This window comes from Balaenoptera ricei, chromosome 3 (assembly GCF_028023285.1).
Source record: "Balaenoptera ricei isolate mBalRic1 chromosome 3, mBalRic1.hap2, whole genome shotgun sequence".
NCBI lineage: Eukaryota > Metazoa > Chordata > Mammalia > Artiodactyla > Balaenopteridae > Balaenoptera > Balaenoptera ricei.
Genome location: NC_082641.1, coordinates 33,601,910 through 34,465,720, shown reverse-complemented (window position 1 = coordinate 34,465,720; position 863,811 = coordinate 33,601,910). Strand labels below are relative to the sequence as shown.

The 863,811-nt window shown below is 37.6% G+C and overlaps 3 protein-coding genes, 1 long non-coding RNA gene and 1 pseudogene across 7 annotated transcripts in view; 4 read left to right on the top strand and 1 right to left on the bottom strand.

Moving 5' to 3' along the window:
• Positions 1-10,682, top strand: part of PRKAA1 (protein kinase AMP-activated catalytic subunit alpha 1) — a 47,084-nt gene extending 36,402 nt beyond the window's left edge. The window contains exons 6-9 of the mRNA XM_059916302.1: positions 1,698-1,922; positions 5,133-5,619; positions 5,732-5,858; positions 7,786-10,682. Of these exons, the coding sequence (XP_059772285.1) occupies positions 1,698-1,922; positions 5,133-5,619; positions 5,732-5,858; positions 7,786-8,030 (1,084 nt within the window). The 3' untranslated portion in view covers positions 8,031-10,682. The remainder of the gene's footprint in view (positions 1-1,697; positions 1,923-5,132; positions 5,620-5,731; positions 5,859-7,785) is intronic.
• Positions 10,683-14,289: 3,607 nt separating this feature from the next.
• Positions 14,290-46,694, top strand: TTC33 (tetratricopeptide repeat domain 33). 3 transcript variants are annotated; one of them, XM_059919255.1, is made up of 5 exons: positions 14,290-14,478; positions 17,338-17,559; positions 39,699-39,780; positions 41,581-41,712; positions 44,657-46,694. In XM_059919255.1, the coding sequence occupies exons 2-5, from the start codon at positions 17,339-17,341 to the stop codon at positions 45,008-45,010; spliced, it is 789 nt and encodes a 262-aa protein (XP_059775238.1). In that variant the 5' UTR covers positions 14,290-14,478; position 17,338; the 3' UTR covers positions 45,011-46,694. The 3 variants fall into 3 exon arrangements, with proteins under 3 accessions (XP_059775238.1, XP_059775237.1, XP_059775239.1); XM_059919254.1 differs by lacking the exon at positions 14,290-14,478 and adding an exon at positions 14,488-14,564; XM_059919256.1 differs by lacking the exon at positions 14,290-14,478 and adding an exon at positions 14,588-14,706.
• A 9,753-nt stretch (positions 46,695-56,447) lies between these two features.
• PTGER4 (prostaglandin E receptor 4) lies at positions 56,448-71,137 on the bottom strand. 2 transcript variants are annotated; one of them, XM_059916298.1, is made up of 3 exons: positions 70,668-71,137; positions 69,174-70,095; positions 56,448-58,385 (listed from the first exon to the last, which is right to left on the bottom strand). In XM_059916298.1, exons 2-3 carry the CDS (start codon positions 70,050-70,052, stop codon positions 57,795-57,797), a joined length of 1,470 nt encoding a protein of 489 aa, XP_059772281.1. In that variant the 5' UTR covers positions 70,053-70,095; positions 70,668-71,137; the 3' UTR covers positions 56,448-57,794. The 2 variants fall into 2 exon arrangements, with proteins under 2 accessions (XP_059772281.1, XP_059772283.1); XM_059916300.1 differs by lacking the exon at positions 70,668-71,137 and adding an exon at positions 70,556-70,651.
• A 220-nt stretch (positions 71,138-71,357) lies between these two features.
• Positions 71,358-580,724, top strand: LOC132362195 (uncharacterized). Its single transcript, XR_009502296.1, has 4 exons — positions 71,358-71,635; positions 290,148-290,222; positions 567,148-567,305; positions 580,672-580,724. It is a non-coding gene; the product is annotated as an uncharacterized LOC132362195 (long non-coding RNA).
• Positions 367,127-379,946, top strand: LOC132362041 (putative RNA-binding protein 15B; annotated as a pseudogene).
• Positions 580,725-863,811: the final 283,087 nt, after the last annotated feature.

Genomic DNA, 863,811 nt, shown 5'->3' with positions numbered 1-863,811 from the left:
GTCTATAGCGTAATATTCAATTCTAGTGAAAGGAATTTAAAGCTTATTCTTTTCTTATCCAGAAAGTATTCTATTTTAAGAATAAAACATTATAAGTGAATAAGGATTAAGGACTCCATTTATCGAGGAGGATGTTGGTTTGCAAGTCAAAATTATATTAGTTAGATGAGAGTACTTTCATTTTTTCCCCTGGTGGAAGAAACTGAAGGTTTAAACCTAGCAAGTTTTAAAGGTGAGACATTAAAAACTTGAATAATACAGAAATATCTAGTAGTAAGAAATAGTGTACTATTTGCTTAGATGAAGAATTAAAAGTGTAATGTGTAGCTTTAATTTTTCAAATTAGCTTTAGCTTTTATGATAAAGTACCTTGGGGAATTGGACTGAAGTATTGATAAAGTCCTCAGATTTTATTTAATTTTCATCCTTTAAATCTTCTGGCGACTGAAATATTTTAAGAATTCTAATCTCTCAATTTACTAACCACCAGCATTGAGAACATGAGGATCTTAGTATAGGGCAGCTTTTCGAATAGTTTAGATAACAGGAAAATTTAATTTTTTGAAGAGTAACTGTTCTTCACTATACTACTGAAATGGAACACAAAGAAGCTAAAGTTTGTTTACTAGTTTTTATAATTAACTTTTAATAACTTTTCATTCAAACCATGTTTCTTTGTTTGAATGTCTTACATCCTGATTAATTTAGAATGCAGAAATAGAGTAGTATTTTCTTTCTATTTGCATAAGCTTGCTTGCCTAGACTGCTCAGAGAAATTATATTTGTGTTAAGGCATGGTTATGAGTAAGGCAGAAATATCTAATTTTAGATTTATCAAGGTTCATCATTACCTTTTTATATTAACTTAATATTTATTATTTCATGTGGGTTGTCTAATTATTTTGGGAAGAAAACAATTTAGGACCTGGATACTGGGGGCAGTGTTAATTAAATAAACAAAAAGAAACGTAATTGTGCATATATGTAATGGGCCATTACTGAAGTCTAATTTTCCCAGTTTGGATAAGGTCTTTCTGTGAGGTCTAGATGTATGGAAACTTTTACTTTCAAAATAGTATTTATTGATCAGTTCAGTAATTTATTTGACCAATTTAAAGAAATCCTTTCCCTGAAGCCAGACTTTGAATGGGTTATCTAATTAGTCAGTAGCTGGTAAAGTCAGTAGGTTACAGTGTATTGCAAATAAGAGTTTAAAATCTTCTGTGAATTAGTTAGCTGGGCTTCATTCTACAGCCTCAGGCCCCTTTTACCTTGGTATGAGGTCTTGGGTTATTGCGGAGAGTGGGTTTAGAGTCCATCACTAAAGAACATTCTCACTTGATGAAAGATCGCTTAACCTCTCCTCTGTAACCAAAAAACAATGATTTTAAATTCAGTAATGATATGTTTGTTCAAAGTTTGGCCCTATTGATTGGATATCATGAGGAACCTTGTGAGGTAGCATGGAGAGAATTTTAGCTATAGTCTGTAACTTAAAAAAATTCTTAATTTTTGTTTTCAAAGATAATACTGATAGAATTAGTATAGAATCTGTACGTGTAGTACACAGCAGTGACTTACAGAAACCATATTCTGACTAATAATTCTTTATGAAGTATCTATATTTAAAATGATAAATTGATTTACTCTTTAAGTTACTAATGAGTGTTTAATCCAATTGGTATTTCCTGTTACAGATTGTATGCTGGTCCAGAGGTAGATATATGGAGCAGTGGGGTTATTCTCTATGCTTTATTATGTGGAACACTTCCATTCGATGATGATCATGTGCCAACTCTTTTTAAGAAGATATGTGATGGGATCTTTTATACCCCTCAGTATTTAAACCCTTCTGTGATTAGCCTTTTGAAACATATGCTGCAGGTGGATCCCATGAAGAGAGCCACAATCAAAGATATCAGGTGATAAAGCAACTTGATTATCAGATCTAATAGTATCAGTGATATAAGTGAAAGAAAATTTTGCAGAACAGTATGTACAATGTAATCCTGTTTTTATGTTAAAAATAGTGTATAGACTCATTTATTTTATTTTGATATTTAAGAACACATACTAACCTGGCTGCTTTAGGGAAGTAAGATTGGTAGGAGGAAGGGCTTTCACTTTTTTGCTTTTGTTTCTTTATTTGTTTTGAAATTGTAGCAGTGAACATTATATTACTTTTTTTTTTTATTCCATACATCTACAAAGTTGCTTTAATGAAATTCTGAATACAATATTTCTTATTAAAGTAAATGTGTATATTGTAACTAAAATAGAGGGGAATTCACTCTTAGCTAAGTATTGTAATAATATACTTGGGGTTCAGTAAGGAAAATATAATCTCTTTTAGGCATTTCAAACAGGATAATATCTGATCAGAAAAATAGGTGCTGGGGGCTTCCCTGGTGGCGCAGTGGTTGAGAATCTGCCTGCCAATGCTGGGGACGTAGGTTCGAGCCCTGGTCTGGGAAGATCCCACATGCCACGGAGCAACTGGACCCGTGAGCCACAACTACTGAGCCTGTGCATCTGGAGCTGGTGCTCCGCTACAAGAGAGGCCATGACAGTGAGAGGCCCACGCACCGCGATGAAGAGTGGCCCCCGCTCACAGCAAGTAGAGAAAGCCCTCGCACAGAAACAAAGACCCAACACAGCCAAAAATAAATAAATAAATAAAATAATTAAAAAAAAAAAAAAGAAAAATAGGTGCTTATAAAATAAAGTGGAGGAGTTAAAGTCAGAAGTGGAGGAAGGGTGCTTTGAGCTGTCAGTTTTGTCACTCCTCACTAGTTCTTAGGACACCAGTAAGTACTTTTTTTTTTAACATTTTTTTTAACTTTTTTTTTTTTAAATTCAAACAGGAAGTCACAAAAATTATAATCATCCTCATCAGTTCACTCAGTCCCATGTAATTAATATTTTTTTTCATCTTGATCTTTTGTTAGCACTTTTATGAATTCATCAGTTTTCCATTAGAGTTCTGAAAATGCTTATTCATTCAGTTCAACAGTATAGTCAGTTACCAGAAAGCTGTACTTGTCAGTGTATTACTTTTTAATTTAAAAAAAGAGCTAATAAAAAATAAAAAGGACCCTGTTTGGGTATTAGATTTGGTAGTGATTCTTTAAGATTTTCTATAGTATGCTTCATGTTTGACTTTTACATATTCTCATGGGGACTAATATTTTTTCGTAGTAAATTTGTGTGTTGCTATTTGAGTTCTGATCTTATAAATTATTGTATTTTTTCCTTTTGTTCATCTCAAGGAATGAGAAAATTTTAATTCAATCAATGACATGTTTGTTTTTGTAGTAGTATACATTGAATTACATATGAAATTACTGTATTGTAGGTAAAAAAGTCCATCAATTTTGCCAGTTGCATATGGTTCCACGGAACAGTTTAAATAAGGCAAAAGTGATGATAACAAATCTCCTTCTCAAATTTGGGCAGGTCATTTCTGATGAAGATTTCTTTTTTTTAATATTTATTTATTTATTTATTTATTTATTTATTTATGGCTGTGTTGGGTCTTCGTTTCTGTGCGAGGGCTTTCTCTAGTTGTGGCAAGGGGGGCCACTCTTCATCGCGGTGCGCGGGCCTCTCATTATCGCGGCCTCTCGTGTTGCGGAGCACAGGCTCCAGACGCGCAGGCTCAGCAATTGTGGCTCACGGGCCCAGTTGCTCCGCAGCATGTGGGATCGTCCCAGACCAGGGCTCGAACCCGTGTCCCCTGCATTGGCAGGCAGATTCTCAACCACTGCGCCACCAGGGAAGCCCTCTGATGAACATTTTTTTAAAAACTGCAAATTTTGTTTCTTCTACCATCATTTTTCTTTCCTTTTTTTCCCTTATGGAAATTTCTCTTTTGGTCTTCCAGTGGCTAGACAGCACACTTCTCTGAGATGGAGGGAGAAGGAAGAAAGAAGTCAGATGTATATCTGGGAATAGTAAAGAAGAAAGCATTAGGGTAATGAAGAAGAAAGAAAGATCATATGTAGAACTTCAAGCTTGATTCCTAAAATAGATAACTAATAAGGACCTACTGTATAGCACAGGGAACTCTATTCAATACTATGTAACGACTTATATGGGAAAAGAATCTAAAAAAGAGTGTATATATGTATATGTATAACTGGATTCACTGTGCTGTGCAGCAGAAAGTAACAAAACATTATAAATCAACTATATTCCAATTTAAAAAAAAAAAGAAAAAAAAGCTTCATTCCTTTCCATTTACTCCATATGTTGCAGACTAGCTAAAAAACAGACTGTGAGTGGCAGGGCATGACTTTACCACTAGAGGAGAAGGACTAGTCATTCTGTAAAATTTATATTTCAGAATATCTTAGTGAGAGATGCTTTTTCTTGTGTTTTACATGTTTTTTCCAATTTAAATGAAATATGTGACAATTGGAAAAGACTTAGAAAACACCAAAAAAATTAGAGAAGAGAATTAAAGTGATCTTTAGTTCCATTACCCAGAATATAATCATTGTTCTTTTGGGTGTTTTCCTCTTTTAATGTTTTTAGTTTTAGCATATTTTTTTTTACATAGTTCAAGTCAAAAATATCCTTTTATATATGAAGTTAGGAAATCCTCAGTTCCTTCATTAAAATAAGGGGTATTATCTTCACAGAGTTGTTTGAAAATGAGGTGAGATAATATATAAGAAGTGTTTAGCCTAAAACCTACCACATAGTAAGCACTCAATGAATAATAGTTGTCTATTTTTGTTGTTGTTATATATTTTTTCACTTAACATTATTTCCAAAGAGTATTATAATGAATCCACAGACTAATTTTGTTCTCTTTCTGAGCTGGAAATAACATGGTCTTTGCCATTTGTTTGTCATTGCTATTTGTTCCAAAACCTTAAAGTGTAGACACTTTGTTTCTGGTTGCTCCAGCAGTGTTTTCTCCCTCTTAAAATCAGAGGAAGGCTGGAGAATTTCCCTTAACATATACCATGAAATGTGAGCCAGAAGAGGAAAATCTCAGTTTTAAAAAAATGATAATACAGTATGAGTATAAATATAAATGAATTCATATCCTAAATTCCCCCAAACTGTTACTTTCAGTCTCATCTCTCCTCGAAGTCCTTCTGACCCCTGCCGTTTTCTCTCAGGGAACATGAATGGTTTAAACAGGACCTTCCAAAATATCTCTTTCCTGAGGATCCATCATATAGTTCAACCATGATTGATGATGAAGCCTTAAAAGAAGTATGTGAAAAATTTGAATGCTCAGAAGAGGAGGTTCTCAGCTGCCTTTATAACAGAAATCACCAGGACCCTTTGGCAGTTGCCTACCACCTCATAATAGATAACAGGAGAATAATGAATGAGGCCAAAGATTTTTACTTGGCAACAAGCCCACCTGATTCTTTTCTCGATGATCACCACTTGACCCGGCCCCATCCTGAAAGAGTACCATTCTTGGTTGCTGAAACACCAAGGGCACGCCATACCCTCGATGAATTAAATCCACAGAAATCCAAACACCAAGGTGTAAGGAAAGCAAAATGGCATTTGGGAATTAGAAGTCAAAGTCGACCAAATGATATCATGGCAGAAGTTTGTAGAGCCATTAAACAACTGGATTATGAATGGAAGGTAAGAAAGAAAGAGCATTCTGATTATTAGCACATTTGACAAACCTGTAGTCTGTATAATGTTTTATAGAAGAATTCCTTTTGACTTTGTTTTTCTCCATACCATATGCTAGGTTGTAAACCCATATTATTTGCGTGTTCGAAGGAAGAATCCTGTGACAAGTACATTCTCCAAAATGAGTCTACAGTTGTACCAAGTGGACAGTAGAACATACTTATTGGATTTCCGTAGTATTGATGGTATGTACATCAAACAGAACAACATAGATGACATATTAGACCTTGTTACCTAATTTGGCATTTTAGTAAATCTTTGATTCTTTTGAAGCTTTTTGAATTGTTCCTAGTAATTCAATAGCAAAAGAACACAGAATATAAGATTTTGTGCCTTTGTTGACGTGAACATTTGTGTATCTTGTGAATAGTTTATTGTCCTTTTAAGATTATCTTCTAAAATCCTTAAAGCCTGATACAGCCTGATCCTAAAGTACTAGTTTCTGCTACATTTCTGTTTTTTGTAGTTCATTTTGGTAAGATAAAATGTTTTATTTAGAATAAATGTTGACTTCTAGTAAATGGTGCAAAATCATACCATGGTTTGAAATGTACATTAATTCAGATCTCCCATGCATATACACTCTTAAAACTAATTTACCTCATCTATTAAAAAGCCTGATGGAACACATTTGACTCATAATTCAAATAAGTATCAATAATAATTCTACCCCAGCATTATGAAAGGCTATAGCTGTGTATGTATGTGTATATATATATATATATATATATATATATATATATATATATATATATATAAATGTTCTCTCACAAACAGAACCTTTTTCTAAAAATTAATTAATTAATTAATTAATTATTTTTGGCTGCATTGGGTCTTTGTTGCTGTGCGCGGGCTTTCTCTAGCTGCAGCGAGCAGGGGCTACTCTTCATTGTGGTGCGCGGGCTTCTCACTACGGTGGCTTCTCTTGTTGCAGAGCACAGGCTCTAGGTGTGCGGGCTTCAGTAGTTGTGGCACACGGGCTCAGTAGTTGTGGCTCGTGGGCTCTAGAGAGCAGGCTCAGTAGTTGTGGCGCACGGGCTTAGTTGCTCCGCAGCATGTGGGATCTTCCCGGACTAGGGCTCAAACCTGTGTCCCCTGCATTGGCAGGTGGGTTCTCAACCACCGCGCCACCAGGAAAGCCCCCCAGAACTTTAATTAAGTAGAAGTTTATGGCACTTCTTCATTGGCCAAATCAATTGAATTAAGATGTGTTGCCACTTTTGTTCATTTAAGATTATATGGAATTATTAGATGAGATTTACCTGTGAATTTTTTGTCTTCTTTGTAAACTCAAAGATAGTACCCACATAGTATCAGAAAGACACAGTTTTGAGCTATGATATGTTGGCTAAACCTGTTTGTCTATGTCTAGATGGTATTTTTCTTCTAACACTTACTAACGCAGTCTGAGATACAGAATGGGTTTTATTTTTTTCCATTGTATTTGGATTAAATTCATGAACCTTAGGTTTATTAGTACCTGGGTTTACCAACTGAACGGACATTTACTGTTTTTATATTATGTTCCCAACTTAGGTTTTCCTTGATTTTTGTTCATTGGAATTGTTGTTCTTTTATAAGATCTTAAATCAAATATGAAGACAAAGTGGGAGAATGAAGAGCACCAAGATGAGAGTTAGGAGACTTGGGTTCTAGATTTACCTCTCTGTTCATTTGTCACTTAACTCTAAAGGGGTTTATGTTTTCTTATCAATAAAACGAGGAGTTAGATGAGATGATTTCCAGGATTCAAATTTTAAGTGCATTTATTCTATGATTTTAATATAGAAAGATTGACTTTTATTGCTAGGGAATGATGTTTATTAAGCCTCATTATTAGTTTATTGGGCTCTCTTAATCCTGGATTGCAAGACTGATGAGTAGCCAAATATGTACCCAGTCTTAGTAAGTCATTAGGGGCATACATTGCTGTGTGTGAAAAAGGCAAGTGGCATAATACAGATTCATTGCCTCTATTTTAGGAGGTATTCAAAATAAACATGCTCTTGATAGCTGGTCAGTGATGTCACTTAAAGAAGCAAATTAAATACTATTAAAATTTTGGGCAGGGTGTCATGGATTATAATAAATTGAATTTTTTTTTTTACCCAGATGAAATTACTGAAGCCAAATCAGGGACTGCTACTCCACAGAGATCGGGCTCAGTTAGCAGCTATCGAGCTTGCCAGAGGAATGATTCAGATGCTGAGGCTCAAGGAAAATCCTCAGAAGCTTCTCTTACCTCATCTGTAACCTCACTTGACTCTTCGCCTGTTGACTTAACTCCAAGACCTGGAAGTCACACAATAGAATTTTTTGAGATGTGTGCAAATCTAATTAAAATTCTTGCACAGTAAACCTAAAACTTTGCTTATTTCTTTGATAGCAATAAGCATGCATAATAAATCATAGCCAAATGCTTCCATTTATAATCAAGTTATACATAATTATAACTGAGGGTTGGCCTTTCGGAATGCAGTTTGCACAGGGACTGGAACATGATTAATCGTTAAAAGCATAATGTGCAGAAATGAATTAAGATAATTTTGTTCATTGTTCAGTAGGCATATAGAATAATATAATATACACAATGAATTATAGTTCTCTCAGGCTCACTTGATTTTTGGCTATTTTATATTTAGTGTATACAGGGCTTTGTCAAATATTAATTTACCATAAAGGCCTTCATATATTAATTATGTGTTGATGTGTTATATATTTGCTTTATAAATTTATTCAATAAATATTTGCCTAGAATCCCCAGAAAACTTTATACGTGATTTTGTTTTCTGGGCTCCTTAAATAGCAAGTATCTTCAACAGTAGGGACAGCCTGGATGATTCTTCCATATCCCCTCCTTAATATTCTTAATATTCTGTAGTATATGGTAAGTCACCTTAAAGATATTGGACACATTTAAATTTTTTTCTTTCGTTTGGTAAGTCCAGAACTTATATATTCAGATACTCTAAGCACTAAGTTTAATTTTACAATTTGTCCCACTATATTCTGTACATAAATTGCTCTTTTTGTCACAAGAGCTGCGTTGCATATACTGTAAATAAATCATGCTGGTTTTGCCAATATCACAAAGTCCTCTGCTCATCATGTCAGTCAGTATTAAATGTATGCAAAAAGTTCTAGTCATTCAATCATGTATCTTTTAAATTGATTCAGTGCATAGAACATATCTTACCAACTATTTGAAAAAAGATATGACTTTTTTTTCCTAGGCTTCATTATGGACATTTTTTAAAAGAAAAATTGAAAGGCTGTAAGGTGATCACATGTGTATCTACCACTTAGATTCAACATTTGTTAACATTTTGCCATATATGCTTTATCTATATCTGTATATAGATACAGTTATATATATATGTGTGTGTGTGTGTATATGCTTTTTTCCCCTGAACCATTTGGATTTCGCAGACATATTGATCACCCCTCAACACTGCAAGCGTCTCCTAAAAAATGATGACATTCTCCTAAAAAACCCCATAATACCATTAAAAATTAATAATTCTCTAATGCCATCTAATCATGCATATTTAGATTTCCCCCGTTGTCCTACAAATTTATTTCAAACCAGGCTCCAATTAAAGTTTATACATTGCATTTGGTGTCTCCTTCATCAGCTATTACTTTATTATTGTTTCGATAAAATATGGAACAGATCAGTTCTTCTAAATAGTCACATTTGCTTTGGATTTTAATTACTTTTTAAAAAGTAGCATTATTGAAACTGCCTAAAGTTGCTTAATCTTCCTAAGAGCTCTGATTTATATTTTCTTTTTCTTGCTCTTAGTATAATGCATTACATAATAGGTGTAAGAAAAAAATTTAGGGTCACCTCAGATAAAATTCGTATCATGTGTATGGTAATAAAAAATTACTGTGTCACCCATAATTGCCTTATACTATATTTTAACTTCAAGAAAAATTTTTTGGTATTAATTATTTTTCCATTGCAATGGAACTATCTTTTTTTCTCTTTTAAGACTCTTTGTATTGTAGTATTGTTTTTGGCTCCTCTGATGATAATGTACTCAAATGTCATGATAGCTTGCATAGTTACTGTAGTTGTAGATTTGGCTCCAGTACCCCTAGAAACATGCACTGAATTCAAAAGAAAAACCTTGCTTCCTTTTGTCCAGGGCTTATTCTATTCAACTTAGAATCTGAAAGCTGTATAAAATTATAGGAGTTCCATTTAAATATAAGTTCAAACTGTATTTATAACTTGTATGTGGCCCTCTGTTTTGAGGATATTGACTTCGTGTAGGCTCTAAATGCAGCATAATGTTCCTAATGTTAAGAACAGAAGGCTGTATTTTTAAAGCTACAGATTTGTATATAGAACTAAGACATCGTTGTAATGTCTCTATAACCTGTTGTGGGGAGCAGGGAACAAAAAGAGGAACCAATTAAATAGGACCTTCTAAAAACTGTTAATTTTGTAAACTGCTTCTTTTAAGTTATTGTGGTTCCTTTTAGTTACTGAGTTTTATTTTGAAGATATTTAAATATTGCACTTGTACAAATAGTATAATAAATGCACAGACTATTGCAGTAAATTCTTTTTTTAAGCTGGGATATTTGAAATGACAACTTTTGGTTGAGTATATCAAGGTTGCATCAGAATTTTCAGAAATTTACTGTTGTTTGCAAATTCTTACTAATTGAAGATGTAAGGGAGTCAATGCAAATGATTTTTAATCTTTTTTTATTATCTTTTCAGCAATTTATATTTTTTGTGATTTTATGCAACCATATTTTTACTTTGTCTTGACAACTGAAAGATGTATAAGGTTTTTGCCAGAAATGTACTGTATACATAGTTTTAAATATAACAGATTTTACTGATATGTAAAATTTTTGCCATTAAAATAAATGATTTCTCACTGAGAGGAACTTTTCTACCAGGTTGGGGGATATGGGAGCTTAATATATCATATCTAATTTAAAATAATTTCACTGAAATAAACTCCATTGCTTTTACTTTGATTATATTTTTTCTTTGGATGGTTCTGTAGTTTTTCAGAGTTTTAAATGATTTTGTACAAAAAGTCCTGCCCTCTCACCCTGCCCCCCCCCCCCCCCCCCCACTTTTTGACCTTGTAGTGATACCATTCACACTGAATTAATGACTGGTGGACTATGGGTGGATGTAGAACTCCATGAACCTTTGGAATGAAAGAAAAAAATGTATTTAAATCTTTTCCCCTTAACTCCTTCCATCTCCCCCATCCACAAGAGAAATCATATTTTCATCGTGAGTTCTCTTCACTAGATGAATGAAAGTCCACATAAAACATAACTATAAATTGGTAGTATGGTAGAAATCAATCTTTGTGGTACAATATTTCTGAGACTTGTTCATGTATGTCTTGACCAGAGTATATTTAAGGATACAATTTCAAATACTTTGATTTGGAAAATGGATAATAAAGAAAAACATCATTTTTCATCGGCTTACAATGTGCTTAACTTTTTTAACTTCTGGGAAAACTACATGGAAAAAAAAAGGCACTTGTTATGGCCGACCATCTGTGCAGTTTTTAAACAATGTGCCTAAAGTATAGTGCTTGAACAAATTTTAGCACTTGAACGTGGTGATTGTTGTCTCATCTAAATTAGTGAGTTTTTGTCTCATCTAAAAATTAACCACCTGAACAAAATATTAAGTTATATACAATAAAAATCAGAGCAGTTATCTTTGGCTGCTAACATTAGATTTGGTTAGAATTCCACTACTGTTAGAATTCAATCAGTATGAAATCTTATATGGCATTGTTGGCAGGGCTTGTGTTAGACTGCTGACATTCTGAATCCTTAAAATAGCTTGATAATTTTAACAGAACACAGTACTAGACTGTTATGAACAGCACATAGATTGTTCTTTTAGGGAACTTATAAATTACTCTAAGTACCGTGACTGAACAAAATTGTACAAGAAATTCTCTTGTCTGAAAAATAGTTATTGAACTGTTTTATTTATTGTAAACAAGTAGGCTGCTCTATTTATTGTGGATGACAATAAACGTTAACTATGACAAATGTAGAGGATTTCTAGCAGCTTGGAAGATGATCATGTTGTCTATACAGACAGCATGGGAAATTATATAAATAGATGCATATGATCATAGACCAAAGTAAGTAGGAAAGTGGTGGGTGAAGTGTGAAAACTTAGTGTTGGAGGTCGCCTTTACTAGGGTAGAGTGGATCAAGATTAAGTTATTTGAGAGATTTAGGAAAGACTCTTTTTAGAAAGGGGTACAACTTCAAGCACCGTTTAATTATTTTACTCTGCAAACTATATCCCCTCATAAGGCAACTATGAACCAAGCACTACGAATGTGACCATAAGGCATAAATCCTGCTCTGAATGCCTTGTTAGGGAGATACATATATTTTAAAGAGTTTTATAGAGGTATAACATATACAGAAAAGTGCACAAATCATAAAATATTTGGCTTGATGTATTTTCAGTGTTTTAGGTTTGCAATGAACATGGCCATGTAAACGTCTAACCCAGATGAAGTAACATTGCCACCACCTTAGTAGTGTCTTTTTTATTAATATCAGAAGTGATATAATATCAGAAGTGGTATACTATCACTTCCGCCCTATCCTACAGGCAACACAGAACAATCCTGGTATGATGTGGGAAGGAACTACACAAGAGTATGAATGCCAGGTAGGGATCATAGGTGGCTATCTTGGAGGTTGGCTACCACAATTGCGTATTGCTCATTTTGAAAAAATTGGTTCACTTCCACAGTTCTTACCAATGTTGAAACATTTAATCCAACAATATATTATAAATAAAAATCGCATCTGATACCACCACTGATCTCATCGGAAAAATCTGAAAGTACTGGGAAGCTGGCAAGATCACTGTGGCAAATATATGTTTTCCAGAATGATGATTTTTGCTTAAATTCTTGAATTTTATCATTGGTAACTCTCGATTGTTTTCCTTGATGTAACAGGCTCCCTTTGTTCATTTTCACGAAAAGGCCTGTCAGACCCAAGCCTGAATAACCAGCAGGGGTGTCAGCCCTTCTAAGTAAAAGTTGTATTCCACAAAAAAAGCATCTACTTCAGTTTATAACGCAATTTCACGAGTGCTTTTATCTTGAGACATCATACTTCAACATACAGCAAAAGTACTTTGTACCTCCCATTTTTTAAAATTAAATTAAATTAAATTAAATTAATTAATTAATTTATTTATGGCTGTGTTGGGTCTTCGTTTCTGTGCGAGGGCTTTCTCTAGTTGCGGCAAGCGGGGGCCACTCTTCATCACGGTGCGCGGGCCTCTCACTATCGTGGCCTCTCTTGTTGCAGAGCACAGGCTCCAGACGCGCAGGCTCAGTAGTTGTGGCTCACGGGCCCAGTTGCTCCGCGGCATGTGGGATCTTCCCAGACCAGGGCTCGAACCCGTGCCCCCTGCATTGGCAGGCGGATTCTCAACCACTGCGCCACCAGGGAAGCCCCCCTCCCATTTTTGTCACAATATTAAAAAAAAATGTGTGTACTCAAGGGTCATTTTAATAAAATAATTTTTACTGCTTCTTCAAGGACATTGAGGGACTGCATCTTTTTTTCCTTACAATGAGTGTGTACAGTGGTGGAGAATACAATGACTACTAGTACAGCTTGGTAGCATTGCCCTGATTCGGGCTGAGGTGCCAGTGGTTTTAGCCACCATTGCTTTTGCACTCTCAGCGCAAATGTCAACATTGTGAAAAAGGTAAATGATGTCTTCATGTTAGTATGAAAATAATGATAGTTTTGACTTTGAAAGGATCTTGACGACCCTCAGGGCGTCTGAGGATCACCTTTGTAGAATCCTTGCTCCCCATCAGTGGTTCTCAATGGGGTAGGGGTGGGGGATCCATCTTTTTTGCAGGGACATTTTCTCATGTCTGGAGACATTTTTGCTTGTCACAGCTGGTGGGGTGGGAGTGGATGCTAATGGCATCCAGTGGGTAGAGCCCAGGGGTGCCGCTAAACACCCTGCCTCGCACAGGAGAGGCCCCCTTCTCCCAACAAAGAATCATCCCGTTGGAAATGTTACAGCCTTGAGGTTGAGAAAAACTGGTCTACGAAAATGAGCCACAACGACATTGAGAAATCAAAACGATCTTAATTTTTCAATTTCCTAAACACTTCCCTGTATTACATGTCCCCACTTTTTTTTTATTTTCAAGACAGCTACTTTCGGGCCATAATATTTCTTTCTTCTTTAGAGAAATTGAGTCCAACTGTTTTGGGGTTTTTTTTTCCCCGACAGTTGAGCCACGGCCGTACCCTTTTTCAGTCGGGTTTGCCTCTGTCTTCAGCGTCTGGACGACCTCATCAACTAGGTTGTAAACTCCTTTAGGGAGAGTCGTGAGTCGATGCTCTGGATTCCCCCCAAATCGTTTTCCCGCGCCTCTTCTGCTTTACCTGCTGCCCGGATGGACCTCGTGCTACCGCCAGGGCTGTCCTCTCCACGCGCACTCAGCCCGCGCAGCCGCAGTTTCCCGCGCTCCCGAGCTGTGGGCGCCCGCGCGCCGACGCTCTCGTCTGCCGATAGAGGGCGCTCCCGGCCCGGGCGGCCAGGACTACCAGCCTCGGAGGGTAATAATGGGGTGGGGGCGGCCGCAGTGACTTCTGGGATTTGTGGTCCCGGGGAAAGGATTGCGGAAGAGAAAAGCGCTAAGAGTCGCCTCTTCCCTGCCAGCTTCTCTGGACTGTTCGCACGCCCCAGATCGGGCAACCCCCTATCTTGGGAGACCCTGCACCTACGGCAAGCAGGTAGGAGGTCGGGCGCGGTAATTTCCGTTTCCGGTGGGCAAAGGGCAAGCGGAATGTAAACACGGCACCCGGGGAGTGGTCATCAGGTAAGAGGGGCTACGGGGCTGTGGTGGAAGCTGGAGGAAGTTGAGGGAAGCGAGGCTGGTGGGTCTTGGGGTAACGAGAGACAGGAGCTTCAGAAGTCGGAGTTGAGGCCTACCGCGGGTGTGGCAGAGCCAGGACGCTAAGGTTGGTCTCTAGGGACCAGCAAGTCTGGGGATCGGGCCCTCCCTGGCGCCCGCGCCCGGGGCGGCTTCCGAGGCGGGCGGGTCGGCTTTGACCCGCCCTGAGCGGCGGGAGGAGCGGAAGCGAGCTGGCTTTGCCCCCAGCGTGGCAGGGGCCCGCGGCCGCGGGCGGGGCTGTGAACTCGCGGGTGAAGTCCTGGGCAGCCTTTATGAACTTCGCTCTTCTTTACTGTTGTGCAAAACGAGGGGAAATCGCTAATGCTGGTTTCTCTTTTGCGGTAACATTTTCGGGTAAATCGGTTCTTGAATTCCTCACCTCCGACTACATCCCTATACCCGGAAGGATGCTGTTGTGATTACCTGTTTGTGTTCATCAGGTTTCTCGTCTTGGGTACTGCATTTTACGTCGCAGGGAAGAGAAGCATTCTCTAGCTTGTGGCAGGGTATAATGTCTGTATTATTAGAGTTCCCACACTTGGTTGGTCCCTCACATTGCCAACTTGGAAACTTGAAGCCAGAAAACTTAATCATCCTCATCCTTGTCACCTTTAGGGACAGTCATAAATACAAGACTTCTTTCTTATCTTGATTTATTCTGTTATCTCGTGAGACCTTCCTAACGATCCATTCTCTCATGTTGTTCTCCTTCTGGGCCTCCGGACTTCTGTTCCTTAGTAACCACACTTACATTTTCAGCCATTTCTTGGTTCTTTCCCTAAGTTACTTGCAGTCATCCTCAAACAGAGGAACTCATTCTCCTCTCTTATAATGGGTCTGGGGAGAGAGTTTGGCGTTGTCCTGATTCCCTAGTATAGCTTATAATCCATTACTCCTACAGGCTTTTCTAGAAATCTCTGCTCCTGTGGAAAGCATGTGGTTTACCCGTATCAACCTGTACATTTCTTGGTTGCTGTAATTTATTGGCACTTTGTCATATTCATTAAGAACTTAGGCACATGACCCACAATTTTCTTACGCCTCCAAAATCTGCCATTATCTTGGGCCTTTCCATGTTAGTGGCCAACCTCACTTTTTTTGTCTCCTTCATTCTAGTGGTTGCTTATACTTTACTTCAGCATGTGCATTAGTGATAAAGATCTTGATATCTGCTAGAACTTACTTGCTATTTCATTTCTCTCCCTCCCTTACTCCCACAATGCCCATTCTTTGATAGTTTTATGGAGACCTCTGGTTCATTGCTTTTCCTTATCTCGATAGTTGATCAGTCAGTTGATCATAATCTTCTTGGGGTTATAGGCTCCTTTAAGAATGGAATGAAAGCTTAGAGACTCTTGTGCAGATAGCACACAAGCATATAAAAATTTATATAGAATTCCAAGGGTTTCTCAGTATCTTTAAACCCATCCATGTAACTAGCAAGAGCTCTTGATCCCTCAGCAAATCCCTTCTCTAAATAAATATTTGTTCAGTTCTTCCAGGGTTTCCTTTAACTTTGTTCCATCAGTTATGCTGTCTCGCTTAGCCCTTACATTTGTATATTATTGCAGATTTACAAAGCAGTTTACCATTTCTTATCATTCTGATTAACCTTATAGTTCTGTGAATTAAGTCATTTCCCAAGTTTGAATCTTTCAGAAACTTTTTTTATGGAAAATTTCAAACTTATATGAAGGGAGAGAGGAAAGTACAAAGAATCCTGTGTACTCATCACCTGACTTCATCACTTATCAGCTCAAAGCAATCTTTTTATCTATATCTCTCTTCTATTGCACTCCCCACTCCCGCTGATTACTTTGAAGCAATTCCTAGATACCGTGTAGTTTCATGTAAAATATTTTAATATGTATTCCTAAAAGATAAGCACTCTTTTTGTCAACATAATCACAGTACTGTTATACCAAAAAAAAAAAAAGCAGGAACTTCTTAATATCATCAAATGTGAAATCATTGTTCTGATTTCCCCTATTATTTCATAAAGGTTTCCTCCCTATTGGCTTCTTTGAACCTGTAGCTAAGCAAGCTCCACACATTATATTTGATTTGTATGTTTCTTTTGTTTGTTTGTTTGTTTGTTTTTTGTTTTTTTTTAAATGGGAATTATTTATTTATTTATTTATTGTTGTGTTGGGTTTTCGTTTCTGTGCGAGGGCTTTCTCTAGTTGTGGCAAGCGGGAGCCACTCTTCATCGCGGTGCGCGGGCCTCTCACTATCGCGGCCTCTCTTGTTGCGGAGCACAGGCTCCAGACTGTGTGTTTCTTAAGTCTCACTTTTCTTTTCCTCTTGAAGAAACCTGGCAGTTCATTTCTTGAAGTAGCCAGTTTTTTCTTTAGTTTCTGTTTCTTGCTGTCTGCATCTCTGACATCTTATCTGGCATGCTCATCTGTATCCCATATTTCTTGTAAACTGGTAGAGGTTTGATCTGATTTAGCTTTAATTTTTGGGAGAAGTACTTCCTGGATGCTGTGTCACTTCCTTCAGGAGATACAATTGTGGACTTGTCTTTCTTTATGATGTTAGCAGCCTTCAGTGATTATTGCCTAGATCCACTATTTTAATTAGGGGTCAAAAAATGGTGACAGTCTAATCCTATTATCCTTTCTTTACCTATTTGTTGGAATACTTCTATAAAAGGCCAAGTTTGAAATTTAAAGCTCTTTCCTTGTAATTTTTCCAGAATGGCTTCCTTTGGATGGAAAAGGAAGATTGGAGAGAAGGTCTCAAAGGTCACTTCCCAGCAGTTTGAAGCTGAAGCTGCTGATGAGAAGGATGCAGTTGAGAACGATGAAGGGAACTGGCTTCATGCCATTAAACGGAGGAAAGAAATTCTCCTTGAAGGCTGTGCTGAGAAAAGTAAACAGCTGAAGGACGAAGGAGCCACTTTGGCTGAAAATAAAAGGTATGTTTTTAGAGTTTTCTTCTCAAGAGCAGTTTTGGTCTTTGGTAGGACAGAATACTCCTCAGATCATCCAGAGATCTACAGTCAGGCCTTTGTGCCTTTGACTGGTATCTCCCTTGTGGTGCTGAAGAGTTTGAGAAATTAAAAGTAGTGCTGAACAAGAAGCACTTTTTAAAAATTCTTTTCTTTGTTCTTTATCTTCTTTTTTCTTTTTTTTTTTTTCTATTGGTAAGGATGGTTATAAGATTCCTTATTTATCATTTTTGTCATGATTGAGTCAAAGTTGAGGAACCAGCATTTTCGTTTCTAGGCATGTTATTATTTTTGATTCTGGGAGTAATCTTATTAATGCATTTTAATGTAAAACATAAAATAATGCTTAAGCTATAGTATATTAGCGCCTCAAATTGGGAGTGAAGGGTAGACAATAAATCAAGGACAACTAACAGCTTAATGGCCTAATGTTAGATTGTGAATTCTCATTTGCAGTGTTTTAGGCAAAGATTTTTCTCTTGTAGAACTTTGCAAGATTGGCCATTCTGTCTTAGTCAGAAGAAAACCAACTATAAATTTTCCACATTTATGAAATCATTTTCAGAATATCCATAAAACATCTTTAGAAATTCCTGTAAATGCCTGTTAAAAGTTCATTAACTTTGTTGTTTTTATCTTTTTCTCTAGACCACACTAGTGTGTAGAAGGGAAAAGCTATTCAGTTATTGCCATGGGATTCCCTCTGAATTTCCTGTGGTAGATGAGAGATACCAACTTTGTGTATAAACAAAATAACTCATTTTTTTTTTTTCCTGCATGTCAAAACACTGAGTCATTTCACTGAAATCAGCTGGATTGGATGCTTTATTTTGAATGGAGAACACTGTGAGATGATTAAGTTTTTTAGCTATTTAGCATTTGTTTTTGGAGTAATGTATACACAACTTTAAAAGATAACAGAATTAAAGGAATCTGGTAGAAATGAGTCGTTCGGCTACTCTAAGCCAAAAATAAATAGAAATAACGGTTTAAAAATATCTAAGAGAATATTCAACTTGATTGAAAGTAATATAAGGAATAGGAAATAATATAAGGAAGAATAGTGAAGTTAAATTAAGAAAAATAAAACTCAGTCCCTGTCTTCCAAACTTTATTTCAACTTTATCTTAAACCACCATCATTTTCACTACATTTTTAGCCACATTGGCCTTCCCTGTGTTTTTGAACACAGTTCTTAATACAACTTTGTCTTATGACTCCGTCTGAAAAGCTCTTATTTCCTGTGTTCTGATGTCTGTCGTCTTGTCCTTCAGATCTCTGCTCACATGTCTTCTTCTCAGCGAACCCCTCTCTGACTACCCAGCAACCCCATACTCCCTCTTCCTCCGTTATATCAACCTTTTTTATTGTTTCTTAAATATTTATTTATTGATTTGGCTGCATTGGGTCTTAGTTGCGGCTCGTGGGCTTCCCTAGTTGTGTCGCGTGGGCTTCTCTCTAGTTGTGGCGTGTGGGCTTAGTTGACCCGCGGCATGTGGGATCTTAGTTCCCTGACCAGAGATCGAACATGTGTCCCTTGTATTGGAAGGCAGATTCTTAACCACTGGACCACCAGGGAAGTCATGGTTTTGTTGTTGTTTTTTAAAGATTTTTAAACTTCTAGGACTTCCCTGGTGGTCCAATGGTTAAGACTCTGCTCTTCCACTGCAGGGGGTACTGGTTCGATCCCTGGTCAGGGAACTAAGATCACACATGCCGTACGGTGTGGCCAAGAAAAAAAACAAAAATGAATTTTAAACTTCTATTTTGTGATTAGGTGAAAGGAATACTAGTCAAATAAACCTTACAAATGAATGAAAAATAAAATTCTTTACTCATGACTTACGTGTATGTTTCTAAATCTGTGTTTCAAAGGATATCATTAAGTTGATCTCACCTATGGTGACAGATCAGGAAGTTATTTAGTTGCTAGGGTGGCAGTTATTGGTTCAGGAACAGTATTAGACATTTATTGATGTACCAATTTCTATAAAATTAGTCAACTTTTAAGAAATGTGTAATGTCATCATTAAAATATAACATCAAATATCCATTCATCCATCCATCCTTCTTTAAAAAATACATTCAAAGAGAGGTAAGATATATTATCAAACGTTAAGGAGCTCAGCTTTTGGTAAGATGCACAGAATACAGATAATTATCAATACATTGCAGAGTAGTGTATGCAGTAAGACAGGTTAGTTCATACAGAATATTTTAGAATCACAGGGAATAGAGCCACCAGTTCTGTCTGGTATATCAAGGAAATTCTGACAGATAAGTTCAATCTTCAGCTGGGTTTCAAAGAAGGAGTAGTATTTTGCCAAACCAGTAGCGGTGGGAAGCATTTCAAGAAAGTGGGAACAGAATATGGAAATGCAAAGAATTTTCCTAAACATGTAAAAGAAATTGTTTTACATGTTTAGGAAAATTCTACCAACTTGGTATTGCTGGAGCAAAGAAATACAAATAAGTTTGCAGTAAATACTGCTGAAGAAAAAAAACTAGACTGATCTCTTTATATGCAACAGTAAGACCCTTTTCATTATATTCTATTGGCAATGGTGAAAAGTAATTTTATGACTTTAACAAAGTAATGAAAAACCACAGTCACATCAGCATATTAAATTTTCTTATAGTATTTCTCCCTTTTTGAAGTTACCTTATACACTTATTTAGTTGTTTATATTTAGTTGTCTTTCTTCTGTAGAAATGTAAGCTCCAGGAATGTAGGGACTTTGTCTAGACAGACTTTTGTCCTCTACCTTCAGCTCTTGGACCAATCTGTGGCACTTCCCAGGCCCTCAGTAAATATTTATTGAATATTTATAAGGCTGCTGTGTTTTGCTATATTATGGCTAAATAGGTTTTTGTGGATTAACTACCATATATTGCATTGTACTATAGGAATATATATTTTAAACTCCAGATTAGAACACAGTATTCTGAGAACATATTTTATTTCATATCCCAACCACAAAGGACCTTTGGGAATAGAATTTTCCTATCTGTATGAGAATATGACACTTGAAAATTACTGTTCTTTTCTGAGTCTTATTCCTTTCCCTATAACCTATGATGGTAAGGATTAAGTAACAAAATATGGAACACCTTTGAACTTGGAATGAGTAATAATCCTTAGAATGGTAGAGAAGTAGGGAATGCCCCTGGAGGAATTGCTACAGAAGGAGAGAGGGAGGAGGGAGCACCTTCTATTTCCTGGGATACATCCTTTTGCCTCCTTGTGATTTTCTTCATTTTTGCCCTCAAGATTCTCTTATTTAGTTTTATTTAGCACAGAGAGAGTTTTCTGAACGCATTGAATATGCATGATCCAAGTGTGTTAATGTCAGTCTTCCTCCAAAGGAGGCATAGTTCTTGAGCATCAGAGTCTCCTGTTGTCCAGTTTATTTCGTTAGTAACAAACTATAACTGCTCTTAGAAAAATTCGGTTTGCAGTGGAATGGTTTTTAAGTTCTGAAGTTCTACCTTGTAGTATTCATGATTCTTTGTAACAGAAGACTAGTTTACTTTTCTACGCAAGCCCTAAGTAATGTTGGTGCCTTATAGAGACAGTATAGTAAGTCTAGTGGTTACGAGTGTGGATTTTGAAGTTAGTTTAACTCCATTCAGATCCTAGTTTTATCATTTCTATCTGTATAAACTTGGGGCACATTCTTAACCTTTCAAGGGTCAATTTCTAGTTTCCTTATATGAAAATGGTGACACTTATCTCATAGACTATTGGGGTATTAAGGAGCAAGTCCATGTAAAAGAGCTTAGCATGCCACCTAGCACCTAGTAAGCACTCAGTAAATATACTTTAGGTAATTTATTTTAAGATTTTATATGTGATTGGTATATTTCATGCAGTATTAAAGTTTTTTTTTATAAGTTATTTTGTTCAAACAGCTTTTTCTTGAATTAATTCTAACTAGGATATATCTTCTCAAGAATCACAGTGTGGGTCCCAGCTTTGATATGTTGGCTTTTAAGGTTTCAACCACTAGATGGTGATATTTGATTGTGTAGCTAAATGGTTTCATTTTTTTTCTTTTGAGTATTAGTGTGTATGTGTGTGAAGCTAGCATATAATTAGAATTTACCATGAATTTTGTTCCTTGTCTAGAAAAGCATACTTACCAGAGTGAACTTGAAGGTGACCTGGCTGTGTGAAACGCAGTCTGTTGAGTGCCAACCTGAATATATTTAATTACTGTGATCTTGCCTCTTATTCTTTGGAAGAGAATAGATGGAGTCAGCGTAGAATGCCTTTATTTTCTCACCACCACATCTCCCAATCTGAGTGCGTCTGCATCCAAGCCATCTGCGTTCACTGTGTTGTAATGAAGTGCCCCTTCTTTTATCAAAGGCCCACCCCTCCACTTGTGCACTACACTTCATCTCTCTTGCCTTTTCAGGAATACTGTTCCTAAAACCCCCTTTCATTTTCATGTCATCTGCTGTCTTCTGTCTCTCTCTTTTTTTACCCTATTTTTTTTTTTTACTGAATTATAGTTGATGTACAATATTACATAAGTTACAGGTGTACAATATAGTGATTCACAAGTTTTGAAGGTTGTACTCCATTTGTTATTATAAAATAATGGCTGTATTCCCTGTGTGGTATGCATAACAGTTTGTACCTTCTATTCCCCTACCCCTTATTGCCCCTCCCCCCCGCCCCCCGGCTCCCTCTCACTGGTACACAAACATACCCTGATAGCATCCATTTAAAAACCTTCCCTTGACTCCACACACTCTACCATTTCTTTGCTCCCCCTTCACAACAGACTCCATTTCTTGATGAGTCATCGTCTCAGTCCATTCCAGTCAAGTTGCTGTCCCCACTAATCCACTGAAACCACCCTTCTAAAGGTTGTTGATGACCTCCATGGTCAAATCCGGTCATCATGTCTTGGTTCTCATTTAGTGTGCCTCTTGGTATTCAACGCAGCTGAGCACTCCCTTCTTAAATATACTGCCCTCTAATCTGCAACACCACACTCTTCATGAGTTTCCTTTTGTCTCAGTGTCCACTGCTTGTTAATCTTCTTTGCTTGCTGTTTTCTTTTGCTCATTTTCGTTTTCTAAATATTAGTGGGCCACAGTATTTAGACAATACCTTTTTTCTTTTCCATATACGTTCTTGTCCTTCTTGAACCTGTGTAGTCTCTTACTTTCAGTACCATCTCTATGCCAATCACTACAGCCTGCAGTGCTGTCCTCCCACCTCAATTCCAGACTCTTTGTCTCCCATGCTTGCTTTATACCCCCTTGGATGTCAGATTAGTATCTCAAACTTAACATGTACCGAGCAGAACTCTTGAATTTTCTCCCCAACATCTGGTCCTTTCCAGTCTTGCCCATGTCAGTAATAAAAGGTGCCACCATTTACCCAATTACTGAAGCCCAAAAGCCAGGAGTCATCTCTGCTGGTTTATGTGCCATTCCAGAGCTAATCAGCCCCACTCACCTCCAAAACCCTGCCCTTGAGACAGCTCATGGTATTCTTTTTTTTTTATGTCTTTTAAAAATTGAAGTGCAGTTGATTTGCAATGTTGTGTTAGTTTCAGGAATACAGCAAAGTTATTCAGTTTATATATATATATTTTTTTTCAGATTATTTTTCATTATAGGTTCTTACAAATATTCTTATTACCATAAAGTCCTGGCAGCTGCTGCTGTCAGCACAGACCAGAGAGCCCCTATGTACGGTGCTAACTGATAATGAAAGACCATCACACCTTGACACTGGCCAGGTTGGACCTATAGGTGCTTTAGAGGGACTGGGTCACACACCCACAAGTGTGAGTGGGTTAAAGACTTGTGGGGCTGACTTTGATCTAGGGGAGACAGGATATGGGAGGGAGGCTGCAGATAAATTCTTTTTCCTCCTTTCCCCACTGGACTGTTTCCAATACAAAGAGGTTTCATACTGTCTCTGAAGAAGTTCTACAAGATTAACAATCATCTGTGTTTGTTTTGAAGCTCTTGTCAGCTTAACATATGCCTTATATTTATTCTCCCTCCTTCCTGCCTCACTTTTCTTTCTTTTTTTTTTCCCCTTACTCTTGCTTCCCTTGGATCCTACTCCCAACACAGCGTTAGCCTATAATATAGCTTAGGCCTCAGGCTTTATTTCCCAGGTAACCCAAGCTAAGATATCATCCTGGATTCCTTTCTTTTCTTCACTCCTCATATCCAATCCAAGTTGAGATGATTTTACTTTTTAATATATTCTAAATCACTTTTATCCTCCCTTCTGTTTTCATGGCTGTCATCCTAGTCTAATCTACTGTCAGCTCTTACCTAGATTACTCTGGTAGTCTCCTAACTAACAGGCCTCCCTGTGCTCATTCTTGTACCCCTACAGTTCATTCTCCTCCCCTGGGCCTGACTGATCTTTTCAAAATGTAAAGCAATTCATGTCTCTGTGTTGCATGGAAACTTTATGGATTCATCCCTCATACAGTGAAATCCACACTCACAACTATGGACTACTAGTTTCATGATCATGGCTTTGGACTACCTCTCTGGCCTCGCAATCCCCTTCCTCCTTCTTCTATAGCCGTGCTCGTTTTCTTTTCTTGCCTCAAAAAATGGGGTGTTTGATCCTGCCTTGGGCTCTTCCTTTGTCTGGAATGAACTTCTCCAGATTTTCCATTGGCTGGCCGCTTTTTGTCATTCAGCTCTCAGCTCAGATGCCTTCCCAGAGAGACCTTTTCTGACCATGCATTCACCCCCGTCACATCCGTCCATGTGTTTTTCATCATGGCACTTAACCATGTTTTAACTTACGTTTGTTGTCTTTCTGTGCATTCTTCACACACATATACAGTCTAGAATGTAAGCTCTAGAAGAGTAGTAGGGTCCTTTTATGTCTTATTGAATGCTGCACCCTCAGTACCTAGAATACTACCTGACCCAGAGTAGTATTCTGCTCTGGTGCTCAATAAACGTTTATTAAATAAATAAGCTGGTAACTATATAGCTCATTAAACTTGATGCTACAGTAAATTACAAATATAATTGGGAGCAAAGTAGCTAAACACTTTGATATTTCTATCTGGTGATAAGCGTGCTGACTTATTTGGCTTGGTCACCAGCTGTTCTTTTTTTTTTTTAATTTATTAAAAAAAATTTTTTTAACATCTTTGTTGGAGTATAATTGCTTTACAGTGGTGTGTTAGTTTCTGCTTTATACCAAAGTGAATCAGCTATACATATACATATATCCCCATATCTCCTCTCTCTTGCGTCTCCCTCCAACCCTCCCTATCCCACCCCTCTAGGTGGTCACAAAGTCAGCTCGGTGCTTTGTGACCAGCTGTTCTTTACCTCAGTGTAGGGTATTATCTCACCCCACCCTTGGGCAGTCCCTGGAACTATTCACTCTGCTTCCGTCTTTGTGCTAGTTCGGTTGCATACTGTTAAGGTTGTCTTTAAACTGGCTGAATCAGACTTTGGTCACTTATTAACCAGAGTGACTTTAAACCAAGTTTTTATCTTTTAATGTTTCCTATCCAGCAGCTGCAGTAGGGCTGTGCCTGTTCGGTGTGTTCCAAACCAAAGTTGAATTAAGAGATATGCTGTGGAGCTTACGAGAGACCATTGATTTATTAGGTGCCAAATTTCCTGTGATCCAGAAGTGGAGGAACTAGATGGTGCCACCTTTTATTTGTAGGCCAGGAGAAGTAAATCAAAGAGGAAATGAGAAATGAGGGAGGGGAGGGAATTCACCAAGCCCACAGTAGTGAAGTAAATGCCCACCAGTTCTTGCTTCTCTTTAGCCAGTGGAAAGCAGCTCTCTTGTTCCTTTAAACCTTTGTATGCCTTGGTGAACAAAGCACGTTTCATTTGGCAGTGCCTCTGCTAACAGCAGTGGCTATGTTTTCAAAACCAAAGCAGTGCAACGGGAAGAGGACATTTTTCTTTTTGCCTCAAGTTTGCATGCCTGCCTAATGAAAAGAGAAAACAGAACTAGGGATGGTCAGTGTCATCTTGAACTTCTTAGTTTATTTTGTACTTTGGGACAACTTAAACTTAGGTGCATAAGCAGCTTTGTGGCAGTGGGTGGGATGAGCCGGCCTGATTCTTAGGAATAACGCTCTTGGCATTTTGGGCAGGACAGTGTCTTGTGCAGGATTGCCTTTTGCCTTGCAGGATGTTAACATCCCTGAACCCCTGACACTAGTGCCTCCAAGTCTTAGTGACAACCAAAAAGTCCTCTATAAATTGCCATACATGCCCTCCATGGGGTGATAACTGCCCCTGCTTGAGGTAGGCAGAAAATAGGACTGAAAGAAAAAAGGACATTTGACAAATGTGGCAGTTTAACAGTAGTTGGCCCAAGTAGAGTAGGTGTTGGCAAACCTTAGTCTATTTTTATAAATAAAGTTTTACTGGGACACAAACATGTACTTTTGTTTGTGTATTGTCTGTGGCTGATTTTGTGCTACAACAGAATTGAGTAGTTGTGTCAGAGACAATATGGCCCACAAAGCCTAAAATATTCATTGTATGGACCATTACTATGCTGACCTTGGCTTTAGGCCCTTCCTCAAAAGCCACAAAGATGCCTGAAACCTCAGACATCCCAGGGTCTTAAGGTACCTATAATTCTAATCTCTTGATTCTTTCTACCCATATTTCTATTCCGCTAGTCTTCGGAATTTCTTGTAATTTCTGTGCATGGAATGGTGAGATGAAACAAAGTAAGAATTAAGGTGTTTGCTACTTTTGTCTTAGGGTAGAATTTGTTTTTACGTCTTTCCATCTTTTTTTTTTTAATGTATTGTAAGCATGCTAGCTTCTGTCCTCTTTTCATGTCTTCCATGCTTCTCTCTGCTGCTTTCCAAGATTTCTCTTGGAGAAGGTAGGACAAATGAGATAGGTAGAATCTGTGATATTAGCACCTTCTGTGTGCCCGCTCATGTTCTGGGTGTTGTAGAGAATACAAGCAAACCCACCCTTTGGTCCCTGAACTCATTAGTAAAGAGAAGATAGAAATACATGGAAGAATTAGAGAAAAATTAAACGAAAACAATATTGGGGTGGTTAGAGAAAGCATTGGTCATGTAGTTATAAGAGCTAGCTTCAAATCCTGGTTTGTGTAGGCTTAGTACCATGTGCCTTTGAAGTAGTCCTGTAGTTGCTCTCTACTTTTGTTTCTTCCATCAGTAAAATGAAAACAAGTAATGCCAATCTTATAGGACTTTTTGTGAGCACTGAGTGAATTAACTTTTTACGAAAATAACTGTAAAGTAATTGTATGGAAACTGCTTTGTAAAACATAAATTACTTTAGAAATATAAGTGTGACTGTGTGGTCAGTTAAGTGGTACTCATGGTCTTCATGAGAAAAGCGGATTTTCACTTGGTCTTAGAGGAGAGAGAGCCTTTGACTAGGTGAGGAGGGGGAGGAACAGGAACCTAAATGTTCACATGTTTGTACACTGAGGAACCCACACGAACAAAGGAGTGATATGTAGGTAGAGACAGGGCAAAGACACAGCTAAGTGAAGCAGAGGTGTGGTGGGGAGAAAAAAGACTGGACAGATAGGCTAAGACGGGAGACATAGACTTGCTACTGTTAAATCCTGTGGAATTTACTACTATGCTATTAGTTAGAAAATTATGAGTATAAAGATTATTATGAAGCAACAATTTAATTTTCCAGAGAAAGAAGGTAGAACATAACATACTTCCAAAGTTTTTCATGTTGTGTCTATAGTAACATTTGGAAATATTATTTAGAGACAAGTTTATAATCACCTGTAATATGCCTAAGAAGTACAAATGCGTTTTTTTAGGTGACACAGTTAATGCTTTTAGAGGTAATACCATTAATACTTAGTGGATAATAGCACCAGGGAACTAAATTTCTTTAATGTTGTATATACATTTTGTTAAAACATTATAGGTGATAGCTATGAATAATAAAAAATGGGTATTGAATTATAGTAAGCATTGTTGAGTGTCATATACTTTTTTTTCTCCATTATCTATTACATATGAAACCTTTTCTAATGTTTTTCTGAGGTGTACCCTACATGGTCATGTAGATTTTGTACTTTAGCAAGTTGCTGGATTTAATTGCTAATCCTTTATTTAGGATTTTTACATTTATCTTATGGACTAAAAATTCTTCAGTGATCACTAGGATTAATTCTCATTTCTCAAATAATGTATCTTTCTTAGGACAAAAGTGTACTCTATTTTTATTGCTAGATTCTCCAAATATGCTGAAATGCATTAGGACTCTTAAGACTACATTTCTAATTGTGGAATTTAAAATTTTGGATTAGGCAGAGGCTGCTATTTTCCAGTCAGGGCCCCTCCCATATTGTCCCAGTTCGTCCTGTGTTAGTTGATACAGCTGCATATACTTTGGTGAGCAAAATACCTCTTGCACTGTCTACATAGAGCTTTTAGTTTAATAAGCACAGAGATAAATATAAAGTTCCAAATAGTTTTACAAAGATAAATAACCGGGTACCATGAGCCAGAGTGATTTAGATAAGGGGTCACAGAAGGCTTCTCCAAGGAAGCAAGAAGACAAATGATTGAGTTCATCCAGGCGAAGGGAGTTCTACTTATTGTTTTGCCTTTATTGTGATTTTATCATATTTATCATTAAAATAAGGGAACTACTGATTTATTTCTAAATGTTTTTATTTAATCCAAATTATACTAGAATTAATTTCTGGTGAATTTTATTTTGTGACATGTATGTGTATGCTAAACGAATGAGTAATATAGGTGGTAAAATATTTCAAATGATTTTTGTATCTAAAGTAAAAATTGGGATATTAAAATGATGACTTTTTAGAAATTTTTCAGAAAATTCTCATTGCCTAGTGTAGCAAGGAGTAGAACAGGGTAATTGCTTTCAATACAGTAACAACTAAGAAACATCCTGTACTAGTTAGACGTTGGCATTGTTGTTTCAGTTTGCTTTGGAAAATGACCTTTATTCCGTGTGTGTGCACTTCCATGTAATTTCAGAGGACCTTCCTACTGTTTCCAGAGTGAATTGATCTGCCGTAAATTGTTTGTTCTTGTCTATAATAAATTAGAAACTTTTAAAGACATGTTTGTTCTTTTGTGTAGGTAAATTGTTTAAATTATTAGTGAGAGTAGACTTTATGACTTAACCTAATCCTGTGTCCACATAATTTCATTAATTGATAGTGACTAAAATTCAGAGCAGTTTAGTATTTATTTATTTTTTTTTTTAAAGGAATTCCTTTATTTTTATTATTTATTTATTTATTTTTGGCTGTGTTTGGTCTTCGTTTCTGTGAGAGGGCTTTCTCTAGTTGCGGCAAGCGGGGGCCACTCTTCATCGCGGTGCGCGGGCCTCTCACTATCGCGGCCTCTCTTGTTGCGGAGCACAAGCTCCAGATGCGCAGGCTCAGTAGTTGTGGCTCACGGGCCCAGTTGCTCCGTGGCATGTGGGATCTTCCCAGACCAGGGCTCGAACCCGTGTCCCCTGCATTAGCAGGCAGATTCTCAACCACTGCGCCACCAGGGAAGCCCTATTTTTAAAGTATATTTATATCGTGTCTCTTGCTCTTGCCTCGTAAAACATACTGGGACTCCAGTCTGAGCATCATCTCAATACTTCTTCCTGTTTTAGATCCCCTTTCCTTCAATATGACTGTCTTGAGAGAATATGCAATTAGGCAGTATATTTTTTTCTTTCTTTGTTTTTGCTTCTTTTTTTCTTCCTTTCTGAGCCTATCTGAAGTTGCGAGAAGTTAAGTTCCTTATGCTAAATGCTCATTGTATGGAACTGCACATTATTTTCTCCTTGCTTTCTTCAGAATGTTATTCTAAATTCTAGACAGAAAAACTCAAAGTAATTTATGGAGGGTTTTTTTGTGGGTGTGTGGTTTAATTCAGGGAATTGACCTTTGTCTAAAACTTGGAACCTGATCTACCTACATTGGAAATCGCACGATTTTCAGTCAAATCTCAACATCATTATAATTTCTCTATGAAAGCTCCCACAAAATCAAGGAAGCAAACTAAACTTTAATTTCAAATATTATATACTGAACTTCCAATAACAAAATCTAAACTAAGCCAGAAAAGTTATTTCTATCGTTAAACATTTTGGGGAAACAATGATTATAAATATTAGAAAACAATATAAAATAAGGTGAAAACTTTAATATTCTTTTTTAAAATTTTAAAAAAGATTTATTTATTATTTATTAATTAATTTATTTATTTTTGGCTTCGTCGGGTCTTAGTTGCAGCACGCAGGATCTTCGTTGAGGCATGCAGCATCTTTCGTTGTGGTGCGGGGGCTCCTCGTTGTGGTGCTCCGGCTTCTCTCTAGTTGTGGTGTGCGGACTCCAGGGTGCCTGGGCTCTGTAATTGTGGCATGCAGGTTCCAGGGCGCGTGGGCTCTGTAGTTTGCGGCACGCAGGCTCTAATTGAGGGGCGCGAGCTCAGTAGTTGTGGCATGCAGGCTTAGTTGCTCCGCAGCATGTGGAATCCTAGTTCCCTGACCAGGGGTCGAACCTGCGTCCCCTGCATTGTAAGGCGGATTCTTTACCACTGGACCACTAGGGAAGTCCCCTTTAACGTTCTTGATGATATAGTTTTTAGTAAGGAAATAAAATGATGAATCACATATTAGCTGCTGATTTACTGAAATGTAGCTGTATAGGAATAGCTTTTAAATTTGTTTTGGTATTTCCACATGAGCACATAAAATTGTATGATAGAAGTCTGTCATGATATTAGTGGAAAGTGGTGATCAATGTGTTTAGTTACAATTTATTTGACATTGACAAAAATGCTCTAAGATTTCTTCTTAAATACAGTCAGTCCTCATTCATGGATTTTGGATTTGTGAGTTCACTTACTCAGTACAATGTATTTGCAACACCAAAATCAATACTCATGGTGCTTTCCCATCTGAGTTCCCAGCTGAGTCAAACAAGGCAATGCTCCCTCTGCCTTTGTGTTTTATCTCTCATAGTGAAAACAAGCGTGCTCTCTGTGGTCTGTTGAGTGTTATGTTTTGCACTTTTTTTTTTTTTGCCTTTTCTTGGTGATTTTGCTGTTTAAAAAGGCCCCCAAGTGTAGCGCAGAAGTGCTGTCTAGTGTTGTTAAGCCCAAGAAGGCTGTGATGTGCCATGTGGAGAAAATACGCGTGTTAGGTAAGCTTCATCCAGGCCTGAGCTACAGTGCTGCTGGCCACGAGTTCAGTGTTAGTGAATCAGCAATGTGTATTAAAGATGTCTTTAAACAGAAACGGACATAAACAGGGTTATATGTTAATCAGTTGATAAAAATGTGACCAGAGGCTTGCTGGAACTTAACCTTAGAACCAATGATTCAGTATTCATTAATTCAGTCTTTATGGTGACTTTATAGAACAAAACCACTGGGAATGGGAATCAGTTATATCTAGAATAAAGCTTTGGAGTTTAGCAGTGTTTTCATGTATGCATCTTTTCTTTTGTCAAGAATTTAATCAGGACAAGTAATTAAAATTTACTTTAAAGCTGCATAAAATCTAGCAGTGTGATTCAGCAAAGATAAAATTATGTTCAACATCATTTGTCATTTATTGTTTCATATTCTTCTCCCTTCGCTCAAATTAACTTAGTATATTAATGTCTTGTATCTATTTTTACTCATTTATTTAGTGCTTTTGTTAGGCATTGATGCCACAAAGAAAATATTAGATAAGCATCTTTTGGGGGACAACACAAAGAGGGAAGCTGTTTTGATATGGAGTAAAGAGTACTGTTTTAGAGAGTTCCTTGGATAATATAAAAGGGGGGGTGTTTAACTAAATGGGGGAATGGAAGAATTAAAGCCTGTTTTACAAGATTTTTGGGAGGAGATAGCATCAGAACAGTCATAAAAGATAAATGGAAATTAGCTGAAGAAGGGGCAGAACAATGTTCCAGTCGTAGGAATCTGCATGTGCAAAGCCAAGAAGAGGCCAGAGAAAATCTCTCCCTTTGGAGTATCAACAATAGTTCAGTAGAACTGGAAGGAGCATAATGTACAACGTCAGTGAAAGGAGTGTCTAGAGGAGAATGGGGATTTGGAGCCAAGACATGTCTATTGGATATCTAGTTAAATGTAAGAGGCCTGAACTTGAGTGTCTTGAAGGTAACCAGGAGCTATTGAAATGTTTTTATCAGTAGGTGAACTCATTAAAACTATGTTTTGGAAATTTTTTTCTGAGATAGAGTAGAAAATGGATTGGAGTCAGGCAAGACTGGTCTCAGGAAGACTGGTTTATTGAATTTTTGACCACCCTGGAAGGCTGAGGACCTACACTAGTAGCAGTGACAGTGGATTAAAGGAATTGAATTAGAGAATTGAAGACTAATGTGACCTAGAGCAGGGAAAAGTATAGTCAAGAATGGCTTCAGGATTTTCTTAATGACTCGGTGGTGCTGTTCTTTAAGTCAGGGATATACGGGTAGAGTAAATTTGGAGTAGGAGATGATGGTGAGTTCAGTTTGAACACGTTGTGTTTGAGATATGTCAATCACCTCTTTTTTTTTTTAAATAAATAAATAAATTTATTTATTTATTTTTGGCTGTGTTGGGTCTTCGTCGCTGTGTGCGGGCTTTCTCTAGTTGTGGCGAGCGGGGGCTACTCTTCACTGTGGCTCAGGCTTCTCACTGCGGTGGCTTCTCTTGTTGCAGAGCACCGGCTCTAGGTGCACAGGTTTCAGTAGTTGTGGCACGTGGGCTCAGTAGTTGTGGCTTGCGGGCTTTAGAGCACAGGCTCAGTAGTTGTGGCGCACGGGCTTAGTTGCTCCGTGGCATGTGGGATCTTCCCGGACCAGGGCTCGAATCCAGGTCCCCTGCATTGGCAGGTGGATTCTTAACCACTGTTTCACCAGGGAAGTCCCTATAAATCACCTCTTGATCTTATATTCTTATATGCGTAATCTTCTCATTTCTCTCTTTGATATTCACAGGAAAACTTCCCAAGTGAGTCATTCACTGTCCCTACCTTTTTACTTCCACTTCACTATTCAGTCTGGCTTCCATTCCCACCATTCCAACAATACTGTTTTGGTCAGTGTCCCCAATGCCCTGCATGATATTAGAGCTTTCTGAAGTATTCAGTACAACTCGTCACTCTCTCCATGACAGACTTCTCTCTTGGTTTCTATAAAATCACACACACTCCTGAATTTTCTCCTTCCTTTCTTTCTCTGCTTCTCAGTCATCTTTGCTGGTCCTTCCTTCTTTGCTTGACCTCCAGATTGTGAAAACTCCAGCCGTGGTATCTTTTCTCTTTCTTATCTACTCTCTTCTGTATGTGATCTTTCCCAGATCCATGGTTTATTTAATTTATTCTTAAAATTTTTAATGAAAAGAAAAAGGCAATGAAACATACTCATGATTCTTAAAAAGCAAATGCAGTAATAACAGAGGATGCACAGTGAAGAGGCTTGCCCTTACTCCTGTCCCCTAGCCTCTTATTTCACTTTCCCAGAGGCAGCCACAGTCACCAGTTTCTTGATATCCTGCCAAGATCATCTTTATATTTATAAGCTTGTGGGTCTATAGATCTTTTAAAACATCATTAATGGTAGCATTCTAAATATAATCTATATACCATTCTCTCCCTTGTCTTTTTAACTTAATACCTTAGAGATCTTTTTTTTTGGGGGGGCTGTGTTGGGTCTTCGTTGCTGCACACGGGCTTTCTCTAGTTGTGGCGAGCAGGGCTACTCTTCGTTGCCGTGCGCAAGCTTCTCATTGCGGTGGCTTCTCTTGTTGCAGAGCACGGGCTCTAGGCACGCAGGCTTCAGTAGTTGCAGCACGCGGGTTCAGTAGTTGTGACACATGGGCCCTAGAGTGCATGGGCTTCAGTGGTTGCAGTGCGTGGGCTCAGTTGTTGGGGCACGCGGGCTCTAGGGCGTGTGGGCTTCAGTAGTTGTGGTGCACGGGCTGTAGAGTGCAGGCTCAGTAGTTGTGGCGCACGGGCTTAGTTGCTCCGCGGCATGTGGGATCTTCCTGGACCAGGGCTCGAACCCATGTCCCCTGCATTGGCAGGCGGATTCTCAACCACTGTGCCATAGGGAAAGTCCTTTTTTTTTTTTAATGGCTGTGTCGTAGGTCTCTTACTATCCAGACTCTTACTATCTGAAATCAGGAACCGGAAAGATTTGGATATGAAGGTATACTTGTATTTCATTATATGATGTTCTAAAATGTATTTAACCTTACCTCTTTTGAAAAAGAACATTTTCATCTTTAATTTTTACAAATGATATAGTGGGTATCCTTTCAAAGATATAAGTGTGCACACATACAGGTCAGTCCAAGAAAGGTTTATAGAAATGGAATTGCTAGATCAAACTGGATGTGCATTTAAAAAAACATAGTTTACTTTTTTTCCCTTTTTGTTTTTGAGTATATTGTTATCAAGCAGCAAACTTGGCTTTTAATGATTGTGTGCATGTGTGTATGTAGAAAGATAGGGGACATGCTTATAACTTTCCATTAAAAACTGTTTTCTAACTTTTTATTGTAAAAATTTTGAAACATACAAAAAAGTTGAAAATTACAGTGAACATCTGTTTACCCACCACCTAGATTCAGCAGTTGTTATCTTGCCATATTTGCTTTCTCTGTATATGTTTTATGAACCATTTGATAATAAGTTGCAGACATCATGAAAGCTTATCCCTGAAAACTTCTATATGAATTTTCTATCAATAAGGACATTTCCAAAATAACCATAATATAACTAGCATGTAAGACAACAGTAATTTCCTAATATATGTTAGTATCTCATACGTATTTAGTTTTGCAGTTGTCCATAAAATGTTTTTTATAGCTGATTTTTTGGCTGAAGATCCAATCAAGACTCATACATCGTTACCGGTTGTTAGGTGTTTTTAGTCTCTTTCAATTTAGAGCCGGGTCTAAGACTACATACAGTTAGTGGATCAAACTTTGTATGCCATCTGTTTTTCTAAATAAAGTTTTGTTGATACACAGCACCACTCATTTGTGTTGTCTGTGGTTGCTTTCACATTAGAGCAGCAGAGTCAGGTAGTTGAAACAGAGACTGTCTTGTCTCCAAAGCCTAAAGTATTTACAGTTTGGCCCTTTACAGAAAAAAGTCTGTGGACCCTTATTTAGAACATTAGAACAATTCTCTGACCTTTAAAAGTTTTTCCCATGGCATTGACTTTTTGAATTAACTAGGCAAATTGCTTAGTAGACTGTCTCACACTCTGGATTTGCCTGATTATTTCCCTCTGGATCATTTAATTTTTTTCCCTCCATCTCTTGTATTTTCTGTAAACTGGAAGTTAAGTCAAGCAGCTTCAATTGAAGTTCAGGTTTTTTTTGCTAGAATATTCATGGTGTTGTTTACTTTCTGTTGCATCACATCATGACATATATAATATCTGAGTGTCCCTTTAGTGATGCTAAGATCAGTTACAGCATTCAGGGGAATATCAGCCTTATCTTCCATCGTACAGTTCCGCATCCATCTTTTCCCTAATGGTTTTAGCATCCACTGATGGTCTTCGTTTAGATCCATCTAGATCCATTATTTCATAAGTGATGATTTTTAAAATTCTAATATTTCTCCTGCATTTATTAGCTGTTTTTTTTCCCCCGTTAAGAACTTGCCTTCATCAGCATTTGTTTAGAGGTTTATTTTTGTGTTTAAGTTGTTGAAGGAAAAAAGTTTTTTGTCCCTTACAAAGGTTTTGAAAATAGTGTTCCTGTACATGTCCTCCTATTGTTTACAGTAGTTTAAAAGTAGTTGTTCATTTGAAGCAGAGCTTTTAAGTGTATGTTTGTGTGTGCGTGCATGCACCTGCGTGTATTTTGGATACTAGATTGAGGAGAGAAGATATGAGAGGCTGCTGCTGTATTTGTTTTTCACTATAAGGATTTCCTCTTTTTTCTCTAAGACCAAAATTTTAAAATTATAATTCTAATTGTTAAACACCTAGGCTAGTTTCAGAGGATTAAACAACCTGAATATGATTTGTATTTTAGATATAATCTTATTATACTTAAAAAGTACTAGTGTCATTTGAATTTTTGATTAGTTTAGAGATTGCTAATTCTGATAACTAAACCAACCTGGAACTGTCCCTTGTACGTCTGGCATATTAATAGAAAATCTGAAGGGGAGTTGTATAGACAAGTAAATATAATACTTATTTTTCCCTCAGTGGCTTTTTTTCTTAATTAAAAGAAATCAATGTGAGTGATATCTTGAGTTATACAACCTTCCTTCTAAGGTGATCTCATTTCCAGTCAGTTTTACATCAGATATAGTCTGTGTATTCTGTTTGACCTCCAAAATACATTTTTTCTTCTTTAATAATTATTATTCGTGGCACACTTTCTTCCAAAAGAGAATTGTAATGGCCGAAGGGTAACTTTTTTCCAGCTTTATTGAGATATAATTGATATATAACACTGTGTAAGTTTAAGGTATACAGTGTGATGATTTGAACATGTATATATTTCAAAATGATTCCCACAATAAGGTTAGTTAACACATCCATCACCTCATAAAATTACTTTCTTTGTGTGTGGTGAGAACATTTAAGATCTACTCTCTTAGCAACTTTCAAGTATGTGATACAGTACTGTGAACTAGTCACCACACCATGCTGTGCATTATGTCTCTAGAACTTATTCATCTTATAACTGGAAGTTTGTACCAAAGGGTTACTTTTAATATCTAACAAGGGAGGATCCATTTGGAACAGTAGTAATCGGTCTTTAAGTATTATGCTGTAGAGGGAAGCATTTGATGATTTCAGGACCTGAGAAGATGTTTTGTGTGTGTGTTATATATATTATATTAAAATATACTGGAAGGGTATACAATAAAATGTTAACTATATTAACTATGGTTATGATCTTTGGGTGGTGAAATTGTGTCTTTAATTTCTCTGTGTGTGTGTGTGCGCGTGCGCACGTACCCATGCCCACTTTCCTCTGTTATCTGGTTCTTCTCTATTTGTATACCCAGGGAAAAATTTTTTATATCAAAATAGGTATCATTTACTCAGGTAAAGAATATAAGGAAGACCTGATTTAAGAATATTTTTTGTTTAAAAAATACTGAATACCCAATATAAGCCACCAGTGCAATTTATAGTTGCCAGCACAGATTTGCTGTCTTAGCTGCCTTAAAAGATGTACATGTGCAGATGAAGAAAGGAAGAGGTCCATTGGAATCTGCAGGCCCTGTCTTCCTTCTCCTTCCCTTTTCCTCCTCTCTGCAAGCTGTGGTTTTTATCCCTGTTTAAGAGTCTGCCAGTAAAGTTCAGACTTTCTCTTTCCTTTTCTGTGTGTTTCTTTTTTTTTTGCTAAGTGCAATACCAGGTGAAATCCTTGTATATCCTTTAAAGTCCATCCTTTTTTAGAGGGACTTTTGACTTAAAGGAAGCTGCTTTATCTGAAGGGGCTGGGAAAGGAAAGACTAAGAATGGGCCCCTTTAGGCATTAGTATATGAATCCAAGCAGTGCGACCTGATAGGTGGTGATGCTACAGAAGGAGCTAGTTAATTAATTCTGTAGAGTTGATAGTATTTTAATAGAATAATTGGAATTCATAAATAAAGAATTTTAATGGTACCTGAAAAGATACTTAAATGTCTTACTTTGAAGTGCATTTGGTGGGTCTAAGCTAACACTGACATGACAATTATTTTAAAATAATTGTGAGCCTCAGGTTCCCATTCAGGGTAACTAGAAAGTAACGGTGGGACACAGTGGTTTAGCCAACGTGTGTATACCACGTGCTAAGCACAGTTTGTGTGGAGAATTGTGTGCCAGCCACTCAGGCCTGTGCAGGCCAGGCTAGTGGGCATAGCCTGACTCTGCACGGACGTGCCAGGGCCCGTGGAAAGCAGAGCAATGCATGGAGCACTCCAAAGGGATCTCTGAGTGAGACGGAAGGAGGAGCATTGAAGGACAGCGCCAGTGAGACGGCATGTCTCCACTATTACTTCCCACTTGGGGGACCCTGGCTCTAGACAGGTGCTTGAGTTTGGCAAAATCCTTGATAGAGAAGTAATTTTCACTTAGTGAAGCTCTTAAAGATTTGATTTGTGTCCTAAGAATAGGTCTGTTGCAGGCAGAGACAGGGGAAAACATACAGCATCGTGGTAACACATCATAAAAATGAGGTGAATAATGGTCGCTCTGTCTTCAGGTCATTGGTAGTTCCTAAAATTTGAGTAGTCTTTCACCCAGAGTTTAACAGTCTTCAAACAAATATCTCCTCGGGGCTCAGCTGGGACCGCTGTTAGGGAAGAAGATATTAACAGTGGTTCTGATAATCATTTCTGCATATTCAGATGTGGTTTGTCTAGAAACAAAGACTGCCAGCCATTGTGGGGTGAATCTTCAGCTTATTGTTACATTGATACATTAGCCTGCTGCTACAGAATAACAGTAGCCATTGCTACAACCCCTGTGGCAGTTAAGGCAGGCTTTCTGTAGTGCACTTGTGCCCTGCCCACCCTCACCCCTGCTGCTAGCCGTGGAGTTGGCAGTGTGGCAAAATTCTTCTAAGATAGCTGCCGCCCTTTTGCTGTGGCCACGGTGGCACAGGACCCTGGAAATGGTATTGCCATTTGTATTATTTACTAGTAAAGGAGTGCTGTAGCAAGGTGGAAGCAGAGACAGAGAATGTACTTTTTTATGTTTTTCAGCTTTGTATTTTCTACCAAATTCTGCCTTTATTTCTTTAGTTTTCTGCTCCCTGCTTAAGTAATAATCAGTGCAGGTTAGCCCACATTTTGGTTGTTATGATTGGTTTGGATCTTCACATAGAAGGTAGGAAATTATACACTAGAATACATAGAGGAAAGGAAGGGTAGCAAGAAGAGATTTAAGAGAAGACAGTACATGATAGGGCTTAATATCCCAAGAGAGATCCTATCAGTGGTTCTGAACTCTGGTTTTTATTAGCATAACTTGGGGAACTTTAAAAAAATACAGATGCCTGGGCCCTACTCCAAGAATTTGTTTTCATTGATCTGAGACAGGGACCAGCATATGTGTGTGTGGGTGCACGCACGTGTATTTTTTTCCCCTCCAAAACCTCCCTAGATCATCTGTATGTAGCCAGGAATGAAAACTGGTGGATTATATATTTTCTGTTTAGCTCTAGAAAGGAGAATGAGTAGCATTGAGGGGAAGGTACAGGATAGAAAGCTTCAGCTCATTATAGTGAAGAATATTCTAGTAATTTGAACTTTGTCCTCCTAGAAATAATCAGGTATACATGAGTTAACTGCTTGGGAAGGATGCTGTGAAGGTGACTGCTTTGGATAATGTGCAGGACTTAATCATTCCTTAATTTTATTTAAAAAAAAAAAAAGAAAGTGCTACTGTGCTTCTGCAGATTTGGCATGGAGTATGCTAAGATCAGTTTGGGGCATATTCAGTTTGAGGTGTCTATAGGGAACCTAGGTAGAGATGTTAGCTCAGAAGAGAGTTGTGACTGGGAGAACATCAGTGAAAAGGTCATAGTGGAAATCACTGTCTTCATACTGTTTTTCATTCATGTGACCCATATCTTATAAACTTACCATTTATTGATAGTGATAAATAAGACATGGTCCCTGTGCTCTTGGAGCTTATAGACAAAAAATCTTAAAACTGAAGAATCTTTACAGAATGACCTGGCAACATCTTAAATTGTCATCTCTGTCAGCTAGATTGCTGCAGTAGAGCCAAGGGTTGTAATTAGATTGTAAGTTCTTGAGAGAAATCCTTTGTAATACATCTGAAATGAGTGACAACACATGCAGACATTGAGGTTGGTGAAAAAAAGAAATTCTGGTGGTGATTTCTTAGGCCAGAAAATAAAATCTTGAAAAATTTCAAAAGTCTTTTTTATTTAGGTTTTGCTTTTTTCTCTTTTGCTGTCCTTTCCCTTCGTGTCTTAAATTTTCCTGCTTTTGTAACATCACCATTATCAGTTCTTGAATAGAGATATTTCTTGGTAAACAATTATTCCTTATTTTCTGATTTTTAAATTTGGTCATGTACTCTCAAAGACATACTGAAAATATAATATTAATGTAACTTTAACAACCATAGATACCAAGAGGCGATTCAGAAGTGGGATGAAGCACTGCAGTTAACCCCAAATGATGCTACCCTGTATGAGATGAAATCACAGGTAATAATTATGAAGAATTTCCCTTTCATTATGAAATTGCACTCACTATGTCTGGTGAGCGGTGATGAGCCAAAAGAGCATTTCCTCGCATTTTCTTTCTTTTTTTTATAAATTTATTTATTTTTGGCTGCATTGGGTCTTCATTGCTTCGCACAGGCTTTCTCTAGTTGCAGCAAGCGGGGGCTACTCTTTGTTGCAGTGCGCGGGCTTCTCATTGCGGTGGCTTTTCTTGTAGCGGAGCACAGGCTCTAGGCGCGCGGGCTTCAGTAGTTGTGGCTTTCACGTTCTAGAGCACAGGCTCAGTAGTTGTGGCACACGGGCTTAGTTGCTCCGCGGCATGTGGGATCTTCCCGGACCAGGACTCGAACCCGTGTCCCCTGCACTGGCAGGTGGATTCTTAACTGCTGCGCCACCAGGGAAGCCCCATTTTCTTTTTTTAAAAATATAGTTTATTTGGGAAAAACATATGTCACCATATTATTTATGGCTCTTCCTCATGCATCAGATTAGAAGTTTGTTTAAAACACTTCACAATGAAGCTAACTTTCATTTCAACCTAACTGCTTAAGATATGAGCAGGTGGATGTCTTTTAAAAAGTCACTGGTGATCCCTTAAATGAATGAAATGTGTTAGCTTTCCTTGGAAGTTAATTGTAGTGGGCTTAGCAATAACTCAGTCTCTTCAGAATGAGGATGGATTGGATTCTAGATGATGATATTTCTCTAAAAATGGCCTAGTCCATAGCAAAAGGTCAGAATAGACTCAATTTATTAGTATAAAAATAACATTTCTACTTAAAAATACAGTTTTAATATTTTGTGGGAAAGTTCATAAAGAAAACCTCTGAGCACTTGTATTAGATTATCCAAAAGATGTTTAAAATCTCCAAGAGAGAATTAAACATACTTCTGGCAGGGAATGGTTGCAGTTCAGCCTTGATCCACACACCTAGCATATCTTTCAGATGATGATCCCAAACATAGGGCACATCCTTTTTCAGCTTTGATTGTAGTTTATCCAGGAAAAACCCAAATAAATTATTTCCACTGAATGGAGTGCCATGAGGACCTTCATTTGGATAAGTCTTTAATTTTTAATCTTAAATATGTATATATTAAAGATAGGATTTGTGGCAAGCTATATGAAATGAGTTGTTTTATTTGGAACCTGATAATGATGGTGTCACAAATCTTGTGAAATGCAGATGGTCAAAATATTATAGATCAAAGCCAGCCCTTTCCCATAAATTGAGGTAGAGGGTTCTGGAACTCCCTGATTTTTCTGACGTGTATGATTTGAAGAACCCAGTTGTGGGGAGGCTGGTGGAGTGTTTAAATGATTTTTAGAGCAGAAAGATGTTCACTAGGAACAGGATGGGTAGTTGAACAAATTTAAATTTACCTAGTTTGACAGCAGGACCTGGAGTTCCGTAAAAAAACACATTGTAAGTAGAATAAATAGAAGGAGAATTGGGGTTCAAATAGCTGTGAGCCACCATGGCCAGAATATGCCCACCTGGTGTTGACCAGATGGGCAGTAGGGTTGAGCAGTTGAAAAGGGAATGCTTTATATTTTTCATAGTTATTTCAGGAGTAGGAAGAATATAATTTCTCACCCTGAATAGCAGAGAAGGCGGTCAAACCCACTAAAATGTTATATTTTCCAGACTAAAAATATATTTTTAAAAATGAAAAGAGTTGTTTACATGCAATTATCCATTTTTTTCTTTTTGGCTAGTGTTTAGTTTGCTAATTTATGAATATTACTGATGGGTTTTGTTTCTTCTTTTTTGGCTATAGGTCCTAATGTCTCTTCATGAAACATTCCCAGCAGTTCATGCTGCGGAAATGGCTGTCCAGAGAAATCCACATTCATGGGAATCTTGGCAAACTTTGGGACGTGCTCAGCTTGGATTAGGAGAGATAGTCTTGGTAAGTACGTCAGATTATTACAGTGATGACATTTTATTTTGACATGCTTTTCATCAGCTGAACCAAAAAGTAAATAGTAAATAGCAAATAACCTTTTAAAGGTATTAACCCATAAACACAGATCAGTTATTACTGAACATCTTTTTCCGTTACAGTTATCAATTATATCAGGATCAGAATATTTTTCAGGTATTTGGCCTCATGGGAATTAAAAAAATATTAACGTGAAATGTAGGCATTTGGTAAACCTTATTTAAATATAAAACAACTTTTAGGTTAGTTCCTTGCATCATTAAATTTACCACATTATAAAGTGGTATTAGTATCACCATGGAGACAAAAACCACTAAAAGATTATGTTGAGGAAGGAAGAAAGTGAAATACGGGAGAATAATGGTGATAAATATTCAGACTGAAAAATTGCTAGGCTTAGTGAGGGGAGAAATAGGGAAGGGTAGAAGCTTATGAAAATGAAATACTCATTGTGTAAAGTTTACTCTAAACTGGTACTTGATGCATTTCTCACCTTGTCTGGACTATACCTTGTAGGTAGCAAAGGCTTGGTAGGTCAGAGTTGGCTGTGAGCATTGTCCTGTTTTTGTTTTTCTTTTGACTGAACTAGATATACCTGACAGCTAATTTCCTAAAAGACTTCTGTAAATCTAATATAGTGGTGCCAGATTTGCTCTTTGTCATCAAAAATTAAGATTTTTCATGCTTTTATTAGCTTTTTACAGTTAAAAAACAAAACAAGCAAAAAATCCCAAAGAAGTTTCTTTAAAGGCTAAAATTATTGGTAAATCCTGAATTTAACATTACTAATAATGGCTTTAGTCAGTTGTAGATAACTTAGATTTTCTGGTACTCTTGTAAATATATCATTATTTCTAATTACCAAAAAAGGTATTTATCAGATTCTCAAAAATCATAAGGAATTTTGATGAGAAAAGGATTGCTTAAAGTAAGGTAACTTAAAAATGATAATCTGAAATAAAATTCACAGTGATGGAAACAAGTTAAATCAAAGGTTGTTTTCTTTCCTTGCCATTTAACATAGTCATCTTTCCTCTTTTTTATCTGAAGACTTAAATCATATCAGAGTTGGAAAAAGAAATTCAAGGAATTTAGTTTTCTAACAGGTTAACAGCAAAACAAAAGTCTATTCTATGATACTTTTTACCCATTTCTCCTTTATTAAAAACTTACAAATCATTATCTGTTTTGCTTATAAGTACCTATGGTAATGGGAAAAATCTCTAGGACATAATGTTTAGCAAAGATTGTCCTATAAAGAAAGAAAATAAACTGCAGGTGAGACAACAGAGATACTTTGAGTAAACCAATAAAAGTAAAATTATTCAATATTTTAAGTTTTCAAAATAGGAGTACCAGTTGTTCAACTGTTATTTTTTTCCCCTTGATACACTTCTTTCTATTTATATTGTGAAATTCATGGAATTAAAAGTGTTTTTTCCCCCATTTAATACAGTTTTAGGGCTCTACTTGAAAAAAATCTAAATTTGTAATTTTTATGTAAACTTAAGCTGTTCTTTTGAAATACTAGAATGGTTAAAAAAATAACTTTACTCATTGTCATAATGAAGGGAATACTGTAAAAAATATATTGAAAACAAGCTAAAATTTCTAACATCTCACAATTCTTTCTACATATACATATGGACAAAAACATAAGAAAATACATAGGTAAATAGAACAGGCAGTAAATTAAAAGTCAATAGTTGTATATACATCTATGAGTATTTAGATTTTTATGAGGAGCTGGATGTGTATGTTGGAAAATGTTCATAGGCTTAGTTTGTTTTTCATTTTCTAATTCTTTGAGGTATAAAGTTAGGTTTTTTCCCTTGAGATCTTTTTTTTTTTTTAACATAGGCATTTATCATTATAAACTTCCACTTAGTTTTGCTTTTGCTGTATCCTATAGTATCAGGATGTTACATTTTAATTTTTGTCTCAAGATATGTTTTAATTTCTCTTTTGATTTCTTCTTTGACTCACTGGTTGTTCAAGAGTGTGCTGTTTTATTTCCATGTATTTGTAAGTTTTTCCAGTTTCCTTCTGCTGTTGATTTCTAGTTTTATTCCATTGTAGTCAGAAAAGATACTTGGCATGTCTTCTTAAATTTAAGACTTGTTTTGTGACCTAAGATGTGATCTATCCTGGAAGTGTTCTGTGTGTTCTTGAGAATAATGTGTATTCTGCTGCTGTTGTATGAATCATTCTATATACGTCTGTTAGGTCCCTTTGGTCTATAGTGTTGTTCAAATCTTCTGTTTCCTTATTGATCTTCTGTCTGAATGTTCTATCCATTAATGAAAGTGGGGTGTTGTAGTCTCCTACTAATACTTTATTGCTGTCTATTTCTCCCTTCAGTTCTGTCAGTGTTTACTTTATATACTTAAATGTTCTGCTGTTGGGTGCATATATATTTATAATCATTATATTTTTCTGGTGAATTGACACTTTATCATTATATAATGTCCTTCTTTGTCTCCTGTGACACTCAAGACATGTTATCATTATTATGATCTAAACTCTTGGCTTCAAAGATATGCATTCCTGATACCTTTCTGATCATAGGTTAGCCCAGGAAATCACCAGATTTATATATTTGCTGATCTGCAGAAGCTGACCAATGCATTTGCCTTGTTTTGAGCCATAATATCAGTACCTCTGTTTTAATAGACTTTTAGTCCTCATCAACAATTTGTCAGCCACTTTCTTTTACACTCTGACTCTTTTTTTTTTTTTTTTTTTACCGTAACCATCATCTAGTGGGTAGAGAACAGCTCTAACTTTCATCTTTACATTCTAATACACTGAGGAAAAAAAAGAGAGAGAGATGGATATTGTGGATTATATTAAATACACTCCTTTATTAAAACTAAGCAAACAAAAAAGTCTGACCTTTTCTCCTCCCTAGGCAATTCGAAGTTTTCAAGTAGCCCTTCACATCTATCCAATGAACCCTGAAATATGGAAAGAAGACCTTTCTTGGGCAAGAACGCTCCAGGAGCAGCAGAAGGTAGCACAGAGGATTAAAAAAAGTGAAGCACCAGCAGAGGTAACACATTTCTCACCAAAGTCAATTCCTGAGTATGACTTTGAAAGTGAGGAGATTGTAGCTGTTTGTGCAGCTATTGCTGAAAAACAGAAGACAGTTGCAGCAGATAAAACAATGGTTATTGTGTCGGCTTCTGGGACTGTAGAGACTGTGACTGAGAAGGAAGATGGTGCTGCTCCACCAGATGGCTCTGTTTTTATCAAAGCCCGATGAAGCTTAGCAGGAATCATTTGAATCTATCTTTGCCACCTAAATTTTAGCCGTGGGGGCGTTTAGAGAAACAGGGCAAAACTCCTGTTTGTAAAATAAGTTTTTCAGATGAGGCATATAAAAACTAAATGGAAGAATTATTGTGTAGCGTTTGGACTCTGCTTTGATAAGCTATGATTTCAGCTTCTTAAGATTAAAATTCTGGGTACAGTGGTTTTTTGATTAATAAGCTTAATTTAATCCAAATACATAAGTGAATGCATTTTAAAGATACAACTTGAAAAATAAATTCTCAAAGAGTGAATAAGTTGATGGCCAGTGTTATTAAAATATTGACTTGTTGGCTTTTATGATAAAGGAAGTAGGCTTCTTTCCCTGCTAGAAATACACTGCTGTTACTATTCACTCTTCTTTTTCTCTTCTTTCATTAGAGTAAGTCTGTCACAAAGCTTGAATCTTTTTGACATTCATTCTGATTCAAAGTTGTCATTTGGTTATATGTGGGATCCTTGAAAGTTTGACTGAAAATGCATGCAAATGTGTACATTCTGAATACTTTCTGAAGTTTCTCTTAATTCTAATTTGTGCTTTTGTTTTGACTTTATTTATAACAATGGTAGTTGCTAGTTTCAGTATTTGTTAGATGTGTGAAATACTGATAAATGTCAGAATCATGGTTTTATTTTTTAAATTATTAAAGTAGATAGAGTAGTCCTTAGCACCAAGTGAGTCATTTTTAAGATGTGCATTTTTTAAAACGAATGGCTCTTATAGATACATCATAACAAATTGCACTGCTTTTGTCCCAGTCAAAAGCAGTTATTTTCTTTTCCTTACTTTTACAAGATTAAAAACCTTGAAAATAACTTATCTCTTGATATAACTTTCCAGCTGATGGTTTGGAATTCCTTTTCTAGTTAACTTTTCTGGAACTACTCAGTGAAATGAGAAACAATCACAGTTTTAAATAGCTAAATTATACCTTTCTAAAAATTGGAAAAAAAAAAAAAAAAGTAGAGATTTATTAAAGTGCCAATGAGTGAATACCTTAGGCACAACATACATAGAAACTGAAATGTGATTTATGGTTCAGTCCCATGAGTAGAAAGGATATATTGCAGAATATATTTCATTGAAAGGCCACAGTCACATCCACAAGTCAATACTGTCATTGCTAATGTTAATTGTTATTTTTATGCCACATATATGTTAGTACAGTAGAACTGCTGTGTACTGTTAACTTCTGAAACTCAGGAAGCTATTATTGGTTTAAAATTAATTTTATCCTTGTTAGAGAGGAAGTAAGTTATTTTAAAGAATCTTACCTTACCCTCTGAGGGCATGTACATGTAATAGTGTACATTTTTCTGAGATGATTTAAAAACATTTCTTTTAGTGGAATGCTTACCTCTTTTTTTCAGAGTTGGAGAAGCCAGCACTTGCCTTGAAAAGTATTATATTTTTTCCCCAAAGTTGTATCAGAAAGTTAGCTCGGTTAAAGAAGTTAGTTTTAGAAAGATCCAAAAAACAAATATTAATTATATTTTATTTTGTTTAATAAGGCATATTCTCAAAAGGCAGATAGTTGGGTATCGAGAGAAGTGAGCACTTACTATTTCGTACGTTGTTTCGAGTAATGGATGTTTATTGTATAATTTGTGAATAAATGTTTTTTTCTGCATTTAAAGGTTTGCCTATTATTTTGTGTTGTTAGCTTTTGAAAAATTAGATTGATTTATTTAATTCATTTCTTATATGAAAATAAAATATGTAAGGCACCTTGTATGGTGTCTTGTGTATGAAGTACTCAGTAAATGCTAGCTATTTCTATGAAGAACTTGAATTGGTTTTATTTAACCTCACTTTCTTCTGATTTTAAGAAAGGAGGAGAACTACTTTGTAATCTTTTCCTTTTGTGAAAGTGAGAAGTCACTACTTCTGATACTGTAGGACAGATGGCTTTCAGTCGAGGACTCTTCTTGGTGTAAGGTCTATACCTCAACCCAAAAGAAGCAAGACCCAGGATGGAGTGCATGTAGCCACTAAATTCTGTTTATGAACCTAGCGTTTCCTCTTTATTGACATCAGTAGGCCAGGTTTGTCTCTTCCTTACACAGAGATAAGACATAAGATGGTTTAGATGCAGGATGGAGGAGAGAAAGAAATAGTGAATTATGCAGAAGGAAGGCAGCTCATTTCTTCAGGCCCCAAAAGATGCTTAGCTAACACTCTTCTGTGTGTGAAGAGAAGAATGCATACATTATTTTATAAGGATGTGAATACCGATAGATCTTTACCAAGCTTGGTAACTATAATAGCAAATGCTTTTGAATCTGAGAGAAAAACAATTGATGTTCATGATAAAGATATAATTAAAGATATTTAATATACTTTCTGAAACAGCACTAAACACTAATATTATATTGAACATAATTTGTAGTATTCTTGTTTGAAAATTGTATTGGCATAGACACTCATTAGTCGGAACAGTACACATCCAGACCATGCCTGATGATTTGAGAATCATATATTATTCTCTAGACAACAGGTTCTTTTTGTTGTTGTTGTTGTTTTTTGGCCGCACCAGTGACATGCGGGATCTTAGTTCCCCGACGAGGGATCGAACCTGCACTCCCTGCAGTGGGAGCACAGAGTCTTAACCACTGGACCGCCAGGGAAGTCCCGACAACAGGTTCTTAGATTATAGAGTATTTATCTTAAATGTGCTAACACTACATAAACGTTGAAAAGTCATGCAAGGTATAGATCACAGAACCTGGATCTACTTTTTTTTTTTTTAATTTAATTTTATTTATTTTTTTATACAGCAGGTTCTTATTAGTCATCAGTTTTATACACATCAGTGTATACATGTCAATCCCAATCTCCCAATTCATCACACCACCACCCCCACCCCCTGCCATTTTCCCCCCTTGGTGTCCATACTTTTGTTCTCTACATCTGTGTCTCAATTTCTGCCCTGCAAACCGGTTCATCTGTACCATTTTTCTAGGTTTCACATATATGCGTTAATATACGATTTTTGTTTTTCTCTTTCTGACTTACTTCACTCTGTATGACAGTCTCTAGATCCATCCACGTCTCTACAAATGACCCAATTTTGTTCCTTTTTATGGCTGAATAATATTCCATTGTATATATGTACCACATCTTCTTTATCCATTCGTCTGTCGATGGGCATTTAGGTTGCTTCCATGACCTGCCTATTGTAAATAGTGCTGCGGTGAACATTGGGGTGCATGTGTCTTTTTGAATTATGGTTTTCTCTGGGTATATGCCCAGTACTGGGATTGCTGGATCATATGGTAATTCAATTTTTAGCTTTTTGAGGAACCTCTATACTGTTCTCCATAGTGGCTGTATCAATTTACATTCCCACCAACAGTGCAAGAGGGTTCCCTTTTCTCCACACCCTCTCCAGCATTTGTTGTTTGTAGATTTTCTGATGATGCCCATTCTAACAGGAGTGAGGTGATACCTCATTGTAGTTTTGATTTGCATTTCTCTAATAATTAGTTGGATCTACTTTAATTGGAGCCTATGTACAAAATTTTATGGTACTCAAGTACGAAATCAGCTTTTAAATTGATGTTGTATGTCAAAACTATAATGAAGACTTTAAATTAAAAAAAGCGTTGTCTCAGAAAACTAGAGTTTCCAGGATTATAACTGACCAGTTTGAAAATTATACTTTATGTAATGATGTCAGAAGCTTGTTTCCCTTCCTTTCCCCAGCAGTAGGAAATTGTCAGTCATTTCTTTAATTTCAGGTTTCTTGAGTCAGAAGCCCTTCTAAATTGACTCTGGACTTTGATTTCATGACATACATGTATCTAAATGAGCTGTGAGTTGACACAAAAACCATAGTTCTATAATTATCTTCAAATCAATAGGTATATTAAGTGTGTTTTTCCTCAGAGGTTATTATGAAACTGATGGTGTATTTTGTAATTGACATTTTAGGATTGAGAAAGTAAGGTTTTTCTTTTTTTAACCAATAATAAAATACACAAATTTGTAAATGATTTACTCATTACCAAAGTAAAGTGAAATGTGTCACTTCTGCCACATGCAATTAAATATGTCCACTTGAAGGGAAGAGAAGGGATGGCCCTTATAGCCAGTGTACCATGAATTGTGCCTTAATATGTGTTGTGTGTGAACCTCACTTGCTGTGTGTGCAGGGTGGAAGAAAGGGTGAGAAATGCTGGTCTACATTTTGTTGGGAAGGCAGAGGGTGGGGATGGTGCTGCTTTGGACATTCATTAACCAAGGAATTCCAGTCTCTCCCTTCCCTCCCCTCTCCACCTCACCAGTAAAGGGCGTTTAAGATAAAGAACTGGACCTACAAGCCCCATTCTGCCTTTTTTTTTTTTTTTTTTTTTTGGACGTGTCATGCCTGCAGAGAGCCTATGTTGTGGTCTCTTGCCAGAAATGTTGTAGGTTTTGCAGTGAAGACTCTCTGTCCCTGCGAGGGGAGACTTGTAGTTGTGTAGGACTGCCCATGCCTTGGTGAGCAGGTCTGTCTAATTCTGGGTTTGATATTAGGTGGCCATTGTTGTCACAAACCTAAATCACATCCTCTGACCTAGACTTTTTCAGCATTAAATCTGACATATTAAATCTCTACATGACTTTTTGTCTCTCAAGCGGCTCAAAAAGTCAGGAGGAGAAAAGGGTGTTATTTTATGGCTCCCTCAGACCCTAACAAAGATCAATGCAGATTATATTTCAGTGTAAGCATGAGACAAAAACCAAATTTTTTCTAATGTTAGATTTTTTTTTAATCATGGAAGTTCTATTGAAAATGTTAATTACATTAACTTTTTTTTAATCATGGAAGTTCTATTGTAATGTTAATTACAAGGCAACATGTGATTTTTCTAACTTTGTTCTTTTTTTCTCAAAGAAAGAATCGTTTAACTATTCTAGTTTCTTTTATATACATTTTAGAATCATTTGTCTCTATCTACCTGCAGGTCTGCTGGAATTTTGATTGGAATTGTATTGAATCTGTAAATCAGTTTGGGAAGAATTCCCATCTTAACAATGTCACATCTTTGAATCCATGATCACAGCATAATTGTCATTGTTTTAGATCTTTAATTTCTTAGTAATGTTTTTTAGTTTTCTGTGAATAAGTCTTGCCTATATTTTTGTTAAGTTTATCCCTAAGTACTTCATATTTTTTTGATGCTTTTAAGAGGTGTTTTTAAATTTTCATTTTCCAGTTTGATACTATTACATAGAAATATAATCGATTTTTGAATAATGACCTGGTAGCCTACAACCTTGATAATTCATTTCTTAGTTGCATTGACTTTTTTGTAGATTGTTTAGGCTGTTCTACATATATTATCATGTTGTGAATGAAGACAGTTTTCCATCTTCTTTTCCAAACTGAATGCCTTTTATTTCCATCTCTTGCCTTATTACACCAGCTAGAACCTCCAGCACAATGTTAAACAGAAGCTGTGAGAATGGACATTCTTGCCTTGTTTATAATCTTTTGGTCTTTCACCATGAAGTATGATGGTAGCTGTAGTTTTTATATATGTCCTTTATTAAATTGAGGAAATTCCTTCTCTAGTCTGCTGAACACCTTTTATAACAAGTGGGAATTGAATTTTGATAAATGTATTTCCTGCATCCATCAGAAGATCATATGATTTTTCTCTTTTATTCTGTTAATATGATGAATTACATGTATTTTTCAAACGTCAAATCAACTGCATTTCTGGGATAAAATAAACCCTATTTAGTTATGATGGATTATCCTTTTTAGATCCTTTTGATTCAATGTGGTAATACTTTATTAAGGATTTTTATGTCTATTTTCATGAAAAATATTGGTCTGTAGCTTTCTTGTAATACTCTTTTAGCTCTTGAATCAGAGTAATGCTGACCTCGTTAAAAATAGAGGTTGAAAAGCATTTCCACCTACTCATTTCTCAAAGAATTTCTACAGATCTGGTATTTTGTTCAATAGTGTTTAATAGAACTAACAAGCATTGTCACCTAGACCTAGCATTTCCTTTTTGGGAAAGTTTAAAATTACAAATTAAGTGTCAAAAATAGCTACAACATAGACCTTGTCAGTTGTGTCACATTGAGTGATAGTATGATTTGATTAAATTAGGATCCCAAAAAAGTCCATTTGTTGCATTGTTGATATGTCTCTTAGTCTTTTATAATCTATAGGTTCCCTTTCATTTTTTCCTTGCAGTTTATTTTTTTCAAAACTGAGTTGTTTGTCCTTTAGAATTTTCTGCTTTTTGTATTTTTTGTCTCTTGCAGCCCACCTAACATCATTAATGTTACTCTGTACCTACATTTCCTATAAAATGTTTAGAATTCTTCAATTTTCTGGTAAGAATACATCATGGGTGGTTTTGGATATTTAGACCAGAAGTTAAATATTTCTGGCTATTTCTTTCTCTTTGTAATGTCAGCAGCTGTTGACTATCATTGCCTAGATTCATTGTTTCATTAGAGGCTACAAATGGTGATAATTGTTAGAATTCTGGTGCTAGAAAACATCTTTGAAGAAAAACTTCCCCTCATCAACTATTTTGTTACCTTGGAAACAATTTATGTAGTACAGGCAGTTTATGTAGTGGAGGCTTTGTTCTTCCCCTTTATGTAGCACTTTTCAAAATAATACGTTGGTTCTCTAGCACCCTCCAAAGGTGATGAGTGAGGTGTTCTGTTTCGTTTTTGTATCATTATGAAGTCATGCATTGAGACATATATGTTTCAGTCCTTGCAGTTATTATTCGTATTGATGTTGTGTACATCCTCAATTTCAGTAGATCACGCCAAGTTCATTTTTTCAAAATGGTTCTAATTTTATACCCCACCAACAATGTATTAGAGTTTCTAAAGCATACTTGGTATTTTCATACTATAAAATTTTTACAAATATGATTGGTGTATAAGGGTGTGAATATATATATATATATATATATACACACACATACACACGTGTGATTTCACTGCATAGATACGTATGTGTGTGTATATATAATTAGACGATTTCACTGCTTATTCATTTTTTTTTTTTTTAGAAATTTACAACATGAACTATTTGGAATATGATTTGGCTCTCTTACATTTCCTCAATATATTTACTTACTACTTCTGCATCTATTTCCAATACAGTTGATTATAATTTTGGCCTCAATCTATATTCATTGTTTAATGTGACTATGTAATTATTACACATAGTTAGTCTCACCTAGTCTATTATTTTTATTTTACCTTTCTTATACTTCTCTTTGTTTTTCATGGAGTCAATAATTGCCTTTTTTTTTGTTCTTTAGTTTTCCATGTATATATTACAAATATCCCCTCTAATAGAAATATAATACTCCCCTCAATATTCCAAATATAAAATAATCCATTGATTTTCTTTTTCTTTCTTTTTTTTTTTTAACCTAGAGACATCCAGAACCCCCTCTCCTGCCTTAGGCTAGTTTCACTGTGTTCTACTGCAGAGCTGTTGCCTTGAGTTCTCTTTCATCACTGTTCTTGGAATTCTCTTTGTTTCTTCCTTGTATTGAACTCAAGAAAGAGAAATATTTACCCAGTTGTTCAGATTTTAGTGTATGGACTTGCTGTGGTAGAAAGTTGTTAGGACACAGGTATGTCTGGTGTGCTCCTCTGTCCTCCTCTTCTGTGGTGTGGAATGGGGTGGATGACCTGGGAGGGTAAATATAAGGTTGTGAATGAATGGTAGAGATGCTGATATTGATACAAAGACAAGAAGCCCAACTATCTTTCTCTCTTCTTTTCTTCCAAAGCACTTCCAACCTAGGGCTACAGCCCCATGTGTGGCCTAGGGCAGCTCAGGCTAAACAATAGGGTCGAATGTTCTCTCGAGCTGAGTCTATTTTTCTCTGGTTCCACTTATGGTGTACCTTGAGAGCAATCGTAAGATCACACTTGCAGCATCTTACACTCAGGTTCGGTGGTGGTAGGAAAGGCCTGAGGTGGGGAAGCAGTGAAAAGAGAGCAAACTTCATGGCTTGTTTTGTTCTGAAACTATGACAAGTAGTTTAGGAAAAATGACTGTTTCATGTAGTGCAGATATTTCTGCATTAAAGTCTAAGGCCAAAGGTATAGCTAACAGTGAATACTACTATGCCTTGATTTTTCCATGGCCCTTTGTGTTTGTGGCTCCAATAAGAAACTTGTGCAGAGGGGTGGCTGTACTTTGGGAAAAGACTCTTGCATTCCATGGTCTTCTAGTCAAAGTACCACTTTAATAGCTGTACCAATATCACAATCTTTTCTAATACATTTGACCTGGTTGGTTAGATTATGAGATTGTCTTAAAGATTATGAGATGGTGTTAAAATTATCTTCCTGTCTGCTATATTCTACTGGGACCAGGTAGGATTTAATACTAGCCAGTTAGATAATCAGAACTGTCCTGCATGGAAAGTTGGACACTCTAAATGATCAGAAACGAGTTTCCCACAACAAAAAAACTGTCTTTGCATAACATAGTTGGTAAGTTTTATAAGTAAATGTGGAATAGATGGTGAACAATGCTGAAGTTTTTCTTCCTTTGGTTGTTCTTTTTAGAATAAGCCAGACTCAACAATAAAAAGACAGTGTTATGGGCTGAATTGTATCCCCCTGAAATTCACATGGTGAAGCCCTAAAACCCCCAGTGTGACTGTATTTGGCGATAGGGCCTTTAAGGAGGTAATTAAGGTTAAATGAAGTCATAAGGGTGGGCCTTAATCCAATGTGACCAGTGTCCTCTTTTTTTTTTTTTTTAATATATTTATTTATTTATGGCTGCATTGGGTCTTCATTGCTGTGCACGGACTTTCTCTAGTTGCGGCGAGCGGGGGCTGCTCTTCGTTGAGATGTGCGGGCTTCTCATTGCGGTGGCTTCTCTTGTTGAGGAGCACAGGCTCTATACGTGTGGGCTTCAGTAGTTGTGGCTCACGGGTTCTAGAGCGCAGGCTCAGTAGTTGTGGCACATGGGCTTAGTTGCTCCGCGGCATGTGGGATCTTCCCGGCCCAGGGCTCAAACCCGTGTCCCCTGCATTGGCAGGTGGATTCTTAACCACTGCGCCACCAGGGAAGCTCCTGACTGGTGTCCTCTTAAAGAGACACCAGGGATGCATGTGTACACGTGGCAAGACAGCAAGAAGGCAACCATCACAAGCCAAGGAGAGAGGCCTTGGGAGAAACCAAATCTGCCAGTGCCTTTATCTTGGACCTTCAACCTCCAGAACCGTGAGAAAATAAATTTCTGTTGTTGAAGACAACCAGTCTATGGTACTTTGTTATGGCAGCCCTAGCAAACTAATACAGACATAATATCCAATTTAAAAATGCACAAATGATTTGAATGGGCATTTCTCCAGAGAAGATATACAAATGGCCAGTATGCATACGAAAAGATTCTCAACATTGGGACTTCCCTGGTGGTGCAGTGGTTAAGAATCTGCCTGCCAATGCAGGGGACACGGGTTTGAGCCCTGGTCTGGGAAGATCGCACATGCCACAGAGCAACTAAACCCATGCACCACAACTAGTGAGCCTGTGCTCCAGAGCCCGTGAGCCACAACTACTGAGCCCACGTGTCACAACTTCTGAAGCCCGTGCGCCTAGAGCCCTTGCTCCGCAACAAGAGAAGCCACCACAATGAGAAGCCCGAGTGCAGCAACGGAGACCCAACGCAGCCAAAAATAAATAAATTAAAAATATATATAAAATTACCATTTAAAAAAAATTATAAAAAAAAGATTCTCAACATCATTTGTCACTAGGGAAATGCAAATTGAAACCACAGTGAGACACCACTTCATACCCATTAGGATGACCGTAATAATTTAAAAAGACAATAACACGTATTGATGAGGATGTGGAGAACTTGAAACGCTTGTACATTGCTGGTGGGAATGTAAAATGGTGCAGTCACTTGGGAAAACATTTGGCAGTTCCTCAAAAAGTTAAATATATACTTAATAAATGACCCAGCAGTTTCACTCCCAGGTATATAGGGAATTGAAAACAATATGTTCCCACAAATACTTGTACACAACTGTGGCTATCAGCGGTATTAATAACAGCCAAATAATGGAATCAACCCAAATGCTCATCAACTGATGCATGGATGAACAAAATGTGGTATATTCACACAATGAAATATTATCCAGACATAAATCAGGAATGAAGTACTGATTCATGCTGCAACATGGATGAACTTTGAAAATATTATGCAGACAGTAAAGGCCACATATTGTATGATTACATTTCTGTCCAGAATAGGCAAATCCGTAGAGATACAGTGGTTGCCAGGGTCTAGGGGGAAAGGTGAATTGGGAGTGACTGCAAATGGGTATGTGGTTTCTTTTGGGGGTGATGAACATGTTCCGGAATTAGGAGTCATGGTTGCACTCTGTGAATACGCTACAGTACTTTACAAGGCAAATTTTATTATATGTGAGTTTTATTCCAATTAAAAAAAAAAAAAGAAGAAGCCAGAATCAGCATTCTGGGTGGTGAACCTGAAGTAAAGGATGAGTGAGATTATGCCTTGACTATTAGTAATGCTAACTTCTGAATGAAGCTTTGTTTTTCCTCCATGAACATGGGTGATGAATATATATATTCATTTATACATAAATTTAGATGTTGTCTCATTGTCCATATACGTGGAAGAAAAACAAAAGCTTCTCTCACAAGTAAAATATTCTCTGAAAACATTGTTTCTTATTCATTGGTTAGCACGGTAAAATACAACATTTCAGAAGTTTGAGCCAGATCTCCTTTTCTGAGGTAGCCCTCCCTCAGCCGAAAATCACTAAGCCATCAGGACTGTGAAGATGACAGTCTTGTTTTTCTGATATCATCCAAAAATCTCTCTAAAAAAAAAAAAAATCGCAAAAAAAAAAAAATCATAACCTCACTCCTGGGGATTGTTGCTACTCAGTGTGTTTTAATACTGCCAGAATCAGCATCACCTAGGATATACCCCAGACCTACTGAATCAGAAACCTCGTGTTTTCACAAGACTTGCAGATGACTGTGATGCATGCTAAAGTTTGAAAAGCACTGATCTAGAGAATTAACAAGTAGGAAGGGTCACAAGTTTATGCTAATTTTTTAATATTAAATATTTGGATCCTTTACATGTAGCAAGTAAAGCATAATACTGTCTCCCCTACTATCTGGTAATTTTGAGTACACTTCGCACCCAGATCTTGGTTTCTAAATGCCCATCTTCATTAAGTGGATCCAAGGCTCTGTGCTATTCCTGTAACTTTACCTTCGACATTATTTTAAAATAAAAAATTTTAAATATTTCAATTTAAAAAGATGAAAGATGACCTGAAACAAACACACAAAAATCACACGAGTTTTCCGAAACTGATGATACGGAACTCAGACTGACTGTATTTATTTATTTTAATCTCCAAAATAATTTCAGTTGGTACAACTGCTTAAACCCACATCACTATCAGGCTCAATTTAATTACAACCAAGCAATTCACGAAAACAAACACTTTAAGCAACAAAACATGCTTAATATTTCTTTGAGAAGGTCCTTCAAATATGTGTACAGCATTACTGGGCGTTAACACAAAACTTTTAGAAGATGACCCTTACATGCCCAATTTCTGTACCCCTTCTGTTGTGACATCTGTGAAAGGCTAATTTAACCAATCCTTCCACGCCTCCAAAAGTAAAGGCCTTCATGGTGCAATCTGCCTTTCTCTTAAATTTTAAAGAATATTCTAGATCATTCCTTAGGAAAGTAAAACTATGCACACTTCTGGGGGGAAAACAAGCTGCTTAGACTTTTTATTTTTATATTATACACTTCAATTATGGGTTACTTATTAAACACTTTTTAAAATTTATGTTACATTTTAAAAAGTACCAGCTAGAGAGGACAGAAGTGCAAAATATTTATCAGCATGTTAGGTTCTCCTGAAATCAGTTTTCTGGATAAATGCATGCGGCATCACTAAACGTTTTTCACTATGTATTACACATAGCTTAGAAAGAACTTTAATATTTTGGCCTGTAATTTTCATGTCTTAAATAGTATTTTGCTTTATTCCTTTAATAGTGCTAAACTCTTTCTTTTAAAAATTTATATCTTTTTTATAGATATGACTCTCACTGTGAATTTTCAACACCATAGCCTGAACCTTGGTTATGAAAAATATCTAACATCTGCAACTTCAGCTGGTTATACTAGGGGGAGAGGGGTTACCATAATTTTATTATACCTTGTATTAACAATAAACCTTCTCACAGAGAAGACAATACTTTAAATACCTTAAATCATATTTACAACAATAAAATTCACATTTCATGCTTTAGTGAGACACTTAAATCATCCATAAGATAGTCCTCCTAGTTTATTGGAATAGAGCCCTTCTGTACCTGGCCTTCTGCTGTGTGCCAGATATAAAGCTCTTGATGTTATGAAAATAACAAACTTATGCCATCCTCCTATCAAGTAGAAAAACTGAGGGTACATCTTCCCAGCCATCAAGTTGTAACCGAAATCCTGTATCATAGCGAGGTGGCAACCAATGTGCTTCAGACCTCGGGACCCATAGGAATCAAGTTGATTGTTTGAAAAGTGCTCAAAAGCCAGGATATTCTCTAATGTGCACTGTAGAATGAAGAGGGCCCTTCTGAGCACGGCTAAACAGTTCATTTATGTGTCTATTGCACAGGATCTTAGAAGCTTCCAGACATAGCGCTGTATTTCTTTCCTTCACTACTATATACATTTTTCTGATAAGTTCAGTGTTTCATTGGGAAATGTGACTTGCAGGGAGCTCCCCTTTGGGGCAGGTCCAGCCCTGCCACTCCCACCAACCTCGTCCACCAGTAAGACACTCTCCGAGTCCTGCCCCTGTGAGGAGTCTGAGGTTTCTGATATTCGCAGAGTCCTAAGTGATGTGCTGTCTGTTTGGGTCAGGCCCATGCCAGACACGCCCGGAAGCAAATTCCTGCCTCCAAGGCCATTTTCACTGAGGTCTGGCATGTAAAGGAGGGTCTGAGACGTGCTGCTGACCTCCTTCAGCTCCCGGGAGAGGAAGGAGCGAGAGTGGCCGGACACGGCGGAGGATGTCTTTCTACTGTCTGAGCAGTGCTGCCCCGAACGCTCTCTGCGCGAACCCCCGATGCGGCAGAAGAGGCATTTGATCTTCTCTATCGCTTTACTGAGCACTGTCTTCCGCAGGAGGATGTATATCCAGGGATCCAGGATGGGGTTCACAGCAGCAATTCGGATGGCCTGCAAATCTGGGTTTTTGCTGATTACTCGCTCCAAATTTGGCTGATATAACTGGTTGATGAACACCCGCACCTGTGTAAATGAGATGCCCACATTTAGTGTTTATCATTAAGCAACTGGGAGAAACATTTTTATGCAACGTCTAACTTAGTAACATTAGGTAGCTGCCCTCTTTTCTGTTAATAAGTGCCAGGAAAAGAGCAGCATACACAATTAGCTTCAGAAAAACCACCGATTAACATTTATGTTTCAAGTCAGTGTAACTTTAATATATTTGTAACTACCTTATGAATATCTTCCCAAGATCAAAGATGGTATAAAAGAATGCAGTGTGTGTACAGGTAACATATGCATGAAGTTCCCTGGAGAAGAATTTTATTAACTTCATTTCTGTGAGTGCTTTCAAGTTTTTGTAATTCTAATGAAGTATCCTTTTTTCCCCAATAGGCACTGATTTCCTTTATGCCAGTTGGCTTTGTATACATTTAAATGAAACTTATTTTGGAAGTCAACTAATCATCTAATCACAGAAAAGCCCAGAAATTTATTTTAGGATCTAGAGAGAATAGCCTGGAAACTTTTAAACCAATATCTGAATCTATTATCATCTAGCATGACCAGAGAACAGTTTTTATTTTCTCTATATGAATCTGTTCCCCAGTTATAATAATCATCTAGTGTTATCAACTCTTCCTTCAAAAATCTTTTCTATAAGCTAACTATATGTCAATAAATAAATAAATACAATAAATGAAAAGAAGAAAAAAAGAAAACCTTTCCCCTTTTTTCCCCTCTAACTGCATTCCTCACCTGGATAACTGCATCAACCACCAAACTAGCTTTCCCACCTCCGATTTCTATTCTTTCCAATCCATCCTCCAAACTACCACCAGGAGATTATTTCTAAAATGCAGATCTGATTATGCTACTTGGCTGCTAAACCTTCACTGGCTCCCTGCTGCCTGGGAACTATAGTTTTGCTCAACAACTGCCACTCAGGGAATCCATCCCTCCTTTGTGTCTGTGGAGCATTTGAGCCAGTAAACAGCCAAGAGGACTCTGGACAGCCCAACAGGGATGACAACTCATTCGAGTGCAGTTTGAGCTATTCAAGGGAAGGCGCACGTCTGCCAGCCCAGCACAGGCCGGGATGGCATGAATGAAGTAAACACAAGGAGACCCTAATGGCCTTTTTGCTGTTGTGGAGTCTTATTTTTGACAGTTAAACGTTTTTGCTCTTACTGTAATCACTTATTTACTCATATTCTTTCATGCATTTAATCATTTAATAGTAAGCCTTTATTGTGTGTTAGGCATTGTGATAGGTTCTGGGCACAAAAAGTTGCATTAAAGACCAAACAACACTTGAAGGCAGAGAGTAACCTACAGCATGCAAAACAGGAAGGTAGATCAACTATTGCTGGGGGTAAATGATGAGAGGCATTTACAGGGGGCACAGCTAACCCAGACCTGGAGGGGAGGGCATCAGAAGATGCTTCCTGTGGGAGAGGAGCTTGGTCTGAGTTTTGATGGATGAGTGGGAGTTTGCTGAATTTAGAAGGAAGGACATAGCATTTTATTTTATTTATTTTTGGCTGCGTTGGGTCTTTGTTGCTGCGCACGGGCTTTCTCTAGTTGCAGCGAGCAGGGGCTACTCTTCCGTTGCGGTGCACAGGCTTCTCATTGTGGTGGCTTCTCTTGTTGCGGAGCACGGGCTCTAGGCGCGCGCACTTCGGTAGTTGTGGCAAGTGGGCTCAGTAGTTGTGGCTCGCGGGCTCTAGAGCACAGGCTCAGTAGTTGTGGCGCACGGTTTTAGTTGCTCTGTGGCATGTGGGATCTTCCTGGACCAGGGCTCGAACCCGTGTCCCCTGCATTGGCAGGTGGATTCTCAACCACTGCGCCACCAGGGAAGCCCAGACATAGCATTTTAAGTAGAGTAATTCTATGTGCAAAGTCATGGAAGAATGAAATGATATGCCAACTTCTGGGAACTTCAAATGACTCAATGAAAAGAGTATGAATTTGTGTAAACTTAAGGAAGACTATCATTTTATTCCTTAGAGGTAGAAGCACTTATTATTTTTTTCTCTTTTTAAAAAATTGAAGTATAGTTGATGTACAATGTTATGTAAATTACAGGTGTACAATACAGTGATTCACAATTTTTAAAGGTTATACTCCATTTATAGTTATTATACAATATTGGCTGTATTCCCTGTGTTGTAGAATATATTCTTGTACCTTATTTAATACCTAATAGCTTGTACCTCTTAATCCCCTACTCCTTTGTTGCCCCTCCCTCTTCCCTCTCCCCACTAGTAACCACTAGTTTGTTCTCTATACCTGTGAGTCTGCTTCATAAAAGTACTTGTTAAATGTACACTTTCACATTTACTCCTGAAGAGCAGATCTTAGAAGCTCTCATCATAAGAAAAATATCTTGTAATTATGTGTGGGGATAGATGTTAATTAGACTTATTGTGGTGATTATTTTGCAATATATAAAAATATTGAATCCTTATGCTGTGCACCTGAAACAAATATATAACAATTATATCTCAATAAATAAATATGTGTGTATATATATATATAAATGCAAAAAAACCCCCAGAATTTTTCTCTTAAAGGAGGAGGATGATGATGATGATGTCTGGGTCTTACTTCTAATTCCACCAGGATCTTTTATATAAAACTCTCACTGCAGGGGGCTTCCCTGGTGGTGCAGTGGTTGAGAGTCTGCCTGCCAATGCGGGGGACACGGGTTCGGGCCCTGGTCTGGGAGGATCCCACATGCCGCGGAGCAACTAGGCCCGTGAGCCACAACTACTGAGCCTGCGCGTCTGGAGCCTGTGCTCTGCAACAAGAGAGGCCGCGATAGTGAGAGGCCCGCGCACCGCGATGAAGAGTGGCCCCCGCTTGCCGCAACTAGACAAAGCCCTCACAGAAGCGAAGACCCAACACAGCCAAAAATTTAAAAATTAATTAATTAATTAATTTAAAAAAATCTCACTGTAATTCATATAAAAATAGTGGTTTTAAGATAACTGCCATCTGTCTTTAGTAATTATTTGATAATTATTATTGCCTTCAGTAATTATTTAAGATTAGGGAGAAGTAAGAAGTGAGTCTCACAGCCAAGGAGGATGCATTAAAAACCATAAAAAGAAGAAAGAACTCATAAAAGCATAGCTGGAGCCATTTAATTAGGGACAAATATCTCTAACTTTAATAAGAGTTGATGACATTGCCACTTTGCCATACAGTATAATAATTAATATTCATGGTGTATGAGTCACTAAGAAAGAATAGGGATATTTTAGAAAGATTTATAACAAATTGGATAAAAAAGTCTAAAATGTGTAAATAAATTTCATTAATCTGCAAAACTCAACTTCTATGAAACTTATTTCTAGATGATGCTATAGATCAGTGAGGTGTAACTGCATTTCTGTTTCTTCCTACACTGGAGTTCAGACCTCAGTCAACCACAGGCTTATAATCCTTTATCAAGAAGTTGTTATTGTTTTGTTATTCATTTGCTTTGTTTTGTTTTTGGTTGTAAAACCTGAACTGACTAGACCATGAGGTGATTTATAATTTTATTTATTCCACTTAATGTGAATATTCCTATGTTTTGCTCCAGAGGTCCTGTTCCAGTTCTGATGGGGATATTACATTTTATACATTTATACATTTAGTGTATTACTAAATAACTCTTCTAAATGCCAAGAAGTTCTGAATTGAAAACACATCTGGTGCTAAGTGTTTTGAATAAGCAATTACAGTCCTGCAAATCTCATAGAATAACGCGGTCAAATGGCTCTAAGATGAAATTACCTTGATCTCTGGAAGACAGCTAAATAAAAACTGAACTAGAATGAACAGCAGTTTATGATGACTACTCTTAAAATACTATTAGAAACCATGTTTGGATAAATGATACTATCAAGACAAAGGATGACTGATTGTCTATCCTTTCAAAAACTAGTGAAACAAAGCATCTTGGTTTCCTTCCACCATACTCTTTATTGAGGTTCTCAGCTGCGCCTGGGCACTGAGATTCCCTCAGGTCTACGGACCTTTTCTCAGATGAAGTGTTACAGAAACCTGGACGTTTTGAGAACTTTATTTAGATCCCCCACCCTGTTGGTGGGCGATTTTGGTCTGGACCCCAGGTCTCCAGATGACTTCCATGTTGCTTTTTCTGTTTTAAGGCCGGATGGCTTTCTGTTTAAGAATTATTTCCTGACAAGGGAATTTTTGGTAAAAAGCGTGAGATCTATATTTTACTCACATCACACAGTAGGTTCCTAAGGGTGAAAAGAAAGGATAGATTTAAATCTGTCAGTATCAGGCCCTCCCTGGTGTGTAGTAGCCTCTAGTGAAAAACCTAAGGCAGGATTTGTGCGAATTTGAGACTTCCAGCCTCTAGGTGGCAGTGTTGCTCCACTTGGGAGTTTTTGGTCCCACAGGCCGCTTAAGAAGCGTTTTGCGGGCTTCCCTGGGGGCGCAGTGGTTTAGAATCTGCCTGCCAACGCAGGGGACACGGGTTCTTCTGGGAAGATCCCACATGCCGCGGAGCAACTGGGCCCGTGAGCCACAACTACTGAGCCTGCGCGTCTGGAGCCTGTGCTCCGCAGCAAGAGAGGCCGCGACAGTGAAAGGCCCGCGCACCGCGATGAAGAGTGGCCCCCGCTCGCCACAACTGGAGAAAGCCCTCGCACAGAAATGAAGACCAAACACAGCCAAAATTAAATAAATAAATTAATTAATTAAAAAAATAAAAAGGAAGCGTTTTGCCCAGCCACCTCCAAGACCCTCTTTCAGAACAGAATCTTGGTTAATTCTAAACTTTGCATTTCTCAAATTTTTAACAGAAATGTTTTATTGCTAGTTGTTTCTCCCACCGCTTCCTCTAGGGAAACATGGTTACTACTGAAAGGAGGAAGAATTTTGAACAGCTGAAATGGATACAGAAGGAATGAAATTTGTAGCTATTTAAGGGAATGTAATATTAGGAGTTACCATTCAATTTTTAAATTCCCATGACCTTTCAGAAAAGTCAGAGTGTTGTAAAAAAATTAATAATGGACTTTCATAATCAAAGGTGACGAGAGGCAAGGAAAGAATCATCTTTGTGGCTGGCTCACTTCATGTTCAGCAGTAATTAATTCTGACTACTGTTAAGGGAATGAAAGAGAGCCTTATTTCAGAGTTCCATGGTCGGGGGGTGCTTACCATTAATACAAGCTACTGAACCTGGTCATTTAATGTCTTCTCAGGAAAGGAGAGCTCACGGGGTAGCAATAAACATGAGTTTGAAAAGCAACATTCCAAATTCAGGTAAAAACATTCTCAAAAGTTGGTCAAATCATTTGAAAAAAATCAAGATGAAAGAGTTTTCCTTTGCAGCATGTTCTCATTGGAGACTGACTTGAAGTAGAGAAAAAGAAGGCAAAAAAGAACAAAATGCCCACGCACTTCATAAGGTTTGAAAAAAATATAGCCATCTCTGCCTCACTTTAAAGGCTACTTGATTTGCTCTGCCGAAAGGGGGGAAACCCCAGATTAAGATGGGACCATCCACACAGCAGGACTTCAGTGTCATGTAGGGAGGGGAAAGCACTTTTCTGCAATTCCTGTCCAATGGGCTCTTGTTACACAAATAAACACGTTCAGGCAGTTTTCAGTTTTGGAAGAGTGTGCTGCTGAGAAAACTGAACCTCTGAGTCAGAGGCGGGCGGGGGAACACCTTAAAAGAATCACTGAATACAAACAACACATACAGTCTCTTGCAATTTTAAAAGTTAGTCTATTTTTCAGTAGCTGCAGATTTGCGCCTGTGGCTTATTGTTAAAATTGGCATACACGACAATATTCTAAACTTCTCAAAGATGACTAGACATTAGGATTCAGGAGCATTGGAACATAACTTGGAGAAAAGATGATAAATTCAAAATTAGATATGATGACAGGAAAGCTGTAAGGGAGGCTACATGTTGTAAAGATGAATGCCCACGTTCTGTTCAGATCCTGGCTCTGCTCCGTAAAGAATTTATGAGCAAATTATGAAAGGGCTTAGTATAAATATGTGGAGGCTTGGCCACTGTGGAATATACCAATAATTTTTAAACCACAGCTTAGAGGTAGCTTTGGGGTATATAGTTAATGACACGGTATCAAAAACACATACTTCCTGTTTAAGAATTAACTTGTTGGCGGGGAATGTCTAATTGAAAAAGAATGTTGAAATTTTGATTAGACTGATTTGGTAGTTGACTGTCGAGGTAGAAATGTTTTCCAACAAATGACAAGAACCTGTAACTGGATTTGTGTGTGTGTGCTCCTTGTTCTGTTCTGAGCACATAAAAGGAGTGATCTGTGTGTGCTCGGTTATCTAACTGCCCTGTGAAGAGTCCAAAATTGACACAGCTGGTACTAGAAATGCTTACCTTTTTTTTTTTTTTAATTTAGTGACAAAAAAATCTCTAAGTAAAGGAGAGTGGAGAGAGTGCTTGGCTGTGTGGTGGAGTGACAGCTCTGTTCTCCTTCCCTCTGCCTCACTAACTGGCCATTTAACTGCAGGCGAAGTGCCTCGTCTCTGTAGGTCAGGTCTGTACATTGAAAATTTATTTATGAAGTGTTTTTTTTTTTTTAATAAATTTATTTAATTTAATTTATTTATTTTTGGCTGCGTTGGGTCTTCGTTGCTGTGCACGGGCTTTCTATAGTTACGGTGAGAGTAGGCACGCGGGCTTCAGTAGTTGTGGCACGTGGGCTCAGCAGTTGTGGCTCGTGGGCTCCAGAGCGCAGGCTCAGTAGTTGTGGCGCACGGGCTTAGTTGCTCCGTGGCATGTGGGATCTTCCCGGCCCAAGTGTTTGTTTTTTTAAACTCTAACTTTCAACATTCTAATAGGAGCCTGCAAGAATCACTTCAGCTCTGGGGGAAAAATATCTTATTAGCAAATGTTCCATAACCAAGCCTTGACAGGTCAGCACAGCATGGCGAAAGGAACATTAGACTAGAACTCACCCACAGCCACCCAGGAAGTAGCATGATATAGTCTTCATCTGCAGGTGAGGAATCCGAGGTGCAGAAGGAGCGAAGATATTGGCCAGCCCTCCTTTCTGCCTAGAGCTTTTTTTAAGACTCAGATGAGATGCAGGGAAAACACCTTACTTTTATGTGCTGCTTTGCAGTCTTCAAGGTACTTACTGCTGGGTCTGCAATTTTATGTTATGGCTAAAAATCTGCTTTGGGGCATTGCTATTTTTTAATTTAGCCAAATATATTTGAAAAAAATAATCAGATCCTTCAGGTTCTGCTGTAATAGTGCCTGGATTTATGGTATTCCTCATGTACCTCTAGATGTGATTTTTACTCATCTGAAACCCCATCAGGTGTTTTAAGATTCCACTTCCAGTCTGCCTACAGTAAACAAAAGTCTACACAGCTTTCTTCTGCTCTAATAAACCTTTGCTGATCAGATGCTGATGAAGTCTTTATGCAGACAACTAGTTTATAGTAAGGAAACAAATAAACACTTACAGGAAGCTATTTTCCTGAAGACCTAAGTTTCACCCGTCCCAGGCAGAAGATGAATCAAATTGGCCATTCTGCCCTTAACAGAGATGAATGCTTGCTACTTCAGAGTAAGAAGAAAGAAAATAAAGAAACGAGTAAGCAGTAAATACTGCCATGGCTTGCCTGTGCATGGGGGGAAAATGCCTTTTCAAATCCTACAGTGTAACTGTTTAGCCCTGAGGCAAAAGATTGGATTATAATCATTATCGTAACATTAGTAACTGCAAAATTAGGCACCAGACGTTGATCCAGCTGCAGCATTTAACACCAGGACCTTAGGAGGCTATCTCACATATTTCTAAAGAATTCAATCCCTTTTATTTATCTTAAGCATAGAGTCTTTCATTTCTTTAGCTTCTCTTGTATTTTAAAAACCAGAGCCTGGTTATAAATAGAATAGACAAAATGACAACCACCGCCTTCCCACTTTTAAACCTTGTCATGTAATGTTCCCTGTCCATTGTATTTACATCTTTTCTGTTCATTGTTTATGACTCGCTTTAGAAAATTTTGCAACTTCAGCACAGTTCCTTATATATCCACAACTAATTTTCCAGCCTTTCTCAAATTTCCATTCCAAGGTCTATTTTTGCGACATATATATTTTGGATAACAAATTAAAATTTACTTTTGATCCTAAATTCAATATCAACTGCCCTCTAAGAGCCACTGTAGTTTCTCCTTCCCTGGTGTCCAAAATATAAAAAACGTAGGTCCTTTGCAGTGACTGCTTGTTTTCCTTACATGTTGTAAGTCAAGCTTTGCTAAACTGCACATAAACTGTATTTGCTCTATTATTTCCAAAGCATTTTAAATGTTTCGAAGGGTTTGATTTGCCTCAAATAGGATTAATGACCAACTTTATTTGATAAAGTTAAAAGAGATGCTTCATTCGTTTCCTTGGAACTGAAGATAGATCTGACTGTTTTAAATGTCAAAGTTCAGAAACTTTCAACTTAAATTACAATATAAATAAGAGAAACATGAAAAAACAAGGAAGTTGTAAAAGTAACCCAAGGAAGGCTACAGTTGTGGATGTTTCCCTTTTAATTCTTTCAGTAATTGCTAAACTGTGGCTGGGTGAGTAGTACAATGACACCATTCTTATCATTAATTTACAATTAAATTGATTCTGAAATTAGATTTTAGTGGCCAAAACTAAAGGCTAAAAACTGAAGCTGCCATTACTTGTATGATTCCTTATTACTTACAAAGGTATGTCCATGTGATTACTTCTCAGCTGAGCCATTGTCAATTTTCAGGGTAAAATGACTTAATATCTACTACAAGATACTGACTTTCTATAGCGTATAGTCCCTGTTAGTTAAAATGTGGTTAATTTGCAAACCACAAATATAGCTCCTATAATTTCTTGCCTCTTGCTTCTCAAATAATGTCAAAGGCTTTGTGATAAATGACCCTGCACCATCGGGTCAGATCTGCTATCTCAGCCCATGAGAGGCTTGAAGAAAACAGTTCATCTGTGACTGTGTGCGGTAATCAACAGCTTCACATGCTTACCTCCAACCAAAACACATTTTAAAAGTATGTGCATGTTGCTAAGCTTCTAGCTCTAATTCCTCTGTTCCTTAAAGTGCATGTTCTGCAAACAACAGCAACTCACTTTGGCATTTACTGTTCTGTAAAACATAAGGCAGAGGCCACAGAAGGAAGCCCCAGCAGGAGCAGAGTTGTTTCTTCCAAAATCTCACTTTATTCTGAGTTGCCATTACAGACAGTAAAATATATTTATGTGGCTCAATCAACTCTGTAAATTATACTGGGTCCTGCAATGGTTTAAAGGCCCTTCTGGCCAATTACATTTACTTCTGTTTATACAAATTGGCAAGAAGCTACTGTATGCTGGCTCTCAGCCACCTTGAAGTTCCTTCCATGTACAGTCAATTTTACCAGAGATATAATATTTTTATATTAAAGATCCCTGAACAGCATTAATAAGGGAAAAGAAGGAATAATAACCTGTTACATTTTCTCTTGCTCCCAGTCAGCATAAAAAAAACCCAAACTTTTTTGAGTTGATCATTTAGAATTTCCAGGAATGCGGTGTTCTGAGAGATGGAAAAACTCAGAACTAGTTGCTTTCATGAGAAACTCTAGATACAGTAGTATGTGCATCTGCCCACGGGTTTCTAGTGCAAATAGAGGACAACTAGGTAGGCTTTCAACCTTTCTGCTTATGACATTTTAAAACATTTTGAAAGTTAATCCAAAGGCAATTTTAAAGAAGGTGGTGTCCTGAAAATAAAGTGTACCAAAACTCAAATACACACACTGCTGCAAAGGCCAAAATTAGAAGCGTTCTAGGAGGGAGACATGACATAATATAACAGAAGCAGGGTTTGGAGTCAGAAGGGTCTGAGGTTCATTTCAAGCTGCAAGGCTTTGTCTTGGCAATAAATAAGATGACCATCTCTAAAACCCTATTTCTCTAGAAAGGCACTGTACCTCTCACAGCTGAGGATTCGAATTCAATACCCCACGTCCATCAGCCTGCCCTTAATATGCCCCCTGAGAAACCTTGCTTTCCTGGCCCCTAGAGAGAATGAAGGAACCGGAGTCTGGACCATGCCTGTGTAGGGCCACATGTGCACTGCGATGTGCTTCCCAGCATGGTAAAGAGCAGGGAGTTCAGCTTGATAGATTAGCTCTGCTGGATTATTTTAAGCAAGTCACTCCCTGTGTAAAGTGAAGGAGTTAGACTAGACCAAAATGCATCCAATATCCATTCTAGCTCTAAAATTCTACATAAGCTACCAAAAACCCCGACATAAATCAAAACACTAAAAACCCCACTATTGTAAGGAGTGTACACCAAAGAGATCACCACCCCTGACGTTTCGGATTCTGCCCTAGACAGTGCAGAGGACGGGGCTAAGTCACACTACAGCGGTTTCCCCTCCACATCTGACAGTGCGGTGGGTGTTCCCGGAAGGCTCAAGACCAGTGTCACGCAGCAAGGGGTAGGGGCTGTCCCGAGACAGAGACAGAGACAGAGACAGAGACAGAGAGAGAGAACCCGGCTTTCAGGGAAGGAAACGGCGATGTAGGGGAAAAGCACCTGCTGCATCTCTTTAGCGACGGGGCGTAAAAAGAGGTTGGGCCTGCTCTGAGAAGCAGAGCGTGGAGATCCTGCCCCGACCTGGAGGAGACGCGCTGGTGGCTGAGGAATGAGAGGGAGAGGAGGGAGCGGGAGATGGAGGAGGGAGGTGGATGCAGGAAAAGGGCCGAGTGGGGCCCTGGCCCCAGCCACTCACCACAAGCGGGATGGAGCAGATCAGCACCACCAGAGAGGTGGCGATGAGTAAGATGACCATCTGGATCTCGGCGCCCGCGATGCGGCGGAAGCTCCGGCGGCGGCGAAAGTCGCTGAGGCGCGGCAGGGCGGGGGAGGCGGCGGCCGAGGAGCCCCGGCAGGCGGCCTGGGCCACGGCGACGGCGGTTGCGGCCGCGTGGTGCTGCTCGGTGCCCAGCGAGGTGCGGCGCATGAACTGACGGTGCATGCGGAGCAGCGCCGCGCACACGAGCACGTTGCAGAGCACGGTGGCGAGAATGAGGAAGGAACTGAAGCCCGCGTACATGTAGGAGAAGGCGGCGTGCGCCGTCACATTGGTGGTCCAGTCGATGAAGCACCAGGTGTCCGGGTACTGCAGCCGCGAGCTGCCGAGGCCCATGTTGGGCAGCGCGCAGAAGAGCACGTTGGACGCGTAGACCGCGAAGAGCGTGAGGCCCGCCAGCCGCTTGTCCACGTAGTGGCTGTAGAAGTAGGCGTGGTTGATGGCCAGGTAGCGCTCGATACTCATGGCACAGATGATGCTGAGCCCCGACAGGCCGAAGAAGAGCAGGATGAAGGTGCTGTACTCGCACAGCGCGGGGCCCCCGGGCCACTGGCCCTTCATGTACGTGGCGATGGTCACCGGGCTCACCAGCAACGTGCCCAGCAGGTCGGTGACCGCCAGCCCGCATACCAGTGTGTAGAAAGTCGTCTCCTTCTGCTCTTTGCGCGACTTGCACAGCACCACGATGGCCACCAGGTTGCCCACCACCCCGAAGATGAACATCACCGCCGGGATGGTCACTGGGCTGTTCAGTCGGTCGGAGGCCAGGGCGGATGCGTTGCTTCCAGGGGTGGCCATGGTGGTGGCCGGCGGTACACTGCCTTGGAGTGCGAGGCTGGGTCTGCGGTTGGTAGGGGAGAGACAAAGACGCGGTGAGCGGAAATTACCACTTGCAAAAAGGTGTCAGACCCGCGCCCAAGAGACAATATGCTAAGGAGACCAGGGGAGCAACTCGTTCCTACCTTGCGGATTGTAGCCACTTACCAACTGCGGCTACCGAAATCTCCAGGCTCCGGATACGTCCTGCCAGCAGCACCACTCTACTGGCATTAATATTTATACGTTGGTACTGCCATTCTCTCCTCCTCCCCCCAAGCCAACTCATCCACTGCCAAGATGAACAAGACTTATCTCAAGGGAAAAGTGTTTTGCTCGTTTTCCCGACAGATTCTGAGTCAATAAAAGTCTCACTGAAACCAGGTTACGGAAGATAATTTGGAGAGCGCGCTCCTCCCTCCCTGGCTCGGCTCAAGGGGCGCTCGCCCACCGCTCTCTTCCCAGTGCCTCCAACCCTATCTCACCTGTGGTAGCCGCGGAGATGGCAGCCACGTAAGCCCCCAGGGTCAAGCCTCGGATATCCTGGATACGCCTTCAACCTGCCCTCAGCCTTGCCCCGCTCAATGTGGAGCTTACCAAGCCTTTGCCTTCTCAGAGCCTGCTCTCTCGGTGGCTGCCAATTTTCCGGAACAGGGGTCAGAGTGGTCAGCTTTCAAAAACTTGGAGAACCAGAAGGACAGCGAAATGGGTCAGTGAAGCCTGATCTTGGATTTTTTTTCTTTCTCTTTTCCTTCGTTTCTTCAAAGACGATCCAAGCTTTGCGAAGCCCGCGGGTCTCGTCCGCGGGCGGACGGCGCTCAGGTGTACTGCCGCGCGCGCAGGTGGCACCGAGCCTCGATCCCCGGCTCGGGCCGCCTTCCTTCCCAGCCCAAGGCAGCGCGGGCGGCTACCGGGGCTGGCGGCAGCAGCTGAGGCCGCTTTTGGCGCCCTGGGGGCGGCTTGAGGTCCACTCGGCCTGAGGCTCTGACCTGGGGCCGTTCATCTTCCTCTCGCGCTGCCTGTTCGGAGCTCCGCTCTTGCCCTTCCAGCCTCTGTACAAACTTTTCTCCTGCTTCAAGTTTCCCTGGCGGAGGCGGGGCCACACAGTGCGCGGCCCGGGCGCCCATTGGCCAGACCGGGAGGGGGCGGGGCGCGTGCTCGCTCCTCTGCGCGGCGAGGAAGCTCCGTGGGCTGGAGGGAGGGGCTCCCGGCTGCGCGGATCCCACCGCGCCTCGGGGGGCGGCTCCCTGCGGCTTTCCCGCCCTCCAACGAGGTGGTGGGGGGGGGGGGAGTGTTGGAGACTTGGTCCCCTCGCCTCAGGCAGGTGGGGCGGAGAAGCAGTGGTCCGCGGGAACCCTGGGGAAGCCCCAGTGCTCTTCTGTGCACCCTCTTAGGTACTCTGAAGTCGGCATCCAGGGGGGCCAGCTCTGAAACCGGCATCTCTTCTTCCTCACTGCCTCCCGCTCCAAGTGGGCTGTTTCTCGCACCTACTTCACGCGGGTCGCGACATCTGGGTGCTGGGAAGGGAGGTCAGCGGCTTATGACTCAACTTTGGAACGGCCGAGGTGTGTGTGTGCGCGCGCGCGCGCGTGGTCCGGGGAGGAGAAATAGGGTGTGTGCGCGCGTGGCCCCGGGTCAGAAGTAGGGTGCGCGCGACGGTTGTGGTGGGTGGATGGGCGGGTGGGCACCCGGCATGGGCGGGGAAACAACGAAGAATCCATCTTCTCACCACGAAAGGAGTTAGTTGGCAGCGCCCAGGCTGTGGGCTGCGCTCGGTAGGGCAGCCCCAGGCAGAAAAAAGGAGCCGGGACAGCAACCTCTCCCGGCGCAGGTGGCAGGGCCCTGCGGCTGCGGAGAGGTGGCGCGCGGTCCACCAGGGCAGGGGTAGTGAGGGGGGAGGGCTGCCTGTCTAACCGCGGAGGCCTTTCTCCTCCTCTGGGGAACTTCTCCGCCTGGTGAGAATGGTTAGACTGAGCTTCGTGTCTTGGCCCTGTTACGTTCGTGTTTAGATACCTTCACCACGAATCCTTGGAAAGGCTGTTGCAGAGTGAGACTGGGATTTAAAAGTCTTTCGAGTAAAGGAATTAACCCTAACCCTGGTCAACTCTTGGAAAAGCCTAATTGCTCTACCTTTTTACTTTGAATTACACTATAATTTCTTCTGTGATGGGAACAGTTTTTTTCGACTACTCGTTATTCACTTCTTTCTATTCTACTTCCTGAAGTAAGAACTGAAAACTAAAAAAAGTGATTGTAAAACTTTATGGCATAATTATAACTGCTTCACCATTTTTTTTTTTTTTAACCATGAAGTGAGATTGTGTGAGCCTTCACAATTTCGGTTCCTAAGAAAACCTCTTTCCAGGGATTGTATACGTGCATTTTAACATATTGCATCTCCTCACAGGGTAGGTAAATAACTTGATTCTTCTTATGATAAAGCAGGCACTCATGCCTTAAATATTATTTCATGAATGAACAAACCTAAGAATTTATCTGGTTCTCCAGTTATTCTCAAATGACACAGTAACAAATAAGTAATAGGAGAAACAAAAGAGGGCATTCCAGATTTCAACTAATTACAGGACATATTAGAATTGTATTTACACATTTTGCGTAAGGCACCATGTGGATATATTGATACAACATCATTCTGTTGTTGGTATTGTTTCCTCATGAATATCAGGGATTCAGAAAGAAAAACACACATTTGTTAGCCAATATAAAATAATTGATGGCGATTTGTCAGTTTCTCGGAGTCTTAATCATCACTTTAACCACTCCTGTTGTCTGTGCTTCCCATGAGTAGTAAGCTCTAGGATTGTGTCAGCACTGAAAACAAATCAACACTAGAAAAAGGAAACTGCACCTTCTACCCCCCAGTCTTCCCTGACTACATTGTATCACTATTACCCTGTCACGTGGTTGTCAGTCACAATATGAAGACGAAGTGGGAAGTTCCACTTATAATCAATCACTTTCTGCTAATAAAAATTTTTTTCCAGTTCTCTTTCCACTTGAAGTTCCTAAAATGGAGAACAATTAGGATTAGTACTTGTCAACTTTTCACGATGAAGAGTATATTAAATATAAAAATTGAGGCACACTGTTGAGAGAATTAATATTACAGGTTTTAGCGTGTCGTTGATAAACTGGGCTTGTTATCAATAGAGCTGTTTTTCTTACTAGTCCTTTACATTTTCTTTCCACAGTAGCTTTAGGAAAATGAAAATAAGAATCCAGAATACAAGACTGAAAAAATGCAGGTTTACCTGTAACTTCTTTTGGTGCATGATTCTTAAAACTTAAGTTTAGCCTTCAGAAGTAGAAGTTGAAGATTTGGGAAACAAATAATTATTTTATTTTCTTAACTTGAAAAGCTGAGACAGTGTAGTTCAGTTTCCCTCACACTCTACCAGGAATCTACATTGCACAAGGAAATGAAGAATCGCCATGATTATGTGGACAATTCTTGTCGTTGTTTGTACATTTTAATGAAAAGATTTTTTTTCTATGCATTGTTTGCTATCCTCCCTTGCAGTTGCTGCCTCAGTCCCTATTTCTCTGCACTGGAAGCCCCTAGTTCAGTTCTTTAGAACTGTCATTAAATCCTCTCTGAAGGTTTGCACTAGTCTAAGAATGGCCTGACTGATCAGTTTGATTGCTCTCTGCTAGCTAATTACTGGACTACTCTTTTAAGTAAATACCATAAGTGGGGAACTCATTTAAAACCACAGTCTGCTTGCAGGGTACCAACCACGTTGCCTTTGACTAGGTTGAATCTTCCTTGGGTCAAAGGAATGGGTAACAAAGGGGCTAATTCCTGGAGGGAAGGCAGCAGGATGAATCAGATCTAGCCTGGACCCCCTACTAAGCCAAAGTTGGCCACATCTTAGAGCGTTCCTAAAGCGCTAACATTCATGTAGCAAAGCCTGTGCAAACTGTGTTTGCTCTCTGTCATTCTGGACAGGCCATACGGATATTCAAAACAGTGAAAAAGGCATCTGTCTGGTACAAATAACACAGTGCCTTTGGATACCTCTGCCTTCTACACCCTCACCCAGTTGGTTCAGTAAATTAGAAGCATGATGTTAACCTGACCTTGGGCATGAAAAGAGGTCCACGGTTGTGGTTGTGGTCCTAAGGACTGCCCTCCCTTTTTAGTGGTGCATTTCAAATATGCACCTAATTATTTTTATTTTGTAAGCATAAATTTTGTGCTGAGTCTAGTGCTTGGAGCTGTTACACGTGTCAGTACTGTGATTAACTCCCCAGCGTCTTCATGTGGGGATAAATTACTGCTGTGGAGGCTGGTGGCCACCAAGTGACGGTTTCAGGCTGCCTTCTTCTCCGACAGTTACACTCGTCAACGGCATGGCTTTCTACCCTTGTATTCTTCCCCTCTTTTTTCTCCAAACAAATATTTCCACTGCACTCCCATTGTGAACTGGACTAATGGACAAAGAAAGGAGATTACTTACTTAGTGTTGCTCATTTTTGAAGATACAGGTGGAGAGATAAAGCCTTACGAGTCCAGGCGTCTCTTCTACAGGAAGATGGACATTCTGATTATATTTTAGTTTCTTCTCACACCCCCGGAATCGCTGTATTTTTTAGCACTTCAGAAAATAACACAGAGACTCCCTGGTTTAATCATCAACACCAGCATCATCTGTAGCTTGTTGGCTGCTTTCCACAGAGCTTTCACAATTGCACTCGCGTGTGTTCTTATTAGCAACCCCTGAGGATGTTAGGTAGGTGTGATGGAGACTCATGTTTCACCAAATGCTGTTTCCATTTCTGCTTTAACACATAGCTGGATGGTGTTTCCCAGACTTCTTGTGGTCAGGTAAAGCCCGTGTGACTGTATTCTGGCCAGTGGAAAACGGGAGGATGTGATATGTGCCACTTCCAAGCCTGGTGCCTAAAAGACCCTGATCCTCTGTGCTCTCTGTCTTCCCTTTTCTGCCAACAAGATGCAAGGCCCTGGTGTATGGCAGAACCACAAGATAGAAGTTGACCGGGTCCCTGAATGCCTGCATGGAGTAGGGACCTCATTCCAATCCCAGCGACCTTCACTGGACAATGAAGTGCAAGAGAAATAATCCACTGAGATTTGAGGGGCTGATTGTTTGGGCAGTTAGCTTATACTGACTAATACAGTATAATTGGAATCATCTGTCTTCAGTAATGAGCTTGTGGGCACAGAAAAGCTATGTGACTTGCTCAAAGGCACAAAAATTAGTGAGGCCAGCTGAAATTCATCCAGTGCTTAGTCAGTGAGGCACTGTGCTGAATGATTTATGCATATGTCATATAATGCTCACAAGAAACCTATGAGGAGGGTACTACACTTAGTAGGCCCAGTTTACAGATGAGCAAACTGATATTTGGTTAAGGAATGTGGAAGAGGACATAGTCATTTCTTTTTTAAAGTGGTTTTTTTTTTAATTTATTGATTTATTGATTTATTTTTTATTTTTGGCTGCGTTGGGTCTTCGTTTCTGTGCGAGGGCTTTCTCTAGTTGCGGCAAGAGGGGGCCACTCTTCATTGCGGTGTGCGGGCCTCTCACTTTCGCGGTCTCTCTTGTTGCAGAGCACAGGCTCCAGACGCACAGGCTCAGTAATTGTGGCTCACGGGCCTAGTTGCTCCGCGGCATGTGGGATCTTCCCGGACCGGGGCTCGAACCCGTGTCCCCTGCATTGGCAGGCAGATTCTCAACCACTGCGCCACCAGGGAAGCCCTCATTTCTTAAAAGACTACACAGCATCTGGGGATGGTGGTGTGAAGGATCCCACAGTGTAAGTGGCTGCTGGTTGAGGCATCCTTACCATCTTGGTCAGGTGTGACCTTGGCTGAGTTTGCTGCTGCCAGCCTTCCTGTTGACTCCTTGTGTGATTGATTGTTTTACAATAAATTATTTTCCTGCTTAAATTGACCATACTCAGTTTCTGTTGCTTGCGAATAATAACCCCACATAGCACAGAGAGGTTGAGTAAATTACAGATCACAGTATTGATAAATGGCAGAGCAAAGATTTTAATCTAGGTCTGTCTGATCCCCAAACCTCTATCCCTAACCTCTATATTTCTTAGCCCAAACTAGAACTCCAGCCATATGACTCTATGTCTTCTTTTTTTCCCCCTCAATATCATTGGCCTTGGGATAAAGAAAATCTGGATTCAAGGTCATAGTAGGTAAGTTAAGTTGCCTAAGCCTTAGCAAAAAGGAATTTTTACTAAGTTGGTTCCTTTGCAGTTTAAGTAATATAGTAATCCATACAGACAAAATATCTGGCACATATTAAGAACAATAGTTATTATTATTACATACAGTTATGTTTCCCAAGTTTATTTCTAATGATTATATGATTAGTTGTTGTGCATAAAATGTTTAGAGGGCATAATAATAAGTTGAGTATATATTACTTTGATAGAACTTATTTTTGCCTGGGCCTAGCCCCAAATATCCAAAGACTGGTTGTGTATATAATCACAAAAAGAGAATTAAGGTACTTATTCAGATAATTTAGGCAATCTCCTTCCCTTCCCTTGATGAAAAGGAAAGAATTACTTTCAAAGAGATGATTTCTGTTGCCTACTTATATTGATTAACTTTATTAGATAATTTCTCAAGGGTATACCTAATATTGACTGTAATCACAGTCTAGCTATTGAGGTGATATTAGTGAATTTTACCCAGACACAGAATTCATCTGGTTTTCTTCCAAAATAAGTTTCCAATTTTTAAATTTTGAGATGTTTATAAGAAGAATTGAAGCACATTTATTTGGGAGAAATGAATGCAAACCCGCCTGGAAGCAGGGAGCCAATGTGGGGACCTTGCAGAGGGGAGGAGGGCCAGGAGGGGAACATTTCCAGTCAAAAATGGAAAGAAAAAGAACAAGCATCTTTGTGAGGAAAGATGTGTTGAGGAAAGAAGCTGTTCTTCGACAGGCATAAGGACTCAGCTTGTCCTACCAGATACTATCTATAGCTGTGGGGTCCCTTGACCTGGCATCAGCTTATCCAGGGTACCACTGGGACCCTGTCCTGCAAAAACTGCTAGTGCCCTAGCACAATGCGTGGCACATCCAGAGTAGAGTGAGTGTTCAGAACTTACCCTCTTGACCTTTGTCATCCATACACATTCCACTTTGCATCTGGTCTCACAGCAGTCTCTTCACTTTCAATACCTATATGCATATAGATACGCATCCAACCTAAAGAGACATATACACAAGTTGCTGCCCTCATCCCACCAATGAACACATCCCTGCATGCATCCTCAGACACAGATCTCTCCAGTTGACCCAGAACATGGAAAAACATGATGTTTTCATTCTTCCGTGAGCAAGGTACTTTACCTGGTGTACTCATTGTGCTTGAATTGACCAGCCACAGACATTTCTTCCTTTCAATCTGCCATTCATTCATCCATTCAACAGGTACTTGTGTAAAAGGCTGGGATAACCTCTGAGTGCATCCTCTGAACAAAATAAACAGTTCCTGCCCTCACGCAGCTTAACTGTGTAATGGGGGAAAGCTTACTGTCCAGAAAGGAAAACACATTCAAATAAGCACACACACTTAGATATTTACAACTTGTGATCAATGCTATGAAAGAAAAGAAAGGACAGCCTTCATTTAGATTTAAAGCAGGAATGGCCATTCTGAAGAGGTTGTGTTTTCTAACCAGGGTATTGTTTGTTTCCCTCCAAATTGGCTCTCTAGTTAACAACAGGTTATCTTCCATTCCAAGTACAGGAAGCTTTAAGCATATACTGGCTCAGAGCTTCACATCCACTCTGATGCCTCAGAGAAGACAGGTGCACATCCTACAGGCCAATATCTAGAACAGAGAAGGTTTCTGAGAATTCAGATAACAGATCTTGAAGAAATTAGGAGCTGAATAACCCGAGTGAGGTGCATTGAAGTAAAGGAAATCATCAAAGTTCGAAAAGAGGAAGCTATGACCAGAGAGAATCTGCCACTTGACTGTGAACTCCTGAAACAGAGGTTCAAAGCTCTTAACTGGGGAGGGCGAGGTGGGAGGAGAAATGAAGCAGGATTGCTTTCTGAGGATAATACCAACTTCACCGTCTGTTGAAATTCAAGCCAAAATTAGTCTCAAGCCTGGCCTACTCCTTGCATTTCAGGTTAGTAAGTATCGGTCACAAAGGAGACTAAAAGTATAATTAAAACTTTGCTGTAGTTTAAGAAGGCCTAAAAGTATGAAAGTCAAAGTCAATGAATAAGGCTGTTTGTTTTATAGGAAAACAAAAAGCTACAGTGCTTGATCGAACAAGAAATGAGATTTGATTGTATAAACAGCAATTTTAAAAATAAATTTATTTATTTACTTATTTTTGGCTGCGTTGGGTCTTCGTTGCTGTGCGCAGGCTTTCTCTAGTTGCGGCGAGCAGGGGCTACTCTTCGTTGTGGTGCGTGGGCTTCTCATTGTGGTGGCTTGTCTTGTGGAGCACGGGCTCTAGGTGCGCGGGCTTCAGTAGTTGTGGCACTCAGGCTCAGTAGTTGTGGCTCGCGGGCTCTAGAGCACAGGCTCAGTAGTTGTGGCACACAGGCTTAGTTGCTCCGCAGCATGTGGGATCTTCCCGGACCAGGGCTCGAACCCGTGTCCTCTGCATTGGCAGGCAGATTCTTAACCCCTGTGCCACCAGGGAAGCCCAGCAGCAGTTTTTTAATATGACTTTCTGATGTCAAGTTGTTTCGTGTATTTTCCTATGAAATAATAGATTATATATTAAAAGAGCTATAAAATTTGCCTAAGACATTTCTGCAGTAAGATTCATTCATTTAATGTAACAGAAGAAAAGCAAGTACATTTTTGAAAATTGAAGTATAGTTGACATACAATTTTATGTTAGTTTCAGGTATACAACAGTGATTTGACGTTTGCATACATTATGAAATGATGACAGACCTATTAACCATCTGTCACCATACAGAGTTATTACAATATTATGGACCATATTCCTTATGCTGTATATTACATCCTGTGGCTTATTTATTTTCTAACTGGAGGTTTGTATTTCTTAATCCTCTTCACATATTTCTCCCCACCATTCCCGTCCCCTCTGGCAACCATCCATTTGTTCTCTCTCGCTGAGTCTGTGTTTGTTTTGTTTGTTTGTTTGTTTTGCTTTTTAGGTTCCACATATAAACGAGATCATACTTTGTCTTTCTATTTCTTTCTTTATGATTTATTTCATTTAGCGTAATACCCTCTAGATCTATTTTTATTGTCACAAATGGCAATATTTCATTTTTGTTATTGCTGAGTAATATTCCATTTTGTGTGTGTGTGTGTATATATATACATATATATATCGTACATCTTTTATCTGTTCATCTATCGATGGACACTTAAGTTGAAAAAGCAAGTACATTTTGAAGATATTGAATGTGGGGACTGAGAATTGAATATGAATTCTTTTTCTCTCAATCGCGAATTAGTGTAAAAGTGTCAGTTGCTAAGAAGTAAAAATTTTGTGAAATTTTAGTAGCTGAAAGAACAGCATACACTTCTCAAAACTGTCCTGTTGTGTTAATGATTTGTCTTCGTCTCTGATCCTATTACACTAATGCTGAGGGATTTTAAAAGATCCGCTGACAGTCTAAATTGTCTGAAGTGTAATGCACTCTAAACTATATATGTTGAATTTAAGCTTTGATAGCAGTCACTTCTTACTGAGTGTTCTACCTATGGATTAAACTTTTTTTTATAACCAAACAAACTGTAAGAAGAAAAAGTATTATTTAGTTTTGTTTTCCTTTTCCTGGCTTGCATCTCATTTAAAATTTTGTTTTCCAAATTGAACATTAAAAAAAAATGCCACAAAGGAATAGAAATAAAATATATCTTCCTCTTGAGGAAGAGGCCATCCTCTAGGTGAGGTTTTGCCTGGACTCACATAATTTTGGAGATCCTGTTTACAGACTCCTTTAGGTTCTTATACGTTGCACAGTCACTTGGACTTGAAGGTGTGGCGCTAGAAATGCCCATTTTATGAAGCGTTCATAAGTCCTTGATTGTCAAAGAAAGTACAAAGGTCTCTCTTTTTGGCCCAGATGACATACCAGTCAGCTTTAAACCCCAAATCAAATCTTTTAACCCTTGCCAAGGACTGCCCTTGAGAAAGATTAAAAAACACATTTAAAAAAATTCAGTACATTCTATTTTTTAAAGATTTTCCCTGGCAGTTTTTTTTTTTTTTTTTAACATCTTTATTGGAGTATAATTGATTTACAACGTTGTGTTAGTTTCTGCTGTATAACAAAGTGAATCAGCTATATGTATACATATATCCCCATATCCCCTCCCTCTTGCGTCTCCCTCCCACCCTCCCTATCCCACCCCTCTAGGTGGTCACAAAGCACTGAGCTGCTCTCCCTGTGCCATGCAGCTGCTTCCCACTAGCTATCTGTTTTACATTTGGTAGTGTATATATGTCAATGCTACTCTCTCACTTCATCCCAGCTTACCCTTCCCCTTTCCCGTGTCCGCAAGTCCATTCTCTATGTCTGTGTCTTTATTCCTGTCCTGTCCCTAGGTTCTTCAGAACCATTTATTTAGTTATTTATTTTTAAATGCCATATATATGTGTTAGCATACGGTATTTGTTTTTCTCTTTCTGCCTTACTGCACTCTGTATGACAGACTCTAGGTCCATCCACCTCACTACAAATCACTCAATTTCATTTCTTCTAATGGCTGAGTAATATTCCATTGTATATATGTGCCACATCTTCTTTATCCATTCATCTGTCGATGGACACTTAGGTTGCTTCCGTGTCCTGGCTATTGTAAATAGAGCTGCAATGAACATTTTGGTACATGACTCTTTTTGAATTACGGTTTTCTCAGGGTATATGCCCAGTAGTGGGATTGCTGGGTCATATGGTAGCTCTATTTTTAGTTTTCTAAGGAACCTCCATACTGTTCTCCATAGTGGCTGTATCAATTTACATTCCCACCAACAGTGCAAGAGGGTTCCCTTTTCTCCACACCCTCTCCAGCACTTACAGTTTGTAGATTTTTTGATGATGGCCATTCTGACCAGTGTGAGGTGATAGCTCATTGTAGTTTTGATTTGCATTTCTCTAATGATTAGTGACGTTGAGCATCCTTTCATGTGTTTGTTGGCAATCTGTATATCTTCTTTGGAGAAATGTCTATTTAGGTCTTCTGCCCATTTTTGGAATGGGTTGTTTGTTTTTTTGATATTGAGCTGCATGAGCTGCTTATATATTTTGGACATTAATCCTTTGTCAGTTGCTTCATTTGCAAATATTTTCTCCCATTCTGAGGCTTGTCTTTTTGTCTTGTTTATGGTTTCCTTTGCTGTGCAAAAGCTTTTAAGTTTCATTAGGTCCCATTTGTTTATATTTGTTTGTATTTCCCTTTCTCTAGGAGGTGGGTCAAATAGGATGTTGCTGTGATTTATGTCATAGAGTGTTCTGCCTGTTTTCCTCTAAGAGTTTTACAGTGTCTGGTCTTACATTTAGGTCTTTAATCCATTTTGAGTTTATTTTTGTGTATGGTGCTAGGGAGTGTTCTAATTTCATTCTTTTACATGTAGCTGTCCAGTTTTCCCAGCACCACTTATTGAAGAGGCTGTCTTCTCTCCATTGTATATTCTTGCCTCCTTTCTCAAAGGTAAGGTGACCATATGTACATGGGTTTATCTCAGGGCTTTCTATCCTGTTCCATTGATCTATATTTCTGTTTTTGTGCCAGTACCATACTGTCTTGATTACTGTAGCTTCGTAGTATAGTCTGAAGTCCAGGAGCCTGATTCCTCCAGCTCCGTTTTTCTTTCTCAAGATTGCTTGGGCTATTCGGGGTCTTTTGTGCTTCCATACAAATTGTGAAATTTTTTGTTCTAGATCTGTGAAAAATGCTGTTGGTAGTTTGATAAGGATTGCATTGAATCTGTAGATTGCTTTGGGTAGTATAGTCATTTTCACAATGTTGATTCTTCCAATCCAAGAACATGGTATATCTCTCCATCTGTTTGTATCATCTTTAATTGTTTTCATCAGTGTCTTATAGTTTTCTGCATACAGGTCTTTTGTCTCCTTAGGTAGGTTTATTCCTAGGTATTTTATTCTTTTTGTTGCAGTGGTAAATGGGAGTGTTTCCTTAATTTCTCTTTCAGATTTTTCGTCATTAGTGTATAGGAATGCAAGAGATTTCTGTGCATTAATTTTGTATCCTGGTACTTTACCAAATTCATTGATTAGCTCTAGTAGTTTTCTGGTAGCATCTTTAGGATTCTCTATGTATAGTATCATGTCATCTGCAAACAGTGACAGTTTTACTTCTTCTTTTCTGATTTGGATTCCTTTTATTTCTTTTTCTTCTCTGATTGCTGTGGCTAAAACGTCCAAAACTATCTAGAATAATAGTGGTGAGAGTGGGCAAACTTGTCTTGTTCCTGATCTTAGAGGAAATGGTTTCAGTTTTTCACCACTGAGAACAATGTTGGTTGTTGGTTTATCATATATGACCTTTATTATGTTGAGGTAGGTTCCCTCTATGCCTACTTTCTGCAGAGTTTTTATCATAAATGGGTGTTGAATTTTGTCAGAAGCTTTTTCTGTATCTGTTGAGATGATCATATGTTTTTTCTTCTTCAGTTTGTTAATATGGTTTATCACATTGATTGATTTGCGTATATTGAAGAATCCTTGCATTCCTAGGATAAACCCCACTTGATCATGGTGTTTGATCCTTTTAATGGGCTGTTGGATTCTGTTTGCTAGTATTTTGTTGAGGATTTTTGCATCTATGTTCGTCAGTGATATTGGCCTGTAGTTTTCTTTTTTTTTGACATCTTTGGTTTTGGTATCAGGGTGATAGTGGCCTCGTAGAATGAGTTTGGGAGTGTTTCTTTCTCTGCAGTTTTTTGGAAGAGTTTGAGAAGGATAGGTGTTAGCTCGTCTCTAAATGGTTGATAGAAATCACCTGTGAATCCATCTGATCCTGGGCTTTTGTTTGCTGGAAGATTTTTAATCACAGTTTCAATTTAAGTGCTTGTGATTGGTCTGTTTATATTTTCTATTTCTTCCTGGTTCAGTCTCGGAAGGTCGTGCTTTTCTAAGAATTTGTCCATTTCTTCCAGGTTGTCCATTTTTTTGGCATATAGTTGCTTGTAGTAATCTCTCATGATCCTTTGTATTTCTGCAGTGTCAGTGGTTACTTCTCCTTTTTCATTTCCCATTCTGTTGATCTGAGTCTTCCCCCTTTTCTTCTTGATGAGTCTGGCTAATGGTTTATCAATTTTGTTTATCTTCTCAAAGAACCAGCTTTTAGTTTTATTGATCTTTGCTATTGTTTCCTTCATTTCTTTTTCATTTATTTCTGATCTGATCTTTATGATTTCTTTCCTTCTGCTAACTTTGAGGGTTTTTTGTTCTTCTTTCTCTAATTGCTTTAGGTGTAAGGTTAGGTTGTTTATTTGAGATTTTTCTTGTTTCTTGAGGTAGGACAGTATTGCTATAAATTTCCCTCTTAGAACTGCTTTTGCTGCATCCCATAGGTTTTGGGTTGCTGTGTTTTCATTGTCATTTGTTTCTAGGTATTTTTTGATTTCCTCTTTGATTTCTTCAGTGATCTCTTGGTTATTTAGTAGTGTATTATTTAGCCTCCATGTGTTTGTGTTTTTTACAGATTTTTTCCTGTAATTGATATCTAGTCTCATAGCATTGTGGTCGGAAAAGATACTTCATACGATTTCAGTCTTCTTAAATTTACCAAGGCTTGTTTTGTGACCCAAGATATGATCTACCCTGAAGAATGTTTCATGAGCACTTGAGAAGAAAGTGTATTCTGTTGTTTTTGGATGGAATGTCCTGTAAATATCAGTTAAATCCGTCTTGTCTAATGTGTCATTTAAAGCTTGTGTTTCCTTATTTATTTTTATTTTGGATGATCTTTCTATTGGTGAAAGTGGGGTGTTAAAGTCCCCTACTATGATTGTGTTACTGTCGATTTCCCCTTTTATGGCTGTTAGCATTTGCCTTATGTACTGAAGTGCTCGTATGTTGGGTGCATAAATATTTACCCTTGATATAAATTGTTATATTTTCCTCTTGGATTGATCCCTTGATCATTATGTAGTGTCCTTCTTTGTCTCTTGTAATAGTCTTTATTTTAAAGACTATTTTGTCTGCTATGAGAATTGCTACTCCAGCTTTCTTTTGATTTCCATTTGCATGGAATATCTTTTTCCATCCCCTCACTTTCAGTCTGTATGTGTCCCTAGGTCTGAAGTGGGTCTCTTGTAGACAGCATTTGTATGTGTCTTGTTTTTGTATCCATTCAGCCAGTCTATGTCTTTTGGTTGGAGCATTTAATCCATTTACATTTAAAGTAATTGTTGATATGTATGTTCCTATTACCATTTTCTTAATTGTTTTGGGTTTGTTATTGTTGGTTTTTAACTTCTCTTGTATTTCCTGCCTAGAGAAGTTCCTTTAGCATTTGTTTTAAAGCTCGTTTTTTGCTGCTGAATTCTCTTAACTTCTGATTGTCTGTAAAGGTTTTAATTTCTCCATCGAATCTCATCAAATGAGATCCTTGCTGGGTAGAGTAATCTTGGTTGTAGGTTTTTCCCTTTCATCACTCTAAATATGTCCTGCCATTCCCTTCTGGCTTTCAGAGTTTCTGCTGAAAGATCAGCTGTTAACCTTATGGGGATTCCCTTGTATGTTATTTGTTGCTTTTCCCTTGCTGCCTTTAATATTTTTTCTTTGTATTTAATTTTTGATAGTTTGTTAATATGTATTTGGTGTGTTTCTCCCTGGATTTGTCCTGTATGGGACTCTCTTCGCTTCCTGGACTTGATTGACTATTTCCTTTCCCATGTTAGGGAAGTTTTCAACTATAATCTCTTCAAATATTTTCTCAGACCCTTTTTTTTTCTCTTCTTCTTCTGGGACACCTATAATTTGAATGTTGGTGCGTTTAATGTTGTCCCGGAGGTCTCTGAGACTGTCCTCAAGTCTTTTCGTTCTTTTTTCTTTATTCTGCTCTGTGGTAGTTATTTCCACTATTTAATCTTCCAGGTCATTTATCTGTTCTTCTGCCTCAGTTATTCTGCTATTGATTCCTTCTAGAACATTTTTAACTTCACTTATTGTGTTCATCATTGTTTGCTCTTTAGTTCTTCTAGATCCTTGTTAAACGTTTCTTGTATTTTTTCCATTCTATTTCCAAGATTTTGGATCATCTTTACTATTATTACTCTGAATTCTTTTTCAGGTAGACTGCCTATTTCCTCTTTATTTATTTGGTCTGTTGGGTTTTTACCTAGCTCCTTCATCTGCTGCATATTTCTCTGTCTTCTCATTTTGTTTAACTTACTGTTTTTGGGGTCTCCTTTTCGCAGGCTGCAGGTTTGTAGTTCCCATTGTTTTTCGTGTCTGCCCCCAGTGTATGAGGTTGGTTCAGTGGGTAGTGTAGGCTTTCTGGTGGAGGGGACTGGTGCCTATGTTATGGTGGTTGGGGCTGGATCTTGTCTTTCTAGTGGGTAGGGCCACATCTGACGGTGTTTTTTAGGGTGTCTGTGAACTTTTAGTATGATTTTAGGCAGGCTCTCTGCTAATGGGTGGGGTTGTGTTCCTGTCTTGCTAGTTGTTTGGCATGAGGTGTCCAGCACTGGAGCTTGGTGGCCATTGGGTGGAGCTGGGTCTTAGCATTGAGATGGAGATCTCTGGGAGAGCTCTTGCTGATTGATATTACATGGTGCTAGGAGGTGTCTGGTGGTCCAGTGTTCTGAACTCGGCTCTCCCACCTCAGAAGCTCAGGCCTGACACCAAGCTGGAGCACCAAGACCCTGTCAGCCACACAGCCAGGTACGTGGGGATTTTCTTGCCTTTTAGGAAGTCTGAGGTCTTCTGCCAGTGTTCAGTAGGTATTCTGTAGGAGTTTTTCCAGTTGTAGATGTATGTTTGATATATTCGTGGGGAAGAAGGTGATCTCTACGTGTTACTCCTCCGGCATCTTGAAGGTTCCCCTCCAATAGGAGACTCCATTAAAGACGCCAACCTCTGCAAGAGCTAGAGATGCAGAGGCATTTTTTTCAAAGGGTTTGCAGCTTGCCTTTTTTTTTTCTTTTTCCTTGTGCTTCATCTAGTTTCACTTGTTCACAGGGTGCTTCATGCAGAGGCCTCATACCGGGCACTTCGGATCAGAGTGCCTAGTGAGAAATAGCTGTGCTGACACCTCAGCTCGCGGGCTGGGCTGTGTGCCTCCATTGCTGTTTTTAAAGGGTTAGTTTTCTCTCTTTGGATATTGACAAAATGTGCTTTTGCAGTTGACATTTTTTCCTATATTTTTCTGAGATGAGATTTGTGCAGGAGGGTTGGAGGATTGGGTCTGCTGTTTTACAGATCTGCCCAAGCATTCACTTTTACAGAAAGATGCCTGAGATCTCTGCTGCTTTATAAAAACTCTATTTATTAGGAAGTGTTCAGTTCTGTCCAGGTGATCCCTACATTGCTCTGTAGTGATTAGTGGGACACTTTTTTTTTTTTAGGAGTTTGAGGAAATCATTTGTCTTGCAAAGCCAGTTTCAATCCTGTGATCCCTGAACTAATGTGTTAATTGTAGTGGCATTTTAAGTTTGGGCAAATGCTAATGTCTTTTTCCCCACTTCCATCCATAATAATGATAAAAGCTTTCCTATAATTCAAATTAAGGCCCTCTCTTGGGAGCTTCCCTCTTATATGACTTCTCTCTGCTCTGCAAAACTGCCTCCCGCCCTTCTTAGGATAGCTGTCCCTGAGCCCTGAATCAACAAACCCAGTATTCCAGAAGGCCACTGGTCTAAAAGGATTGACAGAGCAATGCCAAGCAGAGCTTCCCTTCTTCTCTTTCCCCCTTTCTTTCCATTTCTCAGTAAATCAACAACCTCAATAACTAACATTTAGTAAGCACTAACCGTGGTGCCAGGCAATGTGCAAAGTGCTTTTAGTGAATTATTTTCCCTATGCTACAAATAAGGACACTGAGAGAAGTTATGTAATTTTTCCAAGGTCCCAGAGCTCACAAGTGCTGTGGCAGAGAGTGTGTGCTGCTGACCACTGAATTACAGCGTCTCCTCCTCCCCAGCACTGATCAGGGGCCCACTCCTTAACACTTCACCCCATCCCTTAAAGCACAAAAGGACAAAGCCACCACATTTCAATAAAGGATAAAGGTAAGACTTCTCTGAGCAATAATGGTGTACTTAGTTTAGCTACCCACCACCCATCTCTGGGTGCCCAGGAAGTGGGTACAAAAAGCAGGAAGTACAAAATTCTTCACAGTATTTCTGATTGGAGCTTTTAGGCACTTATTTTAATTTTCTATTTTATGTGGAGTAGTTTACCACTTCTGCAACTACCAAGGGTATCTATAATAGCTTCTGTGAAGTTTAAATGATCAAATACTTCCTTATACTCTGTCTTATTCTGTTCACAAGCACCCAACCAAAGTCAGTTTTCCTGCTTAAGCTGAACGTATGCATGGATAAAGTGGAGAGTAGAGTGAATAACATGAAAAAAACATCGATGGAGTATAAACTATGTGCCAGGGATTATGCTAAACCCTTTGTGTTTATCTTAGATAAGCCTATGGTAAACCAACAAGGGAGGTGGCATTATTGCCCCTGCTGCTCTATTGGGATGTAAAGTCAGTCAGAAAATCTGCAGTCGTTTGGTACATCTCTTTTACGGGAGATGGGGTAGGAATGGGCATAGGCAAGAAAGATTAGCATAAACTCAGATGCAAATGGAGGTAATGGGAGATACATCACCTACCCCTTTTTGTCTTTCTATTCTCATTATAGACGTTGCTAATCCACAGCACCATTCCTTCCTTCAAGGGCTCACCACCATCTACTAGTGATGGCACAAGAGATTTTGCCATGCTTGACCTAGCATATACTGTGTGTAGAATTGATTCCAAGAGACCCTAATACAAGGTGGTTTTGTAAACTTTGAAGGTATGTTGATGAGGTCCTCCTTGCCTAGGTGATTATGGAATGGCTCTGAAGATCTTTCATCAGGGTTTTTTGCTTTGTAGGGCAAACTTTTTGCAAACAGAATATGAAAGGGATGTAGCAGGAGAGAGATCATGATCATTAAATATGTAACTAGAAAAAAATCTCACCTAGGATAGAGGGTCCTGCAAGGCATATTCACCTACAAAAAAAGTACCTCAAGAATGTCTGGAATGTATCTAACATTATCATACATGCCTTTCTGCAAAATACCGACATTTGCAATTCAGAGAGCAGCAGGACACAAACTGAAGAGGCGGGAACAGATTGTATTTGGGTCCAACTGTGACATTTAAGTTTTCAACTCTATGAACCAGCTAAATCTTCCAATACTTTAAATAGAATTTTGGGAGCCAAGTAGGGAGTAAATGATTTTAAAAAATAGATGAATTGCAATAATTAAAACCTAACTTTATTTAGTAGATACTTTGTGATGTTTAAACATACACGAAAATGAATATTTGGACAATTGAATCATTTGAAACCTATGGCATAGAAGTTTGCTATAATAACACAACCCTTTGGGGGATATTTCCCTAAAGGATCAAACATTTATTCATTATCTCTATTTTATCTTTGGTTCTTGATGCTTGTGTATTTTAGTAATTCTCACTCATATAAGGTAGGAGACACATTTTAAATTTTATTTATACAAGTTGAACTCTTGTTTATCTCCCTTACTGAAAGGATGAAACACTGTTTCTTTATTATGAATGCAGTGCAGTGCACAGTTGACTCTAGAACCAGAGAGAGGAGAAAACTCAATCTTTAGTCTGTTTGTAGCTGCCTTAAATACTTGAGAGAATTCAGCTTATTCAGGATCATTCTGTTGCAATGCATTAGTGTTTAATGTGGACACTCAAAAGAACTGACTCATTTTTCTGAATGTTTTCCTGGCCTCCAGTGTTTGGTGAGGAACCTCAGAAGAACACAACTTTCTAGTTAATAAATATTTTTAAATGAGAACATAAAAAGCATTCTACAGAATAAAAATTTACTTGATAACTTGATAACCTCTGTAAGGTGTAGAGGAAGAATATATTGAGATTTTGGTTGTTGGGAAAAAAGTAAGTATTTAAGAGTAATGTACTCAACATGGTCTGTGACTTGGTGTATGGTTGGATGAAGGACTATCTTGTTCTTAACACATTAGCATTCTTCCTTACTAATGGACTGCTTAATTTCATTAACAGGACTACTGAAGATAAGGTATTGCAGCATTTTCTTTGTCTTGAGTCCTAGTTCTTAATTTTATTTGAAAATGCAACAAAAGAAATATTTGTACACTTTGGCTTTAAAGCACTAGTTTAGTAGCTATGGCATGTTTTCCCCATGATAACAAAAATACTTAAAAATGCCTAAAGATGAAAAATACTTTTTAGTTTTTTATATCAAAGCATTTGAAAAGGGGGAGGGTGGGAAAGAGAGAAAGGAAGAAGGAAGGGAGAGAAGGACCAGGAGAGAGAGAGAGAGAAAAAAAAATGCCTAGGTGGTAGATCTGTTACACATTTTCGCATGGTCAAACCCGCAGACCAGTGTGATGTTATGGACCTGTTACTCTTGAAGTTCCACTTAGAAGTCCCCAAGGCAACAAAAACAAGCCTTCATAAAAAGCCTGTGTGTCATCAACTACAATCAATAATGTAGGAGATTTAGATGACTTATTAGAAGTGATATATACGTTTTTATTTATTTATTTATTTATGGCTGTGTTGGGTCTTCATTTCTGTGCGAGGGCTTTCTCTAGTTGTGGCAAGCGGGGGCCACTCTTCATCGCGGTGCGCGGGCCTCTCACTATCGTGGCCTCTCTTGTTGCGGAGCACGGGCTCCAGACGCGCAGGCTCAGTAATTGTGGCTCACGGGCCTAGTTGCTCCGCGGCATGTGGGATCTTCCCAGGCCAGGGCTCGAACCCGTGTCCCCTGCATTGGCAGGCAGATTCTCAACCACTGCGCCACCAGGGAAGCCCGATATATACGTTTTTAGAGTGCCAATATTATTGCACGGTTTCATTATAAACAAGGTGAGTTGCCTTTACCCAAGAGCCTGACCTTTTGAAAATGACAGGAGGAAATATCGATTTTCTACCCATTCTTTTTTCCGACCATAAAAATATGCTAAGTGTTCTAATAGGGATACAGGGTAAATTATTATATACAGTATCTAGTTTTGTAATTTATGGGCTCAAAAAGAAAAACTGTTGCCTTTTGAAAATTAATACAGCTTAGAACATGTTTTCAATACTGATTCTGCCTAGAAAGAAGGATTTCATGGTCAGATAAATTTTGGAAATATTGTACGATGTTCCCTCCTTAGGCCCTGAGGTGTCTAACCATTAAAAAAATTCAAAGCTCTTTAACTTCATTTCAGTTAGCATCCCCTAGGTTTATTGATCATGCACTCTTTCCTCACTAACACCTATTAACATGATAAAGATTAGAATTCCTTGGAACACATGTGGGAGATCTTTCCAAATATGGCAAAGGATGGTTTACTTTTCTGAGGAATAGTTCAGAGACAAACATTGTAATTTCAGTAGATACATATTTATTTTGATGTGTTAGGGAAAAATGCACATCTCATTCATGACTGAATGGATACTGTTGCTTAGAATGAAACTAAGTTAATGTAAGAGAAAGGAGTATATTCAAAGAAAATATAAAGTGAATAATAGTAGAGATAATATATAGTGTGGCAAAATCATTCAGGTGAATGTCTGAAGACTGGGAAATGCTGGTTTTATCTATAAGTACAGTGGTCCCCAACCTTTTTGTCACCAGGGACCGGTTTCTTGGAAGACAATTTTTCCATGGACTGGGGAGGTGGGGGATTGTTTTGGGATGATTCAAGCACATTACATTTATTGTGCACTTTATTTCTATTATTATTACACTGTAATATATAATGAAATAATTATACAACTCACCATAATGCTGACAGGAGGTGGGGCTCAGGCGGTAATGCGAGTGGTGGAGAGCGGCTGTAAATACAGATGAAGCTTCACTCGCTCACCCCGCTTCTCACCTCCTGCTGTGCGGTCTGGTTCCTAACAGGCCACAGACCAGTACCAGTCCATGGCCCAGGGGTTGGGGACCCCTGTATAAAATAGGTTGCAGTATTTTGGATGTGCATATTCAAAACTTGGGGGGAGGGGGGAGTTAATGCTCTGGTTCTGGCTTAAAATAATTTTGTGACCTGGGAGGAGAAGCCCTTTCTAGACCTCAGTTTCTTTGTAAATAGGGAGAGCTGGATTGGAGATCTATGGTTGACTTCAGCTCAACATTGTTGGTGTGACAGAAGGTTATCGTGGTGGTCTGATCTGCTAGCCCCTTTATGCACTCTGAGACTCAGGGAGGACTCTTTTATTTCTGCATAGCTGGAGAATTACAGCTTGCATTGCTATCTTTACCAGGAAAATAGTGGCCAAATGTTGCCCTGACCACACCTTAGTGAATGAATGTTGACCAGGCTGTCATGCTGGTGCCTTGGTTCCGGGGTAGCAGTGGAGCAGAACGCTTCATTCTATGGCCTGCCACTGTTTGAGACCTACTTTTGTCTTTTTCTCAAAGTGGCTAAACCAGATTGCTGGATTTGAGCTACCTTTGTGTGAATGGAACACCTTGCAGTTCAAGCTCCAGGGACTTCCCTATGTGACTGGCTGGAGGACTGGACTATCTGGAAGACAGAGCTTACTCACTTTTTTTTCATGCCCCCCCCCCCCGATTTTTTTGTTATTTTGGAGAATTGACATCCATTTAATTTATTGAGTCTTCCAATCTGGTCTCGTTTTAAATTTTTAAAATGTGACTTTTTGGTTACACTTATTGCTAGGGTTTTGTTTGTTTTGATTTTTGTTTGTGTTTTTAATGATCCTGTATTGTTTTGTGAATGAGATCCTGTGACCTATAACATTTCCTAACTGCTTATTGTTAGGGCAATATAATGTATTGGCTATGTGCACAAACTCTGCCAGGCTCTGTCACTTACTAGCTGTGTGACCTCACAGAGTTACTTAACCTCTCTATTCCTTAGGATGTTTTTAATCCTTAAAATCAGGATAATAATACTAACCTCCCTCTGGATTAAATGAGTTAGTACATTAAAAAGCATTTAGTACAGTGCTTGGTACATAGCACTCAAAAATTGTTAGCTGTTACTATTATAGCTGGTGTCCAGGACAGCCTTGTCCCCTCTGACATCAATCCTGCGCTAATGGAACACTAATCAACCAGAGTCAGGTGACTAAAATTGCTGTTATAGATATCATCATTAATGTACAAACTCAGGTTGTTTCTCTAGGGCAAGATGAGCTAACGCATCCCCAAGTTGTGGACCACTGTAAACCATAGACATCCTGACTCCTGAAACTACAATTAAGAAATGTCAGAAATGTCACAAACTGATGTTTAATCCCAGCCTGTTTGTTCATCCCCTTTAAAAACCCCCTAACTCAAAGACCAGGTTGGAGTGAATCTGAGGCTTGTCTCCTACTCCCTTGCTTAGCTCCCTGCAATAAAGACTCTACTTTCCTTCACTACAACCTGGTATCAGTAGATTGGCTTTGCTGGGTGTTGGGCAAGTAGACCCCAGTTTGGTTCTGTAACACTGTCAGTTGATCGTCTTGAAAGTTCTAGGTGTATAATTATATCACATGAAAAGAACATCAGTTAGGTGCATTCTTCCTTTCTTTTGTTTTGAGATGATTTCTGTGTCTTTGTAGTGTTGATCCCAACCTTCTTTTACATAATCTATATACCATAATTTATAATTAATTTTATGTCCTTTTTTTAAAAAAAACTCACCATTATACATGAGCATGTTCCATGTTGATAAACTTTTGGTAAATATGATTTGTTATGAATATGATAAAAATTTGTATATTATAAAATATAACATATATTTGTATATATTAGTATATAAAATTTATGTACAGTTTAAATAATGATGACAATCAGACTATCTGTATATGCAACAAACTTAAATAGAATATTAGCAGGCACTTAGGAGACCCTTGTGCCTTTTCCCAGTTGCAGCAAGAGTTTTCTATCAGATGCAAACTATTATATATAGGATGAACAACAGGGTCCTACTGTATAGCACAGGGAACTATATTCAACATCCTGTGATAAACCATAATGGAAAGGAATATGAGAAGAATATATATGTATAACTGAGTCACTTTGCTGTACAGCAGAAATTAAACACAGCATTGTAAATCAACTATACTTCAATAAAATTTAAAAAAAGAATTTTGTATCAATTATTTCCGTGCTTTTCTTTTTACGTTTATCACCAGTGTATACTTATCACCATATAGATATATTAAGATTTCAGTAAGAGTTCCCCTATTGTGATTATTTAGTTGGGTTTATATTTTGGATGTTGGGAATAGAGCTTTTCTCATACTGAAGATTACTTCCTTGGGATAGATTCAAGAAGTAGAATTACTAGGTCAATGGGTATGACTGTTTTAAAAAGCTTTGGACAAATATTGATTGTCAAAATGCTTTCCAAAAGGTTACATCCGTTTATATTTCCAAAAAACAATGTATATGAGGATGACCATTTCAGTTCAACAGCCATCAATACTAAGGGTTATTAGTTTGAAAGACAAGAATATCTTGTTAAAGTAGTTTCATATAGTTCCTAATGAGGTTGAATTTTTTTTAAAGACCAATTAAATTTTTTTTGAAGGATACTTTGTATAGAGAAGTGTTTCCATATCACAAGTGTTTGGCTTGAAGATTTTTTTTTTTTTGGCCTTGCCATGCAGCATATGGGATCTTAGTTCCCCTGACCTGGGATTGAACCCATGCCCCCTGCAGTGGAAGCGCAGAGTCTTAACCACTGAACCGCCAGGGAATTCTCTTGAAGAATTTTTATAAAGAGAACATGGCTTTTGTAACTAACACCTAGATCAAAAAAAAGCAGAACATTATCTGGAGATAAAAACAGAACATTAACTGTCCTTGTGCTCACTTTCAGTTTGAAGACCATTTTGTATGCGAAAACCTCTGAAGAAAGAAAATTGACGTTGCTTTGACCAATTTAGTTTTGACAGCCAACAGCAAGTTTTCAAATTATGAAGAATGGAAGATTTTGAAAGATTTATATGAATTTAACACTGTCACTCTCCTCAAAGTAAAGTAATAGATTTATAATTCTGCCTGAAAATCTCTCTTTCTTTGGAAACGGTTTGATGTCCTTTGGCTATCAAACCAGATAACTTTGCATATACTTAGAGTTTTTATCAAGCCATGATAGTGTATCCTATAGTACAGATACTTAAACTCTAGTGTATATAAATTAGGTTTCCCTCAATGCTCTTTAAGACACAGGTTCGGGCTTCCCTGGTGGCGCAGTGGTTGAGAATCTGCCTGCCAATGCAGGGGACACGGGTTCGAGCCCTGGTCTGGGAAGATCCCACATGCCGCGGAGCAACTAGGCCCGTGAGCCACGATTACTGAGCCTGCGCGTCTGGAGCCTGTGCTCCGCAACAAGAGAGGCCACGATAGTGAGAGGCCCGCGCACCGCGATGAAGAGTGGCCCCCGCTTGCCACAACTAGAGAAAGCCCTCGCACAGAAACGAAGACCCAACACAGCCATAATTAATTAATTAATTAATTAATTAATTAATTAATTAAAAAAAAAAAGACACAGGTTCAAGGGGCCCAGCTAGGACTTACTGAATCAGCACTTGTATTTTCATGAGCATCTCGGGTGATGCCGATGCATGCAAATGGCTCCTGAACCACACTTTGAGGAATGTTGCTCTAGAGGATAAATGTCTCTAATTGAAGAAAGGAGTTCTGAAGCAGTTACCGTCCAAGAAAACCCTTCTACATAGCATGACCTCAGTTTTTTAAATGTGCAGTCAAGTATGTTTCGCCCTTTCTTCCTTTCTAGCCTTTCCTAGTGTAGACCTAGACACATGGTATTTAACACAGGAGTGGTGCAGTTTAGGTAACCAGAACAGGAAACATCCAACTCAAAACACACCCCTTGATTGCAACATCTTTGGAACTGACCTGGTAGAATAGGTCTAGCTTTTCAAAGGATCACCCTTAGCTTATTTACCTTGGCAATCTTATGTGCATATTATCTGTATAATTGTGGTAGCCAGGTAAAACACTGTAACTTAAGATTTTACGTGACTATACAAGTAGCAATAAAATGGAAACAGACAAACAACAGACTCCCTCCCAAATAGTATTCTGTTTAACCTAAGTTCACCACTTTGGTGCTGCAGCTATGTAATTGGATCATTTTATAAAAGTCTTGATAATTCACATTTTTAGTCAAAAGAAAAGTTCAGAAAATTATTCTTCTGTTTCCTTTCTCTAGACACTAACATTAGAGTTCATATGCTTTTGGAGAGTCATTTTAGAAAAAGCGGAATGACTATTAAGCAGTAAAATATTAGGTAATAACTCACAGAAAAATTTATATGGGATTTGACTTTGACTTTTTGACCAGGGATCGAACCCACGCCCCCTGCATTGGAAGCGCGACATCTTAACCACTGGTCTGCCAGGGAAGTCCCCTAAATTTTCTTAATTAGAAGTTTTGCTTTTTCTGCTAGACTTGATGGATTAAAGTCTTAGTGATTCTGAGCCCTTGGTATTGCTTGAATCCATTTACTTCTCTCCATATCCACTACCAAGGCTGATCCACTTTCTTTCCCCTCCTGGTCTACATTCAGAGGCTCCTAACGGTTCCCCATTCTATTCGTGTCCCTTTCTAATCAATTCTCCATGTGAACTTCAGAGTGGTCATTTAATAAAATACACTGGATCATGTTATTCTTCAGCCTTCAGAGCCTTTCCTCAGCTAAAAAGTCCTCATCATGGCCCACAAGTTTCTGCACGATCTGCTTCTGGCCTCCGTTTCCAACCTCAACTCAATCCCATCTCCCTCCTGCTCGTGACACTTGAGTCACATTGCCTCCCTCATCCCCTTGGTTCTTTGATCCATCCATGCCTTCGCCTAACTCAAGGCCTTGGTGCAAGCCGTTTGCTCTACCTGAAAGTCTCTTCCCACAATTTCAGCTGGCTAAAGCCTGCCCCTCTTTTAGATCTGTGCTTAAATGCCACATCCTTATAGAGATCCTCCAAATCTAAATTACATCTCTCCCATTTTTCTCCTCATTGCATACTCTTTTCTCTCAGTACTTACCACGATCTGTACATATAAATGCATGTGTTTGTTAATATCTGCCTTTCCCATTAGTCTATCTTGAGAGAAAAATTATGCTCACGTTGTTCATTACTATATGCAAGTGCCTACGAGCGCACCTGGCCCTGAATGAATAAAAGTAAAGATTTGTAATTACCCAGTGTATTAGTTATCTACTGCTGTGTAACAAATTAATGCACAAACTTAGATATTAACTTAAAATGGATGGCTGTCATTCAGAGAATCTCATGAGTTGTAGTCAAGGTGTCAGCCAAGAGTGTACGCATCTGAGGGCCTGGGTGGGGCTGGAGGATCTTTTCCAAGAGGGCTTACTAACTAATTTTTCTGTGGGTTATTAAGGCTATTGGCAGGAGGCCTCAGTTACCTTCCACAGGGGCTGCTCTCTAGGGCTGTTTGAGTGTTCTCCTAATGTGATAGCTGGCTTCTCCTAGAGAGATGATCCAAGGGAGAAAGAGATTAAGGAGGAGGCCATCTATAACCTAATTTTGGCTATCACATATTGTTACTTTTACTGCATCTTATTTATTAAAAGCAAGTCAGTAAGTATAGGTCACTCTTAAAGGGAGAGAAAATAGCTCCATCTTGGAAGGGAGGAGTATCAAAGAATTTACGGTCATATTTGAAAACCATCACAGTTCTTCCTCTGGCCACAAATTACTTTTAATGTCTCCACATGCAAAATATACTAAACTCTTCCCCTTACCCCCCAAGAGTCTCATTCACTTAAATTATCAGCTTAAAATCCACGATGTTGGCTTCAAAATCAGGTCCAAGTGTGGAGAGACTCCTTGGGTGTAGTCCCCTTTAATACCATTCCCCTTGATCTGAAGACGTATGAACTGAAGAGACATGTTATCTACTCCTCCTGCAGCCAACATGCAATGGCGAGATGAGCCTGGCGTAACCACTGTAGACCCTCCTGTTAAGAAAGGGGAACATACAGTGTGCACAGGAGTCCTTGGTCCATGGCAATTCTGAAATCCAGCTGGGCACAGGTTGAAGTTCTTGATTAGAAGCAAGGCCTGGAAATAATTATTCATGGCTCTTGGTTCCACCCTCTGCTCTTATTTCCAACCTGTGAGCCATTGGTTTTGTTTAGTGAAAGATAGTATGTGTCTGCAGCTGAGTAGTTTTTTTTTTTTATAAATTTATTTAGTTATTATTTATTTTTGGCTGCATTGGGTCTCCGCTGCTGCACACAGGCCTTCTCTAGTTGCGGCGAGCGGGGGGCCACTCTCTGCTGTGATGCACGGCCTCATTGCTGCAGCTTCTCCTGTTGTGGAGCACGGGCTCTAGGCATATGGACTTCAGTAGTTGTGGCGTGCCGCCTCAGTAGTTGTGGCGTGTGGGCCTAGTTGCTCCGTGGCATGCGGGATGCTCCCGGACCAGGGCCTGAACCCGTGTCCCCTGCACCGGTAGGCGGATTCCCAACCACTGTGCCACCAGGGAAGTCCACCTGAGTAGTTTCTTGCAGCTTGCTTCCTGCTTGTAGAAGTTTGAGGGTCTAATGGCCTTTTTTCATTTTTCACTCTCTCTGTCCCTCTCAGTCCAGGCTTGTTGTATCTCTGCCAGTGTGATATATGTAGAAACATAAATATTTACAAGGCACAGAAATTATATGGAGGAAGAGATTAATTCTGCGTGGGCAAGGAGGGACTGGGAAGGCTCCAAGATGAATGAGGCCTAAGGGGCATTTTCAAGAATGAATAAAAATCCATTAGGAAGACCACACAGAGAGGAGCAATCTAAGTATAAGGTAGAGTGTGTGCGGAAGTACAGTGGACTCAAAATGTAACATATCTACAGGGACATACACATAACTTGGTATTAGTAGAACATGTGACACGTCAAGACTTTGGGGTTTTTCCTGTAACTCATTATTTCTCAAAATATGGTCTACCAACCTCCTACATCGAAATCATTTGGGCGTTTATTAAAACTGCAGCTTTCTGGATGCTACTCTAGACTTGCAGCATGAAACTCTCTGGAGGAGGGACTCAAGGATCCCTGAGTTTTAAGAGTAGCTGCTCTAGGCCATGGGTCTTAGAAGGTTTTCAGTAGGAGGTGGATTCCACGGCATGATTTGCATTTTTGATAAATTACTCCAGGAGCTGTGTGGAGGGTGGTAAGATGGTCAGAAAGGGAGATCAGTATGGAGGCTTTTGCGATGGTCCAGGTAAGAGATACTAAAGGCCTACAGAGGTGAAAAAAGGAAAATTGAGAGTTTTAAAGATAACGGAGAGAACATGAACACGAATATAATACAATGGGGTTTTTATGTACATGCATATAGATGTGTAAAATTGACAATGCATAAATGTTTCAAGTTTTGTGAGAACACAGTGGAGTCAGAAAATAACACTAGCTGTTGGGGGAATGAGAGATGGGGAAGAGTGGGAGTCATATTTGAACTAGGACTTGAAGTATGAATAGGATTTTACAAAACAAAGAAGGGAGCTTAGATGTAGCAAAGCAGCGTGCATAAAGCAAAGTGAGGACCTGACATGCTTTAGAATAATAGGAAGTTGGGTTAGCTTTGAATATAGTTGCTTAAGGAAAAGTGGTGGCGCATGAGGCAGAAAAGGGAAGGGAGGTCACCAGAGACGGGCTGGCTGCTCACAGGCTGTTTCTTCCTCTTCCTGAGTGCAGCCATTTCCTTTGCACTTAAATGAAGCCATGTGGTAGAGTCCTCACAATTGCCAGGTGGTTGGAAGTGATCCGCACCATTCTAGGTCTACATCTCCTACATGCTAATCTCCATCTCACTGTAGGTATGCGTGGCAACCTTAGAAGCCACTTGTTGGAGATGGACAAAACCTGGGTTCCTGAATTACCTTTTGGAGCGTAGGTGCCCATGGATAAGGAACATCCATCTTAGATTGAATATAAGTAGGAGATAGACTCCTGTTTGGTTTGAGCCATGGTATATGAATGCCACGCAAAGAAATTTGGAACTTGGTTATCTCACAGGCAAAGAGGAGTCAACAGACATTTCAAATAGGGAATGATGTGATCTGGTTTGTTTTCAGGGGAAAATCACTTTCAGTATGTAGTAAAAAGAAGTCTCAAGGGGTAATGTGAGAGTCTTCCACAAATGTTCAGATGTTGTCTTGTGCGTGTATACATTCCTGTATTTAAAATAAATAACCAACAAGGTCCTACTGTATAGCATAGGGAATACATTTCAATATTCTGTAATAACCTAAATGGGAAAAGAATTTGGAAAAGAATTAATACTTGTATGGGTATAACTGAATCACTTTGCTGTACACCTGTACCTTATACATCACTGTTAATCAACTATACTCCAATATAAAATAAAATGAAAAAAAAAAGCTGTCTTGTGAATGGGGGGATTAGCTCCACTAGGGGTAGGGTGCAGACCAGACACTGAATGCATAAGTGAAAGTTGCAGGGGAAACAAGTACCACTCAAACTAGAAGGAAGAAATTTCTAAGAGAGTTGCTCCTACAAGGGTTTCCTCAGTGAGCTTCCTCTTTCTGAAGAGCTATCCCGTGGGAGGCTGGGGGACTTCCTGTTCAAGTTTTTGGTGGACGACTGAAATAGTATGCCTCTAAGGTGTTTTTCAGTTTTGGGATTCCAAGACCTGAAGATACATCGAGACTTGGGATCAGATGGCCAACTCACCAACTGAACCCACACTTGTTAATGGTGTGACTTGGGGCAAGTCACTTAGCCTTTCTGGAACTTGATTTCCGCATCAGTAAAATGGGGACAATAATAGAATCTACCTAACAGGGCTGTAGTGGGGGTTAAATAGTTAATAATGCCTGGTATATAATAAGCACTTAATAAATATTAGCTGTTATTGCTATAGTCCTTAAAGATGTGTCCTCCCTACCCCACACGAAGTGTGTAATTCATCTCTTCGTTATGTATATCATTACACATATTTTCACATTAGTTATCTAAACATTGACTTTGAATTCTCTTGTTTCATTTTGTGCGTACAGCCACAGTCACCCTTTCCATGTATGTAAGTTTGAACCTGCAACCAAAATTTAGCAGCTACAAAATTTGCATTACCTCCCCATCTACTTATTAATACTAATTTGTTTCCTCAGGATCATCTCCAGCAACTTGTTAAACAGACTCAGCTATCACATGATTATGAGAAAGAGCACAGAGGTTTCAAACACTTAACCACACACCCCCACACCCCCACACATACATACGCAATTCTCACGGAAAATAGCCTGTAAATTAACTTTAATAAAAAAAAACAGACAGAAGTGAATTTTCTTACTGACTTTGCATCTTTTTCCTGAAACCTGTCTTTCTTTTAGTTTCTGAGAGTATGGCCCACATTAATTTGCATAATTGTACGAAATATTATTAGAGAGTTTTAGAGAAAACAGCTAGATTATAATACACTAGTCTTTTGATTCCCAGGAATATAGCTCTTGACCGTAAAAAAAAAAAGGTAATTAACATGATATCTATTACTTCCTATTTTTTGTGATCTGGCTGGCTGCCTTGGCTTTAAGGAGAAGACTGGACTTGACCTTACATTGCTGGGAAAGTTTATTAACTTTGCCTTAATTAAACCAGTGCCGTATAGTAGGAGCAAGGATATCACTGCCCCTTTGTTACTTTTGGCAATCCTCCCATTTCTCTTTTGTGATAAATTACCCACCCTTTGGCCTCTGATTATCCACCAGGGAAACAGGTTATTGCTGTGTAGAACAGAGGGGGAAGTATATTATCGTTTAATTTTCAACTGCAAGGGTTGGCATATTGTGTCAGGAACAAATAAATCTGAACAGTTACTAATCTAATGTTTAAGCAATTCTGGGCTTCTTTTATTAGGACTTTATGGAAGGCTGTCTGCAAAGGCTGATATTCTGCTCTTGCTGTCAGATATCCAGGTTGTGAGGCCTTGACTTGGGTCTCCAGCCCCAGAAAGGAAGACGGTATCTTTTCTTCCAAGGAGTGAGACATTTGCTAGAGTGGTGCTCACAGAATAAGGAGGTAGCCTGTACAAGTACTGCAAATGTGTTTTAGAGGAGAGTCCTTCATTTAAAGCAGGGCAGCGCTTCCCTGGTGGCGCAGTGGTTAAGAATCTGCCTGCCAATGCAGGGGACACGGGTTCAAGTCCTGGTCCGGGAAGATCCCACGTGCCGTGGAGCAACTAAGCCCGTGCACCACAACTACTGAGCCTGCACTCTAGAGCCTGCAAGCCGCAACTACTGAAACCTGTGCGCCTAGAGCCCGTGGTGCACAACAAGAGAAGCCACCACAGTGAGAAGCCTGTGCACCTCAATGAAGAGAAGCCACTGCATTGAGAAGCCTGTGCACCTCAACGAAGAGTAGCCCCTGCTCGTTGCAACTAGAGAAAGCCCGTGCACAGCAACGAAGACCCAACACAGCCAAAAAATTAAATAAATAAATAAATAAATAAATAAAGCAGGGCATTTACACACCAAATTGTGAATATTTCTTTGGAGAAGGATTTGGTGAATGGTCAGCAAGAAGGATTTGATGAATGGTCAGCTTCCACTTTTAAATTTATATATACTCACACTGTTTGATTTTTTAAAAAATTTTTGATGAAAATTACATTTTTAATGAAAATGATGATGACAAAAACTAGTGGCTCTCAAAATTAAAAATGTTTTTAATTTTGGAGAGGCGCTCTGACTCTGTATACTGTCATTGCTAAAAATAAAAAAGTTGTCAGTTTTTGCATGTATTTCAGAAATGACCCTGTCACCAGGGTTATAGTTTGTAGTTTAGAATTAGGCTTGATTGAGTAGAGAAAAGGAGAGTAAATATGACATAGAGAGGAAGGTAGAAAATGAGATAATATGTACAAACCAGAATTCTTGAAGCACTGACTCTAAGAAATTGGCTTTGTTGGAGAGGAGGGTAAGCCTCTCAAAATGAGTATGTTAATTTGCTAGGGTTGCCATAACAAAATACCACAGACTGTGGCTTAAACAACAGAAATTTATTTTCTCATAGTTCTGGAGGCTGGACGTCTAAGGTATAGGTGCCAGCAGATTCAGTTCCTGGTGAGGGCCTTCTTCCTGGCTTGTGGATGGCTGCCTTCTTTCTCACATTGTCCATACGTGGTCTTTCCTCTGTGGGTGCACATCCCTGGTGTGTTCTAATCTCCTCTTCTTATAAGTTCACCAATCACGTTGGATAAAGGCATGCCTTAATGGCCTCACTTTAACCTAATTACCTCTTTAAAGGTCTTATCTACCTCTTTAAAGTTACATTCTGAGGTTCAGGCTTCAAGGTATGAATTTAGGGGGGAGGACACAATTCATTCCATAACAATGGATAAATTCTCCTAGAGCTTGTTGTTATTCTTACAGATTTCAGTGAGAATGAGTTGGGAATGAAAATGATTATAACTGTTCAAACAAATTGTAGTTTACTGAAGAACAATGGATAATCCCTAACCCATTGTGCAAAATAAAGAAAATTAAAACTGAAAATTAAATTGAGATGTAAACAAAGTTAGTCTACACATTCTACATACAATGGGATAATATTTAATGTATGAAGAACGATCAAGAAATGGTTCATTTACAGGGGAGGGAAATTACCTTGTTAAGAATGCTGGTATTTCTGATATTTGTATGGTTTATTTTGAAAACTTGCTACCATTATAGTCAAGGGACTTATGTTTATTATTTTTTAAAGAAAAGCAGACATGAAAAGAAACTATAAACATTAAACACACTGAAGCTTTAATAGAAGATGTTATTCAGTAATAAAGAAAATACTCAGCTGGTATCTAATTCGAAATCCTTTTAAATCCTAATCAAAGTATTTTAATGAGTGTATATTTAAGAAAATGTTTATTTGACTATACGAAGAATTGAAAAGTAATAGCACCACAAATTATAATAGAAAATAAGAAACTTTTCACAATTTTCTAACTTTGAGTTATTCCAGGAGGTTTTTAGATTCTTTAGTGTTTGGAATGCTGAATGTCAAATTATTTCTAGAAGGATCTTTTTTTTTGCACTTGCTGTCAGCCTCCCGATTTGATATGTACCATGCATTGCTCACGTTGTTGCATTTTTTCTATGTTTAAATATTGTCTCCACCAATAAGATAGTAAGCATCTTGAGAAGAACTGTGACTAATTCATGGTTATTGCTCCAAAGCCTGGCATATAGTAGGTAGCTAGTGACATATTTTACTTATCAAGGTCAAGTAGTATAGAAATGTTCTCATACATTTGACTCTATTTTGAAAAACTGTGAAAATGTAAACTGAATTATGATAAAAATTATCAGGTGATTGCATGGTTGACTCTTTAGCTCTCAGGTCAGTTGTCCAAATAATTATCTCAGATCCCCAAATACTTTAACCTGAAATGCCTTGAAAATGGAGGTTAAAAGGTTGTTTTAATTTCTTTTCTCCAATTTCCTGTGTTAGGTATAGCATAGTGGTGAAAATATGAACTTCTGGGTTCACAATCCCAGCCTTGCCACTTACTAGCCATGTGACAATGGGCAAGTTACTGTATCTGTGCTGAGTTTCTTATCTGTACAATGGGATAATATTAATACCTACCTCTTAGGGTTTTTCTGAAGATTAAGTGAACTAACAGTGTAAAGCTCTTAGAAGAGTGCCTAGTGCATCCTAAGTGCTGTAAGTGTTTGCTTTTTTAGATGTCATTATTAGTTCCCTGAAATAGATGTAGACACTTTCCTGAACCCCAACCCAACTAATGTTTTGTCTCCCGCACTTGTGATGTTACTCAATTAAACAAGCAAAATAAAATTATGTCATTGATGAATGCATTCCACAAGTAAAGTAAATTTTAACCTGAGACATTAAAATGTATGCTTCCCAGGCCAAATCTGAGAGAGTTTACCAGCGTAGCAACAACGGCATCCATTCATTCAGAAACTGTGGCTCCCTCGGTCTTCTACAGTGAGTACTATGTGCTATGAATGCTCAAAAAATGAGCAGATTAAAGTGAAGTCCAGACAGGATTGATCAGAGTTCCCTAGTAAGGAATCACGTCAGAAATTTGATTAGGGCACAGAATGAGCTTTTTTTCAGGTGTGGCTTCCATGCTGTGGATCACTTAACAGAAAGGATGGAAGACTCGGCAGGACATCAGGAACCCTCACTTGGCAACCTTTCTGGGGCCAACAGGGCAATGTCCAGCAATTAAGGAGTACATTCTCACCAATAGGTCTATGGAATCATAAGGAAGTTGTGTGCCTGGGTCTGGACTTACAGTAACTGAGAGATACTGGAAGCCTGCGGGAGGTTTCCTCCTCCGGCAGCTAGGATACCTCTCTTTGGTTACAGTCTTGAAGTTAACCACTGGGATTTTATAAGAGGTCCTAACACTAACTGGCTGTATAGCTTTGGGCTTGTCACTCAAGCTCTTTGGACCTCCATTCCCTCATGGGTAAGTGAGGGGATAGGGCAAGGTGTTCTTTAAATTCTCTTCCTAATCCAATGTTCTATGATTCTGCAATGGAAATAGCAGCATAGTCAATAAGGATCTATTTCACTAACTCACCAACACCTCTTCATAAAAGCAAAATCAGAGTTTGGGCAATAATATAGTTAATTCATATTTTTAAAAAATCCTGTTCTGTGATTATACAGTGAACTAAAGAACTGGGAATGAACTAATTTAGACTTCTAATTCAATGGTTTTGGGTTTTTTAGCATTTGATTTTTAGGAGAAAGAAGCAAATCCAGAGAAAACAATTTATTATAAAAACCAATATCCCAAAATCCATTGTCAGAGCCTAGCAAGTTCTTGCTCCTATAATTTTCACATTGTTCATATGCTACAGTTATAGTTGATGCTCAGTAACATGTCCCTAAAATATCCAAGGCAGACTCAATTACTTAAACTAAGCTATACTTAGAAGTAAACTGTCCCAATATATTGTATATCCTTGCAGGTATATTCTAGAAAGCATTTTGGTCATAGCTACAAATCAAATGCATTTCCTGTAAAACTTTAATGAGAAAATTCAATTTTCCAGATCAGATTTTGATGAGCAGTGTTTCATGGTACTTTCACTAATAATCTGTGCGCATTTATGCAAGTCACTTCACTTCTGTTATCCTCATTTTCTCAGACAAACATACGGTAAGAGACAATGTCTAAGATGCTTTTTTATCTCTTAAATTCTACTTTCTATTCTATCTCTATAAATTCTAATTCTATTCTATCTCTAAAATTGAATTCAAGTCCTCTACCATTTCTTTCTTCATTTTGAAAGATCCTTCCAGTTATTTTTATTCTGATTCTCCCCAAAAAAACTCCCTCTGCCCTGTATAGTCTCTCTGTTACCAGCAGATACTATTGCATGCTTTCATGGACACTGGCTGGCAAAGGAAATGTTGACTTCTCTTCTCCTTTTCTGCTTGCAGAGATGTATCTTGGGTGGTTTTATCACCCCCATGAGCCCCCATGAGGTGCAGATGGCTAAAGCTTGAGTTAGTTTCCTGATGCAAGGCTGACACTTTCCATCAATTTAATCAATCAGATACCTAGCAAATATATGACAGACGAGGCATAGCACTTGGCCCTAAGAATGTATATTCTCTATTTAAAAAGTTGGTGCTGATATATCTGGAATATTCAGAGAATTCTTAAATGCCAAACTGTATAGCCCTAACTGTAATTGCATTAGAAGTGCATGGAAGGGAGATTTGGGTTTGGAGTAGTCAGCAGAATTTGAGGGAGGAACTCTGACTTGCAGAGCATATTTAAGGAAGAATAATATGTATGAATCTTTAATGCCTTAACTCAATCAACAAAGATTTATTTAGTGGCGACAATGCATTGAACTCCTCTAAATGCTGGGAATACAGCAGTGGGCAAAATGGGAAGAAACTTTTCCCACACAGAGCTTTCATTCTAATAGAGGTGTGTAAGAAAAAATAAATAAGTAAAATACATATTATATCAAGTGATGATAAGAACTATGGAACTAAAAGGATATTTCAGTTAGTAAGGTAGGACTAGAGAATGATCTAAGTAGTGATATAATCTGACCATATCAAGCTAACACTCTCACTTTATAAATGAAGAAACTGTGGCTCAGAGGGGTTAAGTAACATAGCTAAGGTCACCCAGTTTATTAGCAAGAAAGGAATAAAATCCAGGCTCACCAGTTCCTACATAATGTTCTTTCCAATCACGCACACACATTCTAAATGGTCAAGTCACACAGTTTAAGATGTGGGAGTGAGCAGAGCTTGTGTAGGACTTGAGGGGGCAGACACTTTGTGTTGAGGGGAAGTGGAAGATATGATTAGATGGGAAGGATAATGCCAAATCTGGAAAGCCAGACAGGGAATTTTTTTGGGGGGGGGTTGTTGCCCATCTTTTATTTTTTCAAACATTATCAACATCATTTCATAAAAGAAAGGACATCCTATCCCCAATAAACTTAGAAGCACATATTGCAGAATAAGCAAGTTTGCCCTAAAACAAGACCTTTAGCTATTTCCATGGACCATCCTTGATTTCTCCATCATGCTGCTGAGTAGTGAAAAGTCGGTGTTCAAGAACACCTCAGATGATGGTGTGCTATCAATAGCTTCTATGAAAGCAGGAAGCTGGCATGCTCAGTGGCTATATGGCAGACCGGGAAGTTTAGATTTGATGTGGGGATAAGAAAGAAATGAATATAATGACCCTTAGAAAAGTTTAACAATATTTAGTTGATTATTAATTCATCAGATTAAAAAAAATGCTTCTCTATGTGAGTTCCCTCTCCTCCCCTTCCTTCTTTCCCTCATAGTTTCCTGAAAAATAATTCCTTTGTCTAATGCTATTCACCATCAGGTAGAGCAGTTGTGTGTTCTGAGAATATCAAAGACACGATGCTATGGTTTATCTCAAAACTAGAAAGAAGGTATTGGGTAAAATAAATATTTTATTGCAGCTCCACATTTAGAGATTAAACTGCTGGTGAAATGAGTGTAGAATGAGAACTAAATCTAGACATTAGATTTAGATAAAATGAGCAAGTTGAATCAGATGTAAATTAAGAGATGCTGTTACTCATCCTTTCATCATAAATTGGGAGCTAAGTACTTAAGTTCCTTTGGGAGCTAATACATAAATTATAAACCAGATCATACATTTCCTTAAGTGCAGCAGTCATGGTTGCTGATTCATTTTCACTTCAAGTTTCCAATAATTAAGAGAGAAAGAAAGAGAGAAACCACCAACAGAATGTACAAATGAGAATTTATTTGCAGATCTGAAGATGCCGTAACAGCAATGTAGGTGCAGAAATAATTTTGGTTTTTACTTTTCTTTGAGAAAGAACAGGAGCTTCAAGTAGGAAGATAATACATGCATTAAAATACTTACCAAAATTTCAACAATCAGAAAATTATCAAATAGGGCAAATAAACCTTATGGCTGTAGCAGCTGATAGCATATTAGATATGGGTGCTTACTTTGGCCTAAATCTGAAGCATGTCTTATTCTGGATATGATGGGTATTTTGGAAAGGCCCTAGGAGCTTTTGTGTAAGGTTATAACCAGGGAATTGTGAGCCTTTATTATATGAGGGTCATGGAGTACATTCGAGGATCTAGCTAGGCATTTTGGGGGCCAAGCAAATTTTCAGGAAATGTTCTAAGCCCATGGCTCTCTAAATCCAAGCAAATTTGCAATGTAATACAAAAGCTACTTAGATTTTTATGTCTTATGATTAGGGTAGGGGTGGAGATACTAGCTCTAATACTCACTTGTACGTCATTGACTCTTGCAATTTTCCCACCAGAAGACCAGAATTACTTGTGTAATTAATGCAATGTAATTGTTACCCAAGTGGGTCCCTCCTACACATTCACTGTATTTCAGGCTTCTGGCCATCTTGGGGTAATGATTCATAAAACAAAAAAGCTCTAAGCTGCATGAGCTGCTTGTATATTTTGGAGATTAATCCTTTGTCAGTTGCTTCATTTGCAAATATTTTCTCCCATCCTGAGGGTAGCCTTTTCATCTTGTTTATGGTCTCCTTTGCTGTGCAAAAGCTTTTAAGTTTCATTAGGTCCCATTTGTTTATTTTTGTTTTTATTTCCATTTCTCTAGGAGGTGTGTCAAATAGGATGTTGCTGTGATTTATGTCATAGAGTGTTCTGCCTAGGTTTTCCTCTAAGAGTTTTACAGTGTCTGGCCTTACATTTAGGTCTTTAATCCATTATGAGTTTATTTTTGTGTATGGTGCTAGGGAGTGTTCTAAATTCATTCTTTTACATGTAGCTGTCCAGTTTTCCCAGCACCAATTATTGAAGAGGCTGTCTTTTCTCCATTGTATATTCTTGCCTCCTTTATCAAAGATAAGGTGACCATATGTGCGTGGGTTTATCTCTGGGCTTTCTATCCTGTTCCATTGATCTATATTTCTGTTTTTGTGCCAGTACCATACTGTCTTGATTACTGTAGCTTTGTAGTATAGTCTGAAGTCAGGGAGTCTGATTACTCCAGCTCCATTTTTCTTTCTCAAGATTGCTTTGGCTATGCAGTGTCTTTTGTGTTTCACAGATTGCCAACAAACACATGAAAGGATGCTCAACGTCACTAATCATTAGAGAAATGCAAATCAAAACTAAACTACAATGAGGTATCACCTCACACCAGTCAGAATGGCCATCATCAAAAAATCTAGAAACAATAAATGCTGGAGAGGGTGTGGAGAAAAGGAAACCCTTTTGCACTGTTGGAGGGAATGTAAATTGATACAGCCACTGTGGAGAACAGTATGGAGGTTCCTTAAAAACCTAAAAATAGAACTACCATACGACCCAGCAATCCCACTACTGGGCATATACCCTGAGAAAACCATAATTCAAAAAGAGTCATGTGCCACAATGTTCATTGCAGCCCTATTTACAATTGCCAGGACATGAAAGCAACCTAAGTGTTCATCGACAGATGAATGGATAAAGATGTGGCACATATATACAATGGAATATTACTCAGCCATAAAAAGAAACGAAGTTGAGTTATTTGTAGTGAGGTGGATGGACCTAGAGCCTGTCATACAGAGTGAAGTAAGTCAGAAAGAGAAAAACAAATACCGTATGCTAACACATATATATGGAATCTAAAAAAAAAAAAAGGGTTCTGAAGAACCTAGGGGCAGGACAGGAATAAAGACGCAGACGTAGGGAATGGACTTGCGGACATGGGGATTGGGAAGTGTAACCTGGGACGAAGTGAGAGAGTGGCATGGCCATATATACACTACCAAATGTAAAATAGTTAGCTAGTGGGAAGCAGCTGCATAGCACAGGGAGATCAGCTCGGTGCTTTATGACCACCTAGAGGGGTGGGATAGGGAGGATAGGAGGGAGATGCAAGAGGGAGGGGCATGGGGATATATGTATATGTATAGCTGATTCACTTGGTTATACAGCAGAAACTAACAACAATGTAAAGCAATTATACTCCAATAAAGATGTTTTTAAAAAAAAGGCTCTAAGCCATGAGAAAAATGTCTGTCACTGAATGTAAGCCTGCTATTGGAGGTCGGAGGAGGAGTTACCTTCAGGTCTTCATCCATAATACACAGAATATGCACAGTAAGGTATAGGCACTTGGTCACAAGTACAAAAAGTTTGAGGCACAAGGAAGATGGTCATTACCTATCTTACTTCCTTTCAGTATTCATGCCAAGTGTTTATGTCTGAGATAATTGAATATATATGGGAGGAAAAGTTTAGATACCTTAAAAACTCTTTCAGGGATCTATATAATGCTACATAGCTCTCCTGCTGGCTTATAATGATGGTTCTGAGTGGTTAAGAAATTATTTCAATCCATTTACTCTGTTCAGTAAGGTAAGTAAGAAGATAATGTTCGGGACTTCCTTGTTGGCACAGTGGTTAAGAATCCGTCTGCCAATGCACGGGACACGGGTTTGAGCCCTGGTCCAGGAAGATCCCACATGCCGCGGAGCAACCAAGCCCGTGCGCCACAACTACTGAGCCTGAGCTCTAGAGCCCGTGAGCCACAACTACTGAGACCACGTGCCACAACTACTGATGCCCACGTTCCTAGAGCCCGTGCTCCGCGACAAGAGAAGCCACCGCAGTGAGAAGCCCGCGCACCGCAATGAAGAGTAGCCCCCGCTAGCCGCAACTAGAGAAAGCCCGCGCGCAGCAACGAAGACCCAACGCAGCCAAAAAAAAAAAAAAAAAACAGCAGCTGAAAGGCAGAATGAATGTGAGTGAGGCTTATAATTAGGGCAAGCATATGATTTACCTTGTAAAACACGACCCTCTGAGAGTGAAAAAGGGTACTATAACCCTACAAGAGGCTTAAAGTGGGACCGTCCCGGGTAAACCAGAGTCATGTGGTCACTCTGCTTTATACTGGTGGGAGCCGTGGGGTGTTACCTCCCAGAGCTGAGTGCCTGGCACATTTCGTTCATTAAGCTGATGTGTAATAAAGTCCCATTGTAGGTGCTGTTGAGAGAAACAGATGTATAAATAGGTATACCTCTCCTGCCCTCAAGGAGTTGTGAAAGAGATAGCTGGTACTAAAAGTCAAAATAATCTGGTATATTCTTATTTATTTCGCTCTGTTCTCACGATTTTCAGCACTTCCTTATTTGAAAGGAAATGCTGTAATAATGTTGTTAACTTGATTTAGTGAGGTATAGTTTACAGAAATTCAGTTCTCTTTATAAAATGCTTTTATTTCCCAGTTGAATATACAAATGTTTTCAACTATATTCTTCTTATGGATCATAACAATACTAGGTCTGATAGACATATTTTAATGATAAAATAAATTATTTTTTATAAAATTGTCTCCATTAAATGTAAGTAATCATATTACATTGTGTAGTGCTTTCAAGTTTGCAAATGAAATAACATAAACACGCTCTCAAGTATCCACCAGGCACGTAGGGGCTACTCAGAAAATACTTGAATAGTTTTCCTATATTTATTTATTGTGTTCAAGGAATCATTTATTCAAATGTAATCTTACACAGGATTAACAAACAAAAATTATTATAGTAGAGTTTTTTATGGCTAAAAGGAGGACATGGTCTTGAGTCCATACCTCCATTTCTTATAACCCTTATCTATTGGAGCAGATATGAAAACTATTCATCAAAGATATGGAATTATAGAGATAGAAAGAGCATCAGACCACATAAAGTCAGAGAGCTCATTTTGTCTGTAGATAAAGAAATTGGGGCCCAGTGTGTCTAAATAATATGCCAAAGGTCACTTGTTGTGCAATATGGCCAGGATAGGCACTCACATCTCCTGGCTCCAGGACAGAGGCTTTCCTATTACAGCCAGAGCTAGATTAAGGGGAGTGAGAGGTAAGTTAGCCAGACAGCTCTGGAGCAATCCAATTGATCAGGACATTATTGGAAAAGTAACATAGATGGAAGATCTGAACATAGATCTGAACATATGTACCAGAATTCTTCCTGGAAGACTATCAAATTTAGTTGGAAGAAGGAGGTAGGGAGATGATAGCTATTTTGATAAGTCACGTGCATGGGAGGTGAGGGCCCACCAAATAGTATGTTTGAAAAACTGGCAAATAAATAGTCCTGGAACTGCTTTCAAGGGAGATGGATCAAGTTTTTTGTGTCATTGGTTTGAGTTTGCAGATTTGGGGCCAGACTTACTAACTGGGGAATTGAGGAGACAGCTTTCTTTCAAACAAATGTTGAATAATTGTTTAAAGGATCTTAGTTTTGAAAGGGTGCTAAATAATTAACCACCCAGGACTTAAAAGTCTGGGTCCATTCCAGATCACTGAACTCTGATTATCTCATTTGTGAGTCAGAAATTGAAACTCTTTCCCTTAGAAACAGATATATTTATATTGTAATCATATAAACTGAGAGAGTGCAAGGTTTTTTCTAATATTGCCCTCACTGAAAGAAGGTAAAAATATACCAACCTGATAATAACTTTTAAAGAATTGGATCAAAAGTTTGGGCCACTTAAAAAAGTTTAAAATTGGCTTCTGACTGCAAAAATCAATCATTCAATATTATTGAATGCTTCTCATGCTATTATAGTAATATTTATCAAACATTTTTGATTACAGCATGCTTTAAGAAATACATTAGATATCACAACCAGCACTCAAATATATAATTGACCAAAAAACCATTTTTGAAATGTTTGAAAAGTTTATGAAGTGGCCCTTACCTTTACTATGTATTTCACTTTTATGTTTTTTATTCTATGCTATTTTGTTTAAAAAGTGCTGGTCATGACCCACTAAGATCACTTCATGACTCTCTAATGGATCATTACATAAAATTTGAGAAACAATGCTATAATCAATATGAGAGGAATCAAAGGTAAAGTTCCTGAAGGAGAGGGACTTGTGGTCTACTTGGGGAGAGAAAACTAACTTAACAAACCTTTGAGTGTATTTTAAGACTATGATTAATTAGTTGCTAAATTGCATGATGCAGTTTAAGAATGATGGATGTTCAGCTTTTATTGGTGTGTTTTCTGTATCGAAATACACAAATCTAAGATAAAGAAGACAACTTTTAAAAAGTATGCTTATCTGAAACTATTTCATGTTTCCAAGATGCACCTTTTTACATATTCTTACATCTCTGAAACTGGGGTGTTATCTTACCATTGATTATATTTTACAACTAATTCATTTGTCATTGCCTGGGCATGTGCAATCTTGGTTGTCATTGCTGGTAGCATGATTGGACAACTGAAACATTTCACCATTTTAATCTATAAACCATTTGAAGAAGGAATATTAATCTTTTCTGATAAGGAATTCAATCCAGTCTAATAAGATCAAGTAAGTGTCAGCATCAAAATTTACAGAATGTTGTTGGTGGCTTGGAGAAAAAGCTCAGAAGCAACAATGGTGCAGACTTCCAAAATAAAAGACTGCCTTTCCAGTACCACGGTTGACACAAAAGTCAATGTAGGGACTTCCCTGGTGGCGCAGTGGTTAAGACTCCGTGCTCCCAATGCAGGGGGCCCGAGTTCGATCCCTGGTCAGGGAACTAGATCCCACATGCATGCCACAACTAAGAGTTCGCATGCCACAACTAAGGAGCCCGCCTGCTGCAACTAAGACCTGACGCAACCAAATAAATAAATAAATATTAAAAATAAAGTCAGGGCTTCCCTGGTGGCGCAGTGGTTGAGAGTCTGCCTGCCAATGCAGGGGACACGGGTTCGAGCCCTGGTCTGGGAAGATCCCACATGCCGCGGAGCAACTGGGCCCGTGAGCCACAATTACTGAGCCTGCGCGTCTGGAGCCTGTGCTCCGCAACAAGAAAGGCCGCGATAATGAGGGGCCCGCGCACCACGATGAAGAGTGGCCCCCTGCTTGCCACAACTAGAGAAAGCCCTCGCACAGAAACGAAGACCCAACACAGCCATAAATAAGTAAATAAATAAATAAAATTTTTAAAAAATAAATAAATAAATAAAATCAATGTAATATGGAAAACACTAACATCAATAACTGAGTCAAAAGGTGATTTAGAAGAGCTGGACTCTAAATTTGAAGAAGTATTAGGGTTTTCTTCACCAATTAATTTTGCTTATATACTCCTTTTTTGTTTATATGTGAGGGATTTATAATAAAAAGACTATGCTTAAATAAGTCTAAGAGAGCTTTTTAGGGAGGCTATAAAATGCAATTTCTATGTGATAAGAAAGCATTGTGTCATTGTTTAATTGCAGCATTCTTTCTTATTAGCACATTAAATGCCGGTCACATCTTATACTTACCATCAGTCTTAAGAAAATGCAAATTAAATACCACTACATACCTACTAGAATAGCTAATATTAAAAAGATTGACAAGCCAGTTGTTGGTACGGGTGCAGAACAACTGGAGCATTGCTGGTGGGAATGCAAAAATATACAGCTACTTTGGAAAACAGTTTGCTACTTTCTTAAAAATTTGAACACACGTTTAGCGTATGTCTCGGCAGTTCCACTTCTGGGTACTAAACAAAGAGAAATGAAAACATGTCCTCACAAAGACTTGAATGCAGATGTTCATAGTAGCCCCAAACTGGAAACAACCCAAATGTTGTTTCATAAATAAATTGTGAATTGATAAACTGTGGTGTATAAATATAATGAACTGGTATTCAGCAATAAAAATGAATAAACTATGGATACATACAACATTATGGATAAATCTAAAACGTGAAAGAGCCAGGTGCAGAAGTCTTCATATTGTATAATTTCAATTATATGAAGTTCTAGAAAAGGTAAAACCATAGTGATAGAAAGCAGATCAGTAGTTGCCAAGGACCAGGGACTGAGGCGAGGAGACTCTACAAAAATGTTTGAGAGAATTTGTTGTGGAAATGGAAATATTCTTTGTCATGATTGTGGTGGTGGTCACACAACTGAATCCATTTGTCAAAGCATATTGAATTGCATACTTAAAATTGGTAATTTTTAAAAATGTAAATTGTACATGAGAGAATCGCCAGGTAACATCCTGTATGTTGCCCCAATGGAGGACTTATTTTTAATACAAAAAGGGTAATTTAAGTTTTATCTAAGCTCCCCTTAGAGGGTCCCATGTGCACATGTCTTTAAGGTTTTACTGTATTCACTTTGGCATATTGCCACACCAACTTGGCTTGGTTTGAATGCATTGCTATGGGTGTGTGACAGAGGCTGGTTGGAGTGTGCTGCTACGGATGTCCCAATAGAAATGCCTGAGCCACCATGCCACATGTGTGTCAGCCTATGTCCTTATAGGTTGAGAATACCCCTAAAAAGAAATTGAAGCTTAATTCTTTGGCTAGAATTCCTTATATAGGAGTTTGGATGTCTAAACTAGAAGAAGCCATAAAGTCACAGGGCATTCAGAGACTTCTAAAAATAGTTTCCTTATGAAAGAGGGGGAACCATGGGCTTTTCAGATGGCTTCAACTGACTGCATATTTTCAGGCCACATCTATATTCCATTATGTTTAATTTTTTGGATCCATTCGCATAGCAACAGAGAGATGAAATGTGGTGTTTTACGTTGGCAACTGGGTTGCTGCTGTATAGTCAGAAGGAAATTTTATTTAGTGCCATCGTTAGGTTAGCTGAAGCACTGGTTTTCAATGTATCCTGAAAGAAGACCAAATATCCATTAAATTAGTGGTAGGTGGGAGGAAAAAGAAGTTATTAGGCAAAAATATGAAATATTCATCTATCAAGCCACTAATCAAATGTCATACCCTTTCTGAAGTCTTTCCTGGCCACTCTAACTTCCCTGTTTGTTCTCCTGCAGCACTTGGACTGTCCCCCTATTACAGCAATGATAACATTGCATTAGAGTTACTTGTGTGCATGACTGTTCCTCCACCCAATTACGGTCTTGTAGAAGACAAAGGTAATATTTTTCAGATTGTACCCCTAGTGCCTGGCAGAGTTTGACATATAGTAGGTGACTGATCATTGATTGTTGGATTATGGAAACGTGGAGATGTAAGAGAAATGGAAAATTTTCTTAAATGGATGTATCCTAAATAGCATGTATCCTGTATTAGCTCTTTTGGTCAAAACAGACAATGTGGAAATGTGCTCCTCATTTTATAGTAGATGAGGAAGTGTGTCATAGAGAGGTTCAGTGACTTCAAGTGACACAGCTGGCGAAGGTACAAAGCCAGATTCGGCCTGCAAGTTTTCCAATTCTCAGTTCCACATTCTTTCCAATCCACCTCAATGTAATTCACTTTAGAACCATGGAGGAATAGAAGTTATTTTCTGATTGTGTGGAGAAAACACCAAGCAAAATAAGCTTCCTTTATGTTATGGTGTATGTTGATTCCTTCTGGCATGTTTAGAATACAGCAAATGGAGAAACACCTTTACAGTCAACGTAAGATTCTTGGTATCATGAGACTTCACAGAGAAGATCAAAGAACTGAATCTTCTCAGAGGAAGACTGCAAGAGGGAAGAGATATGGAAACATATGTATATGTATAACTGATTCACTTTGTTATAAAGCAGAAACTAACACGCCATTGTACAGCAATTATACTCCAATAAAGATGTTTTTTAAAAAAAGAATAAATAGTTAAATCAAGAAAAAAAAAAGGTAATGTTTTAGTGTTAATGTCACATACCGACAACTTTTATTAAGTGCCGTATATGGACTGATGTCACGCCTATGTTTATAATTCATCAATTTTTGTGAGTTAGATGAATTTCTTGTATAATACAAATAAAACAGTGTTTGACCCATAGTGTAGCAAGTGCTCAATATTCTTATTCCTTTTTTTTTCCCTTAATGTTCTTTAACCAGGTTTTTTTTTTCTGGCCTGTGACGTTCAGAGGAAGCAACTGAAGTGCTTGTTACCGTAGCTGGAAGAACCAACTGACAATTTAAAAGAAGTTATTCTGCTTAAAGGGAGGTTCTAGTAGAGAGAGTTGGTCTCTCGACTCTCTCAAGAGGATAAACTGATTAGTTCATACTCTTGACAGGTTGCTACATCAGGCTTTAATAATTAAGATTCCACTGGGTCTTAGAGAGGGGGAAGATCCATTAAGTAAATCACTCTTTTTCTCTCTTTTCCTTTCAAAAGCAGACACGGGAAGAAGCCAGTGGAGGAAGGTCACAAGAGAGCCAGGCGGTGCGCCTGCTTTCCCAGTAACTCACAGGCATCGGGTGGAGGCAAAAGAGGCAAAAACAGAAAAACAAAAGTAACTTTTAAGCTTCTGAGAACTGGAAAGTGACATCTGAGAATGGCATGGAAAAAGACGAAGGGGAAGAGCATGGGGAGTGAGAGGGAGCACAGGTCTACGAATAAACTCAGTGGTCCACGTGGGTTTCAGTCTAGCCTGTCGTTTCCCATCCAGATAGCTTTCATGTCCCTCAGTTTTTCCATTAATAAAAAGAAGGTGAGTGACCACCGAAGGTTCCTTGGTCTTTTGGAATAAGAAAATGCACCATTAGCTAAGATGTCCATTAATCTAACTATCACCTTAGTGCTAGCTTATGGATTTAGTTAGCATTATTTTCTTTGATTATTTCTAATGACTCTTTCAGACCCTAAGCACTTTGGCAGGGATATGGTGGGGAAAGTTGCTGTAAATCAAACTATGAATTTTATTGCTCTAATTGGGGTAGAAGCCCACAGCATCAATTAAATCCTCATTTCTTATCCTCTTGGTTCATATGACCATCATTCTAGGTATGTATAAAATCTCAGTGTGGCATAATTATGTAATTTTTAAAGCAATAGAACCCCAGTTCATTAGTAACATCCTGGTTAGGAGAGGCAGGAGTCTAAAACCTTACTGGGAACAACACTACGAGTATTATGAGAAGCTAGACTGTGTCTTTTTCCTTCTTGTCTTTCCACGTCACGTAGCTCAGGCCAAGGAACATAGAAGGAGTGTAAATGGTTCCTATGGAGACACTAATGCTTGATCTACCTTGTTATCTCCATGTTTAGTTGCTCATGCTCTCTCGTAACTTGGCAGGTAGGTTGAAGTCTACATTCAAGCTTCAAGTAGCATTGAAGTCACAAAGGCTTCTGCAGAATGAGAGTTCCAAGATGCATTAGAATAATAAATCCTAGCTGCCACAACAAATAAAACCTTGAAATCTCAGGAGCTTGCCAAATAAATGCTTGTTTCTTGCTTACTTCCCATTCCATCCTGCAGCTGTGGAATCTGGAACATGCAGCCTCTGTTGTTGGTGGTGGTGGTAAAACAGAGATGGCAGAGGTGCACTGGCTTTCTCAGCTGCCTTGGCCTGGAAGTCACATGCATTTTCCACCCAGAGTCCTTTTGGCTGGAATTAGTTATGTGACATCAAAGGTACCTATAATGAGGGCTATGAAATATAGGGGAGTTAAGGAATATTTGGTGAGCACTGTCTTTGACGCATTAGGATTTCTGTAGGGGATTCCACTATACCTTTAGGTACTGAGCTATAAATGGCAAATAATGTAAACATACAGATGAGCCAGCCAGTTAGTTCTGTGGGAAATTCTTTTTTTTCTTAATTTAAAATTAAAATTTATTTATTAATTTTTTTCTTTTTTTTAACTTGAGGTATAGTTGATGTACAATATTATTATATAAATTACAGGTTAAAACATAGTGATTCCCAGTTTTTAATACTTATTAACTTTTAAAATTGAGGTATAATTGACATATAAAATTATATTAGTTTCAGGTGTACAGCCTGATTCGCTATGTGTATATGTTGCAAAATAATCACTGCAATAAGCGTGGTTAACATCTGTCACCACACATGGTTACAAAAATTTTTTTTCTTGTAATGAGAACTTTTAAAATCTACTCTCTTAGTGACAATCAAATATGCCATACAGTATTATTAACTATAGTCACCATGCTGTATATTACATCCCTGTATATTACATCCCTTATTTATTTTATAACTGGAAATTTGTACCCTTTGATGCCCTTCACCTATTTTATCTGCTCCCCACCCCTGCCTCTGGCAACCACCTATCTCTGTATGTGAGTTCAGTTTTTGTTTTGTTTTGTTTTTGTTTTTTAAGATTTTACATATAAGTGAGATCATATGGTATTTGACTTTCTCTGTCTGACTTATATCACTTAGCATAATACCCTCAAGATCCATTCATGTCACAAATGGCAAGATTTCCTTCTTTTCTATGGTTGAATAATATTCCATTGTATACATATACCACATCTTCTTTATCCATTTGTCCATCGATGGACACTTAGGTTGTTTCCATATCTTGGCTATTGTAAATAATGCTGCAGTGAACGTGAGGGTGCACATGTCTTTTCAAGTTAGTCTTCATTTTCTTTGGGTAAATACCCAGAAGTGGAATTGGATCATATGATAGTTCTATTTTTAATTTTTTGAGGAACCTTCATATTGTTTTCCCACCGATAGTGCACAAGGCTTCCTTTTTCTCCACATGCTTGTCAACATTTGTTATTTTTTTGTCTTTTTGATAATAGCTATTCTAACAGGTGTGAGGTGATATCTCATTGTAGTTTTGATTTGCATTTCCCTAATGATTAATGATATAAAGTGTCTTTTCATGTACCTGTTGGCCATCTGCATATCTTCTTTGGAAAACATGTCTATTCAGATCTGCTCATTTTAAAATCAGATTTTTTTTGCTACTGAATTGTATGAGTTCTTTATATATTTTGGATATTTGTGCCCTATCAGCTGTATGATTTACAAATATTTTCTCCCATTCAGTAGGTTGCGTTTTCATTTTGTTGGTGGTTTCCTTGGCTGTGCAGAAGCTTTTTGGTTTGAGATAGTCTTACTTGTTTATTTTTTGCTTTTGTTGCCTTTGCTTTTGGTGTCAGATTTAAAAAATCATTGCCAAGACCAATGTCAAGGAGATTACCTCCTATGTTTTCTTCTGGGAGTTTTATGGTTTTAGTTCTTAAGTACAAGTCTTTAATCCATTTTGAGTTAATTTTTGTGTAAGGTGTAAGATAGCAGTCCAGTTTCATTCTTTTGCATATGGCTGTCCAGTTTTCCCAGCACCATTTATTGAAGAGACTGTCCTTTCCTTACTGTACATACTTGGCTTTTTTGTTGTAAATTAATTGACCATATACACGGGTTTATTTCTATGCTCTTTGTTCTCTTCTTGATCTATGTGTCTGTTTTTATGCCAGTACCACACTGTTTTGATACTGTTTTGTTATATTGCTTTGTAATATAGTTTGAAATCAGGGAGCATGATGTCTCTAGCTTTATTCTTCTTTCTCAAGATTGTGTTGGCTATTTGGAGTCTTTTGTGGTTCCATACAAATTTTAGGTTTGTTTGTTCTATTTCTGTGAAAAATGCCATTGGAATTTTGATAGAGATTTCATTGAATCTGTAGATAGCTTTGAGTAGTGTGTACATTTTAACAATATTGATTTTTCCAATCCATGAGGACAGAATATTTTTGTCTTTTTCCATTTCTGTCATCAGTGTCATAATTTTCAGTGTACAGGTCTTTTACTTTTTTTTTTTTTTTTTTTTTGGATGTAGGAAATTCTTTTATTAAAATAAATTAAACATGTAAGGCAATTTTTAAAAATCTTTTTTTTTTTTTTTTTTTTTTTTTTTGCCCTGTCATGGTTCTCCAGAATCTTTAACTGGATTCTTCCATGGAAGTCCAACTGAAAAAAACTATACAAGTGAGTTACATTGTAGATTTTAAGTTGCAAATGTTCTTTTGTTATATGGTTCTCATTCAACCAGCAGACTATTTTCTTTTTAACTCAGTATCTGTATTAGTCTACTAGGGCTACCATAACAAAATACCATAGACTGGGGGCTTAAACAACAGAAATTAATTTTCTCACAGTTTTGGAGGCTGGGAAGGCAAAAATTGAGGGGCCAGCTAATCTGGTTCCTGTGAAGACAGACAGTCACCTTCTCACTGTGTTTGCACATGGCAGAGAGAATAAGCCTAACTCTCTGGTGCTTTTTCTTATAAGGCTACTAATTCTATCAGGTCAAGGCCATACCTTTATGAGCTCATTTATCCTTAATTACTTCCATAAAGGCCCTATCTCCAAATACAGTCACATGGAGAGTTAAGCATTCAGCATATGCATTTGGCGGGGGGGGCATAAATATTCAGTCTATTATAATGTCTAAGGATTTCTTGTAAGAGATGAGTTCCTCTTGGCTAAGGGAAGAATAAGAACACAGGAGAAGTTACCAGAATGTCTCTCAAAAGAATCCTCCATAAACCAAAAGAGAACCAAAGTTTCATACTAAAGGTCAATCTGGATTTTTATATTGTTCAGGACGTTGAAATAAGACTTAAGGAGGCTGGTTCAAGTTGTTGTTACAATTTTTCAAAGGCCCATCCATCTGTCAAGAGATCTGTGGGCTACATTTTATCTCTTTCTTACTGGCTCTAAGAGCTGGTGTTTCTTGAATGTTACATGTGGTCACATTTCTGTACAACATTCTATTTAGTTTGGATTACACTTGTGTGTCTTTGGCTCTAGGAACCCAAGAAGGGTCTCATGTATTTCTCCAGAGTTAGTTTCAAAGTTGTGCCCCGGAAAGACCATGTTTTCATGCAAATAATGGTCACTTGGAAATCCTTAAAGAGAGCCTTCAAATAATAGAGAAATTAATAGAGAAATGTTTTGTTAACTATTAGAACACATTACAATAAAACAATAGGTTAAACTAGCCACAATTCCATATAGAAGCCAGCACCGAACCAGGGAATTGTCATTTGGTCATCTGAAGCATTTCCGTAGGTTTTAGAGGGCTGGTTGTCAACAAACTCACATGTGTTTACTTTTGGCTTAGTCTTTTATCCAGTCTGAGGTCAACTCTTATATAATAGGTCACTGGGATTTCACCTTTCCCTTACATCATTTACCACATCATAATAATTGATGGAAGCCACTTTTTAAAATAGCAAATTATATGGCTAAAGGAACATATGTGCCTTGTGAGCAGCGTGGCTAATAAAAGGAGAGATTTCCATAAATTTCCAGTCTTTGTTCTTACTTTCTACTCAGTCCTCATCATGTTCAGGAGGCAGCTCCCCCCACAAAATGAGAGTCAGAATCCCCTTTGCTGCCAGGCAAGAGTCAGAACTGCTCTACTTTAAGACACTTTTATTTCCATGGGTTAAAAGACATTTAATATTATATTAAAGTACCAATTAGTTAATGGTTGTAAAGGTCTTTAAGAAGGAATTTGCACCCATCGTATGAGTTTGAGTTACTACCTTTTCATTGTTTATAAAACACCTTGAAGTGCAATTATCCTTGTTTTTTTAGAAAATTATTTTGTTTGAACTCAACAGGATATTGTGATAATCATCTGAATTAGTGAGTCTCCTAAAGTTATAATTAGACCAGAGAAACCAGAGGGGGATGGGATAGACCAGAGGCTTGGCTAAGGGCCAGGGCTGGAAAGGAGGTACATGCAGGAAAAGGACTGGGGTGGGCGCGTAAGTGATTGCAATGACCTTCTTTCTGCCACTGGCTCTAGATGGCAAGAATATGACGGAGAAAAGGGAACTTTCCCCACAAATCAGCTAAATCTATAACTTTGTCATAGGTGCAGCCCTCTCTTGGCCTCAAGTATTATAAGTACAGTATAGAAGGAATGTGGGCTTTGGTTTCAAACAGCTCTGGTTGGAATCCTAACTTTGTTTCTTAGGAGCTATGAGACCTTGGACAGATCACCTAGCCTCATTGATCTCAGCTTCCTAATCCATGAAATGGGGAAAATAGTACTTTATAAAATTGTATCAGTATTAGAGATAATGTGTGGCGAGTACTAACTACTGGGTCCAATTCATGATGGGTGGTTAGTAAATTGTACTGATAATCGTGATCATTATAATTAATAGTAACCTGAGAAAAAGATAAGGAAGGTAAACTGTATCAGCAGTGACCATTATTTGGAGTTGGGCCTTGCACCATAACGGTTTAATCAGGTAACACTGTTGATTCTAATAGTTTAATTGGTTATTCCTTTAAAAAAAACACTATTTGTATTTTGAAGAGGTCTCCTGTAGGCATTACAACAATTTAATCCAACAAATGGCTTTGGAAAGGATTTCAAGCAGAGTCAGGCTGGTTGAGAAGAGATTTAGGGAGCATGACTGACTTTTGACTTTTAGATCACATTGTATGGGGGACAGTTTGCATTATAAACAGACACCGGCATTTTACACTCTTCAGAGTTTAAGAGTTTGGTGTTTGATGTGAGGATTAATGCAGTGCAAAGGCAAGGACACGAAGCGTCTAAATGTATTTATAAATCAGTTGTTGTTACATTAAGATAAAGCATGACAATATTAGTCCTTTGTTGACATATATAATGGGCTTTTCTAACCCCATTATCACACTTCATAGTTTCTGGACTTGAGCTATGATTGTTCCAGAAAGAATGAAAAAAATATTGATATGACTATTTTAGACAACATTTAATTTCCCTGCTGATCATACTTATTTTTTTTAAATTACTGAAATAATACACATTTATTCTTAAAAATCACTACAATTCAGAAGTGTACAGAATAAAAATTGAATATACTTTACTCCAAAGAAATTCATACCATTTTAACTTTGAAAATTTTATGAAAAACATTAAAAATTAAATCAACATTTCACTTTTCCTTGACATTTGAAAGATGATGAGGGGCCTAGTGGTATTCTGGTGAAGGTTTGTAAACTCTAAGCATTTTTTTTTTTAATTTATTTTATTTACTTATTTTTGACTGCGCTGGGTCTTCATTGCTGCGTGCGGGCTTTCTCTAGTTGCGTCGAGTGGGGGCTACTCTTCGATGCGGTGCGCGGGCTTCTCGTTGCGGTGGCTTCTCTTGTTGTGGAGCACGGGCTCTAGGTGCACAGGCTTCAGTAGTTGTGGCTCACGGGCTCTAGAGCACAGGCTCAGTAGTTGTGGCACATGGGCTTAGTTGCTCCACAGCATGTGGGATCTTCCCGGACCAGGGCTTGAATCTGTGTCCCTCGCATTGGCGGGCGGATTCTTAACCACTGCGCCACCAGGAAAGCCCAACTCTAAGCATTTGAATGAGTACACTGTAATAATCTCTTTTATCCATGAATTCTTTCAGGATGACTCCTTGGCATAGGGAGACAAGATGAGAACGCAAGCTCTGCCCTGGGAGTCTCCACACAGGTGTCAGGGATTTGTCACACATGAATGCATGGCAGAGGAATTTAAAATTTCCCTTCAGAATAACCGACCTCAAAACTAACCAATAAAAAATACTTCTGTAGAATAAGCCCATGGCCACAGCGTAATGAATTTTGTTGTTGGGAGGACCACACTGAAAAGGGCTTATGAATTCAATGCCCTTTCAAATCAAAAGGATGACATTGGATTTTCAAAGTGGAGTTTCTCTCTGAGGTTCCATTTCTGGACTTCTCAGCGTGGAAAAGTAGTAAGACTTATAGGAAACAACATTGATCATTGCTGAAGGCCTCTGCTGAAATTCGTTATTGCTATAAAGCCTTTATGAAAGACTTATTAAGAGTTTCTGGCTCCTGGCCATCAGGAGATTACAATTTATGACTGCAAGGATGGCAACAGATATTAAAGACATGTGCACAGTTGAGAAAGTGTTGGATGAATTTATGGATGTGCCATTGTAGACAGAAAGGAGAAGGTATATGCTGGAGGGTGGAATGACTATGATAATAGTTTAGAAATTTCATTAAAAACATCTTTTGTTTGTTATCCATCCCTTCTTTGTTCAAAGAAGGGATTAGGCCAGCTTCAGGGATGCGTTTCAGTTACCTATTGCAGTGTAACAAACCACTCTGAAACTTAGCAGCTTGAAATATTAACAACCATCTAGAGACTGAGCTCAGGTGGGTAGTTCTTCTGGTGGTCTTGTCTGGGGTTATTTATGCAGCTGCAATTATCTGAAGGATTTCTAGGGCTGGAAGTCCAAAATGGATTTACTCATATGTCTGGCACCTCAGTTGAAATGTCTGGAATAGATGGGGGCTGCCTGGGAATCAGTCAATCAATCAATCAATCAATCAATCAATCTCTCTCTCATTATATTTCACATAGTGGCTTAAGGCTCCAAGATATGAAAGCAAAAGCACCCATATCTCTTAAAGCCTAGGCCAGAACTGGCAGAGTGTCACTTTTACCATATCCTTTTGATTAAGGAAATCACAAAGTCAGCCCAGATTCCACGTCAGTGAGAAAATAGACTAATTTATTGATGAGAGGAACAGCAAAGATTTTGGGTCATCTTCAGTTCACCACAGGGTATATAATATCCAGCAAGACAAACAATAATAACCTCTAAAAATTGCTATTAAACTTTTGGGTTGACAGGCAGCTAGAGATGGGACATGTTTCCACAGGTAGCAACAAAACAAATGATCTAATTAAGGGACCTGAAAGGTCAACTTGTCAACTAGCTTGGCCCAAGGTTTAAAATTTTTCTGATCAGAGATACTCATAAAATTTTATAACATTAGAGTTGGGAGAGATTTTGAAGTTCACCCAGCCCAATCAAATGTCTTTTGACAAAAACAAGCTTTTAAACAAGATTGCAGATATTAATCTGTAGCACATCAGTGTAGCACATCTGCTGGCTGATTTGATTATATGACTAATTTGTTGTGGCTTTGGTTGAGGACAGGACTTAGGAAATAGAACATAGGACAGATACATTTTACACGGAAGGGAAAAGGAAGGAAAATACTCAGAGTATGGGGTGTATTTACATCCTAGTAAGGTCCGAGGAATGGAGATGAGCACCATACTCATAGGAACTACACAGCGCTTAGCATTGAGGAGGGATCAGAAAATCTGTAAAGTGTCTTTTGCTAAATTTGCAACTTTGCCTGAGGGAGGAATCTTAGAAGTGATTTGCTACGACTCTCTTCCCATTAGTCAGAGAGAAGACTTCTTGGAAGAAGTGTTTCAACATCACTGGAAATGAGAAGCAGCTTTCTCATGAACTGCTCATTTAGTAGAGAGACATGCTTAATTTTCCTCCTAGAGATTATCCTTGTGTAAACTCAATGTATACCAAAAGATGATAGTTAGCTGATTTTCACCTTTGTCTTCCTATAATTCCTCTTCCTCATCTTCCTAGCACTGGAAGGTGTTAACTGAGTGATCTGACACTGGGTTACTCACTGGCCTTCCCTATGATTTGCGGAATGTATGTTTTAGGTGTGGGTTAGCATTCTAGAGTGTGTGTTTACCATAACAGAGCCCAGAGAAGCCCAGCCTGCTGAGCTTTTGAAACACATTTCCTGTTTCATTTTGTAGTCGTCATCCTGGCAAGCTGGGCTCAACAGCTTTGGTCACATTTTCCGAAAATTATGGGAATACTTTGAGGTATCAACATACCCCAACATGTCCTCAAGGAAGCTTCCAGAGGAGCTAGGGGCCCTGTGACGCCAGTACATTTCAGCTGGAGAAGGAAAACTGTAGAAGAGAAAATAATGGGCAAGGGATTTTCCCCTGAAAGTGATAAGCAAGGGATTCCCTCCATGCTCCATCTCTGCCCCTGACCGGGCTGATGGCATTGCTCTTCTTCTTCCCAGTTTCTGGTCTTTCTGTCTCTTTGTTGACAAGCTTGGTGTCCGTAGCAGGAGCTGTTTCTGTCTGCAGTTTCTTAATGGGATAGAGTGCCTTTTCATAAAATTTGCTGGGTTCCTGAGTATTTTTTTCTTATCAGTATATAAGCACTGAGATCCTTAAATTTAGACAGAATTTGTGAATATAGTGGATGCATGAAAAAACCTAATGCAATTAAATATTTTTTTTCCTTAGATACAGAATAATTTCAAATGATCCTGAAGTATTTAAATAGTCTCAGTATGTGGGGGCAAAATACACAGGTCCTTCCTTGTTTCTTCTCAATGTAAAAGATTTCCGGAACTTGGAGCTAATTCACAACTCTAGGTCCTGCTTCAGTTGGTGCCCTTATTATTGAATTAGCTAAAATAGTAATTATTTAATGAATTGAAAAGACAAATTTCCTGGTCCCACATGTCATATTTGCAAAAACTTTGGATTTCTATTTCAATGAAGCTTAAACAGAAACTTCATTCCTATTCTATGCAGTTAATTTGTGGTACTCTTTTTTTTTAAACTTTTTATTTTATATTGGAGTATAGTTGATTAACAATGTTATGTTAGTTTCAGTTGTACAACAAAGTGATTCAGTTATACATATACATGTAGCTATTCTTCAAATTCTTTCCCCATTAAGTTGTTACATGATATTGAGCAGAGTTCCCTGTGCTATACAGTAGGTCCTTGTTTGTTATACATTTTAAATATAGCAGTGGGTACATGTCAATCCCAAACTCCCTAATTATCCCTCCCCCTCCACCCTTCCTCCCTGGAGGAAATTCATTCTCTAAGCCTGTGAGTCTGTTTCTGTTTTGTAAATAAGTTCATTTGTATCATTTTTTTTTTTTAGATTCCACATATAAGCGATATCATATGATATTTCTCTTTCTCTGTCTGACTTACTTCACTCAGTATGACAATCTCTAGGTCCATCCTTGTTACTGCAAATGGCATTATCTCATTCTTTTTAATGGCTAATATTCCATTGTGTATATGTACCACATCTTCTTTATCCATTCTTCTGTCAATGCACATTTAGGTTGCTTCCATGTCTTGGCTATTGTAAATAGCTCTGCAATGAACATTGGGGTGCGTGTATCCTTTCGGACCATGTTTTTCTCTGGGTATATGCCCAGGAGTGGGATTGCAGGATCATATGGTAGCTCTAATGGAACAGGATAGAAAGGCCAGAAATAAACCCACGCACGTATGGTCAATTAATCTATGACAAAAGAAGCAAGACTATACAATGGAGGAAAGACAGTCTCTTCAATAAATGGTGCTGGGAAAACTGGACAGCTACATGTAAAAAAGTGAAATTAGAACATTCTTTAACACCATACGGAAAAATAAACTCAAAATGGATTAAAGACCTAAATGTGAGACCCGACATTATAAAACTCTTAGAGGAAAACATAGGCAGAACATTCTCTGACATGTATGGCAGCAATATCTTTTTCAATCCGTCTCCCAGAGTAATGGAAATAAAAAGAAAAATAAACAAATGGACCTAATTAAGCTCAAAAGCTTTTGCACAGCAAAGGAAGCGATAAACAAAACGAAAAGACAGCCCCCAGAGTGGGAGAAAACATTTGCAAATGATGTGACCGACAAGGGATTAGTCTCCAAAATTTACAGTTTATGGTACTCTTGATTAACCTTCCCAGGAAAGTTGGTTCCTATTGCTGTGTGCCTCTGTCGGGGATTATTTTTCTTCTGAAACTTCATTAAAACACCACAGGGGTAAATCAATACCTGTTCACTCACAGTTTTTGTTTCTCATTTGTTCCACTGAGCTGATGGGATGAGATGGCTTTTTAACCCATTTAGCACTATCAGAAAGGACACCTCTGGCTAGAAATAGTCCCAGTTGTTTGCAGTATCTATAAATTTGACTTCCCCTCCATCCCCCCCATTCACCCTCCCTTTTCCTGTCTGCTTCCTGGAGGACAGGTTTTCTAAGAGACCTTCTAATCTGGTCAATACCAGAAGATCTACGTGGTCATCAGAAACAGCAGTATCTTAGGGTTCTGAGCCTCAGAGAGACGTCAGTGACTTTAAACCAATTTAGGCAAAGGGCCAAAACATATCTACCAAGGTCTGCCTCTCAGGTTCCATGGGAATCTGCTAGCAGAGGCCTGCCCTGGGTGTTTCCCCATTTGCTTCACTTACAGGGACCTAAGTAGGCTTGGAAGGGAGGTGGTGTGGCAAACATAGAATGACTGGCATCCCCACACTTTCCACCAGGGGAAAGAGGGCAGGGGTAACTCCTCCCACCCCCAAGTTGGCCTCCACGCCTGGAGTCCCTGCCCCCTGTTACCAGAGATCAGATTTCAGTGACAGCCTCTCAGACAGCAGCCACCTTCCCACAGTTATTGGAGACTCCAGGAACAGGATAGGACAAGAGAACATGTCGTCAACCAATTTTGCTCTAATTCAGGCTGGCTTAGCTGGCTTGGGGAAAGAGAGCAATTTTGCCTGAAGGCATTTCTGGGACTGGTTACAGGCTGAGAAGGGCAGAGGACAAACAGCTCCTGACCTGGAATAGCTTGTTAGCTTCTGGCTGGTGGTATGCAGAGGAAGGTGGGGTGGTGAGGAGATATGTGATTAATCATGTCATCAGTGGGCCTAGATGAAGAGAGAGACAGGAGAAGATAGCAGAGGTGGGGAGAGGAGAGGAGAAGAAAGCGGAGAGACTTGGGTCATGAAGGTTTTCCAAGGGAGGAGAAGTAGAAGAAAGGATTATGAGGCTAAAGACAGATCCTTGAGGGACTCCTGCTCTAGACGGCATCTCTGTTAACCCATCTTCTACAGTAAGGTGTGTTGCATGTAGAACAGTCTGTCCTCTTTCAAAGTCTTGAGAAATATGTCTAGGTTTCTGGCATGCAGCATGTTTTCTTTCACCTCTAGGATATATATTTTGAATAAACTCTTCAAAAGAATTGCAAAAAAAGGGAAAAAGCAAAAACAAAACAAGAGAATTGGCCGTATTGCCATCTCAAACTCCTCCCTCCCCAGACTCTCATGAAGCCACTCCAGATAGACTTCCTTCCCCTCCATGCAGCTTAACAAGATCTCCAGTGCACTCCATAGATCCACCCCAAACCTGTCATTTACCAGTCTCCCTCCACCCTATGTTGGCCTTACTGTTCCTCCAATACCTGAAGAAATCTTCCACCTCAGGACTTTGTACTTGCTGTTTTCTCCTCTGGAATGCGCCTTCCTAGATATGACTTGGTTCCACATTTCATTCTTCAAATGACCCATTTCTCAGCGAGGCTTCCAAGATTATCTATTCCCTATTTCCATGTCCTGCATTCTTTATATCATTGCTCATGACATGACTAGAATGTAAGCTCCGTGAAGGCAGGTACCTTGCTGTTTACTGCTCTATCCTCAGAATCTAGAACAGAGCCTGGTGCATAGCTGGTGCTGATTCATGGATGACAAACCTGAATCAACCAGCTGTCTCACATCACAACGTGGCATTCGAATAGCTCTCAGGATGATGGATATGTGTCTGTACATTCATTTTTGTTATTTATTCAGTGGATTGTTTTTGACTAGTCTTAAGTTAAATGAAGTGGGTTGGTTTGTATTCCCAGCAGATTGCAAACTACTAGAGAGAAGGCATTATTTAATATCCTACAGTGTTTCAACTAAGCAAAATTTTGACAATAGCACATCAACATTACCTTCAAGATTATGTGTGTGTATATGTATATATATGTACACATATATATATACATATATATTTTATATGTATATTTAAGGACTTTTTTTTAGAGCTCTCTTAAATTTATAACAAAATTGAGAGGAAGGTACAGAGATTTTCCCATAAACCCACTGCCCCCACACAGGCATAGCCTCCTTCATTATCAACATGCTCGACCAGAGTGGTACATTGTTATAGTTGATGAACCTACATTGACACATTATAATCACCCGAAGTCCATAGTTTACCTCAGGATTCACTCTTGGTGTTGTACATTCTGCGCGTTTGGTTAAAAGAATAATGACAGGGCTTCTCTGGTGGCCCAGTGGTTGAGAGTCTGCCTGCCGGTGCGGGGGACACGGGTTCGAGCCCTGGTCTGGGGGGATCCCACGTGCCGCGGAGCGGCTGGGCCCGTGGGCCACAACTGCTGAGCCTGCGCGTCTGGAGCCTGTGCTCCACAACAAGAGAGGCCACGATAGTGAGAGGCCCGCGCACCGCGATGAGGAGTGGCCCCCGCTTGCCTCAACTGGAGAAAGCCCTCGCACAGAAACGAAGACCCAACACAGCCAAAAATAAATAAATAAATTAAAAAAAAAAAAAAAAAGAATAATGACATATAACCATCATAATATCATACAGAGTGTTTTCATAGCCATAAAAAGCTTCTGTGCTCTGTCTGTTCATCTTTCCCCCTTCTCCCCTCCGCTGGCAACTACTGATCTTTTTATAGCTTTTATAATTTTGCCTTTTCCAGAATGTCATATTGTTGAAATCGTACCCTATGTAGCCTTGTCAGATCGACTACTTTAACTTAATAATATGCATTTAAATTTCTTCCATGTCTTTTCATGGCTTGATAGCTTAGTTCTTTTTAGTGCTAATAATATTCCATTGTCTGGATATAACACTGTTTATTTATCCATTCATCTGCTGAAGGACATCTTGGTTGTGTCCATGTTCTGACAAATATGAGTAGAGCTGCTATAAACATCTGCATCTAGGTTTTTGTGTGGACGTAAATTTTCAACTCGTTTGCATAAATACCAAGGAACACAATTGCTGGATTGTATGGCAAGAGTGTTTTTAGTTTTATAAGAAACTGCCAAACTGTGTTCCAAAGTGGCTGTACCATTTTGCATTCCCACCAGCAATGTGTGAGTGTTCCTGCTCTTCACATCCTTGCCAACATTTGGTTTTATCAGTGTTCTGGATTTTGGCCATTCTACTGCTAGAATGTGTAGTGGTATCTCATTGTTGTTTTAATTTGCATTTCACAGATGTTATATGATATGGAGCATTTTTTCATATGCTTACTTTCTATCTGCGTATTTTCTTTGGTGAGGTGTCTGTTAAACCCTTTGGTCCGTTTTTAAACTGGGTTTTCTTTTTTTTTTAAATTTTTTAATTTAATTTTATTTATTTTTTTTATACAGCAGGTCCTTATTAGTCATCAATTTTATACACATCAGTGTATACATGTCAATCTAAATTGGGTTTTCTTATTGTTGAGTTTTATGAGTTGTTTGTATGTTTTAGACAATAATCCTTTATTAGATGTTTCTTCTAATTCTTTTGATATTGTCTTCACTTAAAAAACTTTAGAGAGCCAGAGAACTATCAGACTTTTACTTGGCATTTGACTGCTGTAACAAAAAATGCAAAACAAAACAAAACGCTAACAAAAACTCAGGCTTGTATCGAAAAATAATTTGATTCAACCAAATATTGACCAGGTGTTTTTATGTGAGAAACATGATAAAAACATCAGTTTGCTTCTAGACTTTAACACAATAGTGTTGCACAATATATATAGGTATTTAACCTTTATTTTTATTTTTAACCTTTTCTCAGTTTTATCTTGATTTTGCCTTCAAAGTGCATAGAATTGGATAAATCTTAATGCATGTCTCATGATACAATCTCATCATTGGCTTATGTATGACCTGCTTTCAATCTACCCATCTATCATTATTAATAATGTCATCATTCATGAATCCATCATAAAAGTAAGAGCTAAGTTATTGATAATAACTTACATCAAATTACATGGTTTCCCTTTCTCATACAAACCCTCACTTTTCTTTTCCTGAGCAAGCATCATTCTTAATCCAGTGTTTTTCTTTCCTTTGCTATCTCTCTCTTTTCTTTTAATATAGCTTTATTGCATTTATATCTATTTCCAAATAAGGTGTCATCTTTATGAAATCTTATAAGACTTGTATTTAACAGAAGATTGCTAAAATTTGTCCATATTGTTGTGTATTGTTGTTAATTCAGGCTGATTTTAGGATAGTATTTCATTGCATGAATATACCAGTTTTTTTCATCCATTTTCCTGTTGATGGGCTTTTGAGTTATTCTTAGGTTTGGGCTTTTGTGCTGCTATAGACATTCTTGAGCATGTCTTTTAAAATACTGACACAAAAGTTTCTCTTGGGTATATACCTAGGAATGAAAAAGGGCATGTGAATATTCATCTTCATGAAATAATGACAAATTATTTTCCAAAGTGATTGAGCCAATTTACAATCCCTCCAGCAATGCACAGAAGATTCTGTGGATCCAAATCCTCTCCAACACTTGGCTTTGTCAGACTTAATACACATACATATTTTCCAACTGAAAGGGTTTAAGATAGTATCTCATGTCATCATTACTTGATTAATTAATAACAATGTTGAACAGTTCTTTATATATTTATTGACCATATTTGGTTTATTCTGTGAAATACCTGCTTTTGTCTCTTGAACATTTTTTACTGAGTATTTTAATTCCTTTTCTGTTTGCAAAATAACACTCACTCAATTTATAAGATGTCAATAACTTCAGAAAAAGGTCAGTAAAAAGCAAAAGACACTGTTGTTGTGAACCAACCTAAGTCATGTTAGTCATGTGAAATTTTAGGTTCTTTCTTTTTGGTAGATATCAATAGCCACAAAAGATATTTGAGGTGGCACTGGTTTCTTCCCACAACCTCGCTACCAGGTTATAATGAATTCATATCACAAACTAAATTCTGCTGTATATTCAAATATGTATTCAACAACATTTAATAATAAGAAGGCACAAAACCATTCGTAAACTTCATCTGTAGGCTCCATGAAGTCCCTGAAATCTTCCTTTCAGGTGTCAGGGTCCACATTGCCATGATTCTGTGTCCTCTAGTCAGTCTTATGGCACAAAGTCAATGGCTGGATATAGGATATATTAGGGATTATCTGTCCTCTAAGGGGACAGGGTATTTATTGCTTTTGTGCATGCAAGGGTGGATAGATTTTTTAACAACTCTAGACAATTTACATTCTTTGAATACCTTTAATTGCACTACTGGGAGAAAATTTCTACATGCATGATGAAAGTAAATCATCATAAGTTTCACTGATAAAAACCCATTTTTGACATAATATGCTAATTAGCAGAGGACCAGTTATCCATCAAGACATGGATAGCAGGGCTTAGAGTAGCCAACCCTGGAGAGTGGCTCTTTCTGATGTAATGCTAGCTGACATCTCTGGACTATTCATTCTTGAAAGAATGTTGCTGATTATCTTTGGAATTAAAATTTGAGCTAATCAGCACTTATATAATATGATACTGAAGTATTTTAAGGAAAATAACAGTCACTGTAACAGACTGTCACAATTCTACCACTCCCCACTGGAAATAACTACTGTTAGATATCTACTTCTTTCATAAGTGCCTTAATGTTTCTGTGAAAAACTAATTTAGTTTAATGAATTATGAAACAAACAACTGTATATAAAAAAACAGGTGTATATAAAACAAGAACAAACATCAGTTTATTAAAAAACAAACGCCAGTATAAATCATCACTAAAGCCAAGAAACAGACATTTGTTGAAACCTTCCTGAATGACCCCACCTAATCTAGCCCTCTTCCTTCCTCCCATGGGTAAGCATCTTGACAAAGATAACAAGGCATTCATGACCTTGCTTTTCACTGTAGTTTTACCACATAATTATGTAGCCCTAAACAATATAGTTTTAGTTTGCCTTAAATTTTATGGTCTAAAAAAGAGGCATTTTAACAAAACAATCTGTGAGAGGAGTTTAAATGAGTTATTTTCTTCTATCCCATCAAACAGACCTCACAAATTAGCTTATGCTGTGTATGCCCTCATAAATCAGAAATGGTTCCCTTTTAAGTTAAGTTAGCAGATGGTCCACTTATCGTATAATCACCCAATGAAGGAACTCCTTATTTGCTGGGTGTTAATCAATGATTTTATATAGAACTTCCCTCCTCCCAACACATAGGCTTTCTCAGAATGTTTGCTTACCCACCCAGCAAGCTCTTCAGTCCTTGATAATCATAGTGGATCTTTAGACATTGTTGTGTTATATTCTAAACCTGAGGCCTTTTGTTGTGCTGAAGTAGTGTTATTTTCTTAATGGATGTTGATGTTGATGGTGATTTAGTTTGTAGAAGGTGACTTATTTTGTTAGCTGAAGTATAGTTGACTTACAATGTTGTGTTAGTTTCATGTGTACAGCAAACTGATTCAGTTATACCATATATATGTATAAATATACATTCTTTTCCAGATTCTTTTCCATTATAGGTTATTACAAGATATTGAATATAGTTCCCTGTGCTATACAGTAGGTCCTTGTTGTTTATCTATTTTATATATAGTAGTGTATATCTGTTAATCCCAAACTCCTAATTTATCCCTCCCCCCCACTTCCCCTTTGGTAACCATAAGATTGTTTTCTATGTCTGTGAGTCTGTTTTGTAAATAAGTTCATTTGTATCATTTTTCTTAGATTCCACATATAAGTGATATCATATGATATTTGTCTTTCTCTGACTTACTAAATGATAATCTCTAGTTTCATCCATGTTGCTACAAATGGCATTATTTTATTCTTTTTTTATGGCTGAGTAATATTCCATTGTATATATGTACCACATCTTCTTTACCCATTCATCTGTCAATGGACACTTAGGTCGCTTCCATGTCTTGGCCAATGTAAATAGTGCTGCTATGAACATTGGAGTGCATGTATCTTTTCTAATTAGAGCTTTCATCTTGTAGAAGGTGATTTTTGATTATCAGAAAAGAAGAAATACATTTAGGTGAGAAAGGAGCACTAGTCCTTAGTGAGGGCCTCTAGAGCTCAGCATCCGTGTCCACCAAAGATGTGCACTGGTGTTTGTCATGTGTTATGGAACATATTTTTTGATCAGCCCATTTAGCCTGTCCTAATCCATTAGCAGGGAGGAAATGTATTATCCATGTTCTAATATAGTCCCACTTCTTTCTCACTGTCTCAGTTTCTAACTTCTCAAGTTTAAGTACTTAACCTTGCTTCCATTCCTCCTAATGACCTTTACCTTCCAGGACCTGGAGGCATTTTGAGATTCTTACAGTTGAGGGTTGGGAACAAATCCTCGTAGACCTGAGGATAGGTTAACACCCTCCCCTCCTCCATCTACCCCAATACCTACACACACTCCTTCCCCCTTAGTTGGGACCATGGAGACAATTGGGAGGATTCAGAGATGATGTTGGACTTGACTTCTCCATTGATAAGTAATAATGTGAACATCTATTGAGTGCTTGGTAAGTATTAAAAGAATGTTAAGTACTTCACATACAGCATCTCATCTAATCCTCATAGTAACCCTGGGAGGCACATATTAAATGTCATCAGCCCCATTTTACAGATAGGAAACTAACCTAGAGACCTTAAGTAATTCCCCCAAGATTCTGTATTTAGTTAGTGGCAGACCCAGATTTGAATCCAGGTTTGACACAAAGGTGTGTGCTCTTAATAACCATTACATTCTATTTCTATGTCCCATAGGAGCAGTCAAAGTGCAGCTCTAGGAAACGAGTTGTTCTTTTCTGTGGCTTGGGGAACAGGTCAGTGTTCCATTGTGAAAATACGGAATTGGCCACCTCTCTGGTCTGGAGTCCATTATGAAGAGAAAAGATGTGGTTGAGTCCTTGTCTCTTGTTTTGGATGATTCATTACATGTTTAGGTATCAGAGTATCCTTAGTCCAACATTTCAAATTCATGGAGCAAATATATTGGCTATGTTAGCCCTTGGCTTTATATAAGGAAATTTAGTGCATAAAATCTTACAAGTTCCTGGAATATCATCTGGTTTTCTGTCGTCCTATAACTAAATATCCCTCCCATGTGCTGAATATAATATGTTTAAGAATCCAACAAACACAAAATAATTCACTATTAGTAATCTGAAATTGTGTGTCTTCATTCACTAATTTCAGGTAATTGAGAGTTTGTTGGAGGTCTAATAGTATAAGAGAAAGAAGGTGCATGAATTAGCCCTCAATTTGAATTCCAACTCTTTTACTTGCTCTGGCACCTTGGGAAGGTTACTTAACTTGTCTGAGCCTCAGTTTTGTTTTCTGTTAAATGGGAATATATATTAATACTTACCTTGCAGGGTTCTTGTAAGAATTAAAGGAGTCTAGCATAGTGCTTGACATGCTATATATACTCCACAGGTTCTCCTCCAAGCCCTGGTCAGTTTTCAAGAGTCATGTACTCCTTTAAAAAAGTTGTTGTGATTTTTATTTAATAAAATTATAGAATCTGAAGATTGGAAAAAACCTTACAGATCATCGAATGCAGATTTCCAAAACTGTCTGTGTGTCAACATCAAGTGAAGAGCTTTAAAATATGCAAATTACCAAACTCCAGTGCCAAGAGATACTAATTTAGTAGGTTTGGGGTGGAGAGTAAGGGGTCTGATATTTTAAAAGTTCCATTGATAATGATGGATAGGTGTCATATATTTGTCAAAACCCATAGCATGTACAATACTAAGAGTAAACTCTAATGTGAACATGGACTTCTGGTGACAATGATGTATTAATGTAGGTTCATCAGTTGTAACAAATATACCACTTGGGTGCAGGATGTTGATAGTAGGGAAGGTTGTGTGTTTGTGAAGGCAGGGAATGTATGGATATTCTCTGTATTTTCTGCTTAATTTGCTGTGAACTTAAAACTGCTCCAAAAAAGTCAATTTTATAAAAAGTTTCATTGAGGATTCAGATGAACACGTAGGCTTGTAACCACTGATCTCTCTAGCTCACCATCCAGATCAGAAGCATCTGCAGCTGCTGTACTATTCTCAGAGTCATTGCTCTTTCCTGTGCTGCTTCCTGAAGCTCACTATTCACACAAAGCCATTTCCATTGTTGGGCGGCACCAGGATTCCAAAGTTCTTCCTTATATGAAATTGACGTCACCTTCTTTGTAATTTCCAATCACTGTGCATAATTCCCCCCACCGGAGATACTCGGAATAAATCTAATCTGTTTCCCACATGAAGCTCAATCATGTATTTGAAGGCAGTGCTCATATTCCCCCTGAACACACCCCATTTCAAGTCTTCTCCTTTCAAGGCTAAAGATCCCTTGAACTTCGATTCTTCCTCTGCTGTAATTTCCACGCACTTCCCACTCCTGGCTAGTAGCTTTTCTCATTTATTTCCAATTTGAAAATATTAACAATGCATCTGGCATGGAATGGAAACCCTGGCTGAGTCTGGTAGTAACCCTTTGGTTGCTGGGGAGGGAGGTGAAGTCTTGGGGGAGGGGCTGAAATGACTGGAGGCTGTGAGAAGTAGCTATTTACCAACCGGTACTAAAGTATTTCATTTTTTTTTTTTTTAATTTTATTTATTTATTTATTTATTTATGGCTGTGTTGGGTCTTCGTTTCTGTGCGAGGGCTTTCCCCAGTTGCGGCAAGCGGGGGCCACTCTTCATCGCGGTGCGTGGGCCTCTCACTATCGCGGCCTCTCTTGTTGCGGAGCGCAGGCTCAGTAGTTGTGGCTCACGGGCCTAGTTGCTCCACGGCATGTGGGATCTTCCCAGACCAGGGGTCGAACCCGTGTCCCCTGCATTGGCAGGCAGATTCTCAACCACTGCGCCACCAGGGAAGCCCTATTTCATTATTTTAACATTCAACCTGGCCATACTGGTGCACACCTGCCAAGTATCAGCCTAGTCAACCTCCCTCTTACAACCTCTTATAAATCCAGTATAGAACACGAGGGCCGAGGCACAGAGTAGGTTGGACTGTGTCAGTTTGCAGACCTCTGCATCACCCGGTAAGCTGTGTGTCTGGAAATACTTTCAGCAGAAGAGCTGTGAAACCATTTTTATTGTACCTGTTTATTGCAATTTTGCATTTGACTTTTGAACCTGAATGCAGGTTCATTTATCATGAGACTTATGGTTCATTTTTTGCTGCTCATCTTGGACTCTCAGGTTGGTTAGGCAACATGTGCCCCTGTCTCATGACTTCATCCTGTCTGCAGCTGATGGCTTTTGACATAGTTATTGATAACAAGGTCGCAGCAGGTAGGAATGAAGAGACAATTCAGCCGCACGCCACTAGAGACTTCTCGGCAGCAAGTGTTCTAGCCATGCATTCTGACCTGGCTGTCCTTGGAAATCACTTGGGAGAACTGGAAAAAAAATGACACCTGAACTCTACCTCAGACCTCTTGAATCAGAATCTCCAGGGTGTCAGTTTTTACAAAACTCCCCAGAAATTGTGACACATGGTCAGGTTTAGGGATCACAACTTTAACGTATGCTCTTGCCCGCCCTGCTAGCTGTCGGTAGAGCATGAGACTCTTTTTTTTTTTCTTTTAAATTGAAGTATAGTTGATTTGCAATATTGTGTTAGTTCCAGGTGTACAGCAAAGTGATTTGGTTATATATATATGTATATCTCTATATCATTTTTTCCTAATCTTTTCCATTATAGTTTATTACAAGATATTGAATATAGTTCCCTGTGCTATACAGCAAATCGTTGGTGTTTATCTTTTTTATATAGAGCATGAAACTCTTTTTTTTTTTTTTAATGAAATGTTATTTCCTTTATTTGTAATTTCTATTTGGGCCTCCCCATCACCACCACCTCCCCCACACATATAAATCTGCCCTTATAATATGATCATCACCATTAATTATACAGTTGTACAAAACCAGAATCAGGAATTTAAAAGTTTCCTTTTTTTTCCACAACTCACACACACACACTGTATTTTATTTTTACAAGAGATAAATAAACTGACACCAAGCATTGTAAATGGATGACCACAACAAAAGCAACAATGATTGCAATTACCAAACACGAAACACATTCATACTATGTCATAATATTGACATTCAGTCCAGTAATCCTCCACTGTAACAGCTCCTTTACTTTGCAGTGAAAATTGATTTGTATATTTTTTGCCTCTGAGTCCTTGTGGGATTTTTTTTTTCTTAGCTCAAACAGAAAGTCACAAAAATTATAATCATCCTCGTCAGTTCACTCAGTCCCATGTAGTTAATTTTTTTTTATCTTGATCTTTTGTTAGCACTTTTATGAATTCATCAGTTTTCCATTAGAGTTCTGAAAATGCTTATTCATTCAGTTCAGCAGTATAGTCAGTTACCAGAAACCTGTACTTGTCAGAGTCTTTTCCATGAGTTCCTTGAAGATGAAACCCTTTTATAGGAACATTTTTGCGAAAGCATCAGCGTACACACAGAACTGTCTGTAAATGACAAGACTTAAAAATGACCGCGGTTTCCCGGGCTCCCCTGGTGGCGCAGTGGTTGAGAATCCGCCTGCCAATGCAGGGGACACGGGTTCGAGCCCTGGTCTGGGAAGATCCCACATGCCGCGGAGCAGCTAAGCCCGTGAGCCACAACTACTGAGCCTGCGCGTCTGGAGCCTGTGCTCCGCAACAAGAGAGGCCGCGATAGTGAAGAGGCCCGCGCACCGCGATGAAGAGTGGCCCCCGCTCTCCGCAACTGGAGAAGGCCCTTGCACAGAAACGAAGACCCAACACAGCCAAGAATAAAAATATATATTAAAAAAAAATGACCACGGTTAAAGATTTGATGAAAGTTCATAATAATGCAATTGACAAGGACATTTAGTTATTTCTGAGATACACATTTTAAAGTAACAACTAGAATTATGACTTATAACATTATACCTGAACATATAAGATTTTTAGAAATTTCATGTAATGTCTGAAACATTTATATTAACATATTTCCATACAAATAACCCAAAGAAAGTTTAGTATTAGTTGTTTTTTTTGTTTGTTTTTTATACTGCAGGTTCTTATTAGTCATCAATTTTATACACATCAGTGCATACATGTCAATCCCAATCGGCCAATTCAGCACACCACCATCCCCACCCCACTGCGGTTTTCCCCCCTTGGTGTCCATACGTTTGTTATCTACATCTGTGTCTCAACTTCTGCCCTGCAAACCGGTTCATCTGTGCCATTTTTCTAGGTTCCACATACATAGAGCATGAAACTCTTAATATATGATCTTTAGGTACTAATTATGAATGCACTTACTGGATAGATTTTTACTCCTTTTCACTAAATTTTGTTAAACCTAATACCTTTAAATATCATCTTTATGCACTATTTAAAAAATAATGTTACTGTTGGTATTCTTTCTAACTTTGAGTCATCACTTTTCCCTGAGGGGAATTTTTCTAATGAGAAAATGGAAGCAGTTAAGTGACTTGTTTTAGTCCATTTTAGCATGTTCTAGAATTTTTTTTTCTTCTCTTCAAGCTCTCTGTTCAACCAATTTATTTTAATGTGGGTTGTTCTGAATCCACAGCCTTCCTCTTTGAAAATTTCACCAGAATAATTCCAAAAGAATTATCTTCATTATGCATTGTCTTTCACTGCCTTAACCCAGTGGAGTAGGCTGAGGGTGTATTGATTTGATTTTATATATTTAGCAAACACTTAGCGCTTACCATGTGACAGGTATTCTTCTAAGAGGTTTACACATATTAACTCATTTTCATAACAACCCTATGTGGTAGTATCATTGTTCTTATTACTCAGATGAGGAAACTCAGGCAAAAAGTGGTTAAGTAACTTGCTGAAGGTCACATATCTGGAGAGAACCGGTTTGGTTCCAGAATTCATGCTCTTAGCTACCAGCAAAAAAAAAAAAATGATAGTAATAAATCTAAAATGGTTTTTAATTTGGTGTTTGTCCTTTTCTGGTGGTGGTGGTGAGTTTGACATAATGTGACAAATGTCACATGAATGAACCAAAACCAAAAGTGGTAGTGGTTACCATCCGGGCTATTCATTTTTCATTTACATAAATTCATAGGCTCTAGACATTGAATTCCACATAGAAAATTCTTTATTTTTACAAATGTTCTATAGCTCTATAATGTTAAAAATGTGTTTTGGAATGAACGAGGGAAATGGAAATATATGAATTTTTTTCTTTATGTCTGCAATATAATGAAAAATACAATTGACGAGGAAACAATCTGGACTTCTAGAATGTGGCCACTAACCTTGCCCTTAAGTGTACCTGTTTCCTAGTAGACTTAGGTTCACTTCTTTTAAGTCCCTGTTAGTCGGCCATTCATTCATTATTTTATTTACTCAACAAGTGCTTTTTGAGAACAAATCATACGACCACCTCTAGGGGAATAGTGACCAGAAAAATCTAGGTCCCTGCCCTCATGGAGCTTAGAATCTAGTGGAAGAAGACATAGTCAAACAATCAAGATGTAATGTACAACCAAACTGTGTATTATTTGCTCCATCCTAGCAATTATCACAGTGAATTGTAAGTGTTCAGTTAACAGTTTGTCCCTGTTTTAATTCTAAGGTGTTTGAGGGCCGGTTCTAGGTTTCACCTCTGTGCTTCTCTTGCTAATTCTAACATCCACTTAGTGCTGAATTGTGTGTTAATGAATGGATTCACTTTTCTCTAAATATGGATCTAAAATGATTGGGCTATAGTGATTCCAATCTTGTCTTTATATTTCATAATGTGGAAAGATAATTGTTAATTCCAGGAGCAATTCAGGAACATTTTACGGGCTTAGTTAATGAATGAGAAGATGGTGAACCAGAGTTAGAAATTTCACCATTATCTTTTCCTAACATAAACAATATGAAATAGAGATGAAATCTCTCAATAGTCAGAGAATCATTTAAATTTTTGAGCTCATAGAAACATTAAAGATCACCCGACTCAACCTCCATATATTGTTGAAGAGGAACTTGAGGGCCAGAGTGGGTGATTAGTTTAAACAAGGCCATGCAGCTATTAACAGAGCTACAGCCAGAAACTGGACTATGTAGCGTCCTCTTTAAAGCAAGACAAAATGAAAAACATCATAGTGCTAGTTTTTCATTTTAAAAAGGAAGACTGTGTGAATTTATTTTCCCACCTCAGTTTACTAAAATATTAGAATTTTATTTATCTATTGACTGACTGAAATGACCTATCATTCTTCCTATTTAATGACAAAAATGTGAATACAGGTTGTTCATGAAGATTATAAGTGTTCTGTTCATTCTGCTCCTTTCTTTTTTTTTTTTTTAATTAATTAATTAATTTATTTATTTATTTTTGGCTGTGTTGGGTCTTCGTTTCTGTGTGAGGGCTTTCTCTAGTTGCGGCAAGCGGGGGCCACTCTTCATCGCGGTGCGCGGGCCTCTCACTATCGCGGCCTCTCTTGTTGCGGAGCACAGGCTCCAGACGCGCAGGCTCAGTAGCTGTGGCTCACGGGCTTTGTTGCTTCGCAGCATGTGGGATCCTCCCAGACCAGGGCTCGAACCCATATCCCCTGCATTGGCAGGCAGATTCTCAACCACTGCGCCACCAGGGAAGCCCTGCTCGTCTTTCTTGAATGGCTAGTCAGGAAGCTCATAGGGTAAGTTACGGAGATTGTGGTCAATAGGGAGGTCTCTGGATTCAAAGGCAGATTGCACAGGGAGCTTAAAAGGCAGGTTCAGATCTGCTGAAAGGAACAGCAAAAGGGTCAACTGACCAGGTTTCCCTAGAAAATAAATTGAGCGGGATTGTGTATATGCAAATTCCAAAATGCATATTTTTCAGTCATGAAAAAGTGAACTAAGCCATTCTCTGTTTTACTCTATAGTTTTTATCTTTCTGGAAATCCAGATGAAATTGATTCTTAGAACCCTGCATTCAGTCATTTCTGTACTTTAAATTATTTGTAGGGTGGTGAAATTACTAAGTCCTAAAACCGGGTTTCTTTTCTTTCAGTTTTCATCCCTGTTTTCATTGATTACTTTTCTCTTTATTCAAGAATATCTTGAGTGTATGTGTGCCTCTGTATTATGCCTGATCAGGACACAAATGTGAGAATTAACAGTGACAAGACTTAGTGTATTTGGCTTAGCTGCACCAAGAAGTGTCATGACATAGCCCTGTTACGGTGATTCTCCCTCATAGCCCTGCTCTGCTCCCTCATGTCACCCTAAAGGTTGTGGCCTCTGAAAAAACAGTTTTCTTTAAAACTTATTACAGAGGTATCATCTGGTGACTTATACAAACATTTTGGAAAATTTCTATTTTTCATTTTATGCTGTTTCTGAGGTAATGTTTACAAATCTTCCAAAAGACTACTGTGTTCTAAATATAGCTCTTTCAAGTTTCATTTTTAAAAAATGAAATTAAATATTAGCTTTTGGGTATTAGGTGACAAGATACATATTTGCCAAATTCAGGATTTTATAAATTAAGACAGTGGTTCCCAAATGTGGTCTGAGAATTTCTGGACAGGTATGGGATGGTGGGTGGTAGTTCAGAATTATTGCAAGGGAATTGCAGTTTCATATGTGTCCCCAAACACTGTTTCTAATAGGATAAATATATAACGTCAGACATAACAGATACACACATACCAAAAATATGTAGATGTTGCTGAGATTATTAAAATGCAAGTTAATTTAAAAAATGATTCAGTTTGTGAATGCTTCTTGTCATAATGTATTTTCCCAATCAGAAATTATTAAATGTTTAAACACTATCATGTGTGTTCTCAAATATTTCTGATATTAAGAAAGATTTTTGATACCCAGACTAGAAGCCACTGAAATGAAACATGTTCCTTGTTAGGCTCTGTTTTTTCTTGGTGAAAAGTCCAAATCTTGTATTTCGGCACTCCTATAATGTGCTTCCCATCTGCTTTAGCACTTGGTAGTTCCTGTTTTCTGTACTTTTCCCAATACTGTTACGTCTTTCTTTAGGTGCGGTTATAGAAATTACATGGAATGTTTCTTGTTGTCATACAGAAGTGAGATAATAGTGTCCTGTATTGTTTCCAACACTTTTTCTGATTGTACTAAGCATTTTCTGGATTTTTCTGGCCACAGCTACTCACTGGTCCTATTTTCTATGAAAATGAAGTTATGATTCTTTCTATGAACTGTCTCTGCAGTTTGAAACTAAGAGATGATTTTCTGTGATGTCACCTGACCTGACTGCTGGACTCCTCAGCCTTTCACTCCTGTCCTTCAGCCCCTCTCACCATCCCCGACTAGAAATACCAAACTATCATCCACACCTTCCCATTCCTTTTTTTTTTTTTTTTAAATCATCCTCTCCCTTTATATTGGCTCTTTCTCCCATTAACATCCTTCAAATCTCCCATCTAAGAAAATAAAACCTTTTTACAACTGGGTATCCCACTCCCATCCCCCTCTCCCTCTTTTCATGGTTGTATCAGCACTCCTTGAGCTAGCGTCCACCTTCACCCATGCTTCCTCACCTCCCGTTCCTTCCTTAGCTTGTGACCATCTGGCTTCTGCCTTCATCTTTTCACCGAAACTACACAAACTTAGGTCAAAATTGAGTTCTCCTATTTCAAAATCGAGCAGACACTTTTAGTTCTTCTTCTTTTTTTTTTTTTTTTTAATTTTCTCCGCATTGTATCTTATTGCTCTCTCTTTTGTTTTTTAGCTTTTTATCTCCATAGGCTCAACCTACAATCATGCTCAAGTTCCAGCCTCACCAAACGTTTTCTTTTCTTTTTTTTAAAAAATTATTTATTTATTTATTTATGGCTGTGTTGGGTCTCCGCTTCTGTGCGAGGGCTTTCTCCAGTTGTGGCAAGCAGGGGCCACTCTTCAACGCGGTGCGCGGGCCTCTCGCTATCGCGGCCTCTCCCGTTGCGGAGCACAGGCTCCAGACGCGCAGGCTCAGCAATTGTGGCTCACGGGCCTAGTTGCTCCGTGGCATGTGGGATCCTCCCAGACCAGGGCTCGAACCTGTGTCCCCTGCATCAGCAGGCAGACTCTCAAGCACTGCGCCACCAGGGAAGCCCAGTTCTTCTTTTAATTACCCTTTCTGCAGCCTGTGAACTACTCATAGTGCTTTGATTGGGTCCTGCTGTCACATTCCTCCAAGGCTTTTCCTCATCCTAGAATGCTCTTTCCCTTTCCTTTAACTGGCCAACTGCTATGTATCCCTGAAGATTCAGTGTGTGTCACTAACTTGTGAGGCCATACCAAAACTTCCTCTAAGCTCCAGGCTGAGTTAGGGGCTCCTAGAGCACCCCGTATGTATCTTTATAATAGCATGTACCACATCATGTTAATTTCTACTTTGGGTAAGTATTCTGTGCTCATTATATATAAATTAGAAAATCCAGTGAACATGAAAAATAGTTTCCAGTAAACTCATAACCCAGAAAGGATCATGACCAGTATGTTGGGTTTAATCTTTCTAATACTCATACAGACACACATGTTGATGTAACCTGTTTTTAAAAAACATAATCAGTCATAAGTATGTCTCGAGTATTTTTTCATAATTCACATTATCATTTTTAAGGCTTCCCTGGATTCACTTTGGATGTATCTTAATTTATTTAAACTGATCTGTTTTTATTGCTCACCCTTCCTCCTGTTAATTAACATACTGTCATAAATACCCTTGTACAAATATCTTTGTAACTTGTTCTATTACAGGCTAAGGATAACTTTCTAGAAGGGAAGTTGCTGGGGCAAAGGGTATTCACATTTTCACGACTTGTGATATATCTAAGCAAATTAAACTCTAGAAAATGTTACCTTAGTTTATAAGAGTGGCTGACGACATGCTATTGTAATTGCTGGCTTTTACTCGTCCTGCTCCTTAAATCTTTGGTGCGTGAGTGTGATGATGTTGTCTTCGTGGAGATTCCCATGAGCGCGTCTGGTAATCATTTGTTGATGGGATCAACCTGTATTAATTTTTGTGAGGGGTTTCTTTCTGTGTTTTTCAAAGAGGCATGTTCATGCCTGGCTTTGGGAAAAAAAACCTCCCCCAAATAAGTAAATTAGGATACATTTATAAGTGGACTACTTTGCAGCCATTGTAATCGTTGATATAGATGTATGTCAGTTGTTTACAATATGCTGTTACACACAAAGAACAGCCTATTAAATAATATGTATAGTATGATATGATTTTTGCAACATGCACCCACATGCATAAGTTACATTTACAAAGTTGAAATTGGGATTTACCACGTTTCTCTGTGTTAAACGAGTGCCATGAGCCATTCTATAACATACATATAGGCAATTTAAATTATCCATTTTGCCAGTGATATTTCCTACATCATCCTTCCTTTTCCCTTTACTAAGAAAGAAAAGTGTTATAACCCCAGTTTAGCCACCATGTTATAAGATAGTTTATTCAGCTTTCCTTGTGTAATTCCTCTAACCATATAATGGCAGTAATGATACCCATCTGTATTCTCCTCCAAGGAATGTTGTGAAATAATAGTGTTGGTGTTCTTGGGAGGAAAATTGGTGTAGAAATCCTGGGTGTTTTTATTTATTATTAGTAACTACCCCTTGCCCTCATGTTTTGAAATGACACAGGACTTAATGTGACTTAATGTGTGGAATGGGAGACTACCTGGGAGGAAGGGAAGGAGTCTGATGAAATATAACATAATACTACTGATAAATAGTTATTTTTATCATCCTAGGAGACTATAACATTTTGTTTCTTAGCATCCATCACTGAATAATGGTACACTTGTGTCTTCTGTACTTTCCTCTCTTTCTTTCTGGTAATTTTGCCTGTTTAAAAATAAAAGAACGTTGTCTTCCTAATGACCGTGTTAAGAGAAAATATTTACACGTTTCAATTTGTGTACCTTTGTTTACCACCCTTTTATCAACATTAAAAAAATCCCAAACTACCTGGCAATATTGGAGGTAAAACTATTTCTGTTTCTCATTCTGGTGCTTCACGTCTTGAAATCCTCAAGTTGATGAGCTGGGCTGAGAAGCACACCCTACATCACTCAGCTGTGGCCACGGGTAAAGTTATGGAAGAAGATGGCAGCTTACTTGTTAACCATATCACTGTGTTCTGGGTAAAGGGAAGTTCTGGACATTCTGTATTATTCTCAGAAGCAGAAGAATACTGGGAGGGCAAAACAATAGATGTCCAAGACATAACCCTTTGGAGAGATAACACAGCTAAAAAAAGCTATATGTTAATGTCTTAATGGAGAATTTTCCATGGGTGAAGTAGACAATTTGTGAGTTGCTTTTTCACTGTAAGTTTCTAAGATCAATATTTTATTTCCTCTTCAAAGGTAGAATAAGACCCCGAAGAAAAGGATTATCGGAGAGACTTGGCCTGGCAAGAAAACACATGATTATTTGGGAGGCAGGATGCTCGAGTTAAACTCTCCCCAGGTCATTAACCAGTCATGGTCATCGTGATGCCCCTGTTTCTTAGCTCCCTTTCCTGATGTAAAGCAGCTATCTCTCCTCTACCTCTTGAATATCTCTCCTTCATGACATTTTAATACAGAGAGGAATAGTCTTCTAGGATGTGCTGTGCAATCTGTCCCTTTTTGACCAATTAAAAAAATAACTATAACCACTATTGGCATTTATGGAGCACTTATTAGTTGCCAGTTATTGTATTATTTCATGTAATTGTCAAAACTTTTCCATATTCCCTATTTTCCTATACCTGTTTTTTAGATGAGGAAAGTATATAGGTTAAAATTTCCTCAAAGTCCCACAGGTAGTAAATGTTAGAACTGGGACTAGAGCCCAGCTCAGAGTGACTCCAAAAAGAAAGGCCACTTTACACTCTGCCACCCATTCTATTCAGCATATGGTGAAAACAAGATAAATTCTGTGAGTTAAGTGAATAATAAAATATAAGGAACTCTAAGTGGATATTAACAACAGGAACCAAAAATAATGTAATTAATTAAGAGGTGCCCTAATTTATAAAATTGGCTTATAATTTTGCTCTATTCTTATTGGCTAAAAAATGAGTAAGCCAAGTCTTGGACTCTCTGCTTTTCCAAAGTTTCACTGGATCATTGGATAAACAGATAGAATTTCAAGTTCAATTCACTCAACATTCATTGAGCACCTGCTATATGCTGGGTGCCAGTGTATTAAGCTGGGTAATCAATATCTATTTTTACAAACAAATCACAGCCACATAAAAGTGAATGTTGTTTTACTAGGGAAGGGGCCTCAGAAATCATATAGGCTATTGGTTGTCACTCTGGGTTCTGCAGAACCTTTAGGTTCGGCCAAGTTTTATCTACGGCCATCTTTGGGTACAGGGAAGAAATGGAGGGAACCGAAGGGGAGACTGAGTAACAGAATTCTGTTTCTGTCCTTCCCACTTCAACCAGAGCAGCTCTAAACTTTTATTTATTGGCCTTTTGTAGTTTCATCCTTTTACAAATGAAGAAACTTAGGGACAGTGGGTGTCTGAGGTTGACAACATGGTGGGTTAAGAAGGCGCAAAAATAGGATCCTTCCATTTGCCATACCAATGAGCTGCATAGTATTCTTCATGCTGTTCATTCCCTTCTTAGGAGTGAGTTTAGCTTTCACTGTAAGTCTGAGATCCTCAGCCAAGTCAGCCATATTGCACTCAGATGGCCATGTTATAGGCATTGACTAATGGCAGATGTGGTGACTTAGGGGTTATTAAGAAATTGCAGTCATTGAATATGATGTAAATTGCTTTGACCTTTATCAGTATCGTTACCAGGTCTTAACAAATGCTTTTGGGTTTGTTACCAATGTCTCCAGCTGAAGTCCTGAATTTACAGTCAAAAAATTTCAAGGTTATATTCTCAGCAGTAGACTAAGAATTATCATGCAACCCCAATTCCGTGTCCTCTTAATAAACACTCTGATAGAGGAGGAGATTCTGGGTTGGGGAAATCACTCTATTAATTCCAGCTGTTTGTGCTGTGACACTATAATTCTGTAGCCTTTCTTGGACACTATATTAAAGAAAAGATACATCTCACTCTGTGTTTGTAGCATTCCAGCTCATATTGCTCTTATCCACTAAGTTAACTGAGGACATGGAAACTCAAGTATTTTATATCAAGTCAAAGGCTATAGCTGTTCAGCCAGGATTTTGAAAATGATATTAAATTATTAACGAGAATGTCTAAAATCCATACTAGTTAAGCTTTAGAGCCCAAGACATGGACTTTTCTGCTGCTGGTCTGGAGGATGGAGGCAAGGAGGCAGACTTGGACTTTAAGATTGGGAGGCCTCAGCCAAAGTGGAGGGCAGAGGGGAAGCAACTAAATTCAATTAGGAACTGGTAGGAGCAGATCAAATCTGCAGCTGGAAGAGATCAGTTAACAGCTGCAGCTTGATCATCACGGTGACTGTAATCCAGACAAGAAAAATATAGCACGGGAGGCAATCCACTTGCAGTTTCCTTGTGCCAGTATTAAAGCAACGCTAGGGCTTACTGATTTTTTTTTTTTTTCATGAAGAAGAAAATGTTCACCAAAGATGGATCATGATGGTTTTTTTTTTTTTTTTTGTAGAAACAAAAATAGTAAAAATGACTTTCATTAATAAAACAATCTCTTTTTCTAGATATTTAGGTAGTTACATTTTATAATTTTTCTATGAAAAACTGCTGTGACAAGGATTTTTTTTTTTTTTTTTTTGGCTTATTTCTTACTGGACACACCTTAATTTTTTCCTCAGAATGAAAGCCTAGAATGTGGTACATATATACAATGGAATATTACTCAGCCATAAAAAGGAACGAAATTGGGTCATTTGTAGAGATGTGGATGAATCTAGAGACTGTCATACAGAGTGAAGTAAGTCAGAAAGGGAAAAACAAATATTGTATATTAATGCATATATATAGAATCTAGAAAAATGGTACAGATGAACCTGTTTGCAAGGCAGAAATAGAGACACAGATGTAGAGAACAAATGTAGGGACACCAAGGAGGGGGAAAGGAGGGTGGAATGAATTGGGAGATGGGGATTGACATATATACACTACTGTGTATAAAATAGGTAACTAATGAGAATCTGCTGTGTAGCACAGGGAACTCTACTCAATGCTCTGTGGTGACCTAAATGAGAAGGAAATCCAAAGGGATATATGTATACATATAGCTGATTCACTTCACTGTACAGCAGAAACTAACACAACATTGTAAAGCAACTATACCCCAATTAAAAAAAAAAACCTAGAATTTAAATTTCTGAGGTGAAGGGTATGTATAAAATTAAGGCTTTTGATATGTAATCAAATTATCTCTTCAGAAACTCTTGCAAGAATTAAACTTTTTTCTGTGGATTGTCTACCATTTGTTGGTGATTCATAAGAATTAAGGATACGTGGTTGCTTCAGAGAGTGCTGAAGTTAGATGGAACTCTCTGGGGCCAAAAGGGTCATTTCTACTGTATTAGATTTTCTGAGCACTCAGCCCTCTGTTTTGCCCTGTCTTCCTTATTAATACCTGAGGCCACAACTAAGTGAACTATTGAACCATATTGGGACTATCAAATTCTTTCTCTTGAGAATTTGAACCCAGAGGCATGATGTCAAGATACTTAGAGAGTATAGCTAAACATACTAGATCCTGGAGCTCTAAGGTCTAATAGAGTTGGGGCGAAGGGTGGACGTGTGGCAAACTATAGACAAGCTGAAGCAGAAAAGCTTTTCTGTAGAGGGAATGCAAGGAAAGAGGTGGACCCTGAACATCAGGTACCACGTAGCCTGAGACATTTAATGGCGTAGTCCCTGTGGTCCCATCAGTATACTCTGTAGTTTGTTTCGTAAGACCCTCCTGTGCTTTCTGAAGTTTCATCTATGTTGATCACCATGCAAGACACCTGACTCCAGGTAAAATGCAAAGCATTTACTTGATCCCTCCAACGGGAAGCGGTTGCTTATCTCTTTCTTGAGCTTTATTGTCAGAATGTAAGTGTCTGTGAGGATGGAACAAGGCAGGGTAAGGGAGAGCATGTGTGTGCTTTGTTTTCCTTTTTTTATATTTCATTTTTGGTGTTCATCATGTGATACAACAACTGTGTGAGTTGGTGGATTTGGGCATCTCCTCTAGATCATGTGCCTCGTTGAAGAATGTCCAGTTCATAGAGAGTTTTATTTTACCCTTTGTGGCTCACAGCTCTTGGTTTTGCTTGAGTAGCAATGCATAACCCACAAAACTAGATTGTCATCCATTCATGTAATTTCTTTTGACTCAAAGGCATCTAGATATAGCACATCAAATATTAGACTAGAAATTAGCAAGCTAACACAGGGTTCTAGTCTTAACTTAAGCTTTAATTATTTGCATGCCCTTAGCCAAGTCTCTTAAATTGGTTGTACAATGAAAGCTTTAATACAGGGACTTCCCTGGCAGTTCAGTGGTTGGGACTCTGTGCTTCCACTGCAGGGGGTGTGGGTTCGATCCCTGGCTGGGGAACCAACATCCCACATGCCACATGGCACAGCCAAAAAAACAAATCTTTAATACAAATGATCTGAATATTCTTTCCAAATCTTAACACTCTCAGCATCTGTGAGGTTGAAAGGAATATGTTGTTAAGAGTGTGATATGCTTTAGGCATATGTTTATTATGTTTATTTTCATACTCAGGTTTGGCTCATGTGTCCTTTTAGGTATTAAAGAGATCATTTGCTGAAATAAAGACGTTCCAAAGGACTATATATAATGTTGTGTAGCAGCAGCCTGCCCTGTGTTTCTGGATCCTCTAGGAGTGGATGGAAAAAAGTATTTAAAAGAAGGAGCCAGTCAGAAGGGATCTTTTGCATTTATTCCCATGAAGAAGGAAGCTAGAGTTTTTACCCAGGTCTAAGTATTTAATTTTTCAATGAGTAAGAATGAGACCCGTCAATACATTCTCTTATCTGAATATTTATGGTTTGTTCTTTATCTTGTCCCTATGACTTTCTGAGCTAAGAGACTGTATGTTTGTCTCCTGAAGAAGATAATGTGATCTCAGAAATATGTTTTTTGGCACCCGAAGAAAGTCCAGATTTAAAGTATCAGCATGGTCACTTGCTAACATCTTCCAAGTGTCCAGCTGTTATCATTACAAATGTTCATGTCTCGGTCCTGGGAAGTATAGTTTACAGCAGTGTCACAATGGTAGAATAGTTGGTAAGAATGTTTTTTCTGCATATTTGACTTTTAAAGAAAAGCAGTTTTGGGGAAGTGATGGTGAGGGTGGAGAAAAATATTTTCATGGTTATGAAGCCACAGCAAATTTCCGGAGGAAGGCAAGTTGTCACTTTCCTGACTTTTTAAGGTTCTCCATGAAGTTTAATCCTCCATCATTTTTTCTAATTCGTAGGAATTAGGTCTGATTTTAAAAATTGGGGTAGTATGCCATAGATACTTTTTTTCGTGTGAACTGCGTTTAAGGTGATCCTTAAGCAAACTATTTGGTGTATTTAAGATAGAGTAAGATATTTACACTTCCATTTTCAGTGTTCTGATAATCCTTACCTAAAAAAAAGAAAAAAAAACCAACCAAAAAAACCTAAGTCAATTGGGTTGAATGTTGCCGATTTGTGCCTCCTTTGAATAATATTTCTATTTGGTACCTACTGGAATTCTCAGAAAGCCTTAAAATCTTTAGAGGGTCATATTTCCTCTTTGGCAACAGGAAAGTGCTTTTGACTTTCTGCATTCCTTTTAAAAAAACTTGATCGAAGTAAAATATACACATATCAGAAAATTACACACAGCATCCATATAAAATACATTAAATTTTCAGCTACTGAACACACCTATCTAGCCAGCTCTTAGATCAAAAAGCAAAACACTATCAGCACCACACAAGCCCCTTCATGCTCTGCTCTAGTCCTTAACTCCTCTTACCACCTACGGTAACCATGGTGTTGATTTCTAACAATGTAGACTACTTTTGCCTATTCTTATGCTTTCAGTCATATTTTGGTCATATTAAAGACATTATTCGCTATGTGCTCTTTTGTATCTGGCTTCTTTCATTCAACATTATGTTGATGAGATTCATCATGTTGCACACAGTTGCTGTTCATTCTCATTTGTGAATAATGTGTAAATGTATATTATTTACTTATCAATTTTACTGTTGATGGAATTTGGGTATTTCCGTTTTTCTGGCCATTATGAATAGTTTGGCTATGAACATGCTAGGACATGTCTTTGGTGACTAGATGGATGATTGAATTGGATGTATACTTAGGTGTGGAATTGCTAGGTCATGGGATATGCATAAGTTCAGCTTTAGTAGATACTACCAAACGTTTTCTAAAGTTTTTTTACAATTTACTATCTCATCCTAGGGCTCTTTTGATTGGTATAAAAAAGGTGCAAAGGGGAAAGGATGGTTCAACAAAAGACCCTGATATTAAAACCAGATTGTGACAAAGGGTAAAACCCTGATGAATGCACTTTTCATCCCGCGGCTCTGATCTCTTCCTAACTCGTATTTAATGAACTCCTTAATTCCTATGTCTCTCTTGTTCAACTAAAGGTGACACTTAAATGATGTTGCTATGAACTTTCTTATAAGATATGAAACTGTTTAAAATAATTTTTACATGGTATTTACTAATGAAAACTTTAAAAAAATGAGTCTATAGAAAGGATGACTTCTCTCTAAGTAGTGTCAAGAAAATGTTAAGTAAAGCCCTTTTTTTCTTGGTGGTCTTTATTCAATCTGCTACCGCTTTCCACTAAACTAAGAAAGAGAAAGTGAAATGGTGGAATGTTGGAACAGTTCTTATTTGAAGAAAAAATGCTTTTCACTGGGAGAAACAACATAACACCTATGAAAACATATTGACATACCAGCCTGAAAATATCTCTAAAGAAACTAGAATGGGTTTGAATACTTCCTCACAGCAAGGAAATTTATTTTGAGAAAACACATCCATCCAATTTTCTTTGGACAGCTTTCTTAGAGAGATCTGAGGAGTCCAAATTACACAACTAAATATTTATAAATTCTCAGGATATAAGCATTATCATTATTAATGAGCAATGTAGTATTTGTTATAGCCTGCATATTAATCTTAGTAAAATGTTACGGGCTAGAGTAGTCTTGTTTGCTATAAATGCACCAGTCCTTTAGTGATATACAATATTTGATCATATTTACTTTTTGATTTGAAAGATAATTTTATTATATCTAGGAGTCCTAAGATATATATCTTCAGCTTTATTTTCTCACCTATTACTGTGAGCATATCTGTAATAGATTTTGTACAAATTTCTTGGTTCAGAATACAATATGTAGTTAAATATGGCTTCTTTGGGGAAATAACTCATAGATTTCAGGACTATATTATGAGTGAAAATGGTGTCTCTCTCCCTCTCTGAGTGTGTTGTATAATATGACCCTACACACACACACACACACACACACACACACACACATACACACACACACATGCGCGTGTATCAAGCCTTTTGTGTGCAGTAGGGAAAGTTTATTATTGCAAAAGCTATGCATTCTGGTGTAGCTCAGGGGACCCCTGAGTGCTCTGCTCAGATGTTTGGATTTTGTGCCATAGGCAATGGGGAGCCAATTAAATTTTTTCATAGAGGAGTGAGATCAGAGGTGCTTTAGGAAGATGATTCCGGGAGAAATCAGAAGCAGGAAGAAGATTTAGAGGCCCAAACCGGTTCATGTGCCAGAACTCTTGAAAGTCATAATCATCTTTGTACAACATTATGAACCATTGTTATATTAAGCTTAAAACAACTAGGAATATAATTTTGTGCTATAAATACCACCTTCTACCATCACATACAAGCTGCAGATGTACTAAATTTTTAAGAAAAATGTGTAGGGCAAACACATTTCATTGAGAAAAAACAATCCATTAATTGTCTTACCTCCTGAAAATCTTTAAAAAAACCCACTACGATTTGATTTAAAAAGAAATCTTAGGCCATCTCTTGAAACCTCAGTGTTCTACAAGAGGGAGCCTTGAGAACTGTTTATTCTACTGTTTCTTTTTTCTTTTGGCAATGAGGGCTTGAATAGAAAGGAGGCAATAAGAGCAAGAAAATAAGGGATATTGTGAAGGAGTTGACAAATGACTGATGGTGGATAATGAAGGGCAGAGAAGGGATAAAATATTAATAACTTTCTGTTATGTGGAAATGCTTTTCAGAGAAACCAAAGCTTCCATTCTGATTTGAAATTGGTGGTAGATCTTTCATGTTTGGTAATCTTCCTTTTAACGTTTCTTTCTTTAAAAAGTACGTGTGTATTCATAGGCAGGAACAGCTAGAGAAAGCATTCTTAGAAATCACATGTGTCTTATCTCTCAGTATTCATGCTGCATTGCTACTGTTCAGAATCACGGAAGCATGTGAATTAGGCTTTTGGAAAAACCAACCTCCTCTCTTAAGACAAAATGTTCTGTAAAGTGTACACTCTACACTCCTGCATGATATTAATAGATAGGTCCTTGATTATGTCATGCACTTCTGTTCTAGTGAGGCAACCAGAGATATACAGCAGAGCTGGGAAATCTCAGGTGGTTTATGGTTAATGACATAGGAGTATCAGCAACACTGAGTAATGAGGTATTTAAAGAATGATACAGCCTAATTTTTGTTAAGCCACTGCACAGATAAATGACTTCTTTGGTTAAATAGTTCTGCATTGGCCTTAATAATAATTGTGTACAGGGACTTCCCTGGTGGTCCAGTGCTTAGGACTCCTCGCTTTCACTGCCGAGGGCACAGGTTCGATCCCTGGTGGGGGAACTAAGATCCCGCAAGCTGTGTGGCACGGCCAAAAAAAAAAAAAAAGTACAAAAAAAAAAATAATTGTGTACAAAACAAAAGAAAAAAAAATCCCGTACTTCCCTGGCGGCGCAGTGGTAAAGAATCCACCTGCCAATGCAGGCAACACGGGTTAGAGCCCTGGTCGGGGAAGATCCCGCATGTCGCGGAGCAACTAAGCCCGTGTGCCACAGCTACTGAGCCTGTGCTCTACAGCCCGTGAGCCACAACTACTGAGCCTGCACACCTAGAGCCCGTGCTCCACAACAAGAGAAACCACCGCAATGAGAAGCCTGTGCACCGCAGCGAAGAGTAGCCCCTGCTCGCCACAACTAGAGAAAGCCAGTGTGCAGCAACAAAGACCCAATGCAGCCAAAAATAAATAAATAAATAAATTTATTTAAAAAAGAAAAAGAAAAATGAATCGCAACAGAACATTCTTGGCACAATCCTGGCCAGCTTGCTTGAGCCCAAAGCCAGCTTAAGAGAAGTGTGAAGTTAACTGTCTTATAGTATTTGTGAACTAGAAGTTACCACATACGTTTGGCTCAGCACCTGGAGTTGTAATTTTGTGTACCAGGTATATATTTGAAAAGGACACTGGCAGTATATCTTGAGCAAGGAATCACAGAGGTTGTGGTCTCAGTTCCACGAAGGACTGTCACCTAAGGCAAATCCTTGGCTTTGCTTCCCTTCTAATGTAACCAACTTATGGTTCAGTAATTATTATAACACAGCTTTTAATACAGCTACTAAAGCTCATCTCCTGACTTTTTTTTTTTTTTTTTTGGCTGCGCCGCTTGACTTTGTTCCCCGGCCAGGGATCTTTTAGTTCCCCGGCCAGGGATCGAACCTGCGCCCTCGACAGTGAAAGTGCGGCATCCTAACCACTGGACCACCAGGGAATTCCCCATCTCCCAACTTTTAAGGGGTCCTTTAATTTATCCTAAATTCCTTCACCACTTATCATGTAATATTTGTGGGCATAAATAAGATGTTAGTTATAAACATGCATTGAAAATAAAAATGCTATATTTAAGGGAGATAATTTTTTTTCATGGAGAGCATTTTATTTTAAATATAGCAGTGTGTACATGTCAATCCCAAACAAGGGAGGTACTATTATGTGAAATATTAAGTCATCTCTTGAAACACTGAGTACACCTAGAACTGGTTTTAATCCACCTCAGTAGGCTGTAACTTTCAAAGGAAGCGCTCATATGAGATGTTAGAAGGGACCAAGCTGTGTGAATAATTATCAGCTGGGGGCAGTTTGCTTTGTTGTGAGTCTTGCTCAGCCACTCTGAACTAGATTCCAACACAGCCCAAAACTGCAGAAAATGACAGTGAAAGTAAGTGAAATGAATGGACTCCTGCTCACTTTTAGGAAAGTGAGTTTAAAATCACATACATGAGGTGCTGTAATAGAGAGTCAGGATGCTTCCTCATAACACGTTACTCTGAGGAAACCATATCTAGAATTGAACATTTTTTTTTAATTTTATTTTTTATTGGAACATAGTTGATTAACAATGTTGTGTTAGTTTCAGGTGTACAGCAAAGTGATTCAGTTATACGTAGACATGTATTTATTCTTTTTCAAATTCTTTTTCCCATTTAGGTTATTAAAAAATATTGAGCAGCATTTCCTGTGCTATAGAGTAGGTCCTTGTTGGTTATCTGTTTTAAACATAACAGTGCGTACATGTCAATCCCAAACTCCCAATCTATCCTTCCCCCCCTCCCTTCCCCCTTGGTAACCATAAATTCACTCTCTAAATACGTGTCTGTTTCTGTTTTGTAAATAAGTTCATTTGTATCATCTGTTTTTAGATTCCACATATAAACGATATCATATATATGTCTTTCTCTGTCTGACTTACTTCACTTAGTATGATAATCTCCAGGTCCATCCATGTTGCTGCAAATGGCATTATCTCATAGAATTGAACATTTTTGTTTGTTTGTTTGTTTGTTTATTTATTTATTTTTGGCTTGTTGGGTCTTCGTTTCTGTGCGAGGGCCTTCTCTAGTTGCCGCGAGCAGGGGCCACTCTTCATTGCGGTGCGCGGGCCTCTCACTGTCGCGGCCTCTCGTTGTGGACCACAGGCTCCAGACGCGCAGGCTCAGTAGTTGTGGCTCACGGGCCCAGTTGCTCCGTGTCATGTGGGATCTTCCCAGACCAGGGCTCGAACCCATGTCCCCTGCATTGGCAGGCGGATTCTCAACGACTGCGCCACCAGGGAAGCCCAGAATTGAACATTTTTATCTTGGCACATAAAGACTTTATGAAAGGGATTGGGGATAAATAACTTTTGATATTTGTAACATAGAGACGAGATTTGAGGCAAGGTTAAAGCGCTCTTTATTGTATATATAGATATATACATCATACCTAGAACTATATATGTATATGTGTTTATACATATAAAATATTAATACATAGAAAAGATTTATACATATGTATGCATGTATATATGTGCTTTACGTGTGTGCATATTTATATAGTGTAAAAAAGATAACACAATGACAATATTCATATATTTTAAAGCAAAATAGGAAAACTGGCAAAAATCCCTTAGGAGTGATTTTTGAAGGATCAGTGAGATTTTTAATAAATTCATATAAACATTTATAGCTTCCTCAAAAACCAGAAGGATCTAAGGCAAGCCTTTCACGTCATTTCCCCACTGTGAAATAAAGGCAAGCAGCAGCGTCTTAGAGGAAATGGCCTAGTGCAATCTTAACCTCACATTAAACTTGTATTTTAGAATAATTTGTTTGAAAGAACACATCAAAGCATGTGAAACTGGTGGATAATTATATTATCATTAGTATACAGTTACACAGTGTTATCATTCTTCATGAAATACTATGAAATAAGTATGTTAAGAATATTTAATTATGTGGATGAGTGAAATAATAAAGAAAAATTGCTAGTTAATTGCTTTCCTTAGAGATGCTATTAGGGCTGGCAGTTGCCAAGCACTCTCATGATTCATCCTAAAGAGATACTGTATGCTGTTGGGCTGCTGTCTTTGGAATTAATCTGGGGAAACTAGGAGGGAGAACTAGGACTTGCCTGCACAGATTTTGCAGAGGTCTTTATTCTCTGTAACATGCCACTGCCTCTGGGATGCCTTCCCTGACCTTCAACTGGAATAACTGGTCTTATCCCTTCTATGAGTCCCAAACACTTTACTTATCTCTATTATGCTTCTCAGCACATTGTATTTTCATTATTAGTCCATGTGTTTGTTTCTCCTTCCAAACTGGGTACTTGTTAGAGACATGACTATGTTTTACTCTTCCCAATCCCTAGCTCAGGGCCTGACACAGAGTAGGTGCTTGATGCAGGTTTGTGGAATGAATTGAAAAGTCTCCTCACAGAACTAAAGGCAGGGACTTGAGAAAGTGGGTCTGAGACCAAGGTTCTATCATTTTTTTTTTTTTCCTTTTGGGAGGAAAACAATTCCAGGATCTGAAACAATCCCACTATCTTTAAAAAGATGTGCCTAAAGAGATACAGTCTATTGACAACTCCTCCACTTCCTTATTTTCTCCAAATGAAAAAAAAAGAAGGAAAAAATTCTATTTTCTCCTCTTCATATTTCATCCCATTGGAAATATACCACTTGAAGCGTGTGACTGTTTAGAACAGCAGAACCTTCTATAATTCAGGATCTAACATGGAAAAGGTCAGTTGTCTTTTGTGGATGACTTACATTACCTTAAATACTCTGTGAATGTATCTATTGAATTTCCTCATTTACCATAACATGTTCTAGATTTGGCTGGTGTGACAGGAAGAACGGAAAGGGGAAGTGTTTTACAAAACAGTGCGCCGCTTCTCAATATAAAGTTCTAGGAGCCTAAGAAAATGTAGATAACTTTCTCTCCAATTATTTTTCATCTCTGCACTGTCGATTTTGGCACCCAGCTACCCTACATAGAGAAAGGGTGCATGCCTATAAAAAACCGAATTTGGAGTCTACAAGGGAGGAAGAGGTTTCCCACATGGACACATAGTGTTTAAGAATTAAGATCACAAAATGACTTTCATTAAAGAAATCATGCCTTTAATCAGGAAAAAAGCAGAGAATTGAAAAAATGTCCCCCGAATAGAAGCATAGGTGGCTTACCATTAAACATGAAAGAAAATAAAAGTTTGATTCTGAAGTATCGGTTAAGTTCCGCCTTTGCAGATAATAAAAAATGAAATAGTTGCTTGGAGAAAATCTGCCAGTTTTGAGAAGAGTGACAGTGGGAAAATGGTATGTAAATTTCCAACCAGAGAAATAAACCAGATAATGTGTTCAGCAGTGGTGACACTGACAGTAGAACCTATAGGCACAAGGAACTAGCATGATTACATTGGAAATTATCTTCCCTCCCCACCTGCCTGTCTCTTGCAGACTAAAATAAACACCAAGGGTAGCACTTAAGGAGAAAAGAAGTGTGAAATTGAGAGCAAATGGCTTACACAGATATACACACACAGAAGGGGCTTTAACCGTGGAGAGACAACTGTCAATGGATTGCTTTGAAATGTACCTCTTTTAGCCTCTGGCTCCACCTCTCTAAATCAATGCCTGGCTCACTAGCCCAGACCTGTGTGTGTGTGCGCGTGCGTGTGTGTGTGTGTGTGTGTGTGTGTGTGTGTGTGTGTTACAGAGACAGAAACTGACATAAAGACAGAAAATTAGAAAGAAAGACCTAGAATATGGGAAGAGGTATTTATTCAGAGTTTTCTCCACAATGTACCAATTATGTCCCTGGTTGACATAGCATGAAAAGGACAAGAGTATGAAATGCCAATTGGTTTAATATTTAAACTCCTGTTTCATCTAAGCATTTGCTTAAATTTCAGAGATTTATTTTGAATATCAGTATTAACATCAAAAATTTTCTAACCACATTTGGCTTATAAACTTGCATTGGGATTTCATGTCATTTCATCTTCAGTTTCTCCAAATTTATGAAATGTCCAGAATTTCTAGTTAGCATATCTTATGGGATACTATGGCAATCTGGATAAAAACCACTGCATTGGCGCAAAAATATATCATACGAAGATTCCCTTGGCTTTTCATTCCTGATACATGTATTTTATTTAGTGCCCCACGTAATTAAGATGTTCCTAAGAAGAACTTAACCTGATTTATCAATATGGTAATAAATGAGCACCTTTTATTTTATTTGACTGGGTCCCATTCCAACCCTGCAGCACAGACTTTGCTTTCATAATTTTGTAAATAAAGAAACTGAGACTCATAAAGTTTAAGCAACTTTCCTAAAGGGTCACCGCTGGCCAGCTCCGTGAATGACTATGCAGCATTGCTGAACATCAGTCCATGGTCGTTTGAAAGCCTTTAGCTTGGTGTCATGCAGTCTGGGATTTTTGCTAATTCAACTGATGATGGGAATAGCAATCACGAACAGATAGTATTGTTTCCACTTAAGCTGATTATAGTTTCAATTTCATATTTTGTTTTCCTTCTCTTTAGTACATTTCTGACTGTAAATCTGGAAAGCTCTTTCTTGATAGGCCAAATTGCCAGATTTATGCTCTAAAGCAGATTTTGAATTAGTTTGCAACGTGTGTGTAGTTAGTAGGAACCATTGTTTAACCCAGACATTTGACTCCTTGCTCCCTATTTAAAAAGAGACATTATGTCACAAAGATGACTTGACAGTGGTGAGGGTATGGAGGATGTTGTGCCTAAGCTCTTTGATCTTGGAGTTGAAGTAGTGTTCTGAGCTCTTGTAGCCTTTGCTTCAGGGCTCTTGAAGACTTCCCAGGACAGTCACTGTGGGATATAGAGTACAGGGCAGAAACTCATTGGCCATCGAGTACGCTACAAGTGAGAGCTGAATAGGGCTGATTGGCAGCTGATAGAAGAAAACATTATCTGGGGTTCTCTATGAAATTCTTAGACCTAAGACATAGAGTTTTGCAGTTCCCAAGGGCAAAAATGAAATTGTTCTCCTTTTTTTTGTCTTCTTGCCTCCCCTCTTATCCTTGCCAAATCTCAGAAGGGCATAGTGGACAGCGGTATTTGTTTCTTATTATTGATGTCAGAGGTGGGGTTTCTTCATGCAGGAGAGGACCTGTTGACTTGGAGTTAAATCCATGGGGACACTCAAATGCCAAAGCCGTTAATAATCTTTTCTCTTCTGCTTTGATTCTTGTTTTCAAGACTCACAATGTCACCATTTAGTTACAGAGTAAGCCGTCCATTACACGCCTGGCTTCAGAGGGGCCACACATGTGGCCAGCTCTGTTGGTTGCTTACCTTCCATGCCAAGGTACCCAGCCCCTGGGTGAAAGTTATATTTTGTGTAAAGCAATTATGACAGTCTTATTGCTTCTTGTCAGTGACTTGTCTGGATGGGCGTGTGATCCTGTTTTGGAAAATAAGCGTATGTAATATGTTGGAAAAGTCCTACTATTGTGTGAGGACAGGGTGTTTGGAGCTTTGATAATTATCTTTGACCTGAAGGGAAAATATTAAGTACGTACTGAGGATGGCTGAGCAGAAAATTTGAAGGAGCCTGCATCCTTGATGATATTATTAAGCCATTGATTCAATCTTGGGATGGCTTCTCTCTGGTCTTTTTGTTAAGTAATGTTCCTGTGGCTTAAGTCTGCTAGTCAGGTTTTCTGTTACTTGTGGCTAAAACTATTCTAATTGACTGAATATCCTAAAAGGGATTTGTGTATTACAGTTTGCTTTTCCAGATTTTTGATTTTACACTAAAGAAGCTCTTACACTATAACTAAAAGGACGATCCATTCATACAGCAAATGGCATAATCTAATAAAAAAAATCAGTACAGAAGACACTTGAATATTGTGTTAAGAAACTAAACAAGAAATTAATTTAGCAAATACCTAACACATAAATGTGCCTTATTAGTTCAATGCCAATTACCTTTCACTGATAAAGTTATCCAAGCTTAATTATCATCCTCCTATATCACATTAACGTCTGTACTTGTAGCAAATTTTGATATATTGACATTTGTAGGTCAGTTGAAAGATTGATGACTACGTAAAGCAAGAACATGTTTCAATATATTTAAAATAATATATCACTGGTGGAGGCAAATGTGAGGGTGAATTTTGGAAAATCAGGCCCCAAACTAAAAGATTATTCATGGTGCTGAAGATATCTCTGGCCAGAGGGTTGGTGACCCAGGGTATTTGCCCTTTCTCTGCCCAACTTTGCTGTCTGGTGAAGAGCAGGGAATAGGAAAACGTTCAGAGGCCCAAGGATGATGAGCTAGAAGAAAAAATGTGGGAGGTTTGGATATGCCATTAACCAGAAAACTGGTGTCTAAATATTTGAACCCCTACTCTATGTATATTTTCTCAAGGATCCTCACATATTACTCAGGAATGCCTGGCATCGGCACAGTAAATAGAACATCAGTGCTCAAGTGCTAAAACAACAGTTGTCCTTGGTCCAGCGCATTCTCATCCCGAATGAAAGCAAACCCAAGTCTTTGAGGGGTTGTTAGAGGAGAGATATTATTTTCTCAGTGACTCAAAGCCAGCTGTGAGGGCCTTTAGTACAGTTTACACTTCTTCTGCTTCCCTCTCTTCCACCTTTGGCATGCCTACAATTGGATGAAGTGCTTTTCCTGAAATGGCAATCACTATTAAATCCATTAGCTGGAAACCAAAAGGTTTCCCTAATTGTTTAAAGTCTCATTGCGAAAAGGAAGTTTCTATTGATTGGAATATGAAGGGAAACAATCCCAAATTCATCATTCTTTTCTTTTGTATAAACACAGTCAGACAAGACTGATACACTCAAAGTCATCAGATTTTCTTCTTCGAAGATTCTTGGTCACACTAGATATTTCTAATACGAGTATCTTCATGCCCAGTCATTCTGTTTTTATTTTTTGTATTTGCTGACTACTTTCTCTCAGTTTTCTTCTTGGGCCTGTCTTATGTTTTTTGTATCTTTGTCTTATCTTCCAAATTTTTATTCATGTCCAGTTATTTTTAATACCGGATCTTCAAGCCCTCACTGTCTTTTAAAAAGGTAGTTGGCTGGACCCTACTCCTGAAATATGGCACTTCTTTTCCAACAGCCAGTTCAGCTACTCTCAAGTACTCACTTTATTTGTTGCCCAATATTTGGAATCCTGGTGATGCATTTTTTGGGCCCTGGCCCTTAGCTGTGTATCCCGAGTTCCTAGAACAGTGCCTGACACTTAGTGGGTGATGTTTAATATTTCTTGAATGAAAGAATAAATTCAGGTGTTTTTAAAAACCTCATAAAAAAATCACTTTGACCAAATAAAGTGATCCAAATAAAAGTTAGTCAAAATGAGGACTTTTGCTGTAGACAGTATCTTATTTGGTTTACACTCAGTCTCTTTGATAAATCTTTGCTTTTCTCTCTCTCTTTTTTTTTTTAAATTTATTCAGGGCTTAGTTTAATGAAGGGTGAAACACGTAATCTCTAAGACACTCTTCAGATGTCTGAATATAAATCTTACGGCTAATTTTTAAAAAATAAATCTTTGCTTTTCTCTTCACTGGACCAAGAGTGTTGGACAATTTCTGAGCAAAGAGGAAAAATATGTTTTTTGCTTAAAGGTGCTTATAATCTGATATAACATAAATCCCAATAAATATGACTTTGCCAATTAGTATGCTTTATAAGTTTGATATTTCTAAATGGGAGCTATAGAGAAATATTATTAAATCTTTTGTTTCATAGTCTGGCTATATTATTCACATTAAAGGAAATTTCATCTGCTTAGAGAAAACAAAATAGGAGACTGCTAACCCAAAACATTTTCACAGGTGTAATGAAAATTATGGAATTACTGGAGACTGGATTTAATCAGATTGTGATGGAATACTTGGCAGACAATATTTAATTTCTCCTTAGCACATTAACTATACAGCTTACTACATTGAGAGAAATGACTGTATAATATAAAATTGACAGTCATGATAAAGTATAGAACATCAAGTTTTCACTCCTGCTCCCTGGTGCTGACATTCAGGTATTGTTAGTTTCCTAAGTGCTTTAAATTATATGATAGACTGGCTGCCAAAATACTTGAAAGGAGACTAAATAGAGGTAGATTTAGTGCTTCTAATTTGGCGGTAATTTCCTAGGAATGTGGATAGCCTATTACCAAGTTCCAATAGTGAAAATCCAAAGGATTTCCAGTGCAATCTTTATGTTTTGAATAATGCTTAGTTGTTGAACTAAGATACCATGTGCTCCTGTGATTGTCTTTGAGTTTGTGTATTGGATAATCCTTTAGCATAATAAATCTAGGGAGATAAATTAGCTTTTCTTTTTAGCTCTTTCCTAGAAAAAAATCCCTAGAAACTAGTGGAAAGATTTACCAAAAGATTAATGAAATGTGGCTTGATCCAATTGTGTAACTACAGTGCTAGAGTAGGTGCTTTTAATGACACTTTTTTGTCCAGTTTCCTTTGTGTCAGCAATGAGAGTTGCTATGTAGAACTTCTAGACTCAGGACACTGGAGGTAAATAGGCTAAAATGCAGAGTTGCTCCCTTTGCTTTGTTAGATCCAAGCTGTCTGGGGCTCTAGAAATTAATCTTTTTGTTCAATTTGTTTACTTAATGTTTCCTCTCTGTTTGTACTATCTACCCATTATTTGGCAATTTCCTTGAGGGCAAAGACTGTCTAGCTTAATCCTTATGACCTATAGCAGAAAACCAGTAGGATTACTGGCTTCTTAGGATTGAATTGGACAGGCTGGTATTTTAACTTTCAGTCTGGTAAAATCAAAATCTAGGGAGATAAATTAGCTTTTCTTAACTAAATACATCAATGTGGATTTTTAAAAATTGTCAATATTTTTTTCTCAAGGCTCTTAAGTCAGAAGCATGATGTTGTCTTGGGGCTGACCATTTCTGTATCCTGGGAATGATTCCTTTGTGAGCATTCTCTGTCATACAGGTGGGAATCAAGTCAAACCAGGCAGTATGCATTGAGTACTTATTATGTGCTGGCACTGTTCTAAATGGTAGTAACTTAGCCTCACAACAACCCTATGATATAGGTACTAATACTATCTTCATTCTACAAATGAGGAGACTGAGGCATAAGTCACACATGATGAGTGAGGGATCTGGGATTTCGAATTGGAAGTCCGGCTGCAGAGTTTATATTAACAGACGGTCTTAAATACCCCGTCATATATCTTGGAGTGGCTCCTAACAGTACCAAAGGAATCGAGAAGCATCTATTTCAGACAAGGATTTTGAATATTGTGTTTTATAACACAAAAAGCTATCCCATGGAGGAGGTTCTGTCCCTTCAGAAACCATAAGTATGTATATATCTATTTACTATGGAAGGCAGAATAATGGCTACCCAAAGATGTCTATGTCCCAATCTCTGGAGCTTGTGGACTTGTTATGTTACACAGAAAAGCAGAATTAATCATCTGACTATAAAATTGGGAGATTATCCTAAATTGTTCAGGTGTGCCCAAGGCAGTCACAGGGGTTCTTAAAAGAGGAACTGAGAGTCAGAAGACCAGTCAGTGTTAGAATCATGAAATTTGAGAAAGACTTGACCAGCCATTGTAGACTTTGGATGGACGGAGGGGCCCACGTGCCTAGGATTATGGGCACCTCCTAGAAGCTGGAAAAGACCAAAAAATAGATTATTCCCCTAGAGTCTCTGGAAGGGAATGCAGCCCTTCCACATTTTAATTTTAGCTCAGTGAGATCTGTGCCAGACTTCTTACATACAATACTATGTAGTAAGATAATACGTTTGTGTTGTTTTAAGCTGTTAAGTGTGTGGTAATTTGTTACAGCGGCAACAGGAAACTAGTACACTCACTTATTTGCCATAAGTGAGGAGCTGACAATTTCTCAGGTGGGCTGGGAGACCTGTCTCCCAGCTTGAGGGCTTTGTCACTGATAGAAAGTATGAGAAGAGTCTCTGTGTCAAGGAGGAGCTGCCCCAGAATTGTTTTATTCAAAAGTTAATTCTAAATTTATTGAGAGTATGCCAGTGTTGTGCCATGTTTCTTTATAATTGTTTGAATGCTCAATATATGAACATAATTCAAGAATGAAAAAGTAGAAGAGCATACAATGAAAATCATGTATTTGCTTTTCATTTGCTTCTTGAGACTCCAAGACCAGAAACAGTATTTAACTTTTGTTTTTGCCTGACCACCAAGGATTTTAACCTGTCACTTAGCTCTCTAGTTTCTGTCTTCAGAGGCATCACTGAAACTAATAACTGTGTGTCCTTCCAGAGGCATTTCATGTCTATATGAGCGTGGGCTGATGTATAGTCTTTTCCTCTTGCACAACAGTAACATCCTAGACACATGGCGCTTTTGCACTGACTTCTATCTTAGATTCAGAAGAGTTTTCACGGTAATGAAAAATAAGCAAAACAGAATGTTAATGGAATTGGTGGGAACTATGCATGATTCTTCACATTTCATACAGGAACCCCATAAATTAGAATATATCCAGGGAAAAACAATTAGGAAGGATATATGGTTCACTCAAAGAAAGGTACTCAAAATGTTTATTTAATGAACTAATGAATAAACTTTAAGTGGCTGGATAGCCAAGCTAAGATCCAATTCCTTGGTTGTGAGCCTCTCGCAGAAACTTCTGAGGAGGAGAAGATAAATACGTCGGATCTGAGTTCTGACTGAAACTTGGCTCTTATCACAGAGTTCAGGCCTTTTATTTTATTTTTAAAATATCTTTATTGGAGTATAATTGCTTTACAATGTTGTGTTAGTTTCTGTTGTACAACAAAGTGAATCAGCTATATGTGTACATATATCCCCATATCCCCTCCCTCTTGAGCCTCCCTCCCACCCTCCCTATCCCACCCCTCTAGGCCTTTTAAACCTGCATGGGAATAGTAGAAGGTGAGGGCAAAACCAACCTGTCAATTCAAAGTGTATCTCCATGAGCTGGAGACTTGAATATACTTTTGGCAGAAACAGTTCTCTTGTTGAGGAAACCACAGGAATGGGGTTGTTGGTTTTATAATTGCAGAGCTTAGCCCATAATTAGAAAAGTGTATGTTTGAAGAGCTGTAGTTCTCAGTAACTGAACTGCTCTCTGTGACAATGTTGAAAGGTGTTTATATTCTAGCCAGAGCTGCATGTCTGTAGACATCGTGCCTTGTAGATAATTTCTTTTTCCACATGAGAATTTGTTACTACAGATACAGAAACAGTTACTTATGCTAGTGGAAATATTTTGTGTGTGTTCATTTTTCCCAAGTGAGGTTCAGTGATAGTTGGTGATGATGAGGTGAAATACCTTAGGTGGTCCACAGCTGAGCTTTGGAAAGGTTAGAGACGGGAAGATGACTCTCTGCCCCATGTCTCGGACTGGCTTAGATGAGTGATGGATTTTATGGCACTCTGGGATATAGCAATATTGCTTTAAGGTCCACGTGACAATGTATAGCATAAGACTGGGGGAAGGGCTTTTCACCCCCCTTTGGCTCAGAGCCCAGCAGCTTTCTGGCATTAGAGGATTGGATGCATCTTTGGCACAAACATTCGGGTTCTCACAATGGGCATCATCTGCAGTGCTAGCTGGGGATTCCTTCAGGAAGCTTTGTAAACATGGTCACACATACATGCTCACACACACCATCACATTCTTACGTCTATTCTTTATCTTTTATACAAACTGAGGTGTACTAGAAATACTGTTTTGCCCTCTTGTACATTGTTTTACATCTTAAAGAAGAAATTGTCAGCAAAATAAAAAGGATTTGGGAGTTGATAATGATAATAAAGTCAATAACATTTATTGAGCAACTACTAGGTGCCAGTGATATGTGCTTTATATATGTTTGCTCATTAATCTCAACAGTTGCCCAACAGAGGTTTGTAGGTACCTCACAGGGTAAGGGGCTTCTGTCCAGAGATGTTTTCAAGCAGAGGTAGGTGACCATCTGCCCCAGACATTGTAGAGACGATTCCTACTTTGTGGGTAAGTCAGAACAGGTGATTGCCAGATCCTTTCCACATGTGAACACTCAGGATTCCACCAGTTAGTGGTCGAGTGCAGGCTTGGGTGTTTGGAGTGTTCGGTCATGTTCGTCAGGGACCGGTTAAGATTTGAGCTTCTCTCTTGCTTCCGCGTAGTGGTTGGTGCGGGTTAGAAGTGATGTGGGGAGTTGCTGTGTGCTGCTCTTGTGAAACTGAATCAGGCTCAGAGTGACCTTGCTATGCCCTCTAGACAGAGTGTGTGGCCATGGTTAAGTCAAGTCACTGGGCAGATTGGTGGCTCCATCTTTTGTGTTTTGAGAACTCTGAGGCTTCTTCAAGTTACAGATTTGCACCTAACCTTTTAATCTTTTCTTTAGCTTCATCTCTGAGTTACAGTGATGGCTTAAAATGACAAGTCTAGGTCATCCAGATGTCTCATAGTACTGCTGGTATGACAGCACTAAATCAACGCTTGCTGAAAAACAATTTTACCAGAGAATAATTCTTTATGAATTCTTTATTAAGAATTTAATAAATTAAAATTAATTTCCTGATTAATTCTTCAGTGATTTATTTGTCAGGAACCATTCTAAATTCTTGAAAAATAACCATTAATCTTTGAAAGGGGAGTCACATAAAGACATCAATGTTATGTTGGAGATAAGAGCTAAATGTGGCAACATAGAGGAAGAATGACTTTTCGGGATGGCAGTGTCATAGTGGCAGGCATGGTTCAACTTGGTTTTGAAGGATGAATAATTAGAATTAAATGAATCATCAAAGTTTAGGGCTGACTCTGGGCAAAATTGTGAGAGACTTTGGGGTCCTGTTTTCTTGCTGTGTTCTTCTTCCTCCCTGCTTGATGTTTCTTTTGGATTGTGCAGTTCTGTTAAAATCTTCCTTTTGGGAAAAGGCCTGTTGTTAGACATTTATACCTCTGTTGAATGTTAATAGCTGTCCTCTCACTATAGAGCACATGACTATTAATTCTTATCCCTAATTATGATATGGAAAAAATTTGAAAGGACTATACTGAACCCTAAGTTCCTAAAGGAATTAATAGGCATCAGTAATTCACATGAGTCTGCTAGGAGAGGAAGAAAGATGGGAATTATATCTCCCCTGGTGTCCCTAAAAGCCCAATGCAGATCTGCTCTGTGTAAGGTGAAGTATCTAAGAACAGGTGAAGTGGCAGAGAACAACTGAAATTCTTCTGATGATGCAAGTGTGAAAGGCTGATTTACTAAGTTAACCAAAAGAAGTCCTTTCATGGAGTATATATTATGAGAAATTACTTGAGAACTGTGTAATGCCCAGTTTGGGCAATATAGATTAGTAGAATTTATGTCTTAGTTCAGTCAAAATGCAATAAACAAAACCAATTTGTATATCATCACATATTAAAATATTTCTAATTATATGGCCTTATGTATGGGTTCTTAATCTTATTAGTGCCATGAACTTTTGGGCAGTCTTGTGAAGTCTATGGGTTCCTTTGCAGAATAATTGTTTTTTGGAATTTTATTTTATTTATTCTTTTTATACAGCAGGTTCTTATTAGTCATCAATTTTATACACATCAGTGTATACATGTCAATCCCAATTGCCTAATGCTGCATACCACCAACCCCACCCCCCGGGGCTTTCCCCCCTTGGTGTCCGTATGTTTGTTCTCTACATCTGTGTCTCAATTTCTGCCCTGCAAACCGGTTCATCTGTACCATTTTTCTAGGTTCCACATATATGCATTAATATACGATATTTGTTTTTCTCTTTCTGACTTACTTCACTCTATATGACAGTCTCTAGATCCATCCACGTCTCAACAAATGACTCAATTTCGTTCCTTTTTATGGCTGAGTAATATTCCATTGTACATATGTACCACATCTTCTTTATCCATTCGTCTGTCAATGGGCATTTAGGTTGCTTCCATGACCTGGCTATTGTAAATAGTGCTGCAATGAACATTGGGGTGCATGTATCTTTTTGAATTATGGTTTTCTCTGGGTGTATACCCAGTAGCGGGATTGCTGGATCATGTGGTAATTCAATTTTTAGTTTTTTAAGGAACCTCCATACTGTTCTCCATAGTGGCTGTATCAATTTACATTCTCACCAACAGTGCAAGAGGGTTCCCTTTTCTCCACACCCTCTCCAGCATTTGTTGTTTGTAGATTTTCTGATGATGCCCATTCTAACTGGTGTGAGGTGATACCTCATTGTAGTTTTGATTTTCATTTCTCTAATAATTAGTGATGTTGAGCAGCTTTTCATGTGCTTCTTGGCCATCTGTATGTCTTCTTTGGAGAAATGTCTATTTAGGTCTTCTGCCCATTTTTGGATTGGGTTGTTTGTTTCTTTAATATTGAGCTGCATCAGCTGTTTATATATTTTGGAGATTAATCCTTTGTCCGGTGATTCATTTGCAAATATTTTCTCCCATTCTGAGGGTTGTCTTTTCATCTTGTTTATGGTTTCCTTTGCTGTGCAAAAGCTTTTAAGTTTCATTAGGTCCCATTTGTTTATTTTTGTTTTTATTTCCATTACTCTAGGAGGTGGATCATAAAAGATCTTGCTGTGATTTATGTCCAAGAGTGTTCTTCCTATGTTTTCCTCTAAGAGTTTTATAGTGTCTGGTCTTACATTTAGGTCTCTAATCCATTTTGAGTTTATTTTTGTGTATGGTGTTAGGGAGTGTTCTAATTTCATTCTTTTATACGTAGCTGTCCAGTTTTCCCAGCACCACTTATTGAAGAGACTGTCTTTTCTCCATTGTATATCCTTGCCTCCTTTGTCATAGATTAGTTGACCATAGGTGCGTGGGTTTGTCTCTGAGCTTTCTATCTTGTTCCATTGATCTATGTTTCTGTTTCTGTGCCAGTACCATATTGTCTTGATTACTATAGCTTTGTAGTGTAGTCTGAAGTCAGGGAGTCTGATTCCTCCAGCTCCATTTTTTTCCCCTCAAGACTGCTTTGGCTACAGAATAATATTTTTAATGCATAGAATAAAACACTTAAAATTTCAAAGAAAACCGACACCGTTGAAGGACATTTGTCAAATTTTTGAAAATTTGTGATACATGCTTAAATAATGCATTAAATCATGATCTAGTACACAGAGTTAATGACTACATAACTTCTAGTAGTGATGAGCACAAATAATATTTCAAGGTATTTGCAACAACTATACTCTGATATGAAAATATTTGAGATTTCTGATGGAGATGAAGTTTTTTCCCCAACAGTCAAAAGGGGAAAGGGAAGTAAGTAAGATAACTTACAAAGTTCAGTCTTCCTCTAAGATGTTAGTTCTAGGTAATTTGCTACCCAGGACAGGGTATAGTCTTTTAGTTTCAGAAGAATTTGAGAAGGAAAATACATTAGAAAATGTATTCCATGTTATGCATATTCAAACCAAACCATAAATCTCACTGTCTAAAATTTCAAGTCTGTACATGGAAACAACGTAAATTTCCATCAACAGAATGATTAAAGAAGATGTGGTATATTTATACAATGGAATACTACTCAGCCATAAAAAAGAATGAAATAATGCCAATTGCAGGAACATGGATGGACCTAGAGATTATCATACTAAGTGAAGTAAGCCAGACAAAGACAAATATCATATGATATCGCTTATATGTGGAATCGAAAAAAACTGATAAAAATGAAATTATACAAAACAAATAGACCCACAGACATGGAAAACAAACTTATGGTTACTAAAGGGGAAAGGTGGGGGAAGAGATAAATTAGGAGTTTGAAGTTAACATATACACACTTCTATATATAAAATAGGTAACCAACAAGGACCTACTGCATAGCACGGGGAACTATACTCCATATTTTATAATAACCTATAATGGAAAAGAACCTGAAAAAAAATGTGTGTAACTGAATTACTTTGCTGTACACCTGAAACTAACACAACATTGTAAATCAACTATACTTCAATAAAAAAAGGAAAAAAATTATGTAAACATCATAAAATATTCCATGGTTTTGTGTGTTTCAAAATTTCAAAATACGGCATCATGCCGTATTAAAAAATTTCAAGTCTGTAAAATTCAGACAAGTGTTTATGAAGTTGTTATCAAAAGGTAATTAAAATTACCTTTTAATAAGGTAAGATTTTAGGATTTGGAATGCAGGCTTTTCTGTCTTATGGTAAAATTGAGATTTTAGTTGAGTTCTCATCTCCTCGCATGCAGAACTGAGGGAGGGTGACCTGCAGAGGAGCCCTGCAGGAGCCGTGCTGTAGAGCAGCAGTCCCCAAACTTTTTGGCACCAGGGACCGGTTTCGTGGAAGACAATTTTTCCATGGAGGAGCGTGGGGTGTGGTGGGCGGTGGCAGGGTATGGTGGTGGTTCGGGCGGTAAGGCGAGCGTTGGGGAGCGATGGGGAGCAGCAGATGGAGTTTCAGTCCGCTCTCTCGCCGCTCACCTCCTGCTGTGCGGCCTGATTCCTAACAGGCCTTGGACCTGTGGTTGGGGACCCTTGCTGTAGAGCACCAAACCCCCATCTGCTCATGAACTGATCCACTGCCTCAATCTGAGAGTCAGAAACAAAGCAGGTCCTGGACATGGTGGCCAATTTCAGGTGCTTTGCTGACATATCTAAACTAAGCTAATTGAGAAGAAATTTCACATGCTATTTCCGCATTGAGAACTTTCTTGAATTTCAGCTTCTTCATTTGTCAAGGAGTCCTTGGATTTTGGAACTTTTAGTAGTAAATCTTCCAGATATCTAATCACTAATTGTCAGATATCAGAATGCACTAAAACTTACTTGAATTTCACAATTTAAAATCTTAACTTTAAAAAATATAACATGTAGCCCAGTGTATAAGGCACAAATATTCAATTTAATGAAACTTGTTTGGATTTCTATTTTCGGATTTGGCAAGCTATATTCACAGTCACTTAAGAAGTAGGATCCAGTGTATTATTGTTACTTCTGGGTGACTGCGTAGAAATTTATAGGCCTGGGAAAGGCTAGGTAACGAGGATGCTCTGTAAAGAGGCACATTTCACCAGGGAGAAATTCATCCAAGTTGCATCACAATCATCAAGAAATATATCTACTCAGTCACATGGTGTATTTTTCATGGTCTTTGCTTTATTCATTTCATGTGCATTTTGACTAAAAGGATACATTGTGCATTTTATTATCTCTTATATTTTCCAATAAATACAAACCTGGAATGCTTTTTTTCTCTTTTCCGTTCTTCTCAGATGTGTGATGATCATCAAATAAGAGAATAATATTGAAATACAGCAGTCCATTTGGGCTGCTATAACAAAATACCATAGACTGGGTAGCTTATAAACAACACACAGTTATTTCTCAGGATTCTGGAGGCTGGAAATCTGAGGTGAGCGTGCCAAGCAAGGTAGGGTGAGGGCTCTCTTTCAGGTCACAGACTATATCCTTCTATGGTGGAAGGGGCTTTGGAGCTTTCTGGAGGCTCTCTCATAAGGCACTAATCACCTCCAAAAGGTCTCATCTCCTAATACTATCACCTGAAAGGTTAGGATTTGACATATGAATTTTGGGGTGACACACTGTGATATCTGTGATTTATAAGAAATATATATTTGGTCATTCAAATATATATTTCTCATCTATATTTAGCTATGAGCTATATTCCTGGCTCATAGCTCCCCAAACCCTAGGAATTTCATAGGTGCTAAGGATGATAAAAGGTGTCTTTTGTTATGTTAATGAGATGACTTTTGGAAAGCATCTAAGGATGGGGGCTGTTGCCAGGAGAACCAGTCAGGGTTAGAACTTTCAGCGCCCCCTCAATCCCCCACTCCTCCAACCTCTGGGAAGGGGAGAGGGCCTGAAGTTTGAATCCATCATCAAAGCTAATGATTTAATCAATTGTGCCTATGGAATGAAGCCTCCATAAAAACCTAAGAGGACAGGGTTTGGAGAGTTTGCAGGTTGGTGAACACGTGGAGGTTTGGGGAGAGTGACTCACCTGGAGAGGGATTGGAAGCTCTGAGCCCTTTCTCCATACCTCTCCCAGTGCATCTCTTCGGTCTGGCTGTTTCTCAACTGTATCTTTTTTATAAAAAACCAGTAATCTGGTAAGTAAAATATTTCTCTGTGTTCTGTGAGCCACTCTAGCAATTTAATCAAACCCGGGGAGGGAGTCTTGGGAACCTCTGATTTATAGCCAGTCAGTCAGAAGCACAGGTGACAAGCTGGGCTCGTGTCTGAAGTGTGAGCGGTGCTGGGGGGAGGGAGGAGCCTCCTCCACTTATTTATTTAATTCAGTTGTTTATTTAAATCAGTATGGACTCACGGATATCTATTTTACACTTTGTGTTCTAAGCTAACGCTATTTTATTTATTTTGTTGCTCAAATTGTTCCAGGATTTGGCCATTGGGAGCTCTTTCCCTTGGCTCCTGTTTTCCTTTTGACATAGCCCCATCAATGTTTTGTTTTTTAGTACTTCTGTACTTTCTGGCACTATAAGATTCTCCAGACTTACTTTATATATTTCTTGCCCCAGTCCTAGAACCAGCCATTTCTCCAAGGAGCCTTGGTTTCTTTTCTGAGTGAATGGTATTAGAAACCAAGATTTGGATGCTAGGTGTGCTTATCATTACTGGGGTATTGTCACTTCTAGGTCTTCTCTGCTGATGGAGTAAGGAAATATATGTGTATACATATTTATAACATCTATAAATATTTCTATATGTAACCATATACATCTATATTAAGCTAAACTTGAGGTCATACTGATATCTCCCATTATAATCAGTCACTAAATGGGTCATCCCAGCCTCTTCCCCTTGTTCTCCTATAACCCGCCGCAGCAACATTGAGAAACCAGGCTCCCACCATCTGCTATCCATTTATTTACTGTTCAGTTATGGTACGCATGGATAGCAGTATCATCCTATGGGAAAAAGCTTTATTACTGTACTCTGTACTCCTATGGGAAATAACTTTATTAATTTTAGTACAGTGCTTATAAGCACTTCCTTTTGCCTTTAGTCTTGTAGTCTCCACTCATTTCTAAATTTATTTTGGTCAACACATTTCCCCTCTCGACTCCCCTTCATTGAAGTTGTTTCATATACAGTATTTGTAATACAGTTATATTCTCTTATCATAGTTTCATTCCTTCTAGAGATCCTCAGACCTTATAAATGATTAAAATTTTTTTTTTATACATTAAGGTTTACTCTTTGTTCTATAAAGTTCTATGGGTTTTGACAAATGCATAATGTCATGTATCTGCTAGTACAGTATCATACGGAATCGTTTCACTGCCTGACAAATCCCATTTGCATCACCTATTCAGTCCTCCCCGTCTCCCTCTGAAAGCCTTGGCGACCAGTGATCTTTTTACTGTTCGCTATCCAGAATGTCATATAATGGAAATCATATAGTATGACTCTCTTTACTTTTAAAGAGATTAGTAAATAAAGATCTAAAACCCACACTTTTCTAAATATACCTCCAACCACAATTTTCTGAAGAGTATCTTGTCATTCACAGACATTTGATGTAAAGAAATTAAAAAATTTAAAGCATACTTTCTTGTAAATTTTTATGAGTCAAGAGAAGTAGCTCGAAGTACAGTGCTGATTTAGTCTTCAAAATCGGTAAGATGAATTTTAAGGTTAAATAAAACAAACAAACTCACAGAAAAAGAGATCAGATTTGTGGTGGCCAGAGGCGGGGTGTGGAGGGAGGGGGAATTGGAGGAAGGCAGTCAAAAGGTACAAACTTCCAGTAATAAGATAAATAAGTACTAGGGCTGTAATGTACAACATGATGAATATAATTCACACTGCTGTGTGTTATATATGAAAGTTGGTAAGAGAGTAAATCCTGAGTTCTCATCACAAGAAAAAAACGTTTTTTTTCTATTTCTTTAATTTTGTACCAACAGGAGATGATGGATATTCACTAAACTTACAGTGATCATCGTTACATGATGTACGTAAGTCAAATCATTTTGTTTTACACCTTAAATTTATACAGTGCTGCGTATCAATTATATCTCAGTAAAAACGCGAAGAAAAAAAATTTAAGGTTAAATATGTATTGTTTTCTTTTCTAGCTCAGCTTTTCTAACTCTTGTTTCCCTCCCACTAAAGAACTAAGGTTTACCTGTTGCTAAAAGAACTTTAAAATTGCAGGATGTAAAATTGATCTCGGTCAGTATTTCCAACTTGTTTGGCTGTCAGACACAAGAGGAGTTTTAATTTCTTGGCAGAGCACAAATGAGGTATAACTGTACACCTGGAATAAAGTGGACAACAAAAAAATAACACTGGTCACTGGTGACATCTCTATTTGCCAAATGCAGTGGACACTCCTCTGTCTTAAGCTTCCCTGATTTCTCAGCAATGATTGATCAGATGCACACTCCTCACTTCCGGAAACCTTCACCTCTATTAGCTTCCAGGCCCTACGTTCTCCCGTGTTTCTTCTACCTCCTGCCACTCCTTCATGAGTGTCTGGAGGTCCTTGAGGTTCAGTCCTAGGCACCTTTCTTCTTCACTGCTATCCTCTCTCTCGAAGTGATGTCTTCCATTCCCAATCTTTAAGTAAGCTCTCTATGTTTTCTCTAGGCTTCCATCTTGACCTCTCCCTTGATCTTATTCCCCACATTTCTTAAATCTTTAGATACTGAATTATTCTGAAAAGTAAAGGGGACTTATTGAAAAGGGAAAGGACAAGTTTTAAGCTCTGTTTATTTTCTTGCAGTGGCCTTTCAAGTGGATTCTTATGACTTCAATTAACTTAGAATTTCCTACAGGAAATATGTATGCAATTCTAAGTTTTTATCAGGAAGTTATATCCACTTATCATTGTTTTCCAACTTCCTTTTGGGGCTACAAATTAGCTGTAAACATGCTGAAAGGAATCATCTGCTGATATGCTTCTGGCCAAAACTATTTGTTTTGCCACTTACAGGAAGTCTGTCAATAAGGTCTTTATAAATATTGGTTACTTTGTTCCTGGACAGGTGGCCTTTTCACTGCCTATTAATTCTCAGCCTTTAGGTGGCCTTCTACTAGCACAGTGTTCTCAATCTTAGCTGCACATGTATAATTACATGGGGAGCTTTTGAAAAGTGCTGATGTTTAGCTCCTTTAGAGATTCACATTCAATTGACCCTGAGCAGTGCCCAGGTAGAGATATGTTTTCAGAGATCCCTAGGTGATAGGAACATGAGGCAAAGTTTGAGAACCACTGACATCTGTACTAGAACAAACGATCTTTGCATTAATGGAGCATGGTATTCAATTCTGCCTCATTTCTCTCAGCCGAGTGATCTTGGGCATATTGCTTAAACTTGCTGAGCCCAATTCCTCCTCTGTAATACAGGATGGATAGTGTCAGCACCACAAAACCTTGTTTGTTTTTTTTTTTTTTTAACATCTTTATTGGAGTATAATTGCTTTACAATGGTGTGTTTCTGCTTTATAACAAAGTGAATCAGTTATACATATACATATGTTCCCATATCTCTTCCCTCTTGCGTCTCCCTCCCTCCCACCCTCCCTATCCCACCCCTCTAGGTGGTCACAAAGCACCGAGCTGATCTCCCTGTGCTATGCGGCTGCTTCCCACTAGCTATCTATTTTACATTTGGTAGTGTATATATGTCCATGCCACTCTCTCACCCTGTCACATCTTACCCCTCCCCCTCCCCATATCCTCAAGTCCATTCTCTAGTAGGTCTGTGTCTTTTTTTTTTTAAGTGATTTTTTAAAAAAAAATTAATTAATTTATTTTTGGCTGTGTTGGGTCTTCGTTTCTGTGCGAGGGCTTTGTCTAGTTGCGGCGAGCGGGGGCCACTCTTCATCGCGGTGCGCGGGCCTCTGACTGTCGCGGCCTCTCTTGTTGCGGAGCACAGGCTCCAGACGCGCAGGCTCAGTAGTTGTGGCTCACGGGCTCAGTTGCTCCGCGACATGTGGGATCTTCCCAGACCAGGGCTCGAACCCGTGTCCCCTGCATTGGCAGGCAGATTCTCAACCACTGCACCACCAGGGAAGCCCAGGTCTGTGTCTTTATTCTCGTCTTGCCACTAGGTTCTTCATGACTTTTTTTTTTTTTCCCCTTAGATTCCATATATATGTGTTAGCATACTGTATTTGTTTTTCTCTTTCTGACTTACTTCACTCTGTATGACAGACTCTAACTCCATCCACCTCACTACAAATACCTCCATTTCGTTTCTTTTTATGGCTGAGTAATATTCCATTGAATATATGTGCCACATCTTCTTTATCCATTCATCCAATGATGGACACTTAGGTTGCTTCCATGTCCTGGCTATTGTAAATAGAGCTGCAATGAACATTTTGGTACATGACTCTTTTTGAATTATGGTTTTCTCAGGGTATATGCCCAGTAGTGGGATTGCAAAAGCTTGTTTTGAAGAGTATATAACTTAATCTAACTTGTCTAGCACTTTATAGGATCTGATAGAAGTTTAACCCCAAGTACAACCCTTCTTCATGACTGTCTCTCTCATTTTTCTTCCTTGGTAACATTTTTAATTTTTTCAAAAATATATTTATTTATTTATTTATTTTTGGCTGCGTTTTGGGTCTTCGTTGCTGTGCGTGGGCTTTCTCTAGTTGTGGCGAGGAGGGGCTACTCTTTGTTGCGGTGCATGGGCTTCCCGTTGCGGTGGCTTCTCTTGTTGTGGAGCACAGGCTCTAGGCACGTGGGCTTCAGTAGTTGTGGCACGTGAGCTCAGTAGTTGTGGCTCGCGGGCTCTAGAGCGCAGGCTCCGTAGTTGTGACGCACGGGCTTAGTTGCTCTGCAGAATGTGGGATCTTCCTGGACAAGGGCTCGAACCCGTGTCCCCTGCATTGGCAGGCAGGTTCTTAACCACTGTGCCAGCAGGGAAGTCCCCCTGGTAACATTTTTTTAACCATTAGTGTATTTTCTTTTGTTCTCCTAAAATGTAAATGTATTTCCACAGCAGCACTTTATATCCTGCTATTGTTGATGATAATAGCCATGAAAAAGCAGTGGTTCAAAAATCATGAAATGGGATTTTGTGTCAGCTGTGCTTCCCTCACTTAGTTCTTAATATCTTTATATTAGATGCCTGATAACTAACCTCATCCTTGATACACTTCCAGGTCTTTCCTGTTCATTTTGGAACTATATTTGACATTTATACCCTCTTCTAACCCTTTGAAAATCCCTGGTTTCAATCTTGTTATGCCCGTAGGTGGTGATGGTGATGATTATGCTGAGGATAACTGTGATGTCGTTTCCACTACCCCCGACTGCAATCACAATATGAAAAGGAGTCCATTTGTATGGTCTAAGTGGGAGAACATGAGTTAAACAAGCACCTTTTTCCATCAGCTGAGATATGTGTTATGGATACTTTCAAATTCTTCTTTTTGGTTGAATCAAGAGCTAATGCCTAGAGCCAGCCTAAAATCTATTTTCTCAGCTATTTGTGGCAGCTCATGAGATAGATAATTTTCTAATGAGATTGTTCTGAGTTCATGAAAAAGTCACTGATAAGCTATTAACATCAAACAAATTATATTGATAATGCCATTTAAATTTTTGTTTTCAGCTCTACCTGAAACAAAGCATACTTATTCTGTTGAAATTTTAATTGAAAATGTTTCTAGGCTGTAATCAATGTGGATATAATGCCATCTCATTACATAAAAAATGAAACACTAGATGTAAAGTCCAAATTAATGGGGAGAGGAAGATATAATCAATATTTTATTCACATACTAGTGATTTATTTTGTTGTTACAGATAATGTACTGTTCAGAAGTATTTTAATCCATAAAGGACCATCTCGAATCCATTTGTGAAGTGTTCGATTCAAAAAGACATAACAATTCAACAGTAATATATACCCCCCCAGACCAAACATCATTAAAAAAAATCAATACCACATTTTCAGCATAGAGAATGCAGCATGCTGCACTTGGCTCAGCATAACACAATTCTCTTCCATGAAAAGTTGCAGATCAAACAGTTCAGTGACTAGGTAGACTTTAAAACAACTAAATAATAACAAGGAAATGAAGGGGAAAATGTTTCTTTAAAAAGATAGCCAAAGATCTAAAGATGACCATTGTCCTGTTGTGGTTTATAAATGACTGATGAGAAAATAGTATGGGCATCCATATTAACCCCAAGCTTAGTTTTGCAGGGAATTAAAAAAAAGAGAAGCAAGGAAGGAGATCTTGGAGCAGATAGCCAAATTCCATGGTATCCATAAAAGCAGAGGACAGCCACCCACGATGTACCTAATATCATCCTGCACAATAAAGAAGACTTGTTAAACTGGGAAGTCATTTTTATTACTTGAAGGAAGGATGCAGATAAGTCAGGGAAACACCAACAAATTGATCGCGAATATGATGGAAACATTAGTTACATAAGTACATACATAATGCTGAAGTCTTATCTGGGACAAAGTTTCAACTTCCTTTTCCTATCAATATTATTCCATAGATTTTGGGGGAAACAAAAATGGTTTCCACGTTAGGGCATTCGGATAAGCTAAGTCAATATTGGTAATGAAATAATTTAAGGCAGGTAGCTAGAGGGGGCTGATAAACTAACAAGTGGCTGTCATGTTAATGCACACTTTCTGATGATGTCATAGGAGCTTGTCTGCTGGCTTTCCCCAGCCACACTGTCAGGTTCTTGATGTAGAGAGCTTGCTCACGCTCAGTGGTCTCTAAGAAGTGCCTTTCACCAGACTTATTTGGCAACTCCTCCTCTAAATCATCTCATACAAAGTTCTGAATTGTTGTATCTGCTCAGAGAGAGTCATTACTTCTGAATTCATTCCTAAACGTTGCTCTGCCCTGTATCACAGCTATAATTCACTTTAAGCCAACTCAGTATAATAAAGTATGGATCTGCACAAAAGCTTAATAATTTGGGGATGTTGCATCTGGTTACTGAGAGGGAGGGTGAGAATGGCCAGAGAAGTTCAGGATTGTAAATCCAGGCACTACACCATGAAATGAATCTGAAGGAAGGTCCTGAACTGGATGCCAATCCAGCAGGCAGGAAAACCAGATAGCGTACATGTACCTTTGGTCCAAACCAAGCCCAAGATCTGGGGCAGGTGACTCATAGAGATTCAAAGGTCACACAGTTAACCCAGGTACAGTTGGAAGGCAGCCAGCAGGGATCAGAGACTTAGCTTCCAGAAGATAAATGATGGAAGACACAGACTTTAGAAGAAATAGAAGAACATGCAGAGACATGAAAAAGTAGGCAGTAACTAAAACTGAATACTAGCAACATGGAAAACTAGAACCCAGTAGGTTGGGACTTGTGGTACCATGGGCCGTCAGTGAGAACGGCTAGGCAGTGACTTGGAGAGCTGTGGGTAACCAGGGCACCTTTGAGTGTCAGGCCTCAGGCCAGGACAATGCTTGCGTCAGAGCAGTTTAATCACTCGATAGCAGATGTTTGAGTAACACAAGGGTGGGAAGTCAGACATGATTACAGGGGCAATCTGTCTACCCTAACACAGAAATTCAAATATGTGGAACTTGGTTTTTTCCAAAGCTGTTCACATTTTTAGGAATGCATTTATTGAGTAAAGTGTCGTACCTTCTTTTCTCCTTTAATATATTCACTCCAAAATTTATTAATTGCATATTGTGACTCAGGTAACAAACCGTGCACTTGGGATAAAGGGATACAGATGACATGATTCCTGCCTTTAGAAGCAAACAGGTGGATGAACTGATACTTAAAATATCAAGTAGTTAGTTCAACAGGGAGAGAAGCCTAGGGTAGTATAGGGCACAATTTGGGAAGAGGAAGCTGGATGAGGCTTCCTGCAGTGGGACAGCAACAATCTGAAGTGTAATGGGTGAGTATCATTTATTCAGGTAGATGGGCAGGGGTGAGGGGCAATGTAAAATGGGGAAGAGGTCATTCTAGCCAGGAGGACTGCAAGGCCAATATAGGAGGTGAGAGATGGTAAGCAGTTAGGCAAGAACTGCCAAGAAGTGGAAGACAATGAGATTAGAAAGATGAGCAAGGGTTGGATCCAGGAGGGCCTTGTGTATCAGGATAAGGAAACTTAGTGTCATTCTATTTATTTATTTATATTTTTTCTTCCAGTTTTATTGAGATATAATTGACACACAGCACTGTATAAGTTTAAGGTGTATAGCATAATGACTTGACTTACATACATCATGAAATGGTTACACAATAATTTTAGTGAACGAACATCTATCATCTCATATAAATACAAAATAAATAAACAGAAATTTTTTATTCCCTTGTGATGAGAACTCAGGATTTACTCCTTAATTTTCCTGTCACATGGGTCTGTATTAAGCAATCTGGCTGGTAGTATTCTCATGTTTAGCTTCCCCTTCCAGATATTTTTTCCCTTCTCTGAAATCATAGTCCTTTATAGCATTATTTCAGATAGACAGAATTATTTTTGAACCCTTTTTCTTTTAACATAATTTTTTTCAAAGCTCTTACTGAGAGAGCCAACTTTTAGTTTGCCTCAACCCTCCTGAAAATAATAAAATTTAATATTCCGCCTATAAATATCTACCACACATGAAAATATTCACTGTTCTAGGCCAGACTCAGGTAGGAAACATACAATTTGATTCTTAAAATATGGAAACCCTTGACAAAAATTTTAAAGGGACAATCTGTGGTACAAAATTTTTGTTTTTGAGAGGGATGATTTTAGCTTGGTTTTAACTTCTATTGGTATTACTAGCATGTATTGTTTCTTTTCTACTTGCTAAAGTAATGCATAAACTGAAGAAAATTTAGAAAATATATAAAAATATAAAGAAAAATTATATTCTGCATAATTATTTAAAATATTTCATATATATTTTCTAATCTTTTATGTATGCATGTGGTATTTTGAACAAAATTAATATCATATTGAACATGATTTTTCTTTTTGAAATTTACTTTCATTATTTAAAATAGCAGTTGAAAATTATGAGCAGGGGAGTGACGAGATCAGATTTACCATTGAGATGGCTTACTCTGGTGATCGTGAAGGCAATGGGCAGAGGTGGGTATTATCATGAAACAAAAAAATATGCATGTCTTGGCCATCCCCCAGGGGTCATCCACATACCTCTTCACCAGTTTTTTTTTTGGCCCCTATCTTTCAATATAATTCCTTTCAGACCTCTAACAACCATCTAAGCCATTCACCTGCACGGGAATCCATGTGTATCTGTACTTTAGACCACTTCTCTTTCCACACACACAAAAACAATCTATTTGGATTGCTTGCTGTTGCGCCTAATGGAAAGATTTCCTTTCATCACTGCCCTTGAGGACCAATGCTGAGTGGGACTGTGACACAACAGAAGTTCGTTTTTGCCAGCACCAACATTGCACTGACTCATCTGTGCACCAGGACTGTTATTCTTCCTCGGTCAGGTGGTTGGAAGGGACCAGCTCTCCCTTCCCCATGAGACCTTATAAATAAGCTGAGGGATTGGTGTTAATACAACAAAGGTATGTAATGCGGCAGTCTGGGCTGCCTTTTCATATAATTTACTGGTGCCTTCTAGATCTGATCCTGAATGTATTATTTATTCCTATCATTCTATCAGTAACTTAACACATCACTGCTATGCACTTCTGATCTTATGACTTGCTAACTACATCCACCTTGCTTTCAACAATTAAAAGGTAACACCTGATCGCTGCTGTTCTGGAATCATACCTTCTGGCACTAGAGAGCAGAGCTGTATGGTACCATCTTCTACTATAAATACTGTGCTTCAGAGGACATCCCTCACTGAATTTCTTAAAGATATTTCTTAAAGATCCCCTCATGCCCCATCCATGCATTCTGTTGCTCTAGTGAAGGTATCCTCTGGGCCCTCCCAGGAAACATAGACATGGATTGGGTTCTTACCTAATAAATCCACTTGAATATTCCAACCTCCCTGAATCTGCTGGTCTCTTTCTTAGTACTATGCTAAGGAAGTTCTGGCATGTCTACCTCGTTTATTATGGACCCATCATGTTTAAACTTCAAGAAAGCATCCCAGCAATGTATTGGGACTGGTTCCCCTTTTCCATAAATTCTCCTTTGTTTGGTTTTATATTTCTTCCCTTAGACCAACACCCTCAAGATGCACTCCTACATGTGTTCTCCCAGTTCCTATGGTACAGATTAGCCAGGTTCTGTGGTTCCTTCAAGTGTAAGGTATTTCCTCCCAGAGTATGACCTCTCTATGCCTATATCAGCTGTGCTAAGATTTGACCCTGCTCCTGGCCTGCGGGTAGTGAAGGACGTGGGGTTGGCTCTTGGGGAGGACATGTCTTGAGGAGGTGTCAACTTGTAAGGCACCTGCATCAAGTGAAGGCTTTTCAGGGTATCCAGCCTGCTCTCCTCTTCTTTCGCCTTCATGGAAAGTTTAGGGGAATATGAGAGTTGAAGATTCTCAGGCTCATCCAGGAAATATTCCCATCCCAGGTCTCAGAATTCCCCCTTTTTCTTATAAGAGAGATATGGTTTGGCATGGGTGACTCTTAAGTCTATACATTTAGTTTCCTTTGCAATCTTGCTGGTGTTACTGTTGGATTCTGTGCCTGATATTCAACACAATTTGTCCTGCAACTGCAAGAGACAAGGCTCCTTCACAACTTCTATTTGGCTCTCTGGCTTTCACAGCTTATGTATGTCGACAGTTTAATACCCCAAGCTTATCATTTAATTTTTTCAAGGAGAACCAATACAAGGAAGTATTATCAAGCTGGCTACTACCAGGGAAAGTTAATAAAAGCCAACCTGCTCTACAATCCTATAAGTATCATTGCCTCTGTGCCATTCAAGTGCTATAGCTGCAGCATAACCCAATACCTCACATCCAACTATATCTTATCTGAATAAACCACAGTTAAAAACAACAATACCTACTAATTGTGATGTTACTGCATGCCATGGGTTATCACCAGCTATTTACTATAAGTAATGGGGTCCTTAACGCCATCTGACTCATAAGAGAGCCACCCTATGAAATGCAACTTAGGATCATCTTTCCTGGGGAAGAAAAGGAGAAACAATTATCCATAGGCTCCCACTCCCCATTTGTCAAAGGTTCACCTCCTGGGACAAATCACCTGCACTTCTGGGTTGTATATGGCCTGGCATGGAACAGGTTCCTGTGGTGTCTCACTCTGTGGTGTCAACAGAGACATCCCAGAGTGGAAGGAAAAGTGTGCCTGGCACAGGACTGAGGAAAAGCACTGTCAGGCTGCACCTGCACAAGTAGGTCAGAACCCATGCAGTACTGGTTGTCAGGGCTGTGGCTGGACTGAGAGACAGTGAAGCTGAGGAGATCTGAAATGGTGCATAAGCTGTCCCCCTAGTACTAAGATACTACAGGTAGCCACTCACCGTTTTTAGGAAAAAAAATGTAAACCCACTTAAATCCAAATTCATAAGTTGAAAACGAATATGTTAGGTATTGTGCTTAGTAATGTAAACTGAGTGTACCATTAGTAAAACCATATCATTATAGAGCTAGAGAAATAGTGAATTAGACTCATCTGGCTCTGTGTGTGTCTGTGTGTGTTATTTTTGATGAATATTGTTTTTAGGAGATCTTAAAGTTGGAAACCTGTCAGGAGGGATCTGAAGGTCTGACATTTTCTCCACTCGTTAGGCGAATGAATGTGCAAAGGAATCAGCCTGGGCTTGGTGCAGAGCTACCTGGACTAGATTTCTGAGAAATCTAATGTCAGCCAGAGAAGCGCCCCAACTGAGGAACTTAAGGATGAACCAAAGCTTCAGAGCAAAAGCATGTCAGCTAAGCTTGTACCAATATGCGTGGTGGAGTACATACACATTAGTCTTCCATGGCCTACCATAAGGGACCTTGAACTTTTTGTTTGCACATCAGTTAAAATAATACTGAAAAATCTTTTTATTTCTTCCACATTAGGTTAACAGCTAAAATAATTTACTCTAAGTTAAGTTGTTGAAAATCATGTAATTTCTGGCCAATTATAAGTATTAGCCCTACAACAAACTGTCAAATAATTAAAAAAAATTTCCAGTGGAATCTTGAAACAATAGCAATTCAATAGCCACAATACCTCATTTAAATATGGGAACAAGATTATTTTAATAATCAGAAAATTTATATATACCATTCCTTCTCCTCTTGAATTTCCCTTCCATTCAACTCCCTCCACAAATTTTTAATCTAATGGAATTTTTTTATGCTTGGATGTCTTATATTGATTACATACACTTTGTAAAAATTAAGTATATGAATTGAAATCTGAAATTAACATGTTTTCTATAAGCCTCTAGTAGATCTAACTTTATTACTGTTGTTATGACACAATGCAACGTACTTTGCACATTTTTATGGTTATATAATTATATCTATAAACATAGAAGTAAACTTGATATGAGAAAGGCTCACGCATTCATATACAGGTCTATGGGACTGCAAGGGTAAGCCCCGCTGGCCACCAGTGCCAGGCAATCTACATGTGTCCCCTGGGAGGCAGTTTCAAAAACCACGGCACCAGGCACGGAACCCGGCCCGCAGATGCGCGTGATAGGGCATTTCCGGAGACGCGCACGCTCCGAGCGCGGGGAGGGAGAGCGCGAACATGGCGGTGGCCTCCGCTCTCTGTTTCTGGAACGCTCCCCAGTAAGCCGCCCAATGAGTGTCAACTCAGACGCTTGCCCCTTGGGCGAAGCTCCCAGACAAGCTGAGCGTGTCCCACACACAGTCCCGGAGCAGCCCGGTCGTCGGCGGGAACCGTGGGGCAGGTGAGTCCGGGCTGGAGTCGTGTGCGTTTTCTAAGCCAGGTATTTCAGGGGCTTGTCTCTCAGGTGCAGGTCTTAAAGGTTGAAGATGTCCCATGTGGGGTTCAGGCCCTCGTCTCCTCGGGGAGAAGCTCCCATTTGGTGTTCCCTCCTGACGGTGGGGCGCTGTGCTGGGAGGGGGCGGGGTTTATGGTGAGGTTGTGTCGCAGCCTCTCCTACCGGGTTTGATGTGGACCTTCTCTTGTTTGTCAGGCAGGTAGGAGTTGCTTAGACAGTGTTTAGGTTTTTTTTGCAGAGGCAGTTGTTCCATACGTAGCTGTAGGTTTGGTGTGTTTGTGGAAGGAGGTGAGTTCAGGAACCTGTTAACGACGTCATCTTAAACTGGAACCCCCGAAAAAGGTTCATGATGAAATAGCTTAGCTTATCATCTGCATCTGAATATTACTGATTATGGGAATGAGACGCGGTTCAATGGAATAAAACAGCCAAAAAGTGGAAGATACTAGGTATACAAAAGGTATATTAATGATAGCTTATTCTCATTAATCTAAATCTACCGGATATGTAATAAGAATAAATAAGCAAACACAGAAGCGATTGACGGAGGATAGCTGTCAGAAATCTTGGTGCCCAAGTGAAAAATGAATATGGATTTTCACGTATATAGTTGTGAAAGGGAAGGTCCAGCAAGATCTCTCTACTTTGGTTGTATTCTCAGAACGAAGCTGAGGATCGGGAAAATCGTTGCTTTAAAGTTACCCGTGCTTGCTTAGCCTTGGAACATTTTTGTATGACTCAGGGGTACTTGCACCCCCATTCAAAAAGACCCCTAGTTATTTGCCATGTTTTATGAACATTATGAATTCCATCATGATCCAATAGAACAAAAGCCATGAGAATAATAGAGTGTGTGCATAAGCAGGGATGTGCATTTACACTGGAAATAAAAGTAGAAATCAAGGTCGAGCTAATTTTTTAAAAAAGTGAGAAAATAAGAAAGTTCATGTCTGAATGCAGTGTAGGAATGATTCTGAAAGAAGAACTGGCAAATCAAACAAATGTGAGAAGTATTGATTGTATCCTACCAGCAATATCAGAAAAAGGGATGATGAAAACGTATTTACTGAATGAAAAAAAAAAAAAAAAAAAAAGCCAGAAAAGAAAACTGACCTTTTTTTTTAAAAAAAATTATTTATTTATTTATTTAATTTATTTATGGCTGTGTTGGGTCTTCGTTTCTGCGCGAGGGCCTTCTCCAGTTGCGGCAAGTGGGGGCCACTCTTCATCACAGCGCGCGGGCCTCTCACTATGGCAGCCTCTCTTGTTGCGGAGCACAGGCTCCAGACGCGCAGGCTCAGCAATTGTGGCTCACGGGCCTAGTTGCTCCGCGGCATGTGGGATCTTCCCGGACCGGGGCTCGAACCCGTGTTCCCTGCATTAGCAGGCAGACTCTCAACCACTGCGCCACCAGGGAAGCCCACTGACCTTTTAAGCATGTGGCTAGAGGATTCCTGTCACCACTGCAGGTCAATGATCAGATTATGATTCAGGAGAAGACATGCAGGTTTTGGGCAGTTTAAAGCCTAAGCCTGGTGGCAGTGTTTCTATGACCTCTTAATAGATTTCAGGCCTGGTAGCATCTGGACAATATCAAAGCGTGGGACAAGGCAGCCTGCGCAGGCACCTACACACTCACAGGCACCACCAGAAAGGATGCTGCAGGCCTCAGCAGACTGAGTGACTGTGACTGTGAGTGGCCACCCCTACTAACAGTGTAGGTTTCTCTGGGTCATACTCATGCTGTCTCCAGATTCACTGAAGATTTATTATACTTTACATCCTGGTTTTCTATATCATAGGGGAATCAAGAATGGGACTGGGCTTCCCTGGTGGCGCAGTGGTTGAGAGTCTGCCTGCCAATGCAGGGGACACGGGTTCGAGCCCTGGTCTGGGAAGATCCCACATGCCGTGGAGCAACTGGGCCCGTGAGCCACAATTACTGAGCTTGCGCATCTGGAGCCTGTGCTCCGCAACAAGAGAGGCCGCGATAGTGAGAGGCCCGCGCACCGTGATGAAGAGTGGCCCCCGCTTGCCACAACTAGAGAAAGCCCTCGCACAGAAACGAAGACCCAACACAGCCATAAAAAAAAAAAAAAAAAAAAATTAATTAAAAAAAAAAAAAAAAAAGAATGGGACTGTATTCCCACTTTCAGCAAATCGGCATAAAGAGGAGGCAGCTGGAGGTAGCAGGGCCTGACTGGTGGGGCTCTGAAGCTGCAGTGTTATCTTTTAATTAACAAATCAAGTAGACATTTTAAGCTCCTATATGTGGGTGTATTTGGTTTTGTCTTAATCTTTATAGATGATGTTAAAGATAATAATTAGCTTTTTCTCACTTAGAGTCCTTGGAGCTCTCTCCATTCTTTGTGCTTATTTACGCTAGGCACAATTCAGATAATACTCATTTAAAAAGTTTCTAACGTGTCAATCATATGTCCATTTATTCATCTATTCAAGATATATTTATTGTGCAAATGCTATGTACTTGGCATTGGAAATAAAGTTGTGAATCAGGTGGTAATTATCCTTGAGCTCACGGAGTTTAGAGCATCGTAGGGCAATAGATATTAAAAAAATAGCCTAATAACTATTTATAATTGTATTAAGAATTTTGAAGAATAACTTTAAGGCACTATGTAAGTGTACGAGTTGTCAACTGAGTTGTAATTTCCTTGAAGTCAGGGACCACTTCCTATACTTCTTTTGGGTTTCTCTGTAGCTCTTAACATAGATCATAATATAGAGTATTAGATGCTCAATAAATATTTCATTGATTACCATCTCTGTATTTGAGGCTGAAATGATTAATGTCAAATCAAATATTTTTACTTCCTCGCTGAACAAACGTGAAGGCTGTACTGTAATTTTAATCTGTAATTTGTATCTGAAGTCACTGTTTGCAAAACTCATCCAAGTTGTGACCCTTCTCCTAGACCTGTGCTCAGGCCAGAGGCTACGTTTAAATAAGGTCAGCTGAATTCTTGATCTCTGAATCCTGTTGATTGGTTACTGGGTCTCAGTTCATAGCTCTGTTTTTGTTCAGTGGGCCTCCGTAGAGTTTGAAAGCAGTTCTTTGACTTGCCCTTCGTGTAGTTGCCTCTCCCCTACCTGCCGGGTGGCCACTGCTCCAGCATCCTGCCACAGATCTAACATGGTGGCTCAGGGTGCTCAGGGTGGCCTCAGCAGCTCGACTGTGTTTCAGGATTTACAGTGAAGGGTAAATGGGCTGGTAGGTAATGCTGTTGGAACTCAAGGAGTTTCGTGTTAGTATTATGCCACTGCAGTATGCTTGCTGATTGGGCAGGAGCTTCAATCCACTGGACTGTTAACAACAAAATAGCAAATCAAATCAAGGCCAAAATGTCTTTTAAGGGATTGTCTAACAGACAGGCAGTTTTTGTTTGTTTTTTAAGCAAGTAGCTGTCCATGTACTCTAACATGGTGATAACTTTGAACACTAAGGCATCACTTGTTTTTCCTGGAGTAGCTGATATATTGGTTTGGCCAAAAAGTTTGTTCGGGTTTTTTCCATAACATTTTACGGAATATTAATTCAGTCATTTTCAAAATTATTCTTATTCCATAGCAGTGGGTCTATGGTTATGTGCAGAGATCCTTGAATGTGTATTTCAAAGGGACCTAAGAGTAAAAATTGCCTTTTTTATGGTCTCACAGAACATGTTTTTATACCCCTTGAATTTTCATGCATGTCTTTTTCTGCTGCAGTGTAACAAGACGGGTGAGAACAACTTCATCTGTGTATCTTTAGTGTATATCACCTTGCTCTAGGACTGAGAACGTATTCTGTTGGGGGTATAAATAAGTAAATACATGGCGACTGCTGAATATATGATGCCATTTAAGATGGGATTTTCTCAGAAGACTCAGGAGAACTTTAACAGTGGATCCTAAATTCCTTCACTGAGTATGAAAGTGAAGAAAATTAAGAAAAAAAAAAAAAAAAGATTAGAGCTACCATCTCACCGAGTGCAAATTCATTACATGAGTAGAGAAAAGTAGTAGGTCATGTGTTCCGTTTACTGCTCTGGTATAGAAAACCTTAACCTTAGGAAGTAGAATGTACAATTTTAGAGAACTCTTCTGGGCAGCCAGTAGCTAAAAACATGTTTTAACCTATGGCTCTTTATCAATAGACAATTTCCTCATCAAAAATTTTAAAATTGATTCTCTTGGGTTTTACAGGTAAAGAATCACACTACATGCAAATAATAATGATAATTCTGTCTCTGCTTCTTTTAAATGTATAATTTATTTTATTAGTTTTGGTCAGACTTTTAAAACAGTGATAAATAATTGTGCCTTCAGGCACACTTGTCAATGGAAATTCCTCTTGTGTTTTGACAGTAGGTATGACATTGACCATTGGTTGTTGAATCAAGAACATTTTTTTTCTATTTTATTAATATATTTTAAAATTATCAAGAATGAATGTTTAATTTTTTCCAAATGCTAGTTCAGCATCTATTGAGATGGTTGCTTTAATTCCCTTGGTTATTGATGTGATCAGTTACATTAAAGATTTTTTCTTTTATGTATTAAAGAACCATTCTATCGTTCTTGGAATGTTTCCTAACTGGCCATGACCATGGTGTCTTTTTTTTAATGTTTACATTACATTAAAGGTTTATACTTGCTAATATTTTATTTATAAATTTTATACTAATCTTTATAAGCTAGATGTGTTTGTAGTTTCTTTTATCTGCTTTGTCAGATTTGTCCATAAGGATTATTTTAGATTGTAAAATTAATTACAATGTGTTTCATTTTTTTCTATACTTTTTAACAGCTTATCAAAGGAATTATCTGTTACTTCAAAGAATAGAAACATTTTCCCATCAACTGTGTAGGCCATGCATTATTTTTTGAAGGAATGTCTTTACAACTTTTCCCAATTTATTCCATGGTTATCCTTCTTTTACTTTTTCCAAATGAAAACAATTTTGTCATTTTTTGTAGCTTGCCCTTTTTTCTAATTTCATAAATTGTATCTGTGTTTTTTCCCTCTCATCTCTCTGTTTTTAAACTGTATTTGTCCTAGTTGGTTTATTTTATTGTTCTTTTAAAATAGCTTTTGAACTTATTTATGAATTCCAATTTACCTCAATTTCACTATGTCTTAGTTTTTTGATTTGTATTTTATTCCTCATTTCTGCTGGTTTTCTTGAAGTTTGTTCTGTTTCACTCTTTCTAACTTGAGTTAAGTACTTTGCCCATTTATTTTATTTTTTAGAAATTAATTCTAAAATCTTTGAAGTAACTTTGACTATACAGCAGTATTGTCCAAGTTTTTATATGTAGTGTTCTTATTTTTGTTATTTTCCAAACGGTCTGTAGTTGTAATTTTGGTTTCTTTTTCTATCCAAAGGGTACTTAAGAGTAATTTTCCTCTTCTAATTTCCAAATGGTACTTAAATAAAAAAAATTATTATAAACTACTTTGTGGTGAGAAAATTTAACTTATATAATTCTTGTCTTTTGAATTAAATGAGTTTATTGTTTTTCTTTTTTGCAGCTGAGTAGAGTATCTGGTGGTGGGGAGGGTAAAAGGTCATAGTTACTCCTATTTTCACAGAGTAGAATAGAGAAGGTAGAAAGTAACATCAGCCTTGTTCCTTAGTTGTAACTCCTTGGATCTTTGAGTCTGGGAACATATGGGGAGAAATAACAAAGGTCTTCCTACTTGCTTTTGGTGATTTCTGTTCCATGATGTCAAGTTGGAATGTGCTGTGAGTAGAATTCTGTGTAGGTTTATCTTAGTCTAATTTTCTCTGTTTTGTGATCACCTATTACTCTTAAGTTACCAGGTTGACTGTTTGTTTTCTTTTTTAAATCATTTTTATTATTTTTTAAAAAAATTGTTTGAATTTTGGTGTGTTTGTCCAGTGTGTTAGGAATTACTATCTAGAGGCCAATATGAACCCAACCTTCTGTTTCTAACAACTTTGACCTTCTCAAAATTATTGTTAATCTTTTATTTTATTAATCTCAAAACATAAAGGCAAAAATAAATAGATTAATATCATCCATAATTCAAACATCCTTAGATCACCAAAGTATGAATATTTTGGTGAATAATTTTCTGTTTTTTCTGTTAATTTTTAATACAGTTGCGCATACCTTAAGCTTTCTATGTCTTTAAACCCTTAAGGAAATTCACTTGAAGGAAAAATATGATCTAGGAAGGGTGGATCTAAATAATTCACCCACTTTTTTTTTTTTTTTAATTAATTAATTAATTTATTTATTTATGGCTGTGTTGGGTCTTCGTTTCTGTGCGAGGGCTTTCTCCAGTTGCGGCAAGTGGGGGCCACTCTTCATCGCGGTGCGCGGGCCTCTCACTATCGCGGCCTCTCTTGTTGCGGAGCACAGGCTCCAGACGTGCAGGCTCAGTAATTGTGGCTCACGGGCCCAGTTGCTCCGTGGCATGTGGGATCTTCCCAGACCAGGGCTCGAACCCGTGTCCCCTGCATTAGCAGGCAGACTCTCAACCACTGCACCACCAGGGAAGCCCCACCCACTTTTAATAGGAAGGCAAAACTATTTCTTCTCACCAGATGTCTGCAGCAAATCCTGAATCACCACAGAGAGCAGTGAACACAAGGTAGGAGGGGCGTCAAGGAACAGTGAACATGCACACAAACCATCCAAATTAAAACTCACTAATAAGACTAAGGACAGCTGGTATCTGTATAGATAATATTGTATAAGAGGTAAAGCCAGGGATTATGCATGTTATGTCTTTACTGTTGATTATATAGTAAAGATTAATAAAATGCCTAATATTCAAGAAATCCTAGTCTCCTCAACAATTCATGTTAGTAAAGATAAGCCTTTTTGAAAGAAGTGAGCAGTTTGAAGGAAGAATAAAATAACTTGCTCAAAGAATAATCTGAATATATTTTGCATGATTGAGAATCTTGGAAGAATATAGAGATATGAGGAGAAATGCAGAGTCAAGCGTAGGTGTCTGTTTTTACAGAGGCAAAAGGAATATTAGTGTGGAGATGGCAAGCAGAAAATAAAATTCAGCTGGACTAATTGGAAGACTAGTATTTATGCGGTGGGACTCCTGTGTTTGTGGGGGAGAATATGATGCAATTTAGAAAAGATGGAAACATTGTCATTCTTGAAAAAAGTTTTCCTATGAAGATGGATAGAAAGATAAGGATTAATGCTGGATAAAAGAGTGCTTGTTAGGGAAGGTTAGCTACATTATTGCCCCAAATTTACAGTATTACGCAACACCAATTTTGCATCAATGCTTTGGCTGAACGCCAGGAGAACACCCAACAGAAAATCTACTAAATCTACTATGGAGCCAGTAAACAATTGGTTTCTGAAGAAACACATTTTGCAGATATTTAATATTCATAGACATTAGAATTTGCCTCTGTGGTTGGCAGAACTCTTTAAACAGTAATGTGAAACCACTTGCATCTACTAATTGCTTACTTATTCAATTGTCTTTTTTTTTTTGACCTGTGCAGTAGCAGGGAATAAAGAGAAGCTGGTAATGACTGCATAATTGCAGACCTATGAAGCTCAGGCTCAGATCTTTGCTGTGCCCCTAATTTACTGGTTGACCTTGGTCAAATTACTCCATCTCTTAGTATCAATTTCCATAGAAATAAAACAAGAGATTTGAATTCTTAGCTCTTTATGTTCCATTTCAATGTTGAAGTTCTGGAATTCTGTGAGTCAGATTCCTGTCAGTGCTGTGTTAGGTGATAATAATTTCAGCCCTTTAAGTCCAAACTCATATATATATGTATGCAGATATCTATTCTTTTACAATACACCTTTGAAATATTATAATGATAACAAATATTTATTACTTAGTGTTTGCTAGGCACTGTACAAGCATCCTCTAATGCAAAGAGGCATGTAGTATAGTGGTTATGGAGTGAAGTCTGTAAAGTTCAAGCTCTCTCCTCCACCCCTTCTAGCCAGGTGGTTTTAGTTAGGTGCTTTTGGAACTTGAACATGCATAGGAATCATCTGTCAATCTTATTGAAAGGTAGATTTTGAATCAGTACCCTGAGGTGGGGCTTGAAATTTGGCATTTCTAACAAGCTCCCAAACGATGCTGATGCTTCTGGTCCTTGGAGCATATTTCTGTGCCTCAGTTTCCTCTTCTACAAAATAAGGATAATAATAGTATTTATGTACCTCATACAGTTGCTCTAGGGATTAAGTGGATTTTTACTACCAAAGTACTTTAATAGTGCCTGGTAGATAGTAGCACTTAGCAACTGTTGGCTATTATTATCATCAGCCTTCAAATCAGCCCCACAGGATAGGTGCTATTGTTGTTCATTTTCCTAGGGAGAAAACTGAAGGTAGAGAAGTTAAGTGACTTATTCAAGGTCACATTATTAGTCATAGAGCACAGGGCCTTGACTTTAACTGGTAGTTTTTCATGATTTACGTAGGAAGCAGCTGCATAGACTTTTTTATTTTTTTCATAAATGACTGCAAGAACCCAAGTTTTAAGCCAGTAAGTCCCACTGTAGCAAAAAAGTCACCACAGCTTTACTTAATAGCTTTCTTCAGTGTCTATTTATTCTCAGGAATTTCTTTCTGAAGGTTGAAAAGCACGCTTCATTCAACACTTTCAGTCATGCCTTCAGTGGACACAGAGATGATCTACAGTTTCCATTTTCTCGTATTGAAAGTTTCTGCTCCTCTTCAAATCATTTGCTTCTTCACTCTTTTTCAGCATAATTTCTCTATCTTTCCATTTACATTAGCTTTGTCATACCGGGGATGGAAAAAAAGAAATAAATGACTAGGTTCATTACCTAGGTGAGAGTATTTTCAAAATAATACCATAGACTTCCTGTCAAGAGTGTATGTGTTATGAAATGATTTTCCAGGGGTGGTGGCTAGGCTGTACCCTTGTGACCTCTGGGTACCTCTGTGGGAGGCCAGGTCAAGAGGAACTGTCTCGTGACTGACTTGTCAGTGTGAGAAATAAGTTTACAACCTGGGCTTTAGACAAAATTTTGTTAAAGTGTATGGTTTGTACACTTACCATCTGGTAGCTCCTTTCTGAATTCAAAAGAGCTTAAAAGGAGTGTGGATGACAGTCAGCAAACTAAGACGCTAACGGCTACTTGAATCAACCCTGGCTCAATATTTTTGCTCCTTTATGGAAAAAGCAATGACCCAAGACATTTTTAGAGGCACTAATAGAAGAAAAGGGAATTAATGTTTCTCATTCCTAAAAATATTAATTGTTTACATTTTTAATTGAATTTGGGTTGAAAAGCAAATCAAAAATATTGCATTAAAATATGAAGTTGAAGAAAATACCGTATTTATTCCACTCTTAGAGGTTGTTCCCAGAGATAATTTGATAGGGCTCATTGTCTTTCTGCTCTGGTGCACCAAAGCTATTGCTCCTTTCATCTAATTAGTTTTATTCTCCAAGTTTTCACCTGAGCAGTTACAAAGTCAGTGTCTGGCAATCAATAGGTTATAGAAGTTTGGGGATTTGTTATATTTGGAGAGCAAGGATGTGAAAATGCAGCATGTCAGAACTTATTTAAATTAGTTAACAGAAGGGAAATTAGATCTCCCAAAATAGTAGCACTGGGCAGACCATACCAGTAATTTAAGGGGAAGTGACCAAATTTGAGAAGTGAGGACTTGCTATAAATCTCAGCATCTTTATTACAGGTTTCATTTCCTCATATGTTCTTTTTTTTTTTAAATTTATTTAATTTTAGTTCACTTTAATTGTATTTTTAATTTTATTTATTTATTTATTTATTTATTTATTTATGGCTGTGTTGGGTCCTCGTCTCTGCACGAGGGCTCTCTCCAGTTGTGGCAAGCGGGGGCCACTCCTCATCGCGGTGCGCAGGCCTCTCACCGTCGCGGCCTCTCTTGTTGCGGAGCACAGGCTCCAGACGCGCAGGCTCAGCAATTGTGGCTCATGGGCCCAATCGCTCCGCGGCCTGTGGGATCCTCCCAGACCAGGGCTCGAACCCGTATCCCCTGCATTGGCAGGCAGACTCTCAACCACTGTGCCACCAAGGAAGCCCACCTCATATGTTCTTAAAAAGGCATGTTAAGAATGCATGCTGTTGGTTGTATCTTTGGACTGTAAAGAGTAGTTTTTCATAATTTCTACTCCTGGTACAATACAGTTGCTCACATTTGCTCATTTATACATCCATCCATTCATTCCATACAGATGTATTGAGATCGTACTGTGAACCAGCCTTGCCGATGGATTGAATATGGAGAGTCTGAGAAACGGAAAAATCAAAGAGTAACCTTAGGTTTTTGGCTGGATAAATGGAGTAGTAATGGGATAGTCTCTCATTTACTGGGAGACTGGAGAAGGAGATACTTTAGAGGCTGTAGAGTAGGAGTCCCGAGTTGGATTTTGGGGATACTAAGAAGTGTCCTGTAGGTGATTGGATATGCATATTTAGAGTGTGAGTGATCAGGGATGGTGATTTGGGAGTCATCATCATATAGACAGAATACAAAGCTATTGGACTAGATTAAGCACCTGGGGAGTAGGTGTAGTCTTAGATAAGAAGGTCTAGACCTGAGATATGGTCACCCCACCACATTCTCTTTAGCAGAGAAGGAGGATTCTATGAAGTAGATGGAAGAGGAGCAGCCTGTGAAGCAGGAGGTGAAGTCTTAAAGTGTGCTGTCCTGGAAGCCAAGAAAAGAAAGTGTTTCATGAGGGACATGATTAACTGTGCTTGATGCTGCTGAGAGTTAGGAGATGGGGACCAAGCATTGACGATTGGGCTTGGTGATGTGAGTGAGCTTGCTGGAATGCTGAGTTAACATCTGATTAGAGGGATTGAGAACCTGAAGACAGCTATCACAGGCATCTCTTTTTAGGAGTTTTTCTATAAATAAGAATAGAAAAATGGACCCGCTGCTGGAGGGAGATTGTGGGGTCAAAGAGGGTATTTTTTTTTTTTTAATTTATTTATTTTTGGCTGCGCTGGGTCTTCGTTGCTGCGTGCGGGCTTTCTCTAGTTGCGGCGAGCAGGGGCTACTCTTTGTTGCAGTGCGCGGGCTTCTCATTGTTGTGGCTTCTGTTGTTTCGGAGCACTGGCTCTAGGCACGCGGGCTTCAGTAGTTGTGGCTCGCGGTCTCTAGGGCACAGGCTCAGTAGTTGTGGCACCCGGGCTTAGTTGCTCCATGGCATATGGGATCTTCCTGGACCAGGGCTCGAACCAGTGTCCCCTGCATTGGCAGGCAGGTTCTTAACCACTGCGCCACCAGGGAAGCCCCAAAGAGGGTATTTTTAAGATGGACATATTACAGCATAGTTGTATAGTAAAGAGAAAACTGGTGTTGCAATCAGAAGAAAGAATAATTGTAGAAGCAAAGTCTTTGAGTAGGGGTAAGGAAATGGAATCAAGATAATTAAAGAAGGGGTTAGGGGCTTCCCTGGTGGTGCAGTGGTTAAGAATCCGCCTGCCAACGCAGGGGACACGGGTTCAAACCCTGGGAAGATCCCACATGCCGCAGAGCAACTAAGCCCGTGTACCACAACTACTGAGCCTGTACTCTAGAGCCCGCAAGCCACAACTACTGAGCCTGTACTCTAGAGCCCGCAAGCCACAACTACTGAAGCCCACATACCACAACTACTGAAGCCTGCACTCCTAGAGCCCGTGCTCCACAACAAGAGAAGCCACCACAGTGAGAAGCCCGCATGCTGCAACGAAGAGTAGCCCCTGCTCACCGCAACTAGAGAAAGCCTGCGCACAGCAGTGAAGACCCAACGCAGCCCAAAATTAATTAATTAATTAAAAAAAAAAAGAAGGGGTTAGCTTTAGATAGGATTAGGAACAGTTCTTCCATGTGACACGAGGGAAGGGAGAGGGTATGGGTACAGATGGAGATAGGCTGGTAAGCTTGGTATAGGAAGGGTATGGAAATTATTTCCTAAATGATTCTATTTTATTGGGAAAATAAGAGGCAAGAATTTCAGCTAAGAGTAAGGATGGAGCTAGTATGGAAATTTGGGGAGAGAAGAGAGATATTAAAAGAGATGTTTGTGGATTGTGAAAGTCAGGAATGTAGAAGGTTGCTGGGCAGTATTTTTGAGATTTGAGGTCATATTTGAAAGACTAGTCAGCATAGTTCTGTGTTTTTCTCTAGCCACATTCAGCTGCTCAGTTGCAGATGTGCAGCAGGTATTGAGTTAGGTTTTAGCAGGTTTTTTTTTTTTGCCACACCACATGGCGTGTGGAACTTCCCTGACCAGGGATTGAACCTGTGCCCCCTGCAGTGGAAGTGCAGAGTCTTAACCACTGGGCCACCAGGGAAGTCCAGATTTTAGTAGTTTTAAGCTTTGTCAGATAAGTATGAAGGAAGCCAACTAGGTGAGGGTGTATGCAGGGAGTGATTAAAATGATGGATCTTGGATCTAAATTTGGTAAGCAGTGAAGGAGGGACTTGAGAAGGGTAGGTGGTAGGACCAATGGATTGGATGTCCCAATAGAGCCAAGGGAGTTTTGGAGTGAGTATGAAAGAAAGAGTGAGCTGGAAAGATAGAAGTTAGACATTAGAGATTGATATGCTGGAAATTGAGATTATGGATCTCAGTAATGACAAAATCTAGGGTATAAACACTGAAGTGTGTGCTTGAGGTAAGGTTGAGGGCAAGGTCAATTGTCAGGAATAGGTCAAGAACCTGACATGTATTCCATAGTATTAAATGGGTCAGTTATTTGAATATTATGATCACCAGTAACTCACAAGAAATGTGATGGAAGACACAATCCAGGGGTGCAGCTTTTCAAGGAATGAGAGGTTATGGCTAGGAGGATGGTAGATAATTGATAGGGAGGGATGGCAGCTGCAAAATCTAATTTTATAGTCATAACTTTAAAGGGAGATCAAACAGCATAGTTACGTACATAGTTTACTCTGGCAAATTCGGTTTGTCAGACAGAGATCTACAGTAGGCAGATTGATGGGTTTTATCAGAGTTGGAGCTTTTGCTATATAGTTGTGCTAAAACAAAAAGGGAGAAAGTGAAAGGTATTTCCAAGGCAGTCATTCTAGTTAAGGACTAATGGAATTCAAACTGGGCAGGAAGAGAGGGAAGACATGAGAAGAGTGATCAAGAGGGAAAGTAGGATGATAGTGGGTTGGAAGCCTCGGTAAATGGAAGCGAAGAATTGCTGCAGAATGTGTACAGAGTGACTGAGCTGAAAGTTTAGAACATGGTGTTCGAAGAGTGGGAAGTTTGAGGCTGTTTTGAAGGTGGTACAGTTAATGGTGATGACAAGATAGAATGGGTGACTGGGCTTGGTGGAAACAATCTTTGGACTTGAGGAGGTGGAGGAACTGAGACACCAGAGTGTTGATGCCATTACTGTAATTATTTTCTGACAGGAGTAGGGGCAGAAAGGAACTTGTGTAACAGCTGATAAAAAGTAATCAATGAGTGATGCAGAGTGACCAGGATTCGTAGATGACAGTAACAAGTAGGGAGAGTGTTAGGCTTGAACTTTAAAAGATCTGAGCTTTTGAGCAGAGAGAGAGAAGAAATGGTTTAGAGGGAGCAATGGGAGCAAGGTGGATAACTACTCCATTTCCAGACTTTGAGGAACGGAAGGGTACGAGAGGAATAAATCTTTCCCTCAGGAGGGCTGTAGAGGAGACTCGTGTCACCACAACACAGCTAGGAGAAAGAGGTGTTCAGAGAAGAATGGAATGAGCTGGCTGGAGCTGAATAAGAAAGTACCGCAAACTGGGTGACTTAGAATAACAGAAATTTATTGTCTCATAGTTTTGAAGGCCAGAAGTCTGAAATCAAGACGTTGACAGGGCCATGTTCCTGTTGAAGCCATCAGGGAAAAATCTGTTCCAGGCCTGTCTCCTAGCTTCTGGTAGTTCCTTGCCTGTGGCAACATAAATCCAACATGACGTTCTCCCTGAGTATGTGCCTGTTTCCAAATTTCTCCTTTTTATAAGGATACCAGTCATATTGGGTTAGAAGTCCACCCTACTCCAGTATGACTTAATTCTAACTTAACTAATTATGTTTGCGATGACCCTATTTTTTTTACATTTTATTTATTTATTTATTTATTTATTTATTTATTTATTTTAAAGAAATTCACGTTCTTTTATTTATTTATTTATTTATTTATGACTGTTTTGAGTCTTCGTTTCTGTGCGAGGGCTTTCTCTAGTTGCGGCAAGTGGGGACCACTCTTCATCGCGGTGCGCGGGCCTCTCACCATCGCGGCCTCTCTTGTTGCGGAGCACAGGCCCCAGACGCGCAGGCTCAGTAATTGTGGCTCACAGGCCCAGTTGCTCCGTGGCATGTGGGATCTTCCCAGACCAGGGCTCGAACCCGTGTCCCCTGCATTGGCAGGCAGATTCTCAACCACTGCGCCACCAGGGAAGCCCTACATTTTATTTTTAAATTTTAATTTTGTTTCTTCCAGTTTTATTGAGATATAATTGACATACAGCACTATACAAGTTTAAGGTGTACAGCATAATACTTTGATTTACATGCATCATGAAATGATTACCATAATAAGTCTAGTGAAAATCCATCATCTCATATAGATACAAGATTAAATAAACAGAAAATATATATTTTTTTCCTTTTGATGAGAACTCTTAGGATTTACTCTTAACAATATTCATATATAACGTATGGCAGAGTTAATTATATTTATGTTGTATATTACATTCTTGGTACTTATTTACCTTATAACTGGAAGTTTGTACCTTTTGACTACCTTCATCCAATTACCCTTCCCCCAACCCCTGCCTCTGGTCACCACAAATCAGATCTCTTTTTCTATAAGTTTGTTTGTTCGTTTTTGAAGTATTGATCTGCAACACCATGTTAGCTCCTGGTGCAAAACATAGTGATTCGATATTTCTATACGTTTCAAAGTGATCACCACAATAAGTCTAGTTACCATCTGTCACCATACAAAGGTTATATGTAATTATTGACTATATTTCCCACACTGTACATTTCATAACCATGACTCATTTATTTTGTAACTGAAAGTTTGTACCTCTTAATCTCCCTCATCTATTTCTCTCATCTTCCACCCCACCCCCAGCAACCACCTGTTTGTTCTCTGTATCTATGACTCTGTCTCTGTTTTATTGTGTTTGTTCATTTGTTTTGTTTTCTTAGATTCCACATGTAAGTGAAATTATATAGTATTTGTTTTTCTCTGACTTATTTCACTTAGTATAATACTCTCTAGGTTCATCCACATTGCTGCAAAGGCAAGATTTCATTCTCTTTCATGGCTGAGTAATATTCTTTTTTTATGGCTGAGTAATATTCTGAGCATATACTATATACGTATATATACACACACACACATATATATGTGTATATATATGTATACACATATATATGTGTGTGTGTGTGTGTGTATATATATATATATATATATATACACACACACACACATGCATACACACCACATCTTCTTTATCCACTCATATTGATGGGCACTTAGGTTATTTCCATATCTTACTATTGTGAATAATGCTACAGTGAACATAGGGGTGCATATACCTTTTCAAATTAGAGTTTTGTTTTCCTTGGAAAAATATCCAGAAGTGGAATTGCTGGATTGTATGGTAGTTCTATTTTTAATTTTTTGAGGGACCTCCATACTGTTTTCCTAGTGGCTGTACCAATTTATATTCCCACCAACAGGGCACAGGGCTTCCCTTTTCTCCACATCCTTGCCAGTACTTGTTATTTGCTGTGTTTTTGATAATAGCCATTCTGACAAATGTGAGGTGATATCTCATTGTGGTTTTGATTTACATTTTCCTGATGATTAGTGATGTTGAGGATGTTTTCATGTGCCTATTTGTCATCTGTATGTCTTCTTTGGAATAATGTCTATTCAAGTTCTCTGCCCATTTTTAAATTGGATTTTTTAAAAAAATTAAGTTGTATGAGTTCTTTGTGTATTTTACATATTAACCCCTTGTCAGACATATCATTTGCAAATATCTTCTACCATTCAGTAGGCAGTCTTTTCATATGTTGATAGTTTCCTTTCATGTGCAAAAGATTTTGAGTTTAATTAGGTCCCATTTGTTTGTTTTTGCTTTTGTTTCCCTTGCCTGAGGAGAAATATTAAAAAAAAATATTGCTAAGACCAATATCAAAGAGCCTACTGCCTATGGTTTCTTCTAGGAGTTTTATGGTTTCAGGTCTTACACTTAAGTCTTTAATTCATTTTGAATTTATTTTTGTTTATGGTGTGAGAAAGTAGTCCAGTTTGATTCTTTTGCATGTAGCTGTCTAGTTTTCTCAACATCATTAACTGAAGAGTCTGTCCTTTCCCTATTGTGTATTCTTGCCCCTTTTTTTCATAGATTAATTGTCCATATAAGTATGGGTTCATTTCTGGGCTCTCTCTTCTGTTCCATTGATTTATGGGTCTGTTTTTGTGCCAACACCATACTGTTTTGATGACTGTAGCTTTTTAATATAGTTTAAAATCAGGGAGCATGATGCTTTCAGCTTTGTTCTTCTTTCTCAAGTTCATACTTTCTCAAAGTATGCCCAAATACTTTTTGGCTATTCAGGGTCTGTTGTGTTTCCATACAAATTTTTAGAGTTATTTGTTGTAGTTCTGTGAAGAATGCCATTGTAATTTTGATAGGGATTGCACTGAATCTGTAGATTGCCTTGGATAGTATAGTCGTTTTAACACTATTAATTCTTCCAATCCATGAGCACAGTATATCTTTCCATTTGTGTCATCTTCAATTTCTTTCATCAGTGTGTAATGACCCTACTTTTAAATTAGGTCACACTCTGAGGTACTGAGGATTAGGAGTTACACATAGGAATTTGGGTGGGTTGGGGCACAGTTCAAGCCATAACAAGAGTGTTTGCTGATGACAGATAAGGGGAAGGGGTTTAGAGGTAGAGGATGGTTGGGAAAGTTGTTCAGAGTCATAAATGTACAGAAGGCTTGGGATGATGGATGATGTGGGAGCTCAGGTTTCTGGTTAACAGGTAATAGGGATGTGATGTATGAGAACTGATGGCCAAGCAGGACAATGTGGGGCCATTGGACAGGTGTTCTCTACTGCAGCTCTCAGCAGGATGGTGGCCAAGGGAGGAGAGAAATAGCCCTCAGTATGCTGGTCTCAGGAACAAGAGGAACTCTGAGAATTTTCTTCTCTATTTCTGAGGTGGTGTGGTGGACTTAGGAGGGCCTGTCTCACTTGGAACATGAGGCTGGGAATACTTCTCCTTTCAGGAATTGTGTTGTGCTGGCCAAGACAGGAGATACGGAGATGTGTGTTTATCATCTGATGGTGTGGTGATGTGGTACTTATTACTCAGGTGACTTTGTGAAGCTACAAGTATTTTGTCAGCTATAGAGTCCAGTATGATGTATGGTATTATGAAGAAAAATTCTTAACGTGTTTCAGCAATAGCAAAACTCAAATTTCAAGGGGGCATGCTTATTTTTAAAGGGAGGAACTTTTACTGCATATGAGAACGTAGAATTCTTTAACCTGTTCTTTATGATATGATGCTGCTAAGTGAGCTTTCTGTGTTCATCAAGACATGATGGGACCTCTATCAGCATGATCCTCACAAATTTGTCAAATAGAAGAAGTTTGGTTTGGGTGTCCATCTGTTGTTTCCTTCTATACAGGTATTCTTATTCCATCTGCATATACTTTCTTTTCCTTCCACTCTCCAGGGACTCTTTACTTGCCTGATTTACTCTTTTTGATTCTCCATTCTCTTCATGAGCTGCCTCAGTGATATTTTAGAAAAATACTTTTATTTAATTGATATTTAAAAAATGAAAAGGAAGAACACGAGCTACAGTTTTTTTTAACTGTCACCTATGATATTAGAGGCTTTCACGTTGTTACTTCCTAATTTCAAGTACTTTTCATCAGAAGGGAATAAATAGTACCCTGTTTTAATAGATGATGTTTATCTTTTATAAACTGAGCCACAGAGAGATTAAGTGACTTTGCTCGAGGTTATACATCTTGTTGGAGGAACACATTCTTGATTCAAACTGAGTCTGATGGACTTTAAAGTCCCCTTTTCTTCAGGGCATTATTTATTCCCTAGGGTAACAAACATGCGGCTTCCTTCAAGTGTATTTGCAGTGAAGGAAGATGCTGCCTCCCTGATGTGGAGGTCTGAGACCTGGCATCATATCTGGTTTTATCATTTAGTAGCCATGTGATTCCCTATCCTCAACTGTAAAATAGGGCTAATAATATCTACCCCAGGATTATGATGATGATGAATAAATTATATGAGAAAGAACTGAGGAAATCAGTGCCTGTCATATTATGTGTGTGTGTGTGTTTTATTTATTTATTTTATTATTATTATTATTTTTTGGCTGCATTGGGTCTTAGTTGTGGCATGTGGGGTCTTCGTTGTGGCATGTGGGCTCTTTGTTTTGGTGCGTGGGCTTCTCTCTAGTTGCAGTGCACGGGCTGCAGGGTGCGTGGGCTCTGTAGTTGTGGTGTGCGGGGTCCAGAGTGTGTGGGCTCTGTAGTTTGCGGCACGCAGGCTCTCTACTTGAGGCACGCAAGCTCAGTAGTTGTGGTGCGCAGGCTTATGCCCTGCAGCATGTGGGATCTTAGTTCCCTGACCAGGGATCAAACCTGCCTCCCCTGCATTGGAAGGCAGATTCTTTACCACTGGACCACCAGGGAAGTCCCTGTGTGTTTTAATAATGATTATTTCTTTCTCTTTGCCATTAGTTATTTGGATTCAGAACCAGAATGCCTATTAAACCAGAGGAAAAAAAATTCACAGCAGTTTGTAGTGATGGACCAGGGGATAGGTGAGGTGGTTGAGAAAATTTTTAAGTATATCTCAAACCACATAAAGGCCAAAAGCCCAGATCTAAAATTTAGCTTTAGTTTGTGAGTTATAATACATTATTATTATTCCACAGAGGGGAAAAAAGTCTCTAGTAAAAAGGAGTAGGTTTTGACCTTTCCCAGATTAGTGCAGTCTCTCCTTTAACAGGTCCAAATTAATCAAGCATTACTATGTTCAGCTCTTCAGGTGTGGCTAAGCTATTATTAAGGGTGATTCAGGAACATCAACAATTTCCTCTCAACCTTAAAAGTCAAAGGAATTCCTTTGGAATGTGAGCTTGAGTATAAGACGGAAATGGGAGGATGAGACTCAGTAAACTTCAGCCCCATGTAATTGAGTCATTCCCTCATTGAGGCCTGTAGTGGAACCTCCTGAATGATACAGACTTGAGATCGTTCCTATGGCAGCAGTCTCAAACTTTAGTGTACTTCATAATCTCGAGGGAACCTGGAAAAAAGTCCTTTTGCTCAGAGATTCTAAACCGTTGACATTAGCTGAGACCCAGGCCTCTGCATTTCTGTAAGGCCGTCATGGTGGTTCTGATGCAGAGCACCAACAGGTGACTCTTTGAGAAATACTAAGCAATTGGTACTAAGCTTATCACTTGCAAAATGTAAGCATTTTAAGTCAGTGACCAATTGCTTTCTGTTGTCCCTTGTTCTTGACTTGCTATACTTGGCACCTTGTGATGCACATGAATGGGGGCTTAATATATATCAGTATGTGAAAGAATCTTGGGAAATTTTACCTGTAAACTATTAGCACTTAAAGGAAAGGGGCAGCATAAATTATTTCTCATATTACCCTCTAGCAGAAGATGTTGGCTATATTTTTTTCCCTCCTGTTTCCTCCAGCTTCTTGAATCAAAGTTATCCATTTTCTTTGTAATAGAATGCTCAGTAAAGGAAGTTAAGTGCATCAGTCCTATAGCTGTGTTTTCTACAAAATTCAATAATGCTGATCTCTTTAATTTCAGGTCTCTTAGGGGCACAGAATAAAGAATCAGATTTATAAGGCTAGAAGAATTCATCAAATGCCACATAATATGTTCCTTGCCTTTGGCAAGATCACATCTTAGTCAATCTATTGCAGTTGAATTTCCAAGGGTACCAGTGGTACGTGCACCTACACTGGGGGGGATCCCACCTGCACACATGTTCCCTCATCTCTGCATCCTAGATTACAAAGGTCATTTCTCTGTGCATTGGCTGTTTATTGTAGAGGATTGTTTAGGGCAAGAAGAGGCACCAGGTCTTCCAGCTAACATCTGGAGACTTTGACGTGCTTGGCAGACAGGGTCGTCATGAGCAGTGACAGGATCGTTGGGAGGAAGGAACTTCAGCACCTGTGCTTTAAGTAGAAAAGCTGAGACCCAAAGTGTGGATTAGAAGCTGCAGCAGGAATGTTCTCTGCTGGGGAAATGCTGTTGTTCTGTCAGGGATGGTCTGTGACCATGTTCCCTCCCCCATCTCCACAAAACCAAGCAAACAGGAGTAATAAGGGACTCCAATAGCAAGGGTTAACGATATTCAGGTATCATCTTTGAGTTTCATATTAGCAAAGAATTCTTTTGAATTGTCTTGCTTAACCTAAAATTTTCCATATTACTTTCTTAGAGAGGTGTTAGTAAGAACAATGTGCAAAGCGGGACAGGAGTGGGAACAAGAAAAAGGCTAGTAGTAATCTGAATTAACAACTTCTACAAAACTGGAATGAGAACAGTTTTATGTTAGGATGTACTTGCCTTTCACTCTCCCCAGGCACACCTGTGCAACCACTGGTATGGTGCCCTGTACACAGTAGGTGCTCAATAAGTGCTCATAACCTGTTCATTTCAGTTCAGTGTATCAGTGAAATAAGAGTCTTTTGACTTGGATTCTTTCAGTTGTGAGGTCAGGATCATGGGAGTTTTCAGTGTATCTGTAAGAGTTGGAGAGGACTTAAGACTAAAGATGATATAAGGTCCATCATCTCCTTGGGGAGTAGAATGAGATCCCAGGCTGTCGCTGTGTGTTGTTGAGTGGCTTGTAATACCTCACAGAAATAACCTGTATTGTAGAGCAGGGAAACTTTCTCCATTACGGCCCTCTGGGCATTGGGACCAGTCTCTTTGGAGATGTAGGAATGGGTGGGTCTTGGGACTTTTGGTTGATGTGGGCGTTGCATTTGCCTCTAGGTGGGTGGGTTTGGGGCAGGCAAGCTAATTGCTTGGAATTTGCTTAAGTGGAACTGATGCCACAGTGCCATGTCTCAGTGGGTGATTGGACTCAGAGTGTGGCCAAACTGGTATTCAGGATCAGTTCACCAGCCTCACTCTCTGTGTGTCCACCCTGGGCTGACAGCACCAAGGACTTGGAGAAAATGTTGCACTGACGGAAAGTAAAATCACCCCAGGCTTTCTTTAGTGTCCTGTTTGTGCCTTACAATAAATGTTTATCATTTTGGTGAAAAGAATTTTTCTTGTTTGTAATATTCCATCTTCTGGGAAGAAAATATTGAGATAAGAGGGCATTTATCATTCTAGAGTTTATTGGCTTGTACTGTTTATTTATTCTTGAAAGGAAAACAATCCCCACATCAGGAAGTGGTAACGTGACAGAGCCAAGTCTACAGATGTATGGTGGAGAAAACTTGAGGTGACAAAGACTCAGGCTGTTTTAGTGGTGTCATTTTTCAAAAAATGATCTGCCTTCATGTTGATAGCACAGATACTCTGCTCTCTCCCTGATCTAGTTCATGGCTTCCTCCTTGCCAGGCTATGAGACCCTGGGAAAGTCATCTCAGTGTCGAACCTTAGTTTCTCCATTTGCAAAATGAGGGATTGGAGATGTGACCCTAGATGTGTTTTTCATCTTTAATGGCTGCAGTTATTATCTTTTAAAAAATTTGAGGCTTTTTTGTATATTATGTTAAAAAAGTGAAAAATCCCACAAAACCCAGGAATCCGAAAAGTATAAACTAGACTTTGTCAGCATTCTAAGTGCTGTGGGTGAGCTGATGAGAAGAATGTTGGGTGTTGGGATGGACGCTTCTTTCCTACAGGTATGGGAAGGGCAGTGATCTCATCTAGAAGGGCTGGTTCTCACTACCATGAACCTCTGGGAGGTAGTGCCCAGGACGTCGGGGTTCTGCTCTTGGATGGGTGTGGAGAGAAACAAGATTACATCCCATTTGTGCTTCACTACTGGACTCTCCATCGCCTTCCAATGTACTGCCATCCTTTGTGTTACCCCTTTCCTTCTCTCCCTCTCTTGCTTCTGTGTAAGAGGTTTTGTATCTCTGATTACCTTTTCTTCTTTCTCCATTTCATCCCTTTCCCCATTTCATCCCTTTTCCCTGTTTTCCTCTTTTTGTTTGTCTCTTATTCTTTAGACATATATTTATAGCCCTTGTTTTACTTTTTTTAGCTTATTATTTTTTTTTATTGAAGTATAGTTGATTTATAATATTATGTTAGTTTCAGGTGTACAAGATGGTGATTCATTATTTTTAGAGATTATACACTAAAGTTATTATCAAATAATGGCTGGATTTCTCTGTGCTGTACAATATATCCTTGTATCTTATTTATTTTACACATAGTAGTTTGTGTCTCTTAATCTCAAACCCCTATTTTGCCTCTCCCCTATTCCCTCTCCTCACTGGTAACCACTAGTTTGTTCTTTACATCTGTGAGTCTGTTTCTGTTTTATAATATAAATTTGTTTTATTTTTTAGATTCCGCATGTAAGTGATAACATAGAGTGTCTTTCTCTGACTTACTTCACTAAGTATAATACTATCTAGGGCCATCCACATTGTTACAAATGGCAGAATTTCATTCTTTTCATGGCTGGGTAATATTCCATTGCATATATATACATATACATGTATATATATGTGTGTATGTATATATGTATACATACCACATTTTTTTATCTATCTATCTTTTGATGCACACTTAGGTTGCCTCTTGGCTATTGTAAATAATACTGCTATGAACATTGGGGTGCATGTATCTTTTCAAATTAGTGTTTTTGTTTTCTTTGTATACATATATACCCAGGAGTGGAATTGCTGGGTCATATGGTAGTTCTATTTTAATTTTTTGAGAGACCTCCATCCTGTTTTCCTTAGTGGCTGCACCGATTTATATTCCCATCAACAGTGTAGGAGGATTCCCTTTTCTCTGCATCCTCACCAACATTTGTTACTTGTGGTCTTTTTGATGATAGCCATTCTGATAGGTGTGAGGTAATATCTCATTGTGTGTTTTATTTTTTGGCCACGTCCCACAGCTTGTGGGCTTTTAGTTCCCTGACCAGGGATTGAACCTGAGCCCTCAACAGTGAGAATGTGGAGTCCTAACCACTGGGCCACCAGGGAATTCCCTCTCATTGTGGTTTTGATTTGCATTTCTCTGATGATTAGTGATGTTGAGCATCTTTTCATGTACCTGTTGGCCATCGGTATGTCTTCTTTGGAAAAATGTCTATTCAGATCTTTTGCCCATTTTTTAATCTTTTTTTTTTGATATTAAGTTGGATGAGGTGTTTATATATTTTGGATACTAAATCCCTGTTTGTCATTTGCAAATATTTGCAAATATCCATTTGCAAATATTTTCTCCCATTTGGTAAGTTGTCTTTTTGTTTTGTTGATGGTTTCCTTTGCTGTGCCAAAGCTTTTCAGCGTAATTAGGCCCCATTTATTTATTTTTGCTCCTATTTCTTTTGCTTTAGGAGACAGATCCAAAAACATTGCTATGGTTTATGTCAAAAAGTGTTCTGCTTATGTTCTCTTCTAGGAGTTTTAGGGTTTCAGGTCTTACATCTAGGTCTTTAATCATTTTGAGTTTATTTTTGTATATGGTGTTAGGAAATGTTCTGATCTCATTTTTTTTTTTTTTTTTAACATATAGCTGTTCAGTTTTCCCAGTACCACTTATTGAAGAGGTTGTCTTTTCTTCATTGTGTATTCTTGCCTCTTTTGTCATAGATTAATTGACCATAAGTGTGTGGGTTTGTTTTTGGGCTCCTTATCTTACTTATTAAAATTTCTTTGCTTTTGTTTTTTTTAATCGTTCTTAATTCTTAATGAAAAGAATTAAAAATTAAATAAAGATGGAGTTAAATTGATTTTCATGTATATGGCCCCTCGTTTACATTTTTCCTGCATGAAAGTGATTTGCAAAGCCAAAACCAAACAAAGCAATCAAAGCCCAAAAACTAGCAACAAAAACAGCTTCTTGAATTTACTGTTAAAAAAAGGTATAAGTGAACAGTATGGTGTTGGTGTAATACCCAGGACTGGGGAATGTAAATTGTCTCACAGCTTGAAGGTTTTTGGAGGCAAGTAACACTCTGAGTTAGAAAGTTTTTCTTCATTTTCCAGAGGACCATGAGGTCGGGGTTGGGTTTTCAGAACAAGGGTCTAAGGCTTCGTAGAACATTTGAGAAAGCTGAAAGTGGGGATTGTGGTGAGGGGGTGTTCAAGTAGGCAGACATCCAGCTTCCCCTATCCTGTCCATACTCTTACTTTTTAGAAAAACTTTAAATTTAAAAGTTTAAAATATTTTATTGAGATGTAACATTGTATTAGTTTCAGGTGTACAACATAATGATTTGATATTTGTATATATTGCAAAATGATCACCACAATGTCTGGTTAACATCCATTGCCACATATAGTTAAAAAAATTTTTTTTTCTTGTGATGAGAACTTTTAAGATTTACTTTCTTAGCAACTTTTAAATATACAGTATAGTATTATTAACTATAGTCATTATGCTGTACATTACATTTCCATGACATTTGTTTGATAACTGGAAGTTGGTACGTTTTGACCCTCTTCAACCATTTTGCCCACCCCGCCACCCCTTGCCTCTGGCAACCACTGATCTGTTTCTGTATCTGTATCTGTGAGCTCAGTTTTGTTTTGTTTCTTGTTTTTGTTTTTTGTTTAGATTCTACATATAGTGAGATCACATGGTATTTGTCTTTCTCTGACTTATTTCACTTAGCACAATACCCTCAAGTCCATCCATGTTGTCACAAATATATATCTCCACTTAGTTTGCTTCCATATCTTGGCTATTGTAAAGAATGCTGCAATGATTATGGGGGTGCATATATCTTTTTAAGTTAGTGTTTTTGTTTTCTTCGGATCAATACTCAGAAGTGGAATCGCTGGACGTTATGGTAGTTCTGTTTTTAATTTTTTGAGGGACCTCTATCCTGTTTTCCATAGTGGCTGCACCAATTTACATTCCCATGAACAGTGCACAAGTATTACCTTTTCTCAGCATCCTTGTAAACAATTGTTATTTCTGTTACTTGTGGTCTTTTTGTTAATAGACATTCTGACAGGTGTCAGGTGGTATCTCATTGTGGCTTTGATTTGCATTTCCCTGATGACGAGTAATGTTGAGCACCTTTTCATGTATCTGTTGGCCATCTGTATGTCTTATCTGGAAAAATGTTGATTTAGATCCTTTGCTCATATTTTATTTGGATTGTGTGTTTGGTTTTTTTTGGTTACTGAATTGTATGAGTTATTTATATATTGTGGATATTAACACCTTATCAAATATATGATTTGCAGATATTTCTCCCATTCAGTAGTTTGCCCTTTTATTTTGTTGATGGTTTCTTTTGCTGTGCAGAAGCTTTTTAGTTTGATGTAGTCCCATTTGTTATTTTTGCTTTTGTTTCCATTGTCTGAGGAGACATATCCAAAAAAATATTGCTAAGATCAATGTCAAAGAGCATACTGCCTATGTTTTCTTCTAGGAGTTTTATGGTTTTGGGCCTTACATTTAAGTCTTTAATCCATTTTGAGTTTATTTTTATATATAGTATGAGAAAGTAATCCAGTTTAATTCTTTTGCATGTAGCTGTCCTGTTTTCTCAATACCATTTATTGAAGAGATGGTTGTTTCCCCATTGTATATTCTTGCCTCCTTTGTCTTAGAGTAATTGACCATGTAAATGTGGGTTAATTTCTGGGCTCTCTATTCTGTTCCATTGATCTATGTGTCTGTGTTTATACCAGTACCATACTCTTTTGATTACTATAGCTTTGTAGTATAGTTTGAAATCTGGACTATATCTGTGATGCTTCTTGCTTTGTTCTTTCCGAAGATTCTTTTGGCTGTTGAGGTCTTCTGTGGTTCCATACCAATTTTAGATTTATTTGTTCTATTTCTGTGAAAATGCCATTGGAATTTTAATAGGGATTGCATTGCATTTGTAGATTGCTTTCCATACTCTTGCTTTTAACCAGGAAACTCCCTGCCTGGCCTTTTTTTTTTTTTTTTTTTTTTTTAGCCTATTGGTCTTTGCATGAGGTTGCAATTGATGAAACAGCTCCTTTGTTGCAACCTCTTCATTTTACAGATGCGGGAATATCCTTTTTGAAAAAAGATTACATTAAGGCATTTGTCCCTGTTATGGTAAATAATAATAACATCATTGATACCACAACAGTAAAAGTATATTATTCATTTCTACGTAGAGACTGTGGACCAACTGATTATACTGGGGTCATTGTGTTCTGCTCTGTGTATACAGTATTAAAAAATGACTGGGAACCTAGCGAGTTAGAGGAGGGCAGCCAGGATGAAAGGAGGCTTAAAATCAAGTCACATGAGTTGAAGGGGAAGGTGATGTTTTAATGTGAAAAATAGAAATCCAAGGTAGGAACAAGAATGTGGTTTTTATAGCCACAGGGCAGATGTATGAAAGGAAGATAACACCTTAGTATCTGTGGGGGCAGAAGCAGGGCTAGAGGATGGAAGCCTCTGGAAACAGATCTGGGCTTAGTCATCCAAAGGCATGGCTAGTGATTGGAGCTGTTTTACTATAGTACAGTTTGTCTGGTGTGGTCGGCAGTACTGAGCAGCTTGTTTGCTGGAACAAGTTACAGCAAGGGGAATACAGAGCATCAGCTTAGGGGAATTTCAGCATCAGTTTAGTGGTTGCATCTGATCACCACTAGGGTCTTTGGGCTCTAAAATTCCAAGAGATAGTGGATTGAGGAATCATATTTTGCTTAGTTCAAAACTGACTGCACAATTCAGATTATAACTTTAAACCTAAGCAGCTTTATGAGGCAGTGGCTTCAAAGATTCATTTGTGCCACATAATTCATATTGCCCGTTCTGAGATAAAAGGGTTGCAAAGACATTCAGTACACTCAAAAAACCTAATTCGGTTTTAGTACGTGAAGAGGCTCTTATGCACTACAGTTTGGTGATGTAAATGAAAATAAATAAAGAGCATGTGTGTTGAGGTTTTTTTTTTAATACTCATCTCTTAAATGGTAATTATTAAGAATCAGGACACCATATATAAAATTTAATATGTTTATTCAAGATTATAATATGGAACAAATCTATGATATAAAACGTTCTAAAAATTGAAATAAATTTAAGAGAGATTGCATTTTCCACACTTCCCTTTAATCATCTCTGAAATCCCTCCCAGTTACCGACAAAATACTAACTTATTAGGGCCTTTTCTCTTAATTTCCTTTAGGGATTCCTAAGTAGTGCATAAAGTGTCCTTATTTCTTTTCCTTCTGTCCCACAGGAGTTTCTCAATTAGAAATGGAGATAACAATTTTAAGGGACATTCCAGTATAACTGAAACAGCTTGACTGCTTTCAGATTGAATACACACTCACTTGAGTAACTTCAGATCTCTTTATGTAGCATTAAAAAACAAGTCCCTTCTTCCTTCTCATCTTTATCTCTAACATAGAGCAGCAAAACCAAAATGCTAGATCTTAGTATCAGGCAGAGAAAGTGGTGATTTTCCCTTTCCCTTAATTTGTATGTCTTGTTTTGAACACGAAGGGAAGAGGGTGATTTAAAAATGTACATGAAGGGTCCTTTGTGTGGTTAAATGCCTAAGAAAGCACATTGAGTTTGAAGTTCACTTTTTTTTTTTTTCTGCTAGGAAAGGCTTCTGCCCTTACTTCTTTTGAGAGCATTTTAAATTAGGAAGTACCCTCATTTGATGTCTGCTCATTCCAACTGCCACTCTTAGCTAATTTTGGTCTTTGCTAGAGTTTAAGACAAACAACTCGGGGAATTCCATGTGATGCAAGATCCTAGCCTCTAAGAATTTTAGAGCTGCATCAGATATGTTTTAGAGACTTAGTTCATGGCTCTGTTATTGCTTAGAACACAGAAGTCTGGAGCTCAGCGATTTACCCAAGTGTATGCATCAAATTGAAAGGAATTGGTTCAAGAACTCATATTTCCTGACTCCTTGTACAGTAAGTATTCCCTGTCCTGTGCCATAGGTGGATGTGCGGATAAACTTTTTCTTTCAAGAACATTCTTCATGAATAAACTTATTTTATTTTAAAAATTATCACATAGTAATGATAGCATGGTAAGGTTGATGGCTTTAATGAACTTCCTTAATGAATGTATATGACTAATGCTATTGGTGAAGAAGTATACAAGTCAATTATGATATGTGATATTTGCCCATTGCACTTAAAATGTTACTCTAATTGCAAGTCTTTGAAATGCATGCATCAGGATTATCCAATTCAATTAGTTTTGGGTACTTTTCATAAAAAGAAACAAATGTTATCTTATATTGAATTTAATTAAAGTAAATTGAAATTTAATGTTTCAGAAAAAACAAAACCCCACAAAAAAACAGTTCAGAAAGATCTTAATGGTAAATGCGTCTTTATTTTTCAGAAGCAAGATAGAAAATGAGTAGTTTATTATGAAATACACAAAATAGGAGTGAAATCAGCATGGTCAAGGGAGGCTGGACTGGAATTTCAGTGAGGTCATTGGATGCAGTTGGTATCAAGAGATTAGGTCAAGGTTGCTTCAACTTTGGCCTTGGGTTTCCTGAGATTCCTCCTACTAGTAAGGAATGGTTTTAGCAGAAGGAAAAAGAGAATACTTGAAGTTATGGAGGCTATTCAAATACTTTGCCTTCAAAATAGGTAGTCGGAAGGGAGTTGGCTGCTGGCATAGATTCAGAGGCTCAGTGATGTCAGAGTGGCAGCTCTGTGATTCTCTTTCCCATATATTTGTCCCCTCATAATTACATGATGGATACTGTAGTTCCAAACATCTAGTCCTTGTTCAAGGAGGAAGGGATAGCAACAGCTTTATCTGTGCCTTTTGCCTGGAAAGGAAAACTTTCCCAGAAGCTTCCCTTTTACATCTTATCAGTTAGAACTGGATCACTTGGCCACCTCCAGCAGAAAAGGAGGTTGGGAAAGTGGGGAGAGTGTGCCCTGGCTGAGGCCCATCGTTATCCATTGCCTAATGCTAGAAAAAGAGAGTGGGTAATTGATTGCATAGTGAGGAGCTGAGTCTACCCCACATATTATAGCCCTCTCCCCCATTTTTTGTTGCATTAGCTAGGCCCAGTGAGTTTCTGTTTCTTACAGTCATAAAGGCACTAATAGAATATGGTTTTTAAAAATGATTTAGGGATTGTGCTGAATGACTTCTTAAGGCAAAGGTGAATATTGTTACAGATAATCTATGAAATTAGTGTTAGTCTGTTGCTGATGAATGATTACATCAGAGCGGTGGTGTTCCTTTTCTCCTTACAGTTGGTAATTTTGTAGTCCTCAAAGTCCTGTTCTTCAGATGCTGTGATATTGTCAGTTGCTTGGACCCTGGGACTCCCTGGCTCATGGATTGGGCTCAGACAAGGGCTTTTCTGCCCCTGCTTCCCAGTGGAAAATGGAACTGAGGTGTTGCTAAATTTGGGGCAATGCTAAGTCCCCTCATTTGCCACCACTGCATCAAGGAACTTAGCCCAGAATAGGCAGAACAGATGCTCAAAGCTCAAGGTAGTAGCTCATACCAAGGCCCTAGAAAAACTGCAAGTTAAGCCCAGGGTTTGTGCAGCATTTTCCAGACTCTGTTTCTGCTGCTTTGTTCTTCATTTTAGATAATTGTCTTACTACTGATGTAGCACTTTTGTGACCCAGTGCCCGCGTATCTCCCTGCAAAGACCTGTTCCCCATTTATGTTCTCTGATATACAAAATGTATCTAGTTTTCATGATTGGATTCATCAAAAGGCCCACTAGTTCTTAAGAAGGAACATGTTAATTATTTGCTTAAATTGATTCGTATTAAGTATAAAGGATTGACAGATTTAACCTCCTTATCAATATTTACATGTAAAAGCATCCATTGAGCTTGTATACTCCAATAGGTAAAATGGTGAAAGAGATAAGAAGGAGGATAGGTTTGAAGGAACCAGGGCTAAAGCCTCTCGGCTCATAATGAAGGTGAAGACTATAAGTTTGAAAGAAGAAGGAAGATTGTCTCCTCTGTTCCTACAACCCTCAGACTCTTTTCTTGGCCCTCCAGACTCCTCCTGCATCATCCTTCATACTGAGTGTTTAGAAACATGCAATAGTATTTAGTCGTAGAGGGGAAATTAGAAATCATGCAGTCCAAATGCTTCATTTTTTTTCTTTTTTAAATGGCGATATAATCGACATATAACATTATATTAGTTTCAGCTATACCACATAATGATTTGAGATTTGTATATATTGCAAAATAATAACTGCAGTAAGTCTAGTTAACATCCATCACCACAGATAGTTACAAATATTTCTTTCTTGCCATGAGAATTTTTGAGATCTACTTTCTTAGCAACTTTAAAATATACAATACAGTATTATTAACTATAGTCAGCATGCTGTACATTACAACCTCAGCATTTATTTATTTTATAACTAGAAGTTGTACCTTTTGACCACCTTCACCCATTTCAAATACTTTATTTTACAGCTGAGAAAATTGAGGCCCAGATTGATTTATTAATTCTCCCAGGACATGTAACTCAGTGGCAGAAAAAAGAGATCAGGCTCTATTGAATTTAGTTGCTTTAATGTGATCTGTTCCTGAGCGTTCTGAACCACTGTCCATGTGACTATGTGTTCAGTTACACTCATGCAAATCTTTTTATAATTACAGGCAGGTAAAAATAGCGGTGTGGTTTGATCACTTCCCCATTTCTCTGGAGGTCAGGTCGCTATTATTATCTCCCTTTGACAGCAGTGTTGTGGTTTTATATTAAAAATTTCATTTGACCTCAGTTTTTAATGTACTTAAGACTTGGGGCTACTTAAAAAAAGATTGTAATGAAGACATACATAAAATGAAGTCAGGGTGAGTCTGGGGAAGCGTGAGGTGAGAAGAGGGAGATTCAGGGAATCACCTGGAACTTTGCGTAGACGTCAGAGCAGAAGTGAGAGCTGTGAGGGATGCCGTAGACTTAGTCATGCCACGTCAAAGCCCTGAGTTAGAAGTCAGGAGATCTGGATTTACATCTGGTGAGTAATTTCACCTTTCTGAACCTTGGTTCATCTTTCTGTATCATGAGAGGGTTAGACTAGGTGATTTCAGCTGTTGTCTGTTTTATGACTAGAAGGGGCTTGTTTAGGACAGGAGGCCACCTTTGAAGTGACCTCTGCCACCTGGAGCCATGGCAAGGATGATGTAATAGGTCTCAGTTCCAGATATACCAGTCCTTCACCCCATCAGCTGAGAGGCTGCACTATGATTTTTGAACCTGCTTTGTGTCTCTCAGCAGAATGTCGCAATCTTAGGCCCTGGCGTGAGAAGAGGACCTTCTTGGTGTGAATGAGAAGTTGCTGGGGGCTCCCACAGGATGGAAAAATTCTTTATGGAATCCAACCTACAATAGCTATAACAGCTCAAAAAAATAGCTCCTTGAAACAATTTGAAAATAATGATATGCTAAGTTTGGACTCAGTCATAATGAGCGTGATTTTCCATCAGATGGCCGTCAGAGTGGTATCATGGACCATTCAGTTGGTATTTGGTGATGGCACATAAAAGACAGTCACTTTAGAGAAGATTTTAAAAATGGGGCTTCATGGTAGCTAAAGTAAAAGGAATGAGGTCAGCCCCAAAATGTGATGTATTTTTCAGAAATGTGTCTAAATTGCGTGGGAGGGGGCGTTAGAAAAAAGGTTCAATGACAGAAATGGTTGGTAGGTAAAATTTTGTGACTGAATTTTCAAGAGTAATATGTCTGTACTTTAGATATTTCATCTCATTGTTAGTACAAGTTTCCAGATTTTTTTTTCTGTTCAGAAAATGCAGTTGCTGAAAAGATAGGATTATTTGTCCATGAAATTGAATACACACTGAATAAATAGGCCTAAAAGATAACAAAATGCACCTACAATAGTTGGCTTCTTTGGTTTCTTTTGCTTCACAATGTGAACTATAACCAGGGAAGGTAAACACATTTTTCCTCAAAGTTGGTTTTGCCTTGGCCAGACCCCATGCTGGGCTGTACTCAGGAGAAGTCTTCCAATTTTAATTATATTAATCTCACAAGTTATTTCCTGGGAAGATAAAGGAAAACACATGAGCTCTGATTTAGAAGAAATAGTGTCAGACTGGTTCCCAGAAGCTGAGGTTCCGATTTGAGTTCCCCATACTGTCTCTGTGAGTTTGGACAACTCCTTGAATCTTTTGGGTCTCAAATCCTCATCTGGAAAATGAGAGCCGGAGTGCGTCAACTTTAAGTGTCCTCAGGCTCCAACACTGTGTGTCTGTGCATTCCAAAGTCCAATGTTAGTGACATTTAAATTAACGCCTGGTACAGATTAGTCACACGCTGCCTCCATTAATGATATGAATACTTACAGCTAACACCGACTGATTGCTTCCTTGCTGCTGGCTCCTTTCTGAAATCCATGGGCATATCTCAGTTATTTTCACAACAGCTGTATGTAACAGGTGTTATCACCTCTGTTTCATAGATGATGAAGTTGAGGCTAAGGATCAGGTAGTAAGTAGTGAAGCTGATGTTCAAATCCAGCCTTGTCTGACCCCAAAGATCATGCCTTAACCTAGATACTCTATACAATACAAAGTTGACACCTTTATGAATTTTGAGAATATCCCAGGGGCATAATTTTAATGTGCAGAATGTAACTCTACAGTAAACTGATTTCAACTAGATATTTTTGTTAACTTAGATTATTTATTTCTGGTTAAGAGAACAGGTGATTTATATAGTTGTTAGTTTTTTTTTTTTTTTAATATGTCTGTATGGGTAAAACCATTTTTATCCCATCTGATAAGAGCCAGAGTATGTCAGTTTGGGTGTTTGAACTCACTTTTCCAGGAAATTGCCACCTCCGCCTCGCCAATATGAGAAGCCTGAGTTCACAGGAGGTTTCTAGCGCTCAATCAGATAGATTCACATAGCTTTGATGAGAATTTGGGAGATGAAAAACATGTAAACAACCATCATCATCCATATGCATATGCCCAATTGTGGAAGGGTAGATGTGATCCAAATTGTCAAGAAGGTTTATGGTGTCAGTTCTCTGGGCTAGGGTGGAGATTACAGCTTCACTTTTGAGGGGTTGGGTGACTTATTCTTTTTTTTCCCTAGCTTTATCGGGTGGGATATAATTGACAAATAGAAATTGTATATTTTTAGGTGTACAACTTGATGTTTTGATGTACATATACATTATGAAATGATTACCACAATCAAGCTAGCTAACATATCTATCACCTTGCACAGTTACCATTTTTATGTTGTTTGTTTCTACTTCGAGAACACTTAAGGTCTACTCTCTTGGCAAATTTCAGTTGTACAATACACTATTGTTACTCTTGTCACCATGCTGTACATTAGATCTCCAGAACCTATTCATCTTGCATAACTAAGACTTTGTACTTTTGACTGACATCTCCCTGTTTCCCCCACCTCCCAGCGCCTGGCAACCAACATTGTACTCCGTGCTTGTATTAGTTTGACTCTTTTAGATTCTACATTTAAGTGAGATCATGTATTTGTCTTTCTGTGTCTGGCTTATTTCACTTAGTATAATGTCCTCCGGTTTCATCATGTTGTTGCAAATGGCAGGATTTCCTTCTTTTTAAGACTGAATTATATATATATATATATATATATATATATATATATATATATATATATATATATATATACACACACACACACACACACACATACACACACACACATACACACACATATATATATCACATTTTCTTTATCCATTCATCTGTCAATAGATATTTAGGTTGTTTCCATATCTTGGCTTTTGTGAATAATGCTGCAGTAAACATTTACTTTCAGATATCTCTTCAAGTCACTGATTTCATTTCCTTCGGGTATATACCCAGAAGTGGGATTGCTGGATCATATGGTAGTTCTACTTTTACTTTTTTGAGAAACCACCATACTCTTCCATATGGCTGTGTAAATTTATATTCCCACTAACGGTGTGCAGGAGTTCCCTTTTCTCCACATCTTCACCAACACTAGTTATGTTTTGTCTCTTTGATAGTAGCCATTCTAACGGGTGTGAGCCATACTATCTCATTGTGGTTTTGATTTGTATGTCCCTCATGATTAGTGATGTTGAGCATCTTTTCATATACCTGTTGGCCATTTGTATGTTTTCTTTTGAAAAATGTTTACTCAGGTCCTTAGCCCTTTTTTAATGGCATTTTTTTTCTATTGAGTTGTATAAATTCCTTATATATTTTGGATATTAACCCCTTATCAGATATATGATTTGCAAATATTTTCTCCCATTTTGTTGGTTTCCCTTTCACTCTGTTGATTGTTTTCTTTGCTATGCAGAAGCTTTTTAGTTTGATGCAGTCTCACTTGTCTATTCTGCTTTTGTTCCCTGTTCTTTTGATGTTATATCCAAAAAATTATTGCCCAGACCAGTGTCAAGAAGTTTTCTCCTATGTTTTATTCTAGAAATTTTATAGTTTCAGGTCTTACATTTAAGTCTTTAATACATTTTGAGTTGATTTTTGTGTATAGAGTGAGATAAGGGTTCAGTTTTCTTCTGCAAGTGGATATCCAGTTTTCCCAATACTGTTTATTGAACAGACTGTCCCTTCCTCATTGTGTGTTCTTGGTACTCCTATAGAATACTGGTTGACTGTAAATGCATGCATTTATTTCTGGGCTGTCTATTCTCTTCCATTGGTCTATATGTCTGTTTTTATGCCAGTATCATAGTGTTTTGATCACTTTAGCTTTGTAATATGTTTTAAAATCGGGAAGTGTGATGACTCCAGCTTTGTCCTTCTTGCTTAAGATTGCATGCTCTTTAGGGTCTTTTGAGGTTCCATATAAATTTTAGGATTGTTTTTTCTATTTCTGTAAAGATTGCCACTGTGATTTTGATAGGGATTACATGGAATCTGTAGATCATTTTGGGTATTACAGACATTTTAACAATATTAATTCTTCCAGTCTGTGAACATGGCATGTTTTTGCATTTATCTATGTCTTCAGTTTCCTTCATCAATGTGTTATAATGTTCAGTGTACAAGTCTTTCATCTCTGCTTAAGGTTATTCCTATGTAGTTTCTTCTTTTTGTTCCTATTGTAAATGGGATATTTTCCTTAATTTTCTTTTCAGATAGTTTATTTTTATATATAGAAGCATTCACTAATTTTTTTCTGTGTGTGTGGGGGGTTATCTATTCTGTTATTTTTTTATTTGTATTTTTTTTAACATCTTTATTGGAGTATAATTGCGTTACAGTGGTCTGTTAGTTTCTGCTTTATAACAAAGTGAATCAGCTATACATATACATATATCCCCATATCCCCTCCCTCTTGCGTCTCCCTCCCACCCTCCCTATCCCACCCCTCTAGGTGGTCACAAAGCACTGAGCTGATCTCCCTGTGTTATGCAGCTTCTTCCCATTAGCTATCTGTTTTACATTTGGTAGTAAAATGTAAAACAGCTTACCCTTACCCCTCCCCATGTCCTCAAGTCCATTCTCTACGTCTGTGTCTTTATTCCTGTCCTGCCCCTAGGTTCTTCAGAACCATTGTTTTTTTTTTTTTTAGATTCCATATATATGTGTTAGTATATGGTATTTGTTTTTCTCTTTCTGACTTACTTCACTCTGTATGACAGACTCTAGGTCCATCCACCTCACTACAAATAACTCAATTTCGTTTCTTTTAATGGCTGAGTAATATTCCATTGTATATATGTGCTGCATCTTCTTTATCCATTTATCTGTCGATGGACACCTAAGTTGCTTCCATGTCCTGGCTCTTGTAAATAGAAATGCAATGAACATTGTGGTACATGACTCTTTTTGAATTATGGTTTTCTCGGGGTATATGCCCAGTAGTGGGATTGCTGAGTCGTCTGGTAGTTCTATTTTTAGTTTTTTAAGGAACCTCCATACTGTTCTCCATAGTGACTGTATCAATTTACATTCCCACCAACAGTGCAAGAGGGTTCCCCTTTCTCCACACCCTCTCCAGCATTTATTGTTTGTAGATTTTTTGATGATGGCCATTCTGACTGGTGTGAGGTGATACCTCATTGTAGTTTTGATTTGCATTTCTCTGATGATTAGTGACATTGAGCATCCTTTCATGTGTTTGTTGGCAATCTGTATATCTTCTTTGGAGAAATGTCTATTTAGGTCTTCTGCCCATTTTTGGATTGGGTTGTTTGTTTTTTTGATATTGAGCTGCATGAACTGCTTATATATTTTGGAGGTTAATCCTTTGTCAATCGCTTCATTTGCAAATATTTTCTCCCGTTCTGAGGGTTGTTTTTTGTCTTGTTTGTGGTTTCCTTTGCTGTGCAAAAGCTTTTAAGTTTCGTTAGGTCCCATTTGTATATTTTTGTTTTTATTTCCATTTCTGTAGGAGGTGGGTCAAAAAGGATCTTGCTGTGATTTATGTCATAGAGGCATTCACTAATTTTTGTATGTCGATTTTCTATGCTGAAACTTCACTAAATTTATTAGCTCTAGCCGTTTTTCTGTTTCATATTTAGAGTTTTCTACACACATGATCATGTCATTTGCAAACACAGATAATTTTATTCTTCCTTTCCAATTTGGATTTTTTTATTTCTTTTACTTGTCTAATTGCTCTGGCCAGGACTTCCACTACTGTGTTGAATAAAGTGGTCAGAGTGGGCATCCTTGCCTTGTTCTGGATGTGAGAGGAAAGCTCTGTTTTCCCTCATCATTTATGATGTTAGCTGTGGGCTTTTCATATATGCTCTTTATTGTGTTGAGGTAAGTTCCTTATATACCCATTTTCTTGAGAGTTTTTGTCATGATTAGATGTTGAATTTTGTCAAATCTTTTTCTGTATCTGTTTGACGTGATCGTGGGGTTTTATCTTTCATTCTATTAATGTGGTGTATCACATCAAGTGATTTGCGTATGTTGAACCCTCCTTGCATCTTGGGGATAAATCCAACTTGGTCATGGTGTATAGTCCTTTTAATGTGCTGTTGAATTTGGTTTGCTAGTGTTTTATTGAGAATTTTTGTATCTGTGTTCATTAGGGATATTGGCTTGTAGTTTTCTTGAGATGTCTTTGTCTGACTTTGGTATCAGGGTGATGCTGGCCTCATAAAATGAGTTTGGAAGTGTTTCCTCTTTTTTTGGAAGCATTTGAGAAGGACTAGTATTAATTCTTCTTTGAACGCTTGTAGAATTCACCTATGAAGCTATCTGGTCTGAATCTTTTCTTTTTTGGGAGGTTTTTGATTGCTAATTCAATCTCCTTATTTGTTTTTGATCTATTCAGGCTTTCTGTTTCTTCTTGATTCAGTAGGTTCTTGATTTCATAGGTTGTATGTTTCTAGGCATTTATCCATTTCATCTATCCAGTTTGTTGGAGTATAATTGTTTATAATAGTACCTTTTTTATTTCTGAGGCATCTGTTGTAATGTCTCCTCTTTTATCTCTGATTTTATTTATTTGAGTCTTCTTTTTTTCTTGGTCTAGCTAAGGGTATGTCAGTCTTGCTTATATTTGAAATACCAACTCTTAGTTTAAAAAATTTTTTATATTGTTTTTCTATTCTCTATTTGATTTATTTCTGCTCTAATCTTACTGTTTCCTTCCTTCTGCTAACTTAGGCTTGGGGCTACTTCTGGGTTCACAGCTGGGTTTTTAGATGACCAGCTATTACCAGGGGTGCAGGACTGCTCCTGGACCATGGCAGAGCAGGGCTGGAACCAAGTCCCAGGGGGATGGAGTCCACAGTTGGGACCACAGTCAGCAAGTCTGCCACTGGGGCATGTGCCTGCCTTCTCAGAGCAGTCCTGGGCTTTGAGGACATCACTTTCAGTGATGGGCTCCACCAAAATTTCACAACCTCCTGCCTGGATTCCCACCAAAGCTCCCACAAAGGCACTTTTGTCCGTGGATGGCTGCCAAATCATTATTTCTGTGTGGGGACATGAGCTGGGAAACTTCTGTCATCTTGCTGATGCCCTGAAGTGTTCTTTTCTTTTTTTTTTTTTTTTTTGTCTCTCCTTCAGATCGTTTACTAAGAGCAAAAGTTGGGCCATCCTATTTGTGTGATATTGCAACATGAAAAGTCACATACATACTAAGGAGACCCCACAGAATTGAGAGCCTTTCAACAGTACAGAGCCATAGATTACAAAATTAAAATACAAATGATCCCCCCAATTTGGCAGGAAACATGTACAATATGAGGAGTCCTGGAATTGAAGGGCACTTGCTTCTCGATAAGGCAGATACAAAATAGAAAATAAACGACAAACCAACCCGTACCCCCAAAACACTCTGATGGGCATAACAGATAATAGACATGTGAAACAGGGATCCTGTACAAGCCTCTGTCATTGGCAAAGATGTGTTCATTAAGAGAAAGCCACTGAAGGGTTTGTGTTTGAAGATGCAGGCTAGATGAAATGACTGATTGTAGACATTCCTACCCTAAGAAAAGGTTCCACCTTGCCCTCGGCTGGATTCCACCTCAAAAAATGGGATCAACTTTACCCTTCCTAACCATAAACTTGAAAACAGTCTGTAATAAAATGGAAGGAATACAAAGGCATCCCTAAAGCGCCATGCTTCCCAGGGCATGATCTTGAGCTCACCTGTCCTTCAGTTCAGCTGCCTCTCTCTCTAACAGGGACGGGGGCTGCAAACGGCAGGGCCACAGAGCTGTGTCTGTTCAAGTCAGGGTCACCTGAGTGACCCACCTGAAAGGCAAGTGTATTTAGTGAGAATTTAGAGTCTAGGACAACACCACATTTCCTGCCGGGACTTTGGAACCTTGGTTTTAAATTATAGGCTTTTTCTGTTCTCCCCTCCCATTCGTTTTGCAAAACTCAACTGATTGCCTTCCCAGTCCTGTCTCACAACCTTGAGTTCTACAGGTTGGTTCCCTGAGAGCCAGGCTGGCCTTGGGAACCTCTGCTTAGTGGCAAGGTCTCAAGGTTCTGAGGGCAGCTCACTGCAGACTGGGTTACAGCTATGCTGCAAGTTGGAAAGTGAACGAGTGCCAGGTGGGTCAGGAGGATGGCAGGCTGGTCCAGATGATGCACAAGGCCACCACTCTCATTAAATAAAACATCGTGTATTCCGCTGCCGCCAGGTTTTCACCGGTGTTCACGATGCATGTCTAGCAGATTGCAGTCTTTTAAAGTATGTATAAATGAACTGTTCTTTTCTAAGCATTCTTTTATTAAGTGAACTTTGAGAATGAAAGTTATTCTTTTCTTTCCCCCCTCACTTTACACTTCCTTCCCATCAACTATCTTCTTTTCCTACTTTGGTGAGCATCCAGTGTGTGGTATTTATTTTGTCTGTAGGATTTACTCACTGTATCTGAGAGGCCATTTTACTAAGCAAAGTTCCTATACACTTATTGACAAATAGAGTTGAACCTCAGATACTTCTTAACAATACAGAGATTTTAGAAAATTTGAACATCAATTGACAATCACAGCCTCCTGGTTTATATGTTATATTGTCCAGTGTTTTAGTGCTAAATCTTGATTTTTACTCTCCTTCCCCCATTGCTGTTACTATTTTATACAGCTTGTGTTCAAATTTTTCTTATATTTACCATTTTCCTTGCTCACTATTTCTTCTTATATTTCATATTTTCTTTTTGGATCATTTTCTCCTTTCTTGAAATATATCCTTTAATCAGCAACTGTTAGAGGACAATACTCAGCTTTATATTTGCTTGAAAATGTCTTTATTTCACCCTCATTCTGCCACGTGAGGATACATTGAGAAGTCGGCAGTCTGTAACCCAAAAGAGGGCCCTCACCAGATCTTGATCATACTGGCACCCTCACCTTGGACTTCCAGCCTCCAGAACTGTGAGAAATGAATTTCTCTTGTTTACAAGCTACCCAGTTTATGATAGTTATAGCAGCCTGAGTGGACTAAGTCAACTCTTGATACATTTGTCAACAAAGTGAATGATGAAAATTCAGGATGGGTGAAGAGAGACTTTCTTGTTTTATCATTTGTTCCTTCTAAGAGCTCTTAGTCTGGCACAGAGAGGAGACACATACTGGCCTGATTTACAATGAAACCTCTTCCTTGTTGATGGCACTACTTCGGTGTTCCAGTGCCTTTTCTCTGCAATCTGTTCTTAGGCTGACATACACCTCTGTGTTTGCCTACTAACCAGTGGCAGAGGAGAGCAAGAAAAGTGTGTGGTATCAGCAGGACTGCCTTCTGTGCCAAGGTGCCCTTAATTTTAAACCTCTGGTGACCTTGGGTGGTGTTTAGATGGTAAAACTGAGTTATTTATAGAATCACACTGGTAGTGATCACAGCATCTGCTTGGAAGCTCATCAGTGCCTATGCACTGCAGAATTTCCTTATTATTCTTTAATGATTTTCATCATGCCCACAGAAGTTCAAGGGAAGGGGGAGCCCAGGGAAATTTCCTGGTCTCCAGTCCTCCTTTATGTGGTCAGCGCTGCTCTCAACATCATGGTATAATAATTGTATTAGCAGATTCCTTCTGTTTCACAAGTTCCAGCCAGTAAAACCAAGCTGTGAGTTGTATGATTACATTTATTGAACACCTTTATAGTGATAGACTTAGGGACATGTATGGTCTCGTGAAAGCCTCATTTTAGTGGCTTGTCTGGTCACTAGTATTATTACCCAGGTGGGAAGTGGCATAGCTAGAGTTTATATGCTGGTCCTCTAACTCCAATTCTAGTCATCTTTCTACTTCAACACAGGTTGGTTGGGCTTTTCCCTAATTTTTGACGACGCTACAGAGGAGACAGGCGTGGATTTTGACTTCACAGATCCTGTAGGGTGAACAGGACCGTTGATCTGGGTCATCTTCCTTTCCGCTTGGTGTCACTGTGAATGCCACCTTTCAAATGCCACTGCCCTGATTTCTTCATCTGATCTTCAATTCTCTGATGGCTATTTGTAAATGTATATTAATTTTAATGGGTTCAAGTCTATCAGGTTGACAAGTTCATTTTGACTCTGAGAAAGAAGTCAGGAAACCTGAAGCTTTCAAGGTAGCAGTGGTCTCTTGTGTGATGCTGGAGAAGTTGCTTAATCCTTTGAGGTCACTTTTCTCCTCTGTATGAAAGAGGTGGCCTAGATGAATGATTTTTAATTATAAGAAATTTTTTTTTCCCCAAATGAAATCGGACATAGACTTTAGTGTATCAAACAGACAAAGTTAGTTTAGTCAGGTTGAAGCAGGTATGGGGCCCAGAGCATTGCCGTCTTGGCCTCCCTGTTTCTCCCTTAAGTGGCTCCTGAGACACTGATCCAGATGAAGTAGATGCTTGTTAAATTACTATTATTAATTGCTACCGGGCTTTTCTTAACTGTTTTCTGAGTGCCTAATGCTGGGGATTCTGAACTGTTCAACATCTGCAGGAGGACTGAAACTGGAGCTGGATGCCTGAGTTTGAATCTCAACCCTACTTCCTGGTTGTCCAGGTCACCTTTAGCCAGTCACTCAATCTCTATGCCTCTGTTTCTGCATCTTTAAATAATGATAACAATGGTACCTGCCTCATAGGGTTGTTGTGAAGATTAAAATAGTTCACAAGTGCAAAGCATTTAGAATAGTGGCTGACACTGTATAAATGGCAGCTATTATTCTTATCATGTCGAGGATCTAGCAGGGCCTTGTAGGGAGTGGAAGCTTAATAGTGACCATTAATTAACTGGTTTCTGCAGAATGCAGACCTGGGAGAGCTTTCAGTTGTCATGTGTTCCAATGTCTCGTACATTTGCCTTTATGGAGGCTTTCCTGGGTCATCTGTTAAAATGCAGATTCCTAGACCTTTCTGCTAGATTTACCGAACCGGCATCTCCAGGGAAGCAGTATGGAAATCTGTATTTATAACAAGTGTCCTACAGGATATTTTTGAGCAGACACGTTGGGAAATATGGTGGTATTCAACTCTTGCATTTCACAGATTAGAAAACTGCATGGGAGGAGAAACTGCAGGCTCAAGGTCAGAGTTAGTGGTGGAATTGTGACTAGAACCCAGGTCCCTGTCCCTGGTCCAGGGTTATTCTTGCTCACCCCTTTTCTCTGTGATGGCTCTGCCATTTCTGTCCAGGTGCCTGAGGTTGGCTGTATAGAATGAACAATTTCAAGACAGTGTTACCAAATCAGCATTTGGCTGCAGGCATAACTTACCTGCCAGAAGGGTACGTGAGTTATCTTCTTCAGGCAGATTTTGAACTTCCTTTTTTATTCTTGACTTTGTGCTTCTGGGATAATGATCTCTGGGAACCTGCATGTCCCGAATAATCTCAAAGTCTGGTAATAGTTCTCGCTGCCGAGTTTTCACAGGAACAAGTAATACATTTCAAAGTGCAACTCAGTGCCAAGATGGGGGAGTAGGCAGATAGATAGATTAAATAAAAATGCCAAAATGCTGAGTACGCTTAGCCAATTTGCATCGTGTGATCATGTGAAACACTTTGGAGCCTGAGGACAGAAACCAAAAATATGCTTCCGTTCAGAGGCAGCCGACAGCATCAGTTACTAGTGTTATTACTGTTATTATCATCATCACTACCATCGTTCCTCTCATAAATTTGAAGGTAGGTAACCAGGCTCTGTCTTTTGGAGCATTTCTGCAGGAAGGAAGAGCGACGATGAATTTTAGACAAGTAAGTATGGGGGCATGTGTGGCCCCATAACTCAGCCCCTCAGGTCAAACCACAGCTCTTCGCTCTCCCACCCACAAATGTTCAGTCTTTTTATCACTGTGATGCCACTTTTCCACACCCAGGCCTTGCTCTAGCAATAAAGAATCTTAAAAAAAATGTGTACAGTAAACAGATCCTATTGGGGAATTAGGACTCTCTCCAGGAGAAGGGAGGATAGAAGGCTGAAGCCGAGGGAATAAGAGGCAGGAGTGTGGTGACAGGGAAAGTGCAGTCCTTTATTCCTGAAGAGTAGGTGGAGCCCTTGAACTTGAATAGATTTAGAGATCAAAAAGATAAGATGTAATTGGAGTCCAGGTCCTCAGGGGAAGTGCCAATTTCAAGCTCTGCGAATGGGGCTGGACCTTACTTAGAGGGAGGAGAAGAAATTCAATTGCCTGCCTTAAAAAAAGAGCAAAACAATTTATTTAGGTGTCCACTCTTTTATTCACTCAGTCTAGTTCTGCTGCTTTGGATAACAAATCCAGCTCCTCTTTTTACAGTGGAAGATCCTGGAGCCCAGGTAGAAATTCATAATTTTATTTTGAAGTCAAAGTCCTTGTCTCTAATCTGATTTTTATAGATAGAGCTTAAAGCTTCTTTTCTAGAATGGAGTTAAGGAGTGTGGGAGATTCCCAGAGTGCAAAATAAGGGAGATTTCATTTGTCCTCCTAGCTAGCCCCTTGTTCTCCAACCAAAACTTTATTTTAAGCTTCTTTAACAATTTGCTTTATATTTCAATTGAGTAAACATTTGGCATGGCGTAAGTTCTAAGAGAAATAAAATACACGACATACAGTTACATGGTTTTTCCTAAATGATCCTGGACTAAGCAACCTCTTCCCACATCTACAATGCAGGTGTTACTGATGTTCATGTGGATGACATTTTGACACTAAAAGATTCCAAAATGCTTTCTTACTCCTTAAGCAATATCAAATTATATTCTTCCGGGCTTCCCTGGTGGCGCAGTGGTTAAGAATCCACCTGCCAATGCAGGGGACATAGGTTCGACCCTGGACCGGGAAGATCCTACATGCCGCTGAGCAACTAAGCCCGTGCGCCACAACTGCTGAGCCTGCGCTCTATAGCCCGTGAGCCACAACTCCTGAGCCCACGTGCCTGGAGCCTGTGCTCCACAACAAGAGAAGCCCTGGCAATGAGAAGCCCATGCACCGCAATGAAGAGTAGCCCCCGCTCGCCGCAACTAGAGAAAGCCTGCGCGCAGCAACGAAGACCCAACACAGACAAAAAAAAAAAAAAAAAAAAATTAAAAAAAACAACAACAAATTGTATTCTTTCTAATTTTATTGTGGATTAATAAATATTTTGAAATGGATTGAAAATTGGAGAGTCCATGTTAATCGCCTCATTTTTCAGATAAAGCAATGGAAATGCAAAGTAAGTGGCTTGCGCAAAGTTACGCTAACTGATGAGTAGCAGAGCTGCGATTAAAACTGAGGTCTTTTGATACATCTTAAAATTCAGTCAGTTCACAGTGATGTTTCCTTTTCAGCAGGTTTAACATGTTCTACTATGTGTTCAACACTAAGCTATTTAATATGCTTCAGTGTGTGTGTATGTGTGTGTAGGTGTGTGGGTAAGAGCGGAAGAGATATAAGAAATGGTACTAGTCTCCCAAGTACTTACAATCTAGTCAGGGATATGAGACCTACACAGGTAAAGCAATGAATGGTACAGTTCAGTGATATTTCCCAAAATTTTATGTGCATGAAAATCACTGGGAATCTTGTTAAAATGCAGATTCTGATTCAGTAGGCATGGGGTGAGCCCTGAGATTCTACATTTCTTACAGACTCTCATGTGAAGCGTATGCTGTCAGAAGAGACATACTTTGAATAGTAAGGCAAGGCAGGAGATAATTAAGGGGCAAATTGTGTAGCATAATCATGAAACATGAGGGAGTTGAGAGTAATAAAGGGTAATCAGGGAAAGTTTCATGGAACACGTGGAATTTGAGCTCCTCCTGAATAATGGTCTGACTTTGAATTGGTAAAGGAATTAGACAAAGGAATAAAGTGAGTTAAGAGTGAAGGCACAGGGGCAGGAATGAGTGAAATGTGCTTGTGAGTTGATGAGGAAACCATGCTGCCTGGATTGGATGGGGTAAGATGGCCACATTGACTCCGCCTTCTGGTATTTATGCCCTTGTGTAATGCCCTGCATTGTATGTGGCCTGGGTCTAGTGACTCGCTTCTAAGGAATTGAATACAGCAAAAGTAATGGGGCACCATTGCCAAGATGAGGTTACCGAGAGCCTGACTTCTGTCCTGCTCACTCTGTTGCACCGTCGCTTTCTCTGAAGGAAGCCAGCTGACATGTGATGAGCTGCCCTGCAGAGAGGCCTCAGTGGCAGGGAGCTGATATGATGTTAACAGCTAGCGAGGATCTGAGGTGTTGGAACAAGTAAATCATTTCTGAGTCAAACCTTGAGATGGCTACAGCCTTGGCAGATGTTGAGGGCTGAGCCAGAGGATGCAGCTAAGCCACTCCCAGATTCCTGGCCCCCAGAAACTGTGAAATAATTGTTTGTTGTTTTAAGATGCTAAATTTGGAGGTAGTTTGTTACACAGCCAGGGATAACTCATACAGTTGGAAATAATTTTGAAAGGAGAAGGAGGTAGTGTGACATCTAATTGTGGAGAAGGAAGGGGCTTGAAAGACTGGTACAACAATTAGGGCATGATATGAAAATGATTGTTAAGTTCTAAGTTCTCTCTTTCTCTGTCACATACATACACATACAGACACACAGAGCTTTATGGAGATATAATTCGTACATCAAATAATTCACTCATTTAAAGTGTGCAACTCACTGGTTTTTAGTATGTCCACAGAGTTATGAAACTGTCACCACAATCCATTTTTGGATACTTTCATCATCCCTCAAAAAAGATCATGTACTCATCAGCACTCACACCCCATTTCCTCCCTGACCTCCCAGTCTAAGGCAACCACTAATCTACTTTGTGTCTATGGATTTTCCTATTCTGGACATTTCAGATGAATAGAATAATGTAGTATTTGGCCCTTTTGTGTCTGGCTTCTTAGCATGATATTTTTAAGGTTTCTCTGTGTTGTAGCATGTATTACCAGTATATTGTGACTTTTTAATGCCAAATAATATTACATTGTATGGATGTACTACATTTTGTTTATCCCTTGACAAGTTCATGGATGTTTGAGTTATTTCTACCTTTTTGGCTATTACAAATAATGTTGCTATGAACTTTCATCTAAAGATTTTATGTGGACTGTGTTTTCATTTTTCTAGAGTATATGCCTATAAGTAGAATTCCTGGGTCATATCATAACTCTGACATTTTAAAGAACTGTCAAACTGTTTTCCAAAGTGGCTGCACCATTTTACATTTCCTCTAGTAATGTGTGAGGGTTCCAGTTTCTCCACATCCGAGCCAACACTTGTTACTATCTGTCTTTTTTATTTATACCCATCCTAGTGTGTATGTCTTTGTGATTTTGATTTGCATTTTTCTAATGACTAATATTCCTAAGCATCTTTTCATGTGCATATTTACCATTTATACAGCTTCCTCAGAGAAATATCTATTCAAATCCTTTGTCCATTTTTAAATTGGGCTATTTTTCTTTTTATTATTGAGTAGTAGGTGTTCTTTATATATTCTAGATACAAGTCTCTTATCGTATTTATGATTTGCAAAAATATTCTCCCATTCTGTGGATTGTTTTTCGAAGGTATCCTTCAAAACACAACTGGTTTAAATTTTTAAAAATATTTATTTATTTATGTGGCTGCGCTGGGTCTTAGTTGTGGCATGTGGGATCTTTAGTTGCGGCATACGGGCTCTTAGTTGCAGCATGCATGTGGTATCTAGTTACCTGACCAGGGATCAAACCTGGGCTCTCTGCATTGGGAATGTGGAGTCTTAATCAGTGGACCACCAGGGAAGTCATGAACTGGTTTTAATTTTGATGAAGCCTAATTTATCAATTTTTTTTCCAGTCACTTATACTTGTGGCGTTGTATCTGAGAAAGCCTTGCCTTGCCCAAGGTCACTAAGATTTAATCCTATGTCTTCTAGGATCTTTGTTGTTTTAGCTTTTATATTTACATGTAATATACATTTGGAGTTAATTTTTGTGTATGGTGTAAGGATGTGGTTATACAGTTGTCCCAGCACTATTTCTTGAAAAGACTTTTCCCCCGTTGAATTGTCTTATGCTCTGTTTGAAATCAATTGGCCATAAATGTGAGGATTTATTTTTAATAATTTTACTATTAGTATTAACTTTAGTGATTAATTTTATTCTTAGTTAAATTTTATTAATTTTATTCCATTGATCTGTATGTCTAATCTTATGCCAGTACCACACTGTCTTGTTTATGTTAGATTTGTAGTAAGTTTTGCAATCAGGATGTGTGAATCCTCCTATTTTGTTCTTCTTTTTCTCAAGTTTGTCTTGACTGTACTGGGTCCTTTGAATTTGCATATGAATTTGAGGATTCACTCATCAGATTCTGCAAAACTTCACCTGGGATTTTGACAAAGATTGTGTTGATTCTGTACATCAATTGGGGAATATTGCCGTCTCAAAGATATTAAGTCTTTCACCCATGAATACAGATGTCTTTGCATTTATTTAGATATTTTAAATTTCTTCAACTGTGTTTAATAATTTTCAGAGTACAAGTTTTACACAACTTTTGTTACATTTATAGCTAAGTATTTTATTCTATTTATTGCTACTGTAAGTGGAATTATTTTCTTAACTTCATTTTTGATTGCTCATTGCTATTGTATAGAAACACATTGATTTTTATATATTGCTGTTGTACCTTATAACATTATAAACTCATTTAGTAGCTTGAACAGTTTTTTAATGGATTTCTTAGGATTTTTCCATATATAAGATCATCTCATCTGCACATAGAGGTTGATTCACTTCTTCCTCTCTGATCTACATGCCTTTTATTTCTTTTGCTTGCCTAATTGCCCTGTCTAGAACCTCCAGTGCCACACTGAGTAGAAGCAGCAAGAGTTGATATTCTTTTCTTGGTTCTGATCTTACGAGGAAGGTATTCAGTCTTTCATCTTTAAATATAATGTTAGCTGTGGGTGTTTTATTTGTTTGTTTAATAAATGCCCTTTATCAGGTTGAGGAAGTTCCTTCTATGCCTAGTTTGTTGAGTGTTTTTTATCATGGGAAGTGTGTTAGATTTTGTCAGATGGTTTTTCTGCATCTATTGACATGATCATTTGGGTTTTGTCCTTTTTTTTATTGATATGAAGTATTACATTGATTTTTGAATGTTAAACTAACCTTGCATTCCTGAGACAAATCCCTCTTGGACATGATGTATCATCCTTTTTATATGTTACTGGATTTGGTTTGATACTGTTTTGTTGAGAATTTTTGAGACTATGTAAGTAGAATATATTGGTCTGCAGGTTTCTTTTCTTGCAATGTCTTTGTCTGGTTTGTTATGAGGATGACACTGGCATCATAGAATTAGTTGGGAACTGTTTCCTCCTCTTTTTCTGGGGGGGTAGAATTTATGAAAAATTGGTATTAATTAAAAAAAATAGTCTTCAGTAGAATTCACCAGTGAAGCCATCTGTATCTAGGTTTTTCTTTGTGGGAAGTTTTAAAGTTATTAATGCAGCTTCTTTAATGTTATAGGTCTGTTTAGAATTTCTGTTTCTTCTTAAGTCAGTTTTAGTAGTTTGTGTCTTTCTAAGAATTTTTCCATTTTTTAAAGTTATCTCATTTGTTAGCATGTGTTCCCAGTATTCCCTTATAATCTTTTTGAATTTTTTGAGGTCAGTAGTGATGTTTCCTCTTTCATTCCTGATTTTAGTAATGTGAGTCTTCTTTCATTTTTTTTTTCTGGTCATTTAACCAAAAGTTTGCTAACACTGTTTATCTTTTCAAAAGACCAAGTTTTGTTCTCGTGATTTTTCTCTGTCGCTTTTCTATTCCCTATTTCATTAATTTCCAGTGTAATTCTTATCATTTCCTACCTTCTGCATGCTTTGGCTTAATGAGATCTTTTTTTGGTATCTTAAGGTGAAGGCTAAGTCACTGATTTGAGATCTTCTTTTTTTTTAATACAGACATTTCCAACTCTAAATATTCCTCTAAGCATTGCTTTATTTGCATACCTTGTTTTAATGTTATGCTTTTATTTTCATTCACCTCAAAGATTTTTAATTTCTCTTTTATGATTTCTTCTTTGATCCACTGATTATTTAGAAAGGTGTTATTTAATGTGCACATATATGCAGGTGTTCTAAATTCCTTTGTTATTGATTTCTAACTTTATTCCATTGTGGTTGGCAGACACACCTTGTAGGATTTCAATTTTTTAAAATTTATTGAGGCTTGTTTTATCATCTAGCATATGGTGGATCCTAAAGAAATTTTCGTGTGTGCTTGGGAAGAATACACGTACTACAGTTGTTGGTTAGAGCATTCTATACACGTTTGTCAAGTCTAGTTGTTTCATAGTGTTGTTCAATTCTGCTGTTTTCTTTTTGATCTTCTGTCTAATTTTTCTATCCTTCTAGAAAGAAATAACTATTGTTGAGTCATTAATCCCTTCAATTCTGTCAGTTTTTATTTTATGTATTTTGGGGGTTTTGTTGTTAAATGCATATGTTTATAATTGTTATGTTTCTGATAGATTGACCATTTTATCATTATAAAGTATCTATCTTTAGTAACTTTTTTGCTTGTTTGTTTTAACATCTGTTTTGGCTGATATTAGTGTCACTACTCCAGCTTTCTTGTGGTTGTTTTTTGGATCATGTATCTTTCCCTGTCCTTTTACTTTCAGCATTTTGTATCTTCGAATCTACAGTGTGTTTCCTGCAGAGCAGATAGTTGGACCTTGTTTTTAATCCAGTCTGACAATCTCTGACTTTGATTGAGTTGTTTAATTCATTTACATTTAATGCTATTATTGATATAGTTGGACTTAGGTTTGCTATTTTGCTATTTATTTTCTATATATCTCCTGTTTCTCTCTTCCTCTGTTCCTCCTTTACTGCCTTCTTATGCATTGAATAAATAGCTTCTAAAGTAACATTTTAATTTCTTTAAAGAGTTTTTCCCACTATTTTAAGGTTATTTTCTGATAAAATAAAGAAGTTCCTTATGTATGAGGAAATAGCATTGTTGGATGGGTTTACCAATTTTTTTTTTTTTTTAAAATAATCTTTTATTTATTTATTTATTTATTTATTTTTATTTATTTCTTTTTGGCTGTGTTGGGTCTTCGTTTCTGTGCAAGGGCTTCCCCTAGTTGCGGCAAGTGAGGGCCACTCTTCACCGCGGTGCGTGGGCCTCTCACCATCGCGGCCTCCCTTGCTGCAGAGCACAGGCTCCAGACGCGCAGGCTCAGCAGCCGTGGCTCACGGGCCCAGCTGCTCCGCGGCACGTGGGATCCTCCCAGACCAGGGCTCGAACCCATGTCCCCTGCATTGGCAGGCGGACTCCCAACCACTGCGCCACCAGGGAAGCCCGGTTTACCAATATTTATTAATCATCAGTGTGGGAAAGCATGAGTATGTTTGTGTGTATGTGGGGGAGGGAGAAATAGGGAGGGAAGGAAAAAGGGAGAGAGAGCGAGAGAGAGAGCAAGAGTGCAGGCAGACGTTTTTGATTCTTGTAGAAATATTGTTGAGAGGAGAGTGGAGGTCCTTCAAGCAATAAACTCCAATTTCATTCATAGCACAGAGGGAGTCTTCAGGTAAGCTGACATCTATCCAGCAGGGTAGCTTACAGATACCAGGTAAGTAATGATTAGGTTGGTAATTAAGAAGAAAGAGCCTTTATGTGTGCTTTGACCTTTCAAACTTTCCTCTTCACCTTGAGTGGCATTGATTTTTGTCAAGGTTGTTTGTATTTGCAGAAGTGTTTCCATGATTGAATCTGATCTTGATCTGCTGATAGCTGCTTAATTTACACAGTTAGGGCTTTTTCCCCCAGTGTAGAGACTATCCAATCATGATTGCTTCTCACGTTTTTCCTCAGGGAAAAAAATCTATATTAATGGCTTCGAAGTGGTCACAAGGTAATTGACTGCTGTTTGCCCTTTTTAATTTGTAGCTGTTTGCCCTTCACTTTGTTTCTCAAAAACAGTTCTTGGCACAGTCTCACAAATGAAAGCCCTGTTTTTCAGATCTAGGCAGCTGCTAAGCTTTGGATCTGTGAATTTTGCCATCCTGCACATTCAGGGTTGACTATGGAGGGTGGTTAAGAAGCTCTATACTTGGGCTTCCCTGGTGACGCAGTGGTTGGGAGTCTGCCTGCCGATGCAGGGGACACAGGTTCGAGCCCTGGTCTGGGAGGATCCCACGTGCTGCGGAGCGGCTGGGCCCGTGGGCCACAACTACTGAGCCTGCGCATCTGGAACTTGTGCTCCGCAACAGGAGAGGCCGCGACAGTGAGAGGCCCGTGCACCGCGATGAAGAGTGGTGGCCCCCGCTTGCCACAACTAGAGAAAGCCCTCGCACAGAAACGAAGACCCAACACAGCCAAAAATAAATAAATAAATAAAAAATTAAAAAAATAAAAAGGAAGCGTTTTAAAAAAAAAAAAAAAGAAGCTCTATACTTGAAAGGAAGCTTATTGCTTTAAGTAGCTCATAGTTGGTGGTATATCATTCATATAAGCTTTCAAATTTGGCTTCTCTGGCTATTTCCTTTTCTACAGACTCTATTCTGCCCTCCCTGACCCTCCCACCAACCCAAATTCTGCTTTGGTCTCTGATGAATTCTCTATTAAACCCAAGAGCATTGTGCCTTTATAGAAGCAAGTAACTTAAAGAAAATTAAGCCATTTTGATTTTGAAATTCCAAACTTTAGTAACAGCAGTGAAAAGCCTTTGAAAATATTACTCATTTCTACTTAAAACATCCCTGGGAAGTGAGTCAGTGTTTTATTATTTTCTATTGGATGTTATTAGCTAGGGACAATCAAAAGAAGTCACGGCAAGTTCAAGTCATTTGTATAAAACCCAGGTGAAGAAGCCAGAGTTAAAATCCAGGTCCTTGTATCCTGACACACTTCCTCTCTGGATCATTTTTCTCTCTAAAACAGCATTCTGGTCCCCAATATAGTATCAGCAGTTGACTTGATATTTGTTTTCATGACACAAACAAGAGGAAAAAAGGTTTACATTGTTTGTCATAAGTGGATTGATAAGTGATCCCATGAATGGGAGTTTGTCCCTCTGGGAAGAAGTCAGACCCCTGCGTTATGTTTCTGGCCCTTCAGTGCTGGGCATTGCCCACATCCTTTCATATCTCTTATGCACAATCCTCCACATGTGAGGTGGATCTCATCATAAATACGTGGTTGTGAGGAGGCATTGTCAGGAATGCTTTATTCTAATCACATCACCTGGGCTTGTAGTTGAAGGGTGGAGGTGGGAAAGAAGCCACGGGATACACTCATCAACCTGACCATGGACTGTCCAGTCTTAACCACCTGTGCCCTCACAAACCCCCACAGGAATTCTTTTTGTAATACTCTCATTTGTAAAAAAGGTTCCTTCCTTCCTTCTAAGATGTGTCATCCGTTGAATAGCATCATCAGGAAAAAGCTTCTATATCAAATGTATATGCCTATGGAAAGAGGGATCCCGATTTTAGAAACATTAATACGAAAACAGTGTATCCAGGAATCAAGGACAAGAGGTATTTGCTCAAAACTTCTCCACCATTTTCTCTTTTCTAATTGAATCTGCCCTCTCAAGTGTCCTAAGAAAGGAATATGAAGAGAGTCTTGTTTCTTTAGTCCCTAATAACTAGCAGGGCCATGGGTTGTCTGTGCCAGTGGTCCTCGATTCAAGATGTGGTATTTTCTGGGTTTCCACAGCATGTACCATTTTATAATTATGTATTTCCCTATGTTAGTAAATACACTTCAACCCAGAAAATATTAAGCTCTGTAAAGATAAACAAAAGACAAAGACAAAAGCCCTAAATGCTTGACTAAACCTTAGAGTAAATGAAATATTCATTTACTAGATAAATAGTAAGATGAGCTCATTTGTTTTGTATGTTTCTATTTGATGCCCTTTCAATGAGAGAAAATTTTCCTTCCACTTACTAAATCTTTAAAGAGAAATAGTAATGCCAAGAGATGATGCAAGAAACTATGTCATAGAAGGTTAACATAGGCTATAAACCTGTCGTGTCTCTGACCTCTGACTGTCTTTTGGGTAGTTTTTTTTTCTTTTTTTTTTTTTTAATGACAACTGATTTTATTATGTTCCCATGGTGTCACATTGCTCAATTTCAATTGCTTGCTTCTGGTTAAGATGTTTGGTTTGTTACAGCAAATGAAAACAAAACCCAAGCCTTGTGTTTGGTGAGAACAGTAGGATGTGGGGAGAGCTTCTCTGTACATCTAAATGTCAGGCACATTGGGCTAAGAAAATATATTGGTCCTGCAGTGTGTTGTTGATTAAAGACGGTGTTATGTGGTCTTCCAAAGCCCTTCTGCTGTGGTTCTCTTCTCAAGTAGGGTGTACGTACAGCTTTTTTCAATTAGACATACTATTGATATATTCCCCTCCAAAGATTCTGGCACATGGGTTTAAAGGACTGTTTTAGACACCAAACACAGGCACAGGTTATGTGAATAAGTTCTGTAAGTAATTTTATACCTCTTTCTGTCTTGCCTTATTCTTGATTGAAAAACTAATGATCTACTTACTATAAAATGGAATTTCCACAATGAGATTTTCTTGGTATTAAACAAAGGGTTGTTTTATGACACCTTATGTGCTGAGAATTAGAGCCCATTTCAAGTGATACTAATTAGGTTTTATGTTCCTAACAGTTGTTCCCATTATAGCACTGTGTTAACTATTGACCTTATAGCTCCATACTCTGGTTTGCTGTATGAAGCCTATCTTTTCCAGTCAATTTCTTCCTCATCTTCCTCCATGAACTAATAAGTCCATGCCTAAATCTACTAATTCCATTTCCTTGTCTGGGTAATATTTTAAGATTTCTAAATCATATTTTTAAATTAAAAGTCAGTGCTGATCTGACCTCTTCCCTGAAACTTCCCTCAACTTTTCTTCATGGAAATGGCTTTCTGCTCTGAATTCTCTAGCATTTATTGTTTTCATCTCACATTTGACATTTACTGGTTCATGGTTTTTTTTTTCTTTTCCAATTTGTTCCTGTTTGTTCTGCATATTCAAGGGTCTTTCACATTCCTAGAGAGCATATAAAACATTGTATATTGCTTTTATAAACTTGATAGTGCTTAACGTACTGTTCAACATATAGCAATATCCTAGTAATGGTTAGTTAAGTTGAATTGCGCTTTTTCTTCAGAGTTTGATTTTACAGTAGTGTTCTCATTGAAAGTTTCCAGCCACTAGCATGGAAAAGTATCAGTCTGAGATATGTTTGAGTATCAGTGAGCTAGCATCATGATAGTGTTTTGTCTCACTGAATAATGTTAAGTACTTGGGTATGCATGAAATTAGACTATGCATAAATTACTCAGAAGATGGAATTTCTGCCTCCTAGAAAATTATATTTACATCAACATTGTGCCTAATGAGCATAATCTTTTTTTTAGAAGAGCCAAGATTTATAATAAATATTGATATTTTCCTATATAACAGTTATGGAAAGCCGTAAAATAATTTTACTGTGCAAGTATAGTAAATATATTCATGCACTCATTGGTGATACACTGTCTATGAATATATTTTAGAAAACGTGTGCTGAAAACCTTTAATTGAAACCACTGATGTATGAAGGCAAGCATAAGATGAAGAAATAGAGCAGAAAGAAGGCCTTGGAACAAAAATTAAATCTGGTTTGTAAAATATTCAGAAATTTATCATTACTAAATCACATTTATTGATTGGACACCAATGTTTTTCCTTCTCTTATTACAAGAATGACACATTTTAGTGTTAAATTCTTAGCATTCCTTCATTTCAATATCAGTTACTTGACTATGATTAGTATTCATCAGTGCATTTACTGTGTTGTAGCTCACATGTTCAATCTATGTTTAGAGTTTGAGAACACAAGAGGAACTTGATGAGAATATGGTTGACTCATTCTTTTTAATACCAGTCACTAAGAAAATTAAAGCATAAAGGACAAGTTGATCATCTTCCAGCTGTACCCTTGCCTCTGGGCACAATCATGCAAAGATTGGTTTTGGAAGAAAATGTTGTTGCCTGCTTCCAATTGCTTATAAGATTTAAAGCTTTTTAACTTGCCATCTCAGGATTGTCAGGAAAAGGAGGCTGCTTTATCTCAATATCAAAATGTGTTTTTCAAGAGTGAGAGGTAAATGTTCAAGTGATGAAGAGAAATTACTTACCCTGGGTTCTTAGAGAAAACCTTTCAGGTGTTAACAATTCCTCATTGTGCTTTGGGGCATTTACGCTTTTCCTAAGTAAATTTCATGATGGCATCAACTGTTTCAATCACTTCAGGTAGATGACTCCTCAACAGTAACTGGATCTTTCCGCCTTCACTCTGTTCTTTTCCCTTATGAATTAGAAATGACTTTGTGCTTCTGTTTTGTTTCTGTTCTTCCTCTCAGTAACTTTATTCCCAATCCATTTTCTTACTGTGAGAATGTCTTCATTTCTCTGTAGTCTCTGGAGTGCTAATCAAGGATTAATCAGTCTTCCCTACTGAGTCAGGTTTAGCCATTTTATTCTCCTTTTGTGTCCTCTGCAAGGAGTATGAAATAACATTGTTTTAGGAAAGATTTACGGCTAAATTTCATTTTGGGGTTCAGTGACCCCTTTGAGAATGTAACAAATGCTACTGTTCCTCTGTCCATCATTTGACATGCTATTTCATATGCTGCATTGACTCCCCATACCTCCCAGTTCTGTCCCTAGACCTCAGATTAGGAAGCCCAGGAGCCTCCGGCTATAAAGGGCTTTATTTATTCTTTTTGGTAGATTTGGTTCTAAGATGGCCATGTGGCATTAGATAAGCAGTTAGTTGAAGTAAGCAAAAAGAGACTAAGTCCATATAAATATCTTTGTGCGTGTGATGAAATAATAGCAGCCTCTAGGAAAGGGGGCAGATTAATCACTCAAAACAGATTTTGTTTACATATTTGTGTTTTGGGTGTGATTTATATCAATGATAACGAAGACTCTGAAGACCACATACCCATTCCACAGAAGCATGTTATAGCAAACATCAGCTCTAGACATTTGAAATTTAAATTTCACTGGAATTAATGTGATACCTGAGAAGAAAAGTGGTATGATGTTCAGTTTATATTAAGTATCTTGGTAAATGATTGATTCATGGACAAAAATACTAGATCTTGAAATCTAAGTATTTATTCAAATAATAAAATTAACTCACAGTCTAATTTGGATTTTGAAAAATTCTCATCCAGAGGGCAGTCACGGGAAAGTAGGCTAAGAAGTTTCTTCAAAGCAGGGAGCTCTCTCTCTGAGAGAACATGACCTTGAAGGAAGAACACTGCGTTAGGAGTCAGTAGCTACCTTATACTCTAACTGATTGCCACTATCGGCATAGGGTGATCAACTTGTTGCAGTTTGACAGGACTTTCCCAGTTTTAACACTGGGAACTCACCTTCCTTCCCCCTTGCCTGTCCCAGTCCCGGGCAAACTGAGATGATTGGTCAGCAATGAGATGCATGACCTTGAATCGGACACTGAATTCTCCTGCGTTTCAGTTTTCTCAGGTATAAAATGAAGAAGATGGATTAGATGGCTAAAGATCCTTACAAGTCCCACAAATGATTTTATCCTCCAGTCATTTTCTTTATTTTCTCTTTCTTCTTCAGATAGCCATGAAAAATCTTGGAGATTAATTCCTTATTTATCTTTGTACTCTATTTTTAATTTATAGCACATCAATTCAGCACAAGGCTTAATATCCTTTAGTGAGCCAAACACAACTCTTACAGTCTTTTGGCAATCAAGATATGGAATTAAGTTAGCATGCTTATAGAGAAGATGGTGAGATCTATTGTTCACTATAATCTATGTAATCTGCTTGCACAAACTCAAATCGCCCACACACTCTGAACTGAGAGACTAGGAGGGGGAGTTGCCGAGGGAAGCTTTCAGAGGTAGCAGAGGTCTGGGTAGATTTCTAATGTTTGTTCAGTATTGAGTTGGGTTTTTTTTTAAAGCTTTATTGAGATATATTTCACCTATCATAGAACTTACAAATTTAAGGTATATAGTTTAATGGTTTTTAGTCTGTTCACAGATATGTGCAAACATCACCACAATCAATCTTAAAATATCTCATCACCTCAGAAAGAAACCCTATATTTTTTTAGCTGTCACCACCCTATCCTCCTAACAGTTCATACTCCTAGCCCCCTGCTTTCTGTCTCTAGATTTGCTTATTCTGGATATTTCATGTAAGTGGAATCATGTAATATGTGATCTTCTGTGACTAGCTTCTTTTATGCAGCAGAATGTTTTCAAGATTCACTCATATCATAGCATGTATTATACTTCATTCCTTTTTAGAGACAAATAATATTCCATTGTATGGATATACCACATTCTGTTTATATATTCATTAATTGATGGGCATTTGGATTGTTTCTAGTTTTTGGCTATTAAGAATAACGCTATCATAAACATTTATGTACAAGTTTTTGTATGGACATGTGTTTTCATGTCTCTTCAATACCTGGGAGTGGAATTCTGGGTCAAATGGTAACTTTATGTTTAACCATTTAACCATTTGAGGAACTGCCAAGCTGTTATGCAGAGTGGCTGCCACAGCTTCCCTTCCCGTGTTCTCATACAAATATGGAGGTTCTGGTTTCTCTACCTCTTTGCCAGTTCTTGTTTTTGTCAGACTTTTTGATTCTAGCCACCCTAGTAGGTGTGAAGTAGTATATCATTGTGATTTTGATTTGCATTTCCCTAATGACTAATGATGTGGAGCATTTTTTATGTGCTTATTGGCAACTCATATACAGTTTTAAGAAAATGTCTGTTCAGATCCTTTGCACATTCTAAAATTGGGTTATTTGTCTTCTGTCGTTAAGTTGTAAGCGTTCTCTACAAGTCTTTTGTCAGATAAATAATTTTCAAAAATTTTCTTCCATTCCATGGTTTGTATTTTCACTTTATTTTATTTTTTTTGGTCATCCTGCATGGCTTGTGGGGCCTTAGTTCCAGGATTTGAACCCGGGCCCTTGGCAGTGAGCATGAGGAGTCCTAACCACTGGACTGCCAGGGAATTCGTATTTTCACTTTCTTGGTAGTGTCCTTGCCTTGTTCCTGATATTAGGGGAAAAGCGTCCAGTCTTTTATCATTAAGTATGATGCTAGCTGTGGGTTTTTCATAGATGCCCTTCCTTAGGTTGGAGAAGTTCGCTTCTATTCTCAGTTGGATTTTTTTCTTTTAATCATTAAAATGATTTTATAATAATCGTTATCGTTATCGTTTGCCTTGAAACCTTTCCATAGTTTCTATTACTAGGCATACAGTGTATTTCAAAACAGTACAGATGTTAGGGATGAAGTCAGCAACACCACAGAGAGGGGAAATTCATATCATGATAACAAACAAATAGAAACAAATTTTAATGCTTTAATGCTTTTTCTGCTTTATTGAAAAGATCATGGGGTTTTGTTTCTTTTGTTTCTTAATTCAACTGATATGTAATCAGTTAATTACATTAATTGATTTTCAGATGTTTATCCAACCTTGGATTCCTGGGATAAACCTCACTTAGTCATATGTAGCTGGATTCAGTTTGCTATTTTGTTGGGGATTTTTGCATCCATATTTATAAGAGATATTGGTCTGTAGTCTTCTTTTCTTGTGATGTCTTTGCCTGGTTTTGTCATTCAGGGTTATACTGTCCTCATAAAAAGAGTTGGGGAGTGTTCGTTCCTTTTCTATTTTGTGAAGAGTTTGTGAAGAATTGGTATTAATTCTTTGTTAAATGTTTGGCAGAACTTATTGGTGGAACCACCTAGGCCTGGGTTTTTCTTTGTGGGTAATTTTCTGATTTCTAATTCCATCTCTTGTTACAAATCTATTCAGATTGTATATTTTTTCTTGAGTCAGTATTGTAGTTAGTTTTCCTATGAATTTGTCCATTTTTTCTAGATTATCTAATTTATTGGCATACAGTTGTTCAGAGTATTCCTTTAGAATCCTTTTTATTTCTGTAAGGTTTTTAGTAATGTCTCCTCTTTCATTTTTGATTCTAGTAATTTGAGTATTATTTCTAGTAATTTGAGTATCAATCTAGTTACCATTTTGTCAGTTTTATTGATTTTCAGAGTACCCATTTTTTGTTTCATTGATTTTCTCTGTATTTAATTATATATTTTATTTATTTCCCTGCTAATCTTTATCATTTTCTTCCTTCTTGCTTTAGGTTTAATTTGCTCTTCTTTTTTGATGTCCTAAGGTTGAAGCTTTGCTTTTGATTTGAGATATTTCTTTTTTTTAAAAAAAAAATAGGCATTTACAGCTATAAATTTCCCTCTAAGCACTTTTTTAGCTGAATCCCATATATTTTAGTATGTTATATCTTCATTTTTTATTCATCTCAAAATATTTTAAAATTTCTTCTTTGACCCATTGGTTGTTGAGGAGCATGTTGTTTATCTTCCACATGTTTTTGAGTTTCCCAAACTTCTTTTTGTTACTGATTTCTAATTCAATTCTATTATGGTTGGAGCACATACTTTGGATGATTTCAATCCATTAAAATGTATCAAAGTTTGTTTTATGGCCTAGCATGTGTTCTGTCCTGGAGAATGTTCCAGGTGCATTTGAGAAGAGTATATATTCTGCCATTGTTTGGTGGAGTGTTTTATAGATGTCTGTTATGTCTAGTTGTTTTTCAGTGTTATTTAAGTCTCATATTACCATGTTGTTCCTCTGCCTATTTTTTCTATCCACTATTGAAAGTGGTATATTGAAGTCTCCAACTATTCTTTTTGTGGTATTGAATTTTGAATTTGCAGTGGCAAGCTAAACCTGTTCATTTTTGGGAGTTAGAAGTATATCAGATTTTCAGTTCTGTCTGTATTGCTACATCTTTGGCAGGAGGACTCTTTCATTTAGGCCACTCTTAACTTCACTTTCAAGGCTCATTTGCAAATATAATCAAGATAAAGTTAATAACCCCAAATTTGTTATATCTGATTGCCTAGGGCTTCAAGCATATGAAGAGGAATCATTGTTAATTAGAAATATAAGAAGCAGCTTTATCACAAAAAATGATAAAGTGGATGGTAACATGTTCTTACTCAGATCCAAAGGAGGGAGATGATAATAAAACAGTGATTCTTTGATATTGGAATAATGATCACCCAAGGGGAAAGCGTCTGTAAATGAAATCCTTAAAAGTTTGAAAGTATTGATTATTTTATTCATTTCCTCCCTCTTACCTACAGAACAGTGCATAACAGAACCCTATGTTTATATTTTGTGTTTTGAGGTAGAGAAATTAACTTTTTTCTTTCCGTAATTATAAACTAATTACAGAAAAGGAAACTTAGTTTTTTACTGGGGACCAAAGTTTTTTTTTTTTTTAATTTTATTTATTTTTGGCTGCATTGGGTCTTCGTTGCTGCACACAGCCTTTCTCTGGTTGCAGTGAGTGGGGGCTACTCTTCGTTGCAGTGCGCGGGCTTCTCATTGCGGTGGCTTCTCTTGTTGTGGAGCACGGGCTCTAGGTGTGTGGGCTTCAGTAGTTACAGCGCATAGGCTCAGTAGTTGCAGCATGCGGGCCCTAGAGTGCACGGGCTTTAGTAGTTGTGGTGTGTGGGCTCAGTAGTTGTGCTGCACGGGCTCTACATAAAACATATCTAGATTTCTAGATTCAAATGAACTGTGTCTTTTCTTAACAGTAACCTCAACATATAGGGCGATGCTACAATTGCTAATTTCTAGAACTCCTGTTTTGTTATTGCCTTCTGAAGGAAATTTCTGGGGAAATCACTAATATGGTTGATGATTGCATCTTGTTCTTGAGACCAAACCAAATCATTCAGGTTAATTGATTTATTAGACCTACATCTGAAGAATTTTGGATATTTCCCAAATAAAATACATATTCTATTCCCACATCAGATGAAACACTTATCAGCTATCCTTTATTATAGTTTATACTGGATTAATGTCCTGAGCCTGAATGGATGAAGATTTATTACAATATTCTAAGGAGCAATCGAAAGCAGGGACATACGCAAACCTGAATCATTGTACAGAATTTTAAAAGTAATATTCTTTCTAATCACATTTATTATAAACATACAGTGTCCAGCTAACATGGGCATTGTAGGCTGGCCAAGGTACCTAACCACCATTCACAGCACTGTTTCTATTGCAATTCGTATCGAGGTTCAAAGCACAAATCTACATACTTTTAGAACACAGTTTGCTCAAAAACTAGAGGTGGCCTGGACTTTGAGTTCCTGCCAGATTAAATGTTTAGCTTTTGTGGCCACAAATCTCATGAAACAACAAGGCTGCCTTGAAACCTTTCCATAGTTTCTATTACTAGGCATACAGTGTATTTCAAAACAGTACAGATGTTAGGGATGAAGTCAGCAACACCACAGAGAAGGGAAATTCATATCATGATAGCAAACAAATAGAAACAAATTTTAATCATATGATGTTTTGGGCTTCTCATACAGATACTATTTGATGTTCTATTGCTTTATGTTGTTGCTTTGGGACCTCAAGGATTAAGGAGGACTTTCTCTCTCAAAGGACCAGAGCTGGGTGAATTTATCTTGGGAACTAATGCTGATAACCAAAAAGTAGATTTCATCCTGACTGGTTAGTGGTTATTTCATTCAATATAGCTTATAGACTTAAAAATTGTGAAATTTAAATTTTATGAACAATAAAACTCAAATTTATATTTTATGTCCAATATTTGGTGCTTTCATAACAACTCTGTAAATAAAAAGAGTTGGGCATGAAGTACCCGGAAGAGGGTGGGAGGAGGCAGTAGTAACAAATACTTTGTGTTGTGTTAGCATGGACTTCCCTGTCTAGCCCTGCCTCCTACTCTTCCTGGTTGTGTTACCTTTATGTTTCCAGGATCTCCTTGGTGATAGCAAATGTGGCTGGATGTGAATTGAGGGGGCAGGATATTTTTTTCCCTAAACTTTGCCAAGACCTAGCTGGGTGCCAGAAGAGAAAATTTGCTCTCTGGAAGGAGGTGTTGTGGTTGGAAATAAGTGGGAGGGTGATAACAACATCTAGTTTATTTCCTGCCAATCTTCCCAACTCTGTCTCATAAGCTTTTCTTTTTACAAGGCATCTCTGTGCTTCTATTCATAAATTTTACATTATAGAACATTAAGGGAACTTAAAAGGTGATTAAATTCTGCAAATGAAGATCAGCTACATGATCTAAATCATACAACCCCTTAAAGACAGAACTGTGAGGAGAATCCAGGTGTCCTCCATCCAGTATATCTTTCTAATAGCCCATAGTAGCCTCTTTTCTGGCATCCTGCAGTCTGTTTTGCAGAGCTGGTAGGTCTCAGCATGATTAAAAAAAAATGTTTTAAATGTTTTAAGACATTCTCCTCCTTTTCCAAACACACACATACAAACATTTTGTTAGCCATTGAGATAGTTTTGTTACCAAACCAGGTTTGTTTGGCTGATGCACAGCAAGTAAAATGCTGAGACACTGAGGCAGCAGAGAAAGGGTTTATTCATGAAGCAACCAAGTGAGGAGATGGTAGAACAAATCTCAGATCTGCCTCCCCAAAGGCAAGGGGCTTGAGATATTTATGGGATAAAGAAGCAGGGTGGTCTTAGGCATGGGGAAAGGTGATTGGAGGTAGAGAAAAGGTGAGGCAATTGGTGTTCTGTGCAGGTGTACCTGAGTTGCATGCTTCTTCATGGGATGCATGTTCAAAAATGGAGGATCTTAGCATGTTCTGAGGGTGGAGTTTTTGGCTCTCTGGTATCAAAAGATCATTCATTGGACATCTGCTCAGGCCCAGTTTTAGGGACGGTGGTCCCAACCAGTCTTAGCTGGCTTGAACTCGGCAGAAGCTGACTCCAAGATTCTGGAACACAACTTAAGACCCCTGTTACTATAGTGACCCAGAGTCAGAGGTGTTATCTATAGGGGTGGTTAAGGAGTCATAATTAAGGCAAGCTTGGTCAGTGAAGGCAGGTTACAAGCAGAAAGGTTTTTAACAAGCTGTTCCCTTACCTGCTTGTCTGTAAGACAAACTCAGGAATTTCTGTTAGTCATCAGTTTCTGTTAACTCTATGAAACATGGTTTCAGGATGGGCTTTTTTTTGAACCCTTTGGGGCATGGTTTCAGTTTCTTCTCTGAGACCCATATTGTCCTGCCTTTTCATTCTTTGAAAGACTTCCCTGAAATTACCCTTTTCTTATTGCCATGAACTTGTTGACCTTCAGCTGGATTTCAGCATCTTATGTGTAATACAGATCAGACAGTGGATTTGTAAGTGGGAAAATGAATTCTGGTGGCATGGAATCCAGGCCTACAGATTTCACAGTTTTGTCTAGGGCCTATTTTAGTTACATTCTGCTGTTTGCGGGAAAAAAAAAAAGGTATCAAAAGAAATTTGAAATACAACCCAGTTGCACATTGAATAGCTTACTTGGGCCATTACAACCCTAGCAACTGTCCGTGGTGAACCTGGCAGTTCTTGGAATGTGGTCTGTCTTGTAGAGCAGAGAGAAAGGAACATGATCCCCAAGTCTTATCCATTTACCACCTAATTTTCTGTGGACATCTAGGTTCTTGTAATACCACTCAGTTGAAATATTCATCTCTGGAAATCACTAAACTTAGAATCATGCCTCATTCTGTTTAAGAATCCAAGGAGACATCATTTTAAGGCATGGTATTGTTGAGAATGAACCTGTTAACATAGTTCGATCAACCTTCTGGAAGGAATGAAAATAACAATTCTTTGTTTTCCCCATGAGGTCACCAACTGATGATGGAAGAAGCAGAAGCTGGTTCTGTGGCTCGTTTCTGTTGGGAATGCTTTCAGACAGGCAGAAATTTTAGGAATTAAAGAGAATAGCTAAATAATAAGAGAATCCCTACTAATAATCCCCCTACACATACTCAGGGATCCCAGATAAACAGAAAATGAATTTTTCAGAGGAATTTAATCAGAGTGAAGAAGCCTCAGAATGGGATGGGGGAGAGGAGTTACGTAAAAGGATGCAATTCTTTTTTAAAAGGGTCATAAGGGAATAAAAGAATAGGTCAGAATAGGGCTCTGACAGGCTTAAAGAAGTTATGTGGTCCTTAGTTAATAATTTTTAAAAAGTGTATATTGAAATAATATTATTTACAATATGTTAGGTTAAATAAAATCTATCTTTAAAGTTAATTTCACCTGTTTTTTTTTTTTTTTTACTTTACTGGAAAATTTAAAATTATACATGTGGTTCACATTTGTGGCTTGCATTATATTTCTATTGGATCCCGCTGAGCTGGGCACTTCAGAGCTGTGCCTTCTTGGACAGGTCTTTTAACTTTCTGGGCTTCAGCACAAACATCCCTGAAAAGCAGGAGATAAAGGTGACCAGCTGGACTTGCTCCTTGTATACTTTGGTAATATTTGCCTAATTTCTAAATTTGAATTCTTTCTCTGCTAGATGTTTTGAGCGTTGAAAACTGTTATGAACAACTATTTTATGTTTCTGAACCTGTGTCACATAGTCTCTACCACTTAAGGTCCCACAAATCCCACAACTTTAGCTGCCTTGCAAATAATCTCTGAATATAGCTCATTAACTTGTGACAGGTAAATACAGGAGTGTATCCCAGTATCTTGGGAAACCCAGGGGTGGAGAGTGTAGGGCAAGGGCCACAGAATGAGTCAGGGCCTGGGCTAGGATTAGCATCTCTGTGACTCACGGTCGCATTCTAACCACCAGACAATTCTCTTGAGAAATACTGAGGGTGATGGCCCTTTCCCTACCAGGGTACCAAGGATTGCTGAATCAGTGTTTATCAAGCTGGCTGTGTAAGTGATAAAAGCAGGGTGGGAGCAGCATAGTTGGTGGATGTTAGCCTGTGGTGCTGGGCTATCTCTGTATGAACTACTGTAGAGGATAGATACATCACTGGTTTGGTATAAGAAAGAGTGTCAGGAGAACCCACTGACGTTATCGCTTTAGTGAAACCTGGAGGAAATCCCACAGCAGAAGTGAAAATGTTACTTCCTACTTTTAACAATATTTATATTGTGAGGCTTAGCACGATCCGGTGGGAGAAGAATTGCATAGATTCAGTTGTACGCCAGAAGGCATTTGTGCAGGCGCGTTGTAGCTACCTCTGTGCCGAAGGCATATTTAAGTTTTTGAAGATCATATTTGATAGAACTTAGCTTTATTCCCATAACACTTTATACACAATTTTCTTGTGGCAGTGATCACAGTGTTTTAGTTACGTGTCAACATCCGTGTCTTCAGCTACTCTTTGAGCTTCTCAAGGGAGGCACTGTGTATTTTTCTTTCTGTTCCTCCAATACTAAACAGTGTCTGCTACCTACAGAGCAGTTATAAGGTTTGATGTATTGAGTGTGTCTTATTTAAGAATAGGAGGCAGAAAGAGGAAAAAAGAACTCATGATGCACAGGAGCCTCTAGTGAAAGAGACTAGTAGGGAGGGAATCTAACTTCATAATTTCAAATTTCAAAGCACCTGCCTGTTCTTTGAGCTGGAACAGGGTTGAAGGAAGATGACTTTAGAAATTTTGAATATACAAACCTAAGCTTGCAATTTAGCTTGAGGTAGACAATTGAGGACTAAAATGTCTACCCTGTAGACAGGGTAAGAAATGAACAGAACTGAGGCGTTAGAAGTCGGCAGCTAGAAAGGCAAGGAGAGAAGGGTATTTGGAAGGTAGAGAGGCTGAGGAGATGGTATGGAGTGGTTGAGAGAGGAACAAGCCAGAGAAAAATTACTTATTGCAGGAAATGGCTAGTGGTTTTTTTTTAAACAGTGAGTCTAATATTTAGTTTTAAGTTTTCATACTGTATTGTATATACAATTTCAAACTGTATTGTAATCTCTGTCCATAACGCCCTAAAATTTAGTAAAAGTTTGCTGCACACAATTTGGTCAGTGGTGCTTTGGAATAAAGAAACTGAAACAGTGTTCAGCCAGGAATGGGAGGGTGAAAAATCTTTCAAAGGCAGCCATTACAGGAAGGAAAATCCAATATGGAGCTTAGAAACAGGGCGTTATGAAAACATATACAAGCAATATTACATACTATATGTACTCTCTTGTTAAAGGATAAATTCTTGTAATTACAGAAAAAGAACGTTGTATCAAGCTCAGCAGTTTTTTAAACAGTTTTTCAATTTGTCCCTAAATTGTCTTGGTAATTATAGCAAGCATTTGATGAGCACTTGTTCTTTGCCTAATACTGTTCTGAGTACATCAGATGTATACAATTATTTAATCCACTAACAACCTGGAGCCTTTGAGACACAGAAAGATTAAGTGACTTGCCCAACTCATTTAATTCTCACAACATTGAGGCAGGAACCATTATATCCCCATTTTACAGATCAGAAGTCTGAGGCACAGGAAGTTAATTAACTTGGCTAGGTCACACAGCTACTAAGAGTGGAACTGAGATTTGGACCTAGGCAGTTTGGTTCAGTCATCTCCACAGATATTTTCAAAAGCTTTATATACATTTATTCAGCTAAGCACTATAGGAAATAGAGGTAAAAAGATAAATTAAAAAAAATGTTTTCTTCAAAGTGCTCAAATTCCCATTTGGGGAAGGGATGTGTTTGTGTGTGTGTGTGTGCACGCGTGTGTGTATGCACATGAGCGTGCATGCGGGAAGGAAGGGTGAAATAAGACATGGTTGATATCCCCAAGATGCTCTAATTTTCACTAGGGGAAAGGAAACGAGGATGAAAGCTTTCCATGTGGTTATACCCGACACCTGAATAAAGCTTATAGGATTTCCTAAGGGAACATTCATTATTTAATTTTTTTTTTTTTAAATCAGCTTTTTGACTGTTCTGCTGATTTTTTGGGGGGACAACAATACAATTCAGAATTTGAGGTCTAGGTATCTGCAGGGGTTCCTTCCTGTCTTTCATAATGTTAAACCCACCTCCACTTTGTGCTCCTCCTAAACTTCATCTCCACACGGGGCTACCACTTGCTGACCAGTCACAGTGAGCACAAGTTCCACTGGAAGCAGAAGCTCTAATCCCAAAGGAATGACCTGCTGGAGATGGTGGCTGTTGGCATAATTGAAATCCCAAGTCAGGCCCCACTTGATGACGAGTCATTTGTGATTGAAATGAGGGGTGGTGTTAGATATTATTCAGGTTTCAAAAGTAAGGGTGCTTGACAAGTGCTTCATTATACAGTTACTTTTTTTTGGATAGCGAGGAAATTTTCCTCTTCATGTTTTCTTATCTAATCCCTGTTTCCAAAGACAATTAAGCCCCTTTGGATGAAGACATCTGAGTTTCATTTTAAATATAATATAATGATAATTATATGGGTGTGATTCTATCTTCCTTCACTCTCTGTATCACTTAGAATTGAGTTTCTGTTAGGAGTTACAACTGGCAGTGGCTTAGATAAATAGAAATTTATTTGTATTTTACACACACACACACACACACACACACACAATAAATCTGGGGGACGATAATCCAGGGATGCCATAGGCACTCAGGCTGATTCTATTCCTCTCTCCAAAAATGTAAGATATTGATCTCTTGTTTGCCAGCTCATGGTCACAAGATGGCTGCTGCACCTTCAGATTCACATGCATGTTCCAGGCATATGGATAAAGTGTAAAGGGCCCAAGGGGAATGTCAGCCAAATCTCACTATCTTAAAAGACTTTCCCTAAAACTCCACTCATCAATTTGTTTATATCTCATTGTCTAGATCTCACATGGCCACCTTTAGCACATGCATACTGCTGTCCCTAATAAAATTGGAGTTCTCTTAGTAAGGAAGAAGGAGCCCTGGTATTGAGTAGACCAACAGCAGTGTTTGCACTCTCTCACTTTTCCTTCTCAAACATCAAATATTTGTAGAACTGTATTTAGTTACAGAAACCTTAGAGATAATGCAGACCAATATTTCTTTCTCATTTTACAGATAAGGTCACCAAAGACCAGAAATACTGAGTTTTCTATTTAGAGTCAGGGAAGAGAGAAATGGGAAACTTAATTCTTACATCGCTTATGGTGGGTATTACATTTGTTCTTCATTGTATATGCTAGCATGTAAATTACTTGAATTATTTGAATGTATTGTATATTGTATTTATTACTTGAATTTATTGTATATTGTTGGTATATCCATTTATTTATTGTGTTTATTGTGTAATATTTATTTGTTTTATATTGCATTATTTTTTGTATATTGTATTTATTACTTAAATTGATTGTATTTTGTATAAATATATGTATTTTGAATTTATTGTATATTATATTTATTACTTCAATTTATTTTATAATGCTTTTATATGTTAGAATGTAAATAACTTGAATGAAGAACTGCCAAATTTATTTTTGTGTTCCCCTGAGTAAGTACCAAAAAATTCACTGGAGAGACATCTTTAAATATTACTTGAATTTATTGTATCATGAATATCACTACCAAAACGTCAGAGGGGAGAAGGAAGAGAATTTATACCTAAAAGGAATCAATTCAAAAAGTAGAATAAACATAGCAATATAAAAATATTAATTAGAAAACATACTTCAATATGCAGGAATGGTCTATTGTGGAACTGAAGTTTCATTTGTACCACATACTGCTCCATGAAAACCCTGATAAATGGAGAGAGAGATGAAGAGGAATGATGCATGTGACATTAGATTTTTCTGAGAAATCTTTGCTGCTTCAGACTGCTGGTTGGGTGCCATTGTGGTTGATGTGTATGTCTAACCAGCTTCTTCCAGGTCTTCTGTTTTGTTTGCTCTCCAGCTTTCTCAATCTCATTAGTCTCAGCGTTTTCTTTCTTTTCTTTATATCTTTCAGCAGTAAGGAGGGCTAAAATTTTCCCCAACAGCAACAATTGTTCTAACTTTCCTTTCCAAAAACTAGTTTAGTTTGAGATAGTCCCATTAGGCTGATTGTGTTCTTGATCTTCACTTTTCATGTCTCTTTTCCTAGGAATACTTTCCAGTGTGCGTCATGGGAACTCAGGTTTGTATCAGACCCCCTAGGAAGGGCCTTTTTATTTGATTTCCCAATTGCTCTACAACAATTTTGCACAAGCTCGGGGGTCACACATTCTAAATGTTTCTCAGAACGTCACTGTTTTTAAACACACATATTGGATTTTTAGCGTTGATTTTGTTCTACCTGCCCTTAAAGCTTCTTAGGTAGACAGGGGCTGTGCTTTTTATTATTTAATTATGCTTCGTTGGAAGGTATCTTTCAGTGAAGTAATGAAATTTCTTTCTTCCCTTAGGGGAAAAGTATGCGTCTTTCTCTTAATACATAATTAAGTATTCTGACATCATAGAAATAAAAGTTTGGTAAACCATTTCCTTGAGAGTTGTCAAGGATTAAGTCACCAAAAGAGAACCTGAGGAAGTTAACAGTTACCACCCTGGGTCAGGCAAGGCTTAAGTAAGTGGGTTCAAGATATGTCTATGATCTCCAGTTTTTGAGTGAGCTAAGAGTTGGGAGCACCCTCTAATGGAAAAAAAGGTACTTAGTGGGCATCCCAAAAGGGAAATTGGGCTTCACAATAAGGGGAGACCTGGTGGTTGGACAGACCTGAGGCAGGACGCCATCAAGGCTACATAGCCCCAGCTCGGAGCAGTAGGCGAAACAACCGAAGTATCATAAAAGATATAATCAGCCCAAACCTGCTCCAGTACATGTACTGCAGGCAATAAGCATGACAAGGTACTCCTGGAGTCCAGTAATCGTGAGTTTCAAGGGAGACAAAGAAGATAGTTGTAGAGTATTCACAGTTCAGAGAGAATCTTTGGGGGTAGGAGTAAGAACAGGATTTGTGTAGGCAAAGTATATCTCAGTTAGAAATGATAATCTTGGCGGTATTAAGAAATAGAATTTAAGAGGCATTGAGGCCCCAACTGGAGCTAGAAAAATGCCTTTCTTTAGCTTACAGACCAATTATATTTCACAAATAGATCTCTTCCTATGTTCCTGTGCTTTATTTCTTCCTGCTCTTTATGCTATATGCTTAATTTGTTAGCAAAAGGCTTTTTTGAAATCATATCTCAGAAGAAATCAAGATGCATATGTGTTCAGGATGATGTGTGCTTGCTTGTGTAAGGGCTTGTGTTTATGAATTTGTGTTTGGAGATGGTGGTGGAAGAGTGTCATTAGGCAAGGAAGAAAAGGAGAATGCAAGAAAAGCATCTGGAAATGTAGGAAAAGAAAGAATCCACACCAACTTACCTGTAGTGACCCGAATATAATTTTCTTTAAAAAATTTCATTCCGTTGTGGGACAGCTCTAATGGTGAGAAAGGTTCTCTCAGGTTATCTCTACCTGCTGAGTTAAGTTTTGCCTCCAGGAACAATAAAGCAAATAAGTTCCTTCTTCGGTAAGACAACTTCTCAAATTCAAAGCTAAGATTATATTTGGCACAATTTTGAGGGACCGAAGAATGTGTTCGCAATCCAAAGACTTCTATAGGAAAAACTGTTGATGAAAACAATCATCATTAATCAAATTACATACTGTAAACATTTCCAAACAATTCCTTTTCAATGATCTTAGAATTAAGTATCAGCTTAATAGTATGTTCATAAACAGTTGTTAGGCCTGTTGAATTTCTCTTTTCTGCCTTTGAAACTCAAAGGATGAAGCAGCTTTAAGTGGAAGTATCTACAGTTCTAAGCACTAGAGTCTCGTGGTATTTAACCTCAAAGATTTTGCCTTATTTCTGGTTTCCTCTTCCAGGAAGGATTCTTCCACTCAAGGGTGGAATTGAGATTGAACGTTAAACTCAATCCAGACAGGGAACAAACCAACAAACCACAATAAAAATGAAAAGAAAATATTTACCTCATTGGGCAGGGTACACGCACACAGCATGCACGCACACACCCCTGCACACACACACGCACCACTCTGTCGCTCTGACCTCACTCTCCAGCAGTGAGAGGCCTTTCACATAGAGTTTTAGAGGGCTCTACTTTTTGGCCCATTGGCAGAGGTCTCTGAGCTTCTGCATTGCCTTCTTTCTTGTCTGCCAGCTGACTGAGGATGAGGGTTGAATTAGCTTTGAAAATAATTCTGATTCATTATTCATTATTAAAACTCTATTCTTCCCCATCCAGTTATGATATGGGCAACTTAATTCCAAATACTGCAGCCTAGAACAGTGTGATATTATATAGTTTCTGGTTAGCTAGAGCGTCTACTCTTGGAGTAGTCAGGTGCCCTAATGGAGAATCCCCAGCCGAAGGGTGGACAGCAGGCATTATATCAGAGAAGCCACTCTCCAGAGTTGGCTAACACAGGTGCTTCAGCTGTCCCTGCATTGATCAACACCAGATGGTGAATGTCAGATGTATTTTTTTATTTGGTGAAATTTTTGGTTTGTTAGCATAATGGATACTAGACATGGACTTGCATTGATAAAATTGAAGGTCATGAAGACATATAGAGTGGCTAAAATATATATATATATTTAAATTTATTTATTTATTTAACATCTTTATTGGAGTATAATTGCTTTACAATGGTGTGTTAGTTTCTGCTTTGTAACAAAGTGAATCAGCCATATGTATACATATATCCCCGTATCTCTACACAAATATATGGAATCTTAAAAAAAAAAAAAAAAAAAGGTCATGAAGAACCTAGGGGCAGGACGGGAATAAAGACGTAGACCTACCAGAGAACGGACTTGAGGACATGGGGAGGCGGAAGGGTAAGCTGGGACGAAGTGAGAGAGTGGCGTGGACATATATACACTACCAAATGTAAAACCGATAGCTAGTGGGAAGCAGCCGCATAGCACAGGGAGATCAGCTTGGTGCAAGAGGGCTAAAATATTTTAAAAGACACTTTCCACTTTTGCATAAACACATTCTTAGAGTTAGTGAGTTCTATAGACTATTCTGTAGGATAGTGCTGAGGCTTAATCTTTAAACAATCCTATGACGAGCTGTTATTGAGGAGGATTTCTGGTTGGTTAATACCAATGTCAGAGTACTAGAGCCCTGCCTTTGGAATGTTCTGTCCAGCTCACAGAAACCTGTCATGGAAGTGGATGGTTCGACACCAACAAGGACAGAGAACTAGGACTTGGAGCTAACAGAGAAGTTTGAATCAACTCCTTTGTTCTTGCTTGCTAATGAGGTTAGTCAACATGATGGCAGAATTGGGCACAGGATTTGATTTCCTTCTAACCTGGTAGAGAGGTTGGGGAATAGTAGCTAATACATGTGTACATCCAACATTTTTAGCAACTAACATTATCTACCAGAAAGAATCTAAGAACTGGGCACGGTCAAAATGGCTTGGGTCAATTTGCCATACACTCCAAAGAATTTTTTTTTTTCAACTCCCTAATTCACTGTAACGCCTTATTTTAAATGTCTTCAGCAGATTGAGAGAGTACAGACAACTTCTCATAGTCACTTTGGAATTCTCGGGAAACTCAGGTTGCCATGGACAACCGAAGGAAGAAGGGTTGAGGGGTGAAAGAGAAAGCATGTTTGGGCAGCCGTGCTGTCCTCTGCCTGGCCGGTGTGATGATCTTTCCGGAAGGGAATGTGGGGACAGGCGACCAGAGTTCTTACTCACTCCCAGCAGGGGCCTACTCCATGTGGTGAACGTCTCAAATGAGGGATTTTTCTGTTCCTTTGGATTAGCTGCGTGGGTCAAGGGCAAGAGTGAAGCCTGTATCATTTCCCTGCCCCTTTGCCTTGGCGAGGCAATGTGTGTGGTCCTGCGGGTAGAGCGTTTAGTGAGAACCGGGGTAGTGGAATGAGTTCTCCCAGCTGGATGGAGAGGCACTCCAGAAGGAGGATGCTCTCGGCCTGATGAGTGACTCTGAGTAGCTGTGTTTGTTGTTATACTGCTTTGTGGCTGACTCCTCTTTCAGAGCAACTTTGAGATAGCCGTATCACTGATATAAATTGAGTAAACACAATTTTTTCCCCCTTTGAGTCTGCTTTATCTTCCGTTGTTGGTGATATCATCTGACAAGTCACTTCCCAAATGCCTTTTGGGCTTTTGTCTCAGAAAGGAAGATGAGTAGCTCAGGGTAATGGGACAAGAACTTTTGCTTTAGGAGAATCCAAGTAAATGGCAGTGGTGAACCGTCTTTGAAGCTGGTGTGTGGCCTGCATTTGCTTCGCGTCCTCCATCTCTTGGCATTTTCTTGGCAGCCACAACTGGAGCCAGTGGTGAGCAGCATGAAGAGAGTCAAGGTCATGGACACCAGGAGGCAGATACCTCACCCTGGTGCTGGCCACCCCTTAGTCTGCACCAGGGGGCACACAAAGAGAGAGGCACTAAGTTTTCTGGAAAAAGCCCGTGATGTCTGGGAAACTGGAAACTAAAGACATCAAAACCTTAAAAAATTTTATCTTTACAACTATCCACGATTTATAATCTAGGTCAGTTTTTGTGGGTGATACAAGTTTCTTTGAAGATAAAAGCAGGGTTTGGTGACTGCAGTTATCAGTGGCTGTTATAACATGTTTGGGGTTTGGGTGTGTAAGTTCTTGAAACGACCACATTCCCTTTACTGCCAGTCTGGTCATGAAGGGTTCTGTTGATCACATCTGTGGCTATTTCTGGAGTTGGACAGGATTTAAAAACAGATATGGGTGGCTTGGTAATAATTATTTAATGGCAGTGAGATTTTCATTTTATCTGTCGTAGAATGACTGACAATCCTTGTTTTTCAGTTGTAAAGTAATGTATGTGATTGTGGTATATTTTCTTGTGTCTCCTGCTGCTTAATCCTGCACCCCTGGGTAGGTGTTTTCCATAAGTTTCTACCGTGTTTGCAAATTTTGTGTATGTGTGTGTGCGGTGGGGTGGCGGGTAAGCTATGCAAATGCAGTCTAGCTCTTCAGTGTTTCAGCAGAGTAGTTCTTTTGCTGTGGAAAAATGGCAACAATTTGAAGATATCATCTGGCAGGTTCTAAAGGGAGACTGTGAGTGCTGCCACTAACAGAAAGAGGAAGGAGCCGAATAAGCAAGATTGAGAGGGAAAGGTTTGATTTTTACCTTCCAGCTTTTGGGTATTGAGTTAAAATGTGGCTGATCTTTGCTGCTGTGGAGATGGGCAAGGGCATTAGAAGGCAAGTGAATGTTGTCAACACATATTTATTAGGTGCTGAGGTTACTGTAGTAAACAGGATGAAGGCTAGACCTCATGGAGTGTGCTGGGGGGAGAGAAAGCAAACAAGTAAACATATGAACATAAAATATAATTTCAGGTAAGGTGAGAGAGACGAGGAAAAGTAAGTAGAAACCTGAATGAAGCGCAGGAGGCAACCAGATGGAAACCTGGGAGAGGGAGAGGGTGTGGAGGGAAGGAAACTAGGGAGAGAGGGACAGGGGCGAGATCCTGGAGGACTTTGATCTCGGCTGGCTGGGAAACCTTATAAGGATTTGCACATGGAAGTGATATCATCTGATTTATGGCTTCAAAGGCTGACTCAGGTGCATCATCGCTTGTATATTTTACTGGCTCTGTATCAGTTCTGGCAGAAAATCATTTTATCCTCAAAACAATGATTGAGTGGTCTCAATCTCTCTCAATTTAGCTTTTCCTAAAGCTGTAATAACCCCAGGATTCCAGAATTGCAAGTTTGTGATATTTACTTTGTTTTTTTTTTTGTAATATTTACTTTTGACTGGGGCTTGGAGAAGGAACAATCAGGGCAGTTGTGAAGTAGTATATTAACTCAACAGTTCATAACTGACAGCAAAAAAGGATATAATTAAAATGCCAAGACGATGATTATTCTTAATTGATTTTCTTGCAACGTACCTGCTTTCTGTGGTGAGACTTTTTGGTAATATCAGGAATTTGTGGGTTTTTCAACTGTCTATCAGATCTCCGAGGTGGTATAGTGCAGTGGGTTGGAGGAGGGGCTTAAAGGATGGCTGACTGAAACTCATCTCTGCCATTACCAACTATCTACTTAACTACAGGGGATTTCTGAATAACTTCAAGTGAGGCGTAATATGAGTATCCCCCTTATGGGGTTGTGTGAGGATTAAATGAGATAATGCATAGGAATTATTCCTTACATAATAGTTCTCAGTGAATGTTATTATTGTTTTTGCTAAAGAAATTCCAACCATAGAAGATTTTTTAATTTCATAGAATAAATGAGGTAGTTAGCTTATTTTACGTACCTTGGCAGCCTGAATGGACAGAATTAAGACTCTAGAATGTGGAGTTTTGGGAAGTAGCACCCACTATTGGGGTGACATTATATATCATATATAATTATATATGAAAATAAATATATACTTTATATATAATATATATAATGTATAAATATATATATATATATATACATGCCATACATTATATAGGGTGTCCTAGACAAGAGGCAGACTCAAGGGAGCTGACATTGTTAAGAATCCCAAGTCTGGGGCTTCCCTGGTGGTGCAGTGGTTGAGAATCTGCCTGCCAATGCAGGGGACACGGGTTCGAGCCCTGGTCTGGGAAGATCCCACATGCCACGGAGCGGCTGGGCCCGTGAGCCACAACTACTGAGCCTGCGCGTCTGGAGCCTGTGCTCCGCAACAAGAGAGGCCGCAATAGTGAGAGGCCCGCGCACCGCGATGAAGAGTGGTCCCCACTTGCCGCAACTAGAGAAAGCCCTCACACAGAAATGAAGACCCAACACAGCCATAAATAAATAAATAAATTAAAAACGGAGATTTCTTTAAAAAAAAAAAAAGAATCCCAAGTCTGGGGCAGGTTTTATGGTTTAAGTGTGGCAGGAAGTGATTTGTGGTGATGGATGCAGTTAGAGGTGTGAGGCAAAGGAAAGGAGATGAATCACAGAAAAGCTGCAAATGAAAAGAACAAGTTGGGGGTGAGTTGGGGGAAAAGCTATGGCTGCCAGTGGGTATGTTCCTCTTTTGGACTTTGATTTTTAGGTGCTATCACCTCAATCTTTTTTTACTGTCGTTTTCAATTGAGTTCACTAAAGGACATTTTAAAATGTGAAAATTTAAATCTGAGATTTAAAAATCTAACTCTCAGGGAAAATAGAATTGTCCTACAATATTTTGTTTTGTGCTAAATTTGCCAAATGTACTTATTCTGCAAAATATGAAAGTATTTGTTTTATAATCATATATTGTACTTAAATGTACTGCTGGCCTTCAAAAATGCCTGTGACTTATATAGCTGCTTAAAAATAGATTTTAGCTTATATTCATCCTTGGTCCTAACCAATAGCATAAAATCTTTTTTCTTAGGGGCTGCAATTTTTCTTCTTCATCCAAGGCATATAGCATTTCAAATAATTCAGTTTATAAGTAGAAACAGCAATCCTGGAAACATCCCTCATGGAAAGGGATGAAACCTTTTTCATGGGTTTCTGCTAGATATTCCCAGTGGTGTGCTGCTTCTCTGAAGTCAGGTTTAGATCAAAAAACCAAATATCTTCACTATTCGTAAATCTGATAATCCTTTTATTTTATTTACTTACTTGTGGCTGCGTTGGGTCTTCGTTGCTGCGCGTGGACTTTCTGTAGTTGCGGCGAGCGGGGCTACTCTTCCTCGCGAGCGGGGGCTACTCTTCCTCGCGGTGAGTGTGCTTCTCATTGCAGTGGCTTCTCATTGCAGAGCACGGGCTCTAGGCGCGAGGCCTTCAGTAGTTGTGGCGCGTGGGTTCAGTAGTTGTGGCTCGCGGGCTTAGTTGCTCCACGGCATGTGGGATCTTCCCAGACCAGAGCTCGAACCTGTGTCCCCTGCATTGGCAGGCGGATTCTTAACCACTGCACCACCAGGGGAGCCCCTCATAATCCTTTTAGCATAGGTCAGGGAAAAGCTCCATTTTGTGAATGGATTCAGTATTCCATTCTTTCTTATATTTCCCTTTCCGTTCACTCTTTTTTTTTTTTTTTCTTTTTCTTTCTTTTTTCCTCTTTTTGATGACTGACTGCAGGAGAGGTTGGTTCCTTCCGAAGCCCAGAGGAACTGTGATCCTGGGCCATGTGGTGAGGCTTCCGGTGATGAACACCACTTGCGGCCTAAATGGGAAGGAGCAGAATGGTTCCGATGATGCTCCGGGTGTCCTCATCACCAGGGACCCTCGCCATCATTGTCCTCAGCAGCCACACTGTGGGACGGTACCAGTGTGTGGCCTGGATGCCTGCAGGGGCCGTGGCCAGCCAGCGTGCCAGCCCCTGTGACACTAGCCAGGGGCTGAGCCTTGGAGAATGTGTGTGCGAAAACATTTATCTGAATTTTCTGAGTCCTCACATACCTTTCTCAGACCTTCAACAGCTAATGTCAGCTCTCAGCATTGCGTGTAAACCTAAGCCCAGTGCAGCTTCCGGGATGATGCAGATACTTCCATAGTGAGTTTAATTTTCATAGTGAGATATTTGTATGGTGAGTTCGATAAAATCCTGAATCTGCCAGGTGATTGTCTCTTGCCACCCCATCCTATTCCCCACTTCCCCCGTTTCTCACAGTTTCTTATCTCTTTCCCTTTAGGAATGTACGTTTTGTGATTAAGAAAGGAAAAAATAATGAGCAGGTCCTTACTTTACAGAGCGAGCCAGGCTGTGGCATGAGACGTGAGCTCAAGTCCCTCTGTGATACATGTTCTAAATAACATGTGCTCATTATACTCCCACGTTGCTGCTTATTTTTGAGGAGAGTGACCCTAACTGACACAGACTTTCAATGACAAGCAATATTTTATACAGAAACTGAACTGAATAACGGAAGATAGGGTTATGGGAGGACAGGGAAACAAACTGGTCCAACATGGACTCCAAATCATGTTTATGCTTTGATTGCTTCTTCCACTTAGCAGTGAAGAATTCCATTCTGGATCAAGTGGATGAAGGAGATGGAGCATAGGAAAAAATATTAGCAGGTAAAGCAGGGAATTTGGGAGACTTTGCTGCTGAATAACTGCAAGATTAAGAGTTAATCATTGTATGGTTTACAATAGGAAAATAATTATTCTATATCATTTTTGAGATTAAAAAAAAGATCCCCTGAGCCTAATTGTGACAATAAATTCATCCACTGGTCAGTGTTTATCCATTACTCATTCTGTGCTCAGTACTACAACGACTGTCAGCAATGTGGCCATATTGGCCATGATCCCTAACCTAATTATAAGGACAGAGACTAAAAATGTTTATAAAGTTAGAAAAATCAAAATAATTTTAATTATTCCCATGAGACTCTTGCTGTAGGACTGGAAAGTAAATCAATCATAGACGAACATGTATCAAGACTCAAATCCTATGACTTAGTGGGTCTTTGAGAAGGACAGATTTTGAGATCTTAGGCTCTCACTGAATATTTCTTTTGTAGATGAAGAAAGTAGATAAAGAGAAAGAGTTTGGAGTTTCTTTTTGAACTTTCTCTTATCAGCAGTGATATTAGGATGACATAGTTATTGTTAAGGAATATGTAGTATAGTTCAGATTTAAGTGATAGGACAGGCAAAATATAATTTGTGTGATGAATATTTTAGAAGGATTTAATTGTGTCTGAAACACCTCTCTAGGGGGCTGGGATGTCAGATAAAATGCTCACAGTCACCACCTCCGCATTTCCTTTGGTACAAAGATCTGTGGGTGGAGAAGGAAAGGAGGTTGCTCACCTGGCAACCTTGGGTGAGGCCACAAACGGCAGATCTTTGAGATTGCGTTGTTGGCACTGCCCTCACAAGTCTGTAACTTAATTTCAATGAAGCAAAATAAATATGAGCAACCCTCCAGGCAAATGAACATATCTCCAGAGGCAGTATAAGGTAGGGAAGACAAAGTGGGATTTGGAATTCTGGCAGCCCTAAGTTGGAATCTGTGCTCATGACTTATGAGCTGCAGTGAGGCTGAGCAGGCTGTTGATATGCCTGCTTCTCTCACTATAAGTCCCTGGAAGGCAGAGATTTTGTCGTTTAAAAAACGTTTTTATGATTACAGATATAATCAGTATTCATGGTAGAAAATGGAAGAACAAAGTAGGAAATAAAAATCATCCTTTAGCCAAATATTATAGCCCTTAACATTTTGTGACACATCTTTCCAGATTTTTTTCCCTTTGTGTGTGTATATAGTTAATCAAAATTGTTGTTATTTCATGACCATGTCTTTTATCCCTAGTGCCTGGTTTAATTAATGCATGTTAAGTGAATAAATGGCCTTTAACTTCTTGGTCTTCAGAACCTTCCTAGAGAAAATGAAAACAGTGACAGCAAGTATAGCATCCAGAGTTCTGAGAGTTGAATGAGATGCTAGCGATGTAGTACTCATTCATTGCCATCGAAGCTGTTATTGTTACTTTATTTCTCATTGAAAAGAGAGAGAGATACTAAATATTCTGGTTCAGAGGATTTGAAATTATTCATGATGGTATTTACTTACAGTTTGGAGACAGGTAGTAAGTCTAATACAAGGTGGTTACAACTCCCAGAGCACGGGAATGGACTGTAAATCCTAACGTAGGAATGGTGTTGTTTTGGCAAAAGCTGTCACTGAAGTCAGGAATAGAGAAAAATATAGTTGGTTACAGTGTTCTGCTCTGAGAGTGGTGACTTTATTCTCAAGCTGTTTCTCTAATAAGATACAATTTGCTCTCTGATACCAGCAGGTCTGTGACTCAAACTCCATCATGTTAAGGATCTCAAGCGTCCTTTCTTCCTTGTAGATCCCTATCTATAGAGCTGTTGTGGACCTGGATTGGGGGGTTGGAGATAGGGCATAGAAAATGTCTTTAGTGGAGCCATGGTCAAGGGTTCCTTGGGTCCTAGAGCCTCCCTCTCTAGTTGGTGTTCCTAGGATTGCAGCTGTAGCTGGGCAGCTGATTGGTAGCATGCTGTCAAAAATCACCCAACCCAGTAACTTTGTTTTACACATATGGTAGTAAGACCAAAAGAGATTATATGAACTTCTTAATTAGTTTCACATAACTAATTGGTGGCATTACTAGGCTTAGAACCAAAGGTTCCTATGAAGCAGCAAAATGTGGAAGAAAGAACACAGTTTGGAGTCAGGCTGCTTTTGTTTGAAACCTGGTTCTGCCATAGGTCCTTGGAGGATGTTGAATCTCTCTGAACTTCATTTTCATCTGTAAAACCAGAATAAAATACCTGATTTTTATTAGTTTCCTCATGCTGCTATAATTAATTACCACAAACTTGGTGCCTTAAAACAACAAAAATTATTGTCTCACAGTTCTAGAGGCCAGGAGTCCAAAATTAAGGTGTCAGCAGAGCCCTGCTCCCTCTGAAGTCTCTAGGAAGGATGCTTCCTTATCTCTTCCAAGTTTCTTGGGGTGATTGTCAGCAATCCTTGGGGTTCCTTGGCATATAGCTGTATCCCTCCAGTTTCTGCCTCTGTCGTCACATGGTCTTTTCCCCAGGGTGTTTTGGTGTCACTGTCTTCACATGATTTTTCTGCAAGGACATTAGTCATTGGATTTAGGGTCCACTTTGATCCAGTATGACCTCATCTTAACTAATTACATCTGCGAAGACTGTTTCCAAACAAGGTCAAGTTCTGGGTGGACGTGAAGTTTTGGAGGGATACTATTTAACCCAGTACACCAGGGTACAGGACTATTGCAAGGAATAAATGATACATTATCTGTAAATAATAGAGCATGGTTGCTGGCACATAGTAGGTGCTCAACAAATATTCTCTTCCTTCCTTTCTTTCCTTTCCTTTCCAACCCCCAGCCCCATGGTATCCTCTCTTGGCCACTTGGAACTCCTCCAGATCCTGAACTCATTTTGTTTTTACTCAGTCAGCATCTTCCTCTTTTTGCAGTTATTCTCATATGTTCCCAGCCTTCTTCACTGTCTGGTTGTAATTGTGCGTTTTTTCGTCCATTCAGATTCTGTTTGTTTGCAGCTTTCCCAGTGCTCATTTTCAAAAAGCTTTACTATTCAAATACTTGGAGAAAAAACCAACAAAGTACTACAGAATACAGTATCAGCAAAGAGACTGTTTTTTCCTTATTTAATTAGCAAAAACAAAGAAATATATTCAGTTTTGACAAGGATACTGTGAAAAAGTGAATAATAGTATCTTTGTTGGAGCTCAGTAAACTGGCATAATCTTTTCCAAAAGTCAATAAAAATATTATACCTTTGCTTTATACATCTCAGAACTTGGAATCTGTTCTAAAGTAATAATTTGAACTACAGAAAACACCACAAATACTCATTAAAACATGATTTATAATAGGAAAACATTGGAAACAACATAAAAGCCTAAGAGTAGAGGTATTAAAAGTTTAGGTAAACCATGGTTTGCCCTTTTGAAGAAACATGATAAAATTATCAAAATAAATGTAGATATAATAATAGATATCTATGATATATTAAGTGAAAAGGAGATTAATAATTGCATTCATATGCAGTTGTAATAAGCATAATGGTGTAATGTCAAAATGATCTAAATTTTTTTCTATTGTAACTTTCCTATAATTAAAAAAATTTTTTTGTAATTTAAATGAGGAAGATACTAATATAACGAGGTAATCGAAAGAATTGGGTGAGAGGTGCTGTACATATCTTAGCTCATCTGTTGGGGGCTGGATAGGGCCTGTGATGCTTGTGGCATTAGGTGGAGGCAAGTTGGGGGCAGGTGTCATTTCTCAAACAGACTAGGACAAACCAGTATCATGGGAAGAGTAATCAGTCAGGTGATTACTACTTATTATACATTGCCAGTGAAATGGACTCATGAATTATGGGGCCAGTGACTAACACCTGACCATAGATAGATACTCTTCTCCATGAAGAAGAATCCATTTGGATGGGTATTGATTCTTGGATGGATGGTAACACTACCTGCATCAAGAGAAATCTGAAAAGTTAAAACAAAGGTAACACAACAGAGAGGACCTTCAAGATGGTGGAGGACTAAGACGTGGAGATCACCTTGCTCCACACAAATACATCAAAAATACATCTACAAGTGGAACAACTCCTGCAGAACACCTACTGAATGCTGGCAGAAGACCTCAGACCTCCCAAAAGGCAAGAAACTCCCCACGTACCTGGGTAGGGCAAAAGAAAAAAGAGGAAACAGAGACAAAGAATAAGGCCGGGACCTGAACCTCTGGAAGGGAGCTGTGAAGGTGGAAAACTTTCCACACACTAGGAAGCCCCTTCACTGGCGGAGACGCGGGTGGGTGGGGTGGGTGGCATAGGAGAAGCATCAGAGCCACGGAGGAGGGCGCAGCAACAGGGGTGCAGAGGGCAAAGCGGAGAGATTCCCGCACAGAGGATCAGTGCCGACCAGCACTCACCAGCCTGAGAGACTTGTCGGCTCACCCGCCGGGACGGGTGGCAGCTGGGAGCTGAGGCTCGGGCTTCGGAGGTCAGATCCCAGGGAGAGGACTGGGGCTGGCTGCGTGAACACAGCCTGAAGGGGGCTAGTGCACCACAGCTAGCCGGGAGGGAGTCCAGGAAAAAGTCTGGACCTGACTAAGATGCAAGAGACCATTGTTTTGGGGTGCATGAGGAGAGGGGATTCAGAGCACCACCTAAACGAGCTCCAGAGATGGGCGTGAGCCACGGCTATCAGCGCAGACACTAGAGACAGGCATGAGACGCTAAGGCTGCTGCTGCAGCCGCCAAGAAGCCTGTGTGCAAGCACAGGTCACTATCCACACCTCCCCTCCTGGGAGCCCCCACTGCCTGGGTCCCGTGATCCAGGGACAACTTCCCGGGAGAAGACACAGCACGCCTCAGGCTGTTGCAACGTCACGCTGGCCTCTGCCACCGCAGGCTCGCCCCGCATTCTGTACCCCTCCCTCCCCGTGGACTGAGTGAGCCAGAGCCCCCTAATCAGCTGCTACTTTAACCCCGTCCTGTCTGAGCGGGAACAGACACCCTCAAGCGACCTACACGCAGAGGCGGGGGCAGATCCAAAGGTGAAACCCAGGAGCTGTGTGAACAAAGAAGAGAAAGGGAAATCTCTCAAGGTAGCCTCAGGAGCAGTGGATTAAATCTCCACAATCAACTTGATGTACTCTGCATCTGTGGAATACCTGAATAGACAACGAATTATCCCAAAATTGAGGCGGTGGACTTTGGGAGCAACTGTAGACTTGGGGTTTGCTGTATGCGACTGACTAGTTTCTGATTTATATGTTTATCTTAGTTTAGTATTTAGAGCTTATTATCATTGGTAGATTTGTTTATTGATTTGGTTGCTCTCTTCCTTTTTTAATATATATATGTACACATATATTTTTTCTTTTTCTCTTTCTGTCAGTGTGTATGTGTATGCTTCTTTGTGTGATTTTTGTCTGTATAGGTTTGCTTTTACCATTTCTCCAAGTGTTCTGTCTGTCCATTTGTTTTTAGTATAGTTTTTAACGCTTGTTATCGTTGGTGGATTTGTTTATTGGTTTGGTAGCTCTCTCTCTTTTTTTTAAATTACTTTTTAATATTTTTATTTTAATAATATATATATTTTTTATTTTAATAACTTTATTTTCTTTCTTTCTTTCTTTCTTTCTTTCTTTCTTTCTTTCTTTCTTTCTTTCTTTCTTTTTTTTTCTTTTCTCCCTTTTCTTCTGAGCTGTGTGGCTGACAGGGTCTTGGTGATCTGGCCAGGTGTCAGGCCTGAGACTCTGAGGTAGGAGAGCCAAATTCAGGACATTGGTCCACCAGAGACCTCCCAGCCCCTCATAATATCAATCGGTGAGAGCTCTCCCAGAGGTCTCCATCTCAACGTTAAGACGCCGCTCCACTCAATGAGCAGCAAGCTCCAGTTCTGGACACCCTATGCCAAACAACTAGCAAGACAGGAACACAACCCCACCCATTAGCAGAGAGGCTGCCTAAAATCATAATAAGTTCACAGACACCCCAAAACACACCACCGGATGTGGTCCTGCCCACCAGAAAGACAAGATACAGCCTCATCCATCAGAACACAGGCAACCAGTCCCCTCCGCCAGGAAGCCTACACAACCCATTGACTAACCTTAGCCACTGGGGGCAGGCACCAAAAACAACGGGAACTACGAACCTGCAGCCTGTGAAAAGGAGACCCCAAACACAGTAAGTTAAACAAAGTGAGAAGACAGAGAAATACACAGCAGATGAAGGAGCAAGGTAAAAACCCACCAGACCAAACAAATGAAGAGGAAATAGGCAGTCTACCTGAAAAAGAATTCAGAGTAATGATAGTAAAGATGATTCAAAATCTTGGAAATAGAATGGAGAAAATACAAGAAACGTTTAACAAGGACCTAGAAGAACTAAAGTGCAAACAAACAATGATGAACAACACAATAAATGAAATTAAAAATTCTCTAGAAGGAAATAATAGCAGAATAACTGAAGCAGAAGAATGGATAAGTGACCTGGAAGGTAAAATAGTGGAAATAACTACCATAAAGCAGAATAAGGAAAAAAGAATGAAAAGACTTAAGGCAGCGTCAGAGACCTCTGGGACACCATTAAACGCACCAACATTCGAATTATAGGGGTCCCAGAAGAAGAAGAGAAAAAGAAAGGGACTGAGAAAATATTTGAAGAGATTATAGTTGAAAACTTCCCTAATATGGGAAAGGAAATAGTCAATCAAGTCCACGAAGCACAGATACAGGATAAATCCAAGGAGAAACACGCCAAGACACATATTAATCAAACTATCAAAAATTAAATACAAAGAAAAAATATTAAAAGCAGCAAGGGAAAAGCAACAGATAACATACAAAGGAATCCCCATAAGGTTAACAGCTGATCTTTCAGCAGAAACTCTGCAAGCCATAAGGGTGTAGCAGGACATATTTAAAGTGATGAAAGGGAAGAACCTACAACCAAGATTACTCTACCCAGCAAGGATCTCATTCAGATTTGATGGAGAAATTAAAACCTTTACAAACAAGCAAAAGCTAAGAGAATTGAGCACCACTAAACCAGCTTTACAACAAATGCTAAAGGAACTTCTCTAGGCAGGAAACACAAGAGTAGAAAAGACTACAATAACAAACCGAAAACAATTAAGAAAATGGTAATAGGAACATACATATCTATAAGTACCATAAATGTAAATGGATTAAATGCTCCAACCAAAAGACATAGACTGGCTGAATGGATACAAAAACAAGACCGTATATATGCTGCCTACAAGAGACCCACTTCAGACCTAGGGACACATACAGACTGAAAGTGAGGGGATGGAAAAGATATTGCATGCAAATGGAAATCAAAAGAAAGCTGGAGTAGCCATACTCATATTAGGTAAAATGGACTTTAAAATAAAGAATGTTAAAAGAGACAAGGAAGGACACTACATAATGATCAAGGGATCAATCAAAGAAGAAGGTATAACAATTGTAAATATTTATGCACCTAACTTAGGAGCACCTCAATACATAAGGCAAATGCTAACAGCCATAAAAGGGGAAATCGACAGTAACACAATAATAGTAGGGGACTTTAACACCCCACTTTCACCAATGGACAGGTCATCCAAAATGAAAATATATAAGGAAACACAAGCTTTAAATAATGCATTAAACAAGATGGACTTAATTGATATTTATAGGACATTCCATCCAAAAACAAAAGAATACACTTTCTTCTCAAGTGCTCATGGAACATTCTCCAGGATAGATCATATGTTGGGTCACAAATCAAGCCTTGGTAAATTTAAGAAAATTGAAATCATATCAAGTATCTTTTTGGACCACAATGCTATAAGACTAGATATCAGTTACAGGAAAAAAATGTAAAAAATACAAACACATTGAGGCTAAACAATACACTACTAAATAAGCAAGAGATCGCTGAAGAAATCAAAGAGGAAATCAAAAAGCACCTAGAAACAAATGACAATGAAAACATGATGACCCAAAACCTATGGGATGCAGCAAAAGCAGTTCTAAGAGGGAAGTTTATAGCAATACAATCCTACCTCAAGAAACAAGAAACATCTCAAATAAAAAAACCAAACCTTACAACTAAAGCAATTAGAGAAAGAAGAACAAAAAAACCCCAAAGTTAGCAGAAGGAAAGAAATCATAAAAATCAGATCAGAAATAAATGAGAAAGAAATGAAGGAAATGATAGCAAAGATCAATAAAATTAAAAGGTGGTTCTTTGAGAAGATAAACAAAACTGATAAACCACTAGCTAGATTCATCAAGAAAAAAAGGGAGAAGACTCATCAACAGAATGAGAAATGACAAAGGGGAAGTAACAATTGACCCAGCAGAAATACAAAGAATCATGAGGGATTACTACAAGCAACTATATGCCAATAAAATGGACAACTTGGAAGAAATGGACAAATTCTTAGAAAAGCACAACCTTCTGAGATTGACCCAGGAAAAATAGAAAATATAAACAGACCAGTCACAAGCACTGAAATTGAAACTGTGATTAAAAATCTTGCAACAAACAAAAGCCCAGGACCAGATGGCTTCACAGGCAAATTCTATCAAACATTTAGAGAAGCGCTAACACGTATCCTTCTCAAACTCTTCCAAAATATAGCAAGGGGAGGAACACTCCCAAACTCATTCTACAAGGCCACAATCACCCTGATACCAAAACCACACAAAGATGTCACAAAAAAAGAAAACTACAGGCCAATATCAGTGATGAACATAGATGCAAAAATCCTCAACAAAATACTAGCGAACAGAATCCAACAGCACATTAAAAGCATCGTATACCATGGTCAAGTGGGGTTTATGTCAGGAATGCAAGGATTCTTCAATATACGCAAATCAATCAATGTGATACACCATATTAACAGACTGAAGAATAAAAACCTTATGATCATCTCAATAGATGCAGAAAAAGCTTTTGACAAAATTCATCACCCATTTATGATAAAAACCCTCCAGAAAGTAGGCATAGAGGGAACTTACCTCAACATAATAAAGGCCATATATGACAAACCCACAGGCAGCATCGTTCTCAATGGTGAAAAACTGAAACCATTTCCACTAAGGTCAGGAACAAAACAAGGCTGTCCACTCTCAACACTATTATTCAACATAGTTTTGGAAGTTTCAGCCATGGCAGTCAGAGAAGAAAAAAAAATAAAAGGAATCCAAATCGGAAAAGAAGAAGTAAAGCTGTCACTGTTTGCAGATGACATGATACTATACATAGAGAATCCTAAAGATGCTATCAGAAAACTACTAGAGCTAATCAATGAATTTGGTAAAGTAGCAGGATACAAAATTAATGCACAGAAATCTCTTGCATTCCTATACACTAATGATGAAAAATCTGAAACAATTTAAGGAAACACTCCCATTTACCATTTCAACAAAAAGAATAAAATACCTAGGAATAAACCTACCTAAGGAGACAAAAGACCTGTATGCAGAAAACTATAAGACACTGATGAAAGAAATTAAAGATGATACAAACTGATGGAGAGATATACCATGTTCTTGGATTGGAAGAATCAACATTGTAAAAATGACTATACTACCCAAAGCAATCAACAGTTTCAATGCAATCCCTATCAAACTACCAATGGTATTTTTCACAGAACTAGAACAAAAAATTTCACAATTTGTGTGGATACACAGATGACCCCGAATAGCCAAAGCAATCTTGAGAAAGAGAAACAGAGCTGGAGGAATCAGGCTCCCTGACTTCAGTCTATACTACAAAGCTACAGTAATCAAGACAGTATAGTACTTGCACAATAACAGAAATATAGATCAGTGGAACAGGATAGAAAGCCCAGAGATAAACCCATGCACATATGGTCACCTTATCTTTGATAAAGGAGGCAAGAATATACAATGGAGAAAAGACAGCCTCTTCAGTAAGTGGTGCTGGGAAAACTGGACAGCTACATGTAGAAGAATGAAATTAGAACACTCCCTAACACCATACACAAAAATAAACTCAAAATGGATTGAAGACCTAAATGTAAGACCAGACAGTGTAAAACTCTTAGATGAAAACAGAACACTGTATGGCATAAATCACAGCAACATCCTGTTTGACCCATCTCCTAGAGAAAGGGGAAATAAAAACAAATATAAACAAGTGGGACCTAATGAAACTTAAAAGCTTTTGCACAGCAAAGGTAACCATAAACAAGATGAAAAGACAACCCTCAGAATGGGAGAAAATATTTGCAAATGGAGCAATTGACAAAGGATTAGCCTCCAAGATATATAAGCAGCTCATGCAGCTCAATATCAAAAAAAAAAACCATTCCAAAAATGGGAAGAAGACCTAAATAGACCTTTCTCCAAAGAAGATATACAGATTGCCAACAAACGCATGAGAGGATGCTGAACATCACTTATCATTAGAGAAATGCAAATCAAAACTACAATGAGGTATCACCTCATACTGGTCAGAATGGCCATCATCAAAAAATCTACAAACAATAAATGCTGGAGAGGGTGTGGAGAAAAGGGAACCCTCTTGCACTGTTGTTGGGAATGTAAATTGGTGCATCCACTACGGAGAACGGTATGGAGTTTCCTTGAAAAACGAAAAAGAGAACTACCATATGACCCAGCAGTCCCACTACTGGGCATATACCCTGAGAAAACCATAATTCAAAAAGAGTCATGTACCACAATGTTCATTGCAGCACTATTTACAGTAGCCAGGATATGGAAGCAGCCTAAGTGTCCATCGACAGATGAATGGATAAAGAAGAAGTGGCACATATATATAATGGAATATTACTCAGCCATAAAAAGAAACAAAATTGAGTTACTTGTAGTGAGGTGGGTGGACTTAGAGTCTGTCATACAGAGTGAATTAAGTCAGAAAGAGAAAAACAAATACTGTATGCTAACACATATATATGGAATATAAGAAAAAAAATGGTTCTGAAGAACCTAGGGGCAGGACAGGAATAAAGACGCAGTCATAGAGAATGGACTTGAGGACATGGGAAGGGAGGAGGGTAAGCTGGGACAAAGTGAGAGAGTGGCATGGACATATATACACTAACAAATGTAAAATAGATAGCTAGTGGGAGGCAACCGCATAGCACAGGGAGATCAGCTTGGTGCTTTGTGGCCGCCTAGAGAGTTGGGATAGGGAGGGTGGGAGGGAGACTCAAGAGGGAGGGGATTTGGGGATATATGTATACATATAGCTGATTCACTTTGTGATACAGCAGAAGCTAACACACCATTGTAAAGCAATTATACTCCCAGAAAGATGTTAAAAAAAGAAAAGATGTATTAAACTTCAGTTCCTAAATATTGCTTTTTGTTGGTCACATTTTACAAGATTTGATAGTTTAATAAATAGGTTGTTTCTTATAATTTCATAATATTAAAAACATATTCTCTCTACTAAAAAAAAACACAACAACAACAATAACACATCGCAAAACTTTGTTGGTTTGGTTTACATTTTATTCATGTTTCTGGTCAGCACATAATAGGCTTTTATTTTCCCCCTTGATAAGTGAAAAAAAATGAAGACTATCAGTGGGATACATAGGTTTAAATGTTATTATATGTTACTTTGGCCTGTGAGTACAAGTTTAATAGAGATGATATAGTTTTAATGACTCATTGTTCTGATACTGGTGAAGTCAAAAATTCATAAGGTGATTGTCTCAATTTTATTTCCTCATGTATTAATAATTAATTTTACTCATTTGTTTGGAAAACATTTATTGATTCTTATTACAGTCTTAGACTTGATTTCTTGTGAAATGGGATATGTCATGAGTGAATTTTCTGGATTTCTGTTTACTGAGCTCACCATTAAGATAATTTTAAAGTACTTCAAAAATAAGGAAAAAAGATACATCATTAAGTTTAAATTTTGTTATATATTCTCAAAGAAGTGGTTCTGAAAATGTAATGGGTGTAGGAATCACCTGGGAAGCTTATTACAAATGCAGGTTTCTTGGCCCTAACCTCCGAGACTAGAGGTATGGTTTGGACATCTACATTTGACAGAAGGAAAACAGAAGATTCTGATGCAGCTGGGCTACTGTTCATACTTTGAAAAATTAGAGACAGCCACATGAAGACATATGTGCCCAAAACTATTTACCTTAAGTATTTGGGGTTGAACATTAATCTACCACAATAAAAACAAAATAAAACAAAACAAACCCAATAAAAATGAAAAAAAAAATTAAGAAATATTTGGCATTGCTTACCAAAGCATGGTGTTTCTTTTCCTTCTTTGGAGATATGTAAGAAAAACCTATCACCAAGCTGTAGATGATGTCAGTCCTTGTATTCCTAGAACATTTTTGACACGTAACCCTTTATTTCACAATAAGCATGCTGAGGCAATGTTCTTTTTATTTTTAGAGCTGAGGATTGCTAGTTAATTATATCACATGTTGAAGGAAAATTAATAAGGAATGCATTCAGCTATAGCTAGAATTTTCAATATTATTATTACATGTGAGTATGTTTCAAACACTCTAATATTAGAATCTAGATTCTGATAATGGAATATTTACTGTGAAAACCACATGTAATTGTGTTGCTAGACTGAATTTTAAGATTCATTCATCTCAGTGGTGTCTGAGCTATGAAGTAACAATGCTTTTCTCTGTTAATGAGTCACTTTCTTCAGTATGTCACGCTTTTGTATTTCTCTTTCTTGAGAAAGCAGATGAGTGATTTATTTTAAGAGAATCTTGTAAGAGAATGATGTACAAGTCAGCCAATAAGGCTGGCCTTTCTTCATAGTTGTTTTTACCTGCTGAATTATTGAACATAATAAAGTGAGTGTAGGTTCTTAATTAAAAATGTGCTAAGGCAATGCTTCTTAAACCCTGTATGCGTAAGAATTACATACTATATAACGTGTTCATTAATATTCAGATTTATGGACCTCCATTTCAATTCATTAAATCTTAAGTGAGGCCTAGGAATTTAATTTTAACAAACACCCAGGTACTTTTGATGCTGATGGCCCGACTTCCATACTTCAAAGAATTACTCTAAGGAATTTTATAAAACAGCTTAAGGGAGTTAATTTCAAGTGACCTATGCTTTAAAACCATTGGAGGAACTTATTTGGAACCTTAATTAAGAAGAGTTTAGCAGTACAAAAGGAACCTTACAATTTTCCAAGCATAGATTTTGCATTTGGTTGGCCACTGGGAATAAGTACATCATCGTGTTTCCTTTTGGACAGCCATGTTTTGGAAAAATGCTGGCCCTTGGTGAGACCACAAGTTATCGGGATATCCCAAAACCATGATGATGAGAGAACCGAAGGAGTGACAAAGTACGACAGTGGTCAGTGGCATTTACTCTATGCCAGGCAGTGTGCTAAGCTTCTTATATGTATTAACTTATTTAACCTTAACAACTATCCTATAAAGTAGAAGTTATTGTTTTGCTCATTTTACAAACGGGGAAATCGAGGCAGTAAGAAGTTCAGTAACTTGATCCCTTCATAGCTTGTGAGAAACAGATCCAGGATGGATGTGAACCTGAGCAGTCTAACACAGTATCTGGGCCTCCACCAGTGCCCTGGGCCACCAGTAAAGGACTGGTTCTCTGGGAAACTCATTTATGTTTCGACTCAACATAGGGCTTTTTATATTAAGACGAATTCTTACGAATGCAAAGCCATGAACTGCATGCCAGTTAGAGCTTTTTGATCTATAGTTTTTAGGATTGCTAGAGATCAACATGAGAGAAAATGAAAGTAATAGCAAAGGCATTCACTTAAGCAGTTATTTTCTTGAACATTCCCTCTCAGAAGTAATAATTATAATCTTTGCACTGATATGAGTGCTTAACTTCTTTTAGAGTCTTTAGGGATCATTCAGCGCAACAATAAGAGTTTCTTCAATGAACGAATGAAGAATTGGGTGGATTCTGCACATCTGCAGGGATGTTCTGTGGGCCAGTCAGTACAGTAATTTGCATAAACATCCTTAGAATTGTGAAGGGAACTTTAGAAGCAAGTTGCTTTAGAAGCAAGCAAATCTAGAGGGATTAGGCCATGCAGATGTGGTCCAATGTCAACCTCCAGGAAGGGGGCAGTGGGAAGACTGGGACCACATGCCCAGGTGGGATGAGCTGTGTGCCTGGGCCTCAACCTGAGGGAGGGTGTAGGATGAGTGGAGGACGGCTGCTTGGGCAGCATTGACGTGCTTTGTACCAGTGGTTTCAGTATTTGTCTTCTATTGCTGCTGTAACAGATAACCACAAACTTAGTGGCTTGAAACAGCACACATTTATAATCTTCGGCTCTGTAGGTCAGAAATATGATGCAGATCTCACTGGTCTAAAGTTAAAGTGTCAGCAGAGCTGTCTTCCTTTTTGGAGGCTCTAGGAGAGAAACCTCTTCTTTGCCCTTTCCTGCTTTTAGAAGCTGCCCACATTCCTTGGCTCATGGCCCCTCTCTCTCCATCTTCAAAGCCAGCCCTGGCAGGTTGAGTTGTTTTCACGTTGCATCCCTCTGATTTCCTGTTCCACTGTGAAGAACACTTGTGCTTATGTTGGGCCCACTCAGATAATGGAGGATGATCTTTCTAAGGTCAGTTTATTAACAACTTTTATTCTGTCTGCAGCCTTAAATTCCTCTCTGCTGTGTAACCCAATGTATTCACAGGTTCCAGGCAGTAGGAGGTGGACATGGATATTTTGGGGAGATCTCTCTCTGCCTACCACAGCTCCGTAGAGTAAGATGAGTGGGGAATAGGGTCATGTTCCAGGATGTAGGGCTTGATCATCCAAGGCTATTGTTTGACTTGAAAGGAAAGCCTCTTGCTCCTCTTCTTGACAGCTGCAGATGCTGGAAGAGCAGCGATGGTGGAAAGACGGTGAGCTGGTTGGCAGAGCGAGGAGGGCAGGGGCGGTGTCATAGTCGGAAGGGCTGAAGGGTCCTTGTTTGTTGGCTGAGGACTCCCTTCTATGCCCTGACTTCATGGTGGTGTTTCTAATGTTTGTAGAGAAGGAAGGTACGAAGAGTTTTTCTCTTAATAAGGGGAAAAGCCAAGCTGCTCACCAAGTCAGGCATAGAGGGATGGGTGGGGAAGCACATTTATAGAGTTGGAATCCCAATTTAAAAAGGTGGAAATATGAGCCAAATGTGTCTTTGATTGATATATTTGGCTCATGTTCCCTCCCTCCTCCCTCTCTCCCTCCCTTCCTTCTTTTCTTCCTTCTAGCTTTCAAATTAGTGCTATGTGTTTGGGGAAACTATGATTACATAAGCACTGCTCTTATCTAATAGGTTATATGTCCATAGGGTCGAAGTTAGGCTTATTCTAACATAAAACACAAACATAAGAGCAAAACTTTATCCACATTCTCATTTTGAAATTTTTATTATGTTCTGCCAATAAGAGCTAAAGCATTAAGTGAAAAAAGAGCATGATTTTCAGGGTGAGGGAGGTGTTACAGAATCTACTTAAAAAATGATACTGTTGACTGTTGGAGGCCTTTGTTTTCATAAGTTAAGCAAAGTGGAAATGGTTTATTTGTACCCAAGAGAAGAATCATGTGACCTTCTGAGTGAAAAGGAACCTACAAGGCATTAGTCATCTAGTTGCTATTATATAAATCATGCAGAATGCTGCCTGAATATCGTTAAAAGCTTCATTTTTTTTTTCTCCAAAGCATTTCAGACCTCTTTTAGGTTGGTTTTGTTTTACGTGCTTACCTAATTTTTGTTGTTTGGGTGTCTGCCTACACAGAATGGTGGAGGCAGTTCGGGACTTGCCTGACACGAAGCCACCAGCTATTGGAAAGAGTCTTTTGAACGAAGGCATCATAGGCTCCACGAGGGGAAGAGGAAGCCGCAAAGAACATCAGAATGTGAAAATGTAGGTCACAGCTGCTAGCCAGGGCATAGGGAACACACTTTCATGCCACTGAAAGCTTGGGAAGGAGGCAGGAAGGATATACGCTAGGATACACATCATTCTCAACTACAAAGGGTAGATGTGTGTGTGTGTTAGATTCTCTCTCCCAGGAGGGATAGCTCTTTCGTGCAGTCATACTTGGAGGACAGAGAGGGTGGGCTAGTTGGGGGAGGTGGGGTGGGCAACAGGCTTCCTGTGGAGAGCTACTCTATAGATTTTTCAATTTTTACAATAACTTTTAAGGCTCTTTGTATAAAAACAAAGCACAGACAAAATTGTAATATGCAGAGCATCAAACCTTTAGCAAGTCTCTTGCCAAAGCAAGCTTATTTCAGCATAAAGTGGAATGGCAAAGTTTAAAGGAAAGGTGGGTGGCATCCTGGTGAAAAAACCCCAGAAATAGCCACTCAATAAGAAGCATGTCTTCTTCTTAAATTCTCTTCTTTATTTAATTCTGTGCTTCCAATTTATATGGTTTTAGGCGTCTAAAGTTTGTTCCAAGAGGAGCTATACTTACGGGCACTGGGCATTTTGCAAAGCAGGGAGATTTTTCATACATATCACACTCTGTCCAAATCCCACTTTTGCTCTTTGTGTGCTTCTTGCTTGAAGCTAACACAGCCCCAGGCTGCCTTTGCTGATGCTCCCTCCCTCTCAGTCTCTATGGTTCCTGCCCTCCTTGGCCAGCATCTCCTCTCGTCTGGGTTTTTGATGCTTCCCAGAGCTCCTCCTGGTAAATCATCTGAGCCTGCTCTTCCAGATGGTTTATGCCCTTATTCATGGGAGAAATCAGAAATAGAAAGGAGATATTTGTATCCATGGCAATCCAAAACAGTAAATTCATCTGATGGTACTAACCTTTCATTTATTTGTTTTGCAAGTTCTACCTGCTTTAGGTCCATCTGATCAAATTGAAAAACCAAAGGTTGGCAGGCTACGGTATGAATGTCAGATCCAGCCCACTGCCTATTGTACAGCTTGGGAGCTAAGAATTATTTTTACATTTTCAAATGGTTGAAAAAAAAATCAAAAGAAGAATAATACTTTGAGGCACATGAAAGTTATATGACATTCAAATTTTAGTGTCCCCCCCTCCCCCCACAAAAAAGGTTTTATTGGAACTCAGTTGCTCTCATTTTTTAATATATTGTCTAAAGCTGCTTTTGCACTATTTTGGCAAAGTTGGCCTGCAAAGCCTGAAACATTTGCTGTCTGGGCCTTTACAGAAAAAGTTTGCCAACTCCTGTTTTAAGCCAATCTTTACATTTACATATTAAGTTGCCTACCAGAAAACAAGATTCTGATCATTATTTTGATCCTTATTATGACCTTGGTGGTTAACACAGTGACTGACGTGTAATAGTTACTCTATGGATATTTGTTGCAAAGATTTACAATAATACAGTTTACTTAAAACTTTCAGAAACATACCTATTATATGGCATTTGTTTTGGGAAGCCTTGCCAATGGGCAAGAGGTGCCTATCTTTTCTCTCTAGCTTTCCTCTTCCTTACATATTTTGAAGCATATACACTTAGTTGTAATCTACTTTTTAACTGGTGGCTAAAATTTAGAATATATCAAGTTTTCCATAATTGGAGATTTTGTTTTTAAAATTATGAACTCTTCCCAGAGGCTGTGTATGTGTTTTCTACTGCTGAATGCAAACTACCCTAAAACCTGGTGATTTAAAATAACAACCATTTTGTTATATTGCACTGTTTTGGTGGCTAGGAATTCAGGCAGGGCTTAGCTGGGTGATTCCTCTGCTCCACACAGCATCCACTGGAGTTAGTGGTATTCAGCTGGTGTCCAGGCTGCTCTGTTGGGTCATGTGCCTGCTACCTTGGAGGGGATGGCTGGAAGGTAAGGTTCAGCTGGGCCGCCGTCCTTCTGCATGTAGTCTCAGGATCTCTCCAGCAGGGTAGTCAGACTGCTAACATGCAGCTTAGCACTCGTAGAGACTAAGGTGGAAACTGCCCATTACCTGAGAGATAAGGTCCAGAGCTGGCAGAGTGTCATTCCTGCCACACTGTCTTCCTCTGATAGTGATTACCAGCCAACCCAGATTCAAGAGGAAGGAAAAGAGACCCCACCTCTCAAAGAGAAGAATGTTAAGGAATTTCTGGCCATCTTTAATCTGCTATGGGCTGCTTCTAGTTTGATTTTTAACTTTATTAATTCTAACTAACTACAATAGCTTCCTCCCAGTGTTCCTAACACGTGATCTTTTTTCAGCTGTTTTTCATGGTCTCATCTCTGAGCTCTGGAATTGTCAGGTGTCTAGAAAAGGAGAAGACCCACTCAGAACAGGCAGAGCTATGAGGGATTGGCTGAAGTACACTGAGTACCTTCTTAAGAAAGTGATTCAGCCCCAAAGCAGCCTGTCTGCCTCCTACAATACCTCAGATAGGAGCTAGGAGGTCTGCAGGCTCACTCTGACTCCAGCTGTCAGGGAGGGAAGTCCTAAAGTACAATTCCCATAATACTTAATGACATCTTACGTCATACAGTTTGGAAGATACACCAGTTTCTTCATTCACTGGAAAGAAAAATCAGCGCTTCCCCTCACTGGATAGAGACAGGTAGCTAAAGAATACACAAGCCAAGGTAATGTCAGCTCAGGGCCTGGTTTTCCTCCTGTCTGCCATCTTCTATTCTTGGGAGTATTGCTAGCATGCTGTTGTGATTTGCTCTAAAGAAATAAGGCCAAGTTTTCTGAAGATGGCCTTTGTTTAGGCTAATTTTCTGACCTGGAGATTAGAAATCAGAGGGCTGTAACCATCCAAAAGGCTGCCTTCTACATGTGACTGTATAGGAGAGAGAACAATCTTAGTAATTTTTCCAATGGAAATAACTTTTGGACGATTTTCTTGGCTTGTGTTACAGAGTTTTTGAGAGAAAATGCAGTTGTTTACAATACACAAAACACGTGCGATAAACATACAGGATATAAGTATTATTTAAATACACCAAAACTTTATGGAGATGGAAGGCCTTTCAAAGAGTTGTATTTCCCCATCTACTAGGACAATTCATCTGCTATATTTTGTTGAGTTATGAGGTCAGCAAGGTGATAGCCCTACATGGGTTCACCAGCTGAAGGACAATTCCAGGCCCTTCTGCTGCCCTGGGTCTGGTTTGGTAACTGTATTTCCTTTTCTTGCCACCCTAGACCACATCCTGCCAGAGCAGTTGCTTTCTCTGTGTGCCCTTTGGGGGTATTTGTTTTCGCTTTCGATGGCTAGGGGCTGGGAGCCTCTCTGCACATTTCCTCTGGTGGTCAGGATTCTTAGCACCCAGAAGGTGCCGTGGCCCACGTGGGGCAGCCTGAGTGTGTGGCCTGTGGTGGGAGCACGCGGGAAGGCACCAGCACTTCCTTGTTCTTTAAAAAGCCACATAGGGTTGTAGGCTTGGTAGTAAATTTTCTGCGGGCAATGAGAAACTCTTGACATTTTCACACAAAGAAAGGACCTGATGTAGGGGTAAAACTAGGATCTCATACACATCCTTTCCTTTTCTCTGATGCAGAGATACATGGTGGGGGGAACTCTTCATGATGAAGCAACAACTCAAAACTGAGGAAACTGATCTTTGGTTCCTGTCTATATTGTTGTTGGGGTGTGTGTGTGTGTGTGTGTGTGTGTGTGTGTTTGGAGAACTTTGAACATTCATTTGAGCCTGTACTTTTGGTAGCTTGTCTGGGATCAAACAAATTCATATCCTTGTGAAGAGTCCTTCCATTGTCTGAAAATGAAGTCTGTTGCATGATTATCAGATATTATAAACAGAGATAGTACAAACCTTGGAAGAATGCTTTCTAGTATAGTGGAGATCAAAACTACTGGAAACTCTTCTTCAGAGACCCGAAAAACATCTGTGGTAGGACCTTGACTGGAGAGGAGTTTTATTGTTTGTCATGAAGCAGCTTTTTTTCCCCTTGTTTCTTCATGGCAGAATTGATAATTATAGGGAAATTTCTTGATATTTGTTCTTTACAGTCCTTAAGTTCCTTTTCCTTCAAAAATAGTATGGTTTCTGCCACTAGTGGATTCTCCTCACTCACTGTTGAATTATTTGTAATCAGTATCACTATTCTTCAGTGTGGAGACTTTGGAAATCCCCTCTGACATCCTTTCTTGCCAACATCTTTTCTGGTTGCCTGCCCACAGTATATTTTCCTAATCTGGCCAACCATCTCTGACTTATTTTAGCACATGCAGCATTTCAGAATTTGACACAGTAACACGCTGCATAGATTTCAAAAGAAGCTTTCTAGTGGAACGGTGGCCACAAGTCGCCTCAAAGACGAACAATTAAAGTTCTTTGGTTGTGGGAAGAAGGCTCTGGAGAGCTCAGATTCCTTCTCTGGGGTGTCAGTGGTTTGGAGACTAACCAGAAGCATGTTAGCATCACAAGGGAGTTTTATCCAAACTTCTGGTTCTTCAAGATTCATTGACAAGGTGGTTTTAAGAGCTCAGCCTTCAAAGGTGTCTGTAAAACTTCTCAGATATAGCCCTACCCTCTCCACTGTTCAAAAATATTTTGGGGATTTTAGTATGTATATGTTCATTCTAATTCTTAATTGGAAAATGCATCTGAACCTGGGTTCTTATTTTGTGGTTAAGAGGAGGAAGGAAACCAATTAATAGTTTTTGAGCACATGCTAGATGACAGGTAAGAATTAGGTACTTTATTCTGGCTATACTGGTACCAAGGAGAGAAGAACCCAGGATGTCACTGAGATTGTTGAAACCCAGTGGAGAATGAGGCTGGCTGAGCAATGAACAGTAAGCTTGTGTCAAGGCATAGAAGAGACATGGCCACTTGCAGCCTGCTCACTAAAAACATCCCCTGCCCTACCACCTAAATCAGTGATTTCCCCTTGTTTCTATTGGTCACTTTGCCTCTTGGTGTCTCCTCTGCTCTTTCCTGGGCCAGATTTCCTTTGTTTATGAATATCTCACTCCCTGCTTTTTCCAGGATCCTGACTTCAGTACCTGTCTTTCTCCAGGTAGTCTGATTGTATTTCTGATTGTTCATTTTCTTTGGAATTTATACTTGCAAGGTCTTAACTTTGAGTTAGGTTGAGTGTTAAGGGGCAAATATTGCCCTTGATTGTCTTTTTGGCTTCTTTCGGTCTCCACTTCCCACTGTCCCAAACCACCACCTCTGTACTAAACTTGGACCCCAAGTCCCACAAGAGTTTTGCTGTCTGCTGGTGGCCAAGAATATAAGCTTTATTTTAAATTTAAAGAAAACATTGAAAATAAACTTTTGTTTTTTTACAAATTATATCAAACACTTAAAACATTTGGGAACATTAAACATTACTTTCATACAATACATCCGGGTGTTGGCCAATATGAAGTTTACTTAAATTTAGTATTTTATATATGCTTGATCATTAATTCTTCCTAAAATTCAATGATTATAATGATTCAACTTTATAAGGTTAAACAAGTCTTCTATGTAATACCCCAGTTATTTTCAAATTTTTCAGATAACTTTTCCAGCAAGGAAATTATAAAAATGTATATGAGTTATACTGAAGGCTTGATTAAAAGGCTGTCTGTGTACAGATACAAGGCAGCTTTGTTGTCTGCTGATAAGGCCTAAGGTGATAGATGTGACAAGGGCGTTTGTGTTCTAATCAGTGAATTCTGAATACCCAAAGCATGAGGTTCAAAAGTTGACCCTTTGTCAGTGTACTGTCCTGTCATATTTTAGGATTGGATTTCCTTGAATCACAGGAAGGTGAAAAAGAGAAAGTTTTTCTTATCGCAGTGCTGTCCCTGGTCTGACTGGTAGCCACATGGGATAACTCGTGATAAAATGCATTTGATAACTTATTATAAAATGCGGGAGTTAACTCAGAATAAACTTGATCTAAGAATGTAAACATAGTTTAGCTTGCTGAAGTCCAGCCTACTAGGTTCTTTTTGGGGTCTAACATCAGTGCCAGCTTTTTGGCCTTTAGAACTTGATGTCTAGTTCTGAGAAGGACAAATGTTCGGAATGGTTACTGTTCTTTTTCAAGTCCAGGTGTGAAGACAGAATTAAATACATTTCCTTGCCATTGTACCATGCTTAACCTTTAAGTTCCATATTATTAAAAAAATAAATTATGCTTTATACTCTACCCACTTCCAAAAAGAATTTGAAGCAGAATACCAAAGTATTTTCCATGCAAAGTCTCATGTTGACCTTGGTGTCCTGAGGTCTTCCTTGTAGAGAAAGGCAGATTATACCCCAGACAATGTCTTTTTCTAAAACCACCTTACATAAGGAAAAGTTTGACACTTTCTTCTTCCATGGGATTATGCCAAACCGCGTCAACTCTATCCAAGTAGGAAAGCCAGATTTCCTCACTTTACACTACTTCATTAACTGTATGTGTATGTACATGTGTTTCCAGTTTTCACAAATGTGAACGTCTCTATTTTGCTTTCTCTCCAGCACCACAGAACCATGTAGATCAGTGGTTTCTCTGACAGTTTCTGGTCCTCATTCTTTCTAGCTCTGCTTCTGAACAGATGGAATGGTTATCTGATGGAATGGGTATCAGTGTTGGTGTCCATATCCTTCTGTGGTGTCATATGTTTTGTAGTTGGGCAGAGTTTATTAAATTCATTAATTTTTGTCGGCTACTTTCAAAATGATCATTTTAAGTCCTGAAAGCCCCAAATATCTAGACTTTGATTGACAGACACGTTGATGGCTTCAGGCATGCTGAGTAAGTTACCCCCAGTGTCATGCCAGCAGCTGTTTTCCCCAGATACCGCCCACTCCACGGCCTCTGAAACACTGGGCTCTTACTATTAACCTTCCTTTAGGGAAGTAGAAGACTTGGGTCAAAAATCCAAGCTAAGATAGTCACTTTGACAATTTTGTGCATACCCAGGCATGCCAACTTCTGTTCTCATTGCACCAGTCTACCACATGGCAGCTCAAACTCCTTGCTTTGCATAAATCCCAGTTTGGAGCATTTATAGTACCTTGTGAACTTAGCAATACATTTTCTTCTCATAATTACATGCTTTCTCCTTTGCCTACAAAATGCCTAATTTCCCTGTGGCTATTCACACTTGTCTTACTTTGGTAAAAATGTAAAACCACGGCTTACCTTTAAATACCTGAAGATCAAATCCACCTCTGATCTTTGTTTAGCTAAAGCCTCCCATTCTTTTTTCCTTTTCTTTACATCTTCTACTTTAAGTCTTATATCTTAACCTTTTCTTCACCACTCACTTTAAAGGTCTCCACATGTACCTTACAGAAGAAATGCAGGCAGAATTTCAAATTCCTACCACCTTGCCAAAGCAGTGGCAAGATTAAACACGTGAGTTGCTTTTCTCTGGCCCTGTTGTTCACTGACCCATAGAAGAGTCCTTCTGTGTCTAGTATTCCTTTGACCTTTAACTCTAGAACAAAGTCGCCTTTGGGTTTCATCAGTTTCCTAGATGTTGTAGAATGCGGCTTCAGCTTCAGGGCCTTTGTCACCTCTGGGGAAGTAAATCGAATAAAGCATATCGCATCAGGAGTCTACTAAAATTGTCAGCTCTGTAAATGCAAATGTATCTCTTCAGTTCTGTAATGTGATTGCTTGTAACAAACACAACGACCAAAACATAACAAAAAGAACAACTCTATTGCCTTATTATAATAGAGCACTTGTGTGGGATCTGCTCTGGTTTCTGCACACGCAGCACTGTATTTGGAAGCCAATATCTCTTATTAGTTTTTCAATATTAAATATAATTAATTTTAATCTGAAGAATAAAAAAATTAAAGCTGTTATGTGTACAATGCATATATATTATTATTTATAATATATACATATGAATTATGCATATATATATATAATTTTGGGCCCCAGAACATCATTTAAGAAAACTGATTGTGCCCATGAGGTTATCATTATCATCCTTATTAAATATTTGTGAAACATCTCCATATGCATAGTGACAGGTATTTAGGCATGACGGAAAATGAAAAGAAATATATAAATATGATTTGTGCCCTCAGGGGCCTTGAATTTGAGTTGTGCAGACAGATGCATTATTTATAAAGAGGTGAATAGCTATCCACATAGGACACAGCAAGTACCAAATGTCTGGAAGAGACTGTAAGTGCAACTGGCATTCATGTCACACATATGGAGGCCCATGCCCTGCGGGGCACTTGCAAAGAAGCTAGTATTAACTTCTCTGAAATGGAATGACTGAAGGGTGGGTAATGGTGGTGACAGAGTCTTAAAGCACCGAGGTCTAAGCCGGGCACGTGGATGGCAAGATGACTGCCTGAGATGTTCTCTTCTTTCCAGAGAAGCAAGAAGAGAAGATGGATGATAGCCTAGGAAGAGGACTTCTGGCCCTGGCTGCGAGTTGGGTGACCTCAGGTAAGTCACTTCACATCTTGGAATCTCAGTTGCTGTATTTGTAAGATAAGGACTGGTTTATTCTTTGAAACCAAGGGACAAGTTTTGAAATGAAAGGTTAGCAAGAAAAGTCTAGGCAATTAATTTATGGGACAGGAATTATACAGATTGCTTCCTGCTCGGTAATAAAACCATCAAAAGATTATCATTCTAAAATACTGTCTATAATCATGATTGGAGGATAAGCTTGGTAAAAGGCCATAACATGTGCTGAGAAATGTGAGACGGAATGCATAAAACCAGGTAGGATTAATAATGACAGGTCTTAGGTAGTTGGGGAAATGTTTGAGAGCTTAATCAGTGAAGTGACAGAATCTACAGTTTAAATTTATGATTTAGTTATCTTCTGAGTGTGCAAAGCTCATGTTCTTATTATGATACAGTGAGTCCCCCTGACTGTAGCTTTTAGACTAAGCATATCATGGGTTTTGAATTACACAAGAGATTTGAGTATGTTGGGTTTCGGTAATGACTGTTACGAGAGCTCCATTAAACATCCCCGATTTCCCTAGTAGTCAGCTAGAATATAATTCAAAATAGGCTGCAGTGAGTGAGGCTTGAAGAAAATAGAAATGGACTGCTATGGTCACAGCAGAAGTGAAAGGGAGCAGTGCACACGCAGGCTTACAGGGAATTAGGAGTGATCTGAAAATATACCTGGGAGGAAATGAGTATGGGAGAAGAGCCTTGGAAGAGGAACAAGTATGAATCATGACTATCAGTCAACTCACTGGGAACCTAAAAAATGTGATATATAAAACTCAAGGATCTCAATTCTCCTTTAAAGGTAAAAGGAAGTGTAGCAAGGATCATGGCACTGGGAACACTATGACTGAGTTGTCAGTTCTCACCTTCAGTTCACATGAAAGAGTTTGCCCTGCTCCCCACCTCTATCCCCACCCCGATACACACATATTCTAGATAAATTCAGTGAAATTTTTTTAGTGTTTTCTATTACGGGGGCAGTTGTCTGAGGCTGAGAAAATAAACTACCCTTAAACTGTCTTTAGATGCTCAAAAAGGGATGCAAATATGAAGTTAGTTCTAAACTCCCCACTAAATAGGGAATCCCAATGAAAACAACATTGAGCTCATTCTTTTGCCCATCAGATTGGGAAAAAATAATCATGTATCAGATAGTGTTGATGCCCTGCCCATGTCCCCTTGGCTGACCCCAGAGTTTGCCTGCAGACACTTCATAAACATGCCAACATCTTCCTGTGTCTTTCTTTCAGGGGGCATTCTCTGGGCTCAGGAGCATGCCCTGCCCCTGCACAGGTCAGATTGGGAGTAACTGAAATATAATGCCTTGGAGTGATCCTCAACCATTGAGGGTCGGTGGATAAATACTCTACTTCCTTGCCTTTCATTGAGATAATTCTAAGTTGTGTTCCATGCAGCCTCTCAGGAGGCTTCCAGAATGATTGAGACCCAGCTGTTCATAGAGTAGGGTGATCAACTGATCCCAGATTTCTTGGAACTGTCCCAGTTTTAGCATAGAAAGTCCTGTGTCCTGGGAAGCCCCTCAATCCTGGTAAACTGGGATAGTTGACCATTCTACCATAGAGGTAACTGGCTAGTCAGTGTACTCTTTATTGGTTTTTCTCCCTTCCCTGTCTCACTTCCCCATTTTCTCACAGTGATTTCTGGGATCATCTCCTAAATAAACTACTGCATACTTGGAATTATGTATTTTTTTCAATACCTTTCATCTGCAGTAGATTCTAAGTTGTTAGGGTAGGAGCCCTGTTTTACACAATACTGTCTGTCCACAGCATCTAACACAGTGTGTGAAGCATAGTTCATATTCAGTAAACATTAGCCAAATGAATGGACCCTGTATCATTAACCAAGCAGTTTTAATAGACATTATTTACTTCTGCTTGTCAATATCAGCCTATATATTCCTCTTAAGTTTCCATAGATATCTGCCAGTCACATTGATCAAGTTGTAGGTCAATAGGAGTAGTTTTACAAAAATGATGTATTATTGAAATCTTTTACATCTTTTGATCATCTTACTATTATTCATCCCAACACAGGAGTTTTTAAAAATAGAAATGGAATAATGACAAAAATCAATACCTGAGTAGCGTTAGCTAGATTAAGTGCTTTGGTGCACTTTTTCTGTTAATCCTCAGAGCGACCTTGTCATTTTATATGTTTATTCCTAGTTTACAGAAAGTCAAGGCTTAGTATTCTTTGCTCATAATCACACAGCCAAGCAGGGGCCATGTTTCTCACCACCACCCCATGCCTTTCTCATTGCATTATGGGATTCACTGTAACTAGCCAGTAGGTTCTCTCTGAAACTCACCTGCACTCATAGAATTCTATGGAAAGCAAATTCTGGAGACAAAAACACATGGGCCACGATGGGTTGGCTTTTGGGGGTAGTCCTTCACAGCATTTTTTTTTTTCAAATCTATTAAATCCTCCTGACAATAGCATCGTTTGCTGTAGTTTTCTCCTAAGTGAATGCTGTACTTCCTCTTGAACACTTGAGAGATTGCAGATCTTTGTCATTCGGTATCATTTAATTTCCTGAATAAAGAAACAAAAAAATGCAGGAGGTTTAAGTGTACATTTATAGTTGGTTTTAATTTCCTGTTTGCCCTTGTAATTGTGGTTTTCCTTATTTTGCTTGTGAAAAATATAATAGTGTTTGAAATATATTTTGTGTGGATTTTCTCATCTTAAAAGAGCGAGCAATTGTATACAAGACAATAGTGTCAACAGATAATTTCCCTTATTAATTACTTTTTAGGTTACTTATGTGCTTAAATTTGGTTACAACACATTTTTACACTGATATATGTGAGACAGAAGGAGAATGTACAGCTAAAATCCCCTGAGTTTTTTTGCTGCCAATGTTGATTGTGAAGTTAAAGAAAAATTAAAATGGTTAAGAATGTTTCAGATGTTAATTTCCAAATGCATTACCTTTATTTTCTTTTTCAATTTTAAAGGTAATATGCACTTATAAAAAAAAATAGAGAGGCATTCCCCTTTATAACCCCTTCTGTATCATCTCTAACACTTCTACCCCTAAGCCATCTGCCTCCCCAGTGGTAACCATGCTAATAGTTTGATATGTGTGTGTGTGTGTGTGTGTGTGTGTGTGTGTGTGTGTGTATGTATTTCCAGAAAGAGAGAGGAAAATAACAGATATAGAACACAATACCCATGCTTTTTTAATTTAATTTTTTTTGCTTATTGGTATATCATAAACATCTTTCCTTACCAGTAAATATAGATCAAACTCATGCTTTTTAAATAGCTTCACAATGTTTCATAGAATGCTTATACTGTAATTTACTTAATCATTCTCCTATTTACAGATATTTTGACAGATATATTGACAGATATTTCCAACATTTCTCTATTACATAGTATTCTACAGAGAGCATCCTCATAGTTCTTTCTTTGTGCTCCTATGTGGATTACTCTAAGAGAGAGTCTTAGAAGAATGCCTTGTTCACAGGGTATGCATTTTAGAAATATTGATAGTCTATTTCATTACCCTAAAAAGGTCTGTAAGAATGTGTGTTCTTACCACACAGTATATGAGTCTGATCATTTCCTTACACCCTCAAAAGCATGAATATTATGAACTGGCTTTTCTTGGTTTCCTGTGAAAGCAGGTCCCCAGGCAAGTATGTGCAGATGAAAAAAACAGCTGAAACATTGAAAAAAACAATTCATAATTCTAAGTAGAATGATGAGTGTTGAAATCAGACAGTTTTTTCCTACTAAAAGCCCTGCATCTTGACTACATCTTTAAAACATGGAATTTATTCAAGCCATAAAATTAGAGAAGCTTTCTTCCAACTCTTTAGTTCTATGAGTGATTACCTTCAACTTTGTGTTATCAGGGAAGTTTTAAAAGAGGGGGACTTCTGAGTTGATCTTTGAAGAATGATTGAGATTCCTCTAGGAGGGAAGAGGGACGTGGCTTTTCCAGGCTGTGAGAAGTATGCAGTTTTTTCTGGAAAGTAGACACGGGCGGAAGGATAAAAGGGGTGTTGAAACTGGAAGATCACAGTCAGACGTTATCAGTAGCCGAACTCTCTGTCCCAGTCTCAACCTTCACCCTCTCTTATCCCAGCACTAAATAAAGTTGGAGATACTGGAAGAACTGATTCTACTTATACTTAGGTGGTCTCTTACAAACAGCTGTGAGTGAAGAATAACTGATACATCCTCCTAACCCCCAAATTCTGACCTCAAATCTGTTGCAATGACTGAAATTTCCATCATTAGGATTATGGTTTCAATTTAAGACATAGAAGTCACTCTTTTAAAGATATTCATAAAATTGGTGAAGACAATTGGGTCGGTGACAAAGAGGATAACACTTTACGATGAATTCACTTATTGGAGTTAAGTTAGAAGATTTTGGGGATTTTTTAGATATGAAAGAGAAAAAGTGCCAGTGGGCTGAAGCAGTGGTCCCTGGCCTGTAATTCCTGAACTCATTGGAGTCTAAGAATTTCAGGATCCATTGGAATAATGATGTTGATAATAATAACAATAGTAATATCAATGATTTCAATAGTGCAACAGCAATAACAGAAATGACAGAAAATTATAATTTGTTGAGTGTATGTTGGGCCTCTGTTTTACATACTTTAATTCCCCCTCATGACACCCTGTGGGGTTTTACATACTTTAATTCCCCCTCATGACACCCCGTGGGGTTGACTATATTTTTCTAACCTTACAGATGAGGGAACTGAGACTTGCAGAGGTTAAGCAATTTGTTGGAAGATCACAAAAGCTAGTAAACTAAACTCTGAACTTCTGTTAGTGTGACTCGAAAACCCATGACTTGAGGACACCAAGTTACCAAGGTGGTAACCAAAGCAAACACTGCTTACATCACATCTTTATGTACATTCAGGCCTGGGTACAGAAGAGGATCAGCCTGAGCAAAGGGCAGGTAGTGGCATAGCCATGACTCTGGTCCCTTTCTGTGGCCACTGTTGGTTGTCGATGAGTTATGGGTACCTGGGAACATGCTGGCTCTATACCAGTTTTCTCTCTCTTTGGAATTCATATGGTGGGTTATGATCTGCAATGATTTTCCTGGTCTTGTGTGCCCTACTCATGACTGCTGCTGAAAGCTTACCTATCCTTGCTAGTGTATTGCCATGTCTAAACAACAGGACAGAAGAAGAGACTCTGAAATGCTGCTAATTAGGGCATTTCAGAAACAGGTATATTTCAGTCTATATTGCACGAAATGTCTCCTGTTGCAATTCGAAGTTGTTCAGTGTGGTGGAAATAGAGAATTGTTCCTTTATAATCTATAATCTATATATACAGTACTTGAAAAAAATGAAATCCTGTCTCTATTTTTCTAAATAAGTCACATTCTTGGCTCTTACCTGCAGGCCCTATTTCCACCCCTGTAGTTATATATGTATCATATTCCTAGAATGCTTGTTTTAAATGCAAATTCTTGGGTCTTCTCAAGCATCCTCAAGGATCAATAAAACTAAAAGCTGGTTCTTTGAGAAGATAAACAAAACTGATAAACCACTAGCTAGATTCATCAAGAAAAAAAGGGATAAGACTCAAATCAACAGAATTAGAAATGAAAAAGAGGAAGTAACAACTGACCCTGCAGAAATACAAAGAATCATGAGGGATTACTACAAGCAACTATATGACAATAATATGGACAGCCTGGAAGAAATGGACAAATTCTTAGAAAAGCACAACCTTCTGAGACTGACCCAGAAAGAAATCGAAAATATGAACAGACCAATCACAAGCACTGAAATTGAAACTGTGATTAAAAATCTTCCAACAAACCAAAGCCCAGGACCAGATGGCTTCACAGGCGAATTCTATCAAACATTTAGAGAAGAGCTTACACCTGTCCTTCTCAAACTCTTCCAAAATATAGCAGAGGAAGGAGCACTCCCAAACTCATTCTATGAGGCCAGCATCACCCTGACACCAAAACCAGAGAAAGATGTCACAAAAAAAGAAAACTACAGGCCATTATCACTGATGAACATACATGGAAAAATCCTCAACAAAATACTAGCAAACAGAATCCAACAGCACTTTAAAAGGATCATACACCATGATCAAGTGGGGTTTATCTCAGGAATGCAAGGATTCTTCAGTATATGCAGATCAATCAATGTGATACACTATATTAACAAAATGAAGGATAAAACCATATAATAATCTCAATAGAGGCACAAAAAGTTTTTGACAAAATTCAACACCCCTTTATGTTAAAAACTCTTCTGAAAGTAGACATAGAGGGAACTTACCTCAACATAATAAAGCCATGTATGACAAACCCACAGCCAACATCATTCTCAATGGTAAAAAACTGAAACCATTTCCTCTAAAATCAGGTACAAGACAAGGATGCCCACTCTCACCACTATTATCCAACATAGTTTTGGAAGTTTTAGCCACAGCAGTCGAGTAATCAGAGAAGAAAAAGAAATAAAAGGAACCCAAATTGGAAAAGAAGAAATAAAGCTGTTACTGTTTGCAGGTGACATGATACTATACATAGAGAATCCTAAAGATGCTACCAGAAAACTACTAGAGCTAATCAATGAATTTGGTAAAGTAGCAGGATACAAAATTAATGCACAGAAATCTCTTGCATTCCTATACACTAATGATGAAAAATCTGAAACAGAATTTAAGGAAACACTCCCATTTACCATTTCAACAAAAAGAATAAAATACCTAGGAATAAACCTACCTAAGGAGAAAAAAGACATGTATGCAGAAAACTATTAAGACACTGATGAAAGAAATTAAAGATGATACAAACAGATGGAGAGATATACCACGTTCTTGGATTGGAAGAATCAACATTGTGAAAATGACAATACAGCCCAAAGCAATTTACAGATTCAAAGCAATCCTTATCAAACTACCAACAGCATTTTTCACAGATCTAGAACAAAACATTTCACAATTTGTATGGAAGCACAAAAGACCCCGAATAGCCCAAGAAATCTTGAGAAAGAAAAACGGAGGTGGAGGAATCAGGCTTCTGGACTTCAGACTATACTACAAAGCTACAGTAATCAAGACAGTATGGTACTGGCACAAAAACAGAAATGTAGATCAATGGAATAGGATAGAAAGCCCAGAGATAAACCCACGCACATATGGTCACCTTATCTTTGAGAAAGGAGGCAAGAATATACAATGGAGAAAAGACCACCTCTTCAATAACTGGTGCTGGGAAAACTGGACAGCTACATATAAAAGAATGAAATTAGGACACATCCTGACACCATACACAAAAATAAACTCAAAATGGATAAAAGACCTAAATATAAGGCCAGACACTATAAAACACATAGAGGAAAATGTAGGCAGAACACTCTTTGACATAAATCACAGAGAGATCCTTTTTGGACCACCTCTTAGAGAAATAGAAATAAAAACAAAAATAAACAAATGGGACCTAATGAAACTTCAAAGCTTTTGCACAGCAAAGGAAACCATAAACAAGACGAAAAGACAACCCTCAGAATGGGAGAAAATATTTGGAAATGAAGCAACTGACAAAGAATTAATCTGCAAAATATAGAAGCAGCTCATGCAGCTCAATATCAAAGAAACAAACAACCCAATCCAAAAATGGGCAGAAGATCTAAATAGACATTTCTCCAAAGGAGATATACGGATTGCCAACAAACACATGAAAGGGTGCTCAACATCACTAATCATTAGAGAAGTGCAAATCAGAACTACAATGAGGTATCACCTCACACCTGTCGGAATGGCCGTCATCAAAACATCTACAAACAATAAATGCTCGAGAGGGTGTGGAGGAAAGGGAACCCTCCTGCACTGTTGGTGGGAGTGTAAATTGATACAGCTACTATGGAGAACAGTATGGAGGTTCCTTAAAGAACTAAAAATAGAACTACTGTATGACCCAGCAATCCCGCTACTGGGCATATACCCGGAGAAAACCATAATTCAAAAAGAGTCATGTAGCACAATGTTCATTGCAGCACTATTTACAATAGCCGGGACATGGAAGCAACCTAGGTGTCCATCGACAGATGAATGGATAAAGAAGATTGGAACATATATACAATGGACTATTACTCAGCCATAGAAAGAAACGAAATTGAGTTATTTGTAGTGAGGTGGATGGACCTAGAGTCTGTCATACAGAGTGAGTTAAGTCAGAAAGAGAAAAATACTGTATGCTAACACATATATATGGAATCTAAAAAAAAAAGAAAAGAATGGTTCTGAAGAACCTAGGGGCAGGACAGGAATAAAGACGCAGCCGTAGAGAATGGACTTGAGGACACGGGGATTGGGAAGGGTAAGCTGGGACGAACTGAGAGAGTAGCATTGACATATATAGTCTACCAAATATAAAATAGATAGCTAGTGGGAAGCAGCTACATAGCACAGGGAGATCAGCTCGGTGCTTTGTGACCACCTAGAGGGGAGGGATAAGGATTGTGGGAGGGAGATGCAACAGGGAAGGGATATGGGGATATATGTATACATATAGCTGATTCACTTTTGTTATACAGCAGAAAGTACGACAACATTGTAAAGCAATTATACTCCAATAAAAATGTTAAAAAGTTAATTAAATAAGTAACCTGGTAAAAGATACCCAAGAGGTCAGGAAAGTTGACTCTGCTTCCTGTTATTGTTTTTTTCCCCCTGCTTAAAAGACTTTTTTTTCTTGGTTTGTTTCTACTTTGATAGTTACCTTTGGTTTGATAATTTGAAGATCTAATTACTTACTGTACATTGAACATAATTTGTGCATTCTGAGCATGCATGGACTCATTAAAGTGCCTTGTAATAATTCTCCTCCATGGATTCAATGATAGTTTGTGGTCCAGGCACTGGCGAGGATAGAAGGAAACCAAGCCAACCAAGGCCAGCAGGGCCCTTGGTTCTAGAAGCCTTCACTCTCCTTGAAACCATTCTCAGAGTCATTTTCCCCACTTCTTGCTTCACTTTGCCCCTGAGCCAGGCTGCACAGGGCAGTGCCCTGAAGATATACACTGTCCATGCCCCTGCTGGATGAATTTGGAGGTGAGGGCTAAGTTGTGTAATCTGCCTTCCTTGGACATCAAAAGAAGTGCTAGAATGAGAACTGACCTTCTCAGAACCTTACTCATGAGGGACATGGAAGCATAATCTTTCTAGATGTGAGCATCAGCACAGGTGAAAGGGGATGTTCACAAAGATCCCACAAAACCTCTACAGGGCCATATAGCACGGATGAACTAAATAGTGCATACATAATTCTATTTGAATTCATTTAAACAGGAGCCTAGTAAGAAGGACAATAAAATATTAAAAAGCCATGCTGACTGCACTCTCTTTTCAGGCTAGTGATAGTCATTGGCACGACATTCATCTTTGCTAAGAATACCATTTGCTAATCACGGCCAAGATTATTGAACTCCTACCATGTGATAGCCATTTTTAAGCCTCACAACAATCCCTAGTGGTAGTTTCCTCCTATCTTTTCCCTTTTACAGATGAGGAAGTTGAAGCTTGGCAATATTAACTCTTCTTAGATCACACAACCAGCAGGGGTGGGCCTGATTCTGATCCAGGCTGTCCAACTTCAGAGTTTATGCCCCTACCCACAGTGTATGTTATCTCCTCAGGAAGGAGAACTGGAGAAACATGCAAGCAGATAAATGTGAATGAATAGTTCTGAATTGTTTTCATAGGATTATTTGAGAAACTGGTTGACTGCCATGATTTCGGAGCTGGTAGATAGAAGTTTAGGGCCCTGAAAGCTAAAGAATCCTCCTTTCCAGAATCTTTTATTTGCAGCTGGGGAAAGTAAGTTGCATTGCCAAATGCTGCCCATTCCTTAACTTTCCAGAGCTCAGTGAATAGGCGACATTTATTCATTTGATTTCCAGAAGACTAGAATGGCCCAAGATGTTTTGTTATTCCATAGTACTTGGTATTTTGCCAATTACCCCCTAATCTGTTATGTATTTTGTGTTGGCCCTGTCTTAGTATTATCTTGCTGGGTAAGAAATGGAGTGGGAATAAATGTACTTTATTACTGAGATGTCCTACTGCCCATGTAGGAGAACATCATCTGTGACTATATCATGATTGGTTTCCTCAGTGGATGCTTATATATCCTTTAGACTCACACAGCATTTATTCATCCCTTCTCATTCTACGTACTTATCATTGGTTTGCCTTTCCTTGATCATGTGTTTCCTGTTTAGCCATGATGAAATTACTGCTTGCACCTCCTGTTCAACCCCTGAAATTTAATCTGTTAGAACAATGTTTACATTTCCTGTTTGTTTTTTTTCTTAAATCAACTCTGTATAATTATATATTTAGCCTTTGCCCAGTGGAGGGGGTTGTGTGACATCTACCCCAGCTAAACTTGGATGTTTTTATTTTCATTTCCTTATCTACCCATTGCTTTCAGAACAGATTTGGTCTGGACTTTCTTTCCTAACTTCTAAGCTGGGTAATATATCAAAATGTCATTCATTTTTGAACTCCAGATGTTCCAAACCCTCCTTGGCAGGTGCTTAATAAATACTTGTTAAATGAATGAATTCAAGCTGGATTAAAGATTAGATTCTTCAGGTAAAGCACTTCATAATCAACTACCAGAGGGGACTTTTCCTACTGTTCAGTGTTTTGCGCTACCTTGGAGGTCTACCATGGTGCTGCCTTCCATGTATTGTTTTATGATGTTGATTTGCACAGGCCTGTATTGTGCAGTAGAGTCTAAGTGGTTATATTTGGCAAATAGGAGGGATCTTTAATTTGCTTTCAGTGATTCAAGTATGTTTTCATAACAACTCTTTTGTTTACTTCCTTGGTTTGTTTTTAATATCTTTTTTTTTTTTTTGAGGCTTGATCAGAGACTAGACTGTCACATCTTAGATATTTGAATTTTTATACAACTTCTCGTTTTATGCATATCATTTGGTCATTTGCCTGTGCAAGTGGAAGAGCCAACTTTATAATTACCTGTATATAAGTATGTGGGCCAATTTTGAACATATATTTTGGAGGTGCTACTAATAAGAGTAGAACTAAATTCCATGGATTTTAATATATCTGACACTTTTTAGAAATATTCAGGGAAAAATGTTAGCCAAAATAGTTGACTAAATTGACTAATGAATTTTAGTCCAAATGTGCAGTTTGTAGATGCAGCCTGAAAGAGCTAAAATTAACATACTAAGGTTGAAAAAAACTCTGAAGGAATAACTTCACTGATTTATCTTTCCTTGATTAGAGTCTTCTGGATGGTTATGTGAATGAAGTTAGTGTTCTTTCAGTGTGTAGTAGGATTTATTTGTTCAATGTTTATTCCTGTGCAAACCATTAATTATGAGTGGTAAAGAAAGTGGGCATGTCTTATCAGTGGCTACTGAGTGCTAGAGAGGCATCCTCGGTCCATGCAGACATAATCTCAATTATCTCCTAGTTCTCCTTGTTAATCTTGCACAGGATGAAAAGTTGAGAATTTTTTAAGTATTCCAATAAACAGTTTCCATGACAGTTGGATTAGAAAGAATATTGTCCTGGGAATCCAGAAATCTGGATTTTTAGGTTCTTTTCTGTACTAACAAGCTATGTGATCTTAGAACACCTTTTCACCTCAGGCCCCCATTTACTTACCTGTTAAGATAAAATAAAGGTTGAACTAAATGACCTCTCATGATGCTTCTAGCACGGACATGTAATGAGTTAAATCTATTTTACTTATATCCCTGAGTCTGGAAAGGTATCTTCTTGAGCAATGGAAAATTGAGCTACTCTTTATGTAGCAAAAGTGAACCTGGGGCTGTCCATTGCCTTTAATCCAATCAGTAAACCCTCAACACTGGTTACTGGGAGCATAAAAGATAAAGTAGCTAATAATGGTGCAATAACCATAACAGTGTGATTAATGATCAATTACTAAGTTCCAGGCAATATGTTGTTTTCAGATATTATCTTATTTATTCTTACCACAATCCTGTGACGTAGATTTTACATGTGAGAAAATTGAGGGCTAGAGTGTTTAATAACTTGCTGAAGAGCTTGAGCCTGGTAATTGTCTGAATCAGGATTCAAATCCAAGTTTTGCTTGGTTCTAACAGCCAATCTTGATCTTCTAAGCTCTACCTCCTCTATCTGCAAAACTCACTCTCCTTATACTTAACAAATACTTACTGTAAGTTACCAGGTACCAGGCACTGCTCTAGAAGAGATGATGCGGATAGATTACAAAACAGAAAAAAAGTTTCCTTTATGCAGCTTATTCTAGCAAGAGAGGATAGTATCAGCAGATGTAATAAACAAACATGTTATTTGGTATTTTAGCAGGTGGTAAGTCTGTGAAAAAGAAAAAGCAGAGCTGGGTGAAGGGAGTTGGAAATGTGTGTGAATGGAATGGGGTGGGTTGCAATTTTGGGTTGGGAGTTCAGGGTGGGCATCACTGGGATGATAATTTTTGATCAAGGACCTGAGGGGGTGGGGTGAGGAAATTAGTTATATAAATAGCTGTTAGCAGAGCATTCTGGGTAGAGAGAACAGCAGGATCCTCAGTGGGGAATGCGCCTGGTTTTAGCAGTTCGGTTATTTATGACAGAGGAAATAACCGCAATAAAGAGAACATTGAGAACCTAATTTAGACACTTCCATTCCTGCTCATGGTTATTTATTTATCTTATAAGCAGGTTGACTTTTTTCTTTCTTATCAGTATGTTCCACCCTGCTTACCCAGAAGTCTACTTGAAAAGTTTCTTTCCCACAAGAGGCTTTTCAGTCTTTATTTTACTTTGCTCTAATGTAGCAGTTCTCAGAACTTTCTGATCTCCAGACACTTTTACACTCTTAAAAATTGTTGAGGACTCAGAGCTGTTGTTTACATGGACTATGTTTATTGACATACAATGTATTAGAAATTAAAACAAATTTAAAAAATATTGATTAATTTGTTAAAAATGATAAACCTGTTGCATGTTAATATAAATAACATATTTTCATGAAAAGTGACTGTTTCCAAAACCCCCAAAATAGTGAGAATAGTGGCATTATTTTACATTTTTGCAAATCTCCTTAATGGTTGGCTTGATAGAAGACAGCTGGATTCTCACACCTGCTTCTGTGTTTAATCTGTTGCACTATGTTGTTTGGGTTGCAGCACATGAAGAAAATCCGGCCTCACCCAGATATATAGTTGAAAGAGTGAGAAGTATTGTATTAACCTTTCAGATAACTGAGGATAGTCTTCCTTGACACTGCAAAATGGGCAAGTGGTACTATTTCTGAAGGGTTAATTGCAGTGTGGAATATGAAGCCCCTTCAATGAGCTTTTTATACTTTGTACACTCATCACGTGATGTCATAGTATTACTGTGAAAATAGTTTTGACTTTGAGACCCCTGAAGGGGTCTTGGGGACCACCGGAGTCCCCTGACCACACTCTGAAGCGTTAATAAGATGAAGAGAAAATGTCTGTGAAAACAGTTTGGAAATAATGATGTTGCATGAGGAAACCTTGAACTTAGAGAACTTTCTAATGCTTCTGTTTCAATGGCAGTCAGAAAGGACCACCAGGCAGGGAGGTTTTGTTGTCTCTTTGGGCTCTTTAGTTAAGGATGTAAGTCACTGCCACAGACAGCTAGCTGATGAGCCTATAACCTAGAGAATGGGGAGAAAGTTCTCTTATCCACCCCTTTCCACTACGGTCCCCACAGAGCTAGAAGTGAAGGGATCAGTCTAGTCCGTACCCTAGGGCAGTATTTCTTCAACTCTAACGTGCATCCGAGTCACCTGGAGATCATGTTAAAATGCAGATTTCAGTTTCTTTGGTCCAGAGTGGGACCTAGGATTCTGTATTTCTTCCCAGCTCCCAGGCGATGCTGCTGCTGTTTATCCATAGACCACACATTGAGTCGCAGGGATCTAGGGGTTAAATCAGTTCCTCTGAAGATGGGTTGACTCTGCACTTCTAGTTGATACAGTCCTACTAAGAACAGCCATGCCTGCTAAATTATGCATCATCAGATGATCAGGACAGATAGACCGTTGAATAAAAACATGGTCAATGCCACTCTTAGAGCAGTCCGGGGGGCCTTATCCATCACCTGTTATGATACTCAGTATCTTTGCTTAACCCACTGCCTAAAACCTTTGGTGGCCTCCTAATGACCTGAAAACATAATTCAAACTCTTTACCCTGCTTCATGAGACCCTTAATATCCTGGCTTCTTTGACCTTGACTTTGATCATTTCCCCTCATCCACTGTGGTACGGTCACAGTGACAGCATTTCAGTTCCAGAAGGTCCTTGAATTCTTAGTTCAGTTGGTAATGGCCTGTCAAGTAGGCTTTCTCTTCGTTTGCTTGGGATGCAGTATAAAGATACACACTCTAAAAAGAATTTTGGAAATAATTTAGTAAAAGCAATAAAGTTGTGGGAAAAATGAAATATTTTTGGATTTTAAAAGACAGCTATTCGGTCAACAAATATTTACTGCAGACTGACCATGTGCCAGGCATTATTTTAGGCATTTGAGTCCTGTCAGTGAACAAAACAAAGATTTCTACCCTCACAGAGCTTAGATTCCTTCATGAAAGACAGACAATAAACAGAGTAAGTAAATCACGTAGTACTGGTTATATGTAATATGTGCTATGGAAAAAACAGTAGAACAGAGAAAAAGGGGTTGAGGAAGAGGGGTCCAGATGGAAGAGAGAAGGTGACATTTGAGCAAAGACCAGGAGGATGTGGGAAGTTATCCCCATTCAGACGATGTTGGGGGAAGGGTCTTTGTGCCGGGCATGTGGGAGGCACAGGCAGGATGCCAGCCCAGGGTGACTGGAGCAGAGCAAGTGGGCAAAGTGTTCAGCAGGTAAAGAGATGTGTGTGTGTGTGTGTGTGTGTGTGTGTGTGTGTGTGTTCATCTATTTTAGATTTATATATCTATTTTTCAAAAGTTAATTATTGAGTACAGAACCATTAACTGTTTAAAGCTTGTTTTCCCTGGCTCCTGCTTTCTTAGGAATGTTAGGAAGAAGGTGTTTTAATCTTTAAAATTTCATAATCTGTAAAAACTTAAAGTGATTTCAATTGTGTACCGGCAGGAATGGAAGAGCAAAGCGAAAGGGGTTTCACTAAGATGACCCAGTCACTGATACTTTTGTTTCCTGCTTGCAGTGCAGGGCAGACAAGATTTAAGTAAATATTTAACATCTTTACCCACTTCCCCTCTCTAAAAGAGCTGCATCTGTCTCAGCAAAATGGAGAAGTCACTTTTATAGAGCCTCAGATTCCAGTCAAGGGAGACGTTTGGTAGTGGGGTTGTCCTCTCCTATGCAGGAAATGACTGCCCTAGTCTGATGAGGATCTCTGCTTTCTCTGTGTGATGGGCCATCCGGAGAGTAGAAGTGCCTGGTGCTGTGTTGAATGGTACATAAATGCTCCATAGGACACTGAACCAGCCGCTTAAGCATCACCTGGAAACTTGAAAGAAATGTAAATTCTCAGGTCTGGGGATAGGGGGTGGTGGGTGCTGGCGGCACACAGTATTTATAAATGAGTGAGGCCTCTGTCCTTCCCTCCGGAACAGAGGTTCTCAACCCTGGCTATACATTAGAATCCCTGAGGAATTTAAAAAAGCAAAACAAAATGAACAACCATGCCATGGCCTCTGTACCAGAGATTCCAATTTAATTAGTCTAGGGATAGGCCAAGGGCAAGGGCCACTGTATATTTCAAGTCTCCCTGAGTGATGCGGATGTGCAGAATCACTGTGGTAGAACATATTTCTCCACCTCAGCACTACTGACATTTTGAGCTGGGTGATTCTTTGTTGTGCGGTACTGTTTCGTGAATTACAGGATGTTTAGCCGCATCCCTGGCCTTTATCTGTGAGATGTCCATCAAACCCCTGCTCCAGTCTGTGACAACCAAAAACGTCTCCAGATATCTCCAGATGTTCCCAGGGGAGCAAAATTGTCCTAGTTGTGGACTGTTGCTCCACAGGAATAATTCTCAAAGTTTAGTGCAGAACTGCCCAGTAGAATTATAATACTAGTCTCGTGTAATTTAAAAATTTTTAGTTGCCACATGAAAATAAGCAAAATAAAACCTCACACCTGTCAGAATGGCTGTCATCAAAGAGACTGCAAATAAATGTTGGCAAGGATGTGGAGAAAGGGAACCCTTGTATACTATTGGTGGGAATGTAAATTGGTACAGCCACTATGGAAAACAATATGAAGGTTTCTCAAAAAACTAAAAATAGAATTACCATATGACCAGCAATTCCACACTTTGGTATATACCAAAGAAAATGAAAATACTAATTTGAAAAGATACATTCACCCCAGCGTTCATAGCAGTATTATTTACAATAGCCAAGATATGAAAGCAACCTAAGTGTCCTTCAGCAGATAAATGGATAAAGAAGATGTGGTGTATGTATACAATGGAATACTACTCAGCCACAAAAAAGAATGGCATTTTGACATTTGCAACAACATGGATGAATCTGGCGGGTACTGTGCTTAGTGAAATAAGTCAGACAGAGAAAGACAAATATTGTAAGTTATCACTTATATGTAGAATCTAAAAAATAAAGCAAATGAATGAATATAATAAAACAGAAACAGACTCACAGTTATAGAGAACAAACTAGTGGTTACCAGTGGAGAGAGAGATGAGGGAAGGGGCAAGTTAGGGGTAGGCGATTAAGAGGTACAAACTACTATGTATAAAATAAATAAGCTACAAGAATATATTGTACAGCACAGGGAATATAGCCAATGTTTTATGATAACTTTATTTTTTAATATTTTTTTTACATTTGTAACAATGACTTAATACTGTTGTTTGACCACCTCAGAGATACATAGAAGAGGGTAGTCTCTTGCCATTCTACTTGAGGGAATAAAGCAATACATTACTTAGGAGCTAACCCTTATCTGATTATCTCCATGTGAGGGAACTCCTGAAGGAGTCATCTCTAGTCGTAATGACCCCTAACATTGCTGCTCCAAGCTTGACAATACTTTGCTCTACGATCGTGTTTTTTTTTTTTTTTAAACATCTTTATTGGAGTATAACTGCTTTACAATGGTGTGTTAGTTTCTGCTTTATAACAGAGTGAGTCAGCTATAATATACATATATCCCCATATCTCCTCCATCTTGTGTTGCGCTCCCACCCTCCCTAGTGTATATATGTCCATGCCACTCTCTCACTTCGTCCCAGCTTACCCTTCTCCATCCCTATGTCCTCAAGTCCATTCTCTACGTCTGCATCTTTATTCCTGTCCTGCCCCTAGGTTCTTCAGAACCATTTTTTTTTCCTTTTTTTAGATTCCATGTATATGTGTTAGCATATGGTATTTGTTTTTCTCTTTCTGACTTACTTCACTCTGTATGACAGACTCTAGGTCCATCCAAGTCACTACAAATAACTCAGTTTTGTTTCTTTTTATGGCTGAGTAATATTCCATTGTATATATGTGCCACATCTTCTTTATCCATTCATCTGTCGATGGACACTTGCATGTCCTGGCTATTGTAAATAGAGCTGCAATGAACATTGGTACATGACTCTTTTTGAATTATGGTTTTCTCAGGGTATATGCCCAGTAGTGGGATTGCTGGGTCGTATGATAGTTCTATTTTTAGTCTTTTAAGGAACCTCCATACTGTTCTCCATAGTGGCTGTATCAATTTACATTCCTACCAACAGTGCAAGAGGGTTCCCTTTCCCTCTTGCACTGTTTTGGATCATCACGTTTTCATTGTCATTTATTTATAGGTATTTTTTCATTTCCTCTTTGATTTCTTCAGTGATCTCTTGGTTATTTAGTAGCATATTGTTTATTCTCCATGTGTTTATATTTTTTACAGTTGTTTTCCTGTAATTGATATCTAGTCTCATAGCGTTGTGGTTGAAAAGATACTTGGCACGATTTCAATTTTCTTAAATTTACCAAGGCTTGATTTGTGACCCAACATATGATCTATCCTGGAGAATGTTCCATGAGCACTTGAGAAGAAAGTGTATTCTTTTGCTTTTGGATGGAATGTCCTATAAATATCAATTAAGTCCATCTTGTTTAATGTATCATTTAAAGCTGTATTTCCTTATTTATTTTCATTTTGGATGATCTGTCCATTGGTGAAAGTGGGGTGTTAAAGTCCCCTACTATGATTGTGTTACTGTTGATTTCCCCTTTCATGGCTGTTAGTATTTGCCTTATGTACTGAGGTGCTCCTATGTTGGGTGCATAAATATTTAAAATTGTTATATCTTATTCTTGGATTGATCCCTTGATCGTTATGTAGTGTCCTTCTTTGTCTCTTGTAATAGTCTTTGTTTTAAAGTCTATTTTGTCTGATATGAGAATTGCTACTCCAGCTTTCTTTTGATTTCCGTTTGCATAGAATATCTTTTTCCATGCCCTCACTTTCAGTCTGTATGTGTCCCTAGGTCTGAAGTGGGTCTCTTGTAGACAGCATATATACGGGTCTTGTTTTTGTATCCATTCAGCCAGTGTGTGTCTTTTGTTTGGAGTGTTTAATCCGTTTACATTTAAGGTAGTTATCAATATTCATTGTTACCAATATTCATTGTTTATCTGAAAAATTAAAATTTATGTTCCTATTACCATTTCTTAATTGTTTTGGGTTTGTTTTTGTAGGTCTTTTCCTTCTCTTGTGTTTCCTGCCTAGAGAAGTTCCTTTAGCACTTGTTGTAAAGCTGGTTTGGTGGTGCTGAATTCTCTTAGCTTTTGCTTCTCTGTAAAGGTTTTAATTTCTCTGTCGAATTTAAACTAGATTCTTGCTGGGTAGAGTAATCTTGGCTGTAGGTTTTTCCCTTTCATCACTTTAAATATGTCTTGCCACTGCCTTCTGGCTTGCAGAGTTTCTGCTGAAAGATCAGCTGTTAACCTTATGGGGATTCCCTTGTATGTTATTTGTTGTTTTTTCCTTGCTGCTTTTAATACTTTTTCTTTGCATTTAATTTTTGACAGTTTGATTAATATGTGTCTTGGCTGGTTTCTCCTTGGATTTATCCTGTATGGGACTCTCTGTGCTTCCAGGACTTGATTAACTATTTCCTTTCCCATATTAGGGAAGTGTTCAACTATAATCTCTTCAAATATTTTCTCAGACCCTTTCTTTTTCTCTTCTTCTTCTGGGACCTCTATAATTCAAATGTTGGTGCATTTAATGTTGTCCCAGATGTCTCTGAGACTGTCCTCAATTCTTTTCATTCCGTTTTCTTTATTCTGCTCTGTGGTAGTTATTTCCACTATTTTATCTTCCAGGTAACTTATCCGTTCTTCTGCCTCAGTTATTCTATTGATTCCATCTAGAGAACTTTTAATTTCATTCATTGTGTTGTTCATCATTGTTTGTTTGCTCTTTAGTTCTTCTAGGTCCTTGTTAAACGTTTCTTGTATTTTCTCCATTCTATTTCTAAGATTTTGGATCATCTTTACTATCATTACTCTGAATTCTTTTTCAGGTAGACTGCCTATTTCCTCCTCATTTGTTTGGGCCGATGGGTTTTTGCCTTGCTCTTTCATCTGCTGTGTGTTTCTCTGTCTTCTCAGTTTGCTCAACTTACTGTGTTTGGGGTCTCCTTTTCGCAGGCTGCAGGTTCGTAGTTCCTGTTGTTTTTGGTGTCTGCTCCCAGTGGCTACGGTTGGTTCAGTGGCTTGTGTAGGCTTCCTGGTGGAGGGGACTGTTGCCTGTGTTCTGGTGGATGAGGCTGGATCTTGTCTTTCTGGTGGGCAGGGCCACGTCCGGTGGTGTGTTTTGGGGTGTCTGTGACCTTACTATGATTTTAGGCAGCCTCTCTGCTAATGGGTGTGGTTGTGTTCCTGTCTTGCTAGTTGTTTGGCATGGGGTGTCCAGCACTGTAGCTTGCTGGTCTTTGCATGGAGCTGGGTCTTAGTGTTGAGATGGACATGTCTGGGAGAGCTTTCTTCGTTTGATATTACGTGGAGTTGGGATGTCTCAGGTGGACCAATGTCCTGAACTTGGCTCTCCCACCTCAGAGGCACAGGCCTGACACCTGGCCAGAGCACCAGGACCCTGTCAGCCACAAGGCTCAGAAGAAAAGGGAGACAGAAAGAAAGAAAGAAAGAAAGAAAAAAAAGTAAAATAAATTTATTAAAATTAAAAAAAATTATTAAAAATAAAAATATTGAAAATTAATAATAAAAAAGAAAGAAAGAAGAGAGCAACCAAACCAAAAAGAAAATCTACCAATGGTTGCCAATTTCCATTGTTTATCTGAAAAATTAAAATTTAACTGGGCACGCTGTATTTTAACATTTTAACTGGCACCTCTAGACTTCGCCGTCAAGTAGGAAAATATCTTGGGGATTTTGGTGAACTTCAGCTGGTCCCTGAAATAAATAAGGTTAATGACAAAAAAAAAAAATCCACCAATGATAACAAGCACTAAAAATTATACAAAAAAAAAGGACCGACAGAACCCTAGGACAAATGGTAAAAGCAAAGCTGTACAGACAGAATCACACAAAGAAGCATACACATACATACTCACAAAAAGAGAAAAAGGGGGAAAAATATATATCTGTATATAAAAAAAAAGGAAGAGAGCAACCAAATCAATAAACAAATATACCAATGGTAATAAACTCTAAATACTAAACTAAGGTAAATATAAAACCAGAAACAAATTAGACAGCAAACCCCAAGTCTACAGTTGCTCCCAAAGTCCACCACCTCAATTTTGGGATGATTTGTTGTCTATTCAGGTATTCCACAGATGCAGCGTACATCAAGTTGATTGTGGAGATTTAATCTGCTGCTCCTGAGGCTGCTGGGAGAGATTTCCCTTTCTCTTCTTTGTTCACACAGCTCCTGGGGTTCAACTTTGGATATGCCCCTGCCTCTGCGTGTAGGTCGCCTGAGGGCGTCTGTTCCCACTCAGACAGGACGGGTTTAAAGGAGCAGGTGATTCGGGGGCTCTGGCTCACTCAGGCCGGGGGAAGGGAGGGGTACGGAGGAGGCGGGGCGAGCCTGCGGCGGCAGAGGCCGGCGTGACGTTGCAGCAGTGTGAGGCGCGCTGTGCGTTCTCCCGGGGAAGTTGTCCCTGGATCACGGGACCCTGGCAGTGGCGGGCTGCACAGGCTCCCGGGAGGGGCGGTGTGGAGAGTGCCCTGTGCTCGCACACAGGCTTCTTGGTGGCGGCAGCAGCAGCCTTAGCGTCTCACGCCCGTCTCTGGTGTCCGCGCTGATAGCCGCGGCTCGCGCCCGTGTCTAGAGCTTGTTTAGGCAGCACTCTTAATTCCCTCTCCTCGCGCACCAGGAAACAAAGAGGCAAGAAAAAGTCTCTTGCCTCTTTGGCAGCTCCAGACCTTTTCCTGGACTCCCTCCCGGCCAGCTGTGGCGCACTAACCCCTTCAGGCTGTGTCCACACTGCCAACCCCAGTCCTCTCCCTGGGGTCTGACCTCTGAAGCCCGAGCCTCAGCTCCCAGCCCCCGCCCGCCCCGGCGGGTGAGCAGACAAGCCTCTCGGGCTGGTGAGTGCTGGTCGGCACCGATCCTCTGTGCGGGAATCTCTCCGCTTTGCCCTCCGCACCCCTGTGGCTGCGCTCTACTCCGTGGCTCCGAAGCTTCTCCCCGCCACCCCTTGTCTCCACCAGGGAAGGGGCTTCCTAGTGTGTGGAAACTTTTCCTCCTTCACAGCTCCCTCCCCGAGGTGCAGAGAACCCTATTCTTTTGTCTCTGTTTTTTCTTTATTCTTTTGTTTTACCCACGTACGTGGGGAGTTTCTTGCCTTTTGGGAAGTCTGAGGTCTTCTGCCAGCGTTCAGCAGGTGTTCTGTAGGAGTTGTTCCACATGTAGATGTATTTCTGATGTATTTGTAGGGTGGAAGGTGATCTCCATGTCTTACTCCTCCGCCATCTTGAAGCTCTCCCTCTATGATAACTTTAAATGGAGTATAATCTGTAAAAATTTTGAATCACAACGCTGTACGTCTTAAACTAATGCAATATTGTAAATAATCAACTATAGCTCAATTAAAAAATTTAGTAGCCCCATGAAAATAAACTAAAAAAAACAGATGAAATTAATGTTAATAATTTAGTTAATTTAACCCAGTATATTCAAAATAGTATTTCAACATGCATTCAATATAAAAATTATTAATAAGATATTTTTACATTCTTTTCAAGTCCTTGCAATCTGGTGTGTGATTTACACCTCAGCATATTTCAGTTCAGACTAGCCACGTTTTGAGTACTCAGTAGCCTCAAAATGTGGCCAGTGACTACTGTCTTGGGGTTTAGTGGGCATCAGAAGCAACTTGAGGGTTGGTTAAAATGTCAGCTGCTAGCCCGCCCCCAGAGCTTCTGACTCATTAAGTTTGGCGTGGGGCCTGAGAATTTGCATTTCCCACATTCTTCTAGGTGATTCTGGTGCTGCTGGTCCGGTGACCACACTTTGAGAACCACCAGTACAGAGAAACCATCATGCCTCTGTTATTCAGAAATGTGGTTTGTGGAGCAGCTGCAGACCTTGGAGCCTGTAAGAGACGCATAATCCTTCGTCCCCGCCTTGACCAGGAATGTACATTAAAGGCAGAACAGGGGACTGCCCCGAGTAATGCCTCCCTGTGAATCTCTGTTAAATTGGCCTGTTTGTTTCCTTCTTAGAACTTGTCTCAGTTCTTTTTCTTTTTTTTCCCTCTTGACTCAAGAATGCAGGACATTTTTTTTTTTTTTTCTTCTGTTAATCATTCTCTATCTAGGAGCAAATACAATGTCTTGCACACAATAGGCACTTAAATATTTATGGAATGAACAATCCTATAAAAGGAGAGAAGGCTGGGGGCAGTGATTAGGTATATTATTCTTTGGCTTTAGAAATTTGAATAAAAATATGTTTGGAGATGAGTTGAATACTGGGATTCAGAACCTGATTACATGGTTCCTGCTGCCTCGAAGGTGGAATGGTCCTTCCTGTAAACTTCACCTGTGCCCAGAGGAGTGTGGGCGACTCACGTTGAGAGAATTGCCTTATTGGGAATCTTGTCAGATTCTTCCTCCTGGCAAGGTCGGGCTACATTCTCTTTCCTTTAGAGGAGTGGAAGTGCTCTACCTGTTTGTGACTTCACACAGCACCTAGGAGGTGTTCCTGGGATGTCCTTCCTTCAGGACTGCAAGTGCCTCAGAAGTGTCGGTGACTATGCAGGCCTCCTTGCACTCTGCTGCCAGTTGGCATTCCAAAGGCATCACGTTTGAATTGACTCAGTTCTAAATCACCAGAGGCCCAGTTACAGAATGGAAATTTGGTTTCCAAAGAGATTTACTGATGTTACAATGCCTGGCTAAAATACATATATATTTCACATAAAAAAATACTCTCTTCACTCTTGGATCGGTTTCATTTTTTACTATGCTTTTAGTAATGGAAAATAGTTTCTCCATGTTTGTTTTGGGTAAAGACAGTAAACCTGTTTTCCCTCCTCTGTTGAGATTTAGTGTTGTGTGAATTAACCATTGGCTTTAACTGTGTATCTCCATGTGCACAAACAACCTGTATGTAGACAGACAGAAAGATGAAGTAATTCAGTGGTTACTTTCAGAGGAGGGCAAAAATAATAAAAAAGCAGAAATGAACAATTTCATAATATTCTTTGCAATCTACTTCATTGCCCGTTTTCTCACTCAGTTCCCTTTTCCTCATGCCAGACTTTCAAAAAGTTGAGACTATGGGAGAGTCAAGTGTATATTCTGTGTTTTATTGGAAGGATTTAAATGGTATTGACCAAATTAATGAGCTTGATTGTAGTAAGTCAGTTGTTGCCTAGGGGTGGAAGCAGTGTGGAGTGACAGCTGACTGAAATGACATCCTTTCTTTGTTAATCGCACTGTCCTAAAGATGTACTGCAATGTTTTGTAGTTGAAGGGTGCATACTTTTAAGAGCGTGTAATTTGTTGTTTGTTTGTTTTCGATTTCAAGCTACTTTTCTGTTAAGTCTAAAAGGGGTTGATGGGGGGAGATTTGTACCATGTAATCACAAACACATAGTGAGTGAATGCTTCATAGGCAAGGCTTGTCTATGATTATGATGAAAATAACTACTTAATCTCTGAAAAATATATCAGGAAGTGAGAAAGTGTAGGTGAGATTTGCTCTAATTCACTCAATGAACTTGGCAGCTTTGGAAATGGGCCATTACTCCAGACTCCTTCATGGTTTAATGGGAATACCTTTGCTGTGAAGCTTCTGATAAAAATTGCTTGATGCAGCTCTAACTATTAGAAGATGAATAATTCTGCTCCAGTGCTTTTTGCTCTGGCACCCATAGTTTAGCCACTCATCTGGGGAAACACCTTTGCTCTGGTCCTTTGGGTAAGTGTGAAAACCTCCTGACCAGGCTATGTTCTACTGGCTAATCAGTGAGCATAAAAGTCCTGTTGGCCAGTGATGGTGTTGCTTCAAGAATGGAGTACTGTACTGGAGCAAGGGCTGGAGGTTATGCAGGGGAAATAAAAAATGAAAATAAAGGGAACCTTATGGAATTACAAACCAGGAAGATCAGTACACTAGTTACAAGGGGCATTAGGCGAGGAGAATAAAGACTAAATTGAAACATGGGCTAAAAACTCGGAAGCTGATAGTGTTTAGCAGAAAAATTATGGTAAAGTCAACATTATTTGAGATTGTGCTACCTTTATACATGAACTCATTCATCACCATGGTAATCCTCCAAGACACAGAGCACAGACATTCTTCCCATTAAGTAGGTGAGGAAGCTCACACTCACTTAGGGCTGGGGATAAGCAAGAACTAGAACTTTGATCCTGAATTTTCTTTGAAAGCTTCTCAGGGATCTCTTCTAGTGTGTGATGGTTATGAGTAGTTGTCAGCATTTATGAGCATCTCACAAACATTCCCAAGAAAACACTCGGTCTAGGAGGACAGTTGTGATGTGTAACATTTGTCCGTCTCTCCCTGCCCTTTCAAAACAGGACAATAGACTGACTTCCTGGTTTAGGTCTTAGCTGCCTTTTATCTAAAATCATCAGTACACAGTTTTCATTGCGAAGTGAAACAGGCCTGATTGCTTCATGCAAGTACTCTGCAATTTAACTGCTTTGTGAATTTGTCTTCTGTACCTATTGACATCTTTTTAATTCTCTGGTGTCCGGCAATCATAGTGACTTAAAATATATTTCTTTTATTAATAAATCAGTTACCATTACTTTTTCTTCAGTTTTCAAAATATTCTGTAAGTGATAATTTGGGGAAGAGATCAAATCTGTTAGAGATGAAATTAATCTGTAATCAGGCTGAGAGCAAAGTGGACAATATTACATTCATATGTTTGAAGGATGTGTCTTTGTTTGCTAAAAGAAATTAACGTTCTTGAAGCTTCTATAAAACGGTTTGCTCTCTGGATAGCGTGTTGTGTTACACACGTATTTTTTGCTCTGGTTATTAGTAGTCGGGGAGATGCTTATAGGGCTAAACCTATAGAGTTTTGACCACATTGGAAAAATGAGATTAAGAACAAATAGCAACAAACCTTTAGCAACTGCTGATTGGCTCAGATACACAGTCTGCCCAGTCTGCCCAGTCTGCCTGTAACATTCACCCCAGGTCATCCTGCAGGCATCTGGTCATCCTCCTTCAGTCAGCCTTCAAGGTAAAGGCTGGTTCCCAAAGGTCCTTAATTTCTCCATTCACAATCTATCAAAAGATTTATCTTAAATCAAGTGATGTTTTCAGCCTGATGTTTTCAGCACCTCTAGGGATAATAAGATCTGGACGTTTACCTCCTTCTGACTAAAGCAGTATTTTACAATTGAACTGACAGTTTTATTTGATTGGATTCTCTAAGCAATTTAGTCTGAATCTAACCTGGTTACAGAGCTTATGGGTCTGGTTCTGTGAGGGAGATATAAGAGGACCCATCGAGCTGATTGTGACTCCCAGGTAAGAAATGTTCTGAGGTAATGCAATGTGTGTATGTGTACTTGTGCTCTCCACCTGTGAGTCTTTATATGGCAGTTATAAATAGGTACATAGATGTTGTTTTAGTCATGGACACGTTACATAAACATAACAAGCATAATACCGAATACCTAGTTGTCGTTAAGTAAATGTTCTTCTCTTGAACATTTACACACCTTCCCACACCTTCTAGAAGCCTAATATAGCACAGCTTCAGAAGGAAATAGTTACCAGATTATGTCTTTAAGTGACTCATTAATTTGCTCACTTTTGAGGATAAAGTTTAAAGAAGTTTCTTCAAGTAGGAACAATTTGCTGATTGTAAGGTTATTAGGAAAAATACTTCACTGTATTGGACGTCTCAAGCGTTTGCGTCTCAAACATTTTTATAGATTGTAGTGCACATAACATCAACTCAGTCTCATGTTTTACACAAACTGTTAGGAGGAAGGGAAGGGAGTTACATGACTGGGAAATACTCGCCATGAGTCATTTGTAGTTACAGTAATGATATAGATGTGCTCTTCTGTATGATAATGTTGGTGATGGGGGTAGAGTTTGCATATTCTCTCTTATGTGTCCCAAATTCCATTGCATAGCATGGAGTATCCTTAAACTGACATGATTGTAAGTATCTTTGGGGTACTTACTACATACGTGAGCTTCCCCACAGACAATAGAATTGGAATTTCCAATGGTAGGACCTGGGGATTTGTGTTTTTTAAATAAGAACCTTAGATTATTCTTCTGATTGTGTAAGTTTGGGAACTTCTACCTTGATGGATACTGTAAGACGCTCATAGGCTCTCTTTAATTACAGCCAACATTTTCATCATATTTTAATTTTTTTTACTTTATTTTTTCCTCCCTTTTTTTTAGTTTCATTGAGAAATAATTGACATACATCACTGTAATTTTTTCAACTACATCTATCTTAGTTTGGTCTGTAAGGTTGGTAGGGCAAGAACTGCTGCCTTCATTTTACAGATATGATGCTGTCAACGAAGCCAACAATTCTTAAAGTTTTGGTTGAGAGCAGCAGCAATTAAAGATTTTGGAGTAGGAATTCCCTGGCAGTCCAGTGGTTAGGACTCTGCGCTTCCACTTCAGGGGACACAGGTTTGACTTCTGGTCAGGGAACTAAGATCCCTCAAGCCACGGTATGCCCCCAAAAAAGATAGAGAACAACAACAACAAAAAGATTTTGGGGTGATGAGGGCTGGTTAACTGCTTCCCCATAACCACAAGGCCAAAATGTAATGAAAGTGATGATTGTCTTGAACATACACGAGCACTTGCTAGACATTTGTTAGAGAATTAGGCACAAAATGGGTCTGAAAGTCTGATGAAGCTCCAGTACCACTATCTGGCACTGTCTTTTGAGGCTCTTTAACCACACTTCATAAGAAAGAGACACTTGAGGCACATACATCAAGATTCAGACGTTGGGTTTTGTGCCCTCTGAAACTATTGCTGCTGTCCCTAAGGAACTTAGGGTAAAGGCCCCAATGGATTCTTACACCCTATTAAGGCAAAGGTGGAAAGCATCTCTAAAATATTTTAGCCAATCTACATGTCTTGAATGCTGTTAATTTTACCAATGAGGGTGTCCAGTTCTAATATTCTTCTTGCAAATTTTCAAGTCACTAGAAAAGCCTTTTATAATTTTCAAAATATGCCGTTTTTTGCCTGGACCACTTTTATCCTGTGCTACTGGGTAAGTCCTATTTATTCCTTAAAATGTCAATTCAAGCACCATCTCTGTTTTGAAGTATTTTCTGGTCCTGTAGGACTTTGCTACTCAGAGTCTGGTCCATGTACCAGCATCATCAGCATCACTTGGGAGCTTGTTAGAGGAGCAGATTCTAAGTCCCACTCAAGACTTACTGACCCAGAGTCTTCATTTTAACAAGATTCCTGGTGCATTGGAAGCACAATAAAGTTTCAGAAACACTGTTCTAGAAGTTAGGTGCTCCTCATCTGGGCCTCCTAATATGGCATTAAAACTATGATGATGGCCCTATTAAAGCACCTACCACATTGAATTGCATAATTAATTTTTGCCTATTCTTCCAGGTTAGTCATCAGATCTTACTCATTTCTGCACTCCTATCACTTGGCACTTATTGAATGTTTAATTCATGTTGAGTGAGTGAATAAACAAACTTGCCTGTGGCAAAATTAGTTGTTCAGATCTACATGTAGATTTCTTAGATTTCATCTGACTTATGTGTTCTCACACATCCAAAGTCAGAATGAATAGAAGACAGGGTATTAACCAGCTTTCCAGGGCTATAGTTGAGGAAGAAGTGGCTGTTGGACATAGGAGCCAGACGGTAGTGGCATGATGGAAAATTCATGAGGGAAGGATTTAGTCTCTAATATGTGAATGGTCAAAGAGAGAGGGCAGAGTCACCTAAGGGGACCATGTGTGCCAGGGATTCTGAATACTTTTTTTCTGTCCCAGCACACCCAAGAGATTAGACATATTTCCAGCTGTAAGAATGGCTAACTATAACAGATTTTCATTGGGACTTCTCCCTCAACTATATAATTCTGCTATAACCCACACCCCATTTTTCTTTTTAGACTCACTGAGACAAATGGTAGGATCAATGTCTGGTGTTTTGAGTGGGGCAGGAGGGCATTGAGAGATAATAGGTACCAAGAATACATCCTGAATTTAAAATCAAGTGTTTTAAATGGGTGGATAGATTCAGATATCTAACCTGGAAGGTTAGATTAGGAAATCAGCATAGGGTAGAAAGAGTGGTAATAAAAGATCTTATCAAAATGAGGACTGGTCCAAATCCAGGGCTCCAGGCACTTAACACCTGGGCAGTACTTGTTCTACATCTTTCTGTCTCAACCACGTCTCTTTTGGGGTTAACTATAGAGACCTAATAGTGGCTAATGGTGGAGAGAGGGTTTGGGATTAGGGTTACCATAATAGTGCAAAACAGTTTCGGTACCTACACAGAATCCAGTGGATATAGGTAGAATAATGTCCAATCTGTAATTAAGAAGAAAATATTTTTCTCCCTGTACTTTGGTTGGTCCTGAGGGGCAGTTATCACAAATTCGGGGTGGGGGTGGGGTGTAACATTTAGAGTGGGGAAGGAGTATCAAAGCTAGTCAAGGCTTTTGGCCTAAGGCAGGAGATGGACAATGAATTGCCTAGGGAAGCCAGCAGGTGAGGTACACACTGAAACTGGGGTGGAGTAGACAGTGATGTCCTGCAGAGCAAATGCCTCTTTTGAAGGGTCAGCTCCAATTGGTAGTTTCATGTGGGAATCTGACATCTGTCTTCTGGGTATTTTGAGTCCTTTTGTGTTCCTTTAAAAACCATGAAGACTTGGATAGAAACCAAAGAAAGGGAAACAAGAAGCGAGTTATTTAGGGCTTGTCATAGTTGAAATGAAATCAATCATTTTACTCTAACTCACCGAAATCAAAAGCAAACAAGCATAAATGAAACTAAATGAAAGACAGAAATGACTGCCCAAACTTCAGCTTCTCCCTCAGAATCTCCATGGATGGCATCGATCACCTACTAAGTTATTCAGCTAAGAAATCTGACAGTCTTTTTTGACTCTTTTTCTCCCTCAGCCTTTACATTTTATGACTATTCAGGGCCAATAGATTTCACCCCCATGAACACCCACAGTTCATCTCCTTCTTTCTCCATCTTTATGGCCACTGTCTTACATTAGGTTCTTTTGTATTTTGCCTGGATTATTCCAAAGGTTTCCTTTTTGGTATTTCTAACTGATTTCATGAGGAAACAACACAAACAGACTCTACACGTTTTCCTCCAGAATTAGGTCTGTGGCTAGGGCCTGTGTCTGAATCCACAGGTAGCGGTGAGCAGATCCTTCTCACCTGGGGTGGACAAGGCAAGAGACCAGAATGTTTTCAGCAGTGGGTGGGTCTGCTGGAGTAATTTCCAATTCCAGAATTAGAACAAAGAAGGACACAGGTCAGCGCAATCTAGGAAGTCTCTTCTTCCCCTTCTGCTTGCCATGGGTTAACGCTGACAATATGTCCATACAATTATGAAAGTAAGGTCACGAATTAGGCAAGTTTCTGAAAAATGTCCAATAATGAGATGAAATGGATCAGGTGATGATTGTTTTGCACCCTTTGTCTCACCAGCCCCAACCGCCTATTAGAAAGTTAAATGCCCATTCGTTAGGTGGCTTTGAGGTCCATAACTAACTTCAGGTAAAACATGAGACTGGAGAGAAAGTGATCTTCTCAAGGTTAGGCCATCCTCTGGCTTGGAAGGTTAACTTGGGAAGTACCTCCTGGAGGCCTACATCTTCCAGGTCTGATTTAGAGAAATCCCAGCAGGACCACAGTCACAGACACTAATTTTCCTAATGCTAACTTGAAGGGGAATGAATGATTACAAAACTATTAACTAGAGTCTATCAAAGAATTAAAAAAAAAAAAGAACTCCGATTGGGAAATGTCTACTAACTTGTTTTTAACCAGAAAGCCCTATAGTTAGACTGCTAACTTACTAGCTCTGAGATCTCAAAGAAGCTACTTATTCATCATAACTCTTACTCCCCTCATTTATACAATGGGGAAAGTAACATCACCTACCCCAAATTTTGTGGTAAAAATTAATAAGAACATACATAAATGCCTTAGCAAAATAGCTAGCATATAATAAGCAATTGATGAATTATAACATCATTATACTTATTCCTCAATGAAAGTTTATCCCCACCTCTACCTGTATTGATATAAAATCATTTTAAACATACAGTCATTCCTTGATATGCACAGGGGATTGGTTTCCAATACCAAACACCAAAATTTTCAGATGCTCATTTTTTTATATAAAGTGGCTGAAAGCCTTCGTATCACTCACCTTTTTCAGCCAGAAAATTTCCCTCCCACAGGTAACCAATGTTACCAGTTTCTTGAATACTGTACTAGAGAAAATTGATGCATCTGCAAGCAAAAGCAAAAAGGCATTTTTTCCCCAATTGCTGTAAAAAGTGTTTTAAAATCTAAATTTCCCATCTATACTGATACAAAGAATTATTATTGTTTTCTATAAGGACCTGAGGTCCTGTCACTTTGATACATGTATGTTTATTGTAATTTTTCTAAGATCATATCTAGAATTTATCTTACATCTAGGCTGCAGCACTGTGAGACACATTTTATGGCTCTAGTATTTGTGCCAAACATTACCTTGTTGTATATTGAATTTCTATGGCAGTTCAATATGGTTAGGCCCAGATGACAAAGGACTTTCTGTGCTTAATTAAATTGACTGGTACATGTGCACCCTGACGCAAATATATTTTCCTTACAAAGAATATTCTGCCCTTTGCAAGACATAGGAAGTCTGAAATTAGCTCTGTTTTTTTAATGAGTTTCAAAAAGTGGTCCCTGAAATAAGGCAGCAAAATACCATGGTGGAATTGTAGTTCTGAAAAAAATGTTTTTAGGGACATCCTTCTTCTTTATTCACTCTTTCCAGACTAAATATAATATTTCCAAACTATAAAGAGGTATTGACTATTGAGAAGTGAATGGCAAACTCTATCCAGGACTTCCAAAAAAAAAGTCTTAGGAGAGTGGGAAAGCCTAATTGTTCCTTTTAATACACTACTCACAAGGCCACAATCACCCTGCAAGCAGACTATGCTATAGGAATATGAAGTGTTGGAAACTGTAGTCAATTCTATAGGTGCCCCATCTAGACCCCATTGCCAGCTGGCGCACTCCCCACTCCCATCCGAGGTACTTTCAGTGCTTCAGCTAAGGCTTGCTGTTACCTGGTTTTCTGGAGAAGTGCCCTCAGTCAAATAAGAGACATGTCATGGGAGGTTATGGGCCCAGTACTAAGGAGCAGTCCTTAGCCAATGATGGACTGACACAGGGATTCATTAAGCCAGTTCCCTTGCCCAAAGGTGGAATAACTCTGTGAACCACTTCGCCTCCAGCACTTGCTGTGGGATCAGGCTGAAACTAGACTCCAGCTGAGACCTCATCACTGTTTAAGTGTGGAGAGGAACTACTGGAGAGCAGGGGTTTGGGGGGAGTGAACAGATGTTAGAGACCTCACTTAGAATGGGATGGTTCTGAAGCCAATGTGGCAAAGATCTGCTGAGAAAAAGTGAAAGGATTGCTCCTTGCCCATTCTGCTTCTATCTCAAGCTTTCTGATTCTGTTGCAGTGAGCCAGTTTTCAAATTGATCCTAGCAGAGCCTGGTGCATCAGTGATATTGGGCACTGTCCACAGAATTGCTGAAATTGCTCCTTGCACCATTAAACTTCTGATTATTTTTCCTGTACTCAAGGTCAGTGATAGAGCTAAAATACTGTTTTTTCTCTTCCTTTCACTTTTATCTAAAATTCGATAAGAAGAATTGAAAGAAGGGGTCACCAACAGCAGTAGGAAGACAAGGGACACCTGTTTTCTTCCTATTCTTTCTTTTAAGGTCCTCACTTCCTATTCACAAGCAGACTAGGTCCCTGTGTTTTAGTCCAGTGCTATTTATATGCTTTATTTTTTAAAGCAATAACTTCCAGAACCGTGGGAAGGAAGTACAGGTAAACAATCTTTAAGCGACTAGGTGAAATTCACATAATTTGGCACAGCCTATTTCCTGACTCCCCAGATACGTACTCAACTCTAGACCCTAAAAGAGGGTGGGTAAATATTTTTAGCATTTAGTAGAACCTAAACAGAAAAAAGGACATTCAATATGACAGAGTAATCTATCAGTTGAAAATGAATCAAAGTCATACGATCATCTTTACTTGAAACACCCAGAAATGCTGGATATAATACAACAATCACTCGTTAAAATGCATGTCTGGGGCTTCCCTGATGGCTCAGTGGTTAAGAATCTGCCTGCCAATGCAGGGGACACGGGTTTAAGCCCTCGTCCGGGAAGATCCCACATGCCGCGGAGCAACTAAGCCCGTGCGCCACAACTACTGAGCCTGTGCTCTAGAGCCCACGAGACACAACTACTGAGCCTGCGTGCCACAACTACTGAAGCCCATGCACCTAGAGCCCATGCTCTGCAACAAGAGAAGCCACCACAATAAGCCTGCGCGCCACAACAAAGAGTAGCCCCTGCTCAACGCAACTAGAGAAAGCCCGCATGCAGCAACGAAGACCCAATGCAGCCAAAAATAAATAAATAAATAAATAAATGAATGAATTAAAAAAAGAAGTAAAATGTATGGCTGAACTTATAAGAAGATAGAATCTGAAGACATTATGAAAAAACATACCCATATAAAACAAGGAGTTTAATGATATTGTGCCTCCTTCAGTCTCTCCTGAAAGACAAGTTAAGAAACATGGAGGAAAGAATTGAAAGATCTAACATACATATATCAGGAAAGTATAAGAGGGAATGGAGGAGATGCAATATTTGAAAAGGAGAGGCAAAAACTTACAAAAAGTTGAAAGAATTAAAATACAGAATAAGATGGTGGAATTAATTTAAATCACATCAGTAATCATAATAAATACAAATGTTCTAAATCCAACAGTTAATAAACAAAGATAGGCTTTATTGTAAAAAGTATATGTAAATAAAAGAAACATACCTATGACACAGGACAAAGAAACATTGAGAATTAAAGAATGCAATATATATATATATGTCAGGCAAGGATTAAATAAAACAAGTGTCAGTTATAAATCTATAATATTTTCAGACAAAATAACTCTAAAGCAAAAGTATTGTTAGGGATTAAAGTGGTTACTTCATAATGATGAAATATATATTTCAACAGAAAAATATAATAATTCTAAACATGTAGGCATCCAATAACATAGAATTAAAATATATAAAACAAAAATCAACAAAATTGCAAGGAAAAAAAGACAAGATTTTCAGAAATGTCTCACAGATCTGATACGCCATGTAACGAAATTTAGAGAACATTTTAAGATTTGGAACATCTGATTTTTATAAATAATACAATATACTAAGCCTTAGATACAAAAAAACAGACAAAGAAAGTATGAGAGAGGAAAATTTATAGATCAGTCTCATTCATGAACATAGATTTAAAAATCCTGAACAAAATATTAGTAAATCAAATATAGGAATGTGTATGTTATATATTATGTACATGTGTATATATATTAACAGATACATATATATAAATATAAAATAATAAATATATACTTAAACAAATGCATCTTGACCAAGTTAGATTTATCCCCAAGTACTAAAATGATTTAATATAATTAACACAATAGTAGATCAAAGGGAAAAAGAAGCTTATGATCATTTCAATACATGCAGGAGAAAAAAATGTTATCTTTCAATAACCATTTATGAGAAAAGAAAACTCATAACAGACTAAAAGGAGAAGTCTTATCCATGAAAGGGATAAGACTTATCCATTAAAGGGAACCTATTAAAAATCTACTGCAAACATTATTATTCCTGGTGACACATTAGAAACATTCCCCTGAAAATTAGGAATAAGGTAACAGTGTTTGACAATAATATATGATTTCATCTATATACCATAGGTCTTAGCTTGTGCCCAAGGAAGGAAAAGAAATAAGATGCATAAGGATTGAAAAGAAACAAAACAGTAATTTGCATAACATATGATTGTCCACATAAAAAACTCAAGAGTATCTTTAAAAATATAATTGCTGGATTGATACGAGAAAATCGTTTCCATGACTGTATACCAACAATGTGCACTTATAAAATAACTGGTTTGAGTTGATCATTTTCACTTCATGGAGCTGAAGTGAAGCAACCCTTACTGCAGATCAAGGGAATTCTTTTTGCTACCTGAACACAAAAGCAGGTTCTGTTAATAGGGAAGTGGACTAGTCATTGTATTGGGCAGACAAGAGACAGTGTCTCCTTTACTTTTCAAAAATGATCTGTGTAGATGACCAAGATTTTTGTGTTCTTGTGTGCTTGAAAAAGATGCTTAATCTCTAATCGTTGGTTGCAGATATTCTGTGCACTCATAGAATGCACCATATATGTCCATTCTATCAAATTTCTAAATTGTGGTGTTCAATCTCATGCAGTGTTAACTTTTTGAGTGCTTGGTCTATTCAGTTTCTAAGAGTTAGAGCTTCTAATGCTAAAATATACCAGTAGGTTTGTGGTTTGTCAGTTACGACTGTTTGCATTTACTATGTACTGTGTTACTGATATACTTGGATATATTCCTACCATCATTATTTTCCATTATGATCATCCTTTTTTTGTTGCTTTATCCCTTTTTACTTTTTTGTTTCTGTTTTATCCTTCACATTTTGGGAACTTGCACAGTCTACTACTTCATGATTCTCTTAAATTTTTAGTATATATAGTTAAGCAAAGTTTGAAGTTAATTAGTATCTTTACCCTTTTCCCAAATAATACAAAGATGTTAGAATGATAAACTCCATCTACTCTCCTGTAGTCTATGTCATACTTATCCAGTACTTTATTTCCAACTTGTTTTTTTTAACCCTCTTCTTACAAATTAATAATTTTTACCATCAGTTTTTATTAAGACTTACTAATTTTGTTTTTCAAATTCTAATTTTATTTCCTCGTTGCTTCTTGTAAATTATTTCTTTATTAGAAGTTCAATTTCCTTTTTGTAGAAGTGTTCTTCCACTAATTCTTTTAGCCAGAGTCTGAATGAGTAAGCTAGTTTTTCCCCCTTGTATCAGATGTTTCTGTTTTTCAACTTTTGAATGATTGTTTAGCTGGGAATAGAGTTTGAGATTGGCAGTTATTTTTCTCTTAGCACACTTTAGTAGTTATCTCTTTGACCTCTTGTTGATGTGAAATCTCTTGTACATCTAAATGTTGTTTCTCTTTTCTTTTTGTTTCCTTTAAGATTTCCTTTACTACAGTTTCTTTTAGTATTTGATATTTTACACATATTTATTTATACTTATTTTATTAATCCTGTTTCTTTTATATGAAAATTTATCAGCCATGATCTCTTTGAATATTTTTCCTTCACCATTATCTATATGCTTCCTTATGAAACTTGAGCTTGAGTTTCTCTCTCTCTTGTTCCTGTTTCTTAATCTCTCATGTTTTACATCTTATCTTCTTCTGCTATATTTTTGATAATTTTCTTACATGAATCTTCTAGTTTGCTATTTCTATCTTCAGCTGGAAGTCTGCTATTTTACCTGTCCTAAGTTAAACTTTTGTGTGTGTGTGATACACATTATTCACACAGAAAAGTGTGTCAACCATATATAGCAATAATATAAAATGCATGTACTCTCTACTTAGGTAACAGAATATTACTAATACCCTAGACTCATGTTTGTCCCTCGCCAATCATCTACCAACCACCAGGTAACCGTTGTTCTGACTTTTTGTTAAGTATTTGTATTGGTTCCAGAGAAGCAGAATTAATAGAATGTGTATGTGTAAATATATATAGAAGAATTGGCTTATGTGATTATGGAGGCCGACAAGTGCAAAATCTGTAGCATAGACCAGCAGGCCAGAGACCCGAAGAATAACCTATGTTGCAGTTCAAGTCTGAATGCTGTCAGATTGGAAACCCAAGGAAGAGTTGCTGTTTAAGTCCAAAGTGAGTCTGATAGCAGAATTCCTTCTTGCTCAGCAGAGGTCAGTCTTTTGTTTTATTTCGGCTTTCAACAGATTAAATGAGGCTTAACCACGTTATTGAGGGTATTCTGCTTCATTCAAAGTCTGCTTTAAAGTCTGATTTAAAAGCTAATCTCATCCAAAAATATTCTCATGGAAACATTCAGAATAATGTTTGATTAAATATCTGGGCACTGTGGCCCAATGAAGTTGACACATAAAACTAAGCATCACACATCTACCCCTTGTCAACTTGGCATCCATACACATCTCCTTAAACTATACTTAATCTCCAAATAAAGACAATAACAAGTTTATAGTTACACCTAACATGATACAACCATTTTGTATACAACTGAAAATGCACTAACACTTTCCCCATAAGAGGATACAAAATTCCTGTGTGATATTTACCCTTTTCCTCCACACCCTGTAACTTAAATACTATGATGTAAAGTTAACAATACTAAATGACATAATACAAAGTCAATATATTTTATGTTACATGATAAAGGAATAAAAGATAGAGGAAAACAAAGATATTTGAGACATATACACACAGATACAAACATATTTATAACAAAATAAGGAAGTAGCTGGTATTTAGAACTACCTTCTTTCACTACCCAATCCACATTCCCATTCCCCACAGTAAACACCTTAGTTGGTCATGGATCTTAACCTGGTGGGATGACCTCAACCTTCATTCCTGAAGGATCTGCCTGGATTAGGATGTCATATTTTTCCGTTGACTTTAATCTCGGGATCTCCTGTATTCTAGACATACTCTTCCTTATCTGCACTGTACAGTATCAATCCAAGTTTTCCTTGGTAATCAGGATTAACCATTCCAGCCAGCACAGTAATTCTTTTCTTTGCCTGTTGATTTAGGAATGAGGAATCCAAAGTGGCTGCTTGGGAGTCTTAACTTCCAGTTTAATGGAATCATTGTGTTTTCCTGGTGGGAGCATTCTTTCCTTTAGAAGTAAGATCTCTAGGCCAGCAGAACATAAAGTTGTGGGGGACAGGTAGCAAAAACTTTGTCATTGGGTCCCCAGAGGTATTAGTGAGTGATGCCCCTCCCATTTCCCCCCCTTGATTCCTGGACCCATGAATTCTTGCTATGGGAGAAACAGAACCATATATTGGATGCTGATGCAGAACATATATGATTTCCTGGAGAACCTTGCCCCAGCTCTGAAAGGAACTCTCACCTAGCTGTCACTGTAACTAAGTCTTCAAAAGGCTGTTGCAGTCCTACATAGCAATCAGAGAAGAAAAAGAAATAAAAGGAATCTAAATTGGAAAGGAAGAAGTAAAATTGTTGCTGTTTGCAGATGACATGATACTATACACAGAAAATCCTAAAGACACCAATGGAAAACTACTAGAGCTCATCAATGAATTTGGTAAAGCTGTAGGATACAAAATTAATATACAGAAATCTGTTGCATTTCTATACACTAACAATGAACTATCAGAAAGAGAAATTAAGGAAACAGTCCCATTTATCATCACATAAAAAAGAGTAAAATTCCTAAGAATAAACCTACCTAAGGTGGTAAAAGACCTATACTTGGAAAACTATAAGACACTGATGAAAGAAATTGAAAATGCCACAAACAGATGGAAAAATATTTGGTGTGTTTGCATTGGAAGAATTAATATTGTTGAAATTATCATACCACCCAAGGCAATCTACAGATTCAATGCAATCCTTATCAAAATACCAATGGCATTTTTCACAGTACAAATAATTTTAAAATTTGATTGACAAAAGACCCTGAATAGCCAAAACAATCTTGAGAAAGAACAGAGCTGGAGTAGTCATGCTCCCTGACTTCAGACTATACTACAAAACTACAGTAATTAAAACAGTATATTACTGGCACAAAAACAGACACATAGATCAATGGAACAGAATAGAGAGCCCAGAAATGAATCCACACATGTCTGGTCAATTAATCTATGACAAAGGAGGTAAAATATACAATGGAGGAAAGACAGTCTCTTCAATAAGTGGTGCTAGGAAAACTGGACAGCTACATGTAAAAGAATGAAATTAGAACATTCTCTAACACCATATACAAAAATAAACTCAAAATGGATTAAAGACCTAAATGTAAGACTGCATACTATAAAACTCCTAGAGGAAAACGTAGGCAGAACACACTTTGACATAAACTGCAGCAATGTTTTTTTGGATCTGCCTCCTAAAGCAAAGAAAATAAAAGCAAAAATAAATAAATGGGACCTAATTAAACTTGAAAGCTTTTGTACAGCAAAGGAAACCATTAACAAAATGAAAAGGCAACCTAATGAATGAGAGAAGATATTTGCAAATGGTATGACTGATAAGGGGTTAATACCCAACATATATAAACAGCTCATGTAACTCAACATCAAAATAACAAACAACCTGATTAAAAAATGGGCAGAAGAACTTAATAGACATTTTTCCAAAGATGAACTACACATGGCCGACAGGCACATGAAAAGATGCTCAACATCACTAAACATCAGGGAAATGCAAGTCAAAACTACAATGAGATATCACCTCACATCTGTCAGAATGGCTATCATCAAAGAGAATACAAGTAACAAAAGTTGGTGAGGATGAGGAGAAAAGGGAATACTGATGGTGGGAACGTAAATTGGTTCAGCCACTGTGGAAAACAATATGGAGGTTTCTCAAAAAACTAAAAATAGAACTACCATATGACCCAGCAATTGCATTCCTGGGCATATATCCAGAAACACCAAAAACACTAATTCGAAAAGATACATGCACCCCAGTGTTCAAAGCAGCATTATTTAAAATTGCCAAGACATGGAAGCAACCTAAGTGTCCATCAACAGATGAATGGATAAGGAAGACATGGTATGTATATACATATATACATAACAATGGGATACTACTCAGCCTTAAAAAAGAATGAAATTTTGCCGTTTACAGTAACATGGATGGACTTGGAGGGCATTATGCTTAGTGAAATAAATCAGACAGAAGGACAAATACTGTATGATATCACTTATATGTGGAATCTAAAAAATACAACAAACTAGTGACTCACAGATATAGGTAACAAACTAGTTGTTGCCAGCGGGGAGAGGGTAGTAGAGAGGGGGAAATATAGAGGTAGGGGGAAAAAAAGGGTTGTTATGGGATTATATGAGATCATGTGTGTAAAACTGTTGAAAATTGCGAAGCACTATAGAATTTAAAGAATCTTTCATTCAATTAAAAAGTCATTCCTCTATTCTGTCAAACCAGCTGATGAAGGATGGTGGGGAAAATGGTAAGTCTAGTGAATTCCATGAGGATAGGCCCATTGCTGCATTTCATTTGCTGTGAAGTGAGTTCTTAGAAGAACTGCTGTGTGGAATACCATGACAGTGGATAAGGCATTCTTTAAGTCCATGGATGGTAGTTTTGGCAAAAACATTACATACAGGGAAGTTAAGTCCACATTCAGAGTGTCTATTTTAGTAAGAACAAAATGCTCTCTCTTCCATAATGGAAGTGGCTCATTGTAATTAATCTGCCACCAGGTAGCTTGCTGATAACCCCAGGGGATGGTGCCATACCAGGGACTTAGTGTTGATTTCTGCTGCTGGCTCATTGAGTACTCAGCAGTAGCTGTGGTCAGGCCTCCTTTGGAAAGCATAAATCCACGTTGCTGTGTCCATGCATAACGTCCATTTCTGCCACCATGGACAGTACATTCATGAGCCCATTGGTGATGATAGTGGTTGCTAAAGAGGCTGATGGGTATCTACAGAACAGACCATCCTATGCACTTGACTATTGAAATACTCTTCTGCTAAGGTCACCTTTTGGTGAGTATTAACATGGGACACAAATATCTTTAGTTTCTTTTTTGCCCATTCATAGAGGCTTATCTTCAGAGCTCTTTCTCAGATTTCCTTGGCATCAATTTTCCAGTCAGGTTCCATCCAAGTCCCTGACTATCCAGCCGAATCATTGGCCACAGCTCATGAACTGGTATATAAGCACACATCTTGCCATTTCTCCTTCCAAGCAAAATGAATGACCAGGAACACTGCCTGCTGGGAGGATTTCCCTTCACCACTGTCCCTCAGGGATGTCCTAGAGAAAGGATGTAGTGCTGCAGCTGCCCATTTTTCAGTGGTGCCTGCATATTGGAGAGAGTAATCTGTAAACCAGGTCCAAATTTTCTTTTCCTCTGTCAGTTGATTGTAGCGAACTCCCAGTGAGGAAGTATGTGCAGCCTGGTGACACAAGGTAGTGCAGCAGGAGTAGGGACCATGGCATTTGGGCCACTTCATGTAATTTACTTGTGCCTCCAGGGTCTGCTTGGGCTTGACCTCATATATACCACTTCCATCTGATGATGGAGTGCTGCTGTGCACGCCCAACTTTATGGCTTGGTGAGTCAGATAATACCTAGAACGTGATAGACAGCTCAGGTCACATGGTAACTTCTTGGCCCATGGTTAAGTGTTCAGTCTCTACTGAACCCTAGTAGCAGGCCAAGAGCTGTTTCTTAAAAGGAGAGTGGTTATCCCAGAGGATGGCAGGGCTTTGCTCCAAAATCCTAAGGATCTGTTATGAGATTCACCTGTTAGGGGCCTGCCACAGGCTCCAACCAATATCCTTATCTGCCAATGACACTTCAATCACCATTGGATTTTCTGGATCATATGGTCCAAGTGGCAAAGCAGCTTGCATAGCAATATGGATCTGTTGTAGAGCCTTCTGTTTTTCTGGACCCTGCTCAAAACTAGCAACTTACGAGTCACTTAGTAAGTGGGCCAGAGTCGCACACCCAAATGAGGAATGTATTGCCTCCAAAATCCAGAGACGTGCTAAGCATTGTATCTCTCTCTCGTTATAAGAAGGGTCAGATGAAACAACTTACCCTTCACCTTAGAAGGGTTATCTCAACATGCACTATACCATTGGCCCCTAGAAATTTCACTGAGCTAGAAGGCCCTTGAATTTTTATCACATTTATTTCTTACTCTCTGACATGCAAATTTCTTACCAATAAGTCTAGAGTAGTTGCTACTTCTTGCTCACTAGGTCCAATCAGCATAATGTCATCAATGTAATGATCAGTGTGAGACTTGCGGAAAGGAAAGACAATCAGGACCTCTTTGAACAAAGTTATGACGTAGGGCTGAAAAGTTGATATACCCCTGAGGTAGGGCAGTGAAGGTAAATCGTTGGCCTCTCCAGCTGAAAGCAAACTGCTCCTGGTGGTCTTTATTAACAGAAATTGAGAAGGAAGCATTTGCCGTTTTATTAGCTGCCTAAGAGGCACCAAGGGATGTGCTAATTTCCCCAAGCGATGAAACCACTCCTGGTACAATGACTGAAACTGGAGTTACCATCTTGTTAGGCTTACAGTTATCTACTGTCATTCTCCAAGATCCATCTCTCGTCTGCACAGGCCACAAAGGTGAGTGAAATGGAGATGTGGTGAGAATCACCACCCCTGGATCTTTCAACTTTCTGATGGTGGCACTAATCGTTACACCCCTCCAGGAGCATGGTATTGCTTTTGGTTTACTTTCTTTCCAGGTAGAGGCAGTTCTAGTGGCTTGCACTTGGCCTTTCCCACCAGGATAGCTCTCACTCTACAGGATGTAGGAATTTTTCCAGTTGCTAAGTATGTTTATTCTCATTATGCATTCCAGAACTGGGCAAATAACCAGAGGATGGGTTTAGGGACCCACTGGGTCCACTGTGAGATGGACTTAAGCTAAAACTCCATTGATCACCTGCCCTTCATAAGCTTCTACTCTGACAAGTGGACCACAGTGATGTTTTGGGTCTCCTGGAATTAGTGTAGTTCAGAGACAGTGTCTAGTAGTCCCCAAAAGGTCTTATTATTTGCTTTTCCCCCGTGCACAGTCACTCTGGTAAAAGGCTATAGGTCCCTTTAGGAAAAGTTGGGAGAAAGATTAACAGCATAAATTTTTGGAAGTGTACCAGGATCCTTCCTCAAAGGGACCCAGCCCCTGCTTCGCTGAAGGGGTCTGAGTCTGTAAACTGGCTCAAGTCCTGGTTGGATCTTAGGAAGCATAGAGCACCTGGCAGGGCTATACTGTGGCCCAGGTACTAAACTTTTAATAGGGATATTATCAGAGGGAGTAGGATGTTTTGAATTTCTGCTTCTAAATCCACCATTGCTTACCTTGACTGCTCAACAGTAAATAAAAAGAGTAATTTCGAGAGATGAAATGGCTATCCCCAGCTGACCCAACACCTGGCATGGAGAGGAGAGTAGGCACTTTATTAGAATATGGTTAAGACAAGTCAAATAGAATTAAGAAATGAAGCCAAGCTCACCCAAGCATCCTTCTTCAGGTTAAAAAGATAGTATGATGGCAGTAGGTATCTGCCTCTTGAATCCTTTTGTTCCAGTACAAACTGGTGCATTTACCTATTTCTTGTTCAGCTGTCATTCTCAGGTCATCATGTTCTGTTCTTCTTTGGATCCTCATCACTCCTCCTTTTTTGGATTTCCTGTTCCTACTCCTTGTGTGCCATTAGTATTAGTTTCCTGTGGCAGCTGCAACAAATCACCATAGCCTTGGTAGCTTAAAACAAAAGAAATGTCTTCTCTTACAGTTCTGGAGGCCAGAGCCCTGAGTTAGTTTCACTGAACTGAAGTCAAGATGTTGACAGGACCATGTTCTCTGTAGAGGCTCCAGGGGAGAATCTGTTCCTTGCTTTTCCAGCTTCTGGTGGCTGCCAGCCTTCCTTGGCTTGTGGCCACGTCAGTCCAATATTCAAATCTTCAAATCTCCCAACTCAATGGTCTTCTCCTCCGTGTGTCTCTGCATTTCCTTTTCCTCTGTGTCAAATTACCATCTCCCTCCCTCTTATAAGGATACATATGATTGTACTTGGGGTTCACCTGGGTAACCCAGGATAAAGCATATCAAGATTGTTAATCACATCTGCAAAAATGTTTTTTCTCAAATAGGTAATATTTTTAGGTTCCAGAGGTTAGGAAGTGAATATTCTTTTGTGAGGAGGGGAATTTTTTCATCCTACCACACGATGTCTTCTTCTTTCTTCATTCTCTCTCTCTCTCCCTCTCTCTTTCTGTTTCTCTTTTTGTTGGATACATCTTCTAATAGCTTCAGAGAGTGAATGCATGGGAAAAATTATTTGAGACCCTACAATTTTTATTCTACCCTCATATTTGATTGTGCCTTTGTATGTAGAATGTTAGAATAGAAAACATAGCTCAGGAAATACATTAGTATGCCAGCAGTCTCTTTTCTTATCGCTCTTCAATTCCATTTCAGAAGAGGTTGAGCATTTAAGGTATTAATTTATAAATCATCCTGAGTTTCCTGCAATAGTATGATTTGTTTGGGGAAACAAGTCCTGTTTAAAGCCTGTTGGAAATTTTTAATCAAGGTATTCAATGAATGAAGCACAAAAACTTGGTTTGAAATTGTTTAGTCGATTGCAAGGCAGTGGCCTTTATTCTATAAAACCAAGTGAGCTGTTGAACAAAGTAAATGATGAGAGCTCAAATGCTGTTTTAATTTTTTAAATCTATAATTTTGATTTGGATCATCTTGATTTATAGGAAGGCTCTTTTGATGGAGTTCCTAGTTAATTTGATAATTTATTTATTTTTTTACCAGAATGGGATATATTGAGAAGGATTTCAATTTTCTAGCATTTAAATTTCAATCAGTTATGGAGAGAATTTAGATGATGAATTTTATTTTGTAAAAATATTTGCCGAGGTGCTCTGAATGAAAATATTTGGTCTGACATAATCATATGATGCAATAGGGAAAAATTAATATTACTCTGAAGCTACCAGGTACTTCAGCATCTGTAGGGAAAGTAGTTTTTCAATTAAAAATATGGCCTACAGAGAAAAATCAGCAAAAGGTGTCACCATTTTCCAATTTATTAACCCTTAAATGTAGAGTAATGAGGTCAATTTTATGAAAACAAAACTACATGACCATAACAAAAAAAACCCCATTGTTTATAGAAATACAAATGACACACTATTAGAGACAGAGATGGCTAAGAAAATGGCTAATGTAAATGAATATGTACCAAAAGTAATCATTCTGCTTATTATTTAATTTTCAGAAAATCGATATAAAGAAGTTAATTTGCTTTAAATTTAATAAACACGTTACTTTTCTTAGAAGCAATTTTATTTTTGAAGCTAGTTTTTGAATAGAACTGTCAATGAATAAACCAATTTGTCAGTAAAGAAATTTATAAAAATTATCTAATTTTAAAGTGTCCTTGATAGTATGCTAGATAGATTATATGGTCACTTTACTCACATTATATGTGACCTGTTTTTTTTATATTTAGATGTTTGTAGAACCTTTTTATTTCTTTGTTTGTCTCCTGTGTTCACAATTGTTGCAGTGATGTATGTTGGTGAGACTCTTGGGCCCCTTTCAATCTGGAAACTTATATCATTCATTTTGGAGCAATATTTTTTGCAATAGTTCATTAAAGATTTCATTTCTTCAATTTTCATGTTTTCTCTCTTTCTGTATTTTCTATTCCTTGATCTTAGACATATGGGATGATTTTCTAATTTTCTTATCTTTTCTCTTTTTTCATCTCTTTTCATTCTACTTCTGGAAGATTTCCTTAACTTTATCTTCCAACTATATCATTGAGTTTCATTTTCACTATAATTAAAAAAAAAATTCCAAAAGCTCTCTTCTTGGCACATGAAAAGATGCTCAACAATGATAATCACAAAAGAAATGCAAGTCAAAACCACAATGAGATAATCACTTCATACCTGTCAGAATGGCTATCATCAAAAAGACTACAAATAACAAATGTTGGCAAGGATGTGGAGAAAAGGGAACCTGTGTACACTGTTGGTGGAAATGTAAATTGGTGCAGCCATTATGGAAAACAGTATGGGGGTCCCTCAAAAAACTAAAAATGGAACTACCATATGATCCAGCAATTCCACTACTGGGTATATATCTGAAGAAAATGAAAACACTAATTTGAAAAGATACATGCACATCAGTGTTCATAGTTCATCATTATTTACAATAGCCAAAATATGGAAGTAATCTAAGTGTCCATCAATAGACAAATGGATAAAGAAAATGTGGTGTGTATATATACAATGGAATATTACTCAGCCATAAAAAATAATGAAATAATGCCATTTGCAGCAACATGGATGAAACTAGAGATTACCATACTAAGTGAAGTAAGTCAGAAAGAGAAAGACAAATAGCATATGATATCACTTATATGTGGAATCTAAAAAAAAATAGATACAAATGAACTTATTTCTAAAACAGAAAGAGACTCACAGACCTAGAAAAAAAATTTATGGGTATCAAAGGGGAAAGAGAGGTGGAGGGGAGGGATAAATTGGGAGTTTGGGATTAAGATATACACACTCCTATATAGATAACCAACAAGGACCTACTGTGTAGCACAGGGAACTATACTCAATATTTTGTAATAATCTATAAGGGAAGAGAATCTGAAGAAGAATATATGTATAACTGAATTGCTGTGCTGCATACCTGAAGCTAACGTGATATTGTAAATCAACTATACTTCAATAAAAAAGATGTGGTGTATATGTGCAAAGGAATATTACTAAGTCATAAAAAAGAATGAATGTTCTGCCATTTACAACAGCATGGATGGACCTGGAGAATATTATGCTTAGTGAAATAAGTCAGACAGATAAAGACAAATACTGTATGTTATCACTTATATATGGGATCTAAAAAAATAAATCAAATGAGTGTATATAACAAAACAAAAACAGACTCAGATATGGAGAATAAACCAGTGGTTACCAGTGAGCAGAGGGAAGAGGGGAGGGGCAAGATAGGGATAAGAGATTAAGAGGTACATACTACCATGTATAAATTAAATAAGCTACAAGGATGTATTATAGAGCACAGAGAAATATAGCCATTATTTTGTAATAACTTTAAATGAAGTATAATCTATAAAAATATTGAATCACTATGTTGTATACCTGAAACTAATATTGTAAATCAGCTGTACTTCAATAAAAAAATAGAGAAAAAGACAAAAGATCTCTTTTTTGTTATTTAAATGTCTATTTTATTTTTATAGCATCTATTCTTTTACATGGATTCCCAAATATTATTCTCTCTCTGGGGATATTAATGTAATGATGGTTTTATTTATTCATTCATTTCTAAAGTTTTCTTCTCCCTTTACAGTGTTGGTTTCTTCCAAAATGATTGTTTTGTGTGTGGCTCTTTTAGTCTCTGTTGATTGACAATTCATGGTTAAGAGCCTGGGATTAAAAGCTTATTGGAAGATCTGAGTGCGTGAGGGAGGCTTTGAACATCACTGAAGGGTGATCAGGCTCTCTAGGTTTTACCTCAAGGGTGGGTTAGCTACTCGGGAGAAGTCTGTTCTGTTATCCTACTGGGTGGTAAAGGTCTGACTGTGTTTTGGGAGCCAAGCCATTCAGCTTGAGGTATTCACATGGTCACTTAACTGTGGTCTTCTTGGTACACATCAAATACAGACCCTCAACTCTAACTGGCATATACTTGTCCACACAGTCTTTCTTTATCCTGTCAGAGAAGAAACCTCCAAACTTCTGGGGCAGAGATCATTGTTCCAGAGAGTGGACTAGAAAGGTAAAGGAGAGGGAATCTAGTCTTAATAGAAATCGAGCTGTTTCTGAAATAGCTTTTTGCAATTTCTTGATTGAATCACTTCTCCTTCACTCATAGTTCCAGAGTTACTAAGTATTGCTGGTTCCAGAATCTCTTAGGATTCTGTGATGGAATGGATTTGATTATCACCTTTTCTGACTGCCAATTTTGTATTCATCTTTCTCGGATCTCCTAAGTCATTTACTCTGGTCCTGCTTTCCAGCTTTCAAAATTCTGTCACTGTTGTCTCCCCTGCTGCTCTCTTCATCTTTATGGATTAAACATTTTTTCCCTATATTTGGCAGACGTGAGTAAAATTATATGCATGTGTTCGATCTGCCAGCATAACCTTTATATAGATGCTTTATATTCTTCTTCAAGTCTATTTTTATAATGATTTCATCATGGTTTCCATTCCTTATTATTTTCTTTAATCATTTCAAACATGCTGATTTTCTAATTTTTTCACCTTGTAGAAATCCTCCAGTTGCTGAAGTGAGACTTTATCAAGGCGAAACTATTTTCCAATGTGGTTTATAATTTTTTTAAAAAATTAATTAATTAATTTTTATTTTATTTTTGGCTGCGTTGGGTCTTCGTTGCTGCACGTGGGCTTTCTCTAGTTGCGGTGAGCGGGGGCTACTCTTTGTTGCCGTGCCATGGGCTCCTCATTGCGGTGGCTTCTCTTGTTGCAGAGCACGGGCTCTAGAGCGCAGGCTCAGTAGCTGTGGCTCACGGGCTTAGTTACTCCGTGGCATGTGGGGTCTTCCTGGACCAGGGCTCGAACCCATGTACTCTGCATTGGCTGGTGGATTCTTAACCACCGCGCCACCAGGGAAGCCCGGTTTGTAATTTTTTAGACTGTGAGCCTTTCTCATCATCCAACACACCTCCTCCCCACCCGCATTCCTGTGGGAGTTGCCTGTCTTATTCATGGCAGAAATGTTGCTGTAGAATAATTTTGCATTTCCATCTGCATCTCACCTGCTCCAGACTAGTTTATGTTAATTTCTTAGCTTGAGGCTTCTTGCATTTCATAAATCATGTAAATTCGGGTTCCTCATTTGTGTGTTTTGGAGGCTCTTACTTTCTCATGGTAGACTTTTCTTTTGCTTATTTGCATCCAGAGAGCTTCCTTACAGTTTGACGAGGCTGGTGGTGCTTCTTGTGCCGAGAGGGCTGTTCTTCCAGGCTCCTGGCTTTATGCGGGGTAGCCAGTTCCAGTCCCTACTTTGTAAGGACTCAACACCTTGTGTCTTAGATTGACTTTCCCAGAATCAGGCTCTAAGGTGAGGATCCATGTTAAAGTAATTTATTAGTAATTGTTCCCAGAAAAGATAGGGGTTTGGAGAAATAGGACTGGAAAGGGAATTTTGTCTAGCAAGGGCATGGTATCAAGCGAAGTCCCACCCAGGAAACATGTTCTCAGGTTTGAAGGGCAGATTTGAAGTTTACATCTTAGAGCCCTCCTCATCAGATGAGATGGAGCTAGAGTATTTATATGCCAGTCATTGTTAAAGGCTTCCCCCAGAGAGATGTAAATTCCTGGGAGGTTTCTGCTTTCCTTGAGCTCTCAAAGGGGTTCTAGCAGCGTGAAGCAACTCCCTGCCAAAAATTACAAGTGCTGACTGTTGGAGTGAAAGTGCGCAGGGCAGCGGGGGCACAATGTAGTAAAGAATCCAAAGAAATGTGGGTGGGGAGCACTGCCAGCGCTTGTTGCATCTTTTCTCAGCCCCTGCCCAAGGAAAAACCGCAGCCTTAGCCCGTATCTACCCTGCGCTCCTCCCTCACAACGCTGCCCTGGCATGGGGGAGAGCTTTATTTCCCTCTTTGCTGGGACTTGGGCATTTCCTTTCTTTTTTATTTAAAAAAAGTAGAACAGGGTGGTGGTTTCCTCATTTTTATGCGCTTTTAAGGGGAAGTGTGTCCCCTTCGGTATATTCTGTCATGGTGTAGACCTAAGTCTAGTGTGGATCACCTAAACAAGCAAAACATGATCAATTTCACTGTGTGTAAAACGATGACATGGATGGAGAAAAGAAATAATTTGGATCCTTTCAGAAATTACATGCTAGATAGTCCTAGAAAGCACTGTGGAATATAGTGATTTGGCTTTTAGGTAATATGTTTATTCTCTACAGTTCAGCGTAAAGACTGATTGATTTGAAATTAGGTGCTAGTCTTACGAAATTGCAAACTGGGATTTTTTTTTTTTTTTGCAAAAATTATCTCCTTGAACTTTACATTTCATTTTATTAGTAACATTTTTAGGACAATAAAAAGATGTTTTACCAAATATAATTTAATGTAAAGAGTATAGTAAAACTTAAGAGTTAAAAGACTATATCTTAGATGATAGTCAATTTACATTCCCTCCTATGATCTATGATCTATTCCTTTACTCCCTAAGATGTCACAGCATTCTGAGAGACATGGGCAAATAACGCACAAATGAAATCCAGAGTCTTATAATTGTAGCATGACTCTTCTCTTACAGTGTTTGATCTGATTTGTGAGGATGTGCAGGAAGAAACGCTCTGTGTGTGTGTGTGTGTGTGTGTGTGTTTTAAACAGATCTGAATGGATCTTGTAGTCACTGATTATGTCACCTCTGGATGCTTAGGGCTTAAAACAAAGGATGATTTTCTTCTTAGAAGTACTTTATGTGTACCTCTGTCTAAAATAGAAGAACAAAATGAAGAATGAAAAAAGTAAAATGAATGGACAAGCATGTAATGGACATGAACTCTGGAGTCAGATGTGGCAGGGTTTCTTGCTTTATAGTTCTAGTTTTGCCACCTTTGTCAAGTTCCATAACTCTTGTTAAGCTGCAGGTGCCTCATCTATAAAATGTGTGTGATAATCATACCCACTTCTTGGAGTGTGATGAGGACCAGATGACATAATGATGAATTGTACCTACCACAATGCCCAGCCCCTGGCTAGAGCTCAATAAATGATAGTGACTATGATTATTACTGCATCATTGGTGTCAGACTAAAAATAAGGGCCTAGGTAGTGTGCCTCTTTCTGTTACCTACTTCAAAATCAGTAACTTTAAATCCACACAGTATTATAATAAGTTTGAGTCGCGTAGCGTGCCTACCTTCGTTCCTTCCTTCTTCAGAATTTTGTGTTAGATTCCAATTCAGAGTAATATTAAAATATTGCCCTTCCTATCTCAATCATATGTATGATTAAATCAGGAAATACAATCTTTCTTAAATCCCAGCGAAAATTCATATAAATTCACAGAAGCCTCTCCAGGTTAAACATCAGTTTCAGCTTGTTGTTTTTGAGAAAACACGGCACTTGCATGTGAAAACAAAACTACTTCCTCCCTTTCAAGAATAGCAAAGGCAAATCATTTCCTAATTCCAGACACCATGGCACTATGTGAATTTAATCTATTAATTCACTATAAACCTAAGCTAAAGCACATTCTTAGGTTGTCATTATAAAATGAATCATAGATTTAAAGCAAACAAGCCAACAAACACACAAACAAATATAGCCAGAGGATTTGCATTACAAATAGAATTGATGATTTTGCAAGATAAACTGGTCTAAGGACATGTTCATATCTTAAATCTTGAACACATCCTGCAAGGGTTGGGTTAATAATACTAGTTGATTTTAATATGTAAAGGTTAACAATAACAGGCAAGTGCTGTTCTGTCAGCTTAGCTTATTATTTTTTTTAACATCTTTATTGGAGTATAATTGCTTTACAATGGTGTGTTAGTTTCAGCTTTATAACAGTGAATCAGCTATACATATACATATAACCTCATATCCCCTCCCTCTTGCGTCTCCCTCCCACCCTCCTTATTCCACCCCTCTAGGTGGTCACAAAGCACCGAGCTGGTCTCCCTGTGCTATGTGGCTGCTTCCCACTAGCTAGCTATTTTATATTTGGTATTATTTATAAGTCCATGCCACTCTCTCACTTCGTCCCAGCTTACCCTTCCCCCTCCCCGTGTTCTCAAGTCCATTCTCTACCTCTGTGTCTTTATTCCTGTTCTGCCCCTAGGTTCTTCCAATTTTTTTTTTTTTTAGATTCCATATATATGTGTTAGCATATGGTATTTGTTTTTCTCTTTCTGACTTACTTCACCCTGTATGGCAGACTCTAGGTCCATCCACCTCACTACAAATAACTCAATTTCGTTTCTTTTTATGGCTGAGTAATATTCCATTGTATATATGTGCCACATCTTTATCCATTCATCTGTCGATGGACACATAGGTTGCTTCCATGTCCTTGCTATTGTAAACAGTGGTACATAACTCTTTTTGAATTATGGTCTTCTCAGGGTATATGCCCAGTAGTGGGATTGCTGGGTCGTATGGTAGTTCTATTTTTAGTTTTTTAAGGAACCTCCATACTGTTCTCCACAGTGGCTGTATCAATTTACATTCCCACCAACAGTGCAAGAGGGTTCCCCTTTCTCCACACCCTCTCCAGCATTTATTGTTTGTAGATTTTTTGATGATGGCCATTCTGACTGGTGTGAGGTGATACCTCGTAGTTTTGATTTGTATTTCTCTAATGATTAGTGATGTTAAGCATTATTTCATGTGTTTGTTGGCAATCTGTATCTCTTCTTTGGAGAAATGTGTATTTAGGTCTTCTGCCCATTTTTGAATTGGGTTGTTTGTTTTTTTGATATTGAGCTGCATGAGCTGCTTGTATATTTTGGAGATTAATCCTTTGTCAGCTGCTTCATTTGCAAATATTTTCTCCCATTCTGAGGGTTGTCTTTTCGTCTTGTTTATGGTTTCCTTTGCTGTACAAAAGCTTTTAAGTTTCACTAGGGTCTATTTGTTTATTTTTGTTTTTATTTCCATTTCTCTAGGAGGTGGGTCAAAAAGGATCTTGCTGTGATTTATGTCATAGAGTGTTCTGCCTATGTTTTCCTCTAAGAGTTTGATAGTGTATGGCCTTACATTTAGGTCTTTAATCCATTTTGAGTTTATTTTTGTGTATGGTGTTAGGGAGTGTTCTAATTTCATTCTTTTACATGTAGCTGTCCAGTTTTCCCAGCACCACTTATTGAAGATGCTGTCTTTTCTCAATTGTATACTCTTGCCTCTTTTATCAAAAATAAGGTGACCATATGTGCATGGGTTTATCTCTGGGCTTTCTAACCTGTTCCATTGATCTATTTCTGTTTTTGTGCCAGTACCATACTATCTTGGTTACTGTAGCTTTGTAGTATAGTCTGAAGTCAGGGAGCCTGATTCCTCCAGCTCCGTTTTTCTTTCTCAAGACTGCTTTGGCTATTTGGGGTCTTTTGTGTTTCCATACAAATTGTGAAATTTCTTGTTCTAGTTCTGTGGAAAATGCCATTGGTACTTTGATAGGGATTGCATTGAATCTGTAGATTGCTTTGGGTAGTATAGTCATTTTCACAATATTGATTCTTCCAATCCAAGAACATGGTATATCTCTCCATCTGTTTGTATCATCTTTAATTTCTTTCATCAGTATCTCATAGTTTTTTGCATACAGGTCTTTTTTCTCCTTAGGTAGGTTTATTCCTAGGCACTTTATTCTTTTTGTTGCAGTGGTAAAGGGGAGTGTTTCCTTAATTTCTGTTTCAGATTTTTCATCATTAGTGTATAGGAATGCAAGAGATTTCTGTGCATTAATTTCGTATCCTGCTACTTTACCAAATTCATTGGTTAGCTACCACAGTTTTCTGGTAGCATCTTTAGGATTCTCTATGTATAGTATCATGTCATCTGCAAACAGTGGCAGCTTTACTTCTTCTTTTCCGATTTGGATTCCTTTTATTTCTTTTTCTTCTCTGATTGCTGTGGCTAAAAATTCCAGAACTATGTTGAATAATAGTGGTGAGGGTAGGCAAACTTGTCTTGTTACTGATCTTAGAGGAAATGGTTTCAGTTTATCACCATTGAGAACGATGTTGGCTGTGGGTTTGTCATATATGGCCTTTATTATGTTGAGGTAAGTTCCCTCTATGCCTACTTTCTGGATGGTTTTTATCATAAATGGGTGTTGAATTTTGTCGAAACTTTTTCTGCATCTATTGAGATGATCATATGGCTTACTCCTTCAATTTGTTAAACCGCACTTGATCATGGTGTATGATCCTTTTAATGTGCTGTTGGATTCTGTTTGCTAGTATTTTGTTGAGGACTTTTGCATCTATGTTCATCAGTGTTATAGGCCTGTAGTTTTCTTTTTTTGTGACATCTTTGTCTGGTTTTGTTATAAGGGGGATGGTGGCCTTGTAGAATGAGTTTGGGAGTGTTTCTCCCTCTGCTATATTTTGGAAGAGTTTGAGAAGGATAGGTGTTAGCTCTTCTCTAAATGTTTGATAGAATTCACCTGTGATGCCATCTGGTCTTGGGCTTTTGTTTGCTGGAAGATTTTTAATCACATTTTCAATACAGTGTTTGTGATTGGTCTGCTTATATTTTCAATTTCTTCCTGGTGCAGTCTCAGAAGGTTTTGCTTTTCTAAGAATTTGTCCATTTCTTCCAGGTTGTCCATTTTATTGTCCTACAGTTGCTTGTAGTAATCTCTCATGATCCATTGTATTTCTGCAGTGTCAGTTGTTACTTCTCCTTTTTCATTTCGAATTCTATTGATTTGAGTCTTCTCCCTTTTTTTCTTGATGAGTCTGGCTAATGGTTTATCAATTTTGTTTATCTTCTCAAAGAACCAGCTTTTAGTTTTATTGATCTTTGCTATTGTTTCCTTCATTTCTTTTTCATTTATTTCTGATCTGATCTTTATGGTTTCATTCCTTCAGCTAACTTTGGGGTTTTTTTATTCTTCTTTCTCTTATTGCTCTAGGTGTAAGGTTAGGTTGTTTATTTGAGATGTTTCTTGTTTCTTGAGGTAGGATTGTATTGCTATAAACTTCCCTCTTAGAACTGCTTTTGCTGCATCCCATAGGTTTTGGGTCATCATGTTTCCATTGTCATTTGTTTTTAGGTATTTTTTGATTTCCTCTTTGACTTCTTCAGTGATCTCTTGGTTATAAGTAGTGTATTGTTTAGCCTCCATGTGTTTGTATTTTTTACACACTTTTTCCTGTAATTGATATCTAGTCTCAAAGCACAGTGGTCAGAAAAGATCCTTGATATGATTTCAGTTTCCTTAAATTTACCAAGGCTTGATTTGTGACCCAAGATGTGATGTATCCTGGAGAATGTTCCTTGAGCACTTGAGAAGAAAGTGTATTCTCTTGTTTTTGGATGGAATGTCCTATAAATATCAATTAAGTCCATCTTGTTTGATGTGTCATTTAAAGCTTGTGTTTCCTTATTTATTTTCATTTTGGTTGATCTGTCCATTGGTGAAAGTGGTGTGTTAAAGTCCCCTACTACGATTGTGTTACTGTTGATTTCCCCTTTCATGGCTGTTAGCATTTGCCTTATGTATTGAGGTGCTCCTATGTTGGGTGCATAAATATTTACAATTGTTTTATCTTCTTCTTGGATTGATCCCTTGATCGTTATGTAGTGTCCTTCTTTGTCTCTTGTATTAGTGTTTATTTTAAAGACTATTTTGTCTGATATAAGAATTGCTGCTCCAGTTTTCTGTTGATTTCCATTTGCATGGAATATCTGTTTCCATCCCTTCACTTTCATTCTATATGTGTCCATAGGTCTGAAGTGGGTCTCTTGTAGATAGCATATATAAGGGTCTTGTTTTTGTATCCATTCAGCCAGTCTGTGTCTTTTGGTGGGAGCATTTAATCCATTTACATTTAAGGTAGTTATCGATATGTATGTTCCCATTCCCATTTTCTTAATTGTTTTGGGTTTGTTATTGTAGGTCTTTTTCTTGTGTTTCCTGCCTAGAGAATTTTCTTTAGCATTTGTTGTATAGCTGGTTTGGTGGTGCTGAATTCTCTTAGCTTTTGCTTATCTGTAAATGTTTTAATTTCTCTGTCAAATCTGAATGGGATCCTTGTTGCGTAGAGTAATCTTGGTTGTAGGTTTTCCCCTTTCATCACTTTAAATATGTCTTGCCACTCCTTTCTGGCTTGCAGGGTTTCTACTGAAAGATCAGCTGTTAACCTTATGGGGATTCCCTTGTATGTTATTTGTTGCTTTTCCCTTGCTGCTTTTAATATTTTTTCTTTGTATTTAATTTTTGATAGTTTGATTAATATATGTCTTGGTGTGTTTCTCCTTGGATTTATCCTGTGTGGGACTCTCTGTGCTTCCTGGACTTGATTGACTATTTCCTTTCCCATATTAGTGAAGTTTTCAACTATAATCTCTTCAAATATTTTCTCAGTCCATTTCTTTTTCTCTTCTTCTTCTGGAGCCCCTATAATTCGAATGTTGGTTCATTTAATGTTGTCCCAGATGTCTCTAACACTGTCCTGAATTCTTTTCATTGTTTTTCTTTATTCTGCTCTGCAGTAGTTATTTCCACCAGTTTACCTTCCAGGTCACTTATCTGTTTTTCTGCCTCAGTTATTCTCCTATTGATTCCTTCTAGAGAATTTTAATTTGATTTATTGTACTGTTCATCATTGTTTGTTTACTCTTTAGGTCTTCTATGTAATTGTTAAACATTTCTTGTATTTTCTCCATTCTATTTCCAAGATTTTGGATTATCTTTACTGACATTACTCTGAATTCTTTTTTGGGTAGACTGCCTATTTCCTCTTCGTTTGGTCTGGTGGGTTTTTACCTTGCTCCTTCATCTGCTGTGTGTTTCTCTGTCTTCTCATTTTGCCTCACTTACTGTATTTGGGGTCTGCTTTTCGCAGGATGCAGGTTTGTAGTTCCCGTTGTTTTTGGTATCTGCCTCCAGTGGCTAAGGTTTGTTCATTGGGTTGTGTAGGCTTTGTGGTGGAGGGGACTGGTGCCTGTGTTCTGGTGGGTGAGGCTGGATCTTGTCTTTCTGGTGGGCAGGACCACGTCTGGTGGTGTATTTTCGTGTGTCTGTGACCTTACGATTTTAGGCAGCTGGTCTGCTAATGGGTGGGGTTGTGTTCCTGTATTTCTAGTTGTTTGGGATAGGGTCTCCAGCACTGTAGCTTGCTGGTCTTTGAGTGGAGCTGGGTGTTAGTGTTGAGTTGGAGATCTATGGGAGAGCTTTCGCTGTTTAATATTATGTGGCGCCATGAGTTCTCTGGTGGACCAATGTCCTGAACTCAGCTCTCCCACCTCAGAGACACAGGCCTGGCACCCGGTCAGAGCACCAAGACCCTGTCATTCACACAGCTCAGAAGAAAAGGGAGAAAAAAGAAAGAAAGAAAGAAAAATAAAATAAGGTAAAATAAAGTCATAAAATAAAAAATAATTATTAAAAAAAATTGAAAAGTAATGAGAAGTAGAATAAAAAAGAAAGAAAGACAGAAGAGAGCAACCAAACCAAAAAACAAATCCACCAATGATAACAAGTGGTAAAAACTATACCAAAAAAACAAAAACAAATACAGACAGACAGAACCCAGGACAAATGGTACAAGCAAAGCTGTAGAGACAAAATCATACAGAGAAGCATACACATACACACTCATAAGAAAAGAAAAAGGAAAAAAATATATATCTATATATAAAACAAAAAAAGGAGGAAGAGAGCAACCAAATCAGTAAAAAAATCTACCAATGATAATAAACTCTAAATACTAAACTAAGGTAAACATAAAGCCAGGAACAAATGAGATGCAGAAAGCACACCCCAAATCTTCAGTTGCTCCCAAAGTCCACCACCTCAATTTTGGGGTGATTCGTTGTCTATTCAGGTATTCCACAGATACAGGGTACATCAAGTTGATTGTGGAGTTTTAATCCGCTGCTCCTGAGGCTGCTGGGACAAATTTCCCTTCCTCTTCTTTCTTCGCACAGCTCCTGGGGTTCAGCTTTGGATTTGGCCCTGCCTCTGCATGTAGGTCGCCTGAGGGCATCTATTCCTTCCCAGACAGGACAGGGTTCAAGGATCAGCTGATTCGGGGGCTCTGGCTCACTCAGGCCAGGGGGAAGGATGGGTACAGAATGTGGGGTGAGCCTCGGCGACAGAGGCCAGTGTGATGTTGCAACAGCCTGAGGCGTGCCGTGTGTTCTCGTGGGGAAGTTGTCCCTGGATCACAGGACCCTGGCAGTGGCGGGCTGCACAGGCTCCCGAGAGGGGAGGTGTGGATAGTGACCTGTGCTTGCACACAGGCTTCTTGGTGGCTGCAGCAGCAGCCTTAGCATCTCATGACCGTCTCTCGTGTCCACGCTGATAGCCGCGGCTCATGCCTATCTCTGGAGCTCGTTTAGGCAGTGCTCTGAATCCCCTCTCCTCACGCACCCTGGAACAATGGTCTCTTGCCTTTTAGGCAGGTCCAGACTTTCTCCCGGACTCTCTCCCGGCTAGCTGTGGTGCACTAGCCCCCTTCAGGCTGTGTTCACGCAGCCAACCCCAGTCCTCTCCCTGGGATCCGACCGAAGCCCTAGCCTCAGCTCCCAGCCCCCGCCTGCCCCGGTGGGTGAGCCGACAAGCCTCTCGGGCTGGTGAGTGCTGGTCGGCACCTATCCTCTGTGCGGGAATCTCTCCACTTTGCCCTCTGCACCCCTGTTGCTGCGCTCTCCTCCGTGGCTCTGAAACTTCCCCCTCCCGCCCAGCCCCTGTCTCCACCAGTGAAGGAGTTCCTAGTGTGTTTAAACCTTTCCTCCTTGACAGCTCCCTCCCAGTGGTGCAGGTCCTGTCCCTATTCTTTTGTCTCTGGTTTTTTTTTTTTGCCCTACCCAGGTACGTGGGGAGTTTCTTGCCTTTTGGGAAGTCTGAGGTCTTCTGCCAGCATTCAGTAGGTGTTCTGTAGGAATTGTTCCACATGTAGATGTATTTCGGATGCATTTGTGGGGAGGAAGATGATCTCTACATCTTACTCCTCCACCATCTTGCAGGTCTCCTAGCGTATGTTTTAAAATCATCTTCCTGAAGAATGTTTGAAAGTCAGATAGCCACTGGATGTGTTTCCTTGCAAATAGACATTTGTTGATGATTTTACTATGAAAAATAGATACTAGACGCTTTTTGCTGAACTAAAATTTGTCTTGTGATACCATTTTCCTAAAGAAATCATAGTATTAATATTTCTCTGTCTTTCTTATATCCCCCAGCAAGGGAGACTTTGTAAGAAGCAATATAAAACTGATAAAGAAGGTCAAACTGCTCTTTTCATCAGATGGCACTGATTAAGAACTGGACTTATTTGGTCTGGAAGAAGCCAAACTAGTCATATATGCAGAGTTTGAACACTTTTTCACTCTTGCTGGAAAAGTCCCCAAACTCTCAATTTACTAGAAATACGTACATTTGGACTCTTGTTGATCAGGGATCATTCCTGACCCTCTCTCTTACATAGTATGGAGATATTGATCTCATGGGCTTTTGTGAGGATCAAATAAAACGATATATTTAGAGTTCCTACACAGTGCTCACAACTGAACTCAGTAATGAGGTTTCCATTTTCCCTTGACTCTGAGTCCAAGACAATGTTGGAAATTTCAACAGAATGACATACAGTCATGAATAAGACACGGTATAAATTGCTTAAGTGTCTAATGTCTGGTGCAGAAAATTAAAGCAGAGGAGACCCTAATGATGTAGAGGTCCTTGGATGCCATAATCAGTTTATAATGAGACATGATCTGGCAGTTTGGTGGAGCTGATGTTGGGAGGAAGGGTATTTATTATAGCTTCAATATTCAGTGTATTTTATAGCACTTTACATCTTTGAAAAATGGTAATAATGAATATGCCAAATCTTATGGTTCCAGAATACTTGGCATTTCAGTGTGCTCTGAGTGCTTTGTGTTGTTAAAGTGGACAAATGACATAGTTTATTTATTTCAATTTAAGCATATTCTAAATTGCTTTCTCAGAAATTTCTGGCTAAGACTGATTTATCTTTGGTACATGTAGAATTTAACGGACTCAGTGTGACACAGTTAATGTGAAGTAGCAGTTTTATTAAAGATAATCTCTAATTTAGACTCATTAATTCTCAAAACAAGTTATTTCTGAATCTTTTACAAATTGATACTGCACTCTTGATAATTAGGATTTTAAGGGAACACAAATTATCAAGCTATAGTGAAATGTTTCACTGTAAGTGCTATTGGAAAGCTCTGACAGAAAAACCACAGTTCTCAGGGGTAGATCATGAGTTGAAGTTGGTGATATAAAACAAAATGCAGGTGGAACCATGAGGGAGGTACACCCAAACTTTGAATTAGTCTAAAGAGTCACTGAGCTGTACATTCGATTGGAAATTTACTGAATTTACGAGGCATTGTGACAGAGTGGAAAAGGCATTAGTTCAGGAACTAAGGAGAGATGGATCCAAATACTGGGCCACCAGTGAGGACTGCTGTCCTTGTGCAAGTAACTTAAATCCTTAAGCCTTAGATTTATCATCAGTAAGAAACAAAAACACAGCAGTAACAGCAAAATACCAACTGAACACATTTCATAGGGTTATTATAAAAATATATTTATTTATTTAGCAGGTGGTTATTGAGTGCTTCCTAAGTGTCGCTGGACATTTTCCACATGGCAGTGAACAAAATCAGGCTGGATCTGTGCTCTCCTAGAGCTTGAGAGACAGATAGGCACACACTCAGATACACACAAGAATACATGTAGAATCACTTCTAAAGGAGTTTCCACAAGGGAGAAAAATATGGTTCTGGAGCTGGATTGACTTGTCAAGTTTGCTAAGGCTTCATTGAGGAAACAGTTATGAGCTTCAGTTTAAAGGATGAATAGGGAGTAAGGAATGAAGAGAGGTCCCAGTAGAAGGAAAGCAGGTACAAAGGCCAGTCGGATATATGAGGCTACAGCAGAAAGAGTGAGGAGCAACTTGCTGTCACCTGAGGCTTGAAACAGAAAAAGGGCTTTGTAGGCAATATTAATGATTTGGCTTTTAATCTGCAAACAATGAAAAGTCACTGAAGGGTCTTAAGCTGTGAGGTGACAAAATTGGATTTTGTGGTTACAGAGTGGGAGAACAGCTCATAAAGGGCAAGATAACAGGAAGCTGCTATGTAGTCTAGATGAATGAGTGATTGCCTTGACTAGAGTCTCATGGGGTTGTAGAGAGAAATGAAATAATTCGAGAGATTCTTATGATGGATTGAGTGTAGGGGCGGCTGAGAGAGAGGTGTCCAGCCTGACTCCTCTGTTACTGGATTGTCTGAATGGCTGGATGGTGATGTCTTTTGAGAAGGAAACCACTGCAGGGGAGAGAGAAAAACTCAGTTTTTAATATATTACATTTGAAATGTTTTTGAGACATCCGAATGCAGATGTCAAGAAGAATTTGGATTTTAGAGAGGAAAAATCTTGTCATTTTTCTTATTCCTTCTTCTACTTGTGTCCTCCACTCACTTTCTTTTGGATCTTTCCTTATCAGCTTTTTAAACATTCCCAAGACTTTCCCAGTTTACAAACACAAACACCCTAAAAAAAGAACTCTTTCACATCATATTTCTCTTAGCCATTGCCTCACCTCATAGTCAAATTTCCAGAAGTCATTGTATTCACTGTTTCCATTTTTCTTAATTCTTAGTCACAGCTACACTTACCAGTCTTCTTTTGACCTCACTTGCAACAAACCACTTTGTCAAATGACATGACTCCCATTTTATTTGACTTGTCAGCACATTCTGTGCTTGCTACTTTGAAATTCTAATCAGTATGTATGACTGCTTACTTAACTTGATGCCTTTAAGGCGTGCATCTCAAACTCAGTTCATCTAAACCCAAATTCTTGATCATCTTCCTCCAAACTTAAAGGGTCTTCAGTGAATGGCTCAAATTCACTCAGTTGCACAAGTCAGAAACCTGCGGTTTATTCTTGTCATTTTTTATTCCTTTTATCACACTCACCCTGTGTTCAGTCACTGTAGACTTGTCATTTCTAATTTCTAAATATGTGTTTATTTCTCTTCATTTCTGTTGCCATCACTCTAGTCCAAGGTTCTCAGATTTGGCGCTGTTGACATTAGGGAACTGGGTAATTCTTTGTTGTGTGGGGCTGTCCTGTGCACTGTAGGGTGTTGAACGTATCCCTGGCCTCTACCCACTGTATGCCAGTGGTACCACTATCCCTACTTAGGACAACCAGAAATGTCTCCAGACATTGCAGCGTGTACTCTTGGGAGGGAGAGGGATTGTGGTGTAAAATTGTCCTCATTTGAGAACCACTGCTTTGTCTAAGCCACCATCATTTCTTCCTTGATCTGTTATAGGCTAACTGATTTCCTAGTCTCCGTATGTGATTCCTTTGAATCATTTTTCATCTATTGCTACAGTGATTTAAAAAACCTGATAACCCATAAATCTGTTTACATCATTCCTCTGCTCCCAGAACGTCAGTGTTGTTGCATTGTTCTTCGAATAAAAGCCAAATCCTGATATGACTTGTAAGGCATGACTCAATCTGGCTCTACCCATTCTTTTTTTTTTATATATATATTTTTTATTGGAGTATAATTGCTTTACAATGCTGTGCTAGTTTCTGCTGAACCCATTCTTAAGCCTCCTTTCACGTCCTGTCCTCTCTGGCAACCCTGACCATCTTTCAGATTACACTCTCTGTCTCAGATCCTTTGCACATGCTGTTCCCTTGTCTGTAATGTCCTTTGTTCTCCTTTCTCTATCGCCTCATTCCCATTTGGCTTTGCTAATGTTTATTTGTCCTTCAGAACTCCGTCTGTTTTATGCTATTAACACTACGTAGTGTTAGTCTTTTTCGTAGAAGTAGACTTCTCCATAGTCTTCGCAACATGTATTGATATACATAATTGTGTAATTGAGTGTTTAATGTTCCTATTCACCTCTACAAGGATAGGGACCATCTTCTTTTGATTCAGCAATATATCTCCATTGCCTAGAAAGGTGCTTTACTCATAGCACTAAAAAAACAGTGGTTGAATGGATGAATTAGTAAATAAGTATGAATGTTAGGTATATAGATGAGTTATCAAATTGCTCTGATAGGACTGTATTATTCTTGTGATTAAATTTTGAAAATTGGAGGCATGGTATTAGTTTCTCATCTACTCAAAGTAAATCGCTGTGAAAAATAAGGTGTTTTAACATGCTTTGAGTTTTTAGGTTTAGGTGTGCTATACAATATTTCTTCCTTTTTTCCTGTCAGCCTCTGGAGGGGAACTCTAGTCTGGATGTGGAGGGATATGTAAATTTGGCTGGTGAGATAAAAAATTGGTACAGTGAACTATGAGATAGTTGTGCGACTTGCCCACGAATTTCTGCAAATTCCATGTGCATTGCTATTGATATACTGCAATAAAATTACCTCCCCCCGGGAGTTGGCTGAGAAGAATTTAGTATTTAATGAAAGGTTGGCTCGGTAAGTCCTATTTTCCAACTCAGAAAATAAAACTTTAAGAGGAAGAAATTTGGACAATTGTTCCATGAGTTTGTAGACATTACGGCTTGGCTTCACACTACTTTTAATTCCATAAGCATATTGGGAATATGGTTAATGAAAAAGGATATGATATGAAACTTGAATAATTTTATGTATTGAAATGTTTCTAGTTATTAATACAGTAATCAACACTTTTAGGCAAAGTCTAAGCATATTATTTTCCCTTTTCCATGAAAGTAGAGAGAAAGCCATAGATAAAGAGAAAGCAGATGTTTAATAACAAACGGTAGTAATCTGGAGTTGGTTAGCTTCATGACTATGCATCTTAAGGAAACATATTTTCCAGTAAAGCTGTCAATACTCCTGAAACTATTTTGGGAACTCTAAGGGGTATTTTGTCATAACCAACCCTATAATGTCTGGGTGTTATAAGCTTCTGTCTTCACTGCAATCTGGGTGTCATTGGGCCAATGATATCATCCATACGGATGTACAGTTGAGTGTAGAAGCTATGTTCCTCCAGTAATTAACTGATGTTTTATTTTTTCTCTGTAGTGTGGGAAACAGAATACTTTGATGTGATACCTCAATAAATAAATGCCAATGTACTGGCACATTCCTTCGTTTTTTTTTTTATTGTAAAAATAATGTCACAAAATTGAAGAAAGATTGCCTCCCAAATAATACCTATGATCTCACTATTCTAATAAAACAAATTTCATGTTTACATTAAAAAATCTATTCCATATTTACATGCATAATTGCACACTATTTTATGATGGTTTTATTCCATTTCATCAAATCAATGTGCAATAATTTAATTAATTATTCCCATTTATTTAACTTATAGATTACCTTGAATTTGTATGTTTATGTCTTTTGCCCAATTTGGGAAAGTTTCATTCATTATCTCTTCAAATATTTTTCTGCACCAAACTCTCCTTTTCTTTCTGGGACTCTGATGACATGACTGTTAGCTTTTTTGTTTATATTGTGCCATAGGTCCTTGAGAGTCTGTTCACTAAAAGAAAAATCTTTTAAATTCTCTATTCTTCAGATAAGATAATTTTAGTTGATCCATCTTTCAGTTTACTAATTTTGTTCCTCTATCATTGTCATTCTCTATTAAGTTCATCCAGTGAGTTTTTATTTTGGTTTTATATTTTTCTTCTAAAATTTCCGTGAGGTTTAAAAAAATAGCTTATACTTAAGATTTTTTCAAGCCTATTGTGTAATAAATTATCCACCAAAACTTACTCAAATTCTGCTCTGTTTGTATCTATAAAATTTATGGACTTAAATAAAATGTAAGCTTTAGTAAGTCATTATTAGATGTAGAAGTCAATTTTACATCCAATACAGAAGACTTTTTTTGAGGTGTGATATATTGGAAATATAAGTAAGATTCCTAAAAGTTAACCTTGAGAAATGATTAGAAGAAATACTGGAATTCTAGGGCTTCCATTGTGGCACAGTGGTTAAGAATCTGCCTGACAATGCAGGGGGCCTGGGTTTGAGCCCTGGTCCAGGAAGATTCCACATGCTGTGGAGCAACTAAGCCTGTGCGCCACAACTACTGAGCCTGTGCTCTAGAGCCTGCAAGCCACAACTACTGAGCCCACGTGCCACAACTACTGAAGCCTGCATGCCTAGAGCCCATGCTCCACAACAAGAGAAGCCACTGCAATGAGAAGCCTGAGCACCACAACGAAGAGTAGCCCCCGCTCGCCGCAACTAGAGAAAGCCCATGCGCAGCAACGAAGACCCAATGCAGCCAAAAATAAATAAAAAAAAAAAAAAAAAAAAAAAAAGAAATACTGGAATTCTATTTTCCAGTAGCCCAGAGAGAGGTCTCTTTGGGATCCCTTGTCTATGAAAACAAATTGAAGAAAAAATAAAAGGTGAAACTTTGCCACAGTTTTTTGGACAGTGGATAGACTAAAATGGTTATGATTTGTTAGTTTCTGGTTGTCCCTGAGATAATTTTTTATTTATTTTTACTTTTTTATTGAATTATAATTGACATACAGTATTCTACTAGTTTCAGGTGTACAACATAGTGATTCTATATTTTTATACATTACAAAATGATCACCATAATTCTAGTTGCCATCTGTCACCATACAGAGTTATTGCAATATTATTGACTATATTCTCTATGCTGTACGTTACATCCTTGTGACTTATTTATTTTATAGCTGGAAATTTATACCTCTTAATGTCCCTCACCTATTTCACTTATCCCCCCACTTCCCTCCCCATGGATGACCACTGGTTTGTTCTCTGTAACTATGAGTCTGTTTCTGTTTTGTTTTGCTTGTTCGTTTGTTTTCCTTTTTAGATTTCACATATAAGTAAAATCATATGCATTTGTCTTTCTCAGTCTGACTTATATCACTTAGCTTAATACCCTCTAGATCCATCCATGTTGTCACAAATGGCAAGATTTCATTCTTTTTATGGCTGAGTAATAGTCCATTATAAATATATATATATATGTGTATGTGTGTGTGTGTGTGTGTATGTATATATATATATATATACATATATACACACACACACACATCTTTATCCATTCATCAGTTGATGATCACTTAGGTTGCTTTCATCCTGAGAGGATTTTTAAAATAATGAATTCAATCCAGTTTTTTGATTTACGAGCCTTCTTTTCCTCTCTTTTTTCCACCAATGCTATTGAGGACCTACTCTAAATAAGCCAGCCATAGGGAATACAGAGATTTAAAGATGCCATGCCTTTTAAAAGTCTATTTGGGAAGCAGACATGCAGACAGAAACGGAATACAGTATAATAATTATTATAGTGAAGGTAGGAACGTGTGCTGGGGGAGGAAAGACCAGAAAGTGCAAAATCGGCCTGAGGAAGGTAGATCAGGCTTGGCAGAGAATGCATTTCCACCAAACCACAAATATAAGTTTGGTATGTTCAGGCAATGTGCCTGTAATTCTTCATAAAGTCAGAGCAATTCTGTCTGCATATACATGGACCATGACTGCTGTATTGGTCAAGTTTCAGTTGCAAAAACCAGAAACCATCTGAGTTAGTTTAAATAGAACAAGATTTAACACAGGAAACTGGATGCTTTCCATTTTATTAGAAGAGCTGGAATACAGGCTTTGGGCCAAGCTTCCAGGAATGAGTCTCTGACAAAGACCATAGAGCTGGCTTGTCAAGGGGGTTGCATCCTGTGCCATGACTGGCACGTGGGGGACTTCTCCTTCAGCTTGGGAATCAGCCTAACAGTTGTCGCCAGTACACACAGCCTCAGCAGCAGTCCAAGTATCAGAAAGCCACCACCACAATTGTTGGTTCTAAAATCACACCCTCTGTCATCCATGCCAACAGAGTGGATTCACTCTCTTAATAGCCAGGAAACGAGGGACCAATCAATCCCTACAACTTCTGTTACTGTTGTAGTAGAAATCCAAATGCCTCTACCACCAGGCTTGCCAGCCAGAACACTTGAAGCAGTGGAAGAGTGGTCTCTATCTCATTCTGCTGTCCAAGTCTAAATTACATCTGGGTCTAAATTACATTTGGAAATTTAGCTGCAGGGGAGTCTGAGAAGCATCATTTTAGTTTCCCGTTTTTGCATTATAGGAAGGTACATCTGAAAGGGTTAAAAGCTTTTTGAGACAGTTATTCTGCAATACCTATCTCTCACAGTATCTGCTATAGGTGGTAGAAAGATGAATGAAGTAGATACCCAGAATTCTTCATTCTATGACTGCTGATATCTTCAGTGTAATCACTTTCACATATTATGTACTGTTTTTTATGATGTCTCTTTCTCAGTACTGGTGTATACTCTTATCTTGGATTTGTACTGGAGCTTGTGGTTTTTTTTCATTGAAGAGGTTTGATTATGATGAGTATCTATTGAAAATGAATTTGAATACTGGAAATAATACTAAATAATGGTGAATAAGATAGATTGTCATAATAGGTAATACTGTTTAGATCGAAAACATTCACACAAAAAGTATATTGTCAACCAAACCATTGTCATAGTGAAAAAAACAGTCCTTGTGTGGCAGTTCAGGCCAAGTGTTCAGGCCAAGTGCCTCACCCTTCACTACCTGCAATGCCTCAATCATTAACTCAGGTACTTATTGAACATTTAATATGTGCAACGGCTGTGCAGTGTTTTACATTTAGAACTTCCATTTGTGCTTTGCTTTATAGCTCTTTTATAGTGTGCCTTCCTTTATGTTGTCTTTGTATGAATAACCAGCTTATTTTTTAAAAAGAAACTGAGACCTAGAGATTTATTGTTAAGAATGCCAACCAAAATGAATAGTTCCATTGGATATTTTATTTTGTGAAATTAATTTCATATGACCAATACCATTCATATTCCAAAACTGAACCCATTTTGTCTTCACTTGTGATTTTTGACATACATTGTTTCTGGGTTGTGTTAGAAATTAGAAACTTCTGACTGAAGATCTTGTTACTTTCCTGTGAATTATATGAAAAATGTCATATTCTATCACTAGTGGCTGTTATCATTAAATGTTGAACAGCTTCCTTGGAAAGATTTTTATATAAGATACCTTACATTTTATTTTCCTCAAAATGGATTGAACATTATATTTCTCTCATTCAACAATAAGTCTACTTTACAAACCACACAAAAAATCTTTTATTATTTTAGAGTTACACTCACATTTAAAGGCAAAGCTGCTGCTGCATATGTAATTTCAATTGTTATATGTGGCAAAAGTTTTATATTTTTTTGACTCCATCTATATATATATATTTTTTACTACTGTTACTCACTATGTATTATTATTTACCTGTTCTACTAAAAGGGACAAAATAAGGATGAGTTTATTTTGTAGTTTGATAAATTCTAACTTTTTCTAAGCAGATATTTAACAAATGAATTAATCTGCATACCAGCTATCCTACTTCTGATTCTTGCTAATTTTTCCACTATTAATAATTTTTTTAAAAACTGAGGGGGTTGATATAATTCTAGTTAGGCAATTTCTGAGCCTTTCTTTTCTTGCTAAAAAGCACCAAAAAAAAAAAAAAAGAAAGAAAGAAAAAAATCTCTGTTTTTATCTTTCAAGCCGTTCATCCATCCATCTTATTTATCCATTGATCCAATTTTTCTTGTTTATTTTGTGGTGATTTGCATGATTCTAGATGTTATAAAGGACAAATGACTATAAAATAGACTATAGAAATCTATTATCTAAATGGAAATCAGTAAAAACAAAATAAGAGAACCAAGGTCTATTTTTAATAATACTGCACTGCATACTCAAAAGTTGTTAAGAGAGTAGATCTTAAAAAAAAGAAAGCTGGAGGGAGGAGTCAAGATGGCGGTGTGGAAACATGCGGAGTTAACATCGCCCCACAACTAGGGCATCTGCTGGCCTCTGGTGGGGGACTCTGATGCCCAAGGAGACAGGAGAGACCCCAGAATGAACTGGTAGGACGTAGGGGGACTGAGGGGGGGAGGAGAAGTGGAGGCCAGACAAGATTGGCACCCCTGTGGCTGGGGAGATCAGGAGAGGCAGGTGGGAGGGACTCTCTGGGAAGAGCAGGAGAGGAGCAGACGGTGATCACCTGGCCCACTCGGGCCTGGGGAGCCTGCTGAGTTCCCAAGTCAGTTACCCCCCTCCAAAGCCCCCTCCAGGCCACGTGGGTCCTAGGGGCATAGGTGGGAGGCCAGGAGATCTGGAGTGGCAGGCGGGAGGGGCCATTCAGGAGGAGGGGGAGAGGAGAGGAGGGTGTTTGCCCCACCCACTCGAGCCCAGGAAGCCTGCTGGGCTCCTGGTTGAGGTCCCCTGACCTCTGAGACCAGGAGTGGGGAGCATGCCCGGGCCCCTTCTGTTCCTTGAGCCTAAGCCCCACCCCCCACAGCCCCCAGGTCCTTTTCAAGCCCTGTGGGTCCTAAGCATTGGCCCTGCCCACCACCCAAACCTCACCCTTGCTTAGGACCCACTCTCCATAGCCAAGGCCTTCCCCCACCCCCCCCCTTTTTTTTTTCTTTTCCTCCTACTCATTTTTACTATTGTGGTACTGATGTACCTTCCGGTTGTTGATTCATCTGTATTTTTATTTTTACATTCTTTCAAACATATCTGTTAGTTTCCTAGTCTAATTTTATCTTTTACTTTGTTATTCTCTTTTTTTTTTGGCCACCCCATGCAGCTTGTGGATCTTGGTTCACGAGCCTGGGGTCGGGCGGAAGCTCCCATGGTGGGAGCTCTCAGTCTGAACCACTAGACTAACAGAGAACCTCAGACCCCAGGGAATATTCATCAGAGTGAGGTCTCACAGAGGTCTCCTCGTCTCAGCACCATGACCCAGCTCTACCCAATAGCTTACAAACTCCAGTGTTGGAAGCCTCAGGCCAAACAACCAGTAAAACAGGAACACAATTCCACTCATAAAAAAGAAAAGAAAATGAGATGGCAAAAAAATATGTCACAGATAAAGAAGCAAGGTAAAAACCTACAAGACCAAATAAGTGAAGAGGAAATAGGCAATCTACCTGAAAAAGAATTCAGAGTAATGATAGTAGAGATGATCCAGAATCCCAGAAATATAATGGAAGCATGGATTGAGAAAATACAAGAAATGTTTAACAAAGATCTACAAGAGCTAAAGAACAAACAAACAGATGTGAACAGCACAATAACTGAAATGAAAAATACACTACAAGGAATCAATAACAGAAAAACTGAGGCAGAAGAACCAGTACGTGAGCTGGAAGACAAAATGGTGGAAATAACTGCTGAGAAGCAGAATAAAGAAAAAAGAATGAAAAGAATTGAAGACAATCTCAGAGACCACTAGGACAACACTAAATGCACCAACATTCAGATTACAGGGGTCCCAGAAGAAGAAGAGAAAAAGAAAGGGTCTGAGAAAATATTTGAAGAGATTATAGTGGAAAACTTCCCTAACATGGGAAAGGAAATGGTCACCCAAGTCCAGGAAGCACAGAGAGTCCCATACAGGATAAACCCTAGGAAAAACACACCAAGACACATAACAAACTAACAAAAATTAAATTCAAAGAAAAAATATTAAAAGCAGCAAGGAAAAGCAACAGATAACATACAAGGGAATCCCCATAAAGTTAACAGCTGATCTTTCAGCAGAAACTCTGCAAGCTGAAGGGAGTGGCAGTATATACTTAAAGTGATGAAAGAGAAAAACCTACAACCAAGATTACTCTACCCAGCAAGGATCTCATTCAGATTTGATGGAGAAGTCAGAAGCTTTTCAGACAAGCAAAAGCTAAGAGAATTCAGCACCACCAAACCAGCTTTACAACAAATGCTAAAGTAACTTCTCTAAGTGGAAAACACAAGAGAAGAAAAAGACCCACAAAAACAAACCCAGAACAATTAAGAAAATAGTAATAGGAGCATACATATTCATAATAACCTTGAATGTAAATGGATTAAATGCCCCAAGCAAAAGACACAGACTGGCTGAATGGATACAAAATCAAGATCCATATATGTTCTGTCTACAAAAGACCCACTTCAGACCTAGGGACACATACAGACTGAAAGTGAAAGAATGGAAAAAGATATTCCATGCAAATGGAAATCAAAAGAAGCCGGAGTAGCAATACTCGTATCAGATAAAAAAGGCTTTAAAATAAAGACTGTTACAAGAGATAAGGAGGGACACTAGATAATGGTCAAAGGATCAATCCAAAATGAAGATATAACAATTATAAAAGTTTATGTACCCAACATAACAGTACCCAAATACATAAGGCACATGCTAACAACCATGAAAGGAGAAATTGACAGTAACACAATAATAGTAGGGGACTCTTAACACCCCACTTACACCAATGGACAGATCATCCAAACAGAAAATAAATAAGGAAACACAAGCTTTAAATGACACAATAGACCAGATAAATCTAATTGATATTTACAGACCATTCCACCCCAAAGTGGCAGAATACACTTTCTTCTCAAGTGCATATGGAACATTCTCCAGGATAGATCACATCTTGGGTCACAAATCAAGCCTTGGAAAATTTTAAGAAAATGTAAATCGTATCAAGTGTCTTTTCTGACCACAATGCTATGAGATTGGAAATCAATTATAGGAAAAAAACTGTAAAAACCACAAATATATGGAGGCTAAAGAGTACACTACTAAATAACCAAGAGATCACTGAAGAAATCAAAGAAGAAATAAAAAAAAAAAACATAGAAACAAATGACAATGAAAACACGATGACCCAAAACCTATGGAATGCAGCAAAAGCAGTTCTAAGAGGGAAGTTTATCGCAATTCAGTCTCACCTCAAGAAACAAGAAAAATCTCAAATAAACAATCTAACCCTACACTTAAAACAACTAGAGAAAGAAGAACAAAGAAAACCCAAAGTCAGTAGAAGGAAAGAAATCATAAAGCTCAGAGCAGAAATAAATGAAATAGAAATGAAAAAAACAATAGGTAATATCAATAAAACTAAAAGCTGGTTCTTTGAGAAGATAAAGAAAATTGATAAACCCTTAGCCAGACTCATTAAGAAAAAAAGGGAAAGGACACAAATCAATAAAATAAGAAATGAAAAAGGAGAAATCACACTGACACTGAAGAAGTACAAAGGATTATAACAGACTACTATAAACAACTATATGCCAATAAAATGGACAACCATGAAGAAATGGACAAATTCTTGGAAAGGTACAATTTTCCAAGACGGAACCAGGAAGAATTAGAGAATATAAACAGACCTATCACGAGTAATGAAATTGAAACCTTAATTAAAAATCTTCTAACAAACAAAAGTCCAGGACCAGATGGGTTCACAGGCGAATTCTGTCAAACATTTAGAGAAGAGCTAACACCGATCCTTCTCAAACTCCTCCAAAGAATTGGAGAGGGAGAAACACTCGCGAATTCATTCTGTGAAGCCACCATCACCCTGATACCAAAACCAGACAAAGATATCACAAAAAAAGAAAATTATAGACCAATATCACAGATGAACGTACATGCAAAAATACTGAACAGAATACTAGCAAACAGAATCCAACATCATATTAAAAGGATCATACACCATGATCAAGTGGGATTTATCCCAGGGATGCAAGGATTCTTCAGTATACGCAGATCAATCAGTGTGATGCACCACATTAACAAATTTAGGAATAAAAACCATATGATCATCTCAGTAGATGCAGAAAAAGCTTTTGACAAAATTCAACACCCATTTATGATAAAAACCCTCCAGAAAGTAGGCATAGAGGGAGCTTACCTCAACATAGTGAAGGCCATACAGGACAAATCCACAGGCAACATCATTCTCAATGGTGAAAACCTGAAACTATTTCCACTAAGATCAGGAACAAGACAAGGTTGCCCACTCTCACCACTGTTATTCAACATAGTTTTGGAAGTTTTAGCCACAGCAATCAGAGATGAAAAAGAAATAAAAGGAATCCAAATTGGAAAAGAAGAAGTAAAGCTGTCACTGTTTGCAGATGACATGATACTATACATAGAGAATCCTAAAGATGTCACCAGAAAACTACTAGAGCTAATCAATGAATTTGGTAATGTTGCAGGATACAAAATTAATGCACAGAATTCTCTTGCATTCCTATACACTAATTATGAAGAATCTGAAAGAGAAATTAAGGAAACACTCCCCTTTACCACTGCAACAAAAAGAATAAAGTGCCTAGGAGTAAACCTACCTAGGGAGACAAGAGACCTGTATGCAGAAAAGTATAAGACGCTGATGAAAGCAATTAAAGATGATACAGACAGATGGAGAGATATACCATGTTCTTGGATTGGAAGAATCAACATTGTGAAAATGACTGTACTGCCCAAAGCAATCTACAGATTCAATGCAATCCCTATCAAAGTACCAATGGCATTTTCCACAGAACTAGAACAAAAAATTTCACAATCTGTATGGAAACACAAAAGACCCCGAATAGCCAAAGCAATCTTGAGAAAGAAAAACAGCTGGAAGAATCAGGCTCCCTGACTTCAGACTATACTACAAAGCTACAGTAACCAAGATAGTATGGTACTGGCACAAAAACAGAAATAGATCAATGGAACAGGTTAGAAAGCCCAGAGATAAACCCATGCACATATGGTCACCTTATTTTTGATAAAAGAGGCAAGAATATACAATTGAGAAAAGACAGCATCTTCAATAAGTGGTGCTGGGAAAACTGGACAGCTACATGTAAAAGAATGAAATTAGAACACTCCCTAACACCATACACAAAAATAAACTCAAAATGGATTAAAGACCTAAATGTAAGGCCATACACTATCAAACTCTTAGATGAAAACATAGGCAGAACACTCTATGACATAAATCACAGCAAGATCCTTTTTGACCCACCTCCTAGAGAAATGGAAATAAAAACAAGAATAAACAAATGGGCCCTAGTGAAACTTAAAAGCTTTTGTACAGCAAAGGAAACCATAAAAAAGACAAAAAGACAACCCTCAGAATGGGAGAAAATATTTGCAAATGAAGCAGCTGACAAAGGATTAATCTCTAAAACATACAAGCAACTCATGCAGACTCAATATCAAAAAAACAAACAACCCAATCCAAAAATGGGCAGAAGACCTAAATAGACATTTCTCCAAAGAAGAGATACAGATTGCCAACAAACACATGAAAGAATGCTCAAGATAATTAATCATTAGAGAAATGCAAATCAAAACTACAGTGAGATATCATCTCACACAGGTCAGAATGGCTATCATCAAAACATCTACAAACAATAAATGCTGGAGAGGGTGTGGAGAAAAGGGAACCCTCTTGCACTGTTGGTGGGAATGTAAATTGATACAGCCACTATGGAGAACACTATGGAGGTTCCTTAGAAAACTAAAAATAGAACTACCATATGACCCAGCAATCCCACTACTGGGTATATACCCTGAGAAAACCATAATTCAAAAAGGGTCATGTGCCACAGTGTTCATTGCAGCTCTATTTACAATAGCCAGGACATGGAAGCAACCTAAGTGTCCATCGACAGATGAATGGATAAAGAAGATGTGGCACATATATACAATGGAATATTAGTCAGCCATAAGAAGAAACGAAATTGAGTTGTTTGTAGTGAGGTGGATGGACCTAGAGTCTGCCATACAGAGTGAAGTAAGTCAGAAAGAGCAAAACAAGTACCTTATGCTAACACATATATGTAGAATCCAAAAAAAAAAAGGTTCTGAAGAACCTAAGGGCAGGACAGGAATAAAGGCGCAGAGGTAGAGAATGGACTTGAGGACACGGGGAGGGGGAAGGGTAAGCTGGGACGAAGTGAGAGAGTGGCATGGACATATATACACTACCAAATGTAAAATATATAGCTAGTGGGAAGTAGCCACATAGCACAGGGAGATCAGCTTGGTGCTTTGTGACCACCTAGAGGGGTGAGATAGGGAGGGTGGGAGGGAGACACAAGAGGGAGGAGATATGGGGATATATGTATATGTATAGCTGATTCACTTTGTTATAAAGCAGAAACTAACACACCACTGTAAAGCAATTATACTCCAGTAAAGATGTTAAAAAAAAAAGAAAAAGAAATATCGTATGCTAATGCATATATATGGAATCTTAAAAAAAAAAAAATGGTACTGATGAACCTAGTTGCAGGGCAGGAATAAAGAGGTAGACATAGAGAATAGACTTGATGACATGGGGTGGGAGCGCGAATATGGGGTGAAGTGAGAGTAGCATGGGCTTATATACACTACCGAATGTAAAATAGCTGGCTGGTGCGAAGCAACAGCATAGCACCAGGAGATTGGCTTGGTGCTTTGTGATGACCTCAGGAGAGGGATAGGGAACATGTGAGGGAGGCTGAAGAGGGAGGGGACATGGGGACATGTGTATGCATATGGCTGATTCACTTTGTTGTGCAACAGAAACTAACATGGTATTTTGAAGCAATTATACTCCGATTAAGATCTATTAAAAAAAAGAAAAGAAAGCCAAGGGTCTTATGCTACTGGTATATATTGTATAAAGGAAAATACATACCTTGCCCCTTAACAATCATGAAGTTAAGTAAAATAAGAGTAGTGGAGGTGATTAAATGAAGCTCCATACTTTTTCTTACTTGGTCAATACAGATAACGACCAAGGCCCAACTAGTGTCCTGAACAAGTTAACTGGTTTTCTTAACATGCAAATGGACAGCCAAAAAGTTGTGATATGATGGAAAAGTGAACTTTTCCTGTCCTCTTCTCACTTGTGAATTAAAATCTGAACTGTGGTCAATGAGGGTGGCTTTTTGATAGCTTATGTAGTGACCTGCTTAAGAGGCCTGCTCAAGGTCCCTGTAATTCTATATGTCTGGGGTCACACAGCTTAATTCTAGAGTTTTTGATCAGCTCAGTTCCCAATGAGGAAGGATTTAAGTGGTGTAGTGCCTTTGCTCAGCATTATAATACTAGCAAACACTTGTTTAATATCTCCTATGTGCCTGACACTGTGCTAAACACTAATACCTAGATACTCACTTAAGCCTCACAACAAACCCATGATGTTGGTACCATTGTCTACATTTTATAGACGTGGCAACTGAAGCACAAAGAGTGTAAGTGACTTTGCCATAGTCACGCAGTCCCAGAGTCAGGATTTGAATCCAGGTAGGCTGGGTTCAAAGTCTAAACTCTTAACAGTTTTACTATATGCCTCTTCTATATTATACTGCTTCCACCTTATGTCAACCTCTTTGTTTCTTGCTTTTAACTTTTGCCCTTATTACAGTAGCTGCGTTCTAGTAGGTATTACTACTAGTGTTAGTAATAATTTCTGTTTTATTATTAAAAATAAGAAATTTTCATATGAGAGAAACTTGATAATTTAAATACATAGATCAGCTAATTCGCATGATAATCATATGAGGATACATTCTACACAGATGAGAAATTGTGACTCAGGTTGTACTGTATCCAAGGTGAGGCAAACAAGAACCTATAAACCTAAGACTTGAACCCTGGTCTTCTGATAGCCAGTGCAGGGCTCACTGACCACACTGTGTCTCCTACCTATAGTGTGGCTTTATTAGTGCAGGTTTTCTTTCTGAAGACCTGCCTTCACCCGTGGCAGGCCTATCCAAAACCATTAACTCAGAACCCAGTGCAACACTCCTACAAGAGATGTGCCCAGACAGCCGCAGGGGGTCATTTTGTTTTACCTCCTACTATTCCTCCTTGCCGTCTTGGCTCCCCTATCGTCTTCCTGCTTATTCTGAGCTTGTTCTGGCCTTCCCATGGTTTGTAAGGGACTTGATTGTTTAGTTGTAATTAGTATTATTGTTACTTAGAAAAGGCCCCCAACATTCCTTTGTTGCAAAACTAGTAGATCATAAGAACAAGAGGTCTATAATAGCATTCAGAGTTTGCCAGGTTGTTACTGGGTCTCATGATCCATTATCCTTTTCCTGATAAGGACTTTTTTCATCATAAATTTGTTCCTGATAAATCAGATTCACTTTGTTGTCCTTAAAAATCCAACTTTTAACAATTAACATTTATTTCAGAGCAAGATATAATGTTGAACATTATCAGATTAAAAAAATTGACAACTTCTACAACATGATAGTTAATTTCTAGGTGATGAAGTTTCTTATGTTTCAGGAAAATCACTCAGTCAGCTGCTTATGCTGAATGAATAATTTGGTGGCAATGCAAGAGAGGGTAGATGGCTATCAAATATTGCATATAACAAAGAAACCAAGCAAAGAATGAGCACAAAGGTATAGTTAGTCATCGTCCTCAAAAAAAAAAGAAAAAAAAAAGCCCAATTGAAACTCTGACAAACTCTGAAGACCTGAACATGCTATTTTAAATACATAAAATACCTTTGGTGGCCAACTTTGTAAGCTCTTTTCACACAGATTTAATTCAGTTTAGCACCTCTCTGCAGTGTTTTGGTCAGACCACATATGACAAGTTGTGAAAATTTATCAACAGCTCAGAAAGAACCATAAACACTCAGGGAAGGCTGAGAAAAGAGAAAAAGCTAAATGAGTAAAAATAATTGCTAGAGTTTGCAGAGGTATGAGTTGTTAACTAAAAATGTAGATCTGATGGCATTCTATTGGCACTTCTGTCTTTGTGTTGCTTCAGAGCATCTGTCCTGATATCTAAAATTAAGAGATTATAATCTTTGCTTTCATGGCGTACTATGGAACTGATGATAAAACACCATGACTTTCACCTGGTATGTCATATTCAATCAGCGGACATTGTGAAAATAATACCTCTGGTAAAATGTTCATGACCACTGGGTATAGAAGTCAGGGCAAGATAGACATATAGCCAGACGTCAACTTCATCTCACCTATTTAAATTCTTCACATATGCATTCATATCTTACATAAGTAGAGTCAGCTTTTCTTCTTTTTTATATCATACACTTATGTTCCATTGTGTAACATGTGATTTCCTTCTATCAGTTGCAGATCCAGTCTTTTGACTGACCTTTTTGTCCTCAAGTTTGTTTACTTACTTATAAAGCTCGTCTTCCATCTTCAGTTACTATCAAAGTCCTTTCTGTTTTCTTCTGTTTTCCAATAGTTCTTTCCTGTTTTTCTTTAGCCCTTCTCTGTGTCAATCAGTATCTGACTTAAAATTCACCAAATATCCCAAAATGAGTTTGTGATATTCTAAATACATTTAATTTTCTAGAAATTAATACAAAAGACAACTCTTTATTTACATCTGATTATCTCAGACAAACTCCTTGTTTTTAATTTCCCTAGTGGACAACGAATTTCTCTTCACTAAATATCCTGTAAGGAGATTGTCCTCTTTTTTTGGTTGCTGATTTTCTCTGTGGCTGAGATGATCTGTGAGACAATCTACTAACCCTGAGTAGGAAACTAGTGATTTTTGTTACTCACTGTAGTTCATAATTCTTCAAAGACTTCAGTTTACTTCATCTGAAATTTGAAAAATACTCCAGTTTACCTCATGAAAGATGACCATTCCACAACTATTGTGAAATAACCCTCAGACTGTGAGTTTACCAATTCCAGTTTTATTATAGACTGAGTCTCTGTATGATTTCATGCCTTCAAACAATCAGTTGCTAAGATACTCTTTGTTAAACAATTCAGCAATTCAGTAGGGGAAAAAATAGTGTGGTTTTTGCCAAGTCATTCCAGTCAAAACAGGTGAACTGCAATAAAAATATGAAAGATTATGGGTCAGCGAACTCTTAACCTCTAAAATAATGTGGAAAATTGTGATCTGTGCATATATACATTTTCTAGGGAGAGGATTTATTACTATTATTAGATTCCCATTACCTTGCACAGTGCCTGGCACATTGTTGAATCTGAATAAATATTAGGTGAGTGAATTACAAATGAAATAAGAATTCTAAAAATGGTCCCCTCATTAGTAAAAAAAAAAAAAAGTTTAGGAATAACCAGAACCACATTTTTTTTCCTTTGAATGTTCCCTCTCTACAGATCTCTTTAGTTTCTCCTCGGTATTCCTAGAAGGTAGATGTTAAAAGTTCTGAATTTATCTTTCATATTTCTTGACTGTTCTTTCATAGCTTCCAATTTTTATCCCTTTATGATATGTTATGGAAATTCAACAGCTCAGTCTTCTGTCTTACTGGTTCAACTTTAGCTGTGTCTTTTCTACTATTCATTTTATTTAAAGGTTTGAATTTTAATTTCAACACCATTTTCCCATGATATTTATTATTTTTTCTACTAGCCTGACTTTACTTCTTAGCCTTGATGATGGCTTCTTTTTTCTTATCCCTCTCCCAGAGATTCCCCATGATTTCTGGTCCACTGAGTTTTCTTTTCTTGATTTTGAATGTAGTTATGAATTGAAAAGGAAAAGATGATTTTCTATAATTTTCAGAAACCCAAGATGATCAGAGCTGAGGGAGATGAGACATTGTGTGTGTCCACGATCTATAAGTAGAAGTTCTTACATTTTTCTTATGTGTCATTTGAGGTTGAAGACCATTCATTTAAAAGCATAGTGTTTCTCCTGATATTGCCAAAATTATATAGAAATGTTGTTAGGTAAAAAATAAAGAAAAAATCCAATGAATAAGCACTAAGTCACCCAGAATTCTACTATTAAGAAATTGCTACTGCTACTGTTCGTATACACACTTTTTCATTTATTAAGACTTTTCTATCTCTTGCTTATTCAGCTGTGGGGATGGAGGAAAAGGAGTGTGGCAGATATCCAGGAATTGGGGAAAACGCTTCAGGGTTAAATTAATAGGAGGAGATAATTGTAATTTGATTTGAAAGGAGACAGCATTCTCTTTAGCAAAATAAGACCTAAAACCTACGCTCTTAGAGTTGGGGTGGGGCGAGAAGAATGCATAGTACTGGGACGCACTCTCAGAAGGAAATTAACTCTCTTACTGTAACATGTCTTTGATTGCTATTGTTGTTGCTGCTGTTATTATTTTCAGGCAACCAAAGACAAGAATATCAGAAACAAAATGACTCCCAATGCTCTGTCTTCTCCTGTCTACTCTTAGAATGGGAAGCTTCCCCATCCTCTATCCCACACCAGAATGAGAGAAAGAATAGCTGTAGAAGAATAGTTATCTGAAGTTTCATATAATTAGCACAGGAAGCTAGGAAAATTTCTAAGAAACAGGAAAACTTGGAGCTTGCTAACCAGTAGGTTGATGAACACAGCTTTGTCTGAAGGGAGGGAAGTGTGGGGGACTTTGGGCTAGGAGAAGATGCTAAAAGGAGTGAGGCATTGTGGGAAGGGGGTAGCAGAATGCAAGGTGGGGATGTATAGACTCTACTAACCTAGGAAGCATCCATGTGGGAATCCCTAGAAGGGCTGAATAGTGATCTCCATGCTTGGGTACAGTGCTTTGGGAGGAATTAAATAGACTAGAGGTGAAAAGTCCTTGATTTCAACCCTTTCCGAAATTCAGTACAGTTGAATTCTGCCACTGTGAACCTGAAGTAGAGTTGATTGAAACTTACTAGGGTATGTGTTCACATGGCAGAGGAAGGGGAATGGACCACATCTCCACCTGGTCGATGACAGGCATCTAAGACACTTCGAATGTGTTCAGTGATGAGGGTGGGCCATCAGGGGAGCTGTTTTTAGTTATTACAGGGCTAGAGAAACAGGAAGCCTTATTTCCATGCCTGTAGCACGTTTATCCCCAATTGTTTGCTTAGCTAACTTTCAACAGTTCTGTTGGAATCATATTTTCCATGATAGCTTCTTTCCTCACTATGAGGAATAATCAGGGTGAGCAAAATTTCAAGTTTGCGTTTCCTAGGTATAATTGAAATACATTAAATCTTAGCCCCCTCCCCTTTTTTTTGCCTTAGATCAGCTACATAATGTACATGCAAGTATGAATATAGCTAGGTTAACCTGGGTGTGGATAATGTCCTCTAACAGAAGTTGAGAAACTTGGCCTGTAGTCTCAGCTTGCCTGTCAACTAACCTGGTGAGCTTGACCAAATTACTTAAGTTCTTTGCACCTTAATGTGCTCCTCACTGTGTAGCCCTCCATTATCAGACTAGAGCCTGGTCTTTTATTTATTTATTTATTTTTGGCTGTGTTGGGTCTTCGTTTCTGTGCGCGGGCTTTCTTTAGTTGCGGCGAGCGGGGGCCACTCTTCATTGTGGTGCGCGGGCCTCTCACTGTCGTGGCCTCTCTTGTTGCGGAGCACAGGCTACAGTCACGCAGGCTCAGTAGTTGTGGCTCACGGGCCTAGTTGCTCCGCGGCATGTGGGATCTTCCCAGACCAGGGCTCGAACCCGTGTCCCCTGCGTTGGCAGGCAGACTCTCAACCACTGAGCCACCAGGGAAGCCCGAGCCTGGTCTTTGACCTCAGCTCTCCCGCTCCTCCTTTTAACTGTTCAGTAAGAAACCAAAGAGTTCTGAGTTACTTTTAGTGGCAGCCCTGCAACCAACTCAATCTTAGAAATAATGAGACCCAAATGATTGTCCATGTTCAAGTAGTAGAACTGAAGACAAGTCCATTTTAGTTAGTTTTCGATGTTGAGCTACTTCTTAAGTGGAAAGAGGGTGCTGTGGTATCAGGATGCTTTCACTTAAAGTAATGAAACACTAACTCAACCTGGCTTCTACCATACAAGCCCTTTTAAAAAGTTTCACATAACTTACCCTTCCATGGATAAGGTAAGCATTAGGTACACAAGTTCTCTACCTTTACTTCTCTGAGATTCTGTTGGCTCCATTCTCTTTCCCATGTTAGCTTCATCTTCTGGTTGAGTGACAGATAGTGGCAGTAGTTCAGGCATCCCACTTAAATATGAACATGTATGGAGGGAGAATCCATTTCCTCCGGCCTTGTCTCCACTTAGGAGTAAGGAGTTTATTCCCAGAAGTGCCCCAGCTCACTCTCCTCATGTCTTATTGGTTGGAATTGTATTAAATTATACTAAATATCTATCTATAAGCCAATCACTGACAAGGAGAATGGATTGCCATGACTGGCTTAGATTCTGACAGTTTTTGCCCGTTTATTAGTTGATTTTGAAGAGACAGAGTCCTGAATTTCCCTACTCTGCCAGTTTTGGTGATGTCACCTTAGATTTCTGATTGGCTTAGATTGATTAAGATTTACCATTGGAGTTGGAGATGCATAAAGTTATTTTTAGAAGAGAGAGAATCCGGATAAATCAAGCTTAGCAAGGAGGAATGGACAGCAGTGCTCACTAGAGTCACTGTGGGAGACGACTGTAATAAAGAGCGGCATCGTGGGTGCAGGAGGGGGGGTGACCATGGAGAGTCCTGGGTCAGATCCGTCAGTGGAGAGGACAGAATGATTTTAAGAGGAAGACAGACTCAGTTTCCAAATCAGCTCTGTCACCCTCCAGTTATTTTAATGTGGGGAAATCAGTTAACTTTGTTGTGCCTCAGTCTCATACTCACAGTAAGATGGGAATAATAATTTCCCCCCTTTTGAATTAATGTTAAAGTGATATAAGAAATATAAAATGTCAAAAGGGAACTTGGCACATCACAGACAGTTATCATTATTATGTTGATGATCTGACTGACCCTCCTGGAGCAGAGTGATTAGCAGACTAAGTAGCGAGTTATTGGTAGTTGAATGGCTGTGCTTAAATACAATACTTGGCCTTTATTGAGTGCTTCCCATATGCCCGGGATCATTTATTGATTCTATCAACAAATCATTACTGAGTGCCTACAGTGTGTCAGGCCAGCACTGAATTACAAGACATAAACACCACTGTCCTCAAAAAGTTACAGCCTAGCAGGGGAAGAGAGACACAGTAAATGCATAAAGCATGTAGGATATGAGATAGTGCTGGGTACTGAGGGGCACTCTAAGGCAGGGAAGGAGGACAGGGAGGGTGGGGGTGGAGGCAAGCTTAAACAGGGTGGTCAGGGAAGATCCTCCTGAGGAAGGCGACACGTGAGCAAAGAATCGAAGGAGGTGAGGGAGAAGGCCAAGTGGCATTCTGGAGGAGGAGATCTCCCAGTGGAGGGGACAGCAAGTGCAGAAGTTCTGATGCTGGAAACATGGCTGAGAAGTCCAAAGAAGAGCAGTGAAGATAATGTGGCTCGAAAACAGCAAAATGAAAATCAGAAAATAAAAGAAAAAAGAAAGAAAATCAGGAGGAGGTGAGGTTGGAAAGGTGGCAGGTGAGATTGGGTGGGGAGTTTGTAGAGCTTTGAACGTCACTTTAAGGACTTTGATATTTCATTCTGAGTGACATGGAAAGTTGTGAAGTGGTCTGAGTGGAGGAGTGGCATTCATTACTTTTCCTTCACTGTTCTTTTGATTTTCTTCTATTTACATTTCTTCTATTTTTTATGTTTTTAAAAATAAAAGTTTTTTTTGTCAGTCCCTGCTTTGTTTCTAGCTTTCCAGTTATCGCTGTGTATTAATAATTCCTGCACCTGTACCAGCTGTTTGCTCCAGATTCCTAGACATGCTTCGTCTGCCCTGAAACTACTGAGAAGCGAGCTGGCAGTCTATCAATAATCTCCTTTTATTTACCAACTGGATGTGGCCATAACCTTTGCCTGCTTCTGCCTGAGGGGACCCTTGACAACTCCCTAAGGAGGTTAGACTGTTCTTGGTTTCTAGAAATCTTTAGGAAACTGGTGCTTGTTAAAAACTACCCCCAATCCCTTGAGCTGCCCAGGGGCTGCTGCCTGCCTGATGGCATTGCAAATCTCTGCTGTGAACCAACAGTGAAGTCAAGCCTGGCACCTCCCTCTTAAATCATCATGTCCTCATCCCATCAGACCTTAGTGACTGCCTACATGTCATCTGGATTTTAAATGGCATGTCTCTTGGTTATTATTCTCACTGCCCTTTTAGGCATATGCTGGGGTCTCTTGGCCTATCCTCTTTGTGTCCTAGCTGCTCTTTCAAAATTTTTATCCTTGTCCCTCTGTGCTGCGTATGAGAAATTCCTTAGAACAACATTTTTACTTATTAATTCCTTCTTTATAAAATCCTGAGTTCATTTAGGTTTTTGTTTTTATTTTTCATTATTTAAAAAATATCCTATTTTTAATGTATATCTATTATTATTTTATTTTCCTGTTTTTCTATGATAATTTATAATTCTCTTTAAACAAATGTTCTCCCTTTCTTTATTGCTATGAACATTCAAAATACTTTTTAAAATTCTTAGGTGGAACATTCTTTGATTATTCATTACCTAAATGATGTTTTCCCATTGTAGGTTTTGTTGACTGCCTTTCTTAGCAGTATGTTACTTCCTGTGGCATGCAGGATAGTTTTTTGAGTGGGATGATTTTATCTTCTCTCTTTTCTCTTTTGTGCTCACCTCCTCCTTGAACAGTGGTTTTCTCTGTCCTCTCCATCTAGCCCTCTGAGCCTCCAGTCTAGAATCAGGTGTTTTGATCGGTTGGGGCTCCTGCTTTGCTGTGATGTTTGGTACAGTGTAGATCCAGACTGGGAGCCGGTTCCTGAGCTTCGGGTTATGCTTTGTCAAGCAGCCTCGCAGAGCCTACGGTTTATAAAGTCTTGGGCCCTGGATGAAAGCAGTTTTCTCAGCTTCCTTCTATGAGCAGTGAAGAGGGGAGGGTGGGCAGAGGGCAGTACTTCCATGGCAGCGCCTGGCTTCAGGCAGTGAGCCTGAATCCTATCCCACATCTGCTGTAGGATTTTAAGTTCTTCCTCTCGCTCACTGGAATCTCAACTGCCCTGCCAGTTTCTAGACTACAAACCCTGCAGATTCTGGGCTTTAGCCATATTCTTTGCTTTGCATTTCTGTTCCTATTCTAGTCCATAACAATATTTATTTCGTTTTGAAGCCCGGTTATATATTTTGGATTTTCTCCTTTTAGATTTTTCAATTATTTTTTTTGAAGGAAAAGGGTATATCAAACTATGAAGTTAATGCAGCATCTTGACTGGAGTTTTCAAGTAAATTTTTAGGTAGAAATTTAGAACGCTGTTTGTGTCAGTTTTGTAACTAGTCAAATCGTAATTGTCTTACCTGCATGCCTTAGTCTGCTTGGGCTACTATAAGAAAATACGTTAGACTGGGTGGCTTAAACAATAAATGTTTATTTCTCACAGTTGCGGGTGCTGGGAAGTCCAAGGTCAAGGTGCTGGAAGATTCAGTTCTCGGTGAGAGTCCTCCTCCTGGCTTGCAGATGGCCACCGTTTCTCTGTGTGCTCACATGCCCTCGTCTGTGTCCTAGCACTGAGGGAAAGAGAGCTCTAGTGTCTCTTCCTCTTCTTATAAGGGCACTAGTTCCATCATGAGAGCACCATTTTCATGACCTCACCAAACCTAATTACCTCCCAAAGGGGTTAGGACTTCAACATATGAATTTTTTTGGGGGGGGGAGGGGAGGAATACAAACATTAATTCCATAACACTGAGCTATTATTACATTATTTTTTCTCAGTTAGCTTCAGAGCCATGGTTCAAGTAATTTCAATAGGTATATTGCTTTTTAATTTAAAGACAGTAAAGAGTTTCTGCAACCCTTACCAACTGAGCTGGCTTCAGAGCTGTCCAAATCAGAAGCAGAAAGAATCCAGTTCCTTGCCCCCAGGGCACAAGCTTCTAGAAATTTGGCCATTACGTGAGTGCTTCCCTTCAGTGAATTAGCCCCTTTCTATGATTTTAATTAATGACAACCAGCACTGGGAGGAAGGTGGCAGCGTTGTTCACAGCAGTAAGTCTCTCATTTGGGTGTTTAACTGTAAGGGAGAAAAACAAATGTAAATATTCCTCGTTAATAGCAAAATCATGCCTTTGTCCTTATCAAGTGCTGCCAAATTATTCACACAAAGTTGAAAATGAGTCACACATAACATTCTTTGGGATTTCTGCCCTTTGTTCTTCCTGTTTAGAGAATTAAGATGAATTTAGAAATCTAATGACTGTTGCCAAGTGAGACGAGAGCAAGGACTATACAAACTCAGCTCCAAGATGGCAAAGGGAATCTAACTCCTCTGCTGGAGGGTGGGTGGTGCCCTGGGTTATGAGGGGTTTCACGGGTGTTTTTAAGAATCTTACCTTCTCAGAAAGAGGCAAGAAATCCTGTCTCTTTATCTGAGACTCTTTATCTGAGAGCACCAAACAGTAAACATCAAACTTTGTCTAGTGGAAGCTACTTTCAGGAATAAAGATATACATAGATCGATCTATCTATCTATCTATCTATCTATCTATCTATCTATCCATCCATCCATCCATCCATCTAGGCTAAGAATAATTAAGCACCTTTTTTTTCCCTATTAGATAGAGTCTCTGCAGTATTTCTGTTGTACTTCTCTCTTTCTCTAAAAACTCATTTAAAATTAGGAGACCTGATTCTAAACCTGTTTCATTTCTAGTTTAATTGTCTACTCAGTGATTCTATGGGACCTAGAGACACATATTGATACTATTCAAAAAATGGTCCTCACTAGATTCTAATCTCTGTTCTTCCATTGTTTGGAAGTTGTGGGCAAGTAGGTGTGGTGTTCATTTATTTATTGAATGATTATTTATTTTGAAAAATATATTGAGCACATACTACATGTCAGAAATTGTACCAGTGTCTGGGGCAGAGAAATGAACAAGAGAGATAGTCCTTTATTTCAATGAGCTTTAAGTCCAGTTATAATTATATATATTCTATTAATCCACATTTATTAAGTCCATATAGCTTTAATGTCTTTCGTATTTTGAAACAAGACTATTTTGTTTCAAAAGTACTTGAAACCTTCAAGATGCAAGACATGCAGATTGAGTTCGTTGCAGTGACTGCATTAGGTTTTGAGCAGGAATGCCCATAGGGGTGATCGGTTGCAGCAGGAAACTATGGCATCCACAGGGAGGGTGATGAGGATAAAGAACAACACCCAATAATCAGAAATTCACTTGCATTTATCTTTGGAATGCATAGGACACTTTTTAAAATAAAAGGTAGCAGCTTGTTTTCATTAGAGACACATGCCTTAATTCATTGATTATTATTATTTTTTTCATTGATTATTTTGATTAGGCTACATGTATACATTCTGGAAGTCCATGTTTAGTACCAGGGAAATCTGCCAAAAACTCAAGATGAAAAGAATAAATTTTTTGGAAGGAGCAAGGTGGTAGAATTCTGTTACTTTCTCATCACATGAGTGAATTATAGGGCTGCATATTCAATCCACCAGTCTTTGTGCCATGCCCTTGGTCCTTCTTAACTGAAACTTTTTTGCTCATAGCTAATAAGGCAGGTCTAGGAGTACCAGGTAACCACATAGTCTTCCTTACCCAAATTCAGAGACTGGCCAATGACCTATTTTGTGGCCTGGTGTAAAAAGATATATAGGCCAATCTGACTTTGTCTTGTTTGGACCAAATTAGGAAATGCAGAGAGAAGTGGAAGGCATATCAAAGGACATATGTAGAGAATTAAGCTATGTGGTTGAAATCATAAGTCAAGGTCAAGCTGGAGTTAGAAGAAAATAGATTATTAAAGGAGAAACATAAGAAAATGTATGAAGGTGAAAAAAAAAGAATCGAGAAATTGGTGATGGGATAGAGAAGGGCAAGCAGAGATATTAGTGACATATTACTTCAGGGTAGGCATAAAGTCTGAAAACTGATAATATTATTTCATCATGCATTGAAATGGAATACCAATAAACCATTTATTATGTATTTGGTTATTTTTACAGACTTGGTGTCCAGGCTGTAGGTGGAGATTCTGCAGCCTGGGCTCTACTATGGATCCCACTCTAGTTGTTTGACTTTTCCTAGATTCCTGTGCACTTATGTTCATACAGCACTGCCTCACTATCGCCAACATCACTCTGTTTCTTGGATAACTAAAGTGAATCTCCTTTTCCTCGCAACCAGAAGATACCAACTGAACCAAACTCTTTGAGGATAGAGTCCATTTCCTAGCATGGGTTTATATACTTTCTTTGGGTTTTCTTTGTTCTTCCTTTTCTTGTGGTCTGTAAAATATTTTGGCTTCTGGAATTTGTAAAACTTACATTTTCTTAATGCTGTACATTGATTAGTGCTTTTTTCCCATGTAAGTATTTCTACCACATTATAAACTGCAGTGTTTGATTTAGACCATCGATTTGTATATGCAGCACAGAAAACAAACTATTCGGTTTACTTCTATCTAATAATAACTCTAATATCATGCTTGCCAAAACCTCCATTAAGGACGTATGCCTTGACTCATTGATTCCAGTGATAGGGAAAAGCACCATTTCCCAGCAGCTGGAGATTTGATGTTGCTTTTGAAGGGACAAAAGGATCGCACCAAAATATTTACATAGCTTGAAAACTCTAGGAAGCCCTCAGTAATAAGCAGGATTATAGGATCCCTAGTAGAACAGGATTGGGAGTTCTTAAAAGGGTGTAAGTTTGCTCATCATAAGAATATGGCACAGATGGATGAGACCTGTAACATGGAACAAAAGTCAAATTTTAAATAGTAAATTTGGGGAGCAGGGGCATGAAGAAGAGAAGCAAAAATAAAACAAATCTCAGATTGAGAATAATATTATTTATACTCAAACTTTATACTCAGGTTCTTAGTAGCCCAGGCAAGAGGGAAATCAGATGATGATGTAGTTCTCATTGTCTGACAATAGGACATACCATATATTAACTTATTAAAAGAAATTTTTTCCTGTCACTTTGATCTGAGGTGAAAGTATCATGTAGTCTTTATACAGAAAGCTTTGAACAAAATTATGAGTCTCAACCTATATGCTGACATAGTCTTTAAATATATTAAAAGACAAAATTATGCACTAAATACCATTCTTTTTAACTAAAAATTCACATGTATTCCATTTTAAAATTGGCTCTTGGTGAAAGTCAAACTCTTTAAAGGTCGATTGTGTAAAGACATTTATGGAGGCTTGGGGTAGAGATTGAGTGATATGCTCAAGATATTTTGCTGTTATGTGGCTTCTTTGGGTACAGGATAAGACTTATTCCCTTCTAGTATTAATTGATATGAATAAAATGCTCAGTTGAAATGTAGAGGAGTAAAAAGCATTCTAAGCTTCTGATTGGGAGAGCAATAGGATTTGGTGGGTATGCATAATAAATGAGAGTGTAAAATTGAGGATTCAAGGGTCTCTTGAAACACATTATCGTGTTTTGGATCCCTTTCAATGTGTTTTCTCTCTTCTTCCTTTCCTTCCTATCAAAGTTCTATCTCATTGAGGCTGGTTTTATTCAGATGCTGATCATATTTAATAAATTAGCAACACATTGGGAATAATAATCTTCTTCTCCTCCCCAAACTGCTCATCTTCTTGTATATTCTCCCTCAAGCCATTTTTTTCTCCCCACTAATTGCACATAACCCTTTAGGTACCAAGACCTCCATTCTGCCACATTAACAATTTTCAAATCTGTCTCCCCATTCTATCTTTCTGCTACTGTATTTGTTTATGACTTCATTATAACAATCTTCTAAATCACCTCCAATTATGTTTTCATATGGTTCTAGAGTGATCTTTCTAAAATGCCAATTTTTTGTCTTCTGCTTACAATCCTTCAATACCTCCTTCAGGTCTTAAATGTGAAGCATGGCAGACAGTACTCTCAATGACCCAGGCTTTGCGTACATGCCCAACTATAGTTTGACATTCTCATATCAACTTCTGTTATCTATTCCTACTGAACCATCTGTAGCTCCCTTGAAAATGTCTTATGTGTACTTCCTTGCTCTTTTACTTATCTCCATCTTCACCTGGTACAGTTTTCTCCATTGCCCTCTGATTTTGCCTAACTCATCCTTATCTTTTAAAACTAAGCTCAGGTGATCTTCTCTTATGCTCCCCATGTTGAGTTAGTTTCCCCAGCTTGGGGCTTTGGGAGCAGACCACTGTATGCATGGTGGAGACCATTCTAGCAGAGTGAGGAGAATGGAGTGCCACTGGGTCTAGAAAACTCCCCTAAACCTTCTTTAGTTGCTGCATGTCATGGACACTGAGTTGAGAGCTAGGTGCCATGATAGGGTAGAAATGGGCTTCTTGTGTTAAAAAAAAAAAGCTGCTTCTCAAATCAGTGCACATCCTAGGAGAAGATTGGGGGTTATTAGTGATTTCCTCAGAGATCATACGCATGAGAGTAAGCTGACCCAGCTGAAGATTGTCCAGTCCCTTCAACTGGATCACCTCAGGCTCGACAAAGGCATGCAATGCATCAAGCAGGGGAACTCCAACGGCCATGTGGTGCTCCTAGTTACCAGGTGACCCCAGTGGGCCTGGCGGTGAGGAGATGCCCACGATGGAGCAAGGCCTACCTCAGGAATCTGGTCTCCTACTTGAAACAGAAGCAGGCTGTAGGGGTGATCAGCCTGCCAGTGAGTGGGTCCATGGGGGAGGGGGAAATGAAGCACAAACATGCTGCCTTATATGTATTCCTGCCCTGCAATCTTCCACAGCAGTACTTCCAAATCAGCACTAAGGACACTGGGCAAACTAGAGGAAGAACATAGAGTAATAGTTACAGTGAGAGACACTGCGTAGCCCAAACCTGTCTTTTCCAATTCCTTTTTTTTTGGGTGTCACAAAAGCAGTTATTTTAAAATCTTATCCCTTCCCTGTCTTACACCTTGGTTTTAATTCTCTGCTGGGATATTTTCATTTGTTGGGGAACCAGAGGTCCTGTCCACCACCAAACTAAGTTTTTAGGTTTTGCTTTGTTTTCACAGTCATGAGAAGGGACTCCTGTTATATTGATGTCTAGTGTACAGATACTGTCTGTTGTGTTATGTATTTTTAAAAAGTTTTTTTGACTAACTGTATGGGGAGTTGTCAGTAAAACCTTTGTCAAAGGATGGACTAATAAAACACACAGGGCGATGATAGTGGGATGAGGTGATCCCATAGCCAAAGTTGGAGGTGACCTGCAAGGTCTTAGGACCATGAGGAATGAGGAAGGGATCTATTTGGGTCTATAAAGCTTAGAGTTGAGTCAGAAAGAGAGGAAACTGCAGATGCTCCTTGGGAGCAGTTTCTCTAGGCACAACGTAGACCTTGAATAGCCAGGGACTGACTTTAGCACTGCCTACTGACTAAGAGAATAAGTGGTATTTTGTTGGCTACCAATGGGTGCCAGAACATTCCCTGAGGACTCACACCAAAGGAAGTGTAAGCCACACACTTCTTTCACCAGCATCCACTCACTATTTTAGGGAAAGATGTGTAAATTATTGGATTTAATTAAGTATTAAATTAGCTCAGATATTTTGTCTCTTTTTATGCTAGGCAATATATGGGGCTCAAGAGAAAGGCATTGTCTAAAGAGAAATTAAGAAATTAAATTTTCTATGTATATCTAAATGGTAGCATGACTTAAATTTTGTGACTTTGTTACATGCCCATAAGAAAAAAAATATTTTAGAAAACATACTTTAGTTTTAGGAGATATATTTACAAGAGTATGTGCAGAGAAGTTCCATAAGCTAGGTCCCCATGCTACAGGTGAACTTTCAACAAGTACTTTTTCTTCGCAGAGCCTTCTACTCCCTGTTTTCCCCCTCACTGGTGTATGCTATTGTCTTTTTGATGTTTATTATTAGATTTTGCTTCTTCAGTGAGGATATCAGAGAGCCTAAGTCATTTCTGGAAACCAGCATTTTATCCTTGTCCTCTTGCTTTCCATCCTACTCGTCCTTGCCAGAAGTCCCTGGTTGCCTGGTGTAAGAAAACATCATAATTATCTCATTAATATTGGGTCCTGGCCTTCTTGCTAATCAGATTATTATTGCTGAGAATTCAAAGGAAGAGAACAGAAATCTACTAAAAAGGAATAAATTGGTCCTCAAATTATAGTTCCAGGAAACCGCACAGGGACAAAAGCTTGCTGCTAGTGAAATAAGAGATCACGCAGAATGTAGATTTATGAGGAGAGTGTAGCTCCGTGAATTTAACTAGCCTAGATTCTAGGCTTCTGGAAGGCAGAGACCATGGTCTCAGTACTGCCTTCAGCACCTTGTCTGTAGCAGGTTCTCACATTTGTTGACTGTATAAAGATAAGCAAATTCCAATATGAACTGCTTCCCACCCCCACCCCCCCCCCCCCCAACCCCCGCCCATTTTCTGTCTTCTCTGAATTCACTTACTGCTTCCCAGAATGTGTTTCCTGTGTGGAAAGTGATATGCACTGGATAAGCCCAAATGGGCTGTTGTAACACTGGAGATAAATTTCTACTTTGTCATCTATCATTCAGAGGATGATGATGATGGTTTTAAAGCCATTGGTCATAATACAATTGACAAGCTTGCTGACTGCTCAAGTACAGTATTTGACACTCATAATTATTCTGTTTTTCTTTCCCTACCCACCATTCCTGTTCTGGGTTCTATGTGCGACTCTAATGGGTAAAACTGATTCCAGTAGTAAGACTACCTCTGACTGAGGTACGTGAGAACCCAGAGAAATAATATTTGCAACTTCCAAATCAAAGCCAGTACTTCTGTTCACTACGACTTCAAAATATATTCTAGAGCGACTGTGACTCTTGCAATAACTCTATAAAATACAAGGCAGCTCAAAAAGGGGATTCTTTTCCACTGGATATAATATCATTAGACTGATGACATTGTGTAGATATTCCTTTCAGTGATAAATTCTCTAAATTAGTACAGCGAATATTGACAGAGCATGATCTTTGTGTCTTGTCCCATACAGACTATATTTGTTGATGTGGTCTCTTTAATGAAACTGGAAGTTTTCATGAATGGAGGCAAATCTGTTATCTCTTTGCTTACATTCTTTCTGGAATTTGCATATACAAAGATACAAATTCCGGAAATAGCTAGTCAAGAGCACAGTCCACAGTCCATAGAAGTCCTGCATAGCAACTGTAAATTTTGAACCAGAGTTGGATCAGAATAATATATAGCCATAGTTCTCTGGATTATTCACGGGGAATAGATGGCTGGGCACACTTTGGAACTCTGATTCAGCACTTTCAATCTGGTAAGAGAATTGGAACCACTCTGGTTTTGCTCTTGTCATATCCAAATTTGTAAAATTATAAGAGCTTTTATTTATTTGTAGAAAAGGCCATAACATAACCCAAGTACCATTTTAAAATCTAACTGAAAGTGTATTCTGATTCTGAGACTTGATTATTTTGTTTACCATCTGGAAGCAAGCACTGTGAGGAGTCATTTTGTGTGTGTGTGTGTGTGTGTGTGTGTGTGTGTGTGTGTGTGCGCGCTCCTGATTGCCAGATCATCCCCTGTATGCTGTGGTTACAACAGGGCATAGTCACTTGGTAGAGTAGCAGCCCTTGCAAATGAATTTCTCATAAAATCTTTTTGAACAGTCATTTATTTTCCTGAAGAAAAAGTAGACAATACCATAAACAAAGTGTGCAATTTCTGATTTTCCATTGACTCTGGAAATGTCAGAGGTAATAGAGAGTAGTTAGGAGTGAAAATCCAGTGCGTTGAATTGGATATGAAACATGTCAGCAGGCTGCTGTTTTTTCAATCATTAAAAAATGACATATACTCAGTCATTTGGTTTCCTGCAGCAAATTCTTTGGTACACAAAGGACCCTGGTGTTGATGTAGGTCTGTGCACTGCTTGCTGGAAAACTCTTTAAGCCATTTCCCTCTTCCGTCAATGTGTTGTTTCATCCCAGTCTTTTAGATCAACTAAGAACCAAGGAAGATATTCTCCAGTATAATAATGAGGAAGAACATTGACTTCCTGGTTTCTTATGGTAAGGATGTTCTTAAGCCAAAGTACATAATTTCTAGAGAACTCAATAAGTACTTTGACTGTTTATGGTGACGTTGCTTCCCAGTCATTTTAAGGTCTAGCTGCCAAAGCATAGATTTATTTTAAAGTAATAACAAATAGGAAAGAATCAGATCTCTTGTCTTCTTTCATGCCAAACTTTCCTTGCCTTTTTTCTGATTCTCTGATTAACCCCTTGTAGATTGTTTTCTTTCCCTCTGAATCTTTTGGTATTCTCTCTTTTGGCCTTTTTTCCTCTCTGTATTCTCTCTCTAGGCAATCTCAACCACTCTCGTCACTTCAACCATCCTGAATGATTTGAAAACTGTAGTTAGTTCCAACATTTCCTTGTAGTTCAGACATCCAGAATGATAACAACAGCAATGACAATATTCATGTGTCCCTACTATGTGCAAGGTACTGGGTTAACTAGTGTATGTTCATGATTTCATTAACTCTTACAACCACCACCAGTGAGGTAGATGCTATTATCATCTTCATTTTACAGAGGAGGAAACTAAAGTTTAGCCATATAACAAAATTTGCTTATGGTTGCACAGATAGTAAATGACTAAGCTGGGTTTTAAACCCTGACGGTTTGATTCTACAGTGAGTGCTTTTTCAACCACAGAGACCTGCCTGTCAACCACATGCTAAGCATCTTCCTTTGAATCTTCTACAGGCCTCTCAAAGCCAGTATACAAATCTGCTTCCCTTTTGGCAATTAACTCATGCATTCATTCAACCAATAAGGAATTTATCACGCATCACTGAGAGCCAGACCACTGCCTATGCATAAAGGATAAAATGTTGAACTGAACAATAGTGTTCCCTGTATTTGCAGAGTTTATTATTTAAAGAGGGGAGACTCAGGACTTCCCTGGTGGCGCAGTGCTTAAGAATCCACCTGCCAATGCAGGAGACATGGGTTTGAGCCCTGGTCCAGGAAGATCCCACATGCCGCGGAGCAACTAAGCCCATGCGCCACAACTACTGAGCCTGCATTGCCATAACTACTGAAGCCTGCTTGCCTAGAGCCCATGCTCTGCAACAAGAGAAGCCACCACAATGAGAAGCCCGCGCACCATAACGAAGAGTAACCCCCGCTCGCCGCAACTAGAGAAAGCTCATGCGCAGCAACGAAGACCCAACACAGCCAAAAAGAAAGAAAGGAAGGAAGGAAGAAAGAAATTTTAAAAAGTTAAAAGGGGAGACTCATTAATCACAATATTATGCAGATGGAGAATTAATTATAAGCTGGGAGAAGTGCTAAGAGGGGCAGATGCAAAATGCTGTGAGAGCATCTAACAGGAAAGGTGCCTTCTTTGAGGAGCAGAAGGAGGGCAAGAAAGGTTTCCCTGACAGATTGCTAATTCAGCGGAGATCAGGAGGATGAGTAGTAGTTAACTAGGCAGAGAGCGACTTCCAGGAAGAAATTACAACATCTGCAAAGGCCCTGAGGTGGGGTGATGGGGAAAGCATAGCATATTAGAGGGTTTGCAAAAGAAGATTGGTGTATCTGGAGGAGTAGTAAAAGTTGCAGGTGTAGACTAGGCAAGCAAGGACAGGACCATGTAGGGCCTTCTAGTATGTACTAAGTATTCTCCTCTCTTCCTGTGACCAATGAAAAGCCATTACAGGGGCTTAGTCACTGTAGTGAAAGAATAAAACTTATGCTTGGAAATATTACTCTGGCTGCTTTTTGAAGACTGAATTGGAGGGGGAAAGAATAGATTCAGGGAAACCAATGAGGAGGAGATTTCAGTGCTCTAAGTGAGAGATGATAGTATTATTTTTCATTACTCTTGTTTAGAAAGGGTGGTAGTCTTGGAGACAGAAACAAAAAAAAAACACCCAAATCTACCTTACCATTCAAATCAGAAATCGTGGTATTATCTCAACTTCTTTTCTTTTCCTGCTTTTCTTATCTATTGTCTGTTGATTTCACCACAACATCTTTAATATCTTCTCTCATATCTCCATTTGTTTTTGACATTTGTCAAAGACATTTGTCTTTGAGGCTGTCCATCCTTCTTGTACTTCTCTCTTTCTTCTTAATCCCGTAATAGCCATTTCTCAACCCAAACCCTGCCCAGTGGTCCCTGCTACCGGCATATCCATATGATCCCCTGGCTGTCTGTGGCGTGACCTCAGGCCAGTGCTCTCTTGAGGAGTGCTCTTGCTTTGACTTGTTTTCTATCTATATTATTCAAATATAGACCAGGAGGGGAAGAGAGGATTGTAGCATTACCTCTTCATACTTGGCCTATGATGGAAATGATGGTGCTACTGACTAAAAGTGGGATGATCAGATTTTTGAGGAAATTGATAAACTCAGGTTTCAAATATGTTGAATCTTAAGTGTTTATAGAATAGATAGCAGACAATTGAGAGTATGGGTTTGTAGCTTGTAGAAAAGTCTAGGTTAGTGATAAGATTTAGCAACAAAAGTGGCTGTTGAAGCCATGAGTTTATCTGAGTTTATCCAAGAGATGTGTACAGATTGAGGAGAGGGCTGAAGATGGAGCTCAGGGTAACACCCACTTTTGAAAGCAAAGTGGAAGAAGAGAACCTTGGAAGAATGTTGAGGAAAAGTTACTAGAGAGGTAAGAGAAAACCAGGGGAAGGCAGCCTTACAGAAGCCATAGAAGGGGAGAGTTTCAAGAGAAATAGACTGTTTACCATGTAGATGATAATCCGTTGTATTGCCTGCTCATCAAAGCTCTCTCTCTGTGGGAACCACCCCCCAGCTAGCCCGTATAGTTCCAAAGTTGCTAATAATCCCAGTGTTCTGCCTGCGTGTTGGCACAAGGGTAGACATGAAGCTCAGATCTGAGGAATCATAGCTTGGGATTTCCCTCTTCATAGGATTGGTCCAAATTAGTAGCAATGTGACGGAAACAAAGCCTGAATTCATACATGTGAGAGTAGTTTCCCAAATTGTGTTGGTACTGTTATTTTTAAAAAGCCATATAAGGCACCTGTGGGAACATAACCCAGCTATAAGTCTATAAGTGGGTTACAGGATCCAGATCCTAGAATCTATTATTTGGAAGTTAACCTTACTTTTCTGGTGAGATCTAACTTTGAAACTGATGAGTTAGTAAACAAAAAAAAGGCATTTTAAAAGATATTCTTAAATATGAAGTACATGAATAATATTGACTTGGGTGATTCTGTTGTCTGGGTCAACATTTGTAAGAGATATATTACAGCAATATTAACACTTTGAAATGAGATTATTGTAATAGGAAAAAGAAAAGATGGTTCATTAACCATCTTTTTCAGTTCTAATGAAAAACTAGAGCTGGTCATCATGCAAAATTATGATATTCAACTCACAGAACAGTCTCTCAATTTAAGACTATCTTATTAAACATCTTTGATAATGAAAGAAAATGTTTTTACTCCTGATGGGTGATCAGAAGGATGATATCAGCCCATATCCTGAATATTTCACATATGGGATTTTTATAATTCATCTCTCTAAGGGGAAATCTTGAAGTTACTCTTATTGCATCTTTTAAAATTGAGGTATAATTGACATATAACATTATATTAGTTCCAGGTGTACAGCATAATGATGTGATACATCATGTATATATTGTGAAATGATCATCACAGTAATGATTACTATCAGTCACTATACATAGTTAAAAAAATTTCTTCTTGTGTTATTGAATCTAAATCTGCTTCTACTCAACTACTAACTAATCTGAAAGATGAAGAGGATTATAGGCTTTTATATCAGAAGGACCCTTAGAGACTACCTAAAATTTTAATCCTCTCCCTTTACAGATGAAGAAAATAAAGCTGAATTGCCCAAGGTCACTGAGTTGGAGGCATATCAGGAACTTGTACCAATTCTCAGCCCAGAAATATTCTCTCCTTGCTACACTGGTCTGCGATTATCCCTTCTTAAACATCTAAGGGAGCACAGCCAGACTCTGATTTAAAATGACTAGAATGGCTTTATTATTCAACGTTTCCAGCTATAAGGTTAAGTAGGGGTTCGCATAAATAATGTGATTAATACTTCTTGTGACTGTGTGCTTTGTCTCTTCATAATTGGGATGTGAACATAGTTCACAGCAGCTAAGGAGATCCTGTTCTTTATAAACGCCATGGAACAGCTGCACCGTATCATCCTGGCTCTTGAAAGTTTATGAAGCAAAGCAAACTGCTGAAATAACATTAACTTTATTTAGTTTATTAGAATTATTCTTGACTAATTTTATATTTTGATCAAGATTAGTAACATTTCATAGTTTAGATTTCTGAGCTGAGTCTGCTGTTTTTACAACCACTGTTATAAGTGGTGGTGCCCAGTCCTATGTGTGGCCCATTGATAATGGGATGATGGAGAATTGTCTGATACGTCCAGCTTAATTCAGTGTACTCCTGCAGTCTTCTTCAAGGAAGCACCAGGACCCATGAAGGATGCATTAAAATATGCTTTCAGATGCATGATAGCTGTTTCCAGCTCAATAGACCTCATGGAATAGTCCACAAAATAGGTACTTCAGAAACTTTAGCACATTCAATTCTATCATGTGGACACTATAGCCAGAGCTGGCAGTGATCCCATAATATGACCTGATGAACTTGAAAAGGGCTATCTCATGTCAAATTTAAGCACTGTCAAGTTTGGAGGGGACGTTGTCATGCACAGCCCTGATCCTCTTTAACGAAGGACTTGTTAGGAGTGCTGTCAGCAGACATCCTTCAGTGTCAACCCCTCCAGAGATTACCTCAGTTATAGACAGCTGTCTTGCCCAAGATCATACCCTTTCCAAGAGGACCCATGTACAATGTCTAATGGAGCATAAAAGTTTAATTATCTTGGTTGAATTCAGGACAACTCTGAAGGTCCATTCTATTTCCAGCGTTCCCCATGGCATTGGCCAAGTCTCTTTTTGGGCTGTCACTATAGTTTGACTTTCTGTTTCATCCATTTTTGCTTCCACTCCCTCTATCCCCCAAATATTGATCCCAAGGGTACTCCTAAATAAACATCTTGCATGCAAAACTTTATCTTAGTCTGCTTTCCAGGAAACTGAAACTGGAACATAAATATTTGCCTTTTTCCTGTTAGCTGAAATGTATTGTCCAATATCATCATCTATTTGCATGTTGGGCAATGCTGTACATAGGAAAATATGTTTAAAAAGTCAACCTGCTTTTTTGTTAAATAAATTTATTTATTTATTTATTTTTGGCTGCGGTGGGTCTTTGTTACTACGTGCGGGCTTTCTCTAGTTGCGGTGAGCTGGGGCTACTCTTCGTTGTGGTGCATAGGCCTCTCGTTGCGGTGGCTTCTCTTGTGGAGCACGTATTGTAGGCATGCGGGCTTCAGTAGTTGTGGCTCGTGGGCTCTAGAGTGCAGGCTCAGTAGTTGTGGCGCACGGGTTTAGTTGCTCCATGGCATGTGGGATCTTCGCGGACCAAGGCTCAGACCCATGTCCCCTGCATTGGCAGGCAGATTCTTAACCACTGCACCACCAAGGAAGTCCAACCTGTTTTTTAGGAGGATGAAAAGTAGTGCCAAAGCAGGAAGGATGGTGCCTCTGTATTTTATTAAAGCAGGTGTCCCCCCTACACTAGGGTAGGGGGAGGGTGTTTTTGCCAGGCTGCAGCTGGTTACAAGCTCACTTGAGGGGCAAGGGACTGTAAATATGTATGAATGGAAGTAATTTCTGCTATTTTGTTCCAGCTTGTTATTAGGGAAGTAGGTGGCTTCAGCTGGTACCAGTGGGAAATCAATCTGTGGGCAGGATGCTTTGATTAGTGGTTCTAGATAGAGGGTTAAAATTGCACTTCCCAAGCTTCCATTTCTCTTGACCATTTTTTGTTTTTAGTAAATGGGAATATTTATCGTGGGGACTTTCGTTGGCATATAGTGCCAGGTAAACTTTTAGGAAAGGTTAGAGGTGAGGAGGAGGCATATGTTTCCACAGGATATAAACACTTTGGAAAGTGTTTTTACTTGAAATTAGACCCCCATAGTGCATTGTTCACTGTGGGTAGGGAATAAAAATTTGATGAATAAAAGTCCTTTTGTGAACTATTTTAGATCTGAGAAGGGACTTGAATTTAACACAAAACCTTAACTAATCAACATAGTTTTTTGGGTACGTCACTTTTAGAAAGAAGTAAGAAAAAGTAGCAAAATAAACTATTAAGAAATTTGCTCAATTAAAAAAATACAAATTTCTCACTTTATCTTGGGGCTTGTCTATATTCACTGCAACGTCTTTGAAGAATTTGCATCCACATGGTTAATGCTGTAAAAGGTACTGAGTTTATAGTTGCTCCCTGACTCCTGGGAGATAAAATCTCTGTCAATAGATTTTATATTTTAAATAAAAATATATTTAAATATATTTTATAATTAAAATATTTTAAAATATCATTTAAAATGATAGGCCTGACTCAGGTAAAAGCTTCAGGTAGTAAGATTGAATCAATTATGTTTACAAGAGAGGGAGAAAAACTTAATGTAAACATAAATGGATGAGAGAAAATGTTTTCTGATTTATTCTCTTATTAACTAGAAAATCTGATTAACAAGGAAAGTCTGCACACTGAGGATTCTTGGTAAAGATTATTAATCAGATCTATAAGAGGGGCAAAGGGATCTTTGAAAGAGCTCTTTCTTTAGGAACAACTTTGTATCTAACAGAAAGTGCTGAAGAAATACCCTTCATAAGGGAAAAAGTATTTCTTCTTTGGATGAATGACTTAAAGTCAGGTTGAATAAAATATCACTTAGAAGCAGAGAATGTGGGACAAGGAAGCATAGACAAGTACTTTACTTATGAAATGGACTTTTGAAAACCATTGAGTTAAGCATGAGGAAAGGCATTCAACCTTGGAGCTAAATGGTTTAGCATTTAGTATTGGAAACTATGGAACAGAGAAACCTCAGGTGTATTTTCATTACAATTACTTGTATAGAATAGAAAATATAAATAGGAAAAATCACCACAATAATTTATTCAGCACATGGTTTGATTTTTATGATTTTATGTTTTGCTTTTTATAATTTGATGATTTAAAAAATATATGTATAAATATTATTTAGTTCTACAGCTTCCCATATTTTAGAATTATTATTCTTATTTTACACATGAGAAAAGTAGAGGACCAAAAAGCTAACATTTACCCAAAGTCACTTTTTTTTATTGAATGAAAGATTCTTTAAATTCTATAGTGCTTTACAATTTTCAGAAGTTTATACACGTGATTTCATATAATCCCATAATAACCCCTTTTTCCCCTACCCCTATATGGCCCCCACTTCCCTCTCCCCACTGGTAATCACTAGTTCTCTAAATCTGTGAGTGTGCTTCTTTTTTGTTATATTTATTATTTTGTTATAGTTTTAAGATTCCACATGTAAGTGATATCATACAATATTTGTCTTTCTCTGTCTGACATTTCACTTAGCATAATGCCCTCCAAGTCCATCCATGTTGCTGCAAATGGCAGAATTTCATTCTTTTTTTCATTTTTTTTTTTAAATTTGGTAAAGGAGTTGTGGGATTTAAACCTTCTCCTAACCCTGAAGCCTTTTCCAGCCACCATAATTATTGGTGGTCTGGTAATTTTTGGCAAACCTGCGGAGTGGACAGCCAAGGCACATTGCTATTGCTGTTCTTTTCCTTCTGCAGATGTGGGATTGAGGAAGATGAATTCCTGGAATTACTTCAGCTCACAAAGCAGATCAGCAAAACACCTGGAATGGGAACAAGCTGTCCTTGCCTTCTCACTTTCTCCTTTTAGAAGGGAAGTAGATTTCTTACACATTTTCAGAGCTCAGTCTGACTGGGCAGGCCAGAAGATGGTAAATCTCCCTGCCTCTCCCAGGTGTGAAATATATTGACGGCTACTAAGTGTTAATATTCTTTCTGATAATTTGCTTCATGCTCTGTGATTTTAGCCCCCAGCAGTTCACATCTTGTTTTACTTTCTTGGGTTTATCTTAGCACAGTCACACCAATTAAGCTCTTAAATAACAGGAAACGGCAATACAGATTAAAAGTATTTCCCAGAATCTCACATGCCAGTGGGCAAGAGGCTCCAAATCCCTTAGTTACGGTATCTAGGAAAAGAATATCCCATGGAAATAATTTCAGCTTCCACATTTTTTTTGTCATCATTTTCTTTTTTTTTTCACATCTATATTGGAGTATAACTGCTTTACAATGTTGTGTTAGTTTCTGCTGTACAACAAACTGAATCAGCTATATGTATACATATATCCCCATATCCCCTCCCTCTTGAGCCTCCCTGCCACCCTCCCTATCCCACCCCTCTAGGTCATCACAAAGCACCGAGCTGATCTCCCTGTGCTATGCAGCAGCTTCCCATTAGCCATACATTTTACATTTGGTAGTGTATATATGTCAATGCTACTTTCTCACTTCATCCCAGCTTCCCCTTCCCCCGCTGTGTCCTCAAGTCCATTCTCTACATCTGCGTCTTTATTCTTGCCCTGCTACTAGGTTCATCAGTACCGCTTTTTTAGATTCTATATATATGCATTTCAGCTTCCACATTTATGAGAACCATTTACTGTTGACTTCTTTAGCAGTCGTGCTGGAACGCTGTGAGGCAATGCATTTTGATTAGTAGCAAAGTTCTGTGAATAGCTCATCAGAATTTCTAATGCTGCTTTTGACATGTCTTTTGCAGATATGTAGATTTATTACATGAATATCTTCAAATGTTGGTATGCTGACACCTGACACCTAAATAATGCAAACTTGCACTGATAATTCCCAACCAAACCGGCTCTCATAAACCTGTTAACCATATAGCACTGTTTTCCTAGTCCGGGAACTAAAAACCAAACAACATCTTTTAATTCTCCTCATCTCTCTTCCTCCTTAGGTAACCAAATACTATGTTTTGTTGTTTCTGCCTTTCAGTGTTTCTCTAATGCTGTATTTCCCAAATTGAGTGCACGGTATACTTGCACATTGTTAGGTATTTATAGGATTTCCATGGGATCAGATGAGTTTAGGAAATGATGTATTAGGAAAAGTTAACATGTTTCTTTATGGCAAGACTTCTCATATCTTTTATATATTTGTGTGCATTTCAAATGTTCAAAAGTGGAATGCAACATGTGACATTTCTAAAGTTTATTTGACAAAAAACAATTCCTCCAGTTCACCAATTATATAAATATTAATAATAACATTGATACTAATGAATATTCGAAGATGTTCATTAGTCAATACTAGTGCTGTAGTTTGGGAAATACTGCTTGAATCCACTCTCTTGATTTCCTTGACATTTTTCTATTCAGATCCAATCACCTTGCTCAGGAGTCCTGTAATGGAGGTTTAACAGCTGTCCTCTCCAATCTCTTATCTCTAACGTTGGCCTTTTTCACTATTGGTCTCTCTCCAATGTATAGGTAAGATTATGTTACTTTCCTTTTGAAAACCATTAAATTTTCCCCAATGTCTCCAGCATAAAATACCTATATAATACTCTTTCATGTGGTGTCAAAGTCATTGATGATGGAGTCACAACACACTTTCTATTTAATCTCTCCACAAATCTGTATTCTTTGCTGATGGTAATTTATTTACCTGGAGCAACCTATTCATTTTCAAGATTCATCTCAAGTATTTGTAACACAAATATTAGCTGGGGCTAACCTGTCCCAATGTGACTTGACTTCTCTACCTCTAAGCATAGAAGGTGTCATTAATTTTGAGAATTCTACCTTGCTAGATACTTATGACAAAAGAATATCAAAATCAAATATGAGAAAATATGAATCACACAAAAGCCTACCCCCTCAAAATGACTCTAATCAAAACTTGCCATATATCTTTGTGGTACTATATATCTATGTCTTTGTCTATGCCTATCTCTATTTATTTATATCCATCTGTATACACACACACAACACACTCTCCTCCCTCCATCCCACCCCCAAACACACAGAGATCATGTCATGTTTTGTCAGTCGATGAATATTTTCTATGGCAAAAATAGAATCCCAAAGGGAGATTGTAGTATTGTGCTGTTTAACAAAGTGCATTTAAGAGTTCATAAATATAAATGTCTGCAAATGTGTTAAAATGCACTAGAGAGAGGGCTTTGCAATAATATGTGTAGAAAAGACTTAAAAGTTTTAGTTCATAGGAACCAGTGTATATTCAAAAATATAAAAGTCTGAAGTGACTATCAAAAACTTAACGGGAAATATACTATCTAATAAAAGAGAAATGTTTGTACCACTCGAATCTGCTTTGTCAAAACATACATACAATGATGCGTTTAATTCTGGACCCCAGCACTTCAAGTCATGAACCAAATTAGAATACATTCATAGGATGGTGATCAGAATTGGTGAAGGAAATTGGTGAAGGAAAATATAGGTGAAGGAACCACTCAGGGAAAAGAACGCTCGGGGGAGATTTCTAATTTCTGAGGGATTGTCACGTAAAAGAGACATTAGGCTTGCTCTGAGTGTTCTCAAGAAATAGAAATTGAACAAATATGTGAAAAAGGCAGGATCTCAGCTTTCTGGTCTAACATACAGAATGTACCGTTAAAATGTAACCACACAACTTGTGTTAGTATAATGACACTCATATATAACTTTATATTGAATACCAAAACCAAATGACACATCCACCTCCTAGAAAAATGGAAATAAAAACAAAAATAAACAAATGGGACCTAATGAAACTTAAAAGCTTTTGCACAGCAAAGGAAACCATGAACAATACAAAAAGACAACCCTCAGAATGGGAGAAAATATTTGCAAATGAAACCACTGACAAAAGATTAATCTGCAAAATATACAAGCAGCTCATGCAGCTCAATATCAAAAAAACAAACAACCCAATCCAAAAATGGGCAGAAGACCTCAATAGACATTTCTCCAAAGAAGATATATAGATTGCCAACAAACACATGAAAGGATGCTCAACATCACTAAACATTAGAGAAATGCAAATCAAAACTGCAATAGGTATCACCTCACACCGGTCAGAATGGCCATCATCAAAGAGTGTACAAACAATAAATGTGGGAGAGTGTGTGGAGAAAAGGGAACCCTCTTGCACTGTTGATGGGAATGTAAATTTGTACAGCCACTATGGAAAACAGTATGGAGATTCCTTAAAAAACTAAAAATAGAACTACCATACGACCCAGCAATCCCACTACTGGGCATATACCTTGAGAAAACCATAATTCAAAAAGAGTCTTGTACCACATGTTCACTGCAGCTCTATTTACAATAGCCAGGACATGGAAGCAACCTAAGTGTCCATCGACAGATGAATGGATAAAGAAGATGTGGCACATATATACAATGGAATATTAGCCATAAAAAGAAATGAAATTGAGTTATTTGTAGTGAGGTGGAGGGACCTAGAGCCTGTCATACAGAGTGCAGTAAGTCAGAAAGAGAAAAACAAATACCATATGCTAACACATATATGTGGAATCTAAAAAAATTAAAAAATTAAAAAATAAATGGTTATGAAGAACCTAAGAGCAGTACAGGAATAAAGACGCAGAGGTAGAGAATGGACTTGAGGACACAGGGAGGGGGAAGGTAAGCTGGGACCAAGTGAGAGAGTGGCATTGACATATATACACTACCAAATGTAAAATAGATAGCTAGTGGGAAGCAACCACATAGCACAGGGAGATCAGCTTGGTGCTTTGTGACCACCTAGAGGGGTGGGATAGGGAGGGTGGGAGGGAGATGCAAGAGGGAGGGGGTTTGGGGATATATGTATACATATAGCTGATTCACTTTGCTATATGGCAGAAACTAACACAACATTGTAAAGCAATTATACTCCAATAAAGATGTTAAAAAACAAACAAACAAATGACACATCTCTCCCGCTACAAGATATACTACAGTAGTCCCTCCTCATCCTTGGTTTTGTTTTCTGCAGTTTCAGTTACCCAGTCAACTGTGGCACATAAATATTAAATGGAAAATTCCAAAAATAAACAATAAGTTTTAAGCTGCATGCCATCCGGAGCAGCATGATGGAATCTTGCACAGTCCCACCCTGTCCTGCCTGGGTGTGAATCATCCCTTTGTCCATCCTGTCCATGCTGTATACACTACCCGCCAGATAGTATAGGAAAACATAGTATATACAGGGTTTGGTACTATCTATGGTTTCAGGCACCTTTGGGGGTGCCTGTGGATAAGGGGGAATGTACCCCCTGTGGATCTATCCCCTGTGGATAAGGGGGGATGACTATTTCAAAATACTATTTTCTGTATTTATTTATTTATTTATTTTTATTTTTTTAATTAATTAATTAATTAATTATTTTTGCTGTGTTGGGTCTTCGTTTCTGTGCGAGGGCTTCCTCTAGCTACGGCAAGCGGGAGCCACTCTTCATCGCGGTGCGCGGCCCTCTCACTATCGTGGCCTCTCTTGTTGCGGAGCCCAGGCTCCAGACGCGCAGGCTCAGTAGTTGTGGCTCATGGGCCTAGTTGCTCTGCGGCACGTGGGATCTTCCCAGACCAGGGCTCGAACCCGTGTCCCCTGCATTAGCAGGCAGATTCTCAACCACTGTGCCACCAGGGAAGCCCCTATTTATTTTTAAATTAATAGCTGAAAGTTACAGTTTTTCAGAATAATTGTGCCAGTTTACACTTCCACCTCCTAGAAAAGCACATTCTTGTTGCTCCATGTCATTGCCAAAATTTGACGTTGATAGTCTTTTTTTTTTAGCCATTTAGGAAGATTTGTACTGGTATCTGAAAGTGGTTATTATTTGCATTTTTTTGAGTATCTTTTCATGTATTTATTACCCATTTGGATTTGTTTTTGTTTTTGAAGGACCCATTGAAATATCTTCCTCATTTTTCTTAATGACTATGTTTTTCTTATTGAAGTAGTAATTTATATATTCTGGATACAAGACCTTTGTTGGTTATTGAATTGAAACATCACTTCCCACTCTGTAGTTTGCCTTTTTAGTCTCTTATACTGTCTTTCCAGGAACAGAAGTTCTAAAATTTAGTGTAGTTATATTATTCTCCCTTAAGAACAGTACTGTCTGTGTCCTATTTCAGGAATATTTGTCTATTCCAAAGTCACAAAGATATTTTCTTATAATGATTTTTAGAAGCTTTATTCACATTTACAACTTTCCCTATTCCACCTGAAGCTGATTTTTGTGTATGGTGTGAGAAAGGGGTAAAAATTTAATTTGTTTCCTGTGGATATCCAGTTTACCTAGCAGGTGTTGGAAAGATGGCCTTTTCCCCAGTACTCTGCAAAACATCTTTATTTTAATTCAAGTATCAATAAATGTGTGACTGCTATTTCTGCATATTGTATTCTGTTCCCTAAGACTACTATCAAGCTTTGGCCAAGAGCACACAGTCTTAATAACTGTAGCTTTACAATTAGATTGACATCTGGTAGAGCAAGCCACTCACCCTATTCTTCAAGAATGACTCGGCTAGACAAGGCTGTCCACTCTCATCACTATTATTGCCAACAACATAGTTTTGGCAGTTTTAGCCACAGCAATCAGAGAAGAAAAAGAAATAAAAGGAATCCTAATCAGAAAAGAAGTAAAGCTGTCATTGTTTGCACATGACATGATACTATACATGGAGAATCCTAAAGATGCTACCAGAAAACTACTAGGGCTAATCAATGAATTTGGTAAAGTAACAGGATACAAAATTAATGCACAGAAATCTCTTGCATTCCTATACACTAATGATGAAAAATGTGAAAGAGAAATTAAGGAAACACTCCCGTTTACCATTGCAACAAAAAGAATAAAACACCTAGGAATAAACCTACCTAAGGAGACAAAAGACCTGTATGCAGAAAACTATATGACACTGATGAAAGAAATTAAAGATGATACAGACAGCTGGAGAGATATACCATGTTCCTGGATTGGAAGAATCAACATTGTGAAAATGACTACACTACCCAAAGCAATCTACAGATTCAGTGCAGTCCTTCTCAAACTACCACTGGCATTTTTCACAGAACTAGAACAAAAAATTTCACAATTTGTATGGAAACACAAAAGACCCCGAATAGCCAAAGCAGTCTTGAGAAAGAAAAACAGAGCTGGAGGAATCAGGCTCCCTGACTTCAGACTATACTACGAAGCTACAGTAATCAAGACAGTATGGTACTGGCACAAAAACAGAAATATAGATCAATGGAACAGGATAGGGAACCCAAAGATAAACCCACGCACATATGGTCACCTTATCTTTGATAAAGGAGGCAAGCATATACAGTGGAGAAAAGACAGCCTCTCCAATAAGTGGTGCTGGGAAAACTGTACAGCTACATGTAAAAGAATGAAATTAGAACACTCTCTAACACCATACACAAAAATAAACTCAAAATGAATTAAAGACCTAAATGTAAAGCCAGACACTATAAAACTCTTAGAGGAAAACATAGGCAGAACACTCTATGACATAAATCACAGCAAGATCCTTTTTGACCCACCTCCTAGAGAAATGTAAATAAAGATAAACAAATGGGACCTAATGAAACTTAAAAGCTTTTGCATAGCAAAAGAAACCATAAACAAGCCGAAAAGACAACCCTCAGAATGTTGAAAATACTTGCAAATGAAGCCACTGACAAAGGGTTAATCTCTGAAATTTACAAGCAGCTCATGCAGCTCAATATCAAAAAAACAAACAACCCAATCCAAAAATGGGCAGAAGACCTAAATAGACATTTCTCCAAAGAAGAGATACAGATTGCCAAAAAACACATGAAAGGATGCTCAACATCACTAATCATCAGAGAAATGCAAATCAAAACTACAATGAGATATCATCTCACACCAGTCAGAATGGCCATCATCAAAAAATCTACAAACAATAAATGTGGAAGAGGGTGTGGAGAAAAGGGAACCCTCTTGCACTGTTGGTGGGAATGTAAAGTGATACAGCTACTATGGAGAACAGTGTGGAGGTTCCTTAGAAAACTAAAAATAGAACTACCATATGACCCAGCAATCCCACTACTGGGCATATACCCTGAGAAAACCATAATTCAAAGAGTCACGTACCACAATGTTCATTACAGTTCTATTTACAATAGCCAGGACATGGAAGCAACCTAAGTGTCCATCGGTAGATGAATGGATAAAGAAGATGTGGCACATATATACAAAGGGATATTACTCAGCCATAAAAAGAAACGAAATTGAATTATTTGTCGTGCGGTGGATGGACCTAGAGTCTGTCATACAGAGTGAAGTAAGTCAGAAAGAGAAAAACAAATACCATATGCTAACACATGTATATGGAATCTACAAAAAAAAAAAAAAAGGTTCTGAAGAACCTAGGGGCAGGACAGGAATAAAGACGCAGAGGTAGAGAATGGACTTGGGCACACGGGGAGGAGGAAGGGTAAGCCGGGATGAAGTGAGGGTAAGCTGGTGTGGACACATATACACTACCAAATGTAAAATAGATAGCTATTGGAAAGCAGCCACCTAGCACAGGGAGATCAGCTCGGTGCTTTGTGACCATTTAGAGGGGTGGGATATGGAGGGTGGGAGGGAGATGCAAGAGGGAGGGGATATAGGGATATATGTATATGTATAGCTCATTCACTTTGTTATAAAGCAGAAACTAACCATTGTTAAGCAATTATACTCCAATAAAGATGTTTAAAAAAAAAAAAGACAAAAGACTTGGCTACTTTTGGTTATTGCATTTCCATATAAATTTTAGGATGTGCTTTGTCAAGCTTTGCAGAAAAAAACTGTCGGGAATTTGATTAACATGACAATAAACCTATAAATCCAATTAAAATAATAGATATTTCTGAATTTTGTGTAATTTTATCCATAAGAATAATAAATCTGTTTATTTGATGTCTGTCATTGTTTTCTAGTTTTCTGATTAGAGATCTAGGAAGGATTTAAAGCAGACTTCCCTCTGATTACTAATTGGTCTATTCTTTTTTTTTTAAATTATTTATTTATTTATTTATTTATTTATTTATTTATGGCTGTGTTGGGTCTTCGTTTCTGTGCAAGGGCTTTCTCTAGTTGTGGCGAGTGGGGGCCACTCTTCACCGCGGTGTGCGAGCCTCTCACTATCGCGGCCTCTCTTGTTGAGGAGCACAGGCTCCAGACCCGCAGGCTCAGTAATTGTGGCTCACGGGCCTAGTTGCTCCGCGGCATGTGGGATCTTCCCAGACCAGGGCTCGAACCCGTGTCCCCTGCATTGGCAGGCTGATTCTCAACCACTGCGCCACCAGGGAAGCCCTAGTTGGTCTAGTCTTATAAACATAATAACTAGATCTCCAGACAAATAGAATAATGGCAATTGCTAGGAGAAGAGTCCTTATCTATGGAATGATTAGAGCAGGATATCACTGGTTTAGGATTGCCTCTTGTAAACAGACCTACAGTTTATGGATTTATGAGGCATGGCTCCGGCTCCTTGGAGAATGTCACCTAAGTTACAAATCTCCCCTGGTTATAAAATGAGATGTTTCATGACTTAAAATGTCCCCATGTATGAAGTGACCTATAAATCTCATTAGAGATAACTATTATTTAAGACTAGAGAACTCCTGTCTGATGCAAGAAGGAAGAACTTAGGGAGCCACATAGAATATTTCAGACCTTTTCCAGCTTTGCTGGCGCCTCTTATTTATTTATTTATTTGGTTGAGTTGGCTCTTTGTTGCTGCACACTGGCTTTCTGTAGTTGCAAGGAGCGGGGGCTATTCTTCGTTGAGGTGCTCAGGCTTCTCACTGCGGTGGCTTCTCTTGTTGTGGAGCACAGGCTCTATGCTTGTGGGCTTCAGTAGTTGTGGTTCGCGGGCTGTAGAGCGCAGGCTCAGTAGTTGTGGCACACGGGCTTAGCTGCTCCGCGGCATGTGGGATCTTCCCGGTCCAGGGCTCGAACCCATGTCCCCTGCATTGGCAGGTGGATTCTTAACCACTGCACCACCAGGGAAGCCCATGCTAGTGCCTGTTGATTGCTCGTATGCTTGATATTACTAGTAAATCCTAATAAAGGGCAAAAGTTATGATCTGTATGAGTTTGATTTCACAAGCACATATTAAGTCAAGGTTTTACACATATTTTGTTAGATATATTACTTGGTATATGGTAATTTTATGTAATTTTAATACAAATTTTAAATTATTTTCTAACTGTCGCTGGTATATAGAATTATAGTTGATTTATTTTGTATCTATCAGCCTTCAAAGTTTCGATTATTAATTCTGATGATTTACTGTAATATTTTTTGGATTTTCTACATATACAACCATGCTATCTTCAGATTTGATAGTTTTATTTCTTATTTTCCATTATTTATGCTTTTTATTAATTTATGTATTTTATTTTTTTCACTAATTATGAACTCCAGTACATTATTATGAACTTCCCAATTTTAGAAGAAAAGCATTTAAGTATTTATTCACTAATTATGATGTTAGCTATAGGTTCTTTTGCAATACTCTGTACCAGATTAGTAAAGTTCTCTATTTCTTGTTTACTAATAGTTTAATTTTTTTTTAAATCATGAATGCATGTGAAATTTTATCAATTTTTTTTTCTGTAACTAGTGGGATGGTTTTCCTTCTTTAATCCATTACTGATATTTGGATATTGATATAAAAATTAGATTGATTATTTAAAAAATCTTTTTCGTTACAGTATAACTCCATCCAGAAAAGAACAGCATTACAAGAAGTAGAGACCAGTGAAGTTCCAGAAATGTGTTTTTTTATTATTATTATTATTATTACAATTATTAGTGCCACTATAACTATCTTAGTAAAACAGATCTTACAAATTTTGAAGGGAAGCTGGGAAAGAAATAGAGGAAGCAGAACAGAACCTTCTTTTGTTCTGCTGTTTCTGTCTCCACTCTCAGCAGCCTCTAGTTGACTCTAAAGAACATTTCTTGTTTTTAGTCTGAAAATTCTAAGGTACAAGTAACCCTTTAGTCATGGTAATAACCTCAGTTAACCTCTCATAGGGTGAGAGGAGCAAGTTTTAAAATAAATACTGTACCAAATGGTCCCTAAGGGTCAAAGATTTCCACAGAGAAATTAAATAATTATAAGAGAGTGGGTGGGTGTGGCATCTACTGAATTCTGTACTATATGACTTCACTTTGGGAGATTTTTACTGCTTGCATTAACGGCATGGCAGCTCCAGGACTGAGGTTATTAACTGCCCACAATTATGGATGTGGAAATGAAAGATCGGAAAGGTTAAGGGACTGGTAGCAGTTGCACGTACGGTCTGTGTGGTGGGGTCATGGCTGGAGCTCGTGACTCTCATCCACTGCATACTGTGCCAGAGTGCAACCCAAAATAGGAAGCCCTGAAGTCCACAAGACAGGGGATTTCCTACTAGATGTCTTCATTTAGATAAGCATAATGAAAACACATCCTGTAGGAACTCTAGGAGAAGGGCAGAATTTTTTAAGGGTCTCGTATTTCCATTTCCTTTACAATGGCATCAGTCAAGCTCCATCTAGCAGTGTGAGATGCTTTGTTTCCCAGTATGTCTAGACAATCACATGATCATGGTCCTGACAAGTTTCCTCTGTTTACCCTTGAATGGAGATTAAATTTCTGTCGTTTTGGCTTCTTCTCTGGTTGGGGAATAAAGATACTCCCAGAGATAGTGAGATTCTCAGCCATCAGTAAACCATTTGACCCTTTCACCCTTATGAAAGGGTGAAAAGGGTCATTTGACCCTTTTGCCCTCTTATGTTAGAAAAAAGTCTTAGGCACCTTCTGAGGTTGGTCCTCTGTTCTTTGTCTCTGTATTTGCCCATAGCCATTCCTGGTAGTTGTGACCATCTGCTGAGTCAGTAGGGTATCCTATAGGGAGAGCTGGAGAGCGTTCATGCCATCAGTGCTTGTGTCACCTGAAGGCCCAGGTTCTCTGTGCCTCACCTCTGGGAATCTTTTCTCCCAGTCAAGATTTTGGGTGTAAGGGGGAGAAGAGGTGGGGCTAAAGTGCAGAAAACCTGATACTCTCCTCTGTTATGGGCTGAATTATGTCTCCCCCCAAATCTTGTGTTGAAGCTCTAACCCCCAGTACCTCAGCATGTGACTGTATTTGGAGATGGGGCTTCTAAAGAGACGAATGAGGCCATTCGTGTGGGACCTAATCCAATCTGACTGGTACCCTTATAAGAAGAGGAAATTTGGACACAGGGAGACACCAGGTCGGGGGTGCATGCACAGAGAAAAGGCCATGTGAGGACATAGCAAGAAGGCAAGCCAAGGAGAGAGACCCCAGAAGAATCTAAACCTGCTAACACCTTAATCTTGGGCTTCCAGCCTCCAGAATTGTGAGGAAATAAATTTCTGTTGTTTAAACCACCCAGATTGTGGTATTTTGTTATGACAGCGCTAGTGAATAAATACACCCTCTGATCTCATTCCCTGTGTATCTCCATTACTTCATAGATTTCTCCCTTCTTCCACCCCTCCCTTTCTTCCTGACTTCCTCCTTCTATCCCTTCCTTCCAGCTATGTTTGGAAAGCACCTACCTTGTGCACACCCTATCCTAGGAATTAGAGCGGTGCCTGTTCATCCTTGATGCCTGCCACGTTGCTAGAGGTTACATTGCCACCGTGTCCCACTATGTGCTGTGGCCAGACTCACTCTGGGAAATATTGATGTTGGCTGTTGCTTCTTCCTTTTGTGAAATCTCTGGTCTTGTCTCTTATCTGCTGGAGAGGTGATGTTGGGTTCTTTTATTTCTTCCTGCCTGCGGCAGAGGGCAAAATCCACCCCGAGTATATTAGTGGAAGATGTACTTAAAATGAAGACTCCGGTGTCACAGAACTTCTCTTTCCCACTATTGGGATTTTACTCCTGCCTTCTTTCTCAGATGTGTAACTGGAAAAAGCTAGTCCCACATCTTGCCAGGTCCAAAGAAACCACCTATTTCTTAGCAAGAAGGCAAGCCAACTGTAAACCACCTATTTCTTTCTTTTTTAAAAAAAATTTATTGAAGTGTAGTTGATTTATAATGTTGGGTTAATTTCTGCTGTACAGCAAAGTGATTCAGTTATACATGTATATATTCTTTTTCATATTGTTTTCCACTATGGTTTATCATAGGATATTGAATATAGTTCCCTGTGCTAAATCGTAGGACCTTGTTGTTTATACATCCTATATATAATAGTTTGCTTCTAAGCCACCTGTTTCTAAGAGACCTGGGGGAGGTTGAGAGGTGGAGGGAAAATGACCATCACCCTATCGTCACTGCTCAATGGACAACTTCCAGCACCTGCCCACAACCTCCAAGTCAGCCAATTTTCTGGGCATCTGAAAAACATCCCATTCCTTTGATCATCACCAGCAACCCAGGCCACTCTCTCAGTCTTGCAGGGGCCATTCATTCATGACCTCCTGCAGCTCTCTTGGAATCCTAGTGCAGTTAGAGGAGCCACCAAGCCCTCACTTGGTTCTGGGCTGATGGATGAATGGTTGTTACAGAATACTACCTAAATGCTTACTTAACCTCTGTTTCTTTCCACTAGAAGTTTAAGTTAGCATCAGGTGTTCTTAGCGTGAATTTTATAAATTAACTTCAGGAATTCATAGCCCTCAGAACTGTGTGCAACAGTGCATGTGAAGGCCCATTTTTTTTCCAGAAGATCCAGAGTCTCAGATGGGTTCAGAGATTACCACAACACCATGAATTGTTGATTTTTAATACTTACATAGATTTGACTGAAGCAGATAACTCTGTTCTTCTGCTAAAGTCATGTGTGATCCAGCGTCTACCTCACAAAGCTGACCTTGATAGAACACATGTGGAGCTGCCACATTTGAGTTTGGTATTTTGGTATTACCACATATGTTTAAAATCATTAATAGAACAAAGGCTCTAAATGTTTCTTTTGGTATGTGTTATTTTTAAATGGTTCCCATGGATCATCAAATGATCCTTTGATGAATTTCAGTTTTATCAAAAAAAAAAAAAAAAAAAAAAAGACAGTGTTTTCTTACCAGTGTCCTTTGATATGACTCCAGGCCTGTTATACCAAGATGAAGAGTTTGTCTGAAAGACTCATTCTGGGTGAGGCCGACTCATTTTTTATAAGGATTTTTGGGGTATTTTCCAATTTTCAAGTTTCTGTTTGCTTTTTCTATCATTCTCTGTGTATATAGCAACTGACTGATTAGATTTTATAGGAAGTTTTAAAAAAGTTGCATATTTGTTAATTTCTTGTTTTTTCATATGTATTACCAACAACAGAATTCAAATTATTTTAGAACCAAACCAAACTTTGACTGCACAGCCCTGTAAATTATTTTATTTTCCCATAATGGTTCTGAGCACTTTCAGCTTGTTTAAGTAAAGCTAACCACAGTAAATTAGGTGTAGTAAGTGGCACTGAGAAAATCCCAGATGGTAGTTAGGACTTTGGGTAGCATTCATCACAAAAGATTCTTTAAACTTCGTTGGGGATAGCTTCAGAGGCATCACCAGGTTATTTAAGCAAACTTTGCATCAGAACTATTAGCATCATTTCTGGATCTATGATAACTTATTTTTTTTTTGGTTTGATTCCAAGGGTAAATGATTACATTAACATGGCTATAATAAATTATGTGATGAATGTAAAAGAGATCAGAATTTAAGTTCAACTTCAGTCATCCCTCAAATTCAGTCTTTTTCAAGAAATATGTCTTGCTCTCCTTTACTTTTATAAAAGAGGAGGAAATTGGGGTGGATAAGGCAAATAGAGTAGGGAATTTAGTGTGTTGGTGTTCAGTGGGTTTTCTTAGTAAGTCCTTATTCTTTCCCAATCTACAAGTATCCATTAGTTGAGGCATTGAGCAGTCTCTTAAGGGAGGGGACACAGAGGGAATTGTTAAAGGGATGACCTTTCCTCTTGCCCTAATCTAGAGCTAATCTCCTCTCCAGAGAGTGTGTTAAAATAAGCAACCCCAGAGAGTATGCTTAAATAGTCAACTACTCTTTGTTTAGTCCTGTAAGAAGGGAAAAAGTTATCCAAATGGAGCCTCTTCTTTCTCTGTGATTATGGATGGGAAGTGGATAAAGAAGAGAGGTGGGGGGAAGGACTGTGGAGGAAACATGCTGCTACGTTCCTCTGGTCTGACCTAGAACAGCAGAGCTGCAGGTTTGAGGCATGTCACCTAGTCCTTTTAGCTCCGTCAGCCACCCCTTCCATAAAAGTATCATTAGGCCTTCCTGTTTCTTCACTTAAATAGTTGAATCCAGGTATGCTCACACCATCTCTGGTTTTCTCTACTGCCTGCCTAGCCCTCATCTCTGTCTATTTCTAGGATTTTCTTTTCCAGCCCTTAATTCTGACTCGAAATTCTTACCAGTTTCCCCTCTTCAGTGTCCTGGGTTTTCCCTTGCAGCATTCATCACTTACTGGGAAAGTCTTGTAAAAGACTTTGGGGGACATTTGGGAGTTGGTCAGCAAGAATGCCAACAGAGTGAGGTTATGTCAGTGTTCTCCCTGCTACCTGATGACAGATGAAAGCCACCCCACAAAGTGTGAGGCATTAATACAGACCAAATACAGACCACATAGAACAATAGCAGCCATACAGCTGGCCTGGCTCTATGAACAGAGCCTGAATTGGGCCATTGTATTTGGCTTTTAAAATGACTTGATCTGTGTTCAGGAAGCCTTCTATCTTAACAAAAGAAAACACAGAGAGATTATAAGTTTCCATCTTGTGCTTATATGGATTTTATTTTTTAATGTTGAAATAAGACTCCCTGAAAGCTCCCATGGAAAGACTGTCTTGTTTGAATGCTTGTTTGATTCTTAGTACTGTGAAAAAACTGAGAAGACATCAATTTTAGATAAGATATTTGAATACTTATCAAAGGTGGCAGATCTAAGGTAGGAATAAATAGTTGCTAACTTGGCACAATTTAGGAGGAATTGACAAAATTGTGTATGTTCATCAAAAGCCACTGAACATAATAACTTGGGTCATAATAACTTGGGCCTCGGGGTTTTAGATGCTGAGGAAGGTGTAGAGGCTGAAAGATGGGGCAGCTCCAGGCCAAACTCACTTTATGATTTTTTTTTTAAAAGCTGTCTGATGCTGGAAGAAAATGGCTCTTTCTCTGAAGGGTCCAAAATGTTGGTAGGGCTTAGATGACTCACTTCAAAGTTACAACAATCAGTTTCCACATGGTTTATCTTACTTCCTGGAAGGGTTATATTATCGTAGAAGAAAGTAGGTGCGGATTTAGAGGTGTATGCTACAAACCCAATCAAGGAAGGAAGCAAAGATGCTTACTCTTCGTTTCACAGTTTTGAAATCTGAGTCCACATCAAAGGGGCTGAAAAGAAAAAGATTAATCAAGACAGATAAGCGTATCGTACAGCAGTGGTGCCAGCAGAACCAGAAAATGAGGAACAATTTTAAGTGATATTTTGGCAGGGGAAGAAATCGCTTCAGTGGGAGTCAAACAGAAGAGGCTACTTCTGGTATTAGATAGACTGGAAGTGAAACTTGACTCTCTCCCTCCTAACTGTGTGCATTTGGGCAGGTTGCTTAACCTCTGTGTCTGTTTCATTCTCTGTAAAACTGGGGTCACCATCTACCTTTTAGAGTTGGGTATGAAGTGAAACAATGTGTGAAAAGGAGACATCACTCTTCCTCAGTAAAGATTTGTTAGTAGTATCATTAGCAGTAAAACTCTGTCCTTAGGTGGACACATCAAATTGGTGAAATAATTAAAAATTCTTCCCAAATATTCTAGGTTAGCAAGAGACTAACTCCCAGGATTGGCTTTGCTAATTGCAGTTTGTTCTTCTTGCCTCTTGCCACTGGAAGAGGTGAGCCAGCAGCAATTTTTGCCAGTGTCCAGTGTTCAGGCACAGAGAATTCCTGGTAAGGGCCCAGGGCCTAAGAATTTCCAGAAAGATCTGGAAGACATTTTGCCATCTTGCCAGGATCCCTTGGGCATAGGATTCTCTCCCCCTTTACATGCATTCATGAAGTCCAAAATATGATCTAATTTCCGATACGTAGGAAATTCTGTTTTGTGACTTGTTTAATTTGAAGCAGCAGAATTCTGAAGAACTATATTTTGGGCCATGCACTGTTCAGTATGGGTGAGTCACATGTGACAATGCAATGACAATACGTGACTTTCCATTTGTATCTGTAGTGACTTCCTGTGCATTGGAAGGTTTTTGGAACCAGAATATTTAAGTGGCAGTTTCTGAAGTTCCTTGTATCTTAGGCGTAAATTAGACTGTGGCTTCCTATACCCCTAAAGCAATTTATCCTACTCAAAAATAATTTGTGCCGAGTGTTACTGACTCATTGCAAATAGGACATATGATTTGCACAATGAGATTTTACTGCCTGGCTCACATGATTTTAACATGTGGAGTAAGTTTTCAAGACTAGAGGATTTGGCAAATATGAGGGGGTGAAGCTTTCATTTTAGGTACCCCCTCTCCAAGGATGAGGGAAATGGTTGGTACTGACAGATGTTTTGTCACTATGTGGACATCACATTTCCAGAGCGCTTCTTACTCAGCCTAAACCATTGCATCTGATTAGTTGTACTTTTAGCTTTTTCAGCTTGTAATTTCCCTTTGACCAAATCATTACTGACCTCAAAAAGAGTTGAATTTCCTCAGTTTCATGTGGAACAAAGAAGCATGCCAATGAAGAGGCAGGACATAGAGATCTTTTTTACTAATTTAAATTTCAGTCTGTTGGCACCAGGGTCTCATCTACAATCCAAGACACCCCCACCTTCCTGGATGAATGTGCATAGGACAGGGAAGCTTCTCTCCTTACTCCTTTCTCACTTCGTTCCCTTCTTTGTCTCTATGGTGGGCTGAAATCGTAGCCTCCACAAAAGATATGTTCATGTCCTAATCCCCAGAACTTTTGTATATGACCTTATTTGGGAAAAGGGTCTTTGCAGATGTAATTAAATTAAGCATCTTGAGGGGAGGAGCTTGGATTATCTTGGATTATTCAGGTGAACCCAAAATACAATCACAAGTATCCTTAGAAGAGAAGAGGCAGTGAGGGGAAGACACACAGAGAAAAGAAGGAGGCAATGTGGCCACAAGGCAGAGACTGGAGTGATGTAGCCGTAAACCAGTGACTGCCAAGAGCCACCAGAAGCTCGAAGAGGCAAGGAGGAGTTCTTCCCGAGAGCCTTTGGAGGGAGCGTGGCCCTGCTGATGCCTTGATTTCAGTCTTCTGGCTTCCAGAACTGTGCGAGAATAAATATCTGTCATTTTAAGCCACCCACTTTGTGGTAATTTGTTGTACAGGCCACAAGATACTGCTGCATATAGCTTCCTTATTACTTTCTCTTTTGCCCCATTTTAATTCCTCTATCCTTTTGTGCACTTGCCCACTTATGCCTTCCATCAAAATAATCTGTCTCTGTGTGTCTCTCTGTCTGTCTTTCTCTCATTGTCACATTACTGCCAAGACAAATCATGTACTGATAATTATTATTATTCTTATTATTTTTACTATCTCTCCAAATGGCTTTCTTCTTCTTTTTTTCTTTTTAACATCTTTATTGGGGTTTAATTGCTTTACAATGGTGTGTTAGTTTCTGCTAACAAAGTGAATCAACTATACATATACATGTATGCCCATATCTCCTCCCTCTTGCGTCTCCCTCCAATCCTCCCTATCCCACCCCTCTAAGTGGTCAAAAAGCACCGCGCTGATCTCCCTGTGCTATGCAGCTGCTTCCCACTAGCTATCTGTTTTACATTTGGTAGTGTATATATGTCCATGCCACTCTCTCACTTCATCCCAGCTTACCCTTCCCCCTCCCTGTGTCCTCAAGTCCATTCTTTACGTCTGCATCTTTATTGCTGTCCTGCCCCTAGGTTCTTCAGAACCATTTATTTAGTTATTTATTTTTAAATGCCATATATATGTGTTAGCATATGGTATTTGTTTTTCTCTTTCTGCCTTACTGCACTCTGTATGACAGACTCTAGGTCCATCCACCTCACTACAAATCACTCAATTTCATTTCTTCTAATGGCTGAGTAATATTCCATTGTATATATGTGCCACATCTTCTTTATCCATTCATCTGTCGATGGACACTTAGGTTGCTTCCGTGTCCTGGCTATTGTAAATAGAGCTGCAATGAACATTTTGGTACATGACTCTTTTTGAATTACGGTTTTCTCAGGGTATATGCCCAGTAGTGGGATTGCTGGGTCATATGGTAGCTCTATTTTTAGTTTTCTAAGGAACCTCCATACTGTTCTCCATAGTGGCTGTATCACTTTACATTCCCACCAACAGTGCAAGAGGGTTCCCTTTTCTCCACACCCTCTCGAGCATTTATTGTTTGTAGATTTTTTGATGATGGCCATTCTGACTGGTGTGAGGTGATACCTCATTGTAGTTTTGATTTGCATTTCTCTAATGATTAATGATGCTGAGCATCCTTTCATGTGTTTGTTGGCAATCTGTGTATCTTCTATGGAGAAATGTCTGTTTAGGTCTTCTCCCCATTTTTGGATTGGGTTGTTTGTTTTTTTGATACTGAGCTGCATGAGCTCCTTGTAAATTTTGGAGATTAACCCTTTGTCAGTGGCTTCATTTGCAAATATTTTCTCCCATTCTGAGGGTTGTCTTTTCATATTGTTTATGGTTTCCATTGCTGAGCAAAAGCTTTAAAGTTTCATTAGGTCCTATTTGTTTATTTTTGTTTTTATTTCCCCTTTCTGTCAGAGGTAGGTCAAAAAGGATCTTGCTGTGATTTATGTCATAGAGTGTTCTGCCTATGTTTTCCTCTAAGAGTTTTATAGTGTCTGGACTTACATTTAGGTCTTTATTCCATTTTGAGTTTATTTTTGTGTACGGTGTTAGGGAGTGTTCTAATTTCATTCTTTTATATGTAGCTGTCCAGTTTTCCCAGCACCACTTATTGAAGAGGCTGTCTTCTCTCCATTGTTTATTTTTGCCTCCTTTATCAAAGATAAGGTGACCATATGTGCGTGGGTTTACCTCTGGGCTTTCTATCCTGTTCCATTGATCTATATTTCTGTTTTTGAGCCATTACCATACTGTCTTGATTACTGTAGCTTCTTAGTATAGTCTGAATTCAGGGAGCCTGATTCCTCCAGCTCCGTTTTTCTTTCTCAAGATTGCTTTGGCTATTCAGGGTCGTTTGTGTTTCCATACAAACTGTGAAATTTTTTGTTGTAGTTCTGTGAAGAATGCCAGTGGTAGTTTGAGAAGGATTGCATTGAATCTGTAGATTGCTTTGGGTAGTAGAGTCATTTTCACAATGTTGTTTCTTCCAGTCCAAGAACATGGTATATCTCTCCATCTGTTTGTATCATCTTTAATTTCTTTCATCATTGTCTTATAGTTTTCTGCATACAAGTCTTTTGTCTCCTTAGGTAGGTTTATTCCTAGGTATTTTATTCTTTTTGTTGCAATGGTAAATAGGAGGGTTTCCTTAATTTCTCTTTCAGATTTTTCATCATTAGTGTTAAGGAGTGCAAGAGATTTCTGTGCATTAATTTTGTATCCTGCTACTTTACCAAATTCATTGATTAGCTCTAGTAGTTTTCTGGTAGCATCTTTAGGATTCTCTATGTATAGTATCATGTCATCTGCAAACAGTGACAGCTTTACTTCTTCTTTTCCGATTTGTATTCCTTGTATTTCTTTTTCTTCTCTGATTGCTGTGGCTAAAACTTCCAAAACTATGTTGAATAATAGTGGTGAGAGTGGGCAACCTTGTCTTGTTCCTGATCTTAGTGGAAATGGTTTCAGTTTTTCACCATTGAGAATGATGTTGGCTGTGGGTTTGTCATGTATGGCCTTTATTATGTTGAGGTAAGTTCCCTCTATGCCTACTTTCTGGAGGGTTTTTTATCATAAATCGGTATAGAATTTTGTTGAAACTTTTACTTCATCTATTGACATGATCATATGGTTTACTCCTTCAGTTTGTTAATGTAATTTATCACATTGATGGATTTGCATGTATTGAAGAATCCTTGCATTTCTGGGATAAACCCCACTTGATCATGGTGTATGCTTCTTTTAATGTGCTGTTGGATTCTGTTTGCTAGTATTTTGTTGAGGAGTTTTGCATCTATGTTCATCAGTGATATTGGCCTGTAGTTTTGTTTCTTTGTGACATCTTTGTCTGGTTTTGGTATCAGGGTGATGGTGTCCTTGTAGAATGAGTTTGGGAGTGTTCCTCCCTCCGCTGTATTTTGGAAGAGTTTGAGAAGGATAGTTGTTAGCTCTTCTCTAAATGTTTGATAGAATTCGCCTATGAAGCCATCTGGTTCTGGACTTCTGTTTGTTGGAAGATTTTTAATCACAGTCTCAATTTCATTGCTTGTGATTGGTCTGTTTATATTTTCTATTTCTTCCTGGTTCAGTCACAGAAGGTTGTGCTTTTCTAAGAATGTGTCCATTTCTTCCAGGTTGTCCATTTAATTGACATATAGTTGCTTGTAGTAATCTCTCATGATCCTTTGTAATTCTGCAGTGTCAGTTGGTACTTCTCCTTTTTCATTTCTAATTCTATTGATTTGAGTCTTCTCTCTGTTTTTCTTGATTGGTCTGGCTAAGGGTTTATCAATTTTGTTTATCTTCTCAAAGAACCAGCTTTTAGTTTTATTGATCTTTGCTATTGTTTCCTTCATTTCTTTCTCATTTATTTCTGATCTGATCTTTATGATGTCTTTTCTTCTGCTAACTTTGGGTTTTTTTTGTTCTTCTTTCTCTAATTGCTTTAGGTGTAAGGTTAGGTTTTTTATTTGAGGTTTTTTTTGTTTCTTGAGGTAGGATTGTATTGCTATTAACTTCCCTCTGAGAACTGCTTTTTCTGCATCCCAAAGGTTTTGGGTCATCGTGTTTTCTTGTCATTTGTTTCTAGGTATTTTTTGATTTCCTCTTTGATTTCTTCAGTGATCTCTTGGTTAGTTAGAAGTGTATTGTTTAGCCTCCATGTATTTGTAATTTTATAGATTTTTTCCTGTGATTGATATCTAGTCTCAAAACATTGTTGTCGGAAAAGATACTTGATATGATTTCCATTTTCTGAAATTTACCAAGGCTTGATTTGCGTCCCAAGATATGATCTATTCTGGAGAATGTTCCATGAGCACTTGAGAAGAGAGTGTATTCTGTTGTTTTTGGATGGAATGTCCTATAACTATCGATTAAGTCCATCTTGTTTAATGTATCATTTAAAACTAGTGTTTCCTTATTTATTTTCATTTTGGATGCTCTGTCCATGGTGAAATTGGGGTGTTAAAGTCCCCTACTACGATTGTGTTATTGTTGATTTCCCCTTTCATGGCTGTTAGCATTTGCCTTATGTATTGAGGTGCTCCTACGTTGGGTGCATAAATATTTACAGTTGTTTTATCTTCTTCTTGGAATCATCCCTTGATCATTATGTAGTGTCCTTCTTTGTCTCTTGTAATAGTCCTTATTTTAAAGTTTATTTTGTCTGATATGAGAATTGCTCCTCCAGCTTTCTTTTGATTTCCATTTGCATGGAATATCTTTTTCCATCCCCTCACTTTCAGTCTATATGTGTCCATAGGTCTGAAGTGGGTCTGTTGTAGACAGCATATATACGGGTCTTGTTTTTGTATCCATTCAGCCAGTCTACGTCTTTTGTTCAGAGCATTTAATCTATTTACATTTAAGGTAGTTATCGATATCTATGTCATTATTACCATTTTCTTAATTGTTTTGGGTTTGTTATTGTACGTCTTTTCCTTCTCTTGTGTTTCCTGCCTAGAGAAGTTTCTTTAGCATTTGTTGTAAAGCTGGTTTGGTGGTGCTGAATTCTCTTAGCTTTTGCTTGTCTGTAAAGGTTTTAATTTCTCTGTAGAATCTGAATGAGATCCTTGCTGGGTAGAGTAATGTTGGTTGTAGGTTTTTCCCTTTCATCACTTTAAATATGTCCTGCCACTGCCTTCTGGCTTGCAGAGTTTCCGCTGAAAGATCAGCTGTTAACCTTATGGGGATTCCCTTGTATGCAATTTGTTGTTTTTCCCTTGCTGCTTTTAATATTTTTTCTTTGTATTTAATTTTTGTGAGTTTGATTAATATGTGTCTTGGCATGTTTTTCCTTGGATTTATCCTGTATGGGACTCTCTGCGTTTCCTGGACTTGATTGACTATTTCCTATCCCATATTAGGGAAGTTTTCAACTATAATCTCTTCAGATATTTTCTCAGTCCCTTTTTTTTTCTCTTCTTCTTCTGGGACCCCCGTAATTCGAATGTTGGTGCCTTTACTGTTGTCCCAGAAGTCTCTGAGACTGTCCTCAATTCTTTTCATTCTGTTTTCTTTATTCTGCTCTGTGGTAGTTATTTCCACTATTTTCTCTTCCAGGTCACTTCTCCATTCTTCTGCCTCAGTTATTCTGCTATTGATTTCTTCTAGAGAATTTTTAATTTCATTTATTGTGTTGTTCATCATTGTTTGTTTGCTCTTTAGTTCTTCTAGGTCCTTGTTAAACGTTTCTTGTATTTTTTCCATTGTATTTCCAAGATTTTGGATCATCTTTACTCTCATTACTCTGAATTGTTTTTCAGGCACACTGCCTATTTCCTCTTCATTTGTTTGGTCTGGTGTGTTTTTACCTTGCTCCTTCATCTGCTGTGTATTTCTCTATGTTCTCATTTTGCTTAACTTACTGTGTTTGGGATCTCCTTGTCACAGCCTGCAGGTTCATAGTTCCCATTGTTTTTGGTGTCTGCCCCCAGTGGCGAAGGTTGGTTCAGTGGGTTGTGTAGGCTTCCTGGTGGAGGGGACTGGTGCCTGTGTTCTGGTGGATGAGGCTGGATATCGTCTTTCTGGTGGGCAGGACTGCGTCCGGTGGTGTGTCTGTGACCTTATTATGATTTTAGGCAACCTCTCTGCTAATGGATGGGGTTGTGTTCCTGTCTTGCTAGTTGTTTGGCATAGGGTGTCCAGTACTTTAGCTTGCTGATCCTTTATTGGAGCTGGGTCTTAGCGTTGAGAAACAGATCTCTGGGATAGCTTTTGCCATTTGATATTACATGGATCTGGGAGGTCTCTGGTGGACCAATGTCCTGAACTTGACTCTCCCACCTCAGAGGCACAGGGCTGATACCCGGCTGGAGCATGAAGACCCTGTCATCCACACAGCTCAGAAGAAAAGGGAGAAAAGAAAAAAGAAAGAATAAAATAAAATAAAATAAAGTTATTAAAATAAAAAAAATTATTAAAAATTAAAAATTAAAAAGTAATAAAAAGGAAAGAAAGAAGAGACAACCGAACCAAAAAACAAATCTACCAGTGATAACAAGCGCTAAAAACTATACTAAAAAAAAAAAAAACGAAACGGCACAGACAGAAGCCTAGGACAAATGGTAAAAGCAAAGTTATACAGACAAAATCACACAAAGAAGCATACACATACACACTCTCAGAAAGAGAAAAAGGAAAGAAATATATATATCTATATATAAAAAAAGGAAGAGAGCAACCAAGTCAATAAACAAATCTACCGCTGATAATAAACTCTAAATACTAAACTAAGTAAACATAACACTAGAAACAAATTTGATGCAGAAAGCAAACCCCAAGTGTACAGTTGCTCCCAAAGTCCACCTCCTCAGTTTTGGGGTGATTCATTGTCTATTCAGGTATTCCACAGATGCAGGCACATCGAGTTGATTGTGGAGATTTAACCCGCTGCTCCTGAGCCTGCTGGGAGAGATTTCCCTTTCTCTTCTTTGTTCGCACAGCTCCTGGTGTTCAGCTTTGGATTTGGCCCTGCCTCTGTGTGTAGGTCGCCTGAGGGCGTCTGTTCTTCCCTCAGACAGGACGGGGTTAAAGGAGCAGCTGATTCAGGGGCTCTGGCTCACTCAGGCCGGGGGGAGGGTGGGGTACGGATGCGGGGCGAGCCTGCGGCGGCAGAGGCCTGCGTGACGTTGCAGCAGCCTGAGGCGCGCCGTGCGTTCTCCCGGGGAAGTTGTCCCCGGATCACGGGACCCTGGCGGTGGCGGGCTGCACAGGCTCCCGGGAGGGGCGGTGTGGAGAGTGACCTGTGCTCGCACACAGGCTTCTTGGTGGCGGCAGCAGCAGCCTTAGCATCTCATGCCCGTCTGTGGGGTCCGCACTGATAGCCGCGGCTCATGCCTGTCTCTGGAGCTCCTTTAAGCGGCGCTCTTAATCCCCTCTCCTCGCGCACCAGGAAACAAAGAGGCAAGAAAAATTCTCGTCTCTTTGGTAGGTCCGGACTTTTTCCCGGACTCCCTCCCGGCTAGCTGTGGTGCACTAGCCCCTTCAGGCTGTGTTCACGCCGCCAACCCCAGTCCTCTCCCTGCGATCCGACCTCTGAAGCCCGAGCCTCAGCTCCCAGCCCCCGCCCGCCCCGGTGGGTGAACAGACAAGCCTCTCGGGCTGGTGAGTGCTGGTCGGCACCGATCCTCTGTGCGGGAATCTCTCCGCTTTGCCCTCCGCACCCCTGTGGCTGCGCTCTCCTCCGTGGCTCTGAAGCTCCCCCCTCTGCCACCCGCAGTCTCCGCCTGTGAAGGGGCTTCCTAGTGTGTGGAAACCTTTCCTCCTTCACAGCTCCCTCCCACTGGTGTGGGTCCCATCCCTATTCTTTTGTCTCTGTTTTTTCTTTTTTCTTTTGCCCTACCCAGGTACGTGGGGAGTTTCTTGTCTTTTGGGAGGTCTGAGGTCTTCTGCCAGCGTTTAGTAGGTGTTCTGTAGGGTTTGTTCCACATGTAGATGTATTTCTGCTGTATTTGTGGGGAGGAAGGTGATCTCCACGTCTTACTCCTCTGCCATCTTGAAGGTCCCTCCTGATAATTATTACATAAGGTTATGATTAGACTTTTGCAAAGTCGTTTTGATTGTTAAGCCAAACTAAACATGTTTTAAAGTTTGATGGACATACAAATCATTTGGGAATTTTGTTAAAAATGTGGATTCCTGAACTCTACCCTAAGACATTTCTGATTTTATTGGTCTGGAATGGGACCTAGGAACCTACTTTTTAAACAAGCCTCTGAGAGATTCTTACATAGATTGGCATCTATCTACACTTTGGCAAACATTGAAATAAGGCAGGACTCCCTTAGTCTGCTATCACAAACTGATGTAGATTTGTGTTATGGAGTTGTGAGTCCAGAAGCCCATTAAAATCCAGTAAGTAATGTCTATGCCCAGGCCTTTGTGAAAATGTAGGTAACATTAAAAGGATTTAGTTAGATTTACATTTAACCATGCACAATGGGCAACACAAGGATACTTGTTTCCTTAACACTGAATTAAAAGCTGAGAGGGGCCCACATGCTATTTTCCAGCACATGCCTTGTTGCCAGTGCCTGGGAGAGAAGACTGAACAGAACTGCTTGGGCCAGTTTTTGCTTCTGCCTCATCAGGGTCGTGCCATTCAAGGGAGAAATGTCTTTGTCAGTTTTGGTTCATGACAGGGCACTTCTCACCATCTATTTTGTTTGTGAACTCTAAACACAGTCCAAGGAAAAGATTGGCTGTGGAATTCTGAATGGTCTCTGGCTAGAAGCAAACACAGCACACTCTTTTCAGCCTTCCTACTCAGACCTGGCAGTGTTTTTGAGGCCACTTGGTTTGCAAGTTGTTGTCTTAGGCCACCCAGCCAGGAGGGTGTCCAGCTTTCACTCCATGACTGGCTGTAAACTCTACTACATCCGAGGCAAAGTGGATGGTGAAGATGGTTGTAAGTTTGTGTATACGGCAGGGCATCATCTGCCCCTTATAGCTGTGATGAGGAGGGTAGAGTCTTTTTTTATTTTAATCTTTTTTTTGGATAATTGGAATAAGTATTCTGTCATGAATAGGAAATGCTGATTAGGTAAGCCTCCTATAAGGACCCCATCCTTGTGAGCCTCCAGCACATACTCCCATTATCTCCTTCCTGCCTCTTCACAGCACTCCTCAGACCTTTGACCTGTCCTTTCATCATTCTCTATGCACTGCTGAAGCTGCTACTTTGGGCCAGGGTTTATGCCTTTCACAGCAACAGAGTAAATACACAGCAACTTCTTACAAATTGATTTAGAATCTTGATCTCTTAAAAGTTGAACTTTTAAGTGTGATGTTGTTTTCTACCTACCACCGAGAAGTGGTTCTCAAACCTTAGTTGAAGGGTTTGTTACTCAGAGATTGCTGGGTCCCATTCCCCAGAGTTTCTGCTTCTGATTCTGTTAGAATTTTCATTTTTAACAAGTTCAGCTGCTATTGCTGACCCAGGGACCACCCTTGGTGAACCACTGCTGTCGAGAATGTGACCCTTTTTCTTTGTTCCCTATTATATGATAAAAAGTCTGCATTTTATATTTTTTGAGAGATTAAATGGTGTCTTTGTTTGCAAGCCAAGTACCAAACTTCACAAGTGGTTAGTAAGCCAAGCAAATGCGATAACCACTTCTATAAGTGTTATGATGCTTTAAAAGCAGTCAACCATGATGGAGTGCTCAGCTGTAAACTATGATTCATTTGAAACTCGGTAGGCGGCCTATGTGTTACACTTAGCTTTCGAACTCATGCTTTTTGACCTACAACCGTTTTCCTAGGGGCAGTCTTTTAATCCCTTGTTATTTGTCCTGATCGTGTTTTTCCTTGTTTCACTCCCTTCCTCAGAGAGTTGTCTTCAGTATCCCATGCCAAAGAAATCTCATGGCTTTGGGAAAAATTAAAGATGGCCCACCCCCTGCCCACTACCTGTTTTAAAGCACATTAGTATAATGTTGTAATGGGTGCTGCGTACCTTTGTTTTAGTTCCATGGACTTTGAGGCTCTTCAGGTTAACATTACCTGCTTTTTCCTAGTCTCTTAAGAGATTGCAGAACTTTTGACATTTGAAAGCCCTCACTCTCTGAAAGAGAAAAAGTATTTTAAGCTGGGAAAATGCAATATCATTTAGATAAGTGGAGTAGAATCGGATGAAATTATACGTTCTGGTTAATCTATTGTGGGAGCTTCACACAGCTCTCGTAACTTCGGGACTAATATTTTGAAGTCCTTGTTCCTTACTTAACTTCGCCGGGCAAACTTAATCCCCTGGATGAACCTGTATCCTTGACTTTAACAGTGTCTGCATAATAGATCAGATATTGTGAGGTTTCTTCTTTTCCCTGAACTCCTCTTGACCCTAATGCCCTTGCCACTTATTGAATGTCTGACTGTAGTTTCTTTGCATATGGGAGGCTTGCTGGCCCAGCTGTCTGCACACATTAGGCTTCATAAAGATAAGTTTGTGAATTTTCAGTTGTTCTTTTTTCCCCTATCGTGAGACTAAAACAATCAAATCATGAGACTAAAACAAATCAAAGAAAATAAGAAAACAGATGGCAGAGAAAGACTAATATAGTAATTAACAAGCGGAAAAGAAGCAAGACTCTTTAAAAAAGACAATTTGTTTGGAATAAGTTGTGAAAACAGCCACTCAAGAAACTACTACCCATATACTCAGAACTAATAAAACTATTCCTGGGCTGTTTTTCATTGAAAAGATGAAAGAGATTGCAAAAGAAAATAAAAAAAAACAAAACAAAAAACTGTGTACAAGTAACTGCTACAGGACAAAGCTCCTGGCATTCTAAGTTCAGAAGAAATACACCAGAGAAATGTTTTAAACAATTGGAGTCTCCTCTCCTTGCTGTCTCTCAAATCCTTTATACCCCAAGATATGCTAATAGAGATTTCAGAGTGGTAGTGCAGGGTTTTTGTTTTCTTTCTTTCTTTCTTTCTTCTTTTTTTTTTTTAAAATAATTTGTAATTAGGGAGATTTCTTTGTTTAGTACAATCTGTCCAGACAATAACTTACATGTGCCAAAAGTAGCATGGCAACCTTGGGCCTTGTAATAAGGAGTAGTAATTAGAACTGGATGAATCCCATTTAATGTAGTGGCCTGACCTCAGGCCCACATCTTTGTTCAAATTCAGAGAAAAGTTAAATTGGTACAAAAAGAACTTCTCTTGAAACATTTGCTCCCTGGACTTGACATTTTGGTGTTTTGGTTCTTTTGATGTTTAACATCAAATACAAAAGAGTAAGTAACAATGGGAGCCTTTTTGAGAACACCACATGAATATGGTAAGTTATAAAATAGGAGCTGCCAAATGTCCAGCAGTCTCCAAGTTAGGCTCTTGGACTACATTCCAACATCTATGGCCTTGGTCTGTTAACTGGGGTCTGAATTGGTGAAGGTTCATTTCATCAAATGTGAAGGCTGTCTTCACATTTAGCAGTGGTTGGACAGTTGGCTAACGGAAAGATTTAAACTTTGTGTACATTTGTGTATGTATCTGTATATGTATGAAAGTTAAAAATAACAATTACAAATGACAATGTGTTTGAGAAAGTCTTTAGTGTAAAATACCAGTAGAATTAAAAAAAAAAGAAGATAAAGATAAAATGCCAGACCGAAAAGTGGCCTTAGAATTCTGCCCACGTACCCCTCTCCCCCTGCCACCGGCCACTCATAAGGTAAAAAAAAAAATGATATCAAGAAAGGGGAAATGATTTGTTTAAGATCCTACAGCTTTCCACCACTTCCTGTTTATATCCGTGATGGGATTTCCATGACTTTCACTCACTGCTGTACCATTGCCAGCACTTTTTAAAAATGAGGGAGTAAAGAGGGCTGAGAATCAGACTGAAGAGTACAAATGAAGACCATTAGCTGCTGCAGAAAGAGCTCCATTTATCAGGAGGAGCCCGTATGACAGTGGCAAGAACGTTTTTCAGATGTTTGCTGTCCCCCCCCCATCCCGCCTTTCCCGTCTGGACTACAGAGATAATTCGTGCTCCATCCAGCGAGGCAGTGCTCTTTGACCTCATCCTCATGCTTGTTGCTTGTTCTCACTTACCAAGATATCTGACGCTTTTCTTTTTTCCTCCCGAGAGCCAGAAATGTTCACTCCCATTTAGATTTTTTTTTTGTGGTTGACCGTTGCACATCAGAGACTAGATAGCAAAATGCTTTCATAAGGGTCAAAACGTAAAGTTGAACCTACCTCATGATACAGGGAGAGATTCTGTCTGCTTTTCCAATGACAGTGAACCAAGAGTGAGATGGAGGGAAGAGTCATGAAAACCAATGCACATACAAAAAAAATTGTAAAAGACATCAGAAAAGCTGTGTGAACCTATGGCTTCTTTCAGTATTTTTCTCAGCCTCTGAGGCCTTTGGCAATTTTTTTTTCCTCATCAGATGTAAGAAAATAAGGATAGGCTTCCAGACAGAGAACAAAATCTCTTTTCTACAGCATTAGATTAAGCAGGCTGACTGAGGATCAAAGCAATTCTTAATGGGACATGGATTGATGATAAAGCTTCCTAGTGATGTTTGGGATTCCTGAGTGAAGAAGTTCTTTTTGGCTCCAAAAAATTGAACAGAATTTCCACTTGAATTTGAACTAAGGTCAAGATAACCCAGTATCGTCCTGAAATAAATGAGTTTACTTCTTCAAGCAGCTTTTGTCTGAAAAGCTTTGAATAAATTAATAATAGATAGTGTATAATTAGTAAATAGATATTTTACGAATCCTTAAAGATTTAGGGGACAAGAAGTTTCCTGAAAGAGGAAATTTAGGAAATGAATGGAATCAAGTATCTTCACTTATAAAGAACTATAATACTATTCAGTGGTAGAAAGATAAGAACTATGCAGAAGAAACACTCAAATTTGGAAAATTTTAGTATGATGGCAAAAGATGAATTAAATTAATCTTATTAAAGGGAATGGGAGAAACTGCAGTAAATGAGAATAAATTACTTTTCTAGGATTACAGTGCAGAGACTACAACAAGCATCTGGGAATATCTTCCAGTAAGAGTTCATGGAAAATCTGTATGCAAAGCAATTGAAGTTATAATAGAAACTCTCATTTACTTGGCACTTGCTATGGACCAAGTTCCAGGTTAGGATTTTACAAATGATATCTAACTTAATCCTTATGACAATCTAGTGAATCATATGTTTTTACTCTTATTTTACAGAAAAAGGAAATGGAGGCTTAGAAAGGTTAAGTAACATGTCTGAAGCCTTAGAGCTAAAAGGTGAACTAGAATTTTTTTTTAACATCTTTATTGGAGTATAATTGCTTTACAATGGTGTGTTAGTTTCTGCTTTATAACAAAGTGAATCAGCTATACATATACATATATCCCCATATCTCCTCCCTCTTGCGTCTCCCTTCCATCCTCACTATCCCACCCCTTTAGGTGGTCACACAGCACCGAGCTGATCTCCCTGTGCTATGCAGCTGCCTCCCACTAGCTATCTATTTTACTAGAATTTTAACCTATATCTATCTAACTCCACATCTTTTATTTTAGTCACTGGATTGCTTTTTCTGCATCCATTGTTTCCTTTAACTGTCTCTTAGGAAAGTTCAATCCAAACATCTGTCAGGAATCTCTGTACATCTTGGAAATTAAGCCAATTCTCCTGACTTAGTTTGTATTCAGTTCAGTCTGATGGTTACAAATCGAAACATTGTAATTCTGAAATTAGACTGATTTAAAATAAATTTAAATTAGATGGCATTTTACATATTATATGTGAAAATATGCATAGCTTGCCATTTAAAAAATGCTATCCATCTGAATTTTAGCATTTTATAGTATAAGCATATTTATATATTACTCTTTTTAAAAACATGTTGTGCTTTTCATCTCGATTTAGTGTTTACTAGCATAAGCACATTTATATTAGATTAGCATTCCACTGGGTTCAAATATTTGTTCTTTTTTTTGCTTTCAGTGAACACCTGTTAGTCAGATAAAAATCTGTTTTTGACATTTGCTATTTAACAAGCTCATTATTTGGCACTTAATAGCTTAAAAGTGACCAGTCCAAGAACTGACTGTGACTTGGGTAGTTCTTCTGAACAAATGAGGTTATTATATGCCCTGTAAATGGCTCAAATCGAAGCTTATGTTTTATTTACAAGATTGCAGTTGACACCAGTCATTTGATAAATGTCAGTCTGATGAGAAAACTGTTGCTACCTGAAAGATGTAAGCCAAAAATCAAAGAGAAGCACTGCCTTTTATATGTCCCATGAGGATACAGCTTGAGCAAAAGGGCTCTCATTTGGCTCTGATGCTGTGGTTCATGGTTCACTTCTAAAACTGAGACGGTTCTAAGCAACTGCCCATTCCTTACAAAATCTTTTACAAGTTTGCAAACTCACTGACTACTTAAGCACATCGGTAAGTGGAGAATCACACAAGTATATCACAGTGGAGTAAATGTTAGAAAGATGGGTGATGATTTTGGGGGTCCAGAGTAACGGGTGACTGAGTCTCCTGGTGGTACTGGGGAAAGGATTACAAACAAGGTGGTATTTCTCTGGGTTTTAAGGCTTTCATGAAACACACCAGAAGAGCAAGGCGACCATGCTATTGAGAAATTTGAATTGACAGCTACTTATTTTAGTTTTCTAGTGAGAATTAACCTTTATTTGTTCTTTACACACAGAGAACATTTTCATCTGCTTTTTTCCCCAATTATCCCCATTGAGTGTAGGTTGGGCATTCCCAGGTCTTGGCTCTTAGGCCTCTGTCATTATATAGACATCCCAAGGCCCTGGGAATCAAATGAAGACCAGGTAGTGTGGACAATCTGCCAGGGGCAACATTTCCTCTTTGCATGTCCTCATTTCAGGAGAAAAAAAGGGGTATGCTGGTGGACTGGCCTCAGAAGTCAGCATCATTCAAGTGAAAATGATATTAAATCCACTGACAACAGTTTAGTTCTCTGCTAGGTCGCTGACCATTCCTTAAGTCATTTCTTATTCCAAACCAGGCCACCTGCCTAGAAAAAAGATCAAGTTGTGCTAAACTGTAATTCACCTCCTTAGTCTTCTGAGTCTCAATGAGTTTTCAGGGACCAGAGCAAAGAAGCTAGAATGTGGGCACTAGATTACCACATTTGCTTGGCTTGGCATTGAAGCCAGGTGATGACTATAGGCCTCTACTCACCACCGCTGGCCAGGAAGATCTTGTTGACACACACTATACTCATCTCATAGATTCACAGGGCACACTAAATTCTGGACTGTCATTTGAAAGGGAGATCACTCTTATCTCACTAGCCATGAACTTCATTTTTTGAGGAATTGAAAGAAGAATTATATAACTCAGGGACATCAGGCAGTTGTTGGTAGCCTATGTGATAAACTTGCAATTCAACATTTTCTAAGAGGGAGAAACATTTTACCGTTGGGCCAACTTTTCCTAGTGGAACACTTGAAGAGATTTTGGAAGCAATTGAGATTTACCTAATAATTATGGCTCTTCACCTTGAATTTACTGTGATATAGGTTCTTACATGTGAAGTACTCTCATGGGTAAATGTAGATCTGGAAGTTGAATTGCTACTTAGATAAAAGATTTTGGGGGCTTCCCTGGTGGCGCAGTGGTTGAGAATCTGCCTGCCAATGCAGGGGACACGGGTTCGAGCCCTGGTCTGGGAAGATCCCACATGCCGCGTAGCAACTAGACCCGTGAGCCACAACTACTGAGCCTGCGCGACTGGAGCCTGTGCTCTGCAACAAGAGAGGCCACGATGGTGAGAGGCCCATGCACTGCGATGAAGAGTGGCCCCCGCTTGCCGTAACTAGAGAAAGCCCTCACACAGAAATGAAGACCCAACACAGCCAAAAATAAATAAATAAATAAATTAATTAATTAATTAAAAAAAAAAGATTTTGGATCATGGACAAATCTACTCCTTTTTCAAAACTCATTTTCCGCACACCTGTGTATCTCAATCTCCCAGGCGAGGAGAACTGAATGTAAAACATAAAGATTTTGTTCTTTGTCCCTCTAGTGTTTCCAGCATATCTAAAGGTCTAGGACACATATCCAGTAATATGAGTAGAGGGGACAGGGTGGGGAGTGAGTAGGTGTCAGTGTGTGTTTTCTGCTTGCCGTGAAAGTTCTTGAGAAACTAAAATGTGAGGTGCAGAGTATATTGTGGTATACTTAATGGGTGTAGCAAGGTATGAGGTATAGCAGGATAAAAAAGTGGAAAACCACTACTAAATGGGTTAGCTTGAAAAGCTCAATTAAGAATGTAGTAATGTATTAAAGAGAGTCTTGTCTCACTGAGTCTGTGACAATCTGGTCTTGTCTTTGTAAACTGTTAATGGGTCAGATGTAGTCTCTGGTGCTAGCATGTGGAGAACAACTTAATTTTAGGACTTTATGAAGAAAAGAAGGGATATTGGAATTATACATAAAAGCAGCCTAGAATGTCAGCATTTTTTTTTTTTTTTGCTTCTACCAAATGGAAATGCAGTTTTCTGAGGATCAGAATCTCAAAATATATGGTCCTTTGAGAAGGAGTTCTGCTGTATCATCTATAATTTTTAAGATATTTTAAAAGATACAGTTAACAACGTTTTTCATAGTTCTTTTTGATCAGAGTATATTTGACTTACAATGTTTTGTTAGTTTCAGGTGTACAGCAAAGGGATTCAGTTATATATATATATATATATATATATATATATGTATGTATGTATCTATTCTTTTTCAGATTCTTTTCCCTTATAGATAATTACAAAATATTCAGTACATCATTTTTTAATTTGTTTTGTTTTCAGCCACTCTGAAGACCAGCTAATTTTCCTCTTTCAGCATATATGCATGTTTACAAAAGGCCTTAACTAGTATTATATAAATACTAAGAGAATTGGGGTTGAGAGTCATGGAACTTGGGTTTTAGTCATGAATAAATTTATCCAATAATTATTGAGCACCTACTGCATTCTACATTGTGGAAACAAGGATGGATCAGACCAGTCCCTGCCTTCAAAGGAAGTATAACTTTGTATGAGGTGGGTCAGTGTGTCAGGAGAAGAAACTATAATCCACAAGGGAAGCATCGTGATAGAGGCAGGCACAGCATCTTATAAAGATGCAGATGAGGAGGGTTAAACTGGCTTGGCTTAGTGTTTTTATGTCACTTTTACATCTATATATTGTTCTTGAACATTTTAAGGCACTTTCATACACAGTCACATTTCTTATACTTTTACCAGTAATTAGCCTCATGATATTGGTAAAGCTTCTCTGAGCTTTAATTCTTTGTAAGTAAAAGTGAAGGAATTTCTCAACCTTTATAATCTCCTCTAGTTCTAATACTTTAAGTAGAAGTAGATAAAATGAAATTAGTTACTCTGAGCCATATCTTGCAACTGTGCTCATACCCAACCCCAGAAATCTAAAATTAATAAGCTCCAAAATAAAAAGTAATGTTGAGAAGGCCCAGAACGTATGTTGCTTCATGGGCCACTATGTTTTTCTTTATGCATGTCTGGACTTTCAAGCGTGGGCACTGAGATCAGTTCTTAGTTACACATTAGCTATTTTTGAATGAGATCAGTGAGGATGTTCCCTTAGTAATTAAGGATTAAAGCTTTTTGGTGCCTGTGTCGGGAATGAAGCCAGATTTTCTGGTCTTTTGGGCATCATTATCCACCTGTTTCCCGTCATTCTTCCACGAGAGGGATAGTCCTTCTTTTCACAGTTCACAATTCCAAATTACCTATTTATTTACACCAGAAAACAGTTATATTATATACTTTGTTGGGAGAGTTTTTCTGGTACCAGAAACTCTACCAAACTTACATTAATATGACATTGCAATAGCTGTTTTACTCAGACCATAATTTTCTTTGCTTCCATCTTTCCCTTGTAACTGTATGGCAGAATCCTAACCTGGATGAACCAAACTATGACTTTCTGTCTATGCCTGAGAGAACCTTTACTCTCCTCAAGACTGAACCCCATCACTTCCCACTCACTCTCCACTTTCAGCAGATGTCCTTTCTTCTTCACAGTGAAACAGAAAATATTAGTTGAGAAAGCTCTTGCTTCTTGTTACCAAACCAACAAACACACTTCCATCCATCTCCACCTCTTTCTTCTCTTTGGTAATATTCGAGTGCTTTCCCCTTTTCTACCTCCTATCTAAGGTTTCTCCTTTCAATTTTGTTTGTTTCCCTCTGCCTTCCAAAGAAACTTACCCTTTTGGTTTTACTGCACTTTCTTGAGTATTAACACTTTGTCCCTCAATGGTGTACTTACTGGCAGCAATTAATTATTCTCAGGTCCATTCACCTCTTAAAAAAACACATTTCATCCATCTCATCCCACATACTCTCCTAACTATCATCCTTACTTCCCCTTCATTTCCCAGCCTCTCTCTCAGGGGAGTTGGACCTACCTGCAGTTTTCTATTTCCTCAACTCTCAACTCACTCACTCCTTAACCTATTCCAATCTCACTCTTGCTAAGTTCACTAGTCACCTTCATGTTGCCAAGTGCAATGGATAGTTTCAGTTATATATTTTTTTGAATTTTATTGTATTTATTTTTTTATACAGCAGGTCCTTATTAGTTATCAATTTTACACATATTAGTGTATATATGTCAATCACAATCGCCCAATTCATCCCATCACCACCCCCACCAACCCTGCCTCTTTCCCCCCTTGGTGTCAATACCTTTGTTCTCTACATCTGTGTCTCAATATCCGCCCTGCAAACCAGTTCATCTGTACCATTTTTCTAGGTTCCACATATATGCATTAATGTACAATATTTGTTTTTCTCTTTCTGACTTACTTCACTCTGTATGACAGTCTCTAGATCCATCCAATTTCGTTCCTTTTTATAGCTGAGTAATATTCCGTTGTATACATGTACCACATCTTCTTTATCCATTCGTCTGTCGATGGGCATTTAGGTTGCTTCCATGACCTGGCTATTGTAAATAGTGCTGCAATGAACATTGGGGTGCATGTGTCTTTTTGAATTATGGTTTTCTCTGGTTATATGCCCAGTAGTGGGATTGCTGGATCATATGGTAATTCTATTTTTAGTTTTTAAAGGAACCTCCATACTGTTCTCCATAGTGGCTGTATCAATTTACATTCCCACCAACAGTGCAAGAGGGTTCCCTTTTCTCCACACCCTCTCCAGCATTTGTTGTTTGTAGATTTTCTGATGACGCCCATTCTAACCGGTGTGAGGTGCTACCTCATTGTAGTTTTGATTTGCATTTTTCTAATAATTAGTGATGTTGAGCAGCTTTTCATGTGCTTCTTGGCCATCTGTATGTCTTCTTTGGAGAAATGTCTATTCAGGTCTTCTGCCCATTTTTGGATTGGGTTGTTTGTTTCTTTAATATTGAGCTGCATGAGCTGTTTATATATTTTGGAGATTAATCCTTTGTCCGTTGATTCGTTTGCAAATATTTTCTCCCATTCTGAGGGCTGTCTTTTAGTCTTGTTTATGGTTTCCTTTGCAGTGCAAAAGCTTTTAAGTTTCATTAGGTCCCATTTGTTAATTTCTATTTTTATTTCCATTACTCTAGGAGGTGGATCAAAAAAGATCTTGCTCTGACTTATGTCAAAGAGTGTTCTGCCTATGTTTTCCTCTAAGAGTTTTATAGTGTCCGGTCTTACATTTAGGTCTCTAATCCATTTTGAGTTTATTTTTGTGTATGGTGTTAGAGTGTGTTCTAAATTCATTCTTTTACATGTAGCTGTCCAGTTTTCCCAGCACCGCTTATTGAAGAGGCTGTCTTTTCTCCATTGTATATTCTTGTCTCCTTTATCAAAGATAAGGTGACCATATGTGTGTGGGTTTATCTCTGGGCTTTCTATCGTGTTCCATTGATCTATATTTCTGTTTTTGTGCCAGTACCATACTGTCTTGATTACTGTAGCTTTGTAGTATAGTCTGAAGTCAGGGAGTCTGATTCCTCCAGCTCCGTTATTTTTCCTCAAGACTGCTTTGGCTATTCAGGGTCTTTTGTGTCTCCATACAAATTTTAAGATTTTTTGTTCTAGTTCCGTAAAAAATGCCATTGGTAATTTGATAGGGATTGCATTGAATCTGTAGATTGCTTTGGGTAGTATAGTCATTTTCACAATATTGATTCTTCCTATCCAAGAACATGGTATATCTCTCCATCTGTGGGTATCGTCTTTAACTTCTTTCATCAGTGTCTTATAGTTTTCTGCATACAGGTCTTTTGTCTCCCTAGGTACGTTTATTCCTAGATATTTTATTCTTTTTGTTGCAGTGGTAAATGGGAGTGTTTCCTTAATTTCTCTTTCAGATTTTTCATCATTAGTGTATAGGAATGCAAGAGATTTCTGTGCATTAATTTTGTATCCTGCAACGTTACCAAATTCATTGATTAGCTCTAGTAGTTTTCTGGTGACATCTTTAGGATTCTCTATGTATAGTATCATGTCATATGCAAACAGTGACAGTTTTACTTCTTCTTTTCCAATTTGTATTCCTTTTATTTCTTTTTCTTTGATTGCCGTGGCTAGGACTTCCAAAACTATGTTGAATAATAGTGGTGAGAGTGGACATCCTTGTCTTCTTCCCGATCTTCGGGGAAATGCATTCAGTTTTTCACCATTGAGAATGATGTTTGCTATGAGTTTGTTGTTTATGGCCTTTATTAGGTTGAGGTAGGTTCCCTCTATGCCCACTTTCTGGAGAGTTTTTATCATAAATGGGTGTTGAATTTTGTCAAAAGCTTTTTCTGCATCTATTGAGATGGTCATATGGTTTTTATTCTTCAATTTGTTAATATGATTTATCACATTGATTGATTTGCATATATTGAAGAATCCTTGCATCCCTGGGATAAATCCCACTTGATCATGGTATATGATCCTTTTAATGTGTTGTTGGATTCTGTTTGCTAGTATTTTGAGGATTTTTGCATCTGTATTCATCAGTGATATTGGTCTGTAATTTTCTTTTTTTGTAGTATCTTTGTCTGGTTTTGGTATCAGAGTGATGGTGGCCTCATAGAATGAGTTTGGGAGTGTTCCTTCCTCTGCAATTTTTTGGAAGAGTTTGAGAAGGATGGGTGTTAGCTCTTCTCCAAATGTTTGATAGAATTCACCTGTGAAGCCATCTGGTCCTGGACTTTTGTTTGTTGGAAGATTTTTAATCACAGTTTCAATTTCATTACTTGTGATTAGTCTGTTCATATTTTCTATTTCTTCCTGGTTCAGTCTTGGAAGCTTATGCATTTCTAAGAATTTGTCCATTTCTTCCAGGTTGTCCATTTTATTGGCATAGAGTTGCTTGTAGTAGTCTCTTAGGATGCTTTGTATTTCTGTGGTGTCTGTTGTAACTTCTCCTTTTTCATTTCTAATTTTATTGTTTTGATTCCTCTCCCTCTTTTTCTTGATGAGTCTGGCTAATGGTTTATCAATTTTGTTTATCTTCTCAACCAGCTTTTAGTTTTATTGATGTTTGCTATTGTTTTCTTTGTTTCTATTTCATTTATTTCTCCTCTGATCTTTGTGGTTTCTTTCCTTCTACTAACTTTGGGTTTTGTTCTTCTTTCTCTAGTTCTTTTAAGTGTAAGGTTATATTGTTTATTTGAGATTTTTCTTGTTTCTTGAGGTAGGCTTGTATAGCTATAAATTTCCCTCTTAGAACTGCTTTTGCTGCATCTCATAGGTTTTGGGTCGTCATGTTTTCATTGTCATTTGTCTCTAGGTATTTTTTTATTTCCTCTTTGATTTCTTCAGTGATCTCTTGGTTATTTAGTAACATATTGTTTAGCCTCCATGTGTTTTTGTTTTTTTCCATGTAATTCATTTCTAAGCTCATAGCTTTGTGGTCAGAAAAGATGCTTGATATGATTTCAATTTTCTTACATTTACTGAGGCTTGATTTATGACCCAAGATGTGATCTATCCTGGAGAATGTTCCATGCGCACTTGAGAAGAAAGTGTAATCTGCTGTTTTTGGATGGAATGTCCTATAAATATCAATTAAATCTATCTGGTCTATTGTGTCATTTAAAGCTTCTGTTTCCTTATTTATTTTCATTTTGGATGATCTGTCCATTGGTGTAAGTGAGGTGTTAAAGTCCCCCACGATTATTGTGTTACTGTCAGTTTCCTCTTTTATAGCTGTTAGCAGTTGCCTTATGTATTGATGTGCTCCTATGTTGGGTGCATATATATTTAGAATTGTTACATCTTCTTCGTGGATTGCTCCCTTGATCATTATGTAGTGTCCTTCCTTGTCTCTTGTAACATTCTTTACTTTAAAGTCTATTTTATCTGATATGAGTATGGCTACTCCAGCTTTCTTTTGATTTCCAGTTGCATGGAATATCTTTTTCCATCCCCTTACTTTCAGTCTGTGTGTGTCCCTGGGTCTGAAGTGGGTCTCTTGTAGACAGCATATATATGGGTCTTGTTTTTGTATCCATTCAGCAAGGCTGTGTCTTTTGGTTGGAGCATTTAATCCATTCACGGTTAAGGTAATTATTGATATGTATGTTCCTATGATCATTTTCTTAATTGTTTTGGGTTTGTTTTTGTAGGTCCTTTTCTTCTCTTGTGTTTCCCACTTAGAGAAGTTCGTTTAGCATTTGTTGTGGAGCTCGTTTGGTGGTTCTGAATTCTCTTAGTTTTTGCTTCTCTGTAAAGCTTTTGATTTCTCCATCGAATCTGAATGAGATCCTTGCCGGGTAGAATAATCTTGGTTGTAGGTTCTTCCCTTTCATCACTTTAAGTATATCATGCCAGTCCCTTCTGGCTTGTAGAGTTTCTGCTGAGAAATCAGCTGTTAACCTTATGGGAGTTCCCTTGTATGTTATTTGTCGTCTTTCCCTTGCTGCTTTCAATAATTTTTCTTTGTCTTTAATTTTTGCCAATTTGATTACTATGTGTCTCTTCGTGTTTCTCCTTGGGTTTTTCCTGTATGGGAGTTTCTGCGCTTCCAGGAGTTGGGTGGCTATTTCCTTTCCCATGTTAGGGAAGTTTTCGAGTATAATCTCTTCAAATATTTTCTCTGGTCCTTTCTCTCTCTCTTCTCGTTCTGGGACCCCTATAATGAGAATGTTGTTGCATTTAATGTTGTCCCAGAGGTCTCTTAGGCTGTCTTCATTTCTTTTCATTCTTTTTTCTTTATTCTGTTCCTCAGCAGTGAATTCCACCATTCTGTCTTCCAGGTCACTTACCGTTCTTCTGCCTCAGTTATTCTGCTATTGATTCCTTCCAGTGTAGTTTTCATTTCAGTTATTGTATTGTTCATCTCTGTTTGTTTGTTGTTTAATTCTTCTAGGTCTTTTTTAAACATTTCTTGCATCTTCTCTATCTCTGCCTCCATTCTTTTTCCGAGGTCCTGGATCATCTTCACTATCATTATTCTGAATTCTTTTTCTGGAAGGTTGCCTATCTCCACTTCATTTAATTGTTTTTCTATGGTTTTATCTTGTTCCTTCATCTGGTACATAGCTCTCTGCCTTTTCATTTTGTCTATCTTTCTGTGAATGTGGTTTTTGTTTCACAGGCTGCAGGATTGTAGTTCTTCTTGCTTCTGCTCAGTTTCAGTTATTTTTAAACACTTCAGCATCATCCAATATTATTGACTACTCCTCATTTATTGAAATTAACTTTTTCTTGGAAATGGAAGTAATATATCCTGGTTTTCCCACCTCCCTCTTTGGCATTTCATCTCACATCTCATTAGGGACTTTTTCACGTCATGTTAGCCATTAATTTTGGAATTCCTCAAATCTCATTTGTAGGCCTTTTTCCTTCTTATTCTACACGCTTTTCTTAAGAAAAGTCCATTTCCACCCTCATCCATGGCTTCAGTGACCATGCATCTATATACTGATGACTCCCAGATTTGTTTTTCTAGGCCAGACCCATTTTCTAACCATCATCCATACATTTAGCCATCTCCTAAATCTAAGGTTTAACTTGTCACTTTCCCCTATCCCCCAACATAAGTGCAATGTATTTACCTAGTTTATTTACAAATAGATATTAATTCTATAATAGCTCTGTCAAAGTCTATTTATCTCATCAGAACCGTGGTTCAAGTTGCCATTTCCCTGCCTCGACAACTCTAATTATTGTCTCACTATTGTCACTAAATATATGTTTAACAGGATGTGCAGTGGGATTTCTCTAATTGTTTTGGAATTTTTGCCAAACTTCAAAGTGGAGAAAATTAGATGAAAGGTAGTCCTTAATTCTAATGTGCTGCTGGTTATCTCTGTAATTTGTTAGACAGTCCAATTCATGATATCATCCAGCTTGCATAAGAGAACTCTGGAATTTACTAAGGAGATTCAGAGATGAAGAAAGTATTTCTAGAACCCAGATACTCTCAGCATAAGGATATTATTCTTAGTTTTTGGAGTTTATAATTTCTCAGTTTATTCAATCTGGCAGTGATATAACAGATTATTAAGAAACATCATGGCTATTTTAGAGCTAATTTTATTTGCTTACCTCTCTCCTCAGACTCTTGCCTTTCCCTCTGACTGTAAGCTTTATCTTCCACTTGGAGTAAAGGTTTTACTGCTTTTCTAGCTTCCGAATTTTTAGATATATTTTTATAGAGATTGGCATACCTTTAGAGGCAAAATTCTGCAGCCTCTCTTTACCTTGCAGTTCTCACACCTTACAAAAATGATGTGAAGTATTCACCATCTAACCATAATATGTATGTGAGGTCATGAAAGCAGCCAGTGAGGATAAATTCCTCTTGAGATTTCAATTCCTCTATTCATGATCCATCTTTGGCACTTTGACCATAAGAAGTGCCAACTCAGTTTGTTTTCCAGTAAACTATAATTTCCCAGAATTATCCAACAATTATACAGTTTTAAAAGTCATGTGGAAATGCATCTCTTGTGTGCTTAATTGCATTCTTGTTGTGGTTACTGATTGTTTGACAAAATCAGCACATTCTTCTATCATCCATCTTCCCAGCGCGGCCTCTGCAGAGAAGCTACATTCTTAGTTCCATAAAACTCACCTAGATAAAAGGGAAAAATTAGATACATTGGGCAAGGACAAGAAGATTGGAATTTAATGCTGATTCTTTCAGATAGACTGATTATTTTGATCTTCTCTACTATGCCAAATGGCATTTGTTATATAAGTTTTTCAAAAAGTACAAGTATCAAAGACATCTGCAGATGTGGGAGGTTGTAAAATGACTGTACGTGTAATTTTTTCCAACCATAGATGGTTCATAAATTGTAATAAAATACAGCATACGGTGTATCTTCCTGAAATACATCACATTTATGAGGGTCTCTTTGATGAATTGGACCATGCAGAGTGCATTTCAAGAGACAATGGAGAGTACATGGCAAGTGTCATTGTGGCTACGTAAAAGTTTTGTTTGAAGCCACGAAGATTAAAACAAGAATTATTTTTGTTTTCCATGATACTCACAGGATGGCTTTAAGTCTCAGAACATGGTGGGGGAAGACAAGAGAATGTACTAGCACATTTCACAGCAACAAGTGTTGCCTGAATAAGATGCATCAAATCACACTTATTTAATTTAAAGTAACTCAGAGATGTCAGTATAAAAGATAGCATATTTATAATTTCAACAACTGATTTATTTTGAGGTGTCTCATTATTTAAAAGTTCCAACTGAAATCAGAATACTGGATTTTTAAGACAGTGAAAATCACTCTCTCAGTTAGGTTTTGTTCCTCTTGAAGAAAGACCTATATAGATAATTTCTTTTAATACTTAAAATAACATTTATGTCCTTGTTTTTTGTAACTCCAAAGAGTTTATACTTCAAACACAATCTTTATAAACTATGTAGCTCATGCCAGGTGCACAGTTAGCTATTAACCAGAGATTTCAGGCAGCATAATCAATCAGAATAATAATTCCTATCTAAAAGGGGAGGAAAAATCCTTCCTTTTTTCAGTTGTCAAATAAATTTAGAGTGGGGCAATATGCTTATTAATTTGAATTATTTGGAGAATTGGGGACTTTAAAATCGATTTATAGTACTTTACTGAAAATGGCAGGTTAAAGACTTTTGAAAATTCTTTCTTCCAAAAGGCAACGAGAAAACTGGCAAAAATTGTCAGTATTAAAATTTTCAGAACTCTGGAAATTAATAAAAGGCAATCCAAGTACATTTATTCAAGAAGCGCGGCTGAATCTCAGTAAGAACAGAGCACTCTGTGATGTTTTAATTTATCATAATCCCACCCTCTAATCTCCAGCTCTGTGGTAGACTTGAAAACCATCACTGTGTAATCACAGTGAAATCAGCAGCATGACAGCAACTGGAAGGGGTATAAATGGGTAGGTAGTAGCTCCTTCAAGAACTAGTTTCCAGAGCATTGCCATTTTTTTTCCTATTTGGTTATTCACCAGGAGATCATACCTGCAAAATTGTCATTATTTGAGCTCAGTCAGAGGTCACCAGTGCAAAAAAGCCTCTTCTCTGAGGGTACTTGTCAAAAACACAGGAAATTGCTTAATTGCACAGCTGCCTGATGCAGTGGATAACTATTGGGGCAAACAATATATCAGCCATAAAGCTGTAAAGCAAAATTGAGCGAATAAGATTTCCACAGGGGCTTTGAAAAGTGTTAACATATTCCTGGGAGTCTATAATGCCATGTACATGCATAGGGATGTGAGTATGCTCAGAAAAGACCCAAGGAGGCCCTAGGTTTTCACTTCTGGTTCTTTTTGAGGCTCTGTGCAAGCAGGAGATGAAGGCCAAGACAGAGTTTTCAACTGCTGGGCTAATTATGGTAAAGTATTACTGGAGCTTAGTGAGAATTGGAGCCATAAAGAAGGGGTCACCCAGGAGGAACTTTAACATCCCATTAGCCAAACCTAGCTGGAAGCCAGGTGGTTCGGGAATCCAGGATGTGTCCAAATCTAAGACAAGAGTACCCGTAGAGGTAGGTCTAGCTCTTGCCATAATGCATTTGTCAATTAAGAGGAAATGGTGACAAAGCTTCTTTTGGAAGATTGTCAGGCTCCAGGGGAAAATAATCAAAGCCCTCAGAGAAACAAAATGATCCCAGGTTGTCATAGACTGGACGGCAGCAAGGAGATTGGCTGCAAATGGACACCAAATTTTTGGGATAACGGAAATATTTTATATCTTGATTGTAGTGTTGGTTAAATAATTGTATATTTGTCAAAACTCTTTCAACTGTACACTTAAAACTGATAAACTTTTTGTATGGAAATATGCCTCAATAACCTAGACTTAAAAAAAAGAAAAGCCTTCTAAGTAATAAGACAAAGACAAACAACACGACTAATAATGGGCAAGAAAATAAAAAAGACAATTTATAGAACAGAGAACTTTAATGGCTCTCCCTTACCCACAAAAATAAAGTATTCAAACCCTAGAATAGTCAGTAATATTTAACTTTATACAATACTGGATAACACTTCACATCCTATTGACAAAAATTTTGAATATGTGTTGCGTAAAATGTGGAAAAATTAAGACTTCAGGGTAGGAATGTAATTTGGAAAAAAACTCTTAGAAAACAATATAAGAGGATCTTGAAAATGATATATGTCCATTCCATATGACCCAGCAATTCCATTTCTAGGCATATACTATGAAAAATTCTGTATCTCTATAATAGGAAATCTGAATAAGGAGCTTATACCAGCCTTGCAGTTTTTCTACTTGCACTTTTCTGAATCTGTAAAAGATCTTCATATGGTTGGCTCTCCTTTTCATCAATGTTAGTACAAACATTGCTTCTACTGTGAGGCCTTCCCTAACTATCCAATCTAAATTAGAACTTCTTCCTACCTAGCAGGAGAGTGATGACCTTTTCTACCTCCTTTTGTAAATAGGACCTCTAACAGAGCCTGGCATATTAGACACTCAAATATTTAATGAGTGATAATATTGCTTGTTAAAGCAAAATACTGGAAACAAATTAAATATACATCAATATTAGATGCCATTATATCAGATATAAAAATAACTAGAAATTAAAGAGTATGTACTAGGTAAAAAACATAGTGCTAAGTGAAATAAATCAAATTGTCAATGTCAAATTGTATGGTTAGTATTAAACCATGTAATGTAAATTTAAAAACAGCATCCTCTAGACATTGCTACTCAAAATATGTTCTGAGAATCATTGTGGGTTTGTGGACTGTTCCTTATGGCCCATTATGAGAAATCAGGAATGAGTTCAGAAATTTTATGGCTATTTGATATTGCCACAACATCCAAGTATGCATTCAGTGGGTTTGTCTCATTAAACAATTAAGGTATAGACTAGTTTAGTGTAGTTGAACTCACTAGTGGATTGCTTGTGGCTCAAGCTACGTATCACACACCTATGGTAGCATCAGACATGGTCTGCAACAGATTGTGGAAAACACAAAAGTAAAAACTAGAACACTTTACTCTTCATTATATATATATTCAATAGATATACATGGTTTCCAGACCATATTCTATATTGTTATGCCTATGTATGAGAAGTATGAACACTGGAAATATACAGACACTAAATTCATGACAGTGGTGGTAGGTATGTGCAGGATTGGTAGAAGAAGGAGACTAGGAAATGAAAATAAATGGGGTTTTATGTTTATCTAGTATGCTTTAATCTACTTATTAAAAGAAAGATAAGGCAAATGTGACAAGCAGTTATTAATTCTGGGTGTAGGGTATTTGTTTTTTTATATTATGCTTTACACTTTTATGCATTGTTCTCAAAATAAAACTAATAAATAAGAAAGGAATTCTTCCAAATTAGAACAGGAAGTCAACTGGCTCCAAGAATAATGTCCTTAACAAGAGGAGTGGAGTGGATTCAAGTAATGGAAAAATCAACTAAAGAGCTGGGAGGCATTAATGAAACGGTGAAATAACATCTGCTTCTTATCTCACAAAGGGGAGAAAAAGCCAGTTGGTTTCCAGGGGGAAATAAAAAGCTCCGTGAGAAATACATGGTTCAGATTTCAAGAAAATGATCATATGGTTTTACAGATCGAAAGCAGTGTAAGGAAAGAGCCCTGGTTTTCCTAGTATGTTAGGAAGATCTTTACATGGCACAAAGATTGTGACGTTTACAACAAAGAGAAGAAAATGTTATCCCAAAGTTTGCTGGGTTCTGTAGTAAATATTTACACAGTCATGATAATGGAAATACTATTTATTGTTTTTCAATCTTTAGAGTTCTGTAAAACAAATATGGATGATTTAAATATGGTGACAAAATAGGTAATTTGGAACAATCTTTCTATTGAGGACAATGGGAAAATCTGGTCAAAATACATTTAAAAGTTTACTTAAAGTAACTGAAGTGCTAACAAGATATGAGAATTACCAGGCCAGTATTTGGGAGCGAATAAAGGATCTGCACATAAGGATATTTTTCTCCTGGGTATAGTCGCTGATTTTGTGGTGGGCAAACATGAGGCCCAGCAGCATTTTTGACAGTGAGGTTAAAAGAGATACACTGGCGTCCAGATTTCCCAGGTGGGATTTGTAAACCCTGATGAGTTCAATTACACTGGGTTGAGATCCCAAATGTTGTCGCATTAAATAGGTAAGGGGGAACAAGAGAGTCTTGCAAACATAGACAAGTAAACCATTGGGATAGAATAGAAAGCTTAGAAACAGACCAGTGTACATAAGGACACTCGATTTATGGCAAAGTCACAAAGGATCAGTCTTAACAAGTGATACTGAGAAAATTGGATATTCATAAGGGAAAAAAAGATCAATCTGATTTTTACCTCATACCATACATAAAAATAAATTCCAGATGGATGAATTTTAAATCTAAACATGAAAGGTAAACCAATAAAATTCTGTAATATAGTATAAGATACCATTTCCATGAATTTGTAGTAGGAAAATAAGTAAAATACAAAGCACTGTCCTTAATGGACAAGATTGATAAACTTATCTACATTAGAAACAAGAACTTCTGTCAATCAAGAGACATCAAATTGAAAAATCAAGATAAAGAATTAGAGAAAATATTTACAACACATATAACTGACAAAACATCATATCTAATACATATACATGTTTTCGTTTGGATTTACCCTGAAGCGGACCCTGACAAAAGGATTTGAGTATACATAGTTTATTTGTCGGGTAATCCTAAGAAGCACTTGTAGGACCTGAGGAAATGAGACAAGGAAGGGGAGAGGGGCACTACAGCACATTAATGAGCAGATTTTTGCAATTTTGCTCTATTACCATCCCCATTCTTTCATCTGAGTCCTTGAGCTTGCAAAGTAGGAAGGCTGAGTGGGGTTGCAGTGTCAGCAACTCTTATACTTCAGAATTCTGCCAGTCCATCTATGTATAAAGCAAGTGCAAATAAAACATGAGATAAAGATCAAGAAGAAATAAAAGACAAAAACAGAGAAAAACAAATAGTTCAGTTTTGAAAATCAATTTTAGTGGGTAAAGGTATCTTGGTTGCTTGATAGAGGCAAAAGCTCTGAAAGGTGATGTGTAATCCATTTCCTTAAATTCACTTTTAATTATTAACCACAAAAATACCTTAGAACTACTAAGAATAACATTACTGTTGGGCATCAAACAATTTTAATGTCTGCCTCCAGATTTCGGGGAAAAGTTTCTTCTGGACATTACCCTTATTATAAACTATTGTGCTGTGAATGTTATAACTTGCTACAATATTGATGGTCCAAGACCATCAACTGGGAATGCTTGTTTATTGTCACCCTAGACATATTTTCTGCCATCTCAAAAGTTCCTAACAGGAGTTTTCATTACATGAAGTCAAGTAGAGTATCATGAAAAATGGTAGATATTAAACACTGATAGTTAAAACACAGTGCATTAGAGAGCCATAAATCAGCAGGAATAGTAGTAGACATAAATAGGGAGATTTTCTTTCTAATGCACTGTTATAAACATGCAGTCAAATGGCATGGGAGGCTACTGAGTGTATTCATTTCCTTTTGTAGCAGTTACAATCTTCCATCCTTGTGTGAAGCCACAAGGACACAGGGCTGATGCAGAGAATGCTGCTCTGAGTGTCTCATGACCTGTGGTGTGACTCAAGCCCAGAGTCTAATGTAAGTTTAGCTCGTAGGCACAACCAGACCTCCATTAACATTTGCAAAAGGGACTGTCTTGTGAATTATGCAGTGATTTCCAACCTGTTAAAAGAACTTTATAAAAGAAATTCTTGGAAAAGTATCAATTAGATGTGCCATTGTTTAAATGCCCTAGGGAACTGAATGCGCTACAGACATCACTGCTGAAAAAAGTGTTGTGAATGACTTTGAAGTGAGTCGTGTGTGTATCATTAGCCAATTAGCAGAAACTACTTCTTATGTGGCTGGGCACAGTGAATCTTAGTTAAAGAACAGTGAGTCTACTGCAAAGATTAGCTGTTCCAAAATAAATTTCCCAAAGGGCCTGTGAGCCCCAGCTGGAGTGACATGACAGTCTCACTTTATTGTGAAATAATATCCTGTTAATTAAGAACTGAAGCAAAACTTGGTGTACTATCATCCAACCATCTCCAAGCTAAACATATTGAATAAATCAGTAGCCAGCTTGTCCAAAATGCAACACTTTTTTTAAAAAAAATATTTTACTTTTAAAAAGTTGTCAGGGGGGCTTCCCTGGTGGCGCAGTGGTTGAGAATCTGCCTGCCAATGCAGGGGACACGGGTTCGAGCCCTGGTCTGGGAAGATCCCGCATGCCACGGAGCAACTGGGCCCGTGAGCCACAATTACTGAGCCTGCGCGTCTGGAGCCTGTGCTCCGCAACAAGAGAGGCCGCGATGGTGAGAGGCCCGCGCACCGCGATGAAGAGTGGTCCCCACTTGCCGCAACTAGAGAAAGCCCTCGCACAGAAACGAAGACTCAACACAGTCATAAATAAATAAATAAATAAATAAATAAATAAATAAATAAATAAAAGAACCTGAATTTCTAAAAAAAAAAAAAAAAGTTGTCAGGAATTCAAGGCACGTTTCATGAGCAGAATGCAGTGGGACAAACGTCAGAAGGTCTGGTACTCAGAGCCATGTCTAGCCACAAGCTGACTGGGTGATTCTGGCAAACTGTTCTTCTCTGATAAGTTTATCTTCCAGTAGGAGTTCTGTGGCACCATATAATTTTTAAGATCCCATCCAGTTCTCAAATTCTATTAAAGTGTATGGTATGAAATTGCAATATTTGACTGATTTTGCCTTCAGAAATCCTGTATCATGTGGTTCAACCTGAATTATTATAATATTGAGAGGATTTATGGATGCCTGTAAAAATCTCCTTTGAGACTTTTTGACATGGAAGATTGAATATCCTAATTTATGACTACAAGTAATGTAACCAAGCAAGAGGCATTGTGTGCCCCTGGCATGTAAAGCAAAGTAAGGGTTTACTGCAGGGTACCAAGCAAGGGAGTGGGAGACAAGCCTGGTCTTTGAGTTAGGGGTTTTCAAAAGGGGATGAACAAAGAGGCTGGGATTAATCATCGTCATGTGACATTTCTTAATCATAGTTTCAGGAGTCAGAATGTCTATGGTTTATGGTGGTCTATGGCTTGGAGGTCTGTGAGATCATCTTGCCCTGGAGAAACAACCTGAGTTTGTCCTTTAACAGTGTTATCAACAACAGCAATTTTAGTCATCTGACTCTGGTTGACTAGTGTTCAGTTAGCATAGGATTGGGGTCAGAGGGGACAAGAAAGGGAATAAAGTTTTTCATAGAGAGGTTAATCATAAACTCAGCAGGGGAACTCAATTTTAGGGGCACTCGGCTTCAATCCGCACTCATGTTTTAATTTTCCCCAAATCTTTGAAGGAAAGGGGTGACGACTGCTCTGGCTACTTCCTGCTGAACCAGGGCATAGTTCTGCCTCAATTTGTTGAATGGAAATTCTGTACACCAAGCCACAAATATTCCCACGTTCCAGGTTTTGGATCTGAATCTTACATGATTAAGATCTTAGTCCCTTGGTACACCATTTTGATGCAACAGCTTAAAGCACATTTTATAATCAGGTACCCAATTAGAAGTAGGAGGAAGAGTGACAGCCTGCACTTTAATAAACCTTGGAAAATAAATCTTATTCTCTGGGGAATCCAGGAGAATATTCCTGAAAACTAGCCTGGACCTGGCACTTCTGTGTAGACTTATAGCCAGGTAGCCAGCTGCCTAATTCTATCTAAGTAGGTTTTAACTTCTGATGTGGTTTTTTTTTTTAGATTTTTTTTTTGATATGGGACATTTTTAAAGTCTTTATTGAATTTGGTACAATATTGCTTCTGTTTTATGTTTTGGTTTTTTTTTTTTTTGGCCACGAGGCACCTGGGATCCCAGCTCCCTGCACCCCTGCACTAGAAGGCGAAGTCTTAACCACTGGTCCACCAGAGAACGCCCCTGATGTGGTATTAATATATACATTACAGGAGCTATTGGCCACAACATATATGTCTCATTTTTCTGCTGAAATCTAGTAAAAAACAATTTTAGTGTCTAGTACTATTCTTGCTAAAAAATATAGTGCCTTCTGCTGGGAGGGTATGGCTTAAGCTATCTTGCTTGTTACTACTCCTAAAGTAAGAAAAAATTTGATAGTTACAAGAGGAGACCTTGAGACCAAAATGTTGCAGTTGGCAGCTACTAGCAGCTATTGTTTTGAAAATGGCTGGGGGTGTCCTTGATTCTGATACAGTTCAGAAAATTCAAGTACTCAGTAATACAGGAACATGGCTGAAGCCACATCCACAATGGCCACCCAGCTCTATTTTGGATGCCTGAATCACAGTTTCTCTATTTTGATTTTTAAAATGCATTCTTTTTCCTAATGGTTAAAGCAGATGTACGATGCATGTTTGATAGGCCACAAAACAGGTTGTTCTGGTTAGCATAAAGTTTAAGTCAGGTCATGTATAAGCCAGAATGACTTTCCCATACCTCAAAATGTGAAAATTTCTTCTATCATTTCCCCTTTGTTTGCAAATCTTTCAAAAGAAAGCATTGATGATCAAAATACTTATCCTTTAATGTCAGAGTGGTTGTCATGGATTCATGTCCCTTGGTGCTAGGCCTCCTTTTTGTTTGTATGTTTATTTGTTTGTTTGCTTATTTGTTTGTTTGCCTAGTTATCCATGTTGGAGGAAAACTAATCAGACATAGTGAACAAGCTCAGAGGTATGCTAATGGGGAAATATTTTATAGGCTATACAATCATTTTATAGGCTATACAATTTATCAGTTATACTGAATTGTCACACAAACATTGTGCATATGCTTTTAGCAGTAGACTTAAAGCAAGCAGTGATACATGAGTAGTTACTCTCTGACAACTACACTAGAGAATTTTCTTCTCATCTTGAACATTGGGGGCAACAGTATGTTTAGGAGCAAAACAATAACTTTCAATTTTGATAGGGAGGTAAACATTCGGTAAACAATCTACTGAATTAGTAGGATGATTCTTACAGGCCTGGTCCGGATACTTGGATCAGTTGTCCACCACTGCTGTCATCTTTTTCTCATCCTGGTGTGGGTGTCATTTGGGGTCAGTAGTCCTTTCTATAGACCAGTCCAGTGCAGAGGCCCTTCTTAAGTGGGAAATATGAATTCAAGAGTCAATTTCCTTCAGTTTTATTGAGCACAAGCTAGTTAAGAGTACCTGATTAGGGTCCTTACATCTAGGTTAAAGACAGAGTCCATTAAATGATGTCATTTGCAGTACACATGATCATCTAGTTGTGGGTCATGGGGGCATCTGATCTTCATCCAAAGATAGATGAGTTTCAGAAGCAAATTTAGAATGTCCTTTTATTAATTAAAAAAAATATTTTAGTTATTTGGTTTTTTAAAAATTTATTTTTATTTTTGGCTGCACGTGTGCTTTCTCTAGTTGCAGCTAGTGGGGGCTACTCTTTGGTGCGGTGCATGGGCTTCTCATTGCTGTGGCTTCTCTTGTTGTGGAGCACGGGCTCTAGGCACATGGGCTTCAGTAGTTGTAGCACATGGGTTCAGCAGTTGCATCTTGCAGGCCCTGGCACGGGCCCAGCTGCACCATGGCATGTGGGATCTTCCCAGACCAGGGCTCGAACCCACGTCCCCTGCACTGGCAGGCAGACTCTTAACCACTGCACCACCAGGGAAGCCCAAGAATGTTCTTTTATTAATTTAATTAAACTTTAAAATAATGCAACATAGCAATAAGGAGCATTCTAGGATGTAGGTAATAAGGACAAGACCTCAGTAGATACAAAACCTCAAAACAATTGGCACTAAAACATTCACTGAAACAATCTTTTTTTCTCTCTAAAATTACCCTCATTCCTACCAAATATAGCCAAATTAAGACTAATTTGTTTGCAAAATAAGTCTGGTTTCATTAAGCTTGGCTTGATATTATATACATAAGTAGAATTGATCATACAGGCTCTTTTATTTATTTTATTTTATTTTTTATTTTTAAGATTTTATTTTTGATGTGGACCATCTTAAAAGTCTTTATTGAATTTATTACAATATTGCTTCTGTTTTATGTTTTGGTTTTTTGGCCACGAGGCATGTGGGATCTTAGCTCCCTGACCAGGGATTGAACCCCTACCCCCTGCATTGGAAGGTGAAGTCTTAACCATTGGACTGCCAGGGAAGTCCCCCAGGCTCTTTTAAGTTACCTGTGCTGAAACTTTTTATAAGGAATCTCTGATTGAAAGGCTTCTCCAGGCTAGGAAACACATGTCAAGGGCTGGTCGTCAGATTCTGCTTGCAATATTCATAGATTTGGGTGAATTCCTCTCTTCTCAAGGTCCCCAAAATATCTTGAGATTCCTACACCAGTCAGGAGGTGGCCTTCCTTATTTACCTGATAATGTTGTTGGCAACCTAAGAGTTTCCAATTTCTGGAGGGATCAAGTAGAGAGAAAATAAAAATGTTTCAATTCTGCTTACAAAGGTATAATTTACTAAATTGTAGTATTATAAATGGCTTAAGGGAAAAGGTTTCCTTATATCTGGAAAACAGATTAAAAGCCAGCAATAGTTCAGAAAAGAAAACATAAAAATTATAACTGTATTTATCTGTTCACTCAGTCTTATATAATTAATCCTTGATCTTAATCTTTTGTTAGCAGTTTATGAAGCCATCAGGCTTTAATTTCTTGCCCAGTTCAGCGGTATGATCTGAAAGTTATCAGAAACCTGTACTCATCAAAAAGTTCTTTCTATGAATCTTCTGGAAGATGAAGTATTTTTGCAAAAGCATCAAAGTGAAACAATAATTGTCTATGAATGACAAATGACTTAAAAAGTCACAGTTAAAAATCTGATTACAATGCACTTGATAAAAAAACTTGGTTACTGCTGTGACATATAATATTTTAAGATAATAACTAGAATTATGACTGATAAATTTTACTGGTACATACCAGATTTTTAAAAACTTCATATAATTTCTAGAACATTTATATTAATAACATTTACTCATATAGTATAACCTAAGAAAGTTTATCACCAGTCATTTGACAATTCTTCCCATGTAATTTATCATACCAAATCATCTTAATTAGTTTAATATTTCTTTGAGATGTTTAAGAGGTCATTTGAAGCATCCCAAAGTTAGCCAGAGGTCAAAAGAACTTCACCTAGAATTTGATCCTTGGGAAGCTTGTCAAAAATATCAAAAAGGCTTTAAAACACTTGGTCAGATAGGATTATAGGTCCCTGTGAAACAGTACTTATTCACTTAACCAAAGTGACAATAAAAGATTTCAAGGGCAAATACAACAAGAAAATTACAACAGATCACTTAAAAGGCAAGGTAACTCATAATATCTTATCAAAGGCAGTTCAACATTCCAAGAAAACTTTGTTCTCTTAACCACGAGAAAACCAAATTCAGGTTTTGCCTCTCTTTACCTTTAACATTAAAATTCATTCACTCAATTAAATTTATTTTAATTTTAGTCATTCCTGCCCAGACATAGAACTTCTTTCTAAAGTTAATTTTTCCTCACAAACCTACAACTTTCTATATCCATATTAATTTATTCTTTATTTTTTCCCATTTAGAAATAACTTTAGAAAAAATTACTGACTTTTGCCTTAAGAAAATGCATTTCCATTCATTATACCTTCTTTTCTTGCATACAAAGATGTTTTTTCATTAATTTTAAGTTTTAATTACATACATTAATTAAATTCTCAACTTTTAAAAACTTTAATTTCTAGTTAAAACTGAGTAAGCAATTGTGAACTTTTACATTAGTATTCTGCAGATTGGCAAACTTATAAATACTATTTGTAGTTCCTAATAACATGTGTTTTTTATATAGAAAATTTCTGTGTGACACCAAACATATTTATTAATAGTTCTAAGTATCTTTAGTTTCTCTGTAAAAGGAAGCTTATGTTCAGTAATTAATGTTCCAGTGTCTTATTTCATTGGAAATGACCTAGGTATTTAATAAACTTCCATCATTTAATTTAATGTAGCAAAACTCTAAAGTTTCAAGTTACCAAAATCTGGAAAGACTATTTTAAAGTAGACATTTCTAAAACATAATTATTCCTAAAAAGTTTACCTAAAAGCTCTTATCTGCTTTACATTTAATTTACTTACAAAAATTTAATTATATCGAATTATTTTTATACTTACTTCTATTGCACCTAAGTTTAGAAGTCAAATAAGATCTTATATCTGTTGAAAATTTGTCAGCAAGAAAAATAACTTTGGAGAGCTGGCATTCAACAGCCTACTTCCCAGATTTACCATCATGATTAGGATTATGTGCTAAACTTTCCTGAACTCAATTTGAAAAGCCATAAAAAACAACAAGAGGTTTGAAATCTTATAATTAAAAACTATGATTTCATTCATTTATCTTTATTTTGTAGGATTATTAAGAAAAATAAGTGGCTTAGGTAGACTTTATGTTTATTTATTCAACAAACAGCGAGTATCTGATGTGAAGCAGACACTTTTTCAGATTTTGGGGATCACAGTGGTGAATGAGGGAGTATGTGTCTAATCTTCTTGGTGCTTATATGCCAGGGGCTGGAGCTAGATGATGATCATGTGAACAAGTAGATAAGCAAGACCACTATAGCCTGTATAAGTATAAGAAGGAAACGAAGAGAGAGGACCTAGCAAAGGCCATTTAGGATTGGATGGACAAGACAAGAGAAGCCTCATTGAGGAGGAGAAATTTAAGCTGGGGCCTGAGGGAGGGTGATCAGTCATCCACTGAGGAGCTAAAAGATATTCTTTTCAAGCAGAGAGAATGATGAGAAGGAGAGAGCTTGGATCATTCAAGGAATAAAGAAATTCAGTGTGGCTGGAGTACCAAGAGTAGGGAGTAGAGAGAAATGTGCGTACATTGAGATATGTTTTCAAGGTAAGACTGGTAGGGCTAGGTGAGAGGGACGAGGGAGTAATTGAGACTCACTCCGGATGGTACCTGTCTATCACCAAGTAGAAGTCTGGAGCTAATGGACAATTATCAGTACCTGAATCCAGTACCTTGCCTCCCGATTCTCTCTACTCATCTCTGCCAGAACTCAGCTGTACTTTCTCCTTGTGGGTTGCAATATTTTCTCCCCTGGGTAAAGCAGGAAATGATTTTATTTTTCTCTATGGACGTTCTCTAAGAAAAAGTTTAACTTATAAAACTGGAGATGTGGGTGCCACTTGAAAACAAGCCCTCTTTCTTAAAACATTGCTACAAAAATACTTATTCACCGTATGCTAATAAAAAAAATCCAGGCTACCATAGCCAAGCAGGTACTTGGGTAACTTTACCCAAAGCATATTCCTTTACATTAATTTACCCAATAATTAATTCTTCATTGTTCTTAGGGCCTAGCTCCTTTGGCTTGATACTAGTAAATAGTCACATCATATAACTAGCATCCTTACCAAGCCACCTTCAGAGTATTATTTGGTCTCCCATTTGGAATGGCTTAGAAAAAGAATGTGCTGGCTAGAGGAGTGTAATGCCTTGTCCCCTGAGTAGTTTTCTTCATAAAGGAATGTACTGAATTTAGTCATCTGTCCTGAGCTGGTTAATGAGAGCCTGTCGCTGAGAGATGGACCTGTTTCTATCTGCTTACAAAACATTTCTGTGTCTAGGAGGCTGATGGCTAAAATGACAATGTCACAATGATAATGAAGGTCTTTAGAAGACAATCAAATAACATCATTTATAATATACAAAGATTTCTATTTAGTAATTCTGTTAAGTTGCAAGGAGGGTATATATGTAAAAAAATATATGTATATACACACACATACACATACATACATATACACAGTCAATCCTCATTACTCATGTATTTCACATTTGCAAATTCACCTACTCACTAAAATTTATCTGTAGTCCCAAACCAATACTTGGGGCAATTTTTCAGTCATTCACCAAGATGTGCAAAGTGACAAAAATTTTGAATTGCACACATTTCCAATTGGGGTTAAACAAAGCAATGCTTTGCCTTCTTGTCTCAGCTCTCATATTGCAAACAAGTATCCTTCCATGATCTAGTTAGTGCATGATTTGCATTTCTGTGCAAAGGAGAATGCATATATATATATATTTTTTTTTTTTTTTTTTTTTGAGGGGTGAGATGTTCCCCATTAGTGGAAGCTAAGCACATATTCCCACAAAATCAAAAGCCACTGGGAGAGCCAAGCACTGAGGTAGACTTAGCATAAGTCATAGCCAGGATCCTATTTTCAGGTGTAGGTGTTATTTTATTTTTTAGCTTCTTACATTGTTTGGCTTTCTGCTTTATCCCTCTCATCCTTTGCTTCCCTCACTGATCTAGCCAAATGTGTCTGACTGCGTGCTCTACCTCACATACCATACTTTTTTTTTGGCTGCTATGTTTGGCTCATGTTATGCTCTCTACTTAAAATGCTTTGCTCCCTTAACATGCACAAACCTGAATTATTTTCTCTAATTCCCACTCCCCTGCCTCCAGACAGATGTAATCTCTCACTTCCTTAAATACTTAACTACAGTCTGTTCTTCTCTGTGGCAGTAATGTGTTGTACATTTGATTTTGATGATTTGGTTACTTGTCCTACTCATTTTTGTATTTTCTACCTTGCCTGACCCAATGCCTTGAGCATATTCAACTTATGTCTATAGAATAAAAGTATTTAGTCCAGTGGTTTTCAATTTTAAGTCACAAGCTTCTAAAAATCTGATTAAACTTGTCAGCAAAAAGAGCAACTTAAAAGTTCTACTACATTTCCAGATGTTTGCAGTTCTCTCTCCCATCACTACCACCTTCCTAAGTCCATACTCTTTGTTAAAAATATGATTTACTCCAAAGTCCTCAGAATGACTATGAAATGTTGACACCCACAGAAGTCAAGTAACTTGTCCTAGCCTAATGGAAAAGGCAGGACTGGAGCTGAAGTTTAATGGTTTCCAGGCTAGAGGTCTCTTTCAATGGGGATGCCTTGATCTGGACCATACGAATGTACTCCTGTTGTCTCCAAATGGGGAGACAGGCACCTCAAGGAAACGTCATTCATTCTCAGCACAGACTAATGTGTGGATGAATATTTCTGATATCAACAGGGAAGTAAATACTCATAGAGCCAGATGGAAAACAATGGACAGAGAAGCAGAAAATTGGTTAAAAGCCCAAACCCACCATTTACCATTTATGGGTCTCTAGCTCAGCCAAGTGTTCTGGGAAATCAAGAGGCTAATGACCGCAGGGGATCTACATGTGTTTCTGGTTCTACATGTTCTACATTAGGAGGCCCAGGATCAAACACTAGTCTAACTGGTTTTATCCTATAGAAGGAACTCGGGTAAAGTCTCAACATCTTGGAGTGCAGAGTCTTGAATGCTTTTTGTACCTCAATTACTGACATATTTTTACTTTCTTTGTAGGAGCCTCTTAAACTTTTAAACCTGATTTTTCTGTAGAAATATGATAAAGATTAGTTCTCTGGAAACATTCATATTGCAAGATGCCCTGAGACTTTATTTCTAATCCTTATTTTAAGGATTATAGAAAGCTGGACTGTGCTTTGCTGTTCTTAAGTCAGTAGCAAGATTGAATTCACTATTCTGCCTTAACTAGTGTATCAGGTGACTCTTGATTCCCACCATCACCAAGTCTAAGAGACAGATCACACTTGCTTCCCTTTTCAGGCTTTTATCTGAAGATATGGCATCTTTTCTCTGTGCACTCTAAGTAGCATTCCAAAAAGGCACTAACCTCAGCTTTTATGGAAATAGGATGTTTTCTGTAATGGCCTTTGTCTTAGCTTTAACTGTGTGTGTGTGTGTGTGTGTGTGTGTGTGTGTGTGTTTGTGTGTGTGTGTGTATATATTATACATCTTTATTGGAGTATAATTGCTTCACAGTGCTGTGTTAGTTTCTGTTGTACAACAAAGTGAATCAGCCATATGCATACATATATCCCCATATCCCCTCCCTCTTGAGCCTCCCTCCCACGCTCCCTATCCCACCCATCTAGGTCGTCGCAAAGCACCGAGCTGATCTCCCTGTGCTATGCTGCTGCTTCCCACTAGCTAGCTATATTACATATAGTAGTGTATCTATGTAGATGCTACTCTCACTTTACCCCAGCTTTCTCCTCTGCCTCCGTGTCCTCAAGTCCATTCTCTATGTCTGCGTCTTTATTCCTTAGCTTTAACTGTATATATTTTTATAAAAATATTGACTTAAATTCATATATTCATTTATGTTAGTTGTACCTGAGGACTTTGATCAGATTAGGCAGATTTTCTCTAATTGGTTAGAGAGACTGGAATTTAAGGAAGTCTTCAACTTCTATATTCCTTTCTTTTTTTATTAGAAGATCTTTTTGGTAAAAAAAATTTACATTGTCTAGTGTCCTGTGATATAGAAATTCAGATATTTGAGTGTTCTAGGTGACCCAATTTTAATTGTAAAAAATAAAACATTGGGTATATTTTATTGCCTTTTTTCTTATCCATTGACTTATTTTAACTTCTTCATACAAAATCTCCCCCTCTGATTCAAAATGTGCAAAATTTTAATTTTTGTAAGGTTGAGAAAAAGTAGATTTATTTCTTATATTCTTTAGATTTATATGTAGCTATAGGTAAATGAACTAGTTTCACTACATCATGTTAAAGCTGGTCCATCTTAAGGAAAAGATTGATTTGATGCTTAATAATAAAAAAATTTGTGGGGGAAGTAATAGGGGAGGAGAAATAGACATCATATCTAGAAGGGAGAAGTTTCAAAAAATTTGTGGCCATCTTTAATCTGCCACATATGGTAAAATAGATGTTAAAATGTGGTAAGAATGCAGAAAAAAATGAAAAGCAGACACAAACTATTAAAACCTTCCATCAATGCAGAATACTGAGTAATTAAAAAAAATAGGATATCCACATTTTCAATAATGATAAAAAGCTAAAACTGATCAAACAAACAAAACCATAGCTAAAAGTAGCCAAGTGGTATGAATTCTTAGCAGAATTCACTGAGGTGAAAGACCTTGGCAAGGCCAACAACCCAGAATCTCTTGTTTAAGTATATGTGTGGGGATATATTATTGTATTAGTCATGTATTGTTGCATAATAAATTGCCCCTGATGAAAAATTATCATCTTGCCATTTTTGTGAGTCAGGAATCTGGGAGCTGCTTAGCTGGGTGATACTGGCTTAAGCTCTCTCAAGAAGTTGCAGTTATACTGTCAGCAGGATTGTGGTTTCATATGAAAGCATGCCTGGGGGAGAATCCAGCAATATTACTCATGCAGTTGTTGGCAGGAGGCTTCAGTTTCTTGGTACATGAGGCTCACCATAGGACTACTTAAGACATAGCTTCCCCCAGAGTAAGCGATTCAAGAGTGGAGAGTGCACACGCCAATAAAAAGCTGAAGTGTTTTATAACCTGATATCAGAGGTGACATGCCATCACTTCTCTCAAATGCTATTGGTCACAGAGACTGTCCCTGGTACAATAAAGAAAGGGACTAAAAAAAAGTGCAAATACCAGGAGGCAGGAATCATTGGGGCCATCTTGCAGGCTGGCTACCACAGGAGTACAGATCAGGAGCCAAAGACAATGCCTTTCCTTTTGGTCTTACTGTTGCATCTAAAGGCCCGTGCTCTCTGCAAGAAATAAGCTTTACCAGTTTATCTTAAACTAAAAGAGGTAGTCCTTCTTGAGAAGACACATGGACTCTTAAGATAAACAGTCTGGGGCTTCCCTGGTGGTGCAGTGGTTAAGAATCCTCCTGCCAATGCAGGGGACACGGGTTTGAGCCCTGGTCCGGGAAGATCCCACATGCTGCGGAGCAACTAAGCCCGTGCGCCACAACTACTGAGCCTGCGCTCTAGAGCCCGCGACCCACAACTACTGAGCCCACGTGCCACAACTACTGAGGCCTGTGTGCCTAGAACCTGTGCTCCGCAACGAGAAGCCACCACAGAGAGAGGCCCGCGCACCTCAAGGAAGAGTAGCCCCTGCTTGCCGCAAGTAGAGAAAGCCCACGCACGGCAATGAAGACCCAATGCAGCCAAATAAATAAATAAATAAAAATAATTTAAAAAAAAGAAGATAAACCGTCTGCTCACTGGCTGTACAAGTTCTTTGTCATGTGCCCAATTCATGGCCATGGGTTAACTGAAATTCACATATGCCCAGTGCAGTTTTTTTTTTTTCACTTTTGTAAAAGGTGTGAGGTAGGAAACAAGGCCTAACTTTACTTTACAAATGAGTAAACTAAGGAATGGGCTTCAGAAAAAATGTATTGATTTGCTGAAATTACAAGATTTATAGTGATAGTATAAATCGTGGGTAGTCCTGGTCTTCTGACCCCCACTGCATCTCATTGTCACTTAAGTAGTTTTTAGTTTGACTTTTTCCCCTAATTTTGTTCCTGGTATCTTTCTGGGTTAAAACATCTTGGTTCTGTCCAGGGCTTTGGGAAACTTACATTCTTAGCAGTTGTTCTAAAGGCAGAGATGAATAATTGCTTGCCAAATATTAGAGGCACATATATTGTGTTCAAACTATACTTTGTTGATCAGGTATTGCCATAATAATGCTGCATAATAAACCAATTAAAAAACCAGTGCCTGATAGCAATAGTGTTCTTTCTTATGCTCAAGAATCTGTGGGTCAGCTGGAGTTTTGCTCATCTAGACTTTATTCAGCTAGGCAGCTCTGCTTTAGGCTGCAGGTTGGATGGGTTTATTTCAGGCTGTAGGTTGGGTTCAGTTCTGTTCTTCATATGTTTTTTTCTAAAGTCCAGACTGTTTGAAAACAGTGGCTGTCTAGGGCATACTCTACTCATGGCTAGTCACTGCCAAGTCGTGCAAATATGTGTGAGGGCTCTGCTGACATCAGAACCAACATTCCACTGGCCAGAGCAGGTCCTATGGGTAAGCCTAACACCACTGGGGCAGGGAAGTGTACTCTAACTAGAGTGAAAGGAGAGGCAGAGTGAATTTTTATTGAATGATAATTGAATAATTCAATATTTGCTTAGTAGTTTACCCAACTGAATGGACAGAAGACCAAAATTAGAATTTTATATTCATCCTTGAGAAAATTGTTCTCTTTCTACATGTAATATTTTTTTCTTTTTTTGTTTAAAAAAATTGTATTTATTTTTGAAATTAAAAATGAAAAGCTTTCAAATTAATGTATCTTTTATAATTATTAATACAGTTTGTTGTGAAATTTGTTGCCATATAGAAATTGAAGAAAGGAGTGACTGACTGAAGTTATCTGTCAATACATACTTTGACTGTTGAGTCTGTGGACCCTCAAGTCTCCCTCCTCTCCAAATGGGGGCTCTTTGATTTGAGTCAAAGACAAAATAGATGGCAAGGGATGTCAGCAGGCTACTAGACAGGTGGGGTTAAATGAAGACAGAATTTATAAACAGAAATGGCTCAAGAAAGAACTCTGGCTTTCCAAAGAAAATATATATCTAATAAAAGGGGTAAAATATAAGTCATCCCAAGTCACAACTCTAGAGGCAAGTACTCAAACTTTTCTTGATGTGGTTTTAGTCATTTCTCTGCATACAGAGACATATAAATATGTGATTATATATGTTGTTTTATCACTCAGTTACAGGATTAGATAGCATGTTATGGAAATACTTTTTTTTTAACATCTTTATTGGAGTATAATTGCTTTACAATGGTGTGTTACTTTCTGCTTTATAACAAAGTGAATCAGCTATACATATACATATATGTATCTTTATCAAAGATAAGGTGACCGTATCTACATGTAATATTGATTTGATAAGTCACAAGGCAAGTTCCTGACTGAAGACTAAAACATTGCACAATTATCCCAACAGTTTTTGTTTGATCCTTTTCCTACCACCTCACTTCAAAACAGTGACTCTAAGCAGACATGATGAAGCAGTTTAAGTAGGAGCTCAATCCTGAAACCAGTGGTCTCTGAGAACCATCATTATGCATGTATGGAACTTCCACAGGCTGCCTGACACTGGTTTAGGTGCTGCAAAGTTTATATAATGTAGGTTGGGAGTCATTACTTCTTTTGGGGAGTTTACAGCCTTCTTAGAGCAGATAAAGATGCTATTTAATAATACAGATTAAATATAAGTAGAAAATAATAGAATGTAGAACTGGAAGGAATTTAAACTGCTACCCTCACTTCAAAGATCAGAAACCTGAGGTCCAGAAAGATTAAATAATTTTTTGAAGGATAGAAGAAGTTGGTGACATATTTAAGTCTAGAATCCAGAATTTTTTGTACTCACGGTCAAAAGTTGAAAAGAGTACTCACAAGAATCAGAATTTATTGAAGGGAAGGCAGTTCCACAGTTATTTTTCCAAGTGAAATTAACTTTAGAACAGCTGAGGCAAGCCGTTAGAAGATTTCAGGTAACGTGAAGGTGGAAAGGATACTGTCTGAATGTTGAGACATATTAGAAGAACTCACAGAGCCAGTAACTAAATGAGGATATTATTAGTCTGTAGTCATACTTTTGTCTGAAGGCTAAACTTGGTCCCTGGGATACAGCTTAAAGAAAGAACATCATTTATCACAACAACAGAAAGAAATTGAGATTTTCAGTATTTTGTTATAGAAAGCAGACATGTTGCCCTGGCCATATGACATTTTTGGTTTATAGGATGTTTGTGATTAGCCTGGGGTGCTATTACTTTCTTTATGATATTGCCAACACATAGGTCCTTCTTTCTTCCCTGTTTCCACTAACTGTAGGCCCCATGCGAGGGACTAGAGAAAAAAATTCAGTGTAACTTCGCTCTAAGAAAGATACTGAGCTACCCTAATTCAGCTGGGTTGGACTTCATTCTGGATAACTCCAATCCAAGCAGAAGCTTACAAATAAAATAAGCACTGATGTCCACAAGGTGGAAAATCAAAAGCAATAAACATGCTCCACACACTTCTGGGGCCTCTGTAGTGTCAGCCATATATCATGGTAAGTAATGGATTCAATCTTGTAATTGACCAATCATAATCTGCTTTTTAAAAAGCACCAGTTCTTCAGATCATATTTATATTGCTCCATTTTTCTAAAGAGAGAAACTGTGTGGGATTCATGAATGTGTGTGTAAGTTCATCCTTTTCTCTTAACATTTTTCTTAACATTTTCCCTGATGATCTGTTTAAATTAGAAGTCACAGACTTAGTTTTCTCCTTCATTCATCTGAGGTAAGAATTCTTACACTTATGTATTGGAGTCAGAGAGGTTGTGCATTAGATTAAAATGATCTTAAGAAGCATTTACCCTATCATATATGTCTGGTTGCTTTTGTTGTTTATATCCTGAATTGGTGACTTGCTTATAATTAGAATTGTTAGATCTTTTATATATGATTTTAAAATATATTTTGTGATCATTATCTGATTATGAGCTGATAAGTCTTGTGATGTATTTGTATGGCACACAGAAACTTATGTGTATATATATCAGACTCAGTGAATGGCCCCTCACTTGTTAACAGAAATTGCTTCAGCAAAACTGAGAGTTTAATCAAAGTTTAACTTGGTAAATCAACAAAGACTTCCAAAAAGATCTGGATTTTAAATAATTTCCCAGAATACCAGAGGGATGTGGAATTGTGAGAATAGAAAGAATTAGGATGAGAGCCTCAAGTAAAATACACACACACACACACACACACACACACACACACACACACACGAAACAAAACAAAACAAAACGCAAGGAAATAGTTATTAGGATTTTCAACGAAAGAATTATTTGACTGACAACAACAGTAAAGTTCCCATTCTCCTATTTTATGCTGTCTTTAACTATCTTAATAATAGTGTCTAAATGGTAGTGTTAGTTAAACTGAAATAAACACAAAGTTGTTTGGGAACACGTGAGTATAAACTGCAGGATGATTCATTTATATTTACAGACGGGACTTCACTCACCACAGCAGAACTCCAGGCTTTACCATAAATGTTTGGATGTTTTACAGTTTTTGGCTCTTCTAATTAAAAAAGGGAGTTTTGCTTTCAGCAAGGGACGGGCACTGTCTACATGCCACTTTGAAAAAGTGCTAACTCAATCATCATTGCTAATTTACTCCACTAAAGGAGACATGTCTTGGCCTGTAGTAAGATAAGCACCAAGTGGGCTTGCAGAGTTAAAACACTGAGAGGGAAGTTAGCCCGGCATCTCCTATCCTGAAACGGTTGATTTAGGACTCTAAAGGTTAAGTTAAAGGTCACTTGAATTTAAATATCTTAACACAAAAGTCAACCTAAAAGGCAATACATACCCAAAGAAATCTAGGAAAATTATTGCACTGTCCCATTTAAGACCTAAGGTTAGTAAGTGAAATTCCAAAGGTCACATAGTTCAGACAACAGCATGGTGTTTACCACTGGAATGAACACAACCAGAGAACCTCAGAGCCACAAAATGCATCGGGGAGTCTGTTCAGAGCTGATAACATTACTGTAAGTTCTTTACAGCTAATACCAATTGATCAGCTTCTCTTTATCTGTCACGGAATATAAATAGGAAGGATTGTCCTAGGGACTTCACTCTCGTTTTCTGAAAGCACAAAAGGGAACTAATCAGAAGTGATACTGTTCTTCAGACAGAGGTGAAGCGGAGAGTTTGGCTCCCCTGCCATCCCAGTGCTGCAGACCTTGCCTTAGCCCCACTCTCTGCTTCCTGAGTCAGACTTCTGGAAGGGGTAGGGGGCCATAAGCTGCTCAGGCTCGCTGGCCACCATGTGGGCAAAAGAGATCTGTTTGGTGGGAAGGATGGGGAGAACCAATGGCCAGACCTACCTCAGAATTGAATGGTCCACTCTGTAGGAACTGGGATTCTTTTTTCCCCCAAACTCTATGATAGTACTATATGATACAACTTTTTGCCATGATGGAAGAAATGTTCTATAATCTGCGCGGTTCAGTAGGGTAGTCACTAATCACATGTGGCTATTGAACACTTGAAATGTGTGACTGAGGGACTGAATTTTAAATTATATTTAACTTTAATTAACTAAAATTTTAAATGTGCATATTTGGCTAATGGTTACCATATTGAAACACAGAGAATTTTCATAACATCTTGACGTCCATATAACCCTGACCAAAACTTATTGAATACTATGTAGGCTGAAACATCGTGCTTTATATTAAAAACAATAGTGATATAACAAGATGTGTAAAATGATTTGGACCTGATATAAAAAGAGTATTTCTCTGGGGAGCAAAGCCTTACCAAATAAAGACATCGCCAAGAACAGATCTCAAACATTAGTTCATTAATTTAATATTTACTGAGAGGTCATTAAGCAGGACGCAGTGGGCTGTGTGTTAGGAGTACAAAGATGAAATACTTTATGCTCTTAATAAGCTCACAGTCTAGTGGGAGAAAGAGACAAATGAGATATTTAAAATATAATATGATAAGTACTAAGATGGAGGAATGAACTGTAGCTAAGGCATCATCACTGACTTTCATGAGCTAGGCTATTCAAATCATCCTTTGTTTAATCGTTAACATTTCCGACATATGGTACTATTATAATGTGGGGTGTTAGGTACTATGAGAGATGAATTAGGAAATGTCTGCCTTAAGACTTTTTTACCTATTTGGCTTCCCCAAAATATAGATTGATTCTGAAAATAGCAGTATAAGGTTCTTTCGTTTCCTAGTTCTAAGTAAAACTAGTGTTGGTTATTGAGTACTTTGTGATTGAGATACATTCTTTTTTTAAAAATAAATGTATTTTATTTATTTATTTTTGGCTGCATTGGGTCTTCATTGCTGCTCGCGGGCTTTCTCTAGTTGCGGTGAGCAGGGTCTACTCTTCGTTGTGGTGCGTGGACTTCTCATTGCAGTGGCTTCTCTTGTTGCAAAGCACAGGCTCTAGGCGTGCAGGCTTCAGTAGTTGTGGCACGTGGGCTCAGTAGTTGTGCTCGCCGGCTCGAGAGCACAGGCTCAGTAGTTGTGGCACACAGGCTTAGTTGCTCCGCCGCATGTGGGATCTTCCTGGACCAGGGATTGAACCCATGTCCCCTGCATTGGCAGGTGGATTCTTAACCACTGCGCCACCAGGGAAGCCCTGAGATACATTCTTAAAAAACAGTTTGCTGCTGCTCCAGATGAAAGTTTGGTTGGCTTGTCACCTATTGAGTGAGCCCTGTTATTAGGACTTCTGTACTATTCCCTCACCTATTTATGAAGTGTCCAGCAGGGGGACGGGAGTGACAATGTGTAAGACAGGATGAGTACTGTGTAGCTGGGGCTTTGGTGGCCCAAGACCTATCTCCTCACTTACCTCTGCAAGGATGGGCCACCTGTGCAGGATGACAGTCTAACCTCAGGGACCAGCCTACTCTTCTACCCAGAGCCCTCGCTGAAGCGGTGGAGCACATGAGAGCGTGTTTGTGTCCTTAGGAGCCACTCTTCAAAGATAGTGGACAGAAATCAGTGTCCCAGTGCCCTAGTGCCAGTCCTCAGGTGGACATTTCTGAGAAATACTGTGTTCACTTCTCCAAGGTCCTGGAACATTTTCTAAAACAAAATCAAAACCTAAAACAAGAGTAAAACCAAAAAACCCCTGGACTACCTAAAACACAAACAAACAAAAAGCCAAACAGAAACAGAGAGGACTCCCATTGCTTATAGCAGTAGCCTTGACAGCACATCCTTACCTTGGTTTTTCTTCCTTCCATCTCTCTCTCTCCATGATTCCTCAACCCTACCTTTTTCCTTTTTGAGATCACCTCACAAATAAACTATCTGTACTCAAGTGCCTTTCTGTGAGTTGAGTAGGTTGGTAGTTTTTTTTTTTTTTTTTTTTTTTTTAAATTTTTTTTTTTTTTAAATTTATTTATTTATGGCTGTGTTGGGTCTTCATTTCTGTGCGAGGGCTCTCTCTAGTTGTGGCGAGCGGGGGCCACTCTTCATCGCGGTGCGCGGGCCTCTCACTGTCGCGGCCTCTCTTGTTGCGGAGCACAGGCTCCAGACGCACAGGCTCAGTAATTGTGGCTCACGGGCCCAGTTGCTCTGTGGCATGTGGGATCTTCCCAGACCAGGGCTCGAACCTGTGTCCCCTGCATTGGCAGGCAGATTCTCAACCACTGCGCCACCAGGGAAGCCCGCCAGGTTGGTAGTTTAAGCCCTGGTTAGCAGTTAAATTTCTGTGTGTGTGTGTTTGTGTGTGTGTGTTTGTGTGTGTGTGTTTGTGTGTGTGTGTGTGTGTGTGTATGTAAGCTATGCTTAGAATGACTTGTTAAAAATATATGAGTTGTGAATCTCAAAATATATCCTGAATTCTTTCATTTCTCAGTGTTCTAGGATGTTCATTGTTTTTCCCCGAGTCCATCACATTTTGTAAAGAGCAAAATCCCCCTCATTGTAGATGCCTTCTATCTGCATTGATAGCACTGGCAGCCTTATTAGGCTCTTGTCTTTGGAAATCGAAGAAAAAGTCAGTTAAATGTGATTCATCATGACTTTATCCATTCATAAGAAGACCAGACCAGACAGGAAAACAGCAGAAACTCACCTCTGTGGCCCCTTTTATCCTTGCATAAAACATTTTCATTCTTTCATTTTGAAAGACATAATGTTTCTCTCTCTCATACTCTCTGTCTCTCTCACCCTCTTTTTCTTTCTTTCTTTTTTTTGAGACTATTGTTCTGGCATTTTGGTATTGCTGCTGCTTTTCAGCAATTATACACTTGATCTTAGCCAAAAGGCCGAGAAGTGATTCAGCAATTATAATAGTCTCTTTTCTTTTAAAAATTTTTAGTGACCCTCACATCGATAGATGACCATGTTTCCACTTACTGATAGCAACCTTCATGCCATGTTTTAGAAACTCTGGCACGGCCTCACTTTGTTTTCCCTCCATTAGTGTTCCATTTGCTTTTCAGCAGGTAAGCGTAGTAAGTGAGACTGATGTGATTCTAGCCTTCTGGGGATGATGACAAGTCTGCTTCTTTTTTCTGCCTCTTACGTTCAGTAGCTCAAGAGTTTATTTACTTCTACTAGACTTGTAATTTGAATTTCAAAATAAGAAATTTTTCTTGGTCAATTATCAAGAGTTATTACTGAGATAAAAATGATGAGGGTAGCAATAAAGTCTGAACCAGCTTTATTCCAGCAATCCACAAATGCATAAAATATGTGTACATGTCAAACAGCAAATAATCCACACACCTCTATTTCCTTTCCAAAAGCCATAGTTGACTGAAATGCTTCATATATGGCCATTTGTAAATTATCTTTTAACCAATTCTTTTAATCATGGCTAATGTTTTTCCCAATGAAAACTGAAGAATCCATTTTATGTCTTATTTTCCCCATTCTTTTATGCATTTTAATTTGCAAAAATCCTGTAGCTTAAAAAAAATAAGCATAATGAAAAATTGCATTTAAGGAAGTGGCATACCAGTTTTATAATGATGCAGATATGATCTAAGTGTTAAGTCCTGATCTTGATATTAATTTCAGAGAATAAAATGATGTGTAAGACAAACTAAAATGACAGCTTAATGAAATTCAGCAAGTGCTCTTTTTTAGTAAAACTTTCTGAGATGGAATCAGTGAAAAGAAAGAAGATATAAGTGTCTACATTCATTTATTGGAAACCTTGTTTTTCAGGTTATACAGATAACATGGTATAAAATTTTTTAAAAGTTCCTGAAATCCCATCAGCAGAGATAATAACTTTTAAGTCTTTTATTTACACAAAATTAGGATATTTAATATTTTTATGTGCTATCATTTTTGCTTAACATTAAATAGAGCATAAACTTTTTCATGCTATTATTTCTATCATATAATACTTAAAATATTATATTCTTTAAAAATAATAATCTTTTAAAGTATGCTATTATTATTTCTATTACATGGTCTTTAAAAACATCACTTTTAATATCTGCATAATGCCCCATGGTATGCTTCTGTCATATTTCCTTCTGTAATTCCCTAAATAAACATTCAGATGGCTTCTGCCGTCTTTCCTGCCTTCCATTTTTTTCTTTATTATTAATTCCATTCCACTACATACGTAATATTAATTGTGATACCTTTTTACATAAATGTTTGACTACATCTCAAATTGCATCATTAGGAAAGATTTCTAGTAGTGGCCTTCAGGAAGCAACGTGCTGAACTTCTTATGGTAGTTTATGCACAGTGCGAAATAACTCTCCAGAAATTCCTTGCTGCCAGAAACCTACTAGAGTGCTCACACCACTACAGCTTCACCAGTATTTCATTATAATCTTTATCATTGCCAACTTGGTAGGGTACTCCCTTAATCATGGGGTAATTTGCATCTCTTTGATTACTGATGAGGTTTTTAATACTCTTCATATTTCTTGTGTATTCAAATTTCTATTTCTGTGATTTTTTATTTATCCTTTCAGTCCAGTTATCTGTGAGATTCTTACTATACCTCTTACTATTTCAAGGCTCTATTACAGTTCTAAGGGAATTGGTAAAACATTTTAATCATGTGTCATGATTTCTCATTGTGACTTTGGTTTTTTATTCCTTATTGCTATGAGTGATATTTTATGATATGGCCCTTTTAACACCTAGCGTGTTTTGATACTCCTTAATTGAGAAGTCAGCAATTTTTAAATTCTTGTAAAAGAATTACAACAGACTAGACTTACTAACTGTAGAAGCATGAAATAGTATAGGCAACTATACAGAGTGGAGGTAAGGCTAAGTCCAAGTCTTCTAAATCACCTTTGCTGATTTATTGTAGCAGATTCTAAGAAACTTTTAAAGCAGATCCCGCAGTTCTGAAAGAAAAGTATGATGTCATGGATGAGTAGATCAAGCAAGTACTACCTTGGTATAGAGACTGACTCATCAATTCCAAATGTGTGAAAAGATAATCATTAATTTTTTTCTTTTAGTCAAGCTGTTTGGAGTGCTTTGGATAAAAAGACTATTAGGAACTACTCTCCATAAAGTGCTGGTTTTGAGGATCGATTTGCACTGTATCTGTTATATTAGTTATCAGATGCTGTGTAAAACATTACCCCAAACTTAGCAGCTTGAAATGAAAACATTATCTCAGAGCTTCATGGGGCAGGAATCAACGTGGTGCATGTAGCTGGTAGCTCCAAGGCCTCTCATGTGCTTGCAGTCGGCAGCTGGCCAAGCCTAGGGGCATTTCAGAGGTTACTTGAGGGAGGTTCTTCTTCCAAAATCACTCACATAGACTTCTTCATAGACAGGCTTCATGAAATGGCCACTGCTTCCTCCAAGAGAGACAAAGAGAGAACACCTACATAGAAGCTGTGGTCTTTTATCACCTAATTATGGAAATTCCCATCAGGTGAGCTGTATTCTACTTATTAGTAGCTAATCAGTCATTCCAGCTAAACTCAAAAGCGTGAAGAGGAGGTGGTGGGAATTATTGTGGGAGGTGATCTGAGTGTTTGCTTGCCTTATCTTACTGCACTCCATCTACAGACGGATTCACACACACACACAAATAATTATCTAAGAATCACATGATTTATACTTGATAAGTATCTCATAAAATTTGAGGGCTTCCCTGGTGGCGCAGTGGTTGAGAATCTGCCTGCCAATGCAGGGGACACGGGTTCGAGCCCTGGTCTGGGAAGATCCCACATGCCGCGGAGCAACTAGGCCCGTGAGCCACAATTACTGAGCCTGTGCGTCTGGAGCCTGTGCTCTGCAACAAGACAGGCCACGATAGTGAGAGGCCCGTGCACCGCGATGAAGAGTGGCCCCTACTTGCCCACAACTAGAGAAAAGCCCTCGCACAGAAGCGAAGACCCAACACAGCCATAAATAAAAATAAATAAATAAATAAAATTAAAAAAAAAAAATTTGGTAAGTTGTTTTGATGTTAAGTTGTTTGTGTAGATTTGGGCCATTTAGATCTCATCACTCTATGTCAAATTACCTTTGGCCTTGCTAAATGGACAACATTTCTTGAGATATTTGGTAACTTTGCTGACCAAACACAGCCTAGAAACAATTCCAGATCTCTTAGACTTCAAATTTATTGTCTCTTTTCCTGTTAGGGAGTGCTTGAATAACTTGGTTCGGTGTTTGTAATAAAATGTTCCGTAGAAAGTCATGAGCCCTAATGTGTTTATTTTTGTGAAAATAATAGCTGCTTAGGCAAATTCAAGATGTATGTTCTTTTCCTAGCCTCTTTATTAAAAACAAGTGTCAAAAGAGCTGGCTTGGTGGTTGGTGAAGGAGGAGGGTGGGGGAGACTTGTTAATATACCTCGTGCAGCAGGGAGGCAGATGTTTTTCTGGGAGGTGGTGGGGCTGCTCTCAGGAACACAGGGAAACAAGGTAAATCCACATCACTTTGAGAAATGGCTAGTGGCTTTGTTACCTAGTTTGATTGGCGCTTACAGGCAGACTGGCAGGAATGCACAGACGTCTTTGAGAGTTCAGGCAGTTTGGGAAACTCCAAATGGGAATTGTATGCAGACTTCTAACTGAGGATTGGAGACAGTGTGTGATAGGCTGAATAATGGTCCGCAGACGATATTCATGCCCTAATCACGTGGAACCTGTGCATATGTTACTTTACATGGCAAAAGGGACTTGCAGATTTAATGAGTTACAGACATTAAAATAGAGGATTATTTTGGATTTTTTGAGGTGAGTCCCATCTTAAATAAATCCTTAAAAACACAGAACTTTCTATCGTGGAGTCAGAAAAGAGATGTGACAGAAAGGGAAATCAGAGAGCTTCCCAAGCATGAGAAGGATTTGGTGTGCTCTTGCTGGTTTTGAGATGTAGGGCCCACATGGGAGGACTAGAGAGAGGCCTCCAAGAGCTGAGGGTAGCCCCCAGCTGACAGCCAGCAAGGAAAGAGGCCCTCAGTCCTACAACTGAGAAGATCTGGATTCTACCAACGAGCTTTGTGGGTTTGGAAGCAGACTCTTCAGATCCTTCCCCAGAACCCCCCGTAAAGGACAATGCCCTGTTGACATGTTGCTTTCAGCCTGGTGAGGCTTGCGCTACACTTCCACACAGATCTGTGAGACAATAAGTGGATGCTGTTATAAGCTACTAAATTTGTGGTAATTTGTTATGGCAACAATAGAAAATTAATACAGAGTGAGCGAGGCAAATCTCCTGAGGTTTTTAAAGAGTAGTCAGGAGTAAAGCAAGGCACCTGGTTAAAAGTGGTCGGTGGAATTCCCCTTAGCGTAGCAGTGTTTGAGGGAAGTAGGGAATCTAAGGTGTCCACAAGGTTCTACCTACCTAAGGATTTCAGCACACACAGCAAAGAACATAAGAAATACCCATAGAAGGAACCAACTCATCCACCAGGTAGTGCAAGGCCAATTTTCTGAACTGAGAAGGCTGCTCGGTGGAGCCTAGTTTATACTAGCCTCTGGCCTTCTCATTGATCTGGGACAGTTTCAGCCCACCCCAGCCCTCAGGCCCCTATAAGGGTACTGAGAGCAGCTGGGAAGGGATGAGATGAAGAAAGGGTTGACATTTAGACAATAAAAGAGGGTAGGAATAGAAGACAATAAACTTCATCAGTTAACACCCACAAAAGCAGGGTCACAGCATGAAAATAGGCTCATCACAGGGGTATAAATCATGAGACAAGCAAAAAACATTCAATGAAATAAAGTAAAAACAAAAAAGCTCCACCCTCTATTAAAGCAGCAGATGCTTCAGATTAGTGACGTAACGAACATATTCCTTAGCAAGTTAAGAATTATTCTCTGTCAATGTCCCTTGTGTTTAATGGGGCATCAGCAAAGAGGTTTTGTCCATAAGATTCAGATTAGGCTGGAATTTGTTTCTAATATGTGGCAGGGAAGCCTGGAAGTTTCTACCGCAGTGGTCTACAGTGTGTAGAGTGATGCAGACAAATGGCTCAACACCGCTTCTATCCGGAACGTTTCTCCTGAAAACTTGGCTGGTTATCTTACAGACATTGTGGCTCTTGTAACAATCATATTGCCTCAGTGGCTAAGATCTTAATGCTAAGATGCTCGGAGCCAAAATACCACTATCAATGAGGCTTGAGTTGTGTTGATTTCTTCATGTATTTATTTCTATTTCGTTGTATTTTGAGCATTTGGCCACCAATTTCAGATTCCTTTTTAGAATGAGACGAAGAAAAAAAGAGTAAAGGAGAAACAGAAAAGAATGAAAAGAAATACAAGCATTTGTGTCCCCGAACAAATGGCTGGGCACAGCCTTAATCTGTATACATGTCTGCTTCTTTAGATATAACAGGAAAAAGTCTGAGTGAATTAATTCCCTGTTGCACAGCCATTTGTAAATGTTCAGCATCAATGGCTGGTTTGGAAATTTCAGCTGTGGTATTTCTGCTCTTCTGGATGACTGGATTCTTGTTTGCTCATCTGGTGAAAGTCTTGCTTGACAAACCAACTGCCCATATGGGCTTCTTTCCCACATTCTCCTGTGTTTTGAAAATGCTCTAAGCTCTGTAGCAAATCAGTCACATTAGGCACTCCACAAATACTCATGTGTTGAGATGGAGCTCTTTCTTTTTTGAAATCAACAGAATTAACATATGGTAACACTAGTGAAAATAGCAATAACTATCCTTTTATGGCATTTTATAGCCTATGACATACTTTCAAATACATTATTTTGTTGTATTCAAACAGACTTAGAGCAATATTTGTTTAACAATTTATAAATCTTGATCAAAGCCAATGGAATTTCCAGGCAAATGTGTTTGTATGTCTTAGAAACCCCAAATTCCAGTTTTTTCTCATTTTCCTTTCCTTTTACATTTTCCTACCTTTTATACTTTTTTATTCCCTCACTGATTTATTTATTCATTTAGTCACTTATTCATTTACTTCTTCTTTCAATTTTTTGATGAAAAAAGGTTATTGAAATTCGAGGGGCAATGCTTTTCTACCTCTTTCACTTTCTGCCTCATGGATTCTTCAGAAGATTGGTGCAGAAATCTATTCTCTGTTTTCTCCTCTTTGTTGTGGAAGCATGGCCTGGGCTTCTGGCCTGTCACAGGCAAGGACTGAGTCTAAAAAGGGCCTAGGTAGACACAAGAGGCTCCATGAGCAAATTTATTCTTTCTTGCTATTTATCTTAGTCATCTCCCTCTAATTCTGTTGATTTGCATCAGAACACCTTTCCCCAAAATAAGCAGGTGAAATTGAACTCTTCTTTAATTTGGGAGGGAAGAGCAAGGAGAAAGCAGGACGTTTCCATGAGGTCTCCTACTGAACTCTACCAACACTTACTAGAAAACTCTGCTTTTAGAAGTTTAGGTGTTTATCTAGTGATTTATGAGGTAGTATAATATCTCCGGATACTAATTGATATCCCCTTCCCATAGCTCCTTGTGTCTTGTGACTCTTCTTCATACCCAGAAAACTATGACATTCTATACCTATGCCTCAGGGAATAAATTACACAGCAGAAAGCAGAGAACATAGATGGGTTTAAATATGGCTTTTAAGAAAACCCCCTGAGTTCAAGACGTAAGACAAATGTTAGAGAAGAATATGTGATTGGCACCCAGAGCAGAGAAATTTTTCCTGACTAGGAAAAAGAAGAAAATTAAAGTTAGAGAGTAAGCTAGACAATGATGGGTCACTGAAAGGAGACCCTATGAACTTTCTGCCTTGTGTTGAATACAGGGTTGGACAAAACATATAGGAAACACACAAAACAAAAATCTCACTAGATTCAGGATGGCCTGCAAGAAAGCTATTTGTATCTTGCTTACTAAGTAAAGTCAGAGGGCTGGTAAGACTTGTCGAGGTTTTTATACCCAGAATGGCATAGAAACATTTGAGTCAGATAGTTTACAGAATGTTTAGGCATACAAACCTGAGGAAACTTCACAGAATTTACCCATGCTCTGCTGGTTCAGGGAAAAACGGGGTGTTTTCAGTATGCCTGAGAGAGTTTCCGCGTAACTGAGATAGAATCAGATCCGGAGAGGCCTTGGGATGGAATAAGGAGGATGCTGCTGACTGTATAGACCAGCGGTCCCCAACCTTTTTGGCACCAGGGACCGGTTTCGTGGAAGACAATTTTTCCATGGACGGCGGTGGGGGGTGACGTTGGGGGGTGGTTTAGGCAGTAATGCCAGCGATGGGGGGGCAGCAGATGAAGCTTTGCTCGCTCGCCGCTCACCTTCTGCTGTGCGGCCCGGTTCCTAACAGGCCGTGTCCCGCTACTGGGCCACGGCCCGGGGGTTTGGGGACCCCTGGTATAGACCAATGACCAAAGGAGCCAGTGCATGTTTGGGTATCTGGTGATGAGTAAGGATCAGATTTCCATCCCCATTCCCATCTTCTAAGTGCAAAAGCAGCCCTTTCAGCTCAGTGCAACTCCAGGGAAAAGATGGAACTGACTTGAATGAGATGACCCAGAATTGACAAGATTAAGTTTCTACCACAGAGTGGAATATGAGCATGAAAAAAAAAAGATGTTACATTTCTTGTATCCTGAGTTTGTGGGTTTACTGTCAAAGTCATCTCATGTGTTGAGAAAAAGCCATTTAAAGCTGTGGCACCAGAACTTCTCACTAAAGATGATTGAATGAGTACAGGAGTTTCTCTCTCGACTCCTCTAAAGGGAGAAGGAAAACATACCTGTTGCAGCTTTAGAGTCTGAACATGTGGTCTCAACACTCATCTGACTGTTACAGTCCCTTCCCTTATGGACTTCAGAGTTTAGTGAGTTGTTCGGAACTCATAGAGTGAAAAGCTGCATTGTGCGTCAGTACCTGTTGCTATCTTGGTATGTGGACTTCGGAGGGCCACCTGACTCAGTTTTCAGATGTAAGGGAAGTGACATCTAAGAAGTATCATCTAATCTGGAAAATGAATAAGATTTGTCTAGGTAATGGTGGAGGTGTTAGGAGTGAGGTGCTATCCCCGGTAGAAAGCATAGATGATGCAAAGATCTTGGAAGTAGGAGTGTGTGTGTATAATTCAGTCAGACTGGAGATTAGATGGCAAGGCAGTAGGAGGTGGTCAATGGGTAAGGCTAGGAAAGTAAGGCAGGAGCAAAGGAAGAAAGCTCTTGTATTCCATACTAAGGAGATCAGCTTTACCTTGAGGGCAGTGAGGAGCCGCTTAAGCATTATAATGAGGAGAATGTCTCAGGCTAGAAAGTGGATAGTGGATAAGAGGGGCTCAGACCTGGGAGTTAGGGAGACCATGTAGAGGACATTGCAGTAATCTGGGAAGGCCATGTGGATAGCTTGAATTAGGAAACTAACAATAGGAATGAAGAGAAATTGACAGATCTGTGAGATACTCAGATCCCTAGATATAATAAATCATCCTGGTGAAATTAATAATCAAAATCTCTTCTATATCATTTCTAGGTTCTATAGGACTCTTCCTCTTGATGTTGCTCTTGTAGTCTTACTCTCTTCATGGGGTTCTTTGGGGTTTGTATTCACAAACTCTTCCCACTGCCTTTGGTCCCAGAGACCAGGTGATGCAGTAGCAGAAGGTCTCTTGTTCCCAAACTCAAGGTCGCGTAGATTCTCAACTTTAAACCCAGATCTGCTAACCTGAGTACTAGTTTTTTCTATCAGAATGAAATATATAAATATATATAAAATATATGTATATGTTAAATATATATATATATATATGAACACCTAAAGACTCTTCCAGTTTTTACTAGATTATATGTATTAGAGTGGATCCTAGAATCTAAGTATTGTCATAAATGTTCCTGGAAACAGATAACACTAAAACCCCACATAGTTGGAAACACAGTGAGTGCAGTTTACTCATTCTATTCTGGTGTCCTTAGAGAAGAGAAACTGGAGAGGAGTGAGCCTCTTGGGATGGGAGGGAGATTTTAGTTGCTCAGCAACATGACTCAGAAGTAAAGTTAAGCTTTCCAAGCGCACCTGTGACTTAACTGTGAGCATGATACAGAGACTCAGGGGAGAGAAAAGGAAATGGAAAATTAAATCTCTGGTCAAATATTTAATAAAACGTAATTTTCAAAAGGAAGATATAAAATGCATGCAAGATCTCAAAGTATAAAACCAGAGAAGTCAATACTACCCAAATGACATGGTTTGGATATAAATGGAAGTGTAGGGGTGATATTACCCCTATTTAGTGAATAGGATGTGTACTGAGTGAATAATGTGTGTTTATGCCTGATTGAGGGGCACTCCTTATAAAGATTTCAGGGAAATTACTATGCTGTGAACTACTGGGCATGTGCTGGCACTGTGTTCTCTCGGCAGCGTGAAACCACATTGAGCTGGTGAGATGTGAGTCACCCTACTAGATAATTGATAATCAGAAGACCTCGTGCAACAGAAGCAAGGGCAGACTGAGGTTGTTTCTAAGTCAGCGGTCCGTAAGTGGGTTGGGATGCTCCAAATACAACATGGAAAATGCTTCATTAGCCGCGTACATTAAAACTTCAACCAGAATGGCTAGGAAGTGGGGCAAATAGTTAATTTGTATTTTGTGGTCAGCTGTGGCTAACGTGGAAAGCCCCTTTTTGCTTTAAAACTGTTATTCAAAATGTTTCTGAAATGCATTAAATCACTCTCCTGACTTTGAAGCCTGCATATTTAGCACAGAGCACTATAGTACAGAAGCTTGGGAGGATAGACTGAATGTGTTCTTGTCCACAGGATTTATGCTGAAAACTGCTATGTTTATGAATCTCTTAGTATAGCCTGTTTTTCTCACTTTCTCATGCCCCACCCCTTGTAAAAAGTTAAATACTAAAACTACTGCTAATAGTTGAAGGATCTAGCAGTTTAGGTTCAGTTAATTGAGATTTTAGTATCTCAATGTATATTTTGAGATGCTTGCAATTGTTTCATAACTCTGGCTTGTAGGGTTGCTTTTTAAATTTTTTAAATTTTGTTTTATTATTATTATTATTTTTCTTTTAACTTTTTATACTAGTAAAACTTTTTTTTTTTAAACATCTTTATTGGAGTATAATTGCTTTACAATGGTGTGTTAGTTTCTGCTTTATAACAAAGTGAATCAGTTATACATATACATATGTTCCCATATCTCTTGCCTCTTGCATCTCCCTCCCTCCCACCCTCCCTATCCCACCCCTCTAGGTGGACACAAAGCACCGAGCTGATCTCCCTGTGCTATGCGGTTGCTTCCCACTAGCTATCTATTTTACATTTGGTAGTGTATATATGTCCATGCCACTCTCTCACCCTGTCACATCTCACCCCTCCCCCTTGTTTTATTATTTTTTAACTCTCTGGTTTGCAATTACTGTAAAACCTTCATCAGTTTTAGGCTAATAACTTGGCTATACTCTCTTAGACTCACCAACCAGGTTTCCCACAGATGATTACATGAGAGTTAAAAGCAATATGTTTGTCCATGTGATTACACTATAAAAAATAACATTATGATGCTTTATTAAAATATCTAAGCATAAACATAAAGAGGCTACACTTAAATAGGGTAAATTGAGTCCAAGATTCAGAGAACCGCTACAACCAATAACTTATTCAAGGTCAACTTTTAAAAATGTTACTTGGTCTAACTTCCCTTTTCTTCTCAGGCTTAAGCTGAAATAGCATATACTAATGTATTTCCTGGCAGTGGAAATAGAGGGGGAGGAGATATTTAGTTCAAATATGAAACATATTTATGTGTCTTTTTGGCTTCTAAACACCTAAAAATTCAATTATATATTTATAATTTCAATTTGTTTCCCCATTGCATATTTAATATTTAACAGAGAGTATAACCGGAGTGCCCATCCAGAAATGTCCTGCTCAGATGGTGTTTTTTTGTTCAAATACTTTTAAACACTTCCTACTTGACAATTTCTGTCCAGGGTTCTATTTTCACAAGACCACTTCTCTGCCAGTTGTAGCTAATTAAAAAACAAAACTGGGCGACATCTAAGCTAGAATATTAATAGAAGTTGATGTTACTAAGGTTGTACTAGATCTGGTATGATTCATTTTAGCAACATTCATTTGGGCAACTCAAAAGTAGCGATATTGAATTAAGGAATCAAAAGCTAGGCTGACACAGAGAAAAAGAAGTTCGAGGGCAGTGAATCCTTGCAGTGTCTGTTATTCCATATGTTTGTATGTTGTTGACTCTTCTAAACTCTCCTTATGGCCATTTCCATGGGGAAACTATTAGAGAAAAACATACCCTCAAAGCACATCTCTTCCCATATGATTACTAAATCAATCTGTACACTAATGAGGATACGATAAGAGGGTGTCTTTCTGATTTAAAGTCTCAAAATCTCTTTGCTTTGGAGTCACCAGTAACAGCAGACTGTGGTGGGTAGAGGTGTCTCATATTAGACCAAAGTGAAGGAGTTCAGAAAAGTTTACCGAGGCTGAAGAACTTGGATCCAGGAATGCCTCCGCCAAAGGAGAAAATGGAGGGCAGAGTTCTACAAAAAGAAAGAAGAGTAAAGAGGCATTTTGGAGGCTTTCCCAAGTAAGAACCGCAGCGAGTTTATGTCATCCCTTTGCAATTTCAGCACCATCATCAAAGAGAAGTGATTCACCATGAGATAATAACATTTCTGGCATCCATGCTTCCATGTAATACCTGAGGCACAGGAGGCCTTGGGAGAAAGAATTTCCCAGGGAAGTGGTTAAATAGAGCAATGGGGTAAATGGGGTAAATGCTTAAGGAATACCTGGATGGCTCTGCCCCCTCTCTTTGCTTGATTAACTCCCATTTATTCTTCCGGTCTCTGTGTCCTCTAAGAGGACATTCCTGACCCTCAGCACAATGATGGATGCTTGGTCCAGCTGCTCCTAGGGCATCCTGGGCTTACATCTGCTCTAGTACCTTTCACTCTGTGTGTAACTTTGTTTGTCTCCACCAGTAAGCTGAGTGCTCCTTGACGACATGGGATATGCTCTTCTTTACTGTTTATCACCAGCAAAGATCACAATGCCTGCCACACAGTAAATGCTTAATAAGTGCTTGTTAACCGAACAAACCATTCAAGCAAAATGAGATCATTCTACCCACGATAGCACACAAACTTTATGCCCACACTGATTGGTAGTGGCTGCCCAAAAGGATGGGTTGAGAAGGACTTTGAGGCTGCAGTAGAGCTCAGTGGTAAATAGAACCTGAGTCAAACAGTGATGTCTGAAGTGTTGTGCCTGCTCTAAAACTTGTCTTTGATTTTGTTTACACTGAACAGAGAGATGTCTTGAAGAAATGCTAGTCTTAGATTCCATGATATATTGTTTACAGTGAACATAAATCCTAAAGTGGAAGTGACATTCAGAAAACTGAAAAACAGAACAAAACAAAACAAAAAACAGTAATGACAATAACAACTCAAACTCAATGAGGACCGGAAGACTTTTCGTTGTCTTGGTGGCAGTCCATGATCATTCTCTCAACTTCCAACTAAAGATGTATGAGGTCACACATACTTACACACACACACAAACACACACACACACGCACACATACACGACACTCACCCCAAAGTGGATAGCAATACTGAAAACTACAGAGAAGACCACAGGCCCAGCTCACAGGTATTTGGGAGACTACAGCTTTGATGGGTTTGACAGGGTAAACAAGTCAGAAAAAAATAATAGACCTGAGGGATAGCATGAAATGGCTTTGGCTCAAGTCCAGTCTTTGACCCCTGATGGAAACTCAGGCAGCTGACTTCTGAACTGGCCAGAGTCCTGCTCTGTTCTCCCCTCACATTCTGACCATGTGAGCTATTCTCTTTTAATGCCTATTTGGAGAATTTACATTTGAGTAGGTAGCATGTTAGAGAGAAAAAAATATAATGAACATCACTCCTGGGATTTGTAGTCAGGGAGACAGGAAGTTCCTGGAAAGCAGGCATGTGGGGATGTAGTATTTTCTGTACGTACACACAAAAAGTACCCTGTTGTGCATCTGGCTTGATTGCATAGCGGCAAACTTGACAGTCAAGTCAGGAGAAGATGCCGTTCCATGCTAATGTGGACATATGTGGAGAGACTGTTATATGTTTATTAACCCTATTTCCTTTTCATCCTAAGCAGAGAGTAGACTGCTTTTTTTTTTTTTTAACCTACTACAGTTAGGTGCAGCATATGACTACATTCTAGGCAATGGACATTGGATAAAAGTAATATAAGCCACCTGAAGGCCTAACCACAAAACTTTCTGCACCATCTCCTGTCCTTTCTCTGTTCCCTTTTTTGGGGGCCAAATACAGAAGATCCAGTGAAGGATTCAAAGACCCTGGGAAATTGACGAACCACTAGATGGAAATAGCCTGCAGTAACTTTAGACTGTGAAACAGAGAGCTTTTCAGGGCTTCACAGGACTGTGATATGAGGGAAAAAATAAACCTTTATTCTGTTAAGTCAGTGAGATTTGGGGATTCATTATAACACTTCACTGCTGTGATTAGTACACTGTATTAGATAATTTCTGTTAGCCATTAGAGATTAACAGAGATTAAGAAGTGTTAAGGATCTCCTTATGGATCCTGTATGTTGAGAAGTGTTAAACCTGGTGTCTGTTGTTTGATCTAGTTCCTCTTTTATTCCAAATATTAGTGGTTTACGACAGCAACCATATTTATTACATCATGATGTTGTGTGTCAGGAATTCAGTCAGTTATTAGTTAAGTGCTTCTTCTTCATGATGCATAGATAGGAGTCACTCAGTGCTGTTTGGCTGGTATTGATTTGGTCTGGAGTCAAAGACAGCTTAATTCTTAGGCCTGGCACGTAGGAAAGGATGGCTGGAAGGCTGGGCTCAGGTAACATAACTTGAATGTGTGGGGCCTGGAGCATCTAGAAACTGACAGGCCTCTCCACATGGCTAGCTTGGGCTTCCTCACAGCATGTCAACCTCAGTAGAGTTTGATTTCTTACATGATGGCTCAGGACTCCAGGAGACAAAGAAGGATGCTACTGGGCCTCTTAAAGCCTAAGCCCAGAACTGGCACAGCATCCCTTGGTCAATGCAGTTACAGCCCAGCCTAGATTCAGAGGAAGGAAGACAGATCCAACCTCTTGGTGGGAAAAAATTTCAAAGAATTGATGGCCATTTTCAGTATACCACATCTGGATGGATTTTTTGTGTTTAAGGATGAGTAAACAGAAAAAAAAAAAAAAAAAAATATATATATATATATAGTGTAGGAAAAGGGAGATGTTTCATGGAGACTCAAAGGAAGAATGTAATAGAGAAAATTATAAAACTTGAAGACAATTTTGTTTCTCAATAAAAATTCAAGAAAACATACTCTATAAAGTTTAGGTAGAGAGTAGTAAAAGGTAGCTGACTGAAATAATTAAAGAAGACCCCTCCAAAAGAAGAAAGAATAGAAAAGATCCTGAAATGCAATAGCATGTTAAAAACCCACATCATTCACCCTGAATATTAAAAGTGTTAATAAGGAATATATAATTACTTCAAAGTATATAGATGAATAGGTTCTATCACCTGCTTTGAAGCCAAACTTAACATAGTTCATTTCTGAGACTTTCAGGGCAAGTTATCCCTAGTTTTCAAGAATTTCAGCTCTTGTACAATCAGTTGCATTACCATAATCTGGCTTAATACACCATCTACTTCTTTTTTAGTTAGTTTGGTTGTTTTCTGTTTTTTTTTTTTTTGGTTATCTATTCCTTTATTACTTACTTGTAGACTATAAAATTCATGTGTTGCTAATAACTTGAATATCTGCTTTTTAACGTGGTAACACAATATTCTTTTCCCTAGGAACCTTTCCTGGTGAATGATGATAAAATGATTCTATATTTCTGTTATGGAAAGGAGTGTATCTGAAAATAATAAGGTCTGGAAGCAGTCAAAACAATCAAGGTGTAGTTGAAAACCCTCTCATTACACACCAGTGGGGGGAAAATGACTGACCAAGTTGTCTAAACTAAGGCATTTCTATCATGTAACCATTATAAATGATGTTAATTTGACTATGAAATAACTTCCATTGTAACAAAAGTTAAGAATGAATCAACATTACAACTACCTAGGTGTGGATATTCATTCTACGTTGCCCAGTCCCTGGCTGATTCTCAGATTTTGTTTTCCTTTGGAGCACTTCAGTTCAAACACTGACGGTGCTATTTGTGTCTTGAATTCTACCAAAAAATACTTGAAGGACTATATCATTCCATCTAGCATTTGAGTATATATACTTTTGTAGTGTTTTCTAATGGTTCCTGAATGTTTTCATTTTGTTTTTCCAAGTAAATTTTTGAAAGGGCGGGATTTTTTGAATTCTCAACATTTATCACAATTCTGGGCATTTAATAACATAGCTGAATAACAGAGTTAAAACAGCAAGTTTCTAGTTGCAGGTCTTGTAAAAGATGTGCGTGGAATATTTGACGTTTTTGATTAAAGTGGGGTTTGTGAATATCCATGTATTTCAATTTTCCATGCTATTTTTATTCTCAAAGAGGTAGTGTGGTTTAAAGGGTAAAGATCGGTCCCCTTGTGACCACCTAGAGGCGTGGGATAGGGAGGGTGGGAGGGAGGGAGACGCAAGAAGGAAGAGATATGGGGATATATGTATATGTACAGTTGATTCACTTTGTTATAAAGCAGAAACTAACACACCATTGTAAAGCAATTATACTCCAATAAAGATGTTAGAAAAAAAAAAAAAGATCGGGTCCTTGAGCCTAGGTAATTTTGTATATCAGCTCTACCATTTCCTAGAAATGCAACCATTGTACCTCTGTTTTCTCATTGGTAAAATGGAGATAATAATAGTAACTACCTTACTACCCAGTCTGTTGTGCAGATTAACTGAATTAATACATGTGAAGAGTTTATAAGAGTGTCCGGAATATACAAAGTACTTGTGATAGGCAGAATAACCACTCCCTCTGAAAGATGTCTGTGTACTGATCCTGGGAACCTGTAAATATAGATGTGATTAGATTAAGCATCTTCAGGTGGGAAGATTATCCTGAATTATCCATTTGAACGCAGTGTAACCACAGGGTCTTTATAAATGAAAGATGGAGGCTGGAGAGTCAGAACCAGGGAAGGAGACGTGACCAGGGGGGCAGAGGTTACAGTGATAGAGGGCTGTGAGCCAGTAAACATAGGCAGCATCTAGAAGCTGTGAAAGGCAAAGAAATGGATTATCTCTTAGAGCCTTCGGGAGTGCAGCCCTCCTGACACCTGGATGTTAGCCTCGTGAGATCCATTGTACACCTCTGACCTCCAGAACTGTACGATAATAAATCTGTGTTGTTTTAAGCCACTAAGTTTGTGGTAATCTGTTATAGCAGTAAGAGGAAACTAATACAATGCACGATAAATCTTACTATTATTATTCTTCACAACCACAAATAATTGAGAAAGGTTTACCTTTAAGACAAATATATAAAACTGAATAAGAACAGATTACAAAGTGCATAGTTTTAATTACACTTTTCTCTGAACACTGCAGCCTCTTATACCAAGGCAAAAACGATGACAAGAATTATAATAAATATTCCAGTCTTCCTGCTTTACTTTCGAAAAAAATATGTATTTTCAAATGTTTGAAAATAAATGAAACATGCAAACTACCCTCAATTTCCACATTTAAGCAGAAAATGGCCATTAGTGAGCTTGTGGTTATACTGTTTGAATATTTTCCCCCTCTCGCTAAGAAACTGCTCGTTCCCACGAGAACCCAGAGGCACCCAAGTCACATGGTGTTTTTTCCTGTAATATTTTGTCCTGTACAAACAATAGGATGCCAATTATCCAGCCTTAACATGACAAACAATAAGAAACTATGACAATTTTATTTTTGGTGAACTGATCCTATGAAATTAGAAGTTTGGAAAGAACCACATGCTTAAAAATCATCCTGTTTATCTTCTTTTTTTCCAGAGGGTTTGTCTCCACACCATCATAGGCACGCAAGAAACATTTTTCTTCTTTAAAAGGCAATGCTATAATCTTCTTCAGAAATTCTGTTTTTCCTCCACTTTCCCTACCTTCCTATACTCACATAAATTTTTTGCATAGACCAAACCCAGCCTGCCTGATGCAAGAGCTGAAAAATAGTTATTTCACTGTGTCTTAAGACAGTTTCCTCTTTCTCAGTCCTCAAAGGAGAAGTAACATTGGCATCTCTTCTCCTTGTTCTATTGTAGAACATATACTGGGCTACAAAATATATGGTAATTAGGGGAAATAGCAGGTAGTTGATGGAAATTTTTGTTTCACTGCCTTATGCATAAGTAAAGGGATTTAATCTATCCTTTAATGTTAGATTTTCTTCATTTGTTTTCATTCAGTAACTGTGAGTCACCTGGAAAATTTTCCACTATATATGTATGTATATATATATATATATATATATATACATACATACATACATACATATACACACACACATATGTATATATACATACACACACACATATGTGTGTATGCACATGTGTATGTTCTAATAATGCTTCTATCTATTTCCTTGAAAATGGTTTGGACTAAAAGTCTGTGGCCTGGGAAGTTATCAGTGAAAACTGAGATTATAGCAAAAAGGCTCAGGAGTCAACTTGAATAGGCTTCAATTAATTGGAGCACCAAAATGGGTTATAAATAAAATGGGTTAGACATATCAAATGTTTTAAATCCATTAATTCATAATGATACTTCAAATATAAATGGCCACTGTTGAAGGATGCTAGTGAACCAAACTACTATTTCAAAATTTGTAAATAAAGAAAAACATCATTTGTTTAGCCTATCTTTTCGTATGAACTATACCTCAGGGTAGCCAAACAGTAGTGAGAAGAATCCTCTCTTTATTGAAGTATTCCAGTTAATAATAAGGAAGAAATGACAAAATTAGAATATCACCATTTTGCAACTCTTTATGAAATAATGGATCTAGGCAATACCAACTGACGGCTGATAACATTGTCAGTCAGAAGATAATTCTTCATCATATACCTCCTGATGGAAGCACATATCACCCGATACGAAATAGCCTCACCAAAGAAATTGGACCCACATCTCATGAAACATCCAGATCTAACTACCAATACACAGCAATACAGAGGACAGAGGAACATACTACATACACCTTGGGAAGATAAATGGCAAAATCCAAACTGAAGAAACTGTAGAACAAAAAACCTGGCTTTATAAAGAAAACTTATAAAGAAAAGAGATGAAAAGGCAATCTACAGATTAAAGCCTGTAGTTTTAAACCTATAGTTTAAAAGACATTTAAGAGATATATCAAGCAAGCGAAGCCTATGCACTTTATTTAAATCCCATTTAAAACACGTTACTTTAAAAAGACCCACAAAACGGTTATAAGACAAAGGAACCTGAATACAACTGGATATTAACTTTACCTATCACATGTTTCAGTTCTAGAATATATAATTCTTTTTCTAAGGAAACATATTTTCCAGTTCTCGAATTTCCACTTTGTTGTATATTTTTGTGAATGTATTAATCACAGCTATTTTTAAAAACTGTTTCTGGTAATTCCAATATCTAAAACACCTGTGAGCATTTTTCTTTTCTTTTTAGTTTGGTCATGTTTCTTGGCATATCATCCAACATTGTTTATAAAAAGTTACTGCCACTCTTCCTTTCAAAAGGAGACAACGTATTATCTGGCTAAATATGAACAGATCACCCCATATCATTCAGTTTACCTCTGTTTTACCCCTGCTAGGGTGTAGCCCTCTGGGGTTCAGATTGAGAATCTCAGAAGTCTGGTAAGACTCCAAACTCCATTTTTTTTTGTTCTCGCTAGCATTGTAAGAGCGCTGAAAGTACAACTCAGCTTTCCAGCTGCATTTTACATGGGTTCTTAGCTTCTTGCCCTGCACATCTAAAGATGTGGCACCTGCCTCAGGGAGAAAACCAACAGAGAGGGTTGGGCTGGCTTGTTTTCTTGTTCTCCCTTTGCTCGAGGATCTTAGTTTCTCAAGTCCTGGTTGTTTTGGCAGGTCTGAAATCCAGCTTTTCTCTTTCCAGTCCAGGGAGATGCCAGTCTCTGTGGGCTTGTTTGCTTCTTAGCAGGGGCCTCTATCTACTCTACCGAACTTCTCAACCTCTCGCTTTTGAAGCTGAAGAACTGGTGTATGCTGCAAAAGAAGTAGCGGCATGAAGAATGTTGACTTCCCTCAATGAGCATTCTTCCCGGGGTCTTGACCTTTCACGTCCTGTCTGCCCCAAAGGCTCCTGGACGACTTCAAGCATCCGAGATGTATCTCATCCATCTTTTCTAGTCCTTGGTGAACTGCACTATTCTGTTACAAGCTACTCTGTTGTAGCCACAAGCAGAGGTTCTCACTGACTGGATATATTGGCTGGTACTGGGGAATTATTCTTGATTATTTTAAGTCTATAATGGTATTACGATTATGTACGTTTTGATAAGTATCCCTATCTTTTAATATTTGAAATATTTGAAATACTTACATAATTGTGTTCTCTTCAAAATCATGATGGGGAGGATGAGTAGGTAATGGATGAAGATGAAACAAGATTTGCTTTGAGTTCATAATTGTTGAGGCTGGGTGATGGGCATATGGGAATGAGTCATAGTGTTCTTTCCACTTTTGTATATATGCTTAAAATTTCCTATAATACAAAGTGTAATAAATAACGTGGGCTTTGTACTCTTGGTTTCTATTCAACAGGCATGAGCTTATCCTTTGAGAAATAGACTAAGTAAAGCAACTTCTGTCAAAAACCAACCACATACTGAAAATAAAGAAAAAGACCTTCTTAATACAGAGGCACAACCAGCACTAACTGCCTCCATTACCTTCGCTGAACTCAAAGGGAATTCATGACAAAAAGAGTAATCCATTGAAAACATGGAGGACAGTGCGCACTGGGGCTTAGGAGAGAGCGCACGCTGCTGCATCCGGGAGATGGTCCAGGTGGAACAGAAACAGCACAGCGATGATCTCCAGTTCCAGTTTACTGAGGGCTCTCATAGGTCACACAGTGAGTCAGGGAAGAAGACAGCAAGGAGTATCAGTCCTGCTCTAGATGATCTTACAATTCAGTCACAGTTCAAGATTATCATTAATTTATGAAATTACAGTTAGAAAAATCATGGCCTTGCTTTCATGGCTTATCAATGAACGGTCTACTTTTCTGCACTTTCCTATGGGATTTCAAAGATTAAAAAATACGAAGAGGGAGGTATGGAACTCAGTGCAAATCCTCTTGAATTTTCTCCTTCAAGTCTCCACCATGTGGTATCCAAATAAAACCGTGTTGAAACAAACACCAGGGAGCTCCCATGAAAGCCGGATGAGCTTGTTGAGATACGGCTTTCCTCACTGGTTGCTTGCTTCAGTTTTTGCTTGTCCACCTAGCAGCAGCGGCCGGTATTAAGTCCCCGGAGGACTATGCTGGGGCAATTGTCATGGTTAACTGTATTCTAGGATGGATATACCTGTCATCCTCCTATCTCACAGGGAGACTCAGGATTTGGGCAGAAATGCTTTGAGGTTGTATGGGTTCTTTAGACCAGATAGAAGTTATTAAAGTCTGGAAAACTGTTGAGGCTACTTACAGGTTACTGTTTTTCAATTGCCTCTCTTTTGTTTATTATTCTATTTAGTTTTATTATTTTTGTATATGGGTGCTACTAAACAGACCACCTTGAAGTATACAACAGATTGTAGGGTAAGTGCAAAGCTAGCTATTATTTTTTGGCAGAGCCAGTTATTTTTATAGTCACATTTCAAATGGGGATTATCATAATTCAAACCAGAGATGAGTGTAAGTGGATCTAGCTGGTATTCTAAAGTTTGAAAATGAAAAGTTACATGAGCTAACTGAAAATACATTATGAGTTGTTGTTTGACTTTCTCAAGGCAACTCTACTTCCAGTAAGTGGTAACAGGGAACTGTAGCAAAATGTCAGTTTCTATCTTCCCATATATGCATATATATCAATAATACATATACACATGCACATATAATACATAGTAGTTTGAATATTCTTTTACATTCTATTCTTTTACATTTTGTGAACCAGTGCACAAAAGAACAGTGTGCAGAAAAGGCCCGCCGACTGCTAAAACAGGATATATAACTAGTAATTCTTACGGCTTAGAAGATTATGCTTTTGGTACAATTTTGGAAATAACTAAAGGTATACAGAAGGCAGCAATCTTTGGTACTCAGATGTCAGGGGCCCTAGATTCTACTGTAAACTCTGCCACTAACAAGTGGTGTGATTTTAATCAAGTGGTTGCACTCACTGTGCCTCCATTTTTTCTTATCTGCAAAATATTAAGTTAGATTAAATCTCCTCTAACGTTTTATTTTAACTTAAAATTCTATGATTTTATTGTATAATGTCATCAATGATTTTAATGAAATAACTGTATGTTTCCCTATAACTATAAAATAGTCTTACAGAATGATGTAGATTTTGGCAGGAGAATTAAGGTAAATTGAACTCTAATACCAGTTATAGTTAGTGTTCAGCAGTCATAATAACAAATGAAAAATATCTAATGTACACTGTATGATTACCATATGCTAGACACTGGGTTACATGCTTTATATACTTCTTTTACTTACATTCCTATGGGGTGGATGCTATTATTATTATTCTATTATTATTCCTATTTTACAGATAAAAATACCGAGAAAAGAAAGCATATGTAAGTTATCTATAGTCACTCAGATAGTATGTGGTAAAGCTGGGATTTGAACCAGAGTTAATTTTCTCTAGATCCCATGCTCATTAACCATTATCCTTCACTGCTACCCTACACTGTATTTTACTATCTATGATCTTTTATTATTTTCTTATGTATGTTGTGAATCTTTTTTTTTTTTTTAATTTATTTAATTAATTAATTTATTTTTGTCTCTGTTGGGTCTTCTTTGCTTTGCGCGGGCTTTCTCTAGTTGCAGTGAGCAGGGGTTACTCTTTGTTGCGGTGCGCAGGCTTCACATTCTGGTGGCTTCTCTTGTTGTGGAGCACGGGCTCTAGGCACGTGGGCTTCAGTAGTTGTGGCTCGCGGGCTCTAGAGCGCAGGCTCAGTAGTTGTGGCGCACAGGCTTAGTTGCTCCGCGGCATGTGGGATCTTCCCAGACCAGGGCTTGAATCCGTGTCCCCTGCATTGGCAGGCAGATTCTTAACCACTGCTCCACCAGGGAAGCCCTATGTTGTGAATCTTTAACAAATGGTTTTGTCTAAATATCTAATAAAAGTATTTTCAGTGGGCCTTATTCTACTCTTTGTTTTGTCATATAGTCAAAGCAACCCTGGAAAGTGAGAGTGGATATTCTTATCATTATTTTTTATGTGATCAAATAGAGCCAGAGAAATGAGGTGTTTGCCCAGCTTTCATGAATAGATTTTAGAGCTTTAAAATTTGATCTGCTCATTGCTTTTTCTGTTGAACTACTTATAAACACAATAGTTTCTACAGCAAAGAGGAAAAACATATACATGAAATTCATAAAAGAATTATATAATTGCATTTCTCAGCTGTTAGTACATTTGAGTTGTGGGACAGTTTCAGTCAAGTTGAAAGAAATGAGATACTCTCTCTTGATTTCAGAGATCAAATTATCTGCATTGATTATCTTGAGGGACATTGAAATGTGCTCGGCAGACCACAATAATGCAATGGTACTTACGTGTTTTGTTTTTCATTATCTATTTCTGTAAAATGGAAGACTTGGAGACTAAGAAGGATACTGAATGATCTAGTTGTCAATTCAAATAAATATGTTATAGGCAGTAGCTATATGATACCCAAATAACAGGTCAGTTAAACAAATGGTCTTGTCAGTTGTTAGACTGAACTGATCAGTGAGGCAAAGTTCCAGATCTGGGAACCCCTGTCACTACAGAATGGAGCTAAAAGCTCTGTCTGGTCAGTTGACTGAATATTCCAGAGTAAGCAGTTCAGTCACACAGACTCTTCCCATTTGCTTTCTTTTTGTAGTAGGGTCATTATTTATTTAGTAATTTACTGAAGGCTCACAATATGCAAGTCACTATGCTGGTGGCAAAGGCTTCAAAGACATAAAAAAATACAATCCTTGATCTAGAGGATTGTTTAGTCACCACAGGAGACAATCAAGATAGGAGAAGTCATAAAAGTTCAAGAGAGGTTTCTTCCAAATGACAAAATTGATAGAGTAATGTACTTAAATGTTTTGAGAGGGTATTGAAATGCTTTGGGGAGACCTTGGGTCTGAATTATAAAAACATACAAAACCTTTTTAAGAAGTGAAAACTTAGGACAATTATTCTACTCAATTTTGCTGGGAATGTAAAACTGCTCTAAAAAATAAAGTCTCTTTTAAAAATTAAGACAAATATCTATAGAGAAAAATAAAATATGCAAAAAAAGGAAGGTAATCACCTTGTACCGCATGACACAGCTGTGAACAGCATTTCATGTGCATAATAATGTAGAAAGTGAAAACTTACCTATCCCCAAATTGCAAAATAAATATATTGTAACTGAATATATTCAGTATATTCAGTTACAATATGAATAACTGAATGTAACTGAAAATTACAGTTCTATTAAACACATATTGAACCCTATATAGTAAAATTTTTTTAAGTATCTTTAGCATGCACTCTCCTTCTAGATGTTCTCTACTGTTTATTTGCATTTTCTATTGATGTACTGCTATTAACTAGAATTGTAATATGTTTTAAATGTGGACATTTATTGAGGAATATAATAAAATGTTGGGCTCCTGCCAATTAAATCTTTTAAGGTTTTTGACTAAGTGAATATTGTGAAAAAAATGAGAAGAAATAACAATATTTTGATACGACTGACTATCCAAAAGCAAATAACAGTGTGTTAATACAGTCATTTCTTGGTATCTGCAGGAGATTGGTTCCAGGATTTCCTTCGGATACCAATATCCTTGAATGCTCAAGTCCCTTATGTTAAGTGGGTTGTATTTGCATATAAGCTACGCACACCCTCCTGTATACTTTCAATTATTTCTAGATTATTTTATAATACCTAATACAATGTAAATGCTGTATAAATAGTTGTAAATACAATGCAATGATATACAAATAGTTATAAATACAACGTAAATGCTATGTAAACAGTTCCTCAAGCACACAGCAAATTCAAGTTTTTGGAACTTTCTGGTTTCTTTTTTCAAATCTTTTGATCTGCAGTTGGTTGAATATTGAGGGCCAACTGTATTACTATTATTTTCCAACATGCTTTTGAATTAAAGAAGGTAATTTCCCTTACTAAATAAAAAGTTTGGGCCTGTCCACAAATAATGATGATACTAAGAATTATGAGGTACATACTATGTAAGAGGTTCTCGCAGAGTGTGCTGAAAGCTCAGAAGAGAATAAAACTTTCCCAACGTTAGGTAATGAGGGAAGATTAAATGGAGCAGGTGATTTGCATGAAGTTTGTACCCATACAGTGAATATAGAAAGCTTTATATTATCTGCCATACCTTTGTGACATTGCCTCCTTTTAGTAATCTTCTCTTTCTAGCTGCTTTAATGTATTTTGTTTTTGATGTTTTGCTTTTTCACTTTGACATGTTAAATATGGACTCCATTTATTCTACTTTTTAGGATTTATTGTCCTTCCTGGATTTATAATCCAAGTCCTTTACCAATATTTAGTCATCATCATTTCGACTATAGTCTCCCTACTGCTGTCATGTTGAACTCCAATAGATGTATTTTAAACTCTTCCTTCTTATCTTCCATGCTTTTAGTTCTATAATTTCACTTTGTCTCTCTTGGCTTCATTCTAGGAATTTTATTTCAGTTCACTAATTGTATCAGTTTGTTACTGCTGCATAACAAACCACCCCAAAACTCAGTGCCTTAAAACAACAAGCATGTATTATCGCTCATGAACCAGGTCAGTAGACTGATCCTTCTGGTCTTGATTGGGCTCACTTACACATTATAGGCAGCTGTGGGTTGTCTGTGTGGCTTTGCTGATTTTGCTGGTTTCAGCCAAAATGTATGGGGCCTCATCTGGAATGAGTCAGCTCTGCTCCAGGTACCTCTCCTCCTCCAGCAGGTTAGACCATGAATATTTTTTGTCGTGGTTACAGGGTTACAGTAGAACAAACAGAAGCACACAAGGCCTATTGAGGCCTAGGCTAAAATGAGCACATTATCAGGTTTCATTATTACTTTTGAAAGCCCTAGGTACTTTTGCCTTTGTGGATCTCATGCCATACAAAAGTATTAAAAATTATATTTTACAACTGCCTTGGCATAAAGATGAGTATAATCCAGACTGGACTCATTACTATACGTTTGTTATTCTATTTATCTTTATTCTGCTTTTAAAAGAAATTAAGATTAACACATTTTTGTGAGCCTCTAAAAGTATTGTGGACTCTCAGCATTGTGACCACCATACCTAATGGATAAGTCAGCCCTGCGCACCATCACTTCTGCACAAGCCCGGACTGTAAGACTGGGGAAGTAGACTCCACCATTTGATGGGAGGATCTGCAAGTTACATCAAAAAGGGTGTAATTATAGAGAGGCATGAAGTGTTAAGTCCATTTTGTAATCAGTCTACCACATCAATTCTATCTTCCTGTAAATTTAATCCATTTAGTTCACCTGCTTTTTTTTTGTTTCTTACTTGACGTTTTGCTTGTTTTTATTTTCTTCTTTTGTTTCCCCAAACATTTGTAACATATTTATTTTGTACTTTGATTCTGATAATTATAATACCTAAAGTGCTTTCAAATCTAATTTTCAAATCTAGTTTTTGTTTCTGCTAGCTCTTCCTCTTTGAGACTTTTTTTGCTATAGTTTGGCAACTTTGGTTTGATGGTAGATTCTACTTACCTTTGCTTTTGCAAGATGCTCAGGATATTAAACTCAGGATCATGTGAAGCTTATTTCTTGCTTTGGAGTTCTTTTGGTTACACATTTTTTTTTTCTTTGTTTATTGAAGTATAGTTGATTTACAAGGTTGTGTTAGTTTCAGGTATACAGCAAAGTGATTCAGTTATACATACAAACATATATACAAATTTATATTCTTTTTCAGATTCTTTTCCCTTATAGGTTATTACAAAATATTGAGTATCGTTCTCTGTGCCATACAATAGGTCCTTGTTGGTTACCTATTTTATATATAGTAGGGTATATATGTTAATCCCAAACTCCTAATTTATTCCTCCCCCCTGTTTTGGTTATACATTGCCCAAGTAGGTAATGTAATCCATGAGGATGCAGCTAATCCTTAGGGAAGATGTTTTTCTTCACCTGGAGCTGAGGCAGAGATGATTAAGTTTCTTCGCCATCTCTCTTTTTTCAGAAGCAGGTAATTTTTCCTTTGGCTTACCCAAAGGGCCCAAGGCCTTCCTTTTTCCCTGAATAATCTTATAAAACAAAGCACTAAGTTTTTGTTATTGACAAATACTCCCTAGGAAAACCCATCTTTTCTGAGCTTGTCCACCACTATAGTTTCAGCATTTTTTTGTTCACAGGACAGTCTTTTAGTTTCCTGTGAACTTGGCTTTAAAAATAAAACAAAACAAAACAAAAGAAAAAACTTTGCTGTATTGTTTCTATCATTTTTTTGGTGTTCTGTAGTTGGATGCTTTAAAAATATATAATCTACCACAGTGCTTTAAATAAAACTCAGTCTTAAATGCTTTAAAACACACAAGCAAACAAAAATCAGTGAACAAATAAATTCTACAGCTGCAAGGTAGAATTGAATAATAGGAAGTAGACTGGAGCCCAAAGAAGCTATTGCTAGGAACTCAGGCTAAAATTCTCCTTGACTTCTTTGCAGACTATGGTATCTATTCTCTCCTGCTCTGTTTTAATCTTTACACACATATTGGGGTAGTTAGAGTTCCCATTTCTTCCATGTACCTGCTTCTGTTCTAGCTCAGTCTGCTTCCCCTGTGCATGATAGCTTGGGGATACATTATGCCCCATCAAATCTTATTTGGTTTTCATCTTCTCCCAGAACTTTATTTTACTCTATCTTGATAAAAAATTAAAAATAAAAATTGGTAAGAAAAGTTCTGTTTCTTTGCTTGTGATTGAAAATGGATTAATGTATATCTAGAGGAAAAAGATGTGAATTTAAATCCTTTTTTCTGACATTTAATTACATGGGATTCCAAGGTTATAATTTATATTCTGAATGTGTTTGCTTTCTAATTTACGTCATAAAAAACCTTTCCTGTTACAAAGGTCATATTATATAACGTATATAAAAGTACTTTGTGAATTCTGATGTACCAAGTAATAAGACAATATTACTATTTATCACCACCTATTTCAATTCAACAGAGATATAGATATAAAAACAATAGCAACAACAATACAACAAAAATGACCCTTACTTTCAAGGTACTCACTTTGCAGTGCAGAATACAAGATGTAAACTCACAAATGGCCAATCATGTGCTAGGTGTGCACCTCGGGCAGAGAATGAGGTCCAGTGCTGGCACAGAGAGGAGAATAGTCACATTGCCCCAATTGGGAGGTGATGGAAGCTTTCACTAAGTGATAACACCAGAGCAAAATCCTTTTGTGAAAAGAGGGGTTCCTTAGGCAGATGATTTTAGAAAGGCATAATGGACTTAACAAAGATTTTATGGAAAAACAATGTCTTAAAACTAGCATTAAAGAATAAAACAAAGAACTCCAGAGCAAAACCAACAACAATAAACCAAGTCTAACCCATTAACTTGCCAGGCAAGAGAACACAGAACAGTGAAGAAATTCAATTCACTGAGTCATTTGCTGAAGGAGAAAATCAAAGGTCTTTATATGCTAGAGAGGAAGAGTTCATAACCCCACTAAGCATAGAAAACAAGCACTCTGACAGGGTAAGTCCATAGGTCTGTGTACACTTGGTTAAAATAGTCTCATTTTTCTTTTTTCCAGAAAGTGTCTTCAATTAGGTTCAGTAAAGATCTGGCATCCGGGTCACCCAAAGTTCAGGGAAACTTCACTTGTTTAGAGCCAGCTGTGATAAAACACAACAATCAGTTTTGATATCTCCTAGGCAAGTGCTGCTGGAAGTGGAAAATTTTTATTCACATTGGCTTGAGGCCGATGTCATATGTAAAGGGGTTGAAACTATGCCCTAGACTCTGCCTTATAGCTCAAAATGTGGTCTGTGGACAGAGCATAGGCATTACCTGGGTATTTGCTGGAGGTACAGCTTCTTAGACCCCGCCCCCTCCAGTTCTACTGAATCAGAACCTGCATTTTAGTAGGGTCCTCAGGTTTTTCATACACACATTAAAGAAGAAATAACAGTTTTAAAACCAGGTTCTAGAATAGTGGTTTTCCAAATTTGATGTGTAACAGAATCAACTGGTGAGTTAGAGTTCCAGACTCATTGGGGTAGAATAAGGCTTGGACTTTTGTATTTTTACCAAGTTCCCCAGGAGATTCTGATACTGACCAAAGCTAAAGAACCACTATTTTAGAACATGCTTCTCCTACTCAGGATCTATAAGCTCAAAACTTGTACACATTAAAGAGATGTATTCTCTTGAAAGCTCTGGTTGTATTACAGAATCAAACTGTGTGTGCTGTTTTAACTGGAATTCACCCATTACAGTTACAAAGTCACGAGGATTTTATGACACCTAGAATTTCAGTCACCTGAAAACATATCTAGCACATGGTAAGATCATTTTTTTCCTACAAGAAAACTATAAGAAAAAATACTACATCTGTGAGAATAGTCCAGTGAGGATAATCTACTAAGAAACAAAGAAATTCCTAGGTCTTTGTAAATGGTGGGAATAGCTCTGATAACTATTTACTGGAGCAGGGAAAGGATTAAAGTTCAGCTTATATTTAGGAAACTTCTCCATGAAGTTGTATATAAAGTCATTACATTTCTTTGTTTAACAAATTAGAAACTTCCTCTTTCAGTTCATAAAAACTGGCTTTTGTTCTTAAGGTTTCTTTTACAAAAAGGTAAATTTTGGGGTGTCATACTTAAAATCCTAACCAAAAAATGACAAGCTTTCTTCCCACCACTTCTCTGTGGGGCACCCTGATGTCGGCATCAGGAAGAATGAGGTCATGTGCTTTTAATAAACCCAAATGCCATCAAATATAGGAAATTATTTGGTATTTCCTTTACCGGATACAAACCTTACCTTTATTAGTCATTTACTTATGAGTTCAGAAATGAATTTGTGATGTGGGAGAACAATATTCATTAATAATTAGGGAAATGAGCAATGCACAAAATTTTCTGATAGGTCCAACCTTTCTTTTTCCTGCATGGTAAACATTTGTGAAGGAAATATGCTTTAATAAGATAAGAGGTTTCAGTAGAGGCATATTTGTTACTTCTCCCTGAGTAGATTCAACATGAGACTGGCAACTGTTATAAGAAATACATTTAATCCCAGCTCATTATTTTCACATACTGCTTAGAACATAAAATCCTCAGCTTGCTTTTGAAAGCAGTACAACTAAGACCCTCATTTTGCGCTTGAGGAAAAGATGAAGCCAGCAAATTAGAGAAACCTAACTGTTTACAGACCTGAGAGTCAAAAATAGTTCTCTTGGGTTTTAATGCAAAGATTGCTTCAATAAACCTTTTAGCATTTGATTTTATCTAAAGACATCTGTAAAAAGAAGCTGGGATATTCTGAAGAAGAATAAAAACTTTAAACATGCATAATTTGGGATTCCGTAATTCCACATCAAGGCCTTCATCCTAAAAATCTACTCAATAATGTGTATAAAGATGTATGTATAAGAATATTTATCGCAATGCTGTGAAACATGGAAAAAATTTAATCTGTAACTCTGACTTCAGTTTAAGAAAGGAGGATCATGTTAAATGGTGAACAATTTGGAAGGAAATTGAGTTTATTATCTATATAAGTTCACATATAAAATTTTTAATAAAGTCTAAATTAGCCATTAATGATTTAAGGTCAGAACACTCATTCTGGAGAACTTGAAAAGGTAAATCTCATATCTGAGGAAAAAAGCTGCATAGCCTAGTGATAGCATGGAAAAGCAGATGCCACCTTAAAACTGCAAGTTCCTGCTTGTTTCTTGGAATCTTGGCTCTTTCAGGCTATGGAAATAGTGTTTTCAAGAAAACCAGTCTGAATCTCAGGGGATAAGATGGTCCATTAAATATCGAGTTTATGTGAATATTAGTAAAATATTCAGAGCAACTTAAATATTCAAGTGTAGAGCATTAAACTGTGGCATAACTCTTCAGTGGCATAGTATTAGCCATTAAAATTCTTTTAGAAGAATGTTTTAAAAACATGAGAAGATAGTCACAATGAAGTTCTAGGTTTGAAAGACAGTATGTTCAGCACAATCTAAAACGTATGCCAATATATCTAGATACCTACAAAGAAGGATAAAAAGGTATACACTCAGATGCTTGCAGTGATTATCTCTGAATGGTAGGATTAGAGACTTGTTATTTGTTTTTTGAGAGGTAGAATATCATATTCATTGTTTATTGCTGGTATAACAAATTACCACACATTTAGCAGCTTAAAACTACATGAACTTATCATCTCACAGTTCCATAGGTCAGAAGTCTAGTAGACCCAGCTGATTTCTCTGCCCTGGGTCCCATAAGGCCAAAATCAAGGTATCTCCCAGCCAGGGCTCTTACCTGAAGGCTCTGGAGGAAAATGCTTTTCTAGGCTCTTTCACTTTGTTGAAAGAATTCAGCTGCATGTGCTTATAAGACTAAGGCCCCCATTTCCTGGCTAGCTGTCACCACAGGTAGTTATTCCCAGCTTCTAGAGACTGTCAGCATTTTCTGGCTCATAGCCCCCTTCATCTTCAAAGTCAGTAAGAGTGGGTGAAATCTCTCTCGTGCTTTGTATCTCCTTTGCCTTTTTTTCCCCATGGCTTCTCTCTGACTGAATCCAGCTAGAAAAATTTCTCTGCTTTTAAGGCCTTGGAAGGATTAGTTTGGGACCACTTGGGTAGTCCAAGATTTTCTAAAATTCTACTGATTAACACCTTAATTTCATCTTCAAAGTCCTTTTTCTAGTTTAGCATAACATATTCAGAGGACCTATGGATTACGATAGAAACATCTTTGTGGGGGAGGAAATTGTCTGGACTGCAACAAATAGTGTAATGGCTAATGGCATGAGCTTTGAAGACAGATGACAGACAGACCCTGTTTGTATTCCCAAAGCTGCAGCCCAATATATGTTGACTTTGGGGAAGTTAATTCATTCACATTCCAATTATCTCATGTATAAAATGGGGATCAGAATTATACCTATTTCATTGGACATTTATGAAGATTATATGAGATACTACATTAAAAGCATATGGTGCAATTCTCAATAAAGGTTAACCATGGTATTATTGTTATTCTTGATACATTTCGTTGTATTTTCTACAGTGAACATAATTAGTAATAATATGAACATAGTTAGTAATAATAAGAAAAACGATACAAATTATTTTAAAAGCAAGAAAGTTTAATCCCATTAATATGGTTATGTCTGTTGGTGAATATATATTTTCTCATTTTTAAAACAGTATTTTTCTTTCGCACTTACTAACTGAATATTTAATTTTAAATATATACGTTGAAATGCATATATATTTATTTACTGTATTCTCCAAGTACAATAGCACTCTCAGTCTTGTTCCTTGATGTTTCCTCAGTGTTTAAAAAAATTCCTGGCATTCAGTAGGCTCTTAATAAATATATGTTAAGTAAATGAATTTTTAATACAGCCATACAAGAGTCTAATTAAAAGAACTTTGGATCACTTAGCAATTTTCCTTTTACATTCATTCCTGAGAAAGAAAAAGGCAAAACAATGAAAACCTCTTCATTTTTAAGCTGAAGTTTTCGAAAATTTAAATTTTCACTTGTCTAAAATATTCTTCCATATTAGTATATTCAAAATGTGATTGTTCTCATAGAACCTCTCGTTGAAGGCAAGAGAGGTAAATGTACGCAATAATAATGTAATCATGTTGCTATCTTTTAACCCACAAAGCTTGGCTCTGATTTCAATTATGAAAACTATTATATATCCAAGTCTGTGAGATTTATTTACTTTCATTGATAAGAAACCTTGGCTCTCAATATGTGTGATGGGACCAGAGAGTCATGTTTTTGTTGTGTGATACGAATTTGTCCAAAAACTCAAGAACTCACCTTTTGCCTAAAACTTCCCTATCTGCTTACTTATACCTGAAATTCCACAGTTGTATTTCTCTTAGTAAGAGTATTTGCATTTTAATACTTTACATTTAGTGTGAAAGAATCTCAGAAAGACATGCTAAAGGAGAGAAAGGAGAAGTGGTGAAGAAGGATGCTCTATGAAGCAGGAGGGGGGCCACCATTAAGCAGAGGAGGAAGAGATGAGAATAAGATCAAAAGATTGTGGGCACTGCAAGGCTCAGTTCACCTTCATGTCTCTGGAGCAGCTCTTCTCTTAAAATACCTATGAGTTAAAAGTTGGAAATCTTAGTGCGTACATAATCCCACTGTGATAAACGACGCTAGAGCCCAGTGAGGGACAGATAATAAGCCTTTGGTTTTTGGTGGGATTAAGGGATCACAGGGGGAATGCAAATTCCCTCTGTTAAGACTACATATATGTGTTCTCTCAGGTTGGTTAACAGTAGGGAGCAAGCCTGGAATAGCTGGAGATTCTGTTCCATGTGGTAGATGATTATGGAAAATGTGTGACTAATGCACATTTAATAAGCCAAATCACGCTTAAGCAGCTAACAGCTTGGCTAATGTGTCTACTCTGCATGTGTCTGATAACACGAGATGAGGATATTGTATTATAGGCTTTGTACCAGGTCTGTACCACGTCATTAGGTCCAAAGAGTCATAAAAATAAAACAGTTAATGAATACATCTTTATGGTTCAATGCAACAGACATGAAAACCCATAATTACAATACAAAGAAAAAAATTCTAAAAGAGTTTTGTTAAAAATAACCCTGGTATATAGAAGAAGAAACACCTTTGTTTTTTTAAAGAATAACATGAGGCTGAGCTCTATCATCTCCACTAGACTACTGTTTTCAAACTTCATATATTTTATTAGTAAATAGTGAAATAATTTAGTAGTTTCTATCCAAATATTTTTAAAAAATGAAATAGAACGGACAACAGACTGCATTACATATACGAAGAATAAGTCTTGAAGTTTTTTATTATTTTTTTCTTTTTTTGTGATGTCAAATATATATCTAACTGCAGGCCATGATCACAAATGTTTCAAATTGCTCCAGAAGACCAGAGGTCCTTAACCTGAGGCTATAGAAAACTGAGTCACGCACTTGAACGGAAAAAAATGGCATCGCTATTTTTACTAAAATTGAATTAAAATTTAGTACTGCCTTCAATTAAGACTGCAGGCAACACACTCCTATAGTATTAGCAGTACTTGTGACTATGTCACCAATAAGTAGGGGATTTTATATCATATTATTATTGTTGCAAATATCTCAAAATATTGTTTAGGCTCAACATTACAGAATTACAGTAGTTACTCTAATTGCCCCTCGATCTTGTTATTTAATGTGATCATTAAGAAGCACATATATTACTGTATCATAATTTTTAACATTTTGATAACTATTCCAATACATTAGGTTCCTTTGTTATATTGTTTGCTTTATTTTTATATTAATAAAAATAATATTTTAAGAATGTAATCATATAGTCACCAGACTGCCCAAGGGCCCAGGACACCAAGAAAGAAAGAAAGAAAGAGAGAGAGAGAGAGAGAAGGAGGGAGAGAGGGAGGAAAGAAGGAAGAGAAAGAAAGAGAGAGGGAGAGGAAGGAAGGAAGAAAGGAAGGAAGGAAGAAAAAGAAAGAAAGAAGAAAGAAAACTGTGAGTGGGCTATGACATGCTAAAGATAGTAGCTGTTAACTTATTCTTTGTGTCTCCAGAATTTAGTGCCTAGAACATAGTTTGTTCTAAAAAAAAAAATCATTGTTGGATGACTTCTTCCTATGAAAATAACAAGCCTGAAGCAATAATCTATGACTTAGTGGAAAGATTCACCATGAGGTAACGTTTGAATGAACTCCTGTAAAATGAGTAGGAAGAGGACATAACAAATAGTATGTGCTTACTGATCAGTAGAGAACATGACTACTGTGAAAAAAAAATTAATTCTATGTGGATGAAGGATTTATGTGAAAGAACATAATGTGTGTATAGGATAATATTTTCATGGATTTGGTTAGGTAAGGATTTCTTAAACAAGACATAGGATGTACTAATAGTAAAGTAAAAGTTTGGGAAATTTGATTATATTAAATCTAGTAATTTATTTCCATCAGAGTAATAATAAAAAGCAAAAACAAACAAACAAATAAGCCATAATGGGGGGGACATTATTTTCAACACATATAACTGAAGGTTTAATAACCAGAATATATAAAGAATTTCTAAACTATATAAGAAAAAGAAAGTCAACCAGTACCAAAGAAGAGGCAATCCATTTGTCCAAAAGTAAAATGAAAATGAGACTTGAATGGGAACTTCACATAAAGACAAGCTCAGATTACCAATAAACAAACAGAAAGATGCTGAACCTCATCAATGATGAGAGAAATGGAAATTAGAATCAAAATGGCATACAGATTTATACAAGTTTGGCAAAAATTAGAAGTCTGACAATAATAAGTATTGGTAAGGATTATGAGCATTGAGAACTTTTATCCATTGCTGCTGAAACTGTAAACTAGTACATCTACTTTGGAAAATAGTTTGGCATTTTCTATTCAAGTTTCTGGGAGATAGGAGACTTGCAATGTTCCATTCTTTAATCTGAATAGGGCAGGCAAAAACAGGGAATGTTGGTAAAAATTACTAAGGTAGAATTCACTTACAATGTAGAAAGCTGCAAAGAGTATAACTCCTCATTTTATGACATGAAAAAGCCAGATAATCTACAAAATAATAACCTTTTTTGAATCCAATTAGGAGCTAACATCAAAGGGCAATCAACTAGCCTGAAATCTAAGGAAAGACAGACGTCTTCAAGGAGAAAGGACATGCGAACAATTGCTTACCTAAAGCATAGCATAGAAGGAAGAGACACTAGACACCATACAAACACATTAAAATCAGCTAAATTTTTTATGAATTATTGAAAGTTGAACGTGAGCTAGTGTGAGAGAATAGAACTCCTGGGGCTGCAGACTCAAGGGTATTCTCCATGGATGCTCACTGAATGATCACAAGAAAGATGTGAGAGGGGGCAAAGGGGAGTACAGTACAGAAAAAGCCTGTCTTGTGGTACAGGCCTAGAGGTGTGGGAACAGCAGCCACTATGGCAAAAGCATGAAGCTCCACACATATCCTTCTTCCCTTATCTCCTCTATGAAACAAACGCCTTAAACCACTAAGGGGAGATCAGCAAACTCTGTCTAGCGCAGAGTTAAAGACTATTGCTGCCGGCAGAGGAGAACAGCAAAACAAAACAAAACTAGAAATTCCTTTTTCTGGGGGTGGGGTAGAAATACCTTTAGGCCTAAACCATTAGAAATCACCTACTACTGGAAGAAGGGCAGAATCACTAAGGCGCACAACCAAGACTTAGACACAGCATCTGTCTTAAGACTAGGGTGAACTAGGACAACAGAGAACACTCCCCACCCCCTCACTCCAGACTGCCAGCAAAGCAAACAGTGAGTAGCAAACAGCAGCAGTCTACTGCTAGGAGAGAGTCTAGAGCATGGAGAAAAAACTTCTCTGAGGTATATACTCATGGGAAAAACCTAAAGTTGACAGTGGAAGAGTAATATTGAGGCGACCTCTCTGGAAACCAGCCCTCACCTACAGGTAATGCTAAAGCAATCTGAAACTGGTAGTGGTCTGAGAAACAACAAAACTAAGATCTAGCTCATCATCTGTCTAGATTGAATTAACTCCCAAAACTAAGGGCCAAGGAAAAGGAAGTATGTCCCTTTCTAGCCGTAAACACTATCTTCTTCAGGCGCTACTGTCCTACACAAAATATGTAGCTTTCAACCAAAAGCTGCAAGTCACAGAGAAGCAAGAAAGATACGCCACCCAGTGAAGAGGCAAAGCAATCAATCTATCCACATGTAGAGAACTATAGATGGGGAATCTGAAATACTTGTAATTAATATATGGAAAAGGCTCTACTGTAAAAGATGGGCAATGTATTAGATGGGGAATTTCAGCAAAGATATGGAAACTCTTAAGAAAGGATCAAATAGGAACATGGTAACAAAGATGAAGAATGCCTTCAATGAACTCATCAGTAGGATGAACCCTGCTGATGGAGGAAGGAATCAATAAACTTGAGGAAAGGTCATTAGAAATTACTCAAACTGAGCTTCCCTGGTGGCGCAGTGGTTAAGAATCCGCCTGCCAATGCAGGGGACATGGGTTTGAGCCCTGGTCCGGGAAGATCCCACATGCTGCGGAGCAACTAAGCCCGTGCGTCACAACTACTGAGCCTGCGCTCGAGAGCCCGTGTGCTGCAACTACCGAAGCCCGTGCGCCTAGAGCCTGTGCTCTGCAACAAGAGAAGCCACCACAGTGAGAAGCCTGTGCACCGCAACGAAGAGTAGCCCCCACTCGCCATAACTAGACAAAGCCCGTGTGCAGCAACAAAAACCCAAAACAGCCAAAAATAAATAAATAAATGTATTAAAAAAAAAAAAAAAAGAAATTACTCAAACTGACACAAAGAGAAAAAAAGTGAAGAAAATAGAACATAGTATTCAAGAGCTGTGGGATGATAGGAACTAGTCTATCATATATTTAACTGACATCATAGGAGGAGAGGAAGGTAGAAGTTGGGCAGAAGAAATATTTGCAAGCACAATGGCAAAAAATTTTATAAAAATAATTAAAGCATCAAACACTAAATACAAGAAGATAAGACAGCACCAAACAGGATTAATGCCTAATTAATTAATTAAAAAACACAACTAGACAAATTGTATTCAAACTGCTCAAACCAAAGATAAAAAATAAAATGTTGAAGTCAGCCAGAGAAATAGGACACATTACATACAGAGGAACAAAGGTAAGAATTATATCAGACTTCTTGTTGGAAATGATGCAAGCCAGAAAATAAGGTACTGACATTTTTTCAAGTGATGAAAGGAAAAAAAATGTCAACCCAGAATTTTATTCATAGAAAAATTATCTTTCAAAAATTGAGTAGAAAGAAATATATTTCCAAACAAATAGAAACAGAGAACATTCATTATCAGCAGATCTGAACTATAAGAGATATAAAATAAGGTTATTCAGGGAGAAGACATATGATATCAAACAGAAACTTGAATTCATACAAAGAAATGAAGAATATTATAAATGGCATTTAAAAAGGAAATAAAAATTATTTTATTATTTTCAATTGTCCTAAAAGGTAATTGACACTCTAAAGCAAAAATAGTGGGAATATACTGTATGTTTATGACATATGTGAGTGTAGGAATGTATGACAACAGTAGCAGAAGGAACGGAGAGAGGAATTGGGAGTCTTCTGGTACAATGTGTTTATATTACATGTGAAACAGTATAAAATTATTTGAAAGTGGATTGTGATTCCTGAAAGGTGTATATTGTAAACCCTGGACAACTTCAAAATCTTTCTTTAGACAGATATGAATTACTAGAGTAGTCATCCAGAAGAGAAAGTGAGACAGGGGTACCTCATGGTAGTGACAGAGTCTTTCATGTAAAAGCAGTGAGACCAGCTCTGTCTTCCAGAAACTTAATTCTGTTAATGGTGTGGCCAGAGAGACTAATGCCAAGTCAAACCTCTACTGGATTTGTGGCAGGCATTCAGTCGCCAGTTTAAAAAGTCATGTTTGCTTCTGATAAGGTTGCATTTATGGCATGATTTAATAGGCTTTGGAGTTAGGCAGAACTACATTAGAATTTCAGTTATGCCACTTTCTAAGAATGTCGCTTTGGGGCAATCGCTATAAGCAGTACTCTTGTCATCTTTAAAATAGCAATATTGGATCTTAACTCACAGGTTCCTTCAAAGATTAAATGAAATAATGGATATAAAACTATGGCTATATTACATAGAAGACATGCATCAAGTGTTAACTCCCTTCTTTATTCTTTTGTAAAGAAACAAAGAACCATTCAAGGTCTAGCGTGCTGGAATAACCTCTCCATTTGATAGACTCTGAAGGCTTTCCTGGAGTAATCAAACAAGAGCAGAACTTAATTTTTTCCTCTGCCTCTTCCTTATTAATGAATTTGACTTTATCTTCTTTTGTCAGTTAGTTTTTGCTGCTTAACAAACATTTTCGTTGCTCTGAAACTTGATGGCTTGAAACAACCACCATTTATTTAGCTCACAGTTCTATTGTAGCTGCAATTTGTGCTGGGTTTAGTGGGGCCATTCTTTATCTGTGATCACTCATGCTGCTGCACTCAGGTGGTAGTTCATGGCCTTATAGTCTAGCAGCTGTCTCTGTTGGCTGGGATGACAGCTAGCAGGATGAGGGGAACTGGGCCACATGTCTCTCATCACCCATTAGGACATCCAGGCTTGTCCACATGGTGGCAGTTTCAGTGTTTCCAAGATGAGCAAGAGAGAAGGAAGACCAGTGTACAGCATTTTGGATGCCTCTGTTTGCAAAAGGCTTCCTCATGTCTCATCGGACAAAGGAGGTTGCTTGGTCAACTCAGACTCAAGGGGTAAGATACAGATTCCACCTTTTGATGGGAGCTGCTGCAATGTTACATAACAAGGGTGGATGTAGGAAGGGAAAGATTTATGGTCATTTTTACAATCTACCATACTGTTGAAAACAAACTGAAAAAGCAATTCTTTTCTGTCTACTGCTTCACAGGTAGATCCATTTTAATCCTTTGATAGAATCTAGCAATAGTCTTATAATAGGATTTTCCCTGGATGATTAAAAAAAGATGCTTCATAAGGAGAGACTATTGACTGTTATATGTCTTGGGGGGGTAATATTATTCATTGTCAGTAGAGTATTGGAGAATCCTTCTGCTTTTATTCTTTGGTGCTTGGAAACTGAGGTTCTACAATAACATTATTTTAACTAAAAAAAATTTTTTTCCTGGAGCTCTACTTGTTCAAACCCTTAAAGTATTAATTAACTTATTTTAAAACCAACTATGGTCCAGATTTTGTGCTCATCATGAATAAAATTAGTACTTTACAAAACCTGATATATATTCTTTAAGAGAGAATGGGTTTAACCTTGGAGAAATGGTAGATGCTAAAAGCTGTCTAAGAAGAAAAGCAATGAAATTGCTCTAATGACCTGGAAATATACATATATATTTCTTTCTTGGCCTATTAGATAATGGGAAGAATAGGATATTTAACAAATTACTGTTTTAAATGAGTAAAACCAACATATATTTCATATTCTGAGCCGTGAGTACATTGGATTCTATCCCTCTTTCAGTAATTTATGAAACCTAATTGAGTTGTTCCAGTATTGGGGAAGAGGAATTGAGTCACCTAAAACTAGAAATTATTTGTTTGGGTAAATTTTTTTTTATGGCCAAAAGGACCAGAAAGAGAAATGGGGCATTTTGAGAAAATTTGTCTCCAAAGTACCATTTCTTAAGTGAAATTATGTAACTCAATTTACTTAATGGCAGTCACTGTGGCTAATAGTGGACTTGATTTTAATTTTATATGGATTAAATAATTTAACTTTTCCCTGATGTATTTTTGAATGACTTTATTCACAGACTGTATCCTTTTTCACATTGTCTGAAAGTTTTATTCTCTCTGACATCCAAAGTTGTACATGATTTTCCATGGATCTTGATATTTCCTTTTTAGCTACTTTTTATTTCACTGGAAAAAACCAGCAGATAAGTTTAAGTAGCTGCAGAAATTCAGTTGTTTAGATAACAACAGTGGAAGATGTACTTGCCTCAGTGGTGTCACTCATCTCCCCTTTCTTTTCTTACATTACTCTGAGTTTTGTTCTTAAATAATGTTTGGATAAAACATTAGAATTCAGTCTTTGTGCATTGAATGCTGCATAAAGTAAGTACCATGTACTACACATTGTGCCATGTGATGGACCTATGTGGCTGAAAAAACTATCCTTCACAGCTACTTAAGATGAAGAGATTGTAATACCTAGAATTAGGGAATCAAAGCCATAACTATATGCCCATCATCAAATCTGGTACTCAAAGATGCTACCGCAAACTGGCTTGATATCAGAATAACCTGAGAAACTTCAAACACTATTTAGTTTCCTGAGTTCCTTATCCAGAGATCATGATTCAGTACATCATCATCCAGGCTGAGGACTTTAGTCATTTTTTCCAAAGCTCCCAAGATAATTTTGATGCAACTGGCCTAGCACTGGTTCCAGGAAAGGCAAAAGGGGACCACTCGTCTTATTGAGGTATCTTAGATTAAATATGATAGAAGTAGCTTTGATGTGTATATTATCGTTGTGATTGTCCTCCTTTACTCAAAAAAAAAAAGTGCATTGTTTATACCTTTGTTTCTAAAGCCCAAATTCGTTCTAATTAATCTCTGTGAATGCTGCTGATTTGTAGGCCACTAACATTCAATGGTTGCACAATTCTTGAGAAAAAAAATTCTAGGTTGCTAACTGTTGGATTTTATTTCTTCACAACTTAAAGGAATTCGCCTCCCCCTTGTTCTATAATTATTTGTGACAAAGCTCGGGAAAAAATTCCAAGAAAACGAAACTATCAGGTTCAAAGACAAGGATCATGTTCCAGTAATTCAATGAATGGGTTATGAAAACTGAAAGAGCTAGGATCAGGTCTTGAAATCTAGGAGAAGAGCAGCTGGTTGAGAATACCAAGGAACAAATAAAATTTATTGTAATATTTTCTCTGGTAGCTACTATGGGCCAGCTGTAATATGTCATTTGCATACGGTAAGCAAAGGCAAAAGGCCAAGGACAGTAGAAAAGAAACCCAGCAATAAGTTTTCATACAGTTGGAGTTCTACTTTGAGAACTTGCAATCCAGTGATAACAAGATAACAAATCCTATATTTGCTTGATATTGACAGTTGACAAATCCTTTACAATATGTTAACTCAGCTAATACCTCCAAAAAGATCTACGAGGCAGAAACCAATCTCTTCCTTTCGTAAACTTGAGGTGGAGGGTCATAGAAGTTAAGTGCTTTTTCTGAGCTCACACAACTGATGAGTTGGGATTTGAGTAAGAAAAATGACTTCTAAATAAGATATCTTTTTCATCCTTACTTTTTTTTCTTGAACTTCATCTGCCATATAACACTTAGAAGTTCACCTTAAGGAATAGTTTCTGTCCAGTCTGACCAGTACATCATCTTGAACCCTGGGCAAAGCTATAAACGTCCCTTACAAAATATCTTTGTCGTGGTTTTCTATCACCTGACAGCACCCAAACCCACTTGCTCAGCCTCTGGTCTCTGCCCTTGAGCCCCTAACCCTCTTTCTATGGAATGCCATTGCATGTGGACTGTTTCTTTAGTTCTCAACTGTTGACCTCCTCCTCTACAACTTTTACAGCTCCCTTATTTTCATGCTCTGTAGTCTGAAGACCTGGCTGGCTCCCACCTCCACGCCTGGTCTTAGCCCAGGGGCCCAATCTCTTGCACAAATACAGGAGTCACTTTCAAATTATACACCAAATGCATCTTTCCCTGAAGCTCATTATAAATCATCTGAAAACGCCATATCAGAGATACTTTTTTTCTTATTTCATGTGAATGCTCTTGAGTAACATCCTTTTAAGTAGAGGAAGGAGAAGGCCAACGCATTTACACTGCACCATCAGCTCGGCCAGATCAGTAAAAGTTAGAATTGATGGCTTGTTTGTATTTCTTGTTTTGATATTTAGGATGCCTGAGATGGTTAGGAGAGTCAGATTCATAGGCTCAGCAGAAATCTGCAAACTGGAAAACTGATGTCTGAATCAGGAAACTTAGAGACTTACCACTGAATTTTCATACTGAAAGAAATCTCAGGGTAATTTAGGTAAATCCCATCATTATATGGATGAGGAAATGGAGTTCCAAGGTCACAAACCCACATATTAAGCTCAGGTCAATGATTCTGTGACAAAGATATTATTTAGTGTCCTAAATATTCATGGTTTTCCCCACAACTGCACTGTTCACTGTTCTTCATATTGATGACTATGATAAAATTTATATTTTGTTTCCAAGTGAAGGCTATGGGTGGGCTTAAATCACGTAAACAAGGTTGGAATTCTGGAGCAGGAGAGCAAGGCCTGGGCTGAGAATAAAGAATAGGGATACAATCAAAAGAATGGTTTGCCCATCTAAGCTTAATATCAAGGAGGAGAATTTAACCTGACAATGGACTGGTAATTAAGGGTCTAAGCACACTCAGAACAAAGCAGAGATATATTTTAAAATTTTGGATCTTCACCAAAATCAAAGGCACCTACAGGCAGTGTGGCACGGTGGTTAAGGATTTTGGTTTTGGAGACAGACAACCTAAGTCTGAGTTCTGACTCTGTCACTCAATAGCGATGTGAGAAAATTGCTTTTTCTGTGATTCCTTTTTTTCTAATTCCAAACACAAGATAATAATAGTACTGAATCCAAACACTTGTTATGAGGATTGAGTAAGTGAGACACTTGTGCTGGGAAGACAATAAACACTATATAAATGATTGCTAATAAATATTCTGCTGACATATGTACAAAGATGTTCACTGCAACATATTTATAGAATTAAAGAATTGGAAACAATTGAAAAAATCCTTTATGAGGGGCTAGTTAAATAGATTACATTATAGCCATACAAAGGAGCATATTACTGTTAAAGAATATGAGGTGTGTCCATAAGTGCCACCTATGATATATGGTGAATATTTTAAGTCAATATTTAAACAATACAACAGGATGATATAATTTTTATTGAAATATTAAAAAATCTATGTTATCTGTGTGTGTCCCAAATATCTTGGTGTTTTAACACCAGTCTGTTGAGTGGTTTCCCCTGAGGACTGACATTGTTGCACGGGTGCCAGTGGCAGGGAGGGGCCATGGGAAAAACTTATTTTCCTTTTTTTACTTCTGTAATATTTGGATTATTTTTCAGCTAGCAAACATATTTTTTAAAAATAGCATAAATCTAGTAAGATCTGGGGTGAAAAGAATACAGTAGTAAATAAGGTAAAGTTATGAGGAGTTAGAGGCAAGATGCTGATGCCTGCAGGAGCTCCTCAGTAATAAAGAACTTTGATATTAACTGTTACCCATAATATCTCCAAGTTGATCTTGGAAGCTCACTCACTCCCATCCTTAAGGAAAAAATGGACTTGTGTTTCTTTCAGGTCAGGAGAGTATTTAAGTGACATTAGATAACCTATAGGAGTAATGCTCCTCTTTACATACCAGGGAATACATTATGTAACGGGGAAGAAATCTGCCTCTTACCTGTGTACTGTGCGTATGTTAAGTGGCTTCTTTCACACACTCTGAAATAATGACACAGCTAGACCCATTTACTAAGCTAAGCCCTGGATATATTTCTCCAAGGCACTACTACCCAACTGGAGTCTGATATTACAGTGATTTACTGATAAGTTCATTACTGCTGTGCGCTCTTGCAAATAAGTAGAGCATAACATATGTAGGACTGAAATCTTTAGTTGTGAGTTATGAGTGTGATACAGTAAGAACCTGTGATTTGCATAGGGAAAAGAATCTGGAGGTAAACTGGTTGGGGGGTTGCAGGGCTTTGAAAATTGGAGCATAATTGAGTCCCCAAACATTACAGACAAAGTAAACAATTCATTTGTTTATAAGTATTTATGAACAGTCTAACCTCAGCTGTCCTCTTTGGTAATGCTTTCTGCGTCACTTTGAAGCACATCTTGTGACAGATTAAAGAAGTATGTCTTATAATATAAACCAGAAGCATGGTTTTATAGAATCATTCCCGCCCTGAATTTACCTTGTCTCCTAAATATTAGTGATGTTAAAACAAAGATTAAGGAAAAAATGTGAAAAGGCAGAGAAAGGAAAGGAAAGCTTTAGTTCTCCTCTTTTATGTTGATTCATTTGTTGAATATATTTATTTCACTTTATTTTACAAGTACATATAATGCCTACTTATCTTTGCATTTATCAATGTTGGGAAGCTATGGTTTTCAAAATGTAGATACTTATACAAATCATGAGCCAATGACCCACTAATTCTCAAGGTTAAGTTAATCGCCCTGTGATTATAGATGATTCCATAATCTTGCCTCTAAGGACATGGATGACAGGTCAGAATCCCTCACAGCTTGTCTGCTCAGTGGCCTTGATCATCTCTTTCCCGCCCAGCCTATGTACGACAGTGTTGACTCCCTTATTTACCCTTATCATATTACTCTTCCACTATTAATTTCATGAAAAAATGATATATAGGGTTTATAAGAAATTATAAAGCCAAGGAATCTCATCAAAATCTGAATGTGGGAGAGAGGCACATATGCAGTCCTTTGTTTAAACATAGTGCGGTTTGATATAGATAGCTAGATAGGTAGGTAAACTTTATTTTATAGTAAAATGACTTTTATGAGCCTGTAGTTACTTTACATGAGTTAGAGTCTCCACAGTAAGTCAATTTATCCAAATATGGCATATTCAAGCTCAATATTTATTACCTATAGTTCATTTAAAAAGTAAGCACAGTTCCAAATATTTTATTACTATTATCATAGTGTAAATGTCTTCTTGGTGTACAGCCCATCCTGTATGTTACCTTTGACATTCCTGTTTCATTCTGTAGAGCTGAGTTGAGAGTTTTATTTGGAATGAACTTGGGTCCAGAGTGAGAGCACCAGTCTTCCCTATGCCATCCAACATATTTAGATTTTTAACATAGTCGTTGATGAATATTTTGAGGAAGAATTGCTTAGGGTACAGAGTATTAGTCTCCTTCTCCTACTCTTCCTCCTTCTTAAACATGTTCTACCATATCAAATTGACCAAAAAATGTGAAGGAGCTTTATAGAGGAGTTTGGGAACTATTAATGTGCTGTATCAGCTTCCTTTAAATAGGTAACAATCAAGAGGAGAGAATACCTTGTGATTAGGAGAACATGGGAATTTTGTTGTTGTTTTTTCCTTTTATCTTTTATTTATTTATTTTTGAAATTTTTGAATTTTATTTATTTTTTTATACAACAGATTCTTATTAGTCATCCATTTTATGCACATCAGTGTATACATGTCAATCCCAATCGCCCAATTCATCACACCCCCCCACCCCACCCCACCCGCCACTTTCCCCCCTTGTTGTCCATACGTTTGCTCTCCACAACTGTGTCTCAATTTCTGCCCTGCAAACCGGTTCATCTGTACCATTTTTCTGGGTTCCATATATATGCGTTAATATACAATATTTGTTTTTCCCTTTCTCACTTACTTCACTCTGTATGACAGTCTCTAGATCCATCCACGTCTCAACAAGTGACCCAATTTTGTTCCTTTTTATGGCTGAGTAATATTCCATTGTATATATGTACCACATCTTCTTTATCCATTCGTCTGTCAATGGGCATTTAGGTTCCTTCCATGACCTGGCTATTTTAAACAGTGCTGCAATGAACATTGGGGTGCATGTGTCTTCTTGAATTATGGTTTTCTCTTGGGATTGCTGGGTCATATGGTAATTCAATTTTTAGTTTTTTAAGGAACCTCCATACTGTTCTCCATAGTGGCTGTATCAATTTACATTCCCACCAACAGTGCAAGAGGGTTCCCTTTTCTCCACACCCTCTCCAGCATTTGTTTCTCCACACCCTCTCCAGCATTTGTTGTTTGTAGATTTTCTGATGATGCCCATTCTAACTGGTGTGGGGTGATACCTCATTGTAGTTTTGATTTGCGTTTCTCTAGTGATTAATGATGTTGAGCATTCTTTCATGTGTTTGTTGGCAATCTGTATGTCTTCTTTGGAGAAATGCCTATTTAGGTCTTCTGCCCATTTTTGGATTGGGTTGTTTCTTTTTTTAATATTGAGCTGAATGAGCTGTTTATATATTTTGGATATTAATCTTTTGTCCATTGACTCATTTGCAAATATTTTCTCCCATTCTGAGGGTTGTCTTTTCCTCTGGTTTATGGTTACCTTTGCAGTGCAAAAGCTTTGAAGTTTCATTAGGTCCCATTTGTTTATTTTTGTTTTTATTTCCATTACTGTAGGAGGTGGATCAAAAAGGATCTTCCTGTGATTTATGTCAAAGAGTGTTCTTCCTATGTTTTCCTCTTAAGGGTTTTATAGTGTCCGGTCTTACATTTAGGTCTCAAGTCCATTATGAGTTTATTTTTGTGTATGGTGTTAGGGAGTGTTCTAATTTCATTCTTTTACATGTAGCTGTCCAGTTTTCCCAACATCACTTATTGAAGAGTCTGTCTTTTCTCCATTGCATATCCTTGCCTCCTTTGTCATAGATTAGTTGACCATAGGTGTATGGGTTTATCTCTGGGCTTTCTATCCTGTTCCATTGATCTATGTTTCTGTTTTTGTGCCAGTACCATATTGTCTTGATTACTGTAGCTTTGTAGTATAGTCTGAGGTCAGGGAGTCTGATTGCTCCAGCTCTGTTTTTTTCCCTCAAGACTGCTTTGGCTATTTGGGGTCCTTTGTGTCTCCATACAGATTTTAAGATTTTTTGTTCTAGTTCCGTAAAACATGCCATTGGTAATTTGATAGGGATTGCACTGAATCTGTAGGTTGCTTTGGGTAGTATAGTCATTTTCACAATATTGATTCTTCCAATCCAAGAACATGGTATATCTCTCCATCTGTTGGTATCATCTTTAATTTCTTTCATCAGTGTCTTATAGTTTTCTGCATACAGGTATTTTGTCTCCCTAGGTAGGTTTATTCCTTGGTATTTTATTCTTTTTGTTGCAATGTTAAATGGGAGTGTTTCCTTAATTTCTCTTTCTGATCTTTCATTGTTAGTGTATAGGAATGCAAGAGATTTCTGTGCATTAATTTTGTATCCTGCAACTTTACCAAATTCATTGATTAGCTCTAGTAGTTTTCTGGTGGCATCTTTAGGATTCTCTATGTATAGTATCATGTCATCTGCAAACAGTGACAGTTTTACTTCTTCTTTTCCAATTTGTATTCCCCTTATTTCTTTTTCTTCTCTGATTGCCATGGCTAGGACTTCCAAAACTATGTTGAATAATTGTGGCGAGAGTGGACATCCTTGTCTCGTTCCTGATCTTAGAGGAAATGCCTTCAGTTTTTCACCCTTGTGAATGATGTTTGCTGTGGGTTTGTCGTATATGGCCTTTATTATGTTGAGGTAGGTTCCCTCTATGCCCACTTTCTGGAGGGTTTTTATCATAAACGGGTGATGAACTTTGTCAAAAGCTTTTTCTGCATCTATTGAGATGATCATATTGTTTTTCTTTTTCAATTTGTTAATATGGTGTATCACATTGATTGATTTGCGTATATTGAAGAATCCTTGCATCCCTGGGGTAAGTCCCACTTGATCATGGTGTATGATCTTTTTAATGTGTTGTTGGATTCTGTTTGCTAGTATTTTGTTGAGGATTTTTACATCTATATTCATCAGTGATATTGGTCTGTAATTTTCTTTTTTTGTAGTATCTTTGTCTGGTTTTGGTATCAGGGTGATGGTGGCCTCATAGAATGAGTTTGGGAGTGTTCCCTCCTCCACAATTTTTTGGAAGAGTTTGAGAAGGATGGGTGTTAGCTCTTCTCTAAATGATAGAATTCACCTGTGAAGCCATCTGGTCCTGGACTTTTGTTTGTTGGAAGATATTTAATCACAGTTTCAATTTCATTACTTGAGATTGGTCTGTTCATATTTTCTGTTTCTTCCAGGTTCAGTCTTGGAAGGTTATGCATTTCTAAGAAGTTGTCCATTTCTTCCAGGTTGTCCATTTTATTGGCATAGAGTTGCTTGTAGTAGTCTCTTAGGATGCTTTGTATTTCTGTGGTGTCTGTTGTAACTTCTCCTTTTTCATTTCTAATTTTATTGTTTTGATTCCTCTCCCTCTTTTTCTTGATGAGTCTGGCTAATGGTTTATCAATTTTGTTTATCTTTTCAACCAGCTTTTAGTTTTATTGATGTTTGCTATTGTTTTCTTTGTTTCTATATCATTTATTTTTCCTCTGATCTTTATGATTTCTTTCCTTCTGCTAACTTTGGGTTTTGTTCTTCTTTCTCTGGTTCCTTTAAGTGTAAGGTTATATTGTTTATTTGAGATTTTTCTTGTTTTCTTGAGGTAGGCTTGTATAACTATAAATTTCCCTCTTAGAACTGCTTTTGCTGCATCCCATAGGTTTTGGGTCGTCATGTTTTCATTGTCATTTGTCTCTAGGTATTTTTTTATTTCCTCTTTGATTTCTTCAGTGATCTCTTGGTTATTTAGTAACATATTGTTTAGCCTCCATGTGTTTTTATTTTTTTCCATGTAATTCATTTCTAATCTCATAGCTTTGTGGTCAGAAAAGATGCTTGATATGATTTCAATTTTCTTACATTTACTGAGGCTTGATTTGTGACCCAAGATGTGATCTATCCTGGAGAATGTTCCATGCGCACTTGAGAAGAAAGTGTAATCTGCTGTTTTTGGATGGAATGTCCTATAAATATCAATTAAATCTATCTGGTCTGTTGTGTCATTTAAAGCTTCTGTTTCCTTATTTATTTTCATTTTGGATGATCTGTCCATTGGTGTAAGTGAGGTGTTAAAGTCCCCCACTATTACTGTGTTACTGTTGTTTTCCTGTTTTATAGCTGTTAGCAGTTGCCTTATGTATTGAGGTGCTCCTATGTTGGGTGTATATATATCTATAATTGTTATATTTTCTTCTTGGATTGATCCCTTGATCATTATGTAGTGTCCTTCCTTGTCTCTTGTAACATTCTTTACTTTAAAGTCTATTTTATCTGATATGAGTATTGCTACTCCAGCTTTCTTTTGATTTCCATTTGCATGGAATATCTTTTTCCATCCCCTTACTTTCAGTCTGTATGTGTCCCTAGGTCTGAAGTGGGTCTCTTGTAGACAGCATATATATGGGTCTTGTTTTTGTATCCATTCAGCAAACCTGTGTCTTTTGGTTGGAGCATTTAATCTATTCACGTTTAAGTTAATTATCAATATGTATGTTCCTATGACCATTTTCTTAATTGTTTTGGGTTTGTTTTTGTAGGTCCTTTTCTTCTCTTGTGTTTCCCACTTAGAGAAGTTCCTTTAGCATTTGTTGTAGAGCTGGTTTGGTGGTGCTGAATTCTCTTAGCTTTTGCTTGTCTGTAAAGCTTTTGATTTCTCCATCGAATCTGAATGAGATCCTGGCCGGGTAGAGTAATCTTGGTTGTAGGTTCTTCCCTTTCATCACTTTAAGTATATCATGCCACTCCCTTCTGGCTTGTAGAGTTTCTGCTGAGAAATCAGCTGTTAACCTTATGGGAGTTCCCTTGTATGTTATTTGTCATTTTTCCCTTGCTGCTTTCAATAATTTTTCTTTGTCTTTAATTTTTGCCAGTTTGATTACTATGTGTCTCAGCGTGTTTCTCCTTAGGTTTATCCTGTATGGGACTCTCTTCACTTCCTGGACTTGGGTGGCTGTTTCCTTTCCCATGTTAGGGAAGTTTTCGATTATAATCTCTTCGAATATTTTCTCTGGTCCTTTCTCTGTCTCTTCTTCTTCTGGGACCCTGTAATGCTAATATTGTTGCGTTTAATGTTGTCCCAGAGGTCTCTTAGGCTGTCTTCATTTCTTTTCATTCTTTTTTCTTTATTCTGTTCCGCAGCAGTGAATTCCACTGTTCTGTCTTACGGATCACTTATCCGTTCTTCTGCCTCAGTTATTCTGCTATTGATTCCTTCTAGTGTAGTTTTCATTTCAGTTATTGTATTATTCATCTCTGCTTGTTTGTTCTTTAATTCTTCTAAGTCTTTGTTAAACATTTCTTGCATCTTCTCTATCTCTGCCTCCATTCTTTTTCGAAGGTCCTGGATCATCTTCACTATCATTATTCTGAATTCTTTTTCTGGAAGGTTTCCTATCTCCACTTCATCTAGTTGTATTTCTGGGGTTTTATGTTGTTCCTTCATCTGGTACATAGCCCTCTGCCTTTTCATCTTGTCTGTCTTTCTGTGAATGTGTTTTTTGTTCCACAGGCTGCAGGATTGTAGTTCTTCTTGCTTCTGCTGTCTGCCCTCTGGTGGATGAGGCTATCTAAGAGGCTTGTGCAAGTTTCCTGATGGGAGGGACTGGTGGTGGGTAGAGCTGACTGTTGCTCTGGTGGGCAGAGCTCAGTAAAACTTTAATCCATTTGACTGCTGATGGGTGGGGCTGGGTACCCGCCCTGTTGGTTGTTTGGCCTGAGACAACCCAACACTGGAGCCTACCGGGGCTCTTTGGTGGGGCTAATGGCAGACTCTGGGAGGGCTCACGCCAGGGAGTACTTCCCAGAACTTTTGCTGCCAGTGTCCTTGTCTCCACGGTGAGCCACAGCCACCCCGGCCTCTGCAGGAGGCCCTCCAACACTAGCAGGTAGGTCTGGTTCAGTCTCCCCCGGGGTCACTGCTGCTTCCCCTGGGTCCCGATGCGCACACTACTTTGTGTTTGCCCTCCTAGAGTGTAGTCTCTGTTTCCCCCAGTCCTGTTGAAGTCCTGCAATCAAATCCCACTAGCCTTCAAAGTGTGATTCTCTAGGCATTCCGCCATCTGTTGCTGGACCCCCACGTTGGGAAGCCTGACGTGGGCCTCAGAACCTTCACTCCAATGGGTGGACTTCTGTGGTATAAGTGTTCTCCAGTCTGTGAGTCACCCACCCAGCAGTTATGGGATTTGATTTTACTGTGGTTGCGCCCCTCCTACCATCTCATTGTGGCTTCTCCTTTGTCTTTGGATGTGGGTTATCTTTTTTTGTGAGTTCCAGTGTCTTTCTGTCAATGATTGTGCAGCAGCTAGTTGTGATTCTGGTGTTCTCGCAAGAGGGAGTGAGAGCACGTCCTTCTACTCTGCCATCTTGGTTCCGATTCTCAGAACATGGGAATTTTGAATGTCTGTGTGTGTTGAAATGGTTTCTCCACTTCATATTCAGTATTGGCTATGCTATTGTTTTATATTCTCTGAAAGTGCAATGGATTTTAAGCCCTAATACACAGAATCAATATTTTGCTTTTTAATTATAGTTTTAAGTTTAAGAATACAAAAATAATTCTATTATTTAAGAAGTAGCCTTTTCAAACTTCTGTAAATCTTCATGATGTATAATCAAATTGAAAAAGTTTATTTTCTGACAATCACGAAGCCAGATTATGATCTGAAAATTAAGATTTAACAGATGAAATTATAACATGTAATCGATTACTGTAGGATTTAAAATAATACTGTGTTATAATAGAAACCATATGAAAAATGTACACAATATATCAGGGTTGGCAAACGTTTTTTGTAAAGGGTCAGATAGTAAATATTTTAGGCTTTGCAGGCTTTGTGATCTCTGTTGCAACTAGTCAACTCTACTATTACAGCAGTGAAATAGCTATAGACAATGCATGAGAGAGCATGGCTTTGTTCCAATTAAACTTTATCTACAAACATAGGCAGCAGACCAGATTTGCCCATGTTTCAAAGGTTCTCTGTATTGAAATATTTTATTATATGAAAAAACTCATTATATATTGGTATGTGTGATATCATTTGATTACATGAAAACTATATGACTGAAAGATACATAGAAAAGTGTTAAAATGTGAACACTGGTTATTGCTGGTGAAATTATCTTTTGTGATATTGTACATATATGTATATCAAGGTACAAATACAAAATGATTTAAAAATAAAAAATATCTAGTATTAGGAAACAATTTAAAAACTAAAATTTTTAATATGTGCATTTAGATTCATAAAACAATGTTGAAATAATTTTTTTCTACATAATAGTCACATAAGAGATACATAATTTCTTTTATGTAGTTATTATAAGTATTATCATGTCAGTTTTGGTGTTTTGATTGTTGTTTTAATGATGGCTGTGTTCTTCATGTTACCAGTTGTAACCGAGTCCCCCTAAAAGCGAGTTCCCCTGCTGAGTTTGCGATTAACCTCTCTATCCAAAACTTTATTCCTTTTCTTGTCCCACCCTTGTTCTCCTCAGGATTGAGGAGTATCAAAGAAAACGGGGGATTGAAACCAAGCAAGATGCTGTGGGGCCCTCCTAGGTACAAGTCCCTCTGTGTCCCCCACTTCTTGTTTGACCTTCCCCACATTTCAAAGAGCAGACTCAAACAGTTAATGATTAGAACAATACAGTGTCAGGACTCCTAGTTCCCCCTGAAGGGATACAGATAACAGTCTGAGGCATATCTCTGCATTGTTCTGTAGAAACTACGACCCCTACCTGGTGGAGGATGGAGGCTACCTGCTGCCCACAAGCAAGTAGACCTAGACTGGTTGGAATCAGAAGGTTGATGATTAAGATTCCAGAAACATTACCATGTTACATCACCATCAACCAACCATGAGTTGATCACTACCCTGTGACCCTCACCCCTAATGTTGCCTTTGTAAAACCTTGCCTGAAAGCCATCGGAGAGTGTGAGTCTTTTGGGCAGTAGCTGCCTGTTCTCTTTGCTTGGTGTCCTACAATAAATGCTGTACTTTCCTTCACCACAACCCCGTGTCAGTAGATTGGCTTTGCTGCATGTCAGGTGAGCTGATCCAAGTTTGGTTCAATAACACGATCACATGGGCATCTGTTCACTTTGGGTTTTCTTAATTATTTTGGGTTCTAGTTTCTGACTGGTTGTTTTAAAATATAGATTTTATTATTATTTAGGTAGGTAAGGCCAATATGTCAGGAGATGACAACCATTAAAATGATAGTTTGTTAAACTCACAGATCCAAAGAGAAGGCGGTATGCCATGCCATTGAGAACTACACAGCGAAGCAACGGAATCTGCCAAGAGGTACATGTGTGTAGGGGGGAAGCATTTGACAAGAGCCTTTATTGTGGTTTCCAAAGGAAAGAACAGGTGAAGCAGGGAAGCAGGTTTAGGTTGGATGGTTTGAATAATTTCACTAGGCTCTGAGGCATAAGGGCTGTCCCTAGTGGTCTGCTACCTGGCCCTGGGGTAATTGGGAAGGTGGATAGTGGCTGAATGTGAGAAACTGATTAAGGAAGTGGTTGGGGTATGGGCTCTGGCTTGATTTGCATCTTAAAGGCATGCTCCAGGAAAGTAGTTTGCTATCTCCAGGAATTAGATACCTCGGGGAAGGGGAAGCCCTCCAGAGTCAGCAAGACCCCAAGATATGAAAGCATCAGAAAATAAAAGGCGTCATTAATATAGTGGTATACTAGGTGTTTGGACAAACACATTGGTTACAAATGATTTAATAATGTAGAACCATTTGGAGAGAAAATGGTCAGCATTTTACTTTGCATTTAAATAATCTATATGAAATGTACTGAGAACTATGTTATTGGTTTTCTGTTTTGAATGGTCTATTCTCCTTATCTGAATAGTATCTCAGCTGATGGTATATTCAGGCTCTGGGACATGGTAGCATGTGTCATAAATGTAGTGAATGTACCAGGAGTATTTAGGTTGCCAGTTCTGCCATGTACAGTGTAAAATTTCTTATCACAATGCCTCAATTTTGAAATGTGTAAATTGAGAGTAAATATAACTTTCCTGGTTGCCTAATGGGGTTATTTGTGAGAGTCAAATCAAATAAGCACTTGGAAGACCCTAATGCATTACAAAAAAAAACAGCACCACAATTATTGGCTTTGACCCTTTCATCACTTTTTGTGTGCATGCCTACTGGATATCCCCATAAGCATATCTGACTAGTGCCTGAAAGTTAACAAGTCCAAATTTTTTCTCCTCAAAAAAAGGGAATTTACTTCTCTTTAAGGCATCATCAGTTCTTCCAAACAGGCCAGACACTTGGGCGAAATCTTTATATTTTCACCTCTCTGACCCTCCACATGCCAATCAGTTGTCTAGTCATTTGACTATATATTACTGGTATCTTTGGATCTTATACTTTCCTCTCCATCTCCACCACCTCTATCCAAGGTCACATCATTACACTTCTCCCTTAGCCGGTGATAGCCATCTCCTTACTTAGTCACGTACCTCTAATTTCTTACCCGCTATTTCTAACCTAAATTATTCTCAACCAGGGGGACTTTCCTGACCTACTGGATCAAAATGTGCTATCTCCTTGTCTCTGGGCCCTATATGCTTAGCTTTCATTTTCCCTATTTAAAAAAAAATTTTTTTTCCCCATACAGTATGATATTAAAAGAAATTCTTGGGAAAACTCAGGAAAAACCCTGACTACATGTATTAAATTGTGGCCATCATTCTGTGTAGAGTACGGCAGCCACAAAGAGGGATGATGAATAATGTATGCAAATATTTTCCTTGAATGCATGCTTCTTTAATTTATTTAGGGAGAAGTTATTCCCTTTGTCCAAAGCCTGATGGGATTTCTCTGGGCAAGGACTGGGAATTTCCCTGGGCAATTTCTTCTGAGATTAGAGTTAGGGGAGTCTGTGCTCTAATTTCATTTTTAGTTACTCTTAGCCCAGGCAAGCTTCTATAACTGGGAAAGTACCCTCTTCTCCCTTGCTGGGAAGGAAGATAAATCAAGCTCTTTGTCTCTTCTATAAGTGCCCAGGGACCATCATCATCATCATGTTCCCAGTCTCCCTTATCAAAGATATTTGATCCACAGTCACAGAAATGAGCAAGGCCACACTGAGACTCTGGACCCTTCTAAAAAGTGATGTTATCGCCTTCAGGCTGAGGGATGAAAGCAGTGTGAATAATAGGGTAGTTCTGAGGAGTAAATGGGATGTGAAACCCTTTGACTAGAGTTAACCTAAAACAATAAAACAGCCAGTTATTTTACCAGCAAAAGTGGCTTATTCGGGAACAGCAAAGAATTGAAATTCAGGACATGCAACTATGGATGAACCACATGCAAGTCCTGTAAAGGAAAGGAGAAATAAATTCCTATAAAAGAAAATGCTCTTCTATAGAGGAGAAGGGGAAGTTGGGAAGGACTAATAGAAACAAAAAGTTCATTGGAGGAAACTAGGAGCTCAAAGTGGCTTTTCATTGGCTGAGTTGTGACAGTCTCTCATTGGATGAGCTGTTTCCAAGCAGGGAGAAAATCTTTCTTCCTCCTTCTGGTGGTAGTAGTGTCACTTTCTGCCAGAGTTGCAAAGTCTGTCTCTTCCTGTTGGGGTCTGTGTTGGCATAGAGTGGTACATTGGTGAGAGCTCCAAATATATTTACTTTTATATATTTATATATAAATATAATACACACACTTATGTAATGATTAGAAGCTCAAGCTCTGAAGACCTATTTCTTGGATTCAATTTCTGTCATAGGCTGTTAATCCTTGGCAAGTTCTTTAACCTCTGGATGACTCAGTTTTTTCGTCTGTAAAGTGGGGAATAGTGAGGATTCAATGAGTTCATAGACATAAAATATTTGAACAGTGCAGTTGAATTATAGGCAGTCATTAAATCTTTAATATTAAGCATGAGAAGGAGGAAGAGGAAAGCAAGAAGAGAAGGAGAAATTATCTTCTTTATGGCGATACTGTAAAGCAGAGATCATGTCTTCTACACATTTATATCCTTGCAAGATTTAGCTGACAGTGGATACTCAGTGTTGTTTAAGGACATGGGTGAATAAGTAACTGAATACAGAGAACTACCAAATTATAGTCAGCCGTAGCAGACTGATGCTTTGCTTATATTGCAGTGGATTCATTAGTTACTTTCGGTGTCGTGAAAACTTGACAGATGTGAAAATGTGACCTCCCAGACTTTGGGGTACATAAAGAATTTGGCAATTGTGATGGAGGATCTGGAGTGAGAAGCACCATTCTTGTCATAATGATATATTTCCTCTAGTTTCCTGCACACTGTGCATATGTCTGACTTAAATAAATTCAGTATCAAATTCCATAGTCTGATAAGACCCAGCCCTCTCTCCTGCTCCCTGGATCTTGAGGAATGTGCATCAAGATTGTGGAGCAGATGCCAGGTTTGAATCTGGAGTGACCATAGGGAACATTTTCATGGTCTCTTAACACAGAGGAAGTAAATCTGATAAACTATTTATTGTTAGGTATTCGAGAATGCTGTGTTATCCCTTGGAAAAGCACTTGCAGTTAGAGGATCAGTGAGTGCTAGGGGTTTCCTAGTATTTCATTTATCCATTTATTCACCAAAATATGTGCCAGTGTTGAACATTCAAAGGTTAATAAAAATGGTCTTTGGCTTCAAGGAACCTACAGAAACAAATGATTGTTATATTTTAGACATGAATACAGTAAATATTTTGGTTGAGTTTTTTCTTTGCAACCCTCAAATGGCACCTTGTAACTACTGGCCACACATACTGGAACACTATCCTAGAATCTAAGACAGCTCTGGAAGGTAGAATGTAAAGAAATAATGATCTACCCAGGGATTCATCCCACCACGTCACAAACAAAGCTCACTAAATCTATTTATTTGTATTGTCTTAGCTAGAGCTATTCATATTGATTTTGCTCGGCTCTTATCTAGATCTACAAGCTACCAATTTCATATGCTTATGATTACTTGGAGTCAGAAGGAAGAAGACCAGCTCATGTGTGGCCTAAAATAATATCTGAAAACAGTATTTTTAAAATGAAATAACAGTTATATAAAATGCTATTAGTTTGCTCATTACAAAATTAATATATTCTCATTGTAGAAAAGGTAGATAACAGTAAAAGATAAAGAAAACAGTAGACTGTCATCATCCATAAAACAAATTGCTAATATTTTGACCGATTTCATTCTAGTATTTTGTGTAATTATGAGCATGACTTCATATATGAATATTAATGTATGAATACATAGCTATTTTATTATTATATATTCTGCTTTTGACTTAATATTTGTGTTGCTATGAAACTATCACTGGTTTTTCTACAAGACTTTTAAATCTTTTTTTAAAATATTTGCCTAATATTTCATCAAAACCTTACCATAGGGACTTCCCTGGCGGTCCAGTGGTTGGGACCCCACGCTTCCACTGAAGGGGGCGTGGATTCAATCCCTGGTCGGGCAACTAAGATCCAACATGCTGCGCAGCATGGCCAAAACAAAAACAAACAAACAATAAAGAGAGTACATGGATGGCTTCATCTCCATTTATTTTGCTGGCTATATCCTTTTCTTGCATTCACAATTGATTATAAAACTGCAATTTTATTTTTCTATTTTGTCGTAAGTATTTAATGGGAAGTTAGGAGAGACTATAATGCGGGATGCTAGCTAAATGTCATATTAAATCTAAATTCTGACCTTTTTAAAGTAAAGTAGTTATTCTTAAAATAATCTTGGTGAATACATTTTTTTCAACATATGTAATTTTAAGATAAACTTTGCCTAGTGTCATTTACTTGACTAATTGATATAAGCACGTCTTTGTAATTCAGGAACTGGTAGAGCTGGCTGAGGGATTGCTCTCTGAGTGCTGGGATTGGGACAATAAAGGAAGAATATTAAAATAACTTCTTAAAGACACAGTTACTTTGAATTGCTTACAATTTATAATTATATAGAATTAGTAATTTGTTCTCTGTACAGATAATGTTGGGATTAGTGGCTCTATTAAGCAAATGGAGGATTACCAAATTGCTCCAGAGGAAAAAAGAAAAGGACAATCTATTTCTCCCTTGAAATATATATTCCCCAAAGTAAGTATTTTCAGATTAAGTCTCCTATGCCTTTCATCACAGTTGCCACCAGATAATGATCTTGGTCGAGTTTGCCTTCTTAGGGGAACAAGGAGACTTGTATAACATAAACACACATATACTAACCAAACAAGGTTTAGATGTAGAAGTGAATTCCATATGTGAATGTGGAACCATGACTAAAACTGTAACTGCACTGAAGACACAACCTACTACAAAAACAGCACGCTCATCTGCTTGAACTCAGGCATTAATGTCTTTTGTCCTTTGACTTGAAAGAGATATACAGATATCTTCCAGGAATATTAAGATGATAAAATATTGCGCTTGAGTAGAAAATTTCCTTTTTTTATAGAATATAGTTATTGAAATAAACATTCTTTATTATGCAGCTTCTAATTTATTAGAAAAATAATGAATTACACTATGGAAATGATTTTTCTAACATTTCTTTAAGAGCTTGATGCAAACTAGAATTAATTATATAGTTGACAAACAGCAGGAAGTCAAAGACCTTGAAGGTTGTGATAAAAAAACAAACCAAAGCAATCCAAACAAAACAAAACAAAATCTCTGTAAATCATCTCCATGACCAATGCTTGAGGTTATTCCCCATTTATGAGGTGAAAAATCATGGCAGCTCATACTGACTTCTGCTTTATGTGCACACATAAAAATTGTTGGATTGCCAAGGTGCGTCAGTTCTTGAGGACTGACACAAGGCTATGAGGAGAAAGTGAGCTTTATTCTCAGAATGAGGGAATGAATAGATCTCCGGGGTTAACCCGAAAGCATGCCTAGAAGAACTCAGTGCTAACTAAGCTGAGAGAGACATTGCATGAAATCGGAAGGAAAAGCAGGAAAAACCATCTTGGTAGCAAGAGACTATAAGGGAGTGGATGCAGTGATGGTGAGGTGAAAATGAAAAGTAACCACGTACAAAGCCGAAGGATGAGGAGCACATGGGTAATTTTAGAAAGAAGATCAGATGGCAGGCAAGGGTTGAGTCTTCACTGGCAGCATTGTTAGACTTGGATGTAGGGTATCCTGTGGTGATAAATCTTTTGTTCTATGTGTGGTAACTATTTTGAGTCTGAGTTTTCACTTTCCTGCCATGATCAGACATGGTAGAATATCAGTTTCTCTCTACAGATAGAATCTTTAATGTCTTGGGTGAAGACTTTAATATCAGGTTCACTTTAGAGTCCCAGACTCTGCTAGCAAATGAATAGCCTCAGGTCTAGGATGCTAGAGAGGACGTTGATTGGTTACAAAGGCTGTCTTCATACACACGTGTGCATGTGCTAACACACGTGTGCATATCACAGTTTAGGGTATGTGCAGATGAATGGTGATTGAGGAGATGAGTTAGAAAGAAGTGGACAGATATGGAGTTTGGGTGTCAATAATAGGCAAGAGATGGGTGAACAAAAGCCGAAAGAGAGGGTGAGATAATGTCAGATTAAGGTTCTACCAGGAAGGAGAAATTAAGATAGGACATAATCATAAATCAGAGCATTTAAAGATATGCGTGTTTATCTAGAATACAGAAGTGAGTAGTTAAAAAAAGGAGAGGAAAAAAAAATCCTATATTGTCAAAGCTGATTAATATTTTGAACGTTGAGGAGTTCTGACAAAGCATTTATAATTCTGAGTCTACAGCCTGATGTGAACAGTGTATCTAATAAAATATTTAATTGGGTCACACATTGCTGAAGATAAATCTGTTATTTAACATAATTTGTATGTTTAGATTAATTGTGACTCATTAAGGTTTGAGAGAGAAGTATCACTTGCACTCAGGGCTTACTCATGCTCTGGGAACACTACCAAGCAAGCAGGAAAAAGAGTCATTTTAGGAAGTCTTTAAGAGTTCATAAATAGTAAGAGCTGCTTCACTTTTGGAAACCAGGACAGAAATACAGGATGCCCATGTGCAGCAGGATTTTAATTCGACATCGTTAATATTTTTCACATCTAACACTTTTTCCCCCTATCATGAGTAGGCCTTTGCTATATCTCCAAGATGTTTTTCTTTTATGGTTCCCTCCACTCTAATGTAGAATGAACTTTCTAAAAATATTTCCTGCTTGACATCTTTCAGTTGCTCCTCAAAGCCTTCCTCTGAACTAACGCGGCTTACAAGGATGCTCACAATATAGCTCTTCACTACATGATCCAGTCATCGTGAACTGAGCAAAGTCTCACCCGTGCTAGGCTTTCTTTACACACTTTGAGCATCTTCTTCATTCATCTGGAGTACTTTCCTCATATGTAACTTTTTTTTTTCTATCTCAAGTTTTTCAAATTTGGTTCCTATATTACCTTTCAATGAAGGCTTCCTTGACCTCTCACTTTGCCCTCAGCTTAAGTGAATCATGGCACTCACTTCACTGTGTTGTCATTGTCTTTTTTAATCTGGTTCCCTGACTTGAATAAAGGTTCCTTAAGGCTAAGAACTCTGTTTTATTCATCTTTGTATTTCAATTACTTGGCACAGTAACTGGCACTACAGGCCACCCAATAAAAGTTTATTGAATAAACAAATAGTTGGTGACCTGTCAAGAACCATATTTTGACCAACAAGCAGTGCCTTCTGGAACCTACATGTGTTTTGAGTTAGCATAGTCCTTAACAACCATCCTCCCTATCCCTTCATTTGAATTAAACCTCAACTGAGGTGGAGAGAGGGGGAGGGTTAGTATTTGAAGATCACACTATCTGCTTCTGCCTTTAAAAAGTCCTCATCCAAATAGCTTCTGTAAGCTATTTTTAAAAGACATTTGTGTGTTCTTTTCCTTACAGTGTTAATAGGTTGTAATGAGTCATCCCAGTTCTTTTCCGCCAGTCACACTTGTGACCAGTAGTAATTTACCTCCATGACATGGAAGTACCTGGGTGAAGACTGCATCTACAAGATGCCAGGTCAGATTAGGTGTTGATCCTAGGACTTTTGAATTGAAATTTTTAAAGGAGCTATTGAAACTCTATAAATCTCATACCTATACTTATGGTTTTATTTACTTAGTTTTGTTAATTTATATTCTTTAGTTTAGACCAATAGATATTAAATAAAAACCACAGAACTATGAAGAAAAGTCACAGTGATAGAAAAATCTGTTATAAGAAATCTTAATTATTCTCTCTAATTTCACATTTTGAGGATGCTGAAATTGGGGACCAATCTGTCCCATTATTGTGATCCTTTTGCTATCTCTTTTCTGGATCTGTTTGCTATGTCATTTTTTTGAAATCCATTTTACATAATACCTGTGGATTATTACAGTACATTTTTCAGTATACGTTGACAGCAGATAGAAAAAAATGACAAAATAGTATACTTATTTTTATCAGATTGATCATTTATATGATCATTCAAATGACTCATTGAAAAGGGGAGTATTTCTTGGAAGAAAAAAATGGATCATAAGTATAGCCAACTAATGCTTATCTTTTTTATTTAGTCCATTTAAGGGGAAACACTATCTTCTTATAGTCCAGCAGTCTGTATTAGTAAGTCAAAGGGTTTAGTCATGAAGTGATGAGACTCAGCTCTATTACATCCTATTAAAATAGTTAGTCACCATTTCCTGAGTCAAATGCACACTCTATTTGGCCTTCCACAGATCACCTACAAGTGATGGTGGAAAGGAATTGGAACTTTTAATCATTTTATTATTGTTGTTTTTACAGGGACATCCAGTGACCGAGTTTTTATTTTATAGCAGATCATAAAAAGGATAAGCAAAAGACAAAGTTGTTATTCTACGAAGATAATTTTCTGAGAGAATTTTAACTTCTGAGGTCCCTTAAGTCTTACTCTGAGGCCAAGTTATGAGGGTAGGACTTGGGAAAGACAAGTGTCCATTTTGATGATTTTACAGTAACCTGTAGAAAGGAAGTCTGGAAATAAGATTTGATGATTAAAGTTAGAATTTATTATTAAATATGTGTTAGATGGAACTAGTAATTATATTGCAAAATACTAGGATGACCACAGCACTACAATTTTGAATTTCAAACTGAGTTCAGTTGTCCATTAATTGTACTCAGGGTACCAAAAATAACCAGCACATTGTCTGGCCCTTTTTGCATCCAATAAATATTAATTCTATTCTTTTTTGTCTGAAGTTGTATGTTTCATCTTTACCCACAAACTCCCCACCTCAGATCTGTTTTTCCTCTGTTCTAACACAGTAAAAGAAGAACTGATATAAAATTTCCATTTTCCCTAAAGATCTGTGTTTATAGCTTGTGTCAAGAGATTTTTTTTCCTGGCCCAAGGTATGTCTTTGAAAGTCAAATCTGAATATGTGGATTTCAGCCTGAGTTGTGCAAATATCTTTTTTTAATCAGCCGCATTAGACTCCTAGAAGTCTAACCTAAAATGGGAACAAAAATTTTTTTCTAAATTTCTTTTGTCTTATGTACTTGGAATATTAAGTGAATTGATACTTACCAATTTTACTTTCTAACAAATAATAAACATATATTAGAGTTAGGAGATGGGATATTTTAATAAAGATTTTAGATATGCAAAGAATTTATGTATTATTAATTTAAGGGATTAAAAAATTTATTTAAGAACACTCAAAACACTACAAATCTATTGACCATGAGTTAATCAATTTTAATTATTCTGACAATGCTTTGGCATCTTACCAGTCTTCTTGGTATTGCCAAGGATGTTATTTGCCATTGTATTATAAATAGGGGAAAACACTGATTACAGTAGATTTCCAGCTGAAAGAATTCCAAATAAACTTTGATTGTACTTGTACACACACACACACAAAATACATACACATATACATACATATATTTATGTAAGCAGACTAGAAAAAAAGCAAATGAAGTTTCTATCTGGTCTCATCACCTCTAAAGACATCTTATTAGTAGGTACTAAGTAATTTACCTCATAATAAATCTATCAACCAATAAGTCTAATTACCTTGAACAAGTACAGGCATGCCTCAGAAATACTGCGGGTTCATTTCCAGGCCACTGCAATAAGTGAATGTTGCAGTAAAGCGAGTCACATGAATTTTTTTTGCTTTCCGGTGCATATAAAAGTTATGTTCACACCATACTGTAGTCTATTAAGTGTGCAGTAGCATTATGTCTTAAAAAACAATGTAGATACATTAACTAAAAAATACTTTATTGCTAAAAAAGTGCTAACCATCTTCTGAGCCTTCAGTGAGTTGTAATCTTTTCGCCACTGCAGGGTCTTACCTCAGTGTTGATGGCAGCTGACTGATCAGGGTGGTAGTTACTGAAGATTGAGGTGACTGACAACGTGAAGTTTGCCACATTGATTGACTTTCCATGAACAGTTTCTCTGTAGCATGCTGTGCTGTTTGATAGCATTTTACCCACAGTAGAACATCTTTTAAAATTTGAGTCAGTCCTCTCAAACCCTGTCACTGCTTTATCAACTACCTTTATATAATATTCTAAATCCTTTGTTGTCATTTCAGCTACCTTCGTGGTATCTTCGCTAGGAGTAGATTCCATCTCAAGAAAGTACTTTCTTTGCTCATCCATAAGAAGTAACTCCTCATCCGTTAAAGTTTTATCATCCATTAAAGTTTTAATTGCAGCAATTAAGTTCCATCTTCAGGCTTCACTTCTATTTCTCTTGCTATTTGTACATCTGCAGTTACTTTTTCCACTGAGGTCTTGAACCCCTCAGAGTCATCCATGAGGGTTGGAATCAACTTCTAAACTCCTGTTAATGTTGTTATTTTGACCTCTTCCCATGAGTCACAAATATTCTTAATGGCACATAGAATGGTGAATCGATTAGTTCTCAGCTCACTTTGCCCAGATCCATCAGAGGAAACACTATCTATGACAGCTATGACCTTACAAAATGTATTTCTTAAATAATAAGACTTGAAAGTTGAAATTATTCCTTAATCCAGGGGCTGCAGAATGGATGTTGTGTTGGGAGGCATGAAGACAACATTATTTTGTTGTCCATCTCCATCAGAGCTCTTGGGTGACCAGGTGCATTGTCAATGAGCAGTAATATTTTGAAAGGAATCTTTTTCTGAGCAGTACGTCTCAACAGTGGGCTTAAAATATTCAGTAAACCCTGTTGTCAACAGATATGCTGTCATTCGGTCTTTGTTGTTCCATTAATAGAGCACAGGCAGGATAGATTTAGCATAATTCTCAAGGCCGTAGGGTTTTTTTTTTTAATTATTTTTGGCTGCGTTGGGTCTTTGTTGCTGAGCGTGGGCTTTCTCTAGTTGCAGTGAGCGGGGGCTACTCTTCGTTGCGGTGCGCAGGCTTCTCACTGTGGTGACTTCTCCTGTCGCAGATCACGGGCTCTAGATATGCGGGCTTCAGTAGTTGTGGCTCGTGGGCTTAGTTGCTCCGCATCATGTGGGATCTTCCCGGACCAGGGCTCGAACCCGTGTGCCCTACATTGGCAGGTGGATTCTTAACTACTGCACCACCAGGGAAGCCCCGTAGGGTTTTTGGAATGGTGAGCATTGGCTTAAACTTCAAGTCACCAGCTGCATTAGCCCCTAACAACAGAGTTAGCCCGTCCTTTGAAGCTTTGAAGCCAGGCATTGATTTCTCCTCCCTAGCCATGAAAGTCCTGGATGGTATCTTCTTCCAATATAAGGCTGTTTCATCTACACTGAATATCTGTTGTTTAGTGTAGCCACCTTCATTCATTATCTTAGCTGGACCTTCTGGATAACTTTCTGCAGCTTCTGCATCAGCGCTTGCTGCTTCACCTTGCACTTCTATGTTATGGAGATGGCTTCTTTCCTTCAACCTCATGAAACAACCTCTGCTAGCTTCAGACTTTTCTTCTGCAGCTTCCTCACCTCTCTCAGCCTTCACAGAATTGCAGAGAGTTAGGGCCTTGCTCTGAATTAGGCATTGACTTAAGGGAATGTTGTGGCTGGTTTGATCTTCTGTACAGGCCACTAAAACTTTCTCCACATCAGCAATAATGCTGTTTTGCTTTCTTATCATTTGTGTGTCCCTGGAGTGCACTTTTAATTTCCTTCAAGAACTTTTCCTTTGCATTCACAACTTGGCTAACTGGTGCAACAGGCCTAGCTTTTGGCCTGTTTCAGCTTTTGACATGCCTTCCTCACTAAGCTTAATCGTTTCTAGCTTTTGATTTAAATTGAGAGACATGCAATTCTTAACCACTGGACCACCAGGGAAGTCCCAAAATCAAGATTTCTTAAGCCATTTAATCCCTAAAATATTAATGTCTTTATTTTCTAACCATCTGGTGATGTTTACTCCTAGTTTTTGCTTTAGTAGCTTTTTATAATAACATTCTTGTGCATGAGATTTCATTTGACAAAAAGAAAAGGTATTTGCTTCATATTTTTAAAGAGCCTACTCTAGCATCTTTTCCTCAAAAGATGAATGCATAAGTAGTTTGGTGGACAACATGGAAAATCACATAAATTTTTTTTCCTGTGAAAAAGCAGCAGCTGTTTGCTTATCCCGTGAGAGCTATGATCTCTTCAGTATTCTAAGCAGAGAAAAATCCTATCTTCCCCCTCATGTGGTCATAAAATGCATGTTACCAGTAGCAGCAATCTTCTTGTTAATCTTTTTGTTCATGCATGAACAGATTTATCTATAAAAGATTGCTTTAGCTTTCAATGTTTTGTATCAGTTCAGTTTTCTCTAAAATTGAAAATAAAGTGTTGTCTTTTTTTCCCCCAGCAATATGAGGGTGGAAATAAGCATTTTAATCAAATTTTCAGGATGTTGTTTTCCCTCTATATGACTGGCCAAGCCAACTGAACTGACTAAGCATGCCTGGTTGTATTTCCTAAAGCAGAGCCAATTTTGCTATTTTGAAAATTAAGTCAGGGTTCTTAGAATTATTTTAAGTTAAAGCAACAGGACCTGCACCTATTCTCCAAAGTATTAATTTTGATGCTTTGAAAGACTGCAATCTTCTTGTGCCATTAAAACCTTCACAAAATGTGAAAATATTTATGAATCACAAGTACTCATTGAGAGGTAGCGTGTCTGTTTATTGAGAGATTGTTGGAAAAAAACAAAATCTTGGATAAATAGTTGATAAATCTTACTTTAGTAATGACTTTATATCCTTTTAATATTGAAGTAATAGAATATACTACTCACTTGGATCCTTCTTGAGTAGTATTAGGAAGAATTACTAATACTACTAGTATTAGGAAGAATTACTTGCCCTACCTTAGCATTGTTGCTTATAGTAATGGTGTGGTTCTCTAGACCTCTGTCCTTCATTAACTCCTCTTCTGTGCAGTCATTTCCAGTACTGGGTCTTCTTCTCTACTCACTGCCTCGCTGTCCTGCCTGTGCTGTTGGTTTGCTCTACTTGACTGAGCCTTGCATTGGTCTCTGCTCTTAAGTTCTAGTCTCCCTTGTTCTCTAACCTTTGTCTAGAACAAGAGCCACACCCTGAAGGCCAGCCACTCAACCAGGCACTCTACTACTCTGCCTTGGTCTTGTTAGTTTTCCTTCCCAAAAATATCCATCCTAGTAGCTGGGATCCTGAACTCCAGGGACAGTCTTTCTATAATATTTGTCTGACCCTCAAGGCCTGAATCCTCTCTCATGGTACCTTGTCCATACAGTTAGCAATCTACGTGCCAAAAATTGAATTGTGGCTAGAACTCTGATAAGCAAGGAGATGCCCCTCCCCAATTCCCCTCTAAGAAAGGACCTCCAGTTGCCATCTCCTTCAAGGTCAGCCTCAGCTGTACAGAGCTGCTTCATCCAAGACCATTTCCTTCCTGGATCAGCCTGTATGCAGTGAGGTAGGGGATTAACCATCTGACCATTCTGGCCTGATAACAGGATAACCCTGATGAGCAGCATTTGCTCCAGAGCTCCGCATATAGTTGGCTGAAGATTGTAGGGTCTGCATGACAGTTCACCTTCTCCCTCTGCCCAATCTCGCATCCTCTTCCTTCTTCTCAGAGACCTTGATCCCTGGTAAATATCTTGCACCTCAAACATCTCAGCATCTTCCATCATAGTACTTGACCTCCTGTGCCCGTCAAAATATCCATTCTCTTCAGTGTCCCTCTCTTTCCCATCTGTGAGTTGCCTCAGGCTCACTGTTAAGCCTCATTTTAGTCTTAATACCTGACAGCTGCTGACCCTGAGGAGTGTACTACTGAGTGAGGAAGGCAGTGTAAACATACTAGCGCCTGGAAGTGTCAAGCCCAGTGTGTCATTCTCACTGGAAGAATTAAGCCTGTGGAGTAAGAACGCTGTGCCATAAGTTGCTAGTTGATTATAACAGAGGACCTGGATCAGAAAACCCAGAAATGGGCTCCTGCAATATGCTGGGAGACCTCAGGAAACCACGTGGTAGTGGAGGCAACCAGGGCCTTGGGGAGGGACTCACCTTGAGAAAGATGAAGCATAGCCTGGAAGGAGAAACCACCATGACATACGTGTGACAGGACTGCATGTGAAGTAGTAATGGGTATATATTCTGCTCCCAGGATTCCCTCCACATGTACATACCATACCCTTTTGCCTGGAGATGTGATACTAGAAATATCACAGGGGAAGAATCATAGGGGAATACAGGAGAGAAACTTCAATGTCTTGAGTTTTAACCACAGAAGCATTGTTCCAGGTATAAGGAAGGAAAGATTAGAGGAATATTTGATCAAGCAGGGTTGTCCACATATTCTGCCTCTCTGCTTCTCTCCATCCCCCTACATGAAAATCTGAGCTTGGAAGGGGGAGAAAAAGAAACTGAGTGAAGGTAGGTGCCCCTTTCTTCTTGTACCTGAGTTTCCTAGTGGGGGCTAGAGGCCAAATATCAACCTTTAAATGTAGGGGCTTAAGAGTAGAGGAGATAGGTATAGTACCTGAGTCTAGTTCTCGAAGAGACATTGCATTTGCTCTTTGCCACAACGATATAGAGGCTGTAGGCAGAACAAAGTAGAGAAGGCCCAGTGATAGCCTCAGGGCTCCCACAGAAACTGGCAGAGGGAGTTACCTAGCATCTCCTATTGATTTTTTTTTCCTTAGAAGTGTAGCCCTGACAGTTGGAGTCCTGAAAACCACATACGATGTCCTACAATGACTATCTTAAAATCTTAATCCTGATACTGGTATGTTACCTCCCTAACTAGAAATGTGAGTGTCCCATGTTGCTTGGACTATGATGGGCTCTCCCAAGCCCTTCAATCACTGGGACTGGCCCATTCTCCCCAGTCTTGGATGGCAGGCTCAGCGAACGTTGTAAATGAACGTGCCAGCAGATGCCACCTGGAGGAGTGGCTTCACTCTAGAACTGTCGTCCAGTATTTTAGCCACTAGCACATTTGAAATGCGACTAGTTTGAATTGAGATAGACTGCATGTGTAAAATATACACCAGATTTCAAAGACGTACTACCTTTTCTAAAGTGCCTCCTAGAAAATTAAAAATTAACACAACGGTGGCTTATATTATATTCCTATTGGATAGCACTGGGCTAGACGTGCCATTAAGCAAAGTCCATGACAGAGTTATTTAACATCTCAGTAGCAGTAGCATATAATATGCAGAGACTACGAAGTGGACAGATCTCCTGTCAGTGCTTCAGTTTGGTGAAAGACCCAGAGTTTTGGGCTCTAATTTAGAGATAAGTGATGTCAGAGAGGAAATTATAATTTTTGACTGAGTTTAAACTTGAAATGACTGAAGAAATCTCTTCAGTTACTGAGTATACCTGGAAAGTTCTAGGGAAAGCCTTTTGTTTTCAGGTACAGTTGGATTTATAAGATAGAAAAGAAAAATAAGGAAGATCACATTTTTTGCTGATCCGAGTTTATGGCTCATGACAAACATACCCTGTAACTAGTAGTTGTATGAACAGTATGAAAAAGCTGGGCCTTTAGACAGAGCAGAGCCAGAGTCTAATGGGTTAAATATGAGAACACACAATGTCACAGGCGTAAGGATTCATGAAACAGGTAATATCATATGAAGGAAATGAGGCTAGACTTACCAGGGTCTGGTAAGTGCAAGTACATATCCAGGATTCAGGGCCCAGCAAGCAGAGTGGTCCTAGTCCATTTCATCTGAGGTATCAGTTGACACTGTCATATTTTGAGAGTAGCTGGCCATAGCCAGCTGTCCCACTAACATTTAAAAGACCTATTTGGGGCCTGCCGAAAAGCAAATTAAAATTCATTGTAGTATAAACTCTACAGGTCTACGGGGCTCTGAGAAGACCCAGGGGAGGAGTGATTAGTGGAGACTGAGGTTGGTGGTGATGAGAGGGCACCTGATTTACATTGGCAACATTTCAGACCTAAAGAACAACAAAACCACCCCAAGGCTGTTAGGCTACAGAGTCACAAAAGTCGGCTTACTCTCTGCAGCCTTGATTAAATACCTGATCAAATTAAATCAGTGAGAACAAAGCCAGGAGTCTTGTTCTGTCTCATTTAAGTCAATCAGTCATGGCTACTGAGACCTGGAGGGCATAATTTGAATGTCATGTGTGCAGGCAGAGTACTATTAGGGTGAATGTGCAGGTGTCCCGTGAGAATAGATATGACCACCTGGTTAGTGACTGGTTTCAGAGAACCTAAATGGGTTTATCAGAAGAATCCACATGTCTTGGCAGAGTAAACTTAGCAGTGTCTCAAGTCCCAATCTTATTTCTTAAATAAGATATAAGGGAGCTTTCAAACATTTTAAAGGATGGGGAGGTGGGAACTAAATTAAATTGAGCCGTCAGGTGAAAGCCAGCATTATTTTAGTTTCAGAATATTTCACATCATGGGATTTACTTACTGGTAGAGATTAAAATGGTTAAGGTATCAGGATTCCTTAGAATGGTAACTTCACATGGTTTTAGGTTTCTCTGCATTTTATTCCCCATCCAGGCATAGGTCTGCGTTTGGATCAGTAATATTGGCATTAGTTCAGGCCAGAGCCATATACTGAACCCTGGAATAAGCAATGTCTCATTAACACACCTTAAAAACATTCTGCTCTGAAGATTTGAAATGGATGTTTTCCTGGAAATAAATGCATGTGCTTATAGTAAATCCATTAGAGAGATGGATAATTTGACCACAGGTATTACATGCTATAAATATTAATACTCTGTTTTGGTTGATAGATGAAAACAAGGGTAAAATATTGAGATGAGAAAATCACACGTTAATCACTGGGGAATTTGGTCAAAAATTGATTCTTTGGGACTTGAAGCTGGAAAATCAGAGAAGAGGCAGAAATGATACCTGTGTCAGAATAGAATTAAGCCTAGTTACAGTTAACGACCAAGAGGCAAATATATTTCTGTATTTGAAATTAGTCATGTTCAAAGGATCTTACACCTGGAAAAGTCCTTTGTGATGATTTTATCCAACTTTTGTCTTGCAGGCCTAAAGAGCAAGGGCTTAGCTCAACATCCTAATGGTCAAATTAGAACCAGGCTCCCCTGTTCAGCCTGATACTCTTTCTACTGTACTACAGAATTTCCTTGATTTCCTTATTCTTCTTTTCTTCTGAGAGATTAATTCTTTCAAATAGTAAACATAGGTGCTAGAAAGCTTAGAGCATCTCAGAAACTGAAAATGTTAAGCTATTCTTATCTCCATTGTGCTGACAAGATTACGGGCACTGAGATGTTCAGTTACCTGCCCAAGGTCACACAGATAGGAAGGTGTGCACAGCAGGGGTTTCAATGCATTGGTGTCCACCTGGCTCTAGAGAGCAAATGTTCAGCACTATGTAAATGTGCGAAGTGTAATTGAATCCAACAAGAAGAGGGGAGTAAACATGATGAATAGCTTTAAGTGCATAATTTTTTAAATGAAAAATGCTACATTCTAGTATTTCACAGGAGAAATAGCATCATGCAATAAAATAAGAAAATGTAAATAACGGATTCTGTTATGACTTACAGCCCTGGAGTTGTTAGCCTTTTATTAGGAGTATGTTACCACATTGTTTAAAGTCCCTCTCTTTGTTTGAATCTAGTTGGGATCATAAAAGAATCCCCCATCTTTGGGGCAGGAAAGTACTGATGAAGTTTTTTAAAATACAAACTGTACCGAATCTAAGAAGAGCTGTGACTTTTATACTTCAGAACTAAATAGATTTACAGAGTAGCCAAGCAAATCTTTAAAATATGGTTTGAGGTAGAATGAAGAACAGCTTATACAGAAGGAAAAAATATCACAAAGGAATAAATGTACATTATTTTTAGTCTAATGATATAATGTGGTATATAGTAAAGTATACTTCATTTTTGATCTTCTTAAAGTCACAGTAATTTTTAACTTTAATGGTAATTTTCTCCTCCTCCAGATCCTTTTTGGGAACAAGATAGATAGAAACATTTTGTAGGTAAATGGAGAATGTGAGAAATGATTTTCCAAAGATCAAACTTGTATGTGTCATTAGAGACGGGAAATGTGCTCAGAATATCCAAGTAGTGCAGGAAACCTAGGGGGCCGAAGCATCTAGGTCCCTTAATTCTGTATGATGACTTAAAAGTAAAAAGACAGGAGTGTCATGTTGAGCATGGGGACCATTAACAATACTGCGGACAGAATTTTCAGCTATTATTAAATTAGAATGACAAGATGCCTAGTTTTGTGGTTACAGTTACAATGCTAGTGCTGTTTGTTTACTTGCTTTATTATTATTGTTGTTATGTTCAGTTTTTACTTTGCAATTCTAATTTATACATTTCCACAGTATTCTCTTCTAAATTTAGTATCAAGCAAGATTCCAATATAGCTAAAAGGAAAAACCAAAGGAATGTATTGTTACAATTTCATAAATCACTGAAGCATGATCACTGAAGTCAGTACCCTCTTACTGACTTTGAGTGCCTATTTTTTCTTTATACATTATACCACATTGAAGCCTGAGTGGCAATGAATGACTCAGGATTCATGATATGAATGTAAGAACAGCAATAAAGCTTTTGAGGGCCTAAGGTAAATAATGGATGTGTGTGGGGGGCAGATAAATTGTGGTCATCAAAAGAGAGGAAGAAAAAATATTTTGGGCACCATATCAGTGGGGGCACAGTAAAGGAAATAGAAAGGGAGCTTAGTATTTCAAAATGGGAAAACTTTGTATAGAAACTTTCTAACAAAGTTCTGGAAGGGCTAGAGGAATACAAGAGAGAATAGGAGGAGAAAAAGGGAAGAAGGGATGATACCCTGCATTAGAAACAGCTAATACCCCTAGGCTGGAGCTCCTGGGGCTGTTCCTGCTGCTGCACTGGTGGAAATGCTGGACCAACAGGAAATGTTGCCAGTGCTGGGGCACCAAGAGTCTACATAAGCCAGCGCTGCTGCTGCTAAGCAACCTCTAACTACTGCCACTGTTATCAGTATCAGAAACTGGAAGCTTCTCTCTTCCTCGCACCTTGTGTTCTCCTACTAGTGCTTCCCATTAGCAGGACCCTCCCATTACCAGGAAGCCAGAAGAAAAAGGATCTGGGAAATGTAGCTTGAGTCTTTCAGCTCCAGTTATAAGGTCAGAGTATGAAAGGATAGGTGAGCAGCTGTACTCCTACTGGAAATAAACTGCAAAATCACCATCAACTTGACTGCAAAATCTTTAGCATGCAAAGGATTCTGAGAAACAATAATAATGGTTTCAGGTCTTACATTTGCATCTTTGATCCATTTTGATTTTATTTTTGTGCATTTTGTGAGAAAATGGTCCTGTCTGATTCTTTTACATGTAACTGTTCAGTTTCCTAACACCATTTATTGAAAAGACTGGCTTTTCCTTATTGTGTATTCTTGCCTCCTTTGTCATTAATTGGCCATATAAGTGTGGGTCTATTTCTGAGCTCTCTATTCTGTTCCACTGATCTATGTGTCTGTTTTTGTGCTAGTACAATACTGTTTTAATTACTTTGGTTTTGTAGTATAACTTGAAATCAGGGAGAGTGATACCTCCACCTTTGTTCTTTCTCAAGATTGCTTTGGCTATTTGGGGTCTTTCTGGTTCCATATAAATTTTACAATTATTTCCATTCCTGTGAAAAATGTCATTGATATTTTGATAAGGATTACATTGAATCAGTAGATTGTCTTGGGTAGTATGGACATTTTAACAATTTTAATTCTTCCAATCTATGAACAAGGTATATATCTTTCTATTTATTTGTGTAGTTTTTAATTTCTTCATCAATGTCTTATAGTATTCAAAGTCAGGTCTTTCACCTCCTTGTTAGATTTACTCCTATTTTATTCTTTATGATGCAACTGTAAATGGGGTTGTTATCTTACTTTCTCTTTCTGGTAGTTCCTTATTCATGTATAGAAACACAGCAGATTTCTGTATATTGATTTTGTATCCTTCAACTTCACTGAATTCGTTTATTAGTTCTAATAGTTTTTTGGTAATTTTTTAAGGGTTTTTGATATATAGTATCCTGTTATCTGCAAATAGTAACAGTTTTACTTCTTTTCAACTTAGCTGACTTTTATTTCTTTTTCTTGCCTAATTGCTGTGGCTAGAATTTCCAGTACTATGTTGGGCATCCTTGTCTTACTCCTGATCTTAGAGGAAAGGCTTTTAGCTTTTCACTGTTGAGTATTAGGTTAGCTATGGGTTTGTCATATATGGCCTTTATTATGTTGAATTATGTACCCTCTACACCCACTTTGTTGAGAATTTTTGTTATAAATGGATGTTGAATTTTGTCAAAAGCTTTTTTTGCATTTATTGAGATGATCATATGATTTTTATCCTTTGTTTTGTTAATGTGATATATCATATTGATTGATTTGCAGATATTGAACTATCCTTACATCCCTGCAATAAATCCCAGTTGATCATGGTGTATGGCCCTTTTAATGTATTGTTGAATTCAATTTGTTAATAATCTGTTGAGGATTTTTGCATCTGTGTTGATCAGGGATATTGGCCTGTAATTTTTTTTTTTTTTCTTTTCAGGTGTCTTTATCTGATTTTTGTGTCAAGGTAATGCTAGATTCATAGAATGAATTTGGAAGCGTTTTTTCTTTTTTCATTTTTTGGAATAGTTTGAGAAGGATGAACTCTTTTTTAAATGTTTTGTGGTATTTGCTTGTGAAGCCATCCGGTTCTGGACTTTTGTTTGTTAGGAGGTTTTGAAAATTACTGATTCAAATTAATTGCTAGTGATTTATCTGTTCAGATTTTCTATTTCTTCCTTATTCAATATTAGAAAACTTTACATTTCTGGGAATTTAGCCATTTCTTCTAGGTTGTCCAATTTTTTGGTGTATAATTGTTTGTAGTGATCTCATGATTCTATTTCTGTGCTGTCTGTTGTAACTTCTGTTTCATTTATGATTTTATTTATGTGAGCCTTTTCTTTTTTTCTTGCTGGGTCTGGCTAAAGGTATATCAATTTTCTTTATCTTTTTAAAGAACCAATTCTTAGTTTCATTGATTAAAATAATTTTTTTTTAGTCTGTTTTATTTCTTTCTCTTCTGTTCTTTATCATTTCCTTCCTTCTACTAACTTTGAGCTTTGTTTGCTCTTCTTTTTCTAGTTCCTTTAGGTATAAGGTTAGATTGTTTATTTAAGAATTTTTTGTTTCCTGAGGTAGGCATGGAATGTTGCAGATTTCCTTCTTAGAACTGCTTTTGTTGCATCCCATAGATTTTGGAACATTGTGTTTCCATTTTCATTTCTCTCAAGGTATTTTTTTCTCTGCTTTATTTCTTCATTCACCCTTGTTTGTTTAGTAGTATGTTGTTTCACCTTCATGTGTTTAGTTTAGTTTTTTAAAAAATTTTTCTCGGTTTTTTTCTTGTAGTTGATTTCTAGTTTTATATCATTGGGGTTGGAAAAGATGCTTGATACAATTTCAATCTTCTTAAATTTATTGATCACATGTTAGGCCATGTTGTTATCCCTAACATGTGATCCCTCCTGGAGAATATTCCATGTCTGCTTGTCTTATTCTGTTGTTAAATTGATTTGTTTATCATTATGTAATGACCTTCTTTGTTTCTTGTTATACTCTTTGTTTTGAAGTTTATTTTGTCTTATATAACTATTGCTACCCCAGCTTTCTTTTTGTTTCAATGTGCATGGAATATCTTTTTTCATCTTTTCACACAGTCTCTGTGTGTCTTTAGATCTGAAGTGAGTCCCTTGTATGCAGCGTTACATGGGTCTTTTTTTTTAATCCATTCAGTGTCTTTTGATTGGAACATTTAGTCCATTCAAATTTAAAGTAATTATTGATAATGATGTACTTACTGCCATTTTGTTAATTGTTTTCTATTTCTATGTGTGGTTAGTTCTTCTCTGTTCCTTTCTTCTCTTGTTCCCTTCCCCTGTGATCTGATGACCTTTTTTTAGTGTAATGTTTGTTTTACTTTCTCTTTACTTTTTGTATATTTTTTAGGTTTTTGGTTTGTAGTTTATCATGAGGTTCTTGTATAACAACCTATTTATATACTAGTCTATTTTAAATTCATGGTCACTTAAGTTCAAGCACATTCTAAATACTGCACTTTTACTGCCCAACCACTACCACATTTTATGATTTGACATCATATTTTACATCTTTTTATTTTGTGTATCACAACTACTTATTTTAGATATAAAGATAGTATGAAGGATAAAGACAAAACTAGTAAAATCATCTAGTGGATCCATTACCTTTACTATATGTTTGCCTTCAGCAGTGAGATTTTTTTCATTTATAATTTTCTTGTTTCTAGTTTAGGCCAGTTGTTTTCCGTTTAAACAAGACCCTTTAACATTTTTAAAAAGGTTAGTTTAGTGGTGATGAGCTCCTTTAGCTTTTGCTTGTCTGTAAAACTCTCTATCTCTCCTTCAGTTATGAATGTTAACCTTTCCATTGTTAGGTTCTTGGTTGTAAGTTACTGCCTTTCAGTAGTTTGAATGTATTGCGCCAGTCCCTTCTGGCCTGTGAAGTTTCTGCTAAAAAATACACTGAGAGTCTTTTTTTCTTTTTAATTAAATAATTTATTTATTTTTAACATCTTTCTTGGAGTATAATTGCTTTACAATGTTGTGTTAGTTTCTGCTGTATAAAAAAGTGAATCAGCTATACATACACATATATCCCCATATCTCCTCCCTCTGCTGTCTCCCTCCCACCCTCCCTAACCCACCCCTCTAGGTGGTCACAAAGCACCAAGCTGATCTCCCTGTGCTATGGGGCTGCTTCCCACTAGCTGTCTATTTTACATTTGGTAGTGTATATATGTCCATGCCACTCTCTCACTTTGTCCCAGCTTACCCTTCCTCCTCCCCATATCCTCAAGTCCATTCTCTAGTAGGTCTGCGTCTTTATTCCCATCTTACCCCTAGGTTCTTCATGACCAGTTTCCTTTTTGTATTTTAGATTCCATATATATGTGTTAGTGTATGGTATTTGTTTTTCTCTTTCTGACTTACTTCACTCTGTATGACAGGCTCTAGGTCCATCCACCTCACTACAAATAACTCAGTTTTGTTTCTTTTTATGGCTGAGTAATATTCCATTGTATATATGTGCCACATCATCTTTATCCATTCATCTGTCGATGGACACTTAGGTTGCTTCCATGTCTTGGCTATTGTAAATAGAGCTGCAATGAACATTGTGGTACATGACTCTTTTTGAATTATGGTTTTCTCAGGGTATATGCCCAGTAGTGGGATTGCTGGGTCGTATGGTAGTTCTATTTTTAGTTTTTAAAGGAACCTCCATAGTGTTCTCCATAGTGGCTGTATCAATTTACATTCCCACCAACAGTGCAAGAGGGCTCCCTTTTCTCCACACCCTCTCTAGAATTTATTGTTTGTAGATTTTTTGATGATGTCCATTCTGACTGGTGTGAGGTGATACCTCATTGTAGTTTTGATTTGCGTTTCTCTAGTGATTAATGATGTTGAGCATTCTTTCATGTGTTTGTTGGCAATCTGTATATCTTCTTTGGAGAAATGTCTGTTTAGGTCTTCTGTCCATTTTTGGATTGGGTTGTCTGTTTTTTTGATATGGAGCTGCATGAGCTGCTTGTAAATTTTGGTTACTCCTTTGTCAGTGGCTTCATTTGCAAATATTTTCTCCCATCCTGAGTGTTGTCTTTTCATCTTGTTTATGGTTTCCTTTGCTGTGCAAAAGCTTTTAAGTTTCATTAGGTCCCATTTGTTTATCTTTCTTTTTATTTGCATTTGTGTAGGAAGTGGGTCAAAAAGGATCTTGCTGTGATTTATGTCATAGAGTGTTCTGCCTATGTTTTCCTCTAAGAGTTTGATAGTGTCTGGTCTTACATTTAGATCTTTAATCCATTTTGAGTTTATTTTTGTGTATGGTGTTAGGGAGTGTTCTAATTTCATTCTTTTACATGTAACTGTCCAGTTTTCCCAGCACCACTTATTGAAGACGCTGTCTTTTCTCCACTGTATATTCTTGCCTCCTTTATCAAAGATAAGGTGACCATACATGTGTGGGTTTATCTCTGGCCTTTCTATCCTGCTCCATTGATCTGGGTTTCTCTTTTTGTGCCAGTACCATACTGTCTTGATTACTGTAACTTTGTAGTATAGTCTGAAGTCAAGGAGCCTGATTCCTCCAGCTCCGTTTTTCTTTCTCAAGATTGCTCTGGCTATTTGGGGTCTTTTGTGTTTCCATTACAAATTGTGAAATTTTTTGTTCTAGTTCTGTGAAAAATGCCAGTGGTAGTTTGATAGGGATTGCATTGAATCTCTAGATTGCTTTGGGAAGTATAGTCATTTTCACAATGTTGATTCTGCCAATCCAAGAACATGGTATATCTCTCCATCTATTTGTATCATCCTTAATTTCTTTCATCAGTGTCTTATAGTTTTCTGCATACAGGTCTTTTGTCGCCTTAGGTAGGTTTATTCCTAGGTATTTTATTCTTTTTGTTGCAATGGTAAATGGGAGTGTTTTCATAATTTCACCTACAGATTTTTCATCATTAGTGTATAGGAATGCAAGAGATTTCGGTGCATTAATTTTGTATCCTGCTACTTTACCAAATTCATTGATTAGCTCTAGTAGTTTTCTGGTTGCATCTTTAGGATTCTCTATGTATAGTATCATGTCATCTGCAAACAGTGACAGCTTTCCTTCTTCTTTTCCGATTTGGATTCCTTGTAGTTCTTTTTCTTCTCTGATTGCTGTGGCTAAAACTTCCAAAACTATGTTGAATAATAGTGGTGAGAGTGGGCAACCTTGTCTTGTTCCTGATCTTAGAGGAAATGGTTTCAGTTTTTCCCCATTGAGGACGATGTTGGCTGTGGGTTTGTCATATATGGCCTTTATTACTTTGAGGAAACTTCCCTCTATGCCTGCTTTCTGGAGGGTTTATATCATAAATGGGTGTTGAATTTTGTCGAAAGCTTTCTCTGCATCTATTGAGATGATCATATGTTTTTTCTCCTTAAATTTGTTAATATGGTGTATCACATTGATTGATTTGCGTATATTGAAGAATCCTTGCATTCCTGGGATAAACTCCACTTGATCATGGTGTATGATCCTTTTAATGTGCTGTTGGATTCTGTTTGCTAGTATTTTCTTTAGCATCTTTGCATCTATGTTCACCAGTGATATTGGCCTATAGTTTTCTTTCTTTGTGACATCTTTGTCTCGTTTTGGTATCAAATGATGGTGGCCTCGTAGAATGAGTTGGGGAGCGTTCCTCCCTCTGCTATATTTTGGAAGAGTTTGAGAAGGATAGGTGTTAGCTCTTCTCTAAATGTTTGATAGAATTCACCTGTGAAGCCATCTGGTCCTGGGCTTTTGTTTGTTGGAAGATTTTTAATCACAGTTTCAATTTCAGTGCTTGTGATTGGTCTGTTCATATTTTCTATTTCTTCCTGGTTCAGTCTTGGAAGGTTGTGCATTTCTAAGAATTTGTCCATTTCTTCCAGGTTGTCCATTTTATTGGCATATAGTTGCTTGTAGTAATGATCCTTTGAATTTCTGCAGTGTCAGTTGTTACTTCTCCTTTTTCATTTCTAATTCTATTGATTTGAGTCCTCTCTGTGTTTTCCTTGAAGAGTCTGGATAATGGTTTTTCAATTTTGTTTATCTTCTCAAAGAACCAGCTTTTAGTTTTATTGATCTTTGCTATCATTTCCTTCATTTCTTTTTCATTTATTTCTGATCTGATCTTTATGATTTACTTCCTTCTGCTAACTTTGGGGTTTTATTGTTCTTCTTTCTCTAATTGCTTTAGCTGTAAGGTTAGGTTGTTTATTTCAGATGTTTCTTGTTTCTTCAGGTAGGATTGTATTGCTATAAACTTCCCTCTTAGAACTGCTTTTGCTGCATCCCGTAGGTTTTGGGTCGTACTGTATTCATTGTTATTTGTTTCTAGGTATTTTTTGATTTCCTCTTTGATTTCTTCAGTTATCTCTTGGTTATTAAGTAGTGTACTGTTTAGCCTCCATGTGTTTGTATTTTTTACAGTATTTTTTTCCTGTAATTGATATGTAGTCTCATAGCCTTGTGGTCCAAAAAGATACTTGATACGATTTCAATTTTCTTAAATTTACCAAGGCTTGGTTTGTGACCTAAGATATGATCTATCCTGGAGAATGTTCCATGAGCACTTGAGAAGAAAGTGTATTCTTTTGTTTTTGGATGGAATGTTCTATAAATATCAATTAAGTCCATCTTGTTTAATGTATCATTTAAAGCTTGTGTTTCATTATTTATTTTCATTTTGGATGATCTGTCCATTGGTGAAAGTGGGGTGTTAAAGTCCCCTACTGTGATTGTGTTACTGTCGATTTCCTCTTCTATGGCTGTTTGTATTTGCCTTATATATTGAGGTGCTCCTATGTTGGGTGCATAAATATTTACAATTGTTATATCTTCTTCTTGGATTGATCCCTTGATCATTATGTAGTGTCCTCTTTGTTTCTTCTAATAGTCTTTGTTTTAAACTCTATTTTGTCTGATATGAGAATTGTTACTCCAGCTTTCTTTTGATTTCCATTTGTGTGGAATATCTTTTTCCATGCCCTCACTTTCAGTCTGTATGTGTCCCTAGGTCTGAAGTGGGTCTCTTTTAGACAGCATATATACGGGTCTTTTATTTTTAATCCATTCAGCCAGTCTATGTCTTTTGCCTGGTGCATTTAATCCATTTACATTTAAGGTAATTATCGATATGTATGTTCCTATTACCATTTTCTTAATTCTTTTGGGTTTGTTATTGTACATCTTTTCCTTCTCTTGTGTTTCCTGCCTAGAGAAGTTCCTTTAGCGTTTGTTGTAAAGCTGGTTTGGTGGTGCTCAGTTCTCTTAACTTTTGCTTGTCTATAAAGGTTTTTATTTCTCCGTCAAATCTGAATGAGATCCTTGCTGGGTAGAGTAATCTTGGTTGTAGGTTTTTCTCCTTCATCACTTTAAATATGTCCTGCCACTTCCTTCTGCCTTGCCGAGTTTCTGCTGAAAGATCAGCTGTTAACCTTATGGGGATTCCCTTGTGTATTATCTGTTGTTTTTCCCTTGCTGCTTTTAATATTTTTTCTTTGTATTTAATTTTTGATAGTTTGATTAATATGTGTCTTACCATGTTTCTCTTTGATTTATCCTGTATGGGACTCTCTGTGCTTCCTGGACTTGATTAACTATTTCCTTTCCCATATTTGGGCAGTTTTCAACTATAATCTCTTCAAATATTTTCTCAGTCCCTTTCTTTTTCTCTTCTTCTTCTGGGACCCCTATAATTCGAATGTTGGTGCATTTAATGTTGTCCCAGAGGTCTTTGAAACTGTCCTCAGTTCTTTTCATTCTTTTTTCTTTATTCTGCTCTGCAGTAGTTATTTCCACTATTTTATCTTCCAGGTCACTTCTCCGTTCTTCTGCTATTGATCCCTTCTAGAGAATTTTTAAGTTCATTTACTGTGTTGTTCATCACTCTTTGTTTGCTCTTTAGTTCTTCTAGTTCCTTGTTAAACGTTTCTTGTATTTTCTCCATTCTATTTCCAAGATTTTGGATCGTCTTTACTATCATTTTTCTGAATTCTTTTCCAGGTAGACTGCCTGTTTCCTCTTCATTTGTTAGGTCTGGTGATATTTTGCCTTGCTCCTTCATCTGCTGTGTGTTTCTCTGTCTTCTCATTTTGCTTAACTTACTGTGTTTGGGGTCTCCTTTTCGCAGGCTGCAGGTTTGTAGGTCCTCTTGTTTTTGGTTTCTGTCCCCAGTGGCTAAGGTTGGTTCAGTGGGTTGTGTAGGCTTCCTGTTGGAGGGGACTGGTGCCTGTGTTCTGGTGGATGAGGCTGGATCTTGTCTTTCTGGTGGGCAGGTCTACATCCGGTGGTGTGTTTTGGGGTGTCTGTGGCCTTATTATGATTTTGGGCAGCCTCTCTGCTAATGGATGGGGTTTTGTTCCTGTCTTGCTAATTGTTTGGCATAGGGTGTCCAGCACTGTAGCTTGCTGGTCGTTGAGTCGAGCTGGGTCTTGGCGTTGAGATGGAGATCTCTGGGAGATTTTCACCGTTTGATATTACATGGATCTGGGAGGTCTCTTGTGGACCAGTGTCCTGAACTTGGCTCTCCCACCTCAGAGGCACAGCCCTGAACGCCTGGGTCGAGCACCAAGATCCTGTCATCCCCATGGCTCAGAATAAAAGGGAGAAAAAAAAAGAAAGAAAGAAGAAGATAAAATAAAATAAAATAACATAAAATAAAATAGAATAAAGTTATTAAAATAAAAAATAAAACATAATTATTAAAGTTTTTTTAAAGTAATAAAAGAAAAAAAAGAAAGAAGAGAGCAACGAAACCCAAAAAGGAATCCACCAATGATAACAAGTGCTAAAAACTATACTAAAAAAAAAACAAAACGAAAAAAAACGGACAGACAGAACCCTAGGACAAGTGGTAAAAGCAAAGCTATACAGACAAAATGACACATAGAAGCATACACATACACCCTCATAAAAAGAGAAAAAGGGAAAAAATTATATATATATCCCGTTGCTCCCAAAGTCCACCTCCTCAATTTGGGATGATTTGTTGTCTATTCAGGTATTCCACAGATGTAGGGTACATCAAGTTGATTGTGGAGATTTAATCTGCTCCTGAGGCTACTGGGAGAGATTTCCCTTTCTTTTCTTTGTTCTCACAGCTCCCAGAGTTCAGCTTTGGATTTGGACCCGCCTCTGCATGTAGGTCGCCTGAGGGTGCCTGTTCTTCGCTCAGACAGGACGGGGTTAAAGGAGCAGCTGATTCGGGGGCTCTGGCTCACTCAGGCCCGGGGGGAGGGAGGGGTACGGATGTGGGGCGAGCCTGAGTTCTCACTGAGAACTCAGTTTTTGCAGTTCTCTTTTGCAGTTCTCTTTTGCAGTTCTCACTGAGTTCATTCATTCTCCTGAGTACAGTGAGCATCTTTTTAACTATTTCTTTGAACTCTTTATGTGGTAAATGGCTATCTCCATTTCATTTAGTTCTTTTTCTGAGGTTTTACCTTGTTCTTTCATTTGGAAGGTATTCTTTTGTCTCCTCCTTTTGCCTAACTGTCTGTGTTTGTTTCTATGCATTAGGTATATCAGCTGTGTCTCCCAGTATCGAAAGAGTGGCCTTATGTAGAAGACTCCTGTGGAGTCCAGTGGCACACTCCCCTGGTCACGAGTCAGGTGCTCCAGGTGTATCCCCTGTGTGGATTGTGTGCCCTTGCCTGTTGTGGCTGGGCTGCATTTATGTGGGCACTTTGGTGGGTTGGGTTGGCCCCTGGCCAGCTGGCTTGTGGCTTGGCTACAACTGCTGTGGGCATGCTGATGTTTGGGGATGGCCCCCCAGCGTGACTGTCCATGAGGGCTGGTCATAGCTGTTTTTGGTGTGCTGGTATGCAGAGCAGCTCCCCCAGAGAGGGAGACACTTGGGAGGAGCACTGGTGCCAGCCATGGTGGCCCACTAGGTGGGGTGGACAGCAGCCAATTTGGAGGGGTGCCAGTGCTTGCTGGGGCAGGCTACCTGGTGGAGCAGGGCAGGAACTATATTGGAGGAGCTGGCTGGGGCAGGCAAGTGGGGCAGGGCTGGTCCTCAGGGGCATGCTAGGGTGGGGCACACAGTATTTTTGCTTTTACCAAAAAACCCCAATACCCTACTCACATAGGTGTTTTGTAGAAGAGAAGTAGCCTAATGAAAATTTTTAGAAAGTGGTGATACCGTTCAGTTTACACCATTTTGCTTATGATAGGTTTCATAGGAACACTCTTCTTTCAGATAGCAGGGGAAAACTGTATTAAAAAGAACATTCCTTTTGCAATATCCACTTGAAGTGCTTAAAAAAGACTTAGCACACAATGTCATTTTAAAAAACTATGCCAGGAAATTGTAATACTACAATACCAAATATAATAGTAAATACTAAATATTATAATTCTAAACAAAAATCTCTCTTCCTCACATACAGACGATTGATTGGCCAAGGCTAGACAATGTCTGTAGCTCTAGTTCTTATGAATTGCCATCTTTCATCAGTATAGAGGCACACACACAGACAAATGTACACACATTTGTAATTTTTCTTGTGCAAAGTAAAGAAATTACAAGACTGCTCTTTTTAGGCTGCTAACAAAATTCAAGTGATTTCAAACTAGAGGAGGGAAATAGATGGAATTTATTGTTGTGACATTGGTATCTGTCCCTTCTTTATTCCTTAGAAGTGATTAATTGGAGGAAACACTTTAAACAAGGGAAAACTGATGGAGGCTGTAGGCCAGTAACGGGAAAGAGAGTGAATATTTTGTAATAATTTAGATTTCACGGTAAACTTCAATGAGCCCTAGAGTATCAGTTCATGTTTAATTCATTTGGCAAAAGGTAAATCACAGGTAGATAAAAAACCTTTCTACTCTTTATGCATTGAAGTATACCAAGGTAAAAATAATACATTTTAAAATAATATGTCTTTAATAATAATACAGTGGGGTGGTTCTATCTGGTTCTAGTGTACTGAATGGAAAGTATTCATAGTGGCAAGGTCACAGTCTCTAGACTAAGATATAATTCCTTCAAAACCAAGTATGCTTAGAGGATAAAAAAACCAGCTTCCCAAAAGGGAGGGGAAAAATATGCTTCCTGATGGTTGGCAGAGCTGTGATCCAGAGAAGATACATGATCTGGTCAGTCTGGTGTTTCTCCAGTGTAAACCACATGCCAATATGGGGAAAGCGAGGGTACTTCTATGTGTTTATTATGGTCAGTGTCACACTGAATTGGCTGAAGCAGTGGCCTTACATTGCCTTGTGATCATTAATAGTTCTTTCTCATAATTTTATGAAAACCCAATGGACAGGAAAAAAACAAAGCCAAGCAATTAAACCTGAGATTGCTGAAAATATTTTGCTTGAGTTATTGAGAAGTCTGATCTGTGCCCATATTAAGGGGTTGAGTTTAGCATAAAGCCTGCGAAAATCTCTGACAATTTTACATTGCTAAATGCTGGTCCCCATACCAAAAGGTTATAAAATTCTGGTAAGATATTTATTTCTATAACTTTTAGGTCCTGAGCAATGTGAATATGAAAATATTTTCATCAAATATGATTCACAGTTACTCTTTGTAATGTCCTAGGAAGGATCAAGGTTTTTGTAATGATTTCCATGGAAAATTATTGTGTGGGAGTCTCCCTTGTGTGGGTTTTCCTATATTGACTCTATTCTATAAACTTATAAAATTTACTTTGAAACATTTCCTTAAGATTGCCAATTCTGCCAATAATATCAATAAAAATAAGTAAGTGGAGTATGCAAACTTTGCCATCGATTACACTAAGGAATATATGACACAATCATGGGCAATTGATTAACTTAGATATCTCTGAACTTTACTTAGTTAATTCAGAAAATATAGCTAATAACACCCAACTGGTACAAATATTATGAAGAAACAAAATAATACACATAATATGCCTAGCTCACAATTACTAAGTATTTAGTAAATGACAACTCTTATACAAGGTTCATATTTGCCCTCTATAAATTTCGTTCTACTTCAAATATCGAAGAAATGACTCATCAAATTAATTTGCTTAATAATGACTATGACAAGAAGCTTTGGTCTAGCTTTCATGTGAATCCAACTAACTTTTTGTGTTATCTCAGCATTCAACAGACCAGTTGTTCATAGACCTGAATAGGTTTGCATCTGCTTAAAAAAAGGTATTTTTCTTTAGGTGATGTAGGCATCCTACCCTTAAAAAGATAGGTGGGGGTGGGAGTGGGGCAAGTCTTTAAAGGATGAGACTTAATGTCTTGGTGAAAAATGTGCCCTTGTTTTTTGTCCATGGTTAATTTCATTATCTATATTTTAGGTCCTATCTTCTGCCTTTCAAGGAAGTTGGTTGAATTACTCTTGTCCTTTCTTATATCTTTTGTATTTTCCCCAATACTGCTTCTTTCTCATTAGCTTGCATCTTTTCTGTCTTAAAAACAGACCACAAATAAGCCTTGATATCTGCTCACGTCCCTTCTACCTTAAAATCAAACCTTAAGTAATACACCTTGACATGTGCTGTTCCCTCAGCACGTGCATGCGTGCGCACACACACACACACACACACACACACACACTAGATTAAAGGGATTCTCCAGATGCAATGTAGAAGGTTGAGGTTCTCAAACTTTAGCAAGCTTCAGAATCCCCTGGAGGGTTTTGCTGTTGCTTTCCAACCCAGAGTTTCTGATTCATGAATTTTTAGGTGATGTTGATCCTTCTAATCAAAGAGTCACCAGGGAATAAGGCACATGGAGACATTGCTAGAAATTAGAAAAATAATATTCATCAGACTTCCTTTCAGGAAGAGCTCTGTATGTGTATTGGATAGGACTTCTTTTGCATTTCCTTTTCTCTAATATAAATTATACTTTGCAGTGTGCTGGTAATTTGGCTGTCCAAAAATAAAACAGCCTGATTTGAAACATTTGCCGATTTCCATGGTATGAATACTCCCACCATGCCTTATTTCAAACTGCAAATGTGACATTAGAAAACTAGAAACTGGGAATTAGGTGCATACTTTCATGTCTCTTGGAAGCAGATTTGAGCGAGATCCAGCATACCACTACATGTAAATGTAGACATCTTTTGTTGACGGAGAAACTATGATGGACAGAGGTGAAACTCAGATAGTCTCACTTTACCTGTGAAATTTCCCTTCTTTATCTATCATCTATCTTTATTCTCCTCCTCCCTCCATTGATCTTTGTTCTGGAAACCCCTAATGTGACTTTCCGTTCAATGCCAAAAATTGTGTATGTATGTATAGATTGTCACTTGGAGGGGGCTAATAGCCCATAACTTATAAAAATTTCTCAATCTAGGGTCCAAAATAGAAGGGTTCGGTTGAAAAGACTGGAGATGGGGATGGGGGGCAGACACCAGTACACTGTGGAGCTTCCAGGACCTTCTATTTCAATCCCACCTTTGTCTAAGCCCAGAAATTACATGGTAATGACACTCTCGTTACCAAAACTTCTGATTTATAAACTTTCCAGATGTATTTATGTATTTTTTTCACCTAAAAGTTCTCCTCCAAGTCCCCAAGAAATAGGGAAATAAGGAATGCTACGGACAGTGAGGAATGACAGTGGTGACCATTCTCTTTCTCTACTATGTGTCCACGGTTCAGGCTGGTTTCTGCAGAGGAGCTGATTAGGGAATAGAAAGCAGGCCTATGCCAAATGATGGGGAGCCTGATAAATGCTTGATAAATCCTTCAGACCTGCTTGCTTGAAACAGCAGGGGTGCTTTTTAATTGTTTTATAAGATCATCGTGAACTAAGCCCAAAGAGCACAGGAATCATATCCCACTCCAAAATTCCAGGTCCCCAGTACTAGTCAAGGTGCGCTAATTTTTACTTGAAAAACAGACCAGAAAAACTTACATTATCCTAAAATGCAGTTTATAAGGTGGAGGAAAGAATGAGAACAATTCTGTGTAGAAAGTTTGCAATCATTTTAATTCTAAGAATGTAGATTCTGTTTCTCATTTATTTTATACAAAGTAGAAGATGGCAGGAAGTGGCTAAATGTGAAATTCTGTTTGGAAAAGCAGAGGCCTGGTACTGGTCTGGAATTTCTCCTTGATTCTACAGTTGACAATGAGTTATCTTTTTGGAAAGTGTTGAAGGTGGTGGATTACTGGTACAAAGTTGAGAAATAGTTGCTTGGGGGTTATCTAGATTAGTTGAGGGCTGGGCAGGACTGAGTCTCAATCTTAAAATACTATGTGGCTCAGCCCCAGTCATATTCCAATGAAGATAAGGCTACTGATTAAATAATAGAGCTCTTATGTTCTGTAACTTCCTCAAGGTATATTGTCTGAACTTGTCTTTTCCCCAGTAGTTATTTAAGGTAAAAAACCCTAGCAAACACAAACAGGATTTATAGGTTCATTGTAGGACGTGAGGATCTAGGGAAAATTTATGCTTCAGAACCTCATTTCTCAAGTACATGGAATCCCAGGGAAGAAAGTTTTGTTGTGGAAAAGAAGAATAGGCAAACAAATCTCAGAAGACTCCAGAAAAAACAAAACAAAACAAACAAAAAAAACAAGTGAGGTTTAACTTTAAAGAATTGATCACGAAATCATGTGTTCTCATCAGAGTCTGCAGGATTTTCCTCGTCTTGTTGAACCCACAACTCTTCCCCTTTTCCACTTATACTGTCTCCAAGCAGTATACTGTCTCTTTGCTAAGCTTCATTCCCTTCGTGTAGCTGTTCCTTAGGATCTTTTTCTCTCTGTAATGTGAATGACTGATAAAAAGGTAATAATATGAGTCACTTTCAGGAAAATTCCCATTTCAAAAAGAAATCTTTTAGAGATTCTGTGAAGATAAATGATGACATCTGTAATTACGGAATTCCTGTATCAGTGGCAAGAGGATAGAGGATTTTCTTTTGAGGACGACTTTTACAAAGCTCCTTAATTTGTACCACATATTTCTAAGGCTGGCCTTGATTAGGACTTATAGACATCAGTATATGCTCCAGTTAATTTCTATTTAATGAAAAGAAAGAAAAACCCCCAAAATCCAACTGAAAATTCACTTTTTTCCATTTGTAAATTTTAATTTAGTGTTTAACCTCTTGAGTGATTTTTTTGACTACATGGACTTCAAACTTATTTCCTCCAAACAACGTAAATATAGTTTAAAATGCATCTCAGATCTCAAATAAGCTTTCCTTTCTTTTCCATACACAGTGCAGATAATGACGTAAACATGTCATTTTAATTCCTCCCCCCAGGCATGATCTGATGGGTCTTTTCTTCTCTTTAGTTTCTCCTCACCTGCCGTTGTCCATTATCATGGAATTTCATTGCCAACAGTATTCCCCTATTTCCAGAAACAGAAATAATTACAACTAAGCATCTCCATTAAAAAAAAAAACCTATTTATAGTGCTGGCAACAGGCTTAAGGAATAGCTGAGTCACTGGGTTATTGGGAGAAATTTTCTTTGGACATTTCGCTGATATCCCTCTGTTGGTTTTCCTCACTGGCCACACTGATTGTGCCCTTGTTTCCCAAATAACAATTTAGGTAAATTTAGTTCTCCTTCTGTTGATATTTAGGTGTCTTAGCCGTTTCCTTCCTTACTCTTTTTCCATCTTCAAAAGTTAAATAAGTGGACGTTATCTCTGAGAGGTATCTACTTATCTAGACAAGTTCTGCAGGAGAAATACCTATTTACAATCTCCAACATCAGTGGAACCAGAAAGGCTGATGGAAATTTCCTAGTGATCTTCTGGTTCTGTTTTTTTTAACGTGAATAAAAAGACTTGCTCATAAATTACTTAGGTACTTGCAGTATATGCCTCTGTAGGTATTTTGACTATAAAATAATTTCAGCTTTTAAGAGGCCTAGAGATTTCCCTGGCGCAGTAATTAAGAATCTGACTGCCAATGCAGGCGACACGGGTTTGAGCCCCGGTCCAGGAAGATCCCACATGCTGCAGAGCAACTAGGCCTGTGCACCACAACTACTGAGCCTGTGCTCTAGAGCCAACGAGCCACAACTACTGAGCCCACATGCCACAACTACTGAAGCCCGCGCACCTAGAGCCCGTGCTCCGCAACGAGAGAAGCCACCACAATGAGAAGCCTGCGCACCGCAACAAAGAGTAGCCCCCGTTCACTGCAACTAGAGAGAGCCTACGCGCAGCAACAAGACCCAACGCAGCCAAAAATAAATAAATAAATCAATTTAAAAAAGAGGCCTAGACTATTTTAGCTACCTGAGATTATTCTATTGATCCTAATAAAATACTTATGTCTATACCAGCCTAGTGTTGTTTCAGTAACAGGATGATATTACAAAACCTGACAGATCATTTCTAACCCTGTCACCCCATTATATGCCTTGCATTAAAAATAATAGTAACAACTTCTTAGGCTGATAAAGTACAGTTTAGCCACAGCTTAATTTTCTGATATCTTCTCTTACTATTGAGCTACTCAACAAGTGAAATGAGCTCATGGCTTTTCCCATTAAAATCAAGATTTTAATCATGGTTTGAGACAAGAGTGATTCAGAACTTGCCTTGCTGATGGTACTCTTGCAGTTATCCTTTTTCATGACCTCTTGACACTTTCCTCAAGGCCTCTATCAGATCACATTTCAATTATGATGTCTCTGTGGTCATCGCCTCTGCCATCGGTACCCTCATCACTCTCTAATTATCCTTTGGAGAGGCTGAACAGTATTGGTTCAGACAGACCTAAGTTCACACCCTAACCCTGCCTATTACTAATTTCATGACTTTGAACAGATTGCATGTCTTTTTTGAGCCTTATTTTTAAAAAATCTGTAAAATGTAGATAACGTTTTCTTTTAATGTGAATTTTCAATATAATTGAAACTGCACACCTGGTCTCAGATTGGCACCTCAGATGGGATTTGAACCCCGCCAAAACTCAGATTAGGACTTGAGCCCATGGGCTGGGACTCGAACCCCCTGTCTTGTAATTAAAATCATTCACCTGGTGTCGGGACTTACTATTTTCCAGTGGCATCTTCTGCCACCCCAGTAGAGAGTAACAAAAATATCTTCAGATATGTTGCCAAAGGGCTCCTGGAGGGCAAAATCTCCCAGATTGAGAACCTATTACTTTAGGATAACTTTGCTGCAATGAAAGCTACACATACCTTTTGCTTTCCAGCTGGGTTTGTGATTGAAAAGCAGAATACAGACAACTAAAGTTGATTGCTGCTCATTAATCACTAAAGATAATTGATGCCATGTATTTTGGGGAAGACCACAGTATCCCAGTATAGCATTTTTACTAATGTTTACTGTATACAGATGAGCCTTTGTAAAAACAAACTTACACTTTAAGAATTTTCATTCCCAAACTGACTTCGCATGAGTGGTAGTGAACTCAAACATGAGCAAAAGTAAAGGGTTTTGATAGTCAGATCTCTAGCCAGAATTTTTAATACCTTTAGTGTTCTCATCAGAATATGTTCTGCCTTCTTTTTGAAGCATTTGCTTGACTCTTCTGGATTTCATTGTACTTTCTCTTACCATCATTCCCATCTAAACCTTGGGCATCAATTACATATTGCCTTGTATTATTTTCTGATAGTACAAAAATATTAGCATTGGCTACCCAGTGAGATTACAAGCTCTCTGCGGGCAACATACTTCTCTTTTATCTCTCATGACATCAAATATAGTGTCACATTCATTAAAAAGGAGCATAGTCTTTGGAGTTAAACAGATGTGGACTCTACTTAAGGTTCTATCACCCAAAGGCTGGATAAACTTACACAACTACTCAATGTCTCCATGTAGAGTAACCTTTACATGCTGCGTGTTTGAAATATACAACTGATTTCCATGCAGTCAAAGCAACCCTCTGATTAGAATTTAACTTTCTATCTAATATTCCAGTTTGCCTGGAAGGAAAGAATATACTGGTCATGCTAACCTGGTTGTCTGGATCCATGATTGCTATAGTACTTACTGTGGATTAATACTTAAGTACCCTAATTTTGTTCATTCATCTCTTGTGAGCCTAGTTCATCTAAGGCAGTGTTTAAGAGATGAACCTCTCCCATTATACTGACAGAATCAGAGTTCTGAACCATAAAGCCAAGGACTTAGCATATGGGAAATGACAGAACAAATACCACATTACGAGGCTACTTAGAGGCCCTTCCTGGAAACCACCAATCTCCCTTCAGAGTCTCTTCAAATTTCAAGTCAGTTGTAAAACTGGATCTTGAAGGATTACAACGGCGAACGTGATAGAGGATCTACGCTATAGGCGTTCACCTTCAAGAAGTTTTTAGGTTGTATACCTGACAAATTTATTCTGTTTTTTAATACTCAGAAGTGATTTAAAGTGATGCAATAAATGCTTATAGGTTTATTGATTAAAATAACTTGAGAGAATTGAAGTAACATTGTGTATGCAGAATGATTTCGTATAGCTTGATTTCAAAGCTTTGGACTTAGATAAACAAGTCAAAATTTCTCTAATTTCTCTGTATGACATTCTTAGCTTTATGGTGTATGTTACCTAGAGAGCAAATATGGGAGGATTTTGTGAGCTGCCATATGAAAACCTATGGCTCTGTATTTCAAAGGTATCTAATATTAATAAATCTGAAAATAACCAACTGTCTATATGTAGTATATTAATAAAATATATTTTAGGAAGGGACATTAGCAGAATTACATATTGATAATGGAAATCCTTATTTAACTCTTGGTCTTCTTTGCTATCTTAGTAAAAGTTTTACCTTATTTTGGAGGCACAATTTAGCCAAACTTTTAGTTCAGTAACTTTTTCTATCCTCTTTAATGCCATGTTGGAGTAACAGCTATTGTGGTATTTCCAACAATAGCACAGCATATTTTTAGAAGGAATGACACCAATAAGAACAATTTATTGAGCACTGACTGTGTGTCAGGTCCTATTCTAAACTCTCTTAAATCATCTCATTGGATTTTCAAAACAACTATATAAGGTAGACATTGTCTGGCTATGCAATTGAAGAATATTAAGAAACTTGCATGACACATAGTAAGCGGTAGCACCCTAAAAGAGAGTTTTGATATTCAAGTTCATCATGCCATCTTTCACCAACCCTAGCTCATTAGACTTCTAGGTCATAAGAAAATGTACTGATGCAGTAACTTACTAGCTATACCTTGTAGGAGGTAATGCAGCTTAAAAAGGACATTTCTGACCTTTGCCTAAGCCTGCTTTTGTAATAAATTCTTTGTCTTCTTTTCCCATCCAGCTAATACTATCTTTACTTTAGAAGAAGACAATTGAAATGACGTGGTCTGAGGTGACTTCCAAGCCAGGGTTTCCAGACTCCATTCCCGTGTTCTCCAGGGGTTGCATGGAAGTGGCTCAGTGTTGTCGTGATAAAGGGAGGTGAGGGGGGAAAGTCAGCGCATCAGTTCACTGCTCCCCACAATCCGCTTAGACAACTTCACTTCTCTTTGCTTTCAGTCTTCTGTATATTTCGTTGTGGGGGGCGGGGAAGAGGAGTACTGGTTACCTATCTTTTTAAAAAAGTTTTAAAATCACTCATCTGGTTGACTTCTGTGCTTAACAGAGGAAACTGAGGCCTGGGGAGTTTAAGAAATTGGCCCTTAATCTCACATCTTATGAGAGAAAAAGCCCAGGTCTCCAAACTCCCAGTCCAACCTGCTCTCCACCACCCCATAATTGCTGCCCTACAGAAATCCAGTGCCAATGTGTTATATTTGGCTCATCAGAGCCTGGGCTGGCTGACACTCTGCAGGCCATTCTGGGCTTGCTGCGGATTCTCCTAACCCCCATCTTTACTGCAACAGCAGAGGCTCATGGAATTTGTTCTTAGTCCCAACCTCTGCTTGCAAGTACCTGACACACGCTCTGTCCTGCATTCTTTGAAGGCGTCCCTGAGTTTCAACACTGTACCTACATGTTGTTTAGGGTAAGATTAGCTCAAATATTTTATGAAGACAATTGAACTTGGAAGCACATCTAGGCAACCTGCTTCATTCAACAGATATTTTTGATGACTTCCATGTGCCAGGATCTTTTTGAACACTGAGGATACACTAGTAAACAAAACAGATAAAAATCCCTGATGTCATTGAACTTACAGACAATAAGGATCAAAGGGATAAATCGGGCATAGAAGAAGGAACGGGAAATATTGGGAAGGTGCATTGCTGTTTTACGTAAGGTGATCAGGACATCAAGAATACAGTGTTTGGGTAGGGACCTCAGGGAGGTAAGGGAGCAAGGCGTACAGATGTTTGGGAGGAAAGTGGCCCAGGGGAAAAGAACAGCAAGTGCGGTAGCACTGGGAAGTAGTAGAGTGTTCCAAATGTTTGAGCAACAGCCAAGAAGCCAATGTGCATGGAGTAAATTGAGCAGAGTGAGTGAAGAGGAGAACAGTAGGAGGTGATGGCAGAGAGGTGAGGAGGTGAGGGTGGGAGCCATGGTGTCAGATCCCAATTTGTAAAGACTTTGACTTTTGTCTGCTTGTTTATTATGAAAAGTACTCGTGCTTAATCATAACAGATTTATTTGTCTCTGGTGAGGGTAATGGAATAACATAGCTTAGCTTTTTTTTTTTTTTTTTTAATTATTAGCACCTTTTTAATTATTATTTATTTATTTATTTTTACTTATTTATTTGGCTGTGTTGGGTCTTCGTTTCTGTGCGAGGGCTTCCTCTAGTTGTGGCAAGCGGGGGCCACTCTTCATTGCGGTGCGCAGGCCTCTCACTATTGTGACCTCTCCTGTTGCAGAGCACAGGCTCCAGACACGCAGGCTCAGTAGTTGTGGCTCACGGGTCTAGTTGCTCCGCGTCATGTGGGATCTTCCCAGACCAGGGCTCGAACCCGTGTCCCCTGCATTAGCAGGCAGATTCTCACCCACTGCGCCACCAGGGAAGCCCCATAGCTTAGCTTTTATTGGAGATGTATCCACAGATGAATTACTGATCTTACGATAAAAATCTAGGAGATGCTTTGATTTCTTAACTTCTATGTATATACAGGAAATTGTGTTTTTTAAAGTCTAAAGATGTGGAGATGTAAAATTAATACAAAACCTACCAGGTAGTTTTGTCAAACAATCCTTATTATGTTACCTATATTAATAAAAAGATATAAGTGTAATATTTCCTATTTCATGTTATAAAATGCCTTCTCTTGTTATGATTTTTGTTTGTCTCTAAAACATTGGGCTCTTTCTCAAAATCCTACATCCATATTCACTTTCTTTCTTGGCCTTCTTCATTGCTCTTTGCAATTTCCAACAAATTATAAAAGAATGGACATCCACCCATAGAACTAAATTCTTCATGGCACAGATAATACATAATTCAGCACCAACATATTTCCTTCTTTTTATAGTTCGGAGAAGAGCATGCATCTGGAATTTGAACTGTGCACTTTCTAACTTCATTGCATTAGCTAACACAATTTTAGTTTTTGGTTAAAGGGAGATCATGCTGAGAAAATATTTACAGGGAAAGGGAAGTTACAGGGAAAGGGAAGTTGCAGGGAAAGATTTACAGGGAAAGGGAAAGATATATTCATGTTACTACCTGATGGATAACGATATTTTTCTCTCCAATAAGGAAATGGATATTTTCAAGATAGGAATGGTGGTTTTCAGGATTGCTATTATTTAGAGAGAAGACTTGTATATATGTATGAGAGAACTTCTTGAGTTTTAATTTTGTCTTGATTTCACTATTGTTATAAATGACTTTATGATTCATGCTTACAGATTAAAAGATCAACTAGTTCCAGAAGGTGATTCATTCTATAAACAAAATCGGTTTGTATGTCTCAAGTAGCCAGTTAGGCTCAAAAGCCACTGTCTCATTTTGTGACAGTCTTGTTGGGTGTCCAAGAAGACAACAGAACTGAATATTAATTCTGTGTCCTATGGAGTCTGATTCTTAATTTAACTTGCATTCTGGGTGCTTTTATGACTTCAGTTCTTCCAACAGGCTGGTAATGGACACTAAGAATAATAATATCCTTAGCCTGGATAGATTCTCTATGAGCTTATCTAATTATCTTCCAGTGACTGTCAGTTTTCACCACTAACATCTTGGGTGAGTGACTAGATTTCTGTTCATTTAGCTCATAACAAGAACAAGAACTTAGATTGACTCAGTGCTTACTATGCACTAGGTGCTTTATACCCATAATTTCTTTAATAAAGGAGATTTAATAATCTCACTTTATGGAAAAGAAACAAAAGTTTAGATATCTTAGTAACTTGCTCAATGTCACAAAGCTATCAAATGGATGGGCCAGGATTTGAACCCAGTTCTGTTTGATTTCAAAGCCCAAGCTTTGGTACAAGGTTACTGTGTACAAGGCAGATGCTTCGTAAATGAAAATTTTCTCAAGATACTGGTTAAATTGTTCAATTCATTGTTAGAGCTGAACAGTGAAGATACATTTTGTCAGTTTATTTAATACCAACAAAAACAAAAAGTGTCTCAATGGTGTATCTGTTGATTTGAAATAGAACATGGCAGATGAACAAAAGAATTTTCCCCCTACGTTTGTAATCATGAATAAAAGGAAAGTGAAGTTTTTATTCAGTCTAGTCAAAGATAAGAGGCTCTTGTTATGAGTTAAGGGTACTTCTATTTTTCTTTTCTCAATTAACCGTAACTTCTCATATTCTCTGGTTAGAAAGTTATACTGTATTTTGAAGGACTAAAATGGGAAATTAATGAGACTCACAGCTTTGTTTGAGATGACTAATGGAATATTCTGTACTTGAACCTGTACTTGGTTTCCAAGTAAAGGTAGATGGCATGGCACTGAAATTTCATGATACAATTTGTTCTTTTCCATCCTCTTTCTCTAGGGCACTCACTTTTAGAGTTGACTTTCTATAGCTAAGGATATATAAAGATAATTATTTCCAACAGTCAAAGGAATAGCTACTGTTCTTTTACCCAACTCCTACCTCTGGAACCACAAAGGTCTAGGCACCATTTCGCAGAGATTCTAATTCATGAAGTGTGTAATTTAGAAAATCTCTACTGGTGACTTGGTTAAGTGTCAAGAACCACTGTCTAAGAAAATCAGTTCCAGATTTTTTATACATGCCTCTGTAAAATCCTAAGTACGTTAAAAAAATTCCATAAAAGTTTGTGTTTTTTTCTTCCCGTTATTCTCAAACCCTGTGTGTTCACCATGGACAAGTCTCCATACTGCCTTCCCAGGGTTGAACAGGATGGGGATAAATTATAAACAGTCTTTATATCCAGAATTTCTCAGCTCTTAGCAGCATTTCAGGAACACTTGAGTCCTAGAGAATCCCTTTTTATCCATATATCAGATATAGAGGAAGTATTTTCAAACATGAGCCCCCGGACTGTGTGTGTGTGTGTGTGTGTTGGTTTACTAGGGCTGGGGTATTCTCTCTTAGTTCTGGAAGCCAGAAGTCTGAAATCAGGGTGTTATCAGAGCTGTACCCTCTATAGAGTCTCTGGGAAAGAACCCAGTCCTGCCTCTTCTAGCTTCTAGTAGATGCTCAGCATTTCCTGGTCTGTGGTTGTATCACTCCAACCCCTCCTTCATCTCATGTTGCCTCTCCTTTGTTTGTATTTAACTTTACTCTGTGCCTCTCTTATGAGGATAATTGTGCTGGCATTTAGAACCCACCTGGGTAATCCAGGATAAATTCCTTATCTCAAGATCTTTAACCACATTGTCTACCATAGAAGGTAATATTCACTCTCTTGTCACATAATATTCATAGGTTTCAGGGATCGGGAAGTGGATATATCTTTAAGAAGCCATTTTTTTTTCAGCCTACCACAGTCACTCTTATGATCAGATGTCCTACCCAGAGAGTTTGAATGACTATATTTCTCTTCAAATTTCTGTGTATGTCAAATTAACCATATTTCATAAAAAGTGAAAACCTGGATTGGTCCTAGGACGTTAATTAATAATGGAAAAAATAAAGTAAGTTGGGTTTCTTTACATTTTCACTGAATTCACTGTATTTTGCCACCTATATTGCATATAATTGTATAAATACATCATTCATTCATTTTAAAAACATCTATAGAGCACCAGCTGTGCTCTATAGATACGATGCTTAACCCTGGGACACAAAAACTAAAAAAGGTATAGTTCCTTCAATTGAGCAGCCAGTAATCTAGACAAGAAGATATTTGTATCATCATTTCATTCAATTTCTAAGTGCTATTATACTCCTATAGCCAGGCTATGGATTCACTCTTTTAATCTGCCACTCTTCTAGTTTGATATTGTTTATCCTGATTTTAGAGAGAAGAGAACCAAAAGAAAATATTAGTTTAAGACTATACACATGGTAGGAGATAAAGCTTAGATTTAAACTATTGCAGTCTGATTCCAGAGCTCAACTATCAAGCACTGCATGTACTACATTGATTATTTGATAGAGCACTCTATAATGGAGTTTCTAAGAATAAGTATTCTCCTTTTCTAACTGCTGTTCAATTATTTTCTTCTAGGTATACTCAAACTTTTCTATGTGGCTTTGTCTTTTCTGATGCTTGCCTCTTGGGTGTTAGGGTTTGTGAAAGTTCTCTTGTGACTTGAATTATATGGGTTCGCCCTCCTCCAGGAACTAAGACAAACAAGAGTTTGGAGGCATGACATCCTACTAGAAACACCTCTCTGCATCTCCCTTTAACTTAGATGTGAAAATTGATGATTAGAGATGGTGAGAAATTGTTCTTTTGTAAAGTAGCTTACAGATTCACCAATGATAGGGAAACTCCTGCATATTTGGTAATGGATTTCCATATAGCTTGTTCTGCAACTTTTGTGAGAACATATAAGAGTGGTCTTATTTGGCATCTAAAGAGTTGACTCATCAGTTCTCATTTTCACAATCTTGATCCATCTGCCTAAGTAATAGCTAAATTTTCTTTAAATAACTGATACCACGAGAGGTCTTTTCTTCTGCAGGAATAATCCTTATATCTCTTTCTAATCACCAAAAAACCTGACACAGTAATAGGTATTCAGTAACATTCAATAAATTCATGTCATATTGCATCGATTGTTTATCTAGTAGTTTTAGCAAGTATCAGATGATGAAAGAAAAGATGGTGGATTTGGTACAAAGAAATTTCCCAATATACCTCCAAATGGACCTATAATGTCGCCAAGGGGTACATTGTAAGTAACCAAAAAAATGGTTCAATGGCGTTAGCAGTGACTTTTAACTGTCACTATGGTTTTGTTCAAGCCTGGGTGAAGTATGCATTTTAGGAGGGACAGGATTAGTGGTGGGCCCCCCCATTCCTAACTCATTCCAGCCTCTAGTGACAGCTTGCACATTGGAAGCATCAACTTGAATGACGCTGTGGTGGTGACTTTTTGATTTCTCAGCTGGTTCTGCCCATTGTTGTTATGTTCAGGGTAACAATAGTTTGTGGATCTCCTAATAAAGATGTCAAAGAACTAACAGGTGTGCAATGTGGTTAATCATCAAGGAACATGGAGTGTCACTTTTACTTCACAAACTTTAATTGTAATTGGAAGAAGTAAGTAATTCAGTTACTATTCCCTTATTCAAATTATGTTGTCAGATTTTCAGTCTGTGCTTCTCCCAAAGAGCTTTCAACATGCTGTTTAATGTGGTCTGAAAGAGAGGGCTGGCTGGAATACTAATTTCCTACATTTGTGAAAACAGCTCTCTTTGGACCTAGATATGGAAATGAAATTGTGATCTGGTGCCATTAGTATATATTACTGTGATACAAATGACTCTTCCACAAGTGACACTACTAAGTTCTCACTGAATATTTTTCTAGAACAACGTCTTCCCTCTTTCAAGAATAAAATCATTCTGGATATTGAAACTTCTACTTTGGAAAATCCTGTTCCCCTATGTTCACAAGGAAACTTCCTCTCCAACCTCATGAAGAACCGTACTGGGTAAAATTCTTATCTTCCTCTTCACCCTCATCATTCAATCAGGAATAGAAAACTTTTCCTCCCTTTGTTATTATCTCCAGCTTCCTTTCTATCTTCACTGTTGTGTCTTCCTCTCACTCCTTATCCTTTCCTGTCTCTCTCTCTCTCTCTTTCCCACACACACACACACACACACACGCAGACACACACACACACACACACACACACACACACACATACCAGCTTGCTCTCAAGCAGAATCAGCTGTTTTTCTCTATTTCCAATTATCAAATTGAAAACTTCAGTGGCATATTTAAATGTCTGACCCATCTAAATCCTTCTGTTTGGAAGATCTATGGCTGTCTCAGGCTTCTATGGCGGCAACTGGGGAGTTAGTTGTATTTAGGGTGGGAAATAGAACTCCTACTGTATTTTCCACTCTAGCAATACAAGAAAACATGGTTCCTTCTACAGCTTTAGAAAGTTGATACCTAAACACTCCTCATTCAGACCCTTGCGTGTGTCCTTTAGTAGTTGGAACCCAAAGGGGATAAGGAGTGAAAAATTAGGCTTCTCTAACCTCTGACCTGTAGGAATCAATATACTTGGAAGTGGCTGCCTAGAGAATGATTTGGGAGCTGTGTATTAATCTGCTCTCAGAGGGTTTAGATATGGTTTATAAGCAAAAACCAATCAATCAATCAAAAATATGTCCTTGAGTATGTCATCCACACACCTGTTCTTGGTTAAGCACTTCTTTCTCAGCATAAAGCTTCACAGACTTGAAGAGAGCCTTCCTGTTGGTTACTTTAATGTGAAAATACGTCATCTCCTATTAATCAAAATTTATGCTGCCTTCTATTACAGCGACAACTGTGGCCATATCGGATTAACAGCCAAGTTGTTAACATAAGTCTAAAACCCCCGCATCTCTCTTTTTCACTATTTCTTTCTCCGTGCATCTCTGTGTTAGCCTTTGAAATGTAAATAGGAAAATTTCTTTCTCCAGAGTGGTTAGCTTTAAACCGTAGCCAATTTAATTATCCTCTACTGATCAGATGTCTCTACCTACATTTAGGTGTGGCTATCAATTGTCAATTATTTTAACAATCTTACCTAGTTTACTCTGACGTTACCGCCAGATCTTTTCAAGAGTAAAAACGTAACTTGAAGCTATAAATCCAAACATATCAGTAGGTTGTTAGTTTGGTTTATTTGATACAAAGCCTCTCATTTCATGGTTAAATTCTACTGCACACAAATCTCTTCTGAACAAATTTGGATGAGAAGCCAATGACTATGGCTTGTGGTCATCCAATGGTGGGGTTGAAAATATGTGGTGGTCATATTTTGGAGAGAGTTTGTTTGCCAAGTGGAAATGGACAGGATTATCCTGTGTCATTTGTATCTACAGGGTCTTTCATCCATATTACTTCTCCATAATGTGGCTTTAAATTATCTGCTAGGAATTGATTGGGACATTTGATATTCTTTCTCTTTCAGAATCTTTGTTTTCTATTTATCCATGCCCCCCCCCCCTTTTTTTTTTACAATAATAGTAGCGATCATAGCAGTATGTATTGTTATGGGCACCTCTGGTATACTGTTGTTCAAAATACTTGCTTCTCTTCCCTGGAAGGATTATACTTTAGAGCTCATTTCTGCAGGAGGATTTTGCTTTTCTGTCCTTTTGAATTTATTCTGGCACAGGCTCTGGATAGTGAATTGTGAGTTGTAATAATGTGGGATATTTCTGACCAGAAGTTTTCCAAATCAGCTTGTAGTTATCAATCTCTTTTCTCCCTACGAATCCCAGATAGAGGCTACCCTCAGTCTGCGAGAACAAGAGAGAAAACTGTTGTAAGTCACTGACATCTTTCAGGTTGGTTGTTACTATGGAAAAATGTAGACTAAATTGACTAATAAAACCCCTTGACTTAACAGTTACAACTCTGGGAATTCATTCGCAGCAATAACTTAACAAGTGAGAAAACATACAGGATCAGTGATACTCATCACATTGTTCCAAAAATTTCAAAAAATTAGAACCAAAATTTAACAGTGATTTCATTAAATGACAACACATCTATACGATGGAAAACTATGCAGTCATTAAAATTGTTATGGTATATATTTACATATATATACTTTTATATAATTATATATACATATCTATATCTTTATCTGTTTAAAAGTATCATGCAAGGATATCCAAAATATATTGGTAAGTAAAAAATGATACAGTACGAATGATTCTATTTTAGCAAAATGATATGTTCATCAAAAGAATATGCACTGAGTACCAAAAAACATTTATAGGAGTAGAATCATTATAATAAACATTGAAGACAGACCAAAAAGAGAAGTCATAAAATTGTGAGGAGAAGGCTTACGGGCAAGAGTAGAATAAGAGAAATGCTGTGCTAACAGCTTTACCTTTTGAATAACGTAGAGAAGGCACAGAAGGACCATGCTGTTAGCTGTCAATGCTCTTTCTTCCTCTCCTACTCACTGCCTTTGTAAATGCAAGCCACAGATGCAATTTGGTTGGAATGCATCTGTGAACATGAGCCTAACGATCAATAAATTGAATGTTGAAGCTGAAATCAGCTCCAGGGTAATGTATGATTTAAATCAGAGTGTATCAAAATAAATACCCACCAAAGGCTTTACTATCTGCAAAACAGCAAAATTCTCTGTCTTGTTTCCTCTTTACTGATTACTATTTATTCTTTACTTATTTGTTGTATTTACAGGTTCTAAAATTAGAATCACTAAAGTTACTCAAAACACTTGCTGGATGAAGTACTGATCTGACTTTTTCTAAAGCTTATATCTCTTGCTTTATACTTGCCAAAATCTTCTCAAGCATTTACTTCTGAATTCTATGACTTAAGTTTTGATCACATATACCATGACATGGAACAATATGGTTGGTTGAATATAGCACTTGCTCCCATGACTTGTGCCTATCCTGGGCCTATTTGCCTTCAGATGTTTCCTTCTTTGGCTCTCTTCTGTATCACAGGAAAGCTGACCCCTATAGGCTGCAATTCCCTGGCTCCCATAACAGCTAGTTTCTCACTGGGATTGGCCAAGAGGAGGCACCCACAGATATTTGAGGGTGAACAAATGAAAAAGCCAGATATTCCTTTCCTCCTATTTCGCCTGTGCAGTATTTTGCTATATAGCTCTGTGACTCCAGCATCTTTTGATCAAGGTCACTGGGTTCCAGATTCTATGGAGTGATTCTGGCTCTAGGATTCAAATAACATTATCTTCTCGAGTTGAACCTCCAGCCTAGGAATGTTTGGTGGCCTTGGACTTCCATTACCTGTGTAACCAATCTCCTGCATTAAATACCCTTGGTTATGAGTAATTAAATGAGCTTCTGTTTTTCTGTTTGCAATCTGACATAAAAAGTTAGTTATTGATTGTTTAGTTTGAAATATGATTTGCTGTAATCATGTGTAATAAGGGAAAATGAGATTTCATTTATAGTAATTTTTTAAAACTTTCAAAGATGTTATCTGCAGTAAATATCAAAATTGAAGGAAACAATTTCTCAAGGATTCAAGATTAATTTTTTTTTTCAGTGAGGATGGGGAAGGATTATGCTTATGTGATTCTAAATAGGTAGAACTTCTCCATGTAAACAAAATCAGTGTTGCTTACTTTAAAGGTGCCATTGCTGCTATGGACTTGATTTATTACACTTGAGATGGAGATGACCACTTTCTAGTGGTATGAAGGACAATGCTGTCTTTAAAAAAGAGAGAGAGAGAGAGACCAGTTTAGGCAAGACCTTCAGTTCTCTTTGTGTATGGTCCTTACAGATCTGTGAAGGGTCTCACTCTGCTGAGCCTGATTCTGACCTGGCTCTCATCCTGGCCCTTGGCTCTCCCTCTCTCCAGGTGGAAAAATGAGAACTCCAGTTCCAGACCATATACTCTATGCCACATCTCTGTTTTTAGCCACACCCACGAGAGGCTTTATTTCCACATTTCATTCCTGCAGTCCTTGAATTTCATTTTGTAATGTATATGTTCTCTGAAAAAGAGGTGAACATAGGCAGACTGGAGATGTGCCCTATCTCTGTACACATACTTCATGTGATTATCTTTTCTTCAAAGTTGTAATAATGTGAAATAAAACACTCTTTACTTATGCTAGGAAAGGCAGTATTATATAACGTTTACGAACTTGGGCATGTGGATTTGGATCCTTACTTTGCCGTTTAACCAGTTCTGGAAACTCAAGCAAGGTACTTCAAATCTCTGTCTTCATTTCATCTGTAAAATAGAGATGAAGAGATTTACACTACCTAACAGGCATCTTTGAGGACTGAATCTAATGTTTTATAAATAACTTATTGTAGTGCCTGGAACATGGGAATATAGTAAACACTTAAGACTTGTAAGTCATTACAGTGATGATGGTGATGTTGGTGCTTGTATAACAGAGTCTAATGAGAAGACTGATTAATATTTTTATATTAGGTATGGCCTGGTATATTTTAAATTCTTGGCAGAACTGGCATATATTTATGAGCATATTTCTATATATGAGTTTTTATATACGTGTCTTATTTATAGAATAAAGGTCAAAGAATACTTAGGATCTTCCAGAAAAGAAAAAGAGTTATAGCCAAATAAGGTCCTGTTTTCTCTTGTTTTCCTTAAGTCAAGTAGGAATCTATTGAAGGACCTGGAAAACAATAAAGAGTCCGTGCAGTGCTACTTAAAATGTTCAAACTAACTTTGAGATGCAGCACAGACATTCCCCTGTCTAGTTGCAGCATTCTTCTGAGTGTAATACAATGCAGGACAACCACGGTGAGTTATGAAGAGCCTCTTTTCTAACTGCGTAATAGTCAAATAGAAGAGAATGGGCAATTCCTTTCCAACTGAGGATATACTTCCCACCTTCTCCTTAATCCTCTTCAAATTCTACCTGATTTGAAGAGTAATGCAACCATCCTAAGACCTTAAATTTGCTGAGTTCAATCTGACTTAAATTCATATATTCTGATATCTTATCCTACTGCCCTCTCTTTCCTCATTTCTTTTGTAATTTCATCCTTCTTTTCTTTACTTCTTGAACTCAAAATAATGTAGTTTCCTAAAGTTCTATCCTAGGTCTTCTTCACTTGTCACTCCATGCTTTCTTTTCCTAGGCAATCTAGGATAGCCACACCCATAGTCATCTCTCCACTGACAACTCAAGCTTATGTATTTTAACCCTAACTTCTGAGCACTGGCCCATACAGTCAACCAATAGCATTTACATTACTATACTTTCCACGTATTTCAAAACGAACATGTCCCAAATAGTATTCATTATATTCACCTACTCTAAGTGGATTTTCATTCATTATTTTTTGTCGCAGCGAGTGGTAGCAAATTCCACAAGCTTTACAGGTCAGAAACCTCAGTGTTTCCTTCTCCATCACCTTCATACCTAAATCATTATTATGCCTTATTGATATTATACAGACATTTCTTAAATATGTTATCAATTCACTTACTTCCTTCTCTACTGCCGTCACACATCTTACCCTAACAACCTGCTACAGGTCTTCCCCTACTTATTCTTGCCCTTTGTGTTCCAATTTTCTCATAAAAGCCAAACATCTTTTTTTTTCAACTTTTTATTTTGAAGTGATTATAGATTCATAGGCGCTTATAGAGGAATGTACAGAGAAGTCCTATGAATCCTTCCTTCAGCCTCCCTCCATGCTAACTCCTTACACAACTAGAGTACAATATCAAAAACAAGAAGTTGACATTGACATAATCCATAGAATTAATTCAGACTTCACCAGTTATTCACGCAGTTGTGTGTGTGTGTGTGTGTGTGTGTGTGTGTGTGTGTGTAGTTCTATGCAATTTTATCACATGTGTAAGCTTTGTGTAACCACCACCACGGTCAAAATACTAGACTGTACCATCACAAGACTCCCTCATGTTACCCCTTTATAACCATACCCATCCCCTCCCCTGTTTTGAATCCCTAGCAACCATTCATGTGTTCTTCACAGAATACTGCTGGTGCTTCGATCTTGGATTTTTAGCCTCCAGCACTGTTTCAGCCACCCCAACTCAGTCCCTGCTGGTGCCATCTACAGGTATAGAAGGCCCTCCCCTTGTCCACCTGGTATCACTGGGCCAGCTTTTGCACTGGAATAGGAGAGTGGAAGCCACTGGGACTGGCCCTCCTATGATCCTGAGTGAATGGCAGGGAGACGCAGGCAGCGGCTGCTGCTGCCCCTGCCACGGACAGGACTGCCACAGGAAGCCGGGTTGGGCAGTGAGGACTGGGGTGGTTGGGCCTTCTTGCTATTGATGCTGCCAGTGGATTGGACCACTGCCAGGCCCAGATTGTAGAATGAGGGTTACGACTCTCCACTGTGTCTGTCATGCTTTCCTTCCCCAGTCCTCGGCCAGAAAGGACAAGCTTTTCTTTTGGGTCGTTTTTGTTTTGCCTATGCCTGTGGGTGGTTCTGGGCTTTAGACCTCTCCTGTGCCCAGTCTAGGAGCATACGGGAGATGAAAGGAAAATCTAGGAAATTTCACCACGTAGTCAGTCCCCATGTCCTCAAGTTCTATTCTCAGCAGTCTGCCTTCTTTCTTCCTTCCTAGCCAGTGCTGTTGACACTCTTTCAGCTTACTTTCAGAGTTCTTTCTTCATTGTCTAATGGACAATTTCCTGGGTATTTTGTTGTATTTATAGAGGAGCACAGAATAAAGAATTCTACACCATCTTGCTGTAGAACAGGAGCCAAAATAATCTTTTAAGAAAGTAAATGTGTTTGGATTGCTTTACCCCTTATCAGCATCATTATAAATCATCAATAGGCTTTCTGAATTCCAGTCACATGGTCTTCTTTCAAATTTATGCATACACCATATTCCATTTCTACTCAGATACTTTTCTACTGCTCTTCTTTCTGCCCAGGACCATTTTTTTTTCTCCCTTCACAATCTCCCATCTTCTATTCTCAAGAACTCCTTGCCTATCCATGAATTCCTATTTATCTTTTAGAACTCAGCTCAAATATTTAGTCAAGGAAGTCCTCTCTGACTCCCCATACCAGATCAGACCCTCTTACACTATATACACTGTTGTACTCCCTCTGTTCTCCTTGATGTTCAGCCGTTGCATTTATAATTAAGCTAATGGTTGTGTAGTTAATTGTTTAATACTAAACAATCTCTATCCATTGCTAGAATGCAAGCTTCTTAAGGTCAGAGTCGATCTCTTTCATCACTGATCTCCCAACCTCCCTCCCGGTACTCACCAAGTGTCTGACTACATAAAAAGTTTTCATTACTTAAATTTTAAAAATTCAGTATGTGTCTGGGATTTTCCATTTTCAGAAAGCTTTGCAGTCATTAAGTAGATAAATATCTAAACAGTCCTGAAGGTTTAAGGAATTAAAAGTCACACAGTAGTTAGGAAACAGTTGTCCTCTTCTCAAAGCTCAGTTTGAGAAAATTCCTCCCACCTACAAGGGGGAGTTTATAGTAAAGACACCTTTTTTTCTTTTCATGGCAGGTCAGTAATTTAGTTCTAAAGTGTAGCTTTCCCTAATTTCTTCCACAGTTATTTACTCCAGTCAGCCAGGCATGGGGCAAGAACCTGGTGAGACAATGGTGAACAAGACAGACCAGTTTTTCTTTGATGAAACTTGCAGTTGGAAAACACAGAGATGATCTTCAGGGAGAAACTATGAAGACCCACAGCTATTGTGTTTCTTACTTGAGAATTGGTGTCAGTTTCTAATATTTCTAATTTTTACTCAACTAAAAGAAACAGAGAAAAATTATTTCTCGAACAATGAATCACAGAATTAAGAAAAAAATCAGCATTTTGGAAGAAAAATGTTGAGAAGTCCATAGGCCAGTAATTTTCCCTAAATCTGTAGGGGATTTGGTGCATTCTGTTTGGATTACTTACTAATACAGGAAGAGGATCTCAAATAACAATGTGTTGCACAATGTTATTCTGGAAATCTCATGTTAAAAGTAATGCCACCACCAATGTAAAGTTGCTTTTATTTCCTCAGCAAAGTTTATAAACTGAATTTTTGTTCCAGTAAATACACTGCAACAGTAGTTGTAAGTAGAGAGGAAACGACAGTTCCCTAACATTTCCTAACATTAAATAAAACAAAACTCCAAATCCTCAAAGATTGTTGCCATCTTTCCTTCAGTAATAAATACATTAAACCCAGTTCACTTGTTTGCTAGCATTCCAGTAAGAAGAATAAATTCTAACATTACACTTTTTGGTCTTGACATCTGAAAATGTGGTTGAAAAAGATGCTGATGATCACTGTTTTCTGAGGTTAATATTTTGGATGTAGCCTTTCTATCTTTGTTGGAATTGCTATGTTAACTATGGTGGATATTTTGTATTGGTTGGTTAAAAGAGAAAATGACCCCACTTTAGACCATTATAACAAACTTCTGAATCTGCAATAACCTTAAATAATCAGTCAACTGATACATGAATAATTTGATCATCTTTCTACCATTGAATTGATAGATTGTGTAAACTTACAGATTAAATGAAATCAGTTAATAGTGTAAAAAACTGTATTTAAAACCTGACTTATTGGGCTTAAGGTTGATATTTAATTAAATCTTCTTCCCTATCCTAAGTTTGGAACTGGAGTTGAACAAATGGAGGTCAAAGTAGCAGCTAAGCTGTGTGACTTAAATGTATGACCATGAGCAGAATTTCTCTTATCTTGTTTTAATCTAAACCTTATGATGATCTACTCAAGTGTTGTTGTTTAAAAATAGGTGCACAGATTCTTTGACATTTCTGCCTTCAAAAAGTGGAATCCACTTCCTCTCCCCTTGAGTGTAGATAGATTCAGTGACTTGCTTCTAAAAAGGAAAATATGGCAGACATGATGACTGTGACTTTTGACACTCAGTCAATAAAAGGCACCGTTATTCCCTCCTTGTTCTTTCTCTTAGACCATTCACTTTGAGGAAAGACAGCTGCTGCCATGTCATGAGGACACTCAACCAATCCATGGCAACGTCCACATGGTATGGAACTGGACTTCCTGCCCACAGCTATGTGAGGGAACCTCTTGGAAGCAAACACTGAGAAATCTGGCTCCTGATCACAGGTAATTTCTAAGGCTTTGCCTGGCAGACCTGATGAGAGAAAGCTGTCCTCTCCAGGCCAGACCTGTGTACAGCCAATGCATTACGGTCTCTGAAGGGAGTTGCAGTCAAGGACTCAGGCCCCCTGGCCAGTCACGTCCTTCATATATTTGCATTCTTGGTTTTCGGTGGGCACCTGCATTCAAGCTCTCTTTATCTGAGGCCTTAGGCAGAGGTCAACTCCAGGTGCCTCTCCTGAGGTCTCCTTATTGCGGGGAGGAGGAGGAAATCTTGAATTCACTTAGGAGGGTGTTAGGAAGGCTACTGTAAGGAACTAATAATTGAGCTCAGATCTAAACGATACCTAGGACTAACTAGATGAAATAGGAAACTTGTGAATAGGTAAGAGGTGTCTCACCCTAAGGAGTAACATGCGTTTACCCAGAATTCCAGCCTTACAACCATGAAGCTTTGTAAGGTAAGTAGAGAGAAAAAGCAAGATGAGCCAAAAATTTCTCCAGAATGCTGACCCTATAGGCAGTGACCCTGGTGTGCCTACTTTTTGGAAGCAGGGGGTGCACAATGCATCCTGCTTCTCAGCAGGAAGAGTCCAAAGAGAGAGGGGAAAAGGCTAAATTGTATATGTTCAAGTTCTTTTCTCAATTTCACCCTTAGGAGAGTCATACCTCTTCCCCAGAGAGGGCAGTTAAGGGAAAACCACTCCACAAATGGACCAAAATAGGGTCTTAGTGAAGTTGTATTTTCCACATTTTTTTACAATGATCAACATTCTGGGAAATTTTACAGGTCATAAAATCAGTAACTGTTACTATGATATTTTGGACACCCAAAATATCATAAAATAGGTGCACAGATTCTTTGTGATTTATGATTCTTAGCAGGGCAAAAAAAAGTGAAGCTTTTGATGAGTAAGGTTATAGACATGGTCTTTTGTCAGGAATAAAATCTTAAATTTGTTGCTGTAAGTAGTCAACTTCTCTTCTACTTAATGCCAATTTATCTGTGGTCAACTCATTATTTTCTCCATTGAGATACTAAAAGACCAGTAATTAACCTGAAGGAAAAGAGAAAAGTGTGAACTCCATAAAAGTACCTTTATCAAGTTCTTTGCATTCTTTGGTCTTCATCTGTCACAATACCACACTGAGCTAATTATTCATTATATCCATTTAACAAATGGATATTCGGGGACTTCTCTGTTTTGGGATCTGTGTTAGATATGGTGGACACAATACTGAGCAAAACAAAAAGACATTATTTCTGAAGTTAAAAGGTTTATAGTCTAGTAAGGAAAACAGACATCAATAAAATAATTCCAAAAAGTCAATGTAAAATTACATTGGTAATAATTGCTAAGAACAGATGCATGGTACTGTGGAAGCCATGAAGAAGGGATGTGACTTAGGTGGGAAGTAGAAAAGACTCCTCTCCTTGGAAGTAATATTCAAATAGAAATCTGAAAGACAAGTAGTAATAGCTAAAATCAGAAGGGTAGAGATAGGTAAGAGGTTTTCCAGCCTGAGAAAATAGCTCAGGTGAATGGCACCTTGCAGCAGGAAGTGTGGTTAAACATGAGGGGTAGATGAGGCCTATTATGTCCACACCCAATTAAGAACTTGAGTGTTGATCTGGCTTTTTCAAGCATCATATTTTCCTGGACAGAACAACAAGTGGATGCTAGTGGTGGGAATTTATTTGCCTAGAGTATTCAATTAGGATATTGAAAAAAATGAACCTTAAAATTCCAGTGGCTTAACGTGATAGAATTTTCTTTCTCGTTCCTGGAACAGTCTATTGAGGATGTTACTGCTTGGTGGTGGCCTTCCACGTAGTGTTTCAGAGACTCAGTATCCTTCCATCTTGTGGCTCCACCATCCACTAGCCTCCAACAGGTGGAGGGAGACAGAGGGAAGAGGGCACAACCATTTCTTTTAAAAATCCAGGCTCCGAAGTAACACACATCATTTTGCTCATATTTTATTGTTGTGAACTAGTCATGTGACTGTACCTTTATGCAAGGGGGTGCCAGGGAATATACTCACTGCCTGGGAAGATGCCTCTGAGAAACACCTACCATATTCTAGAAGGTGGAGCATAAGTTTTTTCACGACGGCTAGCATCTTTGCCATACTTACTGAATGAATGCAAACTGCTGATTGGTTATGTCATTATACCCCCGACCTTGAATTTCATAACTCTCTGGGCAATTATGTGAAACTTTCAAAACAACATATTGATTTTTCAATGTGAAAAATAAACACATATGCTATTTGGCATTTTGGAATGAGGTATACAGATCTTCATGATCACAGATATTTTTATGATATATTTATAAGAGGAAAAATCACTCCCTAGCAGGAGGAGAGAAATTAGTTAGAATTGTTTATCTTGTTTAGAAACATGGTCTTTAATAATGTTTCTCAAGCCTTGAGCAACTAGTTATATGGATGGATCCTAAATCGAATGCAAGTGAGTACAGAGGACATTCTTAAATAAGCAGTTACGATTTCCTTTCTAACTGTAAACCTCTTCAGTTATAACAGGAAACTAAACAGAATTTGAATGTGTGAAAGGTTCAGTTTGAGGTATTTTATTTTTATCATTCTTAAAAACTCATGGGTTCATCTGAACTTTTTTTACGGTAAAATTTATAATGGGAAAGTTTTTTATGGTCAAAATTTATAATGGGAAATACCACGAAAGTGTGTGTGTGTTTGGTCCGCCCAAAAGGAGCTTTAGAGATCAGATAAGTAGGTGAGAAGACTACTAAAGCAGAGAAATTACTGCACATTGTGCCACCCTAGCGCTGGAATAGGTGGCAAATGTGACTTTAGCCCCAGAAACATTGAGAGCAGGAACAATATCTGACTCATCTATTCAAGGGTGAAAAACTAACCGGAATTATTACTTTAGCCTAAGAGTGATAAAGCACCAGGTGCTGAGATCCTGACCTGATGTACATAAATTAAAAAACAATGGTAAAATATTATATCTGTGTAGTGCTTTTTGATTTCCAAAGCACCATCTGGGGTTGATATTTATCACCGTTGCGACACAGCAATAAAGATAGTCAGACAGTTATAAAGTTGAGCACTTCAGAGAAGTTATGTATGCACAAATCTTTTGGTTAAATTGCCCCAGGAGTTGAGTGTTCCTAGTATTTATAAACTTCCACTTGACTTTGAGTTTATGTCACTCCTTGTTCTCCTGTTGATGGATTGCACTTTAAGTACAACCCTAATATACTAATACTCATGAATAACATTTTTGACTGGGTGAGCTAAGCTATTATATAATTGGACTTTTTACCGCCAGGCATTGAAGTAATCTAGGATCCTTACATAGTCTTGGCTTCTAGGTTTTTTCCTGACCCTTAGAGTTTTATGTCCTTGGCCAAATTTCTTATCTCTTTCAGTCTGTTTCTTTATCTGTAAAATGAAGATAAGGATACTTGTTCTTATCAGTGTCATGAAACGCACATGGGTAATTTACAAAGATGGTGACCAATTGTTATAAATCTTAAATGTTCTACAAATATAAATTATTATTTGGCTTCCTCTTCCTTGTTGGTTTTTATAATCCAACCTAATCCAAAAATAAATGGTTCTCAACCATGGGCTTGAGCCTAAATGAATTTGGTTCTTGGGATAACAAACTTGTTTTATGATTTCTTAACCTTGACTTAACTTGACCAATTACCCTAATTTGTCCAGGGTTTTCTGAATTTTAGCAATGAAAGTCCAATGTCCTGGTAAACCCCTCAGTTCTGGGAAAACCAGGATGGCTGGTGACTCTACCTTGACTTTCTGATTCTAAGAATCCTTCTCAGAAGTAGTTTTTAATCTTCTCTTATTAATATGAGATCTTTCTTTGGAAAGAATATCCCTTCCATATGAGTCCATTTGTTTTTCAGAATATGGATTATATCAGACTTTCAACCAAATCACATGGCTAAATAGTACGTAAACTGTACGTAATACAGTTCACATGTCTACATAATGACATAGAACTTTTATACAGAGATATGTGATCAGTTAATTGTGATAACCTCCACTCCAGCACTTATTATATTTAATTGAACTATTTAACCATCTGTTTCCCTAATCAGATCTCATCAGGAATCCAGTCGTGTTCATCCTTGATTCTGTAGCATCTAGCATGCTGACTGGCACACTGGAGACACCTAGGAAGTACATAATAAACTGAAATATGGAACTTAAACTTGCACAGTTCAACCCTTATGAGAGTCAGATTTTTGATGATCTATAAAGTGTACATAATAAAAGCTTCATTTAAGCCTCATAGAATTTAGTAATACTTAAATTAAAAAAAATGAAAAATGTTACTTTTATAAAGTATAATAAAATTTAAGTGAGAAAGGATTGTTATTAATATTTAATAACTTTAACCTTACAGTTTGTCTTTCGGTCTGTCATGACTCCTGGATTCTTGATTTGATCTTTGAATATTAAATTTGTGCTTCTATCCAAGAGTTTATATCATTTATCCTATACATAAATCACCACAGGACAATGTGAAACAGACTCTCCTTGACATGGATATAGCCACTTATAAATTAATATCATCATATCAAAATATAATAAGAAAAGTAGATGCATTTAAGTTCAGTCTAGTTTATTTCCTGAAAGACTTTGCTCAAAGGTCATCTATGTGTGTTTTGTTTTGTTTTTGGCTGCACCACGAAGCTTGTGGGATCTTAGTTCCCCAACCAGGGAATTGAACTTGGGCCCTTGGCAGTGAGAGCGCGGAGTCCTAAACACTGGACCACCAGGGAGTTCCCTAAGGTCATCTATATTAATGCTGTGCAATAGTTGGTAAACCAGGGAAACCTCAATAAATTACGTATTTATTGCAAAAGGAATTAAGTCTTTATTGCAACATGATTCACAGTTGTCTCTTCAATTTATTCTGGATTAGAAAGTGTTCTTCAAATGCTATCACATCCAGGGCTTGATTTTGGTGGCCCATCACAGGTACTCTGTTCCTATGGAAATTCCCACTGAATTAATCCTTGGTTCTGAAAATCCATCAAGAATTCAGAGCAGCTTGATCAGTACGGAAGATAGTCTTTGCCTCTGGATTTGGATTAATTAATTAATTTGCAGATTGCATTTTATTTATTTATTTTAACATCTTTATTGGAGTATAATTGCTTTACAGTCGTGTGTTAGTTTCTGCTGTATAGCAAAGTGAATCAGCTATACATATACATATATCCCCATATCCCTCCCTCTTGTATCTCCCTCCCACCCTCCCTATCCTACCCCTCTAGGTGGACACAAAGCACCGAGCTGATCTCCCTGTGCTATGTGGCTGCTTCCCACTAGCTATCTATTTTACATTTGGTAGTGTATATATGTCAATGCTACTCTCTCATTTCGTAGCAGCTTACCCTTCCCACCCCTGGTGTCCTCAAGTCCATTCTCTACGTCTGTGTCTTTTTTCCTGTCCTGCCCCTAGGTTCATTAGAACCTTTTTTTTTTTTTTTGATTTCATATATATGTGTTAGTGTATGGTATTTGTTTTTCTCTGACTTACTTCACTCTGTATGACAGACTCTAGGTCCATCCACCTCACTACAAATAACTCAATTTTGTTTCTTTCTATGGCCAAGTAATATTCCATTCTATGTATGTGCTACGTCTTCTTTATCCATTCATCTGTTGATGGACAGTTAGGTTGCTTCCATGTCCTGGCTATTGTAAATAGTGCTGCGAAGAACATTGTGGTACATGTCTCCTTTTGAATTATGGTCTTCTCAGGGTATATGCCCAGTAGTGGGATTGCTGGGTCCTATGGTAGTTCTATTTTTAGTTTTTTAAGGAACCTCCATACTGTTCTCCATAGTGGCTGTATCAATTTACATTCCCACCAACAGTACAAGAGGGCTCCCTTTTCTCCACACCCTCTCCAGCATTTATTGTTTGTAGATTTTTTGATGATGGCCATTCTGACCGTTGTGAGGTGATACCTCATTGTAGTTTTAATTTGCATATCTCTAATGATTAGTGATGTTGAGCATCTTTTCATGTGCCTCTTGGCCATCTGTATGTCTTCCTTGGTGAAATGTCTATTTAAGACTTCTGCCCATTTTTTAACTGGATTGTTTGTTTTTTTGATATTAAGCTCTATGAGCTGTTTGTATATTTTGGAGATTAAGCATTTGTCTGTTGTTTCTTTTGCAAATATTTTCTCCCATTCTGAGGGTTGCCTTTTTGTCTTGTTTATGGTTTCCTTTGCTGTGCAAAAGCTTTTAACTTTCATTAGGTCCCATTTGTTTATTTTTGTTTTTATTTCCATTTCTCTGGGAGGTGGGTCAACAAGGATCTTGCTGTGATTTACATCATAGAGTGTTCTGCCTATGTTTTCCTCTAAGAGTTTTATAGTGTCTGGCCTTACATTTAGGTCTTTAATCCATTTTGAGTTTATTTTTGTGTATGGTGTTAGGGACTGTTCTAATTTCATTCTTTTACGTGTAGCTGTCCAGTTTTCCCACCACCATTTATTGAAGAGGCTGTCTTTTCTACATTGTAAATTCTTGCCTCCTTTGTCAAAGATAAGGTGACCATATGTGCATGGGTTTATCTCTGGGCTTTCTATCCTGTTCCATTGATCTATGTTTCTGTTTTTGTGCCAGTACCATACTATCTTGGTTACTGTAGCTTTGTAGTATAGTCTGAAGTCAGGGAGCCTGATTCCTCCAGCACCATTTTTCTTTCTCAAGATTGCTCTGGCTATTTGGGGTCTTTTGTGTTTCCATATAAATTGTAAAATTTTGGGTTCTAGTTCTGTGAAAAATGCCATTGGTAGCTTGATAGGGATTGCATTGAATCTGTAGGTTGCTTTGGGTAGTATAGTCATTTTCACAATGTTAATTCTTCCTCCAATCCAAGAACATGGTATATCTCTCCATCTGTTTGTATCATCCTTAATTTCTTTCATCAGTGTCTTATAGTTTTCTGCATACAGGTCTTCTGTCTCCTTAGGTACGTTTATTCCTAGGTGTTTTATTCTTTTTGTTGTAATGGTAAATGGGAGTGTTTCCTTAACTTCTCTTTCAGATTTTTCATCATTAGTGTGTAGGAATGCAAGAGATTTCTGTGCATTTTGTATCCTGCTACTTTACCAGATTCATTGATTAGCTCTAGTAGTTTTCTGGTAGCATCTTTAGGATTCTCCATGTGTAGTATCATGTCATCTCCAAACAGTGACAGTTTCACTTCTTTTCCAAATTGGATTCCTTTAATTTCTTTTCCTTCTCTGATTGCTGTGGCTAAAATTCCAAAACTATGTTGAATAGTAGTGGTGAGAGTGGGCAACCTTGTCTTGTTCCTGACCTTAGAGGAAATGGTTTCAGTTTTTCACCTTTGAGAATGATGTTTGCTGTGGGTTTGTCATATATGGCCTTTATTATGTTGAGGTAGGTACCCTCTGTGCCCACTTTCTGGAGAGTCTTTATCATAAATCGGTGTTGAATTTTGTTGAAAGCTTTTTCTGCATCTATTGAGATTATCATATGGTTTTTTATCCTTCAATTTGTTAATATGGTCTATCACATTGATTTGTGTGTTAAAGAATCCTTGCATTCCTGCGTTAAACCCCACTTGATCATGGTGTGTGATCCTTTTAATGTGCTGTTGGATTCTGTTTGCTAGTATTTTGTTGAGGATTTTTGCATCTTTGTTCATCAGTGATATTGGCCTGTAGTTTTCTTTCTTTGTGATATCTTTGTGTGGTTTTGGAATCAGGCTGATGATTGTAGCCTTGTAGAATGAGTTGGGAGTGTTCCTCCCTCTGCTATATTTTGGAAGAGTTTGAGAAGGATAGGTGTTAGCTCTTCTTTAAATGTTTGATAGAATTCGCCTGTGAAGCCACCTGGTTCTGGGCTTTTGTTTGTTGGAAGATTTTTAATCACAGTTTCAATTTCAGTTCTTGTGATTGGTCTGTTCATAGTTTCTATTTCTTCCTGGTTCTGTCTTGGGAGTTTGTACTTTTCTAAGAATTTGTCCATTTCTTCCAGGTTGTCCATTTTATTGGCATATAGTTGCTTGTAGTAACCTCTCATGATCCTTTGTATTCCTGCAGTGTCAGTTGTTACTTCTCCTTTTTCATTTCTAATTCTGTTGATTTGAGTCTTCTCCCTCTTTTTCTTGATGAGTCTGGCTAATGGTTTATCAATTTTGTTTCTCTTCTCAAAGAGGCAGCTTTTAATTTTCTTGGTCTTTGCTATCGTTTCCTGTATTTTTTTTCATTTATTTCTGATCTGATCTTTATGATTTCTTTCCTTCTGCTAACTTTGGGTTATTTTTGTTCTTCTTTCTCTAATTGCTTTAGGTGTCAAGTTAGGTTGTTTATTCGAGATTTTCTTGTTTCTTGAGGTAGGATTGTATTGCTATAAACTTCCATCTTAGAACTGCTTTTGCTGCATTCATAGGTTTTGGGTCATCGTGTTTTCATTGTCATTTGTTTTTAGGTATTTTTTTATTTCCTCTTTGATCTCTTCAGTGGTCTCTTGGTTATTTAATAGCGTATTGTTTAGCCTCCATGTGTTTGTATTTTTTACAGTTTTTTTTTCCTGTAATTGATATCTAGTCTCATAACGTTGTGGTTGGAAGAGGTATTTGATATAATTTCAATTTTCTTAAATTTACTAAGGCTTGATTTGTGACCCAACATATGATCTATCTTGGAGAATGTTCCCTGAGCCCTTGAGAAGAAAGTGTATTCTGTTCTTTTTAGATGGAATGTCTTATAAATATAAATTAGGTCCATCTTGTTTAATGTGTCATTTAAAGCTTGTGTTTCCTTATTTGTTTTCATTTTGGATGTTCTGTCCATTGGTTTAAGTGGGGTGTTAAAGTCCCCTACTATGATTGTGTTAATGTCAATTTCCCATTTTATGGCTGTTAGCATTTGCATTATGTATTGTGGTGCTCCTATGTCAGGTGCATAAATATTTACAGTTGTTCTATCTTCTTCTTGGATTGATCCCTTGATCATTATGTAGTGTCCTTCTTTGTCTCTTGTAATAGTCTTTATTTTAAAGTCTATTTTGCCTGATATGAGAATTGCTACTCCAGCTTTCTTTTGATTTCCACTTACATGGAATATCTTTTTCCATCCCCTCACTTTCAGTCTGTATGTGTCCCTAGGTCTGAAGTGGATCTCTTGTAGACAGAATATTTATGGGTCTTGTTTTTGCATCCATTCAGCCAGTCTGTGTCTTTTGGTTAGAGCGTTCCATTTACATTTAAGTTAATTATCGATATGTATGTTCCTATTACCATTTTCTTAATTGTCTTGGGTTTGTTATTGTAGGTCTTTTCCTCCCCTTGTGTTTCCTGCCTAGAGAAGTTCCTTTAGCATTTGTTGTAGAGCTGGTTTGGTGGTGCTGAATTCTCTTAGGGTTTGCTTGTTTGTAAAGGTTTTAATTTTTCTGTCAAATCTGAATGAGACCCTTGCTGGGTAGAGTAATCTTAGTTTTAGGTTTTTCCCTTTCATCACTTTATTTATTTATTTATTTATAAATTTATTTATTTATTTTATTTTATTTTTGCCTGCGTTGGGTCTTCATAGCTGCACGTGGGCTTTTCTCTAGTTGCAGCGAGCCAGGGCTACTCTTCATTGCGGTGAGTGGGATTCTCATTGCGGTGGCTTCTCTTGTTGTGTAGCATGGGCTCTAGATGCGCAGCCTTTAGTAGTTGTGGCATGCAGGCTCAGTAGTTGTGGCTTGCGGGCTCTAGAGTGCAGGCTCAGTAGCTGTGGCACATGGTCTTAGTTGCTCCATGGCATGTGGCATCTTCCTGGACCAGGGCTCGAACCTGTGTCCCCTGCATTGGCAGGTGGATTCCTAACCACTGCACCACAAGGGAAGTCCCCTTTCATCACTTTAAATATGTCCTGCCACTCCCTTCTGACTCGCAGAGTTTCTGCTGTAAGATCAGCTGTTAACCTTATGGGGTTTCCCTTGTATGTTATTTGTTGCTTTTCCCTTGCTGCTTTTAATATTTTTTCTTCGAATTTAATTTTTGATAGTTTGATATGCGTCTTGGTGTGTTTCTCCTTGTGGTTATCCTGTGTGGGACTCTCTGTGCTTCCTGGACTTGATTGATTATTTCCTTTCCCTTGTTAGGAAGTTTTCAACAATAATCTCTTCAAATATTTTCTCAGACCCTTTATTTTTCTCTTCTTTTTCTGGGACCCCTTTAATTCGAATGTTGGTGCATTTAATGTTGTGCCAGATGTCTCTGAGACTGTCCTCAATTCTTTTCATTCCTTTTTCTTTATTATGCTCTGTGGCAGTTATTTCCACTATTTTATCTTCCAGGTCACTTATCTGTTCTTCTGCCTCAGTTATTCTGCTATTGATTCCATCTAGAGTATTTTTAATTTCATTTATTGTTTTGTTCATCACTGTTCGTTTGCTCTTTAGTTCTTCTAAGTCCTTGTTAAATGTTTCTTGTATTTTTTCCATTCTATTTCTGAGATTTTGGATCACCCCTACTGTCATTACTCTGAATTCTTTTTCAGGTAGACTGCCCATTTCCTCCTCATTTGTTTGCTGTGGTGTGTTTTTACTTTGCTCCTTTATCTGCTGCATATTTCCCTGTCTTCTCATTTTGTTTAACTTACTGTGTTTGGGATCTCCTTTTCACAGGCTGCAGGTTTGTAGTTCCTGTTATTTTTGGTGTTTGCCCTCAGTGGGTGAGGTTGGTTCAGTGGGTTGTGTAGGCTTCCTGGTGGAGGGAACTGGTGCCTGTGTTCTGGTGGTTGTGGCTTGATCTTGTCCTTCTGGAGGGCAGGACCACATCCAGTGGTGTGTTTTGGAGTGTCTGTGAACTTAGTATGATTTTAGGCAGCCTCTCTGCTAATGGATGGGGTTGTGTTCCTGCCTTGCTAGTTGTTTGGCATGGGGTGTCTAGCACTGGAGCTTGCTGGCTGTTGGGTGGAGCTGGGTCTTAGTGTTGAGATGAAGCTCTCTGGGAGAGCTCTCACCAACTGATATTACGTGTGGCCGGTAGGTTTCTGGTTGTCTAATGTCCTGGTCTTGGCCCTCCCACCTCGAAGGCTCAGGCCCGACACCCGGCAGGAACACCGTGACCCTGCCAGCCACACGGCTCAGAAGAAAAGGATGAGAGAGAAAAAAAATGAAAAAACAAAAACGAACAGCCAGACCATCGAACAAATGGTAAAAGCAAACCTATACAGACAAAATCTGTAGAATACACATACACACTCACAAAAAGAGATAAAGAAAAAATATATATGTATATAAAAAAAAGAAAGAGAACAACCAAACCAGTAAACAAATCCACCAATGATAATATGCACTAAATACTATATTAAGATCAACATAAAAGTAGAAAAAAATTAGACGCAGAAGGCAAACCACAAGTCTACAGTTGCTCCCAAAGTCCACCGCCTCAGTTTTGGGAACAGTCAGTGTCTATTCAGGTATTCTTCAGGTGCAGGGTTTATCAAGTTGATTGTGGGGATTTAACCTGCTGCTCCTGAGGCTGCACAGTGAAATTTCCCTCTCTCTTCTTTGTTCGCACCACTCCTGGGGTTCAGCTTTGGTTTTGGCCCTGCCTCTGCGTGTCGGTCGCCCTCAGACATCTGTTCCTGCCCAGACAGGAGGGGGTTAAAGCAGCGACTTACTAGGGTGCTCTTGCTCACTCAGGCCGGGGGGAGGGAGGGGTAAGGTAGTCATAACTGGAATACAGGGCGAGCCTGAGGTGGCAGTGGCCGGCATGACATTGCAACAGCCTGAGGTGTGCCGTGTGTTCTCCCGGGGTAGTTGTCCCTGGAGCTTGGGACCCTGGCAGTGGCGGGCTGTACAGGCTCCCAGTGGGGTGTGGATAGTGACCCGTGCTTGCACACAGGATTCTTGGTGGCAGTGGAAGCAGCCTTAGCATTTCATGCCTGTCTCTGGGGTCCGAGCTGATAGCCACAGCTCATGCCCATCTCTGGAGCTCACTTAGGCAGCGCTCTGCTTTCTGTGGGCACAGTGGGGAGGAATCCCCTTTCCTCGTGCACCCTGAAACAAAGGTCTCTTGACTCTCCAGCAGGTCCAGACTTTTTCCCGGACTTCCTCCTGGCTAGCCATGGTGCAGTAGCCCCCTTCAGGCTGTGTTCACGCAGCCAACCCCAGTCCTCTCCCTGGGGTCTGACCTCCGAAGCCCGAGCCTCACCTCCTAGCCCCCACCCGTCCCGGCAGGTGAGCAGACAAGCCTCTCAGGCTGGTGAGTGCTGGTCGGCACCAATCCTTTGTGTGGGAATCTCTCCACTTTGCCCTCTGCACCCCTGTTGCTGCGTTCTCCTCCGTGGCTCCAAAGCTTCCCCCACCCCGGCCCCCACCCCCGTCTCCACCGGGGCTTCCTAGGGTGTGGAAACTTTTCCTCCTTCACAGCTCCCTCCCAGAGGTGCAGGTCCCATCCCTATTCTTTCGTCTCTGTTTTTTCTTTTTTCTTTTGCCCTACCCAGGTATGTGGGGATTTTCTTGCCTTTTGGGAAGTCTGAGGTCTTCTGCCAGTGTTCAGTAAGTGTTCTGTAGGAGCTGTTCCACATATAGATGTATTTTTGATGTATTTATGGGGAGGAAGGTGATCTCCACGTCTTACTCCTCTGCCATCTTGAAGGCCCAACCTGTTTTGCAGATTTTAAAAAGGTTAAGACAAGGTTCTCATGTGAGATTCCTGGCTAATGTATACTCATGTCTCAAATCTTGCCTTCAGTGTCACTTCCTGGGGACAACCTTCTCAACTCCCCCAGATTAAGTAAGGTCTCTTGATCATGTGCTCCCACAGTACCCTGTGACTCTCTTTCTTAGCTATTGCCATGAATTATTATAAAGGGAAGAAACAGCTTGAAATTTCACTCAAAAGAGATTCACTTTATTCATTTGAAACTATACTTCATCTTATTCTATAATGGCATCATTGTTACTGAACCCTAAATCCTCCTGGGTGGTTGCTCAGCCTCTTGAGAAGCAGTGGGAGGCTGGTGTGTGATCTGGGAGGAATGTAGGACATCAGTAGAACTGGTGAGGTTCTAAGCCAGGCCAGGGGTCGGAAGACTCATTTAGATTGCTGGTTTGTTGTAAACGGATATAACTCTAAAACAGCCAGACAGAAGAGATGAATAGGGCAAGATATGGAAAAGGGCATGGAACATCCACGCCCTGTCTGAGTGTACCACATGTTCGCCAACCCAGAAGCTCCTGGATTTCAATTAATTTAGATTAAGCTCTTGGATTAGCTTGATGATGGAATAGGTGGCTCTTCAGTTGCTTCTCCTGCAGGATGCAATGTGTGGGGTCCCCAGTAACTGAGTCCTCTCTTTTTACAGTGATCTAAAGTAAGGCCTCAGACAGAGGAGAGTATTCCAGAGCAAAACCTACCGTTTCCTCTCTGGATTTCAAGCTACCTCTTTTCAGAGATGTTTAGAGTGAGAACATGGTGTTTGGAGTATTTATCATTGGAGCTGAATTGAATTATTTTTCTATATCATGGACTCTTTGAAGAAAAGAAGGACACAAGAGACCTGGAGTAGACTGGTAGGACTCCCAAGATCAACCTGAACTTGAAGTTGTAAAAGCCATAGTGGAGGGTAGTGGGAATGGTGAAGTAAAGACCAACATGGATATGGTCAGTAGAAGATAAGGTGTGCTGGCTTCTCAGGCCATGTTGTCAGGAAGGATGGACTAGAGTATTTATTCTTTTATGTAGTCATTCCTTTATTCAACAAACATCTATTTATTACCTGCTATGTACCAAGTAAGAACCGGGCTTATAGTAGTGACCATGATAGGTCTTTGCTTTCATAGAATTTGCATTATTTTTTTTGTGGGGGAATCACTGATAGGTAGATAATAATAATAATTAAATTTCTAAACCTTAATTCAAAAAGAGTCATGTACCACAGTGTTCATTGCAGCTCTATTTACAATAGCCAGGACATGGAAGCAACCTAAGTGCCCATCAACAGATGAATGGATAAAGAAGATGTGGCACATACATACAATGGAATATCACTCAGCCATGAAAAGAAACGAAATTGAGTTATTTGTAGTGAGGTGGATGGACCTAGAGACTGTCATATAGAGTGAAGTAAGTCAGAAAGAGAAAAACAAATACTGTATGCTAACACATATATGTGGAATCTAAAAAAAAAAAAAAAAAGTTCTGAAGAACCTAGGGGCAGGACAGGAATAAAGACGCATATGTAGAGAATGGACTTGAGGACACGAGGAGGGGGAAGGGTAGGCTAGGACGAAGTGAGAGAGTGGCATGGACATGTATACACTACCAAATGTAAAATAAACAGCTAGTTGGAAGCAGCCACTTAGCGCAGGGAGATCAGCTCGGTGCTTTGTGTCCACCTAGAGGGGTGGGATAGGGAGGGTGGGAGGGAGATACAAGAGGGAGGAGATAGGGGGATATATGTATACATATAGCTGATTCACTTTGTTATACAGCAGCAACTAACACAACATTGTAAAGCGATTATCCTCCAATAAAGATGTTAAAAAAAAATAAGTAAATTTCTAAAAACTAACCAAGCAACATAAACATCAGGTAGTGATGTGTACATTGCAAATATTTAAACTAGGCAATGTGATAATGAGTGTCAGCATATCTATGCTGTTTGGCTGGTTGGAGGAATCATGCAGTAAAGGTGATGGTTACTTGAGATCTAACAAGCCGAAGCCTGGCAAAAACTGGGGACATGGCATTGCCATCAGAGAGTGTGGTTAGAGCAAAGGCTCTTAGGAAGGAACAAAGTTTGTGGTTTGGAGGAAGCAAAGAAGGCCAATGTGGCTGGAACAGAGAGGGTGAAGTGGAGAGTGTGAGAGAGGAGGCTAACATAAAAAATAAAAGGGAGGGGCAGATGATGTAGTACTCTGTAAACTAGGATTAGGAACTTGCATAGCAGTATATAATGGGGAACCATAAGAAAAATTTAAGCAGATGATACATAAGTATGTACTATGCTGTGTTTACAATATGAACTTGTGCTATTTTATTAGTAGTAACTAAAATATAAATTGGGTAAAGAGTGTGGTACTTGAGGTCTGGCTTGAGATGGTGGTGTCTATTTACATGAGGTCAAGATAAGCAGAGGATTTGAATTTAAAGCCAAATTTCTTTTTTTCCTGATTGCAGACCAGCTTTCTTTGTCCCACCAGCAGTTGTACATCTATGTATAGCTCGATTTCACTGATACAATGAATATCTGTGGAAATCTTTATACATGTGTGCAAATATGATGAATTCCTAGAACTGAAATTTTTAATACTTACAGCAACTCCACAATTCCCTTTAAACAAAAAAAGGGAATTATTTCATTACATTTCAACCAATATCATTTGAGTATTCCCACCCAATTTCCCAAACCCTGGCCCAAACTGAGTATTGTAAGTTATTTTGATATTTGACCAATCTGCTTGATGAGAAATGATACTTTATTGTTGTTTTCATATTTATTAGAAATTCCTAAAGGAGGCTGAATCATTTTTCATGAATTTATTGGCCATAATGGATGATTTACTTGCTTTTATGCTTTTGATGTTTTTCTGTTGACTATTAGAATTATTTGAGGTACGGTACTTCAGTACAATGAAATAGTATTCCAACATTAAGGAGAATGGGGAAATTACATGAATAAAATAGAAATATTATTATACCATATTTTTTAGTAAAAATAATGCAAATTGGTATGTAAAGTATGATTTCATTTTTTCATTTGGATAATAGTTACAGATAATATGCACATCCACTATTGAAAGGGCATTTTCTCTCCTAACTCCTATCTTTTATAACTTGAACTTTCTTCTATATCAATTCTTTTTCTAATATTTCTTCAATTTCATCTGCATCTAATTATATATTTTTTAACTTTTAAAAAAAGTGAAGTATAATTGACATATAATATTACATTAATTCAGGTGTACAACATAATGATTCAACATTTATATACATGAGATAATCACCATGATAATCTAGTTACTATCTGTACCACACAAAGTTATTGAATATTATTGACTATATCCCCTATTCTGTATATTACGTCTCTGTGACTTATTTATTTTATAACTGGAAGTTTGTGTCTCTTAGTGCTCTTCACCTATTGTGCCCATCCCCCCACCCCCTGCATTCTGGCAACCACCAGTTTGTTCTTTGTATCTATGAATCTGATTCTGTTTTGTTTGTTTTGTTTTTTTAGCTTCCACATATAAGTGAAATCATACAGTATTTGTCCTTCCCTGCCTGACTTATTTCACTCAGTGTGATACCCTCTAGCCCCATTCATCATGTTACAAATGGCAGGATTTTATTCTTTTTTTAATGACTGAGTAATAGTCCATATGTGTATACACACACATATCACATCTTCTTTATCCATTCACCTATCTATGGACACTTTGTTTGCTTTCATATCTTGGCTATTGTAAATAATGCTGTGATAAACACAGGGCTGCCTATATCTTTTCATATTAGTGTTTTAGTTTTCTTCAGGTAAATAACCAGAAGTGGAATTGCTGAATCATATGGCAGTTCTGTTTTAATTTTTTTGAGGAACCCCCATATTTTTTTCCATAGTGGTTGGAATCAGATTATTTTTTTGTTGTTGAGTTGTATAAGTTCTTTATATATTCTGTGTGTTAACCCATAATCAGATATTAATTATATCTTTAATAGCAACTATTATATCCAAAGTTCCAGTTAGGGCAAATCTTTATTTTAATTTACATATTCCATATATTGCTTTATAGCTAAATCATCTTTTGTCACTCACTACATCTTTACTCAGGAATAGGTCTTTTAAAACAATCTCTTCTTGACACATATTTTCCACTAACATGTAGCATTATTTAGATGGGAGCTTCCACACCTGGCTGTGCACCAGACTCATTTAAAGAGTTTGTAAAACATATAAATTCCCAGTTCTATCCATGAAGATTCAGATACAAGAAGTCTGGGGTGTGCTTAAAAATCTGTATTTTTTAAAGTTTCCCAACTGATTTAGATGCATAAGTTTGGGAACAACTAATTTAGAACTGACCAGAAACAATTTTTTAAACATTTTTAGTATATTTGAAGGTTGATCTCAAAATATTCTTCCTCTACCTCTTCAACATGGACTTAACTATCATTTTTGTTTTGGAAGTTGATCAACCCTCAAGATATTTGATATTTTCATACTGGCATTACTGAAATGCAGAAAATAATCCAAAAACCTAAAATGTGCCAGTGTATACCTATATCAATTTGCCCATAAAAATAAGCATTGACTTCCTAAGAGAAAATAAAATCAGCTGGTACTTACTGAAATTTAAGTTATGGGCCTAATGAAAGTCAGGTCTAAAAGGAATTAGTTCCATTCTACATGTCTTTCTAAATGCCCATTTCAAGAATGTTGGGTTTATTCATGTTAGTTCAGATTTGTCATCTGGAGAATGAGGGGTATAGATCTGCTCTCCCATCTGTTGGATTCCCAAACTCTCCAACACTCATACCTTCAGTCATGAGACACACTTTCCCCAGGGTTTCCATGGTTTCCTGTGTACACATCTGTTATCAGACTCCTTCCTGTGTTCCTCTTGGTGACAAAAATCTTTCGTCTTCTCCATGTTGGTATCCCCAGCTTGGTGTCTAGAACGCAGAGGGGCTCAACGGTACTGCCTCATCTTGATTTCTTTGTTTGCAGTTACTCTCATCTCTGGAATGCTTCTGATTTTCTTAGGCCTGCCTCTAGCCAGTATTGCTACCCTCCCGAGATGTGCGGTCTTGTGGTTCCACATGTGGAAGTTCTTAGAAGACAGAACATTTTCTACCATGTCTTAATTTCACCGTTACCTATCATGCCTAGTTCGTATGAGAACAAATGCTTGCTGAACTGAACTGAATCTCTCTGCACTGGAGAACATGTTCTTAAACTTTTTAAGTTTAAAAAAATAGATATAGTTAATGTGGTGAAATGGTTACAAAATTGATTTGAACTCAATAGACTCAGATGGAAGATTTTTAAAGTTTAAATATCTTTGAATAAAACAGACTTTATTTTGGATCTCCCCAATTGCATTTTCCTTAAAAAAGCATAAAAAAACTTCAATTTTCTGATTACCCTTTTTTATATTGATTTACACTTTCTCCTTTCAGATGGAAACAAAGGACTAACCTATAGTATATTTCTTAGGAGTAAATGCCTATCGAGTACCTACAAATGATTAAATATTATCTAGAGGACACAAAAAAGATAGAATGGAAATATATATATTCCAACTTTGGAGATACATATTTAAAACAATATATTCTTTTTTCAAAATTATTTCTTCACATTCATGGCTATATTTTAAATTATGGAATAGCAATAAAAGGTAATACAATACTAGGTATTTAAAAACAAAGTCAGCATGTTGAAACGGTAAGCCTTTCTCTGTGTTATGAAAACCAGGACCCACTAATGAAAAGCTGCTGAAAGAATTTGTAGAACACATGGAAGCCCTGAGCTTCTGGCTCCTTTAAGTTCCAGTTTGAAAACTCTTTATTTAAGGAACATAATTAATCACAACTGTCATGAGGCATTTGAAAGTCAATACCAATCTACAGCAATAAATAAAGGGGGAGAATTTCTGCTGAGTTAAAAACTGATCATAGACTGCTGAAATCCGGAACCACCCGAGTGAGAATATATGATTATTATCATCCAATGCTCGGTTAACTATTTCAATAGTGTGGTCCAGTGGACAGTTTGAGAATACATTTTGGCAAAAAAATTAACTTTTAAAAAAATGCTTAGATAATCTTACAATAGCAACTGTTTAATTTTGAATGAAGATACATGCAATTGTTAGCTTTAGTTCTAGGCATCTCTAATTAAATAAAAGCAAATCAATCAAGAACACATTTCAAGTACAATTTTCCAATACGAAAATCTTCAGATGGCTTCAAGTGTAAGCAGTATTAGCTTAGAGTTATATCCTATAAAAGAGTAATTGGACATTTGATTTAAATCTTTTTTGCTCAATATAATATTCTGGCTGGGTATCTCTACTTGGGGAAGTTTGCAGTTCAGGGGATATTTTTCATTTACTTTGAGGAGAGAGCATCTTATTTAGAAACCACAGCATCATGTTTTAAATATTTACCAGCTAAAAAAATATTTTAAAGTAGGAATTCTCATCCAGATAGGAAATTCAATTCCCCCAAGTAAGAACAAATGCTCTTTTAACACTTGTGTGAATTATTGAAGATTTGGATGTCAAATTCATTTTTGCAAGTATATTATTGAGTTATTTCAATAACTGGAATCACTTGAAAGTGTGAGGTAGCGATTTCAGAATAGATCTGCTTGATCCTAAAATCATGAAAAAGTTAATGGAAATAAGGTTTAATGAATTTTAGTTATTATATTTGTCAACCAAATTGCATTTGCACTGTTTCAATGTTTAATTGCCTTCTTTGTGGAACTGTTTATGTGTTAACATATAACTGAGTTTTCCCCAGAATTTCTAAATTTGAAGTTGCTTATAATGTCTGTCATAGCCAATTCTACACAACATTATCTCTTTGCCTTGGTCCTACTGTGCTGTAACATCTTCAGAAGATGATGGTGATAGTGAGCAAAGCCTCTTGGTTTTGCCATGATGATTAGTTATAATCACATAACAGCCAGAATGGCAATATGGTACCAACACCTTGTGTGGTCAAGTTGTAATGGGCCTGGCAGCTGGAAAATAATAATCCAAAGGCATATTTGCCTACATTTTTGGCATGTCATGGCAATTACATGGCATTACATATGCTGACAACTTGAGATGATAACCATATTTTCATTATAAAAGGGAGAAGGATCTTTGGCATTAGGGATGGGGAAAAGATGAATTATGGAGCAATCATTCCTCTCCCACTGGACTTTAGCCTGGAAAATTTCATTTCTAATGAACCAAGCACTGGAAATATTTTAATGCTTTTATAACTTGGATGTTTATTTGAAATATTTAAATTAAAACTGCAGACTTATTACAGATTTTGCATCACTCTTTAGAGGTTATTACTTTCTCTTAGTGAACTGATGTCTGAAGAAATTAATAGGCAAATAGAAAACTGTTTGTAAGATAATTCTTGGAATGTTCCACTTATGTCACTTGAATTAATTCAGAAGTTGTTTAAACCCTGGTAGCTCATGGGAACTGTCCTTTGTTTACCTCAAGATAAGCCCTTTTATGAAAATGTTTTGCAGCACCTACTTTCAGGTAGAACTGAATAAATATGCCCTTCGTGTTCTTAGAGTGATATAAATATAGTTTGAATCATTTTGGATCCCAAATTGCTAGATTTGGATATGGTGTATCCATGATTCATATTAAATTCCTAGGGACAGATGCTAGGTCTGTTCTCCCTACAGAATGCCTGCAAGGCCTTGCAAAATTAGGTCCTAATAACTTTTTTAATGACAATGATTTAGAATTGCAGTCTCATTTTTTCTTTCAAATTATGAGATGTTCTTGCTGCACTTTGAGTAGACTTTCGTAAGTGTATTGGAAAAGTGCATAAACTCTCCTAGAAATAATGGGTATTTTAAATTCAACTAGGCCTAACTCAGCTGGGTTTTCTTGAAACTAATACATGTGTGAATTGCATTTATTAATTTAAATATTTTTTTCCTTTTAGTTTGCCTTGTTCTAGAATGGTTTAAGGCATTTACCAAAATGCATATAAATAAGACCAAGAAAATGGGGGAGGGAGGGATTAAAAAGTAGACTAACAAATCTGGGAGAATGAAGGTGAGAAAAATAAGATGAAATTAAGGGTGTGATTAGAAGCAAAGCATATGCTGAGAGGACATTTTCCAGTGATAAGAAACAGATACATCTTAAACTTTCTGGCAGATCATGAAAACACAGGATCATGGTTGGTTAACTATCTCAAAGTGTCCATACAATAAGAACAAAGCAGTTACTCAGAAGAATAAAACAATTCTCTAAATTGAATCTAAAGAAATATTTTCGCAGTACATTCTCAGAAAAAAACTATGGTGCAATGTGTTAAACAGTGCTCTCCACATAATTCTTTCAATAAATGCAAAAGTATGTTTCAGGAACCTATTTTTTAATAATGTCCCTCAAAGTGGATTAAAGACATTGGATCATGGAAGAATTAAGGGGAAAAAAGAAAAAGCAAACAGGTTGTACAGGGTGGTAAAACAATATGACGTTTTCTCATAGTCTGCCTTAATTCATGGAAAAAATAGTGTAGATAGAGAAATTTATCTGTATAGTCACCACCTGACCTCAAAATGTCTTATGGTACATCATACAATGCTCTACACATATAAAAAATTTGATATCAAATTAAAGAAGTAGTGAGTATAATTTTGAATTATCTGTTTACTCTAAAGTATACTCATTTTGAACAATTAAAAACAGCACAGGACTGTATAAAGTAAGAAGTTGAAATTTCTCCACCTCTTAGCATCACTTGCGAGAGTTAACTTTCTTAGCTATTTTAATTCTATCTTTTCAGAGCATTTTTTAAAAGTATAATCTATTTATCACTAATGGTACAGATGAACCAGTTTGCGAGTCAGAAATAGAGACACAGATATAGAGAACAAATGTATGGACACCAAGGGGGGAAAAGGGGGTGGGTGGTGGTGGTGGGATGAATTGGGAGATTGGGGTTGGCATATATATACACTATTATGTATAAAATAGATGAGTAATAAGAACCTGCTGTATACAAAAATAAATACATATATGCAAAAAAAATGTTTACTCATTTAGACCAAAAAAAAGTATAATCTATTTATCACTATTTAATTTTTAATAAGATGGAATACTAATATACATCTTTCTGTTTTGTAATTTATTTTTTAAAGCTAACACTACATTCTGGACTTCTTCTGTGCCTTCCTGGCTTCACCATACCTTTCCTAAAGCTGTACAATTTGCTAGCTGTGTGACTTGGGCAAGTTACTTAATCACTCTGCATTTTATTTCCTCATTTGAAAAATGGAAATAGTAATAATATTTAGTTTATAGGAGTGTTATAATGATTAAATGAGGTAATACTTATAAGACATTTATAACAATGGCTGGCACTATACACCATCCAAAACATTGTTATTATTGCTATACAGCTTATTCTTTTTACTGACTGCTTTGGGAATATACTCTAATTTATGTTTTATTTAATCAGTTTTATATTGGACAGTTTTTATTTAGTCAGTTTTATATTTTATATTTAATTGGACACTGAAATAGTAGAAGCTAGATTTTTTTTGGTAAGAATACTTCATATGAGTTCTACCACTTTAACAAATTTGTAAGTGCACAATATAGTTTTGTTAACTACAGACACAGTGTTGTACAGCAGATCTTTAGAGCTTATTCAGCTTGCATAACTAAAACTTTATAACTTTATACCCATTGAACAACGACTCTCCATTTCCTCTCCCCTCAGCCTCTGGCAACCACCACTCTATTCTCTGCTTCTATGAGTTTGACTCTTTTAGATACTGCATGTAAGTGGAATCAAGCAGTATTTATCTTTCTCCATCTGGCTCATTCACTTAGCAAAATGTCCTCCAATTCATTCCATATTGTTGTGTATGGCAGGATTTCCTTCTTTTTTAAGGCTAAATAATATTCGTTGGACACTGAAATAGTAGAGGTTAGATTTTGAACTGTAATGTACAGTAAGAAGATTTTGAAAGTTTGAAGAAGAGATAACAGCTGATTTGAAAGAAGTGGAGAACAAATTAAGAATTGTTTTGGAAAAGAGGATGGCAGCAAGTCTAAGAGGAGACACAGAAAGACCTTGAAAGAAGGATTCTCCAGGTTCCTGGAGTGCAGTTACCTATTTCTCAGTGTACTCACAGTTAACTTTCTGGGGAAAAAATTGTATTTTTTCCTTAAAATCCCTATATCTAAGAATGCCACAATTTTAATTTCAGCACCCAGAAAAAAATGTATGAAAGAAACATAGAAGTAGCAGCCATTGGCTCCACAAAAACTGAGCAAAGAAAAGCATACAATTAAACCAAACAAATAAAAAACCCACAGCTTAATGTGAAGCGCTTATGGACCCTCCCTTTATTAATGAACAATGGACAATCCGTTGTTAGGGCCCAGAGCTGTTTGGCACAAAATTTAATTCAAAGCATTAGAGGTCTTTGCTAATTCCCTGCTTATATTTCAGTGGCACTAATGTGGCTTTCAAGAAAGTAGAGCAAACTGATTGACTTCAGGGTTGAATTTACTTGCCTTGAGCACTGCGCTTAAATTATCTGGGTTTGGAAGAAAGAGCACTGGAAAAGATCTGCTGACATGGTTGTGGTAATTTGCTATGGACCTCTGCTACATGCTCAGCACTCTCAAACATCACTCAAGGCTAACTAGCTAATTTAGTGTACTACAAATGCCAATAATTACTCTTTATTGAGCCCTAATTATGTGCCAGGCATTATGCTAGGTGCTTTACAATCCTTCCCACTAATATTCCTGCATTGGGTTGAATAGTGTCCCCCCCAAAATTCATGTCCACGCCAGAACCTCAGAATGTGACCTTATTTGGAAATAAGGTCTTCGCAGATGTAATTGGTTAAGATGAGGTCATACTGGATTAGGATGGGCCCTAATCCAATGACTGATGTCTTTATATGAAGAGAAAACAGAGGCACATAGAAGAATGGCAGGTGGCCACAGAGGCAGAGATTGGAGTGCTGACATCTACAAACCAAGGTACACCAAGATTGCCAACAACCTCCAGAAGCTAGGAGAAGGGCATAGGATAGTCTCTCCCTCATAGCCTGTAGAAGAACCAACCCTGCTAGTACCTTGATTTCAGACTTCTGGTCTCCATGACTGTGAGAAAATAAATTTTAGGTTTTTTTAAGCCGCCAGTTTGTGGTAATTTCTTCTGTTTTAGGAAACTAATACAATTCATATAAACACTTCAAGGAAAGTGTCACTGTCTCTTTTGAACAAATTATAAAAGATTACCTGATTCTAAGACCTGTGCTTACTCCATTGTCTTTTAGTCAAGCTCATTAAACAGTATAGCATAATAATTAGGTGATCTAATGAAAATAAATTATCTGAAGAGTTTATGATAAATTGACCACACACACCTTTTTATTCCATTTCTAAGAGGAGCCTTTCTTGTTATTACTACCTTGCCAAAACCTGTGACCTAGTGGATAGTCAAACAGAGATGGTTTTGGTGATTTCCAGACCAAAAGAAGGCTTTTATGTTTGGCCTTTTGGAGGGAAAGTTAAGGATATTGGAAGACCATGCAATGCAAAGAATGTGTATATTCTGCGTTAGATGCCCAGAATAATGTTATAGGCTACTGGGGATGACGGGGAATCCAGCACTGAGAGCTCCTCTACCAAAGTCAAGGAATCTTGGGTGACCATGAATAGGGTTGGGAAGAAAGTCAGGAATCCTAAATGTCACAGCAAAAGTCGGGTTATCAACGTGGGCACTGAGTCATGTGCAGGTCATGTGCAGAGTAGAACAGGAGGATCCAGGACTGGAGGTTTGACTTGGCTAAAGGAACAAAATGGACCACGTGACACTCAGACAAGAAGTCACAAGAAGGACGTGGTCTGGAAAGGAGTGTGTGAGCACCATATATCATGAAAGAGATGACATAACCTAGATTTGTGCTGAATTGGAGGGTGAAGATAGCAAGTGAGTAGGGCAGATCAGGGTTAAGAGAGTCAGGACAGATAGAAACCAAAACAGATTAAATCTATAGCAGAGGGTAAAATATCCGAAATTCAAGGTAAATTCATACGAACAAATAAGGATAGCCCATTTTTCATTCCCTTACCAAGGTGTGGGGTTTTAATAGGATCTAAGATGGTGTTTCACATGTTTAAGGGGTCTCTGCAGGTGACAGAAACCTAATTCCCAGTCCCTCCTCATAGAAACGTTGTGCTTTATGTACATGATGATGTCATTTCTTTATAATCCACACAATCCTGAAGATATAGAGAGATAAGTAACTTTTTTTTTTTTTTTTTTTTTGGCTGTGTCAGGTCTTAGTTGCAGCACATGGGATCTTTGTTGAGGCATGCAGCATCTTTTCATTTCAGTGTGTTGTCTGTTCAGGTTTCTCTAGTTGCGGTGTGCTGGCTTCTCTCTAGTTGTGGCACGTGGGTTTTCTCTCTCTAGTTGTGGCACACGGGCTCCGGGGCATGTAGATTCTGTAGTTTGCGGCACGTGGGCTCCCTAGTTGAGGCGGGTGAGCCCGATAGTTGTGGCGCGCGGGCTTAGTTGCCCCACGGCATGTGGGATCTTAGTTCCCCTACCAGGGATTGAACCTGCGTCCCCTGCATTGGAAGGCAGATTCTTTACCACCAGACCACCAGGCAAGTCCCGAGAGATAAGTAACTTTTTTGTGGTCACATAGCTACCAAGGGCCAGAGCTGGAATTTAAACGCAGGCCGTCAAATTTCACAACCAGTTTTTGAGGTTGTTATTATTGCTTCCCTCCCATTCCCCATGCCTTATTTATTGCCATGAAGGCATGGTCCTTGTAGCAACTGAATTAGATAAGATGGGGCACCTATACACACAGCAGTAGAGGTGAGTGCTGTTTACAGAGCAAGGTCTTTGTGGCTAGCGCAATGGTGGAAGAATACATCTTCTGGGGGAGCTAATAGTAAGATGAGGCAGAATAATCAGGAGTCCAAAGAGTTATTCTGTGTGATAAGGTGCTTGGAATTGCAGCTCTGAGGGAGAATTGTTTGCATTGGGAATCATCACATTTCCACAAGGGTGGGGATTGGTGGCCGGGTGTGAATTACCTAAAGTAAAAAATCAAAAGCTATTTAGAGAGAGTGCCTCAGGGAGGATGGAAGGATATTTACAGAAATACTTTGGCTCTTTTTCTTTCATGAAACCTTACCAAGCTAACTCCCACTTAGAATAAAATATCTTAGGTAGTTTCCTGTAGCTCTTCAAGATACATCTGTACTACATTAGCAGTGTGGAGTAGTTAGAGGATCAAACTTGAGTTTAGCCACTTTCCAGCCAAATAAAGTTTGAACAAATTACTTCTTTTTGAAACTCAGTTTCTTCATCTGTAAAATTAATGCCTACTTTGCAGGGTGAGTGAGAGGGTTATGTTTCTAGGCTGGCAATGAAAAGCATTTAGCAAATTGTAGTTCTCTTATCTTGATTGCATATTATCCTGAACTATGTACATCTCTTACTAACTAAAAACTGAGTTGAGGATGGTCTACCTTTTTTTTTTTTTATTACCCTTCTTAGCAAATGCCTTAGGAACATTTCTCAAATGAATTAAAAATTTATGAAAACCAGTAACTTTTGGTATACAAAGAATTATGCTAGATTGTAGAGATAAAAGATGATAAAATCAAGTCTCTCTTTTTGAGTAACACATGTAACTTCTTTGTGGGGACACATTAAAAAAGACCACCATGTATTGTGACAAATACCAAGTGGTGGTAGGTACAGAACACCATGGAGGAAATGAATGCCTTGATTCCCCTAAATGCACTTTTTTTTCTTCCTCTGATAGTTTGTTGATACTGTTTCCTACCGGACCACAATCCCCACCTCTAATCTGTTCTTCTAAACCCTATTCTTCTATTAAACAATTTTTTATTAAATGCCAGTTTCTCTAAGAAGCCTTCTTGATTTCTCACAACCTGATATTGTAGAAACCTTACCATAGCAATTTGGACATTTTATGTGAATTATTTTGTGTCTTATAGTTATTTTTCATGATTTTGGCTTTCCTCTATCCCAAACCATAAAGTCTTCAGAACAGGCTTTCGATCTATATTTGGTCATATTTTAACCTCTAACAGCTCTAACCATGGTTCTTTTTACTCAAAGTATTTTTCTTTCAGAATCCTTGAAAAAAATTTTTGGTGTGGTTGTTCAAGATAAGAAATGGATTTCATTACTTTATCATCAGATAAGATGAATAAAACTATTGGAGAAACTGAATACAACTAGTGGAGAAAATTCATGCCTAAGCTTCTGGAACAAAGGAAAACAAAAACTATTTGAAGCAGAATTTCTTAGTAGTGAGGTCAGACTGAATTAATCTACTGGGAAAATGAAAAAAAGAAAACCTCATTGTTTGATATTTGCATTATTAAAACTCTTTTAATATAACCTATTACATTAATTCTGAGAAATTGTTAGAATTAATTTAAGTAAAAGTATTGTAGGTACCTTTAGAATTTTTTAAGATATTTTAGAATTTCTTTTGGGATATTTGGTAAGACTTCAAAATGCTTCAAACATTTAGGAAATTTTTGTATGTTGAGACTAGATTTTTTTTGAAAAGAAAATATACATTGTAATACAGATTTTAAAAATTTAAATATTTTCTAATTGTTTACATGTTATGTATGTTTCTTATTATGTGGTTCAATTGTTAAATGCCAATAGTGTATATTTTTACTCCTGGATTCCTAGGAGAAATATGATGAGAAGGAAAAAATTAATATAGGGAGACAAATATGAAAGATGACAGGTGGAGAATTGAAATCCACACATAGGCACACATAAAATCCATTGTTCCCATATAACTCAACAGTTACATTTCAACTCTTATAACCATCTTCTCTCTGTTCCTCATCAAGTAGGGTGGTAAATATTTGAATTCCAAATCTCATCCTCAAAATCATCTCCCTCAATTTATGACCTTCACCCAAATCCTGTTGATGAAGTGATAGTTCTAGACGGTATTTTATCTTAACTGTGTTCTGATAATGCCATATAATCTTACTCTCATGCTATTGTAAAATGTGTTCATCTATTCAATTCATTGAACTCCTAATTCCTTTTAAAGTAGACCCTGCCAAAAGATTAAAAAGATCATAATAGCTCTAACCTTAACATTAATTAACAAGATTTGTTAGTACCACATGAAATATGTTACCTTCTAGAGGAAGGATTAGTTTGAATATGGGATAATTTCAGTCTAGTCTTTTAATCTACAATCTTATTTTCTTGAACCACCACAAAATGCTTTATAAACAGCAGCTTGCAAAAAATATGGGCACAGGTTCTGCTGAGAGAAAACAAAATGGCTCCCTGGGAACGGAACATGAGTTGTGGCTTGACTCATATCAGGGGCCAAAGCAAATATGAGCCCACAGAATGAAGAGGGCTGTGTCTGACTTTGAATTGTTGTTATAGTCATTGTAACATAACTCATTGTTCACCAAGCAAGACGTAAACTGTTCAGATTGACTGGATGTGTTACTTATTGGAACTAGGCAAAGGGTTTAAAATCCTAGCTATTTCCTTGTGTAAAGGATTGACTGTACTATTCATTTTCTGAGATAAACATCCTTAAAATTGTTGGCAATTTGCAAAATGTGAAGAGTGTACTTTTGGATTTGGGGATACATAGCTGTGGTTTTAAATTCTCTTTCTGATGCTTAGGTGTATATCCTTGGACAATTTTTTAAATCCCTCTGAGTCCCAATTTCCTTATCTTTGAAATCACTAATGTCTGTCTCCTTAGGGTTGTTGTGAAGATTAAATGAAATGACGTAAATAAAACCTCCAGTAGACTGCGTGGGAAGGAAGAGCCAGAGAAAGTGAAATTGTAATGAGCCAGGAGATTGTAATGCCCTTATTATGTGCTCTCACTGAACCCCATGCAAGAATCGATTCTGAAACTAACCTACTGGACTGTGCTTTTCGGCTTATCTCTCTATGTCAGTAAACAATGAACTTCTTAAAGGAAGTCACTGTCTTTTTTTTTCTTTTTCATTTTTATTTCAGAATTTGTCACAGTGGCTGACTCATAGTTAGTCTTGATTAAATGTTTGTTAAACGAATAATAGAATGGCCTCAGAGACACTGACCTGAGAGAGATTTTGTCCCCAGAGTTAGTTAAGTCTTGGGGCAACTGATCCATGGGTAAGCCACAAGCTATTGATCTCAAATGCCCTTTTAGCAACCCTAGATTAATATGAGAATTATTTTTTAAACTACAGACTTCAAGAAATGGGGAACTGTGAATATAGTTTTAACAAGCTCCCTAGGTTATTCTAATGTGTAGTCAGATTTTTCTTTGGCAGTTCTAAAGCTCTTGGCAGTTTACTAGTGACTCAACACAAGTTTAGTATTAGAGTGCCCAAGATGAACTAGCCAGGTCCCGACAAGTCAGTTGAGAAGAGCGTAGGCCAGCAGGAAAGGGGATTCTGAGAAATCTAGGCAAGCTTGTGTGCGATAATCATCTTGGATGGTACTTGCATAACTTATCTGATTATTTGAACGAGGACAGGAAATCAGAATAGAAATTTGAAAACAGGCTGGCAGGTTTGGAATTCTACCCCCACTTGGCAAGTAACAATCTTTTATACCTCAGTTTCCTCATCTGTAACATAAAGACGATCATATTTCGACTTTATAAGGTACTATGAAGACTAAATGAAATAATTATGTAAAGCACAGTGCATGGCATAAGTATATGCTCAATTCATACTAATATCACCAGCAGCAGCAGCATAAACAACAACATTATCATCTTTTCGGGACCAAACAAATCCTATCTTCATGAAGTTTTACCTGACTTTTCCAGTTGATAAATATTTACCTCTCTTTGAAACATCTTAACCTATAAATTATGAAACAATTTTAGCATCTAGTTCTATACTCTCTTGTACAATGATGTTTTTCAGTAATAATTTTCCTATCTTATTCTTAGATCTTTATCTTCTGAAGCAAAACATATGGTTACTGATAGTCTGTAGCAAAAACGTCTATGTTGGGCTGAAAGTACAGTAGGTTTCAAAAGCACGTGTTAGATGAACAATTCTATTCTACAAAACAAGGCCAATTATAGCCAACTCCCACTGAAACATTATAGAACATCATTAACAACAACCAATATGGAGATAGTTCTTGTCACTTTGCAGCTTGTGCTTCCAAAATTAATTTCAACCACTGAAACATATCAAGAGAATATGCTTTGGTTTTAAAATTAGGCCATCCACATGTTTCGAGGTCAGAATTCTGAACACTGGTTACATTTCTACATTTTTGAAGAGAATTCTGTATGGGGATTTTGGATTGTGCAAGTATGAGACAAACTACAAATGAATTTACTTGGCCTTATTTAACTCCAAACTTGCTGGCCCCTAAACACAGCTGAAGAAAGTTTGATTATTGTTTTCCTTTCTGAGTCATTTTATCAAAAGTGGGTCTAAAACAGATAGACAGTATTATTCATTGGCTTTGAAACAAGTTGAAGTTTCCCTAATTTATGTATACAGTTGCCTGCATACATGCACAAGTATAGATAGTTTAACAAAAAGTGATTTTAATTCCATGAATGAATTCTGCTTGCTTTACTTTGTTTAGTATAGAATAGAGGAATTAGGGAATTACTTAATTGTGTTTTCTTAATTCACTTTGTACTTCAGCAGAAAATTTTGAAAATATATGGAATAATTAAAATCCTGATCATAAAAGTATGTTAGTTGTAAAGAAAAAAAAAAGGAAAAATGCTACCCATAATCACAGTTGTAAATATTTGACTATTTCTATCAGTATTTTCCCATACCTCCATCCTTTCTCTATTTCTCTGTACACACATACCCACGTGCAAAAATTTCACCAATTATGTTCATATAATGTGTAATTCCTGCTTTTCCATTTAACATTACTCTCTTTCTATGCCAGGATCTTCAGTTTTCCCATATTCTAATTAAAAGAGAGGAATTGAAACTGACAGTTACTCTCTAATGAAGTTCTGGTGCTCAATATGAGAGAGAACTTTATAGCTTTTATGTTATTTTTTCTTTTAAATTAATTTTTATTGGAGTATAGTTGCTTTGCAATGTTGTATTAGTTTCTTCTGTACAGCAAAATGAATCAGCTATGCATATACATATATCCCCTCTTTTTTGAATTTCCTACCCATTTAGGTCACCACAGTGCATTTGGTAGAGTTCCCTGTGCTATGCAGTATGTTCTCATTAGTTGTCTATTTTATACATAGTATCCATAGTGTATATGTGTCAATCCCAGTCTCCCAATTCCTCTCATCCCTCCACCTTTCCCTCCTGGAATCCATACATTTGTTCTCTACATCTGTGTCTCTATTTCTGTTTTGCAAATAAGATCATCTATACCATTTTTCTAGATTCCACATATATGCGTTAATGTACAATATTTGTTTTTCTTTTTCTGACTTACTTCACTCTGTATGACACTCTCTAGGTCCATCCATCCACATCTCTACAAATGACCCAATTTCATTCCTTTTTTATGGCTAAGTAATATTCCATTGTATACATGTACCACATCTTCTTTATCCATTCCTCTGTTGATGGGCATTTAGGTTACTTCCATGTCCTGGCTATTGTAAACAGTGCTGCAATGAACATTGGGGTGCATATGTCTTTTTGAATTATGGTTTTCTCTGGGTCTATGCCCAGGAGTGAGATTTCTGGGTCATATGGTGATTCTATTTTTAGTTTTTTAAGGAACCTCCATACTGTTTTATATAGTGGCTGTATCAATTTACATTCCCACCAACAGTGCAAGAGTGTTCCCTTTTCTCCACACCCTCTCCAGCATTTATTGTTTGTAGATTTTTTGATGATGGCCATTCTGACCAGTGTGTGGTGATACCTCACTGTAGTTTTGATTTGCATTTCTCTAATAATTAATGATGTTGAGCATCTTTTCATGTGTTTGTTGGCCATCTGTATGTCTTTTTGGAGAAATGTCTATTTAGGTCTTCCACCTATTTTTTGATCGGGTTGTTTGTTTTTTTGATATCGAGCTGCATGAGCTGCTGTTTTTTTTCTATTAACATATTCCTTTTTAGCGATGGCACCACATGGCCTAAGATAAACATGTCTGGGGTGGTTTTAAAGCCAAAAGCTGTTTGAGTCAATTTCCTTATCAATAGAACTCAACCTATAAAATGAAATGGAAGGAGGTGCCTTTGTAAAAGCTGCTCTCTCTACTTCTCTGCCTTGAGTGACTCATCCCAGAAATCAGTTGTTTTTTTTCCTTTCCTGCTATGACAGAAATCTTTTGTTAGATTGTCCTTAGAATTTGTCTAACAGCTGCTAAGCGCTAATGGTGCTGACAAGAAACAAGAATTAGGATTAGCCTCTGTTGGAAGAGTATCATATCCAAATAGCTTTCCAGTGCTGAAGTGGGGAATGTGTTTGTTATATCTGGAGGGTATAATCACTCACAAATAATTGACTTTCCCTTGTCAAATTTTAGCAAAACTATATACTTTTACTGACTTATTTTATTAAGTGGTAATGTCCTTTGAAAATCTAAGCACATTCTATAGACCATTTTCTTTTGCTAACAGAATGTCATACTTTAATCTTATTTAGAAGGAAAATAACCAAGTAGGTGATATTCACAGGCAAATCAAGTTACTTGGATTTTTGATAAAGCAGCTACTGCTGTTAGAATATATACATTTATTTGTTGTCAGTCAAGGATGCCAGTAGCTAAACAAATTATAATAAGTAAATAAATTAAATAAGTAAATAAATAAATTACCAAAAAATGAATGACTGAATGAAGAAAGAAGGAAAAAAAGAAAGAAGGAAAGAAAGCTTAAAATATTGGTTATACATAAAATAATCAATTTTTCTTAGCTGCTTATTGTGATATCAATAGAAATTTATGAGCACTCAAAGGCAGTTACTTTATTAAAAGTGGGAATCATTGACTAGATTTGTGTGACTCTAACAATGGAGAGGACCTAGCAGAGTAGCTGGTACAGAGTAGCTTCTCTATAAGTTGTTTTTAATAAGAGGGAAACATACTATAGGAATTCTTTTAAAACAAAATTTAAAAAATAAGGGAAAACTAATTTGCGAGAAACAAAATATGTTACGTCAACTGGTGGTATCCATTTCATTAGTAGGACACATAAAATGAGATTTGAAGTGCCTTACATTCACAAAGCACACATAGGAACTTCTTACCTTGTATTCCATTTAGAAATGATTAAAAATGGTTCAGCTCAGTCTTATGCTTGTCAAAAGAATACATTTATTCATTTCTAATATTTTTTCCTTAATTCAAATAAGAATCTGCCTTCTTTATCTGTCTTATCCAAAATGTCTCATCTGTCCAACATTTTTATTAATACCAAAGTCTCTCCTCTTTTCTCTATTCACCAGGATTATGATAGCTATTTGCAGAAAATATTCGGTTTTATTTATCATTGCATGAATTGCATAAATTCAGCTAAGATTTCTTTAAAATATACAACAGAAGATTGTGGCTGTTTTTTTTTTAAATCACAATTATGACCAAATAGAGTATGCTAGATCAAATCTAGAATTCAAAATCACCAAAAGAGGGAAAATGTATCTTAAAGGGCAAGCTAACTAGTACATATTTGTAACAAGGATACCTTTCTGACATTATATGTATGTATCGTTATGGGCAAAAATAAATGAATATTTATGGGCCATGCAAGTAAAGCCAAAACAAATACCAGTGACTAAAAGGAGGTGGGCTGTGTGTGACTGGGAATTATTGTAACGCTGTAAAATAGCTCATTGTTTATCAAGCAAGACACGAGTGATTTGGATTGACTGAGGATGTTGTTTACTTGACCTGGACACGGCGCTCAAGTTAAAGGTTATGTGTTCACTGATTTGTTTATCCTGAGGTCTTGTTGTGGTGCTAGTGCTGTGTGTGGTGCCCCTCACACAGTAAGTGCTAGATAAAGGCTTTCTGAGTTGTCCATGCAATGAATGCCTTTTGGGGACACATGCTGTAAAATCATTCAATTCCTTTACATTTTAAAAGAACCCTCATTCAAAGAGACTGATTTGAACTTCAGTTCTGCTGTTGCTTAACTGTTTGTTATTGGCTGAATTATTCAACCTTAGTGAACTCCTCGTCTCTAAAATGGAATCATGGTACTTACTTCATAAAAATATTGTTAAGATTAAGTGAGGACATATACTGAAAAAAGAAAATAATATTTCAGGAAAACAAGACTCAGGGAAAAGTGCATGAGTCTTAGAACTAGACAGACACAAATTTACACTTGACCAGTGAGAGACTAGGTTATTATTGGTTACCATGTGACTTGGAAGTATTTCCTGCTGTGGCTGGAATAAATTTCCTTTCCCCTTGATGTTGTATTTGGCCATGGGAATTGCTTTGACCAATGGAGTGTTAGTGGAAGTGTCAAGGCTATGGGAAGTAGCATGTGTTCCCATTCTCTCTCTTATGCTTTTGCGTTGTCATGAGGAGAGCATGTCCAAGTTAGTCTGCTGCTTCAAAAAGGATGAGGAGGCATGTAGAGTAAACTTAACCCAAACTGCAAATCAGAGCTAAGTAGATGATCCACAGTTTATCTTTAGGCCAGTAAATGATAAATGAGTGCTGGTTGTTATTGGCTAGTGAGAACTTTAGAGTTGTTACCTAGCATTATCTTAGCACTAGTTGACTACTATATAGTCCCACTCAATTATCTTGAATGAAGAAGTGATTTTTTCCCAAAGCTGTTCAGATGGTTTTAAATCTAATTTCTTCACATGTCTGGAAGTTCATGGCTATAATATTCTCTCTGTACATTCATGGAAATCCGTGGACTAAGAAACAAAATATCTTTTAACATTAGATCATGTGCCTTAACATAATTTTGTATATTTTTCATGAAGCTTGGTATGTTTCATTATATTTATTTAAAAATATAGAATACAAATAGACTAATTTTACATATACTTTATCTCTGTGATGCCATTTATGAAATTTGCTTATGACAGGCATAGTCCTCCTCTTAAGCCACACCTACTGACATCAGGCAACAGAAGATTTTCAGAAAATTCTGGGCACTCAAAGTCCTTGAGGTCTCTCTTCATTGGAAGAGATCTAGAGTACTGGTTTAGTTATGTTGCTGAAATATGGGGATAGGGGTGGTGCGTAGAGCTCTGCATCTTCCGCAGTGCTAATATGCATAACCTTCACTTGACAGTTTCAGCTTTCTCTGTGTATGTAGGGTTGAGATAAGCTGAAGTAAAAAAAAAAAAATACCACAAAATAGAAGAGGAAAGAACATGGTTGCTTATTTCTCTGTCATAGTTTAACAGTAGTAATAGTTTTGAATGAGGCATTCTGGAAGAGACAACAACTCTGACCCTCATGGTCACTGGTGTGATCAAGCTTCTTCTGAGACATAACTCTGCCATCAAATAGAGCTCTGCTATCATGTCATATGGTTAAAACTAAATGCGTGACATGCTCAGGTCTCAGCCAGTGGAAGAGGGATGAGAAAGCAGAGTCATCCCTACAGTTTTAAGGATCCAGCCAGGAAGTGACTCCTGTCACTTCTGTTCACATATCATTATTGAGAACTTAGTCACATGGCCATAGCTAACTGCAAGGGGGCCTGGGAAATGTAGTCTCTAGCTGGGCAGCCAAGTCCTCAGCTTCAACTGTGAAAATCTACAGCACCTGCAATGTACTGGAAGGAAAAGGGCCTCTCTCAACCTCTTCTCTACCTAAAGAGAAACCCCTTTCACTCTTATGCTATTGCAACTTCTATATTGCTTCTAATCACTAATGTAAATTTGGAGAAATCATGTGTAGTGTTGCTACTTCAGTTTATCACTTTTTAGTAGTGTGACATCAGACGAGTAACTCTGGAGTCTCAGTTGCCTTATCTTTAAAGTGAAAACTAAAATACTCACCTTGGAGAGTTATAAAATATAATGAAATGTTTGTGTAAGCCCTTGAAACATTGGCTGGCGCATGCTAAGCATCTGGTCCGCGTATCCTATTGCAATTGTAGTCATTGCCTCGGTTTTGTATCGTAACGGCAGGGGACAAGCATTGAGTGGCAGGTACTATTCAGGCTGTTGTTATTGTTGGAGTGAACCTGAGATCTAGCTTCCCACTTGAATAAGATCCTAAGAAGGAACTCTCCCTTTCCCACACCTCTCCCTTGTCCCTCCTCACACCATGCCCCGGCGCCCCAAGCACGTTTGCTGTGTCACATACTGGATTTGGTCGGCTTGAGCCTCCTTGGGCCTCACTTGTTCTTGCAGCCTGACTTCTATCAGTGTTGCTCTTCCCTGCTCCCCAGCACGCCGCCCACAGTGGTACTAAAGCTGCCTAGCGCAAGCCATGTAATTGTCCGTCAGGCGTGCAGTTGAGAGTGCTCGTGACAGAAGAAGATCTCTTCTTGCAGAGCTCTAGCAGCTTGGCTTGTTCAGCCCCTGACCACCCCGTAGAGTTCTGTGGTCTCAGGCATCCCAAAGCAGGCCTGTGTGGACAACTTTACAATGAGCCTAGACAGGGACTCACAAACGCTTTTCGGCTCCAAACTCGCTCGCTACCTTGCCTGCTCTCAAAGGAGGTAGAATGGATTTCATCTAGCTTGTTCAGGGAACTGCCATCCTCAGTGAAGAAGAACCCGAACTTTTCACTGAAAGTTTCCTGGCCTGTATGATTTCGCAGTCTCTGGCGGGTGGAGATTATCTTGTGTTTTCGCTGCCTGAGTCTAGTAAGCATATTCAAGCTTATGACTCCCTTCACCCAAGAAGCTCACTAGAACTGTTGCCCAATATAGTATTGGACTACATGTGGCTACTGAGCTCTTTAAATGTGGCTGATCTTAATGGAGATGTACTGAAATTTTGAATACCTGCGAAGTCTCAAAGATACGCTTAATATGAAAAGAATTTAAATATCACTAAACAGTTTTTTATATTGATGATGTCAAAGGATTTTGGAAATACTGAATTAAATAAAATACATTGTTAAAATTAATTTCATTTGTTTTTCATTTTTACTTTTTTTAAAATGCAGCTACTAGGAAATTTAAAATTACATATGTGGCAAGTATTTCCATTGGACAGAACTGCAATAGATTATAGGGACCCAAGCCATGTGGGGATATAAATTTCAACTCTGTCCAGGTCCCAGTGAAGTTGAAGACCATTTCAAGAAATAGGCAGATGCTTTCTTCATAGAAGCATGTAGCAGAAATATAATGTGCCAAAGCAAAATGAATTACATAGACTCTCGACTACCGCTAGCTGACTCTAGGAGCTTTATTATTGTTGATCAAAATCATAAAGAAGAAACATTTATGGTCGATAGTACCTGGGACTGTGTAAATTGTAGTTAAATCATGTGCATTTCAAATAGGATCAGTGTTTACTTAAGAATGATTCAAATAAGAAGATGATTTGTGACTCAGTAACCCTTCGAGGCAGCAATGATGAGATACTTAATTTCAGTATTAACTGTCAGAACATGTATCTTTGAAATACTCTTGTCCTATACTTACTCTTAATGTTTAATCAGAAGTGATGTCAATAGTGACAGTGTCTAAGTAAATCTTAGGAAGATTCTGATTCCCTGTGGATATATCTTTCTGGTTATTCTCTCTTCATATTCTGATTGATAAAACAACTACTCTGTCAGATTAGGGGTAGGGGAATTCACATGCACCGGAATCTCGTTCTGAACTGAACTCCATTAGATAAAGAGAGGTTTACACTAGCAGGCCTACAGTTCTTAAAGGTTAAACAGTAGGGGTGTTATTCCATCAACTTTTGGAAACCAAATTTTTGGTTTATATGTCCATATCAGTCAGGATACAGTCAGAAAAGCAGAACCACTGGGAGCTATATTAATTTATTCATTCATGTATTTATATTAAGGGTTTTATTACAGGGGTTTGACCTTACACAGTTGTGGGAGCTGATGAACAGGCATCGTGAGGCTGTTGGGTCTGATCCTACAGCTGGAAGTCCACAAGGATAAGGGAGGTGCGTGTAAAGTGGAGGTGAGCAGCAAGAAGCTGGAAGCCACAAGCATACATTCTTACTGCCTTTCACTTCCATGGCCTGGGTTTCCTGCAGAAGCTGGGGCCCTTCTTCATCCTGGAGCTACACACACACACACACACACACACACACATACACGTTGGAAAAGCAGAAAGAGAAATCAGTGGAAGGGGTAGCTGTTTCAGGCCCAGCCCCTGTCTCACACCAACAGGGTGAGCCAGAGGATAAGTGATGACTTGTGTGACCTAGGAAAGTGGCTGCTGCTTTACTTTTCATCCTCCAAACCTGAGTCTCTCTGTGGTCGCCGTCAGTGGAAACATACAGTGATAGGAAATCTGGGAATGTAGTTCATCCTAGCCAAGTGGACACAGTACAGAGCCGCTGCAGTGTCTTTTCATGTGTGTCTTCTTAAAAATGCTTTCCAATCCATCCTCTGTGCATAGTGTCATCGAGTACATAGGTATAGCCTTTCTTGTCTTTCTCTTCTCCTCTTTGTGCAGGTTTTGAACACGTTTGCATTTGTCTGCTTAGTGTATCTCTTTGTTGCTGTTTCTTTGGGACCCAGTTTTTTCTCTGACTTTCTGTCTTTCTCTTCCTATGTCCTCATCTCTTGGTCTCTTGCTTGTCTGCCCCACTGTCTTCCTATTTTACGACCAAGAGACTAAATAGCTTTTTATAATTTTTTAATCCATTTAGTGAATATATTTTTATGATCTCTATTCTTAATGTTCAAATAGACTACAAGACAATTTAGATTTCTTTCTAGAAAAAATAAACTTTAAAAGAAAAGTTGAATGGCCCTACATTAATGTTTTCTATAAGTAAATAGCCTGGTTAGAAATAGCCTAATCAATATTAAAATAATTGATGCCCAGCTTTAACGGCTGCCTTCAAGCAGCTCTGACAGCTGCCATGCGTCGCCTCTGCCACCATGCAGCATTTGACCAGTACTCCAGCTGGTTTTTAAAGGGTATTTATCACTTTATTTTGCTGTTTTGCATTTTCCAGGTTAAAGATTGCCTCATGCATGTCAGAGCAGATAGCCACCTCCAAAATTAAGGGATCTCTTGAAAGTATTCTTTTCCAAAATGTTTTCTAGAGACCTTTTAAAACCACTCTCTATTTCTATGACTAACAAGTTATTAAACATAACATTTCCCATGTGGATTTTCTTATTCTTTTGTCACACTCCCATGTGGACCAGATTAACAGGACATTTTTCTTCTGTAGCCTAAATGCATGGGAATTTGGGTTTGGAAGGAGAGTGCACCTCCAGTGGTGCTGGAGGCATTAACCAATAGGGAAGATTTGGACTTGCTGGAGAACAGCAGAGAGCAGTGGGATACTTGAGTGGAGAAAAAGAAATGTCAGGAGACAGGCAAGATGGGAGAATTCAAACACATTTTCTTTGCTTCTTAGCTTAACTAGGACAGACCTTCTGCTGCTGTGTACCTTCAAAAAAAATCTCACATCTGAATTTGTCATTAGGTAGCGATATCTTGCTATCTATGTGAGTTCAGGCTGTCTCTGGGCAGGAAGGGGTAATGGAGACCTAAGTTCAGGTTGGAGAACCGTTCATGACAGCTAAGCTTCTCTCTCATGGACACATAAACTCACCCACACTGCACACACATACCTGCCCACAATTGGAAAAGGATGAGCTATAATGATAACACTGATATCTGACATTGTTACAGAGTTTTAGAATTTACAGAGTGTTTTTGCATACGTTGTCTCAGAATGAAGAGAGTAAGCGTCAGTGACCACAATTAGGAAGAAATGTGGAGAGAGTGAATAGGGAAGAATAGAGAATATAGAGAGAATTATATAGGGAAAATAGTGCCTGTGGGTGGGGACTAGTGAAAAAGTAAGAAACATAGAGAATGGCAGTTAACTGAGGGAACCTGGTACCTTATCACTAATCTAATCAACCAATGAGTGTTGTTTTCTGTAAATGCTTTTAGGCATCTTGAAAAGAGATGCAGCAGATTGGAGAGCACTGATATTTCACAGTCTAGACCCCAAACTTAGTTAAGAATGTTTGGGAAAAGCTAGTGCAAAGATTTCAGAAAAGGACAGCTCTGCAGGCTGCTTTTACTTACTAGTCCGTGTGAACTGTGGCCTGAAAACAAACTTCAAGCCTTGCAGGGTTTGGAACCCGGATGAAGGCCCACATGTGTTTCATTCAGCTCTTTGGCCCTGGGGAAGCACAGCTGGACAGCTCATGTGCCGTCACCTCATTCAGCACTCAGGATCTGATGGCCAGCTATGCAAAACCCAGAGGAGTCCAAACTGACCTCAGTGACACAGCCATCACAGGACTCAGGCCCGACTGGCTTGTCAAGTCTGAGCAAACACTACTGTAAGTCTCGCTACCCCATCCCGGAAAGCTGACATCAAACGGGAGAAAAAAAAAAACAAAACCACCACCTGTCCTCTAGAAGGATTGACACCACTTAGTTCCTCAGACATTTCTCTCATGTTGATTCAATACCTTTCTTTCACCTTGTTTGTGGTGGTTATATCCAAACGAGGATGATTTTGATCTTAGCAATGAAGTTGTTCTCTCTTCTCTTGGGTTTCCATGTTCATTGCTGTTCTCTTTAGCATCTCTTTTTTTTTTTTTTTAAATTTTTATTGGATTATAATTGCTTTACAATGTTTTGTTAGTTTCTGCTGTACAACAAAGTGAATCAGCTATATGTCTACATATATCCCCTCCCTCTTGAGCCTCCCTCTTTGCAGGCATCCTTGATAAGTAGAATTGGAGCATTCAGAACAATGGGCTTCATGAGACTTTTCAGATTTTCTGTGATCTTCTCTGTAGTGTGGGTCTCCCTGAGGCAAGAGAGAAGAAAATAAATAAAAACCACATGATTTCAGTTCTGACCACCCCTTAATAGGTGCATCAACTGGGCTTGTGTTTCTTCATGTTCAACATGAAGTGATTATGTTGGGTTGTCTCCAAGTCTACTTGAGTTTTGATAATGTGTGACAGAAACAATTTTAATGCCTTCTGTAAGAACCCACAGATTTTCTTTTTGTAATAAGCACATGTTTCTTGCCTCTAAATTACTAGCAGATTGGTCCAACATTTGGGGGGCTTTCAAAACACAAAGATGAAGTTTTATTCAAATATGGAGGATTTGGGGCATGTCTTTTACAACAGATCAGTAATTCCATTAGAAAAAAAGATACCAGTGCACAGCTTGTCAATAAGAATAAGTGAATGGAATTGGGAGGGTGCGGAAAAGGTAGGGGTGTGCAGAAGCTGTGATGCAGAGATGAGCTGGCAAATGATGGCTTCTCTGTCATAGCTGGAAAGTGTCTGGGGCCAGGGTGTGTGGTATCAAATCAGGAGGCTGCCTATTGACTGTCCTTGCAAGAATATGTAAAAGTCAGCTCATGTGAAGTCTGGGAATCAGAAGACCCAGTCCAGAGACAGACTGCCTTTCATGCTGGTGGGGTAGGGCCAGAAGGCTGGTAGGGCCAACAGGGTGAAGATGCTATTATAATTATATCTTCTTCAGTTAGAGACTCCAAGAAAGGAGCTCTCAATGGAAGCCAATCTTATATACTAAATTGCTTAGGACAGACACGTGGGAGGTTTATAATGAGTTTCACTATAGTAAGATCTCATGAGATCCTCTGGTGTGACACATTACGTGGTATCTTCATAAATGCTGAATTAGGTCATATCTACAGACAAAACTCTTAATTGAAAACTATGGAGGAGAGTAAAAATAGGCAATAATATTATTTTTCCTTCATCTCTTTATCTTCATGATGCTAAGGAACAATATGTAATTAATCTGGTATGATTGCTTGAGGACTAATCATTATTTCAAGGATAGGCCTTGTTTGGGTTTGTTTTATGTGTTCAGTCTTGTATCATGCAGTTTAGAGAGGAGATGCAAAAGTAAACTGAGTAGGTGTATTCTTGAATTATTTTGCCATGTTATCCACAATCATATTTTGTCATTATTTTTCTTGTAACCATGCTCATTATAGAGATCTTAAAAAGTACAGAATATGATGTAAAAATTATATTACCAATAGTTTCACCACCAGATGCCACTGCTATTCACATTTGGAAACACTTTTTTGTGGTTGTTTTTGTTGGCTGTGTAAATCATAGAACATATTGTTAGCAAAATTTTTTTAATTTAAAAATCGGACATGATTCTTATTTCCCCTTATTAAAGAGGGCTGTAATAAGCCAGTACTGATTCTCAGCGATGTTTTAAGTAGACCAAATTGTCTCTTCTGCCTCTTATATTTTCAGCTTTGCCTTCCTGACTTTCCCGCTCCGAGGGCTTCACTTGGTGTTGCTTCAGTCCTCCCTCCCCGTTTCATCTTGTCGGCTACTGCGCCTCCCTGTCTTCCTTGGTAGATATTCCCTCACCCCCATCCCACACTCCTACCCCAAATTCAGTAACATATACATATTCGAATAGGGATTTTTCAAATACCCAGAACCCATTGATGACAAAACTTGCACGTATGACCTACTGATGACTGATGGATTGAGAGGTCTCCAAATCCCACCGTGTTGTATTTAGAGTCCTTAGTTGAAACTACATAAGAACTGATTAGAAAATATTCACAGTATTGGTGCTTCAGAGAAGGGACCCCCTTTCTCTTTCTCTTTTAGCTTTAAATGTATAACTTGCTTATGAAGATATCTTATTTCTGTCATCTTATTTCTGTCTGAGAATCTGCCAATTTTCTCTTGTTTCTCTTCTATAAACATCATCTTATCTTCTACCTGGGTCTCTATATGCCCCATTCCAGTGAAGGAATTTAGCTGGGATCCAGCATCAAGTGAGACTGTTCCGCAAGAACGAGGTTTAATGAACAAACTCAGAGTCATCCTTGATTCCTCTCTTTCTGTCATCTACCCACCTCACATGCACGCACGTACACGTTCACACAGAAACACACACACACACACACACCCCTGCTAACCCATCAGCAAGTCCAATCAGTTAAGATTTCAGAACATCTCTATAATTCAGCGCAGTTTTCTGTGCTTGCTATCACTGTCCTTGTCCAAGCTCCTGATGGGAAACATTGTGAAAGACTTTGAAATGAGCAAAAAAAAAAAAAAAAAAAAACCACCAGAAAACCAGATGTCTTGTCTAGCATAATTTTCCTGGTTATCTGTGACATTTATAGTCTTTGAGCTATTTTACAACTCTTTTAAATTGTAGAAAACTGATAGTAATGCAAATGATTCTTATTCATACAACTGCAGTTGATTATTGCCATGTGGATATTGGCCAGGTTTGCATATACAATATTTGAAATTCATTTCTGCATTTCTGAGTGCTGATACGTGTGAGCTTTTTGACTTCTCCTGTAAATTAGTTGTAACATCTTACTGGCTTCCTCATTAATTAATTAAGCACCATCTTTGACACAGGTTCATTTTATGTTTCTACAAGAGTCATGATTTGACTTAAAAATTATTCTTTAAGATTGAAAAAAAGAAAAAATTAACAGCTGCCCTCAGAAAATATCCTGAAAAAAAATTATTCTTTAACACTATTTGCAGTTCTTTCCTGTACTATATCAGCCTCTTCTGCCCTCCTCCAAAACTTTCTCCATAGAGCAACTTGGGTGAAAAGCAAACCATCTTGCCTCTTGACTGAAAAATTTTCAAAGCCTTCTAATTGTTCTTATAATGAAATCTGAACTCCATATTATGGTTTCCAAACCCCTAAAGGATCTGGTACCTATAATCTCTCCAACTTAATCTTATGCATTTCTCCTGATTTTTTTTTTTTACCATACTTCAGCTATTCTGGCCCAGTTTCTGTTCCTGAAATTTATCAAACCTTTTCCCACCTTGGGACCTTTGCACTTGCCTATCTCTACCTTGATCACTTAAAAAAAAAAACAAAACCTAGACATTTGCCTGGCTGACTCAGTCTCATTCTTTAGGTCTTATTTCCCTCCTCAGATACACTTTTCCTGACTAATCTTTGTAAAATTGGCTCCTGCATTTACAGTATATTTTGTCCTATTTATTGTAATCTGTATTGAGCTTGCTTATTCCTTTATCTCATCCCTATTTGACACCTCCACTAGAAAGAAAAGTCAATGAAAGGATAAAATATGTGGTCATATTATCTGCTTTCTTACCAGATTTATTTCATATAATGGAGAGTATTTGTTGAATAAACGAAAAATATGGGCCAGGAAATACCAGGGGAGGAAAAAGTTCTTGAATTTCAAAGGGAGCAATCTGGGGACAGATGGTTGAGTAAATAGAGGCTCTATCAAGTGGCAAATTCTAGACAGATGTTAACAAGAAAGGTGGTGTGTTCCATCATGACCAGTGAGCCAACTGTAGGTGTGGATATATTCAGGAGTAGGAGCAAGTAAGGATATAGTGCCCAGATATGGTTATGACAATCTTTGGAAGAGTGGACAATCCATCTTTTTTCTACTTGTCAGTCAGATATATTTAATGTAGTTTCCAGACTCTTGTTGTCTTGGGACTTAGGTAGAAATTCAATAATTACTCATTCCTAATCTCATCAATGTAGTAACTTTATGGATTTTTAGAATATCATTTGTACCCAGTTAATGCTGGATCAGTATAGAATGAGTAAGTACCTTGTATGTGAATATAGTTACTAGAAAGATAGAGGGATAGATAAAGAAAATGACTGGATATATTGATGATAGTTGAAATAACATGGGGAAAAGAAATGTTTTGAGAGTAGTTTGGATAGCGAGAGCACCACTCTTTCTCCCATTCCAAGTTTTTCTTCATCTTTTTCTCTTCCTCAATCTCCTTTCATCTATTAATCAGTTCATTTTTCTCTGTGGTCTCCCATTTTTTCTGGGTGCTTTTTACTTTTCATTGACATTTCTCTACTATCTTCACCTTCTCCAGAGAATGAGAATGGAATGATGTCAGAAGAACAAATACATTGCACTCACTGAGTCTGCTGAGACTTTTGAGAAGAACAAATACGTGAAGGGCATAGGTAGATGATGTTGTGAGGCTGATGTTTTAATGATGATGGTGATGAGATCATTAAAGCCTCTGGAGTATGAAAATTGGGTATTGACCATGAAATTAAGATTATCGATAACAAAAGAAAGGTGATATCTTCACTTGGATTTTTTAGAAAGTAGAACTTGAAACAAAGGCTTAAGACCTAATGCTTTATTAAGGAGTGAGATTCAAGGAGATGAAGAGAGGGCTGGGTCAGCAGGGAAGGAGGGAGAGCAGAGCAAAGATTCATTATGAAGTTGGCCACTGCGACAGGTGACTAGTTGTTGGAACTCCTACCTTTGCCTATAAAGAGGCATATGAAATGCATCTCAAGATTACCAGTATCAGGGAATAAAAAAGGAAAGCAAATCCATCCATTTACATTCCCCATTAGTCATAGGTTCACCCCATGGAATGATAACTCTTCAGCATTTTAAAATTGCACATTTTTGAACACCAAGAGCTTTTCCATGGGATCTACTACTACAGTGTCATTAAAATGCTCCTGGGCAGAAAGTCAGTGGTATGTGGTCCAAATCTGAGCTGAGATACCATCAGGTTGCACTGGCATGAAGCCAGGTGGCCAGACTAAGAAACAGGTGAGGCCAAGAGAACCTCAAGTGGTGTAAATAAATGTTTAAAATACAGGGAAAGCAGCAACCTTAAAAAGAAAGAAAAAAAAAGGAAGACAGAAGACAGAGAACGAGACAGAGAACAAATAAACAGTGTGACCTCACACAATGCAATTCACTTCTTGCAACCTTAGACCCTTCAGCTGTGAATGAAGGAATTAATGTTAGCTGAACAGTGGAATCATCTGGTGATCTTTAAAAGCACAAATGCCTAGGTCCCACCCCCCAGATATTCTGATTTAATTTGTCTCTAATGCAACTTGAGCACTGGGATTTTTAAAATAACTGCCTAGGTGATTCTAATATGTAGGCAAGATTGAAAATCTTCGTCTAGAACTTCCCTAAGGGCTCATACAGTTTTAAAATGTTATCATTCTATCTGCTATTTTTAAAATTTCTAAGGAAAAATATTCTCCAATCATCTTCTGCCAGATGGGATTTTATAAGAACCTTCAAACTCAGTGAACTTCTGCTTATATTTCTCCATTTGAGAACCATATCTCAGTGAAGCAGATGATTGTGGATTCCTCCACTTTGGGCAAATTATAAGTTAAATTAATTATTTCAATTGACTTTTGATTAACATGTTTTTGTTTTTCCAGAATAACTCTGTTGCAATTTCTATTGGCTGTATATAGTAGAGTTCTTCAGAATGTCTGCCTGGTAATATTTCTTCTTGCCAAATTCTTTTGGAGGAATTGCTAACTGGAAACTCTTTTTTTTCTATTTTGCAATAATTGGACTGATTTTCAATTACACTTCTCTAAAAATATGAAAAACTAAGTAGATATAAAATTTTTTTTAAATAAAATACTTATAAGGTATAAAGGTGGGAGATACAAAAAATTGCCCACACATCCACTACCCATTTTTGAAAAAACATTATTATTAAATCAAAATTCCCTGTGGGTATGCCTTGGCATCCTAACTTATTCCATTACTACCTCTGAGAGGTAGCTGCCATCATAAATGTTGTGCCCACATGAGACTGAGAGAGAGTTAGAGAAAAAAATAGAAAGACAAAGATAAAGAAGAGAGAGAGGAAGAAAAGATTACTGCAAGAACAGAACAGAGACATTTATGACCGTTAATAAAACTGGTGTACATAATTTTTCCCACATTTTAGATGGAACTTAATTACATGGTCCCACCTAGATGGCAGAAAGGCTGGAAAATATAGTGTTTTTATGTGCCCAGTATGAAAATAAAGTAGTTTGGAAAACACGTGACATACTCTCTACTATACCATAATACTGTGATTAACATTTAAATTGTATTCCTTTCTTACAATTGAGCTGCTCTAGATATTCTTTTATGTTTCTCAATGTCCATGTCCATGAATTTCTCTTATACCCAGGCTTTTGCACTTTGTTTTTTTTTGGCGATTGCCTTTTTTTTTTTTAACATCTTTATTGGAGTATAATTGCTTTACAATGGTGTGTTAGTTTCTGCATTATAACAAAGTGAATCAGCTATACATATACATATATCCCCATATCTCCTCCCTTTTGCTTCTCCCTCCCACCCTCCCAATCCACCCCTCTAGGTGGTCACAAAGCACTGAGCTGATCTCCCTGTGCTATGCGGCTGCTTCTCACTAGCTGTCTATTTTACATTTGATAGTATATATAAGTCCATGACACTCTCTCACATCGTCTCAGCTTACCCTTCCCCCTCCCTGTGTCCTCAAGTCCATTCTCTATGTCTGCATCTTTATTCCTGTCCTGCCCCTAGATTCTTCATAACGTTTTATTTTATTTATTTTTTTATTTTTTAAGATTCCCTATATTTGTGTTAGCATACGGTATTTGTTTCTCTCTTTCTAACTTACTTCACTCTGTATGACAGACTCTAGGTCCATCCAGCTCACTACAAATAACTCAATTTCATTTCTTTTTATGGCTGAGTACTATTCCATTGTATATATGTGCCACATCTTCTTTATCCATTCATCTGTTGATGGACACTTAGGTTGCTTCCATGTCCTGGCTATTGTAAATAGAGCTGCAATGAACATTGTGGTACATGACTCTTTTTGAATTATGGTTTTCTCAGGGTATACGCCAGGTAGTGGAATTGCTGGGTCATGTGGTAGTTCTATTTTTAATTTTTAAGGAACCTCCATACTGTTCTCCATAGGGGCTGTATCAATTTGCATTCCCACCAACAGTGCAAGAGGGTTCCCTTTTTAAAAAACACCCTCTCCAGCATTTATTGTTTGTAGATTTTCTGATGATGTCCAATCTGACTGGTGTGAGGTGATACCTCATTGTAGTTTTGATTTGCTTTTCTCTAATAATAAGCAATGTTGAGCATTCTTTCATGTGTTTGTTGGCAATCTGTATATCTTCTTTAGAGAAATGTCTATTTACGTGTTCTGCCCATTTTAGGATTGGGTTGTTTGTTTTTTTGATATTGAGCTGCATGAGCTGCTTGTAAATTTTGGAGATTAATTCTTTGTCAGTTGCTTCATTTGCAAATATTTTCTCCCATTCTGAGTGTTGTCTTTTCATCTTGTTTATGGTTTCCTCTGCTGTGCAAAAGCTTTTAAGTTTCATTAGGTCCCATTTGTTTATTTTTGTTTTTATTTTCATTTCTCTAGGAGGTGGGTCAAAAAGGATCTTGCTGTGATTTATGTCATAGAGAGTTCTGCCTATGTTTTCCTCTAAGACTTTTATAGTGTCTGCCCTTACATTTAGATCTTTAATCCATTTGGAGTTTATTTTTGTGTATGGTGTTAGGGAGTGTTCTAATTTCATTCTTTTACATGTAGCTGTCCAGTTTTCCCAGCACCACATATTGAAGAAGCTGTCTTTTCTCCATTGTATATTCTTGCCTCCTTTATCAAAAATAAAGGTGACCATATGTGTGTGGGTTTATCTCTGGGCTTTCTATCCTGTTCCATTGATCTATATTTCTGTTTTTGTGCCAGTACCATATTGTCTTGATTACTGTAGCTTTGTAGTATGGTCTGAGTCAGGGAGCCTGATTCCTCCAGCTCCATTTTTCTTTCTCAAGATTGTTTTGGCTATTCGGGGTCCTTTGTGTTTCCATACAAATTGTGAAATTTTTTGTTCTAATTCTGTGAAAAATGCCATTGGTAGTTTGGTAAGGATTGCATTGAATCTGTAGATTGCTTTGGTTAGTATAGTCATTTTCACAATGTTGATTCTTCCAATCCAAGAACATGGTATATCTCTCCATCTGTTTTTATCATCTTTACTTTCTTTCATCAGTGTCTTATAATTTTCTGCATACAGGTCTTTTGTCTCCTTAGGTAGGTTTATTCCGAGGTATTCTATTCGTTTTGCTGCATTGGTAATTTGGAGTGTTTCCTTAATTTCTCTTTCAGATTTTTCATCATTAATTTATAGGAATGCAAGAGATTTCTGTGCATTAATTTTGTATCCTGCAGCTTCAGCAAATTCATTGATTAGCTCTAGTAGTTTTCTGGTAGCGTCTTTAGGATTCTCTATGTATAGTATCATGTCATCTGCAAACAGTGACAGCTTTACTTCTTCTTTTCTGATTTGGATTCCTTGTATTTCTTTTTCATCTCTGATTGCTGTCGCTAAAACTTCCAAAACTATGTTGAACAATAGTGGTGAGAGTGGGCAACCTTGTCTTGTTCCTGATCTTAGTGGAAATGGTTTCAGTTTTTCAGCATTGAGAACGATGTTGGCTGTGGGTTTGTCATATATGGCCTTTATTATGTTGAGGAAAGTTCCCTCTATGCCTACTTTCTAGAGGGTTTTTAATCATAATTGGGTGTTGAATTTTGTTGAAAGCTTTTTCTGCATTTATTGAGATGATCATATGATTTTTATCCTTCAATTTGATAATATGTTTTATCACATTGATTGATTTGCATATATTGAAGAATCCTTGCATTCCTAGAATAAACCCCACTTGATCAAGGTGTATGATCCTTTTAATGTGCTGTTGGATTCTGTTTGCTAGTATTTTGTTGAGGATTTTTGCATCTATGTTCATCCATGTTATTGGCCTGCAGTTTTCTTTCTTTGTGACATCTTTGTCTGGTTTTGATATCAGGTTGAAGGTGGCCTCATAGAATGAGTTTGGGAGTGTTCCTTCCTCTGCTATATTTTGAAAGAGTTTGAGAAGGATAGGTGCTAGCTCTTCTCTAAATGTTTTGTAGAATTATTCTGTGAAGCCGTCTGGTGCTGGGCTTTTGCTTGTTGGAAGATTTTTAATCACAGTCTCAATTTCAGTGCTTGTGATTGGTCTGTTTATATTTTCTATTTCTTCCTGGTTCAGTCACAGAAGGTTGTGCTTTTCTGAGAATTTGTCCATTTCTTCCAGATTGTCCATTTTATTGGCATATGGTTGCTTGTAGTAATCTCTCATGATGCTTTGTATTTCTGCAGTGTCAGTTGTTACTCCTCCTTTTTCATTTCTAATTCTATTGATTTGAGTCTTCTCCCTTTTTTTCTTGATGAGTCTGGCTAATGGTTTATCAATTTCGTTTATCTTCTCAGAGAACCAGCTTTTAGTTTTATGGTTCTTTGCTATTGTTTCCTTCATTTCTTTTTCATTTATTTCTGATCTGATCTTTATGGTTTCTATCCTTCTGCTAACTTTGGGGGTTTTTTGTTCTTCTTCCTCTAATTGCTTTAGGTGTAAGGTTAGGTTGTTTATTTGAGATGTTTCTTGTTTCTTGAGGTAGGATTGTGTTCCTATGAACTTCCCTCTTAGCACTGTTTTTGCTGCATCCCATAGGTTTTGGGTCATCGTGTTTTCATTGTCATTTGTTTTTAGTATTTTGTGATTTCCTCTTTGATTTCTTCAGTGATCACTTCGTTATTAAGTAGTGTATTGTTTAGCCTCCATGTGTTTGTATTTTTTACAGAAGTTTCCTGTAATTTATATCTAGTCTCATAGTGTTGTGGTCGGAAAAGATATTTGATACGATTTCAATTTTCTTAAATTTACCAAAGCTTGATTTGTGACGCAAGATATGATCTACCCTGGAGAATGTTCCATGAGCACTTGAGAACAAAGTGTATTCTGTTGTTTTTGGATTGAATGTCCTATAATTATCAATTAAGTCCATCTTGTTTAATGTATCATTTAAACCTTGTGTTTCCTTATTTGTTTTCATTTTGGATGATCTGTCCATTTGTGAAAGTGGGGTGTTAAAGTCCCCTACAATTATTGTGTTACTGTCGATTTCCCCTTTTATGGCTGTTCACATTTGCATTATGTATTGTGGTGCTCCTATGTTGGGTGCATAAATATTTACAATTGTTCTATCTTCTTCTTGGATTGTTCCCTTGATCATTATGTAGTGTCCTTCTTTGTCTCTTGTAATAGTCTTTGTTGTAAAGTCTATTTTTTCTGATATGAGAGTTGCTACTCCAGCTTTCTTTTGATTTCCGTTTGCATGGAATATCTTTTTCCATCCCCTCACTTTCAGTCTGTATGTGTCCCTAGGTCTGAAGTGGGTCTCTTGTAGACAGCATATATGCGGGTCTTGTTTCTGTATCCATTCAACCATTCTTTGTCTTTTGGTGGGAGAATTTAATCCTTTTACATTTAAGGTAGTTATCGATATGTATGTTCCTATTACCATTTTCTTAATTGTTTTGGGTTTGTTATTTTAGGTCTTTTCCTTCTCTTGTGTTTCCTGCCTAGAGAAGTTCCTTTAGCATTTCTTGTAAAGCTGGTTTGGTGGTGCTGAACTCTCTCAGCTTTTGTTTGTCTCTAAAGGTTTTAATTTCTCTGTTGAATCTGAATGAGATCCTTGCTGGGTAGAGTAATCTTGGTTGTAGGTTTTTCCCTTTCATCACTTTAAATATGTCCTGCCACCCCCTTCTGGCTTGCAGGGTTCCTGCTGAAAGATCAGCTTTTACCCTTATGGGGATTCCCTTGTATCTTATTTGTTGTTTTTCCCTTGCTGCTTTTAATATTTTTTCTTTGTATTTAATTTTTGATAGTTTGATTAATATGTGTCTTGGTGTGTTTCTCCTTGGATTTATCCTGTATGGGACTCTCTGTGCTTCCTGGACTTGATTGACTATTTCCTTTCTCATATTAGGGCAGTTTTCAAGTATAATCTCTTCAAATATTTTCTCAGTCCCTTTCTTTTTCTCTTCTTCTTCTGGGACCCCTGTAATTCGAATGTTGGTGCGTCTAATGTTGCCCCAGAGGTGTCTGAGACTGTCCTCAATTCTTTTCATTTTTTTTCTTTATTCTGCTCTGCAGTAGTTATTTCCACTATTTTATCTTCCAGGTCGCTTATCCGTTCTTCTGCCTCAGTTATTCTGCTATTGATTCCTTCTAGAGAGTTTTTCATTTCCTTTATTGTGTTGTTCATCATTGTTTGTTTGCTCTTCAGTTCTTCTAGCTCCTTGTTAAACGTTTCTTGTATTTTCTGCATTCTATTTGCTAGATTTTGGATCATCTTTACTATCATTACTCTGAATTCTTTTTCAGGTAGACTGCCTATTTCCTCTTTGTTTGGTTGGTCTGGTGAGTTTTTACCTTCCTCCTTCATCTGCTCTGTGTTTCTCTGGTTCAGTGGGTTGTGTAGGCTTCCTGATGGAGCAGACTGATACCTGTGTTCTCGTGGATGAGGCTGGATCTTGTCTTTCTGGTGGGCAGGACCGCATTTGGTGTTGTGTTTTGGGCTGTCTGTGACCTTATTTTGATTTTAGGCAGCCTCTCTGCTAATGGGTGGTGTTGTGTTCCTGTCTTGCTAGTTGTTTGGCATAGGGTGTCCAGCACTGTAGCTTGCTGGTCATTGAGTGGAGCTGGGTCTTAGCGTCGAGATGGCGAAATCTGGGAGAGCTTTCGCTGTTTGATATTACACGGAGCCGGGAGGTCTCTGGTAGACCAATGTCCTGAACTCGGCCCTCCCACCTCATAGGCACAGTCCTGACACCTGGCTGGAGCACCAAGACCCTGTGAGCCACATGGCTCAGAAGAAAAGGGAGAGAAAACTAAATAAAGACAAAAATACAATAAAGTTATTAAAATAAAAAATTAAAAATTATTGTAAATAAAAAAATTAAAAAGTAATAAGAAAAAAAAAGATAGAAAGAAAAGAGCAACCAAACGAAAAAACAAATCCGCCAATGATAACAAGCACTAAAAACTAAACTAACAAACAAACAAACAAAAAGACATACAGAACCCCAGGACAAATGGTAAAAGCAAAGCTATACAGACAAAATCACACAAAGAAGCATACACATACGTACTCACAAAAAGAGAGAAAGGAAAAAGATATATATATATCAGTTTTCCAAAAGTCCACCGCCTCAATCTTAGGATGATTTGTTGTCTATTCAGGTATTCCACAGATGCACGGTACACCAAGCTGATTGTGGAGATTTAGTCTGCTGCTCGTGATGTTGCTGGGAGAGATTTCCCTTTGTCTTCTTTGTTCGCACAGCTCCTGGGATTCAGCTTTGGATCTGGCCCCGCCTCTGTGTGTAGGTCGCCTGAGGGCATCTGTTCTTCGCTCAGACAGGATGGGGTTAAAAGAGCAGCTGATTTGGGGGCTCTGGCTCACTCAGGCCATGGGGAGGGAGGGGTACGGAATGCGGGGTGAGCCTGCAGCGGTAGTGGCTGGCATGACGTTGCACCAGCCTGAGGCGTGCCTTGTGTTTTCCTACGGAAGTTGTCACTGTATCATGGGACCCTGGTAGTGGCGGGCTGCACAGGCTCCCGGGAGGGGTGGTGTGGATAGTGACCTGTGCTTGCACACAGGCTTCTTGGTGGCTACAGCAGCAGCCTTAGCATTTCATGCCTACCTCTGGTGTCTGTGCTGATAGCCGCGGCTCACGCCCATCTCTGCAGCTTGTTTAGGCGGTGCCCTGAATCCCCTGTCCTCACACACCCCAAATCAGTGGTCTCCTGCCTCTTATGCAGGTCCAGACTTTTCCCCTGACTCCCTCCCGGCTAGCCGTGGCACACTAGCCCCCTTCAGGCTGTGTTCACGCAGCCAAGCCTAGTCCTCTCCCTGGGATCCGACCTCCGAAGCCCGAGCCTCAGCTCCCAGCCCCCGCCCGTCCCAGTGGGTGAGCAGACAAGCCTCTCGGGCTGGTGAGTGCTGGTCGGCACCAATCCTCTGTGTGGGAATCTCTCCACTTTGCCCTCCGCACCCCTGTTGCTGCGCTCTCCTCCGCGGCTCCGAAGCTTCCCTCCTCCACCACCCGCAGTCTCCTCCCGCGAAGGGGCTTCTAGTGTGTGGAAACTTTTCCTCCTTCACAGCTCCCTCCCAGAGGTGCAGGTCCCATCCGTATTTTTTTGTCTCTTTTTTTTCTTTTTTCTTTTGCCCTACCCAGGTACGTGGGGAGATTCTTGCCTTTTGGGATGTCTGAGGTCTTCTGCCAGTGTTCAGTAGGTATTCTTTAGGATTTATTCCACATGTAGATGTATTTCTGATGTACTTGTGTGGAGGAAGGTGATCTCCACGTCTTACTCTTCCACCATCTTGAAGGTCTCTCCTGCACTTTTTAAAACTCAGTATAAAAAGTGTACTTTACCTCATCTCCTAGTATAAATATATACCCATATAAATACTTAAAACTGGGAGAAAATGTTCACGAAGACAAACTTATCCAATATTCTTTAAATAAAGTCACCCACTTAGAGTTTTAAATTTCTATTGTTTCCAACCTGTATAAACTTTATTACTAATTCTCCTCAAGTAGAAAGAACTAAAAATTAATGCTGAGATGTTATATATTTTTGTTTTAGTTTCACCAAACTTTTCAATTATAATTTTCCCAGAAAAACAACTCATTTCAAAAAATTGGATTTTTTTCTATATTTTCCTTTTTACCAAGATCCTCTGATCTCTCCCTGAATCCAGGTGAGGCCATGGATGAACTAATCCAAATAGTGGAGTTCACTCAGGTCTGATGGGAAAACACTGATTCCATGATCACCGCCTATTTTATTATTAGGGATTTTTTTTTCAGTTTTGTCAGTGAGTGAGAAAAATACCATATTGCTTTAATCCGAATTTTTTGTGGAACCTATAAGGACAAACTTTTTACTTTATAAATGTTTGTGAACCTTGGAATGGACGTATGGATATATCTGTATATATGTGTCTATGTTTAATTATAAATTTCCTATCAAGTCCTTTGCCTCTCTCCTTATATCTCTGTTTATATTTTTTTATATTTTATGAGCTCTTTTTATAAACTTAATTTTTAATATTTCATTGCAAAAAATAGACTAGTATATTTTATTTTAGATGTAATTTCATATATATATATATATACACATTTATATATAGTATGTGTATATTTAATCTTCATTTTATAATGACCATGATGGGATATATAATTTAAGAATATTAATAAGGAAGCAGTTTTGAAGTCAGTTGGAAGAAAAAGTAAAATTGGGTGCTTAGACAATTTAACAAGTTTTTACATTAATCTATAAGAAGTAGTGAAATGTAAAAGAGAAAAGCAGAGATACAAGAAGCTCCAACTAAGTGTTTTTCAAAAATGTAGAAGGTTTGGCAGTTAATTTATTGCCCATAAGAGGAGATGTTACCAATGTTGATTGTAAATTACTGTGTCTATTGCCTAGGAGGAAGGTACTGCCAAATAGGAAAATGGGAGTTGGGACAAAGAACAGTTTTCTGGAGGAAATGGTCCACATGGGAGATTTAAAAAGTATTAAAAGCAGAAAAAATTCCCATAACCCTAGAGGGCAACTGATACTAACAGTTTAAAGTATATTTTTTTAGCCTACTCAAGATCTTGAGATATTATTTTAAGAGTTGAGATATTACTTTAAGTACAGTTTTAAAAACCATTTTATACTTAATATGAGTACATCTTCATATTAATAAACTTTTAAAATTAATAGCTATTTAAATATGTGCAGAATAGTCTTACATAATTATACCATTTCCTCACTTTTGGGCAATGTGATTCATTTTAATTTGCCATTATTATTATTATTAAATCAGCATAATCTGAAATATTTTTGTGTATAATCTTTAATTAAATTTCTGATTATTACCTAGAATAGTCTCAAAAATGTTATTATTGCAACAATTATGTTTCTTTTAAGCCAACTGTTATGTGACTTCTATTTCTCAGAAGAATTATGCCAATGTGTACATTCTCAAGCCGTGTTTCAGAATCCCTGTTTACCATACCTTCTACGTTGAATACTCCCGTGAAAACAGACAAGCAAGAAAATAAAACTTGCTAATTTAATAGGGTGAAAAACAAAACACCAGCATCACATTGTTGCTTTACTTTTTACTTATTTTTGTATCTATTCAAATACTCTGGGTTTTATGCATGTGTGTGTGTGTGTGCACATGTATGTGTAAAATTATTTATTTATTTTGACTATTGAGACTCTATTTTTTAATCAATTATAAGTGTTTTACATATATCAAGGATTTCTGCTTTCACTTTATTATTCTTTTTTTTTTTGACAAATACATTTCCCTCAATTTGTTGTTAAAGAGATTCATGTTTCAATATGCTGATTTTATGGAATTCTTTGTTATGATTAAAATATTCATTAAAGAAGTGAAATAATAGGAGGCTTAGGAGATCCGTGGTTCAGCAAGGGGCCATCAGGCATTTCAAGTATGTTACGGAGGATGGGAACATTTTTTAAAAATTGGAGGATGCCAAGGATGAATGGTGCCTGTGGATTACCTAGAATATGGTAGGCACTTAATAAATATTTGTTGTCCGATTGCTTCTAAATCCTGCCTAGGATATGTCTTACATCTATCTCTTCTCCAGCCAAGATATAGCAATGAATTTCTATTCTTCAATGAGGGTAAAGCATTTCTGTAATTCACAATTAAGTAAAAATTAGATATCCTTCTGATTCTATGCTTTGAGCCCAAATGGTTGCCAGACTGAGATAAGCTTTAGTAGATCATGTCTTTAGCCATAACAAAAGCCTATGGCTTTGGCCCTTTTCTGTGTAGTGTTAAAACTTCCTGGCATAGTCTTGTTTCTTCATATAACATAGAAGCAGGACGAGGAGCCAGTGGCTTTTGAGGCTGAGCAATACTTTAATAATTGTACCTCCTGAGTAGATTAGGCAAAGTGATGGTGTAACCAAGAGACTTCTTGGTGAAGTGAATAGCTTTGCAGTCTCTCCTACATGGTACTATATCTGAAAGAGATAAAAGGTTTGTCTCCAATGGTTGTATCTCCTTATAAACAGGCTACTCTTCTGAACTTGATGGAAAGCTTTTTTATTTTATTTTATATTGGAGTTTAGTTGATTAACAGTGTTGTGTTAGTTTCAGATGTACAGCAAAGTGATTCAGTTATACATGTATTTACTCTTTTTCAAATTCTTTTCCCATTTAGGTTATTACTGAATATTGAGCAGAGTTCCCTGTGCTATAGAGTAGGTCCATGTTGGTTATCTGTTTTAAATATAACAGTGTGTACATGTCAATCCCAAACTCCCAATCTATCCCTCTTCCCCACCCTTACCCCCTGGTAACCATATGAACTTGATGGAAAGCTTTGATTAACATGATGTACCCATCCTTTCTGCTACTGAATATTTAGTTTCATTGTTAGATACAGGCCAGAATTCATCTCTGAATTCATTCCCTTGTTATGGTGGGCGATTGCAAAAACACCTAATTGTGTGAGATAAAATTGATTTTTCTGGTATTTTTGCTATCTTCACAATTGATTATGCACCAAGAAATGGCTGTAAATATACACTAAGGGGTGTACACTAAGGGTTGTGGGCTTGGGGATAATTCACCTCAGAGTCTTGATTCCACCATCTGCTAACTGTGACTTCAGGCAAGTTATTTTATCTCTTTAACCCAGAGTTTCCTCATTCTTACAATAGGGACTGTAACTTTATGATGTTGTTTCCTCTAGTGTTAAAGTTCTTGCATCCCGCAGCCTTGTTGTCTCAGCCCTGGGCCTCTGCAGATTATTCTTCTCTGAGTCTCTGGGTCCCTCAAACCAGGGCACTAGACATCTTTTAGATCTCCTGTATTTCTTGTACAGGTCTTGGGGAAATCAAAGTGTTGCTACATCATTAGTTATCTAATCATTTCTCTCTTCAAATTCTGTACTTATGGCACTGTACCACATTATACAAGGCACGTTATACAAAGCTATATGGGAACTGCTCCCTCCTAGTGTGGGCCCAGTGTTTTCAGGTGCCTCTATGCCACTTGAGAACTCTCCACAATGTGTCCCAAGACCCCTACAGATTCCAAAAGGGGAAAAATAAGGATATGAGTATTTGTCCTCCTTGCTCTAACTCTTCATAATGTTCCAGAGTCTCTAACTGCCTTTCTTGCTTTCTCCTCCACTCCATCTTTTCCATTTCTTCCCTAGGCTAGTGTAGTATATCTCCCCTATATTGTAGCCTGGATCTGTCTACCTGCATATGCAAGTCAATCAGACCTGCACCCTGATAATTGACTGTATTACATGAAATCTAGATAACCTCATTTACTTTTTCAGTAATACCAAGACTTCAAGCCTCTTTTAAATTCCCACAAATAATATACAAGAGTCCCAGTTACTCTATATCCATGCTAACACTTGATATTTTCAGTCATTTTAATTTAAGCCATTGTAGAGGGTATCTCATTGTGACTGATGACTGATCATTTTAACCATCTTTTCATATACAGCACTTGTTATTTGTAATATATTCTTTATAAGAAGATCTGTTCAAATCTTTTGTCTATCTTTTATTGAGTCCTTTGTCTTCTTTAAATTGCACTGTAAGTATTCTACACATATTCTGAGTACAGGTCGTTTACTGGATATGTGTCTTGAAAAACGTCTTCTCCAAATCTGTCTTTCTTTTTCATTTTTCTTAATATTGCCTTATTTCAAAAGGCAATCGTTTTTTTTTTCTTTTACTTTGATGAGGTCTAATTTGTCTTTTTTTTTTATTATACAATTTTTGGTGTGTGTACTAAGAAATCTTTGTCAAACCCAGAATCAAAAGAATATTCTTCAACTTTTCATCTAGTGGTTATATATAAGTTTGGCTCATAGAATTAGGTATATAACCTATTATGAGTTAACTTTTTTATGTATAGAGTTAAGGTTGAGTTTTTGTTTGTTTGCTTGTTTGCTCTGTTTTGCTTTTTTCACATGCATATCCAAATGTTTTTGCATTTATTGAAAAGACAGTTCTTTCACCACAAAATTACCTTGGTGTCTTTCTTGAAAATCAAATGTCTATATATATGTAGATCTATTTCTGAATTTCCTGTTCTGATCCATCATTTATCTATCTATTATATATGGTTATCATTATACCACTATTATACTTGTCTGGACTACTATAGATTCTTTTTTCCTTTTTATTTTTTTTCTTGTAGTATAGTTGGCATACAATATTGTATTACCTTCAGAGTACAACGTAGTGATTCAACATTTATATACATTCTGAATCAATCACCAAAATATGTCTAATAACCATCTGTGGTTATTAGACTATATTCCCTATGCTATACATTACATATGTTACATCCCTGTGAATTACACTGCATCCCTGTGAATTATTTGTTTAATAGCTGGAAGTGTGCACCTCGTGATCTTCTTCACCTATTTCACCACACCCCCAACCACTCTCCTCTCTGGGGACCACCCATTACTTCTCTATATCTATGAGTCTGTATCTGTTTTGTTTTGTTTGTTCTTTTGTTTGTTTTAGATTCCACATATAAGTGAAATCATCTGGTGTTCGTCTTTCTCTGTCTGACTTATTTCACTTAGCATAATACTGTCTAGGTTCATTCATGTTGTTACAAATGCAAGAATTCATTCCTTTTTAGGGCTGAACAATATTCCACTGTATGTATATTTGCATGTATATAGATATATATATATATGCACACCACACCTTCTTTATCCTTTCATTTATCGATAGACATTTAAGTTGCTTCCATATCTTGGCTATTGTAAATATGCTTCAGTGAACATAGGGTGCATATATATTTTCAAATTAGTGTTTTCATTTTCTTTGGTTAAATACACAGAAGTGACATTATTTGTTGTCTTTTTGTTGGTAGCCATTCTGACAGGTGTTGAGGTGCTATCTCGTGATTTTGATTTGCATTTCTCTGATGATTAGTGGTGTTGAGCATCTTTTCATGTGCCATCTGTATGTCTTACTTGGAAAAATGTCTATTCAGGTCCTCTGCCCATTTTTAAATTGGATTGTTTGTTTTTTTAAAAATACTGAGTTATGTGAGTTCTTTATATATTTCGGATATTAACCCCTTATTTGGATATACCATTTGCAGATATCTTCTTGCATACAGTAGGCTGCCTTTTTGTTTTGTTGGTTGTTTCCTACACTGCATAGAAGCTTTTTAGTTTGATGTAGTCCTATTTGTTTATGTTTTTCGTTCCCCTTGCCTGAGGGGACATATCAAAAAAAATACTGCTAAGGCTGATGTCCAAGAGTATACTGCCTATGTTTTCTTCTAGGAGTTTTATAGTTTCAGGTCTTACATTTAAGTCTCTAATCCATGTTGAGTTTATTTTTGTATATGGTGTAAGAAAATGGCCCAGTTTCATTCTTTTGGATGTAGCTGTCCAGTTTTTCTAATACCACTTGTTGAAGTGACTGTCTTTTCCCTACTGTATATTTTTGCCTTCTTTGTTATAAATTTCTTGACTGTTTAAGCATGGGTTAAAATCTGGGCTCTCTGTTCTGTTCCATTGATCTATGTGTGCCAGTACCATACAGTTTTTGATTACTATAGCTTTGTAGCATAGCTTGAAATCAGGGAGTGTGATACCTTTAGCTTGGTTCTTCCTTTTTAAGATTGTTTTGTCTATTCAGGGTCTTTTGTGGTTCCATACAAATTTTAGCATTATTTGTTCCAGTTCTGTGAAAAATGGCATTGATATTTTAATAGGGATTGCATTGAACCTGTATATTGCTTTGGGTATTAGGGACATTTTAATAATATTAATTCTTCCAGTCCATGGGGATGGTATATCTTTCCATTTATTTGTGTCATCTTCAAATTCTTCCATCAATGTCTTATAGTTTTCAGAGTACAGGTCTTTCACCTCCTTGGTTAAATTGATTGCTAGATATTTTATTCTTTTTGATGCAACTGCAAATGGGATTATTATTTATTTTTTAATTTCTCTTTCTAGTGATTCATTATTAGTGTATAGAAATGCAATTTTCTGTTTGTTGATTTTGTATCCTGCAAACTTACTGAATTTATTTATTAGTAGAATAGTTATTTTGGTGAACTCTTTAGGGTTTTCAGTATATGGTATCATGTCATCTTCAAATAATGACAGTTTTACTTCTTCCTTTCCAATTTGGATGCCTTTTATTTCTTATTTTTATCTGATTGTGTGGCTAAGACTTTCAATACTACATTGAATAAATGGTGGTAGTGGGCATCCTCATCTTCTTCCTGATTTTAGAGGAAAAGTTTTCAGCTTTTCACCATTAAGTATGATGTTAGCTATGGGTTTGTCATATACAGCCTTTATTATGTTGAGGTATGTTCCCTCTATACTCACTTCATTGAGAGTTTTTAACATAAATGGATTTGAATTTTGACAAATACTTTTTCTGCATCTGTTAAGATAATCGTATTATTTTTATCCTTTGTTTTGTTAATTCTGTGTATCATGTTGATTGATTTGCAGATGTTGAACAATCCTTGCATTCCTGGAATAAATCCCACTTACTCATGGTGTGTGTGTGAATCCTTTAATGTATTGTTGAATTCAGCTTGCTAATATTTTGTTGAGGATTTCTGAATGTATGTTCATCAGGGATATTGGCCTGTAATTTCCTTTATTTGTAGTGTTCTTATTTGGTTTTGGTGTCAGGGTAATGCTGGTCTAATAGAATTAGTTTGGAAGTGTTTCTTCCTTTTCAATTTTTGGAATAATTTGAGAAGGTTATATATTAGCTCTTCTTTAAAACTTTGGTTGAATCCACCTGTGAAGCTGTCAGGTCTGGGACTTTTGCTTTTTGAGAGTTTTTTTATTATTCAATTTTGTTACTAGTGATTTGTGTGTTTGGACTTTCTATTTCTTTCTGATTCAGTCTTGGAAGATTGTATGTTTCTAGGAATGCATCCATTTCTTCTAGGTTGTCCAATTTGTTGGCATATAATTGTTCATATTAATCTCTAATGATCCATGGTGTTTATGTGGGGTTGGTTGTAACTTCTCCACTTTCATTTCTTATTTTATTGAATTGGGCCCTCTCTCTTTTTTTTTCTTGATGAGTCTGGGTAAAGGTTTGTTAATTGTGTTTATCTTTTCAAAGATCAAGCTCTTAGTTTAATTGATCTTTTCTACTGTTTTCTTAGTCTGTATTTTATTTATTTCCATTCTGATCTTTATTGTTTCCTTCCTTCTACTAACTTTGGATTTTGTTTTTTCTTCTTTTGCTAGTTCCTTCAGATGTAAGGTTAAATTTTTTTTTTTGACATTTTTCTTGTTTCCTGAGGTAGGCATGTGTAGCTACACACTTTCCTCTTATAACTGCTTTTGCTGTGTCCCATCAGCTTTGGAATGTTTGTTTCTATTTTCATTAGTCTCAAGGTATTTTTGATTTCCTCTTTGATTTCATCATTGATGCTTGGTTATTTAGTAGAACATTGTCTAACCTTCATGTGTTTGTGGTTTTTTTCCATTTGCTTCTTGTAATTAATTTTTAGTTTCATACCATTTTGGTTGGAAAAGATACTTGATATGATTTCAGTCTTCTTCAGTTTATTGAGACTTGTTTTGTGGTATAACATAATCTATCCTGGAGAATGTTCCATGTGCACTTGAAAAAAGTGCGTATTATGCCATTTTTGTAGGTGAAATGTTCTCTCTCTATATATCTATTAACTCAATCTGGTCTACAGTGTCATTTAAGGCTAATGATTCCTTATTGATTTTCTGTCTGATTAGCTATCTATTGATGTATAATCCCATACTATTATTGTATTACTGTAAATATTTCCCTTTTTATCTCTTAATACTTGCTTTATGTATTTAGGTGTCCCTATGTTGAGTGCATAGATATTTAGAAGTGTTAAATCGTCTTGTTGGATTGATCCCTTTATCATTACGTAATGCCCTTCTTTGCCTCTTGTTACAGGTTTTATTTTAAAGTCTATTTTGTCTGATATAAGTATTGCTGTCTCAGCTTCCTTTTTATTTTTATTTGCATGGAATATCTTTTCATCCCTATATTTTCAGTCGGTATGTCTCTTGAGAGCTGAAGTGAGTCTTTTGTAGGCAGCATTTTATGGGTCTTATTTTTTTTAATCCATTCTGCACCCTATGTCTTTTGATTGGAGCATTTTGTCCTTTACATTTAAAGTAATTATTAATAGGTATGTTCTTATTGCTATTTTGTTAATTGTTTTCTAGTTGTTTTGTAGTCCTTCTTTGTTTCTTTCTTCTCTTGTTCTCCCTTTTGATTTAATGTTATAGGTTATTTGTTTGTGGTTACCATGAGGTTTATACATAACAACCTATGTATATATCAGTTTATTTTAAGTTGATGGTCCCTTAAGTACAAGTGCCTTCTAAAAGAACTACATTTTTACTCCCCCCACACACATTTTATGTATTTTACATTATATTTTATATCTTTTTATTTTGTATATTGCTTAACTAATTATATGTATATGATTTTACCACTTTTGTCTTTTAACCTTCATACTAACTTTACAGGTGGTTAATCCACTACCCTTACTATATGTTTGCCTTTACCAGTGAGATTTTTTTTTCTTTCATAATTTTCCTGTTTCTAATTATGGCCTTTTCTTTTCTATTTAAAGAAGTCCCTTTAACATTTCTTGTAAGACTGGTTTAGTGGTGAGAATTCCTTTAGCTTTTGCTTGTCTGGGAAACTCTTTTATCTTTCCTTCAATTCTGAATGATAACTTTGCTGGGTAGAGTATTCTTGCTTGTAAATTTTTTCCTTTCCGTACTTTGAGTATATCGTGCCTATTCCTTCTGGCTTATAAAATTTCTGCTGAAAATCAGCTAGTAGTCTAATAGAGGTTCCTTTGTATGTTAGTAGCTATTCTTCTCTTGCTGCTTTTAAAATTTTATTTTTATCTTTAACTTTTGACATTTTAATTATAAGGTATCTTGGTGTAGGTCTCTTTGGGTTCATCTTGTTTGGGACTTTCTGTGCTTCCTGACTTTGGATATCTATTTCCATCACCAGATTAGGGAAGTTTTCAGCCATTATTTCTTCAAATAGGTTTTATGTCCCTTTTTCCTCCTGGGACTCCTATAATACATACGTTAATATACTTGATGTTGCCTCAGAAATCCCTTAAACTATCCAATTTTTGGGGGGGGGGTTCTTTTTTTCTTTTTACTGTTCCAATTGAGTGATTTTTCACTACCCTATCTTCCAGATTACTGGTCTGTACTTCTGCATCCTCTAGTTTGCTTTTGATTCCTTCTAGTGTGTTTTTCATTTCAGTTATTGTATTCTTCAGTTCTGATTAGTTGTTTTTTTATATTTTCTATCTCTTTGTTGAAGTTTTCACTGAGTTTATACATTCTTGTCCAAGTTTGGTAAGATCTGTATACTATTATTTTGAACTCTTTATCTAGTAAGTTGATTATCTCCATTTCATTTAGTTTTTTTTCTAAGGTTTTGTCTTGTTCTTTCATTTGGAAGGCATTCCTTTGTCTCTTCACCTTGCCTAACTTTCTGTGCTTGTTTCTATGCATTAGGTATATCAGCTACATCTCCCAGTTTTAAAAGAGTGGCTTTATTTAGGTGTCCTGTGGAGCCTAGTGGCACACTCCCTCCTGGTTTCCAGAGCCAGGTGCTCCAGGGGTATGCCTCTTGTGAGCTGTGTGTGTCTCCATGTTGTGGTTAGACTGCAGTTGCTGTGGGAATGCTGGTGGGTAGGGCTGGCCTCTGGCCTGGCTGTCTGTAATCCCTGGCTGTGATTGCTGTGGGTGTTCTGGTATGTAGGGCTGGCCCCGGAGGGGGAGCCACTTTGGAAAGGTGCAGGCCAGCCAGGGCAGTTCTCTTTGTGGGACAGAGCCAGAGCCACTTTCAGAAACACCAGAGTTGACTGGGCTGGCATGAGTTGGGAGGATTGGATCCTCAGGGGACTGCCAGAGTAGGGTGCATGGTGGTAGGTTGATTGAGAGTGAAGGAAATGTTGCCTACCAGCCCTGGACCAGCCAGCTAGTTGGAAGGAGAGTTAAAAAAAAAAAGTGGTGACTGCCAATGCTTTCATCCCTGAAGGAATTCCACCAAATTCCTGCCCCTCTGTCACATGCCCTAATATTTCTCAATGAATTTCCTTTTAATATGACTCAAGTTCTTTTCAAGCGGTTGCCTCTGCCTTGGGACTCAGAGCAAGTGTGTTTGTACAAGAGCCCTTAAAGGGTGGAGTCTCATTTTCCAAAGCCCTCCAGCTCTCCTGAACATAGGCCCTACTGGTTTTCAAAGCCAGATGTTATAGGGGCTTGTCTTCCCATTGTGGGTCCCCTGGGCTGGGGAGCCAGACATGGGGCCAGGAACCCTCGCTCCTCAGGGACGACCTACAGAGTGGTGACATACCTTCTGCTTGTGGGTTGCCACACTGGGGGTTTGGGTTCTGACTGGAACATGCCTTTGACACTCCCACCCATCTTGATTGGCCTTTTTTAATATCCTTAGTGGTAGAAAATTTGTTCTAGTCTTCATGTCATTCTCAGAAATAGTTGTTCTATATGTATCTGTAATTTTGGTATGTATATGGGAGGAGGTGAGCTCAGGATCTTCCTACTTCACCATCTTTTTTTTTTAAATTTATTTTTATTTTTATTTTTTTAACATCTTTATTGGAGTATAATTGCTTTACAATGGTGTGTTAGTTTCTGCTTTATAACAAAGTGAATCAGTTATACATATGCATATGTTCCCATATCTCTTCCCTCATGCATCTCCCTCCCTCCCATCCTCCCTATCCCACCCCTCTAGGTGGTCACAAAGCACCAAGCTGATCTCCCTGTGCTATGCGGCTGCTTCCCACTAGCTATCTATTTTACATTTGGTAGTGTATATATGTCCATGCCACTCTCTCACTTTGTCACAGCTTACCCTTCCCCCTCCCCATATCCTCAAGTCCATTCTCTAGTAGGTCTGTGTCTTTATTCCCGTCTTGCCCATGGTTCTTCATGACTTGTTTTTTTTTTTTTCTTAGATTCCATATATATGTGTTAGCATACGGTATTTTGTTTTTCTCTTTCTGACTTACTTCACTCTGTATGACAGACTCTAGGTCCATCCACCTTATGACAAATAACTCAATTTCGTTTCTTTTTATGGCTGGGTAATATTCCACTGTAGGTATGTGCCACATCTTCTTTATCCATTCATCTGTTGATGGACACTTACGTTGCTTCCATGTCATGGCTATTGTAAATAGAGCTGCAATGAACATTGTGGTACCTGACTCCTTTTGAGTTATGGTTTTCTCAGGGTATATGCCCAGTAGTGGGATTGCTAGGTCATGTGGTAGTTCTATTTTTAGTTTTCTAATGAACCTCCATACTGTTCTCCATAGGGGCTGTATCAATTTACATTCCCTCCAACAGTGCAAGAGTGTTCCCTCTTGTCCACACCCTCTCCCGCACTTATTGTTTGTAGATTTTTGATGATGGCCATTCTGACTGGTATGAGGTCATACCTCACTGTAGTTTTGATTTGCATTTCTCTAACGATTAGTAATGTTGGACATCCTTTCATGTGTTTGTTGGCAATCTGTACGTCTTCTTTGGAGAAATGTCTATTCAGGTCTTCTGCCCATTTTTGGATTGGGTTGTTTTTTATTTTGATATTCAGCTTCATGACATGCTTGTAAATTTTGGAGATTAATCCTTTGTCAGATGCTTCATTTGCAAATATTTTCTCCCATTCTGAGGGTTGTCTTTTTGTCTTGTTTATGGTTTCCTTTGCTATGCAAAAGCTTTTAAGTTTCATTAGGTCCCATTTGTTTATTTTTGTTTTTATTTCCATTTCTCTAGGAGGTGGGTCAAAAAGGATCTTGCTGTGATTTATGTCGTAGAGTGTTCTGCCTATGTTTTCCTCTAAGAGTTTAATAGTGTCTGGTCTTAGATTTAGATCTTTAATCCATTTGGAGTTTATTTTTGTGTATGGTGTTAGGGAGTGTTCTAATTTCATTCTTTTACATGTAGCTGTCCAGTTTTCCCAGCACCACTTATTGAAGAGGCTGTCTTTTCTCCACTGTATATTCTTGCCTCCTTTATCAAAAATAAGGTGACCATATGTGCGTGGGTTTATCTCTGGGCTTTCTATCCTGTTCTATTGATCTATATTTCTGTTCTTGTGCCAGTACCATACTGTCTTGATTACTGTAGCTTTGTAGTATAGTCTGAAGCCCGGCAGCCTGATTCCTCCAGCTCCGTTTTTCTTTCTCAAGATTGCTTTGGCTATTCAGGGTCTTTTGTGTTTCTGTACAAATTGTGAGATTTTTTGTTCTGCTTCTGTGAAAAATGCCAGTGGTAGTTTGATAGGGATTGCATTGAATCTGTAGATTGCTTTGGTTAGTATAGTCATTTTCACAATGTTGATTCTTCCAATCCAAGAACATGGTATATCTCTCCATCTACTTGTATCATCTTTAATTTCTTTCATTAGTGTCTTACAGTTTTCTGCATACAGATCTTTTGTCTCCTTAGGTAGGTTAATTCCCAGGTATTTTATTCTTTTTGTTGCAATGGTATATGCGAGTGTTTCCTTAATTTCTCTTTCAGATTTTTCATCATTAGTGTATAGGACTGCAAGAGATTTCTGTGAATTAATTTTGTATACTGCTACTTTAGCAAATTCATTGCTTAGCTCTAGTAGTTTTCTGGTAGCATCTTTAGGATTCTTTATGTATAGTATCATGTCATCTGCAAACAGTGACAGCTTCTTTTCTGATTTGGATTCTTTTAATTTCTTTTTCTTCTCTGATTGCTGTGGCTAAAACTTCCAAAACAATGTTGAATAATAGTGGTGAGTGTGTACAACCTTGTCTTGTTCCTAATCTTAGAGGAAATGGTTTCAGTTTTTCACCATTGAGAACGATGTTGGCTGTGGGTTTGTCATATATGGCCTTTATTATGTTGAGGTGAATTCCCTCTATGCCTACTTTCTGGAGGGTTTTTATCATACACAGGTGTTGAATTTTGTCGAAAGCTTTTCTGCATCTTTTGAGATGATCATATGGTTTTTCTCCTTCAATTTGGTAATATGTTTTATCACGTTGATTGATTTGCTTATACTGAAGAATCCTTGCATTCCTGGGATAACCCTCAATTGATCATGGTGTATGATACTTTTAAAGTGCTGTTGGATTCTGTTTGCTAGTATTTTGTTGAGGATTTCTGAAGCTATGTTCATCAGTGATATTGGCCTGTAGTTTTCTTTCTTTGTGACATCTTTGTCTGGTTTTGGTATCAGGGTGATGGTGGCCTCATAGAATGAATTTGGGAGTGTTCCTCCCTCTGCTATATTTTGGAAGAGTTTGAGAAGGATAGGTGTTAGCTCTTCTCTAAATGTTTGATAGAATTATCCTGTGAAGCTGTCTGGTGCTGGGCTTTTGTTTGTTGGAAGGTTTTTAATCACAGTCTCAATTTCAGTGCTTGTGATTGGTCTGTTTATATTTTCTATTTCTTCCTGGTTCAGTCTCAGAAGGTTGTGCTTTTCTAAGAATTTGTTCATTTCTTCCAGGTTGTCCATTTTATTGGAATATTGTTGCTTGTAGTCATCTCTCATGATCCTTTGTATTTCACAGTGTTAGTTGTTACTTCTCCTTTTTCATTTCTAATTCTATTGATTTGAGTCTTCTCCCTTTATTCTTGATGAGTCTGGCTAATGGTTTATCAATTTTGTTTATCTTCTCAAAGAACCAGCATTTAGTTTTATTGATCTTTGCTATCATTTCCTTCATTTCTTTTTCATTTATTTCTGATCTGATCTTTATGATTTCTTTCCTTCTGCTAACTTTGGGTTTTTTTATTCTTCTTTCTCTGATTGCTTTAGGTATAAGGTTATGTTGTTTATTTCAGATGTTTCTTGTTTTTTGAGATAGGCTTATATTGCTATAAACTTCCCTCTTAGCACTGTTTTTACTGCATCCCATAGGTTTTGGGTTGTCGTATTTCCATTGTCATGTTTTTCTAGGTATTTTTTTTTTTTCCTCTTCGATTTTTTCAGTAATCTCTTGGTTATTAAGTAGTGTAATGTTTAGCCTCCATGTATTTATATTTTTACTGACTTTTTCCTGTAATTAATATCTAGTCTCATAGCGTTGTAGTCGTAAAAGATACTTGATACGATTTCAATTTTCTTCAATTTATCAAGGCTTGATTTGTGACCCAAGATATGATCTATCCTGGAGAATATTCCTTGAGCACTTGGGAAGAAAGTGTATTCTTTTGTTTTTGGATGGAATGTCCTATAAATATCAATTAAGTCCATCATGTTTAATGTATCATGTAAAGCTTGTGTTTCCTTATTTACTTTCATTTTGGATGATCTGTCCATTGGTGAAAGTGGGGTGTTAAAGTCCCCTACTATGACTGTGTTACTGTCATTTTCCCCTTTATGACCGTTAACATTTGTGTTGTGTATTGAGGTGCTCCTATGTTGGGTGCATAAATATTTACAATTGTTCTATCTTCTTGTTGGATTGGTCCCTTGATCATTATATAGTGTCTTTCTTTGTCTCTTGTAACAGTCTTTATTTTAAAGTCTATTTTGCCTGATATGAGAATTGCTACTCCAGCTTTTTTTTGATTTCCATTTGCATGGAATATCTTTTTTCATCCCCTCACTTTCAGTCTGTATGTGTCCCTGGGTCTGAAGTGGGTCTCTTGTAGACAGCATATATATGGGTTTTGTTTTTGTATCCATTCAGCCAGTCTTTGTCTTTTGGTGGGAGTGTTTAATCCATTTACTTTAAGGTAATTATCGATATGTATGTTCCTATTACCATTTTCTTAATTGTTTTGGGTTTGTTATTGTACGTATTTTCCTTCTCTTGTGCTTCCTGCCTAGAGAAGTTCCTTTAGCATTTGTTGTAAAGCTGGTTTGGTGGTGCTGAATTCTCTTAGCCTTTGCTTGTCTGAAAAGCTTTTGACTTCTCCGTTGAATCTGAATGAGATCCTTGCTGGGTAGAGTAATCTTGGTTGTAGGTCTTTCCCTTTCATCACTTTAGATATGTCTTGCCATTCCCCTCTGGCTTGCAGAGCTTCTGCTGAAAGATCAGCTTTTAACCTTATGGGGATTCCCTTGTATGTTATTTGTTGTTTTTCCCTTGCTGCTTTTAATATTGTTTATTTGTATTTAATTTTTGATAGTTTAATTAATATGTGTCTTGGCGTGTTTCTCCTTGGATTTATCCTGTATGGGACTCTCTGTGCTTCTGGACTTCATTGACTATTTCCTTTCCCATGTTAGGGAAGTTTTCATCTATAATCTCTTCAAATATCAGTCCCTTTCTTTTTCTCTTCTTCTTCTGGGACCCCTGTAATTCGAATGTTGGTGCATTTAATGTTGTCCCAGAGGTCTCTAAGACTGTCCTCAATTCTTTTCATTCTTTTTTCTTTATTCTGTTCTGCAGTAGTTATTTCCACTATTTTATCTTCCAGGTCACTTATCCGTTCTTCTGCCTCAGTTATTCTGCTATTGATTCCTTCTAGAGAATTTTTAATTTCATTTATTCTTTTGTTCATCATTGTTTGTTTGCTCTTTAGTTCTTTTAGGTCCTTGTGAAAAGTTTCTTGTATTTTCTCCATTCTATTTCCAAGATTTTGGATCATCTTTACTATTATTACTCTGAATTCTTTTTCAGGTAGACTGCCTATTTCCTCTTCATTTGTTTGGTTTGGTGGGTTTTTATCTTACTGCTTCATCTGCTGTGTGTGTCTCTGTCTTCTCATTTTGCTTAACTTCCTGTGTTTGGGGTCTCCTTTTCGCAGGCTGAAGGTTTGTAATTTCCTTTGTTTTTGGTGTCTGCCCCTAGTGGCTAAGGTTGGTTCAGTGGGTTGTGTAAGCTTCCTGGTGGATGGGACTAGTGTCTGTGTTCTGGTGGATGAGTCTGGATCTTGTCTTTCTGTTGGCAGGATCACATCTGTTGGTGTGTTTTTGGGTGTCTGTGACTTTATTATGATTTTAGGCAGCCTCTGATATGGCTGTGGTTGTGTTCCTGTCTTTCTAGTTGTTTGGCATAGGGTGTCCAGCACTGTAGCTTCCTGGTTGTTGAGTGGAGCTGGGTCTTAGTGTTGAGATGGAAATCTCTGGGCGAGCTTTCACTGTTTCATATTACATGGAGCTGGGAGGTCTCTGCTGGACCAATGTCCTGAACTCAGCTCTCCCACCTCAGAGGCACAGGTCTGACACCCGACCGGAGCACCAAAACCCTGTCAGCCACATGGCTCAGAAGAAAAGCGAGAAAAAAAGAATGAAAGAAAAAATATATTTAAAGAAATACAGGTATTAAAATAAAAAGTAAAAAAATTATTAAAAATAAAAAAAATTTTAAGTAATAAAAGAAAAGAACAAAGAATGAAGGAAAGAAGAGAGCAACTAAACCAAAAAACAAATCCACAAATGATAACAAGTGCAAAAAACTGTGTTAAAAAAAAAAAAACAGAACCATCGGAAAAGCAAAGCTATACAGACAAAATCACAGAAAGAAGCATACACATAGACACTCACCAAAAGAGAAGAAGGAAAACGTATTTATATATATGAAGAGAGCAACCATATCAATAAACTAATTTACCAATGCTAATAAACTCTAAATACTAAACTAAGATAAACATAAAACCAGAAACTAATCAGTCACATACAGCAAACCCCAAGTCTACAGGTTCTCCCACAGTCCACCGCCTCAATTTTGGGATGATTCGTTGTCTATTCAGGTATTCCACAGATGCAGGGTACATCACGTTGACTGTGGGGATTTAATCCGCTGCTCCTGAGGCTGCTGGGAGAGATTTCCCTTTCTCTTCTTTGTTCGCACAGCTCCTGGGGTTCAGGTTTGGAATGACCCCACCTCTGCGTGTAGGTCGCCTGAGGGCATCTGTTCCTTTTGGGAAGTCTGAGGTCTTCTGCCAGCGTTCAATAGGTGTTCTGTAGGAGTTGTTCCACATGTAGATGTATTTCTGATGTATTTGTGGAGAGGAAGGTGATCTCAGCGTCTTACTCCTCCGTCATCTTGGAGGCCTCCCCTTGTCATCATTTAATATGAGTCTTCTAGTTTTGCTCTTCTTTTCAAATCACTTTGGCAATTCTAGATCTTTTGTATTTCAATGTAAATTTAGAATTAGCTAATCAATTTCTACAAAAAGACCTTCTGAGATGTTGATTGAGATTATGTTGAATCTTTAGATCAATTTGGGGAAAATTGACATTTTAATACTATTGAATCATTCTGTTCATAAACATGACTGTATTAGTCAGCTCAGGCTGCCAAACAGAACACCACAGACTGGTGGCTTAAACAACAGATATTTATTTTCACCCAGTTCTGGTGGTCCAAAGACCAATATCAAGGTGCCAGCAGATTTGGTTTTTGGTGATACCTCTCTTCTTTTTTTTCAGTAAAACTTTGATTTTTAAAAAATTTTCGTTTTATATTGGAGCATAGTTGATTAACAATTTTGTGTTAGTTTCAGGTGTATAGCAAAGTGATTCAGTTATACATATACATGTATATTCGTTTTCAAATTCTTTTCCCATTTAGGTTATTAGAAAATATTGAGCAGCGTTCCCTGTGCTATACAGTAGGTCCTTGTAGGTTACCTATTTTAAATATAGCAGTGTGTAGATGTCAGTCCCAAACTCCCAGTCTATCCCCCCCCCACCCTCCCCCCAGTAACTATAAGTTCGTTCTCTAAATCTGTGAATCTGTTTCTGTTTTGTAAATAAGTTATGTCTCCTCTTGGTTTACAGCCACTCACCTTCCTGCTGTGTCCTCACAATGGCCTTTCCTTTGTGCAAATGTTTGGGGGGAAAGCTAGGGGAAAGAAAAAGAGAGGGTGAGGGAGAAAGAGTGCTCCATTTTCTCTTCCCCTTCTTGGAAGACACCAGTTCTATTGCATTAAGGCTCCACCCTGCCAGGCTGTCAAATTATTCAAACAAGCCAATCACATCTAAGCCAATCACATCTTTCTATGGTAAACAGAGGTTACTCCATTTTCTTGTTACTACAAAGTTTGCCTCCCACAGATCTTGCTTGTTCACTCAGTTCCTGAGTGCAACCCCCATGTAGTCCTGCATGGGATGCTATGTCTTCCCCTGTGCTTTGAGTATATGCGCTAATGAACTGCTGTCTGTCTCATTGTTCTAATGTCAGATGTTGTGTGTTTAGTCCTCCCAAAACCCTAAGGTAGGAACCCCTCCCTCACTAATGGGGTAAAAAGGAGGCAATCAAAACAAAAAATATAGTTGGTGATTGATTTTATTGTCTGCTCTTTGCTTGTGTGATAGGATAACATATAAGGCTATACATTTGTATTTGTCCTGTCTGTAATCTCTCTCCTCTGGTATTTATTTTCTGGAATAAATAATATAAATAGTCTCAGGAATATTTCAGGGCTGAAAACAAAAGTTGTTAGAAGTCACACTACTTCCTTATGTTTTGTGAAAGCCTGAGCCATGTAGTTGAAGATAGGGAGAAAGGGTCTTAGAAGATGGAATTGTTCGAAGGACAGCAGGAGTTGAAAGAGAGATACTGACTACAGGGCCTATGGTTTTGAAGTTCATCTAGGGACTTTGAAACTTAGTCTTATTGCCAACCTTAGAAAATATTCTGTCCTATGCTGTCTTAGTGTGACATGGAAGCAGCAGTCATTGGTTTAGATGGACTGTGAATGCTTGGATCAATGTGAAAAGGATACCAGGCAGTCTTTGTTCATAATTGCAACTTCCACTGGCCTAAAGTAACAACTATGCATCAGATTTAAATTGATTTAAGGAAAGTAAAAAGATATGAATTTCTTGAATATATGAGTTTACGGTTTATGTCTTCTAAAATTGCCAGAAATGTTTCACGTACTTGGACTGACCAATGAGTAAGTGGTCAATGTCCATTTTGAGTGAAAGTCTTACAGTTCTACAGAAATGATAAAACAATAAAAGAAACCCTTGATGCCACCAAAGTGAGGGATTATATATCCATTCTTCTCAATGAATAGAAGTCTGAGAATTAATGTGTGACCATCACAGTGGTACTGATGAATAGATTAGGGTGTTGAAGGTGAAACAGTTTGCCCAGATCTAATTTTGGTGATGTGTAGAGTATCCCTGTTATAATAGGTATCATTTCCTTTATAAGTATGAAAACTTTTCTGGTTCAAGTGGCAGGCCGTTGGAAATACTGCTTTTGTTTTTGGCAAAGGAATGTAAGGTCCAGGCAGGAGAGAATGTTTCAGATACTCAATCCAGAACCTAATCTCCACAGAAGCCAAGTCTGCTAATCAACAGAGATAGTTACTGTTTGTTACTATTTTGAGATGCTTCTTTTTTGGTTTTGAAAAATCTTGTCAAACAGCAAAGAGAGCTAAGTAAACAACTGTAAAATTCCCAAAGGGATGCCCTAGACAGTGTTTTCCCTAAGGCTTCTATCTCCTATAGCTACCTTTCTACATGAGTAGAATTAGGGATTGCAAGTGAGCAATTAAATGCTCTATTATAAATAGGGAAAACTATACTAATAGTTTAGGTTTCAAAGCCACTATGAAATTGTTACAGAAAGAGGTCCAAATTTTAACCTCTATTTGATGTATTCCCTTTCCATCTTTCACTATAAATGTTATCTGCAATGTTTGTGAGTAGGAAAGGTAGCTTTTGCTCTCCATCATTCCCTGTCCCTCTATCCCTTCACATAAATTACTCCCCAAAGTACTCCTCGAAGTCTTTCCAGATTGAGTTCCTCAAATTGTAATCTTTGATGAACTTCATACAAGTATGAGTAAAATGTGACAATTAGGAGGATTATCTAAGAGTCTTATATTTGATAGATCTTTCATTGATTTTTAAGTTAAAAAAAGAGTGTATTTATAGAACACGTTGAATGCATAAAACCTACAAATTCTTATGTTTTGTAGCTCCAAGGTAATTTGGAGCTCATAATGGTAGTGAAATGAGCACTGGATGAAGAGTCAGAAAACCTGGATTTGGGTTCTGGTTTCACCAGTTCCTATCAATGTGACCTTTAGTGTATTTTTTTGAGCTTCATTTTCTGCATGTATACAATGGAAATTCAATTCCTGTTTTTCTAACCTCACACATTATTGTGGGAATCCAAGAAGATAATGAATGTGAAGATGCTCTGTGATTAGTGAAGCACGCTATAGATTTGGGTTGTTACTATCTGCTCCAAAGCTGTCCTTTTACAGATGAGAGGAAACCAAAGTCCTGGTTTATTTCTCATCCAAAGTCAAATAAACAATTCTCATAAATAGACATTTTTAATATAATATTTCAGAAGCACCCTACTAAGCCCTCTGGATAGTCTCCACTCTAGATTGTATAGCCTCTCACCTACACCAAGCTCCTCTGTTTATGTTTTAAGTAAGTAAAAGATCTATCATTTTTACAGTGGTTAAGTATGTCTTTCATTGCTGCTGGCTTTCCACTTGCAGCTACAAGAGGAAGGAATTTTAAGGGGCATATGTGATTTTTAGTTGTAGGCATAAACCTACTAATTCCCTAGGGTCCTTAAAAATAGCAAAGTCATGTCAGGTCTTGATAAAATATGGGAGATGCCATTGTTATGACTTTATGTAATCTTTAAGAGGTTTTGTTGTTGTTGTTGTTCACTTTGTTTAAGAGAGGAAGATCTCTCTCAACTCCTTTACTGTTAAATCTACAGTACTTAGAACACTACCTAGCATATAATAAGGTTCAACAGATATTGTTGAATAAATGAAGTCTGGCTTTTATAGGGAGAACCCAAACAAGTTACTACTACTAAAAGTCATTTATGTGTATTTGGAAAGGATGTGGTTGATAGATTACTATACACTGTGTATCAAGAATTTTAGAAATGATACCAGGAGATATGTAGAAAAACCTTTCTTAGGGTTTCCTTTGTTGGTGTCCAGGCAGGTGGTAGATGGAGAGGGGAGAGAAATGGAACAATGAGAATTCAAGTTTTGTAGAGAAAAGGAGCAAAACTTTACTCTGTCTAACTCAGGCATCAAAGGATTCTGGAGGAGGTAGAACATATGGGGACAGAAAATAAAATAGGTAATAGGAAAAATTATAGGAGATAATTTCTGAGACAAGGTGTTTAAACAAAGAAAACATAAGGACTAAAGATATAATGAAGACCTAGAGCGGAACATGGGCAGAATCTTAAAAAGAAGAGTTTCCCCCATTTTTTTTTCAAATTTTAAAAAATTGAAGTATAGTTGATTTACATTATGTTAGTTTCAGGTGTACAGCAAAGTGATTCAGTTATACATACATATATCTATTCTTTATCAGATTCTTTTATTTTATAGGTTATTAAAAATTATCGAGTATAGTTCTCTGTGCTATTACAGTAGGTCCTTTTTGGTTATCTATTTTATATACAGTAATGTGTATATGTTAAATCTCACACTCCTAATTTATCCACCCCCCGCTTACCTCTTTGGTAACCATTAGTTTTTTTTCTGTGTCTTTGGGTCTATTTCTGTTTTGAATATAAGTTCAGAGGTATCATTTCACACCAGTCAAAATGGCCAGCATCAAAAGGTCTACAGATAATAAATGCTAGAGAGGGTGTGGCAAAAAAGGATCCCTCCTACACTGTTGGTGGGAGTGTAAATTGGTGCAGCCACTATGGAGAACAGTATGGAGGTTCCTTAAAAAGCTAAAAACAGAGCTACCATATAATCCTGCAATCCCACTCTTGGGCATATACCTGGAGAAAACCATAATTTGAAAAGATACATGCACCCCAATGGTCACTGCATCACTATTTACAATAGCCAAGACATGGAAGCAACCTAAGTGTCCATCAACAGATGAATCAATAAAGAAGATGTAGTATATTTATATAATGGAATATTACTCAGCCATAAAAAATGAAATAATGCCATTTGCAGCAACATAGATGGACCTAGAGATTATCATACTAAGTGAAGTAAGCTAGACAAAGACAAATAAAATATGACATCACTTATCTGTGGAACCTAAAATAAAAGATATCCCCCATTTTTCATACCAAAATTTTTCTATTCTTTACATGAACTCTCCACCAATATGAAAAGGCAAAACAATATTAAGTTACTTTTTGATTTTATGTTTTTCAGGAAAGACCAGAGCCCTATGTTCTCACAAGAGAGTTTATGGCCTTTGAAATAAAATTCTGGCTCAGCTGGTTACTTAACCTCTTGTAAACTCAGTTGCCTCATCTCTAAAACACAGATAATAATAATGAGATTTGTTGAGATAGCTAAATTAGTAAGTACGCAGCCTAGTGGCTTTACATATGATCTTTCCTTTTCTCTGTCACTTCTTCCTTTCCTGCTAATTACCTTCTTTGCCTTTCCCTCTCCCTCTTCTCTCCTCTTTCCCTCCCTTCTTGGGAAGAAGCAACCCTTCTGTACATAAAAGAACCATACATACTCTTTAAACACTAAGGGAAAATTTGATTTAACCATAATTTATTAAACGTCAGGATTTCTAATATTCCCTTGGGTCTCCCTTTACAGGGAAGCAAAAGCAATATATGATGTGGTCCTTAAACAATAGTTTGGGGGAGTCAAGATTTATGCACATGACACAAGAGCCACAGGTAAATGACAAAATGCTAAATTAAATATAGACAAGCATCATATAGTACAAAAATAATTCTGTGGCCAGGTGAGGAGGGATGAAAACAGATCCTACCTACCAGTTTCAGGTAAGAGAATTGGGACTACCAGACTAAGGCAATCTTTTTGGAAAATCTGCTGCTTTTGCAGAAGAATGAGGGAGGCAGTTTTCACACAACTCATTTATATTGTCTCTGTATTAGGCTAAGGTCTGGACTCATCTGTGTACCACACTTATAAATAAAATGAAATAAATTGTTGTGGAAAGTAAATACTGAATACCTTGGAAGAGGATATATTCATTTCCAAAGAGTTAAAAAAAAATTCTCTGAGAATGTAAATTTGCTCAATCTTAAATTTTCTTGAATCTTACCCAATTTGGGAATAGGGTATTTATAAAATATCACAAAATTAAGACATCTCTGTAGAGAAGAGAGCAAATCACATATAATCCTAGAGAGAGAATCTCCTCAGTTCTAACCATCATTTCTCTGTTTTCTCTCCAAACCCCATGCTATTGGTCAAAACATGTCAGATTAGGATTAAACTTCCACCCCTTGGGAAGCTTCTGCTCTGTCAAAAACATAATTGAAAATGAAAATGTGACTTCTGTGTTTTGTTAGCTTTTTATCTCTACTATAAAAATTCTTGACTATTTCATCATACCCACCACCCCAAAGATGTATCATGCTTCTTCTGAAGAAAAATTACAGCTGCCAGCTGCCGGAGAGTTCATATCTGGGGGGACAGTAAGAGATATGAAGGTACTTACCAGTTTTGAAAACACCTTGGTAAGAGATTGAGATCTCAACATGTGCAGAGATCCCATTATTGGGAAAAATTGAAGTACACATACCTTCTCTGCCAACCTGAGCTAGTTTTTGGAATATTTGTTAAATTTCCATTTACATAACTTTTATTTCATGTCTTACGCTTTAACATTCAAGCATGTAGAGGTTTGTTTCGGAGCCCATATAATGTGCCCTGTGAGTCAGCTCTCCATGGGACATTGAAACAGGGTCCTTTGCACCTCATAAAAGCATGGGTATGGGATATAGTACAATGCAAAAAAAAAAAAAAAAAAAAAGTTCCTCGAAATGTCAGGGGACCCACATAAACAGATGTTTCTGACTTAAGGGTCATCATTCAGCTTGCTGGTATCACAACTCTATTTTGTAATCTGGATCCAAATGCAAATCATGGAAGTGTCAGCACTTTGTTAATATCCTGGCGGTAGACGAGTTGGTAGCACGTGGCATCTGGCTACCTTGGAGTGAAGCTAACAGCTATATTTCTCATTAAGTGGGTGCAACTTGACTTGTCATGGGGCTGGCAGACATTTTTAAAGCTGAGTTACTTTCATAACAAATGCCAGATGCCAGCGGGATTTATAAACATGAACCAGGTTTCAAATAAATTTGGTTGAACTTGAAAATATTAATGTGCCACATTGGACACTCTGTGTTCTAGCCATTTAGCTTTCCGAAGCTTCACATATGCAGTTTAAGGAATGAATTCCTGAGGCTCTGGGGTGGGGAGAAGGGAGTGAGAGCTGGGAGTGGGGTTTGGAGGGGTGTGATGGGTCTATGTTTCGAGGTTAAAAAGACATAATGCATGTAAAATATTTGATATTGTTCCTGGCTCCATAGAAAACACACTCTAAATATTAGCTATTAATACTGGCTATTATTTAGAAGACTGTATTCCCTTAAACTTTCAAAAACACTCTGATTGGGCCAACTGAATAAAGTATATAATCAGCCTTATGGCTTTGGTTCAAAGATAAAGAGAACTGATAAATATTTAAATTGAACATTAATCAATTTTGTCCATTTATTTTGCTTAACAGTGTGCTTCAGGGTTAGGAAGACGAGTAGGGTGTGATCACTGTATGAAGAAGTTTAGCGTGCTTGGGGTCACGGCATGAGAATCAGTGACTTCACAGCGCAACTGATGCCCTGATGGAGCTGTCATGGAATTTCAGAGAAGAGACACCTAAGTCTGAATCAACAGCACCATGAGGCAAGGGTAGGATTTAAGTGTCCAGAAACACTTCTTAAATTAAAGGATGCCTGAGCTGAGTGTCTGTGGTAGGAAAGGGTGGGGGGATGATTTCTAGACAGAGAAACAGGATGAACCAAGATACAGAAGCCTGAAAATGTATGGCAAGTTTATCAATATCAGTAGGTGTCGGAATGCCTTATAGGAAGTATTGCTTTGGGAATGTGATAAGAGAACGGACTGTCCAGGAAAAGAGATACATAAAAGGATGTGGGTTCAGTCTTGAAAGCAGACCTTTGACAAGATAAGAGTGAATGAATAAAGAGAAGGGGGAGCATGGGTGGATTTAAAAGAACAAAACCAAACAAAAACCCACTAAGAATGTTGTTGGTGTAATCCAGGTGAAAATGAGGATGACACACACTAAAGTGCTGACAGACAAGGCAAAGACAAGTGGCAGGAGAGAGGGATTAAGGTGGTGGAGCCAACTGGCACGTGAGGGAGAACATAGGATAGAGGGTGACTCACAAATTTCTGGGTTGGCTAACTCAGGGCACGAAATAACACAACCTGTTCCTTAACATCCTTCAGGAATATTTTTATGATTTCCTGTATCATCTCCATAATTGGCTTAGTGCCTAAAGCTTTAAAAAGGTATTATGTCTTAAAGCAATTTCCAAGAAAATATTAGGTATCAGTTTCAGAAATCTAAGTAACACCTTACTTCACCCATCCACTCTCAGGTACATCAGTGATCTTCCCTCCACATTGAAATTCAATTTGATCATTCTTTTTACATAAGGTCTACCTAACCAAGTGTGATGTTTAAGGTAAAAGCACATTTTTTTTTTTAATAGTAAGCCTAAATTTAGGATGTGGGTAAAAGCTTTCAGATCAGCATAATGTAATACCCGACCTGAATCTCATTTCACTTCTCTTGACCTCAGTTTCCTCATTTATAAAATAAGTATATGTTGGTCTAGAATTTTGTTATAGTTATTAGAGCATACAGAACTCTTTGAGAATGTGCTTCCATTTCCAGAAAAGTGAACATACCTATGTATAAACAAATACCATTCAATTTCAGAGGGGTTTCTGGATCCTTCCTAAAGTCTGCTCATGAATCTCAAAATAAAAACCTCAGAGTCAAATGATCTGTGACAGTCTCCCTAGCAATCTATGCTAGGAAGAATATGTGTATGAAAACAAGAAGCCAAGGAACAGGAGAGAGTCAGAGAATGAGTGGAAGAAATTATGGCCCTATTCCTATCATGTTTTTATTATTATTATTATTATCATCATCATGTGAATTGTTGTTATTGCCTTTACTATATATTTGCCTTTATTACTGGGATTTTCCTTTCCTACAGATTCTTACTTCTTGTTGTAGCCTTTTTCTCTTCCACTTGGAGAAGATCCTTTAACATTTCTTTAGGGTAGATTTAGTCTTGATGAACTCTTAGTTTTTGTTTGCCTGAGTTCTTAATCTCTCTTTCAATTCTAAATGATGATCATGCTGGATAGAGTATCCTGGGTTGCAAGTTTTTCCCTTTTAGCAATTGTATTATGCCACTCCCTTCTTGTCTGCAAAGTTTCTGCATAAAAATTGGCTGATGACCTTATGAAGCTTCCCTTGATGTGATTTTTCTGTTTTTCTTTTTCTGCCTCTAGAATTCTCTCTTTAACTTTTGCCATTTTAATTATGATATGTCTTGATGTGGGTCTCTTTGTTTGGGACTCTCTGTGATTCCTGTACCTGCATGTATGTTTCCTTCTTCAGGTTTGGGATGTTTTCAGCCATGATTTCATCAAATACTTTTTCGACCCATTTCTCTCTCTCTTCTCCTTCTGGGACCCCTATAACTCTAATGTTAGTACACTTCATGTTGTCTCAGAGGTCCCTTGAACTGTTTTCATTTTTAAATTTGTTTTTCTTTTGGCTGTTCTGATTGGGTGATTTCCATTATTCTATCTTTCAGGTCGCTCATGCTTTCTTCTGTATCACCTAGTCTGCTGTTAATTCCTTTTAGTGTGTTTTTCATTTCAGTAATTGTATTCTTTGGTCCTGACTGGTTCTTTTTTATATTTTCTAGTTCCTTGTTAAAATTCTCACTGTGTTCATCCATTCTTTTTCCTGGTTCAGCTAGCATTCTTATTACTAATGCTTTGAACTCTATCTGGTAAATTGTTTATCTGTCTTTCATTACTTGTTTTTTCCTTTTTTCTTTGGTTTGAAGCAAATTCCTCTGTCTTCTCATTTTGCTTAACTTTCTCTGTTTCTGTGAAATCAGGTGGAAGAGTTACCTATGTTGGTCTTGAAGGGGTGTCCTTGTATGGGAGTATCCCTATACAGTCTGCATGTGCCCAGTGGCTTTGGTGGGAGAGCTTGATCTTAACTGAGCACAAGTCAAGTCTTCCCCCAGCGTGTGCTGGCAGCTATCACCTTGCTAGGAGGTGGGGCTGGATATGGAGGGCTAAAGCCAGAGCCAGGTGTGAGCCAAGGCTCTCCTCTTCTCAGTGGCCAATACTACCCTATTGGGGGTGTGTCAGGTACCAAGTTGCTGGAGAAGAAGCCCTGAGGCTTGGGTCCAAGCTGGTTCTGTTCTGCCTAAGTGTGTGCTCTCCCCACTCCCAGCAATGGCACCTTCACCCCAGAGGGGAGAAGTGCTGGAGCAAGAGGGGCCTGAATGGGCATGGGGCTTGGGCTGGGGCATGTGCTGGCGCTATCACAGGAAATCGACCAGGGTCCTAGGCAGTTTCAATCTGCTTCCTCCACTTTGTTTTGGTATAAGCAAGTGTGTGCACACTCTTGAAAAGCAGAGTGTAGGTTTCTTATAGCCCTGCTGTCAGTCAGTCCCACTGGTAACAAACCAGCTAAGGGAACTCATCCTCCCAGTGTCAGACCCCAGGGCTGCAGCACCCAATATGTTGTTTGAACTGCTCACTCCCCAGGGAGGATCTCCCAGTCCAGGTAATCCCCTTTCTCCTCTGTGTCCCCTCCTAGGAACACGGGTCCCTACCTGGTTGCTTTTCTTCCTTTCTGACCTGACTGTGTGGATCTTTGTTACAGCCTTGGTTGTATAAGAGTTTTTCTGCCAGTCTCCAGTTTGTTCTCAGTGAGAATTGCCCCACATGTAGATGTATTTTTGATGTGTTTGTGGCAGGAGGAGAGTTCCACATCCTCGTACTTTGCCATCTTTACTTCTTCCTTGTTATTGCCTTGATTTAATGCAATAAATTCTAATGCAAAGAGTACTGTCAGGTTAACCTAAGTATTGGTGTCTCAGCCAATTGCTTAATGTGCCTCTTTTTTAACTTATGTCTTAAGGTAAAATCTATTTCATGTGTCTAAATTAAAACCTAAGCAAACCAAACCAAACAATTCTTTCCTTTCCAAGACCAGAGAAGATTCCTTTTCTCCCCTTGAATCTGCATGTTTTCTTAACAACTCTAACAAAAGCATCCAGAAATACTTGTGGCAGGTTGTACTGGTGAAGATGTTTATTTAGTGTGGGCCAGAAGTGTATTTATTTGTAAAGAAAGATATTGAAAGGTGCTTTTACATTTTGTTTTTTCACTTGATTAATTTGTCCTTATGCATTATTATTTTAGTTACAAATAATAATTGTAACTGTCAGGTTAGAAAGATAGCCAGCTTTTGAGAATGTAATGCTGGAGAACTTTGAGACGGTTTTTATGAAGAGAAGATGGAGAAATTTAAAAATATGCCCTACATGTACACTTGTGTTTTCATTATTGCGTAACAAAATAACGTTGTGCATTTATTTTTTTCTTCAAAGCATCTAGCTATGAATCATTTTCCAACTTGGGAATTTTCAAAGTTGAACCACTTTTAAACAACCCGTATCAAGTTCTTATTTGGTTATTTCTTTGGTAGACTAAAGTTTTCATCCTCTCTATAAATCTAAAGTTAGTTGCAACTTTGATGTGATACTTAACTCTTGAATAAATATTGTAAACAAATACAGTGACAGAATTATGTATGAATTTCAAAAGTTATATTTAGTACAAGGTTTCCACCGTTTTAGTAAGTTTAACATACTGTGGTTTTTAGTTTAAAATGGAAAATGTACTTGGTTTCTCAGGATTCCCAGGATTTACAAGTCAGTGAATCAACAAAACAAAGCAAGAAAAAATCACATGTATGAGGAATACACAATATATATAAGAATACAAAAAAATCACCAAGAAAAGGAAAAATATTTCTCAACAATTCTTTATATTCAGTTACTCTAAGTTCAGTTCAAAAGTAAGCCATTTAAAACATTAACATTTCTTTATTCCAGACACGTATGTGTTTGGTGCTGCAGAATAGTAAAGGTAAAATTTTGTACACACCTGAGTACAATCAGTACTGGAAGGAAAAACTTAGTGGTTAAGAGCTGTGGAGTCAAGTAGAGATAGATTCACATCTTGGCCCCATCTCTTGCTGGTCGAGTGAAAGTGGGCAAGTTACTTAATCTGAACCTCAATTTTCTTAACTGTAAAATGGAGATAATATTGCGTCTTCTTTATGAGATTGTTTTAAGGAGTAAATGAGATGATGTGCATCACCACTTTTTAATGGTGCTATGTGACTTTAATGCTATTGAAATGGTCTCCTCTGCTGCTTCTGTTCGTTCCTCTTATAATGTAAACTCCATGCACATAGAGACTTTCCCTATCTCATTCACCATGCATTTCTTAGAACGTTACATACACATTGTAACTATTTTTATAGATTTTGAATCAATGGATTAGCCTTTAATACCAGGCTAAAAGGATTTTGTATTATTTTCTGTATCGATGAGAGCTAGTGAAAGTTTTTAAATGTGAGGAGGGGTAGAGAATGGTGGTAGTGAAATAAGATATGAAGGAATAGAAATCTAATGACATACGAAATACATGGTTGGGAGCTGAGGTGAGGATCATTAGAGGGAGGAATAATTACTTATATCTGTTTTCATACAACTTTAGATAAATCAAAGTGAGTTTCAATAGTCTTCACGCTGAAATAAATAGCCCCAGATTAAAAGCCATGCCTTTTTGGTTTGATACTTTACAGTGACCTCACCATTCCTAAAGTCTTACTCCAAAAGCTAAACCCCCAAACTTTTTATTTTTAGTTAGAGAATAATAATGGTTGCATGGAAGGAACATAACCTCTGCTGAGTAGAATTACCACTGATTCATCAGGCTTCCTACTTTTGAGGAATGGGGGAAATGCTGAAGTAACATTGCTATACGCATGTTGTCTCTCTTTTGAAGTTTGCTCATCCAGCCTGTTGCATGCTGTCCCTTATTTGGTTTGGATTTATGTGATCAAAGGACAAAGAGGCCATTTCCCATTTTGCTCATGCATCTGAGCCAAGGCTGAAGTGCCCTTGAGAATTCAACAGGAGCTCTGAATTTTGCAAAGTTATGCCAAGTTCCGAACAAGATGAAAAATGAGCCATGCTGAGTGTTTGGCATTCTTATTTCTGGAGTTGCTCAGTGAAAGAGAAATATACATAGTACTGCTTATATTCAAAGCTGAAGATTTTCAGCTACCACAGCAGATGTACACTGATATGCAACAACAGATCTTTCTTGTTCCTCTGTTTGCCTGACTGGAGAATATGTGTTTTGTTTTGTTTTTTCCTAGTTAACCACAGGAGCAACACTCTTTTGGAAAACACCTTCCCTAACCAACTGTACCACTAAGTCATTTGCATCCTTTGCCTCTTGGCAAAGAGTCTTTTAAAAGGTCCACAATTCACTGAGTGTTTACCATCTTTTGTCACTCCATGATTTGCTGTATATTCCTTGTTTCATTGGCATAAATAAGAGGTGGTTTCCATCTCTGAACTCACTTATGAAACTACTTTGGAAATGATTCTCCCACCCCACAGGAATCTCCTGTCCATTGGTATTTCCATTTTTTCTTTACTTATCATCCCTACCTTTTCTTCTCACACCCCTCCCCACCCAGATTCGATTTCATGGAACAGCCCCAAATCTCCTCCTCTCAAGTTATCTTTACTCTCTTGCCCTCCTGCCTCTATGATACTTATCAGAAAAAAAAAATGTCAACCTTAGTTCAACCCAATAGTCATCTGCTCCATGCCCAAGCTCTGCACCCGAGCAGCTGCCATTTCTGGAGATAATCTCACTACCATGCTGAGCAGCCCTACTTTAATCAGATGACCTCAAATATCAGGTGGCCATTCAGCAATTTCTGGAAAACCTACTGCATTTATATTTTTCCCACCTACCTAGATCATTATTTTATCCTTCTCAATCTTTTGTCTATCTTCAGCATCTCCTCTCTTCTCGTTCCTGGCTGATTATCTCAGCTGGTGACTCGGTCATTGTGACATACACATGGGGACCACTCATCTTCCTTCCGCGAAATCTATAACCCACTTGCATGCATACCGCTTCTGCACTCTACGTGTGTGTAATGGACAAAGGGTGCCTGCTTCCCACAAAGACCTCGCATCCACCATACATCTGATCCTAACCCCTCTCACCTGCTCGTTGGCGTTGTTCCTGCAGTTGTCTTCCTGCCACCCCCAGTCTCTTCTGCACAGTCACTTTCTCCTTCTCTGCTGAATCAGTCCTATGGACAAATAACTTTTAACAATTTCTTCTTCCTTATTCTCATGGATTCTCTAACTAAAGCCAATTTCTATGCAACTCTTAACAGAAAATGTCTTGGGAGAGTTGTCTTCAGAAGCTTTCGTATTTTGCACCTTCCTTTCTTCCTTTCATGGCTCCAGTTTGAAAGGGAGAGGACTGAATCAAATTTATATAAATGTTAAACTTTTAATAAATTTTGCATATGGTAGGCAGTCCCTCCTTCCTGCCCAGCCCCCTACAGCCCAGTGAACCAAGGGTATGAGGTTCCCAGCCTGTGGGTCCAGTTCCCACTGCTGCTGTGTGACTGGGGAGGAGTGAACATCTCAGAGGGACTTCGCTGCTGTTCTGTCCTCCGTACTGTCTCCGTCATGACATGAAGTGACAGTGGAGGAGGAGGACTCTTCGTTCCTCATTTTCTGGAGAGCATGCTTTTGGAGGCTGGGTGATGGCCCACGGCTTCTTCTTTCATGTGGCTGCATTATGAAGAAGACACTTTTCCAAATAAAGATTCGACTCAGAAAAAAAATGCCTTTATACCTTCCATAAAAATTATACTAGTGTATATTCTCACCAAAAAGGCTTGTTTCCATCATATTCTTTATTTATTGAAAGGGTTAATGAAAACCGTTTATCTCATAGTGTGACAGAAGCTCTGTGATCTTAAATTGGACTTAAAAAGTTTTTAATAGGAATTAAACTAAAATTAGGAAGGATTCACATTAAAATGCCTTGATTTACTTGAAATTTTATTCTATTTGTGATTATACTATGATACTTGAAGGAAATAAGACTGCAAACTAAGAATACAGAATTGTCTTCATTTTCTTCTCTACATTTCTGAAAATAATAGCACAAACTCAAGAAAAAGTACCTGTATATGTTCAGGCCCATATCTATCTGCATTGTTCAACATATTCCCTAACTAAATGGATTTAGAAATTTATAAATTATTTTTTGAACAAGAATAAATAATTCATCCTCCATCTAGTAGCACAAATGCTAATGTACCTATGAGTATTTTTGATATTATAATTCCTCAAGAAGCTAAGTACAAAAGTACAAAAGTCACAATTAGCTTACCAAACTAATATTTTATTTCAATGTGCTTCAACACAAAATTCAGAACTCTGTCAATCCACAGATAAAATGGGCCCTTTTAGTGTGTTTGATGTATTTTTCAATAATCTTGTAAGGCATTAACCCAGTAACAAATGAAGCTTCTCTTAGCAAACTGAAAGCTGATGGTAGCATCTGTGGAGCTTGTGATCTGTTTTTTACACCTAAGACATCTGACAGTTTACTTGCTTGACCAGGTAACTGGACACAACTGAGAACAACCTTTTTGCTACTATAAATAAAGGTAAATTAACATGCAAAAAACCCACTAAAAACAAATTAAACATCACCATTTCATCATCTTTTATAAGTAAAAAATCCTTGTACAAAAATCCAGCCTTGGGGCTTCCCTGGTGGTGCAGTGGTTGAGAGTCTGCCTGCCAATGCAGGGGACACGGGTTCGAGCCCTGGTCTGGGAAGATCCCACATGCCGCGGAGCAACTAGGCCCGTGAGCCACAACTACTGAGCCTGCGTGTCTGGAGCCTGTGCTCCGCAACAAGAGAGGCCGCGACAGTGAGAGGCCCACGAACCGCGATGAAGAGTGGCCCCCACTCGCCGCAACTAGAGAAAGCCCTTGCACAGAAACGAAGACCCAACACAGCCAAAAATAAATAAATAAATAAATAAAGGAGTTCCTTAAAAAAAAAAAAAAAATCCAGCCTTGGAAGATGTTTAATAAATGATAATATTTATTTCAACAGTTTATAATTTAAAAAAATTTCTTTTTGAGACACATTGTACATTTTCTGTGCATTGACTGTATTCGACTGCCAAAGCACTCTCAGAAAGACATATGTTCAAGTTGTGAAGTAACGACAATTAGTAACAGCATGCATTTTTCAATAGGTAATCTGGTCATAAACCTATACTGACCAATATTCTGGTGAATGTTTTATAGTTCTGAAGACAACTGATACATGAACCACATTGGAAAAAAATTTTTTAAGTGTGAAAAATTTCAGTATTACTGAGAAGTTGAAACAACTGGAAGGATTTTAAAGGTGTTCATCCACTTTGAAAAAGCTTTTAATTCTTAAACGAAATTAAATACATGCATTACTTCTTGATATTCAGAAATTCTATCTCTAAGGGTACACCCACAATTGCCTATTTGCACTAGGATAGGATGACAAAGATTCTGTAGCAGTACTGTCTGAATATTAAAAGAAATTGAAACAAAAAACAAAGTCCATAAGGAACTGAAAGAATAAATGAAGCATGAAATTTTGACCCCTTACATTTAAAATTGAAATAGAAATATTACTCAGCAATGGATGTGAATGAAACATAGCTACATGCAAGATTAAACATTAATAACAGAACATAGTTTAGAGTAAAAGTGCTAATTTTATGAGATTATATAGATTATAATCCATTTACATGAATATTAAAATATGCAAGATAAAGAAGTGTCTTGTTTGGGGATACAAACATACATGGTAATATTCTAACAATAAGCAAGAGGAAAATAAATACAGAATGATAATAGTAGAAGAAGGGAGGGAGAATGGAACAAAAATATTCAGGTGTTTATTGTATTTTTGCTTTATACCTTGTATATAATTTGTAAATATTACTTTGTGGCTGTTTTGTATTTAAGAAAAATAAATTAAACAAGTTTCTCCATTTAGGGGTTCCAATCTAAGCTAAATATTCTCAAGGATAAATAAACATTTCCCTACTGGATGATTTGGTCTTCTACCCTTTCTGCTTTTCTGTCCTCTAAGGTGATGTTCTGCTATTCCAGGAACATCAACCAGAGATCAAGAGATTGGGGATTGGATTGTCTTCCACTGAGATGTCTAGATTTCAAAGAGCTGTCCAGTAGCAAATGCTTGCTCCCTAATATTAACCTCTGCTTTACGTTTCTGTTACACAAGTCGATAATAGGATGGAAGTGGTAAGCCCCAAAATGTCTTTCTCTTCCCTATGGGCCAACCAGGTCAGTTTGATGGGATAAATTGTTCACTTGACCCATCACTATGTGCTGCAGGAAACAAAAAGCACCAGTTGAAAGAGTATGATGGATGTGCAGGCAGCTACTTCTAATTCTAGGAAAACAACTCATCGTGAGCAGAATAGCAGATTGCCTCCTGTGCTGGACAAGCATCTGGATACTCTCAGGTCCCATCTCCCTCTGGACTCTGCTATGTACTTTTGTGGAACAGGAGTCTTCAGATTGCATTTACCAGCCTCCTATGAAAATTCGATTCTTATTAGGTTCTGACAATAAGAGGCACTAGTGAGAAAAGGTGGAGGAAGAAGTGAAAGTTCCTACTTCGGATTATATTATGGTAGATGCAGTTGGGAGTCGGGTGATTCTTGACTACAGGAAGCTGGTAGGGGTCGCACCTTTGGTAGGTCCCAGCTTTGATGGATACAACACCTCTTCAGCAATCCAGGAGTGACTGTGACAAATGTCTCCAAGGGCACAGAAGTAGGTACAGGCTATCAGGCTCCAGCCCAGTGGTTTCAGCAGCTTCACATCACAGTGTCACCCCTTCTTTTCTGCTTCTATAGCTCCCTCCTCCCCCACCTACTTCCTTTTGTTCTTGTTCTTCCAAAACCTACGTAGCCAATTCCCTGTGTTAAATTCATGTTTTGGAACTACTTAGAGTGTTTTCATTTTCCTTACCCAGGCTCGTACACTGCCACTGGCATTTTCTGTTCCAGTTAGGCTGAGGCTCTTGCAACACCACTTTGCCCAGGTCTGAGAGGTGAGGCCATCTGTCTGCAAATGAGAATAGAGATTTGGGTGCAAAACTAGAAACTAGAGAGTGCTTTGTGGATGTGACCTTCTCAGTATCTCTTTACTCTTTAAATATGGTGAATTTTTAGGAAATAAGAAGCCATGTATACTGTGTATGTATATCCCAAAGCAAATGTCAGCCAAATATTTGATGCAAGGTTGGTGTTAATTCTTACAGTATGAGGTTGAGTTTTAAAAAATTCAAATGAAATATCTTTCACAGAATGCTTATTTTCTATTTCATAAAATATGGTTTTTGGATATAGTGATGATTAAAATGGTTAGAAGGCTTTTAAACTCTTGCTAAGTTAGATCTCTAGGCTTAATAATGTTATTATGTGAAACTGAAGTCTGGGCATTATAATGAACTGGGCATTAAAAAATAGGTTTCAAAACTTGACTGTAAAAAATGCACCATTTCAAGACAAGAATCAAAGATTTGTGAATTATGTCCCTCTAGAGACACTGAAAATCAGGAATGAAATTAATAAATGATTGTCCCTGTTTTTGAATAATCCAGGGCTCTACTTTAGACTAGTTTAAAAATCTAATTCCACTTAAGTTTGTATGCACCAAATCACTTCCTATCACATTTAGTAGGGGTCCTGTACACAAAGGAGGGGCAAGTTCTAAAATTAATCCTTGAGTGTGATTTTCATTTCCTCTACTGTTTTCTAACCTTAAAAATTTGCATGTATCTTTCTATTTCTGCTGGACAAGTGAGAATAGGGGAAATCATAACAAAATGCTATTTGTGGGCAAGTTTTGGGAAAAGCATAAAAAACACAGGAGTTACTGAAGCTGGAACCTACTTGTCTACTCTTTTCACAGAACCATCTAAAAATAGCGTGCATGACAACATATCTCCAAAGGGATGTATTTGTAAAGACGTTCTGGAATTCTATCCAAGTTCATGAGAATCTTTAAAGATGGGGGATTTCTAAACACAAATGCTTCTGAATTCCCAAACATTGTACTTGGAACAAAAACTTTCGAGCCCTTACAAGTCAGAACTGTAAAAATAGTGACATGAAGTGAGGACCAATGGATAAAAAAATAGCCTTACTTGTATAAGTAGCAAGAAGATGTGTCAGGAAGTGCAAGTACAATTAAATAAGTATAACCTCATTGGATACTTTAGAATAAATCACTGAGGAACAACCACTGAGATCATTGAAACCTTCCATAGTGGTTACATTGTTCCTACAAACTTGAGCAAACCCAAACTAAAAAGCCAATAGATAAGAGAGATCTATCACTTCAGTCTTTGAGCGCAGTAAACTGTGCTATCACAGTTAAGATTTTTGGACATGAGCTAAATAGTGTAAAAAGTAAAATACTGCACATCTGCCATCCTCCCCATCTCCTACCCCTAAGACACTTGGTTCTATGTACCAAAGTGAATTGATTCTTGGTGGGGATGACCAGGGAAGGTGTCAGAGAGGTGATTATATTCGAACTTGGTCTTTAAAAACATACAGAACTTGGAAAGTATGAGAAGGAAAAAAGGCAAATCAAGCAGCACACACTTGAAGGGAAACATAAGCTGTACAGTTTTATGAGAAGATTAAGTGCCTGTTTGGGAAACACAGGAAGTACCTGAAACAGGAAGAGAAAGAGGATAGAAAATGTTTAGCTTCTTATTTTGAGGGCAGGACATGGAATTTGGGACAAATTGATAAGGAATCTAAGGATCCCTCAAGAGTATGTCAGCTGTGGAGGAAAGAAGAAATTCTGGTGGTTACTTTGAGTGTTAATATTTTAGGTAAGGAACAAAAGTATCTGCTGTGTTAGATGCATTTCCTAAAGGGGAGTATTCTAGACAAGTTACTTCTTTTATGGTCATGGTCACATGCATTCTTTCTAAAGCAATAAACTTAATGCAATGTAACCAAAGGAGGATGAAAGTATGAGGCCATAGCCAGAGAACTGAAATATTTGACATCAGTGACTTGCCCTTGTGTTCTGAATATTCTGGATTTATCAAAAGGTGGAAAAGTGTTTTTGAAAGTAGGTATGTAGAACCATCAGAAAATGTAGGTCAAATCATCAAAACTCAAGGAGAGAAATGTTCACTCACATCAGGCCCTCTTACCTTGATGATTATAGTACTCAAATGCGTTTTCCCGTTGCATATGTTTTCTTGAAGATAGGAATGGTGTAGAGCCGCATTTTACTTTTCAAGGCAACAGTGGTCTTTCTGAATTGAAAAGCAATTTACCTTTTGTGCCCAATGGACTTCAAGGAGTTTAAAACAAGCCTCAGACACACACTTCTAAATTCTTAACTATAACCCAGAAAAAGAAAGATCTCCACAGGTGAATTTTTTTATCATTTTATTAGGTGAACTGAATGTTCCAGCATTTGCAAAAATCCTGGCATGTCTGGAAAGCAAAACACTCCTTCAACACCCTTTTCTGATTTAGATTTTCATTTAAATTCAGGAGAAATCACCTTGGCAATCTGAAGGAATTGCACTTCCTCTCTCTTTTGATCGAAATAAGCACAAATCATTTCTTTTCCATGGAAAAAACCAAGAGAGGTTTTTCTTGGTCAGTGAATCTAAAGAACTCTCTTTAGCTATTTGGCTTTGTTTTTCTAAATCAAATATGCTGTTTGTTACTAAAATTAACGATTACTTATTATTGTATTGACTATACCAATAAACCTGGAAATCTAAGACTAAAAACCAAGTGAGTAAAAGCTAACATAATTGTGCCATTTTTTTTTTTCCTGAGGAAAAGAAAAAACACATTTTAAAAAGCCATTCAATCTGAGTTATTTTTTTTTTTTCTATTGGAAAAAAATCATTTTGTTTACTCATGAACCCTCTTTCTTTTTAGGCTATTCTCTCTACATTAGAAATACTATTGTTTTATTGAATTCACATATGCATAGTCTAATTTATCTATTATTTTCTTTTTAATGCTATACCCTGGTAGTGCTGAATCCCACTGTTATTTTTTTTTTCTCTACTATATTTTCCACATGTATTTAAATGCTTTTTAAAACAGTAATGTAGGGTTAGGCTTTTATTTTTGTGTATGGCTGAACATATGAAATTCTTCTACAGATTCTTTGTATCTTTCTATTGTATCATATTCAATACATAGCAACATAACACCCAGAAGTCTGGTTTCCAGGCCAGAAGACTCAGGTCACACTCTCCTTTCATCAATCTAAACATTCTCTCCTAACCCCCCAGAATACAATCAATGCCTTCCTTTCATTCTCTCTGGTCCTCCTTTCATGTAGGTCCTCATTTTTCTTAACTCTGGGCTGGACTCTAGGTTTCCAGTCTCAATTCTCTTCTGCTCTAGTAGTTTTCACACTTTACTATGTACAAATAACACGCGGTGTGTTTTTTACAAACATGGATTTCTAGGCTCCGTGTACCAGTCATGTACCAGTTAGGCTGTGATTCATTTCATTTTGGGTGCGGTTTGGGACTCTGTTGGCTTGTTCATCTTTTAAGAAGCTTCCTGGGTAATTTTGACCCATCCTTTGAGAAACTGCAGAATTCCTTGTCTGAAGAGTAACTAGAACTATTTTTTTTTCCAGAACACCTATTTAATTCTTGTGGCTTAAAATAATTCACTGCATTCAGAATAAAACTCTGTCTTCTCAAAGTGGTGTTCAAGGCGCTCTGTGCTCCAGACCTTGCCTATATCTCACCCTAGTTTCCCAGTACAGACCATGCTCCTTATTGTGTTTCACATATTCTTAACTTGGTCAGCACCTTCTCTTCCTTCATGGTGCAGATCAAGTGGTACTCCTACCTGGTGTCTTTACTGATTTTGTCTAGTCTGGGTTAGTTACCTTTCCTTCAGTAGCATCCAACGCGTACCTCTACTGATCTTAAAATATGTGGCCTAGGCCTAAGTCTCTGCCTCTTATACTAGTCTATGAACTCCTGGGCATTATGGATTGTTTATTGAATGTTTACATCTGTAGCATCTAGTGTATAGCCTGGCAACTACTAAGTGCTCAATAAATCAAGTGAAATTGAAAAAAAAATTAAGAGTAAGTTAAAGGGGGCCTCTTGCCTTATATCCCTGTATGCTTAGAGAATTTACAGCAAAGGAATACTGGTCATGGTCTAAGTAGGCTGGATTATGCTGAGGTAACTATTTAACTTCCAATCTCAATGGCTTATCACAATGGAAGATTCTTTTTGCTTATATTACATAGACAACACAGGTTGGTTCACGGCTTTGCCACATGCAGCTACTCAAAAGCTAGGCAGACACATGCTCTGACATCTCAACTTAAGGCATCAAGGTTAAATAGGGAGCTTCTCTTGAATGTTTTAGTATGGCATGACCCATGCCACTTTTTTCATAATCTATAAAACACAACTTGTCACACAAGCTTCCTAACCTTTCAAGGACAGGGATGTGGGGAGAACATGGACACTTGATGAAAAGTAAATAAATGTCTCTGCCACAGGAGCTTATGTGAGGAATTTAACATCTGTCAGATTGAGCCCACAAATATATCTGGAGCCTTCATTCTTGAGATTGACTGCTTACATTTGTTTACATACATGGCACAGTAAATAGAAAACTTGGCAACCAATGAATCAGAACAATCTCAGTTTGAAACCCTTTTAAATTATTTCATCTATGAAGGATGGTCAGAGAAGTAAAAATAGTGTAATTAATAATCTCTCTGGTTATTTCTTTATTTAAAACTGATTGGATTAATAAAATCTGCCAGCCAGCTTTTAATCATTTCTATATCATTTAGTTTTTGTTCAAGTTAAGTTTACTGGTTCTGTTTTTTGTGTTTAATTTGTATATCATTACATGATGAAATGTGAAGTATATGCCAAGCACTTCCAATCTATCAATAGGAGGATCTTAGTGTTCTTTCACAAGTAGGTGCCCTTGTTAACTCTTAGGTGTAGTATGCTGGGAAAGGCCAATACGAATAGAAACAACTTTCCACAAACTTGGGATATATTTCCTCAAAATATACCATTGACTGATTGTCACCTCCCTTATAGCTTACAATATAGTCAGTAGTTTACTTTTATAGATATTTGGGGAGCTGGGGCTCTTTAGTTATCAAAACTTAATTTTAAATAAAACAAATTTAACTCCTTGCCTGTTAAAGTATAACCATTCCTGGGAGCTTAGGCAGGTGCAGTCATTGTGTTTAAGTTTCACCCACATCTTACTGATTAATCTGTTGGTCAATAACAGCACAATGTACCAAGTTTCAAAGAATGATGCAAATTAGAAGTAGCAGTTGTCAAAGACGTTGATAAATGTTCTTTCTGTTTCTTAGCTCTCCACTGGTTATAATTCAAAGAAATTGTCTACTGGTAGCAGCAATAATTTCAAAAAAAAAGAGGGAGTTGGGACACCATTAACTTTATTGAGTCAACTTATGTCATCACTGTAACAGGTCAACTGACTATTTCGAGCAGAAAAGCAGACCAATACTGTGGAGGTCAATGGTACTGATTGTTGTATGTATGCCATCCTTCCTGAATGAAGTGATTTTTCATAATCTACTCCAAATTATGAGGGAAACTGAGGAACAAGCCAGTAAGAGGGCTTGTAAGTGTATTACCAGCAATCTATAATTGGGAAAGACATACAGATTTAAAATGATACTCTCCTAAAGAGAAGGACTGTCTTAAAAAGTCAAAATATAATTATACTGCCCATCTTAATGATTATAGATGCTAGACAATTCTAACAATCTAGATTGTTTTACTCAGCTTTTTCTTTTTCCTTCTGAAAAAAGTGGGAAAATTTTAAGATCTGGAGTTAGTGTGAAGAGAAATCAGAGCCCAGCTTCTGACAACTTGATAAATCGGTTTCAGAGGCAGGAAGAAAAACATGGGCCCTTATTCTTAAATTCATGGCTCCATTTGTTTCAGTGTTTTCTAACTCCATTCCAGTGTTTTCTGAAATGTAAGTAGGTTATTTTGCAAAAAGAAAGCTTTGTGATCAAGTGTGAGTCACAGTGCATACTCTATTTATGCACATTTTCATATTCAAGAAATCTTAAAAAGCTCCTTTGGTAAAGAAGCACATTTAATTTTATGTAATCTTACAAACACAACAGTTTTTCTTTTTTGGTTTAGTTACATCTATTAACATTTCTCAGAACACAGCTTTCAGATGACGCTCTGCTGTGTGCCGTGAAGTATGTGTGTAAGTGGTGAATTGGAAATTACTGGCACACTCATTCTCCCTTGGCTTTTGGTCCTCATAGGTGAGAGGTATGCGGTAATGAACCAGCTGTTGCAGTGAGTGATTAGTGTGGAAATAGAATCAATATGTTCTTGGTTTCCATCACCCTTCTATCACTTAGTATGACTCAATTTGTTTAAAAATCACTGTACTGCTGTATTTTCTGAACTGTCACATAGAAGTGATCCAATCCAAGCCTAATGCTCAAATAGCAGGGTAGGAATATCACACTGGAGAGCTGATATCTTGTTTCACTGGCATCACAGAGTAACTGACTGTCTGAATTTTCACATTTATGGCACTTATCACTAAGGGCCCAGGTGGTTGTCCTCAATATGAAAGAGAACTTGAGCTCATACAAAACGCATGAGAAGCCTACCTACTACTCATTTGTTCAAAATGAACTGATCATAATGTTCTTTTGCAAAAATCCTTTTTTTTTTATTCATAGGAAGTATCATTTGAATCAGCCATTATGTTCAGGATAGTAGTTTCAAGAAAGATACATTAGGATTTCAAATATTCATTAATATAGTAGGGGGCATGTGTCTTTTGATGTATTCTGAATTTTTCACTGTAATTTTGATGTGGCTTTTAAGGAATAAAATTGAGTTACTCTTAATGTAGATGCCCACATCCTGGGTATGAATAAGAGGAAGCTGATTTGGTCATTAAGTCAATCCAAATTCAATATACAAAATCTAAGGGGGATGATGAGAATGTCTTAAATGGAACTGAACATTACACCTATCTCTAACCCATCAGAAAACAAAACAAAACAGAAAACAAAAATGAACAAACAAAAAACGTCAAAAAAGACCAAGACAGGAATCGTTTTGTACACAAATCATATTATGTGTAAACCCTTTTCCCTGAAGGATTCTATTATGGACTGAATGAATCACCCTAAAATTTGTATGTTGAAATCTTAACCCCCAATGTGATGGTATTAGGAGGTGGGGCTTTTGGGAGGTAATTAATTAGGTCATAAGGGCAAAACCCTTATGAATGGGATTAGCACTCTTATGAAATAAACCCCAGAGAGCAATTTTGCCCCTTCTACCATGTGAGGACCCAGCTAGAAGACGGCCATCTATGAACCAGAAAGTGGTTCCTCACCAAACGTGGGATCTGCTGGCATCCTGATTTTGGACTTCCCAGACTCCACAACTATGAGAAACAAATTTATGTTGTTTGTAAGTCTCCCAGTCTATGGTATTCTGTTATTGCAGCCCAGCCTGAATGGACAAAGATATACTCTGAGTACTCTTCGAGTGTAAATAAGGAAAATATCAAGGTGTGTTTCACATTTGCAATGATGATATCAATAACAGATGTCATCTTTTTTCATATGCAAGGTCATACACATAATTATGATGATATTCATTAGTATGGTCACCAACCTTGAGGGTAACAAACATCCCTGTTATTTTATACCCTGTAAATATGCTTTTGTATTAAAGAGACCTTCTAACGGTGAAGTTGGAATCAAGCATTTGCAATTTAAGAAAAAGAGATTTCTTCCTTTTGTTTCCAAGAGAAAAGATGAAGAAAAATTTCACCTGACTGGTCACCATGGGAAAGTTTGATCAATTTCCTGGGTAATCTATTTCAGGGTTATCAGATCAATCAAAATTTCATGGCTAAGAAAAAGAACAAACGGTGAAAACCTTGCTATTTTGGTGCAGAAAAGAAGGAAATTTATATGATTTTTTTTTCTATTCTAAGAAGTGATTTACAGTTTGATAATAGAGTATGGGAGCTTTATGGCTCCCATTTCCCAACTTCTGCACTCTTGAAATAAACTTCCAAGCAATGCTTATTGCAAAGTTTTTATATTGATTAATGCACTGTTGACAGCTGTTGTACAAAATAACTGGGATGAACTGCTTAGCATGCTTCATAATAGTATATTTACTGTTATCCAGCCATGATTTGGAGCTGCATCTTAAATTGTTGGGAAACTGGGCAAGCGGTAGACAGAAATCAAGTCAAAGTTCCTTGATTTGGAATTTTACTTGTATAACTAATTTCTTGTATTTCTATTTCTTTTGTTTGTTTGACTATTTATTAACTTATCAATAACTCATTTAGTCATATAGTCGCCCAACAAATATTTATTTAGGCACTGTTCTGTACCAATATTGTGCTAGGCTTTAAAGATCCAAAGAAGATAGTATCCTTGACCTCTAATAGCTTCCAGTCTGGTAGGGAGCAGAGAAATGCACAGTTACTGTACGATATGAAAAGGGCTAGGACTGTGGAAAGCACAGGGTACCCAGAGGTTATACTCAGGAGTTAACACATAATTCAGACTGGGGGAATCAAGAAAGATGTTTCAGAGGACATGAGCATAACCTCAAGCAAACTGGGAGGAATGATGGTGGGAGGGAAGGAGTATGAGTGGGGAGAAAAGCAAATTGGGAGAGAGGGAGAATAGTTAGGAGGTTGTTGCAATAATCTAGGAGAGAAGTGAATAGGGACTGAACAGGAGAAGAGAATGGAAAGGACTTTTCTACTGAGAAATCCTTGGTGACTGGGACATGGGGTGGGGAAGTTGACAAGCAGACTAGAGAGAAGCAAGCTGACCTCAGTTTGCCATGCAGAATATGACTCCAAAATCCACCTGTTTTATTCATTATGGCTCCCAACAATGGCTCCAAGAGTGTTGAGCTTGGTAGTGGCTTCTGGTTCCTTATAGAGTCCTAATTAAGATGAATTAAACTAATTCAATTTTTTAAACTGATCCAATTTTGTATATGTGTTAATAAAAGTCCCAGGAAGATGAATCATATTCAGAGCATGATGGTAACAAAGCTAAGTAAAGGGTGAAACTAAGTTACTTTAAAAATAGTCTTTATAGCTAGTTATGAAAAGTCCAGTGGAAGGATGTCTTCCTTGCTTTGAAGATCAGAATTTCTATTGCAAAAAAATATGGTTGATCAAATGATTTGCGTAACAATAAAATCCTTATCAAAGCTTTTCTATCTGGGCTTACCTAGAATTCCAGGTATAAAGAATAAAATAACGTGAGGACCTTCACAAAGGAGACTTCAGTTTTCCCTGAGATAATAAAGGGTCAAAATTTGAATTAGCAACAACTGACAGAACATCTGTGATCAGTACATCTTGCCAGGGAATTTTTTGGTCTATTCTGTCTGGGCAGATTTTAATCCATGACTTGGTAAAATTCTTTCTCTTTATCCATTTATCAAAGCAGCAGGGTGAATGAAAGATCACCAAATTTATTTTTAAACGACAGAGGAAGCCTCCCATATTCTTTATCTTGTTTGAGTTTGCTTTTGCCTCCAAAATGGACATTAGTATCCTATTCTCACACACACAAAAAAACTACAGAACACTATGCTTTAGTCAGAATTTAACAGAAGTGTAAGAGTTACACAAAAAAATCTAACGAGGAATTTAAGACAAAGTCATAGGATGTATGTGACAATAAGGTGAATTGGCAAAGATAACATAGCAGAAGAGAAAATTCAAATTTCTCTTTAAATGTGCACTTATATTATTTCATCTTTCTATCGGGCAGCTGATTAAAAGCTGACTCCCATCCAGTTGTACATGAGATGGGTGGTTTGCCTTTGGCATCTTGCACAAGCCATAAAGCAAGATTGTGGTGCTGATGGGAAGAGATTGTTCTAAGTCCCACAAGAAGGTTCTACCCACTAAACCATCATTACCACTAAACTCTCATTAATACTGCTTTGGAAATTGATTGGGAAGAGTTTGATGTTGTTAGTTATGCTTCATTAATTGTTATCTTGTTACATATTTTCTCATCTGCTAAATGTTTCCCAATCAAAAAGATGTCAATCTTTTAGTGTATCTCTGTTGATTCAATGCCTTATATTTTGTCCTTAATATTTATTACTGATGAACCAAGAAGGAAAATATTTAAAATTATAGCCTTGAGGATTATAAATTCAATACCTTTATTTTCACAAATGGGGAAACCGATATCCAGAACGATGCTGCAAAATCGACACCCCAAAGTCCTACTGCTAGTAAGAGGGCTATAGGACTATAGGACTCCTGAAGTCCAGACCTCTGCTTTTCCCATTCCTCTCCTGTTCTTCCTCTTTATCTGATGCAAGAAGCCTGTTTCTTGCCGCTCTGATGAAACATCACCAGCTATGTTGCTTTGAAACTAGAGTTTTTGCTTTTTTGGCCTTTGTATTGTTTCTAATGACCCTGAAGTGCTCAGGGCCAAATTGGTTTCATGGCCATTTCTTTCTTACTAAATTGTTAATGTACCTACATTCCATGAAGAGTGGTGCAAATGTCTATGTAACCCTGTTCTCTTAACAATGCTCCACATGTTTCCCTGGTCTTTATTTTCTCAATCAGTCTGCAATGTAGTGGTCAATCATCAATACATTGTAGTGTGGTGGACCTTCTTCACATGCTGAAGAGGAACCAAGATGAGCATCTCCAAAGGAGATCATCAAAGGTTATGTACAAACATCGAATCTTGGCATTCAAGGCACTTAATAACCTTTTTTTCTGCTTGGCCTATCCAGGTTTACCTTATATCAGACATAAGAAACTTTTTGCTTCTACTGAAACAAATATTTTCAATGTTTTTTAAGGTTAATTCATACCCACTTTCCAGTAACCTGCTCTTCATCCCTGCTTCATCCAATATGGTTACTACTGTGAATGTCCTCACTCCTTCCATTTCCCACTCTGAATCCAACAATTTATACATAGTCTCACCTAGTCTGTATACTTTCCTGACTCACTCATCCACATTTATCTCTTCTATCTTTGAAATTCTTGAACACTTTTTTTCTGGCACCGCACTCTGTCTTACAGTGAGAATATCTGATACTTGTACCTGATACCTGACTCTGTTTATGTAATCTGTATTCTATAACTAGTTTCTCAGGTCTTTGAAAACAGGCTGGTGCCTATGTATCATTTGGTTTTTCCTGAGATAGGGCTGTGGTGTTAGGACTATTCAGACATGTTTCTTCTCCTTTTGCACACATGGTTGGATTGTAGTTTTTCAATCCCTTTAAAGTTAGGTACAGCCTTATGACTGCTTTGGACAATGAAATGTGACATAAGGGATATATGTCACTTCTAGGCACACACTTTAAGAGCCAGTGTGTGGTTTACCTCATTCCCATCCCTTGCCATGATACCATGGAAACAAATATGAAGATAGAATCTCCATCAGCTTGGATCCTTGCATGACAACAGTGTTAGAGCTTATTGTTGAATTGTGAGGGGTATGTACTCTTGAGTGAGAAATAAATAGTCCCTTTGATATACCACTAGGATTTGGGCGTTCTTGGTTTCTGCAGCATAACCTATGATATCCTATCTGATTAAGCAACCTAGATAAGTGTCATACCTATAGTGGATATTCAGTAAATATTTGCAGAGTGAAGAGTTAAAAAAATTAACTAGAAATTACAACTTATAATTCATTTTGGAAAAGTCCCAGTGATAACTAGCAAGCATAATCAAGGATATCAGCGAGAAAGTGAAAACAGCAACAACAACAACAGCAAAAAGATGATTTTGTACTGACATACAAAATAAAGCTTAATAATGTCCCTTAACTCCGATTGACCTTGGAAGTACTGAATGAGTCCGGAACAGCCTGAAGTTGCAAATACTTGACGTTTCAATTCCTGGAATATTCATTTCAAAGCCCAGTTAGGAAATGGGGAGGAGGTAAGAAAGGAAAAACTGGAAAGCCGGATGTTTTATAGAGTTGGCAAATTGTGTGACTGAACAAATTGAACAGTGATTTAAAAAAAATTATTGGTCTTACTTTGAGACAGTCTGAAATGTGCTTACACATTATATTTATATGTATTTATGCATTTAATACATGTACATATTATATACAGAAACATGACGAAAAGCAAAGGAGGCAGGCTGGCATGTGTTTTATGAAAATAATACAAAAACTGTAAGTAGCACCATCATGACAAGTTTTGTCTTGCTTGCAGTCATCTACATTTTGCATGTAGTTTTCAAATAAACCATGTGTGTTTATGTAGGGTAAGTCCTGGTGAAGTCCTTAAAAATAATATGAAACAATGAAATATATTTTCAGTTCTCTGGACTTTCATTATATAATTCATACAATATGACTCCACAAATATTAATTGCCAACATCCTCTGTTTAAGTAGTGTTCTAAATAAGTTCTTAAATTTTTAATGTACACCATAATTATGAGGGGATCTTGTTAAAATGCATGTTAATATACAATGGGGTGGAGACCAAGATTCTGCATTTCTAACAAACTCCAAAGTGATGTCAATAAACCTGGTGTAGGCCATGCTTTGAGAAGCAAGTGTCTAAGTAAAGCTTCTCAGGTCACCATTGGTCTGCCTCAAAGTATTACTTCCCTTGGCCCTCTGAGAGGTCAGAGCTCACTGGAGTCAGTAGCCACTACCTGAGTGCCCTCATCAAGAGGTCCTCGGAGAGCACCCTGTGGTCCTTTCATTGCATAAGAAGCAACATCCAGTGCTTATGAATTTGCCCCAATTCACTGAGCCTGGCCAAAGAGAAAATCTACTATTAGGACAATTAGCTAAGAGCTCTTCTCTCCTATCATGAACATGGGACCCATTGAACTGATGAAGAATATGTGTTCCTGATACCCATGGAGAAAATGTGCAGCTCAACCTGCAGCCCATCACAGAGGGAGAAGTAAAAAACCAGGTGAAGCCTCCAAATGAGTAGAGCATCAAATGGCATCGTTGAATATTGTCCTGACATATGGTAGACACTTATGCTCACTTGAGGCAGGTATGTCCTTGCAATAGCAGCCTGGCTAGCTGAAGGCTGACTTTTCTGATGACGAATACACATTCTGCAAATTAGAGCTTCTTTGTTATCCTGAAATACTGGGTATGAAAAGTTTGAACATTTGCATTATAACAAGATATTCCAACATTATGTTTATTATTGAAAATGAGAAAGATCTGCTAGTTACTATAAATATATTCTGTTGCAAATTTTTTATCATCTATTTTTGTGAAAATTTTTTTATTGATACTGTCAAGAATTTGAAGATACTGTCATTAAAAAGTCATCAGTTTTGCTGTTACAGAGCCTACTGTAAGATAGTATATTCATGAAAGCCAGCTCATATTCCATATTAAAATTTTATAAAGGTTTTATTTGAAAATTTTATACGTGTTTAATACTTAATGTGATCCCTAGTATTTGTATCCTATGTGTCCTATCATAATTACATAACAAACATAATAATTTTTCATTAAGCCCCATGTAGATATACCAAATACCCTCTAATTTACCCAAATGTGGCAAGCAAATTTTATTATTTCTATCTCTCCTATGATGTCAAAAGGCTGAAAAGCAATGTTATTGGGACTACAGAAATGAATGAGAAGGCAAAGTCCCTGTTCTCATGAAGCTCTCATTCTCATGGGAAGAAAAAAAATAATAGCAGATAAATGTACAAACAAGAAAAATAACAGAGTTGTACTTTCTACAAAGAAATATAAAATAGGTTGTTCTATTAGGCAGTAATGGGGTGGCTTCTTTCAATTTGTGATCATGAAGATCTCTGTTAGGAGGTAACATTTAAAGTTGGGTCTGAAGACCAAAGAGAAGCCAGCCACCTGATGATCAAGAGGTTGGGTATTATGACAGAGAGAACAGCCATGAAAACGGCCTGAGATTGGATAGTTGGCTTGTCACAGGAAAAGAAAGACCTGTGTGATTGCAACACTGTAGGCAAGAGGGAAGCAGAGGAAAGGAGCTTGAAAAGATCCTTACTGTGGGGCCAGAGTAAGGAATTCATTCTGAGCACGAGGGGAAACTACTGAGGGCTTTCACCGGGAATGTGGCAGTATAGAGCTGGTGTAAAAGGCGTGGCCTCTCGAGCCAGCCTGCCTGGGAGCAGATCCCAGCTCCATATCCTAGCTATGTGATATGGGTAAGTTATATTACTTCTCTGGGTCTCAATTTCTTCACTGTAAAATGTAGATGTCAGTGGCATCAACCTCATAGGGTTGTTGTGAAAATCAAATGAGTTAATATTTGTAAAGCATTTAGAACAGAGCTTGGCTTGTAGAGGGTATATATAAGTACGTATTCACTGAGGGAAACATAAAGTCTGATTTTTGTTTTTAAAAGATTATACTGGTTCACTGTGAACAATGGATTGTAGGAGTACGAGAGCACCAGGGAGACAAATTAGGAGGATATTCAACACAAGTTGGGTTGGGCTAGGGTAGAATTGGGGGTGAATAGAAACAAATATCTATATCTACATATCAGTGGCATGGAGGATATAGGACATAACTGTAGCCATATAGTTAACATGATTGAGGTCTTCACATATTGCCCAGGCCCAGATGGAAACAAGTAAATGTTATGGTGGAAAATGTTTATTTTGTTGCTTTCCTCCATGTCTTTTGATGGCCTTCCTTTTGGAATAATATAATAGACAGGAATATTAATATAACACATAGGAAGCCCTCTTGAAAATAATAAAATAGTTTTGGTTGTATATCTGAGTTGAATATCATCTCAAACCAGATGATAATACTAAAGTATATTTTCAAAATATGTTGCAAATATTAAACTGTTTTTATCCACGATAGTTATTTTCTTAAATTTTTATATAGTTTTCCCTGGCCCAATCCCATATTTGAGATTTTTGGGAGCCAAGCCTATATATTCTCACTGAAGCCCTGTAATTGACTACAAATAAACTGTTTCCATCTTGCCTTACAGTGGTCTCTTCTCAGTATAAAAATATCTTTGCAATAAATTTAATTATAGTAACTTTTTTTTTTAACAAAGCAATTTGAATTGGGAAATAATTTATATACTTTTCTAAAATATATCCCTTTCTAAAGATATGTTAACTTTCTAGGATAGCACCATCATTGCTAAACATGTAAAGATTTTTGCATGGACATTCATTTTGGACTCAAATGAAATATGGTAAATGTTAAATCATCACTTAATGTTACCTTTTTTTCTAGATCAAAGTAAGTTATTTTTGAAGAGGAAAAGCTGACTTATTCATGGTTGCTTACCTAGTCATTTAAATAAAGTAGAAGTAAATTAAATACTTCCGGAGAACTAAGTTTAGACACTGTTAGATCTAAAAGTTTTATCTTTGTTAAAAATACTGATTGTAGGGACTTCCCTGGTGGCACAGTGTTTAAGAATCTGCCTGCCAATGCAAGGCACATGGGTTTGATCCCTGGTCCGGGAAGATCCCACATGCCGTGGAGCAACTAAGCCCATGCACCACAACTACTGAGCCTGTGCTCTAGAGCCTGCAAGCCACAACTACTGAGCCCACGAGCAGCAACTACTGAAGCCCGCGTGCTTAGAGCCCATGCTCCGCAACAAGAGAAGTCACTGCAATGAGAAGCCCGAGCACCGCAACAAAGAGTAGCCCCCGCTCACCTCAACCAGAGAAAGCCCGCATGCAGCAACGAAGACCCAACGCAGCCAAAAATAAATAAATAAATTTATTTTTTAAAAAAAGAAATACTGGGCTTCCCTGGTGGCGCAGTGGTTGAGAATCTGCCTGCCAATGCAGGGCACACGGGTTCGAGCCCTGGTCTGGGAAGATCCCACATGTCGCGGAGCAACTGGGCCCGTGAGCCACAATTACTGAGCCTGCGCGTCTGGAGCCTGTGCTCTGCAGCAAGAGAGGCCGCGATAGTGAGAGGCCCGCGCACCGCGATGAGGAGTGGCCCCCGCTCGCCGCAACTAGAGAAAGCCCTCGCACAGAAACGAAGACCCAACACAGCCATAAATAAATAAATAAATAAATAAAAATTAAAATGTAATACAGGATATATCAATAAAAAAAAAAAAAAAGAAATACTGATTGTATTTAGACAAGAATATAGGAGAACAAGTAGAATGAACATTTGATGAGAATCCAGGAGCTCTGTGTTCTATTCTTAGCTGTTATAGTAAAATATATCACTTAGAAAGTTTCCGAATCATGGTTGGCCTCAGTTTTTCATACGTAAATTGAGAAATTAGACTGATCTTCACACTTCTTTCATCTCTAACAGTCTATGTATCGAAAGCAGAATGCTTTGAAGTTTTTGCTCAGCCCACTCATGTGGTGCTAAAATCCACGGTGGCCTTTTAATAACCTATGTACAGTAGAGTGTGTTTGGATTCATCCAGAGTATGCAATTATGACTTCATCTAATTGCCAACTGTAGATATATTCATTCACTGCAAGGAAGTTGCTCAGTGACATAATTAGTTTATCTAAATATTATGCCAGTCGAAACCACGTTTCATCAATAACGCAACCTTCCAAGAATCAGGATAAAATGAGTATCTTTTTGAAGATGAGCCAGAAGCTGCATTACTAGTAATATATACATTCATATCAATAAGTTTGAGAAACAATTCCCCTCTTCTCATTTTCTTTCTAAGCTTTGCTCTCTCCTCTTGCTAATTTAAAAATTTTTACTATTTAGAGCTAAAGGGGAAATTTTGAATTTTCTCCATATCATTCCAAATTTCATCATACCCCCTAATCTTTTCCTGTAAATTATTATTTTCTATAATATATAATATCTATAATATATACATACTATATAGCTGTCTTTCCTTTTCCTAGCAGCTTGAAAAATATCATTATAATTCTCATCCCTTTGGTGAAATTCCTAATAATATTGTTACTGTTTTACGCTGTCTGTTATTAAGTCTGACTCAGACTAAAAGTATCTATAAAAATATCCCTTAGACTCATCAGGCTCTACTTTAAAACCTTTGATAGAATGTCCCAGTGATTTTTCAAAATTCCCATGTTTATCACCCTTTGGGCTTGAAGAAATTCTATTACCTTTACATCTATGTATCATTTCTTTGATTTCTTAGTTTTCACTTTTATTATATGAACTATGTATATTTTTTAAACATTCCAGTGAGACTTGGTGTTCTTTGAAAGCAGGTGCATGTCTTATTATCTTATATCTAATTTCTACTGCTTCCCTTTACCTAAGACCTCCATATATGGCTGGAATGAAGGGAAGGAGGATGGAGAAAGGTGGGGAAGGAAGGCATGAGTGTTTGGAGAGCCTGAGAGTTGAAGTGGAGGCCAGAACCTAAGGTATTGTGTAGCCTTGTTTCAGAGTATGAACTTCACCCTTTGGTCTTGACTTCTTGTGCATGAAAGGTATTGGGAGGCAAGAATTCTAAACCAGCGAATCACATGTGCAAGTATGTATTTTGTGAGGGATGGAAAAATGAGTAAGCAGGCTTAAGGTAAGTAGGTCAGTTAGGAGCCAATAATTATTCGTGTGAAAATTGCCAAGAGCCAGAATTATGACAGTGATGGTGACAGTGGAAAGAGATGATGGAATTGAGAACTGCTAAAGAGATCAAATCTAATGTTGTTTTTCAAACTACAGATTGCTACCTACTAGTTGTTGGTAAAATCAATTTAGTGTGCCTTACCTAGTACTCTTTTTTTTTTTTTTTTTTTTGTGGTACACTTTGGGATCTTTTGTATTTATTTGAATATTAATTAAATTATATTTAATATTTATGCTTTTACTTTATCATGCATAATAAGGACACACATTCTTTTATGAAACTTTGTTTTATTTATATATGTGGAGTTTGTGTATTTGTGTGTGTGTGTGTTTACTAGGTCATGGCAAAAAATGTGTTTCATGGAGAATATTGTAAAGGCTAAGTTAAGAGCATGGGCTCTGGAAAGACTTTTTCTAGGTTTGAATTCTGACTTCTATATTTACTAGCTGTATGACACTGAGAAAATTACCTTGTTTGCCTCAAATTCCTTGTCTGTTAAATGGGGATAACAATGTCTATTTTGTAAAGTTTTATAAAAATTCAGCATGTTAATATTCGTAAAGCCCTTAGAGCAATGTCTTGCACATACTAAGTGCTATGTAAATGCCAGCTATAATTTTTATTATAGGCAACAATAAAAAAGCAAAAAAAAAAAAAATCTACTGATCAGGAGAACTTGGAAAACTTGGTGATGAACTAGAAGTGAGAGGTTAATGAGAGGACCACAAGTGGGTTTAATTCTCAGTAAAGAGTTCTCAGCTAGATATCTCACTTGAAGTCATAAAAGGAGAGGGCATCACTCAGGGAGAGGATAGAATCAGCAGTTTTTTTTCTGAAGAAGACTGAGAAAGGGGAGGTCAGAGATGAAGGGAAAAAGACATAAAGATGTGATAGAATTGAATGTATGACAGAAAGTAGGATGAATTGGAAGTAGTTAGCAATCTAAGAAAAAGGAGTGGTCTATAGCATCAAATGTCCCTGAGAATTCAAGTAAAATGAATAGAAATGATCATCTATTGGCCTTTACCAAACACTGGTTATTATAAGAACAATCTCTGTAGAAGGATTGGGCAGCTAACCAATCTGCCTATTAAACATATGGAAAAAATTGGTCAAATTGATTTTCTGTTTTCCTTTATATTTGTTCATGTAAACTATGTAATGGTTTGTGTTTAATCCTATGAGTTCATATAAAGCTGAAGAAATATGAACCACAAGAAGGTGATGTAGGTTAAAAAATGACCAAATATCAGTGATTTCATATGGTCTAATGATGACAGCATATGGTAAGACAAACAATGACAGTTCTAATTTATTTTATCCTATGGAAGTCCCAAAGGGCAGAGTATGAATGGGTGTGTTTGTGGGTGTAATCTGTGTTTTGGGGGGAAGGGGAGTTTGAAAAAAGCCACTCTGTCCCTTCATTTCCTCCATGTGGGACAGCAGGGAGACCTGGAGTGGGGGAGAGAGGAAGCTAGGATCATTTTCCTCATGGACATGATTGGGAACCCAGAGGTTTCTAAGAACCCTAAGAACCCTGGGTTCTTCCTAAGACTGTCGCTAAGTTTGGACAGGGAAGTGTGTGTATTCCTGTTTCAGGGCTGGTAGTGGGATAAATATGTAAGCAGAATGATTATGCATACAAAAGATGGAAACTATGAGAATTAATCAACGTGTGATTTGCTTCTTCTAAGGTTCACTTTTTCCACTTATTCTCTCCTTTGGGGTTCTTTCAGAAGATTCCCACTCCCAAGGTTGAGGAAAGGGAGGGTCTTGTCTTCATTTTTAGAATAGTTCTGTTCGATAACCTAGGTCAGGTCCACTATCCATTATTCATTTCTAATTTTCCTCCAATATTATGAAGTTTTTCAGTGCATAATTTTTCAGCAAGGCTATATCTAGGAAAATAAATCTTTCTCACATGAAATAGAACTATGAATTTGCCCTTTGAGTTTTTTAAATAAAAACATTAAAGATTTACAAAAAACCAGTCTCCTGTTAAAAGGAGATAGCATAAGAAAGCTATTAAAAACCTTTTAAAAATTGAAGTATAATTGACTTAGAATATTATATTAGTTTCAGGTGTAGAACATAGTGATTCGATATTTTTATACATTGCAAAAAAATCACCACAGTAAGTCTAATTACCATCTGTCACCATATAAAGTTATTATAATATTATTGACTATCTTCCCTATGATGTACATTACATCCCCATGACATTTATTTTATAGTTGGTAGTTTGTACCTCTTAATATCCCTCACCTATTTCACTGATCCTCCTTCCTGCATCCCCTCTGGCAACTACCCGTTTGTTCTCTGTATCTATAAGTTTGTTTTTGGTTTGTTACATTTGTTCACTTGTTTTGTTTTTTAGATTCCACATATAAGTAAAATCACATGGTATGTGTCTTTGTCTGACTTATTTCATTTAGCAAAACACCCTCTAGGTCCATCCATTCTGTCACAAATGGCAAGATTTTATTCTTTTTTTAAGGCCGATAACACAACATATATATATATATGCAAGTGTGTGTGTGTGTGTGTGTGTGTGTGTGTGTGTGTGTGTATATATATATATATATCTCACATCTATTTTATCCATTCATCAATCAGTGGGACTTAGGTGGCTTCCATATCCTGGCTACTGTAAATAATGCTGCAATGAATATAGGAGTACAACATATCTTTTTGAATTAGTGTTTTAGTTTTTTTCATATCCAAATGTGGCATTGCTAGATCGTTTGGTTGTTCTATTTTTAATTTTTAAAGAAGTCTTCATGCTGTTTTTCATAGTATTTGCACTAATTTACATTCTCATCAACAGTGTACGAGGGTTCCCTTTTCTTCATATCCTTGCCAACATTTATTTGTGGGCTTTTTGATGATAGCCATTCTGACAGGTATCTCACTGTGGTTTTAATTTGCATTTCTCTGATGATTAACGATGTTGAGCATCTTTTCATATGCCTGTTGGCCATCTATATGTCTTACTTGGAAAAATGTCTGTTCAGGTCCTCTGCTCATTTTTTAATTGGGTTGTTTGTTTTTCTGATGCTGAGTTGTATAAGTTCTTTGCAATTTTGCATATTAATGCCTTATTGGACATATCATTTGCAAATATCTTTTTCCATTCAGTAGGTGGCCTTTTTGTTGATAGTCTCCCTCACTATGCAAAAGCTTTTTAGTTTGATGATTATTTTTGCTCTTGCTTCCCCCACGTGAGGAGACATAGTGAAAAAATATTGCCAAGACCAATGTCAGAGTACATACTGCCTGTGTTTTCTTCTAAGAGTTTTATGTCTTACATTGTCTTTAATCCATTTGGAGTTTATTTTTGCAAATGGTGTGAGAAAGTGGTCCTGTTTGATTCTTTTGCATGTAGCTATCCAGTCTTCCCAATACCAATTATTGAAAAGGCTGTCTTTTCACCATTGTGTATTCTTGCCTTCTTTGCTGTAGACTAATTGGATGTATAAGTATGGGTTTATTTCTGGGCTCTCATTCTGTTCCATTGTTCTATGTGTCTGTTTTTGTGCCAGTACCATACTGTTTTGATTACTATAACTTGTAGTATAGCTTGAAATCAGGGAACATGATCCCCCCAGCTTTGTTTTTCTCAAGATTGTTTCGGCTATTTGGAGTCTTTAGTGTTTCTATACAAACCTTAGAATTATTTGTTCTAGTTCTGTGAAAAATGCCATTGGTATTTTGATAGGGATTGCATTGAATCTATAGAGTGCCTTGGGTAGTATGGTCATTTCAACAATATTAATTCTTCCAGCTCCTGAGCATGGTATATCTTTCTGTTTGTTTCATCATAAATTATGTTCATCAGTGTCTTAAAATTTTCTGAGTACAGGCCTCTTTTTTCTTGATGAATCTGGCTAAAGGTTTATCAATTTTGTTTATCTTTTCAAAGAATGAGCTCTTAGTTTACTTGATATTTTCTATGGTTTTATTAGTGTCTCATGTATTTCTGCTCTGCTCTTTATTAGTTCTTTCCTTCTACTAACTTTAGGTTTTGTTTGTTCTTCTTTTTCTAGTTCTGTTAGGTTTAAGGTTAGATTGTTTATTTGAGACTTTTCTTGTTTCCTGAGATAGGCTTGTATTGCTGTAAACTCCCTCTTAGACCTGCTTTTGCTGAATCCTATAAATTTTGGATTGTTGTGTTTTCATTTTCATTTGTCTCGGGTATTTTTAATTTTCTCTTTGAGTTCTTCAATGTCCCATTAGCTTTTAGTATCACATTGTTTAGCCTCCACATATTTGTGTTTTTTGCAGTTTTTTTCTTGTGGTTGATTTTAGTCTCATGGTGTTGTGGTCAGAAAAGATGTTTAATATGATTTCACTCTTCTTAAATTTACTGAAGCTTATTTGTGGCCTATCCTGTGATCTATCCTGAAGAATGTTCCATGTATACTCAAAAAGAATGTGTATCCTGCTCTTTGGGGCTGGAATGTTCTATATGTATATTTATTAAGTTGACCTGGTCTAAAGTGTCTTTTAAGGCCAATGTTTCCTTACTTATTTTCTGTCTGGATATTCTGTCCATTGATATAAGTGGGGTGTTAAAGTCCCCTACTATCATTGTGTTACTGTCAATTTCTCTTATATTAGGTACATATATATTTATGTGTTATATCTTCTTGTTGGATTGATTCCTTAATCATTATGTAATGGTCTTCTTTGTCTCTTGTTACAGTCTGTTTTAAAGTCTGTTTTGTCTGATATAAGTATTGCTACCTCAGCTTTCTTTTATTTCTATTTGCATGGAATACCTTTTTCTATCCCCTCACTGTCTCTCTCTGTGTGTCTTTAGATCTGAAGTGAGTCTCTTTTAGGCAGCATTATATGGGTTTTGTTTTTTTTTTAAATCCATTCAGCCACCCTATGTCTTTTGATTGGAGCATTTAGTCTATTTATGTTTAAAGTAATAGTTAATAGGTACGTACTTGTTGCAGTCATATTCATTGTTTCCAGGTTATTTTTGTAGTCTTTTTTTTTTTTTGTTCCTTTCTTCTTCTGCTGCTCTCTTTACTAGTGATTTGATGACTATCTTTATTGTTATGTTTGGTTTCCTTTCTCTTTGTTTGTTCATATCTGTTATAGGTTTTTGGTTTGCAGTTACCATGTGTTTTATATTTAACAACCTATGTATATGCATGATTATGTTATATTGCAGCTCTCTTAAGTTCAAATGCCTTTTAACAATCTTGCATTTCTACTGCTCTCTCCATGTTTACTGGTTTTGTTATCATATTTTACATCTTTCTGTCTTGTATATAATTTAACTACTTATTGTGTATATAGATGATTTTGCTACTTTTATCTTTTAACCTTCTTACTAGCTTTAAAAGTGGTTGATCTACTACCTTTACTCTATGTTCACCTTTACCAATGAGATTTTTCCTTTCATAATTTTATTTTTCTAGTTGTGTTCTTTTCTTTTCCACTTAGGGAAGTCCCTTTAACATTTCTTATAAAGTTGGTTTAGTGATACTGAACTCTTTTAGCTTTTGCTTGTCTATAAAACTCTTTATCTCTCCTTCAAATCTGAATGGGAGCCCCGCCAGGTAGAGCTTGGTGGGCAAGTAACCTCCTGGTGCTAATAGGCTAGGAGAAGGACTCACAAGTGTCCTTGTGATAGAACAAGTTCCCCAAAATGGCTGCAGCCAGCATCTGGTCTGGGACTTGGAATGTGTGAGATTTTGTGCATGGCCTTTAAGAGTGGAGTCTGTTTCCTATAGGCCTCTGGCTCTCCCATACTCAAGTCCTGCTGGTTTTTAAAGCCAGGTGTTCTGAATGCTTATCTTCCTGATGCAGGATCCTTGGACTGGAGACCCCTTACTCCTTGGGGAGAACTTCTGCAATTGTGATTATCCTCTTGCTTATGGGTCATTTACCTGGGCATGTGGTCTTAAGTATACCACGTCTCCACCCCCCTACCCATCTTGTGGTGGTTCCTTCTTTATATCTTAGTTATTGAAAATATTTTCTGCTAGTCTTTAGGTCTTCTCCTACATAGTTGCTCTGTAAAATGTAATTTTGGCGTGCGCATGGGAGGAGATGAGCTCAGAGTCTTCTGATTTTGCCATCTTGGCCATCAGCTATAAAAAGCCTTCCAAGTTTTTCTAGAAGCAAAAGAGCTATAAAAAGGTACATTTTAAATGATGTAATATCAGAAACATATCAATTAAATTTTACTTTATATATGTGAGAATTTATGTATAATAGGAAGAAATGGTTTTTGCAAAATGTAATTTGAATTTTTAATTGCAGTTGATAGTTAAAACAAAGTACAGAGAGATCTACCTATTTTCCCTGAATATATAAGAAGTTCCAGCTTAAAGCTATATTTATATCAGAACAATTATATTGATGTAATTTATTCTCCAGCTAAAGGTTAACTTTTGGTGTGATGGAACAAGCAAGCGAGCACAGATAAGTTTCTTTTCATTTGTTGAGTCTGGGTTGTACCTTATAGTGGTGGTCGTGCTGTGAGTGCCTGTGGGTGGGGATGGGAATGGAAACGACTAGTCATTAAGGACTTAGATCCACAGCTGTGTATGTGGTGCCCTCCACTGGTCACTAAACACGTGACTCAAGAATCTTCTATGGAAAAAGAAGTTGAAAAAAAATTATCCTCACTGCTCTAAAATAAACGTTTAATTCTATACTGGGTATTTAACTTATCTTTCTAGTCTAAATTATAGTATCCAGCGGACCAGGGGTCTTTTACTTGTGAGACATAATTCAGTTTACCACATGACCTTGGCTATGTAAAGATTTACAGCATTGTTTTAAGAGTTTGTTATGTGGAAATACAACTTGCTAAACAAATTTTAAAAAATTAATTATTTAAATATAAAAATATAATGATGAATTTTAAATACCCATTTCTCATAGGGGCATTTAACATTTAAAAATTATTATTGTAATCATGTTAAATACTTATATTACTTTAATTTGAATGTATAGTTTGGAAATACCTCTATTGGAAAAAATCCTAGTTCTTCACATACATTATCATAACTCACTTCTTACATGGGGACAAAGCAAAGGCCCAGGAAACCAGACTGAGGAACTGAGACAGGTTGAACAAAGCCTATCATAGCATAAAGAAGAGCTTCTTCAATGCCTACTTCCTCAGTCAGAAGTGGTTTGGGCATTGGACCCATTTGGAAGTTGTATGTGAGTAACAAATTGCTCAAACTGTAGGCTTTGGGTAGAAGCAGCCATAAACCTGATACCTATACCTGGAATCCATTCTTTCTGAATCTCCCTGATTTCCTTTCAGGAAGCTTGTGGCAAAGCTTCTGAACTCCAGTTTTTTACAGGAGATAAGATGTTGGTCCTTTTACTTATTACAGGTGCAAATCATATGTAACTCAGATACCTTTCATTAAAGATCACAGAGAAGGAGAATCCATTCTGGCCCTGCTCCTCTTGAGGAAAGTGTTAACTTTTATTGTCTTTAGAGTCATCACAGAAGTTAACATTGATTGTGAAGCATTTATTGAAGCTAGGAAAGGACAGAGCAGTGGTCTGTAAATGACAAATCACACTGAATACTGTCCATCTGTCCAATGTGCATATATAACCAGTATTTCAACTGTTAAACTTCCAGTCACACACTGGAGGAAGAAAAGCCAGAACAATGTCAAGTAGAATCATTAGAGAAAAACAACACACTAGACTCCATTCTGACCACAGGTCCCTGGATATGGCTGCCATTGACGTGAGTGATTGAGATTCATGCCAGTAGAAACAAAGTCAGGGTCAGGGAGATGCCTTAACAGCAGTTAGGAGAGATGTGGTAGAGGTGTCAGTTACTCAGTCAGTCAACATTTTCCTTCACCTGTAGAGTAAGAACAAAATCAGAGAGTTGATTTTTTTTAAAGAAAGGGGTGAAAAAGGAGAAGCTATTATTTCTATCCTTCTAAAACCTGTGATAGGATAGGGATACAGATGTGTGGGTAAATATATATGGGAGTATGGTGATACACACATCACACACATGTAGCAGAAACAGATAAACTCGTGAGCAATGTGTCCTCCAGAAAATCTTTGGGCTTATTCCATTTCCTGTATAAAGGAGAAGTTTAGGCTACTTAAATGTAATGTCTCCTATAGACCTAAATTTCTATGAGTCTGTGTACTCAGCCAATGTTACTTGTATATAAAAGTGTTTTGGCAGAAAGACTGGGAAATTTTGGAATTGGCAGAATAATGAATATCAGCCAAATCTCCTGCCAGGAAGTTTCAAGAAGGAAGTGGATCTTGTTTATGTAGATGCTTATCTAAATTTGGCACCTTATACATGAGCTATCAGAATCCAGATAACTGAGAGACATGTTTACTTTGAATTCATTTTCTTTCTGAGTTGGCAAAGACTTGCATAAAGCTTGGAAGGAGAGGAGGATCCAGATTTGAGAGGATTGGGGAGGGTATGAGTAGTAAGGGAAATCATGAAGTTTAAAATTTTAGAATTGGAAGGTCACTTGAGATTAATGAATGCAGTTTTCTACCCAGGCACAAATCCAGTACTGAAGAGTCTTGATAAGTTTTAGGGGCAGTACATGCACAAAGTAGGATAATGTTATAGGTATTAAGTACTTGAAAATTAGTAAAGGTTAGCCAGATAAATAAAGGTGAAGAAGAAACTCTGGAAAGAGGGAATACCATGACCAAAGGCAAAAGTATATAAGAAGCATAAGGGTGAGGGGACATTACAGGCATTTCCATATTGAGAGCATTAATTGTGAGATAGGGAATAGTGGCAATGTGACTGAAAAGATGGTAATCATATCACATTCTATGCTGAGCTAAGTATCTTGGAATTATTCCATTGTGAGTAAGCATTTTAAGCAAACTAGTGAGTGATACACAATTAGATTTGCATTTTAATTAGAGCAACCCAGGTGTGGCATGGAGGGTATATTTGAAGGTGGCAGGATGAGAAGCAGGGTCTTTCAGTAGCCAAGTAGTAATTATTAAGTCGGGACCTAGGGCAGAGTAGAGGGATAGAAAGGAAGGAGGAAATGAAGAATAGATATCTCTAGAAAATCAAATCAATAGATTTGTTCAATTGTTTGCTTTTGAAAAATGGTAGAGAAGACCCTCAGATTTTTGGTTTGGGTAATCATTAACATAGGGGGGAAAACAGGGTGGAGGATGAAGGGGAACATGAGTAAACACATGGCATTGGACACGTTGAACTTGGGTTGCATATGAGTTATGTACGTGAGATGCCTAACTGATGCCATGTTTAAGGGAGAGGGGAACAGAGACAGAAGAAATTGATAATTACCATCAAAAACTGAATTGTACCTAACATAGCTTCTAGGAAACTTCACTGTACACTTGTGTGAGAAGGTGTATGAAAAAGGCAAATAATGTCTTGATCATGACAGGAGAAACCCTGTAGGGGTTTGGGGACCCCTAAGGGTTTGTGGACCACACTTTGAAAATTAATATTCTATGAAATTGGCTTCCTTTTAAAAAGAAAACAAAACTGTAAGCAAAGTTTTATCTTTGGTTCATCTATGTTCTCTCGTTTCTTTTTTTCTTAATTTACTAATAAAGTGAAAATAATAGGTGTTAGTAGATTTAGGGATCCTAACAAGGATCATTGACATCATACAACGATGTCTGTGAAAATTGTGTACATACACCCGTGCTTACATTCCATTCCTTATGATCAAGCACATCATGATTCTTTCATGAATGAATCGCATGACATAGATTATATACACTCTCATTTCATCATGGCAAGCCTAGTAGGTATTACTATTCAAGTATTCTAGCCATAAGGTATGAGAGATCTACTGTGTAAGAAAACGATGTTCTCGAAGAATGAGGGAAATACAGAGAATTCAGTATGGTCTATGCAGAGAATAAATATGAAAGAACTAGGATAAAATGTACAATTATGACTCCATTAAATCTTTTAGTACTTTAATCTGTAAGCTAACTTAGATATAATGGGCATGGACGTAGTTAAATTCCACTTTATTAAAAAACATTTTAAAACATCTTTATTGGAGTATAATTGCATTACAATGTTGTGTTAGTTTCTGCTGTAAAGCAAAGTGAATCAGCTATACGTATACATATATCCCCATGTCCCCTCCCTCTTGCGTCTCCCTTCCACCTTCCCTATCCCACCCCTCTAGGTGGTCACAAAGCACCGAGCTGATCTCCCTGTGCTATGTAGCTGCTTCCCACTAGCTATCTATTTTACATTTGGTAGTGTATATATGTCCATGCCAATTTCTCACTTTGTCCCAGCTTACCCTTCCCCCTCCCCATGTCCTCAAGTCCATTCTTTAGTAGGTCTGCATCTTTATTCCTGTCCTGCCCCTAGGTTCTTCATAACAATTTTTTGTTGTTGTTAGATTCCATATATACGTGTTAGCATACAGTATTTGTTTTTCTCTTTCTGACTTACTTCACTCTGTATGACAGTCTCTAGGTCCATCCACCACCTCACTACAAATAACTCAGCTTCGTTCCTTTTTTATGGCTGAGTAATATTCCATTGTATATATATGTGCCACATCTTCTTTATCCATTCATCTGTCAATGAACACTTAGGTTGCTTCCACGTCCTGGCTATTGTAAATAGAGCTGCAATGAACACTGTGGTACATGACTCTTTTTGAATTATGGTTTTCTGAATATATGCCCAGTAGTGCAATTGCTGGGTCTTAGAGTAGTTCTATTTTTAGTTTTTTAAGGATTCTCCATACTGTTCTCCACAGTGGCTGTATCAATTTACATTCCCACCAGCAGTGCAAGAGGGTTCCCTTTTCTCCACACCCTCTCCAGCATTTATTGTTTGTAGATTTTTTGATGATGTCCATTCTGACAGGTGTGAGGTGATACCTCATTGTAGTTTTGATTTGCATTTCTCTAATGATTGGTGATGTTGAGCATCCTTTCATGTGTTTGTTGGCAATCTGTATATCTTCTTTGGAGAAATGTCTATTTAGGTCTTCTGACCATTTTTGGATTGGGTTGTTTGTTTCTTTGATATTGAGCTGCATGAGCTGCTCGTACGTTTTGGAGATTAATCCTTTGTCAGTTGCTTCGTTTGCAAATATTTTCTCCCATTCTGAGGGTTGACTTTTTGTCTTGTTTATGGTTTCTTTTGCTGTGCAAAAGCTTTTAAGTTTCATTAGGTCCCATTTGTTTATTTTTGTTTTTATTTTCATTTCTGTAGGAGGTGGGTCAAAAAGGATCTTGCTGTGATTTATGTCATAGAGTGTTCTGCCTGTGTTTTCCTCTAAGAGTTTTATAGTGTCTGGCCTTACATTTAGGCCTTTAATCCATTTTGAGTTTATTTTTGTGTATGGTGTTAGGGAGTGTTCTAATTTCATTCTTTTACATGTAGCTGTCCAGTTTTCCCAGCACCACTTATTGAAGAGGCTGTCATTTCTCCATCGTATATTCTTTCCTCCTTTATCAAAGATAAGGTGACCATATGTGCGTGGGTTTATCTCTGGGCTTTCTATCGTGTTCCATTGATCTATATTTCTGTTTTTCTGCCAGTACCGTACTGTCTTTATTACTGTAGCTTTGTAGTATAGTCTGAAGTCAGGGAGCCTGATTCCTCCAGCTCTGCTTTTCTTTCTCAAGATTGCTATGGCTATTCGGGGTCTTTTGTGTTTTCGTACAAATTGTGAAATTTTTTGTTCTAGTTCTGTGAAAAATGCCATTGGTAGTTTGATAGGGATTGCAATGAATCGGTAGATTGCTTTGGGTAGTGTACTCATTTTCATAATGTTGATTCTTCCAATCTAAGAACATGGTATATCTCTCCATCTGTTTCTATCATCTTTATTTCTTTCATCAGTGTCTTATAATTTTCTGCATACAGGTCTTTTGTCTCCTTATGTATGTTTATTCCTAGGTATTTTATTCTTTTTGTTGCAGTGGTAAATGGGAGTGTTTCCTTAATTTCTCTTTCAGATTTTTCATCATTAGTGTATAGGAATGCAAGAGATTTCTGTGCATTAATTTTGTATCCCACTACTTTACCAAATTCATTGATTAGCTCTAGTAGTTTTCTGGTAGCATCTTTAGGATTCTCTATGTATAGTATCAGGTCATCTGCAAACAGTGACAGCTTTACTTCTTTTCTGTTTTGGATTCCTTTTATTTCCTTTTCTTCTCTGATTGCTGTGACTAAAACTTCCGATACTATGTTGAATAATAGAGACAAGAGTGGACATCCTTGTCTTGTTCCTGATCTTAGTGGAAATGGTTTCAGTTTTTCACCATTGAGGATGTTGTTGGCTGTGCGTTTGTCATATATGGCCTTTATTATGTTGAGGTAAGTTCCCTCTATGCCTACATTTGGGAGGGGTGTCATCATAAATGGGTGTTGAATTTTGTTGAAAGCTTTTTCTGCATCTATTGAGATTATCATATGGTTTTTATCTTTCAATTTGTTAATATGGTGTATCACATTGATTGATTTGCATATATTGAAGAATCCTTGCATTTCTGGGATATACTCCATTTGATCATGGTGTATGATCCTTTCAATGTGCTGTTGGATTCTGTTTGCTTGTATTTTGTTGAGGATTTTTGCATCTACGTTCATCAGTGATATTGGTCTGTAGTTTTCGTTTTTTGTGACATCTTTGTCTTGTTTTGGTATCAGGGTGATGGTGGCCTCGTAGATTGAGTTTGGGAGTGTTCCTTTCTCTGCTATATTTTGGAAGAGTTTGAGAAGGATGGGTTTTAGCTCTTCACTAAATGTTTGACACAATTCGCATGTGAAGTCATCTGGTCCTGGGCTTTTGTTTTTTGGAAGATTTTTTTTTTAACATCTTTATTGGAGTATAATTGCTTTACAATGATGTGTTAGTTTCTGCTTTATAACAAAGTGAATCAGCTATACATTGTTGGAAGATTTTTAATGACAGTTTCAATTTCAGTGCTTGTGATTGGTCTGTTTATATTTTCTATTTCTTCCTGCCTCAGTCTCGGAAGGTTGTGCTTTTCTAAGAATTTGTCAGTTTTTTCCAGGTTGTCCATTTTATTGACATATTATTGCTTGTAGTAATCTCTCATAATCCTTTGTATTTCTGCAGTGGCAGTTGTTACTTCTCCTTTTTCATTTCTAATTCTGTTGATTTGAGTCTTTTCCCTTTTTTTCTTGTTGAGTCTGGCTAATGGTTTATCAATTTCATTTATCTTCTCAAAGAACCAGCTTTTAGTTTTACTGATCTTTGCTATCGTTTCCTTTATTTCTTTTTCATTTATTTCTGATCTTCTCTTTATGATTTCTTCCTTCTGCTAACTTTGCGAGGTTTTTTTTGTTCTTCTTTCTCTGATTGCTTTAGCTGTAAGGTTAGGTTGTTTATTTGAGATTTTTCTTGTTTCTTGAGGAAGGATTGTATTGCTGTAACCTTCCATCTTAGAACTGCCTTTGCTGCAACCCATAGGTTTTGGGTCATCGTGTTTTCATTGTCATTTGTTTCTAGGTATTTTTTGATTTCCTCTTTGATTTCTTCAGTGATCTCTTGGTTATTTAGTAGTGTATTGTTTAGCCTCCATTTGTTTGTATTTTTTACAGTTTTTTTTTTCTGTAGTTGATATCTAGTCTCATAGCATTGTGATTGGAAAAGATACTTGATACGATTTCAATTTTCTTAAATTTACCAAGGTTTGATTTGTGACCCAACCTATGATCTATCCTGGAGAATGTTCCATGAGCACTTGAGAAGAAATTGTATTCTGTTGTTTGTGGATGGAATGTCCTATAAATTTCAATTAAATCCATCTTGTTTAATGTATCATTTAAAGCTTGTTTTTCCTTATTTATTTTCATTTCGATGATCTGTCCATTGGTGAAAGTGGGGTGTTAAAGTCCCCTACTATTACTGTGTTACTGTTGATTTTCCCTTTTATGGCTGTTAGCATTTGCCTTATGTATTGAGGTGCTCCTATGTTGGGTGCATATTTACAATTGTTTTATCTTCTTCTTGGATTGATCCCTTGATCATTATGTAGTGTCCTTCTTTGTCTCTTGTAATAGTCCTTATTTTAAAGTTTATTTTGTCTGATATGAGAATTGCTACTCCAGCTTTCTTTTGATTTCCATTTGCATGAAATATCTTTTTCCATTGCCTCACTTTCAGTCTGTATGTGTCCCTAGGTCTGAAGTGGGTCTCTGTAGACAGCATATGTGTGGATCTTGTTTTTGTATCCATGCAGTCAGTCTATGTCTTTTGGTGGGAGCATTTAATCCATTTACATTTAAGGTAATTATCGATATGTATGTTCCTATTACCATTGCCTTAATTGTTTGGGTTTGTTTTTGCAGGCCTTTTCCTTCTCTTGTGTTTCCTGCCTAGAGAAGTTCCTTTAGCATTTGTTGTAAAGCTGGTTTGGTGGTGCTGAATTCTCTTAGCTTTTGTTTGTCTGTAAAGGTTTTAATTTCTCCCTCGAATCTGAATGAGATCCTTGCTGGGTAGAGTAATCTTGGCTGTAGGTTTTCCCTTTCATCACTTTAAATATGTCCTGCCACCCCTTTCTGGCTTGCAGAGTTTCTGCTGAAAGATCAGCTGTTAACCTTATGGGGATTCCCTTGTATGTTATTTGTTGTTTTTCCCTTGCTGCTTTTAACATTTTTTCTTTGTAGTTAATTTTTGATAGTTTGATTAATATGTGTCTTGGCATGTTCCTCCTTGGATTTATCCTGTATGGGACTCGCTGTGTTTTCTGGACTTGATAACTATTTCCTTTCCCATATTAGGGAAGTTTTCAACTATAATCTCTTCAAATATTTTCTCAGTCCCTTTCTTTTTCTCTTCTTCTTCTGAGACCCCTATAATTTGAATGTTGGTGTGTTTAATGTTGTCCCAGAGATCTCTGAGACTGTCCTCAAGTCTTTTCATTCTTTTTTCTTTATTCTGCTCTGCGGTGGTTATTTCCACTATTTTCTCTTCCAGGTCACTTATCTGTTCTTCTGCCTCCGTTGTTCTGCTATTGATTCCTTCTAGAGAATTTTTATTTTCATTTATTGTGTTGTCCATCATTGTTTGTTTGCTCTTTAGTTCTTCTAGGTCCATGTTAAACATTTTTTGTATTTTCTCCATTCTATTTCCAAGATTTTGTATCATCTTTACTTTCATTACTCTGAATTCTTTTTCAGTAGACTGCCTATTTCCTCTTCATTTGTTTGGTCTGATGGGTTTTTACCTTGCTCCTTCATCTGCTGTGTATTTCTCTGTCTTCTCATTTTGCTTAACTTACTGTGTTTGGGGTCTCCTTTTTTCAGGCTACAGGTTTTTAGTTCCTGTTGTTTTTGGTGTCTGCTCCCAGTTGGTGAGGTTGGTTCAGTGGTTTGTGTAGGGGAGGGGACTGGTGCCTGTGTTCTGGTGGATGAGGCTGGATCTTGTCTTTCTGGTGGGCAGGACTGCATCCGGTAATGTATTTTGAGTTGTCTGTGAACTTATTATGATTTTAAGCAGCCTGTGTGCTAATGGGTGGGGTTGTGTTCCTGTCTTGCTAGTTGTTTGGCATGGGGTGTCCAGCAGTGGAGCTTGCTCATTGTTGAGTGGAGCTGGGTCTTAGCATTGAGACAGAAATCTCTGGAAGAGCTCTTGCCAATTGATATTATGTGGGGCCAGGAGGTCTCTGGTGGTCCAGTGTCTTGAACTTGACTCTCCCACCTCAGAGTGTCAGACCTGACACCTGGCCAGAGCACCAAGACCCTGTCAGCCACATGGCCAGGTACGTTGGGAGTTTCTTGCCTTTTGGGAAGTCTGAGGTCTTCTGTCAGCGTTCAGTAGGTGGTCTGTAGGAGTTGTTACACATGTAGATGTATTTTTGATGTATTTGTGGGGAGGAAGGTGAGCTCCATGTCTTACTCCTCCGCCATCTTGAAAGTCCTCCAAATTCCACTTTTTATCTCTTTGTTTTTGGAAACTAAACATGAGCTCCATATTGAATAGGGTATGATAAGTTTCCATTGTCTAATATCGTATTTAATTCTTAGACAAGCATAGTGTATTTGCTAAGTATCAGTGGGCACATAATGTTAAATAATTTAATCATTCCAGGAAACTAGTTGATCATTACGGTCTTTTATTGATAAGCTTATATGCAAATATTGAATGATTTTTAAAAGCATACGTACATACATGCATAGCAACTGAATTATTAAATGAGACTTTTTCCCCCTGGAGGAAAACAACAGGATATGAAGTTTTTATGCCTGGTTTTTGGTTTACTATTCTGAACACAAGAGACACAGTATATTCATTACTGAAGAAGTGCATTTATGAAACTGGGGAGAAAACTACTTGTATAGTTTTCAGATTGGTTCTACTTAAAGCCAAGTCTTCAAATTTCGTCTGTAGTCTTTGGAAAACATTATATTTCAAGTTGCGTAGTTCTTTGCAAAAAAAGTTTTGAGAGTCATTTAATCTAGTGGTTTCCAGACTTTTGGATTTTGTGGACAATAAAATGCAATTTAATACAAAGGAAAAAGAGATTTGATTTTATTGCCAACTCCTTATTTTGCCAAAAAGGACATTAAAAACTAACAAAGAAGCAAACAAAAATCTATTGCATATTACCACCTTTATTCACAATGTAAAGATCTTCTTAATACCAAAAATCCAAGAGTATTGAATGTATGAAACATTTAACATACCATGCAAACTTTATTATGAGAGCTACTGCCAATGTTTATAATCACTTATCTAAAGTTCTATAGAACTAACCCAGATAATGAAAATATCTTTTATTTTAAAAGATCATCAGGGAAAATTTTCAAGAACAGGTAAATCTTTTATAAATGGGAAAAGGATTTTAACATTTTTTTCCCTTTTTTCTCCTACCCTTTCATTTTTCCATTGAATGAGGGAAAAAGATAAAAATACACCACAATTATTCTTCACAAATGCCTATTTTATTTCTGGAATGTTCTTGTCCATTTTGTGTCCTTGGCAAACTCCCATGCATACTCAGATACTCAGCTCATACATCACCTTCTCTAAAAAGCCTTTTTTTGGTTTCGTTAATATTAGTTGTCTTTCTTCTCAGCCAGTTGTGTATGCCTACATAATAGCAATTATACTAAACTGTCATAATCTATGTGTGATTTCTATATGATAACTTCTGATGTTGGCAGATGCAGTCCATTTATATTTATTGTGGTTTTTTATTCAGTTTTAATTTTACATCTTACTTGGTAATTTTTGTTTCCAGCTTTTCCCATGTTTTCTTTTTTTATCTTTTCCTGACTTCTTTTGGAATGACTAAGTTTTAAAAATTCGATTTTCCCCTTCTGTTGGTGTGAAGAAATAAAACTATTATTGTTTTGTTGATTATCTAGACATTTCGCATAATTTATGAAGTCAAAATTTAATTCATTTTCCCCTCCTACTATTATAAGCTTACTAGAATATCCTGTTCATAAATGTTAAGAAGAGAGTATACTATATTAGTTTTATCTTGTATTTTATCACCCATGATTAATGATTACTATTTATTGCTATTATTATTTTATAAAATAGTTGTTTCTCTGTATTTCCCATGATTTTACAAACTCTATTCCCTATCTTTTATTTTTATATATTAGTCCTTTCTTCTAGCTTTCATTCTCTTCTTCTTCAAGGCTACTTTTTGTTTGGTTGAAAAGTTTATTTTATCCTTATTCCTTAAAAATAATTTCAAAGGGTGTTCTAGTCAATCAACTATTTTCTTTTAGGTCTTAGAGATATTATTCTACTCTTTTACAGGTTTAATTTTATGATAAGATGACAAATATGTCTGTCTTTAATTTTTTCTTTCTCTTTTGCTATTTTTAGAATTTGCATATCCTTAGTATTCACAGAAATGTGCTTAGAAATAGGTTTTATTGTATATACACTGCTTGGAATTTATTATGCTTTAAGAGTGTGATTTTTTGTCTTGCAGCCATTTTGGATCATTCTCAGTCATTAATCTCTTTGAATATTACATTTTTCCTGTTCTCTCTGTTAAGTCTTCCCTTACCTTCAGTTTAATACTTTCCATGTTTTTAACTCTTTATGCTGCACTATGTGTAATTTCTCTTTTCTGTTCTCTCTGAACTTATTTTTCCTTCTCTAGCTATGTCTTATCTGCCATTTAACCTATCTAGTACCTTTCACATTAAAATTATTATATTATCATTTTAGAATTAGAATCTTTATCTTGTTTCTTTTTAAACCTGGTCATTTATAGGCTAGCATACAAATGAAGAAAAGAAACCAGCACAGTGTTTAGACTTTGAGGAATCCCAAACTCAGCACTGGTTCGTGCCTGAAAGAGCTTCAGAGTATGGGGGTGGTAGTGGTGGAACAGTGGACAGAGGAGGACAGCTTGTGGGCAATAAAAACACAGTCCCTGGCTTCCCGCATCACAAGAGAGGGGTCCAGAGCTAAATAGTAAGATGATGGTGGTGCCATGTGGTATCTCATAAACTTTGTACACAAGCAAACTTGAAATATTCTTTAATGAATGTCTGGAAATAACTATGGAGGGTGGCATTTGCAGGAAAATTATGGTCTCACAGTAGCAGGTAGGAGTGAAAGTCAGTGGCTGATCAATTACCATTAACATGTGTTTATGTAAAACCCCAGCTATCATGGTCTGGGGAAATGTAGGCTATAAAACAACAGTTAAGAGAAGGCTGGAGAGTGACTCTGAACAGTAGCATTAATACTACTAGGTCTCAGATATGACCAAAATTTATGAATTTGTTAAATGGATATTTTATCATTAGCTTATTAATATGATTTCACTGATTTCATTGGTGATGGACTCCAGGCTGGATCTTTAATCTCCTGCATGGAGTCCTCATCTTCCTTTCCCTCCCCTAACCCTCAACATTCCACAATACCAATAAAAAAGTAAAATGCTGAATCAGATGGCTATTCTTTGTATATAAAACACTATAAAATTGATTTGGCTCATTATTTCAGTTGAATCACTAGTGTTTTTTCATAGACAAATTCAACATGACATTGACATATATTAGAGCACAGATCTATATATGGATACTAAGAAAATATCTTTATATATTGTATTTAGGTTACCCTATCAAAGGAAAACTATGTCAATGAGTAAAGTAGATTTGGAAGAAATAATCATATTCATAGATAGTTATGTATTGAACAAAAAAGTGTTTAAAAAATGTTTCTATCAGCCTGAAATCAAGTCTAGGCAAGGATTTGTGTCTGTATAAAAATGGCAGTTTTGGATTAGCTTTGCCAATATCTGTAGGTAAACATTTCTAGGACTTATTCTTTCCCTGAAGGAAGTTCAACAGTATTTACCAATTCAACTAAACAAAGATTAGTAGATAATTCTTTTTCCTGATAAGCACCTTTAGTCTGCCCCTTTGCCACATAATCTTGAAATCATTCACTCGTCATTGATTAATTCCCAGGAAAAGGCATTAATCCTCCATTTCCTGTTTTCCAAATCTGTAGAATTCTTCATATTATTATGAATTATCCTACAGGTAATGCACTTTTAAATTATCCCCAATAAACAATAAAAGTCAGGTATCAAATGTATAATTTCATATACAAAAAATATTTAATAAAACTGAGTGCTACCGTTTTGTCTGAAGAACATATGGTACACTGGAATCTTTGAGAATATTGGCAAAACTTTAAGTTCAATAGAAGTAAAAGGATTGAGTAAAATAAAAGGTTTGGGAAAGGACAATAATACATTGAATAGTTTGATATCCTGGGTCAAATTTTAATAAGATAATGGTAAGTTTTGTCTTTAGCACTGAAAATGATATCTTGTGTATTTTTCTTCTTTTTTAAAGTACAACCTTCAAGAAGGCACATTTACTTAGTGTTGGTGAACTTCTTTTGGCTAAGAAATACATGCCATGCTTTTGTTCACTTAGGATTGCCATACTTCAATCAGACAGCTTCCCTCTTTCTCTTACCTCCAGCCATCCTCTATTCTTTCTGCGGTGTGTACCAATGTCATTAGGGGCAATTATTTAGAATTTCTTTGTCTATGTTTTGCTTCCTGGCTGCATTTAATTTGTTACTCCTAAAGCTTAGTGTACATCCTCAAATGTGAACAGAGTCATATTAGACTGCCTTGAAGTAGGGGTAGCAAAGGCTTTTGTATTTATTTGTGAGAGCTGATTAGACAAACCTTTTGCCATCTACCAAATGCTTATTCATCTTTGTTTCTGCTCACACTCATTCCTACCCTTTAACTTCTTTTTGTCTTTCCACTTCTCTGTGAGCCTCCCTTCTGTGAGCACAGGGATTCTCATTTCTGTATTCATTCATTAATACATTCATCCATTCAAGCAAACTAATATTAATTAAATGCACATTATGTTCTAAGCATAAGGATATAGTTGTGGAAAAGGCAGATATGATACATGTCCCCACAGTACTTTCTGATTCAGATGGCTCAATATAGCTATAATTTTTAGATATCATATCTGAGGTGATGTGAATGCACACAGTACAAACAACTAACTTACCCAAATATTGTTAAGATCTGTGAAAGCTTCCTGTTGGAAATGACCACCAAGATAATTATGTAGAAGGATAAGTAGAAGTTATATATAAGTTCACAAGGCAAAGAGGTCAAGAAAAACTAAGAAAATGTTCCAAGTAGTTGGAACAACTTATGGAAGGCTGTGAAATAAAAGAGAATATAGAAGGTTTGAGGAAGGAATTTGGTAGGACTGAGAATAAAGTGCATGAGAGAAGATATTAAGAAAAATAGGTAAGGTAAAGCTAGGTCTAAGGCTAATTTACTTGTTTTTGTTTTTATTTTTTATTTTTTTTACCATTTATGAAGAGTTTATCATTTTAAAGGGACTGTATCCTAAGGGCTAGGAGAAGTCCTTGAAATATTTGAAGCAGTAGACTGATAGAAGTTATTTAATTTTTTTGGACTTCCCTGGTGGTGCAGTGGTTAAGAATCCGCCTGCCAGTGCAGGGGACACGGGTTCGAGCCCTGGTCCAGGAAGATCACACATGCTGCGGAGCAACTAAGCCCGTACACCACAACTACTGAGCCTGTGCTCTAGAGCCTGTGAGCCACACCTACTGAGCCTGTGCTCCGCAACAAGAGAAGCGGAGCACAGATTTATCAGATATAGAATTTACAAATATCTTCTTTCAATCTGTGGATTATCTTTTTATTCACTTAATAATGTCTTTTGAGGAATAGAGTTTTACATTTCAATGGAATCCAATTTATTATTTTTTAAAACTTTATGGATCATGGTTTTGTTGTTGTAGCTAAGAAATCTTTGCCTAATTTGTTCGTGGTAATGTTAAATATGCAATCACTTTGGAAAACCAGTATGACAATGTCTTTAAAACTTAAGCATCCATCTACTGTGTGATCCAGCCATTCTATTCCTAGGTATTTACCTAAGAGAAATGAGAGCATATGTGCACACAAGGACTTGCATATAAATATTCACAGCAACTTTATTTGTAATAGCCAAAAAAAGAAAAAAAAGGAAATAGCCCAAATATCCATCAATAGTTGAATGGATGAACAAATTGTGGTATATCCGTGCAATGGAATATTACCCACCTATAAAGAGAAACGTATTATTGACATATGTACCAACTGGATGACTTTAAAATAATTATATGGCATGAAAGAAGCCAGATGAAAAATGAGTGTATATTGTCTGATCTCATTTATATAAAATTCTATAAAATGCAAACTAACCTATAGTAACAGAAGAAAGATGAGAGGTTTTTGGGGGCACAGAGTAGGGCCAGAGAGGGACAAGGAGGACGATTACAAAGAGGTAGGAAGAAATTTGGGGGGACGATTGAATATGTTTATTATTTTGATTGCAGTGAGTTTTCATGGGTATACTTATAGGTCAAAAATTGTACATGTGCAGCTTGCTGTTTGTCAAATTGAATCTCAACAAAGCTGTTAAATATTATTTTTACACTTCAACATCCCAAAATACCAATTCAACTAAAAAAACCGAAAAAACAAAAAAACAGAAAAACAAAAACAACATACTGCTTATTCTTGTGATTTGATCAGATAATTCACTCAAAATCAAAACAGCACTAGTTTCATGGATTTGTCCAGTAATTTTTCGCTCAGGACGAGAGAACTCTGAGAATTAACAATGAAGCCTTGCTAATGTGGTGACAAGTTGCAAAATGTGTACCCTTCTGCCTTAAACTCTCACACCTAAGTTGGAATCGCTGCCTTTCAACAGAAAATACTTCTCCCTAGTTTCTAAGTAAACTTCCAGGAAACAGTATTAAATACATATATATTTTTTCTTTTTCTTTGCAAGGATCTGTTTTTCATGGATTTGGAAAATCGATTTTTTTCTTACTATGATTTGTTTCCTCATAAAATTTTCCCAGAAACAGATGTCTTAAAATTATATATTGGAAACACTACAAAATGACTTCACATCTGCAACTTCTAAAACATGTTTTAACATTTCACAATTCTTTCAAGTCCTTTGGTTTCTTGAATGTAGTGTTTTTAAAAGATACTCCATCTCAATTTTCTTTATTTTTTAACATTTGTTGTAACCTTAGCACGTCTAATACCATTTTTAAAAGATTTATTGCACTTTTTCCTTTTGATTCTGGACATATCATTTAAAAACATTCAATTAGCAAAGTGTATTTTGCACTATGGGCTTGAATTTATTTCATGTTTAAATGAAGAATATTCCTTATTTCTCTGATTAAAACTTTTCAGTAGTTCAGTGTAAAGTAAACAATTCTCTTCTTGGTCTTGAGGGACTGTAATGAGGAGTAAAAGAAAGGAAATCAGTCCCTCAATCATCTCCACCCTTACATCAAGCCCAAGCCCATGGGGGAAGATTTATAGAGGAGATGTGGGGTCTTTCACCCCTAGACCTCAGTGGAGAAGGCTGCATGTCCTTTAGGGAAACCCGGCCTTTGCGTACGCAGTGCTTTATTCCATGTAGCAAGGGAATAATGGGATGGAGGTAGGATGAGCACACATTCCTGTTTGCCTGGGATGGTCTTCATCTGGTTTATGCTTGATTTGTTTTTGGTTTTTTTTTTTTTGCATGCTTATCAGTAGCTGTCCCTTTTACTCTCAAGAGTATCCTGGTTTGAACGGTGGAGTGGCCCAGATCTCCTTCACCAGGCTGGAGCTCTTATCCCACACTAGTCACAAGGACTGGTTGCTGAAAACTCACAGCTGGTCCTTCCCAGGAGGATTAACCTCAGCTGAATCAGATACAACATTACATAGGAGGTTGTGGCTCCACTTCCCTACCCTCCATCCCTGGCAGCCAGAGGCTGAAAGCTGACAAATGGGCCAGATTGATTCCCTTGCCCAAGGTAGAGCCAACTCTAAGATGCAATTTGTGCTTCAGACTCCCCATGGAATCAGACAAAAGCTAGTCTCTAGCTGAGACCACATTCTGGTTTGTTTTGGTTTGGTTTGTATTTTTGTTTTGTTTTCTACCTTACACTGTTTCACTTACTCCCTTTCTCCTGAGAATCCTTAATCAATAAATTATTTACACAGAACCTAACAGAGATAGTGCTGAAATTGGTGCCAGGAAGCAGTCTTTAAAGATGGGACTCTAGGGTTAGATAATTCACTAGCTGGATGGCAGTGAGAGCCCAATCACTTGGTAGGCGAAGAGTTGATAGTCTGTGGCTTGCTTTGGTTTTGTGATTGCTAAAACTTTCACCTATGGTGAACTTAGATAAGATGCAGGTGGAAGGGCATAGATTAACTGGTCAATGTCTATGATGTTTGAGAACTATGAGGAAACTGGTAACTATAAGTATTACTGGAATTGCGTAGCTATTGCTAAACACTATTTGTGTGTTGAAAAGAGAAAATGACAAGCTCAGATCTATTCATTATGAATTTAAAGCAAAGTATGAAAGATAGAGAGTCTACTTGGCAGTATTTAAAGAGACTCTCATCTCTTGAAGCCAGAGAAAAGACAGATCTGAAAACCAGGCATGGTACTTGACTATAAAAGAGAGAAAACTGTTCTCAGCTTAGGAAAGTATCCATCACCGATAATGGCTTTGATAGGGAGAAAGTATGATCCTGAGACCTGAAACGGGGCATATTAGGCTAGATGCACTTAAAATCCTTCAATTCCTTGATTTCCTGAACCCTCTGAGTCTGCAAAATTGGCCTGCTCCCCTTGTTGGAAGATTAGACCTCCCTTGCTTACCTCCAGTGAGGTAAGTGTCTTACAAGACAATGCTCTCCTTCTTCAGCACCTGCTTTCATACATTTCCTTGACCACCAGGGTCCATAATTAGGATTAAATCTTAGGATGATCTGACAATGGAAGTGTTGCATCTGTTAGGGAAGAAGAATTACACACCAAAGAAATTGTAAAATCTGGCTAACATGGATTGGCAAGAAACTCAGTGGTCAACATAATTATTAATAGTTGTGATTTTGGAAGTATAAACAGAGACATACAAACTTCAAGATACCTCAAGATTATTAACATTTTGTGATGGTTTTAAAACAGTGCATTGTTTCAATTTTAGCTACAGGTATTTTTACATTTCCCAATTATGGCTTAGATAAATTAAAAGTTCTGACTCAGTTTTAAGATCTTATCAAATAAATGAAAATTTAAACATAATAGTCTATATTTGATAACTCTATTATATTTTATCAATGCCTATTAAAAATAAAAATTACTTTATTCAGAGGAAATTACAGTTAAATATTATTTTATTTCTGAGTATATTTTCCCCAATATTCTGTTATTTTAATATTCTGAAATTATTTTAATTATATCAAGTTTGAAGAAACTTTAGTCTATAATTTGTAATTACTCTGGGGTGCTGAAATCTGGAATCAGTTAAGGGGTCTCTTTTCCAGGACCACAGTCTCATATATTTTCAAGAAGATCCCTGAAGGTAATGACTATATAACCAGATTTTCACAAACTGTGTCTACCTGATAGAGAAAATAATTTGATATATTTTTAATTTGATTCAAAAGTATTTAACTGAATGCTAAATGTATTATTTCCATATATATTTCTACAGAGAGGTGCCAAATGATCATTTTATGGAGAAAGAAAAGATTTTAAAGTTTCTTGATTAAAACAACTCCATTTGGCCTAGAAAGTTCAGGCAGAAGTAAGAATGGGTGGTTTGTGTGCAGACTGATACATTAGTGCATAGAGATAAAGAGAAACAGCATATATGCTTGTTATTGTGGACCTTTCCACTTGAAGATGCACCTTTCAAAGCATAAATACCTCTGAGATCCTCTTCAGACTGCTCTATTATAGTTATCCTCCATCTGAGATCCTTGAGTCCTAGGTCTTCCTCAGCAGAATGTCAGTGGTCTTAGTTGCAAAGACAGGTCAAGAGGCGAGGCTCTGGGCTTCCCACTCTATATTCAATGATAGCAACTTCATTTTTATCTACTGTATACATTGGGCTTCTAAATAGGATTACCTTTGAGGAAAGACACTTGAAAATTATTGCTTTAGTTGCCAGCTAATCAAGAGGAAGGTGATATAGATTTTTGTTCTAATTGATTTTACCTGCTAAGGTGGGTCTTTTGCTTGGAGTAGCAAGCTACCCACCTCACCATCACACCTTAATATCACTTTTAAGGATCTCCATGTTCTGTCTGCCTTTGCTTTATCTTGTACTACTTTCCATTGCAAACCTTCTGCTCTTTGTCAAGTTGGGGTCCTGACCATCCTTTGCTGAACCCATGCTCATTCTGCACCCTGAAATCCTGCCTGTACTGATTATCTTACCTGGAGTCCTTTCCAGGTCACACGGGTCACTTTCTTCTTGACTGCTGATTTCATCTAATGCCAGTATACATATATCAAGTGATCCACTATTTCCATATATTTCTGTCTTAGTTTTGATTAAATAGCAGCCATGTCTTGTCATGTAGACTGCTGGAACCCATGTGAAAACTCAACAGATAAATGTTAATTGATTGACTGTTGTATTACACCTATGTCAGTACATTCTGAGACCCTTGCTTCATAAATTAGGTTAGTAGATTTTTGCTCTTCTCTTAAAAATAAATGCTAAATTTGAAGCAATATCAAGGTTACAGAAGAGCTACATGTACAATATAAGAATTTTTTCCCTAAACTATTTGAGGAAAAGTAGCCAACCTGATGCCCAGTCACCTCCAAATATTCCACTGTGTAATTCATACAAAGACCTTCTCCTGCATAATCACAATACAACCATCAATATTAGGAAGTTAGAGCCGATACGTTTCCACCTTTTAAACCTTAGATCCATTCTAGTTTTGCCAATTTCAATATTGTCCTTTACAGCAGTTTCCAGTTCATAATCAGGTGCTGTATTTTGTTTTCATATCTCTTTAATCTCTGATATTTTCAAAGATTACAGTCCTATTACTTTGCAAACTATCCTTCAATTTGAGTTTGTCTGATGTTTACTCATGATTTAAGTTGTACATCTTTGAGAGGAATATCACAGAAGTGATATTGTATTCTACTTATTATATTATATTATGTGGTACATGATCTTAATATTCTAAATATTATTAATATATACTTTGATCCCTTGATTAAGGGTGGTATCTACCACTCTTCTCCACCAAAAACTTACTATTTTTCTCTTTTTAATTCTTAAGTGTATGGTGGGGATGTATTTAAAAATATGTAAATGTCCAGTTCCTCATGAAAGTTTTCATTTGTTACTTTGGGAATATTAATATGAACTCATGATTTACAATTTTATTCAGTGGGTCACAGGACATTACTATGATTATTTACTTTGATGCTCAACTTGATTCAGATTTGTCCAGTGAAGACCCTTCAAGCTAGCTTCTGTGAACTCTTGACATATCCCTATCATTCTTGAGTATGTACTTGTTTTCTGGCATAAAATGAAGTTCCAGGTTCCTTTTGTATTCTCCTTGCCCAAGCTGAACTCAGCCATTTCTCCAAGGAACCCTAGTTCCTCCAAGTGGAGAATAATAATTAGAAGCCAGATTTGACGTTTGAGTGGAAGATGTACTCATTGCTATCGGGCTATCATTATTTGCAGACTGTCTTGGTGGACAGAACTTAGAGTATATGTATACACATTCATACATATTTCATATACACACATATTTATGTCTATAAGTAAATCTATCAACATGTATTGAAAACCACACATTTCATATCAATATCTTCAATTCCAACTCCAAACCACAGAGTTCATTCTACTTTTCTCCAGTTCTGTATTTGCAGCTCCCTTCTCTGGCAATACCAATCTAGCTTCCATTAACCTTAATATCTTGAATTTGTTCGATACCGCGGTATGTAACCAGTTTCCCACTGCTTGTACCCCGTCCCCTCTCTCACTGCTCAGGTTCTGCTTTCTCACGCTGTCCCCTCCCCACCACCCTCATCAACTCCATCTCACTGGGCTCAGACTCTGACTGCTCCCCACTTTAGGCCACCTCTGTATGGGCACCCTCTTCACACTGGAACGTCTGCACTGCTGGAGGTCTCCTCTGTACCGTTGTCCCTCTGACACCCACAACTGGCTTCCTCTTCAAGCAGATGCATCCTTTACTGTTTGGGCTCTGTCACCCACATCAAAATATTTTCCATGTGTGGCCAGCCTCATCGCTCCACCTAGACTCTGACAAGCCATCCCTTTGCAAAGGTACCCTCCTCATCCTGCTCAAGCTCCAAAGCCCGGAGCCAGGCCATCTCTCCACATGGATTATTTTTTTCTCATCCTACTCAGACTCTGACTCCTCATTTTAGGCTTTCCTGCCTTTCTCCTTCTGTTGGACTTTGACATCCTACACTGGTCACTGCTGACACATAGCTGCTTTCCTCACCCTGCTTGGTCCTCAAGACTCCACACGGGGCCCTGCCTCCACCTAGACGCCTAATTTGTACTGTGTGACTTCAGGGCATTAGGACCGAATTAGTCAGGAAGGAAAGAGGAGTCACCAAATTTGCTTATAGTCACCAAATATTCCTCTTTCTATTAGTTTTCTTTGTCTGTCCAAAGAATCACTTCCAATTTACTTTGGGACTTTTATCCCAGTGACGCCACCAATGATCTCAACTGTAGCTTCTCTATTATGTATTCTTATATGAGAGTCATTGCACAGATGAAACTTGACTCAAGTTGCTTAATAAATAATATTATAATTCATACCAGTGTAAGAAATTATTGGCTCAGCATGATGAACTCTAATTTGTATACTCTTATTTAGAAATAAAACCCTACAGGAGTCGATATGTATCATTATTTCATTCATTATTTTTAAGGATTTTTTGTATTGTTTCGCAAGCAAAAATACTTTAAAAGTAGAAGAAAAAAAAAACTTAGCCCAGCAACCAGTAAGTATGATTTTAATGAAAATGTGACTTTCATCCCCTCTGGATTAACTAAAGTCATCTGTTATTTGGCATTATCAGCTTTTATCTTTTAGTAGTAAAATGTTCAGATTCATTCATTCATACAACACAAAGGTAGTTTTCTAAGGCAGGCAATATTCCTAAGAATGCTTTTTGACTAACCATGCTTAGTCATTATATAATTACAGTGGAAAAATATATATGTAAAACCACGAAGTTTCATAATATGGTGTTTAAGGAAGTATTTGGGATTTTGATATTAGCACATGTTCCAGTCAGTCCAATATTTATTCATGTCAGAAGTAACAGAGACACTCCAATCTAGACAGTTCTCCTTTGTCTAGCACAGATACCTAAAGATAAAGCAGAACTCTAATGCAATAAATTAAAGAAAATAAAGGATGTTTGAAGAGATATGCTGCTTTAAATAGGAGTGACATGATTACCTAAAAGCATATTATCTTTTTAATGGAAAGAAAACCTTTGTTGGCTTCCTCTGCTATGAGTGATAGAATTTCTTACTAATCTTAGGCAAAAATAGACCAGTGACTGGCTGAGCTCCAGTGGCTGTAACAAACCAAAGATTCCAAGATATTTGCGTTGTATCTGGTAGCAAAAGTAATAAGATTTGCTCCATGACATGCAGGCATCCTGTAGGAATGAGTGGAGAGGAAAGGAGCAAGTTTTGGGGTACATACGTTATGTAAGCACCGTGAGAACTATTTTGTATGTTATTTCATTTACATCTCAGATAACCCCAAAAGATAGTTATCATCTCAAATAACAGCAAATTAAAAGAGAAATTAAGAAACTTGCCTGATCTTTGTGTTCTATAATAGACATTACCTGGGCAAACAGAGAAAACAATATAAATGGCAGTTCCTGAGGTCTGCAATATGGTGGCCCCCTGTAAGAGTCTAGCATGACTTAGTCTCTTCTTCAACTTTCTAAGACATCATTTTCCTCCCCCAACAAGCTTCTTGTGATAATGCAAGAAGGTTTGTAGTGCTTCGTGATTGTTAAGCCAAACCAAAATTAGTAACTATATTTCTACTTGAGTTTTCATGTAAGATTTCTACAGTGAGGAAATTGGCTGAAAAAAAGAAATGATGTTATAGGGACATAGCAGAAGTTCACTCAGAAGTTATTTAATTTTCTAATTTTATATTAATAAAATTCTCTTTTTTTCTTTAATAGTTTCCAGATCTCAAGAAATGATGACTTTTCATTAAAGGTTGCAATAGTAAATGTGAAAATGTAGTTTGATTTTATAGTCCTGCATGGTCAAGAGTTGTAAACATTTTCATTTTTCAATAAGACCTTTATGTGTTTCACTATATTTGTCACAGATACTATGTTAGTGTCAGTGATGGTGTTTGATAGGTGTCTGATACTCTCTTTTAAAGTCTTATTAATGTTAAGCTGAGCTGGACTTAAAAGTTGTGCTTCAACTTTCACTTTACTGTTCCAAGATTTTCTTTTAAATCGACAAGTCCTAAAGCTATCTCTAACTCAGTTCTCTAGGATCAAATTGTGAAATTAATGTGAGTTAAGGAGATATACCCAAGAGCTTCCAAAGGAGGTGCAATTATTAGGGTGGTATTTAATAAACACAAGAAATGCACATTGCCATCTGCGTGTGATTTTTTATATTTAATATACTTGTGATTGTCTCCCCATCACCCATAAATGCTAAACACAGTCACATATGTATACGTACGGAGCCACACACACACACACACACTACATCCTTGTTTTGCTACCCACTGGACTTAGCAGTCAAGCAGCCTTGGGCAAGTCACTTACACTTCCAGAACTTAATTTTCCTCATTGAACAATGGGAAAATGATACTACCTTTGTTATTAGGTAATTATAAAGTTAAATTAGTTAACATATGAAGACAACACATCATCAACAAAAATATTAATCATTTTTATCTACACAAGATGTGTTCACTATCCTTTATAATCTGTCAGTTTGTTAGATCAAATTTAGTACTTTCTTATATTACTGTTTATAATGATTTAAATGTTTAATGTGTATTAGTTTTATCTATCCCCTTATATAATAAGTGCCTGAAAGCACTTGGGGTTAAGATTAGTTCATGGGAAGAGTCATGAACTCAAATCATGAGATATTGAGTTTATGAACTAAGAATTTATAATCTTTGTAACACTCATGCAGTGCTAATTGAAAAATTATTTAAGTGAATTAAATATTTGGTCATGTGAACTAAAAATATGTGGTTAACAAAAGAATTTCAACTAATTCATATTTTGGTATTATAGGGGTATAACTAGAGACACTTGAAAGAGATTTTGATTGCAGTTGAATTTGAACTTGGATGGTACAATTTAATGAATCAGAAATTTCAAAATTTAGGCTAAAAGTTTGACTTGCTTAGTAAACATTGATTTTAAGTGAAATGGCTAGATATAGAAAATTTTCAAACTTTTCTAAACACCATTATTTATCACAGTCCTTAACTTTATTAGATCAATGACAGAACAGATATGCTCTTGAACTGAAAAGAAAGCTGCGTTTTAATGGGTATATATTAGAAGATTAAGTTTAATGACCACCTTTTTTTTTTGCCTATTGGGGAAGAAATATCATGTAATTTCATAGGGCAAAACAATAAACTTACTGAATTATTTCTTGATGCAAACCTCTAAATGAATCCCAGGTGATGTATCTAATAAGCAGGAATCATACTACATAATTAAACAACTTCAAAGACAAGTTGTTGAATTGATTCTCCTTTTGGACTCCCTAAACTTGATAGTAACGAAAGCATCATTTTAGCTATCCCTTGAAAATATCAGCTCTCATGAAGCACAAAAAAATGGCATTGAAATGCAAAATAAATGACTATATCCACTTATAAAATTAGTATAGCTTAGTAAATATATATATATATATATATATATATATATATATATATATACACACACACACATATATATGCATGCACAATTGATTCTGCTATAATCATTCATATGGAGCAAATATATTTTTTTTTTTTTTGGAGCAAATATTTTTGATGACAGGATCAGTGTTACCGATTTTTCCCTTTGCCTCAGGTTTCAACATGACTCTGCAGGGCATTATTACTAATTCTGTATTTAGCCTTTTGATATTTTGTTCATCATGGCTTGTTTTGCATTCATTTGGATTTTTTAAAAAATATATTGCATTAAAATATTATTTGTATTGAAAACTGAGATAATGTTACTTTACTTAATCTCTGCCACTCCTTATTATATAGATCCCCAGTACTGAGTTCTGTTGTTGATCATCCTGCTTGCATTGAAGTACTTGGTCCTCTCCTCAGTTGATGACTAACTTCCTGTTTCCTGCAGGTATCCGAATTTGTGATCCCTGCTTTGTTCATTAAATTTTGGAAAGTTGCCTAGTTCACAGCACTATCAGCTAAATGGTGTTTAAGATTGATCTTGGGGTTTCTTTGTTCTAACTGCTATTAATAGTATCCAGAAAGTTTACCAGATAAGCAAAACACTTTTTTAGAAAATTCTGAGTATCTTCTTATTAAGAAGAATTTACAGTGGACCGTGTATATCATACATGCCAACCAAACATGGCGGTTTATTTCCATGGAAATACACATTTCACAAAGAATCATTGATTCTTTTCACTTGGACACTTAACCATGGAAAATCATTCTTTCTGGAGTTTGATGGTTTTGCTTCTTGAGGTTTCTAATGACTAATTTTAATGGTGATTTTAGAAAAAAAAAAATTGAATAATATTTAATAATCTATGAAGTAATAAAGCACTATCATTTCAATACTTTTAATAACTTTTATTGTACTAGTCACTTGTTCTTTGATATTTTAGCCTTGAAGTGGCTTTTCTGTTAGACTAATCGCCTTTGGAGCAATTGATAAGGAGGTGAGGTAGTGCAAAAATGTGGATAGATACATTTGATAATTTCCTATTTATGTTGCATCTGAGGCCCTGACTTTTATTCCTTTTTAACATTGATTAATATCACCTGCCACCACCAAAAACTCACTCTATACACAGGTAAGCAATGTGATTCAAACGTGTCATTTTTCACAGAAATTAGGAAAAGACATGTTTAAATGGGGGATAATGTTAAAAGTTAGAAATTTTAACTCAAAATAATTCTTTTCATTTCAATTTCATATTTAGAGGAGCAATGTGGGCTAGTGGGCTTTTGAGAATTTATAAGAAGGGTTTAAAATGGCAGTTAACCTTAAACACAGTTAAGGAAACCTAGTTCCTGTTTAATTAAATGGATTAAGACACTGTGGAAAGTCTTGCCAATAAAATGAACTCTGTCTTCCTTTGGGATGTACTGCATCACTAACCAGCCAACATGCCAAACAGTAGGATTGCCAGTGATTGCAAAACACATTGTTGCATTTTAAACCACTTATGTTGGGCTTCCCTGGTGCTGCAGTGGTTAAGAATCTGCCTGCCAATGCAGGGGACACGGGTTCGAGCCCTGGTCCGGGAAGATCCCACATGCCGCGGAGCAACTAAGCCCGTGCGCCACAACTACTGAGTCTGTGCTCTAGAGCCCGTGGGCCACAACTACTGAAGCCTGCGTGCCTAGAGCTTGTGCTCTGCAACAAGAGAAGCCACCGCAATGAGAAGCCCGCGCACTGTAACAAAGAGTAACCCCACTCGCCACAACTAGAGAAAGCCCGCGCGCAGCAAAGAAGACCCAAAGCAGCCAAAAATAAATTAATTAATTAAAAAAAAACTTGTGTTGAAAACTTTACCTCCTTTAACAATAAAAAATGTAGTAATTGTTCCTAGACATTGCACGTTATATTTAGAATATTTATCCACACCTTAACCTTTCTCTCTCTCATCTCTACTGACTTTAAAGACTCCTAGAGTTTCCTCTGACAGGGTACCCAGTTTGACACCTAATTTATGGTAGTGTCTTTCTGAAATTTTATTTGTAAAACTAGTAGACATTGTTGGTCACTTCTTCCTTCAACAAAGACATTTTTTCATTGCCTCCAGTTACTTCATACTATTGGTTTTCCTTTGACTTCCTTGGTTAAACTTGGTGGTTTATTTTCTGTATGACCGTCCCTTAAATAAATGTTGCTCAGAATTTTGCCTTAGACTCTCCTCTGCTCTCCTTTTCTCACTCCTCTGATTTCCTCACTCTATATACTATCTCTTGGCAATCCTACTCTCATAGGCTACATGCTTCTGACTACCTAGTCCATATCTCTAGCTCAGAACCCTCCCCTTAGATCCATTTATCTATTGCATACAGAAATCTCCCCTTGGATGTGCTATGCACACCCTTATTCAATCCCAACGTGCTCCTCCTCTGAGTTTTTCCATTTTAGTACACAGAAAAATTCATATGCCCACTTTCCCAAAACAACAGCCTGAAAGCTGTCCTGAATTCTGTTCCTTAATCATTCCATCAAATTCTGTTCATTGTGCTCCTTAATAAGCTCCCAAATTGCTCTGCTTTTTGCAATTACCACACCACCACCTTAGTCTTACCTCCATTGTTTCTCGAATTCTAGAACAGCTCTCTAACTCCAGTCTCCCTGCCTTGGATCTTGTCACTCTCCAAACACATTTCCACACTATACCCAGGGTAATGCTTCTGAAGGGCCTTCATGGAGGCCCTCTCAAACCTTTCTCTTCCCATTTCTTAGACTTTTCTCTCCATCCACAATCTCTCTCTTTCCTGTCAAAGCTACAGTCAAAATTGTTCTTCACTACCACTTCCTCCAGGCCTTTGTCCATACTTTCCCTTGCTTATAATACACTCTCTATCCCTATTCTCTGGAATAATCTCCACTTGTTCTGTAGATTCAGTTTCAGAGTCCTACCTTCTGGCAAGTAACCTTGACCAGTGACCTGTAAATGCGTTGGCTGGCCCTCCTCTCTGCACCCATAATACTTTGTGAGTCTCCTTGTTATTTCATTATATCTACAGGATTCCTTGTCTGGTTTCCCAACAGAAGATCCTAAGAGTAGTAGATAGAAGACCTTTGGGTAGCAATTCTGATCATATATATAAAGTTCTGCCAGACTGCTAAAGGAGAGGACTTGGAAGAGAGGATTTTCAGAAAACAACTGAAATGACTCCTACTCATAGTTGGGGGCAAAAAAGATTGAGTATGAGGTCTTACTGGAAATGTGACACATTTGTGCTCAGCAGTGGGGAGAGCCAACTCACATATTGAGTTACATCATACTGCACATTTTTTAGCATTTTGTTACTGGGTGATTTGTTTTGAAATATTTGTCTTGTTTCCCTCATTTATTTTAAACTTCTTGTGGGGGAAGACTTTAGTCTCTACCAGGTATAGCATCAGAGGTCAGGCTCCAGAGTCTGAGAATCAGATTCCAGTACAGCAATTACAACATTCCCATGTAAACGTGTCAATAAAGTGACCACAGGATGGTGATCAGTGAGATATAAATGGATTATAACTGAGAAATACAGTTCAAGGGAGAGACTAAAAAATTATATGAGTATGTTTGAAAGAAAATAAATGTGAAGTTTTTATATTGGAAAAAATTTGAAAAGGATGTAATAATGTTAGTATTATATTGCATATATTAGTTTTAATCCATGATTTTAAAATATCTCTTTTCAGTGTTGTGACCCATGTGGTCCACTAATAGTATCATCCTGACCATCACTAATGTTCAGTGGGAACAACCACATATGGATTCTTCATATATCTGACCTCTAATACTATTCTCCATTTGTAGGCATCAAGTATCTTCGAAAAGTAGCTGATTCCATGTCTTGGGGTAGGGAAAAGTCAATATGGGTTTGAAAATCTTGGTTTTGCTAGAAATCAAGTGTGCTTTCAAAAAAATCTTAGAGCATACAAAAAGGTAATGCAGTTAGCTTAAAGTGCTCCTACTTCAGTTTGTGATGATCAAACACCTCAAATAGGATCATAATTATAGTTAAATGGAAAGTTGATGTTGTGATATGAATCATAATGATGCCTAAAAGATAAAAATTAATAGGTAGAACATGTTGCAGGGTTGTTATACTCTAAAAGAAGAGTGACCGTATTAGGATATGCTTAATCTAAACTCATTTTTAGTGAGCCGAAGAGTTTTAACAGATATGGGTATTTTGTATCTTTTATTAAGTACATACTAATTTATAAAATGTAGATTGAATTTCTAGCTGTATAAATAGGGTTGTGAAAAGTTTTATCTGCGGGTACTCTATAAAATGGCTATAAAATTCCTAGGCATGTCAGATCCTTAAAGCAGGTTGTGGGTTGTTTTTTTCCTCATTGGTATTGAATACTCTTGTGAGTTCCTCCAAGGCTCATGGTGAGAATCATGGTGTATGATGTTGTTTACCCATCTTCCTCCAGCTGGCTACTTCCCCTATCCTTAACCCTGCTTTTCTGGTGGCCCAATAAACAGAGATTCTCTCCTTAAGGGTCCCATTGTCACTCCAAGGTGACCTCTTAGGCAGCATTTAAAATGGCTCCAGATCTGTTTATCCTCACCTATGTGGCTCCACATCTGGTTCGTGGGAAGCAGTTATCCATCCTTGCCTTGAAAACGTAGGGAGTAAGGATTGCCCAATGCAGCCACCTTTGCTTTCTCCTTTGCTTCTGCTTCTAGAGCTTCTATGCAAGTTTTACATAACAATCAAAAATACAAAAGACTGAAGGAAGAGACCCTGTATGAAAAACTAGGCGATTCAGTGAGCCGAGACTGTACCAGTGGCGGAAATGGAACATGGCGCCCGCCCAACCCTCCCCAGGTGACCAGTAATTGTAGAGAGCAACGTTAGATTTGCAAAAATTTTGTAAACAAGTTCTTGCCACACCAATCCCTTCCTTTTTATGATGCCACAGGTCGCTGCTTATGAGGGAGCAAACTTCTTGGCCTGTGGTCGAACCCTTTTCTCATATTCCACTCTGTTTTGGCAGTAGATCGTGTAGGCCTCTGCTTTCTTGTACCTTTTCTGGCAGGTTTAACAGTAAACCGCAACACCCCCTAACTACAGATAGCACGCAGCAACTTCTCTGAGAAATCCCATTGAAACCCCTCTCTCTTGCCTTGCGGTGAAGGGAGAAGAGCCCTCAAGCCCTACTCTTTGCTGCGTCTCTCAAGAACTTCTCCTTACACAGCTCAAAACTCTCTTCTGTCCTCAGTTTCTGAACAATTTTTATGTTCTCAATCTGGGCAAGGTCTCTAACTTGTTCTCCTTTGACCATCTTTTTTGAAATATCTGAATGGCAATCTGTTTTCCACCTCATTTTGATATCTGAAATCTGTTGCCTTTGGGTCAACACAATATTATGTTACTATCCTATTAGGCACAAATGTTTCTCATAATGCTAGTGCATTGGAGTAATATAGGGAATAGCAAGAGAATGGGTTTTGTAACGTTGGCCAAATGAAACTTTAAAAACATGATTTCAAAGAAAAGCACCAGTACTCAGACTCATCATTAGTCACTCAGGTTTGCATCACTGTGATCCTATGCGGTGACCGCGAATTGACTGCTTGGGAACACAAGTCATATACCCTTAGCGGGTTATAGACAATGTAATTGTGTGCATGTTGGGGACTGGGAGAAGTCTTGTAAAATTGTTATAATCCAGAACAGTATTGAAATACTTATTATCAGACTGAAAATTATAAGGGTAGAAATAATGACGAGAAAACCCACAGCAGTGATAGTTTTAAAAAGTAATGCATTTTGTAGTTTTCATATTTGTGTATGTTTTGCCTCCTCTTTTAAGTGTTTAAGAAAACTGGTCATTTCCACTTTTAAACTGGTTAAATTTCCACTTTCTTTTTTCAGACATAGTGGAAACTGCTAGCCTTCCTCAGTGTCTATTCTCACTTTCTTCTTATTTTTTAATAATAGAATCCTCAGATTTTAAGCTGGCACTTGGCTGCCCAGCTGTAAAATACAAACATTTTCAGTCTTCCTTGCAGCTAAATGGGGCCATGTGATTAAATTTGGGTCAAAAGCATATGAACAGATTTATGTTTGCAATTTATGGATCATGTTCAGCTTAAAGACAAGCTGCTTACTGTGGACTTCCTCTTTCTCCCCACAGGTGGGAACACAGATGTGCAGTGACCCAAGTTCTGTTATAGAGCAATGGGCAATACTCTAGGCCTAGGGGAAGATAGCAGGAATTTCCCTTCCTGAATGACCTTATGGAAGAGCTGCCCTACCAGCTAGAAAGGGTGGAATTTTATATAAGAAAGAAATACACATGTGTCTTAATTTAAGCCATTGCATTTTCAGGTCTCTTTGTTATAACATCTGCTTTTATCCTTAAAAATAGAATTTAATTAAATAAGTATTTTATTGTTGCATGGCAAAACAACCCCCAAATTTAGTGGCTTAAAACAAAAATTTCTTATTATCTCTTGTAGTTCTGTGGGTTGACTTAGCTCAGGCTGGTTAGTTCTTCCATGGGATCTCTTATATTGCCATCAAATAGATGCAGATGTTAGAGTCTTCTGAAGGCTCAACTGGTTTGGACATCCAAGAAGGCTTACTCACATGACTAGAAGTAGTAGTAGCCAGGAGCTCAATTAGAGTTGATACTGAAACTGGAGCATCTATATATGGCCTCTCCATATAGCTTAGGTTTCTCACTGCATGGTGTCTGGGTTCCCAAAGTGAATATTCCAAGAGACTTGGACAGAAGTGTCAAGGCTTCTTATCATCCAGCCTTGGAAGTCCCACAGCATCACTGGTCATCAAGACACTATGGCAAGTTGACATTCAAGGGGAAAGGGATTACACTCCACGTCTCAGTGGAATAAGTACAAGGAATTTGCAACCATCTTTAATCTACCACATTAACTACATGAGAATTTTTCCCCAGAGATTCTTTCTAAAATTTTCTCAATATCTTAATAAATTATTTTTCTACATCAAACTGATTTTATATAGCAAACTTTAATAGACTGATCATTAATTACATTGCAAACAATGGCTAGCGTTCCTTCTTCACCACATCAAAGTGTCATAGGCATTAAATAATCTTACCAACAGTTAAACTGATTAACTTTACATCAAAAGAAAGTAAAATACAAAGACATTAAATTATATGAATGAAATACTAGGGAGCCACTGACAAGGCCATGCTGTGACTGTTAGTTAACATATTTGAGACGCTGGAAATAAGTGCTTTGCCAGATTATCTCATTTCTTCCTCATAAAGCCCAATGAAGTATGTCCTATTATTGTTTGTCCAATTGCATAATTGTACTATTGTATGTTTACAATTCTGAGGAAATGAAAACTTGGATTAAGTAAATTGTCCATAGTCACAAAGATTGAAAATGGCTAAACTCAATCCAGGGTTCAACGGCTAAACCACAAGGCTAAACCTGAATCCCCACAGCTCTGTTTTGAACAAAGATTGTCTTTTACACTCTCCTGTATGGTAGTAACATGATTAAGGAAGTTTCTGCTTTGTATGTTTTTTTTTAATATTGACTTTCGTATCAATACGTACTTTCTTCCAGTTCTTTCTTATGAGTAATAGGCAAACGAAATTTTTTCAATGCTTCTAATTATTTCTCATGCTTAAGATTAATTTCATAAAATTTAGAAATAATTATATAGAAAATATTTTGTTTCACATTCAAGAGTCAATTATTATTTATATCTTGAACTGTTTTAATTCTTTCCTCTCTGTATTTTCTATATCAAGTTTACATTGCATTTACCATTTTGTGACCCGCTTTGTTTTTTTTTTTATTCTACTGTTATTGAAAACATTCTAAACATCATATTAAAAACTTCTATAGTAAGGAACATTTCAAACAGAGACAAAAATAGAATAGTATAGTGCACCCCATGTACTCATTACATAGCATTAAAGTGGTTAATATTTCATCTGAAACTGTTTCTACTTCCCTCAGCTCCAATCACTATATCATTTCATCTAAACATTACTTTCAGTATTTGAATGTTTTCAGTCTTACCATGAACCATATTTTGCTTATATAAAAAATCTTGTTATAATAGGAATCTTATCACCATGTTCCTGACCAGAACATCCACACTCTTCTATGATTATGTTAAGAAGAAAAAAGTAGCAGTGCTCTCTCAGGAACATCTGTGCCATATGAGGCTTCCTCTAATTCTATGCTGCTGAATCCTCAATAAGATTCTCTATATTTACATGACACATTGACATACAAAATATATCATCAGATTAATGAAAAAAACAATCTCTGGTATTAATCACTTTGAAACCATAAAATCCGCAACTGATAATTTTCAAAACACAATAAATTACAGAGATAAAGACACATTTGAGAGTTCTGATGCAAGCATCAGAAAATGAACACACTGTTTATCTTAAAATATTAACAGCTCTAGAGAGAGAGACCTTCAAGATGGCAGAAGAGTAAGACGTGGAGATCACCGTCCTCCCCACAAATACATCAGAAATACGTCTACATGTGGAACAACTCCTACAGAACACCTACTGAATGCTGGCAGAAGACCTCAAACCTCCCAAAAGTGCACCAGGAGAGGGGATTCAGAGCACCGCCTAAACGAGCTCCAGAGATGGGCGTGAGCCGCGGCTATCAACGCAGACCCCAGAGACGGGCATGAGACGCTAAGGCTGCTGCTGCCGCCACCAAGAAGCCTGTGTGCAAGCACAGGTCACTGTCCACACCACCCCTCCCGGGAGCCTGTGCAGCCCACCACTGCCAGGGTCCCATGATCCAGGGACAACTTCCCCGGGAGAACACATGGCGCACCTCAGGCTGGTGCAACGTCACGCTGGCCTCTGCCGCCGCAGGCTCGCCCCGCATCCATACCCCTCCCTCCCCGCGGCCTGAGTGAGCCAGAGCCCCCGAATCAGCTGCTCCTTTAACCCCGTTCTGTCTGGGTGGGGAACGGATGCCCTCAGGCGACCTACACGCAGAGGCGGGGCCAAATCCAAAGCTGAACCCCAGGAGCTGTGCGAACAAAGAAGAGAAAGGGAAATTTTGCCCAGCAGCCTCAGGAGCAGCGGATTAAAGCTCCACAATCAACTTGATGTACCCTGCATCTGTGGAATACCTGAATAGACAACTAATCATCCCAAAATTGAGGCGGTGGTCTTTGGGAGCAACGATATATATATTTTCTTCTTTTTTCTCTTTTTGTGAGTGTGTATGTATAGGCTTCTGTATGTGATTTCGTCTGTATAACTTTGCTTTTGCCATTTGTCCTAGGGTTCTCTCTGTCCGTTTTTTTGTTTTTTTTGTTTTTTTGTATAGTTTTTAGCACTTGTCATCTTGTTATCATTGGTGGATTTATTATTTGGTTTGGTTGCGCTCCTCTTTCTTTTTTATTTTAATTTTTAAAAAAATTTTAATAATTATTTTTTATTTTAATAACTGTATTTTATTCTATTTTATTTTTCTTTCTTTTTTTTTTTTTTCTCCCTTTTATTCTGAGAAGTGTGGATGACAGGGTCTTGGTGCTCTGGTCAGGTGTCAGGCCTGTGCCTCTGAGGTGGGAGAGCCAAGTTCAGGACATTGGTCTACCAGAGACCTCCCAGCTCCATGTAATATCAAACGGTGAAAATCTCCCAGAGATCTCCATCTCACCACCAAGACTCAACACCACTCAACGACCAGCAAGCTACAGTGCTGGACACCCTATGCCAAACAACTAGCAACACAGGAACACAACCCCACCCATTAGCAGAAAGGCTGCCTAAAATCATAATAAGGTTACAGACACCACAAAACACACCACCAGACGGACACCTGCCCACCAGAAAGCCAAGATCCAGCCTCATCCACCAGAACACAGGCACTAGTCCCCTCCAGCAGGAAGCCTACACAACCCACTAAACCAGCCTTAGCCACTGGGGGCAGACACCAAAAACAACAGGAACTACAAACCTGTAGCCTGTGAAAAGGAGACCACTAACACAGTAAGTTAAGCAAAATGAGAAGACAAAGAAACACACAGTAGATGAAGGAGCAAGGCAAAACCCGACCAGACCAAACAAATGAAAAGGAAACAGGCAGTCTACCTGAAAAAGAATTCAGAAAAATGATAGTAAAGATGATCCAAAATCTTGGAAATAAAATGGAGAAAATACAAGAAACGTTTAACAAGGACCTAAAAGAACTAAAGAGCAAACAAACAATAATAACAACACAATAAATGAAATTAAAAATTCTCTAGAAGGACAATAGCAGAATAACTGAGGCAGAAGAACGGATAAGTTACCTGGAAGATAAAATAGTGGAAATAACTACCACAGAGCAGAATAAAAAAAAAAAAAAGAATAAAAAGAATTGAGGACAGTCTCAGAGACTCTGAGACAACATTAAATGCACCAACATTTGAATTATAGGGGTCCCAGAAGAAGAGATAAAGAAAGGGACTGAGAAAACATTTGAAGAGATTATAGTTGAAAACTTCCCTAATATGGGAAAGAAAATAGTTAATCAAGTCCAGGTAGCTCAGAGAGTCCCATGCAGGATAAATCCAAGGAGAAACACACCAAGACACATATTAATAAAACTATCAAAAGTTAAATAAAAAGAAAAAATATTAAAAGCAGCAAGGGAAAAACAACAAATAACATACAAGGGAATCCCCATAAAGTTAACAGCTGATCGTTCAGCAGAAACTCTGCAAGCCAGAAGGCAGTGGCAGGACATATTTAAAGTGACGAAAGGGAAAACCTACAACCAACATTACTCTACCCAGCAAGGATCTCATTCAGATTCGACGGAGAAATTAACACCTTTAGAGACAAACAAAAGCTAAGAGAATTCAGCACCACCAAACCAACTTTACAACAAATGCTAAAGGGACTTATATAGGCAGGAAACAAAAGAGAAGGAAAAGACCTCCAATAACAAACCCAAAACAATTAACAAAATGGTAATAGGAACATACATATCGATAATTACCTTAAATGTAAATGGATTAAATGCTCCCACCAAAAGACATAGACTGGCTGAATGGATACAAAAACAAGACCCGTATATATGCTGTCTACAAGAGACCCACCTCAGACCTAGGGACACATACAGACTGAAAGTGAGGGCATGGAAAAAGATATTCCATGCAAATGGAAATCAAAAGAAAGCTGGAGTAGCAATTCTCATATCAGACAAAATAGACTTTAAAATAAGGACTATTACAAGAGACAAAGAAGGACACTGCATAATGATCAAGGGATCAATCCAAGAAGAAGGTATAACAATTGCAAATATTTATGCACCCAACATAGGAGCACCTCAATATAACACAAATGCTAACAGCCATAAAAGGGGAAATTGACAGTAACACAATCATAGTAGGGGACTTTAACACCCCACTTTCACCAATGGACAAATCATCTAAAAAGGAAAATAAATAAGGAAACACAAGCTTTAAATGATACATTAAACAAGATGGACTTAATTGATATTTATAGGACAGTCCATCCAAAAACAAAAGAATACACTTTCTTCTCAAGTGCTCATGGAACATTCTCCAGGATAGATCATATCTTCGGTCACAAATCAAACCTCGGTAAATTTTAAAAAAATGAAATCATATCAAGTATCTCTTCCTACCACAAGTCTATGAGACTACATATCAATTACAGGAAAAAATCTGTAAACAATACAAACACATGGAGGCTAAACAGTACACTACTTAATAACCAAGAGATCACTGAAGAAATCAAAGAGGAAATCAAAAAATACCTAGAAACAAATGACAATGAAAACACGATTACCCAAAACCCATGGGATGCCACAAAAGTAGTTCTAAGAGGGAAGTTTATATCAATACAATCCTATCTTAAGAAACAAGAAACATAACAAATAAACAACCTAACCTTACACCTAAAGCAATTAGAGAAAGAAGAACAAAAAACCCCAACGTTAGCAGAAGGATAGATATCATAAAGATGAGATCAGAAATAAATGAAAAAGAAATGAAGAAAACAATGCAAAGATCAATAAAACTAAAAGCTGGTTCTTTGAGAAGATAAACAAAATTGATAAACTATTAGCCAGACTCATCAAGAAAAAAAGGGAGAAGACTCAAAAAAATAGAATTAGAAATGAAAAAGAGAATTAACAACTGGCACTGCAGAAATACAAAGGATCATGAAAGATTACTGCAAGCAACTATACGCCAATACAATGGACAACCTGGAAGAAATGGACAAATTCTTAGAAAAGCACAACCTCCCGAGACTGAACCAGGAAGAAATAGAAAACATAAACAGACGAATCACAAGCACTGAAATTGAGACTGTGATTAAAAATTTTCCAACGAACAAAAGCCCATGACCAGATGGCTTCATAGGCGAATTCTGTCAAACATTTAGAGAAGAGCTAATACCTATCCTTCTCGAACTCTTCCAAAATATAGCAGAGGGAGGAACACTCCCAAACTCATCCTACGAGGCCACTATCACCTTGATACCAAAACCAGACAAAGATGTCACAAAGAAAGAAAACTACAGGCCAATATCACTGATGACCATAGATGAAATAATCCTCAACAAAATACTAGCAAACAGTATCCAACAGCACATTAAAAGGATCATATACCATGATCAAGTGGGGTTTATCCCAGGAATGCAAGGATTCTTCAATATATGCAAATCAATCAATGTGATACCCCATATTAACAATTTGAAGGAGAAAAACCATATCATCATCTCAATAGATGCAGCAAAAGCTTTTGACAAAATTCAACACTCACTTATGATAAAAACTTTCCAGAAAGTAGGCATAGAGGGAACTTACCTCAACATAATAAAGGCCCTATATGACAAACCCACAGCCAATATCCTCAATGGTGAAAAGCTGAAACCATTTCCACTAAGATTAGCAACAAGACATGGTTGCCCACTCTCACCATTATTATTCAACACAGTTTTGGAAGTGTTAGCCACAGCAATCAGAGAAGAAAAAGAAACAAAAAGAACCCAAATTGGAAAAGAAGTAAAGCTGTCACCATTTGCAGATGACATGATACTATTCATAGAAAATCCTAAAGATGCTACCAGAAAACGACTAGAGCTAATCAATGAATTTGGTAGAGTAGCAAGATACAAAATTAATGCACAGAAATCTCTTTCATTCCTATACACTGATGATGAAAAATCTGAAAGAGAAATTAAGGAAACACTCCCATCTACCATTGCAACAAAAACAACAAAATACCTCAGAATAAACCTACCTAAGGAGACAAAAGACCTGTATACAGAAAACTATAAGACACTGATGAAAGAAATTAAAGATGATACTAACAGATGGAGAGATATACCATGTTCTTTGAATGGAAGAATCAACATTGTGAAAATGACTATACTACCTAAAGCAATCTACAGATTCAATGCAATCCCTATCAAACTACCACTGACATTTTTCACAGAACTAGAACAAAAAATTTCACAATCTGTATGGAAACACAAAAGACCCCGAATAGCCAAAGCAATCTTGAGAAAGAAAACCATAGCTTGAGTAATTAGGCTCCCTGATGTCAGACTATACTACAAAGCTATGGTAATCAAGACAGTCTGGTACTGGCACAAAAACAGAAATATAGATCAATGGAACAGGATAGAAAACCCAGAGATAAACCCACGCACATATGGTCATCTTATTTTTGATAAAGGAGGCAAGAATATGCAATGGAGAAAAGACAGCTTCTTCAATAAATGGTGCTGGGAAAACTGGACAGCTACATGTAAAAGAATGAAATTAGAATACTCCGTAACACCATACACAAAAATAAACTCAAAATGGATTAAAGACGTAAATGTAAGGCCAGACACTATAAAACTCTTAGAGGAAAACATAAGCAGAACACTCTATGACATAAATCACAGCAAGATCCTTTTGACCCACCTCCTAGAGAAATGGCAATAAAAACAAAAATAAACAAATGGGACCTAATGAAACTTAAAAACTTTTTCACAGCAAAGGAAACCATAAACAAGATGAAATGACAACCCTCAGAATGGGAGAAAATATTTGCAAATGAAGCAACTGACAAAGAATTAATCTCCAAAATTTACAAGCAGCTCATGCAGCTCAATATCAAAAAAACAAACAACGCAATCCGCAAATGGGCAGAAGTCTTAAATAGACATTCCTCCAAAGAAGATATACAGATTGCCAACAAACACATGAAAGTATGCTCAACATCATTAATCATTAGAGAAATGCAAATCAAAACTACAATGAGGTATCACCTGACACAAGTCAGAATGGCCATCATCAAAAAATCTACAAACAATAAATGCTGGAGAGGGTGTAGAGAAGAGGGAACCCTCCTGCACTGTTGGTGGGAATGTAAATTGATACAGCCACTATGGAGAACAGTATGGAGGTTCCTTAAAAAACTAAAAATAGAACTATCATATGACCCAGCAGTCCCACTGCTGGGTATATACCCTGAGAAAACCAGAATTCAAAAAGAGTCATGTACCACAATGTTCATTGCAGCTGTATTTACAATAGCCAGGACATGGAAGCAACCTACGTGTCCATTGACAGATGAATGGATCAAGAAGATATGGCACATACATACAATGGAATATTACTCAGCCAGAAAAAGAAACGAAATCGAGTTATTTGTAGTGAGGTGGATGGACTTAGAGTCTGTCATACAGAGTGAAGTAAGTCAGAAAGAGAAAAATAAATACCGTATGCTAACATATATATATGGAACCAAAAAAAAAAAATGGTTTCGAGGAACCTAGGGGCAAGATGGGAATAAAGATTCACACCTACTAGAGAATGGACTTGAGGACACCGGGAAGGGGAAGGGGAAGCTGGGACGAAGTGAGAGAGTGGCATGCACGTAAATATACTACCAAATGTAAAATAGATAGCTAGTGGAAGCAGCCACATTGCACAGGGAGATCAGGTCGGTGCTTTGTGACCACCTAGAGTGGTGGGATAGGGAGGGTGGGAGGGAGGGAGACGCAAGAGGGAAGAGATATGTGGATATATGTATATGTATAGCTGATTCACTTTGTTATAAAGCAGAAACTAACACACCATTGTAAAGCAATTATACTCCAATAAATATGTTTTGAAAAAAATTGGAATTCAGACAAATTTACACAGAGTGTGACAATTAATGAACTCTAACAGTTCTACCTGCTCTCTGGTTGTACTAAATTTATACATTTTTGGAGTTTGTCTAGATTTATATAAATGCAAACTTAAGCCTCTACTCACTGAACTTTCAACTCTATCAGAAGCGTTATCTTCCACAAAATACATTCCACATTTAGCTGAAGAAATCAATTGGTCATGAGTTTAAAAATGTATGTGCACTGTTACCTTATATGGTTAAAAGCATGCCTCTGGAATCAGTTGGACTGAATTTGAATCCCAGAACCCAGAATGAGTTCCTGATACTCAATAAATATTTCTGAAGAGCATCAAAAAAAGAAAAAAAATTAACAACTCTACACTGTGAAATCCTACTTTTCATTATAGATTCAATTTATTTTAACCCTTCCATTGGTCCTCATCTTTGCCCAAGAGAGTATTTTTATCAAGTTATTTTATATCTCTTGTCCATAATGAAGCTAGTGAAAAATGTCTGCCTTCCAATTACTCCTTCAGAGGCTTTGCTAAAATTCTCTCAATCATACTTTGGGAAACAAAAATATCAGCAAAAAATAATTGAGAAAACAGTCACTGTGACAGGAATTAGAGATTGTTTATGAGGTAGAAGAATGTCTGAAAGCCAGCTGCAAGGACATCTGGTTCTATGACCATAAGCAAAAGTCTGTCAAAAATTTCATTTAAAAACCCATTTCTAAGGTTTACAGCTCTGCTGACTCAGTTCCCATGGGTCCCAATTTAACTTTTTTAAAAATGGTGATCTGAGGTCACATTTGCCAATCCATTTGGCCTGAAGACTTAAGAAAAAGGACAAAAGTAAAAAGTATTTTACTCTGGAACATATTTATTTTTTCTACATTACTTTTTCTGTAAATTATGTGCTCATTCTATACTTGAGACACAAATTAGGAATTGTTTGTATATTGATGGTTCACTTTGCATTTAATTCTCATCCTTTTTCTCTCTGCAGTCTAGTCAGTACATGAATGTTGAGATTACACTCATGTCCCATGTGTTCACCAGTGTTATTTGATTCCTATTTGTTGTTAAGTAAAAAATAGAACTTGCTTCCCCTTATTGAATGTTTACCATGTACCAAGCTCTTTACAAACCTTAGCTCAAATCTTCACCCCACAACCATGCAAGGTGAATGTTATTACTCCTTATAACAGATAAGTTAACTGAGCATCAGAAAGATTGAGAAGTCTGCCTATGGTCACCCAGGTGTTTGGGTTTGGGGGAGCATAGTTTTGTCTGAATATAAGGCCTATCTGTTCTTAAATATTTTCTGAATAGGTGATAGAAGTATCTTGCTCTAATAATGTTCATGTGCTTGTGCCACTTTTACTATTGATGTAATAAAATATTACTTTCAGTTACATCACTGGCCTCTTTATGTGAAAAATTTATAATTCAACTAAAGTATGTTAAACTTTGTCTTTATTTACAGATACTTAAGAATTGAATTTAGAAGAATCTTTTAAAAATTGTTTAACATAATACAAAAAAAGAAGTTTTCTTATTCTTTCAATATTTTACATTTCTAAGTCTAAAATATTCAGTATTCCTATCCTCCACCAGAGAAAGACATGGAACTTAGCAACTACCATCTGAACTCTCCCGCATGCCATCTTCCACATCTAGAATTTTAATTCTAATTTTATAAAAGCAAAAAAAAAAGTAATTGTCCATAGTAACTATATATATATATATATATATATATATATATATATATATATATATATATATATAAAAGATGATTTACTCTGGTACTGTCTTTTGGCATTTCTCCTTTTCTATTTCTAGAAGAAAGTAAATCATCACCTTTTTTGACCAGGATTCTTTCTTTCTTTCTTTCTTTCTTTCTTTCTTTCTTTCTTTCTTTCTTTATTTATTATTTATTTATGGCTGTGTTGGGTCTTCGTTTCTGTGCAAAGGCTTTCTCTAGTTGCGGCAAGTGGGGGCCACTCTTCATCGCGGTGCGTGGGCCTCTCATTATCACGGCCTCTCTTTGTTGCGGAGCACAGGCTTCAGACGCCGCAGGCTCAGTAGTTGTGGCACATGGGCTCAGCTGCTCCATGGCATGTGGGATCTTCCCAGACCCGGGCTCGAACCCGTGTCCCCTGCAATGGCAGGCAGATTCTCAACCACTGTGCCACCAGGGAAGCCCTATTTATATTTTTTTAAATAAATAATTTCATTTACCTTTGCTCCTTGCATTTCTCTGTTTGGGATCATGGTTCTCAATGAAGTACTGCTCTAATGGTTCTTTTTAGTGGTGTTCTGTGGGTATTAAAATCCATTATTCCCTCTATGTCTGAAATGTCTTGATTTTGTGATGAGAAATTTGAACTGCCTATGAAATTCTAGGTTGACTGCTATTTCCCCTCAACATTTGTTGTTACTATTGAGAAGTCTGCTGTCAATCTAATTGCCCTTTTCATACAGGTGAAATTTCTTTGTTGGGAAATACTATTTGAGAGATAACTTTTAGTAGTTTTTTTGTTTTCCTCTTTGATGTTCTGAAATGTTATTGCAGTGTGTTTAGATGTAGATTTATTTTATTTATTCTTCTTGGCATTTGATATTCACTTCCTATCTGAGGAAACATCTTTTTAAAATTCTGAAAAACACCAAATAAATGTTCCTTTTAATATTGCCTTCTTATCAACTCATCTTTCCCAAAATCTAGAACCCCTTTTATGCATATGTGGACACTTCTCATTCTGGTTTCCATGTCTCTTAACTCTACTCTCAAGAATTAAACATGTTTTCTATCTCTGTGCATTGCCTTCTATAATATCATTTGGTTTATTAATTATCTCTTTATCCCTCTAATTTATTCTTTTGTCTATTGACGTTTTTATTTCAATATCAAAATATTTTTTATTCCCAGGATTTCAAATTGATTCTTTTTTGTTTGTTTTTGATTCATAGCCACATGCTTTTTTCCCCTGAAAATTGTTCTTTTTTAATGAATATGGTTTATTTTTCTATCTCTGTTAATATATACAGTATGTTTAAATTTCAGACTGCCATGATATTTCTAATTTCTCAGGAAATAAGTTTACTATTTGTAAAATGTGTAAGTTATCTTTCATGACCTTAATTTTCATCAAGAAGTGTGAAATTTTAGTTTACAAGATTGTTCCAAGTCTTTCTTTTTAAATCCTGTTCCAACACCTAGTTTTCCATATCTACTGCTTTTTCAGTTGTTTCTACACAGCCAACTTTTGATGCAAGTCTTAGGTTGGTGGTTTGCCTGGGAATCTTTGTAACCTCCCCACTAGATCCTCTCTCCAGCTTTTATTCTGACACTGGTCCACTGAGACAGTGATTTTGGTTTTGAGTCTGACTATATATTTTAAATATCTAAATAAGATAAAGACATATTTAATATTTTTTAAAGATTTAACCTATTCAATAAGATTCTTTTTTATAGATGAAAAAAAAAGCTCACAAACCATCTTGAACAGAAATTTTACAGTGACATATTAATTAGAATCATAAAATCACATGAAGTCACAGGAAACCCTTTCCTTTTATAAAAAATAAAGTTTAAATTAGAAAGGACAAGTAACGTATACAGTGTCACACGTTTGGTGAGTGGAAGATAGAAAACTACAATCCAATTTTTTTTTACTTCTCTTTTCTCTACTACACTTGCTTGATCCTCGTACAAAATGTTCACTAAATTCTGCTGAAAACAAAAACTGTTGTTATTCTCATTGACAGAAAAAGTTGTCTCAAAATATCTTCAATTGTAGATTAGTTGTGGCCCATAAGGTTGATCTGGACAGTACATATATTTATTTGGCCCACTTAGAGTTAATATTTTTACATGGTTTCTACTACTAAAAATGAGAGATTTAAAATAAAGAAAAACAAAACAAAACAGACTGCAACACTTGGAAAAAATAGTCCACTATCAAGCCTGGCAATATTAATGCACAGATGAGTAGCTACTGTGTCCCTTTAGGTGGAGCATTGTTGCCGGTTCACTAGTCCCCACCTCGCTGCCTTACTCATTCATACTCTTTGCCTATTCCCCGAGTTAGTGACCCCTGATCTAAACTCTCATGGTGCTGTAACACAATCACTGAATTGTCACATCTTTGGATTAAAAAGCAATATGTCTATTACAATGGTGCCTTATGAATATCTACCATAAACACTTTATTACACATTAGTTTTATCAGATTAAGTATTTTCTGGCAAAGTACTTTTTAGCAAACATACTTTTGAGCCCTCTGGGGAGTGAGTAGGGGGCAGACACAGGAGTTCTGCAAAGTTAGACAGCAGCAAAGAGCCATGGGCACCTGGAGAACAGATGCCAAAGAGAGTTTGGGAGGCAGACAAAAGGAGCACAGAGGGTGCTGATGGCGGATTTCACTTTCTTTCTAATTGTGCTGGACATTTATCTTAAAGCCTTGCTCCACTACTGGACAGCATCAGGCCTATGTCATCTCCCTGCCCTTTTTGCATGAGGGTATACATACTTGTGGGCCTTGGAGTCTCTCTAAAATTCAGTTCTAGGGCTAAGGCAAATTACCTTGAGCTTGAAGGAATTCCTCGGTTGCCTTCTGCACCAGTAGAGCTGCCCCTTGTTTCAGTGGGCACAAATTGAGTGTTAAGTATTAAAGGCATTAGGATGCAAATCAGGCAGCAGCCTGAACAATATCATTCTATGGTAGCTGTTTAAACAGGTAGCCCTGTTTGTTGAAAAGCTAATCAACAAAAAGAATTCTAAAACGAGTCTTTCATCATTTTTTGGTATAACTTTACATAAGACCTTACAATTACTAATCTGTTCTCTAAATTTCCGTTTGTGCAGTCCGGTCATACATTCAGATTTTGAATGCCATTATCCAAACCTAATAGTTATTTGGGCTTTCTGCCTCCTGGCTATCTTTAGCACATTATCTTGGAAATCACCAGTTTGAATTATAGTATATTTCTATATATGTACACATACCCATAGAGATAAATATCTACTGAAAACCAGTAATATTCCTCAGGGAGTACCCAGATAACATGTAGTACAACGTAGAGGATGTTTTTTTTCACAGCTTTGGTAATAATACACTGCAAACTACATTATGATCTCCTTATATTTGCTCTTACAGGATTGTATGCTGTGCGTTCCACTGCGGAACTTACAGTGGTAAGAATTAGTTTGCTAAGGCTGCCATAACAAAACACCCCAGACCGGGTGCTTAAACCACAGGAATTTACTGCTCACAGTTCTGGAAGACCAAGATTAAGGTGTGGGCAGTTTGGGTTTCTACTGAGGCTTCTCTCCTTGGTGTGCAGATGTCCATTTTCTCTTTGTGTCTTCACATGGATCTTTCTCTGTGCTCTTGCCTCCCTGGTGTCTCTTTATATGTCCAAATTTTCTCTTCTTATAATGGCACTAATCAGGTTGGATTAAGGCCCACCCTAACAACCTCATTTTAACTTATTCATCTTTTAAAGACTCTATCTCCAAATTAAGTCACACTCTGAGGTATTGTGGGTGAGGTCTTCAACATATGAATTGGAGGGAGGGGCAAATTTAGCCCATAACACTAAATATATTGCATTTGCTCATTTGATCACTCTCTACTTGAACTAAAATGAACTACTTGAAGGCAGGAATCACGTCATACTTACCTTTGTGTTCTTTATAGCCATCACTTTGATTCTAAAGACATATTTATGGAATTCAACAAGCTTAAGAATATAACTATGATGTTTTGTCGCTTTTAAAGAAGTTTTATCTAGTCCTGATGCATTTGGTTGGGAATGATGGGTGTCCAAGGGACTTACCTTCAACTAAATTACTCTCATAAAGAAACTCCTGGTCTTGTTATATATTCAGGGATAGTGAGGAATATACTTTTCTATTTAAAAATAACATAAGGAAAGAAATCATGAGAGAACATGTAAGAATAAATATATATTAGGAGAGGCTGTAATTTAACATACATTGGTTTCTATGTCAGATAAAATAAGCCATTGTACCTTCAAAGAGCTCATAACTAACTTAGGAACAAATATATTCAAATGTTTAGGAATCCTTAGGAAAAAAATATGGACAAAATATGTATCAATGGGAAGGTGGTAGCAAGTGCCATAAGGATTAACAGAGACCACATTCCACTGTGGTTTTAAAAAGTGCCTGGTTTGGGTGACAAAAAGTCATGACTTTATACCAAGGATGCTAGGTTAGAATTGGGCCTTTAAGAACAAAGGGGATAAAGTGGCACAGTTAAAATTGTTGGTTCCAGTGTGTGGAAATCAGTGATGGTGAAATTATCAGGAGACAGTTGAAAAAGAAAAACCCACATAGCTTTCACAGCACAAAACTTGTAATTATTCTATTGACTAACATAGTACATTTTAAAAAATGTTCTTTCAACTCTGAAAAATGAACTGTCATAAACATTTCAATGATAACATAAATTAAGTCTACCCAGCATAAGCCCAATGTTTTCAATGGATAAGTAGCTAATTAGTCATAACAAAATGACTTATCCTTTTGTCTAGCTGGCATTGGAGTTAAAGTTCTGAGACTTAGGTCATGAATCATCAGGTGTTGATAGGGTTTTTTTTCCTCTCCCAGATAATAAGCAGGGAAGAAAAATGGTAACTATAGAGCAATACTTAGGATATCTTGATGCCAGGAATCTACTATTCTAAGCTTATAGGAAAATTCCCGTTAGCTTAAAACCTGACAATTGACAAGTACTCTATGTCACTTTATCATATACACATTCCATGACATTACTTAATTTTTTAAAAAATCTTTTTAGCTCTAGGTGTTGTTTCCAACTCTTCACGGCCTGAATGTCAGTTTATATTTTCTTCAACAGAAGAATCAGCCCACACTTTAGGTAGATCTCTTGGGAAATACATATCTATCAGTTGATGTTGGCTGCATTTCTTTTTTTCTTTGACTTGGCATGGTTTACATTTCTCTCATGTTTATCTTAGGAGATATATGTCCTAACACAAAATGCAAATTAGAAGTACGAAGAGTTCTAAACTAGTTTCCATTTGACATTTTAAAATGACATATTATTTTTATTGCTTTGAACAGTTTAAGAGGTATGCCTCTTAAACTCAGGTTTTCACATTCATTTATTACAGTTTTTCCAGACTCTGTTATAGATGACAGTAATTAAGATTATTTTAATCATTTTACTAAAAGTGAATTGCAAACCGATTAAGAGGTAATTAGGTTTTATGTATTTACTATATGCTTTCACTTAAGAAGGCGTTGAAATCTTTTCCTTCTGCATGCTGTTTCTTGGTGTGTTTGTGCTCAGACTTACTCCCCCTTGCATCCCCTGCTCTGCTCTGTATTTTAAAGGGCCCAAGATGATCTTCCTTATCCATGTGTCAGGTGGCCTCTGGATGGGTTTGGCTAGTGGTAGGCACTATCAGGAGATTGGCAGGTGGTAGAAAGGAGAATCCAAGGCACTTTCCCCTCTCCCTTTGCCTCAAACGGCATGTTCATCCATACCTGTGGCTCTCCCTGACTCCAGCTTCTACCCAACATGCCCACCTAGCTTTCCCCAGGGAAGCCAAGCTTCTGTGTTCCCAAAACCCCGTCTATTCCCTTCGTCCCATTGGAGTCTCAACTCTGTCTATTAAATCGATGCCACCACTGTCTTAACTGCTTGAAATGATTATCTTTTCCTGTTTCGATCATGACTTATTCACTCCATTTCCTCTGTCTTCACCTGACAGTTGGTAAGATCACACAGTACTCTTACTTATCACACAACCTCTTTTGTTATTGTAACCATCATTGATAATGAAACATGTGTATTGCTGTCTGCAGGGCACAGCGCTCAGTGGTGCAGATGGAATGAGGGATAAAACTAAGTCCAGGTAGTGGAAATAGTAAGAATGCAAGGCACAAAGTTTGACATATATTGTATATCGGGGCTCTGCATTCACAGCCCACAATATGGGTCTTGTAGAATGAAGATATGATGAGGAGTGTTGGGGTCTCTAATTTGACAAAGCTTGGAGATATCATTGCTTTATTTATTAATTTATAGACAATTATAAGCTCTAACCAAGTGCCAGGATCTTTGTCAAGCACTAGGATGAGGCATGAGGTAAGATAGAAACATACAAGATGCAGGCAGGGCTGCATTCCTTCTGGAAGTTTTAGGGGAGAATCCATTCCTTGTCTATTCCAGCTTCTAGAAGCTGCCTGCATACCTTGGCTTGTAACCCCCTTCCATCTTCAAATCCAGTAATCACATCACCCCAAGACCTCTGCTTCTCTGACTCTGACTCTCCCCTCTACTCTTTTACTTATAAGGATCCTTATGATTACATGGGACACACTCGGATCATCCAGGATATCTCCTCATCCCCAAATCCTTAACTTAGTCACATCTGTAAAGTCTCCTGCCTTGTAAGAGAACATATTCACAGGTTTCAAGGATTAGGATGTGGCCACTTGAGGGGTGGGCGGTGTTCATTATTCTGCCTACCGTATCCCTGCCATACCCTGTGAAGAACTGGAGCCGTCACAATCGAACTTTGCAAAGGAGATACTAAGAGCAATAGGTGAACCCCAAACTTACAATCAGTAGGTAAATTTGCATTATTTCCCAACACCCCTCTTTTTAGGAAAGAGTTTTTCAAAATCAGAGAGGCAGTGAGACCCTTATCAGAACTGATGAAACCATTCAGTTCCTAGAAAGATAATGGAAAACTTTTACCTGACAACATTTTTGCAGCATGCATTTTTTTAATGTTCATTTTTTAGGAGAATTTCTATGAAATTACAGTTTAGGTGACATATAGCAGCAAGCAAGTGGGTGGTCATGAGTGATGGTAACAGTCTCTTCCAAGCAACTGGAAATAAGTGCATGCTCTGTGTGAAATGAGGGCGGAGTAGTAAGCAGCTATGAGATCTTCCGGCAGTGGCTGGACCCACACACTCTGGGACATTCTGTCCACACTGGCAGCCATTAGTAGTGCTTCTTCATCTACTCCAAGGACAATGGCACAGGCATGAAAACCCCATGTGAAAGGATAGTTCTAGACTACTGATGGATATATTCCAAGGGACTCTTCCCAATTTTCCACCGAAGATTTTGAGCAGAAAGGTGGAATTTATGGGAGATAGAATGTGATCAAAAGAGAAAGGAATTAGAGGAATGTTTCTAAGCAGAAACAGGAGAGAGAACTGGATGCCTGTTCTCTGTGGCCTCAGTGAAAGAAGGCCTTCCTTCTGTTTGGGTCTTATGATGTGTGAAGTGAGCCCTGGGAATTCTATGGGGAAACCTCCTAGGAGAGCAGAGGCACTTCCTTGGGGAAGAACATTATTCTGCAAGCCTCAGTGTGCAGTGTGTGTTCCATTTCTCAGGTCTGTTCAGGACAGTCAATTAAAGCCCAGTTTCAATTTTATTTTTGTTCATAAACGTCCATTTATCACCCTCCCTTCACTCCATACGAGATTCCAGGAATGACTCTAAATTACACATCTGAGAAGTTGGACTCAAATCAACTGCCTAAAGGTGGGGCTAATAAAGAACCATAGTAGCACTGAAAACTGAGGACAGGAATTGCATTGTCTTTTTTCTCTCCCAGTGACCTGAGGTAGCCTTTTAATTATCAAAGTGTCATGAAGAATTATTTCACCAGGAGATTAAAGATTTCACATTTAGTTCCCAATTCTAAATTTATGCACATTGAGGGCAGAGATCATTCTCTTCAAGCCAAGAAACAAATTTTCCAATAAACAATATACCACTTTTTAAAGCATGGGGTAAGAAGTGGGGTGGAGCGTAAGGTCTGTGTTTCTCAGCAGTTCAATTCGCAGGGCTTGGCTTAATTAAAAACAAAAACCAAAAATCTCTGTTTTGTTTACTAATCTCTCTTTTTTTCCAGAATCTTTTCATGTCTGGGGATGGGGAGGTTTAGATCAGTGACAGGTATCGAGAGAGAGATACAGGATTAGATGCTAACATAAGAAATGGAATAAGTGATACAGGATTAGATGCTAACATAAGAAATGGAATAAGTTGGTTATGAATATTACATAGAATATGTTTACATCCTTGCAGATAATAACCCTTTTTTCATGTGAAGATGCATACTTTCATGCTCATTTTTAAATTACCATTTCTCAATTGAAATAAATTTCTGCTTGACATTTTCCAAGACTGTGTAAAGAAAGGCCAATGATATTAACTACCGTTCATCTACCATATGGCAGGCTTTGTTCTTGCATTATCGTTAATACTCTCAACAACCTAACTAGATAATTGATATGCTCACTATTTTATTATGAAGAAATTGGGTACTGATCGAGTACATTTCTAGTAAATACCTGAGTTGATATTTCACCAGGAGAATTTAATCCCAAAGTTTGTCCCCTTTCTATAATTTGCTGTCTTTTTCAAGGGATATCATTGAAAATATTCTCCTACTGTGAGAGGTGCAGTCATCAGTGAATTATCCAGGGACTGAGACTGAATTACTCAGTTGATGCTCTAGACCCCTCCTTTTTTTTCTCTCTCTCTTTTGGCTGCACTCTTTGGTTTCTTAAATTGGACTCCTTTCTCTTACATTAATCAGTTTTCTTTAGGCAGAGCTATTTTCTACTTCCAGGAAAAACTAGAACAATTTGAACTTAACCATCCAAGGTCATGAGTTTTCATAGTTACACTTATACTAATGGAACAGAACAGAAAAATATCCAGCTATAATTTTGCAATGTTATTGTCATCACATTTTCTATGAGAGTATTTGGATATAATATATGCAAGTGACTACGTTGGGGATCACAAATGTGTGCACAGATGCAGAAACTCAAACTTGTAGATGCTTAGGTGAATTCAGCAAATCAATCACAGTGTTCTCATTATTCTCAATCCACTGATATCAATTAGTAACTAGTAACACAATTAGCACTCAAAATTAAGTATATTTGTCTTGCCTGATGTATGCTGCAGTCTTTCTTCACTGAAGTTTGTTTATTTGTTAATAGGCTGGCTGCGCTGCACGTTTGAGGAAGGCAAAGGTAATTTCCATGCCTAGTAAATATCAAGGAGAGATCAAGGTTGAGAGGTTTATTATTATTAAAGTTTATTATTTTTCTAAACACTTATAATTGATTTTTGACTGCAAAGTGCTCTTTTTTTCCCTTTTGAACACATCCTTCTCTTTAGAATTGTGCTTCAAAGTTTAAGTTATAAAATCAAAATGCTTTCAGAGAATTTCTGAATCGTCTTTTTTTTTTCCTAGAGGAGGTTTTCTAGAAATTAAAAAAAAAAAGAAAACTGCAGGGTTAAGTGTTTGCTTACTTGTTTTTTATGCAGCTCAGACATAGTTAGATAGTTTCCCCACCCTAAAACCAGAAGCTTACATTTGTCAAGTATGCTTTTGCTCTTGAGCTCGAATAATTTTTACCTCCTTCAGGATGACTTCTAGAAAAATCAATAATGTTTTGCTCCAAGGAAAATTCTGTGGACAAGTTTTGTTTTATTTTTTTAGAACACATAGCCTTTCTAAGTTTGCTTATTCTTCCAAGTAAGCAAAGTGTTGAGATGAAATATCTATGCAATTTGTTTGACTGAAGGAATTTAAATAGGTGTCTCTGTTTTTAGAATGCTTTCCAGATATTTCATTTGATGACTGTGTTTTAAACAGCATTTATCCTAGGGGAGCACCCAGGACCTCTTGTTTATAACAAGAGCCACTGTGATGCCTGCTATTTCTTACCACATTCTTAGGCTTCCAAACAATTTTTGTGTTTCTCCCTGGGGATGCAAATACAGAACAGGGAATGGGAGATAGAAAAATAAATACTTGGTTTCAATATTTTCTCTTCTCTTTCCCCTGATTTCTACTAATAGTTATGAACATATTGGGACATCAAAAGTGGGAAACAGTAGAGCATAATAATAATAATTTAAAAAATAAACCTAGGTCAGAATTTAAGTTTGAATTTCCATTCCACTTTTACCAACTGTGTGGTATAGAACAGATTACTACATCTCTTTAAAGCTTATTTTCCTTGTAACATAGAGATTGTAATACATATGTGAAATGGTTATTAAAATTCTATATCTAATACATAATGGGTATTTAGAAAAATGTTAGCTGAATATGAATGTGATTTTATAAATAACAAAAGATCAGTTCACTCCAAGATATCTTTTTTCACCATTATAGTTAGAACTAGAGTAAGTCATTGTTTTTGGCATGATGTGAAATTTACAATATGCATTAAGTTATAATTACCTAGGGAATGAAGTAACAAATATGCAGGAGCAAACATACTTTATATAGGATGGAACATTTATCATATAAGATAGCAGAGCACAGCCCTGAATAAATGGGCACTAGGACATGTAACTTTTGGTAGAGAAGTGAAAGGTCAAGAATAATGTGACTTGGAACTGATAGCATCTCTGTGGTTAGATCTATGGCTTGGTTACTAAATCTAAGAGTATTGGTTATTTGGAAAGAGCTTATCAAAATTAAGGACAGGGTAACTGAAAGGAAAAGTTAACAAGTGCTTCAAGATAAATTATATTAGCTATACTTGATTTTTTTTCAGGTTCTACCAGTATACTGTAGTAGAGAAACAGAGCAGAAAGGGACTAACACTTGTTGAATTATATGCTCTAGAAATTGTGTTAAGTGCTTTTTGCACATAAGAATACAATCATTCTGTAAATCCTCTTCTGATTGGTAACAGAAAAAAACAATCCTCTTATGCTACCATAAGACTGCTATTGGAAATATGTTATTTCATTATATATGTATTTAAATGCTAAGTAGTCTAAATTTTATTCATTTTTATCCCATTTCCATGGATATAGAAATAAGTGTAAGATCTTAGTGAAGGAGAATCATAAATGAAGTGGTGTTAGTTTGCTGTGGCTGCCATAACAAAGTATCCCACACAGACTGGGTGACTTAAACAACAGAAATTTATCTTCTCACAGTTCTGGAAGCTTGAAGTTCAAGATCAAGGTGTTGGCAGGATTGGTTTCTTCTGAGGGTCATGAGGGAAGGATCTGTTCTAGGCTTCTCTTCTTGACTTGTAGATGGATAATTTCCCCCTCTGTCTTCACATTGCCTTCCCTCTTTGTGTGTCTGTGTCCAAATCTTATAAGGACACCATGTTGCATTTGAGCCCACTCCAGTGATCTCATTTTAAATTAATTACCTCTGCAAAGACCCTATCTCCAAACCAGAGTCATATTCTGAGGTACTAGGACTCAGTTAGGACTTCAATATATCATTCTGGAGGTGGGGGACACAATTCAGACCATAACAACTATTTTCCTCATTTCTCTTCTTCACAATTCCTAGCAGAAATTGACTTGTTCATGAGATGCTCCATACATATTCTGCATCTATTGAGATGATCATATGGTTTTTATTCTTCAATTTGTTAATATGGTGTATCACATTGATTGATTTGCGTATATTGAAGAATCCTTGCATCCGATAATTCAAGAACTCTTTGCATCACATATATATGAAATAAAACTTTCTTGTCCTGAAGATCCCATAAAGAAATAGCATTCTATGTTCAGTCAAAACAGAAACCATCCACATTGGAATACTCTGGGCATTTGAACCAAGCCAGACCACAAAAGTTAATTTAGGTTTGAGGACTAGACAGAATGATCACTCAGATACAAGGTCATTTCCTCTTCGCTTTACAACCAAACCAGAAACATACAATCAAAAATATACAGCAGATCAAGGCTACAAATGAGTGGACATGGCTCTCTGTCACCCCCCTCTCTTCTTCCCAGAAGCATGTCCAGAGGCTGGTGGGCTCACCAGGGAGACTGAAACTCTGTCAGTTCAGAGGATTCCCAACCATAGCTTATGTAAAATCTTTGAAACTGAAGATGGTGGACATGGATGAGGTTGATGGAGGTGTGGAACTTCAGTATTCAAGTCTCCACTCTATTTCCAATATGAAAATTCTTACCGAACCACAATTACATGATTCCAGGTTCTATTTCTTACTGTGTCATTGACTCACTTGAGTTGCAGGGAACAGGCATGCCCTATAACCATTTTCCAATGAAGTAAAAAAAAATGAGCATGTAATAAGTGAAAAGCACTTTGTAAAATGTAAAATACTGTGCCAATCATCTATTTTGAATGTTGTAAATAAATAAGACAGCTATAATTTCATTCTTCAATAAGGAAGTAGGTATATAAATTGAGTACTGATTATGTTCCAGATATTCTGCTAAAGATTAGGGATACAGAAGTCAAAAAGACAGATGTGATCTCTTTTGCATGTAATGTATAGTATGACAATTTTGACATAATTTTCATAATGCTAGTCTTATCAAAACTGCATACTTACTACTATAAACAGTTGCAAAAAAAGGCTCAGTAAGCCTCCAATTTGGCAACAATTTAATGGATTGGCTTCCATAATTCCAGAATGCTAAAACAAAATAATTTCCTGGTACCATCCCATACTTCTCTCTTCTTTATGTACAGAGGACACAGAAAGAAAGAAGGTTTTCCTTGCCAGTTTCTGCATTCCTTTCCATGGCTGTAGATTCTGACACGTTTCAACTTTCTGCAGAATCTGACTCTTTTTTATAGGGATAGGCAATTTATAGGACTAGTCCTTTGAGGAAAATCTAAATGCCCCTAGGTCTTGGCCTAGGAAGTGCTAGGTGAAGAATATAAGAGTAGGGACCTTGCATCATGCTGTACCAGTCATGTAAGAGTAGAGAATATTCAAACTCTCCATCCTGCAAAGGTAGTCACAGAGGTTCAGATGTATGCATAAACATTCTACTCATGGATAGGAAAACTGGGATTATTACTATTATGGTTATAATTTTAAGGAATTAGACAAATTCATCACAGACTCTCAGAAAGCTACAGCAAAAGATTAAGAGTAATTGCATTAACTATTCTAATCTAAAATTCAACCTATCTAACACTCAGAGAACATGCCCTCAGTGCTTTTGGCCAATAGTTTTTTAACTGAGATCTGATGAACTCTCTTTCTGTACATCTGTCAGGACAAAATACTTACACTTGCAAAGAATGTGCACCAATGTCACTTACCCTCCTTCCCTGCCAGCAGATTACAGTGAAAGGACAAAGTCATAATTCTCAGGCACTGAAGGATGAGCTTTAAGTAGAATTGTATGGGCTGTGAATTATCTGCAGCAGTAAATTATTGTACAAATAAGCCATTCAAGTTCACTAAAATTGGAGAGGTTAGGGTTAGTGCAATTCTTATCCAAATGTTAAGTGTCAGTGATAGCCCACTGCCCTGCAGTAGCCAGAAGTGTACAACATGTGCCTTATGAGAAAAGAAAAGTTCTTGTGATTTTTCTCTTTCCCATTGCACTCTAGGGTGATCTGAGCATCAGTTAAAAATTCCTGTCAAAAATAATTACTGAGAGTTCGAGAGTTCATCGTCTCTAAAAACCCAACGAAGAATAATCTGTCTAATTCTCTTATTTGGGCATGTAGTAGAGCTGTTAGAGATTCTGGTTATGTCTTTTAAGTCTTATGATTTCTGATCCTTTCTGGAAAGATGATGTAAAGAGAGAAATTTCAACAAGCTATATTCTAATATGTTATATTCGAGTTGACACCTGTCTTCTCACACTGACCTACATTAGATGGAAATTATTGCCATGTCCCTGATAAACTTGGGTGCATTCATATGGGTTACATTTGTCGTGTGATAGGTGGATAAGAGAAGCAACTGGTTCAGTTGTGAGGAGTAATCTTCAGGCAAAACAATTTCCCCCAAATTTCCAAATATTGATTTATCACCAAGAATTTTCCATACAAATACCTAGTTTTAGGCTATCACTCAGTTATTCAGCCACCCATCCTACCTGGAGCCCATCCCCATTTCCCCTAGTGCCTTCCTCTGTCAGGATTTTCTCTTTCTGTGGACGCCACCTCTCTCACTCCAACCACCTTAAGAGCTTGGAGCTGAAGCAACATTGCTCCAATTTCAAGTTCTCCTTGTTGCTCATGTCCTGTGTTTCCTATTTGGACTTCTTGCCTCTTTCCAACCCATTGTTTTCCCCCGTTTTCTTATACTTGAGTAGTTCTGAATTTTGACTGCTTACCTTATCTAAGTACCCTCTAATTTCCTAATCTTTGTTCTGCGAAAATAGATTCCTGGCCCATCTCCAAAATCGACGCTACACGCTGTTCCGATGTGACAACAGTTAGCTGTCTGAACTGGAACAAGTCTCTCTTAATCTCTTTGTTCTCAATTTTCTCACTAAAAACTAAGAAGCTCAGTGGTACTCGAAGCCTTTCCTTTTGATGTGTCAATAGAACTTAGTTGCTAACACTGATGTACACATTCACCAGTTTGGGCCGTGGTTATAGCGACTTTCAGATAAATGAATATCGGTAAGTGAATAACTGGAGTCTAAATAATCTTTTTGTTGTTTTTTCTTCTGATAAGGTTGTTTTAGAAAGTACTTCTAGGGTACTGTTTTTAAAAAAGAAAAAAGTATGTTTTAATAGATGGCTATTTCAGCAGCTTCTAAATACTTCAAAGAATATATTTTGTCATTATTTATAACATAAGTAAGACTTGATTCTTCCTAACTATTCATGTCACATAGTATCAGATTCCAAAAAAATATATAAATGCAAATTACTAATTTTTTGGATCCCCTAATATATGCCAAGGACTATTCTAAGTATGTTTCATGTATTAATTCATTTATTTCTCGAATACTATAAGGTCAACACAAATGTTATTTCTGTTTTACAGATGAAATAACTAGGAAGAGAGGTTAAGTAACTTATTCAAGATTAAACAGAATAGAAGAGCCAGGATTTATACCAGGCAGTCTGGCTTCAGATCCTGTGCTTGTAAACATCACACTATTCTGCCCTTCTCGACCAATTTGAGCAAAGTCCTTGAGTGGAGTGTATTGAAGTAGAGTCTCTTGAAAAGGCAAATAAGGTTTATATTTATAACACAAAACGAAACGTCTTATTCTCTCCCTTACCATCTTCCTCTAAAAAAAAGTCACACAGAATAAAAGCGGCTTATCAATCTGCTCATTCTTATTCTCTTTTTCTCTCTTTCTTTCCCTAGATGCCAGCTGAATGGCTTTTTTATATATCTTCCCCACCTGTCCTTTCGCCACCTCCCAAATATATTTCATTCTTCCCTGGAGGCTATATGTCTTTCTCTTTTGAGTTGGTTTAATTCCTCTAGCTTGTCCAATACAACATCTCTACATGTACTAAACACAGGTCAGCATGAAGAGAGCCCAAGAAAGAGCTTGCAGAATTCTTAGAGCAGGGTTGAGGAAGCATATTACCTTAATACTTATTGTCCTTGTATACACCTATATAACTTCAATTATAGGGTCCTATGTGTAATTCAATTATCAGTCACTTGAACTTCTATGGGTTTCTCCACACTAAGATTTCAATCTTGAGTTTTACTTCCAGCTCTAGAATTCCCTGGATGATGAAAATGAGGGAATATTTGGGGCCAGTTATTTGGGCCTGTGTCATCAAGGGTGATGGGTCAAGAAGTCAGAGAAAAAGTGACAAGTTCTAAGCACCATCTTGTTTTTCTGAAAACTCACAGAAACAGTTCAAAAGATAATGTCTGCTTTGAAAAAATGTAAGTTATGATTGGATTCCTCATGTATAAATTTTTGTCTTTCACTCAACTAACTCACAAGTGAACTGAATTTCTCACTCTTCTCCTGACTATTTAGGGTATAAGGAAGCACAACATAAAGAAAAAGAGGTGGCCTAAGACAACTGGTTTGTCTTAGAAGGAAAAGAAAAAATGAATTGGGTTTATAGAGGAAGAGACCTGGAGATTTTACACTGAATTCTAGAGCCGTAGAGCTTCGCTGTTTCAAGAATAGCACATTTGAAATTGGTCTTTTAGTGGAGTGACAAAATTCTTAAAAGTGGTTTGAAGTTGAATTTTAAGCAGGCAACTAGCAAAGGACTTACAAAACTGAATTACAATTTATAAACTCAACTTTATGAAGTTAGAAGCTTTAGAGGATGAGTTAATCAGCACCTGCTCCTATGTGAATGTGTGAGCTCATGTCTGCTAATAGAGGGAAGAGGGACACATCAGGCTGACTCACCATTGGTGCAAGACGTTTTCAATTTTGCCTGAGACAAGGATGAAATACGGATGAGTTTGCATCTGAACACATTGCCAGTTAATCACTATGATGACATTTAAATAGTCATTCTGCATCGTAAATGTTTGAAAGAAAGCTTTATTTTCTAGTGATGGAACTCATAGAGTTTTCCTTTTTCTTTTCACATAGTCACTGAACTTACAGAGCTTATTAGGAGTTGAACTATTGGGAATAAACTGTCAAAGATGCCAGGAAAATTTCTAGCTCTAAGGAAGTGAAGTATAATAGGTGGATTAGAAAAATATGAATGAAAAGTCAAATACAAATAGAATAATCCAATTCAGTGATACATCACAGTTCCTGGAACTTTTCTTATCTGGGTAGATATAAAATTGCTGGTTTGCTAAGAATAAACAAGAAAAGAAAAAAACAGCTGAATTAGATGCCAACTAGTAAGTACTTAAACACACATATTTTGTTCTGGATACCTCCCCAGATTTTCACTCAGAACCTAGTTGTTCTTAGCTTACATACACTCTTAATGAATTTGATCATATCTTATTCCAACCCTCAGCTGATTAAAAGTAACAAGTTAGAAAGTGGAGGACCATCTATGTGCAAGAACTTTAAGAATATTAAGGAATAAAAGTAGACTACTTAACAGTCAGACAATAAGCAGAATAATGCAAGATTGAAATGCTCACAGGAATCACATCCAAAACACTCCCACAGCCTCCCATAGGCCATGCCGAATCAGTGTTTTAGAGCATAGTCCAGAAATGTATAACAATGATCCCCAGTTATCAGTAAGAGGTTTAATGCATCCTCTATGTGTGAATTTATTTGAAAGATTTTCAATTCAAAATAGTTTATTTTCATTATTAAGATTTATTTAGTTAAATCTTTATTAACCTCAAAGACTGCATTCTCCAAAATGGCTCTTTCATAAATTTAATTTAAGACAAAATTATAAGAATCGTCACAAGACACTGTGCAAATTAAGGATCAAATATGCAGCAGTCATAGTATTCTTGTTAGAATCAGAACCATCTCTAGCAGATGCTGTATCTGGGTTGTACATTTAGAACTAAGCACAATTTTGCCAAGTTGCTCAATAGCACTTTCAGCTAAATTTTTCTAGAAATACCATTAAAAAAAATAAAGAGAGGAAGGTCTAAGATGAACCTCTCAGGAGCAGCTGTGTGATATGAGATTGAACAACTTCAGATATTCCCATAATTCTCCTTGGTGGGGAAGAGGGGCATCAACTGCTAGAACTATGAAGGCCAGAACAAGCTTAAAACGATGATCTTTTAACTTTAGTTGCTGCCAGAGTTGCATCTCTAACCTTACCCATTTCTTCCTGGGGAATAATTATTTCAGGGGAGAGGAGAGGAATATCTACAATCTGTACCTTTGCCCAATGTCAAAGATAATTCATTCTCCTAAAGCAGAGAAAGCCAGAGACTTATAAGCAATAATGGTGCTTTGACCAGACCACTTACTACCTGCTGTTTCCAAGGTAGGCTCATGAATAATCATTTCCATCATCCCCGCTCTGAAGTTTCTGGTAGTTATTTCTCCCTGAGGACCTTGGGGCCTTGGCAGCTGGGTAGCTGTATGATTCTGTCTCAATTATCTCAATTAACAGTTGTTTATCAGAGGATTTGTTCAACTTAATTTCAGCAGCATCGATGGTACACCATTATTCTTTTTAATTGAAGTATAGTTGACTTACATATTATGTTAGTTTCAGGTGTACAACATAATGATTCAATATTTTTATAGATTATACTCTATTTAAACTTCTTATAAAATATTGTCTATATTCCCTGTGCCGTACAATATATCCCTGTAGCTTATTTATTTTACACTTAGTAGTACACCATTCTTTTTACGACACACCTCTGAAAGAAGTTATATTGAGAACAACATTAAGGCAATATGCTTCTGCCACACCTGATAATCTCTTTTAAAAGAAAATTCGGAGATTAGAGAACGAACATTGGATTTATGCACTTTTTGGTACTTTTGATAGCTATTACTGGACCTTATAGTTTAAAGTTAACATCTGTGTCACTGACTCAGTTTAGTTAATTTGTTTCTACTTGTTCGGATATAAATAAAGTGCTCTATTTTTCTCTGTCTGTTTGAGAAATTCATTAATTTCTAGGAAGAAATCTAAAAGGTTCATGAAAAGAACACACAGGAGAAAAATATTAAGTTAGTTTTTGTAAAAACACTAAAGATTTTATTAAGCTCCCAGAAATTTTTCATTTAGGTTTTTAATATGAATTTGGGGGAATGCTTATAATGATTTTACTTTGTATTTTTCTCTTGATCATAGCTATAAAATTGTTCTCACATGAGAAACTCATCAATTATTAGTTCTCAAACTATTTTCTTGAAATTCCTATTTATTTATTTTTTGTTTGGTAATACAGTTTAAAGGCCTAAAGAAAAAAAATTAGCTAATACACATTCATATTTGGTGATAATTAAAATGGTATAATTTATATTTTAATAGAAAATTATTTTTCTGTTATATTTTCTCAAGAGAGAATAGTCTATATTTCTAACTTTTATATTAGCATATTTGGGGGCCAAGTTTATCTTCTTAAAATAACACAGTACTACTTACACAATAAAAGTCAGTGGGCAGATGAAATTTAATTAAAAAAATATACTTACGGAAAAATACGTATGAGAAATATGCTTATGATGTGGAAATACATTATTACTTAGTTATTGTGTCTATTACATTAATTAGTTTATTGTTCTAATGGGGCACAAGTATTTGGGAGGGGACATATTTTTAGGATTTTTAACAGGATAAGAAAACTGAAGGCTGAGAATGCCTTTTATTTTTCTAGAATATAATACCAAGTATAATACTTGATAGATTATACGAACCTGGTAAAATGGCTGCATTTCCAATGAACATCATTGCCAAGATAATTTAAAAGTAAATGAATTCATTATTCATTTATTCATCCATTCTTTTATCAATGAACCCATATTTCTTGAATACTTTCTATATGCCAGACTTCATATTTTATGTTAGAGAAAAAAAAGATTAAAAAGGACACAATGTTTAAACTGTTCAGAATGCTTAAAATAATAACAAAAAATGGTCTATTTTCCAAGCCACTCTGTCAGTCTAGCAGAATCCTGATACAAAAACAGGATAAGAATGGCATATACAAAAAGGAAACTATAAACTCACCTTACTCATAAATAAACAAAAAATATAAATAACCAATTAAACATAAGAAATCATTAAGCAGTGATATATTGAATGAATAATTTACCATGGACAGAGAGAGTCTATCTGAAAAAATACAAGCATGTTTCAACATGAGAAAATCTATTACTGCAACTTACTACCTTATGATATCAAAGAAGAAAAAACATTAATATAAAACATTATATAAAAGATTATATAAACACAATATAAAAGAGTCTAGCTAGAAAAAGAGATATATATATATGTATATGTATATTAATCTATGAATGAATTAGGAGAAAATGTTTAAAAATTGTGATGGGAAACATACACTGGCACCATATTCAGAAGACATGAAGATAGATTTACTTGCTTGAAAGTTAAAAACAAGTCAGTTCGTATCGAGAAAGATACCTTAAGCTGTCATACAGAGTGAAGTAAGTCAGAAAGAGAAAAACAAGTACCGTATGCTAACACATATATATGGAATCTAAAATAAAAAATGGTTCTGAAGAACCTAGGGGCAGGACAGGAATAAAGACACAGATGTAGAGAATGGACTTGAGGACACGGGGAGGGGGAAGGGTAAGATGGGACGAAGTGAGAGAGTGGCATGGATATATATACACTACCAAATGTAAAATAGATTGCTAGTGGGAAGCAGCCGCATAGCACAGGGAGATCAGCTCAGTGCTTTGTGACCACCTAGAGAGGTGGGATAGGGAGGGAGGGAGGGAGACGCAAGAGGGAGGAGTTATGGGGATATATGTATAGCTGATTCACTTTGTTATAAAGCAGAAACTAACACACCATTATAAAGCAATTATACCCCAATAAAGATGTTAAAAATAAAAAATGTAAGTTATAGACTTTTGCTTGTGGATAAGATAAACACCCCTTTATCTTCCACTGAACTCAATTACAGAACCTGGACAGAATGGGTGGCCAGCTATTTGAGAGCCCCGGGAAGTAAATATAAGAAGGCAGTTGAATTCAAAGAAAATTCAAACAGAATTCAAAGTACTACTGAGCCAACTGTGAGTTTGCCATTGTTTTCCTCCTCTGGTATGCCCTGGCCAGAACTCAGCACATTTCAAAACCCAGAAATGAGCACTGTGGTGAAGAGAAAGAGAGATCTAGGAGAAACTTTCTGGTTCTAGCTCATGGAACCAGAAAGGAAACTCTTAAAACTCAAATACAGTTGTGTGTGTGTGTGGGGGGGTGGATTTCTAGGAATTTCCCCCCCTATTTTACCTCCATTATTTAGAGAGAATGGTAATAACAAGAGGCTTTTAAAAATTTTATTTATTTATGTATTTAAATAAATAAATAAATAATAAAATTTATTATTTATATTATTGCTATTAATAATAAAATAATAGCATAAAATAATATTTATTTAAATATTATTACATAATATTTATTTATTATTTTTTATATTATTCCTATTTATTATTTATATTATTGCTATTAATTATTCCTTGAAGAAAAAAATTCTTTCCTGGAAGGAGAAAATATGGCATAAAATTCGGTCTGTTCTAGAAATATCAATGGCTTTTCCAGGATATAACATTTCAAATATTAAAGTATATGGTAAACAGGCAAATAAGGAGAAGGTAACATGCTTCCTATGTACAGTGCAATATTTAAATCATAAAATAAGCTCCACTAAGTACAACTGGCAAGTGAGAAACCAGCAAGAGCCAAAACTTAGAGGGAAGGGAAGCTTCCTCTCTTTCAGTTGAAGTGTGGCTCCAAGAAGTTGTCACCAGACCCACTGTGATGACTTTTTCCTTCTCTCTCTGCCCTGCTATACGTAATCCTAAACAAGGTGGAAGGGGGCAGTTTCTGGTTGGAAGTCTGGAAAGGGCAGTCTGTGGAATGGGGACGTGCCTGGGGGATAATAAGAAAGAAGAGCTCAGGATGGTCACTCTGCAAAGTTGTTTATGAACTCCTGGGCTCACCCCCACTGTGTGTTGTACCAGAAGGACGTGGCATGACATCTTTAAAGTGCTGAAAGAAGAGTACTGACAACTCAGAATTTTATATCAGTGAAAATGTCCCTCAGGACTTAAGGTGAAATAGAGACATTCTCAGATGAAAGGAAACTACAGTAGTTGTTGGCAGCAAACCTGCTTTAAAAGACTTGCTAAAGGAAGTTCTTCAGACAGAAGGGAAATGATACCAGAAGGAAACATGGAACATCAGGAACGAAGAAAGAGAAACACAGAGGGAAAATGTTTATATATATATATATATATATATATATATATATATATATATATATATATATATATGCAATACATTATTTTTCTCCTCTTGAATTTTGCAGAATATGTTTGATGGTTGAAAGTATAAAATACAACATTCTCAGATGGAAGTTTCCATGTATGTAGCGGTACTATGTTAGACGACTGTAGCAAAAAGGAGAGACGTTAAAGGGAATTTATAGTTTCTACATTCCAGTTAGGCGGTCAAATATTGATTCTAAATAGACTGTAAGTAATAAGTATGAATTTTTTAATTCCTAGAGTAAGCTCTAAAAAATTATACAAGTATACATATTCAAAATGACAAGAGTAACATTTAGAACAGTTAGTTAGAAAAGTATCAATAGAAAAGATGAAAACACCAATGGCCAAATGATGTTAAATTTAGAAAAAATATAGTCTTTCTTCAGAGTCCCTGTGGAAGTTTTACATAATATATCCTTGATATTTAAAAGGCATTATCCAATATCTCTTTAGGGATAAGTTCACCAAAGAGCAGTGAAACAAGTTGAATGAAATAGCTATAGGATTTTTTAAACTTTCCTATTATTACAGCTATTTGATTTATGAAAAAGACAATGACATCATTTTAATATCCACCAGTCACATTAAATAATAGTAAATACTCATTACTATTTCCCTTGAATGGTCAACTGCTAAAATTTGATGTGTGTGTGTGTTTGACTAAATTTGAGAAGTGAATATTATAATTTATTAAAATTTTCTTTGTTTTACATGGGAAATTGAATGCTACATTTTATTTTTAGTTTTATTTCATTAATGATTAAAACTTAGACATTAAACAGGCGAGTTTCTACTAGATGCTTCATATTCTGTGACTGCACTAAAGGCAACATTTGTAAATTTTATAGAGCAACTGAAACTCTCATACACTTCTGGTGAGAATATAAAGTGGTACTTTGAAAAACTGTTGGCAGCATCTATGAAACACATGCAAACTCTAGGTATTAGTTTTCTCTTGCTGTGCACCAAATTACCACAAACAGTGGCTGAAAATACACCTCACAGTTAGCTCACAGTTCTGTAGGTCAGAAGTCCAACACAGTGTGGCTCTAGTCCTTATAGGAGGACCCCTGTATCATCAATTCAGCAGTGAGGCAGCAAGTATCCCATAGGCTTCAAATCTCCCAGACTTCCTCTTCTGCTCCTGGAGAAAATTCTCTGCTTTTAAAGCAACTGTTGTGATTAGATTAGGCCCACCTGGGCATCTCCCTAACCCTAAAGCCCATGTGGATAATCTCCCTTTCGCTGGGGCATGGAATCGTGGAGGACATTTTTAGTATTCTGCCTACCTCCTCCTATGCCTGAGCAGTTCCAGTCCTAGACATATACCCAACAGAAATGCATGCATATGTTCACCAAAATACATGCACAAGAATGTTAATGGTAGGAGTGCTCATATTAGCAAAAATCTGGAGAAATTATTCAACAATAATAGAATAAACTGTGGTATATTCTTATAACTGAATTCAGAAATGAGAATGAAAAAAGTACAAATACAACAGCATGAATGAATCTCACAAACATAGTGTGCAATAGCAGGCAATAGTGTTTATGGGAGTGAGTGGAGGGGTACCTCTTCCAACCCAGAAAGTCATAGAAATCTTCCTGGAGAGGGTACAGTTTCTGCAAAGAATTAGAGTGAGTGATGGGTAATGTGGGGGACAGAACTAAATTTTAAATTGAAAGAATAATATGAACAGAGGAAACATCTGTAAAAATTATAAGCAGATGGGTATTATGAATAGACAGAAAAATGTGGAAAACAGTGGGATAAAAGGAGTGCCTGGAGAATTTGATGGGGTCAGAACATGGAGACCTGAAAGCCATATGAGGAAGATTGACTTTTATCCTGTAGGTGAGGGAGGACATGGGAGCTCTTTGCAAAAGGAATGATATGAACATATTTATATTTGGGGTCATTGACACTGCAAAATAGATAACAAAAAGATAACATTATAAAAAGAAAGTAGAGAGGAAACTAGACTAACTTGGGAGGCTATTCAAGGAGTACAGGTGAGAGATGATGGGTGCCTGAGTTAGCAGGGGAGGAGGACAGACAATCTAAGAAGCATGGGTGCCTTGTATCTACCTCCCTTCCTAAAATTGCTTTTAAAGTCTTAATTCATGCTAAAGTATAATTGACTAATAATACAGTTGTTGAATATTCTCATGTCTCCCAAGAGAAGGTGAAATTACCACTAACTAGGGATCCCGGCTCTAAGTTGAAAAGATGACTTCTAGTTGTGCAATAGTAGGTATTTTCCTGAAGAAGTTTTAATTAGTTTGTTTCTTTATTTCTAAGTCATCAGGACTTTTCCAAATGCACCACGCATATGAATAAGGGAACCAGAGCCGAAGACACATTCCATGGTTGAGATGTCTGAGCAAAATCTGTACTTTTAATTCTATGACCTTTACAAGGTCAGCAACAGCAGAGATCTGGGACAGAAATTCTTCAAGATTTTCATATACAACAGTGACCAGTGGGACAGTTGTGTAAAAGAAATTTCCTAAGCCATACGTTTATTATTTCTGCTAGAAAGCCTTACAAAGTCAGTTCCCATGGACACATAATAGGACACACAATAGAGAGGCTGCTGACATCTGTGTAAATGTGTGCGTTTTGACCTATATATAAAACCGGCATGAAGATAAATATCCTTTTCTTTTTAAGCTTCTATTGTGATTGTACTTTGTAAAGCCTTCCCTCTGGTTTTAACCCTAAATTAGCTTACAAAGAGAATGGAATAGGATTTTGAAATAAAGCATATGTGTTGATATGATTAATATCACTCAAATTCTATGTAAGTTTAATTGTTGTAACTCTTTTGAGTAGAGAAATAAAGAACTAATTTTCTGTTACTCTAATTGAACTAAAATTAGTCTGGAATTAGTAGGCAGGCTTATTCCTTTGGGTTTTCTCCCTACCCAGACACACACACCCACATACACACACACACACACACACACACACACACACACACGCACACATTTAGCTGTGAATTACTTGACAAGATCGGAACCTTTCATCAGGCAGTTATTCCAAACTTAATCTGTAAATAATTTTTAGACCCACAGCAGGACCTTTAAATGTTTTAAAGAGAGAAAAAATAATGGTATCTTTTAACAGAAAATTACGTTTGGGAAATAATAGTTTTTCTCATCATGATTTGAGTTATCTGATTGAAACTTTTTGTGTAGGTTTTTTTGTTTAAGAAGGCAAGAAATACTTTAAAAATTGATTACAATATTCCAGAGGTAGTCTGGCCAAAGCAGTGACAACAGGTCTATCATTTCCTCTGCTAAATTTCATATTCTGTTAATGTATTTGTAGTTCACTGTAGAATTTTGGTAGCTCTAGCACCACGTGACCCATCCTGAGCTTACACTTAACTAAGGCACTAACATACTTAGTACCTATAAATCACATTTATACAGTCTGTTCTTGGACATTTATTTGAATTTTTGGAACCAAATATAAGTCTTTAATATGATAAATGTAAAGGAATTTAGGTGAAAAGTGACTTTTTACCCCCATTGCCAGGTACTGATTAGGGGCTTAAAAAATGTTGAATTTAGCTCATTATTGCTGCTTAAGAATTGTTTAATTTTGATTCTGTCATCCCAAGTATTTTTTTCACTTTGGATGGTTTGAGATTCGTCCATGTTGTTTTGCATTAGTAGTCTGTTCCTTTTTATTGATGTCTTCCATTGTATGAATATACCATTTATTTAACCATTCTTTTATTGATAGGCATGCACTGTTTTAATTTTTGACTATTATTAACAAAGCTGCTATAAATATTCTTGTTCAAGTCTTTTTGTGGACGTATGTTTTAATTTCTTTTGGGTAAATACCTAGGAGTAGAATTACTGGATCATAGGAACATGTAAGTTTACTTTTACAATAAACTTCCAGACCTTTTCCAAAGTGGTATCTCACTGTGGTTTTCACAAGCCTTTAAACTATGCTTTGTGTTTATGTCAACCCATTCAGTTAAATACCATTCCTTTCACTTGAGAAGTTGCAGAAAAATAGAAAATAAAATTCCCAAGTCTAATATCCAAAGATATTTGTTCCTCTTCCTCTAAATATAACATTTAAAAGTAATTCCTCTTAATAAATGTTCTTTGTATTGTATCTAAATTTTAACGTTAGTTTTGAACTCTGCCTAGGAGCATTTTATTTCATTAGTAATTCAACAGGCATTTGCGAGTACCTAATAAGGTCTAGAAAAAATTTTAAGGTTGATGGTTAAATAGATAAATGTCATAATTCCTGTCCTAAATTGTCTTAACAAGAGACAGATGTGTGAATAGCTCTGTGTACACTTTGTAATACTATTTTGGTTGCTTATATGTGGCATAGGGAGGGCAAGAGGAAGGAAGGGTAAAATTTACTTGATGGAATGGGAGAAGAGTCATGAAAATCTTTGAAGAGGAGATGATTGCACTTAATTTTTTGTATAGGACTTTTAGAAGATATTATGGTGGTTTAAGTCCTTCATTACTGTTATTTGTTGTTTTTATAGTTTTGTGAACATATTGGGTTTTTTTCCTCTGCAATCAATATTGTGGAAAGTGAACTGGGCAAAAGGCACTCATTCTAGTCCCATCTCTGTCTCTTGGGCTATGATTTTCAAAGTCCTCATTTCCTAATTTGTGTTCCTGACTACTTCACAATATCATGGGGGAAAAAGGTATGGTGGCACACTTCCTTAAAATCTAAGCAAAAGTAAGACATTGTGAAGGTATAGTATCAGTAATGATAACACATACCCTTTTTTTTTTTTTTTTGAAACTTTTCTCAGTGCTCTTCGAAACACTTCATGTTCAATGTCTTGGTCCACACAAGTGTATATCTTCACGAAATATTGCACAACATATTGCACAAAATATTGCAAACATGTCTGTTTCTTTGGTCCAGAACTCTCTTCCATCACCTTATTCCCATTTTTTAATCTCATCTCTCCAGGTTTGCATCATATCCATGGAGTTATACTTACCAAAATGTGTTCTAATCTCAAATTCACATTGCTTATTATTTATACTGTGTTAATTAGCATGGAGATATGCAAAAAATCAGTTGTATTATTTTCCTGTTGCTGTTGTAATAATCACCACAAACTTAGTGGCTTAAAACAACACAAACTTATAATCTTTTAGTTCTGGAGGTTAAAAGTCTGAAATGGGTCTCACTGGGCTAAAATCAAGGTTTTGTCAGGACGGCATTCCTTTCTTCAGTCTTTACAGGAGAATCCATCTCTTGTCTCTTCCGGCTTCTACAGCCACCTGTGTTCATTGGTTTATGGTCTCTTCCTCCATCGTTGCAGCCAGCATGGTGGCATCTTCACATCTCTCTTTGACTCTGCTCTTCTGCCTCCTTTATCCACGTTTAAAGGACTCTGATTACATTGGACCCACTGGCTACTCCAGGATAATCTCTTTAAGGCCGGCTGATTAGCAATTTTAATTCCATCGGCAACCTTAATTTTTTCTTTCCATGTAAGTAACATATTCACAGATTCTGGGAATTAGAACATGGATATCTTTCGGAAGCAATTATTCTGCTTACTATACTGGTATTAATTTATTTGTTTCTTTGTTTGTTTACTTGTTTTTACCGAACGACGTTTTTTGTTGGAAACTCTGGGCATCTCCTTTATTGGTAGCCCTTTGTTCCTGTCACGACACTTTCCCCATAGTCACTTGCTTCCCAGTTTTGTTTGGGCATCTTCTCTCTTCTTTGCGTTTACTTTAAAGCTTCCTTTGAGCAAATGACTTGCTTCCAGAGATTGAAGTTTTAAGAAAGACCTTGGGCTTCAGTCTTTTATTAGCCACCCATGTATTTCTCATGCCATTCATTCTTTCTTGTTAAGTACTAATGTTTAGTGAAGAATAAAAATATTTTCATCACTCCTTGCCACTGTTCTTTTTCAAGAGTTCAGAAGCTCTTAATAACCTTTATAGTCTTAATCACTTATTTTTGTAGGTGTCAATCATGAATCTATGAACAAGAAGTAAAGGGTAGCAGACAGAAGTTTTAGTTAACTGACAATCTGCTTACACTCGCATTCTATTTTTTCATTCCTGGTGGATTTGTGTCTGTGTGTTTGTGTCAGGATAATACTAGCTTCTGTAATAAATAACCCTCAAAGTTTTAGTGTCTCAACGTATTATGTGAGAATTTTATATCTCACTAGCAAATAGTCCAATGTGATTGTATATCTGATTGGCAAGTAACTTCTCTATGTGGTAATTCAGGGACTCAGATTCCTTCTACCTTGGAGCTCTGTCAGTCTGTAAGGCCTTGAAGGGGAAACTGGGGATATAATGCCTGGGAGTTTTTATGAACTGCCTAGGAGTGACATGCATAAATTCCACTCAGAGTTTATTGGTATGAACTAGTCTTATGGCCACAGATAGAGGACTTGGAAACACAGTTAATGGATGGACAGCTGCTTGCCAGTGACAACTCTACACCGTGGAAGGGAGAGCATGAACATGGGTGGATCTCTAACCATCTCAACCACAGCACACTTCTTGGCTGGCTCTTCCCCATACCTTCCCCTCTGTACCCTCCACCACCAGCAGGATCTTTCTCAGTCCTCCGTGATGCTTCACTGGAAATTCTGCACTCTTCTCATATGAATGGAGAAAGGCTTATGTACATGGGGTGGTTTTGGACATGGGGATTATATGTATCCCTCCTCTATGACACATTCATTAATGCATACTATGATATGACTGTAGCTTTGTTTTAATTAATTAATTAATTAATTTAAATTTGCATTTTATTTTTAACATCTTTATTGGAATATAATTGCTTTACAATGGTGTGTTAGTTTCTGCTTTATAACAAAGTGAATCAGCTATACATATACATCTATCCCCATATCTCTTCCCTCTTGCATCTCCCTCCCTCCCACCCTCCCTATCCCACCCGTCTAGGTGGTCACAAAGCACCAAGCTGATCTCCCTGTGCTATGCGGCTGCTTCCCACTAGCTATCTATTTTATATTTGGTAGTGTATATATGTCCCTGCCACTGTCTCACTTCGTCCCATCTTACCCTTCCCCCTCCCCATGTCCTCAAGTCCATTCTCTAGTAGGCCTGCATCTTTATTCCCGTCCTGCCCCAGGTTCTTCATGACCTTTTTTTTTTTTTAGATTCCATATATATGTGTTAGCATATGGTATTTGTTTTTCTCCTTCTGACTTATTTCACTCTGTATGACAGACTCTAGGTCCATCCACCTCACTACAAATAACTCAATTTCATTTCTTTTTATGGCTGAGTACTATTCCATTGTATATATGTGCCACATCTTTATCCATTCATCTGTTGATGGACACTTAGGTTGCTTCCATGTCCTGGCTATTGTAAATAGAGCTGCAGTGAACATTGTGGTACATGACTCTTTTTGAATTATGGTTTTCTCAGGGTATATGCCCAGCAGTGGGATTGCTGGGTCATATGGTAGTTCTACTTTTAGTTTTTTAAGGAACCTCCATCCTGTTCTCCATAGTGGCTGTATCAATTTACATTCCCACCAACAGTGCAAGAGGGTTCCTTTTTCTCCACACCCTCTCCAGCATTTATTTGTAGATTTTTTGATGATGGCCATTCTAACCGGTGTGAGGTGATACCTCATTGTAGTTTTGATTTCCATTTCTCTAGTGATTGATGATGTTGAGCATTCTTTCATGTGTTTGTTGGCAATCTGTATATCTTCTTTGGAGAAATGTCTATTTAGGTCTTCTACCCATTTTTGGATTGGGTCATTTGTTTTTTTGATATTGAGCTGCATGAACTGCTTGTAAATTTTGGAGGTTAATCCTTTGAATGTGACTGTAGCTTTAATTCTCATCTTTCTCCCCAGTACTGTCTCATAAAATATTAGATTTTTGTTTTCTTTGAATGCAGAAGCCTGGACTCCTCAGTTGCAAGAAGACTTTCATGTTTATCTTGTAGCTCCAGCAGAGCTGCCCTTCCTTCCCTCTTTTTTTTCTCCCTGTCATTTTCTCACCTTAACATGGGGTTCAAACTCTCATGCCTCTTATTTTTTTATATTACCTTATATTGTGTATCTAATATCAATTCATCCACTCTGATAAGTTGTATTATAGTAAAAGCATTTCCTTTAGACCATACCTTTCTTTCCCATGCAGAGCAGCCAATTTGAATAAACACATAAATGTTCAATGATTGCCTCTGGCAAGAGATTTTGGAATATTTCCCTGGGCTTCTATGTGGTCAAGCCTGATTTCTCAACTATTTCCCGCATGATAATTCTTTTGGTCAATGACTTGTTGCATGTAATTGCTAAAATTTCATGTGGGTGGTCAATCTCAAAGCTGACCCATTCTCTGAGTTAAAGTAAATAAATTGAGAAAACAACACTTACAAAATAGTTTAGGCTTCCATTTTCTAAGGTGGAACACAAAGTTGGGTTCATTATTATATTTTCTCCTTGCTTGAAGTGAAATCTTTCTTGCTAGGGTTTGTACATTTTATTGTTCTAGATTTTTCTATAAAATTGATCAAAGTTATGGCTCACCACTACAAAATTTTAACCTCATCCCCATCAAATATTTATAGATGTAGTTGTACAAATTCTTTGTACAAAGTCAGGGGATTTCAAGATTTTTCAAAACCCATGAAACCCTATTTTAAACTTATCTCAAGAAAGCATAGCACGCTGATCAAGATCCTGGCTTCTGGAGTAAAGATGTCCAACACACAGTCTTTGTGATCTTGAGTAAGTTTCTTAACCCTTAGGTGCCTCAGGATTGTCTTCTTTTAAATAAAGATAAACATACTAGACCTTATCTTATAGGGTCCTTATGAAGGTTAAATTTATTAGTTTAATTGTTTCTAAAAGAATGCCTGCTACATGGTAAACGCTGCATAATTATTGCTTAAATAAACTTATAGTAAATTAATTTATCAGACATTTTTCTTCTTGAGTTCAAGGGCTCAAATATAATAGGTCATCCCTTTGATCCCTCTTCATCCAAATTTCCAACTGCTCAAGTCTAGTGGAGCCATTGAAGTATCTATTAAAATTGTTAGCTGCCTAATAATGGACTTTCCTATTTTTAAAAGTGTTATATTCTTACACTGGTTTCAATTATTTAAAGAGTCAATATGTGAATTAGGTAATAAACCAAAAAATATAGCATTGAATTGTACGATGTTGGAGGCACTATATCTTTACTATTAGAAATAATGAACTAAAAAAGTCGAAGAGAAATTCTACTTCAATAATTTACATATACTTTCCCAAGAAACGGATTAATTAGGAGAGAATTTGATGGCCCCGTGTGTTGGTGGGAAAGTAGAATATGGTGAAAGAATTAGAATTAAAAAAGAAAAATAGACTGTGCTATATTTATTTTCCCCTAGTTCCAATCTTGTCTTTCTCTTTAGTGACTTTTATTCTCACCTGATTTCTAATAATAAAAAGATGAAACACTGTGCCTATAAATCTGTGAGCAAACTATACTTGCTGCTGTGTCTGATTTTTCTTATTTTTTTCATTTCTTATCTCTCTCTCTCTCTCTTGCTATTAATTCTTCATTTACCCTTTAGCCCTGACTACTGCACTGTACCATAGAAAGGTTTTTTTTTTTTTCTTGAAAGTAGAAGGAGTGTGTGTGTGTGTGTGTGTGTGTGTGTGTGTGTATGTCTATGTATGTATTGGCTCAAGGGGTGTTTTAATAACACTTATAATCCAGAAGTGAAAGAAAACTTTTCCTTTACTCAGAATAATGCTATGAATTAGCTGTGATTAGTCCTAAAGTGATGAGTTGTAAAACTTACTGAGCTAAAATAGAAGCAGTTCACTGATGAAAACTAGAATATTCTAATTCCTCTAGGAAGAAAAAACTCTCCTGATGCCCAAGTATTTTAGTTTATGTAAAAACAAAAAAAAAAAAGGAAACATCTGTCTCCTGAATGCTAAATGGCTATTTTGAGACTCCACTTCCTAATTCAGTTCAAATTATCACAATCCTCCTGAAAAAAAAAAATTCACTTTTTGTATCAGCCATTTAAGTATGCTATTTCCTTCTGCAATTAGGAAAAGAAATCCATGTTGTACTCCTTCTTTAATGTTTCCGTGGGTCATACTTAGTGGCTTCTATTTTGTAAGTGATGATTTCTAGATTACCATCTGTTCCTTGTCCAAATAGAAGGTGATTTGAGTCTCACTAAATTGCTATCACACTTGCCATGAGAAGAGTTTAAACCAGAATCTTGGGAAAAACATATTTTATCAACATTGACATCCAATAATATTAGTTAAACCAGAAGCATATTTTTGGCTGTAATAATGCCAGTGCAACAGATGAAAAACATTAATTTAGTAATAAATTAAGGCTCTTAAAATAATGTTTAACAGTTTTGGGGGGGTTTTAATTTTTTAAAAGATCCAAAGGACGATTTGAAACAATGTATTATCATTTTCCGTAGAAAACTAAAACCAGTTTGATAGGAGTTTGTAGGAGAAAGAGCACTGGGCTTGGCAGAAGAGATCCAGGTCTTGGTTCCCCATAAATCTTGGCTCTATCAACAGAAGTCAGAAGAGTGTCCACTCACTGAATTAAGTGCATCTCTCAACCAACAGGGGTTGAAAGTGAACCACACTAGGGACTTAGAGCGTGCCTTCCCCAGGGCATCGCACTGCACACAGAGGAACGCTCAGGATCCCCCTTGCTCCTCGGAACCATTTTCTCATGTCTCCCTTCTTTCTCACCATATCCATGGAAAACAAAAAACCATGAAACTCACCGACCAAAAATGCAACTTGAATCTCATGTCATCAGATTGAACTCCTCCCAATTCTATAATCTTGACTTTCAACCTATTTTAGCCATTCCCTTCCATGGTCATATTCTACGCCTAGTCATAGCCAATAAGGGCAACACATCATAATTCCAGTTTCATGCACCTCACACTTTGATAACCATCTCCTAAATTTTCAACTCACTCCCTCAAACTTTTCAACCCCTCCACTTGCTCCACTGATATGATCACTGTTTCAGTGTTCTTCATCCACTTGATATTCTCTGGCTCTCCTTAGCAAGCTTAAGTTCCATAGTCAATCATAATCAGTCTCTTGTTCATAACTCCCTTTGTCTTACACACTTGGCAAAACCTCAACCCTGGTTAAGTCCAACTCTCTGCCCCCTTTTGCCAGCCCCTGTGTGGTTTCTTCTTGTGGAGAAATACACAGCCATGATGAGTTTGTTTTACTTCATATTTATGAGCATGAAACTCACAGAGGGCCCTTAATATTCTCAGGAAATCATTTTTATATTCCCCAATCCTTTCAGTCTCTTGTTCTCTTTGATGACTATTTCATATCTTCTCATTTCTCTAGACACTCCCAAGACCTCATCCCCAATTCTCACTCTCAGCTGATCTTACTTCTTACTTGAGAATTTTGAAGCGATCAGATAAACTACATTTACCCTCTAATTGCCATCCATACCCACAGGCTCAGCCTTCCCATTGATAAACTACCCATAAGCTTATCTGAAGCTACTTCTCTCCGTCTTTAATGCTGCCACCATTGTCTGAGCCTTCATCATCATCAGGATTCCAGCCTAACCTAGCTGATCTCCCTGCTTTTACCCTTGTGTATCACCCTTATCTAGTCTCATTACAAAGTGATTCTTTCAGTACATAAGTCAGATCACGGAACTCCCCTGCTCAAATCTTATCAGTAGCTCCCCATCTTACTTAGAGTAAAGCCAACAACATTATAACAGCCTGCAAGCCATTATATGTGCTGAACTCCTGTTATCTGTCACCCTATTATCTTTCTACTTTGTTCACTCCTTTCCAGCCCTCTTTCTTCCTTTTTGTCCCTGGAACACACTAGGAACACTATAATGTTAGGATGTTGCATTTGCTTTTCCCTTTGTCTGCCCAGACCAATCTTCCTTCATATATGGGCATACCTTGTTTTATTATGCTTTGCTTTATTGTACTTTGCAGGCAGTGTGTTTTTTACAAATTGAAGGTTTGTGGAAACCCTACCACAAGTCTATCAGCACCATTTTTCCAACAGCATTTGCTCACTTTGTGTCTTGTCACATTTTGGCTCTCCTCATAATATTTCAAACTTTTCCATTATTATTATATTTGTTATGGTGATTTACGATGTTACTGTTGCAAAAAGATTATGAGTCGCTGAAAGCACAGGTGATAGCATTTTTTAGCAATAACGTTTTATAAAATTAGAGCATGTACTTTTTTTTAAGACATAATGCTATTGCATACTTAATAGACTACAGTATAGTGTAAGTATGACGTTTATGTGCACTGGGAAACCAAAAAATGTGTGTGACCTACTTTATCATGATATTCACTTTATTGCGGTGGTCTGAAACCCAACCCACAATGTTTCCGAGGTCTGCCTGTATCCACATGGCTCACTCTCTCACCTTCTTCAAGTCTTTTACAAAAGTCGTTTTCTCACTAAGGCCTTCCTTGACCACCTTGTTCAAATTACAACATACCCTTTTCCCTTAGCATTCATAACATACTTAACTTGCTCTAGCTTTATGGCACTCATTGAATTCTAACACACTATTTAATCTATTTATTATGCTTATTTCTTATTGATACTTTCTGTCCACCAAAATATAAGTTCCATAGGGCAGCAGTCCTATAGTTTTCTTCACAGATAAATTTCAAGTGCTAAGGATATTGTGCTGGCTCAAAGTGGACACTCATATAGATTGGATAATTGATTATTTATAAAGATTTGATATTAGCATTTATGAATGGATTTCAATATTAAATTTCTATATTTATATATTTAATGGAAATATTTAAAAGTATTTAATTAGCCATCTAAGTTGGAAAATACAAATTATATGCAAGATTTCATACACACACACACTCATAAACATAATACTTAATTTTAGTGAAGAACTTCTTTCGTTTCCATAAATACGTAGACTATTAAGCCTGAGAGAGGATATTTCTTTAACTTAACTCCTCTGGATGATATCTTGTTCTTCAACTAAATTGTTCTATTGTAGAACTGGCCACAAGCATACTTACCTTAGAGCAAGGGTCCCCAACCCCCAGGCCACGGACCATTAGTGGTCCGCAGCCTGTTAGGAACCGGGCCACACAACAGGAGGTGAGCGGTGGGCGAGGGAGTGAAGCTTTATCTGCCGCTCCCCATTGCTCCCCATCGCTCGCATTACCGCCTGAATCATCGCTCGCATTACAGCCTGAACCATCCCCCCGCACTGTCCGTGGAAAAATTGTCTTCCATGAAATGGGTCACTGGCGCCAGAAAGGCTGGGGACTGCTGCCTTAGAGGAAAGAATTTATATAATTTTTATAATAATTTTTATTATAATTTTTTTCATCTACTACACTATGCTTTGGGGTGGCAAGTGCAGGTAAGACATACCAATGTATCACCACCTGATAAATCTCATACTAAAGAAATGCAACTAGGAAAATAATAGCCTTAAATAAAAGTCACCCATCTCTTATTTAGTCTGTTGGTATATGTGTAAAATTAAAAGTGATAAATTAGAAAATATGTGATATACTGTAGAAAAGAGGAGAGCGAAAAATACCAAATTCCATAAAAAATTTGAACTTCTTAATCCCTCCCTCATGGATAGTTTGGGCAATATGACAAAGAATAAAAAAAGAATCCTAAAATGCTATTTTGAAATCAAATTTGTCTTACATTTTGATATTTGCAGAAGCTGCATGTCTTATTCCCTATAGTTATGTAGTTGGGTTAGGTCTTAAAGTTACATGAAGTATTTACGGTTGACATACCAATGAAGAAAGATGCTCCAGAAAAAAAAATTAAAAAGTGCAATAAGGCAACATACTTTTCTACCTTTAGAAACTTTGGCCTAGAGATTTGAGACCATAGATCTTACTATAACGGTGGCGGTTTTAGATACAGACTGAAGTAGAACTCTGAAAGGAATTGAATTCTTTCTAACACTTGACTCAATTTTTAACCATGAATTTCGGAGCCATGCCCAAGCCCTGAGCCAGAACCTGAGCTTTCTTCTCGCTTTTAAGCAAAGGAACCAGCCCAGCCCTGAGTGTTGGCAATGAACAAAGCAGCTGGTAGACTAACTTTCCATAATGGTGCTTTATTGACGTCTCAACTGTCCTTGGAGACCTCTTTAGTGCAATTTGTAATTATGGAAGCTCACAGCTGAAAGTTTCAACCTCTCCCCAGGTGTTTTATCAGAGAAGCCAGGTATGAGGTAGGGCAGAAAGTTGAAAGGGAGAAGCAGGATAAAATAGGATGGGGGAAAAGTGCAGAAATGATAAACGTGTATTCTCTGCACAGAAGTGAGTTAAAATTTTCCAGGAAGAACCAGCACACCTAGTCACTCCATCCATCACAATCCTGCGGAGGCTGCCATTTCAGCCTAATGGAAACTGGTAACCATATGAATATACACATCTATTTGCCAAGTATTTGTTTATAAAAGACTTACCTACCACTTCAAGGCTGTTCCTTGTTCTCTGGCTAATCCTAAGAAGTTTACCAGGGTTTGGAAAGGAGAGTCACAAAGAATATACAAAAATAAAAAGTGACAAAGACATACAGGTTGAGGTTGTGGGTATGCAGTAATAGGGCCAAAGTCAAATATTCAAATGTTTTCTCAGATTTGGACATTTGGAAAAAATTAAAGTGAAATTTAGATGAGAGTTTTTCCTCTGAATTAATACATCTTTTTGCATTGATGAAAATGTTACTTGTATTCATTTGTGTATCTAATGAGATTTGTTTTCTTTTTTTATTGTAGATTGGGCATTAACCCTCAAGTTATGGATTATAGCACTGAGATAATAAAATTTAATTACATCTTCAGCTTTCCTTTCGCATTTAGTAACAAAATGAAAAATCTAAAAACTAATGAAATCTAATTAAACTTTAGATATAATATACGTGTAAGTTCCTTGGAAAATTAGGCTAAAGTAAACTCACATTACTCTTAAGATGTTTATTTCCTTTTGTTTTTCTCAAATTCAGATGCTTCAAAATAGAGTTATACTGCAGACTTGGAGACACAAAATTATTTTAGATTTGTATTGTGTAAGGCAGCAAAAGGAGCCCTTAGCAGTACTAATAGTGAGAATCAGGATTAAACTCAAGTTTGGGGAAACAGAAATGTGATAGTATTAAAAAGTAACATTAAAAATAATAATGATTCTGATTATTATCCAAGAGAGTACTTATAAAGGTAATTAATGTTTTAAAAATAATGTTCAGAATACAACATGGCAAAGGGAAAAATCTTCTATCTTCAAATATTTCCTTTTAGAGAAGAAATAATGCACTGTGAATGGCTCTGGGACAAAGGAATATCTAGGAAAGACAGGGAGGGAATCAAAACACCTCTTTATTAGCTTTTTAAATTTAAATTATTCACTTCTCCAGGTCCTTGTTTCATTATCTATGAAACAAGAAGGTTGGAATAGACAACCTTTGGGATTCTTTCCCCCTGGGAATTTCTATTTTCTACGTTTAAGAAAGGAATTGAGGAGGGGATGGTGTTATCTTCTACATGGGTGTTTCCTTTGAAGAAAAGTAAAGCTCAGAGAGCTTAATCACAATAAATATGGTTCAGATCTTGTATTCAAGTACAGATTGGTATTATATGAAATTTCATCACGATGTCTCCTCTCTTTTTAAGTCAGTACAGTCGACGCTCCATACTACATCCATGGATTCAACCAACCATGGATCAAAAATATAAGAAAAAAAAATTCCAGAAAGTTCCAAAAAGCAGAATTTGAATTTGCTGCACACCAACTATTTACATAGCATTTACATAGTATTAGGTATTATAAGTAATCTAGAGATGATTTAAGGTATATGGGAGGATATGTATAGGTTACATGCAAATGCCACACAATTTTATATAAGGGACTTGAGCATCCACAGAATTTAATTCAATCTTTATTCTCTATTACAGTAGTCTTGAACCCTATTGCCAATGGCTTGAACAGTGTTTTCCTTGACATTTTTAACAAGTGACTGGTGTAAAATTTTTCTTTAACATCATTAAACAAAGGGTAACCCAGCAAACGTCAGGCAATGCCAAGGTGTCTCTCCTCCCCCTCTTTGGGAAAAGCAGAGCCACTAGGAGAAATGAGCCAGAGCCTTCTCCTTTCCATACAGATGGAGGGAGTGGAGTACAAGGAGGAGGAGCAGGAACTCTACAGCCAGACACATCAGGAATCAAGTTCTATTACCAGTGCTTAATGACTCTGTGACTTTGGGCGAAGCCTCATTTCTTCACTTATAAAGTGGGCATAATAATAGCACCTGCCTCAAATATTATTATGAGGGTTAACTGAAGTGAATGTTAAACTCTTACTGGGACTTTGTACGTTTTTAATAAATATTAGTAATAATCAGAAGAATTTTCTACTCAGAGTAGAGTATCACTCCTGCTGACTGTCAAGTCATCATTCCAGCCCAGCTTAGACTTTCAGGAACCAAGCAGACCGTGAGCAGTTGGCAATACTGGGTTTAGACTAGCTTCTAAAGCTGCATTTTTGTCCTGATCCACTGAGCTTGGCACTGGCTCTAAGGTGGGAGATGTCTCAATTTATTGCTGCTTAGTTCCAGAGATATAATTAAATAAAATGGCAAAGAGGAGTGTTCTGGATACTCTGGGCACTTTGCATCCACAGTGAAATGCCCTATCTCAGAAATAAATGACGCATTTAGAAAATAGCTTAGCAACTGGGTAATCTGTATCATAAATGCAAGCAAGAGGTTAGGTACACAGCCCATAAACAGAGACAACATTTCAATTAAGAGAGGGACTAAATGAATTTAGCATACTCCAGGCACCACCTCAGCTTTGACTAGTTCCATATTTGCCAGGCTGCAAACGTGGCCATTGTAGTGACAATTAGATGCTATTTTTGAACTGTATAGTTTCTGGGTGCATGTGAAAATGTTTTTCTTCCCAAGATTTGATATTTAATGAAATTCTCAAGATTTTTTCCATTATCTTTATACCACAATAAAATTAGAACCACAAATGTAGGAAGTGATAGTACAAACAGCAAAGAAATATTGGTAAGGCATTTTAAACCCTGAAAGAGATCTTAAAACATTTCTTCCTATTCTGTGGGCCAAGGCTTGCATGATCTATTATTTTTGCTAACTGTGTGTGTGTGTGTTTAATCAACAATTTTCTATGAAAAAATCAAAAAATTCTCATGGATAATGATATATCAATGTTCCCTTTTTAAGAAAGAGTCATGAATATAAGTTTTTTTAAATTTAATTTAATTTATTCTTTTTATACAGCAGTTTCTTATTAGTTATCTATTTTATACATATTAGTATATATATGTCAATCCCAATCTCCCAATTCATCCCACCACCTCCACCCCCTCCCCTGCACTTTCCCCCCTTGGTGTCTATACGTTTGTTCTCTAAATCTGTGTCTCTATTTCTGCCTTGCAAACCGGTTCATCTTTACCATTTTTCTAGATTCCACATATATGTGTTAATATACGATATTAGTTTTTCTCTTTCTGACTGACTTCACTCTGTATGACAGTCTCTCGGTCCATCCACATTTCTACAAATGACCCAATTTCGTTCCTTTTTATGGCTGAGTGATATTCCATTGTATATATGTACCACTTCTTTATCCATTTGTCTGTCGATGGGCATTTAGGTTGCTTCCATGTCCTGGCTATTGTAAATAGAGCTGCAATGAACATTGTGGTACATGAATCTTTTTGAATTATGGTTTTCTCAGGGTATATGCCCAGTAGTGGGATTGCTGGGTCATATGGTAGTTCTATTTTTAGTTTTTAAAGGAAACTCCATACTGTTCTCCATAGTGGCTTTATCAATTTACATTCCCACCAACCGTGCAAGAGGGTTCCCTTTTCTCCACACCCTCTCCAGCATTTGTTGTCTGTAGATTTTCTGATGATGCCTATTCTAACCGGTGTGAGGTGATACCTCATTGTAGTTTTGATTTGCATATCTATAATAGTTAGTGATGTGAGTAGCTTTTCATGTGCCTCTTGGACATCTGTATGTCTTCTTCGGAGAAATGTCTATTTAGGTATTCTGACCATTTTTTTGATTGGGTTGTTTGTTTTTTTAATATTGAGCTGCATGAGCTGTTTATATATTTTGGAGATTAATCCTTTGTCCATTGATCTGTTTGCAAATATCTTCCCCCATTCGGAGGGTTGTCTTTTCGTCTTGTTTATAGTTTCCTTTGCTGTGAAAAAGCCTTTAAGTTTCATTAGGTCCCATTTATTTATTTTTGTTTGTTTATTTCCATTACTCTATAAGGTGGATCAAAAAGATCTTGTTGTGATTTATGTCAAAGACTGTTCTTCCTAAGCTTTCCTCTAAGAGTTTTATAGTGTCCGGTCTTACATTTAGACCTTTAATCCATTTTGAGTTTATTTTTGTGTATGGTGTTAGGGAGTGTTCTAATTTCATTCTTTTACATGTAGCTGTCCAGTTTTCCCAGCACAACTTATTGAAGAGACTGTCTTTTCTCCTTTATCATAGATTAGTTGACCATATGTGCGTGGGTTTACCTCTGGGCTTTCTATCCTGTTCCATTGATCTGTATTTCTGTTTTTGTGAGTACTGTGTTGTCTTGATTACCGTAGCTTTGTAGTATAATCTGAAGTCAGGGAATCTGATTCCCCAGCTCTGATTTTTTCCCTCAAGATTGCTTTGGCTATTTGGGGTCTTTTGTGTCTCCATACAAATTTTAAGACTTTTTGTTCTAGTTCTGTAAAAAATGCCATTGGTAATTTGATAGGGATTGCATTGAATCTGTAGATTGCTTTGGGTAGTATAGTCATTTTCACAATACTGATTCTTCCAATCCAAGAACATGACATATCTGTCCATCTGTTTTTGTCATCTTTGATTTCTCTCATCAGTGTCTTATAGTTTTCTGAGTACAGGTTTTTACCTCCTTCGGTAGGTTTATTCCTAGGTATTTTATTCTTTATGTTGCAATTGCGAATGGGATTGTTTCCTTAATTTCTCTTTCTGATCTTTTGTTGTTAGTTTATAAGAATGCAAGAGATTTCTGTGCATTAATTTTGTATCCAACAACTTTACCAGATTCATTGATTAGCTCTAGTAGTTTTCTGGTGGCATCTTTAGGATTCTCTATGTATAGTATCATGTCATCTGCAAACAGTGACAGTTTTACTTCTTCTTCTCCAATTTGTATTCCTTTTATTTCTTTTTCTTCTCTGATTGCTGTGGCTAGGACATCCAAAACTATGTTGAATAATATTGGTGAGAGTAGACATCCTGGTCTTGTTCTTGATCTTAGAGGAAATGCTTTCAGTTTTTCACCATTGAGAATGATGTTCGCTGTGGGTTTGTTGTATATGGCCTTTATTATCTTGAAGTAGGTTCCCTCTATGCCCACTTTCTGGAGAGTTTTTATCATAAATCGGTGTTGAATTTTGTCAAAAGCTTCTTCTGCATCTATTGAGTTGATCACAAAGTGTATCAATTTGTTTTATGGTGTATTACATTGATTGATTTGCATATATTGAAGAATCCTTGCATCCCTGGGATAAATCCCACTTGACCATGGCATATCGTCCTTTTAATGTGTTGTTGGATTCTGTTGGCTAGTATTTTGTTGAGGATTTTTACATCTATATTCATCAGTGATATTGGTGCATAATTTTCTTTTTTTGTAGTATCTTTGTCTGGTTTTGGTATCAGGGTAATGATGGCCTCTTAGAATGAGTTTGGAAGTGTTCCTTCCTCTGCAATTTTTTGGAAGAGTTTGAGAAGGATGGGTGTTATCTCTTCTGTAAATGTTTTATTAGAATTCACCTGTGAAGCCATCTGGTCCTGGACTTTTGTTTGTTGGAAGATTTTTAATTACAGTGTCAACTTCATTACTTGTGATTGGTCTGTTCATATTTTTTATTTCTTCCTGATTTAGTCTTGAAAGGTTATACCTTATACCTTTCTAAGAATTTGTTCATTTCTTCCAGGTTGTCCATTTTATTGGCATAGAGTTGCTTGTAGTAGTCTCTTAGGATGCTTTGTGTTTCTGTGGTGTCCATTGTAACTTCTCCTCTTTCATTTCTAATTTTATTGATTTCAGTCCTCTCCCTCTTTTTCTTGATGAGTCTGGTTGAAGGTTTATCAATTTTGTTTATCTTCTAAGAATCAGCTTTTAGTTTTATTGTTCTTTGCTATTGTTTTCTTTGTTTCTAGTTCATTTATTTATGCTCTGATCTTTATGATTTCTTTCCTTCTACTAACTTTGGGTTTTGTTTGTTCTTCTTCCTCTAGTTCCTTTAGGTGTAAGGTTAGGTTGTTTATTTGAGATTTTTCTTGTTTCTTGAGGTAGGATTGTATTGCTATAAACTTCCCTCTTAGAACTGCTTTTGTTGCATCCCATAGGTTTTGGATCATCGTGTTTTCATTGTCATTTGTCTCTAGGTATTTTCCTCTTTGATTTCTTCAGTGATCTCTTGGTTATTTAGTAACGTATTGTTTAGCCTCCATGTGTTCGTGTTTTTTACGTTTTTTCCCCGGTAATTGATTTCTAATCTCATAGCGTTGTGGTCAGAAAAGATGCTTGATATGATTTCAGTTTTCTTACATTTACTGAGGCTTGATTTGTGACTCAAGATGTGCTCTGTCCTGGACAATGTTCCATGTGCACTTGAGAAGAATGTGTAATTTGCTGTTTTCAGATGGAATGCTGCATAAATATCAATTAAATCTATCTGGTCTATCATGTCATTTAAAGCTTGTGTTTCCTTATTAATATTCTGTCTGGATGATCTGTCCTTTGGTGTAAGTGAGGTGTTAAAGTCTCCCACTATTATTGTGTTACTATCGATTTCCTCTTTTATAGCTGTTAGCATTTGCCTTATGTATTGAGGCGCTCCTATGTTGGATGCATATATATTTATAATTGTTATATCTTCTTCTTGGATTGACCCCTTGATCATTATGTAGTGTCCTTCCTTGTCTCTTGTAACATTCTTTATTTTAAAGTTATTTTATCTGCTATGAGTATTGCTATTCCAGCTTTCTTTTGATTTCCATTTCCATGGAGAATATTTTTCCATCCCCTCATTTTCAGTCTGTATGTATTCCTAGGTCTGAAGTCTGCTTCTTGTAGATAGCATATATATGGTTCTTGTTTTTTTATCCATTCAGCAAGCCTGTTTCTTTTGGTTGGAGCATTTAATCCATTCACAATTAAGGTAATTATCGATATGTGTGTTCTTAATACCATTTTCTTAATTGTTTTGGGTTTTTATTTGTAGGTCCTTTTCTTCTCTTGTGTTTCCCACTTAGAGAAGTTCCTTTAGCATTTGTTGTAGAGCTGGTTTGATAGTGCTGAATTCACTCAGCCTCTGCTTTCTGTAAAGCTATTGATTTCTCTACCGAATCTGAATGAGATCATTGCTGGGTAGAGTAATCTTGGTTGTAGGTTCTTCCCTTTCATCACTTTAAATATACTGTGCCACCCCCTTCTGGCTTGTAGAATTTCTGCTGAGAAATCAGCTGTTAACCTTATGGGAGTTCCCTTGTATGTTATTTGTCATTTTTCCCTTGTTGCTTTTAATAATTTTTCTTTGTATTTAATTATTGATAGTTTCATTAATATGTGTTTTGGCATGTTTCTCCTTGGATTTATCCTGTATGGGACTCTCTGTGCTTCCTGGACTTTATTAACTATTTCCTTTCCCATATTAGGGAAGTATTCAACTATAATCACTTCAAATATTTTCTTGGGTCCTTTCTCTCTCTCTTCTCCTCCTGGGACCCCTATAATGCAAATGTTGGTGTGTTTAATGTTGTCCCACAGGTCCCTTAGGCTGTCTTCATTTCTTTTCATTCTTCTTTTCTTTTTTCTGTTCTGCGGCAGTGAATTCCACCATTCTGTCTTCCAGGTCACTTATCCATTCTTCTGCCTCAGTTATTCTGCTATTGATTCCTTCTAGTGTATTTTTCATTTCAGTTATTGTATTGCTCATCTCTGTTTGTTTGTTCTTTAATTCTTCTAGGTGTTTATTCTTTAATTCTAGGTCTTTGTTAAACATTTCTTGTGTCTTCTCGATCTTTGCCCCCAGTTTTTTCTGAGTCCTTGATCATCTTCACTATCATTATTCTGAATTCTTTTTCTGGAAGTTTGCCTATCTCCACTTCATTTAATTGTTTTTCTGGGGTTTTATCTTGTTCCTTCATCTGGTACATAGTCCTCTGCTTTTCATTTTGTTTTCCTGTGAATGTGGTTTTCTTTCCACGGGCTGCAAGATTGTAGTTCTTCTTGCTTCTGCTGTCTGCCCTCTGGTGGATGAGGCTATCTAAGAGGCTTTTGCAAGTTTCCTGATGGGAGGGACTGGTGGTGGGTAGAGCTGGGTGTTGCTCTGGTGGGCAGAGCTCAGTAAAACTTTAATCTGCTTGTCTGCTGATGGGATCGGTGCCCTGAGATGAGCCAGCACCGGAGGCTACAGGCTCTTTGGTGGGGCTGGGAGGGCTCTGGGAGGAGTACTTCCCAGAACTTCTGCTGCCAGTGTCCTTGTCCCCACAGTAAGCCACAGCCATCCCCCACCTCTGCAGGAGACCCTCCAACACTAGCAGGTAGGTCTGGTACAGTCTCCTACAGGGTCACTGCTCCTTCCCCCTGGGTCCTGATGCACACACTATTTTGTGTGTGCCCTCCAAGAGTGGAATCTCTGTTTCCCCCAGTCCTGTCAAAGTCCTGCAATCAAATCTCGCTGGCCTTCAAAGTCTGATTCTTTGGAAATTCCTTCTCCCATTGCCAGAGCCCCAGGTTTGGAAGCCTTTACATGGGACCTAGAACCTTCACTCCGGTTGGTGAACTTTTGTGGTATAATTGTTCTCCAGTTTGTGAGTCACCTACCCAATGGTTATGGATTTTGATTTCGTTGTGATTGCGCTCCTCCTACCATCTCATTGTGGCTTCTCCTTTGTCTTTGGATGTGGGGTGTCTTCTTTGGTGAGTTCCAGTGTCTTCCTGTCGATGATTGTTCAGCAGTTAGTTGTGATTCCGGGGCTCTCACAAGAGGGAATGAGTGCACTTCCTTCTACTCCACCATCTTGAACCAATCCTCGAATATCAGTTTTTGATAAGAAAGTGTTCATTGAAATTTGTAGAGCAGTGTGTTAGGCAGAAGAATTCAGAGGCAAGTTTTTGCATTCAAGTAGCTTACAGTCAAGTTAAAAAGAGAAAACACTACAGCATGTGGTGAGTCAGATTATTTTTCTCCTCTCTCCCCTTCCTTCAGTCTGGCACATGCTCATCCCCTTTCTCTGAATCAAGGTTACACTTGGGAACAAACATGAGATGATGATGATATTTATGACAGAAGAAGGGAAAAATACTCTCTTAGAATAAGAGCCAGGGGCCATATAAAGAGAAGTAGTATGAAGTTTTGTTTTTCTTATACTCTCTACATACAAAATCCAGGTGCTTTCCTACCTCCAATCTCAGGTGAAGCAAGATGGAGGTAACTAATTCACAGCTGAAGGAGGTGAAGTGACACCTTCTGGGTCAAACAGAGAGATTCTAGTTACTCAAAAACCATGGAGGGAAAAGAGAAAAGAGAGAGACTCTCAAAGGCAGACAGTTGTTAATGACCACAGAGTAATTGTCATGAAGATGACACCAAATCCCAGTTTGAAGAATTCACACCTGGAGCTGTATTGACTAGAAGAGGCCTCCATTTCTCTCTGTGGATTGGGACATATGAAGGAGGCAAAGATCTTGAACATTTTTCTGAATTAGATATTACTATCTAACCATAAAGCTGTTTGAAAACGGGCTGTAGAAACCCTCCCTGTCACTATTAAGGGGCACACTACCAATAATAAAATAATAGAAAGACAAAGAACTTAGAGGTATGCAGCCAATACACAGGCAATAAATGCTTAGAGAGTTACAAAACCTGTGTGTTAGAAATATCATGGAGGAAAAAAAGTATCTGAGCCTCGAAGAATGAGAAAGATTTAGATAAATTGAATGGGATGTGGGCAGAGGCATGGTTTATGGTAATAGTGCAAATAAAGACTCAGGAATGGAAATGAAAATGGCATATTTAGGGGATAGTGAGGAAACCAGCACAACTGAGTGCAAGATTTGTGCCTGCATGAGCAATGTCAGAAATAAGACTGGCTGGGAAGTACCATGTTCTAAAGACATGCAAATTAGGGTCGAGAACTTTACACTTGTTAAAATGATTGGTATAAAGCCTTTGGAAATTCTTGAACACTGGAGAGCCATGATGAAAGTTACATTATAGAGAGACTGGTAATTATAGTTAGGATAAATTTGAGGAGGAAGAAAAACAATGGAAAAGAAACCAGCAAGGAAGCTTTTGTTGCAATTCAGGTATGAACAGAGAGGAGAAGATCAACCTGATAGACATTTCAAAGAAATAAACAACCAGGGCTGGTGCTAGGTTATATATAAGAAATAGCATAAAAAGAAAGTTTAAAGATGGCTTCCAAACTGGGAGACTAGAGCAGTGGTTGGTGTGAATGTTACCAGTGCCTAAATGTGAGAGAAGGTTATCCAGTTGAAGTCCTGTCTTTTTTACTAACCAAGTGTATGACCTCCTCAAGTAACTTTATTTGGTTAGATAAACAATCAGTTTTCTTTTTTTTTTTATTGAGGTATAGTTGATTTACAGTATTATATAAGTTTCAGTTGTATAACATAGTGATTCACAATTTTAAAAGGTTATACTCCATTTACAATTATTATAAAATATTGACTATATTCCCTGTGCTGTACAATATATCCTTGTAGTTTATGTATTTTATATATAGTTGTTTGTACCTCTTAATCCCCCAGTTTTCTCATCTGTAAAATAAGACAAATGGCTTGGGTGATTTCTGAAGCCTTGAGAACTCTGTTTTTATGAATTCCACTTTGGCTGTCAAATTAGTACTGAACATCATAATGCTGAACAAGGCTTAGAAAACACAATATCTTTAGCCTATCAATACTTCTATTTTCTTTACTCTTGTGCTGTTCACCATAGACCAGCTTATGACATGACTTACTATATTATATGGCTGTTTAATATTCTGTCTAACCAAGGAGCAACATTAATTTGAATTTAAATATACAAACTACTGTCTTCTCTTTGGATTGTTTTCTTCTTTGATTCAGAGGAATTTTATAACTTTGGTATGATCCTAGGCAAGAATGTAAAGTTCATTCCTATAACTCATTGAGTCCAAAGCAATGGGAGTAAAAATAATATCACCAAGAACAATAGTAATTAACATTTGGGTAAATTGGAAAGCAATGTACATACATCATATCTTTTAATATTCAAAACCTACTTCTGAGAGTTGAGTACTAATTTTACCCTGTTTTAAAGCTAATGAAGTTGAGATTTAGCAAAGTCATAATTTTCCTAGTCATAAACTTCTTAGAAGTAGAGTTGGAACAGTATTTTGAGTCTTTCTAGTCCCCAAATCTTCTTAATTATATCATCCTGTGAGGACATTAAAGCAGATTATTAGTTCCTTCAAAGAATGAATGGGATTTCTTCACAAATTGAATGAAACTCAAGAAATAGAGACATGACAAAGCTGTTAGATGTTGGCTTTGCATCCATTTCCCTTCCACCATGCTGTGTTGCTAGAAAATAAGAATAGTTTGGAGCTCACATTAGAGACTAAAAATTAAGGAAGTGAATCAGAACTCAATTCTCTACTCCTTTCTTTGTAGCAGAATAGAGCAGGCAAATGGATATTTCTTTACTCACCTCTGCCACGTTGCAATTTAGCGTTTCTTGCACCTTCTTTTCCAGTGGCCAGAATATTAGGCATGGGGAGGTAATTCACGATGACGTACTTGAAATCGCAACACATTCACTTTGACAATTATATGGTCACAGTTTACAAGAACAGTTGTCAGAAAGAACTTCTCTACTTAAAAATGCTGTTGCTACTTCATATGTAATTTTTGTCCACATATCATATTTTTATCCACATGTCATAAAAAATTAACAAGTTGCTAAAGCCGTGGTATGATTTTTCAGCTATTGGTATGAAGCAGGAAGAAAAATTAACACCTTCCCCATCAACAGTTTCTGTTTCATGATAGATTCTTTATAATTGTGTATCCTGTTGCCTTTGTACACTTGTAAAGTGTTAATTAAGTAATATTGTGTGTTAATATTGGTGCTAGGGTATGTTAAAGCTATAGATTTCAGATGAAAGAAAAAAAAACGGGCTGATACAGAAAGATTCTTCACAGTGTAATGGGAAGAAATCATGTTACTGAGTGTAGATCAGGACTAACCACTCCTTCCTTCTGTCTGTCAGCCCCAAATTAGATTATTATTTTTCTTCATCATATATCTTATGAAGCATTTGTACATTTTCAGTCATGTTTAGAATACATGGATTACATATATATATATAAATAATATGTATATATACACACACATATATATATATATATATATATATATATAATAAACATGTGAAAGAAATTTCACTAGAGATTTCCTTAGCAGCTTGTGGCTGAGAAGGCAAAACTTAAGGATTTGTCAGTTCATTCATTTGTTGCACAATTTGCTGATAATATATTAAGCACCCACTGTGGTGTGAGGAGAAAAGCGTGAGAAAGTGGTACACGAACCTGCATTACCTTTGTAGAGTGTACAGTCTAGTGGCTGAGAAACACAGGAAATAAGAAAGTGCATTCTCTAATTGTACACAACAATAAGTGCTTGAAGAACAGAACACAAGGGGTGATCCGAGAGATCAGCAATGGAGGGGGAGGAGTTGGGAGGATATAGTAAGTTGTCAGGGAGGACTCCATTGAAAAGAGATGGATAAAGACAACAGTTTAATGAGAGGGAGCTACAGCGTTCCAGGTGGGGGGCGAGGGGGGGGAATAAACAGGTGTGAAAAGTCCTGAGAAAAGAAAGTACTGGAAGCAGACCAGTAAGGCTAAAGTGTAAAGACCAAGTGGGAACTGGACGAGGAATGCAGGTGGAAAGGAAGCTGTGAATAGGTCATGCAGGAGATGGAAACCATAGTAAGAAGTCTGAACGAACTGAAAGCAGGAGAGTGACAAAACTCAATTTATATTTGTGAAAGATCTTTCAATCTGCCATATGAAAAATGGACTGAAGGGGAACCTGATCAAAAGTAAAGGAATTGTTTGGAGCACTTTTGTAGAAGTCTGGCAAAGCAAAGGGGATAATGAGAGGAGCAGCAGAAGAAAATGAAAGCCAATTTGAGATAGACTTGGTCAGACTTGTTATCATGTTATCAATACATGTGAGAGGTGAGAAAAAGAGAAGTTTTAAAAAGGATCAGTCATGGGGACTTCCCTGGCGGTCCAGTGGTTAAGGCTCCACACCCCCCACTGAAGGGGGCATGGGCTGGATCCCTGGTCGGGGAACTAAGATCCCACATACCACGCAGCCAAAAAAAAAAAAAAAAAAAGGATCAGTCAAAACACAGGAGGGCAGAACTTACACTGTAGTGTTGTACATCTTGATAGTAGTTTGGGCTACACAGGCATATGCATTAGGCAAAACTCACCAAAAATAGCCTATGATTTGAGCATTTTTATATTAAAAGAAAAACCTGTAAACAGACATTGAACACTAATTCTGTATGCTGAAGTATTTAGGGGAGAGTGTACTGATATCTGCAGTTTACTTTGAAATACTTCAAAAAATAAGATGGATTCATGGAAAGATAGAGGGATGAATGAATGAACAGATACATGATAAAATAAGCCAAGTAAATATCAATAATATTGCTAAAAGCCATACAGTTTATGATAATGGTAACTTTGTAGAGGTGTTTGGAAATATGTATTAAAAGCATTAAAAAATGCAGATTTTTTGACCTAGGTACAGTGTTCTACTTCTAGAAATGTGTCTTGTAAAATAATCAGAGATACAAACAGCAATTTATTACGTAATGTTTAAAGATAGTGAAAAATAAACATAAAATCTATAAATAAGCACATGGATTAAATATATTATAGTACATCCATGTGATTAACTTCTATTATCCTCCATATCATTCTGTAGGAAAAAGTTTAAGCAACCCTGAAAATTCAAGATATATTTCTAAGTAAAGTAAATTTGTAATATATGATCCATATTTTGTAAACATATTAAGTAGTATTTAAAATGTCACTAGATATTTTACCAGAATGTTAACAATTATTAACAAAAAAAAGTTAACAATTACATTATTAAATAAAACAATTACATTATTTTCATCTTCATATTTTCTCTATTTTCACATTTTCTATATTAATATAATATTAATATATTAATATATTAACATTAATATATAATATTAATAAAAACGAACTTGTGATTTTGAAAGAATTTTGCCATAGTTATTTAAAATTAGACATCAAGATGAGCAATATTTCTCTATTATAGCAAAAATAAGACTAAAATGTAGAGGCAGATATGGCTTAGAACTTTACAAATGTAATCAGAATATTAAACGGAAACAATATTTTTAGCTATAAAACTCCTGATTATATGTATATGGGGAAGCAGTCTCCATGAGGTTTTAGAAATAGCTGGTACCAGAAAAAGAAGCCAAGAAGGTTGTTAGCTGACATTTAAAACCTCAAAGTGAAGACAGGAAAATCACTGTTTGAGTAGGACAAGCCTTGTTATGCCTGGAGAAAATTGTTTATATTTTGTTTTGCTATGTTGATGGTTTTTGTGTTTTTGTTTCTTTTGCTTTAGTTTTGGTATTGGTTTCTTTGGTTAAAGTAATGGAAGTTCTATGACCCACTGACCTTCTTCTACCATTAAATTAACCTTTGACTAAAAAATGGTGGATTTTTTTCCCTGTGGTTAACATATTTCCTCTAAGACTCAGATTTCTGGAATTTCTATCAGAAACTTTAAAAGTCTCTCAAAGTAGTCTTTAGTATAAGTGGTGAAAAAGGCAATTTAGATGAGCTCTGTTGGACCACTTTCTGAATAATTAAACCAAAATCCCTAAAGAATATTATCTATTGACATCAGGCTAAATAGTTCTCAAATTTATATTCAGTCCTGTGCTATTTGATGTCTAAATAGATCATTTTAATTGATATCAAAATAAGTTAAATTTTCTAAAGAAAGCAGTACATTTAATAATAGAATGAAAATTTTAAAGGTTAACAAAATTTGTAACAATGTTATAAACTGAAATGAAATGTGTTAAAAAATAGTTGAGAAGTCATATATTTTCAGTCAATATCAACTGAATATGAGCAAGATAGGAGAGTATTGGCTTAAATGTTGTGCATAAAATTCAAGAATACGTGACTAAAATCTCATTATTTGCCAAGATCAAGACTCAGTTGCCAAAATAAGCTAATGCCATTTTTAAAAATAAATTTATTTATTTTATTTTTGGCTGCGTTGCTGGGCGCAGGCTTTCTCTAGTTGCAGTGAGAGGGGGCTCCTCTTCGTTGTGGTGCGCAGGCTTCTCATTGCCGTGGCTTCCTTTGTTGTGGAGCACGGGCTCTAGGCACGCGGGCTTCAGTAGTTGTGGCTCGTGGGCTCTAGAGCGCGGGCTTAGTAGTTGTGGCGCACAGGCTTAGTTGCTCCGCGTCATGTGGGATCTTCCCAGACCAGGGCTTGAACATGTGTTCCCGGCATTGGCAGGCGGATTCTTAACCACTGCGCCACCAGGGAAGTCCTAAGCTAATGCCATTTTAATATGATTCAGGATCAATTGTGTCTAGATTAACAATCTGTTCATATTTAATTATGATTAGTATTGTTTTCCATCCTTGTCATATTTTAACAGCTCATTACACAAAGACTATCTAGATAATGATAGATTTGTTTTCCGCATTGAATATCTTAGAATTTTGCATGGTTGCCAGAGTAATCAAATGGAGGCATAATATATATCCTCAAATGTTGAAGAGCTGCTGTTGAAGAGCTTTTTAAAGTGAATTAACTTCATTCAATGAGGCATCAGAAGGCAAAATGAGCACTAAAGACAGTGATTATTAATGTCTCTTTTCTATATATGCTCTTGTCTCTTTGAAGGCTTGGATATGCCTTATTCTTCAATTTCCAGCACTTGGCCCAGTGTCTGTAATATTTAGTTAGCATTTGTGAATGTTGGTGTAATGAATAAATGAATAGAGAAACACAGAATTTCCTAAATATAAGACAATATTTTTAACAAAACTGTTCACTAGGAATATTTTGATCCCATAAGGAGTATTTTGTCATTTTCATCTTTTATTTTTAAAAATTGTATATATTTAAGGTGTGCAACATGATGATTTGATGCACATATACTCAGTGAAATGATTACTACAGTCAAGCTGATTGACATATTCACCTTCTCACATGGTTACCTTTGGGTGTGTGTGGTGAGAGCACCTGACCTACCCTTTTGGCACATTTCCAGGTTCCAGTACAGTCTTGACTGTGGTCATCATGCTGTACATTAGATCGTTAGACTTATTGGTCCTACATATGTGCAACTTTATACCAGAATAAAATGATTTTAAGTTAAAAACAAACAAAAAACCCAAAAGAAACAAAACCTGTCTAAAAAAATGGAAATGATGACAATGTAGTCACTGGAATGATTTAAGCAAAATCTACATCGCTATTTTCAGAAGCATCAGAAAAGAAAATCCTCGCTTTCACAGGCACCTTGTTTTATTTTGCATCCGCTCATTCTCCTTTCTCCACTAGAGGCTTTTCCCCATTATCATTTAAATTTGCTGTCATCTTTTCTACCTTTAAAAAATCCTGTTTTTGCTACTATCCTGTATCTCATCTTCCTTTTGTAGCCTGTTGTCTGTAATATCACTATCATATTATTATATTATATTATTATTCTATTTCATCATCCCCTCTACTCTTTAACCCAATGCTTTTTTCCTCACCACTCCACTGAAGCTGCTCTCATCATGGTCTCTAATAAATTCCTGTTTTTAAATCTAATGGTCATGAGTCTCTGCACCATATGACACTCTTTACTGCTTCCACTGAAACACTCTCTTCCTTCAGCTTCCGTGATAATACATTCTGCTGTTTGTTTGTTTTTTAACATTATCTCTATGACCATACCTTGCATCCTCCTTTTGGATTTCCCATTCTTACCCTCATCTTTTCACAGTGGTGAAATTTATCTGCATTCTGTCCAGAGCTTATTTTTTTCTCATTCTACAATTCTCCCTCTTGACTCACCCAGTCTCTTATTCCAATTAGTGCATGTATACTGACTCACAGATTTATTATTTATTTTTATATCCCAGGTTAGGTAACTAAGCTCCAAACCCATATATATATGTGCTTTTTGAACATCTACATTTGAATGACCCCTAGGAACCCAAATACAAGATGTCCAAAACTAATCCCTTACTCTTATTTTTTTTTTAATTTTAACAATACATTTATTTTAACCCAGTATATCCAAATTTCTCTTATTCTTATTGATTTCCAAACCTGGTTCTTTTTTCAATGGATAATACAACCAATACACTTCTCCACGCCAGAGAGCTAGCTATTAGTCCTTACTTGGCTCATCCTCAGCAATCTACCAATACACAAGCACCTAAACCTATGAATTCTATCAGCCAAATGTCATCTAATATAGCAAATACACCCTGATAACATATGTCCTTATATCTCTCATGTCCTTTAAGCCTACCCTCTACCAACTCCCTAGTTTAGGTTCCCATAATCTTTTGCCTAGATAGCTGCCATAATTTCCTATCTTATTTCCCTGACTTGAGTTTATTTTTAACACAATAGCCAAAGTAATTTTTCTGAAATATGAGAGTGATCATATCACTTCCTTCTATCAAAGCCTTTAATGGCTACCAATTTCTTTCAGGTTATACTCCAAAGTTCTTCAGAATTTGGAACCTACTTATATTCCTAGAGTCATCTCCCAGTAGTATCCTCCGCTTAGCCTATATATCAGTATAAGCTCTACCTACTGATCTATGTCTCAACAAACACCACACTCAGTCCCATATCTGCACATTTGCTAAGAAGTTCCTTTGCTTGAACTGTTCCTCCTTTCCTGCTTCATATTGCTAACTTCTTAAGTCAGGTGCCACTTGTTCCAGAAATAAGAATCAGGTCAGGCTGATTCTAACAAGACACAAAGATTATAATTAACAATTTGAATTATGGTCTTTTAATTTAGATGGTATTTAATATTTTAATTATCCTTGTTTATATTTGTCCTGTCATGGATTGTCATCTTTCAGTCTTGTAAAACCAACACAGTCTTTTAAAAAACCTGCTGAAGTTTCTTGATAATAAATTGTCAATTATAAAAAAAAAAAAAAATTAAAAATAAAAAGCCTGCCTCCTATATACTCCAGTAACACCCTTAGTTACTCCTTTAGTTCAAGCGCTCATTATAGTCATTTGTAATAAAATAGTTACTTCTTTTGTTTCCCTTAGATTATAAACTCCGAAAAGTAGGGACTATGATATCTAGTTCAAAGTTATCTTCCCACTGAGTAGCATAGTGAATATCATATAGCAGGTACTCCAAAAAAAATTTTTGTAAGAAACAAGTCAATATAAAAAAGGAATATTTATCAAACAAAGATAAATAAAATTAAGTTATACATTCATGAAACAAATAATAATAGTTTAAGAGCACGAGAAGAACATGGCAGGAATACCTTGAAGACTGTTTAGAGTTTTTAGTTGGAGTTATGGCAAATAAATATCAACATCTGAGAAGTGATCCGGTGATAAGAAAGTGTCACCTTGATCTGAATAGGACCTAGTATGAAGGAGGAGGAAGTTTTGTCATTTCCCTGTTCCTTATTTGGGTTATGGTATTCTGTGCTATGCTTCACTCAGTGAAAGAAATGTTTGAAAAGCTATAGTGATTGGGGAGCACACAGGACAGTAAAACATCTTAAAACCTTTCTTAACAGGAATGGTTGAAATAATTGGGGCCAGTTAGGGTAAAGAAGACAAATAGTTGAACACTGACCGACTCCAAAATATTTGGCTGAAATATGGCTGACTCAAAATATTTGAAAGACTCTCATAAAAGAAAGGGATATTTGCCTCATGTGGCTCAGAGGTTAAAACTAGTATGAATGGGTCTGCATGGAGATGGAACATTTCTCATCATAGAGAGAAATTTCATATGACCTAGAGCTTTGCAAAGAGCTTTTAGAGGTCATTACCATGTCATTAAAGTTACACAAGCATAGCATAGAAGACTCCTAAGGGTTGAAACATTAGAGGGTATAAGAAAGGCTCATGATAGGTGATCACTGTTCACATATGAAGGCCTGTCAGTATGCAAGAGGTGACAAAAGGTGTGAAGCTAGAGTCATGTACTAATGTTCCATAGAGATGATGTCAACAGCATAACATGAAAATTTCTAAGTCAGAGTCAGTGTTAGTATCAGAATCAGGGAACCACTGGACATAGTAGCAACATGCTAATCAGTAAGGAGAGAATCATGCAGGTCAACTTGGGTCCAGTAGACACTCTTACTCTTGTGGGACCATTAATAAATGTGACGACTCTGATTCCCAAGCTGAGCTTTTAAGTCTGAGTATGTTGGCTGTTATCTGATACTTCCAAATAGATGACTAGTCTCTTCAAATGTTAGACAGCATAAATGATAAACCTTATCAACACAAGAGAGAAGAACCTCCCTCTGCATCTAGATCTTCCAGTTCTAAGCAGAAGAGGCTGAGAGCCTCTATGGTTGAAGGCAGTATAGTTTTTCTGGAATTCTTTAAAACCTATAGATGGAGGGATGCTGTAGAGAAAACAGGGGGCCTCTGAATTTGAAGGAAAGTTCCTGGATATGTGGGCTGCCAAGATCCTCCCAACTTGTCCTCAGCCAGGTCCACTTAGGAGTTTTGGATTCAGACACTCCCAAACTTCATTTAAGTCAGAGCAGCAGACAGAGTCATCTTTGCCCTTAGGATTTCCTTAGGAAGAGCACTATCCCTTTAGCTCTTCCACATCTGAAAATTAACCTATGGAAGTACTTTTGGCACCAAATATTCCTGGGAAATATAACCCTTCAAGAATTGTGAATAAATTTATTGGGCTTTTACTTGAGAGTGAATGTTGGTACCTGGGAAGAAAACGGATGCCACTAAGAGGGAAGGTCTACGACAAGGAAGTGTGTAGATGAGTTTTCCCTTTCGAACGTGCCTGGAGAAAGTGTTCCTACTCTACGAAGGCTCTGCTTCCAACTATCTTGAGTAGTTTTTGACTTTGTTTTATAAAAGTTTTCCAGAGTCTACACGGATTAAGTATTCTTTGATCTTTTCCAACTTCAAGGACACACCGTGCCCTATTTTAGGTGCCAAGTTAGTGTTCTTTTGGAAACCACACTTAATAGTTTGACAGTATCAATGCTAAACCAACAGAGAGATTTCCCATTTTTATGAAACACCCATAAAAAAGTCAACATTCTGGTTTTTAGCATCCATTCACCAAGTAACAGAGTAATAACAACATTGGAAGGACTTGAAAGCACTCAAGATACTTTATTCTGGCATCAAATATAATTTCAACAAAGTATCTTGTAGCCTAGTTAATATAAGATGGACAAGGAAAAAAGTATTTATTGAACATCTGTCTTGTTCTCAGAAATTTAAGAAAAATATACAATACATATAAAAAATTGACCCTACTCTGAAGAGCCATTAATTTGGTGGATGAGAGAAGATAAGCATACCAAAAAATTTAATTACACCCAAGACAGTGCACAATAAGGAAAGGATTTTTTCTTACTCTTCTTCAATACCTGACAATTTATTTTCGAAAATACATGTTGACTCTTTCATTTTCTTTCTTAGTGAAGGTCACCAATCATCTTTTGCCTGAACCACCTTCTTCAACCGATTCCTGCATTTCTGTCTTTGCCCTCTCCAAACAAATTTCCACACCGTAAACTAATCATTTTGAAGCAAATCCAATTATGCCATTCTTCTTCATAAAATCCTTCGAGGGATTGCCATTACACATATGAAAAAAGCCACAATCCTTACCATGCCACAAGGCCCAGCATGAGACAGCCCTGCCCATCCCTCCAGGCTTCTCTTGGGCACTGTCCTCCTTCATATGCCCACTCAACTCAGGGGATTTTCCCATGCTATACCCTCTCCTAATATACTCTCCTCCCAAGCCCTCCTTGGAGCTAGGTCAGCTTAAGTGTCACCTTCCCAGAGAGCACTTCCTTGAACACTGGGTTTAAAGTCCACTCTGTCATTCTCCACCTCAGCACTGTTTCATTCTTAGAACATTATTCAGCTTTCAAGTTTTGAATTTTTAAAACCAGGTTGCATGCTTTGTGTACCCCATTCCTTGCCCCACTTAAGTTCTTTGAAGCAGGAATGCTGTTTGTCTTCTCCATATGTCTCACAGCCCAAGCACCTGCTTTGGAGTAAGTGCTTAATATATTTTTGTTGAATGAATACCTGAATAGATGCACGACCACTTTTTAAAAGGTAACCTCATGTTTTCCAAACTATATAATGCTTCATATAAATATACATCAGGTAATGAAGTAGAGATGAGAAGAATTGGGCCGTGAATTCTATCATCAGTGAAGGAGACATGAGGCAAATGGAGGTATGTTGTTAAATATTCTATCTGCTCAGTGTGTGAAGCAGCAGTTTGGAAACACTGGCTATTAACAAAGTTGAAGAAAAGTAGAGGCTTGCACAGGCTGATAGATTCAGGGACAGGTTAATGTAGAAGAAAGATCTTGAGGTAAGTTGAAAGAAATGTGGAACTGGGTTAGCATGGAAGGGTTAAGAAGAAATGATGAGTAAACCATGCAAAGCTACAGAGGCAGGAAACCTGGAATTATATAGCTTCATGGGGGCACTAAGAAATCCTAATTTCCTGATTTTTAGACACAATCCTCCATGGAATTAGATTTCTGAATCCTCTGTTCACCCACTTAAATACCTTGGTTTATTTCAAAGCAGTTCTTTGCTTTTCTTAGTGTTTCTTAGAGCTTGCCTTCCTTTGGAAAAAAAAAGAAAAAGAAAACATGAGAAATGAAGAAATCAGAATGTTTTACTCTGTAATCCCTCTCGAGATTTAGATTTTATTATAGACCATGTAATGCTTTTACCCTTATTCATTTCATTGAACAGTTGGGGACATTTCAGAACTTGCCTACATCTGAGAATAACTCATGGCCAGGGAGGCCCATTTGTCACCCAGGGCTCTCTTGTTAATGAAGCCAAATGGGAGCAAAAAGATGTCTGACTTGGTTATTTGGTTTAGCGCCCTTAGGGAAAGTATTTTATCCAGCCCCACACTGTGCGTCTTGAGAAGAGACTACCCTGGAAGCTAGGGTTATCAGAACTGGCCTCCTCCAGTGGATCTGACACCTCTTATGTACTACTTTGCATTCTGTTTGTCCCACCTCTTCCTCTAGCCACTGCTACAAAAACCAGTTCAGCGAACCTTTGCTTAAGTATCCTTCAAGTGCATCCTGACAACAACTTGCTCAGACTCATCTCAGAGCTCTGCTTCTGCCACGGGGCTTCTCCTGTACTGCAGGGTGTTTTGGGCGCTCACCCAGGCACACAGGGAGATTGGGGAGTTAACACCCAGGAGCCCACTCCTGGCCAATGGGGGTGGGAGCCGATGGATGAATGTTTTCTCCTTTGTCCCACGGTGGACAGTTCTGAGGCCTATTTCGTATGACTCTTCTTAAAGTCACATTGGATCAAGCTCCAGCCACCTACCATGGGTAATTAGGTAACACGTTCTTCTATTGGCTTTTTTCCTTCTTTCTTCTACTTTCTGTCTTATCTCTTTCCTTCCCTGATGAATTACCCACAAACAAGCCTTTGTCCCAGGCTCTTTCGGAGGGGGGACACCCAAAGCTAAAACATCCATTAAAACAAAGCAAGAATTACTCAAATGGCGAAATGCCAAGAGTGCTCAAAAAGGCCTGTAACCCAAAATAGCACTGATGCAAGAAATTCACAGTTCAACATATCACCATTGTAGATACTAGTCTTTGTTACAGAAATAAATACCTTTTTGTGGTGGTTATTGGGATGAGAAACTGGGGCTAGCTTGGTCAGACAAGAGCTGAGTAACCCGAAGAAAGAACAGGCAAGATGGAGTTCTTTAATCAGGGGATGTCCTGAGGCCTACAGGGTGGGGTGCTAAGAGAAACACTGAGGAGAGAGATGATCTGACGCTGAACACAATCTTTATACGTGAGTCAGTGCTGCCTGGAGATTGCACGAGATGTGGAGCTGTGAGGGCTGGTACTCTGCTGCTCGTTCGCTTTGTCCAGCTTGCTACTGGTCAAAGGCATGTGGCCTTTTTACAATTTAAGCATACTTCAATAATTTCACACATGGTTAAAATCATTCCTTAAGGGCAACAGGACATGAATTATTGAGGTCATTTTAGTAAAACGCTGCCCATTTTACTTATAGAAAAGGGTAAACCTAGGCTGATTGACCAGAGTACTTTAACTCTCTGCCATGCCCTGCTCAGCCTGCACAGAATCATAGCTCAAGATTGCACCAAGGAACTTCGTACGTAAAGAAACGGAGCTCTGGTAGGATGGTGACCACATTAAGGGCAGGAAGCAAGGTCTTCTGACTAACAAATCAGACTGTACGTTTTCTCTGATTTGTGTACCTTCTCAAAGGGAAAAATGAGTAAGCTTGGGGTGGGTAGCAAGGGCAGATCTAGGTCACAATAATATATCCTATCTGGGAGAATTTGTTGTTTTCCTTCTTTTATAAAAGGCTTTGCTTTTTGTTTCCTTCACACGTCTGTTCTTTCCTCTACTTCCTGCTCCTGCTTACTGACAATGAAAGGTTTTTATATTTTTACACACATATGTACATAATCACCCAAAGTGTTTGTGCTCTGTTCTCTTTAGCAAACGCTTTACTCCCAAGCTCTAAGGCTTCCAAAAACATCTTAAAAAGTCAACGCTTAGTTTATTTTCTTATCGCAACCACCCACAAGCCATAGATTCCATTATGATTTAATGTTAAGAGAACCCTCTACTGGGCTCAGTAGGTCTTGAGATTTTAAGAGGCTCATTCCTGCCACTCAAGGTAATCAATCTAATTGCTTTTTTAATATTGTTCCAACATTTTTTCTTTCTTTTTATTATTATTATTTTTGAAAACAGCTTGATGTTCTGAGCACCTTGAGTGCCTCCCACAATGCACTTTTTCCTAGGTAAATCTGATATTTTAAAACATTTTTGTTAAATATTTATAAGCAAATTAAATATATTCCTATTCTATGGGAAACAGTGATAGAACCAAATTTTCCCATTAATATTACGTAGCTAGTTAACCTAAGGGGCCCCAACAGTTCAAAGCTCACATAAATATTAACTTTAATCCCTTACATCTAGGGCTTCCCATTGTTAGTTTAACCCACAGAGTCCAATAACTTGTCTCCCCTGAGGCAAATCCTCAGGAGCACTGTTCAGTTTTAAAATCAGTTCAGAGTTCTGGAATTATTTCTTCAACTCTCCATTTGTTTGGCTCACTGATCCTGGTTTTGCTGTTGTTGTTTTGTTTTGTTTTGATCTCACAAATATGTATGTGAAATGGATCAGTATAGAAATTTGAGTATTTATGACCATCATATTTTTCATCTGATTGCTAAATCTATTTTAACTAAAGCAAGTAAAACTCCAGCTTTCAGTCAGCAAATATTTTACAAAAGTCCTTTCCAAATGGAAATGTTAGAAGAATCTAAAATGAGTTGACCGGCAAGTCAGATTTGATTATTTTCTAATTAGAAAATTTCAGATCTTTGAATACCTTAAATCCGAAGAATTTAATCAAACCAATGAATATTCATTACTCAGTTGAAGCTTGCTGACAAATGTGGGAAATATGCTAAAAGGAAAACCAAGAGCATGTAGAACATGTTATTTTCATATTGTTTCCTGATGCATGGTTGATTCAATAAGCATTCCCAAATCCTGTCTTCCTGCTTTTCTTTATAGAATTAGCCAAATACTTGTTTCTCCATCTCCTTTGCTTTCTTAATAAAAGGGACCATCCTGATTGGCACCACCGCTCTGTCCTTCAGCCCATCAACAATATAATGAAATCTTCCTTCATTAAAGATTCTGTAATTAAGGAAAAAATTCAGTTCTATTTGTCTAACCCCTTATCGATTGGGTTTCATTTACTGTGAGCATATCCAAACTGCTACACCTTCGTATTCAAAATACATGCTGCCAGGACCAGTGTAAGCCACTGAGGATCAAGGTCCTCCACAGAACAACGTGCAAAAGGAAGCTATAGACAACTACAGCTCTGCCTAACAGTGGAATAGAAATACCCTTCTAACAAAGTGTCCTGTACTAAATGAATGTTACTTTATTCGAATGGCATTAATTAGTTGTGTATTAATTACAATGAAGCAGCACAGAGATTTTATTCATTAATGATTAAGCCTTCTGTTTGTTTGTTTGTTTTTGTTACAATGCAATTCTCCTAAGCTTGAGTGTAGTTCTTCTTTGATTTTGGGGGAATGCTAAGAAAAATAATTATCCTTAATTTTACCGGCAGTTAGCATAAAAGATGTTACATTATAAATTTAAATCAGGACACTAATTGAGAAGCTTGGGGACTCCAGTTCTTATTGTATTCCAATGTCTTCCCAATTTCTCTCCTTTCCAATTTATTGGATGTTTTGTCTACTCACCCTGCCCTTTAATTATACTAACCTAGAGACCAAAGAAATTAAGAAGGTACGTCTGCATAGGGCCCATACTAAGGATCCACTCCAGGGCTCAGAGGATCCTTGGCATAAGACTTACTACAATACGTTCAGCACCACATAGACAACTTTTCTTTCAAGAGCATTCTAAATCAAACCATGAATTCAGATAAAGGATTTAGGTAAAAATCTACGTTTAGAAAAATTTCTAAGTCTAATGAGCTTTTGAGAATAAATTAAAAATAACTTTTTCCTAAACTTTCAGAACTCTAGGTTAAATTGGAAGACTGAGCCAAAGCTGAATTTTCTTTTTTCCCAGGAGAAAAAGAAACACTCCTAAGTAGATGTATTAGTTTCCTAGGGCTGCCATAACAAAGTACCACAAGCTGGATGGCTTAAACAACAAAAATGTATTATCTTACAGTTCTGGAGAGTAGAAGTCTGAGATCAAAGTGTCAGCAGACTTGGTTCCTTCTGAGAGCTGTGAGGGAGAATCTGTTCCATTCCATGATTCTCCCATAGTTTCCTGTAGTTTTGTGGCAATCTTTGGTACTCCTGTACTTGTAGATATATCACCCCAATCTTGGCCTTCATCATTGCATGGCATTCTCCCTTTATATGTGTCTGCCACTGTGTCCGAATTTCCCTTTTTGTAAAGATACAATCACATTGGGTTAGGGTCCATCCTTATAACCTTATCTTAACTTGATCATGTGGACATATTCTTTTTCTAAATAAGGTCACATTCACAGGTACTGGGGGTTAGGATTTCAACATCTTTTGGAAGACACAATTCAACTCATAACATTATATAGACTGAATGTAACTGAAGGATTTCAACAAAATCTGAAAAGAACCAGTAAAGCTCAATCCTCCAACTGCACAAAGTTCTAGATAATCTACTCCCAATCCTGTGCCTTCAGACTTGAGTGGGGTGTGTTTAGAAGGCAACGATTTATTCCACAGATTCCATGTTCAAGAACTTAAAAAGGGCTTCAAAGAGTCAAGAACAGATCATCAAAGTTAAATAAAAGTAAATAAGTCTGGGTGAGTGAAAAATTGTTACTGAAAACAGGAAAACGTTCTACAGCAAAAATAGGTAATATATTAAGCAAAAGATAGATGAACAAATTAAACATCAAAAGAAAACCTTCATGACTGCTCCATATTAAAGGAGAATTCAGTGAAGACATGAATTATTTATTTATTTATTTATTTATTTATTTATTTGGCATCTTTTTTGGAGTATAATTGCTTTACAATGGTGTGTTAGTTTCTGTTTTATAACAAAGTGAATCAGCTATACATATACATATGTCCCCATATCCACTCCCCTTTGCATCTCCCTCCCACCCTCCCTATCCTACCTCTCTAGGTGGTTGCAAAGCACCCAGCTGTTCTTCCTGTGCTATGCGGCTGCTTCCCACTAGCAATCCATTTTACATTTGGTAGTGTATATATGTCCATGGCACTCTCTCACTTCGTCCCAGCTTACACTTCCCACTCCCCGTGTCCTCAAGTCCATTCTCTACGTCTGTGTCTTTATTCCTGTCCTGCCTCTAGGTTCTTCAGAACCATTTTTTTTTGTTAGATTCCATATATATGTGTTAGCATATGGTATTTGTTTTTTTCTTTCTGACTTATTTCACTCTGTATGACAGACTCTACTAGGTCCATCCACCTCACTACAAATAACTCAGTTTCGTTTCTTTTAATGGCTGAGTAATATTCCATTGTATATATGTGCCATATCTTCTATATCCATTCATCTGTCAATGGACACTTAGGTTGCTTCCATGTCCTGGCTATTGTAAATAGAGCTGCAATGAACACTGTGGTACATGAATCTTTTTGAATTATGATTTTCTCAGGGTATATGCCCAGTAGTGGGATTGCTGGGTCGTATGATAGTTCTATTTTTAGTTTATTAAAGAACCTCCATACTGTTCTCCATAGTGGCTGTATCAATTTACATTCCCACCAACAGTGCAAGAGGGTTCCCTTTTCTCCACACCCTCTCCAGCATTTATTGTTTGTAGATTTTTTGATGATGGCCATTCTGACTGGTGTGAGGTGATACCTCATTGTAGTTTTGATTTGCATTTCTCTAATGATTAGTGATGTTGAGCATCCTCTCATGTGTTTGTTGGCAATCTGTATATCTTCTCTGGAGAAATGTCTATTTAGGTCTTCTGCCCATTTTTAGATTGGATTGTTTGTTTTTTGATATTGAGCCGCATGAGCTGCTTGTAAATATGGAGATTAATCCTTTGTTAGTTGCTTCATTTGCAAATATTTTCTCCCATTCTGAGGGGTGTCTTTTCGTCTTGTTAATGTTTTACTTTGCTGTGCAAAAGCTTTTAAGTTTCATTAGGTCCCATTTGTTTACTTTTGTTTTTATTTCCATTTCTCTAGGAGGTGGGTCAAAAAGGATCTTGCTTTGATTTATGTCATGGAGTGTTCTGTCTATGTTTACCTGTAAGAGTTTTATAGGGTCTGAACTTACATTTAGGTCTTTAATCCATTTTGAGTTTATTTTTGTGTATGGTGTTAGGGAGTGTTCTAATGTCATTCTTTTACATGTAGCTGTCCAGTTTTCCCAGCACCACTTACTGAAGAGGCTGTCTTTTCTCCATTGTGTATTCTTGCCTCCTTTATCAAAAATAAGGTGACCATAGGTGCGTGGGTTTATCTCTGGGCTTTCTACCCTGTTCCATAGATCTGTATTTCTTTTTTTGTGCCAGCACCGTATTGTGTTGATTACTGTAGATTTGTAATATAGTCTGAAATCTGGGAGACTGATTCCTCCAGCTCCGTTTTTCTTTCTCAAGATTGCTTTGGCTATTTGGGGTCTTTTGTGTTTCCATATTAATTGTGACCTATTTGGTTCTAGTTCTGTGAAAAATGCCAATGGTAGTTTGATAGGGATTACATTGAATCTGTAGATTGCTTTGGGTAGTATAGTTATTTTCACAATATTGATTTTTCCAATCCAAGAACATGGTATATCTCTCCATCTGTTTGTATCATCTTTAATTTGTTTTATCAGTGTCTTATAGTTTTCTGCATACAGGTCTTTTGTCTCCTTAGGTAGGTTTAGTCCTAGGTATTTTATTCTTTTTGTTGAAATGGTAAATGGGAGTGTTTCCTTAATTTCTCTTTCAGATATTTCATCATTAGTGTATAGGAATGCAAGAGATTTCTGTGCATTAATTTTGTATCCTGTAACTTTACCAGATTCATTGATTAGCTCTAGTAGTTTTCTGGTAGCATCGTTAGGATTCTCTATGTATAGTAGCATATCATTGGCAAAGAGTGACAGCTTTATTTCTTCTTTTCCGAATTGGATTCCTTTTATTTCTTTTTCTTCTCTGATTGCTGTGGCTGAAACTTCCAAAATGATGTTGAATAATAGTGGTGAGAATGGACAACCTTGTCTTGTTCCTGATCTTAGTGAAAATGGTTTCAGTTTTTCACCATTGAGAAAGATGTTGGGTGTGGGTTTTTCATGTATGGCCTTTATTATGTTGAGCTAAGTTCCCTCTATGCCTACTTTCTTGAGGGTTTTTATCATAAATGGGTGTTGAATTTTGTCAAAAGCTTTTTCTGCATCTATTGAGATGATCATGTGGGTTTTCTCCTTTAGTTTGTTAATATGGTGTATCACATTGATTGATTTGCATATATTGAAGAATCCTTGCATTCCTGGGATAAACCCTACTTGATCATGGTGTATGAGCCTTTTCATGTGCTGTTGGATTCTGTTTGCTAGTATTTTGTTGAGGATTTTCGCATCTATGTTCGTCAGTAATATTGGTCTGTAGTTTTCTATTTTTGTGACATCTTTGTCTGGTTTTGGTATCAGGGTGACAGTGGACTCATAGACTGAGTTTGGGAGTGTTCCTCCCTCTGCTATATTTTGGAAGACTTTCAGGAGGATAGGTGTTACCTCTTCTCTAAATGTTTGATAGATTTCGCCTGTGAAGCCATTTGGTCCTGGGCTTTTGTTTGTTGGAAGATTTTTAATCACAGTTTCAATTTCAGTGCTTGTTATTGGTCTGTTTATATTTACTATTTCTTCCTGGTTCAGTCTCGGAAGGTTGTGCTTTTCTAAGAATTTGTCCATTTCTTCCAGGTCGTCCATTTTATTGGCATATAGTTGCTTGTAGTTATCTCTCATGGTTCTTTGTATTTCTACAGTGTCTGTTGTTACTTCGCTGTATTCATTTCTAATTCTATTGATTTGAGTCTTCTCCCTTTTTTTTCTTGATGAGTCTGGCTAATGGTTTATCAATTTTGTTTATCTTCTCAAAGAACCAGCTTTTAGTTTTATTGATCTTTGCTATTGTTTCCTTCATTAATTTTTAATTTATTTCTGATCTGACCTTTATGATTTCTTTCCGTATGCTAACTTTGGGGATTTTTTTGTTCTTCTTTCTCTAATTGCTTTAGGTGTAATGTTAGATTGTTTATTTGAGCTGTTTCTTGTTTCTTGAGGTAGGATTGTATTGCTATAAACTTTCCTCTTAGAACTGTTTTCGCTGTTCCCATAGGTTTTGGGTCATTGTGTTTTCATTGTCATTTGTTTCTAGGTATTTTTTGATTTCTTCTTTGATTTCTTCAGTGATCTCTTGGTTATTTAGTAGCTACTGTTTAGCCTCAATGTGTTTGTATTCTTTACAGATTTTTTTCCTGTAATTGATATCTAGTCTCATAGCATCGTGGTTGAAAAAATACTTGATACAATTTCAATTTTCTTAAATTTACCAAGGCTTGATCTGTGACCCAAAATATGATCTATCCTGGAGAAAGTTCCATGAGCACTTGAGAAGAAAGTGTATTCTTTTGTTTTTGGATGGAATGTTCTATAAATATCAATTAAGTCCACCTTGTTTAATGTATCATTTAAAGCTTGTGTTTCCTTATTTATTTTCATTTTGTATGATCTGTCTATTGGTGAAAGTGGGGTGTTAAAATCCCGATTTTAACACAGTATAAATCCACAATACTCTTATTGTGTTACTGTCGATTTCCCTTTTTATGGCTGTTAACATTTGCCTTATGTATTGAGGTGTTCCTATGCTGGGTGCATAAATATTTACCATTGTTGTATCTTCTGCTTGGATTGATCCCTTGATCATTATGTACTGTCAGTCTTTGTCTCTTGTAATAGTCTTTATTTTAAAGTCTATTTTGTCTGATATGAGAATTGCTACTCCAGCTTTCTTTTGATTTCCATTTGCATGGAATATCTTCTTCCATCCCCTCACTTTCAGTATGTTTGTGTCCCTTGGTCTGAAGTGGGTCTCTTGTAGACAGCATATATGTGGGTCTTGTTTTTGTATCCATTCAGCCAGTCTATGTCTTTTGGTTGGAGCATTTAACCCATTTACATTTAAGGTAATTATCAGTATGTATGTTCCTATTACCATTTTCTTAATTCTTTTGTGTTTGTTATTGTAGGTCTTTTCCTTCTCTTGTGTCCCCTGCCTAGAGATGTTCCTTTAGCATCTGTTGTAAAGCTAGTTTGGTGGTGCTGAATTCTCGTAACTTCTGCTTGTCTGTAAAGCTTTTAATTTCTCTGTCAAATCTGAATGAGATCCTTGCTGGGTATAGTAATTTTGGTTGTAGATTTTTCCCTTTCATCACTTTAAATATGTCCTGCCACACCCTTCTGGGTTGCAAAGTTTCTGCTGAAAGATCAGCTTTTATCCTTATGGGGATTCCTTTGTATATTATTTGTTGTGTTTCCCCTGCTGGTTTTAATATTTTTTCTTTGTATTTAATTTTTGACAGTTTGATTAATATGTGTCATGGCATGTTTCTCCTTGGATTTATCCTGTGTGGGACTCTCTGTGCTTCCTGGACTTGGTTGACTATTTCCTTTCCCATATGAGGGATTTTTTTCAACTATAATCTCTTCAAATATTTTCTCAGTCCCTTTCTTTTTCTCTTCTTCTTCTGGGATCTCTATAATTCGAATGTTGGTGCATATAATGTTGTCCCAGAGGTCTCTGAGACAGTCCTCAATTATTTTCATTCTTTTTTCCTTATTCTGCTCTGTGGTAGTTATTTCCACCGATTTATCTTCCAGGTCACGTATCCATTCTTCTGCCTCATTTATTCTGCTACTGAATCGTTTTAGAGAATTTTTAATTTCATTTATTGTGTTGTTCATCATTGTTTGTTTGTTCTTTAGTTGTTCTAGGACCTTGTTAAACGTTTCTTGTATTTTCTCCGTTCTATTTCCAAGATTTTGGATCATCTTTACTATCATTACTCTGAATTCTTTTTCAGGTAGTCTGCCTATTTCCTCTTCATTTGTTTGGTCTGATGGGTTTTTACCTTGCTCCTTCATCTGCTGTGTATTTCTCTGTCTTCTCATTTTGCTTAACTTACTGTGTTTGGGGTCTTCTTTTCACAGGCTGCAGGTTTAAAGTTCCCATTGTTTTTTGGTGTCTGCCCCCAGTGGCTAAGATTGGTTCAGTGTGTTGTGTAGGCTTCCCGGTGGAGGGGACTGGTGCCTGTGTTGTGGTGGATGAGGCTGGATCTTGTCTTTCTGGGGAGCAGGACTGCGTCCAGTGGTGTGTTTTGGGGTGCCTGTGATGTTATAATGATTTTAGGCAGCGTATCTGCTAATGAGTGGGGTTGTGTTCCTGTCTTTCTAGTTGTTTGTCATAGGGTGTCCAGCACTGTAGCTTGCTGGTTGTTGAGTGGAGCTGGATCTTAGAGTTGAGATGGAGATCTCTGGGAGGGCGTTCATCGTTTGATATTACATGGGACTGGGAGGTCTGTGGTGGACCAATGTCCTGAACTCGGCTCTCCCACCTTAGAGGCACAGGCCTGACACCTGGCTAGAGCACCAAGACTCTGTCAACCCCACGGTCAGAAGAAAATGGGGAAAAGAAAGAAAGAAAAGAAAGAAAGAAAGAAAGAAAGAAAGGGGGGAGGGAGGGAGGAAGGAAAGAAAGAAAGAAAGAAAGAAAGAAAGAAAGAAAGAAAGAAAAAAGAAAGAAAGAAAGGAAAATATAGTTATTAAAATAAAAAATTATTAAAAGTTAAAAAAATTAAAAAGTAATTTAAAGAAAGAAAAAGAAAGAATGAAAGAAAGAAGAGAGCAACCAAACCAAAGAACAAATCCACCAATGATAACAAGCACTAAAAACTATACTAAAAAAAAAAAAAAACGGACAGACAGAACACTAGGTCAAATGGTAAAAGAAAAGCTATACAGACAAAATCACACAAAGAAGCATACACTTACACACTCACAAAAGAGAAAAAGGAAAGAAATATATATATCTATATATATAAAAGGAAGAGAGAAACCAAATCAATAAACAAATCTACCTATGATAATAAACTCTAAATACTAAACTAAGATAAACATAAGACTAGAAACAAATTAGATGCAGAAGGCAAACCCCAAGTCTACAGTTGCTCCCAAAGTCCACCACCTCAATTTTGAGATGACTCATTGTTTCTTCAGGTTTTCCACAGATGCAGCGTACATGAAGTTGATTGTGGAGATTTAATCCGCTGCTCCTGAGGCAGCTTGGAGAAATTTCCCTTTCTCTTCTTTTTTCGAACAGCTCCTGGGGTTCAGCTTTGGATTTGGCCCTGCCTCTGCATGTACGTCTCCTGAGGGTGTTTGTTCTTTGCTCAGACAGGACAGCGTAAAAGTAGCAGCTGATTAGGGGGCTCTGACTCACTCAGGCCGGGGGGAAGGAGGGGTACGGAATGTGGCACGAGTCTGCGGTGGCAGAGGCCAGGGTGTGATGTTGCAACTGCCTGAGGTGTGCCGTGTGTTCTCCCAAGGAAGTTGTCCCTGGATCACGGGACCCTGGCAGTGGCGGCCTGCACAGGCTCCTGGGAGGGGAGGTTGAATAGTGACCTGTGCTCGCACACAGGCTTCTTGGTGGCGGCAGCAGCAGCCTTAGCATCTCATGCCTGTCTCTGGTGTCCGCGCTGATAGCCGCGGCTCATGCCCATCTCTGGAGCTCGTTTAGCCAGTGCTCTGAATCCCCTCTCCTCGCACACCCTGAAACAATGGTCTCTTGCCTCTTAGGCAGTTCTAGACTTTATCCCAGACTCCCTCCTGACTAGCTGTGGTGCACTAGCCCCCTTCAGGCTGTGTTCATGCAGCCAACCCCAGTCCTGTCTCTGAGATCTGACCTCCAAAGCCCGAGCCTCAGCTCCCAGCCCCCACCTACCCCGATGAGTGAGCACACAAGCCTCTTAGGCTGGTGAGTGCTGGTCGGCAGCAATTCTCTGTGAGGGAATCTTTCTGCTTTGCCCTCTGCACCACAGTGCTGCGCTCTCATCTGTGTCTCTGATGCTTCCCCAGTGCCAACCCACAACCGCCCGTCTCCGCCAGTGAAGGGGCTTCCTAGTGTGTGGAAACTTTTCTTCCTTCACAGCTCCCTCCCCGAGGTGTAGGTCCTGTCCCTATTCTTTTGTCTGTGTTTTTTCTTTTTTCTTTTGCCATACCCAGGTGCGTGGGGAGTTTCTTACCTTTTGGGAAGTCTGAGGTCTTCTGCCAGCGTTCAGTAGGTGTTCTGTAGGAGTTGTTCCACATATAGATGTATTTCTGATGTATTTGTGGGGAGGAAGGTGATCTCCACGTCTTACTCCCGTCTTACTCCTCTGCCATCTTGAAGGTCTCTCTGAAGACATGAATTTTGAGGAAAAAGTACTCAAAGATAAGATTATTAAAAATAGCATAGTAACATTAAAAGAAATATTATAGAAGAAAAAATAAAGAATTAAAATCTATTCAAACCAATAAATTGAATAGAAATAGCATCTAAAGGACTAGGAGTGCTTAATTTTAATTACTTATTTGGGGAAAAAGATCACTGCAATAAATGTAAAGAAGTAGGAAATAGATCGAAAGAGATGAAAGCAATCAACAGAAAAATACAAAAATAAAAGACAAAGACGATCCAACATAAGCATAATTGGTGTCTTTTAAAACCATTCTAAGATATAATAGCTGAAACTTTTACTGAAATGGACCTGTAGGTCATAGGGCATGCATAATTATAGGAAAAAAGATAAATATATGTTGATGCTAAGTCATAGCTTAGAAAATAATAGTTTACTTAGATGTATAGATGAAAAAATTGAGTTGTTTATAAGGAGGAATATCAGGGTGGCCTTAGATATCTTTTTACCATTGTGCCATGCCAGAGAACAGTAGAGCAACATCTACATTTATAAAGCCCTGAGAAATAGAAAGTATAACAAGAAATTTATACCTAGCCACATTTTTCTTTATTAATTCCCAGACTTATTCAAATCACAGATTTCCTCAAGCATGAAAGAATTGAGGAAATATAGCACCCAGGATCCTTTCTTTTAAAAACTGCTTGATGACCACATCTAGACAAAAAAAGATAAATAAAAAGTAAATTAACTAATAAGATAAGCTTTGCTAAAATATCAGTGTTGAGCATTTGAATACAGAATTAAGAGTAAATAACCATGGGTCCTATAGTCACATAATAATGTAAATGTTATAAACCTTAGCATACAAACAGAAAAAAGAAATAAGAAAAAAATAGTGTTTCTAAAATTTCAATTTTTTCCCTTATTTTAGGGAAATTTTAGTAAGTACTATCTTCTCAGATTAAAAAAATGAATCTGAGCTTCACCATTCCTTCATTTTCAGTTCAGTTCCCTTTTCTGTCTATTAAGTATAATACAAAAATAAAGTTTAATGATTTTATTAAAAACAGCATGCAAGATGTAATTTTATTTTTATAGAAGTGCTTTCTTCATGTCTCTCTCTCTCCATAAATATATAGATGCTTGGAATATTGTGTACCTAATGTCTACCATGATTAGTTCTAGGTGGAAAAATGTGGAGAATTTTCTAATCTTTATTCTTCTGTATTGCTGCAGTTTCTTCTTTAAATATGTGACATTAAAGCAGTAACAAGTCTGTTTTCCAAATAATAGAAATGGCCGTTTGCATAGGAAAGCAGACAGCTAAATAGAGAACAGATGCCATCAACCATTTCTATGTCCTTATTCATTTCAAAATCAGATTAGATTCACATCCCCCTCTTTAGTTCCATAGCTTTGTAAACTTTGAATTTTGAAGAATATTATTTGGTTGTTTATTAACTTAGGAGCTCATGCATATATACATTCTGTCATAGTACAGTATTAAATATTCTTGGTTATTGATTCCACACAGACAAAATAATACATATTCTCAGTTTCCCTAGGGGAAAAATTGCTTCCTGAATTTATTTAAGCCTTATTTTTGTAAATGTTGCTATTATGTCATAATGAAATATTGTCAGCCTCCAGCTCACTAAGAGTGTAATCCCATCAACTATTAGCTGGCTTCTAGAGGGAGAGCAAACAAGTTGCTAAGGACCTGTGATCTTACCAAGTTGTGACTGATAACACCTAGCAGAATACACAAATGCAAAAGAACACAGTTTTAAAGAAGCAGTGTAGAACAGATAATATCTCTGCCTCAACAGAAAGGGAATTCTTATGGGAACCTGTCTACTACTTTGCCAAAGCTGAAAAGGTGCTAGAACTCCTTATGGCATGTCTATATGTGGAGTTTTCTTTCTAACTTTCTTCTCCTTGAAGTCTTAGACAACTGTTCAGTTAGTTCTGGTTCAACTAGAATTGTTTATAAATATAAGCTTGACATTGCAAATGCTTCCCTTTCCTTCCATCGTTCTCATATTTTGAGCAGATTGTCCTGAGGGAACTATAGGTACATATGAGGTTAGTTTGTACTTCTCATTGCTAGGAAGCTAGTCACTTAGTGAGCTGAGTACTTAATCCATCAGTGTTGAATACAGTCTCCAAAGCATTGGGCATTCTGATATGTGGAGTCAATAGAGAGAAATTCTGAATATCCAATAGCAACAAGCTTTATGCTGAAATGAAGAAGTAATTAAAGATAAATTCCCAATGATCTCACGTTCATTTGGATTTTATCTTTTCCATGATCTCAACACACACAATGTCATAATAAAATAAATTAACAGAAACTTTAGACATCTTTTAAAAGTCAAATATTTAAGAATTTATAAACTGCGTCTGATAAGATTCATTCAAATTCAACATATATTTATTAACTATGTTCTATCTGGAAGACTCTATGCTATGTATAATATTTTGAATAATGTGATGAACAGCAAGACTAGTTTCTTGCAAGATACTCGGTACAGAAAAATTGGAAGCAGAGTAGAAGACAAGGGAGGGATTCTGGATAAAGCCAGAGCTAAGTAAAGATGGAAGAAGAAATTTACAACATAATTGTATCTTTAAGACAGAGTAAAAGGTACCAGCAAAAGAAGAAGAAAGAAAGGGTCACCTGGAGCAATTATTGGGCAGGTTTGACTTTAGCTAAGCAAAAATAATTTAGTATAGCGATTTTATGAAAGAAAAAAGGGCATGCATTCATGAAGCATAATAATGCAAATATAAGGTGAGTAGCTGACATTACCAGGCAGATCAAAATTGAAAAAGTCACCATCGTATCTTCAAGGTGTCTTCCATCTAGTAAGCAAGATGATATAGATAAATAGATTACCATGATATGAGAAGGAAAACAAACGATAAATTGTGACTCTTCCAAGGAAGTATGGTGGACACTGTGATGTACCATGTGTATCCCCTTTAGGAATGAAAGATTTATTCCCCCACTGCTGAAAGAAAAACTTCGGGTGGCAGCCCCTACAGGATTGACTCAGCTGAGGAGAGCCACATCACTCAAGGACATGCTGACTTGCCAGGGTGGCCACACATACTGACTAATTGATGTCAGGACATAAATGCCACTTCACTTATCCCGACTGCAGAATTCCCCATAAAGTTAATCTGAGGCCTCACTGAGACTACTGCAGGTCAATTTCAGCTGCTGCTCCGGCCGGCTTTTTTATTTTTCCTTCCACAGTTGTTAACCTCAAGAACACTCCCTTATATCTATATGTTAATTACTGTGTTAGTATCTGCTTCTGAAGAGCCAGTTCTGTAGAATTTCACACCACAAGTGGTCTGAGAAAGCAGACAGTGGGATGCAATTTGCTACTTGGCTGGCAGTGAGATCCCAATCGCTGGTGGTATATGAAACACAGATGGTCCCTGGTAGAAGGTGGTGGTGTAATAGTTAAAACTTCCACTGGCGAACTGGGATGAAATAGCGGTGGAAGAGAATTCGTTAGATGGTGTAATGTATCAGACTCTTGAGAAATATACAGGAAATAGTATCTATGAGGACTATGGAATTAGGTGACTCTTGCTAAATTGGATTGATGTGCTGGACCCTCAGGCAGAAGAAATTTACCATTTTGCCTTGGGTAATTGATACTGGTAAGGCTGTGGTGGTCATACAGGGGGGCCAGGGAGGAATATGTTTGGGACCAGATGGTATGCTTGGGATCTTCTTGATTGTTGCTCACCCCATTTTGACAGTAAATGGACAAGTGTATTGTTGTTCCCTCTCCTATCATGGAAACAGCATTGCTTTAGAAGCCAGAAGACCCAGATGAATTCAAATTTGAGCTCAGCATTTATTATCTCTATGGATTACTACATATCTCTGGTTCTCAGTTTCCTACGTATGAAATGAGGAGGCCAAACAGTTGATATCTAAGTTCTTTTTCAGCATTACTATTATAAAAGAAAAAAAAAAAAAAAAAGAACAGGTATTATAAACATGACACTTAAAAGAAGCCACAGATTTCACACTTTTAAAAAATGTAGCATTTCATTCATACAGTTGTCCCTTGGTATCAGCGGGGAATTGGTGCCAGGATGCCCTCATACCAAAATCCGCGGAAGTTCAAGTCTCTTGGTTGGCCCTCTGTATTCCCCGGTTTTGCATCCATGGATTCAACCAACCATGGATCATGTACTATGTTTACCATCTGCTGTTGGTTGAATCCACAGATGAGAACCTGCAGATATGGATCGCCAACTGTAGTCTAGAGAAGAAAACATAAAACCTTATGTTTTCACTCTTTGAGTATGGTAAAGGGAACAACTCACTGCTCACCTCTTATGGGATGTGAGGAATGATCAATAAAAGACAGATTCACCAAATAGAAGCAAAAGAGCATATTAAGACTGATACCATTTGGGATATCTCTACAATTTAAAGTGTGTTGTGCTTCTATTATACAGACGAAATGGATTAAAACGGAACATTGATAGAAACAGAAAGAACTTATGCTTTAGAATTGGGATGAAACATTCATGCGAAGGATGGAAGTTCCATTTGATTTATGGAATCTGCTTCAAAGCAATTTACAAAAAGTTTTAATATTTTAACATTCTACTGCTCAGCTATAATTTTAGAATGCTCAGTTAAAATAAACTTAAGCCAATAAAATCTAATAGAATTTTTCTGGGTCTGGCTGAGAGATGGTCTCTGTAGTAGTAAAATTTTGTAAATCCAGTTGATATACCAATACTGAAGAGGATGGTGGGTACGTCATTCACACAGCTCCTTTCAACCACCTTCTAAGGTTACTCAGGAAGCTGAGGGGCATATGGAGATATGCCTTATCAAAGCCAGAAAGTCCTCATACCAATTACATTTGCTTTGTAAGTCTGGAAAGCTACTTAACTTGCTGAACAAGTATTCTGTTAAATTGGTTTGTTAAAAAATAGAGATTTGTGTGTGTGTGTGTGTGTGTGTGTGTGTGCATCATGGTGGAACTCAGAGAACAGTAGCCATTACTGATATGTCAGTTGTTACTTCTTTACCTCATTCAAGTTTATTAGTCATAGACTATCTTGTAGAAAATTTGAAACCACTATGAAGTCATTTTTCCACTTCAAAAATTTTAATTTTCTTTAAAGAGTTTCCTTAATAAACTATTATTATCAAGCTTATGGAGCTGATAAAAATTTCAACTGATACATAACATTAATAACTCTATGTATCCTCATGACTTAGTATGTTTACGGAACAGAAATATCAGGAGGGGAATCCAGCTCAGAACCTTAACTGACTATCCATTGTTTCTCATTAGTCAAGCCAGCAATAGATCTGGTTTTGCCATAATCGCTGTGAGTATGAGATAATCATATTAACTTCAAAATGGAAACCTAATTATATGCATAATCTTATCATTTGGGGTTGTTTTTTGAATTTTATTTTATTTATTTATTTATTTTTATACAGCAGGTTCTTATTAGTTATCTATTTTATACATATTAGTGTATATATGTCAATTCCAATCTCCCAGTTCATCCCACCCACCCCACACTTCCCCACCTTGGTGTCCATACGTTTGTTCTCTACATCTGTGTCGCTATTTCTGCTTTGCAAACCGGTTCATCTATACCATTTTTCTAGATTCCACATATATGCTTTAATATACGATATTCGTTTTTCTCTTTCTGACTTACTTCACTCTGTATGACAGTCTCTAGGTCCATCCACGTCTCTACAAATGACCCAGTTTCGTTCCTTTTTATGACTAATATTCCATTGTATATATGTACCACATCTTCTTTATCCATTCGTGTGTCAATGGGCATTTAGGTTACTTCCATGTCCTGGCTATTGTAAATAGCGCTGCAATGAACATTGGGGTGCATGTGTCTTTTAAATTTTTTTAGGATAAGATTAAAATTAGTTTCTAGAAATTGTATTTTACTCCTCATTACTTTTTCTTACAAAATAACTACGCATAAAGTTGCTATGCAATTTGCACAATGAGATGTTTACTGCTTTGCAGGTTTGGCTTTATAGTGTATCCAAAGTACTCATATTATAAGTGTATGGTCTGAATATGTAATATAAGCCACACCCATATTTTCCAACCTTCCCTTTTGCTGCCTCTTTTCCCAATTTTCTACTGTGCTTTCATTTGCATTGCTCATTAGTTTCTAAAAATAGATGTAGCTTCCAATCACTTTCCTCAAAAATCCTGAAATAAATATACTATGTCCAAAGACCAGAAAACAATATTGTTAAGATATCAATTTTCCTCAGACTAATCTATAGATATGATAAAATCCCAATCATAATCTAATCAGGATGTTTTGGTAGAAATTGATTATCTGATTCTAAAATTTACAGGGAAATTCAAAGGACACAGAATGGACAAAACAATCTTTAAAAAGAAGAAAGGTAGGGTACCTTACTTCTTCAACACCTACCATAAACATGCAATAATTAAAACAGAATAATCCTGGCATAAGGATAGACAAATCAATGGAACAGAATAAGGAGCCCTTAAATAGGCCCACTCTTATCAGATTATTTGATTTTCTACAAAGACACTAAAGCAATTCAGTGGAGAAAAGAAAGTCTTCTTCTAGAATAACTGGACAACTCTATTAGAAAACATGAGCATAAAAACTAAAATTATAACAACACTTCTAGAAGAAAACTTAAGAGAAGGTCTTTGGGCTTGGAGGTAAGCAAATGTTTCATAGAAGGCCACAGCAATCAATATCCATAAAAGAAAAATCATTTTATTTTTATGATGATAAATAAATTACTCTTCATTAGAATTTTTAAAACTTTGTTCTCAAAAGACACAATTAAAAAATGAATAGACACCCCAAACCCAAGAGAAAATATTCACAAAATATGTATCTGACAAAGGTCTATACATTTCTGGAGAGGTGAACTACATCATTAGTCATCAGTGAAATTAAAATTAAGACCATGGTAAGATGCCGCCACACACACCAGAATATCTAAAATTTTAAAAGACACAACACAAAATGACTGTGAGTATATTAAGCAACTGGAATGTCAAGCCCTGTTGGTTGGAGTGTAAAATGTTACAAACATCTTAGAAAAAGTTCTGGTAGATTCTCATAAAACTAGACATATACCTTACCCTATAACTCTGCAATCCAGCTCCTAGGTAGTCACCAAATAGAAATTAAAATATATGTCCACATAAAGACCTAAAACACATGTTCATTGCAGTTTATTTATATTAGATGAAAACTGGAAGCAGCTCAGAGTCCATGAAAATTAAAAAAAAAAAAAAATTATATATATATATATACATATATATATATGGTGTATTCAGACAGTGGAATACTAATCAACAACAAAAAGGAATGAACCACTGATAAACACAACATGAATGAATCTGAAAATTTTTGTCCATAAGTAAAAGAAATTTTATCTAGAAATATACATACTGTATGATTCTATTTATATGAAATTCCATAATAGGTAAAATTAATCCCTGGTAGGAAAAAAATCAAAACAGTAGTTGCCTCTGGGGGGAAATACAGGGATTGAGTGGGAAGGAACATAAGAAAACTTTCTGGGAGATGGCAATATTATTTATCTTGACAAAGCTTTGGGTTACATAGATATTTATATTTACCAAAATTCATCACATTGTGTACTTAAGAGTTGGGCAATTCACTGTATGTCAATTTAAACCTTAAAAACAAAAAAAGAGATCTACAAACTAATATTGACTCTAATTAAAGATATGCATCCTTAAGTGTTCAGGGTTGAAGAGTACAGATATCTGTGACTTACTTTAAAATGTATCAAAAATGAGACAGATTGATGGATGGACAGAGAAGAGGATGGTTGGATAGATATGTGATAAAAAAAAATAGGTCAAAATGTTTACTTTAGAATCTAGGTTGTGTTTAAGTCAACTTTCTTATATCTTTGAAAATTTTCATAATAAAATGTAAAATAAAAGCAACAAATAAATACGAAAGTTGACTTTAAAATTTAATGGTGCCGTGTGTGCGTGTGTGTGTGTTGGAAAAGGGGGGTGGGGGAGGGAAATAGAATGCAAGGATGGCTGCAAAGTCATCTGAGAGATTCAGTTTTGGGAAAACTATAAGTGGTTTTCTTTGAGAGACTACATCACGGAGGTTAGGAATAGTCTCTGGGTTTTCCTAGGTGAGCATTAATATCCTGGCTTTATGAAATATTCAACTTCGCTAAACCTGACTTTTCTCATCTGAAACATGGGTGGGGTTATCAACTGTAGCAGCTACCTCATAGACAGCTGGATTTACACAGAAGCTAATTAAGCTCATTTACAAGGGTTCCTTCCAAGGCCCTGCCCTGAGAGGGACTTGAGCAATATATATACAAGTGTCTACATTTTTGTGGGTTGCAGAGAAGAAACAATGTTTAAAATGCATGGCGCCTGGTGTCAGACTGGAATCTTACCACTTGGACATTAAAGGAACTCAGTCCAGGTTTTCTCAAATGTGACAGCAATTCTGCAAATTTTGCTGACATTACCACTGATGAGTCCTGGAGTTGTAAAAAAAGCTTTCCTCAATTATTAATAATAAAAACAAATTTTAATCAACCATGTTAGAGGAATGACTAAATTATCACTCTAACATCACCATCAAAAATGCTATTACAAAATTATTGTCACTTGAATAGGTGATCAAAGAGCATGAAGCCAAAACATGAAGGATAAAGGTATGAGAGATGTGTGATGAAGGTATTTAGGAAAAATAAGTATGTTTTCTGGATTTTGTCATACCCTTGATACTTGCAAATTTTTCAAAATTTGTAATTTGTTGTGATTTCGTTTTGCATTCTAAAATATTGACCTTGTAAAAAAAAATAATAATGGTGGTTATAGTAAATGATCTTCTAATTTGAAATTCTCTTGACTCAATATATTCTCTGTAGTATGAGAAGATAATTTTTCAAATGGCAAGCAGAAAAGAGAGCCATGAATGAAGAAAGCATTTTAAAGTGCTATAAAAATATTGACTGCTGTGAAATTGAGTTTGATTCTTTACCCAAAATTTTCAGTAAAACACTTTTAACCATGTGAGCATATTCAATTCACTACATAAATTCGGATTTACACTTAAATTAAGTTGGTAAAATTTTAAAGTCAGAAGAGACCTTAGCAATCATCTTCTAATCCTCTAGTTTTAAAGATGTGAATGCTAATGTCCACAGGGACTGGTGGGTAACTCAAGGTCACACAGACAGTAAATACCAACGTTGTTTACCAAAAAGACTTTGGGAAATCTGATTCATTTCCCTTTGAAAGTTCCTTGTGCTGTTGTGAGAATCAGTCAGACAAGCGTCTTAAAACTCTCCAGGAACAGCCATCTGTGAAATGGGAATAATAACTCCTGTTCTGCTACTTAGGACCTTACAGGAAATACCAGCGCACATTGGATTGTTCATAAAACTGTGAGAAACTGAAAAACCACTTGTTATTTTCAATTTGTGTGTAATAAGTTGAGGCGATACACATCTCAGGTCTGTGGATTTCAAAAGGGGACTCAGTTAACAGCTGGGATTTAACCCATTATTTCCCATAAAATATACGTAGGTCAGAATGCAATACTCTGAGTGACTATGAGAGAGAAATACATATTAAAGTAGAGCAAGTAGGGGCTAGAACACATTTAGGAAGATATGTAGTTCACCACTCTTCACCATGTATTAAATTCTCCAAGTGAAGGAGAATTTACAAGTTTTTTTTCTATACACTCTTCAAAGATATTCAGAATAAAACAAATGTAATCAAATACATAAGTATAATCTGTTCTCAGAGTAAAACATTAAATCTGAGGAGAGGTATTGTTTGATAGGAACCTAGGAATAAAACGTTTAACAAAAAAGTTTTTGAAAGATTTTTATTTCATGTGGATTCAAAGTGGTCCACTTTTTAAATGGTAAATTTCAATATACATCAACATCACCTTTATCACATCTCTGCCCTAGAGAGAAGGCTGAGAAGGAATAAATGTTTGACAATTAGTTTCCTTATAATAAAATTCCCAGAAGAGCATTATAAAAAACAAATTTCCAGATTGCCATAGATATATCTGAAACTTCTAAGCTCTGTGGAATACTATTTGTTAATGTATTAAATAAGTACTTTTAAATTTATCTATTAAACAGCTAAATGAGTGGAGAAAATAAGTTTCCATAGTATTTTACAGCTGTCAGGGTATTTTGTTTTCTTTATCTGATTTGATCTTCATGGTGTCAAACTGTGGAGTATCAAAAGATGGAGCAGGTATTTATATCCTTATTTCATCTATCAAGCAACTGAGGCTCAAGTAATCTCAGAAATACAGCTTATTATTAACAAAACTAAATAATAAAAAACATATAGTAATCTGCCAAGTTCTTAGAGTAAATAAGCATCAAAGACATGAGTAAAATTTATGTTTCCTGGTTTTCAAGCTAGTGCTACTTCCACTGAACTTGCTATCTAAATTTATCCCTTACATCAACTAATTTTTAAAAGACTGATTATTTCTAGCAAAGCATCACAAATCTATTTCCACGTTTTTCTAATATGTTGGACACAATGGCAGATAAACATAGGATTCCGGCACAGGGCCCAACAATTCAATCCACTCAGCTTGGTGGTAGGAAGAATTAAATGGTAAACCCAACTTGTCTTTCTTGCTCTTTCTTTCTTTCTCCCTTCATTTCTTCTATCAATATTTATCCATCAATCTATTTACCTACCTACCTACCTACCTACCTACCTATTGATACTTATGTATACAACAGAATATACAGTTGACTCTTGAACTACACAAGTTTGAACTGTGCGGGTCCACTTATAGGTGGATTTTTTTTTTTCAATAAATGCAAACAACAGTACACAGTCCACAGTTGGTTGAATCTGTGAATGTGGAACCACGGATATGGAGGGCCCACCATGCGACTTGAGCATCTACAGATTTTAGTATCCATGGAGGGTCCTGGAACCAATCACCCCATGGATACCAAGGGACAACTGTACCATTAACGATTTAATAATCTCTATTTAGTTATTTCCATGTTGGGACATCATTATTTTATTTATTTATTTTTTGTGTGTGTGAGTTAAGTTTTATTTGGGGCAAAATGAGGATGGCAGCCTGGAAGACAGCGTTTCAGATAACTCTGAGAAACTGCTCCAAGGAGACGAGGGGAGGAGCCAGGATATATAGGAGTTTTGCAACAAAGGGCATGTAATTGGGAACATCAAAGATTATTGTTAAATAAAGAAAACCGGATATCTCAAGTTAAGGAATTTAGCGCTTTTCTATGTATGGGAAGATGCAAGAGTCTGGGCTCACTGAAATCATTCTTTTGATATGCACCTTAGCTATCTGGGGCCTGTATTTTCACATCCTGAGTTTCCTCAGGGCTCACCAGCTCAACCCAGATCAGGCGAAGTTTCTTGTTGATATGCCACTTCAGGTGTTAATTTTCAGATTAGGCCCTGTTTAATAATCAGATTAAAAATTCTCTGGATCCTCTGTCTTACTAGTCTATTATGATCCAGGAAATGTTTTCCCTGTTGCATCTTCCCATATTTAGAGTTGCACTATTACAATCATTGATCGCATACAGAACTGTATATTTGATCAACTGCTTCAAGTCGCCTAGTCATCATTATTTTTGTTGGAGGCTCAGTCACACATTTGGTAATACAAAGAACAATAATCTTGTAAGACAGGCAAAATACAAATAATATCGCTAATAACATTGATAGAGTTATAAGTAAATATTTAAGCCAAGAGCTTCCCAGGCCAAACCAGTTTTCTAAGAGGTCGTCAAGACTTGGGAGTGCATCACTTAAGGCAGAAATCTGATTTTTCATATGGTTAATTAAACGTGTAATATTAGAGGATTCATCAGGTATGAAAACACAGCATTCAGTTTGAATTGTGGCACAGGTACCTCCCTGAGATGCTGTAAGGATGTCAAGGGTCACGTGGTTTTGCAGCACTGCTTTTCTCATCATAGAGACCTAAGAATTCAGTAGGCTAAGCCTGGTTACTATCATTGAGTACTGTAAGAGACAATGATCTTATGAAATAGGATAAGTAATGTAGCTAGTAATATTGACAAAGTCATAATGCAGCAGGGAGACACAATCATAAACAACTTGGAAACAAAGGACAAATTAAAACAATTAGTATAACTAGCTGTAATCCAGTTGCAACAAACCATCAAGTCCATAGGAGAGCCAGCTGGAGAAGCCAAATTCTGGCAGGAACAGGTAGAGTGAAAAAGATAAATGCTTTATCTTTGTTTACAAGTGTATACTTTATCAACTTGTAGGTCATAGCATAAGATAAAAGGTGTTTCTGAAAAACAAAGATTAAAGCTAGTATATTTCCCAAAGTCATAGAGTTATAAATCTTATTCGTCAGTTCATTCAATCCCATGTAATTGATTCCTGTTGATTTGGATGAAGTAATCAGGTTTCCCGTCATTTGTTACATAGTTCAGTGGTATTATCTAAAGGCCATCAGAAAGTTATGTTTGTTTAAAAAGTTCTTTTTATGAGTCTTCTTGAAAATCTTCATTTTTTAACAGTGTCATGACAAAACTGAAAATAGCATAGTTAAAGATCTGAATATAATGCAATTAGTAGGAAACTTGGATATTTCTGTGACATATAACATTTGAGAATAATAGAATTATGACATTATATCAAGACATATGAGATGTTAGGGATTTCATATAAATTTTGGAATATCTATATTGATACTATGTATCCATACACTATAACCTAAGGTTCCTCTCCAATCACTTGACAATGTTTCTGAAGTAATTAAACATACCAAGTAAACTTAGTTTAAAATTCATTCTCTGAGATGTCTTAGGATGTTCCTTTGAAGCATCCCAGAGTCAGCTGGAGGCTAAAAGAGCTTTAGTTAGATTTTGAGAAATTTGTTAAAAATATCAAAAAGGTTTTAAAACACAACAGGATCATAGGTCACTGTGAAACAATACTTATTCATTTAACCAAAGTCGCAAAACGATTAAAAGAAAACAACAAATATGGATCACTTAAGGGCAGTCTATAGTTTGGATCTTCCTGCAAGCTCCGACATGTCCACCCACACCATTGATTTTATACTTTCTTGGATTGATGACCTTCTCTGACATTCTCTCTTTTCTCCAGTTCTTACCATATTTGTGTTGGGTCTGATTTGTGTAGTGAACATCTTCTTATAATCTATCTAGTGACCTTGTGTTCCTGACTCTGTCCTGAAAGTTATAATTGTGATGTCAGAAAACATGTAGGACTTTATTTCCTGATGGCATGTTGAGTGGTTGCATTTACCCTGTACTTTTTGTTTCCAGACAATTCCACATGAGAAATAGGCACCATGCAGATATATGAAGCAGACTGTGGAGGTTCTGTGACATCATTATTTTTTAGCTCTGTGCTAGCTATTTTATAAGAAAAGATACCTAAATTACGTGGCTTCATATGGGATGAAGACAGTTGCAGTGTGATAAAGAGAAATAGGTAGCAAAAATACTAAGTAGAAGCAGTAAGAAATATTATGGTAGACTTTGTAGGACACCAGATCTTTTGAGTTCATTTATAAATACTGTCAATAAATAATTACAAAATTTTATCATGTTTCAAACTCTACTCTAAACCTGAGAGCTTGAAGAACAAAATGCTGATTGTGAGATGGCTTTAGCTTAAATGACAGGTTTAGATTTTATTCTGCAGACATTATGAAGCTTTTGAAGGTTTGTATTTGTTTTAGTATGGTTTGGTTTGGGTTTAATCAGAGAAAAATCCATTTTGGATTTTTATAAGACAAAGTATATGATTCATAGGAAAGAAAAACTGAAAACATGGTGCCCAGTTAGAAAGCGAATGGAGTAATCAAGACAAGAAAATTTAAGGGCCTGAGTTGAGGCAGTTTCAGCAGATGTAGAGAAGGGGCAGAATCAAATAATACTTAGGAAGTAGAGTAAAGGATATGCTGAATGAATAGACGTTTACATCAAGGAAAGAGAGGGATACAATGCTCTGAATTTCCCATTTGGAAAAGTCACAAACAATTCCAGTCAAACTGAACATTGGAAGAAATGTTTTCTTGTCGGTCCTTCTATTTTTGTCAAGGCAGTATGTGTTGAAGAAAAACGATTCGAATTAAATTTGGAAAATGTCACTTACCTGCTCTCCTCAGATAAATTTGCAAGCACATGGTCAGAATTCTACACAAGGCGTGGTAGATGGTGGCTGTGGAGGGGGGCAGCAACTAATTTGCCTAGATACTTACAGTACAGGAAGAAGGTGGGGATAGGGAACTGTTAACTCTAAAGAACATGTAAATCTGAGTGTTTTGGGTTTCATCAGGGAATAGAGAAACTTTTCTGTTTACTTTTATTCAAAACTCTTGGGTGTAAGTATCTATATACTTGAGCATGGGTTATCTTATCCACTAAGGAGCCCAGATCCCCAAATATTTCAGTGAATCTTCAGAGTAAGGCCACATATGTGTCCAGAATAGGTCTGCAGAATGCTCCTCTGTCTGGCCTCTTAGTACAACTCAACAGTGCTCGTAAACCACTTTCAGGTCACGGCTGCTCATACCAGCCGGGCACTTACTGCCTCGCCATTTTCTGGGCCAAATCAGTATTGCCATTGTTCTCTTTGCTCCTCCACATGTCCAGGAGGAATTGATACCTTTTTCTACATCTGAGGTGTGAAGAGTTCAGCTCTGTCCTTCTCTGTGTGCTGGGTGGTCTCCCACCACAGGGGGCCAAAAGCAGCACAAAGAAGGCAAGAAAACACTTCCTTCAGCTTCAGATCTTTAAAACTTCTGAATCTGTGGGGATAAACAGAATATGGATGCTGTCACCTTTCCTTCATTATCTGTCTCTTACCTAGGACCTTTGAACCCGATGAACCTAGCTCTGTAATAAGCAATCAACCACCAGTCATATCAATTTATATATTTGTTTGGGAAGGAAAGCTTTATGCTATTATCCAGAAGGATCTAAACCCAGGCTTCTCCTCTCCTAGAGCATTAGCATGGCAGGTTACAAATAAAACTCAACAACCTAATGAGACAGAATGTCACACTTGCTTCTTTGTTGTCAACATGGCATCTGGGGCAGCCATCCCCCACTTCCATACCAATGGCTCCAGTCCTCCTCACCCTTTTACTTAAACTTCATATTCACCCAATGTGGTCTGTGCACAACAGTTAGAAAAATTAGTATTGTTTGGACCCCACCACTGTTCATCTGATCCTGCAACTTGGGCATAAGCTTATTACTTTGCTCACTTCAAAAATTTGGCTCAAATTCCCATGGAATTGAGAAGAGACCGTTTATTTGTTTTGGTGTCTATGAGATTCACATTTAAAAATTTTCTGCAGGGTTTGGGGCAAGGGAGATTCCAAAATGCTGTCTCAATTTCTGCCCAGAGGAGGATTCAACCTTTACATTTTTGTTGGTTAGAACTTGTGCTTTTACCTTTTTTTTTAACATGTGCTGCCTACTGTGTCTGTAGCAATCAAAGGCTTATGATATTTTATTATTTGCTAGTCAGTTAAATCAGCAGGATCTGTCTATATTTAATAACCAGTGGTAGTGGAAATGAATTCGTCCTGAAATATAAATAATGAGTAAAAATACATAACTAATGAACGTTTTTTGGAGCCAATTATTTTTTCCTAAGTTAAAACAATGATGTAGAAAATGTTTATGCCTTGATTTTCATTGTTTTCCTTCCTAAGGCTATCTAATTGTATCTTCTCATAGTACTCCTGAGCATTCAGGAAGCATGCTTACCCATCAGGAAACAGAATTAAATGGATAATAAACTTTTTCAAGTTTCTTCATGGACTCAAAAGCAGTTCCTAGGACCCATGACTTTTATATTGCAATTCTCTGATTAATAAATTATATAGCTACTAAGCATGCAAGAGAGCTGTGTAGATGAAAATCAATTTAAATGAAATTATTTTAGTGTTAGCCAACCTCTATCCTTCCACATACCCTCCAAACAATCCCTCCTCTAGGTAAACACACCTACAAATTGAGTTTCTGGAATTCTACCAACACTGTCCTTTAAAAACTTTAAATATTTCCCATTTAAAAAATGTAAAGATCCTTTTTTCTTAAGACTTCTTTGCTTTATTTTTTAAATTGAGCTTAAACATTATAAAAAGTAAAAGTATCATCTTTTGGAGGTTGAGCTTATTTTATTTTATTTTTTAAAAGTAAAGGCTAGGATAAGTAGAAAACTATATTATCACTAATATCTAAGTTCAGATATAATTTAATTATTCTTGTATAGCATGGTTACTGGTTGAAGAAAATTTTCAAACTTATTAAAATGATATAACCTGAACAACTAATTGTATTACCTTATGTTGCTGAGGAAATACATGAAGTACTTTCAGCTGTAATTAGAAATGTTAATTTCTTTTTTATTTGCATTATAAATGATGGAAAGAACTAAATCAAATGGCAAACATACAGGGCTCTTTCTAAATTAAAAAGTGAAAATAATTTATTACTGTTATATTTGCTCTCAAAGGACATTGTGGCTTTCTTGATTTGACTGTTTTAGATTTTGCCAATCTGTATCTCTCCATGTTTTATAATCACCAATTATTCATCTCCAAAGAAGTCAGAAAATGTGAAAATTGCTTTAATCTGGGCATTAAAATGGTACATTATATTTTTATTAGAGTGAAGTTTATGAGGGAATTGTTCATGTAAAGTCTCTTCTAGAGATCATTAACATTAGGCTAACCTCTGCTAGCTAATCCTGATTTGTGTTAGGAAAATTAATCCAATGTAACTGTGCATATAGTACATTGAAATAAGGGATGTCTGAAGGCAGTAAGGTCAGTTAGGAAACCATCTCAAAAGTTCAAGTGAGGTAATTATGTCTGAGTTACTACTGCAAATGGAAAGGAATAAAGCTTGAGAGATACGGGAGAGGATAATATAAAAGGATATTGAGACTGTGTGTGGACCAATTCTTTTTTAAAAAAGGACAAAGTTTTATAAGGTATACAGTGAACAGAGATAGTGTTAGTGGATAAAGACTCAAAGAAAAATGCTGATTCATGATTGAGAGAACAAAATATTAGTTCAATTGTAGGCTTAAATTAAGTTTGAAGTCCTTACTGGACTATATAGGTGAAGATATTCCACAAGCAAATGACATTGGCAACATAAGGACAGAGTGTAGGAGATAAATTAGGACAAGTGCTAAATTTAGTAATCTACATCAGCACTTTTCAATTTTAATGTGGATATGAATCATCTGGGATTTCAAAAATACATTTTTTGGCCTAAAGGTCTGAGATGGGGCATGAGATTCTCTATGTCTGATAAGCTTCTAGGTCATACTCAAGTTATTGGTCTAATGACCATGCTTTGGATAGTAAAGTATATCATTTGTTCTCAAATGTGATTACTCATTGGAATATCTTAGAAATTAAAAACAAACAAAAACAATGCCTTGTTCTCACCCCCAGAAAGTCTAATTATATTTTTGGTTTAAAGTGCAGCCTGGGAATGGTGATTTATCTCCCAAGGCAATTCTAATGTGCCACAAGGTTTGAGAACTGATGTCAAAGTGGTAATTTGAAAGAGAAAAAATAGGCATTTAGATGGGTGTATAAGAGGGAAAAGTAAGACCATGAGGAAAAAGAGCCACTAGAAAGATGAGAGGACAACAGGATAGGTTTTTATAGTAAGTTAAATCGGAAGAGGGCAAAAGTCAAATCAGAAGAGCGAATAAAAGGTAACTACTATTATTAAACACTCTAGAGACTTAAAAAGAACATGAAGCCAGAGTAAAGGACATTAGATTTAGTGACTGGGAGGCTGACAGTGATCTTAAGACGTTTTATTTGGGGTTCCAGGACAGTTGTTACTTTTATTATTGAAAAAAAATAATAGCTTCATTACTTATGAGCATGATTATGAATTAATCTTAATAATAAAGGGGAATGTGAAGTAGAAAAGTATATAAAAACTCAAATTTTGCTATAAAATAACCAGCATCAAGATTTTTTCCATTTCATTCAGAATGGTCATTTTTTATGTTTAGATAGGTGATAGAATCATAGCTAAGTATATGAACTAATTTTATCAGTATAAGATCATAACTTTAACACTATTTTATAATTTAAATATTAACATTGAATTTATCAGTAAATTACAAAATTAAGATCTCCAATATTTTCAGATAAACATTAAACCACAGAAAAACGTATAATTTCCTTCAAATGTATCTATACAGTTAATAAGATTATAGGACATTTTAAAGGAAAAGTCACTATTTTTTATTAGATGCATATGGCAACATTAGGTCACATTTATTGAATCTTTAAGAAGAGAAATGAAAAATATAGCATGCTCATTTTCTCCTACTTCACCTCCTTCCAATTTTTTAATGATATATATTTTTATTACATTATGTGCTGTTCTTTAACCATAATGAGCACAGTTTTTAGCTAAAATTTGTATTTAAAAAAATTCAATACTCACCAGTGGTCTGTTACCATTATTACTTTTTTCTCTTCTTTAAAAAAAATGTATATCTTGATTACTTAAGTTTCACAGTAATTTTATTTATTTGCTTGTTTGTTTGATTAAAGGAAGTCTTCCTGGGTGCTATTCCCTGAATTCTTGTTTGCTTACATGTTACCAGTTACCCGTATACTTGAAGGGCAATTTGACTGGATATAAAATGTGGAGGTTATACTTTTGTTTTTCCACTTAGAACTCTGTAACAAAAATAATAATACTATTTAGTATTTGTTGAACAACAGTTTGTGTGTCAAGAAATTTACATTTATTATCTCCTTTAATTCCCATAGTAACACTATTGTGGTAGGCTCAATAATGGTCCCCAAAGGTACCCAGCTCCTAATCTCTGGAACCCGTGAATGTTACCTTATATGGCAAAAGAGACTTTGCACCTTATATGGCAAAAGAGACTTTGCAGGTGTGATTAATTAGGGATCTTGTGATGAGGAGATTACCCTGGATTATCTGGGGGGAGGCCCTAAATGCACTATAAGTGTCTTTATGAGAGGGAGATAAAGGGAGATATGACTACACAGAAGAGAAGGCTGTGTGATGAAAACAGATGGAAGCAGAGTCAGAAAGAGAGATGCTACACTACTAACTTTAAGATGGATGAAGGGGCCATGAGCCAAGGAATGTATCTCTAGAAGTGGGAAAAAGCAAGGAAGCAGATTCTCCCCTAGAGCCTAAAGAGGAAACATAGCCCTGCTAATACCTTGATTTTGGTCTCAGTGAAACCCATTTCTGACTTCTGACCCCTAGACTAAAAGAGAATAAACTTGTGATGTTCTAAATCACTGAATTTGTGGTAATTTGTTAAAACAGCAGCCATAGGAAATGAATACATCTATGAATTAGATATAGTTACTGTCTTAGCTTGTGCTGCTATACAGAAAACATAGACTGAATGACTTAAACAACAAACATTTATTTCTTACAGTTTTAGAGCCTGAAATGTCCAAAATCAAGGTGCCAGACGATTAGGTTCGTGGCGAGAGCCCTCTTTCTGGTTTGCAGGTGGCTGAGGATAGAGAGAGAGCACAAGCTAGCCAGCTCTCTCCTGTCTCTTCCTTTAAGGGCATTAATTCTATCATGGGGGCCCCACCCTCACGACCTAATGACCTGCTAATGCCTCATCTCCAAATACCATCACACTGGGGATTAAGGTTTCAACGTATGAATTTTCAGGAAGGCAAAAACGTGAAGTCTATAACAGTTACTATTCTGATTTTATAGATAAAGGATCTCAGATACAGAGAAGTTAACTATCTTGCCCAGAGTCACATAATTTCTAAGTTATAAGAGTCAGGATTTGAACCCTCACAGCTTGACTCTGACACCTTCACTATTAACAATGAGTAAGGCTTGAGTGTTGTGAAGGAGCCTCTCAGCCATTTTATCCTTTCAATTCCAGTCTCTGTCAAGGCCCTGTTAAGGGGTTGCTGAGCTTTTCTTTCTAACTACGTCTTCTGATTTTCAGCGTAATACTTAGCACCAAATGACCTAAGCTTAAATTGAGAACGTTATTTCAGGCATAAAACTTCTTCATTTAGATATCATTAACATCCTGCTCACGAAATTAGCAAGCATTACACTAATACCAAACTAAGAGATTCGATATTGCCTTATATAGAATAAATCACATGTCCTCAATAAAATAATTAAAGCCTAACTCACTAGAATTCTGTTGGCATCAAAATCAGAGGATTATAAACTTAGGGTTCAGCAGGAAGTATTACCTCCACTGAAAGTAACCGTAAAAACAGTGATTTCCAATAGTCTGTGTAGGAATATATAAAAGATCATTCCCATTCATGGAATTTCAGATAGTAAGTTTCATATATTTTACAAAAAATATTTAAGAATAAAAGTAGTACATACACATGGCAGAAATTCAAATAGTATAGAAAAGTATCAAATGTAAAATTAGACTCATGTATGCCAATTGTCTTTCATAATTTATTTAACCATTTCCGTATTAGAGGGGTGACCATATAATTTATCACCTAAAGCAAGATATTTTTAAGAGTGACAAATGCTAATAAACTGACAGAAAACTAGGGAGGGGGCATTTGAAGATCAGGATCTAATTAGGTTAATTGGTGAGAAAATGAAGATATTTTCAGGTTTTTCTGATAACTAAAAATGCTGACATAAGGTATATTCTATCTTGGTGTTATTTTGTAAGAATGACTGCAGAATGAGTCACTAAAAATATGTCAAAATCTGTGTGGATTTTTGGTTTTGTTAAATATCAACTTAGTCTCTAAATATAATATATGACACCAATTTACTCTCCTACCAAAGTATGAGAGCCCTATTATACCTCGGTCTTTTCTATAAGAAATAATACCAAACATATTATTTTTGACAATATATTTATAGATTTAAAACATCACTTTTGTGATTTGTTTTATATTCCTTTAGTTTTAAGTAAAATTTACCATTTATTCATTTGCCTGTCCATTTGTATATTTTCTGAGATTCATTTATCCATATCTCTTATCCATAATTTTTTATTTTTTCTGTTTTATTTCTCACTATATAATATTCATATTATATTTATACTATGTTTGTTTTCTTATTGGTTTATATAAACTCTGTGAATTCAAACAATTTACCCATTGCTCATATGTGTATTTCAAATATTTTCCTGATAGATAATGTCTTTGGTGTTTCCTGTGGCATTTTTAAGAACTGTACCACTCATATGTACTCAAAGTTATCATTCATTTGCTTATTTTCTTCTAAAGCCATAATGTTTTGAGCATTATTTTTGAAGAGCATTGATACATTGTTAAAACCATTGTCTAGGTTTTAGAACAAGATAATAGTGAATTCCCTACTTAAATGCTCTTCTGCATTAGATTACACTTAGATTTGCTCTATCTATGGGCAAAGTCTATATAGTTAGTCTCAGACACCATCTCCATCTCTCCTGGTCACCAGCAGTACTGAGGGAGCGCATACAGATGAATTGGTTTGAATCCATTGTTACTATTACTAAAAAATAACAATAACACCAACATGCAGCAACTGTGACGTTGATAGTACACCATGAGCAACATGTTGGTGCCAGACATAACTAAAAAGAAAGAAAATCAGCAAGTATCTGAGTCAGATTTCTATTTGTACTCCTGAAAATAGCCCTCTTCTTCATTAACTGCTTGTCACCATAGCACGCAAAAGATAATATTCTAATTTCCCACCAAGTCAAACCTTTCCTCTCAACACCAAACACTTTCCTCTCAGTGAGCTGTCATTGATTAACAAGGTTCAGTGTCTCAACTTAATTAAGAAGTAATTGACCAAAATATAATTGGACATTACTTTGAATGAAACATCGAAATGTTAATTATTATTACTTTGAAATCTGCATTTACTTTGAATATAATATCAACTTATTTTGTTAATTCATTTAATTACTAATCAGAAATCAGTTGAGTATCTTTTTTGGGCTAGGAACTAAGTTCTTAGAATTCAAGATAAGTGAGATCTTGTGGCTACATGGAGGAAATTCAAAATCTAGTTGTGGAATAGAAAAAAAAGGTGTATTGTGAAATAGTCTGTAAAAATATGATACAATAAATGAAAAAGGGAAATTCAATTCGAACAAGTACAAAACTGTCAACAAACAGAGAAAGACTGTATGTACTCAAGTTAGGAAAAATTACGCAGAGATAATAGTTATTACTAATACAAGTAGGAGTACAAAGGAATGAAATTAATTTGGAGTGTTCCTTTGGAGCTCATTATATACATCTGACCATACTCCACCTGGGATCATTCATCATCATAACTAAGCTCAGTTTCAGGGGAGATTTATGAAACAGTGAGGGAGAAAGTAGATATCTGCTCAGCTTGTTAAATAAGCGCAAACAGCCTGGGAAACATAACAATGACAAATTTCAGAATCGTATTTAGTTAATACTCAAATTCACTTTGAGGATTTCTTAAATCCTGCTTGGGAAAACTGAAGATATCAGGTAGTATCGTAAAGAATTTTTCAAACCAGAAAGATGAGTAAGAGAAAAAGGGACGAAGAGGAAATGTCAAAACCTTTTACAATCTATTTATGCAAACATCAGAGTTGATCAATTTGCCCCCAGCCAGCAAAAAAAGTAGAGCAAAATCCCTGAAACATTAAGTGTTCTCTTTTAGTTGCTATTGGCAACTAGAGGTTAGGCATAAACCCTCTAGAGGTCCTTCTCAATTACACTGTTATGCCCTTATTATAAGACCTTAAATTGCATAAATGTATGTGTATGTAAGTACTTCCTTTTCTTTAATACTGTGCAATCCTTATTTAAAAGCTAACCTTGTAGATAACTGGTAAAATTCAGATTCTGTATTATTACAATTATTTTCTTCCTGGGAAGGATTTGTGGGTTGTTCTCTGATACTCAGATTTTTCCAAATGTCTGATTCACTCAAACTCTTCAAACAGGTTTTAGGAGACAGTTTTTAATCTCATTTCAGAGTTAAACTTTGACCATATACTTTAGAGCCTTTGATTTGCTTTCAGAGGAGAATTTCGTACTTTATGAGTTTATTTACAGCAGTCCAAGGACTGCTCATAAAAATAGTCAGAATCCACAGTCAGAAGTTACTCAGTCACTCTCCTGAATGCCTCCTAGAAAGGTCTGTTGAGAAAATTCAGAACTATGCTGGAGTCATTGAGGCTTATGACCACAAGTCACAGGAAGCCATGATTTCAGGAATTTAATAAGCAGCACTTCTAACCTTTCATTTCCCTCTTGGAATCTTTGTCTACAGGATGATTTAATAGTTGTCACCAGCTTGGGCTTTCAGCAAGCATGCAGTGTAACTATAGCCTTGACCTTTGACTGGTACATTCATTTACTACCAGCTAGGGTCTATAAAAATGGTGAAATACAGTCCATTTCACAAAGCAACAAACTTTAGCACCAGCAGCAGTGCCAAGGGGAGGCTTGCAAACTTAGGGATGCTTTAGCACTTCCTGTTATCTCTAGCCATTCAGCCACCCAAAGACAACGCAAATAAATAAAACATCTATGAAAAAACAGCATGCCTGCTACAAATGACTTTCCAGGAGAAGTTTCTTAGCCTCCAGCCTCCCATCCAGGTTAATGTCTACAGGCACTCAAAATGGAAATTCTGGAACCATTATTAGTTAGTACTTCAATCATTTTAATATTTTAAGGTTATTAAAGGAAGTGATATTTATTTAAAAGTAACTATTCTGTTTGTGTTGTTTCACCTAACTATTACATCGACACTTTGAGGTAGATATTAGCATTCCAATTCTACAGATAAGGAAACATAGAATGAGATGATTTAAGTAACAGGATCTAAGGTATAGACCTAACAAGTGGCAGGACTAAGATTTGAAGCTTGCACATCTCTGTATGTAAAACAGCTCCTATTCTTTCATCGACACACATGAAAATGTCCATATTCACTGTCACTAGTTGCTGCATCTCTTTGGTGCCAATGTTTGAGTTAGGTTAAACCTTAACAGCAGTCAGAAAATATATTCTAGGTCTGAGAAAGGTGGCGTGAATCCTAATTGATATCTAAATTAGTAGGCTCCCATGTGATGTGTCCATTGTCCTTTGTGTTTTGTGCAACCCTTCAACTCCTGAAGATCTCTTGGCCACTGATTACTTACCTGGACTCTCGCTGTCCATTGTGCTCTGCTTTTCTCTAAACCTCTGCTGATTTTCACCATTAAAAATGTTTGATGTCTAAATATTTTAAGATCTTAGAACACCTTTCTAGTCTTTGATTTATCTGTAATCAATCCTTGTCCTTATTCCCCACAGCAAGAAATATTCTACATCTCTAGTATTCTATGCAAAGTACTTTGTCAATCTCAGTTGCCTCATTCATCTTTAGTGGATGCAGAGAGAGTGAGAGGCAGTATCAAAAAGCCTCCTTCTTCCCTCTTCCACCTCCCAAAATAGCTATAGTTAGCCATCATTACTTCCATAACCCAAGAGATAAGAAAAGTTAAACTTCTTTCCTTTTACATTGAACCCCATACATTTCTGTTCTCAATCTCACCTGCAAAAGAATTATCCATTGTTCATCCATTATATATATGCAACATTTTTTTTCACTCCACTGGCTTTATTATCATTCAGATATTCTAGATTAGAATTCCTTTTTATGTAAATGTTAGCCCAGAAAGGCCTGGAGTTCCACTATACTTTCTTGGATTGGCACATCCTTAGGAAGGATGCTGAATATAAAGGGGCCATCTCTTCTTAACAAGTCAAACATGTCAAAAAGAATAAAATACCTAGAAATAAACTTAACCAAGGAGGTGAAAGACCTGTATGTTAAAAGCTATAAGACATGAACAAAAGAAATTGAAGAAGACACAAATAAATGAAAAGATATCCTTTGCTCATGGATTGGAAGAATCAGTGTTGTTAAAAGGTCCATTCTACCCAAAGCAATCTACAGATTGATAGGGATTACCATCCCTATCAAAATTTCAATGGCAATTTTTAAAGAAATAGAACAAATAATTCCAAAATTTGTATGGAACCACAAAAAAATTCGAATAGCCAAAGTTATCTTGAGAAAGAAGAACAAAGCTGAAAGCATCATTTCAAACTATACTTGACTCTTCTTGAACAATATGGGTGTGAACTGTGCAGATCAACTTACACGCAGATTTTTTTCAGTAAATAAGTATTATGGTACCACAGGATCTGCAGTTGGTTGAATCCACAGATGTGGAACCTTGGATACAGAGAGCTGACTACAAAGTCATACTTGAATTTTCCACTGTTGGGGATGGGGAGTTGGTGCCCCTAACCCCCACATTGTTCAAGGTTCAACTGTATATTACAAAGCTATAGTAATTGAAACAGTATGCTATTGGCATTAAGAACAGACACATAGATCAATGGAAGAGAACGGAAAGCCCATAAGTAAACCCATGTATATATGGTCAATTAATTTACATCAAGGGAGCCAAGATTATACAGTGGGAAAAGGGCAGTCTCTTCAATAAATGGTGTGGGAAAACTGGGCAGCCACAAGTAAAAGAATGAAACTCAACCACTGTCTTACACAAAACACAAAATTTAACTCAAAATGAATTAAAGACTTGAACATAAGACCCGAAACCATAAAACTCCTAGAAGAAAAGATGGGCAGTACGCTCCTTGACATTGGTCTTGGCAATAAATTTTTCAATTTGACACCAAAAGCAAAAGCAACAAAAGCAAAAATAGATAAGCAGGACGACATCAAACTAAAAACTCCTGCACAGCAAAGGAAATCATCAACAAAATGAAAAGGCATCCTACTGAGTGGGAGAAAATATTTGCAAATCCTGTATCTGATAAGGGGCTAATATCGAAAATATATAATATAAAGAACACATACAACTCAATAGCAAAAAACAAACAAAGAAACAAACTATCTGATTAAAAAATGGGCAGAATATCTGAATAGACTTTTTTCGAAAGAAGACATACAGATGGCCATCAGGTACATGAAAAAATGCTCAGCATCATTAATCACTAGGGAAATGCAAATGAAAACCACAATGAGTTATCACCTCACACCTGTTAGTATGGCTATTCTATTACATTATGACAAATTTTGGCGAGGATGTGGAGAAAAGGAAACCCCTGTGCTCTATTGGTGGGAATGTAAATTGGTGCAGCCAATATGGAAAACAGTATAGAGGGCCCTCAAAAAATTAAAAATAGAACTACCATATGATCCAGCAATTCCACTTCTGGGAATCTATCCAAAGAAAGCAAAAACACTAACTCGAAAAGAGGCATGCACTCCATGTTCATTGCAGCACTATTTACAGTAGCCAAGATACAGAAACAACCTAAGTGTCCAGTGGTACATATATACAGTGGACTATTATTAAACTATAAAAAAGAATAAAAGTTTGCTATTTGCAACAACATAGAGGGACCTTGACGGCATTATGCTAAGTGAAGTAAGTCAGACAGAAAAAGACTACTACCATATGATTTCTCTTATATGAGGAATCAAAAGCAAAAGAAACAAACAAAAAACCCACACAAACAAAAAAATACCAAGTTCATAGATACAGAAAACAGGTTGTTAGGTGGTGGGAGAAATAAGCGAGAGGTTTCAACAGGTAAAAGTAAAAAAAGGAAGTGCAAAAAAAAAAAATTGAGGTTTCTTTGCATTTAAAATATTAAGGAGACTAATCTGCAATCTTTCAAGAAGCAAGAAGTGAGATTATTTCAGGCAGTATTTGCAGCAGCTTCCAACCCACATTGTTTACTTGAAAACCCTTGTTAAAAAAAAAAAAAAAGTTAAACATACACTTACTCCATCAGATCCTTTAGTCCCACTCCTAGGTATTTGTCCAAAGTAAACAAAAACATGTTCACACAAAAACCTGTATGTGAATGTTTATAGCACCTTTTTGATAATTACCAAAAAGTGAAAAACTCCAAGTGCCTTCTACTAAGTGAAAGGAACTCCAGGCTATGTGGAAGCTCTGAAAGCCAGTGGAAAGGATAAACACACATTCGCATGCAACGGTTGTGAGTGGCCCTGCTTCTGAAATACACCTGGAACTGGCCCAGCTGAAGGAGCCCCCCAGACTGAAGCTTGAGCTCCTGGCACAAAGCTGAGACGGATTTTGTGTTGGGCACATAATTCATTGCCTAGGCCATTTCTGCCTCTTCCTCAATAATTTCTGGTAATTCTTATGTGATGGCAGTTTTGAGGTGACCCACGTTTGGGGAACTGGATTGCCAGATCGTTCCAGCAATCACTGACCCCCACCTTATGCCAACCCCTGCGCCATGTGCTAGGGCTTCAGGGCAGGATAAGAACACTGAGGAATTGCTCACAGTCGAGGGGGAATTCTGCTCCTCGGAGAGAACGTTTAAGGTCAACTCTCCCACCCTTCCCACAATCCACTTAATTTCAGGGTGGTGGGGGGAACTGTACAGAGGAGATGTCAGCACTTAAAGAATTGAAGGGTGGAGTAAAAGCACAGAAGACCAGCTCCAGGTGACCCTGGAGTGTATGTGCATTTGTGTGCAGCATGGGGTGGCTGGAGGAGGAGAGACCATGAGGGATCATCTTCTCTTACTCAGGCATTTCCTGTGTCATATCATCTTTGCACATGTAATCCCATCTCAGTATCTGCTTCCTAGATGAACTAAGAAAACAAACAAGCACTTAGGATACTGATAGGACCATGAAATATTCATTAACTGGAAGCCTAAGCTTGGCTAAAGCTTAGGCTTTACCTAAGCCTAAGGTCTGGAACAGGCTGGTCTGGTCCGTGGATACAACCCATAAATGGACATACAGAGACATACAAAGATAAGTTGCATTGTCAAAACTCCATTTCCAAGTTCAAGTTCACCAGTTTTGAATGGGTCCCAGAACAATTTAGTAACCCTGGCTGAAGCAGATTCATTGAAGTGGTTGGTGGATGGGGGTGGGTGCAACTCAGGTTGGAGTGATGTGAGGAGTGATGTGATGTCAGCAAGTGGAGGTGAGGCACGTAGGCAGTTATCTGGAGAAGTTTATGGAGAACTTTGGCTGGTGAGGAATACGCAGGCAAAAAGCTGGAAATATTGAGAAAATTACCAGAATGTGACACAGAGACCCAAATGCTGTTGGAAAAATGGCACCGATAGACTTGCTTGTGATGCAGCGTCACCACAACTCTTCAATTTGTAAAAAATGCAGTATCTGTGAAGCACAATAAAACGAAGTATACCTGTAGACTTTTTACACCTGTAGGGATATAGGTAGGGTGTAAGCTAGAGGGGAATAACACTTTCTCAAAGGGAAATAATGCTTCTTTCCAGATCAGTAGATTAATGGGCAGTATTTTACAAAGTTCTATGTCTATGCTAACAGTTGAGCTTCCTCTTGTCACCCATGCCTTCTACATCTCAAAGAGCTCCGGCTTTTTAGTGACTTTCAAAGAGTTTCTAAGTCATGCATCCTACAAAGATGGATTTTTACTGATGTCACTTCCTTCCCGGTGCAGGTAATCATGATGAGCATTTTCTGTGTGCCAGCTACTTTGCTACGCACTTTACATGAATCAAATTATTTATTCTTCTCAATGTCTTCAAGAAACATATGTTATTCTACATTACAGAAGAGAAAATTGAGATCAAGAGAGATTAAATAATATGTGTAAAGTTAGGTGCGTGGCAGAACAAGATTTCCATCCCATGTTCATGGTGTTCACTACTAAGCTCTGTTGTTTATGATTAGAATCATCCTGTGAAACACATCGTGGATACGTTTTGATGTGCTTTTTTTAAAAATAGATCTTTATTGGAGTATAATTGCTTCACAATGCTGTGTTAGTTTCTGTTGTACACCAAAGTGAATCAGCCATATGTATACATATGTCCCCATATCCCCTCCCTCTTGAGCCTCCCTCCCACCCTCCCTATCCCACCCCTCTGGATCTTCGCAAAGCACCGAGCTGATCTGCCTGTGCTATGCTGCTGCTTTCCACTAGCTATTTTACATTTGGTAGTGTATATATGTCGATGTTACTCTCACTTCGCCCCAGCTTCCCCCTCCTACCCCGTGTCCTCAAGTCCATTCTCTATGTCTACATCTTTATTCCTGCCCTGCAACTAGGTTCATCAGTACCTTTTTTTTTTTTTTTTAGATTCCATATATATGCGTTAGCATACAGTATTTGTTTTTTTCTTTCTGACTTACTTCACTCTGTATGACAGACTCTAGGTCCATCCACCTCACTATAAATAACTCAATTTCATTTCTTTTTATGGCTAATATTCCATTGTATATATGTGCCACATCTTCTTTATCCATTCATCTGTCAGTGGATACTTAGGTTGCTTCCATGTCCTGACTCTTGTAAATAGAGCTGCAATGAACATTGTGGTACATGACTCTTTTTGAATTATGGTTTTCTCAGTGTATATGCCCAGTAGTGGGATTGCTGGGTCATATGGTAGTTCTATTTTTAGTTTTTTAAGGAACCTCCATACTGTTTTCCATAGTGGTTGTATCAATTTACATTCCCACCAACAGGGCAAGAGGGTTCCTTTTTCACCACACCCTTTCCAGCATTTACTGTTTGTAGATTTTTTGATAATGGCCATTCTGATCGGCGTGAGGTGATACCTCACTGTAGTTTTGATTTGCATTTCTCTAATGATTAGTGATGTTGAGCATCTTTTCATGTGACTCTTGGCCATCTGTATGTCTTCCTTGGTGAAATGTCTATTTAGGTCTTCCACCCATTTTTTAATTGGATTGTTTGCTTTTTTGATATTGAGCTCTGTGAGCTGTTTGTATATTTTGGAGATTAATCCTTTGTCTGTTGTTTTGAGCTGATTTGATATATTTATATATTATACCGATTACTACCTAACAACTCTATCACATCATGTAATTATCATTTCTTTTTTGTGGTGAGAACATTTAAGATCCAATCTCTTAGAAAATTTGAAGTATATAACACAATATTGTTGACTATAATTACTATTCTGTGCATTAGATGTCCAGACCTTATTCATCTTCTAGTTGCAAGTTTGTACCCTTTAACAACATCTCTTCAATTCCTCTGCCACCCCACCCAGCCTCTGAAAACCAGCATTCTACTCTCTGTTTCTTTGAGTTCGGGTTTTTTAATATTCCACATAAATGATATCATACAGTATTTGTCTTTGTCTGGCTTATCTCACTAACTGTAATACCCTTAGGGTCCATCCATGTTGTTGCAAATGGCAGAATTTCCTTCTTTCTCATTGCTGAACAACACTCCATTGTATACAATATATATACCACATCTTCTTTATCCATTCATCCCTTGGCAGCCATTTAGGTTGCTTCCATGTCTTGAATATTGTGAACAATACTTCAATAAACATTGACCATAAGATCTCATACTGGGTTTCCCCAGAAGCAGATTTCTGCTACAAGGATTCAAGTACAAGTACTTTACCTGTGGAATACAGGGGATGATGGAGAGAGATATAGGAAAGGGAAACTAGCCAATAAAGGGTACAGTATTAAGCCATCGACCACAGGGGACATCTGAGGCTTAATCCCATGTGGAACTCTGGAAGCTGCTAAGCACCTATCTAAGAATTGTTGCAGCTCCAGAGAGCCCATGTGAGCAATGCTGGGGACGTGGAATAAGGCAGCTAATTTCCCAGAATTTCTTATCTGCTTGGATAGTCACTTTCCTGTAAAAAGCGCCCAGGAATACTTATACAGACTCTGGAGCACAAGGGAAGATCCAGGGGTTACGGCCAGAGCTCGGACAGCAGCTGCTGCACATGGTAGGGCCACCTCTCTGCACTTCCCCTCCCACCCCACAGGAAAAATTTTTCTGGGAACCTGGAATTTCATCCTTCAAAACAGCTTTGCCCCCTTATCATTACAACTATAACCACTATTTTTTAAGTACCCAATATTTTTATGCACCATTCTTAGGATTGTATGTTTGCTTCTTCCTTTAATTGAAAGGAAACTGATGAATTTGTGAAGTATGTTAAAACGTGTGGAGAAGTAGAATTTATTTTTACATCTTTTCTGATTTGGAAGTTCAGAGCAGATTTCTTAATTTTATTTGAAAAGTGTTATGGACTAAATTGTGTCCCCCACCAAATCCATATGTTGAAGCCACAAACCCCAATGTGACTGGATTTGGAGACAGGGCCTTTAAAGAATAATTACAGTTAAATGAGGTCATATGGGTGGGTCCTAATCCAATACAGTGTGACTGATGTCCTTACCAAAAGAGGAAGAGACACCAGGGAGGTGAGTGCACAGAAAAAGAAAGAACACGTGAAGACACATAAGAAGGTGGCCAACTGCAGACCAAGGAGAAAGGCCTCAGGAGAAACCAAAACCTTCCAACACCTTCATCTTGGAATTCCAGCCTCCAGAACTGTGAGAAAATGAACTTCTGTTGTTTAAGCCACGCAGTCTGTGATATTTTGTTATGGCAGCCCCAGAAGACTAATGCAAAAGGAGGTTATGTCATCATTTCATAACTATGTAATAACCTTGAGTTTGACAGTGACTTTCAGGGACTTTGAAACAAATTAGAACCTTTCAAGGATATTTTGAATTGATTACTCATGAATACTATATAGCCTTCTCTTACATGGCACTACAGATTTCCAAAAGATGGTCTTGAAACAAAGACTAAAAATAAAAATACTGGAAATTGCTTTATTTTCTGTCTCTGTTTCTGGCACAGTTAACTTCGGAATGCTGTCCTCTCGTTATGTTTAGGCAACCAGAGGTATTATAGGTCAGTCTGCGTTTCTCAAAAATAATACTCGTCTCTACAATATCTGGGAACTCACATTTATTTATTTGAACAAACCTATGTGTCATTAGGTATGTGACTTTTGCTGATGTTTTTGGCTCATTCTCACTGACTATGATCATGACTATTTTTTTAACTTTGGGGTTTATTTATTTATTTATTTATTTATTTATTTATTTATTTATTTATTTATTTTTGGCTGTGTTGGGTCTTCGTTTCTGTGCGAGGGCTTTCTCTAGTTGCAGCAAGTGGGGGCCAGCCTTCATCGCGGTGCGCGGGCCTCTCATTATCGCGGCCTCTCTTGTTGCAGATCACAGGCTCCAGACGCGCAGGCTCAGTAGTTGTGGCTCACGGGCCCAGCCGCTCCGCGGCATGTGGGATCTTCCCAGACCAGGGCACGAACCCGTGTCCCCTGCATTGGCAGGCAGATTCTCAACCACTGCGCCACCAGGGAAGCCCAATCATGACTATTTAATTATTTTAATTTTGATGCTTTGGTATGTGCTTTAATTGCTCCATTTATATAGCCAACAGCTGTAAATGCATGAAGATCATTTCTGTTAAAATAAAAACAGAACCACTAAGACAATAACATTTTCACTTTAGCTCAAAGAGTGTCTTTCCAAAAATAGAAGCAATGCTTTTCTTGACTATCTTACGAATGTATTTTCTGATGCAATTTTAATATCTATAACTTCTTTTGGTTAGGTCATTATATAGCGAATAATTGCAATTTGATTTTAAAAGCTCTTTAAATACATTAAGACAGTCTCGTGAAATCTAATATTCCTCTCCAACTAGAGGGAGAGGGTTAGCATAACCGCTGATGAAATAATGGAAAATATTCACAAATGTATTAGGGTCAAGGTGTTCCTAATCTGGCCATTTAAAAACTGTGGCTAACAAGAGGCAGTTTGAAGAGCAAAATCTGCGAAAAGGGATTTGAAAGTGGGGCTATAATTACCAGTGTGTGTTGTTGAATCTTCATTAGCATCCTTAGTGAAGTAAAGTGGATTAAGTGTTTCTTAACAAAGCTTCATAGGGACCTAGAGGCTGGAGATAAAGAAAACCAGAATAATAGAGTGAAAGTCAGTATGGGCAGTGAGCTATATCTCAAAAATTATAAAATAGGCACATGTGGATGCCATCCCATTTTCTCTCTTGCTTCTTCAGTTCTTTTTGATCCCTTTCCTTCCATCCTCATGACACATCTTGTTTGCAAAGTGTCAGTTTCCACACAGGAGTGTCCACCTGGAACAAGACTGGAATATATTCTGGACCTCGGGTATCCTAAACGATGCCTCCCATCACAGATTATCTCCATTTATTGCCAGGGCTCTTCTCTCAGTGTGGTGATGTTTGTTCATTTTTTAAAATACATTAGTGAAAATTGACTTAAGTAAATTTGGCGTTATCTTCTATGAGATAGGACATTGCCTATGAATTCAATTTAAATTGAAATTTGGAAAACCAATTCCTAGACATAATTTTTAAAATTTTATTGAAGTATAGTTGATTTACAATGTTGTGGTAATTTCTGCTGTATAGCAAAGTGATTCAGTTATACGTATATATGTTCTTTTTCATATTTTTCCATTATGGTTTATCACAGACTATTGAATATAGTTCCCTGTGCTATACAATAGGACCTTGTTGTTTATCCATGTTATATATGAGTTTGCGTCTGCTAATCCCAAAATCCCAATCCTTCCCTTCCTCTCCCTCCTCTCCCTTGGCAACCACAAGTCTGTTCTCTGTATCTATGAGTTTGTCGTTTCATAGATATGTTCATTTGTGTCCTATTTTAGATTCCACATATAAATGATATCATATGGTATTTGTCTTCTCTTTCTGACTTTCTCCACTTAGTATGATAACCTCTAGGTCCATCCATGTTGCTGCAAATGGCAGTATTTCATTCTTTTTCATGGCTGAGTAATATTCCATTATATATATATATCACATCTTCTTTACCCATTCATATGTCGATGGACATTTAAGTTGTATCCATGTCTTGCCTATTGTGAATAGTGCTGCTATGAACATAGGGTGCATGTATCCTTTCAAATTATAGTTTTGCCTAGGTATACGCCCAGGAGTGGGATTGCTGGATCATATGGCAACTCTATTTTTAGTTTTTTGAGGAACCTCCGTACTATTCTCCATAGTGTCTACACCAATTTACATTCCCACCAACAGTGTAAGAGGGTTCCCTTTTCTCCACACCCTCTCCAGCATTTATTATTTGTAGACTTTTTAATGGTGGCCATTCTGATTGGTGTGAGGTGGTACCTCATTGTAATTTTGATTTGCCTTTCTCTAATAATTAGTGATGAGCATCTTGGAAAACCAGTTCCTAATTAGAAAGACTTTTAAAGCATAATCTAATTCTGCATCAACCTAGTAAACTAAAGAGTTTTATATTTTATGGGTCTTTTTGTTCTGTTATGGGTCTTTGAAGTCAGTCTTCTACCACCTAACCATAATAATAACTAGGTCCCTTTGAATACTCACCCCAACAATTCTATTACCTGTCCGTGATCACCTGATAATTGATGCCTGGTAGTGAAAGAGAGAGTGGAACTGATACATTAATTAGGTCTCACCACAGGATCAAATGATGCCCAACATTCTTTAAATTATAAGGTAAGAAAATATATAAATGTTTACAACATGAGTCTGGCTTGGTTTCATCCTTATATGTGCTAACAGGCAACTACAAAGACCACTCCATACTTGAACAAAAGAAAAGTTATTTCTTGTTCAGCCAACATGTCCAGAATGGGCTGGAGGGGGCTCGGCTCCACATAGTCACACAGAGCTCAGGGTGCCGTATGTTGTACAACCTTTTATCGGCATCTTATGGAACACATGGTCTGCTTGGTCACAGCAGCAGAAGAGGGACTGAAGTTGTACATGGACTTTGTACTATCACTGTCAGTAAGTTACATATATCACTTTCCCTCACAACCTATTGTCCAGAACTAGTCTCAGGACCCTGCCCAATTACAAGAAAATGGAAAAGTAAAATCCAGCCATGTGTCTAGAAGGACATGTGGGTGCATATGGGTGAACAACAAAACATTCTACCAATAATTCACCCCATCACACTCCCTAGTAGAGTGATAATGAATTGGTAATTTTAAATTAGATATAAACAATTTTAATGCACCTAAGAAAAGTGTTACCCATATGAAATCACTTTCTAAAACAACCATATCCAATAATATGTATCCAAATTGATGTTGTACTCCTGTAAGTGTACATGTGTATATTACACCTGGAGAGACTTTTGGGGAACTCCTTCTTGAAAATTGTTTTCAGATTCAGTTAAGTGATACATACCCGTATATAGCTTTAACTTCATAACTCATTGATCAAAGGTAAAATTATTCACTTGATAACTTGCCTTGACTCCAAATTTTATTTATATGGGTGTATATTTTATTTATCTATTCAAAAATATGTGGAAGTATTTAATGCAGTCTCTGAGGAAAATTTAAACAAGTAAATTTCCAGAAATGTGTTAACAACTTGATCATGGAATGTGTAGTTATTTGCCTCTAATGCCTACCTGAAGGGATAATACATTTGAAAGTACAATGTTAGTTCCAACTTTGTATTTAGAATTTTTGTTATTTCTCTAACTTTACAACCATACTTATTTAGAGTTAACGCAAGAGGATAGTTGAAAATTCTGTAAAATTTTAAATCCCACTCAGAACTCAGCTCTGAATAGAGACTGATTATAAGCCAAGCAGATTGGCAGGACATATTCTTTTATTCTGCGCGATGGATCTATCATTGCTAAACCAGATAACATTTCCAGAAAAGTAAATTATACAAATTCAGGTTAGGCTTTGAAATTTACATAAAGAATTTCAGGCATGAGGATTCAACAAGGTAAGGATGTTACTGCAGAAATCTATGCTGGTGACCTCCCTGGATGTCAGACCGTCTTTACAAGGGCCAGTGTCACACCCTAAGCTACCAGTCTTTGTCATAGGTGTCCTGATGTTATTAGTGCAGGTATTGTGTAACATGAGAGGTGTCTCTAGTCTATGCTCTAGAAATCTGGTTAATGCAAACATCTTCTGGGACCATGGTAATATCACTGGGATTACGCCGATAGAGATTTTTTGGATCTTTCTGAAGTTAACTACTCAAAGATCATTAGTCAATTTGCAAAAGATGTCCTGGAAAATCAGAACTTTGTGACTGGGATTCTCTGGGGAATATGTCCGGTTCAGTCATGAATCCCTGGAGACCTTGAGACACTTCAGTTACAGGCATTCTAATACTTAAGCTGGATCAGTGCTGTACTTGAAGAACTGATCATATTAATTACAAAGTACTTCATCAGAAAGATACTGCCAAGAAGAGAGGTTTTCACGATTCCTTTTTTCTTGCTTACTTTTATCCTAACAAGCTTTGCAGACTGCTTCTGTGTTGCTAAAGCCTACAAAAGTTTATAATTCTTCTTTAGGGGTGTGATGGTCAGTGTGATGTATCAAGTGGGCTAAGCTACAATCCCCGGTGATTCAAACAAACACTAATATAGGTGTTCCTATGAAAGTATTTTGTACGTGACTTAACTGTGATCAGTTGACTTTAGTAAAAGAAATTACCCTAGATAATCTTGGTGGACCTGATCTAATCCATTCAGAATCCTTAAGAGAGGGGCTGAGGCTTCCCTGAAGATGAAATTTCTACTTGTGGGAAACAGCTTTGCTTAATGCTCAAATGTTCCAGCCTGCCTTCCTTCAAACTTTGGACTTGTCTCGTCAGCCCCACAATAAATTTCTTAATATACATCTCCTACTGGTTCTGCTTCTCTGGTTGAACTCCAGCTGATACAAGGGGTAACATACCCAGGAAGCCCTGAACCAATATTTGGAATAGATCTTAGACTTCTCAGAAAAAAACAAAACCCACTCTACCTACTTGGAGTGCTGCATTATTAGAAGTTTCTCTAGTAATGGTTCACAAAACTACTATTTATAGACTGAATAACTCCACGGGAACAACAGGCATTAGCTTGCTTGCTTCTGGTTGTGTAGGTTTGGCCCCAAGCAGTAGGATAGGACGGTCTTTTTGAACTAGTCTAGGCATTCTTATCTCAGCAAACATCTTCATTTAAACCGAAAGGCAGTGTTGTTTCAGGTGTGACATGCTTTGCCTTTTCATAGCTTTATAAATCTGAAGTATGTACCATTTCCCAGGGGGGAGGATGTACCAGCTTAATTACAAAGTGAATCAAACATCGTTAGCTTATTTTAGAGCAGCGACCCCCAACATTTTTGGCACCAGGGACTGGTTTCGTGGAAGACAATTTTTCCACGGACCAGTGGGGGAGGGTGGTGGCTTCGGGATGCTTCAAGAGCATCACATTTATTGTGCACTTTACTTCTATTAGTATTACATTGTGATATATAATAAAATAATTATACAACTCACCATAATGCTGACAGGAGGCCGAGCTCAGGCAGTAATGCGAGCGATAGGGAGTGGCTGAAATGCCACTGAAGGATGAGATTGCCTCCTTTATCCAGTGAAACAAATTGCATATAAAGAAGACTGATCACTTAGATTATCCCGCAGCTCCTGTCCCACATTGATGGAGACTCCTCGGTTATTCTTGCTCTGGATGAGGCTTCAGAGGAGGCCTTTGGGTGGAAAGCTTTGACACAGGATACTAAGAGTGCCAGGTTATTCTGAATCCCTACGACTTCTGTGGCTGAACTCAGAGGTGGGCCAGGGGGACAGATGCAGGGCCCCAGGGACATCTGCTCAGTCATATTTTATGTGTGCCTTTTGGTACAACCCTTCTCAGAGTCCTTTGGAAAATAGTTGAGGAGAAAAAACGCAGACACACACACACACACACACACACACACACACAGTCGTTACTTTCAAGTATACTCTGCAAGCTTTTCCTTATTTTGGGAGTACTGGGTTGAGTTTGAAGCTATAATTATACAGAAGAGGAGGGAATGAGTTGAATGAGAAGTTTTATAAACAGAAAGTAAAATACATAAATATATGAAAAGCGTCTGGGCAAATGTTCATTCAGTAGTTGTATAGTACTGGAATGGAATTAAGGGATTCATATTCTCTGCAGAGGCTTTACGTAAATTAGCTAAAATCACTGCTTCCTATTTCATGGAAGAAATAGAAGCAATCAGAAGATTCCCTTGAAATCCTTCTTGCACCAGCAATCTACCCACTTACATGCGTGTGTGACCACATACCCTGCCCTCCCCCTCACCGGTGTGGATGAATGGTCTGTTCTCCAATAAAGGCCAAGCACACCCCTTGCTGCCTATCCCCTCTCACCTCCTCCTAGATGTGACCCCAATGACTTTTTCTCTTTCTCTTGAATCATTACTTTACAATCAGAAAAAAAAAAAAAAAAACAAGAAAAAAACCCCCCAGTAATATTTTCCATTAAAGGAAAAACCAGAGCCAAAAAACACTGGCCTGCTTTTACCCCCGAATTCACTGATCCATTTCTCTGCTTCTCCTCACTACAGAATTTCTTAGATGATTTTAGCTATGCTCCCTGCCTGCAGTTTTTCTCCTTCCTTTTTCCTTAAATCCACGACAATTATGCTGCTGCCACCACTCTATTAAATAAAGGACTTCCTTGTTACTAGGTGAAAGGCGACTTCTCAGTGGTCACCTCACGTGGGCTGTCATCAGATGGACATGGTAACCACTCGTTTCTCCCACAGCTCCCAGGACCCCACTTCTATTAGCTTTTCTCCTACTTCATTGGTCACTACTTTTCTCAGGACTTCTTAAGGTGAGAGAAGCTGATGGAAAACAACAACAAAACTTACTTCCCAGAAAAGCTCATTAACGGAGTAAACAGGGAGAGAATATGGGATCTGGAACAGTTTAAATCGGGGGACGGACGCTTTCATGTGGTGACAAAAGATGTACTTCTGAACCTCCTCAGTGTACACAACAGACTTCACTCTCAGCCCCCCTCAGATGCTGGGATTCTGTATTCCTAAAGGTGCTAAGGGAATAACCAGGACATACAGATTAAAATAATCATAATTTAAAAATGCAAATCTGTTAAGTAATACAATTCATTAATTAAATAAGAATTCTTTTATAACCAATCTATATTTGTAAGAAGCCAACAAAGATCTCATAAAACACTGCTCTGGCCTTCTCAGTGATGTTTGTCTTGTAAATTTTTAGCATGACTTTGATAGAAGTCTAAAAGACAACTTCTCGTTTGGTATCATGGCGATGGCTGTTCCAGGTGGCTGGTCCGAACCACCTCGCCCGACCACCCCCATCAGCCCAGGATTGGGTGGCTTTGGCACCAGACAGGTTTTTGTTTCACCTCAAAGCCCTCTTGGAAGGGGATCAGAGCATTGAAAAGGCCACAGCGAGAGAGCCCGAACCTCATGGGGTTAGCAGTATTTGCCTGAGTTATAAAACCACGACTTTCTCTAATTAAAAAAATAAACCTCCACTCAAGGTGCAAATATAAATATTAAGTGGGGTGCATGGTGGGTGACCCTTTTGTCCTCAAGAATAAATCATGTTACTTGGTTCAAAAAATGTATAAATAAATAAATAAAAGACAACATCCCTATAATCACCGAAGAAGGGGTACTTACTTGCCAGGAGAGGAAATAACACATTAGAGAAAGTAAGCCCATCAGTGTGGACCTTGAATGGAGATAATTAATTGGGGGTTTCAAAATCTCCAGATCCATGGTCATCTATTGGGATGACCCATGAGTTATAAAAATTAATTGCCAGGATGGTTGCATATGGTCAGGACATCTGCTAAGAGACTTCCCCCAAGCAGATTCAGGGAAAAACAATTAAAGAATGCATATGGAATGTTTGGAGTCATTTTTATGAGTTTCTAAGTTTAGCTAAACTTCAACAGCTGTCTGGCTAAAACATGGCCAAATGATATTCACATTCAGCCACTGACCAGCATCAACAACTTAAGATTCAAAGCTATGAATTTTGGGGCAAAGATTTCACCCAGTTCAAGATCTGTCTGAAGGCGGCAGAAAGGAAGAGGAAGTATTTCAGGGCTGACTTCAGGGTTCAGGAGAGAAATACTTGGCTTGGTGGAGGCAGCTGCAAAGGCCCCTCGACTCCTGAAAGTGTTGCCCCCATGAGCTCACAGAGAATCCAGCTGCTTCCCTTAAAGGAAGAGTCTTACTGACTTGGAATATTGAGGAAACTAGACTTTCTTGGAAGGCAGAAACAATTTTCCCTCTATAGTCACATTCTACCAGACTACAGTTCCCAGACAAAAGTCTGCAATCATTTTATCATAATGCTTAGTTTTTAAGGACATAGCAAACTCAGCATATCATTGGTTCCAAAGATAATTCCCAATTATGAGAAAATGCATTATCATTCTTTTGTAGTTACTGAAAACACAGCACTGCATTCCAAAAACTTCAAACAAGAGAATGTAGCATGTATAGGGAAAATCTGGTAAAACTATTAGGGAAATCTGTTTTTATAACTTGTTTTTCTAGTGATCTCTGCCTATCTCCTTTGACCTTCAGTTCTTGACAAATGTAGGACTTGCTTTTTACCAAGGCATACAAATTGTTGTGCTTTTCAACTCAGTATCCATTTACAGTGGTAGGCCTAAACATTGTAAGTAAATATAGATTTTAAGTAGTTATACATGTAAACGTTTTCTTGTAAATTGGTCATATGTATCATAAGAGAAAGAGAGTCTCAGAATGGGGAAACAGGGGCAGGGGAAGGAAGCTTGGTTGCCCAATCAGTCTTTGATACTATTCAGAGAGAGGATGTTGGGATTGGTTATGAAAAGATGTGGATAAATTTCTCATCTAGGACCAACCTAACTCAATGCAATGGGCGTGTTTCTGAAGACTGTCTGTTGGTAGATAGAGACAGTGATCGAGGGATCTCTTTGTTTCTGTGGGACACACTTCAGGTTTCTACTGCTAGACAGAAGCCAGCAGCAGACCTGAGAAACTAGATGTTTTTTGTCCTCTTTCCATTGTTCCTTCTGCTCTGCCTTTGATCCCAAAGATAAAGCACTGCCGAGCCTCATATCAAGCATTTAAAGAAACTGAGAAATAAGTGGGAGTACATGAAGAATGGGACATTCAATCTCTTTACAAATAATTAAATAAATAAAGAATCCCATGGGGTGGCCTTCCTGAGTCCTTGATACATTGCAGAAATATCCCCTTGTGATTAGTATGAGGAGGGGATGATGGGTGGAACCATCACCAAGCTTAAAGTCATAAAAGTTACAGACTATAGGATCTGGAAGGCATCTCAGAGATTACTAATTACATAAAATTCTCATTTTACAGATTAAAAAAACAGAGACTCAGAGAGGTGTCATAACTTATTCAGATAGGCAGCTAATAAGCAGTAGGATTAAACCTAGTATGTCTAGCTTCAAGTCCCGGGCTTTTCCTTTGGGCAGCTTATAAAAATTTGCTAAAAGCCTTTCAAATCTGTTACCTGCCATCTTTGGAGCAATCTCTGTGACACTGAAATTAAAATATATTCTCTTGGTATGCCCACACAATGGGTTCTGAACCAGCTCCTGCTCAGGGTGAATCTCAGCAGGTTTGTGAAGCATATCAGACCCTTTTATTCCATATCCCTGTCTCTAAATTTGAGGTGAAGAAGGAGAAGAAAAAGTTGAGGAGGTAGAAAGAACTGACTGCTCTTCTCCAACTCGACAGGGACCAAGAACTTGAACCCTTCCTCCAGTGGAACATCAGCCAAACTGGATTTGGGATTAGCTACATGAAAGTGCTAATTGTGGTTGACAGTGTAACCTACCGAATGTGACACAGTGACTTAATAAGAATGGAATTATGTCTGGTGGTTTAGATGATACACTCATTAGGCAAGATGATAGATTCTACTATGTATTTACAGTATATAAAACACTGAAGAGGAATATGACACACCATGCTATCACTGTCTATAATAGGATGTGCATTATTCTGACATTTGGAAAATTTGTAGCAGTACCCACAATTAATAAAGAAAGTCTGTATATCTATACATGACAACAGTTCTATTTTATCTAAGGTGTCTATTTTGTTGGCATAAAGTTATTTATAGTATTCCCTTATAATACCTTCTGTTGGATATGAAGTGATTCCCCTCTTTCATTCCTGATTTTGATGATTTATGAGTTCTCACCTTTTTTCTTGATCAGTCTAGCTAGAATATCAATTAAGTTGATTTTTGCAAAGACCCAATTTTTGGTTCATTGATTCTTTTTCCTATTTTTCTCTATGTCATTAATTTCTGCTCTATTTTTTATTTCCTTCTTACTATGTGTTTGATTTGCTCTACTTTTTCTAAATTCTTGGAGTGGAAGATTAGATTATTGACTTTACATATTTCTTTCTAATATAAGCATTTATAGTTTAAAATTTTCCTCTAAGCACTGTATTAGCAGCATTACATATGTTTTGACATAACTTTTTAGTGTTCATTTTAAGATATTTTCTAATTTAATTTTTTAAATTTCTTGAGTCATGAGTTATTTAGAATTTTGTTTTTTAATTTCCATATATTTAGGAATTTCTCAGATATCTTTTCTTTATTAGTAATTTGTCTATTGTTGTCATAGAGCATATTTTGTATGATTTCACTTCTTTTGCTTTCACTGATTTTTTTTTTTAATTTTTATTTATTTGTTTATTTATTTATTTATGGCTGTGTTGGGTCTTCGTTTCTGTGCGAGGGCTTTCTCTAGTTGTGGCAAGCGGGGGCCACTCTTCATCGCGGTGCGCGGGCCTCTCACCATCGCGGCCTCTCTTGTTGCGGAGCACAGGCTCCAGACGCACAGGCTCAGTAATTGTGGCTCACGGGCCCAGCTGTTCTACGGCATGTGGGATCTTCCCAGACCAGAGCTCGAACCCGTGTCCCCTGCATTGGCAGGCAGATTCTCAACCACTGCGCCACCAGGGAAGCCCCCACTGATTTGTTTTATGGATTAGCATATAGGCTACCCTGAGAAATGTCTCATGCATTCTTGAAAGGAATGCATATTCTTCAGTCATTTGGTGGTGTGTTCTATATATGTTAGTTGGGTTCACAAATCTATGGCCTTGCTTATTTTGTTTTTAATTGTGCTAATTATTAAAGTGAAGTATCGAAATCTCCAATCTATACATTTTTGTCTATTTCTTCTTTGAATCTTCAGGTTTTGCTTCATGTATGTTGTGGCTCTATTTTGAAGTGTATATATATATCTTTATAATTGTTACAGTTGTTATGTCTTCCTGGTGTATTGATCCTTTTAGCACTGAGAAATGGATCTCTTTTTATCTAGTAATATTTCTTGTCTTAAAAGTCTTTTTTGACTGATACTAATGTAGCCGTTCCAGGTCTTTTATGGGTATTGTTTGCATGATGTATCTTTTTCCATTCTTTTACTTCAACAAATTTGTGTTTCTGAACCTTAGATTTGTCTCTCATAGACACAGATAACTGCATCTCTGCCTTCTTGATTTGAGTGTTTATTTACATATGCTGCAATTATCAACATAGTTGGATTAATGCCTGTCATTTTATTGGGTTTTTTTTCTGTCTCATGTCTTTAATATTCCTTTTCCCTTACTGCCCTTTTTGTATTAAAAATATTTTAGAGTATCATTTTTACTTCTCAGTAGATTGTTTTAGCTATATTTTTTGAGTTATTTTCTTAGTAATTTGCATTTCTAACACCACAATCTACTTCAGTGTAATATCTAATTCCAATAGAATATGATATTTTGCTCCAAAATAGCTCCTGTGATATATATATATATATACAATTTGTTTATATTTCCATTCTTACTTACCATTTCCATTGCTTTATGTCATTTATCAATGTCATATCTGCTCCTTTAACATTCGTGTTTATTGATACTCTCTAGAAAGCTCCAATAAGCCATAATGTTTTCATTGGGTGTTACATCTGCTATTGATGGTGTGATGATGATGATGGTATTTTTTCATTACTCTTTGTTTGAAGAATATCTGGTAAACCCTATCTTTCCTTGACCCTCATATTCTGCAGTGACTATAGATGGTAGTTTCTAGCAAAATTCATTTTCAGTGGCAGAAAACAATTTTAAACATTATATTAAAGTAAACAACCTTAACATAAAGAGAGAAAAGGCAGATTAAATATCAACCCTTTAGCAAAGAAAACTCTAGGTGTCTATTTTAATTTTATTCCACAAGACCACAAACTATCATGCAAGATAGTTAGAGATTATAAGTAATGTTCTATAGATATACCTTACTCCAGTTTACACAGTTGGTAAGTGGTAAAGCCAGGATTTAAACCCATGCAAACAGGTTCCAATGTTCATTATCTTATCCAAAAAAAAGCTGAGAATAATATTCTTGTAAATATTTTCTTCTTTCTTTCTTTCTTCCTCCCTCCTCTCTATCCATCTTTTTTCTTCCTTCCTTCCTTCCTTCCTTCCTCCCTCCCACCCTCCTTCCCTCCTTTCTTTCTTTCTCTTTTTTCATCATAACTGTCTCTCTCACTGGTTTCACCACCTAGTCACACTTCCAAATCCATCTCCTTTGGCAGAAGCATAAAAACTAATTGTTATATTTTAAAGAAAATGAATTATCTCTTATTATTTACCGATTGATGTGGATTGATTAGACTCCTACCTTATAATCCTCTCAAAGGTAACCAATAATGCAAATAAATTTCTCACTAGATTTTTCTAAGTATCCACTTACACTTTTGCCCAAATGTAATTTTTATCTGGCCCCTGAAGAGTTTAATTTAAAATTATGACAGGTCTATTTTATTCAGTAAAAGTTATGACTCTAAATATCTATTAAGATAGATAGGTTAATCAGCAAAAATTCTAATGTTAGACTTAATTCGGGGTCCAAGGAAATACTGATAGATTCCCATTCCCTATCTCTTCCCCCACAACCTACACATGCCATTTCATCCTTGGTATTATGGGTGAGTTGCCACACTTGGGAAGCCTGAGATGGAGATCTTCCACATGGGTTTTTATATGGCAGGGCCTGCTTCCTATTCTCTGTCTTCTGCCTTTGAGAATATGCAGGACAGAAAATTGTAGCCATCAGTTATGTCCTAGATACCTGGCTTTCTCTGACAAACTCATGTGAGGGCATGGGGTTTCTTTGGTTTTGTTGTTGTTGTTTGTTGGTTTGTTTTTCTCGCTGGAATCATTCCTTTCCCTTCACCTTCGATCCCTTTTCTTTTCCTCTCAAGTTTCCTTTGGGATCTCTTTTCCTATTGGTCCCAATACACATCAGGGATGGAAGGTCTAGACTTCCAACCAACTCAGGGAAAAGTATAACAGAAAGGGAAATATTTGGTGGGCTGGTGATTCTGTCATACCAATAGTGCTATCACTGATAGGCAGTGAGAATTCTTTCAAGTCTTAGTGAGTAAAGTATAAATATTCCCAGGCGTCATTTCAAAAGCATCTCCTTACTTGGTGTTTATTCCTTTAATATTTCACTATCACTTTTCATTATTATTCTAGGAAATCGTTTGGAAGAAACAGGATGTTTATAGAAAGTCCCCTTGCTTTTACCCAATAAGGCTTTTGGAATCAGAGACATAATAATGCCATGAACTTGGACAGTGCCCTTATACCAAGGAATGCTGAGTGCTTTCACTAGCTGAGTGCCAACTCACCAGCCTGCCTGGAATTTCTGTTAGTAGGCCCCTATTTATTTTCTTAAATTTTTCTTTACCATAAAATAGGGATATAAATGTGAGATGTCAATACATATAGTTTATATTGGTAAATGTCATGTTCTTTCTCGTTTTAAAAATTCTCCCAGCCTCCTCTTCTCACGTCATTGTGTGACTTCTTTTTTCTCCAAATGATTTAATGTTGAGTCGTTAAAAAATAGAATGTTAAACTGTAAAATTGATTATATATATATATAACTTTTAACACCTCCCCCATTGTTAATGTCTTGCCTAACTATAATACAACATCAAAATCAGGAAATTGGCATTAATACAATCCATAGACCTTATTCAGATTTCACCAGTCATACGTGCACTTGTTTGTGCATGTTAGTGTGTGTATGTAGTTCTCTGCAATTTGATTACATGTGTATCTCTGTGTAACTGTCAACAACTATCAAGATGCTTAACTGTATCATTGCCACAAGATTCCTTTGTTCTGCCTCTTTATAGCCATATCCACCCCGTCTCAATCCCATGCCTGACCCCTAGCAACCACTAATTTGTTCTCCATATCTATAATCATGTCACTTCATAAATATTACGTAAGTGGATTCATGGATGTATCAAAAGGATGTATCCTTTGGAAACTGGCTTTTTGCACTTAGACTAATTTTTTTGAGGTTCATCCAAGTTGTTGTCTGCATTGACAGCTCTTTTTTTCCTTATTGTTGAGTAGTACTCCATGATTTTAATGTACCCACTGAAGGACCATCTGGGTTGTTTCCAGTTCTTGGTCATTAGGGGTCAAAAAGCTGCTCTAAGCATTCATATACACACTTCTGCATACATTTAAAAAAATTTTTTCTCTGTGATATTTGTCCTGGTCTTGTAGTAAGTCTATTTTTCATATTGAAGGTAACTGCCTTCTTAAAGGCAGTGAATGAATGACCCAGTTTCTTTGCACCTTCTCCAACGTTTAGGGTTAATACTATTTAAAGAAAAATAGCTATTCTGGTAGGTATGTTGTGATATCTCCTTTTGGTTTTAATTTCCATTTTTCTAATGACTAACAATGATAATTACAATGTCGATGATGATAATATTTTTCATAGCTCCTTCTTTGAGAACTGCTGGTAAACTCTGCCTTTCCTTTGCCCTCAGATTTGGACCCGGAGATAATGTTGAACATCTGTTCATATGCTTATTTTTCATCTGTATATTCTCTTTAGTTAACTGTCTATGTGTACCTTTTGCCCATTATTTAATTTTTTTAAATTAATGCTGAGTTTTCAGAGTTCTTTATATATTCTAAACACAAGTCCTTTTTGTATGTGTAATTTGCAAATATTTTTCCAAGCTCACAATTTGTCTTTTCATCCTATTGTCTTTCACAGTACAAAATTTTAATTTTGATGAAGTCCAATATATCAAAATTTCCTTTAAAAAACTTTTTATTGATGTATAGTTGATTTACAATGTTGTATCAATTTCTGCTGTACAGCAAAGTGGCTCTTATACACATATATACATTCATTTTTATACTCTTTTCCATTACAATTTATCCTAGCATATTGAATACACTTCCCTGTGCTACACAGTAGGACCTTGTTGTTTATTTTAGTGTGAAGTGTAAGAATTCTTTGCTTACTAGGTCTTAAAAATCTTCTCTCATGGTTTTTTAGAAATTTTAGTTTTGTTTCATATTGAAGTTCATGATCCATTTTTGAGATAATTTTTGTATAAAATATGAGTTTTAGGTTAGATTCATATTTTCCCTATAGATTTTTCCATTGCTTCAGCACCATTTATTGAAAAACCTATCCCTTCTTCATTGAACTGCTTTTGCTCTTTCTCAAAAATTAATAGGGGGCTTCCCTGGTGGTGCAGTGGTTAAGAATCCGCCTGCCAATGCAGGGGACATGGGCCGGGAAGATCCCACGTGCCACGAAGCAACTAAGCCTGTGCGCCACAACTACTGAGGCTGCACTCTAGAGCCGGCGAGCCACAACTACTGAGCCCCCATTCCACAACTACTGAAGCCCGTGTGCTTAGAGCCCGTGCTCCGCAACAAGAGAAGCCACCGCAGTGAGAAGCCCACGCACCACAATGAAGAGTAGCCCTGCTTGCTGCAACTAGAGAAAGCCCACGCGCAGCAACGAAGACCCAATGCAGCCAAAAATAAATTAAACAAATAAATTTTAAAAAATTAATTGAACATATATGTGTGGATGATACATTTCTGGCTTCTCTATTCTGTTCAATAGATGTCTGTATCCCTTTACCAGTGCCACACTGTCTTGATGATTGTAGTCTTAACATTAGGAAGACTGATCCCGTTCCCTTTATTCTTTTTCAAAATTGTTTTTGTTATGCCAGAATCCATCACTTTTGAAGAAAATAGACATACTCTACTGATACATAAAACTAACAACAGAAATGCTAAGATCAGCAGTCATATGTACAGTAACAAGAAATATCCCACTATCAGTTTAAAAAGTTGATCTACATAACCTAAGAAAGAAATTTTAAAAAGACTATTATTCCATTTCTAAGAATTTATTGTAAGGAAATAATCAGAAACTTTTACTAAGTTGTATGCCTAACAATTTAAATTACAGTAGTTCTTCTAATAGCCCACATTTGAACCAAACACTAGCAGATAAGTTACTCAAAGTATGGCCCACTTTCTAGCACTAGTCTGCAAACTGGTTTTTAGTGAGCCCATGACATGGTAAGTTCAGGAATTGAGAGTAAGCATTAAACTTTCATAGCAATTTGACAAGATAATGTCATATCTATTGAACTTAATGGTTAAAAAAAGAGGCTTGTATTTTATGCCTTTTTATTCTTTTTTTAGTCATTCATTTTTATTGACATTCATTTTAATTTGTCACAAAAGTAATAATGCATTACAGACTAGAAATTTAAAAAAAAATTATCCTTCACCACAGATAGTTTAAGAAGTAGTGATTGGACCAGTGCTTCCTAGCCTGTATCATTTCACAGCACAGATGAAAAAACATTGATACTATTTATATGGGACACTGGAGTAAAATCAAGGGTATTTAATTGCTTTCTAACTGGGTTTGGGTGAAAATGTTATTACCTTTATACCATATATTTGTAATAAGAAAAGCATAATTCAAAACAGGGAAGGCATTAATTGTTGAACCAAATAAAATATTTTCCAATATTTTTTAAATGAGAAATTTGAACTTGTCTTCAGGGAGGTGATTCTTTGTATCAAGACATGAGAGTTGACTTTAAGGAATCGAACACATTTTCCTTTTATTCCTTCAACAAATGAAACTTTGAAACTTCTTGCTTTAAGAATGCTAATGGATTTTTAATCCAACTAGATTGTTTTCATATCAAGCATTTCAAAATATTGAGGCTGCACTAATTTCAGAATGAGCAGGCATTGTCAGAGCAGTTGTGCCGCAGTTCCCTGGACCCAACACTCAGAAGTCTCATCAAGAGCAAATGGACAGAATTTTCTGTTATGTGGAAACAGAACTGGAGGGTGATCACTGGAGCTGCCATTGCCAGGTTGCCCCATCCGGCCTCCTTTCCCCTCCACCACATCTGGCCACACCTTGGTCTTTTCAGCATGTTCCTTGGCACCTGGAATACAAACGCTTTCAATAGCCCCACATGCCCTTGGTTACAACGGGCAGCAGTGGTGAACTCAGCAGCTGGCCTCTGAAAGCACCTCCTTGACCTTTTCACCATGTCGTAATGCAGCAGCACGTACTTGGTGCACTCATTCTGCTCCCAGCCTGCAAGGACCACGGACTGCCTTGTTAATCACTGCCCTGCTCCGAGGAGCACCAAACAGGGCTGCTCACAGTCAGAGGCAACTGAACGAAATTCTTCCCTGCTCTCTTGGGCCCTGCCCAGTTACTGAGAGGGCAGAAGAGGTCAGCATCTCCTGGCTCATCATTTTGTGTCTCTGCACATGTTTGGAAGCTCTGCACGAGGCTATACGCTCTTACAGAAGAAAAAATCTCCACCTTGCTCACTGTAGTACCACAATGTTCAGCACTGTTGTCTATCACTTAGTAGATGCTCAGTAAAGACTTGTAGAATGAATGAATCACCATCAGTACATGACTGGTTAAATAAACATGATCTGTCCATACAATGAAATACTATGCAGCCTCTAAATTGAATGGAAATATTAACACGTATATGTGGAATCTGGAAAAATGGTATAGATGATTTTATTTGCAAAGCAGAAATAGAGACACAGACATAGAGAACAAATGTATGGATACCAATGGGGGAAAGGGAGAGGGGATGAACTGGGAGATTGGGATTGACATATATACACTATTGGTACTACGTACAGAATAGATAACTAATGAGAACCTACTGTATAGCTCAGGTAACTCTACTCAATGTTCTGTGGTGACCTAAATGGGAAGGAAATCCAAAAAAAGAGAGGATGGGGGCTTCCCTGGTGGTGCAGTGGTTGAGAATCTGCCTGCCAATGCAGGGGACAAGGGTTCGAGCCCTGATCTGGGAGGATCCCACATGCCGCAGAGCAGCTGGGCCCGTGAGCCACAGCTACTGAGCCTGCGCGTCTGGAGCCTGTGCTCCGCAACAAGAGAGGCCGCGATGGTGAGAGGCCCGCGCACCGCGATGAAGAGTGGCCCCCGCTTGCCACAACTAGAGAAAGCCCTCGCACAGAAACGAAGACCCAACACAGCCATAAATAAAAATAAATAAATAAATTTAAATAGCACTTGGCAAACAAAGAGAGGGAAGAAAAAATATATAGTTAAAAAAAAAAAAGAGAGGATGTATGGATACATATAGCTGATTCACTTTGCTGTACAGTAGAAACTAACATAACATTGTAAAGCAACTATACTCCAAGGAAAATTAATTTTAAAAATAGATAAATAAATTGAAAGGAATGTGTCTTCCAGGAAACTGTCAATGAATAGCACTGGGTGCAAAAATGAAGCTGCCAAATAGCATGCATGATATAACCCAATATACATAAATTATGTATGAGTTTGTTTACACATATGGAAATATTATGAAGATCATTAACATTTTAAATGTGGCCTGATTTCAATTTTTCAAATTCTTTCTTTTTTTTTTTTTTAAATCTTTTTACAATCACTTATGTAGACACCACCTCACAGAGCATTAATGGTGAAGAGCTGTGGTCCCTGCAGGACAGAACAGAAAGTGAAGAGTCAATCCAAAGGCTAAGCTTTGTTCTCCTTCTTTTCAGTTGGTCACGTTATGTCTGAACTGAGCAAATACACAATGTAAGAGTCCATATTTCCCACAGGTCTTCCACATTATCTCATTTGTGCCCCAAATAAAATTATGACTCTTTGCTCCTTCTTCTTGCCCTAATAATGGTGCGTTTTTCTAACCTTGTGCAAAAGTCTTTCCTCTCCAGTCCTTCTGGGAGGACCCATTAGGGAGTCTATCAGTACGTATCTTTTTGGCATCACGACTACTCTGTCCTCTCTATCAGGCATCATCATTTGCCCTGACTTTGTGGAGCTCCATGGAAATCTCTGGTGATAGGATAAACAATTGGGTTCCTTAGTAAGGCAGTTTATGAATTATGAATTGTTAAATTCTATATTACCATATGGAATTTTTACTAAAATTGTTTTTATGGTTTTTACTTGAATCTTATTTTCTTAAGTCATAAGACTATGGGGAATAAGTCAGAAACAAGTTCAAATAAGGGAAATTGTGTGTTTTCAGACTCAATTCTCTGTGCTTATGGCTAAAACTTGGTTAATAGGCACTCCTGCCCCACCTGACTCCCTGCTAATATTGGGATATTACGGCCTGAATGGTCCCCTGCCTTCCGTGCAAATAGACATCCAGCTGCCCACATCAAGAGGCTCCCTGACATGCCCAGATGTTACTTAAGTTTAAAACTCAAACCCCAGGTGTAGAATAAATAAAAGGTAGAAAGGTAAAATATGCACCCAAGGACACACAGCCAGTGATGGAGTTTAGGCAACGCTTAACCTACTGTGTTATCTTTCCCACTTGTGACATTTTTGTAACCTTACAAAATGATAATAGGATATACAGTTTTAAACACGCAAACAAACTTTTCAAATACAATATTTCTGAAATAAAATGAGTCATCTCAATCACATTTTCAATAGGACAAAGATGAACATTTCTAACACTAATCTTTCTACAAAAGGAGAACACATACATTATTCAAATAGCTCTCCACACCATTCCCCTGAAAAGGATTTACTGAAGATAAATAATTGTCTTTATGTATTCTAGACTTTTGCCTTTTAAAAAATGTAGTAATTTTTTCTGAGTATAAAAGAAAATTGAGACAATTCAGAAAAGTATGAAAACATAAACAGTTTGCATAATCCCATCATGCAAAGCTAATGACCGTGAACATTTCATAATGTGCTTCTGTCAGTTGAGTCTCTATACAATTTTAAATTTTAAATTTTAAATCATTAGCATTTCCTGTATCATTAAACATTTTCTAAACGTGATTGAAAGTGCAATTTTTCTATTGAGATTGTTATTTTTAAAATTATTTTCCAGAGAAATATCTGTCTATCTATTTCTTTGCAAATACTGTTTCTCAGATAGCCTATGAATTTTATGGCTTTTTTGAATGTAGAATATATTAATATTCATGCAGTAAATTTAACGACCTGTCTTTCTGTGCTTTTTTTCAGAGAATGACCTTTCCCAGGCTTAAGTAAGGTAAATATTTACATAACTTTTCTCCTAGTCCTTTTAAGTGGTTTTTTTTTTTTTTTTTTGATTTGTTACAGTTTCTTTCTAAATATGTAATTTTATTTTGCAGTATGTTGTGACGTAAGGGTCTTACTTTTTTTTTCTAAATTGTTAATCAGCTTTCTCAGGGTTATTTGTTAAATAATCTAGCATTTGCTTAATAATTAGAAATGCCAGTTTTACCATTTGCTATCTATTTACTTATATAAATATATACATAAAAGCACCAACTCTAGGGTTCAGAGTACCAGACAAAGAAGATTCCTCCTCCTGCACATTTTTAAAAAATTTATTTTTTTGAAGTATAGTTGATTTACAATGCTGTATTCGTTTTGGCTGTACAGCAAAGTGATTCAGTTATATATATATGCTTTTTCATATTCTTTTCCATTATGGTTTATTATAGGATATTGAATATAGTTCCCTGTGCTATAGAGTAGGACCTTGTTGTTTACCCATTTATATATAATAGTTTGCATCTGTTAATCCCAAACTCCCAATCTATCCCTCCCCCACCCCTCCCTTCCCCTTGGCAACCACAAGTCTGTTCTCTATGTCTGTGAGTCTGTTTCTGCTTCGTGGATAAGTTCATTTATGTCGTGTTTTAGATTCCACATATAAGTGATATCATATGGTATTTATCTTTCTCTTTCTGACTTCACTTAGTATGATAATCTCTAGGTCCACCCATGTTGCTGCAAATGGCATTATTTCATTCTTTCTAATGGCTGAGTAGTATTCCATTATATATGTGTGTGTATATATATGTATATATATATATATCTATCTCACATTTTCTTCATCCACTCATCTGTTGGGACAGATGAATGGATGGACATTTCGGTTGTTTCCGTGTATTGGCTATTGTGAATAGTGCTGCTATGAACATAGGGGTGCATGTATCTTTTTCAATTATAGCTTTGTCCAGATATATGCCCAGGAGTAGGATTGCTGGATCATATGGCAACTCTATTTTTAGTTTTTTGAGGAACCTTCATATTGTTTTCCACAGCAGCTGCACCAATTTACATTCTTATCAACAGTGTAGGAGGGTTCCCTTTTCTTCACACCCTCTCAGCATTTGTAAATTTTTTAATGATGGCCACTCTGACGGGTGTGAGGTGGTACCTTGTTGTAGTTTTGATTTGTATTTCTCTAATAATTAGCAAGGATGAGTATCTTCATGTGCCTCTTGGCCATCTGTATGTCTTCTTAGGAGAAATGTCTATTTAGGTCTTCTGCCCATTTTATGATTTGGTTGTTTGGTTTTTTGTTATTGAGTTGTATGAGCTGTTTGTATATTTTGAAAATTAAGCCCTTGTCAGTTACTTCATTTGCAAATATTTTCTCCCGGCCTGTAGATTGTCTTTTCGTTTCAGTTATGGCTTCCTTTGCTGTCCTCCTGCACATTTTTCTTATCCTTGCTCCTCTCCCTTCCACGTCCCCAGCTCGGCATAGCAGAAGTGTGACCCAGTCTTCTCTACCACCACCACTTTCCTCCCCATTGCGGGCTCCCCAGTCGAAAGTTACAACCTGAGAGAGGAAGAAAGTTTATTTTAAAATATTATTTGAAATTGTGATTTTTAAACTGCACAAAACTTTTAATTCTTAATTGAGACTATTTGTGTGAGAGTCCATAGGACATGTTATTGACAAATTAATGAACAGAAAGGAAACTTTCTAAGATATCCTGTCAAGGGCAGAGAAATGTAGTCCCAACTGGCTTTAAAGGAAAGTAAGGAGAAAAAGTAGGTGATTTTTACTTTTACCTCTGCTAGCTCCTTATTTATCTCTGCTCTTCATCTTAATGGATATATAAATGTAAAAATAGATTATAGATGATAGATAGAGAATTGCACATACAATTTCTAGCCATCAGATGTGAGTGTGTGTGTATGCATGTTTGTGTTTGTTTGTGTGAGCATCATATTTCCCTTTGTAAAATCCAAATATATTTTTAGAAAATAGAAATAATGTTATTTATGAGATTGGGATCAATTTCTGCCTTCTAGGATAATGAATAATATTGCCTTGGGCAGAATTTGCCTTTGTTCTACCAGGACCATATGGTATATATACCCTTTGGCAAGGTAATTATCTAGTTCTATAGCACATGGAATCAGCACTTCCATAATGGGCCATACAGCACTGGGAGAAAAACTAATATTTAGCAATGAAATGAGGAAGAAATCACATTATAATAAGACATAAAAAGAAACTATAATCATTTTTGCTGTCTCAAGATGGAAAGATCAGCATTACAAATGGTAGTTATCTTAATATGTACATTAAACCCACACTCATACACACATATAGTGGAAATACATGGATGTATACTCTAACTCAGTTGTTCTTAAACTTGATGCCCACTGTAGACATAGATCTGCCTCAGTGACGGAGCACCCCAACCAATGAGTTAAGAATGTGCTATAGGAATCTCCATAATGTATAAAAAGCTATTTGAAATTAAAACATAATACAAAGAACCCAACAGATAAATGAACAAGGAATAAGAGAATATAAATGGCCTTTAAACATATGAAAACATGCCCAAATGCACTCAAAACAAGACATGCATGAATTAAAACTATACTAATGTATCACTTTTCACAGATCATACGAGCAAAAATCCAGAAGTTTGATAACAGACTATGTTGGTGAAGCTGTAGGAAATACTCACATATGTAGTTAATGAGGAGTATAAACTATTAAAACCCTATGAACATCAAATTTAAAATTGCATGTAACAGTTTTTAGTATTATTTATAACGTCAAAATTTGAAACCAACCCAAATGTCTATAAATAGTAAACTGATTAAGTAAAGTGGTGATATATCATGCAAAGGAATTTGAGGCTGCTGTAAAAAATAATGAGGGGGCTTTCTATGTTCTGATATGAAAAAATATCTAAAGCACTGGAAAAATATATGTATAACAAAGTATATAATACGGCATGTTTTGTGTAAAATGGGAAAAATTAGATGCAATATTCATTTGTGTTTTTATATACAGAAAGAATCTTTGGAAGTATATATATAAGAGTAATAGAAGCTTATATTTATGGGAGATGCATGGGAACTTAAAGGAAGGGAATAGAAATGAGACATATCTTTTCAATAAACATGTTAGTTTTTTAATCATGTTAGTGTATTACATTTACAAAGAAGTTAAATTAAAAGAAAACATAATAAAGTGAAAGAGGAAAGGGAATGAAAGGACAAAGAAATGAAAAAGGAAAGAAAAATCAACACATTTGCTTTTCCAAGTACAGATGTCAGGATAAAGCCAGATTACAGAAATGGTCTCTCCTAAGACCTAAGGGAACCAGAAATTATAAAATCACAAAAAACATTCACCAGAAGAAATAGGTAGGACCTAATACTGCTTGAGAAATTGTTATTGAGGAAAAGTACCCAAGATTCTGTCTCAATATGATTCTGTTCCTAAATTTTCTTAAGAGTGGCACTTACAAGAGAAAATTCTTCAATAAAATATTGAGAATTTATACTTGTATCCCTGTGTTTGAAAACACAGGGAGCTTGGGGTATAGTTCTGATCAATTTGGATCCCTGGCCAGTGGGCCATCACAACTGCAGAGCCAATTCTAGCCAATTCTAGAGCCACAGCTGGACAGAGAAGCAAGTTCTCAGTACCACCCAGATGCTGAGCATAGCATCCAGCCCCATCCAACCAGGAAGCCTGGCCAGAGATGCCCGGCAGCTGTGGAGCACATCCTACATCCCGCAAGGGAAGGGAATAAGTCAGTAGCTCCACTCGACTGCTGAGAAAGGCTGGAGGAGAAGACCGCAAATGCACAGAAACCAATGCAAGGATCATGAGGAGTCAAGCCAACCTGATGCTACTAAAGGAAACGAACAAAGCTTCAATAACTGACCCTGAAGAAATGAAGATCTATGAGCTGTTTGACAAAGAATTCAGAATAATCCTCTTAATGAAATTCAGTGAACTATAAGAAAACACCGATAGAAAAGAAAATGAAATTGTAACAGAGAAAAACAAACCTGACTCCACATTGGATGTATTCCTTTAGCTCTAACCTTTGTGCTCTGTTGCCTGTGCTTAGTCATGCTGGCTCTGCACCTTTGTAAAATAATGTTGCCTATAGCCTGAAATATGCGTGATTGCCCATTCTCAAGGCTCTGCTTCCCAGGCTTGACCTCTAAAGCTATATACAGAGAGATAAAAAGTTGCAGAACAGAGATTAACATTCATCCTGTTGGAGGTTTACAGGAACATTGTGACCAGACCTACTTGGGTAGCTGCAAGAACAAAGGATTATCATATCCCCTCTGAGGTCTGACAGGCACCAAGAAGTCTGCAACAGCTAGCCACACCCTCTCCCCTTTCAGTATAAAAGAAGCCTGAATTCTAACTCTGGTAAGATGGTTCTTTGGGACACTAGTCTGGCATCTTCTCAGTCTGCTGGCTTTCCAAATAAAGTCTCTATTCCTTGCCCCAATACCTTGTCTCTCTTGACTTGGTCTGTCATACAGCAAGCAGTATGAGCTTGGACTTAGTAACAAAGTCACTATCTCAAAAAGATATCTGTACCCCCATATTTCTTGCAGCATTATTCACAGTAGTCAAGACATGGAAGTAAACTAAATGTCTATTAACGGATAACTGGATAAAGGAAATGTGGATGTATATTCAATGGAATATTATTTAACCACAATAAGAGGAAAATCCTTCCATTTGGGACAGCATGGATGAAACTTGAGGGTGTTATGCTAAGTGAAATAAGTCAGACAGAGAAAGACATATTGTATGATCTCACTTATTTGTAGAATCTAAAAAAAGCTGAACTTGAATGGTGGTTGGCAGGGGCTGGAGTTTGAGGCTAATGAGATGTTGGTCAAAGGGTACAAACTTCCAGTTATAAGATTAATAAGTTCTGGGAATCTAAAGTATAGCATGGTGACTATAGTTAATAATACAGTATTGTATATGTGAATGTTGCTAAGAGAGTAGATCTTAAATGTTCTTAATTACAAAAAATGGGTAATTATATGAGGTGATAGATGTGTTAACTAATCTTACTGTGGTAATAATTTCACAATATATACATGCATCAAATATTCATGTTGTACACTTTAAACTTACACAATGTTATGTGTTAATTACATTTCAATAAAGCTGGAAAATTTGAAATCAAAGAAAATGTAATAAAATAATAGAATAAGAGAAAATAGTGATTATAGAGCTATGGAAACATCTTAACAAAAACTATACTGTTGCATATTTAATAAATTAATTAAGAAGAACAAGAAGAACAAAGACATACTAAAAATGACATTCATGGAAAAGTTTAGGGTAATCAAAATAAACACAGGAAGAAAAATACAAAGGAATTTGAAAGATGAGATGTTCATCAATATGGAGGAGAAACAGAATTGAAACAATTGAAGCAAAATTGGTGTCCCTGAAATAGAGGCAGAAATAAATACGGTAGAAAAATTTACTCAGAGATATAAAAGAAGATTCCCTAAAATGAAGAGAAAATTTAATCTGCTATTTGAAATGATGCATCATATTCTAAGAAATACTGATGCAGAATAATCAATATTGTAGCATATCCTACTCACTGTATTGAAGTATAAAACTAAAGAAAAATATCTTCAAACATCTGAACAAACTAAGTAATACACTTTTAAAGTGGTTTTTAAAACTTTGATCTCAGATTTTTATTTATTAAAAGACATTTACATAGGACATTCTGTGAGCTTTCCAGGCACTGTTCTCAGTGTTTTACAACTATTATCACAGTGATATATGATAATACGATGCAACTGTGACTCTTTAACAGTGGAATTCATAGAGAAAAAAACTGTTATTCCAAAATTTTTATCTAACAGAATCATAATTCACATGTAAAGGGCAAGAGTTCAACAATTTTAAATAAGAGGATATGGGAAATGTAACAACCAGAGCCCTTCTTGAAATATTATGTTGTGGATGAAATCAGACTAATTAAGAGATGAATTAAAATTAAGTACTCAGACATTGAGAAACTTTGGGAAAAGAAATGGTGTTGAGCATTGAACCAATTGAACATACAACAAATATTAAACAACTGTAAGAATTATGTCTGCAGAAATTTTAAAAATCTTAAAAAACAATAGTGATAATAAAACCAGTAAAAATGAGACAGGGGAAGGAAGGGTAGAGAGAATGTAAGAACCCTAATCTCCTTACCTTTGATATCAAAAGTTAATTTTCAGAAAATTAAAAAAGTAAAGGAAAAAATGATTATAACATTCTTATATTTTTCATAATCATTTCTTCCATCCTTTGGGTTGAAGAAGCATTGATCTGAGTGAAGTTCAGCATTTCCTTCACTTCAAATTCAGTTTCCTTATTTTTTCTAATAGGTTCAAGTACATTTAAACTTTAAAATTGTATTAAAATTGTGCATATAGAATGATCACAATATTATAAAAGTAATCCTACATAGAGAGCTGGAATATACATACTATGTAAATTTGTCATACTTCCTTTCCATCTTTTTGTTCATCTGTTTGTTCATCTTTTTCTTTATATAAATGCACAGATGATATTTGTAATGATGTTGACCAAATGCTAATTCTAGTTATTTTGTGGTGATGGGATTTGGAGACATTTCTACATCTTCTTTGTACTTTTTTGGATTTGTTTGAATTTCCATAAAGAACTCATGTTCTTTAATTAAAATAATGAGGCCATTATTTACAAGAAAAAGAAAGATACCATCTTGATACTGACCAGAAGCCTTTCAAAACTGTGATCACATTGTAAAAGAAAATATAAAACTATGCAACAGATAGCATTCTTGCAAAGGAAGAGTCATTTTCTTGGTTTCTCTGAAAGCCAAAATATATCTGTACCTAAAAATAACCACTTAGTCTGATGTTGTTTCTGTTTCTGAGATGGTAAATTAAGACCTTCTAACTAGTTCTGATGCTTCCCACACAATTGAGTTGAGGGATTTCCCTGTTTGCCTTTGAGCGGAATCATAAAAGTATAAATTTTTTAAAGAATTTAAGGGTCATAAAAACCCCATTTTAGAGATGGGCAAAGTAAAGCTAAAGAGCTTTAGTGCTTAGTGATTTTTACAGAAAGATTCACCAGTAAGAGATGAATGTTTCACCAAATGAAAATACTATATCATCTAAGTATATAAAACTAATTGACCTTGTATTCTTTTAGGTTACCTTTAATTAAATCAAATCTTTAAAAGGCCATGACACATAAATTCATAGGAAAGAAACTACCCACTACAGTGTCGACAGAATTAATTTTGGGATGCTGGCATAGAAGGTGACTTCTTTGGGTTTTTTGAAAATTTTCTATAATTACGTTTATTATTTTGGAATATTAAAGGAAAAGATTATGGCTCAAGAGTTGGAAACTAGGAATTTTAATCATTAGCTTTAAGAGAGAAGTTTTTTTTTTTTTTTTTTTTTTTTTTGCCGGATAGCATAATGAGGCCATCCTTCCTTTTTGAAAGCCAACAGAAACACGGAAAGTAGTTGGTAGAAAAGTAACTTTTCAAATTAAAGAAACTGGTCAGTGTACAAGGATCCTGTGAGCCGCCGCGTGGACCAGCGGGAGAGGAAATGGATCATCTTGTTTGGGGACATCAACTCACGAGCCTGAGTCATGGCTGGAGGCCTCCCATGAAGTAGTGGAGCTGCTGTCACCAATTCACTTTTTTCCAGTATGAGCGGAGGAATATTCATCTGTTTCTGTGGTGATGGAGTCTTTCACAATATCCTCTGGCCAAAGAAATGTTAACCACAGCCATAATGATTTCAGACTCAAACTATTTCAGCAGCAGCAACAACAGTGAAAACACAGCAGCGGCCAATTCCCAAATAAACTCATGTGAATGCTTCATATTAGCTAATTATCAAGGGGATTTTTATGGGAAACCATAGCAAGAATGTTGCAGAGCTTCTTAGGATGCTGTTTTTCCTTGCTTGGATCTGAGGAAGAAATGGAATGCCAGGGCAGTAGAATTTATGCATCAGAGGAGAGTGGGGATAGAAATGCGAGGATTCTAAGTGGGTCTTAGTCTTTGGCCTTGACGGTCATTCATCCCATGACTCTTAGTGAGTCACCCACGTCCCTGCAAATGGGTTTTCTTCCCCTCCCACCTATTCACTTCCACCCCCCCCCCCCAACTCATTAGAAACGGGATGATATGCTAGATAAATATTTCTCAAACTTTCTTCTGTGACTTTCATGGCAGATGACTTTCGCATGTGTGACACTCTCCCATGAGCATATCCATATTTTGACATAAAAGAAAATCTGATGGGAAATAAAGCAAATAATGCTTTGCTTATTTGCTTATTTTTTTCTCTGCCTTAGAGCAAGGCACAGAAAAAAGTAGACCACGGATTGTGTTGAATTCCCAGTATATTAGCTAGCATTCCACCTCTCCTCTACCACTAGAGAAAATATATTGGAATGCAAGTGACTGAGAAGAGTGTTATCATAAGGATAAATTTGGTTCCACACTAATTTATATGCCAATAACTTAAGGCTAATTTTCTTTAGGTACAATGATTTTTTACAAATCAGTAAGAAAAAAACTAACAGTTTTTTTAAAAAGAGTAAAAGAGTATCTTATAAAAACAGAACTATACATGTCTATAAAAACATTAAAAAGTCCTCAAAATAACTCACCACTTAAGAAATCAAAACTACTGGAAAAACAATTTATTAATTTTTTAGTATTTAACAATAAATTCATTTGTCTAGAGCACGAGTAAACAGAAACTCCTGTGTAAAAATGTAATCGGCTCAGCCTTTGAAAAGATTTTGACAATGTACATCAAAATGTTTAATGCATGTTTCATTTGATTCATTGATTCCTTTCCTAAGAATTTATCATACAAATACACTTGCTGAATTGTTTGAATTACATCATACGTTTAGCAAGAACACAAGTAGCTGTTGACTAATGAAAGAGGACTCAAAACTGGACATGGTAAATTTAGATTTAAGTTTCAGCTTATCTTACTAACTGTAGACACTTAAGCAAGTCACTTAAACTTCTCTGATTCTCAGTATCATTTTGTACTTTATAATAATGTCTACCTTACAGGGTAATTACAAAGATTAGATAAAAATAAATAGACAAAATCTCTTTGGCAATTCCAAATTATCAATAATGTTATTACCAACACCACCTTAACTAAAATATCATGGTTGCAGTTACATCCTACTTTATGAAAATAATCAAATACATATATCCTTTTAAAATAAGACAGAAAGGATTGTTATCTTTACCAAAAGAATTTGCTTTTGGGTTGCTCCATATAAATTGTGTTAATCATATGTTTCAATAATACCCCATAATGAAACATCAGTTTAAATAGTATTTATGGAATACACATCAACTGGAAAAAAAGAAGATACACCTAAATCTTTGTGAGCTGGATTTCAAATATAATACAAAAACATGACTCCAAAAATAAAGTGCTTTTCTACTTGTTCCTGAACTGAAAAACATTAGTCTCATGTTGGAAAAATGCAATTAAAGTGAATGGCTTTATATTATAAAAAAATAATGGTGTCAAAATTTAGAGATGAATAGTGGAGAGCTATGAGAAAAAGTAGCAGGAAGGAACAGTCTGCTGGGAGGCTGCTGAGTCTGATCTGAAAATAAATTGTACTGAGAACACTCTCTCCAAGCATCTCAGTGTCAGAGGCTAAATTAATACTGAAAGGGGATTTATGGATTTCTTTGAGATTCTGTAAATATTAAAACTGATTAGATCATCCAACAGGACACCTGGGCCACACTAACTGACTAAGTAGAAACTTAATATGGTTCCACCTAACAGATAGTACCTTAGAATCAACTTCGAGGGTTGATTTCCCAAACTCTGTTCTGTGGAATGAATGCTGGGCTGGAGAACATTCTTTCCAGGAAATATTTAACAAGTGCTACACACATACACACTCTCACAGTGCTCTGTGATTAAAACGTGTTTGGGAAGCACAGCATATTGTAATTTCCCTCTTTGAGCGTTCCTGATGTTCATTGCCTTAATAAACATTTTGAGGATTCTTGCTGTAAAGAAAAGTGGGAAGGTATAACTTAGACATTTCCAGTCTTGCTGGAATCCAAAATTCTTCTGTGCTCAATACATCTGCTAAATTTCCAGAAAGCAGTAAAATATGTGGGGTATTGGGAGGTCCTCTTATGGGATTGTAAAATACAACTGCATAAACAATATTTTTAAATGGACTGTATATTGTGCTCAAAACCGGGACTTTAAAATACATTTCTTCTAGCACTGAGGGTCATAAAAAACTTGTCCTCGTGGATTCACTTTTTTTTTTTAGCTTTTATCAGATAATGTAACATAGAAAATAAGAAACGTGTCCTCATATTTGTTGTCTACTCTATGTCATGCACTCTTCTAGGCAATGGGGATATAGCATTGAACAAAATAGACAAAGCCTCTGCCCTCATGTATCCAAACTACAGGAAATAAGTAACTATGGGTGCTTTAAAGGCTGCTGATTAAGAAGTTACATGACTAAAGATATTTTATTTGTGGGACCTTTCATGGTGAAGCGACTTAGGAGTTTCCCAAGCACATGTCATTGCTTTTTGCTTGTCTTTTACCCATTTTCTTTTAGCAGTTTAAAAAATTTTGATAAAATATACATAAATTTAGCATCTTAACCATTTTTAAGTGTACATTTCAGTAGTAAATATATTCTCATGGTTGCACAACTGATCTCCAGAACTCTTTTCATCTTGCAAAACTGAACTTTGCCTATTTTGAATCCATCGTATTTCCACGTACTCTATAAGAATGAAAAGAAATGGAATAGGTCTTGGGAAAATTTGTAAGTATGTAAAAACATATGAAAATCAAAAGCCTTTCATATTATCTAATATGATAAATCTGATTTAAAATAATTATTTAAAAACGGTCTCCTGCTTCTAAACTTATGTCTCTATAGCATTTATTTTGCAACTCCCTATTCAGGTACATAGTTTATTGTGAAGCTTTTGTTAACTTAGCACAGGCCTACAACACAAGTGGTTCTGAAGGAGCTTGGGAATACATCCAGGATCATCTATCTCTAATTTACAGCAACATTATGATTTAGAAGTGTGGTAAGATAACAGCTGCCACATCAGTAATTCCAGTTTGCTGCTTTTAGAATTACAGCACCATAAATAAGAAACCGACAACACTGATCGTATCTCTCTAACCAAGCACTCAATGCAAACCACAGAATACTACTCAAAGTCATAGGGAAGCATATACTCTAGCTGAGGCTCCTCAATATATCCTGCAAACTGAGCTAATTTCTTTTTTTTTTTTGCTGAAGTCAAATAAGTAGCTATCATACTTTTACAAAGGTCTTGAGAAATAATTGTGACTTAGTCTATTATTATTTACCCTTATTCAAATTAATTTGCTTATTGTTTGAAAATTTTTTAATTTATTTCTCAGCAACCTCAACAGTTCATATACTTTTCCAAACAGCTTGTGAGATAGCAATCAAATTCCAACATATAAAGATGAACAAAATTTGTATATATGACAGGGAGAGTTACTCAGTAAACTAGGTTGAAATTAAAATCTCACTTGTATCGTTAATTTGCTGTATGAATTTACTCATAACCTGGACTAATATTCAGCAATTACTTACCGGTAAGGCTCTACTGGTTAGCTGCAGGTGGTACCCTTCCTGGGTGATTGTGCCACCCATTCTGATTGGTCTCTATGTTATTCTGGTTTTTTAATTACTTGAAATGTGATTAAACGTGATTCTGCTTATAATGTATAACTTCTCAATATCCCTGTTTTCATCTCTAAGTTAATTAGCTCAGTAGTTGGCAGTAATTATATGCCTGTTGTTTGATTGTTTGCTTTCCTATAACAGAAACTCACAGGAAACTTATTTAGAGGTTTTTACCATCCTCACCATAGAACCTACCCTCTATAGATCTAAAGACATAGATGAAATAAAATTTAGCTACTTCTTTCAATAAGTGGGGAGCCCTCTTTATATTATAGTGTTAAAAAACTTCAAAGTTCCTATTGTTTTATAATATTAAATTTGTTGGCATCTATCCCTGAAATGGTTTATTTCAAGTTTCATTTCCAGCAATCCAAGCTTTCACTAGTTGTGGATGCTCCAGGATTTCACACGATAGAACTTCTTACTTCATCATATTTGAGTTACTCAAGTCAAATATTTCTCTTAATGTGACAGGGTAGCCGCTTTTTGTCCTGTATGAAAGACCTTTCCCTGAATTTCTTTGTGTTACAAAATCATCTTCAAACAGACAACCACAGACATTTGCAATTTCAGGCGTTCAAAAAGCTTTATTCACATTTAAGCACTAGAAATCTATTACATTCCAACTGATTTCCAGTTCCCAGGCTTACTGAATTACTGACTCATGCTGACTCATAGATGGGTCTTATCCCTGGATGCTTCTTATTTATAACCTGAACCAAATTCTCAAGTAATTTCTTAAAAATTTTTTTAAGAAAATAAAACACAAAGAGAAAAATCTACTATGTGCAGCTTTGATTGATATTTTGTGTTCTGTACCTCATTTTCCAGAAATATCTCAAGTGAGGCTTGAAAATGCCATAATATATATGTCAGATATAAAAGAAAACTCTCTCTGAACTATCACAATACCATTTTAAATTTATATAATAAAATATTTCACATATATTAGTTCATCTAAACCATATAACAGCCCTGTTTTGCATATAGCATATACTTCTGCTATCATAAGGAAGGCCTAGCTCTAAGTTTCTATTATTGGGCATCATTCCACAATTATGGCCTCTCTAACCAGTTTCTAATGTCAGAAACTGCCTGACAAATGTGCCTATTTACCTCTATTTATGAGTTTGAATTGACCCACATTCTGAAATTAACTATGATCCAAAGCAAAAAGCATGTAGGTACCACTTGCCTAACCAGGTGCATGGCTCAGTGTCAACAATCACCCTGGTTGTAGATGTGGGGCAGGAACTATTATAAGAGCCCCCTCATTTCTAGCCCCCGGTACCCACATCCTTACCTGAACCACTTTTTACCATCCTGCTAATTCCATTGCTTATTTAATTTGCCCTGCTGCCTAAGTCACCAATTCAACCTCTGGCCCTTGGCAAAAAACAACAATGGATTAGTTTCTTAGGAAACTAAGAAAGTGAACAAGAATTTAAGGTTTATTTGGACCAGTCTCCAAATTCTCAGCTGAATCTCTCCTTTACTAACAGATTCAATGAAGGAGGAAGGTTTTCCATGTTGATATGTTCTTTGTGGTAGTCTCAGAAGATTAAAAACTAAACTAGTTCATGGACTCATCAGGGGATTAAATTTTAAGTTTTAAATATTGCGTACCTTAAGCAGAAATGCAACATCCAGAGCTGTGGAAATATAGAATGAGTACTTTAGCAAGGAATTTTCTATTTCTTGTGGTGTTCACACGTTAGTCAACATGAACATTCAGGGAAGGCTGATGATCCAGTGATCATTCCTCAGACCTCATATTTTTTGATGTCTCAGCAGTATTTGACACAGTTGATCACTATCATCAATCTCCTGGATTATTACAATAGTCTTCTTACCGATGGCACTATTTCAAGTACACTAGTTGGTCTAATAAAATTGCACAGTAATTGTACAGGATCTTGCCAAGGGCTAGAGATTGAACTGATGACTAGGCAACAGGGCAAATGAAACAGGCAATGGAATTAACAGCATGGGAGAAAGTGCCTCTTGTAAGGATCTAAGTACTAGGAGCTGGGAACAAAGAGGCTGAATAATAATCTCTGCCCATCTGTAGCCAGGATGATTGCTCCCAATAAACAAATAAGTACCTCTTATCTACTCATTATTCTAAATCTTCATGCACAGACCCATTAAAATGTAATACCAATTAATCAAATTGTTTATAAAGACAGAGACCACAAAAATGATTTGCCTGCGACCCCATACAACCTAAGGGTGGCCCTGACTGAAATCTTGCATCAGTCCATATAATAGGACATCTTTTAATAATGTATCTGCCCAGAGTGGACCTTTTGGCAAGTTCTATACCCCTGGTACCTGCCCTGATGACAGGCACACCACTGTCTTGAGCTCTTTGCATTTGTTGCTTCTGAGCAACTCTTGCACTAGGTATCTACAGGTGTCATCCCTCACCTTCTTCAGATCTTACTCAGATGTCATCTTCTCAGTGAAACCTTCCTCCCAATATCCTATTTACTAATGCAATTATTTCCATTCTCTTTATCACCATTCCTTACCTTTTTTCTTTCTACAGAGCCCTTATTGCTGCTTTATATATTTACTTGTTTGTTATTTGTATCTCCCTACCAGCCTACAAGTAAGGATTTTTATCTGTTTATTCACTGCTCTGTCCCCAGTTATTGAAGAATATATTTGCTGAGTGAATGATGGAATATTAAATAAATGCATGAATGAATGAATGAGGGCTGGACTTCATCTTGAAGTTTCCCTTTAACTCCACAATCCTTCATAAATTTCTGTGTATGAAATCCAATGTATATATTGATTTCTTTCTAAAAAGATATCAAATTACAATTAAGAATACGTCAGCACTAGAGTTAAACATATTTTCAGCAAAAATTTCACAAAAGGTGATTTTTTGGTCTTCCATTTTTTACAGAATCATTAATGTTCTACCCATCTTCTTAAAACCCAGGAAAGAAGCATTCAGTTTCAAAACTATTTGTCCATTGCTTTTTGTCTTATCTTAGCACAAAATATGACTTTTATTTTTTCTATTTCTGGGACTTCTCTCTTTATTAGTCAACTTCTAGCTTTTCTCTTCTTCCAATTTTGGCCTATGTAGGCTGGTTTTCATTTAATATTTCACTCTAGTCCTGAAACCTGTTTCCTAACTCTTATTGTTTTATGGTTGCCATATCTGTAGAATCATTTTTCTATTGTCATGATTTCAGAATAATGCTTAATGATATTTTATATGAAAGATATTTCCGGGGAACATGCAGTGTTATGCAATGGAAGTACAACTTGGTTAAACACTTTCTCATTAAAGGGAAAAAACGATCAGAAATCATTTTATTTGATTCCATCATGTTTGTTTCAGAGGATAAAGTGGCTTTTGCAGTTCCCATGACTATTTTAAAAAAATATTTCAGAGTGGTGGTAGTAAAAGGAATTATGTACTTCAAGTACAAAATTTGTTCGTCATCTTTTTTCTCCCTTGGCATGGTTGGGGATGGCATAAATCAACTTTAAAAAACATATTATGACATTTTAAATTTAAGACCAATGTTATCAACAAAATCTGATTTCACACTGATTTGGGAACTCAGGCTTGCAAAGAGGTAAAAAAAACCTCTTCAGCAGTAAAGAACATTTAATTTCTCTGCCTTTCCAGTAATACAGTTTATTAATAAAGGTGACTTTCTAATATAATGTCAGTTAGTAGAATTTAGAACTCTAAGCCTTTTAGGAGTGGTGGTCCTTTGCCCAGTTCCGGCCACACTGGTCTGTAATATAACCAATGGCATCATTTTGAAGACAAATAGACCACATGAAGGGAGAAATCTGTGATCTTCCATCTAGGATGGATGAGATTTGACCATTTATTCCTAATTATATTATTTTTATGACCTAGCCACTTAAAACTTAAATTAATAAATTTAGATTTTAAAAGATGAGAAAGTTGGAAGGCCAATTATATGTGTAATATTTTATGTAGATCCTAATAATAACTGCAGCTACTACTTTGGTATAACAGTTAAGAGTTTAGGTTTTGGTATCAAATTACCCTGCCACTTAGTTGTCATGTTGCCTTGGGTAAATTTTCTATCTCTTGTTTGTGATATTGCTAGTGTTATAATTATCATTATTTATAATATCATCTTTTTAGGATTCTTAAGCAAGTTAGAATATTCTTTTCTATGCAATGTTTATCAAATAATAATTAAAACTATGGACTTCTGGGAAATAACGGGAGCTTTCCAAAAACAAAATAATTAATAATAATTTTTAAAAGCCCACAAGGGTGTGATTTCAGTAAAATATAAAGTGTAGAAGTATAAATCTCTGCCCAGCAAGGCTAAGATGAATTTGGAGTTCTGGAGAACCAGAGAAGCATCATGAAAGAACCATGACCTAGAAATTACGGCAGGTGTGAGGGCAGTGAACACCATTAATTCAATGTGAAGGCACCACAGACATATCTTAAAGCACAACTTTGCTGAGTAACTCCAGAATGATAAGAAAGTTAGTTTTCATTCAAATATGAAATAGCTTATTTAAAGGAAAATATTTGATGTTTATACTACACTAAAGAAAATATTTAATAATTTCAAAAAATCATGACGTCTAGAGGATATCTGGGTAGTTTAGCTACCCAGGCTCATTCACTCTTTATCTTTAAAAGGGGCGAAAGGATATGTGATGATTTAGTCAATAGATTAGAGTCTCCAAAACATTTTGCTTTTTTACTCCTAAAGGAATATTGAAGAAAACATCCCACACACATTTGCAAATCGATATCAATAACTTTTCAACGGAAGTTGAATTAGTTGCAAAAGATATGAATTCCAACATATTGTAAATATTGACTTTTAAAATAAAGCTACTGTAATACTCTTAAATGTATCTCCTGCAGTCTAAATACCATGATGATTCCATACTCACCATTATCATTTACAAATGCATAAACAATGTCTTCAATAGTCTTAAGCTTTATATCTCTTTTTTTTCATGAGCTACAATTTTCATCCTAGTTCCCACGTAGCGTTTTAGCCTAATGTAATATAATTTCATGCTTGCAAATCTTATACTCATCACTCATACTTTTATTTAAGAAAAATATATACATATTGGAATTAAAATTTTTAAATTCTGTGACCCACAAATCTCTAAGTGTTAAAAAGAAAGTTCTTCTGAATTAAAAAGTCATTACAATTATTCATAATAGTTCATAATTGATCAAAATGATGTAAATATAAACTTGAAACAAAATACTAATCATAAGAAGTATTTTTTTAAGTACATCTGCTGTTGATTTGTGTTGGTTTATTCATTAATGAGTTAATGTGTTTATGAATAACATTAGTTTTTGCTGGACAGCATAAATTCTATTCCTATTTTTCGCTTTTATAGATGTAAGGGCTGAGAAATTCTGTTCACATACTAAGTAAATAAAAATGCAAAGAGTTTTCCTAGTGTACTATCAATCAATTCTTTACATTTCATCCAAGTTTTATGCCAAAAACCACCTAGAAATCTTTCATCGAAAATATTTTTAATGATGAATTGACTGACATTTTTTATTATGTCTTCCTTCAATGCTCTTGAAAGTAAAGAATTGCAAACCACTAGACTTGCAAAAATGATTTCTTACCTATTCATTAGAGTTACTCATTTTCACATCACTCTCACCGATATATCTCTCTTTGTTTGGTGCCACAAAAGTTTTGATACATGCCTGTGGGTAAGGTAAGACTGAATATGGGTGGGAGCTGTGCCTTTACTGTGTAAAAATGAGGGAAGAGTGATTTTGAAGGCGATATTTGGACCACAGATGAGTTCTCAGGGAGATATATTCTAGGAGATAAAATTTAGGAGTAAATGTTGAAGATTCAGTAGTTGATTATCTTAACATTATCCCATTAGAATTAATATCTTGCCCTCTTACCACATGGAAAGTCTTTATATACCCCTGGGATACATATATCCCAGTTAGAATAATGCTGTTTTTGAAAGTCTCTGAAAATAATAATGAATACTCAGAGTAGGATGAAAGTCCCTAAAAATACTACTTGATATTTGGAGGAGAATGAACAAAATACATTGTATAGAAATGGCAGTATGTATGCATGTATGTATGTATGTATGTATGTATTTAAAGATAGAAACATGGGGCAGACCTGGAGGTACAAAGTTGCCCTTGATCATTACAACTAAAACCTGGATATTTTAGCACCCAGGAGACCTCTTCTATTTTGTAATTGCTCAATGGATTCTACCCATACGCAACCTGACTTATATTTCATTATGTCACATCAGATGTAATACAATGTTATTTTCTCAAAGATAGAAACATAATACGTGGCTAAAAAAACGTTATGCTTCCATCTCATTCTTGCCATTTTCTCCAATCCAGTAAAAAGGGTGTTGCGTGTGTGTGTGTTGCAGAGGTGGGGGGGTGTTATTTCAAAACATAAGTA

What these genes read in the sequence shown, in the direction of transcription:
- TTC33 (XM_059919255.1), top strand. Translation starts at nt 17,339, where the DNA reads ATGGCTTCCTTTGGATGGAAAAGGAAGATTGGAGAGAAGGTCTCAAAG. An exon ending in TGTATGAGATGAAATCACAG is followed by an intron (nt 39,781 to 41,580) that starts GTAATAATTATG and finishes TTTTGGCTATAG; the next exon opens with GTCCTAATGTCTCTTCATGA. An exon ending in GATTAGGAGAGATAGTCTTG is followed by an intron (nt 41,713 to 44,656) that starts GTAAGTACGTCA and finishes TCTCCTCCCTAG; the next exon opens with GCAATTCGAAGTTTTCAAGT.
- PTGER4 (XM_059916298.1), bottom strand. Translation starts at nt 70,052, where the DNA reads ATGGCCACCCCTGGAAGCAACGCATCCGCCCTGGCCTCCGACCGACTG. An exon ending in TCTGCTCCATCCCGCTTGTG is followed by an intron (nt 58,386 to 69,173) that starts GTGAGTGGCTGG and finishes TCATTTACACAG; the next exon opens with GTGCGGGTGTTCATCAACCA.